Here is a 1,153,433-nt window from a genome sequence, read left to right as displayed (position 1 = left end):
TTATGTGGCTGGAGGTATATTAGGCGTTCAGTGGATAACAATTTTACTGCAGGCAAGTGGAGTACAGGCCCCAATCATTAGGCATTCACCAGACAGGGAAGAACAAGTGATTATGTGGCTGGAGGTATATTAGGCGGTCAGTGGATAACAATTTTACTGCAGGCCAGTGGAATACAGGCCCCAAACATTAGGCATTCACTGGACAGAAAATGCAGTGGACAGAAAAAACATTATTATGTGGCTGGAGGCAGTGGTGGATTATAATTGGGGCGTTTGGGTCGGCAGCCCCGGGCCCAGGGTGAGTGAGGGGCCCATCGCCAATTTGCCATCCTAAACGCCCCATTTTGCGCCACCACCAGACCCCAAGTTACTAAAATATATCTGCAGTAGCGACACACAGCCAGCGCTTCACTTACACGTGCCGCTGCGCTGCCTGATGCAGTGCAGACAGTAACAGCCGGCCGGCTTGCTTGATCCCGCCCCCTTCGGCACCACGAAGATAGGCTGTAAAAATGAAGCAGGGCGGATTCGGCGGAAGACAGAGTGCTGAGGAGAGGAGAGGAGGGGGGCACTTGACACGGGGGCTGCAGTGCTTTATTCCCGCCCCCGATGTGCCCGCCCCCAGTCTTCTCAGTGCCACCACTTACTATTGCCAGCGCCAGGAGTCAGGACAGCCTGGCTGGGTCTGTGAGAGAAAGCAGCATGGAGGACCTGCTTCGTCGGAGTTAACTTCCAGTATTCAAGTGAGCAGGCGCAGCAGAAGCCAAAGCTAGTAAATTCTAATGAATGGTGATGGCCTGGGCAGCAGGGCAGTGGGATTGTGGGCTGCCTGTGTCTGTGAGTGAGAGGCAGAGCAACAGTGGACATTTTAGTCGGATTACAGGCTACAGCCACTCTGCAGCTTTGGCTCTAATCTGACTGAAATGGCTGCTGCTGTCTGGCCTCTGCTCTGCCTCTTTTTTCACAGGTGCCACTGCCCATCACAAAGTGTGTTTGACTATAAAAATGATGGATTATTACACCAAGTGTTTGATATTAAAATGGTGGATTACAATTGATCCTTCTCTTTACAGGTGCCCAGCCCAGCACACCAAGTTTTTGACCATCAAAATGATGGATTATTAATCCCTGTATGATATAGGGATTATTAATCCACCATTTTGATGTTCAAACACTTGGTGGGCTGATCTGGGGATTAGGGATGAGCGAACTTCTGTTTTCAAGTTTGGTGTATAAGGTTTGGGTTATCTAAGAATTCCGTTACGGATATTCCGCTACCACGGACCCTAAGTTATGGTTCCTGTTTGCAGAATCTATAACGGAATTCTTAGATAACCTATAGCTTAAAAACCGAACTTGAAAACAGAAGTTCGCTCTGCACTACTGGGCACCTGTGAGGAGAGAGAAAGAGCAGTGGCACAGAGACATTGGCCAGCAGTGGCCATTTTTGTCAGATTACAGGCTACAGCCACTCTGCAATTTTGGCTCTAATCTGACTGAAATGGCTGCTGCTGTCTGGCCTCTGCTCTGCCTCTTTTTTCACAGGTGCCACTGCCCATCACAAAGTGTGTTTGACTATAGAAATGATGGATTATTACACCAAGTGTTTGATATTAAAATGGTGGATTACAATTGATCCTTCTCTTCACAGGTGCCCAGCCCAGCACACCAAGTTTTTGACCATCAAAATGATGGATTACAGGGATTAATAATCCACCATTTTGATGTTCAAACACTTGGTGTGCTGGGCTGGGCACTAGGGATGAGCGAACTTCTGTTTTCAAGTTCGGCGTATAAGGTTCGGGTTATCTAAGAATTCCGTTATGGATATTCCGCTACCACATTAATAAATAGAGAAAAGGGGCCCAAGTTTAGGAAACAGCCCCAGGCCTATGATGCACTTAATCCGCCCCTGGCTGGAGGTATATTAGATGGTCAGTGGATAACAATTTTACTGCAGGCTAGTGGAGTACAGGCCCCAAACATGAGGCATTCACCTGACAGAAAAGAACAAGTGATTATGTGGCTGGGGGTATATTAGGCAATCAGTGGATAACAATTTTACTGTAGACAATTGGAGTACAGGCCCCAAGAATTATGCATTCACTGGACAGAAAAGAACAAGTGACTATGTGGCTGAAGGTATATTAGGCAGTCAGTGGATAACAATTTTACTGTAGACCATTGGAGTACAGGCCCCAAAAATTATGCATTCACCTGACAGAAAAGAACAAGTTATTATGTGGCTGGAGGTATATTAGACGGTCAGTGGATAACAATTTTACTGCAGGCTAGTGGAGTACAGGCCCCAATGACATAACAAAAACAGAGACAGGTGCACTATGCGGTCTTACTAACCCTCATACTGGTGTAAAATTGAGAATTAGCCAAAATATCCTGCTTGGAGGACATGTCTGAGCCCGAGCACCACGCCAAGGTTTCTCAAGTAGCTCGGGAACCTAACGCTAAACCTACCTGAGCCGTATGGGCAATACCAGGAGCCAGTGGCGTGGTGCTCGGGCTCAGACATGTCCTCCAAGCAGGGTATGTTGGCTAATTCTCAATTTTACACCAGTATGAGGGTTAGTAAGACCGCATAGTGCACTTGTCTCTGTTTTTGTTATGTCATTGGGGCCTGTACTCCACTAGCCTGGTCCGCTGCAGGCATCCTCCATTGTATGCATTTTTGCTGGGGATTGCCATTAGCAACGGGCCACAAGTGCAGGATCTGCCCCCCCAGTATAGATGCACCACTGCATATGGGGTTGAGCACTTCCTGCTTTTTAATACCACGCTAATTTGTAGTGAGTACAGGCCCCAAACATGAGGCATTCACCTGACAGAAAAGAACAAGTGATTATGTGGCTGGAGGTGCATTAGGAGTTCACTGAATAATAATTTTACTGTAGGCCAGTGGAGTATAGGCCCAAAAATTAAAACAACTGACTTACCCTCAGAAATCAGTAAGTCAGTGATAAAATCCATAGAAATATGGGACCATGGTCTATTTGGGATGGGCAGTGGTCGTAAATCACTCACAGGATGGAACCTAAGAGTCTTGGACCTGCCACAAACCTCACATGCAGAAACATATGAGTGGACATCTCTAGACAAGAAAAGCCACCAATAAAATCTGGAAACAAGTTCCTTGGTGGCATTAATACCCGGATGTCCACTAAAAACAAGGCGTAAATGACCAGGGACAAGTAATTTATCATTGGGAGATTGTACCGGAGCTAAGCGTTGTTCCACATAAATTTCAGTCATCAAATCAGCAGAGACCGAAGCCACCTTGACTCCTGCCTGCAATGTAGATTCAGGTGGAGTGTCAGGAGGTTGGAAAGCACAGAAACTTCAGGACAGGGCATCAGCTTTAATATTTTTAATTCCTGGCCTGAAAGTAATATAGAAATTAAAACGTGTAAAGAACAATGCCTAGCCTGCCTGGGATTTAAACGTTTATCAGTCTCCAAAAACATGAGATTTTTATGGTCAGTAAGAACTGTAACACAATATAGGGCCCCCTCCAAAAAATGACACCACTCCTCAAAGGCCTACTTAATAGCAAGCAATTCTCGGTTCCCAATATCAGGTCTCAGGTTTTTGAAAGTTGATGACCCCTGGGAGAGTACCGCTCCTACCCCATTCTCAGAGGAGTCAACCTCGACCACAAAAGGCTTCTCTTAGTCAGGTTGGACCAAAATAGGAGCGTTAACAAAACATCTCTTGAGTGTTTCAAAAGCCTTAGTGACTTTGGGAGACCAATTCACTAAATCTGCTACCTTTCTAGTTAGGTCAGTGAGAGGCTTAACGACAACCGATTTTTTAAAAATTAATTTCCAGTAGTAATTGGAAAAACACACAAAAAAATGCTTTCAGAGAGGAGGGCCTCGCCCATTCCAGAATCGCTGATGTAAGGGGGCAGGTTATTCCATTCAGAAGCGATTCCAGCTTGAATAACCAGTAAACAGCATGACTCACACTTTTGTCCCCATTTCTCTAATTCACCCGTGGACCAGTTGATAATTCTATTATGAATTTGAAGCCAGGGCATGCCCAAAACTACTTCCATGGGGTACATTTTATTAATATAAAAAAGAAACAACTCTCCAGCAAATACTCATTTAGGGGTTCTATATACATGTTTCCACAAAATACTGATAAGAGGGGATTGATATACCAGCTTCCACCAAATATTGATTCAGGCCTGCGATACACCCTTTTCCACAAAATATTGATTAAGGGTTTTGATATACCAGCTTCCAGCAAATACTCATTAAGTGGTTCTATATACCTATTTCCACAAAATACTAATAGAGGGGATTGATATACCGGCTTCCACCAAATATTGATTGAGGCCTGTGATACACCAGCTTCCACTAAATATTGATTAAGGGGTTTGATTTACCAGCTTCCTGCAAATACTCATTAAGGGGTCCTTTATACCTGTTTCCACAAAATACTGATCGAGGGAATTGATATATCGGCTTCCACCAAATATTGATAGAGGCCTGCGAAACACAGGCTTCCACAAAGGCCAGGTGCACCAGGCCAGAGCCTAAGTGGGAAGTTGGAGAAGGTGAATGCGATTATGTCACACCAGAGTTGGTTGAGTGGCTCACTCAGCCTACCGTTTCTGCACCCTCCTCATCCTCTGCATCAGCCCCCTCCTCCCTTTCCTCTGTGTACACCCCCAAAGACACCACCACCATATTTTTCCATCCATTCCCAGACCTTACCGATGCGCAGCCATTCTTGGAATCAGATCAGGAAGAGAAGGTAGCAACGGCCACCACCCAGCAGTCTGACAACAGTACCCAGATCAGCCCAAGGAGGGTGGTCCCCGCTGTTTCTGCCTACTATGAGATCTCTAATGTCAGTGGTGGTGAAGGTGACGATGATGACGTGTCGATGGATGTCACGTGGGTGCTCCCAATAGAGGAAGTGGAGGGGAATTCAGAGAGCAGAGCAGCAGTAGGGGGTAGAAGGAGGAGAAGCAGGCAGAACTCGCAGTACACAGGAGGCAAAAAGCAGACTGCAAATGTATCTGTAGCGAGCCATCGACCATGCACGGTCACATCTGGTGCTCCAATGATGCCGGGACATGGCTCCGCAGTGTGGGCTTTTTTTAACATGTCAGTTGCTGACAATAGTGTTGCCATCTACAGCCTGTGTTGTCAACGCATAAGTCGCGGTAAGCCCAATACTCACCTAGGGACGACCGCCTTAAGAAGGCACCTGGCCTCCCATCACCGAGCCCAGTGGGAGCAACACCGTCAGAACCCACAAAGCCACACTCCCGATGCTCCTTGTACTTCCTTCTCTCCTTCTCCTCTCTCCTCTCATTTGTCCTCCACTGCACCTTCCACCATGCCGTCGTTGAGTTCATCTGGCAAAATCATTGCCCAAATGTTCGAACGTAAAAATTTGAAGACGCCGGATAGCTCTCTTGCCCAATGGCTGACCGCTGGCTTGTCAGAACTGCTTGTCCGCCAACTACTGTCATATAAACTGGTGGACCCTGAGACCTTTAGAAAATATTTCTCCCAGAAGGGCATCCCAGAGCTATATGGCCACGTTCAGTGGCAAGTGGATGTATCTCTGGCACACAGTGTCGGTTTCAAGATACATCTGACCACAGACACGTGGTCTAGCAAACACGGGCAGGGAAGGTACATATATTTTACTGCCTACTGGGTGAACCTTCTGACGGCTGTCAATCATGCAACCCCTGGCACCCGTGTGGATTTGGTGTTACTGCCACGGATTTCATGCAGGCCTGCCTCTTCTTCTTCTCCTCCTCCTACTCCATCCTCCATCTCCTCCTTGGCTGACTCTTCCTTTTCCACTGCTACCACCTCTTCCGCTGCACCCCCCCAAGCTCTGCAGAACTTATTCAACATGCCAGGTGAGACATTGCGATGCTGTGCTGCGGCTGTTGTGCCTGAAAGCCAAGAGCCACACCGATCCTGCACTCCTTTCAGCTCTGCGGTCACGGGCCGATCAGTGGCTAACCCCACTGAATTTGACAGTTGGTAAAGTGGAGTGCAACAACGGTGCCAATCTGCTGAGCGTGCTAAAACAGGGCAAAATAACACACGTGCCGTTCATGTCACACATCCTGAACTAGTCATACAGCCATTCGTTGCCAAATACCAGGATGTCTTGCGGCAGGCCAGGAAAATCTTTAGAAGATCTTAAAAGATCTTACATGGCCATGGTTCGTCTTGCTGACTGTTCAGCGGCGACACCACCTGCCCGTCAGACGTCTGATTTGTCACAGCCTGATGCACTGGAACTCCACCTTGTATATGCTTGATAGGCTGCTCCAGCAGCAACGTGCCTTCAGCAACTAACTGTATGAACTCTGCAGCAGGACAGGTTCTGGGGAGCTTGGTTTCTTTTCACCACGGCAGTGGCTGTTCATGCTTGACACATGCAGACTTCTGCGGCCATTTGATGAGATCACCAAACTGGTCAGTTGCAGCCAGGGCACCATCAGTGACATCGTACCTTACGCCTTCTTCCTGGAGTGTGCATTGCGTCGTGTCATTGTTCAAGCTGTCGAGGAGCAGGAGCTGGAAGATGAGGAAGTCGCAATGCTGAATGAATTCCCAGGAGGAGCTCATCCATCTGAGACAATTTAGCAGAAGTCTGAAGAGGATTCAAATGAGGATGGTGCCTGAGGGTAGGAGGAGGAGGAGAAGCAAGAAGAGCAGGCTTTAAACTTTTCGGGGATGCCTGGTGTTATCTGTGGATGGGGGTCGGAGACCGAGGATGACATTCTTCTGGGCAACGAGCAGGAGCCAGGTGCTCCACCGCTTCCAAAATAGTGAAAATGGGGGCCTTCATGCTCTAGTGTTTCAAGAGGGACCCCTGTATAAAAAGAATAAAGGGCAAGGACCAGTATTGGGTGGAAAAGCAATTAGACCCCAGGTGCAAGCATAAAATTGCGGACATGTTACCAGCATCGCAGAGGGCTGTCAGAATGTAGAATTTACAGGCCTCGCTGAAAGAAATGCTGCATTCTGCTGTTACGGGTGCTGGCAGAGGTATTTTCACCCACAGAGAAACAGTTGCGGGTATCAATCCTACCGCACATGCAAGAAGAGGGCGTTTTGAAGATCACTTCGGATATGAGATCATTCTTGCAACCAACCCATCGAGAGCCGCCCTCTGGATCCAGCTTCAGGGAATGCCTAAACTGACAGGTGTTCGACTACATCGGGTTAAATGCCGATGTAGATGCTCTCAGAAGCGAGGAACCCCTGGACTACTGTGTGTGCAGGCTTGACCTGTGGCCAGAGCTGGCACCGTTTGCCATGGAACTCTTGGCTTGCCCCTCGTTGAGTATTCTGTCCGAAAGGACGTTCATCGCAGCTGAGGAGATCGTGACCGATAAGCGCACTCGACTAGCTCACGACAGAGGACTACCTCGCATTTCTAAAATTGAATGATACATGGATCTCGGAGGAATTCAACACCTGTAACGACCACGTGTAATTGAACTTCCTCATGCCAGCCCACACATATCCGCTACCACCCATAACAAAGCATGGTCCCTGTCTTATGTAAATACAGCAGCATAAAAGGCCTTTTCTGTACGGTGAATGCCTAATGTTTGGGGCCTGTACTCCACTGGCCTGCAGTAAAATTGATATCCAATGACCGTCTAATATACCTCCAGCCACATAATCAGTTGATCTTTTCTGTACGATAAATGCCTAATTGTTGGGGCCCCCGGAGGAACTCAACACCTGTGACCACCACGTGTTATCGAATTTCACCTATTATCATTTGGGGTTTATTCAAGAGGGGGGATTTCGTTAGCCATGTTTTTAATCCAATTTTATATTTTTAGTTGTATTAAACATATGAATTTGACATGTATTTTTACTGGCATGCAGTAAAATTGATATCCATTGACCGTCTAATATACCTCCAGACACATAATCACTTAATGTTTTCTGTCCGGTGAATGCCTAATGTTTGGGGCCTGTACTCCACTGGCCTGCAGTAAAATTGATATTCAATGACCGTCTAATATACCTCCCGCCACATAATCACTTGATATTTTTTCGGTGAATGCCTAATGTTTGGGGCCTTTACTCCACTGGCCTGCAGTTAAATTGATTTCCAATGACCGTCTAATATTCCAGCCACATTCCAATGACCGTCTAATATACCTCCAGCCACATGATCACTTGATCTTTTCTGTACGGTGAATGCCTAATGTTTAGTACCTGTACTCCAGTAGGCTACAGTAAAATTGTTATTCGGTGACCGCATAATGTACCTCGAGCCACATTATCACAATTTCTTTTATGTCAGGTGAATATCAAGTTTTTAGGGCCTATACTCCTGTGCCTTAAAATAAAAATTTTCTAGGCTCCAGCAGAGCACATTTTTGAGAATTTCCCTTTAAGATGCATAAAAATAGCCCATGATTAAAATACATATTTTTTGTGGGAATTTTTCTCATTGATCCCCCTCTAGTATGTCACTGTCTATGTTTTGTGACTATTTGTGCACTTCTAGTATTAGGAGTAGTGTTGATTGCGAATTTTCGTAATGCGAATTTTCAATTGACACGTAAAAACATGATTCCTCCCTGCTTTTTGCTTGTGGGCCAATGATTTATTTACCCACAAGCAACTTAATCAGGGAGGAATCATTACTTTAGAAAAATGAAGAATATTCTAAATAGCGAATATATAGCACTATTTAGAATTTTCGTAATATTCTAAAATAAGAATATATAACAATATAGCTAATATAACTAATATAGAGCAATTTGGCTAATTTAGTGCTATAATCTTCTTTGTCTAATAGTTGTAATTTTTTTCTTATCTGAAGTTCAGATTGGAAAAAAATTGCAACTATAAAAAAAAAGATTATAGAACTATATTAGCTAAATTGCTCTACATTCATTTTTGGGAATATTCGCTATATTGCTATATATTCTTGTTTTAGAATATTACGAATATTAAGTTGCTTGCGGGACAATGACTCATTGGCCCACAAGCAAGAAGCAGGGAGGAATTGTACAATATAACGAATATTCTACTTTCGGAATATTTGACGAATATTCTACAAAATATTCTCGAAATATTGTGAATTTGAATATGACCCCTGCCGCTCATCACTACTCCTAAAGTCAAAGATACTGCAGCCTTCTCATTGGCCCACCAGTTAGAAGCAGGGAGGGATCATATGTACTGATTAAAAAAAATCTTGAATATTCGAAATTACGAATATATATCACTATATTCTAAATATTCTCGAATTCTTGAAGTGCCTATATTCGCTATAAAAATTAACAATTTGAATATTTGTGATCAACACTAGTAAGTATTTGGTGGCTGCAAATATGACCTGAAGGTTTTTCAGGTTCGCCTGCAATTAAAGTGAATGGGGCCCGCCGCGAACTTGCTTTTCACGAGCATTTGATCGCGTTCGTCCCAACCAATGTTCGTCCATCACTAGCAAGAAGGTCACGCAGGTACACAGGGAGAAATCCGATAACATAGTCAAAAACACAATCCGGAGTCAGAAGCCAAGAGGTCATGTCAATTCCAGTGAGGTCACAAGATCGAGGTACAAACCAGACAGAAGGCACAATACAAAAATACTGGTGAGTGTAGCAAGACCATTCACAGGCAACCTGTGGCCAGCAGGCTGCCTGTTTAAATAGCAGAACAAGTGGGTCACATGACATGGCCAGCATCACGTGAGCCAAGTTCTGCCCAAACCATCTGAGCGCTGATAAATTGCGATCAGCGCTCAGTACCTCTTTCAGCTAGGAGGATGCCGGCCACGCAGAGGAGGCATGCGCAGCCAGGTCCTCCCCGCCCACTTGTAGCCATGGAAACGAGGCCGCAGGCTGCTCCCTCGCTCCTGCACAGATGCCGGATGCCGGCGGGGCCGCAAGCAGGAAGTGCATCATGTTTTAGTGTCTCCATATTCTGAGAACCATAGTTTTTTCATTATCTGGGAGATTATCTTAGGTAGGGTATGAGATGACTGTTTGATTGACACTATTTTGAGGTGCATATGACTTTTTGATCGCTTGCTGTTACACTTTTTGTGATGTAAGGTGACAAACAATGGCTTTTGACACTGTTTTTTTTTTTTTTTTTTTTTTACGGTGTTCAACTGAGGGGTGAGATCATGTGATATTTTTATAAAGCCGGTCGTTACATACGTGGCAATACCTAATATGTATACTTTTTATTTATTTATTAACCATTAATTATAATTTTTTTATAATAATATTTACACAATAATATTTTTGAAAAATCATGTTTTAGTGTTTCCATATTCTGAGTGCCATAATTTTTGTATGTTTTAGGGGATTGTCTTAGGTAGGGTATCCTTTTTTGCAGGATGAAGTTCAATTGGGACTATTTTGGGGTGCATATGACTTTTTGATCGCTTGCTATTACACTTTTTATTATGTAAGGTGACAGTAAATGTCTTTTTTGACACCGTTTTTATTTTTTACGGTATTTACCTGAGGGGTTGAAAAGAGAAATCCGGCTCGCTTCAGATGAAATATAATAGCTTTTATTCCAGCGAAGTAAAATCCGTAAACAGGTGTACATGAAACAATCTACGCGTTTCAGACCTCTGAGGTATGTGGGTCCTTCCTCATGACAAACATTTGTCATGAGTAAGGACCCTGAGGGGTTAGTTTATGTGGTATTTTTATAGAGCAGGTTGTTACTGACCCGGCAATACCTAAAATGTATACTTATTTTATATTCTTAAGTGTTAAACAATAACAGCATTTTTTAAACCCCAAAAAAACATGCTTTAGTGTCTCCATAGTCTGAGAGACATATTTTTTTTTAATCGGGATAAGGTGACGGTTAGATTGATACTATTTTGGGGGGGCATATGCCTTTTTGATCGCTTGGTGTTGCACTTTTTGTGATGTAATACTTCTGTATTGTGATGCATTGGCTGTAAGTGTATTACACAGTGTAATACACTTCAGTCTGTTTTCCTGTGAGATCCAGGGGGCTGGATCTCATAGGCTGTCATGGAAAGCAACCACGATGCCTAAGGAAGCTCCGTCACAGCAGCACGGGGACCCGATGGAAGCTCTGATCCCCGCAAGGACATTGCACGTCAAGCGTTAATGCACCGGCATAGGTGATTTCACAATGCCGGCGCATGCAGCAGGGGTCCGGCTATTAGTGACTGCTGGACTACTGCCGCAGATCGGACGGGCACATCTCCTGCACCCGCCCTATAACAGCGCTGTACATGTACAGCGCAGTCCTTAATGGGTTAATGCCAACATTATTCTTTTTTGTGTGTGTATATTTCAGTAACAGCATATAATTAATTACCTGTTTGTGCATTTTCTTATGTAATATTGGCTACACACATTAGATGAACATGAGCCGAACCCACAAATTTAAGCATTACCAGTCTGAACTATCTGATGTGTTCGGGGGTGCCTCTTCTGTCCCATGCCGGTGGCAAAGAAGGATTGAGCATGTTGGATTTAAATATACCTTATGGTCTTTTCTCACACTCTTTCCCTATTGAGAATACTTTGGAAGGAATAGCCATAGGTTAAAAATCTACTAAGGTGTATGGCCACTTTTGCAATATAAAAAAAATAAACCTTTTGTATGTTGTGATTCGGAGGTGGTGACTGCATTCATAGGTGTTTTTAATCAATGATGAGTATAGCTAGTTTACATGTAAGTTTGCCACAGGCACACCAAGGCTCAAAACTCGGAAGCTATTCACTTAATCTTTTTGATAATATGCAATCGATCATGACTGTGGCACAAAAATTTGTTATGCCAAATAGAAAAGTACATATATTAACTATTCTCTTTTTACAAATAGGCAATATATTTAACCAATTAGATGCACAGACTGCCAATTATTTTTTCCAAACTGATCAAATGTCATGTGAAATAAATGTCTGGGCTATAATTCAAATTAACACAAGTCCCTTTTACAAGTAAAACATGTTGTACATGGTTATATATTCCAGGCTCTGACAGTAATTTTATACCAAGAGAAGGTAGACAGGAAAGAAAGAAGAACAAATCTTATTTGTTACCTATATTTCACATTTGGAAATCATCACCAAGTCTCGCAATTAAGCAAATAAGGTCAAAATAGTTAACCCACATACAGCTACAAATTAGATTTAGCAGATTGTCCTGATCTCTATTTATGGTATGTCCATGCCAATTTACATATTTAATTATACATGACCAAGATTCAGATAAGACTATAGTCTCTAAATGATTTTATTACTTTTCTTGACCTTTTCTAATACCAGCAGCTTAAACCACTGTACAATCCTCTGGTTACAAGAGGTAGCTGGTGTTTTAGATTTCTTTTTATATACTACAGATAATTTTTATTACATTGTTATTCTACATCTATTTGGATTACTACTATTCTTAACAATTGTAATATCCAGTGAAACACTTCTTCATATGTTTTAGGCCTCCATCACAAATACCGTATTTTTTGGCCCCATAAGATGCACTCCCCCCCCAAACTGGGTAAAAAATGCCCCTGCGTCTTATGGAGTGAATACTAATGAGCGCTTCTATTACCAAAGGATCAGAAAGTGCTGGAGGCTCTGTACTCACCGCTTCCTGGTTCTCGGCTGTGCAGTGGCTGCGCACAGCGAGAGGGCGCTCTGTGACCTCACGCTGTGCGCGCAGTTCATAGCACAGTTAACAGCAGGAGGAAGAGGATCTAACTGGAGGAGAGGAGCAGCGGCGTCCAGGAGCAGGAGAGGTAAGTGGTTTATTTATTTTGTGATCTGAGCCTGGGGGTGCTGAATAATGGCTGAGGCTGATCATATGACTGGGGGCTGATTATATATATGACTGGGGGCTGATTACATATGACTGGGGGCTGATTATTTGACTGTGGGATGATTATATGACTTGGGGCTCATTACATATGGCTGGGGGCTGATATGAGGCATGGAGGACTGATATGAGGCATGGGGTCTGATCTGAGGTTTTATTGGGGTCTTATTAACATTGGGGGTCTAATTGGGGCTGTCAACTGAGGTCTGATTAACATTGGGGGTCTGATTGGTGGTCTGACCTGAGGTGTAATGAAAAATATTTTTTTCTTATTGTCTTACCCTAAAACTTGCGTCTTATAGGGGGAAAAATACAGTACATATTTAATGCTTTTTAAATAGCAGGTAGAAAACAACATGTGACTCAAGCATTCTTCCTGCTATTTTTAGAGTTCTATGGAGAAATCTATGGAAAAAACACCCTACCTTCCCGAGATTATGTTTTGATAAAGTACTAAAAAAGAATAGGGCAGATTTTTACTAATATTTCTGGGGCAGATTTAAGATTTTTAAGTTCTAAAGGTAGATAAGATATTCAAATTAAACAAATGAGTTGAACATATTTTTAGTTTGGTTATTTTTTTATGAAAATGATCCAATATCACGTGGCTCAGAGTGGGAAACATATGTGGAGTCAAACCTTTCCTTTCAGTATCTGGTGTGACCTCCTTGTGCAGCAACAAACTAAATACTTCCAGTTATTGTTGATTAGTCCTCCACATTGGTTTGGAGGAATTTTTGCCCATTCTTTCATATAAAACAGCTTCAGCTCTATCATGCTAGTGGGTTTCCTCCCATGAACTGCTCGCTTCAGTTCCTTCCACATCATTTTTGGGGATTAAGGTCAAGACCTTGATTTGGTCATTCCAAAAGTTTAACGTTATTCTTCTTTAATTATTCTTTGGTAGAACAACTTGTGTGCTTAGGGTCATTCCTTGTCTTCATGTATGAACCACATCCTTTTGAGATTTAGCTCACAGACCGTTTTCCTTTAGAATTTGCTGGTATAATTCAGAATTTATTGTTCTATCAATGAAGGCAAGCCGTCCAAGCCCAGATGCAGCAACACAAGCCCAACCCATGATACTACCACCATTGTGTTTTACAGGTGCAAAGTGCAGATGGGTAGCAATGTTCTTTTTAAAAAGAAGCAGCTTTCTCCTGCCAATCCTGCCATGCACACCATTCTTGTCCTGTTGGAGGACTCATGAACATAAGCTAATGCGAAAAGGGCTTTAGTTGTTTAGTGGTTACCTTTGGTTCCTTTGTGACTTCGCAGACTATTACATGCCCTGTTCTTGGTGTGATCTTTGTTAATCAACCACTCTTTAGAGATGGTTTTATAACCTTTCCCCAGCATGATGAGCATCAAATATTTTCTTCTGAGAACCTCAGAAATCTACTTAGTTTGTGCCATAATACACTTTCACAAATGTGTTGTTAACATCAGACTTTGATAGATCTTTAAAGGGAGTCTGTCACCTCCATATGGCCATATACAGTGCTTTCATGGCTCTGTAGCACACCTATACAGGATTGTAATGGTACCTTTGTCTTTAGACTTGCAGCAGCAGGAAAAACTAAGTTTAATTCATATGCAAATGAGCACTCGCAAGTGCCCAGGGGCAGCGTTCAGTGTGCTCTGCCTTCTTCTCACTTTACTCCTCCCCAGTCTCTGCCTTTGCCCGCCCTCCAAGTCCAGACCTATCGATGAGGCAAGAGACTTGGAGGGCGGGCAAAGGCAGAGGCTGGGGAGGAGTAAAGTGAAAAGAAGGCAGAGCAGCCTGGGCACCTACACACTGAACGCTGCCCCTGGGCACTTGCGAGTGCTCATTTGCATATGAATTAAACTTTGTTTTTCTTGCTGGTGCAAGTCTAAAGACAAAGACAAAGGTACCGTTACAATCCTGTATAGGTGTGCTACAGAGCCATGTAAGCACTGTATATGGCCATGTGGAGGTGACAGACTCCCTTTAAATCAGGTCACCTATTGACTGAAATTCATCTGACTCTAGGTTCACCTTCAAATTATCTGCTAATCCTAAAGATTCCCATAATTTTGCCATTCACAGTCAGGTGATATGGGATCATTTTCCTCAATAAATAAATTACCAAGCCTAATAATTTTGACTCATTTGATTTGGTTATCAATGCCTACTTTTAGGACTTCAGGTCAAATTTATGCAGAAAAAAATTACAATTCTGAAGTGTACTTTAACTTTAAAGCACCACTGTATATGTTTGTAAACATTCTCAAATTTCAATATAGACTTTACCTTCAAAGTTAGAAACATATTTTTTGTCTCCTCCCTAAATTGCAGTGAAAAATACCTCTGAAATATTTTAAAATGCTGTATGTGATTGCAGCTTTAAGTAGGTGTAAGATATTTTAAAAATATGGCTGCTTTCCTCTAGGAAAAGCACCACATGAATGGGACTACAATACCAGATCAATAAGACTATCACTGTTTCATTCCAGCAGTCAAGTAGTCATGCTTATTTAATCTCAAACAACCCTTCAAGGGCATGTCCACATGAAATGCATAAGCTACAGATTTGCCACCATAGATTTGCTTGCAGCAAATCAGTAATATTGTACAATACCACCAAAGTGGATGAGATTTTAACTAAACAGAATCAGCAGCATAAATTGACCTTGGGGTGGATTTTAAATGTGCAATTTGCCGATTTATTCCACCCCAGATTTTATTGATTGCAATGTATCGGGGGAAATCTGATGCAAAAATGCTGCAACAGATTCACAGCTGATATCCACCCTGTGTTGGCATACCCTTAAATGCATTATCCTAGAATGTCAACTTACCTGCTTTCATAAGGTTGAGTTATTGATGGGAGTGCATCTGCAAGAATCTATAGCAATCACAAGAACAGAGTTTTTTTTATTTTAATGAAGCAGCAGTCAAGCACCATCCAGTGCTCAGCTGCTGACCCATATAGCTTGAATGGAATGGCAGTACACATCCTCTTTTCATTCAAATGGAAAACACGAATTGCCCATTCTTATAATCAATGGGGTTCCCAGTGTTTGGACCTGCTACAATCAGACACTTTTCACCTATCCTGTGGATGAGTGATACGTTTTTACCCTGGCACAACCACTATTAGTATTGCAGTTAATATGTTTGTTTTCTTTTACTATTTTATAATGCTGTATAATAATGGTAAAAATATAATTAATTAACAATGTTGAGTAAAAGTAATGATTATTATTATTTTATTTAAATTATGATCAGTAGTAGCAACAACAGCAATAACTATTAATATGATTAATATTGTTAATAAACTAGTAATAATGTTAATAATATTGTACATGTTTTAATTATGATTATTAGCATTGCAACGAAAATAATCCTAATAATAGTTGCATAGTTACATAGTTATATAGTTAATATGGTTGAAAAAAGACATAAGTCCATCAAGTTCAACCAAGGGATAGGTGGGGACGCGAATCCCAGAAGGAAGTGAGACTCAGATTTCTACACGTTTTCATAAGCATTAAAGTGGTTTACTTTTAAGAATTCATCTAAACGCTTTTTAAAACTGTCCACTAGAGTTGAGCGGACACCTGGATGTTCGGGTTCGACCGAACCTCACAAAAAAGTTAGAGTTCGGGACCCGAACTTGACCCCGAACCTGAACCCTATTGAAGTCAATGGGGACCCTAACTTTTAAACACTAAAATGGCTGTAAAAAAGTAAGGGAAAGGGCTAGAGGGCTGCAAATGTGGTTAAGAGTAGGGATGAGCGAACTCGAACTGTATAGTTCGGGTTCGTACCGAATTTTGGGGTGTCCGTGACACGGACCCGAACCCGGACATTTTCGTAAAAGTCCGGGTTCGGGTTCGGTGTTCGTCGCTTTCTTCGCGCTTTTGTGACGCTTTCTTGGCGCTTTTTGAAAGGCTGCAAAGCAGCCAATCAACAAGCGTCATACTACTTGCCCCAAGAGGCCATCACAGCCATGCCTACTATTGGCATGGCTGTGATTGGCCAGAGCACCATGTGACCCAGCCTCTATTTAAGCTGGAGTCACATAGCGCCGCCCGTCACTCTGCTCTGATTAGCGTAGGGAGAGGTTGCGGCTGCGACAGTAGGGCGAGATTAGGCAGATTAACTCCTCCAAAGGACTTGATTAACTGATCGATCTGCAGCTGTGGATCATTGAGCTGCTGATCCTCAATTGCTCACTGTTTTTAGGCTGCACAGACCGTTTGTCAGTCTCATTTTTCTGGGGTGATCGGCGGCCATTTTGTGTCTTGTGGTGCGCCAGCACAAGCTGCGACCAAGTGCATTTAACCCTCAATGGTGTGGTTGTTTTTTGGCTAAAGCCTACATCAGGGTGAAGCTGTGACACCAAGTGCATTTAACCAGCAATAGTCTGTTCATTTTTTGGCCATATACAAAATCAGGGGCAAGCTGCGCCTGTCACCAAGTGCATTTAACCCTCAATGGTGTGGTTGTTTTTTGGCTAAAGCCTACATCAGGGTGAAGCTGTCACACCAAGTGCATTTAACCAGCAATAGTCTGTTCATTTTTTGGCCATATACAAAATCAGGGGCAAGCTGCGCCTGTCACCAAGTGCATTTAACCCTCAATGGTGTGGTTGTTTTTTGGCTAAAGCCTACATCAGGGTGAAGCTGTCACACCAAGTGCATTTAACCAGCAATAGTCTGTTCATTTTTTGGCCATATACAAAATCAGGGGCAAGCTGCGCCTGTCACCAAGTGCATTTAACCCTCAATGGTGTGGTTGTTTTTTGGCTAAAGCCTACATCAGGGTGAAGCTGTCACACCAAGTGCATTTAACCAGCAATAGTCTGTTCATTTTTTGGCCATATCCCAGTCTAATTCTGTCACTAAATCCATACCGGTCACCCAGCGCCTAAATACTAGGCCTCAAATTTATATCCAGCTAAATCTGTCCCTAGTGCTGTAGCTGGGCGAGTTATTTAGTGTCCGTTCAAGCACATTTCTTGTTCTGGGTTGAAATACAATTCCCAATTTAGCAATTTCATAATTTAGTGGTTCCTGCTATATCAGAGCTCTTTGAAATCTATCCCAAAAAGGGTATATAATATTGAAGGTGCACATAGGGTCATTCAGAGTAACTTCACACACACCCGCTACTGTGTATTTCCAAGTCTAATTCTGTCACTAAATCCATACCGGTGACCCAGCGCCTAAATACTAGGCCTCAAATTTAATTCCCTCTAAATCTCTCGTTACCCACCGCTGTACTGTTGTTGCTGGGCAAGATATTTAGTGTCCGTCAAAGCACATTTTTTGTTCTGGGTTGAAGTACAATTCCCAATTTAGCAATTTCATAATTTAGTGGTTTCTGCTATATCAGAGCTATTTGAAATCTATCCCAAAAAGGGTATATAATATTGAAGGTGCACATAGGGTCATTCAGAATAACTTCACACACACCCGCTACTGTGTATTTCCAAGTCTAATTCTGTCACTAAACCCATACCTGTCACCCAGCGCCTAAATACTAGGCCTCAAATTTAAATCCCTCTAAATCTCTCGTTACCGTTGTCCTGTTGTAGCTGGGAAAGTTATTTAGTGCCCGTCAAAGCACATTTTTTGTTCTGGGTTGAAGTACAATTCCCAATTTAGCAATTTCATAATTTAGTGGTTCCTGCTATATCAGAGCTATTTGAAATCTATCCCAAAAAGGGTATATAATATTGAAGGTGCACATAGGGTCATTCAGAATAACTTCACACACACCCGCTACTGTGTATTTCCAAGTCTAATTCTGTCACTAAATCCATACCGGTGACCCAGCGCCTAAATACTAGGCCTCAAATTTAATTCCCTCTAAATCTCTCGTTACCCACCGGTGTACTGTTGTTGCTGGGCAAGATATTTAGTGTCCGTCAAAGCACATTTTTTGTTCTGGGTTGAAGTACAATTCCCAATTTAGCAATTTCATAATTTAGTGGTTTCTGCTATATCAGAGCTATTTGAAATCTATCCCAAAAAGGGTATATAATATTGAAGGTGCACATAGGGTCATTCAGAATAACTTCACACACACCCGCTACTGTGTATTTCCAAGTCTAATTCTGTCACTAAACCCATACCTGTCACCCAGCGCCTAAATACTAGGCCTCAAATTTAAATCCCTCTAAATCTCTCGTTACCGTTGTCCTGTTGTAGCTGGGAAAGTTATTTAGTGCCCGTCAAAGCACATTTTTTGTTCTGGGTTGAAGTACAATTCCCAATTTAGCAATTTCATAATTTAGTGGTTCCTGCTATATCAGAGCTATTTGAAATCTATCCCAAAAAGGGTATATAATATTGAAGGTGCACATAGGGTCATTCAGAATAACTTCACACACACCCGCTACTGTGTATTTCCAAGTCTAATTCTGTCACTAAATCCATACCGGTGACCCAGCGCCTAAATACTAGGCCTCAAATTTAATTCCCTCTAAATCTCTCGTTACCCACCGCTGTACTGTTGTTGCTGGGCAAGATATTTAGTGTCCGTCAAAGCACATTTTTTGTTCTGGGTTGAAGTACAATTCCCAATTTAGCAATTTCATAATTTAGTGGTTTCTGCTATATCAGAGCTATTTGAAATCTATCCCTAAAAGGGTATATAATATTGAAGGTGCACATAGGGTCATTCAGAATAACTTCACACACACCCGCTACTGTGTATTTCCAAGTCTAATTCTGTCACTAAACCCATACCTGTCACCCAGCGCCTAAATACTAGGCCTCAAATTTATATCCAGCTAAATCTGTCCCTAGTGCTGTAGCTGGGCGAGTTATTTAGTGTCCGTTCAAGCACATTTCTTGTTCTGGGTTGAAATACAATTCCCAATTTAGCAATTTCATAATTTAGTGGTTCCTGCTATATCAGAGCTCTTTGAAATCTATCCCAAAAAGGGTATATAATATTGAAGGTGCACATAGGGTCATTCAGAGTAACTTCACACACACCCGCTACTGTGTATTTCCAAGTCTAATTCTGTCACTAAATCCATACCGGTGACCCAGCGCCTAAATACTAGGCCTCAAATTTAATTCCCTCTAAATCTCTCGTTACCCACCGCTGTACTGTTGTTGCTGGGCAAGATATTTAGTGTCCGTCAAAGCACATTTTTTGTTCTGGGTTGAAGTACAATTCCCAATTTAGCAATTTCATAATTTAGTGGTTTCTGCTATATCAGAGCTATTTGAAATCTATCCCTAAAAGGGTATATAATATTGAAGGTGCACATAGGGTCATTCAGAATAACTTCACACACACCCGCTACTGTGTATTTCCAAGTCTAATTCTGTCACTAAATCCATACCGGTGACCCAGCGCCTAAATACTAGGCCTCAAATTTAATTCCCTCTAAATCTCTCGTTACCCACCGTTGTACTGTTGTTGCTGGGCAAGATATTTAGTGTCCGTCAAAGCACATTTTTTGTTCTGGGTTGAAGTACAATTCCCAATTTAGCAATTTCATAATTTAGTGGTTTCTGCTATATCAGAGCTATTTGAAATCTATCCCTAAAAGGGTATATAATATTCAAGGTGCACATTGGGTCATTCAGAATAACTTCACACACACACGCTTCTGTGCATTTCCAAGTCTAATTCTGTCACTAAATCCATACCGGTCACCCAGCGCCTAAATACTAGGCCTCAAATTTATATCCCGCTGAATTTGAATACAATACATTGGGCCAAATAATATATTTGTTGTTGTGGTGAACCATAACAATGAGAAAAACATCTAGTAAGGGACGCGGACGTGGACATGGTCGTGGTGGTGTTAGTGGACCCTCTGGTGCTGGGAGAGGACGTGGCCGTTCTGCCACATCCACACGTCCTAGTGTACCAACTACCTCAGGTCCCAGTAGCCGCCAGAATTTACAGCGATATATGGTGGGGCCCAATGCCGTTCTAAGGATGGTAAGGCCTGAGCAGGTACAGGCATTAGTCAATTGGGTGGCCGACAGTGGATCCAGCACGTTCACATTATCTCCCACCCAGTCTTCTGCAGAAAGCGCACAGATGGCGCCTGAAAACCAACCCCATCAGTCTGTCACATCACCCCCATGCATACCAGGGAAACTGTCTCAGCCTCAAGTTATGCAGCAGTCTCTTATGCTGTTTGAAGACTCCGCTGGCAGGGTTTCCCAAGGGCATCCACCTAGCCCTTCCCCAGCGGTGAAAGACATAGAATGCACTGACGCACAACCACTTATGTTTCCTGATGATGAGGACATGGGAATACCACCTCAGCATGTCTCTGATGATGACGAAACACAGGTGCCAACTGCTGCGTCTTTCTGCAGTGTGCAGACTGAACAGGAGGTCAGGGATCAAGACTGGGTGGAAGACGATGCAGGGGACGATGAGGTCCTAGACCCCACATGGAATGAAGGTCGTGCCACTGACTTTCACAGTTCGGAGGAAGAGGCAGTGGTGAGACCGAGCCAACAGCGTAGCAAAAGAGGGAGCAGTGGGCAAAAGCAGAACACCCGCCGCCAAGAGACTCCGCCTGCTACTGACCGCCGCCATCTGGGACCGAGCACCCCAAAGGCAGCTTCAAGGAGTTCCCTGGCATGGCACTTCTTCAAACAATGTGCTGACGACAAGACCCGAGTGGTTTGCACGCTGTGCCATCAGAGCCTGAAGCGAGGCATTAACGTTCTGAACCTGAGCACAACCTGCATGACCAGGCACCTGCATGCAAAGCATGAACTGCAGTGGAGTAAACACCTTAAAACCAAGGAAGTCACTCAGGCTCCCCCTGCTACCTCTTCTGCTGCTGCCGCCTCGGCCTATTCTGCTGCTGCCGCCTCGGCCTCTTCCTCCGCCTCTGGAGGAACGTTGGCACCTGCCGCCCAGCAAACAGGGGATGTACCACCAACACCACCACCACCACCTCCGTCACCAAGCGTCTCAACCATGTCACACGCCAGCGTTCAGCTCTCCATCTCACAAACATTTGATAGAAAGCGTAAATTCCCACCTAGCCACCCTCGATCCCTGGCCCTGAATGCCAGCATTTCTAAACTACTGGCCTATGAAATGCTGTCATTTAGGCTGGTGGACACAGACAGCTTCAAACAGCTCATGTCGCTTGCTGTCCCACAGTATGTTGTTCCCAGCCGGCACTACTTCTCCAAGAGAGCCGTGCCTTCCCTGCACAACCAAGTATCCGATAAAATCAAGTGTGCACTGCGCAACGCCATCTGTAGCAAGGTCCACCTAACCACAGATACGTGGACCAGTAAGCACGGCCAGGGACGCTATATCTCCCTAACTGCACACTGGGTAAATGTAGTGGCAGCTGGGCCCCAGGCGGAGAGCTGTTTGGCGCACGTCCTTCCGCCGCCAAGGATCGCAGGGCAACATTCTTTGCCTCCTGTTGCCACCTCCTCCTTCTCGGCTTCCTCCTCCTCTTCTTCCACCTGCTCATCCAGTCAGCCACACACCTTCACCACCAACTTCAGCACAGCCCGGGGTAAACGTCAGCAGGCCATTCTGAAACTCATATGTTTGGGGGACAGGCCCCACACCGCACAGGAGTTGTGGCGGGGTATAGAACAACAGACCGACGAGTGGTTGCTGCCGGTGAGCCTCAAGCCCGGCCTGGTGGTGTGTGATAATGGGCGAAATCTCGTTGCAGCTCTGGGACTAGCCAATTTGACGCACATCCCTTGCTTGGCGCATGTGCTGAATTTGGTGGTGCAGAAGTTCATTCACAACTACCCCGACATGTCAGAGCTGCTGCATAAAGTGCGGGCCGTCTGTTCGCGCTTCCGGCGTTCACATCCTGCTGCTGCTCGCCTGTCTGCGCTACAGCGTAACTTCGGCCTTCCCGCTCACCGCCTCATATGCGACGTGCCCACCAGGTGGAACTCCACCTTGCACATGCTGGACAGACTGTGCGAGCAGCAGCAGGCCATAGTGGAGTTTCAGCTGCAGCACGCACGGGTCAGTCGCACTACAGAACAGCACCACTTCACCACCAATGACTGGGCCTCCATGCGAGACCTGTGTGCCCTGTTGCGCTGTTTCGAGTACTCCACCAACATGGCCAGTGGCGATGACACCGTTATCAGCGTTACAATACCACTTCTATGTCTCCTTGAGAAAACACTTAGGGCGATGATGGAAGAGGAGGTGGCCCAGGAGGAGGAGGAGGAGGAGGAGGAAGAGGGGTCATTTTTAGCACTTTCAGGCCAGTCTCTTCGAAGTGACTCAGAGGGAGGTTTTTGGCAACAGCAGAGGCCAGGTACAAATGTGGCCAGCCAGGGCCCACTACTGGAGGACGAGGAGGACGAGGATGAGGAGGAGGTGGAGGAGGATGAGGATGAAGCATGGTCACAGCGGGGTGGCACCCAACGCAGCTCGGGTCCATCACTGGTGCGTGGCTGGGGGGAAAGGCAGGACGATGACGATACGCCTCCCACAGAGGACAGCTTGTCCTTATCCCTGGGCAGCCTGGCACACATGAGCGACTACATGCTGCAGTGCCTGCGCAACGACAGCAGAGTTGCCCACATTTTAACCTGTGCGGACTACTGGGTTGCCACCCTGCTGGATCCACGCTACAAAGACAATGTGCCCACCTTACTTCCTGCACTGGAGCGTGATAGGAAGATGCGCGAGTACAAGCGCACGTTGGTAGACACGCTACTGAGAGCATTCCCAAATGTCACAGGGGAACAAGTGGAAGCCCAAGGCCAAGGCAGAGGAGGAGCAAGAGGTCGCCAAGGCAGCTGTGTCACGGCCAGCTCCTCTGAGGGCAGGGTTAGCATGGCAGAGATGTGGAAAACTTTTGTCAACACGCCACAGCTAACTGCACCACCACCTGATACGCAACGTGTTAGCAGGAGGCAACATTTCACTAACATGGTGGAACAGTACGTGTGCACACCCCTCCACGTACTGACTGATGGTTCGGCCCCATTCAACTTCTGGGTCTCTAAATTGTCCACGTGGCCAGAGCTAGCCTTTTATGCCTTGGAGGTGCTGGCCTGCCCGGCAGCCAGCGTTTTGTCTGAACGTGTATTCAGCACGGCAGGGGGCGTCATTACAGACAAACGCAGCCGCCTGTCTACAGCCAATGTGGACAAGCTGACGTTCATAAAAATGAACCAGGCATGGATCCCACAGGACCTGTCCGTCCCTTGTCCAGATTAGACATTAACTACCTCCCCATAACCATATATTATTGGACTCCAGGGCACTTCCTCATTCAATCCTATTTTTATTTTCATTTTACCATTATATTGCGAGGCTACCCAAAGTTGAATGAACCTCTCCTCTGCCTGTGTGCTAGGCCTAAATATATGCCAATGGACTGTTGCAGTGGTGGGTGACGTGAAGCCTCATTCTCTGCTATGACATGCAGACTGATTCTCTGCTGACATGAAGCCAGATCCTCTGTTACGGGAGCTCTCTCCTCTGCCTGGGTGCTGGGCCTAAATTTATGACAATTGACTGTTGCAGTGGTGGGTGACGTGAAGCCTGATTCTCTGCTATGATATGAAGACTGATTCTCTGCTGACATGAAGCCAGATTGTCTGTTACGGGACCTTTCTCCTCTGCCTGGGTTCTGGGCCTAAATTTATGAAAATTGACTGTTGCAGTGGTGGGTGACGTGAAGCCTGATTCTCTGCTATGATATGAAGACTGATTCTCTGCTGACATGAAGCCAGATTGTCTGTTACGGGACCTCTCTCCTCTGCCTGGGTTCTGGGCCTAAATTTATGAAAATTGACTCTTACAGTGGTGGGTGACGTGAAGCCTGATTCTCTGCTATGATATGAAGACTGATTCTCTGCTGACATGAAGCCAGATTCTCTGTTACGGGACCTCTCTCCTCTGCCTGGGTGCTGGGCCTAAATTTATGACAATGGACTGTTGCAGTGGTGGCTGACGTGAAGCCTGATTCTCTGCTATGACATGCAGACTGATTCTCTGCTGTCATGAAGCCAGATTGTCTGTTACGGGACCTCTCTGCTCTGCCTGTGTGCTAGGCCTAAATATATGCCAATGGACTGTTGCAGTGGTGGCTGACGTGAAGCCTCATTCTCTGCTATGACATGCAGACTGATTCTCTGCTGTCATGAAGCCAGATTGTCTGTTACGGGACCTCTCTGCTCTGCCTGTGTGCTAGGCCTAAATATATGCCAATGGACTGTTGCAGTGGTGGGTGACGTGAAGCCTCATTCTCTGCTATGACATGCAGACTGATTCTCTGCTGACATGAAGCCAGATTGTCTGTTACGGGACCTCTCTGCTCTGCCTGTGTGCTAGGCCTAAATATATGCCAATGGACTGTTGCAGTGGTGGGTGACGTGAAGCCTCATTCTCTGCTATGACATGCAGACTGATTCTCTGCTGACATGAAGCCAGATTGCTCTGTTACGGGACCTCTCTGCTCTGCCTGTGTGCTAGGCCTAAATATATGCCAATGGACTGTTGCAGTGGTGGGTGACGTGAAGCCTCATTCTCTGCTATGACATGCAGACTGATTCTCTGCTGACATGAAGCCAGATTGTCTGTTACGGGACCTCTCTGCTCTGCCTGTGTGCTAGGCCTAAATATATGCCAATGGACTGTTGCAGTGGTGGGTGACGTGAAGCCTCATTCTCTGCTATGACATGCAGACTGATTCTCTGCTGACATGAAGCCAGATTGTCTGTTACGGGACCTCTCTGCTCTGCCTGTGTGCTAGGCCTAAATATATGCCAATGGACTGTTGCAGTGGTGGGTGACGTGAAGCCTCATTCTCTGCTATGACATGCAGACTGATTCTCTGCTGACATGAAGCCAGATCCTCTGTTACGGGAGCTCTCTCCTCTGCCTGGGTGCTGGGCCTAAATTTATGACAATTGACTGTTGCAGTGGTGGGTGACGTGAAGCCTGATTCTCTGCTATGATATGAAGACTGATTCTCTGCTGACATGAAGCCAGATTCTCTGTTACGGGACCTCTCTCCTCTGCCTGGGTGCTGGGTAGTGTTGAGCGCGAATATTCGAAAAGCAAATTTTTTTCGCGAATATCGCAACTTCGCGATTTCGCGAATATTTCGAATATAGTGCTATATATTCGTAAAAACGAATATTCGTTTTTTGTTTCCCCCCCCCCCCCCACAAAATTACAGTACACATATAATTGATTGTTTCCCAAAGGTCCAACAGCTCAGATCTTACTCACATTGCCTAGAAAGTGATTGAGGCGCGAATCTTCGTAAGGCGATTTTATTAGCGCACATGCGAATATCGGCACGTCCCAGAACAGAGGCAAAGGGCTTTGCATTCATACATTAGTGAATTGAGTTGCGAATCTTCGTAAGGCGATTTTATTAGCGCACATGCGAATATCTACACTTGTCCCAGAACAGAGGCAAAGGGCTTTGCATTCATACATTAGTGATTGAATTGAGCTGCGAATCTTCGTAAGGCGATTTTATTAACGCAAATGCAAATATCTACACTTGTCCCCAGAACAGAGAGGCAAAGGCCTGTGCATTCATATAGTATAGCACCATATTCGCGAATACGTAGAACTTCGTAAAATTCGATTTACGAATATTCGTATTTTTTATTTTACTTTCCACCTTACAGATTACATTGATCTGTACTCTGTCAACTACTGTCATCACCCCCCACTGTATCTCGATTGATTCCCAAAAGTCTCACATTCCCTAGAAAGTGATTGAGGTGCGAATCTTCGTAAGGCGATTTTATTAGCGCACATGCGAATATCTACACTTGTCCCAGAACAGAGGCAAAGGGCATTGCATTCATACATTAGTGATTGAATTGAGTTGCGAATCTTCGTAAGGCGATTTCATTAGCGCACATGTGAATTTTGCATAGCATATGTATTATGCGATAATTCGAATTATCGCATATGCGAAATAATAACGAATTTGAATAATCGCGAATATTTTACGAATATTCTTTCGAATATTCACAAAATTTCGCGAATTCGAATATGGGACATGCCGCTCAACACTAGTGCTGGGCCTAAATTTATGACAATGGACTGTTGCAGTGGTGGGTGACGTGAAGCCTGATTCTCTGCTATGACATGCAGACTGATTCTCTGCTGACATGAAGCCAGATTGTCTGTTACGGGACCTCTCTCCTCTGCCTGGGTGCTGGGCCTAAATATATGCCAATGGACTGTTGCAGTGGTGGCTGACGTGAAGCCTCATTCTCTGCTATGACATGCAGACTAATTCTCTGCTGACATGAAGACAGATTCTCTGTTACGGGACCTCTCTCCTCTGCCTGGGTGCCGGGGCCTAAATATCTGAGAATGGACTGTTCCAGTGGTGGCTGACGTGAAGCCTCATTCTCTGCTATGACATGCAGACTAATTCTCTGCTGACATGAAGACAGATTCTCTGTTACGGGACCTCCCTCCTCTGCCTGGGTGCTGGGCCTAAATATATGCCAATGGACTGTTGCAGTGGTGGCTGACGTGAAGCCTCATTCTCTGCTATGACATGCAGACTAATTCTCTGCTGACATGAAGACAGATTCTCTGTTACGGGACCTCCCTCCTCTGCCTGGGTGCTGGGCCTAAATATATGCCAATGGACTGTTGCAGTGGTGGCTGACGTGAAGCCTCATTCTCTGCTATGACATGCAGACTGATTCTCTGCTGACATGAAGCCAGATTCTCTGTTACGGGACCTCTCTCCTCTGCCTGTGTGTGTGCTGGGCCTAAATATATGCCAATGGACTGTTGCAGTGGTGGCTGACGTGAAGCCTCATTCTCTGCTATGACATGCAGACTGATTCTCTGCTGACATGAAGCCAGATTCTCTGTTACGGGACCTCTCTCCTCTGCCTGTGTGTGTGCTGGGCCTAAATATATGCCAATGGACTGTTGCAGTGGTGGCTGACGTGAAGCCTCATTCTCTGCTATGACATGCAGACTAATTCTCTGCTGACATGAAGACAGATTCTCTGTTACGGGACCTCCCTCCTCTGCCTGGGTGCTGGGCCTAAATATATGCCAATGGACTGTTGCAGTGGTGGCTGACGTGAAGCCTCATTCTCTGCTATGACATGCAGACTAATTCTCTGCTGACATGAAGACAGATTCTCTGTTACGGGACCTCCCTCCTCTGCCTGGGTGCTGGGCCTAAATATATGCCAATGGACTGTTGCAGTGGTGGCTGACGTGAAGCCTCATTCTCTGCTATGACATGCAGACTAATTCTCTGCTGACATGAAGACAGATTCTCTGTTACGGGACCTCTCTCCTCTGCCTGGGTGCCGGGGCCTAAATATCTGAGAATGGACTGTTCCAGTGGTGGGTGACGGGAAGCCAGATTCTCTGCTATGGAACCTCTCTCCAATTGATTTTGGTTAATTTTTATTTATTTAATTTTTATTTTAATTCATTTCCCTATCCACATTTGTTTGCAGGGGATTTACCTACATGTTGCTGCCTTTTGCAGCCCTCTAGCTCTTTCCTGGGCTGTTTTACAGCCTTTTTAGTGCCGAAAAGTTCGGGTCCCCATTGACTTCAATGGGGTTCGGGTTCGGGACGAAGTTCGGATCGGGTTCGGATCCCGAACCCGAACATTTCCGGGATGTTCGGCCGAACTTCTCGAACCCGAACATCCAGGTGTTCGCTCAACTCTAGTTAAGAGCATGCCAAGAGCTCTGCAAACAAATGTGGATAGGGAAATGACTTAAAATAATAATTATAATTATTAATTAATTATTATAATCTTGATTCTGGAGAACAAGGTCCATATGGAGTAGGAGGTTGAGGAGGCGGTGGATATGGCAGTGTAGGTAAAAACGGCGGTGGAGGAGGAGGTAGCCTACACAGATTTTTTGTTTTAAATTTTATTTTTAAAATTAGGATACACCCCAAAACATTGGGAAATAAAAACTGTGATAACCCCCTCCAGTCATGCTAAAATCACCATCCGGCCATATGGCCAATTTGTAGACCCAGAAGTTAAATGGGGCAGACCCATCAGTCAGTGCGTGTAGGTGTGTGCACACATACTGCTTCACCATGTCGCACGTCCCCGTGATGTCCACGATCCAATTGGATATCTGCTCTATCAACTTTTGATATTCTTTTCTGCGCCTACCATGTTGATCACGGTTAGCGGCGAATCAGGGTTCCACGCCTTTAGCGTGAGAAAGGGAGACCACATCCAAGGGAGGTCAATGGCTGCAATGTGATCAAGCTGGAATGTGGGACAAATTATTGAAGCCGGAGCTTCCAAGTAAAGGAGGGGGTGCGCGACAATTACCCACTCCTGACTCGGGGAGGTAGTGACAATAAATAACAATACAGGACTCTTAAGATTACCTGTTATTGGAATGATTATTTAAAAATTATAGAGAATGTCACTGGGGTATTTTGGATTTGCAAACGTTAGACAGGAGAGGCCCTGCTGCCACTTTGTTAACTCTAGATAACTTCTGCCTGATCGCACGTTCCTGTGACGTCCACGATCCAATTGGATATCTTCTCTATCAACTTTCGAAGTTCTTTTCTGCGCCTACCATTTTGATCATGGTTAACGACAAATCAGGGTTCCACACCAGAGAGGGAGCGTGAGAAAGGGAGACCACATCCAAGAGAGGTCAATGGCTAAAATGTGATCGAGCGGAAATGTGGAACAAGTTATTAAAGCATAAGGATCGAATGAAAGGGCCAATTAAAGATGAATTTTTGAAATTTAAGTTACTGTCACCTATGCAGAGCAGGGGGGTTTATTCACTGCAAAAATGGTAAAATGTCACCCAAGAATGTAACAGAAAAATTTATTAACCTGTCTACTACTTAAAGCAGGGGTATATCACAGCCAAAAATTGGTGAATGTCACCCAACTATGCAACAGAATTTTTTTGAAATGTATAAATCTTTCCACTAGGTAGAGCAGGGGTATATCACAGCCAAAAATTTGTGAAGTCACCCAACTATGTAACAAAAAAATTAGTGACATTTATTAACCTGTCTACTAGGTAGAGCAGAGGTATATCACAGCAAAAAATTGGTGAATGTCACCCAACAATTTAACATAAAAATTTGTGAAATTTATTAATCTATATACTAGGCAGAGCGGCGGTATATCACAGTCAATTGGTGAATTTCACCAGAAAATGTAACAGACAAATTTGTGAAATTTGTTTACCTGTCTACTAGGTAGAGCATGGGTATATCACAGCCAAAAATTGGTGAATTTCAGCCGAAAATTTAACAGATAAATTAGTGAAATTACATAAATTAAAATAAAATATGTACAAATTAAAAAAAAATTATCTTGATGGAGGTACATATGGAGTAGGAAGTTGAGGAGGCGGTGGACGTAGCATTGTAGGTGGAAGAGGTGGTAGAGGAGGACCAGGTAGCCAACATTTGTTTTTGGTTTGATTTTTTATTTTTTATTTTTTTAGGGTACTACCCAAAAGAGTGGGAAATATCAAAAATACAACAATAAGCAATTGTAGTATAACTGTAGTATAACAATGGCTGGGTAAGGCTGGTATACATGTCTATTCTGGACAAGGTACGGACAAGTCCTGTGGCATCCATGCCTGGTTCATTTTGATGAACGTGAGCTTGTCAACATTGGCTGTGGACAGGCGGCTGTGCTTGTCTGTGATAATGCCCCTTGCCATGCTAAACACATGTTCAGATAATACACTGGCTGCAGTGCAGGCCAGCACCTCCAAGGCATAAAGGGCAAGCTCAAACCATGTACCCAGTTTGGAGACCCAGAAGTTTAAGTTGGCAGACCCATAATTCAGTACATGTAGGCGTATGCACATATACTGCTCCACCATGTTGCTGAAATGCTGCCTCCTGCTAAGACGTTATATACCAGCTGGTGGTGCTGGTTGTTGTGGCCATGAGCTGGTTTGGGTGCCTCCCTGCTGTGAACACGGTTCATCCTCCTCCATCTCCTCATCCTCATCCTCCACCTCATCATCCTCCAGAACTGTGCCCTGGCTTGTGAATGACTAGCCGGAAACCCTATGAAATGATCGCTCTTCCTCCTTCTGTGCCACATTCTCTTCCATCATCGCCAGAAGCATTTTTCAAGGAGGCATAGAAGTGGAATAGTAATGCTGAAAATGGCGTTATCGGCACTGGCCATGTTGGTGGAGTACTCGAAACAGCGCAACAAGGAACACAGGTCTAGAATGGAGGCCCAGTCATTGGTGGTGAAGTGGTGCTGTTCCGCAGAGCTATTTAGAGATTAGGTGGTCACTAGGACCTGAGCGTACCTTTACAACCACACTGACAAATTTTAAAACTCACATTTTTATTTCAATCTCTTTAAAAAAAACAACCAAACAACTTCTTTGGAACAATTGTTAAAACTCTCAGGAATGGAATCAGGGGCATGTGCTGTTTGCATTTGTATATATATGTATATTAACACTCCATCCTGCAACTGATTAGTTGAATGTGCAATGTTACACTGATCACCCTGCCTCGATTCCTGCCTAAAAACTAGCTTCTGTGTCCCTACATGTTTCGCGAGATCCGTCGGCGTCTACAGGGGAAACTATACAGGTACTAATTGGGGGGCGGGGTCAGGGCTTTTAAATCCTCGGTTGTGCTGGATGAGGGTTTCTAGACCAATCAGATGACCGTAGGGTTAAATGACAGCCACAGCCTCCAATGGGCGGGTACCTAGACATACATGGCCTCTCACGAGTCCCAGGTGTCTACCACATCCATCCTCGCCCCTGATGTAATCAAACATGCGCTGCTTACACTCCACGATCGGCGCAGAGATGCATCATCTCCTAGTGCCTTCTGCGTCTGCGCCCTAAAGCGATGCGCTCCACTTCACCGATATTCTGCGCATACGTCCGCACTTGATAACTGTTCCGCTCTTCTCTTTTTACCGCGCATGCGTCCGTACTTAGAAAATACATCACGGATATCCTATTATGTCACATATCGATGTCTGGATGGAGAAGAATCCTAGGTACTATACTAGCTGTGGAGCATGATATATAACTAGCTAGGCTCCAATTATTATATGATAATGTTCATTTTATAATAAATATTAAATAATACATGTATATATATGTGCCTATGCCCCACTTAGTGTTTATTCTATTCCTCTCCCTTTTGCACCGCATTTGTATCCAGACTTGGGCGATCCTCTGCAGGGATCTTATTATATCAAATAGCAGTATCAAGATGGAATGAATTCTGGATACTGTACTAACGGTGGGATATGATCTGTGCCTGACTGTGCACCCATTAGTAGGCAATAATATTATTATTTTTATAAATAATGATTCACATATTTTTATATATGCTTGTACCTATAATAAATCTTATTAAAAGGCTCAATAGATCTAATGCAGACCCTTATTGTGTTTACAGGTATCCATCAATGTTTTTATTTTTATCTACAGACCATCCCATCAACGTTCTCAATCACCAAATAGGGACCACGCAGAGGCAGGCTCAGTATCCAAGGTAAGTGTTATATACAGAAAGATGATTTACTATTTTCATTTTTAATTTTTTTACCAGGGGCTATAGAGGATGGAGATATAATATGAGTCCATTGGTGGTATCCCCTTCCGCTCAGATATCTCTCCCATTTATCTGTAATATGAGAATAAATTTTTTTGGGGAGAAATGTTCTACTTATGTTCCTTATAATATTTCTTATCGCTTATAATAATTTTACTATAGTTAAATACCGCCGGATCATTTAAACTCACAAAAATGAAGCGAAAGTGAATCCTTCATTTAGCCCATTTGGGGCAAGGGAATGGAGGCGATAGATCCCCCAGATCTTTAAACCACTGGTTTTGCCTCCTTGGCATATCTGTAGGTGTCTAGATAGTGATGTCTCCTCACTTGTATTTAGAACGCTGAGGTGTTTGGAAATCCTCCTTCTTAGTACCTGAATCGTTTTACCAATGTATAGTTTTTCACATTCACATTGTATACAATATACCACTCCAGTGCTTTTGCAGTTAATAAACTTGCGTATTTTATATATTTTACCATCTTGGGGGTTCCTAAACTCTTTCTTTGGGGTCATGAACTTACAAAAACTGCAGGTCCCACATGGATATGACCGTACTGTTTTCAGCCATGTTCCCTTACTCATGGGGGTTCTTTGAAAGTGACTTCTAACCAACATCTCTTTTAAATTGGTGCTCCGTCTATAAGTGATACTTGGGTTTTTAGGAAGTATCTGTTTCAAATCTTTATCCGCTTTCAGGATATGCCAGTGTCTCTGAAGAATCCTGTAAATGTTCTTATTCTGCAAATCAAAAGTCCCTATGCATCTAATTACCGCATCCCCATCCACTTTTTGTTTTTATTTGTCTATTTAGGAGTTATTCTTGATTGGTGTTGTTAGCTCTATTATAGGCTCGATGTAGGGCCCTCTTAGGGTATCCCCTCATTCTGAATCTCGAGTATAGATTTTTACTTTCTTTTTGGAAAGTCTCGTCGTCACTACAATTGCGTCAAATATTGGCCTACGGGAATGCCTCTCTTTAATGGTGGTGGGTGATAGCTTTGCCGATGCAAAAAGCTATTAGATGCCGTGGGCTTTCTATATACCTCTGTTTTAATACCTCCTTTTTTATCCAGTGTAATTTTTAAATCTAGGAAATTGATACTGTCTGATTGTATTTCTACGGTAAAAATAAGACCCAATTGGTTGTTATTGAGCCAATCCTGTGAAATCAGAAAACGCTGCAGTCGTACTATCCCAAAAAATTTAAATGTCATCTATATAATGGCCCCAAAACAAAATGTGATCAGTAAATTGTGAGTTCTCTTCCGTAAAAACGTGTTGGTCCTCCCACCACCCAAGATACAGGTTAGCAAAACTTGGTGCGCAAACTGTACCCATTGCTGTACCGTGCGTCTGCAAATAATAAGTGCCATCAAACATAAAATAATTGTGAGCAAGTAAAAAACGTAACAGGTGAATAACAAAATCGTTGTGGTTATAGAAATGTGTCCCCTTAGTGTATAAGTAATGCTTCACTGCTTCAATCCCCATTTCGTGCTCTATGCTTGTGTATAAGGCCTCTACATCGAGGCTTGCTATCAGGGTATTGGGGCCTACTTGGATGTCATTCAATTTTCTGACCATGTCCAGCGTATCATTTATATATGATGGTAGGATGTCAACAAAGGATCTGAGAAAAATGTCCACATAAGTACTAATTCCTTCACATAGGCTACCATTACCGGATACGATTGGTCTACCCGGAATGGGATCCCGCTTTTTGTGCACTTTAGGCAGGACATAAAAGGTTGCGATTGTAGGATATGTATTGAATAGAATTTTAAATTCATCTTTTGAAATTAGGTCCTCATCTTTGGCATGTTTTTAACAGGGCCTCTAGTTCGAGTTTATACTTGACTGGGGGATTAGACTCTAACTTTTTATACGTCTTCTGATCGTCTAACAGTCTTTTGACCATGTCTATATAATCCTGTTGTTTTAATAAAACAATGTTTCCACCTTTATCCGAGGCTTTGATCACAATCTAATCTCTTCTCGTCAAGTCTGCTAGGGCTTCCTTCTCTTCCTGCGTTAAATTATTACCCACATCATTCTTTTTGGTCTTCATTTTTTTCTAGATCCCTAGTTACTACATTAACAAAGGTCTCCACACTGGCATATCCTGATCTAGGATGCAGGTCCATTAATGGGGCCATAGGAACTATAACCTCACCCCTACCTTCTCTCGACAGATCTTCCAGGACAGACAGTGCCTCACGTTCTGCAGAGCTACACACCCGTGCGTGCTGCAGCTGAAACTCCACTATTGCCTGCTGCTGTTTGCACAGTCTGGCCAGAATGTGCAAGGTGGAGTTCCACCTTGTGGGCACGTCGCATATAAGGTGGTGAGTGGGAAGGCCGAAGATACGCTGCACCGCTGACAGGCGAGCAGCAGCAGGGTGAGAACGCCATAAGCGCGCACAGACAGCCCGCACTTTCTGCAGCAGCTCTGACATATCGGGGTAATTTCTAAGGAGCCTCTGCACCACCAAATTCAGCACATGCGCCAAGCAAGGGATGTACGTCAAACCGCCTAGGCACAGAGCTGCTACGTGATTTCGCCCATTATTGCACACCACCAGGCCAGGCTTGAGGCTCACTGGCACCAACCACTCATCTGTCTGTTGTTCCATGCCCGTCCACAGCTCCTGCGCGGTATGGGGTTTGGCCCCCAAACAGATAAGTTTTAAAACTGCCTGCTGTCGTTCACCCCTGGCTGTGCTGAAGTTGGTGGTGAAGGTGTTACGCTGACCGGATGAGCAGGCTGTAGAGGATGAGGAAGCAGAGTAGGAGGAGGAACTAACAGGAGGCAAACTGAAGCGCACTGCAATCCTCGGTGGTGGAAGGACATGCGCCAAACTGCTATCCGCCTCAGGCCCAGCCGCCACTGCATTTGCCCAGTGTGCTGTTAGGGAGAAATATCGTCCCTGACCGTGTTTACTGGTCCACGTATCCGTAGTTAGGTGGACCTTGCCACAGATGGCGTTGCGCTGATTTTGTCCCCCACTTGGTTGTGCAGGGAAGGGATGGCTCGTCTGGAAAATTAGTGGCGGCTGGGCACGATGTACTGTGGGACGGAATGACAGCATTTCAAAGGCCAGTAATTTTGAAATGCTGGCAATCACGGCCAGGAATCGAGGGTGGGTAGGGGGGTACTTCCTCTTCCGCTCCAGTGTTTGGGAGATGGTGAGCTCAATGCTTTCATGACACAATGTAGAGATGCTTGGTGACCCAGCTGGTGGTGTTGCTGGCAGATCCTCTGTTTGCAGGGTGGCAGGTGCCACTGTCACTCCAGAGGTGGATAAATAGGCCGAGACTGCAGCAGAAGAGGAAGCAGGAGGAGCCAGAGACCTTTCTTTGTTTTTAAGGTGTCTATTCCACTGCAACTCCTCCTTTGCACTTAGATGCCTGGTCATGCAGGTTGTGCTCAGGTTGAGAACGTTTATGCCTCGCTTCAGGCTCTGATTGCACAGCGTGCAAACCACTCGTGTCTTGTCGTCCGCACATTGTCTGAAGAACTGCCACACAAGGGAAATCCTTGAAGATGGCTTTGGTGTGCTTGGTCCTTTGCTGCATTGGGCAGTAGCAGGCATACTGTCTAGGGGAAGGCCGCTCCGCTTTTGCACCCTGCTCCCTCTTCTGCTGTGTTGGTGACTCTGTGCGACCACCGCCTCTTCCTCCAAACTACACGTCACTCGCATGACCTTGATTCCATGTGGGGTCAAGGACCTCATCGTCCTCCACATCATCTTCCACCCAGTTTTCAAACCCGCCCTCCTTGTCGGTCTGCACACTGCAGGAAGCCACAGCATTTGGCACCTGTGTTTCGTCATCAGAGACGTGGTGCGGTGGTCCTACTATGTACTCATCTTGAAACATAAGTGGTTGGGCATCGGTGCACTCAATCTCTTCTACTTCTAAGGCAGGGCTATGTGGATGGCCCTGGGAAAGCCTGCTAGCAGAATCATCAAAAATCAGAAGAGACTGCTGCATGACTTGGGGCTCAGACTGCTTGGCTGATTTGCAAGGGGGTGAGGTGAAAGACAGATGGACATCGGCTCCAGGAGCTAACGCTGATCTTTCAGCAGGAGACTGGGTGGTAGACAATGTGAAGGAACTGGGGGCACTGTCAGCAACCCAATCTACTATTGCCTGTACTTGTTCTGGCCTCACCATTCGTGGAGCCGCATTAGGCTCGACCAAGTAACACTGAAGGTTCTGTCGCCTACTCGCACCTGAGGAATGTGTTTCACTTGTGCGTGTAGCTGGCACAGATCGACCACTTCCTCTCCCTGCAACAGTTGTTCCACCAGTAGCACCATGACCGGGGCCACGTCCCTTTTTCGACGCTCTTCTCATTCTCCACAAATTTAGGATCCTGCCGAAAATGTATTATTTTTTTAAATAACAGAAGATAACAGCAGTATCTAACGCGTGTATTTCACACTGACAGATGCAGCAAAGGCTGAAAATGTAGTATTTTTCCCAAAATGGGTGTGTTTTTTTATAACAGAATATGACAGTAGTATCTGACACTTGTATTTTACACTGACAGATGCAGCAAAGGCTGTAAAATGTTGTATCTTGCCCCAAAAGGGTGTTTTTTAAAACCCAGAAAATTATTGCAGTATTTCAAGCTTAAATTTCACACTGACAAATGCTGCATAGGCCCCATATGGAGGGTGATGCAAAAATGGATGCTTTTTTAAACCCAGAAAATTATTGCAGTATTTCAAGCTTGTATTTAACAATGACAGATGCAGCAAACGCCGAAAAATTTGTATTTTGCCCAAAATAGGTATTTTTTTTAATAACAGAATATGACAGTAATATCTAACGCTTGTATTTAACACTGACAGATACAGCAAGGGCTGTAAAATTTAGTATTTTGCCTAAAAAGGGTGTTTTTTAAAACCCAGAAAATTATTGCAGTATTTCAAGCTTAAATTTCACACTGAAAAATGCTGCATAGGCCCCAGATGTAGGGTCTTGCCAAAAATGGGTGATTTTTTTTTTAAACCCAGAATATAATTACAGTATTTCAAGCTTCTATTTGGCTGTCATAAATGCACATATGCTGTGCTGGTGCACTGCACTTGCATAAAATGCCCGCCACCGCGCACTTTACTAAAATACGGATAAAAGTTATTTTTTTGTGTCACTACGCTCAGGACAGGGTAAAAAGATTGAGCACTGCACCCACAAATCAAAATTTAGGTAGATCGCTGAGTTAACAATCACTTCAGATTAAAGTTTCTTTCCTATTCTTTCCCTCACAGAAGCAGCATCCTATCCCTACACTAATCAGAGCAGAGTAACGTGCAGTGCTATGCGACTCCAGCTTGTATAGAGGCTGGGTCACATGCTGCACTGGCCAATCACAGCCATGCCATTAGTAGACATGACTGTGATGGCTTCTAAGGGCACACAAGTTAAACGCTTGTTGATTGGCTGCTCTGCATTAACTCGCCAAACACCGAACCCAAACTTTTACTGTAAAGTTCGGGTTCAAGTCCGGGGTCCAAAAATCCTAAAGTTCGGTACGAACCCGAACTTTACAGTTCAGGTTCGCTTAACCCTACTGTCCACTGTTCCTGCTGTGACCACGTCCTGAGCATAGCATTCATAATTATTGTTATTGCTGTCCCTCTATAATCAAAACATTATTATTTCTCATGAGTAAGTATTACTTGTGACATACAACATGTTAGTCACCTTGTATCTGGCTGAAAATAAAGAAAAGATGCTTTGGGGTCTATCCTGTCTTGTCTTTGAAGAGGTTACAAATGTTTTACCCTGAAAGCAATACCAATTCCCAATCTGTCACGAAATCCAAGAGGTCCTGTTGTCAGAAAGTTTCAAATGGCTGAAAATGATGTGACACTACTAAATGTCATTTCATTTAAATGCTTATGACAACACATCACAAATATTTGTCCTTTCCACAAGTCTGTCTTTTCACACAAAAAGATTCAAAGAATAAAGAAAACAGACCACCAAGGATGTAAATGACATGGGTATACCTGCAATGAGCCAAACCAAGGATACACTATTGGGAATATACGACGTACACATCAAAATAGGTGCAAACTGGAAAATGTACTATATGGATAAAAGTACTGAGACCAGTGAAGACCACAACTTTGTATGTAACTGTAAATGGTGCCATTAGAAAGTGCATCTTATCCTGCAAAAAAATAAGCCCCTCATATGGTTATGTGAATGAAAAAAAAAAACTAAATTATGGCTTTGGGAGAGCTGGAAGTAAAAAAACGAAAACGAAAAAATGAAAATCATCTGGTCTTGAAAGAGTTAAAAGGGAAAAGAGGTATCCTGAATCTTGTAAATAAGCAGGGCGATATGTTACAAATCTATGCAATTGCCCATTCAGGTATTCCAAAAAGTGGCTAGTCAGGGAACCCATCCCCACCACTATCGGCCTACCTGGTGTTTTTTTGGATTTTTCTGTAATTTAGGAAGGATGTAAAATAGGGGTTAGATGGATGCTGTATTAAAATATCATCCTTTTTCTCTTTTAATATTTCTACTTCATATGCTCAAATTTTTTATTTTTTTTTAAAGGTTAACGGATCTTCATCTAATTAACATATCTCATCTCCCAATATATTTTCTACCTCTTCCAAATAGTAGAATCGAATTTTCCAATACTTCGCTCATCTCTATTTATAATGTCCAAATATATAAAATCCTTAAGCAATAGTTCACAAAATATATCTATAAAATGGCCTCTACTATTACCCAGATAAAACTTTGTTTTTCAAATTTGTGTTAATAGGTTTGTTTAGTAACATATCAGCTACCGCTTCTAGATCATATACCCCAAGATCTCGATATTTTTCAGTTACTATGTATACTACTGAAAATTTTTCATCCTTTCAGGATTAGCATAAGTTGTGGCGCACTTGTTCCCTTTTTCTATATGGTCGTGGATAGACTACACCTCCTTTTGCAAGTCTTAGACTTCTTGTAGTGTAAATTTACTATTATATATCATTCTTGTGGAAAAGCCCTAACCACAGGTTTTCCATCTCTTTGCCCTAACCTATTTCTCCTTAGGAACTCCCTTTTCTCCTTACAATTTATTGCTGACCCTCTATGACTTCCTCTTTCATAATATCAGAGGGAGCAGTCTTTGTACATGCCAACGGGAATATACTGTATGTTTATGAATATTGTCTATATTATGTATGTATACCTCTTCTCATATGTACAGCTCTATGGAATAAATGCCGCTTTAATAATAAAGAATAATAATATTAACCCGTGGCTTGCTACCTCTTACTATCTTCTTATCTTATCCCAATCATATGTACTATCATTGACATACTCATTAATATATTAATATATTTCCCACATTTTTCCCACATTTTTTTCATTTTTTTTCTTTATATATGTTGGCGGTATATTATTAAACCACTCAACAAGCTTATTTATAACATAAACCTTTAAGAGCATGCATAAAACCTATATTACTAAGCTTTCCTGTTCCTGATTAACATAGACATTAAGGAAATCGAACATTTGTTCAAGTACCCGTACTATTCTTTAGTGAATATTTCATCATCTAAAAAGTTAGATTTTAAGGAGGAACACAGACCTCTAGGATTCATATTATTTTCTAAGTAACACTTCATATATGCCCAGTATACAGTATGCTGTACATAATCCTCCACAACATTTTACATTTTCTTCCATTCCAAAAGATTCTCCTTCATTTGATCATTCTTACATTCTCACATTATTGCTATAATTACCTGTGCACTCAAAGATCTGAAAAACTGTAAACCTTCGGGGACATTAAAATTTTTTTTCAATGATTGCATTTTACTCATTTTGTGCAAAAAAAGCATTTTTTCAATTGTTCTTCATTAAACATGTTCAGCCGTTCTGTCACAAAGAGTCAACTGTCTAGTTGTGTGAATCGTGCTTTCACTTTCACTTTGTACAGGTCATAAACCTTATCTTTAATTTACTAAAAGGTCATAAACACTTATTTTAAGTGTTTATGAGGTCAGTGTTTATAAGGTCAGAGAGTTTATAAGGGTGAGTGTTTATAAGGTCAGAGATCAGAGATAAGGAGTCCGCAGCTGAGTTGCCTGACGGAACAGAATGAACGCAGACAGTAGGCTACTGGAGAATCTCAGTGCTGTACAAACAAATGGCTCCTAGTTCTAGGTGCCTAAAATGGGTTGTCTCACTTCAGCAAGTGACATTTCTTATGTAGTGGCATTTTTCAAATTAATATAAACCACTTTCTAATGTATTGTTATTATCCATATTGCTTCCTTTTCTAGCTGGATTCATTTTTCCATCACATTTTACACTGCTCATTTCCATGGGTACACCTAGAGACGAGCAAATTTTGAAAAAATTTGATTTGCCGGTTTGCCGAATTTTTTTCAAAAAATTTGGTTTGATCAGAATATATTTGCGGCGAATTTCGTTAAAAAAACTGCTATTTCCTGGCTGCAGAAAGCCTTTATAGTGGTGTAGAACACTGTGCCTTGCAGTAACGCACATAGGGAATCTGCTCTGCTAGTGAAATAATACTGTGAGTTAGTATGACATGCAGATGACAGGCGTCGCTCTTAGAATCACTGCACACATACAGTAATTGGGCCAAAACTGACCAAATAACTCAAGCATGAACTCAGCCTTACAGGTCGATGTTAGCGCCAAGAAGATGTGCACTCCTTTTACACCGTTGTCAACTGATTCCACATAGATGTCTACAGAACCTGTTCTATTAAACACTTATACAAGTAGAGCCCCCCACCCGACAGAGTGGAGAGGGTGTCAGCAGTAAGTTTGTATCGACGTCACTGATCCGTTAGAACAATAACCCACAAAAAAACGCTGAAGAGCAAATATATTTTTTCTTTTTCCACTAATACACACCAAAAAGGGCTTTATAACATATAACTGCACCACTGAACGGCAAATATATTTTTCTTTTTCCACTAAAATACGCCACAAAAGGCTTTAAAACATAACTGCACAGCTGACCGGCAAGTTTTTTTTTTTCTTTTTCCACTAATACAATTCACAAAAGGCTTTAGAACAGATAACTGCACAGCTGAACGGCAAATATATTTTTTCTTTTTCCGCTAATACATGCCACAAAAGGCTTTACAACAGATACATGCACCACTGAGCGGCAAATATTTTTTACTTTTGCCACTAATACATGACTAAAATGACTGTAATTTTAGTACTTCACCTCACAACGGCTAATAAGCCCTTTTTTCCCACTAATACAAGCCCAAAAATGCTTTAGAACATATAACTGCACCGCACAAGGGCAAATAAGACATAGAAATATTTCCTTGTACCCTGTTAATGCCTGTTGCAAACAGAACTTGCACCCTAATAAGAACGGTTTGCTGGAATTACAGAGCTGTATAATGGCAATTTGGATCCCCAGTCAGTGCAGCAAGGTGTAATAGGATTGTTCCTATTACCCAGGCTGTAACCTCCCCTACTGAACCCTGTTCAACATAAATGCTGTGGAATGATTCCTCCCTATCCTTTCCCCACACCTTGAATAATCCTGCACTGGAATTTTTTTTTTTTTAGCACAATGATGTTTTTTATAACACTGTTCCTAGTGCCTGCTGATGTCTCTTACTGCACTAAGTACACTGGAAAATTGTAAACTCTAAGATGGCTGTCACTATTTATAGGGTTGTGACATCACAGGGCTGATTGGCTGCATGCATGGCATTATGGGTGACCCCACCTTCCCACAGTTCCTTTCTCCATGTCCTCACACATGCAACAGACATTTTTGGAAAAAATGCAATTCGTTACAACGAATCACGAGGAAATTCGGATTCGGTGCAAATCAAATTTTTCCTGAAATTCAGATCGAATTCCACTTTGTCAGGTTCAATTTGCTCGTGTTTGCGCTTAACTAAGATCTTCCAGGCCCTTTATGAGTTTAGTTGCTCTCCTCTCTACTTTTTCTAACTCCAGGGCATCCTTTTTATGGACTGGTGCCCAGAACTGAACCGTGTATTACAGGTGAGGCTGTACCAATGCTTTGTATAGTGGCAATATTACATCCCTGTCCCGTGAGTCTATACCTCTTTTAATACAAGACAAAAGTTTGTTGGCCTTACAGGCAGCTGACTGGGACCCATCTGCGGAAGCCACCTTGACGCCTGGTAGATGGGCCCGACACACGTTTGATCAAATACATGCGCTAAGAGCTCCCATTGACTCACTTATAGTCAGTATTGTACAACTTTTATTTAGAATGACCCCCATTTCTTAGTTCTATTGTTTGTATGTATAATGGTGTGCAGCCATTTTCTTTTTTATATTTATATGGCATTGCCTGCTGTTATTTAGTCTGTTATCTACTAATACACCCAGATTCTTCTCAACCAGTGGCACTCCCAGTTTTACTGCCCCTAGGACATATTAGCCCCCAGGTGCAAAACTTTTATCTATATTGAACCTCATTTGCCAAGTGGAGACCCAAACAGTAAGTTTGTCCAAGTCAGCTTGTATCTTATTAACATCTTCCATAGACTGTCATTAATGAATAAGTTAAATAACAGCAGACCCTGCCTGAATCTTGGGGTACACCACTTATAACCCTGGACCATTCAGAGTAGGAATCATTGATCACAACTCTTTGGTCAACAAGGTGGTATAGTATTAATAGAAGTAAGAAAAGTCGACAGGCACTCTATATCTGGTTTTTAAAGATATTTATTAGTTGATGTTGTACAGAGTTTTTGTTAAAAATGTTAATTATTAAAAATTATTAAAATATTGGAATTGTTTATTTGTTATTGTGGTGGGGGATGAGTGGTGTGATCTGGGTATCAAAAAAACAATTCCAATATTTAATAATTTTTAATAATTAACATTATTAACAAAAACCCTGTACAACATCAACTAATAAATATCTTTAAAAACCAGATATAGAGTGCCTGTCGACTTTTCTTACTTCTATTAATTACATACTTATCAGTGGGTAGGTGAACCACCTCTGACAAGAGCACCACTCCAGGGAATAATCTGGGAGAGCCACTATTACTCTTGCACAAGGTGGTATAGTGTATGGACACAGGTTACCAGACCCAGACTTCAGGATGCTTGCTTTATCCTCCAGCTAGGCAATACACTAAAGCCACTTTCACACTAGTGTTGATCACGAATATTCGAATTTCTAATTTTTATCGCGAATATAGGTACTTCGAAAATTCGCGAATATTTCGAATATAGTGATATATATTCGTAATTTTGAATATTAGATTTTTTTTATTCGGTACACATGATCCCTCCTTGCTTCTGGCTTGTGGGCCAATGAGAAGGCTGCAGTATATTTGACTTTAGGAGTAGTGTTGTTTGTGAATTTTCGTAATACAAATTTTTTTATTGCTAATTTTTCAACTTACAACTATTAGACAAAGAAGATTATAGCACTTAGCTAAATTGCTCTATATATTTTTTTCGAATATTCACTATATTGCTATAACTTTGTTTTTTCGAATATTCGTAATTTCTAAAACAAGAATATATAGCAATATAGCGAATATTCGAAAAAAAAAAAGAATATAGAGTGTGACAGTATCATCTGTGTCACCGTCTAGTATTCCCTTCTTCCCTTGAAATAGCGCCGCCAAGTAATCCACAGAGCAATAAATCGCTATTATCGCTAGTATCGCCAAATAAGTCTATACATCAGCCCAAGCTGACTGCTAGAAATACTTTACTGGAAGGCACACTACATTCAAAAATACAATTTCTTTTATCCCCTGCTCCCATGCAAGGGAGACACCCACAACAAACATACATTAACCAATAACACAAAGGTTACAACCCACATAACATCCTCCCGTCTGCCTGTGATATAATTATGATACAACGGTTAACATAATTATCCCAGGCAGGACAACCGAGGTATAATTCCATTATCTCTGAGGACAAAGGGAAATCGCCAAGTCACACAGGGAGACAATAGGACAGACATCATTTACTCAAATATACAATGTCCCACCCTTTACAATACACATATACATTTAACACATCCCAAAATGACACGAATTAGACCAGGAATTCAAAAGTTAGTACAATCCTGGCTGTACTCATGGCTTTTCTGTCCAACACCGGATCTACACAGTCTTTTGTCTTGGAGACAATTGAGAAGTGATCCAATTATCCCCCAAGGACAGAGGCCAGACTCCATTAGCCACATGGTAGCAAAAGACAGCAAAATACATGATCTTATATAACAATGCCGCTATTGCATAAAACCGGTGCATACAACATGGGACCGTAATCACATGGTAAGAGACTGGCAAGTAGTCCTCTCCAAGCACTCGTGGCAAACTCAAAAGAGGGGAGTTTGTCACATAGAGCAATTTAGCTAATATAGTGCTATAATCTTCTTTGTCTAATAGTTTTTCTGAAGTTCAGATTAGAAAAAAATTACAACTATAAAAAAAAGATTATAGCACTACATTTGCTAAATTGCTCTATATTCTTTTTTTTAACATTTGCTATATTGCTATATATTCTTGTTTTAGAAATTACGAATATTCGAAAAAACAAAGTTATAGCAATATAGCGAATATAAAAAAAAAAATCGAATATAGAGCAATTTAGCTAATATAGTGCTATAATCTTCTTTGTCTAATAGTTGTAAGTTGAAAAATTCACAATAAAAAATTTGTATTACGAAAATTTGCATTACGAAAATATGCATATTGCACAATCATTACCTTCCCGATTTTTCGAGTAAAAAAAAATCGTAGAATATAACGAATATTCTAATTTGCGAATATTCGATGAATATTCTACAAAATATTTGCGAAATATCACAAATTCGAATATGACCCCTGCCACTCATCACTATTTCACACGGGCAAGTATTCCGCGCGGGTGCAATGCGTGATGTGAACGCATTGCACCCGCACTGAATCTGGACCCATTCATTTCTATGGGGCTGTGCACACGAGCAGTGATTTTCACGCATCACTTGTGCGTTGCATGAAAATCACAGCATGTTCTATATTGGGCGTTTTCCACGCAACGCAGGCCCCATAGAAGTGAATGGGGCTGCCTGAAAATCGCAAGCATCCGCAAGCAAGTGCAAATGCGGTGCGATTTTCACGCACGGTTGCTAGGAGACAATCGGGATGGAGACCCGATCATTTTATTATTTTGCCTTATAACATGGTTGTAAGGGAAAATAATAGCATTCTGAATACAGAATGCATAGTACAATAGCACTGGAGGGGTTAAAAAAAATAATAATAATTTAACTCACCTTAATCCACTTGCTCATGCAGCCAACATCTCTTCTGTCTCTTTCTTTGCTGTGTGCAGGAACAGGACCTTTGGTGACGTGACTCCGGTCATCACATGATCCATCACCATGGTAAAAGATCATGTGATGGACCATGTGATGACCGGAGTGACGTCACCACAGGTCCTTTGACTGCAATCAGCAAAGAAAGAGACAGAAGAGATGCCGGCTGCACGAACAAGTGGATTAAGGTGAGTTAAATGATCTTTTATTTTTTTTAACCCCTCCAGCGCTATTGTACTATGCATTCTGTATTCAGAATGCTATTATTTTCCCTTATAACCATGTTATAAGGGAAAATAATACAATCTACAGAACCCCGATCCCAAACCTGAACTTCTGTGAAGAAGTTTGGGTTTGGGTACCAAACATGCCGATTTTTCTCACGCGCGTGCAAAACGCATTACAATGTTTTGCACTAGCACAGAAAAATTGCGCATAGTTCCCGCAACGCCCGCGTGAAACCAGCCTAAAGAAGGGATGCTCACCTTTGGCCCTCCAGCTATTGTAAAACTACTGGTAAGTGACAGGTCTGTGCGGCGCATTGCTAAATGAACTGTCACTTACCAGTAGGAGGAGCTCCCGGCCGGACACAGACATCGCAGCAGCCAGCAGGTAAGTATGATGCTTCTACTATTGCTAAGTAACCATGGCAACCAGGACTGCAGTAGCGTCCTGGTTGCCATGGTTACCGATCGGAGCCCCAGTGATTAAACTGGGACTCCGATCGGAACTCCGCTGCCACCAATGATCGGGGGGGGGGGCGGGGGAGGCCGCACACTGCCACCAATGTTCTTATTACAATAGAGGGAGGGAGTGGGGCCGGGGGAGGCCGCACACTGCCACCAATGTTCTAATTACAATAGAGGGAGGGAGGGGGGGCCGCGGGAGGCCACACACTGCCACCAATGTTCTAATTACAATAGAGGGAGGGAGGGGGGGGGGTGCACACTGTGCCACCAATGTTATTATTACAATAGAGGGAGGGAGGGGGGGCCGCACTGGCCACCAATGAAATTTAAACTGGGGAGGGAGGGGGGTCTGCCCCCTGCTGCCTGGCAGCCCCAGATCTCTTACAGGGGGCTATGATACGCACAATTTACCCCTTCAGGTGCGGCACCTGAGGGGTTAATTGTACGGATCACAGCCCCCTGTAAGAGATCGGGTGCTGCCAGGCAGCAGGGGGCAGTCATGTACACAGTTCGTTGCATATTCTAACTAGAAGCGTCCCCATCACTATGGGAACGCCTCTGTGTTAGAATATACTGTCGGATCTGAGTTTTCATGAAGTGAAAACTCAGCTCTGAAAAAGCTTTTATGCAGACGAATCTTCGGATCCGTCTGTATGAAAGTAACCTACGGCCACGGATCACGGACACGGATGCCAATCTTGTGTGCATCCGTGTTCTTTCACGGACCTATTGACTTGAATGGGTCCGTGAACCGTTGTCCGTCAAAAAAATAGGACAGGCCATATTTTTTTGACGGACAGGATACACGGATCATGGAGGCGGATGACAAACGGTGCATTTTCCGAGTTTTCAACGGACCCATTGAAAGTCACGGAAAACGGAACAACGGCCACGGGTGCACACAACGGTCGTGTGCATGAGGCCTAATACTGTTATTACTGTATAAGTGGAGAATCGGAGCAGCTCTAGCACACTATTTTGTTTTTAAATAATTTGTTTTCACAATCAGTCAGGCGTTTACCCAAATCCATAAATGTTACTGTCACTTTAAGATTACTAACACTTGCTTGGCATTAAAGAACTTGAAACGAATTACATAGAGCCCTAGGAGACTCCAGACGCAATTGGAGCATCTTCGATTTGGGTCGATCAAGTCACCCAACCGATTTGGCCAAATTGAATCCGAATTAAATTTCAAGAAATTCACTCATCGCTACATTTAATGCATCTTTGGTCATCAAAAGACTCTGATCTCCTGTCAGCACTTCACCTGCTATCAGAAAAGTTATGTTTTTTTTTTTTTTGTTTTGTTTGTCAAATTCATTTAGCTAAATTAAATATTTAAAGAAAATATTTGAGAACAGCAGAAATTCCCTAACAGCTATACTGTAAATTTTCATCTATCAGCAAGGAATGGTTTTATTACTGTTTTTCTTTTCTATTTAATTATTTATACATCTTGTTTAAATGTATACTAATTTGTTGTGTCTTATGAATACATTTGAATGTTATTAGACGTATGATGCAAATGTGACCATACAACACATACAGTTAGCATAATCCCTAGAATACCAGCGTCACAATTTATGAATGTAAATGTTTAAGTTTCACAATTTGAATAATAGAAATTGAAACAAAGAGGTCACTTGATTCAATTCGAAACTAGTAAATCTAGGAAAGTAAGGATATCTCTATGACCTTATGAAATATGCATTCAATTATTAGATTTAATCAAACAATGAACTAGTTTAATCAGAACCACAGCTTTAAAGTATAGTATAGTACAGATGTAGTAGAGTTAATACGCATGCTTAACTAGATTTGTTAATTACGGCCTCATTCATATTTCCGTGTCGGCATCCTTATTTAATCCATAAAGATGTTTGTGAAGGATCCGTGGATGTGTTAGTTTTACCTCCATGTGTCATCCATAATCCACAGACCCTGCTCAGCTGAAAAATTAATTTCAAGAGCATTTCCTATCAGTATTCTGTGAAAAAAGGACACTCCACGGATGCCATCCGTTTTGTGCCTGTGATTTTCACTGACCCATAGACTTCAATTGGCATGTTTGGTCCGCCTCACGGACCAAACTAGCACATGTCTACTGATATGTGAAAAGACACATTTAAATCAATGGGCACGTGTGCTGTCTAGAGATGAGCGAATTTCCGCTTATGAAATTCATTCACACTTCGTTTGTTGGTAAAAGCAGAATTGCGTTATGGATTCCATTACCACGGACCATAACACAATTCTATGACTGAATGCAAAACAGATTGCCTTTAGAGGCATTCCGTTATTCATTCCGTCATAATAGAAGTCTATGGGCTGCAAAACTGATTTGTCTCGTTTCCATTACGCAGGAGAGGACTCCCCTGCATAACGGAAACGGGACGGATCCGTTTTGCAGCCCATAGACTTTTATTATGATGCAATGAAAAACGGAATTCCTCTAAAGGCATTCTGTCATAGAATTGCGTTATGGTTCGTGGTAACGGATTCCATAATGCAATTCACCTTTTACCAACAAATGAAGTGTGAACGAATTTCAAAATATTAAATTTGCTCATCTCTAGTGCTGTCCATGAAAAATGTGGACAGCACATGTCCGTGAAAATATGGCAGAGCATATGAGGAGCAGTCTTGCACATGTGCAATGTGCTGCGAACACAAGGTAAGAAACACATGCTAATATATCAAACAATGTAATATATAAGTGTTGGTGGAGCTTGTCAAGCAGGTTGTGTAACAACCGTGCTCATAGCAAATAACATTTATCACGTAGACAAAATTAATACAAGTCACTAATATATTGCCTCCTTTGCTGGCTTTTTTTCATCACATTATGCACTTCCACTTGTTTCCAGAGGTTATGGCCACGAGAGAGGCTGGCACTTTTTCTTATAGTGCTCCAGCACGGCCACTGCTGATGGATTGCAGGGTGGTTGTAGCCCCTTGATACGGACAGTGTATAATGTGATGGAAAAATTATTAATCCAATCAGCAGAGGAAACAATATAGACAACCACAATACATCAGTAAGTGCCTTGCATTAAGTTTGTCTACATGATAAATGCCATCTGCTGAAGTGAGACAACCCCTTTACACTGAAAAACACATGGGAACCACTGGAGAATAAACTTAGATAAGCTACGCTTTCTGTTATGCAACAAATGGCTCAAAGTCAGAGATGTTTCTGTCCCCCTTTAAGTAAACTACTCCATTAAGTAGAATCTTAGCAGTACAGTAGAATAAACTTCAATATGTTACCATTAACATCCCAATAAATGGCTGTATAAGGCCCCTTTCACACGGGCGAGTATTCCGCGCGGATGCGATGCGTGAGTTGAACGCATTGCACCCGCACTGAATACCAACCCATTAATTTCTATGGGGCTGTGATTTTCCCTCATAACATGGTTATAAGGGAAAATAATAGCATTCTGAATACAGAATGCATAGTTAAATAGCGCTGGTGTTAATTTGCATATTTAAAGAATAAGGAATTATAGTTTGAAAAAACTGATTTCTTAAAAGTTTTAGCAGTTTTCCCCAAATAAAACTTAAAAGATAATTGCCCAGAAAACATTGAAAAGCCCTATGTGTTACATAAAAAATGTTGCAAAAATTATTTTAGTTGTCCAACAAATAGAATAGTTACAACCGTTAAACCATCACATGAACTAAATCATATAAAAAAGTCATTAAGGCCTTTTAAAATTTGGTCATTAAAAGGTTAACCGATGAGCACACTCTCCACCAGTAAGGCCTCTTTCACATGGCCGTTGCAGAAACATGTGCGGGTGCGTTGTCATTGTCATGCGTTTTGCACTCGCGTGAGAAAAATTGCGCATGTTTGGTACCCAAACCCGAACTTCTTCACAGAAGAGATCTGGGATCGGTGTTCTGTAGATTGTATTATTTTCCCTTATAACATGGTTATAAGGGAAAATAATAGCATTCTGAATACAGAATGCATAGTAAAATAGCGCTGGAGGGGTTAAAAAAAAAAAAAAAAATTATTTAACTCACCACTTAAGTCCACTTGCTCGCGTAGCCGGCATCTCCTTCTGTCTTCATCTTAGCTTTGTGTAGCAACAGGACCTGTGGTGACGTCACTCGGTCATCACATGATCCATCACCATGGTAAAAGATCATGTGATAGATCATGTGATGACTGTGACGTCACCAAAGGTCCTTGTTGCTACACACAGCTAAGATCAAGACAGAAGGAGATGCCGGGCTGTGCGAGCAAGTGGATTAAGGTGAGTTAAATTATTATTATTTTTTTTAACCCCTCCAGCGCTATTTTACTATGCATTCTGTATTCAGAATGCTATTATTTTCCCTTATAGCCATGTTATAAGGGAAAATAATAATGATCTGGTCTCCATCCCGATCATCTCCTAGCAACCGTGCGTGAAAATCGCACCACATCCGCACTTGCTTGCGGATGCTTGCGATTTTCACGCAACCCTATTCACTTCTATGGGGCCTGCGTTACGTGAAAAAACGCTGAATATAGAGCATGCTCCGATTTTCACGCAACGCACAAGTGATGCGTGAAAATCACCGCTCATGTGAACAGCCCCATAGAAATGAATGGGTCGGTATTCAGTGCGGGTGCAATGCGTTCAACTCACGCATCGCATCCGCGCGGAATACTCGCCCGTGTGAAAGGGGCCTAAGGGAAAGTGCTTACTAGTGACTGCAGGGCACCTGTCACACAGATTTAATAGAAATGTGCCCTGCTGAAGCCTAGAAAATGTTTATTTCCTATGGGTTTGGTGTATACAAATGTGCAGCACTCCACGTTTTTGTATCATGCAGAGTTCATAAGAAAATGCATACGTTAACATAATTTTTTTTTCTACCATAGAACTGTATGGTGAACGAACACCACTGTACGGCATCAGTCTGAGGCATCTGTTAACGCATACATTTTTGGTATGCATTAAATTAATGGCAAAAATGGGATGTGAACCCAGCCCTAGTGTCAGAATAAGCACCAGTACACAGCGGAGAAGCGGAGCAGAGAGGGGAGGCCGCCATGTACTGACAGAGTGTTACCGGGTCCTGGTGGTCAGGGGAGAGGACTGTGTGTCTCCCAAGGATAATTTATCTACTGGGAAATACAGGGCACGGTATAATACACTAGACTCTATATAATATAAAGATATTAGCCCTACCCCCGTAAAATAATACAATTAGGGGGTCATTTATTATATAGAAATATGTCTATGTTAGGTGTATATCACTGCCTGCCCTGTGAGAGATCTGAGAAGGTCAGATAGACTTGCAGCACTTGAGTCTATCTGACAGGTCTTTCTGTGTTTCCTTAATGTTTGTTGTTGTGGGCAGGATACCACCTCTCACAGGTTCTGCTCTTTAGCTGCTCTATTTAAGTCCGCCTATTACTGCTGACTGTGGTTGATATTTTCTTTCTGGAGTTCTATACTAGTTGTTTGTGGATCCTCTACTTCCCGCTCATCTCAAGCTAAGTCCTCCTGTTTTCTCCTTTGTGCGAGTGTACCTTCTAGGTCTCAGGGAGATGCTGGTCCCTTCACAGTTGAAGGTATCGTCTGTTTCATTCCCCGCTCCCTAAGTTAGGGTTTGCAACAGTGTCAGCAGAGCTTAGGTTCCAGCGTATGAGTTCGTTCACCATCGGGACTTGCTCATACTGTCAGCAGTCAGGGAGAGGGTCAGGGATTGTTAGGAGGTTAACATTCTCTCCTCCCTAGCTTTGGGGCCTAGTCTGTTTACCTGTTGCTGTTTGTTTACTTTACTTACCATGACAGCGTATTTCTGAAACAGATTGTGTTGCAAAGGTCCTTAGCACCACAATCTGCATATTATCCCCTCTTATACTAGGTCTACAAAAGGATGGTGTGGGCAGGGAAAGGGATACAGTTATGGCTATACAGTTATTGGATACCACAGCCATACAATGACCGGATAACACCTCTGTACAGTGACTGGACAACACCGCCATACCGTGACCGGATAAAAGGGTATAAGAGGGAACAGTATAGGGAATGACTAGGGGCATTGCACAAGGTGTGGTTAAAGGGCACAATGCAGGGTATAAGGGGTCACAGTATGGGGTAAGGGGCACAGAACGGGGTGGGTGGCACAGTCACATGACCCTGTGACATTAGAAGGTCCTTATGGTGAATGCGGTTGATACCCCACCATAATGAGAGGCAGAGAAGTGAGACAGGGGTGTGATTATGTGGATAGTCAGTACAGGCCTCAAAAATTAGGCAATAGGCATTCACCTGACAGCAAAGAACTTTGGATACTGTGGCTGGAGGTACATTAGACGGTCACAGGATAAAATGTAACTGTCGGACAGTATAGGCCCCATAAATTAGCCAATAGGCATTCACATGAGAGCACAGAACTTTGGATTCTATGACTGGAGGTGCATTAGGCGGTCATAGGATAAATCTGTAAATGTCGGCATTAGGCATTCACCTGACAGCCTTTTATGCTTCTCCATATACATAAGAAAAGGATCATTCTTTCTTCCGGGTTCTGGCGGTTATGTGTAGGCTGGCATGAGGAAATTCAATTACACGTGGTCAAAAAAGATGTTCCCTCCGAGATCCATTCCTAAATCATTTTTAAAAATGTGAGGTAGTCCACACTGTCGTGAGCTAGGCGAGTGCGCTTATTGGTCATAATCCCCCCTGATGCGCTGAACGTTCTTTCAGACAGGACACTCGACGAGGGGCAAGCCAAGAGTTCCATGGCAAATTGTGCCAGCTCTGGCCACAGGTCAAGCTTGCACACCCAGTAGTCAAGGGGTTCCTCGCTTCTCAGAGCGTCCACATCGGCCGTTAACCCGATGTAGTCGGACACCTGTCAATCTAGGTGTTCCCTGAGGCTGGATCCGGAGGGCGGCTGTCGATGGGTTGGCTGCAAGAATGATCTCATATCCGAAGTAAACAACAGATCTTCAAACCGCTCTCTTTTTGCAGGTGCGGTAGGAGTGGTACCCACACCTGTTTCTCTGTGGGTGAAAATTCCTCTGCCAGTGCCCGCAACAGCACAATACAGCATCTCTCACAGCAAGGCCTAGAAATGCTGCATTGTGACAGCCCTCAGTGATGCTGGTAACATGTCCACCATTTTGTGTTTGTACCAGGGGGTCTAAGTACGTTGCCACCCAGTACAGGTCCTTGACCTTTATGCTTTTTATACGGTGGTCCCTCTTCAAACACTGGAGAATGAAGGCCCCCATTTGCACTAAATTGGAAGCGGTGGAGCGCCCTTGCTCCTACTCATCGCCCAGGAGAATGTCGTCCTCAGTCTCCTCCCCTCAGCCACGGACAACACCAGGGATCCCAGAAAAGCCTGCTCTTCTTGCTCCTCCACCTCCTCCTCCTACCCCCAGCCACCATCCTTCTCTGACTCCTCTTCAGACTCCTGCTGACATGTCTCAGATTGTGTAGCCCCCTTGGGAATTCATTCAGCATTGCGACTTCCTCATCTTCCAGCTCCTGCTCCCGGATGGCTTGATCAATGACACGACACAATGCATGCTTCAGAAGGAACGCGTAAGGTATGAAGTCACTGATGGTGCCATGTCTGCCACTGACTAGTTTGGTGATCTCATCAAATGGCCGCAGAAGCCTGCATGCGTTGCGCTTGAGCAGCCACTGGCGCGGTGAACAAAAAACAAGCTCCTCAGAACCTGTCCTGCTGCAGAGTTCGTACAGGTAGTCGTTAAAGGCACGTTTCTGCTGGAACAGCCTATAAAGCATATACAAGGTGAAGTTCCAGCGCGTCGATTGTCATAATTCAGATGTCTGACGGGCATGTGGTGTCGCTGCTGAAGGCGAGCCATGGCCGTGTAAGATCTTAAATGGCCAGAGATTTTCCTGGCCTGCCGCAAGATGTCCTGGACCCCAGGGTATTTGGCAACTAATCGCTGCACAACTAACTTCAGGACATGTGCCATTTTGCCCAGTTTCAGCGCGATCAGCCCGCTTGGCACCATTGTCGCACTCCACTTTACCAACTGTCAAATTGAGCAGGGTTAGCTGCTGATCGGCCTGTGACTGCACAGCTGAAAGCAGTTCAGGACCGGTGTGGCTCTTGGCTTCCAGGCACAAGAGTCGCAGCACAGCATGTCAACGTCTCACCTGACATGTCGAATAGGTTCTTGGGAGCTTGGTGGGTGCAGTGGAAGAGGCGGCAGCAGTGGAAAAGGAGGAGTCAGTCAATGAGGAGACGGAGAATGGAGTAGGAGGAGAAGAAGAGGCAGGCCTGCATGCAATTCGTGGCAGTAACACCAAATCCACACGGCTGCCACGGGTTACATGCTTGACGGACGTCAGAAGGTTCACCCAGTGGGCAGTTAGAGTTATGTACCTTCCCTGCCCGTGTTTTCTGGACCACGTGTCTGTGGTCAGATGTATCTTTGCACCGACACTTTCCGCTGAACGTGGCCATATAGCTCAGGGATGCCCTTCTTGGAGAAATATTTCCTTACGGGGCCTTCCATTGCAAGTGTGCCAATGGCCATACATTTTCTAAAGGCCTCCAAGTCCACCAATTTATATGGCAGTAGTTGGCAGGCTAGCAGTTCGGACAAGCCAGCGGTCAGCAGTTGGGCAAGAGGATTATAAAGCGTCATCATTTTTTTACACTCAAACATTTGGGCCACGGAAGCCTGCCTTGTGCCAGATGAACGCGACGAAGGCACGGTGGAAGGTGGAGTGGAGGACAAATAGGAAGAGAGAGGAGAAGAGGCAGGACGTAGAGCACCGGGAGTGTGGCTTTGTGGGTTCTGACGTTTATGGGAGGCCAGGTGCCTTCTTAAGATGGTCGTCCTAGGTGAGTGTTGGGCTTACCATGACTTATGTGTTGACAGCACAGGCTGCAGAGGGCAATACTGTTATCAGCAGCTGACACGTTTAAAAAAAGACCACACTGCGGAGCCATGTGCCGGCGTCCTGGGAGCGCAAGTTGTGACCGTGCATGGTGGATGGCTCGCTCCAGATACATTTGCAGTCTGCTTTTTGCCTCCTGTGCACTGTGAGTTCTGCTTGCTTCTCCTCCTCCTCCCTGTCTGCTTCTCTGTCTCTCCCTCTGAACTCCCCTCCCCTTTCTCTTTTGTGGGCACCCACGTGACATCCATTTACACGTCAGCATCATTACCTTCACCACCACTGACATTAGAGATCTTGGAGTAGGCAGCAACAGCGGGGACCACCCTCCTTGGGCTAATCTGGGCACTGTCTTCAGACTGTTGGGTGGCGGCCATTGCTAACTCCTCTTCCTCATCCGATGCCAAGTATGGCTGCGCATCGGTAAGGTCTAAGAATGGATGGGAAAATAATTCAGCTGACTCGAGTGGTGGTGGTGGTGATGTCTTTGGGGATGCACACAGCAGAGAGTGAGGAGGGTACAGAAGCAGAAGGCTAAGTGAGCCACTCAACCAACTCTGGTGCGCCCTTTGAAGTTATCGCACGCGTCTTCTCCAACTTCCCACTTAGGCTCCAGCCTGGTGAACCTGCCCGACACCTATCATCCCTGCGGAATGGTCTGCCTTATCCTCTGCCTGTCATTTTCTAAATGACCCTCTGCCTAAGTCGGTAGAGAAGAGCTGTATTTGTGGAACAAGGTATATCGCCGCCCTCAATCAGTATTTTGTGGAAACAGGTATATGGCACCCCTCGATCTGTATTTTGTGGAAGCAGGTGTATCGCAGCCCTCAATCCGTTTTTGGTGGAAGAAGGTATATAGCAATGGCACCCCTTAATCAGTTTTTTGTGGAAGAAGGTATATGGCACCCCTCAATCAGTATTTGGCGGAAACAGGTATATGGCACCCCTCGATCTGTATTTTGTGGAAGCAGGTGTATCGCAGCCCTCAATCCGTTTTTGGTGGAAGAAGGTATATAGCAATGGCACCCCTTAATCAGTATTTAGTGTAAGAAGGTATATGGTACCCTTCAATCAGTATTTGGCAGAAACAGGTATATAGCACCCCTCAATCAGTATTTGGCGGAAACAGGTATATGCACCCCTCAATCAGTATTTTGTGGAAGCAGGTGTATCGCAGCCCTCAATCAGTATTTGGTGGAAGAAGGTATATAGCAATAGCGTCCCTCAATCAGTATTTTGTGGAATAAGGTATTAGGCACCCCTCAATCAGTATTTGGTGTAAACAGGTATATAGCACCCCTCATTCAGCATTTGGCGGAAACAGGTATATAGCACCCCTCAATCAGTATTTGGCAGAAACAGGTATATGGCACCCCTCAATCAGTATTTTGTGGAAGTAGGTGTATCGCAGCCCTCAATCAGTATTTGGTGGAAGAAGGTATATAGCAATAGCACCCATTAATCAGTATATTTTGGAAGAAGGTATATAGCACCCCTCAATCAGTATTTGGCGGAAACTGGTGTATGGAACCCCTCAATCAGTATTTGGAGGAAACAGGTATATGGCACTCCTCAATCAGTATTTGGCAGAAACAGGTATATAGCACCCCTCAATTAGTATTTAGTGGAAGAAGGTATATGGCACCCCTTAATCAGTATTTGGCAGAAACAGGTATATAGCACACCTCAATCCGTATTTGTCGGAAACAGGTATATGGCACCCCTCAATCAGTATTTTGTGGAAGCAGGTGTATCGCAGCCCTCAATCACTATTTGGTGGAAGGACATATATAGCAATAGCACCCCTCAATCAGTATTTTGTGGAAGAAGGCATATGGCACCCTCAATCAGTATTTGGCGGAAACAGGAATATAGCACTCCTCAATTAGTATTTGGCAGAAACAGGTATATAGCACCCCTTCATCAGTAATTAGTGGAAAAAAGGTATATACCACCCCTTAACCCCTTAGGGCACTGGCTCATTTTCCCCTTAAGGACAAGTCAATTTTTTGCAGATCTGACCAGTGTCACTTTATGTGGTAATAACCTTAAAATGCTTTGACTTATCCAGGCCATTCTGAGAGTGTTTTTTCATCACATATTGTAATTCACGACACTGGTAAAATGGAGTAAAAAAAATCATTTTTATTTTCAAAAAAACAAACAAATTTATACAAAAATTTGAAAAAATGTGCAAATTCAATTTCAATTTCTCTACTTCCATAATACATAGTAATACCTCCAAAAATAGATAGTACTTTACATTCCCCATATGTCTACTTCATGTTTGGATCATTTTGGGAATGATATTTTATTTTTTGTGGATGTTACAAGGCTTAGAAGTCTAGAAGCAAATCTTGAAAATTTTCAGAAATTTTTTAATAGGCCACTTTTTAAGGACCAGTTCAGGTCTGAAGTCACTTTGTGAGGCTTACATAATAGAAACCACCCAAAAATGACCCCATTTTAGAAACTACACCCCTCAAGGTATTCAAAACTGATTTTACAAACTTTGTTGATCCTTTAGATGTTCCACAAGAATTAATGGAAAATAGATATCCAATTTCAAAATTTTACTTTTTTAGCAGATTTTAATCTTTTTTTCCAGTTACAAAGCAAGGGTTAACATACAAAAAAAAAAAAAAAAAATATTTATTGCCATGATTCTGTAGTTTACAGAAACACCCATATGTGGTTGCTTGCTATTACACTTTTTGTGATGTAAGCTGACAAAAAATGGCTTTTTATAATACCGTTTTTTCTTCTTTTTTTTTACGGTATTCACCTGAGGGGTTAGGTAATGTGATATTTTCATAGAGCATGTTATTATGGACAAGGTGATACCTAATATGTATAGTCTTTTTTTATTTATGTAAGTTTAACACACATTGATTTCATTTTTTAAACAAAACAAAAAAACATTTTAGTGTTTCCATAGTCTGAGAGCCATAGTTTTTTCAGTATTTGGGCGATTATCTTGGGTAGGGTATGATTTTTGCAGGATGAGATGACGGTTTGATTGGCACTATTTTGGGGTGCGTATGACTTTTTGATCGCTTGCTATAAGGCCCCTTTCACACGGGCGAGTTTTCCGTGCGGGTGCGATGCGTGCGGTGAACGCATTGCACCCGCACTGAATCCTGACCCATTCATTTCTATGAGACTGTGCACACGAGCGGTGATTTTCACGCATCACTTGTGCGTTGCGTGAAAATCGCAGCATGCTCCTCTTTGTGCGTTTTTCACGTAACGCAGGCCCTATAGAAATGAATGGGGTTGCGTGAAAATCGCATGCATCCGCAAGCAAGTGCGGATGCGGTGCGATTTTCACGCATGGGTTCTAGGTGACAGTCTATTCACTGTATTATTTTCCCTTATAACATGGTTATAAGGGAAAATAATAGCATTCTGAATACAGAATGCTTTGTATAATAGTGCTGGAGGGGTTAAAAATAATAAAAAAGTTAACTCACCTTCTCCTCTTGTTAGCGCAGATGCCGGTCTGTTCTTTATCTGTGGGCTAAAGGACCTTTGATGACGTCAGATCACATGCTCCATCACCATGGTGATGGACCATGTGATTGGAGCATGTGATCTGACGTCACCTCAGGTCATTCAGTCCACAGCTAAAGAACAGAGTGGCATCTGCGCGAACAAGAGGAGAAGGTGAGTTAACTTTTTTATTATTTTTAACCCTTCCAGCACTATTATACAAAGCATTCTGTAGTCAGAATGCTATTATTTTCCCTTATAACCATGTTATAAGGGAAAATAATACAATCTTCAGAACATCAATCCCAAGCCCGAACTTCTGTGAAGAAGTTCGGGTCTGGGTACCAAACATGCGCGATTTTTCTCACGCGAGTGCAAAACGCATGACAATGTTTTGCACTCGCGCAGAAAAATCGCGCATTTTCCCGCAACGCACCCGCCTCTAATCCGGGCAAAAAACATGACGCCCGTGTGAAAGAGGCCTAACACTTTTTGTGATGTAAGGTGACAAAAAATTGCTTTTTTTACACCTTTTTATTTTTACGGTGTTCACCTGAGGGTTTAGGTCATGTGATATTTTTATAGAGCAGGTTATTACGGACGCGGTAAAAATCTAATATGTATACTTTTTTTTATTTATGTAAGTTTTACACAATAATATCATTTTTTAAACAAAAAAAAATCATGTTTTAGTGTCTCCATAGTCTGAGAGCCATAGTTTTTTCAGTTTTTGGGTGATGATCTTCGGTAGGGCCTCATTTTTTTGTGGGATGAGATGCCGGTTTGATTGGCACTATTTTGGGGTGCATATGACTTTTTGATCGATTGCTATTACACTTGTGATGTAAGGTGACAAAAAAAGCTTTTTTTACACCAGGCTTTTTTTTTTACGGTGTTCACCTGAGGGGTTAGGTCATCTGATATTTTTATAGAGCAGGTTATTACAGATGCGGTGATACCTAATATGTATACTTTTTTTATTTACTTAAGTTTTACACAATAACCTTTTTAAAAACAAAAACAAATTATGTTTTAGTGTCTCCATATTCTGAGTCATAGTTTTTTTTTTAAATTTTAGCTATTGTCTTAGGTAGGGGCTCACTTTTTTGTGGGATGAGGTGATGGTTAGATTGGTCCTATTTTGGTGGGCTCACGCCTTTTTGATCGCTTACTGTTGTACTTTTTGTGATGTAAGGTGACAAAAAAATTGTTTATTTAGCACAGTTTTTATTTTTTACGGTGTTCATCTGAGAGGTTAGGTCATGTGATATTATTATAGAGGCGGTCTAAATGGACGCGGAGATACCTAATATGTCAACATTTTTTTCCTTATTTTTTACCATTTTTTTATTACTTTATTTGGTGAAAAAAACGTTTTTGTTTTTTATTTTTTACTTGAAACTTTAAAAAAAATTTGGGGGCAAACTTTATTTTTTTCTACATTTTTTCACTTTATTTTTTGTCCCACTTTGGGACTTCAACTTTTGGGGTCTGATCCCCTTTACAATGCATTCCAATACTTCTGTATTGGAATGCATTGGCTGTATGAGTAATACAGTGTGTATTACTCATACAGCTTCCGGCCTGTGAGATCCAGGGGGCTGGATCTCACAGGCTCATCACCGGTAGGCAGCACAGATGCCTAAGGAAGGCATCGCACTGCCTTCCATGACTCCGGGTCCCCCCTTACAGTCACACGGGGACTCAATGGCTTCTCCGATCACCGCCGCAACCTCCAGTAAAAGCCGCAAATTCATACCTGCGGTTTGCGGCGATCGCCGACACGGGGGTGGCACATTGCCCAAGTAATGCCTGCTCAATGACTTGAGCAGGCACCTTGTTCCGATAACCCCCCGCCGCGCGGTGGTGATCGGAAATACACAGAACGTACAGGTATGCCCTGTGTCCTTAACAGGTTAATCAGTATTTTGCAGGTTTATCGCAGACCTAAATCAGTATTTGGTGGAAGAAGGTATGTAGCAATAGCACCCCTCAATTACTTTTTTGTGGAAGATGGTAAATAGCACCCCTCAATCAGTATTTGGCGGAAACTAGTATATAGCACCTCTCAATCAGTATTTTGTGGAAGCAGATATATCACAGCCCTCAATCAATATTTGGTGCAAGAAGGTATCTAGCAATAGCACCCCTCAATCAGTATTTGGCAGAAACAGGTATATGGCACCCCTCAATCGGTATTTGGCAGAAACAGGTAAATAGCACCCCTCAATCAGTATTTGGCGTAAACAGGTATATAGCACCCCTCAATCAGTATTTGGCGGAAACAGGTATATGGCACCCCTCAATCAGTATTTTATACAAGCAGTTGTATCGCAGCCCTCAATCAGCATTTGGTGGAAGAAGGTATATAGCAATAGAACTCTTCAATCAGAAGGTATATTGCAGCCCTCAAGCAGTTTTTTAGGGGCAACAGGTATATCACACCCGTTGCAATTATGTGTAGTTACTCCAATAGCGTTTGTCCCTCTATCTAGCTGCGGTATCGCAACAGAACCGCACATAACTGCTGCACAATACAAATACACTATAATATAATTTCTATGTTAGAAAGTATATTATAAGTATATCACACCCCTCTAAATCTCACCTATCAATAGCACACCTATACCAGTACTTAAAATTACTTTTGTGGCCCTATTAGCTAGCGTTTGGTGTCCCTAGCTGTCCCTGCTCCAAAATGCAACCTCTCCCTACACTGGCAAAACACATAATGTAAAATATCTGCCAGATCGGGGTCTGTTATAGGGTTGGGGTGGTGTCCATGTGCTGAAACGTCTCAATTGGCTGTCCTGTCCCACCTGATGGATGTGTCATGGGTCAAAGTTTGGCGCTATGCAAAAAAATATGGCCCGTGCAAATATCGCCATATGTTCGCATGTTCGGCAAATCGCGAACAAGCAAAGTTCGCCGTGAAACGACCGCCAGGTGAACCTCAAGGCCATCTCTAATGCTTAAACCCACACCCTAAATCTTCTGGGCTGGACTCGCTTAGGGCTGTTGCACATGAGCGAGTCCATTGCGGAAATCACGTTCCTTGTGTGAGTGTGATCCTTTGTTTTGGACTTGTAGGAGTCCATGGCATTATCATAATTTATAATGCTATGTGCCTCTCTGCTTGACCTTACTTCTACAGTGACATAGCTGTCAGTATGATTCTGTAGAAGTAAGGTCAAGCAGAGACACATAGCATTATAAATCATGATAATGCCTTCTGTTCCTACAAGTCCAGAACGGAGGATCACGTTCACACACAGAGTGTGATTCCCACAATGGACTCACTCGTGTGAAACAGCCCTTACACTGCATGATTTTTGGACCAATTATTGGAAACTGGTGTTAATGAGAACACTCATTCCTGATAACTGGCCTGTATAATTGTCTTGCTTATCAGCTGATAAACGAGCAATTGCTCATTTGTCTACTGATTTGCATCTTTCATCATGATGCACCCCTGCTCTACTCAAGCTTTTAAGAACATGAAAAAAGTTTCTTCGACTGCAGATAAAAATAGAGACTTTCTGTATAGTCAGTAGAAGTACTTTATGTGATTGAATTGTTGATACTTCCAATAATGCTGAGAGTTTATGCTGTGAGGAAAAGGTGGCTGCTTAAAAAAAAACTAGTCCTCACCTTACATGGAGGTTATTTGTTTCATTTTTTTGGGGGGATAGGGATATTTTTTATGCACAACCCCTTTGTATAACACCAACAAAACAGGTTCTGTCAACAGAAGAATTGACAGAACATTTGGTAATCATTGTTTCTTGAAAATCATATTTCTCTGAGGGTACAGCCACACAGCACTGCCATGATGCATTTGAGACACAGCCTCCTTGAATCCAAGTACAGTACACCCAAGCAAGCAGCAGTAAGATGACACTATTCATTGAACTGAATTGTCTATTTTTTGTTCAACAAAAGCAAAACAGCTCACCCAACCATGTATTGCAGAGGTCACCAATACCAGCAGGATCCACTCACCCTTCATAGACGTTCACCAAGAAACTATATTTGAGAGACAATTTTATTTTATTTTAATTTTTTATTTCCAATTCTTTATTAGTAGACATAAAAAATCCATAGAAAATCCATAAAAATAGACCAGGCAGCAAACCTACACGTTACATATACAAGCATACCATCTGTCAGACGTTCCATCAAGTATGCCAGTCTTTTTCATGGCCAGAATAGCACAGTAAAAGAATACCAGAACCTTGACAGAACACATTAAAATGAATGGGATCCACTGGTGACCATTTAGATTGACTGGACGATGGATTGTCACAGTGTTATAGTTTCCCATACAAACAATAGTCATAATGCTAGCGTGAACTGAACAGATTAAAAAGAAGCTCATCATAACTTTCAATGAAATGATTTACAATTGTTAAGTATTATCAAAAAGTAAAAACAAGTCAGTTTAATGATACTATAGTACAGATAAAGTACAGCTAAAGCAATATCATGTCTCCCTGCTCCAACACTCCTTGCATTGTTAGGGTTCATTCACACGTCCGCAACTGTTTTGCAGTCCGCAAATTGCGGATTCGCAAAATACGGAAACTGGCCATGTGCGTTCTGCATTTTGCGGACCGCACACGGCCGGCACTATAATAGAAATGCCTTATCTTGTCCATGGCTGCGGACAAGAATAGGACATGTTCTATTTTTTTGCGGGGCCGCGGAACGGAAGTGCGGATGCAGACAGCACACTGTCCCATTGAAAATGAATGGGTCTACACCTGTTCTGAAAAATTGAGGAACGGATGCAGACCCATTTTGTGGACGTGTGAATTGCCCAGCCTAGGAGCCAACAATGCCAGTGCACCTAACCTGTGCTCCATTAAAAAAAAACACTCACCTGTCCACAGTCTCCCATTTCTCCATTCCCAGGCACTTCCAGGCCTTTCATGACTGCTGTGGCCAATGACAGGCAACAGGGGTCCCATGTGCTTGAGCAATGAACAGCAGAGAAGCATTGTTCAAGCAGATGTGGCAACTGAGCTCTTCTGCAACAGTCACAGGATCAAGCCACTTCCTGGTACTGCAGAGACCAGAAGCATCTGCAATTGCATGTAATTTTAATATGGCCACAAAGTCATTATATAAAAGCTATCTATATAGCGCCATCTGCTGATTTCTCTTTTCCTTAATTTTTCCATCCACCTCACTGAGGTCTTTGCACATGCTCAGTTTAAATCTTCAACTGTAACCAGACATATCTTATATTAGAAGCTGTATGGAAGAGAGAAAAGGCAGGAGGCAGCAAATCATGTGTAGTACTGCCGATGGAGATGATACATAGTAAAAGGTAATGTGCTTACCTATTTCTGTTGTGAGAATTCACAGCAGCTATTCTAGCAGGCCATTTTGGGTGACCACACAGCAAGCAGGAGTTCTAAATTGCAGCCTGGGTTCCTTACCAACAGCGGATGATGGTGGCCTCAGCGTGAGAGGTTTCTGGGACTGAGAGGTGGTGCAGAGTAGGGGAGATGTCCTAGAGAGTGGGAAAAAAGTCAGTTGATGACATCACCTGAAATGCAGTTCTTGCTGTTTACCTTCTTATTCTGTTAGAAGCTGTGCGAGCTAAAGGAAAAAAGCTGTAGCAGAAAGGAGATGCCCCCTGAGCTGCCAGCTTGAAATAAAACAATTGAAACAATGAATGGGGAGATGTCTGGATCCATGTGAGGTACAGGCTGGTTCTGGTTTTGGTAGAGTGAGGTTGTCATATGCAATATGACGTTTGATTTTCATTTTTCACATCAATCATGGTATAACCACATTAATCAATGCAGCACCACCAGGATTTCCAGGTGATTAGATGCCAAACAACTGAGATTTTACTGTAATTCTCCCCTTGTCCTAGATATAGTGCTTATTATGTACAGTATATAACATGAATACAAAAAGGCCCGTAACTACAATGCATTGGTAATACACCAAAAAATATAGGTAATAATGAATGTCTATGTTCTGAGAAAATGTAATGTGCTTGCAAGGTGTTATTTTCTGTGGAGTATATTGAATGCTGTTCGTAGTATTTGGCAGTGTCATCTATGCACAGTTATATTCACAAAAACACCATATTCATCATTTGATTTGATCGATACAGAGGTTCATTATCTATTATAATGAGCTTAGTTCATTCATGCTTACGTTATACCAGATGACATTCAGATTTAATATATTGAACTTGTTGGACAGTGCTGAATATGAGAATAGTTTAGGTTTACAGATAGTATATGTGCGGTACCATTAGGATGCTAATAACCAGACTATATGAACTTACTAGGAGCAGCATAGCTTTATGCTGACAGGAAGAATGACACAACCAATTTATGCGGTAATATATCTTGCCGCACAGTCTTTTGCATGGTTTAATTCTGCAAGATTAAAACTCTTTCGAGCAGATGTATTTCAGTAGTTTGTATTCCTCCCAATACTCCCGATGAAAAGAGAGATGCAGAGCAAAATAATGTCCTTGTCTGTCCCTTCCTCATACAAACCTCCAATCAAATTTAATAAAGCTAGTTTGATACAATGCCAGCCTACACTTGGTTTACCCTTGGTCGACTTTAATAGGGTCAAAAATATTTTCACATTGGCAGTGTACGCATTAATCATTTTTCCAGAGGATTTAGAAAATTGAAAGAGACAAGGCCAAGCAAAATTTTAAATTAATTGGGCCTACCCCAGCATTCAAGGGTCACCTTGTGTCAGTTGTCCCACATTTTCCAGGTCACAGAGTTCCTGTGTATCCTACAACTGCCATGAGGAGAGATCCATGCTGTGGGCTCACAAAGGTGAAAGAATTTCTCTCAGAAAGTGCGAGTTTTCTTACAAGCTACTGCAATAATTACAGCTTCCAGATAGTCGCCAGACACTAACCACTTAAATAATGCACGCTCGGCTGACGCCTCTACTTGCACCTTCTCTAATGCAGTAGCAGTGAACATTGGAAAACACTCTGTCACTTGCTATAAATCTGCTACCAGCCCAAAAATATGGATTATTTAAGAGAAAACTTTTTAATAACATTTGTCATAAAACGTGTTTTTTTTGTGAATTTGAATAATACGATTAAATCTTGTTTAAATCTTTCATGGGAAACACAATTATTGGAAATCATAATAAATACATTAATACAAATATTGGAATATCGTGACACTACAATTGTCACTTATAAATACTGGAGATCATGGAGCTTTACTGTTACACCTTGTATTTCTGGTATAACATCATCGGAGGTAATTAAACTAAAGCTGGTCATGAGTGTTTAGGTGACAGCTACCGTAATCCTCCCTACCCCGTACAGCTGAGTGTGCACATGTTCTCAATAGGTACAGTTAAAACCAGAAGTTTGCATACACTATATAAAAAGACACATATGCATGCTTTTCTCAATATCTAACATGAAATCAGAATAAACCTTTCTTGTTTTTGGTCAATTAGGATTACCATAGTTATTATTATTTGCCAAATGCCAGAATAATGAGAGAGAGAGAGAATGTTTTAAGACATTTCAATAATATTTGGTACCATTGCCCTTAAACTATATGACTTCGGTCAAACGCTTTGGATCTTTCCACAAGCTGCTCAAAATAGTTGGTTGGAATTTGGGCCCACTCCTCCTGACAAAACTGGTGTAACTGAGTCATGTTTGTTGGTCGCCTGGCTCACACCTGCCTTTTCAGCTTTACCCATAAATTTTCAATAGGATTGAGATCAGGGCTTTGTGATGGCCACTCCAAAACATTGACTTTGTTATCCTTAAGCCGCTTTTTTAACCAGTTTGGCAGTATGCTTCGGGTCATTGTCCATTGGGAAGACCCATTTCCACCCAAGCTTTAACTTCCTGGCTGATGTCTTGAGATGTTGCTTCAGTATTTCCACATAATCTTCTTTCCTTATTATGCCATCTATCTTGTGATAGTGCACCAGTCCCTCCTGCAGCAAAACAACCCCACAACATGATGCTGCCTCCCCTGTGTTTCACAGTTGGGATGGTGTTCTTGGGCTTCCAAGCTTCTCCCTTTTTCCTCCAAACGCAATAATGGTCATTATGGCAAAAAAGTTCAATTTTAGTTTTGTCAGACCACCAAAAATGTAGGTCTTTGTTCCTGTGTGCATTTGCAAACATGAATCTGGCTTTTTTATGTTTCTCTTGGAGTAATGGCTTCTTCCTGGCAGAGTGGCCTTTCAACCCATGTTGATACAGTACTCGTTTTACTGTGGATATTGACACAATCTTACCAGCTTCTGCCATCATCTTCACAAGGTCTTTTGCTTTTGTTCTTGGGTTGATATGCACATGTCGGACCAAAGCACATTCATCTCTAGGACAAAGAACCCTTCTCCTTCCTGAGCGGTATGATAGCAGGACATTCCCATCTTGTTTGTACTTGCGTATAAAGAAGCAGTGTGTTTCAGGTGTGCATTTAAATACATCCACAGGTATGCCTCTAATTAACTCAGATGTTGCCAACAAACCTAACAGAAGCTTCCAAACACATGACATAATCATATGGGCAGTCCAGAATTGTTTAAAGGCATAGAAATCTTAGTGTATATAATCTTTTGATATTGCAAAAAGTAATAAAAATGCCTTAAAACATTATTTCTCTCATTATTCTGGCATTTGGCAAATAATAATAATTATGGTAATCCAAAATGACCAAAAACAGGAAAGGTTTATTTTGATTTCATGTCAGATATTGAGAAAAACATGCATATGTGTCTTTTTATATAGTGTATGAAAACTTCTGGTTTCAACTGTATAAGAGAAAAAGCCGCTCGTAGACATCTCTGACAGTGGCTTATTTCACATGAAAGCAAAAGGATCCTCCGTAGATAGCACTGGTGCAATGCAGCGCTGGGGTCCTTGGTTTGAATCCGACCAAGGACAACATCTGCATGGAGTTTGTATGTTCTCCCTGCGTTTGCATGGGTTTTCTCAGAGTACTCCAGGGAACTTAGACTGTGAGATTCCACTGAGATCTTCCCATAGATTGATGGAAGGATGAGGACAGTACAGAACCTGTGTAAGTGACATTTCAGACAATACAAATGTGCAAATTTGTGCTGGAGCTAGTGGAAAGAGTGTGAAGAGAGATCTCATAACGGTCACTTGAGAGTGCCATGATGTTAACTCTGCAAAAGACTGTTAATATATAGGAGCCCATGGGTGTATATTGTGGACATAGTATCATATCTGCCTGGAGACAAACTCAATAATGATAGGTTGCCAATGGCCTAGTAAAGGCCCACTATAGTATCTGCCTAAAATGTTTGTTGGGATTGGAAGGGCAAGACAGGCATCTGCAGTGGTTAAACTAAAGCCATTGTTGGTTGCTAATTCTCCTTCTATTTTATAATGTATAAAAATAGTAACTAGCGGTCAGAACAAAGTAAGTCAAGTTTTGAAATTTTGCTGTAAAGAGAGAAATATTGTTAAAGGTGAAAAGTACAAGTTTATTGTATTGCTGTGCTACTACTACGTATAGTTTTCAGAAAATGGAGGTGTAATCCTTCTGGTTGAAAACACTAAGGGCTGTTTCACAGCGTGAATGACAGCCAAGTCTCGCACTGGACAGCAGAGACACGGAACATTAACATGATTGATAATGCTCCGTGCCTTTCTGTGATTTTTTTGCTACAAAATCAATCAGTGACAACTTTATCTCACTGTGATTTTGTAGTAAAAAGATCAGAGAGGCACGGAGCATTATCAATCATGTTAATGCTCCGTGTCTTTGCTGTCCAGAGCACGGCTTGGCTCTTATTCACGCAGCGGATGACACGCACAGTGTCCGCTCGTGTGAAAGAGCCCTGAAGGGGGAAATTTGCCAAGCCTTGCATTCCAGAATTCTGGCAAAATAGAGCTTTTGCGACCTTTTGCATTTTTACGCCACTCAGTCCAGTTTTGAAAAGTGGGTGGGAAAGTAGGCATGGTTAGCTATGTTTAGAAGTTTCATTTCAGATTTATGATTGCAGCGTTTTTTTTAAGTCCCCAAAAAAAGTCCCAAATCCACTAGGGAGGTGGTGCAGAAAACTGGAGTAGCATTTCTAGACAAAAAAGTTGGTTGCAAAGATGCACAAAATTTAACAAACAACCTACACTGTTAACCCCTCAGGACCCTGCCATTTTTTACCTTAAGGACCAGGCCATTCTTTGAAAATCTGACTTTATGCGATAACTTTACAACACTTTTACTTATTACTTATCCAGGCCATTCTGAGATAGTTTTCTCATCACATATTGTACTTCATGACAGTGGTAAAATTAAGTAAAAAATGTTTATTGTTATTTATTTAAAAAATTCCAAATTTATAAAAAAAATTAAACATTTGCAAATTTGCAAATTTCTCTTCTTTTATAATATATATAAATACCTCCCCAAAAAGTTATTACTTTACATTTCCCATATGTCTACTTCATGCTTGGATCATTTTGTGAATGCCAATTTATTTTTTGGGGACGTTAGAAGGCTTAGAAGTTTAGAACCAAATCTTGAAGTTTTTCAGAAACTCTCCAAAACCCACTTTTTAAGGACCAGTTCAGGTCTAAAGTCAGGTCTAAAGTCACTTTGTGAGGCTTACATAATAGAAACCACCCCAAAATGACCCCATTCTAGAAACTACACCTCTCAAGGTATTCAAAATTGATTGTACAAACTTTGTTAACCCTTTAGGTGTTCCACAAGAATTAATGGAAAATGGAGTTGAAATTTCAGAATTTCACTTTTTTGGCAGATTTTCCATTTGAATCTATTTTTTCCAGTTAAAAGCAAGGGTTAACAGCCAAACAAAACTCAATATTTATGGCCCTGATTCTGTAGTTTACAGAAACACCCCATATGTGGTCGTAAACTGCTCTACTGGCACACGGTATTGTGCAGAAGGAAAGGAACGCCATATACAGTTTTTGGAAAGTAAATTTCACTGGGATAATTTTAAGTCACATTTGAAGAACCCCGATGCACCCCTAGAGTGGAAACTCCAAAAAAGTGACCCCATTTTAGAAACTACACCCCTCAAAGTATACAAAACTGATTTTACAAACTTTGTTAACCCTTTAGGTGTTCCACAAGAATTGATGGAAAATAGAGATTTCAGAATTTCGCTTTTTGGGCAGATTTTCCATTTTAATCCATTTTTTCCAGTTACAAAGCAAGGGTTAACAGCCAAACAAAACTCAATATTTATAGCCCTGTTTTTGTCATTTACAGAAACACCTCCCACGCGGTCGCAAACTGCTTTACGGGCACACGGTATTGCGCAGAAGGAAAGGAACGCCAGACGGTTTTTGGAAGGCAGATTTTGCTCGACTGTTTTTTTTTTTACATCCTGTCCCATTTGAAGCCCCCCTGTTGCACCCCTAGAGTAGAAACTCCAAAAAAGTGACCCAATTTAGGAAACTATGGGATAAGGTGGCAGTTTTGTTGGTACTATATTAGGGTACATATGATTTTTGGTTGCTTTATATTACACTTTTTTGTGAGGCAAGGTAACAAGAAATAGCTGTTTTGGCACCGTTTTTATTTTTTGCTACTTACAGCATTCATCTGACAGGTTAGATCATGTGGTATTTTTATAGAGCAGGTTGTTACGGATGCGACAATACCAAATATAACTATGACTTTGTTTCAGTTTTACAGAACAAAGCATTTTTGAAAAAAAAAGATTTTTTTGTGTCTCTACATTCTGAAAGCCGTAGTTTTATTTATTTTTTGGGCGACTGTCTTGTGTAGGGGCTAATTTTTTTTGGGATGAGATAACGGTTTGATTTACTATTATAGGGTGCATATAACTTTTTGATCACTTGCTATTACATTTTTTGTGATGTAAGGTGACCAAAAATGGCTTTTTTTACACCTTTTTTTTTTTTTACGGTATTAACCTGAGGGGTTATTTAGGTCATGTGATATTTTTATAGAAGCAGGTTATTACGGACGTGGAGATACCTAATATGTCTACTTTTTTTATTTATGGACATTTACACAATGATTTCATTTCTTAAACAAAAAAATCATGTTTTAGTGTCTCCATAGTCTGAGAGCCATAGTTTTTTCAGTTTTGTGTTAGGTAGGGTATAAATTTTGCGGGATGAGATGACGGTTTGATTGCCACTATTTTGGGGTGCTTATGACTTTTTGATCGCTTGCTATTACACTCTTTGTGATGTAAGGTGACAAAAAATTGCTTTTTTTACACCTTATATTTTTTTCACGGTATTCACCTGAGGGGTTAGGTCACGTGATATTGTTATAGAGCAGGTTCTTACGGACGCGGAAATACCTAATATGTATACTTTTTTTATTTACCTAAGTTTTACACAATAATAGCATTTTTAAAAACCCCAAAAACTAGGTTTTAGTGTCTCCATATTCTGAGCCATAGTTTTTTTATTTTTTGGGTGATTGTCTTAGGTAGGAGCTCATTTTTTGCGGGATGAGGTGACGGTTAGATTGGTACTATTTTGGCGGGCATATGCCTTTTTGATCGCTTGGTGTTGTACTTTTACTGATGTAAAGTGATAAAAAAAAATTGTTCATTTAGCACAGTTTTTATTTTATTTTTTTGACGGTGTTCATTTGAGGGGTTAGGTCATGTGATATGTTTATAGAGCCGGTCAATACGGATGCAGCAATACCTAATATGTCTACTTTTCTTTTTTCCCTATTTTTTACTTTATTTGGGGAAAATTCCGTTTTAGTTTTTTTTTACTTGAAACTTTTTATTTTTTTGGGGGGGAAACGTTATTTTTTCAACTTTTTTTTCAATGTATTTTTTGTCCCACTTTGGGACTTCAACTTGGGCGTCTGATCCCCTTTACAATACATTCAATTTTTTCTGTTTTGGAATGCATTGGCTGTATGTGTAATACAGTGTGTATTACTCATACAGGGTCCTGCCTGTGAGATCCAGGGGGCTGAATCTCACAGGCTCTCCACCGGAAGGCAGCCCGATGCCTAGGGAAGGCATCGGGCTGCTTTCCATGCCATCGGGTCCCCGTCACAGAAGCTCGGGGACCCAATGGCAGCTCCAATTCCCGTGAGGACATCGCATGTGCCGCGGTCAGCGTTGACCGCTGCACATCAAGGGTTAATGCACTAGGATGCAGCAGGGGTACGGCTATCAGTGACTGCCGGACTTCTGCCACTGATCGGGCGGGCGCAGCTCCTGCACCCGCTCGATCAGTGCGCTGTACATGTACTGCTCTGGTCCTTAAGTCACGGACATCTGCGCCGTACATGTACGGCGCGGGTCCTCTAAGGGTTAAACTGATAGGTTTGGCAGAACACCAATTCAGATTCAAGGAAAACTTACTTCATTTACCCTCGTGATAAATTCCCCCCAAAGTGTTGGCAGCATGCACATTTGTTTGGACAAAGCCATGGGTAGTCAGAAGAAAATTCCTGAGAAAGGTAACAAATTTAAGGTCATGAGAGATTAGCAAATTTTTCAAAGATTCAATTCGCCAGTTCGCCTAATTTTTTAGAAAAAATTTGGTTCGATCCAAATATATTTGTGGCAAATTTAGTTTAAAAATGGCTATTTCTTGGCTGCAGAGAGCCTTTTTAGTGGTGTAGAATACTGTGCCTTGTAGTAACAAGCACAGGGAGTCTGCGCTGGTAGTGAAATAATACTGTGAGTCCGTATGACATGCAGATGACAGGCGTCACTCTTAGAATCACTGCACACTTCACTTATTTGGGCAGTCATGGGGCCAAAACTGACCAAATAACTCAAGTATGATGTTAGCGCCAAGAAGAAGCGCACTCCTTTTACACCATCGTCAGCTGATTCCACATAGATGTCTACAGAACCTGTTCTATTAAACACTTATACAAGTAGGGCCCCGGACCGAGTAGAGAGGGTGTCAGCAGTAAGTTTGTGTTGACGTCACTAATTATTTTTAGTGTTGAGCACGAATAATCGAATACCGAATTTTTATCACTAATATCGCCACTTCGAGAATTCATAAATATATTTTTCCCTGGCCACTTTATGGTGATGCTGCATATGTTGACGCAGGCACCCTGACTCCGCTTCACCTTCTGCCCACATATTCTACATATGGCCATGTTCACTTCCTCTTGCAGCTTAACAAAAAACTGCCCCACCGCCAATTAGGTAATTTTACTCCCAACACTACGCAGTGACTGACTGCTACGGCCGCTGCATCCGTGAACCTGCGCCAGAAACATTTAGGGCTCTGCCACTCCACTGTGCAGGGCCTGGAATTTCTCTGTCTGACATACTGTTAGATCAAAAAATAAAAAGGAAATTAAAACACCCCCAAAAAGTCTGTAACTTTCTCACTTCACCACACAATTGCTAATAAGCCCTTTTTTACCCACGAATACACGCCACAAAAGGATTTAGAACAAATAACTGCACCACTGAGCGGCAAATGTATTTTTTCTTTTTCCGCTAATACATGCCACAAAAGGCTATACAACAGATAACTGCAACGCTGAGCGTCAAATATATATTTTTCTTTTTCCACTAATACATGCCACAAAAGGCTTTAGAACAGATAACTGCACCCTTAGCGCCAAATATATTTTTTCTTTTTCCACTAATACACGCCACAAAAGACTTTAGAACAGATGACTGCACCGCTGCATGGCAAATATATTTTTCTTTTTCCATTAATACATGCCACAAAATGCTTTAGAACAGATAACTGCACCGCTGAGTGCCAAATATAATTTTTTCTTTTCCACTAATACACGCCACAAAAGGCTTTAGAACAGATAACTGCACCGCTGAGTGCCAAATATAATTTTTTCTTTTCCACTAATACATGCCACAAAAGGCTATACAACACATAACTGCACCACTGAATGGAAAGTAAATTTTTATCTTTTTCCACTAACACACGCCATAAAAAGACTTTAGAGCAGATAACTGCACCACTGACCGGCAAATATATTTTTTCTTTTTCCACTAATACACGCAACAAAATGCTTTAGAGCATATAACTGTACCGCTGAATGGCAAATATATTTTTTCTTTTTTCACTAACACACGCAATAAAAGGCTTTAGAGCAGATAACTGCACCGCTGAGCGGCAAATAAATTTTATACTTTTGCCACTAATACACGACAAAAGGGTTGTAATTTTAGCACTTCAACACACAACGGCTAATAAGACCCATTTTTCCCACTATTACAAGCCAAAAAATGCTTTAGAACATATAACTGCACTGCACAAGGGCAAAAAACACATAGAAATATTTCCTTGTAATAAACCCTGTTAATGCCTGTATCAAACAGCACTTGCACCCTAATTAGAACAGTTTGCTGGAATGATGGAGCTGTATAATGGCAATTTGGATCTCTAGTCAGTGCAGCAAGGTGTAATCAGATTGTTCCTATTACCCAGGCTGTAACCTCCCCTACTGAACCCTGTTCAACATAAATGCTGTGGAATGATTCCTCCCTATCCTTTCCCTACACCTTGAATAATCTTTCCCCTGCATCGTTTTTTAGCACAATGAAGTTTTTTCTAACACTGTCCCTAGCGCCTGCTGACGTCTCTCCCTGCACTAAGTACACTGGGAAATGGCAGAATCTAAGATGGCTGATGCTAATTGCTGATGCTGCTGATTGGCTGCATGCATGGCATTATAGGTGATCTCGCCTTCCCAGAGTTCCTTGCTCCATGTCCTCACACGTGCACCAGTCATTTTAGGAAAAAATTTGATTCGTTGCCACGAATCGCGAGGAAGTTCGGCTTCGGTGCAAATTGAATTCTTCCTGATATTCGGATTGAATTCCACTTCATCACCTTTGATTCACTCATCTCAAGTCATGAGGGCCGCCCTTGGAGGTGCTGGAGCAATTCTAAATATTAGCTGGCATAACCCTGTAAAATACAACCTAGACATGGAATACTGGTAGGCTTCCTGGTGGATACCTTGTTGTGGGTAAGAGTCGTCAGCCATCTTGGGAACATCATGACCCTCTGAAGAATAAATGGTATAGCAGAACAAAAAACTTGTTTCAAGAACAATGTTGTGAGAACATTTTTATCTCTAGCCTGTTTAGTTTTCTTATAGGTACTTAAATATCTTTGTTTATTAACTTTTTTATTGATTGTGAAAAAGCTCTTTTTTAAGGATGATCCTAGATCCGAAATCGCTTCGCTCAAAACTTTGTTTTAATGATGTACAGAGAATCGACTCGGTACAGCATTAAAATGGGCTCCGGCAAGGTGAAATGAGTTATCACTGGCGTTTGATTATTAAACTTGTAAAACATTTTAAAGCAGGTATCCAAAGTCGACTTTGGTACTGACTGGTACCTTGGTACCAAATCCGACTTCGGAACCAAGTTTTAAAATGGTTTACAAGTTGAAAAATCAAATCTCGAAGTTATTCACCAACATCCCCCGAGACTTTGCTGCTAATGAATTTGTCCAGAGCCAATGTATTTTAATGCTGTATGGAGGTAAATCTCTGTACAGCTGTAAAACAAAGTTTTGATCGAAGCTACTTCAGATCTAGGTTTCAAAGCTCATTTTGCTCACCCCTACTCTTCATCTATGCTTCTGAAAATGTATGTTGTTTCTCTTAATGCCTACTAACTTGACAGTGTCTTCCAAATCTGAAATTTGCTACACATTATGAGGGAGATTTATCAACTCCCAGCACCTCTTTTTTGAAACAAAAAGTTGCAAACTTTGTATTTGCGATTTTTCAAATGACACTGTTCACTTTCTGAAAAGGGTCCATGGTAAGGGTGGGGGAGTGGATGGGGCCAGCAGGTCCGCTACAGCTCCGTGCTGCCATAGATCTGATTCTGGCACACGGACAGCCAGAGTATTAACCTAATTTATGATGAGCTCTGCACCTCATCATAAATTAGTCACATCCTCCAGCAGTACAGGAGATGTCAAAGACTGTCATTTTTCCTCGATAAATACCCCTCTATGTCTTTATCATATTTCGGCCTTCTTCTGCTTCCCAGTGTCTTTTGGTGCATGCAGCCCCACAGACACAAAAAAAAATAATTGCAGCTGCATTACACTCTACCTTTTACAGAGTTATTCCCTAATAATTTACATTGAGCTTGTATACTGAGAAGTGGGACCTCAGAAGAGGAAGATATTACTAATTTTCCCTAGTAAAAATATCATGTATTTACTGTAGCACCAATTTGTGACTTCCGACAGCCCAGACATCATAATGGCTTCTTTCGCCTGTTTTCAGATCCTCCTTTAGCAGCACACCCAAATCTGCTCGAGCCAAACAACATCCCTATCCTCTATTACTTTTAATATTGTCTAATATTGTCATGCCGGCTGAAGCATTTTCATAGTTTTAACCTGTACCGTCAATATAATGCCTGTTGCTACCTTAATATAGCACCTCTTGATCCCAAAACAGCATTGCTACAACCTCCAAAAGTATGCTTGCTGCCACTTCCCTCTACACAGTACCTGCTGTTTCCAACAGAATGTCTGCTGCTTCTAATATTATGGTTGCTGTCCCACTACTATGCTTACTTCCTCTCAATGCAATGCCAGCTGTGTTGCCCTTATTTTGTGCCAACTGTACACACTCCCAAATAATGTTTCTACTAGGGTCATTTAATATTGTGCATTGTGCTGCCACTATGAATACTACCCATAGCTCACCACTTTTTTTTATTATTTTTTTCACTTTAACACAATCCTGCATAATCCAGTCATCCAAAGGAAGTCACTTAGGGCATGTGTTTATGGTGCCCAATGTTATCTATGCCACTGCTTTTATGTTCAGAATCATGAAATGATCATAAATACAAGGGCATAAAAGAAACTAGAAATATAGCATAATGTAATGTACAATATTCAATTGTTCCATGATGATCATTGTAAGTTGAAAACATTGTATGTTGTGACAATAAGGGTCATTTACTAAGCTGGAATGCGCCTAAATTAGGCGTATTTCAGGCACAGATGGCAGCACAACGGTTAGTTTTGCCACTATCTGCGACTTCGCCTCGCTCATGCCAGGTCTAAAATTGTGGGCATGATGTGGGGGGAGAAGGGGACGGGCCTGCAGACCCATCTCATTCATAATTTTTTACTCCTGTTTTAGGCATAGAAAATGGTCTAAACGTAAGACAGCTAGGAAGCTGTCTTACATTGAGAACTGGTGCTGGATGCGCAGAAGTTATGGAGATGGGTCTTTAGTAAGACCAGCGTCTAAAATGCTGGCCTTAATAAATGTGCCCTGATAAGTCTATAGAAACATAATTGGTTCTAAAGCTCTAAAAATGTCAACCTAAAATGACATAAAAATTCAATTAAGAAAAAAAAAAGCAGATGACTAATACGAATAAAGCAATTATTTAAATCAATGCATGCACTTTATAATACAGGTATTTTACTAATGAAATGCCCATGCTGATTGGCTGAATTTTCTAGGTAGTCATATGTGCTACAGAACAATGTTTGTTGAAGTAGTCCTTCAAGCTACAATATTATTCCTTTTTTTTATGTATGGCCATAAGTTCAAACTATTGTAACTTAAGACTAACACAATTAAAAACTAATAATTGGTTCTGTAAGACTATTAAAAACGAGTAATTGGTTCAGAAGTACCCAAAATGTTAACCAAAAATAACACAAAATGAAGATTAATGAAAATTATAAAAACGAACTAATGCATATAAAGAAAATCTTTACATATAAATGTCAGAAATCACTGCTGAAGGATGCAAATCACTTTCTAAGTAGAGAACTGAAGCTTCTTCAGGGCGCTGTACAGTATTCAGTGTATGAGTAAAATAAAATAGATCCTTCCTCACCTTGTGTCCAAAGGAGCAGCTCATCCTTACACTGATAAAGGCCAATATAATGCATGCAGTTCTGCGCTATACTGTAGAGAGATGGTGCAATCCTGCCAATTAGTGCATGCACTTAGGCAATATACAGGAGAAACTCGAAAAATTTGAATATCGTGCAAAGTTAATTTATTTTAGTAATGCAACTTAAAAGGTGAAACTAACATATGAGATAGACTCATTACATGCAAAGCAAGACATTTCAAGCCTTTATTTGTTATAACTTGGATGATTATGGCTTATAGATTATGAAACCCCAAAGTCACAATTTTGAGGTACCCTTTGCTCAGGGGATATGGATTAATTAGCTGACTACAGTGTGACACTTTGAACCTAGAATATTGAACCTTTTCACAAAATTCTAATTTTAAGCTGCATTAATGCAATTCCTTTTAATTTGCATTACTGAAATAAATTGACTTTTGCACAATATTAACATTTTTTGAGTTTCAACTGTGGGTGTTTTACCAGTGCAGAGTCCATGCTGTTTGGAGGGGTTCATCCAGGCAATTGCATGCTATAGATTCAGACCTGTGGGATTACTTGAATATAATTTCAAGTTACAATGAACCCGGAAGGACCATAATATGCAGAAATATTACACCTTGAGAATCATGATATAAAAAATAATTATATTTAATAGATGTATAATATCAATAAAGAAATAGCAAAGTTTGACTTAAACTCATACTTCCAAAATGCTCCACCACTCATCTGGGTGGGTTTTCCAAGGTATGGACCTCTAGATTCTGAGGTATTGAACAATACTTCTGTATTTACAAAGGGTCCTCTACAGGGTGATGCTGGCACTGCAGATGTAGTTGCCCTCATTGCTGTGCAGGTTAGACACATTTAACAAACAGGTAGAGAAAACTGAATTCACATTGACTTTACTCCAAGGAGGATTTTTCACCCTTGGCTTTGAAGACTAGTGTGGCATCATGGGTTTAGGTCACAGAAAGTTCAATAGGGCTCCTGCTGCTTTCAGCAAGACCCCACTCACCACACAATAATTGGAATGCTCTCCTGATCACCCACGTCTTTTCTCAGGTGAACTCTCTCTAGATCTCTCCTCTAAGACCACTGTGTCCCTCTCTAGGCAAATTCTCAGCAGGAACTGTGCATGGAGCAAACTTCCAGTCCACCACCAAGGTGCCTTTCTCCATACCCAGCAGCTACAGCAGCTTCAGCAAGCAGTTATGTCGCACACCTTTTGGTAGGAAGCAATACCTTGTATTTGCTCCACATAGCAGCTTCATCTCCTAGTGATACCACCACAAGGCTACAAGAAGTCCTCCTTTCCACTATGTGTCACGCCCGTGTGGAGGAGGGAGACACCACACCGGAGGAAGAAGGAGAGGGAACAAGGAACAAGACCTGAAAGCTAGGGAAGAAAGAAGGACCCCTCTTAGTCAAATCCCTAGTCACAGTCTTGACAGGTAGGTAGGCTCATGCGCAGGAGTACCTAAAGTCCTAACTCACCCTATAAGACCCTGGCGATAGTGACAGGACTGAGACTACCCTCAGGCCTACAACAAAGGGCAGGGGAAAAACAACACAGAGATGCACGGTGGCTCAGTGGTTAGCACTGGGGGTCCTAGGTTCAAATCCAACCAAGGGCGACATATGCATGGAGTTTGTATGTTCTCCCCATGTTTGCGTGGGTTTCCTCCGGGTACTCCGGTTTCCTCCCACACTCCAAAGACATACTGATAGGGAACATAGATTGTGAGCCCCATTGGGGACAGTTGGATGCTAATGTCTGTAAAGCGCTGCGGAATATAGTAGCGCTATATAAGTGCAATAAATTAATAATAATAAATAAACCAAAACAAAATGTAAAATGGAAAGGAAACACTTAACTTTCTAGTAGCTAAAGCAGCAACAAGAACTCAGCCGAGAACCAAACACCAGCAGACCACAGATACCACTGAAGCTATAAACCACACAGCATTGTGGAGAAGCAACTATAAATAAGGAAAGTTAAATGACCACAATAGCAACACCTGGAGGATAGAGGTGTGGCCAGTATCAGAAACAACAAAGACACCTATTAATCCACAAGGAAGCCTGTCAGATCAAAGCACTTGTTGCCAGTCTCACAGATGCTCTGTCATCCACTGTCGCGGGGGAAGGCCTTGCGATTCACTAGGCGGTCGTTTCGCAGGAAACTTTGCACATTTGTGATTCGCCGAACATGTGAACATATGGCGATGTTCGCATGTGCCATATTCTTTTGCATTGCGCCAAACTTTGACCCATGACAGATCCATCAGGTAAGACAGGACAGCCAATTGAGACGTGTCAGCACATGAACACTTCCCCACCCTATACCAGAACCCGATTTGGCCACCATTTTACATTCAGAGTTTTGCCAGTGTAGGGAGAGGTTGCTTTGTGGAGCAGGGACAGACTGTTAGGGACAAAAAATGCTAGCTAATAGGGCCAATAAAGTCCTTTTAAGGACTGGTATAGGTGTACTATTGATAGGTGTGATATACTGAGGGTTGTGATATACTTATAATATACTTTCTAACATAGAAAGTATTTTATAGTGCATTTGTATTGTGCAGCAGTTGTGTGCGGTTCTGCTGCAGTAGCACAGCTATATAGAGGGACAAAAGCTATTGGAAAAACTAATTGCAACTGGTGTGATATACCTGTTGCCCCAAAAACTACAGATTGAGGGGTGTGATATACCTATAATATACTTTCTAACATAGAAAGTATATAAATCATTTGTATTGTGCAGCAGTTGTGTGACGTTCTGCTGCGATACTGCAGATACAGTATGTAACAAACCCCGTTAGTAGTAGCGTCTGGTTCATCTGGTTTACCCGAACTGAGAAGCACGCAGTGAGTATAGCCCTCCGTTCGGTGCTGGTTTGGTAGTTTCCCAAGGTGTAACCGCCAGCAATCTCAGCAGTATCACTCCCACACACATCACAGGTACCCAAACAACAGCCGAAACGTGATGAAGGGTGTAAAAAGACTCTCTTTTTATTGACCCGAACTTGTATTTATACTGTACCTCCTGAAAAGGGGGGGGCCTTCCCCGGGGGAGGCAAGAAACAACCAATAGTACATGCGTTACAGTTTGATTTCTCCCTTTCTTTGCCTGGAGACAATTAGTCCAGACACTGTATAAATTAACTATCTCCAGACAATAAACCCATGAAAAATAGACAAATTACATGGTATAATTACAGGCCACACAATACGCATATCTTCACACAGTATATAGAGGGACAAGCGCTATTGGAACAACTATTTGCAACGGGAGTGACATACCCGTTGCCCCCAAAAAAACTGATTGAGGGGTGCAATATACCTGCTTCCACAAAATACTGATTAAGGGGTTTGATATACCTGCTTCCACAAAATACAGATTATAGGGTGCGATATATCTGCTTCCACCAAATATTGATTAAGGCCTGCAATATACCTGCTTCCAAAAATACTGATTGATGGGTGCGATAAACCTGCTTCCACAAAATATTGATTAAGGGGTTCTATATACCTGCTTCCACAAAATAGTTATTACTAAACGAGATAGACGAGGCGGCAAATCATAATGAGGTGGTTATTATGGGGGACTTCAACTACCCAGATATAGACTGGGAAACTGAAACTTGTATATCTCATAAAGGAAACAGGTTCTTGGCAATAACCAAAGACAATTACCTCTCCCAACTGGTTCAGGACCCGACTAGAGGGACGGCCATACTGGACTTAGTATTAACCAATAGGCCGGACAGAACAACAGACGTGCAGGTTGGGGGACACCTGGGAAATAGTGACCACAAAGTAATAACCTTCCAATTATCATTCAAAAGAGCGTTTCTACAGGGAGGAACAAAAATACCAAACTTCAAAAAAGCTAAATTTAGCCAACTAAGAGAGGCCATAGGCCAAACTAACTGGGACAAAGTCCTCAAAAATAAAAATACAGCCACAAAATGGGATCTCTTTAAAAACATCCTAAAATCTCATTGTGAGAGGTACATACCGTATGGTAATAAAAGGTTAAGGAATAAAAAGAAACCAATGTGGATAAATAGAACTGTAACGAAAGCAATAAATGACAAAAAGAAAGCATATCATTCACTGAAACTGGAGGGGAGCACGGAAGCACTGAAAAACTATAAGGAAAAAAATAGAACATGTAAAAAACAAATAAAAGCGGCCAAACTAGAGACCGAGAGATTAATTGCCAAAGAGAGTAAAACTAACCCTAAAATGTTCTTCAATTATATAAATGTTAAAAAGTATAAATCTGAAGGTGTCGGCCCTTTAAAGAGTAATGAGGGGGAAGTCGCAGAGAGCGATGAGGAGAAAGCAAAGCTGTTAAATATTTTTTTCTCCAATGTATTCACTGAGGAAAATAAATTGTCAGATGACATGCAGAATGCAAAAATAAATTCCCCATTAAAAGTGTCCTGTCTGACCCAGGAAGAAGTACATCAGCGACTTAAAACAATTAAAATAGACAAATCGCCAGGACCGGATGACATACACCCCCGTATCCTAAAGGAATTAAGTAATGTCATAGCCAGACCCTTATTTCTGATATTTGCAGACTCTATACTGACAGGGAATGTCCCACAGGATTGGCGCATGGCATATGTGGTGCCAATATTCAAAAAGGGGCCAAAAACAGACCCTGGAAACTATAGGCCGGTAAGTTTAACATCTGTTGTGGGTAAACTGTTTGAAGGTTTTCTGAGAGATGCTATATTAGAGCATCTCAACAGAAATAAGCAAATAACGCCATATCAGCATGGCTTCGTGAGGGATCGGTCATGTCAGACTAATTTAATCAGTTTCTATGAGGAGGTAAGTTCTAGACTTGACAGCGGCGAATCAATGGATGTCGTATATCTGGACTTCTCCAAAGCATTTGACACTGTACCACATAAAAGGTTAGTATATAAAATGAGAATGCTCGGACTGGGAGAAAACATCTGTATGTGGGTAAGTAACTGGCTCAGTGATAGAAAACAGAGGGTGGTTATTAACGGTACACACTCAGATTGGGTCACTGTCACTAGTGGGGTACCTCAGGGGTCAGTATTGGGCCCTATTCTCTTCAATATATTTATTAATGATCTTGTAGAAGGCTTGCATAGTAAAGTATCAATTTTCGCAGATGACACTAAACTGTGTAAAGTAATTTACACTGATGAGGACAGTATACTACTACAGAGGGATCTGGATAGACTGGAGGCTTGGGCAGATAAGTGGCAGATGGGGTTTAACACTGATAAATGTAAAGTTATGCACATGGGAAGGAAAAATGCAAGTCAACCGTACATACTAAATGGTAAAACACTCGGTAACACTGACATGGAAAAGGATCTAGGAATTTTAATAAACAGCAAACTAAGCTGCAAAAACCAGTGTCAGGCAGCTGCTGCCAAGGCCAACAAGATAATGGGTTGCATCAGAAGGGGCATAGATTCCCGTGATAAGAACATAGTCCTACCACTTTACAAATCGCTAGTCAGACCACACATGGAGTACTGTGTACAGTTCTGGGCTCCTGTAAACAAGGCAGACATAGCAGAGCTGGAGAAGGTCCAGAGGAGGGCAACTAAAGTAATAACTGGAATGGGGCAACTACAGTACCCTGAAAGATTATCAAAATTAGAGTTATTCACTTTAGAAAAAAGACGACTGAGGGGAGATCTAATTAATATGTATAAATATATCAAGGGTCAGCACAGAGATCTATCCCATCAGCTATTTATCCCCAGGACTGTGACTGTGACGAGGGGACATCCTCTGCGCCTGGAGGAAAGAAGGTTTGTACACAAACATAGAAAAGGATTCTTTACGGTAAGAGCAGTGAGACTATGGAACTCTCTGCCTGAGGAGGTGGTGATGGTGAGTACAATAAAGGAATTCAAGAGGGGCCTGGACGTATTTCTGGAGCTTAATAATATTACAGGCTATAGCCACTAGAGAGGGGTCTTCCTCTGGATCAACTTGCGGGATAACAGGCCGAACTGGATGGACAAATGTCTTTTTTCGGCCTTATGTACTATGTTACTTATATGTACTATGAGGTTGCGATATACCTGCTTCCACAAAATATTGATTAAGGGGTTCTATATACCTGTTTCCACAAAATACTGATTGAGGGGTGTGATATACCTGCTTCCACAAAATACTGATTGAGGGGTGCGATATACCTGCTTCCACAAAGTACTGATTAAGGAATTGATATACTCACGTCCACAAAATACAGATTGAGGTATGCGATATACCTGCTTCCACCAAATATTGATTAAAGGTTCCTATATACCTGCTTCCACAAAATACTGATTGAGGGGTTTAATATACCATGTCCACCAAATACTGATTGAGGCCTGTGATACACCTGCTTCCACAAAATTCAGACTGAGGGGTGCGATATACCTGCTTCCACAAAATACTGATTAAGGGGGTTTATATACCTGCTTTCCACAAAATACTGATTGAGGGGTGCAATATACCTGCTTCCACTAAATATTGATTAAGGGGTTGCATATATGCCTGCTTCCACAAAATACTGATTGAGGGGTGCGATATACCTGCTTCCACCAAATACTGATTAAGGGGTGCGATATACCTGCTTTCATCAAATATCGATTGACGCCTGCGATACACCTGCTTCCACAAAATACTGATTAAGGGGATTGATATACCTGCTTCCATTAAATATTGATTAAAGCCTGCGATACACCTGTTTTGACAAAATACCAATTAAGGGGTTTGATATACCTGCTTTGACCAAATACTGCAATATAGCTGCTTCCACAAAATATTGATTAAGGGGTTTGATATACCTGCTTCCACCAGATACTGATTGAGATCTGCGATATACCTGCTTCCACAAAATACTGATTAAGGGGTTTGATATTGTCATGCCCTGCTCTGACTATGTGCGGAGGTCTGCCAGATTAGCAGCACGTGTTTAGTTTTTTGTTTTGGAGTCGTGCTAGATCCGCCTCCCTTCAGGTGCACTGGATGGGGTCGTTGGTTTAAATTACTCACACTCCCAGTGTTCCGTGCGGGTTATAGCTTCTGTCTGGCTTTGGAAGCAAGGAAGGAAGGATTGGCTGTTCCTGCTCAGATAAGATAAGTTGGTTTGTGATTTCTTGCCTTTTGCTGTCTAGGCTGTTTGAGTTACGTCTGCCCCCTCCAGGTTCTGAGGGAGCAGGCTGCCCCTTTTCCCCTTTCACCATCTCAGGGATTCTAGGGTATTTTCAGCCCAGGCACGAGGACACATTATTCCCACCTTAAGGGTCTGAATGTGGGCATAGCAGTATAAGGAGAGCTGTTAGGGATTTGCTAGGAGGTGACCTTATCCCCAGCTTCTCGCCTAGAAACTTGTTTGTTTGTTTATCTGTGTATCTGATATCCTGTCCGCCGTGACAGATATACCTGCTTCCACCAAATACTGATTGAGTCCTGCGATATACCTTCTTCCACAAAATATTGAGTAAGGTGTTTGATATACCTGCTTCCACCAAATAGTAATTGAGGCCTGCGATACACCTTCTTCCACAAAATACTGATTAAGGGGTTTGATATACCTGCTTCCACAAAATACTGATTGAGGCCTGCAATATACCTGCTTCCACAAAATACTGATTAAGGGGTTTGTGCGTAAAAAGTTGATGACGCCGGATAACTCTGTTGCCTAATGTCTTACCGTTGGCTTGACGGAACTGCTAGCCCACCAACTACTGCCATTTAAACTTGTGGACTCAGAGGACTTTAGAAAATTTGTGTCCATTGGCACACCACAATGAAAGGTCCCCGGGAGGAAATATTTCTCCCAGAAGGGCATCCCAGAGCTATATGGCCACATTCATCGGCAAGTGAATATATCTGGCACACAGTGTCGGTGCAGAAATATCTGACCACAGACATGTGGTCTAGCAAACACGGGCAGAGAAGGTACATAATTTTTACTGCCCACTGGGTGTATGAATTTGGTGCTACCACCACGGATTGCATACAGGCCTGTCTTCTCCTCCTCCTACTCCATCCTCCATCTCCTTCTCAGCTGACTCCTCGCTTTCCACTGCTACCGCCTCTTCCGCTGCACCCCCCAAGCTCCCCAGAACCTATTCAACGTTCTAGGTGAGACTTTGCCATGCTGTGCTGCGGCTGTTGTGCCTGGAAGACAAGAGCCACACCGATCCTGCACTGCTTTCAGCTCTGCGGTCACAGGCCCATCAGTGGATAACCCCCACTCAATTTGACAGTTGTTAAAGTGGTGTACGACAATGGTGCCAATTTGCTGAGCGCGCTGAAACAGGGCAAAATGACACACGTCCTGAACTTTGTCATGCAGCGATTCATTGCCAAATACCTCGGACGTCTTGCGGCAGGCCAGGAAAATCTCTGGCCATTTTAGAAGATCTTACATGGCCACGACTCGCCTTGCTGACGTTCAGCGGCGACACTACCTGCCTGTCAGACGTCTGATTTGTGACAACCCGACGCGCTGGAACTCCACCTTGTATATGCTTGATAGGTTGCTCCAGCAGCAACGCGCCGTTAATGACTAGTGATGAGCAGCAGGGGCAATATTCTAATTTACAATATTTTGCGAATATTCAGTAGACTATTAGTCATATTCTAGAATTCAAGATGATTTTCTTGATCGCGAAGATCGGGCATGTAATATGCGCGTATTTGCGTATGCGCAATACTTTCTTGGCCTAGTTTTGCTACCTTTTTCAACCTGCAGTAAGCTTGCAGAGACTGTAAAATATAGTGGGCAGCAATTTTCACGACGGTGAGGAAGAATTGCATTACAGCACTGTATTTGATTACATTTCGCATGCATTGCAGAGCAATGGCTTTATATGCAGATAGAGTGTTCCAAAATATTTGTGATTGCGAAAAGCTGTGCTATTGATGCAAATTTGTATTTGCAATACATACAACCTCACATTTTTCAGGCCTGACTACATTTTACTGATTGGTGCGCTAAGTATTGTTGTGACATCACAGCACTATATCTGTAGCATGTATGTATGGACAGCAGAGAAATATCTCTCAAATTCACATTGCACATCCATTTTCCTGCAACACACTATATACCACACACCAGAGGCTAGGGGGAGGAGACCGAGGACGACATTCTCCTGGGCGATGAGCAAGAGCTGCAACCCTTCAAATTTAGTGCAAATGGGGGCCTTCATGCTCCAGTGTTTAAAGAGGGACCCCCATATATAAAAAGCATAAAGGGCAAGGACCAGTACAGTGTGGCAACGTACTTAGACCCCTGGTAGAAACACAAAATGGCGGACATGTTACCAGCATCACAGAGGGCTATCAGAATGCAGCATTTCCAGGCCTTGCTGAGAGATATGCTGCATTCTGCTGTTGCGGGTGCTGGCAGAGGAATTTCCACCCACAGCGAAACAGGTGAGGGTACCAATCCTACCGCCCTGCAAGAAGAGAGAAGTTTGAAGATGTGTTGGTCACTTCGGATATGAGATCATTCTTGCAGTCAACCAATCGATAGCCGCCCTCCGGATCCAACCTCAGGGAATGCCTAGATCCACAGGTGTCCAACTACATCAGGTTAATGTCCGATGTGGACGCTCTGAGAAGCGAGGAACCCCTGGACTACTGGGTGTGCAGGCTTGACCTGTGGCCAGAGCCTCCACAATTTGCCATGGAACTTTTGGCTTGCCCCTCGTCGAGTGTCCTGTCTGAAAGGACGTTCAGCGCAGTTAAAGGGGATGTTAATTATTGATATTTTAGGCAATCTCAATAATTAATATTCATAAATAGGCGTGAGTCGTCTGTTGATGACTCCGTCTATTTATACCTTAAAGGGGTTATCCCATCATAATGATCACTGTTAAATCTGTTAATGATTTGACAGTAATCATTTTTGTAAATATACTTGATTAACAAATTCCCACCATTTAGGATAAAATTCATCCCCACTTACCTTTTTGTTGTGACTCGGTCTTCCCTGGTTACGCCACCGCTCATCTCCAAAATCCCGATGGCCGCGCTTGAGCAGAAGACTCCTTCTTTTCTCCTGGCTGGGCCACTCGCTGTCCTGAATGCACACGCTGTCGCTCATGCGCGATGGTGACTTCTTCATGGCCAAAATAGTACAGAGCTGCGAAAGCGCACGCCGGCTCTGTACTATACTTGACAGAAATAAGTCACCATGGCGCATGCGCTGCGGCGTGCACAGTCAGTCCAGCGCGCGGCCCAGCCGGGAGAAGACTTCAATCAAGATGAAACCCGCCTCCAGCCAGAATCCAGGAAGTGAAGTATAAGCAGCAAGTAAGTATAAAAAGGCAAAGTGGGATAACCCCTTTAAATAACTACCTCTGTTTCCTTACTCTACACTGAACTAAACTACGTGCAATTACTGCTACAATGAAAGAGTATACATTTTGCGATATTTCGCGAATATTTGATTGAATATTCGTCTTATATTTGTCAAAATCGAATATTTGTCATTATGCTATTTATCGCAAATAATTTGCGATTTAATTAATCACGTATTGCGATTTTGTGTATTTTACGAATATTCGCCATATTGCTATATATTCTTGTTTTAGAATATGATGATTTTGACGAATATTCTAAAAAACAAAGTTATAGCAATATAGCAAATATTCGTAAAATACACATATAGACTGCAATTTCACTAATGTAGTGCTATAATCTTTTTTTTTGTATAATTTTTTTGGTCTCTTTCTGAATCAGAAAGAGACAAAAAAAATTGACAAAAAGAAAAAGATTATAGCACTACATTAGTGAAATTGCTTTTTTGTTTTTTAGAATATTCAGTTTTTTCCCCCCAATTAGTACAGTTATTGCCCTTCGGCATACTCCTCCCCGACAAGCGTCCCGTCACCATGGGAACGCCTGGTGGTTAGAATATACCATCGGATCTGAGCTTTCACAATCTAACTCAGATCCGATGGTATATTCTAACCACCAGGCGTTCCAATGGTGATGGGGACGCTTGACTTTAGAATATACCGCCACGGGCGCTGTGATCTGCGCAATTAACCCCTCAGGTGCGAGTTAATTGCGCGGATCACAGCGCCCTGTGCACCCTCCCCCCCACCTCCCCAGTATTAAAATAATTGGTGGCCACTGCGCCCTACCCCCCCTCCCCAGTATTAAAATAATTTGTGGCCAGTGCGCCCTAACCCCCCCTCACCCAGTATTAAAATCATTGGTTGCAGTGGCCACAGGGTCCCCATCCCCCCCAGCAGTGGCCACAGGGTCCCCCTTCCCCCCCCCCATCATTGGTGGCAGCAGGCAGTTCCGATCAAGTCCCAGCGTAATGGCCGACCTTTGATCGGTTACCATGGCAGCCAGGACGCTACTGAAGTCCTGGCTGCCATGGTTAGTTAATCACTCAGCAGCATTTACTTACCTGCGGGGCTCTCCTCCTTCTGAGAAGTCACAGGTCTATGTGGCGCATTGCTGAAGGCATATGCGGCGCATAGACCTGTGAGTTCTCAGAAGGAGGAGAGCCCCGCAGGTAAGTAAATGCTGCTGAGTGAAACTGACTTCTTCCACCAATGACGGGGGGGAGGAAGGGGGACCCTGTGGCCACTGCCAGGGGGGAGGGGGACTCTGTGGCCACTGCCACCAACGTTTTGGTGTCCGCCTCTAGAGCGGAATGGAGGCGGAACGGAGGCAAACTGATGCATTCTGAACGGATCCTTATCCATTCATAATGCATTAGGGCAAAACTGATCCGTTTTGGACCACTTGTGAGAGCCCTGAAACGGATCTCATAAACGGAAACCAAAACACCAGTGAGAAAGTAGCCTAATATACCTCCAGACACATAATCACTTGTTCTTTTCTGTCAGGTGAATACGTAATTTTTGGGACCTGTACTCCCGTGGCCTAAAATAATGCTTATCTAGGCTCCAGCAGGGCACATTTTTTAGAGTTTCCCTTTAAGACGCACAAAAATGGAAACTGATTAACCCCTTAAGGACACAGGGTGTACCGGTACGCCCTGTTTCCCGAGTCCTTAAGGACACAGGACGTACCGGTACGTCCTAACTTTAAATAGGCATTCCGGCGCCCTAGGGGTTAATCTGAACAGGATGCCGGCATCCTGTCACAACGACGGGTCATGTGACCCCCCCCCCCCGTGTCGGCGATCGCAGCAAACCGCAGGTCAATTCAGACCTGCGGTTTGCTGCGCTTTTTGCAGTTTATGATCCCCGCGGTCCCTGATCAGAAACTTTAGAGTGCCTAACATCAAGATTTTTCACCCCCCCTGCACGATTTGATGCCGGCGGGTGGTGCAAGGGGGGTGTCGCAGGCGGTGGGGGCGTTGCGGGAGGCGGGCGGTGCAGCAGGCGGGATCGCGATCCCCCACCCGCCTCCCCTTGAAAATTTGTTGGCTTCTAGTGGGTTATACCAGGGTGCCAGCACATTGCTGACACCCTGGTATAAACGGCTGACATCTGCGCAGATGTCAGCCGTTTAACCCTTTCCATACCGCGATCCGTACGGACCGCTGTATGGAAAAGGTTAACTGTCATCGGTCAGGGAGCTCCCTCCCTCTCCATCGGGGGCTGCTGTGCCTTTGCAGCCCCCCGATGGAGAGGGAGAGAGCCCCCCGACAGCCCCCCACAGCCCCGTACTCACCCATCCCCGTCTGCGAAGTTGTGGCAGATGGGGGAGGTTCCCATGGCAACAAGACGCCTGCTCAGGCGTCCTGCTGTCCATGGTGCTGAACAGATCTATGCAGACATCAGACCCACTGGATCTTCAAGAACCAAGTGGGTCTGGGTCAAAAAAATGTAAAAAAATGTGAAAAAAGTTAAGATTAAAAAAAACATTTATCACTGAATAAAAATTAAAATAAAATACATTACACATATTAGGTATCGCCGCGTCCGTAACGACCTGATCTATGAAACGGTCATGTTACTTTCCCCGCATGGTGAACGCCATAAAAATAAAAAAAATAAAAACTATGAGAAAATTGAAATTTTGCCCACCTTACTTCCCAAAAAAGGTAATAAAAGTGATCAAAAAAGTCGCATGTACGCCAAAATAGTACCAATAAAACCGTCATCTTATCCTGCAAATTTTTTTTTAATACATTGAGGGGTGTCGTTTCTTAGATGGGGTCACTTTTATGGAGTTTCTACTCTAGGGGTGCATCAGGGGGCTTCAAATGGGACATGGTGTCAAAAAAACAGTCCAGCAAAATCTGGCTTCCAAAAACCAAACGGCGCACCTTTCACTCTACGCCCCGCTGTGTGGCCGTACAGTAGTTTACGGCCACATATGGGGTGTTTCTGTAAACGGCAGAGTCATGGCAATAAAGATACAGTCTTGTTTGGCTGTTAACCCTTGCTTTGTTAGTGGAAAAAATGGGTTAAAATGGAAAATTTGGCAAAAAAATGAAATTCTCAAATTTCATCCCCATTTGCCAATAACTTGTGCAACACCTAAAGGGTTAACGAAGTTTGTAAAATCAGTTTTGAATATCTTGAGGGGTGTAGTTTATAGAATGGGGTCATTTTTGGGTGGTTTCTATTATGTAAGCCTCGCAAAGTGACTTCAGACCTGTAGTGGTCCCTAAAAATTGGGTTTTTGAAAATTTCTGAAAAATTTCAAGATTTGCTTCTAAACTTCTAAGCCTTGTAACATCCCCAAAAAATAAAATATCATTCCCAAAATAATTCAAACATGAAGTAGACATATGGGGAATGTTAAGTCATCACAATTTCTGGGGGTATTACTATGTATTACAGAAGTAGAGAAACTGGAACTTTGAAATTTGCAAATTTTTCCCATTTTTTTGTAAAATAGGTATTTTTTTATGCAAAAAAATTTACTTTTTGGACCCAGAATGGCCTGGATAAGTCAAAGTGTTTTAAAGTTATCACCACTTAAAGTGACACTGGTCAGATTTGCAAAAAATGGCCTGGTCCTTAAGGTGAAATAAGGCTGTGTCCTTAAGGGGTTAAAATACATATTTTTTGTGGGAATTTCTGCCATTGATCCCCATCTAGTATGTCACTGTCCATGTTGTGGGACTATTTGTGCACTTATAGTAAGTATTTGGTGGCTGCAAATATGACCTGAAGGTTTTTCAGGTTCGCCTGCCATTAAAGTGAATGGGACCCGCTGCGAACGCCGTTCACGTAAATTTGATCGCGAATATGTGTTCACAAAAAGTCCCGGCCGATGTTCGTCCATCACTAATCCATATGTAACTATGCTATTAATGCTTTCATAATAATTCCCTGGTGAAGAGACACCATCTTAGTACATATCATCATTACATTGCATATGTAGAAAAATACATAATGACTATACAACACCTTTAACTCTTCCCACCCCAGACAATCTATCCTGAAAGGAAAAGAAACATGCTAAATATATAACATTCTCCAAAGAAGGGAACTAAACACATGCAGCATGATTATTTTAAAGGGTAGGTGCTGCCATCCCCTAGATTCCTTTGTGAACTAAGCAGACTATTACCTTCATAGCAGTCTGTACAGCCGTCTCCACTGAGTAAGGCCTCATGCACATGACCGTAGTTATGGTCCGCATCCGAGCCGCATTTTTTGCGGCTCGGATGCGGACCCATTCACTTCAATGGGGCCGCAAAACATGAGACAGCACTCTGTGTGCTGTCCGCATGTGTTGCTCCGTTCCAAGGCCCCACAAAAAATATAGCATGTCCTCTTCTTGTCCGTTTTGCGGACAAGAATAGGCATGTCTACAATGGGCCGCCTGTTCCGCAAATTTCGGAAGGCACACGGGTGGCTTCCGTTTTCTGTGGATCCACGGTTTGCAGACCGCAAAAAACTGCACGACCGTGTGCATGAGGCCTAAGAAGTATAGCTGGGCAAAGCACATTGTAGTTTAAATGTCCCTGTCACGCTCTGATCTATTTTCTGAACCATCCACCATAAACCAGATTTGGTATATATTTAATAGTTAACTGCAGACAATGCCGATCACTACTATAATGTTTAAAACAACTAAAAGGTGGAGGGTCACTACTTTACACATACACTTACACACGTACTTGCACTAGCAAAACCTTTTAAAGTGCACAGCATAGATATTTCATATTTCCTTTGCTAAACAGAAAATATTCTTGCTGCTAGAGCAATCTTTATAATAGCTTTCTATTGAGTGTGTGTCACTTTTAAACTGATATGTAGTAAACTAAATAAAATAGATTTGTGGTTATGGAAATAAGCTAATTTCACATACCTACAATTTAGAGATGTTGTAAGGCATTTTATTTTCAGAGACTTAGCCTAGGATTACCACTGGTAAAATTACATAAAAAAGATTTGTGACTATGCTAATAGGCTAGCTTTCCTGCTCTCATTTTGGTGTTATATGGGATTTTATTTTCAGAGGCTAACCTGCAATTATAGACTCATACGTTTTATTCCTGTTTCCAGAACATAGAATGTTTTCTCCTTCATAACAGATTTGCCTATTGGGAAATAAGTGTATGAATTCTTCCAAAAGTTTTCAAAGGTATTTTATTAAAACATTTTTCTAACCCTGAATTGATATAGCGATTCTATTCATTTTGGAATGCAATATAGAAAAAAAAAAAGAAAAAGAAAAGAAGAAAGAAAAGATCTAATTCAGTAAATACATTAACAAGATGATGGAATTAAAATTCTTACTTCCATTTGCTATTGGACCAGAACTGGAAAATATTTATTAAAAAATATGAGAGAGGACACAACAGAGCAGTAGTAATGGAATTGATCAAATCATTTAAAGGCTATGTACACCTTTGTGGGTCATTTTGTATCCTAGCATTTGACAAATTTGGGGCAGAATATATTTTTTTAATTTTTTTTGCCATTTATTAAAAACAGTTCAGTTCCAGTGCATCTATGAACTATTGTTCTCTGCCTCACACTTAATCCATCAGCAAGATGCTCTAATGGCTGGACCCATTGTCCTTATCTCTGTACTCCTGACAGCTCATAAACATTTAAGTTAGATTCATACCACACTGATAAGAATTAAGCTAAAAATTAGATATTGCAAAACAACACAAGTATAATAAAAATAATAAGCAAAAATAAACAAAAACAATAACCATAATATATAGAGATGAGCTAATTTCTAAAAAATTCAGTTCAACAGGTTTGCCAATTATTATTATTTTTTATGGTTTCAATACAAATTTATTTGTGGTGAATCAAGTTAAAAATGGCTATTTCCTGACTGCAGAGAGCCTTTATAGTGGTGTAGAACATTGTGCCTTGCAGTAACAGGCATAGGGAGTCTGCTGTGGTAGTGAAACAATACTGTGAGTCAGTATGACATGCAGATGACAGGCGCCGCTCTTAAAATCACTGCACGCTTCACTTATTTGGGCAATTACGGGCCAAAACTGAACAAATAACTCAAGTGTGAGCTCAGTCTTGCAGGTCGATCTTAGCGTCAAGAAGAACCACACTCCTTTAACACTGTTGGAAGCTGATTCCACGTAGATGTCTACAGAACCAGTTCTATAAAACGCTTATACAAGTAGAGCCCCCCCCCCCCCCCGACAGAGTGGAGAGGGTTTCAGCAGTAAGCTTGTGTTGACATCGCTAATTAATTTGCCCTTCCTGTGATCCATCAGAACTATAACCCCCAAAACACTGATCCTGTCTGTGGAGCATCCGCCTTCACTTGGTCAGCAATAGGTCAGTAATCAATCAGTATTGCTAAAGCCCAAAAAAACAGGAGTGTATCCAAAACAGAGATGACATGTGAATGGAATATTTGTATGTCTTCTGTGTTTTGTAACCACTCCTGCTTTTGGCTACTAAATCATAAGCCAATTCTGATGCAAAATAGGGACCATGTAATGCAGGTCTTACAGCTGTTACATAGACAGGATCCGTTGTGCGTCTCATTTTTCCCTCCTTCTGACAGATCAGAAGGGTCAAAAAAATGAGGATGTCAGCCAGGCCGAAAGGCAAACTAGTGGTCCAGTCATAAAGTGGGGAGGGTGGGAATAGCATGAGAAGTCCACTGAGTGGCCTTTTGACATAGTAATGAGGTGGAAGCAGCATGAGGAGACCACAGAGTGGCCCATTGACAGAGTCTGGAGGTAGCAGCAGCATCAGGAGGAGACCACAGAGTGGCACAATGACAGTGTGGAGGTGGCAGCAGCATCAGGAGGAGGCCACAGAGTGGCACAATGACAGTGTGGAGGTGGCAGCAGCATCAGGAGGCCACAGAGTGGCACAATAACAGCTTGTGGAAGACGCAGCAGCAGAAACATCAGGAGGAGGCCACATAGTGGCACATTGACAGTGTGGAGGCAGTGGAAACAGCAGCTTTAAGAGGCCACAGAGTGGCACAATTACAGAGTGTGGAGGTTGCGGCAGCAGCATCAGGAGGAGGCCATATAGTGGCACAATGCGAGTGTGGAGGTGGTGGCAGCAGCAGCTTTAGGAGGCCACAGAGTGGCACATTAACAGAGTGTGGAGGTGGCGGCAGCAGCAGCATCAGGAGAAGGCCACAGGGTGGCACAATGACAGTGTGGAGGTGGCAGCAGCATCAGGACACCACAGAGTGGCACAATGACAGAGTTTGGAGGTGGCAGCAGCAGCAGCATCAGGAGGAGGCCCCAGGGTGGCACAATGACAGTGTGGAGGTGACAGCAGCAGCATTAAGAGACCACAGAGTGGCACAATAACAGAGTGTGGAGGTGGCGGCAGCAGCATCAGGAGGAGACCACATAGTGGCACAATGACAGTGTGGAGATGGCAGCTGTAGCATCAGGAGGCTACAGAGTGGTAGGTGACATAGTGTGAAGGTGGCAGCAGCATCAGGATACCTCATAGTGGCAATGTGACATAGTGTGGAGGTGGCAGCACCATCAGGAGACCACAGAGTGGCAAGGTGACATAGTGTGGAGGTGGCAGCACCATCAAGAGATGACAAGGAGGCAAAGTGACATAGTATGAAGGTGGCAGCAGAATCAGGAGACCTCATAGTGTCAAGATGACATAGTGTGAAGGTGGCAGCACCATCAGGAGACCACATAGTGACCCGGTGACAGAGTGGGGAGGTGGGTGGCAATACTAGTATCAGCTGAAAATGGTGCGTGAAAGAAGGAGCACTTGTCATCAGATGTGCGGCATCAGGCAAGTGGCAACATCAGAATAGTAGCCACATTTTGGGTGGACAGGCGAGTTCTTCTTGGGGTAACTATGGCCCCCGCCACACTAAACACCCACTGTAATGCCACACTACTGGCCAGGCAGGACAGCTTTTCCAGGGCAAACTGTGCCAGTTGCGGCCAAAAATCCAGTTTGGCTACCCAGAAGTCCAGTGGGTCTTCAATGTGGGGTGGCAGGTTGCTGTGCAAGTATGCCACCACCTGCTGGTTCAAGAATTGCTCCAGGTCTAGCTGCTGCTGCTGGTGAGTAGTTTCTTCACTAGGCAGGTGAAGAAAGCTGCCCATCTGCGACTCTAGACTCAAGTTGCTGCTGATGGAGCTGGAACTAATCCTACCCCCCACCCTACCACAGCAGCTAGAAACAGCAGAGAAACATGAGCACAGAGGGCCCCCCGGGGATGGACGATGATGCAGATAGGCAGCAGCCAACTGACTACATAGGATGTCTCTATAGTAGTTCAGTTTGTCCTCCCTCTCAGCGGATGTAAAAAAGGCCCCAATTTTGGACCAGTAGCGAGGGTCCATCAAGGTGGAGAGCCAGAAGTCATCCAGACAATTCAGCTGCCACTACGCAAGCAAGTTAGCTGCATCGGGCCATTTGTGCAAGTGACTCGGAGGGACTCCCTGCCTCAATCTCCACTGCATACTGCCACGGTGTGTCTGGGTCCTCTGCCTTGTCTTCCTCATTGCCCTGTAGCTCCTTCGGCTGCTCCTGCTCCTCCTCTCCTGTCCCCTGTGTAGAAATACCACCCATTTCGCTACATATTGCTTGAGCTCCAATGTCCTCCTCCAGTTCAGCCCCCACAGGGCTCATGTGGCCATAAGATCTAGGCGCCACATCTCCAGTCCCCTGACCAGCCAGATTTACCAGCATCTGTTCCAGAATATGATCCAGTGGAATGACGTTGTTCATCCCGTAGTTCTGGCGACTGAGAAATAACGTGGCCTCCTCAAAAGGCATGAGCTGCCACTGACTAACATAGGAATTACACAGGGGAGTACAACTGTCCGCTTGGATCATCAAGGAATCGTTTTTATGGCCTTTCTCTGTTCATATAGTTGTTCCAACATATTTGCAGGTGGTATTCCAAAGGGTGAAAACGTTGCATATCAGCCTATGTTGGGGGATGCTGTTCTGCCGCTGCAGTTCAAGGAGGGTGTGCTTTGCAGTGTACGAGTGGCTGAAGTGCATGCAAAGTTTCCTGCCCATTTTTAGGATGTCTTGCAGATGGGTGGAACCGCTTGACAACCATATTGAACACGTGTACCATGCAGGGCGCATGGCTCAGCCCTTCTTGACACAGCACCGACATCATGTTCTTCCTGTTGTCGGTCACCATAGTTCCGATTTTGAGTTGTCACGGAGAAAGCCAGAATCCGATTACTTGATGAAGGACACAGAGCAGTTCCTCCCCTGTGTGACTCAGTTTGACCAGACAAACGAGGTGCAGAACAGCATGACACCGCCATGCCCTGCACATGTGTTATGCTGGAGGAGCACTGTAAATTGTCCCTGCAGTGGAGGCTGAGGACAAGGTGGAGGATGAGGAGGCAGAGACGGACATTGTGAGAATGTGGAGACAAAAGCGGCGTCACCTGGCCAAGTTGCTGGTGTGGCTGTGCAGGAACCACATTCACCCAGTGGGCCATAAAAGGACATATATTGTCCTTGATCGTAGTTACAGATCCACATCTTGGCGCTGCCATGCACTTTGGCAGACACCGAAAGGCTCATGGACTGGCCCTCCTTCTGTTCTGAAAGGTGCAGAGTCCACCACTTGGAAAGGGAGGGACTGCAGCACCAGCAACTTGGCCAGGAACGCATTCAGCTTGTGCGCCGTTGGATAAGTGCATGCATATTGTTGTCTCTTGGCAATCTCTTCAGTGATTGATTGCTGACGGAATGGCTGATGAGGAGTAGGAGGAGGAGCAGGAGCATCAGGACCAGCAGATGAAGGTAAGGACAGACAGCTCCCTTCGGCTGAGGTGGTGGAGCCTTAACTACCTGAAATCGGGTGCGTGCCACTGGGTGAACCACCACATCAGAGCCACGGTTCTGGCAGGCAACTTTATGGTGAAACTACATATGTTGACACAGGGCAGTGGTGCCAACCATGGTACCCTGGCTACGCTTCACCTTCTGCCCACAGATTCTACAGATGGCCATGTTCACCTCCTCCAGCCACTTATCAAAAAACTGCCACAAAACCGAGTAGGTCATTTTACCCCCAACACTCTGCACTGACTGACTGCTACCGCTACTGCCGCCAAAATATTTCTACTCGTGTGAAATACCAGTTGCCCCCTGAAAAAACATGATTGAAGCAGAGGTGTGATATACAAATAATATACTTTCAATATAGTGCATTTGGGTAGTGCAGCATTTGTTTGCGGTTTAGCTGCGTTACCTCAGCTACACAGAGTGACAAACACCATTAGAACAAACAATTTCTACTGGTGGGAGATATCAGTTGCCCCCCAAAAAAATTTATTGAAGCAGAACTGTAGCTCCCCACAGCTGGCAGCACTCAGCTATCCCCAATTATACCAATTATATACTTTTTATATAGTGCATTTGGGTAGTGCAGCATTTGTTTGCCGTTTAGCTGCGTTACCTCAGCTACAGATAGTGACAAACGCTATTGGAACAAATAATTTCAACTGGTGTGATATTCCAGTTGCCCCCCAAATAAAGTTAAAAAAAAAGTGGGCTACAGTAAAGTTGTTAATCAGTGACCGCATAATGTACCTCGAGCCACATAATCAGAATGTATTTTATGCCTGGTAAATGCCTAATTTTTAAAGGGCTTCTGTCATCCCCAAACCTTTTCATTTTTGGGCATATTAAAATCCTTATTGGATGACTATTCCCTATATAGGGCTGTTTTGACATATATATATCCTCAGCACTCCCTCAGTGCGCCTGCGCCGATGACGTCTTCTCTTTCGGGTTTAGAGGTGATGTCATTGGCACAGGCGCACTGAGGAAGCGAGCGTCCTTCTCTCAGAGCGCCTGCGTTTTAAATGCTGACAGGGCCAGACGGAGGAGGAGAGCGCTCCCTGGCCCTGTCAATCAACTGGAGGAGGGGGCGTTTTTTTAAAAGGAGGATGCGGCGGCTACCAGCAAGTAGACGCCCTATTTGCTGGTAGTGAAGTCATTTGCATATTTTAAAAGCTTGATTTTTAATAAAACGAAGCCACAGAACAAGGTAAGAGCCCTATATAGGGAATAGTCGTCCAAAAAGGATTTTAATATGCCCAAAAATGAAAAATGAATTTTGGGGGTTGACAGAAGCCCTTTAAGGTCCGTATTCCTGTGGCCTAAAATAAAAAATTTCTAGGCTCCAACAGGGCACTTTTCAGAGAATTTCCCTTTTAAGACGCATAAAAAATGTCCACTGATTAAGAAACATATTTTTTGTTGAAATGTTTGTCATTGATTCCCCTCTGGTATGTCACTGTCCATGTTATGGGACTATTTGTACACTTCTACTAAGTATTTGTTGGCTGAAAATATGAGCTGAAGGTTTTTCAGATTCGCCTGCCTATAAAGTGAATGAGACCTGCTGCGAACTTGCGGTTCGCGAACATTTGATCGTGTTCGCGAACCGTCCCGTCCGATGTTCGTCCATCACTATTGCACACTACAGGAAAAAGCGCTGGTCTATTTGGTGGCCGGGAGTGCACCTAGGCTAGTGCTTTTTCCTATAGTGTGCAAGCTCGACCACCACTGATGAATTGCAGGGTGGTCATAATCATGGAAATGAGCAGTGTATAATGTGATGGAAAAATCAATGCAGCCAGCAAAGGAAGCAAAATTGATAAGTTTGGAAATAATGTATTCACTCAAGTTAGCCAAGAAATTTGATTTGTTACAAATTAATTAGTCATATATCTCTATTAATCAGGTATACCCAGGCCACTCTTCCTTAGGGAAGGCCACAGGGAGTGGGCGTACTGCGGGCGGGTTGTGGCCACTTTGCGGTGAAGAACCATGTGGTCAAATAGCCCCCAGGTGCCTTTCATTTATTAATGAAGACCGCACTGTATAGTCCTTCTTTATTGTTAATGGTCACGCAACACTTTCAAACAGGGGCTATTGCTGGTATGGGGAATTGGCTGGTTAGGTGGGGGGCACAGTATGCATATTATTGCTGTTTGTGCCTGCAATCTTCAGCAAAAGTGAGTACAACCCTCACTTTTTTAAATATATTTTATTATATCTTTTCAAGGGACAACACTGAAGATATGACACTTTGATACAATGTAAAGTAGTTAGTGTACAGCTTATATAGCAGTGTAAATTTGGTGTGCCCTCAAAATAATTCAACACAGAGCCATTAATGTCTAAACCGCTGGCAACAAAATTCAGTACACACCTAAATAAAAATGACCAAATTGTGCCTAAAGTGTCAATATTTTGTGTAGCCGACATTATTTTCCAGCACTGCCTTAGCTCTCTTAAGCATGGTGTTCACTAGAGCTTTACAGGTTGCCACTTTCCGTTTGAGGATGCCCCACAGATGCTCAATAGTGTTGGCCAGTCCAGTACCTTGACCTTCTTTAGCAAGGCAGTGGTCGTCTTGGAGGTGTGTTTTTTTTTTTTTTTATCATCTTGGAATATTGCCCTGCGCCCCAGTTTCTGAAAGGAGGGGATCATGTTCTGCTTCAGTATGTCACAGTACATGTTGGCATTCATGGTTCCCTCAATGAACTGTAGCTCCCCACAGCTGGCAGTACTCAGCTATCCCCAAACCATGACATTCCCACCACCATGCTTGACTGTAGTCAAGACACAGTTGTCTTTGTACTCCTCACCTGAATGCTACCGCACACGCTTGACACCATCTGAACTAAAATAAGTTTATCTTTGGCATGTCCTGTGTCATCAGACCACATGACATGGTTGCACATGTCCTTAGTCTGCCTGTCTTCAGCAACTGTTTGCAGGTTTTCATGTGCATTATCTTTAGAAGAGGTGTCCTTCTGGAATGTCAGCCATGCAGACCAGTTTGATGCAGTGTGCGGTGTGTATGGTCTAAGCATTGACAGTTAAAAGAAAGACACAATTATACTGCCCTCTGTGTGAATCTACAGTATATAATAGTGGTTTCCTATATATATAAGATATAAATAGCTTCAAACTGAAATAGTGGCGATGGTATGAATACTAATACCCTCACTATACAGTATATCAGTAACGGCCTTCAGTTCTATAATACCCCACAGATATAGTAGTTGTATAAAATAAAACTAAGTGCTGACTGAATTTTTTATATCACAAAGAGTACCTTTTGTTTCACACTATTTTAGATATTTAATAATAAAGGTACATTTGTATACGATAATATGCCTAAAATAGAATCATGATAGCCTATGGCTATTGAACATTGATATATTAAAAGAATATTCTGGGCCATAAAGTTTTTTTTTTAATTATTAAGAAGAGTTGTAGTTTTACCACAGCTGGAGTGCCGGAGTTTAGCTATCATACGCCTAGGCCATCATTATGTAGGACAACAATTCTCTTTATCAGATCCTCAGAGAGTTCTTTGCCATGAGGTGCTATGTTAATCTTCCAGTGACCAGTATGAGAGAGTGTGAGAACGATAACACCAAATTTAACACACCTGCTCCCCATTCACACTTGAGACCATGTAACAGTAACGAGTCACATGACACCGGGGAGGTAAAATGACTGATTGGCAACATTTTGGCCATTTTCACTTAGGGGTGTACTCACTTTTGTTGCCAAACATATATGGATCCGAGGTCCAAGATGAAAAAAACCCTAAATAAATGCAATCCCCAGACCATACTTCCTGAATATATACAGACACCATACCTCCTAAATAAATACAGAACCCCAGAATACTTACCTCAGATCAGACTCCATACTACGAACCACGCAATATATTTATAGTTCACAATTGATTCACACCTCAGATCACATCCTGAAATAAATAGACCCCCAAAATAACTCCTTGGACCCTCTAAGCTATATCATATTTCAGACCCTAAAAATATAGACATAAATCCAGACCCCAGAATAAATATATACTTCAGAACAGACCCCGTGATAAATACATACCAATAGACAAAATCAGTAACAGCACTCCTGGCTGTGCATGGATCCTGGGGTATATAATGCATCTGTCTTTTTTTGGGAAGGTGCTCCAAAGGTACAGTCCAATTCCAAATAAGCAAGAAAGCTGTGGCACTCTCCCAGAAATGTCCTTAATTGTATATAAAGCATGTAAAATCAGCAGGGATGTAAGTCCATTGAGCAGCTTTCTTGCTTATTCAGAATAAATACATCTCTCAGACCAGACCTTGACTTTGAATAAATATTGACCCCAGAATAAATACAAACCCATATCTGACCCAATAGACCTTCAGAATAACTACAGGACCAGAAAAAACAGACCCCTTGACCAAAGCCTCTAAATAATTACAGACGGGACCAGGACTGGTGCAAGGATTTTTGCCACCGTAGGCAAAAGCTAATTTTGCCACCCCCCTAGACTCTGTCTATTGACCACGCCCTTTAACCCACCCTTTTTTTGTCGCCCACCTATTTATACAGACTGTACCCTTCATTGTGGTAAGGCCACGTTTTCTCCCTTCAGCTACATACCATATCATCCACAAATCCCCACAGAACAACTCACATTCTCCTTCTCTGTGGAGCTTTATACAGCAGCTACACAAATTGACATCAGGACCTTTACAGGCCATTTGACCAGAGGTCCTTCAATAGTGACATCACATCACTGTTTTATCACAGTTTTTAGCATGGCTTGGAGCAAAAATGTAACAACCATGTCACAGACATTACATTCTGTATTTTATAAAGAAAATTGCCTCCCCTCCCATCTTTGCTGCCAGATGGAACCCTAGTCAAACACATACACAATAGCCTGTTATATCAGTAAACTCATCAATGTTGATTTTTATTTGTTCACATATTTCTAAGATGATAAGTAGTTTGCAACAGCATTGTTTATAGTTATCAGTTTCATCGAGTTACTTCAGTAATAAATAAAAAAATCTTATCTCATGAGTGTCCCACACCAGTAGTCCAGTCCACCAGGAGGCCTGTATACTAGAAATACATTAAGTGCTGGTATTGTACAGTATGGTATCCAGCAATAATTCAATAATATATATTCTAATCGTTAATTTTTATCACGAATATTGGTACTTCGAGAATTTGTGAATATCTAGAATATAGAGCTATATCTTCGTAACCGTGAATATTCTAGATTTTGTTTAATCAGTACCCATGATCCCTCACTGCTTCTTGCTTGTGGGAATATAACAAAATACAAACCGGATTCCAAAAAAGTTGGGACACTAAACAAATTGTGAATAAAAACTGAATGCAATGATGTGGAGATGGCAAATGTCAATATTTTATTTGTAATAGAACGTAGATGACATATCAAACGTTTAATCCGAGTAAATGTATAATTTTAAAGGAAAAATACGTTGATTCAAATTTTCACGGTGTCAACAAATCCCCAAAAAGTTGGGACAAGTAGCAATAAGAGGCTGGAAAAAGTAAATTTGAGCATAACGAAGAGCTGGAAGACCAATTAACACTAATTAGGTCAATTGGCAACATGATTGGGTATAAAAAGAGCTTCTCAGAGTGGCAGTGTCTCTCAGAAGCCAAGATGGGTAGAGGATCACCAATTCCCACAATGTTGCGCAGAAACATATGGAGCAATATCAGAAAGGTGTTACCCAGCGAAAAATTGCAAAGACTTTGCATCTATCATCATCAACTGTGCATAACATCATCCGAAGAGTCAGAGAATCTGGAACAATCTCTGTGCGTAAGGGTCAAGGCCGTAAAACCATACTGGATGCCCGTGATCTCCGGGCCCTTAAACAACACTGCACCACAAACAGGAATGCTACTGTAAAGGAAATCACAGAATGGGCTCAGGAATACTTCCAGAAACCATTGTCAGTGAACACAATCCACCGTGCCATCCGCCGTTGCCAGCTGAAACTCTACAGTGCAAAGAAGAAGCCATTTCTAAGCAAGATCCACAAGCTCAGGCATTTTCACTGGGCCAGGGATCATTTAAAATGGAGTGTGGCAAAATGGAAGACTGTTCTGTGGTCAGACGAGTCACGATTCGAAGTTCTTTTTGGAAATCTGGGACACCATGTCATCCGGACCAAAGAGGACAAGGATAACCCAAGTTGTTATCAACGCTCAGTTCAGAAGCCTGCATCTCTGAAGGTATGGGGTTGCATGAGTGCGTGTGGCATGGGCAGCTTGCATGTCTGGAAAGGCACCATCAATGCAGAAAAATATATTCAGGTTCTAGAACAACATATGCTCCCATCTTCCCTGAAATTCCTCTTTCAGGGAAGACCCTGCATTTTTCAACAAGATAATGCCAGACCACATCAATCACAACATCATGGCTGCGTAGGAGAAGGATCCGGGTACTGAAATGGCCAGTCTGCAGTCCAGATCTTTCACCTATAGAGAACATTTGGCGCATCATAAAGAGGAAGGTGCAACAAAGAAGGCCCAAGACGATTGAACAGTTAGAAGCCTGTATTAGACAAGAATGGGAGAGCGATCCGATTTCTAAACTTGAGAAACTGGTCTCCTCGGTCCCCAGACGTCTGTTGAGTGTTGTAAGAAGAAGGGGAGATGCCACACAGCGGTGAAAATGGCCTTGTCCCAACTTTTTGGGGATTTGTTGACACCATGAAATTCTGATTCAACATATTTTTCCCTTAAAATTGTACATTTTCTCAGTTTAAACTTTTGTTCCGTGATTTATGTTCTATTCTGAATAAAATATTAGAAGTTGCCACCTCCACATCATTGCATTCAGTTTTTATTCACGATTTGTATAGTGTCCCAACTTTTTGGGAATCCGGTTTGTAATAGCAAAGACAGGTGCACTCTGCGATCTTACTAAACCCTCAAACTGATTCTAAAATTGAGAGATTAGCCAACATGTCCTACGGTGTAGGACATGTCTGAGCCCGAGCACCGTGCCAAGGTTTCTCAAGTAGCTCGGGGACCTAACACTCACCTACCTGTGCCATATGGGCAATACCAGGAGCCAGTGGGAAAATTACAGGAGCATGAGGCCGACTCACAAACAGCTCACCAGTTACCTCCAGCATGTAACCATGCTTGCAATGGGAGGAGGGAGGCGTCTGCGAGTCCCACCCAAGACTGGCTGATATGGCCCAGGCCGTGCAGGTGCACCTAAATGTAGCCTGTAGATGGAAAGCAGGCATATTTAAATTGGAGTTTATACACCTCCAGGCATCTCTATAAATACAAACTAAAAAGAATGGCATGGTATTAAACAAGCAGGAAGTGCTCAAGCCCAAATGCAGTTGTGCATATATATTGGGAAGCAAATCCTGCACTTGTGGCCCGTTGCTAATGACGATCTCCAGCTCCTGTAATTTGCCCACTGGCTCCTGGTATTGCCCATATGGCACAGGTAGGTGAGTGTTAGGACCCGAGCTACTTGAGAAACCTTTTTAAATCTCTCAATTTTAAAATCAGTTTGAGGGTTTAGTAAGACCGCAGAGTGCACCTGTCTTTGCTATTATTTTCTTATATTGCTATATTGATTATCACATCCACATAATTGCTTTCTTGTGTAGGATGTCTACTGTGGTACTTGTGGTTCGCTGCGGGCATCCTCCACTGTATGCATTTTTGCTGGGGATCGTCATTAGCAACGGGCCACAAGTGCAGGATTTGCTCCCCTATATGTATGCACAACTGCATGTGGGTTTGAGCACTTCCTGCTTGTTTAATACCACGCCATTCTTTTCAGTTTGTATTTCTTGCTTGGGGGCCAATGAGAAGGCTGCAATATCTTTGACTTTAGGAGTAGTGTTGATCGCAAATTGTCGTATAGCAATTTATTTATTTTTATCACAAATGTTCCGATTGCCAATTTTTGCAATTAAGAAAATAATGACTGGAGATCACGAACTCTCGAATATATGACGAATATTCGCCCAAATATTCATGAAATATCGCGAATTCGAATATTGCCCCGCCGCTCATCACTGATGCAGAGATGTTTGTTAGCCATTTGTTGCACTGGTTGTCATCTGTGTAATCTGACAGCATACTAAATTCTTGTTCTCAACTACAGGATTTGTTTAGCTCCAGGCATCTGTGTTTGGATTACAAGAATGCCTATTGGTTCACTGCCAGGGGGCACCAAAAGGTCGTGCTTTTCTTTTAAAGACTTTTTTATATTTAAGAGATGGGCTCATTAATCAGTGTTAAACGGAAGGGAACTAGCCAGAGGGTTTAAACTCATGTCTTTGTAAGGGCATCAAAACAATGAAAAGCTAGAGGTTGGTGTGAAAGGTTGAGTAGATTTTTGTACCCATTACATAACCTATATTCATCTTACAAATAACATTCAATAGAATGAAAAAAACATAATGTATGTATTTTATATTAATCCAGGCCTGGATTATGACCCTCTAATTGTTCATCAGTAATGCATTTCTGACCATGCATATTTTTCTAGAGTCACAGCCATATTTGATTAAAGAAACATTCCAGACAAACTTGTAAACTGTGTTATGCCTAGCACAGAACCTGATGTGTAAGAGCAAGGTCTAGTGCAGTTACGGCTAACCTCCGGCACTCCAGCTGTGGTGAAACTACGACTCCCAGCATGCTCCATTCATTTCTATGGAGTTCTGAGAACAGCCAAGCAAGTGGGCATCTTGGGAGTTGTAGTTTTACCACAGCTGGAGTGCCAAAGGTTAGCCATCACAGATCTAGTGGGTCCTGAGCCAGGACTTTCTAACTATGACATCTATATATCTAAATAGGGCATATGGACATGGGTTGTACTAGTAAGACAATACTCTATAAAGCAGCACCAAATCCAGAAAAAGCTAAAGAAAAAATCATAGCGCTTCCTCCCTTAATCTCCCCCTTTTCTTATGATTCTATTTTGTCTCATATTACAATTAAAACAAAAAAATACGTAAGTACATCTCATTGTGTCCCAAAAGTTCAACCATGTCTTTCCTCCACATTTTCATATGACTGGCTGTAAGGCAAGTGTCAATAGCAGGTGTTTCCCTCCTTTTCTCTGTCCGCAATAGGAAAAAAGTTGTTTATTACAAACAAAATGAACAGCTAAATCGTTCATGAGCAAAAAATGGAACCAAAGAGCAGGAAATTAACCTCTATGTTCTTTGGAGGGTTTCTACAAGCCTGTTTGTTTTAGGAACATACAGAATACCCTGCAGAAAATCCACAGTATGGACAAGTTTATCTCTTATTTACAATGATCTTTCAGTCATACTTTTAGGGTTCATGTAAGACCTCTTGCACACGAACATGTGCTGCCCGTGCTGCGGACCGCAAATTGCGGTTCGCAATGCACCGGCACTGACCGTGGGCCAGCCGCATGCTGGATTGCTATCCTATTCACTTGAATGGGTTCCACGATCCCTCCATTCAGCAAAAAGATAGGACAAATTCTTTATTTTTGCGGAATGGGAGCACAGAACGGAACCCCACAAAAGCACTCTGTAGTGCTTCCATTCCGTGGTTCCGTTCCGCACCGCATCTCCGGATTTGCGGACCCATTCAAGTGAACATCTGTGTTGCGAAATGCACACAGCCGGTGTCCCTTGTATTGCGGACCTGCCGCATGCGTGCCGCAATACGGCCACGTGGGACACATGGTTGTGTGCAAGAGGCCTTAAGGGGTTCCCAGAATTTAAACTAAATCCCCCCCGATCATGAGAATAAATGTCCCGTTTGTCTTGTTTGATTGAAGAGTGGCCAAGCATCTCTGGAACTGGTAAAGAGCTGTACTAAGCTTTCTCCGTCAGTCCCATAGACTTTGTATGGAGCATGCCAAGTTCAGCAACTGCACTCAAACAGGGGACACAGGACCCCAGTTACTACAATCAGTGATGTTGAGACCCCATCAATCTGAAACTTAGGGGGAGATTTATCAAACTTTTGTAAAGTAGAACTGGCTTAGTTGCCCAGAGCAACCAATACGATTCAACCTTTCATTTTTAAGAGCTCCTTTGGAAAATGGAAGGTGGAATCTGATTGGTTGCTATGGGGAACTAAGCCAGTTCTACTTTACACCAGTTTGATAAATCTCCCCCTAAGTTTCAGATTGATGGGGTCTCAACATCACTGATTGTAGTAACTGGGGTCCTGTGTCCCCTGTTTGAGTGCAGTTGCTGAACTTGGCATGCTCCATACAAAGTCTATGGGACTGACGGAGAAAGCTTAGTACAGCTCTTTACCAGTTCCAAATCTCCCCCATATTCCCTAAAATTTGTGGATAATTTTGATTCTGGGGGAGGGGGGAAGGCTTTACCTGCCATCCTCTTATCACTGTGCATGGTATGCCTGTGTTGGTACAGATCATGGATGGATGACTGGTTCCTGCACCTTTTATATATTCCTGTTCTCTTGAAAAAACAAGCACTTTGTTCCTCTTGTGTCAATCTGCTCATTGCCTTTAGATTGTCAGCTCTGGTGAAGACCCTGTGGATCCTTTTTGTCCCACTGCCAATAGTAAATGTTCATTTTTTTGTATAGTTTTCTAGCAAACAGAAGTGATGTTTGTATCAGGGATGAAGCTCAGCATTGTAATTATTAGCTAGCTAAAATTTATTGTAAAAGAGTGAAATGGTAACTGTGCGACCACAGGAAATTGAATGAAAAAGACTTCATCTGATCAAAATAAATAAAAAAGTAAAATGCATCTTTCATTACACTGATTAAGACACAAAGTTTAATTAACTGGAGCATGAAAACATTGCCAATAGCATTAACACAATGCTGTGAAGATACTGTATTGTCCTCTTAATCTACTGACAATAATAATCATATTCTGAAAGAAACATCAGTAACACAAACAACATTTAAATAACACAGCGCGTCGCACCTATGTTCAGGACTTTATTTTGTATTTTATAGATATTTTTTATTTGGCCCTATTAAATGCTTATTTGCTTTTTAACTAGTTCAAAACCAAGCCTCCCTTCCTGACCAGACACATTTTCCTTATTTTTTTTTTTTTATACAGTACATGCATCTCTGAAAGCCATACCTTTTTGTCCATTAGGCTATGTAAATAATTGTGTACCCTTTTTGATTTATACATGGGGTTTTACTTTTATGTTGTTTTTAATTTAGTGTTTTTTATACCTGGAAAAATGTTAAAAAGAAAAAATAGTCAGTTTTTTACATTTTTACAATTTTTTTTTAGCCCAAAGTGCAACTAAGATACTTTTTGGAATGATGTCCCCTTTCAATAACGGTTGCTTCATATAGTATTGGTACTAGTGCTAGTGGTACAGGTTATCGTTCCTGCAGTAGGATTATTGTACAGCACTGATAGGAGAGATGCAATTTAGATTTTTCTTTTATCGAAGCATTGCCACACAAGGTGTTCACATTTGAGAGTTATTGTAACGTTTCAGGCAGAACTGGGAGAATGCCCTTTATCAATTGAGGAAGTCGGCACCAGGAGCGCGGCCTTCACTCACTGCACCTGCGCCGAATACAGTAGTGAACGGCACAGGCTCGGGATTTCCTCAACGATGCATGGAACTTGGACATCAATCAAGAGGAACGAGGCGGGCAGAACGGACCTAGGCGGGATAAAGGGTGAGTAGACCGAGCCTCTAGGTGCTGAATCTACGCCCACATAGCAGCTAGAGGCACATTAGCATATTGTAAAAGTGTGTATTTTAACAAAACGGCTGCAGGGACAAATGTAAAAAAACATCAGTCAGCTACATAACATTAATTCTGATGGTAGAAACAGGAGGGCCTTTAACAGGAGGGCCTGCACCCAACAGATTTACTTTCATTTATGTCAAAAACTGGTATAAATGATGGTTCATATTTACACCAGTTTATAGGTCACATAGATTTGAATTTCTTGCTCACAAACTCCTTGGAGATACACCTAAGTTATTAAGAGGCCTGTGCCTTTTAATAAATTTGGTGCATTTTGCGCCAACGGGCGTTATACTTAGACTGGTATAGGAACACCAATCTTAGTAGATCTGCTCTAATGTGTATGTGTTGTTCTTTCTTTGCTGAAAAGATTGTAACAGTCCTTAAAACCAATAGAAAAATTTATGTAAAAAATAAAATAAAAATTGTAGTAGGCATAGACTATAGTGTTTATTCTTCCTCTTCCAGACTAGTATATCCGAATTTTCACACAATGCTTCTGTAGAGCTGTATATTATTATCTCTATACAGTACAATGATCTGCTCCATTTAAATTTACTAAACAAGCATTATTAATCAGCATTCATTTTTCAGGCAAAATATCAACCCATGCAAAATAGGCCCTTAGGCTGAATTCACACATCCAGATTCCAAACAATTTTCATTGCCCAACCATGGGTCTCGTGACTCAAAATGAAAGCTTCATAGATGTCTGTGATACCGGGAGTTCCAGTTAGTAAACCTACGGTCGGTCCAAGATGCACGTGCAAAATCTGGAGTCTGAAATCTGGACGTGTGGAGGAACCTTAAGGCTGATTATGTTATGAAGCTCCCTGTTAAATCATAGAATGAGCAACCTGAAAATGATCATCAAAACTAGAGGTCTACAACCAAACAATACTGTTGCCAAAGTGACAAAAGTTGATAAAGTTAAATATGTTGTGTTTTTCCCATACTTTTTGCAATTCATACTATTGCTAGTCTTCGACGCTAGTCTTTAACGCAATTGCTATATTATAATCTATCAGTCATCAAACTATTCCAGTGTACATGGTTTATACTTAATATTTATAAATCTCTTAACATAGGGAAAAAAATTTAAGAAAATATTTTTAGGTTCTACAGAACCCAAATCGGCATTAATCAAGAGCACAAGTTCATAAATTATTCTAAAAAGCTTGAGAAACTCTAAAACCGGAGATAGACCATAGATCTACATTAGGATAGGGAAACTACAGTGTGTAAGTGTTTACGTCTCCTGTTTCTGGCTTTTACAAGGATTATAAATTAAAAGATAATGCCGCACACAATGAAATCACATCAAAGAAAAAAGATTCGGCTCCTCGTAATCCCAAAGCCAATTTTTAAAAGCTAGTGCTGTTTTAAAGTATATATCTCTCCATTCCCACATGTGGCTCATGTTAATGCCCTTTTCTGCCGTTATAGCACAAGCTTTATGTTCCCTTGCTTATACATTTGAAAACTCACATGTGGTTATTCCTGACCTTACTTATTTCCAATAGCCATAAATCCATTCTCCGCTGAAGTTAAAACACTAAACTAATTAAGCAGCTTGCTCTATTCATCTCCTTGTGTCTAAGGAAAGGAACACAACATTTCGGCAGCTGATTCAGTGTGTGCTTATAATTCGATATATCCTGCATCGCTTTTTAAAACTGTAACCTACATGATTTAATAGAAGTGATTTAATAAACCTGCAATCTTTTCCAATTTACAATCACATCCACAGCTTATTACTGATTATTTTGAAATCATTCCAACATTTCTTAAACATAAAAAATATATTTTCTGTTTTTGGGGGGTTGTTGGCAATGTACATGTTTAGTAAGTGGATATATTTGCTTGTAAAATTTTACTTCTGTGAGAAGTTAAACGAGGAATTTAGGAGATGATACTTAAAGCTGGCAAGTTCCAGGAAAGCAAACACAGAAAATGCAGGAAAAAAGATATCATAGCTCGTATGTGATGAAAACGGAAGCTAGCTGTGAGTCAAGTAGGTGGAGCAGGAGCCTCCATGCTGTGCCTTGTCTGCAATAGGATGAAAATATTGGTAAACCCCACCTGCTTTGCTAACCCCCCCCCCCCTACCCCCAAGCCAACCACCAGCCACAATCTATGTAGGATTTCTGCAATACTGTAGCAGCCTGACAAACAGTAGGGATACGGTCGGATCAACTAGTTACAAGGCTGTGTAACAATAATTGGGACCTAATACACCAGGGCTTAAAAAGGTCTAGCAGAAGACATCCTTCTTTTAGAGCTTACTTTGGAGTTAATCAGTTGTCACTAACATCTTGCGACCCCATCTTCAAGACCAGTATAGACCTAACTGAGTATTCATCTAGCATGAGCAATAATTACAACAAAATTATTCTGTACAAGTGGATTATTATTTTTTTCATTTGAGCTCAATTAACCAAACTCTGTCATTTGTAGTACTATAAAATATTGTGTAACTTTGTTTATTAATGAGTTATCCAGGAAAAGATATTTATGATTTATCATCAGGATAGGTCATTAGTATCAGATCTGTGGGAGTACCAAACCAAGTACCCTCGCCATCTGCAGTTAGAATAGGCCTTGAGCACCGCAGCATCTTCCTAGGCCAGTGACCTCACTGTGCTTCCGTCATATGGCCGTGTTGCAGCATAGCCCCATTCAAATCAATGGGGCTGAACTGTTTTACTAAGCACTGCCGCTATATGATGTATGGCACAGTCCTTGGAAAGCTGCCAGAAGCCTGCAGCACAGCGGCTCCCTGAAACATTTGATCGGCGGAGATGCCAGACCCCCACTGATGTAAAAAAAATGATGACCTATCCTGAGTATTGTTGAGAGAATTGAAGTTGATGAAGTGGAATTTGAGCCGAATTTAAGGAAAATTTGGATTCGTCACGAGTCATGGCTGCTGCGCATCTTACAAAGTGAAAGTAAGAAGCCAGGGAAGTAGGGAGCAGCCATGATGCCGTGCAGCCAGCCAATCAGCAGATAGCCAGCCCTATAAAAAGCATCATTCTGCGCATGGGTCCTGGTTCCTGCTTTGCCTCTTCTGCTGCTCACATTCACTCACAGAGTTGCAGGTATATGGAAAGTTCAACAGAACTATGAGATTGACATAGCGTGTATTGGAGTTTATCCATAACCCACCATACTAATCCTGCTATTACCCTGGAGCCTGAGGGATACAGCAGGCCTGTGTGAATTATGAGGGATACCTCACCACTGGCACCCTACAAGTGTGACAATTAACATTGTGTATTGACGTTTATCCATAACCTACTACACTAATCCTGTTACTAACCATCTGTGTCCCCTGCCCACAAAACCTGGAGCCTGTGGGATACAGCAGGTTTTTTGTGTGAATTGTAAGGGACACCTCAACACCAATACCCTACAAGTGTGGACATACTGGGATTTATTCTGCATATGAAGTGTGGACTTATTGATTTTTATTACTGTAGTCAATAGGTAGTTTATTTTAGCTGAGTTTTTGTGCCATTACGATTGATTTTACAGTTGTGATATTAATTGTATACCATTGATTATTCCTAAATTCATCATTTTTTATCCATATTAAATTTCTGTGCATTCCCATATAGTGAGTGCCCTTCTCCAATCCATTTTCAAGATGCGCTTTAACTGCAGACTGTCAGCTTTAATTTGAGGGTATTTACATCCAAATCAGGTGAACGGTGTAGGAATTACAACAGTTTGCATATGGGCCTCCCACTCGTTAAGAGACCAAAAGTAATGGGACAGAATAATAATAAATAAAACTTTCACTTTTTAATACTTAGTTGCAAATCCTTTGCAGTCAATTACAGCCTGAAGTCTGGAACGCATAGACATCACCAGATGCTGGGTTTCATTCCTGGTGATGCTCTGCCAGGCCTCTACTGCAACTGTCTTGTTCTTGGGGCATTTTCCCTTCAGTTTTGGCTTCAGCAAGTGAAATGCATGCTCAATCGGATTCAGGTCAGGTGATTGACTTGGCCATTGCATAACATTCCACTTCTTTCCCTTAAAAAACTCTTTGGTTGCTTTTGCAGTATGCTTTGGGTCATTGTCTATCTGCACTGTGAAGCACTGTCCAATTATTTCTGAAGCATTTGGCTGAATATGAGCAGATAGTATTGCCTGAAACACTTCAGAATTTATCCTGCTGCTTTTGTCAGCAGCCATATATATCAATAAATACAAGAGAACTAGTTCCATTGGCAGCCATACATACCCAAGCCATGACACTACCACCACCATGCTTCACTGATGAGGTGGTATGCCTAGGATCATGAGCAGTTCCTTTCCTTCTCCATACACTTCTCTTCACTCTGGTACAAGTTGATCTTGGTCTCATCTGTCCATAGGATGTTGTTCCAGAACTATGAAGGCTTTTTTAGATGTCGTTTGGCAAACTCTAATCTGGCCTTCCTGTTTTTGAGGCTCACCAATTGTTTACATCTTGTGGTGAACCCTCTGTATTCACTCTGGTGAAGTCTTCTCTTGATTGTTGACTTTGACACACATACACCTACCTCCTGGAGAGTGTTCTTGATCTGGCCAACTGTTGTGAAGGGTGTTTTCTTCACCAGGAAAAGAATTTTTTGGTTATCCACCACAGTTGTTTTCCGTGGTCTTCTGGCTCTTTTGGTGTTGCTGAGCTCACCGGTGCGTTCCTTCTTTTTAAGAATGTTCCAAACAGATGTTATGGCCACGCCTAATGTTTTTGCTATCTCTCTGATGGGTTTGTTTTGTTTTTTCAGCCCAATGATGGCTTGCTTCACTGATAGTGACAGCTCTTTGGATCTCATCTTGAGAGTTGACAGCAACAGATTTCAAATGCAAATAGCACACTTGAAATTAACTCTGGACATTTTATCTGCTCATTGTAATTGGGATAATGAGTTAAAGCAGTTAAAGCACATCTTGTTCGATTCATTTCAAATCCATTGTGGTGGTGTATAGAGCCAAAAATGTTAGAATTGTGTTGATGTCCCAATATTTATGGACCTGACTGTAGTTTTAAATTAGAGGGGCAAAGGTTTAAAAGTAATATCAGGAAGTATTACTTTACTGAGAGAGTAGTGGATGCATGGAATAGCCTTCCTGCAGAAGTGGTAGCTGCAAATACAGTGGAGTTTAAGCATGCATGGGATAGGCATAAGGCCATCCTTCATATAAGATAGGGCCAGTATATTGGGCAGACTAGAAGGGCCAAATGGTTCTTATCTGCCGACACATTCTATGTTTCTATGTCTGATACTACTGATTTTGCAGTGTTCACATTGTTTTTTTACAGGCGTAATTCAGGTAATCCTTGATTCTGTAATTTGCGTGAAATAGCGGTTTGATACAACTGATTTTGGGGTGTTCACATTTTTTTGGGGTTTGTTCTTGTGACAGATCAGAAAAGCGGGGAAAATAAACAGTGACGTCAACACAAACTTACTGCTGATACCCTCCTTAATCTGTCATAAGTCCACTACCTGTATCCAGGGCCGGTGCAAGGATTTTTGCCGCCCTAGGCAAGATAAAAATTGCCGCCCCCCCCCCACCTTATCAGATGATCTGCCCATATCATGTTCCACCCCTTTCTCAGCTTTTCAATTAAAAGAACTGCTATGATTCCCTTAGGGTTAATCCAGCTTCTTGTAGCTGTCTCTTTTTGCGGAACTGAATTGCAGACCCATACATTTCTATGGGGCCGCACAACGTGCGGCCCCGATCCGGAATTGCAGGCCCGGATCCGCAATTCCGATCCTGAAAAAAATAGAACATGTCCTACTCTTGTCTGCAATAGCGGACAAGAATAGGCATATTCTTAGTGCCGGCAATGTGCGGTCCGCAAAATGCGGAACGCACATTGCCGCTGTCCGTGTTTGGTGGATCCGCAAAACACACACGGATGTGTGAATGGACCCTAAAAATTTGTTTCCAATGTAGTATTAATAACTAAACAATTACATAATAAACACATTGCATTGTCTACTTACCACCAGGACAATAAGATGATCTGGTCTCTGGCTCTTGGTCTGGCTCTGGGGACTCCCTTGTCACTCTCTTCTCCCCCTCCTTTGTCACTCTCTTCCCCCCCCCCTTGTCACTCTCTTCTCCCCTCTCCCTCCTTTGTCACTCTCATTCCCCCCTCCCTTGTCACACTCTCATTATTCCCCCCCTCCCTTGTCACTCTCATTATTCCCCCCCTTCCCTTGTCCCTCTCATTATTCCCCCCCTCTCTTGTCACTCTCATTATTCCCCCCCCTCCCTTGTCACTCTCATTATTCCCCCCTTCCCTTGTCACTCTCATTATCCCCCCCTCCCTTGTCACTCTCATTATCCCCCCCCTCCCTTGTCACTCTCATTATTCCCCCCCTCCCTTGTCACTCTCATTATTCCACCCCCCTCCCTTGTCACTCTCATTATCCCCCCTCCCTTTTCACTCTCATTATCACCCCCCCTCCCTTGTCACTCTCATTATTCCACCCCCCCCCCCCTTTGTCACTCTCATTATTCCACCCCCCTTTGTCACTCTCATTATTCCACCCCCCCCCGTCACTCTCATTCTACCCCCCCCCACCTCTAGTGTAGCGTGGCCGAGCTCTGTTCGGTCCGCGGTACAGGAGCTTTGTTTCCTGTACCCGGCCGGACTGACAGGAAGTGCACACAAAATGAGCACTTCCTGTCAGTCCGGCCGGGTACAGGAAACAAAAGCTTCTGTACCGAGGACCGAACACAGCTCGGCCACGCTACATTAACAACAGCACAGAGCAGACACAGCAGGCAGGATTCTTTAGAGCGACAAGCGCTCAGCCTCAGCCGCTCAGGCGGCGCAGCATGAGGGGCGCCGCCGGCCGGCCGGCCGAACTTATATAATCAACTTCATATTTTTTTTTTTTTTAAACCGCAACGGGCGCCCCCTGCTAAATGGCGCCCTAGGCGACTGCCTAATTCGCCTTACTGGTGGCGCCGGCCCTGCCTGTATCAGCGTGTAACAGAACTGGTTCTCTAGAAATCTGTGTGGAATTTTAGTTAAGTCCTTTATACCTGATGCTAACATTGACCTGTAAGGCTGAGTTCACACATAAGTTATTTGGTCAGTTCTGGACTCGTAACTGACCAAATAAGTAAAGTGTGAACTGATTCTTGGAGTGGAACTGCCTGTCATACTAACGCAAAAGTAACTGTTTCAATACCACAGCGGACTAGCCATACATGCTTCTGCAATGCACAGTGATGTATACCAAGATACATGTTCCCACGCTTCATCACAAATTAGTTCGGATCTAATCGAATTTTGGGGAAAAATTTGGCGAAGCATCAAAATCGCATTTTTAAAAACCGCTCATCTCTAATCCTGAGGATAAGTCATCATTATCTTTTCTAGGATAACCCCTTTAAATCAATAAACTTTATTATTTCAGTGGGATATATTAGGTAGCAGGAGAGCAGTCACTTCTTGAAGTTGATATGTTCAAAGTAGGAAAAAAAGAGAGTGTAAGTGCCGGAGTGACTTTGTCTATGACTGGGTCAGAGCATTTCCAAAACAGCAAGTCTTGTGGGATGCAGTATTAATATCACTGGGGCACATATCGCTGGAAAATGTAAAGGTTATGAACATCTTAGGGGGCATTTTTTAGCATTGGATTACACTGGTTTTAGATTAATATCATTTTTTTCAATTAACCATTTTCAACAGTTTTTGTTACACAGCCTTCACTTACAGTGTATCTGCAGTGTATGTTGCTTTTTGTTTTACAAAGAATCCATGAAGCAGCTGCTCTGATTGCTGAATGTGTAGCTTTTATCTCCGAACTTCTGAAAGCTTGATTTCACCATATTCTTTTCAGTTTGATAGGAATGTAGCTATATTGAATATTTATAAGGGCTATACATGGAGCCATCAGAGCAGCTGCTTGATGGATTCTCAGTAAAACAGAAAGCAAGATGGTCTGCACTGATACACTGAAAGTAAGGTCTGTAGAAAAAAGCTGTTAAAAATTTTAAGAAAGAAAAACTTTATTATAAAATGAGAATTCAATAATAAAAAAAATTGCCTCTGAAGGTGTTTATAGCCTGTTATGCTGGCTGTTATATAAAGATATCAGAATGCCCAGTGCCATCCAGCCTAGTAGCCTGACTTGATGAATCTTTTACAAAGACATTTCAGGCTTGTGTTTGGATCATTCTGGTTATGTTTATGTCTGAATTCTGACCTAGTGTTGTATGCCTTTATCATATGTCTGTTCTATGCACTCTGTTTGCTTGACCTTGTAATGGATTGTACGTGTTCTGCTAAATTACTGTACCATGTGTCGGGACTATTAGTGACATTGTGAGCGTCTTGTGCATCCTTTTGCCTAGTCGTCTTGACCACTGCTGCTCATTGTCCGCTGTGTATGCAAGGGTTCCTCAAGTCTGTCTTGCTAAGTTACTGCTCATGTAATGCTATGTCTCAATAGGTTCCTGGAGTCCGTATGTTTGGGTTCCTGTAATCTACGTGTCTAGGTTCCTGTAGTCTGTCTGTCAGTGCTCTGTATTTTGTCTCTTGCCTGTATCTTTATTGCCTTGGATTTGCCTATATTCTACCTGGTTCTGTATTAGTGCCTAGTCTGTGCCTCTGGTGCCTTGCACTAGTGTCACTGACCCCTAAGTGTCAGCTTCCAACTACACCAGAACTATCCCATTAGGTAGCAGTCTGGTTGCTAACCCACAATGAAGGCCAAATCCCTATACAGGGGTTAAAGGATGAATACTGGGGAGGCTACAGAATAATGATCTTACGGTTTAGCCTTATGGCAAACCGGTTAGGTGGTGCAGTGGTTCTACAACTATTCTCCATAAAAGAAGCACTTTTATATCATATGGACTACTGGGTCTAGGGGCATAATAGCCATAGTGGCAGACAATGCGATTGTTATGGGGCCCAGGGCAAGAGGGGACCCAGTCTTAGTTGGGATCATCTCCTCTTCTACTGGAGTTGAAAACTTGGCCAGGACTTTACCCTTTTTAAGGAACAACCTTTTAGCACATCAGGCAGTGGAAAAAATGGCCCAAGGGTCTTTGAAAAGGGTTTAGGCACAAAACCCTTCTGTCCTATGTGGGGGGGGGGGGGCTGGTTTGATCCTTGCTATGGGGCCCTTACTTCTCTATGTATGCCACTGACTAGGTCTATACTCATTGCTTATCTAGAAAAAAGATGGACTCATGATACATTTTGGGAAGAAGGCAAGCTAATAGAGGTGCTGTCTGTGATGCTCTGGGCAACGTTCTGCTGTGAAACGTTGTGTCCTAACCTACGTGTTAATGTTATTTTGAAATGTATCTACCTAAACATTGTTGCATACCAAGTACACCCCTTCAAGGCAACAGTATTCCCTAGTGGCAGTGGCTTAATTATTCAGGAATAGATTAATAAAAATGATAAATAGTTTACTTGTCCAAATTCCACAGATCTCAATCCAATTTAGCATCTGCGGGATGTGCCATTTCTTGTGAGTTACCACAGGATACCTTCTGAGTTATTGTTATGTTCATGCCTCAACAGGTCAGATCTGCTTTGGGACCCACACAATGTTAGGTAGGTGGTTTTAATCTTATGGCTTATGTTTGTATATCTGGTAAATAAAGCACTGTATACATAAGTAAACATACTAAATAAGTATTAAAATAAGTATTTCTTATTATCACCTAATAAAAACTTAGTGGATGGTGGAATGTGATGAGGTGACCCAGAGAAAGATCATGTCAGTGTAGCCATCTGTCATAAGGTTCTTGTACCTTGTACCTGTTTCTGTCATGGAATATTAGAATTGCTTGATAAGTAGTACTGCAACATACACCTGGAATTAATGATGTGAAAGTCTCTAAACACTCTTTCTGTGATATAACATCCATGCTTCTGTGTCTGATTGGACACCATCTACCAATATTGAGTCTGTAGTTACAATGCAAGATCTACACTTTAGATGTTGCTCAGGACAGGGCATACCTTTTAAACTACTAAATATCTTTTGTTTTCTATATCTGATATCTTATCATATATGTCTATCATATCGTATGTGATAAGCCCCCAATTATGTATTGTTAACTTTAGTAATGATACTTATGTGCAGTATATACAGTAGTTAGTAATGGGCATGAGATAAAAGTGTCTGAGGCCATTTTTGTGGAAACTACCGATAAATGATGAATAATCTGCTGAAATTCATAACTTTTGTGTTTTATTTTCTTTAACTGGTAGTTCACCATTACCTAATATTAACCTAAATTCATTCATGTTTTCTTCTGTAATAAATTCTATATTTTACACTAAAATGAACAGATTTGTTCACACAAATCGTAAACCAACTTTTCTCCACCTCTTTTTTATCCTAGTATAAATTAGCAAACGTATACATTTGGTTTCCATATTCAGGTTTATTTTTTTATATGTTGTTTTGGAAGCCAAATTCCTGAGAGGACTATAAAAGGAGAGTAAGTAAAAAGTAAAGATACTAACTCACCTTTCTTTTAAATCCACTCCTGGTTTTGGCTCCAAAAACTGAAAACCTAAAAGTCTAAACCCAGCCTAAATGAACAGGATTTAAAGGGTTCCCTTTGTAAGCTAGACATGCACATACACCAATATAAGACCCCTTTCACACGAGAGAGTTTTCCGCGCGGGTGCAATGTGTGACGTGAACGCATTGCACCCGCACTGAATCCTGACCCATTCATTTCAATGGGGCTGTGTACATGAGCGTTGTTTTTCACGCATCAGTTCTGCGTTGCGTGAAAATCGCAGCATGTTCTATATTCTGTGTTTTTCACGCAGCCCTGGCCCCATAGAAGTGAATGGGGCTGCGTGAAAAACACATTGCATCCGCAAGCAGTGCGGGTGCGATGCGTTTTTCACTGATGGTTGCTAAGACATGTTGTTTGTTAACCTTCGGTTTTTTTATCATGCGTGTGAAAAACGCATCAAAACGCATTGCACCCGCGTGGAAAAAACTGAACAACTGAACGCAATCGCAGACAAAACTGACTGAACTTTCTTGCAAAATAGTGTGAGTTTCACCGAACGCACCCTGAACGCATCCGGACCTAATCCGTCACGCTCATGTGAAAGGGGCCTAAAGCTGCATATAACGGTGATAAAAAATGTCTTCCATATAATATGTTGCCAAGTAGCTACTAAGGAAAGAGTTAACAGCTAGTTTTTTTTTTATAATGATATTACTTATGGTAAGTATTTTCTATTAGTTCAAACAGATGGCTTTGATCCACAGCAATGCTATAACGTCTAAAAGCATAATGTGTGAGTATCTTTATGTGTGAGTTACATATCCTTTCCCTCTGGTTAATTAGGATTTAGAGGAATAGAGTGTTTTTTTTTTCATGTTCCCATCTTGTTATTTCTACTAGTAGAAAACATACTACATAAGAATGAGGGCTTAGGTGTAGAGTGGTGCATTTATATCACTCTTCACCTCTAGTTTATCAACAGAACACACTCCAATCGCAAGTCATTGTGATACTTCATTCTCCGTGTAATAAAGAATAAAATGGAAGACATAAGTTGATGGCGGGCAATCTAGTTGACAGAGATACATGAAGTCTGCCGCTCTATTGGCATTGTATTACTAAATTAAACTGCTAGAAAAAATGCATTTTCTCCTAAGGCTTCTTAGTCTCATGATAAATGTATGGAATAATAGATGAATTGCAGTAGAAAAGCTGGGAATAATTCTACTAGAAGAACTCTGACATTATAAACTATGAGAGTGACATTTTGACTGTATGATTTTCCTGACAGTTTAAATAAAAAAGCACGTTGTGCGAGTCCAGAAACACTTTTACCTGTGACATCACGGACATGAATTATAATGATTTGCTAGCTCTATAACTCATTGGGAATACCCTCTCTGGAAAACTCCCCCAGCTATAATGTATGTAGAATTTTGACAATGAATTGTTTTAAAGAGGACCTGTCACCTGCATTTTTTACTGTTACCATTTTGGGGGTCCAAATGACTTTTTGATAATTTTTTTTTCTTTTTTCATTTTTATTGGGAGACATGGTGACTAAAATGTCAATTCTAGGATATTTTTATTTTTTTTATTTTTTTTATTAAGGAAGGCGTTCACCGTGTAAGATAACTAACCTTTTTACATTTTGGATATTTTGGGACGCGACAATTGCAATAGTTTTTTGTTTTTGTTTGTTTGTCTCTTTACAATAAATTAGCTAAGTTTTTTATGTTTAATATTTGTGTGGTTTTATTATTTTTTTAATGTTAAACATCTTTTATGGTTTTTATTTGGTCACCTTACTGGAAACTGGAACTGGCAATCGCTTAATCATTTGTACAATACACTGCAATACTTCCTAGGCAGGTTTTAATAGGAACTCTAACATGGCATGCCTGGGGCCTTCATGGTTAGAGATGAGCAAAGTTTCACAAAGAAATTAGATTCATGATGAATTAGTTCATCACAAAGTGCATTACTTTGTATGTAGAGGCTCAATAACAGGGAACGTTGATCCTGCCGCCCCCCTGTCATTGAACCCCTAATGTTTATTGGTGATCGCTGCATCTGAGATTAAAACTAATGTCTTTCAGGGGTTAATACTGTAAAAAAAACACACTCACTTTATACATTTGATCGCGGCGAGGCCGTTGCAGCCATCTTCATTGAAGACAACACTCTAAAGTCTCGTTAGGTGACATGATGATATCGCCGCGCTGGCCAGGTGCGATGATGTTATCACTACCAGCGCAGTGACGTTGTGACGTCACACATCACCCGGCGCGAGTTCTTGCACAGTTTCTCCAATCAAGATAGCCGTGATGGCCTCTTCACGTGCAAATGGATGAGATGAGTATGTTGGGTTTTCTTTAACCACCGTTTCAGGAAAAATAGATTTGTTACCACAAAGCGTGAGGAAATTCGGCTTTGCGGCGAATCAAATTTTTCCTGAAATTCAGATCGAAGTTAGTTTGTTTGGCTTCGATTCACTCAACACTATTCATGATGTTCCTGGCTACCATGACAACTGCTTGTGATTTCTGATGTCTAACCACTGAAATGCTACAGTCACTATGACAGAAGGTCTACAGGTATCAGAGTTACCTCCGATCCCAACCACTGCATGCATTGTGTTATTGGTGTAAACATATGTGACACCCACCACATATAAAGCCCACTTCCTGAACCCCTTCCATACACTGTTCATGCACCTGTGATACATATGTACACCTAGATGTACAGAGGGGACAAATGTGTCTATTAACTAACACCATCATCAGTGGATTTTGCCAAACAATGCCAACCAGACATTTACTCAGTGGTGACAGCTCTCTGTTCTGGCTCATAGAGGTGGGTCGTGGTGGGAACCTTCTTCTATCATGCTCATATACACTACAAGGACATATGACAAGTGGTTGTCTTTATGAAGTAGCCTTTTTAAGGATTCTTATTTAATATTTAGTCTATTAATTTATATAGTGTCAACATGTCGCACAGTACGGTGCACAGATCCTCACTCACTTTAGTCCCTGTCCCCATTGATGCTCACAGTCTAAATTCCACATTAACCTATCACTATAATTTTGGTGTGTGGAAAAAAAATGGAGATCCTGGAGAAAACCGATGCAAATATGAGGAGACCATTCAACCTCCACAGATACTTCAAGTTACAGAGTGATGTTCCGCAGTCCTGTAATCACAAGGGGCCATCATCCACAATGCTTTGCATTGCTTATCTTATATCCATTTAGCTGCTAAACATTAATTGTCTGCATTGGCTATTATGTACCCATTAAAACTCAGTTTATATAGGAAGGATTCATTACAATCTGTTAATGAGCTTATGTTCCCCCAGAATGTATTGGTCTTGCACTCTACAATAATGAATCAAGCAAGCATAATTAAATTGTAAAAATTGTCATTTACCAATAATCTTATCAATCAGCTGTATTAAAAGAATACTCATCACATTTGTTATAAAAAAAAAAAACATTTGCTAAGGCTTTCTCTGTATTGGCACATTACAGGTTTGACAACATGCATTTTTTACAGAGCAATTATAATATAATGTAAAGTTTATTCTATGGTGCTAATCTTGTTTTATATTTAGACTTTGTAAATTTAGACATTAAGACTGGACAGTTTAAAGATGTTCCAAGTGACTATAAATCTGGTTTATCTTTTAGACACATTTGTCCAACTTTAGTCCACCGAATGGTTGGCCTGTTTTTCTGCCAAACTTTTGCTGCAATATGGAGATACCAACATGCTGGACTTAATTTAATACAAAAGTTCATATCTATATTAGTACATAGAGATGAGGCCAGGTTCACATCACCATTTCGTTTTCAATACTTCTGATCCATCAGAAAAACAGAAAGCAAAAAAAAAAAATCAGATCCTGTATTTTAAGCCTCTGTTATGCTCAGTAATGTGATTAGTTTAGATGGAAAGTCCAACATGAAGAACGGAAAACGAAATCGTGATGCGAACCCAGCCTGACTGAATCAATTCTAAATTAACTGAGTGTGTTAAATTTCCCAAAAATTCAACTTTCAAATTAAACTGATGTTTTGGCAATCTGATTTAGATGAATTGAGTAAAACGGCACCCATCTTTTACATGTCAAATTCAGTACACTAATGACAGGGAAGATGAAGATGGAGAAACACATAACTCTTGTGAACTGTTTTCATGCTACAGTGGTGAAAGTTCATCATGAGTGGACTTACATTTTCGTGGCAGTATTAGAATTGGACCCCCACTGACAAAAGGTTGTATTCTTTGTCTATCGAATGGATGGACATTGGTGTGTCAGGTGAGAAACATAGAACAAACACCTTGCAACCATTGCTTGGAAGAACACAAGCTGGTGGTGGCAACGTTGTGGTCTGGTGAATGTTTTTGAGGCATTCTCTGGGCCCACTCTTCCATGTGGAAGGCACTCTCAACCAATTCTGGTATGAATCCATCCTTGCAGATCATGTACACCCATACATGCTAATTGTCTTCTCTGGAGCAGATGGGATCTTCCAGAAAGATAATGCGACATGTCACATGGGCTAACACTGGTTGGAAAACCATGTCCATGACTTCAAAGTACTACCCTGACCCCCTAATAGGCCTGGAAACTAGGGAAAGGGGAAAAGGTCACCACCTAGTGAAACCCTAAACCGAGCCCTGACTACTATAAATATGAACAGACCTTGAAGGTAGGAATGTTCATAAGCTGTAACCTAGGACCCTATCTGACCCTAAAGGGCCCTGTAAATAGTGTCAGGACAAGAGATGACCTGTTCCTTCCCAGCTGAAGGAACAGGAGACTTCCTCAGGCCTAATACCAAAAAGTAGGGGAAAACAAGAAACAAGAAATAAAGGAACGACACTTAACTCCAAAGTATGCAGATGAGTAGGAACTCAGAGGAGAACCAGACACCAGCTCTTCACAACCAAAAGGAGCTATCAACCACATAGCATGATGGGTGAGGCCAGACTAAACAGAGGAGTTGGAATGACCACTTAAGCTACACCTGAGACCAGAGGTGTGGTTATACCCAGCAACAACACAGAAACAAATTAAAACAGAGAGGCTGTCAGATCACATCACGTGCAGCCAGTCTCTTAGATCTTCTGACCCCTGTCACAGGAGGGACCGTGACATCCAGTTTTCTCTATGGATTCTACCTCACACACCCTCCATCAGCTGTGGGATGCACTGCAGTGAGTATGGTTCCAGATACCTGTGACAACCTACAAGGACCTTATTGAGTCAGTTGCTTCCAACCCATATAGCGGTGCATACTTTGGCTACAGATGTGGTGCAACTGCACCGTTTTTTTCCAAGAACCTTTTGCAAAGTTTCTATATTTAAGAAGTGTACAATAAGTGTGTTTTCCAGCATCACTAGTAACATATACTTTTTATGCAGACTTTGTCTAAGGGCTCATTCAGACGGCCTTATGCTATCCACAAAAATGCGGATCCATTTTTTTGCAGATTATATGCTGACCCATTCACTTCTATAGGGCCCTTTTCTATTCCGCAGTTCCGCAAAACAAATGAAACATGTCCTATACTTGTCCGTGAAAATCAGTACATGGCCCCATTGAAGTCTATGGGTCCACAAAAATACTGAATGCTATACTTCTTTTGCGGATCTGTTTTTTTGCGGATCCGCCCAAAAAAAAGGATAGCATTAAGTATTTTTGCGGACAGCATACATACGGCCATCTGAATGAGCCCTAATTGCACTTTTTTTTCAAAATAACTTGAAAATGTTATTACAAAAATTCTATTTAACACAGACTAGTGTACCTAACTTTATGTATTGATGTTTTGTTTTATTACAAAATTGGAATAAAAAAATCATCCTTGGCCTCACCTAGTTTATCCAACTTCTATGTCAGTGAAGTGGATTACTCACTATGTGAGTAAAGTGGAAAAGGTGCTTCATAAATATGGCACTCAATCTAACCACCATATTTCTCAATGTACTTACACCAGACAGCTGGCAAAAAATATATTGACAATCTCCTTCTTCCCATTTATTACAAAGTTGGCTGCCTCCAGACACCACCAGATGGAGCTCAGTGATTGTGGAATTTATGCATTTACAGTTGACAGTTGAAATGGAAGTTGTAACAATCTGTTTGCATTGAGATCACCTTAGTGGTGATTGAATGAAAATGAAGTGGTTTAACATCAAAAAGAGGAGTTAAATGAGGGCTCCCCTTATGTTGGGCCCCATAGCAGTTGCATGGTCTGCCTCCAGTGTAGGTATGCCACTGGTTACCACCCTTAAGATATCCTAAAAACTGTGATGCTATCATATGAATTGATTTTCCCTAAAGTCTAAATTGCTCCACCAATATTGAAATTTATAGCCCACATAGCAGTATCAATAAAATAATCATGTAGCAGTACTCACAGAGCATTTACTCCTATATGTATTTATACAGCAATGAATGTCCGAATTCTACGTACACAGTGACCCTACGATAAAATGTTTTTAATTAGAGGAGTATAGAGCTGGATCCTAAATTCTCTCATTTCATTTGAGACCTATTGGTACAACGAGAGTACTTATTACAAAATAGGGCACCATCTAAAAAGGTCACTTTGTTGTGATGTTTTGCATGAGCAATATCCGACCTGTTGTTAGCCTCTTTAAAATCACTCCTGGGATACTTTGGAGAAAAGGTCAATACCACAACAAAATCAATGTAACACAAAGCTGTTAGTGTACCTAAAATGAAGACTAGAGGGGTCTGGCTTCTGTATATTATGCCACCCCACACCATAATCCTGGGAGTAGGATTTGTCACAATAAGTCACACTTAATTTGAAACTAAAGTGTGACTTATTGCTGAGGAGGATAGACCTGCTGTCTTGCTGTGCTCCATGATATCCTTTGACAGTGGTGGTGTGAGGTCAATGGAACACCTGTAGCTGAATGGCTCATAGTCCAATGTAATGAAAATGCCTTCTGATGGTTTGTGTGCACACTGTTTGACACCCTAGACTTGGGATGTGAGGTCCAATTTCACTTGCAGTGTAGAATGGATCACCATGCACCATTCATCTAATTAGACGGTCCATCCGTGAAGAGGTTCTGTGCAACTTTTGCTGTCATTACAGTGCTTTGTTCTTCTCTCAACACTAGAACACATAACAATGCTTACGTCTCAGCCAAGGCTTATATCTGCTGGACTGATAAACTCAGGTCTATCAGTTCAAGATTGTTATCCCTCTCAGTTTGTGACAAGTGGTGATAACTGGCACGTTAATAAACTCGAGGCATTGCGCAATCACAATCATCCCATATGACTTGCTTTGATTTTTGAGGTTTCACATGACTAAAAAAAATGCTTTCCATTTGGCTTTGTGCTCCTCCCATATGCCACATATTGGATCTAGGTGCTTGAAAATTGCAGATGTTAGCGATACCTGCTACTTCCTCGATTTGCAAAACATTACGGTTTGTCGTTGTTGTTGCAATTACAATGCTGAGGAGAGTATAATGTTCTGGGACAGTAGTAGTTATCAGGACAGTCTCACTCGACAATGATTTGTCATGGTGTTGAGAAATCAGGAGCTGCATGAAAGAGGAAAAAACAGTAGCATGTGACTTCCGAGCCACACTATGACCATCCTATGTATTGAGGCTAAGGCATAAAGCTTGTCTATTGACCAGTGAGTCACCAATATTTTAAGCATCCTTTTAGGATATTCTCAGTTAGAGTCCCACATTCTTCACCTCCATCAACTACTAGGAAAAGGTAGTGGTCACAAATAGTGTCTCCCTTTGCAGGATTCAATCTGTTCATCAATTACATTAACAGACCATTGATATCTGGGCAGTGGTATAAAGTTCGACAAACTTTTCCAATGTGCAATTCTGTCCCTGCTGAAGAAAAACATCCCCACAGAATGATACTGCCACCACCATGTTTCACAGTGGGGATGGTGTGTGTTCAGCATGATGTGCAGTGTTTTCCGACACACATAGCATTTTTCATTTAGGCCAAGCATTCAAATTTGGTCTCATCTGATCAGAGCACCTTCTTCCAAGTTTGCTGCGTCCCTTACATGGCTTGTGGCAAACTGCAAACAGGACTTATGGCTTGCTTTCAAAAATGGCTTTCTTCTTGTCACTCTTCCATAGAGGCTAGATTTGTGGAGTACACAACTAAAAGTAGCCTAATAGTTGTCCTGTGGACAGATTCTCCCACCTGAGTTATGCAGCTCCTCCAGAGTGATCATGGGCCTCTTGTCTGCTTCTCTAATTAGTGCTCTGGGCTGTTAGTTTAGGCGGATGGTCATGTAAGTTTTCACTTGTGCAATACTTCTTCCATTTTGGATGATGGTTGGAACAGTCTGCAAAAAAAACTATTGAGGTTAGTCAGCACATCCCAGTGCGTAGGTGCACGTAGCCATGGCTGAAAGCACAAAAGCAAAAACAAAAACAATGCAACAGCCCTCGGCAAACACAAATAGCAAAGTAAATACAACAGTGTCATACTCACTATAGAAAATCTACTAATGCTACATTACAAATGTAAGATTCTTGGCAAATACATTTTGTATGAAATTATTTGTGACTACCCGCCAATGGCACGGTTATCTGTTTAGGATAGGATCCTACACTAAATACTAACTCCTCTGGTGCCATAATGGCCTCTATTAAATTCAGTGAATGTAAAAAGATCACCTTGCGGTTGGCCACAATCTTACATTTGTAACAGAGCATTAGCATTAGTACATTTTCTATAGTGAGTATGGCATGATTGTATTTACTTTGTTAATTGTGTTTGCAGACTCCTGTTGCATTGCGTTTGATTATGGATTGAACAGTGCTCCGTGAAACGTTCAGAGCTTGGGATATTTTTTTAAACCTAACCCCTTGCTTTACACTTCTCCACATCTTTATCCCTGACCTGCCTGGTGTGTTCCATGGTTTTCATGATGCTGTTTGATCACTAATGCTCTCACACACACACACACACACACACACACAGTTGGACTATATTTACTAATTAGGTGACTTCTGAAGGCAGTAGGTCACACTGGATTTTATTTTGGGGTATCAGAATACAAATGAATGCCACACTTTCAAGATTTTATTTATTAAACCTTTTGAAAACCATGTATCATTTTCTTTTCACTTCACACATACTTGCTACTTTCTGTTGGTTAATAAAAATAAATAAATAATAAAATAACATACATTTTAGTTTCTGTGTGTAGATGGCACTGTAGATGCTCATTATATGCCAAGGCAATTAACTTCTCAGTATGTTTGTGGGAAAAACTATCCAAAGGAAACCCCCGCAAACATGAGACGAACATACGAACATGTAGATGTCGTCAATGCTTTGACTCGAACCCAGCACTACAAGATACCATGCTGTCAGGTTCTTCTACAGATTATATCTGATCAATGGCGGTTTTAGCTATGGGATTCTCTGTGATCAAATTTTCATTAAGGAACTTTGTATCAAAATAAATTGCAAAAAGAGGACAACTTCTTTTAGCCATTGCTAGATGGAAATTTGAATAAAAAATAAAAAAAATCCCAGTTTCTCATTGGTTAATGCCACATGTTGCAGTCACTTCAACATTTAAGTTAGTGCACATAAAACAAGTACTTAATCAATATTCATTCCGACAGAGCCCTAGCTGCAGGTGATCTCTGTATGTCACTGTTTATTTTCTATCCATTCCAAAGATGTATAGCTGCTTTAAGTTCTCTCCAGCTGCATTAAATAACTTGTAAACCAAAGACAAGGGTCTAAAATGTAGAAGCAATAAACATGAATGCCCTTTTGATTGTTTTTGTGTTAAGTAATGGATTTAATTTACGATCATTTTTATGCACCATAACCTTACTGTGTCTTCAGCTTTACAACTAGTTCTAATTATAGGAAGTAAAACACTTTCTGCAGTTTTGCAGTTTATAGTTGTTTGGTCTATTGTCACTATGGGCTCTGCAAAGTTACTCATTAGACTAGATATTTTCCTGTTTGTTTTAAGACTAAATTGCCTTATTAACATCAAATATCCTGTTTGTATGCAGAACTTAGGGTCTCATAATTACGTTTTTCTACATTTCTGGGCAATTCAATACAATTTGTTGTATTTATTAACCCAAAAACATATGATGCAGTATTGAAATTTCCATGTAAGGCATCATTCACAGTGAATCTTTGTTGATGTTCTTGAAGTTGTGAAGTTTTTGGCAGAGCCAGGAGTTGATCCATAAGAAAGAGCATATATTATAAATATACAAGGTTTTAAGTTTTTCCGCCAAAACAAAATAAAAGGGTTGCACTGATTCCACCCTGTTCCCCTGCTAATCAGCTTTTTAAAGAGGGTACAGAGTTCCTGTGAGCACTGCTACCTCCTAACAGCTTACCAAGGACAGCACCATAAATCATGTAGTGGCTGTGCTTGGTATTGCAGCCCAGGCCCATACACTTGAATGGGACTTAGCTGCAAATAGGTCATGCGAACGTCACTTTACTGCCTAGGAAGAAAAGACCAGAGTGCCGCCAGGCCCCTTTGACTATAAGTGGACTCAGCAGGGATCTGGCCTGTTTCCGGCATTAGTGCCAGGATTTGGCCGGACAAAAACCATTGCAGTGGTTTATATCCGGTCGAATTCCGGCACTAATGCTGGAAACAGGTCGGATCCCCGCTGAGCCCCATTATAGTCAATAGGCTCTGGTGGGGTCCAGTAGTATTCGGCTATGCCAGATAAGATGTCTTATGGTACTCTGTACCTCTTCTGGAACAGCCTGCTGGAAGAATTTATCGCTAGTGTGATACAAGTCTAATATAACTAATTTATTTGCCAGTAAAATTAACCACACATTATCATGTGCTGACTTATATTGTGTACCAAGCTTTAAGCTTCATAACAATTTATTGTTCTTGGACTTATACTACTTTTTAAAAAAAATAAGAGAAGAAATAAAAGTGAAAAAGACACTATCTGATAATTTATGGGATTTATGGGTTAAATAATTCATGACATAGAAGAACAAAAATAAAATTATTTTGATGAATTATCCTCTTAAATTAGCAAGATGTTTTCTTTCATTCTTGAACATGAAGTTTCTCAAGAACTTGTGAGATAGTAACGATCAACTGAGACATTTCATTTTTTCCTGACTTTTAAAGTAGTTTGTTTTAAAGTTACAGTAAATTTCTGCCAGATTTCTTTATTCTTAAAGCACATGACAGCTCTCTAATTACTTTGGAATGGAATAGAATTTGCTAGGTCTTTTGCCAGACTGAGAAAGATGCTTGTTACTGTATGTTATTCTTAGTTTCTGGTCGAGATGTTCAAAGGCTTGTTAAGAAGGGGCACCAGCCAGATTGTTCTCTTTGTCTAGGACAGGCATGTTCAACCTGCGGCCCTCCAGCTGTTTCAAAACTACAACTCCCAGCATCCCTGAACAGCCTACAGCTATCAGCCTACAGCAGGGCATCGTAGAAGTTGTAGTTTTACAACAGCTGGAGGGCCACAGGTTGAGCATCTCTGGTCTAGGAGATACATTTTTGAATATTATTTTTCCATGGTGCATTGTCACTAAGTCTTCATACAAAGCTGATCTCCTTAAGGAGAACCAGTACCTCCCCTAAGTTGCATCCTTGGCATCTTACTCAGCCAGTCAGAATCCTACTCCATGCTGATGCATATTAGTGTTGAGCGTGAATATTCGAATTGCAATTTTTTTTCCGCGAATATCGCAATTTCGAGATTTCGCAAATATTTAGAATATCGTTCTATATATTTGCGAAATCGAATATTCTTTTTTTTTTACTTGTTATATTTTTTTCTTTCCCTCTTCCCTAAAGTTGTTCTTACCTGTCCTTTGGCTTCCTGGCTGCTCCAGTCAGTGCCCGTTGCCGCTTCTTAGCACTGCTATATTCCATATTAACTAAATTACAATCTATATGTGTATTTTATGAAATTTCGTAATATTGCTCTAACTTCGTCTTTTAGAATATTCGTAATATTGCTCTAACTTCGTCTTTTAGAATATTCGTAATATTGCTCTTATTCGTATCGTAATATTCTAAAAGACGAAGTTAGAGCAATTGCGATGCGATTAATATAACTCGAAGTAATCGCATGGCGATTTCAACTTAGCACTGCTATATTCCATATTATGGAATATAGCAGTGCTAAGTTAGCACTAGAGCAAGTATGCATACTGGGAGTTGTAGTTTCACAACAGCTGGGAGCCGGAGGTTGCCTACCCCTGCCTTATACTATCAAAGAAAAAATTCGCAATACGTGATTGAGTAAATCGCATATTATTCGCGATAATTGGAATAATATGCGAATATTCGATTTCGCCAAATATAACACGAATATTCAATCGAATATTCGCGAAATATCGCGAAATCGAATATGGCACCTCATCACTAATGCATATGCATGTTCTCTTTTCATGTTAAAAAGTCAGAATGGCTCATAGTGAGCCACTTCCAAGAGATGGTACCATCAAGCTCATTCTCTTTCTGTGGGAGAAATCTTTTTGCAAACCTGGATTTAAGAAAGAGATATGTAGAATATGCAATGCACCTGTTTGCAATTTTAAAATATTGTAAATTAAATACACAACTTTGTGGAATATTAGTAACTGATTCAGAAATGGAGATTATAGCAGATAACTGATACAGATAAAGCAAGTACTAACATGCAAACATAAAGAAAGAATACAGTACCTGTTGGAAGGTGTAATCACAGGTACTGTACAGTAATAAATAAAACACTGTCATATAGGAGGATCAGCACTGCTCACCCATGTAACTGGCTCACATTATGCACCAGAAACCCACACGAGATACTCGGTGGGCCAGTAAAGTCCACAAGAATAATCAAAATAATAGAATTCTGCAGAGGTTCTCATACTTGATAATTATCTTACAATCCCCATTGCATGGGCTTGGATGCAGTTAGACAAATGGCCAAGGCTGTTTAATGTTGGCTAACGCTTCATAATCGTGCTATCCAAAGGCATATCTTAACATTTCTAGGCCTACTACAAAGTATGTAAGAAGTCCACATGTATGGCATTATGCACCCTCAATAGTAGGGAGCAGGCTGCTGTAGAGAGCCTGGCCCATACATGGTGGATGCCGTTGTATAATACAGAGGGCACCCGGGCACAATAACAGGGAATGGCGACCATGCCAAACCCCACCAATTAACTCTTCAAATGCCACGATTCTGGCATCTGTTCAGAGCCCCGCAGTGAAATCTTGGAGCTCTGATCTACAAACCGGATTCCAAAAAAGTTGGGACACTGTACAAATCGTGAATAAAAACTGAATGCAATGATGTGGAGATGGCAAATGTCAATATTTTATTTGTAATAGAACGTAGATGACAGATCAAACGTTTAATCCGAGTAAATGTATAATTTTAAAGGAAAAATACGTTGATTCAAAATTCTGTTTCGCTGTTTCGGGGTGGTTTCCCCTCATCAGTGCAGAGCTCTCACACAGTTAAGCCAGTACTCTCTTCTCTGCACTGATGAGGGGCAATCACGCCAAAATAGCTGTCTGCAGATGAGGTGTTGGCTTATTTAATATCTGAGTCATGTCTTGCAGCCTATTTAAAGGGTCCAACCAGGGCCGTTTCTTGGACCAGGCGGGCCAGACAGCTGCCCGGGGCGCTGTCAGAAGGGGTGCGCCGGCAGGGCACAGCAGGAGATGAGCGCTGCGCTTCCATTGTGGAAGCGCTCACTCATCTCCAAAGTCATCTCATCTGTATCGCCGTCCTCAGGACGGTGATACAAATGTCTGTAATGCGGCAGGGCAGGGAGAGGTGTGTCCCCTCCCTGTTCCTCTGATAGGCTGCCAGCACTAGGCCATCGTGCCGAATGAGCCAGCGAGGGACACAGGTTGGAAGAGGCCTGCATCGCATCCTGGAGGAGCTAAGTATACTTTATTTATTTTTTATATGTAAAAATTACAATACTGGCACATAAGGGGGGCTGCTTGCACAGACATAAGGGGGGCTGCTGGCACAGACATAAGGGGGGCTGCTGGCACAGACATAAGAAGCCTGCTGACACTTAAGGGGGGCTGCTGGCACAGACATAAGGGGGGCTGCTGGCACAGACATAAGGGGGGCTGCTGGCACAGACATAAGGGGGGCTGCTGGCACATAAGGGGAGCTACTTGCATATAAGGGGGGCTACTGGCACATAAGGGGGGCTACTTACACATAAGGAGGGCTACTGGCACAGACATAAGGGGGGCTGCTGGCACAGACATAAGGGGGGCTACTGGCACATAAGGGGGCTACTGGCACATAAGGGGGCTACTGGCACATGATAGGGGGGCTATTGGCACATGATAGGGGGCACTCTGGCTACTGGCACGTGATGGTGGGGGGCTCTTATTACTGGCACATGATTGGGGGGCATCTATGGGGGCTCTTATTACTGGCACATGATTGGGGCACATCTTACTGGCACATGATTAGGGGGCATGTATGGGGGCACATCTTACTGGCACATGATTGGGGGGCATCTATTGGGGCACTTATTACTGGCACATTATTGGGTGGCACTAAAGGAGCATCTACAGAGGCTAAAAAGAAGGGGTATTTATATATGGGGGGCTCTGTATAGGGGCATTTTATACTGGGACACATTATGGTGGGTACTATAGGGAAGGGGGGAGAGGAGCACTATGGGGCCCTGAGAAGGGGTATTTTATATTGGCACATTATGGGAAAATTATCTCAACTGGGGGCATTACAAGGGGGTATGTTTTGCACATTATAAGGAGAATTATTACTACTGGGGGGGCATTATAGTGGGCTTTAATACTCCCCCATGGTATGACCCCCTAGTAGCAGCACCAGCCTCTCTCTGCTATCCTTCTGCCCCTTCTCCAAATCCTTATAATTAAATATTTCTCATTAGGATAAAGCACAACATCAGCTCCGCCAAGCCCCCGGCCAAAGTGTTGAAGTGGTGTCCGAGATCACCAAGGGCCAAGCCAAGTCATTGTAAGTTTTCATGTGGAGTATGTTTATGTTATACACATATAGTCTACACTGTGCCACACAATATACAGTTTACCTCTACACTGTGTAGGGGTTATACTGTTTATTGTACAGCATGGCACAGAGGTTATATTGTCCGGCATGGTGTAACCTCCATACATTTTATGTACAGTATACAGTAATCCGCCTTGCCATCTATGCTTTGAATCTGGTTTTATATGTTACTTGGTTTTTGTACATTTACTTGCGTGTGCTAGTTGAGACCTGCTGTGATTGGGTTTTAGTTAGTTATTAAATGCTAACATGACATGAGTTTTTTGGTTTTGCACATTATTGATGATTGTATTTCATGACTACTCTTCTAAGGGTATTGCCTTCCTTTATACTGCAGTTCTCCTGTACCACTCTGCCTGCGACTTTTAGCAGTTTAAGCAGTAATTTATGATTTTCTTTTGCTCTCAATAAATCTTGTGCTAAAGGGAATCTGTCACCGGGATTTTGTGTATAGAGCTGAGGACATGGGTTGCTAGATGGCTGCTAGCACATCCGCAATACCCAGTCCCCAAATCTCTGTGTGCTTTTATTGTGTAAAATAAAACTATTTGATACATATGCAAATTAACCTGAGATGAGTCCTGTCCCTGAGATGAGTCAGGGACAGGACTCATCTCAGGTTATTTGCATATGTATCAAATAGTTTTTTTTACACAATAAAAGCACACAGAGCTATGGGGACTGGGTATTGCGGATGTGCTAGCAGCCATCTAGCAACCCATGTCCTCAGCTCTATACTCAAAATCCCGGTGACAGGTTCAAGTACTCTTCTGATATGATTTCATCAAGCAGTTTTGACAGGGGGGGGGGGGGAGTTTTTTTTACCTGAGAGAAATTTTACCTAGAAACTACACTGGGTCCAACATTGACTTATAGGATAGCTGCCTTTACCCCTTAAGGACTCGGCCCTATTTCATCTTAAGGACTTGGCCATTTTTTGCAAATCTGACCAGTGTCACTTTAAGTGGTGATAACTTTAAAACACTTTGACTTATCCAGGCCATTCTGAGATTGTTTTTTCATCACATATTGTACTTCATGACACTGGTAAAATGAAGTAAAAAAAAAAAAAAAAATTTTATTTAATAAAAAAATACAAAATTTACAAAAATTTGTAAAAAATTGCAAATTTCCAAGTTTCAATTTCTTTACTTCTTTAATACATAGTAATACCTACAAAAATAGTTATTACTTTACATTCCCCATATGTCTAGTTCATGTTTGGATCAATTTGGGAATGATATTTTATTTTTGGGGGATGTTACAAGGCTTAGAAGTTTAGAAGCAAATCTTGAAATTTCAGAAATTTTCAAAAACCCACTTTTTAGGGACCAGTTCAGGTCTGAAGTCACTTTGTAAAGCTTGCATAATATAAACCACCCAAAAATGACCCCATTCTAGAAACTACACCCCTCAAGGTATTCAAAACTGATTTTAAAAACGTTGTTAACCCTTTAGCTGTTCTACAAGAGTTAATAGCAAATGGTGATATAATGTCAGAATTTAGATTTTTTGGCAAATTTTCCATTTTAATCCATTTTTTCCAGTAACAAAGCAAGGGTTAAGAGCCAAACAAAATGCTATATTTATTGCCCCAATTCTGTAGTTTGCAGAAACACCCCATATGTGGCCGTGAACTACTGTACGGGCACACAGTAGGGCGTAGAGGGAAAGGTGCGCCGTATGGTTTTTGGAAGGCAGATTTTGCTGGACTGGTTTATTTACACCATGTCCCATTTGAAGCCCCCCTGATGCACCCCTAGTGTAGAAACTCCATAAAAGTGACCCCATCTAAGAAACTACGCCCCTCATGGTATTCAAAACTAATTTTGCTAACTTTGTTACCCCTTTATGTGTTGCACAAGAGTTATTGGCAAATAGAGATGAAATTTGAGAATTAAAATTTTTAGACAAGTTTTCAATTTTAATCCATTTTATCCAGTAACAAAGCAAGGGTTAACAGCCAAATAAAATGCTATATTTATTGCCCAGATTCTGTAGTTTGCAGAAACACCCCATATGTGGCCGTAAACTACTGTACGGGCACACAGTAGGGCGTAAAGGGAAAGGTGCGCCGTATGGTTTTTGGAAGGCAGATTTTGCTGGACTGTTTTTTTTACACCATGTCCCATTTGAAGCACCCCTAGAGTAGAAACTCCATAAAAGTGACCCCCATCTAAGAAACTACACCTCTCAAGGTGGTGAAAACTGATTTTTACAAACTTTGTTAACCCTTTAGGTGTTGCACAAGATTTAATGGAAAATAGAGATACAATTTCAAAATTTCACTTTTTTGGCAGATTTTCCATTTAATATTTTTTTCCCAGTTACAAAGCAAGGGTTAACAGCCAAACAAAACTCAATATTTATGGCTCTGATTCTGTAGTTTACAGAAACACCCCATATGTGGTCGTAAACCGCTGTACGGGCACACGGCAGGGTGCAGAAGGAAAGGAATGCCATACGGTTTTGGAAGGAAGATTTTGCTGGACCCTTTTTGTGACACCATGTCCCATTTGAAGCCCCCTGATGCACCCCTAGAGTAGAAACTCCAAAAAAGTGACCCCATTTTAGAAACTATGGGATAGGGTGGCAGTATTGTTAGTACTAGTTTAGGGTACATATGATTTTTGATTGCTCTATATTACACTTTTTGTGAGGCAAGGTAACAAGAAGTAGCTGTTTTGGAACCATTTTTATTTGTTTTTATTTTCAACATTCATCTGACAGGTTAGATCATGTAATATTTTTATAGAGCAGGTTGTCACGGACGCGGCAATACCTAATATGTATACAATTTTTTTATTTATGTAAGTTTTACACAATAATTTTATTTTTTAAACAAAATAAATCATGTTTTAGTGTCTCCATAGTCTGAGAGCCATAGTTTTTTTTCAGTTTTTGGGCAAATATCTTGGGTAGGATATAATTTAGCGGGATGAGATGACGGTTTGATTGGCACTATTTTGGGGTGCGTATGACTTTTTGATCACTTGCTATTACACTTTTTGTGATTTAAGGTGACAAAAAATTGCACCGTTTTTTTTTAGTTTTTTTTTATGGTATTCACCTGAGGGGTTAGATCATGTGATATCTTTATAGATCAGTTTATTACAGATGCGACGATACCTAATATGTATACTTTTTTTTATTTATGTAAGTTTTACACAATTATTTCATTTTTGAAACAAAAATAAATAAATCATGTTTTATTGTCTCCATATTCTGAGAGCCATAGTTTTTACAGTTTTTGGGTGATTATCTTAGGTTGGGTCTCATTTTTTGCGGGATGAGGTGACGGTTTGATTAGTACTATTTTGGTATACATTCGACTTTTTTGATCACTTTTATTACCTTTTTTGGGAAGTAAGGTGGGCAAAATTTCTATTTCATCATAGTTTTTATTTTTTTATTTTTTATGGCGTTCACAGGTCGTTACGGACGCGGTGATATCAAATATGTGTAGGGAATTTAATTTTTTTCATTTTTAATCAGTGATAAATGTGTTTTTTGATTTTTACTTTTTTTTTTTTTTTTGATCCAGACCCACTTGGTTCTTGAAGATCCAGTGGGTCTGATGTCTGTATAATACATTACAGTACACTATATAGTGTACTGTACTGTATTTTCACTTTACAAAGTCTGATTAGACTTCTGCCTTTAGCAAAAGTCTAATCAGCACCATGGACAGCCTCTGATCAGTACCATGGACAGCCGGACGCCTGTGAAGGCGTCCGGTTGCCATGGTACCCATCACTCGCTGCCACAGCAGAGCAGTGGGTGATGGGGAGGTAGGGGGGCATCCTCCCTATCCCAACGGGGACTGAAAAGGCATAGCAGCCCCCGATGCCTACGGACCGCGGCATGGAATTGGTTAAACGCATGACAAATGCGTTTCAAGTTCTCAAGCAAGATGTCAGGCATTTCAAGCAGAGTGTCAGCAATGTGCTGACACCCTGCAAACCGCTCGGCTATCCTGAGAGAGGGGGTGGGCGGATGATCGCATGCCTGCCCGCCCCCCCCAAGCACCGCTCGCCCTCCCTGCCACACTCCCCACCCCCCAACCCCCCCCGCTGCGCCCGCCGGCAGATAACATAAAGGTCAGCGGAGGGGTTAGGCATTAAAATTAAGGTTATTTGAAGTTTCTGATCCCCGCGGTCACAGACCGCTGGGATCAGAAACTTCCGAAACCGCAGCAAACCACAGGTCTGAATTGACCTGTGGTTTGCTCCGATCGTCGACATAGGGGGGTCACAGGACCCCCCGGCTCATTTAGCCAAGGTGCCTGCTCAATGATTTGAGCAGGCACCGGGTTCTGAACACCGCCCGCCGGGCAGCGGTGATCGGAACTATACATGACGTATCGGTACCATGCCGTAAGCGGTTAAAGGGGTTATCCGAGTTATTTTTTTGTTCTTTCTATGTTCCTAACTAAGCAAATGTAACAGCTTTCCAATTAACTTACTTTATCTCCAGTGGCTGGTTTATCAGAATTCACTGATGATCCCCTGATCTGTGATATCAGCTTCTCTCCATGCTCTGATAAAGGTCGTTTACAAGCCTGTAAATGAGACGTCGCTGTGCTGGCCACGCCCCCCCCATCCTTCACTGCCGTCTGCTCTCTCTCTCTCCTAAGATTCTTAACCCCTTCAGCTGCACATACTGGCTAGCTGCAGCAGTGGCAATTCTGGGCACAGGATCTGGCAGACTAGAGAGAGCATTGCACAAGAAGGTAGGGGGAAGATCCTGTGTGTATTAGCAGTGTCATTATACAAGTGGGACTTGTAGTTCTACACTTACAAGTTGCTGTTGGTTCTCCCAGCACTCAGGGCAGCTCTTGTATCCACTCCCTTAGCAGTGTCATTATACAGCTTGGACTTGTAATCCTACACATACAATATACTACTGAGTCTCCCAGCAGGCAAACATGTCACTCAGGGCAGCTCTTGTATCCACTCCCTTAGCAGTGCAGGGGGAGGGGCAGAGATTGTTTTTATTGCATGTAAACACAGGGCCAGAAAAGAACCAGGGAAATTAGGAAATATATATATTTTTTTTGCATAAAACTTGCTTAGCTTAGTTATATATTGCTGCCCATCATTTTTTCAGTGCTATAAATTATTCTTTTTCATATCTCGGACAACCCCTTTAAATCTGGTGGCATTAGAGGCAGCGCTTGTTAAGAGCTCATTTGCATCCCTTTCTTCCCAGAATATTAGAGGAGCATGTATAGCCTATAAGTTTCCTCACACCTACTAAGGCATTCTCTCCCCAAGGAGAGATAGTAACCCCCAAAAGCCAATTTTTTTGTGATATGTTGGCAAACCATGACAATTTGTCATGATATTTTGAAAGTGCAGTTTAGTATTAGAAAATTATATCAACACATAGCAGTTATGTGACAACATGTCAATACACCCTTTCTCATAGAAATACAGTAGGAATATAACACTAATTAATATATGTACTTTATTGCCTATCATAATATACAGTTTATGTGATATCAAAGCGGCTCTGTCACCAGGATCAACTCTATTAAACCAGACATACTGGCTGGTAGGGCTCATCATACTGATTAAAACGATACCTTTCGGGGGCATGTCCTGACTATGGCGGAGTGAATACGCATCGCTGAGAGCTCCTGTCCTGAGAGGGCTTTAGCAAGCATTTCTAGCTCACCAGCACCTGCAATTCCAAGCTCCGATGGTTCGGACGAGAAGGGGATCCTCTGCCGGTTCCGTTAATACCCCCACGGACGTGAGGCACAAGGACATCCAGCAGTTTTTTGCTCTGGAAGGCCAGAAGGTAACGGGCCGCGACTTGGGCGCCACGGTTCTCCCACAAGCTGCGAGTGAACTGAACGCCGCTGCACCCCCATACAAACTCCGAAGCAAGCGGAGAAATCAGGGGTAGCTCACCGCAACATGAACCAGCCCCATTCGCCTGCTGTAAATCAGAAGAGGGACTCGCCTCCTCCGGCCCACGCTATGTCTGGCGGAGACACCAGGTCGGCGCCATCTTGCCAGGCCCCACGAGACTCCACGTCGCCGGTTCAGGCCGCACAGACCCCTCAGAAACTGGCTTTATCCCAGGCTATCCCTCCGGCGGACACAGAGGAGCCGCCTTGGGACTGGAGAGCACATGTCCGATAACTGCCGACCAGGCAAGAGATGGAACAGTTTATTGCACGCCTTGAAACCTCCTATAAGCAGGAACTTCATACCCTGTCCACCAATCTACAAATGGTGGAAGAGAGGGTGGACGATGTATCCTCCCATCAGGCTGAATTGTCCTCACGCCTGGACATGCTGGAAGATAAAGGGGTGCAGAGGGATCAGCATATTATTCTGCTCTATCGTCTACATGAAGATGTGGAAAATCGTAGTAGGCGCAACAATATCAGGCTGCGGGGCCTCCCTGAAGCTATCCCTCCTGCTGATCTTATTCACACCCTACAATAACTTTTCAAGATGATCCTGAATAGGCCGGTCTCGGATGACCTAGAAATTGACAGGGCGCACAGGACACTCGGCCCCCCAAACCCGGATCCTGCTAGACCCAGAGATGTGATATGTCGCCTGCACTACTACTCCATCAAAGAAGAGATCATGCGAAAGGCGCGCAACACCGCCACGATCGAGTTCCGGGGAACTCATATCTCACTTTTGCAGGACCTGGCTCGCTCCACATTACAACAGAGAAGAGCTCTTCGTCCTTTGCTAGAATGCCTCCGTGAAAGAGACATCCCCTATATGTGGGGTTATCGGTTCCAGTTGGTGGTCAGAAGGGGGGGTAAGCGCTATGAACTCCGTGACCCGTCTGAGTTAGCTGATTTCTTAGCAGCGCTGGGCCTCCCTGATATTGAACTCCCTGACTGGACCATCACTCCCCCGATCCCGTCGAGATTCTCTGTTTGGAAGGCTACCTCTCCAGGACGTAACAGAGGGGTGGATGATAGGAGACAGCCTTTCTGATCGTTTCTCTTAGTTGTGATTTGAGGAGTAGGATGTACCCCTTTACACAGTTTCCCCACAAGGCCTCTGCTGGCTTAAGTCCAGCTCTCATGAGCCTGATTTTTCTACATGTTCTAGTGACGTGGTTCCCCTTTCCCAAGAAGGAGTAATTCATTTCACTAGGCATCCCTTTCGCACAGTTTGATCTCTGGTTACTGGGTCTCCTGTGTGTCTGTCGGGGCCGGGTGCATTTTTACAGAGTTGCCCCCCCCTTCTTTGCCCGCCATCTCTTAGAGGTGCGCAGAGGTATAATGCTGGTCAAATATACTCTCAGGCAGGTCTCTACACCTGCTGTTGGAAGACAGTTCCCTGTTTAACGTTTTTCGTTATTCACCTCAACTCCGAGGTTTTCTGGATACCTTAGGGTGTCTTCCCTGTTTGGGATTGTGTCTGTAGTCTTTTTCCCCTTTTTCTTTTTGTGGTCTTGTCTTGTCTGATTACCTTTCCCCTTCCCCTATTTTATTTTGTGTGTCGTTGTGTCCTTGTGTGATTCTCTGTTGTGTGGTCTTACCGTTGTGTGTTTTCCCCACCCCCGTGCCTGTCATCTATCCTGTCAAGGTCTCTCTGTAATTTGGTCATGGTGCCTCCGATCAATCAGAGGGTTGGAATCAAATTGGTCTCCTTGAATGTAAGGGGCTTTAATATCCCCGACAAGAGGGCAATGATCCTAGCTGGGTTACAAAAAGAAAAGGCTCAGATCCTACTTCTCCAGGAAACACATTTTAAGACGCACCATGTACCAAATTTCAGATCCAGGGCGTACACCACATGGATCCATAGTACTAATCCAGATGCTAAGCCGAAAGGTGTCTCGATAGCGTTGAATAAAAATTTAACTTGCTCTGTTTTGGATTCTAGATCTTGCAGCAAAGGAAGGTACGTCTTTGTCAAACTGGCCATACATGGGAGAGTGTACACCGTAGGTAATATATATCTCCCGAATTCGGGTCAAGGTAAGACATTTGCTGCTATTATGTCAAAAATGGAATCTTTCATGGATGGTATTGTACTGCTGGGAGGGGACTTTAATTTGCCTCTTAACCCGTCGCTAGACACCTCCCTTGGGAGATCGCTGGTTCCTAACTCGACTCTCACTAGGGTCCGCTCTGTTTTGCAGTCCAATAGGTTGGTGGATGTCTGGAGGGTGTTAAATCCGACGAGCCGAGATTACACATACTACTCCCCAGCCCATGACTCCTATAGCAGGATTAACCTGTTCGTTATTTCCCATCATGCTTTGTCCTATCAGCCTAAGGTGGATGTTGGTTCGATATTATGGTCGGATCATGCCCCAGTTTTTCTTACCCTGGCTTTACCTGACGTAGTGGCTAAAGAGTGGACTTGGCGGCTCAATGCACATCTATTGAAAGATATGGTTTGTAGACAAGCCCTAGAGAAATCCATTTCAGATTTCATGGTCACTCACACCACTGACTCCACAGCTCCTCCTCTGCAGTGGGAAGCACTTAAGTGTGTCCTACGGCTCGAGACTGAAAAAAGAGAGGGAGGCACGTATTAGGAGCTTGTCGGACGAGTTACTCCACCTGGAATCCCTTCATAAGGGATCTCGTACCCCAGATCTGCTGTCGGAGTTGTCCTCGGTGAGAGATAAATTAAGGGAGGAGATTGTCAGGAAACATGCACACGCTAGGGAAAGATACCAGGGCTTTTTGTTCGAGAACGCCAATAAATGTGGGTCAGCCCTAGCCAAACTTCTCCATCCTAAATCGATGCAATCCTATATTCCTGAGATTAAGGACTCACAGGGTAAGACCTTGCACCATCCTCTCCATATTGTTGAAGCTTTCAGAGAATATTATGCATCTTTATATAACATCAAAGGCCAATTCGCGGACATGCGGCCCTCTGATCTGGATGGTCGCATCTCCTCCTACCTAACTGAGACGGCCCTGCCCGCGATTACGCCAGAACAGCAAGCTGATCTAGATCTACCCCTCTCTGAGACTGAGGTAAAAGTGGTGATTAAATCTCTCAAAGGCCATAAGAGCCCAGGGCTGGACGGATTTACTGGCGTTTTCTATAAAAGATTCCTTGATCTACTTAGTCCCTTGATGACAAAAGCGTTCAATTGCATCTCTCCTGCTTGTCCCTTCCCTAAACAATCCCTAGAGGCTCATATTGTTGTCATTCCCAAGCCTAATAAGGATAGCACGGTTTGTGGTAATTACAGGCCGATATCTTTAATAAACTGTGACATTAAAATCTATTCAAAGATCCTGGCGAATAGGTTGCGGCTGATTTTACCGCAATGTATTAGCCCAGATCAAGTGGGCTTTGTCCCTGGCAGAGAAGCCAGAGACAATACCATACGCACTATCACATTGATCTACCATGTGCAAGAAAGTCAGATCCCCGTTGGCCTGATGTCTGTAGATGCCGAGAAGGCGTTTGACAGGGTCCACTGGCGATTTATGTTAGCTTCCTTGCAACATCTTGGATTGGGACATAGATTCATAGAATATGTATCAGCCTTATATACTAACCCTACCGCCAGAGTTAGGGTTAATGGGGTCTTAGCACCACCTTTTGAGATCCATAATGGAACCTGTCAGGGCTGCCCGTTGTCCCCTCTCCTATATGTACTACAAATGGAACATCTTGCTCAGGCTATCCGCCTCAATCCCGACATTCCAGGAGTCTCCGTCAGGAATAAACAGCAGAAACTGGCGTTGTACGCTGACGACTTGCTGCTTTACTCCGAGAGTTTGACAGATTTGGACACTTAAGTAATTTTAAGGTGAATCTCTCAAAGACTGGAGCTACTAAACATCTCTTTGACTGATCCACACGAAAAAGAGCAGGGGGCGGCACAGTCAAACAAGCACACAGTCAGTATGCGGCGATCACAGATGCTCCAAGGCCAGCGAGGAGAGAGACGCTCGGCGGTGCACTGCTGCAAACAGTGAGTAGAGTGTAACATATATCAATCAGTAGAAGAAACATGCAGCGGCACTCACCGGTATACGTCAAAACAGCTTTATTCAGCCACAATCAGGCCGGGGGTGGACAAGTTTGTGGGTTTCCTCAATGGTAATGATATGGGTATGACATTCACCCTCAATTTCGGAGGTTGCAGATTGGAGTTTTTGGATGTGGCTGTCCTGGTGGAAGGCGACGAGTTGGTCACGGAGGGCTTTCGTAAGCCCACGGCGACCAACTCCTTGCTCCGCCATGACAGCTTCCATCCCCCCTGCGTTAAGAGAGCTGTACCTTATGGACAATTTGTCAGATTAAGGCGCATTAACAGTAAAGAAAGTAGTTTTTGCAGGCAGGCAGAAGAACTAAAAAAACGCCTAATGGAGAGAGGGTACCCCGAAGGACCATTAGAGGAGGACATGAGAAAGGTTGAAAAGGATTTCTCCCAGGACAGTTTACTTAGAAGGGCCAATCATGAAAATAAACAAAGGGACACAGATTTCAGGAGGTTTGCATTTTCATTCAAGTACAGTCCCATGGCAGAGCGTATTCGCTCCGTCATTTTCAAAAATTGGGACGTACTAAGGAGAGATGCAAGCCTGCATGAACTCACTGAACAGAAACCACTGATTTCCTTTAGAAGGGCACACACCGTGAAAGACAGAATAGTCAGAAGTAGGTTTAAGCCCAGTAGGAGTGAAAATTGGCTGAACAGCAATTTACCTAAAGGGAATTTTAAGTGTGGCAACTGCTCGTTTTGCAACTATAACTCCCTGAAGAAATGTATTGGATTTGCAGGTATCCAACATAAAGTGAACTCCTTCATCAATTGCAGGAGCACATATGTAGTGTACCTACTATTGTGCCCCTGCGGTCGATTTTATATCGGCAAAACCATCAGGTGTTTGTTTGAAAGGTTTAGGGAACACCTGAATTCAGTAAAAACAGGAAAGGGGTGCCCTAGATTCATCCAACATGTCAAAGAAGTTCATAATGGGGACGCCAGTTGTATTTCTTTTTCTGGATTAGAAATAGTACCCACTCCTCTGAAGGGAGGGGATAGACACCGCCTCCTCCTGCAGAGGGAAGCCCGTTGGATCCTGCGTACACAAGCGTTAGGAGAACTCGGATTAAACGACAGAAATGACCTCAGCCCTTTCCTGTAATCAAATTCCTTTGATTTTATTTATTCATAGGTGCTGTATATACTTGTATGTTTGTCTCTTTTTTCTTGCTGATGTGTTGTAATTATGTTGCACTTTCTATGTTTTTAGTTGTTTAGCGCAACCCCTTTTGCCTATGTGCGGCCTGATTCGTTCATCTGTATGACGTCGGCCTGCACTAGAGGTTAAAGGAAGTGCGGACACAGACGCGCATTGAAGCACAGCCTGATGAAGCGCAATTAGCGCGAAACGGCCGCCGCTGCCATTGCGTGTCTGACTTGTCCACCCCCGGCCTGATTGTGGCTGAATAAAGCTGTTTTGACGTATACCGGTGAGTGCCGCTGCATGTTTCTTCTACTGATTGATATCTCTTTGACTGATGTAGATGTAAACTCCCTCAGAACTAACTTTTCTTTTAAATGGAAAGAGCAAAGTTTGGTGTATTTGGGCGTCCAAATTCCTACGCAGCTACACTTGCTTTTTCCACTCAATTACTTACCTCTGCAGAGGAGAACGCTGGAGGACATGTAGAAATACTCCCTCAAAAAGCTGTCTTGGTTTGGCCGCATGTCCGCCTTCAAGATGGACATCCTGCCGAGGTTTCTTTACCTCTTCCAAACTGTCCCGATATATGTACCACGGTCGTACTTCCAAGAGCTTCAGAAAGGTCTGAATAAGTTCATATGGCAAGCTAGTAAACCTAGGTTACGGAGACAAGTCCTGACTAAACAGAAATCCTTGGGCGGTTTTGGCCTCCCAGACATGTTAATCTATCATAGCGCCTCGGTGCTAACCAGAATTAGGGACTGGCTTCATAAGGGTGCTCAGAAGTTGTGGATAAGCTTGGAGCAGTCTTTGTCTCCCCTCCCTCTTCAAGCGCTGCCCTGGCTTGAATTGGATACACGGCCGGCTTCTGAAGAATGGCCATACCTGGTAAGGCACGCTCTATCTATCTGGGATAAGTGGATCTCCATGTCACAGGTGTCAGCTAGGCCAGATCCCATGACCCCATTGCATGGCAATCCTGTATTTTTACCGGGCCTTTCGACCATCCGCTTTTCTCATTAAATCTGTAGGGGATGGAATCCTGAGGGTTAGGGACTTAGTCACCTCGGAGCTTTTATCCTCCATTGAGAGCCTCAGACAGAATGTAGCTTTCGCACAAGTTTCATGGTTGGGGTACGCTCAAGTCAGGTCTTTCATGGGTCGCACGTTCCCTGGTGGAGCGATAGGTCAGTTGACAGACTTCGACAAACTTTACCTGGCCTCCACTGACGGTCACGGTACAATATCATCCATGTATCAGGTTTTGCTACAATCCCAAAATGGTGACAGAGCCCCCTTCTTCGCAAAATGGGAAAGGGACCTGCAAGTTACCTTCTCAGCGGATGAAGTGGAGAAGATTTGTACACTCTCCCATGGGATGTCCATGGCATCTCAAATTAAAGAAAATAATTATAAAATTGTCTCTAGGTGGTACTACTGCCCTACTACTCTACACCAGATGTTCCCGTCGGTTCCCGATCATTGCTGGCGGTGTGAACAAGAGCAAGGTTCTATGTTGCATATCTGGTGGGACTGCCAGTTGATAAAGCCGTTCTGGGAGAAGGTTTTGGGTATCTATACCAGCTATTCGAACCAGTCAATAGCTAATACTCCTCAGGTTACACTGCTGTCTCTAATGCCGGGCTCTATCTCGCAAGTTAAGAAAGGAGCACTATGTTTCTTCTTAGCAGCGGCGCGCATGGTGATTCCAAGGCACTGGAAAACCACTACCCCCCCTACATTGTCTGAGTGGGCCAAGGAATTGAAACATATTCTTAGGATGGAAGAGTTGATAGCTGACAGTCAGGAAAGAGGCGGGATTTACCAGAACAGATACAACTCTCTAACTCTCTTTCTAGACTCTCAGAGATTTGGAGATCTGGTGTGTTCCTGAATTTTTCCTCAGTAGGGTTCTTGTCAGGTGTAACCTCTCCTTAGTACCCCTCCCCTCTTCCTATTCCTCTTCCCTTTTGTGTCTTTTATGTTTATTGTGCTGTAGGGTCCTCCGTTTAGGATTACTCACTTAGTGTGCTCACTTGGGCATTCAAGGGTTCATAGCACAGCTTATTCGCCTCCACAGTGATAGCCCTCCTTGTTTGGGGTTCCCTGTTTGGCTGGGATGTTTGTATCCCGCTAATGGTTAATACCTCTGTGATATTTCAGCTGTTTTTCGAGGGTCCTGCGTGTCCCTGTGTTGGACTATGTCCATATTACTTATATCAATGTATGTGCTGTACTGAGTCATTTGTTTATGAAAATCAAAAAATTAATAAAATAAGATTACACATAAAACGATACCTTTATTTTGTCTGTGCGATAAATAGCTACAGAGAAATCTGCGGTATCATTCATATGCAAATGAGTAGTTCGAGCACCACTTTCACACTAGCGTTAGAAGAATCCGGAAATCCGTATGCAAACGGATATCTTTTTTTTCCGGATCCGGACTTTTTCATTGAAATACCGGATCTGTCTTTCCGGTATCATCCGGAATAACGGATCTGGTATTAAATTTTTTCAAAGCTAGAAAAAAATGCGCATGCGCAGATCGGAAAACTGGATCCAGTGATGCGGCAATTTCCGGAACTCTTGGTACCGGATCCGGCATTAATAAATTTCAATAGAAATTAATGCCGTGGTAGTGTTTCGGGATTTTGGTCAGAAGAAATACCGCAGCATGCTGCCGTATTTTGTCCGGTCAAATACCATACAAGAGATGGAACGGAAGACATCCTGATGCATACTGAACGGATTGCTTTCTATTCAGAATGCATTGGGACAAAACAGAACTATTTGTTTCTGGTATTGAGACCCTTTACTGGATTTAAATACCGGAAAAGAATAACGCTAGTGTGAAAGTACCCTAACACCCGCTGTGCTCTGCACACTCCGCCCTCCCCTAGATGGACAGGGCTATACATGCTGAGGGCAGAGCGGTGTCCTAGCATGTACATATCATTTACACTATGTACTGTAGCTTCAGCACACTTGTAGTGTCCCACTAGGTAAATGTGGGCACTACACAAGGGTCAATATGGCCACATTATTCTCCACCTCCTGTGGAACATGGTCATTGTATTTTATATGATGTTTTTATGTGTTCTTCCTGTTATCTCCTGTATCATGCCTGTTAGGGGTAGTTCCTCCTCCTAGACAGTAGAGGGAGCTAGGGAACCCCTAGTATATATAGTTAGGCCCAGACAGGAAAGAGTCAGTGCAATATAGTCCAGGAGGCTTGTTAGTGCAGTCTAGCCTGCCTGAGTTTGCTGAGCAAAGAAGCTCAGAAGCTGCCATCCAGGGGAAGAGTTTGCCTCCTGGGAAACCAAGTTCCTATGAAAAGTACAGTGCAGAGCCAAGTTTTTTCCAGCCAAACAGAGAGCTGAAGGGCAGAAGGATATTATATAGCAAGGAGACATATACCAGAGGAAGGTTTTCCCTACCCAAGGATAAAGCCAGCAATAGGGCATACTAGCCTTGGAGGACCTGAGGAAAAGTGCAGCCTGATCTGTAAGTGTTTATGCCCTCTGAGTATCTTGCAAAGACTTTGCCTGCCGTTTTGTATCAAGCCTGCATGTATTTAACCTTTTGACATATGGAACCAACTACAGCCTGTAAATAGTTGAACTGTCTCAGTAAAAGAAAGTTCTGGTTTACTGCAACTTGTGTTCCTCAATTATTACTACAATAAATCGGTGTGCCACCGTTACCGGCACTGGCGTCACAAACTTAAAGGGATCTTGCCACCGGCACATTAAAAACCTGCAACATATATTTCCATTATAATAGAAGTCTATGGCTCGCATAACGGATCTGTCTGGTTTCCGTTATGCAGGAGAGGACTTTTGAATTAAAGGAAATACAATTGCCAAATGTAATCTTTAACTCCCACAAACAACTAAGTCAAAGCTCATGCCCACGAACGTAACGGCTCCATGCCCATGCTGCGGACCGCAATGCACGGGCACCAGCCTTGTGCACTCCGCACAAGATGCGAACCCATTGAGACCTGGACCCGAAAGCACTTCCTGAAGCACTTCTTTGGCCGTATCTTGCTGTTCGTGGACCCATTCAAGTCAATGTCCCTTTATTTGCAGCACGGAGTACACACGGACACACATGCCCGTATATTGTGGACCGGCCTGTTTGCTGTTTGCAATACGGGCACCGAGCCTTCACATTCATGTACATGAGCCATAACACAATAGATAAAACAGGGTAGTATATCAATAAAACACTGATCTGTGAAGTATAGCAGGAGAGTACTGAATTCTAAGTATTGTTCTAGGATAGGTGCAACCTTATGTGAGTCTCTGCTGCTGACTAAGTGGTAAGTGCAGCCAGAAAACAAGTCAAACAGGTGCATTTCTTAATAGAACTTTACCCTTAAATACCAATTTTTAAAGACTTTTCTATCTGCAACAAAACAGAGCCGATAAAGTTGCTTCAATACCTTAATAACCTTCTAATTTCATTTGAACTTACAAATATGAAATCAAAACTTTTCTGCTGTGCAAATATTGACATTTTAGTAGTATAGTAGTATCAACAGAATTACTGATTTTAAAATGGATTTGCACAGTAGTGGAGCTCTCCATAAGAGATTTATTAAAGGTTTGATGCTGTTTATCCTAATACAATCCTGATCAAAAGTTTAAGACCACTTGAAAAATGGCAAAAAAATCATATTTAGCATGGCTGGATCTTAACAAGGTTCCAAGTAGAGCTTCAACATGCAACAAGAAGAAATGAGAGTGAGACAAAACCTTTTTTGAGCATTCAATTTAATGAAAACAACGAATAAACTGAAACAGGCTGTTTTTCAGCTGATCAAAAGTTTAGGACCACATGCCTTTAAAAGGCCAAATCTGTGCAAAGATGTGGATTCATTGTCATTTTCTGTCAGGTAGTGACTAGAGTTGAGCGAACACCTGGATGTTCGGGTTCGAGAAGTTCGGCCGAACATCCCGGAAATGTTCGGGTTCGGGATCCGAACTCGATCCGAACTTCGTCCCGAACCCGAACCCCATTGAAGTCAATGGGGACCCGAACTTTTCGGCACTAAAAAGGCTGTAAAACAGCCCAGGAAAGAGCTAGAGGGCTGCAAAAGGCAGCAACATGTAGGTAAATCCCCTGCAAACAAATGTGGATAGGGAAATGAATTAAAATAAAAATTAAATAAATAAAAATTAACCAAAATCAATTGGAGAGAGGTCCCATAGCAGAGAATCTGGCTTCACGTCACCCACCACTGTAAGAGTCCATTTTCATAAATTTAGGCCCAGCACCCAGGCAGAGGAGAGAGGTCCCGTAACAGAGAATCTGGCTTCATGTCAGCAGAGAATTAGTCTGCATGTCTTAGCAGAGAATGAGGCTTCACGTCAGCCACCACTGCAACAGTCCATTGGCATATATTTAGGCCCAGCACCCAGGCAGAGGAGGGAGGTCCCGTAACAGAGAATCTGTCTTCATGTCAGCAGAGAATCAGTCTGCATGTCATAGCAGAGAATGAGGCTTCACGTCAGCCACCACTGCAACAGTCCATTGGCATATATTTAGGCCCAGCACACACACAGGCAGAGGAGAGAGGTCCCGTAACAGAGAATCTGTCTTCATGTCAGCAGAGAATCAGTCTGCATGTCATAGCAGAGAATGAGGCTTCACGTCAGCCACCACTGCAACAGTCCATTGGCATATATTTAGGCCCAGCACCCAGGCAGAGGAGGGAGGTCCCGTAACAGAGAATCTGTCTTCATGTCAGCAGAGAATCAGTCTGCATGTCATAGCAGAGAATGAGGCTTCACGTCAGCCACCACTGCAACAGTCCATTGGCATATATTTAGGCCCAGCACCCAGGCAGAGGAGGGAGGTCCCGTAACAGAGAATCTGTCTTCATGTCAGCAGAGAATCAGTCTGCATGTCATAGCAGAGAATGAGGCTTCACGTCAGCCACCACTGCAACAGTCCATTGGCATATATTTAGGCCCAGCACACACACAGGCAGAGGAGAGAGGTCCCGTAACAGAGAATCTGTCTTCATGTCAGCAGAGAATTAGTCTGCATGTCATAGCAGAGAATGAGGCTTCACGTCAGCCACCACTGCAACAGTCCATTGGCATATATTTAGGCCCAGCACACACACAGGCAGAGGAGAGAGGTCCCGTAACAGAGAATCTGTCTTCATGTCAGCAGAGAATTAGTCTGCATGTCATAGCAGAGAATGAGGCTTCACGTCAGCCACCACTGCAACAGTCCATTGGCATATATTTAGGCCCAGCACCCAGGCAGAGGAGGGAGGTCCCGTAACAGAGAATCTGGCTTCATGTCAGCAGAGAATCAGTCTGCATGTCATAGCAGAGAATGAGGCTTCACGTCAGCCACCACTGCAACAGTCCATTGGCATATATTTAGGCCCAGCACCCAGGCAGAGGAGGGAGGTCCCGTAACAGAGAATCTGTCTTCATGTCAGCAGAGAATTAGTCTGCATGTCATAGCAGAGAATGAGGCTTCACGTCAGCCACCACTGCAACAGTCCATTGGCATATATTTAGGCCCAGCACACACACAGGCAGAGGAGAGAGGTCCCGTAACAGAGAATCTGTCTTCATGTCAGCAGAGAATTAGTCTGCATGTCATAGCAGAGAATGAGGCTTCACGTCAGCCACCACTGCAACAGTCCATTGGCATATATTTAGGCCCAGCACACACAGGCAGAGGAGAGAGGTCCCGTAACAGAGAATCTGTCTTCATGTCAGCAGAGAATTAGTCTGCATGTCATAGCAGAGAATGAGGCTTCACGTCAGCCACCACTGCAACAGTCCATTGGCATATATTTAGGCCCAGCACCCAGGCAGAGGAGGGAGGTCCCGTAACAGAGAATCTGTCTTCATGTCAGCAGAGAATCAGTCTGCATGTCATAGCAGAGAATGAGGCTTCACGTCAGCCACCACTGCAACAGTCCATTGGCATATATTTAGGCCCAGCACCCAGGCAGAGGAGGGAGGTCTCGTAACAGAGAATCTGGCTTCATGTCAGCAGAGAATCAGTCTGCATGTCATAGCAGAGAATGAGGCTTCACGTCAGCCACCACTGCAACAGTCCATTGGCATATATTTAGGCCCAGCACACACACAGGCAGAGGAGAGAGGTCCCGTAACAGACAATCTGGCTTCATGTCAGCAGAGAATCATTCTGCATGTCATAGCAGAGAATCAGGCTTCACGTCACCCAACATTGGAACAGTCCATTGGCATATATTTAGGCCCCGGCACCCAGACACAGGAGAGGTTCATTCAACTTTGGGTAGCTCGCAATATAATGGTAAAATGAAAATAAAAATAGGATTGAATGAGGAAGTGCCCTGGAGTCCAATAATATATGGTTAAGGGGAGGTAGTTAATGTCTAATCTGGACAAGGGACGGACAGATCCTGTGGGATCCATGCCTGGTTCATTTTTATGAACGTCAGCTTGTCCACATTGGCTGTAGACAGGCGGCTGCGTTTGTCTGTAATGACGCCCCCTGCCGTGCTGAATACACGTTCAGACAAAACGCTGGCCGCCGGGCAGGCCAGCACCTCCAAGGCATAAAAGGCTAGCTCTGGCCACGTGGACAATTTAGAGACCCAGAAGTTGAATGGGGCCGAACCATCAGTCAGTACGTGGAGGGGTGTGCACACGTACTGTTCCACCATGTTAGTGAAATGTTGCCTCCTGCTAACACGTTGCGTATCAGGTGGTGGTGCAGTTAGCTGTGGTGTGTTGACAAAAGTTTTCCACATCTCTGCCATGCTAACCCTGCCCTCAAAGGAGCTGGCATTGACACAGCTGCCTTGGCGACCTCTTGCTCCTCCTCTGCCTTGGCCTTGGGCTTCCACTTGTTCCCCTGTGACATTTGGGAATGCTCTCAGTAGCGCGTCTACCAACGTGCGCTTGTACTCGCGCATCTTCCTATCACGCTCCAGTGCAGGAAGTAAGGTGGGCACATTGTCTTTGTAGCGTGGATCCAGCAGGGTGGCAACCCAGTAGTCCGCACAGGTTAAAATGTGGGCAACTCTGCTGTCGTTGCGCAGGCACTGCAGCATGTAGTCGCTCATGTGTGCCAGGCTGCCCAGGGGTAAGGACAAGCTGTCCTCTGTGGGAGGCGTATCGTCATCGTCCTGCCTTTCCCCCCAGCCACGCACCAGTGATGGACCCGAGCTGCGTTGGGTGCCACCCCGCTGTGACCATGCTTCATCCTCATCCTCCTCCACCTCCTCCTCATCCTCGTCCTCCTCGTCCTCCAGTAGTGGGCCCTGTCTGGCCACATTTGTACCTGGCCTCTGCTGTTGCCAAAAACCTCCCTCTGAGTCACTTCGAAGAGACTGGCCTGAAAGTGCTAAAAATGACCCCTCTTCCTCCTCCTCCTCCTCCTCCTGGGCCACCTCCTCTTGCATCATCGCCCTAAGTGTTTTCTCAAGGAGACATAGAAGTGGTATTGTAACGCTGATAACGGCGTCATCGCCACTGGCCATGTTGGTGGAGTACTCGAAACAGCGCAACAGGGCACACAGGTCTCGCATGGAGGCCCAGTCATTGGTGGTGAAGTGGTGCTGTTCTGTAGTGCGACTGACCCGTGCGTGCTGCAGCTGAAACTCCACTATGGCCTGCTGCTGCTCGCACAGTCTGTCCAGCATGTGCAAGGTGGAGTTCCACCTGGTGGGCACGTCGCATATGAGGCGGTGAGCGGGAAGGCCGAAGTTACGCTGTAGCGCAGACAGGCGAGCAGCAGCAGGATGTGAACGCCGGAAGCGCGAACAGACGGCCCGCACTTTATGCAGCAGTCTGACATGTCGGGGTAGTTGTGAATGAACTTCTGCACCACCAAATTTAGCACATGCGCCAAGCAAGGGATGTGCGTCAAATTGGCTAGTCCCAGAGCTGCAACGAGATTTCGCCCATTATCGCACACCACCAGGCCGGGCTTGAGGCTCACCGGCAGCAACCACTCGTCGGTCTGTTGTTCTATACCCCGCCACAACTCCTGTGCGGTGTGGGGCCTGTCCCCCAAACATATGAGTTTCAGAATGGCCTGCTGACGTTTACCCCGGGCTGTGCTGAAGTTGGTGGTGAAGGTGTGTGGCTGACTGGATGAGCAGGTGGAAGAAGAGGAGGAGGAAGCCGAGAAGGAGGAGGTGGCAACAGGAGGCAAAGAATGTTGCCCTGCGATCCTTGGCGGCGGAAGGACGTGCGCCAAACAGCTCTCCGCCTGGGGCCCAGCTGCCACTACATTTACCCAGTGTGCAGTTAGGGAGATATAGCGTCCCTGGCCGTGCTTACTGGTCCACGTATCTGTGGTTAGGTGGACCTTGCCACAGATGGCGTTGCGCAGTGCACACTTGATTTTATCGGATACTTGGTTGTGCAGGGAAGGCACGGCTCTCTTGGAGAAGTAGTGGCGGCTGGGAACAACATACTGTGGGACAGCAAGCGACATGAGCTGTTTGAAGCTGTCTGTGTCCACCAGCCTAAATGACAGCATTTCATAGGCCAGTAGTTTAGAAATGCTGGCATTCAGGGCCAGGGATCGAGGGTGGCTAGGTGGGAATTTACGCTTTCTCTCAAATGTTTGTGAGATGGAGAGCTGAACGCTGCCGTGTGACATGGTTGAGACGCTTGGTGACGGAGGTGGTGGTGGTGGTGTTGGTGGTACATCCCCTGTTTGCTGGGCGGCAGGTGCCAACGTTCCTCCAGAGGCGGAGGAAGAGGCCGAGGCGGCAGCAGCAGAAGAGGCCGAGGCGGCAGCAGCAGAAGAGGTAGCAGGGGGAGCCTGAGTGACTTCCTTGGTTTTAAGGTGTTTACTCCACTGCAGTTCATGCTTTGCATGCAGGTGCCTGGTCATGCAGGTTGTGCTCAGGTTCAGAACGTTAATGCCTCGCTTAAGGCTCTGATGGCACAGCGTGCAAACCACTCGGGTCTTGTCGTCAGCACATTGTTTGAAGAAGTGCCATGCCAGGGAACTCCTTGAAGCTGCCTTTGGGGTGCTCGGTCCCAGATGGCGGCGGGCAGTAGCAGGCGGAGTCTCTTGGCGGCGGGTGTTCTGCTTTTGCCCACTGCTCCCTCTTTTGCTACGCTGTTGGCTCGGTCTCACCACTGCCTCTTCCTCCGAACTGTGAAAGTCAGTGGCACGACCTTCATTCCATGTGGGGTCTAGGACCTCATCATCCCCTGCATCGTCTTCCACCCAGTCTTGATCCCTGACCTCCTGTTCAGTCTGCACACTGCAGAAAGACGCAGCAGTTGGCACCTGTGTTTCGTCATCATCAGAGACATGCTGAGGTGGTATTCCCATGTCCTCATCATCAGGAAACATAAGTGGTTGTGCGTCAGTGCATTCTATATCTTTCACCGCTGGGGAAGGGCTAGGTGGATGCCCTTGGGAAACCCTGCCAGCGGAGTCTTCAAACAGCATAAGAGACTGCTGCATAACTTGAGGCTGAGACAGTTTCCCTGGTATGCATGGGGGTGATGTGACAGACTGATGGGGTTGGTTTTCAGGCGCCATCTGTGCGCTTTCTGCAGAAGACTGGGTGGGAGATAATGTGAACGTGCTGGATCCACTGTCGGCCACCCAATTGACTAATGCCTGTACCTGCTCAGGCCTTACCATCCTTAGAACGGCATTGGGCCCCACCATATATCGCTGTAAATTCTGGCGGCTACTGGGACCTGAGGTAGTTGGTACACTAGGACGTGTGGATGTGGCAGAACGGCCACGCCCTCTCCCAGCACCAGAGGGTCCACTAACACCACCACGACCATGTCCACGTCCGCGTCCCTTACTAGATGTTTTTCTCATTGTTATGGTTCACCACAACAACAAAAATATTATTTGGCCCAATGTATTGTATTCAAATTCAGCGGGATATAAATTTGAGGCCTAGTATTTAGGCGCTGGGTGACCGGTATGGATTTACTAACAGAATTAGACTTGGAAATGCACAGTAGCGTGTGTGTGAAGTTATTCTGAATGACCCTATGTGCACCTTGAATATTATATACCCTTTTAGGGATAGATTTCAAATAGCTCTGATATAGCAGAAACCACTAAATTATGAAATTGCTAAATTGGGAATTGTATTTCAACCCAGAACAAAAAATGTGCTTTGACGGACACTAAATAACTTTCCCAGCCACAACAGGACAGCGGTAACAAGAGATTTAGCGGGATATAAATTTGAGGCCTAGTATTTAGGCGCTGGGTGACCGGTATGGATTTAGTGACAGAATTAGACTTGGAAATGCACAGTAGCGTGTGTGTGAAGTTATTCTGAATGACCCTATGTGCACCTTGAATATTATATACCCTTTTAGGGATAGATTTCAAATAGCTCTGATATAGCAGGAACCACTAAATTATGAAATTGCTAAATTGGGAATTGTACTTCAACCCAGAACAAAAAATGTGCTTTGACGGACACTAAATAACTTTCCCAGCCACAACAGTACAGCGGTAACGAGAGATTTAGCGGGATATAAATTTGAGGCCTAGTATTTAGGCGCTGGGTGACCGGTATGGATTTAGCGACAGAATTAGACTTGGAAATGCACAGTAGCGTGTGTGTGAAGTTATTCTGAATGACCCTATGTGCACCTTGAATATTATATACCCTTTTAGGGATAGATTTCAAATAGCTCTGATATAGCAGGAACCACTAAATTATGAAATTGCTAAATTGGGAATTGTACTTCAACCCAGAACAAAAAATGTGCTTTGACGGACACTAAATAACTTTCCCAGCCACAACAGGACAGCGGTAACGAGAGATTTAGCGGGATATAAATTTGAGGCCTAGTATTTAGGCGCTGGGTGACCGGTATGGATTTAGCGACAGAATTAGACTTGGAAATGCACAGTAGCGTGTGTGTGAAGTTATTCTGAATGACCCTATGTGCACCTTGAATATTATATACCCTTTTAGGGATAGATTTCAAATAGCTCTGATATAGCAGGAACCACTAAATTATGAAATTGCTAAATTGGGAATTGTACTTCAACCCAGAACAGAAAAATGTGCTTTGACGGACACTAAATAACTTTCCCAGCCACAACAGGACAGCGGTAACGAGAGATTTAGCGGGATATAAATTTGAGGCCTAGTATTTAGGCGCTGGGTGACCGGTATGGATTTACTAACAGAATTAGACTTGGAAATGCACAGTAGCGTGTGTGTGAAGTTATTCTGAATGACCCTATGTGCACCTTGAATATTATATACCCTTTTAGGGATAGATTTCAAATAGCTCTGATATAGCAGAAACCACTAAATTATGAAATTGCTAAATTGGGAATTGTATTTCAACCCAGAACAAAAAATGTGCTTTGACGGACACTAAATAACTTTCCCAGCCACAACAGGACAGCGGTAACAAGAGATTTAGCGGGATATAAATTTGAGGCCTAGTATTTAGGCGCTGGGTGACCGGTATGGATTTAGTGACAGAATTAGACTTGGAAATGCACAGTAGCGTGTGTGTGAAGTTATTCTGAATGACCCTATGTGCACCTTGAATATTATATACCCTTTTAGGGATAGATTTCAAATAGCTCTGATATAGCAGGAACCACTAAATTATGAAATTGCTAAATTGGGAATTGTACTTCAACCCAGAACAAAAAATGTGCTTTGACGGACACTAAATAACTTTCCCAGCCACAACAGTACAGCGGTAACGAGAGATTTAGCGGGATATAAATTTGAGGCCTAGTATTTAGGCGCTGGGTGACCGGTATGGATTTAGCGACAGAATTAGACTTGGAAATGCACAGTAGCGTGTGTGTGAAGTTATTCTGAATGACCCTATGTGCACCTTGAATATTATATACCCTTTTAGGGATAGATTTCAAATAGCTCTGATATAGCAGGAACCACTAAATTATGAAATTGCTAAATTGGGAATTGTACTTCAACCCAGAACAAAAAATGTGCTTTGACGGACACTAAATAACTTTCCCAGCCACAACAGGACAGCGGTAACGAGAGATTTAGCGGGATATAAATTTGAGGCCTAGTATTTAGGCGCTGGGTGACCGGTATGGATTTAGCGACAGAATTAGACTTGGAAATGCACAGTAGCGTGTGTGTGAAGTTATTCTGAATGACCCTATGTGCACCTTGAATATTATATACCCTTTTAGGGATAGATTTCAAATAGCTCTGATATAGCAGGAACCACTAAATTATGAAATTGCTAAATTGGGAATTGTACTTCAACCCAGAACAGAAAAATGTGCTTTGACGGACACTAAATAACTTTCCCAGCCACAACAGGACAGCGGTAACGAGAGATTTAGCGGGATATAAATTTGAGGCCTAGTATTTAGGCGCTGGGTGACCGGTATGGATTTAGCGACAGAATTAGACTTGGAAATGCACAGTAGCGTGTGTGTGAAGTTATTCTGAATGACCCTATGTGCACCTTGAATATTATATACCCTTTTAGGGATAGATTTCAAATAGCTCTGATATAGCAGAAACCACTAAATTATGAAATTGCTAAATTGGGAATTGTACTTCAACCCAGAACAAAAAATGTGCTTTGACGGACACTAAATAACTTTCCCAGCCACAACAGGACAGCGGTAACGAGAGATTTAGCGGGATATAAATTTGAGGCCTAGTATTTAGGCGCTGGGTGACCGGTATGGATTTAGTGACAGAATTAGACTTGGAAATGCACAGTAGCGTGTGTGTGAAGTTATTCTGAATGACCCTATGTGCACCTTGAATATTATATACCCTTTTAGGGATAGATTTCAAATAGCTCTGATATAGCAGAAACCACTAAATTATGAAATTGCTAAATTGGGAATTGTATTTCAACCCAGAACAAAAAATGTGCTTTGACGGACACTAAATAACTTTCCCAGCCACAACAGGACAGCGGTAACGAGAGATTTAGCGGGATATAAATTTGAGGCCTAGTATTTAGGCGCTGGGTGACCGGTATGGATTTAGCGACAGAATTAGACTTGGAAATGCACAGTAGCGTGTGTGTGAAGTTATTCTGAATGACCCTATGTGCACCTTGAATATTATATACCCTTTTAGGGATAGATTTCAAATAGCTCTAATATAGCAGGAACCACTAAATTATGAAATTGCTAAATTGGGAATTGTACTTCAACCCAGAACAAAAAATGTGCTTTGACGGACACTAAATAACTTTCCCAGCCACAACAGGACAGCGGTAACGAGAGATTTAGCGGGATATAAATTTGAGGCCTAGTATTTAGGCGCTGGGTGACCGGTATGGATTTAGTGACAGAATTAGACTGGGATATGGCCAAAAAATAACCACACTATTGCTGGTTAAATGCACTTGGTGACGGGCGCAGCTTGCCCCTGATGTAGTATATGGCCAAAAAATGAACAGACTATTGCTGGTTAAATGCACTTGGTGTCACAGCTTGACGAACCACACTACTGAGGGTTAAATGCACTTGGTGACGGGCGCAGCTTGCCCCTGATGTAGTATATGGCCAAAAAATGAACAGACTATTGCTGGTTAAATGCACTTGGTGACGGGCGCAGCTTGCCCCTGATTTAGTATATGGCCAAAAAATGAACAGACTATTGCTGGTTAAATGCACTTGGTGTGATAGCTTGACCAACCACACTACTGAGGGTTAAATGCACTTGGTGACGGGCGCAGCTTGCCCCTGATGTAGTATATGGCCAAAAAATGAACAGACTATTGCTGGTTAAATGCACTTGGTGTCACAGCTTGACGAACCACACTACTGAGGGTTAAATGCACTTGGTGACGGGCGCAGCTTGCCCCTGATGTAGTATATGGCCAAAAAATGAACAGACTATTGCTGGTTAAATGCACTTGGTGACGGGCGCAGCTTGCCCCTGATTTAGTATATGGCCAAAAAATGAACAGACTATTGCTGGTTAAATGCACTTGGTGTGATAGCTTGACCAACCACACTACTGAGGGTTAAATGCACTTGGTGACGGGCGCAGCTTGCCCCTGATGTAGTATATGGCCAAAAAATGAACAGACTATTGCTGGTTAAATGCACTTGGTGACGGGCGCAGCTTGCCCCTGATTTAGTATATGGCCAAAAAATGAACAGACTATTGCTGGTTAAATGCACTTGGTGTGATAGCTTGACCAACCACACTACTGAGGGTTAAATGCACTTGGTGACGGGCGCAGCTTGCCCCTGATTTAGTATATGGCCAAAAAATGAACAGACTATTGCTGGTTAAATGCACTTGGTGTGATAGCTTGACCAACCACACTACTGAGGGTTAAATGCACTTGGTGACGGGCGCAGCTTGCCCCTGATGTAGTATATGGCCAAAAAATGAACAGACTATTGCTGGTTAAATGCACTTGGTGTCACAGCTTGACGAACCACACTACTGAGGGTTAAATGCACTTGGTGACGGGCGCAGCTTGCCCCTGATGTAGTATATGGCCAAAAAATGAACAGACTATTGCTGGTTAAATGCACTTGGTGACGGGCGCAGCTTGCCCCTGATTTAGTATATGGCCAAAAAATGAACAGACTATTGCTGGTTAAATGCACTTGGTGTGATAGCTTGACCAACCACACTACTGAGGGTTAAATGCACTTGGTGACGGGCGCAGCTTGCCCCTGATGTAGTATATGGCCAAAAAATGAACAGACTATTGCTGGTTAAATGCACTTGGTGACGGGCGCAGCTTGCCCCTGATTTAGTATATGGCCAAAAAATGAACAGACTATTGCTGGTTAAATGCACTTGGTGTGATAGCTTGACCAACCACACTACTGAGGGTTAAATGCACTTGGTGACGGGCGCAGCTTGCCCCTGATGTAGTATATGGCCAAAAAATGAACAGACTATTGCTGGTTAAATGCACTTGGTGTCACAGCTTGACGAACCACACTACTGAGGGTTAAATGCACTTGGTGACGGGCGCAGCTTGCCCCTGATGTAGTATATGGCCAAAAAATGAACAGACTATTGCTGGTTAAATGCACTTGGTGACGGGCGCAGCTTGCCCCTGATTTAGTATATGGCCAAAAAATGAACAGACTATTGCTGGTTAAATGCACTTGGTGTGATAGCTTGACCAACCACACTACTGAGGGTTAAATGCACTTGGTGACGGGCGCAGCTTGCCCCTGATGTAGTATATGGCCAAAAAATGAACAGACTATTGCTGGTTAAATGCACTTGGTGACGGGCGCAGCTTGCCCCTGATTTAGTATATGGCCAAAAAATGAACAGACTATTGCTGGTTAAATGCACTTGGTGTGATAGCTTGACCAACCACACTACTGAGGGTTAAATGCACTTGGTGACGGGCGCAGCTTGCCCCTGATGTAGTATATGGCCAAAAAATAAACAGACTATTGCTGGTTAAATGCACTTGGTGTGACAGCTATACCCTGATGTAGGCTTTAGCCAAAAAACAACCACACCATTGAGGGTTAAATGCACTTGGTGACAGGCGCAGCTTGCCCCTGATTTAGTATATGGCCAAAAAATGAACAGACTATTGCTGGTTAAATGCACTTGGTGTGACAGCTTCACCCTGATGTAGGCTTTAGCCAAAAAACAACCACACCATTGAGGGTTAAATGCACTTGGTCGCAGCTTGGATGCACTTGGTCGCAGCACCGCACAAGACACAAAATGGCCGCCGATCACCCCAGAAAAAAGTGACTGACAAACGGTCTGGGCAGCCTAAAAACAGTGAGTGAGCATTTGAATTTCAGCAGCTCAATGATGCACAGCTGCAGATCGATCGATAAATCAAGTGAAGTCCTTTGGAGGAGTTAATCTGCCTAATCTCGCCCTACTGTCGCATCCGCAACCTCTCCCTACGCTAATCAGAGCAGAGTGACGGGCGGCGCTATGTGACTCCAGCTTAAATAGAGGCTGGGTCACATGGTGCTCTGGCCAATCACAGCCATGCCAATAGTAGGCATGGCTGTGACGGCCTCTTGGGGCAAGTAGTATGACGCTTGTTGATTGGCTGCTTTGCAGCCTTTCAAAAAGCGCCAAGAAAGCGTCACAAAAGCGCCAAGAAAGCGACGAACACCGAACCCGAACCCGGACTTTTACGAAAATGTCCGGGTTCGGGTCCGTGTCACGGACACCCCAAAATTCGGTACGAACCCGAACTATACAGTTCGAGTTCGCTCATCCCTAGTAGTGACACGTTGTGATGGCAAAAAAACTCTCCCTTTTTGAACGTGGTCGGGTTGTTGAACTGAATAAGCAGGGTCTCTCACAGCGTGCCATCACTGCTGAGGTGGGACGCAGTAAGACTTAAATTCTTAAATGATCCTGAGGGTTATGGAACAAAAAAGTCAAGTGGAAGACCCCAAAAAATTTCATCAGCAGTGAGCTGTCCGTCAAGACACTGAACGATCCTCGACCAAAATTAAGGCCCTTACTGGTGCTGACTGCAGCCCCATAACCATCAGAAGGTATCTGAGACTGAAGGGCTTCAAAAACAAAAAACTTCTTCAAAGACCTCGTCTACTTGAACACCACAGAACTGCTTGTTTGGACTTTGCAAGAAAGCACCAAACATGGGACATTAAAAGGTGGAAGAAAGTTTTTAGTCTGATGAGAAAAAATTTAACCTTGATGGTCCTGATGGTTTCCAATGTTACTGGCATGACAAGCAGATCCCACCTGAGATGTTTTCTACGCGCCACAGTGAAGGGGGCGCCATAATGGTCTGGGGTGCGTTTTCCTTCAGTGGAACAATGGAGCTTCAGGAAGTGCAGGGGCATCAAACGGCCGCTAGCTGTGTCCAGATGTTGCAGAGAGCATTCCTCATGACTGAGGGCCCTCGTCTGTGTGGTAACGACTGGGTTTTTCAACAGGACAACGCTACAGTACACAATGCCTGCAGGACAAGGGACTTCTTCCAGGAGAATAACATCACTCTTTTGGCCCATCCTGCGTGTTCCCCTGATCTAAATACAATTGAGAACCTTTGAAGATGGATTGCAAGGGAAGTTTACAAAAATGGACAACAGTTCCAGACAGTAGATGGCCTTCGTGCGGCCGTCTTCACCACTTGGAGAAATGTTCCCACTCACCTCATGGAAACGCTTGCATCAAGCATGGCGAAACAATTTTTTGAAGTGATAAACAATATCGGCAGAGCTACTCATTACTGAGTTCATGTTTGGAAGTTGGATTTCTGTTTTGGGGGGGTTTAGTTTTTTTTTTGGAGGTGTGGTCCTAAACTTTTGATCAGCTGAAAAAAAGCCTGTTTCAGTTTATTAATTGTTTTCATTAAATTGAATGCTCAAAAAATGTTTTGTCTCACTCCCATTTCTTCTTGTTGCATGTTGAAGCTCTACTTGGAACCTTGTCAAGATCCAGCCATGCTAAATATGATTTTTTGCCATTTTTCAAGTGGTCTTAAACTTTTGATCAGGACTGTATGTCCTAAATAAGATGTATGGCTGCTGCACGTGTTAGGGCATAGAGCAAAGAACTCTAGGAATGAGGGATCACCAACAATGTCATGCATGCAGCCAATCAGCAGCCAGCCAGCCCTGTGATGTCACAGCCCTATAAATAGCCTCAGCCATCTTGGATTCAACCATTTTCCAGTGGACTTAGTGCAGGGGGAGACGTTAGCAGGCGATAGGGACAGTGGTAGAAAAGACCAGTGGCGTACTTAGGAAGGGTGTGGGGGGTCCACCCTGAGTGTCAGCTCTCAGAGGGGTGCCAGAAGCAATGAGCGCTTCCATCAACACAGATGGAAGCACATATTGCTGGAGAGCTGAGAGCTGTGGTCCTGTCCCTTAACGCTCAGCTCCCAGTGCTCCTCCCCTCCTTCAGGCCAGCGGCACACAGAATGGTGAAGCAGGAACACTTCTCCCTGCTTCATTATTCAGCCTGCAGGTGCCGGTCTTTGTGGGTTCCGCCCACACAGTGCTGCAGCGTGATCAGTGCCTGCAGGAAAAAGAAGTATGTGAGCTTCAGGAAGGGAACAAGGTGAGTAGTTACTGTGTTTTCTTATTTTTTTTTTATACAGAGGGGGCCCAGATGGCTTTATTACTATGGAGAGGACACAGAGGGCTTTATTATTATGGAGGGGGCATGGAGGATTTTATTAATATGGAGGGGGCACAGAGGGCATTACTACTATAGAGGGGGCACAGAGGGCATTACTTATATGAAGGGGCACAGAGACAGAGGGTATTACTACAATGAAGTGGGCACAGGGGCATTATTACTGTGAAGGGGCCACAGTGGACATTATTACTGTGAAGGGGGCTCAATTTGGATTTCTACTATGGAAGGGGGCACAGAGGGCATTACTAGCACAGTGGGCATTACAACTATTAAGGGGGCACAATGGGCATTATTACTGTGAAGGGGCACAATGGGCATTGTTACTATGAAGGGGGCACAGTGAGCATTATTACCGTGAAGGGGCATAGTGGGCATTATTACTGTGAAGGGGGGCACAATGAGGATTTCTTCTATGGAGGTGGCACAAAGGGCATTACTAGCACAGTGGGCATTATTACTATGAAAGGGACACAATGGGCAATATTACTGTGAAGTTGAACAATGGGCATTATTACTATGAAGGGGGCACAGTGGGCATTATTACTATAAAGGGGGCACAATGGGGATTATTACTATGAACGGAACACAATGAGGATTATTACTATGAAGGGGGCACAATGGGGAATATTACTGTGAATATGGCACAATGGGGATTTTTACAGTGAAGGGGGAACAAAAAGGGCATTACAACTAAGAAAGGGGCACAGATAGGGCATAACTACTGTGAGTGGGCACAATGTGAGCATAACTACAGTGAGGGGGCACAATGTGGGCATAATTGCTGTGAGAGGGCACAATGTGGGCATAAGTACTGTGAGGGGGCACACATTTGTACAAAACTACTTTAAAGGTTGTACAATGAGGGCAATACTATTGTGACGGGGTACAATTTTTTTTAAGTTTTAAGGGGGGTGGGGGGGCTAGAGAAAGGACCCGCCCTGGACCCTAGGCACTCCACTGGAAAAGACTCTAAAATTATTATTTTTTTGCTGTATAGAAGTTCAGGGAAAAGATAGAGAATCATTCCACAGTATTAAAGCAGAACAGGGTAGTAGGGGAGTTTACAGCGTGGGTAATAGGAACAATCCTATTATACCTTGCTGCACTGACTGCGGATCCAAATTGCCATTATACAGCTCTGTGATTCCAGCAAACCGTTCTTGTTATTGGGGTGCAAGTGCTGTTTGATACAGCCATTACCAGGGTTTATTAAAGGGAAATATTTATATGTCTTAATTGCCCTTGTGCGGTGCAGTTATATGTTCTAAAGCATTTTTTGTCTTGTATTAGTGGGAAAAAAAGGCCTTATTAGCCGTTGTGTGGTGAAGTGAGAAAATTGCAGCCTTTTTTGGCGTGTAATAGTGGCTAAATATATATTTGCCATTCAGCGATGCAGTTGTATGTTATAAAGCCCTTTTTGGCGTTTATTAGAGGCACATTAAAAGTATTTGCCGTTGTGTTGTGAGATGAGAAAAATTACAGCCCTTTTTCGGCATGTATTAGTGGCAAAAAAATATATATTTACCATTCAGCGGTGTAGTTATAGGTTCTAAAGCCCCTTTTTTGCGTTATTAGCGGCACAAAAAAAAGTATTTGCTGTTGTGTGAAGTGAGAAAATTACAATTCTTTTTGGCGTGTACTAGTGGCAAAAAATTTTATAAAATTGCTGTTCAGCGGTGCAGTTATATGTAGTAATGGACAAACATTGGCTGGGACTATTTGCAAATGCGAGTTTGCGATTAAATGTTCGCGAACTGCGCGTTCGCAGCGGGCCCCATTCATTTTAATAGCAGGCAAACCTGAAAAACCTTCAGGTCATATTTTCAGACAGCCACTAACTAGAAGTACACAAATAGTCCCACAACATGGACAGTGATATACCAGAGGTTGATCATTGGCAACAATTCCCACAAAAAATATGTAGTTTAATCAGGGGCCATTTTTATGAGTCTTAAAGGGAAACTATCAAAAATGTGACCTGCTGGAGCCTAGAAAATGTTTATTTCCTATCAGTTTGATGTATACAAATGTGCAGCACTCCACGTTTTTGTATCCTGCAGAGCCCATTAAAAACTGCATTCGTTAACGTAAAAAAAATTTCTACCATGGAGCTCTATAGAAATACGTCTATGTTAGGCGTATTTCTGACACAGATTGTGGCAAAAAGGTCATTAGCACCGCAATCAGCATATTTTTTCCCGCTCATGCCAGGTCTAAAAAAGAATGGCGTGGCCATCCAGTTTTTGGATACCACCGCCATACATTGATCGGATAACACCTCTGTACAGTGAGCGGATAACACCGCCATACCTTGATGGGATAAAAGGGTATAATAGGGAACAGTACAGGGAATGACTAGGGGCACTGCATAGGGTGTGGTAAGAGGGCACAATGCAGGGTATAAGGGGGCAAAGAACAGGTGAGGGGCGCAGTACGGGGTGGGGGGCACAGTCACATGACCCTGTGACGTTAGAAGGTCCTTATGGTAAATGCAATTCATATGCCACCATAATGAGAGGCAGAAGAGTAAGACAGGAGTGTGATTATGTGGCTAGAGATAAAAAAAATTACTGTCGTCCAGTACAGACCCCAAAAATTTGGCAATATGCATTCAACCTGACAGCATAGCACTTCCAGCCACAGCATGGATTCTGTGGCTGGAAGTGCATTAGGCGGTCACAGGATAAATATGTTACTGTCAGCCAGTATAGGCCCCAAAATTTTGGCATTCACCTGACATAAAAGGCCTTTTATGCCGCTATATATATGTAAGGCAAGGACAATTCTTTGTTCTGGGTGGTGGCAGATATGTGTCAGCTGGCATGAGGAAATTTTATTAAACGTGGTCATCACAGGTGTTGAATTCTTACGAGATCCATGCCTCATTCATTTTAAAAAATGTGAGGTAGTCCACACTGTCGTGAGCTAGGCAAGTGCACTTATCGGTCACGATCCCCCCTGCTGCACTGAACGTCTTTTCGGACAAGACACTCGACGAGGGGCAAGCCAAGAGTTCTGGCCACAGGTCAAGCCTGCACACCCAGTAGTCAAGGAGTTCCTCGCTTCTCAGAGCGTCGGTCGTTAACCCAATGTAGTCAGACACCTGTCGGTTTAGGCGTTCCCTGAGGCTGGATCCGGAGGGCGGCGGTCGATGGGTTGGCTGCAAGAATGATCTTATAACCGAAGTGACCAACAGAACTTCAAACCGCCCTCTTTATGCAGGCGCGGTAGTATTGGTATCCACACCTGTTTCGCTGTGGGTGGAAATTCCTCTGTCAGTGCCTGCAACAGCAGAATGCAGCATCTCTTGCAGCAAGGCCTGGAAAAGCTTCTGACAGCCCTCTGTGATGCTGGTAACATGTCCTCCATTTTGTGTTTGTACCAGGGGTCTAAGTACGTTGCCACCCAGTATAGGTCATTGACCTTTATTCATAATTTTTTTACGCTCGAACATTTGGGCCACGGAAGCCTGCCTTGTGCTTGATGAACACGACGACAGCACGGTGGAAGGTGGACTGGAGATGATGACCCTAGTTGTCCGACTTGATCGACGAGTTATAGAGAGACGACAAGAACGACAGTTCTGTTCTCAGATGGTGGTCCAGCCAGAGGCCTTTTCCAGGGACAACACTGAGGTCTCCACCGAGGAACCTATGCAGGTTGGCATGACCCGGCGTAATCTTCGTCGCAGACGCGGAGAGTGCTTCTAATGTGGAGATCCTGGCCATTGGATCAACAAGTGTCCTAAGAGGGTCCTCTCTGACAAGTCTCCTAAGGCAAGACTACCTAAAGACCAGGTACACCTTTATTTTTCTAAATGTAAGCTTTTGGTACCCATAACAATTTCTCTGGGGGTTAATAAGTAGCCAGGTAAGGCCTTTATTGATTCCGATTCAGCGGCCAGCTTTATTGACTTTGAATATGCTAGTAAATTGGGTATTCCAATGTTTGCTTTACCTACACCTATCCATGTCATGGCTATTGATGCTACTCCCCTGATTGGTGGTACGGTGAGGTCATGTACCTCTGAAATTTCTCTAACCGTGGGTGTGTGCCACTCGGAGAGATGTTCTCTTTTAGTCCTGGAGAACCTACCGGTTGTGGTGGTACTAGGGTTGCCTTGGCTCCGTTTACATAACCCCACAATAGATTGGTCCAAAGGAGAGTTGGTGAAATGGGGACCTAAGTGTGACTCATGCTTGTCCGTCGTCCAGGCTAGGGTTTCAGTAAGGTCTAATACATTACCCTCAGTTATTAAGGAATATTCTGATGTATTCTCATCCCCTACTACAGAGGTTCTACCCCCCCATAGACGTTATGATTGCACCATAGAGCTAATAGAGGGTGCCAAATTTCCTAAAGGGCGAATTTATAATCTTTCTAAGCCTGAACGCAAGGCTATGGAAGATTATATTAAGGAGAGCCTTGCTAAAGGGCATATTATACCTTCAGTCTCTCCTATGGGAGCAGGGTTTTTCTTTGTTAAGAAGAAGGATGGTGGTCTTAGGCCTTGATTGATTACCGGAGATTAAATAAAATCACTGTCCAAAATAGATACTCTGTCCCATTGATTCCGGATTTATTTAACCAGGTTCTGGGGGCAACCTGGTTTTCCAAGATTGACCTGAAAGGGGCATAAAATCTAATCTGAATCAAGGAGGGAGACAAATGGAAGACAGCATTCAATACTCCAATAGGACACTTTGAATATCAGGTGATGCCTTTTGGACTCAGCAATGCCCCAGCTGTGTTCCAAAACTTAATGAACAATATTCTTAGGGAGTTCTTAGGTAAATTTTTTATTGTCTATCTTGACGACATTTTGATATTCTCTCCTGAATTTGAATCTTATGTGTCTCATGACAAACAAGTATTAGAGGTGTTGAGGGAGAACCAGATATCCGCTAAGCAAGAGAAATGTGTCTTTGGTGTACAGGAGATACTGTTTCTAGGGCATGTTCTGACTCCTCACGCCTTTAAGATGGATCCTGGTAAGGTTTTGGCAATTAAGGAATGGGCAAGGCCTTCACCCTTAAAGGCCTTACAATGGTTTTGGGGTTTTGCTAATTACTATCGTAAATTTATCATGAATTTTTCTGTAATTGCTAAACCATTGACCGACCTTACTAAGAAAGGGGCGGATTTGGAGAACTGGTGTACCAAGGCCATTTCTTCATTTGAAAAAATAAAAAAGGCATTCAGTAGCGCTCCCATTCTGATCCAGCCTAATCAGGAGAGACCATTTATTGTAGAGGTGGATGCGTCCGAGGACGGCGCAGGAGCAGTCCTTTCACAAGGTCCTGCTAGCCTCACTAACCTGAGACCGTGTGCCTTCTTCTCCAGGAAATTTTCTCCCACGGAGAGAAACTACGACATAGGGAATAGGAAGCTGCTGGCTAATAAATTGGCATTTGAGTAGTGGAGGCATTTTTTGGAGGGGGCAAGGTATCGGGTAACTGTTAAAAACCTAATGTTTCTCGAGTCTGCTAAGAGGTTGAATCCCCGGCAAGCCCGATGGGCTCTGTTTTTTACCCGTTTTGATTTCTCTATTACGTTCAGGCCGGGATGTAAAAATGTGAAGGCAGACGCATTATCTCGGAGCTTCCATGCTTTTCAACCCACTGAGGCACCGCCTGAATCCATCCTACCAGCAAACATCTTCTTAGCGGCTCTAACCCAGGATATCTCGGCTCGCATTAAGGCTGAACAACATCTGGCACCGGCATCCACCCCAACAGATAAGTTGCTTGTTCCCGTACAATTTCATCTCCAGCTGTTGGGGGAGTGTTACGATTCTACCTTTTGTGGACATCCAGGGTTTTGAGGGCACTAAGGATCTGGTTTCTAGATCTTATTGGTGGCCCACTCTGACCAGGGATGTCAAGTCCTTCGTGTCAGCCTGTGAGGTTTGTGCCAGGTCTAAGACACCTAGGATTCACCCTCCTGTTAACCTACGACCACTACCCATTCCCAGTAGACCCTGGTCCCATATCTCGATGGACTTAATAACTGACCTACTGCTGGCGGAGGGTAAGACTGTGGTTTGGGTAGTGGTCGATAGGTTTAGCAACAAAGTTAATTTCATTCCCCTGTCTAAACTTACGAATGCAAAAACCCTGGCGTCTATTTTTGTGAGAGAGATTGTTCGTTTACATGGCATCCTGGAAAATATTGTTTCTGACAGGGGTGTGCAGTTTGTGTCCAAATTCTGGAGGGCCTTCTGTCAAAGATGTAAAATGTAATTGTCTTTTTCTTCCGCCTACCATCCTGAGAGTAATGGGCAGACTGAACGCCTTAATCAGTCTGTGGAACAATTCTTGAGGTTGTATGTTGCTGATGACCAGCAATTATGGGTCAAATTCCTTCCGTTGGCTGAATTTGCTTTGAATAACCGTGTCAATTCTTCTGCTGGGGTCTCCCCTTTCTTTTGTAACCATGGTTTTCATCCCCGTTTCCATTCTGAGTCGTCTGTCTCCTCCTCTAACCCTGAAGCGGATAAACTCTCCTCCGTACTGTGCACAGTTTGGGCACGGGTTCAACCGAACCTAGAAAAGGCTTAAAGTTGTCAAAAAACTCAAGGCCGATAGGAGACGTTCAAGGGGGGTGAACTTTCAGGTTGGGGATAAAGTATGGTTGTCCTCCAAGAATCTATCTCTCAAGGTAGCTTCTAGAAAATTTGCTCCTCGTTTTATTGGACCGTATAAGATCACGAAGGTAATTAATCCGGTATTGTTTAAGTTGGAGCTGCCCGAGTCGTTCCACATTCATAATGTATTTAATAAATCTCTACTTAAAAAGTATTTTGAACTTGTTGTACCGTTGAAAGCCTCGCCTCCGCCGGTTCTTGTTAGTGATGCTGTCGAGTATGTGGTGTCTAAGATAGTGGATGTCAGGAGAGTGCGTAATTCCTTACAGTACCTGATTCACTGGAAGGGGTATGGACCCGAAGAGAGATCTTGGGTACCCGCCAGGGAGGTTCATGCTCTTAGACTTGTTAGAAAATTTCATTTAGAACGCCCTGAAAGGCCATCGCCTGAAGTCTTGGGTCCGGTGGCCCCTCGTAAAAGGGGGGGTACTGTCACGGGGCGCCAAAGGCGCACTCAGTCTCCCATCAGCTGCAGACCTGCTGCTTAGCTTCGGGAGCGAGGATCTGTGTTTGGCCTCGTTCCCAGGGCGGCTTTGTTAGCTAGGAGGCTCCCTGCTCCTAGGTCTGCTTTGAGCGCCGAGCTGATCACTCAGTGCTCGACTTGTCTGTCTGTCGGTCATGTGATGCTGGCTACGTCACATGACCCTCAGACCCCAATATAAATACAGGCAGCCTGCTGGCCACAGGTTGCCTGTTAAATCTAGGTTCACCTGATCCTGTTTCCTGATGATCCTTTGCCTGCTCCTCCTGTACTGCTCATCCCTCCTGGTATTGTGACCTCGGCTCCCACCTGACTACTCTTTGCAGACTCCTCTGGTACTTCTCTACTCTCCTGGTATTTGACCCTGGCTTCTCCTGACCATTCTTTGCTTAACCCTTTGTACTGCGTAGCTCTTTTGGTCTGACCCGGTCCGTTCACGTTCCGTATTTTGTCTTGTCTGTCTTCCCTGCATATATCCTAAGTAAGGGACTGTCGTCCAATTGTCCCTTGTCATCAGGACTCGTGAGGAAAGTAAGCAGGGCCAGGGGTATGGGTGGAGCGCAGTGGTCACTATCCTTCCCCCTGTGTGTGTGTGGACGTGACCGTTACACAGGTATATTGCAGCCTTCATTCAGTATTGGGTGGAAGAAGGTATGTAGCAATAGCAACCCTCAATCAATATTTTGTGGAAGAAGGTATATAGCAACCCTCAATCAGTATTTAGTGAAATCTGATATATAGCACTCCTCAATCAGTATTTAGCGCAAACAGGTATATAGGACCACTTAATCAGGATTTTGTAGAAGAAGGTATGTAGCTCTCACGGATGTAGTAGGGGATAACACCAAAATACAACAAGAAGGAAGGGAAAAGACACTAGGCCTCACTGCTAGAGAAGGAAAAGGGTCACCACCTATAAAACCCTGCTCCTGGCCCTAACTCCTAACCGTATGGGCACCTCTCGATGGTAGAGATGCCCATACACAGGAACCTAGAAAACCCTGGTGGCCCTCAGACGCCCTAATATTAATGACAGGGCAGAGACAACCCGCTCCTTCCCTGGTGAGGGAACCAGCGTCTCGCTGAGGACTAGTAAACAACAAAGGTGGGGGGAATACAAAACACAACAAGCGGAACACTTAACTTCTGAGGCTGATGGATGATGGACGAACAGGATTTCACCACGAATCACACTCCAGCTCTTCCAAAAACCAAATGAAGCTATCCAGAGCAAGGAGTGATGGGTAAAGTCAGACTAAATAGGGGGAGGTGAAGGTCACATGATCCACACCTGAACAGGGGGTGTGGACATACCAGCAACACACAGACAAAGTGAAACCAAAAGAGGCTGTCAGATAACTAATGTGCAGATATTCTTTCAGACCTTCTCAAACCTGTCACCGGCGTGACAGTACCCCCCCCTTCTACGGGTGACCTCCGGGCACACAGGACCGACCTTATCAGGATTAGAGATGTCGAACATAAAATTTTCCGTTCGCGAACGGCAAATGCAAATTTTCGCAAATGTTCGCGAACGGGGGAACCGCCATTGACTTCAATAGGCAGGCGAATTTTAAAACCCACAGGGACTCTTTCTGGCGCAATAGTGATGGAAAAGTTGTTTCAAGGGGACTAACACCTGGACTGTGGCATGCCAGAGGGGGATCCATGGCAAAACTCCCATGGAAAATTACGTAGTTGATGCAGAGTCAGGTTTTAATCCATAAAGGACCTGAGCGTAACTTTGCAACCCCTCTGACTAGTATTAAAACTCAACTTTTATTTCACTACATTAAAAGTATCAATAAACCTCTTAGGATCATTTATTTAAAACCTCAGGAGTAGAATGAATCAGGGACATGTGTCATGTATTATTACATATATCTAGGTATATATACTCTATGCTCATACTGGCTTGAGAGACTATCTACCTTCTGAATGTCCAAATTTTATCATTAAACTCCCTGAACAACTCCTGCCTAAAATCTAAGTCCTGTGTTCCTACATGTTTCACCGAGCCTCTCGGCGTCTTCAGGGGAAACGATACTGCGTGGGGGGCGGGGTCTGGGCTTTTAAATCCTTTCTTTGCCTGTATGGTAATGTGCGACCAATCAGGCAGCAGCATGGCCTCTGCGCATACGTCACATTCACATGTATACTGACGTCTAACATACTGCGTCCAAGTCGCTCACCACTTCTGTCATCGCCCATGATGTCACTCACAATGCGCCGATCCTCAATCCTTCTCGGCTCATAGATAGGTAATCATTTACTCCATCCTGCGCCTGCGCTCTATAGCTATACTTAACGTTCCTCTTCTGCGCATGCATCCACACTTAGAATTTCTTTGTGTTCTTCTTGTACCGCGCATGCGTCCGGACTTAGAAGCAGCTCTACAGGAGTCCTACTGTTTCTCTTCCCAGTGCAGAATGGAGAGGAAATGTAAGTGCTATGCCGCCTAAGGATAAACCTCTATACCTGACTAAGCGCCTGTTAATGTACTATAATAATGTTGTTCTTACCAAAATTAGGTTATGTATACAATATTCGTTATTATCATTGCACTTAACATGCCAGGTAGAGATCGTTATTCTATTGGGTTTCCCGATTTTACATTATAATTACAGTACTTTGTATGTCAATAGGGCTTAATCATTTATCTTATGGGGACTATAATGTTATGCAGACTAGTTATAAACCAAAGAGTAATTACTTTAAATGATGAAGATCTTCTAATTATCAATTTTCCTTATTTTCTATAATTTTGATTTGTGTCTACATAATTCCAGGATTTGCCCTCGGGATTCACACCTCCCTTAATGATTTATCTTTCTACCCATAGACTTCTCCAATTCTGCACGTCGGATACATGCAGGAACTCACTCAACATCCAAGGTAAGTATTACATCTAGAGATGGATTTCTACCTCCTATATGTGGGGCTTGAGAAGGATGGATATATCATAAAAGCCCAATATTAAACTACCCTGTCCCTCACTTTACCTTCCCATGTCTCTATAGTATGAGAATTAATTTATGGGGGGATCATTCTACTAATAGTTCCATATATTTCATACCATTTAAATTCCTTTACTACTGATTTTACTGTGGCCGGTTCAAGTCAACTCATAAAAATGAAGCGAAGGTAAAACCTTCATTAAGCCCATTCGGGGCAAGAGACTGGAGACGATAGATCCATTTCGTCTCCTCTTGTAGTTTTCGGTCCATGCTGCCCTGCCTAGGCGATCCCCACATCCTCTGTATCCCCCAAATCTTCAAACTACTTGTTTTTCCATCATGACATGTCTGTAAGTGTCTAGACAATGGAGTCTCCTCATTTGTATTTAAAATACTGAGATGTTTGGAAATCCTCCTCCTAAGTTCTTGAATCGTTTTTCCAATATACAATTTGTCATACTCACATTTTTCTCTTATTGAGGAGGCGCAGGATGGAGTAAATTATTACATATCTATGCGCCGAGAAGGATTGAGGATCGGCGCATTGTGAGTGACATCATGGGCGATGACAGAAGTGGTGAGCGACTTGGATGCAGCATGTTAGACGTCAGTATACACATGAATGTGACGTATGCGCAAAGGCCATGCTGATTGGTGACCACGGGAGTCAGCCCACCCACACCTGCTGCCTAATTGGTCGCACATTACCATACAGGCAAAGCGAGGATTTAAAAGCCCAGACCCCGCCCCCCAAGCAGTCCCTGTATAGTTTCCCCTGAAGACGCCGAGAGGCTCGGCGAAACATGTAGGGACACAGGACTTAGATTTTAGGCAGGAGTTGTTCAGGGTGTTTAATGATAAAATTTGGACATTCAGAAGGTAGATAGTCTCTCAAGCCAGTATGAGCATAGAGTATATATACCTAGATATACGCAATAATACATGACACATGTCCCTGATTCATTCTACTCCTGAGGTTTTTAATAAATGTTCCTAAGAGGTTTATTGATACTTTTAATGTAGTGAAATAAAAGTTGAGTTTTAATACTAGTCAGAGGGGTTGCAAAGTTACGCTCAGGTCCTAGTGACCACCTAATCTCAATTTGTCTGACTATAATAGCGTAGCAACCCCCTGAGGGATTCTCTCATTTGTTATTTTCATATGTATAGAGGGGCTCATCCTCCCAACCCTACGTAGAATCCATAAAATAAGCCAGTCAGTAGGTCCATGCTGCTCTGTTTGGGGATTCCCATTTAACGTCTGTGACCCCATTCAGTGATCAATGCACATTTGAGGGCTAGTGGACTAGATATGGCAGGTTTCCTCTCAAGCCAATTAAATAGTCAAACCTTTCTCTCCGAGGCGAATATAGTGTTTTCAAGTGATAACCTCCCACTCGATTGTCAAGATATATCTCAAGCATTCAAAGAAATTAACAAAACCTATAAGAGGTACATTAGATCTCTTTGGGAGATTACAAGTTTGGGGACATATCTTCAACAAAAAATTGTGTACAGGGGTATGTGCATACGGATTACCCCCAATGCGCATCAGGAGGAGGTAGATTTTGTCAAAGGTTAGGAGGATTTACTCACAGACAACTCCCTCCGTATGCAATCCTATATATGCTAATACGAAAAAAAGCTATTAACAAAGGTAGCGTCACAATTAGAAAAAGAGATAGGAGACATACAAGTGTTCCGGACACATTCGGAATTTAATTTACTTGAAACTAGACTCCAAAAAAATATAGAAAGCTTGCAAAGTGAAATTAAAGAGCGAAAACATAAAAAATATCTGAGAGATAGAAGAGATTTTGAAACAGGATACATCTATAATAATAGGAATAGCAATAATCCTTATTATTCTAGAAAAATAGAACAAAGAGACTACACCGATATATCAGAGTCTGAGGTCTCGGAGCCAGAGGGTGGTACTAGATACCCTAAAACGGGTGCCAAAAAGAAGAACAGATATTATAGAGGAGGATATCAATCTAAAAAATACCCACAAAATCAGGGTGAGTCTGTGGCATCCAACTCAAACTTGAAATAGCAAAATCAATCACAGGGAAATCGTACGCCGAATATACAGGAGACGGAATTACAGTCGGCAGCTTCATCTATGCCATCTACATCCTTACCTCTATCATTACTTGGAACACAAGGAATTACAACACAGATGAGTTTTTAGTGCCAGGGATTCAACTAAGAGACAGAGACAAGTGGGGTTACAACCAGCAGAAAATATAGAGAATGATTCCACGATGCAAATCATTATTTTATCAGGAATTGATTTTGGACCCCAATATGAATCATTATTGAGAAAGGGCCTCTCTTTCACTCCTACACCAGGGTTCAACTGTTTCACCTAGGTAAAAGATGTTAATCTTTTTGCCAGAAAGTTGGCACTACATAAAGAATTTAAAGAGAAAGAGAGACAGGATCCGGGTAGGAAGGAACGAGAGGCATTGTCTGTACTGGAGGAACTGTCGAGGGAGGGTAGGGGTGAGTTTTTAGTTCCCATGGCTCCTTTAACGGATCTGGGTCCCAGATCAAAATACACCCCTCCGTTTTCAGGATATGCCAGTGTAGAGAACTTTGTGAATCTAGTAACAAGGGACCTAGAGAGAATCTAAACCAAAAAGAATGAAGTGGGTAATAACTTGTTGCAGAAAGAGAAGGAAGCTCTAGCAGACATAATCAAAAAAGACCAAATAGTGATAAAAGCCTCGGACAAAGGGGGAAATATTGTTTTATTAAAACAAAAGGACTATGTAGATATGGTCAAAAGATTGCTAGAGACGTATAAAAGACGTATAAAATACGTATAAAAAACTGGAGTCGAATCCCACAGTCAAGTACAAATCTGAATAAGAAGCTCTTTTAAAACAAGCTAGAGAAGAAAATCTGATCTCAAAAGATGAGTTTAAAATTTTATTCAATGCACATCCCACAACTGCGACTTTCTACGCTTTGCCCAAAGTGCACAAAAAGAGGGAGTCTATCCCAGGTAGACTGATTGTATCTGGTAATAGCAGTTTGTGTGAAGGAATAAGTACCTATGTGGATGTATTTCTGAGGCCCTTTGTCAAAATTTTACCATCGTATATAAAAAACACGCTAGACATAGTCAAAAAATTGAATGACATCCAAGTAGGCCCCAATACAAGCCTTGATTTAGAGGCCCTATACACGAGTATAGAACACGAAATGGGGATAGAAGCAGTTAAGCACTATCTATATACTAAGGGGACACATTTCTACAACCACAACGATTTTGTTATTCACCTATTACGTATTTTACTCACTCACAATTATTTTATGTTTGATGGCACTTATTATTTGCAGACGCACGGCACTGCAATGGATACGGTTTGCGCACCGAGTTTCGCAAACCTGTTTCTTGTGTGGTGGGAAGATCAACACATATTCACAGAAGAGAATACACCATTCACAGACTTTATTTTGTTTTGGGGTCGTTATATAGATGAAATTATTTTTTTTTGGGATGGCACGATTAAAGCATTCATAGAATTCACGGACAGACTTAATAATAACCAACTAGGTCTCATTTTTACCGTAGAAATCCAATCTGAAAGTATTAATTTTTTAGATCTAAAAATCACTCCGGACAGGAAAGGAGGTATTAAAACAGAGGTATACAGAAAACCCACAGCATCCAACAACTTCTTGCATTGGCAAAGCTACCGTCCACCGCCATTAAAGAGAGGCATTCCCGTAGGCCAGTATTTAAGGGCCAGACGGAACTGCACTGATGAGGAGACATTCCAAAAAGGAAACTGTCATCTCTATTCGAGATTTAGAATGAGGGGATACCCTAAGAAGGTCTTGCATCGAGCGTACAACCGAGCCACAAACACTAATCGGGAGGAACTCCTCAATAAGAGAAAAATGGACGAAGATGAAGTTATTAGATGCATTGGGACCTTCGATGTGCAGAATAAAAAGGTATATAGGATTCTCCAAAGACACTGGCATATCCTGAAAGCAGACAGAGATCTGAGACAGATACTCCCTAACAATCCAAGTATCACATACAGACGGGGTACCAATCTAAAAGGGATGCTGGTTAGAAGCCACTTTCAAAGAACCCCTAAAAACAAGGCAACATGGCTCAAAACCGTAGGATCATATCCATGCGGAGCCTGCAGTTTCTGCAAGTTTATGACCCCAAAAAGAAGTTTAGTAATCCCTGAGACGGAAAAATATATAAAATACCTGAATTTATTAACTATAAGAGTACCGGGGTGGTGTATTGCATACAATGTGAGTGTGACAAATTGTATATTGGAAAAACGATTCATAAACTTAGGATGAGGATTTCCAAACTTCTCAGTATTTTAAATTCTATTGTCTAAACACTTACAGACATGTCATGATGGAAAAACAAGTGGTTTGAAGATTTGGGGGATACAGAGGATGTGGGGATCGCCTAGGCAGGGCAGCATGGACCGAAAACTACAACAAGAGGAGACGAAATGGATCTATCGTCTCCAGTCTCTTGCCCCGAATGGGCTTAATGAAGGTTTTACCTTCACTTCATTTTTATGAATTGACTTGAACCGGCCACAGTAAAATCAGTAGTAAAAGAATTTAAATAGTATGAAATATATGGAACTATTAGTAGAATGATCCCCCCATAAATTAATTCTCATACTATAGAGACATGGGAGGGTAAAGTGAGAGACAGGGTAGTTTAATATTGGGCTTTTATGATATATCCATCCTTCTCAAGCCCCACATATAGGAGGTAGAAATCCATCTCTAGATGTAATACTTACCTTGGATGTTGAGTGAGTTCCTGCATGTATCCGACGTGCAGAATTGGAGAAGTCTATGGGTAGAAAGATAAATCATTAAGGGAGGTGTGAATCCCGAGGGCAAATCCTGGAATTATGTAGACACAAAGCAAAATGATAGAAAATAAGGAAAATTGATAATTAGAAGATCTTCATCATTTAAAGCAATTACTCTTTGGTTTATAACTAGTCTGCATAACATTATAGTTCCCATAAGATAAATGATTAAGCCCTATTGACATACAAAGTACTGTAATTATAATGTAAAATCTGGAGATTTTATCAACCCAATAGAATAAAGATCTCTATCTGGCATGTTAAGCGCAATTATAATAACGAATATTGTATACATAACCTAATTTTGGTAAGAACAACATTATTATAGTACATTAACAGGCGCTTAGTCAGGTATAGAGGTTTATCCATAGGCGGCATAGCACTTACATCTCCTCTCCATTCTGCACTGTGAAGAGAAACAGTAGGACTCCTGTAAAGCTGCTTCTAAGTCCGGACGCATGCGCGGTACAAGAAGAACACAAAGAAATTCTAAGTGTGGACGCATGTGCAGAAGAGAAACGTTAAGTATAGCTATAGCGCACAGGCGCAGGACGGAGTAAATGATTACCTATCTATGCGCCGAGAAGGATTGAGGATCGGCGCATTGTGAGTGACATCATGGGCGATGACAGAAGTGGTGAGCGACTTGGACGCAGCATGTTAGACGTCAGTATACACGTGAATGTGACTTATGCGCAGAGGCCATGCTGATTGGTGACCAAGGGAGTCAGCCCACCCACACCGCTGCCTAATTGGTCGCACATTACCATACAGGCAAACCGAGGATTTAAAGCCCAGACCCCGCCCCCCACGCAGTACCTGTATATTTTCCCCTGAAGACGCAGAGAGGCTCGGCGAAACATGTAAGGACACAGGACTTAGATTTTAGGCAGGAGTTGTTCAGGGTGTTTAATGATAAAATTTGGACATTCAGAAGGTAGGTAGTCTCTCAAGCCAGTATGAGCATAGAGTATATATACCTAGATATACGTAATAATGCATGACTCATGTCCCTTATTCATTCTACTCCTGAGGTTTTTAATAAATGTTCCTAAGAGGTTTATTGATACTTTTAATGTAGTGAAATAAAAGTTGAGTTTTAATACTAGTCAGAGGGGTTGCAACGTTACGCTCAGGTCCTAGTGACCACCTAATCTCAATTTGTCTGACTATAATAGCGTAGCAACCCCCTGAGGGATTCTCTCGTTTGTTATTTTCAATTAATCCATAAAGGGCATAAATCACCTAACATTCCTAAATTGTTTGGAATAACGTGCTTTAAAACATCCAGTGTGTGTATACGACCAGGTATGATTGTATCGATCAGGCAGTGCAAGGGTTATGCCCGCTTTACAGTGACAGACCAAACTCTAACAGACCAAACTCCCCGTTTAACGCACCGCAAACAACCGCAAACTGTCCTTTTGCACAACCGCACACTCCCCATTTGCACAAGGTTGGATACCAAGCTAGCCATGTCCCGTTCCTTGTCCTCACTGATGTCATTGAAGGTCTCTTCCTCCACGTACAACAACAAGGGTCCCCGAAAGGTGAAAACAAGCCCCCTGGGACGCCTGCTGTGGTTGGTCTTCCACCTCCTCAAAGCCACCTTTCTCCTCTGACTCCTCTTCTTCAGACTCCTCTCTCTGCGTTGCCGCAGGTCCAGCAATCAACAATGAAAAGGCTGTTTCTGGTGGTTAAGGTGACCACAACTCTTCCTCTTCATGCTCATCTACGGCCTGATCCAGCACTCTTCGCAGGGCACGCTCCAGAAAAAATGCATATGGGATGAGGTCTATAATGTTTCCTTGGGTTTGACTGACCAGGTTTGTCACCTCCGCAAAAGGACGCATGAGCCTACAGCCATTGTGCATGAGCGTTCAGTAACGCGGCCAAAAAATACCCAGCTCCGCAGAGGCTGTCCTTTTTTTTTTTTATAAAAAAAAAACTGTTCTTAACAGTTTAATCTCTGTTTTGTCCCCATTCAGGGGCCGGTGTATGGAATAGATTTTAGGAACCGGGAGATATAAAAAGATGTTTGGTTGGTCCTCCTACTTCCTATTTGGGGCACTGCGCGTGCGCCGTGCGATGTACTGTGCCACCAGATATGAGTGGCGTGTTAAGTAGTACTATTCCTATCAGTTTAATCCCTGTTACGTCCCCTATCAGGGGACGTGTATGGAATAGATTTTAGACATCAATCTTGGTGTAGTGTAGTGCGCACGTTTGGGAGATTGTAGGCGATGGGGTTTTTTCAAAGCCTATGGTCGTGCTGAGGTAGTTCAGTGACAGTTAAGTGACCCAGAAAACAATGATTCTGCAGTGTGGGCCCATTGTTGGCCTAGTAGGCTTTAATGATCGATCACCTTAGATGATCACAAAGAAAATTCATGTTTGTTTTATACAAAATTATCCAGCCGATCGCTTTTGGTCTGTTCACAATGAAGCAACGACCTTATCATCTGGGGTGTGCCAACATTGCCATTGCCAACACACTCATAGGGGTGGTCGCTTCATTGTGATACGCAAGCCCCTTCACCACAACAAGGTAACGATCACGAAGGGGAATTGACACATGTATGTGCCTTTTTTTTTTGGTTTTGTTTTTGCAGCCACAGTGCAGCACCAGAGGCCAGAAAAATTAGGCATGTACACATGCCTGAAAAAATAGGTATTGTTGCAGCCGTTGCTGTAGCAGCGGCCAGGAAAATTTATGTTTTCCAGGCAGAAAGTGCACTAAAACATTGCGGCTTGAATCCTAGTTGGTGGCGGATAAGTCACGCAAGTCATCCGGCATGCAGAGATAAAATACAGGAGCGTGTGGACCATTTTTAGCCCAAGGCATCTCATCTCATCAGGCCTTTTTTAGTCAAATGTATCGCCCACTGTCAGTCCCTTCGGGATCCATGCCTCATTCATCTTAATAAAGGTGAGGTAATCTAGACTTTTTTGACCTAGACGACTTCTCTTCTCAGTGACAATACCTCCTGCTGCACTGAAGGTCCTTTCTGACAGGACACTTGAAGCGGGGCAGGCCAGAAGTTCTTTCGCAAATTGGGATAGCTCAGGCCACAGGTCAAGCCTGCACACCCAGTAGTCAAGGGGTCCATCGTTCCTCAGAGTGTCGATATCTGCAGTTAAGGCGAGGTAGTCTGCTACCTGTCGGTCGAGTCGTTCTCTGAGGGTGGACCCCGAAGGGCTGTGGGGATGCGTAGGACTTAAAAAGCTCTGCATGTCCTCCATCAACAACACGTCTGTAAAGCTCCTGTCCTTGCCGGCGTGGTTGTGGTAGGAGGAGGATTACTTTCACCTCTTCCCCTGTTATATTCCCGTTGTGCTGTGACATCACCCTTATATGCTGTGCAAAGCAAACTTTTTAATTTATTTTGGAACTGCTGCATCCTTTCCGACTTCCGGTAATTCGGTAACATTTCAGGCACTTTCTGCTTATAGTAGCGTGGCCACCCAGTACAGGTCGTTCTCCTTCAGCCTTTTTATACAAGGGTCCCTCAACAGGCACGTCAGCATGAAAGACCCCATTTTCACAAGGTTTGATGCCGAGCTACTCATGTCCCGTTCCTCATCCTCACTGATCTCACTGAAGGTCTGTTCTTCCCCCCAGCCACGTACAACACCACGGGTACCAGATAGGTGACAACGAGCACCCTGGGATGCCTGCTGTGGTTGGTCTTCCTCCTCCTCAAAGCCACATTCCTCCTCTGACTCCTCTTCCTCAGACTCCTCTTCCAGCGTTGCTGCAGGTCCAGCAAGTGATGCTGATAAGGCTGTTTCTGGTGGTGATGGTGACCACAACTCTTTCTATTCACACTCATCTACGGCCTGATCCAGCACTCTTTGCAGGGCACACTCCAGGAAGAAAACAAATGGGATGATGTCGCTGATGGTACCTACAGTGCGACTAACTAGGTTTGTCACCTCCTCAAAAGGACGCATGAGCCTACAGGCATTGTGCATGAGCGTCCAGTAACGTGGCAAAAAAAATTCCCAGCTCCGCAGAGGCTGTTCTAGCACCCCGGTCATACAAATACTCGTTAACGGCTTTTTCTTGTTGGAGCAGGCGGTCGAACATTAAGAGTGTTGAATTCCAACGTGTCGGGCTGTCGCAAATCAAGCGCCTCACTGGCATGTTGTTTCGGCGGTAAATATCTGAAAAGTGCGCCATGGCCGCGTAGGAACGCCTAAAATGGCGACACACCTTCCTGGCCTGCTTGAGGACGTCCTGTAAGCCTGGGTACTTATGCGCAAAGCGTTGTACGATCAGATTACACACATGTGACATGCACGGCACATGTGTCCACTTGCCCAAATTGAATGCCGCCAACAAATTGCTTCCGTTGTCACACACCACTTTGCCGATCTCCAGTTGGTGCGGAGTCAGCCACTGATCCACCTGTGCGTTCAGGGCGGACAGGAGTGCTGCTACGGTGTGACTCTCTGCTTTCTGGCAAGTCAACCCCAAGACGGCGTGACACTGTCGTATCCGGGATGTGGAATAGCCCCTGGCGAGCTGGGGGGGTGCAGTTGATGTGAAGCAAGATGCAGCAGCAGAAAAGGGACTCAGCCGAGGAGGTTAGCGAAGAGGATGGAGTAGGAGGAGTAGAGAAGGTGGCAGCAGGCCTGCCTGCAAGACGTGGCGGTGTCACCAACTCCTCTGCAGATCCACGCATTCCATGCTTGGCAGCCGTTAGCAGGTTTACCCAATGCGCAGTGTAGGTGATATATCTGCTCTGACCGTGCTTTGCAGACCAGGTATCAGTGGTCAGATGGACCCTTGCCCCAACACTGTGTGCCAGACATGCCATGACTTCCTTTTGCACAATAGAGTACAGGTTGGGGATTGCCTTTTGTGAAAAGAAATTTCGGCCAGGTACCTTCCACTGCGGTGTCCCAATAGCTACAAATTTTTTGAAGGCCTCAGACTCCACCAGCTTGTATGGTAAAAGCTGGCAGGCTAAGAGTTCCGACAAGCCAGCTGTCCGACGTCGGGCAAGGGGGTGACTCTGTGACATTGGCTTCTTATGCTCAAACATGTCCTTGACAGACACCTGACTGTGGGCAGATGAGCAGGAACTGCTCAAGGCGAGAGGCGGAGTGGCGGGTGGTTGAGAGGGGGCAAGGAGGACTGCAGTGGTTGACGTGGCTGAAGATGCTGGACCAGGAGGAGGATGGTGGCTTTGAGTTTGTGTGCTGCTTGTACTCATGTGTTGATCCCATAGGCGATTGTGATGTGAGATCATGTGCCTTTGCAAAGCAGTTGTACCTAGGTGGGTGTTGGACTTCCCACTACTCAGTTTCTTTTGGCACAGGTTGCAAATGGCATCGCTGTTATCAGAGGCAGACATACACAAAAAATGCCACACTGCTGAGCTTTGCAATGACGGCATTCTGGTGGTGGCAACAGCATGCGTTGATTGGCGTGCTGTCTGGCTGACCCCGGGTGCCAATACATGCTGTCTGACTGTGCCACTAGCTCCTTGCGATGACCTCCCCCTGCTTCCAACACATCTCCTCCTCCTCTCTTTCTCCCCATCTGAACTTTCCCCCTGTTCTTCTTCTCTTCGATCGGGCACCCACATGACATCCACGGACACATCGTCATCATTAACCGCTTCACTTGTATCTGACAACTCAGCAAAGGAAGCAGCAGCGGGTACAACATCATCATCATCATCACACCGTACGTCCATGTGTGTAATGCTGCCTGACTGAGACATATCCCTGTTATCTACATCCTCTGGCAATAATGGTTGCGCATTACTCATTTCTTCCAACTGATGTGTAAATAACTCCTCTGACAGATCAAGTGAAACAGCTGTGGTGCTAGTGTTGGTGGTGGCGGCAGGCGGGCGAGTGGTAATTTGAGAGGTGCCCGAAGCTGATCTAGAGGAGGATGGTGCGTCAAGGTTCTTAGCGGAAGTTGTAGAAGATTGGGTGTCCTGTGTTAGCCAGTCAACTATGTCCTCAGAACTTTTCTAGTTCAGGGTACGTGGCCTCTGAACACTGGGCATTATTCTAGGGCCAAATGGAATCACAGCACCACGACAGCCCCTGCGGGGTGGCCTGCCTCTGCCTGTCATTTTTTTTAGATTAGTTTAGTTGTACTATGCGTGCAAGCTACTGTGACACCAGATATGAGTGGCACTGTGCACTGGCAGAAGCTGGCAGAGTAGATGCTGTAGGCCTAACACACACGCTTGCAGAAAACGAACTGCTATTATATTACAGTCAAAATTGTTGTTGTTTTTTTTAAATGCAAGCTACTGTGACACCAGAGTGGCACTGGCAGAAGTTGGCAGAGTAGACGCTGTAGGCCTAACACACACGCTTGCAGAAAACTAACTGCTATTATATTACAGTCAAAATTGTTGTTTTTTAAATGCAAGCTACTGTGACACCAGAGTGGCACTGGCAGAATTTGGCTGAGTAGACGCTGTAGGCCTAACACACACGCTTGCAGACAACTAACTGCTATTATATTACAGTCAAAATAGTTTTTTTTTATTTAAACGCTAGCTACTGTGACACCAGATATGAGTGGCACTGGCAGAAGTTGGCAGAGTAGACGCTGTAGGCCTAACACACACGCTTGCAGACAACTAACTGCTATTATATTACAGTCAATTATTATTATTTTTTTAATGCAAGCTACTGTGACACCAGATATGAGTGGCACTGGTGGCACTGGCAGAAGTTGGCAGAGTAGATGCTGTAGGCCTAACACACACGCTTGCAGAAAACTAACTGCTATTATATTACAGTCAAAATTGTTTTTTGTTTTTTTTTTAAATGCAAGCTACTGTGACACCAGAGTGGCACTGACAGAAGTTGGCAGAGTAGACGCTGTAGGCCTAACACACACGCTTGCAGACAACTAACTGCTATTATATTACAGTCAAATTTATTTTATTTATTTTTTTAATGCAAGCTACTGTGACACCAGATATGAGTGGCACTGGCAGAAGTTGGCAGAGTAGACGCTGTAGGCCTAACACACACGCTTCCAGACAACTAACTGCTATTATATTACAGTCAAAATAGTTGTTTTTGTTTTTTAAATGCAAGCTACTGTGACACCAGATATGAGTGGCACTGGTGGCACTGGTGGCACTGGCAGAAGTTGGCAGAGTAGCTACATTGTCCCTCCTCTCACTAAGACTGCAGCTTCCGAATTAATCTAAAATGGATGCTGTCCAGGAGGTGGGAGGGTCTGTGAGGGAGGGTATGCTGCTGATTGGCTGGAATGTGTCTGCTGACTGTGAGGTACACGGTCAACGTTTGCTCAATGATGACGAATAGGGGGCGGACCAAACATCGCATATGTTCGCCCGCCGCGGCGAACGCGAACAAGCAATGTTCGCCGGGAACTGTTCGCCGACGAATAGTTCAGGACATCTCTAATCAGGATTAGCTCTGTGGAATTCTCTCACTAGACGGCTAGCATTAACATCGGTCGCTGGAACCCACATCCTCTCCTCTGGTCCGTACCCTCTCCAATGAACGAGATACTGGAGGGATCTCCGGAGAACTCGGGAGTCCACAATCCTGCTTATCTGAAATTCTAAATTGCCGTCCACCATGACAGGAGCGGGAAGCAAGGAGGATGGTTCAACAAGTTCAACACATTTCTTTAACAACGATTTATTAAATACGTTATGGATTTTCAATGCCTGAGGAAGTTTAAGACGGAAGGCTACAGGGTTAACAATGACAGTGATCTTATATGGACCAATACATCTTGGTCCCAACTTCCAAGAAGGTACCGTAAGTTTAATGTTTCTTGTAGACAGCCACACAGAATCCCCCCCTTCTCAGGTCCGGACCACTCATACGTCTCCTGTCAGCCGCACGCTTATACCTGTTGCCCATCTTTTCCAGGTTATTTGGGATTTTCCGCCAAATAGAAGACAAAGAAGAGGAAAATCGTTCCTCCTCAGGAATGCCGGAATTATGAGCACCAGAAAATGTACCAAACTGTGGATGGAACCCATATGCCCCCCATAACGGCGACTTATCAGTGGATTCCTGTCTACAGTTATTTATAGCAAACTCCATGCCCCTTATCAGTTTAGTCGCTCTCCTGTGCTTTTTCCAGCTGCAGTGCGTCCTTTCAATGGACTGGTGCCCAGAACTTAACTGCATATTCCAGATGAGGCCACACCAATGCTTTTAAAAGTGGTAATATTACATCCCTGCCAGGCGAGTCCATGCCTCGTTTAATGCATAACAATATCCTAGTGGCCAATGAAGCAGCTGATTGACATTGTATGCTTTTATTTAATCTACCATCTACAAGGACACCCAAATCCTTCTCTATGGCCTCTTGCACACGGGCGTGCCGTTTTTTGCGGTGCGCAAACCGTAGATCTGCAAAAAACGGAAGCCGCCGCGTTGACTTCCGCAATTTGCATAACGGAATGGGCGCCGGCAATATAAATGCCTATTCTTGTCCGCAAAGCGCGGACAAGAATAGGACATGTTATATTTTTTTAATGGGGCCGCAGAACGGAGCCATGGATGAGGACAGCACACGGAGTGCTGTCCGCATCTTTTGCGGCCCCATTGAAGTGAATGGCGGCTCGGATACGGACCCAAACAACAGTCGTGTGCATGAGGCCTATAAGTGACTCTCCCAGTGTTACATCACCTAAGACATATGAAGCACGGAGATTACTACCAAAATGCATAACTTTACATTTATCCACATTGAACCTCATTTGCAAAGTTGATGCCCAATCACTCAGAGTGTTCAAGTCAACTTGTAGTTTATGGACATCTTCCATAGACTGTACAGTACTACATAGCTTAGTATCATCTGCAAAAATAGAAATGGTGCTATTAATCCTCGATATCATTAATAAATAAATTAAATAATAGAGGGCCCAGCACTGAACCTTGGAGTACACTACTTATAACCTGGGACAGTGGCGTATATAGAGAAGTAAGGGCCCCATAGCAAGGACCAAACCAGGCCCCCACACAGGACAGAAGGGTTTCTGCCTAAACCCTTTTTAATGACCCTTGGGCCATTTATTCCACTTCCTCATTTGCTAAAAGTCATTCCTTTAGAGGTTAGAGTCCTGACAAGTTTCACCACCAGTATAAGAGGGGATGATCTCAACTAAGACTGGGCCCCCTCTTGCCCTGGGCCCCCTGGCAGTCATACCCATGACCCGGGACCATTCTGAATAGGAATCATTGACCACAACTCTCTGGACACGGTCCTACAGCCAGTTTTCAATCCAATTACAAACTATACTTTCCAAGCCTATAAACCTTACTTTACAGAGCTTACTTTACAGAGCTAAAAAAAAATCTAGTAACTCTGCCTTTCCCTTATCTTCAGTGAATACCCCCCCCCCCCTTTACCATTATTTAGGGAACCTACCTGCTCAGATCTTGTTTTTTTAGCATTTATATATTTAAAGGATTTTGGGTATTTGTATTGCTCTCTTTTGCCATCTGCTGTTCTTTTTGTATTTTTGCTAATCTAATCTCCTTTTTACAGATTTTATTAAGCCTTTTGTAATCTTCAAACGCTACAGCTGACCCCTCGGAGATGTATTTTTTAAATGCCCTTTTTTTCTTTCATTGCCCTTTTATTCTTCCTCAAGACTCTGGGTCCTTGGTTTCCAAATGAGATGCAAAAGTTGCTCTCATCAGAAAAGAGGACCACTGAGCAACAGACCAGTTCTATTTTTCTTTAGCCCAGGTAAGACGCTTCTGACGTTGTTTATTGTTCAGGATAGGCTTGATAAGAGGAATATGACATTTGAAGCCAATGTCCAGGATCCGTCTGTGTGTGGTAGCTATTTATGCACTAACTCCAGCCTCAATCCACTCCTTGTGAAAGTCCCCAACACTTTGGAATGACCTTTTCCTGACAATCCTCTCCTGGCTGCGGACATCCCTGCTGCATGTGCACCTTTTTCTTCCACACTTGTTCCTTCCACATAACTTTCTATTAATGTGCTTTGATACAGCACCTTGGGAACATCCAACTTCTTTTGCAATTCCCTTTTGAGGCTTTCAATGATGTCAATAATTGTTTTCTGCACAATTGTGAGGTCAGCAGTCTTTCCCATGATAGTGATTCCTACTGAACCAGACTGAGAGACAAGTTAAAGGCTCAGGAACCCTTTGCAAGTGTGGATTAATTAGCTAACTAAAGTGTGACCCTTTGAGCCTAGAATATTGAATCTTTTTGCAATAATAAAATTTTCGAAGATTGTGAATTTGGGATTTTCATAAGCTGTAAGCCATAATCATACAAGTTATAACAAATAAAGGCTTGAAATTACGGTAGAGCGAACCCGAACTGTAAAGTTTGGGTTCGTATCGAACTTTAGAATTTTTGGACCCCAGACCTGAACTTTTCAGTAAGGTGTTCGGCGAGTTAATGGCGCTTTTTGAAAGGCTGCAGAGCAGCCAATCAACAAGCATTTAACTTGTGTGCCCTTAGAAGCCATCACAGCCATGCCTACTAATGGCATGGTTGTGATTGACCAGTTTAGCATGTGACCCAGCCTCTATATAAGCTGGAGTCACGTAGCGCTGCACGTCACTCTGCTCTGATTAGTGTAGGGATAGGATGCTGCTGCTGTGAGGGAGAGAATAGGATAGAATCTTTAATCTGAAGTGCTTGTTAACTCAGCGATCTACCTAGATTTTGTTTTGTGGGTGCAGTGCACAATCTTTTTACCCTGCCCTGAGTCCAGTGACCCAGAAAAATAACTTTTATCCGTCTGTTAGTTAAGTGGGCGGTGGTGGCCATTTTATGCAAGTTCTGTGCATCAGCACAGCATATGTGCATTTGTGACAGTCAAATAGAAGCTTGAAATACTGCAATTATATTCTGGGTTTTAATAAAATCACCCATTTTTGGCAAGACCCTACATCTATGGCATTTGCAGCATTTGTCTGTGTGCAATTTAAGCTTGAAATACTGCAATAGTTTTCTGGGTTTTAAACAACACCCATTTTTGGCAAAACCCTCCATCTGGGGCCTATGCCGCATCAGTCAGTGTGCAATTTAAGCTAGAAATACAGCAATAATTTTCTGGGTTTTAAAAAAAACACCCTTATTTGGGCAAAATACTCAATTTTAAAGCCCTTGCTGTATCTGTCAGTGTGAAATTAAAGCATTATATACTGCTGTCATATTCTGTTATTAAAAAAACACCCATTTAGGGCAAAATCCTAATTTTTCAGCCTTTGCTGCATCTGTCATTGTGAGATACACACGTTAGATACTGGTGTTCTATTCTGTTATTTAAAAAAACACCCATTTTGGGCAAAAATAATAATTTGCAGCCTTTGCTGCATCTGTCAGTGTGAGATACAAGCTTGAAATACAGCAATAATATTCAGGGTTTTAAAAAACACCCATTTTAGGCAAAGTACTTAACATTGCAGCGTTTGCTGAATCTGTCATTGTGAGATACACGTGTTAGATACTGGTGTTCTATTCTGTTATTAAAAAACACAAATTTTGGGCAAAAAAAATAAATTTGCAGCCTTTGCTGCATCTGTCTGTGTGAGATAAATGCGTTAGATACTGCTGTTATATTCTGATATTAAAAATACACCCATTTTGGGCCAAATACTAAATTTGCAGCCCTGTCTGCATCTGTCAGTGTGAGATACAAGCTTGAAATACAGCAATAATATTCTAGGTTTAAAAAAACACCTATTTTGGGCAAAAAACTAAATTTGCAGCCTTTGCTGCATCTGTCATTATGAGATGCACGCGTTAGCTACTGGTGTTCTATTCTGTTAATAAAAAAACACCCATATTGGGCAAAAAACTAAATTTGCAGCCTTTGCTCCATCTGTCAGTGTGAGATACATGCGTTTGATACTGCTGTTCTATTTTGTTATTTAAAAAGACACCTATTTTAGGCAAAAAACGTAATTCTGCAGCCTTTGATGCATCTGTCATTGTGAGATACACGCATTAGATACTGTTGTTCTATTCTGTTATTTTAAAAAACACCCATTTTGGGCAAAAAACTAATTTTCAGACTTTGCTGCATCTGTCAGTGTGAGATACATGCATTAGATACTGCTGTTCTATTCTGTTTAAAAAAAACAACCTTTTTGGGCGAGACCCTAAATTTGAGAAATATGAGGAGAGCGTCAAATAAGGGACGTGGCCCTGGTCGTGGTGCTGCTGGTGGAGCTCTTCGTATCAACACCAAAAAGAGAAAGAGGCATAGCACAGCTGACAATGTATATAAACTTTATTATAGTACCAAAAACGAAAATCAGATAAAATACAATGACGAACAATACAATGGTGGATGAAAGACACACAGGATGGAAAGGGATCACAATCTGGGCAACATGGAAAAACAATTGATGAAAAGGTCAGAGAGGTACTAAATGGTTAATAAATACCCTGGTTGGGAGTATGATACAATGACCTAAGCGAGACCGTAAACAAGATACTAGAGCCAAATACAGTACATAAGTTTAAAGTGCAAAGTGCAAGACACAATGTACATAATGAACAATGTAATAGATAATTACATAAATACCAGAGTAGTGATCCAAAGCCCCGACGCGCGTTTTGCGTAAGTTTCCTTAAGGGGTGCCTTTGCTGCATCTGTCATTGTGAGATACACGCATTAGATATTGTTGTTCTATTCTGTTATTAAAAAAAACACCCATTTTGGGCAAAAAACTAATTTGAAGCCTTTGCTGCATCTGACAGTCTGAGATACATGCATTAGATACTGCTGTTCTATTCTGTTATTTAAAAAAAAAAAACATTTTGGGCAAGACCCTAAATTTGAGAAATATGAGGAGAGCGTCAAATAAGGAACGTGGCCCCGGTGGTCGTGCTGCTGGTGGAGCTCCTGTTGGAGGGAGAGGACTTGGTCGCTTTGCGCCAGCTACACGCACAAGTGAAACACCTTCCTCAGGTTCGAGTAGACGACAGAACCTTCAGCGTTGTTTGGTTGGGCCTAATGCGGCTCTACAAATGGTGAGGCCAGAACAAGTACAGGCGATAGTAGATTAGGTTGCTGACAGTGCCTCCAGTACCTTTACGTTGTCTCCCACCCAGTCTCCTTCTGAAAGATCTGAGTTGGCACCTGCAGCCGATGTCCATCAGTCTTTAACCTCAGCCCCTTGCAAATCAGCCAAGCAGTCTGAGCCCCAAGTCATGCAGCAGTCTACTACTTTTTGATGACTCTGCTAGCAGGGTTTCCCAGAGCCATCCACCTAGCCCTGCCCCAAAAGTGGAAGAGATTGAGTGCACCGATGCCCAACCACTTAGGTTTCAAGATGAGTACATGGGAGGACCACCGCAGCACGTCTCGGATGATGACAAAACACAGGTGCCAACTACTGTGGCTTTCGAAAGAGTGCAGACCGACAAGGAGGGCAGGGGTGAAGACTGAGTGGAAGATGATGTGGAGGACGATGAGGTCTTTGACCCCCACATGGAATCAAGGTCATGCGAGTGACCTGTGTAGTTCGGAGGAAGAGGCGGTGGTCGCACAGAGCCACCAGCACAGCAGAAGAGGGAGCAGGGAGCAAAAGCAGAGCGGCGGTCCCCTAGACAGTACGCCTGCTACTGCCCACCGCAGCAAGGGACCGAGAACACCAAAGCCAGCTCCAAGGAGTTCCCTGGCATGGCAGTTCTTCAGACAATGTGCTGACAACAAGATACGAGTGGTTTGCAAGCTGTGCAATCAGAGCCTGAATCGGGGCATAAACGTTCTCAACCTGAGCACAACCTGCACGACCAGGCATCTAAGTGCAAAGCATGAGCTGAAGTGGAGTAGACACCTCAGTCTCGGCCTCTTCATCCACCTCTGGAGTGACCGTGCCACCTGACACCACGCAAACAGAGGATCTGCCAGCAACACCACCATCTGGGTCACCAAGCATCTCCACAATGTCTCACGGAAACGTTCAGCTCTCCATCTCCCAAACACTGGAGCGGAAGAGGAAGTATCCTTCCTACCCACCCGCGATCCCTGGCCCTGAATGCCAGCATTTCAAAATAGCTGTCCTTTGAAATGCTGTCGTTCCGTCTGGTGGAGACGAAGAGTTTTAAAAGCCTTATGGCGGTGGCTGTCTCACAGTACATTGTGCCCAGCCACCACTACTTTTCCAGGCCTGCCATCCCTTCCAAGCACAACCAAGTGGGGGACAAAATCAGGTGTGCACATGCGCAACGCCATCTGTGACAACGTCCACCTAACTACGGATACGTGCACCAGTAAGCACGGTCAGGGACGTTATATCTCCCTAAGAGCACACTGGGTAAATGCAGTGGCGGCTGGGTCTGAGGCGGATAGCAGTTTGGCGCATGTCCTTCCACCACCAAGGATTGCAGGGCGCTTTAGTTTGCCTCCTGTTGCTTCCTCGTCCTACTCCGCTTCCTCATCCTTTACCAGCTCCTCATTCGGTCAGCGTAACACCTTCACCACCAACTTCAGCACAGCCAGGGGTAAACGACAGCAGGCAGTTTTAAAACTTATCTGTTTGGGGGACAAACCCCACACCGCGCAGGAGCTGTGGACGGGCCTTGAACAACAGACCGATAAGTAGTTGGTGCCAGTGAGCCTCAAGCCCAGCCTGGTGGTGTGCAATAATGGGCGAAATCTCGAAGCAGCTCTGGGACTAGCCGGTTTGACGCACATCCCTTGCCTGGGGCATGTGCTCAATTTGGTGGTGCAGAGGCTCCTTAAAAATGACCCCGATATCTCAGAGCTGCTGCAGAAAGTGCGGGCCGTCTGTGCGCGCTGTTGGCATTTTCACCCTGCTGCTGCTCGCCTGTCAGCGCTGCAGCGTAACTTCGGCCTTCCCGCTCAACGCCTCATATGCGACTTGCCCACAAGGTCGAACTCCACCTTGCACATACTGTCCAGACTGTGCGAGCAGCAGCAGGTGATAGTGGAGTTTCAGCTGCAGCACGCACGGGTGAGTCGCTTTGCGGAACAGCACTACTTCACCACCAATGACTGGGCCTCATGCGAGTCCTGTGTTCCTTGTTGCGCTGTTTCGAGTACTCCACCAACATGGCCAGTGCCAATAACGCATTTCTCAGCGTTACTATGCCACTTATATGCCTCCTTAAAAAAAAACCTGCTGGCAATGATGGAAGATTATGTGGCACAGGAGGAGGAAGAGGGATTATTTCATAGGGTTTCCGGCCAGTCATTCACAAGTGGCTCCGAGGGTGGGTTCCTGCACCCACAAACGCCAGGTACACAATTGTCCAGCCAGGGCACAGTTCTGGAGGATGACGAGGTGGAGAATGAGGATAAGGAGATGAAGAAGGAGGAACCGTGTTCACAGCAGGGTGGCACCCAAACCAGCTCATCATGGCCATCGTGGCCGGGGCTCATGGCCATCATGGCCGTGCGTGGCTGGGGGGATACAGAGGACACAGATGATACACCTCCCAAAGAGGACAGCTTTTCATTGCCTCTGGGCAGCCTGGCACACATGAGCGATTATATGCTGCAGTGTCTCCGCAACGACCGCCGAGTTGCCCACATTCTAACTTGTGCTGATTACTGGGTGGCCACGCTGCTGGATCCCCGTTACAAGGACAATGTACCTTCCTTAATTCCATCACTGGAGCATGATCGTAAGATGCGCGAGTAAAGCGCAAGCTGGTAGACGAGCTGCTGGTGGCATTCCCACCTGAAAGCGGGGGCACAGTGGACGCACAAGGCGAAGGAAGAGGTGGAGGAAGAGGTCGCCAATGCAGCTGGGGCACCGCCAGTACCTCAGAAGGCAGGGTTAGCATGGCCGAAATGTGGAAACGCTTTGTCAGCATGCCACAACAACCAGCACCACCAGCTGATATGGAACGTCTTACCAGGAGGCAGCATTTCAGCAACATGGTGGAGCAGTATGTGTGCACACGACTACGCCCCCTTCAACTTCTGGGTCTCCAAATTGGGCACATGGCCTGAGCTTGCCCTTTTCGCCTTGGAGGTGCTGGCCTGCACTGCAGCCAGTGTATTGTCTGAACGTGTGTTTAGCACGGCAGGGGGCGTCATCACAGACAAGCGCAGCCCCATCTCCACAGCCAATGTGGACAAGCTCACGTTCATTAAAATGAACCAGGCATGGAACCCACAGGACTTGTCTGTACCTTGTGCAGAATAGACATGTATACCGGCCTTAAGCAGTCATTGTTACACCACAGCACAATTGCTCATTGTTGTATTTTGGATATTTCCCACTCTTTTGGAGTGTACCCTAATAAAAATATATACAGTACAGACCAAAAGTTTGGACACAACTTCTCATTCAAAGAGTTTTCTTAATTTTTTTGACTATGAAAATTGTAGATTCACACTGAAGGCATCAAAATTATGAATTAACACATGTGGATTTATATACATGTAACGGATCTCCTGGCACCCCGACCGGGTACCTCCGTCGATAGATGCTCCTAGTGCTTTCCGAGGACTCCAAGCACTCCACTTGACACCGTACGCACTGCAGACCCCACGAACCGCCGAAGCTTGGTTGAGGTCTCACCGTCTCCTACCCACCCTGGACCTACGACAAGGCTCCAGGCTCCAGTGGGTGAACCTCTCCTACATCCAGAGAGCAGGAACAGCTCTTACAAGAGCTAGTAGTTATGCCAGGGGAGTATAGCAAATCTCCAGCGTATAGCAATACCCCAGTGTCGATCAGTTACCCAAACACCAGCCTCAACATGATGAAGAGTAAAACAGGAACTCTTTATTGAGGGCTACCCGCCCGTAGTTATGCAGGTCCCTATCTGGTGGACACGCCCCTAGGGGACCAGAAGGAAGACTGTGACACAGGACAGATATGCAGCAATTCAGGATACACAGACACAATACATCCCCACAATGCATCATGGTTTCCTCCTCTCTGCCCTGGAGACACCTGAGGAGCAATTCAATTATCTCTCAGGACAAAGGGAAATCGCCAATACACATGTGGAGACAACAGGACAGAAATCACCATTTAAACATACAATGTCACAACCCTTACAGTAAACACAGACATTTAACATATCCCCAGATAGCTCAAGTCTGAGTGCATATTATTAGGTGAATGGCACTCAGACTACACGAATACACTAAAATTAGCTATCTGGGTACCCTCACATAACATACAATAAAATTCCAAAGACAGAAAAATACATGAACTTATATAACTATGCCGCTATTGCATAAAACCGGTGCATACAACATGGGACCGTAATTACATGGTAAGAGGCTGGCAAGTAGTCCTCTCCAAGCACTCGTGGCAACCTCAAAAGAGGGGAGTTTGTCACATATCTTCCCTTTGGGGTTAAGACTAAAAAGGTATCTGACCTCCTGTCGGTCAGTACCTAGATTAGTCGGGAAGCTCTCCCACAAAGAAACATTAGCAGAGTTGCCCACCCACAGTATATAGTTAACAGGGTAGCTCACCCACCAGGGACAGTACTAGTCTGTAGGTCCCAAGTTGTGGTGAAACAGTTCCGCATCCTCAGTCTCCCTGGTGCAGCTAGGCAAACCGCTGGGGCCACTTGCGGAACAGCGGCCAGCGGTGTTCTGCACTGATGCCAGCACTTCTGCTGGGGCGAGGGGGGTACAAGCCAGTCCTGTAACAAAGGGGTCGGTGGAGCAGAGGCTAGCGGCTCTCTGCCCTGATGCCAGCTCTTCTGCTGGGGTGAAGGGGGTGCAAGCCAGCCCTGTAACAAGGGGGTCGGTGGAGCAGAGGCTAGCGGCGCTCTGCCCGGATGCCAGCTCTTCCGCTGGGAAGGGATCAGTGGATATCGCAGGCTCATCCCCTGCCCCCAGAACTCGGTTGGGAAGTAGCTGGGAAGGGGAGGGCTCGCTTACCTCCTCCTCCTGGTATCCCTGCGGAGATGGCTAGGGATCTGGATCGACCGTCCAGCATCCCTGTAGGACTGGCACCGAGCCCGCGGTCTCATCTGCGCCCGTGTATAGGGGTTTGTGTTCCCCTTTTCCCGGTATCTCTGGCTGCTGTTGGAAGGTGAGGCCGGTTGCCTCTCCTCCCCAGGACTCTGGTTGCTGTATGGCAGAGGGACCCAGCATCTCCCCCCCCCCCTGGAACTCAGGTTGCCGCTGGGAGAGAGAGCGGTTGTCTCCTCTCCCTGTGATATGCACTGCCGTTGGAGATCTGGGCAGGCGGCCCAGCATCCCTGTAGGGCTGGTAGAGAGAGCTCTGTCCCATCTCCACCTGCCATCTGTGGGTCCTCCCAGGACCAGTCTGTGAGGTCCCTCAACATTTGCGAGTAAGGACCACCTGCGTCCACACCTGGCAACTCCGGCTGCTGATGAGGGTCTGGGCCAGCTTCCCAGCATCCCGGTGGAGAGCCCTCGGTCCCGTCTCCACCTGCCTGTTGTGGTTTCTCACAGGACCAGTCTATGAGGACCCCTACTTTGGGTTCCTCTGGCCGCCTCAGGGGGAGACTGCTAACCTCCTCGGATGCAACCTCTGCTCGGCTGCTGTAACACTCCTTCCGCTGGGCAATTTCTCTCTCTTTCGCCAGTCGGAATTCTCGTTCCATCCTTGCGTGTCGCTTGGCTGTGACCTGGTTCCAGATGACCTGGTATATATCCATGAACACATTATCTCCATACTGGGCCACTCGCTGCCTCACCTCGGCAAGCCAGTCATCTTCAGAGCCTTCCATACTTATCTGCTCCAAGTCGCTGGATACCTCTGCTCCCAGGGGCGCTGCATGAGTGCTAGTGTTGCCCTCAATTTGTAACTCCACACGTTACCGGTGTCTCTGAGCTGCTTCTCCTTCGCACTAGGACGCCATCCCACTGCTTGCCACCAATATAACGGATCTCCTGGCACCCCGACCGGGTACCTCCGTCAATAGATGCTCCTAGTGCTTTCCGAGGACTCCAAGCACTCCACTTGACACCATACGCACTGCAGACCCCACGAACTGCCGAAGCTTGGTTGAGGTCTCACCGTCTCCTACCCACCCTGGACCTACGACAAGGCTCCAGGCTCCAGTGGGTGAACCTCTCCTAAATCCCGAGAGCAGGAACAGCTCTTACAAGAGCTAGTAGTTATGCCAGGGGAGTATAGCAAATCTCCAGCGTATAGCAATCCCCCAGTGTCGATCAGTTACCCAAACACCAGCCTCAACATGATGAAGGGTAAAACAGGAACTCATTATTGAGGGCTACCCGCCCGTATTTATGCAGTTCCCCATCTGGTGGACACGCCCCTAGGGGACCAGAAGGAAGACTGTGACACAGGACAGATATGCAGCAATTCAGGATACACAGACACAATACATCCCCACAATGCATCATGGTTTCCTCCTCTCTGCCCTGGAGACACCCGAGGAGAAATTCAATTATCTCTCAAGACAAAGGGAAATCGTCAATACACATGTGGAGACAACAGGACAGAAATCACCATTTAAACATATAATGTCACAACCCTTACAGTAAACACAGACATTTAACATATCCCCAGAGAGCTCAAGTCTGAGTGCATATTATTAGGTGAATGGCACTCAGACTACACGAATACACTAAAATTAGCTATCTGGGTACCCTCACATAACATACAATAAAATTCCAAAGACAGAAAAATACATGAACTTATATAACTATGCCGCTATTGCATAAAACCGGTGCATACAACATGGGACCGTAATCACATGGTAAGAGGCTGGCAAGTAGTCCTCTCCAAGCACTCGTGGCAACCTCAAAAGAGGGGAGTTTGTCACAATACATAACAAAGAAGTGTGAAACAACTGAAAATATGTCATATTCTAGGTTCTTCAAAGTAGCCACCTTTTGCTTTGATTACTTCTTTGCACACTCTTGGCATTCTCTTGATGAGCTTCAAGAGGTAGTCATCTGAAATGGTTTTCACTTCACAGGTGTGCCTTGTCAGGTTTAATAAGTGGGATTTCTTGCCTTATAAATGGGGTTGGGACCATCAGTTGCGTTGTGGAGAAGTCAGGTGGATACACAGCTGATAGTCCTACTGAATAGACTGTTAGAATTTGTATTATGGCAAGAAAAAAGCAGCTAAGTAATGAAAAACCATCAAGCACTACAAAGAAACTGGCTCACATGCGAACCGCCCCAGGAAAGGAAGACCAAGAGTCACCTCTGCTGCGGAGGATAAGTTCATCCGAGTCACCAGCCTCAGAAATCGCAGGTTAACAGCAGCTCAGATTAGAGACCAGGTCAATGCCACACAGAGTTCTAGCAGCAGACACATCTCTAGAACAACTGTTAAGAGGAGACTGTGTGAATCAGGCCTTCATGGTAGAATATCTGCTAGGAAACCACTGCTAAGGACAGGCAACAAGCAGAAGAGACTTGTTTGGGCTAAAGAACACAAGGAATGGACATTAGACCAGTGGAAATCTGTGCTTTGGTCTGATGAGTCAAAATTTGAGATCTTTGGTTCCAACCACCGTGTCTTTGTGCGACGCAGAAAATGTGAACGGATGGACTCTACATGCCTGGTTCCCACCGTGAAGCATGGAGGAGAAGGTGTGATGGTGTGGGGGTGCTTTGCTGGTGACACTGTTGGGGATTTATTCAAAATTCAAGGCATACTGAACCAGCATGCCTACCACAGCATCTTGCAGCGGCATGCTATTCCATCCGGTTTGCGTTTAGTTGGACCGTCATTTATTTTTCAACAGGACAATGACCCCAAACACACCTCCAGGCTGTGTAAGAGCTATTGGACCATGAAGGAGAGTGATGGGGTGCTGCTCCAGATGACCTGGCCTCCACAGTCACCGGACCTGAACCCAATCGAGATGGTTTGCGGTGAGCTGGACCGCAGAGTGAAGGCAAAAGGGCCAACAAGTGCTAAGCATCTCTGGGAACTCCTTCAAGACTGTTGGAAGAATATTTCAGGTGACTACCTCTTGAAGCTCATCAAGAGAATGCCAAGCGTGTGCAAAGCAGTAATCAAAGCAAAAGGTGGCTACTTTGAAGAACCTAGAATATGTTTCACACTTTTTTGTTATGTATATAATTCCACATGTGTTAATTCATAGTTTTGATGCCTTCAGTGTGAATCTACAATTTTCATAGTCATGAAAATAAAGAAAACTCTTTGAATGAGAAGGTGTGTCCAAACTTTTGGTCTGTACTGTATATATATAAAAATTAAATAAAATAAAAAAAAACTGTGTTGGCTACCTCGTCCTCCTCCCACGCCGCTTCCACCTACACCGCTACGTCCACCGCCTCCTCAAACTCCTACTCCATATGGACCTCCACCTCATAAGTCAAGTTTATTCTTTTTTAATTTGTACGTATTTTATTTTATGTCATTTCACTAATTTGTGTGTTACATTTTCAGGTGAAATTCACCAATTTTTGGCTGTGATATACCCCTGCTATACCTAGTAGACAGGTAAAAACATTTAACTAATTTGTCTGTTAAATTCTTGGGTGACATTTTAACAATTTTGCCGTATACAAACCCCTGTTTTGCATAGGTGACAGGGAATTCAATTTCAAGAATTCTTCTTTTATTGCTCCTTTCATTCAATGCTTAAACTTTAACAATTTGTCCCACATCTGTGCTTCAATAATTTGTCCCACTTTTCCACTCGATCATATTTAATTTCAAGCAATTAACCTCCCTTGGATGTGGTCTCTCTTTCTCCCGCTCCCTCTCCGGCGTGGAACCCTGATTCGTCGCTAACCGTGATCAACATAGTAGGCGCAGAAAAGAACATCGAAAGTGGATAGAGCAGATATCCAATTGGATCGTGGACATCACAGGGACGTGCGACATGGTGGAGCAGTATGCGCGCACACGCCTACACGTACTGACTGATGGGTCTGCCCCCTTCAACTTCTGGGTCTCCAAATTGGGCACAAGGCCTGATCTTGCCCTTTACATCTTGGAGGTGTCGAACCAGAACATCCAGGTGTCCGCTTAACTCTACCTAATATTTTGCTTTGCATGTAATGAGTCCATCTCGAATATTACTTTTACCTTTTAAGTTGCATTACTGAAATAAAAAATTTTTTGCACAATATTCACATTCTTCGAGTTTCACCTGTATGTATTTGTAGTTCAACGGTGCAGTTATATGTTGTAAAGCATTTTTTGCCGTGTATTTGTGGCAAAAATATATATATTTGCCGTTCAGCTGTACATTTATATGTTCTAAAGCCCTTTTTGGCGTGTATTAGTGGCAAAAATATATATATTATTTGCCGTTCAGCAGTGCAATTATATGTTCTAAAGCCCTTTTTGGTGTGTATTAGTGGCAAAAAAATATATATTTGCCATTCAGCGGTGCAGTTATTTGTTCTAAAGCTCTTTTTGGCGTGCATTAGTGGCAAAAAAATATATATTTACCATTTAGCAGTGCAGTTATATGTTTTAAAGACATTTTTGGTGTGTATTAGTGGCAAAAAAATATATATTTGCCGTTCAGCGTTGCAGTTATATGTTCTAAAACTCTTTTTGGCATGTATAAGTGGCAAAAAAAAATATATTTGCCATTTAGCGGTGCAGTTATATGTTATAAAGCGCATTTTGGCGTGTATTAGTGGCAAAAATATATATATTTGCCATTCAGAACTGCAGGTATATGTTCTAAAGCCTTTTGTGGCGAGTATAAGTGGAAAAAAATAAGGGCCTATTAGCCGTTCAGCGGTGCAATTATATGTTCTAAAGCTCTTTTTTGCTTTTTTTTAGTGGGGAAAAAACTGGCTTATTAGCCGTTGTGTATTGAAGCGAGAAAATGACAAACTTTTTTGGGGTGTTTTAATTTCCTATTTATTTATTTAATCTAACAGTATGTCAGACAGAGAAGTGCAAGGCCCTGCACAGGGGAGTGTCAGAGGCCTAAATATTTCTGGCGCAGGCACAGGTCGCAGCAGTCCTGAGCTCCCAGTGAGAGTCCTGAGCTCCCAGTGTCATCTAGCAGTCGTGTCTTGACCAGCCACCAGGCGGTTCTTGAATGATTGACTCGGTCATCAACTTCATCCCAAGTGACATCAGACACCCCCTGCTAAGAGTCAGTGGGTTCGTCAGACACAACCCTTAGTTAGCATGGCCCGGGAGCAGGCCCCATGCCCTCACCTGTTCTCAACCTGCCTCTGTTCTTTTCTGTTCCCTCAGCCAGAGAAGAATTATATGCTGTGGGGTCAGCTCCACTATTCAGCAAGGATGAGCTACTAGAGTACAGTCAGCAGCTACTGGCCACCCAAGGTGTGAAGGAGACATGCGCCGCTTCCTCCAGTAGGCAGGCAATCGGGAGAAGTGGGTGGCAGCTTGCCCGTGAGGCAGCGGCGGAGCCAACAAGCCTCTAGCATGGCCGGGAGTCAGCAGGGTGGCAGCAGTAGGAGGTCAGGAGTCAAACGTGACCAGGGTAGACCACCCACTTCGCAGGAGCCTACCTGCCCGGAAAGTAGTGGTGTAGGGGTTCTGGAAGCAGTGGCGGTAGCAGTCAGTCAGTGTTGAGTGTTGGGGTGTAAAGTCACCTACTTGGCAGTGTGGCAGTTTTTTGCTAAGCCGCTGGAGGAGGTGAACATAGCCATTTGTAGAATCTGTGGGCAACAGCTGAAGTGTAGCCAGGGTGCCATAAAGTGGCCTAGGATAACCGTGGCTCTGATGTGGTGGTCCATCCTGCCGCAGCAACCGCTGCATCACCCAGTGGCACGTCATGCTCCACCACCTCAGCCGAAGGGAGCTGTCTGTCCTTACCATCATGTGCTGGTCCTGAAGCTTCTGCTCCTCCTCCTCGTCAGTCATTCCATCAGCAATCGTTTGGGTGAACGGATTCACACAGGGGAGGAACTGCTCCATGTCGCTCAGCAAGAAATTGAATCCTGGCTTTCTCCCCGACAACTCAAAATCGGTACCATAGTTACCGACAACGGGAAGAACGTGGTGTCAGCATTGCATCAAGGAGGGATGAGCCATGCGCTGTGCATGGCACACATGTTCAATCTGGTTGTCAAGCGGTTCCTGAAGTCTTCAACCCATCTGCAAGACATCCTAAAAATGGGCAGGAAACGTTGCATGCACTTCAAACACTCATACACCTCAAAGCACACCCTCCTTGAGCTGCAGCGGCAGAACGGTATCCCCCAACATAGGCTAATATTCTACGTTACCGACCATTGGAATTCCACCCTCCATATGTTGGACCAATTATACAAACAGAGAAAGGCCATAAACGATTTCTTGATGACCCAAGCGGACAGGAGTACTCCCCTGTGTAACTTCGATGTCAGCCAGTGGCAGCTCATGCATAACACCTGCCGTTTACTAAGGCTCTTTAAGGAAGCCATGTTATTTGTCAGTCGCCAGGACTACATTATGAACAACGCAATTCCACTGCTTCATGTGGAGAAGGAGGAGCACAAGCAATGTGTAGCAAAATGGGTGTTTTTTCTACACAAGTGAGAGGAGGAGCAGGAGCAGCCAGATGAGCTACAGGGCGATGAGAAAGACAAGGCAGAGTACCTAAACACATCGTCGCAGTATCCAGTGGGGATAGAGGCAGGGAGGCCCTCCGAGTCACTTGCACAAATGGCCCAATGCATATTCACTTGCTTGCATAGTGATAGCCGAATTGTCACCCTTTGGCAGAGGGATGACTTCTGGCTCTCCACCTTGTTGGGCCCTCGCTACTGGTTCAAAATGGGTGCCTTTTTTACACCCGCTGACAGGAAGGACAAACTGAACTACTATAGAGACATCCTATGTAGTTAGTTGGCCGCTGCCTATCTGTGCCATTGTCCATCCTATCATAGGTCTGACCGGGGGGGCCCTCTGCGTTCCTCTGCTGTGGCTGGGTGGGGGGGGGTAGGAGCAGTTCCAGCTCCATCAGCAGAAACTTGAGTCTAGAGTTGCTGATGTGATGAGCAGCTTTCTTCACCCTCCTAGTAAAGAAACTACTCACCAGCAGCAGCTAGACCTGGAGCAGGACCTGAACCAGCAGGTGGTGGCATACTTGGACAGCACCCTGCCACCCTACATTGAAGATCCGATGGACTATTGGGCATCCAAATTAGATTTGTGGCCGCAACTGGCAGAGTTTGCCCTGGAAAAGCTGTCCTGTCCAGCTAGTAGTGTGGCATCATAGCGGGTGTTTAAGTGCAGCAGGGGCCATAATTAGCCTAAGAAGAACTCGCCTGTCCACCCAAAATGTGGAGAGAATGACCTTTGTCAAGATGAATCAGGCGTGGATCAGACAGGATTTCCACCCACGAATGCCTGATGCATCAGACTAGATCATCCATGGTGCCACACCAACACTTTGTCAAAAGAGTCCGGTTCCTTCTGGCTACCTGCCTCAGTTACTATTCTTTTTTTTTTAACAAATCTTTATTTAAGATTATCATCAATTGTAAGACAGTAATAAAGTGCATATCGAATGATAAAACGTAAACATAAAGGTACATCTTTGGTCTGATACAGATCATACAAGAAACATATATGAGATCTTAAGAATAATTCTACGCGAAGCACAAATAATGTTCGATGGCATGCAGATTACATATGCAGGTGAATTACATTTACAGGAGCGAATCCACGGTTAAATATGGGGTTGTTGGAGAACATCTAAGGTTACACATATCCTGTTCTACATAGTGCTCGGGTTGACAAGGTAGCATCCTTCCAGACACTAACATTGCACCAGCAAATTACAATCCCTTCAAAGTGTGGATGCGGCAGTACATAAAAGATAACATTTATTAATTACTGCTAGCAGGACTAGATGCTGACGAAAGTGCTAGGACACCTTGACTATTAGCCTGCCATTTCAGCCATGGAGCCCACACCTGCAGATATTTATCATGGGACAAGGATTCCCAACTAGTTATCTCCTGAACCTTATTAATCCAATATGTTAGCCCCGGTGTTTTATTGGTGAAAAACATTGCCAAAACATTGGAATCAGGAGTTTTGTCGCAGCTACTAGGGAGGATAACAAGGAATGTTTGGTAAGAATACATTTTTCACTAGGCAAGTTCAACAGAACCACCAAGGGGGTCAGTGGTGACGAGGAGGGGACAATGTCTAGGACATACTTAGAAATCATGTCCCAGAATGGGGTTATCAAGGGGCAGGTCCACCAGATATGAATCAGAGTGCCTGTAGTCCCCTTACATCTCCAGCACTGATCCGGATGTGAGGGGTCCATGGCATGTAATTTGGCCGGCATATTGTACCACCTGGTCACCAGTTTGTAGGCGTTCTCTTGGATCCTAATACACCTAGAATATCCACGAGAATGACATAAGATCATATCTACTGTACTATCATCTAAGGTGATATTCAGATCTTTTTCCCATTGGGAAATAAACCTGGGTCTGTAAGGACCTACTTCCTCCAGTAATTTGTTATATATCTTAGAAATGGATCCTTTTTTGCCCGCTTGTTGTAGTAAAATCATGTCGTACCAAGTGGGATCAAGTTTACTAGGGGTGCAAGCTAGATATTGAGTACAAACTCTCAAAAACTGTGAGTAGTGTATGGGTGACCATGGGATGTGAGTGAAACTTGATGTCAAGCTTTGAATAGAAGGGACTATCCGTTTTTTCAAGATATCTCCTATTGCCACAGAACCTAGCGCCTTCCAAAGGCCCAAATCATCTTGGAAACCCTGTATTACTAAGCATGGTACATAGCAAGTGGGAGTGAATGGAGATAGGCATGGGGAAGTGCACAAGAGTGGTGATATTTTAGACCAAGTGTTCATAACTCCCTGAAGAGGGTCTAAACCTCCCTTACCTATGTTGTGATTCCTCACTAATTTAGGATCCCATAAGGTTGCTACACCCTTAGGGCCTAGTAGGCTTCTGACTACCTTGCAACCTAGTTTGGTGTTCGTAGGGTTACTAATTTCAGAGTGTAATCTGAGCTGAATAGCTCTATAATATGCAGCTACATCGGGAAGTCCAAAACCTCCTCTAAATATGGGTTTAGTGAGAACCTTATACGCCAACCTGGGTCTACAGCCACCCCACACAAATGAGGAAAAGAGACTACGGACCCGTACTAGGAAGGACTGAGGGAGGGGAATAGGCAAGGCCTGCAAAGTATATAATAACCTAGGTAAAATGTAGATCTTTAATAAGTTTTTTCTCCCCAGCCAGGACAGAAAAGGGATCTTTATGTCAGCTAATTGCTGTTTAATGCTGGCATATAATGGCGAATAATTCTGGTGGAACAGCTGACTAGGGTCTTTTGTTACGTTGACTCCCAGGTATTTAATATGTGAGTTATTCCATTTAAACGGGAAGTCCCTCTCCAATTTTGCCATGGATGATTGTGAGATGTTAATACCCAATGCCGTGCATTTAGAAAGATTCATCTTAAAATTGGACAAGGAGCCGTAAACATCTAATTGTTTTAAGAGAGCCGGCAGCGCCTCTTCAGGTTTAGTCAAAAAGATGAGCATGCCGTCTGCGAATGCGGTAACAGTGTGCACATCCCTGCCCACTGTAAGCCCTTGAATTGCAGGGTCTTGTCTCAGAGATTGTACGAATGTTTCTAAACACAGAATAAACAGCGTGGGCGAAAGCGGGCAACCCTGACGCGTCCCGTTTGATATCTTAAAGGAAGGTGACAAAATACCGTTCACTTGCACTTTTGCGGAGGGGTTAGAGTACAGAGACAGCACCGCCCCCACAAATTGAGGGGGAAGGCCAAATTTCAGCAGTGTGGCTTTCATGTAATCCCAGTCCACTCTGTCAAACGCCTTTTCGGTATCAGTGATGAGAAACACAAGCTTCTTCCCCTGTTTTAGAGCAAATTGCTGGGCTTGTAAGACTCTAAAGGTGCTGTCTCTGCACTCCCTGCCCCCCACAAAGCCTGATTGTTCAGGGGATATAATCCCCGGAAGTAAAGGGGAGAGCCTATTGGCCAGAATCTTAGCCCACAATTTCACGTCTGCATTTAGCAGAGAGATCGGTCTAAAGCTAGATGGGACTTCGGTGTCCTTGCCTGGTTTTGGCAACACAACTATATGCGCCTCTAAGGCCTGATTAGTTATGGGGGTTCCACCTAGCAGGGCGTTAAAGAAGTTTACCAGTTGTGGACCTAAGACTGAGAAAAACTTTTTATAATAAGCCACGGTAAGTCCATCAGGGCCTGGGCTCTTACCAGATGGAGTTGTATTTAGAACTTTTTTCACCTCAGCCAGAGTGACCGGGGCCATCAATGATGATTTAGAGGAGTCGCTTAGGACCGGTAGATTCAGTGTTCTCAGGAAATTTTCTATTTCCCCTCTACGCGCTATCCGTATACCATCCTGTTCCTCCCCTCTAAGGTTATACAGATCGTGTTAATAATCACTGAAGATTTTTGATATTTTTTGGGTATCCGTTATAATAGGCCCTTCCTGCGACTTCATGCGCTTGATGAAAACTTGGTCATCTCGTTTTTTAATGAGTGCGGACATTATTTTTCCGCCCCTATTCCCGTGAACTTAATGTTTATGTTTATCTTTTAAATAGGCCCTAGACGCCTTAATATTTAACAACTCCTGTAGTTCTCGTCTCATGGTTCTCAGCTCTTCAAGGTCTCTAAGCGCACAGGAGCGTTTATGTGACGATTCTAGACTAGCAAAGCGGGATAAGAGGTCTGACAATTTTCTCGCTCTTGTTTTGTTAATATGAGACCCTAGCGCGATAAATCCCCCCCTAATTACCGAGATAAAAAGATAAGAGTCTCTATTTGAAATACTTGTCCTCTCTAGCGCTGCAAATCCAAAAGACGATGTGGGAAAAGTCCGCTATGTAGATAATTGTAGAGGAGGATTGCGCTGCAGGAAAAGAATCTTCTTGTAAATGTAAGTTCCCTTATGAAAGTCTTAAACCATTGGGATCACAAACCAACTTTACAACCTTCACTGGTATGGAAATCTGTGGTATAGAAAAACGCACTATGGTGAATACTCCTACACCTAGATGGTAACGAACCACAGCCTTCAGAATAATCTCGGTACAGGGATCGCAGATGTAATACGCACCAAGGGGTCAGATGAAATTGTATTTATTAAGAACAAAAAATTACAGCTAAAACTGTGTATAAAATATCTAAAAAGCCCGACCCGGGTTTCGCAATGCTGCTTCGTCTGGGGCATTGATGGGTAACAGGATACCGCTGGGTTTTAAATTAGCAGAAACACCTCCCCCATCCCACGTCATAAAATTAGAAGACTGGGCATAAAACACACATAGGTAGACAGACTAAAATTGAACAAATAAAATACAGCAAAAAGAAACTAGCAGACTGGCGAAAATAAACATTTAAAATAAGCAAGCATTAACATCGCACTCAATATTTAACCCTTGCGGTTGGATGGTGCCCAAAAGGAACATCCATTCCACCTCTTTTTTATTAATTAAGGCAATATAATCCCCTCCTCGAATTGGGGTATGTACTAATTCTAATCCAAAAAACCGCAAACCTTTGGGATTTTTATTATGATGGATCTTAAAATGTAATGAGACACTATGTGTCTCAAGACCCTTTTTGATATTGCGGATGTGCTCCTGCACCCGAGTTTTTAAACTCCGTGTGGTTCTGCCAACATATTGGAGCCCACAAGGACATTCCAACAGATAGATTACACCAACATTATTGCAGGAAAAACGGCCTCTAATTTTCAAGATGGTGTCTTTTGTTTTTTTAATTGAAATGGTGTCTACAGATCTCGCTCGGTCTTTTAGATTGCGGTTTTTGCATGGTAGACAAAAGCCGCACCATGTGAACCTACCTTTATTAGTACTAGTAGGATTTTTATTTTTACTAGTGGCAAGACTGGCACTACGAACTAGTTTGTTAGTAAGATTGTCCGCTTTTTTAAAAACTACAGGGGGCCTTGTTGGCAAATCTTTTTTCAAAATAGGATCATTTTGAAGGATATGCCAGTTTTTTTGGATTATATTTTTAATACAGCCCATTTTGCTGTTGTATTGGGTCAGAAATGTATATTTAAAATCCTTATTAAATTCTTTTTTGTTCTTAATTGCCTGTGGTTTGGTATTGGTGCGTTTTTGTTCTATTTCGTCCTTACAATTATCTAAAAAATCTTTTTCGTATCCTTTTTCCAGAAACCTATTTTTAACCATCTGTCCCTGTTCTCTATAATCCTCCACCTTACTACAGTTTTTTGAGATGCGTTGGAATTGGCTTTTAGGAATGTTTTTAAGCCATGATGGATGATGGCAACTTGTCAGCTCAATATATGTATTCACATCCACACTTTTGAAGAAAGTCTTAGTCTTGAATCTCCCCTCTTCAATAAAGATGGTCAAATCAAGGAAATCTACAGCAGTATCGTTAATACTACTGGTGAATTTTAAATTGTAATTATTAACGTTAATGCTTGCTATAAAGGCATCTAGACCCTCCCTCTCACCAGACCAAATGAGAAGGCAGTCGTCTATATATCTTCGCCACACTAATAGCCTCCCCCCTTCTCGATCTTTTTTGAGGATATGGTCAATATTCTCCCTCTCCCACATAGTCATAAAAAGGTTGGCGAGGCTTGGGGCCTGAATGCTGCAGATAAAAATTATCTTTATACAAAAAATAATTATGAGTGAGACAGAAAACTACACACTCTAAAATATAGATTTCTTTTTGCAAAAATACGTGGCTCCTTCTTATCTCAAAAACTCTACTGATGTCATTGATCTCATAGATGACATGGGTGAGGTGTACGGACCTGTGTGGTTGGCCACAGTTGATGTCTCATCGCTCTACACCTGTATTCCTCAAATTTTGGGCATTAGAGGGGTCCAGGAAGCATTGGACCAAGATGTAGAGATGGGGTTAGAACAAAAAAAAAATATTTTAGAGTGTGTAGTTTTCTGTCTCACTCATAATTATTTTTTGTATAAAGATAATTTTTATCTGCAGCATTCAGGCATGGCGATGGGGGCGAAATTCGCCCCAAGCCTCGCCAACCTTTTTATGACTATGTGGGAGAGGGAGAATATTGACCATATCCTCAAAAAAGATCGAGAAGGGGGGAGGCTATTAGTGTGGCGAAGATATATAGACGACTGCCTTCTCATTTGGTCTGGTGAGAGGGAGGGTCTAGATGCCTTTATAGCAAGCATTAACGTTAATAATTACAATTTAAAATTCACCAGTAGTATTAACGATACTGCTGTAGATTTCCTTGATTTGACCATCTTTATTGAAGAGGGGAGATTCAAGACTAAGACTTTCTTCAAAAGTGTGGATGTGAATACATATATTGAGCTGACAAGTTGCCATCATCCATCATGGCTTAAAAACATTCCTAAAAGCCAATTCCAACGCATCTCAAAAAACTGTAGTAAGGTGGAGGACTATAGAGAACAGGGACAGATGGTTAAAAATAGGTTTCTGGAAAAAGGATACGAAAAAGATTTTTTAGATAATTGTAAGGACGAAATAGAACAAAAACGCACCAATACCAAACCACAGGCAATTAAGAACAAAAAAGAATTTAATAAGGATTTTAAATATACATTTCTGACCCAATACAACAGCAAAATGGGCTGTATTAAAAATATAATCCAAAAAAACTGGCATATCCTTCAAAATGATCCTATTTTGAAAAAAGATTTGCCAACAAGGCCCCCTGTAGTTTTTAAAAAAGCGGACAATCTTACTAACAAACTAGTTCGTAGTGCCAGTCTTGCCACTAGTAAAATTAAAAATCCTACTAGTACTAATAAAGGCAGGTTCACATGGTGCGGCTTTTGTCTACCATGCAAAAACCGCAATCTAAAAGACCGAGCGAGATCTGTAGACACCATTTCAATTAAAAAAACAAAAGACACCATCTTGAAAATTAGAGGCCGTTTTTCCTGCAATAATGTTGGTGTAATCTATCTGTTGGAATGTCCTTGTGGGCTCCAATATGTTGGCAGAACCACACGGAGTTTAAAAACTCGGGTGCAGGAGCACATCCGCAATATCAAAAAGGGTCTTGAGACACATAGTGTCTCATTACATTTTAAGATCCATCATAATAAAAATCCCAAAGGTTTGCGGTTTTTTGGATTAGAATTAGTACATACCCCAATTCGAGGAGGGGATTATATTGCCTTAATTAATAAAAAAGAGGTGGAATGGATGTTCCTTTTGGGCACCATCCAACCGCAAGGGTTAAATATTGAGTGCGATGTTAATGCTTGCTTATTTTAAATGTTTATTTTCGCCAGTCTGCTAGTTTCTTTTTGCTGTATTTTATTTGTTCACTTTTAGTCTGTCTACCTATGTGTGTTTTATGCCCAGTCTTCTAATTTTATGACGTGGGATGGGGGAGGTGTTTCTGCTAATTTAAAACCCAGCGGTATCCTGTTACCCATCAATGCCCCAGACGAAGCAGCATTGCGAAACCCGGGTCGAGCTTTTTAGATATTTTATACACAGTTTTAGCTGTAATTTTTTGTTCTTAATAAATACAATTTCATCTGACCCCTTGGTGCGTATTACATCTGCGATCCCTCTACCGAGATTATTCTGAAGGCTGTGGTTCGTTACCATCTAGGTGTAGGAGTATTCAATCGGTTGATTGAAAAATCCTATACTGATGCTCTTGGACCTCCGTCCTTCCGATCTGCCCAGCTGCCTGTGAAGATTTTGTCAGGATTCTTTATGCTTTTTTCCAGAGAAGTTCTGTAAGTACAATTGTCTTGCAGGCGTGCACCGTGTCTTTTCATACTACACTATAGTGTTTTCCTCTCAGCAGAGCCGCATAGGAAACATCGTTTAGATCTCTACGTGCACTTACCTATCTGGAACCTTGTGAGTATATCCTGTTCACATGGTGCGTTAGATGTTTGAACTCGCTACACCATAGTGCGTTTTTCTATACCACAGATTTCCATACCAGTGAAGGTTGTAAAGTTGGTTTGTGATCCCAATGGTTTAAGACTTTCATAAGGGAACTTACATTTACAAGAAGATTATTTTCCTGCAGCGCAATCCTCCTCTACAATTACCCCCCTAATTACCGCCTTATGCGCCTCCCATAATATTGCATGGGACATATTGGGCGTTGCATTGGTAGAGAAATACGCCTGAAATTTTAGCGAAATGGAATCTACCCGGGTTTGCGAGTCTAGAAGGGTATAATTTAACCTCCAGGTCCACTCCCTACCACACAACTCTGGAAAGCAAATGACAAGGGAGATCGGCGCATGGTCAGAGACTGTGATATTGTGGAGTGTAGAGGACTTAACTGCTGGCAAATACTTGTCCTGCACAAAGAGGTAGTCCAACCTCTGGTATGATTTATGAGGGTTAGAATAAAACGTGTAATCACGTCTGTCACCATGCGCCGACCTCCAAACATCGCTAAGGTGCAAAGATCTAAGGTGTGTCTGAGCCGACTTGATAGCCCGGAATGAGACGGCTGATTTCTGGGCAGAGGAGTCAAGCAGAGGGTTCAGGGTGAGATTTAGGTCCCCACCTACCAACAACATACCCACAGCAAATGAACCAATCTTGCCCAGTACATCTTATAGCCAACTAAGCGGTTTCACATTGGGCGCATACAAATTGCAGATTGTGACTACTAGGTGTCCTATCTCTCCTTTCAGTAAAAGGTATCTCCCTTCTGGATCTTTCACTTCAGAATGTAGTTTAAAGGGGGTGCCCCGTTTGAAACCTATGCTGACTCCTCTGGCCGCAGAAGTGGCGTGATACCAGACATTAAAGGGGCTGTTTCCGAGATTAGGAACATGCAAATGGGAAAATGGGTCTCTTGAAGGAGTATTATGTCTGCACCGATTTTCCTGAGAACTTGGAATATTCTACTGCATTTTTTAGGGCTGTTACAACTGTGTACATTAAGGGTGGATAAACATAAAGTTAATGGAGCCATCTTAGCTAAGTGTCATTCTGCAAATTGAATTCGCGTATCCTACCAGACATCAAAGGTGTACACAACAAGTCACTTAACAATGTAAAACAGTAACCATAACTTAAAGGTGATTCCAGGTATGTATGGAATTCACATGTTAATACCATGTGTATCCAGACCAGCCCAGAACCCCAATTCTTAGCCTCAATCATAGTAAGCAAGCTATATGAAAACTATCCTGACAAACATTCTTGCTGGGCAAGGAGAAACACAGAGAAAAGTAATAGGAAAGTACATAGCTATAGGCATAATATTCGTGCAGCATGTTGAAAGCGTATAGCCTACTCAAGGTATTAAAAGAAAATGACAGTGAAACAGCCAGGCGTTGTTAATACCGAAAAAAACCAAATGACAGAGAAGCTGTCCAAACATAGCAATGTAGCTGCAGCTGATAAAAGAAAGAAAAGGCATTAGCAGCAAACCCTCAGTCCGGAGCTCCCTGGGACCATGCCCTCTTGTTCTTTCCAGATCTCTGGGATTTCGGTTTCATCCATCTGGACACTGAAGGGAGCGGTGGTAAGTCCTCCATATGTGGGGCGGGTAACCAGGAGGGAATCTCGACTGGTGGTTGTTGTAGTGCTTCCCAGACCGGTGGTAGATCTTCAGGCGTTCGGACGGTGATTCGGCGGTTCCCCGCTGTGATTAAAATCCCAAACGGAATAAGCTATCTATATGGGAACTTGGATGACCATAGAAGGTCTGTAAGTGGCTTCAATAATCGCCTTTTTTGTAGGGTAGACACTGCCAAGTCCTGATAGATTTGGACACTGACGCCTTGAAGCTTCACTTCTCCCTGTTTTCTTGCTGCTTGCAAAATTAATTCGGTATCCCTGTAACTCAGGATACCACAAATTATATCCCTTGGGTTATCGCGGGACGCCGGCTTCGGTTTTAGGGCTCTATGCACCCTTTCTACAGTAACATGCGCTGCTTGTTCTGGGCCTAGTAGCATGTGAAAAAGGGAGTCCATGACTTGGAATAAATCCTCCTTATCTTCAGCCTCTGGTAGTCCCCTGAGTCTGATATTTCTCCTCCTGTTTCGATTCTCCTGGTCTTCCATTTGGAGCAGGAGTGTGTTCATCACCCTAGCATGTGAGAGCAGGGATTCTTTCACCGCCGCATTAAAGGTAAGCATGGCGTCTTGAGATTGCTCCAGCGTCTCAACGTGGTCACCAATATGATGGACGTCTGCTTTAATGGTAACCAGATCCGCAACAAGAGGGGCAAGCGCTCTCTGCAGGGCTCCCTCCAGAAACTCTCTGGTAAGCTCGGACCTCTCCTCACTATATGGTGTGTTGCCATCACCTGAGGGCTGGGCAGAAGCAGGATCGCCTGTGGCCGCGCTGTGGTGTTTCGGCGCCATCTTGGAGGGCCGCGCCGGCGGTTGCGAAGTCGATTTACTTAAGTATTTATCCATCTCAAGGCTCGGGTCCTCTCTGTGCCCCGTTGCGGTCTGTGTGCAATCCTTCGGCTGGATCTTCATGCCGAGGTCAGGATAGTGCTAAAAAAGGTCCCAAATGGGGGTCTTTTTCTTGTGGAGCATGTGCTGCTTGTAGGTTTATGATTCGTTCTACCGCCTTCAGTGACTCCTCTGGTCGAAAAGACTTTAAGATCGTACATTACATTAATTGTAATACCGTGGCTGTGATATACCTCCTCACATGCCCGTGCAACCTCTCTTATGTTGGTATGACAAAGAGAGCTCTGAAGATACGGATCTTGGAACACGTCTGTAAGATCCGAGCAGCGGCAGAAATTCCTGAGAAGGATTGGGAGTCACTGCAGACGGTTCCACGACATTTCCGCAGGTTTCACGGGTCCGATCCAGGGGGGTTGACGGTAAGGGGCATTGACAGAATTCACCTAGGGTCTAGAGGTGGTAACATTAAAATGGCCCTACTTCGTAGAGAGACCCGGTGGATTGTCAACCTCGACACCGTCACCCCATACGGCCTCAATGAATCCATCAGTTTTTCTTCCTTTCTATGAATATTGCGCGAATTTTATTGCAGGGTATATATTATTATTTTGGTTTTCTATTATATTGTATTGTCTATAATATTGTTATTTTTTCTTTTCGAGATCATGTTATTCATTCCTGTGTGGCACTGATGACGATGGATAGAACCACCTATTAGGATGACATGACCACCACAGGAGAGGACGTCTGTTAAGACCTTCCAGCAACATAGTTATACGACATCTATTACCATTTTTGTGGGGCACTATACAGTACCCCAAGTATGAGATCTTTGCTGTGATATGATTTAATCTTTGGGGAGGCCCTGTCTGACATTGGAATTACCATTGATATATGGGTAGGGCTCCGTCTATTGTGGTCTCGTTCTTCTCTTGTGGGGTCGTGGGGGTTCCGTCAGGCCCCGTACACGGTCTTAATGATGCCTGCGGTGCCGTTTCGATTGCCTTGTTCCTCTATTGCCATTGTCTATATTGTTCCGGTCGTTGCCCCTTGCCTTGGCGGAGGGGGGGTGCCTCGGTTGACCCCGCCGGCGGCCCTTTGCGGCCGGTGGTGCCACCCCGGTCACCCCTTCCCGACTTAGGACTCTTTTATGCACCTCTTGTTATTCTTGCTGGGTGGTTGGTTGGGTGCGCCCGTGGCGACCCCGCGGGCTACCGGTTGTTGCCCGCGGCGCCGCCCCGCGCGCCCCCACCACCATCACAGCGGGTCCACACTATATAGTTTTATCTCAGGAATATTAGTGGACGACTGCTTTCTATTGTAATAATTGCCTCATTGCACCTGCTGTGCAGATCCATATGTTTACTTGTGGTCCACTTTTATGCTAATTGAGAGATCACATCATTATGTACATGGGATGCAATACGGCTCCATTGGTGTTGCCAGCGTGCATCACCATTTTCTGACTATGTACACTAATGACCGTATGTACCTCATTAACCAAAATAGTTTTATCCGATAAGATCCTTCTCCTTTTTGATAAACAGTATTATAGATTAATTGTATGACCATGATTTTGGTCACCTATGTGGTTTTATTGTCACGTATTTCCAGTACACAATATGTTTGTTAACATCACTATGATGTATGAATTATAGGGGCAATCTACAGCCCGCACCATTATGGTCCTATTTATATGGACCCTTATATGTCTCTCAAATGATACACTAATTTGGTATATATTGGTATACACGTATAGTTACACTAATGATAACGTTATTAGTTACCATTCCTCGATCTATCTTATGCTTTTTGTTATGTACTATATTTAGCGTTTTTTGTTATTCATATATAAGTCCTTTTGTGCATGGGGCCTGGTGACGACACGTCAGGCATACTTCTAACCATATTATGGCAATCGTGCGATCAAGCTTCATCCTTTTACCTCTGTGGGAGACACAGAGTGCGGTCCATCTGCGTTCCACGGGGGTCGCGGGGCGCGCATGCGCTGGGTGGCGCCATCGCGATGCGCTCCGATACGTCTGCTATTTGCGCCGCGCATGCGCGGTGTGCAGATGTGGATGCGCAGAGTGATGACGCCGCCTATCATGGAGCCTCCCGCGCCCGTTTGTGTGGCTCTCAGATGCGCCGAATGTAGGTAATTGCAGTTCATTGCCCCTTCCCCCATCATGCCCTATATATACCCTGCTTACACATTGTCTAGTACTCCTGACGAAGCCGTGAGGTGAAACGCGCGTCGAGGTCCCGCGCCCAGGGTCTGTCATTCGATTTTCACCATGTCCTCAGGTACGGTCTGCATTTAGCTTGACTTAGACTGTGTGTATGGCTCCCTTGTACGTGTTCTTGTTGGGCCCCATGCACTTAGGCGTACACCTATGGTACTATCTATGTACATCCATTGTATCCTTCACATCTACTTCCACCCCAGTCTAGTCACCTACCATGATTATATGGGGTTGATGGTGATGTTAACATCATTAGTGTATGCAGCTACGACTCTGGGTCTATTTCCTGTTTGTGGTACTGGGTGTACCATACCCTCAATTGGGTGAACAGCATAAGTAATACCTTACTGGTTTCCCAGAGCCCTAGCTTTGTCCTACACCTGACCGTACCTAATTGCGTATGACTTTGCGTATTTTCATGGTGTCTTTTTGTATTGACTCACCCTGTGCTTCTCCGTGTACTGTATTACAACATTCCGTTGTTCCCCATTTTTTATATTTTATAATAAATGATATATTTTTTGATACAATATTCCACTTGTTTTGTTTTTGGTTTACTCTGGATGTGGTACAAGTGGTCACTATAGCTGTCTTAATTGACAGAGCTGCCTTGTTGTAGGTTAATAGTATTTATATATATTTTCAGGCAATTCCTCATACATGGATTTTCGAGCACGTGACAAAAACTGGCTGTCACAGTTAGGAACAGTATTTGGGGATACAACGGTACAGGACACGGAGAAACGTGATAGTAAGGAACTTAAACTTAAGATCAGAGAGGCCCTGAAAAAACGGACCAAGTTGTGGTGGAATAAGGCCGCATTAGAAAATTATTTAAACAGGAACATCATACCACGAGGTCTAAGGGTCCAAATCTTTCCTACTTTGGAGGGGGAGGACCCTACCTTCACTGCCAAATGGGAGGAAACTCTCACTAAATGCTCCCAAACTCTTATTGAGCTGCTCATTGGGGCAGATCGTAGAGCCTTGGAGGCTGTGGAGAAGGACATTGACGGCCATAAGGACGGTATCCAGCTACTCCTGACCAAGGAAGAACTGGAATCATTTGATAAAAATTTGGAAGAAGATCTGGCCAAGTGGGAGCGTGAGATCCAGTCTATAAAAACCAAAACATTCCAGAGAGATCTGGGGGATTACCAACAAAATAAAGTATTCAAGTGGCAACGCACCAACCCCAGACTTGAATCCCGTTCACGGTCTCAATCTCTGGTGTCTTCAACATCTGAAGAAGAATGTGGCGTGTCTTTTTTAGAAGGACGCCCGGCCGTGGCGCATGTCCTAGATCCCGAAAGGGGAGGATACAATCTACGTACCCCAGTATACAAACGGAAACATTGGAATGGGAACGGCCGAGGGAAGAAAGCACAGAATTGAAGGTAATTAACCTTTCCACCATTAGTCTCACCCCAATACAACAACAGGTTTTGCAGAAGGGGCTATCCTTCTCCCCTGCGGGTAGATTCGATTATTTTGAGGTGGTTAAAGATTTAGAACTGTTTGCTCGGAAGCTTCTATTTAAGAAGCATTTCAGTCGTGGTCACGATGCGACTGCCTCGACGTCGCCGGCTGAGAGGCAGGCGATTCGTGACCTGGAATCCCTCTTAGAGGACCAGCTGGCCACTGTGCCCAGTAGATCTCCCGTGCATCTGCACAGGCGCTCACGTACATTCCCCCCCCCCAAAACATTGTACCCCGCGGTAGATGTCTTTGTAAAATTAGTTAAACAAGATTTAAACATAGACCATGTATATATTGGTAAAGACAACTTGACCCGTCCACAGAGACAGGCACTTCGGGAGCTTCAGGAATTGAAGGATGTGGTAATTAAACCTGCCGATAAGGGGGGTAATGTCGTGATATGGCCTGTGCAGATGTACGAAAGAGAGGCCTTCAGGCAACTTAACAACAAGGAATGCTACCGCAGAATTGAGAAGGACCCCACTACATCTTATAAGAACGAGTTGGATGACATTCTTGCAGAAGCCTGCGATCAATGCATCATTTCGACCAAAATGATGGAGGGGTTAAGAGTTGACTTTCCGGTCAAATCCACCCTATACTTGCTTCCCAAGGTGCACAAGAGCCGTACCCACCCTCCTGGGCGTCCTATTATCTCGGGAATCGGCAGCTTGTGCACCAATGTAGGTAAGTTTATCGACTTTTTCCTCCAGAAAAGCGTAGAAACCCTCCCCTCCTTTATCAAAGATACTACCGACATGCTGAGACGACTTAACGGGATTCATGTCGATCCTGACGTGGTCCTTGTTACATGCGACATTGAGTCGTTATACACGTCTATATACCATGACCAGGGAGTGCGAGCATCTAGATCCTTTCTTACCATGTCTGATTATGACAATGGCATGATCGAGTTCATCTTGACATTGTTAGAGTTTATGCTCACGCATAACTACTTTTTATTTAAGGACCGCCTCTTCCTACAGCTCCAGGGAACAGCTATGGGGGCATCGTGTGCCCCCTCATATGCCAACCTGTTCCTGGGGCTGTGGGAGAGAGAAATTGTCCAAGAAACACCTGGATACGATGCCGCACTCCTATGGTCTAGGTATATAGACGACGTGTTTTTTCTGTGGCAGGACACCATTCCGGCCTTAGAAAATTTCCTGGCTTGTCTTAACCAGAATACACGGAACATCAGACTTACCTGGAAATACAGTCTCAGCAATGTCGAATTTCTGGATATAATGATTATTAAGGGGTCTGATGGTTACTTGTCCACCGATCTTTTCAGAAAGTCCACTGCCGTCAATGCCCTTCTCCACGCCTCCTCTGCTCACCATCCCAATACGATCCGGGCAATACCGACAGGGCAGTTTCTTAGAACTCGCAGGATCTGCTCAAATGATAAGCAGTTCGAAGAACAAGCCGGTGTGTTGACACAACGATTCCTCGAAAGAGGGTACCAGTATAACACCATACAGCGGGGCTACGAAAGAGCTAAAAAAACATCTAGAGACTCCCTGTTGGTAAGTAGAGTTGAGAAAAGGAATAACCGGGATACATCTGTGAGATTCATTACCCCCTTCAATTCGAAATGGAGGTACATTCAGAATATCCTGAGGAGACACTGGCCGGTTCTCCACACTGACGGTGACCTGGCGGTATGTCTCCCTACATATCCTCAGATCACGTGGAGGCGGTCACGTAATTTACGTGACATTCTTACTAAGAGCCATTATGTCCCCTCACCCAAGGGGAGTATCTTTGGCAGCAAAGGTCCCAAATGGGGGTCTTTTTCTTGTGGAGCATGTGCTGCTTGTAGGTTTATGATTCGTTCTACCGCCTTCAGTGACTCCTCTGGTCGAAAAGACTTTAAGATCGTACATTACATTAATTGTAATACCGTGGCTGTGATATACCTCCTCACATGCCCGTGCAACCTCTCTTATGTTGGTATGACAAAGAGAGCTCTGAAGATACGGATCTTGGAACACGTCTGTAAGATCCGAGCAGCGGCAGAAATTCCTGAGAAGGATTGGGAGTCACTGCAGACGGTTCCACGACATTTCCGCAGGTTTCACGGGTCCGATCCAGGGGGGTTGACGGTAAGGGGCATTGACAGAATTCACCTAGGGTCTAGAGGTGGTAACATTAAAATGGCCCTACTTCGTAGAGAGACCCGGTGGATTGTCAACCTCGACACCGTCACCCCATACGGCCTCAATGAATCCATCAGTTTTTCTTCCTTTCTATGAATATTGCGCGAATTTTATTGCAGGGTATATATTATTATTTTGGTTTTCTATTATATTGTATTGTCTATAATATTGTTATTTTTTCTTTTCGAGATCATGTTATTCATTCCTGTGTGGCACTGATGACGATGGATAGAACCACCTATTAGGATGACATGACCACCACAGGAGAGGACGTCTGTTAAGACCTTCCAGCAACATAGTTATACGACATCTATTACCATTTTTGTGGGGCACTATACAGTACCCCAAGTATGAGATCTTTGCTGTGATATGATTTAATCTTTGGGGAGGCCCTGTCTGACATTGGAATTACCATTGATATATGGGTAGGGCTCCGTCTATTGTGGTCTCGTTCTTCTCTTGTGGGGTCGTGGGGGTTCCGTCAGGCCCCGTACACGGTCTTAATGATGCCTGCGGTGCCGTTTCGATTGCCTTGTTCCTCTATTGCCATTGTCTATATTGTTCCGGTCGTTGCCCCTTGCCTTGGCGGAGGGGGGGTGCCTCGGTTGACCCCGCCGGCGGCCCTTTGCGGCCGGTGGTGCCACCCCGGTCACCCCTTCCCGACTTAGGACTCTTTTATGCACCTCTTGTTATTCTTGCTGGGTGGTTGGTTGGGTGCGCCCGTGGCGACCCCGCGGGCTACCGGTTGTTGCCCGCGGCGCCGCCCCGCGCGCCCCCACCACCATCACAGCGGGTCCACACTATATAGTTTTATCTCAGGAATATTAGTGGACGACTGCTTTCTATTGTAATAATTGCCTCATTGCACCTGCTGTGCAGATCCATATGTTTACTTGTGGTCCACTTTTATGCTAATTGAGAGATCACATCATTATGTACATGGGGTGCAATACGGCTCCATTGGTGTTGCCAGCGTGCATCACCATTTTCTGACTATGTACACTAATGACTGTATGTACCTCATTAACCAAAATAGTTTTATCCGATAAGATCCTTCTCCTTTTTGATACACAGTATTATAGATTAATTGTATGACCATGATTTTGGTCACCTATGTGGTTTTATTGTCACGTATTTCCAGTACACAATATGTTTGTTAACATCACTATGATGTATGAATTATAGGGGCAATCTACAGCCCGCACCATTATGGTCCTATTTATATGGACCCTTATATGTCTCTCAAATGATACACTAATTTGGTATATATTGGTATACACGTATAGTTACACTAATGATAACGTTATTAGTTACCATTCCTCGATCTATCTTATGCTTTTTGTTATGTACTATATTTAGCGTTTTTTGTTATTCATATATAAGTCCTTTTGTGCATGGGGCCTGGTGACGACACGTCAGGCATACTTCTAACCATATTATGGCAATCGTGCGATCAAGCTTCATCCTTTTACCTCTGTGGGAGACACAGAGTGCGGTCCATCTGCGTTCCACGGGGGTCGCGGGGCGCGCATGCGCTGGGTGGCGCCATCGCGATGCGCTCCGATACGTCTGCTATTTGCGCCGCGCATGCGCGGTGTGCAGATGTGGATGCGCAGAGTGATGACGCCGCCTATCATGGAGCCTCCCGCGCCCGTTTGTGTGGCTCTCAGATGCGCCGAATGTAGGTAATTGCAGTTCATTGCCCCTTCCCCCATCATGCCCTATATATACCCTGCTTACACATTGTCTAGTACCTCCTGACAAAGCCGTGAGGTGAAACGCGCGTCGAGGTCCCGCGCCCAGGGTCTGTCATTCGATTTTCACCATGTCCTCAGGTACGGTCTGCATTTAGCTTGACTTAGACTGTGTGTATGGCTCCCTTGTACGTGTTCTTGTTGGGCCCCATGCACTTAGGCGTACACCTATGGTACTATCTATGTACATCCATTGTATCATTCACATCTACTTCCACCCCAGTCTAGTCACCTACCATGATTATATGGGGTTGATGGTGATGTTAACATCATTAGTGTATGCAGCTACAACTCTGGGTCTATTTCCTGTTTGTGGTACTGGGTGTACCATACCCTCAATTGGGTGAACAGCATAAGTAATACCTTACTGGTTTCCCAGAGCCCTAGCTTTGTCCTACACCTGACCGTACCTAATTGCGTATGACTTTGCGTATTTTCATGGTGTCTTTTTGTATTGACTCACCCTGTGCTTCTCCGTGTACTGTATTACAACATTCCGTTGTTCCCCATTTTTTATATTTTATAATAAATGATATATTTTTTGATACAATATTCCACTTGTTTTGTTTTTTAGTGCTAAAAAAGAGGCTAAGATGGGTCCTGGTGGCGAGAGCTCTGCTAACAAGCAGCCGCCATCTAGCTCGGTCAGGCCACGCCCTCAGCTACTATTCTAATGCTGCAATTATTGTTAGGCGCGAATATTTGAATAGCGGCACTTCGAGAATTCGTGAATATTTAGAATATAATTTTGCATATTCTCGATTTTTTTTTTTCATCAGTAACATCCCTTCTTGCTTTTGGGTCAATGAGAAGGCTGCAATGTCTTTGTCTGAGCTTAGCAAAATCCCTAGCAACCAATAGGAAAGTTGCCTACCCCTTTTTATATAAGTACCTCCCCAGCAGCCCTTGTACGCAGTATTATGCAGATCTGAGAGAGACAGCAGTGTTATTGCTGTGCTCTCTGCTTTCCTGTGTCATTACATTAGATAATTAGTTAGCTTATATATATAATACAGATAGTTAGTGGTAGATAGTCAGTGTAGGTTAGATAGAGATATAGTGTAGCTGATTGGTTCTGCTGTCCATATTGTTGGGGGGTTAGCTCTTTTTCGGGGGTACCACACACTTCTTCACAGACACCAGAATTTAGGGGCCAAACTGTGCTTTATTGTGGCAAAAGCACAAACATATACAGTACAAAATAAAAGCCTGCCCGTCTGGGCACTAACTAAAACATAAGACATGTCTCTCTGACTCACCTATAGTATACATCACAGTTCACACACTGTTTCAGGTGCGGCTTTCTCAGCCCAAAAGTCCATCAATCCCCAGGCTGCAGCACGGTCAGAATATCTCCCAGCCTCGTGGTCTCTCAGCCTTGCCCAGCTGAGACCACACTCACAGAGCCTAACCAGGCCTCTGTTTGCACACTCTCCCCTTACTGACACCCTGGGAGGTGCTTTATGCCTGCCTCAGTACCTCCAGCTGGTCTCACCTGTGGTGGAAAAGGGGTGTGGGCCGCACTAGCCACCACTTTCTTGCCTCTAACCTGTTTGAGATCTGTCACTGTCTCACATACCGTCCCCCCCCCCCCCTTTGTTCAAGCCCATGAGGGTGAACGCATGCATAACCACGGGAGACTGGTGAGAGGGCATCCATCTGGCCTATAACCTTCCCTTTGTTCTGCCAGACCCACGCCAGCAGAGCCTCATGTGCCCATCTCATGGCCAGATACTTTTTCTCTACTCTTTCCCGGGTGATGATGAGGTGCTCTCGCACTCTTTGATCTCTCTCTATTTATACTCTGGCTCCCGCCCATGCTCCTCATGTCCTTTCTTGGACTGCTGCAGCTTTTGACTGAACTGTTCCCAGTCATGTTAATGTCCAGACACCTTCTCCTTTGCTTTGCGGGGCTCCCTCAGCAGAGCATGCTTGCCCCTGCTCGCTTCTTTTACGTGCATCTGGTTCACTTCTTCCTTCTTTCCAGCAGTAGTTTCCCCAGCTATTGTGGCAGTTTTTTGAGAGACCTCTGTATCTTTAGTGGCTGTTTCCACTTCGGCTGCCGCTCCTTTGTCTTAACTTTGGTCTCTGCAGCACCTGGGGACTTCACGCCTTTGTCTTCTTGGAATCTCCAGTCTTTTTGACAACATTCTCATCCTTCTCGGAAATGGCACCATACACTTGCCCTCTTAACTCCTCCCCCTCTTTCGAGACAGGAGGCACCAGGGTCTTCAGCAGACTCCTTGTCTTCTAGCATTTTATCCAGAGGCTCACCCAGGACACTGTTCTCCTTTTGGGGAGGAGTCAGGAGAGCCACCCCATCGTAATAGCCAGGATCCAAAAACTGATAGTTTACCTCCTTGTACTTTTTACCCAGCAGGCTGCTGGCTATTTGGAAGGACTTGTGGGCAGAGGGGACGTCTTCCAGTAACCACCTTAGTTTAGCTGGACCTTGACATGGTAGCTTAATTCTCTGCGTTGCTATCGGTCACAGCACATACGTCACATATACCGCTTGTGTCATTATTAATTTTGACCTCTAGGGGCACACATGAGCTAATCCCCACCTGGGACACTTCTTTAGTAACCATAAAACACTGTGGAGACTGCATATCCACCTCTGGTACGTGCGGTACACCCTCTAGCCCTAACACTAAGTTGGATCTGTGCTTTGCGCCACACTACTTATATGCACTTCTTTAAATCTTTTGATCAACTCATATAGCTCTTCATGAAAAATAGCAGATGAAATAAGCTTCATCATCATTTACATTTTTACCACCAGGGGGCGCTTCTCCCCTGACCACAACCTGCTGACCATCCCCTCCCCTGACCATCAACATCAGATATTTCACATGACATCCCCCTTTCATTATGCATTTCCGCCAACTTGGCACAATCACCTTGCACCTTATCTGTACCATTGTTTTTAATGGTCACTTCACTTAAAGGATTAGGTACCAGTTCTGCAGGAGTTTTGTCACTGACTGCAGAAGTGTTTCCACTTCCCCACAAGTCACGGAACAACGGGAAATCACAGCCCAAAATTTCCTCAAGTATGAGCATATTTATCGGTCTGGTATCTGCACAGACGGATCCGCACCTATAATGCAAACGATGGTATCCGTTCATAACGGATCCGTCTGCATAACAGCATTTTTAGATCTGAGTTTTCAAGATCATGAAAACTCAGATCCGACAGTATCCGCTTCAAGTTAGAATATACTAAGAACTGTGTAAATAAACTGCCCCCTGCTGCCTGGCAGCACCCGATCTCTTACAGGGGGCTGTGATCCGCACAATTAACCCCTCAGGTGCCGCACCTGAGGGGTTAATTGTGTGGATCTCAGCCCCCTGATTGGGTGCTGCCAGGCAGCAGGGGCCAGACCCCCCCTCCCTCCCCAGTATTAAAAGCATTGGTGGCCAGTGCACCCCCCCCCCTCCATCCCTCCCCAGTATTAGCATTGGTGGCCAGTGCGGCCCTCCCTCCCTCCCCAGTATTAGCATTGGTGGCTAGTGCGGCCCCCCTCCCTCCCCAGTATTAGCATTGGTGGCCAGTGCGGACCCCCTCCCTCCCCAGTATTAGCATTGGTGGCCAGTGTGCCCCCCCTCCCTCCTTCCCCAGTATTAGCAGTGGCAGTGACCACAGGCTAACAACCCCCCCCCCATCATTAGTGACAGCGGAGCAGCATTTCCAGAGGTCTGTGCAATGCGCCGTGATGCTCCTGGCTGCCATGGTAACGATCGGAGCCCAGCGATAACTGGGACTCCGATCGGAAATGCCGCTCCGCTCCCACCAATAATGGGGGGGAGGGGGGTTGTTAGCCTGTGGCCACTGCCACCAATGCTAATACTGGGGAGGTAGGGAGGGGGGCCGAACTAGCCACCAATGCAAATACTGGGGAGGGAGGGGGGGCCGCACTGGCCACCAATGCTAAAACTGGGGAGGGGGGGCCGCACTGGCCACCAATGCTTTTAATACTGGGGAGGGAGGGGGGTCTGCTACTGTTTTCCATTCAACATTTCCAAAGAGCAGTACCCCATGAAGAAGAAAGCCTTCCAGTCTCAAATGCTTGATTGAAGGACAGGGGTAGATAGGTTACAATTAGAGATGAGTAAATTAAATGTATCAATTCGGAATTTGATGAAGAATCTGACATTTTTGGTATTTGGTAAGCTACAATCAGAGTGAGAGAGAATGTGCCTATCACTACACATAACGCTACTCTTCAGAAAGAGATGTGCAAATCAATTTTCTTTGGAAAAGCAAAATAAATCTTTGGGTTTCTGGGAAATATATGCAAATTAGTTTGCCTTTAAAAAGGAAAAGAAAGCTAAGCCTCTCTAATGCCAGAAGAGTTAAAATACCTGAAATTTGCATGCATTTTTCCCAAAAACCAAGAGGAATGTTGCCTAGTCTACAATGGTCATTATGCATAGTAGGAGCCCTCCATAATGAGTAAGAGTAACCCACTGGACCCCGTCAAAGGCCTCTCAGATAACAAGCCAGTTCTTTCTACCCTGCTTGAGGTTCTCCAGGAATTAAGAAAATGAAAAAAGAAATCAGAAGAAATTTTTTAAGAAAAAATCACACAGCAGCGCAAGTTACTTCACAAGACTGAGATAAAGAACTACTTCATCCTCCTCTCTGCTCTACTTGCCAAGGATTATAATCCTGAATATTGTTTAAAATGATCTTTAGTGGAATCTCTGTAGGAATGGAGTTCATGAGGAGACATGAAGTACAGAGAGGAGGTGGGGATGTGGTTGATGAGCAGCAGCAGCAGCACTTTTTGCAGTCTACACTACCACAGTCTGCCCTATCTGTCCTCTGTACTACATGTTTTATCATGAACTCCATTCCCACAGAGATTCAACTAAAGTTATTATCAGCTGTAATTATGATCATAATCCCTGACAAGTAGGAGAGGAGAATGAGGCAGTTCTTTAGCTCAGTCTTGTGAAGTAGGACAGCCGCCACTTTATTTCTTCTAATGACTGCTCCCTAGACAAAACGACTCATTATAACTACTAAAAGTTATTTGGGAATATATTTATAATAAAGTAATATTTAAGTATTTTCATTTTCTTAAATACCGGAGAACTCCTTCAAACTCTTCAGGACACATGACGTACCGGTAAGGCATGTTGTCCTGGCACTTAAGGACACATGACGTACCGGTACGACATGTATAGTTCCGATCACCGCCGGCCGGTGGGCGGTGATCGGAACCCGGTGCCTGCTCAAATCATTGAGTCCTGTGACTCTCCCGCCCCCCCCCCATGTCGGCGATCGCAGCAAACCGCAGGTCAATTCAGACCTGCGGTTTGCAGCTGTTTCGGAAGTTTTTGATCAGAAACTTCAAATAACCTTTATTTTAATGTTTAAACCCCCCCTGCTGCCCTCTTTTTTATCTGCCAGTGGGCGCAGCGGGGGGATGTGCGGGTAGTGCAGCAGGGAGGGTGGGGCTTGATTGGGTGGGCAGCCATGCGATTATCCGCCCGCTCCCTCTCTCAGGATAGCCGAGCGGTTTGCAGAGTGTCAGCACATTGCTGACACTCTGCTTGAAATGTCTGACATCTGTGCTGGCACAGATGTCAGGCGTTTAACCCAGGCGTTTAACCCCTTCCGTAGGAACCGCTCTATCGAAGAGGTTAAGAGGGAGGGAGCTCCCTCCGTCTCCCATCGGGGGCTGCTGTGCCTTTTCAGCCCCCGATGGGAGAGTGAGGGGGCCCCCCTCCCTCCCCATCACCCACTGCTCTGCTGTGGCAGTGAGTGATGGTATCATGGCAACCGGACGCCTTCACAGGCGACCGGCTGTCCATAGGACTGATCAGAGGCTGTCCATGGTGCTGATTAGACTTCTGCTAAACTCAGAAGTCTAATCAGACTTTGTAAAGTGAAAATACAGTACAGTACGTTTTGATATTACCGCGTCCGAAAAGACCTGATTTATAAAACAGGCATGTTACTTTACCCGTACGGTGAACGCCATAAAAATAAAAAACTATGATGAAATTGAAATTTTGCCCACCTTACTTCCCCAAAAAGGTAATAAAAGTGATCAAAAAAGTTGTATGTACACCAAAATAGTATCAATCAAACCGTCACCTCATACCGCAAAAAATTAGACCCTACCTAAGATAATCGCCCAAAAACTGAAAAAACTATGGCTCTCAGAATATGGAGACACTAAAACATGATTTTTTTTGTTTCAAAAATGAAATAATTGTGTAAAACTTACATAAATAAAAAAATTGTATACATATTAGGTATCGCCACATCCATAATAACCTGCTCTATAAAAATATCACATGACCTAACCCCTCAGGTGAATACCGTAAAAAAATGAAAATAAACGGTGTAAATTTATTGTCACCTTACATCACGAAAAGTGTAATAGCAAGCGACCAAAAAGTCATACGCACCCCAAAATAGTGCCAATCAAACCGTCATCTCATCCCGCAAAAATCATACCCTACCCAAGATATTTGCCCAAAAACTGAAAAAACTATGGCTCTCAGACCACTGAGGAAGGAGTAAGACCCCAATCACACTCCGAAACGCGTTTGGTCTAAATTAAATATTTTCCAGTGCCTTTGGAAGAAGAAAATACTATAACTACCGGTAGTCAACACCTGGAGAAAGTACTGACTTAACGCTGGGCAAGTTTTCCAGTAATTGCTCAAGAACACTCAGCTGTACAGAGTGGAGAAAGGAAAGGATACTTGCGATAATACAGCGAAACTTGGATACAACTTTGTAATAAAATTGTCACAGATCTGTGGGAAAGGATCAAGGGGCTTATCAGCAACAGGTGGCGAGTTGAACTCAGCGCCAAACGGACTGAGAGTCAGGACTGCAGAACCGTGAGTACTATACCAACTCTCACAATATTGATTCATAACAGAATTTGAACTGAACATCAATTGAGATATTCGTACTGGTTGTATTCAAGCGGTCTTACCAAAAATACTCTCTATCCAAAAATATCACTCTATAGGAGTGAGATTGCGAAAAGATATAAGATCATCCGCCGATTTTTTAACTGAAATAACCACGAACCAAGTGGCTACACTGAATCAACCTTCCATTTAAATTATCGCAGTGAACCAAGCGGCCATACTGAACTCATCTTTCATCTGAATTATCGCCGTAATACAGTTCGAGTGTGAATATACGTAAGAACTGGGGAACCATTCAGCCATTGTGCATTTGTATACTTAGTACAGCTCTCCTTTTTTTCATTCGAAAATATTTTTCATCCGAAAACATTTTTTCGATAGTATCTTCTCCATCCGATTTAACACTCTATCAAAGGGTGATTAAGAACTTTTACAATAGTCCAGCGATTATTTTTTGGACTAGTATATTGTGACTAATTCAGCTACTAAGAAGATACAGAGGTAGAATCGGGTGGTTTGTTTTTTATATTGTATTTTAGTATTATTGTAGTCCAGTAGTATTGGCCAATACTGATGTTTTATTAAGTTTGTCATGGTTTTGAATAAATTTAAAATCTGATATTAGTATTTTCTGCGTGACCCATGTATATTGTGAGTGCCAGTCATTTAATTTCTTTTAGCCTTTATTAAGTAAACGGGGGTTTACATTTGACCGTGCACCCGGCCAGAATTCCCCACACAAAGTAGAGCCACCCATATACGAATTTTAAATTATTTTTTTTTTTGTTTCAAAAATGAAATCATTGTGTAAAACTTACATGAATAAAAAAAATAGTATACATATTAAGTATCGACGCATCCGTGACAATCTGCTCTATAAAAAATATTACATGATCTAAACTGTCAGATGAATGTTAATAACAAAAAATAAAAATGGTGCCAAAACAGCTATTTCTTGTTACCTTGCCTCACAAAAAGTGTAATATAGAGCAACCAAAAATCACATGTACCCTAAAGTAATACCAACAATACTGCCATCCTATCCCGCAGTTTCAAAAATGGGGTCACTTTTTGGGAGTTTTTACTCTAGGGGTGCATCAGGGGGGCTTCAAATGTGACATGGTGTAAAAAAAAAAACGGTGTGTGCCCGTACAGCGGTTTATGACCACATATGGGGTGTTTCTGTAAACTACAGAATCAGAGCCATAAATATTGAGTTTTGTTTGGCTGTTAACCCTTGCTTTGTAACTGAAAAAAAAAAATATTAAAATGGAAAATCTGCCAAAAAAGTAAAATTTTGAAGTTGTATCTCTATTTTCTATTAATTTTTGTGGAACACCTAAAGGGTTAGCAAAGTTTGTAAAATCAGTTTTGAATACCTTGAGGGGTGTAGTTTCTTAGATGGGGTCACTTTTATGGAGTTTCTACTCTAGGGGTGCATCAGGGGGCTTCAAATGGGACATGGTGTAAATAAACTAGACCAGCAAAATCTGCCTTCAAAAAGCCATATGGCACACCTTTACCTCTACGCCCTACTGTGTGCCCGTACAGTAGTTTTCGGCCACATGTGTTTTGTTTTTTTTGCAAACTACAGAATCGGGTCAATAAATATAGCATTTTGTTTGGCTGTTAACCCTTGCTTTGTTACTGGAATAAATGGATTAAAATTGAAAATTTGTCAAAAACTCTAAATTCTGAAATGTTATCACCATTTGCCAAAAACTCTTGTGGAACACCTAAAGGGTTAACGACGTTTGTAAAATCAGTTTTGAATACCTTGAAGGGTGTAGTTTCTAGAATGGGGTAATTTTTGGGTGGTTTCTATTATGTAAGCCTCACAAAGTGACTTCAGACCTGAACTGGTCCCTAAAAAGTGGGGTTTTTATTTTTTTATTTTTTTATTTAAAGATTTGCTTCTAAACTTCTAAGCCTTTTAACATCCCCCAAAAATCAAATATCATTCCCAAATTGATCCAAACATGAAGTAGACATATGGGGAATGAAAAGTAATAACTATTTTTGTAGGTATTATTATGTATTATAGAAGTAGAGAAATTGAAACTTTTTTTTTTGTTGTAAATTTGGTATTTTTTTATAAATAAATATTTTTTTTAACTTCATTTTACCAGTGTCATGAAGTACAATATGTGACGAAAAAACATTATCAGAATGGCCTGGATAAGTCAAAGTGTTTTAAAGTTATCACCACTTAAAATGACACTGGTCAGATTTGCAAAAAGTGGCCTTAAGGTGAAATAAGGCTGTGTCCTAAAGGGGTTAAGGGCAATCACCCTGAGTTGATGGCTTAGCTATCACCCAAGTTAGGCTTTAAGGCCTGTTTAAAAGGCTGAGTATTGACTTTTGAGTAGTTATGTTACATCTAGTGTGAAATGTTAAGGGTTTTTTTTTCTTTAGGAAAAAAAAACTGATTTGCGCATCTCTTTTTCCAAAGTAGTGTTACACACATCTGCCTGCCTTCTCTTTCTCTCTAAATATAAGTGCAATTAATTTGTAGCCAAATTACACAATGATTTTTGCATGCATACTACTTAGGGCCCTTTTACACAGGCAGATGATCGGAACAATTATCAGAAACGAGTATTCATACAAAAGCTCATTCCCAATAACTGACCTGTGTCAAAGCCATCAGCCAATTAGTGAGCAACTTCTCATTTGTAAGCAGATTGGAATATTCATGTCAACATAGAAATGCTTGTAAAAAGAGGATCTGCTGCCAACATAATGTAAAAGTATGTAGTAACGATCATTCATCCCCCATGCACTTTCTTTTTGCCTGTGTAAACGCCTTTTAAATGAGCCTCGGTATCAACTGGTTTTAGCCACTCATTATGGCCTGGAATTAGGCTGTGTAAAAGTACTCTTATGGCAGGTTTATCTATTTCGAGCATGGAAGGGATCATTTGATGCAAAGTTTATTGAAAGTTGTTCATATGAAGTACATGTTGTCACTTAACAGAGCATTTATATTCCTAAAGTATTTTAAAATTAGGCATTTTACAGCCATAAAGCATTTTCTATGTAGTGTTTGTTTCTGAGAATATTGCAATATGTAATATTTAATTACTTCCAAGCTGTTTTATATTGTACACATTTGCTTATTTTACTGCATTTTCATGTCTCAGCACATCTGTTACTTATTTTCATCAAGTTCACATGCTTTATTTTTTTACAGTTTTTGGTATTGTGCAGATCTGATCTTTAATTGTTTATATACTTTCTATGAAAGCTAGACTTCATTTTACTTAGAATATTATATCCAATAGAATATGAAGGTTTGCAGGTTCGTCACATGATTGCCTTTTTATATTCAAATAAACAATGGAGAGTTTTAGAAGTTACCATACTATGACCCCCTCCCCCCCCAAAAAAAAAAAAAAAAAAAAATCCATGAAAATGTTACATTCTGCTTTGTGACAATTTTGAAATTAATACTTACAACTTATATATACTTATATTCATTTTACAACAAAAGAATTCACTTTTTTAGATAGGAAAATACAAACAGTGGGGCAGATTTGAGTCCCTAAAAGTAAAACAGTCTAAAGAGACATTCACGTGGCAGTTTTCGCCGCACACTGTGGCGCAATTCAGCCACACCTATTTTCCTCAGAAGTAACGTCCCTTAGTTGGATGAGGTGTAAAATGGTTAGAAAAGTGCCTAAAACATTTGATAAATGCAGTTCAAAGAATGTGCAGCAGTTTTTTGGTACAAACGGTACCAAAAACTTGGCACATTTTCAAAAGTAAATCTTCCCCAGTGTATTATTATTAAGGTATATATTACCTCTCAATTTTCTCAAAACGTATAGCATGCTACCCTGTACGTATATTTATGTTAATTTACACACTTATACTAAACTATAGCAAAACTAGGGAATTTTTTCTAAGAGCTCTGTGATGTACCCGTCCTCTTTTATTCTTCCTGGAAATATATGAATAAATTGGTAAATGGACGTTTAAAATTTATTTTTGTAAATAGGCTATGTCCCTATGCAGCCTGCCACTGTCAGCACTGACTGAACAGTATGGAGTGTGTAGAGACATTTCTAAGAGAAACAGAGAAATCACACTTCCCAGTATTTTAAGAACCGATGCTCTAAAATCATTATTTCATGGGACATACATGTTTTATTACAACAGACATGTGAGGAGAGCCAGCAGCTGCTTTTTTTTAAGCTGATTTAAAAAGGATTGCTACCTTAAATGTAAAAATGGGAATACCTTTGTAAAAAAGAAGTTATTGATGCTATCAGTTATCTGCAACTTTGTTATTGAATAGGTCCAAAATTCTGTGCTAATTCATTACTTTATGTAACCATCAGAGTTCTGTTTGTTAGAGATCTTCAAATCCCTGGCATAGCTATGGAGGTTAGTGATACAATCCTCTTGCCACTAGGGGGAGCAAAGGGGTTTATACATCAAACCTATTAATAACTCAGTAGGTAGCAAGCTCCTGGGTTTCACTGAGAGGTGGCAGAATTTTATAGTTTAACTCTTTTCGACCAGGCATGGAATTTGGAGTTCTGTGTCATAAAAATGGAACCCAAATTGCTAGAAACATACCTGTAGTAATTAGTATAGAATCTTGGGCATAAAATGTTGTGGTGGGCATTTACTTTAAATGTGTTGCCTGACCCCAATGTTAATATTGAAAGACAACCACTCAGTTATCCACCCCCTATGTTTCCCACTCCTTCCAATAACTGTTGTACCAGAAATGTGAGGTCTCACAGTGGTAAAAATCACAGAGAAAAGATAAAAAAAACTAAGATAAAAGCATCCTGAACTATATGATAAATAAAAATGTGGATGTCCATGGCTACATTTATGAAAAAAATCTCAGCAAACAGCAGAAAAAATGGACTAACACAACAGATGCAAGCATTATATATGGACTAAGTCCTCACTCTGATATGATAAAATACTAGACTCTCAGCCAATATATTTTAATTAAAACATATCTGTACCCGCCTACCCACGCCAAGGAGGTCTCAGTCAGGCAGTTCCTATTCTAAACCTACCTATGCCGTTGGACATCTACATTCAGGAGAGCAGACCCTGCACATATAGTGCAGTCACAGTGGTCTCTTGCATCTCTCCAGCCATGCACTGGGCTCAACCTCTATGGTGTCCTGCCGCTTGGGGATATGTCACCTCTGAGGCAACAGTGCACGTTGCCATGGATGAAACATCACACTCCTGATTCACTGGGGACAAGAAGGTAGGTTGATGGGATCCTGAGTACTGGAGCGGTAAATAGGTGTTTTTTGTTGTTGTTTTTTTATTATTTTATTTTTTACTTTTTACACTTTCAGGACAATAAATACGTTTTGGAGCCAGACACCCCCTTTCAGGTTTATGCACTCTTTTAACAGTATCATTTTATGCATTGCACCCTAGTGGCTGCATTGCTGAATGAATTAACCAATTGTTCCCAAAGAGTTAGATATAACATTTATATCTGTTGCATTGATTAGAAAGTAAACCTGTATAACAATTCTTAACTACCAAGGAATATGTATGCCTGTATTTTTGCAGAAATTGTCCTGAATGAATGATTGATAAGTAAATAATAAACCAAGTATAACAAAATGTATAATAAAAATAATATAACAAAAAGTTACAAAATATAGCAAAATAAAGAATTAGGGTATGTGCAATTTTTTTTATTTTAATAACAGTATACGATTTGGTGTCTACATAATTTTTCTTACTAGTGTCAGTGTGTCATTTTTATAAATGATTTAAGGATGTTCATGTCTAACAGCAACTCGCATTCATAGTCTTACTGACATTGCAATAAACCTATCACCCCTACCAAAAGAAGAACCAAAAGGACAGAGCCCACGCTGCCAGGAATGTAGTAGCCATCTATTCACTTTTAAATGCTCTCCACACTTCAATGCACAGACCTAATTACTTTTCTACGTTCCCAATCCACTTTGCTGCAGTGCAATCAGAAACCTGGCATTAAAATATTTTAGGCTGTGAGGATCAAGGCTAATTATGGGGCTAAGCTGCACCTTTTCGTTTCCTATCTCCCGCTTTTTTGCCTCTTTTTTTGAGGCTATTTTAAAGCACGCTCCGCTGGAAGGAAAGCTGCCCAGTCCCAGTTGGGGGTGAAGTTAAGAGAGAATGGAACAAAAAGCAACTCAGTGCAATTCAGTAAACTTCAATACATGTGGTATCTTTAATTTGAACCCACAGTTAGCTCCAGAATGGCAGCAGAAAGCAAAAAATTCTGAACAAAAAAGATATGTTTAAAGTTGGGCAAGGCCCCATAAGGCTCTTGTTGGTGTTTAAGTAGTTCACCAAAGTATTTAGTACAGAGGGTTTCTAAACATTCCAGCTGAGAACGAAACCATGGATTCAGCTTCTTAAAGGTTTTGGGGGCTGGGAAAGTAACCGCCCCTGTGAACTAAAAGGTCAACAAACAGTAGGAAAGATAATGTCATAACAATGATGGAGCCAACTATTACAGATTATTGTGATAGTAATAATAGCACTTTCAGAGTGACTAATCATACATATTAAATGGTATAATTATTGTAATAATATCACCATTATAAGAACACCCAAGTGAGGGACATTTGTCATCTTAAGTAGCAAAATGATCACTGATCCAGCACTCGAGGAGAGAAAAAAAAAGCTTTCCAGATTTTTAACTAATTGCAAATTGTCTTAATCTCAATATTCTGAGCGCTCGCAGCCACGGTGTAATTCTCTATATTGCGGCAGCGGAGGACTTGTTCAATTAAATTTTGTAATATCAATAATGATTTCATAATTTTATCAAAATCTCTTTCTTTTTAATTTGTGGTATGAATCATTTAAGGTAATGTGAAGACTTTTTTTTTTTTCTGCTTTGGTTTAATTCACATCTTTTGCAGGCAAGAAGTGTTATTTGAAATCCTGGTAACTAAAGAGTGAAAGAGGAATGCTGATCTGAGGCTCCTTTTCTGTCGCTGTCATGGAAGGACAAAGCACACAGTTACCCAGTGTCTGTTAATGTCAGAGGGGAAAAGCAAATCCAGAGCTGAACATTCCACTGCCAATAAGAAGTTGCCCGAGAGTGAATTAAATAGGACAATAAAAGGAAGTGGCACCCCCACAGTATGTTAGCATCCAGGCCTGGTGATTTTTCCAGCTTCTGCTAACTTCTGGTCATATCTTATGTTACCGTTTTCAGGCTGGTAAAACTCAAATTTTTAATAAGGTTAAATGCATAAAATTAAAATAAAGATTAAATATCTTCACATATAAGCATCATAACTATTCACATATGCATCATTTACTGTGTTCTAACTCTTGGGGACCACTCTGTGCATGGAGGTATAGTTTTTTTTTTTCCAATGAAATATGGCCAAAAAGAATTGCACATGTCCTGTATAGATTAGCAATCAGGGTGCACAACAACCCCTTCACCCCATTCTCTGCACATAGGGAACCAGACAGAGTTTTATATCAGTGTCTCTTATGCATAAAAAAGAATATACCATTATAAATGGTCCATGGTATATATATATATAATCCATTTCAAATTTCAGCTCCTGTTTCTCTGGAGCAGGTTTTAATATGAAAGAAGTGTTCTGGTCGGTTGCTGTGGGCAATGCTCAATGAACAGTTTAAATGAAAACATTACCCCTTCCCACGCCATGCCATAGAAGTGGTTCACACAAATTGACGGTGCTGTGATCATATGGCCTTTATTAACCGACAGCCATCCTCCTAAACTATGGCTGTGACTGGAAGAAGGTAACATGCTCAATACAGATCACACTATCTTAGAGTGTGGACAAGGGAAGAAACATTTATTTGTTTCACCTGTGGCCTTGTGAGATTAATGGTTTTAAGTTCCTAGCACTCAGTTTTTTGTGGTCATTTAAAGGGCAAGCACATTTTGTACCTATGAAACTGGCTGGCCTGTTGCATTTGCTCTTGGCATCTGAAGGCATCTATGTTGCCCCCATGATCATATGTGCCTACATTGCTGAGAAGAATTATGTTTTAATATCTGCAAATTAGCCTCTAGGAGCAATAGGGGTGTTGCCATTGCTCACAGATGCTCAGCTCTCTCTGCAACAGCCATGTCCTACCTCCTAAGCGGTAAGGGCGCAGCCGTTTTGGAGAGAGCTGAGCCTTTAGGTATAACAGCAATGCCTCCGTTACTCCTAGAGACTCATTTACATATATTAAAACTATTTTTTCAGCAACGCGGACACATATGAACATGGGACCAATTTAGATGCCTTCAGCTGCCAAGTGCACACGCAACAGGTCAGTTAGTTTTTCATATGTACAAATCTGCTGACATATGTCCTTTAAATTGCACATAAAATCTAGGCTTCTAAGACACTATAACTCCTGAGGTTAGGCCACCAAAATCAGATAGATGGGGTCTGACACCCAACCCCCCACCTCAGCTGTTTTTGGCAACCACCAACTGCAATTAAATGGGAGCCAAGATACAGTGTGCTATACACAGTAGATGAAGCCTTCTGCTTCAGGCTCCATCCACTGCTTTGTTCCTGCTGTCAGTCCCTGGCAATAAGACCTGATCGGTCGAGAAGCTGGGTGTCAGACCCCCACCTATCTGACACAATCTGAAATTGGTCATCAATATGAAAACAACTAGACAAGCCTTTTAAGAAATTTGAAGCTCTAAGGCACTCTTAAACTAGGCATGAAAGGAGCTAATCAAATCTTCAACTTCCACATGACGGGTGTCGCACAGGTTCATAACCAGGCAGAGAAACCTTGCATGCAGCATTTCTTCTTTTGGTTCAGGGAGACATCTGGAATCACACCGGGACACAAAACAATAGTATCAGTTTTATTTTCAAGTTCCTTCTGGAATTTCTGTAGTACTCCAGATATGAAATAGACTTGAAGACTGGATATACATCATCCTTAATTGTCATATAATATTTTTGGTGGTAAGTAGTAAGTGCCATCTTGCTACATATGTCACCCAGAATCTGTACATTTGATCTCACTGGGTGCTACAGACAAATTATTCATAGGAAAAAAAAATTTTTTTATATAATATATGCAACGAAGATGTGCTGACCTAATGAAGGCTAGTGTCAACCTACCCCAAAGGACCATTCATAGAACCTTTCTGTTCCCTATTTGCCACTTTGTGAAAGTTTGTTGCATTCCTCTTCACTAAAGGTCCACCAAGTCTTGCTTCTTAACATATTCATTGCACAAGCAGATCACGAGACCGAGGAAGCTCATTTTCTCACTTCAAAACAGTTTTACCTATGCTTCTAACTTGTACTTTAGGTTGCAGCTTCAGACAAAAGACAAAAGAAAATAAACATTTCCTGGCCAGGTGTGGAGAAGTGCGCCTGTTTATTTACTTTTGACTCAGGATGCTCAAGAATTTTAGACACTTGTCTTTTATAGGGTTTCCTTTCTTAGGCCTTTAATGTGGTACATTTAAAAAAATGATGCCCAGATGAAGACCAGACAAGCGAACTTCGTGAAATTCGCTTTGTGCCTGCATTTGAGAATTTTTTATAAAATTCGATTTATGGCTGAATCAATCTACATGAATCAAGAGTGCTCTAATTGGTCTGAAATTTGCTATATGACAGTCTGAGGCAGGGGCGTTGCTAGGTTAAAACATTCGGGGCCTGGGCCCCGGATGTTTTGTCCCATGCCCCGAATGTCCTGCCTGCTAGATACAACTGTATTGCCGTACACAGAACGGCAATACAATTGAATCTTACACTGGGAAGAGGCGAAGGACCTGTGGTGACATCACAGGTCATGTGATCAGCAAAACAGGCTGTGATAGGATGACCTGATAGGATGACCTGGATGATGTCACCATCATGTGACCAGTGCAGGATTGGACCGCAATGAAGAGGAGAAGGAGCCTAATGGTGATATCTGTACATGAGGAGAGGTAAGTTAAGGGAGAGGCAGATGCTGGGAGTTGTAGTTATTTAACTGGGATGTATGTTAGGGCTGAAGGGAGGGATGTTATTGACATGGAACTGTGTGCTTGAGGTGGCTGGGGGAGGGAGTGATGTTATTTACATGGGACTGTATGTTGAAAGTGGATGGTGGGGGGGAATGATGTTTATGTACATGGGACTTAATGTTTAGGCTACGTTCACACTTGCTTTTGGGGATCCGCTTGTGAGATCCGTTTCAAGGCTCTCACAAGCAGCCCCAAATGCATCAGTTTAACCCCAATGCATTCTGAATGGATGCGGATCCATTCAGAATGCATCCGTTCAGGACCGATTAGTTTGTATTAGATTTGAATTTCTAAGTCTCAATACGGATCCGTCCTGACTTACATTAAAAGTTAATGGGGGACGGAACCGTTTACAATTGCACCATTTTGTGTCAATGCAAAGGGATCCGTCCCCATTGACTTACATTGTAAGTCAGGACAGATACATTTGGCCCTGCAAGGCCATGCGGACACAAAAACGCTGCGTGCAGCATTTTGGGGTCCGCCTCCAGAGCGGCTGCACGCAGCATTTTTGTGTCCGCATGGCCTTGCAGGGCCAAACGTATCCGTCCTGACTTACAATGTAAGTCAATGGGGACGGATCCCTTTGCATTGACACAAAATGGTGCAATTGTAAACGGTTCCGTCCCCCATTGACTTTCAATGTAAGTCAGGACGGATCCGTATTGAGACTTAGAAATTCAAATCTAATACAAACAAATCGGTCCTGAACGGATGCATTAGTTTGTATTATCGGTGCGGATCCGTCCTGTACAAGTACAGGACAGATCCGCACGAACGCAAGTGTGAAAGTAGCTTTAGAGGGTGATGTTTACATTGGATTGTGCGTTGGAGGCGCCTGGGGAGGAGGTGATGTTATTTACATGGGACTGTATGGTGGAGGGAGGAGTATAACTGAAGGGGGCACTGCAGATCCAGGGGACATTATAGGCGGTCTTATTACTACTGGGGGCTCTATAGGAGGGTCCTATAGATCCGCCTTATTTCTACTAACCGCACTATGGTGGCCTTATTACTACTGAGGGGTCTGTAGGGAGCTTTATTAACACTGGGGGAACAATAGGGGGCCTTATTTCTACTGGGGACTGTGAGGGTATTATTAATATGGGAGGGCTCTTCTAATAATGGGGGCATTGTTGAGGAGCATTATCACGGTTGGGGCAGTGTTACTAATGAGGGCATTATAGAAGGGAATTACTATTGGTGGGACTATGAGGAGCACTATTACTATCAGGGGCAGTAATGTTTCTTCAGGATAGTATTTGGGGGTATTGGGGGGGGCAGGGGCGTAACTAAAGGCTCATGGGCCTGGTGCAAGAGTTCAGCTTGGGCTCCCCTTCCCTCAGTGCTTTGTGTGTCTTCTTATATGGCACAAGTGTCTTTGGGCCCCTTCAGGCTCCTGGGCCCGGTAGTGACTGCTACCTCTGCACCCCCTATAGCTACACCCCTGGGGGGGGCACAGCAAGCATCAAGATAAGACTGTGGGGACTCCAGTTGGGGGATAATGATAGAATGTGAGGAAGCTAAGATGTCTGTGTGTCACACTCTGCAGAGACGAGGCGGCTGAGAGGAATGTCCGGACCAAATTAAGAAGATGATGACAGAAAAGATCTACATCAGAGGAGACGTCACCTGGGAGGCCCTGGATGTGACAGGTAAAATAGTAGCGGCAGCAGTAGCAGCATAGACAAGGCAGTAGACATGTGTGGCTGTGTAGGGGCGGCAGGAATAGTAGCAGCAGCAGTAGCAGCATAGACAAGGCAGTAGACATGTGTGGCTGTGTAGGGGTGGCAGGAATAGTAGCGGCAGCAGTAGCAGCATAGACAAGGCAGTAGACATGTGTGGCTGAGTATGGGTGGCAGGAATAGTAGCGGCAGCAGTAGCAGCATAGACAAGGCAGTAGACATGTGTGGCTGTGTAGGGGTGGCAGGAATAGTAGCAGCAGCAGTAGCAGCATAGACAAGGCAGTAGACATGTGTGGCTGTGTAGGGGTGGCAGGAATAGTAGCAGCAGCAGTAGCAGCATAGACAAGGCAGTAGACATGTGTGGCTGTGTAGGGGTGGCAGGAATAGTAGCGGCAGCAGTAGCAGCATAGACAAGGCAGTAGACATGTGTGGCTGTGTAGGGGTGGCAGGAATAGTAGCGGCAGCAGTAGCAGCATAGACAAGGCAGTAGACATGTGTGGCTGTGTAGGGGTGGCAGGAATAGTAGCAGCAGCAGTAGCAGCATAGACAAGGCAGTAGACATGTGTGGCTGTGTAGGGGTGGCAGGAATAGTAGCGGCAGCAGTAGCAGCATAGACAAGGCAGTAGACATGTGTGGCTGTGTAGGGGTGGCAGGAATAGTAGCAGCAGCAGTAGCAGCATAGACAAGGCAGTAGACATGTGTGGCTGTGTAGGGGTGGCAGGAATAGTAGCGGCAGCAGTAGCAGCATAGACAAGGCAGTAGACATGTGTGGCTGTGTAGGGGTGGCAGGAATAATAGCTGCAGCAGTAGCAGTACAGACAAGGCAGTAGAATAAATGTGTATTCAGCTGTGTAGGATTAATATTAGTAGCAGTGTCGGCTGGGTAGGGCTAATGGATACATACCTTGTTAATTTGGACAGATAAACAAGGCATGACAGATGTGATGTTTTCTACGCTGGGTGACAACTTTGGGAGTGACAATGCCCTCTGCCATGCTGAAAGGCTTGGTTTGGCATGTTCAATCATGTTCCCACAGTATCATCGGCATCACCAGTTCCCATGCTGGCCACAATAGAAGCAGATCTTGCTCTTCTACTTCTTTTGGAGGATTTAGCTGTATCTTGCTCCTAGTGTTTACTGCTGCCGCAGGCACCTTTCTCTTACTCTGATATCTCCCTTCTTCTCAGCATCCTGATCTGGATGACAGGTCCTGTCCAATACCAAATCATCATGACATTACTCACTCTGAGTCATTGTGGGTTACTTGGCCCCCCTCCAAATTCCTTGATCTGTAATTGTCCCAAGTGCCACTATCGCTACCGCTGCCCCTACCAGTGCCACTGCTACTACTACTACTACAACCACATTGGGTCCTCTGCCTTCTCCTGAACCTCCTCCTCATAGCTAGTCTAAATGCTGAAGCTGACACTTCTCACACAACTCAACAACATGGAGATGAGCAACTCAAAAAAATGTATTCGATCTGAATTAATTTGTTATGAAGCACATTAAAAATCAGCTATACATCTATACATCTATACATCATTGTACATTACTGTGCATTGCAGAAACATGCATAGCTAGTTCTCTATGGTAGTAAAACAGTTACTGTACTGTGTGTCAGTTTTACAGGCAGTTGACAGGTGTCACTCTTAGAATCAGTTCATACGTCACTTATTTGGTCAGTTACATTGTCAAAACTGACCAAATAACTGAAGTGTGAACTCAGCCTTACAGGTCAATGTTAGCGTCAGGTATAAAGGATTTAACTGTGCAGAGGCCCAAGATTGTACTATTGAGTGAAAGAGGGCTCTCCTTTTACACCATCTGCTGATTCCACATAGATTTCTACAGAACCTATTCTATTAAACCCTGATACAAGTAGTGGGCCTATGACAGAGTGGAGAAGGTGTCAACAGTAAGTTTGTGTTGACGTCACTATTTATATTTCCATTTTTCTAAAAAAAAAAAAGCGGATTCTGTCTTTTGAGCATCCACCTTCACACAGTCAGCATTTGGTCAGTAATCGATCAGTATTGCTAAAGCAAAAAAGAACTGTAGTGGATCCAAAACAGAGATGACACGTGATTGGAATATTTGCATGTCTTCTGTGTTTTGTACCCAGTCCTGCTTTTGGCTTCCAAATCATGGTGCCACGCCTTCATAAACATAAGTTTATCAATGAGACCCTCACGTGTCTCTGACCTCTCTCAACATGTGCTCCCACATATGCTCCCATCACTCCTCCAAGTCTGTGCTGGCCTATAACTTCTGACTATCCCCACAAAGGTCATCGCCACTGAAAGGCAGAGCAGAGCCGGCGGCCAACATTACTTTTCTAGCACACAGAGCAGCAAAAGCAAGGGGCAGGTTCAGGACAAGTTGAGTGCATAGAAACAGTTCATGGGCCAGGCCATGACAACTAAGCGTGGTGTCAGAGGAACCCATCAATTGTTGGCTGTGTGTATCTGCTGCAACTTGAGATGATTGTGACGAGCGAGTCAACCATTGTAGTACAGCTGGATTGTTGATCAAAACATGACTGTTGGATGACAGTGGCAGCTCTGACCTAATAATGATGCTATGTAATGCAACAGCTAACAGAAGGCGTTCACTATAATCAATTTAGTTCTACTGCACAGATGTACAGGGCGAAATATTTAACCATTGCCTAATACTGATGCAATTTAATGCAACATCTAACAGAAGGCCTTCACTATAATCAATTTACTTCTACTACACACATGTATAGGGCAAAATATTTAACCATGGCCTAATACTAACGCTATGTAATGCCACAGCTGACAGAAGGCATTCGCTATAATCAATTTCAATTTTAGGAAAACCTGATTCAATACCACGAAGTGCGAGCAAATTCGGTTTTGTTGTGAATCACAGTTTTCCTAAACTTTGGACCGAATTCTGCTTTGAATGCGTTGTTTCACTCAAAAAACTAGTGATGATCATAACAAATTTTTATAATAATGAGCAGAAACTTATGAGCTGCAATAGGAAACAGCCATGACCAAGACAGACTATTCCACATGAAACAGAAAATGTCACCGATCTGTTATGTCAATGAGTCCCTCAATAATGTGATTTGATGACTTTTATATGTTATGTTGCATAAACCTTTTTCGCATGAGTTGATCAAGAATTCAAATAAAATGACTATATGGTATAAATATATTGATATATTGATTAAATTAATTTTCTGTTAAATTATGCTATGAATGCTGCAATTGAAATTGTTTTCAATGTTCTGCAATTAAAACAAGTGGTGATTTGGTCCCATTGAGCCCATAGTGATTAATCCTGTTCTGTAGGAGAGTCTATAAGGTATTCCAGGCTGTGGACATAATTTATTCCAGTGCAGAGCGTAACTAAACATGGCATGTTAATTTGGCTAAGCAGAGAGTACATTAAGAAGTTAGTTGAGGTGGTTAAGAGACATAGTGATGGCCAGAGCCTGGGAGACCAATTCCTAAACTTCAATACAAAATCAGTAGTGTAAGTGTTCCCCTAGTATTTTCATATCTCCGACAAGTAGGAGAAACAGTAGTAAAAAGTGTGTGAAATCAGGTGTGTGGTACCAAAAGCAAAAGTGTATTATATACTTCTTGTAGGATACACAATGAGATGTTTTAGCAGCCCAATGTCAAATAAGTGAGAAGGAGATTGTGCAATACCAAAAAAGATTTACCATATGTCAACTGGGCATTGGAGAATGGATTACTAAGTATATCATAGATTACTTACTTTCAGGTTACTTTCACTTCTGCGTTTTTGCTGTTTGTGTATATTATAGTGTGTGTGTGTATATAATGTGCATACCACAAAGCTGTGTGCATGTGTATTTGTATAATGTCATGATCATAGAGAGTAATAAAAAAAAATTATGACATACCAACAAGCATGGCAAAACACTACAGAGCAATGACAGGAAACAAATTTACTTGGATGCGTACATTTAATGAGGTGACCACATGCACCATTGCTGTTTGTTTCAATGGTCTGCAGATATTTCTATGGTCACACACACTAAGGTTAATAGGAGCTAACCAACATGATTAAACTCTATGCTAGACCCCAAAGTTAGTGTCCTTGACCCCTCCACTTCATTGAACCATCAGGGAATGTTTATTAAATATAAATATTTTTTTATAATTTTTTGGTTGTCTAACACTTGGGTAGGCAGGTATGGGAAAAATACTGCAAAGTAAGATTGCTTTAGAAATTATCAATTACAGTTTAGCAAAATACAAAGTGAAAGAACAAAAAATAAATCTAAATATATGTGTGACCACCCTTTGCCTTTAAAACAGCATCAATTCTTCTTTTTCCACTTTTAGACAGTACTGTTGATAGTTATAATACATTTATTTTGCACCATTACATTTTTTGTAATCACCAAACAAATTACTTTTCTGTTATTCTTTAACCACACATCACGTGGGATTACTGCACAGGAGCCATGTTGGTAACATAACATAAAAAAAAGGAGCAACTGCCACAAACGGAAAACAGGAAACAGGAAGTGGTGCACCAACATAACATCCAAGAAAGACGAGACAGAGGGGATATGATAGAAACTTTTAAATACATAAAGGGAATCAACAAGGTAAAAGAGGAGAGGATATTTAAAAGAAGAAAAACTGCTATAAGAGGACATCGTTTTAAATTAGAGGGGAAAAGGTTTAAAAGTAATATCAGGAAGTATTACTTTACTGAGAGAGTAGTGGATGCATGGAATAGCCTTCCTGCCAAAGTGGTAGCTGCAAATACAGTGAAAGAATTTAAGCATGCATGGGATAGGCATAAGGCCATCCTTCATATAAGATAGGGCCAAGGGCTATTCATAGTATTCAGTATATTGGGCAGATTAGATGGGCCAAATGGTTCTTATCTGTCGACACATTCTATGTCTCTATGTTTCCCCTTTTTTTTAGTGTTCATAAATGAACATTGTAAGTTTTGAAGAGAGATAACAATAGCGCATTTGATACTCTACAGGTTAAGTGTCATAGGTGGTTTTGAACATCTGCCACTACGAGTGACGACTGGCCCTTGTAGTCTATTAGCCCTCTCGGTTGTTACTGGGCTCTTATCACCTCCTACTGTCATGTCCTGCGCGTGGCTGCTGGTAGATGTACTAGTTGGCTCAGGATTGCCAGTACCATTGGTCTGTGGCCCCACCTCTGTACATTCCTCACAGTCAATGGGCACACATGTCCCTGTTATACCAAGCGAGACTGGCTTATCAATGAGATATTGCGACGTAGGTTTTTCTGCCACTCATAAATCCACACGATTGCGACGAAAGAGAGTTCCGTCAATGTCCACTAGATACGAGCGTGATGCAACTTTTTTCAAACAAGTACCCATTCACCAACGACCTCTTCGATCCCCAGGTAAGGGTTTCATATGGATTTGTTCTCCAGTAATCAACTCTGGCAGATCCCTGGCCGATGTATCATATTGAGCTTTCTGTAACACCTTGTACCACACAAGGTTCCCGCGTGCTGTGTTTATTTACATCACATGAAACATGGTGTCAGAAGTGGGATTACTGCTAAGGAGCCATGTTGGTGACATAACATAAAAAGACAGGATCAACTGCCACAAGCGTAAAACAGGAAACAGGAAGTGGTGCACCAACATAACATCCATAACACATGGCTATACAGGCAGCCTGTCAGAATCACATTAGACTGCAATAGTATTCTATTTCAATCTATGGTACAAATGATCAGAAGATCGCATATACGTCCCCTAAAGTAAGTAAAAATGACAATAAATTTAAAAAAATCACAAAAATATTTTAAAAATTTAATCACGTCTTTTACCAATTTTGCATATAAAAATGAACACAATAGGCATCACTGTGTCCAAAAGTGTTTAACCTATTAAAATATAAAAATAATTTTCCATCATGGTGAAAGTCATAATAGAAAAATAAATAAAATAAAATGCTCAATTTGATATTTTTTTGTCACTTTGGCCCTCCAAAAAGTTGAATAAAAAGTAATCAAAAATAAATATGTACCCCCGAAATGTTACCAATAAAAACTTGTCCTGAAAAAAAAAAAAGACCTCACAGAGCTCTGTAGGCAAAAACATTAAAAAAAAGCTATGGGTGTCTGAATATAGTGATGGAAAGAACATTTTAATTTTTTTCAACAGTTATAGTAAAATATAATAAATTATATAAATTTGAGAGCTTTCTCTGTAGATACCAGCATACTATGAATGGAAAGAATACTATTGAGAATTTTAGTTAAAAAAAATCCTTGCATTGACCATAGGTAAGTCTGTGGCATAACTGGTAATGTACCTGTCTACCATACAGCAGATTCTTGGTTCAAGACTCCATAGTAAAGAACAGGGACTCTTTAGAGCTGCCTCAGGTAGGGAGATGGGTTGAATATGACTCTATAGAGAGAAGAGCAGGGATTCCTTACAGAGTCAGCCAGACCCCCAACCCTGGGGCCCTATAGCAGCTGTGTGGTCTACCTCCATTGATGGTACGCCACTGTGGTCAAACTTGTTTACCCTTATCTTAAAAGGAATGTGTCACCTATAATTTTTCGTATATATATATATATATATATATGTATTAAGGCATTTGCCTGGATTTGTGGGAGGGGCTGAGGTCCGCCTCCAGCCTATTTAGGGCACCCCCCTTACCTGGCTCCTGCACCGTCTGAGGTCTGAGCTTTGTGAGAGGAAGTCGCTTGTTGGAGTTCTGAGGAATTTACCTACGAGCCGCTGATTTTCTGAGAGCTTTTGCGTCGCCGTCTGGGTCTGGTTTTGGAGCCTTGCTGTTCTTTCCCAGCTTCACTCGGTGTCACTGTGGGTCGCGTTTGCCCGTCAAACTGTGAGTTATTCGTTCGGGTCTGCAGGGCCTCACGGTTGCCCCAGTACCGGTTCAGCTCTTCTCATCATGTCGCACCAATGTCACGGTTTCAATACAAGTCACTAAAAGCATTTCTGTCTCACCTGGGTATGCATTCTATGTCACATCTGCACCACCTCCGGTCTCACACTCTGACGGCATGCGGCATGGTCCCCCCTTTTTCTGTTGCTTCACACACGCTGCACCCAGGTCACGGCTTCTCACAGCGGTCACCGCCAGCGCATTTCTCAGGCATTTCTCACATCTCCCCAGCAGATTCCGGTCAGTCCCGGTCAGTCCCAGCCCCATTCCCCGGTGGGTTCACCCCCCCCCCATCCTCCATCATTTCAGGCCCCCCCTTTCCTCCCCCGTTCATATCCACTTCACCAGGCTGGCGCTCTTACATACAGTTAGCATGGCCCCATGCTGATGGCAGAATCCTGCATAGAAGACAATCACCAAGGTAAACAATAGCCAAACTTTCCTTTGCTTGTTGCGGCCTCCTCTCCACTCGTTGTCTCACTCACGTGGGAAGACTCTCACCTCCTGACCCGCAGCCTCCTGCCTGTTGCCGCTCCGCTTGCGCGCGGCCAATGGCGCCCGGCCGCGTCCTGGGGCCGGTTCTGCGCATGCGCGGCGATTTTTCGACGCATGCGCGGGATCCCGGCGCCCGCGGGCGGACTCCAGGCGCATGGGTTCGCCGCCAGGGGGTAGTCACCGATGTCGCTCCATGCGGCCACCATCAGTCTGGCCCCCCTTCCTCCCCCGTGCATGTCATCATCAGGCTGGCGCTCCCCACCGCCTCCTGCGCACACCACACCCGCACACACTCATCCCCCCCCCCCCCCGGCCTACGGGCGGCTCATTTCACCTTCACAGGGCTCACCGCGGCCCTGTCGTCCCCTCCCCGCTACCTCCTGCTGGATCACCACTCCTCCCGCCGCGCGGCCGGTGGCGCCCGCCCGCGTCCTGGTGCCTGGTCTGCGCATGCGCGGCCGGGATTCGGCACATGCGCGGCAATTCCGTCGCCGCGTGCGCGGTGTCCCGGCGGCCGTGCGGGCCACATCTGGTGCGGGGGGCACGCCGGCGGACTGACGAGAGAACCTCCCAGCAGCCCCCCCCCCTGTTCTCCATCATGGGCACTACCATCATCATGCAGCAGCAATTTGCATATTCACAATCATCAGCCTCAACGGTGTTCACCAGGGATTCAGCAGGTCCCACGGATTGCAATGGATTTCAGTGCCAAATGTGAATCTCATCAGTTGTACCGGCACTGTGATGCATGTTTTATTCCCCTTTTGATAAGCAGATCATCAGGGGACGGGAAAAAAAAAAAAAAAAAAAACAAATGGACAGGTGGAATGGCTGGTGCACGGTCCCCATGCGCCATCCAATCGCAGACACTTACTTTCACCTGGGCATGGCCACACGGCACGCACCGGCCCCCCCTTTCATACCAGGCGCAAGCTGTCATTTCACGGACAACCGCCATGATCCTCCCGGTCATGCACATGTACCACATGCTTTACACTTTTTTCACACTTTGTCATGTCTACCCCCCCCCCCCTTTGTGTTTTAGGCGGTTAACCCATACTGTTTACACTACCGTGTAGCCGGAGTATTTTTCTTGGTACCAGGTACGTTCACCTGCTCATTTCACCAAAATCTTCCTCTCATTTCGGACGGTCCCGTTAGGGTCAGCGTGCTGGCTTTAGGGGCACCATCATCCCACTAGGTACCCCCCCTTCTTTGGCTTCGCCAGCAGTTAGTGGTCCCGCGAGGCCGACACCCCGCCTCAAACGTACGGAGGCACCTGCCCAACGCGCCATCTCGTTAGTAAGCCGCCTCGCATGTTGCATAGAGAGGGCCTCACCTGTCACTCCCTTCCCCTAGTCCTGTCTTACAGTCACCGAGAGGCCAACGATCCTGCCGCTACCACGAGTGGCCTCATTGTCCCCTCGCGCCAAATCATAGGTAGAGCCTCTCAAAGCCGCTTGGCAACTAGCAGGGCCTCATCTGTCACCATGCAAATGTAATTTTTCGCCGGTTCGGCCTAGCTAGCCAGCACGTTCCTGCGTGGCCTCAAATTAATCAACTTTTTTATTGTAGTATGTCACTGGATGGGTTAGAAAACTTCTCCATACCTGGTACCCCGGCTAGATCTGTCACTGCTACTCCGGGAGACGATCTAGCCAGTCCTGCGTCCATCCGGTCCTGGACGGTTCCACGCATCACGGCGGAGTTAAGGAAACGTCACGTTCCCTTCCCTGCCACGGCGAGAAAGGCGGAGCTGTTCCGGCTGCTGCGCGCATCATCCAATCCTGGGGATGCGGGGGAAGGGCCCAGCCAGTCCGGCACCGGGGACATCCACGCCATGCTGGCCTCTCTGATGACATCCATGTCAACAGTCAATGCCAGGCTGGAAAGGCTAGAGGCGGTCACCACGACCCTCTCCTTGACGGGTCCACCACCTGCAGCATCACCAGCACCGGCCGGTTTACCGGTGATCACTCCATCCACTAGCATGGAGGACCGGGAAGTCAACCCGGCGCATATGATTCCTGAGCACTTGAAACGGGATATCCTGGAAGGTAAGGATGTAAACCTGGCCTCCCTTCTGATTGCCTCCCAGGACGTGGTCGAAAACACGACGTACGCCTATGACGAGGTGTCAGTTGTAGTCAAGTCCAGGGATGCCCGGCTCAATAGGAAATTGACCATTTCCGAATTCGTTTTGGCCTTCGGAATCTACAGAGAGGTCATCTGTGCGGTCCACCCCGACAGAAGGGAGGAACTCGACCTCTACTTGCACAAACTGGTGGACTTGGGCAACAAATACGGAGGATCAGCATTTTATGACTATCACAGGTCTTTTTCGGCGAAAGTGGCGGGGGCTTTCTCCCAGTACGGAGTCCGCTCCAACTGGGCAAGAATTGACACGGTCATATTTTGCCGCCACTTCGCAGGCCTTAGGACCCCAGCCTGTGCGCACTGCTCCTCCACGGCCCACACCACCAATTTCTGCCCGAACACGTCGGTCAGACAGGGCCCCTCCCAGTCAGCTGGGCCCTCCGGGGTCCCGGAGAGACTGGCCCGGGACAAACTGGGCCGGCCGATCAAATTTCTAGGCAAATCTATGATTTGCAACAATTTCAATGAGGGGTCCTGTAATTATAACGGATGTAAATTGTTACATATATGCACCAAATGCTTCCGGGCACATGCCAAATCCATGTGTCCGAATAAAATGTTCACTAAACCGTATCTATCAACCATCAACGTGCCAGTCTTTACCGCGCTCATGTCGCAGCACCCCTCCAGGCATCTCTCAGATTTTCTCATCTCAGGGTTGACAGAAGGATTTCACACGGGCATCCTGTACATGCCAACAGGCACCCTGGAGTGTCCCAATCTTTTGTCCGCTCTGCACAACCCCACCGCCATTGACGCCCTAATAGCCCAGGAGGTAACAGAGGGTTTTGTGCTAGGTCCTTTCAAAACTCCCCCGTTCGCCACATGGCGCACCAACCCCATTGGCATTGTCACTGGGAAATCTTCCCAGAAACAGAGGCTCATCATCGACCTATCGGCGCCTCACGGGACGGGCAACCCCAGTCTCAACTCCCTCATTCCCTCGGAGGAATTCTCTCTACAGTACACCACCATTGACCACGCCATCACGGCCATCAGACAAGCGGGGGTGGGGGCATGGCTCAGCAAAACCGACATCGCCAACGCCTTCAAACTACTGCCGATTCACCCTACCCTGTGGCACCTGCACGGCATCAAGTGGTCAGGGAAGTACTATTTTTTCTCCCGATTGACCTTCGGGTCCAAAAGCAGCCCGGCCATCTTCGACGTGTTTGCGGAGGCGTTATGCTGGTTGCTATTGAACATAGCGAGATGCCCGCTGGTTTTGCATTACCTTGATGACTTCCTATTGGTGGAAGAAAACACTTCCCCTCCTTCCAGCCTCAGAGCCACCATCAAGCTGTTCAATGAACTGGGGGTCCCCCTCTCCACCAAGAAGACAGAGGGGCCGGACACGATCATCACCTTCCTGGGTATCCAGTTGGATTCAGCTTTGATGCAAGCCAGCTTACCGTCTGGGAAGATCCAGGACATTCTCACCCACATAGACGGCTATCTTCAACTCGGCACCTGCAACCGCAGAGAACTACAGTCCCTGCTGGGCTCCCTGAACTTTGCCATGCGCATCATACCCCAGGGTCGCTCGTTTATTTCACGGCTGCTGCACCTCTTCCCCTTGTTCCGACACGACTCACACAGATTGTCCCTGGATGCCCACGCTGCGGCGGATCTAGGTATGTGGGGGAGATTTCTGTCCACCTGGAATGGCAGGAGCTTGTTTCTCCCTCAGCTGTCGGACTCTTCCCCCTCCATCTGGTCAGATGCGGCATCTACCACAGGCTTTGCGGCCATATTCGGGGACGACTGGCTGTGGGGCGGCTGGCCTCCTGAGGTCCAGGGTTTGGAAGGATTCTCCACTACCTCAGCACTGTTTGAGATCTATCCCATCGTAGCAGCTGCCGTGGCGTGGGGTCATTTATGGGCAAATCTGGCGGTCCGCTGCTACTCGGACAACCAAGCAACCTGCCAGATCATAAACAAGGGTCGTTCTAAATCCCTCACAATCATGAGGTTCATGCGAAGACTCACTTGGCTGGCCGCCTGCAATAATTTTTTCTTGCATTGTTTCCATGTCCCGGGGGTGTGCAATTCGGCTGCTGACAATTTGTCTCGCTTCAAATTCCAGGCATTTCATCGGGATCTCCCGTCAGCATCACCCACTGCCTCCAGCACCCCGTCATTTCAGCAACTCATTCTGGACTAGAGGCCATCATGCGGCATAGCCAGTCTTTGGCCCACCTTTCACTATCAGTCAATACACATAGGACATACAACAGAGCGTTCACGCTTTTCAACAGATTCCTGGTAGAACACAACATCACGCACCCTTTCATCATGTCGTCTGTTTTGGGATTTGCTTCCTTTTGCCACCTCAAACTCAAAATGTCATACAACACCATCAAACTATATCTCACTGGCATCCAACATCACATGCTAATCTTGCACCCTAACTACACCAGCTTCATGGCCTCCCACCAAATCAAAACAATACTCAGAGGCATTCAGAAGACGGAACCCGCGCGTCCAGCCCAAAGGCTGCCCATCGACAGTCATGTCTTCAAGGCGTTATCCGACCTGCTGGACGCGACGCCTTTCGATTCAAATACCAACGCTGTCATCAAAACCGCAATTTACTTAGCCTTCTACGGGTTCCTGAGGCCCGGGGAATTCACTACCACCTACACGTCCCAAACCTCACCTTGTCTCCTCGTCTCCCACTTATCCAAACACCTGGATCACTACATCCTGACCCTACCTCAGTCCAAAAGTAGTCAGCATTCACCCGTCAACATCTCATATTACCCCACGCACAACAAATGGTGCCCGGTGAGGGTACTGGACACCTACAGTCAGCTTCACAGGTTCCTACCCTCTCAACCGCTACTCCAAGTGCATGGATCGGTGCTCACCACGACCACCTTCATGATCCATGTCAGGTCTTTTCTCACCCAACTGGGCCTAAACGCTGGCAGCTACTCGGGGCACTCCTTTCGCATTGGAGCGGCATCCACGGCCTCCAGTGCCAACATCCCTACCCATGTTATCAAGAAATTGGGACGCTGGAAGTCGTCCGCATATGCGCGGTACATTCCCAATCCAGCGCATGAGTTAAGAGTGGCTTTCCAAAGCTTGTCGGGTTGAGCTGTGTACATGTTTTATTGGTTACAAATAAACTGGTTATTTCCATTTTTGCCCTCTTCTTTCTTAGGCCTACCTCATCCTCGGTTTCGGCACACCACAACCGACTGCATTTCTTTCCCTGCATTCCAGGGCTCTTCTCTGTACTACCGTAAGCACCTAACACAAGTATTAAGGCATTTGCCTGGATTTGTGGGAGGGGCTGAGGTCCGCCTCCAGCCTATTTAGGGCACCCCCCTTACCTGGCTCCTGCACCGTCTGAGGTCTGAGCTTTGTCCCTCCCACCACTCCACTCATTTACAACTCATTTCTTTTATGTCTTTTCCTTGGGTGGGCCCTCTTCTTTCTTAGGCCTACCTCATCCTCGGTTTCGGCACACCACAACCGACTGCATTTCTTTCCCTGCATTCCAGGGCTCTTCTCTGTACTACCGTAAGCACCTAACACAAATATATATATATATAGTAAAGGATTGTCTCTTTCCAGGGGGTCATACTCACAGATATCTCACTGGACAACAGATTTTTATGTCTAAACTGTGCATTTATTGTGGCACATGGCATAAAGAAAAACATACAAATAAACTCCTGCCCGTCTAGGCACTACCTAAACAAAATACGTCCCTACCTCACTCGTAGAGCACAGTTCACACATGGACATCATATGCGGCTTTCCTCAGTGAACATCAATACAGCAGCCTCCAGGCTGTAGCAACTCCAGTACCTTTTGGGGGAGTGTGGCCCAGTAGTCCTCCAGATGCTGGCCATGCAACCCTCATTCTCTAGGTGTCGCTAGGGCCCCCAAACTTCAGGCTATTCAAAGCCTTTTGGCCCCTCAGTCCTCCTGACTGAGACCACACACAGAGCCTCACCAGGCCTCTGTCTGCACACTCTCCAGAGTGAGACACACCCAATTCCGCAAACCAGATTAAATGGAATCCCTGGACGTGAGCATGCCCTAAGTCCCGGACTGGAGCATGGGGAACAGGCACCCACCCAACACATTGCCTGTTCCCAGTAAAATCCCGCCCTGAAAAAACTGAACCAGCTACACTATCTATATTGTGTCCCCCAACTACTTTAGTGAACACCTGGACTATGGCTTTTACTCCACCAAGGCCAGGCCCCTTGGTGACACACTCCTGGTGCAAACAACACCTCAATGTTCACATTGCCACAATATATATATATATATATATATATATATATATACATATATGAAAGAAAAGACTGCAGCACTTCCAATCAATGAAAAAATGTGGGGTCCTTTATTCAGTCATGAGATAATAAAGAACCCTAAATTTTTTCACCGATTGGAAGTGCTGCAGTCTTTTTTTTTTTTTTTGTATTTCAAGACGGTGGGTTGCGTCTGATTGATGGCACTCCTTACCTTGGCTACTATTTGTGCTGCCTTGAACTTTCCTTTATATATATATATATATATATATATATGTATAGTCTGTTTTAATTTTCTGATTGTAGATTTGTTTATTCTATTACCTGAACATGATTATGATGGCAGCCATCTTGCCTTAGCTAATAACAATATTTAGAGAGCTTTACAGCAGCCACCATGGGACACAGAAACAATAGACTGGAGACTTCTATTGGAGAGTTTTCTAGACATACTCTGTGACCTGTGCAGAGGTCATTGTACATTGAAGGAAAAGATAAGATTTGGCAATCACCAACTGTGAATTATGGATCCTTTGTTATCAATAAAAAAAACTTGATTTAAACAATAGATCAATTTATCATATCAGAGTCCCTTTAAGGCAGTGGTGTAACTAGAAATGACTGGGCCCCACAGTGAAGTTTTGAATGGGCCCCCCCACCAGAGCAACTTCTTTGCAACCCCCACTCCTGTGGCTAGTCAAGATCGCTCTCTCTCAAATGATGCCCGGCAGTCACTCCATCCTTTTCCTGTAGTTTCTCTGTATATAATGTAATTTTAAAATACTGTTGAGGGTCCCAGACAATAAAATATTTTAGTACTCATCCTGGGTGGGCCCATTCTGAGTTCAGGCCCCAAAGCAGCAGCTTCCACCACTTCCAAAGATGTATATGGAGACAGGGGCGTAGCTAAAGGCTCATGGGCCCTAGTGCAAGAGTTCCGCTTGGGCCCCCTTCTCTCAGTGCTTTGTGGCCAGGGACAGAGAAGCACATACTTGGTGCTGCCTGAGGCAAAAATTGAAACGACCCTCCCCATGCCAAATTCTTGATCTAACCCCTTCCCTCCAGCCAGAGGTGTAACTTGACCAGCATGCACTTTCTATAATACCAGTGTCTTCTTATGTGGCACCAGGGTTTTTGGGCCCCCTCAGGCTCCTGGGCCCGGTAGCGACTGCTACCTCTGCACCCCCTATAGCTACGCCCCTGTATGGAGATAACATACCCATCTGAATGACTGGGTGGGTGACCATGTCCATAAAAGATGACACTTTTACCACAGTCCTGAAGCACAATCTACCGCCCTAACAAGTAAACTACTGTGCAGGTTATAAAAAGAGATACATTCGTGAGCACAAGCAAAGTTTTACTATATAGACAGAGACACACTTTACTTTTTGGATGAACCTAGAAAATATCGCTTTTGAAAAGCATGTACAAATACTAAATGAGATCCAAATCCAGCTCTTCATGCTACATAATCTATTTATATAGCCGCCATTTTCATCAGCGCCTAAGGAAATCCCGAAACTATCTATTCTCAGACATTGCTGATGTCTCAACTATTTAGGGAAGCTCAGGTCTCATACTCATTGAAGAGCTATCATCTTGATCGGAGCTCCAAAACCCCCTAGGCTTTTAGTGAGTTAAATGCCACTGAGCGATGTATCTGAGCTGTTCAAAAGGAGACAGATGTTTGTGTTTTGTAGTGAATGAGAACAAATATTGTCACAGATTTTACTTTAATAAGCACCCATTGTAATTGCAAAATCTCAGTTTTTTGTTCTCTTTCTCTCTTTACAAGAAAACCTACTTTTAACTCCAGATGAATGCAAGCAAGTACTGTATCTTGCATTGTTAACCTTCACATTTTATATCCAGATTCAGGCAGGCAATCTGCTTTTTATTAGTTGATTATTGATATCCTAAAATACATAAAATAACACAATTGGATAGGTTTAAATAGCCTTTCAGGCTTTACAATCAGTGCAACTTATTAGCCATATGGCTGAAAAACCCTAAATTTTTTTTTGTTCATGATCATCAAAGGGATGAAAACTTAGCATCTTGTGTGAAAGAGGAAGGGTTAAGATAATATTTTCCTCTACTTATAACCCACGGGGGGATTCTCAATAAAAACATGAAAGTCAAATAGGTTACATCATTATTATAATATTACCTTTCTTCTTAATCTGAGCTCTCTGCCTGTCAACAGCAATGCACAAGATGAGGATACCAGTAACAGCACTAATTACCTTGTAGAATGTGCTCTGAAAACCAATAATGCCATAAACCTAAAATAGCCTTTTTTATCACAGTATTTTTCCAGCCTAAGGAGTATAATAAGAGCCAGGGCCTTATTATGACCCTTTCTAATTGACGGTGAAAAGTAAGCTTGAAAAAATGTAACGGTAATAATCATGAGTGCTTTCTGCATAAAACAATCCATGAGCCGAGGTCAGGGTTCAGGCACTCAAGGGCATACCTGTGTCACACACACTCCACTCACACACAAAAGAAATTAACTGATTCTTGAAGGTGCTTTATGGAGGTTAAATATTTTGAATGCCCATAGACTGCTCATTTCTTAAAAAGAGTACTTCAGATGTCAAATAACAATATTAATCAATTTTTGCAGTACTTACCTGCACAATCATTTTCTATATCATTTAGAAGTTTTAAAAATGTCAGTGTTGAAAAAGAAAGTAATAGGAAATTTCTGCTGTGAAGTATAGCAGTTAACATTATAATCTCCAATTAACTATATATATATATTTATTGTGAGACAGTGACAGATCTCACACAGGTTAGAGACAAGGAAGGGGTGGATAGTGCGGCCCACACCCCTATTCCACCACAGGTGAGACCAGCTGGAGGTACTCAGGCGGGCATAAAGCACCTCCCCGGGTGTCAGTAAGGTGGGAGTGTGCAAACAGAGGCCTGGTGAGGCTCTGTGAGTGTAGTCTGAGTTGGGCAAGGCTGAGAGACCACGAAGCTGGGAGCTATTCTAACCGTGCTGCAGCCTGGGGATTGATGGACTATTCGGCTGAGAAAGCCGCACCTGAAAAAGTGTGTGAACTGTGATGTATACTGTAGGTGAGTCAGAGAGACACGTCTTATGTTTTAGTTAGTGCCCAGACGGGCAGGCTTTTATTTTGTACTGTTTATGTTTGTGCTTTTGCCACAATAAAGCACAGTTTGGCCCATAAATTCTGGTGTCCGTGAAGTAGTGTGTGGTTGCAACCCACGAAAAAGAACTAACCCCCACAATAATTATATATATATATATATATATATATATATATATATAATGCCAAATGAACTGAATACATAACATTCTGAACATAAAATTAGACCGCTATGTGAGGACAAAATGGCACCAATACTATATGTAGCATATAGTGCAAGCACCATTTTGTGCTGCAAAAATACAGCACTCTAGATTTTTTTTATTGAACCGCAATTTATGTAACTTACTAAGTAAATTATATGTTACACCAAATATAGCAGTCAAAGTTGAGAATTTTGTATGGCCCACGAACGATGCTACAAATATCCAAATGGCGCTCGGCAGCAAAAAGGTTCCCCACCCCTGGTCTAGGCAGACAGGCTGGGAAAACTTAAACACAAACAGAACTAAACTAGACTAGAGAGTGCAATAGTACACAGGCAGGGCAGGAACAGGCATAGAACACATCAGGAACACAGCATAACACAATATATTTGCTGGTCAACAGGGAAACTAAAGTTCAGGCGCCCTTTGCCTGGAGAAGGTGCCTTAAACACCCAGGGTCGTCCAGTCACTGATGGCCATGAGGTTCGCCCGGCGGTTTTCGCAGCGAACTTTGCTTGTTCGCAATTTGCCGAACATGCGAACATATGGCGTTACTCATTCTTCCAGGTCCACTGCTCCAGCGGCTCATGTAGGTTTTGGCTCTCTAAATTAGACCTTATCATGGTCTGTTTGCATTTCTAGTGGTCTTACCTTACTTCATATTTGCTTTATGTTCTGCATTGTATTTTCATATGCTGGCTTATAGTATTTATGCCCATTTTGTGGCAATTCAGTGGACCTGTGTGTGTCGGTTACATATATTTTATTGCATACCGCACTTTGTTCTAATTGTATACAATTTTTAATATTTGTCTGTTGGTGTGTCTAATAAACTTTATATACATTTTTCATACTGATTCATTGTCGGATGTGCATTTATGGGGTGGTTCTTGTGACTCTCTCTTGGGGCAGGTTTTGTTTATATGGCAATATTTGCACACGCCATATTTTTTTGCATTGTGCCAAACTTTGCCCCATGACACATCCATCAGGTTGGACAGGACAGCCAATTGAGACGTTTCAGCACATGGACACATCCCCTACCCTATAAATAAACTCGATATGGCCACCATTTTACATTCAGTATTTTGCCAGTGTAGGCAGAGGTTGCTGTGTGGAGCAGGGACAGACTGTTAGAGAGTATAGAGACACCAAACGCTACCTAATAGGGCCACAAAAGTCCTTTTATATATGGTATAGGTGTGCTATCGATGGGTGTGACATACTGAGGGGTGTAATATACTTATAATATACTTTCTAACATAGCAAGTATATTATAGTGCATTTGTATTGTGCAGCAGTTGTGTGCGGTTCTGCTGCGATACTGTAGCTATACAGAGGGACAAACGCTATTGGAACAACTAATTGCAACTAGTGTGATATAACAGTTGCCCCCCAAAAAATCTGATTGAGGCAGGGATGTGATAAACCTATAATATAATTTCTATATAGTGCATTTGTATAGTGCAGCATTTGTGTGCGGTTCTGCTGAGATACCGCAGCTATACAGAGGGACAAACGCTATTGGAACAACTAATTGTAATTTGTGTGATATACCAGTTGACCCCCAAAAAATCTAATTGAGGCAGGGGTGCAATATACCTAGAATATAATTTCTATATAGTGCATTTGTATTGTGCAGCATTTGTGTGTGGTTCTGCTGAGATACTGTAGCTATACAGAGGGACAAACGACATTGGAACAACTAATTGCAACTGGTGCGATATCCCAGTTGCCCCTCAAAAAATCTGATTGAGGCAGGGGTGTGATATACCTATAATATAATTTTTATATAGTGCATTTGCATAGTGCAGCATTTGTGTGCAGTTCTGCTGAGATACCGTACCTATACAGAGGGACAAACGACTTTGGAACAAGTAATTGCAAATGGTGTGATATAACAGTTGCCCCCCAAAAAATCTGATTGAGGCAGGACTGTGATATACCTAGAATATAATGCCTATATAGTGCATTTGTATAGTGCAGCATTTGTGTGCGGTTCTGCTGAGATACCGTAGCTATACAGAGGGATAAACGTCATTGGAACAACTAATTGCAACTGGTGTGATAAACCAGTTGTCCCCCAAAAAATCTGATTAAGGCAGGGGTGCGATATACCTATAATACAATTTCTATATAGTGTATTTGCATTGTGCAGCATTTGTGTGCGGTTCTGATGAGATACCGCAGCTATACAGAGGGACAAGCGACATTCAACAACTAATTGCAACTGGTGTGATATACCAGTTTTCCCCAAAAAAAATCTGATTGAGGCAGGGGTGTGATATGCCTATAATATAATTTCTTTATAGTGCATTTGTATTGTGCAGCATATGTGTGCAGTTCTGCTAAGATACCGCAGCTATACAGAGGGACAAACAACATTGGAACAACTAATTGCAACTAGTGTGATATATCAGTTGCCCCCCCCCCCCCAAAAAAAAAATGATAAAGGGGTTGCATATATCTGTTTCCACATATACTGCTCTTCTATAGGGACTTTGTCACAGGGTCATTTTGAAAATGACAGGCAGAGGAAGAGACAGGCCATTCCGCAGGGGTGGAAGAGGTCGTACAGGTGCACCAGGCCAGAGCCTAAGTTGGAAGTTGGAGAAGGTGCGTGCAATTACGTCAAAGGATGCACCAGAGTTGGTTGAGAGGCTCACTCCGCCTTCCGCTTCTGCAAACTCCTCAGCCTCTGTATCTGCACACTACTCACTCTCTGCTGTATGCACCCCAAAAAACACCACCACCACCATAGCCCCTCCACTCGAGTCAGATGAACTATTTTCCAATCACTTCCCAGACCTTACCAATGCGTAGCAATTCTTGGCATCGGATGAGGAGGAGGTAGTGCCACCCAGAGGTCTGACGACAGTACCCAGATCAGCCCAAGGAGGGTGGTCCCCGCTGTTGCTGCCTACTCCGAGATCTCTAATGTCAGTGCTGGTGAAGGTGACAATGATCACGTGTCAATGGACGTCAAGTGGGTGCCCGCAAGAGAGGAAGAGGAGGGGAGTTCAGAGGGAGAGACGGAGCAGCAGATAAGGAGGAGAAGCAGGCAGAACTTACAGTGCACAGGAGACAAAAAGCAGACTGGAAATGTATCTTGAACGAGCCATCCACCATGCACGGTCACATCTTGCGCTCCCAGGACACCGGAACATGACTCCACAGTGCGGCCTTTTTTTTAACTTGTCAGCTGCTGATAATAGTGTTGCCAACTGCAGTCTGTGCTGTCAATGAATAAGTCGCGGTAAGCCCAACACTCACCTAAAGACAACCGCCTTAGGAAGGTACCTGGCCTCCAATCACTGAGCCCAGTGGGAGCTATGTCGTCAGAACCCACAAAGCCACACTCCTGGTGCTCCATGCCCTGCTTCTTCTCCTTCTCCTCTCTCCTCCCATTTGTCCTCCACTCCACCTTCCACCGTGCTGTTGTCGCATTCATCTGGCATAAGGCAGGCTTCCGTGGCCCAAATATTTGAGCGGGAAAAAAAATGATGACGCCGGATAATCCTTTTGCCCAACGGCTGACCGCTGGCTTGTCAGAATTACTAGCCCGCCAACTACTGCCATATAAATCGGTCTACTCGGAGGCCTTTAGATAATTTTTGGCCATTGGCACACCGCAATGGTAGGTCCCCAAAAAAAAATACTTCTCCCAGAAGTGCATCCCAGAGCTTTATGGCCACGTTCAGCGGCAAGTGAATACATCTCTGGCACACAGTGTTGGTGCCAAGATACATCTGACCACAGACACGTGGTCTAGAAAACACAGGCAAGGAAGGTACATAACTTTTATTGTTTGTAAAGTGATGTGCGACAACGGTGCCAATCTGCTGAGCGTGCTGAAACATTGCAAAATTACACACATGCCGTGCATGGCACACCTACTGAACTTAGTCGTGCAGCGATTCATTGCCAAATACCCAGGGGTCCAGGGCGTCTTGCGGCAGGCCAGGAAAATCTCTGCCCATTTTAGAAGATCTTACACGGCCATGGCTCGCCTTGCTAACATTCAGCGGCGACACCACTTGCCTGTCAGATGTCTGATTTGTGACTGCCCTACGCTCTAGAACTCCACCTTGTATATGCTTGATAGGCTTCTACAGCAGAAATGTGCCGTTAACAACTACCTGTACTCTGCAGCAGGACAGGTTCTGGGGGAGCTTGTTTTTTTTATCGCGCCAGTGGCTGCTCATGCGCGACATGTGCAAACTTCTGCGATGAGATCACCAAACTGTTCAGTCACAGCCAGGGCGCCATACTTCTTTCTGGTGCGTGCATTGCGTCCTGTCATTGATCAAGACGTCGAGCAGGAGCAGGAAGATGAGCAAGTCTCAATGCTGTATGAATTCCCAGTGGGGGCTACTCCATCTGAGACAAATCAGCAGGAGTCTGAAGAGGAGTCAGAGGAGGATGGTGCCTTAGGAGAGGAGGAGGAGCAATAAGAGCAGGCTTTAAACTTTTCGGGGATCCCTGGTGTTGTCGGTGGATGGGGGGAGGAGACCGAGGATGACATTCTCCTGGGCAATGAGCAGGAGCCAGGGCGCTCCACCACTTCCAATTTAGTGCAAATGGGGGCCTTCGTGCTCCAGTGTTTGAAGAGGGACACCCATATAAAAAGCATAAAGGGCAAGGACCAGTACTGGGTGGCAACGTACTTAGAGCCTGGTACAAATACAAAATGGCGGACATGTTACCAGCATCAGAGAGGTCTGTCAGAATGCAGCATTTCCAGGCATTTCTGCGAGAGATGCTGCATTCTGCTATTGCAGGCACTGGCAGAGGAATTTCCAGCCACAGAGAAACGATTACCAATCCTACAGCGCATGCAAGAAGAGGGCGGTTTGAAGATGTGTTGATCACTTTGGATATGGGATCATTCTTGCAGCCAACCCATCGACAGCCACCCTCCGGATCCAGCCTCAGGGAACACTTAGACCAACAGGTGTCCGACTACATAGGGTTAATTGCCAATGTGGACGCTCTAAGAAGCGAGGAAACCCTGGACTACTAGACCTCAGAGAGGACCAACATGAGTGCATACTTATATACTGAAGAGGACATTCACAGGTTAATTAATGAGGACACCAGTGATGTGATATTCCTCAGCATACCATCTATTGACCTGTTAAAAAGGACATTTGAAAATGAGTCAAAGAGACTTACTACAATTGAATTGCATCTCAGCACACTGAGGGAATATTATAAGGCACAACGTGTACCCAGAGGGTTAAGGTCACACCTTCGTCCTAACCTGTTTCCCAACAGCAACGAATTTTGTAAAAAATTTTAGTCCGTCAATAACAAGTACTTTTGAGTTGATGCTTCTTAATGAGTATTTGCAAAAGGAGGCTGAGAACATCAAAAAAGTTCTGGTGTTATTGGAGTCACAGATTCAGAGTCTGTTATCCGTAGATGATTTTGCCGCTCATAAGGATAAACTTACTCAACATGTACAGCGACATAAAGTCGAGGTTGAAAAAACCAAAAGAGACAAGTAGCACCGTGATCTGGAGGACTACCAGTCTGGGCGAATATACAGGGAGTGCAGAATTATTAGGCAAATGAGTATTTTGACCACATCATCCTCTTTATGCATGTTGTCTTACTCCAAGCTGTATAGGCTCGAAAGCCTACTACCAATTAAGCATATTAGGTGATGTGCATCTCTGTAATGAGAAGGGGTGTGGTCTAATGACATCAACACCCTATATCAGGTGTGCATAATTATTAGGCAACTTCCTTTCCTTTGGCAAAATGGGTCAAAAGAAGGACTTGACAGGCTCAGAAAAGGCAAAAGTAGGGAGATATCTTGCAGAGGGATGCAGCACTCTTAAAATTGCAAAGCTTCTGAAGCGTGATCATCGAACAATCAAGCGTTTCATTCAAAATAGTCAACAGGGTCGCAAGAAGCGTGTGGAAAAACCAAGGCGCAAAATAACTGCCCATGAACTGAGAAAAGTCAAGCGTGCAGCTGCCAAGATGCCACTTGCCACCAGTTTGGCCATATTTCAGAGCTGCAACATGACTGGAGTGCCCAAAAGGTATGCAATACTCAGAGACATGGCCAAGGTAAGAAAGGCTGAAAGACGACCACCACTGAACAAGACACACAAGCTGAAACGTCAAGACTGGGCCAAGAAATATCTCAAGACTGATTTTTCTAAGGTTTTATGGACTGATGAAATGAGAGTGAGTCTTGATGGGCCAGATGGATGGGCCCGTGGCTGGATTGGTGAAGGGCAGAGAGCTCCAGTCCGACTCAGACGCCAGCAAGGTGGAGGTGGAGTACTGGTTTGGGCTGGTATCATCAAAGATGAGCTTGTGGGGCCTTTTCGGGTTGAGGATGGAGTCAAGCTCAACTCCCAGTCCTACTGCCAGTTTCTGGAAGACACCTTCTTCAAGCAGTGGTACAGGAAGAAGTCTGCATCCTTCAAGAAAAACATGATTTTCATGCAGGACAATGCTCCATCACACGCGTCCAAGTACTCCACAGCGTGGCTGGCAAGAAAGGGTATAAAAGAAGAAAATCTAATGACATGGCCTCCTTGTTCACCTGATCTGAACCCCATTGAGAACCTGTGGTCCATCATCAAATGTGAGATTTACAAGGAGGGAAAACAGTACACCTCTCTGAACAGTGTCTGGGAGGCTGTGGTTGCTGCTGCACGCAATGTTGATGGTGAACAGATCAAAACACTGACAGAATCCATGGATGGCAGGCTTTTGAGTGTCCTTGCAATGAAAGGTGGCTATATTGGTCACTGATTTGTTTTTGTTTTGTTTTTGAATGTCAGAAATCTATATTTGTGAATGTTGAGATGTTATATTGGTTTTACTGGTAAAAATAAATAATTGAAATGGGTATATATTTGTTTTTTGTTGAGTTGCCTAATAATTATGCACAGTAATAGTCACCTGCACACACATATATCCCCCTAAAATAGCAAAAACTAAAAACAAACTAAAAACTACTTCCAAAAATATTCAGCTTTGATATTAATGAGTTTTTTGGGTTCATTGAGAACATGGTTGTTGTTCAATAATAAAATTAATCCTCAAAAATACAACTTGCCTAATAATTCTGCACTCCCTGTATAACTGGCAAAACCAGCAATCCCGTACTAGACCCCCCAGGAGAAGGGGCAGAGGGAGGAGGTTTGACCATAGCCACTTCAGGTTCACAACTGGTGAGTCAGATTCCACAGACAATTCCATCAAGTCCACTTTTTTAGGGAGAACAGGACATGTGGAAGGAGGAAACTCTGACGTGGTGGCAGAAAGCACCACAGAGCCCAGAAAGGATCAGCCTCCACTGGTATATCTGGGATACAACCATGGAGCACGAGAGAGGATATCGAGACGCATGCACAAGAAATAAATAATTTGGTGGTGAACATATCATCCATGGAATTGACCGAAGACCAGACCAACGTTGTGGCCTATTGACTCTCCTTCTGTCTTGTTACAGATACCAAGTGGTTCAAATTAGAACTTGATTTACAGCGGTTCTTTAGGCGCCTTAGATTGAAAGCTTTCTTTGATAGGACTCCCGGTGTGGTTGTACCGAGTAATGAAACTGCTGAATTGTACTTGGCCAAATTTGAGCTGAATAACAAGAGCAGTTTCATGCCTCCACACAACAACCACTTTGTGGAATCGTACATTCAAATTGTCTCCAAACACATTAGACAATTGCAGGAATGTAGTCAGCAGCATCATTGTGGCTCGAATTTATCCTATAAAGAAAGACAGGCTCTCAAGGCGTTGATTTCTAACAAGGACATCACTATCAAACCCTCCGACAAGGGGGGAGCCGTGGTGATCATGGACACGGATAGTTATATTTGGGAGAGACAGCTGAGTGATGGGGTGGTCTATGTGAAATTACAACAAGACCCTAAATGGGAAATTGCCGGAGAGCTGACTAACATTGTTGACACAGCCCTAGCGCGGGGTATTATTGATTCAGACTTATGTCTGTTTCTTAAGATTCCTTTTCCCATCACTCCGCTGATCTATGTTCTCCCGAAAATACATAAACGGTTGAAGGATCCCCCTGGTAGACCGATAGTGTCTGGCAGGGGATCGATTTTCAGCAATATAGCCATCCCTATGTCAGGGATACCGGTCATTTTTTTAGTAAACTTAATGGGATTGATTTACCCACTCATTTTTATCTGGTGAGTTTTGATGTAGTGTCCTTGTACACATCCATTATGCATGAATATGGATTAAATGTCGTCGATGTGGCCCTGGCCGGCACGGGACTCACCTGTGATGCGCGTCGGTTTGTCCTCGACCTCCTAGAATTGGTCCTTAAGAGGAATTATTTTCTCTTTAGCAACACCGGTGGGTCCTGTGCTGGTGGCGATGACATTTTTATGATTTGGAGTGGCTCTATGAATAGCTTGAATGACTTTCATCAACACCTCAACAATGGGGTACCTGGACTTCGATTCACTGTAACTTCCTCCAATGAGGAGCTACAGTTTCTTGACGTCAGGGTATACCTAGAGGATGGCAAATTAAAAACTGACCTATATAAAAAGACTACAGATAGGAATAATCTTTTAAGATATGACAGTAATCATCCACGCAGCATGCTGGACTCCTTACTTTGGAGCCAGATGCTGCGTGTGAGACGAGTGGTGTCAGATGACGATGTATTTATCGGTCGGATAGATGAGATGTGCAACAAATTTGCTAAGAGAAAATATCCAAACAGGTTGCTGTGCAGGTCGAGGGCCCGTCTCCTTGACTGACAGGGTGTTCACCGTACAGGCTCCATCCAGGAGTAGGAACACGGGAAGAATCCCATTTGTTTCTACCTTTGGCCACCACAGTACAGATATTGCACTGATCCTCAGAAAGGACTGGCATATCTTGCACAGTGGTCTTCCTTCTGTTGGTGACTTTAAAGGGAACCTGTCATGTGGATATTTGATTATAATCTAACTAATTATATACAATCATTAACTACTAAAAAGTACCTTAGACGCATTTACTTACTGGTGTGGCAGATAGTTACCTCATAATATACACACAAAGATGCCGCATGCCGCATGCTAATGAGCTGATTGGAGTCCGGCGTGATGTCATTGAGTCCAGCGTATATTTAATTCAGATATATAGCCACTCCCCTGCCCACCTGCTGCTGATTCCTATGGAAACAAACTGTCACTCAGCAGCAGGTGGGCGGGGAGAGTCAGAAGCTCATGAATATTCATGACTCATCATTATCAGCTGGAGCTTTTCAATACAAGATGTTGGCAGATTGACTGGGTCAATTAAAGAAAGTGACCCAGCATTTTGCTAAGCGAATCAGTCACTTATTTATGTTGCCCTTAGTTAGGACACCATAAAACTGGTGACAGGTTCCCTTTAAGAAACTGCCATTGATGATATATAAACGTGGTGTTAATCTACATGACAAGCTTATCAAGACCGATATAGGGGAAGTTAATAAATGAGGTCAGACATATTTGAAACCCAGGAAGACAGGCAATTTCCCTTGCTTGGGTTGCTGTAATTGCGGAAATATGCTGAAAGGTAACACCTTTGTTCACCCATACAGTGGAGAAAAATATAACATCAGGGAATATTATAAATGCCATTCCGAGTTTGTCATCTACATGATCGTCTGTCCCTGTAGTTTAATCTATGTGGGGGAGACGACCAACACAAAAGTACAATAAGGAAAAAAATGGTAGACAAACCAGTGGCCAAACATTTTGCTGACTGTGGCCACTCTGTCAGCCAATTGAGATTGCGGGTCATCGACTCGGTACTAATTCCAAAAAGAGGAGGAGACAGGGAACGTATATTAAAGAAAAAAGAACTAAAATAGATTTTTACTTTACAGGCTCTACAACCTCATGGGCTAAATATTGAGTTTAATGCAAACAATGTAGATAGATAGAAGATCCCTTTTTGAATATTGTGGTCCAATTCAGTATATCATGCTTTTACTGGGTATTTTTCATATAACACTGTTTCACTATTTTGTAATCATATAATAGGAAGATTTATTAGCACGCTATTTAATTAACCATCTGCCATCTTTAGCACTTGCTGATCTGATGTCAGGGATATATATCACTGACATTATATTTGCCAGTAATAATTGTTGTGGAGCAATGCCAGATAATCTTGCACGTATATACACTACGTGCAGAATTATTAGGCAAATGAGTATTTTGACCACATCATCCTCTTTATGCATGTTGTCTTACTCCAAGCTGTATAGGATCGAAAGCCTACTACCAATTAAGCATATTAGGTGATGTGCATCTTTGTAATGAGAAGGGGTGTGGTCTAATGACATCAACACCCTATATCAGGTGTGCATAATTATTAGGCAACTTCCTTTCCTTTGGCAAAATGGAAAAAAAGAAGGACTTGACAGGCTCAGAAAAGTCAAAAATAGTGAGATATCTTGCAGAGGGATGCAGCACTCTTAAAATTGCAAAGCTTCTGAAGCGTGATCATCGAACAATCAAGCGTTTCATTCAAAATAGTCAACAGGGTCGCAAGAAGCGTGTGGAAAAACCAAGGCGCAAAATAACTGCCCATGAACTGAGAAAAGTCAAGCGTGCAGCTGCCAAGATGCCACTTGCCACCAGTTTGGCCATATTTCAGAGCTGCAACATGACTGGAGTGCCCAAAAGGTATGCAATACTCAGAGACATGGCCAAGGTAAGAAAGGCTGAAAGACGACCACCACTGAACAAGACACACAAGCTGAAACGTCAAGACTGGGCCAAGAAATATCTCAAGACTGATTTTTCTAAGGTTTTATGGACTGATGAAATGAGAGTGAGTCTTGATGGGCCAGATGGATGGGCCCGTGGCTGGATTGGTAAAGGGCAGAGAGCTCCAGTCCGACTCAGACGCCAGCAAGGTGGAGGTGGAGTACTGGTTTGGGCTGGTATCATCAAAGATGAGCTTGTCGGGCCTTTTTGGGTTGAGGATGGAGTCAAGCTCAACTCCCAGTCCTACTGCCAGTTTCTGGAAGACACCTTCTTCAAGCAGTGGTACAGGAAGAAGTCTGCAAGGTAAGAAAAACATGATTTTCATGCAGGACAATGCTCCATCACACGCGTCCAAGTACTCCACAGCGTGGCTGGCAAGAAAGGGTATAAAAGAAGAAAATCTAATGACATGGCCTCCTTGTTCACCTGATCTGAACCCCATTGAGAACCTGTGGTCCATCATCAAATGTGAGATTTACAAGGAGGGAAAACAGTACACCTCTCTGAACAGTGTCTGGCAGGCTGTGGTTGCTGCTGCACGCAATGTTGATGATGAACAGATCAAAACACTGACAGAATCCATGGATGGCAGGCTTTTGAGTGTCCTTGCAAAGAAAGGTGGCTATATTGGTCACTGATTTTGTTTTTGTTTTGTTTTTGAATGTCAGAAATGTATATTTATGAATGTTGATATGTTATATTGGTTTCACTGGTAAAAATAAATAATTGAAATGGGTATATATTTGTTTTTTGTTAAGTTGCCTAATAATTATGTACAGTAATAGTCACCTGCACACACAGATATCCCCCTAAAATAGCTAAAACTAAAAACAAACTAAAAACTACTTCCAAAAATATTCAGCTTTGGTATTAATGAGTTTTTTGAGTTCATTGAGAACATGGTTGTTGTTCAATAATAAAATTAATCCTCAAAAATACAACTTGCCTAATAATTCTGCACTCCCTGTACATCTAGTTGGTGATTGCACAGGCTAGTTGCATAGATGCTCCTGATGAAGGGGACCCACTAAGAGGCCCCGAAACGCGTCAAGCTCCTCACTCCCCCACCCTGGCTTTGAAATAAAAAGACTGAAAGAAAGAACAAGGACTCCAGAGTGATCACTGTTCGTTTCTGAGATTCTACTGGCGATCCAGGCGCAGGAGGTGTGATGTGGGTGTCTTGAGCTTTATCCCACATTACCCTCCTGGGTGAAGTGAGTCACTAAAATTTTGATTTTATAACCCATTATTGGATTTTATACCTTGATTGTATATTTTATCGCTATTGTGATTTTATTCTTAACTACTAATAACCAATCGTATACCAACCAACTACAATATCCGGTGAGTGTACACACATCACCTAAAAAAGATAAGCCTCTACCTTTGGGTTTTACACCATCATAACCCTAGACATTAGGGATACTGGCGCCCCTCTGTGGTCCTTTTTTTGCGCCTTCGCGCAACCCCACTGTTTTCTTTCTGATGTAAAATTGATATCCATTGACTGTCTAATATACCTCCGGCCACATAATCACTTGATAATTTCTGTACGCTGAATGCATAATTTTTGGGGCCTGTAATCTAACTGGCCAACAGTAAAATTGTTATACGGTGACCGCCTAATGTACCTGCAGCCACATTATCAATTGTTCTTTTCTGTCCAGTGAATGCCTCATGTTTAGGGCCTGCACTACACTGGCCTGCAGAAAAAATGTATATTGACTAACCTTCTAATATCAATCAAGCTCATAATTACTTGATGTTTGGGACCTCGAAGGAATTTAACACCTGTTGACAACAACCTCGTGTTATCGAATTTGAACTATTATTATTTGGAGTTTTTTCAAGAGGGGGGGATTTTGTTAGACATGTTTTTTATTCAATTTTATATTTTTTGTTCTTTTAAACATATGTATTTGACATCTATTTGTACTGGTCTGCAGTAAAATGTATACCAATGACCATCTAATATACCTCCAGCCACATAATCACTTGATGTTTTCTGTCAGGTGAATGCCTAATTTTTGGGGCCTGTACTCCCGGGGCCTAAAATAAATTTTTTCTAGGCTCCAGCAGGCCACATTTTTGACAGATTCAGCCACATGAGGAGTATTACAGCCAAGACAGTTCTCCTCTTGGTATACAAATTAGCTTTCCTTCCAAAACAAAAGCTTGTAATGCCACCAGATATTAGGTTTCAATCCAATAAGTCAATGATTAGGCTTTTAAACAGGCTTTGAAGCATATCTTAGATTGCCCCTCATCAATGCAAAGCAGAAAGAACTGGCTCAGGCTGGGTTCACATCTGTGCTTTTAATTCCCACTGTGTGTTTCAGCAGAGGAACAGACTGCCGGACTTCACTGGATCCGGCGTACATGTCAGCTTTCAGATGGACCAAAAATACTACAAGCAGCATTTTTTGTCTAGCCAAAAGCCGCCATATATGCCGGAAAGTGGCATATGGGTATCTGGCTGTACTGGACACTGTAAACTCCAGCAGTCTGTAGTCTCCCACTAGGTAAAAAGTGGGCACTACACAAGGGTCAATTGGGCCACGTTGTTCCCACCTCCTGTGGGACAGCGTCATTGTATTTTATATAATGTTTTTATGTGTGTTCTCCCTGTTATCTGTGTATCAGGCCTGTTAGGGTGTAGTTCCTCCTCCTAGACAGTAGATAGAGCTAGGGAACCCCTAGTATTTATAGTCAAGCCCAGCTTAGGGAGAGGCAGTCAAGAGTCAGCAGAGTTGGGAGTTGAGAGTGTGTACTTTAGCCTGAGTGGAGCTGAAGGCCAACTACTGCCATGCAGCTAGATAGCCCAGGCTTCTAGTTTGCCACCAGGGGAAGAGTTGCCTCCTGAGAGAAACTTTCCTACAAAGTACAGTGCAGAGCAAAAGTGATTCCAGCCAAACAAGAATGCTGAAGGGCAGAAGGATCTTTTTAAAGCAAGGAGACATATACCAGAGGAAGTTTTACCTGACCAAGGATAAAGCCAGCAATAGGGCATACGGGCCTTGGGATAAAGACAGACAGGATTCTGAGGAAAGTGCAGCCTGATCTGTAAGTGTTTAACCCTCTGAGTATCTTGCAAGAACATTGTGCCTGTCAATTGATGTAAAACCTGCATGTTACTACTTCTGACCTAAGGAACTTTGACCAAAGACTGTATATAGTTAACTGTTTCAGTAAACAGAAGTTTTGGTTCACTGCAACATGTGTTCCTCTATTATTACTCCAATAAATCGGTGTGCCACCGTTACCGGCACTGGCGTAACAAATTTAAAGGGATCTTGCCGCCGGCACATTAAAAACCCCTGCAACATCCAGGGCACCTCATCTACCATCAGGCCTGGTCCCTATACACAGAGAGTGCCCCAGAGGTCCCCTGTGCCAGCCTCTCCATCACTGCTGTACATCTGCCCAGGGAATATAAAAGACTGTGAGTGCCATAACCACCTTCGGTTAGTAACTACCCCTGTGACCTCACCATTCGCCTCACCCTGCAGGGCTGCGTACTGCAAGTCTGTTTCTCCACCAGAGTTAAAACCACAGATGTGAATCCAGCCATGGCTAGCCAAGAAGCCTTGATCAAGATCTGTGGGGTACTATATCTTTTTATAGCGCGCACCTAGTAGGTGTGAACATGACAAGTATTGTAGGCCAGGCAATGCTCCTCTGGATTTCTGTGAAAAAGATGCATTGTGCAAATTAGCTTTCCTTTTCATTTTTTTTTGTTTTTTTTTTTGCTTTATCCTGTAACTTTATCTAATTTCTTTGCCAATTTGGATGAATAAGAACTACAGGTAAACAAATTCGCTCATCCTTAATATATAATGCAGAATAATATATTCTGTATATAATATGGCACAATACTGCCATGTAGTGTCCAAATAATATCATATTACAATGCCTAACTGATTAAAGCAGTAACCATAATGCCTCTTGTGGACTAGTTAATGACAAATTGCCTGGTGGTATAGGGTAATGAAGGTTTTAATAATAAAGTCCCTGGTAGCCTAGAGAAGTTACTGCATCTGACATTAACATGGATACATTTCAGGTGTTAACCAGTGGTAATACATACTCACTTCACCCATTTGCTCGCGGAGAGGCCGTTGCAGCCCTTTTGATTGAAAAAACTGCGCAAAATCTCACTGATGACATCACTGATCATGCCCAGCGCCCTGACATGGTGACATCACACATCACTGCGTGTGAGATTTGTCATGGTTTCTTCAATCAAGATGTCTGTGACGACCGTAGGCAATGACATGGACTCACACAGTGAGCCCTAACCTGAACCCAACCCACTGACCCTGCCTACTTGCAGAACATGTCCTAGGCGACAAGTCCACAACTGGTCGAATGGTCCCTATACTGGTAAGTGCAGAGATACAATCCAAGTGCCCGCGAAAACCTGTTCACACACAGGATCAGACAAACAAACGCCAAGGGAAGTCGTGCCAGAAACAGTCAAACCAGGAGATCAATACCAACACAATCGCTAAGCGGAAGGAGGAAGCAATAACAAGCCAAGGGTCAATACCGGACAGGAAGAAAGTACAGAATCGCTAAGCAGAGAGAGGTCTAGGTATAGCCGAAGTCAAGTCCAAAAGCAACAGTTCAATTAACACACAGGCAGCAAAGCACAGCAAGAAAAACCTATAACTGGCAAAGATGACTGCCGATTGCCAGTAGCTGCCTTAAATAGGGAGCTAATCACCTGAGCGCTAACATCACCGGGGGGGCGTAGCTCAGGTGTGACTTCAGGGGGCGTAGCCACAGTGGGTGGTCGAGAGGGGTCATGGCCTACACGCCATCGAGAGGGGCGTGACCTAAATGCAGGGTCACCAAGGGGCTTGGCATAACAGCGCGTCTGGCACCGCGCTGCAGTGTCCGAGCTCCAGACTGCAGCACTGGAGCTCAGACAGGCAAGTTGGTGACAATGTCACTTCAATTCGCACAACACTGCTGATAAGGTTAGCCTGTCTAACACTAATCAGATTCTCCTTCCACTCCAGCATAGATAATACACATCAATGAGGAAACAGAGAAAACTATGTGGTGGCGATCTAGTCGTGCCGATCAGCTATTGGTCGTGTCTGGTTACTGCAGCACTAAATCCATTCAGTTGTATAGGAAGAGCTCTGCAGTAACAGGCATGGCCACTACAAGGTGGACAAAACTGTGTAGTTCTGATGCCTGATTTCAGAACACAGCTGATCAGTGTGGGTGCTAGGAGTTAACCTCCTCCCATCCCACCCCCCAGATCTGATATGGTTACACAAGTGCTAACTTAACCCTTTAAAGGGAATCTGTCACTAGCATATTAGCAAAAAAAATTTTTTATGAATCCATGTGTAATAAAGTACCTTATTTCCATATGTCTTGTTCTTTTTATTCTGTGTCTTGTCATTTCTTCAAAAAAACGCTTTTTATGATATGCAAATTAAGCTGTAAGGAGCCCAGAGGGGCGTTATTCTTTATCCACGGTGTCCAGGAACGCCCCTCTGAACACCCCTCTGAAGTGCCATGTCCGCCTAAATTTGAAAACCAAGAACTCCTCCAAGATCGCCTAAATCGCCTCCCAGAGGCGAGGCTAAGTGCTCCCCCCCCCCCCCTGCTGAGCGGACCGGGGGCCAAATGCTGCCAGACTGATGCATTCTGAGCGGATTAGCATCCACTCAGAATGCATTAGGGCAGCACGGATCCGTTCAGGGCCGCTTGTGAGAGCCTTCAAACGGAACTCACAAGCGGAGCCCCGAACGCTAATGTGAAAGTAGCCTTAGCCGCCGCAGAGTTTCTGCTATTTTAACTAGCAGATATTCGCGGCACATGTATGCGATCAGCCATAAAGCTGATCGCATACATCTTACCCTTCAGATGCCATGGTCAAATGTGACTACGGCATCTGCGCAGACCGGAACCGGAAGTTGCGTTCTTCCGGTCCGGTAACAGCTGAGATTGGGGAACCTGTTAACTTGTGCTAATTGACTGAAGCCTCAAGCAGGCTTCAGAGTCAATTAGATGTATATATCAATACAGGTCACTAGGTGGCAGCCTTGTATTGATATAGTGCAAATGAAGTCTTAAATTATGACTATTTAGCCATCACTGAATACTATGTGCAATTGAATGATTGCAAATTATTGTAACCCAAGGTGACTTGAAAAAAGTTTAAAAAAAGTTTTTACAAATATAAAAAAAAAAGTTCAAATCACCCCCCTTTCCTTAAAATGAAAATACTTAACCAATAAAAAAAATAAAAATCATGGGCATCGCCTCGTGTGAAAATGCCCATACTATTAAAATATAACAATATTAATGGCATATGGCAAATGGCGTAGCGGGAAAAAAAATATAAACAGCCAATTTGCCATTTTTTGTCACTTCAACTACCCAATAATTTTTTTTATAAAATGTGATAAAAAATTTGCACTTAAAATTGGTATAATTGAAAAGAACAGATCGCCCCACAAAAGATGAGCCCCCACACAGCCACGTACACATAGCTACAAAAAAGTTATAGGGGTTAGAATATGGGTATGAAAAAATATTTTTTTTTTCCTCAAAGGTTTATAAAAAAAATTGTATTAAAACGCAAGTGTGGTATCGCTGAATAATGAAGATAACAGGTGAATTTTACCGTACAATGTAAAGTGTAAAAAAAACAAAAAAAAAACCTTTATCAGAATTGCGTATTTTCCCAATTTCCCATTTCAAATTTTTTTCCCGCTTTCTACTATATAGTATGCAACCGTAAATGGTGCCAGTAGGGGAGTGAAAAACGAAAACACAAAAATCACAGCATCCTTAAGGGGTTTATTGATGGTGCTACCATTCACAATAACACACACACAAAAAATAGAAAAAACTAAACCCAGAAACTTGATATATTCTCTTCAGTATTTTTTGCATTGAAACAGAAAGATGAAAAATTTGTGTTTTTATGGGTTGTTGATACCATATAAAATGCACAGCATCACTGATACCCTAAAATTGATCTTTTATTATAAGTACTGTAACATAAAGGAATACTTTAAAACAGAGTTAGATAGATAGATAGATAGATAGATAGGTAGATGCATACATTTGCCATTCACTTACATTTTAATTAACATGGCTTGCACAGTATTACGGTATGAGAAAATAAGTTGTACTTAATGCGTCCAATATCTCTCATGTTATAGTGAGACGTTTTCCCTGGCACATTGGCATTAATATTATGTGAAATATGCATTGGAAAACGCACATGCTGGGTTTGATATGAATTATTCTCTTCCAATATACCTAGACAACTGTCATAAAGAATTACGCCACAGATTTAGTGATGTTAAGTGTCAATTGTAATTTGGTGACAGGCATTTTATTGCCTATGCATATTGCTGCGCTAGAATCTACTTCTGAGTACAGAGGCCAGCATATCATTAAAACCCAGTGATCCCTTACTGATGACATAATTTGACTGGCAGAGAGAATGGCAAGGAACTGCATCATTTCACCTTCATAGAATCTGCTCTCTGTCAGGTATGTATTTGACTTAAATTAGAAACAGTCCAGGAAATTTGGTGCAGTGACTCGTTTGAGGTTTTTTGGGGACGGTCATTGAAGGCATATTATTAGAATGCAACCATCCTGCATTTCAGATAGATTGGAGCCATGTACCCATGCTCATTGCTTTATAGACAGCTAGCTTTGCAATGAAGTTTTCAACCTTTGTTAAAATTAATTTGAAGCCTGCATTTCAGGAGATTACTAGTGAAGCCTGTCACCAAAATAATAGAGGAGGCATAATAATGTCTCCCATCAGTTATAGATATAATTATCAGCCCAGAGTTAAGGGAGCGTGCCGAAAGGGAAGAGTTTATGTTTATTGAGACACAATTCAGGTTTAGGAGTGACACATTATGATGGACAAATCTGGCATTATTTTAGAAATGCTAAATATCAGAAATGTGTCATGCTGAGCATTTTTGGGGAACCGCTTATGAATTGATAGAGCAATGTCTTCTTATATGTTAGTGAATGTTATTGCATCACTCTGGTGGTACTAAATTTCTATACATATATACATATCAGGGCTGGGACTAAAAAGCAGCCTTGGCACACAAACCCCACCTGGCCAGTATTCCACTGGATTTGCTCTGAATACTGACACCAGAATTTTTTTTACCAGCCCATTGACTTGCAGTTTTTTTCTGCACTACTTGGGAGTCCCTGCTGGAACTCCATATATGGCTTAGGAGTCCCTGCTCTGACTACATATATGTTTGTGTTCATATATGGAGTCAGTGCTATTATTTTAAAAGGGGATTGCAAAGCACTGCCAGTAAGCTTGGTCATCCAACCCCTATAATGTCCCCCAAAATGCCTGGGCCCCTCATACTGGTCATTCTTACCCCTTCCCCCAAAATTTCCAGCGACGGGGAAGGGGGGACAGCCAATAGCAGCCCACGTCAGGAATGAGCCTCCCTACTATCACCGGTGATGCGAGGTAGGCTCGTTCCCGTCACAGCCTGCTATTGGCTACTGCCACACAACAGGGAGATGCAGAGGCGGCCATTGAAAGAGACGCGAGTGCCTAGGGATTTTGGGGGGCATTATAGCAGTTAGATAACCCCTTTATTTTTCATTCAGTCTCTAATTTTAAATAGTCTTTTCTAGCAATCAAACCAACAACCTTGTGCATTGAAGAACAAGAACTCTAACCACTAAGCAATTCTATGGGTGCAATTCTAGCACTTGAACAATTTTCTATGGCTAAAATCCTCAGTATTTTTCCCATGAGCTAACATTTGGACAAGTTAGCTTCATTTTGGAATAAGGTGCTGTGGACTGAAGAAACTAAAATTGAGTTATTTGTCCGTAACAAGGGGCATTATGCATGGAGGAAAAAGAACACAGCATTCCAAGAAAAACACCTGCTACCTACAGTAAAATATGGTGGTGGTTCCATCATGCTGTGGGGCTATGTGGCCAGTGCAGGAACTGGGAATCTTGTCAAAGTTGAGGGACGCATGGATTCCACTCAGTATCAGCAGATTCTGGAGACCAATGTCCAGGAATCAGTGACAAAGCTGAAGCTGCATCGAGGCTGGATCTTTCAACAAGACAACGACCCTAAACACTGCTCAAAATCTACTAAGGCATTTATGCAGAGGAACAAGTACAATGTTCTGGAATGGCCATCTCATTCCCCAGACCTGAAAATAATTGAAAATCTGTGGTGTGACTTAAAGAGAGCTGTCCATGCTCGGAAGCCATCAAACCTGAATGAACTAAAGATGTTTTGTAAAGAGGAATGGTCCAAAATACCTTCAACCAGAATCCAGACTCTCATTGGAACCTACAGGAAGCATTTAGAGGCTGTAATTTCTACAAAGGGAGGATCTACAAAATATTGATTTCATTTCTTTTTTGTGGCGCCCAAATTTATGCACCTGCCTAATGTTGTTTAAACAATTATAGCACACTTTCTGTAAATCCAATAAACTTAATTTCACTTCTCAAATATCACTGTGTGTGTCTCCTATATGATATATTTAACTGACATTTTTTTTATCGTAACAACCAACGATTTATACAGGAAAATCATGACGATTAACAAGGTTGCCCAAACTTTCGCATCCCACTGTATATCACCTACTGGCCCTCATTTATGTTCACTGTACAAGGAAGCTGTGGAAAGTGATTAATTCAAAAGTTCCTTTGCATGATGCGGCATCTGTGTCATGACTGATTCCAAATAACATAGGAAATCACCCCAGTCTCCTATACTGAGCACTATGTGAAGTGTAGAGGGCATGGCACAGCCCCTTTAAAGTGATGCGCATTAACAGACTAGCACATTTGCTCTTTATATAGATTAATGTCTTTTTACTGACTGGGAGAAAATAGCTCAGCATTGAGTTCTAGCAATTTCACATCATTTCACACCTATTTTCCAGCCTCCCGCCGTGAATCTGTTTTGTTGAAACTGTTGACAGTGTTCCCCTACTACTAGATTTCTCTTCTTCATATAAGTAGCTCTCTTTTTTGACATATTTAGTTTTGCTTTCTAAACAGGCAAACATATTCTGTAGACTACTGATATATCATGAACATTTCCCGGTGCCCTGCTTATTTTACTGTGCAATAAATAGCATAATTTATTCAGCCAATTTCAGTCCAATGATATAAATCATGCTTCAGCTGACATGCAGCTTCTGATAAATGTGTTGTTTAAACTGGAGGAAACATACCACCGGAGGTTTAATCAGAAGCTCTAAACATTTCAAACGTTTGCAGGCTTTTTTCTTGGCAAGAAACTGCTGTACTCTACTTGTTGCATCTTTTTTTCCCCTTTGGGATTTTCTGCTTTCCCATGAGAATATTGAAGCTTTTCCATTCGGTGGAGAATTTATTTATAAATAGCTATAAAAAGTTTATTAGGGCAAATGTTAATTCCTTGGTGTTTTTGTTGTGAAGAAAGGCAGATTTCAATCAGAAATCGTATTATAATTTCAGAGGTAGTTTATTTTTTCCTGATTTAGAGTTTTATGTAGACTTATACTCTAAATGTTTTAAGAGGAGCAAGCTCTGCCCTGTGTGATCCACTGACCTGGCCTATAATTGAACCGCGAAGTGGAGGCACATTATACATTTTTTACCAATTATCGCCCCTTAATTTGCTTTTATACTGTATTATTCAATACTTTTTCTTTACCCCTCTCTGATTGTTCCAAGGATTAGTTGATGTCTTACTGGCAGATAAGTTTCAAGTATAACTATTATTTCAAAAAGTTTGTGATTTCTCAAAGTGGCACATTTTAAGTGAGGGTGGGGATCCAGGCACTGAGACCCCTAATGACTGCTGAAAACAATTGTTGCTTATGGCATAGTCACAAGTCCTTAGCTAAAGCTAGTTTCAGTGTTGGACATGCCATTAAAGGCCATTAAAAAAATATAGACAAAATAGCATGGTGGCATGCTGCTCTATATTGTCTGTTAAAATGCTGGACTCCCTGATGGAAACTAGATGGACCCCAATATAGCCAATGTAGTCAATCAGATACCATTCCAATGATGTTTGTTTTATTTTTTATTTTATTTTTTTCATTTTATGTCCCTAGAATGGAGCACAAAAAAAGTTTTAAAAAAAGGTGCATATATGAACATAGATCAAGTGCTGTGTCCCGATAGCTATCATCAGCTTCATTCCTTTGACATACAGAGGAATGGGGTTAATGGTGAACAGGTCATAGATTTTCTATTAGCCCATACACCAGTCTGTTTGGTTGTCTAAATAGACCTAAACAAAGCCATACACAACCCAAGTGGCACAGTTTCCGGTGATTAAAACAATAGATACTGTTTATAGGGATTTTCAAGCTTATCAAAAATACAAAAAGTATCTATATGTGTGTAAATGCTCACCAGAAGATACCACTATAGCTCATTTTCATTATCTTGTCTAGCTCTGTACAGAGCCTTTTTGTGATGCTGTGGGTAGCATTACCCTGCTATTTATAGCTACCTGGATGTGATCTATTAAATGGAGTAAGGTAATGGTTTAATTATTCCATGTCTTCATAGACAACACAGATCTGCTACTGAGGCAGCGCTCTGCTGTTCTGCTACTGACTGACAGTGAATTATTTGCTGCCCAGAATGTGAAACATGCTCCCTCAAGAGACAAGGACAGGGAGGGAGAGGTGGAGACAGCAGGGAGAAAAGAGGCAAGTGATATCCTACTACTGGGAAAAATTGAGGGGGAAGATCTATGTCAAATTACAGGATATCACACAAGCAGGACATAATCACCAGGAGCATGGTTCATGTAACTGCATGTGAGACTGGCTTTCAAGGCATCACAGCTACAGACACTACATTAGTCATACTAATGTTACAAAATTTGCACACAATTGTTAAATACTGGAAAATCCCTTTGATCAGCTTGTGAAAATGTTGAGTGGTGCTTGTGTGCTCTACAGAGCACCCAAGCACAAGGAAACAACCTGAGCATTAAACCAGACACCCCCTGCTCTGAATAGGGGAGGGTGTTGGGACTCTAGTTTGGCTTAGAAGTCCCTGCTCTAACTCATATATAGCTATGTCCATATATAGTCAGTGCTTGGGGACACCCAGTGTATTTAAATCTAATTTAGCCTCTATTTCTGAAAAGGTTATGGTGGGATTCAAACTCACAACCTTCTACATTACAGCCAAGAATGTTAACCACTAGACTATAGAGCTGCATGGCCAGATACATATATATATATATATATATATATATATATATATATATATATATATATATATATATAGATATATGAGAATATGAGACTTCTGCTGTATAGAAATACTTACTAGTAGTAAGTATTCCTATGCAGCAGAAGTCTCATATTTTATTTATTTTTAGTAACTGGTCAGGCAGCTCTATAGTGTAGTGGTTAACATTCTGGGCTGTAATGTAGGAGGTTATCAGTTTGAATCCTTTCAGAAATAGAGGATAAATTTAATTTAACCATATATATAAGTTTTTAGCCATAATGATTATACATATACAGTACAGACAAAAAGTTTGGACACACCTTCTCATTCAAAGAGTTTTCTTTATTTTCATGACTATGAAAATTGTAGATTCACACTGAAGGCATCAAAACTATGAATTAACACAGTGGAATTATATACATAACAAAAAAGTGTGAAACAACTGAAAATATGTAATATTCTAGGTTCTTTAAAGTAGCCACCTTTTGCTTTGCACATTCTAGGCATTCTCTTGATGAGCTTCAAGAGGTAGTCACCTGAAATGGTCTTCCAACAGTCTTGAAGGAGTTCCCAGAGATGCTTAGCACTTGTTTGCCCTTTTGCCTTCACTCTGCGGTCCAGCTCACCCCAAACCATCTCGATTGGGTTCAGGTCTGGTGACTGTGGAGGCCAGGTCATCTGGCGCAGCACCCCATCACTCTCCTTCATGGTCAAATAGCCCTTACACAGCCTGGAGGTGTATTTGAGGTCATTGTCCTGTTGAAAAATAAATGATGGTCCAACTAAACGCAAACCGGATGGAATATCATGCCGCTGCAAGATGCTGTGGTAGCCATGCTGGTTCAGTATGCCTTAAAATTTTGAATAAATCCCCAACAGTGTCACCAGCAAAGCACCCCCACACCATCACACCTCCTCTACCATGCTTTACGGTGGGAACCAGGCATGTAGAATCCATCCGTTCACCTTTTCTGCATCGCACAAAGACACAGTGTTTAGAACCAAAGATCTCAAATTTGGACTCATCAGACCAAAGCACAGATTTCCACTGGTCTAATGTCCATTCCTTGTGTTCTTTAGTCCAAACAAGTCTCTTCTGCTTGTTACCTGTCCTTAGCAGTGGTTTCCTAGCAGATATTCTACCATGAAGGCCTGATTCACACTGTCTCCTCTTAACAGTTGTTCTAGAGATGTGTCTGCTGCTAGCACTCTGTGTGGCATTGACCTGGTCTCTAATCTGAGCTGCTGTTAACCTGCGATTTCTAATGTGACTCGGATGAACTTATCCTCCGCAGCAGAGGTGACTCTTGGTCTTCCTTTCCTGGGGCGGTCCGCATGTGAGCCAGTTTCTTTGTAGCGCTTGATGGTTTTTGTGACTGCACTTGGGGACACTTTCAAAGTTCTCCCAATTTTTCGGACTGACTGACCTTCATTTCTTAAAGTAATGATGGCCACTCGTTTTTCTTTACTTCGCTGCTTTTTTCTTGCCATAATACAAATTCTAACAGTCTATTCAGTAGGACTATCAGCTGTGTATCCACCTGACTTCTCCACAACGCAACTGATGGTCCCAACCCCATTTATAAGGCAAGAAATTCCACTTATTAAACCTGACAGGGCACACCTGTGAAGTGAAAACCATTTCAGGTGACTACCTCTTGAAGCTCATCAAGAGAATGCCAAGAGTGTGCAAAGCAGTAATCAAAGCAAAAGGTGGCTACTTTGACGAACCTAGAATATGACATATTTTCAGTTGTTTCACACTTTTTTGTTATGTATATAATTCCATATGTGTTAATTCATAGTTTTGATGCCTTCAGTGTGAATCTACAATTTTCATAGTCATGAAAATAAAGAAAACTCTTTGAATGAGAAGGTGTGTCCAAACTTTTGGTCTGTACTGTATATATATATATTTTTACAATTATAGAAAAATATATAAAATATATCAATTTCATTTAGCCTCTATTTCTCAAAAGCTTCTGTTGGGATTTAAACTCACAACCTTCTACATCGCAGCCCAGAATAATAACCACTACTACTATAGAGCTGCATGAAATCTTTGAATATCTATACTCCTGGCAGAACTAGCTATTTTGGTTTTCCAGTTTACATCAGGAAGATTAAAGTCTCCCATAATGATAACTTCCCCTTTCAATGTCATCTTAGCTATTTCCTCAACTAATAGATCATCTAATTATTTGACTTGGCTAGGTGGTCCATATATCACACCTACACGAGTTACCTTATGATTATCAAGCTGCAAGGTAACCCAAACTGAATCTAAATTGGTCTTGCTAACTTGTATTAAATTAGATTCTATGCTATCTTTCATGTACAGGACCACCCCTCCAATTTCTTGCCTTCTCTGTCCTTCCTATATAGAGAGAACCCTGGTATTGTTATATCCCAGTCATTACTCCCATTGAACCATGTCTCAGTAACAGCCACTAAATCAATATTCTCAGATGCTATTATAGACTCAAGTTCAATGATCTTATTCCCTAAACTGTGAGCATTTGTAGACAAGACTCTAAGCTTGTCATTTCTTAACCTATGTGGTACTGGCATCTTCTGGCATTGTTCCGGTGGGCAGTCGGACTGCTGAATTATCACTCTTTTGCCCCACTTTCCTAGTTTAAATGCTCCTTAGCAAATACTTTGAACTGTTCACTGAGGACATTCATTCCCTTAAGAGAAAGATGCAAACCATCTTTCTTGTACAGTTCTTTTCCATTCTAACAAGAGCTAACGTGAGAAACAAAGCCACACCCTTGGTTCAGACAACATTCACCAAGCCATACATTGAATTCCTTAATGCGCGTCTTCCTGTAATGCTGAAGGTTATGCACAGGATAAACTGCAGAGAATGAAACAGTTGATGCAACCTCCCATATATCATTTCCAAGTGTGTGAAAAGCTTCCTTCACCTTTGAAACCTCATTGCAAGCCAGATCATTTGTCCCAAGATGGACAATAACATCCACCTCCCTTTCCTGCTTTGCTTGCCTAACAATATTAAGGATGCGTCGTATGGCCCTAATAGCGGTAGCACCAGAGAGACATTTCACAAAACCATTTTCCTCAAAATTCACACCTCTTATGATAGAATCGCCCACCAACAGCTGCTTACTATCAGTTCTCCCCTCATCCTTTTTGTCTTTGGTTGCAGTCTTGCATACTTAAGGCATGGGAGATGATTGTTCCTCACCCACTGTGCCTGAGCCATCCTCCATGTTGCTTTTGCGCTCGGAAAGTGCTGCAAATGAATTATGAAGAGCCACAGACGGTGGGACATGTCTTCTATCAACAACTCTCAGTCTACCAGAACCTGTAGTAACCCATCTTCCATTTCTAGGGGCCTCTGTGGCAGTGGCATTGCAACATTCCCAGTCTGAGTTTGTTTAACAGTTAATTTACAAATCTCAGATTTCAAAAATGCAATTTCCTACTGCATTATGGAGAGCTGTCTACAGATCAGACAGCATCCAAACCTCCGAAGAGTGGAACCTGAAATAAAAGCAAAACAATTCTTGCACAGAACCAAGTCTGCCATTTTAAAGAGGGGAAAGATTTTAATCAAACAAATCTTACTTTTTTTAGATTGTATACACCTCCAGATTACCTCCTGAGTATCTCCTGAATATCTCAGATGCACTTATAAATGCAGTACTTGAGAATGCAGTAAGCTAATGACTATGACTAGGCAGTTAATATACAAGGTTACAGTTTGTTTAGAAAGGATTGTCAAAACTGAAAAGGGGGAGGGGTCTGCCTTTATATACAGTCCTGTCTAAAGCCCACATTCCGAGAAGATATAAGTGAGGGACATGAACCAGTGATGTTATTTTCCTCCTCTAAAACCTAGGTGTGTCTTATCATCTGGTGTGTCTTATAAAGCGAAACATACAGTATTCCTGCCAGATTAAAAACGTTATGTTTTTTACAAATACATCTGATACACAATGTTTCTGCACAGATGATGATTGTGCTGCTTTACATATTCACACATGTATTTTGCATGATTTATTTTATGGAAAATCCCACATTTGTAATATTTGTGGAAAATTTTTATACAAGCAAGACAAAAAATTATTTATCACGATCATGCTGAAAAAGTCAGATGGTTAAAGGGGTTGTCCTCTTTTTTATATTGATGACCTACGAGCACTTCTCTTCATTGTTTATTTACTCGCCATCGCATCTGCATCAGTGAGCAAGTGTAATTACAACTACGCCATCCCTTTCACTTCAATGGGATGACTTTCTTTTCAAGTGAATAGAATGGAGCCGTCACATTGAAGAAAATGGGGATGGTGGAGTTGTAGTTACGCGAGCAGGTAAACAGTGATGAGAACACAGCGTTCTCTTCAAGCAGCTGATCTGCAGAGGTGCCTGCAGTCAGGCCCCTGCTCATAAATATAAAAAACTGACAACCCCTTTAATTATGAGTAGGAAAATCTCTCTCATATGTGCCCACTATCAATTCATAGGAAGACAAATTACAATGTGTAATTATCAAGACGAATTGATCTAAAACATGATTTTAAACAGTAACTGTTCTTTTATAATGTATTTTTATATAAAAATTAATCTTTTATAAATTAATTATATAATTAATAGTATTAATTAATAGTACTACATCTAATACCATGTATCTGTATACTGAATTTGGATTGTTACTTGACTACACCACTGTTATAGAACTTCACATTTCCCTTCTGGTTTCTAAAAGTGTTCAGTCTTTAAAGCTTAGAATATTATCTTTACAATAAAACCTGGCTCATATCTTCTGCTACATAGCCTGAGATAAATCAGGTTACTTATTATCCCCTATAGCTGGCTATGGTCTAAGCCAGTGCAGAAGAGGATGGTGGCAGTGGGCAACCTGCTGACAGGCTGAAGATAGAGGAGAGATATGGATCCTCTTCTCCCTGTGTAACTATTGTACATGACCACAGCAAGAGGGTTTATCTAGACTTTTGTGTGTTTTATCTTATCCTCCCCCATCAATCACAGAGCATACTTGCTCTCTGTCTGTCATATATGGGTTTTTTCTTTAGTAGAAAAGGAGTGAATAGTTGAATGCTTGCCTTATTACTCATCACTTCTGTGCCTAATTAGGCTGTTTATTGATCCCAGATCTGGATTGCGGAGTAAAATAAGCTGCACTATACACTTGCATCACATAAATGTAATTAAAGTTTACATTTTACACTGTCTCTATCCTGTCCTTTTCCATTACAACATGAAAAACAACACATTTGTAATCATACTGACCTAGGGAATAACATATTATTTATGCTACCTGGGGGTGGTGAGGGCCCATTCTAAAGTCTGCTATTTATGGGTTCAGGAGATACATTTTAAGATAAATTTACTTCATTTTTAAATATGTGTAGCATAGACTACATGTTCTGCAAATGAGGCACTAGTAAAAAACATTGTTGGACCCAATTTTAGAGAATCAGTAAGATTCACAAAAGAATGTCTAGAAATCCTCACTCATTGGTACACAGGATTTCAGTTCAGATCAGAGCTCGATTATTTCCAGTGGGTTAGTTCCTTGTCTTAGTAGATCAAATTGAACCTGAGATGAAAAGTTTGGGATTTTATCACTGCAAAGTGACATGGTTCTTATATTATGTTTATTGAAAAAAGAATATGTGATATACAACATAGGCTTCAGATACCTCAAAGAACCCCTCCCATGTTTTTTTAAGACTTGCATTTCAAAAAGATATTAAACTTCCTTTATTAATAAAGTAGCATTTTAGATGCTTAGTTTATACAGACATTCACATCTTTATTTTCAGTTACTGCATCATGTGACATTCTGTCCTTATACTTATGTGTTCCCCAGGAAAACAGTTTCTGTCCTTCCTGTGCACATGGAAACTACCAGCAGAGTCAGAAGAAAGATTGCAATCTGCTCCATCCCTCAGCAGCCCTTCATTCATCCCACTATAGCCCCACCTCCTCCTCCACACCAGCATAGAATACTTAGAATCACTTAGCTACCAGGACCTTTTGACATCACATGATCATGCAGGGGCGTAGCTAAAAGCTCATGGGCCCTGGTGCAAGAGTTCAGCTTGGGCCCCCGTCCCTCAGTGCTTGTTGGCAAGGGGCAGAGGAGCACATATCCTTCCTGCTGCCTGAGGCAAACATTTAAGGGCACCCCCTCATGCCAAATTCTTGATCTAACCCCTTCCCTCCAGCCAGAGGTGTAGATTGACCAGCATGCACTTTCTATAATGCCAGTGTCTTATGTGGCACAAGGGTCTTTGGGCCCCCTCAGGCTCCTGGGCCCGGTAGTGACTGCTACCTCAGCACTCCCTATAGCTACGCCCCTGTGATCATGTGACCAGATCAAGTCACATGGATTATACTTAGCAGAAAAATAAAAATACAAGAAAATGATCTATGTTAGCTATTCTATAAGCCCTTTTATATTAGTAAATTAAAGAGGTTTCCAACAGTATAAACACCCCCTCACAATTAGCGTGGCCATTTGCTTCACCCTTAAAACCCGGACACTGTAGCCATGCCCCTGAGTCATAGAAACATAGAGTGTGTCATCAGATAAGAACCATTTGGCCCATCAAGTCTGCCCAATATACTGAATAGTATAAATAGCCCCTGGCCCTATCTTATATGAAGGATGGCCTTATGCCTATCCCATGCATGCTCAACTCCTTCACTGTATTTGCAGCTACCACTTCTGCAGGAAGTCTATTCCATGCATCCACTACTCTCTCAGTAAAGTAATACTTCCTGATATTACCTTTAAACCTTTGCCCCTCTAATTTAAAACTATGTCCTCTTGTAGCAGTTTTTCTTCTTTTAAATATTCTCACCTCTTTTACCTTGCTGATTCCCTTTATGTATTTAAAAGTTTCTATCATTCATATCCCCTCTGTCTCGTCTTTCTTCCAAGCTATACATGTTAAGGTCCTTTAATCTTTCCTGGTAAGTTTTATCCTGCAATCCATGTACTAGTTTAGTAGCTCTTCTCTGAACTCTCTCCAAAGTATCAATATTCTTCTGGAGATATGGTCTCCAGTACTGAGTAGAATACTCCAAATGAGGTCTCACTAGTGCTCTGTAGAGCGGCATGAGCACCTCCCTCTTTCTACTGGTAATGCCTCTCCCTATACACCCAAGCATTCTGCTAGCATTTCCTGCTGCTCTATGATATTCTCTGCCTACCTTTAAGTCTTCTGAAATAATTACCCCTAAATCCCTTTCCTCAGATACTGAGGTTAGGACTCTATCAATGATTTTATATTCTGCTCTTGGGTTTTTACGCCCCAGGTGCATTATCTTGCACTTATCAACATTACATTTTAGTTTCCAGATTTTTGACCATTCCTCTAGTTTTCCTAAATCCTTTTCCATTCGGTGTATCCCTCCAGGAACATCAACCCTGTTACAAATCTTTGTGTCATCAGCAAAAAGACACACCTTACCATCGAGGCCTTCTGCAATTTCGCTGACAAAGATATTAAACAATATGGGTCCCAGAACAGATCCCTGAGGTACCCCACTGGTAACAAGACCATGGTCTGAATATACTCCAATGACTACAACCCTCTGTTGTCTGTCCCTCAGCCACTGCCTAATCCATTCAATAATATGGGAGTCCAAGCACAAAGACTGCAATTTATTGATAAGTAGTGATGGACGAGCATCTGCCGGGGCTGTTCGTAAACGCGATCACGCCAACGTGATCAAATGTTCGCGAACCGCAAGTTTGCGCCGGGTCCTATTCATTTTAATGGCAGGCGAACCTGAAAAACCTTCAGTTCATGTTTGCAGCCAAAAAATAATTACTAGAAGTGCACAAATAGTCTCACAACATGGACAGTGACATACAAGATGTATTATTCGAATTAGCGATCTCCATTCATTATTTTTTTCAATGCAAAATATCGGCAATATAACTTTTGCGTATGCGCCTGCGCAAATGCACTATACAGTACCCAAATGCACTATAAAGAAAGTATATTGGTATATAACACTCCGCTTCAATCAGTTTTTTTGGAGGACGACTGGTATATCACACCAGTAGAAATTATTTGTTCCAATAACGCTTGTCCCTCTATATACCTGCAGTATCGCAGAAGAACCGCACACAACTGCCGCACAATACAAATTCACTATAATATACTTTCTAACATAGAAAGTATGTTTTCTGCGCATCGATTTTATTATCGATTTTACAATTTTCTGCATACTGTAATTTTATTCATTTATTGGTTTTAATAATAAATTTTATGTTGGTTCCAGTATTTGAGAGTGCTGAGTTCACTTCCTTGTTTTAGTTTCCTTTTATCATTTATGTATCTAAAGAATGTCTTATCGCCTTTTTTCACTGACTGAGCTAATTTCTCTTCTGCTTGTGCTTTAGAAGCTCTTATAACTTGCTTGGCTTCTCTTTGCCTAATCTTATAAATTTTCCTGTCATCCTCGTGACATCCTGTTTTTTTTTTAAATAATTACTAAATGCTAGAATATCTGTACTCCTGGCAGAACTAGCTATTTTGGTTTTCCAGTTTACATCAGGAAGATTAAAGTCTCCCATAATGATAACTTCCCCTTTCAATGTCATTTTAGCTATTTCCTCAACTAGTAGATTATCTAATTCTTTGACTTGGCTAGGTGGTATATATATCACACCTACACGAGTTACCTTATGATTATCAAGCTGCAACATAACCCAAACTGACTCTAAATTGGTCTCGCTAACTTGTATTAAATTAGATTTTATGCTATCTTTCACATACAGGCCACCCCCCCCCCCTTCTTGCCTTCTCTGTCTTTCCTATATAGAGAGAACCCTGGTATTGTTATATCTCAGTCTTTACTCCCATTGAACCATGTCTCAGTAACAGCCACTAAATCTATATTCTCAGATGCCATTATAGACTCAAGTTCATTGATCTTATTCCCTAAACTGCGAGCATTTGTAGACAAGACTCTGAGATTGTCATTTCTTATCCTATGTGGTACTGACATCTTCTGGCATTGTTCTGGTGTGTAGTTGGACTGCTGGATTATCACTCTTTTGCCGCCCTTTCCGAGTTTAAATGCTCCTTAGGAAATACTTTGAACTGTTCACTGAGGGCATTCGTTCCCTTGAAATAAAGATACAAACCATCTTTCTTGTACAGTTTTTTTCTATTCCAACGAGAGCTAAAATGAGACACAAAGCCAAACCCTTGGTTCAGACACCATTTACCAAGCCATACATTTAATTCCTTAATGCACATCTTCCTGTCATGCTGAAGGTTATGCACAGGCAAAACTGCAGAGAATGAAACAGTCGATGCAACCTCCAGTATATCATTACCAAGTGTGTGCAAAGCTTCCTTCACCTTTGAAACCTCATTGCATGCCAGATCATTTGTCCAAAGATGGACAATAACATCCACCTCCCTTTCCTGCTTGGCTTTCCTAACAATATTAAGGATATGTCATCTGTCCCTGCTAGCGGTAGCACCAGGGAGACATCTCACAAAAACATTTTCCTCAAACTTCACACCTCTTATGATAGAATCGCCCATCAACAGCTGCTTACTATCAGTCCTCACCTTATCTTTTTTGTCTTTGGCTGCAGTCTTGCATACTTTAGGCATAGGAGATGATTGTTCCTCACCCACTATGCCTGAGCCATCCTCCATGTTGCTTTTGAGCTCTGAAAGTGCTGCAAATGAATTATTGAGAGTCACAGACTGTGGGATATGTCTTCTATCCACAACTCTAAGTCTACCAGAACCTGCAGTAACCCATCTTCCATTTCTAGGGGGCCCCTGTGGCAGTGGCATTGGAACATTCCCAGGCTGAGTTTGTTTAACAGTTAATTTACAAATCTCAGATTTCAAAAATGAAATTTCCTTCTGCATTATAGAGAGCTGTCTACAGATCAGACAGCATCCAAACCTCCGAAGAGTGGAACCTGACCACACCCCCAGTTGCAGGGTATATGGTGAGTTGAGCTGCACTGGGGCCGTTAGTGCTTCTCTGCCCCTCAGTCAACCAAAGAGAGCCATGTCCGCTGGTTCTAGGGACTGACTGGAGGTGAGAGAAGCCTCAGTCAGTTAATATGTTGCAGCTCACTCTCAGATATCACAATGCTGCTGTATAAGCATGAGCTGCTGAAAGAGAGGATATCCTTGCGTCCATCCAGGCCCTCTGCTGTATGGAGGACAGGGAAACCAAAAAAGGGGCTCAGTCACATAACAACCGCAGGAGCACATTGCTGAGGCAGGGAAATAACATGAAAGACAGACATGCAATGTGACAATGCACTGCAATATATAGTACAAAAATTGCATGGAAATAACAAGTGCTACACTATAAGTGCGAGATACTTGGCAAATTATTTTGTACAAAATTATTTGAGCCCGTCTGCCAAGCGTCAAGGCGTTCTCTGTTAGACGGGTTCCTACGCTAAATTCTACCTGTTAGGTGCCATAACGGCTACCATACACTTCAGGGAGTATAGGTTCCACGTGCCTGTAATGGAGGACAGGGAGCCAGAAAACCGGACTGTCCGGCCTAAAACCAAACGGCTGGCCACCCTTCTCACAATGCATGTGCCTCTTTTATGGAAGATACCCGGTCTCTCGCACCTGCTTCTCTCCGGTTGCAGCTAATAACAGGCCGCAGTGGCCACCCGTGATGCATGGGGGCTGGTCGCCATCACGGCCTGCTATTGACTTCACCTCCCCTTCTGGTGGAAGTTTTGATCCACACGATGGGGAGATGCAGCAACACCCATGCAGGGATCCGAAAGGATGTAGGTACCTGGGTCTGGGTAAATATCTTCTGAAGGAGGGCCCAAGCATTGTGGGGGGTGTTTATACTGTTTTGATAACCCCTTTAACCACCTCCGGACCGCCTAACGCACGGATGCGTCCGGAAGGTGGTTAATTCATTCCTCCTGGACGCATCCGTGCGTCGTCTCTCGATAGCCGAGATTTCCTGTGAACGCGCGCATGCAAGGCGCGCGCGTTCACAGTAACGGAAGGTAAGCGAGTGGATCTCCAGCCTGCCAGCGGCGATCGTTCGCTGGCAGGCTGGAGATGTGATTTTTTTAACCCCTAACAGGTATTTTAGACGCTGTTTTGCTAACATCGTCTAATATACCTGCTACCTGGTCCTCTGGTGGTCCCTTTTGTTTGGATCGACCACCAGAGGACACAGGTAGCTGTGTAAAGTAGCACCAAACACCACTACATTACACTATACCCCCCCTGTCACTTATTAACCCCTTATGAACCCCTGATCACTCGTGATCACCCCATATAGACTCCCTGATCACCCCCCTGTCATTGATCACCCCCCTGTCATTGATCACCCCCTTTTAAGGCTCCATTCAGAGGTCCGTATGATTTTTACGGATCCACGGATACATGGATCGGATCCACAAAACGCATACGGACGTCTGAATGGAGCCTTACGGGGGGTGATCAATGACAGAGGGGTGATCACCCATATAGACTCCCTGATCACCCCCGTCATTGATCACCCCCCTGTAAGGCTCCATTCAGACGTCCGTATGATTTTTACGGATCCACGGATACATGGATCGGATCCGCAAAACGCATACGGACATCTGAATGGAGCCTTACAGGGGGGTAATCAATGACAGAGGGGTGATCACCCATATAGACTCCCTGATCACCCCCGTCATTGATCACCCCTCTGTAAGGCTCCATTCAGACGTCCGTATGATTTTTACGGATCCACGGATACATGGATCGGATCCGCAAAACGCATATGGACGTCTGAATGGAGCCTTACAGGGGGGTGATCACCCATATAGACACCCTGATCACCCCCCTGTCATTGATCACCCCCTGTAAGGCTCCATTCAGACGTCCGTATGATTTTTACGGATCCACGGATACATGGATCGGATCCGCAAAACGCATACGGACGTCTGAATGGAGCCTTACAGGGGGGTAATCACCCATATAGACACCATGATCACCCTCCTGTAATTGATCACCCCCCTGTCATTGATCACTCCCCTGTAAGGCTCCATTCAGACGTCCGTATGATTTTTACGGATCCACGGATACATGGATCGGATCCGCAAAACACATACAGACGTCTGAATTGAGCCTTACAGGGGGGTGATCACCTCATATACACTCCCTGATCACCCCCTGTCATTGATCACCCCCCTGTCATTGATCACCCCCCTGTAAGGCTCCATTCAGATGTCCGTATGATTTTTACGGATCCACGGATACATGGATCGGATCCGCAAAACACATACGGACGTCTGAATGGAGCCTTACAGGGGGGTGATCAATGACAGGGGGGTGATTACCTCATATACACTCCCTGATCACCCCTTGTCATTAATCACCCCCCTGTCATTGATCACCCCCCTGTAAGGCTCCATTCAGACGTCCGTATGATTTTTACGGATCCACGGATACATGGATCGGATCCGCAAAACACATACGGACGTCTGAATGGAGCCTTACAGGGGGGTGATCAATGACAGGGGGGTGATCACCCATATAGACTCCCTGATCACCCCCCTGTCATTGATCACCCCCTGTCATTGATCACCCCCTGTCATTGATCACCCCCCTGTAAGGCTCCATTCAGACGTCCGTATGTGTTTTGCGGATCCGATCCATGTATCCGTGGATCCGTAAAAAACTATTTCCGCTAACTTGGGCCCAAAAAATGTCTGAATGGAGCCTTACAGGGGGGTGATCAATGACAGGGGGTGATCAGGGAGTCTATATGGGTGATCACCCCCCTGTCATTGATCACCCCCCTGTAAGGCTCCATTCAGACATTTTTTGGGCCCAAGTTAGCGGAAATAGTTTTTTTTGTTTGTTTGTTTTTTCTTACAAAGTCTCATATTCCACTAACTTGTGTCAAAGAATAAAATCTCACATGAACTCACCATACCCCTCACGGAATCCAAATGCGTAAAATTTTTTAGACATTTATAGTCCAGACTTCTTCTCACGCTTTAGGGCCCCTAAAATGCCAGGGCAGTATAAATACCCCACATGTGACCCCATTTCGGAAAGAAGACACCCCAAGGTATTCCGTGAGGGGCATATTGAGTCCATGAAAGATTTTAATTTTTGTCCCAAGTTAGCGGAAAGTGAGACTTTGTGAGAAAAAACAAAAAAAAATGAATTTCCGCTAACTTATGCCCAAAAAAAAATTTCTATGAACTCGCCAGGCCCCTCATTGAATACCTTGGGGTGTCTTCTTTCCAAAGTGGGGTCACATGTGGGGTATTTATACTGCCCTGGCTTTTTAGGGGCCCTAAAGCGTGAGAAGAAGTCTGGGATCCAAATGTCTAAAAATGCCCTACTAAAAGGAATTTGGGCCGCTTTGCGCATCTAGGCTGCAAAAAAGTGTCACACGTGTGGTATCGCCGTACTCAGGAGAAGTTGGGGAATGTGTTTTGGGGTGTCATTTTACATATACCCATGCTGGGTGAGATAAATATCTTGGTCAAATGCCAACTTTGTATAAAAAAATTGGAAAAGTTGTCTTTTGCCAAGATATTTCTCTCACCCAGCATGGGTATATGTAAAATGACACCCCAAAACACATTCCCCAACTTCTCCTGAGTACGGCGATACTAGATGTGTGACACTTTTTTGCAGCCTAGGTGGGCAAAGGGGCACACATTCCAAAGCGCACCTTTTGGATTTCACCGGTCATTTTTTACAGATTTTGATTGCAAACTTCTTCTCACACATCCGGGCCCCTAGAAGGCCAGGGCAGTATAACTACCCCACAAGTGACCACATTTTGGAAAGAAGACACCCCAAGGTATTTTGTGATGGGCATAGTGAGTTCATGGAAGTTTTTATTTTTTGTCACAAGTTAGTGGAATATGAGACTTTGTAAGTAAAAAAAAAAATATCATTTTCCGCTAATTTGTGACAAAAAATAAAAAATTCTAGGAACTCGCCATGCCCCTCACGGAATACCTTGGGGTGTCTTCTTTCCAAAATGGGGTCACTTGTGGGGTAGTTATACTGCCCTGGCATTCTAGGGGCCCTAATGTATGGTAAGTAGTTTGCAATCAAAATGTGTAAAAAATGGCCTGTGAAATCCGAAAGGTGCGCTTTGGAATGTGTGCCCCTTTGCCCACCTTGGCTGCAAAAAAGTGTCACACATCTGGTATCGCCGTACTCAGGAGAAGTTGGGGAATGTGTTTTGGGGTGTCATTTTACATATACCCATGCTGGGTGAGAGAAATATCTTGGCAAAAGACAACTTTTCCCATTTTTTTATACAAAGTTGGCATTTGACCAATATATTTATCTCACCCAGCATGGGTATATGTAAAATGAGACTTTGTAAGAAAAAAATAAAATAAAAAATAAATCATAATTTTCCGCTAACTTGTGACAAAAAATAAAAAGTTCTATGAACTCACTATGCCCATCAGTGAATACCTTAGGGTGTCTACTTTCCGAAATGGGGTCATTTGTGGGGTGTTTGTACTGTCTGGGCATTGTAGAACCTCAGGAAACATGACAGGTGCTCAGAAAGTCAGAGCTGTTTCAAAAAGTGGAAATTCAAATTTTTGAACCATAGTTTGTAAACGCTATAACTTTTACCCAAACCATTTTTTTTTTTACCCAAACATTTTTTTTTTTTATCAAAGACATGTAGAACAATAAATTTTGCAAAAAATTTATATATGGATGTCGTTTTTTTTGCTAAATTTTACAACTAAAAGTGAAAAATGTAATTTTTTTGCAAAAAAATCGTTAAATTTCAATTAATAACAAAAAAAGTAAAAATGTCAGCAGCAATGAAATACCACCAAATGAAAGCTCTATTAGTGAGAAGAAAAGGAGGTAAAATTCATTTGGGTGGTAAGTTGCATGACCGAGCAATAAACAGTGAAAATAGTGTAGTGCAGAAGTGTAAAAAGTGGCCTGGTCATTAAGGGGGTTTCAGCTAGCGGGGTTGAAGTGGTTAAACATAATAATTTAATCAAATAAGCTTTTGGGTGTTTGGAAGTCTGGAAACAGGGGGCACATGATGAGTGACATCATAAGGCCCTGTCAGGTGGATGAGAATACAGGTTGCTAGGAGGAGGATCAGTACGAGGAAACATTTTGGAGGAAACCGCCCAACCTCATTCACACTGTCCCGCTTAGGACAGCAGTATTCTGCAGCAGCATTGGAAGACAGCAGCAACATGGGAAGGAATTTAAAAAAAGCAGAAGGTATTTTTAATGAATACAGATAAAAAAGACAGATAAAGATGGCCAACCAGCACAGTAAAACCAAAAAGCACAAAAGGAGACTTGTAGCTGAGATGAAGCAACAGTAAGAGCTGTTTTGATGTACTTACAGACTCATCTTTGGGTTCAAAGAAAACAATTATAGGAGTGCTTTTTTTATTTGTAAAAATGCATATAAGCTTCTCCTAGAGCCGAACCAGGACATATTTCCATTTTTACCCAGGCAGCCCCCCTGACTTGAGCATCGGAGCAGTTCGTGCCCTGATGCTCTCCTTTGCCCTGCACTAAATCTCGCAGGGCAAAGGCACTTTTTGGAGCTCCGGTGACGTACCAGGCTCTCCATGGGGCTTTCGGGAAGCCTGAGACATCACCGGCACTGATGGGCGGGCTTTAGTGCTGCCCTAGCCAGTAAAACAGCTAGGGCAGCGCTAAAGCTCGCCCATCAGTGCTCCAAAAAGAGCCCTTGCCCTGCACGATTTAGTGCAGGGCAAAGGAGAGCATCAGAGCATGAACAGCTCCAATGCTCAAGTCAGGGGGGCTGCCGGGGTAAAATTATGGGTATGTCCGGGTTCAGTTCTGAACCCGGACAACCCCTTTAATTATTTAACTTAAGGTCTAGGTAGGTGGTTTGGGGCTCTGTACCATCACAACTAAGCTTTGACTACTCTACCCTCCAACTACTGCAAAGAATTTTGGACCTACCTTTTTTTGGAAAAAAGGTGTTTAAGGAAGAACATTGATTTAAAGGCTGCCTACATTATATGTAAGGAAGTCATCATAAAGTGGTTTGCCAGCTTTGTGCACTTTTTTAAAAGTCCAGCCTGATGTATCTATAGAAAAATCCATGCTCACCTGCTCCCCGCTGCTCCGTTTGGGTTTCCTGAGTACCTTGCTCCCTTCTGCAGTCTTGGGGTCCCTGTCCTGTAAATTTCCAGACAGATGGGGTTATTTGCGCCGCTGAAGCCAATGATTGGCCTCGATTGTGACTTGCCCCAAGCATCAGGGCACACTCTGCTTGGGGACACTACTGCAGAGAACCAAGGAGTCAGAGTGATTAAGCAGGGAGAAGGTTAGTATGGTTTTTCAACAGGTTCAGCAGGCTGGGCTTGAAAGTTAAAAAATTGCACTAAGGGTGGGTTCACACTAGCCTTAGTGATTCCGTTATGACTTTACATTATAACATGCTTATAACGGAAAATAACGGAATCTATAAGACTGAAGGACGGATCTGTTCTTCTGTCCATAGACTTGTATTATGACGGAATGCAAAACGGAAGGCTTTAAAAAGCATCCTGTTTGCTCTTCGTCCTAATAGAAGTCTATGGGAATCAAAACGGATCCGTCTAGGTCCCGTTATGCAAGACGGAAAACAAAATCCTGTCGAGAGGACTTTGTTTTCCGTCTTGCATAACTGGACACAGACAGATCCGTTATGCTTTCCCATAGGCTTCTATTAGGACAGAAAGCAAACGGAATGCCTTTTTAAGGCTTTCATTTTGCATTCTGTCTGGGAATTCCGTTATTTTCCGTTGTAACCATGTTATAACGGAAAGTAATAACGGAATCCCTAACGCTAGTGTGAACCCACCCTAAGTTGAAAAACCCTATTTACTTAATTAATGCTATTATGGATTAGCTACAGTCCACTGATACTGTTGCATTTAGAAAAATATAAAGAGCAGCACAGCTTTGATAATATTTTCCCACTGTAGATTTTTTAGGCCCATGCTAATAGATAGTAATAGAAAACTATACATTAATTCTTAAAAATGTATTTTCAGAACAGTGTTTCACAACACGGAATGAAAGGTAGCCTTGAAAGCTAGTCTAGAGTAAGGTCGACACCACAAGTTTAAAATAGAACTTGTTGAATGTCTTGATGATTGACACAAAAAATGCTTAAACCACAAATTAGCCCAATTTACTTTGAGAGGAATCTGCTGGAAGAAAACAAGAAAAGATATTTTATTTTGAATGGTAAAGTGTTTAATTTTTGTAACATGAATACATGATATAAATTGATATAGAAAACCTAAAGAAAACAAGGATATGGTTTATTAGGCAAGTAGCACTTTTTGGCTAAAGTAGTAATGACATAAAATATCAGACCAAAGGATTTCCTGTGGCATTTTAGAAATTTTGAAACTGAGCTCATATGAAAAACTATTTGGAAAGTACCCAGCTGTTCCACAGAAAGAGATTTTATAGAAATATAAACATTAGCCTTTCAACCCACAAAGTCTATATAATTGAGCATGACAAGATAAAATGTCTTCTAAACTTAGATTACAGGAAGCAATAATTTCTTTGACCTTTCAAATACACATAATACACTGGTATTTAGGGTATGGTCTCAGGATATCATAAATTATTAGGAAATAACAAAGACATTTTTGCAAAATTCTAATTCGGTGTTATTTACTAACAGCTGATACAGTTATATACTTATGATGACACTAGTTAGGAGAATTTTACAAGGTATATTGTAACAGTAGTGCTTTTCTGTAAGTTGATCAATTCCCCTTGTATTTTTTTAGGGCTTTTGCATCGGTCATCAGCCATATTTATATTTTTAGCTTCAAAAAATGACATGGTAACTAAGACTACAGCGATGCTGCATTTCTTTACAGTTTTTCTTGTGCTGTGTTTTTAAAATAAAAACTTTGAAAGAAAATTATTTATTTTCTTTGCATCACCATATTCTGATCTCCATAACTTTTTTATTTTTTATTCTATGGAGCTGTGTTTGCAAGGGTGATCTGTAGTTTTTATTGGGACCAATTTGGAGAGTGTGTGACTTCTTGATCACTTTTTACTCAATTTTTATGGGAGGTGAAGTGAACAAAAACAGCGAGTCAGTCATTCGATTTTGTTTACTGTCATGCCATTCACCGTACAAGATAAATATTTTTATATTTTAATAATACATGTGTTTTGGAATATGGCAGTACTAATGATCTTTATATTTTTATTGTTTATTTTTAACCCCTTGAGGACCTCCACTGTACATGTATGGCGGAAGTCCGGTCTTTAAACATGCCGCCCGCTCGCACGGGTAAATAGCAGTCAACCACAGCACATATATGCCATAAGTCTGATCGCATACATTTTTCCCTTCAGATGCCATGGTCAAATGTGACCACGACATCAGAGCAGTCCGGAAGCGGAAGCTGCGCGCTTCTGCTCCGGTACCAGCGTTCCCCGGCTGAGATTGGGAGAATTGTTATATTACTCTAATAGACTGAAGCCTCAAGCAGGCTTTGGAGTCTATTAGAGGAATATACCAATACAGGCCACTAGGTGGCTATGGGTGACTTAAAAAAGTTTTAAAAAGTTTTTACAACTATAAAAAAAAACATCATGAGCATCACCGTATGCTAAAATGCCCAGACAATTAAAATATAACAATATTAATGGCATACGGCAAATGGCATAACTGGAAAAAAATAAAAACAGCCAATTTGCAATTTTTTGTCACTTCAACTCCCCAATAAATTTTTTATAAAGAGTGATCAAAAAGTCGCACACGCTTCAAAATGGTATCTGTTAAGTTGGGAATATAAATTTTTGATATTTATGCCAATATCAATAATTAATATTCATAAATAGGCGTGAGTCGTCTAGTGATGCCTCCGCCTATTTATACCAATTAAACAAATCACTACTGATTTCCTTACTCTACACTGAACTGCCTACGTCTATTGCTGCGGCGCCTATTACAATAAGAGACCACACACGGTGATTAAATAAAAGGTATTTATTAAAACACTATATGTTATAGTCTAATATCTGTTCATAATTATATATATCTATATCAATGGAATACAGGCAATGAAAGTCCGCAGCACTCCTTGAAAAAAAAAAGTGCTCTTTATTCACACATATCAAGTGACAATGTTTTGGTTCTCTCACAGAGCCTTTCTCAAGTCAGGTGCCTTGAGAAAGGTTCTGTGAGAGAACCGAAACGTTGTCACTTGATATGTGTGAATAAAGAGCACATTTTATTTTTCAAGGAGTGCTGCGGACTTTCATTGCCTGTTTTCCGTCCTGAATCGAGGGATTACCGCGGGCACCCTACGCCATTAAATCTTCAAGGGAGTGCTGCCAGACCATTTCTATGGATATATCAATGGAATAGATATATATATTTATAGCAGCACACAACAATATAATATGCAAACGACTATAACAACACACTAATACGGTACTAACTACACTAGACACAATCCCACTTACAATACTCACCCACAAAATCTAACTATACCTAACACTAACATACACATTAACAGCCCATCCAACCTGGCTCTAAGCTGTCCCTAAGAGAGTAACAAGGGGTTAAAACAGACTCAGCTGCTGATGGGGTATGCAGGGCAGCCGTGAAAGGATATCAAGGGGTACCAGGGGTAGAAGATGAGGTGATATATACCAGGGGAGGTATAAGGGTTGAATAACAGGGGTGAAACCAGGGGAGCAGGGGATATAGGGGAATGATGAATACTTAGAGTATGTTGGTGGTATAGGGGGAGTAAGGGTTAATGCGTTGGTGGTATAGGGGGAATTTGTTGGTGGTATAGGGAGGGTTAATGCAGGGGAATAAGGGTTCGTTGGTGGTATGGGGGGGAGTAATGGTTAATGCAGGGGATAAGGGTTCATTGGTGGTATAGGGGGAAGGTAAGGGTAAATATCGTTGGTAGTATAGGGGTTGCAGGGGTTAATTATACTCAGCGCTTGTTGTCCAGGGGGTGCTCGTTCGTCTAGGGATGATCCTCTCCGGCTGCTGGTGGTAAGTCCGTTCTATTGAGCGTAGCGCCGCCGGACTATTTGAGCTCGGAGGCGCTCGCTCCCGTATCACCAGAGCCGCGGCGCGCATGACGTCACTGTGCCGGCTTGCGTCCCCCGGAGTGCGCTTCTAGGCAGGGGGATCCTTTGATCCTTCCACCTGTGGAGCAGATGCACACCTCCGGCGCTGTATTTACAGCGCCGGAGGTCAGCCACACACAGGGGCATGGGAACTCTTTGTTCCCATGTCCTTGTTAGGCACTGCCGGAGATGGTGACAAAGGGCAGAGGATCTTATTGATCCTCTGTCCTTTGAAGAGGCCGACGCTGGACATAATTTTCCAGCTGTCGGTCTATTCCACCTCCCCCAGCAGGCGCATTTCAGAGGGGGGGCAGGGGAGACTGGCCACAATTCCTTTGGCCATATATGTTTATAGATACTTGGGGCACATCTATAAACATATATGAGCGGACATAATATATACATATAGAGGGCAGATATACATAATAAGCCCACCTATACCATATTTATATATATTATATACATAGAGATGCATGCTGCCGAGGGGGCATACATACATCTCTATGTATATACACACCCCACCTGGACAGGCCCATGAAAAAGCGCCAATATATATACAAATATATATGTATATATGTCAGGGCATATATACATATATATATATATATATATATATATAAATCTCACACTTGCCTCAACAGTATCACAGAAAAATATAGTTCGCCCCGCAAAAAATAAGCCCTCACATTTTTCCTAATTCTACCCCATTTGGAAAAAAAATTTGCTTCCCACTACATGTTATGCAACTGTAAATGGCGCCATCAGAAAGTACAACTCGCCCCACAAAAAATAAGCCCTTATAATAAGGCTATGTAAACGGAAAAATAAAAACGTTAGGACTGTGGGAAGGCGGGGAGTGAAAAATGAAAACGCTAAAATGTCAAATCTCAGGGTCCTTTAAGGGCTAAAATGGGGTAAAGGAGGAGAGAAATGAACCTGTATAATTTTAAAAACCTTTTTTAAACTTTTTTTGCACTTATTTTAAGCTCCTCAGGGGACCCATAGATGCCCCCCATCATGTGCCAGTATCAAGTGCTTCTCTCCTCCCCCCCACATGTCCCAGTATCATAGTGCCATCTCCCCCCCCCATGTGCCAGTATCATAGTGCCATCTCCCCCCCAAAAGTGCCAGTATCAAGTGCTTCTCTCCTCCCCCCCCCCCCACATGTCCCAGTATCATAGTGCCATCTCCCCCCCCCAAATTGCAAGTATCATAGTGCCATCTCCCCCCCAAAAGTGTAAGTATCAAGTGCCTCTCTCCTTCCCACCCCCCATGTGCCAGTATTATAGTGCCAAACCCCCTTATGTGCCAGTATCAAGTGCCAAACCCCCCCATGTGCCAGTATTAAGGGCCTCTCTCCCCCCCATGTCCCAGTATCATAGTGCCATCTCCCCCCCCCCCCCCAAAAAAAAAGTGCCAGTCTCAAGTGCCTCTCAGGCGGGAGAGAGGCTTCCCCATGTGCCAGTATCAGATGCCTCTCTCCTTCCCCCCCATGTGCCAGTATCAGGTGCCTCTCTCCTTCCCCCCCATGTGCCAGTATAATAGTGCCAAACCCCTCCCCATGTGCCAGTATCAAGTGCCAACTCCCCTCCCCCATGTGCCAGTATCAGGTGCTAAACCCCTCCCCCCATGTGTCAGTATCAAGTGCCTCCCGCTCCCCCCATGGCAGTAACAGTCGGGTATAAAAAAAAACACTTATACTTACCTTCATGTCAGCAATGCGATGCAGCCTCTTCCTGTGTCCCGCCCATGTATATATATGGAGTCAGTGATTGTGTATTCTAATTTAGCCTGTATTTCAGAAAAGTTTCTGCTCTGATTCAAACCCACGACCTTCTGTATCAGAGGCAAAGCACTTATCCACACAACCATAAGAGCTGCCACTGACTGAAAAAATATGAGACTTCTACTGTTATAGCTGGCTAAGTGCACCCCTGATGTCAGACTAAGGCTACTTTCACACTTGCGTTCGGGGTTCCGCTTGTGAGTTCCGTTTGAAAGGCTCTCACAAGCGGCCCCGAACGGATCCGTACTGCCCTAATGTATTCTGAGTGGATGCGGATCCGCTCAGAGTGCCTCAGTCTGGCACCATTTGGCCTCCGTTCCGCTCAGCAGGCGGACACCCGAACGCAGCTTGCAGCGTTCGGGTGTCCGCCTGGCCGTGCGGAGCCAAACGGATCCATCCAGACTTACAATGTAAGTCAATGGGGACAGATCCATTTGACATTGACACAATATAGTGCAATTTCAAACTGATCCATCCCCCATTGACTTTCAATGTCTGACTAACTTTTAGACTTAGATTTTTTTATGAAATATAATGCAGACGGATCCGTTCTGAACGGATACCATCGTTTGCATTATAGGAGCGGATCCGTCTGTGCAGACACCAGACGGATCCGCTCCGAACGCATGTGTGAAAGTAGCCTAAGCCCCATTGGCACTGGGCCCCACCAACTCACAGGCACAGCATCAAAGCCACAGCAGCAAACACGCAGTAATGCACCATGTGAACAGATGTCTAGAGCTCATCTGTCCATGTGGTCTCAGATCCATGTTTTTTTTTTCTTTTTTGTAATTTTATTATTGTCTTGCCTTTCTCTCATAAACTCCTCAGATACTGCAGCAACCTACCCAATGGCCAAAAATGAATCAACAGAATGGGGATATTTCCAAAGAAAATCCTTAGCTCAGAAGGTCACACAATAGGAACTAGGCTGATTGATTGAAGAGTATGAGAATGCACACTGTAATAAAATTCCCTGACAATGAAGGAAGGATATATTCTAACTGATCACAACTAGGGATGAGCGAACCCGAACTGTATAGTTCGGGTTCGTACCGAATTTTGGGGTGTCCGTGACACGGACCCGAACCCGGACATTTTCGTAAAAGTCCGGGTTCGGGTTCGTCGCTTTTTTGGCGCTTTTTGAAAGGCTGCAAAGCAGCCAATCAACAAGCGTCATACTACTTGCTCAAGAGGCCGTCACAGCCATGCCTACTATTGGCATGGCTGTGATTGGCCAGAGCACCATGTGACCCAGCCTCTATTTAAGCTGGAGTCACATAGCGCCGCCCGTCACTCTGCTCTGATTAGCGTAGGGAGAGGTTGCGGCTGCGACAGTAGGGCGAGATTAGGCAGATTAACTCCTCCAAAGGACTTGATTAATTGATCGATCTGCAGCTGTGGATCATTGAGCTGCTGATACTCAATTGCTCACTGTTTTTAGTCTGCCCAGACCGTTTGTCAGTCACTTTTTTCTGGGGTGATCGGCGGCCATTTTGTGTCTTGTGGCGTGCCAGCACAAGCTGCGACCAAGTGCATTTAACCCTTAATGGTGTGGTTGTTTTTTGGCTAATTCCTACATCAGTGTAAAGCTGTCACATCAAGTGCATTTAACCAACAATAGTCTGGTTATTTTTTGGCCATATACTACATCAGGGGCAAGCTGCGCCTGTCACCAAGTGCATTTAACCCTCAATGGTGTGGTTGTTTTTTGGCTAAATCCTACATCACGGTGAAGCTGTCACACCAAGTGCATTTAACCAGCAGTAGTCTGTTTATTTTTTGGCCATATACTACATCAGGGGCAAGCTGCGCCTGTCACCAAGTGCATTTAACCCTCAGTAGTGTGGTTGGTCAAGCTGTCACACCAAGTGCATTTAACCAGCAATAGTGTGGTAATTTTTTGGCCATATCCCAGTCTAATTCTGTCAGTAAACCTATACCTGTCACCCAGCGCCTAAGTACAAGGCCTCAAATTTATATCCAGCTATATCTGTCGTTAATGGTGCGGCTGGTCAAGTTATTTAGTGTCCGTCAAAACACATTGTTTGTTCTGGGTTGAAATACAATTCCCAATTTAGCAATTTCCTAATTTAGTGGTTTCTGCTGTATCAGAGCTATTTAAAATCTATCCCTAAAAGGGTATATCAGATTCAAGGTGCACATAGGGTCATTCTGAATAACTTCACACACACGCTACTGTGCATTTCCAAGTCTAATTCTGTCCGTAAAACGTATACCTGTCACCCAGCGACTAAGTACAAGGCCTCAAATTTATATCCAGCTATATCTGTCGTTACTGGTGCAGCTGGTCAAGTTATTTAGTGTCCGTCAAAACACATTGTTTGTTCTGGGTTGAAATACAATTCCCAATTTAGCAATTTCCTAATTTAGTGGTTTCTGCTGTATCAGAGCTATTTAAAATCTATCCCTAAAAGGGTATATCAGATTCAAGGTGCACATAGGGTCATTCTGAATAACTTCACACACACGCTACTGTGCATTTCCAAGTCTAATTCTGTCAGTAAACCTATACCTGTCACCCAGCGCCTAAGTACAAGGCCTCAAATTTATATCCAGCTATATCTGTCGTTACTGGTGCAGCTGGTCAAGTTATTTAGTGTCCGTCAAAACACATTGTTTGTTCTGGGTTGAAATACAATTCCCAATTTAGCAATTTCCTAATTTAGTGGTTTCTGCTGTATCAGAGCTATTTAAAATCTATCCCTAAAAGGGTATATCAGATTCAAGGTGCACATAGGGTCATTCTGAATAACTTCACACACACGCTACTGTGCATTTCCAAGTCTAATTCTGTCCGTAAAACGTATACCTGTCACCCAGCGCCTAAGTACAAGGCCTCAAATTTATATCCAGCTATATCTGTCGTTACTGGTGCAGCTGGTCAAGTTATTTAGTGTCCGTCAAAACACATTGTTTGTTCTGGGTTGAAATACAATTCCCAATTTAGCAATTTCCTAATTTAGTGGTTTCTGCTGTATCAGAGCTATTTAAAATCTATCCCTAAAAGGGTATATCAGATTCAAGGTGCACATAGGGTCATTCTGAATAACTTCACACACACGCTACTGTGCATTTCCAAGTCTAATTCTGTCCGTAAAACGTATACCTGTCACCCAGCGCCTAAGTACAAGGCCTCAAATTTATATCCAGCTATATCTGTCGTTACTGGTGCAGCTGGTCAAGTTATTTAGTGTCCGTCAAAACACATTTTTTTTCTGGGTTGAAATTCAATTCCCAATTTAGCAATTTCCTAATTTATTGGTTTCTGCTGTATCAGAGCTATTTGAAATCTATCCCTAAAAGGGTATATCAGATTCAAGGTGCACATAGGGTGATTCTGAATAACTTCACACACACACGCTACTGTGCATTTCCAAGTCTAATTCTGTCAGTAAACCTATACCTGTCACCCAGCGCCTAAATAATAGGCCTCAAATTTATAGTCAGCTAAATCTGTGGTTACTGCTGTGCCTGTATTAGTGTAATACGGTACCTAAATAGAAAGCCAGATAGTGTTAGTTGTCTTTAAAAAAAGGCCTGAATTTGAATTCAATACATTGGGTCAAATAATATTTTTGTTGTTGTGGTGAACGATAACAATGAGGAAAACATCTAGTAAAGGACGCGGACATGGTCGTGGTGGTGTTAGTGGACCCTCTGGTGCTGGGAGAGGACGTGGCCGTTCTGCCACAGCCACACGTCCTAGTGTACCAACTACCTCAGGTCCCAGTAGCCGCCATAATTTACAGCGATATTTGGTGGGGCCCAATGCCGTTCTAAGGATGGTAAGGCCTGAGCAGGTACAGGCATTAGTCAATTGGGTGGCCGACAGTGGATCCAGCACGTTCACATTATCTCCCACCCAGTCTTCTGCAGAAAGCGCACAGATGGCGCCTGAAAACCAAGCCCATCAGTCTGTCACATTACCCCCATGCATACCAGGGAAACTGTCTGAGCCTCAAGTTATGCAGCAGTCTCTTATGCTGTTTGAAGACTCCGCTGGCAGGGTTTCCCAAGGGCATCCACCCAGCCCTTCCCCAGCGGTGGAAGACATAGAATGCACTGACGCACAACCACTTATGTTTCCTGATGATGAGGACATGGAAATACCACCTCAGCATGTCTCTGATGATGACGAAACACAGGTGCCAACTGCTGCGTCTTTCTGCAGTGTGCAGACTGAACAGGAGGTCAGGGATCAAGACTGGGTGGAAGACGATGCAGGGGACGATGAGGTCCTAGACCCCACATGGAATGAAGGTCGTGCCACTGACTTTCACAGTTCGGAGGAAGAGGCAGTGGTGAGACCGAGCCAACAGCGTAGCAAAAGAGGGAGCAGTGGGCAAAAGCAGAACACCCGCCGCCAAGAGACTCCGCCTGCTACTGACCGCCGCCATCTGGGACCGAGCACCCCAAAGGCAGCTTCAAGGAGTTCCCTGGCATGGCACTTCTTCAAACAATGTGCTGACGACAAGACCCGAGTGGTTTGCACGCTATGCCATCAGAGCCTGAAGCGAGGCATTAACGTTCTGAACCTTAGCACAACCTGCATGACCAGGCACCTGCATGCAAAGCATGAACTGCAGTGGAGTAAACACCTTAAAACCAAGGAAGTCACTCAGGCTCCCCCTGCTACCTCTTCTGCTGCTGCCGCCTCGGCCTCTTCTGCTGCTGCCGCCTCGGCCTCTTCCTCCGCCTCTGGAGGAACGTTGGCACCTGACGCCCAGCAAACAGGGGATGTACCACCAACACCGCCACCACCTCCGTCACCAAGCATCTCAACCATGTCACACGGCAGCGTTCAGCTCTCCATCTCACAAACATTTGAGAGAAAGCGTAAATTCCCACCTAGCCACCCTCGATCCCTGGCCCTGAATGCCAGCATTTCTAAACTACTGGCCTATGAAATGCTGTAATTTAGGCTGGTGGACACAGACAGCTTCAAACAGCTCATGTCGCTTGCTGTCCCACAGTATGTTGTTCCCAGCCGGCACTACTTCTACAAGAGAGCCGTGCCTTCCCTGCACAACCAAGTATCCGATAAAATCAAGTGTGCACTGCGCAACGCCATCTGTGGCAAGGTCCACCTAACCACAGATACATGGACCAGTAAGCACGGCCAGGGACGCTATATCTCCCTAACTGCACACTGGGTAAATGTAGTGGCAGCTGGGCCCCAGGCGGAGAGCTGTTTGGCGCACGTCCTTCCGCCGCCAAGGATCACAGAGCAACATTCTTTGCCTCCTGTTGCCACCTCCTCCTACTCCGCTTCCTCCTCCTCTTCTTCCACCTGCTCATCCAGTCAGCCACACACCTTCACCACCAACTTCAGCACAGCCCGGGGTAAACGTCAGCAGGCCATTCTGAAACTCATATGTTTGGGGGACAGGCCCCACACCGCACAGGAGTTGTGGCGGGGTATAGAACAACAGACCGACGAGTGGTTGCTGCCGGTGAGCCACAAGCCCGGCCTGGTGGTGTGCGATAATGGGCGAAATCTCGTTGCAGCTCTGGGACTAGCCGGTTTGACGCACATCCCTTGCTTGGCGCATGTGCTGAATTTGGTGGTGCAGAAGTTCATTCACAACTACCTCGACATGTCAGAGCTGCTGCATAAAGTGCGGGCCGTCTGTTCGCGCTTCCGGCGTTCACATCCTGCTGCTGCTCACCTGTCTTTGCTACAGCATAACTTCGGCCTTCCCGCTCACCGCCTTATATGCGACGTGCCCACCAGGTGGAACTCCACCTTGCACATGCTGGACAGACTGTGCGAGCAGCAGCAGGCCATAGTGGAGTTTCAGCTGCAGCACGCACGGGTCAGTCGCACTACGGAACAGCACCACTTCACCACCAATGACTGGGCCTCCATGCAAGACCTGTGTGCCCTGTTGCGCTGTTTCGAGTACTCCACCAACATGGCCAGTGGCGATGACGCCGTTATCAGCGTTACAATACCACTTCTATGTCTCCTTGAGAAAACACTTAGGGCGATGATGGAAGAGGAGGTGGCCCAGGAGGAGGAGGAGGAGGAGGAGGAAGAGGGGTAATTTTTAGCACTTTCAGGCCAGTCTCTTCGAAGTGACTCAGAGGGAGGTTTTTGGCAACAGCAGAGGCCAGGTACAAATGTGGCCAGCCAGGGCCCACTACTGGAGGACGAGGAGGACGAGGAGGAGGTGGAGGAGGATGAGGATGAAGCATGGTCACAGCGGGGTGGCACCCAACGCAGCTCGGGTCCATCACTGGTGCGTGGCTGGGGGGAAAGGCAGGACGATGACGATACGCCTCCCACAGAGGACAGCTTGTCCTTACCCTTTGGCAGCCTGGCACACATGAGCAACTACATGCTGCAGTGCCTGCGCAACGACAGCAGAGTTGCCCACATTTTAACGTGTGCAGACTACTGGGTTGCCACCCTGCTGGATCCACGGTACAAAGACAATGTGCCCACCTTACTTCCTGCACTGGAGCGTGATAGGAAGATGCGCGAGTACAAGCGCACGTTGGTAGACGCGCTACTGAGAGCATTCCCAAATGTCACAGGGGAACAAGTGGAAGCCCAAGGCCAAGGCAGAGGAGGAGCAAGAGGTCGCCAAGGCAGCTGTGTCACGACCAGCTCCTCTGAGGGCAGGGTTAGCATGGCAGAGATGTGGAAAAGTTTTGTCAACATGCCACAGCTAACTGCACCACCACCTGATACGCAACGTGTTAGCAGGAGGCAACATTTCACTAACATGGTGGAACAGTACGTGTGCACACCCCTCCACGTACTGACTGATGGTTCGGCCCCATTCAACTTCTGGGTCTCTAAATTGTCCACGTGGCCAGAGCTAGCCTTTTATGCCTTGGAGGTGCTGGCCTGCCCGGCGGCCAGCGTTTTGTCTGAACGTGTATTCAGCACGGCAGGGGGCGTCATTACAGACAAACGCAGCCACCTGTCTACAGCCAATGTAGACAAGCTGACGTTCATAAAAATGAACCAGGCATGGATCCCACAGGACCTGTCCATCCCTTGTGCAGAGTAGACATTAACTACCTCCCCTTAACCATATATTATTGTACTCCAGGGCACTTCCTCATTCAATCCTATTTTTATTTTCATTTTACCATTATATTGTGAGGCTACCCAAAGTTGAATGAACCTCTCCTCTGCCTGGGTGCTGGGCCTAAATATATGCCAATGGACTGTTCCAATGTTGGGTGACGTGAAGCCTGATTCTCTGCTATGACATGCAGACTGATTCTCTGCTGACATGAAGCCAGATCTTCTGTTACGGGACCTCTCTCCTCTGCCTGGGTGCTGGGCCTAAATATATGCCAATGGACTGTTGCAATGGTGGCTGACATGAAGCCTGATTCTCTGCTATGACATGCAGACTGATTCTCTGCTGACATGAAGACAGATTCTCTGTTACGGGACCTCTCTCCTCTGCCTGGGTGCTGGGCCTAAATATATGCCAATGGACTGTTCCAATGTTGGGTGACGTGAAGCCTGATTCTCTGCTATGACACAGGTCCCCATTGACTTCAATGGGGTTCGGGTTCGGGACGAAGTTCGGATCGGGTTCGGATCCCGAACCCGAACATTTCCGGGAAGTTCGGCCGAACTTCTCGAACCCGAACATCCAGGTGTCCGCTCAACTCTAATCACAACTGGTTCTCAGGCTATGATTAGTTAAGTGCTTTGAGCCATTTGATCAGCAGTGTGTAAGTATGGTGCATTTAACTGAGTGGACTGAACAAGAGGGGGTTATGCCTTAGGGGCAGAGAGGTGGCCAACCTGCTACTGGCTGGGGTGAGTTCAGGTGGTACTACTTTATTTACCATTAAAGGGGTTGTCTCACAAAAAAATATTAGAGTTTTCAAACCAGCACATGGATCTGAAAACTGTTGTAATTGCATGTAATGAAATGTGTTATAGTTACTGAGATATTCAATTAAATCTGTCAGTGTAGTGCCACCTGCTGTTTGCTCTTTTTCTAATTTCTCTGTCCTGCTCACCGAGACACATGCTCAGTGCCATCCTTGAATTGCCTCCAGCTGTAGCAGAAAGGACACACCTCCTAAGCTTACAGCTTGAAATAAATCTAGCACAACAATTGGAGAAAATAATAGGGAGATCTGTGATTAATGTGAGTTAAAAGGCTGGTTATAGAAGAACTAAGCAGTTGTAGATTGTAAGCCCTCGTGGACATGGTCCTAACCCCCCCCCCCTAATTTCAATTTTCATATATGTAGTTACTAATAACATGATATTCCAGAATCAGTTACTATTAGACTGACGTACCCCATATTTAATAAGATTCAGCAACCAGTCTGCATAAAACTGCAATCTCACTATTTAGTTAAGATGGCCGTCACTGCCCTCACCCTGAGGCTAATCCCGCCTGACCTCACTAGCCAGTAACAATAGCCCCCCAAAAGTGTCAGTAACCAGAGCCCTCCCCCTTAAAGGGTTAATCTCCTGCAGCACAAAGGGGTCCTCTTACCACATGTTGCTTTCCTTTATACACTGAGCAGACGGCAGATCTCCCTTCCCTGTTGTGCGATGCTTCAACTCTGCATTGTCCAGCTCTGCTGAATGAGGGAGTGTCTGCCAAGCGCAGGGACAGGGAGCAGTGCACATAGCCCAGGCACTGTTATCAGCTGCTGGGGAGGACCTGGATTTAATCATTTACTTACAGTCCCTGGCTGTCAGTAATGTGACCCTGCACGCTGCGTGCTTCTGCGTCCTTCTGCGTCCTCCGTCCTTCAACACATAGACGGCCCATGCCTAGCAACCCTATTTTAACCACAGGTAAAAGTAGGCAGTACAGGGAACAAAAATGTGGAAGGGGTAATTGAATACACAGTGAAAAGTTGAAATAGGGCCACCAAGGAGATATTAATCACCACAATCCAATACTCCAAAAAAATAAATAAATACGACAGTTATCCTTTAATGACATTTTAAAACTGTGTGGAGTGTTTGAAGTGAGTAAAGATAGTAAACATTACACTAACCAATTGATCAAATTTAAAAAGTGCACATGACAAGCTTTATATTCAACTTTTTATTTATTTATATAGCACATTTAATTGCAATGTTGTTGCCCAAAGTGCTTCACAGTTACATTAAAGCATACATTTATAAAAACATTAGCAGCCGATTTGTGTAGGTGGGCTTGAAAATAAGGGAGTGGTGGCAGTTTAGAAATCATGTCCTGATTTTTCAGCTCACAATCTAGATTTTGTCACTCTGCTGGCTGCTCACACACCTGGGTTCCTATGGCAACTCACTCTACAGCAAGGGCAGAGAAGAGCGGTTAAAAACAAACTGCTCCAACTTGCTCACTTCACTGGCGGTTGCCATCTTCAAACGGTTGTAGTTTTAAAGTTATACATCCTGTAGCGAAGAGCTTTATACTGTGAGAATCACAAGACCCAGACCTATATTTCGATGCATAGTATGTCTCTGAAATATAAAGGCACAGTCGCAGTTTAGAAATTGCCCTTCAAATTTGAGGTTGCTAGAGTGGAGTTTCAATAAATGTCAATGGGCGGCGTGAGTTGCAAACAAATGGTCATATTGTGAAAACTATCAGGACTATGGCTTAGCTAAATGTTTTGATATAAGATTTGTGTAGGTTGGTTTCAAAATGAGGGAGTGGTGGCAGTTTAGACATCATGTCCTGATTTTTCAGCTCCCACTCTGGCTTTTGTCAGCTCCCACTCTAGTTTTGAACATTCCGCCATTCATTCCTATAGAACCAATTTTGCCACAAAAACGCTGATATTTCGTGAACCATTCGGCAACATGTTCCACAAAGTTATAGCACACCAATCGGGAACAATCCGCACGTTTCGGTATATTACTGTCTATGTAGTGTAAAAACTGTGGGCGGAATTAGAGTCGTAAATTTGGCTATAATAATAGGAATATATATGTGAGATAACAGTAAGTGGTCTTGCCATGCAAGAACACTTAATAATTTCCAGTAGTTAATTAAGATAGTAAGTTGTATATAAATCAGCAGCAGCCTCTCTATCTCTGTGTCTTGCCTGTCTACAGCAACCCCTCGCTTCTACTCATCTCCCACTCCTTTCTTAATGGACTTTTATGTAATCTGATCCTACAGTGAGCAGGCAGCCCACTGAACATGGATCTGAGCAGTGAACTGAGAGTTAGTGAAGAGGAGGAAGGAGCAAAAGAAGAGCCTGATAAGAGGAAAAGGAAACATGTTTCTAATAAGATGTGAAGTTTCTGTACTATTAATTTATATAAAAATACATTATAAAAGAACAGTTACTGTTTAAAATCATGTTTTAGATCAATTCGTCTTGATAATTACACATTGTAATTTGTCTTCCTATGACTTGATAGTGGGCACATATGAGAGAGATTTTCCTACTCATAATTAAAGGGGTTGTCAGTTTTTTATATTTATGAGCAGGGGCCTGACTGCAGGCACCTCTGCAGATCAGCTGTTTGAAGAGAACGCTGTGTTCTCGTCACTATTTATCTGCTTGCATAACTACAACTCCACCATCCATATTTTCTTCAATGTGACGGCTCCATTCTATTCACTTGAAAAGAAAGTCATCCCATTGAAGTGAAAGGGATGGCGTAGTTGTAATTACACTTGCTCACTGATGCAGATGCGATGGCGAGTAAATAAACAAACAATGAAGAGAAGTGCTCGTAGGTCATCAATATAAAAAAGAGGACAACCCCTTTAACCATCTGACTTTTTCAGCATGATGGTGATGAAGAATTTTTTGTCTTGCTTGAATTAAAATTTTCCATGAATATTACAAATGTGGGATTTTCCATAAAAGAAATCATGCAAAATACATGTGTGAATATGTAAAGCAGCACAATCATCATCTGTGCAGAAACATTATCAAGTGTATCAGATGAATTTGTAAAAAAACATAAAGCTTTTATTCTGGCAGAAATACTGTATGTTTCGCTTTATAAGACGCACCAGATGATAAGACACACCTAGGTTTTAGAGGAGGAAAATAACATAGTAACATAGTATATAAGGCCGAAAAAAGACATTTTTCCATCATCCAGTTCAGCCTGTTATCCTGCAAGTTGATCCAGAGGAAGACAAAAAATAAACTGTGAGGTAGAAGCCAATTTTCCCCACTTAAGGGGAAAAAAATCCTTCCTTACTCCAATCAGGCAATCAGAATAAGTCCCTGGATCAACGCCCCTCTCTAGTACCTATAGCCTGTAATATTATTACACTCTAGAAATACGTCCAGGCCCCTCTTGCATTCTTTTATTGTACTCACCATCACCACCTCCTCAGGCAGAGAGTTCCATAGTCTCACTGCTCTTACCGTAAATAATCATTTTCTATGTTTGTGTACAAACCTTCTTTCCTCCAGACGCAGAAGGTGTCCCCTCATCACAGTCACAGTCCTGGGGATAAATAGATGATGGGAGAGATCTCCGTACTGTCCCCTGATATATGTATACATATTAATTAGATCTCCCCTCAGTCATCTTTTTTCTAAAGTGAATAACCCTACTGTTGATAATCTTTCAGGGTACTGTAGTTTCCCCATTCCAGTGATTACTTTAGTTGCCCTCCTCTGTACCCTCTCCAGCTCTGCTATGTCTGCCTTGTTCACAGGAGCCCAGAAATGTACACAGAACTCCATGTGTGGTCTGACTAGTGATTTGTGAAGTGGTTCTCATCACGGACATCTATACCCCTTTTGAAGCAACCCATTATCTTATCGGCCTTGGCAGCAGCTCCCTGACACAGGTTTTTACTGCTTAGTTTGCTGTTTATTAAAACTCCTAGGTCATTTTCCATGTCAGTGTTACCGAGTGTTTTGCCATTTAGTATGTACAGGTGATTTGCATTATTATTCTTCCCATGTGCATAACCTTACATTTCTCAGTGTTAAACCTCATCCGCCACTTCTCTGCCCAAGCCTCTAATCTATCCAGATCCCTCTGTAGCAGTATATTGTCCTCTTCCGTGTTAATTACTTTACACAGTTTAGTGTCATCTGCAAAAATTTATATTTTACTGTGCAAGCCTTCTACAAGATCATTAATAAATATATTGAAGAGAATGGGGCCCAATACTGACCCCTGAGGTACTCCGATAGTGACAGTGGCTGAATCTGAGTTGAACCATTAATAACCACCCTCTGTTTTCTATCATTGAGCCAGTTACTTACCCACATACAAACGTCTTCTCAAAGTCTGAGCATTCTCATTTTATATAATAACCTTTTATGTGGTACAGTGTCAAATCCTTTGGAGAAGTCCAGATAGACAACATTCATTGACTCACCACTGTCAAGTCTAGAACTTACCTCCTCATAGAAACTGATTCAGTTAGTTTGACATGACCGATCCCTCATGAAGCCATACTGATATGATGTTATTTGCTTGTTTTCATTGAGATCCTCCAAGATAGCATCTCTCAGAAAACCTTAAAACAGTTTACCCACAACAGATGGTAAACTTACTGGCCTATAGTTTCCGGGCTCTGTTTTTGGACCCTTTTTGAATATGGGCACCACATTTGTTATGCGCCAATCCTGTGGAACACTCCCTGTCAGTTGTTGTACTTATTCCTGGGTCAGACAGTGCACTTTTAATGGGGAATTTACTTTTGCATTCTGCATTTCATCTGACAATTTATTTTCTTCAGTTAATACAGTGGAGATTTTTTTTTTTAATAGCTTTGCTTTCTCCTCGTCGCTCTCTGCAACTTTCCCCTCATTGCTCTGTAGAGGGCCGACACCTTCAGATTTATACTTTTTGCCATTTATATAATTGAAGAACATTTTAGGGTTAGTTTTGCTCTCTTTGGCAATTAATCTCTCGGTCTCTAGTTTGGCAGCCTTTATTTGTTTTTTACTTATTCTATTTTTTTCCTTATAGTTTTTCACTGCTTCCTCGCTACCCTCCTGTTTTAGTGATTTAAATGCTTTCTTTTTGTCATTTATTGCTTTCCTTACAGTTCTATTTATCCACATTGGTTTCTTCTTGTTCCTTAACCCTTTATTCCTATAAGTTATGTACCTCTCACAATTAGATTTTAGGATGCTTTTAAAAATATCCCATTTTGTGACTATATTTTTATTTTTGAGGACTTTGTCCCAGTTAGTTACGCCTATGGCTTAGTTGGCTAAATTTAGCTTTTATGAAATTTGGTATTTTTGTTCCTCCTTAAAGAAACACTCGTTTGAATGATAATTGGAAGGTTATTACTTTATGGTCACTATTTCCCAGGTGTCCTTAACCTGCTCATCTGTTGTTCTATCAGGTCTATTGGTTAATACTAAGTCCAGTATGGCCATCCCTCTAGTCGGGTTCTGAACCAGTTGGGAAAGGTAATTGTCTTTAGTTATTGCCAAGAACCTGTTTCCTTTATGAGATGTACAGCTTTCAGTTTCCCAGTCTATATTTGGGTAGTTGAAGTCCACCATAATAACCACCTCATTATGATTTGCCGACTTGTCTATCTCGTTTAGTACTAGATTTTCTATGGACTCTGGTATATTAGGTGGTTTATAATAAACTCCTATTAGTAATTTATTATTATTTTTGTCTTGCTTGGATTAAGATTTTCCATGAATATTACAAATGTGGGATTTTCCATAAAAAAAATCATGCAAAATACATGTGTGAATATGTAAAGCAGCACAATCATCATCTGTGCAGAAACTTTATCAAGTGTATCAGATGAATTTGTAAAAAAACATAAAGTTTTTAATCTGGCAGAAATACTGTATGTTTCGCTTTATAAGACACACCAGATGATAAGACACACCTAGGTTTTAGAGGAGGAAAATAACATCACTTGTTCATGTCCCTTACTTATATCTTCTCCGACTGTGGGCTTTAGACAGGACTTTATATAAAGGCAGACCCCCCCCCCCCCCCTCTCCGGTTTTGACGATCCTTTCTAAACAGACTGTAACCTTGAATATTAACTCCCTAGTCATAGTTATCATCTAGCCATGTCTCAGTTATTCCCACTATGTCATAGTCCTCCTCACACATCACTAATTCCAGTTCTCCGGTTTTATTAGTCAGGCTTCTGGCATTAATATACATACAATTTAGAGGTTTATGTATATTTTTTACCCTACACCTTTCCTTCTGAACTGTTCTAGTCCCTCCTTCCATTCCTCCCCCAGTCCCACTACCTTGCCCAAGGTCTCTATCCCCCACCCTAAGCTCCAGAGAGGGCTGGGCCAGGATTGTTAGTTCTGAAGCAGGTGGGCAGGTAAAGCCAGGAGCTCTTAAATATAGTGACTTGCTCGGCATGTGATGGAGCTGTTCAATACAAGATTTTTGCAAAATGGCTGGTTCAGTTAAAGAAAGTGACCCAGTATTTTGCTAAGAGGATCTGTCACTAGTGTATGTTGCCCTGAGTTAGGACATCATAAAACCGGTTGTGAGGAATATGGACTATTATTTAATGTCAGCCATGTTCCCACACCAGCCATCTGCTGTTAGATAGCAGAGGTAGTGAACTCCACAGGGGGGCCCTGCTTCAAAGCCCAACCAAATGGCAGAGAACTTTTAGCAGGCAATCTTTGTTTACAATTTCTCACCTCTTTTCAGATAGCACGGATCCTGCAGGAAATCTTCCCTGCGGGGGGTCTAGGCCATTCCCAAGTTCAATTAACATTAGCAGACATCATGGCACCGGCAATTCATAAGGGATTTGAAATCACCCATCCATCACAGACATAAACCAGATACATATTTGTGTCCATGTTGCCACGATGAACAGGCCCATGGTCATAGTTTGGTGGTGGGAAGCCAGGGAGGGGAGATATACATATCTCCCCACAGAAACCAAATAATGGTACCATGCTTGGACTTTACTGGTAGCCGTAAACCCAGGCAGACCCATTGGTCCAAGAACCACCTCCCTGCGACATTCTGGTCTGGAGCCATGATCCCTAATTGGTTTTGTGGCTCATTTGCTGCCAGCCCCAGCAGAGGGGATGTGGACCCCTCCTAGAGGCTGGCAGGGGAGGGGCCAGCTACAGGTCAAAAGGCTTGTGCCAGCAAGCGGTCGTGTCTTTCTTCTGAAAGGGGGGTCATGCTGCATACGTGTTTGGAAGGGACCTGGAAACAGAGTACATCACTGCCTCCCATGTGACTACAGCCAAGCCTTACAGAAACCCATTATTCATCACCACCCAAAATACTCATCCATCCGGTAAACTGACTTTTGTTCTGCTTAACCCTGATTTACCATGCCATCTGTATTTCCCACTCAGACCACTGTATATATTTTCTGTATATATTGTGTTATGTCTAGTGAGCCCTTAAGGCAATTAAATATATAATTTAATCTTGTGCTGTTCTGATATCTTGATCACGAATCCCCATGTACGTGTTTCGGACTAGTTATATGCTACTGCGGGTTGGTTTCTCACCCTATATAATCCCGTTAGCGGACTGGGCTTATATCGAACGAGAAGCTGGTGGCAGTTTTCCCAGGCTGAGGAAGCGCTGTTTCACTGGGGCAGTGAAAAGGCTCCTTCAGCTTGTTGCCTCTTTGTGCCTGTGTGGACAGGAGGAGTCTGTGAACACTGTACCAAGCTGACCTTACCTGCTCCTCAGGGACGGCATAACATCACGCCTTGGTAACCAGTGACTATATCGTTTCTCGCTGGCTCTACGTACTTGACGTCCAGCGGCAGCAAGCTGCGGTATTCGTCACAGCGGTGTGACGGATTCTCTTTAACCTACACATTACATTATTTGCACAGCAATGTTGGGGAACCTATTATTGGTGGTTACAGGAAACATTTGCTGAATTGACAGAATTTTGATATAGGGCATATATTTATAAAGAAGTAGGAAGGTGTGAAGGAAATTATGTTCTTATATCTGCACGCTTTCTGAAAAAGACACCAAAACAACAGCATAGATGGCTGTAATTGCATGCCAAAAGTGAAAGGCAAAATGTGTGAAAGACACATTTTTTATTCAGTTGACAGTTTTGCCTATGCTATTAAGCATTTGTCTTAACTTGACACTTCTCAGCAGTCTGTTAGAATTGTTAGTCCTATATATTAGAAGGTTGATTGCAGTCTACTAGTTATGATAGCTCATACTGACAGACCAGAAGATGTCAGGGCAATTTAAAAGGAAGCCAGTTAACATTAAAGTACAGTATGCTTTTGGGTTGAAGAAAACATGAAAGCTGAGAAAGAATCCTTGCAGATTTAAGCCTGGTTAAGGTCCAGCCCCAATTGTTATCAGATAGCAATATAATACACCAGGTTTCTTTTAAAGCCAGCTGAGTTAAATCGTTAAGTCCACAAGGAGAAGGATAATTCTCAAGACATAGTCCATTTTATTGAAGCTGCTAAAGGTTTGAGAATTTGCACTCAGAAGTAGTAGGATATTTTGATTTTCATATTTAATAATAGTCTCCAGAAAAATATTGTAGAATATATAACTGCATCACATTACATTATGGTTAAAACAATGCTCTACAGATTAGCAGTAAATGCCTAGACTGCTAGACTTCCAGGTTCCACTTATTGCTCAAGTATACCAGGCTTGTTGTGTGCTACATTGATCGTTTTTAAAGCAAGTCAAAGCCCATGATATTTTTTCTGTGCAAAAAGTCAGAGGCACTAGTGAGTTAGCCTAAAATGGGTGCCATAGTCACGTCATTCTCCGTGATTCACTACATGGGGGATGTAAACAAATAAAACTTGGTCATGTTGGTGTGGGAGATCCAATCCAAGACATCAGATGCCTTGAAATGAATAGAGCTGAGCAGCTGTACCAAGCACAATCGCTGTACAATGCTTGGTGTTGGACCCTCACCAATCAGATACTGATGAACTATCTAGAGCAGGGATGCTCAACCTGCAGCCCTCCAGCAGTAGCAAAACTACAATTCCCAGCATGCCCTAATAGTTGTAGGCTGTCTAGGCATGCTGGGAATTGTAGTTTGGCAACAGCTGGAGGGCCGCAAGTTGGTTATCCCTGATCATCAGTTTAAAAGTCTCAGAAATTGTTGGGGAAAAAAAGTTGGATTAATTAGAATTAATTGATTAAGGAGAATTTTTTTTGAGAGAGTGTTTAATAATTTCCCTCATCTCTATTGCCAAATAATTGTGTACTAATACATAATTTTTTATTTTTTTTTAGAAACGTAGTGAAACCTACCGTATTATGGATCCATATTCCCCACAATGGAGGTAACTTTATTTGAGATTACTATTTTAGCCTCTACTGACTTTTATGAGCGATATATGGTTTCATAATATGAAATATCTGTGGACAAAACATTGGCAGAGAACATTTTTAATGATTTGCTCATCACTCTAAAAAGATAAAATAGCTGCATACAAGTGAAAAAATCACTAGCTATGAATGAATGCAAGACAAAAAAAAAATTATGAAATGGATGATACTCTATGCCAGATTCACAAAATACTGTGGGAGTTCATCTGTGTTATTTGAAAACTACAATCAGTCTCCCTCAGCTATCTCAACCTGGATTTTTGGGTCACTTGAGGCATTTATACTGCACTGATAATTAACAGCTATTTTTAAACAGCACAAAATGGAGCAGTGGTAAGGTATAAAAGCATTAAAATTGCCCCAGTTTTGCTATTGAATGGGACACACTACTGCAATATGCTTTAAGATCAAAGGGAGCTCAGAGAAAAATGAGTCAGGCTGATCAGTGGGGATAAATTGTTCCCATTATACTGGTGCAAGAATAGGGTTCTTTCAATAGAAACAATTTAATAACCACTTTCATTACACTGGTGTCCACTCCATTTTATCTGAACATTTTTTTTTCTCCTTTTTTGCATAAATGGGTAGTAAGTTTAAGTGAGCTTATTCTCTGGAAATTAAGACGTGCAGACTTTGACATTATGAAATTAAGCACTAGTAGTCAGCATAGCAGTTGTCTGGAGATTCCCTCTGGATGAGGCTAACTTTGCCTACTGCTAATTATGCTGAATGCAAATGCTCTCTGCAATAGACGCAGCAAGGAAAAATACATTATTGTAGCTCATTTCATGGCTTTTAATATTACATCAGCGGAGACAGTCATTTCATATTTCTTCATTATACAGACCCTAAGTATCTATTCTAGCATAGAATCCAGCTTTTCCTTAAACAGTTACACCTGGAAATCGAAGGTTTAAGCTATGGGGAATGACTGCTGTTTTGTCTCAGTTCATCACTTCTCCACATTGGAGAGATAAGACATATACGCTTAAAAGGTTTTGCGCCTGCAGAGGAGGCTATTTATTCCTAAATTCATTCATGTTCTAGAAATGCGCCTAACACCTAATTATAAAAAAAATCTTTGCAGGTAAGACATTGCTATATTAACTATCAGGGGATTATGTATTATACGTCGAAGTCTTAAAAAATCTGATTCATCTGCTTCGCCGAATTTTACTAAATATTCCGCTTCGTGGTGAATGACTTAGTCGCTAAGCCCATTTCTTTGTAAGTAGTGGATGCAGCAAAATTTCTTGACTGATTTATGGCTAAAACACCTGCTGTGAATTTTGCCATTAAGCTCCATTTTGGAGAACAGCAAGTTGTGCAAAAAGTACTGAAACACTGAACAGTTGGACATGTGCGTTCAAAAGTTTAGACAAGGTCAAGGTGCGGGCCCATTCAGACTGGCCATGTGCAGTCAGCAATTTGCGGACCGCACATGGCTACAACCATAATAGAAAATGCATGGACAAGAATAGGACAAGTTCTCTCTTTTCTGCGGAGCCGCGGAACGGAACTACGGATGCGGACAGCACACTGTGTGCTGACTGCATCGTTTGTGGCTCCATTGAAATGATTGGGTTTGCACCCGTTCCACAAAATTGCAGAATGGATGCAAATCCATTCCTATGGCCGTCTGAATGAGCCCTTAGAGTGCTTTTTAGGTTCATCAAGAAATTTCATCCACACGCCTTAAATTCCTAACTTTTTGTGAGTAGTGTATAATGATCGTACATTGGGAATAGAAAAACGTAACTAAGTGTATTTTTGGCTCAAGAAGTAAACCTGTCAATGACCTGACAGTTCGCATGGTAACATAGTAACATAATATATAAGGCCGAAAAAAGACATTTGTCCATCCAGTTCGGCCTGTTATCCTGCAAGTTGATCCAGAGGAAGCCAATTTTCCCCACTTAAGAGGAAAAAAATTCCTTCCCGACTCCAATCAGAATAACTCCCTGGATCTACGACCCCTCTCTAGTAGCTATAGCCTGTAATATTATTACACTCCAGAAATACATCCAGGCCCCTCTTGAATTCCTTTATTGTACTCACCATTACCACCTCCTCAGGCAGAGAGTTACATAGTCTCACTGCTCTTACCGTAAAGAATCCTTTTCTATGTTTGTGTACAAACCTTCTTTCCTCCAGACGCAGAGGATGTCCCCTCATCACAGTCACAGTCCTGGGGATAAATAGATGATGGAAGAGATCTCTGTACTGACCCCTGATATATTTATACATAGTAATTAGATCTCCCCTCAGTCGTCTTTTTTCTAACGTGAATAACCCTAATGTTGATAATCTTTCAGGGTACTGTAGTTACCCCCTTCCAGTTATTACATTAGTTGCCCTCCTCTGTACTCTCTCCAGCTCTGCTATGTTTGCCTTGTTCACGGGAGCCCAGAACTGTACCAGTACTCCATGTGTGGTCTGACTAGTGATTTGTAAAGTGGCAGGACTATGTTCTCATAACCGGCATCTATGCCCCTTTTGATGCAACCAATTATCTTATCGGCCTTGGCAGCAGCTGCCTGACACTGGTTTTTACTGCTTAGTTTGCTGTTTATTAAAGTTCCTTTTCCATGTCAGTGTTACCGAGTGTTTTAAAATTTAGTATGTATGGGTGACTTGAATTATTCCTTCCCATGTGCATAACCTTACATTTGTCAGTGTTAAACCTCATCTGCTGCTTCTCTGCCCAAGCCTCTAATCTATCCAGATCCATCTATAGCTGTATATTGTCCTCTTCAGTGTTAATTACTTTACACAGTTTAGTGTCATCTGCAAAAATGTATATTTTACTGTGCAAGCCTTCTACAAGATCATTAATAAATATATTGAAGAGAATGGGGCCAAATACTGACCCCTGAGGTATCCCACTAGTGACATTGACCAAATCTGAGTGTGTACCGTTAATAACCACCCTCTGTTTTCTATCACTGAGCCAGTTACTTACCCACTTACAGACATTTTCTCCTAGTCCGAGCATTCTCATTTTATATACTAACCTTTTATGTGGTACAGTGTCAAATGCTTTGGAGAAGTCCAGATATACAACATCCATTGATTCGCCGCTGTCAAGTCTAGAACTTACCTCCTGATAGAAACTGATTCAATTAGTTTGACATGACCGATCCCTCATAAAGCCATGCTGATATGATGTTATTTGCTTGTTTTCATTGAGATCCTCCAAGATAGCATCTCTTAGAAAACCTTCAAACTGTTTACCCACAACAGATGTTAAACTTACCGGCCTATAGTTTCCGGGCTCTGTTTTTGGACCCTTTTTTAATATTGGCACCACATTTGCTGTGAGCCAATCCTGTGGAACAGTCCCTGTCAGTATAGAATCCTTAAATATCAGAAATAAGGGTCTGGTTATGACATTATTTAATTCTCTTAGAATACTGGGGTGTATGCCATCCGGTCCTGGCGATTTGTCTATTTTAATCTTTTTAAGATGTCGCTGTAGTTCTTCCTGGGTCAGACAGGGCACTTTTAATGGGGAATTAACTTTTACATTCTGCATTTCATCTGACAGTTTATTTTCTTCAGTGAATATAGTGGAGAAAAAAATATTTAATAGCTTTGCTTTCTCCTCATCGCTCTCTGCAACTCCCCCCTCATCACTCTGTAAAGGGCCGACACCTACAGATTTATACTTTTTACCATTTATATAATTGAAGAACATTTTAGGGTTAGTTTTGCTCTCTTTGGCAATTAATCTCTTGGACTCTAGTTTAGCTGCTTTTATTTGTTTTTACATATTAAATTTTTTCCCTTACAGTTTTTGAGTGCTCCCTCACTACCAGGAGGGTAGTGAGGGAGCACTCAAAAACTGTAAGGGAAAGAAACTGTAGTGATTTAAATGCTTTCTTTTTGTCATTTATTGCTTTCTTTACAGTTCTATTTATCCACATTGTTTTTTTCTTGTTCCTTAACCTTTTATTCCAATACGGTATGTACCTATCACAATGAGATTGTAGAATGCTTTTAAAAATATCCCATTTTGTGGCTGTATTTTTATTTTTGAGGATTTTGTTACAGTTAGTTAGGCCTATGCCTTCTCTTAGTTGGCTAAATTTAACTTTTTTGTAGTTTGGTATTTTTGTTCCTCCCTGAAGAAACACTCTTTTGAATGATAATTGGAAGGTTTTTACTTTATGGACACCATTTCCCAGGTGTCCCCCGACCTCCACATCTGTTGTTCTGTCAGGTCTATTGGTTAATACTAAGTCCAGTATGGCCGTCCCTCTAGTGGGGTCTTGAACCAGTTGGGAAAGGTAATTGTCTTTGGTTATTGCCAAGAACCTGTTTCCTTTATGAGATATGCAAGTTTCAGTTTCCCAGTCTATATCTGGGTAGTTAAAGTCCCCCATAATAACGACCTCATTATGATTTGCCGCCTTGTCTATCTCGTTTAATAGCAGATTTTCTACTGACTCTGGTGTATTAGGTGGTTTATAGTAAACTCCTATTAGTAATTTATTATTGTTTTTGCCTCCATGTATTTCTACCCACAGTGACTCCACATGTTCATGTCCCTCACTTATATCTTCACGGAGTGTAGGCTTTAGACCGGACTTTACATAAAGGCAGTCCCCTCCCCCTCTCCGGTTTTGACTATCCTTTCTAAACAGACTGTAACCCTGTACATTAACCGCCCAGTCATAGCTGTCATCCAGCCATGTCTCAGTTATTCCCACTATGTCATAGTCCTCCTCACTAATTCCAGTTCCCCAGTTTTATTAGTCAGGCTTCTAGAATTAATATACATACATTTAAGAAGTTTACACTTTTCCTTCTGAGCTGTTCTAGTCCCTCCTTCCATTTCTCCCCCCATCCCATTACCTTGCCCCGGTCTCTATCTGCACTATCTTCCCATCCTATAACGTAATTACCCCCCCCCCCAGTCCCTAGTTTAAACACTACTCCAACCTTCTAGCCATCTTCTCCCCCAACACAGCTGCCCCTTCCCCATTAAGGTGCAGCCCTTTCCTACGATAGAGCCTGTAGCCGACAGAGAAGTCGGCCCAGTTCTCCAGGATCCCAAACCCTTCCTTCCTCCACAAGTTCGTAAAATACTACCTTTGAGGTCCTTGCCTTAAGCTAAATACCTAAAATCATTTTTAAGGACGCTCCACCTACCTCTAACTTTGTCATTGGTCATGGTAGAATCAATGATACGGCCACTGAAAGGTCTGATGGGTACACTATGTTTGGATACATGCTACTTCTTCTTATAGAATGTGTATGCCTATACTGATCAGCTGAGTAAACAGCTTAATTGCTAGACAGAAACATTGAGATGGAATCACAGTCTTAATCTAGCGGTATCAGGACATGGATAAATTAATTATGGTAATGTGATGTGGTACAGTGAATGCAAATAGCTTTACAGGGTATTTTCTGCAGCTCAGACACAGCAAAAGCAAGTATAATAGAAGTAGCGTAGGTTGATGAGCTTTGAACAGCAGGAGAAATAACAGAATGTTATTATACAGACATACACTCATTTTAAAGGGACACTACCATCAATTTTTTAATTGCATGTCAAAAGTCTAAACGTGAATATTCTATGTAATTGGATCACTCAATATTAAAATGAACAAATAAAACAAGACAAAATTAAAACATAAGTAAAAAAAAAATGATATTAAAAAGCCTTGTTTCCTCCTAAAAGTGCATACTTTTCCAAAGACATAGACATACATTTTTAGATATTTTACATGATACAAATGCCTTTTACATGCATGCCAGGTGTGTGAGCATTAATATCTTCTTTAGTATTGAGCGAATCGAAGTATCCGAAGTGGTCTTCGATCCGAATTTCAGGGAAAATTTGATTCTCCTGAAAAGCCAAATTTACTCATGCTTCATGGTAATGAATCAATTTCCCCTGAAATGATGGTAAAAAATAAAAAAAAAATTGCACTCAAATGGATAAGGTAAGTAGAATATATTTTTTTTTTAACTGATCAACCACCTGAAAGGCCTTGATCTCAGACGCCACAATCAGTGATGAACGCAGCATCTAAGGGGGGTGGCACAATCACCGTGCCCCATCATTGCGCCCTCTACTTACAAAGAAATGCACTTTGTAATTAAGTAATTCATCACAAACCAATATTTTTTTTTTAAATTCAGCGAAGCAGACGAATGAAATTTTTATTTCTAATGTTCTTGTCAGAAAGAATGAACATTTGGTCAAACATAAAATAAGTACCCCCGGCCACCAAATTTTGTCTGTTCTACCCTAACCTTATCTACTTTTGGGCATTTAATTAAAAAAAATCTGTAATTGGATAATTATCATCTATGTACAGATGCTGAGTCTGAAGTTGAGGGTGATACATTTAAAACTAAAATAGAGTTTTTGTTTAAGACCCTATAGCGAGCTCATATGCACAGTATAGTAAAAGCTGTCAGTCATCTGCAGGAGGGCTGGGGAGCCTGCTGCTCATGAATACTGAATACACTGTTATTTTATAAAAAGTACTGCAAGAAAAATGTAATTGACTGGAATTAGATTATCTGCCACTACTGTCTGCTGCCTTGAGATAGACCAGCAAAAACCTGATTACAGGGTCCTTCCTATAGGCAGCATGTTATACAGCAGGAGGAGCTGAGCAGATTGATATATAGTTATATAGGAAAATATTCATTATTTGTGGGAGTGATGTGGGCGGTCCTGCTTACTGATTGACAGCCTTCCTCTATTTTATTTTTTTTGCAGTCGCCAATGCACTGCCAACATCCGTGCCGCGGCTGGGTCGGATCGAGACTCATTCAACTTGAATAGGTCCGTGATCCGTCCGCACCGTAAAAAAATAGAACATGTTCTATTTTGTTGCGGTGAAGAGGCACGGACAGAAACACCACGAAAGCACTATGCTTCCGTGCCTCCGTTCCGCACCGCAGCTCCGGATTGCGGACCCATTCAAGTGATTTGGTATTTTGGATGACGTATTGCAAACATCTTTCCCCTAACAATTGCTTCTAGGGTAGAAATCCTTTATAAGGCTACTTTCACACTGGCGTTTTGGCTTTCCGTTTGTAAGATCCGTTCAGGGCTCTCACAAGCGGTCCAAAACAGATCAGTTTTGCCCTAATGCATTCTGAATGGAAAAGGATCCGCTCAGTTTGCCTCCGTTCCTTCTCCATTCCACTTTGCAACGTTTTGGTGTCCGTCTGACGAAACTGAGCCAAACGGATCCGTCCTGGCACACAATGTAAGTTAATGGGGACGAATCCATTTTCACTGACACAATAGAAAACAGATCCCTTCTCCATTGACTTTCATTGGTGTTCAAGACGGATCCGTCTTGGCTATGTTAAAGATAATACAAACTAATCTGTTCTGAACGCATGCAGACGCTGGTATTATCTGAACGGATCCGTCTGTTCAGATACATGACGGATCTGCACCAAACGCAAGTGTGAAACTAGCTTTATTCGGTGTTGTTCTGAGGCACCATACTGCAGCAAACGGTCCCATAGTAGGGAGCCCCAGGGATTCCATGTGCCACCACATGGCTTTGCTATGTGCATCAACCCTAAAATACTAGATCTCTCCAACCTGACACTATCAGAAATGTGAGTCTTAATTAGTCTTTATATAGCAATTAAAGGCAACCTCTGCTCCGTCTGCGTTCTTGCTGATATATTGTCTATGCAGACACTGAACCAGCAGGAAATTAGGGTAGAAGGTAGGGTGAACCTACACTTTAAAGAGCACCTGTAACCTGTCATGAAATGTCTGTTTTAGTAACTGCTTGCCTTTCTCGTGTAATAACAATTTATTTGCGTGTATTTTTATGACTCTATGTTGTGTTATTCCTTTATTATTCCTTCTAGAAATTATGGGTAAATTTGTAGAAGTTCACACTGAAGCGTGTCACCAGCTGGGGGCATGTCCCTGCCAGGTATTACCATACCCAATCCCGGTGTTACCAGTTGGGAGGGTGTCCCTGCACACAGGGGCGTAGCTAACGGCTCATGGACCCTGGTGCAAGAGTTCAGCTTGGACCCCCCTTCTCTCAGTGCGTTGTGTGTCTTTTTATGTGGCACAAGGGTCTTTGGGCCCCCTCAGGCTCCTGGGCCCGGTAGCGACTGCTACCTCTGCACCCCCTGTAGCTGCGCCCATACCTACACAGCCTGACACTACTCCGTGCTGCCAGTGTCAGAATGTACAGAGACACACCACCAACTGGTAACACTCATCTGGACCTTCATTGCAAACTGCTAGCAATTCATTCAACTTCTAGTAGAAATAATAAAGGAACGGCACAGCATAGAGCCATACGAATAGATGATCCAGAAGTGTTATTACATGGGGAATGCAAATAATTATGAAAATAGATATACTGTATCAGGGCAGATTACGGGCTCTTTTTAAAATACATGTTATTCTTAGACTATGAAATATTTTTAACAAAAGTGCTTTTTAACAAAATGTATTCACTAGTAAAATACGTATTTATCTTGTTAAGAGTTATGTAAAAGGCAACTTTCTAATTTCATTTTCCCGCCTCGGTGCTGACTGGGATACAATCTGTAACATATATACCTAACGAAATCAGTATAGAGCCAGAGACCTGCTATAATGTTGAATCTATCTGGACGTTTCACAAAACATTCCATTATAGAGATAATACCCTGGAGTGCTCTCCGCCGCGCTTTAAGCTGAGGATTACGGCACTGCATCTGATGGACTTTTTGTAGTCCCTTTAAAAGCCAGTGAACCGTTTTTCTGCTTTATTTAAATAATGCCACTTAAAATGGCTTTTTAGAGGTATAATAACTCCTCGAGAGTTAGTTATGCTAAGCAGTTTCTCTTGATAGAAACGCTGTACAACTCGTTAACTGTACAGTCTCGGAGGCAGACGTGGTAAATACTCATTGTCATGTGAACGGCCCAACCTTGTGAAATACTTCTGCTGCTGCAGGTTCATGCAGAAAGCAATGCACACGCTACAGGCCACAAGGGGCTCAACCCTGACAGAAAATTACTTCAAGATGAATGAAAAGTGCTTGTTTCTCTTTATTAGTTTTTTAGAGAACAATGAAATAGTTGAATTGTTTACAGAAGGTCTGATTAAATGTGGTCAGGGAGGCTAAGTCCCCACTGCTCGCTGTTAGCCTCTCCCAGCCCCCACTGCCTACCACATGCATATTCTCACAGGCTATTAGGGGGACACATCTGTGTGTGTCTGTGTGAAATGTGACATTCCTTCTCTTACAAATAGGCCCATGCTTTGGTTTGTTAAACACTGTTGCTAAGTCTACCAAGTCCTTCAAACTGCTGGGTTTCCAAACATACATATATTATGTGTGCGTGTATATATATATATATATATATATACTCAAAAGGCCACGTCTGCTAATAAATATTTTATTACAACACCTGGGCTATTATTTTTTATTGCTATAATAATATCAATAATAATAATTATTATTTTAATAATAATTACTGTATTATTATTATCATTATTATTGCTATTAGTATTATTATTACTGTTATTATTATCTTTATTATTGTTATTATTATCAGTGTTGACTTCTATACAAATTTCAGGGAAAAATTTATTTGCCGCAAAGCCGAATTTCTTAATACTTTGCAGTAGCGTATCAATTTTCCCTGAATGGAGGTAAAAAATAAAAATTCATATCGTCTGTTTAAGCGCAAAGAGCCGGCCTCCACCATCTTGATTGAAGATCCTCTGCAAAATCCCATGCGCTGTGACATATGACGTCACCACCCCGGCCAACCTGATGATGTCATCACGGGGCTGCTGGAGATTTTGCTCTAGATCTTTAGATAGAGCCCTGCTCTTCGCGATCAAATGGATGAGGTAAGTATGATATTTTTTTTATTTTTTTATGTTACACTGTTCTATTACTATCAGATGCCCCAATCAGGTATGAACACAGCATCTTACAAGGGCTACAATGAGGGGGATCTGCGCAATCGCTGCTTCCTTCCATTGCACCGACTACTTAGAAAAAAATGCACTTTTGTAAAATTTTGCAAAGCAGCCGAATCAAAATTTTGCAATACTTCACTCATCACTTATCATTGTTATTATAAGCAATTATTTTTCACACAATTCCGAGACTGGAGCAGTCAAACAACTTTTAACGTTACCAAACGTCTTTAAAATTCTCAGGTCATTGCATGTTATAGTACCAAGAAGTTTTTAAGATGTCGATGATTTGCCTCCATTTTCTGAAAAATGTGGCAAATGTACATGCATGCAATTTTGCAAAAGAGCTACAAGTTTTGCCATCATTTTGACAAAAATCACAGCAAAAACACAACAAAGACGTTACCTGTGGCTTCACCATAAGAAACAGGGTGGCTGTTTAGGCAGAATATATAGATGGGTTCAATTGGAGACAGTCATGTTTGCATCCCCCATCTAGGTGGCAGAATGGGGAGCTGCCCTTGCAGAGCAGATCCCATGTTGGTAGAAAGGACATTATATGGACAACCATTCATTTGAAAGGCTTGAATGTAATACCACACAGCTGCTGCAGGAGAAATGTACTCCTGCAGATGATGTGTTGGAAGCAGGACAATGAGCATGAGCAAGAACTTGAGTGACTTTGACAAAGGCCAAATTGTGATGGCTAGGCTTAATCACATCATCTCCAAAATGGCTAGTTTTGCGGTGTATTCCAAGAATTAAGTGGTCAGCACCTATCAAAAGTGGTCGAAGGAAGGGTGGGAGGCAGTGGAGCACATAGAGAAGTAAGGGCCCCATAGCAAGGATCAAACCAGGCCTCCCACACAGGATAGAAGGGTTTCCACCTAAACCCCTTTCAATGACCCTTGGACCATGTTTCCACTGCCTTATTTGCTAAAAGTTGTTTCTTTAGAGGGTAGAGTCCTGACCAAGTTTTCACCCCCCAGTAGAAGAGAGGATGATCCCAACTGGGACCTCTCTTGCCCTGGGCCCCATAGCAGTCGCATGGTCTGCCACTATGGTAGTTACGCCCCTGGTGGGAGGTGAACTTGGACATCCAAAGCTAATTGATGTGCATGAGGGCTACAGAAGAGCTACTGTATAATGCTGCAGTCCAAGAACACCACTTCATGGCAACAGTATTCCCTTACGCTGTCCTTACACATTTAATAGCAATCGTTCAGTCGACAGCTATGTCTCCTGACTCCATCCCAACTCCCTCATGCACATACTTGGTCATTTTATCCAACCTTGTATTTGTGGTCAATAGAGAGAGAAGAAAGCTGCTGCCAGCTTATCTCCTGTGAGATCAAAAGGATTGAAAACATTTATTTTGCCCCCAATCCTTACATTGTCAGCCAAACCCTTCTTCCTCAGTGGGTTTTGCCAACAATGCATTAATGTGTAAGAGGCCTTAAAGGCTGTGGCCCTTTTCAACAAAATAACTCACCATGCCACATAGCAAAAACTTTCGGATTTATGTTCGGAATATGACAAAGAGTTTGTTTTTACTATAATGGCTGATCATCTCACCAGTCAAGTCAAAATATATTTTCTCTATATTTCATTTTTTCATACAAGGAAGCAAAGTCCTTGATATTTACAGCAACAGAGAGGTATGTAAACTTTCCCATACTGCTATATTCCTGCAGGATGAAAGTGATCTGAAGAAATTTGAAAAATAATTTATAAAAATAGGTTAACCCTTGTGTACCTTTTTAGTGGCATGCCCAAGGCAGCCTTTTTTTAGTGTGCCTCCATTATTTTTAATGAGGCAGTAAGAGCTGTCTTATGTGGAACAACCATTCAAAAGGTCACAGCACTGTTGCATGACTATTAGTAATATGTCTTACAAAAAGAGGTGTGCTCATGTGTACATGAAATGGGCTTGTGCTCGCTGACTTTTAAATAGATAATATAATTGCGTGTATGTACTTGAAGAAAATGCAACTTACCAGAAAATGCTGGTTTTAGCCGCAGAAAATGCTTTTTAAATTCTAATGAGATTTTTATCTTCCCTCCAACTATTTTTTTTTTTTTTTGCGACTTGTAAAAAGTAAATTTTTTTAACATGTTGCCATTCATTTTACGGTTTCATTTTAATATTGATAATTAAAATAAGCTTTGCAAGTAATGCTTAAGTGCTGCTTACTGCTACTCATTCTATTACAATTAATGACAAAAATAAAAATAATACTATAGACATGGACATATGTGTAATATCTGACTTGTTATTATAAAATCACCCAAAATATCATTTTTTTTTGGGGGGGGTGCATGATACTATACTATAAATGTCCTAAAGTATTAGGAAAATTGTTCAAAGCGCTTTTTAAAAGTACTTTAAAGCGATATTCCCATTTCAGACATTTAAGAAATTTCCCTTAGATATGTCATCAATGTCAGATAGGTGCAAGTCCCATCTCTGGGACCAATTCCTATCCCCAGAACGAGCTACCCCAAGGTGAAGGAGCTGTGCAAGTGCAGCCACCCTCTGTTCACCATTATGTGAGTTCCAAACATAGACAAGTGCTGGCTTGGTTATTTCCTTCAGTTTCATTGTGGTAAATGGAGTAGTAGCCATGCATGTGTGGTGTGCTCTCCATTCACCACTGTGGGACTTCCAAAAGTAGCCTAGCACACTTGCTTGGTTACTTTTGAAACTCCCATAGCAGTGAATTGTGAGAGCTCTGCGCTTGCTAGGCTGCTCTCCCTCCACCTCGGTGGGAAATCTGTTCTGGTGATAGCAGCAGGTCCCATTGGAGGGACCCACACCTATCTGACATTGATGGCATATCCTAGCGATATGCCATCAATGTCTGAGGTGGGAATACCCCTTTAAGGGTTGTACACTTTGGATATTTATGGCAGACGGATAGGACACCTCTGGGACCCATTCCTATTTCAAGAATGGGGCCCCTGCGTGAATGAAGAGCAGGTCAACCATTACGTCTTCTCTATACACTTTTATGTCACTTCCAAGTGTGCAGACAGGAGCAAATAGGAATATCATTGCTAATTGAGAATATAACTGTGGATTCCTCACCAGAGATACAATTTGTAAAAATCTCATAATAAATCAGAATTATATATCCATTTTTTTTTGTCTTATTCTATTAAAAAAAGAATCAAATTAAATATCTGACCTCCGAAGGGGTCCTTTTATTTGAATAGTTTATCCTACATGTTATTTCATGTTATTTCATGTCATCATTGTGTTCTCATCCATGCCCACTAAAATATTCCAAATCTCTTGTTTTCAGGTTTCGGCCGCGTTGTCAGACACCTGCAGAATTGATCAGAACCTGCCCTTGAATACAGTGTAAAATTCTTAGCTTTATAGGTCACCTTTCTAGGGGAATAAAAAGGAAAGGAATACTCAGACAGCATGAACATCTTCTGGCTAATCAGTAATTGCATGTTGCATACAGTTTTTTTGTGATCAGAAGGAAATCTCTGAACTATATACTATTGTTGGCCCAATAAAAGCTAAACTCCCTATTTTACTTTGCTTTACTCCTCTAAGTAATTTAACTTGATCTTTTTAAAATTACAGGTCTTTCAAGAACTGCCAACAAACCTTCCATTAACAGGAGGAAAAGGATTACAGTGTTCACGAAGGTCAGAGAAGAACGCCATTGTATGAAGCAAAAGATTATTTTAACACGTAAGTGTAGATTAAAGTAAGTCTTTTTAACATGTTAACTATTTATATTTTACATCAGTGACAGCATCTAAACTCGCTTTCAGTTGTATGCAGTGAAATACTGACAGGAGTTAATGCAGGGTGGGGTCAAAAGCAATTGAAAGGATAAAAGTCATTATCCAGGAGTTTAAGGTTCATGCATACAGCAGAGCTGTGTACACAGAGCCTTTATGGTGGCCTACAGAGTCATGGGCACTCCGGGAGCAGCCATATGGTACCTCACTGTATTATGGAGATTCTCATTCAAGGGGAGGACACTACTTCTGAAATCAGTATCCAGTGGTACATAACACCATTTGTTCTGTTGTATTCCTCCTCTATATTGATATAAATCCAGACATATGGATGTATGGTAGGTAGGGATGAGCGGTCCCGTAGATGTTCGGGTCAAAGTTCGGGTTCGGGACCCAAAAATTACCTGAACTCGAACCCAAACCCAATTGAAGTCAATGGGGACCTGGTACACTAAACTGACTGTAAAATAGTCATAGTAAGGGCTAGAGGGCGGCAAAATGAAGTAAAATGGGGTTAAGAGCAGGACAGTTGCCCTGGAAAAAATGTGGATAGGGAAATGACTTAAAATAACATAGAATAGAAAAAATAATAATAATATTGAACCACGAGGCGAAGGACGTGGCGGTGTAGGTGGAAGCGGCAGTGGAGGAGGAGGAGGAGGTAGCCAACAGTTTTTGTTGGTTTTTATTTTTTTACTTTATTTATTTATTTTTTATTTAGATTTTTTGTAAATTTGGGAAGACCCCAGAACATTGGGAAATAGAAAGAGAATGCAAAGAGAAAGTGCGCTGGAGTATAACAATGGCTGGGTGCGGCCAGTATACTTGTCTACTCAGCACAAGGTACGGACAAGTCCTGTGGGATCCATGCCTGGTTCATTTTAATGAATGTGAAGTTGTCCACATTGGCTGTGGACAGGCGGCTGCGCTTGTCTGTGATTACCCCCCGTGCTAAACACATGTTCAGACAATACACTTGCTGCAAGGCAGGCCAGCATCTCCAAGGCAAAAAGAGCAAGCTCAGGCCATGTGCCCAATTTGGAGACCCAGAAGTTAAATGGGGCAGACCCATCAGTCAGTACGTGTAGGCATGTGCACACGTACTGTTCCAACATGTTGCTGAAATGCTGCCTCCTGCTAAGACGTTCCGTATCAGCTGGTGGTGCTGGATGTTGTGGCGTGCTGACAAAGCTTTTCCACTTTTCAGCCATGCTAACCCTGCCTTCTGAGGTGCTGGCGGTGCCCCAGCTGCATTGGCGACTTCTTCCTCCTCCTCTGCATTTGCTTTTTGCTTCCACTGAGCCCCCGCTTTCAGATGTGAATGCCATCAGCAGCGCGTCTACCAGCATGTGCTTGTACTCGCGCATCTTCCGATCACGCTCCAGTGATGGAATTTAGAACAGCACGTTGTCCTTGTAGCGGGGATCCAGCAGGGTCGCCCAGTAATCAGCACTGGTTAGAATGTGGGCAACTCGGCGGTCATTGCGCAGACATTGTAGCATGTAGTCGCTCATGTGTGCCAGGCTGCCCAGAGGCAACGACAAGCTGTCCTCTGTAGAAGGTGTATAGTCTGTGTCCTCTGTATCCCCCCAGCCACGCTCCATTAATGCCCATAAGCTGCTTTGGGTGCTACCCGGCTGTGAACACAGTTCCTCCTCATCATCCTCCTCCTCCTGCAGAACTGTGCCCTGGCTGGACAGTTGTGTACCTGGCCTCTGTTGGTGCAGGAACCCAACCTCCGAGCCACTTGTGAATGACTGGCCTGATAACCGTGGAAATGATCCCTCTTCCTCCTCCAGCTCCTGTGCCACATCCTCTTCCATCTTCGCCTGAAGTATATTCAAGGAGACATAGAAGTGGGATAGTAATGCTGAGGACTGTGTCGGCACTAGCCATGTTGGTGGAGTACTCGAAACAGCACAACATGGCACACTCGTCCCGCATGGAGGCCCACTCGTTGGTGATGAAATGGTGCTGTTCCGCAGAACAACTCACCCATGCTTGCTGCAGCTGAAACTCTACTATCGCCTGCTGCTGCTCGCACGGTCTCTCCAGCATGTGCAAGATGGAGTTCCATCTTGTGGTTACGTCGTGTATGAGGTAGCGAGTGGGAAGGCTGAAGTTACGCTGCAGTGCAGACAGGCAAGCAGCAGCCGGGTTAGAATGCCGAAAGCATGCACAGATTGCCTGCACTTTCTGCAGCAGCTCTGACATATCGGGGTACATTTTCAGGAACCTCTGCACCACCAAATTCAGCACATGTGCCAGGCAAGGGATGTGCGTCAAACCGGCTAGCCCCAGAGCTGCTATGAGATTTCGCCCGTTATCGCACACAAGGCCAGGCTTGAGGCTCAGGTGCACCAACCACTCATCGGTCTGTTGTTCCATGCCCATCCACAGCTCCTGTGCACTGTGGGATTTTTCCCCCAAACAGATGAGTTTCAAAACAGCCTGCTGTGATTTCCCCTTGGCTGTGCTGTGCTGAAGGTGTTATGCTCACCGGATGAGGAGGCGGAGTAGGGGGTAACAGGAGGCAACGAGAAATGTCCTGCAATCCTCGTTGGTGGTAGGACATGCGCCAAACTGCTATCCTTCTCAGGCCCAGCCGCCACTGCATTTACCCAGTGTGCAGTTAGGGAGATATAACTTCCCTGCCCATGCTTATTGGTCCACATATCGGTAGTTGTGTGGACCTTGCCACAGATGGCGTTGCGCAGTGCACACCTGATTTTGTCAGCCACTTGGTTGTGCAGAGCAGGGATGGCTCGCCTGGCAAAGTAGTGGCGGCTGGGAACCACGTACTGTGGGACAGCCACCGCCATAAGGTTTTTAAAAGTCTCTGTCTCCACCAGATGGAATGACAGCATTTCAAAGGCCAGGAATTTTGAAATGCTGGCATTCAGAGCCAAGGATTGCGGGTGGGTAGGGGGGCACTTCCTCTTTCTCTCCAGTGTTTGGGGGATGGACAGCTGAACGCTTCCATGGGACAGTGTGGACATGCTGAGTGACAGTGGTGGAGGTGGTGATTTTGCTGCTACATCCTCTGTTTGCGGGCTGGCAGATGCCACTGTCACTCCAGAGGGGGAGGAAGAGGCCGAGACCGCAGCAGAAGAGGGAGCAAGAGGAGCCTGAGATCTTTTGTGTTTTTTTAGTTGTGTACTCCACTGCAGCTCATGCTTTGCATTTAGATGCCTGGTCATGCAGGTGGTGCTCAGGTTTAGAACATTTATGCCTCGCTTCAGGGTCTGATTTCACAGCATGCAAACCACTCGCATCTTGTCGTCAGCACATTGTCTGAAGAACTGCCACACCAGGGAATTCCTTGGAGCTGGCTTTGGTGTGCTCAGTCCCTGGGTGCAGTGGGCACACCAAAAATGGGTATATGTGACCCACTGAACTAACAGACGGATTAACTATATTAATTTCCTTTTCACATATGCAGTGCAGGTGTACCTCACACCAAAAATGGGTATATGTAACCCACTGAACTAACAGACAGATTAACTATATTAATTTCCCTGTCACATATGCAGTGCATGTGTATCTCACATGAAAAATGGGCATATGTCACCGGCCGAACTAACAGTCAGATTAACTATATTAATTTCCCTATTACTTATAATGTGCACGTGTATCTCACACCAAAAATGGGTATATGTCACCCATCAAACTAACAGATGGATTAACTATTATATTTTTGTGTCAGGGGTACAAAAATGGTGCATTGCACCCACAAAAAATCACTATAGGTCACCCACAGAATTAACAGCCAGATTTATTATTATATTTATGTGTCAGGGGTGCAAATCTGGTATATTGCATCCAGAAAAAATCATTATAGGTAACCCACAAAACAAATAGCCAGATTCCTAACACTCTCCATAACACTCTCCCTTGCTTCAGCTGCCTTCTTCCTGTCCCTGCACTACTCTGAGTTGATTGGCGATGTTACACGTGGTCCAGCTTGTATAGAGGCTGGGTCACATGATGCACCGGCCAATCACAGCCATACCATACTAAGTGCCCACAGCTTAAAAGTTTGCTGATTGGCTGTTCTGCAGCCTTTCAAAAGCTTTATTTAATGCTCGAACATTTCAAGCAAAGTTCGGGTTCGGGTCCGGGTACCCGAACTCGCAAAGTTCGATGCGTGTGTCCGCCCCTACCTTCAGTATATGTGGACACCTTGTATTTTGCTATCATTAAAGTGAAGGATTACTCTCAAACAAGCTGGTGAGTGCCGCCTATTTTTCTGGATCTACTTGTGCGCTTTTTATGGACTATATAAGAAGAGCACCAATCACAGCATATACCTGGACAGAGTCGATATCTCCTATGAAACTGTTTCTGAAGCTTGGTGAGTAGTGCCATCCCGTTGCTGTCTCTATGTTTTGGAAGACTAAATTATTTTATCAGATTACATGTAAAACACATGGAAGAGTCCTACTGAGAAATTAGAGATGTTTATGTCACTGTTTTTATCACCTTCAGACAAAATAGTCTTGTAGATCCTTCTTCTCACATCCGCTAGAATACACATTGATGTGGCAGATTTATTAATAATGTCTAAACCTTCTAAACTTCTCAAAATGTATCATTCTAGAGGCTAAATTTGTTGTATCTTTAGACTGTCTAGTCTAAGTTTACATTACCTATAAATTGGCTTAGTTTTACTTAAAAAAAATGGTGTCTATTTTTTTTTTTTTTCCTTTTCTTTTTTTTTTTTATAAGCAGGACCCACCCGGCATTGAAGGGTTTAGAATTACAGATAGAAGGAGACATCTTATTTATTATAATTACCTCTATACTGGGAGGGAGCATAGGCCCGAGGCCCGGGGGGCCCGCCAAGCAGCGAACACGCACCTGCCACGGCCTCTCTCAGACGTAAGCAAGCGCCACGGACAGGACCAAGACCCGTGGGGCGAGTCCTCTGATGCACACCTATCCCATCTGGGGCAGGCTCATAGCGATCTTTAATCGCACCCTTCCATAGAACCGGAGAAGAACAAAAGGGGGTCCAGCAGTCTTCTATCCCAGTGGTATAAAACCCACTCCCAGGATTTCCTGCCTCATCCCCATAAAGTTGGATTAAATGATAATAGCCTGTTTAAGCATGACTCGCATGGGTTCACCGCGGTATCTCGTGAAGAGAGGACACAATCAAAGTGTCACTCAACAATCTCCAGCACTTGAGAAGACAAGAAAAAAACGTAACCAGCCAGCACTGTCTCATTAAGAGAACCGTGCCCAGCATAAACTCCAGTTCATTAAGAAGGGACAAATGACGGGACCCAAACCACACCCGAGTCAGCTCACTGCCCGTGGTAGAAACTCACGTCCAAGAGAAAAAGCCGCATCCCGGGTCACACCCGATGCCCAGACCCCCCAAGGTCCTGAGCCCCGAACCCTCACCAGAATATTAGTCCATAATTTAGATTAATCAAGAATTAACCAATATCCAATGCCGGTAAGTCCTGCCAGCCCCCGGCATTTCAAAAGATGCTCCATTATAGCTTCACATTCTGCATTAATACATTGCATACAAACAAAAAGCCGGACAAATTGGATCTTCCCCCAGCAAATCCCCTACCATACCCCCCCCTCCCCCCACCTTGCAGAGAAAAAAAAAAAAAAAAAAAAAAAAAAAAAAAAATGGTGTCTATTTAAAAATGGTGTCTATTTAGATCAGGCATGGCCAACCTGTGGCTCTCCAGCTGTTGTAAAACTACAATTCCCACCATGCCCTGCTGTAGGCTGATAGCTGTTGGCAGTCCAGGCATGCTGGGAGTTGTAGTTTTGCAACAACTGGAGAGCCTCAGGTTGGCCATCCCTGATTTAGATCATACCACTTTCTTGCAAAGTCATGCCCCCGTTCTGTTAAGTCATGTCCCCTTGTCAGCAAGATGTAAAGATGTTAGTGTCTCGATAAATACAGTGAAAAGTATGTGCCAGTTTTTTTGGTGCTAATGGCTCCCCAAAACAGGTACATTTTTAATAATAAATCTGTACCAATATTTTTATACTAAGCTAGCCATACACATTCTACTTTTGTCATCTAAACCTGGCGAGAATGGTTGGTTTGGCCAATACACTAATCTGTGTGGGGAGCTTCCAACTCTCCTTCAACAGATGATGTCAGGAGAGAGAAGGATTGGGCAAAATTAATATTTTTGGCCAATCTATTTGTTCTCTCGGGAGATAAGCTCTGGCCATAACAAGTATGTGTATGGAGAAGCCAGGAGGAGACCAGAGAGATAGCTGGCTATCTGTGCAAGAAATAAGAAGCAGGCAGGTTAAAATTAAGCATGTGGGGGGTTTTCTTCCCCTGTCACAATCAGATTTATCACTGTGCCTCAGGCTTGATAATAAATGTGGTACATAGCTAGACACTTTTATCTAACTCTAGCCTATTTTCCATTAAGAATGCCACCTTGTAGGGTTAGGAACATATATGGATCAAAATGTTTCAAATTGTGCCACAACCTAAACCATAAGGTGCTCTCATTTGTAAACGTGAGCTAATGGTGTGGGCTACATTTAGATGAGAAATAATTTTTACTGATAATGTGGACATCCATGGCCAGAGTAGGCACAATGGGGTACATTTATAAAGACTGATGTTCCAATACACCAGTCTTGATCCCATGTGTGCTGGAATAAGATTTGCCTCTCAATAAATATCTCAGTGTGCAGTGTCTTTGTAGAAGGGGAAGGACATTTAATTGCACCTCTAAATTTAAATTATAGAAAAAAACACTTGCAATAATGCTAGTACCATTTAATAATCTATGCACCAAACCCGTGACTTTTCATTTCTTGACCTCATGATAAAATGTCTGGAAAATGGAAGCGTGCAAAATGAAAGACCCAGGCTGAGAGTCAGAATGTGGGTAGTAGTGCAAATAGCAGTAACTGCACCAGCCATCTGGCCATTAGTGGTAGAGGTGTTAGGCTACAGTTTTTCTGTAGTTTTCAATAGGTGTACATTATTATTGAGGATAAAGAGGATGAGATTGTGGGCTGGATGGCTCACAACTTTCAGTTATAGCAGGATTATATAGATGTCTTTTATTTCTGAGTGTGACACTGTGCCTTGGAGCCTGGGGTCACATATTTCTCCCTGCTCCTCCTCTTTGCAACCCCAGAGAAGCCTTTCAGTTGCATCAACTCTTTTTTTCATTGCCCCCTCCAATTGAACATCTTCTTTATTTACTAAGAAGAAGCAACAGAACCTGCTGAATTGTGTGAGAACAGTCAGCCTTTGGATTGCCATAAGGAAAAGGTTCAGGGGAAGGCTGGCAACCCATGCATAGCTGTGTTGTTGGTGGTGGTGGCAGTAGTGGCACTTGTAGTAACAGTGGTGGCAGTAGGGACAGTAGTAGCAACAGTAGCACTCAAGGAAAATACAAAGCAGGGAATCAGAATGGCCACAATGACATATCACAGTCTGGCATGGAGGGTGAGGACCTGGTAGCCGGATCGAGGTGCTGAGGAAGAGTTACACAAACAGTACATGCAAATTACTCATGCATACAAATACATCTTTACAGAGTCCCCACTGTGATCAAGTTACAACAACTAGTAAGAAGCTCTGGTTGTTATAAAGTCTGCAGTATAGATAGAAGAGGGAGAAGAAGGCATGACTTCCTGGAGTCTCTCCCTCTTCCACCAATTGGCCAATCGTAACCAGGACAATTGCCCCTACAGCCCTCATCCTTTGTCCCCTGTAATGACCATGGTTATATGAATAAATATTAAGCACACACAGAAAGGCAAGTTTTATATTAGCCCCCATTGGGCACTGATGACCTGCTGAAAAAGACACAAAAGTTGAAAAAAGATATTATGCAAATATTACCTAACAAATACATTAAGTTATAGCAAAACAATGTAATACATGTGCATAAACATTTGAATCCTAAAAATATATATATAAATGATCATACCATGCTATTTCTACCTAAAGAATACCCTGGCTATGTTTTATGTATTTTGATATGTATATCATTGTACCAGACTTCAATTTTTTTATATGTTAGTCTTTCTGTGTCAGACAACTGGGTGAAATGTATTTTTTCATTCACATGCATTCACCATGCTAACAACAATGCTTCTGAACGCTATTGTGACAGAATATCTAATGTTTTCCACTAGAAAAAAAAAAACTGAATGTATTCTGTATCAGCTTGTGAAATACACATCACTTTGTCTGAATATCTTAATCAGTGATAGAAAAGCAAACCAATATAAGCACCTTATTCAGGAAGCATTCTTGTCTTTGCCTAAAAATATTTGGCAGAAGACCAGGGACACAAAAAAAAGAATCAAAATAGTAAAAGGCTCCTAGAAAAGCTGTGTTAGCGGCCCATTCATTTGAAGAAAGTTGCTCTCAGCTCTGTTATCCCCCCATTTAACCAGCTAATAAACAAACCAGTAGGATGTCAGATTTTGTATTGCTGGTATATATCTAGTTCAGGTTTTCTGCTTTATGAAGATTGTGTCTCATGCAGAGTTTAACGCTTTTCTGTTTTGACAATTTAAACACTGTCTCAACAATGTTTAACTGAATCAAGAGAGGTCCCTGGCAATTAATTTCTGCAGTCAATGGTATTCTCAAACCGGGCGACTCCCCTTGGAACTGGGAGCCACAACAGGAAAAAAAAATGTGCTTGTGAAAGAGTGAGACAATTCATTAGACGATTCTGCTGCAGCAAAAGTGGCGGGGGATGTCAGTTCTTGCTCCTGCGTTTCAATACTAATGAGAGTCATTGCATATTCATAACCCCAAATGCAGTCAGCTTCTTGTATGGAGGGAAAAAAAAAAAACTTTTGTCACCGAGACTTCATGGCAAGAGCAAAGGATTGCACTCTTCTTGTCGTGGCACTTCCGCCAAGTTAGTGCGAGAACATGATTGATTGTTTCGCAACGTAGCTTGACAGGGAGCTGAGAGATGCTGCCCCAAGGGCCCTGAAACTAAGCTTAGTTTGATTACAAGGCCTGAAGTAATCAAAGAAACAAAAGAGAGGGAGAGAGAGAAAAAACTTCCTTATTTGAAAAGATAAAGGAATACTCCAAAGATATAGTCTTTCCTTAGTGAGTCTTCTGGGTAATTATATGTAAGTCATTTGAAAGAGTTTATATCAATTTTTATTATTGAGGGAGAAGAATAGCATGCCCTGGTGAACTTGTTCTCAGGTTGTAGGAACACCGCAGCATCCCTTAATAGATACAACTCTGAAGCCGTATGAAGTTTTCTAACAGTATCAATGGCAAATCTTGCTGAACTCAACCTGTCACATATTAAAATTAGCCCTGTCAAGTGTTACGCTACCCACAATTCATTCTGCTTTTACATTCCTTTTCATACTTCTAATGTCATTTTCTCTTTCATATTTAGTTTAAGAAGCTCCCACTAAAATAGACTTGCTAAAGCAATCCTCAGGGCACCCTGCACAGCTACCAATTGACCCGACAATACCCTTCTACGAGGGCTCCTATTAGCAACCCCCGGAGTAAAAAAAAAAAAAAAAAAAAAGAAAGAAAAGAAAATGTCTGTTTCAGCACCCACTTTGAAAAAGCCTTGAGCATTTTTTCATAATGATGTCTTCAGCTGGAATGCCAGCACATTTCCACATCTCCTTGACAGGCAAGCAGGCTATAAAATATACATAAAATTAAATAAAACACAACATTAAAACAAAGGTTTATATGTGACGGCATATGGTTTTTAACAATCTCCAAATGCACACAAATATAAAATACGCCTAAACTCATGAATTTTTTTTAAACAAAACTATTAAAAATCTTAGGCTAATCTGCATGGGCATTAAATAAAAAGTAACAAAAAAAAACCCTAGCAGTGGTTATGATTGATTGAGGTAATTTTGATTATCCAGAGATATTTTATGTGTTAAGGCATTAAATTGTCAGCCATATCAGTTTGATTATAGTAAAACATGAAAACATTGACTTTTGTCTAGTTAGAGAAATTTATTTGTCCCAGAATGACAATCTTTTAAGAATAAACTAGGCAGCCTGCCAGCCTTGCATGTCATATATTGCAGTTTGCAAATGCATCTTTTTTATTTTTTTTCAAATGCTTCCTTTTAGGTTCAGTAAAATGCTTAGTGAAAGCTTAAATATTTGGAGAAGTTGATAGGGACTGTTCTTCAGGATGTTAGACATTTGACTGCTCATTCAATAAATGATTAGTATTTAGCACGGTGCAGAGACGGCTTTCATGTGGTCACATCCACTCACTGGTGTAACTTACCTCTTTTCGCAGTAACAAAAAAAGGATAAGGCAAAATAAACCTCCTTGGACTGCAGATTTTTGAACAGGATTGATTAATGTGTTTTACAAGGAGAAGTAAATGTTCATCAAAACTGTCAGCAAGTTGACAGCTTTCAAAAAATGCTTTATTCATAAAATGAGCAATTTGCATGATCTCTTACAATGGTTAAACCATAAATGTATTTTCAGATGCTTGCACAGAAACTGCTCAGAGTATATGTCTCAGAGCCTAAAATAAAAGCGCTACATATGATTGTTCTACCCCATGTCCTACCTTTCATACAGAGGAAAGCTAGCTACTTCCTTTCATGTATTCACACCAAGGACTGATTTATACCAAAAGTTTAATCATAAGTATGCAGGGAGGAAGGGCACAAGGGGTATATGTCCTGGGCCTCCCTCCCCCACAATCTGTCTATATATCTATTAAGTTGAATGACCCTTTAGGTAGGTATTTATGATATAAAAGGATTATCCCATGACTAATGTTAAAAATGAAAACCAGACATCATATAGTACATGACAACCTCTTTCTAAGAAATCTAGAACCAGCTCTGTACCTCACATGGATCCAGAGATCTCCCCATTCATTGCTCTGCTAGATTTATATCAAGCTGACAGCTCAAGGGGAGTGTCTTTTCTGATGCAGCTAAGGGGGGGTGTCTCAGCTCTGCCTATCACAGCTTAGGAGGCAGTGAAAGGATGAAACTGAGCATGTGCGGCCTTCTCAGTGAGCAGGATATACCAATAAGAAAAAGAACAAACAGCAGGTGGCGCTATACAGATACATTTTATTGAATAACTCAGTGGCTATGCAAAATTTTAATTCCATGCAATTGCAAACGTTTTCAGATCCAGGTGCGGGTTTGAAAACTGTAGAATATTTTCCGTGGGACAACCCCTTTAAATTGAGGGAGAAAGACTTGTAACAAATTTTAAAAGAATCTCAAACTTTAAAAAGTTTGCCATGGGGCCCAGTATATTCTAGTTACTCTCCCTGATAATACCGTATATGTGTGTAACTATATATACAGTGCTGCAAATTTTGACTTAAAGTTACTTTTATTCAACCAGCAAGTAATTTTTTGATGGGAAATGACATAGTTGTCTCCCAAAAGATAATAGGACGATGTACAAGAGGCATTATTGTGGAAAAAAAAAACATTTCTCAGCATTTATTTACATTTAAGCAAAAAGTGTCCAGTCCAAAATTGTCCCTTCTCAATAATCAATAGAAAAGCCTTTATTGGCTATTACAGCAATCAAACGCTTCCTATAATTGCAGACCATCTTTTTGCATGTCTCCACAGGTATTTTTGCCCATTCATTTTTAGCAATGAGATCCAAATCTTTCAGGTTGGAGGGTCTTCTTGACATCACCCTGATCTTTAGCTCCCTCCACAGATTCTCAAGTGGATTCAAGTCTGGACTCTGGCTGGGCCACTCCAAAACGTTAATGTTGTTTCTTCACCACTTTTGCTGTGTGTTTTGGGTCATTGTCATGCTGAAATGTCCACTGGTGCCCAAGGCTAAGTTTCTCTGCAAACTGCCTGATGTTGTCATTGAGAATCCTCATGTATTGCTCTTTTTTCATGGTGCCGTTTACTGTGATTAGGTTCCCTGGTCCATTGGCTGAAAAACACCTCCAAAGCATTAGGTTCCCACCACCATGTTTGACAGTGGGGATGGTGTTCTTTGGGTTGAAGGCTTCTCCTTTTTTACGCCTAATAAAGGAAACATCATTGTGAACAAACAATTCAATTTTGTTTCATCTGACCATAACACAGAAGACCATAAGTCTTCTTCTTTGTCCAGATGAGCTTTTGCAAAGGCCAAGCAAGCTTTTGTGTGCCTTACTGGAGAAGTGGCGTCCTCCTTGGTCTGCATTGTGCAGTGTCTGTTGGATTGTCTGCCTTGAGACATTGCCACCAGCAGATTCACCAGGATGGCCTTGGTGGTGATCCTTGGATTCTTTTTCACCTAACTATCCTCCTGGCCAGCACAGGTGTCACTTTTGACTTCTGACCACGTCCTCTGAGATTTTCCACAGTGCAGAACATCTTGTATTTTTTGCTCAAATGTAAATAAAAGCTGATAAATTATTTTTTTTCCCACAATAATTCCTCTTGTACATCGTCTTATTATCTTTTAGGAGACACCTATGTCATTTCCCGTCAAAAAAATTACTTGCTGGTTGAATAAAAGTAACTTTAAGTCAAAAGTTCATCAAGAGAATGCCAAGAGTGTGCAAAGCAGTAATCAAAGCAAAAGGTGGCTACTTTGAAGAACCTAGAATATGACATATTTTCAGTTGTTTCACACTTTTTTGTTATGTATATAATTCCACATGTGTTAATTCATAGTTTTGATGCCTTCAGTGTGAATCTACAATTTTCATAGTCATGAAAATAAAGAAAACTCTTTGAATGAGAAGTTGTGTATATATATACACTCACCTAAAGAATTATTAGGAACACCATACTAATACGGTGTTGGACCCCCTTTTGCCTTCAGAATTGCCTTAATTCTACGTGGCATTGATTCAACAAGGTGCTGATAGCATTCTTTAGAAATGTTGGCCCATATTGATAGGATAGCATCTTGCAGTTGATGGAGATTTGAGGGATGCACATCCAGGGCACGAAGCTCCCGTTCCACCACATCCCAAAGATGCTCTATTGGGTTGAGATCTGGAGAAATCAAGACTCATCAGACCAGGCAACATTTTTCCAGTCTTCAGCAGTCCAATTCTGGTGAGCTGGTGCAAATTGTAGCCTCTTTTTTCTATTTGTAGTGGAGATGAGTGGTACCCGGTGGAATCTTCTGCTGTTGTAGCCCATCCGCCTCAAGGTTGTGCGTGTTGTGGCTTCACAAATGCTTTGCTGCATACCTCGGTTGTAACGAGTGGTTATTTCAGTCAACGTTGCTCTTCTATCAGCTTGAATCAGTCGGACCATTCTCCTCTGACCTCTAGCATCAACAAGGCATTTTCGCCCACAGGACTGCCGCATACTGGATGTTTTTCCCTTTTCACACCATTCTTTGTAAACCCTAGAAATGGTTGTGAGTGAAAATCCTAGTAACTGAGCAGATTGTGAAATACTCAAACTGGCCCGTCTGGCACCAACAACCATGCCACGCTCAAAATTGCTTAAATCACCTTTCTTTCCCATTCAGTTTGGAGTTCAGGAGATTGTCTTGACCAGGACCACAACCCGACATGCATTGAAGCAACTGCCATGTGATTGGTTGACTAGATAATCGCATTAATGAGAAATAGAACAGGTGTTCCTAATAATTCTTTAGGTGAGTGTATATATATATATATATATATATACACACTATCAATTGTGTAGCAGTGCTGTGTTTATTATGTGTGTATGCAGAAGAGCTGTGTATATATAGATATATATATGTATATATATATATATATATATATATATATATATATGTCAGCAGTAAGGCAGAGCTGTCGTGGGTGTGTATGTAGCAGTGCTGTGTGTATATGTCAGCTGTGTAGCAAGGCTGTGTTTGTCAGGTGTATATGCAGACGAGCTGTGCATGCAGCAGCGCTCTATATGGGTGTATATAATGTTTTTGTTTGCGTGTATGTATAATTTGTCTTCTGCAGAGCTCTGTGTGTATAATGTGTGTACTTTAGAGCTGTGTGTGTATTTGTATAATGTCATGATCATGGAAAGTAAAAAAAAAAAGGCCTAAAAAAATAAATAATCTAGCAGAACAATCTTTCCGTTCACATAGCTATATGAGGGCTTATTTTTGGTTGAACAATGCCACCATTTCATTTACCATGTCTTATATTAGAAAACAGGAAAAAAAAAAATCTTTGTGTGGCAAAATTGAAAAAAGCCACTGAATTCCACCAAGGTTTTGGGGGTTTTGACATCACAGCATTCACTATGCAAAAAAAATTACCTGATTCCTTATTTTGCGGCGCAATACGAATGTGGCGATACCAAACTTGAACAGTTTTTTTTGTTTGTTTTACTACTTTAAAAAAAAAAAAATTCTTTGCATCACTATATTCTGACAGCCATAACTTTTTTATATTTTGGTCTACAGAGCTGTATAAGGGCTTATTTGTTGCATAACGTATGTACGACATTTTGATCACTGTTATTCAATTTTTTGGGGGTAAAAGATGACAAAAAAATGGCAAATCGCGTGTTTTTATTTTTTTTCTGTTATGGAGTTCACAGCACAGGATTATTTTTTTTTATATTTCATTGATCAGACATTTTCGGATGGGGCAATACCCAATATGTTTATTTTTTTATTGTCGCTCTTAGAATCACTGCACACTTCACTTCTTTGGGCAGTTACTGGGCCAAAACTGACCGAATAACTACTATAATAACTACTATAGCGTGAAAGAGTGCACTTGTTTTACACCGTCGTCACCTGATTCCACATAGATGTCTAAAGAACCTGTTTTATTAAACACTTATATAAGTAGAGCCCCCCTAACAGAGTGAAGAGAGTGTCAGCAGTAAGTTTGTGTTGATGTCACTGATTATTTTGCCCTTCCTCTGATCCATCAGAATAACCCCAAAAAAATGGATCCTGTCTGTTGAGCATCCGCCTTCACTCGATCAGCATTTGGTCAGTAATCCATCAGTATTGCTAATGCCAAAAAAACACAAGAGTGGATACAAAACAGAGATGACACGTGAATGGAATATTTGCATGTCTCCTGTGTTTTGTACCCACTCCTGCTTTTGGCTACAAAATCATAAGGATCTGTTGTGTGTCTCATATTTCCTTCCTTCTGACAGATCAGAAGGGTAAAATAAATGATTATGTCAACCAGGCCAAAAAGGCAAAATAGTGGCCCAGTCATGAACTGGGGAGGGTGGGAAAAGCATGATACGTCCACAGAGTTGCCTAATGACATAGTGGTGAGGTGGCAGTAGCATCAGGAGACCACAGAGTGACAAGGTGACATAGTGTGGAGGTGGATGCAGCATCAGGAGACCACAGAGTGGCAAGGTGACATAGTATGAAGGTGGAAGTAGCATCAGGAGACCACAGAGTGGCAAGGTGACATAGTGTGGAGGTGGATGCAGCATCAGGAGACCACAGAGTGGCAAGGTGACATAGTATGAAGGTGGCAGCAGTATCAGGAGACTACAGTTTGCCAAGGTGACTTCGTGTGGAGGTGGCAGCAGCATTAAGAGACCACAGAGTGGCAAGGTGACATAGTGTGGAGGTGGCAGCAGGATCAGGAGACCACAGAGTGGCAAGGTGACATAGTGTGGAGGTGGAAGCCAGAAGAAACCGGTCTCTTTTGTCAAAGCGTTGGTGTGGCACCATGGATGATCTAGTCTGATGCATCAGGCATTGGTGGGTGGAAATCCTGGCTGATCCACTCCTGATTCATCTTGACAAAGGTCAGTCTCTCCACATGGACAGGCAAGTTCTTTTTGGGGTATCTACAGCCCCCGCCGTACTAAACACCCACTCTGATGCCACACTACTGGCCAGGCTAAACAGCTTTTCCAGGGCAAACTCGGCCAGTTGTGGCCACAAATCAAGTTTGGCTTCCCAGTAGTCCAGCGGATCTTCAATTATGGCTGGCAGAGTACAGTCCAAGTATGCCACCACCTGCTGGTTCAGGTTCTGCTCTATGTCTAGCTGCTGGTAAGTAGTTTCTTCACTATGCAGTTAAAGAAAACTGCTCATTAGCGACTCTATACTCTGCTCCTGCCAACCCCCCAGCAGCCATGGCAGTGTAACGTGAGTGCAGAGAGCTCCCCCGGTCAGGCCCCCATTTTGGACCATTAGCGAGTGTCTAACATGGTGGAGAGCCAGCAGTCATCCCTCTGCCGAATGGTGACAATTCGGCTATCACTACGCATTGTGAGGATTCACTCTGGTAGGCAGTGTAAGCGGATGCAGAACAGAGGCAAAAGAAACAGCTTGTAAAACAAAACTTCAGTGTTTATTCACACAGGAGGAAAAAACAAAGCAACATTTTTCAGTCTTAGTGTTCATTCACACAAAGGAAAGTCAAAGCACAAAACAGTCACCTTGTTAGCAGTTTTTTCAGCGGTCCACAACAGGCTTCAGGTTGCCTGTTTTCCCGCATACGGCTTTCAGCCCTCTAGCACGGCACCAAGCCTCAGATCCCAAAACAGAAAAACAGAGACCTTGATTTAGGGCCCAGCTGCCTATTTAAAGGACAGCCAGGTGCTGCCAAAACCCAGACTGGCACTTAAACTCCGGTCCGGTATTTGATCTCACCTGGCTGGAAATCAGCCCAGCCGCCCATGTTGGGAGGAAAATACCTACCTTCCCAAACAAAACTCCTTGCTATGTCACAGCATGCAATTGTGCATGCATCATTTGCGCAAGTGACTCGGAGGGACTCCCTGCCTCCATCTCCACTGCATACTACCACGGTGTGTTTGTGTCATCTGCCTCGTCTTCCTCATTTCCCTCATGCTCCTCCGGCTGCTCCTGCTCCTCCTCTCCGGTCACCTGTGTATAAAAACCACCCATTTCGCTACACATTGCTTGTGCTCCAATGTCCTCCTCTTCCTCCAGTTCAGCCCCCACAGGGTTTATGTGGCCATGAGATGTAGGCTCCACGTCTCCAGTTCCCTGACCAGCCAGATTTAACACCATCTTTTCCAGGATATGAGTTAGTGGAATGACATTGTTCATCCCGTAGTCCTGGTGACTGACATATAAAGTGGCCTCCTCAAAAGGCACGAGCAAATGGCAGGTGTCACGCATGAGCTGCCACTGGCTAACATCGAAGTTACACAGGTGAGTACCTCTGTCCACCTGTATCATCAAGAAATCAAGAAATCATTTAAGGCCTTTCTCTGCTTGTACAGTCGGCCCAACATATGGAGGGTGGAATACTAATGGGTGAAAACGTCGCATATCAGCCTATGTTGGGGGATTCCGTTCTGCAGCTGTAGCTCAAGGAGGCTGTGCTTGGCGGTGTACGAGTGGCTGAAGTGCATGCAAAGTTTCCTGGCCATTTTTAGAATGTCTTTCAGATGGATGGTAGACTTCAGGAAATGCTTAACAACCAGATTGAACATGTGCGCCATGCAGGGCACATGGCTCAGCTCTCCTTAACGTAGAGCCGACACCATGTTTTTCCCATTGTCTGTCACCATGGTTCCGATTTAGAGTTGTCGCAGAGAAAAACAGGATTCGATTTCTTGATGAAGGAGGCGGAGCAGTTCCTCCTGTGTGTGACTCCGTTCGGCCAGGGAAACTAGGTGCAGAACAGCGCGACACCGCCATGCCCTACACATGTGGTATGCTGGTGGGGCACTGTGAATTGTCCCTGCAGTGGAGGCTAAGGACAAAGTAGAGGATGAGGAGGCAGAGGCATACATTGTCGCAGGACCAACGGCGCGAGAATGTGGAGGTGGAAGTGGCGTCACCTGGCCAAGTTGCTTGTTTGGCTGGGCAAGAACTACATTTACCCAGTGGGCCATAAAGGATATGTATTGTCCTTGATCATAGTTACAGCTCCACACGTCGGCGCTGCCGTCCACATTGGCAGACAACAACAGGTTCAAGGACTGGCTCACCTTCCGTTCTACATATGTGTGCATGGCTGGTACTGCCTTTTTGGCAAAGAAATGACAGCTTGGGACTCTCCACCTCGGCTCAGCATAGGCCATCTGTTCTCTGAAAAGTGCAGAGTCCATCACTTGGAAAGGGAGGAACTGCAGTACCAGCAACTTGGCCAGGAGCACATTCAGCTTCTGCGCCGTTGGATAAGTGTATGCATACTGTTATCTCCTGGCAATTACGTTGGTGATCGATTGCTGAGGTAATGACTGACAAGGAGTAGGAAAATTGAGGAGCAGAAGCCTCATGACCAGCAGATGATGGGAAGGACAGACAGCTCTCTTCGGCTGAGGTGGTGGAGCCTTGACTGCATGAAATCGGGTGTGTGCCACTGGGTGATTCAGCAGTTGCTGCGGCAGGCTGGACCACCACATCGGGCCACGGTTCTCCCAGGCCACTTTATGGTGACGCTGCATATGTTGACGCAGGGCCGTGGTGCCAACATTGGCACCCTGGCTACGCTTCACCTTCTGCCCACAGATTCTATAAATGGCCATGTTCACCTCCTCCGGTGGCTTAACAAAAAACTGCCACACCGCCGAGTAGTTACTGCTACCGCTGCTGCTTTCGTGAACCCCTGCACCTCTACTTTCCGGGCAGGTAGGCTCCTGCGAAGTGGGTGGTCTACCCTGGGCACGTTTGGCTCCTGACTTCCCAATGCTGTCACCCTGCTGACTCCCAGCCACACTAGCGACTTGCTCACTACGCCGCTGCCATCCTCTTCTCCCGATGATGATGAAGCCCCTAATTCACCCAGCTCCCAAGTGCAATCAGCTACATCATCATCATCAAGTACTGTCTGCTCGTCACTGATGTCCGGTCTCTGGGTCAGGAGTCTGACTGCTCACAACACCAGCTTCCACGCCACTCTCCTCATCACTACTTGCCCGCCTACCGGAGGAAGCGGCGGATGTCTCCTCCGGATCTTGGCTAGGCAGTAGCTGCTGACTGTCCTCTAGTTGCTTGTCCTCTCTGTATAATGTAGCTGAGCCCACAGCATATAGTACTTCTCTGGCTGAGGGAACAGAAAAGGACAGAGGAAGGTTGAGCACAGGGCCTGCTCCCGGGCCATGCCAACTAAGGGTTGTGTCTGATGAACCCACGACTCTTGGCTTGGGGTGTCTGATGTCACTTGTGACAAAGTTGAAGATCGAGTCAACCATTCAAGAACCGCTGGGTTGCTGGTCAAAACATAACCACTGGCTGACACTGGGAGCTGAAGCCTCCCGAAGTGACCCCTTCTGCCATGCCCCCTTGCTCTGCTGCGAACCTGTGCAGGGCCTGTCACTACTCTGTCTGACATACTGTTAGATCAAATAAGTAAATAAAAAGGAAATTAATACATGCCAAAAAGGGCTGTAATTTTCTCATTTCACCACACAACAGCTAATAAGCCCCTTTTTTCCCCCCACTAATACACGGAAAAAAAGGCTTTAGAACATATAACTGTAACCATAAATGGCAAATAATAAAAAAAAAATTCTGCCACTAATACACGCCAAAAAAAGGCTGTAATTTTTTCATTTCACCACACAACGGCTAATAAGCCCCTTTTTCCAATATTTTTATTATCAGCAAGACATGGTACAAATGATGTGTAACAAATTATACAAAAAGAATAAACATTGTAAGTACATAGATTTTGCTTTTCACAATAGAGAGTTGTAAAGATTAAGTGCCTTACTCATTTTTATTTATTTTCTTAACATAGAACAATAAAGAAAATGTCCAAACAATGAAAACATTGAGTTCTCCCCCTCTTTCCCACCCAGAACTTAAAAAAAAAAAACTTTCCCCACCCCTCCTAGGTGCTTCTGTTTCCATCAATTTCTACCTAATCAAAAGAAATGGTTCACTTCAGTGGCTTAGTGGTCCAGTGGCCAGGGTATCACCCAGGATCGCTCCCTTCTCAACTCCCACCAACACTTAGTCTACCCAGGTTTCCCTTTAGTTGGGATGCGAGGTACCACTTTGTCGGAAGGGAGACATCAGCTCTTCAATTTTTGAGTCAGACAGAACCGCAATGACAAACTGTTTCCATTTTTTCATGAACCTGCCTATGGTATTTTCCTTATGTCTCTCAATCTCCAACCGTTCCATGTACAACACATGTTTCATTGTGCCTAAAACCTCCTCCCAATCTGGTGGTTTCGGTTGCAGCCATTTCCTTAAGATTGATTTCTTGACAGACATAAGTACAATGTGTATACCTCCGTCCGACACTCCTGGACCCAGATCTTCTGATTGATCTCTGGGAATGCATTGAAAGATACATTGCTGTGGATTAATAACTACTTCGACCCCCCATACCTTGTGTACAAATTCCACCACTTTTGACCAAATAGACTGCAGTCACGGGCAGGTTAGGAGGCTATGGGTCAGATCGGCCTTTGGAAGGTTACATTTGGGACAGTGTCGGAGGCATCCCTGTAGGACAGATTGAATGCGTAGGTGGCCCTATGGAGTATACCTAGTTGAGTCTCCTTCCGCTGCTAGTTTTTGATGGCTTTTCTGACAAATTCAAGACCATCTTTCATCTTTTTCGTAATAGTCAGGTCATCCAGCTCTCTCTCCCAAGCGTGAAAAGCTCTCTCCACTACTCCTATCATTTGGGTATTATGAATCTTGAAGTACAGTTCCGACAGGGATATTAGTGTATTCTCACCCCCCAGAAGCGCCTCAAACCACAGCAGCCTGTCTGCCTCTCCCAGTTTGGTTGCTTGTGAGTTGCAGTAAGATTTCACTTGATGGTACGAGAGGAAATGGGCATCCGTCAGCTGATATTTGGTTTTTAAGTCTTCCCAAGGAATCAAGGCCTGACCTGATGGATCTAAAACATAGCTCAATTGCTGTATCTCCTTTTCTTTCCAAACATTGAACATTTTATTCTCTCTACCTTGGGGGAATGCCGACAGTGTCCATAAGGGCATTTGCAGCGACAAATAAAATGGGAGTCTATATATCTTCCTAGTAGCTTTCCATGCCATCATCGTGTCTCGTAATATTACACTATGTTTAATTTAGGAAGGGACGTCACGTGACCTGGCGTGAAGGAGCGATCCCAGGTGCCATTGCTGTGCCAGTTCCTTCTCTAACGGTGTTGCCGAGAAGTGGGAGGAACCCCACATACAATCCCTCACATGGCGAAAAAGGGCCGCTAAATTGTCGTGCCTAATATTTGGCAGTTGGAGCCCTCCCTCCCATTTCAGCATTGTGAGTTTGCTGTATGGAGACTTAGTGCCAATACTCCATGGCCAAATTATATACAAAGAGATATTTTCCAGAGAAAGAGAGCGTTCTTTCGCAAAAATTATTCTTTATTGCTTGTATTTGCATAAACATATTTCAATGTTTTAAATGTAAGATTACATTGAAAAATTGTAAGAAAAATCTTTTTTTAAGAAAGAAAGAAAGCGTTCTCTCTATTGCCATTTGCTAGACATGACTCACTATGAGTCAGGTCTCATTCAGGCGGCCGTGTTTTTTTCTATTTTACGATCCATGAAAATACGGATCAGTTTTTTGCAGTCAGTTCAGCATGTCCGCAAAAAATGGATTGCATTCTGCATTTTTGCGGACCCATAGACTTCAATGGGGCCACTTCCTGATTTTCACTGACAAGTTTAGGACATGTTTTATTTGTTTTGTGGGGCCCCATAGAAGTGAATGGGTACACATCTAATCTAAAAATTGCAGATCAGATGCAGAAAGCAACATACGGCTGCAAGCCCTTAATGGCTGATTATTTAACAAGGAACCTATATATAGCCCAAAATAAGTTAAGGGCCCACCCCTGATTAAAGCATGAAAACCGACCAGAAGGAGTGGGTCAATAAAGTACAAAAAACACTTATAGTACCAAGGTAATCCAAAAGTAACATAATTTTATTAGAAAATCACAAAAAGACATGATTGACACAAGTCACACAAAGACATTTAATACAGGTCACAATACATGAACAAATTAAAAACCAAGAGGACCGATGGTGGACTGCTGGTATATATTAATAAAGTGCACGTGCAATAATCTTGATTGGTCATCAGTATAAGGTGTGTAACACCTAACCACTATGGCTCCAAATTACATAATCCAACCCATATGCAAATATTGTACAACAGATACCAAACATTTTGGGGTGAAGGTACACACCACAAAGGCTAACTGAGGCAAATGGTGACTACAGTTATAATAGGCACATAGAAAATACTGACCAAGCAGCTTAGTATACCACACAGGAACACCACCGGTCCACTCCCCAACGCACGTTTCGCGTATACCTTTTGCAAGGGCTACTAGTTAGTGTTATAAGGATAGTCTCTTAAATAGGTGGAGCGGCTATGTCACATTTGCTGATAGGCTGACGTTAATCAAAAGCACTAATGTCATTGGCTGGCCTGTCATCCATCTGTTTTAACTCACCTGAATGGTATAACATGGTGAGTGCTCTTTACATGGCGCCCGACACTCCGCCATGGACGCCGCGCTGGAAGGCACACCCAGATTATTTAACAAGCCTTGGAACATGTCAAGGGAAAGTAGCTAAGCTAAATATCCATCCACAGCCTGCCCACGGAGTGGTTCGCTTTCTCTGAGAGATACATTTCTGCTCAAAGCAGTCAACATTTTGTCATTCTTTCCAACTGATGCATGTGACATTCTAGTCCTAAGGCAGCAAACTAACCCCCAGGTTCACTGTCATTGCTGTGTCTTTACATCGGTTCATCTTTATTGAAGAAAGTTCAGGGTCTCCTCATAACTGGAGGTCCCAGAGGTGGAATACTCCCATTATCTTTAATTAGGAAAGTCTAGCGCCCCCTCATAGCTGTGGTCCCAAAGGCCATGTAGAAAATTATCAGATGTTCAACAGCCACAGGTTCCCCCCTGAACTCAACTGTGGTTGGGGCAGCAGTATTCTGTGCTGCCCTGTGATATTTGCATGCCCTTTGTTTTGAACCATCTTCTGTCAATTTGGACCCACCGACAGTACAACAAGGGACCACTTTTATTTTTATTTTTACATTTCCAGGGCCACTTTAAGTTACCAATCCACCCCTGTGTAAAGGTAGACAAAGTGTTTAAAATATCTTACAGGACACATCAAATTTATCGTACAACACAAGACATGGTGATAAATCTGGTGCATCTTTAGACTGTCTAGTCTAAGTTTACTCTGTGTAAATATTAGACAGCATTAGTACATCTGTCCTTAATGACTTTTTTCTACATTATATTATTGACTCACCTGTTTATGATTTAGTAAGATGGCAACTTTTTTTCAGACAATCCATTATTTTATGAGTTATTGATGTGTTTCTATGGAATACTTTAAAGTGTTATTCTTTATGTCAATCCTCTTATATTTACATCTTTCTAAATAATCCATTAATGTCAAAACGGTATTCTATTAAACATTATCTTGACCTATATATAAACTAGGAATTAAATGTAAGTGTAAATGAAGATACGGTATGAACAACATGTTAATCAGGCAGAGGGAATTCCTCTACAAACAACATAAAGAAAATGATTTTATGTAACAAGCAATTTATCAAGATTTCCTTGGTACCCCACAGGGATTTTCATTATTATTGGTGTGATTTATTTTATAAATTTATCCATGGCTTCCTTCTCATTTGGAATTCTGCATTTCATCACTCTATATACATAACATGGTCTGCTGTAGTTGCAAGGTAATTATTTGGTGTGAATTAAACAGAATCAAATCAATGTATTCCATTAAAGCATTTTCATACTGTTTGTGAACTGAATTAGTAACATAAAAGGAGCCAGTACAAGTGTAAACTTCTTTATTAAGTTATTCTATCCAATATATAAAGCTGAGTGTATGTGTGTGTGTATATGTCTGCTTAAGGAATCCGCACCGTCGCATTTACAATCATGACATTTGGCACACAGGTACATCAGGTGTCCGGGAAGGTTTCAGCTCTCTAGGACGTACCGTTCCTGAGATATTCCCTAAAAATGCTTTAGCCAATAGCAGGGCCGGCCTTAGGTGTTCAGGCGCCCTGTGCGAGCTAACCTTGTGGCGCCCCCCCCCCCCCAAAAAAAAAAAAAAAACACTGCTTGTTGCTGGCATCATGGCATAGGCTGGCTGACTATCCAACCAAGTAGTTACCAGCCCTCACACCCCAAAGGCCGGTGTAATGTTATACTTCCCTAGTTCGTGAGATTTCCCTACCCTCGTCACTTCCGGTCGCACCGGACATGACGTGAGGAGGTGTGCAGCGCCGCGCAGGCGCACAACGACAGGTTAGGGAAATTTCACAGCAGAGTGCGCATGCGCCAGGAGCCTCGCCGGCGGTTAGGGTAGGGAAAAACTATGGGCCAATGCGCAGTGATCGGATGGATGTTTTCAGCTGAACACCGGCCGACACTGCGCATGCACCGGGAGCCTCACCAGCGGTTAGGGAAGGGAAAAATTACGTACGGGCCAGTGCTTTTTCCCTACCCTAAACGCTGGTGAGGCTCCCAGCGCATGCACAGTGTCGGCCGGTGTCCAGCTGAGAAAATTTGTTTCCAATGTAGTATTAATAACTAAACAATTAAATAATAAACATATTGCATTGTCTACTTACCACCAGGACAATAAGATGATCTGGACTCTGGCTGCAGTCTGGCTCTGGGGACTCCATTGTCATTCTCTCCCCCCCCCCCCCCCTCCCTTGTCACTCTCATTATCCCCCCTCTCCCTTGTCACTCATTATTCCACCCGCCCTCCCTTGTCACGCTCATTATCCCCCCCCCATCACTCTCATTATTCCCCCCCCCCCATCACTCTCACTATTCCCCCCCATCACTCTCATTATTTCCCCCCCCCATCACTCTCATTATTTCCCCCCCCCCCATCACTCTCATTATTTCCCCCCCCATCACTCTCATTATTTCCCCCCCCATCACTCTCATTATTTCCCCCCCCATCACTCTCATTATTCCCCCCCCATCACTCTCATTATTCCCCCCCCATCACTCTCATTATTCCCCCCCCATCACTCTCACTATCCCCCCCCATCACTCTCACTATTCCCCCCCCATCACTCTCATTATTTCCCCCCCCCATCACTCTCATTATTTCCCCCCCCCATCACTCTCATTATTTCCCCCCCCCATCACTCTCATTATTCCCCCCCCATCACTCTCATTATTTCCCCCCCCCATCACTCTCATTATTCCCCCCCCCATCACTCTCATTATTCCCCCCCCCATCACTCTCATTATTCCCCCCCCCACTCTCATTATTCCCCCCCCCATCACTCTCATTATTTCCCCCCCCCCATCACTCTCATTATTTCCCCCCCCCCATCACTCTCATTATTTCCCCCCCCCCATCACTCTCATTATTTCCCCCCCCCATCACTCTCATTATTTCCCCCCCCCCCATCACTCTCATTATTTCCCCCCCCCCCATCACTCTCATTATTTCCCCCCCCCCCATCACTCTCATTATTTCCCCCCCCCCATCACTCTCATTATTCCCCCCCCCATCACTCTCATTATTTCCCCCCCCCCATCACTCTCATTATTTCCCCCCCCCATCACTCTCATTATTTCCCCCCCCCCATCACTCTCATTATTCCCCCCCCCCCATCACTCTCATTATTTCCCCCCCCCATCACTCTCATTATTTCCCCCCCCCATCACTCTCATTATTTCCCCCCCCCCATCACTCTCATTATTTCCCCCCCCCCATCACTCTCATTATTTCCCCCCCCCCCCATCACTCTCATTATTTCCCCCCCCCCATCACTCTCATTATTTCCCCCCCCCCATCACTCTCATTATTTCCCCCCCCCATCACTCTCATTATTCCCCCCCCCATCACTCATTATTTCCTCCCCCCCCCATCACTCTCATTATTTCCTCCCCCCTCCCCCCTTGTCACTCTCTCTCTTCCCTCCCCCCTTGTCACTCTCTCTCTTTCTTTCCTCCCCCCTCGTCACTCTCTCTTTCTTTCCTCCCCCCTTGTCACTCTCTCTCTTTCTTTCCTCCCCCCTTGTCACTCTAGTGTACCTCTAGTGTAGCGTGGCCGAGCTCTGTTCGATCCGCGGTACAGGAGCATTTGTTTCCTGTACCCGGCCGGACTGACAGGAAGTGCACACTAAGTGAGCACTTCCTGTCAGTCCGGCCGGGTACAGGAAACAAAAGCTCCTGTACCGCGGACCTAACAGAGCTCGGCCACGCTACATTAACAGGCGCAGGCAGGATTCTTTAGAGCGGCAAGCCACTCAGGCGGCGCAGAATGAGGGGCGCCGCCAGCCGCCCCCAACTTATATAAGCAACTTTTTTTTTTTACCGCAACGGGCGCCGGGCGCCCCCTGCTGAATACTTGGGAAAACATAAGTGCCGCCTCGCCTGCCCATATTACATTGCGGGCTGTCGGCCGCCCGGCGCCCCTGTTGCTATGGCGCCCTGTGCGGCCGCACAGCCCGCACACCCCAAAGGCCGGCCCTGGCCAATAGAAGCTTGGTCACATGACCCTTATCATCCAATAGAAGCTCGCAGGTCCTCCAGTCTCCACATACACAGTTTTACTCCAGGTTTCCATAACAACCCAGCCATTTCTCTTCACTGCTGTAGGAGAGCTTTAAAGGAAATCTGTCACCAGGATAATTGCTATTGAAGTAACGCCATGGCCTAATAGCACTTAGTACCTTATTTCAAGATGTGCCTTTGTTCCAGCAATAGACGTTTTTATCCTCAGAAAATCCAGTTTATTTTGGTATGCAAATGAACCAGTAAGGTTCCAAGAGCAGCGTCACTCTTGCAGGAAGGAGCCCAGACATGCCCCTTCCACAATGTGTCCCCCCTCAAAAGACTTAAAACCCCGCCCCAGGTCCCGCTAAGCCACACCCTTGATCTGGGTAGACCACGCCCACTCCCACCCCTGAGCCAACAGGGATTAAAAAAATGAAGGTAAAAATCAACTTCTGTCAGCTGCAGGGTGGGGGGGAGGTTGACTTTCTCCCTGCAGCTCACACTCAGACAGCACAATGCTGCTGTCTTAGAGTGAGCTGTTCAAAAGGACACGCCCCCGATCCAGTAAAGGCCACTGTTAAGGGGATGGGCCCCTGTGGCGGTCACTGTCAAGGGGGTGGTATGCTGTGAAAGTCACTGTTAAAGGGGAAGGCTGCTGTAAGGGTCAAAGTTTAGGGCATGGGCTGCTGTGGAGGTCAATTTTAAGGGATGGGGCACAGTGTTAAGTGGTGGGGTGCTGTGGAGGTCACTGTTTTGGGGGTGGGGTGCTGTAGATGTCACTTATAGTGGATAGTGTGGATATCTTTTAATGACACACACAAACATTAAATGAAATAGATTAAATATACCTGAGCGAAGCTGGGTCCTTCAGCTAGTATTTTATATGGGACAGTGACAAAAAAAAGTGACCAAGGATATATTTCATCAAGATTCTTCTCATATGTGTACTACGCTTCTAGGAAAAACTAGATGAGATATAAAGGAAAGCAGAGTACCCTAGTAAAGAGTAGTTTGCTAAGGGATTTGGCAAGTCCTGTTTTGATGGGCAGTTTGCTAGTGGGGCCCTTCAATCCCTACCTGGCCAGTATAAGTTTTCCTTGTAACACAGTCCAGCTCATTACTAGGTTACTTAGGTGCAAGGTGTACACTAGAGGGTGAGGAGATAGAACCTGTCTGGAAGGACTGTTATGGAGGTTGCTGGCCTCAAGGTGGACATTTACTCCTGGTGTGAGGTAACGCGCATACATTTTGTTCGAGTGGTGGGCAGTAAACTACTTGTATAGTAGGGAAATGTATGTGTTTAGTTTGCACTCAGTCGAGCAATGGTTGATTTGTGTTTTAGACCTGAACATCAAGGTTATACATTTATTTGGTGAAAAAAAAAAAGAACAGGCAAAGCCCCATTTGAAATGGACTTCTCTATCACTGTGTCTGACTGCATTTGATCCCACTGTGCCCACCACTACTGAGCAAATTCCCACAATCATAATAGAAGTAAAATAGCTATTTTGTAAAGAACATGTAAAATTGTAAGTAAAATTATGTTTTTTATGACAATTTCTAATAATTTTTTTTTTTGCTAAACCCCCTATGCTTTAATGCATTTAAAAAGAACATTTGGCAATACTTGGAGGCCCAACCTGTGCCAAAAGGATACTCTTCTGCCCTATGCTTACATTTGATGTATGTGGTGGGAGCATTTTCCATATAAAGTATGTCAAACATAGTCCAAAAACATGATGTAAACATAGTTGAATGTTGCTTTTTTGGGGATTTGTTGAAAAAAAAGCATATTTCATATATGTTATATGGACAATGATAACAATTACCATGTTTTGTTTAACATGTTACCTATGCAAGTTCATATTCATTAAAAAAAAAAATGTTTCAAGGATCTCTTATCAGTCAGACTGTAGGAGGAATTGGGGATAATTTTCTTCCTCCTGGAGGACAGCAAATTTGCATACTTTTCCTATGGTTCATTTTCTGTAAGATTCCATCTCCTTGATGAGAACCAAAGTGGCTAGTATATCAAAGGTCAGTGTCTAAACGGATTTCACTTTTATTTTGGTGGCTAGTTTAGCATTGTTATCCCATTATCACTACAAACTGCACTGGGGCCAGGAGCTATGTCTCAGGTAATTGCACATAAACATTAAGTTAAGCTTTAACTTTTCACTGGAGTTTCACTGCTTTCATTGCAAAATGGATTTGGGGGAAACTATCTCTCCTTACGAAGAGTGCCTTAATTGGTATAAGGAGGCTTATAGGCCATACATGCTCTTATGGAAGAAGGAAGAAGGGATGCAAATGAACTCTTAGTAAGCTGTGCCTCTGATGCCACCAAATGTAAGGTAGCTATCCTATAAGTCAATGTTTAACTCTTTAAATAGGCCTTAAGACATAATAAATAAGCCAGCATCTCATCTGCAGACAGCTGTTTCAGGATGATTGCCCCTAATCAGTGCAGAGCAGAGAGTACTGGCTTAATTGGGTGAGAGGCCTAGGTCAGAACTTGTGGGTACTACCTCTACTTACGGAGAGCGTCTAAATTAGCATGTATGGCCTATAAGGATGACAGATTAGCAAAGTAAAGTGATCTGTACAGACCAAAAAGTACTTTACTTTTTATTAGACTTAGTGTCCAGTGTGAAAACTGTAGGATTTTATGGTTTTTGTTTAAATTAAAAATATCATGAAAAATTATAAAAAAAATATGTTAACTATAACATAATTTAAACAGTAGGTAATTTTCTGATGACACATTCCTTAACCCTTTCTACCCCAGGACAGTTTTCACCTTCCTGCCCAGGCCATTTTTTGCTAATCCGACATGTGTCACTTTATGTGGTAATAATTTTGGAACACTTTTACTTATCCAAGCCAGTTTTCTTGTGACACATTGTACTTCACGACAGTGCTAAATTTGAGTCAATATATTTTTCTGTTATTTATAAAAATATCCCAAATTTACCAAAAATTTTAAAAATAATCACAATTTTCTAAATTTGAATTTCTCTACTTTTAAGACAGATAGTAATGCCTCATAAAATAGTTATCAGTCATCATTCCCCATGTGTCTGCTTTATGTTGGCATCATTTTGTAAATGTCATTTAATTCTTTTTAGGAAGTTAGAAGGCTTAGAAGTTTAGAAGCCATTTTTCAAATTTTCAACAAAATTTCCAAAACCATTTTTTTAAGCACTAATTCAGTTATAAAGTGATTTTGAGGGGCTTACATAATGGAAAACACCATAAATGACCCCATGAATGTAGAAAGTACACCCCTCAAACTATTGAAAACTTATGTTACAAACTTTTTTAGCCCTTTAGGTGTTCCACAAGAATTAAAGGAAAATGGAGGCGAAATTTCAAAATTTCATTTTTTATTTTTCATGTTAATCAATTTTTTCTTTCAACACAGCAAGGGTTAACAGCAAACTAAACCTCAATAAGCATTAGGCTAGGTCTACACGACGACATTTGTTGCGACAAATAGGGCGCAACATTTGTCGCGCAACATTTTGTTGCACTAATGTCGCGCAACAATTTTTATAATGGCAGTCTATGGTGTCGCACTGCAACATGCGACATGCTGCGACTGCAACGCGACAGTCGCAGAAAAAACCATCTCAAATGTCGTCGTGTAGACCTAGCCTTATTCTGATTCTGCAGTTTACAGAATTACTCCATATGTGGTTGTAAACTGCTCTATGGGCACGTGGCAGTGGTCAGAAGGAAAAGAGCGGTATATGGATTTTTATGTTTTTAACAAACAATAAGATCCCACAGGAGGTTGCCACGCTATTTTTAGCAAACAGAAAACTTTAATTGGTCTCTTGGACCTAGAACGTGTGTCTGCAACCTCTCTGATAATATAACTTAAACTAAATCTTAAACTAAATCTTTATTAGAATACTTGGATTACACAAATATATGATACTCTTAGGAACGAACATTTAAAACTATCAGGTCTGGGTAGATTCCAGGGTAAATGTATCTACTGCTGATGCGTAATTCACATGTGCATCCATGTAATCCCCGAGGGGGAGCTGCACTCTGATGCTTCAATGCTTTATTATTAGCCCCTATCTACCCTTCCTGCCTAAAAACTAAAGACCTGCTTCCCTACATGTTTCGCCGAGCGATTCGGCTTCTTCAGGGGAAAACAACACAGGTACTGAAAATTGGGGGCGGGGCTAGGGCATTTAAACCCTCGGATTCCAAACCAGATTCCAAAAAAGTTGGGACACTATACAAATCGTGAATAAAAACTGAATGCAATTATGTGGAGGTGCCAACTTCTAATATTTTATTCAGAATAGAACATAAATCACGGAACAAAAGTTTAAACTGAGAAAATGTACCATTTTAAGGGAAAAATATGTTGAATCAGAATTTCATGGTGTCAACAAATCCCAAGAAAGTTGGGACAAGGCCATTTTCACCACTGTGTGGCATCTCCCCTTCTTCTTACAACACTCAACAGACGTCTGGGGACCGAGGAGACCAGTTTCTCAAGTTTAGAAATAGGAATGCTCTCCCATTCTTGTCTAATACAGGCCTCTAACTGTTCAATCGTCTTGGGCCTTCTTTGTTGCACCTTCCTCTTTATAATGCACCAAATGTTCTCTATAGGTGAAAGATCTGGACTGCAGACTGGCCATTTCAGTACCCGGATCCTTCTCCTACGCAGCCATGATGTTGTGATTGATGCAGAATGTGGTCTGGCATTATCTTGTTGAAAAATGCAGGGTCTTCCCTGAAAGAGATGACGTCTGGATGGGAGCATATGTTGTTCTAGAACCTGAATATATTTTTCTGCATTGATGGTGCCTTTCCAGACATTTAAGCTGCCCATGCCACACGCACTCATGCAACCCCATACCATCAGAGATGCAGGCTTCTGAACTGAGCGTTGATAACAACTTGGGTTGTCCTTGTCCTCTTTGGTCCGGATGATATGGCGTCCCAGATTTCCAAAAAGAACTTTGAATCGTGACTCATCTGACCACAGAACAGTCTTCCATTTTGCCACACTCCATTTTAAATGATCCCTGGCCCAGTGAAAACGCCTGAGCTTGTGGATCTTGCTTAGAAATGGCTTCTTCTTTGCACTGTAGAGTTTCAGCTGGCAACGGCGGATGGCACGGTGGATTGTGTTCACTGACAATGGTTTCTGGAAGTATTCCTGAGCCCATTCTGTGATTTCCTTTACAGTAGCATTCCTGTTTGTGGTGCAGTGTCGTTTAAGGGCCCGGAGATCACGGGCATCCAGTATGGTTTTACGGCCTTGACCCTTATGCACAGAGATTGTTCCAGATTCTCTGAATCTTCGGATGATGTTATGCACAGTTGATGATGATAGTTGCAAAGTCTTTGCAATTTTTTGCTGGGTAACACCTTTCTGATATTGCTCCACTATCTTTCTGCACAACATTGTGGGAATTGGTGATCCTCTACCCATCTTGGCTTCTGATAGACACTGCCACTCTGAGAAGCTCTTTTTATACCCAATCATGTTGTCAATTGACCAAATTAGTGTTAATTGGTCTTCCAGCTCTTCGTTATGCTCAAATTTACTTTTTCCAGCCTCTTATTGCTACTTGTCCCAACTTTTTGGGGATTTGTTGACACCGTGAAAATTTGAATCAACGTATTTTTCCTTTAAAATGATACATTTACTCGGATTAAACGTTTGATCTGTCATCTACGTTCTATTACAAATAAAATATTGACATTTGCCATTTTCACATCATTGCATTCAGTTTTTATTCACAATTTGTTTAGTGTCCCAACTTTTTTGGAATCCGGTTTGTACTTCACAATCCTTTTTTACCCAGTCAAATCCCTTTCCTCATTCTGCGTATGTGCACGTCACCCGGAAGGTCCTTCCTATTGGGTCAGGCTATGCTCCCATGATCCGTCGCGGCCGGGGGCATCATCACGGTGCGTCGCGCATGTGCCGTTCCGGCATTAGCAGCCGTACTCCATTGAGATTTCCTCCGCAAACGCGCATGCGCCGTTTCTACACTACTGTGGGCGCTCCGTCAGGCACTTCTGCGCATGCGCTAGACTCCGTCCTCTCCTGATCCCGTTTGCCTTCTATCGCGCATGCTCCGGATCGCTGCTCCTCAGTCACTGGGGTAAACTGCGCCTGCGCCCATACTTGGAATTCTGCCTCGGGTGCCTATGCTAATGTACGATTGCATTATCTATATCCTATACCAGCATGTGTATAAATAGGTCATGTTTTCGCCATGTTTCTACATCCCAGCCTCGAATACCCCAAGGGTACCCTCTATATTGATGGATCTCTGCATATACCGATGTTATCTACACCTCTTGATGAGTACCTATCTCTGACATGTATATACATATATGTGTGTAAATTTATGCGGTTGTCCTCAAGGATGTACCTTATTTCTTGGGCACTTTAAAAGAGATTTTTATTATTATTACTTGTACATGCCTGTATGTCACTGTCACTTTTGTTTTAATGGGATTTGCACATCTCAACAGGTTTTTATGGTGATGACCTTCTACCCATGGATTCTACGGACCTGCGGTTTTGCCCCACACGCCGATACCCTCAGCTAGGGTCTGCAATATTCCCAGGTGAGTGATATCTCCATGACTAACGGGACGACTGTCTTTTTTCCATCTATAATTCACCCTCTTGTTAACATTTACTTTTGTCCCAGTCCCTTGTATTTTCAGATATAACAACTATACTCATCCCATAGGTTATCTAATAAATAATCAATGTTCTTGGTGCTTTCCTTGGTGTTATTTTTAAAATTATTTTTCAACTTTTTGACACGCCGGTTCACTACAGTTTACAAATGAACGGTTCACTACAGTTTACAAGAAAGAGGTAAAAGTGAAGCCTTCATTCAGCCCATTAGGGGCCAGTGAATGGAGACGATATATACATCTTGTCTCCTCTTGTTGCAGCTTACGGTCTACGCTGCCCTGCCTAGGAGAAATCTGCATCTTTTGTATCCCCCAGACCTTCAGGCCATTGGTCTTGCCGTCATGGCACTCCTGTAGATGTCTAGACAGTGGCGTCTCCTCGCTCGTATTGAGTATGCTGAAATGTTTCGACAGCCTTCTCCTCAATTCCTGAATGGTTTTGCCAATATACAGTTTGTCACACTCGCATTGTATACAGTACACTACCCCCGTGCTTTTGCAATTTATGAATTCACGTATTTTAATTATTCGACCATCTAGTGGATTAGCGAATTCCTTTTTGGGAATCATAAATTTACAGAAGCTGCATGCCCCACATGGATAGGATCCCGTAGTTTTAAGCCATGTTGCTTTACTTCTCGATGTTCTCTGGAAGTGACTTCAGACCAGCATTTCTTTTAAGTTTGGGCCTCTTCTATATGTGATACTGGGATTTTTCGGGAGTATCTGTCTGAGGTCTTTATCCATCCTGAGGATATGCCAGTGTCTTTTAAGGACCTCGTACACCTTCCTATTTTGCACATCAAATGTGCCAATGCATCTCACAACTTTCCCTTCTTCCGTTTTTTTCATATTCAGCAGTTCATCTCTATCAGCGTTACAAGCTCTTTTGTAGGCTCGGTGCAGGACCTTCTTAGGATAGCCTCTCATACGAAATCTGGAGTATAAGGTATTACTCTCTTTTTGGAAAGCCTTGTCATCCGAGCAGTTTCGTCGGGCTCTCAAATATTGGCCCACGGGAATGCCTCTTTTCAGCGGCAAAGGATGGTGGCTTTGCCAATGTAAGAGGCTGTTTGATGACGTGGGTTTCCTATGTATTTCGGTTTTAGTACCTCCTTTCCCATCCAGTGTTATTTTAAGATCTAGAAAGCTGATGCTTTCCATCTGGATCTCTGTTGTAAAAATGAGGCCTAGTTGATTATTATTCAACTTATCAGTAAATTCTTTAAACTCCCTGACCGTGCCATCCCAAAAAATTATAATGTCGTCTATGTAACGACCCCAGAAAGAAATTAAATTTGTGTACTGTGTATTCTCTTCAGTGAAAACGTGTTGATCTTCCCACCACCCAAGGAACAGGTTAGCGAAAGTAGGTGCGCAAACCGTCCCCATTGAGGTGCCATGTGTCTGCAAATAATAAGTGCCATCAAACATAAAATAATTGTGAGTGAGTAAAAAACGTAAAAGGTTAATGACAAAATCATTGTGATTATAGAATTGTGTCCCTTTAGTGTACAAATAGTGCTTTACCGCTCGTATCCCCTTTTCATGTTCTATGCTTGTGTAAAGGGCCTCGACATCAAGGCTGGCTATCAGGGTGTTGGGGCCTACTTCAATATCCTTTAGTTTTTTGACCAGATCCAGAGAATCTTTTATATAGGTTGGGAGGGTTTCGACGAAGGGCCTTGTGATTAAATCTACATATGTGCTGATTCCTTCGCAGATGCTCTCATTTCCAGACACAACCGGTCTGCCTGGTATAGGGTCCTGTTTTTTGTGCACCTTCGGTAACGCGTAGAAGGTAGGAGTTGTGGGATGTGCATTAAATAGGATCTTATATTCATCTTTAGAGATTAGGTTCTCATCTTTGGCTGTCTTTAAGAGAGTCTCAAGTTCTGATTTAAACTTTATTGTGGGATTAGACTCTAGTTTTTTATAGGTATTTTGGTCTTTTAACAGTCTCATGACCATATCTATATAGTCTTCTTGTTTCATTATAACAATGTTGCCCCCTTTGTCGGAGGGCTTTATCACTATTCCATCTTTTTTGGTCAGGTCTCTAATACTCCCTTCTCTTCCAGAGTCAAATTATTGCCCACATGACTTTTTTTTGTCTCGATTTTTTCAAGATCTCTAGTTACTACATTAACAAAGGTCTCGACACTGGCATATCCCGAGAATGGAGGAGTGTATCTGGATTTCGGGCCCAGATCTGTTAGAGGGGCTGCCGGGGTGCTGACTTCACCTCGGCCCTCTCTGGACAATTCTTCTAAGACAGACAGGGCTTGCCGTTCTTTCCTACCAGGGTCTTGCCTATCCTTTTCCTTATATTCTTTGTGCAATGCCAGCTTCCTGGCAAAAAGATTTACATCTTTAACCCAGGTAAAACAATTAAATCCTGGGGTCGGGGTAAAAGAGAGACCCTTACTCAACAGAGATTCATATTGGGGTCTAGACTCACTCCGGATACATTAATGATTTGTAGCGTATTGATGTTCTCTATATTTTCTGCTGGTTGTAGCCCCACTTGTCTCTGTCTCTTAATTGTATCCCCGGTGCTAAAAAAGGCGGTGGTATGGCAGTGACCCTTGTTACCATCACTTGTGGCATGGCTCCATGTACCCCATATAAGGAGGAAGACGAGGACGTAGAGGGTATCCGGGAGGCTGCCTTTTGTGCATTTACATCCTGTGTATTGGCCACCTGATTTGCCTGCGGTGGGTTTTGCCATTTCTGATTAGGATTAAATCCTGTAGGTTGTCCTGGGTTTTGTGGGTATTTTTTATTTTGGTAGCCTCCTCTATAATATTTATTCCTCTTTTTTCTCCCGTTTTAGGGGGTCTCGTATTTCCCTCTGACTCCGAGAGATCCGATTCTGATATATCAGTATAATCTCTTTGGTCTGTCCTCCTGGGGTACAGAGGCCTATTGCTGTTCGTGTTATTGTAGATATAGCCCGTCTCAAAATCTCTTCTATCTCTTAGATATTTTTTATGTTTCCTCTCTTTAATTTCGGTTTGTAAATTCTCTATATTTTTTTGGAGTCTATTCTCAAGTGTAGGGAATTCTGGCTGTGTCCGAAAGGTCTGTATATCTCCTATCTCCTTTTCAAGCTGTGAAGATAATTTTATTAACAGCTTTTTTTCATATTCACATATGTAGGCCTGCATACGTAGCGAATTATCTGTAAGCAGATCCTCCCACCCTTTAACAAATTCTATATCCTCCTGATGTGCGTTAGGGGTAATGCGGATTTTTGTTGGAGGTATGTCTCCAAACTGGTGATCTCCCATAAAGATCTAATATATCTTTTATACGTTTTATCAATCTCTTTGAAGGCTTGGGAGATATCTCGACAGTTGAGTGGGAGATTGTCGCTAGAAAACACAATATTTGCCTCAGATAAGAAAGTTTGACTATTCAGTTGGTTGGAGAGAAACCCTGCCATATCATTCAGGCTATATCTCAGACTACACAAAGGTGAGTATGTGTAGTATCAGGATGTCATATGGGAGTCTCCAGGCAGCTCAGCGTGACCGCGTCACCCGGCATGTGTAACGGATCCAATGTTAGATTGGGCGGATAAGCCCCTCTAAATGATGTTTTTAACAAACAATAAGATCCCACAGGAGGTTGCCACGCTATTGTTAGCAAACGGAAAACTTTAATTGGTCTCTTGGACCTAGAGCGTGTGTCTGCAACCTCTCTGATAATATAACTTAAACTAAATCTTAAACTAAATCTTTATTAGAATACTTGGATTACACAAATATATGATACTCTTAGGAACGAACATTTAAAACTATCAGGTCTGGGTAGATTCCAGGGTAAATGTATCTACTGCTGATGCGTAATTCACATGTGCATCCATTAATCCCCGAGGGGGAGCTGCACTCTGATGCTTCAATGCTTTATTATTAGCCCCTATCTACCCTTCCTGCCTAAAAACTAAAGACCTGCTTCCCTACATGTTTCGCCGAGCGATTCGGCTTCTTCAGGGGAAAACAACACAGGTATATGGATTTAGGAGGCAGATTTTGCTAGAATGGTTTTTGGGCACCATTTTGTATTTGAAGAGACCCTGACATACCCCTACAGTGGAAACTCTCAAAAAGTGACCCCATTTTGGAAACTACACCCTTCAAAGAATATATTAAGGGGGGTACTGAGCACTTTGACCCCCTAAGCGTTTTACGGAATTTGAAAACACTTGGCTATGAAAATGAAAAGTTTCATTTCTTTCAAAAAAAATTTGCTTTAGACCCAATTTTTTCATTTTCACAAGGGATAACAGGAGAAAAAGCACCCCATAAATTGTTACCCATTTTCTCCTGAATACGGCAACACCCCATATGTGGTGGTAAACTGCTGGGGGGGCACATGGCAGGATTCCTGCCACACCAAGTAAGAGCAGGAATGGTGTGATGTTCCCTTGTGAAGGCCACATGGTCTCCATACCAATCTCTGGCTATCATTGCATCCCAGACAAAAGAGAGACTTATTGCTTAAAAGGATAGACCTCCATTCTACCTTCCATTGCCTTCTTGCTGTGTGCCATGATAGTTTTTGAGAGCTGTAGCACGAGGTAAATGGAACACCTCTAGCTGGACATAGCCCAGTGTTATGTAAATACCATTTGATAGTTTGTGTAGACAGTGTTTGCCTAGGCCTGGGAGGTGAAGAGCAATTTTGCTTGCAGTATAGAATTGATCACTACAGGTCATTCTTCTAATCAGATGATCCGTTCATGCAGAGGTTCGCTTCTGGGCACCTCTTGTCATTCCAGTTCATTGTTGTTCTCCGAATAACCAGGACACACACTTTGAACAGTGCTGACATCTCAGTCAGAATCTCAGGATTCTGTCTCTATCAGCTTGTGACAAGTGGCGATAACTGGTATGTTGACCAACAGGAGGCATCACACCACCATCCCACATCAAGAGATCCAATTTTTGAGGTTTCATGTGGCCAAAAATGCTTTCAATCTTGCTTTTATTCCCCTCCCACATGCTATAGATTGGAAGTAGGTGCTTAAAAATTTTAAAATTTGCAGACTGTAGCGATACCTGCTACTTCCTCAATTTGCTTAACCTTATGGCTTATGCTTCGCATTGTAGTTGTAGACATGTACATGGCTGAGAGCAGAAACATTTAATTTATATGTTGACCACATGTTGAGACTCAAAAATGGAGCACTTTGGCACACTTAGGCCCCTTGCAGACGAGCGTGTGGGGATTATGTCTGGATGCGTTGTGGATGTGTTCATTAAAAACTACGCGCTTATCGCGCGGGTGCAATACGATTTACTGTGTTTTACACGTGTGTGATAAAAAATGGAATGTTTACAAACAACATCTCTTAGCAACCATCCATAAAAATTGCATCTCATCCGCACTTGCTTGCGGATGCGACGCGATTTTCATGCTGCCCCATTCACTTCTATGGGGCCAGCGTTGCGTGAGAATCGCAGAATATAGAACATGCTGCGATTTTCACGCAATGCAAAAGTGATGCATTGAAATAAATGGGTCCGAATTCCATGCGGGCGCAATGTGTTAAAAATCACTCATTGCACCTGCGCGGAATTCTCGCTCGTGGGAAAGGGGCCGTAGGGTTTCTACACTTTTTTCTGACATGCTCGACAAGGGGTGAGGCTTATCAGAAAGGGCGCAGGGAAATGGACATGGTCTAAGATGCACCATGCTGTGCAAAAATGTTAGCGCAGTTCTGGTATAAAATCTGTTGCAAAAAAAGTCACCTAATCGTTGGTGTACAGTCTGCACCATATTTATCATACTGCCTCTGTGCCCTTGTGATAAATCTGGTGCAGGTGTAAACAGCCTCCCTAAGCTTACGCCATCATAACAAGTAGTAAATATTGGCCATTGTGTGCTGCTCTTTTTTATTTGTTTCAAAACAATAACATAATAAATAATAATGAATTTGAAAGTAACTAAAGGGCGAAAATTGTAGATGACTGTAAAAACGATGTTATTGTTTAGTTAATCAGGCTCATGATATGATAAGTAAAGCCTGATGAGCATACAGAGAATAAAATATTTTAGCAATTAATCCGCTTTACAATCCTCTTTAAAAGCAAGAGGTCAGTTATTAAGTATCCATTTTGTTAATCTCTGCAATCCTTTATCTAATATAGGTCAACATAACACTTTTTTTAACCATAGAAAATAACTAGTATATGGTTTTTAAACTTCATCTGTGAAATGAAGGGCAGAAAAAATCATGAGAAATATTCAGACACTCTGCTGCCCAAATATCTCACCTTTAACCTGCTAATTTAAAGCAAAGATCTAGTGCATATTATCAAATAGAGGTCAATCTAAGAGAGGTGACTCACTATTTAATTGGCAACTAATAAAAAAAAAAATTATTCTAAATAGATCCACTGTTCTGTGCAGATTATTATATTACATCTTTATAAGGATCAGTTTTTTTCTGTTCCTTTAAAAAAACATTATTTTTATTTAAATACCATATTAATAGATACAAATGTAATTAATATACATTATTCAGTAAAAAAAAAAATGGTATTACAGAATTACAGAATTTTGAATGGGAACAAAACCTAAATAAAAACAATATCCCAATATCAATGATGGTACTCCAAACATCTATCAATTCACACATTTATGAAGTCAATTGATAAAATTCTGGATGCTTCTAGCCATAACTAGTGGGAGGTTTTTGAAGATGGATTTATATAACTTCCATTGACCTCAACAATAAATATGCTTTTAGTAATCTTTCTCAGTAGTGGGGATTTTAAGCAGCCATAATTTTCTTACTTAATGCTGACTACGTGGGAAATTTGGAGCTCTGTAAAAAGAAAATGATCTAGATCATTCATTAGCGCAAAACTTTTAATTAGTAGGTGTGGTTTGTTTTTTGCTATGCATTAACCCCTTCCATATATCTACCGTACATGTACAGAGGATGTCAAGTCTTTATAGATGTCGGGTGCCTGCTGTTTTACACAGCAGAAACCAAGAAGCAGAGTCTGTGATCAGCGATAATGCTGATGGTGGATATTTTATCCCTCAGATGCCGTGGTCAATTACCACCAGGCATCTGAGTGTTTAAATCCCAGAAGCACTGCACTTTCAGGGCCCAAATGAGTCCCCTATGCTGAGATCAAGTGAGCTGTACAGTCACTATGGCAGCCTCGGGTCTTCTGCAACAAGTCTTCATAGGAATGCAGTGACTCTTCTATAGGCTGCAATATTAAATCATTGCAGTCTATGGGAGAAGCAATCAGATGATTGCATGTTGAAGTCCCCTAGCCTGCAGGGGCGTAGCGTGGGGGGGGCAGAGGGGCCGTTGCCCCGGGCGCCAAATTGCAGGGGGCGCCAGGCAGCCGAAATTTCAATGAGGGCTACAGGAGCCTATGGCTCCCGTCCCCTCCGTTATGCCTCATAGGCTTCAGGCCTAGTGGCCTGAAGCCTATAAGGCAGTAGAGCGATGCAGGACTCGGTCACGATAACCTCACTGTGACCTCCTGCGTCGGGTCTCGCGAGATGACGCGATGACGCGGCGCAGGAAGGCACAGTGAGGCGTTCGTGACTGCCTGCGCCGGGACGCCACAAGCGGGGATGGAGAGAGTTAAGTATTTTTTTTTATGTTACCTTACCTAATTGCAGAGGCTCTGGGGGCAGTATGGGGGGTGGGAGAGGAGAGGACTGGAGCGGAAAGAGGCTATCCTATTCAATGGCATTGGCACAGTAATAAGAGGGTGGAGAGGCGGCCATTATATTAATAATAAAGAGGGGGACATTATATTAATAATAAAGAGGGGCCATTTCATTAATAATAAAGAGGGGGCCATTACATTAATAATAATAATGTACTGTCCCCCTCTTTATTATTAATATAATGTCCCCCTCTTTATTATTAATATAATGGCCCCTCTTTGTTATTAATATAATGGCCCCCTCTTTAATATTAATATAATGGCCCCTTCGTTATTATTAATGTAATGGCCCCCTCTTTATTATTAATATAATGGCCCCTCTTTGTTATTAATTTAATGGCCCCTCTTTGTTATTAATATAATGGCCCCCTCTTTAATATTAATATAATGGCCCCCTCTTTAATATTAATATAATGGCCCCTTCGTTATTATTAATGTAATGGCCCCCTCTTTATTATTAATATAATGGCCCCTCTTTGTTATTAATATAATGGCCCCTCTTTGTTATTAATATAATGTCCCCCTCTTTGTTATTAATATAATGCCCCCCTCTTTAATATTAATATAATGGCCCCCTCTTTGTTATTAGGCTACTTTCACACTAGCGTTCGGAGCGGGTCCGTCTGATGTTTCATCAGACGGACCCGCTCCTATAATGCAGACGTTTGCATCCATTCAGAACAGATCCGTCTGCATTATAACTTAGAAAAATTTCTAAGTGTGAAAGTAGCCTGAGCGGATCTGTTCAGACTTTACATTGAAAGTCAATGGGGGACGGATCCGCTTGAAGATTGAGCCATATGGTGTCATCTTCAAACGGATCCGTCCCCATTGACTTCCATTATAAGTCTGGACGGATCCGCTCGCCTCCGCACGGCCAGGCGGACACCCGAACGCTGCTTGCAGCGTTCAGGTGTCCGCTCACTAAGCGGAGCGGAGGCTGAGCGCTGGCAGACGGATGCATTCTCAGTGGATCCGCCTCCACTGAGAATGCATTAGGGCCAGACGGCTGCGTTCAGGGCCGCTTGTGAGCCCCTTCAAACGGAGCTCACGAGCGGACACCTGAACGCAGGTGTGAAAGTAGCCTTAAAGAGGGGGCCAGTACATTAATAATAAAGAGGGGGCCATTACATTAATAATAAAGAGGGGGCCAGTACATTAATATTAAAGAGGGGGCCATTATATTAGTATTAAAGAGGGGGGCATTATATTAATAACAAAGAGGGGGACATTATATTAATAACAAAGAGGGGGTCATTACATTAATAATAAAGAGGGGGGCCATTACATTAATAATAAAGAGGGGGCCATTACATTAATAATAAAGAGGGGGCCATTACATTAATAATAAAGAGGGGCCATTATAATATACAGTAGGAATAATATTATGGGGAATGAAAGCTATCTGTCTGGCTCTAGCTCAGTATTGGGGGGCAGCAGGATGACAGTGTTGAGACACCAGGAAGGAGAGCATGATAGTAAAGTGAGGAACCTAATTTTTTTTTTCGGTGAAACTCTGCAGAGACGAGAAGCGGCTGAAAGAAGTTATCATGGTGGTCTTATCTCTGAATGAAGACGTCGAGGAGAGTCTACATCACAGGAGACGTCACTGGATGTAACAGGTATGGTGCGGTATTCTACTGTAATAATAATGTCCATCCACATATCTGTTTCATAGTAGGGTTGTGGGAGGAGATTGAGAATATGGCCCACCCTGCCGCATTCTCACCCCAGACTTCAGGTCACACTGTGTTCTAAATTCTGGGGCCTCACACCCATCTACTACATTATTTGTACTCAGAGAGTTATCTCTGTGTTATCTGAGGTGTTACATAGGACTGCTAGTGATCTACTACAGTATCTGTTAAAAGTGGCGTGCCTGGGGTAGGCGGGGGGGGGGCGCAATTTTTGGCTTGCCCCGGGCGCTGGCAACCCACGCTACGCCACTGCCCCTAGGGCAGTGGTCCTCAACTCCAGTCCTCAGGGCCCACCTACCAGTCATGTTTTTAGGATTTCCTTAGTATTGGGCAGCTGATATAATTAGTGTCCCTGCATCAGGATTTACCACAGGTATTCATTCTGTGGGATACTCTTAAATCCCGACGGCCCTGAGGACTGGGGTTGGGGAACCCTGCCCTAGGGGACCTAAAAAAAGTGAAATAAACTGAAAAAGTTTCTAAAAATATTTAAAAAAACATTAAATTCTAATTCCCCCCTTACCTATATTAAAACTAAAAATACATTTTTAAAAATCATTAGCATTGCTACATCTCAAAATGCCTGTACTATTAAAATATAAAAATATTTACCCAATACATTGAACAGCGTAACAAAAAAATTTTAAATGATAAATTTGCCATATCTCATCACTGCATGTAACGGAACTCCTGCCACCCCGACTGGTTACCTTCGTCGAATGATGCTCCTAGTGCTTCCCGAGGATTCCAAGCACTCCACTTGACACCGTAAGCGCTGCAGACCCCACGAACCGCCGAAGCGTGGTTGAGGTCTCACCGTCTCCTACCCACCCTGGACCTACGACAAGGCTCCAGGCTCCAGTGGGTGAACCTCTCCTACATCCAGAGAGCAGGAACAGCTCTTACAAGAGCTAGTAGTTATGCCAGGGGAGTATAGCAAATCTCCAGCGTATAGCAATCCCCCAGTGTCGATCAGTTACCCAAACACCAGCCTCAACATGGTAAAGGAAAAAACAGGAACTCTTTATTGAGGGCTACCCGCCCGTATTTATGCAGGTCCCCATCTGGTGAACACGCCCCTAGGGGACCAGAAGGAAGACTGTAACACAGGACAGATATGCAGCAATTCAGGATACACAGACACAATACATCCCCACAATGCATCATGGTTTCCTCCTCTCTGCCCTGGAGACACCCGAGGAGCAATTCAATTATCTCTCAGGACAAAGGGAAATCACCAATACACATGTGGAGACAACAGGACAGAAATCACCATTTAAACATACAATGTCACACCCTTACAGTAAACACAGACATTTAACATATCCCCAGATAGCTCAAGTCTGAGTGCATATTATTAGGTGAATGGCACTCAGTCTACACGAATACACTAAAATTAGCTATCTGGGTACCCTCACATAACATACAATAAAATTCCAAAGACAGAAAAATACATGAACTTATATAACTATGCCGCTATTGCATAAAACCGGTGCATACAACATGGGACCGTAATCACATTGTAAGAGGCTGGCAAGTAGTCCTCTCCAAGCACTCGTGGCAACCTCAAAAGAGGGGGATTTGCCACAGTCACCTCATAAATTTTTTTTATAAAAATGTATCAAAATATCAGACACACAAATGGTATCAATAAAAATTACCGATTACTTCCCAAAAAATTAGGCCCACACAGCCCTGCAGATGGGGGTCAGAATGCAAATGCAATGCAAAGAAAAATATAATTTTTTCCAAAGTTTCTATTTTTTTTACATATTAAAACATAAGAAAAACTATAAAAATATGGTATCATTGTGATTAGGGATGAGCGAATCGACTTCAGATGAAACATCCGAAGTCAATTCGCATAAAACTTTGTTTCAATACTGTACGGAGCGAGTGCTCCGTACAGTACTAGAATGTAATGGCTGCGATGAGAGGAAGTTATTACTTTGCGAAGTCTCGCGAGACTTCGCATAATAACTTCAGAAATGTATTTATACTGTAAAAAAACATTTCCCGAACTCGAGTTCGCCCCAAGTGGTACCTTGGAACCAAACCCGAGTTCGGGAAATGGCTTTTACAGTATAAATCAATTTCTGAAGTGTTTATGCAAAGTAATAACTTTGGCTCATTGGAGCCAATACATTCTAATACTGTATTAGAATGTATATACAGTATTGATACAAAGTTTATGGAATTGACTTCGGATGTTTCATCCGAAGTTGATTCGCTCATCCCTAATTGTAATCATACTGACCCAGAGAATGAATGCAATAGGTCAGTTCTACCAAATAGTGAATGCTGTAAAAACAAAACCCATAAAACTGTGGACCAATTGCATTTTTTTTCCAATTCCACCTTATTTAGATTTGTTCCAGCTCCCCACTAGATTGTATGCAATATTAAATGGTGTCATTAGAAAGTACAACTTGTCCTGCAATAAACAAGCTCTTATATGGCTATGTGAAAAAAATAAAATAAGTTATGGCTCCAGGAAGGCAGGGAGTAAAAAATGAACATGAAAAAATTGAAAATTGCTTGGTTAGGCCTAATGCACACGACCGTTCCTTTTTTTGTGGTCCTCAAACTGCGGATCCATAAAAAACGGAAGCCGCTCGTGTTGCCTTCTGCAATTTGCGGAACGGAATGGGCGCCGGCAATATAAATGCCTATTCTTGTCCGCAAAGCGCGGACAAGAATAGGACTTGTTATATTTTTTTAGCTGGGCCGCGGAAAGGAGCCACGGATAAGGACAGCACTCGGAGTGCTGTCCGCATCTTTTGCAGCCCCATTGAAGTGAATAGGTCCGCATCCGAGCCGCCAAAACGGCGGCTCGGATGCGGACCCAAACAACGGTCATGTGCATGAGGCCTTAGGGAGGTGTTAAAGATACTGTGGCAGATTTACAAATATTATGTAAAAGTAAGATAGTATAAAGGTATAAATCTGTTGTATCTACAAACTGTCTAATCTAAGTTTACGCCACCTAAAGTTGGCTTAGTTTTGCTCCAATAATGTGCTAACATTTTGGTGCATTTGTGGCACATTGATTTGCATTTAAGAGATGCACCCTTCCTTCAAAGTCACAGCCCCTTGCTTGATGAGGCATAAAAAGGTTAGAAAAGTATAAAAAATATTAATAATTGCAGTGTAAAGAATGGATGCTAAAATGCCGCATTTTCAACAGTGAATCTGACCCACTGTATGTATGACAGGTGTCGCGACATATGAGACACTCTGCTATAGAGCAGTGACGTAGGGACAGCTTTATCTGTTATGCATTTTATTTATTTATTTATTTATTACTTTTCAACAGACAATTTGAAAAAATGAACATTTTTCTGTTTCTGACAAATTGATACACAGCACACATACCTATTGATTAGCGATGAGCGAACTTCAACTTTTGAAGTTTCAGTTCGGATTCGGGTATATGCTGAATTGCGTTATGATTATGAATTCCGTTACCACGGACCATAACTCAATTCCATGACGGAAAGCATAAAGGAAACCGGACGGATCCGTTATGCTGGCCATGGACTTCTGTTATGACAGAATGTATAACAGAATGCCTCTAAAGGCATTCCGTCATGGAATAGTGTTATGGTCCGTGGTAATGGGATTCATAACGCAATTCAGCATATACCCGAACTTCAAAACGTAAAGTTCGCTCATCCCTACTCTTAATGAGGTCCCACATACCTTTGATTCAGTCACTAGCCTTTCAACTACAATGGATGACTGTTGATACATGTATGGTTTGTGTATACAGCTATAGTATATAAAAATGTGCATCTATCTAACAAATATTTTCCATTTGTAGACTCTATTCATCCTATTGAACAATACAGCATTTTATAGGTATTTTACTCGCACACAAGCTTGCCAGCTTTCAGCATGTTCCATTATCCATAATTCATTCTAAAAAAGACACCAATAGCTTTACCATCAAACATCCCATCAGCCCATTTTTATCAAAGCTGACTTTTGCAAAGTTTGATATTTTTTATTCATTACGTTTTTATTAGGAAAGCTTTACAGGAATAAACATGGAATGGAAAACAATAACTATTGTGCATCAAAGCAGAGGCTTAGCATAGCATGTAGCAACGGATAAGGCTACTTTCACATCTGAGGTCTCAAAATCAGATTTAAACAATTCAGTTTTGTTCCCATTCATTGTCAATGGGGACAAAACTGATCAGGATACATAAGTGCGCATCCATTTCATTTTGTTGCGTTTTGGTGCCAGACAAAAAACTGCTGCAAGCTGTTGGTTTGTGTCCGGTTTGTGAAACCGATGATCAAAGCGGATCCGGCATGAAAAATAATGTAAGTCAATGGTGCTGTATATTTTTTATTTTTTGTTAGCGAAAAACGAATCCAGCTCCCATTGACTCCGGTTTGTTCAGTTTTTATTTAATACAACCGGATCTGGCCAAAACAAATACTGTATTAAATGGCATGGATCTATCTAATTCCTGTTTTTAGCTCCTCTGCCGCATGTCAAAATAGGAATTAACAACGCAGATGTGAAAGTAGCCAAATAGATACATAAAACCCATGGGAAGTGGGAGAGATGCATTAATAAATTGACATTTTTGATCAATACTTGTAGAATTTTTTAGTAATTAAACATAGGTTATCAATGACAGATATCCAAGTAGTAATTCGCTGTCAATAATTAAGTGTCCAAATATCTGTTCAGAACCCAACTTTGTTTTTTGCTGGTATTGCTGACTTCCATTTCCCTTTATAATACACGCTCAATATGCCATTTCTAACGCCTCTGTAAAATGACAGGTATTTATAAGTGACAGACACAATGAGAATATTTCAGGAACATCCATATACATGCTCTATGCCTCAGCTTATGTCAGGTTTATTAAATTGCTGGGATATATACCTATCAAACTGTACATTGCAGTCAAAATCAGTTTTAAGAACTCGCTGTAGAGATGATGTTATAATAAAGCAAGAATTTTCAAAAAATATATTTCACCTAGTCACAGAAATACCTAAAATAGTTCCTGGGTACCAAGCAATTTAAGATAAATGTATTGAGCCATGTTATATTTTCTTAAAGATGATTTTTCAATTAAGGAGGTTCACTTCAGCAAATGGCATTTATCATGTAGAGAAAGTTAATACAAGGCACTTACTAATGTAATGTGATTGTCCATATTGCTTCCTTTGCTGGCAGGATTCATTTTTCCATCACATTATACACATTTCCAGGCAGTGGCGTCACTACCGGGGAAGCAGTGGAAGTGGCTGCTTCGGGGCCCCGGGCTGACAAGGGGCCCAGCGCCTGGCAGCGTGTGACTGTCTCAGATGATTGTTTAATACAGCGACGGCCCCTTCACATACATCGGGGCCCTTCACATACAGCGGGGGACCCCCGCCAGCATCTTGCTGGTCTAATTAGGCCCGCCTACTGACCTAAGGAGGAGTTGGGTGCCACAGGCAGGAGAAACAGGCAAAAGGAGCTCCACGGCAGGCAAAGAAGATCGTGTCTGTGTTTAACCTGCTTGATAGCCAGGGAATGTGCAGACTTTCAGAATCCCTGCCCCCTTTCTCCCTCAGCTGCTGTCTCCTGCCGACCTCCTGCTTAGGACTCTCTGCCAGCCTGACCAAAAATGGTGAGTATGTGCCCCCTTCCCTGTACTATGCCCCCTGCTCTCTGCCCCCAGCCCTGTACGGTGCCCCCTGCCCTGTACTGGCCCACTACCGTGTAATTGTCCACCACCCTTTACTCTGCCCCCTGCCAGTGTCCTATCCCCTGCACTATGTCCCATTATAATACTGTGTAGGAGGCATATTGCAGGAGTATAAGGAGATACCCCTGTACTTTGCCCTCTTATACTCTACACTGTGCCCCTGTTTGTGTACTGTGCCCCCTTATACTCTGTTATCCAGTCACTGTATGGCGGTGTTATCCAGTCATTGTATGGCAACATTATCCAGTCATTGTGTGGTGGCGTTATCCAGTCACTGTATGGTGGCATTATCCAGTCATTGTATGGCGGCATTATCCAGTCATTGTGTGGCAACATTATCCAGTCATTGTGTGGCGGCGTTATCCAGTCACTGTATGGTGGAATTATCCAGTCATTGTATAGCGACATTATCCAGTCATTGTATGGCAACATTATCCAGTCATTGTATGGCGACATTATCCAGTCATTGTATAGCGACATTATCCAGTCACTGTATGGTGGTGCTATCCAGTCACTTTATGGCCATGTTATCTAGTTACTGTATGCTGGTGTTCTTTAGTCATTGTATGGTGCTGTTATTCAGTCATTGTATGGTGGTTATCGAGTCACTGTATGACAGTTATTCAGTTACTGTATGGTGGTGTTATCCAGTCACTGTATGGCGGTGTTATCCAGTCACTGTTATCCAGTCATGATATGGGGCTATAATGTTGCAGTGTTTGTTACCCAGTCATGGTGTGAGCTATTATCCAATATGGCGGTATTTAGTCTCTGTATGTTGGTAATATATAGTCATTATATGTATTATAATTCAGGGGTATAAATCATTTTTTGTTTTCTTCCAGAGGGAAGTGGAGATCTTGAAGTTCCTCAACACCATAGTCATGATGAAGAACAGGCAGAGTAGTAAGTCTTAGAATTTTCAATATTAAAGAGCATGTGTCATCATGATCAACCCTAGTAAACCATACTGCCTGGTAGGGTTGATCATGCTGAGTACAAGGATCTGTATTTAATTTTTATGCTAATTAGGTTCTCGGCCCTTGTCTGAGCCCCCCTGGTCTAGATCGTGACTAGCCAAAGGAGTGGGGTTTACACAGCAGGAGGGAGTTGCGAATCACGCAAGGGGGAGGGGGGCCATACAAAAAATTGCTGTGGGGCCCAGTCACTTCTAGCTACGCCCCTGTTTCCAGGGGTTACGGCCACCGCTGCAGGGCAGATACGAGGTGTCCAGGGTGGCAGCTGCTGCACATACGTGATTATATGAGCTCCCATGGTCCTGACCACCAGAGAGACCACAACCTCTTTCCTATAATGTGCAAGCACGACCACCGCTGCTGGATTGCAGGGTGGTTGTAACCCCTGAAAACGAGCAATGTATAATGTGATGGAAAAAGGAATCCAGCTGGCAAAGGAGGCAATATGAATAATAATAATACATTTGTAAGAGCCATGTATTAACTTTCTCTACATGATAAATGCCCTTTGCTGAAGTGAGACAACCCCTTTAAGATAATTCTTAAAGAGGAGCTGTCGTTTCTCCTGGCATGTGCTTTAGTAAACCCTTGGATTCCCTAAGAAATCCCAATTCTGGAGCATCTATTCTTAGAACCCTGCATTGTCATTCTTCTGTTATTCCTGTTGGAAATTTATGGATTAATTGACAACTGGGCATTTCCCAACCCTTGTCAAAAGCATGTGTCCTTACACAGTCTGGAACTCAGCACTCATTGGACAATATCAGATTGGGCCAAAGACACACACCCAACTGGTAACACCTAGTTGTCAATTCATTCATACATTTTTAGGAGGAATAACAGACTGGCTACATGCAAAGTACCAAAACGACTCAACAGAGTTCAAAAGAAAAAAGCTATCACAACATTGTTAGGCTACATGCACATGACCATATGTGTTTTGCGGTCCGCAAATTTCGGATCCGCAAAAAGAAAAATGGATGACATTCCGTATGGCATCTTTTTTTTTTTGCTGATCCGTTTTTTTTGCAGATCCATTGTAATAATGCCTATCCTTGTCCGCAAACTCAAAAAAAATAGGACATGCGCAATTTTTTTGGCGGAGCAACGGCACGGACATACTGATGCGGACAGCACACGGTGTGCTGTCCGCTTTTTTTGCGGACCCATTGAAATGAATGGGTCCGCATCCTATCCGCCAAAAAAACGGATCGGACACGGAAACAAAATACGGTCATGTGCATGAGGCCTTACATCATGAAACTATATTCTTTTGTTAAACCAGACATGTCAAGAGAGTTGATGCGTCTTCTTTAAAGTGGTTTTCTGATATTTTTTTACTGATGACCTATCCTCAGGATAGGTCATCAGTGTCTGATTGTGTGGGTCCAACATCTGGTTCCCCCGCCGACCAGCTGATCGGCGGCGCAGCCTTCTCACTGCTTTTCTTAGGCCAGTGATGTCACATTCATCGTTCACGTGGCCTAGGAGCGGCTGCGATACCAAGCACAGCCGCTATACTATGGACTGCGCCATGCTTGGTGAGCTGTGAGTGCCAGTGCCTTCTCAAAACAGCTGATAAGCGAGGGTCCCGGGGATCAGACTCCTGTGGCTATAGGCATCTTCACTTCACTTTAAGTTACCATGGGACACTTATAGCTCAGCTATCCTTCAACTAAAGCAAAGGTTCTGATTACTGCCCTAGCCCTGTATCTAATTCCCCAGAGCAGGGCAAAGGGGCTTACTGGCACCCTCCCTAGCACACAGCTCCTAGTACACATGCTCCGGTTTCCCCCTGCAGGTAGGCCCCGGATCTTAAAGACATCTAGGTGGATAGCATACCTCATACCTACCTTTCACAATCTTGTATCCATATAAATATCAGAAACATTTTTGATTTTCTAGTGGTCTTAACAGTAAAATAAAAGCAAACCCTAATTAAAAGAATTCTGTTTTGAATTAGGGAGTTTGACAAGTGCTAATTGACGGTTCCTGTGAAATGACTCTAATTAAAGTCAATATGTCTTTTTCAATTAATAAAATATTAAGACTTTACTAATATACATTAGCAACTTAATCTACACATCACATGCACTTTACAGAAGAACCATCTGACATCCATCTTCTCCGGTTTAGATACAGGTGGCTCATTATTGTCTCATAATGTAGCCCAGGACACCATATACCTCTTGAGTGAGGAGATAATGTCCGTCTTCTATCATCCTTTGTATGTTTAATATAGATGAACGTATTCTTTTTACAAGTGAAGAATAAAAATGTTTCTTACATGCTGATATCCTTACTAATTGCTGACTCCAACAAGTGTTCTCAATTAGATAGAGCTAAGGCTTTTATTATAGGCTTACAGGTAATTGCACACCGCCGCAGAAAGAATTCTTTGCAGTGTTTTCATCTTTTGGCCTTAGCCCAGGAAAGGGCTTGTATTAAGCCTTGAATTTACACAACAGAGCATATCCTTTTAATCATGTTTTCTTACCCAAGCGAAACCAACAAGGATCATCAGGTTAAAAAAGTCTTTCACTTTAAATCGGATAAAAAGAAATAAAAAATGTTTTACAAGAAAAAAAAATATAAAGTAAAATGATATTATAAAAAAAAATAAAAAAGTGAAGGAGGTAGAAAGTAAAATCATGTTTCTCCGGTAAGCTGCGCAGAGCGCTCACAATGGTATCGAGGAGCGTAAAAGTTATTTAGATGTTGTTAGGTGAAGGTCATTTAATATTGTATTTGGTTAATGCTACAGGTCGAAAAACTACAACTTTTTTATTGGCAAAATCTAAAAAGGCATCCCCAGACATCATGGTACCTGCATGACCTTGTTTGATCTGTAAAAGGCCAATATTAGTTAAAGGGGTTCGAGACTGGAAATGAATGTCATTCGGGCAGGGCACTGTGCAAAATTAAAAAACAAAAAAACACTCATCTGTTCAAAAACGTTCAAGTCCAGCAACAAAAGATGAAGTGTGACATCATCAATAATGAATAAAGCTTGTAAATTGGAGCGCCGCTGTCTTTCCCGAATTACATGTCACTGCTGTCAATCAGTGGCCTCATCAGTTAGGAGGAATGGAACATGAAAGCTGAGACTTAGCAGTCATGTGCCATTCATGCACACGTCTCTGTTGAGGCTACCACAGAAGTGGTGACATGCACAAATTCAGAAAAGAACGTGGCACTCCAATTTAGATGCAGAAATTATTACGAGCTTTATTCATTATTGAAACTATAAAAATGAGATATTTAATGTGTACTTTCATTATTCCTATTTCACATAATGTAAATCCAGATACAGAATATTAGCGTTGCACAACATTTTGGTCCAATTAAGACCTTTGTCAAGTTGTAACTAGTGATGAGTGGCAGGGGCAATATTCAAATTCGCAAAATTTCGCGAATATTTGGGTGAATATTTATCATAAATTAGCAAATTTGAGAATTTGCGATTATTTTCTTGATTGCGAAAATCGGAAATCTATTATGCGCATATTGCGCGGGCAATACAGACGTGGGTCACTTTTGCAACATTTTTCAAGCTGCTAGAAGTTTCCTGAGACTGGAGAAAATGGTTGGCACGGCAGAACATTACAATAGCTTTATATGCAGATAGAGTGCTCCAATATATTTGCGATTGTGCAATTCGGCAATTAATGATGCGCATATTTTGGCGCAATACATGCAACTTCACATTTTACCAGGTCTGACTACATATTACTGATTGGTGCATTAAGTATTGTTGTTAACTTTTGACATCACAGCACTATGTCTGTATCATGTAAACTGCCTGTCCACGAAAAAAAAAAAAAAGATTCTCAATGGGGTTAAGGTCTGGACTCTGTGGTGGCCAATCCATGTGTGAAAATGATGTCTCCTGCTCCCTGAACCACTCTTTCACAATTTGAGCCAGAGGAATCCTGGCATTGTCATCTTGGAATATGCCCGTGCCATCAGGGAAGAAAAAATCCTCTGATGGAATAACCTGGTCATTCAGTATGTTCAGGTAGTCAGCTGACCTCATTCTTGGAGCACATACTGTTGCTGAACCTAGACCTGACCAACTGCAGCAACCCCAGATCATAGCACTGCCCCCACAGGCTTGTACAGTAGGCACTAGGCATGATGGGTGCATCACTTCATCTTCCTCTCTTCTTACCCTGATGCGCCCATCAATCTGGAACCGGATAAATCTGGACTTATCCGACCACATGACCTTCTTTCATTGCTCCAGAGTCCAATCTTTATGCTCCTTAGCCTTTTTTTCTGGTTTGCCTCACTGATTAGTGGTTTTCTTACGGCTACACAGCTGTTCAGCCCCAATCCCTTGAGTTCCCTTCACATTGTGCATGTGGAAATGCTCTTACTTTTACTATTAAACATAGCCCTGAGTTCTACTGTTGTTTTTCTTCGATTTGATTTCACCGAACGTTTAAGTGATCGCCGATCGCGATCATTCAGGATTTTTTTCACGCCACATTACTTCCTCGATTACGATGGGTCCCCACTATCCTTCCAGTTTTTAATAATGCGTTGGACAGTTCTTAACCCAATTCTAGTAGTTTCTGCAATCTCCTTAGATGTTTTCTCTGCTTGATCCATGCCAATGATTTCACCCTTCTAAAACAGACTAACATCTTTTCCACGACCACGAGATGTGTCTTTCCACATGGTTGTTTAAGAAATGAGAAGCAACTCATTGCACCAGTTGGGGTTAAATAACTTGTTGCCAGCTGAAAGATAATCGCCCATGCAGTAATTATCCAATAGGAGGCTTATAACTATTTGTTTAGTTAAATCCAGGTGGCGATAGCAGAACCTATCAGCTACACTATATCACTATCTAACCTACACTGACTATCTCCCACTAACTATCGGTACTATATACATAAGCTAACTAACTATCTAATGTAATTAAACAGCAAAGCACAGAGCATAGCAATGCTGTCTGTCTCAGAACTCCATAAAACTACAGAAAATGGCTCCTGGGGAGGTTCTTATATAGTAAGGGGTAGGCAACTTTCCTATTGGTTGCTAGGGATATTGGTAAGCTCAGACAAAGACATTTCTATCTTCTCATTGGTCCACAAGAAAGAAAAAGGGAGGGATCATGGGTTCAGATGAAAAAAAAATCTAGAATATTCACGAATACAAATATATAGCACTATATTCTAAATCTTCGCGAATTCTCAAAGTGACGATATTCGCAATTAAAATTCGCAATTCAAATATTTGCACCCAACACTAGTTGTAACAGGTTGAAGAACAATCATAGTACACTCAAAATATACACATATAACATCAAATGGAAAAAAACAAAAACATTGTGGATACAAATAGATATGTTATGATCTACAGATGAGCACCATCAAAAATTTCCATTGTGGCTTGGGAAGTATGTCTATGAAGTACATAGAACACAAAGAAAAACAATATACTGCATGAGCAAAATAAGAACACTACTGCCTGTGCATATGCTGGCAAATGATGTGTAAGGTAAGTATTATATTCCTACCACAAGTCCAAAGGTGACTAGTGGCCTGTCTTATAAGCAGGGATAGATAGATGTCTATAGATGGATAGTGACAAAGTAATTTTTGGAAGATGGAGGCTCAAAAAAACATACATAGAAAGCTACCTAGAGGTAGAAGCAGGGATGCATGCAGCCCACGTTGCACTTAATGCAGTAGCAGGTATACGTCTACTTCACACTGGTGCACGTCTGGAAGGGGCAATGTTATCTGTATAAGTCTAATCTGTCAGTGACAAGATTTACCATGCATGTGTGCACTGACATTGTGGCAATGATGTGTGATAATGTGGATGACATCTTACTGTGACATGTGCCATCAGGTTGCTGAGGTCCGGGAAACACCAGTGTTGGAGCCTATCAATAGTAAAGAAACCTAGATGAATGGAAATAGAAGTGGGGGGAGAAGACGTAAGGTAGAAAAAGAGGGATGGATCCATTGGTACCTAGATTAAAAGGGGAAAAGGAGAAAAGAATTGGAAATAGAGAAGGGAATGCAATGAGACAGAAGGAATATATCATGGTTGGGGCAGAAGAAGCAGGTAAATTGGTTTGGTAGTGGATGGAAGAATAGCATACTACCTAATGCACCCTTAAAAGGCTTAAGGGAATTAAGTAGTTTTATTTTCTTAATTCACGGGGAACCCCTTTAATTCTCTAGCCCTCATTTTGTCTGAAAATAAAAAAGAAGCATGTTAGAGAAAGTTATTTCACACATTACAAAAGATCATGAATAGGTCTAATCATATTCCCAGTTAAGTCCCTACAGCTCCAGGGTTTTTAGGGTACGGATCCAGCATGCCTCAAAAGTTTGTGAGGCTGAAGAAAGGCATTCTTCCTTCCAGTTCAGACTGTTATTCTGCAAAGTTGATCCAGAGGAAGGAAATTAACCCTCATGAGGTACAAGCCAATTTTCCTCATTTTAGTGGAAAATGCCAGTTGAAAGAGTTTTTTTACATCTTATGTTAGATTTATGTTGTGTGTTGTGATCTCATGTTTGCTGACTGGATTATCCCACATACATGGGACCACATGGACTGTTAATGAGATACAAGATGGGCCTGGATGTATATCTGGAGTGTAATAATATCACAGGCTATAGCTACTAGAGAGGAGTCGTTGATCCAGGGAGTTATCCTGATTGCCTGATTGGAGTCGGGAAGGAATTTTTTATTCCCCTTAAGTGGGGAAAATTGGCTTCTACCTCACAGTTGTTGTTTTTTTGCCTTCCTCTGGATCAACTTGCAGGATAACAGCCTGAACTGGATGGACAAATGTCTTTTTTTCGGCCTTATATACTATGTTACTCTGTTACATCTCAAGTGAAGATTACTTTTATATGTAAAATAATTGTTAGTGAGAAATCTTTTATCAGTACAAGGATAACTACAATGGTCAACGAGCGTGTCCGGATAAGTTCCGGATGCATTGCGGCAAACCCGCGCGAGGAAGGTACGCAATTGCAGTCAGTTTTGACTGCGATTGCATTCCGTTGTTCAGTTTTTATCACGCGGGTGCAATGCGTTTTGCACGCACGTGATAAAAAACTGACTGTGGTACCCAGACCCAAACTTCTTTACAGAAGTTCAGGTTTGGGTTCAAGGTTCTGTAGATTGTATTATTTCCCCTGAATACAGAATGCTTAGTAAAATAGGGCTGGAGGGGTTAAAAAAAATATATATATAATTTAACTCACCTTAATCCACTTGTTCGCGAGCCGGCATTTCTTCTGTCTTCATCTGTGAGGAAAAGGACCTTTGATGACGTCACTGCGCTCATCACATGGTCCATCACATGATCTATCAACATGAGCACACGCTCGTGTGAAAGGGGCCTAAGAGTTGACCATTGTCGTTATCCTTGTACTGATAAAAGATTTCTCACTAACAATTATTTTACATATAAAAGTAATCTTCACTTGAGATGTAACATAGTATATAAGGCCGAAAGAAGCATGAAATATCGCCAATTCGAATATTGCCCCTGACGCTCATCACTACGCACTACTACTCTGCATTGCTTTGACATGTTTAGCTAATAATGTAAAGTAACATATAAAATATAACATGTATATAAGAACTGCTAGTGGGTAGTAGATATGCATCATGTTAAGTTTCTTTCATGTTGTCTTATGAATAAAGACCAGTTTTCATGACAACATTGACACTTTTCTCCTGCCACACGTGTTATATTATAAATATCTCTTTTACTTATAGTCATAGTTAAACTGAACAATGCTCCTAGAGGGACCATAATTACATCCATTTTTGTTAATCGATCCTTTTTTCACATTAAAGTTGTCAGCATAATTCAATCAAGGGTGTTTTCCACAAAGTGAACTATAGTAAAGCGTTTCCCATTGCTTCTTAAATGAGCCTTTTGATGCCAAAATATTTCTTCTTAATATTGTTGGCCTACATAATGTGTATATTGGCTGCAGTATTCAAAAGAAGGACACATCTTTTTGTTCATATATTTCTAGCCAAATTTATTTCCTCACCTATAGGCTGTGTGTGGTAAAGAGGTAAGCATAGCAACAACAAAAATACCTGTGTTCAATTATCTCATGAAAAATTATGATCATGATCAGGTAGCTGTGGTTGATACTGCCACTATCATACTGAATACAAAGGGCCAGTAAACACAAAGTGACAATTTCCCTACAAGTCCCTTACATGAAACGCAGGGGCGTAGCTAGAAATGACTAGTGTTGATCACGAATATTCGAATTGCGAATTTTAATCGCGAAGATCGGCATTACGAGAATTCGCAAATATTTAGAATATCGCAAAATATATTCGCAATCAAGAAAATAATGCCTGGAGATCACGAATTCGCGAATTCTCGAATATATGGCGAATATTTGCCCAAATATTTGCAAAATATCGCGATTCGAATATTGCCCCTGCCGCTCATCACTAGAAATGACTAGGCCCCATAGCAAAAAAAATGTATGGGCCCCCCCTCCCAGATCTCCCACATACCTCTCGGACCTCGCTGCGACATCTGCAGGTCCTCATGCACTTGCGACGGTTACGCGTAGGATTGAGCACAGACAGTTGGTCACTGGCAACGCATTTGTGCCAGTGTAGGAAATTTATGAATCTAAATGTCTGTGTATAAGGGCCTATTCACACGTCCGGAATTGCGGACCCATTCATCTCTAAGGGGCAGCACGATGTGCTGCCCGGACACGGAATTGCGGACCCGCACTTCCGGGTCTGCAATTCCTTCCCGAAAAAAATAGAACATGTCCTATTCTTGTCCGCAATTGCGGACAAGAATAGGCATATTCTATAAGTGCTGCAATGTGCGGTCCGCAAAATGTGGAACCCACATTGCCGCTGTCCGTGTTTTGCGGATCCGTGAAACACGTTGCGGACGTGTGAATGGACCCTTAAAGAAGGTTGTTAAATTGTACAGGGGTCTGTAACACAAGAAGGTGAAAGAACATATTGTGGGGTGTGTATGTGTATTAGACAGAAGGTAGGGATATGTATCTTGTGTAGTTTGGGTATATAAGGGGTATATAACTAGTGCTGATACACGTGTAGGTGAAGAGCCGCTGTGACATAATTCGTCTCTTTCATATTATAAGCTCCCCTTATGTATAATTTACTTACAGTTCTGAAGACTCAGGGGTGCTGGCAGGCTTGGCCTCAGGGGTGCTGACAGGCTTGGCCTCAGGGGTGCTGGCTCTCTTGGCCTGTCAGATGGAGTGTGGGAGACTGTTAGGCATTTTTTCTCCAAGCTGCGCCGGAAAAACAATTTTTTTTTTATACCTCAGGTCAGACCACCAATCAGACCCCCAATGTTAATCAGACCGCAGCTAACAGCCCCAATAAGATCCCCAATGTTAATAAGACCTCAGATCACACCTCAGCTCAGACCCCAATATGAATGACTCCAAATCAGACCTCAGATAAGAGCCCCATGCCTCATAGCAGACCCCAGTAGCCTCATAGCAGACCCCAATAGCCTCATAGCACACCCCAGTAGCCTCATAGCAGGCCCCAGTAGCCTTATAGCAGCCCCAGTAGACTCATAGCAGCCCCCAGTGCCTATCACCAGCCCCCAGTGCCTCTCTATCAGCCCCAGTGCCTCTCCATCAGCCCCCAGTGCCTCTCCATCAGCCCCCAGTGCCTCTCCATCGGCCCCCAGTGCCTTTCCATCGGCCCCCAGTGCCTCTCCATCAGCCCCCAGTGCCTCTCAATCAGCTCCCAGTGCCTCTCACCAGCAGCACCCCAGTGCCTCTCCATCAGCCTCCAGTGCACCCTCCCTAGTATTAAAATCATTGGTGGGCAGTGCACCCCCCTCCCCTCTATTAAAATCATTGGTGGGCAGTGCGCCCTCCCCCCCAGTATTAAAATCATTGGTGGCCAGTGTGCCCCCTCAGTATTAAAATCATTGGTGGGCAGTGTGCCCCCCCCCCCATCATTGGTGGCAGTGGCAGTTCCAATCGGAGTCCCAGCAGTGTAATACTGGGGCTCCGATCGGTTACCATGGCAGCCAGGACGCTACTGAAGTCCTGGCTGCCATAGTCAGACTCAGTTACTCTGCAGGACACTTACATGCACTGTGGCCGCCGTGCGCCCCTTCTTCTTGTAACTCCCAGGTCTGTGCGGCGCATTGCTTATAGCAATGCGCCGCACAGACCTGTGACGAGTTACAAGAAGCGCCCGGCGACCACAGCGCATGTAAGTATGCTGCAGAGTAACTGAGTCTGACCATGGCAGCCAGGACTTCAGTAGCGTCCTGGCTGCCATGGTAACCGATCGGAGCCCCAGCATTACACTGCTGGGACTCCGATCGGAACTGCCGCTGCCACCAATGAAGGTGGGGGGGACCCAAGGGAGGGCGCACTGCCCACCAATGATGGGGGGAGGCCGCCACTTATTGTACCGCCAACCGGCCTTACTGCGGACACTCCTGGCTCGAAGGGGCCCCATGGGCCCCCCTGACTTAGGGGCCGACCGCTGCGACCCCTATAGCTACGCCAGTGATCAAACGTATCATTATGATCTGATGAATTCTTTGTGGATCAAGCCATAAAAAATAGATGCTACCAGAAAGTATTTGGTTCCAATGTCCATCATCTGTTGGATTGTCAGTGTCATAACTTGGGACTTTTTGGCAATTGGGTTGGCCAATCCAACTTTGCCAAACACCTTTCTGTAACAATATGTTCTGATGAATGCTTGGTAGATCAGCCATAAAAAATAGACGCTACCATAAAGTGGTTGGTCCAAAATCTGTCTTCTGTTGGATTGTCAGTGTTATAATTTGGGACCTTTTGATAATTGGGTTGGCCAATCTAACTTTGCCAAACACCTTTACGTAACATTATTTCCATGCCATAATGTGGAAAGGAATATGTTTTCATTGTTTGGGTTGTTTAAATAAAAGACAAAAGACTTATTTCTACAAGCACATCCTTCCTTATGTTCTCTGAGCAGTACATACAGTAAGAACATTGCTATACTACATCAGAAGAATTCATCTCACACCTCAATTCAACTAACGTAAAATTATCCAGAAACTGACTCCCAATAAATGTGTACACTAAAAAACAACACATATAACTAAGAATTACATTATTTCATGGAATTTATATTTTGCACGTATAAAAAATGTCATACATTGCTGCTTATTCATTGTGGCTTTAGAAGATATTTTCTCACGGGGTAGGATCTGCAACATTATTAACCAAAACAGAGAAAATAAACTTACTATATGTCTCGAAGCCAAAAAGAATGCATGAAAACAAGTTTGAGGTAGTAGGAGTCTTGAACTATATAATTACATTTGGTGAGTTAGAAATGGAAATGGATTTTTATATTAAATTTATTCAAGTCTTTTATTGTCATGAAAACGGAGAACGTGAAGCAGAAATATATCTAGGTATACTAAAGAATGCATATCCAATTGTATAAATATACTGAATTGATTTTCCAACCTCTTGTTTCTTTTATAGAATCCCATCTTGCACTGGCTGATGACATCAGATGTACAGCTCGCAGGGCATCCTCCTTGGGTAATATCATCAGTCCCAGTCTTTTTCAAGATAAAAGCAAAAACAAATGCACCTCAGACATGGCTAGTGAACAAGGGCAGCTACAGGTGTGTCCACCATAGGTGCATTTGCTGTGAACATACTAGGGTCAGCAAAAGGTTCAGATCTACTGCAAACAATAAGGAATATTATATAAAATCGTATCTAAATTGCAACACTTTGCGGTATATCTGATCACTTGCGACCTTTGTAATCTGCAATACGTGGGATGTACTAGTAATGAAATAAATACCAGAGTTTGTAGAAATATCTGATATTCCCCATTATAAAAGCCGCAATATTTCAGCGGCAAATCTACACTTTGCAATAGTACATGGAGGCGACACATCTTATTTAGTAGTACAGGGGATTGAAGTAGTTGGTTTTCCAGTGAGAGGGGGGACCACAGAAGAAAATTGCTAAACAGAGAAGCATTTTGAATTGGATTCATGGCAACCATTTTGCAGTACTGAGAGAATTTTTTGCTTCTGTTTTTCTCTTTTTTCTTTTTGTATATTTATGTATTTTTATTTTTCATTTTTTGTATTGTTGTGCCTATATGTTTACTAATTTTCTTCTAGATAACACAGTTTTTTGTGCTTGTTTTTGTATTTTTTTGTATCTATTTGTATTAATTCAATTACACTGAGTTTGGCTTTTTAAGTGTTAACAGTGATTGTGCCGGGTGTGTTTCTCCTTGGGCCATGTGACCTGCTGATTGCATGGCCAGGTGCTTGGTGAGCACATAAGGCACAATCCATTGCAAGTTTCACATGTCATGAGGAAGGACCAAAATTGTCATATTGTCTGAAACGCGTTGACGAAACTATCCTGTATGAAGATTTTTAACGGCATCAATAAAAAATGTTTCCTGCTTAGACGTGGAGCTGGATGTTTTTTCTTCCAATATTTGTTCAACTGCAACCAGGTGCGGTATCCTTGCTCGTCTAGCAGAGGAAGAGGTGAGAGCTGCCTTTACCATTATTGTTCATCTTGCACTGGAGGGCTGTCTATTTTTATACATAAGCAATTTTTTTTAAATTCAATTCTGGTCCAGTTCGTCCAAATCGCCTGTACATCTAAATTCAATTTGAATCTGAATAAATTCTACCCGTAGCAAAAGTGCTAGGATTATGCCTGCTTATGCCAGTTTTTGGAATAAATTGCACAATTTCTAAAAGGTATTTCCTTTAATGTCATCGAATTCATCAATTTGTTACAGCTTTTCTCTTCACTCATTATGATATACACAATTTGTTAAAATGACCTATCAGTTAAATCATGTTTAATAAAGAAAAAAAAATAATATATATATATATATATATATATATATATATGTTTTGTTTTTCATTTTTGGTGATTCTTGTTTTTATTTTTCCTGTCACTATCTATATTTAAAAAAAAACTGAAAGTATTCAGCTTTCAAACTAAGCACTAGGCCTGATGTTGAGATCTTCTTTTCTGCAACTTTTCAGTAGCCATCACATTATCATCTGGTGGCACTAAGGGGCATTTTTTACTGGCACATTATGGGAGGCACTATAGGGGAGGGCGGCACTATGGAGGAGTGGAGAACTATTGGGGCATATGGTGGCACTTTGAAGGGGCATTTTTTACTGGCACATTATGGGGCGGCACCATGGGGGAGAGGAGCACTATGGGGGCATCTGGGGGCTCTAAAGGGGCTTTTTTTTATTGACACATTATGGGGGCACTATAGGGGAGAATGGCACTATGGGGCATCTGGTGGCACTATAGGGGCATTATTTGGGGGCACTAAGGGAAAGTGGGGGCTCTAAAGGGGCCTTTATTCTTATTGGCACATTATGGGGGCATTATGGCATCTGGTGGCACTAAGAGGGCATTTCTTTACTGGCACATTATGGTAGGCACTATAGGGGAGAGCGGCACTATGGGGGAGAGGAGCACTATTGGGGCATATGGTGGCACTTAGAAGGGGCATTTTTTAATGGCATATTATGAGGGCCACTATGGGGAAGGGGGAGAGGAGCACTATGAGGGCATTTACTGGGGCACTATATAGGGGTATTTTATACTGGCATACATTATGGGGACATTAGCTCAACAGCGGGCACTAAGCGGGGGTATTTCATGTACTGTCATATTGTAGGGAGAATTATTAGTACTAGAAGGTAGTATGCAGAGCTTTGCTTATACTGGGGGGCTATGAGGAACATGATTACTAGTATGGGCACTATAGGGGCATTATTACTACTAAGTGTGCTCTGGCAGAGAATTATTTCTATTTTGGGGAGCCCTGTTACTTTGGGGGGCACCCTGCCATTGTATCAGCTTAGCACAATAATTTTTGGGGGACATTATCTTTATACTATTAGTGTCTGGGCGCAGTTATTTTTTTAGAGCACTGTGTGCCAATAATTGTTAAAAGGGGCACTATCTGTGTGGTAGTAGTATTTCCAGGGGGACTGTTTCTGCAGTATAGTATTGGGGGCACAGCGGGCACAGTATTGGGGGTGGCAGGAAAGGGTGTTCAGAAGATGTGAAGATGATGGAAATGTGGGAAACTAATGTCTGTTTGTTAATCTTTGCAGAGATGGGAGATGGCTGAAATATCATCATGGCGGTCTGGTCTGAATGGAGAAGATGAGGAAAGAGAACATCTACAACAAAGGTGACATCACTGGATGTAAGAGGTATGTGGCGCTATGTAGGAGAGGAGAGGCTCCGGCTCCTCCCCCTGCCATTTGCAGAAGGAGGATTCAGAGACTGGATGAGGACGGTCAAGGGGGGCAGCAGGCCACGGGCGGGTGACAGATGGTGGGGGGAACCACAGGCCTTGAGCAGGATCTGGGGAGGGAGGAGAGCAGAGGAGCTTCCTGGCTGTAGCCGGCTGTCTATTGTATGATGTGAAGCAGGCACTGCAGCCAGAACAGACCTCCCCCTCTCTCCATATGATGTGTAGAGACAGGCCGCAACTATAGAATGTCAGCTGTACAGTGTTTGTTGGGAGTGGCCTATTATATGTAGGAGGGGCTTTTAATAATGGGCAGGGCCCAAAAAAATGTTATTGTTATTTTCCTACAGAGCTTTTAGAATCGCCAAGTAAAAGAATCAGCGCAACACACTACACCCCTTCCCTGCATTTTTAAATATAAAGGGGGCTTTGAAAAATTGAATTAGCACAGCGCACTACACATGCCACATTTTTTGCCTTTCAGACCCCCCCTAGACAAAATTCCTGGGTGCTTCCCTGTTTGGGGCCGGGGGTAGGGAAGCACATAGCCTTTGTGCTGTCCGAGACAAAAATTGAAACGGCACCTCCCCCCGGTGCTATGTCTTCTATGTAAGATGTGCGCGAAAAACATGCTTGTTGCGTCTCTGTACACAAAAGAATTGGTCTTCATTCTGACAACTCCTTATCATACAGTTTTTTCCCAAGTAAACAAATAATCTGAGACAGTGATCAAGATAAGATCTGACAACCTCACCCGCCCCCTCAATGTACAGAAAAGACTGAAGTCTTTCACAACCATCAAAAAGAATCCCATGAGAGTGAATTATTGGGGATAATAGATCAAAGCTAGAATGAGGACCTGTCACCTCTGTCTATTTTAGTATCTACGGTCACTTCTGTTTACTTTTGGAGCTACTTGCATTCTCCCGGTGATAACAATTCTGGAGAATCCATTCTTATGACTCCACAATTTGCTATTCCTCTAGTATTCCTTCTAGAAGTTTGTGAATGAATTGCTAGCAGTTCAGAATGAAGGTATATCTGAGTCTTACCAGTTTGGGAGGGGGGTGTCCCTGCACAGTCTATACACATTCACTATCGTCTACCTCAGTTTACTGGCATTAATGATGACTAAAGTAGCTGGAGTAGATTTCAGTCTTGGCACATAGATTGCTGAAGGATCCACCTAATTTATGATGAAAACCACACCTCATCACAAATTAAGCACATCCTCCAGCAGCATAGTGCATATAAAAGACCAGGGTAAAACGTTGGTCTTTGATCAATTACTCCCATTGACTCACAAAGAAATTGACTATGTGGTAAAAGAGCGGAGCTTAGAATTTTTACTTCTATCTTAATACATTAGAAAGAGGTTCAGAGACCGGGACCATCTTCTGTATCCACCAATGGACCACAAAAAACAACAATTACATAAGGTTTGTGTTATCTCCTATCCTATACAAAGTTTTTTCTGTTACACCCATTTTGATAGCAAGTTTCACTTGCGCAAATAAAATACAGATGAGCAAACTGCTACTAATCGAGTCGAATTTGACCCAAATTTGGGAAAAATTCAAGTTCGATCCAAATCTGAATTTCTAGTGATTTAAATTGGGGGAATTTTGGTGAGAAAGAGAGGGAGGATAAAAAACATGAAAGACTAGAGCAGGGGTCAGCAACCATCGGCACTCCAGCTACTGTGAACTACAACTCCCAGCATGTACACTTGTTCAGCTGTTCTTGTAACTCCCATAGAAGTAAAAGGAGGATTCTGGGAGTTGTAGTTTCAGAGCAGCTGAAGTTCTGGAGGTTGCTAATCCCTGGACTAGAGAGAAAAATACTAGTCCCAGGAGACCTCAAACCATCATACACAAATTTTCAGACCACTTGGAGCACTTTCGATTTAGGTACAATCAACTCCTACCTGAATCTAATCAGCCAACAGATATGGCCAAAACAGAGTTTCATTTTGAGCGATTCCCTCATTTCTTTATATAAATGTATATTGACTGAGGTATACGTGGGTGTTATGTGACCCCCTTAAAAGGGTTGTCTCATCACAGACAGTGGGGCTGACGAAAATAGCTGAGCGCTGACTCGGCTATTTCCATCGGGCCCATAGAAGTGAATATGAGTGGTGGCTTGTCATGTGCAGTGCGCTCCCATTCACTTCTATGGGGAGATTGCTTGGTGGCCGAACCAGAGTCCTCCAGGCACCACCTTTTGGGGCTCAGTTCCCAATATAGGTGCGGGTCCCAGCGGTGGGACCCGCACCTATAAGACAGTGGGGGCATATCCTAGCAATATGCCCCCATTGTCTGTGAAGAGACAACCCCTTTAAAATAACATATCATACTTTTACTTTCAAATTTTGATACAGATATTTTTGGGGGATTTATTTAGGTAGTAATGGAAAAGTAACAATGAATGCACAACGCACAAAAGCCTGTGAGAGTTAATAGACCATTATTTGCATCAGACATTAGATAGGCAACTTAGAAACACTGCTTTCAAAGCCTCAGTGATGTAAAATGATGCAAGGCTTTGTATGCGTGTTACGTTCTTTTAAATAATGCAGGGAGCTGAATACAAAAAAAATAAAAAATGTTGCTGGAGGAAGTGATTTGGATGGTACTCTTGCAGGGAAGGAATCAGGTTTTGTTTGTTTAGGTTAGTATGTGTAAGGTGAACCTTCCCGGCCCTCTCATCACCAGGGCTGTGATTAAAACTTTGCCTGTCTGAACAAAGTGTTAGGTGTGCATTCTCTTCACCTCGCTGTCAATCTTTCGGCGAGCTAGTTTGCAGGTTGTGATAGAAGACGTGTTCCCACTTCGAGAACGCAGGAGATAGAATGCGCCTTAGCAAATTAAACTGGATGCAAGATAGAGCTTTGTCTTTTTACTTTCTACTCGTAAGTGACAACTGTGAGCGCTGGGTCTGCCACAATAGACAAAGTTTTGTTTTTTTCACAGCTTCTCAAATTCCCAGCTGATCTAAGATTCCTATTCTTATTTGATTTGCAGAATCCTCTTCCCTGTTCACATGCACTTATTTTGTTGCCGCTTAAAAATATATTTATGTTTCTCTGCTTTGCAAATGATATGCATTATTCCTGAAAAATAATCACTTCATCCGTAGTAATGCTTAATGCCATACGATCCCAAATAAGATAAACAAATTGTTACGACGTACCGGTTTCTGTTTGATTGCTTAATACACAGTGGAGCTGGTGCAATGAGCGCTGTAAATCTACAAGTGTTAGTCTTAAATTATACATGTTGTCTTGGCACTTTTTTCTTATAATACTTTACTTTTTCGGAGTGCTGAATACAGAAGCCCTGAGATTATTACTGTCTACAGTAGAACATGATTATTTAAAGCTACAATAAGTCAAGAGTCAAAATACGTAAAAAAAAAAAACAGAAAGAAAGTTACTCACCTGTTCTCCGGCACTCTGTTCAAGAATTGAGGGCTGAAAGTGTGATGTCCGCTCTATTGTCATGTGCAACACTGCAGCACGCCAGACCTGTAGGGTATTGCGAAGTGAGGTCACAGTTATGGGCAATCGAGGGTTATTCACTGTTTGTAGGAGAACCCTGGGCAGGCATGCGACAGTGAAGGAGAGGTAGACACGAGTTCCTCTGGGGCACACTCTGTGTGTAGGGACCAGGCCTGATGGTGGACGAGGTGCCCTGGATGTTGCAGGTGTTTTGAGTGCCTGGGGCAAGGTCCCTTTAAGGATCGTGATGCCAGTGCCTGTAACAGTGGCACACCAATTTTGAGTTGTAATAAGTGAGGTACACAGATGGTATGATGAACCAAATTTCGCTTTACTGGAAAACAGTCCAACTTTGTACAGTAAGATGGCAATACAGTCCCTTGCATCAAGTGCTTCACAAGCAGGCTTATTTCAATACTGGCAGGTATAATCTCGGCAAGATACTCAGAGGGTAATAATGATACACACACTCAGACCAGGCTGTACCTTCTCCTCAGAAATAGTGTACACTGTTCCTAGAACTCCTGTCTGGATTTCTATCCCAAGGCCCGGACGCCCAAATGCTGGCTTTTATCCTTGGCAAATAATCTTCCCCCCGTATTTATCCTGCTCTATATTTATGACTCTTCTGCCCTTCAGCTTACTTGAGTTTAGCTGGAACTCTGGCTCTGCTTGGCTTGTGGGTACTGCAGGTTTCTCCCAAGAGGTACATCTCTTCTACTGGGGTTGATTCTTCTGAGCTAACTGGACTCAGGATATTTCAGGCAGGCTATGATTCTTCACTAGCCTCCTGGTGGCAACTAGAAGCCTGGACTATCTAGCTGCATGTCAGGAGGAGGCCCTCAGCTTGTCTCTGGCTGGTGCCTTCTCAGTTCTGTCTCCACAGACTCCTGACTACAGACTAACCCCTCCCTGTCTGGGCTAATGTCCCTATAGAGGCCACAGCAGCTATAACGTCCCCTAGAGTTCCCCCAGTAATAATAACACCCTATATTGTTCTCCAGGCAATAATCCCTGTATAGTGTCCCCCAAAATAATGGAATTTCCCCTACTGTGCCTCCCCAATAGCAAGCCCTCATATAGTAATTTTCCCCACACTGCTCCCATAGTAATCCCCGTAGTAATTCCCCACACACAGTAATTCCCCACACACAGTAATTTCCCCCACACTGCCCCCATATGGTAGTCTGCCCCCACACAGTAATTTGCCCCACACAGTGATTTCCACCACAATGCCCCTGCACAGTAGTCTCCCCCACACTGCGCCCACACAGTAGTTTCCCTCACACAGCCCCCACACAGTAATTTCCCCCACCCTGCCCCCACACAGTCGTGTTCCCCACATTACCCCATATAGTAATTTGCCCCCACATAGTAATCCCTCCCATAATAATTTGCCCCCACATAGTAATGCAAGCATGTGCTGGGATTTCACTACCGCATAGGCCTCAGGCCTACTAGGATTGGCAGCGGGGCAGGGAACTATGCGCTCCCATGCCCCGCCACAGTATGTGGGCGTTCGGGTCGGCGTTGGGCCCAGGGCTGCTGACCCAAACGTCCCTATTGTAATCCGCCACTGGTCACTAGCGCCTGCTGATGTCTCTCCCTGCACTAAGTACACTGGTAAATGGCAGAATCTAAGATGGCTGACACAATTTATAGGGCTGTGACATCACATGGCTGGCTGGCTGCTGATTGGCTGCATGCATGGCATTATGGGTGATCCCACCTTCTCAGAGTTCCTTTCTCCATGTTCTCACACGTGCAGCAGCCATTTTAGGAAAAAATTTGATTCATTACCACGAAGCGCGAGGAAACTCGGCTTCAGTGCGAATCAAATTTTTCCTGAAATTCAGATCTAATTCCACATCATCAGCTTCGATTTGCTCATCTCTAACGACAGCAATACATCTGACAATGGGCGCCATTGCGGCTGCATAATTACCCATATGGGTGGAATCTTGAGCTATTTATTATACCACAGAAGTTTTATTCTGCCCCGTGTATAGAGATTTGGTATTAATCCTTATTATTCATGATATTGTCCACTTGATCAGCCATATATGGTATGAATTTAGTGGAACAGTAGTATATATAGCCACACAGTGATAAATACTATATTATTGGAACATTGCCCCCACTTATCTCTCTGTATCTCTTTTCCATCATGCTACACTCCCTCTTTCCAGTTATGTATTATGTGAATTATTGAAATATGTATTAATGAAGGTACACTTTTTATGAATTACTGAGTCCCATTGGTTCTGTTGGAGATTGTCAGTACTAACATTAAATGATAAACTATATGTCTGAAATGTATGATATGATGCAAATTGCATGTTTTGGTGATCTCATATACTCATATTCATCATACATAGTAAAAAATGTCTAATTATAAATGTATAAAAAAGTCATCTCTGCGTCCCAAGTATTGTCGTGTAACTGTCTGTAAGGAAAGTGCCTGGAGCAGGAGCCTCCCTGCTGTGCCTTGACTGGAGTAGGAGAAAGAGTGCTATTCCCTATCTTTATGTTCTGTATGTGGCACTTTCTGTTTTTGTATCCAACCAAACCCATAAAGCACTTCTACTTTCTTTGCCACACCTCCAGCACCGCCCCTAACAACACCTAGCTAGTTTATAGCTCCTCCTACCCAGTTAGTTACATTGACACTTCCCTATGACTGCCCCTGTGGCTTCTTTGACATAGCCATAGAAATAACATTATCTAATATATAAAGCTGAGTGTATGTGTGTATGTCCGCTAAAGGAATCCGCACCGTCGCATTTACAATCACGAAATTTGGCACACAGGTACATCAGGTGTCCGGGAAGGTTTAGACCAGGTTCAGCTCTCTAGGACGTACCGTTCTGGAGATATTCCCAAAAAATGCATTAGCCAATAGAATCTTGGTCACATGACCCTTATCAGCCAATAGAAGGTCAGCTTTAAAGGTAATCTGTCACCAGGATAATCACTATTGAAGTAAAGCCATGGTCTAATAGCACTTAGTACCTTATTTCAATATGTGCCTTTGTTTCAGCAATAGATATTTTTATCCTCTGAAAATCCAGTTTATTTGGTATGCAAATGAGCCAGTAAGGTGCCCAGAGGGGCGTCACTCTTGCAGGAGCCCATACATGCCCCCTGCCACAATGTATCCACCCTCAAAAGACTTAAAACCCCACCCCAGTTCCCACTAAGCCACGCCCTTATCTGGTTAGGCCATGCCCCCTCCCACTCCTGAGCCAATTGGGATTAAAAAAATGAAGGTAAAAATCTACTTCTGTCAGCTACAGGGGTGGAAGGGAGGGTGACAGTGCTTCTGTCTTAGAGTGAGCTGTTAAAAAGGACACCCCCCATATGGTTAGGCCATGCCCCTCCCACTCCTCAGGCGACTGAGATTGAAAAAATGAAGTTAAAAATAAACTTCTAGGTCCCGATAAGCCACGCCTAGATCTGGTTAGGCCCCTCCCACTCAGCCGATGGGGATTGAAAAAATTAAGGTTAAAATCAACTTCTGTCAGCGGCAGGGGTGGGAGGGAGGGTGACTTTCTCCTTGCAGCTCACAGACAGTACAGTGCTGCTGTCTTACAGTGAGCTGTTCAAAAGGACACGCCTCCGATGCAGTAAAGGCCACTGTTAAGGGGGTGATATGCTGTGAGAGTCACTGTTAAAGGAGAAGGCTGCTGTAAAGGTCAAAGTTAAGGGGGTGGGCTGCTGTGGAGGTCCACTTTCACTTTGGGGGGGTCAGTTTTAAGGAGTGGGGTGCTGTGGAGGTCACTGTTTTGGGGGCAGGGTGCTGTAGATGTCACTGTTATAGTGGATAGTGTTGATATCTTTTAACGACACACACAAACATTAAATGAAATTTATTAAATATACCCGAGTGAAGCCGGGTTCTTCAGCTAGTAGGAAACAAGATAAATCTGAATGGACATGGTCATGTGACCACAGCCCAGCAGGAAAGTAAAAGCAATAAAGGTACATTATAAAATGACTGCAACTTTCATAAATGATTATTTTAAAGGATGTGGATGAAAAGTGGAAAATCCCTTTAAAGGCTATATACACCTTTGAAAGCAATTTTTTAAGATTGCATTTAACTTATCTTTGGCTAAAAATCATATTTTCAATTGGCCTTTGTTACAAATATGAAGCCATTCTGTCTCAAAGGGTTAACTGTTTTTCTAGCTGTGTGACTGGTACTCTCACTTTCACTTTGTGCTGGCTCACCTAAAAACCCTTATGTCTAAACTACTAAGAGGTCACGAACACTTATTTAAGCCACAATCTTATCAGTAACATAAGGATTGAGTTATAATAAGGTCAGAGAGCAGAGATAAGGAGCCCATCGGCTCCCCAGGTGACGGAAAAGAGAGAAAATCTGCAGGCAGCTAGTAGAGCATCTCAGCTGTGTACACAAAAAAGGATTGCATATTGTTAATAAAAAATGATTTTTAGCTAAAAATAAGTACAATGCAATAATAAAAAAAATTGTCCCCAAAGGTGTACATAGCCTTTAAGTTAAAAGCTAAACAATATTCTAATGAAATTCTTACGCAATTGTGTTACATCTCATCTGCAGACAGCTGTTTCAGGGTGATTGCCCCTCATCAGTGCAAAGGCTTAACTGGCTAAGAAAGCTAGATTAGGATTCGGGGAATACTATATCTCCTTATGGAGTGCGCCTTAAATGGTGTGAGGAGTCTTAGAGGCCATGCAACGATTCTCTGGACTTCTGGAAAGGGGATATGCAAATGAGCTTTTAACAAGCACCGCCTCTAATACTACCTGATGTAAGATGCTGGCTTAATTATTAACCAATTCATGTCTCAAGGGCTTTTAAAAGGTCGAACATTTAATTATAGGATAGTTAGTATACATCTGCTAGCATACCTTGCATAGGGAGATATTGTATTCCCCACATCCATAGGCTACAACCCATCCTGATCATGTGCTGCTCACACAGATGCACGAGTGTCAGTTTGAGATAGTCAGTACAGGTTTCAGCTCTGGACTCAAATAAGAATGTTACTATTCACCGACAGCAAGAAAAGATTTTAAAAATTAAGAGGAAATGAAGACAAAAGCTATATTAAATGTCTAAAAATGTGTTTTATGTATACCTAGTACATTGTAAGCCCTCGCGGGCAGGGCCCTCTCTGCTTCTGTACCAGTTTGTAACTCGTCTTGTTCATGCTTAGTGCAATTGTCTGTATTATGTATGTATACCTCTTCTCATATGTACAGCGCTATGGAATGAATGGTGCTTTAATAATTCAGTAAATAATAATAATAATAATAATAACAAAATGCAATGAATAAGCTTTATTCCTCTAAAACTGAAAAGGTCCCTTTAAACAGAGATTATGTATATGTTACAGTAAAAGAAAAAGACTCACAAGTCATTTAATGCATGTTATTCAGCGCTTTAATAAATAGTCTTTGAAATAAATGAATGTCAAATACTAATTCTACTCTTCCTTTATCTCTCCCTGGCTTAAGTGTATCACATTTCATGGCTTAAATTCTTAATTTGAAGTTACATTTTGGTCATTGCCTTCTGCTTTATGCATCTTGTACAGTTTATACATTCTTCATAAAATATGAATGTACACAGTGTTTGCTTAGTGATACGTGGATGCATATTCAGGATCTAAATATGGCTGAGTGGAAAACAAATAAACAGTTAATTCTCCTGTGTTCTCATTAAAATGTATCCATAAAACATATGGTATTCAATAGCAGTTGTACAGCTAGATCTTGTCTGCATCTTTATAAATGTAAACTTGCTTAAAAAAAAGGTATAAAATACTTCACTGTAAATCATTACTAGTGGCAAAAAGGTATGTTTGCACCTAGCACTACACCGGTGAATGGTGGACTAAACTGATATGTTGTCAATACCTTTCACGATTCACAATTAAAACTGTCTGTCAGTAAGGCCCCTTTCACACGGGCGAGTATTCCGCGCGGGTGCAATGCGTGAAGTGAACGCATTGCGCCCGCACTGAATCCTGACCCATTCATTTCTATGGGGCTGTGCACATGAGCTGTGATTTTCACGCATTTCTCTTGTGCATTGCGTGAAAATCGCAGCATGCTCTATATTCTGCGTTTTTCACGCAACGCAGGCCCCATAGAAGTGAATGGGGCCGCGTGAAAATCGCAAGCATCCGCAAGCAAGTGCGGATGCGGTGCAATTTTCACGCATGGTTGCTAGGTGACGATCGGGCTGGGGACCCGATCTGTATTATTTTGCCTTATAACATGGTTATAAGGGAAAATAATAGCATTCTGAATACAGAATGCAAAGTAAAATAGTGATGGAGGGGTTAAAAATAAAAAAAAATAACTCACCGAGTCCACTTGATCGCGTAGTTGTGGATTTCTGTCTTCTTCTGTAATGTTGAGCTGACGGCTAAGGACCTGTGGTGATGTCACATCACATGATCCAATCACATGGTCCCTCACCATGGTGATGAACCATGTGATTGGACCATAGTGACGTCACCACAGGTCTTTTGCCAGGTCCTAAAGATAGAACAGAGACCGGCAGCTATGGAGCAGGTAAGTTAACTTTTTTTTTTTTTTTAAACCCCTCCATCCCTAATTTACTTTGCATTCTGTATTAAGAATGCTATTATTTTCCCTTATAACCATGTTATAAGGGAAAATAATAAAATCTACACAACACCTAACCCAAATCTGAACTTCAGTGATGAAGTCCGAGTTTGGGTCTGGGTAACAAACATGGCGATTTTTCTCACGCACGTGCAAAACGCATTAAAACGCTTTGTACTCGCGCGGAAATCATGCATTTTACCGCAACGCACCCACATCTTATCGGGCCCTCACACGGCACGCTCGTGTGAAAGAGGCCTAAGGGTTCATTCAGACGGCTGCAATTTTGCGGAACGGGTGCGGACACATTCATTTCAATGGGGCCGCAAAAGATGCGGACAGCACAAATAGAGCATGTCCTATTGTTGTCTGCAATTGCGGACAAGAATAGGCATTTCTATCACAGTGTCGTCATGTGAGGTCCACAAATTGCAGAACACACACGGGCCGGTATCTGTGTTCTGCGGATCTGCATTTTGCAGAAGGCAAAATACTACGGTCGTGTGAATGCGCCCTAAGAAAGGAGTATGAAAACATATAACTTTTAATAGGCATCTATTAAAAGTCTAAACACACAAAAGTTGAATTGAAAAAAGATTTAAAAAAATGTGATGACAGAGCTTAAAGAAGACACTGTGTCTAGATCTGACCATGGTCTTGTGGTCAAATCTAGACACTGTGGGGTTTTTTTTTTTTTTTTTTTTTGCGCTGCTCCCCTCTTGCTGAATGGCACCATATCTGCACCTAGCAATAGTAATATGGAAATATTATATCTTTCCTCATATTATTTTGCATCCCCATATTATAATGGCACAGAGTCCAAAAAAATTATATCTCATGCCTGTTCATAGCAGTTAGTGGTTGAAGTCACAAAACGCCTATGAATGGGCTTTTACGTATATTCTTTTTCAGATATTATCCACTTACATTTATAAAAAAAAAATTGATTAATAAAACATTCAGAATTGGAGGTAACGTGTGGCTTGAGTACTACAGTACCATTCCTCTGCTCTCTGCCTTCAGTGCCAATTGTGCTTTATTCTGAGTAATCTGACAGATTGGTGGCTATGTGTGTTGAGTATGACAACAGGCTGTCAATAATTACTATTAACACAGCCATATTACAGCTTTTCTTTTACAGAGTCATAAAGGTACATGAGCCCCATACTGTACTTCCACATGATTTAGATTCTTATTGAGTTTTTTTCTAATAGAGGACACGTAGACGGAGCTGTTTGTAGAGTTTTCTGTTGGTTGCTTGCTGGTTCTTTCTCACCTCTTTCAGGATTGTCCATTGTGTTCTTGGAATGATCTTAACAGAATGCCCTTTTCTAGGGAAAGTGGCAACAGTCCTGAATTTTTTTAAGGTAATTTGTCCAAAGGCCTTATTACTGGGAATATGAACACTCGTTCCTGATAGTCGGCTCATAGAATCAATTAGCTGATCAGCCAATAGACAATCAAACGCTAGTTCATTAGCTGATCAGTAGCACAGAATGAGGGAGGAAGGACTGCAGTAACAATCATTCCTCCCACATTCAGTAATAATCGTTCCTCCCACATTCAGTATTAATCGTTCCTCCCACATTCAGTAATAATCATTCCTCCCACATACAGTAATAATCATTCCTCCCACATTCAGTAATAATCATTCCTCCCACATTCAGTAATAATCATTCCTCCCACATTCAGTAATAATCATTCCTCCCACATTCAGTAATAATCATTCCTCCCACATTCAGTAATAATCATTCCTCCCACATTCAGTAATAATCATTCCTCCCACATTCAGTAATAATCATTCCTCCCACATTCAGTATTAATCGTTCCTCCCACATTCATTGTGCATTGGTCTGTGTAATCAAGCCAGTGCAGACGAGCGCCGAAGATCGGGCAGTGTAATACCAGTCTAACTGTGAATTAATGTACACCCAAGTTTAGCAATGCTTTTATAGCCCTTGCTAGCTCCATGTGTGTCTATAACTTGTCTTCTGAAGTATTATGAAATGTGTTTGCCTCAAGGCATGATTGGAAGTACCCAATCTATCTAGAGAAGAAAGAACTCTTTTGCTAGTCATTAACAAAGAGGTTTACTTTTCCTCCGTGCACTGTGGATATTTACTCAATGACTTCAATAAACAACAGTTTGCATGTTATTAGTTTCATTATATTGTTTGTCTACAGCTGCTTCTTAGGCTACTTTCACACTGACATTTTCGCTTTCCGCTTGTGAGATCCGTTCAGGGCTCTCAAAAGGATCAGTTTTGCCCTAATGCATTCTGAATGGATGAGGATCAGTTTGCCTCCGTTTCGTTTCCATTCCGCTTTGGAGACGGACACCGAAACGCTGCTTGCAGTGTCCGTCTGACGAAACTGAGACAAACTGATCCGTCCTGACACACAATGTAAGTCAATGGGGATAGATCCATTTTTCACTGACACAATAGAAAACGGATCCGTCCTCCATTGACTTTCAATAGTGTTCAAGACGAATCCGTCTTGGCAATGTTAAAGATAATACAAACTGATCCGTTCTGAACTGATGCAGACGGTTGCATTATCTGAGCGACTCCGTCTGTGCTGATTCACGACGGATCCGCACCAAACGCGAGTCTTAGGCTACTTTCACATTAGCGTTTTTTGCGGCTCCGTCATGAATCTGCAAAAACGCTTCCATTACTATAATACAACCACATGCATATATCATGAACGGATACAGTTGTATTATGTCTTCTGTAGCCATGACGGATTTGTCATTAACACCATTGAAAGTCAATAGGTGATGGATCCGTTTTCTACTGTGTCAGAGAAAAAATATTGCTCCGCACCACATCGCTGACATAAAAACGCTGCTTGCAGCATTATTTTGTCCGCGATGGGAGCGCAATCAAACAGAACGGAATGGATTTTGGTGCATTCCGTTTCGTTCAGTTTTGTCCTCATTGACAAAACTGAAGCGTTTTCTTCCGCTATTGAGATCCTATGACAGATCTCAATAGCGGAATTTAAAACGCTAATGTGAAAGTAGCCTTAGCTAACAATCAGACCATCATTTTTAACAATCAGGTCGTTCCAAAGGATTCACGTACTTTTTCTCACAACTGCAGGTACAAATTGTATAATATCTTCATAGAAAATCCCTGTAGGGCATATTCACATGCAGCAGACTTTCAGATGAGTGAAACTGATTTCCAGTTACGACATTGCAACAAATCCGCCACAAATGAAAACCGTAAAAGATTCTTTAAACACCCCCAAGAACATCAAAGTGAACAGTATATACAAATACAAAAGTCAAAAAGTCTAGTTTAATTTGCATAGTTGGATTTTGCATGTTTAGGCTAATTGGCTACTTATGAATATTCGGATTGTTATAATAAATATTAGCATCACCAGGATATGTTTTGGGTATGTAAACAGCACTTCATTACAAACCACAGCTGATGTAGGTTTTCATACTACAAATTGTTATATGGTGATTATGGTTATGAAATGCTAGAAGAACATCTTTGTGTGTAATGAAATCTCCCAGCTTTAATTAAGCTGCACTGTGCAGTCAGTGTGGGAGCTTAAACTAGTGACCCCGAGAATCGAAGGAAGAAGCCAAAATCCAGCCTCCAGCAGAGTATGGAATCAAAGTTATGTATTGCTTAATTATGAGCTGAATTTCTTGGCAGTAAACACTGCCATTGTCTGCTCAATGGGATAGTACACTACACAGGCGAAAGCTACAATTAACCACCAATCTGCTATAAATTGGTCATATATTGGCACACGCGTTAAGCTGAGTGCATTCATTCATAATTGATTAATGAACAGTCACTGCTGTTCTTAAGGTCAAAAAGTCAAAGAAATTATGTGATCAACTACGTATATGGATTTCATTAGACTCCTGACGGGCTTATGTTTATTTTAGGAAAGGTATGGCTTAAAATAAGATACGGTACTTACAAAGTTTAGTATTAGGCTAGGGCTACACTAGGACATTTTGTAGTGCTACAGATTTTTAGCAAGCTACAGCTAGAGTCCAAAGGATTACATTGGGTTGTATGCAAGCTTGTGGACTGAAGATGACACTTGTTGGAGTCTTGCTGAACCAGAGGTTGTTACAACAATAGAAAGGCCTGTTCAGTTTGTAATAATAATAAACTTAATTTATATAGCACCACCATATTCCGCAGCACTTTACAATTCAGAGGGTACAAGTACAAACCAAAATAGATATCACAGAATTAAAGGTTAATATACAATTGAAACATTAGTAGTGAAGGCCCTGTTGGCAAAGCTTACAATCTATGAGAAAATGGGGTTGACACAAAAGATAAAGGGGGCCAATTATTAAGACCAGCCTTTTAGATGCAGGTCTTCATAACGTCCCTGCGCTGGCGGTGGATCGCTTAAGTAGGCCTCCACATAACTTTTGCGCATCCAGCGCCACTTCTAAATGTAAGCCAGCTTGCTTGCTGTCTTACATTTAGACCATTTTCTACACCTAAAACAGGCATAAGACAGGTCTGCTGACCCATACCCTTCCCCACCCACATTCGTTTTTTAGACCTGGCGTGAGCAGGAAAAAGTTGAAGACTGCGGCGCAACTAACCATTGCGCTTTAATCTGCGCCTGAAATATGCCTAATGTCGGCATATTTCAGGTTAATAATTGTTTTCTAAAATGGTCTAGCCATCTTTGTCCTAAATGGAGTGCCGCAGACAGAGGTGCATTCAATGGTGAATTGAGTGTGGGGATTAGTGTTGGATGATGGTGTTTGGTTCTGAAGAATGAGGGTCGGAGATAAATGGGGACATGATAGGCCTGCCTAAAAAGATGTGCTAGTTCTGCACATTTAAAGCTATGGTAGTACATTCCAGAGAGCTGGTGCAACTGAAAAAAAGTCTTGAAGATAGGAGTGAGAGGTTCAAATTATGGAGGATTACTCTTAGATCATTGGGCAGAACGGAAAACATGAGTAGGGTGGCAGACAAATGATAGAAGATATGTAGGGAGGTGCGACACTGTGGAGAACTTGTCGTCATGGTGAGGACCTGCTGCTGAGCTGATCCTCTAAAACAGGCATCCTCAAACTGTGGCCCTCCAGCTGTTGTAAAACTACAACTCCCACAATGCCCTGCTGTAGGCTGATACCTGTAGGCTGTTCGGGCATGCTGGGAGTTGTAGTTTTGCAACAGCTGGAGGGCCGCAGTTTGAGGATGCCTGCTCGAAAACATTAGGAGCAAGGGAAGCCTAATAGGCATGTTGATATGATGGAGGAGAAAAGGGAGATTGAACCATATACCCTTTTTAGTAGTGGAAGGTGTGCATGGGAATACAGTGTATTCAAAACATCATAAAAGCCACATTTAGAGTGCCTTTATGTTCATCCGCTTTCCTCTGGTGGAGTAGAGCAGTCAGGGGCAATCCAGGCCTTGTTCATTTTTATATGAGTCAACCGGTCAGCATTTTCAGTTGACAGTCGGATGCGCTTATCAGTTATTATGCCCCCAGCAGCACTAAATACAAGCTCTGACAAAACGCTGGCGGCAGGGCAGGCCAGTACCTCCAAGGCGTAGAGCCAGCTTGGACACCCAGTAGTTGTAAGGCACAGAGGGATCACTGTGGACGCTGACACGGTCTGCTACATACTCCTTCACTGTGTTCCAAAATGTTTCCCTCCTTGTGACACTAGGCCGCGCATCAGGTTGAGGGTGCTGGCAGGGTGTCATAAAACTGTCCCAGGCCTTGGAGAGTGTTGCCCTGCCTCTGTTGGAACTGCTGTGTGTTCCCCAAGTATCCCCTCCTTGGTTGGCCAAAGAACTACGTACTCTGCAGCCAGCATTGTCAGCTGGAAATTTTTGGATCAATTTTTCCACAAGGACCTTCTGGTATTGCATAATTTTGCTTGTCCTCTCCACCACAGGAATGATAGATGAGAAGTTCTCTTTGTAGCGGGGATCGAGAAGGGTGAACAACCAGTAATCGGTGTTAGACAAAATGCATACATTGCGAGGGTCACGGCCATGTGTGCCAGAGTCCCAACAGACAAGACTTCACTGTCCTCATCAGGAGGATGACTCTCAATCTCCTCCTCTTCTGCCCATCCACACTGAACAGATGGCAGAACATGCCCCGTGAGGAAGCGCACAGCAAAACAATCGTCGGCCGGCACGCTCCAGATTGGGTAAGTAACCTTGATGATTATTGTTAGTAACAATGTATAAGACCTTGCAAGATGTATGTCACCAATCTTTACCATGAGCGGTGAATTGCATGATATTAAAGTATGGTTATATACTTCAGTTTTTTCCATGTCTGCTGCTATATGTATTTTATGATAATTATGTAATATATATGTGGATTACCCAATAAAAATTTTCAAGTTTATAAAATGACTTTTTGCATGGTAGCTTTTTTAGCTTGATAGGAGTTGTATGTACTGAACAGATGGAATGAAACTTCCATGGGTACTACCCTCTGTAGCGGAGGCAACCGTCTCCTGCTCCTCCTCATCATCATCATCCAATTCGCACTGAGAAGACGAACTGAGGGTGGTCTGCCTATCACCCTGTGTACTGTCTTCCCCCATTTACACCTCTTCCACATGCAACGCGTCCGCCATAATAGTGAGCAGCGAGCGTTTGATTAGACACAGAGGTGGGATGGTTACGCTGATAATAGTGCAATCGCCGCTCACCATCTGTGTTGATTCCTTAAAGTTGCGTAAAACCTCGCAGAGGTCAGACATCAATGCCCACTCATCGCTTGTGAAGAGCAGAAGCTGACTGGAAAGGCGACGACCAGGTTGCAGCTGGTATTCCACAACTGCCCTCTGCTGCTCACAAAGCCTGGCCAACATGTGGAATGTGGAGTTCCAGCACGTGCTCACATCACACAACAGTCAGTGAGCTGGCAATTGCAAGTGCTGCTGCAATGTTGCCAGACCAGTGGAAGCTGTCGATGACTTGCGGAAATGGGCACACAGGCAAATTGGGGTACAGTAGGTTCTGAGAAACCATTGAACCACTAAGTTGAACACATGGGCTAGGCATGGTATGTGTGTGAGCTTGCCCAGCTCCAAAGCCGCCACCAAGTTACTGCCATTATCAGACTCAACCATGCCTGGTTGTAGGTTGAGTGGTGAGAGCCACAGCTCAGTCTGGCCCCTTACCCCGTGCCACAGTTCTGTAGCGGTGTGCTGTTTGTCACCCAAGCAAATCAGTTTAAGCACTGCCTGTTGCTGCTTCCCCAGTGCAGTGCTGCACTGCTTCCAGCTACTGACTAATGGCTGACTGGTGCTGCAAGATGATAATTCAGAGGTGGAAGTGGAGGAGGAAAAGAGGGGGTTTCCCCCAATGCTCAGATCAGACCCCCATGCTCAGATAAGAACCGCATGCTGTGATCAGGACCCCTTTATGCTAAGATCCCCCATGCTCAGATCAGAACCTCCCATGCTTAGATCAGACCCCCATGCTCAGTACTATAATTGAAAGAAATCGCCTACCTCTCCTGATCGGGCATTGGGCTCCTTATTAGGCTCCTGCTACCCTGCAGGTCTGACACAGTCTCCACTGTGACCTGATGCACACAGCGTCAGGTCATAGTGCGCATCTCCACGTACTACGTTCTGACACTGTGCGCATCAGGACGTAGTGGCGACCGAGTTGGAGCTGCCGAGTAGCAACGGTGCCTGATCAGGAAAGGAGATCTGAGCATGGGGTGGAGAATGCGCTGGTATGACTTCTTCCCAGATCCACAACTAGAGCCGCACTTGAAGAGGCAAAGAGCCACATGCGGCTCGAGAGCCGCGGGTTGGCCACCCATGCCATATAGAAATAACATTTCCTAGGTTATAGAGATGTTTTTTTCTTGTAAGTGAATGTAACCTGTATTTTGAGATTTATGTTGTTGGTGCAGCCACTTTAGCATGCTGTGGATGAAAGGTTTGATCTGTAATTTAATTTCTATAGACAAAAAAGGTACTACATGAATTTAAATTTACAGTAAACCTATAGCCATGCTTGCCCTTGACGATGATATATCAGGTAAAATGTTACTGAACAGATGCATAAATTTGGTGATATCTAAGTAAGGGTTAACAGATAGACAGCAAAGTTGGTTTCCATCTATGTCAGCCGATCATATTAAAATTTTTGGAGCAGGTGTGTGGGTAGATTAAGATCTTTATGAAACAGAAAAGATGTTATCATATTCATGGCACAAGAAGGGATATTTTTCATGAATATTTACCATGAGGATGTTGTGGTGATGCCCGCCACTGCCCCTCTCCTTCCCTGAGGGCACCAAGGCTGCGCTACTCACTCCACTGGCCTCTCATTAGTCTTTCCCAGCTGGCAGCTTTACTGGTCATGGGTGTTTTTAGTGTATGTTTGGCAGGCAGCAGCCTCCACCTTCCCTGTGTTGGTCCTAGGCTGTGCTACAAGGTGCTCATGTGCTTTCGCTTGGCCTCTTAATTTTGCAGCTTAGCCTCGTGCACTTGAATGGGACTGAGCAGAGATTAGTCCATGTGACGGATGAACATGATATCACTGGCCTAGGAAGAGGCTGCAGCACTTACTAGAGTGCAACGACCTCTCCAAACAGCTGATCGACGAGGCTACCGGATTTCGGATCCCCGACGATCTGATCTGATTGTGATGACCACTCCAGAGAGAAATCAGATTCAATGGAAGGGAAGCTTTAGGGTACAGGCACATGGTCTTCTGGTGCAGTTTTGGAAACCAAAATCAGGAGTGGATCATAAAAGGAGAAAAAATATAAAGGACAGATGCTACATCTGCTTTTTTTTATTTCAGTCCTGGTTTTGGCTTCTACAACTGCGTTAGGAAATGTATGGCCCTAACCTTAAAGTACCCATTGCAAATAGATTTAGGTGAAAAGTTCTGGTGTGCTTTTGGTGGATTTTATTCCTTCAGCATTTTGGACGGTACACATGTTGAGGCAAGCATATGATATCCAAAGGCTCCTCTGCACAGCTCTATTCTAATAATAGAAAGTTTGCAGGAGAGACTGACCATTGTACAAGACACAGCGTCAGGTCATAGTTCGCATCTCCACGTACTACGTTCTGACACTGTGCGCATCAGGACGTAGTGGCGACCGAGCTGGAGCTGCAGAGTAGCAATGGTGCCCGATCAGGAAAGGAGATCGGATCATGGGGTGGAGAGTGCGCTGGTATGACTTCTTCCCAGATCCACTGCTAGAGCCGCACTTGAAGAGAACATTAAATGACACCAGTATATTTAAAAATGTGTAGCAGGTAATGGTAACCTTACTGCTAATAAGAGGATGATGTCACAAGGAATGTTTCATCATTGTTTGAATCATGTTTTTTATGTTTAAATTATTTTAAAATAATTTAAAAATTTTCATGAAAATATCTGGATGCCTATCTGTCATTCTTATCCTGCCTCTAATGATATCACCTATTTGTATAGATAAGACAGGATTCACCATTCACAATAGGTAATTGTCAAAGCTTATCTATTCTTTCCTTGTACAATGACCTCTGCACAGAGCATCTGTGGGGATAAGCAGAGAGAGGGAGCTCCAAAGGCCAGACTGTGGGGCTCTAATCAGTTACCATGGCAGCCTGGGGCCTTGAGAATGTTCCCAAGCCTGTCATGACTAAAGCCTGCCTGAAAAGACATATGCAAGGCATGGCTTCTCGGGCATGCTGTCAGAATCCTATACACTGCAATAGTATTCTATTACAGTATATAGGACAAGCAATCAGAAGATCACATGTTCAAGTCCCCTAAGGGGACTAAAAGATTCAGTGTAAAAGGTAAAAAAATAAAATAAAATTAAAATCACCTCCACAATCCCTTTCCCAATTTTACATATAAAAATAAACAATAAATGTAATAGGCATGATGAAATATTTCTCCTGTACATTGAATGTTATGGTACTTTGTCCCCCTGCAAAAAATAAATTAACAAAAAAATTATCAAAAGGTCATATCTACTCCAAAATAGTATGAATAAAAATTACAGTTCGCCCCACCCCACAATAAATAAGCCCTCACACAGCTCTGTAGATGTAAATATATAAAAAAAATATATATATATGGATGTCAGAAAATGGCGATGCAAAGAAAATGTATATTTTTTCAAAGGCATTTATTTTTTTAAAGTAGTGAACCTCAATAAAAACTAAACAAATTTGGCATCAACATAAGCAGAATAAAGATGTAATGTCATTTTTAGCATACAGAAAACACTATAATTGTGAGAACCCAAAATACCTTGAAAAAAAACAAAAAATACAACTTGTTCTGCAAGAAATAAGCCCTCATATGGCTATTTGCCTCAAATGCTAGTTGTGGCTAGTGTTAAGCAAATAGAAGTCCGAATTTCAGGGAAAATTGCCCCACTACTTACCAAGAAATGTGCTTCGTGACGACGTAATTCATCACGTGGCAAAAAAGAAATTTGATTCTGCAAAGCTGCAGAATAAAATTTTTTAATACTTCCCTTATCTCTACTTTTGGCTTTTGGAAGGTAGAAAGGCAAAAAGAAAAATAGAAAACCACAAATGGGCTGGTCCTTAACGGGTTAAATCTGTGGCAGGATTTTATTTAAGATTAATAGGTCTAGTGCTGTAATTCTTTTTATTTAATCCTTAACACATTGTATTATTGTCATAAAACGGCCTTTACATCAGGACACCCAATTTCCTTCTTACTTAATTGGCTTTTATGGACTCTTCTTTATTAATATGAAATATTGTTTTACTTCCAAGATAATGAAGTGTATATAATCCTCATTTCACATGCACACATTTTTTGTCATTAAAGGTACATTTCTGGACCCCATGCCATGACAAATTACGTTTACCCACTTAAAGAGCAATAAATCAACATAAAAAGAATGCTTCTGGGGTAAATACTGTTGTAGGAGGTCCTTATTTTACCATACTATTCATCAAGTGCTAATAAAGTGCCAAGGTGTAAGCAGGCTCATTAAAGCCACCGCTTCTATATACTTACAATCTTCTATTACTTGCTTTTATTAGTGTATGTACTTCTGAGACCAAAGGCATCAATAATGCATAAAGTTAAAATATACTAAGACTTTACAAATGTACGCTCCTTTAAAACCAATTAAAACATGTTGGCCTTATACGCCTAATTCGAAATTTTTGTGGCTTATACTTTCCTGCATTATTAATACTCATATGTATACGTTGTTTAGACACTGCAGGTGCAGTACATTAGAAGAATTTGCTCCCATAATGCCTAATATTGTAAACTATTTGCATGCACTGTAAATATGGTTTCCATTGAGTTCTTGAACATAAAAAAATAAATACGTTAGAAGTTGACAGAGCACAAAGTGGCTTCTTTTATGATTGGTCGAGAGTTTATGTCAACAAATATTTATTTTGAAAAAAATAGGAGATCTAAAGACAACTTTAAAGTCAAAGTCAGCACATCGCACTGTGCAAAACATTTACATATAAATACGCTTTTTTCTCACATTGTATCATTTTTTATATATATTTTTTCACTTTTTTTACTTCTTTATTGTTTTTCTATTTACATAGATTTTTCTAGAATAGTTTTTCACATTGTTACATATTATGCTCACACTACACCCCTTTTTTAGCACTTTGTTCATTGCTTATTATTTACTCACATCTCAGTTTGTTTCTTGTAGATTTAGTCATCTATAACGAAAAGTTTGGCCAGGAAAAAGCTTGTCTCCACCAGCAATTAGCTTGTCTACACTCGCTGTAGTACCATTGTAGTAAAGCTTTGTACTCTCATGTGGCAGAGAATGAGGGCCACTTCTTGCAACTCTTTCTGTGCATCAAGCTGCACTTCTCGTGGACACCTGGAGAAGCTGTTACAGGCAGGGACAGTACATGTCTTTCACAGCCCACAGGGTCAATGGTTTTTGAGGTAGTGTAGAGGCAGCACCCCAGCAACATGGCCACGTTCTTTTGACCACCTCCCACCATATCATGGGCTGGCTCCCACAGCAGGTACTTATCTGCCTCCTCCACCTCATCCTGCATAGACATCCCCAACAGCAGCAGTCCACAGGGTAACTCGCACTAACCTTCCTTCATATCACGTGTCAGGTCAAGTGTTGCAACAATAGATTGGAGCTTATCAGCCTGGAAGAGAGTAGCCACACAGTCGAGCAGTTGCTCAAGTACATCGAGCAGCAAACATCCCACTGCCTCTCACTCCGCTGACTCCAACTGGGCAAGTTGGTCAGCAACAATAGGCGCAACATTGTGATTGTCCTGAACCTAGGCAAAATAACACATGCTCCCTGCATGGGCACGTCATTAACATAGTTGTACAGCGCTTTCTAAATAAGTACATTGCCTTGCGTAAGGTGCTGGCAAAGTCCAGGAGTCTGTCCAAGCACTTCACACACTCTTACATGGCAAAGAAGGCTCTTCTGGACCTGCAGCGAAAGAATGGCCTGCCTCTAAACTGCTTAATCCGTGACATGCCAACTTGCTGAAATTCAACATTGCACATGCTCAAGCAACTGTACTAGCAGTGGAAAGCTGTGAACGATTTTGTCAGCAACAGGGAGCATGTGTTGCTTCAAAGTCAGACAGTGGCAGCTCATCCAAGACGCTTGGCAGGTGCTGAAGCCCTTTAAAGAGGCCACAAAGTTTGTCAGCAGGGACATCATCCCTCTCATATTTATCTTAGAACAGACACTGATGCTCATGCAGTAGGGAACCATGGCAGAAGAAGAGCATCTGACACATCTTTCTGTCTGCACTATAGCTGTTAGGGACACACAAAGGAAATCTGCTATGGAGGAGGATTATGAAGATGAGGATGAGTAACTGCCACTGCAAGAGCAGGAGGAGTCAGAGGTGGAGGAGCAAGAGGATGATGATGAGGATGGCAAATGCCGAGACACTTAATCATCTCAGGGGGGAAAAAGAAGTGGCTCCTTGGGCACACTGGCCAGAATGGCCACCTTTATTCTGGCTTTCTTATTCAATGACAGGCGTATCGTTGACACCAATCAGTCTGATGATTACTGGATAGGCATGCTTTTAGACCCTCACTACCAAAGCAAAATGGAGGAATGTTTTGCTCTGCCAGAAAGGGAGGATAAAATACGTTACCAGGAAACACTGTGTACGTAGCTAGCCGTAGCCCTTCTCCGACCCCTGCAGAGTACCCCCCACCACCACAAGCAGCAGAAGCCAAAGCAGTAGTAGAAAGAATAGCAGCCATTTCAGTCTTCTCAACATGATGGAGCAGTTTTCAACATGCCGCTCCAGGCAGAGGTTAGTCAGCAAGCTGACAGCTTCCACTTCAATGCCCATGTTGTAGCCTAACTAAACTATGGCTAATCTCTGTTGCATACCCAGTTCCCTGACCCCATGGATTTTTGGGCCGGCAGACTGGAACAGTGGCCCGAACTGACACAGCACGCTCACTATCTTCTTTCTTGCTCTGCCTCCAGGGTTATCTCAGAGAGGATTTTCAGCGCCGTGGGGTGGGGGGCCGTGGTGACACCCAGATGGACCAAGTTGTCCTCTGACAGTGTCCAAAACATAAATTTTGTCAAATTGTACCCAGCCTGAATTCTGGAGGATTTTCAGACTACTCCCGCTGATTCCAATGTATAGACCTCGCCCACTTCCCATTGCTGATAGTGCCCCATCTTGCCACTGTTGCTGTCTGTCTGTCTTTTATCATGTTCTGTATGGCTGCTGCTGCTTCTGCTGCCTGCATAATGCTACTAATGCCTCTCAATCGTCAGTTTATGTGCATTCAATTTCCACACAGTTGAAATTTAAAAATGTTGTTTGTCATTGCTTACAGATAAAAATATATATATATATTTTGGTGGGGGGGTGGTTACATTTCTTTAAGGCACAGCATATATGTACGTGATTACTGCATCAATACCACCATTTACTCACAGTCCAGGCAATGCTGGGGCCTCCATCATGCCACTAATGCCTAAAGGTCAGTTTCCGTGTACTCACTTTCCACACGGTTGAAATTTATAATTTTTTACATTTTTTTAAGAAAGCAACTTAAATGTACGTGATTACTATGTCAATATCAACATTTTCTCACAGTACAGGCAAAGCTGGAGCCTGAGGGTCAGTTCTGTGTACTCACTTTCCACAAAGTCAAAATATTAAAAAAGTTTTTGCCCTCCTCCGTTAAATTTTTTGGAAGGTGCACTGGCAACGCATAATTTTAGTGAATTACTGCATCAATACCACCATTTTGTCACAGTCCAGGCAAAGCTGGAGCCTGCAATAAATGATGCCACTGCCACAAATGCCTGAGGTTTAGTTCTGTGTTCTCAGTTCCCATTTTCCACACGGTTTCTTCCTGACAGTCAGCTGCTTGCTCAGTGAAGGAGATTGCTGCATTTATATGCAGTGATCTTCTTCACAGTATAAGGACGAGGGATCGCTATAGCGATCCCTTGTCCCCATACAGAATCACTGTTTCTGGGCAGCAGATCACTGTTTGGACCTCACAATCTACTGTCCAGAAACGATGACTGGTGGCACCTGCACGAACAACAGGATCACCCGATGAACAAGCGAAATGCAATCGGTGATCGGCAGCACATTTAGATGGCCAGATTATCGGTAACAAGCATTTGCAGCAACGGTTGTTCCCGTTAATCTGGACGATTATTTGTTTGTCTAAATCCCCCTTAAGGGAAGAATACACTGCTTTTAATTTAAAGTCTGCAATTGTGATATCTGACAAAAACGAGAAAGAGGTAAATAAGGAGAAGATGTTAGATTTTGTTGGTCTTTGAATTCTGTTCCTTTAACTGTTCACCTTGTACTGCAGTCATTTTATTCCCCAGAAGAAATGCCTAAGATGCTTACACAATTCACAGATAACAGAGAAGAGAGATTAGTAGTATGCAGTAAAATGAAGCCTAGCATCTGTAACATCTGCTTAAAATTTCCCTTCTCACACTTGGTAAATAAACAAATCCCACTGATAATGATACCATCACTTGAACATAAAACCTTACAATGGACCAGACTAATTGTTTAATTATAGCAAATGATAAAAGACATGTTCTGTAAGGGTAGTAAATGTTGTCACGTGATAACATACCAGCCAAGCCCAATAAAATGTGGTGACACGTTTAACATCCTGTGATCTTATCAGTGTCTGGAAAGTTTGTAAAGTTTACTAAGAACAGGCTCTTAAGCTGTAGGTGGCAAATTAATCTTTTTATCTACTAGGCCAGCTCTGACACAGTATAACCAGGATTTATGAGTGTAGCGCTCATTTCTGAATAGCAAAAGCTTTGACCATACCAGCTCATAATATTCCTAAATAACTCTCACAATATTAGATACACATACCCTAAATGACAGGTATGGTAAGCAAAAGATACACATTTATAATTAAAAATCTGATCTGACTTTTTGGACTTATTTTCGGTCCTTGTCAGATGCAGTTATGCAAAATAGCTGATTTATACCTTATCAATAGAGGACCAGTTCACAGATCAAGACAGAAGCCCAGGTCATCAATTTGTCACTTCAGCTTATGATGTTATCATCCAGAATGACAGCCATGAAAAATAAGTTGCTTAGAAAACTAACATCTCTAGTGTAGGGACAGCTGAAGGCACTATGTTTAAGTCAGCCTGTTAGCGATCTACTAGTAGATTGTGATCTACTGGTTGCCTATATAGGATATAGACCCATAAGCAATATTCATTCAAACCTGTTCTCCAAAAGGAAAGATTTGTTAAACATCTGAGTTCATCCAAACTAAAAAAGAAAAAACAGGTTTATACAATTATAAAAAGGCACGGATGAATATTGGAAAATATTGGAGATTTTGGACTGACCAAGTGCCAGTCTATTGATGTCAAGTAGAGAAGCTGCTTTGCCTAAAGTAAAAATCAACTGGATCATCAGTATATAATCACAGAACTGTTGGGTTATTTAGGCATTAACCCCTTTCAAACAGAGACAGTTTTTACCTCCCTAACATAGCCTAATTAAGAAAATCTGACGTGGTAATATCTTTTTTTTTTTTTTTATACAACATATACAGAAAATTTGGAAAACTTAGCAATTTTTTAAATTTTATTTTTCTCTGTTTTAAAGACAGATAGTGATACCTCACAAAAAAGTTATCAACATTCACCATATGTCTACTTTATATTGCCATCATCTTGTAAATGTTATTTAATTTTCTTCTGAATCTTAGAAGGGTTAGAATTTTAGAAACAATTTAGCTAATTTTCAAGAAAATCTAAAACCTACCAGTTCAGTTCATAAGTGTCTTGATGGACACCACCAATAAATTACATCATTTTAGAAACTGCATTCATCATATTTAGGGATGAGCGAATCGACTTTGGATGAAATATTAGAATGTATTGGCTCCGATGAGCGGAAGTTATTGCTTCACGAAGTCTCGCGAGACTTCGCGCAATAACTTCATAAATGAATTTGTACTGTAAAAAAACATTTCCCGAACTCGGGTTCAGTTCCAAGTGGTACCTCTGGTTCCCCTGCTGTAATGTGAATCTCTAGCATGGAAACTCTAGAAAAAAATTTGTTAAAGGTGTTTAACCCCTAGCAGCAAACGCCAGTTTGGACCAAAAAGGCAAAGCCCCAGTTTTTCAAGTCTGACATGTGTCACTTTATCTGGTAATCATTCTGGAACGCTTTTACTTATCCAAGCAATTCTGGGACTGTTCTCATGACTAGGTGACTAGGGATGAGTGAATCAAACCTTGGACCTTGGAACTGAACCCGAGTTTGGGAAATGTTTTTTTACAGTGCAAATTAATTTACAAATTTATTGCACGAAGTCTCGCGAGTCTTCGTGAAGCAATAACTTCGGCTCATTAGAAGGAAGTTTTATGCGAATCGACTTTGCATGTTTCATCCGAAGTCGATTTGCTCATCTCCAATCATATTAGTAAAAATTGATTTTACAAACTGTGTTAACCCTGTATACATTCTGTGTTAACCTGTAGCCAATATATTCTAATACTGTAGCTCTTGCTTTGTACAGTATTAGAACAAAGTTTTATGCGAATCGACTTCATCCAAAGTCGATTCGCTCATCTCTAATCATATTATTCAAAATTGATTTTACAAACTGTGTTAACCCTGTAGGTGTTTCACAGGAATTAAAGCAAAATTGAGATGTAATTGAAAATTTTCATTTTTTGCAGATTTTCCAATTCAATCAATTTTTCCTATAACAAAGCAAGGGTTAACAGCAAATAAAACTTCAATATCGATTACACTGCAGGGCTCAGAAGAGAAGACCTTTTTAGTAAGCAGATTTTGCTGGAATGATTTTGAAAAGACCCTGAGGTACTCCTACAGTGAAATAGTAAATGGAACCCCCTAGAATTAACCCCCTTTTTGGAAACACCACACCTGAAGGTATTAAGGGGCGGTGTGTGCATTTTTGTGCCACGGGTAATTTGCAATAATTAATGTGAAGTGGATGGTGAAAAAAAATTGCAATTTTCCCACAGATTTGTCATTTCAGTACCCAATATGCTGTGCCCAGGTAATACCATCTGAGACACACCACATTTCTTAAATTGATAGTTGGGTTCTACTGGATATGGAAATTCCATAAATGTAGGAGGTAAACTGCTGTTTGGACAGAGCTCAGAAGGGAATTAGCACCATTTGGCTTTTGGAAAGCTTATTTTCCTGAAAGGTTTCACATTTGCTGAGACTCTAAGATACCTATAAAGTGAAAACCCACAATAAGTGACCCCATTTTGGAAACCACTGGTATTTTGCAGAAATGAATGATCATTGGCCCATGCAAAATTAAATACCACCCTTTTGCTTTTGCAGTACAGATTTCGATGGATTAGTAAATGGGTGTCATGTAGCTTTGAAACAGTATCTAGGGTACCAGTATAGGTATGTTCTGACAACAAAATATTTTTACATTTTTTTCTTGACAGAGCTGTTTGAAGGCTCAATTTTTGCAGGTTGATTTGCCATTATCATTGGTAGTATAAATACAACTTTTCTATAAGTTTTTATTTCCTTTCTGGGAAGCAGGATGAAGAAAAGGCAGCAATTCCGACATTGCTTTTTGGGTTTTGTTATTGCGGCGCACACTGTGCAGGAAAAACGAAGTGTTAACATTATTCTGCTAGTTAGTAGGATTACAAAGATACCAATCTTATATAATTTTTTTTATCTAAGTTTTGCTAATTTTACACAATTAGTGAATTTTTTGCAAAAAAAAAATCATGTCTTTTTGTCACCATTTTCTAAAAAGCCATATTTTTTTATTTTTTGGGCGGTTGAAGGTAGGGTTGGATTGGGTATCTAAGACTTTTTGTCAAAAAGATGGCTGTTCTGGCATTATATTTTTATAGCATTCACCTGACAGGGGTAGATCATGTGATATTCTTATAGAGTAGGTTGCTAAAGAAGCAGCAATACCGATTATGACTTCTTTTTTTCAGTTTTACACAATGAAGGCATTTTTGGAAAAAAAAATAGTCTTTGTTCCACTTCCTGATGCGTTTTTTTTAATGCAGTGGTCTTGTGTGGGGGCAAATTTTTTGAAGGATGAGGTTACAATTTCATTGGTACCAATTTGGAGTATATATTCAACAATTTGACAGCTTGATACTATGTTTATGGCATTGTTTATTTTTATGGCATTCACTTCATGGGATAGATCATGTGATATTTTTATAGAGCCAATTGTTTTATAAATATATATATATATATATATCATCATCTATCTAAGGAGTTAAACTGCTGGCATCAGTCAGTTACAGCCAGACTGTTCTAATCAATTGAGCAAAGCTCCTATGCCCGCTCGATCAGTGTGGAATATAATCACTTCCCCCTGAGCTGTATATATGACTCATGATGGGAAGGGGTTAAAATCTCAAAATCACCTAAAGATTATGTATTATTAAATATACTGTCATGTTCTAGCGAGGGTCCTACTGACCCCTAGAACATATCTCAGGCAAACAAACACAAGGAAAGCAATCAGACAAGGCAAAGACTAACACAAATTTTTTATTCACATAGATCTAGACATGGCAGGAAACTGGACCAGCAGGTAAAGGACCAGTAGCAGGTAATAACACTGGACCAAGTGCACTGGTTTGACTTGGGGCCAAACACAGAGAGCAGAGACTCAGTGAGCCCCATTCTTCACAGAGCCCCTTATGGTGGGGATAAACTTAGCCAAGGGTTCACTGGTCGCACCTCCAGGATGGTCCCGGTGCACTTGGCCACTTACCTGCAGAGACTGACTGTGCAAGCACCAGCAGTCAACATAAGGACTGGAACCCAGGCACACGAACTGGAACCCAAACATAACCACACAGGACACAGTTCAGACAAGACAAATGGGAACCAGAACACAAGCAGGTGCCTGGACCCCATGCAGAACTGATGCATGGCGGTTACAGGAAGAGCTGCACAGACAGGAAGATGGCTGGACTCCATGTGGAATGACACACTGTGGTCATAGAAAGAGCTGCACAAACTGGGAGACAACCAGGAATGTATGGCGGTCACAGGCAAGACAAGCAGATGCCTGGACCCCATGCAGAACGACACATGGTGATCATAGACAGAGCTGCACAAACTAGACTAGATGTAGTCTAGTCTAGTGCATGGGCGAACTGACAGAGCTGCACACAAGACATAGAACTGGACTAGTAGATGCCTGTTCCCCATGCGGAGTTGCTCCATGGGCGAACAGACAGAGCTGCACACATGACATAGAACCAGACTAGCAGATACCCGTTCCTCATTCAGAGTTAGTCCATGGGCAAACATATAGCTACTGCACAAGACATAGAACCAAACTAGCAAAGACCTGTTCCCCATGCAGAGTTAGTCCATGGGCAAACAGACAGCTGCACCACAAGACACAAAACCATTTAAAGTGACCTTGATGTCTCACTAGGTGACCACGCAGACAGGGCAGATGGAATATCCACAGGTCAGGTGCATAGCTCCTGCACCCAGAAAAGATGAAGACAGACTAACCCTCAAGCCCACAGCTCATAGGTATATAAAGAGCAGGATAGCGAGGTCATCTGACACCTAGCAGACACACCCAGACCAGACATTAACCCCACCAGAACCGAGACAACAGGGTAGCATGCATACACAAGTAGCAGTTCACACACAGGCTGCCGCCACTACACGTAGCTCATGGCAACCAACTTACATGGAATCCACTATAGCCAGTGCGGCAGAGAGCTACTAAAGTGAGTACGTATGGCAACCTGTGACACAGTGAACTACACTGGGCCACTATATTTTCAGAACATGAGATCTAAAGTGAAAGCTTGAAATCGCTTACCATTTTTACAGGCAGTAAGAATTTCATTTTAAAAATATTTTTCACTATCGGCCAATACATTTTTTCAGCTCTATATTGTTAACCAATGTTATCTCACACCTGTCAGATTCGGCACTTATATTAGATTGCACATGGCTTTTGGCATAAGATCTGGTAATGTTCAGTTATACAAGGATTTCGGAAGAAAGTAATTGATCCTTCTGAAAACTTTGGAAATCTAGTACCCATTATCTCTGAAGTGTGTCTGGGATACTTGGAAAAAAGCATTGGCAACACCATACTAGAGTATTTTAAGGGAATCTTTATTCATTGCTTGCAAAGCTATAGACATTTTTGTATGCCCTGTATACATATTCTTATAACATTCTTTTTATTTTAGGCTAAGGTAGGACTCCATATTCTTATGCCTGTGATTAACCTGTGATTACTTTTTTTTTTTTTTTTTTTTCTGTTTTCTTAATGTGGATCGAGGTTCTATAGAAATATCAGTTGCACTGTGTCTATGGCTTTGAATTACATATGGAAATGTTTGTTTATTTTGTATTCTGCATGAATTTCAAGAAAATGAGTTTTAAGAAAAATATATTTTGTTAAAATCTGATTTGTGAAAAAAAATCCTTTCATACATTGGAAGCAAATATACATGATTTGATAGGTCAAGGAATGAAGGTGCAAACTAAGCAGGAATTTTTGTCTCAATCATGTGGTGAAGAGGGTTTTGTCCTTTTGAATTTGTAGCTATATTTATTATCCTCATAACTTCAACATTTAATGCACTGAGGTTATGCTACTGCTTATAAATTTTGGTGGATGACTAATAGGCAGGTTTTATCGAAAATATATATCAAATTCTTGAAAGTGTATATGTACTGATACAAAAGGTTTGGATTGTGCTGGTAGAACTTGAGAACGTCAACACTTCTATAGAATGTACATTGATATGGTATAATTGTAATATAGGAGAATTTAAGGAATTAATCGATTCGGTTTTGTCAGACATTAAATATAACAAAAATTATGCATTTATTTCACGGTGGTATCTTTTCAAGAATTACAGTCTCATTATAGAGTGCCATTTGAGTGGAGATATAGGTATTTTCCACATGAAGTAGCATTCTGTTTTTTTGTATTTTACATATATAACTCACCACCAGTATTCCATAAGTGTAATTTGTTATACCCTAACTCAATTGCATTCATATATTTTGAACCTTTTTTTAGTGTGAGAACCTGTTCATGTCACCTCAAGCCCGACCAGCAGCCCAGAGCTAGCTCTAATATGTAAACAGGAAAATCGTCTCTCCCTGTGTCTGACTTCCTGCAAACTAAAGAATGACATAATCAAAAATCAAATCCCTGCTAGCAGCTCTCAGGCTCCCCACTCCATCTGTATATCAATATTTTCTGTTAAAGGAATAATGTTTACCCTATCTATGGGACCAGGAGTGCAGATATATGGGAGGTGAGTGTATACAGTGATTAGCTGCAGTTATATAAAGCTCCTATCTCACATTGACTGTAGTATCTGTGTATGCTGACTCTCCAGTGTAGTAGTTCACGCTGGTCTCCCTGCCTCCTGCATGTAAGAGTTGACAGGGGAGATGATAGGACAAAGAGAGAAGACAGGGTCAACATTCATCACACAGAAAAACATGGAGACCCTGCATTGTGAGGGGCAGCAGCTCTGTCATAGCCCCTCCATGATGGTAAATGTAACAAATAGGAAAGGTTTGACCTCTAGAATCTGCTCATTTTGGAAATCCAATTTGTCTTTTCCTTCACAGAGAAAATTAGAAGATTTGCACAAAATATATAAATAAAGATAGGATAACAGATATAATGAAATAAATAAATAAAAGTGTTTGAACTATTCACATTGTTTTATACACTTTATGTTAGTAGATAGACTACATTTTATCCCAAAATTGCTAAAATGCATGCAAAAGAGATAGAATGATCTCTGCATAAAGTGATCACAGGAGAATGCAGCTCTGGTTCAAAAGGTTTCTGGGAAACATAGAACTGAAGTGCAATCTATGCATTTCATGTGATTTAAAGGTATGTGCCAGCGGTTTCCTCTGGCTCCACTGCTGTTATGTTAATCTCTAGCATGGAAACTGGAGAATTTTTTTTATTTAAAGGTCTTTAACCCCTACCAGCAAAAGCCAGTTTGGACCAAAAAGGCGAAGCCCCATTTTTCAAATCTGACATATGTCACTTTACCTGGTAATCATTCTGGAACACTTTCACTTCATGACTAGGGATGAGCGAATCGAACCTTGGACTTCAGAACTGAACCCGAGTTCAGGAAATGTTTTTTCACAGTACAAATTAATTCATGAAGCAATAACTTTGGCTCATTGGAGCCAATACATTCTGATACGGTACGGAGCTCCTGCTCCGTACAGTATTAGAATTAAGTTTTATGCGAATCGACTTCGGATGTTTCACCCAAAGTCAATTCGGTCATCCCTACTCATGACTAATGTTGGGCGAGCATGCTACGCAGTCAATAAACGTGCGGGGAAGTACTGCCACTCACTGTAATGCCGTAGCCATGTTGATTACTGGCATTACAGTGATTGCCTGGCCGGAACGCGTCATTGGGTGCTATATAGCACCCAATGACACGTGGTTCGGCTCAGTCTTAGTCAGGGAGAGCTTCAGCAGAAGGGACAGATAGTGTAGCGACAGGAATAGTTATTTTTTTTTTCAGGCAGGGTTCACTGTTGAAAGGTTATAAGAGACCCAAAAGTCCTTTTAAGGACTATTGTTTTATCTGGCTGCAATATATATTAGCGCAACCTGCGCTAAATTGCGTGCAATTGTTTGGCCGCTGCTGACAGTCACACAACCTCTGCTACATCTGTTGTGTTACATTTGCGTATCCTAAATATCTGTGACATTCAGCGCAATTGTTTGGCTGCTGCTGACAGCGACATTACCTGCGCTACATCTCCTGTATAATGTTTGCGCATCCTAAATATCTGTGACATTCAGTGTAATATTTTTTTAGCCGCTGGTGACAGCGACAGTACCTACGCTACATCTCCTGTATAACATTTGCGCATCCTAAAAATCGGTGACATTCAGTGTAATTTATTTGCGCATACACTTACAAAACCTGCGCTACTGTACGTATGACATACTTGCAAGCATTTATACCATTTAATATACTCAAGGCGAGCAGTAAAGGACAGGGGAAGTGGCGTGCTAGAGCACTAGAAACATACTCATCCACGATACCTAGCTTCATGTCCCAGTTTGCAGGTTGGCGCAGGACATCACTCTCGAAGTCACACCAGTGTGACCAGGTGGTCAGTTGGATTGCAGCAGATAAGGCTTCCAGTCGGTTAAGCACCACCCTGTCTTCCACAAAGTCCAGTCTCAGTAGCCAAGAGTCTGGTCAACAGAATCCTTACCCTAATACTCCTTCCTCCCACCATGAAGAGTTTTGGCAAACAAGTGATCCCACACTCGGATATTCCAAGGAGCTCTTTTCAGCGCCATTCCTTGATTTGGGCCTCTAGCCAAACCCGCTTGAAGAGGGACATGAGGAGATCTTGTGCACTGATTCCCAAACTCTTGAGCATCCACAGTCAGAAGAAGATGATGGTGGGGAACGGCAATTAGTGTTTCACAAGGCGAATGATAATGATGAGACACAGTTGCCAATAAGTCAACGGCAATTAGTATCTCAAAAGGTTGATGATGAGGATGAGACACAGTTCTCAATAAGTGAGGTTCTTGTTAGGTCAACAAGTCAGGAGGATGACCAGAGTGGGGAAGTGGAAGAGGAGGTGGTGGACGATGAAATCATTGACCAAACTTGGGAAGGTAGCAAGCCGAGCGAGGACGGCAGTACAGAGCGTGAGGGATCCGCAGCACCTCAACAGGCTGGAAGAGGCAGTGGGGTGGCAAAAGGAAGAAGGCGGGCCACACCAAAAAGGCCCACAACTGTTCTCTGGAGTACCCCATTGCGGCAATCTCCCTTGCCAAGGGAAAAGTGTTCTGCAGTCTGGCGCATTTTTGAGGAAAGTGCGGATGATAAAAGAATTGTCTTTTGCAACCTGTGCCGTACCAAAATGAGCAGGGGTGTGAACACTAGCAACCTCACCACCACCAGCATGATCCGCCACATGGCATCAAAGCACCCTAATAGGTCTGCCGAACCCCTGGGTCCACAATCAGTGTTTGCGGTTCACACTACTGCCTCTTCCCCTGTGTTATGTGCTGGCCAATCCCCTGTCCAAGACACAGGCCAGGATGCCTCCCGCCCTGCACCTGGACCTTTGCAAGAACCATCAGCTAGAACATCCACTTCTGTGTCCCAGCGCAGCGTACAGATGTCCATACCCCAGGCCTTTGAACGAAAGCGCAAATACCCAGCCACCCACAGGCCATAGCACTACATGCGCACCTTTCCAAATTGCTGGCCCTGGAAATGTTGCCGATTAGGCTTGTGGACACTGAGGCTTTCCACAGCCTGATGGCAGCAGCTGTCCCTCGTTACTCATTCCCAGCCACCACTATTGTTCCCGGTGTGCTTTTCCCGCCTTACACCAGCATGTGTCCTGTAACATCACCCGTGCCCTGACCAACGCAGTTATTGGGAAGGTCCACTAAACGACTGACACATGGACAAGTGCTTTTGGCCAGGGATACTACACTGGGTGAACGTTGTGGAGGCCAGGAACGAGTCTTTCCCTGGGATGGCACAGGTGCTACCGACACCAAGGATTGCGGGCCCTACTGGCTATCACCATCAGGATTTCCGCCACCATCAACTTTAGTGGCTGCAATCCCCCGTCCTCCTCCACCTCCTCCTCCACTTCCATCTCTGAATTCTCATCTTGTAGCACCAGTCAGCCATCAGTAGCTGGAAGCAGTGTAGCACTGCATTGGGGAAGCGGCAACAGGCCGAGCTTAAACTAATTTCTTTAGGTGACAAACAGCACACCGCCGCAGAGCTGTGGCAGGGTATAAGGGACCAGACTGAGCCATGGCTCTCGCCACTCAACCTACAACCAGGCATGGTCGTGTCTGATAATGGCTGTAAGTTGGTGGCGGCTTTGGAGCTCGGCAAGCTCACACACATATCATGCCTAGACCACGTGTTCAACTTAGTGGTTCAGCGGTTTCTCAAAACCTACCCCAATTTGCCTGAGCTACTGGTGAAGGTGCGCCGTGTGTGTGCCCATTTCTGAAAGTCATCTACAGCTGCAGCCGGTCAGGCAACGCTGCAGCAGAGCTTGCAATTGCCAGCTCACCGACTGTTGTGCGACGTGAGCACGCGCTGGAACTCCATGTTCCACATGTTGGCCAGGCTTTGTGAGCAGCAGCGGGCAGTAGTGGAATACCAGCTGCAACATGGTCGTCGCCTTTCCAGTCAGCTTACGCTCTTCGCAAGCGAAAAGTGGTCATTGATGTCTAACCTCTGTGAGGTTTTACGCAACTTTGAGGAATCAACACAGATGGTGAGCAGCGATGCTGCTATTATGAGCATAACCATCCCACTTCTGTGTCAACTGAAACGCTTGCTGCTCACAATTAAGGTGGACGCTTTGCATGTGGAAGAGGTGGAAATAGGGGAAGACAGTACACAGGGTGATAGCCAGACCACCCTCAGTTCGTCTTCTCAGCGAGAATTGGATGATGGTGAGGAGGAGGAGCAGGAGACGGTTGCCTCCGCTACAGAGGGTATTACCCATAGCAGGTTTATTCCATCTGTTCAGCGTGGATGGGCCGAAGAGGAGGAAGATGATGAGGAGATTGAGAGTCATCCTCCTGATGAGGACAGCGAAGTCTTGTCTGTTGGGTCTCTGGCACACATGGATGACTTTATGTTATGCTGCCTTTCCTGTGACCCTTGCGTTATACGCATTTTGGCCAACATCGATTACTGGATGTTTATTCTTTTTTAACCCCGCTACAAAGAGAACTTCTCATCTCTCATTCTTGTGGTGGAGAGGACGAGCAAAATGGTGCAATACCAGAAGGTCCTTGTGGAAAAATTGCTCCCAAAATTTCCAGCTGACAACGCTGGTGGCAGAGTACGTAGATCTTTGGGCAACCGAGAAGGGGAGATGAGGGGAACACACAGCAGTTCCAACAGAGGCAGGACAACACTCAAGGCCTGGGACAGTTTTGTGACACCCGGCCAGCACCCATACCCTGATGCACGGCCTAGTGTCACAAGAGGGAAAAGTTTTGGAAGATGGTAGCAGACCTTGTCAGCATCCTCGGTGATTCCTCTGTGCCTTACAACTATTGGGTGTCCAAGCTGGATATGTGGCACGAACTGGCGCTCTATACCTTGGAGGTGCTGGCCTGCCCTGCCGCCAGCGTTGTGTCAGAGCGGGTATTTAGTGCTTCTAGGGGCATAATAACTGATAAGCGCATCTGCCTGTCAACTGAAAATGCTGACAGGTTTACTTTTATCAAAATTAACAAGGCCTGGATTGCCCCTGACTTCTCTACTCCACCAGAGGAAAGTGGCTGAACATAAAGGCTTTTATTGTGTATACTGTATTCCCATGCACCCCTTCTACCTCAAAAAAGGGTATATGGTTCAATCTTCCTTTTCTTGTCCTCCTCCTCCTCCATCATATCAACATGCTTATCAGGCTGCCCTCGCTCCTAATGTTTTAGAGGGTAGGATCAGCAGCAGACCCTCACCCCTAATGTTTTAGAGGGTCACAAGCAGGCCCTCGCCCATAATGTTTTAGATGATCAGATCAGCAGCAGGCCCTAGCCCCTAATGTTTTAGATGGTCATATCAGCAGCATGCCCTTGCCCCTAATGTTTTAGAGGGTCAGCTCAGCAGCAGACCCTCACCCCTAATGTTTTAGATGGTCAGATCAGCAGCATGCCCTCGCCCCTAATGTTTTAGAGGGTCAGCTCAGCAGCAGACTCTCACCTCTAAAGTTTTAGATGGTCAGATCAGCAGCAGGTCCCCCCCCCCTAATGTTTTAGAGGATCAGATCAGCAGCAGACCCTCACCCCTAATATATTAGATGGTCAGATCAGCAGCAGGCCCTCGCCCCTAATGTTTTGGAGGGTCACCAGCAGGCCATCCATCATAATTTTTCAAGGGTGTGTATGATGCCCTCCTTTATGTATAATAAATAGTGTATTGGAGTGTCAGTTCCTTGTAATTTTTGGAAGCCCTTACACTTAGTACATAGGCACTTAGTGTAGGAGTCCCACTACGTGAACAATTATACCACAATGTGAATGAGGCCCTCCTTTATGTGATATACAGGTTGTATCGGAGTATCTCTTCCTTGTATTTTTGGGCAGCACTTGCACTTTATATACAAGTAAATATACAGGAAAGAATGTTTCCTAACAATTTTTCCTCTAAAATCGGTTTTATCTTCGGTTTTGCGCGTATTATTGTCAGTCTGTAAATGTGGCGTACTACTCGGACAACATCGTTCCCAGCAGCAACCTAGGACTCGAAGATGCATCTAGACATCCTCCCCATGCTGTTCCCGAACCATTTCAGTTGTGTTTCCATTTATTTCTGACCTTTTCCTGTGAACCAGACACCCTCCCCTCTATAGAGCAGGGGGTGCCTAGTTTAATGCTCTGGTTCTCTCCTTGACTTCCATTGTGTTCTACGCGAGCACCAGAGCACTCAACACTACTCATGACACATCATACTTGATGTTAGTGGTGAACTGGAGTCGATATTTTCTACCTTTATGTATAAAAGAATCTAAAATAAACAGAAACATTTAAAAAATAATTGAATTTTCTAAATTAGAATTTCTCTGCTTTTAAGACAGATAGTGATACCCCATAAATAGTTATTATGTAACATTCAACATACCGTATGTCTACTTTATGTTGGCATCATTTTGTAAATGTTATTTTATTATGATGTTAGAAAGCTTAGAATTTTGGAAGCAAGTTTTAAAATTTTCAAGAACATTTTCTAAACCACCTTTTTTAAAGACTAATTCAGTCATGAAGTCTTAAAGTTAAGAGTAAAGTTTAAGCAGCTTACATAATAATTTGTTAACCCTTTAGGTGTTCCACAGGAATTAAAGCAAAATGAAAGTGAAATAAAAAAATGTATTTTTTGTGCAGATTTTAAATTTTAATCAATTTTTCCTTTAACACAGCAAGGGTTAACAGTAAAGATTAGCCAATTTCTCAAAAATTCAATTCGGCTGGTTTGCCAAATTTTATAAAAAGATTCAATTTGATCCGAATTTATTTGCTGCGAATCACGTTAAAAAACTGCTTTTTCCTGGCTGCAGAGAGCCTGTATAGTGGTGTAGAACACTGTGCCTTGCAGCAACAAGAATACTGAGTCTGCTGTGTTAAGTGAAACAATACTGTGAGTCAGTATGACATGCACATGACATGCGTCGCTCTTAGAATCACTGCACACTTCACTTATTTGGGCAGTTACGGGGCCAAAACTGACCAAATAACTCAAGTGTGAACTCAGCCTTACCGGTTGATGTTAATGCCAGGTATAAAGAACCGTGCAGAGGCCCAAGATCCTACTGTAGCGTGAAAGAGCGCACTCATTTTACACCAGCTTCAGCTGATTCCACATAGATGTCTACAGAACCTGTTCTATTAAACGCTTGATCAAAATCGGTCAACATTTGGTCAGTAATCCATCAGTATTGCTAAAGCCCCCCAAAAAACTGGAGTGGATGCAAAACAGAGATGACAATTGAATGGAATATTTGCATGTCTTCTGTGTTTTGTACCCACTCCTGCTTTTGGCTACCAAATCATAAGCCAATTTTGATGGGCCCATACAGGCCTTACAGCTGCTACACAGGCAGGATCCGTTGTGTGTCTCATTTTTACTTCCTTCTGACAGATCAGAAGAAGGGTCAAATAAATGATGATGTCAACCAGGCCAAAAAAGACAAATAGTGGCCGAGTCATAGAGTGGGAAGGGTGGGAGAACAGCTTTAGAAGTCCACAGAGCAGCCCAATGACATAGTGGAGAGGTGGCAGCAGCAGTATGAGGAGACCACAGAGTGGCCCGTTTACATAGTGTTGAGGTGGCAGCAGCATGAGGAAGCTGCAGACTGGCAAGGTGACATATGCAACACCCCAGAGTGGTGTTACCACTCCTGCACCCTGCTACTGTCTTTATTGGGCTAACAACAATGCCATCTATGTTTTTTTTGTCCAGGTCCTCCACACTGTGCATTCCTAATCTGTTTGCAACTGTTATGCTCATGTAATATGCCTGGTTCACCAGCAGGTGGCAGAAAACTTGGCAGAGCTGTATGTAGATAGAATTGAACTTACCATTCCATTCTAAAACCCCTCTTGAGAGAAGTGGGCTTGTCCTACTTCCTTCCGGAAGGGTGGGGATCAGTTAGAGTCAGTCTAGCTTACTCCCTGCTAGGGGAAGGGTGTGCAGGGGCACGTCTCTTCTGGATGTGCCCACGCCAGCCAGAGCACCTTAAGCTATGCTGGCCATGGAGGCCAAAGCTTGAAGCCTCCGGAGCCAGGAGGAAAGTTCCCTGGCATAACCTAGAGTCAGACTACGGAGAAGAAGTGCAGCATACGGGAGAAGCTGAGTTATACAGCCAGCCTGTCAGTAAAGCAGAATCAGCGAGAAACAGATATAGGAGAGTGGAGTTTGCCTCCACAGAGTGGTAAGGTGACAAAGTGTGGAGATAGCAGCAACATGAGGAGGCCACAGACTGGCAAGGTGACATAGTGTGGAGGTGGCAGCATGAAGAGGCCACAGAGTGGCCCAGAGACAAAGTTGTGAGTTGGCAGCAGCATGAGGAGACCACAAAGTGTGGAGGTGGCAGCAGCATGAGGAGGCCACAGAGTGGCCCAGTGACTTAGTGTTGATTTAGCAGCAGCATGAGGAGGCCACAGAGTGGCAAGATGACACTGGCAGTGGAACAAGAGTGCAGAGGTCCCCCAGGTCAGACCTGCTAGAGGATGGACAATGGCGCAGATAGGCAGCGGCCAACTGACTACATACTATGTCTCTATAGTAGTTCAGTTTGTCCTCCCTCTCAGTGGGTGTAAAAAAGGCCCCCATTTTGGACCGGTAGCGAGGGCCCAACAAGGTGGAGATCCAGAAGTCAACCCTTAGCCGAATGGTGACAACTCGGCTGTCACTACCCAAGCAAGTGAGCATGCAGCGGGCCATTTGCTCAAGTGACTTGGAGGGACTCCCTGCCTCCATCTCCACGGCAAACTGCCACGGTGTGCCTGGGTAATCTGCTTTGTCTTCCTCTTTACCCTGTTTCTCCTCTGCCTGCTCCTGCTCCTCCTCTCCTATCACCTGTGTATAAAAAAAAACACCCATTTCGCTACACATTGCTTGTGCTCCAATATCCTCCTCCTCCTCCTCCTCCTCCAGTTCAGCCCCCACAGGGCTCTTGTGGCCGTGAGATGTAGGCGCCACATCTTTAGTCCCCGGACCAGTCACCTGTACCAGCATCTGTTCCAGGATATGAAGCAGTGGAATGACGTTGTTAATCCCGTAGTCCTGGCGACTGACTAATAACGTGGCATCATCAAAGGGCCTGAGCAAACGGCAGGTGTCATGCATGAGCGGCCACAGGCTGACATCGAAGTTACACAGGGGAGTACTCCTGTCCGCTTGGATCATCAAGAAATCGTTTATGGCCTTTCTCTGTTCGTATAGTCGGTCCAATATATGGAGGGTGGAATTCCAACGGGTGGAAACGTCGCATATCAGCCTATGTTGGCGGACTCTATTCTGCTGCTGCAGTTTAAGAATAGTGTGCTTGGCAGTGTACGAGTGGATGAAGTGCATGCAAAGTTTCTGGACCATTTTTAGAATGTCTTGCGATGGGTGGAACACTTAAGGAACCGCTTGACAACCAGATTGAACACGTGCACCATGCAGGGTGCATGACTCAGCCCTCCTTGATGCAGGTCCGCACCATGTTCTTCCCATTGTCGGTCACAATGGTTCCGATTTTGAGTTATCACAGAGAAAGCAAGGATTCCATTTCTTGATGAAGGACACAGAGCAGTTCCTCCCCTGTTGTCATGGCTGAAGATGGGGAAAACCCTCAGCCATACCATGACAGAGGATGGTAGTCACGACTTGGCCAGAACCACAGAATTAGGTAGCAGGTCACCTCCTATTGCTTCCCTAATCTGACCCTAACTCCTAGCGACATGAGCCGACCTTGAAGGTAGGAGGACTCATGCTCTGGAACCTCGGGTCCCTACTAACCCTCCGCAGGTCCCTAAGCTAGGAGCTGGGTAGACTACCTGTTCCTCCTGGACACAGAGAAATAGGAGTCTAAAGATGGCCAAACTATAAAGACAGGGGAAACAGAAACAGTCATATGGCAATGGCAGGTAAGTGCAACTAGTAATAACACTTACCTGCAACAGACACAGAGCCTGGGACCCAAGTATCAGTGCTGCTGTCCACAAACACAATAGACAGAGCACACACACCACACAGGACGCCAGGAAACCATACACTGCAATAAATAGACATGACACACAAACACATCCTCATAACATTGTGTATAACAATACATAACAATTTGTTTATGACCACAAGGGTGGCCCCCACTGGCAGATGGAATAACCAGGAGGGTATCTCCAGCAAAGCATGGCTGAAGAACCCCTCAGCTTCTGATCTCCAAAGAGGCTTAATAGCCCAAAGTGGCCACACCCACACAGACACACACAGGAGAGGGAATTAACCCTTCCAACACTATCCAGGGAGTGAAACCACTTAAAGGGGAAGTGTCCAAAAGAAGATCACACTGCAGCTGTTACCGCAGGCAACGACATAGGTACCAACATGTCCTGGGATTCAGCCAGAAGGCCGAGACACTGCCACCACATGTACACATCCAAACCAAACGTTGCCACGGGCAGCCACAGTGAAGGAAAGAGTCGCAGTGCACACCAAACATAAACTTCGTGCACACCAGACATACAAAGTGCATAACATACACACACACCTAACTGAGAGGTTGCTAGGTGCAACCGCATGAACATTACCGCAAGCTGCCTAGCACCAGCTCATGCTGCTCAACTGCGACAATGCAAAATAACTTGTTGCCCACGGCAACCACAAGTGAGGCAGCACACAAACGGCCCTCACTTGTGATTGAACACCCAATAACAAACCGCAGGCAACAGCATGCGGTTCAGGAGTCACGACCATGACCATGGCCGTGACACCTGTATGACTTTGTTCGCCCAGGCAAGCAAGGTGTGAACAGCCCTGCACATGTGGTATGCTGGAGGAGCATTGTAAATTATCCCTGCAGTGGAGGCTGAGGACACGGTGGAGGATGAGGAAACAGTGGCAGACATTGTCACAGAGCCAACGGATTGAGAATGTGGCTCAAGGTCTGGCCCACCTGCTGTTCTACATATTTGTGCAGGGCTAGTACTACCTTTTTGGCAAAGAAATGACGGCTTGGGAGTCTCAACCTCGGCTCTGCACAAGCCATAGGTTCTCTTAAAGTGCAGAGTCCACCACTTGGAAAGGGAGGGACTGCAGCAGCAGCAACTTGGTCAGGAGCAGGTTACGCTTCTGCGCCATTAGATGAGTGCACGTATACTGTTGTCTCTTGGAAATCGCTTTGGTGATCGATTGCTGACAGAATGACTAACGAGGAGTAGGAGAGCAAGGAGCAGGAGCATCAGGACCAGTAGATGATAGAAAGGATAGACAGCTCCCTTCAGCTGAGGTGGTGGAGCCTTGACTGCCTGAAATCAGATGTGTGCCACTGGGTGATGCAGCAGTTGCTGAGGCAGGCTGGACCACCACATTGGAGCCACGGTTCTCCCAGGCAACTTTATGGTGACACTGCATATGTTGACGCAGGGCCGTAGTGCCAATATTGGCACCCTGGCGACGCTTCACCTTCTGCCCATAGATTCGGCAAATGGCAATGTTCACCTCCTCCAGCAGCTTAACAAAAAACTGAAACACCGCCGAGTAGGTGATTTTACCCCCAACACGCCGCACTGACTGACAGCTATCGCTGCTGCCTCCGTGAACCCCTGCACCACTATTTTCCCGGCAGGTAGGCTTCTGTGAAGAAGGTGGTTTACCCGGGGATGTATGGCTCCTGACTTCCCACTGCTGCCACCCTGCTGACTCCCGGCCACGCTACCGACTTGCTGGCTTAGCCGCTGCCTCACACGCGAGCTGCCACCCCCTCCTCCGATGATAAAGCCCTTTCATCACCTGGCTCCCAAGTGCAATCAGCTACATCATCGAGTTCTAAGGAACCAGCCTTATTAAATGTAATTGGATAAAGTGGGTTGAAAAGAAAAATTACTAATCCAGCTACAATATAACCCTTAATCGTAAATAGTATTTATTAATATTATTACATCACATAAAAAGTCCTATGAAGTCCATGCACAAGGTGTCCACCAATACCTAAAATAGGGGGATAGATAACCCTAATAATGATCCTACAGCTAGGCCCTTTGCCCAGGGGCGACTCCTAATGGTGGAGACCCCCTGTCCTCGAACCTACCTGGCAACTCCTAGTTCACCCTACAGTGTGCGGGCTGGTAATAACCATATTGGTGGACAAAGTTGGGCATGGACATACAGGATATCCCCAAATTGCACAGTGTATACTGCCCTATCGGTAATGTTACCGACAGGTACACTACGCAAATGACTACAAAACAAAAACAAAAACGACACCTAACAAGATACCTAATGGAGACACAGACGTATCTGTGCTCAACCCCAACGCGTTTCCCCCACTGTGTGGGATCATCAGGGGGCAATCGGATATTATAGAGTGAATAAAGTAATAGATGTCCAGCAGAGAGAGGCCCGCACTGGGACCGCCCCAATATACCTGCTGGACAAACTACGGTGTCAAATGACGGTCAAAAGATGATATCAGGTGTCCGTCATAAACAAGATTAAAATTAAAAATGGTTGGACCAGATGACCTTACTGGGAGGAGCGAAGGGAGGAAGGTAATATGCATCGACCGTAAGGATAAATTGGACGCTCAAATGTAGATATAACGGAATATCACTGGAATTGTGTCCAGATGAAGTACCAATACATATGGATGTGCCCCCACTCTTGGACAGGGCCAGCGTCCGCCTTGTCGATACAGTAAAGCCAAATTATGTAGCATAAAAACCGATATACTTAAGATAATTCAGCCTGTCCCTGAAAGTAATGAGGCCATTCTTCCTGTATAACTTTTAGTACCGGCCAATTGCTTATCCTCCCATGGTAGCTGACTTCTCCCAGGGTCCAACCAACATCTGCACACTGTCTGCACATCACTGATGTCCTCCTCAATGGTCTCTGAGCCAGGAGCCTGACCACTCGCAACACCAGCTCCCACGCCATTCTCCTTATCACTACTTGCCCACCTACCGGAGAACATGGCGGATGTCTATACTGGCATATTGGCTGGCCAGTAGCTGCTGAATGTCCTCTAGTAGCTCGTCCTGTATATGGAGCTGAGCCCACAGCATATAATACTTCTCTGGCTGAGGGAACAGAAAAGGACAGAGGCAGGTTGAGGACAGGTGAGGGCACAGGGCCTGCTCCTGGGCCATGCCAACTAAGGGTTGTGTCTGACGAACCCACCGACTCTTGGCTAGGGGTTTCTGATGTCAATTGGGACAAAGTGGATGATCAAGTCAACCATTCAAAAACCGCTGGGTGACTGGTCAAGACACGACCGCTAGCTGACACTGGGAGCTCAGGCCTCTGGAAGTGACCCCTGCTGCCACGCCCCCTTACTTTGCTGTGACCTGTGCCTGCGACAAAAACATTTATGCCTCTGCCCCTCCCCTGTGCAGGGCCTGTCACTTCTCAGTCTGACATACTGTTAGATCAATTAACTTCACCACACATGGCAAATAATATTTTTTTTTCCACTAATACACGCCAAAAAAGGCCTTAGAAAATATAACTGCACCGCTCAATGGCAAATAATACTTTTTTTTGCCACTAATACATGCCAAAAAGGGCTGTAATTTTCTCACTTCAACACAAAACAGCTAATAAGCCCTTTTTTCTCACTAATACACGCCAAAAAAGGCTGTAGAACATATAACTGCACAGCTGAACAGCAAATACTTTTTTTTGCTACTAGTACATGCAATAAAGGGCTGTAATTTTCTCACTTCACCACACAACGGCTAATAAGCCCTTTTTTTCCAGATTAATACACGCCAAAAAAAGGCTTTAGAACATATAACTGCACTTCTCAACGACAAATAATAGTTTTTTTTGCACTAATATACACCAAAAAGCGCTGTAATTTTCTCACTTCACCACACAAAGGCTAATAAGCCATTTTTTCCCACTAATACATGCCAAAAAAGGCTTTAGAACATATAATTGCACGACTGAACAGCAAATAATACTTTTTTTGCCACTAATACAAGCCAAAAAAGGCTTTAGAACATATAACTGCACCGCTGAACGGCAAATAATACTTTTTGCCACTAATACATGCTAAAAAGGGCTCTAACTTTCTCACAACAGCTAATAAGCCCTTTCTTTCTCACTTATACCCGCCAAAAAAGGCTTTAGAACATATAACTGCACAGATGAATGGCAAATAATACTTTTATTTTGCCACTAGTGCACGCTAAAAAGGGCTGTCATTTTCTCACTTCACCACACAACGGCTAATAAACCCTTTTTCCCACTAATACATGTCAAAAAAGGCTTTAGAACATAAAACTGTACCACTGAATAGCAAATAATACTTTTTTTTTACACTAATACACGACAAAAAGGGCTATAATTTTCTCACTTCACAACACAACGGCAAATAATACATTTTTTGCCACTAATACACGCCAAAAAAGGCTTTAGAACATACAACTGCACTGCTACACAGCAAATAATACTTTTTTTACCACTAGTGCACGCTAGAAAGGGCTGTAATTTTCTTACTTCACCACACAATGGCTAAAAAGTCATTTTTTTCCCATTAATACATGTCAAAAAAGGCTTTAGAACATATAACTGCACTGCAAAACGGCAAATGATACTTTTTTTGCCACTAATACACAACAAAAAGAACTGTCATTTTCTCACTTCACCACACAACGGCAAATAATACTTTTCTTGCCACTAATACACGCCAAAAAAGCTTTAGAACATATAACTGCACCACTGAACGGCCAAAAAGGTTTTAGAAAATATAACTGCACCTCTGAACGGCAAATAATACATTTTTTTGGGGCACTAAAATGCCAAAAAGGGCTATACATTTCTTACTTCACCACACAACAGCTAATAAGTGCTTTTTGCCACTTATACACGCCAAAAAGGGCTTTAGAACATATAACTGCACCACTGAATGGCAAATAATACTTTTTTGGCCACTAGTACACACTAAAAAAGGGCTGTAATTTTCTCACTTCACCATACAATGGCTAATAAGCCCTTTTTTCCCACTAATACACGCCAAAAAAAGGCTTTAGCTCATATACCTGCACCACTGAACGGCAAATAATACATTTTTTTTGCCACTAATACACGAAAAAAAGGGCTATAATTTTCTCACTTTCCCACACAACAGCAAATAATACTTTTTCTGCCACTAATACACGCCAAAAAGGCTTTAGAACATATAACTGCACCGTTCAAAGGCAAATAATACTTTTTTTTGCCATTAGTACACGCTAAAAAGGGCTGTAATTTTCTCACTTCAACACACTACAGCTAATAAGCCCATTATTTACCACTAATACACACCAAAAAAGGCTTTAGAACATATAACTGCACCACTGAACGGCAAATTATACCTTTTTTTGCCACTAGTAAACCCTAAAAATGGCTGTAATTTTCTCACTTCACTACACAACGACTAATAAGCCCTTTTTTCCTACTAATACATGCCAAAAAAGGCTTTAGAACATATAACTGCACCGCTCAATGGCAAATAATACTTTTTTTTTGCCACTAATACATGCCAAAAAGGGCTGTAATTTTCTCACTTCACCACACAATGGCTGATAAGCCCTTTTTTCCCACTAATACATGCCAAAAAAGGTTTTAGAACATGTAACTGCAATGCTGAACGGTAAATAATACTTTTTTTTGCCCCTAATACATGCCAAAAAAGGCCTCAGCTAATAAGCCCATTATTTACCACTAATACACACCAAAAAAGGCTTTAGAACATATAACTGCACCACTGAACAGCAAATTATACCTTTTTTTGCCACTAGTAAACCCTAAAAATGGCTGTAATTTTCTCACTTCACTACACAACGACTAATAAGCCCTTTTTTCCTACTAATACATGCCAAAAAAGGCTTTAGAACATATAACTGCACCGCTCAATGGCAAATAATACTTTTTTTTGCCACTAATACATGCCAAAAAGGGCTGTAATTTTCTCACTTCAACACAAAACAGCTAATAAGCCCTTTTTTCTCACTAATACATGCCCAAAAAAGCTTTAGAAAATCTAACTGCACTGCTGAATGGCAAATAATCCTTTTTTTTCCACTAATACACGCCAAAAAAGGCTGTAGAACATATAACTGCACAGCTGAACAGCAAATACTTTTTTTTGCTACTAGTACATGCTATAAAGGGCTGTAATTTTCTCACTTCACCACACAACGGCTAATAAGCCCTTTTTTTCCAGATTAATACACGCCAAAAAAAGGCTTTAGAACATATAACTGCACTTCTCAACGACAAATAATACTTTTTTTTGCACTAATATACACCAAAAAGCGCTGTAATTTTCTCACTTCACCACACAAAGGCTAATAAGCCATTTTTTCCCACTAATACATGCCAAAAAAGGCTTTAGAACATATAATTGCACGACTGAACAGCAAATAATACTTTTTTTGCCACTAATACAAGCCAAAAAAGGCTTTAGAACATATAACTGCACCGCTGAACGGCAAATAATACTTTTTGCCACTAATACATGCTAAAAAGGGCTCTAACTTTCTCACAACAGCTAATAAGCCCTTTCTTTCTCACTTATACACGCCAAAAAAGGCTTTAGAACATATAACTGCACAGATGAATGGCAAATAATACTTTTATTTTGCCACTAGTGCACGCTAAAAAGGGCTGTCATTTTCTCACTTCACCACACAACGGCTAATAAGCCCTTTTTCCCACTAATACATGCCAAAAAAGGCTTTAGAACATAAAACTGTACCACTGAATAGCAAATAATACATTTTTTTTACACTAATACACGACAAAAAGGGCTATAATTTTCTCAATTCACAACACAACGGCAAATAATACATTTTTTGCCACTAATACACGCCAAAAAAGGCTTTGGAACATATAACTGCACTGCAAAACGGCAAATGATACATTTTTTGCCACTAATACACAACAAAAAGAACTGTCATTTTCTCACTTCACCACACAACGGCAAATAATACTTTTCTTGCCACTAATACACGCCAAAAAAGCTTTAGAACATATAACTGCACCACTGAACGGCCAAAAAGGTTTTAGAAAATATAACTGCACCTCTGAACGGCAAATAATAAAAAATTTTGGGGCACTAAAATGCCAAAAAGGGCTATACATTTCTTACTTCACCACACAACAGCTAATAAGTGCTTTTTGCCACTTATACACGCCAAAAAAGGCTTTAGAACATATAACTGCACCACTGAATGGCAAATAATACTTTTTTGGCCACTAGTACACACTAAAAAAGGGCTGTAATTTTCTCACTTCACCATACAATGGCTAATAAGCCCTTTTTCCCCACTAATACACGCCAAAAAAAGGCTTTAGATCATATACCTGCACCACTGAACGGCAAATAATACATTTTTTTTGCCACTAATACATGAAAAAAAGGGCTATAATTTTCTCACTTTCCCACACAACAGCAAATAATACTTTTTCTGCCACTAATACACGCCAAAAAAGGCTTTAGAACATATAATTGCACCGTTCAAAGGCAAATAATACTTTTTTTTGCCATTAGTACACGCTAAAAAGGGCTGTAATTTTCTCACTTCAACACACTACAGCTAATAAGCCCATTATTTACCACTAATACACACCAAAAAAGGCTTTAGAACATATAACTGCACCACTGAACGGCAAATTATACCTTTTTTTGCCACTAGTAAACCCTAAAAATGGCTGTAATTTTCTCACTTCACTACACAACGACTAATAAGCCCTTTTTTCCTACTAATACATGCCAAAAAAGGCTTTAGAACATATAACTGCACCGCTCAATGGCAAATAATACTTTTTTTTGCCACTAATACATGCCAAAAAGGGCTGTAATTTTCTCACTTCACCACACAATGGCTGATAAGCCCTTTTTTCCCACTAATACATGCCAAAAAAGGTTTTAGAACATGTAACTGCAATGCTGAACGGCAAATAATACTTTTTTTTGCCCCTAATACATGCCAAAAAAGGCCTCAGCTAATAAGCCCATTATTTACCACTAATACACACCAAAAAAGGCTTTAGAACATATAACTGCACCACTGAACAGCAAATTATACCTTTTTTTGCCACTAGTAAACCCTAAAAATGGCTGTAATTTTCTCACTTCACTACACAACGACTAATAAGCCCTTTTTTCCTACTAATACATGCCAAAAAAGGCTTTAGAACATATAACTGCACCGCTCAATGGCAAATAATACTTTTTTTTGCCACTAATACATGCCAAAAAGGGCTGTAATTTTCTCACTTCAACACAAAACAGCTAATAAGCCCTTTTTTCTCACTAATACATGCCCAAAAAAGCTTTAGAAAATCTAACTGCACTGCTGAATGGCAAATAATCCTTTTTTTTCCACTAATACACGCCAAAAAAGGCTGTAGAACATATAACTGCACAGCTGAACAGCAAATACTTTTTTTTGCTACTAGTACATGCTATAAAGGGCTGTAATTTTCTCACTTCACCACACAACGGCTAATAAGCCCTTTTTTTCCAGATTAATACACGCCAAAAAAAGGCTTTAGAACATATAACTGCACTTCTCAACGACAAATAATACTTTTTTTTGCACTAATATACACCAAAAAGCGCTGTAATTTTCTCACTTCACCACACAAAGGCTAATAAGCCATTTTTTCCCACTAATACATGCCAAAAAAGGCTTTAGAACATATAATTGCACGACTGAACAGCAAATAATACTTTTTTTGCCACTAATACAAGCCAAAAAAGGCTTTAGAACATATAACTGCACCGCTGAACGGCAAATAATACTTTTTGCCACTAATACATGCTAAAAAGGGCTCTAACTTTCTCACAACAGCTAATAAGCCCTTTCTTTCTCACTTATACACGCCGAAAAAGGCTTTAGAACATATAACTGCACAGATGAATGGCAAATAATACTTTTATTTTGCCACTAGTGCACGCTAAAAAGGGCTGTCATTTTCTCACTTCACCACACAACGGCTAATAAGCCCTTTTTCCCACTAATACATGCCAAAAAAGGCTTTAGAACATAAAACTGTACCACTGAATAGCAAATAATACTTTTTTTTTACACTAATACACGACAAAAAGGGCTATAATTTTCTCACTTCACAACACAACGGCAAATAATACATTTTTTGCCACTAATACACGCCAAAAAAGGCTTTAGAACATATAACTGCACTGCTACACAGCAAATAATACTTTTTTTTACCACTAGTGCACGCTAAAAAGGGCTGTAATTTTCTTACTTCACCACACAATGGCTAAAAAGTCATTTTTTTCCCATTAATACATTTCAAAAAAGGCTTTAGAACATATAACTGCACTGCAAAACGGCAAATGATACTTTTTTTGCCACTAATACACGCCAAAAAAGCTTTAGAACATATAACTGCACCGCTGAACGGCCAAAAAGGTTTTAGAAAATATAACTGCACCTCTGAACGACAAATAATACATTTTTTTGGGGCACTAAAATGCCAAAAAGGGCTATACATTTCTTACTTCACCACACAACAGCTAATAAGTGCTTTTTGCCACTTATACACGCCAAAAAGGGCTTTAGAACATATAACTGCACCACTGAATGGCAAATAATACTTTTTTGGCCACTAGTACACACTAAAAAAGGGCTGTAATTTTCTCACTTCACCATACAATGGCTAATAAGCCCTTTTTCCCCACTAATACACGCCAAATAAAGGCTTTAGATCATATACCTGCACCACTGAACGGCAAATAATACATTTTTTTTGCCACTAATACACGAAAAAAAGGGCTATAATTTTCTCACTTTCCCACACAACAGCAAATAATACTTTTTCTGCCACTAATACACGCCAAAAAAGGCTTTAGAACATATAACTGCACCGTTCAACGGCAAATAATACTTTTTTTTGCCATTAGTACACGCTAAAAAGGGCTGTAATTTTCTCACTTCAACGCACTACAGCTAATAAGCCCATTATTTACCACTAATACACACCAAAAAAGGCTTTAGAACATATAACTGCACCACTGAACGGCAAATTATACCTTTTTTTGCCACTAGTAAACCCTAAAAATGGCTGTAATTTTCTCACTTCACTACACAACGACTAATAAGCCCCTTTTTCCTACTAATACATGCCAAAAAAGGCTTTAGAACATATAACTGCACCGCTCAATGGCAAATAATACTTTTTTTTGCCACTAAAACATGCCAAAAAGGGCTGTAATTTTCTTACTTCACCACACAATGGCTGATAAGCCCTTTTTTCCCACTAATACATGCCAAAAAAGGCTTTAGAACATATAACTGCACTGCTGAACGGCAAATAATACTTTTTTTTGCCCCTAATACATGCCAAAAAAGGCCTCAGAACATATAACTGCACCTCTGAATGGCAAATGATACTTTTTCTTGCCACTAATACATGCCAAAAAAGGCTTTACAACATATAACTGCACCGCTGAACGGCAAATAATACTTTTTTTGCCACTAATACACAACAAAAAAGGCTGTCATTTTCACCATACAACGAAAAATAATACTTTTTTTTGTCACTAATACACGCCAAAAAAGCTTTAGTACTAATAACTGTACTGCTGAACTGCCAGAAAAAGCTTTAGAACATATAACTGGACCGCTGAACGGCGAATAATAAATTTGTTTGCCACTAATACATGCCAAAAAGGGCTGCAATTTTCTCACTTCATCCCACAACGGCTAATAACCCCTTTTTTCCCCACTTATACACACCAAAAAAGGCTTTAGAACATGTAACTGCACCGCTGAACGGCAAATTATACTTTTGTTTCCCACTAATACGCGCCAAAAAAGGCTTCAGTACATATAACTACACCGCTGAACGGCAAATAATACTTATTTTTTGCCACTAATGCATGCCAAAAAGTGCTGTAATTTTCTCACTTTAACACACAACGGCTAATAAGCCATTTTTTCCCACTAATGCACGCCAAAAAAGGCTTTAAAACATACGCTGCCTGTCCAAATAAAAAGTCGCCACCCAAAAAAATAGGACACACACTCTAATATTTCATTGGACCGCCTTTAGCTTTATTTATGGCGCGCATTCGCTGTGGCACTGTTTCAATAAGCTTCTGAAATGTTACAAGATTTATTTCCATCCAGGGTTGCATTCATTTTTCAACAAGATCTTGCATTGATGATGGTAGAGTCTGACTGCTGCGCAATGCCTTCTCCAGCACATCCCAAAGATTCTCAATGGGGTTAAGGTCTGGACTGTGGTGGCCAATCCATCTGTGAAAATTATGTCTCATGCTCCCTAAACCACTCTTTCACAATTTGAGCCAGATGAATCCTGGCATTGTCATCTTGGAATATGCCCGTGCCATCAGGGAAGAAAAAATCCATTGATGGAATAACCTGGTCATTCAGTATGTTCAGGTAGTCAGCTGACCTCATTCTTTGAGCACATACCGTTGCTGAACCTAGAACAGACCAACTGCAGCAACCCTAGATCATACCACTGCCCCCCATAGGCTTGTACAGTAGGCACTAGGCATGATGGCTGCATCACTTCATCTGCCTCTCCTCTTACCCTGATGCGCCCATCACTCTAGAACAGGGAAAATCTGCAGTCATCAGACCACATGACCTTCTTCAATTGCTCTAGAGTCCAATCTTTATGCTCCCTAGCAAATTGAAGCCTTTTTTTCTGGTTTGCCTCAATGATTAGTGTTTTTTTTACGGCTACACAGCTGTTCAGTCCCAATCCCTTGAGTTCCCTTCGCATTGTGCGTGTGGAAAGGCTCTTACTTTCACTATTAAACATAGCCCTGAGTTCTACTGTTGTTTTTATTCGATTTGATTTCACCGAATGTTTAAGTGATCGCCAATCACGATCATTCAGGATTTTTTCTTTTCCTGCCACATTTCTTCCTCGAATACGATGGGTCCCCACTATCCTTTTTTCCCCCTCTAATACACGCCAAAAAAGGCTTTAGAACATATAACTGCACCGCTGAACAGCAAATAATACTTTTTTAATTGCCACTAATACATGGCAAAAAGGGCTGTAATTTTCCCACTTAACCACACGACGGCAAATAATACTTTTTTTTAACCACACACGCCAAAAAAGCTTTAGAACATATAACTGCTCTACTGAACGGCCCAAAAAGCTTTAGAACATATGACTGCACCGCTGAACGGCAAATAATACTTTTTTTTGCCACTAATACATGGCAAAAAGGGTTGTAATTTTCTCACTTCAACACACTACAGCTAAAAAGCCCTTTTTTTCCCACTAATAAATGCCAAAAAAGGCTTTAGAACATATAACTGCACCGCTGAACGGCAAATAATACAATTTTTTCCCACTAATACACGCCAAAAAAGGCTTTAGAACATATAACTGCACTGCTGAATGGCAAATAATACTTTTTTTTCCTACTAATATGCGCAAAAATGCTTTAGTACATATAACTGGACCGCTGAACGGCAAATAATACTTTTTTTTGCCACTAATACAAGCCAAAAAGGGCTGTAATTTTCTCACTTCAACACACAATGACTAATAAGCCCTCTTTTTCCCACTTATGCACGCCAAAAAAGGCTTTAGAACATATAACAGCACTGCTCAACAGCAAATGATACTTTTTTTTTACGCTAATACACGCCAAAAAGGGCTGTAATTTTCAAACTTCACCACACAACGGCTAATAATATAACTGCTCTGCTGAACGGCCAAAAAAGCTTTAGAACATATAACTGCACCGCTGAACGGCAAATAATGCTTTCTTTTCCACTAATACACGCCAAAAAAGGCTGTAATTTTCTCACTTTAACACACTGCAGCTAATAAACCCTTTTTTCCCACTAATAAATGCCAAAAAAGGCTTTAGAACACATAACTGCACCGCTGAACGGCAAAAAAATATATATATATTCTCAGTGCATTTCTGCAGTTAATTCTGGTGAAAGCGTATAGTAGCCTATTTCACTGCGGTCCAGCTCACCCCAAACCATCTCGATTGGGTTCAGGTCCGGTGACTGTGGAGGCCAGGTCATCTGGCGCAGCACCCCATCACTCTCCTTCATGGTCAAATAGCCCTTACACAGCCTGGAGGTGTGTTTGGGGTCATTGTCCTGTAGAAAAATAAATGATGGTCCAACTAAACGCAAACCGGATGGAATAGCATGCCGCTGCAAGATGCTGTGGTAGCCATGCTGGTTCAGTATGCCTTCAATTTTTAATAAATCCCCAACAGTGTCACCAGCAAAGCACCCCCACACCATCACACCTCCTCCTCCATGCTTCAAGGTGGGAACCAGGCATGTAGAGTCCATCCGTTCACCTTTTCTTCGTCGCACAAAGACACGGTGCTTGGAACCAAAGATCTCAAATTTGGACTCATCAGACCAAAGCACAGATTTCCACTAATCTAATGTCCATTCCTTGTGTTCTTTAGCCCAAACAAGTCTCTTCTGCTTGTACCAATAAAGCTGTCAACTTATCCCATAGTTTCCAAAATTGGATACATTTTTGAGAGTTTCTACTGTAGGGTGCATCAGGGGGGCTTCAAATGAGACATAAATGAGACATAAAAACCAGTCCAGTAAAATCTGCCTTCCAAAAACCATACAGCGCTCCTTTACTTCTGTGTTCTGCTGTGTGCCCTTACAGCAGTTTACCACCACATGTGTGGTGTTTCTGTAAATAGCAGAATCAGGGTAATCAGGGTTTTGTTTGGCTGTTAACCCTTTATGTGAATTTAGAAATGTAATCTCCGTTTTCCTTTAATTCTTGTGGAATGCCTAAAGGGTTCACAAAGTTTTTAAAATAAGTTTTGAATAACTTGAAGGTGTTTTTTTATGTTAGCCCCACAAAGTGACTTTATAACTGAACTGGTCCTTAAAATGTGGGTTTTGGAAATTTGCTTCTAAAGCTCAAAATCTTCTATGTTCCTAAAATATAAAATTACATTTTCTAAATGATGCAAACATAAAGTAGACATATGGGGAATGTTAAGTAATATATAGCTATGAGGTATCACTTTCTGTTTTAAAAGCAGAGAAATCGAAATTTAGAAAATTGCAAATTTTTCCAAATTTCAGACTTTTTCATAAATAAAGGTGAAATATATTGACTCAAATTTAAGACTACAATGAAGTACAATGTGTCATGAGGAAATAGTCTCAGAATGGCTTGGATAAGTAAAAGTGTTCCAAAGTTATTACCACATAAAGTGACATGCCATATTTGCAAAAAAAAATGGCCTGGACAGAGAGGGGAATACTGGCCCGGGATAGAAGGGGTTAATAAGAAAAATATTTAGGAACATCTGCACCTGACGACCATAGCGAAAATATATTAAGGTTGGCATTTTTGCTGCAGCTTTTTCAGAGCAGTAGTAATACTTCTCATACCTAGTCCCACGTCTGAATGAGCTGTTAAAGGATATATTGGTAGATTAACTGGCTCCTTTGAAAGCTGTGCATAAATTTATGAATGCCTGTGGTATGAATATAGGATTTTAAAACCTATTTAATTGCCTGAATTAAGTTCTCTGCATATTTGACAGGGTATGTTGAAGTTATATAAATCAGTTACCGTGCAGTTTTCCACCTCAGAAAAGAAGTTCTCTGCACAAGCAGGGGCAGAGCTTATCACCGCACAAACCAAGCAAATGTTTGGGGACACAGAGATCAGGGCCCACCCACTGGTCAGAAAGATTGACTGAAAAAAGACGTTTAAATGGGTGGACATTACCCTTTTGAGGCTGGTTTAATTGCATAGGGGTCCAAGAGGGAAGGAGAAACCTTGTCAGCTGTAGCACAGTAGTAGTAGTGTCCAGACAGCACATGTAACTCCTTAGTGACCACCCATATGTGTTTTTACAGCGGTCACTAAGGGGCCTTAGGCTGAGCCGCAGCTTTTTTTATGGCGGCCCAGTCTAAGCGCTGCAAGGGTCCCCCATGCAGCGGGGAGCTAACAGCCCGCACTGGCAGGAGTACCGATCCGGGCTGTTTAACACTTTACATGCCACGGGCGCCCGCCGCATGTAAAGTGTTGACAGAGGGAGCGGACTCCCTCCGTCTCCCATCCGCACCCCGCAAATGCGATCTCGGGGTGCTGATGTGTGTGAATGCTACCTGGGGTCTGATGTAGGCCCCAGACCAGCCTTCAGTAATTTCCAGCAGGCTGTCCCTCTCTGGCACAGCCTGCTGGTCAATGTCAGAATAGCATTGCCAATAAAATGCAATGCACTATAGAGATAGTGCATTGCATTTTAAAAGCAATCGAAAAGCTGTCTGTTATAGTCCCCTTGTGGGACTATTAAGTAGTACAAAAAACTGATTTATTCAATAAAAAAAAGCCCCATAAACAAAATTATGCTTAATTTTCCAGTGAAATTACTCTATTCAATGAAAAAAATTGCGGAAAAGAAATCTTCCCCATATGTTTGGTATTGCCGCATCCATAATGACCTGGACTACATAAATATCATGTAAATTATCCCCTACGGTAAAAAACAAAACAAAAAAAAACTGAATTGCTAATTTATTCTTAGTTGCCACTGAAAAAACGTAGTGATCAAAAATGAAGTGATCAAAAAGCACCATTTACTCCAAAATGACACCAATTAAAAATACAAGTTGTCCCACAAAAATCAAGCCCTCACACAACTCCATAGTAAGAAAAATAAAAAAGTTATGGGTCTGGGAAGCGGCAATGCAAAAACATTTTTTTCTTTAAAAAAAAAGGGGTTTTATTGCAAAAAAGTAGTAATTTTTTTTTTAAACTATATGTATTTGGTATTACTGTAATCGTACTGGCCCAGAGAATAAAGATATTATGTTATTTATACCGAAAAATTAATGCCGTATCATTTATAATGTAAAAACGCAGTGGCAGTATTGCTGTTTTTCCCATCTCCCTCCCGGAAAGAGTTAATAAAAGTTAATCAGAAAGTTATTTGTACCCCAATATGGCGCCATTAAAAACTACAACTTGTCCCTCAAAAAACAAGCACTCATAAAGCTATATAAACGGAAGAATAGAAAAGTTTTAGAAACAAAGAAACATAGAATGTGTCGGCAGATAAGAACCATTTGGCCCATCTAGTCTGCCCAATATACTGAATACTAGGAATATCCCATTGCCCTATCTTATATGAAGGATGGCCTTATGCCTATCCCATGCATGCTTAAACTCCTTCACTGTATTTGCAGCTACCACTTCTGTAGGAAGGCTATTCCATGCATCCACAACTCTCTCAGTAAAGTAATACTTCCTGATATTACTTTTAAATCTTTGCCCCTCTAATTTAAAATTATGTCCTCTTGTAGCAGTTTTTCTTCTTTTAAATATTCTCTCCTCTTTTACCTTGTTGATCCCCTTTATGCATTTAAAAGTTTCTATCATATCCCCTCTGTCTCGTCTTTCTTCCAAGCTATACATGTTAAGGTCCTTTAATCTTTCCTGGTAAGTTTTATCCTGCAATCCATGTACCAGTTTAGTAGCTCTTCTCTGAACTCTCTCCAAAGTATCAATATCCTTCTGGAGATATGGTCTCCAGTACTGCGCACAATACTCCAAATGAGGTCTCACTAGTGCTCTGTAGAGCGGCATGAGCACCTCCCTCTTTCTACTGGTAATGCCTCTCCCTATACACCCAAGCATTCTGCTAGCATTTCCTGCTGCTCTATGACTTTGTCTGCCTACCTTTAAGTCCTCTGAAATAATGGAACGCGACAATGAAAAATGGAAGAAAAACATTTGGTCAGTAAGGCCCAAAACAAGATGGTCACTAAGGGGCTAAAGGGACACTACAATTAGCATTTTTATTACATACTAACAGCCTATATATTAATAGAACAGGATCCTGTAAAAAAAAAAAAAAAGGGAATCCTCTAAAAAAACTAATCCTGAAAAAAATGGATGCTGTAAAATAAAACGCATCCTGTGCATCAGTTATGCACATTTAGCATCCGTTTTAGCAGTCTAAGATCCCTCTTTTCAGTCAGAAAAATAAGTATTGCATCCAGTTCTTTGGGTTGCCAAAAGCAATATAAATATATACTACAGGAAAATGAAAAAAGAACATCTAAAAGGAGTTATAATAAAAGGTCTTTTTTATATGTAGTGATCAAAGTTCCAGGATCCTTACGTTACATATAGATGCTCCACAAGGCTTTGGCGTCACTGTTGTTTGTCTAGCATCACAGTTTTTTCACCCTCTGTCTTACAGGACTGTTGATAGGGATTGGATGGTGTTGAAGTGTTCACTATGCCTGTTAGTAGAAATGAGCAAAGTTTTCAAAAATTCGATTCACACAAAAATTTTCCCCAAAAATTGAATTCTACCCCAATTAATTTGTAATAAAGCACATTCAAAATAAGCTATTTCCCAGCTGCATGGAGCCTGTATATCGGTACAACACTGTGCATTGCAGTATCATAGTAACACTGTGCACCGTAGTATCAAGCTGCAATGTCACCCCAATTGCACAATTAAGGATTAACGGATTGAATTATGTATAAAAGAACGTGAACACCCTAAAATATGTAGTATCAGGCTGCAATTTCACCCCAGAATCAAGGATGAATGGCTGTACTTATGTATAAAAGAACGTGAACATCGCAAAATTTGTAGTATCAGGCAGCAATTTCATCCCAATTACACAATTAAGGATTACCAGATTGAAATATGTATAAAAGAACATGAACACCCTAAAATCTGAAGTATCAAGTCTCAATTTCACCCCAATACACAATCAAGGATTAACGGATTTACTTATATATGTAAAAGAACTTGAACACCCCAAAACAGTAGAATCAGGCTGCAATTTCACCCCAATAACTGAATCAGTGATTAATTAAATTACTTATGTATAAAAGAATGTGAACAACCTAAAATCAGTAGTATTAAAACTCTTTTTAACCCCAATTAGTGCAGCAAGGTGTAATAGAATGGCTTCTCTATTAGCCAAGCTTTACACTATTCAATCGGCCCCTGCTCTCTCTTTCTCTATATAGTGTGGATAAAGTCTCCCTATTATATCCCTACACTATCTCTAAGCTGACCCTGAACTGCTCAAAAGTAAAATTTTGTAAATAGTTTCCTAATCACTGTCCCTGCACCAAGTTCACTGGAAAATGGTGGGGACCGGACAGGATGAGGATTATTATAGGGCTGTGATATCACAGGGGCTGGCTATCTGATGATTGGCTGGCTGCACGGCATTTTGGGTGATCCCTTATTCCAGGGCTTCTTACTTCCTCTTTGTAACATGTGCAGCAGCCATTTTAGAACAAAATCTGATTTGTTACCACAAAGTGCGAGGAAATTCGGCTTTGTAACAAATCAGATTTTTTTATGAAATTCAGATCAAATTCCACCTTGTCAACTTCAAGTCACTCAACAGTACCTGCTAGATAAAGGCATAAACCATTTGTGCAGTTAACAGACCTTGAAAAGGGACAAACAGTGGAACTTCAAGAAGTTGAATGATCCATCCATGAAATCTCAGAAGGAGCTGGAAGAGAAGTTTATGTAGTATATCTGGGTATCAGCATTCATCAAAAAAGTGTACTCACACACATAAAGAGATTTCTGGACAGGCAAGATAGACAGACTGCCGCATAAGACAAGCTCCTGTCTCAAAACATGGCCACAGCATCACAAATTGGTTCTGCAGTAGTCCCTGCAGTAAACATGCAGACCATAAGAAACAATCTACTTGAAGCAGTATTGCATTCTCACACTCTACTACCTCTTTGGTCATTGACCTCTCATCATCACCAAAAGCACCTGCACTGGTGCCCACTGGAGGCATGAATGGCAAGCAATAGTTTTCAGTGATGAAAGAAGGATCTGCCTTGCTACTAATGATGGCCACATTAGAGTTTGCAGGAGGACTGGACAACACCTACAGTCATCATGCATTCCGACACTGGACCAACACCAGGACTAATGGTATGGGTTGCCATTGACCTCCATGCCCGTTGCTGTCTGGTATTTGTGAAGGGAACACTGACAAGATTATGATATGTTTAGGATTCAGTTAGGAGATGTGGTGTTCAAACAAGTCAACCTCGGCTCACATACAGCCCATGCTACACAGCATGCATATCAGGGTGCCCAGCAGCTCCCCTACCCCCGGATGAGATGCGATTTTCACGCAGCTCCATTCACTTCTATGGGGCCAGCGTTGCATGAAAATCGCAGAATATAGAACATGCTGTGATTTTCACGGAACGCAAGAGTGATGCGTGAAAACTAATGCACAATGTACACGGCCCCATTGAAATGAATGGGTCCGGATTCCGTGCGGGTGCAATACGTTCACATCACGCATTGCACCCGTGTGGAAAACTCGCTTGTGTGAAAGGGGCCTAATTATTTTACATAAGGCTCCTTGAAAGAATGCATTTTCAAGAAACACTTAAACTGGAAATGAGCAAATGTTCTGGAGATGGGTGCAGTATGCGAGAAGTCCAGTTGATTGGAATGAGAGGATGTAATAAGGAGGACAGAAGACATATGTAATTGGTTGAGTATGGGTGAGTTGGTAGAGATGAGAGTGGAGATGTATGATGGTGCGGCATTGTGGAGAGCAGTGTAGAGAAGAGTATTGAATTTCATTCTGCATGAAATGGGTACTGGAGTAGCAAGTAACACATTTATTGCTATGATCATAAAAGGGGTTTCTGACTATTTTGTACTGATGATCTATCTTCAGGATAGGTCATCAGTATGTGATCGGCAGTTCATCAGTATAAAAAAGTCAGAACCCCTTAAATAATATGTTTTTTTCCTTAAATTATCCATATTAATTAAGAAACAAAGCACTGCTCATCATCTCCCTGACACCTTGATTTCTTCTACCACACTTACAAGCGTTCCTAGGTTATAACATATTATATGTCTTTGGTTCCGTTCACATGGCTGATCTTTACCTTACCTCTAACCTGAAGTAAAATCATAGGCATGGGCCTTAACCCCTTAACGCAAAACGCCGTACATGTACGGTGGGGGTAGCTGTGCTAGAGTGCATTCCGCCATACATGCATGGCAGGTTGATCGGGCGGGTACAGGAGCTGAGCCCGATCACTGCAGGGGCCCAGAAGTCCCTGATAGCCGGGCCCCTGCTGTTTACAGCGATGCCGGTGGTTTAACCCCTTCTATACCGCGGTCAGCGCTGACCTCGACATAGAAGGGGTTTGCTGAGGGTGAGGGAGCCCATTGGGTCCCCGCGCTGCTGTGGCGGGACCCGATGTGTGACAAGGCAGCCTGATGCCGTCCAGAGGCTGCCCAATGTCTTGCATGGCATCAGGACCTGCCTTATACGGGTGCCAACGAGATCCAGCCTCAGGCTGGGTATCCTAGGAAACCTGTTAGTGTATTAGGCCTCTTGCACACGACCGTTTGGCTTTTGCAGTATTTTGTGGTTTAAAAAAATGGATCCGCAAAAAATACGGATGACGTCTGTGTGCATTCTGTTTTTTACAGAACGGAACAGCTGGCTCCTGATAGAACAGTACTATCCTTGTCCGTTATGGGGACAATAATAGGACATGTTCTATCTTTGAACAAAACAGAAAAATGGAAACGTTGAACAAAACAGAAAAAAGTTTGTGTGCAAGAGGCCTTACTAATGCATTGCAGAGGGGATCAGACCCCCAAAAGTCCCGGAGTGGTACAGAAAAAAGGTTAAAAAAAAGGTTAAACAAAAGTGTCTTTAATAAACAAAATAAAGTTTCAAGTATTTTATAATAAAAGATAGAAAAAAAAATGAAAAACCACACATATTAGGTATCGCCGTGTCCGTAACGACTGGCTCTATAAATATATCACATGATCCTCCCTGTCCAATAAACACTATACATTATTTTTATTTAACTATGTAAAAAAAAGCAATTTTTGTCACCTTACATCACAAAAAGTGCAACACCAAGTTGACGAAAAGGCATATGTCCCACAAAATGGTACCAATAAAACTGTCACCTCATCCTGCAAAAAATAAGCCCCTACATAAGAAAATCGCTCAAGAAATAAAAATCTATAGCTCACAGAACATGGAGACATTAAAATATGATTTTTTTTTGCTTCAAAACTGCTATTATTGTGTTAAGACTATTTTCACACTTGCGGCAGTGTGATTCTGAACTGCCCGCCGGATCCGCCGATCTGAATGTGACTGAAAGCATTTGTGAGACGCATCCGGATGCGGATCTGTCTCACAAATGCATTGCAAGAACGGATCCGTCTCTCCGCTTGTCATGCGGACAGACGGATCCGTCTTGTATTTTTTCACAATTTTACAGATCCGGCATTCCGGTATTTTGAATGGCACTAATACATTCCTATGGAAAAAAATGACGGATCCGGCATTCCGGCAAGTCTTCCATTTTTTTTCGCCGGAGATAAAACCGTAGCATGCTACTGTTTTCTTTTTTGCCTGATCAATCAAAATGACTGAACTGAAGACATCCTGATGCATCCTGAATGGATTACTCTCCATTCAGAATGCATGGGGATCTGCCTGATCAGTTCTTTTCCAGTATAGAGCCCCTGTGACGGAACTCTATGCCGGAAAAGAAAAACGCTAGTGTGAAAGTACCCTAAAGTAAAATAAACAACCAGCTCTATAAAAATATCACATGACCTAACCCCTCAGGTAAGCGCCGTAAAAAAAATATATATAAAAACTGTGCCAAAAAAAGCCATTTTATGTCACCTTACATCACAAAAAAACACCAAGCGATCAAAAAGGCGTATGCCCCCCAAAATAGTACCAATAAAACCGTCACCTCATCCCACAAAAAATGAGACCCTACCTAAGACAATCGGTCAAAAAATTACTATGACTCTCAGACAATGGAGACACTAAAATATGATTTATTTTTGCTTCAAAACTGCTATTATTGTGTTAAAGTAAAATAAATAAATAAATAAAAAGTTGACATATTAGGTATTGCCGTGTCTGTAACAACCTGCTCTATAAAAATATCTCATGACCTAACCCGTCAGGTAAACACCGTAAAAATAAAAATAAAAACTGTGCCAAAAAAGCTATTTTTTTGTCACCTAACATCATATAAAGTGCAACACCAAGCGATCAAAAAGTCGTATGCCCCCCAATAAAACCGTCATCTTATCCTGCAAAAAATGAGACCCTAAGACAATCGGTCAAAAAATATGAACTATGGAAACACTAAAACATCATTTTTTTGTTTCAAAAATGCTATTATTGTGTAAAACTTGAATAAATAAGAAAAAGTATACATATTAGGTATTGCCACACCTGTAACAATCTGCTCTATACAAATGTCACATACCGTAACCCCTCAGGCGAACTCTGTAAAAAAATGTAAAAAAATAAATAAAAACAACCAAATTTTTGGTCACCTTGCCCCATAAAGTGTAATAATGAATGATCAAAAATTGGTACCCAAAAATGGTACCAATAAAAACGTCAACTCTGCCTGCAAAAACCTAGCCCCTGCACAAGACGATCGGCAGGAAAATAAAAAATTATGGCATTCAGAAAATGGAGACACAAATACATAATTTTTTTTTCAAAAATGCTTTATTATGTAAAACTGAAACAAACAAAGAACGTAGACATATTTAATATCATTGTGTCCATAAAAATCTGCTCTAGAAAAATAGCACATGATCTAAACTGTCAGATGAATGTTGTAAAAAAAAAAAAAAACGGTGCCAAAACAGCAATTTTTTTGTTACCTTGCCTCACAAAACATGTAATATAGAGCAATTAAAAATCATATGTACCCCAAAATAGTACCAATAAAACTGGCATCTAATCCCCTAGTTTCCAAAATTGGGTCCGTTTTTGGGAGTATCTAATGTAGGGGTGCATCAGGGGATCTTCAAATGGGACATGGCATCTAAAAACCAGTTCAGCAAAATCTGCCTTCCAAAAGCCGTGTGCCCTTACATCAGTTTACGACCACATGTGGGGTGTTTATGTAAACCGCAGAACCAGGCTAATAAATAGTATGTTTTGTTTGGCTGTTAACCCTCGATGTGTTAAAGAAAAATTTTTATTAAAATGGGAAATCTGCCCAAAAAGTGAAATTTAGAAATTAAATTTCCATTTTCCTTGAAATCTTGTGAAACAGCTAAAAGGTTAACAAAGTTTGTAAAATCAGTTTTGAGTAGCTTGAGGGGTGTAGTTTCTACAATGGGGTCATTGATGGGGGGTTTCCACTATGTAAGCCCCACAAAGTGAATTCAGACCTGAACTGGTCCTTAAGAAGTGGGTTTTGGAAATTTTCTTAAAATTTTAAGAATTGCTTCTAAAATTCTAAGCCTTCTAAAGTTAAAAAAAAATATATGACATTTACAAAATGATGCCAACATAAAGTAAACATATGGGAAATGTTAATTCATAAATATTTTATGAGGTATCACTTTCTGTTTTAAAAGCAGAGAAATTGAAATTTTGAAAATTATTAATTTTTTAAAATGTTTTGTAAATTTGGGATTTTTTCATAAATAAAGGTGAAATATATTGACTCAAATTTATGTGTCATGAGAAAACAATCTCTGAATGGCTTGGATAAGTAAAAGCATTCCAAAGTTATTACAACATAAAGTGACACATGTCAGATTTGCCAAAATCAGTCTGGTCCTTAAGGTGCAAAATAGCCCTGTCCTTAAGGGGTTAAATGGAAGAAGTAATTGCTTGATAACTCTTTAAAGTGCCGTGCAGCTGCTGATATGTGTTTGTGCTGGCATTGCAAAGCAGAGCCATGGGAATAGGGAATCTGATTTCAGGGAAACAGGAGCCAGCTTCAAAGAACATAGCAACTCCTCCAGCTGATAGAACTTTTACTGAAAGAAAACAAGAACTGTGTAAAGAACACACCAGCAATATCTCCTATTACCCCTCTGCAATCCTTCTCCAAACTTTCCTCACATTTATCTGATTAGCCACTTCCTCCTTTAAAGTCTCTCCTGTGGTGGTTTTATTTTTTTCTGTTGGTTTAGGTGTGTGATTGTAGAATTTAACCTAAGACCATGTCATTTCAATTTAAGCAGTCGTGTATTAGCTATTTAAGCATGGCAAATATCTCTAATAATTGACATGTTCTTTCACTAAATGATTAGCCTATGTGCAATATATATATATCAGCAAGATGGTTTCTGATGGTTTCAGCAATACAAGGCAATATCCTTTTGATTAGTAATGCATACAATTATAATCACTCATAATAAACCCTGGATCCAGTCTGCATGTTTCCAAGACTAAAAGTAACGTAAATGAGAAGTTAAATGCAGTATATTAGTCACAATGCCAAATCCTTTCAAGTAATACAATCGCTTAAACGGAACCTGTCACCATGAAAATACAGCGTAATCTGCAGGCATCATGTTATAGAACAGGAGGCGCTGAGCCGACTGAGATTCCACAAAACTTGTAATATGTCTTCTCTGAGCTCAGGAGTCATGTGGGCGGACTTAGTCAGTGATTCACACCTATGCAAGCAAAGCTGTCAATCACGGATTAGGACTACCCACTGGACTCCTAAGATCACAATGAACAGAGCTTGAAATAAGTATAAAAAAGTTTAACTGAATAATTTCCCTTAAAACTATAGACATTCTGCTCAGCTCCTCCTGATCTATAACGTGCTGCCTGCAGATTCCATGGCATTCTCACAGCGACAGGTTCCCATTTAAGGTATCATGTTTATGGGTAGTCTATGTCACTTTTGAACTCAATAAAATTTCACAGTAACTGGGCAAAGAATAAATTTATGTAATAATAAGTATATGTACATAGACCTTTGTGAGTGCTGATGCTGTATTAATAGTATCATATGTGCAAGATCTAGATACTGCACACACAAAAAAACCACAATAATCTCCAGACCTTTCTATAGATGTTGTACATAAATCAAATATTTCTATATTGTGCTTGCATCAGATTATAATGAATAAACATTGCTTATGCACATTAGATCCTAACATGAAGGTTTACGCTGTTGAGTTTGTAAGAAGTGGAGCAGATCTCAATTAGCGGTTAAATTTGGTAAATTGAGGATTGTCTATTTATTTTAATAACACTTTAAATGATTGTGCCAATGTTTGCTGCTACTACACATACCTTTTAATTGTTATTTCAATGGCATATATACAGCACGATGAAAAAGTTTATAAAAAAATGCTGCAAAGTAAGAATGCTTACAAAAATAGGCTATTGATAATAGGTTATTTTATTTTTATCAATTAACAAAATGCAAACTGAAAGAAGAAGAGAAATCTAAATCAGATCAATATTTGTTGTGACCACCCTTTGCCTTCAAAACAGCATCAAATATTTTAGGTACACTTGAACATTTTTTGAAGGAACCAGCATAGAGGTTGTTCTAAACATCTCAGAAAACTAACCACAGATCTTTTGTGGATGTAGGCTTGCTCAAATCCTTCTGTCTCTTCATGTAATCCCAGGCAGGCTCATATTATCACTTCCAGAACTACTTGTTCTTCTTAAGGATGAAGATAGCTCTTAGGTTCTTAGTGACATTGGCTGTATGTTTGGAATCATTGTGCTGTAAATAAATTTGGAGCCAATCAGACACCTCACTGATGGTACTGCATAATGGATAAGTACCTACCTGCATTTTTAAGCATTGAGTATACCATTAATCCTGACCAAATCCCTAACTCCATTTGCTGAAATGCAGCCACGAACATGCAAGTAACCTCCACCATGCTTCACTGTTGCCTACAGATACTCTTATTCTACCACTCTCCAGCCTTCTGCTACAGCCAAATACTTCATATTTTATCAGTCTATTTTATGCACCCCAGTTCCTATGTTTTCATGCATAATTGAGTAGCTTGACCTTGTTTTCTCATCGAAGGCATGGTTTTCTGGACTCAATTCTTCCATGAAGACCACTTCTGGCTAGACTTCTCTAAACAGTAGATGGGTATACCTGAGTCCCACTGGTTTCTGCCAGTTCTGAGCTGATGACACTGCTGGACATCTTTCGATTTTAAATGGAAGTAAGCATGATATGTCTTTCATTTGCTGCATTAGGTTTCCATGGCCGACTACTGCGTCTACAGTCCTCAGTGTGGTCAGGATTCAAGGGGCCCTCAATGCTGAAAAATACAGGTAGATACTTATCCATCATGCTATACCATCAGAGAGGCATCTGATCGGCTCAAAATGTATTCTGCAAGAACTACCTTTAGAGCAAAGAAGAACAAAGAGACCTGAATGTGATATGGTTCCCACAGAGCACTGATCTCAACATCATCAAGTCTGTCTGGGATAACATGAAGAGACAGAAGGATTTGGCTACATCTATAGGATCTGTGTCTAGGATATTTGGAAAGATCTCCCTACTGAGTTCCTGTACAAGTGTACCATAACGAACTGATGCTTTTATAAGGCAAGTCATTCTGTATTGATTTCCTTTACCACACTTATGGACTGCAAAATTATGGTCACTAACTTTTACAGAGCATTAAGGATGTATCCACAATTTGCTACAATATGACAGTTTTGGTGAAATTTTTATAAAACTGTGACTGACTTTCCTGGTACTGTATATTCTGGTGACATAACCATGTAAAGAGCAGTATAGAGTTAACAGGCCATAAAAACCAGTTGCTAGGTGGGGCTGGGCATCTCTCACCATAGGGAGAAGCTAAATCAGACCAGTGAGCGAGTTTTTAGACAGAGAGGAGGAGGAATCTAGAACACAGCCTTGGAGGGTGAACCAGTCAGAGAAGCAAAATGAAGTTAAAAGTGGAGGAAAGAGCGAAAGAGACCTAAGCAAGCGAGAGGAGGTGCGAGTAAATCCTCTGTGGAGAAAAGCTGTCTGAACAGGACTTTTGAAGTCTCCATAGCTGTACCTCAGGAGATTCAAGTCTTATGTTACCTGGACATAATTTACAAGCACAATGTGGATGATGCTAAAGAGCCACATCCCACCAAGGACATTGTTGGAAAATATTTATATTACAACGCATAAAAAAAGGTGCAGAATGTTGTCTGAGATCTCCCTGTGGTTGCATAGTGAGAAGTGTTGCACTCCTATTGCTGGGTGCTTGGACTTGAGAGAAATGTGTAGTGTGAGGAAAATGGCTTCAGAGAAAGACCATGGCCCTCTAAATTACTACTTGCATCGAGTAAGCTCTGCCAGTCCATGCATGCTGAGAACTATGACTAATGCATCTGAACTTAATACTTTAGTAAAGAACTATTCAGCTGCTAACCTGGCTTCGTGATTTCCTGCACTGTAAAACTGTACCAGTACCTTTTTCATATGCCAAGGGACCCTGAGTTGCATTAAAATTAAGGGCAACCCAAACCACTATCAGGCAGGGGACCCTCAGAAGCAGAGTGTGAGCAGAGTGTGACTATAAGTGGCCGTTACCATCACTGAACAGCCCAGGGAGCATCCAAAATGTGAGTATAACTACTCTTATCCTTCAGACTGCCCCTCTGGATCAGTGCAGCCATGAAATGTGCTCCAACTGTTATCAGAGACAAGTATCATTAGGTCATAGACTTATGTCAAAGTTTGTAGTTTATCTTTTGCATTTGTGTATAAAGAGCCAAAATATACTTGAGTTAAGCAGCCATACTGAAACATAGGTCTTCTCTATGTAAATAATTTATTCTGACATATTACAGAATCAGAATATGATTTGTGGGTTTAAAATCTTTCGAGCATTGCCTTCAACAGTGATGTGTAGTCTAGTAACTAGTGAATTGATAGTGATTAAAATTTGCTCAAACTGACGAATAGACATCTTTGCTGTATGTGTAGGTGCACATTCATTGGTTAAAGAGGTATTCCTATCTGGGATATTGATGGCATATCGCTAACATATGCCATCATTTTGAGATAGATGTGGGTCTCACCTCTGGGACCTGCTCCTATCTCCATAACAGAGCCCCGAAGAGAAGGAGAGCACATGATGCATGTTTGCTCTCCATTCACTATGATGGAAATTCACTTCAGAGGCCCTGTTCTGGAGATGGGTGCAGGTCCCAGAGGTGTCACCTCCATCTATCTGACATTGATGGCATATCCTAGTGATATATATCTCATCAGTAGATTAGCAGTACAACAATGTCCACAGACGTGGATTCTGCCTATTATGTCCTATTGAAATGTCCCTATGTTCAGTCAATAAACATAGTTTCTAACTGGTTAAAGAGGAGTACTGTATTTTATTTGGTAAGTCCTAGCAATATGTCATCAATATCCCAGATTGGAATAATTTTATATACTAAAATGCTAACAGGTCATTGACCTTGAAAACTCAGTTGAACATCAGTTCTTTGCCTGGCTTGAATGACTTGGCAGGTTTTTCATTTAAGTAGTTCACACGTTTTCAGGCAGTTACATGATCTGTTATGACTTAAGATTTAATTAAATCATGAAATAGTCTCTCTTGAGAGGTAATTTAGATGACCCCTAAAATAGCCAGAAAACATGCAGGTCAATCATCACAATGAAATACAACAATAAATACATCTACAAGGAGTTTTTCTACCATACAGTTTCAAAGACCAAAACGAAGGACACAATACAGAGAGAGCAAAATGTCGTTGTCAGGCCTCACCTCTGCACCTTTGACTTTTAACCTCTCTGTAGACATGTAATACTACTTTGAACTTCTCTGAGAAGCCCCACATTTTTATCAACCACAGAAACAATGATTTGTTTTCTTCACTAAGCTTAAAAAGGGATTTTCAATACAATAGAACATTCACAAAGTCAGTTCTGACAAAAATGGTGGGAACATTTGACTTAAAAAAATGTAAAAAAAAATGTTTTAATCATCCAATGTTACCATGTTTTGCCAGTGTGGAACATAGTTCTGCATGGTATTTGTTTTCATACAAATCTTTAGACATTTGCAGAAAACATGGAATAGGAAATGCGAATGTATGGAGCTGTCCATTCTGGGCATTCCATCCAGTTTAGCCAGGGTACTGTCTCTTATTAAGGTGACCAGCTGTGTATGGAGACTTATTGGCAATGGTCCATGAGAAAATAATGCACAAAGATGTATCTCCCAAGCAGTGGCGTAGGGATCGCCATAGCAACCATAGCAGTGGCTATGGGGCCCTACGCCACTCGGGGCCACCCGGGCCTGTTGATTTTAATGATTTTTTTACATCCACTTGCCGGCCCGTCCGTGGGTGGTCCGCGGCCCACGCCGGCTCGGGCCTGGCTGGGGATGGGGAGAAGGAGTCAGGAGAGAGCAGGGCAGTGAGAGCACAACAGGGCCAGGCAGCAGATGAGAGGCCGCGGTGGAGGGTGTCGGGCCATGGTCACGGGGGTGTGTACTATACCTGGTCCTGGAGTCTAGGAGGGAGTGGCCTCGATTCCCGCCGCAGCAGTGTCTGAGACTGACTGAGAGTGTCAGTCTCACTGCTGCCAGCCTGTGCCTCAGCTTAGCCTGTCTGCGCTGTGGTGGGACTGGTGACCGGTCCGAGTCTGACCCTTCTCCAGTCTGCTCCCTCCTCCTCAACTGGTCAGTGGTCTCCACTCCACTCCGGCGTCCACTCCACTGTCTCCAGTCCTGCCTCTGTGCCTGTGCCTGCGGCTGCCAAGTGCCTGCTGTAACAGCTGCCCTGCTTCTGTTCTGACTGTGCCAGTGTGCCTCAGTCTAAAAGTAAGTGATTAAGTGAAAAAGAATTGTGAGAACTTAGAACTAAGGTTCAGAAGATTATGATGATCAGTACAGTATCGTGATGATGTTGAACTTGATAATGATCTGAATTCTGAAGTTAAAAAGAGCTGCCTGCAGACCTGAAGTGAAGGAGGGTGTGGGGGCCCCTGCCCCCTTCCTTCTCTTGGGGCCCCCAAGAGAAGCAAGGGGACAGGGGCCCCTGTGCCCTCCTTATCATTGCAGGTATGCAGGCAGCTCTTTTTTAACTTCAGAATTCATATCATCAGACTCTCACTAATTACACATTTACAGCACACACACCCCTGTAGTGTCCACCATCAGACAGGGGAGGGAAGAAACCCCAGAACTAGAGTGTGCCCCCCAACTGGGGTTTCTTCCCTCCCCTGTCTGATGGTGGACACTACAGGGGTGTGTGCTGTAATTAGTAAGTGAGAGTCTGATGATCTGAAGTTAAAAAAGAGATGCCAGCAGTGATAAGGAGGGCGCCCCTTCCTTCTTTTGGGGAGCACACTCTAGTTCTGGTTTTTCCTTCCCCCCCCTTCTTATATGACAGAATAAGGGTACTTTTACACTTGCGGCAGGACGGATCCGGCAGGCTGTTCAGCCTGTCGGATCAGTCCTGCCGCTATTTCGCTGGACCGCTGCTCCGTCCCCATTGACTATAATGGGGATGGGGGCGGAGCTCCAGCGCAGCTCATAGCGGTGGGAGATTTAGGATGGGTGTTCGGGTGGGAGCTCTGGAAGGGGTGGTGGGAGGCCCGATAGATATGTGGAGGTGGGAGATGGGGGGGGCCCATGAACATTTTTTGCTATGGGGCCCATGCATTTCTAGCTATGCCCCTGCTCCCAAGTATCTCCCATATTAGGCTGAGTTCACATCAGCGTTCAGCCTTTCCGCTCTCCTGCTCCGTTATAGGAGCAGGAGAACAGAAAGGACGGATTCGGCACATAACTGAGCTGAACGGAGCCTATAGGCTATATAGACTATAATGGGGTCCATTAGCTTTCCGCTCAGAGGAAGATTTTTGAAGCGGAGACAAAAGTTATTTTGTCTCCGCTTCAAACCCACCATTCCCTGCAGGTTCAGTCAACAATACACTAATGTATATGGGGGTCTTAAGGTCACTTTCTCACAGTCAGTATTTGATCAGTATTTTGCATCAGTATTTGGAAGCCAAAACTATAAGTAAATCTTTCCATTATACTTTTACTCTGCATGTTCTTCTCCAGGTTTTCTCGTACTACTGCTGATTAAAGCAATGAACACATGTTGACAATGTGAAAGTGAGCAAAGAATGAAGTGATGTAGAGGTGCAGTGCTTTATCTCATTCTGTATACTGGTGGTGATCCCCTTTTTTATTGTAAGTAAATTGTATTGTAAATTGAGTAAATGATGGTCTCAGCATAACAATTTATTGCAATGTTTAATTACCTGTTACAGTATTTGTACACATCCTGGATTTCACCTAGTCTATGTGGGTATGATCTTCTACCTGTTTTAGCTATTTAAATACTTTTATGAGCTGCAGAATAAATTGAGGTGCATTGGTATTTCTGTATAGGTCCTGCCTACATTCCTTTGTTATTGTTGCATGAAAAAAGCCATGCACAAAGATGCCAAATCTCTATTGATGTATATTGAGAGGACAGTGGTGAGCAGACACTTGCTCACCTGGCAGGCAAGGCTTCCAGAATATATCTTTTTATGGACTACAATGATTCACATATTAAACTAATTACTTAAACAGTTTTTCTTTTAAAATTCTACATAACACTTAAAGGGGTTGTCTGAGTGTTTAATACTTAAAACCTAACCTCAGGATTAGTGATGGACGAACATCATCCGGAACGTTTCGCGAACGCAAGTTCGCGCTCAAATGTACGCGAACCGCGCGTTCGCAGCGGGCCCTGTTGACTTTAATGGCAAGCGAACCTGAAAAACCTTCAGGTCATATTTGCAGCCACCAAATACTTACTAGAAGTGCACAAATAGTCCCACAGCAAGGACAGTGACATACCAGAGGGGGATCATTGGCAAAAATTCCCACAAAAAATATGTATTTTAATCAGGGGCCATTTTGATGCGTCTTAAAGGGAAACTCTCAAAAATGTGCCCTGCTGGAGCCTAGAAAACTTTTATTTTAGGCCACGGGAGTACGGGCCCCAAAAATTAGGCATTCACCTGACAGAAAAGAACTTGTGATGATGTGGCTGGATGTACATTAGGCGGTCTGGTCACTGGATACACATTTTACTGTAGGCCAGTACAGGCCCCAAAAATTAGGCATTCGCCTGACAGAAAAGAACTTGTGATGATGTGGCTGGAGGTACATTAGGCGGTCACTGGATACACATTTTACTGTAGGCCACTGGAGTATAGGCCCCAAAAATTAGGCATTCACCTGACAGAAAAGAACTTGTGATGATGTGGCTGAAGGTACATTAGGTGGTCACTGGCTAAAAATTTTACCGTAGGCCAGTACAGGCCCCAAATATTAGGCATTCACCTGACAGAAAAGAACTTGCGATGATGTGGCTGGAGGTACATTAGGAGGTCACTGCATGCAAATTTTACTGTAGGCCACTATAGTACAGGCCCCAAAAATTAGGCATTCACCTGACAGAAAAGAACTTGTGATTATGTGGTTGGGGGTACATTAGGCGGTCACTGGATACAAATTTTACTGTAGGCCAGTACAAGCCCCAAAAATTAGGCATTCATCTGACAGAAAAGGTATTTTATGCCGCTGTATATATATAAGACAAGGGCAATTCTTTGTTCTGTGTGGTGGCGGATATGTGTGGGCTAGCATGAGGAGATTCAATTACACGTGGTCGTCACAGGTGTTGAATTCCTCTGAGATCCATGCCTCATTTTAAAAAATGTGAGGTAGTCCACACTGTCGTGAGCTAGGCGAGTGCGCTTATCGGTCACAATCCCCACTGCTGCGCTGAACGTCCTTTTGAACAGGACACTCGAAGAGGCCAAGAGTTCCATGGCAAATTGTGCCAGCTCTGGCCACAGGTCAAGCCTGCACACCCAGTAGTCCAGGGGTTCCTCTCTTCTCAGAGCGTCCACATCGGCCGTTATCCCAATGTAGTCGGACACCTGTCGGTCTAGGCGTTCCATAAGGCTGGATTCGGAGGGCGGCTGTTGATGGGTTGGCTGAAAGAATGATCTCATATTCGAAGCGACCAACACATCTTCAAACCGCCCACTTCTTGCAGGCGCGGTATGATTGGTACCCTCACCTGTTTCACTGTAGGTGGAAATTCCTCTGCCAGTGCCCGCAACAGAAGAATGCAGCATCTCTCAAAGCAATGCCTGGAAATGCTGAATTCTGCCAGCCCTCTGTGATGCTGGTAACATGTCCACTATTTTGTGATTGTACTGGGGGTCTAAATACGTTACCACCCAGTACTGCTCCTTGCCCTTTATGCGTTTTATACAGGGGTCCCTCTTCAAACACTGGAGCATGAAGGACCCCATTTGCACTACATTGGAAGCGGTGGAGGGCCCTGTCTCCTGCTCATTGCCCAGGAGAATGTCGTCCTCGGTCTCCTCCCTCCAGCCACGGACAACACCAGGGATCCCCGAAAAGTTTAAAGTCCCCCTCAAAGCCTGCTCTTCTTGCTTCTCCTCCTCCCCCCAGCCACCATCTTTATCTGACTCCTCTTCAGACTCCCACTGACTTGTCTCAGATGGAGTAGCCCCCCATGGGAATTTATTCAGCATTGCGACTTCCTCATCTTCCTGCTCCTCGACGGCTTGATCAATGACACAACGCAAAGCACGCTCCAGAAAGAAGGCATAAGGTATGATGTCACTGATGGCGCCCTGGCTGCAACTGATCAGTTTTCTGATCTCATCAAATGGCCGCAGAAGTCTGCATGTGTCGCGCATGAGCAGCCAATGGCGCGGTGAAAAGAAACCAAGCTCCCCAGAACCTGTCCTGCTGCAGAGTTTGTACAGGTAGTTGTTAACAGCATGTTGCTGCTTGAGCAGCCTATCAAGCATATACAAGATGGAATTCCAGCGCGTCTGGCAGTCACAAATCACACGTCTGACAGGCAGGTGGTGTACCTGCTGAACGTCAGCAAGGCGAGCTATGGCCGTGTGAGATCTTCTAAAATGGCCAGAGATTTTCCTGGCCTGCCACAAGACGTCCTGGACCCTGGGGTATTTGGCAACGAATTTCTGCACGACTAAGTTCAGGATGTGTGCCATGCACAGCATGTGTATCATTTTGCCCTGTTTCAGCCATCTCAGCAGATTGGCACTGTTGTCGCACACCACTTTACCAGCTGTCAAATTGAGCGGGGTTAGCCACTGATCGCAGAGCTGAAAGCAGTGCAGGACCTGTGTGGCTCTTCGCTTCCAGGCACAACAGCTGCAGCACAGCATGGCAATGTCTCACCTGGCACGTCAAATAGGTTCTTGGAAGCTTGGAGGGCGCAGCGGAAGAGGCGGTAGCAGTGGAAAAGGAGGAGTCAGCCAAGGAGGAGACGGAGGATGGAGTAGGAGCAGGAGAAGAAGCAGCAGGCCTGCATGCAATCTATGGCGGCAAACACCAAATCCACACGGGAGCCATGGGTTACATGCTTGACGGCTGTCAGAAGGATCACCTAGTGGGCAGTAAAACTTATGTACCTTCCCTGCCCGTGTTTGCTAGACCACGTGTCTGTGGTCAGATGTATCTTGGCACCGACACTGTGTGCCAGAGATATATTCACTTGCCGCTGAACGTTGGATGCCCTTCTGGGAGAAATATTTCCTTTCGGGGACCTTCCATTGAAGTGTGCCAAAGGCCACACATTTTCTAAAGGCCTTCGAGTCCACCAGTTTATATGGCAGCAGTTGGCGGCCTAGCAATTCCGACAAGCCAGCGGTCAGCCGTTGGGCAAGAGGGTTATGCGGGGTCATCAAATTTTTACGCTCGAACATTTGGACCCCGGAAGCATGCCTTCTGCCAGGTGAACGCAACGATGGAACAATGGAAGGTGGAGGACAAATGGGAGGAGAGAGGAGAAGGAGAAGAGGCAGGACGTGGAGAATTGGGAGTGTGGCTTTGTGGGTTCTGATGGCATTGCTCACACTGGGCTCGGTGATGGGAGGCCAGGTTCCTTCTTAAGGCGGTCGTCCCTCGGTGAGTGTTGGGCTTACCGCAACTTATGCGTTGACAGCACAGGCTGCAGATGGCAACACTATTGTCAGCAGCTGACACGTTAAAAAAAGCCCACACTGCGGAGTCATGTGCGGGCATCCTGGGAGCACCAGAAGTGACCGTGCATGGTGGATGGCTCGTTCCAGATACATTTGCAGTCTGCTTTTTGCCTCCTGTGCCCTGCGAGCACTGCCTGCTTCTCCCTCTCCTTCTCCTCCCGCTCTGCTGCTCCGTTTCTCCCTCTGAACCCCTCTCCTCTAACTCTCATGTGGGCACCCACGTGACATCCATCGACACATCATCATCGTCACCTTCACCACCACTGACATTTGAGATCTCGTAGTAGGCAGCAACAGTGGGGACCTCCCTCCTTGGGCTGATCTGGGTGGCGTTCATTGCTACCTCCTCTTCCTCATCTGATGTCAAGAATGGCTGCGCATCGGTAGGGTCTGGGAATGGATGGGAAAATAATTCCTCTGACTCGAGTGAAGGTGAAGAGGAAGGCTGAATGAGCCACTCAACCAACTCTGGTACGTCCTTTAACGTAATCGCACACACCTTCTCCAACTTCCCACTTAGGCTCCGGCCTGGTGCACCTGCACTACCCCTACCACCCCTGCGGAATGGCCTGCCTCTTCCTCTCCCTGTCATTTTCAAAAGGACCCCGTGCCTAGGTCCCTAGAGAAGAGCAGTATTTGTGGAAGTAGGTATATCGCAGGCCTCAATCAATATTTGGTGGAAAGAGGTATAACAAACACCTTAATCAATATTTTGTGGAAGCAGGTATATCGCAGGCTTAAATCAATATTTTGTGGAAGCAGGCATATTGCACCCCTTAATCAGTATTTTGTGGAAGCAGGTATCTTGCAGGCCTCAATATATATTTGGTGGAAGCAGAGATATCAATCCCTTTAATCAGTATTTTATAGAAGCAGTTATATCACAGACCTCAATCAGTATTTTGTGGAAGCAGGTATATCAATCCCCTTAATCAGTATTTTGTGGAAGCAGGTATATAAAACCCCTTAATCAGTATTTTGTGGAAGCAGGTATATCGCACCCCTCAATCAATATTTGGTGGAAGCAGGTATATCAATCCCCTTAATCAGTATTATGTGGAAACAGGTATATCACAGGCCTCAATCAATATTTGGTGGAAGAAGGTATATCAAACCGCTTAATCAGTATTTTGTGGAAGCAGGTATATCGCAGCCCTCAATCAGTATTTTGTGGAAGTAGGTATATCAAACCCCCTTAATCAGTATTTTGTGGAAGCAGGTATATTTCAGGCCTCAATAAATATTTGGCGGAAACAGGTATATCAAACCCCTTAATCAGTATTTTGTGGAAGCAGGTGTGACAAATCCCCCCGTTTTGAGTTTGCCACGAGTACTTGGAGAGGACTACTTGCCAGCCTCTTACCATGTGATTACGGTCCCATGTTGACTGTACCTGTTTTATGTAATAGCTGCATAGTTATATAAGTTCATGTATTTTGCTGTCTTTTGCTACCATGTGGCTAATGGAGCCTTGCCTCTGTCCTTGGAAGATAAGTGGATCACTTCTCAATGGTCTCCAGGACAAAAGACTGTGTAGGACCGGTTTTAGGCAGAAAAGCCATGAGTACAGCCAGGCCAAAGAGACTTTTACTAACTTTTGAACCCCTGGTCTAATTCGTGCCATTTTGGGATGTTAAATGTCTATGTGTACTATAATGGGTGGGACATTGTATATTTAAGTAGTGATGTCTGTCCTATTGTCTTCCCGTGTGTATTGGCGATTTCCCTTTGTCCTGAGAGATAATTGAATTACACATCGGTTGTCTCCAGGACAGAAGACATTGTGTATGTTCCTACCTGTGATAATTATGTTAACCATTGTGTGCCATAATTATATCACAGGCAGAGGGGAGGATTCTATGTGGGTTGTACCTTTGTGTTATTGGTTAATGTATATTTGTTGTGGGTGTCTCCCTTGCATGGGAGCAGGGCATAAAATAAAGTGTAGTTCTGAATGCCTGTGTTGCTTTCAGTAAAGTCTTGTTCCAGCTTTTAGCTTTGGCTCATGTATGGACTTATTTGGCGATACTGGCAATACCAGCGATACCAGCGATAATAGCGATTTATTGCTCTGTGGATTCTTTGGCTGTGCTTACCCCAAGGGAAGAAGGGAATACTAGACGGTGACACGGATGATACAGTCACAGCAGGTATATCAATCCCCTTAATCAGTATTTTGTGGAAGCAGGTATATCACAGGTCTCAATCAATATTTGGTGGAAAAAGGTATATCAAACCCCTTAATCAGTATTTTGTGGAAGCAGGTATATCACACCCCTCAATCAATATTTGGTGGTAGCAGGTATATTGAACCCCTTAATTAGTATTTTGTGGAAGCAGGTATATCACACCCTTCAATTATTATTTTTTTTGCCACAACAGTTACAGTGGATATAAAAAGTCTACACAACCCTGTTAAAATGTCAGGTTTCTGTGATGTAAAAAAAACTTTTTCCACCTTTAATGTGACCTATAAACTGTACAACTCAATTGAAAAACAAACTGAAATCTTTTAGGTAGAGGGAAGAAAAAATATAAAAATAAAATAATATGGTTGCATAAGTGTGCACACCCTTAAACTAATACTTTTTTGAAGCACCTTTTCATTTTATTACAGCACTCAGTCTTATTGGGTATGAGTCTATCAGCATAGCACATTTTGACTTGGCAAGATTTGCCCACCCTTCTTTGCAAAAATACTCCAAATCTGTCAGATTGTGAGGGCATCTCCTGTGCAGAGCCCTCTTCCGATCACCCCACAGATTTTAAATCAGATTCAGGTCTGGGCTCTGGCTGGGCCATTCCAAAACTTTAATCTTCTTCTGGTGAAGCCATTCCTTTGTTGATTTGGATGTATGCATCCAAATTAAATTCCATCACTTTGGACGTGCTGTCTCCAGTTTTTTATTTAAATTTTTTGGTTATGCACGCTGGAGTGGGGGCTTTTTACCACCCCCTGGAGACATGCACCCACCGTGCTGATACTAAGCAGTGCTGTTCATCCCTGTTTTTCTCTGCTTTGGGTCGTTGTCATTCTGAAAGATGAAGTTCCTCTTCATGTTCAGCTTCCTAGCAGAAGCCTAAGGGTTTTTGCCAATATTGACTGGTATTCGGAACTGTTCCCTCTAGCTTAACTAAGGCCCCAGTTCCACCTGAAGAAAAACAGCCCCAAAGCATGATGCTGCCATCACCACACTATGGTGTTCTTTTGGTGATGTGCGGTGTTGTTTTTGCGCCAAACAAATCTTTTGGAATTATGGCCAAAAAGTTCCACCTTGGTTTCATCAGACCATAGCACCCTTTCCCACATGCTTTTGGGAGACTTCAGATGTGTTTTTGCAAAATGTAGCCTGGCTTGGATGTTTTTATTCATAAGAAAAGGCTTTCGTCTTGCCACTCTACCCCATAGCCCAGACATATGAAGTATACGGGAGATTGTTGTCACATGTACCACACAGCCAGTGCTTGCTAGATATTCCTGCAGCTCCTTTTATTTTGCTGTAGGCCTCCCGGACCAGTTTTCTTCTCGTCTTTTCATCAATTTTGGAGGGACATCCAGTTCTTGGTAATGTTACTGTTGTGCCATATTTTCTCCACTTGATGATGACTGTCTTCACTGTGTTCCATGGTATATCTAATGTCTTGGAAATTATTTTGTACCCTTCTCCTGACTGATACCTTTTAACAATGAGATCCCTCTGATGTTTTAGAAACTCTCTGTGGACCATGGCTTTTGTTGTGGGATGCGACTAAGAAAATTTCAGGAAAGACCAACTAGAGTAGCTGAACTTTATTTGGGGGTAATCAGAAGCACTTTAAATGATGGCAGGTGTATGCTGATTCTTATTTAACATGATTTCGAATGTGATTGCTTAATTCTGAACACAGATACATCCCCAGTTATAAGAGGGTGTGCACACTTATGCAACCACATATTTTTTTATTTTTTTTGTTTTCTTCCCTCCACCTAAAAGATTTCAGTTTGTTTTTCAATTAAGTGGTACAATTTATAGGACACATTAAAGATGGAAAAAGTTTTGAAATGATTTATCTTTGTCTCATTTTTTTTACATCACAGAATCCTGACATTTTAACAGAGGTGTGTAGACTTTTTATATCCACCTTATATTACACCACCCTCATTATTTGGGGCAACAGGTATATCGCAGCCCTCAATCAGTATTTTGTGTAAGAAGGTATATCACACCCCTCAATCAGTTTTTTGGGGCAACAGGTATATCACACCCATTGCAATTAGTTGCTCAAATAGCGTTTGTCCCTCTGTATAGCTGCAGTATCGCAGCAGAACCACACACAACTGCTGCACAATACAAATGCACTTTAATATACTTTCTATGTTAGAAAGTATAAGTATATCACACCCCTCAGTATATCACACCTATCGATAGCACACCTATACTTTTGTGGCCCTATTAGCTAGCGTTTGGTGTCCCTAACAGCCTGTCCCTGCTCCATAAAGCAACCTCTCCCTACACTGGCAAAACACAGAATGTAAAATGGCTGCCAGATCGGGTTCTGCGATAGGGTAGGGTGTGTCCATGTGCTGAAACATCTCAATTGGCTGTCCTTTCTCACCTGATGGATGTGTCATGGGTCAAAGTTCGGTGCAATGCAAAAGAATATGGCGCCGGCAGACATCGCAATATGTTCGCATGTTCGTCGAATCGAGAACGCTGAAGGTTCACCATGAAACAACCGCCGGGGGCGAACCGCAAGGCCATCTCTACTCAGGATAGGTCATTGGTATGTGACTGGTAATCAACTGTTTGAAGAGAGTGTGGTGCACCGTGAGCGCCACAGCTTCTTCTTAAACCAGTGATGTCATATGGCCTAGGTACACCTCAGTCCTATTCAAACTAAGCAGGCTGAGCTGCAATACATAGCACAGCCACTATCCAATGAACAGCGTTGTGCTTCAGATGCTCCTGAAGAGAGGTCATGAAGATAGGTCATCAGTATTGATGAGCGAACCGAGCTTCGGATGCTACATCTGAAGTCGCTTCATTCAAAACTTCATATTAATACTGTACGGAGATCCGTCTTTGTACAGCATTAAAATTTATGGGCTCTGATGAGCTGAACCCAGTTATTTGCGAAGTCTCACGAGACTTCGAATAACTTCCGTAGTTGATTTTTAAAGTGGAAAACACTTTAAAACTTGGAACTGAACCTGGCTTTGATTCCGAGGTACAAGTTGGAACTGAAGCCAAGTTCGGTTTCAAGTTTTAAAGTGGTATTCCACTTTAAAAATCAACTACTGAAGTTATTCAACCAAATCTCACGTGACTGCGAATAACTGACTTTGACTCATCGGAGCCCATGCATTTTATAACTGGAGAAGCCTTCTACAAAAAACGTATACAAAAACAATTTAGATGACATGGTGATGATGCCATTCTTACATCGCTCCCTTGTTAAAGCTGTTCTGCAAATAGGACACTTGCTGTAATTGTTCTTTCAGGGTCCCGTTTTGTCTCATAATACAGTGAAAACTGAGACATTGATACCGAAATTGTTTCTCTGTGTCCCAGGAATTACTTAATGCCTCCCTCCTTCTCCTCATAGTTCTGTGACAAGCTGTAAGACAAGTGGTTGGAGTAGGAGCCTACCTTCTGTGTCCTGTCTTTAGTGGGACAAAAAGATCCTCAAGCTCTGTACCCTGTTTAAGCCCATCCTTCAGGCGGTCTCTAACTATAGATGGAACAGAGCAGCAGGAGATTAACCCCTTCCAGGATTTGCACCAGGATGCTGCAGAAAGTAATATAAACTGATAAACAGCATGGGCAACTATATTTCCTTTTTAGCACTAATTTCTAGGCTTAGTGTACCTTTAACATAGAATTAAGCAATGAAGATATTAACAAAATTCTTTACTATTTGGATAATGCCTGTTTATCTGTAATTGTACGGTGCCAATTACACACTTTATAAATTAGTAATAATATTTCCCCTGTATAACTTATTTCTGAATAGAGACATTTATAAATATGGCACAGTTACAGCTTATTCACTCAGCAAAGTGTTCCAGATTCATAAATCACTCCCCAAACGTCTAGTTAGTCAATCAAAGGGTTTGTAATCGTAAAGCCTGTCAAGGATTGAATGAATAATAGACCATAGAAAAACCATTGGATTTCCTAGATTTCTTGTTTCATGACCTGACGTTTATCCGACTTTAGGACGTATGTCTGCTGGCACTGCATTGTACTTTTCTTATTTATTCATCACTGACTTACATAAGGCATTTATGTACAGTTTAAAGGAATGCATTTTCTAAAGTGTTAGTATGACATATTTGAAGGCACTTGAATCCTCAAGAACACAATATTTTTTTTCACAGAAGAGTGTACACAATAAAAAGAGAATTTCTAAATAGCATTGTGTTCTCATGTTTAACATTATCCTTCAATGGGAAAATACTCTATCATGATACATAAATAGTCATTTCATTCTGCAATCTAATTTAAAGCATTATTTGCATCTGATGAAGCAATGGCATATCGCTAGGAAGTGTGAATTTGAATTAATCCCGTTAATCCTGAGAATTTAGCACGCTGTCCCCCTGAATGTTTTGCTTGCATTATGGTGCTCACGACCACCCAGTTGAGCACAGACACGCCCAGGCAATAAATCAATGGACACACCTGAATTTGGAAAATTATTTCTCCCAAGGAGTTTGTAGTCCAAATGCGTTTTTATAAAATAAACAAAACAACTTTTTTTATAAGACCTTAATTTCCTCCACTTTCTCAAATTACTAATGACATTAGTAATGTGAACAGTGTGGGAAAACCCAAATGAGCAGCGTTTGCTGAGGATTCCTGCGCTCAGCCAATGCCCAGCACAGAGACAGCACAGAAGCTAATAGCTATGTTCTGACACATGCACAGTCTTTCCATCTGTGCATGCATCAGGAAAGTACAGGCTTCACACAGAAACCTGTAGCTGAACCTTGACACCAGATGACGTCCATTGAAGAGGTCCTGGTACATGTGCAGTAGTATTATCCTACTGCAGAGGGAAGGAAGGCTGTACCTACACAAGTCTGTCTAGAGTTCACAGCGATATCAGAGATGATGCACTGTCTACTGCTGAAGCCAGGAAGAAATAAGAGTGCTTCTGAGTGCTCTAACCCCTGTACAGGCATGTGGACTTGACTGCAGTTTAGAAACCAGACTGCTACCTCCTGGGATGTTCCAGTGTACTTGGCAAAGGACCTGTTAAGGTCAGAGACACTGGTGAAAACACCAGAGTCAAAGGAATGTCACAAAACACGGAGCATGGGCAGACTAACCTATTCGGTAGGTGCTTCAGAAGCTCAATCACAATTGACAAGAGTTGCAAGAACCCGTACTCAGTAGGTGCTACATGATCCCGATCACACTAATAGCTTCAGGAACCCACTCACACAGGGTAAGAGCTGCATATTGATGAGCAGACACACAAAGCACAAGAGTCAGACATTCAGACTTCAGGAATATTGATACACTGACTTCAGGAACAGACTTCTGAATACCAGACAGTCCTAGCTGATAATGGGCGGCAGTGGTCAAGACATCTCAATGGAAGGAAGCACAAGATGCTCCTAATACAGTAAAGACAAAGTGGTACTTAATGTGGACTAATCATATAATCAAACAAGAGAAGATCCAGCAAAGAAAGATATAACTGCATGAGGCAGGTGATAGCACTCAAAAGACACCTACCAAACTGACACAGAACACAGGACTATATAGCAGACTTAACGAACCAATTAGTCAAACAGATGGAGACATACACACAGCAAGTAAAAGATTAACCTTCACAATAAGGATGAGAATGAGGATACGCATATAGGCACAACTCACATCACAAGTAAATGGGACCAGGGTACACACAACAGTGGCAACATGAACTGCCATTGAACACAACCACACAGATCCAATTCCCCACAAGCAACCAACACTGGCATTGACGGTACAGTGGTACAAGTGAAAGGCCATTATAATACTGTGTGCAGTATGTTTGTAGAAGGAGACATTTAATTGTTTCTTTGTCTGTAAAATTACCGAAATAACACTTGCAATGTTGCTACCATTTTTGATTGTGCAGTTTAACACATTTTTTTGCATCAATATACATGCTTAATTCAGCACATTTTATCTGTGTCTATATACTAGTTTAATTCAGCACAAATTACTGCATTAGTATACTAGTTTCATTCAGTTTATTTTAGCTTAACCCTTTCACATCCACGCTGTACTGCAGCTGCTCCTCCCAAAAAAGGAGAATTTTTGGATGCTTGTTCAAAACAAACCATTGTTCTTCTGACATTAACATGTCATATGGTACAATTTTTTTTTATATTTGTTTAGAATAAGCCACCTAGGGTAATACCAACAATGAAGGTATTGGAATCCCTGCAGTGATAGTCTCCTTACCAGAGGGTGTCTGTGCAAAGCTGAGCACAACATCAGTACCAAGGAGAGATTCCTCTCAGGTAAGAGAATAATCGGGTTGCTGTGCTCAAACACGTCCAGAGGAGGCCAGAAATAGATGCAGAGAAAGCGAGGGTCATCCAGTGGAAGACAAAATGAATAGTATGCTGCACCAGGAGCTTCTTGTTAAAACATTTTTATTAAAACAAGTAAAACAATAAACAGTTATGCTACACATTTCAATGGCAGATCATCATTTTAGTCAGGCATCTTCATGTAGAGAAAGTCACATGACTACCTTGTGTGTGTATAAATACAGGCAAAAATCTGCCCCTGTTAAGGCATAATTTTTGGACACTTGTTAAAAACAAGCCACTGTTTTTGTTCTGATTAAACACCATCTGCCAATAATTTTTAGAACATTTTTAATTTTAAAAAGCCTGAAAGTGATAGTGCAGTGTGTTTTTTAGACAGGCTATTTGTTAACAAGGTCAACCATATGTTTAGTGTCACTCTGACATTATTTACAATTGTTGTAATTGTGTTAAAGAGCTTAAAAGGGCAAGAAAGGGAGAGAGACAAAACAATCGATATCCACGATGAAGACAGGAACTTCTTAGGTTCCTATATAGTACACAGTGTACATGAAAATAAAATGGAGCTGCTCTCACTTGACATCCAAAGAAGCATCTTATCTGGGCACAGACTGAGGGCAGTACAGTGCCATGAGGTTAGATGAGCATTTTGCATCATGCAGCAGTCAGCCTACCTCCAAGGCAATTTACAGCAGGACATAGAAGCTTCTGACTCCAATCCCCATCATTCAGCCTCATAGGCCTCAGTCCTAGAACTACAAGGGGGGCATTATACTACAGGGGACACTAGGGGGGGGGGATTTCAAGACAGACCATACGACTACAGGGGGCATTATAATACAAGAGAAGTTATAATACAGGACACAATATGAGTGGGCATTATAATATAGGCCAGAGCACTACAAGGGGCATTATACATATGGGCTTTAAAGGGGGGCGCATTATACTGTACGTACTGGCACTACAGGGACATTATAATACAGTGTGCACTATAGGTGAATTATAGCTACTGAGGATACTATGGGGGCTTTATTACTACTGTGGGCTCTAAAGGGTACCTTACAGAAGGTCCTTGTGTACTGCTGGAATAACTATAGGGGACCCTAAGGGGTCATTATTACTGTGGGGGCATTTTTATTCTTATTGTTAGGTACAATATAGGGGGCATTAATACTAACGAGGTTGCTACTGAGGGTACTGTAGGGGGCACTATTACTATTGAGGGCAGTCTGGGAGTACTATTATTATGGGGGGACTATCTGTATGGCACTATTAGTTCAATAGCATAGTGTTTGTAGGCTTTGGGGAGCCCAGTGGGTACACTATTAGATGTATCAGCAGGGTGACAATATTGGAGCACAAGGAGAGGGGGAGATAGAAAATTGAGAAACCTAAGATGTCCTTGTGCCAAACAAACTCTTTACAGACGAGACACAGTTGAAAGATGTCATCATGGTGGTCTGCTTCCAATGGAGAAGATGAGAAAAGAGAACATTTACATCAGAGCAGACGTCATCACTGCATGTAATAGATACGTGTGCTGTATTCCTCTGTATGTGTGACAGAACTGTATGTAATGTTTATTCACATAAATCTGTAACAGTAGGGCTGAGGGAGAGGGGTTGGATTGAGAATTTAACATGGGGGGGCACCATTTCAATTTTTGCCTCAGGCAGCAGAAAGGCTAGAATTGACACTGAATACAGGACATATACTGTAGAGGCACAACTAGATTGCCAATAGAGGTGTTTTACCCTGAAAAAAGGTTGAGTGGTTGCAGCTAATGTAAAAATATACATACAAGAACTATGTTTGGTATCCTACACATTTGTTGCCAGCACAACATACCAAAGCCTGGTGTTTAACATACCCAGGCATCTTGAAGGCTGCAGGCAGCATTCATATATACAATATCAGTTCCAAATGACAGGATGAGTAATAAGAGCTAGAGACAGATAACACAGTGAGTTGCTATCAATCCAAATACCATATAGGCAGGACCAGTGTTATTTTCCAGTACGTCATTAGTGAAACGTATGTAGTACATCATTATTTCTGCCGAGGCTTACCAGTCATTGAGCAGGAAAATCTGGTTCCTAACAATCCTGAGTTCATTTTGTAGGTCTAAGCCTAAGAAAAAGTTGAGTCTGTTTTGTGTTAGCCTCCTTGGAGTGGCAAGTGGGCTCACACAATTTGATCAAAAGGTGCACTGAAAACCTAACTTTTATAAATATAGTAAATATAGCAGTAAAGTAATTTAAAAAAAATCCATATACTCAAAGTGTGTGTGCTGCTGCATCTCCTGCGCTTGTTCGCTTCTGCCTTGCACTTGCACATTTATTTCACTTGCAGACCAAGGCTCCATGCACACGACCATATCTATTTGTGGTTCGCAAATTGCGGATCTGCCAAATACTGATGTGGTCTGTGTGTTGTCCACACTTAATTTGTGGACTAATTTTTTTCAGTGGATCCGTGGTCCGCATTTTTGCGGCATACAGTGGCAGAAAGCACATAGATCCTTTTTCTTTCTAGATAGGAATACATGTCCTATACTTGTTAGCAACATGCGGATTGTAAACCCATTGAAGTCAATGGGTCTGCAAAAGAAGCAGATGCAAAGCAGACCGCATCCATATTTTGCAGACCACGAAAAGGAAAGGGTCATGTGCATGGGGCCAAACTTTGATTTTTGGATTATGGCACATTGTTACCCATCGATTAATATTACTGGACAGTTTGTACAAACTACATAGTGGATCGATTGGCTACATTATTGGATGTATTAGCATGTGATTTGTGGCTGTTTGTATTATTATTTTTCAATGTATTTTATTTTTGAATCATTAAAGGGGTTATGCCAAGTTTTCACGTTATCCCCTATCCACAGGATCCCCACTGATCCCGAGAACAGGAATCACATTTCCCTATCCTGATGCAGTAGCAGGTTTAGCATGGGCCCTGACATTCTATTCATTCTCTGTAGGACCACCGCTTTACTTGGCCTCCAGCAGTCCTATAGATAATTAATGGAGAGGCAGGGCACATGCTGCTCTGCTGCTTCATGAGGACAGGGAAACAGGACCCCCATTCTTGGGATCAGAGGGAGTCCCAGCAATTGAACCCCCACGGATCAGTTATCAAGCATCCTGTGGATGAGGGATAATTTGAAAACTTTGCACAACCACTTGGGGCCCTAGTAGACAACACATTACAACCTTCATATATTAGTTCACCTTATTTTATATGCACTAGTACTTTTTTGCACTCATGGTATAGCCCAGGGCTGGCCTACCTGCAGCTCTCCAGCTGTTGTAAAACTACAATTCCCACCATGCCCTGCTGTAGGCTGATAGCTGTAGGCTGTCTGGGCATGCTGGGAGTTGCAGTTTTGCAACAGCTAGAGAGCCACAGGTTGGCCATCCCTGGTATATAGTCGCAGATGCACTAATCAATAGATTTTGCATTTTCTATGTTTTTATTTGTTAGGTATACATAGAAAATCTAGTAATCCAACACAATGTTGTTCTAGGGCATTCCGGATTACCGGGAATATACCGCATTCATATTCCTGCTAGCGCATATCATTATTTTTATAACACCAACTATAAATTCTGTGTTGGTGTCAGAGCATAATAGAAACAATGAGCCATTTTTGCAGCTTTCGTAGAATCTGTGCTCCTACTTACACAAGAAAAGGCAGATTTGTCTTAGACTATTACTGTCTATTACTGCTGGAAGTCTGGGAGAAAGGTGGGAAGCAGAGAATCCTGGCAGTCTGCCTAAAGAGGAATCAATGAAACAAATTAATCCTTTGCAGGCTGCAATGACACAGTAATCCATCATCCCGAGCTGCCTTTATACACCAAATCAGAGAGCAGAGGAAAGAGCCCTAGGGGACATCACAGACAACAAGCTACACTAACACTGGGAAAATACTCGAGAATCAGTTTATTTAAAGAGGATAGATTTCAGTTGATTGCTTATCTCGTCAAATAAAGATTTTACTTCCATCATGAGCTGACCCTTGGAGGTATACATTTCAATGGTCCTTTCTGGAGTTTGAAAAACTTTTACATTTGTATATATTTAATAGTTTAATAAATGACACCAGAAATCATGAGAAAGTATGAAAAATATTGTAAAACAAATGGGTTTATATATTGTACTTCAGATTAGTGTCATGTCATGTTCATTCCAGAGGAATAAAAGCTGCTGAGAAGTCAACATGCTCTCTTCTATATTGTCCACTTTTATAGAACAATATAACACTTTTTTTTGTGTGATGGATATTTTCCATATAACTTACATTGTGAGTCTTCTAAATTTCATCTTTGTTAAAATGCTGTGCTCAGGCCACGTGACATAGTCGTGACATCAGTGGACTGTGGGAAAGCGAGAAGGCTATGGCACTACTGCGAGCATAGATGCCTTCTCAAACAGCTGATCGGTGGGGGTCCCAGCTATCGGACCCCCGCCGATAAGATGCTGATGACTTATCCAGAGGATGTATCATCAGTAAGAAAAAGGTAAAGAACCCCAATCACCCCGAAACAGCTGTCTGCAGATGAGGTGCTGGCTTATTTAATATCCAAGTCATGTCTCAAGGCTTATTTTAAGAGCTGAACATTGACTTATAAGATAGCTGCCTTGCATCTGGTGGCATTAGAGGTAGAGCTTGTTGAGAGCTCATTTGCATCCCTTCCCTCCCAGAACCCCATTTAAAAATGGGCAAAACCTTCTGTGGAGCAAGTAAAAGTTCCTGAAAGAAAATGATAGTTATAACACTTAAAGAAACAGCCTCACAAAAATGTTAATTCTCTGGCCTGTTAGAAAAGTACATGATGAAAACCCAATAGACACAACAATTTTTTCAAAAAAAGTCTCAGTTAAAAATTCACTAAAACATAGGATATGACTTTATAACGCTACTTTTCAGGAGCAAGGGATATGTATTCCTATGGGAGTCTCAATTTCAGTCTCATAGAAATGAATAGAGAAGAGACTGAATTTCTGTCCTGTATCAGTTGGAGATCAGAGAGTTGGTCACATGACACAGCTGAGGATCAGAAGGCAGGTTATAACTCACAAATGCAGTCAGGGCCGGTGCTACCATAAGGCAGACCAAGCGGCCGCCTTAGGGCGCACCCTGGGGGAGGGCGGAAAAATGTGACATGGAGGGGGAGAAATGTGACATGGGGGTCTGATGGCTGACATTGGGGGCTGATGGCTGGGGGATGATGTCTGACATGGGGTTCTGATCTGAGGTCTGATTAACATTGGGGGTAATCCTCCTCTAAAACCTAGGTGTGTCATATAGGGCGAAAAACATGGTCCTTAAACCAGCCATTGTCTGAAGCAGAGAGAAGATACCAGGACCACAGAGAGGAGAAGCGTGGGGGGGGGGGGGGCAAAATCCTTGCACCGGCCCTGAATGCAGTCACTGGTAAGAAGATAACCTTCACTGCAGTTTACATCATATACCTTTCTAACAGGTCAGAAAATATTTTTTGGGTGGAAGTGCTACTTTAAAGTATTCCCATCTAATAATGTTGTTATATCACAAGGATATGCCAGAACATTTTGAGAGAGGTCTCAAGACTGGGACACTTAACGAACGCAAGAACAAAGGGTCTAAGGTGCCCTCATATAATTATTTATTTATTTAGGTCACGTATATAGCGCTGATATATTCCACAGCACTTTACATGCATTGGAGGAGATTTATCATTTCCCTTGCTCCTGAAAAGTGGCATTAAAAAGTTGCATCCTATGTGTTTGCGAATTTTTAACTGACACAATTTTACTGATATCTGTATTATCTCTCAGATTTTACACCCTCCTCGCCACGTTTCCTAAAAGGGGCATGGCAAAGGTGGGAAGGGGGCATGACCAGTGGCCCTTACAAATTTATCTTCATTTATTTTGTGGCGCAAATGTAGCCAGAAATCTATGGCAGCTCTGAGCTGTTGTACATTTCTGTTTAGGCACATGGATTGCAGGAGTATGCACCTAATTTAAATTTGGCGCACCCTGCGGCAGTGCAGGGGATATCAAGGCACCTGTCTTGATTAATCATTATCATGAATTGCTGCCCCGAGTGGAGCTCACAATCTAAACTCTCTGTTAGTATGTCTCTGGAGTGTGAGAGAAAATAAGAACACCTGAAGGAAACCCACAGAGAACATACAAACTCCATGCAGAGGTTGTCCTTGGTTGGATTCAAGCCTAGGACCTGAGCAATGCCTTAACACAGTACAGGGGAATCTGTTAAGGTTCAGCAGAACTTAAAGGGGTTGTGCAAGGGGTGTTCAGTGCAAAGATATTGATGATCTATACTCAGGATAGGTCATCAATATCAGATGAGCAGGAGTCCAACTTCCAGGACCACCCGATTAGCTGTTTGTGAGTGCTTCTTCCACTTCAAAATTACCTACATGTCATCTAGCTTGTAGAGACGGTGCATTGCAATTACAACTGCTTGTCCTGTAAAAGTGAATGTATGGTAATTACACTGCGCTTCCTCCACCAAGGAGACAATGCACAGGTAATTTTGAAGGGGAAGCAGTATGAGCACCACTACCATTTCAAAACTCTGGAGAGAGATCCCCTCTAATCTGATATTGTTGACCTATCCTGAGGATATGTCTTCAAAATCTTTTCACTGCTCAACCCCTTTAACCAATCCCACTGCATCTTCATTCTGAGGATAACTTGGTATCCCAGCAGTCGGCCCTTCCATGATAAATAACTGGTGGCACATTTTAGTAATATGGCATGAAGTTCAATTCTGATACATTCAAGTAATTGGACACAATGGAAGTAGATGTTAACGTCATATGATTATTTCTCATAAAGCAAATTGACTAGCGGGTCAGTTGGGTTGAAATAAATTCTGTGTTATTTAAAAAAAAACAGTGGCAGAGAAAGGAGAAGTGTATTATGGGTTTAGTTGGATACAGCAACAGAAGTGCTACATATAGAATGGAAAAAAACAGATTTATTTGTATACATGGTGAAAACCGGTCAGGAGAGTCCAAATTAAAAAAAAAGTTTGGTGGAAATGTATCTGAGGTAAGAAACTATGTGAGCATATTTGTAAAAAAAAAAACCATAGTAATCCCAGAACAGCTCTTTAAGATGGCTATACACCTTCAGTAGCAGTTGGCCAAATGCTCTTTTGGCTGATGGCTATTCCTCATTTGCTGTCAACAGATAAAGGGGAGTAAGTTCTTCTAGTGGTAGTTTTGTCCCATTCGAAAAAAGTTTTGGTCATGTTGAATTTTGACATGCCCAATTCTTCTTTTTCCTCACATAATTTGTCAGGAGTCTGCATAACCCCAAATGCATGGACTAGTTGGTTGGTCCTGCTTAAATTGCTGGGTAAGGCTGAGTTCACACTTCCGTTATTTGATCAGTTATTTCCATCAGTTATTGTGAACCAAAACCAGGTGCGGGTCAAATACAAAGAACAGGTGCAGATCTTTCTATTACACCTTATCTCTGAATTGGCTTCACTACTGGCTTTGGCTCACAATAATTGATGGAAGTAACTGATCAAATAACAGAAGTGTGAACTCAGCCTTAACCTGACTTTGCTTTTTTTATTTAGTTTAACTTCTAATAGGATTAAAGTTGCCAAAAGAAGACCTATTAAGAACAATAGATATACATGAGACACACGTCTTGGATGCGACTGAAGATCAAATTTACTACTTTTTGTTCCTGCTTTACAAGAAAACTGTACTTCCAATATGAAGCCTTTTCCAAAATGAAGACTTTTTGTTGACTTATTTAATGAAAATACATTTACTATAATTCCAAATTATTTCTAAACTTTTCTCTACAGTTACACAATGTATTGTACATATAGCATGGACCGAGTAATCTTTTTGTTTTTAAACATTTTTGTCAAAGCCAATCATTTGGCCTGTATTTTCAGTTTATGCTGCCTTAGGCCTCTTTCACACTACAGTATGTTGAATTCAGTGTTTTGCGTTCCGTTTTTCACGGATCCGTTGTTCCGTTTTTTTGCTTCCGTTGTGGTTCCGTTTCCGTTCCGTTGTTCCGTTCCGTTTTTCCGTATGGCATATACAGTATACAGTAATTACATAGAAAAAATTGGGCTGGGCATAACATTTTCAATAGATGGTTCCGCAAAAAACGGAACGGATACGGAAGACATACGGATGCATTTCCGTATGTGTTCCGTTTTTTTTGCGGACCCATTGACTTGAATGGAGCCACGGACCGTGATTTGCGGCCAAATATAGGACATGTTCTATCTTTTCAACGGAACGGAAAAACGGAAATACGGAAACGGAATGCATACGGAACACATTCCGTTTTTTTGCGGAACCATTGAAATGAATGGTTCCGTATAGGGACCGTATACGGAACGCAAAAAACGGACCGCAAAACGGAAAAAAAAAACGGTAGTGTAAAAGAGGCCTTATAGTGTAGATATGATACCACTGTCTCCTGCTTCCTCATTCAACACACAAATAAATAATTAAAACAACCTAAAAGATAATTAAAATATATAATCTATGCACACAAACTTTACTGTACGTCTTAACTTTATCTAGCAAAGTTGAACCAATTGTAGGAGATTTACTAACCCTATAGATGGCATACATTTAGACAGCCTTTATAGATCTGCACTAGATTTATCACAGTGGCTCACGCTGGATGATGTGGTTGCAGGGATAGACTCTTTTGTCTAACCTTATGCCACCTATTGGTTGGCTTCAGGGCCATACTGGGACTAAAATTCAGCCCTGGCATTTAAAGGAAACCTGTCACCAGGATTTTGCGCATAGAGCTGGGGACATGGGCTGCTAGATGGCCACTAGCACATCTGCAGTACCCAGGTCCCATAGCTCTCTGCGCTTTTATTGTGTTAAAAAACTGTTTTGATTGATATGCAAATGACCTGATATGAGTCCTGTATCCGGAGATGAGTCATGCGGAAAGGAGCCCAGCACCGCCCCGCGTCCTCCGAATCTCCTCCTTGCTGGCTGACGTCACAGAGCTGGAGCGCCGAAATCTCGCGATGCGCGAGCTAGCGCATGCGTAGTTCGTTCCCTGTGCTGATGCTAGTACAGCGAATGAACATGATGCCGACACTGCGCATGCGCTAGCTCACGCATCGCGAGATTTCGGCGCTCCAGCTCTGTGACATCAGCCAGCAAGGAGGAGATTCAGAGGACGCGGGGCGGTGCTGGGCTCCTTTCCGCTTGACTCATCTCCGGATACAGGACTCATATCAGGTCATTTGCATATCAATCAAAACTGTTTTTTAACACAATAAAAGCGCAGAGAGCTATGGGACCTGGGTACTGCAGATGTGCTAGCGGCCATCTAGCAGCCCATGTCCCCAGCTCTATGCGCAAAATCCTGGTGACAGGTTTCCTTTAAAAATTGACAGTTTTCCTGCTGCCACCCCAAATACCAAATGTCCCGCCAAGCTATTCAACTATATCTGAGGATGGCGATACATGAGGATGAGAACTATCAACTATTCTGAGGATGGCCATACAGTTGAAGGCACTACTTTCGGCGATCTGGGCAAACATCAAGGGCCCAATCCCAGGATGTTTTGGCCTTGGGCAGCCCACTTCAGCACACGCCCATTTGGCATTTGCCAGATGGGCAGTCCAGCCCTGGCTGGCTTAGTTTGGGACAAAATTTTATGTCAGAATTGTCGTCCAATTTTGTCACTAAATGTTGCATATTAGATCATACAACCTTTGAAGTCATGCGCCTTTTCCGTTAAACCATGTGTTAGGCACAAAAAAAATTCTAAACCTATATGCTTCAAATTGTGTCACACTTTGGTGCGCTTTATGCCAAAATCTAGTGGTTCTCACATTAGTAAATGTGGGCAATTTTTTTATAAATATTCTCTTGTTTTTTTTTTTAAAATGTCAATGTTGCCTTGTGAAAACTTTGAACAGCAGACAGATGCCTTTAAATTCTAGCACATTTTCTTCAGTTGCTGATGTACAGTACCTATTGCTTACCAGCAAATAATACTGTAGACATCTTCACTCCCGCCTGCAGAGTCTTTACCTTATAGCATCATAATTTTCCTTCTGTTAGGCTGGCCATTTCCATTAGCTGTAACTAAACATCCCATAAACAAGCACATTCAGCTCATGTGGGCAACACGGTGGCTCAGTGGTTAGCACTGGTGCCTTGCTGCTCGGGGATCCTGGGTTCCAATCCAACCAAGAATAACATCTTCATGGAATTTATATGTTCTCCCCGTGTTTCCTCCCACACTCCAAAGACATACTGATAGGAAACTTAGATTGTGAGCCCCATTGTGGACAGGTGGATGCTAATGTCTGTAAAGCGCTGAGGAATATAGTAGCTCTATATACGTGCATAAAATAAAGAGATTCAAGCATATTCATTTCAATGGGTCAGCAATTTATCTCCTATAGTATCATCTGCCATGGGGTTGACTTTGGGATGCCCCATAACCATTAGATTAATGTAACATGCGTCCATCATTGCAATATGTTCACACATAGCAGATATTTCAGTGATTTTTTTGTTAATCTCAATGGGTTTGTAGGAAATCCATGCACATACTGTATTGCAGAAACAATCCTGCACAGATGCATAGGATGGATTGTCAACTGTTAAGACTTCAGTTTGTAAATATACCCTCATGATATTCTAATATTTCAAGTCGATACAGTTACCACATAGTCTGGCCTTAAATGTTACACAGCTATCCCCCAATACACATTCCCAACTGACTCGGGCGACCCTGTATGAATGAAGGAAGGGGAGAAAGCCTCCTCTGAAAACAAAAGCATCAGGCATGAAATCCAACAGTCCAACCTGTCTTTCCCAAAATACAAGCTATTGGGGGAAAGTCAAAACATCTGCCAAGTGTGAAATCGTCAGGTTTGACCAACATTAATCTAATTTGTTTGGTCACTTAGAGGTGGTAGGAGCCCATGGTATTTGATGGCAATATTGGGATTGTACACTGGCTATCCCTCAACTTATATCCCTACCTAAGGAGAGGTGGGGGTTAGTTGTCCCTGCCTAGCGCACACAGAGGACCCGCCCCAATAGCGGCGTCCTCGTCAGGAACCTGTTCCTGATTGGGGCCTACACCCTAAAAATTGTCTCTCGCTTAAATCCCACTTGACTCCCTACATGCCATGTTTCGTCCCAAAAAAAGGGGGACTCCTCAGGGGACTTTTTAAGTGGAGAAAATATTCAAATATTAAATAAGAGCAGAATGTGTATGCCCAGATAAATTGTAGGACAATGCCTAATGGACCAAAAAGAACTCCACAGTTTGTTGGATGGCACTACAAATGCTGATTCCAAGTGGAAGCAGGGCGATTGGGGGACCTCAGGCATAAAACCCTCCACACAAAAAATACTCCCTGCAAAAAGTAATGAGGCACCAGAGGGACAGTGGTCCGTGCCTGGGTATGGGGAAGTGACACCACCTAACCCTTGTCTCACCGCCGATGTTAGTATCAAGGGAGGAGAGCCAGTGTACATTCCCGATATTGCCAGCAAACACCATGGGCTCCTGCCACCTCATCCAACTGAACCGTCATCCAACTGAAGGTCGGGCACCTGGAACTAAAGATAAACTGTCATCTAGTTTCCTGGGTTGGGTAAGACCTTTCCAATTATCTTCCAGAAGTTCAGGTGACAACTACATTGTACAATTTTTTAATGTTTTTCTCACTGCATTATTTGAGCACGTGTTGGCATTTACTTAAATTTTTACTCATAATTAGTAAAAGTTACATTTTAATGTGATAATGTCCATGTCTCATTGAGGTTTTGCTGTATACATTAGTGGGAGACAGTTAAGGCCTATACATCTTTATCCTTGTGTATGGGGTTATATTAGTCTGTCCAGCATTAAGATAGTCATACATATTATATACATGTCAGCCCAAACTGTTAACGTCAGTGGAATCAGCCTAAAGTGTATGTAGGTTTCCTGGCTCTACTTCACTGGAAGATGACTGGGAAAGAAGGATTGGGCTAGCTGAATTTCAACATTCCCAATGCATTGTTCACTCAGGAGATAAGCCACTTCCAGAGGAGTTTGGTAATATTTTATTCCCCTATTTCCAAGACTAGATGTATATGGGGAAGTCAGTAGGAACAGCTGTCGCAGTAAAAACAACTTTTGTTTGGCTGTCAACTGTCTGAAGTGTATGGGCAGCATCACAGCTCATTCCTAAAAATGGGAAAAAATTCAATGAAAAACTTTCTATGGCAAATGCTTCTTTTTTTTGTCCTGCTGTGTTCATTTTTTTTTAAATGGTGTTGATAATTTTCTGATATGGAAAAGCTACTTCTTGTGAGAACAAACTTGCTTTTACATGTGCGGCACTGTGGGACATGACTTAAGCCCCAGCGCCATACAGGTACAGTGCGCTGATCGAGAGGATGCAGCAGCTGGCCCGGCCCAATCAGCCACTGACAGCCAAGCCCCCACTGCATACACCGGCATTGGTGAAAGCATAGATGCCGATGCATTAACCCTTTTTGTTAATACACTAACAGGCAATGCATTACAATACACATCAGACCCCCGAAAGCTTGTCCCACAGTGGGACAAAAAAAAGTTAAATAAGCTTAAAAAATAATAAACCTCATTGCCTCACAAAAAGTGTAATACCAAAAAGTCATATGTACCAAACTGTCATCTCATCCCACAAAAAAATAGCCCCTACATAAAACAATTGCTCAAAAAAATAAATATATGGGTCTCAGAAAATGGGAAACCAAATAAAACCAAGATATTTTCCTTTTCAAAAACACTTTTACTGTGTAAAAAATAAATAGACATGTTATGTATCGCCGTGTCCATAACAACCATAATATACCCTGTCAGGTGAACGCTGTAAGCATAACTAAATAAAAACAGTGCCAGAACAGTCTTTTTTTTTTGTCACCTCACCTTACAAAATAGGCAATATTGAGTGAACAAAAAGTCATATGTACCCCAAAATGCTAAAAATGAAAATATCACCTCATACCAAAAAAAATTTGCTCCCACATAAGACAATCGTCCAAAAATTAAAAACAAACGGCGTCTGTAAATCAATCCATCAAAATCTGCTCTACAAAAGCCATATGGCACTCTGTCCTGCTATGTGCCCCTATAACAGTTTACCACCACATATGGGGTGTTGCCGTATTCAGGAAAAAAATGGCAAATTACGGGAAGCTTTTTGTGAAAATGAAAAACTTGGTGCTAAAGCAATATTTTATTGGAAGAAATTAAACTTTTCATTTTCACAGCCAAGGGCTCAGTAAATCCTTTAATAAATTCCTTGACTGGTCTATTTTAAAAAATGGGGGTCACTTTTTGAGGGGTTTCACTCAAGGAATACGTCAGAGTTGGCCAAAAACTATTCTAGAAAAATCTTCCAACAAAAACCATATGGCAGTCCTTTGCTTCTGACCGCTGCCATGTGCCCCTACAGCAGTTTACCACCACATATCAGGTATTTCTGTAAACTGCTGAATCTTAATAATGCATATTACGGTTTATTTTGCTGTTAACCTTTGCTGTGTTGCCATAAAAAGTTGATTAACATAAAAAAATCTGCAAAAAAAATGCAATTTTGAAATCATTTCTTTAATTCTTGTGGAGCGGCTCAAGGGTTAGCAAAGTTTGTAACATCAGTTTTGAATAATTTCAGGGGTGTAGTTTCCAAAATGTAGTAATTTATGGGTGGTTTCTATTATGTAAGCCCCTCAAAATAACTTTATATCTGAATTTATGCTTAAAAAAATGGTTTTGGAAATTTTCTTGAAAGTTTGAAAAATAGTTTCTGAAGTTCTAAGCCTTCTAACGTCCTAAAAAAGTAAAATGACATTTACAAAATGATGCCAACATAAAATAGACATATGGGGAATGATGACTGATAGCTATTTTATTAGGCATCACTATCTGTCTTAAACGTAGAGAATTTCAAATTTCGAAAATTGTGAATTTGTCCAAATTTATGGAGAATTTTTGATTTTTTTTATAAGTAAAGGTGAAGTATACTGACTCAAGTTCACCACTGCCATGAAGTACAATGTGTCATGGGAAAACAAACTCAGATTGGCTTGGATAAACAAAAGCGTTCCAAAGTTGTTACCACATAAAGGGACACATGTCAGATTTGCAAAAAATGACCTGGGCAGGAAGGTGAAAACAGACCTGGGATAGAAGGGGTAAATGGTCACCAAGAACACCTTGGAAATCAACTTACTGAATTGTTAGATCAGCAAATAGATTACACTGCTAATAATTGCAATTTTATTTTATACAATCAAAAGACTATATAGCACATATACACTAATGTATCTCTACCATGGAGTCTATCAACTTGATTTTCATGCAAACCTTGCTTCAACACTGATTTTCATCAGATTATTCTTAATTGCCTGTAGGAAGAAAAGATTGTGTGAAAGGTATCAGTCAGTCAGACAGTCATCTGCCTATGGCTAGGTGCATACCCGGGTTGACCTTGACCTTAATGATAAAAGAAAAAATGATCATGACGGATCCTATAAATACAGATAAAGACAGAATAGATAAAAGCTTGATGTAAAATGAAGTACCTTGGCACCAGTTTGACCTTGGCACCCATGGAACTGATTAGGATCTGTCATGTGTTGATGAATGCAATACAGAATACAACTCAGTTGCATACTACCATTCATCCACTAGTATTAATAAATATGCACCAATAACCTAATTCATATGTGGACTATACATTTAAGACTCCCGCAAAATAATGTATTCTCTGACCTGTTAGAAAGGTACATGATGTAATCTGTAGTGAATGTAATCTTCTTACCAGCGTCTGTATTTGTGAGTTATCACCTCCCTGCTGCTTCTCAGCTGTGTCATGTGATCAGCAATCAGACTTTTCAAATAACTCAGCATTTTATGTGTCGACAGGAAGTCAGTTTCTCTATGTATTCCTATGGGAGCCTCAATGTCAGTCTCATAGGAATGAATAGAGATTTAACTGACTTCCTGTCCTGTGTCAGTTGGAGATCAGAGAGTTGGTCACATGACACAGCTAAAAATTAGAAGGGAGGGGATAACTCACAAATACATTTACTGATGAGATTACATTCACTACAGATTACATCATGCATTTTTGTAGGTCAGAGAATAAAAAAAAATTGGGGAGGTTCTTCTTTAAAGGGTTTCTGTCACCAGATTTTACCCTATTAAGCTAGCTGACATTAGCGATGTGCTGATGTCAGCTAAACCTAACTAGCCTATTCCTACTTTTATCTATGCCCCCGTTACGCCAGAAATCTAACTTTTATAATATGCTAATTAGCCTCTAGGAGCCTCAATGTCCTGATTGACAGGGCCAGGCAGCATTTGCATCTGTCTGCCAGCCCTGTGCTCTGGTGAAATCTCGCGCTTTTTAGCATTTGGCGCAGGCACGGTGAGGAAAAGACGCTAGCAGGCTGCCAGCTTCCTCACCGCACCTGCGGTGAATACTTTTTTAGAAGTTGGACTATTTTGCCACTGGCCACTAAGCCAAATAATAGGCGCCACTTCTTGGTCTGAACAAATCACTTTACTGCAGTTACCTGCTTGTCTATACACAGAGGTGATATAATTACAGACAGGATTAGAATGACAGATAAGACAGGATCCACCATTCACAATATGTAACTGTCAGATCTTATCTATCCTTTCCTTGTACAATGACCTCTGCACAGATCACAGAGCATGTCTAGAAAACTCTCCCATCAAGTCAGTGAGGTCCCCTCCTGACCGTTGTGTCTATGTCCCATGGGGCTGCCGTAAATAAATGTTTCTAATGCTGTGTAAATGCTACAGCTCAGGCAAGATGGCCGCCCCCATAATCATGTTCAGTTAACAGAATAAATATATCTGCAATCAGTAAAATAAAAGGACGTTAGAAAAAAAGGATATGTGTTACTATCTGGTTTCAACTGGCAGAAAAAACATTTGGTGAGACAGTTCCTTTAACAGTGGCAGTGGTCGGTCACTAACATACTAGAGGAGAAACGGCCCTCCTCTGCTGCAGCAAAAGACAGACATCCATCTCTCACTGACCACTTACTGTCACCCTGATGTCCAGGTGAGCCCAGAATCTGCGTGGCCTAGTGGCTTCATAGCTGAAAGATAGAACTGTTCTGATTTTTCTTTCTTTGGTCTGTAAAGCTAAAGTCTGCGGTTAAGATTGATTTACAACAACACAATGCTGAAGGATATGAAGAATACATCTATACTAAAAAGTAGGGATATAGGTGTAACTCTGCCCCTAATTAAGAGGTAAATTATGTTTTCTGCAGAAGCTAAGCATAACTCCCTATGCCAGTAATATTAGATCTGTTTGTGAAGATTAGCTTAGTTTCACTCCTTCTAACATTCGCATCATTATTACACATAGTCATAACCTAAAGAAGGCCATACAAATTAGAGAAAAGTCAGCAGGACCCATCATTATCAACAGGAGCACCCGATGATCTCATATGTATGGGAGCCTGTTGGTGAAAAGAATAATTGGGTATGTTATATTTGTCCCCATAGAAGATAAGCCCTCATCCATGTATGATCATGGTATAAATGGATGACATACATTAACTATCAGTCAGCAATTGGCCAACAACTACTAAATGTCTATGGATAGCTTAAGACTTTACAAGGTAACTATGGGAGGTTGTTGTAGCCCGCAGGTCCTGGAGCCCGAAGGAGTTTGAGGGGCCTCAAATGGTTCCTCTGTCCTAAATGAGGAGAACCAGTCCTAAAAATAACTGTGATCATTGAGGGGCTCTGTAGGTTTTACTAATTTGCATGAGGCTCAAGAGACAAGTTATGCGTCTGGGCTTTACGTTCATTACTTTCAAACATGAAGTGTGCCTCAAACAAAAGATTTTTTGCAAATCGCATATATGTACCAGAAATAACTGGTCTCTAAGGTTTGTACACTGCAAACTACATGGGTTGGCTTTACATTCTCTCATAAATGTCTCTTTCTAGTCCGAAAGACATTAAATGGGTTTTCCAGGTATTTAATATTGATGACCTATCCTCAGGATAGGTCACCAATATCAGACTGGCAGGGGTCTGATAACTGGCGTCCCCTGTGATCAGCTACTTGAAGAGGTTGCAAAGTTCCGGTGAGGACCATGGCCTTCTTGCAACTTACTAAGCACAGCACCATCTATTGAATAGTGGTTGTGCTTGGCATTGCAGCTAATCCCCATTCCCTTGAATAGGACTAAGTTGTGCCTAGGTCATGTGACTTATGAACATTATGTCACAGGTCTAGGAAGAGGCTCCCTCTAATCAGATATTGATGAGTCATTGAACTAATGGGTAACAGAGTTTCAGTTAAATATTTTCTCTAAAAACACTTAGGGTGCACTTACCTGACATTCCTGACTCTTTATACTGTCATTCAAGGCATACCAAGAGAACACTGCACAGAGATCAGACAAGACATGGCAGAGATCCAGATGTACCTTAAGAGATCTCAAAATTAGAAAGCGAGAAGGTGAAGTTTCATTTGAATTCTCAATTTCCCTCATGTGAATTTTTTCTGTGTAATCAGGAGAATTAAACAAATACTTTTTATAGTCAGAGCTCCTTCAAACTGAAGCACATGGACAGCTGTGGGAGTGAGTAAATTTAATAAAGAATTCAAATTAGAGTAGCGCCTACATGAAAGTGTTAAGCAGGCCATACACACTAGATAAATGTGGGTACCAGCAGAACACCTAAGGGTGCCTTCACACACAGCAGACTTTGTTGCAGAAATTTCAAAGACTGAAAATCGTGGCCATTTATTTGTAGAACTTGTAGAAATCCATGTGCTTCCCGACAAAACAACCCCATTCACATGAATGGAACTGAGTTTCAGTCACAGAATTTTCTGCAACAAAATCTGCAGCATGTGAAGCCACCTTAATGAGCATGGGGGCATCCTGAATCTCCACAAGTGGCAAGTGGTGGGGGAGGTAAGGATGATGCAGGTGAATCTCAACTGCACGGTCCTTTTGTTCTCAGGCAGATTGCAGTTGCCAAGAAGGTCTGTCAGCAGCTTCCTCCCTCATCCTGTTCGGGATACATGTACACTCAGCCTAGTCATATGGGTATGCATGTGGAGGGTAGAGAGACAGTAATTTGTCTCAGTTAAGGCCTGTAAAGTCATTGAAATAAGAACTTTAAAAAATCTGAAGTGCTTATGTCCTGTAAAAACATAAAATGTGTCCTATTTTGACTATGCGGCCTGGAGAAATTGCGACATGCACACGACCGGATCCGCGGTCTTGTCCATATTCATACAAAACAAGGCCTTATTCATACAATATGTATGACAGGAATTAACATAGGCATTGGATTAAAAAATAGTTCAGCTATGAAATGAAATGAAACTCTATGCAGTATCAAATATAAAAGCTATAATTTTCATGGAAGCCAATAGGTACTCCACCATAAACATGCATATAGTGACAACGATAATATTACAGTTTGCAAATTCTTGCAAATTCCTCCTCTCTGCAACACTGTGGGTTAGGCCAGGTTAAAGGGCTTTACCGGCAGTTTAACACTGATGAGCTTTTATCCCTTCAACCTTTTGTGATATATCTCCTAATATGCATAACATGATACATTTTTCTAGTTTACATTGATATAATCCTATTCCAAGAATCTCAGTTACATTATCCCAGAATGGGGAGATCTTTGAGCAACTTCAGCACATATGGGTCATATCTGCTTCTAAAATTCCACATCTGGGACAGACATAGGTGTAGTAGTATTCAACTTATGCAACCATCTATGTGTGAGATATAATTGATGTAGCACCATAAACTGGGTTACTCTATATGATAGATTCCAAGTAAATTCAGAGTTATTACAAAGTCTGTATCATTGTTGTATGATCATTGGGCCTATATCCCTTTACCACTTAATCTTACTAGTGTGTGCTAAACCTTCATTCAGTAATTCACTTTATCTAGACTATAATAGTGATATTCATTTATGCTTACCTCTCCACCCAAAAATAAAGTTTATCAACTTGTGATTCTCAACTGTCAAGTATATCTTATTTTTAATATCCTTAATTAGTGCCTGAAACTGTGGGTATCTAAATACCTCCCCTATTTTATTACTGATCTGGCCTGATAATATTTCCTTTGATTTTAAATCACCATCTTGTAAAAATTGTGAGATATACCACATCCCTTTCATAATCCAGTATATAGCTATATCTACATCAATTATATGTCCCAATTTACCATTAAACCATAAAGGGGTTACACATAGTGAGCCCGCTACTCCCAAGATCTCCCTAAATTTTTTCCATGCCCTAACTACCATTTCCACAAAAGGGATAGACCCCATCCAATTCCTATCCAGGATAGCTTCTTTCTCACTCTTCCTCCGGCCCACATTAATTCATTAAACATATTTTCTATAGTTTTAAATACCGCATTATCCAAATACACAGGAGAGTTGAAAATAATATACATTAATTGTGGAAGAATTACCATCTTTATCAAGACTATTCCATCCGCTTTATTTAATTGTAATGTATTCCATATACCAACCTTAACCTTAATCCTTCTCAATAATGGCTGTAGATTGAGATCAACAAACCTTCTATAATCTGAAGAGACAACTATCCCCAAATACCTAAAACTCGCCTGAGGATCCAATACTTGCAGTTTTGAGTTAGCTATCTCCACACTTGAGTCTAATTGCAACAATATAGATTTATTTCAATTAAGGGCTCAATCACACGACCGTGCAAATTGCGGATCCGCAATTAACGGATGCCGCCCGTGTGCCTTCCGCAATTGGCGGAACGGAACAGGAGGCCAATTATAGAGATGCCTATTCTTGTCCGCAAAACAGACAAGAATAGGACATGTCTCATCATTTTTGCGGGGCCACGGAACGGAGCAACGGATGCGGACAGCACACAGAGTGCTGTCCGCCTCTTTTGTGGACCCATTGAAAATAATGGTTCCATATACGGACCATATGCAGAATCAAAATACGGTCCGTATATGGAACACAAAAAACGTTTGTGTGCATGAGCCCTAACTCCATAAAAAAACTACCTTCTTTATCCATTTTCACTGTAATAATTATACAGGGTATTTTATAATGAATAAGCAAACTAACACCACTTGAATAATTACTATACATTGAATGATATTGATGTGATATCCATCTTCTATTAAATATCCCTAGTCTTTCTTTCGTAAGGTGTGTCTCTAAAAGACATATAACAGCCAGGACATATCTGCCAATTGTTCTAAAGACGGCAAATTTTTTCACCCTATTCCCAAAACCTCTGATATTACAAGTTAATATATTCATATATTATAAAATAAAATATGCATTTTTTTTTTTTTTTACTTCCAAAAAGAAAAGAAGAGGAACAAGGGGAAAAAATAACTGTAAACCCCACCAGCCCCTGAAACTGCCAGAGAGAATCCCCTCTTGGTTTGAAGGTCCCTCTGTAGAGGAATCTTTTCCACCCTAACAACTTGCCTGCACTTCGCCCATCGGGGATCAAGATAAAATCAACACATTTCGAATTAAAATTATTTACGTGTCTATGAATATTAGATTAGCCCTCTATATAACCAGATGTTTACATTTATTGCTGCGTTCAGTCTCGAAATAGCAGCCTTATGTACCCAGAGATTCCAACCAACTATTACTTCCTGTGGAGAGGAGAAGAATATTGTTGTATCTTGATATATGACTCTCATCCTTGCTGGGTATTGTAAAGAGTAATTAATCTCTGCTTGGCGGAGTCTCTTCTTTATTCCCATAAACTTCTCTCTTTCATTTTGAGTTATCCTCGAATAGTCTGGAAATATAACCACTTTGGATCCGCCGAGCTCCACTGTTTTCAATGTTCTGATTTTGCGGATAATTAACATCCCTATGTCTAAATGTCATTATTTTTGCAATTATAGTGCGGAGTTTATTGCCTGGGATATAATTTCTGGAAGGAACTCTGCGGGCTCTTTCCACCATAAACAGCTTAGTCAGCTTTTCTTGACTATTTTTATCAAGCAGTCATGTATAAACATAGTACAGTCCAGACCTTACAATTTCTCTGGTATCCCGATTATTCTAATATTTGAGTGTCTATCCCTATCTTCCATGTCTGCTACTTTCTTAGAAACATAGAATGTGTCGGCAGATAAGAACCTTTTGGCCCATCTAGTCTGCCCAATATACTAAATACTAGGGATAGCCTCTGGCCCTATCTTATATGAAGGATAGCCTTATGCCTATCCCATGCATGCTTAAACTCCTCCACTGTATTTGCAGCTACCACTTCTGCAGGAAGGCTATTCCATGCACCCACTACTCTCTCAGTAAAGTAATACTTCCTGATATTACTTTTAAACCTTTGCCCCTCTAATTTAAAACGATGTCCTCTTGTAGCAGTTTTTCTTCTTTTAAATATTCTCTCCTCTTTTACCTTGTTGATTCCCTTTATGTAATTAAAAGTTTCTATCATATCCCCTCTGTCTCGTCTTTCTTCCAAACTATACATGTAAAGGTCCTTTAATCTTTCTTGGTAAGTTTTATCCTGCAAGCCATATACCAGTTTAGTAGCTCTTCTCTGAACTCTCTCCAAAGTATCAATATCCTTCTGGAGATATGGTCTCCAGTACTGAGCACAATACTCCAAATGAGGTCTCACTAGTGCTCTGTAGAGCGGCATGAGCAAACTCCCTCTTTCTACTGGTAATGCCTCTCCCTAGACACCCAAGCATTCTGCTAGCATTTCCTGCTGCTCTATGTAATTGTCTGCCTACCTTTAAGTCTTCTGAAATAATGACCCCTAAATCCCTTTCCTCAGATACTGAGGTTAGGACTGTATCACTGATTTTATATTCTGCTCTTGGGTTTTTACGCCCCAGGTGCATTATCTTGCACTTATCAACATTAAATTTTAGTTGCCAGATTTTTGACCATTCCTCTAGTTTTCCTAAATCCTTTTCCATTTGGTGTATCCCTCCAGGAACATCAATCCTGTTACAAATCTTTGTGTCATCAGCAAAAAGACACACCTTACCATCGAGGCCTTCTGCAATTTCACTGATAAAGATATTAAACAATATGGGTCCTGGAACAGATCCCTGAGGTACCCCACTGGTAACAAGACCATGCTCTGAATATACTCCATTGACTACAACCCTCGGTTGTCTGTCCCTCAGTGTAATGACCGGCAACACGCACAGGGAGGAAAAAGGGAAAGTCCTGCCCAAGGGAGAGGGAAAGGTGGTGACCCCTAACTCTCCTTGCGGCTGGCACCTGACTGCCCTGACGTCCCTAGACGGGTTCCTCACCCGTGCAGCGATCACGTGCCTAAACCCTGGCTTTCCCTGAAATGAACCCTAGATAATGAACGGGCCGGTGGGATCGCTAGTCCTCACCACTGCACTAAGAGGGAAACACCAGGGAGAGGACAGACAAACACAATCACCCAGGTGGACGACAACAACTGTCCACAAAGGTCCAACAGGGATCCGGAGGGTAGCGTTCTAAAGCAACAATCAGAGAACGCAGCAACACAGCTCCAGTGGGTCAGAATAGATGTCCAGGAAGGAAGCTCTATATCTGGCAACCAGAGAAGTGTGAGAGGGGAATATAAGGAGGATTGGGAGTGCTGGACAAGGAACAGCTGAGAGAAGGAGCTACGGATCCCTGAGTGAGCCAAAAGGGTTTGCAAAGCAAACCCAGAAAGCTACAATAAGGACACATCCCTATCTTACATAGAGCGTGCAGCCAACCGCTGCGACCTCCTGACCCCGGGTACAACGGAGTCAGGCGTGGCTCTTGACACCCTCGTGACACTCAGCCACTGCATAGAAATCGGTAGTTAGTGATCTGGATTATTTAATACTTAACTTTTACTTCTTAATATAAAATAGATGAGATGTATCCCTCAAAATAACAATAAGTTAAATACACAAAGACGTTTCCAATGCCCCATAATCAAGTAGGGGTGCTTGATGAAAACGGTGACAACGTGTCCACACTTGTTCAGATAGTGTCGGACACAGGAGGTAACAAGTGCTGGTATACACTAATACCCAATCAATAGAGCGTGGTGGCAATAGTCGATATATGCCAGCACCACATGTGCGTAGAAAAGCTGAATACACGATACCGTTTTCCACTTCCCCAAGGCTGGAAGGGGCTGTGAAAGAACGGTAACAGCTGTGTCCACACTTGTTCAGAAGTTGTCGGACACTGAGGTAGCAAGAACAGGTGTGTACTGATACCCAAACCGCACAATAGTTAAGGTGTCTGCATTGGTATATGCTAACACCTTATGCACTGATGGCAAACATGTAACGCGGACAGGTGTTTCACAGCATGAACAATAATGCACAACGACACACAACACCCTCAGCCACTGCCTAATCCATTGAACGATATGGGAGTCCAAGCACAAAGACTGCAATTTATTGATAAGCCTTCTATGTGGGACTTAATTAATTTAATTAATTAATTTTATTTTTAACCTACTAAATTACTAACACTAAAAAGGTCGGAGATGGAGTCATATGACAAAGCCTGCTGATAAACAAGAAAAAGATTTCTACATGATCCAACTCTGGAGCAGGCAACATATAATTGTCCATGCAAGAAACCTGAGTCTAGATTTATGCCGGCCATCTGCAATGATTGGCCTTGGGCGTATTTTACCGTCATTGCAAATGATAGCTTCACTGGAAATAAGTCAGGGAGATCAACTAGCAAATGTCTCCCCTTTTCAAGAATTATGGCTGAAAACTTTAATATGTGCCCAAAAAGCATAAGATGCAATGGGGATGATTTATTTATACTGGCATAAAATCAAAATGAGCAGTTTTCCATAGAAACCAATCAGATTGCTACTTTCATTTTTTTTCCCTCTGAAAAGGAAAGTAGTAATCTGACTGGTTGCTATGGGCAACCTCTCCACAGTACCTTCCCATCTAGGATTATCTAGTAATGTGCACTACCTGCTACTCCAAGATAAAAACATAATTAAAACTGTCCAATAGAAAGCTTTAGTTAATGGAGACTGCACCGAGGGCAAATTGTCATGGTGGCTGATAACAGAGAACAACAGTGAGCGAGTGCTGTAAACGTCCCGCAAGGTCAGTACCTTTATGAAAGCCGTCCTTCACAAAAAGCTTCCCAGACACTAATTGTACCAGGCGTTTAGATAGTGGCTGTTAACAGAGAGCAACTGTGATGGAGTGCATCAGGAAAACCTTCCCAGACACCCGATGTACCTATGTTGCAAATTTGGGGTCAATTAGTTCAGATGTTTTGATGCCTATAGAGGGCAGAGAAAAAGACCATGGTGGCTGATAACTGACAGCAACTGAGAGCGAGTGCATCAGGACCTTTAGGACAACCTTCCCAGATATCCAATGTACCTATGTGCAAAATTTGGACTCAAATGATTCAATCATTTGGATACCTTTAGAGGACACACAAACAGACATGGTGGCTGATAACAGAGAACAACAGTGAGCAAGTGGGTCAGGACCTTTACAAAAACCTTCCCAGACACCTGATGTACCTTTGTACCAAACTTGGTGTCCAACAGTTCAGGCGTTTCAATGCCTATAGAGGACAGATGGACAGAAAGACAAACAGACATAGATTTTTATATATATATATATATATATATAGGCTAGGGAAGCGCTAAAGCCCGCCCATCAGTACCGGTGACGTTACCGGGTTCACTGCTGGGTGGAATCCTCCGCCTGGCTGCCTGGGTAAAATTCTGAATATGTCCGGGTTCAGCTCTGAACCCGGACAACCCCTTTGACGGGGTTATCCTGGAAAAGATAATGATGACTTATCCTCGTGATAATGATAACCGATCCTGACAGCAGGGGGTCAAAATCCCAGCACCCCCCCCCATCCCCTGATCTGCTGTTTCAGGGAGCCTCTGTGCTCACCTGAGCTCTGCTGGCTCCCGGCAGCTTTCTATGGACAGCGCTGTACATCATATAGTGGCAGTGCTTGGTATTGCAGCTCAGCCCCATTGACTTGAATAGGGCTGAACTGCAACTAGGCCATGTGACCAAAGTGATGTTACTGGCCTAGGAATAGGCTGCAGCACTCAAGGCCTCTTCTAACAGCTGAACTGGAAGGGGGACCCAGGTGTCACACCCCTGCAGATCTGATACTGATGACCTATCCTAAGGATATACATTTGACATATTAGCCCCATTTACAGATGGAATACAGTCTCCAGTTAGGTGTTACAATGCCGTAAAGCTTTACTGCAAAGCTGATCAGGTTCTGCCAAGACCCAGCAGCTCATGCAGATACCCCATCCCCAGCAATCATATAACCTCTAGGACTGATAGAAGTAGAGGCAGCATTGCTGCTTCCTTATCTGTAGATACGTCACTTATTGAGCGCTGTGTATGTAGCGAGACAGGGACAGTAAAGCCTGTATTACACGGTCTGATTTTTCACCAGATAATTGCTAACGAGCGTTTGCATGCATGCTCATTAGCAATACTCTGAAAGTTTAATACTGCCGCCGATTGTTGCCCGATGAATGAACAAACGTTCGATCATTGGGCAATCCAAATCTTTTGACATTTTGTCTATTTACAATCTGCCGGCGGCAAACCACTGTAAAGCATGGGGACATGAGATGGCATAGCGATAGCTCCTCCCTATGCTGCAGAGGAGATTGCCATATGTAATAGCAGTGGTCTCCTCTGCTAGCGAGCAGGCGATTGCCGTGATGGTATGCTTCCCTCCCAACAATCGCGCGTGAAAAACGCATCAAAACGCATTGCACCCGCGCGGAAAAAACTGAACAACTGAACGCAATCGCAGACAAAACTGACTAAACTTGCTTGCAAAATAGTGCGAGTTTCACTGAACGCACCCTGAATGCATCCGGATCTAATCCGTCACGCTCGTCTGAAAGGGGCCTTAAAGAGGACCTTTCACCAGAATAAAACTTCTAAACTAACTATACAGGCATGTAGAGCGGCGCCCAGGGACCCCCCTGCACTTACTGTTATACCTGGGCGCCGCTCCGTTCTCCCGTTATTGCCTCCGGTATCTTCATAGTTAGGCTCCACCCAGGTGAACCTGCCAGGGTCTCCTTCTCCCATGCTGTAGCGCTGGTCAATCGCAGCGCTCAGCTCATAGCCTGGGAGAGAAAAAAGCCTCTCAGGCTATGAGCTGAGCACTGTGATTGGCCAGCGCTGCAGCATGGGAGAAGGAGGTGCCGGCAGGTTCCCCTGGGTGGAGCCTAACTATGAAGATACCGGAGGCAATAACGGGAGAACGGAGCGGCGCCCAGGTATAACAGTAAGTGCAGGGGGGTCCCTGGGCGCCGCTCTACATGCCTGTATGGTTAGTTTAGAACTTTTATTCTGGTGAAAGGTCCTCTTTAAAAAAACCTTGCTTGCCTTCTCTGTGGGGAGTATGGTATCACTGACAGTGGTCTCTCGGCTTTAAAAAAAAAAAGGAACTAAATCCATTTTTAAATCTTTCAAGACCCTAGGATGTTGTGTGTTTTTTTTACTTCCTGCCTTCACAGAGCCATAACTTTTTTATTTATCCATACACATTTAAGAGCTTGTTTTTTACAGAACAATTTGAACTTTCTATTAGCATCATTAAATATTGCATATGATGTAGTAGGAAGCTGGATAGAAAATTCCAAATAGCTGAAATTGAAAAAAAAGCAATTTAGCTAATTTGTTATGGATTCCCTATGCAGTAAAGCTCGCAGTTACTTTAATTCTCCTGGTCAGTATAATTACAGCAATACCACGTGTATATATTTTTTTCTTGTACTTTAATACATAAAAAAAATAAAACTTTGAAACAAAAAAAGGCAAATAGGCCATTTTGATATTTTTTTTTTCATTACTACAACGTTTACCATACAGGTAAATACGTTTATATTTTAATAGTTCTGGCATTTTCAGACACAGCGGTGCATATGATCTTTATTTTTTGTATTGTTTATTTATCTTATATTTATAATGGAGAAAAAGGAGACAATTTTCTTTATTTTTTACATTTTTTTTACATTTTTTATGTTTTTGAATTTCTTACTCTTATACATGAATAAGAGATCATTTATCCAACAGACTGTAATGACTTACCATGGCAGCCTAAGGGACAATCATTATGTTACTATGGAACCCTGCCAGGCTACCACAAGGAATGAACGGCTCCTCCGATAGCCAGGCAGTAGCACAGCACTCCCGGGGAAAGTCATCTCATGATGATGCTGTCATCACTTCAGCCATATATGTACGGCAGAGGTTGAGAAGGGGGTTGATGGCCGTTTTTAATATACATTCAAATTTAATGCAAAGTGGATGCAAAATGGCCATTAATAACAGACAGAAAATGCACACACGTATGAAAAACTGACCATTTTTAACAGATTTTTATTTTTTAGCATTGTGTGAATGTCCCTTTAGCTAATGATGCAGATAAACATTCTCTTGTCAGAAATTCATTTTATTCTTTTGTCTTCACGATTCTCATTAATCAAATGCTAAACGCATCATACATTAGTTGTTTTATTCATGAGAGGATTAATATTTTATGTAAGGCCACAAACGTATTACTTTAAAAAAATCTTGCGTTTTATTGAATTTTAAATGATTTTTTTCTGTGTCAAAAATAAAACAATAATTAAATGAAGGCAGGGATCGGAGTGCTCTGGGTGTAATGTGATGTCATTCATGGCACAAGTCTTCTCTGGCATGCTGTTTAAGTAAAATTTATCAATTCTATTGGCTCCCGCTGGTAAGTGTGCTTGACTGCGCTCTCCTGCTGAGTGACAAAGCAAATGTTTCAGCATTAGATCAGCCTGTGATCAGCACTGCTGATAGGGAAGTGATAAGGAGGGGAGCTGATTATTCTTATACTGAGGATCATTATAGTCATCTGAAAACTACAACACTTTTCACCTTCACTTCTACAGCTGCTCCAAATGCCCAGGGCTCTGATAAATGAGATTATGCTCTCAACATAAAAATAAAAAAAACCTTTGTGTGAAGCAAGAAGGATTAAAAAAAAATTCATGATATTTTTGAAAGCTAAAGCCTTGCTACCTACCTAATCAACAGATTATCTGACCAATATCTATCCAATCAGACCAATAGTTGGTGTGTATAAGAAAAGGTCTGTGTGTGTAATTGGCCATCTGACCAATGATTGGTCAGAAAATCTCTCCGAGAATCTGTTGGTGTAATACAGGCCTCAAAAAGGCATTTGCACCTATGAAACCGGCTGACCTGTTACATGTACTTTTGATAGCTGAAGGCGTCTGTGTTGGTCCCATGTTCATATGTGCCAGAAAAATTATGTTTTAATATATGCAAATGAGATTCTAGGAGCAATGGGGGTGTTACCATTACACCTAGAGATTCTGCTCTCTCTGCAACTGCCACACTCTCTGCACTTTGTTTGACAGGGCCAGGCATATTGATGTTTCCACTGTCTGGCCCTGTCAATCAAAATGCAGAGGGCGGCAGTTGCACAGAGAGAGAGAGAGGAGCCTCTAGGAGTAATGGCAACTCCCCCATTGCCCCTAGAGGCTCCTTTGCATATATGAAAACATCACTTTTCTCAGCAGTGCGGGCACATATCAACATGGGACCAACACAGATGACTTCAGCTGCCAAGAGCACATGTAACAGGTCAGTCAGTTTCATAGGTACAAATCTGCTGACAGATGCCCTTTAAAGAACATTTATCACCATGATTAACCCTATTAAACTAGGCATACTGCCTGGTAGAGTTGTTCTTGGTGAATTAAATGGGCCCTCTATTGCTGTAATCGGATGTACACTTGCAGTGAAATTCAAACTTTTATTTTTAGGCCACTTGCACACAGTCAGTGTTTGGTCAATGTTTGATCAGTGATTTCAATCAGTAATTGGAAGCCAAAACCAGGAATAGAGACTACACAGAGATAAGGTAGAGTGGAGAGTTTTGACCTGGTTTTGACCCAAAATCATTATGGAAATCACTGATCCAACACTGACCAAAACACTCATGTGTGAAAGAGTCCTTATGCAATTAAGGTGCTCGGAGCACCAATAGGTTGACCTAGCCACTTGGGGCACTGTTTTAGCTCCTCCTCCTCATCACCAATCTTGCATACCCTAATTAACATGGCCAACCCTCCTCACAGTTGTGAAACCTGCCCCCGAAATCTCTCGCATGCACTGGTGCAGTGCAGATCTCAGAGTGGGGAGAGCATCATAAGATCAACTGTGCAAGCGCCAACTGAATGATCATCAGCACATGCGCAAGATTACAGGGCCAGGCTTTTGAAACAGTCAGAATTTCACTGCAAGGTCATATCTGAGTGCAGCAATAAAGGCTCATTTAATTTGCCATGATCAACCCTAACAGGTAGTATGCCTGGTTTAATGTTGATCATGGTGACAGATGCTCTTTAATTGGTGTTTGCCTGACTTATTGTTATGTTTTTATACAGATAAAAAAAAAAATTGGATAGGAAAAAAATTGTAGAAAATATTATTGTGGATTCTTACTATCAATTATATTCCTAACCCTTTCAGGACCTAGCAATTTTTCACCTTTGTGACCAAGCCTAATTTTGCAAGTCTGATATATGTTACTTTATGTGGTAATAACTTTGGAACGCTTTTCCTTATCCAAGCGATTCTGAGATTGCTTTTTTGGTGACACATAGTACTTGATGTTAGGGGTAAATTTAAGTCAATATGTTTTACCTTTATTTTATAAAAAATAAAAATTATTACAGAAAATTTTGTGAAAATAGAATTTTTCTAAATTAGAATTTCTACGCATTAAAGACAGATAATGATTCCACAAAAATAGTCATTAATATTCACCTATGTTGGCATCATTTAAATGTCATTTTATTTTTAGGATGTTAGAAGGCTTACAATTTTAGAAGCAATTTCTTTCTACAACATTTTCAAAACTGATATTTTTAAGGACCAATTCAGTTTTGAAGTCACTTTGAAGGCCTTACATAATAAAAACCACCCATAAACAACCCAATTTTAAAAACTACGCCGCTCAAATTATTCAAAACTGGTTTTACAAACTTTGTTAATCCTTTACAGTAGGTGCTTCACAAGAATTAAAGGAAAAATTGTGAAATTTTAAATTTTTATTCTGTTTGTGCGGATTTTTTATTTTAATCCATTTTTTCCTATAACACAGCAAGGGTTAACAGCAAAACCAACCTCAAAATTCCTAACCCCGATTCTGCAGTTTACTAAACACCCCATATGTGATGATGATGAATCTCTATATGGGCACACAGCATATGGTTTTTGGAGGACTGATTTTGCTGCAATGGTTTTGGGAACCATGTAACATTTCAGGTACCCCTAGAAAGGAAACCCATAAAAAGTACCCCATTTTAAAAACGACACCCCAAAATAAATGTATCAATGAGTGCAGTGAGCGCTTTGACCCAACATGGCTTTCATAGAATTTAGAAACACTTGGCTTTTTAAAGGAAAATGTTGCTTTAGTCCCAAAATTTTTCACTTTCACAAGGGGTAACAGGAGAAATGCAACCCCCAATTTGTTATCCACTTTCTTTTTTTTTTTAATCAGATAATTTTTATTAACATTTTTCTGTAAATTGCAAAAAAAAGTTTGTACAATATCCATGTAACAGCCAATAAAGGCATTACCAAAACATCACATCTTCATGTTACCCATTTTCTACTAAATACAGCAACACCCCATATGTGGTCATAAACTGCTGTATGGGAAGATTGCAGAGTTCATTTTATATCATGCAATTTGCTGAAATTGTTTATAAGGGCCATAACATTAGTATTTTTTTGTTGACCGACCTGTGTGAAGGCTGCCATCAAAAATCCCTGGCGCATGGGGGGGAGTGAGGGGGGAAGTTGAGGCATGGGGGCACAGAAGGGGGCACATATGGCACAGTGGAGACACAGTGAAGGGGTCAGGGCCATACCTCCTTGCAGGGTCTGATCTCCCTGGACAGGATCTGTGGAGATCAGACCCTGCAAACATATTTATGCTCTGATTGGTTCATCTGTACAGATGAACCAATCAGAGCAATTGCTGACAAGGGACCACTCTGATTGGGTGATCTGCAGCACCTTTAGAAGGGCAAATTATCAGGAAGGAAGCCACCGCCAAGCCCCTCTTGCAGCAGTCCTTGCAGGCTGTAGTTTTTATTTGTATTATTTCTGGGTACATATGACTTTTTGATTTTTTTTTTTTTTTCATTTTTAGGAGGTGAGGTGGGTAAAAATTCCAATCAGTCAGTGTTTTTTTATTTCTTATGCAGTTCTTCGTGCAGTATAAATTATATAATAACTTTGTTCTGTGGGTTTATACAGATATGGTGATACCAAATTTGTACTGTTTTTTTTTTCATGTTTTACCACTTTTGTATCATAAAATCACTTTTTCATAAAAATCTTTTTTTATGCATCACTATATCTAATTTCTCATTAAAGCAGCTGTTTGAGAGCTTGTATTTTGCAGGACGGGCTGTAGTTTTTATTGATACCATTTTGGAGTACATGACTTTTTGATAGCTTTTAATACAATTTTTTGGGGAGGTGAGGTGACAAAAACAGCACTTCCATCATTATTTTTATTTATTTTTTACTGCATTCACCACGTAGAATAAGCAATGTGATCTCTTTATAGATTAGATCGTTACGATGTGGCGATACCAATTATGTGTAGTTTATTTTATTTTTTCATTTTTTTTATCAATTTTAAGTGAGCGGATATGGGAAAAGGCAATTTATTTATATATATATATATATATATATATATATATATATTCCAAACCTTATGTGTGGATGAACCATACTGATTTGAGCACCTGCATCCTGCTGGTGAACAGATGAGCCACCCTATTCACCCCTTTATATCAATTTATTTGTTTATTTATATTTTTATTTAAATTTGTTATGCTTTTTTTTATCAAGTCCCACTTGGATCCAGTGGGGCAGATGGCTGTACGGTGCACTGCAATAGTCATCTACTGTAGTGCACTGTACTGTCATTTTTTTACTGACATTAAGCTTGATCAGACCCTGCAGGGTCTATCAGGCTCAGATACATGTCAAGCCTGGATGCTTTTGTAAGGTATCATGTTGCCATGGTAACCATCAGGATGCTGACCTCGCAGCATGGTGGCCCTATGGGGGAGAGACGGAGCTCCCTACTTTTGTTAACCCCATGGATGCCTCGGGTGGCTACTGACTGCGACATCTAAGGTGTTAAATTGCCACAATCAGTGCTGGCACCTGCTGCTGATGGTGGCGGCTTGGAAACTGAGCCGCTGCCATAAAAAATCCCTGGCGCATGGGGGGGGAGTGAGGGGGGAAGTTGAGGCATGGGGGCACAGAAGGGGGCACATATGGCACAGTGGAGACACAGTGAAGGGGTCAAGGTCATAGCTCCTTGCAGTCTCTGATCTCCCTGGACAGGATCTGTGGAGATCAGACCCTGCAAACATATTAATGTTCTGATTGGTTAATCTGTACAGACTAACCAATCAGAGCAATTGCTGACAAGGGACCACTCTGATTGGGTGAGCTGCAGCGCCTTTAGAAGGGCAAGTTATCGGGAAGGAAACCACCGCCAGGCCCCTCTTGCAGCAGTCCTTATCTCCATTATCACCCCTTATATCTGCTGTCAGGGAGAGGTGGGAGGTCCCCATACATATTAGCTGATCAGCCAGTCCTGCCAAATTCAGCCAACATTTTAAGGGTTCATACACACGACCGTATGTATTTTGGGGTCTGCAAAACACAGATCTGCAAAAAATACGGATGACATCCATGGGCATTCCGTATTTTGCAGAACAGAACAGCTGTCCCCTAATAGATCAGTCTATGCTTGTCCGTAATGCGGACAATAAAAATACATGTTCTACTCTTTTGAGAAATTGACATACAGAAACGGAATGCACACGGAGTAACTTCAGTATGTTTTGCGGACCCATTGAAATGAATGGATCTGCATACGGTCCACAAAAAAGACCGAACGGAGAGCATGAAGAAACATGATGGGAAGATGGGGCATTTGATCTTGAGACAAAACTAAAATACATAAAAATATAAGTCTATTAACTAAAGATCCTGCTGTAGTGCAATTTCCAGCAATGTAGATAATAGACATAATGCAAATTTAAAGGGTTTCTGTCACCAGATTTAACCTTATTAAGCTAGCTGACATTAGTGATGTGCTAATGTCAGCTAAACCTAACTAGCCTATTCCTACTTTTATCTATGCCCCCGTTACGCCAGAAATATAACTTTTATAATATGCTAATTAGTCTCTAGGAGCAGGGGGGGCGTTGTTCCTGCTCCTAGAGGCTCCGTTGTCACCTCCCTCCAAGTCCTGATTGACAGGGCCAGGCAGCGCTCGCATCTGTCTGCCAGCCCTGTGCTCTGGTGAAATCTCACGCCGTTCAGCATTCGGCGCAGGCGCGGTGAGGAAGCTGGCAGCCTGCGAGCATCTTTCACTCACGGCGCCTGCGCCAAATACTGAACAGCGCGAGATTTTAACAGAGAACAGGGCTGGCAGACAGATGTGAGCGCTGCCTGGCCCTGTCAATCAGGACTTGGAGGGAGGCGACAAAGGTGGGAGAACAAAGCCTCTGGAAGCAGGAACAACGTTCCTGCTTCGCAAGTGCGGATGCGGTGCGATTTTCACACACAGTTGCTAGGAGACGATCGGGATGGGGACCCGATCATTATTATTTTCCCTTATAACATGGTTATAAGGAAAAATAATAGCATTATTTATACAGAATGCATAGTACAATAGGGCTGGAGGGGTTAAAAAAAATAATAATAATAATTTAACTCACCTTAATCAACTTGCTCGCGCAGCCCGGATTCTCTTCTGTCTTCATCTTTGCTGTGCACAGGAAAAGGACCTGTGGTGACGTCGCTGCGCTCATCACATGGTCCGTCACATGATCTTTTTACCATGGTGATGGATCGTGCAATAGACCATGTGATGAGCGCAGTGACGTCACCACAGGTCCTTTTCCTCAAAGATGAAGACAGAAGAGAAGCCGGGCTGCGCGAGCAAGTGGATTAAGGTGAGTTACATTATTATTATTTTTTAACCCCTCCAGCCCTATTGTACTATGCATTCTGTATTAAGATTGCTATTATTTTCTCTTATAACCATGTTATAAGGGAAAATAATAAAATCTACACAACACCTAACCCAAACCCGAACTTCTGTGAAGAAGTCCGGGTTCGGGTCTGGGTACCAAACATGCCGATTTTTCTCACACGCGTGCAAAAAGCATTACAATGTTTTGCACTCGCTCGGAAAAATCGCACATTTTCCCGCAACGCACTCGCATCTTATCCGGGCCAAAAACATGATACCCGTGTGAAAGAGGCCTTCGGCCTCATGCACACGGCCGTTGTTTGGGTCCGCATCCGAGCCGCCGTTTTGGCGGCTCGGATGCGGACCCATTCACTTCAATGGGGTCGCAAAAGATGTGGACAGCACTCCGTGTGCTGTCTGCATCTGTTGCTCCGTTCCGTGGCCCCTGCAAAAAAAATAGAACATGTTCTATTCTTGTCCGTTTTGCGGACAAGAATAGGCATTTCTACAATGGGCCGTCCGTTCCGTTCCGCAAATTGCGGAAGGCACACGGGCGGTTTCCGTTTTTTGCGGATCCACGGTTTGCGGACCACAAAAAACGGAACGGTCACGTGCATGAGGCCTTACTATGATTTGTCTATCCTTCATCTAATGGATCAGAATCTATCAGTAATGTTTGCCCCTATTGAACATATTATTTCCTGAAAACCCAGTGTTCCTTTGGATGAAGAGACTATAATAGTGTAGATGGGTGAACCCTCAGCTTATCGAAAGCTAAATGTATTTTAATAGACAATATTATGTTACTGCGCATACCTGGCAGAATATGTTACATAACTGACATCCAATTCCAGATCAGTCGGATACATCATCCAGCTACCCCGAGACGTGACTGTGAGTGTGGTCTGTGGCCTTTAAAGAACAAAAAGTTGTATCATTTCAATTGAATTTAACATCTTGTGGTTGCCTGTATTAAAGAAAAACAGTCAACTGAATTTTACTGACTAAACTGATGGCGTAGTGCTGCACCACACACAGCTTTACCAATATGTCCTTGTTAAAAACAACAGTTTCACAATATGAAGGAAAAATAAGTGTCATATCAGAGCACGCTGTATGTAAATGGCATACCCGGAGTCATGGGGGTGGGAGTGATAGCTCCGAACTGCACAAACTTATTGCTCTGCCCCCTACTTACAAGTCCTTCAGTTCAAGGCACTAAAAGCTATTAAACAGGTTGGTAATTCAGGATAACTCTTAGGGTCCATTCACACGTCCGTTGTTTCTTTCCTGATCTGTTCCGTTTTTTGCGGAACAGATCTGGACCAGATCTGGACCCATTCATTTTCAATGGGTCCTGAAAAAAAACGGACAGCACAGTGTCAGATTTTTTTTCAAGACCCATTGAAAATGAATGGGTCCAGATCTGTTCCGCAAAAAACGGAACAGATCAGGAAAGAAACAACGGACGTGTGATTGGACCCTTAACGTGGCTGATGGGGGTGTTCCTGTTCTGAAAATCCCCCTTGAAGAGGAACACCGTTATCTCACCTTAGTCCTAACCAGACTTGCAAAGTGGCCTGAACAATGCTAATCAATTCTGATATTCAGCAGCGCCTATTACTAATTCCCCCTTATTGTGAGCCAATACACACCGTTCCATTATATAAAGTACTAAACCTGTTCTATCCCAATACGATCTTCACACTGAGCATCTCAATGGTTTATGGATTGCTCTTCTAAATCTGTAACAAAGTAAAAAAAAATAAGTGTCATTTTGTGAAATGTAACAAATGTAACACATACAAAGTAAATTGCAATAAATATGTATGGATTCAGTAAAGGTCAGATAGATGTATAGATATAGAGCAGCAGTCTACGTAAATCCAACCAATATGGTTTATTCACTGATGTACAGACGGCAGCATTTCAGTCATATCACAGTCCTACTATGGGACTGCTGATTGGACTGGAGTGGACTGCTGTGATTTTATTTTTGCTTTTTAGATAGATAGATAATTAGAGAGATAGATAGATAGATAGATAGATAGATAATTAGAGATAGATAGATAGATAGATAATTAGAGATAGATAGATAATTAGAGATAGATAGATAATTAGAGATAGATAGATATAGATAGATAGATAGATAGATAGATAGATAGATATGATAGATATATAGATAGATAGATAGATAGATAGATAGATAGATAGATAGATAGATAGATATTTAGAGATAGATAGATAGATATTTAGAGATAGATAGATAGATAGATAGATAATTAGAGATAGATAGACAGATAGATATATAATTCGATATAGATAAATAAATAGATAGATATATAATTAGAGATAGATAGATATAGATAGATAGATAGATACGTAGATAGATATATAGATAGATAGATAGATAGATAGATAGATAGATAGATAGATACGTAGATAGATAGATAGATAATTAGAGATAGATAGATAATTAGAGATAGATAGACAGATAGATAGATAATTCGATATAGATAGATAGATAGATAGATAGATAGATAGATATAGATAGATAGATACGTAGATAGATAGATAGATAGATAGATAACCTTGCTGATGCAATATAGCTGCAATGTGTGACCTAACTAATGATCCCTGGTGTAGCTCTAGGTATGGCAACATCTCTGGAAAAAAGTTTAAGGCCTCTTTCACACTGGCGTGTGCGCCCCGTTGCCGTATTGCGGACCGCATTTGCAGATCCGCAATACACGGGTGCCGTTCCGTGGGCATTCTGCATCACGGATGCGGACCCATTCACTTGAACGGGTCCGCAAATCCGGAGATGCGGAATAGTGCGGAACGGAACCCTACGGAAGCACTACGGAGAGCTTCCGTGGGGTTTCGTCCCGTACTTCCATTCCGCAAAAAGATAGAACATGTCCTATCTTTTTGCGATCCGCTGCGGCTGCCCCACGGACTGTGCTCGTGCAATACGGCAAGGGGGCGCACACGCCAGTGTGAAAGAGGCCTAAAAGTGATGGGAGAATTGACAGCTGAAGAAGAAGTGACTATTGGTTTCATACAGCAACTTAACTGCCTGGTCTTCTGGCTTTATCTTCCACTTTTGAGGGGAGACATGGCTGCCCTTGTAGCTGGATCTACCCTATAAAGAATATACCACATATAACATTAGATCAAGTGATGATTATATTATTTTTATTTATTATTATTATTATTATTATTTACAAAAAAAAGCAGATATCAATGAAATTAAAACATTGAATTTAAGTGAGTGGGGCTTACATACACCACGACATACAACATGTGGACAGGTGTGGCGCTATTCATACAAAACAGCAGGACAATTAAGAAGTTTATTATCTATTTAACTTAAATAATATATTTAACCCAACCTAAATTATGATCTAACATGCAAGTTCTTAATTAATAAACTTTTTATATTTCATCGAAATCAGTAATGTGACCCATACCAAATAAACTGTAGAGGAAATGGGAAACAGGGGCCATGCATACAGATTGCTTGTAATGTGTAGCCAGTGGCTCTTTTAGCTTTAAAGTAACTAAAGCAAACTAGAGTCATTTCTCAAACTGGTGGGAATGCGTGTGACAGTAAATCATTTGTGTACCCGGGAAATATTTAACTGGCCTGTTTCTTACAAACACCTCCTAAGCACTGATACGAGGCTATCGAATACAGTCCCTCAGCCCATCAATATTGCAAAAAATGGTGCGAAGGGGAAAAAAAAAAAAGAAAAAAGAAAGAAAAAACAAATGCACTACGCAGGCCAGCGGGAATGTGTTTATTTTAACACGCAGATGCACAATGAGTCATTTCCTTTCTGAAAACGCTTTAATCATTTTACTGACATTCGCAAAATGAAACCTATAAAGCAGTAAGTGCTGTATTATACACAAGTGATTTCTGTCAGCGGGTCTTATGAGCAAGCGGAAGACTAAATGCAGCATTTGTGCGGTAAACACATTGTTTATTTCTCTAACAGGTGTCCTAAAGCACAAGTGACTCCCAATCACATTTATCTGCATGGGGATTAGGCCGTGATGAATGACTTTAGTACATAGCTTTTAATGGAAAAGAGCAACGACCATCTATTCTTCCTGACAATCGGCTGCACGATTTTTATTTTACATTTATACTTCAAAAGAGTAAAGGTGTCCTCTGTGAGTTTTACATGTGATAAACGGGAACAATTGTAAATTTTAGCCAAAAATGCCATAGTCCTGTGTTTGGCCAGGGCAGCACGGTGACTCAGTGGTCAGCACTGGTGCCTTGAAGCACTGGGGTTTCGGGTTTGAATCTGACGGCGGACTATATGTGCATGGAGATTGCAGGGGCAGACTGGCCATAGGCCTGACAAAGAAGCTTCCCCGGGAGGCTGTCTGAGCCTTCCTCACGACTGCCAGCTGGGGACATAACCTGACACTCCTTGCATTAATTACCGCTAGTCCAGTACTAATGTCACCGGTTGGTGCCGCACATGTATCCAACTGGCTTTATGCCCAACCACAAAAGGTTAGCTTTTAGTGGGGTATTTTGTGCTGAACTGTGAAATATGGTTCTGCTGGGGTGGTATTTTGTACTGCACTGTGGTATTTGTTTCTGCTGGGGCGATATTATGTGCTACACTCAGGGCCGGCGTTAGGGGGGGACAAACTGGGCAATTACCCAGGGCCCCCATTGTCTAAGGGGCCCCCTGCTTCAGTGCTGTTTAGCTGAACGTCCGAGGAAGCAAACGGGCGGACAGCTGAACAGCTGCACTTTACAATGCACTGTACAGTCTCCTCCCTCACATATGAGAGAAATCTTTACCACAATGCTGACAGGACCTGCGATAATGTCAGATGCAGGAGGCGGAGCACAGCAGAGAAGAGGGGATGAAGGACCTGTGATGACCTCACCATCATGTGACCCGAACAGGAGGCGGAGCTCAGCAGTGCAGTGAAGTAATGAAGAAGAAGACCAGCCATGCATGTGAAGAAGTATAGACTCAATGTAAGTGCCAGGAAAATTGAGTTTTAATACTCTTCTCTTATATCTCCTGTTAGGTAATATCAGAGTACATTACAAGAGGAGGTATGAGGAGAGGACTACAACTCCCAGCATGTCCAGTTTGTTATGTAATATCAGAGTACATTAGAAGAGGAAGTATAAGAGGAGAGGACTACAACCCTCAGCACCTCCAGGCCATTATTATATAATATCAGGGTATATTACAACACCCTGGATATGCTGGGAGTTGTATCCCTCTTCTTATAATGTACTCTGATATTACATAATAACTGCTTGGACATGCTGGGAGTTGTAGTCTTCTCTTATACCTCCTCTTGTAATGTACTCTGATATTAAATAATAATGGCTTAGACATGCTGGGAGTTATAGTCCTCTCCTGTTAAACCTCCTGCAGTAATGTGCTCTGAATTAGGGCCAGGACGATGGATAGGGGAGGGTAGTCATCCGCCTAGGAAGCCACTTCGCAACCCATAAAGGGGGCGCACTCATGGCGGTCCAACTTCACAAGCCTCAGGCCGCTAGGGCTCAAGCCTGTGAGGCATTAGAACAGAGCAAGAAGCCGCAATGACATCACTGCAACCTCCTGCTCTGGGTCTCACATGATGATGTCATCACGTGAGACCCGGAGCAGCAATGTTGTTGTCATTGGGACAGCAACACAAGCCACAGATAAAACTGTGGTCTGCATCGCAGACAGCGCTGCGGTGGACGGGAGGGAGGCTTTTTTTTTATATACTAAATGTCCTTACTGCTGGGGGCACCAGGGATGGGGGGAAGGAGATCATTACGGTATATATACTTGGCACTACTGGGGAGGGATGGAGGAGCATTATATACATACTGGCACTACGGTGGAACATTATATATATATTGGCACTATGGGGTAAACATTATATATTGGAACTAGTGGGGGGCAATGCAGGGGGACATTAGAGCCACTGGGAGCATTATGGTTATATTATTACTACTAGAGTACTGTAGGGGCATTATTATTATTTAAAGCAATAAGCAGGGCACTGCTACTAATGGGGGCTATCTTGGGGAGTATTATCACTATTGGGGGCACCACTACTAATGAGGGCAGTCTGGGTGTACAGTATAGTATAGAGCTTGTGGACATGGGGGGAGCACAATAGGCACAGTATTGGGATAGCTTCAAGAGGTTCTCCGGGTTTTTTCATATTGATGTCCTATCCTTAGGATAGGTCATCAATATCAGATCGGTGGGGGTCTGACACCTTGCACTCCTGAAAATCTGACACCTTGCACTCCTGTTTGAGGAGAAGACCCTTTGTTAGATTTGAGACCCTAGGATAGGACAGTACAGGACAGTGGTTTGCCAAGGGGGAATCTATGTGGTGTTTTTTCCAGAGGCAAAGTCTTATGCACTACTCTGACACTGTCCAATAAGCCAGGCAAGACTCTGTGTTAGGAGAAAACTGCATGGCAAACCTCTACCTTATTTACATAGAGGGTGCCAAAACTAAAGGGGGGCATTTGTTGGCAAAGAGAGGCCTACAGACATAAAATAAACACAAGAATATGCAAATGAGTGATAAGAATTATAGAGGACCTTTCAGTGGGATCAACACCATTAAACCATGTATACTGCCTGTTAGGGTTGATCCTGCTGATTAAAATGATACCTATATAGTGGAAATCCACTGCAACATTCCAGAGAAAACAAAAGCTTCATTCCTTATGCAAATAAGCCCATGGAGCATGGCAAATGTAGGTAAGCAGAGGAGCTGAGGGGCACCAGCGCCTGTCCTTTAATGCACTGAAACTCTAATTAGCAACTGGAATTAAACATTGTTGTCTCTAGAAAGGTGTAACAGATTTTGTATGCCAGTGCTGCGAGGGAAATAAATCCGATGGGGCTCTCTTTTTCTGCCCACCCCTTCCTCTAGACAATGACTGGCAGGTTTCTTTCCTGTAAAAAAAAACCTGTCACTTATCGTCCGAAGGGGGGTGACAGGGTTCAGCATGTCAGTCCTATACTAACAGCGGCCCATCACTAAACTACGCTATGCTGCCCTCAGTTAGTATTAAAATCAAGTTTTTATATTAAACATATTTTTATGGTTTTTATTGTGACGTATTTTTCTAATTTCTCCAGGTATTACTCTATATTTTAAAATAATCCTGTAAGTGTGCAGTTTTCACTGTGGCTACTAATCCTAATAATAGGACAACACTTCCTGTTCTGTAGACATCACTTTTCAGTAGTCTTCTCATTATAATCACAGGCAGGATTACAATGAAAGGTATCATCTATACTATGTATATTCACCATTTACAAAAATTAATGCCCAAAGCTTATATACTCCTCCTCCCTGTAAAATGACTTCTAAAGAGGTCACAGAACATGTCTAGAACACTCTCCCACAGAAGTCCAGTCTTTCCTATGGTCCATGTTGCTGCTGTAGAAGTCTATCTCACAATGCTGCTAAATGGCTTTTCGTGTACAGAAAATAAAATAAATAAAAACTACAGATTAGAAAAAAGAACATATTTTAGTGTCTGGGTTTAATTACTAAATACATTCTCCTTAATCAATGGTAATAGCAGTCATATATCCGTAGGCAAATATTAGCAGCAGTACATTTTTACTGAGAGATTTTCAACATGTTCTTTACATGGGATTCCAACCTTCAGACAAGTCTGTGGCAAATCCTAGATTCCACTTAATTATAAATTAGACCATCCTGAAGCCACAGGAAGTGGGACACCTTAACAGGGTCAAACAGGCCCACCAACGTATTAGAAGATCCTCCAGTGGGCCAGGATCTGATGCAATAGTGGGCCCCAAATTGAGAAAGAAAAAATATTTAGAGCTGCCTTTGGAGATAATCACGTGCTCAGGGGTCTATTTCATTCAAAACCTATTAGGTATTATTGATGATACAAGTTGTTGGGAACTTGGGCTCCAAGAAAAATTTCCTCTGGCGGGACCAAGGAGCCCCAGCCCGACACTGCACATAAATCTACAAAGTGGGACAAGCACATATAAAAAGGACTGCATTTCAGGGTGGATGCCAAATGTCATCTGAAGTTGTGTTTCGTGCTCTACCATCAAATTAATGAAAATATTGTGGAAGGTCTTGACTGTCCTGCATAGAGCGCTGACCTCCACCACATCAAACACCTGTTCGGGAGTCAGGGATTGGCTCATTGGCTTCTATGGGAGAGTTTTCCAAGCATGCTCTGTGACCTGTGCAGAGGTCATTGTGCACGGAGGGGGGGTGCTATCTGTCATTGTAATCCTGCCTGTGATGATAAGTCTCTACATATTATTAGGCTTAGTGGCCAATGCTTAAACTGCATGTTTTTTTGTTGTTTTTTAACTATAGATAGTGAAATAGTAAAGAAAATATGTTTAACATAAAAACTTGATTTAAACAATAGGTCATTTTCTGATGACACATTCCCTTCATGTCATGCCATTCCCCATCAGCATTCATATTGATCCAATTTTTGACAAGTTTGGGGTTAGATGGAAATCTTCTTTTAGGGCGCAAAATGTGAAACCAACTCTGGGCTCATGAAAACTATAAATCTATTTATACGTTCCATTCTCATTCAGGGCATTATAAGAAGCTAGCTCGTATGTAGCTAAAGCAATTTGTGTAATCAGTAATGACCTTGCTACAAGTGAACTAAAAACGGAATAACCCCAGAAATGGACATCAGAAAAATGATCCCATACAGTCACTGCAATAGGAAATTCAAAGCTACAATTTCTACCGTGTCGGGGGAAGTAAACCTTCATACACTTTCTGTTATAAACAGAGAGACTGCCTTATATCTGAGAGCAGTTTTGATCATTGCTCTCCGCGCTGGATTTATGAGCCTGTGTAATGTATTTCATTTACATAGTGGCATGCTCGCAGCGGTGAAAGAGGCCGAGCTTGTAGGTACCTTGGAAATCTTTAACTTGAAATATGTGTTATGCATAATTAAAACTAAGTTCATAAGGTCAGTGGACAAAGACTCCTAAGGGTACAGCAACACATTCAGGCTTCTTTATGCAGTTTTGGAAGCCAAAAATCAGGAGTGGATCATAAAAGGAGAAAAAGTATAAAGGACAGATACAACTTCCTGGCTTGGTCTTCAAAAACTGGAAACTCTATCTATCTATCTATCTATCTTCATATTATTATTATTCATATCTTTATTCATATTAGGTACTAGAAACAAAGAAAAAACAATACAAAAAATTCTATATCCATTACATTCCTACCAACTTGGGGAATTCTTACTTAAAAAAAAAAAAAATGGCACTGGAAGACAGCTAAAGTTTATTACATTGGAAATTCCCAAAGAACGTGTCAATGTCTAAGTGTACAGTTATGATAAAAAGTTTTGAGGCTGACACAAATTTAGGTTTTTACAAAGTTTGCTGCTTCAGTGTTTTTCAATCTTTTCATCGGATGTTTCTATGGTATACTGTGGTACAATCCTTTCAAAAGTTTTATTATTTTTTATTGACAAATACACCAAGTTTATGCAAAGACTCAATATTTACAGTGTTGACCCTTCTTTTTCAAGACTTACAATTTGCCCTGCCCTGGCCCCATTTTTGTCTAATCAGTGCTTGGAGGTTTCACAATTTATGTGTTTTTGTTTGTCCCCATGTTCTCTATGGGATTGAGATCTAGGGAGTGTCCTTGCCATGGGCATAACCTTTCAATGTTCTGTTCACCGAGCAGAGAAAATAACTAAAAGAAGCACTCCTAGATTTTATTTTATTTGCCTATATAGTGCAGGATAGGCATTTATTAAAAAAAAAAAAGACTCTTTTATACCTTGTGTATGCCTGTTTTATGATTCCTGTCTTTACAAAGGGGCAGAGTCTCATCACATTACACTGCTCCCATAGTACCACACTGGAGTCAGCACACAGAGTAGTATAGACAGGCAGTGTGAGTTAAGCTAATCACTGTATACACTCACCTACTATATATCTTCACTCCTGGTTATTTAGATCATTAGTGATGAGTTAGTAATATACAGTTAGGTCCATATATATTTGGACACTGACAAAAATTTAGTTTTTATTACCTGTTTACTAAAGCATATTCAAGTAATAGTTATATATTGGACATTGACATAAAGTCCAGACTTTTAGCTTTTATTTGAGGGTATCCACATTCAAATTGGATGACGAGTTTAAGAGTTTCAGCTCCTTTACATGTGGCACCCTGTTTTTAAAGGGACCAAAAGTAATTGGACAATTGACGCAAAGGCTGTTTTATGGGCAGGTGTGGGCAATTCCTGCATTATTTTATTCTCAATTAAGCAAATAAAAGGCCTGGAGTTTAGGTGTGGTGCTTACATTTTGAAGATTTTTAAGTAAACATGCGATCAAAGGAGCTCTCCATGCAGGTGAAACAAGTCATCCTTCATCTGCGAAAACACAAAAAAATTCAGAGAAAGTGCTACACTATTAGGAGTGGATAAATCTACAGTTTGGTACATCCTGAGAAAGAAAGCACTGGTGACCAGTGATGGCTGTTCTTGGAACTGCCTGCTCCCGGGGACCGCATGTGTTTCAGAGCGGCTCGCTGCGCAGGCACAGGTAAGGACTTGCCTCTGCAGCACCAGACTTGGAAATAAAGATGGCAGATCACATGTGTTCGTCGGCGAACACTTGCGAAGTGGCCATCACTGATGGAGACCTCAACAATGCAAAAAGACCTGGACACCTACGGAAAACAACAGTGGTGAATGATAGCAGAGTAATTACCATGGTGAAGAGAAACCCCTTCACAACAGCCAACCAAGTGAACAACACTCTCCAGGATATAGGCGTATCAATATCCAAATCTACCATAAAGAAAAGACTGCATGAAAGTAAATACAGAGGGTTCACTGCACGGTGCAACCACTCAAAAGCCTCAAGAATAAGAAGGCTAGATTGGACTTTGCTAAAAAGTATCTTAAAAACCAGCACACTTCTGGAAGAACATTCTTTGGACAGATGAAACCAAGATCAACCTCTACCAAAATGATGGAAAGAAAAAAGTATGGCGAAGGCATGGTACAGCTCATGATCCAAAGCATACCACATCATCTATAAAACACGGCGGAAGCAGTGTGATGCCTTGGGCATGCATGGATGACAGTGGCACTGGGTTCCTAGTGTTTATTGATGATGTGACACAGGACAGAAGCAGCCGGATCAATTCTGGGTTTTTCAGAGACACACTGTGTGGCCAAATGCAGCCAAATGCAGCCAAACTGACTGGTCGGCGTTTTTTATAATGCAGATGGACAATGACCCAAAACATAAAGCCAAAGCAACCCAGGAGTTTATTAAAGCAAAGAAGTGGAATATTCTTGACAGGCCAAATCAGTCACCTGATCTGAACCCAATAGAGCATTTCACTTGTTAAAGACTAAAATTAACACAGAAAAGCTCACAAACAGCAACTGAAAACCTCTGCAGTAAAGGCCTGGCCAAGCATTAAAAAGGAGGAAACACAGCGTCTGGTGATGTCCATGAGTTCAAGACTTCACGCAGTCATTGCCAACAAAGGGTTTTCAACCAAGTATTAGAAATTTACATTTTATTTACAATTATTTAATTTGTCCAGTTACTTTTGAGCCCCTGAAATGAAGGGATTGAGTTTAAAAAATACTTTAGTTCCTCAAATTTTTATGCAATCATTTTGTTCAACCCACTGAATTAAAGCTGAAAGTCTGAACTTCAACTGCATCTGAATTGTTTTGTTCAAAATTCATTGTGGTAATGTACAGAACAAACATTTGAATTTTTTTATGTCTCTGTCCAAATATATATGGACCTAACTGTATGCAAAATAAATAAAAAAAAAACTGGTGTGCTTCTTTAACCCTGGTTCTCTACAGTCCAATCCCTTTACTTCCTGCAGAATGTCAGTCTGTCCTTGTTTTTCTTTAAGAGAAGTTACTTTTTTGCTGCCCTTCTTGACACCAGGCCATCCTACTAAAGCCTTCATCTCACTGCGCATGCAGATGCACCCCCATCTGTCTACTGCCATTCCCAAGCAAGCTCTGCACTGGTGGTCCCATAGCTGAATCCTCTTTGGGAGATGGTCCTGGCATTTGCTGGACTTTCTTGGGCTCCTTAAAGCCTTTTTCAGAGTAATTGAAGCTCTCTCCTTAAAGTTATTGATGATCTGATAAATTGTTGATGTATGTGCAATCTTACAAGCAGCAATGCCTCTGCCCGTAAAGCCCTTTTGATGCAAAGCAAGGGTGCATGTGTTTTCTTTAAGGTAGCCATCGTTAACAGAAGAAGACAATGATGTCAAGCACCACCCTTTTAAAATCAACCTGTCTATCTACTAATTCAATCATCGTGACACAGTGATATAAGCTACCTTGTCCTCGCTAACACTGCTGAAATGCAGTGGAAATAGGTTTTTGTGATTAAGTTAAATTTCATGGCAAGGAATGACATTTCAATGCATCAGAATACACTTCATAACAATCAAGAGTTAATGTAAATTTCCACTATAAAAGCTGAAGCAGCAAATTTTGTGAAAACCAAACTTTGTGTTAGTCTGGAACCTCCTATAGTCCTTGCCACGACTGTAAAAGATTTTGTATTTCGTATTAAGCTGCTGTACATATCAACATGTTGCTCTCAGACCTCTGAGCAGATCACCAATGCTTCAGTATTAGCACCATGGAATTTAAAGGTGTTATCCAACTTTTTTTTATCAGACCCCATTTCAGCATAATTGCAGTGGGGTTCATACTTACCTGGTCCCTGCTGCTAGGTTCCTGTTCCATTGCTGAACGGCCACCTCCGCAGGTCCTAGGTCTCTGGTAATCAACATCCTGTTGATGGAGCCTCACGTGACTTCTGCAACCAATTACTGGCCACAGCAATGACCTGTCACCCATGTGACATTTGACCCAGTGACTTACCACACGAGTGACGCATTACGGCCCCGTCAACAGGATGTTGATTCCAAGAGACCTCGGACCTGCAGAGGAGGCCGTGGAGCAATACAGCTGGAGTCAGCGGGATTCAGGTAAGTATGAACACCAAACTGGGTCCAACCACTCTGAAGGGATCTGTTAAAAACGTTTAAAAGTAAAAAGTCAGTTTAAAGTTCACATTGCACATAATATCCATGATAGGATATGATGTCTTTATATACCAGAATTGTATTCTTACACACAGCAGATTTCCTATTTATATCTAGTCCAAAGACAGAAAAATAGTGATACCTGCAGCCAGTAAGAACAGGTCCCCATATCAGACAAGTTTCTGTGTCACAACTACATGCCCTATAGCAAGGCTCCAGTCATAAAAATTTTTAGTGAAGGAAGAATCTGGTCATTGCAAATATGTTTTGAACATGATGGAATATTTTCTTTTGCAATACTAAGCATTTCAACAGCCCAATTACTTGAAGTAGTTAGTTGCTGTAGTTAGTTTGTCTCATTATGTAAAGACTCACAGACAACTATTTCAGATAGTCACAAGACTTACAATCGCAAACTTCAGTGGTGCTATACATTTTGATTGTAAGATATACACTCACCTAAAGAATTATTAGGAACACCTGTTCTATTTCTCATTAATGCGATTATCTAGTCCAGTGTTTTCCAACCAGTGTGCCTCCAGCTGTTGCAAAACTACAACTCCCAGCATGCCTGGACAGCCTTTGGCTGTGCGGGCATGCTGGGAGTTGTAGTTTTGCAACAGCTGGAGGCACACTGGTTGGGAAACACTGATCTAGTCAACCAATCACATGGCAGTTGCTTCAATGCATGTAGGGTTGTGGTCCTGGTCAAGACAATCTCCTGAACTCCAAACTGAATGTCAGAATGGGAAAGAAAAGTGGGCTACAACAGCAGAAGACCCCACCGGGTACCACTCATCTCCACTACAAATAGGAAAAAGAGGCTACAATTTGCACGAGCTCACCAAAATTGGACTGTTGAAGACTGGAAAAATGTTGCCTGGTCTGATGAGTCTCGATTTTTGTTGAGACATTCTAATGGTAGAGTCCCAATTTGGCGTAAACAGAATGAGAACATGTATCCATCATGCCTTGTTACCACTGTGCAGGCTGGTGGTGGTGGTGTAATGGTGTGGGGGATGTTTTCTGGGCACACTTTAGGCCCCTTAGTGCCAATTGGCCATCGTTTAAATGCCACAGGCTACCTGAGCATTGTTTCTGACCATGTCCATCCCTTCATGACCACCATGTACCCATCCTCTGATGGCTACTTCCAGCAGGATAATGCACCATGTCACAAAGCTTGAATCATTTCAAATTGGTTTCTTGAACATGACAATGAGTTCACTATACTAAAATGGCCCCCACAGTCACCAGATCTCAACCCAATAGAGCATCTTTGAGATGTGGTAGAAAAGGGAGCTTCGTGCCCTGGATGTGCATTGCTCAAATCTCCATCAACTGCAAGATGCTATCCTATCAATATGGGCCAACATTTCTAAAGAATGCTATCAGCACCTTGTTGAATCAGTGCCACGTAGAATTAAGGCAGTTCTGAAGGCAAAAGGGGGTCCAACACCGTATTAGTATGGTGTTCCTAATAATTCTTTAGGTGAGTGTATGTGCAATGGCTTGATAGTATTTAAAATCATGTTGCCATGCAATACCATATGGTAGAGGGCACAGTTTTGACTCTCCTCCAAACCACTTTACTATTTGACTACTATATCTCTAAGTGTAAAGGTTGCATGCTTCATTCAGGATCAAGAGTTATAGGCAACCAAGCATTCAACAACTGAATTATACATATTGTGAAAGCTTGTAAAAAAAAAACTTAGCCCAATCATCAAATCACAATAAATATTGCACCTTTTACAGCTATTTTTATTATTCTTAAAGCTTGACCAAAACGCTGTATTCTTATTTATATGCTGCATAATCTCCTACATGATACATTTTTGTTTTTCATGTTTGTAAAAAGAGATGATATATTAAATTATAAATAGATGATAGATAGATAGATAGATAGATAGATAGACACATTATAAACATTAGCTTGGTTATCAAACCTTATTGATATAACAGTTACCATATGGTAGGATCCAGGTATAACAAATACCAACATTCATCAGCTGGTAGTAAATTCCTGCAGAAAATGACACAGTAAAATGGGCAACTTGGGAATAACATAGGGAACAATTAAATATTTTGCAGTCAAGAAAAAAAAACTTGATTAATCTATTATAGAGATTATATTATTATAGAGATGAGCAAATGAGACAAGATTCATCTTGTTTGAAATGTGTGTTTCTCAACAATATATATGTGACGTCTAAGGGGTACTGTTTTTCATTATAGCGACTCCATGGTATGCTGAGTTCGCGTTCACAGTATTGTAGACTAGGCAATGCCCCTACTATGCTAAGTAACTGAGTATGTGTGCATAGTATTGTAGTCTAGGTGATGTGTCTGGTATGCAGAGTATGTGCGGCATGTATGCCAGGCGATGCCTCCCTAGGTTTCTGGGAAAGATATTCAAATTAGCTTTCCTAAACCTATCTGATGTCAGCAGACGTGAGACATGATCATTTGCACATATTTTACCTAGAAATCCAGAGGAGCATTATCTAGACTACAATAGTTGTCACGTGTATCAATTGGTCACCACAATAGAAATAGTACACACATCTTGTCTGCTTTTTTCACACCAACCCCACTTCAGCCGGTCTTTTCAATAAAAGTACTTCTTTATTAATAAAACATGCATGAGACAACTTGTTTCGGGGAATCTTGAGTCCCCTTCATCAGGTATAAAAGTTTTTTTTGTTTGATAAGCCCTTAATAGTGTTACGTCTATACTAACCAGACAAGGTGAGCCTTTACATGTGTTTTATTGGTTTCCCAGTGTGAACATACTACCCTTTTGTGTGCCATCTCTATCAAGCCCTAGGCACGTCCATCACTTCAAAACTTTTTCTGATTAAGGGCTTTTGTTCTGCAAGAGTCACTTTCAGATATTAGTCTGTTTTATTTTTTTTAATATTTTTTTTTTGCTATATAAGTTTGTTTAAAAGTTAGAGAATCATCTTTGACAATATGTTGTGGGAAAATTATGCTATGTTTGTCTTACTGTTTACATACTTGCTGTGCAGTAGCAAGTAGGTATAATTATTGCTCTCTACTGTTTACCTGAGCATATGTCACCTGCATGGCAAAAACAGACAACACCTTTAACAATTTTATTTCATAGTGTTTATTCCACATCATATTAACCAGAGATATCTCCAAAGTAATATTCAACTGAAAGTGAGAGAAGAGAATTACAACACCCCACAAAACTTATAAATCCCTCAATAAAACATGCAAGCTAGTTCTCTTTCTAGAAGAACAAGAGAACCAGAAGGCCCCAAGAAAAACATGTCTTACTTAGTTAACTTGCCTTGTGGGGTTCTTTTGTGGGGGCTCTTTATCATTAGGAAAACCCAAAAATATGCATGAGCATTGTATGCCTGGTGACACTACTCTTGGTTTCTAGGAAGAGTATATCGCAAATCACATATCTTAAAGGGGTTACCCCTTTTTTCACCCAGGCAACCCCTCTGATATCAGCTGTATGGTGTAGGGCAATGGCTGTTTGTTTATATGCTTTAAGCAGTGTTGCCGATGATGTCACCGGAACTGATGGTTGGGTTTTAGCGCATCCCTAGTCTGTTTTACAGTTAAGGGCAGCGCTAAAGCCCGCCCATCAGTGCCAGTGACATCACCAGGCTCACTGCTAGGTGGAAGCTTCTACCTAGCAGAGACCTGGTACATTACCAGATCTAATGAAGAAGACATTGCCCTGCGTGATTCAGTACAAGGCAAGGGAGAGAATCAGAGCATGAAATACTCCAATGCTCATATCAGAGGGGCTGCCTCAGTGAAGAAGGCAATATGTCCGTGTTCAGCTCTGAACCCGGACAACCCCTTTAATTCTTATGGCATTAGATAAGATATCCCTTTTTTTCTTTTTTGTCAGGCAAGATAATTTGCATACCTTTGGCTTTCTGGGAAAGATATTCAAATTTGGAATTCCTTCCAAAACAGAAAAGAATGCTAATCTTTTCTCATGCCAGCAGAATTAAGATATGTGATTTTTATATACTCTTCCTAGAAACCAAGAGAAGTGTTGCCTGGCATATAATACTCATGCTTATTTTTTAATCTCCCTAATGATAAAGAGCACCCCACAAGGAAAGTTAACTGAGTAAGACAAGTCTCTCTTGAGACATTCTGATTCTCCTGTCTTTATACAGAGATTTAGCTTGCATGTTTCTTTGAGAGAGGTATAAGCTTTGTAGAATGCTATAATTCTCTTGTCTCAGTTGAAGGTTACTTTAGAGGTGTCTTTGTCTGAAGCTGATCCAAAATTGTGAATTAAATTTGCTGAAGGTGTTGTCTGTCCTTGCTATACTGATTGAAAATAGGAAGGGGCTATAATTATACTTGCTTCTGTACAGAAACAGTAAGGAGAACACAACAGATTGGCAGAGATTCTTTTCAAACTGACCTATGTAATAAAGCTAGAAAAATAGCTAAACCACCCCACATATGTAAGTAGATCTTTCAGGACAAAAGCCCTTAATCAGAGAAAAGCCAATAAAAAAAAAAAAAGGCCTTAGGGGAAACCTCTGGGTTGGTACTATTTCTATTATGGAGACCATTTGATATACGTAATGCCTAAACAACACTCCTCTGGTATTCTAGGTAAAATATATGCAAATTATTATGTCTAACATCTGCCGGCGTCAGAGTTTGGAAAGCTAATTTAAATATCTTTCCCAGAAACCCAGAGGGCATCGTCTGACCTACAATACTGTGCACAAGTACTCAGCGTACGAGGATCATTGTCGGGCCTACAATACTGTGCACATGTACTTGGCATAGTAAAGGCATAGTCTGGCCTACAATACTGTGTATGTAGTGTACCATGGACTCTCTGTAATGAGAAAGAGTACCACTTTGACAACGCATATATATTGTTAAGAAACACACATTTGTATACTAGGTTCTCTCCCTGTCTAGTTTTTGAGAAGTTCAGACCGAATCCTGAACCAGTTTGCTCACCCTTAAAGGGGTTTTCTGGGATTTTAGTATTGATGACTTATCCCCAGGATCCCTTTTCAAGTGTATAGGGAGGAGCCATCCCATTAAAATCAATAGGACAGCTTGTAATTACACCTGCTCACTGCTGCAGCGCCAACAGCAAGCAGGTAAACAATGAAGGGAAGGCTGCAGTTGCACGGAGCATGGCCTTCTCTTCAACCAGCTGATTGGCGGGGGTGCCGGGTGTCAAAACCCTGCCGATTTGATACTGATGAACAATCCTGAGGATAGGTCATCAACATTAAAATCCCGGAAAACTCCTTTAATCTGTTATTTATTTATTTAATTGGATCAAGGTTTTCCTGCATTATTATTATGTACTCATCAGTAAATGTTATTAATATTTCTACTAAATATACCCCAGCAATAAAAACATTGCCATAGTCCAGAGCTAGATTGTACTGAATGTGGGCATTCTCAATGGGGCAACAAAATTCCCATAAAACTTCCCCTCCTGGCACCTTCAGCAAAAACATGGGCTGTGTAAAGCCTCTGTGACTAGCAGTAGAAAAAGAAATTCAAATCCCCTATGGTCATCCTTCCTGTTTACAGAATCCAAGGGGAACAATTAAAATAATAGTTATGAGGGATATGCTGGTAATGCAAACCCCTAGGCTTCACTTTCCATGAGTTGCAATGCTCAATGCGATTTAGGAAGTGTTTTCACATAGCAATTTTTCAAATAGTAGCCTTCTTAGTACCATACTGACTGCATTGAGTTTGTACAGTATGTTCTCCCCGTGTTTGCATGGGTTTCCTCTGGGTACTCTGGCTTCCTCCCACACTAAAAAAAAATACTGATAGGGAACTTAGATTGTGAGCTCCGCTGGGGACAGCAAGTGATGATAATGTCTGTGAGTAAAATAAATATTTGGGGCCCACCCTTCATTTAGATAGTATATGTTCATATCCATTGTTAACTGCATCACAATCTCTGCTACTGTCATTATATACACAGGACACGTCACCAATATTGTCTAATTTATTTTTGAAGAAACCTATAAGAAATACCCTAGTGACAAGAGATTGTCTCCAATTAGAAATGTATTCTTCAAAATATTATATGTAGGTTCCGAAATCTGTTCCACTCTTCATCTGAAAATAAAAAATAAATAAAAAAAATCAGTGCATAAAACAACATACAATCGAATAAATTAATTAATAAATTAAAGAGTGCATGTTAAAGATAGCATTCATTTTATGCATAGTGTGAACTGCATATAATGTATGGCAATGCTTCCAGAGATGCCAGGGCCACATGCACAAAAAAGATTCCATTTTTTATAGCAGGGTTGAAAGTATCTGATGTAAGGAGGCCTCGCTGACAATTTTTGTGAGACATTTTTATGCATACCCACAGTCTAAACCTTTGATGTACAGCTCTATGTGGATGCTATGGTAAAGCATCACTGCTGGTGCCATCAGTAAGGCATGCATGTCCTTTACAGCAGCCTGTATCCTGCGAAAGTCATCAACACATTGCAACAGCCTCTTTGCTCCCTTCAATCACTGAATACAGGTTACCATAACAGCTATATTCTACCACAGGAGTCTGGATGGAAGATGTGAGGACATGACTAGCCAGTGCTTACCTAATCTATTAGTTGTAGCAATCCCAGTTAGATACACTAACCTCTGGTGTCCAAGTCAGAACGTCACGTCTCTAAAATTCCGCAGTTCACTTAGTGTTTTTGGCCCCTTCATCTTACAACTTCTGAGTGGTATTACATTCTGCAAAAGAAATGTTTTGATAGCACTTGACTAAGACTCATATTACAAGGAATTATGAATATGTTACCACCAAAAATGACCAAGCAAAGTCATAATGGGCCAATAATTGTATCCATTCAGAAATTCTAAAGTGATTTGACCTGCCAGAAACCTCCTCACCTAAACAAAGCCACTGTGTGTGCACGGAAGCCCATCCAGCCCTTCAGTGCAGAGCCGCACAGGCTTCATGTTCTGCCATAGACGCTCTGCTGGGTGCCATATGTGTAGAGTTATTTTGCTCTAAAGAAGAATACCCATGAATGTGTAAAGCCTGATGGGACGTAGCAAAAATAATCTGTCAGGTTTGTATAGATTGAGAAACAAAAAACTGGTATACATTGGTGTGAAATCAGGAGGAGGTAAAATAAGACATCACATGCAAACATAGAAGGTTCATCTGAATTGCAGAGGGCACATGGAAGCGCTGTGAACCAAGCATATGTGAGGAATGTAGAAAGAAGCTCCAGCATCCAATAGAATATAAAAACTCAACCCTTTATTCAACTTCCATAAAATCCATATTACAGCAGGTAAAGCACAGCTAATGCGTTTCGATCCTACAATGGTCCTTTCTCATTACAAGCTATGGTGTGGTACCTGTTGTAATATGGATTTTATGGATGTCGAATAAAAGAGACCTAATGCCTCTCTATAGGAGTCGAATTATGGCTGCATTTTGTATAGCCATGCACAAGGTCTAAATATGATTGTACCATGAAAATCCTGGTCATTATATGGTGATATCTTATGTTGATATGGGGAACAATTGTATATTATCTTGTTGTGAAACCATCTTTATTGTACATATAACCTAACCCCTTTGCTCCAGCCTTACTGTTAAAGGCATACTTGGAAAACATTACATATAGTGCTACAAAACCTACTGGTTAATCACTTGTGAGTGCCAGCTGTATCATACAGAAGTCAGTCCAGAGATAACTCAAATTCTGTCTGTTTAACCCCTCAGATGCCACCGTCAACAGTGGCCACAGCACCTAAGTGGTTAGACAGAAGGATTGAATGGTCTAGTCCCCATGGGATTAAAAATAATAAAAAAAATTATAATAGTTTTTCCACCCATCGCATGTACCCCTGTACCCCCAAATGAAAAGAGTATATCTAGTCCCAACAGAGAAAAGGCATCATATTACTACATTGATGGGAAAAAAAATTAAAAGTTATGGTTGCTGAAAGGCAGGAAAATACCTGATAACAGTGGAACGATAACAGAAAACACTGGTTTAATCTTAAGTATAGTGTATACAGCAGACGGGGGATAGTCCTTCACCACTACATGGCACAGAACATTCTGTTGTCACCTAGTGCCCAGCGGATGAGGAGGTGTCTTCACTACACAGGCACAACCATCTCCCGGACCACCAACTGGTATATGATATGTTGCATAGCAAACATATTTTTGAGCAATAGACCATCCTGTACAGAGTGTGTGTGACTGAAATCCAGCCTGGCACACCCCTGATGTCCCTGTTCCTATCTGGCAACCCACTGATATTATTGCTCCAGACTGGCACCCTGCGGATATTCCTATACCAGCCTGGAACTCCAATGATATCCCTGCTCCAGCCTGGAACGCCACTGATATTCCTGTGTTTAACATTCTTAGAAAAAAGGCATTTTAATTTTTTATCTAAGAAGGTAGCGTAGGAGTTTCCTGTATACATTGAGCTTCATTATAAAACTGGACGTAGTAAGGGCCTCATAGCAATGGCTTCAGGCTGTTCTGTAGGTGATAGAAAGATGGAGGGAGCTGTATAAACATGCCTTTTTATGATATTTTTATTATGAGACTAGTGAGAATATGAAGTTTTTTTCTGCTGGATTCTGCTCCTTAAGTGCACTGGAGGTGGAGCTTCACTGTGCTTCACAGACCCTCCCCTCTGCCCTGAGTGACAGGTGTAGTGGTCTGCTACAGCTTGCATGCTACAAGAGCAGAGAGGAAGGGTTGCTAAGCAGTGTAATGCAGAGAGCACCCTGGGCATTAGTAGGAGCAGAACTCCTGATGATAAAAGATCCACAAGAGGTATGTTTTTAGCATGGTCGAAACTGCTGACAGATTCCCTTTAACAGTATGACAATACCAAGAATTTGGAGTCTAGTAGCGGAAAATTGGAGCTCTGACCACTGTAAAGATATAGTATGAATCTCATCAGCACATGTACATACATCACGGTGGTGAAAAGTGGATATTCACCATAAAAGAGGATTGTCCAAATATAAGACTTGGTTTAATGGCATGAATACAGTATGTATAGAGTTGATTATATAGAGAACAGTGTAAGGAGCTCAAATCTTGAGACAGAGACTGGCTTCACGAAGAGAAAGTACAGACCAGAGTATGTTATGAATCTGAGGGCTGCATGTACTCACCCTGTTAAACCCAATTATTTTAACACCTTTTTAAAGGCTATGTACACCTTTGGAGGCAATTTTTGTTTTTTACGATTGCATTCAACTCATTTTTGGCTAAAAGTCATATTTTCAATTGGCCTTTATTAAAAATATTGACCCATTCTGTCACAAAGGGTTAACTGTTTGTCTAGCTGTGTGACTGGTACTTGCCTGGTCATCTAATAAACCTTATCTCTTAATTACTAAGAGGTCATAAACACTTATTTAAGTCACATTCTAAGATAAGGATTGAGATTTAATAAGTGTTTATAATGTGAGAGATCAGAGATAAGAAGTCCATCTGCTCCCCAGATGCCGGAAAAGACAGAAAAGCTAGTAGGGCAGCTAGTAGAGCATGTCAGCTGTGTACAGAAAGAAGGATTCCATATTGTTAATAAACAGAAATAAATTATTTTAGGCTCACAATAAGTACAATGCAATAATAAAACAAATTGCCCCCAAAGATGTACATAGCGTTTAAGCACACTGCCAACAAAGTAAGAGGGAGATGTCCAAACTTTTGTAAGTGTGACTAAATTCTAGTTACCCTCATAGATGCTGAGATCAAGTCCTACTTGTATATACGGCTTGAGATGAAATCGCAACATCTACTGATTTATGTAGACAGGACCATAAAAATGCAACCATCTCAACCTGATTTTATAAGACAGCATACATCTCAATGAGGTGTGGTGCCAAACAGGTCACTACATCTATGCTAATTGGCGAGCACATTTGCTTCAAGCACTTCTCTGTCCCACTTTGATGGAGACCATATTTGCCTAATGAAATGAAGAAATACTAAATTCAATTTTCTGGGAAGATCTATAGAAATATGCTGCACATCACCCAAAGATCTCTGTGACATATTAAGAACAGCCAGTACATGCATATATTTTACTTTGCTTAAGGCAAGTTTCTATAAATTAGCCATTTTTATACAGCTTGAAAGTCCATGGCTGTATGCTATTAGCTGACCATTCACCCAGCCGAATGTCACAACTTTATAATATTGGCAGGTCTAAGCTTACGGCATACCAATTAAATGAGCAGAACATAGATGGTTTAATATTCTTTGGTGGTTGTCAGCTTTGGAGTAACCTTTTTTGCTGGAAAAGTCCTCGACAATTAACTATTCACAGGCTGCCCACTGCTATGGCCCACATCAACCAGCAGTAATATTTGGGGAAATCCAGCAAATTTTCAGTTCTCTGCATTATTTATGCACATTGCGCAATTCCCATTGAAAGCAGCCTGTGTGATCAGTGGCCATGCAGGGTCCTCTACAGTATGTTCCTTGTCAAAACTTTCTTCTGTGGCTAATAAATGAGGGTCTACAATAGGGTATTTGCCACAATTTTAGTCCATTTATTTATTTTTCCCAGAAGAAGCTCAATTTTTCTATATGGGTTCTCTCTGGTATTGCAGATAGAATGGAGCTGAGCTGCATTACCAGACACAGCCCATGGATATGAGTGCCATCTGGAAAAAAGAGAAACAACTTTTTTTCTAATGTTATATAGCCACTTTTTCAGTTATTTTATTGTTTTCTCTTAAATTCCTAGAGCAACAAAAATTAACATACATTAAGATTTTTTTTGTGGTTTATGTAACATTTATATAACAATATAGTACAGAAAGATTTTATTTTTATTATAGCCAGGGGTAATACAAATAGAATAGACATGAGAAAACTTTTTTAAATTTGTTTCACGCTGAATTTTCCTAAATATTTTATTCTTGTTCGATTCAATTCCACATGAAAAAAAAACATGCTACAATTGGCCTGAAAATTGGTTTATCGTGTAAAGGGTTAGGTGGCACTCCAACTTTAGCGTCGTGAATAACAGGAGATGGGTCCCAGGCCAAACACAATCATAAAAATGACTCCTGTATTCCACTGGATTGCTTTAAACTGCTGTATTATTTTATTAGGTGAGTATCCAGTCAATAAGTGAACATTTTCGGCCCAAAGGCCTTCTTCAGAGTACTACAATGCATACATAAAGAACAATTAATATGACAGGTATGTCGTCAAAATTTTGATGTATCAAAGTTAACAAAACAAAAAGTAAGATCAAAGTAAGTGGAAATAACAGATCCTATTGGATATATGCATGCACATGGACATCCTATCCTGTGGGGATATACTTTGCGGGCTCCGTTCTATCAGATATTGGTGGCTTATCCTAACAATATGTGAGATGGAACAACCTGTTTAATAACACGAGTATAAAAATGGTGTTAATGCTTTTGCTGTAACTACCCGTTATCTTACAGTAATATGCAACGTGTTTAAAAACACGGGTATAATAATGGCGTCATTGCCATAAAATGTTTTTGCTGTAACAACCCGTTATCTTGTAGTAATATACAACACATTTAATGACAGGGGTATAATGCACTGAAATGTTTTCAGAAGAAAAAATGCTCCCCTGCTCAGCTTTTGGGATGCTGGTAATAAGCCTATGATCTGTAGAAACTTTAGGTTAACATAATTTTTTTTTAAAAAGCTGGTTGTCTGGTCATATACAGAAAATAATGAATTTCTTTTTCTTCAGACTTTTTTAATGGGCAGAACTAGCTGGCAAGCTGGCAGAAGCTGTATTAAACACACAATTCTGAGTGACCAGTCCATCTCTCTGTCTGTCTGCTTTCTCTAATTAAAATCCCTAAAGTATACCTAATTATATCTCCTTATTCTGTCCCTATACTATCATTATAGTATCCCTATCACACTACATTAGTGGCTTGTGTCTGCAATTATTTTTTGGCAGAAATTGCCACAACACATTCTGTCACATCCGCAGCAAGAGAGCAGAATGGTGTCTGGCTTCCTCACTGCATAAGGACCTGCCTGCATACTGCTTCCTGATTGGATGGACAGGCTGTCTGTCATCCTCTGAGCCAATCAGGGAAAGCCCTTCCTCCCAGTTCATACCAGTGTCATGTGATCCTCCATCTTCTTCCTCCCTCATGGTTTTCCTCACCAATACTCACAGTAACATAGCGCTAGAAGCCATATTTACTAAAGTAGTCCAAAACGGCAAGATTCATTTGGAAACTAATTCTACAAAATTTGGAGCTAATCGGATTAATTTAAAACCGATTCACTCATCTCTAAAATAGTCAAATCCCTATACTATTATTATTATTATTATTATTATTTGGCTTTAATTAAATTCACTCAAATCCACTTATACAAAAATGTAAATAAAAATTAGGCTACTTTCACACTTGTGGCAGAGTGATCCGGCAAGCAGTTCCGTCGCCGGAACTGCCTGCCGGATTCGGCAAAACGTATGCCAACTGATGGCATTAGTAAGACTGATCAGGATCCTGATCAGTCTTAAAAATGCCTGATCAGTCAAAAAAATTCATTGAAATGCCGGATCCGTCTTTCCAGTGTCATCCGACAAAACGGATCCAGCATTTATTTTTTTTCACCTTTTTTTCGGTCTGCGCTATTTTGAATGTCGGATCTGGCACTAATACATTCCTATGGAAAAAAATGCTGAATCCGGCATTCAAGCAAGTCTTCAGTTTTTTTCGCTGGAGATAAAACCGTAGCATGCTGTGGTTTTCTCTTTTGCCTGAACGAAAGACATCCTTATGCATCCTGAATGGATTACTATCCATTCAGAATGCATGGGGATATGCCTGATCGGTTCTTTTTCTCCCTTAGACGGAACTTAGTGCCGGAAAAGAAAAATGCTAGTGTGAAAGTACCCTTACTTGCCTAAGTCACGCTCCAGTGCTAGAGGTTGGAACACCGCATAGGAGTCTGTGGATCTGGCTGTTCTACAGTCAATAATGTTCCAGTACAACAATTATATATTAGAAAGTCTAAAACCAGCCATACACATTAGATACGGGCAGATATTTTGCCTTTGGCAGCAGCCACATACTCACATGGATATATAAAAACAATTGGGGTCATTTATCAAAATAGTGTAAAGTAGAACTGGCTTAGTTGCCCATAGCAACCAACCAGATTCAACCTTTCATTTTCCAAAGGAAAAGTCAAAAATTAAAGATGGACTCTGATTGGTTGCTATGGCCAACTAAGCCCGTTCTAATTTACACCAGTTTAATAAATGACCCCAAATATTGTGTAAATTGACTTCTGTTATGAGTTATAATGCCAGTTTAATGGACGGATAATAATTTATTAGATAAGGGATGTTGTAGACAGGGGGGGGGGATTAAAGTCTGCAGACAAAAAGTCAACTGTATTGTATGCCATTTATCACAGAGGTGCTAATGTAGTTTTTTCAAAAATGCCAAAATGCACTGCTTTTCCAGATAATGTAGAGATGCTAACGGAAATAATGCATGCCACCCGAAGCTGCTGAATATATTCATAGACCAGAAGATACCCTTCAAAAACAGCCTTGTCATAATTCATGCTTTGTAAGAAATAACTTAAGCTTTTATGATCAGGGAACTTAGGTGCTTCTTTGGTAACAAGCACTGGGATTTTCGGTCTTAGGAAACCTACTAATTACATATTGGTTAAAAGGATTAATATTTCATATTTGTGTTTGGTATACCAGGGTTGGTAAAAATATTTTGGAAAACTTGCTGGTCATATTATCTTTCCCAGACATACCTACAAGAAGTTTTGGCTCAAATTAGAATTATGCCATACAACTTTCCACTTTTTGCATGTAATTAGCCAGCTTCCTGTCACATGACTAAGAGGAGGGTGAAAGGGGGGCAGGCTAAGACCATTTAAAATTGCATACCGTAAACCACACAGAGTTTATATTCCTGGAGATGCATCTAGTTGCATGGATCTCTCACCGATCTCGCCAATTGGTATTTGATTATTTTATCCCTTTTATTTCTGAACTGTTTTCTTGTCTGTATGTTCTTTTTTGTCATCTTTTTGTAACCTTTTAGCACTTTACCTTTTTGTATATTATTTAAACATTACTGCTCTAAACTTACCCACACAGTAAGTGCCGCTTTGCTGTGTTACCAGTAAAGGCCAATGTGCTAGAGGCTTGCCTGTTATATGCTAAAATGCAGTGTGTTTCTGTGATAGTTGTACATCTGTAGTGAGGGTAGAAGTGAGTTACAGTCACATCCAAGGTCACAGATGCTGTGAAATCCAGAGTACCCCTTGTGGACTGTCATGTTGCATGTGTGCGAGATTGTGACAATTTCTATGGTCTATGGGACAGCACTATAGGCATACTGGGTGATTGGTGCAGGGAGGAGGAGTAGATAAGCTTTGCCCATTACCTATAAATGGTGTGTGTGAGTATATACAGTGGTCCCTCAAGTTACAATATTAATTGGTTCCAGAACGACCATTGTATGTCGAAACCATTGTAACTTGAGTAATCGGTTCCAATGACCCAAATGTCATCCAAGATAAGAGAAAAAGAAGATATAAGAAAAATAAGCAGATAACTTAGACAGAAAAAACAAGTCCTTACATATCACAGTCAGGAATAGCTGCTAACTAGCAACCAATGCTGCTATTTTACCAGAGAAGTGGCCTTGATTGGTTGGATATGAGTCTGACACATTGTATGTTGAGTCTAGTTTCAACTTATGATGGGTCAGAAAAGACCATTGTATGTTGAAAATATTGTATCCTGAGGTCATTGCATCTTGAGGGACCACTGTGTATATATATATATATATATATATATATTTACCTTTCATTGTAATCCTGCCTGTGATGTTAATCAGATGACTGCTAAGAAGTGAGCTCTACAGAACAAGAAATGTCCGCCTGTTGCACAGCTCAATGTAGCATTGGAATGGAGTTCCTTGAGCCCATGGGGAAACGTTCTGAGGGCCCAACAGAACATTTCTTTATTCACTTTTAATTTTATTATATAAGAAATAGACCCTAGTGGTAAATTACTGGCTGTAAAGTCAGATCCAAGTTGAATAGATTTCTGTTGCACCTTAGTGATCTTGCTTGAATAGAGAACATTATTATTTCAGCTGGAGGATCCTCTGGTACTCTGATGGGCAAGTACAAAAAATGGCTAAATAGACAGTTCAAAGGCTGCACCATTTCTGAATTCGTTTTTAAAAAAATGCTGAAAATGTATTTAGCATACATAGCTAATATGAACATTATGTAATTTCTGATTATACATTCCCTTTACATGTTTCCAGCTTTAATTGGGTTATTGATTTTTTTTATCTAATGTATCCCCTCTCATGTGGCTTACGACTATCACACTGAAAATAATGGCAATGTACACACAGCGCCCAAGGCTGCCTGACTGCGCAGGTGCAACCCACGTACATTGTGGGCTGTAGCCAGGCCTGGATCACGTGCAGAATGTATGGCACTTGATCCAGGAAGTGCCGGGAGCCTAATTAGATGAAGGAGCGCATCGCTGGCCTGGTAGGGACATTGTTATCATTATCAATGTGACACTTGTAAGCCACATGAAGGTGGACACATTAGTTAAAAGTAAATGACGGATAACCCCTTTAAAAACCCCACACGTATTGAAAGAGGCATAGATACCGACAGCTGTTTACTCTTGCACTTGTGCTATGTGCCTGGGGCACATGAAAGGTGAGATCAGAGGTCATTAGGAGAGCTTGAAGTTCTGAGAGCTGGTTATCATCACCTCCAGCATGTTTCACTGTGAGTGTATCATTTATAATGCAGATAAGTAGCCAGTGCTGATGATATCAATAGCATTCATTAACCTGACTGTCCATGAATTTCTTCACACTTTTAAGTTTATGACTAGAGATGAGCAAATTTCATGTTATGAAATTCGTTCACGCTTCGTTTAGTGGGAAAAGAAGAATTGCGTTATGGATTCCATTATCACGGACCATGACGCAATTCTATGACAGAATGCATAATGGAATGCCTTTAGAGGCATTCGGTTATTCATTCCGTCATAACAGAAGTCTATGGCCTGCATAATGGATCCGTCCCGTTTCCGTTATGCAGGAGAGGACTCCCCTGCATAACGGAAACGAGACGGATCCATTTTGCAGCCCATAGACTTCTATTATGACAGAATCAATGACGGAATACCTCTAAAGGCATTCTGTTATGCATTCTGTCATAGAATTGCGTTATGGTCCGTGATAATGGAATCCATAACGCAATTCTGCTTTTACCACCAAACAAAGCGTGAACGAATTTCAAAATATGAAATTCGCTCATCTCTATTTATGACCAAAACACACCAAAACACACCAAAAACACACTAGTGCTGGCCAATTACAGGACCATCAATTGTGACTTGACCTCTTGATTTCAGAGTATTCTTGCTTCTACCCTCAAGGCCTATGTATGGGTTAACCTAGTCTCCTGATCTGAGTACCAAGGGGGCCATTTATTAAGACCGACGTTTTAGACTCTGGTCTTTATAACCGCTGCTTTTGGTGGATCTGGCGCCAGCCTCTACATAACTTCACCACATCCACCGCCGGTCTAAATGTAAGCAAGCTTCCTTGTTGGCTTTAATTTAGACAATTTTCTATGCCTAAAAAAGGCATATAAAATAAATGCCGGTCCGCCCCCTTCCCAGCCCATGTCACGTCCACTTTTTTAGACCTGGCATGAGCGCAAATAGCCTTTACACCTGCAAATCTGTGACAGATATACGTCAGAAAACTGCATATATCATTTAGTAAATGGCCCTCTACATTTCTAATGTTGAAAAAGCACTTAACTGAGAATATCCCTTAACGTAATTGAATACTGAGCTCCAAAAGGGATTTCCATGATTAAAGAATATTTTGTTTTTCCAGAATTAGCTCCACTTGTGTCCATTGGTCTGCGCTGCTCTACCAGATACACACCGGTGATGAGTTTCAGTACCAGAGACAACCTATGGACAGAAGTGGGATTGTCTGTGGGAAAAAAAGAGTAGATTTTTTTTCTAATCCTAGACAATTCCTTTAATGGCAAGCTTTGGTCTACTAGAAAAGCAAACCTGTCACATTGGACATGCACCATCTGTAGGCAGCATGTTATAAGCAGGACCTAGGCAAATTGATATATAGTTTTGTGACAAGAAATTACATTTAACTTGTAATTTATAGATTCAAATTCTGCTCCTTTTGGGTTTAATAAGTGGCCTCACTATGTGATTGACATTTGTGTATTTGTGCACACCTACTCATACAAGGAAGCCTGTCAATCATTGCATTGGACTCACCTCTGGACTGTCAATCTGCTTAGCCCCTCCTGCTGTATGACATGCTGCCAGAGACGGTAACATTTCCAAAGTTTACCTTAATGTCTAAAGCTATACAGGCAAATCATAGTAGTGTGATCGTTCTACTCAAGTCACCAGCAATCAATTGCTTTACTGGAAGAAATGTGTGCTTGTACGCCTCGGTGCATTAGCCAATGACAAGTTTTGACTTTTCTTTTTATTGTCCTTACTTGCTCCAGGTCTGAAATTGACTGCTTGGTAGCAGACCTTATCAAAGCCTGACAACAGGGAAAGCGATTAATCATGTAAAGGTGTACATAGGAATTTTATGTACTTTTATACTTTTAAAGCAACACTTATAAGGAGATGATAAGAAAAAAAAACATATAACAACCATATAATGATCACTCGATGACATGAAGTTAAAATTAAAGTGTTAGTCCATTTCCCACCTATCCAGCTATGGGTATGCCATACATGTGTTAGGTGTAAATAACCCTTTAAACCTGTATTTTGTATGGTCTATACACATACATTAATTAAGGGTTTTTCATTTTTGCATTTTCATTTTTCACTCCCTGCCTTTCTGGGGCTATAACTTTTTTTTTTTCTTCCATTCAGATAGCCATATGAGGGCTTGTTTTTTGCGGGACAAGTTGCACTTTCTAATTCGACCATTTTATATTGTATGTGACGTAGTGGATAGCTGGAAAAATATTCCAAATGGGGTGATTTTTTTTTTTTTTTTTAAGACACATCCTATTTTTTTGTTTCCCATAGGGAACTATAACAAGTAATCATTAGATAGATTCTCTCATACACTCCAATGCATTAGCATTGCATTGGAGTCAATGTAAAGACACCAACTGCAGCACTCACCTGTGAGCTTTCTCTGGGAGGCACGGAAAGAAGTCCTGGACACGACCATGTAAGTATCAGAGCTTAGAAATAGCGGTCCTTAATCATGACATACAAAAGTTAGAATAAATTCCCTCTCTTATAGTGATGGGCTGGGTTTCACCTAATTAAATCCCCCACCCCACCTGTACACCTACAGAGAGGAAAAGAAAAAAACTCCTTCTACAACCCCATAGGCTATCTGTATTGGAGAAGTAAATCATGCTTCTTATTCAGACCACTTGGGAAACAGGTTCCTAACCTAAACATCCAATAAGTTTCTCTACTCAATAATTTCTGTCTGTGATCACCTCCTGTTGTATTATATTGTAGAGGTGATTGATGTTAAAACACTGGCCATTTTGCTATCAGCCTTTAAACACAGATCTAAAAAAACGATAGTTTTTTTTAGATCTTTGTTTAAAGGCCGATAGCAAAATGGCCAGTGTTCTGACATACACACACAGGAAAGAGTCAGCAGGCAATACGATACTTTTGGCGACTTCGTGCCATCCTGCACATGTCATCAAAAATATCCCAAAGGGAGAGATGACTAGGACTAGAAGCAACTGCTCAAATGTCCCCCTGTTTTCACAGGAAGCAGAGAACATTGCAACAAGATTGCGGGCAAGATACTACACTGAGCAGAATATCAAGAGAGTGAAGCAGTGGGCACTGACACAAGATAGGGTTTCTTTAGTACTTAACAGTCAAACAAAGATAAAAAAATAAGATCAGTAAAAGAGGTTTGAAAACATGTTTTGTTAATACGGTCAGGGACAGCATTATGAAACGTAAAGCACGTCCCTTTACCTTTGTTACAAGATTCAGTGAGGAATTTGGGGAGATCAGCAATATCATACAGCGACACTTACCGGTTTAGAATCATGACAGAGAGTGGGAAAATGTAGTATCGGCAGGTATTGAATGTGTAGCACGAAAAGCTCCTACCATTGGTCAGAGGGTCAGCCCGAGTTTATTTCTTGATCAAGGTATGAAAACTAAAAAACCCACGTGGGTAATATATAAGGGCTGTTATAAATGTGGCAGCAATAGATGTACAGTATATGCTGCAATTTCATAAATGTATCAATCAATCACCTCTACAGCCAATGGAGGTAGCTATACGGATTTTGCTGTTTATGTCATAACTTGCAGGGAGTGCCAGCTACAATATGTGGGCTGTACGACTAATCAGATCAAGGTGAGAATCAGGAAACGCTTATCTGATATCCGTCATTATACAACTAGGAATGTGTCAGCGGCTTCAGGGGCGTAGCTATAGGGGAAGCGGCTGCTTTGGGGCCCTGACCCAGAAGGGGCCCATCCAGGAGGAGGAGGACAAAAGATTTTGTCAGGGCCCCCTCAACAGTATTACACAATGAAATTATATACAGTGGCAGTATAGACGGATGGAACAGCTGCCGGGCCTGGTCTGAGAGAGCGATCTTTACTGGCCACAGGAATGGGGGCGGCATGAAAGGAAGAGGCTGCAAAAAAATTACTGCGGGAGAGGGGCCCCATTCAAAAATTTGCTGTGGGACCCAGTCATTTCTAGCTACGCCACTGAGAGGCTTCATTACATTTTGCCACTGTTCATAAAGGAAACACGTCGGCATTTGCGGTACAGGGCATAGAAAGGGTGTGTGCTCCGATTAGAGGAGGTGATCACAGACAGAAATTATTGAGTAGAGAAACGTATTGAATGTTTAAGTTAGGAACCTGTTTTCCAAGCGGTCTGAATAAGAAGCACGATTTCGTTCTCCAATACAGATAACCTATGGTTTTTTTCTGTTTTGTAGAAGGAGTTTTTTTCTTTTCCTCTCTGTGGGTGTACAGGTGGGGTGGGGGATTTAATTAGGTGAAACCCGGCCCATCACTATAAGAGAGGGACTTTATTTTAACTTTTGTATGTCATGATGAAGGACCGCTATTTCTAAGGTCTGAAACGCGTAGACAAAGTTTTTGTATATGATGTGTGGATATTTTTATACAAGGAAATAAAGCTTTTTCTTTTATGGGAAGCTGGATTCTACTTTTTCTTTTTGGAATTAGCATTGGAGTGTATAAGAAATGCACAATGTTCCTATGGAGCTCTACCACATGCAAGTGCTCTGTAGGAACTAATGTGCGGAAGCTTCTGTTCATTCAAGAGGACAGAAGCTGCTGCACACGGTATCTGCCGGAGCACACCAGGAAGCACACACTTCTGGGTTTACGTTTCACCACGGCATCTGTAGGTTTAAATGTCCACGATCGGTGTTGCCGCTGGTTGCGGACATTTGTCCCAGATTCCTGAAGTTTAAAACAGAAGGCACCCAGCGGCTCTAGTGCTCGCTCCACTCATGAGTGGGTGCCATCTTTAAACATTGGGAAGGGGTTAAAGGAAATGTGTCATCAAAAATTATATCTGTCTGTTAAAACCAGATAATACATCTCCTCTATTTTTAATCTGTTTTTATTTTCTGCTTTCAGATTTTTGCCTGAGCTTTTCTTAACAGCATTTAGAAAACATTAAGAAAATTGCTTCATGGCAGCCACATGGGCCATAGACACAATGGTCAGGAGGGAGAGTTTTCTGGACATGCTCTGTGGCCTGTGCAGAGGTCATTGTACAAGGAAATAATATCTAATCACCTATTGTGAATGCTGGATCCTGTTTTATCTATACACAGTGGTGATATCATTACAGGCAGGATTAGAATGACAGATAAGCAGATAACTGCAGTAAAGTGATCTGTACAGGTCAAGAACTGGCACCAATTATTAGGCTTAGTGGCCAGTGTGGAAACTGCAGGAATTAATGGGTGGGTTTTAAATATAAATATTGACATGGAAAATTAAAAATAACATCATCAAACATTCTTTAAAAATATGTTAAACATAAAAATGCGATTTAAACAATAGGTCATTGTCTGATGACACATTCCCTTTAAGATGCTCCAGAACTGCTCCAGTGGGTGATCTTATTAGTTATCGAGTTCCCAATATAGCTGTCAATCACTGAGTAGGACCGCCCACTGGATTCCTAAGCACAGAATAAGCAGGAATTTAAATGATTAAATTACAAGTTCTATTGAACCTTTTCCCCAAAAATTATAAATCAATCTGCCCAGCACCTCCGGCTGATTCTGGCAGACTATATGTTCAACTGGACAGGTTGCCTTTAATCACTACTCTTGTTCAATTAAGATCAAAGGAAAAATGGTCGAAGAACTAACTGTATTTATCTACCTTATAGATTTGTCTTCTTACAGAACTCATTCATTTACACTAGTGAATTGACTATCCTATATATCTCCTCATACTACTACTTGCCTAAACGGGGTTGTCTCACTTCAGCAAATGTCATGTATCATGTGGAGAAAGTTAATACAAGCCACTTAGTAATGTATTGTGATTGTCCATATTGCTTCCGTTGCTGGCTGGATTCATTTTTCCATCACATTATACACTGCTTGTCTCTATGGTTGCGACCACCCTGCAATCCAGCAATTGTGGTCGTGCTTGCACACTGTGGGAAAAAGTGCTGAACTATGCTCACTCCCGTGGTTAAGGCCACGAGAGAGTCTGGTGCTTTTTCCAATAATGTGCAAGTAAGACCACCGCTGCTGGATTGAAGGGTGCTCACAACCATGGAAATGAGAAATGTATAATGTAATGGAAAATGAATCCAGCCAGCAAAGGAACAAAATGGACAATAACAATACATTAGTAAGTGCCTTGTATTAACTTTCTCTACATGATACATGCAATTGCTGAAGTGAGACAACCCCTTTAGGAAGCTGGAAATAACAAGTAGTGTAAGGATATTTTCTAAAATGATTGTACCGGCCGTTGAAACAAGTGTAATTCATTATACTCAAAGAAAGCTTACTTGAATTAAAATGATTGCACAGAGTGTTCAGTATTATAACTATTAACAGTCACTAAATATGTGAGGGGAAAGGCATGTATATTCAAAGTAGCTGTGGTGTATGAATGACAGTAATGTGTGTCGTTCTCCTGCTATTGTGGATGTTTTTGGCTTCGTCCCACAGTTACATCTGTATGCAGTATGTGCGCACCAGCATGGTGACCTCTCTGTGATTGTAAGCAAGCCTTGAAGTTTATATGGGCCAATTGGTTCTTATTCGTCATCATATCCTTTGATTCCAAATTATGTTCCCATTTACAATTTGTGTGAGCATTTCCATGTTCTCATATTTTATTCATTTCCTTCTCTGGACTCCCATTAGCCCTTTCCCTTTCTTTCGCTCTTTCTTTTTTTTTTTTTTTGTAGTGAAAAACATCCAGTCAAATTGAAATGTATTCTTCTTCTTGAGAAGCACTCAGACAACAAAATTAATAGAAGCACCAGCGATTTATCCTTCAACAATGTATGTACATTAATGTAAAATTATTTCTTTCTGCGGAATCCACCATCGCATAAAGGCTTGTCATTCTGTATTAGTGCACTTAAATAATTCTAATTATCTTCCAAAGAACAATATATGTAATTGTTCCTGCTCTCTTCCATCATCAGCAAATAGGTAGATAGCACATTTACATTTTTATATGAGAAATTAAGGAACATAAAATTATTATTATTATTATTATTATTATCATTATTATTCGGATAATTGTTATTATTGTTATTTCTTAAGGAATATTTCATGATCATTTTAGGTATGTGTTTTACTGCTAAAATGCCTAACTACATCCTTATCTGTCATAATATACAGTAAATTAACATCTAAAATATAACTATTACTGGTTTTACTTGCCAGCGGACATCAGTAATTACATTTTGAAGACATGTTAAATGACCATACAAATGTTGCGCTTAGCAAGTACTATGCCAACTTTTAGTGCAGTTATGTGTATTTTGCACAGTAAGGCTGGGTTCACACACTGGCAATAGTTGAAAGTGACATCATTATGCCAAAAATAAAAAATGAGACAAAAACATTAGTGCATGCTAAGTTTAGCATGTGTTTGTAGAACTGCTTCCTATAGTAATAGTAGTTTCCACATTGTATTATTTCTGAATTTAAAACAAAGATAAGGTCCAGAACAGAGAATTCAATATAGATTTGTGAATACTTTTATATAAAATTCTGATGCAAACCTAGTTGTATATCAGCAAACACAAACTGGCCATCTGGGAACTGTTTCTAGTTAAAAATAATAATAAAAAACTTTCCCCAGTTGAATTCTCTTTATTCCTCCTTTCCCCACATTATATGAAAGCACTGGGCAGTTGCTTGTATTTATCTTTATCCTATTATTAAAGTTACTATATTGCTCTATATTTTACTAATAGTCAGTTTTCTTGTTTGGTTAGTTAAATTCAAGGTCAACCATGGTTAAAAAAGTAAAAATAAAATTAAAAATAAAGCATGTATTTGTACAGTTTTAACTAATTAGTTAAAGGGGTTATAACATGAGTCATCTTCATAACAGAAGCCCTGAAGGCATTCTAGCAATTGTTTTTAAGTAACAGTATTTCTAGCATAAAAACATTTTATGTTTTTTTCTTCCATGTGTCCCTCTTGGTACTGCTGCTAATGTTTTACTGCTGGTCCATGGAGCAAGAATCTGTCTCCATCATCCTCTGGCAGCTCACAATGTAGTCCCTTCTTATTTTTTGTACTGCCCTGATATTGCAGAGGTTATTTCTAGTGTCTTCTATGCAGTGAGCATAGGATCACTATGGAGGAACTTGGCTGTGGGGAGAGTGACTGAGCATGTGTGACCACCAGCAGTAAGCTCAGTAGGTAGAGATGTACATTGTTTTACACTTTTAATGTCAGGTGGCATAACACTTCACTGGGTCAACAACAATAAAAAAAATATCATGAATATATTAATTGGTGGGAAAGCCTCTTTAGTGACTTAGCTTTGGACTTCATGGAAACTTTTTTGAAGTGTAACTCAGTTTTTAAATACTGAGTGACAACTGCAGTCCACAGAAGTTGCATTCAATCCAAAGTATGCATCTGGACCAGAGCTATAGCTTAACTGGAAATTTGACTGACAGTGGGGTTCCCCCTAACCTTCTCCAATGTAAAACATCAACAATCATTATAGCTCTGCCAGAGTTTTTACAGCCTATAACTACCAAGATGATTTTCCTTTAGATTGTCAGCTCTTAGGAGCAGGGTCTTTTTAAAAGGTGAAACTAACATATGAGATAGACTCATTACACGCAATCCTTTATTTGTTATAATTTGGACAATTATGGCTTACAGCTTCAGAAAACCCAAAGTCACAATCTCAGGTACCCTTTACTCAGGGGGTATGGATTAATTAGCTGACTAGCTAACTGAGCCTAGAATATTGAACCTTTTCACAATATTCTAATTTTAAGTTGCATTACTGAAATAAATGAACTTTTGCACGATAATTTTTCGAGTTTCACCTGTATCGCACCGAATGTTCGCTTGCTTTTATCAGTTGCAATTTAACTACGTATTCCTTTTCGTGACTTCAAGGGTATGACCACACATTATTATTTGCGTATATTCTGTAGTTGCACAATTCACACCAAATGGTGCAGATTTAGTCTCAGAAATAATTGCAGAAATGCTGTGGTTTTGCTGCATTGCAAAATCTGTAACATTAATTGACATGCTTAAAAATCCACACCAAATGTCAAGCTGTGTGTTCATTTTCTTGCAAAAAGTCCAAAGCATGTGGATAAGTTATGAAAATCTCATCCACTTGGTTGCTTCCGTAAACAATACAGATTTTCGACATGGAATTCCACTGCAGAGAATGGGCAGCATTTATCTAACATGTGGCCATAACCTTTAGTTTGCAGCTTATGTTCCCATTTATTTAACTTTTTTAGGAGGTGCTAAGTTTCTCTTTTGTATTTTGTATTGTGTAATATGTTGGTGCTGTGAAAATAAAGATTACCATTTTCCTAAAACAAGTCATAATGGTGACTTAAACAGTATATAATACACAGTACGTCGTGTGCATGGGTCCACCTACTTAAAAAAGTGCTCCTGAAATCTCGTTTTAAAATGAGCATAATTATGAATTTTTTTAAATTCTAGGGGAAGGAGGAACTAATGAAATAATTATAGGTAACGTTTAAAAAAAAAAAACACTCATCTTCTTATGGTGTTATGTTATGTAGGGCAGTATTTCTGTATTAAAGTGTAAATATACATCTGATACATCTATTCTTTGAAATAAAGAATGCACCAAACTAAGTTGTGTGATCTGGTCAAAAGCCACATCCACAAATAAAAGCAGTATACATTCATCTTCCCATTAGGTTGAGGTTACATAAGAACTTTCTGCTGAATGACACTTGGTGGAGTGATGGCTAGTAGTCCATGCATTCTAGAGCATGCTGTGGACTACGGCTGTTCTTCATCAGTTAAAAATGTGTCATGCTACAACCAGTTATTATGCATAGCCAGCCATTTACTTTTCCTGTGTGGATCCATCCCTGTTTTGAAAAAATAAAAATAAAAATTCACCAAAACTTCACTTTAGGAATCTGTAGCCGGTCAGTCCCTAGCAGTATACTGGTGGGGATACTTAGAGGGACACTTCCATCAGAAAAGGGTATTTTTTTTTAAATCAATATTCATAGAAAACATTTTCTTTGAATATTTGGCTGCTTTTCGTTTTCTTTTCAGTAATACTATACCATTAAAAAATTAAATACTATGTTATAAAATAAAAATTTATGAAACAAAAGAGCTGAATGCAAGATATTGTCCTGCTGTAGCAGTCAGCACAAATGATAAGACCTACTATATAGATAAGTAATCTATTGTCAGTTGCTGCTATGAGGGGAAGGTGTCATCTGAAGGGTAATCATCATAATAGTAGGTGCAGAATTAGGATAACAGTATGACAGTTCTATTATTCTCTTGAAAGGTCTAGATCAGGGATGGCCAACCTGAGGCTCTCCAGCTGTTGCAAAACTATAACTCCCAGCATGCTCAGACTGCCTACAGCTAGCAGCCTACAGCAGGGCATGGTGGGAGTTGTAGTTTTACAACAGCTGGAGAGTCGCAGGTTGGCCATGCCTGGTCTAGATAAAGATGTCCAGAGAAGAGCATTGCACGTATCAGTGTAATGTGTGATGCTCTAATGGAGTCCCTTGCCCCCTCCATCTTTGGTTGGATTCAATGACCTGACTGAGAGAAGAAAGCAAGACTGACTGCCGTTCTACCCACGAGAGGAAGTAGAATACACGGAGCAGGATACATGGAGTGATTGCAAAAACCTATATCCAAAAAAACATCTACCCATTTTTTCTTTTAAAAAAATATATACATTACATAGAAAATTCACAAATAGTTGTAAATAAGTAATAGATAACATTTTATGGATGTGTCCTTTAAAAAATTCAAAGTAACACCAAAGGATGGCCAAAGATTTTTAAGGGCTTTAGTGTTTAGGTTATTTTTACCTTGTAGAAAGCTTTTTATCATTGGACAACATGGGAAGGCTTTTAATTTTACATAACACAAGTTTATCCATCATGACTTCATCAGTATTATTCTCATCCTCATTTATTTATATAGCGCCAACATACAACATAATGACGTACAACACATGACAGAGAGCAGCAAATAGTTCATTCAAAAACACCATACATGAGGAGAATAGTGCGCATGCCCTCATCTTACATACAACACGGTTCGTTTTCATGTCTAGTTTTTCGATTTGCAATAATTGATGTTGTCATGCTTTAATTTATGTTATATTCTATAGGTCTATGTAGTCAGACAAACCCCATTGTGGTGAGACTCGAGCACAGTAATCACCAGCCTATATCACTGTTATACACAAATTGTTAACATTCCATCAAAATCTTTCTTCTATAAATACTAACTGTATAATCTTTCACAATCTGTACGGATATAACATAAAAATTGCAGTATGATAACTGAACTAAGCCTTAATTTGGCCACAACAGTCACTCCTCATTAGGTGATGCAGATGAATATGGCTGTAAAACATCACACAGCAGAGGCCGTCTTTACACTGGTTTTTACATATGTTTTTTTTTTTTTTTTTTTCAAAAAATGTAAATTAAATGATTGTTGGACAGATGCCATTGACTTCTCAAGAACCTAGTGCATAAACACATAAGTTTGCTTAAGTTATTAATTTAGTCAATGGCTGTATTTTAACATAGACAAAAAATAAATAAATTTGGCATCAGTTGTGCAAATAAAATTTAAAAAAACACCACGGGATATTAGCATGGATGCACCAAAGTAGTGGGGAAACCTGCAACCCTGTAATAACCGGACACAGTTGTACAGAAGGAATGGTTATATTCTCTTATACTTCCATTTGATATTGAAGAGATTCTCTTACCATATCTAGATGTTTTCAGTTCATTCACCAGGATAGAACGGATCTGCTGCTGATCTGATAGATCTAGAAAGGAAGAAAATACACAGCTGATATCACATTTTAGGTCTCAGTGGTCCCTGGTCTCAGAAACTTTTTCTGCTTCACTGATACATAAGCTGGTATTACACTGCCTGATGTATGGGCAGTGTGAGCACCAATGGAGGGTAAAACATCCATCGGAACTTCATTACACAGGCCGATGAAAACAGAATGCGGGAGGAACGATTCTTTCTTCCCTCATTTTGTTCACTATCGGCAGCACATCCCTGATCACACAAGGAGATGTACTGCTGATTAATCGGGCATCTTTCATCCTAGTGAAAGATGCCCAGCAGCCGATGAACGAGCATTCCTATGAATGCTTGTTCCCGAAAATGTGCTGATAATCAAGCAGCATTAATCAACATTAAAGATTACCCTTGTAGTAAACTATATTTTAATAAAAAGAGATACACATAATTATATCATAAAGTAGTTGTTGTTTGAGTGAAACTATGAGTTTCTTAATTGACTTAAAATAAAAGTAATTAAGAAATTTAAAAAGGAGTGTGCAGACTGTACTTGAGGTCTGGTTGGAGTCACTGAATCTGTTCTTGGGATCCTCTGATTATAAGATGCAATGTTCCAAGCCATTTGTTCGGATCCTGGGAAATAATTGCACATTGACAATTGGGGTCGCATTTAAAGCACATTGACATTTGAGTTCTCAGTGGTTAGCACCGGTGCCTTGCAGCGGCTGGTGTCCTAGGTTGGAATCCGACCAAGGACAACATCTGCATGGAGTTTGTATGTTCTCCCCGTGTTTGCATGGGTTTCCTCCGGGTCCTCCTGTTTCCTCCCACACTCCAAAGGCATACTGATAGGGACCTTAGATTGTGAACATGTCACCACTATATAAGTAAAATAAATCAATAATCCTCTGATTATAAGATGAAATGATCCAAGCCATTTGTTTTGGTCCTAGAAACAATTGCACATTGACAATTGGGGTACACATTTGAGTTCCTATGCTAGTCATACACTGACATTAGGGGTCCTACACTAATGTCTCACTGACAGTAGAGGTCTTTCAGCTATGGCACAACTAGGGTCCTGTAGGGATCCTGCATTAATGGGTAATGGTAGAGGTCCTACATTAATAACTAATATTAAGAAAGGTATAGGTCATACATTAATGACTAATATTAGGGAAGTTAGGAGTCCTACGTTAATGACTAATATTAGGGAAGTTAGGGGTCCTACATTTATGACTAATATTAGGGAAGGTAGGGGTCCTACATTAATGACTAATATTAGGGAAGGTAGAGGTCCTACATTAATGACTACTATTAGGGAAGGTAGAGGTCCTACATTAATGACAAATATTAGGGAAGTTAGGGGTCCTACATTAATGACTAATAATAAGGCAAGTAGGGGTCCTACATAAATGACTAATTTTAGGGAAGGTAGAGGTCCTACATTAATGACTAATAATAAGGTGAGTAGGGGTCCTAGATAAATGATTAATATTAGGGAAGGTAGAGGTCCTACATTAATGACTAAAATTAGGGAAGGTAGAGGTCCTACATTAATGGCTAATAATAAGGCGAGAAGGGGTCCTACATAAATGACTAATATTAGGGAAGGTAGAGGTCCTACATAAATGACTAATATTAGGGAAGGTAGAGGTCCTACATAAATGACTAATATTAGGGAAGGTAGAGGTCCTACATAAATGACTAATATTAGGGAAGGTAGAGGTCCTACATAAACGACTAATATTAGGGAAGGTAGAGGTCCTACATAAATGACTAATATTAGGGAAGGTAGAGGTCCTACATTAATGACTAATATTAGGGAAGGTAGGGGTCCTACATAAATGACTAATATTAGGGAAGGTAGAGGTCCTACATAAATGACTAATATTAGGGAAGGTAGGGGTCCTACCTCAGTTATTGTACAGATCTGTGACTAACATTAAGGACTATGCATAAATGTCTAAAACTATTGGGGTTCATACATCAATGACCTTAGTGGTCTTTCTGCAATGACACTATCAAATTAAAGCCCCAATGGCCCTCTGATATTTAGGGTACAACTCAAAATCACATTTAGGACTAAATCTGCTCTAAACTGTAGAGAAGAACTGAACCTGAATACATCTGCAGTACAAATGCAGCATCTAGACTGTAGTAAAGAATAACCTGATCCCACTAATTGACAATATGTTTTCCTTTCTCTGGAAAGACACCTGAGGTATCTGCCTCTGTGGCTGCATGCACCTGTCTGTCTGCAAATCATATGGGCATGAATGAGGTGCATCTGTACAGCCATGTGGCAGGCAGGGGACTCCTTCCACCACATTAAGGTGATGGGGGGAATGACTTCAGAGGCCGGCTGTGCACACACTGCTATTGCATCAGCAGAACCCTCTGCAAAATGTCACCTTTTCTTGGAATGTGTTTATTTAAAGAGAGGAGACATTTGTGAGTGACTGGAGACAGCCACCACCACAGCACCCACACCTCAGCCTTACTACAGGACTAGTCTTAACCCTTGGCTTGCCTCTCCACTGAGGACACTGTGGCTTTCCAGCCCATGGTTAATAATTAACTTTTATTAAATAAATGCATGATGTATGGGCTGAAGATTCATTTCTGCCTTCTCTTAATAATGGGCATATAAGATATTGGTGTGAAAGCCTTTGCTGGGCAATGCCTGCCTCCAGTCTTTTGTCCTAGAGGTAAGTCATATGTGCACTGTCTTTTTAGCTGGCATTTTTCCTCCCAGCGGTGTGATGGACTCTCTGCCTCACACTACCATATACATTATATGGGCTAATAGATGTGTAGTGTCTATGTCTGAGGGCGGCCAGTATAATTAGCACATATGTTCTAAGTGGGTGATAGTTTAGTGAGCAATAAAGCAATTACCCATCGCCAGGGTTGACAGTCCTTCTAACTAAACTCCAACCAGCAGTTAATTGGAAAAGTCATTTTATCTCCATTGTCTCCAATTATTCTTGCTAAACTACTACACCCAACTAGTTGCTTTGAGACTAATTTGTGCCTTTCCATAAATAAAGGGAATATAAAGTAGAAGAGAAATGTTAGGAAGATGAAGTCCTGATGATGCTGGAGCCTACAAAAATGAGACATTAGGAGCAGAAATAAAAAGAAAAATGTAGGTTTCTGCAGTTGAAGGAAAATGTAGGTTTCTGAAGTTGAAAATAAGAATATCTACAAAAGTAAACTTTGTGGTCAGTGCAAATCAATAAATAGAACTTGAAAATAACATGGATTTGGTGAAGAACATTTAACAGGTTTTACATCTGATGTACAGAGGAATGCTTCACACATTAATAAGTAACATCATTTATAAAACTTACTCATATGGAATAATATATGGAATGCTTAGCAATAATATATATATATATATATATATATATATATATATATATAATTTATAAAACATTTCACTGAACTAAACAGATTTTGTCTGAAAGCTGAAGTTGTGGTTTGTCCCCTTAGCAGCAAAGTAAACTTTCCAGGAATGTACAGCCTCCTAGCACAGGATCTGCAGCCTGTGTATGGACTTTTACCATCAACTCGAGAACCTACAACAGAAATACAAGACTATTACCCCCACCCCACACGGCCATGCTGGCTTCATGGAGGCTTCTACTCTCTTACCAAATACAAGTCCTTCAGAACTAAGATAGTCTTCCATGTATTCCTCTCATTGACCCCATAACTGTACAAATCAGCCTCTATCCCTCTGCATACTGCAATATCTAGTCTGGATGTCTGCAGCCTGGTGTAGGGCAGCACTTTGCCTGAATTGTCTTCTCCCCACCTAGATGCAGAGAATGGGGCTGCAGACTGTTCTCTTCTATTAAGAGCGATTAGATGGTGTCTATTCAGAGCCGCTGATCCAGAGAGAAAATGGGAGTACTTGAAAGGAGACTTCAAGTGACCTTCTCGTCTCTTTCACACCAACCTGAGCTTAGAATAGCCCCGAGATCTTACAATAGACCTCTCCATGTCACCCAGCTGAAGGGTTAACACCACAACTTTCACACACACATCAGTGGCTGGAAGCTGGGTCAGATGGGGGGTTTGTTCAGGGACCTGTTGGGACACATCAAGCTGTTTAGGAGCTCGCTGGTTCTGCTAAATTAGCCACACTGTCCTCCCCCCATAGAGAGAGAAACCCCCAGCACACAAAGCAGAGGTGGATGCATTGTATGGAACCAGGGAGAGGAAAATCGCTGCACTGCTCTGCGGCCAGTCTGCAGCTCGGCTTAATTGAGATATTGCATTTACATCAGATGAAAGTTTCAGCAAAGGATCCACAAAACTGAACTGGGAAAGTTCTCGTCTTTATTAGGAAAAAACAACATTTATTCATAAACTGCAAAGTGTACTTTAGAGATACATGGAAACACATGATGACTGAGAGATAGATATAATAGATAGATAGATAGATAGATAGATAGATAGATAGATATGTGATCGATGAAAATATAGATAGATATGATATAGATAGATGATAGATAGATAGATAGATAGATAGATAGACAGATAGATATGAGATAGATAGATAGATAGATAGATAGATAGATAGATAATTGATATGAAATACTGTATATTAGATAGACAGAGAGATAGATAATGGATAATAGATAGATAGATATGAGATAGATAGATAGATAGATAGATAGATAGATAGATGATTGATATGAAATACTGTATATTACATAGACAGAGAGAAAGATAATGGATAATAGATAGATAGATAGATAGATAGATAGATAGATAGATAGATAATAGATTGATTAGAAAAATTGATATAGATAGATAATATTACATAGGTAATAGAAATTAGATAGATAGATAGATATAGATAATAGATTGATTAGAAAAATAGAGATAGATAGATAATTACAGATAGATAGATAATTACAGATAGATAGATAGATAGATAGATAATTACAGATAGATAGATACAATAATGATGGATAGATAGATAATAGATATTAGGTAGATTAATATACTATTATATAAAGCACTATATACACACACACACACATCTATAACAGTATATACACAGCATACATACACATGTACATTTACTAGATATTATATTATTATTATCATTATTATTATTATTATTATTATTATTATTATTATTATTAGAAAAAAAAACATTTTTCCTAAACTTTCTAAGATAATAAAGTCCAGCAATGTTTGGGGTCACATTTAGTTGAATTACCATCTGCTTGGACCATTTCCAGTATATTTAATTTTACTTCCCTGTGCCCTCTATACTGGGAACCCCCCAGCAGGACTAGAGAAGATTTTGCGGGTTCCTTTCCCCCCAGTTTTTATGCTTGGAGGTTAGTTACTCCTCAGGGAGTATTTGTGCTCATTTCCTCCGGCTGAGAAGCTAACCTTACCCCAGTGTTACTATGGTATATCTCAGCAGAAGGCAGGCTGTATTACATATACTAGGACATGGCTGACCAGTCCGGGCGTGTGATCAGGAAGATGGAGAAAGTTTCACGTTGAGTCTTGAACTTTCATTTACTGTTTAGGTCACTTTACAACAAAATTCTTTCATATAATATTATTAACAATTATAGTTTTCATAACAGTAAAAATTAAAAGAAAATGAAAAGCCCCTTCTTACCTTGCAGCATGTTCCTATGGATAGTGGTGCTCTGGGGGCATTTATATATCAGTCCTGCAGAGGAATCTGAAGTTTATGTCAGTACATGGATCATTTCACTGGAAACTACCCCAAAAAGTAAGAGAGGATTGTGTCTGATCTTACCCTGAAATAGATAATTCTAGCATGTATACAGGGTGTATGGGGGGCAGTCGTAGCATTACTCTGCCCCCTGTACCCTCTACAGACTGGGGGGGCATCACCATGTACAGTACACATACAGCGGGTCCAGCTGATCCAGGCAGATCGGTGCAATCATCTATACAATCATATCGTATAAGGAGCCTGGGAAAGTATATCCTCTAAGACCCCCAGACAGTTCATGGGGACATGGTCAGCATGAGGTCCTTGTCACTCTAGTCCTTGTATCTCCCTGCACAAGTGACTATCACACATACAGGACCTGCACTGATCTTTGCATTAGGTGGTAAATAGGACAATGCAGGAGAGTGCTGCCTCATTAGTGACTGTTCACACCTGCTTCACGTTATCAGTACCCTGTGTCTGTGTATACAAGATAGAAAGATAGAGATAGATAGATAGATAGATAGATAGATAGATAGATAGATAGATAGATAGATAATATATAGATGAGATAGATAGATAGATAGATAGATAGATAGATAGGTAGAAAGAAAGATAGATAATAGATAGATGAGATAGATAGATAAATAGATAATAGATAGATAGATAGAAAGATAGATAATAGGTAGGTAGATAGAGAGATAGATAATTAATAGATAGATAAAAGATAGACAGACGATAGATAGATATATGAATAGATAGATAGATAGATAATAGATGGATAGATAGATAGATAGATAATAGATGGATAGATAGATAGATAGATAGATAGATAGATAGATAGATAATAGATGGATAGATATATAATTAATAAATAAATAAATAGATAGATAGATAGATAGATAATTAATAGATAGATAATAGATAGATAGAAAGATAATTAATAAAAAGATAATAGATAGATAGATAGATATGAATAGATAGATAATAGATGGACAGACACACACAGTACACTGTTCCATAAAATAAGAACCTGCCATTTTCACTGTGGGCAGAATAAATACTACAACCAGAAGGGCTGGGTGGGCGCTCTCTTCTACAGGGATCACAGTTACTTGCCGGTGCCCGCTCCGGGTGCTGAGCCGGGCTGGATGGTCGCACGGTGCCCGCTGGAGCCACAGCCTTTTGTCCGCTCATCCGTTTCACCTTTGCTGTAGGCTGTAGTAGACCCTGGGCACAGCCGACCCCCGACCCTGGGCACAGCCGACCCCCGACCTGAAGCAGAGACGACCTGGAGCAGGGCCGACCCGGGCACAGCCGACCCCAGACCCCGGGCACAGCCGACCGCCCTCCAGCAGTGCCCGCAGTACAATGGGCGCACGGCTCCAGTCTCTTCATTATTTCGGGCAAGAAATAGCCGCGAACTATTCGGTTGGAAATAGTTCCCCCCGGTGTCAGTGGGGGGCTCTGTGCCCGGCGCTCACTCTGTGGGTATAGGGGCAGCAGGTGCGGGGTTCACACTCGGGGCTGAGGGCAAAGTTTGAGCTCTCGCTCGGCAGTGCTGCAGGTGAGTGTGTCCCGCAGCCGCCTGCGCCCGGCACTGTATACTGACAGGCAGGAGGCGATCACTTACTGTACGCTAGGTGGCAGCACGTCCCAGCAGTTGTGAGGCCGAGCCCTGCACGGATGCAGACAGCACAAAGAGCCGAGCATTGTCCCCGACCGCTGCACCACACTGCAAACTTGTCCCCGTCCTACTGCTGCCATCCACAACTTCCCAGGGGCAAAGCCTGCCAAATGGGTATTGTATAGGGATAGATAGAGGGATGGATAGATAGATAGATAGACAGAGACACCATGGACTATTATACCCCCATACTGCCCCTTTAACCCAACACCAACCCCTTTTAATTCCCACATCAAACCCCCTCCACAATACCTATTATTTATGTTGCTTTGGAAATGCTAAATGTTTTACCTGAACATTCCAATAAAGCTTTATTGAATTGAATTGGAATAAATTGAATTGAATTGATATGTAGATAATAGATACATAGATAGATAATAGATAGATAGATAGATAGATAATAGATAGATAATATACAGATGATGAATAGATAGATAATAGATAGATAGATAGATAGATAGATAGATAGATAATAGATAGATAATATACAGATGATGAATAGATAGATAATAGATAGATAGATAGATAGATAGATAGATAATAGATAGATGATAGATTGATAGATAGATAGATGATAGATAGATGATAGATAGATGATAGATAATAGATAGATAGATAGATAGATAGATAATAGGTAGATGATCCTATAACTATGTGGTGTATAGATATTACAGAAGGCTGTGACCTGAGTCTCCTTTATTCTGAAGGATCTCCACCATCTTCCTATCTGCAGGTGATGTGGTCCCCTTCCCGCAGCCAGTTGGGGCCAGGCCTGGGTCAGTAATGTCCCCTCCAAGCCTCTGCCTCCTTTAAGTTTGTGACTTTTGTGCTCGTCACCCAGAGAGAAGGGAAAGGCGACAGAAGACTTGACTCTACACAGTGTCTTCATTTTTACATCTTCATCCTCTAAGTTCTCCTCAGTCATCTCCACCATCGCCCCCCACCACCCCCCCAAGTGGAGTATTTTTGTTCTTTGAGCCCATAGACGACCCATACTAATCAGCCCTGAAAGTAAATAGCAGCGGGTAGAGGCGCTGTGAATGAAGAGAGCGCTTGTCACTGCACCCCCAGCCCCCTCCTCTCCCCTCGCCCCCTCCCCTCCTCACAGCCCCAGCCATAGGTAACAAGGGGAGAGAGAGAAAGGAAGAAAGGCAGCAGCAGCAGCAGCCCCCCGACCAATGGAGAGCGGGGGGCTTGGCTAACCTCAGCCTCCCGTCTCCTCTCCCCCCCGATTGGGGGCTCTGACCAGTCAGTCGCCTTTGATTATCAGTTGCCAGCAGCCCCTCGCTTGGCTCCTTGACACGAGCTCCATATAAGGCAGAGATCTCCATAGAAACGTGTCACTCTCTATAGTAGTGTCAAAGTTCACTATATACAGACATTGGCGCAGATCCCCCTCTCGGAAGCATTGCTCTGCCAGTCTCCCCGTCAGAAGGCATTCATTTGTTGTGGGCGCCTCTCTCTGCGCCATTCTCTCGGTCCCCCTCTCTTTCCCCCTCACTCTCTCTCTCTTTATTGCATATTCTATGAGCCTGTCTGTGTGTGTGTGAGTGTCACCCAGTGCGGTTTTTTTTTCCTTTTCTTTTTTTTTTTCCCCCCTCACCTCCTTCACTCCATCCCAGTAGCAGAGCCTTCAGCCTCGGCGTCTTCACCCTCCGAGACTTTTCTTTCCTTCCGACTCTTTTTTCCTCACCCTCCTGCACCCCGAGGACGCCGGCAGCTTCCACCATTGACTTTTCCAGACTTCCAGATGATCGCAGGCTATCTCCGGGAATAAAGGCGCTGCTGTTTGGGGTCGGCTGCACACTTTTTGGATTGTTCCTCGCCTTACTTTGGCATTTGCTCATCGACTGACAGCTCGGGGATTATTTGTCCTCCCGACATCATAAAAGCGAAAGAGACAGAGGCGCAAAAAAAAAAAAAAAAAAAAAATCGCAGGAGAAAGGGGAAGTGTCTTCAACCTCTGGCTCCGGCTCCGGCTCTGAATGGCTGGCTGCGCGCTGCCCTGGATGTGGCCCCCCGGACACTTACAAGCCGCGGTCGGCTTCTGAGGGCTTCTTCTATTGCTAGTGTCGGCAGCAGCGCCCGGGGGTGAAGCGTCCTATGTCTGGGGGAGATCTGGGCTGCCGATCCTGCCGCCTCCCCAGCCTGATCTGACGCTGCAGCCTCCTCCTCAGCCATCACAGGCGGCACTGGAGACAGGCAGGGGGGACGCCGCCAGCCGGCCAGCCTGTGCCCGCATCCCCCGCCGGCCTCCCCGCCTCCGAGACCTTTCCGCTCCGTGCAAAGAAGGGGGGAAATCCCTGCAAAGCAAATCCAAGGAAACGGCTCCCATCAGCGGCAACCACGGCAGAGACCGCCAGCTTCTTCTTCTCCTCCAAAATAAAATCCCCCCAGACCTCGCTCCCCAGCACTTTTTGGGCCCGAGATATGGCAATGGTAGTTAGCAGCTGGAGAGATCCGCAGGAAGACGTGGCCGGGGGGAACCCAGGAGGCCCTAACCCGGGGGCAGCGCAGCCTGCCCGGGAGCAGCAGCAGCAAGCCCCCCACACCCCGCAGACCCCCAGCCAGCCGGGACCTCCTTCCACCCCCGGAGCGGCTGGAGACAAGGGCCAGCAGGGCTCGGGCCAGAGCCAGCAGCAGCACATCGAGTGCGTGGTGTGCGGGGACAAGTCCAGCGGGAAGCACTACGGCCAGTTCACCTGCGAGGGCTGCAAAAGTTTCTTCAAGAGGAGCGTCCGCAGGAACTTAACCTACACATGTCGTGCCAACAGGAACTGTCCCATAGACCAGCACCACCGGAACCAGTGCCAGTACTGCCGCCTCAAGAAGTGCCTGAAAGTGGGCATGAGGAGGGAAGGTGAATATTTCTTCTGTGCCCATCCTATGTGTGTGTGTGGATGCTGCTGCTAGGTGTGTGCCCAAAGAGGGGGGAATAGTCATGGTGCCCCCCTCTCCCTCTGTGGTGGCATTATGATGCTATTAATATTTATACCGGGAGCTCTCCCGGTGAGTGCATCTTTGTGTGTGTTTTGTCTATGGTAACATGCTGTGGGATGTTGGCTGATCCTCCTGTACCCATGTGCTAGCTCCTTTATTTTCTATTTTTATTTTTCCTACTGTCAGGAATAAAAGCAAATGCACATAAACCACCCCAGATCTGGGTCACCCCTTAAAATAGGCCACCTATGTGGCAGTGCTCCCAGTGTCACCAGCCATGCCCCTTGTCCTAGGCGAGGTCTGGCCTTGTCCTACATTGTTCTCCACCCTGGGAGGCACACCAGAAGTTTACAGAAGGATACAGTCCTTTACCAGGGACCATTCACATAGGATACTGTCCCCAGGCTTTATCTGACCATAGCCATGATGGTGGTGGGGGTACACGGTGTTTTTCTAGAAATGTCCACCCAGGGGGCAGGTCAGTGGGTGATGTGTCTAGAAATGTCTTCAAAGTAAATGCCTAAATCTGCAAAAGAAGGGAAATAAGTAAAACAATAAAATAAAACATTTTATATCATAATTCTGTTTCCATGCCACAAAATTCCAAATCTGTAAAAGAAAGGAAATGTGTGCTTAAGAGGGGAAAAAAGTCATTTCATATCATAGTTCTGACTGTTTCCATTGCACAGGGACTAAATTATAAAAAAAAAAAAAAGAAAATTGTAAAAATTAAAATTAAATACAGAACAGACTCCTGTAAATAGAGCAGTTCAGATATAGGTGTAGTGAGGGGAATAACCTGCCCCTCGCTGTGTGGTACATGGCAGGGCAGTATCTGGCACCACAGTACACACACTTTGGTCAGCTTTCCTAACTTGCAGCATAAATAAGCTTCAGCATCCATGCAGTTAATGAGTGTGCAGCATCTGTGGGCATTCACTCTCCAGGCACCCTGATGGCACACACACCGAGCCTCACTACCTGTCCTCACTGACTGCCTCAGCACCTCATGGCCACTATGTTTAACTATTGTAAGTTTATGGGCTTTCTAGAGATTTTTTTTATTTTTTTTTATAGAGCTATATATACCTATTAAATGTTACTTTCACTTTCCCCAGCTCCAGGTTATTACAGCACAAGGTGTACAAGTAAATCTCCCTGTGATTTATGAAATCCTCCTGTTATTTATTTCATATTCCATATTCATACATTACCTATCAGCAGGGATATTTACATTAGCAGGGATTCACTGCTTGCATGTCAATGTGCTGCTGCTGCTCGTGGTATTATTGTAGTGGTGTGTGTGTGAGGACTGTTTATTTCTTTTATTACTTTATGATGTGTTGTGGGCCAGTGTGCATGACAGTCTGCGAATGTGGCTATTGTATATTGTACTTTTGTAATGTAATCTCTGTATATATCTATAAATTTATATATATCTATATATATATATATATATATATATATATATATAGTTCTAGTGTCTGTGTGTAATATATATATATATATATAATATTTATATTTAATATAAGGATAAAATAAACACAAGCAGACTATCTATATTTATTTATTTATTATTTGTTTGTTTATTTATATTTATTTCTAGTCACACATAGAACTGGTTTGATTGCTCTGATTCCCAGCCCTGGTTGCACATTTCCTCTTCTATCTCTTTGTTTTTGTCAGCGGTTCAGCGAGGACGAATGCCTCCAACCCAGCCGAACCCAGGCCAGTACGCCCTGACCAATGGGGACCCCCTGAACGGCCATTGCTATCTGTCCGGATACATCTCCCTTCTGCTGCGGGCTGAGCCTTACCCCACCTCCCGCTATGGCAGCCAGTGCATGCAGCCTAATAACATCATGGGCATAGAGAACATCTGCGAGCTGGCCGCCCGGCTGCTGTTCAGTGCTGTGGAGTGGGCCAGGAACATCCCCTTCTTCCCCGACCTGCAGATCACCGACCAGGTGGCTCTGCTCAGGCTGACTTGGAGCGAGCTGTTTGTGCTGAATGCAGCCCAGTGCTCCATGCCCCTCCATGTGGCCCCTCTCCTGGCAGCCGCTGGCCTCCATGCCTCCCCAATGTCTGCAGACCGAGTGGTGGCCTTTATGGACCACATCCGCATCTTCCAGGAGCAGGTGGAGAAGCTCAAGGCCTTGCACGTAGACTCTGCAGAGTACAGCTGCCTGAAAGCCATCGTCCTGTTCACATCAGGTGAGTGGCACCACCATGGGCACCACCACTGCATGCCTACTGTACATGACAGATCCCGAATTGGCTGCAGTCAGAGCCCAGCTGGGATTGTTTCCTCAGCCATCTCTCACCCCCACAAGACAGGGGATTCCTCTGCCATCCTTGGAGAGGCGATGCACTGTCTGAATGGTGCCAACATGAATGAAGCGGATGGGGGCTCCACAATCCATCCATCAGGCTGTGTGTGTTGTGTGTGTGCAAATGATGCTCCAGTCATCCTCCATATTCATGCTCAAGCCTCATGCTGTAAAATACAAATCCATCCCACTATTATCCTGCGATTTATCCCCATTTCTGAAAAGATGGTGATTTCAGCAACCGCTTGTGATAGTGATTCAGACAATTTCTGAAATATAAAGGGGGGGGGGGGGCACCAGCACAATTTCTAGTAATAAATCATTTTGCTATGGAAACCATACTCCTATTAAATATTTAAGAGAATGTCTGAAAAACCCAGCAAATAGAGAGCAGCCGGTGGCTCCTACAAGCATCCTGTAGGCACAGAGAGCCTAGGTGATAGATGAGGAGAGCCATCTCAGAGGTGATCATGGAGGGCAGCCCTTTAAACTGTGTCTATTACAAGAACAAGGCGTTTTTAATGAGAGCTGAATGCAGCTTGCAAGGAAAGCCGCATGTAAACAAAGCCCAGGCTAGCTGCTCCTGCGAGAAACGCAGCTCGGGTCACCCCCAGCCTGCTCTCTAATCATACTGGGCGATCCATATTTCAGCCATATTGATGAAAGCCGCCCGTAAATAATCCAGAAGGGATCCCAGACAATGCTGGCAGGGCAGGGCCTCTGTGCACCGTGCATACATGGCGATTGTAATATGGATGTGAGCTGCAGATCATGGTGGTCAGAGGCAGCTGTGTGCCCCCACAGAAGGCAGGCCTGGTGCAGAAGGCTGTGCTTCCTCCAGGACCTCTGTCCTCCATACTGGAGCTATCAGCAGGCATGCACTGGAATATTACATCATTCTGGCTGGGTGCAGATCTTTCTAATGAAGTGCCAGGGCTTAGTGTGCCACCCTGGTGACTGTGTGCCCAGCCTGCATACAGCGATCCCCATGTACAGTGATAGAAGCTATTTACATACTATATGTAATTAATTCCAGACTGCACACATAGATCCCCATGTACAGTCATAGAGTCCATTAACATACTATATGTAATATAACCAAGGCTGTATACAGAGATCCCCATGTACAGTAATAGAGGCTATTAACATACTATATGTAATATATTCCAGGCTGAACACATAGATCCCCATGTACAGTGATAGAAGCTATTAAAATGCTATATGTAATATAGTCCAGGCTGAACACATAGATCCCCATGTACAGTCATAGAGGCTATTAACATACTATATGTAATATAACCAAGGCTGTATACAGAGATCCCCATGTACAATGATAGAAACTATTAAAATGCTATATGTAATATAGTCCAGCCTGCACACATAGATCCCCATGTACAGTCATAGAGGCTACTAACATACTATATGTAAAATAGTCCAGGCTGCACAGATAGATCCCCATGTACAGTCATAGAGGCTATTAACATACTATATGTAAAATAGTCTAGGCTGCACAGATAGATCCCCATGTACAGTCATAGAGGCTACTAACATACTATATGTAATATATTCCAGGCTGCACACATAGATCCCCATGTACAGTCATAGAGGCTATTATCATACTATATGTAATATATTCCAGGCTGCACACATAGATCCCCATATACAGTCATAGAGGCTATTAACATACTATATGTAATATATTCCAGGCTGCACACATAGATCCCCATATACAGTGATAGAGGCTATTAACATACTATATGTAATATATTCCAGGCTGCACACATAGATTCCCATGTACAGTCATAGAGGCTACTAACATACTATATGTAATATATTCCAGGCTGCACACATAGATCCCTATGTACAGTCATAGAGGCTATTAACATACTATATGTAATATATTCCAGGCTGCACACATAGATTCCCATGTACAGTCATAGAGGCTACTAACATACTATATGTAATATATTCCAGGCTGCACACATAGATCCCTATGTACAGTCATAGAGGCTACTAACATATTCCAGGCTGCAGCCCCCATCTAGAGCAACCCTCCACCCCACCATGCATACAGAACTTTACTGGTGATTACCAGTCTCTCGGGAATTTACTAAGACCCCAATCCCCTCCCTAACTTTTTTTTTTTCTTAAAAAGGTCTGAAGTGATGAAAACACAATTTTGAAGCCTCATTTTGGGGACTTTAGCGGAGATCTAAGTGTGGCATGCTTGTGGTTTCCACCTGCAGACCTCTTGTAAGCTGGACCCCATCCAAGGGTTAGGTCAGGACCCTGCTTCCCTTTATGGAGCTCACATATAAATGTAACCCTTCCAGGCCTTATTGTAGCTGTGTCCTAATCAGGCACACACCATAGGAAATAACCCGACTACAAAGTCACATAAATGACTGAAATAAAACTAGGATAACAGTCAAAGCTAAACTGCATAGAAAGACTCGATGATAGGAGTTGCATTCATGAATATTAGTGATAAAGAACCCTTTCTGCATTTTCACCAGTAAATGAGACAACTTGCCCCTTGTGAATGCCATCCTCATTTGTACATTAATATTAATATGTATCAGTGGGTGTAGTCGCTGATGATGAGGATGATGATGATGTGATTCCATACTGCGACGTCATCGCTGACAAATCTCTGCTTATGGTGGAGGGAAGGCTAGGAAACACTATAGTTGTCAAGAGCAATTATCACAGGTTTGTCAGGAAATTGTCTTCCTATTACAGTGAGGGCTCCGCTCAGATTAATATTACCCTGTGATCTTACTCTGTGTACTTTACTACTTTCATTTTGTACTGCTGGTGTTATAAATACACATTATAGGGGGTATGTAACCTTGGTGCAAGAGTGTCAATAGATAGATAGATAGATAGATAGATAGATAGATAGATAGATAGATAGATAGATAGATAGAAAAAGGATTTATAGAGATAGATAGATAGATAGATAGATAGATAGATAGATAGATAGATAGATAGATAGATAATAGATATTCATGGATATAGTAGAGATAGATAATAGGTAGATAGATAGATAGATAGATAGATAGATAGATAGATAGAGATGAGATAGATAGATAGATAATAGATATTCATGGATATAGTAGAGATAGATAATAGGTAGATAGATAGATAGATAGATAGATAGATAGATAGATAGATAGATAGAGATGAGATAGATAGATAGATAGATAGATAGACAGACAGACACAATCCACACACTATAAGCAGGACATGCCCGGTCATTACACACATCTGAGGGCTGATTACAGGTTCTGAGGCACCATTTGTTTTATTAGCATTTTTGCCTTGGGCACAAAAATAATTATTTAGAGAGTGATCTGCCAAAATAAATGTAATTACAGCAAATCTTTTCATCCTCCGGAATATCAATGTCCAGTGATGTCATCTCCACCTAGTCCCCCCATTACTATCCGCCTGGGGAGTGCTCCCTTCCCAGACCTGTATAAATGGATGAAGCTTATGTTATAGCAGCCGGCAGCGCTTTGTCCGCCTGCAGCACGCCATCTCATCACCTAGTGCTGCTTTCACTGGATGTGCATTCTCTATAGTCTGTAGTAACGAACAGGTTAAACTTTCCAGATGATCGGATGTTGTTTCCAGAGGGCCCTGTGAGTGTATGTATGGGGGGCATGTGGCTGGTGTGCTGGAGGGGCAGTTATTACACAGGGTGCCATCCATCCTCATCAGCCGGCATTTTATACATTCATTTATCAGGGCAGACTGATTTATAGGAACCACGTGGTGGACAGCAATAATAATAAGAATAATAATAATAAAATACATTTTTAATAATAATACAATTCACATTTTAGAAATTCAGCATGAAGTAAGAGTTGCTGGCGGCTGTGCCATCTTTTCCCAGTCTATTGGTAGATATCATGAGTGGGTGTGGGTGTGATGAAATGTGTGATGGGCGCTGTTCAGTATATAATATGTCATATATAATATCTATCTAACTATTATCTATATATCTATCTACTGCATCTATCTCTATCATCTATCTATACTTATTCTATCTAATTATCATCTGTCTGTCAATCAAATTATCTATCTATCCAATTATCTTCTATCTATCTATGCTTATTCTATCTATCTATCCATCCATACACACACAGTATATCTGGTGTTTTATGAGTTCTATACAGTGCACATCCATGGTGTTATTATTATTATTATTATTATTATTATTATTATTACTATCGTTGTTATTATTATTATTATTATTACTGTTGTTATTGTTATTTTTTATTATTATTATTATTATTATTATCTACAATGTGTGTCAGCACAATCCTAATGCTGTGCCTTGTCTGTCTCTCCTCCATGATGGGCTCCTGTGCAGATGCCTGCGGCCTTTCAGACGCTGCTCACATTGAGAGTCTACAGGAAAAGTCGCAATGCGCCCTGGAGGAGTATGTCAGGAGCCAGTACCCCAACCAACCGAGCAGGTTCGGGAAACTCCTGCTGAGGCTTCCTTCCCTGCGCACCGTCTCCTCCTCAGTCATTGAACAGCTCTTCTTCGTGCGCTTGGTAGGTAAGACCCCTATAGAAACCCTCATCAGAGATATGTTATTATCTGGAAGTAGCTTCAACTGGCCTTACATGTCCATCCAGTGCTCCTAAAGACCAGCCACAGAGACAATCAGGAGACATCTCATTCATGTACACAGACTTCTTAGGATATGAGTCTAATGAACTCCATGTGTGTGGAAAAACTCCAATAATAAGGAAGGAGCAATGGGATCCCTAATGTCCTGAAGCCTGATGGATAATGCCCTGTGGACTGGATGTAGGACTGTGCACACACACGCACATTATCCTTGTTGATTTTGTAAGATATTAGTCTTTATTTTCATTTTTTTGTAAAATTCAAAACAAACAAACAAACCTTGTTATGCGCATAAAGAAATCAAGACATTAGGGGAAATAACACTTTCCAAATTATTCCAAGAAGAACCTCGTCCTGTGTCTATGTATCTATATCTGTTTTGTATTTTTTCTGGTTCCAAACCAGGTTTTCCTGTAATTCTCTACTAATAATAATTTTTGATATAACCCTTTGCTTCTTATAATGAGTGCGATCTATGTTGTCCGAGCTTATTATGTTCTTCAAGAATTAAAAAAAAATTGAAGTGAGAATTTAAACAACAAAAAAATAAAAGACTTTAGCAAAAGTTTGTGTTTTATTGATGGGGGGACAGTTCCCTTGGACGGCTTTACGATGGGGGAGGGGATGGGCAAAGTAGTTGCAGCTTCGTTTTTTTTTTTTTTATGCAAAAATGTTATGTTAAAAAGAAATACCCATATATTAACAACATCAATGGTCCCGGATTTTTTTTTTCTTTCTCTTGTCTTCAGTATTTATCACTGGAGGATTGATACTGCTGCCACATTGCATCGAGAATTACATATTAGTTTAGCTTCATGTTTATTTAGTTTTCATTTCTTATTTGATTTATGTTGTTTGCATTTTTGTGGATGGATTTCTTTTCGCTGTAAAGTGAAGAATACCTATGTGCCTAGTATTGCATATGCAGGGTGCACTTGTAATGGAGCCAGTCATTGTGCGGGGCTGGAGGAGGAAGCCTTTCTCCTGAACAATGTGCCTTTTAATCTGACCCTATTTTTGCTGTCTTTTTCAGCTATGGTATTATTCCCTGCTCTCTATCTATCTCTCTCCCAGGCTATTCCCAATCTATTAATATAGATATCTTACCGCAGGTTTTTCTCACTGGGTGGTAGTAGATGTATGTATCCCATACAGTGGCTGCTGGAATGGGAGATGTGTGCATTCCCCTGCTCCTCTCTTCCCATCCACACCATTTTCATTTACGAATCTCCTCCATAATAGAGCTCTTGTGAAGGTAGAAGCTCCCCCTCTGCTCTCGGTGTAACAGCTTTCCCAGCATTAATGTTTTATACAATGTGAGACAGATCTGTAAGAACACACAGTGCCAGGGGAGCCCTTCCTTAACGTATTAATAACGCTGCAGCTTTCACAATAACCAGCGTTTTCAATTGGAGAGGTTATTGGCACTGGATTTACCCCTGTCACTTGCAGTTCAACCAGATGCAGCATCTGGAGATGATAGATAGATAGATAGATAGATAGATAGATAGATAGATAGATAAGATGCAGCATCTGGGGATGATATATAGATAGAAAGCATAAATAGACATATATATAATAGATACATAGATAGATAGATAGATAGATAGATAATAGATATAGAGATAGATAGATAATAGATAGATAATATATATATAGATTAGATAGATAATAGATATAGATATATAGATAGATATGAGATAGATAGACAAATAGATTAGATATATGATAGATAATAGATAAATAGATATTAGATAGCTAGATAGTAAGCATAAATAGACAGATAGATAATAGACAAAAAGATTAGATAGATAGATAGATGATAGATAATATATAAATAGAAATGAGATAGATAGATAGATAGATAGATAGATAGATCGATATGAGAGAGATAGCTAGATAGACAGATAGATAGATGATAGATAATAGATAAATTGAAATTAGATAGATCTTTCTATTATCTCATTGGTTGTGTCAGTTGGTTACTTTTCAGGGTGTGAACCTTTTCAGTAGGGGGGCTACTACCTATTGGTGTGCAGTGGAGCCCCGATGAGTGGGGTGGTATATGGAGGGCTGCGGAGTGACGTCACAAAGCAGTGTAATATAGAGATAACAGGGGGTCTGGGGAAGCCTATGGCGACTGCTTCAATACTGAAGTGGAAATGAGGCGATAAAAATGAGGTTGCTAAATTATTGTACAAGGCTTCTGTGTGTCTTTTGCTGGGATATTAGTGCAGAAAGTGAGGTCCTTTTGCTTTTATCAGCAAAGACTTTATGCTGTCTACAAACGTTTTGTCTCGGCTTTGTCTAAGTATCATTGTTGTTATTATTATTATTCATGTTTATCTTTATTTGATCATGTGCTACGTTTTATCCCTATATAAATCATTACTTTTTCCACCTACTTTTTTCATTTTTATTCACAAACGCAATTTTCGCCTTTTTTTTTATTTTATTCTGTTCTTAGTAATCCATCCATCGTCAGTTCTATTGATGTAGTGAAATAGTGACAAGGTCCTGCACCAAGGTGCCTGTATAGTATGGCTTGTCCTCCATCCATTGCTAACCAGCCATTCCCAGATAAATATTCAACTCTGCTGCAAAGTGGATGGATAATTCAGGGATTAGGGCGCAAACTGCTGTGAGATGCTGGAATATATTTGGCTTTTGATAAATTGGGTAATTTAATTTACCCATCCTGAAACCTGGCGACAATGTGTCACCCAGAAAGCCAACTTCAACATGGCGGCAGCGATGGGCAATGTACATGATGGTGGGATCCATGTACCTGTTTATTAGTGATACATAGGTAGATTTATGGATGGGTGGATAGATACAGTAGATAGAAATGCAATTATGTACACAGATATAAATACATACATAGGTAGATATACTGTTGGCGATAGATAGAAAGTGCTGCCTGTTTACTTCTTTATATTTGGACATTGGTCTAGTTCCATTGGGCTTGCACCTCGGTTTTTCTATTTCTACTTTTCTCTGGTGCTACCATTTTTGCATTATAGATAGAAATAAATAAAACAGATAGATAATAGGCATTAGAAAGAAAAAAGAAAGTCCATATACAGTTTATGTTCTTATATATTGCTCTATAAAGTATAAAGTATAAGGCAATTACGGTTGATTGTACATTGACCACTTGCTTTCTTCACTCATTTAAAACATAATGAATTTTTGAATATTGGTGACTATATATATATATATATATATATATATATATATATATTCCCCTTTGAGTAGATATGGCTATGATTTAATTACCCTTTACTATTATTTATTAATTTGAATTCAAGTTATATTTCTCTTTGTTTTTCTGTTTTTACAGAAAATGTGAGAAAAGTATCAGGCCCGAGTGCACACTATGCACTGACGGTAGCTGTGCGTCCACCTCTATGGTCATGGCCATAGGCGCCCCTGACACTGATGTACAGTCCTTCACTAGAAGGTCAAGTAGAAATGTGTTTTGTGTGTTCCCCGATAATGACTATTAATATGAATTGTCGCACTAATGACGCCTGGAGATAATAGACTGCATGGGGGAGGGGTGCTCAGGGTAATAAAACTCTTGTTACTCTCCTTGCTCGGGGTACTTGTAGGGACTGGGGCTTTTTTTTTTTTTTTTTTTCTTTACTTAAAAAGTTGAACAGTTTTATTGGTAAATGAGTTAAAGTCTATTTTCTTCTGTCTGTTCCATTCATCAGGCCACAAGTCTGGGCTCCCTTACATGAGGCTATTTGTTTGCTTACACAAGCAGCTGGGTGCAATTTCACGTCTGAGATATCTATGTGAAAGCCCCTCTCATTTATTATCCCCCCTTGTCAGGGTCTCCAGTCCCAACTCCTCTTTCCTTCTTTTCAGAAATGCCTGAGTCTTCTGAGCCATTTCCTAAGACTGAAGTCACCTGTCAACCTGCTGCTCTTGCCACCCATGTGTCCACTCATTAGACATTGAGGACCTGGGTGACTTTTAGGTTTTAGGACCAGTCGAGGTTCATGAACATGAAGTTTTTGGGTCTGGATCTATCTGGTTTCTATTTTTCTCTGTTCTCACAAAAAAGAAAAAAGCTGCTTTAGTTTTCCTGTGATTAATGTAATCACTGATGTTTGCACATAACTTTTCCAAGGAGCTGGGTGCACTTGCAGAATATCTGTTTCCTGCTGTTGGGCGCCTTGTAGAAATGTTGATCTGATAGGGGAGTGTTTCAGCAAGCTGACAGCAGAATCACTGTTAGCAATCTGGATGATGGCTGTATAATGGTGTATATACATCTCCTTGTCTGCACAATCCTTCATCTTGCTTAAAGCAATGCAATGGATCAGATCCAAAAGTAGGGGGTATAAAATATCCTCCTGAGCTTGGGAAGAGGGGAGGAGGGTTATGGTGAGGGGGGGGGGGGGGGGGGGCAGACCAAGCTGCTTGCTCTCAGCCATCCTTTGTGTTGATATAAGGAGACATTCGCTGGATATAACGTTTAGGGCTGATCATATCACTGGATGGCCAGAAACATAAAGCTCTGGTAAAATCCTGGGGTCAGTTATTGATCTTCTGGTTCTCAGAGAAGGAGGGAGGGTGGGCAGTCAGGGTGGGGGAGGGTGTGAAATAAAGGGGGAAGGAGACAGTGGGAAAAGGGAAGACAGAGAGATACACAGTGAGGGATGCAGTCTTCTGCAAACCATGGAAAACACTCATTAGCATTCTCTGTCAATGGACCTCCACTGAAATCCAACAGAGACATCCACATCACCACCAGGCCTGCTCTCCTTTTGTCTGCAGAGCCACAGATTTATGTCACTGCTGTAAAGTGAAAATATTGACTTCAAGGTATCAGGGATGTGGAAGAAATCTACAGTATGTATATATGTGAATAAAGAGAAATTGTAACCTATGCTGTGAGGCTCAAAGACATCAAGTATCATGTGTGGATGATGTGCATGGAAACTTGAATCCCAATAAAGCTTGCTGTAGGTTTTGCAGCTGGTGGTCTGTGTGTGTTTGTGGTGCACTCCTGGTAAGTATAGAGCAATCATTACCACTCCACTCACATTACCCCATGTTGACAGATGTTTGTCACTAAGTAACTTCTTCCCAAGTTTCCCCCCCTCTCCCCCTGAGCCCTCTCCCAGGCCTGCTTTGTTGTAGTAAAATATGCATGTCTCTCAGGAATGCCAGTCACGAGTCCAAACTTTGTGTCCAGCCTCCCACATGAAATGATCCTTTTATAGGGAACAAGATATGTCTCAATCTGCACTCCACTGAAAGCCTGTGGGCATGAGCAGCCTCCCTGCTCCAAAATAACTCAGCACAAATCACTTCCCACCTAAAATCCCCACCAGGGTCTCCCAGGGAAGAAATAGCAGCTCAGATAATTAAAGGAGGCAGCGGCAGGAGACACAGCCTGGAGAAGAGCAAGAAGAAGTAAGATTTCTTTTCCTTCCTTTCTGATTATTCTATTTTTTTTAATCATTAACAGCTTTGCTATGGTGCAAATTGTAAAACTAACACAAAAAGTAATAAAAGGGCACACACTACTGACAATGGAGCTGTGATAGTAATATTCTTGCCTGTGCACTTTACAGTACAGCAAATAATTTATGCTTATGATCGATAGATAGATAGATAGATAGATAAAAAGATAGCATTCGATAGACATAAAAAGAGTAACATAGATGACAGACATAGAAACACAGATATATAAAAATAGATAGTTTAGATAGAGATAGATAGTAGTTAGATAATAGATAGCTAGATCTCAAAATAAATACATAGATAGATGATTGATAGATATCAAAATAGATACATAGATTGATGATAGATATAGACACACACAGATAAAAATAGATAGTTTAGATAGATAGATAGATAGATAGATACAGACACACACCAATAGTGGTTATTTGTGCGCAGCCCATGCTCTTTGCTTTTAATGCATGTCATAGGCTGCAGTGTGGGGTGACATAATGACCAAGCCTCAGCAGTGTTATAAATAGCCCAGAAGAGATTCTCTCATGGGAGAGGGTGACACTATAAGTGATGGAAGCAGATGAGGGCTACGAGGTCTCCTCCAGTGACGTCACTGCTGTCTGCAGCTATCTGAGCAGTGGCTGGCACACAGCTGCTGGGGGTGGAGGTACCACTCATACCTTGCCCTATAGCTGCTGGGGGTGGAGGTACCACTCATACCTTGCCCTATAGCTGCTGGGGGTGGAGGTACCACTCATACCTTGCCCTATAGCTGCTGGGGGTGGAGGTACCACTCATACCTTGCCCTATAGCTGCTGGGGGTGGAGGTACCACTCATACCTTGCCCTATAGCTGCTGCAGATAGGACACTACTAGGGCCCAGTTCATTTTCCCAGTCTAGCCTATGGGGCAGCTCCCAGGCCTTGTGCACATTTCATACATAAGCTCCTAGGAAAATTTACTGCTCTTGCTCTCTAATACACACCAGATGGTTTGCGCCTTGGTCATCACTGTCAGCCAGCACTTAGCTTTTACTCAGGGCTATTTTGTACAATTGCACACCATGCTGAGATCAATTTTATGTAGTGACCTATTTTTCATATAGGCAGAAATTCCAAGTTAATAACCTACAACTTCCGATCACCCGCACTCTGCATAGTATACACAGAGTACATTCAATACACTGTAACTATCTAAATATATGCATTCCAAGAAAGGTCAGTACTGATCTCAAGACCTCTGATAGAAGTCACTTAAAGTGACTTCAGAAACAAGTAGAGATATAACAGAATATGGCAGTCAATAAAAGGAAAAGGAAGCATTTCTGAAAGTAAATATATAGCACAGAAAAGGTGTGTAATACATTTATATTAACCCCCTAGCTGCCTCTGCCTGGTGATCTGTCACATGCAGAACTGAGCACAAGTAATCGTAATTTACTGTGTGAAGGTGGAGGCTTTTCCCATCTCCTCCAGCTTGGTGAGCTCCAGTAAAGCCCCAGATGTTTGGTTTATTGATATGATACTATGGAGCAGCAGAGAGGAGCAGGCTTCATCTAGAAATAATAGAGGCGTTCTGGAAAGCTTCCAGTATTACACACGTACACAGCCATAAAAGATACGTGCAGAAATTAACATCTGCTTTCCTAAAGCACAGGGTGCCAGGCAGCTTTTTATGAATGCCTTGCTGGTTGGAGAAAAGAAATATGGAGCTAGAAGTGGCACCCATATGTAGGTCCTATTTGTAATGGCTTTAGGATTGAAGGTGCTGCTTGTTGAAGAGTCTACTTAACCCCAGCCTGGCTGTGATAGGCTATGATAAATGTGCAGTAATTAAATTGTATATGAAGGCAGGCTCTAATCCTCTTGTGTTCTGCATGTATTTTATATTTAATCTGCAGACATGTGGAGAATGTACACAAGTTTCCAGATCCCACAGGGAGCCTCCCTTTTCTCTTCTTTTTTTTTCTTTTTTTATTATTTGTCTTAAACATACATATTATTGCTATTATAGTGCTAGGCAAACACAATAATATTATTCACACAATTAAGGCTGACCTTTCTGAAGAGAGAGGATAGGCTGGCATGAAAGCTGCAGACAGGACCATGGCCATTAGTGTAGGGTTTGTACAGCAAATGACATTTCTGTCTATACCGCCTGTGTCAATGATTTACAGATGTTCCACTCAGACCTGAACTGACCCCAAATTTCCTCCCAAATAATTCTTTTTGCACTCTCCCACAAAGGCCCCGTACTCTGAAGTCAGGCTGCCAGTAGTATACACAGACAGGAGCCAACTGCAGATCATTTGTGTGCTGCACATCCTGGCAGTGAACAGGTTAAACCTGAAAAAGCATCTGAGAGGCAGATGAAACCCCAGGATAAGTCCCTCACTCCAGGGAGGACATTACTTGCTGTTAGTTAGTCCTTTGTGGCTTTTATATATCATTGACCTTGACTACACAATTCCCCTTATTTTGTTTAATATATATATATATATATATATATATATATATATATACACAAAAGTGCATATGATTGTAGATGTAATACATAATTTACTCACATTGTGTATTATGACATTTATGTGTATTATGTTTGTATGCCTGTATGTATGTCTATATTATGAATGTTAGTGGTGTACATTTTGTATATCATATGTGTCACACCTGTATTATGTATGCGAGGTTGTGAGAAATAGTAGACACTAATATATATATATATATATATATATATATATATATATAAAATTGATGTCTATTATTTAGAAGCTGTATGTGTGGCAGAGCACATGACGAGTATTATGTATTTTATATCTATGTTTGTGTATTTTACAATATATTGGTGTGTATTGCAGAATGCATATTCTATATGGGTATTGTGTGTGGTCTAATATATATCACACCTTTTATATACCAGTATATACTTAAGCCTGTTTGTGTATATTTGGCAAAGGTACATGTACCTAATGTTTGATATTTCTATTGCAGTAGGTATGCAGGATGCGTGTAGCACTATATGTACAACTGATGGTAGTGTAAATTATAGATCTTATGTATAGTTCAGGTGTTTGTATGGAGGGATAGCATCTATTTTGGTTGGGTGCATTATGTATGTTATGCATCTTGTATGTGTACTATCTGTATATGTGGCAGTGTGCATTATATGTATTGTGCTGCATGTCTTATGTGTGTATATTACCATGAGCCTTTTATGTATTCGTGTGAAAGGATATCTTCTATATATTATTATGAGTCCTGCATATCACAAGGTGCGGTGCGAATGTTATGTATCTTGTGTGTACATGTGGCATTGTAAATGATATATTTTGTATCTTAAATGTATCAGTGTTGCTTCTCAAATTATGCATGTTGTTAATCTTGCCTGTATACTTCTGCAGTATATATTCTGTATATAATGATGCATTATGTATACGTATATCTTGTAGTATATGTGTGTCAGGGCAGACGATAAATATATATGTATGTGTGTGTCTAGTATGGCTAGTATTTAAGGGACAGTGTATGTTATGAATATTATTATTGGCTTTGTTTGATATATACATTTGTGTATTATTTTAGATATTCGCATGTATATTTCTGACTTCTATGTATCCTGCGGTGTACAGTATTATTATATGTATACGCTTGTGTGGCATGTACCTAAGGCTTGGTACTTTATGGATTTTTCAAAATGTTATATACACATATATATATGCAGGGGCAGTATACATTGTGAATATTACTAGGCAGTGTCAGCGCACAGTTTGCAGATTTCTATGTTGTGAATGTATTGTGTGTGTTGTCTGTGTATACTTGCTGCTCTGCTGTTGTGTATATGTGTCCCTGTGCTTCTTTGCTTGTATTGACAGCAGGTTAAATAAATGCCCCCTTCTCTGAGTGACAGGACCCCTTTTGAAAGGCCACACTGCAGCCAATATGAATAGACAATTTTCAGGCATCTTAAGACTCCCACGTATCTCAGCAGTAGTATACTGGAAACCTGCAGTGTATTCCCCAGCACATCACACACATCCACACAAACCAAGACTTTCATATTTCATTTTACATTATATTTCTCTCCTCACATTTCTGTCACTCCTAGAACATGGAGGGCAGAGATAGCATATGGCTGCAGAGGACTAAAGGGGACAGGGCCAGCAGCAGGGGCTTCACGCTTTCACTTAGGGGTCTTTATGGAAAATCGTGTGTTTATGGGAAAATAAATGCATAGTGGACTCTAGATAACAAAACCTGCCATATACAGGAGGCACACAATGAAAAGACCCTAATCCCCTGCGCAAAAAGGCTTAATAATAACAACATAGAAATGTATTATATCTATTATTCAATGAATAGGGTGGAGATTACTATAGTATTTAAAGATAGATAGATATGATGATAGATACAATAGATAGATAGAGAAATAGATGATATATAGATATGATGATAGATACAATAGATAGCTATATAGATAGATACATAGATGATATATAGATATGATGATAGATACAATACTAGATATATAGATATGATGATAGATACAATAGGTAGATAGATTTGTGAGAAAAACAAATGAATAGACAGGGTGTCAGATCCACACTACATACAAAGAAGGAAAAATCACTCCATGTCCATGCATGGACATGGAGCAATAAACACACCTTGTTTTTGCAGTTCTTTTTTGGGGTGCTGCGATTTTTCCTAACATGTCTCTATCTATCTTTAGTCTGTATATCTATTTATCTATCTATATATCTGTCGTCTGTCTATCTATCTTTAGTCTGTATATCTATTTTTCTATCTGTCGTCTGTCTATCTATCTATGTATCTCATATCTATCTATCTATCTATCATCTATCTATATATATATATATATATATATCTCTATCTATCGTCTGCCTGTCTAGCTATCTATCTAAACCCAACTATACTCTGTTGGCTTTTGTGAAGCAAAGCAAAGTTTAGAAGATATGTCTCTATACACTCCTACATTATGTACAATTGCAGTTTTGCAGCATTTACATCCAATAAATACAATGTCATACTATATGATTTCTATTGTTCACGTTGTGAATATTGGAGCTGCAGCATCAGAGCAGAAGTTCCCATAAATCTTTACATTCATCAAATCACATTTTCTTTCTGTGTGAACAAGGTTTAGAAATGTATGATAATATTTTAGGGTCTTGTTTATTTCATTCATGTAAAAACGTCCCCTCCTGTGCAGGATCATCTTTGTGCAGTATGCGGTAGCTTGCCCTGCGATAGTGCTGCGATAGTGCGGTTATTTCAGGGGATGTTATGGATGGAGAAGTAAATGAATAGCCGGTATTGATCAGGGTCTGAGTGCAGTGTGCTGTCACCAGGGCTAACTAGTCGTGTATGTGCCGCTGACTGGACAATGCTGTGTCTGCAGCTACTTCCAAGTGCAATAAATCAATGTTACATTAAACAGCCGGGGACGCCTTGTCTGTACCGGGTCAAGTGCAAACTGGAGGCTCCACCGAGAATTGTATGCCTGCCTCTAATATGTGAACGGGAGAAGAAATAAAAGAAATATTATTTATTTATTGTATTTGTTTTATTTATTTATTTTTGTATGTATTTATTGTTTTTCTGTGCATGTAATAATATGCACCTGCTCCACGTTCAGTAAATGGCAGACATGCACTGAGTGTATGGAAGTCCTGTTACAGTAAAGAACATATATACTTTTCTATACAAGGGTATGTGATAAGAGGTGAACTTTAAGGTGGCGCTTCTACACCGTTTCAGCACATGTTTCGATGGCTGGCATATCTACAGAGTCCTCGTCTATCCAAGTTAGGATCACAGTAAGTCCTAGAATTACATTTCCAGACAAAGAGACAAAGTTGCCTCCAGATTTAAGTTAAGTGTTTATTTCAGCAATAATGAACAGCTGATGATCACTTATAGCTAATATAACTAGAGTGATACATGGAACATACATTGGCATTGACTTTTGGAGCAATATTTAAGATGAGTTCATCTTGGAACATAGAAATTGTGAGGAAGCTGCCTGTGACTGGTATCTGGAGAGGAAAGGGTGCACAGCTGAGCAGCCTTCTAGGTGCAGCCACCCATGTTCCCCTGAGGGAGGACTGCCAGCTTTGAGGTGAAGTAGAGGTAGTCTGGTGACTTGCAGAGTGATATACAATTCGTGGGAATATTTCCATGATGCTGCAGGGAGAACTATAGGGGTGGTGACTGCGTGTATAAATAGCAAGTACAAGGATAGGAGATGGGGGATGGGGGGGGGGGATTTGCAAAAAATCATTTGGAAAGATGGGTTCATGAAAAAGTCAACTTAGAAGTCTGTGCTTCTTCCACATGTCTAGATTAGTCTCACTGGTATCTCCATTCACAAGAGATCAGTGAAGAATACATGTGAAGGGAACAGGAGCCCAGCAAGTGCCCTGCTCTAAGTGTATTGGTATCAGCAGTTGTAATTTCCAGTCTGTCTGCTAGGTGTCGCTCTTAGTCTCAGGAGGAGTCTCACTCTCCACAAGTCCTCAACAACTTTTCGATTTTCTTGTGTTATGATTATACTTTCATGGATATAATCTATCCATATGTATATTATTTTATTATGCATAGGTATAGATAGATACATAGAAAGGGTCCTCAGAAATATATTTTTAATTAATATTAGCATATTTCTGAGGGAAATATAATCTCTACATAGTAATATAAAACTTAACATTTATCTTGTTATGTTATATAGATGTAGATAGATATAGATAGATATGCATATATGATAGGTACATTGATATTGGTTTTTACTCTTCGAAATATAATTTTAATAGTTTATTTACAATATTATAGGAAACATTTATAGTATAAGTTAGAGAAAGGATATTTACCTTTGTCTTTTATCTATTGTGCATAATTCATTTAACATGAAATAATATAATACACTACTTAAATAATGGTTAGAAAATAGATACTTAAGCAGAAAGGTAGACATTAGAGATACGTTCTCAAATCCCTTTTTGTATGTATGATGATTATTATATTTCCATTGAACTTTTATCTATTATAATAACATATAGTAACACTAATAAGATACAATAAAAACAAGATATTAACATATTAGGTAGACGATATATATGAAATTGATAAGATAAAATACAAACAATATTTTAACATATTAGACAATTAGATAGATCTAAAATAAAATATATGTATAAAAAAAGATATCAGATATATACAATATATATGAGATGGCTGGATATCAGATAGATAATAGATATAAATGAGATGGAAAGATAGACAGATAGATAGATAGATATGAGATAGATAGATATGAGATAGATAGATGTGAGATACATAGATAGACAGACGACAGATATATAGATAGATAAATAGCTAGACAGACTAAAGATAGATAGAGACATGTTAGGAAAAATAGATATGAGATAGATGATAGATAGATAAATAGATAGATAGATAGATAGATATGAGTTAGATAGATAGATAGATATGAGATAGATAGATATATAGATAGATAGATAGATATGAGATAGATAGATATGAGATAGATAAATATGAGACATAGATAGATAATAGATAGATATGAGAAAGATAAATATGAGATAGATAATAGATAGATATGAGATAGATAGATAGATATGAGTTAGATAGATAGATAGATATGAGTTATATAGATAGATATGAGTTAGATAGATAGATAGATAGATAGATAGATATGAGTTATATAGATAGATATGAGTTAGATAGATAGATAGATAGATAGATATGAGTTAGATAGATAGATATGAGTTAGATAGATAGATAGATATGAGTTAGATAGATAGATATGAGTTAGATAGATAGATATGAGTTAGATAGATAGATAGAGGTAAGTAGATTTTCCGAACTTCTTCAAAGTAGTTTACTGAACTTTACCCTATATTATATGATCAATCATAATGTGGAATACAAGGTATATGAACACAGGGGAGATATATTAGATATTATCTACAGTGGACCCTGTGCCCTGTGCCACCACAATTTCTCAAGTGACAAGAGGAAACTAGAAGGGAAAACTAAACAAAGGAATACATTTCTTCTCCGTCTGTATTTCTATTTCTTTTCTTGGGGTGATGTCTGTATCAGCAGAAATAAAAGTATTTAATAAATAACAAATACAGGAATAAATACAATCTATTATATATCTCCTCTCTATTTATCTTATATAATGCATCTATCTACTTTCCACTAGTAGAATTATTGTATTAAAATGAAATAACCAGAAATCATTAAATTTCCATTCTGAACATTTTTACAATACAGCCAACACTTCACTTTATCACGGTGAGATCTATGCCATGTTCAACTCAAATGTTTTTTGTCCCTCCTTTTCTGTTGTAATTATTAAATATAAAAACGTGATGGAGTTATGAAATCAGGTAACGATTTACCGATTTAATTTACGTTTGTATTTTTATGTATCTTTATTTGGCGGTGGAAACAAAATGTATGTTCTACATTGTAGTACTTTTCCTTCTGTTCTAATGGTGATCATGTCCACACATCACAGGCTAGAAGTTCTCATCATTATTATACTTATAGGATTACTCTTATAAGGCATATAATATTGGTCTATAGAGAAGTGTTTAAGTGTTATTGATTTTATGCAACAAAATCCCACAACTTATAGTTTTTTATATTTTGCACGTTTTATTTTTATACTTAAAATCCATCTTCAATGACGTCTCAAATATTCTGGATCTAATTAAGAGTTTATATGAACAGGGAACAAAACAAACACCGCACTTTTTATTTGTTTATTTCAAATGTATTTATTTTCAGCTACAAAACTATATAAACAATTTAAGAAAATTATAATTACTAATTGTATAACTAAAAAAAAATGTAACTGCAAACACAAACCGTGCGAAATGTAAGTGGATATCAATTTATTTCTTGAATTAAAAATACAGAAGAATAATCTAGCAAACTAGATAAAAGCAAAATGAATTATATTACCAGCAACAATAATAGTAACAACAACTCATACAAATGTGGAATGGAAAGGGCGAGCAGGCTGTAATATCTCTCAGAGGCACAGTAATAGATGGTGTTTTATACTATTGTATCTATCCTAGAATATATGATATCACACCGATATATAATGGTGGACATAGACGTAATCGATTATTAGTGTGTAGCACATTTGCACTTGCTCTGCTGCGTTTATTTTTACCGCTTTCCTTAGGTTTTAGGTTATGTATATACTGTATACAGAGCCGTCTTTAGCTTGCGTCTTTTGTCCTCTGTTGGTGCTTATACGGATTTTGCGGTTAATAGATATAAAGTTGCATTTCGTGTAAGAGGAGAGAAGAAAGATTGCACTAAGCCGATTCCACTTAATACATCGCATATGTAAGAGGACAGGTGGAGTGTATATATATATTATATGCAATGTGTACATGTATGTGCGTGTCCTGCCCTGAGCACGTGTGTGCAGAGATCACAAGACTCTGCGGATCTCTGATGAATACAGCAGGGCTGATCACCGCTGCTAATTGGAGAAATGACTCTCATCAAACCAATAAATGTAGAATTAGGACCGGCCCGGGACGGCTGCAGCTTCAAAGAGCTCACCCCGCTCCCTGCCTGGCAGGCCAGCACTGCACGGGTTAACAGTGAGGACACTAGCTGAGGTTCTGGTGCAGTAGCTCAGGGTGTTTAGCACAAGTTTAGGCTGCATGGCTGTTCTTCCCCAGAGGCTGCAATTAACCAGCTGTCTGCAAGGAGCCCAGCTCATCAGATGCCACCTACCCCTCTCCAGCACAGGTGTAGGTGCATGCTTGTGGCTGCTACCTGCAACCGCTGTCTGGGGCCAGGAGACTGCTGAGCTGTCCATGGTGCTATGTACAGGGTGCAGTCACAGAGTCACAGGCGGGTCCTCCCCAAACACTAGGGTCTGGGGGGTGAAAACTGCAAGGGCCCCTCCACCTGCAGCAGATACCGACCTCCTGACTGCATCCGCTGCCGGACACACTGAACTCTGCTACATCTGCAGGCGTACAGCACATCAGACTAATGATCCTGCTCATGCAGATGGGAGTGATCAGCTGCAGGACAGAGGTTTTATTCCATTCCTCTGTTGTGTTGCTGTACTCTCCTTATAATAGATAGATAATAGACAGATATGTGATAGATAGATAATAGACAGATATGTGATAGATAGATAATATATAGATAGACAGATATGTGATAGATAGATAGATATGTGATTGATAGATAGATAATAGACAGATATGTGCTAGATAGATAATATACAGATATGTGATAGATATGATAGATAATATATAGATGATAGACAGATAGATGATAGATAATATATAGATAATAGATATAATATAGATAGATGATAGATGAGATAGACATATAGATAGATATAGATATGAGATAGCTAGACATAACAGGATAGACAGATCGATGATAGATAAGTAATGTATATATTATTTATTCTGATATTTACCACACTCTTGTATATTTGTACATATATCAGACATCTATGTTCCATCCCCTGGATTTATCACAGAACTTGACAGAATCTCCATTCCGTTTCACCAGTTTCTCAAATCTTTCTTGTATAATTTTCTCTTTGTGACAAGTTGATATTTCACCCAGGAAAGGGAGATTTTTGGCGCCAGCACCTTGGCGTTTGTGTGGGGTGAAAGCGCTAACCACAGCCCCATAATGTGACAGACGCACAGTCTGAACAGTCCCATAGGACTGAGGGAAGCAGAGTTCTGAAAGACTTGCAAAGTACAAGCCACAGTGCTGCCGTGTACTCCACAGAACCCGGAGACCCCAGCAGCTCCAGGTAATGTCCATGTATGACTAGGGATAACCATTATTAAAATACAATTTAAAGCAAGTTTTGGATGGAAAAGAAGACATTAAGAGTTTCATCTGGTTACCTAAAGTCGAAAATATTACCATGGATAGACAGATAAATATGAGGCAGCTAGCTAGACATACAGATAGAAAATATAACTATATATCCATGCATTTTAACAATGTGCTGATGAGGATAACCCATAGAATGTTATATAAATACTGGATAGAAGATAGATGAGTTAATAGATAGATAGAAACATAGATAGATGATAGGTAGATAGTTAATAGATGATAGGTAGAGGACAGAAAGGATCTCAAAGTGACAGATATAGAAAATCTATGTATACCATTTTAAGGATGGAATTATTTGTGTATGCTATATTGTAAAATTAAGAAATAATATGAAGCAACTGTGGCATGTTTGAATGATACATTTTCATTATATCCTAACTTTTCATGTATCCATATTCTATCTATCCTTATGGGGACAATTATTAAGACTGACATTTCACACCTTGGTCTTACTCCATCACTGGCTGGCATTAGATGCCTCATGATTATTAGGAGGCTCACATCTCTTCATCGTTTTAGCTGGTCTGTGCAGGTCCAGTTCAGGTATAATCTAACCAGTGTCCTTGCTTACATTGTGATAACTGTGCCTGGAAGCCACATCGCCCACTCCTTGTCCACATGTTGAAAAAATGATGAGTGGGACACACAACCCCCCAAAAGCCACAATTTTTGCAAGTGGAGTGTGCATCAAACTTTAAAGTGTTTGACACCAGGTTTCTGGGTGGATAATCGAATCTAATCTAATCATATCTAATCCAATCTATCGATTTATCTATCTAATTATCCATCTATCTAATTATCCATCTATCTATCTATCTATCTATCTATCTAATTATCCATCTATCTATCTATCTATCTATCTAATTATCCATCTATCTCATATCTATCTATCTATCTAATTATCCATCTATCTCATATCTATCTATCTATCTATCTATCTATCTATCTATCTATCTAGTGTGTTAATAGTTTGCAAGAGTATAACAAATATTAGAGCCCTTGTTATTTTCCTCAGTGAAGCCAAGGTGGTATTTGCAGTGCACACAGCACCCTCAGACAGATAAAGCAGTGCCCATGAGGGGGTTTGAAACCCATGCAGAAGTGTCTGTAGAACCCAGGGACAATCTCTCGTTTGCTTTCAAACAGAATGAAGCTCACAAAGACCCTGGCCCAAGATTGTTCACTCATTGAAGGGACACAGAACCTTCATTTCAGCCAGGAGTAAGAAGAAAAAAAAAAGTTTCTAAGACACTTCTAAGACACATGCAACTCTTCAGGTTCTGCTCAGCACAGATGATAAAACACTGATTGTTGCCGGTTGATGACCCATGAAATTTGGGGGTTAGTTTTCTCTTTAGACCAGAGCATATAATTATGCAAATAAAGAGCTGTCACTGATCTAGTGAAATCCTCACAACACAATCAATGAAAATGTGAACAAAAAGTGGAAACCGCAAGTAGTTATGACCACACAAAGACTCAGTAAGAGTGGTCCTCTAACCCCCACCTTCCACTGCTCTTCAGCATCATACAGGAAAAATGTATCCCAGAGCATCCAACCTATTGTTTCCAACAATCTAGATATCATACTTTCCCTGAAGCTCTTTTCTTGAATTACCCCTTTAGCACCGTATGGCGAAATTCTTGAACTATTTTTCCCTGAAGTGTCAAATCGCTGTCATTTAGATCCAACAATAAAATACACCAAAAACCCAAAAGACACCCGTAAGTGAACATCTTGGTTATAGACAAACAGGACTGAGTTAATAGAGTGGCCAACCAAACCCACTGACCTCAATCCCATAGAGAACTCGTAGGGTGACATAAAAATGCAGTTAATGAGGCAAAACCCAAAAATGCTAAAGAACTGTGGAATGTAGTCCAATTGTCCTGGACTGGAATACCTGTTCAGAGGCGCCAGAAGTTGGTAGACTCCATGAATCACAGATGTCAAGCAGTTCTCAGAAACAATGGTTATGCCATTAAGTATTAGTTTAATAATTTTAAGTTAACTGAAATCTCAACCATTTTTTTTAGTTTATACATTAAGGGGCACATTTATTAAGACCCGAGTTTTAGACACTGGTCTTAATAAATCCCTGCACTGGAGGTGGATCCGTCGAAGTTCTGAAGAGGCGTCGGCCTCTTCATAGCTACGGCGGACCCAGCGCAGCTTCTAAATGGAAGACCGCTTCCTTGCTCTCTTACATTAAGACCATTTTCTACTCCTAAAGCAGGCGTAGAAAACAGTAAATGAGACAGGCCTGTGGGCTATCCCCTTCTATTTTTTTAGATCTGGCATGAGCGGGGTGAGGTTGAAGATTGTGGTGCAAAAGACCTTTGCGCCGCAATCTGCGCCAGAAATACGCCTAAGGCTACTTTGCGCATTGGCGTTTCTGGGTCCGCTTGTGAGATCCGTTTCAGGGCTCTAACAAGCGGCCCAAAACGGATCAATTCAGCCCCAATGCATTCTGAATGGATAAGAATCCGTTGAGAATGCACCAATTTGGCTGCATTTGGCCTCTGTTGCGTTTTTTAGACGGTCACTAAAACGCAGCTTGCAGCGTTTTGGTGACCGTCCGACTATGCGGAGCCAAACTGATCCGTCTAGACTTACAATGTAAGTCAATGGGGACAGATCTGTTTTTCACTGACACAAATGGCACAATTGAAAACGGATCCATCCCCCATTGACATTCAATGTAAGTCAAGACGGATCAGTTTTGACTTTTTTTTTGAATGAATAATGCAAACAGATCTGTTATTAACGGATACAAGCGTTTGCATAATTCGTGCGGATCCATCTGTGCAGATACAAGACAGATCCGCACAAAACGCGAGTGTGAAAGTAGCCTAATGTAGGTGTATTTCTGGTTAATATCTGACCCTCTAAATGTTTTCGTTTTCAAAGAAAAATACTGGCACTGCTACTCCCTTTCTTTACTTTACTGGATATTTTCTTACTGTTTTAATATGGAATTGAATGTATAGTATTTCCATTGTATTTGCATTCGTGGAACTAAAAGTTATAATGATTTTACGATTTATTTCCGTTTTTTAAACTCGCTGCTATTTTTTTGAACACTACAGTATAACCAGTTTGTGTTGTATCCTTGAGAGCGGTGTGGATGGTTGTCAGGGTCACTGTAGCAGTTTCACTACTTTCTTTCAGAGGGACAAGAGCTCTTCAGAGATGAAATGTAATGAGGCTCTTGACACATCCCTGACTCTCAGCGACTTCACTAGGACAACATCAGTGAGGAAAATCTACTATTTCCACAACAAGCTGGTGAAATCAATATACTCTGCATTGGTAAAAGAGTGCTGAGAACTGTGCTTGCTGGCATGGCGGAAGGTTTTTAGGTCCATGACGAAGTGTTGCATTCATTCATATGTGCTTGGTGATCTTGCAGGGACCATTGTAGGGATCCAAGGGGATTCCCTGTGGCCCCGCTCATTATTCTTGCCCCTTAAGAAACACAGAATTTGCTTCTTATACACTATATCCAAATAGATTGAATTGCTTATCTAAATAATAAAGTTATTAAAATATATTGAAGGATTATCAGGAGGACATCTCATCTGTGGTATACTCCAAATACCTTCTTCACATAAGAAAGTAGCTGGGTTCATAAAAGGAGACTTGAGATGATTCTGCAAGATACCTACCACTGTACAGTGACCTCATTTCCTACAGGTAACAGTAAATCTCCAGAATAAAGGCATACAAATAATAATGCTTCTGAATGATTTGCCATATTGCAAACAGCAAAGTTAACCTTATTTATTATCCTATTTACGCTTCTAAATTGGCCTGGGAAGGAACTGAGGACGGATTTGAATATTTGACAATTGGAAACATAAGAAGAATTAGCAGCCTTCAAACCATCCACTCCTGGGGTTTCCTATCTCAGTGGAGGAGAAGTTTCCTTTTCAGAACCTCAGCCAGTTGTGTTTGATTTGAGAACACACATCGAAGTCCCTGGACCCCACTCCCTCTCCCAGATTAGGTGCCATAATATATGCATACTGTAGGTTGCAAAATAGAGGGGATAGGAAACAAGCCAGCGAAATCCCACAACGCTCCAGAGCAAAGGAAAGACTTAGCGACACAACCTCTCCAAAATATCTGCAGATTTCCCAAGGGAAACCACAACAATATCCACATAATTTAGTTTTACCTCCTCACAGATGAGGAGAGAAAGTTTGTATTAGCTCCAATCAGGCTCTAAATGAAAAAGAGGGCTGGCCACAGCTTAAACGTCTATTGCAATGTCATTTCTGTACACAGAGAAGAGAGGGGGTGAGGAGGGAGAACTAGAAGAAGAAAATGTGACACAACCATAGTATGGAAATGAAGGAGGAAGAGGAGACTATGAGGTGGGAGCAGAGGGAAACCCAGGAGGTAAGGTAGAGGATACATGAAGAGAGGGAGAAATATGAAGAGAAAAAGTACCAAGATGAGATGTGGAAGATGTGAAAATGAGAAAAGACCGACAAAGGTGTAAATGGAGATGCTTAAGAATTGGGGAAAACCAAGAAAAGGCATTAGAGGAGGAATTGGGGTATGAAAGGAAAGGGCAGCAAATGGCAGAAAACAAGAACAAGATGAATAAGGTGAAATCTAAAAAAGGGCATATAATGAGAACACTATAAAGAAACGAAATAAGTATATAGAAACATGATATATTACATGAATACATACCGACAAAGCGGAAAAAAATGAGGTAGCAATAAACGGTAGAAGATGGCTACAGTAGAGAGGAGAAGAAAAAGAGGGCAATGGCAGAGATAAGCAGAGGGCAAAAACATAGGAAAGAAGGCTAAAATCCATAAGATGGAGAAAGAAGAAGGCAATAACAGTGAAGGATGATAGCAACGGGAAGATTAACATTAGGGTACAACCAGAGCAAGGAAGATGAGTGTAAGAATAAAGAGAGGATAATGATGGTAACTCCAAAGGGAGGACCATAGACCAGATTGAGGGAAAAACATGAGATATCAAAAGGCCGAAAAAAAAACATCTGTACATCGAGTTTGACCTGTGTACAAACCTTCTTTCCTCCAGACATAGAGGATGTCCCCTTGTCACATTCCTGGGGATAAATAGATGATGGGAGAGATCTCTGCACTGACCCCTGATATATTTATACATAGTTATTAGATCTCCCCTCAGTTGTCTTTTTTTCTAAAGTGAATAACCCTAATTTTCATTATCTTTCAGGGTATTGTAGTCCCCCTATTCCAGTTGCCCTCCTCTGAACCGTCTCCACCTCTGCTATGTCTGCCCAGAACTGTACACAGTACTCCATGTGTGGTCTGACTAGTGATTTGTAAAGTGGTAGGACTATGTTCTCATCACGGGCATCTATGCCCCTTTTGATGCAACCCGTTATCTTATTGGCCTTGGCCAATTGTCAGTGTTAAACCCCATCTGCCACTTATCTGCCCAAGCCTATAATCTATCCAGATCTATCTGTAGCAGTATACTGTCCTCTTCCATGTTAATTACTTTACACAGTTTAGTGTCATCTGCAAAAAGTGATATTTTACTAGGAAAGCCTTCTACAAGATCATTAATAAATATATTGAAGAGAATAGGGCCCAATACTGACCCCTATGGTGTCCCACTAGTGACAGTGACCAAATCTGAGTGTGTACCATTAATAACCACCCTCTGTTTTCTATCACTGACCCAATTACTTACCTACATACAGACATTTTCTCCCAGTCCGAGCATTCTCATTTTATATACTAACCTTTAATGTGGCTATAGTGTCAAATGCTTTAGAGAAGTCCAGATATACAACATCCATTGATTCGCCGCTGTCAAGTGTGGAACTTACCTCCTCATAGAAACTGATTAGTTTGACATGACGGATCCCTCATGAAGACATGCTGATATGGCGTCATTTACTTATTTTCATTGAGGTACTCCAAGATAGCATCTTTTAGAAAACCTTCAAACAGTTTACCCAAGACAGATGTTAAACTTACCGGCCTATAGTTTATGGGCTCTATTTTTGGACCTTTTTTGAATATTGGCACCATATTTTCTATGCACCAATCCTGTGGAACACTCCCTGTCAGTATAGAGTCATTAAATATCAGAATTAAGGGTCTGGCTATGACATTACTTAATTCTCTTAGAATACGGGTGTGTATGCCATCTGGTTCTGGCAATTTGTCTATTTTAATCTTTTTAAGATGCCGCTGTACTTCTTCCTGGATCAGACAGGGCACTTTTAATGTGGAATTTACTTTTACATTCTGCATTTCATCTGACAGAAAAAAATATTTAATAACTTTACTTTCTCGTCATCGCTGTCTGCAACTCCCCCTCATTACTCTGTAGAGGGCCGACACCTTCAGATTTATACTTTTTTACTATTTATATAATTGAAGAACATTTTAGGGTTAGTTTTGCACTCTTTGGCAATTAATCTCTCGGTCTCTAGATTGGCTGCTTTTATTTGTTTTTTTACATATTTTTTTTTTCTTTATAGTTTTTCAGTGCCCTCCTTGCTACCCTCCTGTTTTAGTGATTTTAATGCTTTCTTTACAGTTCTATTTATCCACATTGTTTTTTTTTTATTGTTCCTTAACATTTTATTCCCATAAGGTATGTACCTCTCACAATTAGATTTTAGGATGCTTTTTTAAAAAAATCCCATTTTGTGGCTGTATTTTTATTTTTGAGGACTTTGTCCCAGTTAGTTAGGCCTATGGCCTCTCTTAGTTGGCTAAATTTAGCTTTTTTAAAGTTTGGTATTTTTGTTCCTCTCTGAAGAAACACTCTTTTGAATGACAATTGGAAGGTTATTACTTTATGATCACTATTTCCCAGGTGTCCCCCAACCTGTAAATCTGTTGTTCTGTCAGGTCTATTGGTTAATACTAAGTCCAGTATGGCCGTCCCTCTAGTTGGGTCCTGAACCAGTTGGGAAAGGTAATTGTCTTTGGTTATTGCCAAGAACCTGTTTCCTTTAAGAGATATACAGGTTTCAGTTTCCCAGTCTATATCTGGGTAGTTGAAGTCCCCCATAATAACCACCTCATTATGATTTGCCGCCTCATCTATCGTGTTTAGTAGCAGACTTTCTGTGTACTCTGGTATATTGGGTGGTTTATAATAAATTCCTATTAGTATTTTATTATTGTTTTTGCCTCCATGTATTTCTACCCACAGTGACTCCACATGTTCATGTCCCTCACTTATATCTTCTCAGACTGTGGGCTTTAGACAGGACTTTATATAAAGGTAGACTCCTCCCCCTCTCCGGTTTTGACGATCCTTTCTAAACAGACTGTAACCCTGTACATTAACTGCCCAGTCATAACTATCAGCTAGCCATGTCTCAGTTATTCCCACTATGTCATAGTCCTCCTCACACATCACTAATTCCAATTCACCAGCTTTATTAGGCAGGCTTCTGGCATTAGTATAAATACAATTAAGAGTTTTATGTATATTTTTTACCCTACACCTTTCCTTCATAACTGTTCTAGTCCCTCCCTTCATTCCTCCCCCAGTCCCATTACCTTGCCCCGGTCTCTATCTGCACTATCCTCCCTATAATGTAATTGCCCTCCCCCCAGTCCCTAATTTAAACACTCATCCAACCTCCTAGCCATCTTCTCCCCCAACACAGCTGCCCCTTCCCCATTGAGGTGCAGCCCATCCCTATCATAGAGCCTGTAGCCGACAGAGAACTCGGCACAGTTCTTCAGGAACCCAAACCCCTCCTTCCTACACCAGTTATTGAGCCACTTGTTAACCTCCCTAATCTCGCGCTGCCTTTCTTGTGTGGCTCGTGGTACAGGTAGTATTTCGGAAAACACTACCTTTGAGGTCCTTGCACTAAGCTTGTGACCTAAATCCCTAAAATAATTTTTAAGGACGCTCAACCTTCCTCTAACTTTGTCATTGGTTCCGATATGGACCATGCCTGCTGGATATTCTCCAGCCCCTCCCAGTAATCTGTCAACCCGATCCGCAATGTGTCGAACTCGAGTTCCAGGAAGACAGCACATGTTCGACGATCCCGGTCTTTGTGACAGATCGCCCTATCTGTACCCCTAATAATAGAGTCTCCCACTACCAGCACCTGTCTGGTCTGCCCTGCTCTCCTGCTTACTGGAGCTGACATTCCCCTGACTGGCAGAGGAAGTGTCCGGCTGCAGCAGTGCTCTCCCTGAACTGACTTCCCCTCAATCTGCCAACTGTGCAAACTTGTTTGGGTGTGTCAGATCAGGGCCAGCCTCCCTGGCACTCTTCCCTCTACCCCGCTTTCTGTTATCCAGTTAGCTACCTCACTTTCCTGAGCCTCCTCGCTACCACCCTCCCCCACATTTACCCCATAGAGTGCTTGCTCGGTGAGAAGGAAACTCTTTTCAAAGTTGTCATCCCTTCTCAGTGTTGAAACTCGCCCGGTTAGCTACACGATGTGCGATTCCAAACGGGCAATTTGCTCACATTTTTAAGATATGCACCCTCAAATAGCTGTTCCAGGACTGCATACATTAGATAAGATGTGCACTAGACTGCGCTGTCGATAATGGAACACATACTAAATGGGGATTACACAAGAAAAGAGAAAAAATACAATATAGTGCAGTGATAAGAATCTAACTTACTGTAGTCCCCTCCTAAAGTCCCTGAATCTCAAGTCACTTAATCTAAAGTCACACACTTAATACAAACACACTGGAAATCAAACACGCGAACGCTCACAAACTCGCACTGTTGTCTGCTTGTGTAAGTGCAGCTCTCAAACCAGACTGCTTTTTTCCCTCTGGATTCAAAGGACTGATCTGCCCTCAAGACTGGCTATTTAACCTCTCCTAATTAGATAGCCACACCCTAATTACTCACCTGTGCAACACCCTGGAGAAGGAAGGAAAAAATAAATAAAAAAAAGTAATCACAGTATATGCTCAACTGCTATGAAATAAACCTGGCCGCAAAAGCAAGTCACGGTGTATAAACTAGACTACACTGACTACACTGCTCCGACTTGGTATAGAGTACAATAAAGTCAGGCACAACCACTCAGGAATTCACACAAATAAATTAGCTCTCACAGATATTCCCTCACGTAATCTAAAGTCACACACTTAAAGGGGTATTATTATCTTAATGATCACTTTTAAATCTGTTAATGATTTAACAGTGATCATTTTTCTAAATATATTTCATTAACAAATCCCCACCCGTTAGAAAAAAATAAACCTATACTTAACTCTGACTGTTGTCTTCCATCTCCCCTGGTTACGGCCACCGCTCTTCTCAGGATTCGCGGTGGCCGCGAGTGCGCAGACGACTTATTTTCTTCTCCCGGCCGGCCGTGTGCTGTACTGAACGTGCATGCAGAGTCCGCGCATGCGCCCTGGTGACTTTTTCCTGGCAAGTATACTATACTGGCCAGGAAGAAGTCACCAGGGCGCATGCGCGGACTCGGCGTGCGCGTTCAGTACAGCGCGCCGCCCGGCCGGGAGAAGACATCAATCAAGATGGAGCCCGCCCCCTGCCGAGTGCCGAAACCAGGAAGGGGGCGGCTCGCCGGGAGCAGGTAAGTATGAAACACTGTGTTGAGAAAACCCCTTAAAGGCTACTTTCACACTAGCATTTTTTCTGGATCTGGCAGGGTTCCACAAAAATGGTTCCGTTACTGATAATACAACCATCTGCATCCGTTATGAACTCCATAGAAAGTCAATGGGGGACGGATGTTTTTTCTATTGTGTCCGAGAAAACGCTTCCGTCCCCATTGACTTGCATTGTGGGTCATGCTGGATCCTTCTTGCTCCACATCCCAGGATGGAAAGCAAACTGCAGCATGCTACGGGTTTGCTCTCCGGTATGAGAACAGAACGGAATGCATTTTGGAGCATTCCGTTCTGTTCAGTAACGTTTTGTCGCCATTGACAATGAATGGGGACAAAACTGAAGCGTTTTTTTCAGGTACTGAGACACTATGACGGATCTCAATACCGGAAAATATAAACGCTAGTGTGAAAATAGCCTAATACAAAACACACACTTGAAATCAAACATGCAAACACTTACAAACTCGGGTTGTTTGTCAGCTTGTATAAGTGAAGCTTTTTTCCCCTCTGGATTCATAACACATGAGAGGAGCGACAACAGAGATGATGAGAGTGAGTAAAAGAGAAAGGAGCAGGAAAAATAATAAGATTAAAAAGAAGGCAGGACCATAAACCATGATACAGTATTAAAGGGTTTCTGTTACCAGAAATAACCCTATTAAGCTAGCTGACATGTGCGATGTGCTCATGTCAGCTGAACCTAACTAGCCTATTCCTACTTTTATCTATGCCCCCGTTACGCCAGAAATCTAACTTTTATAATATGCTAATTAGCCTCTAGGAGCCGGGGGGTGGGGGGGGGGGGTAGGCGTTGTTCCTGCTCCTAGAGGCTCCGTTCTCCCACCTCTGGCCATGTCCTGCTACACTAGATTGACAAGGCCAGGCATCCTTCACCTACAACTGCTGGCCCTGTGCGCTGGGGAAATCTCGCGCCGTTCAATATTTGGAGCAGGCACAGTGAGGAAGCTGGCAGCCGGCGAGCACCCTTCTCTCACTGCGCCGAATACTGAACGGGCGGTGCAGGTGCGAGATTTACATGGCAGACAAGGCTGGCAGTAGAATACCATTACTGCCTGGCCCTGTCAATCTAGTGTAGCAGAGTGTGGCCAGAGGTGGGAGAACGGAGCTTGTAGGAGCAGGAACGACGCCCCGCCTGCACCTAGAGGCTGATTAGCATATTATAAAAGTTAGATTTCTGGAGTAACGGGGGCATAGATAAAAGTAGGAACAGACTAGTTAGGTTCAGCTGACATTAGCACATTGCTAATGTCAGCTAGTTTAATAGGGTTAATTCTGGTGACAGAAACCCTTTAAAGAGGGGGGTATGTAAATGTAAACGGGAAATGGGAGGTACACAAAAATATCAACTCCCCCCAAATCCTTCCAGGTTGCACATGATGAACATGATGTATGTCTTTTTTTTCGACCACACTATGTAAGTGCCCATAAATCCTGCCATTTATTCTGATGCCAGATCTGATCACATTGTTTTCTATCAATTGTAATCAGCTGTAACGCCAGATGCCTCCCTACAGAACGCAGGAAAACGTAGCATGCAGCATTTTTCTGTCCAGCTATGGATTTTAACCGGTGCACAAAAATGTCTTCAGCTGTGTCCAGCACAGGCATAAAACTGATATATGTGTACCCAGCCTAACTATATGCATATCGAAGAGCAAAAGATTGAAGACTGAAGATATGAGGGACTACAAGTAAACACTGGGGGTACACTTCACGGTAGATACGGAAACTAAATACATCATCGTGTCAGCAAGAGGAACATACCTAGGAGTCTATAAGGAGGTGGGAACAGGTGAAGGAAATGATAGCAAAGAACATCAAGACATGGCTGTAGGAGGGCAGCATATTCCAGTGAGGTGGTGCACACAGACATGAAATTGAATATGTTCTTTATATATGACATAAAATCACCATAACAGCCATCAATGGATGGAAGTCGCACACTAATCTCTTATTGCTGTACATCAAGACGAGTACAAACCCCAGAATATAATAAGAAATATGACAGAGCGATATTTCGGCCAGAACATAACTCGGTTTTAAATATTGTTTTATGCAGCTCAACCATCCCTGCATGTTGTTTTATTAATGAACATTGTACTTTACCACCGTCCTCATAAATAAGTGCGAGAAAGCAACGAAAAGACAAAACCAAGGTACACGGCACATTACAATAGCAAATGCTTGGTTTATTAAGTGTAAACAGAAATATACACTGTAAGAAGTTCTGGTGCTTTAGAAAGTGAAACATAAGCAAATACCACAAGTCAAGAGCATGAAGAAGGGACATACAAAAGGGCTGTACTCAAAATAACACTCAAATATTTGTACAGATTTCTCATCAAGTTGTAAAAAGGAATTGAAATGCAATTTTTGGCACTTTAAAACAAGTCGGTATAGATGTGACTTCCTTGGAAAATGGTCCATTCGGTAATTGAAGTGGATAAAAGGTTATATCATACACCAAACTACATGAGACCACCTAGGATGTAAGTATACGGGTAAGTGGAGGTTGTATCAGTGTCGGCGGACCATATTGGGGAGTTCACTACAGGTTAGGTTCATATATTCTCCATGGTTCATTGGTCAATTGTTGAACCCCCAACCTAAGTGTGCTGAACAGACATTAACATTGTATCGGTAAATAGATTTCATTTCTGTAGTTTAAAACCCATATGTATACATACAAAAATATAAAAAGAACTGGACACACAAAACAGAAGAATACAGTAAGGAGGAGAATTCTGCAGATATTGGAAGCATTTTGCATTTATTACAGCATACAGAAAAGCAGGCGATTATTACATAAGACCGCAACAACCTGTTTTTTGTCATTCTATAGATCACCAAGATTTGTGAAGAAGTATCCACGCTTTGTAGCACCTTTGCCATGATATGTGGATCCAACTACGGTTTCGGTTACACCATAGGATAAAGGAGGCAAAGGAAAAAAAACCTCTTTAATAAAGTGTAAGAAAAACATCACACACGTCTTGTCTTGTGCCCAACACTAATCTATTACATAAGTCTGAAGTGAGGATAACGAGAACTTGAGGTCATTTTCTCCATTGAGCTTGGCTTTGCATGAATTGGGTCTTGGAAACTCTACCTATACTTTTCATTTGGCCTGTTCTTCTTGCGTATATGGGCATCAAGAGGAGAGGTACTGAAGTGGGCATGTAACCTGGCCTTCCTTCCTTCATATAGTAGGTGGGTCTTACTTATAGCTTTAAATTAGTGGTCTAGTAGTTTGCAAATGTGTGCCATCAATATACTGATCATATGTTTCTTTATAGCAGCAGCACCAGAACTACACAGTTCCATCCATTGTGTAGTGGACAAAGCTGATTACTGCACGTCGCTCCAATTCACCTCGGTGTGAGCATTGATGCAGTTACCAGCTCCACCTACTACATGGTGGTTAGTAGTTTTGGTCCCAGAGCTACCCCAAAACAGCTGACCAGTAGGGGGGCAGGGTGTTGGACCCCGCTGATCAGATATAGATGGCCTATACTGAGGCTAGGCCTTAAAAATTCAAATCCTGGACAAGCCATTTTATTATGTAGTACTGTTTATTGGTACTGTTGTTTAAAGTTGGCGCTCCTCTAGTATCACTCACCAGGCACGTCTTTGCACTACTTTTTTCCTTATTTTTTTTGTATTTACTTTGACTTATGGTATCTGCTTACTGTAAAAATGTCCAAGCTGTAAGATGACTATACGATGACATGTGAGGAAATTTTCTGTAGATATGGACACCACACAAGAGGAGGCCAGGAGATCTACCCACGCTATATATACTGTATATAATGGTAGCTTAAAGGGGTTCACTGAGTGTTTAAAACTGAAGACCTATCCTCAGGATAGGTAATCAGTATTTGATAGCTGAGGGTCCGACTCCCGGCACCCTTGCTGATCAACTGTTTGAAGAGGGTACGGCGTCCTGGAAAGCGCTGCTGCCTCCTTGCAGCTTACCAAGCACAGTTCCATCCATTGGATAGTGGTGGTGCTTGGTACAGCAGCTCAGTCCCATATACTTGAATGGGACCGGGCTGCAACTAGGCCATGTGATGTTACTGGCTGCATTCGTCCCCAGAGTAACGCGGTCTCTTCAAACAGCTGACTAGCAGGGTGCCGGGAGTCAGATCCCCACCAATCTGATAGTGATGACTAGAGATGAGCAAATTTCATATTTTGAAATTCGTTCACACTTCGTTTACTGGTAAAAGGTGAATTGCGTTATGGATTCTGTTACCACGGACCATAACGCAATTCTATGACAGAATGTATAATGGAATGCCTTTAGAGGCATTCCGTTATTTATTCCGTCATAATAGAAGTCTTTGGGGTGCAAAACGGATCCGTCCCGTTTCCGTTTTGCAGGGGAGTCCTCTCCTGCATAAGGGAAACGGGACGCATCCGTTTTGCAGCCCATAGACTTCTATTATGACGGAATGAATAACGGAATGCCTCTAAAGGCATTCTATTATACATTCTGTCATAGAATTGCGTTATGGTCCGTGTTAACAGAATCCATAACGCAAATCACCTTTTACCAGTAAACGAAGCGTGAATGAATTTCATAACCTGAAATTCGCTCATCTCTACTGATGACACTTGGACAACCCCTTTAATAAAGCATATAAATCAGATACGCCTAACTACTGGTGTATCTTTTCTTAAAACTCTGCATTGTGATGTTCCCTTCATCCCTCATCACATAAATTGACAATTTGGCTTTACCATTCTCCTTGAAATAGTCTGTGTCCCTACATAGTCTGATACTAGCAGCACTGATTGGGCGGTGTCAGAGTGTAGGGACACATGCTATGGACAAGGTGAAGGGTCACAGACAAATTTTCATAAATTCCCAGAAAGAATAACGAAGGAACAACACAATGGAGAGTACTACGAAAAGATACTAGAAAATTGTTACGGCATGAGGAATATAATTCTCAGGAGAGCTGATAGGTCTCTTTAATGTGAAACATTTTACAGTATATATGAATAGAACCATAAGCAACTTCCACCCCCAGTGGCCAGCCAAGATGTCCATGTGGTATGAGTATCAATCTACTTCTAGAAATGTCAATTCCAATCTACATCTCTCTACATCTGTGAAAGCACACAGTAGGTTCAATACTACTTCTATATGTATATTCTATGTTTAATATTCCTTTAGATCAGGGATGCTCAACCTGAAGCCCTCCAGCTGTTGTAAAACTACAACTCCCACCATGCCCTTCTGTAGGCTGATAGCTGTAGGCTGTGCGGGAATGATGGGAGTTGTAGTTTTGCAACAGCTGGAGAGCCGCAGGTTGAGCATGCCTGCTTTAGATCATCCCAGTTGTGAAGGATGTAATTAAAATTGACATATTTTTATGACAGTTAAGGCGTATGCTTAAGGCGAACTAAGAGCTCCTGATAAGAAGAGATCACACAGGGGCCTTGGGAGCTTAGTGCAGGTTACACCTAGGACTTTAAAATGTTATGCTACAATTTAAAGATCCACCCAGGTATCTGGCATCAAGAAGTTAGGAGCAAATCTAAATCCTGTGAGTTGTGAGGTGGGGCCTCCATGCATTCGATGGGTTTTACCAACACATCCCATATATGTTTGATTGGATTCAGATCTGGAGAATTTAGATGCCATAACAACACCTTGAACTCTTTGTCGTGTTCCTCAAACCATTCCTTTACAATTTGTCCACTGTTGCACAGTGTATTACCCTGCTAAAAGAGGCCACTGCCATCAGGGAATACCACTGCCATGAAGGGTGGTATTTGTACAACGTTTACCTAGGTGGGACATGTCAAAGTTACATATATCTGAATGGTAGGAGCCAAGGTTTCAAAGCTGAACATTGCCTAGAGCCTCTGCCAGATTTTATTCTTCCTACAGTGCATCCTGGTGTCATCTCATTACCAGGTAAGTGGCACACATGGGCAAGGATAAGGCTCAATCTTCATAAGGGCCAAATTGTGATGGTTATATGGTGTTTCTGATATTTAGCAGTTTGTTTCTATCAAATGTGGTCTAAGAAATCAGCATGGGCGCCCCCAGCTCATAGAAAAGCGACATTGACACAGATTGTTGATAACGTAGGCTATGATAGATATGGGCAGCGTTGCCACAGACTGGTAAGAGTGCATATGTTGACCACTGTCTGAAAGCGCCTACAACAGGCACCTGAGCATCATTACTGGACCATAGAAGAAGGCGGCCTAGTCTGATGAATCATATATCCTTTTATATCATATGGATTGTCGCAGGGGGTGTGCATCACCTTGGGAAGAGATGGCACCAGGATGACCTATGGGAAGAAGACAAGCTGGCAGAGGCAGTGTGATGGCGGGAAGTCTTGGGTCATAGAATTAATGCGGCTGTTACTTTGAGACTTACCACCTGCCTAAACATTGCTGCAGGCCAAGTATACCTCGCCATGGCAATGGTATTCTGAAAATGGCAGTGGCTTCCTTTACCAGAATAATGTGACCTGCCACACTACAAAATACAAATCCCATTTCCAATTCGTAGAGGCCCCACCTGGCAACTTATAGGACTTCACGGATTAGGTAATAACATCATGGTGCCAGCTGTAACGGATCTTCTGGCACCCCGACCGGGTACCTCCGTTGATGGATGCTCCTAGAGCTGCCAGGAGATCCGTTACACCAGCCAACACAGGACATCTTCAGGAGTCTTGTGGAGTTCATGCCCTGACGATCAGAGAGGTTTTGGTGACGTGAGGGGACCTATACAATTATTTTAATGTTATGGCTAATGACATAGAGTTGCATGTAAACATTTACTATCTACTTCTCTTTCCTGCAGGTGACATCAGCATTTGCAGACTATGGGGGTCACTTATTAAGCCCGGTGTTTTAGACATCGGTCTTCATACCCCTTTAGCTGGTGGTGGATGCGCAGAATTTTTGTAGAGGCGCCGGCCTCTATATAACGTCAGCGTATCCACCGCTTGTCTAAATCTACACCAGTTCAACCATTTTCTACGCCTAAAACAGCTGTAGAAAATGATAAATGAGACAGGCCTGTCAGCCCGCCCCCTTCCCCACCATACCCCTATTTGAAGACCTGGAATGAGCGGAGAAAAGTTGAAGAGGTTATTTGTGCCGCAATCTGCGACAGATATATGCCAAAAAGTGATGTATATCTGTTATTAAATTACCCCCCATGTTTTTATGCAGTCGATACGGCTAGAGTCCTACATTTGCTTAAGTGTTTTAGTTCTAGGAGGACAGATATTCTTCATTTACACACTGCCTACTCTTAGGGCTGTTTCACACGAGCAGATGCCGTGCGTGACATCCGCTCCGTGAAAGAGTGCCAAGACCCGATGCGGACAGCAGAGACACGGAGCACTAACATGACTGATAATGCTCCGTGCCTCTCTGTGATCTATTAACTACGAAATCACAGTTGACAACTTTATCTCGCTGTGATTTCGTAGTAAAGAGGTCACAGAGAGGCACGGAGCATTATCAGTCATGTTAATGCTCCGTGCCTCTGCAGTCTGCATCGGGTCTTGGCACTCTTTCACGGAGCGGATGTCACGCACGGCATCCGCTCGTGTGAAAGAGCCCTTAGGGGTAAATCTTGTTGGCCTGTGTGCTTGCTTCCATTATGTGATAGAGTCACTGACTGCAGATGATGCTCCGAGATAAAAAAATTGTGCTCATACTTACATAATGCTATGAAAATGCACTTAAAGCAGAGCAACGTCCCTGACCACATTATGATTGTGCAGCAGAAAGTTTGGCTATATGGCTAAACAGGATGTCCAACAGTAGAATCTAAGGTCCAGGCCTCCAACTGATCAGCAAAAAAAACAAAAAACAAAAAACTGTTGGAGGTTTTTATATATTTTAAAATACTGTCATGAGATTGAGGCACTGTAAAAACAGGGGTATCTGCAAGATGCCAGTAAAGGGTTAACATAGCGAGGACAGAGAACTATATCCTTAGGTGGATTGAATGATGGGGACTTGTTAAAGGGAGTGTCACCACTATATGACCTTATACAGCGCTTACATGGCTTACATTTTCTTTTGACTTGCACTCGCAAGCGCCCAGGAGCCGGGGCGGCGTTCCCTGTGTAGCAGCCCAGGTAATCTGCCTTCTTTTTACTTTACTCCTCCCCAGCCTCTTCCTTTGCCCCCCCTTCAAGTCCCATGCGTCATCGCTAGGTCTGGCTGAGATCCTGCACCTGCAGATTGCTCCGCTGGCCCGTGGGCATTGTGGGCACGGCATTGCTTCATGTAGAGCAGGCGCGGGATCTCGGACGGACCTAGCGATGATGCAAGGGACTTGAAGGGCGGGCAAAGGAAGAGGCTGGGGATGAGTAAAGTAAAAAGAAGGCAGAGCAGTCTGGGCTCCTACACAGGGAACGCCGACCCTGGGCACTTGCGAGTGCAAGTCAAAAGAAAATAACAAAGGCACCATTAGAATCACGTATAGGTGTGCTACAGAGCCATGTAAGCTCTGTATAAGGTCACATAGTGGTGACACTCCCTTTAATTAGTGGCCCTCAGAGAACATTGAGTGAGAACGGGTTCTCCACTATGGAGGATCTCTTATTGTTAGAGGGGCACCTCAATGATAAGCTCACCAAAGGGTGTCCTAGTCCTGGGGTCTCCAGTAATCAGCTGTAATCTGTGGAGGATTCTGGTTGCAAGTGTTCAATATTCCTACAGCGCAACCACAGAGGAGATTAAAGGGGTTGTCCAGGATTAGAAAAACATGGCTAATTTCTTCCAAAAACAGCATCTCCCCTGTCAACAGGCTGTGTGCGGTATTGCAGGTCTGCCCCTTTGAACAGAGGTGGTGCGGTTTTCAGAAAGGAAGCAGTCATGTTTTTCTAATTCTGGACAACCCCTTTAAGAGTTTCATAGCACCAATTCAAAACAATGTGCTGTGTCCACCGCACACTACTACAGGTGCACTATTCTCCATTCAGGGTCACAGATGAGGGTCTGGAATAAGGAATTCTCCCTTCTATTTGGAGAATTCCACAATGTGGTTTTCTAAACTAGACACCCCCTTTAAGGGTGAAGAGTCGCCATAAGACACAGACTGGGTTGCCCTAACACTAAGCCACTGAGATGCAACAGGACTCAGTTTGGAGAAGGTTCTGTCAGTAGCCATTATATTAACCCTTTTAGGCTTACGATGCCCTAGGATAAAGGGCACCAGTCACGTTAAAAGTTCACTTACAGAATTTGCGTACAGTTAAATCAGAATGTACGCGTCTAATTCAGTCCATTCACAATGGGTTTGGTTGCAAATATCTAAAAATAAACATCAAAAATATACCATGAAACGTCTAATATAAAAAGAAAGAGGATTTTGTCTTTATTACACCTAGCTAAATACAGCAAAAAAACAGCTCAAGGTCTGACACTGTGATTGCTTGTATTCGTTCTGGGGTGACTTCAAAACCATTCATTAAAAACAGACGTCTTAAGAGCGCTGCAAATTAAGTAGTCTCATCAGCAGGGCTTCTTCACCTGCGGACATTTAGCACGGCCCTGACAATTTCCCGCCTGTGCCGCTGTTCCGATTAGCTGAGCAAGTGTAGAAGCTCTGCTTTGGAGTTGGGACTGCGCAAGCACTGCTACCAGCTGCACCTGCGCAGACGCTGCCCCACAGCTAAAGCAGAGTCCGACTCTGTGCCATTGGTCTGCTGCGGCGCAGGCAGGAAATTGTCAGGGCCGTGTTACATGTCCGGTCCTGTCAATCTGGTGGCAGGTGGGTGCATCTTCACCTGCGGGGACAGCCGCCCACAGGTGAAGAAGTCCTGCCGATAAGACAAATCGATTCATTAGGATCAATTTGCTCATCTGTAGTTCTAACGAATTACAGGAAAAGAAGACAAGTTCTCGCTATTTTGTTGCCCCCTGTGCGGTTCACAGTGTTTGAGATCAGGAACATAAACCTACGTTCTATCTGGTACAACACACCGTAAAATCTACATCTATTTCTACAAGAATCACAGTTTTAGCAGGTAATATTGACTGCGTGCGTCGTCTAGAACGACCCCTTGGCCATTTCACGTCTGCTGCTATTGTGAGCTTGACATACGCCATGACGGGTTTCTGGATGGATGCAGCATCAGCGGGACGCCCTATCTGTCCTCTCTATTGATTCTATCTACGGTTATAAAATTATTCATCATTATTGAACCTGAAAATAGAATTTTTTTACAGGTAAAAAAATAAAATAAAATGGTTACCTGTGTAAAATAAGTCAAAAACTCAACCTGGGATTACGACTATGAGCCAGGCTGCAGCCCACAGTATCTGGACATGTGGCCTTCTATACAGCAGCAGAGAGGAAATCACTATACCCCACCATAGATGGAGGCAGGTAGGTACTTCGTCTAGCAGGCAGGACCGTGTCCTTGTATTAGGGCACTCAAGGTATAGTAAGGGTTAAGTACGACCAGGGGCAGAACTACAGAAGGCGCAGACACTACAGGAACCCCATGCCATGTGACTGTTGGAGCCCACAAGTGGATTTACCAAGAAAAAGTTCAAGAGTTTTGCACGTCAACATGATGGGAATTATACCTGTTGCCATGGAAACTTGTATACTTCTGAACGACACCATCTATTGAATGGGGCTCTGCAGTTTCCGTGCAGCACAGGAGGAGTTAAAAACAAACCCTGTGACACCGTCTTGTCTGACATAAAATACGGGGGGCACATGTAGGATAAAATGATTTCCCTGCGCGGTGGGGAAGGCATTAAAGGAGTGAAGCAGAGGTAAGTGAGTGGGCCCAGGGCAGTGGAGTGGCAGACAAGCTATGGCATCCGCTCACAGTGTCGGGCTATGTCAGGGCAATTAGACTTGCACCATGCTGTACTGTGCAGCGCTGCTGTCAGCCTTAATCTGCGCTCTGATGGGCAGCACAGAATGCACGCAGCAGACCACAGGAAGCACAACCAGTGAACCCATATTGCTTTGACAGTTGCACTCATCTAGAAATAATGCAAAACGCTATTTAAATGTATACATCATGACCCTGTGCTCTAGGAAGAAAACAATCTAATGAGGGGCTGGGAGAGACCAGTTGTAGGGGGGGGGGGGGGGGATGGGGACGGGCGGATCTGTGCCATCGCCCCTCACCACTGCCATTTTCTTTTGTTTTACAATTCTTCACTCTTTATTCTGTGGGAGCGCCTGGTAGGTACTGTCGGGGTTTTTGTTTTCTTGGCTTCCAGGGCATCGGAGAAGAACTTGAAGATGGAGGAGAAGCTCTTCCACGAGGTCAGCTCATGCCGCTCCGTGCCTAAGGACAGAAAAGAGAGTGCATGGGTGAGAACACCTCCCTGCTAGGCTCACATATTATACCTGCAGGCAGCTAGCTGATCAAGGTCACTTCAGCCCGCCAGTGTATCGTACTCTGTGTAACGTGGAGGTGACAAACGCTTCACCGTCCAGTGGGGGGTTTTGTCATACAGTCAAATAATTAATCACAAATTTCATATTTCCTTTTTTCTTTGTCCACCTCAATTCCAACCATCTGGTCAGGATAGTTCATACTGTGCTCCCTGGTTCATGAATAAAATGGCAGACGCAGACACAGGTAGTAGAGAGTAAGACGGGTAGCATGCGGACGGGGGGGGACGACTTAGGTGCCACGAAGGCTGCTATGTGGTTGTCACCAGAGATGGCCAGTTCTCATTGTTCGCCGGCGAACACATGCGAACTGCCATCTTTTCTCAAGTCCGGCGAGGCACAGGTACGCCTTTATCTGTGCCTGTGCGTGACTAGGTCTGAAAACAAATGCGGTCACAGGGAGCAGGCAGTTCCGAGAACAGCCACCGGGGGCCTTCATCGGGCTGTTCTCGGAACTGCCTGCTCCCGCTGACCGCATTAGTTTTCAGACCGGGTCGCGCACAGGCAAGGCTTACCTGTGCGTCGCCGGACTTGTGAAAAAAGATGGCAGCCCGCATGTGTTCGCGGGCGAACAATGCGAACTGGCCATCACTGCACATGCAGCATCTGTCAACTCGGGTTCGGTTCCAAGTGGTATCTTAGAACCAAACCCGAGCTCGGGAAATGTTTTTTTACAGCATAAATTAATTTCTGAAGTTATTATGCAAAGTCTCGCGAGACTTCGCGAAGTGATAACTTCGGCTCATCGGAGCCAATACATTCTAATACTGTATGTACAGTATTAAAACAAAGTTTTAGGCGAATCAACATCGGATGTTTCATCCGAAGTCGATTCACTCATCCCTCATCGCAAGCAATCAGATCCCGCCTTTCATTTTTGACAGCTCCTTTAGAAAATGAAAGGTGGAATCTGATTGGTTGCTATGGGCAACTAAGCCAGTTCTAATTTACGCCAGTTTGATAAATTACCCCAAGTGTCTACTACAACCATCATCTCAGTCATGATGTATAAAGATCTAACGCCTCATGTAAAATTCTCACCAGCCTGTGACATCACCAGTTCTCCATTACACTATCCAGACTGGGTCAGTGTTAATAGGCACAGTATGTTACATGTGTAATGCCCGCAGGCCGTTTAATTTTGGTTACTTTTGTGTTCCAGCAAAAAACTTTTTAGAATAAATAAAAAGTGACATCATCAGAGCTCGCCAGATGTACAGATGGATTGCATAAGAATGACAGAGGATAGAACTTTACTGGAGGGCTAACATCTATTCATTTCACATGACCGGCCCCACACAGGTTGTGTCATGTAATCATCTCTAGATAGATGGATGGATGGAGAGATATACAGATAACAGTACATATATGATGTGAGGTAGAGAGATGGACAGGATAGCGTCCACATGGGTGAATACATTTAGTTTTTTACTTTAGCCTGCTGAGTGCTGCCTTTTTGCATTTTTATATACTGAGCAATAGTCTTGTTCCCTTGGGCTTGCACCTCATTTATTTTTTTGTTATGCATTTGCTCCTGTTTGGTGCTACCATCACTGCTTTGAGATAGATATGGATGGATGGATATGAGATACACATTGCTGCGTCGCGCTGCCCTGCTGCGATGTCATTATCATGCACAGGACGCTGGAGAAATGTGAGGACACAGGCCTTGCTGCGATGCAATCACAAGTGAGCAATGTGTGAAGTGAGGGTGCTTTACTTGAAAGGGCCTAGTAGTGACTGGACCTTTCATCTCAACAACTGAGGAGTCAGCCTTCTGGCCAATGTATTGAAATATATAGTGCTCAGCAGAGGTGTGTTTTATGATGTTCTGCAGCAGCTGAGACCGCCCGGCCCAGATGACAGACAAGACAAAACCCTAGAGAAAGGTCACAGGCAAGAAATAGACCTCAAACGTTATACGTTCCCCAAACTGACATCAGTGACCTGTACCCAAAATCAGGCAACCATGGAGAAAACCACCTGCTTCACACAGAGTAAGGCCTCATGCACACGGCGGTCGTTTTGGTCCGCATCCGAGCCACCGTTTTGGCGGCTCGGATGCGGACCCGTTCACTTCAATGGGGCCGCAAAAGATGCAGACAGCACTCCGTGTGCTGTCCGCATCCGATGCTCCGTTCCGTGGCCCCGCAAAAAAAAAAATAGAACATGTCCTATTCTTGTCCCTTTTGCAGAAAAGAATAGGCATTTCTACAATGGGCCGTCCGTTCCGTTCTGCAAATTGCGGAACGGTCGTGTGCATGAGGCCTAATGCAGAGCAGAGACATTGAGGAGATAAAGACCCTTCTCAGCACTCTGTACAGAAAACTGATGTGACTGGACCAAAATGCCTATGCAGGGCAGCTGTTTGCAAGGTACACGGACACACAAGGACTTCTCTTATCAGCAGCAGCTGGAATTCAGGGCCTGAACGCTTCAGTATTCAGTATACATGACCCAGACTTTGGGCTCATGCACACAACAGTATTTTGCGTTCAGTATACTGGCCGTTTTTTTAGTTCAGTATGCGGTACGTATACTGAACCATTCATTTCAATGGTTCAGCAAAAAAAAACTGAAGTGTCTCCGTGTGCATTCCGTTTCAGTATTTCCGTACTGTGAAAAGATAGAACATGTCCTATTCTTGTCCGCAAATCACAAATTTTTGCTATGTAATTACTGTATAATGTATATGGCAAACGGAAAAACGGAACAGAAACAAAAGACGGAACAACGGATCCGTAAAAAAACTGACTGCAAAACACTGAAAAAGCCATACGGTCGTGTGCATGAGCCCTAAGGGTCCATTCACAGGTCCGTGGTGGGTTGCGGATCCGCAACACACCTGGCCGGCACCATCTATAGAAATGCCTATTCTTGTCCGCAGCTGCGGATAAGAATAGGACATGTTCTATCTTTTGCAGAACTGCGGACCGGAAGTTCGGGGCCGAAACCCGGAAGTTCGGGGCCGCACTCCGCAAATGCGGAAGCGGAAAGAAAATAGTGTGGTCTCCCCTTCACGTCCGGGCCCATTGAGAATGAATGGGTCCGCACCCGTTCCGCAAAATTGCGGAACGGGTGCGGGCTATTTTGCGGACGCGTGAATGGACCCTAAGGCAGAGAACAAATCCCTGGTACCCATCAGATACAGAGAGATCTCTGTCCCTGTCCTGAAAAAAAAAAAAAATCAAGCAGGTTCGGAGCTCAAGGAATATTATCCTGGTCTAAAGAGGAGCTCCATGAGCAGATCAGACCAGTGAGGAGAGAAGACAGTCACATCTGGGTAAAAATACTCCATCCTCACCTGTCAAACTGACGTCTACCTCTGTGTAGCGTACATAGCTCCGCCAGAGTCGCTGTACTTCAATCTAAACAACTTTGAGATATAACAGAGGGAAGCCACTTGTTTCCAGGACATAGACAATGTTCTCATCTATGGAAACCTCAACACAAGAACAGAGAGAGAAAGAAAATACCTAACCACTGACGGAAACGTATATATTTGGAGCAGACACTGACTGTGACAGCTCACTGCACACCGAGAGGAACAGCTATGATGGCAGAATTAATAAAAGTGGCAGAAAACTACAGAACTTATATCGAAGCCTCAGACTTCGTTTTCTCAATAGCCACACCAAGAGAAACTCTTTGGGAAGTCATACCCTAAACTCTCATGTAGGCAACAGTGTGGTACACAACACCATCACAGATGTTGGTGTCTTCATAGTCACTCCACAAACACACCTGTCAGAACATAACCAACTGCTCCTATATGTTAAATCCACAAACAAACCACCTGCGCAAATAGGCCTCTTCCTCTTCTCCATCATTCTTACTACACCGTGTTGTCCAGAAGTGCGCTCTCATAAAGGGCCCATCTACATAGCTACAGTCCAAGCTCCTATCATCACAAAGCTTTGCAACACCAAGATGCCTCAGAAAAACAAAGCAACCCAGAACAACTCACCCAAACCCAAAACACTAGCCAACATGGACTGACAAAAGGTAAGAATCAGAAGACAATACACAAGGGCAAAAAGGAATATATCAGCGTCTGGACAAACGACATAAGAACATCACAGAAATTGATAATATACTAGAGTCTACAGAGGAAGTACAAACCTGCCCAATATCTGGATAAAATACCAAGCCCCAAAGACTGACAGATCCTGAACCGGTACAGACTGAGCGTCTATAACCTGCTCATCAAATCCGGGAGGCACCAACTGAAAAACAGGAAGAGCAGGATGTGCCAGAAGTGTGACCAAAGTCCGTGGAGGATGAGGCCCAATTCCTGCTGCGGCGCCCCAAAAAACTCAGTAGTGGGGGATACTCACGTTATGAGACTGTCTGATCTCTTCCAAGACTTCATCTCCATAGAAGAGAAACTATCCATAGCGCTGAGGGAAGAGGAAAACACAGCGGCCATAGACTGAAAGGAGCCTGATATACCATGGACTTCTATACTCCTACCATGGATGTGTGTCCCTATCCCCCATTCCCAGTCTCAACCCAATTATTTCCAACGTTCTTTGGCAATGGTAATATGTATTTAGTCCTGCCAATAAAGCTTATTGGAATTTGAATTGAGATAATAGTACAGATAGATAATATCATACATAGATAATAATAATGATATAAGCTAGATAGATGAGAGACAGATAGATAGTATACTGTATATAGATGAGAGATAATAGTATAGATTAATAAACAGATAATAGTGTATATATATGATAAAGTAGAGAGATAAACAGGATACATTGTAGATAGAAAGATAACAGTATATACAGATGACAGATAATCATATAGATAATTGGCTAGATCGAATGATGGATAAACAGATAATAGGACAGACAGATAAGATAGAGAGACTGTTAGATAATAACATATAGATAAGAGGATACATGGATAGATATATAAGTCCCAAATATAATGAACTAGCAGAAGGACCCGGCTTTGCACAGGTACGGTATATTTAATCTATTTCATTTAATGTTTGTGTGTTGTTAAAAGATAGACAGTATCCACTATCACAGTGTCCTCCACAGCGCCCTGCCCCTTTAAAGCTGACCTGCAGCAGTGAAGAAAAATTGTTATGGAAACCTGGAGTAAGGCCCCATGCACACGGCCGTGTTTCACGGCCGTGTGCGGGCCGTGGAACCGCGGCCTGGATCCCTCCTGAGAGCAGGAGCGCACGGCGTCACTGGTTGCTATGACGCCGTGCGCTCCCTGCTGCCGCCGCAATACAGTAATACACCGGTATGATCTATACCAGTGTATTACTGTACTGTGCCGGCAGCAGGGAGCGCACGGCGTCATAGCAACCAGTGACGCCGTGCGCTCCTGCTCTCAGGAGGGATCCAGGCCGCGGTTCCACGGCCCGCACACGGCCGTGTGCATGGGGCCTAAAACTGTGTGTATGTGGAGACTAAGGGCCTGCGAGCTTCTATTGGATGACCGTGTGTATGGCAGTTGGGATATGAAGAGAAAGACCTGCAGGCTTCTATTGGCTAATGTAGGTCTTGTGATGTGCCATATTTGCATTTTTTGGGGAATATCTCATGAACGGTACGTGCTAGAAAGCCGAGACCTGGTTTAAAACCTTCCCGGACAACTGATGTACATGTGTGCAAAAATTCACGATTCAGTATGTTTGTAGTCGAAACGTCGCTTGGTGAATAAAATCGGGATATAGTAATTGAAGAGTGCTGCCGTAATTCATTTCTTCTATAGATAGATAAATAGGCCAGGAAGTTAACAGGATAGGTGGAGAGATACAGTAGGTCAAAAGATAGATTGATAGAGATAGATAGATAAATCAATAGATAAGACAGGTGGACAACAGGATAGATAGCTAGATAGATGATACATTCATAGATATAGGAAAGAAAGATGAACAGATAATTCATAGATAAAGTATAGATAAAGACATTCATAGATATAGTAGCGGTACATAGATAATGGATTCATAGATATAGTAGCGGTAGATAGATAATGGATTCATAGATATAGTAGCGGTAGATAGATAATGGATTCATAGATATAGTAGCGGTAGATAGATAATGGATTCATAGATATAGTAGCGGTAGATAGATAATGGATTCATAGATATAGTAGCGGTAGATAGATAATGGAGTCATAGATATAGTAGCGGTAGATAGATAATGGATTCATAGATATAGTAGGGGTAGATAGATAATGGATTCATAGATATAGTAGCGGTAGATAGACTGGGCTGAAATGTCGCAGTTGGGTGTATAAAGCGGGTCCCCCACCATTCACAATATCCGGAGGGCTGCCTCTTTATTGTAAACTATACACTGTGAGACCAAGAACCAACGGTGTTTGAGGGATTGCCCCCATTTATACAGTGCTGCTGATATTTTTCTTTTTAGATATATAGATTTATAGATATAGTAGAGACTAATAGATAAATATAGTAACGATAGATAGATTATAGATGGAAAGATGGATAGATTATAGATGGAAAGATGGATAGAAAGACAGATGGAAAGATAGATAATAGATAGATAGATAGATAGACAGATAGAGGCCAGCAGGGTGGGGTCACAGACTACCACAGGGACAATGAAGGATGCACACAGGAGAACGTGTCTAGTCACCCTCCCGATGCATTGTAAATCAGGCAGCAGAAGGGGCGGCCGGGCTGGGTGTATCCGCACACTCTCTGGATGGCATCTGGCCTGTGAAGAGCGCTCACCAGCAGCAGGGCCTAGACACGGAGGGTTGAGTGCTGTGTGTCACAGCCATTCATCATCCTTCTGCTCCCAAGAAAAAGGAAGAGATTCTTTGAATTCAAAGTTACTTCTCTGGCTAGAAGATGGAGCAGCGGCCCAAACATCTCTGCCTCATTCACCCCTTAGATGCTGGAAGGTAAAGCCCTTGAACCAATCTGCAGAAACAGAACTAAGCTAAGAAAAAAAGAAAAGGCAGAAAGTGTGAGCCCGGGCTTAACGCCGAGACAGAATCGCACCACCTGCTTCATCAGCTACAGAAAATGTATTCATAGGGGGAGACAGGTCATAGGTCTGCAAAGCCTGTGTCTGAGCCCCTCAGTCATCAGTCTCGCCACCACAGCCCATGATGTAAATATATATATATACGTATACACTCACAAGAGAGGGCTCCCGCTGCCAACCCTCCCCTATGGCTTCACAATACAAATCTATGGCAGATGCTGAAGGCCCCATTAGAATTTCAGCCTCCACAGTGCAAAATGGGCCCTGTATTAGTACCGACAACGAGGGCACAAACTTGAGGATACGGACGAGCGTTGTCGCACATGATTGCGGGCCCCAACCTGGCACTGTTGTGAATCCCTGCATATGTCTGATATTAGAAGACTGTTGATGTTAATTTCTTATTCTGTAATAGTAGGTCATTGCTATGGTTACTCTACAATGGTGCAACACTTCTCTTTCCCTTCAGCTATTCGCTCGGTCCCGGTAACCACATTTGTTGCCTAGCAACAGTTTTGTGACAGTATCACAATCTGGGAGAGCAACAATGAAGACATTTTTTGCAGCTGAGTGAGGTGGAGATGGAAGAAATGAGGCCAAAACACACACAAGGCGACACAATCGGAGGGTTCAAAAATGAGGATAGGCTAGTCAAAGTCAACACAAAAAAAAGATAAAAAAGATAACACAAGGACGATAACACGGCTCCGTCCATTATACACACGTCAGGGATGGGATAATGATTCGTGATAATTAATCCTGTATTACAATATTATCTGCCTTGTCAATTAGAAACAAATAGACTGATCAGTCTGTGTCTTATTTTCATTTTTATGTTTTTTTTTCTAATTATTTTTGACAATGAACGGGTTTATTTCAGGTATGAAACATGAAGACAAAAAAAAAAAAAAAAAATCAAAGTATCTCATAATTAAAGGGGTTGCCCACAAAAAAATAGCCAAACTAGCACCTGGATCTGGATACTTTTGTAATTCTATGGAATAGCATAGCCACTGAGTTATTCAATAAAATGTATCTGTATAGCATCACCTGCTGTTTGTTTTCTTCTTATTTCTTTGACCTGCTCACTAAGGTGGCCACACATGCTCAGTTTCATCCTTCAACTGCCTCCTGAGCTGTGATAGGTAGAGCTGAGGCACGCCCCTTAGCTGCAGAACAGACACTCCCACTGAGCTGTCAGCTTGATATAAGTCTAGCAGAGCAATGAATGGGGAGATCTCTGGATCCATGTGAGGTACAGGACTGGTTCTAGCTTTGTTAGAAAGAGGTTGTCGTGCACTATATTATGTTCGATTTTCATTTTTTACATTAATCATGGGATAATCCCTTTAAGCAAGTATCAAATTTAAAGGATGGTTTTATCTACATAACCTCTATTAGAAACCAAGGCAGCCTGGCTGCGGATTGCTGTGGCTCCTGAAATCTCCTGTCAATGAGCTATAATAAACAAAGGAAGATGCGGCCAACAAGGCATTTTGGCCAGGGGAAATGTCGTATTACATGACAGTCATTTCAATCAATGGACGTACCGGGCTGATCTCCAGTCTGGCTCATAGAGGGAGGTTCAGAGTGATATCCATGTGCTCTAATACAGTATATATGAAGAAGTTGTCTAAGTGAGATGACCCCTGTATAAGTATCATTTTATGTGTTTTTGCTAGTGACCGAAAAATCACTACTCTTGTTATCATTGCTGGTTTAAGAGAGAAAAAAAATAAGTAAATATATTAGAAAAAATAATTAATGTTCAGGTGAACCACTGACAACAACAGTGAGTTGGTCCACATGAAATTAATATAGGTCTCCAATTCACATGTTACATTATGGCTAAGATAATACAAACAGTTGAAACATAATCAAACAATAAGTCAGTTAAAGGAGTTCTGTCACCAGATACCTCAAGCATTTTGCATAGACACATAGTTGTAGTTCACCTGATTAAAACAGTATTTTTCTTTTGTTGATCTGAGACTCCGTTCCAGAGTTATGATCCTTTTTTTTTGTATACAAATTAGGCCTTTGGTGCAATGAGGGTTCCACTGTTGCTCTTATTGTACCCAAGCTCTGCTCCTTTCTGTGGCCAGCCACTCCCTCGTTGCTTTGCCACTGCCTGCCCCTGTCAATTAAAGCAGTGAGGGCCAGGATGGTCATACAGGTGATTGGAACTTGGGTGCAACAATGCCCTTATGGCACCAGATACCTAATTTGCATATTGAGGCCAAGCATTATAACTCTAGAACTGAACCTCGGATCAAGAAAAGAAAATCAGCCCTTTAGTCAGGTGAATCACAGATATGTGTCTATGCAAACTGTTTGATAGGGAGATCGCTGGAGACAGATTCCCCTTAACCCCTTACTGATGATTTATTATTTGATAGGGAGGTCGCTGGAGTCCCTGTAAGGGTCCATTCACACGTCCGTTGTTTCTTTCCTGATCTGTTCCGTTTTTTGCTGAACAGATCTGGACCAGATCTGGACCCATTCATTTTCAATGGGTCCTGAAAAAAAATCTGACATTGTGCTTTCCGTTTTTTTTCAGGACCCATTGAAAATGAATGGGTCCAGATCTGGTCCAGATCTGTTCAGCAAAAAACGGAACAGATCAGGAAAGAAACAACGGACGTGTGAATGGACCCTAAAAGGGTTTTCTAGGATATTGATAATAATGGACTATCCTTAGGATAGGTCATCAATATTTGGTTGTTAGGGGTCTGACTCCCAGTACCCGGGCCAACCAGCTGTTTGAGAAGGCCATGGTGCTTCGGTGAGGACAGTCCATTGGATAGTGGCTGTGCTTTGTACTCTAGATAAACCCCATTCACTAGGCCAGGTGAGCACTGCGGCCTCTTCCAAGGCCAGTGACGTCATGTTCATTAGTCACATTGCCTGTGATCAGCTTAGTCTCATTCAGGTGAAAGGGCCTGAGCTGCAACACCAAGGATAGCCACTATACACTGTACAACACTGTGCTTGCTAAGCTGTGAGGAGATCACTGTGCTCATTAGAGCGCTGCAGCCTCTTCAAACAGCTGATCGGTGGGGGGCGATGGGAGTCAGACCCCCAAAGATCTGATATTGATAATCTGAGGATAAGCCATGAATATAAAAAACCGAACTGAAGCCTCATTTAAACCATAATATAAAATAAAAAACTCGAGCTGGTAAGCTGTGCCATGCTCAGTGGCGGGCATCAATGACTGCGGAATCCTGCACCAAACATCCAACAATTTTATTTCCGTTTGCTGAAAAGTCTAATTTTTCCATGACACAGAAAGGGCGAAGGTGAAGTGTCATTACCTGGGTCATGAAGCATGGCAGGACTACGTGCTATGTGCAGGAAAACCAGCTGAACCATATTACTGAAACTACTTCATCTCCAGAACGGGAAGAGCAAACAGAAGAGTAGCCCAGGAAAATCATGGACCAGCGGCAATCATCTGCTAATCTGTTATTTTGAATTATTCCGAAGAATTCTGGTTATCATACTACTGGTGACCTCATAGAAGTAAGTGGCCAGAACAGTGGCTTAATGGTTGGCATGGTTTTCTTGCACCACTGGGATCCTGCATTTGAATCTGTCCAAAGGCAAGATCTGCATGACGCTTGGATGCTCTACCTGTGTTTTCATGGGTGGACATACCACACTGGTGAAACATACTGGTAGGTTAAAGAAGCACTTCCACCAAAAATATTATTCTCTCAACTGTTGTAAGGGTATATGATGTAAACTGTAGTGAAGATAACCTTCTTAACAGTGACTGTATTTGTGAGTTATCCCCTCCCTTCTGATTCTCAGCTGTGTCATGTGACCAACACACTGATCTCCAACTGACACAGGACAGGAAATCAGTTACTTCTCTATTCATTCCTAAGAGACTGACATTGAGGCTCCCCTAGGAATACATAGAGAAACTGACTTCCTGTCCACACGTAAGATGCTATGTGATTTGGAAAGTCAGAGTGCTGGTCACATGACCCAGCTGAGAATCAGAAGGGAGGTTATCACTAACAAATACAGTCACTGGTAAGATTATCTTCACTACAGTTTACATCATGTACCCTTTTAACAGATCAGAGAATAAAACATTTTGTGGGCGTGTTTCTTTAAGTGACTGGTTTGTGATCCCCAGTGGTGACAGGGAACTGATGTGAAGGGTGCTGCAGTATAGGTTGGTGCTATATAAGCAGCAGGAAATAAAATCAGTGTATTATTTACTGACATATAACGAGGTTGTAAAGAGAACGAGCTGAGAAAATGAGTCATGTGACACGTCATGCATAAATTACAACACACAAAGGAATATTTTACAGACAGATATGTGTCACCAGTTTAGTATAAAGCGAGTAAGGCTTCGTTCACATCACCGTTCAGCCTTTCTGTTCTCCTGCTCCGTTTAGGCACATAACTTAGCCGAACGGAGCCTAAGGATCCCATAGACTATAATGGGGTCCGTTATGTTTCTGCTCAAAAGATGATTTTGGATCTGAGACAAGTTGTGCATGCAGGACATTTGTCTCCACTTCAAAATTATCTTCTGTGCGGAAACATAACAGACCCCATTATAGTTATGTGCCTTCTCCGTCCTTTTCGTTCTCCTGCTCCTAAACGGAGCAGGAGAACGGAAAGGCTAAACTGTGATGTGAATGAAGCCTAAAGCAGTCACTGTGCTGGAATCTGGCAGCAGAACCTGTGAACATTGAAGCCTGTGACCTAGTCCTGCAGTCACTCTCCAGAGAGACTAGTCCTAGAAGGTATGAAGGTACTTCAGTTTTAATGTTCATTAATCCTCCAGTCTCTAAAGCTTCCAATTCTGATGTTTTGAGATGTGGTGAACTGGGAATAAGACTACGAAGACCAACCCCTCTCTTAAGGGTCACCAAACAGCTTTAAAATGCTAATGATTTTCAGTCAGTCTCGCAGAGAGCCAGATCTGAACCAGTGACCTTGAGGTTAGAGGCTATGTATCCCAATGCCAATCTAAAGTCTAGCTCATCTAGCCTTCAAAACTGCCTCGCCTGGCAGTGTATTTAACAAAGGATAACGTGACATTGTGCACACTCTTATGTCATTCTTACAATAGCTCAACTATCTACTGAACTATTAGAAGATGTATAATTTATATAACATTCCATCTTACAATTTATATGTTTACTAACAGGATGCAGAAGTTAATATTTATTTTTAAATAAACAATCTGGAAAATAATAAATAAACATCTAATAACGGGACCTGTCTCAAGTAGTCTAAAAACATTAGACCAATTTACAGCCTTCAATCTTCCTGGTGCTGTCACTCACACTCTGAAATTCGGATACAATAAGACATTGGTTTTTTCACACTGAATTTACATTGATGTGCCACGCACTGACCCTGTGTGTATTAGAGTGACCTCTAGGTGCACAGTGCTGAAAAAAAGGCAGATGAGAGACATGTTATTTTATGGACAGGGCTCACTGCTGTGGGTCAGGGTACCAGTTTTGCAATCATCAAGTTAATAACCTTCAAACAGACATCTTTACCTGCTGAAGCCCCAGAAGAAACGCACCTTCATCCACAAATGGAAATGTCATTTACAGTACATGTTACTACCGGCCGTATGGTATGTTAAAACACCCATCAAACCAAGTTATTGATAATACAAGTACTGGCTCTTAAACATCTTAGTAATATAAATAAATATATACAAAACGTCATGTCAATATTAACCATGAATTAAAAACAACATATATACTAGTAACAAAATAAAAAAATATGTATAAATATAAAAAAATAAAACCTCTTCTAATGTTAAACAAAATGCAGGTATTGACAGATGAAAGAGACTTAGCGCTCTTTCACACGAGCGGATGCCGTGTGGGTAATCCGCTGTGTGAAAGAGAGCCAAGCCCCAATCCGGACAGTAGAGACACGGAGCATTAACATGATAATGCTCCGTGCCTCTCTGTGACCTTTTTACTACAAAATCACAGTGAGATAAAATTGTCACCGTGATTTTGTAGTAAAAAGGTCACAGAGTGGCACGAAGCATTATCAATCATGTTAATTCTCCATGTCTCAGCTGTCCGGAACGGGGCTTGGCACTCTTTCGCACAGCGGATTCCACGCACGGGATCTCCTCGTGTGAAAGAGCCCTTAGATCTCATGCACAAACGACCGTATTTTAGGTCTGTATCCGATCAGCCCTAGCGCTTCTTTTCCTGTAATGGGTCAGAACATCGGAATCCGTGGCACTGGTGTGACCCCAGCCTTATTCTTATAGGCTCTCATTCTTTAATGGCACTTTGTGGCTGCAGTAATAACACGGGTTCAGCAGATCTCATCTTTCACATTTTCAGGCATTTTTTGTTTAAAAATTAAAAGTCACAATTTCAACATGTAATTATCATAGACTGTAGTAATGAGAAGTCGATTCTAGTTGTAGCTTATTGGCTATGAATATTGACATTATAATTACCTATTATATAAGGGTGAAAATGTTGATTTGGTGGACTTCTGGGAATACACAGTTCATAGCTGTAAGGCTGAGTTCACACTTCAGTTATTTGGTCAGTTATTTCCATCAGTTATTGTGAGCCAAAACTAGGTGCAGGTCAAAAACACAGAACAGGTGCAGATCTTTCCATTACACCTGATCTCTGAGTAGGCTTCACTACCTTTTTGGCTCACAATAACTAATGGAAATAACTGAGCAAATAGCTGAAGTCTGAACACAGCCTTACATACAGTAACTAATGAGATGCCGTTAAAAGCAACACTATTAGGATTTACATGTTAAAGGGGTTGTCAGAGTTCAATATAAACTCGGGCAACCCCTGTACATCTGCTAAAACAACAAAAGAATCAATACTCGCACCTTTTCTCCCCTGCTTTTTTCAGCAATAAGCTCCAGTTTCTCTCACTGCAGCTTTTCCTGGCTGCAGCAGTGACGTTCTGTGCAGACAGATCACTGCTGCAGTAATCTACTAATCTCAGCAGTGATGTTCCAAATACTGCCGAAGCCAGTCATTGGTCCTCCCCCTGCTGAGATCATCTTAATGGCTACAGCAGTGACGTTCTCTGCACACATGTCACCGTGCAGCCAAAATGCTGGAAGCAACAGGTGGAGAAAAGAGAAAAGCAAGCTTATTTTTATTATTGTGGTATATTTACAAGGGCTGCCGGAGTTTGTATTTAACTGGGACACTGTAGCTGGCCAGCTAAAACCTGTCCTAGGTTGCTAGTATAGCTTATATGTGTATACAGCTAAACCTGCTAATAGCCTTAATACAGTTTCTATGTTTATGTGTTAAAGACAAAAGCAGAGTTATTTACTGTGACATCATGTTTTGGATGTCATATTACTGTTGTGTTTTGTGTCCACAGAGACAGAAAGGATAATGTGCCTTTGGGATTCATTTTGTAGTGTGGGGTAGCCTCGTTGACACAGCAAAAACAACAGAAAGCATAGTGTTAATCTGTTGTTGCTGGGCACAAGTCTAGACCAATCGCAACCAGCTTCTCACACAGCAAGAGTTTTCACCAATCACAGCCAAATCACAGACAGCCTGTCTGGGAATTTCCCCAGCTCCTGCTGATAGAATCATTATTCACCAGAGACAGGAGCTGAAGAGACATTCACTCCACTGAGAGCTGAGTTTTATGGTAACAAGAGGCCAATATAGGTATTTAAAACAAGCTATATAATGTTCATATTGTTAGTATTGTGTTTAGAACTGTATACTGAACTAGATATATATGTATTTACTTACAGTTCCACCTATTGGAACCATACAAATTCAATTGAAAGTTTCAAATTGCAAGCATTCAGATTCCATATTGCAATCCAATATTACAACCACACCAGATCATACTCAACCAATCTGCAAATAGTCACAGCTAACTGCATACTGCAAGCAGAACTATTAGTTAGACCTCAGAGAGATCATAAAGTGCTTAAACAACTTAAAGTGAGAGTACAGATACTCAAGAGAGAAATATATCCAACATTTTATGTTAAATGACAAGATTGAACAGTTGAACCACCATCTTATGTATACCGCCATTTTGTGATATCTTTTCAACACGTGTTTTGTACATGGACTATCTGCTGCGGAGGCTGCAATGTTATATATGAAGAAAAGTTGAAGTTAATAAAGAAGTTATTTCAAGCATTTGGTGTGCTCTTTAAACCTACTGTTTCCATAGAACGGCGCTAGAGGAATTACAGAGTAATAGACAGTCTGGTTAGACTAAAAGTCAGAGATATCAAAATTCTTCTAATGCCACAGCGCAAAAGGCACTTCATAGTGCTGCGCCTGCTACACCCCCTTTTAATCTGGGCATGGAGGAAGATATCATTCTGATTTGATGAGGAGGGAGATTTCTTTAGTGATTGCAAGATACACTGTGTTGCGAGACATATGATGCCTTGGATGATTGTAATGTAAAAGTCATGTTCATAGTGTTGACCACTAACAACCCAGAGACATTTTAAAATTCCACAGCTTTAAGTACCATAGCTACAACAGTGCTTGTTAATGAGTGAAAAATCATTTGGATCATTGACAACGATCGTTAGGTCTATGACCAGCCTTACATTAATCTGTAATGACCGAGGAGACGCACAGCAGTTGAGAGATTGCACTAATCTCAATGTTCTTTTTAGAATGCAATAAATCACAGATGTAATTGAAAATGTAATAAAACATACAATAACAATACCAGAGTGAGAAATGAACAGGAAATCAATGCTTACAAATACTAAATAACTGCATGAAAAACTGAGATAACTGGCGAAGAATGTGTGAATCTAGTAATTCTTATTTAAGTTCCTTAGAGTTTTTATCTCTACTATACGATTACATGGTCATAATAATTGCAGTCACAATTGTGTCCACAATAAGACATTGTTGAATCAACAATTTAAAGAGAGCGTACAGGATTAGAAAAACATGGCTGCCTTCTTCCAGAAATAGCGCCCACATCTGTCCACAGGTTGTGTGGGGTACTGCAGCTTTGCTCAAATCAAGTGAATGGGCCCAAGCTGCAATACCACACACAACCTGTGGACATGTGGAGCACTATATTAAGAGGCAATCTGCTTGTCAATGTGGGTCCAGCTTCTGAAATAGCAGATTCTGCTAACAGAAGTTGCTGTGACCGATGCAAGGGAAATGCAGTATTAGGCCTCTTGCACATGAACATGTGCTGGCCGAGCCTGTGTTGCAGACAGCAAATTGCGGGCACCGACCGCGGGGAAGCCGCAAGTTGTCCGCGATCTGTCAGTCCTGCAAAAAGATAGGACAAGTTCTATCTTTTTGCGGAACAGAAGCACGGAACGGAACCCCATGAAAGCACTCCGTAGAGGCCTTACATGTGGCCATTCAAAGAAAGATGGATGACTTGAGTCAGCCGCTGTATGCAGTCTGGCTCATGGTGAGGGGTGTCAGATGATCACCCCCCCTCTATGATATTCAAGCGCACTAAAATAGGTCATTTGGTCAGGAGACGTCTCCAAGTATTCTGATTAAATTCGAGATGAACAAGGAAGGCAATATCATTCTAACAATCCCGCTTCCAGAGGTCAGAAATTCAGGTGAGAAACGACATTTTGCTCCGTTCCAGCTTCCTTTCTGTCCCTTTCCCTCTTCAGGAAGTGGTATCGAGATGCCTCTTAGGGGGTTTTTGTGTCACTCTCTTATTGGTGCTGCGAGGGAAGCCCGTGCCTTCTCTGCTTTATTACTACTCTGCCCGGTTCAGGCCTTACAAGCAATGATATTGCTATTCCTTGTCTGCCCGAATTTCTCAGGAAGATAAGAAATCAAAAACCAAAAATAAAAACACAAAATTCTCCCAGGCCACGGCATGGTTAGTTTATTAACCACCTCACTCGTCAGCATCCAGGAAGCCACTTTACTTGTCTCGGAAAACTCATAATGTGAGGTGACACAGATCGTAGCCTTGCAGGGAGAAAACTGCAAAGCGAGAAGTGGAGTTGTAATCTTGTCCGATTTTAATAGGTGGCTGACAACTCCCGAACTGCAATTTCAAATTGAAATTTATAAAAATAAATAAAAAAATAAAATAAAAATTTCATGACTGAAAATGCTTACAACTAAACAGTTTTCTATTGACTTTTCGTCGTACTAGCTTGTTAACTATTTCTACCCCAATAATATTTATAGAGGGATGTCCACAGAAATATGGGACCTTAATGAGCAGTTTCTGCATCAAAACTACTTACCAGATCGTGCGCATCTCACCTGTTACGGAAAAGGCTAATTTTCAACTGCCTAATTTTAGTACACAGAGCAGCATGGTGTAGTGTAGGAAAGCATGGCTGTATTCTTGCAGATGATGTGCCACCTAAGGGCCCTTGCACACGACCGTATGCCCTCTGAGACATACAGTCCGTGAGCGGGCAATATGTCCCGGAGCGGCATTGATCGTGCGCACGGGAGCGCACAGCATCACGATCAATGCCCGCTCCCGTGCGCACGATCAATGCCGCTCCGGGATATATGGCCGGCTCACGGACTGTATGTCTTGGAGGGCATACGGTAGTGTGCAAGAGGCCTAAGTCTAATATTTTAACTCATTGAAGTGAAATTTTACCCACATAACCCATGGACAAGGGTGGTGCTGTTCCTGAAAGATTGCAGACGGTTTTCTACTCTCATACGCCCCCTTTAAGTCTAATGTGCTGCAAATAGGTAGCTGGTATGGACATCAATTTTCAAGTTAAAGGTGTTTTCCAGAATTCCTATATTGATGGCCTGCCCTCAGGATAGGTCATCAATATCTGATCAGTTGGGGTCCAACTCCTGGCACCCCCATCAATCAGCTGTATAAAAAAACTGCGGTACTCTAGAGAGCGCTGCAGCCTCTTCACAGCTTACCAAGCACAGCGCCATACATTGTATATTGGCTGTGCTTGGTATTGCAACTCAGGCCCATTCAGTTGAATGGGACTGAGCTACAACTAGGCCATATGACTGATGAACATGCTGGCACCAGCCTAGGGAGAGGCCGCAGTGCTCACTGGAGCGCCATGGCCTCTTAAAACAGATCATCTGGGGGCTGCCGGGAGTCGGCCATTCAACGATCAGAAATTTATGGCTTCTCCTAAAGCTAGGTCATCAATATATGAATCTTGTAAAACCCTTTTAATTTCAACTACTGCAAATTTACTGCTGGTTTCCTAAGCAGCAATTGTGAGTCAGAATTAAAAGATAAGGTTTTTTTTAAATATATTGAAACATTACACCCAACCTTACACCAATCTATATAAGGCCTCTTGCACACGGCCGTTGTGGTTCCGTTCCGTGCATTGGGACTGCGCACGGGCAACTTGAATGGGTCCGTGATCCATCTGTTCCGCAAAAAGATAGAACAAGTTCTATCTTTTTGTGGCATGGAAGCACAGACCAGAACCCCACAGAAGCACTCTGTAGTGCTTCTGTGGGGTTCCCTTCCGTGCTTCCGTTCCGCATCTCTGTATTTGCGGACCCATTCAAGTGAAAGGGTCCGCATCCGTGATGCAGAAAGCACACGGCCGACGCCCCGTGTATTGCGGAACCACCATCTGCGGCCCGCAATACGGCCATGGGAGCACAACGGCCATGTACAAGAGGCCTAACTTATACTTTTGGCCTTGGCCGGTAATATGCTAGGTTATAACGAGATCTGCAGCGCTGTGGGCACTAGTAAGGGTGCCAATTTTCTATGATGTTCTGCTTCACAGCAGTATGAAGTGTTATTGCTTGTATAATGAAAAGTTACACGGTTTTCCAGTGCACTTTCTGTAATAATTCCTCATGGTTTACAAGATCTCTGCTTGCTGCCATTCAGTAGGAACCTCCATTATATATTGCTGATGGATTTCTCTTCTGATCATGTAATGGACAACTAGGTCCTTGATTTGGCTCTCCATTGTAACAAGCTGTGCACCTCTGTGCCCATCGCAAGACAGATTTTTACCACAGAGGATATGTTCACACAGCAAAAATCTGCCGCTGCTGAATTCATAGTCAAAACTCCACCAACAGTTTCCCGTCGACTACAACATAAGGGCTCATGCACGCAAACGTATTTTCTTCCTGTGTCTGTTCCATTTCTTTTTGCGGACCATATGCGGAACCATTCATTTCAACAGGTCCGCAAAAAAGTTACTCCGTGTGCATTCCGTTTCCATATGTCCGCTCCGCTAAAATGTAGAACATGTGCTATTATTGTCCACATTACGGACAAGGATAGGACTGTTCTATTAGGGGCCAGCTGTTCCGTTCCGGAAAATACAGAATGCACACACACTTCATCCGTATTTTTTGCGGGCCGCAAAAAAAAAGACAACAACATACGGTTGTGTGCATGGGGACTAAAAAACTCAGCCGTGTGCATACCTTGTAAAAATGGTAATTTTTTTAGCAGCTGATATGAAAAACACTTGAGACTGGTTAGGCTACTTTCACATCTGTGTTTTTGCTGGATCCGTCATGGATTAGCAAAAACGCTACCACCATGATAATACAACCGTCTGCATCCATTATGAATGGATCTGGTTGTATTATTTCTAAAATACACATGACGGAGCCGTAACTAAAACCATTGTAAGTCAATGGGCGCAGGATCCGTTTTTCTTTTGCGTCCGAGAAAACTGTTCCGGCACGAAGGATCTCACTACCAGAAAGGAAAAATGCAGATGAGAAAGTAGCCTTAATTATTTGAAGGCGATTCGATTGTGGATTTCATAGAAGTCGACGTGTAAGCAGAAAAACCTCAACCAAAAACGCTCCTAAAACACTTGCAAAATCTCTAAAACCGCCACCAGATTACAAATCTGCCTAAAAAAACTACCTGTTTACAGCTACAGATTTTTCTGCTGTGGATTTTCAACGTGTGGACACAGCCTGAAGGTCAATAATGATGGATGGAACTGCATGCCAGAAAGCAGAGATCTTGTAAACCACAAGGATTTAATACGGAAAGTATGCTGGAAAGTTGCATAACTTTTCACCATGTAAAAGAATAACATTTAACATAGTAACATAGTACATAAGGCTGAAAAAAGACATTTGTCCATCCAGTTCAGGCTGTTATCCTGCAAGTTGATCCAGAGGAAGGCAAAAAAAAAACCTGGCAGGTAGAAGCCAATTTTCCCCACTTTAGGGGAATAAAATTCCTTCCCGACTCCAATCAGGCAATCAGATAACTCCCTGGATCAACGACCCCTCTCTAGTAGCTATAGCCTGTAATATTATTACGCTCCAGAAATACATCCAGGCCCCTCTTGAATTTATGTGCCGAAACCTGAATACCCCTGTTAACCTTTTATGTTTCAATTACATTATCCTGCTTTAGGGCTCATGCACACGACCGTTGGATGTCTTGTGCTCTGCAAATTGCAGATCCGCAAAACGCGGATACCGGCTGTGTGAATTTATCGGAAAGGCCAGCTCCTAAAAGAACAGTCCTAACCTTGTCCGTAATGATAGGTCATTCACTTTTTTAGCAGCCCCCTTTGAAGTGAATGATTCCGCATACAGGCTGCAAAAAACAAAACAAAACAAAAAAAAAATAATGGACACGGAAAAAAAACATGTTCATGTGCATGACCTGATCTCTGAATTGTGACTACAGATTAGAAATAAAAAGCAGCGAAACACAACGGAAAGAATCTCGTTTCAGCAGATTACAATCATACGGTCCTGCCCACTCAATGCCATATTGCTTGCAGTCAAATTGCTCTCCAACATCCCATGACGCCAAGATTTGACTAACTTTATTTACAATAGGAATGACTTGTTAGGGCGGCATATTCCCGTACAGCTGACTGCGCACACAGTGATGCCCAGCCTATACCACAACAGGGAGACATTTACAAGCCGCTGGCTTTACGTACACCGGACTGTGATGATCGGTGAGGAGCCATTACACCGGGCTAGAGGATGTCCATCTAGTGAGCAATGGTTTCCCCAGCCTTGTTTGTTTAAAGAGAAATCCCTTGATTTCTTCACAATGCGCTTTAGGATGATTCTTTATCTGAAGCTGAGGGAAAAGAACACACTTGGCGAGGCCATATGCCCACAGATCAAGCGATGGAAAGCAGCAGAAGGAAGTGGAACTGTGCTGAGCTGATACATACAGGAAGCAACACGCCAGGAGACGACGATCTGCAAGTTATATGTGACTGCCAGCCGTCAGAAATGTCAGGCTTACAATCCAAGCTTATGGGGATATGGAAATGTTTACTGTTTTTAATACTGGGCAATCGTGTAAATAATTTAAGCAATAATTTGGGATTCGGGCTGTATGTTTTGCTCTTATTTAGTTACCTGCCTCAAAACAATAAAAAAGACACGGTGCAGTGCCGCCTAAGAGTGCTGCCCGGTAGACATCTCAGGTCTCTCTTTTTATAAGGGTTTTTCTAAACTCCGGACTTTCTTACGTCCTATGAAAGAAAGATAGTGCGGATAATACTTACCCGTCCATCATGCCGCCATCTACGCGTTTCGTTTATGTGCACGCATTATATTTAAATAAATAATTTCACTTTTGGAGAAGCTGGACTCCGCTACATTTTTTATTTTTTCAGTTTATTGCTACGGAGTTTGGTCTGGACTTGTTAAATGTGGTACTAAATGTTCCGTATTGCTTTATTAGCTTTACATTGTAGAACCCTGAAGAAGCTCCCGTCTCAAACACAGAGAGTGACCTAGTGACCTATGCCTGCAAGCAAATATTCTAGCTAATCATGGCTGCATATATTATCTTCTTATATTTTTCATATTCTTTGATTTTTTTTTCCAAAAACATCAGGATGCCGTGTGAAATGTAAAGAAATGTAATAAAGTCAGTTCAATAATTTGCAAATCTCGTAGACCCATATTTTATTTACAATAGAACACATATCACGTCTAAAGTGAGACCTTTTACTATTTCATGAAAAAAATGAACACATTTGAAACTTGATGGCAACAACGCATCTCAAAAATGTTGGCACAGGGGCAGAAAAAGGCTGGAAAAGAAAGTGGTACTAATAAAAATCAGCTGGAGGACCAATTTGTCACATGACTAGGGATAAAAAAAAAAAAAAAGCATGTTAGGTTACTTTCCCACTCGCGTTTTGGCTTTCCGTTCGTGAGATCCGTTCAGGGCTCTCACAAGCGGTCCAAAACGGATCAGTTTTTCCCTAATGCATTCTGAATGGATAAGGAACCGCTCAGAATGCATCAGTTTGCCTCCGATCAGTCTCCATTCCGCTTTGGAGGCGGACACTAAAATGCTGCATACAGCGTTTTGCTGTCCGCCTGACGGACAGCAAAACTGATCCGTCCTGGCACACAATGCAAGTCAAGTAGGGCGGATCCGTTTTCTCTGACACAATCTGGCACAATAGAAAACTGATCTGTTTCCCATTGACTTTAAATGGTGTTCAAGACGGAGCGGTCGTGGCTATAGAAGACATAATACAACCGGATCCGCTCATGACGGATGCATGTGGTTGTATTATTGTAATGGAAGCGTTTTTGCAGATCCATGACGGATCCGCAAAAACCACTAGTGTGAAAGTAGCCTTAGAGAGGTAGAGTCTCTATGGCAAAGAGAGGCAGAGGTTCACCAATCTGTGAAAAACTGCATCTAAAAATTAACATACATAGCAACATAGTACATAAGGCCGAAAAAAGACATTTGCCCATCCAGTTCAGCCTGTTATCCTGCAAGTTGATCCAGAGGAAGGCAAAACAAAAAAAAAAAAAAAAAACTGAGGTAGAAGCGAATTTTCCCCACTTAAGGGGAAAAAAATCCTCCCCGACTCCAATCAGGCAATCAGAATAACTCCCTGGATCAACGACCCCTCTCTAGTAGCTATAGCCTGTAATATTATTACACTACAGAAATACGTCCAGGCCCCTCTTGAACTCTTTCAGTGAACTCTCCATCACCACCTCCTCAGGCAGAGAGTTCCATAGTCTCACTGCTATTACCGTAAAGAATCCTCTTCTATGTTTATGTACAAACCTTCTTTCCTCCAGACGCAGAGGATGTCCTCGTCACTGGGGATAAATAGATGATGGGAGAGATCTCTGTACTGGCCTCTGATATATTTATACATATTAATTAGATCTCCCCTCAGTCGTCTTTCTTCTAAAGTGAATAACCCTAATGTTAATAATCTTTATGGGTACTGTAGTTGCCCCATTCCAGTTATTACTTTAGTTGCCCTCCTCTGGACCCTCTCCAGCTCTGCTATGTCTGCCTTGTTCACAGGAGCCCAGAACTGTACACAGTACTCCATGTGTGGTCTGACTAGTGATTTGTAAAGTGGTAGGACCATGTTTTCATCACTGGCATCTATGCCCCTTTTGGTGCAACCCATTATCTTATTGGCCTTGGCAGCAGCTGCCTGACACTGGTTTTGCAGCTTAGTTTGCTGTTCACTAAAATGCCTAGGTCCTTTTCAATGTCAGTGTTACCCAGTGTTTTACCATTTAGTATGTACGGGTGACTTGTATTATTCCTACCCATGTGCATAACCTTACATTTGTCAGTGTTAAACCTCATCTGCCATTTCTCTACCCAAGCCTCCAATCTATCCAGATCCCTCTGTAGTAGTATATTGTCCTCATCGGTGTAAATTACTTTACACAGTTTAGTGTCATCTGCAAAAATTATATTTTACTGTGCAAGCCTTCTACAAGATCATTAATAAATATATTGAAGAGAATAGGGCTAAATAATGACCCCTGAGGTACCCCACTAGTGACAGTGACCCAATCTGAGTGTGTACCGTTAATAACCACCCTCTGTTTTCTATCACTGACCCAGTTACTTACCCACATACAGACATTTCTCTCAGTCCGAGCATTCTCATTTTATATACTAACCTTTTATGTGGTACAGTGTCAAATGCTTTGGAAAAGTCCAGATATACAATTGATTCGCCGCTGTCAAGTCTAGAACTTACCTCCTCATAGAAACTGATTAAATTATTTTCACATGACCCTCATAAAGCCAATGTAAAATTATGAAAACTTTGAATATACCACCATCTACAGTACATCATTAAATGATGAGTCTCCATCTTTACCTATTTAGGAGCTAAGCGAGGTTAAAGTTTCCGTAATTTACATGTTTGATGTGTCCACTATTCTGCCGCTGCCGGTGATAGGACTCGTATCATAGGGCCATTTTTTCATTGACATCACTTAATGATGAGAAGTGCCTCCAAATGTTACAGGATACCATAATCCCATCTATGCTTAATGAAACGAGTTCCCGTGTTACTTTGAACAGGATGGCGCACCTCCGCACTTTTCTGTGGCTGTATGCAGATGGCCAGATGTGCACTGGATTGGGCAGCGAGGTCAGACAGAATAGCCTCCAAGGTCACTGGACTTCACGCCTGTGGACTTTTATCTCTGGGTCATTTAAAGTCCCTTGTGTATGTGGAAGATATATGCAATATGGCTCACCCGAAATGGGGAATAGTACAGTGCTGTGAAGAAGTATCACCTCTGGTTCTTCAGAGTGTTCACGAAGAATGGATTAAACACGCATCCAGCAAAATGGTGGACACATTGAACACATCATGTAAAGCACCTTAGGAATCTATGACCTCTCTACTCCTGAACAAGTGAAGATAAGTCCAAACTGACTCTTTCAGTGTGTTTAAGTAAATTCTACCCAAGACTGATATATCACATGCTCCCCATCAACATTTTTTTCCCCCCACAGGTAAAAAAAAAAAAAAAATTGCCAAATTTATGTGTGCAAGGACATACTCACACACAGCAGACTGTTTCACTGTTCCAAACATCTCAAAGGGGTTTGTAAAAATCCAAGCACGCTATACAGAAGCAACCTTTATGACACTGGAGTCTGTATAGTGTATAGCCATTGTGATTTGCCTTTCATAGCTGGAAGGTAAGTGACATGGGGGTGCACACTAAGCTCTGGCTAGCGACTTGTTGTAAGTTTCCCAACTATGAGACATACTTCAAAAAGCTTTCGCTCCGCATCACATCTCTAATCAAATTCAGTCAACCATTTTACAAGTAACAAAAGGGAACACACAAATCACCACTTTACTATGAATTTTCACTCGTGCTTTAAATATTTAAGTTCTGTTATTACGAACATACTACATCAATAACTTTTTAGGGGTCTTTTTATTCACAGACATTAGAAATTTTTCATCTTGTATACAAGGGATGTTATTCTGCTCCATTACATACAAAAGGAAGATGCGGCATAGCCACAGGCTAGTGAATATCAAACAAAAGCCAGAAACTGCCGAATAAAAAATGTGCATTATCTCCACATTTCTTGTGGAAGTGGAGCTGTCAGTGTAAGCTTGTAAACCTGATCTTTATGGGTAATTTCAGAATTAGCTGATGCTCATAAGGCAGTGTGCACCAAAGATGTTCTTCTTCTACTTACGTGGATGCCAAGAGCAATCTTCAGTGGTTGGTTATTAAGTAGAACTGATCCAAAGTCAGATGATGAGAGGACTGTAAAGTCTACACAAAGCTTTACCTACTCTCTAAAGTCATCAGGGAAGCAGAATTAAGCCACCATACATGTGAGAAGTACCATCTGGGATGTGGCTGATGGGCTGTCCGTGGGACCATAAGAACAATCCTACTGCCCAATTCAGGAGGCAGTTTAGAAAAGAAAAAGCAATGGGCTTTCAAAAAAATAAATAAAAAACTGAGCAGCCGAATTCAACTGGCACGCCATACACTTGTGTTTTTGGTCAACCATTGGCAAAATTTTCCAAAAATTGGACCACATTTTCAGTAGATGAAAGTCTATCACTGTGAACGTATCCTTTTACTGTTCATGCAGTATTTGGTCAAAATGGCCAAAATCAATGTCAGCCGGCTCCTTTTTTCATGTGTATGGGCAGCTTTAAGTTGACCATACACATTCAATAGCTGTTCGGACAGCTCTCTCTGTTGTCTCCCCATACATATTGGGCTCGGCTGTGTATGCTATGGGGAGAGTGGAGAAAGCCACTGGCAGACACTTCTCCCAGGAGATAAGTTTCTGCCAGAACAAATGTATGGGGCAAAAGTATTTATTTTGCCTAATCTTTGTCTCCCCCAACATCATCTGCTGGGGAGAGTCAGGAGCTCCCTACACACATTAGTTCTCATTCTCAGGGGGTTCGGCCAACAAAAGTATAATGTGTATAGCCAGCCCTAGGCTCTACCAGGCAGCTAAAATGCCATTCTTGGGTGGAGTTTCCAGTGGTCTCCAGACCTTACCCTTAAAAGGGTATTCCAATCTCAGACAATTGGGGCATATTGCTAGGATATGGCCCAAATTGTCTAATAGTTGTGGGTCCCACCTCTGGGATCCCGCACCTATCTCATAAACGCAGCTGGCAAAGTCCCGGAGAGCGCATCGCACGTGTGCAGCTGTCCTCCATTTATTTCAACGGAGCTGCGCTGGCACAGATATTTTTGTTGCCCCATGGAAATGTATTGGAGCGGTGGCCGGTCATGCGCAGTGCGCTCCTATTCACTTCTTTGGGGTGAGCGCTTGGTGGTGGCCAGACCGGAGTCCTCCAGCCACCACTTTCCCCGCTCTGTTCTCGATATACGGTAGGTGTGGGTCCCAGCGGTAGGACCCACACCTGTCAGACAATGGGGACATACCCTAATGATATGCCCCATTGTCTCAGATGGGAATACCCCTTTAGGGACCTCTTACACAAGAGAAATATCATATAAACATTCATTATATTGAGTAAATAAGACCAATCATTGTCCACTGAACATGCGTAGTGACTCCATGAATTCAGTCATTTAAGGTAGATTGACTCTTAAAGTCCACTAGTGTAAAAAGGCCTTGGTTACTCGTTAGGAAAGGAGAAAGACAAGTGATAATAATCGATCTGGGCGCATCCATACATAATGCATTTGCTTGGATTTTCCACATGGATTTGGTGACTGAGCAACAAACTGTGTAGTAGCAATTACCGCAGCTCAGCTCCCATTCACGTGGATGGGAACCAAGCTGCAGTACACTGGAAGCTACACAGTGGATGATAGGTGTCAGACCCCTACCAATCTGATATTGATCGAGCATCCTGAGGAGGGGTCATCAATAGCCAATTCCCTGAAAAGCCCTTTAAACAGATAGAGAATTTAAAGAGATTTTCTGGTTTCATTAAATAAATCTGAATCAGGAAAAAGGAAATTCTGCAACTTTCTATTATAACTGGTTTCAATTTCTCGTTAGATTAATCCCATACAGAACTAATACTTCTCACAGCTGATATTTTGCTACAATTGTATCCAGTCAAGGGGCTAATTTGTGAGCTAAATAGCCTGGACTAGTGGTGGCAAACCATTTAGAGGCCGAGTGCCCAAACTGTAACCCAAAACCCACTTATTTGTTGCAAAGTGCCAACACGGCAATTTACCCTGAATACTACAGTCCAATATAATATATCTTCCATGTCCATGCCTACATACAGTGCGCGGCCTGTGCTGTTCATAGCACGGCCTTCGCTGATGAATGGCCAGAGAAGTCTAAGGCATAGTGGTACATCATAGAGTTTTTCCAGGGTGTGGGTGCCCATAGAGAGGGCTCTGAGTGCCGCCTCTGGCACCTGCGCCATAGGTTCACCACCACTAGCCTGGACTCTAGGTTGATACATCTACCAACACTAAGGCTGGCCATATTATTTAGATAGCTGTTGGCTCAATGCTTGTAACACCCCTGCCCCACCATACACATGCACACTCGGCCAGGCCGAGAGGAGAGTAGGCGCCTGTCGAAATCCCCTGGCACCAGAGTATCTCCCCTGAGCACAAAATGATGGGGCATATTAAAATCCATCAGTCTCATCCTCATGGGAACATACTATACTTACCTGTAGAGGAAAGAAATATCAGTTCATCTTGTGCCCTTGGGATGAAATCGGCTAAGGCGACTTTCACACTTGCGGCAGAGGATTCCGGTAGGCAGTTCTGTCGCTGGAACTGACTGACGGATCCGTCAAAACGTATGCCAACTGATGGCATTTGTCAGATGGATCCTGATCCATATGACAAAATGCATTGAAATGCCGAATCCGTCTACGGTGTCATCCGGAAAAACAGATCCAGCATTTATTAATTTTTTCACATTTTTTGTGAACTGAGCATGCGCAGATCGCAATGCCGGATCCGTTTTGCCTGAACACTCGGGGCCGGATCTGGCATTAATGGTAAGAAAATGCATTCCGGCAAGTGTTACGGAATTTTGGACGGAGATAAAACCGTAGCATGCTGCGGTATTATCTCCGCCCTGAAAAGGCAAAAATACTGAACTGAAGACATCCTGATGCATCCTGAACAGAATGCTCTCCATTCAGAATGCATTAGGATAAAACTGATCAGGTTCTTTTCCGGTATTGAGCCCCTAGAACGGAACTCAATGCCGGAAAAGAAATACGCTAATGTGAAAGTAGCCTTACCATAGCGGATACGATAGCGTATACAATCTATACTATACAGTCGGTAATTTCTGCCATTATAGATGATATACTACTACTATTCCTGTCTGTAAAGACTAGAACATACACTGCAGAATCTGGGCAGCTTCTCAGGTTTCCTTTCACACCGTGCATGGAAATGAAGAGACATCATAGCCCGGCTGATAATCTTTGACAACAATTCTACCACTGTCATTGTGGCCACTGGAGGAACACGCACACGCTAAGCCCTGACCCGCCAAGCTTTTTATCTCCATGTGTACTCTCTACAGGCTAAGCGAATAAAGGGCAACTGATCATTTACACATGAATCAGCCTCCTCGGCAGAGGAGACACTGGAGACGGCGGCTTTTTTCTCTGTCACAGAGTAAAAGGGAGCGAGGTCTGAGCTTGTCTCACTAGAAATCATACAAGTGAAACAGTGATATGTAAAAATGGCAGATCAGCAAAAGCCGTTATGAATGCCTGATAAAAATGGCAGCCACAAAGGACTAGATGAATCTGCAGCTTCAAACAGTCTTGACAGTAGGAAGAAGGACTTGATCCTATTCAGAAGAGAAGGTGTCACGTGCATCTAAAGGCAGATACAAATGAGATAGGAGATGGCTCTGGATCCGTCTACGCACCGTAGCATTGCGTGAAACTAAATCCATGGGCCGCACGTTATGGAGGGGCTGGGGAAGGCAACAAACATGGCTGGTGTGGTCTACTGATGCCAGTAATGGCTGGCGAAACGATCGCCTTCCTTTGCGGAATAGCTAATGAGTTGACCTCTAGATAATGTCAAGTCTTGAAGTATGAAGTCTGGTGTGGCTAGCGATAGCGGGCGGCCTTTCCTACAGTGCACAGGCAGTATGATCTGGATCATGGAAGATCATGGGCTCACGAGTCTGCCGATGTCTGTGGTGGTTCCCATGATCATCTGCAGTACGAGCATTACAGCCTACAAGGTGAAAAGTATCTTAGTCCTTAAGCATTTACTACTACCTAGTACCTAGTACTACCTGATCTGTATAAAGTGATGATATAGTCAATCAGGGACAGATTGGGAACATAAATTAGCCCTGGAAAAAATTCTAATTGGTCCCATGTCATAAGCAGGTCCAAACTGATAAGCGGTGAGGCCAAAACAAGTAAGCAGGGACAACTCAAGTAGGAGGGGTCAGCAATACAATAGTGCGGCACACAGTACCACCCAGCAGAACCACATACTATAGTGCAGCACAAAATACTGCTCCAACAGAACCAATTACCACAGTACAGCACAAAATACTGCTCCAGCAGGACCAAATACCATAGTGCAGCACAATATACCACCCCAGCAGAACCACATACCATAGTGCAGTACAAAATACTGCTCCAGCAGGACCAAATACTGCTCCAGCAGGACCAAATACCACAGTGCAGCACAAAATACCGCCCCAGCAGAACCAAATAACGCCCCAGCAGAACCTAATACCACAGTGCAGCACAATATACCACCCCAGCAGAACCAAATACCACAGTGCAGCACAAAATACCGCACCAGCAGAACCAAATACCACAGTGCAGCACAAAATATGTCCCCAGCAGAATCAAATACCACAGTGCAGCACAAAATACCACCCCAGCAGAATCAAATACCACAGTGCAGCACAAAATACCACCCCAGCAGAAGCAAATACCACAGTGCAGCACAAAATACCACCCCAGCAGAAGCAAATACCACAGTGCAGCACAAAATACCACCCCAGCAGAACCAAACACCACAGTGCAGCACAAAATACCACCCCAGCAGAAGCAAATACCACAGTGCAGCACAAAATACCACCCCAGCAGAACCAAACACCACAGTGCAGCACAAAATACCACCCCAGCAGAAGCAAATACCACAGTGCAGCACAAAATACCACCCCAGCAGAAGCAAATACCACAGTGCAGCACAAAATACCACCCCAGCAGAAGCAAATACCACAGTGCAGCACAAAATACCACCCCAGCAGAACCAAACACCACAGTGCAGCACAAAATACCACCCCAGCAGAACCAAACACCACAGTGCAGCACAAAATACCACCCCAGCAGAAGCAAATACCTGCTGTCTGTTCTTTTCCTAATTTTCTGACAACCCCACTGAGTTGGTTGCACGCGTTCAGTTTAAAATCTTCAACCGCCACCAGCCATATTCTCTACTGGAAGCTGTGATAGTTACAGGGAAACATCTATAGCAGAAAGGACACGCCCCGTGAGCTGGCAGCCTGAAATAAATCTAGCAGAGCAATTGGAACAATAAATAGGAAAAAAAACTTGGTTCTATGTGAGGTACAGGGCTGGTTCTAGAGACTGTCATGTACTGTACGATGTCTTATATCCATTTTTCACATAAATCATGGTATAACCCCATTAAGTAAAATCATACTTTATACTAATACTCTGACATGACTGATTTAAACACTAAAATCTTGAACCCTACTCAAACCTTTCACATATTGAAAGTTTTCCCTTATGCCCCCTCTTTTCCCTTCTTTCCTCCAGACCAGAGGTCAGCAAGCTCCAGCACTCCGAACAATCAGCCACCTCGATATCCAACTGTTTGCATAGACACAAAGCTGTAGTTGATGAAAAAAAACAGTTTTTCTTTGGTTGACTCGAGGCTTCATTCCTGTGTTATGATAATTGTTCTTGATATGCAAATAAGCCCTTAGGTGCAATGAGGACATCACCATTGCTCCTGTTGCAACCAATATTCACTCCTCCCTGTGACCAGTCCCTGCCTGGCTGATTTGATTGACAGGGCCAGACAGTGGCAAAGCGGCCAGGGAGGAGCTGGTCACAGGAATGAGTAGATGTTGGTCACAAGAAGAGCAATGGTGATGCCCTCATTGCACTAAAAGCCTCATTTGCATATTTAAAAAGTATTATAATTCAGGAACAGAGCCTAGGATCAACAAAACAGCGTTTTAATCATGTGAACCATAGCTACGTGCCTATGCAAGCAATTGGATTGGGAGATGACTGGTGATAGATTCACCGTATGACTTTTCTATACTATTCTCAGTAAGCAGTGATTTGCCCAGGTGCCTCCACCATCATTGATCTGTCCCTGCACAGGTTAACAAGCAGTACAGTGATTTAAAAAAAAAAATATTGTATCCGTTGCTACTGTTTTTGTCTTATTTTGTATTTTTAGGTTTAGTATAAAGGAAGAAGGACCTCCTTTTTGAATCCAATAAAATTGGCCAATATGGAATGACACTGGCCAAAAATATGTAAAAACTGCATCAAAGTCCAAACCATGTGAAAAAGGTTGTATGGCTACCAGTTTATTTGTATGGCTACCTGTTATCTGAAATATATAAAGGTTTTAATGCAGGGTTGTCTCTCCTGTTTTGTCTGCATAGTATACATTTGTATACAGAACAAAATATATTCAGAATATAATGTTTTCTCCTGGGAGAATGGGATTCTTACAAAAACCTTACTTTCATTTTCTTTCACAGACAGAATAAGAAATGCTCGAGTAGGTGCTCATTAACTATTTAGAGGACCCACACATCCATATGACCATATATGACATGCTGTGTAGAGGATATCATGGCTAGATTTCCATACATGTTCACTTTCTAACCATCTGACTTCCTATTTGGTTTCCAAAAATTAATTATAAAAATGTGTAAATATAATTGTACATTCCACAGAACTGTAAAGTGCGAAGGCTCAATACATGTATACATCAGGGGTTGTCAAAAAGTGACTCAGGAGCCAAATATGGCTGGAAACCCCCAGTTGTGTGGGTCAACATAACAGAGCTCACCATATGCACTGGCTAAATCCTAACCCCGCACAGTACCAATTTGAAAGGTATAAAACTACTATTAAATGCCTGCAACTTCATGGGAATCTCTGCTCTATAATACAAATACTAGTAAAAATGCTAAAAATACTAAACTGCACAGAAGACAGTGTAAAGACCTCTAGGCTGTCATGTTCCAAGGAAGGACCATGGACTTAGGTCCTCCCTATTCTAACCTGATAGTACAAGAGATTGGGCTGTTGGATTTCCCATTCAGAACACATGCACATTCGGCTAAGCCCAGTGCATGTGTATGGGAAGGTAAAATTTACATTTTACGGCCAAATTTCATGCTCCGATGCTCCCCTTTGCCCTGCTGTGAATAGCGCAGGGCAATGGCTTTTTTTTGGAGATCTGGTAATATACCAGGCTCTCGATGGGAATGCAATGGAGAGCATTGGATCGTGAAATGTACCAATGCTCATATCTAGGGGGCTGCTTGCGTGAAAATGGGGATATGTCCTTAACCAAAGAAATATCACAAGCTTATGAGCAAAACAGTTATATTGTAGGTGGCTGTTAAATCCACGAAGCATTAATCCTAACAGAAAAGCAGATCTACTCTTGTATGTTCACCTTTACCTGCATTCTTTATTTTTTTATCAAAAAAAAAAAAAAAAAGGAAAAAAGAAACCGTTAAGAAAGAAGGATGGAGAATATAGGTAAAGAAGGATGGAAGTTGGTATGTAAAACCTACCAGTCTCCCCATATTCTGGACCATTTTTGTAAAGACTTCCTTTGTTTATATAATCATTGGGCAATCAGTTTCCCAAGCTCTCTGGCCCGGTGAAACAGTTAATAATTTATAATTTATATAATTGGGAAATCTTACCTTTATAGCCATTACTTTCAAACAAATCATTTAAAGGTGAAGAAGTGTCTATCTCCAACAGTGACACTTCTCTTACACTTGAGAACACTGAGCGTATCTGAAAGTATCTGAACCAGCTTAGATTATCTAAATTCCCCAATAGTGCCATACTCGAGAGGGGCAATACCTCTCAGTTCTTTACTACCTGTGATAAATACATATTAGTTTTTTGCCAACACTTATCCCCAAGTAATTTATCAACTTCCTGTAAAAAAAAAATTGTGGCAAAGAGGAGTCCACTGGAAACAGCCCTTTATCCCCATCCAACCATTTTCTAATGGTAGTCCAAGATCTGGAGAATAACTTTCCAGTTACTCTATATTCTTGTTCAACATTAATTAACCGAACCGATTCCAATAATGTAAATATATTATCAAAGGGAGATCGGTCCACCAAGTTATTACACAAAGCGCTTTTCTCACAATATAACTATAACTGCCCCGCTATAAAATAACCTTGAAGTAGGGAAGATTCAATCCTGTCTGATCCAACGATTTATAAAAATATTTCAATTTTAGCCTCACTCGCTTTCTTCCCCAAAGTAGATCATTCATCATTCTCTCAAAGAGTTTGAAAAACTTATCCTCAATCCAGATTGGGGAATTCCTGAGAATATAAAGGAATTGGGGGAGAATCACCATTTTAATTAAGGAAATTTTATCTACTCTAGTCAATGGTAATCGCAACCATATGGTGAGTTTTGATCTCAGCCTGCTTATTAGTGGTTTTAAGTTAAGTTGTACATAATAATCAATCTTAAGCGATATCCTGACATTCTACTGATTCAACGACTTTTAGTATTTTTAAAGGCCCTTCACTCAAATACTCAAAGTTGTCTAATGGCATAAGAGTAGTTTTTAACCACATAATATCTAGACCGGAAACTTCCCCAAAGGAGTTAACTATGTGAATAACTCTCGGGCGGGTTATGTTGGTATGATTTATATAAAATAAAACGTCGCCTGCATATAAAGAGATCTGATCCTGTGATCCCAAGACTCCAAAACCATCAATGGCTATATCTTGTCTAAGGCTACATTCACACGTCAGTATTTTTCTATATCCCGAATTTTGGTCCGTTTTTTGCGGATCCGTTGTTCCTGAAAATGTTTCCGTATGTCATCCGCAAAAAACGTAAACATGTCTAAATTTCACAAAGCAAATAAAGTTGTTTCGATTTCTTTGAAAAAAAATTGAAAAAAAAAAAGTGAATAAGTGATTTCTGTGGGCAGGATTTAATTTCCAGGAACGGATTCCGGATAAAACGGATGACATACGTAATGACATACGAATGTCATCCGTTTTTTGCGGAACCATTGACTTTGTATTGTACCAGGATCCGATTTTTGCAGAAAAGAATAGGACAAGTTTTATATTTAATCGGACATGCGGAACGGAACAACGGAAACGGACAGCACACATTGTGTTGTCCGATTTTTTCCAGGACCCATTGAAAATGAATGGGTCCAGAACTGGTCCTGATCTGTTCCGCAAAAAACGGAACAGATCAGGAAAGAAAAAACAGACGTGTGAATGGACCCTCATACTAAGTGCTAGAGGCTCAATGTAGATGTCAAACAATAGTGGTGACAATGGACAACCTTGACGGGTACCTCTAGTCAGGGTGAAACAAGGAGTCAAACTACAATTAAGGTTCAGTCTCGCACAAGGGGAATTATGCAAAAGCCTGACCATAGTTAAAAAATCTAGGTCCAAATCCCATCCTTTCTAGTACCTACCAGAGAAATTTCCACTCAACCCCGTTGAACGCCAGACGATGAAGGTTGTGATGAGTGCCTTTATTGGGAATGAATCCATTCTGATCAGGGTGTACTATTGAGGAAATAACTCTGGAAAGCCTGGTAGCCAACACTTTAAAAAAGAGCTTAACGTCGGTATTCAGTAGCGATATAGGTCTATAGGACTCTCTCTAGGGAATCTTTTCCCTTTTTGAATATTAATACGATTACCGCTTACACCATTGATTCCGATAAAGTACCCTCCTCCAGAGACTCAGCAACAACCCTAAGAAAATATGGAAGAATAACATCTCCATATTTATGATAAAACTCATAGGGAAGACCATCTGAGCCAGGGGAGGAGTTTCCAGAGCAGAACTTTAATGCGGCCTCTAATTCCTGTAAAGAGAATTCTGCTTCAAGAGATTTTCTCTGTGCTTGCGTAAGAACTGGGAAATTGATGGAGTCTAAGTAGGAATCCATCTTTTCATCCAAGCTATTTTTACTAGATCTGTATATTACCGCAAAATATTTTATAAACGCTTCCTTAATATTTACCTGGTTTTCAGTAATAGTACCCTCGCTTAATCAAATACTGCGTATTTATTTTTTAGGGTCTTGATTAGATATTACTTTAGCAAGGAGTTTCCCCGGACGCCCTGATAAGCAGAATTGTTTTTGTCCCCTAATAAATAACCTTTGTTGGGCCTTGTCCAGAAGAGACTCAGAATACTCCTTACTTGCATTTTGCATCATTATATTTTCCTCTGTTTTTTCCTTAGAAAACGAATCCATCTTTAAGGGCCCTCCCCTTCCTCCCGTACCCCCTTCTTAAATAGAAGATATTAATGACAAATAACCTCCTTACAAAGGCCTTAAATGCATCCCATACTACTTGGATTTTGGCTGATTTATAATATCCCAGTAGTGTACCATCTCCTGTTTCATCCAGTCGTGATTATCTATGACAGAAAGCCAATAGGGGCTTAATCTAAAGGGGGGGACTACTTCTTTCTTGTCGTCGTCCAGGGTAAGCTCAAGAGATACCGGGACATGGTCTGAAAGTGATCTAGCTTCAGCTGCATTCTTATTAGGTATACATACATAGGTGGAGATTTCTGGTTGCCATATCATATACCGTACTTTTCGCCCCCAAAAAAAAATTAGGGGAAAAATGGCCCTGTGTCTTATGGGGCGAATACTAATGAATCTCTTCCATTATGGAAGAGCTTCATTAGTACCAGAGGACTGGGAAGCGGTGAAGGCTCTGTACTCACCGCTTCCTAGTCCTCGGCTGTTGGCTGGGAAGGCTGCACACAGTGTGAGGGCTCTCTGTGACCTCCTGTTGTGCGCGCCAGTTCACAGCACAGCAGATGGAGGAGGAAGACAGAGCGCGGGCGGTGGGGGCTGAAATATCACTGCTGGGGGCTGGTGAGAGGCAATAGGGGCTGATTTTAGGCTGCTGGGGGCTGGTGAAAGGCAATGGGGGCTCAAATAACACTGCTGGGGGCTGGAGAGGCACTGGGAGCTGATAAGAGGCACCGGGGGCTGATGAGAGGCTGCTGGGGGCTGAAGAGAGGCTGCTGGGGGCTGAAGAGAGGCCGCTGGGGGCTGAAGAGAGGCCGCTGGGGGTTGATATGAGGCTACTGAGGGCTGATGAGAGGCATTGGGCTCTTATCTGAGGTCTGATTGGGGGTCATTCATATTGGGGTCTGAGCCGACGTCTGATTGGGGTTTTGATTTGAGGTCTTATTGGGGTCTTATTAACATTGGGGGTCTGATTAGTGGTCTGACCTGAGGTGTAATAAAAAATATTTTTTCTCTTATTGTTCTCCTTTAAAACCTAGGTGCTTCTTATGGGCCGGTGAGTCTTATAAGGCGAAAATACGGTACATGAAATGCTGAGTTTTCATAAAGCAAGAAAGGTATAAAAGAAAAAAAATATCACATAACAAAATAACGTCAACTCTTAAATAACCTCTGAAATGTCTGTGTTCTATATAATGGTCCAGGAGCTGTGCCGTGTTCTCAATGCAATCTCCAGATGACCTTAACTCTTGGCCATGAACCAAGGAAATGTCAGAAAGCATATACCTTAACACATCTGAAAGTACAACAATGTGGAGGTATGTATATGTGCATTCCATTTAAACTTAAACAAACTATTTTAACAAAAAAACTGAAAAAAACATTAGACACATTATAATGGCAACCTGATGTAGCTAGTCAGCACCTTTTCAATGTAATTTTGAAAGGGTCAAAGTCAAGAATGTCAGCTGAGTAATAGAAGAGCATCTGGTCATCGACTTGGGTATACCCAGTGCACAGACCGATTATACGTTATTTAAGAAGTAAACATTAGAGGCTTATTGTGGCAGATTGTGAAGAACTTCACTTACGAATCGGAGTATATTATCTTCCAGCCTTCACCTTCGGTGTTTCATATTAGGTGCGTTATTACTGAAAGTCACACATTGTAATTACACTCAATAATACAGAATACCTCATAAATAGAAAGCAGCTCTGCTATAAGGCCATTTGCAAATAACTGGTTTTAATCTGTCTGGGCCTTGTTATAGGTACTGGTATGGGTTCTATTATAGAAATTCTCTGGAATGTTTTTCTGTATTCGAGCACATAAGGGCTACAGTAAACCAAAAAAACATAAAAAAAATATATACTACTGCCACCCCTAGTATCTAAGGGACCTTTTATATGGGCTGATATCAGCCTTGAACAAGCACTGATCGAGGATATGACAAACTGATAGGCGCCTATTTAACCCGTTAAGGCCGAAGCCGATTTTTGTTTCTTGAATTTTCATTTTTCTTCCCCACCTTTCTAGAGTTATAACGTTTTACATTTTCCCTTCATATGGCCATACGAAGGCTTATTTTTCGCGGGGCCAGCTGTGGTTTTTACTGTTACTATTTTGGGGTACATACAACTATTTGATCAGAGGTACAATGTGACAAAAAACTGCAAATTGCCAATTTTTTCCCGTTACAGCGTTCAACGCACACAATATTATTTTTTTTTTTAATCAGATAATTTTTATTGCAGATTTTTCAATAATACAAAAATAAACATGGAATATCAGCAGCTGATACAATTAGGGGTACAAAAAATCCATTTGGACCTGTAGAAATGTATCTAGACATTTTCCAGAAGTCATAATACAGGTTACATGTCAAGGCCCCTTCATCCATAGTTTAATATTAACAGTAACTACCCCACCCTCAAACCATCCCATCCACCCCAGCGATAAAACAGGGCACAGCAGCCACATTAAAGGTATATTGTATTGGAACACCAACAGACAAACGCCTGATACTCTAAGTATGGGCTTCATGTCCATCCTCTTCAAGACAGTGTTGCCTATCCACCTCCACGCCAGGTCGACTCGTCTATTTTTCATTCTACATTGTAGGATTCGTATGAGGAAGCCCTGCATCTACACAGATCTCTGCGACCCTTCCTCCTGAAAAAAGTTCCACAGCCATGAGCCCTGTTATACCACAATGGACCTACATTCAACCCATTTGTCCCATATTTTGTTAAACTAAGCCAGGCATTGCCTTTTAAGATAAAAAATATTAATTTCCTGGCCTGGAAAAGCAAGCGTTGCACTCCAGTGCCTGAGTGTCGGTTTTTAATGTCCAATATTCCTAGTACACATGTCCCCGGTTCGGGAGAAACCACAACCTGATAGGCGTCTTTGATATCTGCTAGCACACCCAACCAGAAGTTTTCAAGCCTCGCACACTCCCAGAACATGTGCAGCAAGGATGCAGGACTCACTCCACATCTAGGGAATGAAGCGTCATTCCTAACTCCAATCTTGAACAGAATTGCCGGAGTTCTATATACCCGGTGGACAAGAAACAACTGGGATATAGGCCCATATATGTGTTTCCAAAGCCCATGACACGTAATACTTCCCAGAGATATTTCCATTCCACACTATCAAAGGCTTTGGCAGCATCCAGAGATAGTATGGCCCGACCTCCTACCGATTCTGCCCTGCTCTGCATATTAAGAAATAGCCTCCTGAGGTTTATCGAGGTGGATTTGTCAGGCATGAATCCTGCCTGATCATTATGGATGATAGTCGAGATAACAGCCTGTAGCCTATTTGGTAGGACCTTTGCCAATATCTTAACATCTGAGTTATTTAGGGAGATTGGTCTATACGAATCAGGGAGGGTCGGGTCTTTCCCAGGCTTTGGTAGTACAACCACCACTGCCTCCTTCATTGAAGCTGGCAGTTCCCCATTTTGAAAGGCATCATTAAAGACAGATTTTTTTTTAACTCCACCGGTAAACCATCCGTCCCGGGAGCCTTTTCAGTAGGGAATGATTTAAGTGCTGTATCTAGTTCGGTTAATGTCAGGAGTTGGTCTAGATAGGCCGCATTTACCGCTGAAAGTCGCGGGATGCAGATCCCAGCAAGATAATCTATAATATTTTGGGAGTCTGCTGTCGACTTGTTTTGATATAGAGTTTGGTAGTACGTGTGGAATACTGCCAGGATACCCGCGCCAGTCGTGGCCAGAGAACCATCCGTTCCCCAGATGTACAGAATTTGTGATTGGCCATCATGTGCCCTGACGACCCTGGCCAATAATCTACCAGAGCTTTCCCCAGCCTCAAAATAATTTTGTTTAAGAAAGAAATGTCCATGATCCGCATTATGGAGATGTTCCTTTAAATCTGTCTGCGCCTTCACAAACGACGCCTCATGTTCCTGTGAGGGATGTTCAACAAATCTCTTTTGCATTTCCCTGACTAGGCCCTGAAGCTGTTTTTGAATTTCCCTGGTTTTTGTTTTATGGCGGCTAATCCGCTGACTGTATAAAACACGGATGAATGCTTTACATGCAACCCACACTACTCCCACAGATGCCGACCCTGTATTTTTAGTAAAAAACCTCCCTAATCTCCTCTGTAATGCCCTCCTCCCCATCCACCAGCTGCATCTAAAAAGAGTTAAGTCTCCACGCACCGACCCCAAAAGATTTCCTTACACCCAGCTGAAGAACTACATGTATAGGGAAGTGGTCAGATAGGTGTCTTTGCAAATATGTGACGTATGCTACTAGAGACATCATATCTGGGGATCCTACAGCTAAATAAATTCTAGATAATAAGTGGCGAGAGCTAGAAAAGCATGAAAACTCACGCACATTTGGATTTCTAACCCGGCAGATATCATGTAGGTCTAGTTGACGTAATACAGTGGCAAAGTTAGTTTCTCTAGCTGTACTCGACTATGTATTAAAGTCACCTATTATTAAAATGGTACAGATAGACAGCTCCTCAACAAAGTCCATGATCTCTTTCAACACTACACTGCTATAAGGAGGAGGGATAATACTGCTACTAGTACCTGTGGTAACAGGTACAGAGCAAGCACATACACCTCCCTATAGGGTCTATACGAGACAAGTGACATATAAAAGGTATAGACTGTGCACTAGGACACTCACTCACCTGGAATGCTTGGAAAGTGTGGAGTGGTAATGGTTTCTGTAATAAATGAGTAGTAGTGGAAATCAGGTGTGTTTCTGATAGACAAATCAATGAGGGCTGATATTTTTGTAACGCTAAAAATATCGCAGCTGGCTTTGTTGCGTCTCCTAATCCCCTTACATTCCACCCTACTATTTTAATTTTATCCGCCATAATCCCCACAGTGGTACATACGGTCAGAAGAACCATCCCGGGGGCTCTGGTGTTCCTTCCGCCATCTACCCCAAACCCAAATTTGTATTGTGGCCATCTCATCGCCAGTCCCACCCGATCCCAAACCCCATAACAACATCATAAAAAACATATATTCAGTTGTCAGGAGCATATACCAAACAGTTAGTAGCCTAACAAATAAATTTAGGGCAAACAAAAATTCCTGTAGTCTGACTCCTTGCCTATTTATTAATTGCAAACAAAGTACGTTAAAAAACACTTTATTGACTTGACGATTAAACATAGATTCTCCACCAGACATAGCAATCAAGCAGGTGGTAAGAAACGGAGTGTAGAAATTGTACATATACAGTCATGTGAAAAAATTAGGACACCCTTTGAAAGCATGTGGTTTTTTGTAACATTTTTAATAAAAGGTTATTTCATCTCCGTTTCAACAATACAGAGAGATTAAAGTAATCCAACTAAACAAAGAAAACTGAAGAAAAGTCTTTTCAAGATCTTCTGTAAATGTCATTCTACAAAAATGCCTATTCTAACTGAGGAAAAAGATAGGACACCCTTGCCCCTAATAGCGAGTGTTACCTCCTTTGGCTGAAATAACTGCAGTGAGACGGTTCTTGTAGCCATCTACCAGTCTTCGACATCGGTCTGAGGAAATTTTACCCCACTCCTCAATGCAGAACTTTTTCAGCTGTGAGATGTTTGAGGGGTTTCTTGCACGTACAGCCCTTTTCAAGTCACCCCACAGCATCTCAATGGGATTCAAATCTGGACTTTGACTTGGCCATTCCAGGACTCTCCATTTCTTCTTTTTCAGCCAATCTTTGGTTGATTTACTAGTATGTTTTGGGTCATTGTCATGTTGCATGGTCCAGTTCCGCTTCAGCTTTAATTTTCTAACTGATGGTCTCACATGTTCTTCAAGCACCTTCTGATACACAGTAGAATTCATCGTGGATTCTATGATGGTGAGCTGACCAGGTCCTGCTGCAGCAAAGCAGCCCCAAACCATGACACTTCCACCTCCATGCTTCACAGTTGGTATGAGGTTCTTTTCTTGGAATGCTGTGTTTGGTTTACGCCAAACATGTCCTCTGCTGTTGTGTCCAAATAATTCAATTTTGGACTCATCTGTCCAAAGAACATTATTCCAGAAGTCCTGGTCTTTGTCAACTTTATCTCTGGCAAATGTCAGTCTGGCCTCGATGTTTCTCTTGGAAAGCAAAGGTTTCCTCCTTGCACACCTCCCATGCAAGTTAAACTTGTACAGTCTCTTTCTGATTGTAGAGGCATGTACTTCTACATCAACAGTAGCCAGAGCCTGCTGTAGTTCTCGAGATGACACTTTAGGGTTTTTGGAGACCTCTTTTAGCATCTTGCGGTCTGCTCTTGGGGTGAACTTGCTGGGGCGACCAGTCCTGGGCATGTTGGCAGTTGTTTTGAAAGCCCTCCACTTGTAGACTATCTTCCGGACAGTGGAATGGCTGATTTCAAAATCTTTTGAGATCTTTTTAAATCCCTTCCCAGACTCATAGGCTGCTACAATCTTTTTTCTGAAGTCCTCTGACAGCTCTTTTGCTCTCACCATGGTGCTCACTCTCACTTCAACAGTCAGGAGCACACCAAACTAAATGTCTGAGGTTTAAATAGGGCAAGCCTCATTCAACATGCAGAGTAACGATCTACTAATTATGTGCACCTGGTGTGATATACCTGTGTGAGATCTGAGCCAATTTAAGAGGGAATACATGTGAGGGTGTCCTATCTTTTTCCTCAGTTAGAATAGGCATTTTTGTAGAATGACATTTACAGAAGATCTTGAAAAGACTTTTCTTCAGTTTTCTTTGTTTAGTTGGATTACTTTAATCTCTCTGTATTGTTGAAACGGAGATGAAATAACCTTTTATTAAAAATGTTACAAAAAACCACATGCTTTCAAAGGGTGTCCTAATTTTTTCACATGACTGTATACTACCTCCTCTGCTCTCACCACCATGAATCGTCTCCCTTTTGATATGTGGGAGCAGAGTTAAAACCCACAAGGGTAGTGAGGAAACTTCAGTGTGGTCCACACCAGGATATGTGAGGTCTGTCTTACTAGTCTAGTGCCTCCAGCAATTCAAACCTGGAGAAGAAGACTAGACTCCTGGTGCTGCCTAAATGGACCCCTAACTGAGTCCCCTATCCACTGAATTAGCGGCTCTCCACTGGTTTAGATCTATAGACACTGAACATAAGAGGGCACATTTTTTAGCTTCTTTACATCGGAGATTGATGAGACACGGCTCACATTTCTCGATCTATCCATCGAAATCGATCTCTCTGCTAGGCTGAGAACGAAGATATTCCGGAAACCCACTACCACCAGTGCCCTTCTGAGATGGGACAGTGGGTGCATCCACACTCACTCAAAAGGGGCATTATAAAGAGGCAGTATCTTAGGGTCATACGGAACTGTTCTCAGTGGTCAGACATCAAAGAGTCAGCCAATGACCTCAAGAGATTTTTTGAAAGAGGGTACCCAATTGCGCCCCTTAAACAAGCTTACCAACATGCGGCTGCATGTGAAAGGGAGAGCCTCCTGCATCCTAAAAGTAGAGCATCGGATGATGTCTAGGTGCGGATCATAGGGACCTATGATACAGCACTCAGGGAGATTCGGGAGCTCTTTGACGAACACTGGGACATTCTTCGATCTGACCCAGATGTGGGTGACCTTGTGGGTGAATACCCTCGGATCACGTATCGCTGTGGTGGAAATTTAAGGGACAAGCTGGTCCATAGTGCATTCAGTACCCCAATTAGTGAGACCTGGATGGCCTCAAGAAAACATAATGGCACATTTAGATGCGGCAATTGTGTGGCCTGCAAGGCCATTTTGAAAGGGAGTCAGATTACAAGTTCTGTCACTGGACGCAGCTATAACATTAGGTCCTTTATAAATTGCAGAACAGTTGGAGTAGTGTACCTGGCTACGTGTATCTGTGGATTACAGTATGTGGGAAAAAAAAACGAAATGTGAATTCAGGAGGCGTATAATCAATAATCAAGGGGACACCCCTATCTCACTACACGTTGTGGTATGCCACCCCACAACGTTGAATTGTGTGTTGTTTCAGGGTGTGGAACATGCCAGAGCACCACCTAGAGGGGGTGATGTAGACATTCTACTCATGAGAAACGAAGGCCCAGTGGATTTTTACTTTGGATACGATTAAACCCTGTTTCATTGAATAAGATCGCAGGACACTCCAAACTCATAGTTAACAGTGCATAGTAAGTTTTGAAAAATTACAGGAGGAGGTACGGGAGTTTCTACACCCGCACCCCATTGGTCCCTGTCTTGAAGGCTTGGCCAGTCAGAGGGTGGAGTGTTCTCCATTTAAACAAGGCGGGAATCTCATGTGCTACGGCCCTCATAGTGCTGGAGGCTCTACCTTGCTGCACGCACGCCATCAGAGGCTTGCAACGTCTACTAGATTAAGATTTGTAAGGTCTGCTTGCACGATATCAGAGGCAAGCAGGCTTGATATATGATCTCACAACTACACACTCACCATCAGAGTGATGCAGTACATCTTCTGAACAACACTTTCTTTGTTTGGGTGCTGTATGCTCCTGAGGAAAGACCTACTGATATCGTCAGAGAAACGCGTCAAGCTAAAAAATGTGCCCTCTTATGTTCAGTGTCTATAGATCTAAACCAGGGAAGAGCCGCTAATTCAGTGGATAGGGGACTCAGGAGTCGATTTAGTCAGCACCAGGGGTCTAGTCCTCTACTCCAGGTTTGAATTCCTAGAGGCACTAGACTAGTAAGAAGCCTTCACATATCCTGGTGTGGACCACACTGAAGTTACCTCACTACCCTTGTGGGTTTTAACTGTGCTCCCACATATCTAAAGAGAGATATTTCATGGTGGTGAGAGCAGAGGAGGTAGCATATATGTACAATTTCTACACTCCGGTTCTCACCACCAGATTGCTATGTCTGGTGTAAAACCTATCTTTTAATCGTCAATTCAATAAAGTGTTTTTTAACGTACTTTGTTCGCAGTTAATATTTAGTATAATCAGTACGTAAATCTATTATCAGCAATTAAGTTAACCGGACTCCTGCCTATTAACAAAACTTTCGAATACATAATATGAAAAAACAAAGCCAGTAAGCATTAGTACTCCTCTAACCTACCTCCTAAAGAATACAGTCTGCATCCTGCGACAATCATACAGATCTTACATTTTTCAGCTGCGCCCTTAATATTCTAAAGCATATATCTTCCTTCTAAATAGCAATCATTAGTACGTTTCTATAATGTACAAACTCCTATCAGAATAGAAAATTGTAATAGAACAAGTGCAAAAGAGAGGACACAGAGGTAGTATATTATACCTTGACCCTCATACGATCCATTTTAGTTCCTGGAACTTGTAGAAGGTGCGTTCATCCAATGTTCACTGAGGATTTAAGAGAGCGTTCGTTGGCCTCCAACCACTGCGCCGCATCCATCGGTGTGTCAAATATGCAGGTTTCTCTATGCGCCACCACGCGGAGCTTGGTCGGGTACAACATAGAATAGGGAATTTACTCTTTTGCACTGAACCTCAGCAGAAAATTCCGGAGAGATAGAAACTTTATTTTCGTTGATTAAAAGCTCAGGGTGGTTTCTGGCTTTCTTGATGTCTCTATCCCTAAAGTGTAGCAATTTTATTAAGACTGGACGAGGGGGGGCCCCCGATGGTGGAGCACGGAAAGGCACCCTGTGCGCTCTTTCAATGGCAAACACACGTGATAGAGAGTCCGTGCCAAATTAAAGGGTTAGCCAATCTTCCAAAAATGCCACTGGGTCAGTCCCTTCTGCTTTTTCGGGGACCCCAATCAATCAGAGGTTTTTTCTTTGTGACCTATTTTCCAGGTCATCAGTTTTAGGCCTCATGCACACGACAGTTGCTTTTTGCATCCGCAAAAAAAAAAATGGATGCGGCATCCGTTTTTTTGGGAGGATCCGTTTTTTCCCACAGATCCCTTGTAATAAATACCTATCCTTGTCCGAAAATGTGAAAAAAGTAGGACATGCACTATTTTTTTTTTGCTGAAGGGAAACACGGACAACGGACACGGAACACAAACAGATGAACTATAAGCATTTTTTTGCTGACACATAAAAATGAATGGAGGATTATTGTAGGAGGCAGGATGGTAGCCTCTCAGTATCGCGTGCTCTTAAATGCCTGACCAGGCCACGCCCATAATAAATATTATTATATTTTTCTAGTTCAAACATTTTTGGATACAGTGATACCCTTATTGTTAATTTTATTATTTATTTGTGTAAAATTGGGAGGGGGAAGGGTAATCCGAATCAATATTTTTTAGACCCCTTTGAGGACTTGGCCACCTCCAACTCAGGATCAAATTGTATGGTAGTAGGTTCGGCGAATCACGGTAAGTAGAGACTCCCAAAAATCGATAAACAAAAGTCCATCACTGCCATTCTTTGAACTGGAGACTTTATTGACTTTATTAAAATGTACACATGCAATAAAAACTAGATTTTCTTGAAGCGCTTCGGGCAGCACTAGCCCTTTGTCAAAATAATTTGACAAAGTGCTAGTGCTGCCCAAAACGCTTCAAGAAAATCTAGTTTTTATTGCATGTGTACATTACAATAAAGTCTCCAGTTCGAAGAACAGCAGTGATAGACTTTTGTTTATCAATATTCTTATTGTTTGTCCCATAGACTGCAATAGAATTCTACTGCAGTCTATGGGATTTTTACAGGCTGCCTGTCAGGCTGTGGCTCAGGCTCGGCTTCTTAGGCAGCTCACTATGACAGGCTTAGGAACCTTCATGAAGCCAAAGGCTGTCATATCAAATGAACAGAGCCCTGTGATTTCTCTATGAGGTATTTAATTGGGGGGCAGAGAGACCTTCTCCCTCTGTCTAACCCCACAGATGCTGTGGTCGCTATTGACAGTGGCATTTGAGGGGTTAAATGATTAGGCTCAAATGTGTCTCTGTACCCGGTCTGCAGATATCATGACCTAGTTAACTAACTATTACATTGGTGTGTATGTAGAACATATGAAAAGGGATAGAACCTGCTGTTGTACATCTACGGCAAGGTCGATCTCAACATGTCTGACTCTTCTGCTGTGAGGGAGACAAGACATACAGAAGGAAAACATGCACACTGAGCCGAGGAGATTTGCATGTGGGGGTTCAGGAGCTAGGAACTAGGCATGTACCGTATTCCACCCACTGCCTAAACTAACTGGACAGTCTGGAGTTGGGTCGATGAATGGTTATTATTCTTAATACTCTACACTGCAGATTTGAAAAAATCTCAACAAAAGAAAAGTAGAAGTCAAAGCCATGAGGCTCAGGAGAGTTTATGGAGTCAAGTAACCTCTGAAGTTAACTGTATGTATATGCAGCTCAATTCGATAGCATCAAGACAGTAAAAAAGAAAAAAAAAAAAAAAAGATTACTACACTATATGAACTTGCTATTATGACAACGTCCATTAGAAATATTATAATAAAAGAATACTTGCCTGAACTAAACAGTCCTCATGTGCATTCCAGTTAAACAAACTATTTTAATAAAAATATATATTATTATATATAAGAACAATGTGACCAGTAATGAACTTAGCAGTAGCCATGTCTTATCTCTATGCAGTGGAGGTGACCATGTGAATGCAGGCTTCACCTCCACTGACTAGCAGGCACCTGTGAGGAAGGAACGCATCCTTCCCGACAATCGCCTGCTTCATCGGGCCGTATAAACTGGCCTTTACTGTTGATGCAACTATCGCCCATCCTCATACAGCGGCATTGTTTCTGGGCAGCAGAGTGCTGTTTAGGTGGCACAATCTGCTGCCCAGAAGCGATAATTTAGGTGTCCGCAAGAATGACGGTCACCCAAAGAATGAGCGTTTCGCTCATTTATTGGATAATCATTGGCACCTTTACACGGGCAGATAATCGTGAAGGAGAGTTCATACGAATGTTTGTCCCTGATAATGTGCACAACAATCGGGCAGTGTAAAGCCACCTTAAGGCTTCGTTCACATATACATCCGGCAGAGGAACAGACTACTCAAGTGCATCGTTTCCAGCATACCCGGGTACGGCAGGATTAATGAGGCGAAGGCCGTTTCATCCACTCCTGCACTTCGTCAGGCCAGACAACCATTGCCTTGTTTGTCCACCTCCTGTGGACCTACCTAAAGAATAAAGGAAAGATTTTACCGTATGGCGAGTGCTTTTTTACCGTATGGCCAGTGCCTTGCATTCTCTTTTTCTGGACTAATTAATATTCAGCTTTTAGGGCCTGCTCACATAACGTTTTTGTTGTGTCTATAGCCTTCCATTGTCAGACGGAAGCCAAAAGAATGTTCTTTTGACCACCGTCTGGTCAGTATACATAAAAATAAAAAAAAGTTTTGAAATAGCATACTAGACTACTCTATTCCAACCCGTGTGATGGATGGCACCTCATGGCATCCATCACAGATATCTACTAAACGTATACCTCACACGCTTTTCATCACGTACCTGTCAAACAGTTACCATTTAAGCTGGGAGCTTTTCCCGAATATAAGCTAAAAGGAGACAAAAATATCATGTGAACAGGGTCTTACTAATATATTACGAGGCGTCTCTTTGTTTGGAGCTCCAATGTGCCATCTGCCAGACAGAAGAAATCTAGTAGCTAAGCAGATGTTTATTGCCATAGGGAAAAGGGGACAAGGGGCTGTCAGACACTTGTGAATATGAGAAAGACACCATGATATGAACAGGATGGGGGCAAGTAGGTATTGTACATCTACATAGGTTTACACTGGGAGAATCTGGGGAACAGCGCTAACATAAATCACCCAGCAAACCATAAAAACATAAAGTAAGATTGTGCAGCCAAAATCACTTTATATGTAAGTGCTATAAAAATAATGAAACTAAATAAAAAAATAAAAAATAAAAAATACACACTCCGCATCTCCAGTATTGACCACATAGAACTACTGTCCTCTCACCTTCACAGAGACTGTATTCATGACAGCTGAAGTCAATGTGGTAGCACCTCTCCTCACCAGCTGGAAACGTATGAACTTCCCTTCCCCCCATCACATTTGTATCTGTCTGATGGCTTCACCTGAATAAATGGCTAAGCATCCATTAGGGCTACATGAGAAGCATCAGCTTAATGCCAAAAGATTATGACCTCCCCCGCAGGACAATTAAGTAATCTGGGCCATTCATGCTCATGTGCTTACATCTAGTGACAACATAAGTACATACTATGGCGGAATTTAATAAGTTTGGTGTCAAACAGCAAGCATTGTTTGGAGAGGTTTCTGGGAGGCTTTCTCCCTCACACTGGAATAAAGTGCTTGATTAACATGTCCAAAGCTAAAATCTCAATCTACCATCATCCATTTCCTTGTCATCAGTGATAGCCATGCTTTTATCAGAGCATTAGAAGAATTTTTGGACTAAGATGACCCAGCGTAGAGCATGTACTGCCGTCCATGGTGACCCAACGGGTGTCAGGTGACGTTACCATGAATCCAGGAGCCTGCTCATGTGCCTTTCATTACCAAGGTATAGTCAAGTCAATACTCACTGCTTTTGTAGTAGGTAGACCCATATGGAAGAGAAATATATTTCAAATATATTTAGCAACATAATTTATATATGGGACATATTTTTCAAATATATTTTTCTTCCATGTGGGGAGTCTGAAAATGTAATACCTTCAGGAATAATGCCCACCATATAAAAAACACCCTAGGTTTTCATTTTCAGCTTATAGACCAATAAAAGCTGGGGTCAAATAGAAACACTTTTCCATAAATGTAACAATTAATTTACATTAGAAATTTTTTAGATTCAAATTCTTTTTCATGGTGCTGTAGTATGACATACAGGATTATACAGACAGTGGCTGAACTGGCTTGGAAAGTGACAAGCAATCTTCTAAGCCAAAGACGTGCACAAAGCAAACGTCACTCCTCTAGGCAGGTCAGATAAAGTGCATTATTCAGCAAGGGGCGACACTGAGGCACACAAAAACAACTTGAACTATGTGACCCATCCTGAGCCACAGAAAGTGTAATTGTAGACCCCAAAATACTAAATCCAGTCCATCAGTGTTCCTCAACTCCAGTCCTCAGGGCCCACCTGCCGGTCATGTTTTCAGTATTTCCTTAGTATTGAGCAGGTGATATAGTTAGTGTCTGTGCATCAGGACTTACCAAAGGTGTTAATTCTGTGGGATATTCTCAAATTATGAACGGCAGGTGGGCCCTGAGGGCCCTGAGTTGAGGAACACTGCAGTACATCATAAATACTCAGTGTGTTCACTTCAACAAATTTACAAAGCTACTCTCTAGAACACCTGTAAAACGGTTTTCTGAAGACTTTAATATTGATGACCTATCCTAATATGAATGAGGCTGGAGTACCAGGCAGAGCCAAAACCGTACATACTGCATAACTTTGGGCCTGAGTACTACGGCAGCCACCAGAGCACCTTTCACTGAAGTGACTGGCAGGCGTGCAAGAAGTCAGACCCCCAGCAATCAAATATTGGCAGCCTATAACAAATTAAAGGGAATGTGACACCTATTTTTATTACTAATCTAAACCATTAAAGGGAAAGATATTCTTTTTTTCTAATCTGTTTTTATTTTCTGAATGTAGATTTTTTTAAATTACATTTTCTGTGCATGATTATGGGAGCATCCATCTTTCCCCCAGCCCCTGTTAGCAGCATTTAGAGCTATTCTTTACAGCAAGTCATCATGTGTACAATGGGCAGGAAATTACTTGGTAGAGTGTTCTAGATATGGTCTGTGACCTGGGCAGAGGTCATTGTGCAGAGAGGGGGAGGAGGTGAGCTGTGTTGTTGTCAATAGGTATTATCTTTCATTGCAATCCTGCCTGTGATGATAACGAGATGACTGCTGAAAAATGATCTATACAGTACAGGAATTGGGCAACTTCCCTGGTGGTTTAATGAAGTAGAAAGGTCAAGGTCATTATGTTTGTGGTCCAGTTTTAGTTAGCTCCTGTTAACCTTATTGTGTCATCTGACTATTGAAACTCAAAGCAATGGCGCTTTTGGGCAACTCATTAAATACATCCAAGTAAGGCCTCATGCACATGACTATATTTTCCATCCGTGGCTGATCCACATTGTTTGCAGATTACACATTGACATTTTGGCTTTTTTTTGTGTGCAGGCTCATAGAAGTGAATCGGTCAATGATGTCATCTATGTGCTGTCCATTTCCCAAATTATAGAACATGTACGATTATTGTCCATATGTCTGTATTGCGGACAAGAATAATCATTGTTATTGATGGGAGTGAAAAAAAAATTGCACTATTGCGGATCCGTGGTTTTCGGATCATAATAAGGACACAGTCATGTGCATGAGGCCCAAAATTGTGCCTCCTGTCATTGCTCTGTAGTGACAGGACATGTTTCTTCTTCTAGTTTATTTTATTAGGTAGCTTTTTTTTTATTTGTACTGTTCATGATCATGACATATAATACACACAGACAGAGCTCTAATACATGCACATACTACATACAAACATGCAGCTCTGTAACATGTACACGGCTCTTTAACGCACACAAATCTTTAACCAAAAAATCATTTTTCTGCACTTCCTCGTCTTGCCCCACCGACTGGTGACATCATCAAAGGTCCTTAACCTGCAGTTCGGTGATTTCATCTCAGTAACTGCAGATAAGAGACCTTCTGTATCAGGTATTTTTTACTCTCACCAGTCCTCTGGTGCGCTGAATGATCATGCAGCCTCCTCTCCTGCCTCCACCGATCTCGCACAGATTGGTGTCGGGTAGGGAGAGAGTGAAGGTTGCAGATTCACACCTCTCTCACTGACCCCGCAGAGCACTCTATAAGTGCTGGTACTGCTGCTGACTATAAGACACAGGCACTTTTTAGTAATGGCCACCAAAAATTCTTTAAAAACATATTTAACATAAAACATGATTTGAACATAAGGTTATTTTCTGATGGCACATTCCTTTTTTTATAATCTGTTTTTTTATTTTCTGATAGCAGAGTTTTTCATTCTATTTTCTAAACATAGGTATGGGGGCAGCCATCTTGCTTGAGCTGTTAACAGCATTTGGTGTAAGTTGTAGCTGAAGTCTGCTCCAGCCTCTGTGTGCAGACTTCAGTCTCAAGACTGGCGTGTAGGTACTTCTATGGAAGTGTTTTCTAGGCATGCTATGTGTACACGGTAGAAGTAGATACTCTGAAACCATCACCTATTGTGAATGATGGATCTTATTTTATTTATATGTAGATGATATCGGGCATTGCAATGCTAAGTAAGATGATAATAGGATGACTGATGAGAAGTGATCTGTACAGGCCAGGAAGTGGCGTCTATTATAAGATTAGTGGAATTTTTTGTAGATTAGATAGTGACATGGAAAATTAAAGGGATCGTCTAACTTCAGCAAGTGGCATTTATCATGTAGAGAAAGTTAATACAAGCCACTTACTAATGTATTGTGATTGTCCATATCACTTCCTTTGCTGGCTTGATTCATTTTTGCATCACATTATACACTGCTTGTTTCCATGGTTACGACCACCCTGCAATCCATCAGCGGTGGCCGTGCTTGCACACTATAGGAAAATGAACCAGCCTCTCTGGTGGCCAGGACCATGGGAGTGCGCATGGACTGGCACTTTTTCCTACAGTGTGCAAGCACGACCACCACTATTGGATTGCAGGGTGGTCGTAACCGTGGAAACAAACAGCGTATAATATGACATAAAAGTGAATCCAGCCATCAAAGGAGGCAATATGGACAATCACAATCTATTAGTAAGTGCCTTGTATTAACTTTCTCTACATAATAAATGCCATTTGCTGAAATGAGAAAACCCCTTTAAAAATAAGATCGCAAAAATTATTTTAATTATGTTTAACTTAAAACTTGATTTATATAGCAGCTCTTTGGTGACACGTCCCCTTTAAAATCCTAGAAAACCCCTTAACTACTGTAGACACAATTCACTGCGTGTGCAATTGTTCATACAGAGCAGTTAATGTAAAGACACAATGTATAGACTTGTCCCATTTTTTTCCATATGATGGCAGACACTTCTATAGAGCAATTAACAGGTTTTCTTTTCCTAGAGACCTCACAGAATCACAGCACGCTACGCAAGCCTTAAAGATGCTAAGCAAAACAGAAGGAATAATGAGGACAACTGTGTAACTCAAGAGAACGAACACAACTTTACAGACCTCAATGTGCTCATTTCCATTTGGTATTGGTATAAAGAGACTAGATGCCAGAGATTATAGAACGATCTAATGTTCTGAAGAAGCCAAATTAGCCCTAAGAAATAAACGGATACCACAATCTCTAGTGTCATACCAACTGTTAATCCTTTTGTTGCTCGGAAAGATTTTGCTATGAGCTACAATCACTACAAAGACTGTGTTTTTTAATCAACCAACAAAATGTACATGAATAATCATTAATAGCAGCTCAAAGTTGCAAATTATTCCATTTGAGACCTTTACTACAGTCATTAACAGGATCCGAAAGTAAAGATGAGAAAAAAAAATCCCAAGAAGGAACGGATTGTTTTAGAAGCAAGAGAGATGAAACCACACCGAATGCAGGTCGCACAGAGAGGTTGGTTTGAAGGTATAATGTCCGGAACCACCGCTGGCTCTACAACTCTTGTATAAGCAACTTAAAGGGGTTGTCCCATGAAAAATATTAGACATTTTTCAAACCAGCACCTGGATCTGAATACTTTTGTAATTGCACGTAATTAAAAATGTATTATAGCCACAGAGTTATTCACTGAAATCTATCAGTATAGCGCCACCTGCTGATTGCCTCTTTTTCTAATTTCTCTGTCCTGCTCTCTGAGATGGAAGCACATGCTCAGTTCCATCCTTCAACTGCCACCAGGTGCATCAGAAAGGACACACCCTCTGAGTAAGTGCACGCCCCCTGAGCTGCCAGCTTGAAATAAATCTAGCAGAGCAACTGCAGCAATGATTGGGCAGATCTCTGGATCCATGTGAGGTACAGGGCTGGTTCGAAGTTTTTAAGAAAGAGACTGTCACGTACTATACGGTATCTGATATTTGTTTTTTTTATTTACTCAAGGGACAAACCTTTTAAGTACTACTTTTGGAATGAACATCGCTTTACCCGCTCTTCCATTATTATACAGTTGTTAAAAGACAGCAGCATTGGGAATGTGTATACAATGTATCTGAATGGACAAACCATTGCGCTATTGTCCCTCCCAATCCCTCAAACATTTTGAATTTATTCCTATTTTCATGTAATCTGCCCATTTTTATACTATTATCATACGTAAAGAAAACCCTTTGTCAGATGGACGCTAACCCGGCACTACTTACCACTATTGAACTGGTTTCAGAAAACCCCAGCAACTAGCGGTCATCACTGGGAGAAGCTGTGGCCGGCCATGCAATACATTTCTACAGCATCAGTTGCTGTAGGGGAGGACTGGTGTTACCATTTGCATGGACAACCATGTAATACATGGACTAAGACAAGAGCAAAAGCCACTATAGTTGGCGGCTCTCCACTGTAGCTACTAGAAGGGATGGTTGAATAGGAACACCCTCTATGATATCCATATAGCCCATTGCCTTCATGAAGCTTCATGAGTTTTGACAATGATAAACTGCTGAAAGCACTAGCCAGGGGCTGGGGAGAGTAGTACAAACAAACATTTTGTGGAGCCTTTATCATCGGGGTACTATGAATATGAACTTTTATTCTGCCAGGCTCTGCTCCTGCGAGTGCCCTGGAGGTGGATCTTCACTGCGATGTGCTCTCTACATTGAGCTGCTTCTAAGCCCCTCCCCTCTGCTTTGAGTGACTGCTGGAGTAGTCTCCTGGTTGGATGTTACAGCTGTCACTCAGAGCAGAGGGGAGGGGCTGTGAAGCAGCACATCACAGTGGAGATCCCCCTCGTGGGCACATGCAGGAGCGGAACCTGGCAGTATAATATTCACACTACTGATCAGAAAAGTTCCTCAAGCGGTATTCTTGTCCTGCCCTCCCCAGTCCCTACCCTACTGCTGACTGTTCAAAGGGATTGCATTACAAAGACAAACCATATTTAGCTTTACACTACATGCACAAAATGTCTCAATAACCGTTATCTAGTGGGTACAACTGTGGTCACTAAACAGCATTCCAGCACTGATCGGTGAGATGTTAATAGCCTAGTAAAGTATGTCCTTTTCTGCCATACCGCCCTGACTCCCAGAACAGCAGCACTGTCCGCTAGTATATTTGTATTATTTTTAAATATGCTATTTTAGATACTGTATTTATGGGGCAAATGAAGGCTTTATAAGAACATCATCGTTGCAAATCATATTTTACATAGAAACAAGCAAGAAAACAATAGGGAAGACGTGAACTAGTACTATGTCTCTAACACTACAGCAAAACTCCCATAATGCCCAGGCAGAATTGTAGGCTGTCCATGCCGGCAGCACGCAGAAGCTGTAAGGATTAAATTGGCAATTATGTTTGAGGGTTTTTTAATTTGGGATAAGAGTGGCTGCATTTGTGAGTTAGCGGGTGATCTTAAAAGGAATTAGAGTATAGATGTAGAGACATACAATAAATTAGGAGTTTCAGAGTAGTTTTATAATTATTTAATTCCTATTGTCTCTTTTTATCTATTTGACTAATGATGACAGCATAATTATTCTGCAGAAAATAGGGAGAAAAAGTGTTGGATAATAAAGTGCCTGTGTATGAAAGATTACAAATAGTCTTATCACTAAAGGGATTAAGTAATGAGTGTAAAACCCCTCCAGAGCATGTGCTTACTATCGAAACATATACAGCTAATGGAGAAATATTATGAAAAAAATAATTAAAAAAGATTGGTATACTTCTATGGAGAGCAGGAACCATCTCCCTTAGGATAAAACAGAATGCATAGTAGAGAAATATGTAACATGATAGGAGGGAGATTTAAAGGGATGAATACTGATATTTCCAAAAACAAACAAAGGAAGTCCACACCTCAACTATAGCTAACCTCTAGGCATAGTGATCGGCAGAAACTACTGAAAAGATGAAACTAGTAAGAGCCAATGTGTAGCTTTAAACTAGTACAATGGTGATTAGCTGCATTCACCATTAGATCTTTGCCAATTTAAAATTTGCTTCCACTAGTCCTTAAACATTTTAAAAGTGTACTAAAATTAGCAATACCCCACCATGAACGCCCTTACTGCAAATGGTGGGACTAAAGTTTCATGCCTAATGCTAACATTTATAAAGAGTTTTATTATCCAGTTTACCAACAATAGTTTTAAAGAGTCACTGTACTTTCACACTATTTCGTTTAATAGAGAATAGTGTAAGTGGCAAATTTAAAGATCACTTCATTTCACTTCAGAAGGGATACGCCCCCAGCTTCTGAGTGAAATGCATCTAGTTGTGCAGCTGAAACAGGGAATATTAAGGCTGAAAAGACATTAGGGAAGCCCAAAAAGACATATTCCTTCAGTTATGACTGTACAAAGAAGCACAGCCATTATGCAAACTTTTTTTTTTTCAAACTCAGATACTCCTTAAGTAGAGAAATGCAAAGGAATATGGAACAGAAGAAAGTACAGTATCTTAAAATTGGCCACTACTGCACGAATATACAGTATATGCTGTGTATATGTCAAATACAACAGGCTGCCTTATAGACGTTCCTCCACTTGAAGCTGGAGTAAGAAGTTGGAAATAGGTAATTTACAGGAACGTATTTTCTTTCTGTGTCCGTTCCGTTTTTTTTTGCGGACCATATGCAGAACCATTCATTTCAATGGGCAGGCAAAAAACAAACAAAACATAAGTTACTCCGTGTGCATTACATTACATTAGAAAATATGTCATAAACTTAAACATTTATTTAAGTGATGGGGAATTAAGGGAAGAAGAAGAGGGAATGTTTTCTGTTCAAATGTATGACCCAGTCCTTTACAGTGTATAGGAATTAAGCAAACTGGACCCCCATTGTAAAGGATAAGGCGTCTGGCCTGTAGGACTCCTGACCACTAAGCTAACATTTATTGCCTGTTCTATAGGGAAAATTGTTTTAATAAATGTGCAGGCTTATACTTTGCTCTGGGACAGATCTGTAAGCAGAAAAATGTGCGTGTAACCTACACTGTGCTTCAAAAACCACTAAATGATAAGATGGCCACAATGAGGTTCTTAATTTATGAATTAATCTACACAAGACCTGTTATAATGAATGGATGTTTTCCATACAAAGCAGATGTCTTGAGAGAAAATAACATCTACACCTGCATGTCAAAGAGTTTGGCTAGATGGATGGATGTCTTCGACTACAAACAGAATTTTGACTGCTTATCGGCAGCTAAAAAACGATACCCAGGGTGTACGGACGACCAACACAAATAATACAACTTCTCTATTTGCATTTCTGTCCTGTATGTCACCATATAACCACCGAGGAAAGAAAGCTTTTGCTGTTACAGTCCCTTTAATAAGTGCTTCACATGAATGTACTAGTGTCCTGATGTTATAGAATACTGTAAATATCTCTAGAAGACAAATACTAAACATCGTCTTCATTACTTGGATAATAAATAAGCCAGCATCTCATCTGCATACAGCTGTTTTGGGGTAACTGCTCCCCCATCAATGCAGAGCAGAGAGTACTGGCTTAACTGGGTGAGAGGCCTGGGTTTAGGATTCGTGGGATACTATATAACTTATGGAGAGTGCTTAAAGGGGTTGTCCGGGTTCGGAGCTGAACCAGGACATACCCTTATTTTTACCCAGGCAGCCCCCCTGAGGCTAGCATCAGAGCATCTCATGCTCCAATGCGCTCCCTTGCCCTGAGCTATTTAGCCCAGCAGTGTGTTCGGTGACGTCACCGGCTCTGATGGGCGGGCTTTAGCGCTGCCCTAGCCGTTTTACTGGCTAGGGCAGCGCAAAATCCCGCCGATCAGTGCCGGTGACGTTACTGGGCTTCCTGGCAGCCCCATGGAGAGCCCCGATACGTCACAGGATCTCCAAAAAAATGCCTTTGCCCTGCACGATTTAGCACAGGGCAAAGGAGAGCATTAGAGCATGAACTGCTCCGATGCTCAAGTCAGGGGGGATGCCGGGATGAAAATGGAGGTATGTCCGGGTTCAGCTCTGAATCCGGACAACCCCTTTAAATGGCATGAGGACTTTTATAGGCCAGGCAACGCTCCTCTGAAATTCAGATGGGACAACCATTTTACACAGATCAAAATCCTTTGCCAACTCAATATACATTGCCTGATTCTCAGCCCAAGTACCCGTCTGAACAGAAAATATAGGCAGACTTCATTGAATAGTCAAGAACCTTAATTTTGATGTCCTAGACACTAAGGCTCTAGTCCTACTGCACTTGGATATATACAACAGAAAAACGTTCCCGGGGCTTACAATGTCCTTAGTTATAGCATAGGTAGGTAGGGCGTACTAGCCCCTGCCCCCTATTCAGGGCCGTCTAGGGTTGATCGCCCTGTTACCCACCTACGTCAAAGGGGCACCTATACCTACTCGTCTGAAGTGTGGCCATCAAGTATTCTAGGATCCTCTCCACCAATAGCCATCTCTGCGAGAAACCCTGGTCGTTAATCGGGTGAGAACGTTCCTTACTATTTACCTATACCATCTTGGCCACACTTTGTATGTATATGTACAAGTTTATGCCCATAGGGCTGTCTTTAATTGTTGTTTGTTGTAGAGGCTCATCCTCTGGTGTCTACCCATTTATTTTAGATTTCACTGACATTAAATGTTAAGTTTTATCCCTCTGTTCCGCTGGATCAGTACGCACGCTAATTAATTTGGGATTAAGTAGGCCCGGTCGCCAAATCCGGCCTCTTTGGTTTTCTCTTAGTTATAGCATAGTTGACTACATTGTCACCACCGAGCCTATCACCAGAAAATTTACTGGTAAACCTGTCACAACGCCTTGTAGGGCTAGATCAGCTGGAGAAATGTTCATATGCAAAAGTGAAGTTAAATGTACTGAGGCCCTCCCTCTCCTTGACTGACAGGGTCAGGTTACTACATAGTCCTCACCTGAGGAAGCGGGCAGGCAGAGGAAGCAGGAGGTGCAAGAGTGCACAGACTGGCTTGGGCCCATCCTCCGTGCACTTAACTGCTTATCTGCATATGGATTAAAAGTGATTTTCCTTCAGAATGAAGCAACGGATCTCTAAGATAAAGTTATCATAACAATCAACTGATCTAGCCCTATGAGACATTGTATATGGTTTACGGTGAATTTTTTGGGGGACAGACCTTTAATACAGAGACATCCTGCAAAAAAATTAGCCATATGAGGGTAATTTATCAAAAAAAGGATAATTTTTTTTAGGGCACATGGACAACATATAGAAGTGGCCTCTACTTTGAAACCTCCTCTACTAACCAGAACAGGGAGCTCCTAACAAAAAGTGGTTCTCACTCTGATGGACTTAACTTGGCCACCTATAACATGGTCAATTATTCAACATGTGTGACCAGCTGCAACTTCTGACAACTTTTAGTAGCAGCACTGGCTACATATATAAAAAAAAAAGGGTTGTCTTGAGTTCCTTTAGATACTGCCCCACAACCGGTTTACGAAGCAGCGCATACTATAGGAAAGATGATTATAAACTTTGTGTTTATTAGTAAACCCACCATAGAGTTATAGAACCAAAAAAAAGACGAGGAGGAGGATTGCACTGAACATAAAATATTAAAGATGGCTCATTTTCATGAGATCTGGTGGGAGTTCTCACAGATGTGTGTATGTTCTGTGCACGTATTTGGTACCATTATAACCATGAATTACTTGTGACCAATGAGAGTGGAAGCCAGGATTATGTTAGGATGATAGCGGGGAGAATATTTATGATGTCTTTTAGGTAGATAACAAGTGCAGATAGTCTGCAGAGACGTTATTTATTTATGCACTACCATATGACACAAGGTTTTGCCTTTAGCACTACAAAACAGAAACAGATTTTCAGTGTTTTTTGTAGGTATTACTATATACAGTCCTAGCTTTATTATTGCCTTCTGCTCTAACAAACTCCAGTGGGCTTGTCTCCGAGTCCCACACATTAGTATCAGATAGACCTGCAGAGGGAATGAGATGTTACTAAATGAAAATGTATTTTGTCATCATATTCACAAATGTAACAGTTTTCTCTCATCAAGAACGAGGAGATACTAGAGAAAGTGCCTTTTTCTGTACTTTTTAGAAGGCAGTTGTATTATTTTCTTGCTAAGCAGTGCATTACTGAATTTAAAATATACAAATAAAAACTACATCTCACCTATAGAATTGTGGATACATTTTTTTATTTTACTGAAAACTGTGGTACATTTTGCTACATGTGGTACATTTAAATCACGTGTTACATTTATACCAGTTTTCTGGCATAACAAAGTCACAAACTCAGGGTTTGCAGCTTTTCAAACACCATTGCGCCTAAATCTACAAGCAAGTGAGGTTTTTGTGCCATCGGCACATTTATACGTTTTCTGGCATAAATGATGACCTACATCTACACCATCTATGGACTGGATTAGATTTCAGCTTGGGCGCATGGACTGCAGGAGGATGCACTGTGCAGGAAAATGAAGATGATATACGTCTGTAAAATAAAAATAAGGGGGACTGTGTGTAAAAGCCCAAAAACAAGATACAGTGTATGAACACGTAATAGCTAAATGGCAAAAAAAATATGAAAGACAGAGGTCTTATTTAATGACCCGAAGAGGCCTTTATATACCATAAAGCCAAGACAGATATCGAGTGCACCGCACGGTTAAATTAATAGAGGTATTATCCTGTGGTGACCACAAAAACATCATCCAGTCAGGAAAGAAACCGTGCAGGACATCCGATAAATAAAGAAGGTAGGCTGAATGTTCAGGAATGGGGGGAAAATAGAGGACCCACTTGAGCTGAGATAAATACAACGAGATGGGCCAAGAGTCGAGATGGAATAAGAGTAAAAAGCAGCAGGGACCCAGGCAGCAGCAGGGGCTCAGTGGAGGTGGGTGTAAGCTGCTCTGACCCAAGTGACAACTATTTTTGCTTAGGTGGAACGACCATGAACCACCACCAATAAATGGCAAACACATCAAGAGAAAATGTGCAGCCTCGGAAACAGTAGGTTCTGCCAGACAAGGATCTGCACTGCTTTAATGATGGGGAAATTACCACTAAACCTCTGGAAACCTTCACTACTTTACCAGCAGACATCTGTTTGACCTTTATTAATTTGTACTTTCTTTGTTGTAGAATGTAGAATGTGGCTGACTACTGCAGAGATTGTGTTATTGATTTTCAAATACATTGTACACTGAGGAGAACAGTGTGTATGCTACGTGAATGTCTAGTAGTGAGGTGAGCAGAGGGGTCAGGAGAAGGCAGTGCAGGTAATGTCCCTGAGTGGAGGCATTTTGGAGGAAGACATGCACTTCTGTATATAATCTTAATATAGTGTTAATAAGGTGTATTATACACAAGTTGACAATAGACAAAGAGATGATGTGGTGCTGCAAACCCAATTGTGTGTTATAAGTCTTGAAAACTGGAACAGTACTACTGGTATACATAGTTTAAAGTTATGGCGGAATTATATGGTACACACACAGCCAATTTATTAACTGTATAAAGGAGAACTTGTGTAATTCTAACAATTAATAGATGTTTGTATAAATTACCATGCTTTCGGAAAAATCCATCCATCAGTTTCAGAACCCAACAGTCAGATTTATGCTCTCTACAAGAATGTCCCTGCTTCCATTGTGTTTGTGTGTGAAAGAATAAGGGAGAGATAAGTGAGCGAGAAAGGCCAAGCCATCTGTGCCTTCATCATTCTATAGGAAAAGGATTTGATTCTCATCCAAGCATGGTGACCATAACATTACTTTGCGACTTAAAGCATTCAGTGAAAAAATACATTTGTGTTGCATTTAGATCCTTACGTAGAGTACCTGTGTGGAGCTACTTCATTCAAAGCTTGTTTGTACGGCAGCCCTTTCCTTTTTCCTAATTCATTAACAGGATGTTATCACTGCCTGTTGGTACACTCCGATAGTTGTACCACTCTTCTACTTCAGGCAGATGCTGCTGTAATCACAGGACTTTATTAACTAGCATGTTTTCTTGACATCTTGCAGTTGCTTGTTTGGATAATATATTCAAGATGGTTTATCTATGTACCCATATCTTTCTATCTATAGTTATCAGTCTCTCAGCAAGGAGGAAGTAAAGGGCTCTAGTACTTCATTCTTTACTTCTCTGCTCCATATTTACATGAATGGAATGTACCACTTACAAGTGAATAAAGATCACATATAACACTCAATAAAAGAGATTCAAAACTTGAATTTACTCACCAAGATGTTTAATGTCCCCCACATAGTACTCCTAAGCTCCTAACAGTTATAATGCCCCCTGAAGTGACAGAAAAACAAACAACAAATACTCATCTCACTCCCGAGTCCCGCATGATGCTGCCAGATGCCTCCATCTAAGTTGCCTGCACTCCTAAGGCCTGAAGCCTATGAGGGAGAATGGTGGGGACAGGAGCCATTGGTTCTCATATGCACCACAGTTTTTAACTGCATCACTGTCCTGAGGGGTGGCAATGCAGTTGTCTGTGACTACCAAGGTGACAATTGATCGTGAATTAGCTGGCAAACAGTTCTACGGTCTGGTTGTAATGGCTGAACCCCTCATCTGCACTTATATTCTGGACTTTTGTCTCTAGTGATGACTGCAGGTCATCCTGTGATACTATAAATGCGAAATATCTAACATGTTAATTTTAACTCCTTAAGGGGTATATGCGGCGGAGGTCCATAAACATGGCGCCATAAAGCTGATCGCATACATTTTACCCTTTAGATGCCATGGTCAAATGTGTCCATGGCATCTGATCAGACTAGAAGCAGAAGTCGCGCACTTTCGCTCCAGTAACAGCGTTCCCCAACTGAGATCAGGAAAACTATTGCTGAAACATTGCTGAAATAGCCCAAAGCCTGCTTGAGGCTTCGGTGCCTATTTCAGGAATATACCAATACAGACGGTTGCAGTATTGTTTTGGTATAGTGCAAATTAAGTGTTCAATGATGTCTATATAGACATCAATGAACACAATGGGCAATCTAATAATTGGCAATTATTGTCACCCAAGATGACTTAAAAAATAATTTAAAAAAAGTTTTTACAAATATAAAAAAAATAAAAAAAATTAAACTACTTAATTACTTAACCAATAAAAAAAAATAAACATCATGGGCATCACCGCGTGCGAAAATGCCCATACAATCAAAATCTAACAATATTAATGGCATACAGCAAATGACATAACGGGGAAAAAAACTTGTCACTTCAACTACCCAATAATTTTTTTTTCTAAAAAGTCGCACACACTTCAAATTGGTATCACTGAAAAGAACAGATCGTCCCGCAAAAAATAAGCCCTCACACAGCCCCGTACTTAGAACTATAAAAAAGTTAAAGGGGTCAGAATATGGTTATAAAATTTTCTTTTTTTTCCTCAAAGGTTACCTTTTTTTTCAGTCTTAAAACGCAAAAATTGTACAGGTGTGGTATCATTGTAACCATACTGACCTGTAGAATAAAGATACCAGGTAAATTTTACTGCATAGTGTAAAAAAATAAAATTATGTTTTTTCACAATTCTACCCCATTTGGAATTTTTTCCCCGCTTCCTACTACATGGTACGCAACTGTAAATGGTGCCATTAGAAAGTACAACTTGTCCCGCAAAAAATAAGCCTCATAAGGCTATGTGAATGGAAAAATAAAAAAGTTAGGACTATGGGAAGGCGAGGGAGTGAAAAACGAAAACTTAAAAATGGAAAAACCTCCGGTCCTGAATCTTATTGCTTCCCATCAGAAGCCTCACCTCACATAATATAGGAAACTGAATAAATGCAGATGGGGAGAGGAAGCAATAAAGATGGTCTTGAATATGTACATTAAGCTATCAGTAGTTTACTTCTTTCTGGAGAAGAACTTAAATGGGTTCTGCAGTTTGTTTAAACTGATGATCTATCCTCTGGATAGATCATCAGCATCTGATCGGTGGGGATCCGACACCCGGGACCCCTGCCGATCAGCGGTTTGAGAAGGCAGCGGCCCTCAAAGCAGTGCTACTGTCTTCTCACTGTTTACCGCAAGCCCAGTGATGTCACGGCTAGTATCAACTGGGCACGGCTAAGCTCTGGTCACTTGAATGGAGCTTAGCCCCGCCCACGCCAGTTGATACAAGTCGTGACATCACTGGGCTTGCAGTAAACAGTGAGAAGACCGCGGCGCTCGTGGAGAGCCGCTGCCTTCTCAAACAACTGATCGGCGGGGTCCCGGGTGTCGGATCGTCACCGATCAGATGCTGATGATCTATCCAGAACTGCAGAACTCCTTTAAGTTACATACTGTCTTGCAGGGAGCATTGCATGTAAGACTCCCCGTGCCAACTGTTTCTCTGTAAGTAGAAACAGTACCCTGACGCCCCCTATCCAAGAGCTCTGTACTGGCTAGAGTGAAGAACCCTGAAAAGATACAACAGATCTGTGTTTCTTCCTTTTGGAGAAGACCTTGGCTTGACTAAAAGTTGCCTAAAGATGGTTTTCTTCCTCCTGTAGGAAGCTAATTAGCATGGTAGTAAACTGGAGTGTAGTATTCTGGTGTACAGTTGACTTTCCACCTTTAGTGAACTGAGTCATGGACTGCCCTATACTTCCAGTTACCTCTTGAAGCTGGACCAGAAGATTTCAGTTGACAAATGTTTTATATTGAGCAAAGATATTATTGATATGGAGGGGATGCTCCATGGCAAGGATGAGTATGTGGTGGGAAAGTAGTCAAAGCAGAGAAGATATGTTTATTTAAAGGGGGTTGATGCTGTCAGCTGTTTTGGTTCTCCCTTTTAATTTCATCTTTAATGAATGACATGTGTTTTCTTTTAAAGCACGATAGAACAAAGCTTTCCCAGCACACAGAGTAATGAGCATTGATTAATTATGCCAATAAGGATCTAATTTATAAGGTTTAGATTAAAATGTGTAAACTTAATAACCTCTTAAACCTGGGTGAAGAGACGGGTGGCAAGGTTAGCCTTCTTTTGGTGTGGAACCTTTTCAGTTGCCTCTAGCAGGGCTGTTATCTACCTCTACAAGGGGAGACATTTGGCCAAGCCTGGAGCAGTGGCATGATCCCTGGCCGAGCCTAAGATATTTATCTGACAGCCTCAGCTGACACTCCACAAACACATTTGCTCTCCATGACCCCAGGAGCATTTGTGATTAATCAAAATTGTATCTTGAGAGTGAACTACAAGACAGAATACAAAAAAAAAAAGCTATGCTCTTGATCTTGCTTATCGACTGGCGAGAAGCAGAATAAAAATAGTAAATAGCCAAATCAATATATTCACACTTGTCAGCAAAAGCAAAAAAAATAAATAAAAAATCTCCTCAAGCAGCAGTTATTGATCATGTAAATGTTTCGGACTTCTGGTCAAACAAAGAACTAAATAAGAGATGATGTTACATAAGATATGGGAGGATTTATCAGCGTTTCCTCACTTACACGTAAACAAACTGAAATGTCTCCCTACTTGGTACAAATGTATCATACAGACTGCACACCCGCCAGGACTGAAAGATAACATGGTGTTACTGAAGAGAGTACACATAAAAGAAGCCAATTCACACAAGTGATCGCAGGCGGCTTCATGGTGAAAACCTGTAGACTAAATAAATAAAAAAAATCTAAAAAAAAAAAAAAATCTATTCTGCTCCAGTGATGAGATGCACCTTTCCACCACGTTCACCAAAGCCCTCTGTTCGCCACTTTAAAGGTGTATTCACATGGCTGTGTCCATTTTGTGGACTGCAAACCACGGATCTGCAAAACATGGATATCGGCCGATTGCACCCAGCATTGCGGCACGGACCCACTGAGTTCAATGTGTCCGCAAACCGCAAGCTGTGGCCAAAGATTGGACATATCAGTGTTCCCGGCTCATGCCGCTGCACCGGAAAAAATAGCACATGCCCCATCTTTGGCTGCAACTTGCGGACTACAGACTAGAGATGAGCGAATTTCAGGTTGTGAAATTCATTCACGCTTCGTTTACTGGTAAAAGGTGAATTGCGTTATGGATTCCGTTACCACGGACCATAACGTGATTCTATGACGGAATGCATAACGGAATGCCTTTAGAGGCATTCAGTTATTCATTTCATCATGATAGAAGTCTATGGGCTGCAAAACGGATCAGTTCCGTTTCCGTTATGCAGGGGAGACTTCTATTATGATGGAATATATAAAGAAAGGCCTCTAAAGGCATTCCGCCATAGAATCGCGGTATGGTCCGTGGTAACGGAATCCATAACGCAATTCACCTTTTACCAGTATACGAAGCGTAAACGAATTTCACAACCTAAAATTTGCTCATCTCTATTACAGACCCATTGAAATTAATGGGGTTGCACCAGGATGTGGGGTGCACAGAGCTGGTATCTGTGTTTTGTGGATCCATGGCTGTGGGAATACATGCTAAGGTCTCATCCACATTTCTGTTTTTCACTGACATTTCAGAAAATGCGGACACCGCATGTACGCATTGATTTGAATGCGTCAGTTCACAGATCAGTATTTTTCTTTTTTACTGTGGGTCAGAGATGGCGTTTGTTTGTTCTACCCGTGTTTGCGTGGGTTTCCTCCCACACTCCAAAGACATACTGATAAGGATGTAGTAACAGTGTAGGAATTACAACAGTTTGCATATGTGCCTCCCACTTGTTAAGGAACCAAAAGTAATGGGACAAATGGTTTCTCACCTGTTCCATGGCCAGGTGTGTGTTATTCCCTCATTATCCCAATTACAATGAGCAGATAAAAGGTCCAGAGTTCATTTCAAGTGTGCTATTTGCATTTGGAATCTGTTGCTGTCAACTCACAAGATGAGATCCAAAGGGCTGTCACTATTAGTGAAGCAAGCCATCATTAGGCTGAAAAACACAACTGTCACGTGGGGAGTGGGGGGAACGCCCCACCGTTCAGAGTCACCAGGTACTAGGCCGTAGGCAGGGAAAACAAGTGGGAGGCACAGATGCAAACTGCTGTAATTCCTACACCGTTCACCTGATTTATATGTAAATACCCTCAAATTAAAGCTGACAGTCGGCAGTTAAAGCACATCTTGTTCGTTTCATTTCAAATCCATTGTGGTGGCGTATAGAGCCAAAAATGTTACAATTGTGTAGATGTCCCAATATTTATGGATCTGACTGTAGAATTGTCGTCCAATCTCAGATATTCTGGACAGTGTTTGTTAAGTAAAATCCAACATGTATAGATAGCTCATCTTGGATTAGTGGCATGGAGGTCAGCTGGTCTACCTTACCATACCTACCCTCCTCCTCCTTTCATCAGGGTCTGTACGCCATATAACTTCTGATGGAAGACCACTGACTCAGCCTTATTATTACTTTATCGCTGGGTTTACCATGTAACAGTAACAAATAAAATCCGGTGGCCTTTTCACTATCGTAGCACAATAGTTGGACATGATAATGGCACCTAGTACAATTGCTACAATTGCAGACTTCATTTTTCCCCTTCCCTATGGATGAGTTGTCAAGAGATTTTAATAAAACATTATAAAGGCGATTTTAAAACTTAATGAAGGCACATAATCTGCCGAGGAGCAAAATCCCCGTCTTAATTTAAATGAGGCTCAGTTATAACATATCCCCCACACACTGTTTACAATCTATAATTTATGTCAGTCACTTTAAATCCACTATTCTCCATTATCCACTCAGCGCTATCATTAGCATCTGTACTTCTGTATACTTATTCTCCTTTGTTCTAAATTACTTAAACTTCCTTTAAGAATGCGCTTCATTTAAAGAAGATTGCTATAAAATGATGGTAAAAGAAAGACGTGTTTAACAAGTGCGGAGACTTCTCTGTTCACAAACAGTATTATTGGTCTGGTTACACTCTGTGCCGCTTTCACAAAGCTGAAGATAATTATGCATTACTTCCAGACTGACAATTGTTACTCTTGCTACAAGGAATATGCTCTGGGAATAAAGAGTTAAACCACGCATATAGAACTTCTGAACAATGCTCAGAACATACAGATCCCCATAAAGTTCCCAACGTGTGCAGACCACACTTTCTAAAGCCCCATGCACGTGACTGTATCCATTTTGCGGTCTGCAAATTGCGGATCCGTAAAATACAGATCCGGTCAGGGAGCTGTCAGCATTTTAGTTGCAGACCCATTGTCTTCAAATGGTCCATGGTCCGCATTTTGTGAACATAGATGCTGGTGGTGTATCCGCCGAAGCCTGTACATCACTAAAGCGGATTCTGCGCCTCTTCTAAATGTAAGACTATGTTGTCTTACATTTATATCATTTTCTACGCCTAAAACAGGCATAGAAAATGGTAAATGAGATGGGTCTGCCGGCCCGTTGACTTCCCCGCCCCTGCGGCACCTCCCCCTTTTTTTTTTTGTAGATCCGGCATGAGCAGGGAGAAGTCGCAGATTGTTACGCATTTAACTGTTGCGCCGCAATCTGCGCCTGAAATACGCCTAATTTAGGTGTATTTCTGTTTGCTAAATGACCCCCCTAGTCTATCTTTTTGGAGAATGGACATACGGATGCAGAAAGCACAAGGATGATCCGTCCTGCATCCGTCCACAAAAAGAAACAGTCCTGTGCTTGTTTGAAAAATGTGGACTGCAAACCCACTGAAGACAAATCGTCCGCAAAAAATTCAGATGCAACAAGAACCACATCTATATTTTGCAGATCCAGAATTTGCGGACTGCAAAACATATACGGTCGTGTGCATGAGGCTATTTAATTCTTGTTACTTAGGCCTCATGCACACGGACGGTTTTTTTTGCGGTCCGCAAAAACGGTTTCCGTTGTTACGTGATCCGTGTCCGTTTTTTCTTCCGTGGGTCTTCCTTGATTTTTGGAGGATCAACGGACATGAAAAATGAATAAAAAAATCCAAGTCAAGTTTGCCTTTGAAATGATATGAAAAAACAGACACGGATCGCGGACGCGGATGACAATCTTGTGTGCATCCCTGATTTTTCACGGACCCATTGACTTGAATGGGTCTGTAAACCGTTGTCCGTGAAAAAAATAGGACAGGTCCTATTTTTTTCACGGACTGGAAACACGGATCACGGACGCGGATGCCAAACGGTGCATTTTCCGATTTTTCCACGGACTCATTGAAATTCAATGGGTTCGCGGAAAAAAACGGAACAACGGCCGCGGATGCACACAACGGTCGTGTGCATGAGGCCTTACAGATAAGATTTAGAGAGGTCGGTTTATATAATGTCTTGAAGGGAATTTATCACCTATATTATTTTTTGCTACTAATTAAACCAGACAGCAACACATTTTTTTCTGTAATTATTTTCTGATTACTGATTTTTTAAATTCCGTTCTCTATACACGATTATGGGAGCGGCCATCTTGCCTGAGCTGCTGTTAACATTTAGACTGAGTCTGAACATACCTGCCCTACCCAAACAGAGTCAGGGCTTCAATGTGATTCACTTACCATGATGCATGGGACAGGAACACAGTATCAATATTGCTAGTGGCAGCTCAATTCTTCATTTTTAAAGCTGGAAGCTCTTCATCCATTCAACTAACCAAACCACAAACTGTGAGTGGAGATCTCTTAATGTCACAGAAAACAAACTTTCATGGCATGTTCTCTTCTAAGAAAGAGGATTCACTAATTAGATGATAGAAAGTCATGCTGAGAGATGATATGAATTTGTTTTCGATACCTACCAAGATCACAGCGGTGCTGGCTGCCACTGCCTAATACCCAGCTGATGGATACACTGTACTTTTCAGGATCTTTTATATGAATAAATATAGTGGTTTATATTTAATATAATTCCTCTCATCTCCACAGATCTGCAATCCACTCCAAGTAATGAAAAATATTTTTCAGTGCAGGACAACGTGAAGACATTTTAATACCATCTTTATGTCAATTACTGACAAAGGGCTTAAAGTGTAAATGTCATTTCAGTTTATTTTCAATATAGTGTAGGGACAGGGATGTTAAACATTTTTGTAATATACAGTACTAGGGAAAGATGTTTCGTTGTACTAGAAAACAGGGTGTGAAGAGTATTCTTAGTAAAGCTATAATTGAGTATTGCTAAAGAGACTCTGTCTTCTGTATTCAGTTCTACTGAGCGCTGCAGACACCTGAGTGTAACATACAGAGGCTTCCTTGTCACTACTCCAGTCGCTGACTATGTACATGTGCCTGAACTATCATGGCCCATCTTACTACCAATCTAATTTGCTACACACAGGGGTCTTCAGCGCTCAGCAAAATGCTGGAGACTGAAGAAAGACTCTCCTTAGCAACACTGTTAGAGCTTTGCTAAGAAGACTCTCTACAACTTGTTTTCTCGTGCAAAGAAATATCTTTCCGTAATATATTACAAATATTTTTACTATCCCTGCCCCTACAATAAATATAAAAACAAACTGAAACAAGTTATAGTTTAAAGGATAAAGAAAAAATACTTATACGGGATGACCATTACCTATGATGTTAAAGAACATTACAGACACTGACATTTGTAAATCTGCATTTTAAAGGGGATGTCCCACGAAAAATATTCTACAGTTTTCAAACCAGCACCTGGATCTGAATACTTTTTTAATTGCATGTAATTAACATAGCTACTGAGTTATTTAGTAAAATGTATCTTTATAGTGCACTTCATTTCTTATTTCTTTGACCTGCTCACTGAGATGGCCGCACATGCTCAGTTTCATCCTTCAACTGACTCCTGAGCTGTGATAGGTAGAGCTGAGACACGCCCCCCTGAGCTGCAGCAGAAAAGACACTCCCTTGAGCTGTCAGCTCGATATAAATCTAGCAGAGCAATGGATGGGGAGATCTCTGGATCCATGTGAGGTACAGGGCTGGTTCAAGCTTTATTAGAAAGGTCTTGTCACGTCCTATATGATGTCTGATTTTCATTTTTTACATTATTCATGGGATAACCCCTTTAAGGATAATTTCACAAAGGCATTTTCCCATGTGGGTGTACAAGGATAAAACACTGACCCATTCAATTGAATGGGTATATGCACATGAGCGAATTTCCTTAAGGCCTATCGGTCCATGTTGAGAAAAATGCTGCATGTTCTCTTCTTGTCCATTTTTTTCAGCAAGACTCATTTATTCAAAAGGCTCTACGCAAAAAAATGGCCCACATGTCCATGTAAAACTTATCCATGTTCAATACACAGAATATGGACGAGTTACCGATCATCTGTCTAAAAGAGGCCAACGATGAACATCAAGTGTGCAAAACAGCCGTGCTGCATGAAATTCACAGTTTGCAGAAAGTGACTATAGAACGTAAAGTTTTTTTTTCCAGGAACAACACTTATCTCCAATCCAAAGGATAGGGTATAAGTGTCTGATCTTTGGGGTCCCAAATACTGGGACCACTATCAAACACAAGAACAATAGCCCTATATTTTCCTATTTGAATGGAGTGCCATGTCTGCCGCCCCTCCATTTTATGTTCACGGCAAACTGGGATCTTAAAAAATGTGAGGGACTGAAAAACAGTAAAAAAATGTATATCAGAAAGTTGCATATCTTTTCATAATATAATGATTAGGATTTAGTTACATAAAACTGCACAACCCTTTAATGATAATTCTGAAGTTGACTGTTCCTGACACCTCAGGGCGGTCTCATAGGAGGATGTTGACTCTCGCCTGTCAGTACTGTCAACTCAAAAGATGTCTGGAAAACTGAAACTCTAAACATCTGTACATTACAGGACAAAAGTACCAAAAATGGCTCCGGTGAGGATTTTAAATAAATGAAGATATGGTATATATACCCACACAATAAAATGCAGATCCACATAAATAAGATTGAAGTACAGGTTCCCATTAAGGTTAAACATTCACATGAACAGGAGAAATGGCTGTTTGATGATTAGGTAAAAATAGGTCTAATAAGGGGTTAAAATAAAAAATTAAAATAATAAAAAATAATAATAATTGCCTCATCCACTTGCAAGAAACTCACTCAATTGAATGGGGCTATTAATAATACTGGGGGGGGGGGGCATTTATAATACTGGGGCCCTCTAAGGGGGCATTAATCAAATGGGGGGGGAACTATGTTAGACTGAAGCAGTGCCAATGCTGAAATTCAGAAGGGGTATTACCATCTGAGGCATTTATGGCATATTGAAAGTATGTACCTTAAAAGTACAATAAATGACTGTTCCACTTCTAGTAAGCTCCCACCTATGAGGAGTATTGTAGGGGGTCCCCCATTTTCCACTGTTCACACTCCAGAAAGGAAGAGAACATGCATGTGGATCGCTCTCCATGGTAGTTTACAGTAAGAGAGTTGCTTAAATAGCTACTACTAACGCAAATGACAATGAAGATGCACTCATACATGTCTACCTCTCCACCTCATCTACTCATGTCTGGAGTCACACAGGAGTCAAACGACTCATAGTCTGCCAACACAGGTTGTCCCAAAGGTGGGCACACATGACACTTTTTGTACTTCTCCATTCCTGCTCCCGAGCCACTCCTCTCTGATATGGAAAACAGGCGAGTACCCTCAGACACAGACAAGAATGTCAATGACCAGATGGTTGGGCGCTGCATAACATGGCATAGTGGGGGGTCTCATGTGGCCTAGAGTAATACTAAACTCACTAGTGAGTCATGCCCAGCCCCCTCTTTCCTCAGTTGTTGTTGAGGCATGGTAAATATAACTTGATCAAAAAACGAGAAGCCCCAGTCTAGAGAACTGAAGAAGATGTCAAAACTGTAGAGCAAGACCTGTAACCATGCGCGATAATATTTCAGCCTGATATGCGCTATGTTTACATGCCGAAACTGAATGGGTCATAATAAACATGCCGCGCCAGAGCGTGTGGGCAAATTACGCCTGCTCACCAGATTCACCTTGGTCAATTTTGCTGAATAAGGCTTGCACAGCCAACAGCTGTATCTTTTGACATCCGTAGTGAAAATGAGCAGAAAATCTAGCTGTTCCATATCAAGAAGTATTTTTACTACTGCTAATGTGCCTTAAATACCTTGTTCCACAGATGAGTGGCCTGGCACCTGCTGCATGAGAAATAGCCAATTACTACTCAGTGTCTCTAATTTTCTGATTCAATTAGCATGCTTCAGAGCTTTCCAGTTTAATTGCAAACTACTTCACAGTTAGCTCTCTGATTAATCATTGCCCATCTGCAAGCCATCGGAAAACTTGGTGGAACAAATTTGTGTACTTTGGAATGCTGGGAGATTAGCAAATCAAACTTGTTTTGGTATATAAAGCCTTAATTTTGTTTGCCCTTTTCAGCTGCACTTGTAAGAAGCTCTGTCCTGATTAAACAGGAAATCCGGACAATAATATGCTACATTATGCATATAATTACTGTAAATAAGCCGAGACTACAGAAACATCATACACTCTGTGCACCAACATACATGGAGTAGGGGTCAGGAAACGTATTTGTCATAGGCTCGACACGGATACGACACATACCAGCGTGTCTCACTGTGATGACACCACAGCATAGTCGTTATTTTCCCCTTTTAGTTATGCAGATTACATGGGCAAAACTGCTTGTTCGCACATGAGGCCATAAAGGACTGTGTTGTACACAGGCACAAACAATGAAGGGCTCTCTGGAATAAAAAAGATTTGATACAGCATACTTAGCAGTCACTCGTTCAATGTGGTCAAATTATGACTCAGCACATGCCAAGATATGAATAGCGGAAATTATTGAGTTCCTTTCATCAAGGCCATTCTGTGCCTTAATAACCAATTCAACTGTGTTGAATCACAGCGGTACTCCAACACAGAAAAGTCCAATGATCAATTATCTCATCATTAATAGGCAACGTTTCGGCCACAAAGGGTCTTTTTCAAGCCAAAATAAAAGCTTGGAAAAGGCCCTTCTTGGCCAAACCATTGCCTTTATGATATAATAAACATTGGAATTGTATGGGAATCTCTTGGTGCCTTGGATTTTCCTATTTTGGAGGGTTGTCCCAAGAATTCCATAGAGCAGGAATGGCCAACCTGTGGCTCTCCAGCTGTTGCAAAACTAGAACTAACACCATGCCCTGCTGTAGGCAGTTTGGGCATGCTGGGAGTTGTAGTTTGGCAACAGCTGGAGAGCCACAGGTTGGCCATCCCTGCCATAGAGACTAGGTGTATAAGACCTGTGTACATAGACTAGAATCACAGCAGAGCCCTTAAATATTAAAGGAGCACCCTAGACAAAAGAGGTTGTCCTGGCGGTCTGGGCCAAATAAAGATGATGTGGAATGAGAATGTCTATGATCAGAAGGGATGCCACTGCAGGTTTGGTGGCACTGGTAGACCACAAAGCATGCTGAAGGTAGGACTGGTTTTGTGGCCCATATCTCACCTCCTCAGATCCCTCTTCCATAATCTTAACTATAGCAAGTAGAGGAGCACAGGGCATGGCAGTTGGCACTGGCCACCACAATGGGGACGCTTCTGGGGGGGGGGGGGGGTAGTTTGCTGATATTTGGCACTGCTGAGGCAGTATTTTGTGCTGTACTGTAGTATTTTCTTCTGTTGGGTGGGGTTGTGTGCTTCACCTAGGAATTTCTGACCCCACCTATTTGTGTTGGCCCCACCTACTTGTGTTGGCCCTGCTTTATGTTAGTTTGGACCCACCTACAACATGAAGTAACTTTTTTTTACAGGGCCACTTTAAGTACCCAATCTGCCCCTGAATGTTTATACACTACAGCATCCACATATTCCGCAGTGTCTTACAATTGGAAAACAAGCAAATGAACAATGAGTCAAAATATGAGAAGTTCCTACCCATACAGGCCTACAATCTAAAAGGAATGATAGAACATAACCGGTATGAGGTGTCAATTCTGTCTGGGGAGCAGCTCCTTGGCAAGCAGGCTAGTGTTATAAAATGGCTCCATTCAAAGCCAATGATAGAATAAAAAAGAACAATACTCCGATTATCTACTTGTCTAAATGAGCCATAAACGGCAATGAAAAGTAAAGGGGCACATGCCACGCCCACAATTTCAGACCTAGCATGTGTGGGGCAAAGTCGCAGATAGCGGCGCAACTAATCAGATGCGCTGCCATTTGCATCTGAAATACGCCTAATATAGGCATATTTCAGAATAATAAATGACCCCCATAGTCTGATGTGTTCCTAAGGGTGTTGGCTGAAGAAACGTCATCACTAAGCAGGCAAACAATACATAAAATATATATATTAAATAATACATATAAAATTAGTCGATTCTTTACTGTATTTTTTCGCAAGAGTTACTAAATTTGATACCATTTCTCCAGATTATCCATAAGAAAAAAAGTCATTTGCATAAAAGATCCAGATGGTGTAAGGTTTTCAAGTTGTCAGTGTATGACAGTGTCGTGGATTATACTGACAGGTTTACTGAATGGTTCATCGACTAGATGTCTGTAAGAGCAGCCAAATAGATGCTGCTTCTGTCAACCTGCTAAATCTGTCTAGGCTTCATACAGATGTGTCCTTCCTTACCTTTTCTCATGGATAAAACTATGAGAAGATGAGTGGTGCGAGATGACCATATCTGGAGACAAGAGAAAAGGTCAGGACAGACACATCTGCAGCTTGGGTGGAGTACAGTCTCTGCAAAGCTGTTGGCCAATCAAAGGTGTGTGAGCTGCTCAGGAATAACATTGATCCTGTTTTAATTCCCTCCCCCCCCAGCTAGCAGAGCCTGTGGAGTTAAACACACTAACCTGCTCGATGCTGATGTGTTTTAGCTTCTGGGCTGTCTGTATCGCACTTCTGGTCTCCATCTGTCAACATTCAAATCCTGCAGCCAATGACTGGCCTCAGTGGTGGCCTGTACCCAAGTGGCACATGCTGGATCAAGTGCCACTTGGGGACATATCACTGCTGAGGCAGGGCACATGACCCCTTCTGTGCGGATGTTACAGATGGGGACTGCACATGTGGTGCAGACAGCTAGAACAGAGCAGCAGGGAGTGGGTAAGTATGTTGTCCCAGGTTCAAATCTCAGGGAGGAATTCTAGTTTTTTTTCTCCATCATTTAAACCATAATATAAGGCAATAGCCTTACTATATTGAAAATAGAGGTTTTCTATATTTAGGAAGCTAATACATATTGCTGGTTTCTTCACAGGCACACTATATGATTATAAAGACACCAGTACTATGTATTAACATTCTAACTATAGAAAATCTGTATTATTGATATACTAAGCCTACAGTCTTAATGAGGGAGAAAAAATACCTTAAGAAAAAAAAAATCTAGAATTACCTCCTGGCATTTGAACCTGGGACAGCTACATGCAAGGCTGACCACCTACCTCCAAGCTACAGCCTTATTATATTGATTAAAGTGGTTTTCAATACTTAGAAAAGTAATATATAATTCTGGTTTCTCCTTAATCATATACTGCGCCTGTGAATAAACATGTAATATGTATTAGTTTTCTAAGCATAGAAAACCTCTATTCTCAACATGATCAGGCTATAGTAAGTAGTGTATATGATATGTGCATGCTAGGACACAGCTCTGCCCTCACCATGCTCATGTCTAGCCCTGTCAATCAAGGGAGGGGGGGTTGTGCAGAGCACAGCGGTGTTGAAAAAGCAGTGCTCCAAGGATTCAGCCCTGCCCCTGATGTTCCAATGTCCACATTTGCATAGGAATAAAAATGCAGATATTTCTGCATCCGTTTCACATACAGACAAAATAAAGGTATCATTTTAATTAGCATGATCAACTCTATTAGGCAGTACGTGTGGTTTATTAGGGTTGATCGATGTGACAGTGGCTCTTTAAATATTTTCTAAAACGTTATTCAATTGTTTATCAGATTTTTTAGTCCCCTTAGGAGACTTGGACCTGTGAACTTTTGATTGCTTGTACTATACACTCATATTACAGAGATTCTGACAGGCAGGATGTTATTGTGGCTGGAAAATGGCAGGCATAGGGGCCTTGATTCTCACCGCGACTGAGTTCATAGGGTGAGCTCCCTCCCTCTGCCCTACCTACTCGATGCCACAATCTCTACTAGCCCTGGCATCTGAGGGGTTAAACTGCCGATATCACAGTGATCTCCAATCCCGGCAGTGAGAGCCAGGTGCCAGCTGTATAATACAGCAGGCAAGCTCCTGAGCCCACACCATCACCATGATGTACTATTAGGACACTGAGCACTAACTGCCTGCACACAGTGACATAATAGTATGTCACAGAGTGGTATGGAGTTAAAGTAAACATTAATGACTGATTAAACCCATGTCAAACACAAGTCCTCAATACAGTTTATCAAACTAAAATGCACTGGGACTGGTTCCAACCTGCTCTCTTCTGCGGCTGGAAAACACCAGGTTACTCACCAAAGCTTGCATAATTCTATTTCCTTGGATATCTATTAAGCAGCAGGACAATGCCCACCATATCTTTAGATGTCATTACGAATATTTACATTTTCCTCTTATGGATCATGAATACACCGACAGAATAGGGATTTTCTGCTCCAGTGATCCAGCCTTAAGTCTCATTTATACATAATTCATCCAGCCAGAAGATGAGTGCACAGGCAAGGAGTCCTGTCAATATCAAATTCCTTACTAAAAGAACATTGAAAGATTTTAATACCTGGGAAAAATAGGAATATATTAACAGTCTTGATAAAGACATCACATTTTCGTCATGGCTTATGTTTGTAATGGAGCCATGACAACTATGCCAGATCATATGGATACCAGCAAATCTTTACAGATCTGTGTGCAGTTAATGGGTTCTGGTATTTTTTTATGTCAAGTTTGTCAGGTTGCCATGCCAGACAGACCCAATTGGCAATGCCGTGAACAGTGACGGTTCAGATCCGAAACCAAAGGCAAATGATGGTTGTAGAAATTGTGTTTGCCTTTGATTTTCCATTAACAGCATTGATGGGCCAGAAAAAAAAAAGAATGGACAATCTACATATCGCATATTTGGGTTTACTGTATGATTCACATGTCAGGCTGTCAACACTGAAATGAACATTTTGCGTTCCTCTATGTGATTACTGGTCATGGGAGGCACTTTCCCTGTATCACAACATTACTGATCATTCATTACTTTTGGTTCTCTTAAAGGGTTTCTACCACCAGAAATACTGTTATGTAGCTGACTGACATTAGCGATGCGCCCATGTCAGCACTACATAACAGTATGTTTTTTTACCTTTCCAATATGCACTTGTACAATATGCTAATGAGCCTCTAGGTGCTGTGTGGGCGTAAAATAATCACCTAGAGCAGTGATGGCGAACCTTTTACAGACCAAGTGCCCAAACTGCAACATAAACCCACTTATTTATCGCAAAGTGCCAACACAGCAATTTACCTTGAATACTACAGCCCAGTATAGAATATCTTCCATGTACATTATCATTTATTTACAATATCCTGCCTACATTCAGTGCCCTGTCTGTGCCGTTCATAGTGCGCCCTGCACTGCTGAATGGCAGGAAAAGTCTAAGGCACATTAGTACACCATAGACGTTTTCCAGGGTGTGGGTGCCCACAGAGAGGGCTCTGAGTGCCGCCTCTGGCACCCGTGCCATAGGTTCGCCATCACTGACCTAGAGGCTCTGTCTACTCACCCTTTATCCCGCCCAGGTCCCCTGTTCTGCCCGCCCCGCTCCTCTTGATGGATGTCACGGTTCGCAGCATCGCTGCCGAAATCCCGCGCCTGCGCCGTTCACTTCTGTATTCGGAGCATGTGCAGTGAGTGAAGGCCGCTCTCCTGATGGCGGCTTCCTCACTGTGACGTAGTCGGCGCAGGCGCAGTGAGGAATCTGGCACCAGGAGCGCATCATTCACTAAATACACCTAAGTACAAATACCACCTAAATCACCTTAATACAAATACAACTTTGCATCTCTGGAGGAAACTTCCAAAAAGGTTTATGAAGACTATCCAACTGTCCATAACTCAAACCATAGCTGTGTTCCGCAGAATGACAAGTAAGCCTACCACGGAATAGCCGCGGAGACACAATCTAAATTTTGGACTGGCCTACTGGAAGTCCTAACTTGAACCTAGCTGAAATATTGCGATGAGACCTTGTGCATGGAAGTCTGAATTAAAACAAAATGACCAGGCTACAATTATCCAATAGCAATGTGAAAGAGTGCAGTTACTGGGGTAATATGGATTCTCACAGATGGTGTTTTGCCTTTTGTTGGATTAAAACTGAAGGATAAAATGGTGTGCTTTTTTTTCAGTCTTCCTAAGGCCTCTTTCACACTACCGTATAGCTATTTCAGTGTTTTGCGGACCGTTTATCACGGATCCGTTGTTTCCGTTCCATTTTTCCGTATGGCATATACAGTATACAGTAATTACATCAAAAAAATTGGGCTGGGCATAACATTTTCAATAGATGGTTTCGCAAAAACGGAACGATACAGAAGACATACGGATGCATTTCTGTATGGGTTCCGTTTTTTTTTGCGGACTCTGACTTAAATGGAGCCACGGAACGTGATTTGCGGGAAATAATAGGACATGTTCTATCTTTCAACGGAACGGAAAAGCGGAAATACGGAAACGGAATGCATACAGAGTACATTCATTTTTTTTGTGGAACCATTGAAATGAATGGTTCTGTATATGGACCGTATACGGAACGCAAAAAACGGCTCGCAAAATGGAAAAAAAAAGGTAGTGTGAAAGAGGCTTAAGGCTCAATTCACACCAGTGAAATCTTCCAATGTATATGTTGAAGTGCGTACAGACTTTACAAGGGTTATTCAGGCTTTTAAAATTGTTGACCTTAGAATAAGCAAACCATATTAGATTGTCCAACTGTGGGCAACCCAACCGATCAGTTACTTAAAGGGGCCATGGCGCAGTGAACGGTGCAGCTGCTTTATTATTTACATTGGTCAGAACACTGACTCATATTACCAAATGCTGTACTTTTAGTAGTTGTGGTGCTAATGGACAAAAGTGTGCCAAAAGAGTGTTTTTTTGCCATACATCCGGCAAAGATACACTGACGAGCAAAAGGGTAACATTCTTTTCAAATTTTGACTTCCAGGCTCCATATCTCCCAAAAATTGCCAAACTACATCATGTGAGCGCCATGACAAATCGAAAGAATATGAAATTAAGTCCGTCCATCCATTCGAAAGCCAAGAGGTGGACGTCCAGGCAAAACATCAACAAGTCAGCTCATCACAAGGTCTATCAGTTCTGTAACAAACACGGCAGTGGGGGTGGCTTGTATGCTTCGTAATGGTGAGATCACGGACGTCCATGCAAGCATCGTGCATTACACAAGTCTGGAATGGTGGGCCAAAAAAAAAAGGTGAAGAAGCCTCTACTTCAATATCGTCATAAGAAGCGTTGACTCGAGTTTGCAAAAAAGGACGAACAGCGGGCAGTAGAAGATTGGAAACGGGTGATTTGGAGTGATGAGACCAAAGTAAATAGATTGGGCTCTAATGGGTGCAAATGGGTCTGGAAGAAAAAAGGGGGCTAAGTTTTCCAAGACCATACTAAACAGGCCAGATTATATCTGCACCTCTGTTTAAGAAAGTGGTGCAAGTTGGAAAAAATTGGCCGAACTAGATCTTCTCCGATGTTTTTAGGACTCACTCGAACAGGGTGTGGGCATAACGGGAAGAGGTGTGACCTAAAATTTGCACTTTTCTGCCAAAATTGTACCACAATTCTGGAGTAAAACTCAAAGTAAGGCCTCATGCACACGGCCGTGTTCCGCGGCCGAGAGCGGACCGTGCACTCATGCTGTCAGTAGGAATCCCGGCCGGGTTTCTATGGTCCGCTCTCGGCCGCGGAACACGGCCGTGTGCATGAGGCCTAAGCCAACCAATAGTTAGTATAGAGTTAGACAAAAGAGTCTATCCCTGTACCAAATGTATCCTCAAGTCTGAGCCATTCTGATTAATCTGGTGCAGGTCTAGAGAGCCTGTCTAAGCTTACACCTTCTATAGGTTTAGTACATGTCCCTTAGTATCCCCATTCATTCTTCATTCTCCCAACTGTCTTTCTGTTCCCAGCAGAGGTGTATACTATCCAACATGTCATATGACTATTTGGGTAAACTTGTTACGTGGACACATACATATATATGTATATATAACACCTACCCACAACACACACAAAGCAGATGCCTTGTCTGTGGGGAAATAATGTTTGCAAAATTAAAAAGCAGCATGGCCGTTTAGATACGTTTGCTATAGGGATTGCAGAAAGCACTCTCTGCTGTAATGAAACTGTTTAACAGCTTGCAATATTCTGTGATTTCGACGGTGGATATAATCATGTGACCCAGCCGGAGCCGGAGCCTGAGCCTAGAAGATGGCTTCATAAACAGCACTCAGAGGGAGACAATGACAAATAGATTTCGTCCATAGAAGAGTTTTAATGAGTCCATGCCGTTTTCAAACTGATAAATCAGACAAGCCGACATCCAGAAACATCAGACAAAGTAAGCTTTATCTAACCTATTAGGAGTTTTTCACCATAAGGGTAATTAGAAGGTAGAATTAGTTTCCTGCGGAGTCACTACTGGCAGCTCCAATTAGTACTTATACATACTCACTGAGCAATGGGATTAGTTTATAAACAGACTTGGGGAGACTCAGACAAATTGGTGTGGAGTCAAGCACTGCCGCTATTCTAATTCTGCGAGGTTACAGAAAGAACTTCTAGCAAGGGGGGAAAAGGGATCTGAACAGTATAGGCAACTTCCACAATTGGGATTTTCTGATCAACGGCTGAGAAGATAGGAGCTCACTAAGATTCACATCTAGTAAACCTACGATAAATGTCGCTAAAATTTGAAATATCAGAAAGCAGCAGTAAAACACATTTTCTTGTATACAGATGGGGGCAAATAGCCTGAGCTACTCCAGGGAGCACATTACGCTGTTAATCATTATTTAGTTAAAGGGCTTGTCTGGCCTAGGGTTGAATAACCTCAAAGCGACGATCATGGCGGTAGGGATGCAGGCATGGTGGGGTTACGGAGGAGTGTCTGTTTTTTTTTTTTTTTTTATGGGACATATGTTGGAGTTGTGTCTACAGCATATTATTCAAGCATGTGTGACTGCTGAGGACTGTGACTGGTTGCAGTGGTCCAGCCACTTCCTGATCCTACCGAGACTGCAAGTGGGGGAGTGCCACTGTGCTGCGGACAAGAGTGTGTTATTAGTTTTTTAATGGGGCACATGTTAGGCGCATTGTGGATGTTGGCTCCTAGGCAGGCCAACCCCTTTAAAGGCCTCATGCATATGATTATGTCAGTGGAGGAAGTAGTGCCTATAGGTCCATATTACAGAGCCTTAAGCACTACAGGCATTGGATTTTAAATCATATAAAATTGTACCATAAAATATACTCGCATCCGTAACAAAATAATAAAACACGTGGACACAAGTATTTGGGTGGAATAAATTAGGCCATGGCTATCTCTATTAAAGATTATCTTAAACCAATTAAAGCTGCATCAATCATACCAATAACTTAATAAACAATAATTAGACCAGCCATAAGCTCGGCCTAAACTTCAGACTTAACTTGTCCGCCCACCTTTTCAGTGAGCGACTTTGTTCCCCTTCTTCTAATAAAGTGGCCGTGACAATATCAAAACTTTCAACAGGGAAGGGCGGACGGGGGCAGCACTTCCTTCAGATGTGGTCAGGATGACAGCACAAAGCTGCCAGCCACCGCAACGGGGGTGGGGGGGGGGGGGGCGCTTGAAACAGTCCCACCAATGCCCTACCTGTTGCTGGGCATCTCTGCATTTTTTGCCCAGCAATGCCATACCATAGGTCACTTGTTGACCCAATGAGTGACCAATGCCCCAGAACCCAGCAACCATCTATTTTTAACCGACCAAAAAACACAATGAAGGCTAATGGGATGATTATAATCCCATGAGGATCCCTCCATATATTTTTCCTGGATCCTAACATTCACACAGCACTGTTTTCTGTGGAATGTTATAAAAGATGTAACCCCCTCCCCAATACGTTTTATGTCCCCGCAGAGGTATAGTCTCATAGAACTTTATGGGTGCCATATCCATACAACACAAATCAGTAATACATCTGTGTACATAAAGCCTAATGGTCTAATGTTATGACACTTGTATCTACAATATTCTCAAAGTGCCTTTAATAAAATATATTACTGACATAGTAAAAAACTAATATTGCTGATTGATCGATGCTGTGACCTGTGGCATAGTCAGGGCTTCTATCCATGGGTTCAGATCTGTCATTTTACATGAACAACTTTAATAATCACAAAATCTTGCAGATTCCTCCCTAACAATTCCTGTTCTGTAGAGATCACTTTTCAGCAGCCATCTCTTTATCATCATAGACAGGGTAACAATGAAAGATAACACCTCTACAGGATCACAATAGGTGATGGTTGCAGCTCACCACCTGCTGCCCTTTGCAAATGGCACAGAGCCATGCCCCCAACACTCACCCATAGCAGTCAATGATCCATCTCCAGTCCCCATAATCATGTACAGAATATTCAAAATTATAAAAATTATATAAAAATAAATCAACAAATACAAAATAAAACCAGATACTGAAAAATATGTTTTACCTCTTTCTGATTTAAATAGGTCCAACTAAAATCTAGGCGATACATTTTATTTTCACAGTAGGCATCAAGTGACTGAGATAACTAACAAGATTTAGTTCATTTGCTTGCTGCGTGAGGAAAATGGCCAGAACTGAAGCTGCAATGACAGATCCCCTATAATATTATTATATTATACAATATTATAATAACCCTCTATTCTAAGTATAAAGTTTTGGGCAAACGGAGATGCAAAGAGTCTGCTGAATTGACCACGGTGTATCTCAGAATATGAATAGTAACCCATCTGACACCAGGAATTTTAGTCCACTAGGCTCTTGAGATATTTTTATATTAACTAACTAGATAATGTGGAGTTTTATAAATTGGATCTGTAGCACTGCCCCGTATTTGCAGCATCGGGGTATTTATTTTATTAATAGATAAAAAATATATATATATATAAAAGAAAAAGAAAATAAAAAAGCCATTAAATTAAGTTACTTTGTACAATTTTACGCACATTATATTATAATTAGTAAAATATGACCTCATAGCCTGTGAATGGAATTAAAAGTATGACATGTAGAATTATAATAAACGCAAAAGGCAAAATAAGTCTATTTTATGATTTTGTAGCACAGTACAAATATCACATGTAAATCGGATGGAATCACTCCAGTATTGACAGCCGGTTCTTTTTTTTTTTTTTTTTTATATGCACAGCATGGTATTTTCACCACAATTTGCATTGTTGTAATAGCTTATTGACTGTTTTAGGTTGAAGGGGCCGAGGAGCTACTCAGTATGAATCTGTTTACTGCATGTGCCCAAAGTTCATTCACCCCAAGCAATTTAGTCAATAACCAATTTTTATACTTCTATCTTCTTTAAGATTCCACACCAATAATCCGTCTGTTTTTTTCCTGTTTTAATTATTTTAGTACTAGTCTAACATTTCCCATGGAAATCAATATGGGTGCGATCTATTAGCCAAAAAATAATCTGCAGCACTGCAATGCACACATATTAAAAATATTGATCCTGTAGGCCACTGATGTTTTCATTGAATTTAATGTTATCAAGCAGCCATAACAGAATTTCAATGACTCATACACCCTTTTGATTAAAATTATAGATTACAGATGGAAGAAAATTAGCCATTTTACTTTGTGATAACAAAGTGCATTGTTTCATTTTCTTAAATAAGGTCAGATTCGTAGGGTTATTTGCCGCTACACAATACCCGACAAATGACAGCGAAACGCCATTTCACTCTCTTCATTGACATTTGAACTTGATTTCGCATCAAGTGATTTGCAGGAAGCTCACGACTTGCCTCCAGATTCATTTAGCCGAAGATCAGCTGCAATGACCGGCACTTCAAGTAGGAAAGTTAGATGCTGCACCGGTCATAACTCTGGGACTCACGAAAAATTAAAGAGGATTTCAACTATTAAAAATATTTCATATACATATTATCATTAATTCCTTGCTATTTTTGAAGGGATTTATCACAAGTTTTGCTACAAACACGTACATGCTAATTACTGTATACTCTCCTTTAAATGCGTAATTTGCCAGTAATGAAAAGTATTACTAGCAAATTAATGGGGCATTTTAAATGAAGTATCATTATTATAAATATTTTTTTTTATGCATTACATTTTCTGGTAGCGCACCCCCTGCTGTTTTTCCTGTGGCCAAAATTCTGGTCCACCTTCTCCTGCATTCGGTTTTGGACACACATGCTCAGTAGGTCTCATGCTCATAGTGAAGCAGCCCAGACACTTCATTTATTCATCCCTACTTCTGAATTCAGAAACATATAGCTATATCTCCCTAGACAGTGGAGAATGAAATTGTGGATCCACCGCTAGCTATAGGGCTTATTAAGATCGCCGCCTAAAACGCCGGTCTTAATAAATGACCCCCCATATTTCTGTCAGTAGCTACCACAGAAGAAATGTAGTATTACATGGTGCCAATTAAAATAAATGGTCATCAACTGTCCCAGCCTACTTGCAAGATCCATCCTAAGTGATGGCCACCAACTGGACAGCAGTCCCTTCCTAGCTACCTATGAGGTAAGCTATCCAAAAAGACAGAATAAAGGAAAAAGAGGTAACAAAATATTTAGATTAGACAAACTGAGGTCATAGGGTCACAAAAGAGGCAGAATCAAACACAAAATACAGAGTCACAATGCCAAGCAAGGAGACAGATACCAGATCACATCAAAATCCAAATAGTCAGAGTCAAAGGGTCATGAGTCAAACACAGTAGAATGGCTAGTGTGGCACCAAAAGATCAATCACAGGAAGCTGTGGCCAGCAGAAGCCTGTTTAAATACCCTGCAATAGACAAGCATGGGACCTCGGCTTGGATGCCTATTGGTCCAATGTCCCATAAGTAACATCGATGTGCACAGGATGCGGACGTCTATCCAGATTGACCAGACGTCCCTGCAGGTCGTGTTATCGGACAACCCTGTAGCCCAGCCTGGTCCTGGTGACTGGATGCCAGCAGTGCTCCATATTGGAAAATGTGTTCAGCGAGGGAGTGTTGACAAGTAAATACATGATATGTGGCTCTTCGAATGAAGTTTTGAGTGGGGGAGAAATCTCTATAAAATCCATAAGCCATAATAATTAATATGGAAAAGTACTGTCTCCCTGAGATTTCAAGACAAAACATAAGTTTGAAGTTATCTATTCATGTTGGATTAAGCTTTTATTTAACTTCAGTGACCATTCAAGTGGACCCCACTCAGAATGATATTACTTGCACAAAGGCTATAGGGTCTGTCTGACTGTTGCTTGTCAGCTGATAGTTGGGCAGGTCTACATGGAATAAGCTTTTCAAATTGTGATCGTTCTCACGCCCATCGGTAAATGCATGAAAAGAGTGCATCAAGAGAAGTTTATTTTATGGGACCACTATCAGACCTGAAAATGTGGAAATCGTTCATTACACATAAGAGGAGAGGAGATAAAAGTGTCTGTAATCCTCTTAAGTAAGCTTGTTAAATTGTGTCACAACACGTGTTAGTTGTACACTCTTACCTTTGCACTTTATATATTTTAGAAGAACATAATTAACCAGTGGTGGGTAGTGTTTACGTTAGTTCTCAAAAGGTTAAGAAGCTGATTATCGTTAAAATCAGCTTTGCCGGGGGCTTCACTGGCTGTGTGTAATCAAATTAGACAAGCAGGGCAGTGTGTCACCCTACACTAACCAGTGGCACTTTCTTATGTTATGACCTTTTCCATTAGATGAGACAGCTACTTAAACTTATTCACTGTGGTTGAGAAAGATTATCTTCCAGTGACAAAAACAATGGACAAAATAATTCAACTACGACATGTTATAAAAGAATGTCAAACAACAGATCACGTACCTGCCAGTTCGCTGACCTTTTATCTAAAGACAAAGTACATGCCTATAACACAGGAATGATAAAAAAAATCGCCTTCTCTGGTGTCAATTTAAGGTCCCTAAAAGGTCTGATGAAGGCTTAGTTCATTTCTTCAATTTTATTTACTCCAAATATGTGTCATGAACAGTGCCGTTTGTGTTGCTACTCCTGCAACTTCCTTCTCCCACATCACTGACTGGACCCCATTTCATCCTGGTGGCTTATTCAAGTCTGCGTTGGTTCCCAATTTACTCCTGTGCTGTTCTGTTGTGCTGTCTCCATTACTCAATCACCCCTGATTGCAGAAGCAATGCAATGGTTAACTCATCCTGGTGCTAGACTTTAGGCTAGTCATGGTCTGCTATTTAAACCCAGCCAGTTCTCTTAAGCCTTGCTAAGTGTCAACTACAGCACATTACAGCTCCTGATCTAGTTCGGCCCAGTCCCTGTGGACTCTGAGTCATGACATAATATTATATTTGTGTTCCTTATTAGTAGACTCCGGTTCTCCTATTATTTCTAGTACTACTATTGGTTCTGACATTTGGATATCCCTAACTACGTTCCTGCCTAGACTCTTGGATCCTAAGCCTGGTACCTGTTGTGCACTTCTAGTGCTGACCTATGTCTTGCTCTTGACTAGTATCATGTATCATCCCTTGTTCTGTCACTTGCTGACTGCTCTCCTAATGACAACCTTTAGTTCTGTTACAGACCATACCTCACTCTTCTACTCTGCCTTCTTTCTAGTTCTGACTTGGCCTGCTCCTTGACGATACCGCTGATATCTCCCAGTTTCATCCAAGGTGTGTTTCTATCTCCTGATTCTTTCTAAGTCTTGCCAGGACCTGTAGATCCTGGTAAATCCTGAGTTCATCCAAAGTCTGCTTCTAGCATTCCCTCTTGCTTTCAAGTACCTGTTCTTTGTGTTCCTGATTTATACTTCACGTTCTTGCCCTGTGACTACTGTACTGTTCTACACTTCATGTGTGGTCTTGTTCCTGTCCTGTCATTAACGCTGTATTTGGCTGCCAACTGGTAACTACTACTGGGATCATCCAGCAGAAAAGTCTATTCCTGTCTTGCAAATGGTTAAGAGTGAAGACCAGGGATCCCTTAGACTTCGCATCCAAGTAGTTCAATACCAGTTTCAGCCACAAGGATCTGCATCCAAGCCAACAGAAATGCTAATGTAGGCTTCATATTGAAATTGTAATCTCATCACTTGCTTTGATTGCTGTTTCCACTGTCAGAACTAAAGTAACATTATAAAAATGTACAAGACCATACAACGAAAAGGTGAATGGAATGCTTCCAAAATTCTTTAATTTGGAGTTGCTGAAATGAGCACAGATCTACAGATCCAGAAATATTGGGACATCGACACAATTCTAACATTTCTGGCTCTATACACCACCACAATGGATTTGAAATGAAATGAACAAGATGTGCTTTAACGGAAGACTGTCAGCTTTAATCCAAATCAGGTGAACGGTGTAGGAATTACAACAGTTTGCATATGTGCCTCCCATTTGTGGTGTGGTGGTGTATAGAACCAAAAATGTTAGAATTGTGTTGATGTCCCACTATTTATGGACCTGACTGTATCCATTGCAAAATGTCCAGAAGCAAAGATGGATCTGATTACAAGAACAGTAGATAGCTGCATTCAATAATGACATAGGCTTTTAATACTCAATGTCAAGAATTGAAAATTTTGCCAAAGTAAATTGTTAAAAAGTAAATGGCAAAAACACACAACAACAGTATGTGGACCTGATGCATCAGAACTCTATAATTTAAAGGCAGATGCATCTTTGATAGATTTCCAAAAAGTTTACTTTACAGTCCCAAGGGTGTTTCATTTTCTTGAAGTTTCTTTGTTTGCCATCGAACATTTACTACAACAGAAATTCTAAGCTTCGTGAAAGCTATAATGAAGGTGGAACAGAACATGCAATCAGACTGACAATTTTGTTAGAATAAAACAAGAAAACATCCACTATCCAAACAGGCACTGCAACATAATGGAAGAATAAAGCTGAAGAAAGGCATAAATAAATTACATAAACAATGTACATTTCACTCAGAAAAACATTGCCTTACAAAAAACTTTAAGAGCACTGTGTTGTGTGTGAAAGTAAAAAACAGTACTAAATAAGCTATTATATATATATATATATACACACAGTTGCAAGAAAAAGTATGTGAACCCTTTGGAATGATATGGATTTCTGCACAAATTGGTCATAAAATGTGATCTGATCTTCATCTAAGTCACAACAATAGACATTCACAGTCTGCCCATAATTTAATAATATTAATAACACACAAAGAATTATATGTTACCATGTTTTTATTGAACACACTATGTAAACATTCACAGTGCAGGTGGAAAAAGTATGTGAACCCTTTAGAATGATATGGATTTCTGCACAAATTGGTCATAAAATGTGATAAGACTGTGATTGACTATTGTTGCGACTTAAATGAAGATCAGATCACATTTGATGACCAATTTTTGCAGAAATCCATATCATTCCAAAGAGCCATATCCATATCATTCCATATCTTATACAAAGAGCCTTTTTCAAGCTTTGTGCAGGCAAGTAAATTATTTCTTCTGGACAGCAGATTGTGCTGTCTAAACAGCTCTCTGCTGCCCAGAAACATTGAAACTGTATGAGGACAAGCGATTGCAATAGTAATTGCTTGTTCTCATACTGTGAAGGTGTCAGTGTTATATAGATAGCCATAGACACAGCCATAAACAAAATGTCACCCACACCCTTTGAAACAATTATGCACTAGTTTCATGAAATTAAAGAGATTCTGTCACCTAAAAAATGGGTATTAAGCTGGCTGACATTAGCGATGTGCTAATGTCAGCTGAACATAACTATATTAGTGCCATCTCACTGCCTGCCGCCGTTATTGAGAAAAAATAACTTTTATAATATGCTAATTATCCTCTAGGAGCAGGGGGGAGGGGGGGGGTGTTGCACCTGCTCCTAGAGGCTCTGTTCTCCCACCTCTAGCCACTCCCCGCTACACTAGATTGACAGGGCCAGGCACCGTTGGTCTCCCACCTCCGGCCCTGTCTGCAGTGTAAATCTTGCGTCGTTCAGCATTCGGCGCAGGCGCAGTGCTGTTCAGTATGCTTTTTTTGTTTTTAGTGTAAAAAAATAATGTTGGAATATGCTTTTCTAGGCTCAAACAGCCAGCAAAAAAATTATACTAGGAATTATAATCTCTTTTTTGCATTGAAGTCTTACAGGCGTACATTGTAGACTTCCATCGGAAGAATGTGTTGGAAAATCCTCCCGACATATACTTGTAACACAGAGGGCTCGAAAACAATCTGAAAGGAGTCTTATCAATGATATTGCTCTCTTATTTGTATTTAGGAGAACGTAAGACCCCCCCCCCCCCCCTCTCCCCATACAGCTCTCAACTTTTTCCTGACAGATGATATCAGGGGAGAGAAAGCTAGTGACTTTCTTCGCTCACTCAACTGAAAACACATTCATGCTTGGTCTTCACTAACAACTATTGAGATTATATGAGCATCGCTACATATATTATAAAAAAAAAATGTCATAGGGTCAATACAGTGCCTGCAGTTTGTTACTGTGTTCACTAAACCACTTGGTTGACTCACAAAGGCATACTACTAAGGCATAGTGGGGCAGCATGGTGGCTAAGTGGTTAGCATTAGTGCCTAGCAGTGTTGGGGTCCTAGGTTCAAATCCGACCAAGGGCAATATCTGCATGGAGTTTGTATGTTCTCTCCGTGTTTGCGTGGGTTTCCTCCGGGTACTCCGGTTTCATCCCACACTCCAAAGACATACTGATAGGGACCTTAGATTGTGAGCTAATGCTAATGTCTGTAAAGCGCTGCGGAATATAGTAGCGCTATATAAGTGTTAATATGCCAAAGTGAAGTTATGTCTGTGGGTGGGTGACACTATATAGACAAAGTGTCAGAGACCAAAGGAGCACGCTGGAGTTGTCAGAAATATTGGGCAGAAAAGAATCAATATTCTTCATATACAGTACAGACCAAAAGTTTGGACACACCTTCTCATTCAAAGAGTTTTCTTTATTTTCATGACTATGAAAATTGTAGATTCATACTGAAGACATCAAAACTATAAATTAACACATGTGGAATTATATACATAACCAAAAAGTGTGAAACAACTGAAAATATGTCATATTCTAGGTTCTTCAAAGTAGACACCTTTTGCTTTGATTACTGCTTTGCACACTCTTGGCATTCTCTTGATGAGCTTCAAGAGAGGTAGTCACCTGAAATGGTCTTCACTTCACAGGTGTGCTCTGTCAGGTTTAATAAGTGGGATTTCTTGCTTTATAAATGGGGTTGGGACCATCAGTTGCGTTGTGGAGAAGTCAGGTGGATACACAGCTGATAGTCCTACTGAATAGACTGTTAGAATTTGTATTATGGCAAGAAAAAAGCAGCTAAGTAAAGAAAAATGAGTGGCCATCATTACTTTAAGAAATGAAGGTCAGTCAGTCCGAAAAATTGGGAAAACTTTGAAAGTGTCCCCAAGTGCAGTTACAAAAACCATCAAGCGCTACAAAGAAACTGGCTCACATGCGGACCACCCCAGGAAAAGAAGACCAAGAGTCACCTCTGCTGTGGAGGATAAGTTCATCCGAGTCACCAGCCTCAGAAAACGCAGGTTAACAGCAGCTCAGATTAAAGACCAGGTCAATGCCACACAGAGTTCTAGCAGCAGACACATCTCTAGAACAACTGTTAAGAGGAGACTGTGTGAATCAGGCCTTCATGGTAGAATATCTGCTAGGAAACCACTGCTAAGGATAGGCAACAAGCAGAAGAGACTTGCTTGGGCTAAAGAACACAAGGAATGGACATTAGACCAGTGGAAATCTGTGCTTTGGTCTGACGAGTCCAAATTTGAGATCTTTGGTTCCAACCACCGTGTCTTTGTGCGACGCAGAAAAGGTGAACGGATGGACTCTACATGCCTGGTTCCCACCGTGAAGCATGGAGGAGGAGGTGTGATGGTGTGAGGGTGCTTTGCTGGTGACACTGTTGGGGATTTATTCAAAATTGAAGGCATACTGAACCAGCATGGCTACCACAGCATCTTGCAGCAGCATGCTATTCCATCCGGTTTGCGTTTAGTTGGACCATCATTTATTTTTCAACAGGACAATGACCCCAAACACACCTCCAGGCTGTGTAAGGGCTATTTGACCATGAAGGAGAGTGATGGGGTGCTGCGCCAGATGACCTGGCCTCCACAGTCACTGGAGCTGAACCCAATCGAGATGGTTTGGGGTGAGCTGGACCGCAGAGTGAAGGCAAAAGGGCCAACAAGTGCTAAGCATCTCTGGGAACTCCTTCAAGACTGTTGGAAGACAATTTCAGGTGACTACCTCTTGAAGCTCATCAAGAGAATGCCAATATTGTGTAAAGCAGTAATCAAAGCAAAAGGTGGCTACTTTGAAGAACCTAGAATATGACATATTTTCAGTTGTTTCACACTTTATTGTTATGTATATAATTCCACATGTGTTAATTCATAGTTTTGATGCCTTCAGTGTGAATCTACAATTTTCATAGTCACGAAAATAAAGAAAACTCTTTGAATGAGAAGGTGTGTCCAAACTTTTGGTCTGTACTGTATATCAACATCTTGCTTTACAGATTGGTATATGGAAATTGTGGTAACTAGTGATGGACGAACATCAGCCTGTACGTTTCACTTTAATGGCAGGCAAACCTGAAAAACCTTCAGGTCATATTTGCAGCCACCAAATACTTACTAGAAGTGCACAAACAGTCCCACAACATGGACAGTGACATACCAGAGGGGGATAAATGGCAAAAAAAAAATATGTATCAGGGGCCATTTTTATGTGTCTTAAAGGGAAACTCTCAAAAATGTCCCCTGCTGGAGCCTATAATAGTTTTATTTTAGGCCACGGGAGTACAGGCCTCAAAAATTATGCATTCATCTGACAGAAAAGAACAAAGTGATTATGTGGCTGGAGGTATATTAGACAGTCAGTGGATAACAATTTTACTGCAGGCCAGTAGAGGCCCTAAAATTTAAGTATTCACCTGACAGAAATGGCCTTTTATGCCGCTGTATATACATAAGACAAGGACCATTCTTTGTTCTGGATGGTGGCGGATATGTGTGGGCTGGCATGAGGAAATTCAATCACACGTGGTCGTCACAGGTGTTGAATTCCTCCGAGATCCATGCCTCATTCATTTTTAGAAATATGAGGTAGTCCACACTGTTGTGAGCTAGGCAAGTGCGCTTAACGGTCACAATCCCCCCTGCTGCGCTGAACGTCCTTTTGGACAGGACACTCGACGAGGGGCAAGCCAAGAGTTCCATGGCAAATTGTGCCAGCTCTGGCCACAGGTCAAGCCTGCACACCCAGTACTCGGACACCTGTCAGTCTAGGCGTTCCCTGAGGCTGGATCTAGAGGGCGGCTCTCGATGGGTTGGCGGCAAGAATGATCTCATATCTGAAGTGACAGGGTGGGGGTGAGCCATGTGCTGAAATATCTCAATTGGCTGTCCTGTCCCACCTGATGGATGTGTCATGGGTCAAAGTTCACCGCAATGCAAAAGAATATGGCGCATGAGAACATTGCCATATGTTCGGCGAATCGTGAACGAGCAAAGTACACCGCAAAATGACCGCCGGGCGAACCGCAAGGCTATCTCTAGTGGTAACCATTTTGTCTTCTTATTAGAAGGTCAATACGAGTTTAATCTTCTTGGACAGAGATTACTAGGAAAAAGTTGGAAATCTTTACATAAACATTCCCAGGTCGTAAACTGTGGGGGCTTTAGACAGGTACCATACAAAGGACAATGGACAAGAGACTGAGTGTTCTAAAGATTTTTTTTTTTATTATCTCAATGAATGGAAAAGGGGCTTATTATGGTACTATATTATATGCAACATTTATATGTTTATTTCATTGAAAAAAATGTGTATATCTTATTAACAAGGAGTTTTTTTTTATTATTTTGAAATATATAGAATAAGGTGGGATATACTAATACAATTTTTGCTATGTGAAAAAAGCTAGTATGTGGAGAAAAGATTGAGTGTTGTGGTAGATCGTCTTAAAGCCGTATATCTAGAAAGCAGACTATATGTCTGACAGTTGGTGGCCATTAATGTCACTTCTCCCCATATTTAGGGCTTTATCCAGAATCAAAGGTTATCTTTCTGTTAGATATTTGGAAAAAATGAGAATTAAGTGTAATTACCTAAACTTTCTCATAGAACAATAGTGTCCCCTTGTGGTGGTGGTGGTGGTGAGTAAAATATACGTAGTAAATTGATGCACTATGACATTATTAGTCACGTGGAAGAACAGACCAAGCCCACTTTCCGGGGGGGGGAGGGGGTGGATAAAACATAGCAAGAGACAGCAAATGGCAGTCAATGCAGGGAGAATCCATCAAAGAAGAGGCAGAAACCTGACAATCCCTTATTTCTGAACCGTGACCGCTGACTTTTTTCAGACCACTAAATTCTAAATTGCCGATATCGTATAAATTTATATCTTTATATTAAGCAAATTGATTAGCCATATACAGTGGATAAAAAAAGTCTACACACCCCTGTTAAAATGTCAGGTTTCTGTGATGTAAAAAAAATGAGACAACGATAAATCATTTCAGAACTTTTTCCACCTTTAATTTGACCTATAAACTGTACCACTCAATTAAAAACCAAACTGAAATCTTTTAGGTGGAGGGAAGAAAACAAAAAAATAATAATAATGTGGTTACATACGTGTGCACATACTCTTATAACTGGTGATGTAGCTGTGTTCAGAATTAAGCGATCACATTCAAAATCATGTTAAATAGGAGTCAGCATACACCTTCCATCATTTAAAGTGCCTCTGATTAACCCCAAATAAAGTTCAGTTGCTCTAGTTGGTCTTTCCTGAAAATTTCTTAGTCGCATCCCACAGCAAAAGCCATGGTCCACAGAGAGCTTTCAAAACATCAGTGAGATCTTATTGTTAAAAGGTATCAGTCAGGAGAAGGGTACAAAAGAAGCTGCAAGAATATCTGGCAAGTTACTGGCTGTGTGGTACATGTGACAACAATCTCCCGTATTCTTCATATGTCTGGGCTATGGGGTAGAGTGGCAAGATGAAAGCCCTTTCTTACAAAGAAAAACATCCAAGCCAGGCGACATTTTGCAAAAACACATCTAAAGTCTCCCAAAAGCATGTGGGAAAAGGTGTTATGGTCTGATGAAACCAAGGTTGAACTTTTTGGCCATAATTCCAAAAGATATGTTTGTCGCAAAAACTACACTGCAGATAACTTAAAGAATACCATACCCACAGTGAAGCATGGTGGTCGCAGCATCATGCTTTGGGGCTGTTTTTCTTCAGCTGGAACTGGGGCCTTAGTTAAGCTACAGGGAATTATGAACAGTTCCAAATACCATTCAATATTGGCACCAAACCTTCAGGCTTCTGCTAGAAAGCTCTTTCAGCATGACAACGACCCGAAGCATACATCCAAATCAACAAAGGAATGGCTTCACCAGAAGATGATTAAAGTTTTGGAATAGCCCAGCCAGAGCCCAGACATGAATCTGATTGAAAATCTGTGGGGTGATCTGAAGAGGGCTGTGCTTAGGAGAGCCCCTCGCAACCTGACAGATTTGGAGTGTTTTTGCAAAGAAGAGTGGGCAAATCTTGCCAAGTCAAAATGTGCCATGCTGATAGACTCATACTGAAAAAGACTGAGTGCTGTAATAAAATCAAAGAGGTTCAACAAAGTATTAGTTTACCTCTACCTAAAAGATTTCAGTTTGTTTTTAAATTGAACAGTTTATAGGTCACATTAAAAGGTGGAAAAAGTTCTGAAATGATTTATCTTTGTCTCTTTTTTTTTACATCACAGAAACCTTACATTTTAACAGAGGTGTGTAGACTTTTTATATCCACTGTATATCTATATTCTGATAGACCATATCGTTCTTGTAGAATCTAGATTAATATGAAATTTCAACCGCAGTACAAATTATTCATGTCAATCTAAAGAGATAAAGATATATATTTGATATATATACATTTGTATGATCTCCAGAAAACTGATTTTAGTTTCTAGTCAATAGTCGGGGTTGTGTCTTTTTATCATTTACATTAGACTTATTCTTTTTGTTTTGTTTCACTGGATTAATATTTCCCGATCCAGCTTTGCCAAGTAGGGCATCACTAGGGCCACATCTAGGCTTAGGTACGGGGGCAGGGTGTCTCCACCATTAGGGGACATCCCTGTGCTTCAGGACATAGTTCCGTAGGGTCGTCTAGGGAGAGAATTTTTCCCACAGACTTACCCACAATCGTCCCCGTTCCTATAGTGATTCATTATTGTACCACCTATCTATAATAGGAGGTTCGTTGTTTGCCTTTTTATATCAGAGCATCTGAGTGTATTGACCACTCTTGCTCATACCCACTTATTAATAAAGGTATCAAGTTTCTTAATTAAGCACGTCAATTCTCAATTTTCTTCTGACCAATAGTCTGGTAAGAACATATACATACTACCTGAAAGTGGTGGAAATTTAACTTTATTTTGTATATAATATTGGCTTGTAGCCAAACTCGTGCATGAGGAGACAATTCTGCCATATGCTCTTAAACTTTTGAGTTATGAACATGTGTTGGCTGGGAGAAGTCACATGTCAATTCAGAGTTTTTTTGCTTCCTTATTCTGGGAACCTCTGATAAGCTACCCATTGTATTTGAAAAGTCACTTTATTGGTTGCCTTTATACCTTATATGTTACATATATTCTCAAATTTACTGAACCTAATTGATCATTATTCTTTCTTAGTCACCAATTATATATTTCATTATTATTTTGCACTAAGATTGTTTAGAAATAAATATACTGTATATATTTTGTATACAATTGCTCGTCTTCAACTCCGTGCACATAACGAATTCTTGTAAAATTTTGATTTGTGGAAATAAGTTGGAATCTCCTCCATTACAGATCCTGACTTCTTCTCATAAATAGAAAACTGTTTATCAGAGCAGTATAAACATTCTGACATATAGTAGGAGGTTTCAAAAGGTAAGAAAATTGCAAAATTTAATAACTATTAGCATATTAAAGTCATTTTAAAACAAAGATCAAGACATAAGATAACATTTATTTACATATGTTAAATGTACTGATTCTATGACTAGTTTGTCAGCAAAAGGTTTCAATCATGAGTAGATACAGTATGTTGTGGAAGCCAACAGCTCAACGTGAGGATATCCCTAATCCTGTAATACTTTGCAGCTGACATGTTGTTGCTTCGTCTGGTACAAGTGTGAGGATAAGACTACTTGTAAGTACAAAGGACGTGAATGTCAAGATTGGAAATATAAGTCGTCTAGTCCCCATGAAGAATGCATTTTTGGGGAAATATTTCTTCAAAGGATCTAGTACTGGAGAGCGATTTGTCATATCCCAGGGCTTTGAAACAACAGTTTGCTTTTAGCTGTTCTGCTGTATAAGTTGACTCATATTTAAAGTGACAGCTTTATGGTATTTCTAGGAGTGTGGTGCTCTCCTCCAGCATCGTTTAAACTCTGAACATTACGGAAACACACCACAGGTGTCCCATTTGCTGTAGGACTTTATATATTTTCCTTAAACTTTAAAGTACAGGGCAAGGTCTTACAAAAGCTTCTAGCTAAACCACGTTGTTACATCATGGTGAATATTTAAGTGGGTGTTGAAAAAAGAAATGTAATCTTGTTTTCGTGGAAATCGTAAAACCAGACTCAATGTGACTCAATATGAAATTGTGTATTATATCTGAAGGTATGCAATCAAAAGTATTGCAACTTTCTCCTTAATACCATAGCCACAGTTTTTGATGAAGTGGCAAGAATGGAAACCCGCTTGGTAGAAGCCATATGCTTACAGCCGGAATTACCAGATCAAGTATTTAAAAATGAGAACATACAGTTGCAATCAAACCCACATTGCAAATTAGGTTTAGTAGCAAAATTTTACAAAGTCATCTGTTTGCAATTAACCAATCAAAGAAGAGCAATTTTAATAGTTCTACAAAACTCATAACAAGTGGTTTCACCAGATTTCACACAAAATGCCAATTTTCGGCACACGAGCATGATTTCTTAGACTGGATACTCCTTTGACAGAACCGCGCAGCATTATAATGAATTATAATGCTGCATGTCTCTGCCCAACCTCTGCCGTCAATACAAATAATTTCAGCAAAGGTCAGGCGGAGATTCATAGAATTATAAACCATTATAATGCTGTGCGGCCCTGTCACAGAGTTCACTACGGGAAATCGCGCACCCACACAGAGCTTGTTTCATGCAATAAACACGCTCATCTGAAATTAGCCTTAATTACTACCGCAGACTAAGAATTATTCAACCCCCTGAAAAAAATTTCCTCAGAAAGCACACATTTGCATATTACCAGTAGTCTCAAGCACACCCCAAGCAACTTAAGGCCCCTTTACACTGCCTTAGCAGTTTAAAGGAGCAGATAGGAAAGCTCATTAATGATAATCTGTCAGTGTAAAGGTGCCACCATTTACCTGATGAATGTGCAAAACAATTGTGCATCGGGTAATAAGATAGTTTGTGCGGTCACATGATTCATTGTTTGCTGGCAGCAGATTGTGCCGTCTAAACAGCACTCTGCTGTGGGCAAGCAATGATTCTGTATGGCTATGAGCGATGACATTATTCTGTATGGATACGGGCGATGATTGCTCCTGCCCATACATTGGAGAAGATGCATGCATGTAATTGCAGCAGTCTCCTTTAGGCTGGGTTCACACGGGCGTGACGGATTTGTTCAGGATGCGTCTTGGGTGCATTGCGGCCGTTTTGACTGCGATTGCGTTCCGTTGTTCAGTTGTTCAGTTTTTATTGCGTGGGTACAATGTGTTTTGCACGCGCGTGATAAAAAAATTAATGTGGTACCCAGACCCGAACTTCTTCACTGAAGTTCAGGTTTGGGTTAGGTGTTATGTAGATTGTATTATTTTCCCTTATTACATGGTTATATGGGAAAATAATAGCATTATGAATACAGAATGATAAGTAAAATAGGGCTGGAGGGGTTAAAATTTTTTTTTTTTTTTTTTTAACTCACCTTAATCCACCTGTCTGCGCAGCCGGCATCTCTTCTGTCTTCATCTGTGAGGTAAAGGACCTGTGGTGACGTCACTGCACTGATCACATGGTCCATCACATGATCCAACTACACGGTGATGGATCATGTGATGGACCGTGTAATGAGCGCAGTGACGTCATCACAGGTCTTTAACCTCACAGATGAAGACAGAAGAGATGCCGGCTGCGCAGACAAGTGGATTAAGGTGAGTTAAATTATTTTTGATTTTTTTTTAACCCCTCCAGCCCTATTTAACTTAGCATTCTGTATTCAGAATGCCATTATTTTCCCCTAAAACCATGTTATAAGGGAAAATAATAATGATCGGGTCCTCATCCCGATCGTCTCCTAACAACCGTGCGTGAAAATCGCACCGCATCCGCACTTGCTTGCGATTTTCACGCAGCCCCATTCACTTCTATGGGCCCTGCGTTGCGTGTAAAATGCACAATATAGAGCATGCTGCGATTTTCAAGCAACGCACAAGTGATGCGTGAAAATCACCGCTCATGTGCATAACCCCAGAGAAATGAATGGGTCTGGATTCAGTGCAGGTGCAATGCGTTCACCTCACGCATTGCACCCGCGTGGAAATCTTGCCCGTGTGAACCCAGCCTTACTGACAAGCAGACTTTTGCTAGGAAGGAATGCTTCCTTACCAACAGTCATCAGCACAGTGTAAATAGGCCTTAATGAAGGCCTTTATTAGTTGTATCAGGTGTGCTTGAGATAAAACACATCAAATACCTGGACTGCTTGTTGACTGACATTTGACTACATGTTAGAAATATGGCTAAGGGACAAATTAGACTTAAATTAGACTGCCTAATGTTCAGGCAGAGTGAACGCCAATGGACAATAAGCCTGTCCATAGGTGCTCTTTTGCTTCGACCTATTAGTCAGGTCAATGCAAAGTAAACAGGGGAGGAAGGATTGCTACTGCAATCTGTCATTCAGTTCTATCGATTATCGGCAGCACAGCACCGATTACACGTGGAGATATGCTGCTGATAATAATGCACCTTTCATCCCGACGAAAGATGTAAATCAGCCGACAAACAAGCTTTGCCTCATTTAGCAACTGATTGGTGGCATGATTATACGTGCCAATTATCGGGAACGAGTGTTCCTATGAATCATTATTCCTGATAAAAATAAATTGGGGTCTAATATAGCCTTTAGTCAACAGACTGGTCCAAAAAGTTAAAGAGAAGAGATCACTGCTTGGCACAAGCAAGGAAAAGGACACAAAAAGAAAGCAAAGGCACTGAATGTTCCTAGAGATACAGTTGGAAGCATTATTTGCAGGTTTAACATTAAAGAGAACCTGTCACCACAAAATGCAGTCCAATCTGTATGTAGCCTGTTATAGAGCAGGAGGAGATGAGCAGAATGATATACAGTTTTATGGGAAAAGTTTCAGTTAAAAGTGTAATTTGCACATTAAAATCTCTGGGTAGGTTCTCCACGGATCAGACTTGTTTTTCCAGCACATACGCCAAATCAAATTAAGATCTGGGGAACTAAGTGTTGACAAATTTGCAGTCTGACAGGGCACGTTATCCTGCTGAAAGGAGTCACTGCCATCAGGGAATACCACTGCCATGAAGGGGTGTTCCTGTTCTACAACAATGTTAGGGTAGGTGGTACATGTCAAAGTAACATTCACAACATGAATGCCAGGACCCAAGGTTTCTCACAGAACATCATGCAGCGCATCACTCTGTGTTCACTGGCTTGCCTTCTTCCCATACATCAATATGATGTAAAAGAAAAAATGGTTCATCAAACAAGGCCACCTTTTTCCCCTGCTGCATGGTCCAGTTCTGATGCTCATGTGCCCATGGTAGGCACTTTCAATGGTGGACAGGGGTTGGTGTAGGTGCGCTTACTGACCTGCAGCTATACAGCCCCATACAAAGCAAGCTGCTATGCACTAGGTGTACACTGACACCTTTCTATAATAGCCAAAATTAAAATTTCTGTAATTTGTGCCTTAGTAGATCTCTTGTTTGAGACTAGACCAAAGAAACTAGCCTTCATTTGACTTGCGCACCCATGACACAATGTAGCCCCTGTTAAATACTCTCCGTATCCCTATGCTTTCTCGTTTTTTCTGCGTCTAACACATGAACTTAAAAGGATACTGTATGTTTACCTTTGGGGGCAAATTTATTTATTTATGAATGCATTTTACTCATCATTATTGATGATTACATTTTACTTATTTTGGACTAAAAATAATTTTTTCAATTGGTCTTTATAAAAAAAAATATTGAGACGTTCTAATACAAAGGGTTAATTCTCTAGCTGTGTGCATCATACTTTCACTTTTGTCGGTCATCTAATAAATCTTATTGCTAGATTACTAAAAGGTTATAAACACTTATTTAAGCGGCATTCTTATCAGTTATATAAGAATTGTGCTATAATGAGTGTTTATAAGGTTGGAGACCAAAGATGAGAGTGAAAATTCAGAGCTTGCTACTAGAAAATCTCAAAGCTGTACAGAGAAAGGGGATCAAAATTGTTAATAAAGACCAATTAAAAAAATTATTTTTAGGTCAAAATATTCCCCACCCCTTGATCGGTCCCATTGTAAACTAGATGATCAACGTTGGTTTTGTTGTTAAGGCTGATATATATACACACACATACTAGCAGAAGGACCCGGCTTTGCATGGGTATATTTCATCTAATGTTTGTGTGTGTCGTTAAAAGATATTGACAGTATTCCCCATAACAGTGACTTCTACAGCACCCAGCCCCTTTAACAGTGAACTCCACAGTCCCCCCTCCTTAACACTGACACCCCCACTTTAAAATGGGACCTCCACAGCAGTCCATCCGCTTAACTTTGATTTTAACAGCAGCCCGGCCCTTTAACAGTGACCTCCTCAGGGACCCGCACCCTTAACAGTGACCTCACAGTACCCTGCTGCCTTAACAGTGACCTCCACAGCAGTTGCCCCTTTAATAGTGGCCCCTGCCCCCTTAACAGTGACCTCCACAGTGCCCGCCCCTTTACCACTGACCTTCACAGCACCCTTCCCCTTTAATGCTAGGGCTACACGACGGCATGTGTCGCGCAACATTTTGTCTCAACAATTTTTATAATGGTGGGCTATGGTGTCGCACTGCGACATGCGACATGCTGCAACTGTGGCACGACAGTCGCAAAAAATCCATCCAAGATGGATTTTTTGTGACTGTTGCGTTGCAGTCGCAGCATGTCACATGTTGAAGTGCGACACCATAGACTATCATTATAAAAATTGTTGTGAAACATCAATGTCGCGCGACACATGTAGCAGTGTAGTTGTGCCCTATGTGTCGTGCGACACATGTAGTAGTGTAGCCCTAGCCTAAAGCTGACCTACAGCAGTGAAGAAAAATGGCTGGGTTGTTATGGAAACCTGGAGTAAAACTGTGTGTATGTGGAGACTATGGGCCTGCGAGCTTCTATTGGCTGATAAGGGACATGTGGCCGTGTGCATGGCAGTTGGGATATGAAACAAAAGACTTGCAGGCTTGTATTGGCTAATGCAGGTAATTTTTTGAGAATATCTCAGGAACGGTACGTCCTAGAGAGCTGAGACCCGGTCTAAAACCTTCCTGGACACCCGATGTACCTGTGTTCCAAATTTGGTGAAGATATGTCCAGTCGTTTGGTTGCGCATAAAGAACAGACAGACAGACAAACGTCAGGACAGACAGAAACTCATTGTGTACCAGCATGTTACCTCCACAATATTCTTTCCCAGATAGCAAGTGATATGTGTATCAAGTTTAGTAGAAATTGATTGATGAGTTTTTGAGTTACAGAGCATACAAACTCCATGCAGCTGCTGTGTAGGGGCGTCTGACCCCCACAATATTTCTTTCTGGGTAGCAAGGGATGTGTATACCAAGTTTCGTTGAAATCGATGATTGGGTTTTTGAGTGATCGCAGAACATACACACATACACATATATACATATATACACACGTCTTTCTATATATTATATATATATATATATATATATATATATATATATATATACACACACACACACACACACACACACACAATGAAAATACTATAGGAAACATTTGGTCTGGACAGAGCTAGAGATTAGTATTCCTTTATACATATTATTACACCACTTAAGTATGTTATCTCTTACGTTCATCTCCCCTCTGTCTTCTACAGGGGATTCATCTTTTAAACTGCATACTGACAATTAGGCAATGCACTAGTATTAAGCCATTACGTCTCGGTGCTTAAAAATCCAGCAATGTGGAATGTGTGGAATGTAAATTTCACCATGTATTTATGAAGTCAAATGCTAAATTTAATGGGAGTCATCTGAAACGAACAGACACCTTGCTTGCGATAGAGCGTTTAGCTCAGCTAACAAAGGAGCGGTTCTCGACTGCAATGATTCAATCTCTCTGGATCCTGATGGGGATGAAAACCTTGAGAATGAGGTGGGAGTGTCGCGGGCAATAGGTCAATAAAGAGCTAGGCCATTTCTGCCGTCTAGAGCCAGCCATGTGGAACTAAGTGTGGCCAAACAACCAGCGTGTTGGATTCTGGCCAAGAGGCTCAGAACCAAGGAGTGTTGCCAAACTCACCCCCTATTTTAAGAAAAATAAAAAGGCTGACTTTAAGCCTTTGCAAATGCTTCTCACTTAACATTTAAAAGCCGAACAATGCTTGAGAGTGTAAATTCTCTTCAACATCTGATAAATTCTTTAACTGGTAATTTTGGCTCTTTGCAGCCAGCAGCTGTAAATGGATTAATGGCACTTAACCGTAGAGTACATGTCACAGATCAGGTCTGAACATATAAACTGTTATGTAAGGAAAACAGTCAGGAGAATTAGACTTGTTCCCAACTTTATATTAACGTGTCATTTCAGCGAGGCGTTTTAGGCTGTGATTAATATAGCATTTCAACAGATCTTAGGCCTAAAACTGCAGTGGAGAAATAACAATTGAACATGCTGAGGAATAATAATATTACAGTAAATCTCGGCTAATTTTCGAGAGGGAAAATGAAGCATGAGGGGAAGTGGTACAGCTGCTTTCAGAGCGCTCATAAAGTTTATCGGTGCAGGTTTATGAAAGCACAAAAAGAAAAATTTAGTGCCTTTTAATAAGTAGCCACTGATTTGTAAACCTGAAACTGCTGCTTTAAATTACCACAACATAGATCCTATTGATACAGATCAGGACCACAGTGAAATGGGGCCATAGGGGAGCTTCGCTCAGCGCTGACTTCTGCTGGGAAATTTCATGAGAACAATGTTGAGCTCGTTCTGGTGAGTAAATCCTCATTTTTTCCAGGATACCTTCTGCACCCTTGTACCGTTAGTAAAGCTATTAGGACTATAGACCATCTTTTTAATATTTTTGTTAATGTCTAAAATCTATTAAATAATATTCCTGCATATTTAAAAGGGGTTTCCAAGTGTTTAATATTTGATGACCTGTCCTCAGGACACAATACTTGCACCCTTGCAGGCCAGCTGTTTGAGGAGGCTGCGGCGCTTCAGTGCATGGCGTAGCCTCCTCGTAGCTTCCATTGGAAAGTGGCTGTGCTTGGTATTGCAGCTCAGCTACAGTGACATGAATGGGACTACGCTGCACCTAGGCCATGTGGCCGATGAACGTGACGTTACTGGTCTAGGAAGAAGCTACAGTGCTCACCGAAGCACTGTGGTCACTTGAAACAGCTGATCGGCGGGGGTGCTGGCTGTCAGACCATATGACGATCTCTGCCAATCTGATATTGATGACATATCATGAGAATAGGACAGTAATATTGAATTATCAGACAACCCCTTTAAAGGGGTTTCCGGCATTTAAATCTTGATGTCCTATCCTCACAGCACCCCCGCTCATCAGTTGTTAAAAAGGGGCCACAGTGCAATACCAAAAATCACCACTATACAATGTATGGTTGGTGCTAAGAAGCGGACTCAGTGCTCTTCTAAGTATTGAGGCCCCTTCAAAAAAACTGATTGGTGGTGGTGCAAGGAGTTGGACAACCACCAATCAGATAACCCATCCTGAGAATAAATCATTAATATGTATATTTTTGAAAACCCCTTGAATATTTTAAAAGAAATTAGTGGCAGGTTAAAACACCCTGAGAGTACATCTGTACATTTGCCATCGATAAAATAAATACATTATACTTTCTTTTGTGGATAGTTCCAGACAACGAATCTCTAGGAAAGGACTGTCCAACCTTTGGTTAGCCTCTACACCACAGGCAGTAGGAACCTCATAGCCTTCATTGAACACACAATATGAGCAAACATTTTAGAAGGGAGAAAGACTAAGGCCCCTTGCAGACTAGCGTGTCTGGATTAGGATCGGATGCGTTCAGTGAAAAATGCGCAATTTCGCAGGCAAAGTCATTCAGTTTTGCATGTGATCGCGTTCAGTTTTTTATTGCGCGGGTGCAATGCGATTTAATGCGTTTAGCACACACGTTATAAAAAACTGAATGTATACAAACATCTCTTAGCAACCATCCGTGAAAAACGCATCGCTTCTGCCCTTGCTTGCGGATGTGATGCGATTGAAACTGCATGAAAATAGCATTGCATCCGCAAGCAAGGGCAGATGCGATGCAGAATATAGAACATGTTGCGATTTTCACGCAACGCACAAGTGATGCATGAAAACCAACGCACATGTAAACAGCACCATTGAAATTAATGGGTCCGGATTCTGTGCGGGCGCAATGTGTTCACATCAAGCACTGCACCTGCACCTACACGCTCGACTGCAAGGGGCCTAACAGTTGTACTACCGTTATCTCCTATAAGGAAGGGGAACAAGAAGTGGTGCCTAGATGTAGGGAAGTTATGGTGTGATAATAAATCAGACACGGGGCTTAATTTCCTGTAAGATACCTCTGGGTATATACATTACACCTCTAGGCAAACTAGAAAAGATTGAGCAGATTAGTACTGTAGGTACATTGATGTATACTGGTATGATAGAAACCAAAAGGGCACACTTTTGGCCTCCATCAGGTGAATGGGAGCCTATGGGTACATTTGATGTACGCCAAGACCTTTCCAGAGCAAAAAAGAGGAATACCTTACAGGCCAATTCATGCCAAAGTCTTAGACCAGACTACATTCCTGCTGCTACAAATAATCCAAAGGTTCTTTTGGGATGTATGTGGACTTTAAAAAGCAATAGGGGAAATTTACTAAGACCACTGTTTCACATGCCACTCCTAGTATAAAGTCCACTGGCATATGATGCGCAAAAATAATTAAGAGGCATGCACCTCTTAATGATTTTGGTGCTCTCTGGGCGGCCATGCACCAGAAGCTAAAATCTATGTCAGTAAGGAGCTTAAGTTTTCTGGCATGTTATCTTAAATATGTCAGGCCTCATAGTACTGGATGCAGAAAGTGGAAAAGCTCTGAGCCATTAATGTACTCAAAGCAGTCGTCACTTCCCTATCCCCACAAAGTTCTTCAAGGTTGGGTAGAATATCTGAACGACTCTAAATGACAGGTATAATGAGGTATAATGATCCTGAGTACTCAAGAACACAAGAAATGCCCTTTCAGGTGATTAGACTAGGTATCTAATAGATGGATGGTCTCTTTAAATGACTAGCCTGTTAGTGTAGGTATAGCATATCTAAGCTGTCCAGTTTCCATTCTCCCTGTAATGTCACTGGCAGAACAGTATAACAGAAGAGCAGTAGCTTCAGTAGATGTCAAAACTGAAGTTTTACTTCAGCTACCAACAGCAGTGAGAGAGATTTAAGTCAGTCCATTTGTGCATGAACTCTAAAGAGAAGCTGCTATTCCCAGAGTCCCATGCTCATCTAAACAGATGGGAATAAAGAACATGACATGTGACCGGTACACTCCGAGAGAGCAACACCTCAGGGTTGGAGGTCACTGAAGATTTCAACAAATCTCACCAGATATGGCAACAGATTAAGCAAGGGTACAGAGTGCCCTCCAACCCTAACCTGTTAAGACCTTTGAAGTCTTATGATGACCTCTACTCTACTCTTTCATATTAGCTGTTAGCTACACTAATTACTGCCTAATAGTAAGCTGGTGCCAGACACTGTTTCTAAAGACTTCCAGGGACGTAACGCCAGTAATACAGTTACTAGTATGCCAAATTCATTGTGAATAAAGCAGAAACTCCTGTCCTTAAGACATTTTGACATTTCTAGCATAAAGTCATGAACTTTGTAAAATGTTAAATACTAGGCAATACTATTGTGAGCAGAGGCATTGCTTCATAAAAACACATACTTCCATGAGGGCCGTATAATAATTAAAATAAGTTATTTTTGCATATAAAATGCTGATGACCTGCCAATCCCAAGAAATGAATTTCAAAATCTTGATGAAATGTTAAAGGTTCCCTGAGATTCTACATGCAGTCTGCAAAGGTATCTCAACCAGGCTGTTCTGCAATTGCAACACAGATTCAAGCACAATGCTCTATATCGAGTGGGATTGTTTGACCACACAGGCTTTCTTGTGAGTTATTTTATACAACTTTTTTTAGGAGACAGGTGAGAGAGTGACATATACCCCTCAGATGACCCTTATGTCCTTCCTTCCTGGACCCATGGCAGTTATCATGCACTGGATTCTCAGACATTTTCTGACTGTGGTCTGCATGGTTATCCTCATAAACTGATAAACTGTACGTCACCTAAGGTCCCTACAGTTAGAGAATGGGTTGTAGAGATGGATATGCTGTGGTATATGGAATGCCTAATGTCTGAAGAACAAGACATAGCCTTCAGCAAAGCTGGGCCACTTTTCTCTGCTTAGATGCCATGAGGCTAACTATAATTAGGCAAATTTAGACTGCAACTCCACTCCAAAACGTTCAAACTTCGCCATCCTCCATATTTTTTTATTCTCTTTTATCTCATTCTTCTAATTCATTTTCTCGTTTCCTATTTTATTCTTGCTCCTTTATTCTTTTTGCACAGAGCTCCTTAAATTTAGACTTTTAGCTTACAGTAGGCTGCCAGAATCTTCTACCAACTAGCTCTCTAGTTAGAATGTATTTATTGACTGGATGCATCTCTCCTGAAGCCATCAGTGGACTGCCCGCCAGCAGAATAATAGTGTGATATAGGCAGGTGATTGTTTTATTGTATTGCCTTTGTTAAACCTAAAATATACAACCAGATTTTTAGCTTTTTTTATCTGTACGTATTACTATAAAACCAAATTACACAAAAATGTATTTATTTTCTTATAGAAAATAAGGGCAGTTTTTTTTTTAGATCTTCAAATATAAAGCTATAGGAGACAAAGTGCCCAAAAAGCAAAAATATTAAATAAAAATAAAGACTTTTTGACATTTGTGATATCCTCTACAATATGCCACCAAAGTCTAACCTGTGAGAGTTTAAGTGGCAGCAGAACTAGAAAAGCCCACTGCCATTTTACCTGCTGTTGTTTCCTTTCTATTTTCTCTGGGTGGCCTTGAATATGGTTTCTAATACCCTAGTTGGACATGCTGAGCTACAAGAGGTGGGACGCTTCTTGTTTGCCGACAGTGAAAGAAATCTATTAAAAACATACTCTCTAATTTGAAAGAGTGTGAAGCAATGCATCAATTATTGCTAGCACACCAGTTTCCTGCCCAAAACCAGCCGATGTGTACTTTTTGCCTGGCATTCTTTACAAAAACCTATAAAATAGGTTATATAAATATTAAGACTGGCATATAATAGGATGTAGCATGGTATAATTCTGGAAGTAACATTAAACTAACGGTATACATAAAGTGGCATAATACTTACTACCAGCATGCCAAAATCTTCTTGGAGAGTCGTGAAAAAGTACATTGGAAATGGACTGGATTTTCAGTTCCACCCACAAATGCAACAAATTTAAAACTGACGCTACAAACAGCGGTCCACATTTACCAAGTTATGTGCACCAAAATTCTGGCATCAGCTGCTAATTATTTTTACTGTAGATTAATTTAGATAAATTTACTATAGATAAGTGCCACAAATTTCAGATGGTTGCACCTTACTAGAACGTTTTCAAAATAGTCCAGAAGGGGGGCAAAGGTTTGCCAAGGCTTAAAAAGCCTGCTTTCTACAACAAAATAACGTTCTAAAGTAATACAACCAAGACTTCACTTAGGGTACGGTCACACGGTCAGGTTTCTGCATGCACTTTTAGAAGTCATAATCAGGAGTGGGTCATGAAAGGAGAGTACGTATACAAGACAGATATGACTTCTCTTTTTTGGCTTCCAAAACTGCATCAGGTAACCTGACCGTGTGGCCATACCCTTAAACCTAGAAGAGAGTCTAAGTTTAGACTGTCTATTAGACAGCATTAGTAAATGTCGTCCAACATATTCAAAAGCAATGTGTATTTTTTTTCTAGACAAACCTACGTTTCGGTGATGCAAGCAGCCTGTCATATCCTGACATTGCCGGAGGACGTTCTGTTTCTCTGAACAAAATAGGAACATGTTCTGTAGAGATCCATGATGTAAGCTGCACCAGGCACACGAGATAATGCTGACATTCTGTTATAAAATATCTCCGGTAATACTTGTCAAACCTGACGTGGAGCTGAAATAGAGACTACAGAACTGCTGGTCCACTCTATTATCACTGATTTATCAATATTAATATTAGTACCAGGCTAGCACAGTCTAGAAATGGTTTGTATAGAGCATCCTTACTGGTAAAACACCATCTGCCAAGATGCAGTAAATCAGACGCTAACACTTTGCTTCAAGACGCCTATTAAATCAGGCACAGGAGGAAAAGAGGACAGATATTTAGAGCAAAGGAGTTATTTTGGAATAAATCTTTCTTCCGCCGCTATGATACCTGCTGCACCGTTCCTCCGCATACAGACCGAAGATGACTCGAAGGCCAGTAGATTTACCTTATAAAATGTTAACCTCCTGTCAATGGACCTTTCTTAAAGTTAGAAACTCAGTTACTGGAAATTGTTGTGAAAAATGAAGAGATGTAAGAAAATGGCTAGGATATTTCCATCACATATCTTTATGCCACATCAATGTCATACATTTGTGACTGGTCGGGGTCCTCCATTTTCAGACACACCAGATTCTGCCCAGTTAAAGGAATAATTACAATTACGTTATAAAAAGTTTTGGAAACATCACTAGGATATGGCGCCACTTTATGATCTTTGGGGTCTGACCTCTGTCGTAGCAGTGCAGACCCCACACTATGTACAGCACTGCAGTGCAGCTCAATTCAAGTAAATTTGGTTGGCTGCAGTTGCAAAGCCAGAAGATCCAGAGCGCCACTACTCAGAAGAAGCGACAAAACTCAGAAGAGTACACAGTGCTACACTAGGGGTGTGCCCTCTTTATTCTCAGGAACCGTGGGGGTCCTAGAGGTTGGATCCCCACTGACGGTGATGGCATAAGCCAGAGATCAATTTATGACATGGGATACCCCACTATTATGCCATAAATGTGTGTAGTGGAAAATTCCCCTGATTCAAAGCAAACCAAAGGCTTCAAATGACTGAATTACTGTAAAAGGAATCTATTATACGAAATCTGCAGCATTCTATGGATAAGTACGGTCCACTCGTTAGCCTGATGAATAAATATGGCTATATACAGTGGATATAAAGTCTACACACCCCTGTTAAATTGTCAGGTTTCTGTTATGTAAAAAAATTAGACAAAGATAAATCATTTCAGAACTTTTTCCACCTTTAATGTGACCTATAAACTGTACAACTATTGAAAAACAAACTGAAATCTTTTAGGTAGAGGGAAGAAAAAATATAAAAATAAAATAATATGGTTGCATAAGTGTGCACACCCTTAAACTAATACTTTGTTGAAGCACCTTTTGATTTTATTACAGCACTCAGTCTTTTTGGGTATGAGTCTATCAGCATGGGACATTTTGACTTGGCAAGATTTGCCCACTCTTCTTTGCAAAAACACTCCAAATCTGTCAGATTGTGAGGGCATCTCCTGTGCACAGCCCTCTTTAGATCACCCCACAGATTTTCAATCGGATTCAGGTCTGGGCCACTACAAAACTTTAATCTTCCTCTGGTGAAGCCATTTCTTTGTTGATTTGGATGTATGCTTTGGGTCGTTGTCATGCTAAAAGATGAAGTTCCTCTTCATGTTCAGCTTTCTAGCAGAAGCCTGAAGGTTTTGTGCCAATATTGACTGGTATTTGGAACTGTTCATAATTCCCTCTAGCTTAACTAAGGCCCCAGTTCCAGCTGAAGAAAAACAGCCCCAAAGCATGATGCTGCCACCACCATGCTTCACTGTGGGTAAGTTGTTTTTGCGCCAAACATATCTTTCGGAATTATGGCCAAAAAGTTCGACCTTGGTTTCATCAGACCATAACACCTTTTCCCACATGCTTTTGGGAGACTTCAGATGTGCTTTTGCAAAATGTAGCCTGGCTTGGATGTTTTTCTTTGTAAGAAAAGTCTTTCGCCTTGCTACTCTACCCCATAGCCCAGACATATGAAGAATACGGGAGATTGTTGTCACATGTACCATACAGCCAGTACTTACCAGATATTCCTGCAGCTCCTTTAATGTTGCTGTAGGCCTCTTGGTAGCCTCCCAGACCAGTTTTCTTCTCGTCTTTTCATCAATTTTGGAGGGACGTCCAGTTCTTGGTAATGTCACTGTTGTGCCATATTTTCTCCACTTGATGATGACTGTCTTCACTGTGTTCCATGGTATAGCTAATGCCTTGGAAATTCTTTTGTACCCTTCTCCTGACTGATACCTTTTAACAATAAGATCCCTCTGATGCTTTGGAAGCTCTCTGTGGACCATGGCTTTTGGCACTTTAAATGATGGCAAGTGTATGCTTACTCCTATTTAACATGATTTTGAATGTGATTACTTAATTCTGAACACAGCTACATCCCCAGTTATAAGAGGGTGTGCACACTTATGCAACCACATTATTTTAGTTTTTTAGTTTTCTTCCCTCTACCTAAAAGATTTCAGTTTGTTTTTCAATTGAGTTGTACAGTTTGTAGGTCACATTAAAGGTGGAAAAAGTTCTGAAATGATTTATCTTTATCTAATTTTTTTACGGCACAGAAACCTGACATTTTAACAGGGGTGTGTAGACAATTTATATCCACTGTATATATGGGGGAGATTTATCAAAACTGGTGTAAAGGAAAACTGGCTTAAATTCCCATATTAACCATCAGATTCCACCTTTCATTTTCCAAAGGAGCCGTAAAAAATAAAAGGTGGAATCTGATTGGTTGCTATGGGCAACTAAGCCAGTTTTCCTTTACACCCCTTTTTGCTAAATCTTCCCCAATGTCTATAAATTGTCTATATATTACACACAGTGCAGATCACGATGGAACATGACACATTCAACTTTGGCCAACCTTGACTGCAGAGACAAAGCATGCCAGGTCTCAGAATATGTCTTTTCAGTATTTATATAGAATCCTATAGGCACATACTGTACATGGGTGCCTCACTGAACCACATGATGATGGCACAGAGATATTCCACAAGGATTGCTGTGATACGGTAGTCAGAGGCGCACACGCAGAGGCTTATACAAAGATCAACTCTGGTATCTTCATAGAGCAGAGGACAGCACATCACAGATAATGGAATCCTTCCTGATGATTTATTTCTGGTAAACACAGCAAACGGATATGATCACAAGCAATTCTACAAACCACTTATTACAATACCCTAACCTCAACGCCAACCTCAAGTGCTATAGATCATTCATTTCCTGACAACCAATTGTAAGAAGCACACATGGCGTTGTCAGCATTTATAAATGTTTAAAAAAATTCTGTTGTTGATAGGATGTTTTTTATAAACAAGATAGTTATTGCCGCACAATTTCGGGGAGATTTATCAAACTAATGTAACGGAAAACTGGCTTAGTTGCCTATAGCAACCAGTTGGATTCCATCATTCATTTTTCAGAAATCCTTTGGAAAATGAAAGGCGGGATCTGATTGGCTGCTATTGGCAACTAAGCCCGTTTTCTTTTACACCAGTTTTGATAATTGGCCCCAATGTCAAATATTGCAATATCTATGAGATGCTGTAGCACTGTATGTAATCACATTGTCATATAGAAGTCATGCTAGTGGCACCAGTTATATAACCACAAATCTATAAAAGTCTAAAGCAGTTTATAGATATGAATAATTTGCTGATATACCATATTTTATGCTCTAAAACAGGGATCAGCAACCTTCGGCACTCCAGCTGCTGTGAAACTACAACTCCCAGCATGAACACTTTCTTGGCTCTTATTATAACTCCCATACAAGTGAAAGGAGGCTTCTGGGAGTTGTAGTTTCAGAAGAGCTGGCGTGCCGGAGGTTGCTGATCCCTGCTCTATAAGATGCACTCCCTGCTCTCTAACCCCCCAAGTGGGAGGAAAATGGCAGTGTGTATAAAGTAAATACTAATGAGCGCTTCCATTATGGAAGAACCCATTAGTAGGACTGGAGTGTGGCGAGTGTAGCCATGGCATTAATCACCGCTCCTTGTTCTTCTCCGGGCATCACACTGTGCTATGACCAGACTCCGTGCAGCAGGGAGTGTGTGCTAGATCTCCTGAGCGGCGGTGCTATCCGGAGCAAGAGTTCTTTTATTTTTTGTCTTAGCTGACACCTGATTAAGTTTGGGGTTTGATCAGAGGTCCGATGAAGAATGGAGGTCTGATCTGAGGTCTCATGGAGAGTGTGGGTCTGATTAAGATTGAGGTTCTGATTTGAGGTCTAATGAAGATTGGGGGTCTGATCTGAGGTTTTAGGGCTCATTCACACGACCGTAGTTTGGTTCCGCATCCGAGAAGCATTTTGTGTGGCTTAGGTGCGCACCTATTCACTTCAAAAGGGCCGCAAAAGATACGGAAAGCACTCCGTGTGCTGTCGGCATCCGTTGCTCCGTTCCGTGGCGCTTGCGGACAAGAATAGGCATTTATTTAATTGCGGAAGGCACACGGGTGGCATCAGTGTTTTGCGGATCAGCAATTTGCGGACCGCAAAACACGGCACGTTTGTGTGAACAAGCCCATATAAAAAAAAAATTCTCCTCTGAAACCTAGGTGTGTCTTATGGTCAGGAACATTTTATAGAGCTAAAAATAGAGTAAATGCTCTGTAATTTAGGGATAGAATAAAAAAAAAAAAAACTGGGGTCATTTATCAAACTAGTGTAAAATAGAATTGGCTTAGCTGCCCATAGCAACCAATCAGTTTCCACCTTTCATTTTTGACAGCTCCCATAGAACATGAAAGGTGGAATCTAATTGGTTGCTATGGATTCGAGGATCCATTGAATAGACTCTCTCAATACCTTGAACACTAGATAAAACCGTATATATTTTAATTATCTTTTTTTCAATTTTTATCCACATTTCCATTTTTTGTCCTATTTTCAATATACGTTCATATATTTTTATATATATAATTAATTATAAATAATTTCATAAATCAAATACTTAACTAAAAATAATAAATACAGTTCATTAAACCAAATGTGAGTGTGCCATCACAACTTTCTTTTCCAATGCTATGGACAACTAAGCCAGTTCTACTTTACACTACTATTACACATGGTGCAGGTCGTATGGATCATGGGTGGGGGGGCAGATCATGACATGTTCACCTTTGGCTTGCTCCAAGTACTGCAAGTAAGGTACCTATAGTTCATTTCTATACATTTTTAGTATGCAATGTATTAAGTTAAATGTTTCTTCTTCCGGCTACTGAAGCCTAGACCACTTAGGGTAGAAAACTGCAGAAATGAAGTCCCGCACTAACAGTGTCTGAAAATTTGTCACAAGTCACTCCATATTTCTGAAAATGCTGAGACACTTTAAAGAGGTTATTCAGGTGCAGAAAAACATGGCTTTTTCCTCCCAAAAATACCAGTCCACAGGTTAGGTGTGGTAATGCAGTTACCCCTATTCACCCTATTCACTCCAATGGAACTAAAATACAATAATAGCCACAACCTGTGGACAAGTATGGAGTTATTTCTGGAATAAAGCAGCCATGTTTTTTATTTTTCTAATTCTGTACAACCAATGGCGCATCTCTAATAGAGGCAGACCACCCAGCTGCTATGGGGCTCCTTACACACACAAGATCTCGCCACTTCCCTAATTCCTGCCCAGCGCTTAAGCCCTGCCTTCCAGCCGCTAACTGCCATTGTGATATGATCGCTCCCCCGCCCCCTTCCTTACCCATCAGGTCAGTCCAAGTGACAGCCGGCTGGCACACAGTAAGTAAAGTTATCCCTGTTTGCCCCAGTTTCAAAAATAAAAGTTCATGGGAGCTGGGGCCGAGGCAGTGGACAAGGGAACAGGGGGGGGGGGGGGCACTATTTATGGGGCACTATATAGTAAGCTGGCAGGCAGCCAGGCACAGTTTATGGTGAGGTATGGCACACTATATATTATATGCATCAACAGGCACACTTTATGGGGGGTATGGCACTCTATATAATACACAGCAGCAGGCGCAGTTCATCATGGGTTATGGCACACTATATATTATATGCAGCAACAGGCATAGTTCATGAGGAGGTATGGCACATTTTATATAACACGCAGCAACAGGCACAGTTCATGGGGGTATAGCAATATAATTTATACCCAGCAAACAGGTGGTGTGTATAATGGTGTGCATTACTCCAGATATTTTTTACTTTTAATTTGTGGGATGACTTCTTTAAGCTGCATAATACATCTGATGCATTTTTTTTTATTTTTTTCACTTTTAGAAAGGTGTGAAAGTGGCTTGTTAGCATTTTTCATCATTAGACCCTAAAAAAGTAGAGAAAATTTATGACAGGTGAGAACCTCAAGCCGTTTCAGAACTGTTGTTCGCTTTAGAGACATTCATTATGAATCTTGTGCCCATTCAACGAAGTCCCCAATGTCACTCAAATTAATGACAGTTTTTCACAGAACCAGAATGTGTTCCTGTAAGGGTCCATTCACACGTCCGTTGTTTCTTTCTTGATCTGTTCCGTTTTTTCAGGAACAGATCTGGACCAGATCTGGACCCATTCATTTTCAATGGGTCCTGAAAAAAATCTGACATTGTGCTGTCCGTTTTTTTTCAGGACCCATTGAAAATAAATGGATCCAGATCTGTTCCTGAAAAAACGGAACAGATCAGGAAAGAAAAAACGGACGTGTGAATGGACCCTAACAGTAAGGCCTCATGCACACGGCCGTTGTACAGCCGTTCCGTGCATTGGGGACCACAGTTTGCAGTCCCCAATGCACGGGCAACATTTGTGCGGTGGTCTGGTCAGATTGAGACCCATTCAACTTAAATGGGTTTGTGATCCATCTGCACCGTAAAAACAATATGGCAATATCGCAATACGGCCGCAGCCGGGCAACGGCCGTGTGCATGAGGCCTAAATATGACAAATGTGCTGCATGGTACACACAAAGGTATAGGTAATTTTACATATATAAAACAGGTTCTGTGAAAGATCTGACCTGTTTATGCTCCAATGTTGTAAGACAAAACTCTGTCATTAAACATTAAGGATCTGTCAATTTTCGCGTTTGAGATTTTTTCTTTCTTTCTGCAAGAGCCATAACTTTTTACATTTTCCATTCATATAACTAGATGAGGACTTATTTTTGGTGGGACTGGTTGTATTTTTAATAGCATCATTTCATTTAGCATATATTGTTTTGGAATATAGGAAAAAATCCTTTGTGGGATGAAAATCGGGAAAAAAAAAAACCATGCAATTCCATCATTTTTTTTTCGTTTTTATACTATGGGTTAACAATGACATGACAATTTTATTTGCTACTTAAAAAAAAACAAAAAAAAACGTAAAAATAATAATTCGCATTAGCATATACTAAACCCAGAACTTTTTATATTTCTGTCTACAGACTTGTGTGAGAGCTTTTTTTCTCCATAGGGCAAGCTGTAGTTTTTATTGGTACCATTTTGGGGTACAAATTACTTTTTAATCACTTTCTATTGACTTTTTGCTTGGACAACATGACCAAAACAAACTGCAAATTGGACAGTTTGAGTTTTTTCCTGTTATGTCATTCACTGCACATGATAAATATAATAAACACAATTTTTTCTATTTTATATGTCAAATTTGGAAGGGGGGTGATTTTTGTCTTAATATTTTTTTTTACATTTTTGTTATTTACTGTCATTTTTTTTACCCCCCTTAGGTGATACAATGTTCTGACCACTTATACCATAGACTATAATATAAAACTAGCTTAACAGGCAGTTTTTGCTATGGCAAACCTGGAGCCTTCACAAGGACCAGGCTGCCACAGCAACTGATCAGAGCCCTGAGATTTCGCCAAGGGGTATCAGAAGGACAGAGCCACTCAGATGCAGCAGTCACTATTGACCGTGGCATCAGAGGTGTTTAATGGGATCAGAGTCAAATCTGCACCAGTATAAAAAGTGTTAACAAGAAATGAGTTTATGAATGGTCACAGACAGTCTCTCATTCTAAGGAAATGAATTAAGACAAAGTAGCCGCATAAAACTTCTTTTAGCGATGTCTTGGTCTCCAGAGCACTGGGATAATTGTTGTAATGCAGGGAGAGGTGCCACGGGCTGGAAATAGGACTTGCGCAGCACTTCTATTATTAGAGCCAGAAATTAGTAATCTACCTATTCCACATGGAAACACATCAGCCAATGGGCTTTGCACGTCCCAATCTACCATTTGGCCGAAGGAAAAATAAAGAGCATTAATTGTATTACATTATTAAAGGAGAACTCCATACGGAATCCATTTCCTCTGATCAAATGTAAACTTGAAGTATTTCAAAAAGAAGCCGACGCTAGGTCTTGTTTAAACGTTAGCTCCACTTTTTTTGCCTCATAATTTTACCCATAACCTAACAATCCTTTTGTACCAATATACAGAACGTACCTACATGTTGGTGAAATGGCCTGTCATTGGCAGGACCTCATTCAAAAAGTGACAATATGGTGCCACTTTCTATTATGCAAAAACGGTTGCCACCAAAAGTATCCCACAAGAAATGGGCAAAGCGGAGTGAGAGAACTGGCTGCCAAACAATTCAGGCATCAGTTACCTCCTGAAAGGGTTAAAGGGTTTTTACATCTTGTAATGCCATTTCGCTAGTCTATGTCATCACTTTCTGATCTGTGAGGGTTACCCTGGTCTTGGTCACCCATTGAGCAGGGAAATGGTAGCACAACTCCCTTTACTGCAGTTCCCTGCATGGCCAGGTGGCCTGTAGCACTGCTCCGCTCTACAGGGTCAACTTCAGTGCTGTGGCTCCTTCATGCTGAAGATCTCGGAGGCCCTCAAGGGTGGATCCACATGATCATCAAATAATAGTATGTGCTAGTAATATTCCATTACTTTATAAGAAGGGAATACCATTACTTCCCCACCAGGACTGTAAATATGGCATCTTGTGGCTTTGTGCTGTACAGTCATCTCTACACATTTCTACACTTGGTTTAGTGATCTTCAAATATCCGGCTGCATTTAGAAAACTATTTCTCAAATGTATTCGCTGCACTTCCTACTGCCAGACATATCTATGTGTTACATCATCACCAACCAGCAGTGATTATTAACCCTTCACTTGGGGCTTCCTAGATAACTTCACGAGATAAAGCCTTCCCCACTTGTTAAAGGGATTCTGTCATGAGATTTTAGCCCTATAAACTAAACATATGCCCATGTCCGTACTAATAACATGAATCCTAAACTGGCCTTATTAAACCTACTTGTGGCTCTATTAGCCCAAAAAAGTGGTTTTTATAACCTGTCAATCACCTACCTAAGGTGCCCAAGGGGACGTCCGTTAATACAAAACAGACAGACTCCAGCACCAGCGGCACTCATAAGTACTGTCCCAGCAAATATTCCTGAATACTGGAGGGGACACAGTGTCAGTTTCCAAAGTCATTTTGAAGTATACAGTAAACATGGGAACTCTAAAATTCCTGTAAAAGATAGACGAAATAATGACAAATGGGTGCATTCAGAAAGAAAAGAGTACAGGTTGAAAGATACAAAATAACACAAAAGATAACCAAAACCCTGCTTAGGCCTCATGCACACTACTGTATGCTTTATTTGTGAGGACACGCAAAACACAGATACAGGCCATGTGCACTCCGCATTTTGTGGATCAGAACGTCCGCCCCTATGATAGAAATGCCTATTCTTGTCTCCAAATGGACAGAATAGGACATGTTTTATTTTTTTGCGGGGCCGCGGATGCAGACAGTATTGAAATCAATATGTCCGCATAAAAAGCGGTCATGTGCATGAAACGTAATAGCATATGATCCCTCTCATACATTAGGCTACATCTACACGGCAGTAGAAAACTGTGTGACAACCGTTTTTAGAACAAATTAAAGTCAATGGGGCTATTCACATGGCCATTTTTTTTAATGGTCAGTGAATAGCGGCACACCACGCTTTGGTATCCTGCAGAGTTCAGTAAAAATATATATGTTATTATTATTATTTTTTTTTATAATTATGATCTATGGTGAATGGATGCCACTGTATGGCATCAGTCTGGGGCATCTGTTAACGTATATGTTATACAGACGGCTAAAATGTGATCCCAGCCTTAGATTAAATGATCCTGCAGGCAAATGTTGGGAGGGAAGCCTGGCTTGCTGTTGGAGGAGGCTGCTGCTATTACATGCATCGGGAGGAGTGATCGCTAATGCCATCGCTCATGCCCACACAGAATCATTGTCAGCAGCAGCTCGTGATTACACAGCATGATCTGCTGCTGGCAAACGATACATTTTAAGCCTATTGAAAAATTCCAATTGCCAGATGGAGGTGTGTTTGCTTGTTCATAGGGTAATCGGTGGCAGTATTACACTGCCAGATCATCGCTAATGAGTGTAATGCTCGTTAATGATGACCTGGCCAACCACTGGCCTGTGTGATACAGCCTTTAGAAAAAACTGAGTCTAACAATCAAGGTCGGAGTTAGTTGTTGGTAGGTAATCAGATGACTGTACACTGGGAGGTTGTCATGTGTGTGTGTGTATATATATATATATATATATATATATATATATATATATAGATAGAGAGAGAGAGAGAGAGAGAGAGAGAGAGAGAGAGAGAATGAAGTGTCAATGAGAGGACCTGAGTGGCCTAAGGGCTGTTTCACACTTGCGTTGTCCGGATCCGGCGTGTACTCCACTTGCCGGAATTACACGCCGGATCCGGAAAAACGCAAGTGAACTGAAAGCATTTGAAGACAGACCCGTCTTAAAAATGCGTTCAGTGTTACTATGGCAGCCAGGACGCTATTAAAGTCCTGGTTGCCATAGTAGGAGCGGGGAGCGGGGGAGCTTACAGTCCGTGCGGCTCCCGGGGCGCTCCAGAATTACGTCAGAGCGCTCCATGCTCACGTCATCCATGTATGTGGGGCGCCCTGACGTCACTCTGGAGCGCCCCGGGAGCAGCACGGACGGTAAGTATGCTGCTCCCCCGCTCCCCGCTACACTTTACCATGGCTGCCAGGACTTTAGCGTCCCGGCAGCCATGGTAACCATTCAGAAAAAGCTAAACGTCGGATCCGGCAATGCGCCGAAACGACGTTTAGCTTAAGGCCGGATCCGGATTAATGCCTTTCAATGGGCATTAATTCCGGATCCGGCCTTGCGGCAAGTCTTCAGGATTTTTGGCCGGAGCAAAAAGCGCAGCATGCTGCGGTATTTTCTCCGGCCAAAAAACGTTCCGGTGCGGAACTGAAGACATCCTGATGCATCCTGAACGGATTTCTCTCCATTCAGAATGCATTAGGATAAAACTGATCAGGATTCTTCCGGCATAGAGCCCCGACGACGGAACTCTATGCCGGAAGAAAAGAACGCAAGTGTGAAAGAGCCCTAAAGTACAGCAAAAAAAAGGTTTAAGAAGAGTTCCCCCGCGTGGCTGAAATATCAAGAGAAAGAAGCTGGAGTGCATAGAAAAGATATAGAGCACCCTAAGGCAGTCAGCACCCTTTTGTTTTATGTGACTTGGAACTGTCTAAGTGTAAGCGCTTCTCCTTGGAGAAGTAGTTGGCGGATACAAAGTCGTCTGACTCCCTTTGTATTACTGAAATCTTACAAACTCTGAAATACACACGTAACACGTTGACCTAACGTCAGGTTATGAAATGGCCCTCGACACTCTTGTGAATACGGTGGACTCCAGAGCGCGTACACATTACTGAGAGGACTCCTTTTAGCATTAAACTGTGGCTTTCTGAAAACGACACCATATTGACAAGTACATGACCGCCATAATCGGCATCTGGCAATACTTTATGCTGCTCTCAGCGTCATAAACCTGCAGATTCCCTTTCGAGTTAAAATAATAATGATGCTTACAAAATCTCTAATTAATGATGAGGTCATCCAATTTGATTTTAATTTGTAAAGAAAATTGAAATGAAATGCAACAATCTGTGAATTAACTAAAAACTTCTACCGCAAAGACTCCAGGGCCACCAAGATGGTCGAGCCATCGGTAAAACTGCCTCCTCTCGTTAGGCCTAAGCAAGCAAGTTACAAATAACAAATAATGAGGACCATTTAGTGGCTGGACCAGTTCTGATTGGCTTTCTTCTATTAGCCCGGGGACTCGACTGATATCCCTTGTAATTGAAGTCCTGATATTTAGTATCATTTTTCATGCATGCTTTTATTTTCATCACGTAGCACCGTGGCTGCTCTTCTTTTTTTTAATTTTTTATCTGGGTTCTCTTAACATAGTTGTTGAAGCTAATTCATTTCCAGCCTCAATTTGATTGACTCTCCACTACTACCAGCTGCTTGTCTTATTATCTTCCCTTTCATACGAGGATACAATGTACTCCAGAGTGCCGCAGCACATTATAATTATAGACTGCCTGCTATCTCGTGTATGGTTTTTTTTTTTTTTTTTTTTCCCTCCATAGAGCTTGCAGTGTCCATTATACCATTGTTAGTCTCTGTCACAGTGCTGGCCACATGTGGAGGGTTCAGGAACTTCTCTAACCCTTCTGAACAAGCCGAGAGTGCAATCCTAACACAGACGTAATCCCACGGAGGAAAGGCCCCGCCAAGAACACATGCAAGCCCCATTTAACATATAAAGAATCCCAGCGAAACGTTGCATTCACAGACACAACTCCTCCCCTTAAAGAAAGATATAATTTCAGTTTAAATAACTTCCTTTTGTCTTTTTTCCCCCCCAAGCAACAGCAATCAACAAAATAACTACAATTTCACTCTGAACAAGCCTCACTCGTTCAGCAATCCTCTACAACAGCTGGCGCCCCTTATTTATAGCATGCTTCTTGCGGCTTTCTGCAAATATCACCAGCACGTCCTCGCCGCGAACACAGACACTTCTAAATGGGAGAGTACCCAAAAAGGTTACAGAACGCCACCCATGAATGGGTTATTAATTTGTTTGTAGGGCGAATACGTGAAATGAGAGAGCGCCATAAAAATCAGCCTCACAGATCTGTGTCTAACATGCTGTGAACGAGCTTCTCGCAGCCCGTGGAGCTGAGCCCTGAGCGTTGATGTACTGTGTGTACTTTCACTACTTTGATTCTGCCGGAGCGTTAACAGCGTGCTACCTACAGCGTGTTTACACTCACTACTCGGCACCAGCATTCGAGCTGGGTAAATGTATTTTTCCTGCCTGTAATTTTACATTTCCCCCTGCTTATTTTTCCAAGATTAACATCCTGCCAGCGTGTTAATAAAAGAGCAATCTAATATAACTAAGAGAGGTTTTTTGATTTTTTTTAAAGTGTTGTTTTATTAATAAAGTGCTTGTATATCAAAAAGACACTGGCTATAGGTTTGAATGGCTTATTAGGGGGGATGTGGATGTGCGGTGACAGTCTTATTGTTATACCGCTTTTAAAGTCTTCTATATCCTAAACCAGCGGTAATGAAATGATTAGATGGCTCGTCTCAATGCACAAAACTATATTTCTAATGCTACCGTAAAGGTAGGGGAATCAAGCTGCGTAACGCAATGGAGAGATGAAAGCACTTTACCACTGCAAGACAAAGGAGGCTCGATTTTAATTAATATCATTCAGATTGTGTTTGCTAGAAGCAGCGGATAACCTTTCTCTGCATGATGGATGAGCATCTGCCCCAATGTACCCAATCAGGCCTGGGAGGAGTAAAAACCTACATACCTAGGATGGGTTGGACCATAGACAGGAAAATAAAAATAAAATAAAAAAGGCACTAACCCTTAAATGGTCAAGGTTGTAAATAGAGCTGAAAACATCATTCATACACAAGCCTATATAAATGTTTCGAAGAAATGGAAATATGTAAAAAATAATAATAATGTGACTATGGAGGCAGACATGTTCCCGAATTTACTGCCAGTAATCCCATAAAAGTACAATCAAGCCCCCCCCCCATAATCCCCCATCCTGAAATGGCTGCTTATAGGGATCAATCGTTTATATCCAACTGCACAGCTGTTAAACTTTGCTTTTCTGTGTGAATTAGGGTTTACTCATGAACCTCACAGTGCTCTGTGTCCAGGTGCTAGGACGTGTGGTGGTGATTGGCCCTGCTATATATGTTTAGCTGTGTGTCCCAGGTCTCTTCAGCGGTCTGGCCTGGAGTTTGTAAAGAGCTTTAAGATGTCTACCAAGTGTGCGGTCATCTGACCTGACCTGTGCCTGTGCCCCTGATCTGTTCGTCTGTCTGTTGCCTGTATTGTGACCTAGTTCCCTCTGCCTTGGCCCTGGGTCTGTTCCTTGGATTTGCATGTACTCTGCCTGACCTCTGTACACTGAGACTATTCCAAGAAGTAGCGGCCTGGCAATTCTCCTGCAGAAAACCGTGATGGACCTTGACCTCTTCTCCATTGCTACAATGTAAACAGTCTCTTATTTTATTATATAAAACTAATAAAAAGAGAATTGAAAAGAAAGAAAAGACCAAATCACTGTATAGAGGTTAAAGGGTAAAAAAACAAAAAAAAAAAAAAAACTGCGGTCCACCAGGATAACACCCCCAGGACTAGCTGAAAGTCAAACCGATTAGTTGGCACAGTGGTTCCAAAACCATTGTTTGTAACAGCAGCAGAGATAAGATGAATTTAAGTGCGTCTCTGAGTACCAAACATAACATTCGCACACAGATAAACACCTGTATATACAGTACACACAAATACACAAAAATGTACACATCAAACATTCAGCACAAATCATACATATAAATATATAGAGTATGCACAAATATATACAGTACACACAAACACACGCGGTACAAACTGTACACACACTAAAACAGTACATGCAGTACACAAATACTGTACATACAGTACACACACTGTACATTCAGTACACACAAATACTGTACACACAAATACTGTACACAGTACACACAAATACTGTACATACAGTACACACAAATACTGTACATACAGTACACACAAATACTGTACATACAGTACACACAAATACTGTACATACAGTACACACAAATACTGTACATACAGTACACACACAAACACACGCGGTACAAACTGTACACACACTAAAACAGTACATACAGTACACAAATACAGTACACACACTGTACATTCAGTACACACTGTACACAGTACACACAAATACTGTACATACAGTACACACAAATACTGTACATACAGTACACACAAATACTGTACATTCAGTACACACAAATACTGTACATTCAGTACACACAAATACTGTACATTCAGTACACACACTGTACATTCAGTACACACACTGTACATTCAGTACACACACTGTACATACAGTACACACACTGTACATACAGTACACACACTGTACATACAGTACACACATAAATACTGTACATACAGTACACACAAATACTGTACATACCGTACATACAAATACTGTACATTCAGTACACACAAATACTGTACATACAGTACACACACTGTACATACAGTACACACACTGTACATACAGTACACACACTGTACATACAGTACACACATAAATACTGTACATACAGTACACACAAATACTGTACATACAGTACACACATAAATACTGTACATACAGTACATACAAATACTGTACACACAAATATATACAATACACACAACACATATGGATAAATAAATAAAACATAATAGCAAAAATAAAAATTTCCGGCAATAAATATTGGTAAATTTCAGGATTTTAAATACATTTTGCACATTTAACTATTATTGTACAACATATGGTAATATCTTTTTTTAAAATAATTACGGTTTTGACTGATTTGGGACACTAGAACTGGGTAAGCCTCCAGGACAGGGTCATTCTATTCAGGGCAGGTGTTCTGAAAGGTTAGGGCAATATTCATTGGTAACTGCTCTCGGGCGATATTTTCCTGCTGCATCCCTTGTGGATTGTACTTGTAGTACTACTTGCCCTGCTTCCTTTCTATGTCCATACCACACCTTTCTGATTGGTTTTATTAAGTGCATAATTAAAGTTATGTTTTAATATGGCTTCATTGAGGTTTTACCTCACTTCAAACAGTATTGAAATTATATTGAATATATTTAACTGAATGGTTCAATGTTATGATCGGCAAAAAAATAAATAAAAAAAGAGAATAAAATATCTTATTAATTGATAAAATCAGAAAACAACAAGTTACTTAAATATGTTAAATTGCTGTGAAATGCCAGTTCCCCCCTAATATATTAAAATCATGATGCCTGATGCCCACCGTATGCTGTCAATTGTATGCTTTTGCAGATCATCCCATAAAAAGATATATATTCCAAGCATACCTCCCATATGCACCCTCCCCTCCATACAGATCCCATGCTGTTTCTGCCCCACACACTGAACATATGGTGAATATCTTATCATATAGCTGCTCCATTCATACATTAGAAGCTGTCAGACTGTCTGTATTGCTCCTGCCGGACTGCAGGGACTGAAAGGCTTTTATTTACTCAAGCCCCAAATTCACAAGAGTGCGTTAGTGCGCCATGACGAGCGGGGGGCATCGACATCTCTTCTATACCACCCCCCCCCCCCCCCCCCCCCCCCGATTTGGCCATCAAACAGTTGTTTTTTGCCTATGCAAAAGTAAAATCTGTAGATTTCATAATAACAAAACACATAAAGACAGAAAAGAACTGACAAGATAAAAGAACTGTAAGGCCTCGTTCACACTTCAGTGTTTGGTCAGTGATTTCCATCAGTGATTTGTGAGCCAAAACCAGAAGTGGAGCCTCCACAGCCATGAGGTAGAAGGGAAAGATCTGCTCCTATTCTGTGTTTAGAGTTCCACCTGGTTTTGGCTCACAAATCACTGATGGAAATCACTGACTAAACACTGAAGTGTGAACGAGGCCTAAATGTAAAATAGAACAATGCATCACAGGCATACGAGTAAACCTAGAAAAGTTATTTCAGAGGAGAGCCGTCCTCCCACTGATGTAACAGAATTATTTTTCTAATTACATTTAACACATGCGTGAGATTGTTTTTACTTGATATCATTTCAAGATAATGCAAGCGACTAAACCATGAAAGATGTATTATCTTTCATCTATATTTTAATTAAACACATTGTCTGACATCCCCAGCAAATTACTCCGCATATTTCAATATTTTATGTACCAGTAGTGCGTTAACAAATGAGCCACATGCAAATATATATGGGAGCGCGGTATGTAGGCACTTGTGTGTGGTCTCTACACGTACAGTTACATGGTTTTAGTGCTTTTTTAATCATGTATTTAAGAAGCAGGAGAGATGGAATTAGGATACTGGGAAGAGGGGTGCAAAAGCCTCACTTGAATAGTAATTATTGGGGGGAGGGGGGGAAACTGCAAAAGGGCAAATGTTATGGAACTTTTTCCATTCACTTCTATTCCCATGGGACATTAGGTGGCAAGTCAAGAGAATTGAAAAGGCAAATTTGTAAAGCTGTCAAAACGAAAAACTGCCCATGTTGTCTATCAAAACCAATCACAGTGCAGCTTTCATTTTTCAAAATCAGAATATAAAACGAATGCTGTGCTGTGATTGGTTGTTATGAGCCACAAATCCAGACTTTCTTTGAGGGTATGTTCGCAATGCAGATTTTTACGCCAGAAACTACAGCAGAAATCTGAGGCTGACCCTCGGGTTTCTGCTGTGCTTCTGCATTTTGCATGCCACAAGTACACCTGCGGTTTAAGCCCCCATTCACTGGCATTGGGAAAGCCCCATGCCAGTTTCGCTTCTGCCAGCTCAGATTTTTTTCCACGCAGTTGCACGCTGAGCCATTGTCTATAATGGGCCAACCATGGGGTTTCCACAGAAAGCTGAGCAAAAACAGCAGGCAACAAAGCTTTTTGACAGGGTTCAAATGCTGAGCCATCAATGTCTGTCAGGAGACAATCACTTTCAAGCGCATTTGTGGCTGGATGGTGATCTCACAGACTGACCAAGTGCCAGGCGACTGAGACTGCGTTAATGTTCCTTTAAATCAACAATTATTTATCCAGCAAAGATATACATATCAAAGTCCCACACCAATGTAAGGCGCCTGTCGGATTGACGTTAATGCTATTCCGCTAGTTAAGCCTCAGCATGTTCCTACACATACGTGAGCTTCTAAATGATGGCCCAGGTTGGCCATAATGGAACAGGTCATATCTCTAATGCCGATAGAGAAATGAGACATCTGATCGGTGGGGATCTGACTCCAAGAACCCTCACTAATCAGTTGTGTATAAAGAATGCAGCGCCCCATGAGGGCCGCGGCCTCTTCCTAAGCCCGTGACATCACGTTTATCAGTCACATGCCCTAGGCACAGCTCAGTCCTATTAAAGTGAATGGAGCTGAGCTGCATTACCAAGCACAGGTGCTATCCAATGGACATTGCTGTGCTTGGTAAGCTGCAAGGTGAGCATTACAGCCTCTTCAAACCACTGATGAGCGGTGGGTGACAGGTGTCAGATTCCCACCAATCTGATATTGATGACCTATTCTGAGGAGATGTCTACAGTATTAAACACTTGGAAACCCCTTTAACACCTGACATCTGTGTCTGAACGGCAAAGACTGCAGTACTGTAAATGCCTTGGTATCATACCTGCAGAAACGCGGGGGCAGTCTGGCAGCATCGACTCCACTGAAGTGTCTAATGGTTCACTGCTGGATACCCAATTACAGCAATTCTACAAAGACACATCAGATAAAACATAAATACAAGAAAAAAAATATATATATATGCCATAAAAGTATGTGCTAGATACATGTGGTTATATCCTTTTATGAAAATATTGGCAATGTCTAGGTAAAATACTTTGGAAACCATCACAATACTCTTTTTTTTTTTAAAGTAAGGGCTCATGAACACGACCGTATATATAAAACAAATCCGCAAAAAATTCGAATGACATCCGCGTGCATTCCGTATTTTGCGAAACGGAACAGCTGGCCCATAATAGAACAGTACTATCCTTGTCCGTAATGCGGACAATAATGGGACATGTTCTATTTTTTTGCGGAACGGAAATACGGACATATGGAAACAGAAGGCACACGGAGTAACTTCAGTTTTTTGGGCAGACCCCTTAGAAGTGAATGGTTCCGCATACGGTCCGCAAAAGAAAACGGAACGGACATGGAAAGAAAATATGTCTGTGTGCATGAGCCCTAACACTCGAGGAAACACTGATAGACTGTTTTATGTCTAAGGGCAAAGCATGACACAGATTCAAGGAAAACCAAAGACAGAGGACATGCTTAGCCCCTTGAAAACCTGAACTAGACAGTATCAGATTTTTCTTGTGTACCTAAGGGTATGTTCACACTTGCGTTAGAGGATTCCTGCCGGATCCGGAAATCCGTATACAAACGGATAGCATTTGTTTCTGGATCCGGCTGACATATGCATTGAAATACTGGATCCGTCTCTCCGGTGTCATCGGGAAAAAACGGATACAGTATTTTTTTTTCCTGCATGCGCAGACTGGGAAACCGGATCCGTTTTTCCGGAACACTTGGCACCGGATCCAGCATTAATACATTTCAATGGAAATTAATGTTGGATCCGGCATTCCGGCAAGTGTTCCAGAATTTTGGCCGGAGAAAATACCGCCGCATGCTGCGGTATTTTCTCCGGCCAAATACCGTAAGAGGGACTGCACTGAAGACATCCTGATGCATACTGAATGGAATGCTTTCCATTCAGAATGCATTAGGATAAAACTTTTTCCCTTATTAAGCCACCTATGACTGAACCGGAAAAAAATAACGTTAGTGTGAAAGTGCCCTAAAACATTAGGTACGTGCTATACCACAAGGTGGCAAGAACATTTTAATTTGAATATGGTATATGCAAAATGATATATTCAAACTGAAAATACTTATTACATATGATTTTGCAATACATTAAGTTCTAGAGGTTGGATGGCATAGAATTCGATTGGTCTCGGAGAGCAAAAGACACACAAATGAATGCACAATAGCTGATGAAAAATATATGTGCTGAGCAGGGAAGGTGTGCAAAATGCGGGCACATAGTGAAGATGCAGACCTCCTAAAAGAGAGCGCAATAAATGGTTTATTGACAAGTAGTCCCAGTCCCGCAGTAGAAAAGCAGCGACAGACCATCACACCACCACCACGCTTGACTGTAGGCAAGATGTTCTTATAATGGAAAATTTTACGCCAGATGTAACGGGATCCATGTCTTCCAAAAAGTGATTCAGTCTACAGAATATTATCCCAAAAGTCTTGGGTTGGGTCTCTCATCTAGATGTTCCTGGAGGGGCATTGATTTTCTCTTGGTGAAAATTTGGTAGGCTGGCTGCTCCTAGGAAGGTTCACCACTGTTCCAAGTTTCTCCATTTGTGGGCAATGTTTCTCACTGTGGTTTACTGGAGTCCCAAGAACCTTAGCAATAGTTTTGTAACTTTTTTCCAGACTTTTCAGTCATTTTAAATGACTATTTCACATCTGCATTTGAATCTTTTTAGAATGTGGCATTGTGTACTGCTTCTTGAGACCTTCTAGCCTGATTCACATTGTTTGACAGGTTCCATTTAATTCATGTTTAGATTCAACAGGTCTGGAGGTAATCGTGCCTGGGTGCGGCTAGTGAAATTGAACCCAATTCTCAACAGAAATTGGTTAACTGAATAATTTAGTCGCTAAGGGAGCAATGACTTTCAGGGTCAGGTAGGGGTTATCCTTGTCTAATATTAAAAGCAATGTGATGAACTGAACCATTCAAGTCTGAAAAATATGCAAAAATAGAAGAAATTGGGAAGGGGCAAATACTTTTTGACAGCACTGTACCTACAAGCAGGGGAGTAGCTATGATGCAGGGTATGAGTGGTCATAAGCCTTGGTCAATGGCTGCTAGTGCTAGAAGGCCAAAAAGCTACTCCACTTTGGCCAGGGTATTCGGATGGGCAGGAAAATGATTCTTTACCCCCAAGTGAAGAAAAGCCTAGACACAAATCGGTAAGAAGTGGTGCGTCTCCTTTTCTGTGTATTATAGACATTTGTTTTCATCTGTCTTTACATCATTTTGACTAAGAGTATGAAATCCTTATCATTTTCTCATTGTTTTTTTTTTCCTTCACTCTCCCACGTGTGGCTCAGAGTCTGTATATATTGTCAGGTTTATAAATTATACTTCACAAAAATGACAGAAATTGAACTTTAGATGTGAATATGTGTCAATATCTCTCTATTCTAAAGAGCAGGATGGCAATGAATTATTTGTTTACTAATGTGAAAGGGATTATAGGGCCATGTAATACGACGTCTTTGATCGATTGGTAAACATCCATCATAAAGTTCTAAGAACACAATAGTACATTCTACAAATGTCGTTCAGTCTGCGGCACAAACTCGTTAAATCCCTTCGAAGCTCAAACTTCCCATAAAAACAAAAAACAAAATAGCAAAACAAAATTACAATTAGACTTTCCCTGCAAAATATAACACTTTGCCTCTTTGCTAATTCATTCTGGACAACTTTGTTATTTTTGTAATATCCAAAGAGATTTTACCCATCAATCACGTCTGCCAAAATGGGGTGGGGGTGTTGATTGTGTGTCCAGTAAACAAGCTGGTATTGTGTACTTTTAGATGCCTGCTACCCTGCCTGTGCACCATGGAATCTATCCTCGACATGGAAAGATCCTTGACTGGTAGATCAAGTGTCTTATTGTATTTCCTTAATTCATTCTGTCTGGAAGAAGATGTCAGCTGTATAGCAGTGAGGAGAAATTTGAAAGCCTCGAATCCCTACCAATAAAAGCCAAGGAACTGAGTTCTGAATAGATTTGTCAAGGCAACCTACTGTTCTGAGCCCAGGGAGTGCAGCATGGAGATAAAGAGGGTTGCTGTATCAGATTAGGTAGGGGGGCGAGGATCACAAAACATTAATTTTGTTTATTTGTACAATAATTTTTTTCCATAATTTTGGAATGAATTCTAAAACTTTAACATTTCTAAAATATATATATATATATATATATATATATATATATATGTGTGTTTGTACCTCACAAGAAGACAGAATTCTTCGAAGGATAATGTGACTATTCCATCATTTTTAAGTACGTAAATTAGTATTACCACTGACAGAATACTGTAGCAGAGCCTTGTAAAACGTTATACATTAGCACACAATTAACACATCTTTTATGTGAACCAGGGCTGGGGAGGAAAATACTACGAGTACTGTCAAGATATGCAAATAAGCGACTGCCTTTATCATTCATCTCAGATCCTCATACATTGAAAATCCATGACTTGTAAGCTTGCTAAAAATAGGCCCACAACGTTACAACAGAAAAGGTCTAAAACGACTCCCCCCCCCCACACCCGTCTTTCTGTAATGACAGCAATTAGAGAGTCAGACAAGCAGCTATTAGTTATATATTTGAAATATCATTCAATCTTTTCACATACCCCGCCCTGTTCATGATAAGACTAAAGGAATATCTGGCTGCTTGGCCTCACTTGAACAGAGTCAATTATAACTTTATTATTATATCGTTTGTATCCAGCCTTTACCAGGCATGTAACACCTTAATGTATATGCGTATACGCAATTACAAATATGCAGGAAGAATAGGATCTGGGGATAAAAGCCTTGCATAGAAAAATTAACATATGAAGGGTATCCCAGTAGAGTAAAATAAGCAAAATCATTTGTTTCATGTGCTTGATTGCAGCATGATTTAGTCTTGTTCAACCTTTATTTTAGACTACTCCCTGGAATGGATTAACATATGAAAATCAATACTTCAGAGGGTCCTTAATTTGAAAATATTTAATTGTAATATTTAGTCTTTAAGCACTTAATTGCTTGGATATTCTCAAGTGACTCAAGGAAGATGGAACACAAATTCCCTATAATCGTTACGGGTTATGACCCAGCAGAGCCACTGTGTGGAGCATAAAAGGCATCAGAGGGCAAGCCTAACAAGACTGATCAGCATAAAAGTATAGACCTATGGCGTCCATTAATCACCATACGGTAATTAGGCAAGCAATTTCTGATGATAATAATAATAATGATACAGGCAAAGGAAACTGTGTTTGGTGATATGAAGAAGTCTTTGGAAAGAGTAATGTGGTCCATAACTAAATAAATAAAAGAGCATTTAACGTGGACGTAAGGCAAAAGGGTTGGGCACAGATGTATAGGGCCGTTTTATAGGGGTCCATTCTCAGGAATGGATTAAATGATGGTTACTACAATGGGTCACCCCCATGCAGATTCGCTGCTTGTTGGCAGCACCTCCCTATCTATACAGGGCGATGGGCTGCCCACAAATAATGATTTTATGTGCAACAAAAAGCATTTGCTCATCTGTCGGGTGACTGGAGCATTTGTCCCCAATAATGGCTTGATTATTGATTGGCTTGATTAAAAAGGACCTTTAGTTAAATTATTTATATCCTAGGGTCAGGAATATATACATAGATGTCTAGATTCTCCCAGAGATTAGTGCTCCAAGTCAAATAAAAAAGACAACTATTCTAAAAAACTAAGCATAAGCATTGCTGTGTAAGACCAGATGTGTTAGCTACCGTAGCTTGTGAATTAGCAGTCTTGATACCCACACTTTAAAGCAGATGCGGGATATCGGCCGGTCCTGTGGATGATGAAAGGGACTTGCAGGGCGGTCCAAGAGAGAGGTGGGGGAGGAGTAATGTAAAAAGAAGGCCGAGCAGCCTGGGCTCCTACACAGGGAACTCCGCCCCTTGGCACTTACAAGCCCTCATTTGCATAACGATTAAACAGCGTTTTTTCTGCTGGTGAAAGTCAGAAGAAAATTACAAAGGTACCATTTGAATCATGGATAGGTGTGCTAGAGAGCCATGTAAGTGGTGTATAACGTCAAATTTTGGTGACAGACTCCCTTCAACTTAGGGCTCATTCAGACGGCAGTAGTGTTTTGCAGTCCGCAAATTGTGTATACGCAAAACACGGATACCAGGCCGTGTTCATTCGGTATTTTGTGGACCACACATGGCCGGCACTATGATAGAAAAGACAATTCTTGTCTGCGGACAAGAATTGGACATGCTCCATCTTTTTTGAGGGGCAGAGGAATGGAACTATGTATGCGGACACCACACACTGTGCTGTCCGCATCTTTTGCAGCCCCATTGAAATGAATGGGTCTGCATCCATTCCGCAAAATTGCAGAATGGATGCGGACTCATTAATACAGCCGTCTGAATGAGCCCTTAAGTAATAAACAGCTTTTCTTATATGATGTAATTTACTGTGTGTGGGCAAGGGAAGAAGGACTCCCAGGCTTTTTCTGTCCTGTCAGCACTTGAACAGCTTTTACATGAAAACACTGAATCAAGTCATAAAAAATTATTCTGGAGCTCAGCAAGCCCCTCTAGCCTACCTTCAGATAGGGGAGCCCAGAAGACCTCACAGATTATCTTAAGGAATAATCTGAGAATCGCTCGAAAGTCTAATCAAAAGTGCTTCACTTGGCCTGAAAAACTGTGTATGACACTCTGAGGTCTCCTAGGACTCATATTTTCTCTTTTGTTGTTCACTTAAAAAAAAAAAAAAAATCACCTTTGAACCACAAAATTCAGGTTGAATCTGATTCATTTAGAATCTATTCACTTTCCTCTAATAACAATCAACATATTATGCAGAGCTTTTCAACTGAAAAACCACCAATGGAGGCTCACGATGTATGTGCTCATGCAATAAATGGGTATGTACTACCAAACTGTAAAATTAATCCAATGCTACTATTTTATCATAGTATAAAAAAAATTAAATAAAAATTAAAGAAAAAAGTGACGACTCTCGGTCAAGATGAAAATTCATTTAAAACAAAATGTGAAAGGTCTAAAACTAAGTACAAACCTCAGCTGGGACACATACAAAAGACTGTGTTAATAAGGTTCTTAAGACAGTGAAAGTAAAATTAAAAAGCCCTCTGACAGCATTTGTTGCTGTTATGTGGACTGGGTGGGGATGTTCGAGCGGTTAAAGAGAGTCCTGACAAAACAATGTGCATGTAAAACCATTATAGTAATAGCTATCTAATTCAGACTGGTGCAGAGCCAATGAAGCCTACAAATAATATTAGGTTTTACATCATATTACAAACTGCATGTGTGTGGTTCCATAATGACAAAGCACTAACCATTTGGGATCCAAGAACAATGTAACCCTATGGGTCCTAGGACAAAACCATAGGAGGGTGATCTAACCCAGGGGATGCCAGAACAATGCAATACGTGAATAAAAGACTAGAGATGAGCGAATCGAAGCTGACGAAGTGGAATTCAATCCAAATTTCATAAATTATTCAATTCACACTGAATTATAATTTCCTCATGCCTAAAATGGCTGCTGCACGTATAAGGACATGGAGCAAGGAACTCTGGGAAGGCGGGATCACCCACAATGCCATGCATGCAGCCAAACAGCAGCCAGCCCTGTGATGTCACAGCCCTATAAATAGCCTCAGCCATCTTGGCTTCTGCCATTTTCCAGTGTACTTAGTGCAGGGAGAGATGTTAGCTGGCGCTAGGGACAGTGCTAGAAAAAACTTCATTGTGCTAAAAAAAAACAATTTACAAGTGCAGAAAACGATTTTTCAAGGTGTAGGGAAAGAATAGGGAGTGATCCTATTACACCTTGCTGCACTGAATGGGGACCCAAATTGCCATTACACAGCTCTGTAATTCCAGCAAACCGTTCTTGTTATTGGGGTGCAAGTGCTGTTTGATACAGCCATTAACAGGGTTTATTACAAGGAAATATTTCTACCCTTGTGCGGTGGAGTTATATGTTCTAAAGCATTTTCTGGCTTGTATTGGTGGGAAAAAAGGGCTTATCAGCCGTTGTGTGGTGGAGTGAGAAAATTACATCCCTTTTTGTCGTGTATTAGTGGCAAAAGTAAAATATATTTGCCATTCAGCGATGCAGTTATGTGTTATAAACCCCTTTTTGTGTGTATTAGTGGCAAAAGTAAAATATATTTGCCGTTCAGCGGTGCAGTTATATCTTCTAAAGCCCTTTTTGCCGTGGATTAGTGGCAAAAGAAAAATATATTTGCTGTTCAGCAGTGCAGTTATATGTTCTAAAGCCTTTTGTGGTGTGTATAAGTGGTAAAAAATAAGGGCCTATTTGCCGTTCAGCAATGCAGTTATATGTTATAAAGACCTTTTTGGCGTGTTATAGTGGCAAAAGTAAAATATATTTGCCATTCAGCCGTGCAGTTATATGTTCTAAAGCCCTTTTTTGCGGCACATAAAAAGTATTTGCCATTGTGTGGTGAAGGAAGAAGGGAGAAAATTACAGCACTTTTTGGCATGTATTAGTGGGGAAAAAAGGGCTTATTAGCCGTTGTGTGGTGAAGTGAGAAAATACTGACTATTTTGGTGTGTTTTAATTTCCTTTTTATTTTTTTTTGCATTAGCAATACTGATGCATTACTGACCAAAAGCTGACCGAGTGAAGGGGGATGCTAAACAGACAGGATCAGTTTTTTGGGGGTTATTGTTCTGACGGATCAAAGGGCAAAATAATCAGTGATGTCAACACAAACTTACTGCTGACACCCTCTCCACTCTGGCAGGGGGCTCTACTTGTATAAGCGTTTAATAGAACAGGTTCTGTAGACATCTGTGGAATCAGCTGACGATGGTGTAAAAGGAGTGCGCTTCTTCTTGGCGCTAACAATCGACCTGTAAGTCTGAGTTCAACTTGAGTTATTTGGTCAGTTTTGGCCCCGTAACTGCCAAAATAAGTGAAGTGTGCAGTGATCCTAAAAGCGACGCCTGTCATCTTCATGTCATACTGACTCACAGTATTATTTCACTACCACAGCAGACTCCCTATGCGTGTTACTGCAAGGCACAGTGTTCTACACCACTATAAAGGATCTGCAGCCAGGAAATAGACATTTTTTAATGCGATTCGCCGTGAATAAAATTAGGATAGAACAAAAAAAAAAAAAAAAAAAATTCGACCAAATCGAATTTTTGAAAAATTCGCTCATCTCTATAAAAGACACAAACACATGGCAAAAGAAAAATAAGGAATTTCATAATGAATTTTTTACGAAGGATTAAACAATGATATACTGTATATCAGCACTGTACTTTTAGATATGTAAGGGGTCATTTATGTAGCCTAAATACTCCAGGTCTAAAAAAAGGGGGCATGGAGTGGGCAGGGAAGGGGACGGCCAGTAGGCCGGTATCATTTACCATTTTCTACGCCTGTTTCAGGTGTAGAAAAAGGTCTAAATGTAAGGGAGCTAAGAAGCTCTCTTACATTTAGAAGCAGCTGTGGATCCATCGAAGTTATGAAGATGCCGAAACCTCTTCATAACCCGGCGGATCCACAGCCAGCTTAGAGGTTTATTAAGACCAGCATTTATAATGCTGGTCCTAATAAATGTGCCCGTTACTCCTGAACAGTCAGTTTATTGCCGTGATCATCATGCAAACTAATCCAATGTGTCAATTTGTCTTAGAAGGAGCTTAAAGGGGTTTTCCAGGAGTTCAATATTTATGATCTATCCTCGGGACCTGACCACCTACCCTCAGTGATCTGCTGTTGTGCTCTGTGAGGTTGCGGTGCTGATCGGACTTGGTGCGACCTCTTCATCCAAGCAGAGCGCGGTACATTGTATATCAACAGTACTTGGTATTGTAGGTCAGTCCCATTAACTTGAATAGGACTGACATGCAGAAAAGGCCATGTGACTGATGGATGTGACCGCACTGGCCAAGGAAGACTCCGCAGCACTCTCTGGAGCACTATAGCCAGTCAGTTGGACTCTCACTAGTCAAATACTGATGACCTATACTGAAGATAAGTCATAAATATTTAGCTCCCGGAAAACCCCTTTAAGACAAACCGGCCACTCATGGGTCTGTTTTAAGTATTTGAAGAAGCAGACTTTGCATGTTTGGAAACTTAAAAGTAAATGAATATGGTCCTCGCGTGTGAAAATGGATCTAAAGTCACCATAACCTGACAGAAACCTTATATTGGTTGGAATGTGTGGTTTCGGCAGACACAACTATCATAGCAATGAAGTCTTAGATCAAGCTAATGCACAGCACATGGCTGCCAAACCAGAACCCATGCCTCTTCTTTCTTGTGAGCAAAACAGAAAATGTAACACACATGCAAAATCAGAAACGTGTCTTACATTTGCATAGTGACCTCTAATTCACAGGCAGGTTAAGAATGAAAGCTAAAGCACAAGCTGTCATAAGATGTAGCAAATGCCAAGTCAGTGGTGGCCAGATGACTCATTTAAGAAAGAAATTTAAATGTCAAGATTTGTAAGTAACTCAAGAGCAAGTGACAAAGTACCTTATGCTAATCTTTGCAGAAATATGGAAAGACTGTTTTTAAAGGGAACCTGTCACATTGAACAATGTTCTTGAGCTGCAGGCCGCATGTTATAGAGCAGGAGGAGCAGAGCAGATTGATTTATAGGTTTATGGGATAAGAGTCAGTAAACGTTGCATTATATTAATTTACATCCGTGCTACTTCTGGGCTGTGAAGTCCAGGAGGAGGTCCTATCAGCGATTGATAGCCTTCCCTCTATGACTGTGTATACACAGATAGCTGTCATCACTGATAGGACCGCCTCCTGGACTTCACAGCCCAGAATGAGCAGGAATTAAGATGAATAAATTACACATTTTACTGAATCTTTTCCCATAAAACTATGGGGCACATTTATTAAGACCAGCATTTTAGACATCAGTCTTAATAAGCCCTATAGCTGGCGGTGGATCTACCGAAGGTATGTAGAGGTGCAGGCCTCTTCATAACTTTGGCACATCCAGAGCTGATTCAAAATGTAAGACAGCTTCCTTTCTGTCTTACATTTAGACCATTTTTTACACCTAAACCAGGCATAGAAAATTATTTATTAGGTGGGCATGCTGGCCCTTCCCCGCCCACTTTTTTTAGACCTAGCGTGAGCAGGGAGAAAGCTGCAGATTCTGGTGTGCGACAGAATCTGCACCAGATATACGCCACATAAATGACCCCCTATATCTCAATCTGCTGAGCTCCTCCTGATTTTTAACATGTTGCTGGCAGATTACACTGGATTTTCATGGTGACAGGTTCCCTTTCAATGACATTATAAATTGCTTCGGAAAACAGCTAAAACAATGCAATCAAATGTACACTGGGCAATGGCCTGCAATGGGTATTTAGATAGCAGACTGTACACTGAAGTATGTAAAGAAATGCCTACACTGTGTTGAGCAATATAAAATCACAAATAAATCAAACCACCAACAGCCAGCAGATTACCTTAAAGAAGAAAAATGTTATTCTCTGATCTGTTAAAAAGGTGCTGATGTAGTCTTCTCATTAGTGACTGTATTTGTGAGCTATCCCCTCCCTTCTGCTTCTCAGTTATGTCATGTGACCTCTCTGATCTCCAACTGACACAGGACAGGAAGTCAGTTACTTCTCTATTCATTCCTATGAGACTAACATTGAGGCTCCCATAGGAATGCATAGAGAAACGGACTACCTGTCCACACAAGATGCTGTGTTATTTGGAAAGTCTGATTGTTGGTCACATGACACAGATGAGGACCAGAAGGGAGGTTATAACTCACAAATACAGACACTGGTAAGAAGATTACACACACTAAAGATTAATTTTTTTTCACCCCATTTATCATTTTGTTCCTGCTTTCCACCACATTGTTGGACTCCACAAGATCCCTGAACTATTTGTCAATCTCCTCAAACCATTCCTGTAAAAATGTTTGTACTGTGGCATAGAGCATTATCCTACTGAAAAATGCCCGTGAGATCAGGGAATACAGCTACCATGAAGGGGTGTACTTGGCCTGCAATAATGTTTAGGTATGTGTCAAAGTGGCATCCACATGAATGCCAGGACCCAAGGTTTCCCTGCAGAACATTGCCCAGAGTATCACAATGCCTCCACCGGCTTACCTTTTATCCATAATACATCATGGTGTGATATTTTCCAATGACAAACACAACCATCCAACAATATGATGCTCAAAAATGGTGATTCATTAGAACTGGCCACCATTTCCCACGGCTCTACCAGAGGAATGGTCATCAATATAAAACCCCTGCACAACCTCTTTAAAGGGGATGTCCAAGTTATTCTTACTGATGACCTATCCTTAGGATAGGTTATCAAAATATGATTGGCGGGGGTCTGACACCCGACACCCCCACCGATCAGCTGGAATTGAAGTCAATGGGATGGCTTAGGAGGTGTACACTGCTCACCACTTCTGTTGCCACTGCGAGCAGATAAACAACAAAGAGAAGGCAGTGCTGACACAGCGCGCACCTTCTTTTCAATCAGCTGGGTGTCAGACCGCCACCGATCTGATATTGATGACCTATCCCCTTTAAGCATCCGAGCGCCCCCTTTTTTTTTTGCTAACAAATCGAGATCAAGAACTGTCTGCTCAATTGCTGCCTAAAATTATTCCATCCCTTGACAGGTGGCATTTCTTACTCACTTTACCCATCAGTGGATTAAATATTATGGCTGGTCGGTGTAGACGTGATGCAATTAAGATGGGGACATTTAAATCCTTTTTAATTCATAATTTTAACTGAGATGTCAATGTTTTTTTTAAAAGAGCTGGCCGATGAAAATAAAATATATCACCTATCCACAGTATGACTTACTGCTTACTGTTGGGAACCCCCATCGGTCATGAGAATAGGGGGAGGGGTACCATGGCCCCTGTTTGTTATGAGGAAACCTGTCAGGATTTCATGCTGCCTATAGCTCGAGAAGTATGAACCTACTGATCGTTTTTCTACTGGTGCTCTTAGATGCCTATTAGATCATATGTAAGGGGCCAGGACACCACACGAATGAGGGAGGAGTGGCCTCTTACACAAAACTTGCCATGATCAGATTACCAATTCAAAATTTTGGGATGCAAGATGGAGTAAATAGCTACTGTATCCATGCTATATACTAGAGGGCTACTGTATCCATGCTATATACTAGAGGGCTACACCTGGTGGTTCTCCAGGTGTTGGGGGGGGGGGGGGGGGGGAGAACACTGAACTGATGACATGCAAATATCTTGTGTCACAAGAAGCGAATGCTGTACTCCTAAAAAACGGTTTACAATAAAATTATGGAAAAAAAAACATTTTATGGGTTTTGTTTTTACAGCGTTTTCTATTCTGTAAAACTGACCTGTTACTTTAATTCTCTGGGTCAGTATGATCACAACGATACCCCATATGTATAGTTTTTCTTGTGTTTTAATACCTAAAAATTTTAGCTTAACTGCCGTTTCATTTTTTATTTTATTTTTTTAATGTGTAGTCCATTTAGATAAATCTCTTTAGATGATGTGTAGTCCCTTTAGATAAATTGGTGATGTCTAAAAGACCCTGGTGTTTCAGGATTTCTGACTCAGGATCCAAGCTGTTAATTTGAAGAACTCTGGATGAGGATTGATCAACAGACCCGGTGTTAAAATATCCCCTCTGATAGGTAGAATCCAAGAATCCTGCAGAGACAGCTTTTTGAGAATTGAGAACCAGCTTCTCTTTGGCCAAAACAGTGTAATTAGAATGAGATTTGGTCTTTCCTGAAGGATCTTTTGGATTACTTTTGGAATCAGCTGAAATGGAGGGAACGCATAAACTAGGCTCCAATTCCAGGTCTGAGAAAAAGCATTGATCGCCCAAGGGTTGTCCTTTGGATTTAGGGAGCAGAATCTTTGAACCTTTGTGTTCCCTTTTGAGACAAATAACTATTACCGGAGAGCCCCATTTTCTTTGAGGTTGAAGGTTTCTGTGTTTAGAGACCATTTGCCTTGGTCTAGTTTCCTTCTGCTCAGAAAATCCGCTATTTGATTTTGGGAGCCTGTTAGGTGAACTGCGGATATGGATTCCACTCTTTTTTCGGACTATAAGAATAACTTTTCTGACAGCTTTATCAGTTCCTGTGATCTTGTTCCTCCTTGGTGTCTCAAGTAGGATACTGCTGCCTTTTATGAGATCTGATGCAACTTTTAAAGTTTCCCACACAGCCCTTAGTTCTCAATAGTTTTATGAATGATCTGATATAGTCTTTGGCCAAAGACCCTGGAAGAATCTTCCGTTTATGTTTGCTCCCCAGCCTGAGTTGCTTGCATCTGTCTGGATCCGGATAAAAGGAGTTTTCTGCCATACCACTCCCTTTTCGAGATTTGAAGAGATGGTCCACCAGGTGATGGATAGCTTTACGTGTGCCGGGATGTGAATTTTCCGATCCAAGGATACCTGTCTTCTGTCCCATCTTTTCAGTAGCCAGGTTTGTAGAACTCTGAAATGGATCTAAGATATAAACTCATCGCTTTTATTATGGAACAGAAGCTCCTAGAACACCTTTCCAGATTCTCCCCCCCCCCCCCCATAGTTTTGATGTGGGGGATGTGATCGTATATTTGTTTGGGGGAAGAAATGAAAATTCTATCTTGTAACCTCTGTCCACAATGTTTAGCACCCAGGGGTTTGATGTAATTTTTCTCCACGGGGAGGAGCAATTTGTTAGTCTTCCCCCAATTCTGACATCTTTGTTAATCGCTAGATTTGATCTGGGGATGAGGAGGAAACCTCTACCTCTATCCTCTTTTGGGTAGCTCCAGCAACCTGTTTTTCCTTTACCCCTATATGAGCTATCCTGGCCACCATAGGGGCGAAAGGAAAATCTCCTTTTCTGAGGTTTTTCCTCTGAAAAAACTTTTTTCTTATTGCTTTTTTAAGGATATTGTCCAGAACCGGACCAAATACATATTCTCCAGAAAAAGCTATGGAACACAGTTTCATATAGGATGCTTTGTCTTCCGACCATGACTTCATCCATAAGGCTCTCCTAGCGGTATTAGAGAGGGCTGCATCTTTGGCCGAGAATCTTACTTTTTCCACCGAAGTGTCTGCCAGAAAGCAGTGGCTCATTTAAGTAAGGGTAATGAATCTATTATTTCCTCCCTTGGAGTTTTATTTTTTGAGTGATTTTCTAGCTCATTAAGCCACAAATACATAGATTTTGCAGCTAGGTCCGTATTTATGCTATACATGGCCGCTTCCCAGGATTTGCGCAAAAGACTATCTGCCTTCCTTATTTCCATAGGGTCTCTTAATTGGCAATAGTCCTCAAACAGCAGAGAGGTCTTCTTATTTTCCTTGGCTACCTGTACGCCAATTTTTGGAATATTATCAAATATTTTAGATTTAGAAGCGTAGAATAGTAACTGACTCTTAAACTCCCTGGATATACCCAGTCGCTTCTCAGGGTCAGACCACTCATCAAGAACCATTTCCTTAATATTTTCATCTATAAAGACCTTGTAGCATTTGGTTCTTAAGCCCCCAAACGTTTCCTCCTGTATAGAATGTGGTTTTTGGGCCTCTTCTATGCCAATTTTGGCACGGACCGGTTTTTAATAGGCTTCCCATTTCCTCAACGGAGATTTTTTTTTTTGCATCCTGTACTATCACTCCTTCAGAAAGGGTATCATTCTTTTCCATTATTTAGAAGGTGTAGCCTCATCCATTAGATCCTAAGAATCTGAGGAGGAAGGAGAAGCAATTTTTTTGCCTTTTAATGGGTTGTGGACCAGGGCTGGTTTCTCTTAATGAGGCCAGGGAAGATTTAACTTTGTCATGTATTATGGTCCTTAATTCATCCATCATCGATGGTTGTTCCTCTTTTACAATACTTGAAATGCATTCTTTGCATAGTTTTTTTGTGTACTGCTCAGGGAGTTTCTTAAAACACGAAATGCATTTGAAACTCTTTTTGGATCTTTTCTGAGCCTCCCTAGACACCTATTGATAAGAGAGGAACAAATTATGCCCCCAGCAATGCATATTTATGTATATATAGTCAGTCTGCTTAATCCTTATATACTGCCATCAACAATAGGGTCACTTGTGCACACGTAGGCTGCTCAACAAAGGTTCCCCATATGGGGAATTACGTTCACTGGCACTGGAGCATCAAGCTCTCTTGGCTGTTCAGGGGCCGACATCTTACCAGACCACCTCAGATCAGCCATCCACCAGTGAAGAGCACTTTCGGGAACGCCACTGAGGAGGCCTCAACCCCAATGAGTTGCCCTGTGAAAGGAAGAATTAAATGTAGATCCATCCTCACCTCCCTCGCAAGCAGAGAGGCCTTTCTCTGTCCTGGCCACTATAGGGGCAGGAAGACACTGAGGTGGGTGGTGGGAGGGGCAAATTTTATCTTCTCTGTTTTCCTGCTCCTAAAGAGGTCAGGGGTCAATCTCCTATTATATGCCATCATGGTGGTGAAATGGAAAATAACTTTTATTTCTTATTGTAATAAGGCCTTCAGTACCCCGAGGGGTGGGCCTTGCTACTCTGGTTTTAAGCTCTGGCCACCCCCCCCCCCCCCTTGACTGACAGAGCCAGGCATTATTATCATCCTTCTGCCTGGCCTTGTAATCTTGCTTCTGCGCCGAACATTCAATCATCAGAGCATGTGCAGTAATCATCTGCTCAGAAAGCAATGCCGCTACAGATCATCATAAAAAAGGCATGCTTTTAGTCAGCACTATCAGGCATTATGCCTGGTTTAATGGGGTTTATTCTACTGACAGATGATCCTTCAAAGCAACCAGAAGTTGGACTCCATTCAAGTGTACAGAAATTTTAGAAGAAACTGCAAGAAAATCTCAGGAGATGGCGGAATTATCTATTGGAAAAGATTTTACAATGGTGTGTAAAATCCACCACAAGAAAAAAAATCTACAAAAATCATATTCAGCGCCATATGTTTTTGACTTTTATGCGGATAATAAGAGGTTACAGTATATGTGTGCACATTCCTCAGTATTTCACACCGTAAATATATTTAATGATTTTCCTAGTGCATCAGACCCACAAATATTAAGTTTCTGCACCAAGGTTAACCTGCCAAAAGAAAAAAAAAGCATCAAGGCTGCCAAAAGAAAAAAGCATCATCACTGAAGGTACGTGAAAAGTAGGGCGAAAAAGAATCATTAGAAGATTGTGTTACTGTGTGCATTAGAAATATTGCATTATGCTTTTCTTTTTGTTAGCTTTACTCAACGAACGGCACAAACAAAGAAAATTATTACCTCGCGCATCCACTCTCGAATCGTTTTATTGGCTTCCTGATGCCACATATTGTGAACGGAATCTGTCAGTGCTACAGCGGTGACCTTACTTTTCACATCAGCTTCACGCTGAATCATCTGTTGGGGAAAGAACAAAAACAGGTCTGAGAGACATATGCAAAATGTAGGATTTTAATCCAGCTGTGTTATAGATTGAGCAATTACTCAACGTAGACTTCCTGTGTTTGAGACGACTTTGATGGGATGCTTTTAAAGCTTCTAAAAGTTTTGCTACACAATATTTATTGCCACGTTGTTGTGGGCCTTTTCTACTTTTACTATAGACTTTCGACAGCAGAACTGCCAAAATGCAAAGCATGTGAAAGCCACAACAGAAACCAACTATGAAACAATCGAGACAAGGTGTAGAAGATGACAGGATCAGTCAAAGTACATACAGATTGACCATTAAGTCCCAAGTACAATGGCGTCTGTCATTTTTTTTTATTGAACAGTAAATAAATGTTCACTAGAAGCAGCCTGTCGGATCTGAGAAATGCTAGTGTGATACTAGCCTTACAGCAAGGACAGGATGATTTTGTAGTAATATGATCGCGTAAGCCACCAGTGAGAAAGAGAACATTACTTAATCTCAACTGGGAGTTCTACTTTAAATAATTCTGGAGTGGTGGTGAAGCTGTATGGACAAGGCCGATCCTCTCTATTCTACAATCTGTCCCATAAATTGCCGTTTTCTATACAGAGCAGAACAGAAAATATGTCTTCAATGAGAGTGTTGACTCTGACAATGGTATAACATTAATGACATAACAGCCTTTGGATTGAGTGTGAGTTAAACAGGGGCTCTACAGAATAAAAGACAATAAGAGACAAGAAGGAGGAATTCAGAAAACACATCGCTCCCTATCGTGATATCGGGAAAGTGGGCAGTTTGTGCCCAAAATATAGTATGACGTTGACTGTGTCACACAGTAAACCATAACCCGACAGATCCCTGGCATAAAACTATAGCTGACATGTTTTTGTGCATTACAATGCGGGATTTCACACATACCTTAAGCTGTTCACAGCATATGCTAATCATGTTCCCAATAAAGCTAATTAATCCAGCAATATCCAAAAATATCCTCCACAAAACATTGCACAGAAAAGATGCGAAGCCGCATGGAAAAAGAAAATGTGGTTTATTGCTTGAACGTTTTTGAATGAAATACTTGACCTCGATCAGAAGGTCAAAGAAGAGAAGCTGACAGCAGCTAAGACAGCCACTAAACGGAAGCCTGAACCTTGGTCTCGTTTTAGCCGTTTTTACCACTGGAATCTGAATACTGGTACAAGACAAATGTTTCATGTAAAGGTAAAACTGTTCTTTAAAGTTTTTATTTTTATTTTTTATTTTTTAGTTTGCATAATGACTGTGCTTCTTTGTACAATCATAACGGTGAAGTGTCCCTAATATTTTTTTCAGCCACACTATTTGCTGTTTCAGCTGCACAGCTAGATGCATTTCACTCAAAAGCAAGGGGCTTATCCCTTCTATGGAGGTCTGCCAGCACTGTACTGCACTGACGTCCTTTCACTTACTTCCCACTATGTTTTCTTTCAGCTTGGGAGCTCACAGAACAAATTAGCAGGAAGAGATCACACTTACAGACTTTGATTAGGTTCACAATCTCAGCTACATAGCAATGACACGACCCCCGTTCCTTTCAGCTGTCTTCCGTGTTTCTGTTACTAGGGACAGATCTTGCCTGACAACAGGCAGTGGACTGCAACTCAGGTAGACGTAAGACCCCTAGTGGCCATGATTTTACAGCTTTTTTTCTGGTGGATGAAGGAAGTTTTTTTTATTTATTATGTGATATAGAAATTTGTTATTTCTACCGATCTCTACGGTAGAAAAACTGCAATAGAAACGGCCTTGGGAAAATACCCTGTATCAAGACGAAGGAGGATAGTGATAGGGACATGATTAATCCACTTGACCTCTTCCTCAGCTTTCTGAGGCGGACTCTTCTTTTAGGCAGGCACAGATTAGTCGCAGATGTCCAGTGCATGTGCACATACAGGAGATTCTGCAGCTCCTGATGCTATGCTATATACATATATGCTATGTACATAGACATGTCTAAATATGAGTAGAAATACAGAAAACATAAGGATTCAAAGAATAAATTAAGCACAGAAGATAAATATGGGAATAATGTGTAACCTTCTAGAATTATTTTCATGGCCAATAATCACTATAAGTGGAAAAATATTAAACTCTGGGCTCTGGAAAAAAACCTTCACTTGCCAAAGGCTTTGAGGAAGCTTCAAGTAAAATGAAATGAAGCTGCAAAGACTGACAGCCGGACTCCTGGGGATAATGAAGGGTTTGCTGTCAAGTTACAAAGTTATTTTTTTCTTATTAGAGCAGGAGAGTTAACAGCCTGTTAACGGGTTTCCTATGCAGTAAAACTTTTACACAATGTTATCAATGTCTTGGGCTCGAAGACTGAATGACATGTGTGCGATTTGATAATTGTTATCCACAGGAAGTTCAGCCAATGACCTCCTGCAGCTGAAAGACTTCTGCTCAGATAAGATACAAGCATGAAATCTTTGGAAATTATAGAACATCAAGCCCTCCATGGACACAACTCCAAAAAGGGGTTATTGCAGCAGATGGCCTATCCATTGCACCTTCTAGGTCAACCCCATGAACTGCTCACTCACCAATGCCAGTAATAGTAAAACAAAATGTGGCATGAACGGGGCTTCAAATGGATGGAAAGTAAAAAAAAAAAAAAAAAGTTTCAACTCACCATTGCTCACTGTGGGACTCTCTCTTCTGGTACTATATCTTCCCCTCCTCTTTCAAAAACGCTATTACTCCATTATAAAAAAAAGTCTCTTGACCCTTTCTGTACAACTACAGACCAGTCTTTAATCTTCCCTTCATCTCCTGGAGCATCTGGTCTACTCTTGCCTCATCTGCCACCTCTCTGTTCACCCTCTCCTTGATCCATTACAATCTGGTTTCCGCACCCTACATTCTACAGAAACTGCGGATAGCAAAATGCAACATTGACTACTTTCTGCTCATTCTCCTTGACCTCTCTGCAGCTTTTGACACTGTGGACCACCATGATCCAAATTTATTGGCCTAAAGGACACTGTCCTCTCTTGGTTTTCTTCATATCTTTCTGACCACTCTTTCAGTGTATCATTTGCTGGCTCTGCTTCTTACTGTTGGGGTTCCTCAGGGTTCAGTCCTAGGCCCTCTCCTCTTCTCTCTCTCTCTACACAGCCCCAAATGGACAGACCATCGTCAGATTTGGTTTCCAGTACCATCTCTATGCTGATAACACCCAATTATACACTTCATCCCCCAACATCACCCCTACTGTATAACAGAACACTAGTGACTGTCTCTCCACCGTCTTTAACATCATGTCCCCTCTCTATCTGAAACAGAATCCTTCAAAAACAGAACTTCTTGTATTCTCTCCATCTACTCAAACCAGATATCTCCCTCTCTGTGTGGCACCATCATCACTCCTAGGCAGCACGCTTGCTGTCTTGGTGTTATGTTTAACACTAATCTTTCCTTCACCCCCTATAGTCTCTTGCCTGCTCATGTTGCCTGCACCTCAAAAAACATCTTGAGAATCTGCCCCTTTCTCACTATGGAAACAACAAAAACTCTCAATGTTGCCCTGATTCATTCCTGTAACTCACTATCAATTGGCTTCCCCCTCACCAGACTCTCCCCTCTCCAGTCTATCCTTAATTCAGCAGCCAGGGTCACCTATCCGTCCAACCACTACTGCGATGCCTCCGCCCTATGCCAGTCACTGGACTAGTTGCCCATACAGTATAGAATCCAATTTAAACTGCTTGTTCTCACCCACAAAGCTAATCACAGTGCTTCAGCCCCCTAAATCTCCTCCCACATCTCTGCCTACAACCCTACCGGTGCTCTTCGCTCTGGAAACAATTTACGACTGACATCCACCATAATCCGAACCTTTCACTCTCGGCTCAAAGACTTCTCCTGAGCTGCGACAGTTCTCTAAAATGCTCTACCCCAAGTAATTAGGTTAAATCCCAAATACACACAGTTTTAGGTGCTCCCTAAAAACGAATCTTTTTAGGCTACTTTCACACTAGCGTTCGGAGCTCCGCTTGTGAGTTCCGATTGAAGGCTCTCAAAAGCGGCCCCGAACGGATCCATACTGCCCTAATGCATTCTGAGTGGATGCGGATCCGCTCAGAATGCATCAGTCTGGCACCGTTTGTCCTCCGCTCCGCTCAGCAGGCGGACACCCGAACGAATAATAAAAAAAAGCCTTCTGTTCAAAATGGTGCCCAGTCAATATAGACTGCACATAATATACTGATTTCCTTAACCAGATATAGTAGAGGCTACATAGTAGTCAACTTATAATTGAGAACCTGGACTATACAGTGGAACAATATAGTTAAATGGGTTTTCCGAGACTTAACTACTGATGACCTGTCCTCAGTATAGGTCATTAGTATATCATCAATGGTGGTCCTACACTCAGGACCCCCGCCGATCAGATGCTCGAGAAGGCAGTAGCGCCATGGTCTTCTCCAGCTTTTCTTTGGCCAAGTGATGACACGTTCATCTGTCACATGGCCTAGGCGCAGCTCAGTCTCACAGAAGTGAATGGGGTTCAGCTACGATAACAAGCACAGCCGCTATAAAATGTAGGGCGCTGTGCTAGTTGGGCAGGGAGAAGGCCGTGGTGCTACTGCGAGCGCCGGTGTCTTCTCAAACAGCTGATCGGTGGGGGTCCCAGGTGTTGGATGCCCATCGATCCAAAGGATAGGTCATCATCATATTAAAGTCTTGGAAAACCCTTTTAATCTTTCATTTCCCAACCATAGTAAATTAACTTGAAAAATATATAATAATCTTATTAAGCGGAAAAGACATTTCAAGTCTTCAGTCTGCAGTGAAGTCTTTCATTGTTGCTGCAGTTGAGGGGTAAAGTGCCGCCGGAGCACTCCAACACTAGGAACAGCCTGCTTTCCTAGTGCAGATTCTGCTTCACAGCAGAGGTCAGAGAAAGGTGCCTCCTCGATGATTGGGTCAGTGGTTTTCTCAGTGGTCCAATAGTAGCTGGGTAAGCAATGCACAGTCTGCCATGAGGTCCTATGAAGGACCCTAAGGCTCTGTAAATCTGCTGTGAAGGCACTCTAGTGTTACCCTAACATCAGCCTGTGTCATAGAGAAACTGAGTATAACCTATTAGCATACAAGAGTATGCTAATACAGTATAAGTATGAAATAAAATTATAAAATGGTAATGCCATAATGGGATTTGAAGATGGGGTACATGTATTAATATGCATTAGTGCTGACGTTGGCATGCAAAATAGCAGAGTTTGTTATTTGCTACAATATGCCACCTCTGGTTTTTCATAGGAATGCAGGCAAAACTAGAGAGTTATCTTCAAGAGGAGCTGTCATATCTAAATGCTTGCATTTCTCATAGGATAATTCTCTGCTATTGTTCCTGAATATTTATGAATAAATTGACAACTAGGTGCAACCATTCCTCATGTCCTTAAGCAGTCCGATACTGGCAATACTGACGGGGCAGCATCAGACTGTGTGGGACACGCCCCGTCAATAGTAACATTAAGCAGTCAATTTATTCATACATTTCTATGAGAATAGTTAAATTGTGAAGAATACATTAATTTATTAAAAAATACGTCAGAAGATCTAACAGGTCCTCCTTAAACCAAAATATAGGTTATTATGGTGCACCTAAGAAACACCTAAATGACGAATCAAGCCCTGCTACATAAATGCAGAGTATATCCCAAAAAATAACACTACATAAATGCAGATACATACACAATGTCCTAGAATAACCCCTTGCATCCAAGGCGCTCACCAGACCATCATGGAAAGGTTGGTTTAAGAGTCCATCCTTTATTGGAAGACCTTAAAGCTCATCAGTACTGGAAAGTAGTATCATTGGCATCACCTGGACTTTACAAGCTCACGGTCCCTACAATCGGGTTTAGAGTTTCTTCTGAATTTCAGGTGATCCACATATCAATATCCCAGCACCTACTTTCCATGTCTATCAAACCTGATACTGTTCTGTAATATCACTTTATTTACTTGGCCTGAAGCAAAGGCAGCATAAATAATCAGACTTCCAGCTTCCATCACTTTAGTAGGTAAGGCTCAAGCCAGACGGCAGGGTGTGAACATCAATCTTCCCGCGGCTCAAAAACAAAATTGGACTACGAATTTTCAGATCAGGAAGACTTAGAGCCATGTTTCACACCAACACAGAAGCCAAGTGATGAGCAAAGATGACAAGGGAAGGTACCAGGGCTGCTCTCCACACATCACAGATGGATATGAAGCTTTACTGCAAGGTTATTTAAACAGAGCCAGCTGGATTTCCACTGCCTCAACAGGATAACACAACATTCACTTTTCCTGCACTTTGAAGACTCAACCTCAGTTCTTAAGACCTTTGTCAGTGTAGAGGAAGGAAAAGCCACAAAACAAGCAATTGTAAAGGATAAATGCTGTCAAAGGACACTTTCTGGGCTCTTTGTATTCCTGTTCCAAGTTACAGTAGAGTAACCAGCTTTTATTGTTTTTTTTGACTATATAAAAATAAGTGGAACAAAAAATCTAAAGAAAAAAAAAAAGGAGAAAGACGTAAAATGACTGAAAATATCATTATTACAAATATGAGGCAATACTAGATTTTAGTGTTGTGTATAAGTAAGTAGAACTTTACGTTGATATTTATGATGTGGATCAACAATTCAATTTTTCATTTGTAATTCAAAAGATAAACCATATATCACAGTGCTCTATTCCACACCTCGATGCTGGGCTAAGGCTACGTTCACACCTGCGCTTTCCCTTTCCGCTACTGAGATCCGTCACAGGTTCTCAATGACAGAGGAAAACGCTTTAGTTTTGGCCCCATTCATTGTCAATGGGGAAAAAAATGAACTGAGGGGAACGGAATGCACCAGAATGCATTCCGTTCCATTTCATTGCGTTCCCATGACGCACACAAAAGTGTCCTGTGATGTGGAACAAGACGGATAAGTCATGACGCGCAATGTAAGTCAATGGTGGCATATCCGTTTTCGTGGACACAAAAGGAAACGGATCCGTCTCCGAAACCATTCACCAAGTCAATGGGTGACAGATCAGTTTCCGTCATGGCTATTTTAGAGATAATACAACAGGATCCATTCATAACGCATGCAGATGGTTGCATTATCATGATGGATCTAGCATAAACTGCAGATGTGAAAGTAGCCTAACATGGAACCACTGAAGCCATGTAGTAAGGTAGCATTAACGTGTTGAAAGATGGAATGACAGATCATACAAATAGTTCCAATTTTAGTTATGTCCAATCCATGTATAGACAGTACCATTGATTTTCCTTTAAAAACGGAATATCTTTCTACAAAAATTACTTAACTACAATTACAGACTTTAGTTAGAACAAAAAACTACTGTGCCTATAGAAAATAGTTCAATGGAGAGAAACATTAACGTGTGGCATATTTAAAGGGCATCTGTCAGCAGATTTGTACCTACGACACTGGCTGACCTGTTACATGTGCACTTGGCAGCTGAAGGCATCTGAGTTGGTCCCATGTTCATATGTTCCTGCATTGCTGAGAAAAATGATGTTTTAATATATGCAAATGAGCCTCTAGGAGCAACAGGGGCGTTGTCATTACACCTAGAGGCTCTGCTCTCTCTGCAACTACTGCAGCCTCTGCACTTTGATTACCAGGGTCAGGTGTGATGATGTTTTTACTGCCTGGCCCTGTCAAAGTGCAGAGGGTGCGGTAGTTGCAGAGAGAGCAGAGCCTCTAGGAGTAACAGCAACACCCTCATTGCTCCTAGAGGCTCATTTGCATATGGTAAAACATATTTTTTCTCAGCAACGTGGGCACATATGAACATGGGACCAAAACAGATGCCTTTATTTGGCAAGTGCACATATAACAGGTCAGCCAGTGTCATGGGTACAAATCTGCTGACAGATGCCCTTTAATACAAGTGAATATGCAAAAAGTTGTTAAAAAAAAACAAATGCTAAAAAGTTTTCCTTAAAGGTGAGAATCGAACAATGAAGTAGCAGACATCCCAAAATATCCGTGTACAGCTTTATGTGAAGCTTTGGAGCATAATCAACCTTTTCTCCTAACATGTTCACAGACCTAAAGCTTTTAGGTTGCATTTCTATCATAATTAACAAGGGATCAAGAGAAGATCATGTCCGCCGGATTATTTATTTTAATTCATTTCACAAAATTTACACTAAACACCTATCAATAGTTTACGTAATAACAATTCATTAATGATTGATGTACATAGCTTTTTGCTCGTTTTATATTCCATTAAGACATTTAGTAAAATAAATAATCCAGGGGATATAATTAGGGATGAGTGAATCGACTTCCGATGAAACATCCAAAGTCGATTCGCATAAAACTTTGTTAGAATACTGTACGGAGCGAGCGCTCTGTACAGAATTAGAAAGTATTGGCTCCGATGAGCTGAAGTTATTACTTGGCAAAGTCTCGCAAAGACTTTGGGTAAAAGACTTCAGAAATTAATTTCCACTGTAAAAAACCTTTACGGTAAAAGGTTTTGAACAGTAGAAATTAATTTCTGAAGTTAGTACCCGAAGTCTCCCGAGACTTCGCGAAGTAATAACTTCTGCTTATCGGAGCCAATACTTTCTAATACTGTACGGAGCGCTCGCTCCGACAGTATTCTCATGAAGTATTATGCAAATCGACTTTGGATGTTTCATCCGAAGTCGATTCGCTCATCCCTAGATATAGTCTTTACTTGATCTCTAAATCTGCTGCCACACGTTATCAGTCTTTTTGATGCAGTTTTTGAAGCTAAAATCAGGAGTTCATCATAACAGGAAAGAAAATATTAAGGGCAGCTTTTTTTAATCCACTCCTGGTTTTGGCTTCAAAAACTGCATAAAAAACCTGAACATGTGGCAGCACCCATGTGGCATGCAGTACTTTTAGTCAGGCCGCCTCTCGGAGTCCCCTGCCGCTAGTGTGAATGTACCCTAAGACATTAAAAGTACTTTTGCAAAGTTACCACTAACTGGTTATAGTTGATCATACATCACATATACAAGCAAAATAATATTAAGTAAAACATCACCCGTAGCCTTTTGACTGCATCCCAACACTAAGGAAAGCTTGCACTATCTAAAGGCTAATGCCACCGCTCGGCCTCATACAGAATCATTGTTTGCTGCTGTGTAAACACAATCTGCTGCGGGCAAACAATAATTTTGATGACCACACAAATAATCTATTACCCGATAAACGAGCGAAACGCTCTTTCATTGGGTAATCGGCGGTACATTTACACTGCCAGATAATCGCTAACAAGCATTTTTATGAATACTCCTTAAGGATGGAATTGTCAGTGCATGAAGAACTACTACTGGCGTTGTCTCTATGGGATATCTTCAAGTACTGACTTGTTGAGGGTTCCTGGCGCTGGAGATGAGACACACTGTTTTAGGACACGGCCTTCAAAGCATCAAGTCTGAACTCTCCTATATTACTGTGCTTCTGTAAGACACAATCCTGTCACAAGGCATTGATATATACACTCACCTAAAGAATTATTAGGAACACCTGTTCTATTTCTCATTAATGCGATCATCTAGTCAACCAATCACATGGCAGTTGCTTCAATGCATGTAGGGTTGTGGTCCTGGTCAAGACAATCTCCTGAACTCCAAACTGAATGTCAGAATGGGAAAGAAAGGTAATTTAAGCAATTTTGAGCGTGGCATGGTTGTTGGTGCCAGACTGGCCGGTCTGAGTATTTCACAATCAGCTCAGTTACTGGGATTTTCACGCACAACCATTTCTAGGGTTTACAAAGAATGGTGTGAAAAGGGAAAAACATCCAGTATGCGGCAGTCCTGTGGGCGAAAATGCCTTGTTGATGCTAGAGGTCAGAGGAGAATGGGACGATTGATTCAAGCTGATAGAAGAGCAACGTTGACTGAAATAACCACTCGTTACAACCGAGGTATGCAGAAAAGCATTTGTGAAGCCACAACACGCACAACCTTGAGGTGGATGGGCTACAACAGCAGAAGACCCCACCGGGTACCACTCATCTCCACTACAAATAGGAAAAAGAGGCTACAATTTGCACGACCTCACCAAAATTGGACTGTTGAAGACTGGAAAAATGGTTTCTTGAACATGACAATGAGTTCACTGTACTAAAATGGCCCCCACAGTCACCAGATCTCAACCCAATAGAGCATCTTTGGGATGTGGGGGAATGGGAGCTTCGTTGCACCTTGCTGAATCAATGTAGAATTAAGGCAGTTCTGAAGGCAAAAGGGGGTCCAACACCATATTAGTATGGTGTTCCTAATAATTCTTTAGGTGAGTGTATGTCACATAGTTGTGACTAACAAGCCACTCCACCGCCATGGACCTGTCTTCTTGGAAGCAGAGATTTAATAAAAGGTATACACCACAGATAAAGATAGTCCAGATGGCACCACTCCCTTTATAACACGCTGGTGATAATAAATTACTGTCCTCTGTGTATCAGGCGGCAATGTGGAGGTACCTACTTGCAATAGCGAATATAGTAATATAATCGAGAAAATAGAATAAATCCGCGGCACTCACCAGTTGCAGTTATTTAACATATCATCACTTTTATTGTGACAATAGGTACATGCTTTTACAGGGCTGGGGCGGACAAGCCTTTCATTGAAAACAAAAACCGCCTAAGCGGTGTGTGGCAGCCGCACAGTGTGTGCTTCTTCCGGCTACCTGAATGACGTGCACAGGTGTGCCAGCCCATTTAAAGAGGAGCGTGAGAATTAACCCTATATGGGGTAACTGGATCTCAATCGCAATTAAAGGCAACACCTGTGTACGTGTACAACTGAAACAAAATCAAAAGCAAATCAGTACATTCAAATGAAAACATTGAGGTCATTCCGATCGTTCAGACCTAGGGGTCCCATGGCATCTGTGCGGATTATCCAGCTCGCTTCTTTCTGTAACAGGAGGCGATGCCTGTCGCCTCCTTGTTTCAAAAGAGGAATCACCTCAATTCCAGCAAAACCCAGGCATTTTTTGTTACCCCCGTGTTTCTGCCATACATGGTCTATTAAGCGTGGGCAGCCCTTCTTAGTCTTGATGTAATTGAGGTGTTCACAGAACCTTTCCAGCATAGGTCTTATTGTTTTTCCCTATATAAAATGACCCACACTCGCACTTGACTACGTACACGACATATGTGGTTTTACATGTGCAAAATTGCTTCATTCTGTGTGACACTTCTCCTATGGACAAAATTCTGTCCCGGAGCATGTGATCACAGAAGGAGCAATTCCCGCACCGATGATTCCCTGAAGGTTTTTTCACATTCAGCCATTGACTAGGAGACTGTTCACACTTCATGAGGATATTTACCAATTGGTCCCTGAGGGTATGCGTTTTTCTAAAGGCAATGATGGGTTTCCTGGCTGTAAATTTGTCTAAACATTTCTCACTTTTTAATAGATCCCAATTGTCATAGATGATTTTTTTGATTGCATGGGCCATGGGGCTGTATTTGAACACAAATACAAATCAGTTGTCTTTTTCAGGTTTGTCTCCCTGATGTAGTAACTCTTTTTGTGTTCTTATACTTGCCCTACTTAAAGCCGCATCTAACATTCTTACTGGATACTTCCTTTTCACCAAGCGATTTTTTAGTTCTATAGCCTGTCTCATATAGCCTTCATTGCAGCTGTTAATGCGTCTTAGTCGCATAAACTGCCCGTATGGTATGGCCTCCTTTACGCTACGTGGATGGAAACTCTCATGGTGCAGAAGGGAGTTCGAAGCGGTAGGTTTACGAAAACCTTCTGTTATGATCTCACCATCTCGAATAATGACACGAACATCAAGAAATTCTAAAATATCACCACCAAAATTCAAGGTGAAAAACATGTTCATGTCATTCTCGCGATTTAAATATGCCACGAAATCTTCGCATGTTGCTCGACTTCCCCTCCACACCATGAAGACATCACCTTAATAAAAGGTATTGTTAGCAGTGCAAACATGCTGCAGGTATTTGATGAATCAGGGGCGTAGCTAAAAGCTCATGGGCCCTAGTGCAAGAGTTCAGCTAGGGCCCCCCTTCCCTCAGTGCATGTTGAAAAGGGGCAGGAGAGCACATATCCTTCCTGCTGCCAGAGGCAAACATTGAAAGGGCACCCCTAATACCAAATTCTTGACCTAACCCCTTCCCTACAGGCAGAGGTGTAAATTGACCAGCATGCACTTTCTATAATGCCAGTGTCTTATGTGGCACAAGGGTCTTTGGGCCCCTCAGGCTCCTGGGCCCGGTACCTCTGCACCCCTTATAGCTACGCCCCTGTGATGAATACGACGCGTCTACTTTCCAAGACTTTGGGCTTGGAAAAACAAGATTTGTATCACCTACCCCCTACAATCTTATACACTTGTTAGTGTTGTACGACTTATGTATATAAAAGTATAATAGGGGATAACTGACTATGTCTGCACAATACCAGGTAAGTAGAGCAGATCATTTTTCTGACCAATGCACTTAAACTAGGTGGAAGCTCCTCCGTGGTCAGGGGCCATTGATTCCATCATAATACTAACATAAAAAAAAAAATAATAATAATAATCAAGACTCAATACATAAACAGCAATAACTGGATGGCTGAACAGAGGTGAAGGATAACGCCGCGTCTTCCGGTAGGTAATACAGCAAACTACGTGACAACTTTTTACACAATTCCAGATGCTGCTCTGTCCCTGCAGCGAATACAGAACACACCTGCTATCCTGTCTACCTTTCACCAGATCTCAGTGCCTACCCTTCTATATGGTGACAGGCAGCAGAGAATTCCGCTTTTTGCGCGTATAACTTGCTCTACGAATGCTCCCAAATGTTAGAGATGAAAAGAAACTGCAGTGTCAGAAAAAGCCTGCAGACATTTCCAGCAAATGAGATACAAATGCTTGTGTATTTTTAGCTGCTCTTAATTCCAGAGTGATACGGCAATCAAACTTCTGGTTCAGACACAAAAGGCAGACAATTTGGGATTTAAATGCGGCAAAACACATTTGTGGCGGTTATACACGCCATCAGCTTCCACAGATAAATCCGGAATTATTCCCAGCCAAATTACAGCATGATGTAAAGTAAAGTCTACCTGCTACTTACAGTCGCTGGAGCCGGCCATATTGAGGGATTAAATTTTAACACTCCGTTAACCCAATATTTGCAGGCGTATCGCTGGTCATTTTATGCACTTTATTCTCATACATGATGCACATGGCTACATGTAGGGAGTTGTGGACTACCATGGTCTACATGACAGATATCCCAGATCTACAGAAGTGTCACAGAACGGAGATCTATGGCATCAGTGCAGAGCCTTCTCTATGACAGCTCAAGGTAGCTGTGCTTAGCAACATTTTCAAAAAGTTTTTATTTCTATACATTAAATAACAGTTAAAGAAAAAAATTAAAGGGCGTGATTCCACCACATGGCTTCTGCCTATGCATATGTATTTTAAACCCCCCTTTTTTATTTGTCACGTCTTTTCCAATAATCTCTGATTTCCATACAAAAAAAATAAAAAATTGACAAATGAAGGTCATGGATGTTGTTTTTCATGGTCATCAAATTCCTTCCATACATTTTCCCTCTAAATTCAGGTAATAATCAATAGGTACTGCATGTAATAACATTTAGGGTCACGGACATATCTTTTACTTTTAAGATTTTGCATAGTTACATAAAACATAATATATATTACCCAGAAAAGTGAAGAAATCAAATAGTACCCAATATTTTATTTAAGGTAGTTGCACATTTATTTTATAAAAATAAAAATAAAAAAATCAAGCAACAAATCATGCCGCTGCCATATGTCACACTGCCTAAAATTTACTAAAACTGTACACTGTATTTTTACAGAAGCGTTTTAAGACCGTTTCCTAGAGTTTTTCTTTGACCCTTGGCACTTTAAAAAAAATAAAAAATTATTTATCTGGGTGCTGCATTTTTTGGGGCATTTCCCAGACTTCTCTAGTGGAAAATAAAATCTGAAAAAAATGAAAAAAGCAAAACATTGTGTGACTAAAAAAACAACACCTCAAAAATACTTAAAAAACTTGAATTTCATAAGGGCAATTTCTTTGAACAGCTTGGACTTTGCTAATTTCTAATTGTATATAGAGTAGACTATCTATATCTGTGTATCTAGCTCTGTCTGTCTAATATCTATCTATCCAACTCTATCTATCATCGATCTAGGTTTATTTGCACTTCCCAATTGTCGGTCAGATTACCGGGAAACAAGGTTACTATGAAGGCTCGTTCCGGATATCTGTGCTGTTCATCCGGTGAAATGATCCGGGCACCTCAATCATTGTTTCTGGGCAGCAAATCGTGTAGTGTGAACAGCACTTTGCGCCCACAAACAATGGATCTGTATAAAGACGCGTGATAGCAGGAGCCATCGCTCGCCCTCATCAAGTGGAGGTGATTTCTGCATGTAAATGCGGCGCTGCATCTCCACTGATGAGTTATTGTGCTCGTTGGCGCAATGTAAATGCACCTTATTTCTCTTGATCTATTTATCGCGCTCTGTCTCTCTATAGACATACACACAAACAATGTCTTAGGTTTGGAAGTTTATATTTTAGTTCTCTTGGAATTTATAATCCGCAGGAACTCAGCGTCAATATACTACACACTAACATCCAGCACACGGCCGTGTAATTTGGCATCATGGGTGAGACTTTCTATTCTATTGCTGGGTAAAGAACACATATGATCACCTACTGTGTCCTTCTCCCATACCATGTAGATTGTAAGCCCTCACGGGCAGGGCCCTCTCTCCTTCTGTACCAGTTTGTAACTCGTCTTGTTTATGCTTAGTGCAATTGTCTGCATTATGTATGCGCACCCCTTATCATATGTACAGTGCTATGGAATGAATGGCGCTATAATAATAATAATATTAATATGATACCCAAGAAACAAGGCCCTGTACTTTATAATCTTAATTTGTAAATGGCGCCACACATAGACACAAGAGAAGACGAGTACTTAGCACACAGCACATTTTAGCTCTGGTCCACTTTCTTCAGGGTTCACAGATTCTGAAGTGCAATACTGTTCTCACCACTAATGAGGATTCTCAATATTATTGTTCACATACTTTAAAGCTGCCCTCGGTGTCATTCCTTAGAGCGCAGAGTGGAAACGCTATCTGAGATATTACCCAAAGGAGTTCTGAAAAGTCCACAGTTCATGGCAGGCAGATATAGGGATCACCACACACGTACTATAGCAGGAGACTGATAGATCACTTGCTACAAGCAGAGTGTGCACGATTACACTGAAACACTGGAAATCACCTCACACGCCATTTATTTATTTATATATTTTTTGAATTGTGATAAAATGGGAGAACTGACAGCGGCGTAAAAGAAACCAGAGACAGTAGAGTACTACGAGAATCTGTCTGTGAAGATTCTCATTCATCCAGGTCATGGTATATCAGTAGTAATAAATCCAGTTGTTCTGACTTATTACTACTGATACTGCAGGAATTTAGTGTACCTCTGATTTATGATGGAAATGGTTAATGACTTCTGATCCCAAAAAGAACTTCAATGCAACATATTAGTTATCTTATGGGGGTCTTCATTTGTCCAACTCAGACGAAAAACAAAATTATGCCAGTACTGAAATCACACAAAGTTTCAAGGAGAATATCTTAACCGCCTGATTATGTAATATCCTCAATATTATAAAAAATACTCCTCTAAAGAAATATTTGCCTGATTGGTAGAAGCAGCTTAACCAGGTACTCAAAACCTCCGCAAAATATGTTTTTAAATTTTGTTTCAAACTATGAAAAATACATAAAAATCGAAATGAAATTTAAAGTCAATACAGCAAAATTATTTCTACTCTATATGTTTTTGAGTAAAACTTTATTTTAAAAAAGTTGATAAAAGATCATGCTAAATCCAGCAAAAATGTCCTTCATTTTATTTTTAAATGTATCAACACATCTAATTTTAAAAAGTTCAAAAGTATTTATCTAAATAACGATAGGATTGCCTGGATTAAATCTAACATTTACCAAGTAAAACAAACTACGTTTCTGAGACATTTTTAGATGGAAAGTTAAATATACTGGCTAGATAAACCCAAAGACACTCCGAAGGTACATAATCAACATATGCCATGTCTAGATGATTTTATAATCGCATTAATAGGTTGATTCATTGTGGGACCCTAAATATATAAAAAAAAGGTTGAAACCTGACACATTGAAAAGTGGAAGTCATTACCCAAGTTGAGTCAATTACAAGAGGCTTAATATATTAGAAATAATTAAAAATTAGAGAATGTATTGTCATAAAAAGGGGAAAAATTACATTTAGAACAAAGCTTCAAGTAACATTTTCCATTACTTTATCTTCAGTAACAATACAGTGATAACTCTGAATCAAACCAAGCAATATAGGAATAAAAAAAGAAAAATGCATGAAAATGTTAAGATGGCAATAACCAATATAAAGTGTCTAAATTAAGTGTCTTAAATTAAAACAGATTCGCTTATCTTCTAACCCAAGAAAACAATGTTATGTCTCAAAAAAATGGAAACCCTACTTCTTCATTTTTCTTTTTTCATAGTTTTAATGTTTAATGTTTTAATGTTCCGTTACATTCAGTAAGTAATGCCCACTGCCTGAAAGGGTGTCATTCCATCTCTACTGGTAGAGGAAAGCATACAGAGAAGACATAGAACTTTAGCATAATTGCTATAGGCAGCGTGGAATGGGGGGTTAATTGTGGGCATACTTGATTAAGTCCAGCTGTGGAAGTTACCTTATTAACCCTTAAGATGAACAGTCTATATTTCAGCTCCGATCATTGCCACCTGGCAAACAGTGAAGCCAAAATGGCTTATCATACATATACCCAAACAAAGTTCTTATTTCCCATCTTACAAAATATAATTACTATCATTTCCAAACTGTTATGGGATTTTATACCTAACAAGCACCAAGCAGTAAATATACTTTATAATGACAACTTCACAGTCTCCCTAATAAGAAAAATGTCCAATTATTCGTTGTACTGCACAAAGCGACCTTCTCAAATTCCTGGTCAAATTTGCCATTTCAAGGAATAAAATATTCCAAGCCTCAACTTTCCATAACTCCCCCTTCTCTCATCCTTGCACACAGATGTTGTGTCCACTGACATTAGTACTATTCCCTTTAGCTGGAGGTAAAAACCGATTAGCTACAGAGCCGTGGTGTAAAGTTCATGTTATTCTTTTCTGTTCTACACCCAGAAAATGTCTCGAAAATTAATGCAACTATATCGGGATTTCAAATTAACTTTTGATAGCTAAGAGCAATAAACTGCTAGGGGGAGGAAAACCTATTATAACCGAGCTGCCATCTGATTGCTTGTAGACAGTTAGAGCCGCTACGTAACATTTCATATGATGAAACGCTGGATATACTATAATCTGTCGCTTATTGATTAATCAGAAATTTGCTTATGAAGTGATAAGGCATAGCGGTAATAGATCTGTCATTTAACTAGAGCCGCCAGTGCCCAAAAGGTTAGATGGAGACCTAAAATGTCTGAGTCAAAGCAAAAACAGTTCAAACTATATATATATAAATATAATATTGGATAAGTGTAAAAACAAACATCACAAGTTCATCTAACATAAAAGTATGAGGACATAAGAAGTCTTGGGCAGAAAGGAGAAGACTTTACCTATGCATCCAATTTCTTTGAGATGTACCAATTAAATCTATTTGGCGTGTAGAAGTAACACAGAGGTATCCAGGCTTACCCCAAAGGCTCTCTCAAGTAGTACACATTTAGACTGGGATCACACTGAATGCTTTCAATATTGTAGCATTAGCTGTGTAATTTGTCCACTGCCAAGGACTCAGCTCAACAAAGAGGAATTTCACATTGAAATAATAAGGAATTCCTCCTTGACTACTTCTTTGCTGGTGGAACTTGTACTTCTCTATTAAAAGAATACCGTCCTGCTTCTCCAGCAGTGAAAAGGTCCATGAAATCTTCCAGGCTGAACGCGCCACAACTGCACTGGGCATCAAGTACAGGCCTGACAGATTACGGTACTTTATGCTGAAAGCCTGTCTCTTTCAATCTACCGTTTTGCATAAATGTCTTAATCACGACTTAAAAAAAAACCCAATTACACATCTCAAAGCACTGCTTGCTCGTCTCAGAACAGCTTCCTTTCTATCACTGTCTAAATGCGGAATCATGGTCTGTACTGTATATGTTTATATGTATATACATACATATGTATATATTACACGCTCGGAAATACATAAAGTGAAATAGTCTCATTGAGATAACCGCCCCTGTAGAAGACCGTTATACATACACAATATAGGGGAACTGAATATAGGCTAGCAGAGAACTGGTGAGGGTCAGGGTGGTCTTCTCATAGAGCTGGAGATGTTCTACTGTATATGTGTGTGTATTAATAAGATATTGAAATGCCATTGGATACAATCCATTCACATCAATTTATAATTTGAGGTAAGGACTATCTATCCTGCTGTGTTCTGAAACCTCCTCACTACAAATATTTTTATGCCTACAGTACTGCCATATACTTGGCATGTGCCAATTTCTTGCAATACTTTGCATGAACACAGGGCTTCTGTAAAATACTCTGCATGCCCAGTGTTTCCGTACAACACGCCGCATGCCCACAGTGTTTCCGTACAATAACTCTGCATGCACACAGTGTTTCTGTACAATAACTCTGCATGCACACAGTGTTTCCGTACAACACGCCGCATGCCCACAGTGTTTCCGTAAAACATGCCGCATGCCCACAGTGGTTCCGTACAACACGCTGCATGCCCACAGTGCTTCTGTACCACATGTCGCATGCCCACAGTGCTTCTGTACAACATGCCGAATACCCACAGTGCTTCTGTACAATAACTCTGCATGCCCACAGTGCTTCCGTACAACACGCCGCATGCCCACAGTGCTTTCGTACAACACACCGCATGCCCACAGTGGTTCCGTACAACACGCTGCATGCCCACAGTGCTTCTGTACCACATGTCGCATGCCCACAGTGCTTCTGTACAACATGCCGAATACCCACCATGCTTCCGTACAAACATGCTGCATGCCCACAGAGCTTCCATACAACACGCCACATGCCCACAGTGCTTCCGTACAATAACTCTGCATGCCCACAGTGCTTCCGTACAATAACTCTGCATGCCCACAGTGCTTCCGTACAACACGCCGCATGCCCACAGTGCTTCCGTACAACACGCCGCATGCCCACAGTGCTTCCGTACAACACGCCGCATGCCCACAGTGCTTCCGTACAACACGCCGCATGCCCACAGTGCTTCCGTACAACACGCCGCATGCCCACAGTGGTTCCGTACAACACACTGCATGCCCACAGTGCTTCTGTACCACATGCCCACAATGCTTCTGTGCAACACGTGGCATGCCCACAATGCTTCTGTACAACATGCCGAATACCCACCGTGCTTCCGTACAAACATGCTGCATGCCCACAGAGCTTCCATACAACACGCCACATGCCCACAGTGCTCCCGTACAACACTCCAAATGCCCATAGTGCTTCTATACAACACTCCAAATGCCCACAGACTTTCTGTACAATACTCTGCGTGTCCACAGAACTACTGTAAAATATTCTGGATGCCCACAGACCCCATGTACAGCACTTTGTATGTCCACAGAGCATCCATACAGTGGGACAGAGCTTATGTAAAACAATCTGCATGCAACGCCACACACCCACGCCATGCTCCTGTGTAACGCTGTGCATGCCCACATTGCTTTAAAAGGCACTTTGTATGCCCACAGTGCTACAACACTCTAATTGCCAGTGGTGCCCTCATAAAACACTCTGAATGTCTATAGTGCAGTGTTTCCCAATCAGTGCGCCTCCAGCTGTTGCAAAACTACAACTCCCAGCATGCCTGGACAGCCTTTGGCTGTGTGGGAATGCTGGGAGTTGTAGTTTTGCAACAGCTGGAGGCACACTGGTTGGGAAACACTGCTATAGTGTAACAATACAATGTTCTGTATGCCCATAGAGTGATCATGCAACAGTTCGTAACGCGTATAACATGGTCCAGACATACAACACACTTTGCCTACAGCATACCTATAGCGTTACTATAAAACGCCTAAAAATACCGATAATAATGGCGCTGGTAGATTAGAAGAAGCCTAAAACATAATATGATGTAGGTCAAAAGATCAACCTTGTGGACCAAAAGAGCAGCCATGTTGGGGAGGATCAATAGCACAGTTTCAATTAATAAATGTTTTAGAGCATAACCTTTTATTTTACAGTAATTATGTAAATTATTTGATTCTTCACAGCCAATAAAAGATCCACCAACTGGAGCGCTGCAGATATTAAAGATGGGTCATATGTGACTATATATGTAATTACAGCGGCACACATACTGTATATACCTATACATGATCCCAGTCTCACATATGTCCACAGCCTTAGGCGAGATGGAAAATCACGTATGACATAAGTAATTTAGATTTTACTAATGATTTGTGCCTGAAGCTGAGGAATATAGACCAGAAATAATTCAGAATATCTATGCTCGGTTAGTGACGGCAGCGATATACAGTCATATCTGGAAATGCACCTTTACCATAAGCTTTGAACAGACGCCAACTCGACATTTCTCTCTTTTTTCCCCACCACTTTTGAGATGTTGGCTGATCTTCATGTGACCTGTGTTAAGTAAATCTCTATAACTCTTTAATTCTTGCTCCTACTTCCTCCCTAAAGATGTTCAGCCCACATGCTGGCTGGAAGTGCGGCTGGCAAGGAACACAAACCTCATGACAGGACAAACTTGGGCTCCTGGCTTTGATGAGGATGACAGTTCTGGTGCATGCGGGAGGGCTCGGCTTCTCTGGTCTAGTTAGTTAGACTATCTTCTCTATGACAGAGACACTTGCCGGCTGCTCCGTGTTTTCTGTAAATTTTATGCACATATATATTTTAATAAAACTATGATAGAACAAGCCTGAGATTTTGTACTGAACGTTCACATGCAGAGCTAAAACAGAGGATCAGCAGTGCCCTCTAGTGTCAGATGGAGAAGTGGGAAGCGTTATAGTGCCACTGTGCATTAATAACCCTTGTAAGATCTGATCAAACGGAACTATTCCGTGCACATGCGTGACTAAGCTTATTTATTAACCAAAATGTCTGCAAAAATGTATAGACCAGGGGTCAGCAACCTTCAGCACTCCAGCTGTTGTGAAACTACAATTCCCAGCATGCTCCATTCATTTCTATGAGAGTTCCGAGAAGAGCAGAGCAAGTATGCATTCTGGGAGTTGTAGTTTCACCACACCTGGAGTGCCGGAGGTTGCCTACCCCTGGTATAGATGGAGGACACAAAGTTTTTAGCATACCTATTACACAAGTATTAGAAGGTCTCTCTGGTGGAAAAGATAATATCCCACCAACGAAAGAATATGCCATATACTTTAAAGGGGTTGTCCAGGTTCAGAGCTGAACCCGGACATACCCTTATTTTCACCCCGGCAGCCCCCCTGAGCCTAGCATCGGAGCATCTCATGTTCCGATGCGCTCCAGTGCCCTGCGCTAGATCGCGCAGGGCACGGGCTCTTGTGTTTTCAATAACACACTGCCGGGCGGTAACTTCCGCCCAGCAGTGTGTTCGGTGACGTCACCGGCTCTGAGGGGCGGGCTTTAGCTCTGCCCTAGCCGTTCTACTGGCTAGGGCAGAGCCAAATCCCGCCCATCAGTGCCGGTGACGTCACCGGGGCTTCCTGTCAGCCCCATAGAGAGCCCGGTACGTCACCGGAACTCAGAAAAATGCCTTTGCCCTGTGCAATTTAGCGCAGGGCAAAGGAGAGCATCGGAGCATGAACTGCTCCGATGCTCATGTGCAGGGGGGCTGCTGGGGTGAAATGGAGGGCTGTCCAGGTTCAGCTCTGACCTGGACAACCCCTTTAAGGTGTTTTCTGACCAAAATACTGTGAAAACATAAAAATAAAAAAAATTCTACTCACCTCTTGGATTCCGTTGCCGCTCTCATACCAATGCTGGCGGTCTGTACTACTTGGTCCTGTGAAGACATTCCACAGGAGTATGTAACCACTGCAGCCCATCACAGAAGGTCACCACAGCCGACAGCGACTGGCTGCAGCGGTCAAATGTTTCTTTCTGAGAACATCATTGCTGGACCAGGCAGCAGAGCGTGATGGGGGACCAGTACAGGAGCAGCAGAGGATCTGTGAGGCGAGTACTGCTTTTTTACGCTTGCACAACACCCTTAGCACTTTAGACCATCATTTTTGTTTTTCTGTCACCAGTGACCTCACTATTTCACTGTTTGCATAGACACATAGCTGTGGTTCTCCTGAAAAGAAAAAAAGAAGCTATTTTTCATTTCTTGATCCTAGGCTCCATTCCTAAATTATGATACTTTTTCTTAATATGTAAATTAGGCCTTTGGTGCAATGAGGCCGTCACCATTGCTCTTGTTGCACAGAGCTCCACTCCTTTCTGTGGCCGGTCCCTCCCTGGCTGCTTTGTCACCGCTTGGACCAGTCAATCCAAGCAGCCAGGGAGGGACTGGTCACAGAAATAAAAGCTCCACGCTTGGGTGCAACAAGAGCAATGCTGATGCCCCCATTGCACCAAAGGCCTAATTTGCATATTAAGAAAAAGAATGGCTCATGAATGACACAGCGTTTTAATCAGGTGAACCACGGTTATGCAAACAGCTGGATAGCGAGGTCGCTGGTGACAGATCCCAATTAAAGCAATAAATTTCGCCCGGAATAACAGATGGCACCCAAAAAAGTTGGGGTTAAATTAAGTTGTCTTATGGCCTATTAATGCATTTGGCCATAACAAAAAATTGAAATGGTCCACCACCCAGAACCCCTCTCTATGAGCTATAATGGAGTGGTCGTCATGTAATATGTAATGTAATCATCTGAAATGAATAAAATGATTCTTACCAATGCAGATGAAATGCTCCTGCATTAAGGATAGAAACACAAATGCAGATGTGGTGCAGTTTTTGGTGTAGATTTTGGATCCAAAGTTAGCAGGTGAATCCCCCAGGGAGAAGTAGATACAGAAGTCGTCCAAGCTCTGACAGTGGAAAACTGAGGTTTTTGGCCTCATGCACACGACCGTTCCATTTTTTGCGGTCCGCAAAACACGGAAGCTGCCCGTGTGCTTTCTGCAATTTGCGGAACGGAACAGGCGGCCCATTGTAGAAATGCCTATTCTTGTCCGCAAAACGGACAAGAATAGGACATGTTATATTTTTTTTGTGGGGCTACGGAATGGAGTGCTGTCCGCATCTTTTGCGGCCCCATTGAAGTGATGCGGAGCAAAACAACAGTCATGTGCATGAGGCCTTTCCCTCCGTTTTCTTTTGGTTTACTTCAGTGTTTTCTGCAAATGTGTTAAAGGGGTTTTCCAAGACTTTCATACTGATAACCTATCCTAGGTCATCATTATCTGCTTGGTGGGGGTCCGACTCCCAGGACCCCCTTCGATGAGCTGTTTGAGAAGGCACCGATGCTCACAGTAGCACCATGGTCTTCTCTCAGCTCACTAAGCACAGTTCTGTATATTGTATAGCGGCCGCGCTTGGTATCGCATCTCACCCCATTCACTTCAAAGCGGCTGAGCTGCTCCTAGAACACATGACTGATGAACGTGACGTCACCTGGCCTAAGCTAAGCTGTGCGAAGGCTGGGGCGCTACAGCTGATGGGCCGGGGTTCTCAGGCGTTCGACCCCCACCAGATATTAATGACCTATCCAGAGGATAGGTCATCAGCATAAAAGTCTTGGGAGACCCCTTTAAGTTCCTGCATTCTCCCTATGCAGCTGAAATCAGTTTTTGATGCGTTTTTTCACGCACATCCACTGACTTGGATGGACTAGTCCTTTATACAAAAAAAAAAAAACGGATGAAGAGAGAACATGCTTTGATTTTCCTGAGTGGACAGATGGACAAGTGCACCTACCCAACTCAAATCAATAGGCCAGGGTTCAGTCCAGATGCTATCGGACCGCATCCGGCCAAAAAACTCACTCGTCTGAAATGATCCTTCCGTCATATTTCTCATTACTTTTAAATCCACTGCTGGTCTGGGCTGAAAAAAGCTGCCCTAAAAACTACATGCGAGATCAGCCATGGTTGGGGTTTGGGCCTTTACATCGATGGTCCATGGCAGACCCAGCGCCAAGGGACCAAATTCCCAAGCAGAGACCAATCATTATGAAATTGGCAGCGGAGAAGGAAATGGAAGGTGAAGTATTCAGGATAATTAGGGGAAAGCAAAATACTGCAAGACACAGGCAACAATGGGAAGATGCGACGTGCTGACAAATAACTCACCTTCATATAGTCGGCAGTTATGTAAATCATCACGACTGCGGTTTATTCACAGAATACAGTCGGCCATAAAAAGTGCCTGCATGTTAGCAGAGTGGGATGTGACTTCTCTGCAGCCTTATTATCAGAACTGCTTAAGCTTTCAAAGGGAGCAATTCTAAAAAAGAACATAAACTTAGGGAACTAATCATACAAAACATTCCCTTCCAGGATAACGGGGTCCCTGACTGCTTGAAATCTCCTGTAAGCATGGCATAGATTTATCATATTCCAGCACAAACCTACATTCAATGCAAACACAGCCACTCACGGCGTAAAAATTCTCAGAGACAGGCGAGTATTTGCTTGAACTAGCGGCTATGTATGACCACGGGAGTCAGCAGAGCCTGCCGAGCCCCTGACTGTGAAGATGTCTGATGCAAGCTGGTGACTGCACAATATAGGCAGCATGGGCTGAATGACTAAATTGGAATGTCTGGAGAACAGTCAGGAGGTTTCGGAGGCACCATGGATTATAATACTAGGTAATAGTAGGTTTTAAGGGGGGGGGGGGGAGCTTTCCCTTTATTTTTAACCCATCCTTTGCTAAAAGTGGCAGTAATGGATTGTAACATGCTGCTTTGAAGCCCTGCTGAATGTCAAATAATACAGGTACTGCCTCTCAAAGATTAAAGTCACCTTTTGTTCTTGATTTGTTAGTGCGGCTGGAAAATGGTAGTTTCTACCCGAGTAACGGATGATTGCAGCAAAACAATCATTACACCGCGAGCAGCAAAACAGGGTTTAAATAACCTGCTGTAAAGAGATAAAGGTACAGGGGGTCAGGGAGCAAAAACAGCTACCGTCATTTGTACGTCTGCAAAAGCCTCTTAGTCCGGTGACATATGTATGTAAATGTGCCCTTCCTGGCACGTCTTATTCCTTTTACAAAGAACAATACAAAATTGCCTTCATCTTCACGTCGATTTATTTTTAGGGTATGTTCACATTTTGCAGATAACCAGGTGGTCTTTATCTGCTGTCAAGGCTCTAGGTTTATAGATATGCTGCAGATCTTCCGCAAAAAAGGAATTGCGGGCAAAAAATCCACAGCATATTACAGTCTCCGTAAAGTGAATGAGAATTGACATAATGCAGAAGAAAGCCGCAACGGAAATTGATTTTAGGGGCGGATTCATACTGAGGAGTTCCTCTGGATTCACCCTTTATAGGGTTGTGTAGGCTTTATAGTATGTGTAGGGTTGTGCAGGCAGTATACATGGATGACCTATCCTCGGGGGAGGTCCTGACACCCCCACCGATCAGCTGTTTGAAGAGGAGGCGGTGTTCTGTGCGAGTGCTGCCCGTTGTCTCTGAAGTGTTGGCGGTGGAGTACAATTACAAGTACTTGTTCCATTGGGGCGAGTACTTGTTATTACACAGTGCCGTCGCTGCAAGTTTAACGAAGAGGAAGCAGCGCTCGCATGGAGCACAGCCTCCTCTTCAAACAGCTGATCGGCGGGGGTGTGGGAGGAGTCAGATATTGATTTATTTATTTTATGCACTTATATAGCGCCGACATATTCCGCTGTTCTTTACAGACATTATCATGATGCTGCCCCCAATGGGGCTCACAATCTAAGGGCCCTATCAGTATGTCTTTGGAGCGTGGGAGGAAACCGGAGAACCCGGAGGAAACTCACACAAACACGGGGAGAACATACAAACTCAATGCAGATGTTGTCCTTGGTTGGATACGAATCTAGGACCCAAGCGCTGCTAACCACTGAGCCACCACATACTGACGATTGGTAATCAATATATTCTGCCTGCACAACACTTTTAAATCTGTAGGAAAATGCACAACAAAATACAGGCCCATCTCTCTAAGATTGGCAGGATTACCGTATACTGCGCAACCAAACATCGCATGGCAAAGACACGTGCATTTGCCATAGCTTCTGGACACGTGGTTTTCACAGGAGAAATATGTTTAGAAAATGAGTAATTGGACGCGTGGCATAATACCGCCATGTGTAAACCCAGCCTACAGTGCAGCTTCAAGTCCCAAGGGGGTTGTTAAGGATAAAAATCTAAAAACACAAAAATATTACAAATTTAAATCACCTCCATTTCCTGATTTTACATATAAAAATAAATAGACAAAAAGATAACTATAATTGGTAACGCCACATCTAAAATAGAAAAATATTTATCCTGTGCGGTGCACACTGTAATGGAAAAAAATATATAAAAGTGGCAGATTTGCAAAATTTAATAAGTGATCAAAATGTTGTATGCACCCAAAAATGGAACCAATAAAAACTACAGCTCACCCCACAAAAAACAAGCGCTCAAACAGCTCTGTAGACAAAAATATGGGGATATACAGAAAATTATTTTAACAGAGAAACCTAATAAAAAACATGTAAATATTTGTCAAAAAGACCTTATATGGCTTTGTGAATAGAAAATGTAAAAAATGATGGGTCTTTGAAGGTGGGAAAGAATACACTGAAGTGCCCAACGAAAAGTAGTCTGGTCCTTAAAGAGATCTGCTTTACAGCAGGGCCAAAAACACAATAGATTGGAGGGGACTCGTTGCCCCAGATTTAGTAATCCTAGAGATGGTGTAAGCTTAGACAGACTGTCTGGACCTGCACCAGGTTGGATGATGAATGTGGTGCAGGGAAATATACTTTTTTCTAACTATATACGAACTATTGGTTGACTGAGACACATTTTTACACCAGAATGGTGGCACATCTTAAGCACTGACTTTTTGAAGTTCCACCCCTTCCCACTAAGCTGCATCCCTTGTTGAGTGTCTCAGAAAAAGGTGCGGAAAACCGAGATGCACCAATTTGCTCTACTTTTTAGACAGATTTTTAGAGCAGACACATTAGTAAACCTGAGCCATGGACTTCTATAGGTGAGATTTCCAGGCATGCTCTGCGACTAAGGAAGGAGTAGTTAAGCTTTGACAATCACCTACTGTGAAATGGTGAGTGATCTGAACAGACCAAGAAGTGGCGCCTATTATCAGGCTTAGTGGAAACTGCAGGATTCTAGGATATATATTTTTTAAATATAGTGACCGAGAGAATTATCACTGCCAAAAATCTTTACAAATATATTTAATATAAAGCTATAAAAACAATAGGTAGTCTTTAATGACACATTCCCTTTAAGGAGTTAAATGGCTGAAAACCTGTCTTAATAAAATATTAGCGAATATCCACGTGCGGCAGATTTATTGCAGAAATTTATGCAACTGTCCAGTACATCTGAATAGGTCTTCTAGAAACCCATGCCCTCGCTGCGGAAACCCACAAAAGTCACTAAACTTCCTGCGACAAACCTCCTGCATACGAATGTTCCTTTGTGCTTCATGGTCAGTATTTTGCACCAGTATTTCTGTGTGTCCCAAACACCAAAGAGATACAAATCTCAGTATTAAGGTGGATTAACGCACCGCGTAATTTTTCGTCATAGATTTACCTGCAGATAATCAGCTACAACATCCGTCTATAAAACATGGAGATTTGCAAGCATAATTAAAGGAAATTGGGTGAATCCTCCCTTATATCTTCCTATAGGTTCTAGTCCAGGTTTTGACTTACAAATACTTGCCAGAATATAGCAATGTGAATGAGGCCTAAGGAGCTATTCACATATTTATACACTGGACATATTATACGTCCATATTACTTGTGTATGTAGCATCCCAAACGTGGGCTTAACCTACCCAAACTCACTGCATCATAGATTTCTAAGATACTGTGAGTTCGGGTCAGTTAACCGCGCAGTCAAAGGGTCCACTCACACGTCCGCAAGTGTTTTGCGTTCCTCAAACTGGGCATCCGCAAAACACGGACACCGGCCATATGCGTTGAGCATTTTGCGGACTGCACATGGCCGGCACTTTAATGGAAATGCCTTTTCTTGTGCGTGTCTGCGGACAACAATAGGACATGTTCTATTTTTTGCAGAATGGAAGTGCGGATGCGGACAGCACACTGTGTGCTGTCCACATCTTTTGTGGCCCCAGTGAAAATGAATGGGTCAGGATCCGTTCCGCACACGTTGCGGAATGATCCGGACCCTGACCATGACATACATACAGTGAGGAACAGAAGTATTTGAACACCCTGCGATTTCTCCCACTTCGAAATCATGGAGGGGTCTGAAATTCACATTGTAGGTGCATTCCCACTCTGATAGAATGAAAAAAAATAATTTGGGAAATCACATTGTTTGATTTTTAAAGAATTTATTTGTCTTGCACTGCTGAACAAAAACACTCGTCGTGTTTGGAGGAAAAAGAAGGATGAGTTGCATCCCAAGAACATCATCCCTACTGTGAAGCATGGGGTTGGTAACATTTATTGGGAGATTTTGAGCAACAACCTCTTTCCCTCAGTCAGAGCATTGAAGATGGGTCGTGGCTGGGTCTTCCAACATGACAACGACCCGAAGCACACAGCCAGGATAACCAAGGAGTGGCTCCGTAAGAAGCATATCAAGGTTCTGGAGTGGCCTAGCCGGTCTCCAGGCCTAAATCCAATAGAACATCTTTGGAGGGAACTGAAACTCTATGTTGCTCAGCGACAGCCCTGAAACCTGACAGATCTAGAAGAGATCTGTGTGGAGGAGAGGGCCAAAATCCCTGCAGTTTGTGCAAACCTGGTCAAGAACTACAGGAAACGATTGACCTCTAATTGCAAACAAAGGCTTCTGTACCAAATATTAACACTGATTTTCTCAGGTGTTCAAATACTTATGGTCAGCAGTGCAAGACAAATACAAATACATTCTTTAAAAAGCATACAATGGGATTTCCTGATTTTTATTTTTTTATTCTGTCTATCAGAGTGGGAATGCACCTACAATGTGAATTTCAGACCCCTCTATGATTTCTAAGTGGGAGAACTTGCAAAATCGCAGGGTGTTCAAATAGACCCTTATTCAGATAAGGAGAATTGTGATATTGTCACTACCAGAGCTTTGAGATGTTCTCACAGCTCTGTTTCTCCACCCCTGTGATGATGTCACTACTAGATCTTGGAGGAGTTCCCTCTGCCCTGTTTCTCCACCCCTATGATGAGGTCTTTACTTTCTGTTTCCTTCCTCCCAGCTGTCCCTCCTGTGTTTGATTTCGCTGCCTTTAAATCACTCCTCCTCCTTTGTAGAGGTGCGGATTATACTTTTCATTTGAGCTGTATCTCTCGCTTGAGTATCTTCACCTGTGATATCTTTTCACTGGATCTGTGTTCTGCTGAAGCAAGTACTTCGGATATTGTCTGCTGACTTTGGATCTGTTTTCACTGCAGCTGCAGCTCCTTCAGTTAAGTGTTCAGACATTGTGTGTTTCTGTTTCTTTGCTGACTGGATCCGAGGCGACCCCAGTTCCGTCCATATACTGAGCAGGGCACCGATGGCCGTGCCCCTTCCACTATTGTAGGGGTTTCAGTGGTCATCAGCCTTAGGTACGCGGGCATGTCTCGATCCACCATCTGGATCTGGACATGTGCATAGCAGCTTAGGGAGAGCTTTTAGGGTCTGACAGGGGTCACCCTTTATCCTCCCTAGTTTGGGTCCGGTCAGTTGCTATTCACTGTGTAGGCTCTTGTTGCTCACTTACAGCCGTGACATTATAATCCGCCATACCGTCCTTTTTTGACATGGATCCGCTTTCTGACCTGGTTGACCGCATGCAGGGTCTTTCTTTGGAGGTAGCGGATCTCCGTCAATCTATGACTCAGCTTCAAGCATTGGGCTCTGCTCCGGCCCATGGAGTCTGTTGCGAGCCAAAGGTCTCACTTCCGGAAACGTTCTCCGGGGGCAGTGAGAATTTTGTTTGTTTCAGAGAGTCATGCAAACTCCATTTTTGCTTGTGTCCCCATTCCTCTGGTAATGAGGAACAGAGGGTGAGGATTGTCATCTCCCTGCTCAGGGGTAAGGCTCAGACTTGGGCTTTTTCGTTGCCATCGGGGGGGATCCCTCCCTTCGATCCGTGGAAAGATTTTTTGTGGCCCTGGGGCAGATATATGATGACCCGGATCGTGTTGCTCTGGCCGAATCTAACTTACGTTTTTTATGCCAGAACAAACTGTCTGCGGAGCTTTATTGTTCTGAATTTCGGAGATGGGCAGCTGATTCAGGTTGGAATGATGCTGCACTCCGGAGTCAGTTCTCTCATGGTCTCTCAGAGAGATTGAAAGATGCGTTTGCTTTCCATGAGAGACCAACGTCCTTAGAGTCTGCCATGTCATTGGCGGTACGCCTTGACAGGCGTCTAAGAGAAAGAAACGAGACCTCTCTGTCCAGTCATTTTCAGTCTAGGGGCAGTGGTGCGGACTCATTCAGTGTGCAGGGGCCTCATCCTCTCTCGGTTCCCTCTGTGGAGGAGCCCATGCAGCTAGGTCGACTTGCCCCGGATAAAGGAGGATTTAGTCCTCAGAGAATGGTGTGTTTTTGTTGTGGGGGCATAGGTCATTTGGCAAATGTTTGTCCGTCTAGGAAATTCTTGAACTGTACTAAGAGTTATAATAAGAGAAAAACCTCAAAAGGTAAATCATCAAACTCTGCTTCATCTGCTACTTTGGGCAAAGTTGATGTAGGAATTGATGCTTTTCCTCTGACCTGCAGTTCCCTGTTTTCTCCTTTCTGCCAGGGTAGCGCTAGGGAGCAAAGTCATTTCTTGTGAAATTTTTGTCGATAGTGGAGCGGCCGTCAATCTTATTGATACTCAATTTGTAGCCATGCATGGTTTTCAGGTTTGCACATTAGAAAAGGATATACCTGTTTTTGCTATTGACTCTGCTCCACTCTCACAGAGATCCCTGAAGGGCATTGTTCACAATATCCGGTTAGCGGTAGGTGACACGCATGTGGAGGATATATCTTGTTTTGTCCTTAACGGATTGCCTTCTCCTCTAGTTTTGGGGTTACCCTGGCTCACTAGACATAACCCCACTATTGATGGCAAGGAAGGCAAATAAATGAGTGGAGTGAGTTTTGTAGAGAGAATTGTCTCACAGCGATTTTTGCAGAGGTGTCTACTAAAACGGTGCCATCATTTCTCTCTGATTTCTCGGACGTATTTTCCGAGAGCGGTGTTCAGGAGCTACCTCCTCACCGGGAGTTTGACTGTCCCATTAACCTCATTCCCGGCGCCAAGCTGCCAAAAGCACGCCTCTACAATCTCTCACAACCGGAAAGAATCGCAATGCGAACTTATATCTCTGAGAGTCTCGATAAGGGGCATATTCGTCCCTCAAAATCACCTGTTGCCGCTGGTTTTTTTTTTTGTTAAAAAGAAAGATGGCTCTCTGAGACCTTGCCTAGATTTTAGGGAGCTGAACCGTATCACGATTCGCGATCCCTATCCCCTTCCTCTGATCCCGGACCTCTTCAACCAAATTGTTGGGGCCAAGGTTTTTTCCAAATTGGATTTGAGAGGCGCGTACAACTTGGTCAGGGTCAGAGAGGGGGATGAATGGAAAACAGCCTTTAATACCCCTAACGGGCATTTTGAGAATCTCGTTATGCCTTTCGGCCTGATGAATGCTCCGGCCGTCTTTCAGCATTTTGTTAACAGTATTTTCTACCATTTAATTGGGAAATTTGTATTGGTGTATCTTGATGATATTTTGATTTTTTCCCCTGATGTTCAGACTCATCAGGATCATCTTTTTCAGGTTCTGCGGATTCTGCGGGAGAATAAATTGTACGCCAAGCTGGAGAAATGTATTTTTATGGTATCAGAGATTCAATTTCTTGGTTTTCTCCGCTCTGCTTCTGGTTTTCGCATGGATCCGGAGAAGGTCTGTGCTGTGCTGGAGTGGGAGCTTCCTGAGAATCAGAAGGCATTGATGCGCTTTCTGGGTTTTGCGAACTATTACAGAAAGTTCATTTTGAATTATTCCTCTGTTGTCAAACCCCTCACTGACATGACAAAAAAGGGGGCAGGATTTTTCCTCTTGGTCGGAGGAGGCGCTTGCAGCTTTTTCTAAGATTAAAGAGAGTTTTGCGTCTGCTCCCGTCTTGGTGCATCCCGAGGTTTCCTTACCTTTTATTGTTGAGGTGGATGCTTCCGAGGTGGGTGTGGGTGCGGTTTTGTCCCAGGGCCCTTCTCCTGCCAAGTGGCGACCCTGTGCCTTTTTCTCTAAAAAACTCTCCCCGGCAGAGAGATACTATGATGTGGGAGATAGGGAGTTGTTGGCCATCAAGTTGGCTTTCGAGGAATGGCACCATTGGTTGGAGGGGGCCAGGCACCCTATCACCGTTTTTGCCGACCATAAGAATCTGGCGTACTTGGAGTCGGACAGGCGTATGAATCCGAGACAGGCCAGATGGTCTCTGTTCTTCTCCAGATTCAATTTTGTCGTTACATTCCGCCCTGGGATCAAAAATGTGAAGGCTGAAGCTCTCTCTCGCTGTTTTCCGGGAGGAGGAAACTCCGAGGACCCGGGTCCCATTTTGGCGGAGGGGGTGGTTGTTTCTGCTCTGTATTCTGATTTGGAGGCTGAGGTCCAGGCTGCCCAGACTGAGGTACCTGCCCGTTGTCCTCCTGGGAAGTTGTTTGTGCCTCCTGAGTTACGTCACAAACTCTTCAAGGAGCATCATGATACTGTTCTTGCTGGTCACCCCGGGAGTAGAGCCACGGTAGATCTCATTGCTCGGAGATTTTGGTGGCCGGCTCTTTGTAAGTCGGTGGAGGGTTTTGTGGCTGCTTGTGAGACGTGCGCTCGCGCTAAGGTCCCTCGTTCACGGCCTTCAGGTCCCCTTCTCCCGTTACCCATACCTTCCCGTCCTTGGACACACCTCTCCATGGACTTTATCACGGATCTTCCTCGTTCCTCAGGGAAGTCGGTGATCCTGGTGGTGGTGGACCGTTTTAGCAAGATGGCTCATTTCGTACCCTTCCCTGGTTTACCCAGTGCTAAAACGTTGGCGCAAGCTTTTGTCGACCATATTGTTAAATTGCATGGCATTCCCTCGGATATTGTTTCCGATAGAGGCACGCAGTTTGTGTCCAGATTCTGGAAGGCTTTCTGTTCTCGCCTGGGGGTTCGGCTGTCCTTCTCTTCTGCTTTTCACCCGCAGTCGAATGGTCAGACTGAACGCGTCAACCAGAATCTGGAGACATATTTGCGCTGTTTTGTGGCAGAGAACCAGGAGGATTGGTGTTCATTTCTCCCTCTTGCTGAGTTTGCTCTGAACAACCGTTGTCAGGAATCTTCTGATAAGTCACCATTCTTTGGTGCATATGGGTTCCATCCGCAGTTTGGGACATTCTCGGGAGGGGCTCCCTCTGGTTTGCCTGAGGAGGAGAGATTTTCCTCGTCTTTGTCTACCATTTGGCAAAAGATTCAGAGTAATCTTAGAAAGATGAGTGAGAAATATAAGCGTGTGGCTGATAAGAGACGTGTGCCTGGTCCGGACCTGAATGTGGGTGATCTGGTGTGGTTGTCTACAAGAAATATTAAACTGAAGGTTCCCTCCTGGAAATTGGGTCCCAAGTTTATTGGGCCTTATAAAATCTTGTCAGTCGTCAATCCTGTTGCCTTCCGTCTTGATCTTCCACGGGTTTGGAAGATACATAATGTATTTCACAGGTCTCTTTTAAAACCATATGTCCAGCCCACGGTACCCTCCTCTTTGCCTCCTCCTCCGATTTTGGTTGATGGCAATCTGGAGTATGAGGTTTCCAGAATTGTGGACTCTCGCATTGTCCGCGGTTCTCTTCAGTACCTCGTTCATTGGAAGGGTTATGGTCCTGAGGAGAGGATGTGGGTTCCGGTGTCGGACATTAAAGCCACTCGCCTCATCAGGGCATTTCATAGGGCTCATCCTGAGAAGGTGGGTCCTGGGTGTCCGGAGTCCACACGTAGGGGGGGGGGGGGTACTGTCACTACCAGAGCTTTGAGACGTTTTCACAGCTCTGTTTCTCCACCCCTGTGATGATGTCACTACTAGAGCTTGGAGGAGTTCCCTCTGCCCTGTTTCTCCGCCCCTATGATGAGGTCTTTACTTTCTGTTTCCTTCCTCCCAGCTGTCCCTCCTGTGTTTGATTTCGCTGCCTTTAAATCACTCCTTCTCCTTTGTAGAGGTGCGGATTATACTTTTCATTTGAGCTGTATCTCTCGCTTGAGTATCTTCACCTGTGATATCTTTTCACTGGATCTGTGCTCTGCTGAAGCAAGTACTTCGGATATTGTCTGCTGACTTTGGATCTGTTTTCACTGCAGCTGCAGCTCCTTCAGTTAAGTGTTCAGACATTGTGTGTTTCTGTTTCTTTGCTGACTGGATCCGAGGCGACCCCGGTTCCGTCCATATACTGAGCAGGGTACCGGTGGCCGTGCCCCTTCCACTATTGTAGGGGTTTCAGTGGTCATCAGCCTTAGGTACGCGGGCATGTCTCGATCCACCATCTGGATCTGGACATGTGCATAGCAGCTTAGGGAGAGCTTTTAGGGTCTGACAGGGGTCACCCTTTATCCTCCCTAGTTTGGGTCCGGTCAGTTGCTATTCACTGTGTAGGCTCTTGTTGCTCACTTACAGCCGTGACAGATATACGTCGGATAGCTTCACACATGGTATTTTATGTGGCATATTCACTGCAAAATGCAGTTTGCTCTTGGTATGATAATTTTAAGGCACTTTTCTATAGGTAAAAAAAAGCCTGAAAAAAATGTATCAAAAATATCTTTACTGCAAGGGTCCAGCACCATGCTGATCAGCTGTTTCGGGGCGGCTCAGGCTCCAAAATGACACAGATCTGTCCACTACAGAAATGGACAGAGTTGCGACGTCCTGGCACCGGCATATGGCACCAGAGCTACTGCAGAACAGCTGATCGGGTGTGCGGGGTGTCGGACCCCTGCCAATCAGATATTAATGGCCTGCCCTGAGGATAGACCCAGTACTCCTATATTAAAGTACTGGGAAATAAATCATTAAGCCCTGTACCTGTGCGAGTAGCGTCCGGCTGTCAGCCTTTAGATATAGGCAATGAATGCTTTTATTCACTGACACCAAGCAGAGCTGCAGAAAATGGTGATGAATGGCAGAACAAAGGTGTATATAGAAGATGCAAAACTTATCATAATGCAATAATTAAAGGGGTTGTCCGGGTTCAGAGCTGAACCCGGACATACCCTTATTTTCACCCCGGCAGCCCTCCTGAGCCTGGCATCGGAGCATCTTATGCTCCGATGCGCTCCAGTGCCCTGCGCTAGATCGCGCAGGGCACAGGCTCTTGTGTTATCAATAACACACTGCCGGGCGGTAACTTCCGCCCAGCAGTGTGTTCGGTGACGTCACCGGCTCTGAGGGGCGGGCTTTAGCTCTGCCCTAGCCGTTTTACTGGCTAGGGCAGAGCCAAATCCCGCCCATCAGTGCCGGTGACGTCACCGGGCTGCCTGTCAGACCCATAGAGAGCCCGGTATGTCACCGGAACTCAGAAAAATGCCTTTGCCCTGCGCGATTTAGCGCAGGGCAAAGGAGAGCATCGGAGCATGAACTGCTCCGATGCTCATGTCAGGGGGGCTGCCGGGGTGAAAATGGAGGGATGTCCAGGTTCAGCTCTGAACCTGGACAACCCCTTTAAACTTTACTTACGTGAAATGGGAAAAAAGCTCTCTAAATATATAAATAAAATAGAAATAGTGCTAATAGGACAAAACCCCAAAAATGTATGTTTAATTGGGAACAGTAAAACGATTTTATAGATATAGAAGCTGAAATCAAGGCTTCCACCGATGTATTACATGCCGTAATAGACATTTTAGACTTCTACAGACACGGCTTACTCCAAAAGTTCTAAGACAGTAGTCAATAAGGACAAGCAGATGAGAGACAATAGGATAACAGTACTGGAGCTGCCTCGTCCATACCACCAAGATTACGGTAGAATCTAATACCAAGATATGAAGTATGTGACGAGGTCACAATTTCGATAACGTAGAGAGGTTGTGCTGTTCACTAGCATCCAGAAGCATTATGGGATTGCGCTCAACATCTGATGAATTGAGAATGCTCACAGATACAAAGAGACCACGAGAGGAGTGAAGTGGGCAAGTTCCCAGGCCCTCCTTTTGTGAGCGCTGCGAATAAAGAGAGAGAGAAGTGTGTTCTGTGCACCATAATCAAGCAAACACTGACTAACAAGTGGATAGAACGCAGTGATACATATGAATACAACTCTATGAATTTCTTACAGATTTTATACAATGAGCTGCCACATGATCTTGAAAATGCAGAAGCACAGCACAATCCATGTATATGCTATGTACAGTATATACAGGGGCTCAAATCAAATTTCATTACAACAAATCTCTATAAAAAAAAAAATATATATATATATATATATGCAAAAAGCAAATAGCGCCAAACCATCACAACAATGGTAATATATTTTTCTAACCTTAACAATTGCAACTAATATAGAAAGAGCAAGTAAACGCATGGAGGTTGCTAACTGGTAGGTTTATCTAGAAGACAGGATCAACGCGCAAAGGATTATTTCAAGAATAACGAATAGAAGTCAACTTTTCATAAATGGAGTTGCTGGTGAGCTTGTGCTTAAACACAGCAGGCAATCTGAACAGGACGATCTGTATAAGAACCGGTTCAGATTTTGCCTTTAAGGGTACTTTCTTGGATTCTGGCAGGCAGTTCCGTCTCACAAATGCATTGCAATACCGGATTAGTCTCTCCGGTTGTCATCCAGAAAAACGGATCCGGTATTAATCTTTTTCACATAATCGGATCAGTTTTTCCTGAACACTTGGGGCCAGATTAATAAATTTCAATGAAAAATAATGCCGGCAAGTGTTCCGGAATTTTTCTCCGTCCAAAAAACGTACAGTGACTGAACTGAAGACATCCTGATGCATCCTGAACGGATTGCTCTCCATTCAGAATGCATTAGGATAAAACTGATCAGTTTTTTTCCGGTATTAAACCCCTAGGACGGAACTCAATACCGGAAAAGTTTAACGCAAGTGTGAAAGTACCCTTAATGCAGCTTTAGTCGCTGTTGTTTAAGCCAAAGCTGGTGTAGATAAAAAAAAAAAAAAAAGGGCAGAAACAAAAAAATGGCAGTTATAATTCTCAAGAATTTACTTCTAAAATACAACACCAAAAACAACATCAAACCCGCCTCATATTACATTTCCTTTTTTTTTTTTCTAAGCCTCGCAGACGCACGGTAAAAACCTGTGGAAAATTCAATTTGCTGTGTTGGAGTTTTTGATGGTTGTCTTTCTTGCCAAATAATAGATGATAGTAAGTTAAAACAAGGCTACAGATCAATGCAGGGATCAATTGTTGATTTGTGGTTTTTACTTATAAGGAATGTTTAATCAGAAAATTACCTATTGTTTAAATAACATTTTTATGTTTAACATTTTTTTACAATAATTTTTACAAGAGTATTTAACAAGAATTTTTGATGATGTTATTTTTTATTTTCCATTTTCCATGTCAGTATCTATATTTACACAAATACCATAAATTCCTGCAGTTTTCACACTGGTCACTAAGTCTACTAATAGACGCCACTTCTTGGTCTGTACAGATCACTTTACTGCAGCGATCTACTTATCTGTCATTCTAATCCTGCCTGTAATGGTATCATGTGTATAGATAAGACAGGATCCACCATTCACAATAGGTGATTGTCAGATCTTATCTATCCTTTCCTTGTACAATGACCTCTGCACAGGTCACAGAGCATGTCCAGAAAACTCTCCCATAGAAGTCACTGAGGTCCTCTCCTGACCATTGTGTCTATGGACCATGGGGCTGCCGTAAAGCAATTATTTAAATGCTTTCCAAATGCTGTTAAGAACAGCTAAGGCAAGATGGCTGCCCCCATAATAATGTTCAGCAATTAGAATTAAAAAAAATCTGCAATCAGAAACTAAACACAAATTATATAAAAAGGAGTTGTTTTGTTTTAACTGGCAGATACAATCTTTGGTGACATTCCCTTTAAGGGGACACTTCCGTCAGAAAGGGGTATTTTTGCACTTTGCACTGTCTAATTACACAAGTCAAATCATAGTCCAAATATTAGCCCAATTTGCTATTCTGGAGCATGGACCTTTATAAATCTGGATTTTAAATTGTGCTTCCGATTTCTGAATTCTGTCTGTATGCCAAAAAGTTGCTCCAGAACTTTGTGCACCAAAAAAATGTGTCCGTGCGCCCAAAAATCCAACTATAAGTTGCCGTTGTTTTACTCCAAAAGTGCACCAAAATTTTAGAGCATTTGTGGTACACAGAGGTGCATTTAGACCACATCCTTTACTGTGAACCCACAGCCTTTCCTAAAAAAAACACCCCCCCTTGTCAGACAAGGCATAAAAAGCTTAGAAGTGTGTTTAAAACTGCTGGTAAATAAGTAGTGTTGAGCGCAAATATTAGAACAGTGAATTTTTAGCATGAATATCGGCAATTCGAGAGTTCGCGAATATTTAGAATATAGTGCTATATATTCGGAATGACGAATAATCGTTTTTTTTTTAACACAGTACACATCAGGTGATCATCCCTTCCTCCTTCTAGCTTGTGGGCCAATGAGAAGGCTTTGTCACAGCTTAGGCTACTTTCACACCTGTGTTCTGAACGGATCCGCTCATATTAATGCAGACGGTGGCTCCGTTCAGAACGGATCTGTCTGCATCATTACTTAGAAAAATTTTCTAAGTCTGAAAGTAGCCTGAGCGGATCCGTTCAGACTTTACATTGAAAGTCAATGGGGGACGGATCCGCTTGAAGATTGAGCCATATGGTGTCATCTTCAAGCGGATCCGTCCCCATTGACTTACATTGTAAGTCGGAACGGATCCGCTCGCCTCCGCACGGCCAGGCGGACACCCGAACGCTGCTTGCCGAGCGTTGGCAGACGGATGCATTCTGAGCGGATCCGCCTCCACTGAGAATGCATTAGGGCCAGACGGCTGCGTTCAGGGCCGCTCGTGAGCCCCTTCAAACGGAGCTCACGAGCGGACACCTGAACGCAGGTGTGAAAGGAGCCTTAGCAACATCCCTAGCAACCAATAGAAAAGTTGCCTACCCCTTAGTATATCAGAACCTCCCCAGCAGCTGATATCTAAAGTTTATTGCAGTTATGAAAGAGACAGCAGTGTCATTGCTGTGCTCTGTGCTTTGTTGTATTACATTAGACAGTTAACATATATATATATATATATATATATATATAATTCTGATAGTTAGGGGGAGATAGTGTAGGTTATTGATCTATAGTGTAGCTGATAGGTTCTGCTGTCCATACATACATGCTACAGACATAGTGCTGTGATGTCACAAGTTGCATGTATTGCGAAAAAATATGTGCATCAATAATTGCTGAAAAAATTCGCAAGTACAAATATATTGGAGCACTCTGCATATAAAGCTATTCTAATGTTCTGCCGTGCCAACCATTTTCTCCAGTCTCAGGAAACTTATACTAGCTTGAAAAATTTAGCAACAGTGACCCACGCCGGTATTTTGCGCACTTTACGCGAATAATACATTGCCGATTTTAGCAATCAAGAATATAATCTCGCATTCTCTAATATATGACGAAAATTCTACAAAATATTAGCGAAATATCGCGAATTAGAATATTGTCCCTACCGCTCATCACTATAAATGAGATGCAAAGCATGTACGCCAGTATTTTGGCACAAAATGCCATAAAACTGGTCCATTTTCTATAATTTATCTGCCACAAATATTCTGAGAAATTATTTTTTTAAGAATATTTGGTTGTTTTACATTTCAGCTGCACTTTGCCATTGAAGACTAAACATGAAAATAAAGCTGCTATATAGAGATCCCTTTATTATTTTTCTACTGCTGCAAAATATTAGATGTAAAATTTGGATAACAATATAACAGTTCTATAGTTTTCTTGACAGGCCTAGATACACAGAAGAGCACTGCACTTGTGAGTGTAAAGTCTGTATTAGACAGGTCCACGGAAGGGCTTCAAGATCCGTGTCTCTGCAGTCGCAAAAGAAAAGACATGTCCTATCTTTCTCTGCATGTTGTGGATCGTGGAACGATTGAAGTCAATGGGTCCACACCTGGGATGCAGAGTGCACACTGCCAGTGCCCGTTTTTTCTTTTTTTGCAGACCTGCAGTTTGCGGTCTGTGTGCATGAGGCCTAGTTGGTGGGTGTCCAACTGCCAGGACCCCCATCTCTGATTTTCCCTGACCGGAAGAGCTCCTGGTCACATATTTTGTAGGGTACACCAATACAGTGACATTCATTGGCCAAATTTTTTCATTTCAGGATTAATGTGGGTCCCCGATATCAGACCCAATCTGCTCAGAATGTTACAGCATATACTTGTACATGGCTACTAAAAGATTTAGGGTCTTTTGAGTGAAAGGATTTTTTTTATTGGACAAGATTGTCCTGCCATTGGAAAAAGATATTAGGGTCCACAGCAGAATCCTTTGGTACTCTGGTGGGCAGTCCGACCCTGGTTTAGCCTTTTTATTGCAGCCATCATCTGAGTTCCAACAATGTCCTACCTCAGGAAAAATCAAACCAGCAACATTTTGAGTTTAGCCATTCGTCTAAATAGTACATAATCATAAAATATTGGTTAAAAAATTATTTACTTACTAAATCGCTCCATATTTTTTGCGGATGTAAACTGTCCCATTTTTAAAAGTGTGGATTTTCCTCAAAGGGAATGTGCACTGTACCCTATCTGGTTAGAGAGCCTGATTAAAATTTTGGGTCACCTATTTGAACTGACCCACTTGTTTTGACAAAATCACCATTAGGCAGCTCCAGTGTGAGTATAGTGCTGGAGTCTACTCAATATAGTGCACAAGCTTGGAGGCCAGATATTCATGAGTTCCCGACTCTTCTCAGCCCCACTGATGATTTATACAGCTGTCTTACTATACTTTGAGCAGCGAGAGATGGAGGAAGCTCATGAATATGAGGACTACCGAGCTCCTGCATTGTATTGAGTGGGCTCCAGTGGCTCAACAGTGAGGTTAACAAATGACTGGGTCAATTCAAGAAAGTGATCGAGAACTTTGATTAGGGTCTTTGTGACCACTATAGGTTGCTCTCAATTAGGGTAGCGAAAACCGGTGACAGGTTGCCTTTAAACTTTGCATATGAATATGTTTACACGCATAAAGTATACTGTGGATTGAAGTAATACTATATCATTGGGGATGCTGTGAGATGCAATTAGGCTAGGTGGTACAATAAATCTAAGGAACATTGTGCATGGCATCTATTAATTAAAGAATCTTTTGGCACTCTATGGCTGCCGTAACAAGTATGTTGTCCAGCATCTCATGTCAGGTTGAGCAAGGAAATTGAATTACAGTGTAGTCACATGTTAAACTTCACAAATTAATTTCAGGTAAAGCTGAAAGACTAACTATACACAATCTCTAAATGTTCCCATTGACTCATCATTATTTATGCCAGAAACTGGTGTAAATAATAAGTGAAATCTGCGGCAGCTCCGAGATGGAGTACATTTCACATTGACGAATGGACTGCCGGTGGAGGCATGTCATTTTGGGCTCATTCAGACGGCCGTATGAATGAGTCCCCATCCGTTTCGCAATTTTGTGGAACGGGTGCGAACCAATTAATTTCAATTGGGCAGCAAAAGATGCAGATACCACACCGTGTGCTTTCCCCATTCGTAGTTCAAGAATAGGCATTTTCTATTATGGTTGCGTCCATGTGCGGTCCGCAAATTGCGAAACGCACATGGCTGGTATCCATGTTTTGAGGATCTGCAAAGTACTACAGCCTTCTGAATGGGCCCTTATGTCTTGTTATAAATTACATGGCTCCACCGGAAGCTCAGGCCCTATCAGGACTGGCATAGTACACGCTGGTCTTGACAAATAAGAGCCATTGTGTTACCCTTACCTGAAGTTTTAGAAGTACAAAAAAATTGTTCTAGATCGCTCTACACCAATCTCATTCCACCATTACAGAGCTTAAACCAAATGCTAGGATTAGGGGCAGACAGCTTTTAAAAAGGGAAGTGTGTCAACATGAATCCTAATGAAATGAATACATTTCAGTTAAATGTAATAATACAAAAACAGGGAAATATCTGGCTGCCTGGCAGAAAGACCTACATTTAGCAGATACCAGAATAAGTAATATTCAAATGCATAGAGTCAATTGTGATGTTTGGTGCAGGAGGAACTGTTTGTTTTCATTGTTTGGGCTGCACCCATTAGTTCCAATGAATGGGAAATCTTAAAGTGTCCCTCAATTCTATTGTCCAATCTGACACTGGATATGAGAAGGCACAGGATGCATGCAGATCGATACACATACCACGGCAACTACGCGACACCTGGAGAGTATCATGCACGGATACTACTCTTAAAAATAGGACCTATGCACAATGTTCTCCAGTGTGCGCTCACATTTCTCAAAGTCTGATGCTATTTCAAGTGGGAGGATTAGATTGGATGGAAAAGTAACAGCATGTAATGCGATATTTCAGAAACTGTGTTGCAACTTTGTGAAAACAATTTAGATCAGTACCTTTGTTGAGATGGTTTAACTATTCCCTCATTTACAAAGTTCCATGAAAAGTAAAGTAGGAAGTAAGCCCTCATCTCAACTACATCAACACCTTGTTAGGATTATTATTTTTTTTAAACCTCCCCCTTCCGCCACAGCTAATGTAACGGTGAAGAAATCCATACTTACCTGCCTCCCACTTCCTACCCATCAGTTGTAGCACTGTGGTTCTCTTCACTAGACTTCCAGTCCCTGTCTGACAACTTGCGTGTAGCCAATGATTGGCCTTAGTGGCGGTGTGTCCCCAAGCAGCAGATGACCTAACACAGTGATATGCTCCTTGGGGACACGTCATCACTGAGGCCAGTCGTTGGCTGCAGAAGTGCACATGACTCCATTCATGTGGAACTTGACAGATTGAGACCAGAAGTCCAGTGAAGGTAGACGAGGAGCCACAAAGCAGAGTTGATGGAAGCAGGTATGTATATACTTCTCTCGGATACCACTGAAAGCTATGTCTTCTTGGCCAATAGGAGCACCCAACCTCACTAACACTACAATAGCTGAATAAGGCTATATTCACACGTGGCAGATGTGTTTCAAAATGAAAACTGTCCCATTCATTTAATTGAGGCTTGAAGAAATCCAAGCACATGCTGTAGAAACCATCCAATCAGACGGATGGCTCCAATTCTCATTTGCATAAATTTCTGCAAAAAAAGGCCCCTTGTGAACATACCAAAATGTGACTCCCTGTTGATAAATTGCAACTCCAAGCATGCACAGGCTGAGACTGGAGTTTGCTTATTTTTAAGACCCCTTTTATCTCGAACTACCTTGAACCCCTAGCAGATGCAGTCTGCTAAGGAGTTCTCTACTATTGTCAGTGAAAACAATGCTTGTGACATATAAGTGCTTGTCAGGTGATGAACAGCTCTTCATAGGCACATCACATTACAACCTACAAGGACAGCATGGATTCTGCATAATATGCCTGCTATTTGTACGTGCAGCTAAACAATGCGTATACTTAGTAATTGGCACAATACCATATTAGGAGACCATACCAAGAATCAGTAATGGCTCTTCAGACATCAAGAGAATCATTATCATGTACCTTCATGCAAGAAGAATGAGGATCTCATGCAGATTCTCACTTGACTACTAAAGGATCTGGAATTGACCATCTCATTCATTCATCATGCCAGAAATACCAGAACTAAAAGTTAGGTGCAAAAAGGTCATGGTGGTCTGTCAGGTACCTTATGATATGACAATAAGATGCACTGTATCTTAATTATTTATTAGAACAATGCCAGTGTTGTCTTTGAAATACAGTACCTAAATATATAACAACACGACAAATCCACCATACCTCAGATTCAGCCACGCACTGGTTAGGTATTCAGCACTGTTAAATATTACAAATTGTTTTAAGACAACACAAGTGTTGCCAAAGCCTGGGAACAAATATTTGGACAGCTATCAAAATCCTGTGCGTGCAGTTATGAATGAGAAAATGCATCAGGAATACTCAAATGTCTCAAACCTGTGCATTTCTCACCCCACAGATGAAACCAATCACCTCTGAGGCTACGACCACGGGTCTGAAAAAGGTGTCAAGAGCCCACTGTTGTTAAAGGACTCTTCTATTCTCAAATGTAGATTCTTCTACATCAGGGCATACATCTGAGGACCTACTGGTACCAATCAAGAGGCTGGGAAGCTGTTATTACTGAGCAGACACAAAGGACACACTTCCATGCAACCATCAATGCTTTCATACAGGCCAGTTTTTGGTTTTAAGGCACAGACTATTTCATGAACACAATAACATCCACTGTTTACCACTGACTCGGCATCGGTACAAAATGGGCGACACCATCTATTATGGCCCTGTGTTTTCATGATCAGTTGGACTTCCACTGATCAGACACTTATCCCCTATCCTGTGGATAGGGGATAAGTTGTATTCATGGGACAACCACTTTAACAAATTGGGACCACCCCTCTATGAAAGACACTAAACAACCGTTACAAAGAATAGCTCTGGAGGATCTCTAGTGTTCAAGCATTTAACAATGGGTGCTTAATGGGTGTTGCCTATGGCTGTATCTTCCCTCACTGCAGTGAGGCCTCTTCCAACCAGTTAGTCACCAGGGCTAATGGAAAGGGGTTGCACAATGCCATTAACCCAAAAACTCAGAGTGTTCTCTACGTCCGGTTTCACATGCAGTGGCCTTATTGGCCCTTACATATTAATGAACATAAAAAGGAGTAAAAAGAATAAATGAGCAGATATTAATGTAAAGGAATTGGCTCTCCACAAGTGGGCAGGTGTCATTCAATGAAGCTCTTGGGGACATTTTCTTGTAAATGGTGTAAATATTCACAGCACAATATGTGCAGAGAGGTCCCAGACATCATCAGAAATCCAGGAGAAGGCGCTTAGAGAGTGAAGCAACCAAAATCGGTATGCTGCCCTTCATAGTATCATTATAGACACACGATATATAATACATCTTACATATCTCCTTTCGAAGTGCAAGGACACAGGTATAGACCTCCGAGGTGCAGGAGAAAATGGCTTACGGTATTTTCCAGCCATGTTAGTGTAAGTTCATCAAAGGCAAAGCTGCATATAGTATTGACATTAATAATGGGTACAGCAGTCCTCCAAACCATGAAACACGTCATGTTTTGAGCAGCCAATTGCTTGCTTGTGCTTGCAGAGAATTTGCTGGGAAGAGTGTAGGACATTTCAGAACATACAGACAGCTACTGCATTGAAGCCCAGCGACATTACATCAGATATTGCAGCTAGATATTCAGCAATCTGTACATACTGACAGTAAGGCTCTTTTCACTCTGCAGTGTAGGTCCGACATTTCCATTGGGTGACATCTGTCATCCATGCTAAAAAGAACATTTTTTTTTTACTGGAAGCCTCTGTATGGAATAGTGCACTATTCCATGTAGTAATGTACCGTAAATGGAAACCCAGTGTATACTGCAAACCAGATGCCAAAAGAACAGTCTTTTGGTCTCCATCTGTATAATGGGGCCTCTGGGTTTAATTACATTGCAGGATTATTCTAAAATTAAACTCTTCTACGTAACACTAGGTAGGGCTGATTTCTTCCAACAGACTCATCACTGCCCTTTCCCTATAAAACAAAAATAGGTGGTCGCACATTGCATGGAGCCCCAAAATATTTTCCTCTATCATTATCAAAGTAAGGCCTGATGCACAAGGATTTAATAATTATATGTTGTTATATTATATGGCATAAACTGTATTAGGGGTGTGTGTGTATATATATTAGTGCCTTCCAAAAGTATTCATCCCCCTTGCCTTTTTTCGTATTTTGGTGCCTCACAACCTGGAATTAACGTGGATTGTTTTAGGATTTGCATCATTTAATTTACAGAACATGCCCACAACTTTGAAGATGTTATATTTTTTTTTATTGTGAAGCAAACAACAAATAGGACAAAATAACAGCAAAAGTCAAGGTGCATAACTATTCACCCCCCCTCCCCCTAAAGCCAATACTTCGTAGAGCCACCTTTTGTGGCAATCACAGCTCCAAGTCACTTTGGATAAGTCTCTATGAGCAGTTGCCACATCTTAACACTGGGATTTTCGCCCATTACTCTTTGCAGAACTTCTCCAGCTCCGTCAAGTTAAATGGTTGGCGCTTGTGAACAGCAATCTTTAAGTCTGACCAGTGATTTTCTATTGGATTGAGATCTGGGCTGTGACTAGGCCATTCCAACACACTTACATGTTTCCCCTTAAACCAGTCAAGTGTTGCTTTAGCAGTGTGTTTGGGGTCATTGTCCTGCTGGAAGGTGAACCTCCGTCCTAGCCTCAAATCACGCACAGAGTGGTACAGGTTTTGCTCAAGAATATCCCTATATTTAGCATCATCCATCTTTCCCTCAACTCTGACCAGTTTCCCAGTGCCGGCTGCTGAAAAACATCCCCCAGGATGATGCTGCCACCACCATGTTTCACTGTGGGGATGGTGCTCTTTGGGTGATGTGATGTGTTGGGTTTGCGCCAGACATAGCGTTTTCTTTGAGGGCCGAAAAGTTTAATTTTAGTCTCATTAGACCAGAGCACCTTCCTCCATACATTTTGGGAGTCTCCCACATGCCTTTTCGCAAACTCACAACGTGCCTTTTTGTTTTTAGGTGAAAGTAATGGCTTTCTTCTGACCACTCTGCCATAAAGCCCAACTCTATGGAGCGTACGGCTTATTGTCATCCTATGTACAAATACTCCAGTCTCTGCTGTGGAACTCTGCAGCTCCTCCAGGGTTACCTTAGGTCTCTGTGCTGCCTCTCTGATTAATGCCCTTCTTGCCCGGTCCGTGAGTTTTGGTGAGCGGCCGTCTCTTGACAGGTTTGCTGTTGTGCCATGTTCTTTCCATTTGGTTATGATAGTTTTGATGGTGCTCCTGGTGATCATCAAAGATTTGGATATTTTTTTGTAATCTAACCCTGACTTGTACTTCTCAACAACATTGTCCCTTACTTGTTTGGAGAGCTCCTTGGTCTTGGCAGTGTTTGGGTAGTGATGCCTCTTGCTTAGGTGTTGCAGCATTTGGGGCCTTTAAAAAAAGGTGTTTATATGTAATGACAGATCATGTGACACTTAGATTGCACACAGGTGGATATCATTTCACTAATTATGTGACTTCTGAAGGTAATTGGTTGCACCAGAGCTTTTTATGGACTTCCTAACAAAGGGGGTGAATACATACGCACATGCCAATTTTCTGTTTTCTATTTCTAAACAATAGTTTTATTTATATATCTTTCTCATTTCACTTCACCAACTTAGACTATTGTGTTCTGATCCATCACATACAATTCAGATTAACAAAACATTGAACTTAAGGCTGTAATGTAACAAAATATGCAAAAAGTCAAGAGGGGTAATACTTTTGCAAGGCACTGTATGCACATTGAACAAAAATCTAAAACGCAACACTTTCGGTTTTGCTCCCATTTTGCATGAGCTGAACTCAAAGATCTGAAACATTTTCTACATACACAAAAGACCCATTACTCTCAAATATCGTTCATAAATCTGTCTAAATCTGAGTTAGTGAGCACCTTTGCCGAGATAATCCATCCCACCTCACAGGAGTGGCATATCAAGGTGCTGATTAGACAGCATGAATATTGCACAGGTGTGCCTTAGACTGCCCACAATAAAAGACTACTCTAAAACGTGCAGTTTGATCACACAGCACAATGCCAAGGACGTTGCAACGTTTAAGGGAGTGTGCAATTGGCATGCTGACTGCAGGAATGTCTACCAGAGCTGTTACTTGAGCAATGAATGTTCATTTCTCTACCATAAGCCGTCTCCAAATGCAATTTTGAGAATTTGGCAGTACATCCAACCGGCCTCACAACCGCAGACCACGTGTAACCACACCAGCCCAGAACCTCCACATCCAGCATGTTCATCTCCATGATTGTCGCCACTCAGACAGCTGCAGCAACAATCAGTTTGCATAACCAAAGAATTTCTGCACAAACTGTCAGAAACCATCTCAGGGAAGCTCATCTGCATGCTCGTCGTCCTCATCGGGGTCTGGACCTGACTGCAGTTTCGTCATCGTAACCGACTTGAGTGGGCAAATGCTCACATTCGATGGTGTCTGGCATGTTAGAGAGGCGTTCTGTTCACGGATGAGCCCCGGTTTTCACTGTTCAGGGCAGATGGCAGACAGCGTGTGTGGCATCGTGTGGGTGAGCGGTTTGCTGACGTCATGGTGGCGGTGCGGTTATGGTATGAGCAGGCGTATGTTATGGACAACAAACACAGGTGCATTTTATTGATGGCATTTTGCATGCACAGAGGTACCGTGACTAGATCCTGAGGCCCATTGTTGTGCCATTCATCCACGACCATCACCTCATGTTGCAGCATGATAATGCACGGCCCCATATTGCAAGGATCTGTACACAATTCCTGGAAGCTGAAAACATCCCAGTTCTTGCTTGGCCGGCATACTGACTGGACATGTCACCCATTGAGCATGTTTAGGATCCTTTGGATCGGCGTATACGACAGCGTGTTCCAGTTCCTGCCAATATTCTGCAACTTTGCACAGCTATTGAAGAGGAGTGGACAACATTCCACAGGCCACAATCAACAACCTGATCAACTCTATGCGACGGAGATGTGTTGCACTGCGTGAGGAAAATGGTGGCCACACCAGATACTGACTGGTTTTTTGACCCCCCCCCCCCCTCCCCCAGTAAGGCAAAACTGCTCATTTCAGAGTGGCTTTTTTATTGTGGGCAGTCTAAGGCTACTGTCACACTTGAGTTCGGAGCGGATCCGTCTGGTGTCTACACAGACGGATCCGCTCCTATAATGCAGAGATTGGGATCCGTTCAGAACGGATCCGTCTGCATTATATTTCAGAAAAAATCCGTCCAGACTTTACATTGAAAGTCAATGGGGGACGGATCAGTTTGAAATTGCACCATATAGTGTCAACTTCAAATAGATCCGTCCCCATTGACTTACATTGTAAGTCTGAACGGATCCGTTTGGCTCCGCACAGCCAGGCGGACACCCGAACGCTACAAGCTGCGTTCGGGTGTCCGCCTGCTGAGCGGAGGCCAAACGGTGCCAGACTGATGCATTCTGAGCGGATCCGCATCTATTCAGAATGCATTGGGGCAGTACGGATGCGTTCGGGGCCGCTTGTGAGAGCCTTCAAACGGAACTCACAAGCGGAGCCCCGAACGCAAGTGTGAAAGTAGCCTAAGGCACACCTGTGCATTATTCATGCTGTCTAATCAGAAACATAGAAACATAGAATGTGTCGGCAGATAAGAACCATTTGGCCCATCTAGTCTGCCCAATATATCTGAATCCTATGGATAGCCCCTGGCCCTATCTTATATGAAGGATAGCCTTATGCCTATCCCATGCATGCTTAAACTCCTTCACTGTATTTGCAGCTACCACGTCTGCAGGAAGGCTATTCCATGCATCCACTACTCTCTCAGTAAAGTAATACTTCCTTATATTACTTTTAAACCTTTGCCCCTCTAATTTAAAACTATGTCCTCTTGTGGTAGTTTTTCTTCTTTTAAATATGCTCTCCTCCGTTACCGAGTTGATTCCCTTTATGTATTTAAAAGTTTCTATCATATCTCCTCGGTCTCTTCTTTCTTCCAAGCTATACATGTTAAGGTCCTTTAATCTTTCCTGGTAAGTTTTATCCTGCAATCCATGGACCAGTTTAGTAGCTCTTCTCTGAACTCTCTCTAGAGTATCTATATCCTTCTGGAGATATGGCCTCCAGTACTGCGCACAATACTCCAATCAGCACCTTGATATGCCACACCTGTGAGGTGGGATGGATTATCTCGGCAAAGGAGAAGTGCTCACTAACACAGATTTAGACAGATTTGTGAACAATATTTGAGAGTAATGGGTCTTTTGTGTATGTAGAAAATGTTTCAGATCTTTGAGTTCAGCTCATGCAAAATAGGAGCAAATCCAAAAGTGTTGCATTTATATTTTTGCTCAGTGTGTGTATATATATATATATATATATATATATATATATATATACACACACACTTTTATATAATATGGTTGTATTGTAAGGGTATTTTTTAAGTACTGATTGGTTCTGTCCCTTTAATTCTGTTCCCTTTAATTATTACCATTCTGTGTAATGATGTGCCTTGTAATCTACAGGTCCTTCTCCAAAAATTAGCATATTGTGATAAAGTTCATTATTTTCTGTAATGTACTGATAAACATTAGACTTTCATATATTTTAGATTCATTACACACCAACTGAAGTAGTTCAAGCCTTTTATTGTTTTAATATTGATGATTTTGGCATACAGCTCATGAAAACCCCAAATTCCTATCTAAAAAAATTAGCATATTTCATCCGACCAATAAAAGAAAAAAGTGTTTTTAATACAAAAAAAGTCAACCTTCAAATAATTATGTGCAGTTATGCACTCAATACTTGGTCGGGAATCCTTTTGCAGAAATGACTGCTTCAATGCGGCGTGGCATGTAGGCAATCAGCCTGTGGCACTGCTGAGGTGTTATGGAGGCCCAGGATGCTTCGATAGCGGCCTTAAGCTCATCCAGAGTGTTGGGTCTTGCGTCTCTCAACTTTCTCTTCCCAATATCCCACAGATTCTCTATGGGGTTCAGGTCAGGAGAGTTGGCAGGCCAATTGAGCACAGTAATACCATGGTCAGTAAACCATTTACCAGTGGTTTTGGCACTGTGAGCAGGTGCCAGGTCGTGCTGAAAAATGAAATCTTCATCTCCATAAAGCTTTTCAGCAGATGGAAGCATGAAGTGCTCCAAAATCTCCTGATAGCTAGCTGCATTGACCCTGCCCTTGATAAAACACAGTGGACCAACACCAGCAGCTGACATGGCACCCCAGACCATCACTGACTGTGGGTACTTGACACTGGACTTCAGGCATTTTGGCATTTCCCTCTCCCCAGTCTTCCTCCAGACTCTGGCACCTTGATTTCCGAATGACATGCAAAATTTGCTTTCATCCGAAAAAAGTACTTTGGACCACTGAGCAACAGTCCAGTGCTGTTTCTCTGTAGCCCAGGTCAGGCACTTCTGCCGCTGTTTCTGGTTCAAAAGTGGCTTGACCTTGGGAATGCGGCACCTGTAGCCCATTTCCTGCAGACGCCTGTACACGGTGGCTCTGGATGTTTCTACTCCAGACTCAGTCCACTGCTTCCGCAGGTCCCCCAAGGTCTGGAATCGGTCCTTCTCCACAATCTTCCTCAGGGTTCGGTCACCTCTTCTCGTTGTGCAGCGTTTTCTGCCACACTTTTTCCTTCCCACAGACTTCCCACTGAGGTGCCTTGATACAGCACTCTGGGAACAGCCTATTCGTTCAGAAATTTCTTTCTGTGTCTTACCCTCGTGCTTGAGGGTGTCAATGATGGCCTTCTGGACAGCAGTCAGGTCGGCAGTCTTACCCATGATTGCGGATTTAAGTAATGAACCAGGCTGAGAGTTTTTAAAAGCCCCAGGAATCTTTTGCAGGTGTTTAGAGTTAATTCGTTGATTCAGATGATTAGGTTTATAGCTCGTTTAGAGAACCTTTTCATGATATGCTAATTTTTTTAGATAGGAATTTGGGTTTTCATGAGCTGTATGCCAAAATCATCAATATTAAAACAATAAAAGGCTTGAACTACTTCAGTTGGTGTGTAATGAATCTAAAATATATGAAAGTCTAATGTTTATCAGTACATTACAGAAAATAATGAACTTTCTCACAATATGCTAATTTTTTTAGAAGGACCTGTAGTACCGATCCCCCATTGTGCTGATAAGACCACATTCCTGAGTGGTCTCAAAGACATGCATGCGGCACAATAGAGGAGGGGCTAACAGGTTTAAATTCTGTGGCACACGTACATTCAAGAGACTCCACCTAAGAACTTTATCCTAGGTAGGATGTAAGTACTGAATTGCCCTATCTCTTGTACACACTGTGGTGTCAGCCATGTGTTATAGCATGATCTACGCAGTCTCCACCCTATTTAGGCTAGTGATGTACTTACTTTTGATTATTTAGTATATGTTTTGTTTGTGTTATCTTATATTTAATCACACTTAGCACATATTTCACTTAGCCTGCATAAGATTATTCACTCTCAAATCTTTTGAATTCACGTTACATTACAATGGTATGCAGGGGAGTAGGTATAGGGACTATTTGGGCCCAGGAGCCTGAGGGGGCACAAAGACCCTTGTGCTGCATAAGAAGAAACCAGCATTATAGAAAGTGCATGCTGGTCAAGTTACACCTCTGGCTGGAGGGAAGGGGTTAGGTCAAGAATTTGGCATGGGTAGGGGGGGCATTTCAATTTTTGCATTGGACAGCACAGGGGTTTGTGCTTCCCTGCCCCTGGCCACAAAGCACTGAGGGAAGGGGGGCCCAAGCTGAACTCTTGCACTAGGGCCCATGAGCATTTAGCTACGCCCCTGATGGTATGTATTATATGTATATATAGTATAATATGTGTTACATCATATGATTTTACTGATTATTATATGGATTCATAAGCTGGTGCTTATATCAGCCAGATATGGGTCTAAACTGTATGTTAGAGGTAAAAGTGTGCGTTTCTTTATGGCTAATGACATGCTCAAATGCAAAGTTATTTGAGGAGGAACCATATCACGGCATGCAGAGTGTCTGTGGCTCCATAATATTGGCCCTAGGATCTGTACACGAATATGTCTACATAGAAAAAATACATTTTTGTTCACATCATGCTTATGGCCTCTGTTAATGCATACGTTGGAATGTGTACATTTAATGGATGCTTCTGATGGACACCACACAGTGTGGTGTGTCTCAGGGTAAACGAATAAGAAAAGTATACTGGTTTTTTTTTTAAATAAATTTATTTATTTTACTGGATGCCATTGTATCCCATACTGTTTCTTTTGTAGGAAACAAATATAATGGCGAGCTGGAGGACAATGCATAGTGAAAATAAGTTGATGGAATTAATACACAGCACTACTACGCTCTGCTGCATGATCTCCAGTAGCACAAGTCCATAAACTGTGATAAAAAATAAAAAATAAATGCTTGCGAAACCACCGTTCTTTGCCTTTAATCCATTTTTTCAGTGTTTGTGTTCTGAAAATGCTATTTAATGGAAACAGGCTGACCCTATTGAAATGTTTGCGACAATGGATGCTGGAAATCTGCGGGACCAACTCCAAAGCTTCAGTAAAATAAGTGAGATCTGACAGGTCGTCCCCCCCCCCGTGAATCCAGACCATTCTATATTAAAAATATCCTGCTGAGAACTTTTCTTCAATTCATTTCCATATTGTAAACATAATGAGACCACTCATGTTTATTTGTGGGCAAGAGATCCCTCAGGGGCCCTCACAGCTGCATTCTGAGAGTAACACATACCTACTCCGTGCCACCTCCACTTCACATGACTGCTTCTTTAATCACAACTCCAGCAACGGCTCACAGCAGGGACCCATGGATATCGGAGCAGGTACACTCTATTCATAAAGCACTTAAGTCAATTAAAATGCAGTACCCTGCAAGCTTCTTTTGGATTTTCTTTTCTGAAATCATTATGTTTTCTGATGTTTCACTTTTTTTTTTCCCGCTTGGCAAATAAAGAGAAAACACATTTTTATTTTCATGATAATTGTCCATGACTACATTTAATAGGGCTTTAATCCCTCCACGCTTGGCAGTGTTTGCATACCTTCCGTGTGTGCATTTACCATCAGCGTTTCTATCTCAAGTACAGAAATTCTCCATCTTTTCACATCGTCAAGAGTCAATAATAAACTGAACAAGATATTCTACAAATATGCGGGTTATAGATTAGAAAAAATGTGGACACATATGACGCGGGGTATCTTCCCTCGAGAGGACTTGGTGACACATGAGCCAGGCCACTGCTCGTCAAGCAGCAGAACCATGTCCCTCTAAGGACTGGCTCACTCTCTGCAGGTGAGATCCTTCTCATCTCTACAGAGTCCCACATCCCAACTCTCAACCTATGGGTCACCACCACTGCAAGTTATAGTCTCCCCTGCAAAAGAACAAGCTTGCCCACTCCGGAAACAGCTCCCAGCCGAACACTTGCACAGGTCACTGCACTCAGGTCTCCCACCACAAGCAGATTGTCCATACGCCTCTCAATTGGCTTCTTTGGGCTGTTTCACAAGAGCGTGTGCGCAGTGAGTTTCGCTAAACCGGTTCATTTTGGCGGAGAGCTGCTCCAATGTGGCATGCCTGTCCACCCTCATGCACCTTTGTAGCAGACATTCACCTCTCACATTAATAGCAAGTGGATCTCTGCAGTTTCCACGTCACTTATTCGCAATGGCGCCATTTGTCTACTTACGATACACTCACCAAAGCAGCGCAGTTTCAGAAATACTACCACCCAAGGCCAGAAAGGCAATAATCATCCCTTTTTGCAACTATGATAGATAGGCCATTTCTTACCCATGACCGCAACGAGGGATGTGTGGGCAGATAAAGCCTATGGCACACCTTACATACCCGCCGAGCCAGCGCATGACACGTGAATGAGCTACACGCTGCTGATGTCTAAAGTGGTTATATATAACCAGGCATGCAGAACAGAAGGTATAAAGCAGCATGTTGTGATCCGGGAAGCCAGCAAACACAAAAAACATAAATTATTGTTACTGTGGGAATATAACGCACACAGATCTCATCATCAAGTGCTTTATTTTACAGTCACTGGGAGTTATATACAGCTAAACGGTTTAATGGCAATGAAAATGTAAGAGCATGGCGGGGAAAGCCAAGGGCTAGCTTTAAAAGTTATTTTAAACAATGTGGATTTGGCAGTGACAATTAAGAGAAACCAGAATCTGCTCTTTCACTTCCGCTCTTTCAAGATAAAGAGGCAGTGTTGAGCCGGAAGAGACGGATGCTGGATTACAGGGATCTTACTGTGCGGTATATTTACCAGATAACTGCAAAGTGAAATGAATGAGGCCCGGGTGAAAGGGGTTTTCCCAAAAGAACATTTATCACCTACCTTTCCACAGGAGAGGTGAAAAATGTATGAGCGATTCAGAAAACAGGAGTCCTCCAATGTAAGAGGAGCAGTAGAGCGTATGAGTGACTACCTCGCCAACCCCACAGCAGTGAACAGAGTAGTGGAAAACCCCTTCAATTAGTAAAGGGTCCGTTAAAGTGAACCTATGTTCAATCTTCAGGCAGCACATCCTAGAGGAAGAGGAGCTGAGCAGACCGATATACAGGTGTGTGGGGAAAAAAGCTGCAGTATAAATATCTACTCATTCATGGTCTAGGAGTCCAGTGGGCGGTCCTACTCAGTGAATGGGTCAATCACTGATTAGCCCACCCACCAGACTCCTGAGACCATAACGAGAAGATATTTAGATCAATCAATTAGGCCTCTTTCAGACGGGCGTTGCGGGAAAATGTGTGGGTGCGTTGCGGGAACACCCGCGATTTTTCAGTGCGAGTGCAAAACATTGTAATGCGTTTTGCACTCGCATGAAAAAAATCGCGCAGGTTTGGTACCCAAACCCGAACGTCTTCACAGACGTTCGGGTCTGGGATCGGTGTTCTGTAGATTGTATTATTTTCCCTTATAACATGGTTATAAGGGAAAATAATAGCATTCTGAATACAGAATGCATAGTAAAAGAGCGCTGGAGGGGTTAAAAAAATAAAATAATAATAATTGAGCTCAGCTTAGTCCACTTGATCGCGTAGCCCGGCATCTCTTCTGTCTCCTTTGCTGAACAGGACCTGTGGTGAGCATTCATTTCAGGAACAGGACCTGTGGTGACGTCACTCCGGTCATCACATGATCCATCACCATGGTAAAAGATCATGTGATGGAACATGTGATGACCGGAGTGACGTCACCACAGGTCCTGTTCAGCAAAGGAGACAGACGAGATGCCGGGCAGCGCGATTAAGTGGACTAAGGTGAGTTAAATTATTTTTTTAAATTTTTTTTAACCCCTCCAGCTCTATTTTACTATGCATTCTATATTCAGAATGCTATTATTTTCCCTTATAACCATGTTATAAGGGAAAATAATAATGATCGGGTCTCCATTCCGATCGTCTCCTAGCAACTGTGCGTGAAAATCGCACCGCATCCGCACTTGCCTGCAGATGCTTGCTATTTTCACGCAACCCCATTCATTTCTATGGGGCCTGCGTTACGTGAAAAACGCACAAAATAGAGCATGTTGCGATTTTCACGCAACGCATAAGTGATGCGTGAAAATCACCGCTCATGGTGAACAGCCCCATAGAAATGAATGGGTCGGGATTCAGTGCGGGTGCAATGCGTTCAACTCATGCAACGCATCCGCGCGGAATACTCGCTCGTGTAAAAGGGGCCTTAGGGTCAGCGTTGTGCTGTGTCACTTTGTAACAGAAGTACTGCCGGATTAATGAGAGAGGTGTGGATCTGACAACTTCTCTCCCTGCCTGACACCGATTTGTATGATCAATGCAGGCAGAAGGTTACGCGATCTTGGAGAGAAATACAGCCACCTCCATGCTGAAAGGTCCTAAGGAATAGTGAAAGGAGATAAAAACTGTAATCACTGGAAGCTAAAGGGGCTTTGATGATATCAATAGGAGGGGCCATAATCAGGAAGATAATACTGAGGTCTAAGTGTAAAGAAATGTAATTTTTATTTTTATTTTTGAATTTTTCAAAACAGTTTTATTAGAAAAGATATTTTAATATTGGCCAGTCGAGTGAAATCATGGATATACAGAAAAATCAAGAATTGAACATGTTGGTCTATACAGATTCCAGGAATTCTCTGCTAGAGAGCTATGCCGCACATATGAATGTAGCCTTAGTGACATTTTTTGTTGTTCCCAATTTACAAAAGATATTTGTGTAATATGCTGATTTTTTTATATACCAATAACATAGTTACATAGTTAATATGGTTGAAAAAAGACATACTGTAAGAAAGAAATGTAATCTTTTAAAAGATAATTGTGTGTGTGTGTGTGTGTGTGTGTGAGAGAGAGAGAGCTAGATGTATATGGAGCAGAGCTGTATTTGTTAAGTGTGTATAGCAGTGCTGTGTGTATACATGTCAGCTGTGTAGTAAAGCTATTTTTGTGATGGGATGTATGCAGCTGTGCTGTGTGTGTATGTCAGCTGTGTAGCAAAGTTGTGTTTGTCAGGTGTGTATGCAGCAGTTCTGTGTGTGTAAATTACTGACCCTGACCACTCCACTTCATTAAACAACCAGTGAAGGTTTAATAAGTAGAAAATAGTCTTATAGTCCAGAAAATATGGTATACATGTGGGTCAATAGAAGCAGACATGACACCTATTATACTCTAGAGGACACTGTGGCCTGCACTCACCAACTTTGGGGGGGGGGGGGGGGGTTGAGGGCGAATAATGCCACACCATCCACTCACCAGTGTAGTGGGGAGTGTCTTCTGATACACTAACAGTCAGTACCCACATCGAAGTGGTGAACAGAAATGTACCAAGCGGGGGGTGGGGGTAGGGGAGAAGGAAGCCGGCTCATCCAAATTCACTATACTGTGCCCTGTGCTCAGCCGTGTAGCAGACATAACTTTTGCTACACTAACTGGCGCGTTGGGCTCAACTTCCCCTGCTTCACCAAGCTGTGGACGGCAGCTCCTGCTGCCTTCAGTCCCCACATGACAGCGATATACAGCGTAATGTTGGCGGTACCAAGTCAGGGGGTGTGGTGCTCACCAACAACTGTGCACAGAAGCTACTGCTGCATTCAGCGTCCATATGGAAGTGTTGTACAGGAATGTGCAGCAGGATGTGGGTGCTAGCAAGGGGGTCCATGCTTAGTAGCTCCTGTGCCAAGAGATTCCTGCTGCCCAAGCAGATGACCAGTATCTACAAAAGTAGGTCAGTGGGGCAACACGCAAAGGGACCTCCACTTTGATTTGTCCTGGGTATTATGTGTATTTAACAATATCTGATGCCTTTGCATTACAACTATTATTCCGAATGTCTCCTGGAACAAGAACTCTGCCCTTAAAGGGAATCTTTCACCCGTTTTATGGTCTCCTAACTAAAGGCAAGATAATCTAGTGACAGTATCCTTTAGCAAAATGCCGAGTCACTTTCTTTAATTGACCCAGCCGTTTTTCCAAAATCTTGTATTGAACAGCTCCAGTGCAGAATGAGGAGTCCTGAATATTCATGAGCCCTGGCTCTCCCCGCCCACCTGCTGCTGATTCAGTTGTAAAAAACCTGTCAATCAGAGGCAGGGGGTGGGGAGAGGCGGGAGATCACGAATATCAGGACTGATTGGCATGTGCTGAAGCTGTTAGAACCTAGCAGCAGAAAACTGGTGACAGATTCCCTTTTAAGTGGATGCATTTTCTACTACAGTCACCGCCCTGAGAAGGGCGATCTACTAATATTACATATTAACTAGCTGACAATTATATACATACTGGTATTCAGCCATGCTACCACCTGCTTAACAGATAGTTTGTAACCCTTAAAGGCTATGAACATCTTCTGGGGTAATTTTCAATGATTGCATTTTACTTATTTTTGGCAAAAAAAAAATAACTTTTTTTAAAATTCATCTTAACAATTGTTTTCTATAGGGTTAAGTTTCTGTCTGTCTGTAGAGTATTTTGTTTTCAGTTTCACAATGAACTTATCATCAGGTTTCTGCTCTGATGGATAGATGGTCTTTATGTCTGAACTCCTGACAGCTCATAATCACTCGTTTAAGCCATATTCTTGTTAGTTTGATTTTTAAAAAAATAGCTGTAGTGAGTGTATATGAGCTGTCAGGAATTCAGAGACCAGGCCAATACTTCTAGCCATCAGAGCAGCAACCTGACCTGTTCAGTGTGAAACTGAAAGCAAGACACTGCAGAAAGACTGATAATTAAAGGGGTTTTCTGTGATTTTTTAACTGATGACTAGTGTTGAGCAAACTTGTGTTTTAAGTTCGGCGTCTAAAGTTCAGGTTCGGGTTATCGAAGTATCCCGTTATGGATTCTAAATTCCGTTATGGTCCGTGGTAGCAGAATCCATAACGGGATACTTCGATAACCCGAACCCGAACTTTAGACGCCAAACTTAAAACACAAGTTCGCTCAACACTACTGATGACCTCTCCTCTACTGCGAGCGCTGATGCCTTCTCGAACAGCTGATCGGTGGGGGTCCTGGGAATTGGACTCCCACCGATCAGATTCTGCTGACCTATCCAGAGGATAGAGCATCAGTTAAAAAATCCCAGAAATCCCTTTTAACCGTATAGAAAAATTTTATTTAAAAAAGTTGAAAACTTTTAATAAAGACTAATTAAAAATAATTTCAGCTCAAGATGAGTAATATGCAATCATAAAAAACACCCCTGAAGATGTTTATAGTCTTTAATATTAAGGACATAGGACATTACTGGGGACACCATATATCTTCTAGGCCGGTCATGGACAGCCACATTTTTGCCTACATCTGTGCCTACAGGAGCTTTGCATTGAGAGATATGATCTCAATTGTGTAGTCTTGTGGAGAAAAGACTTCAGATACATTTCACCTCCAGAGAATTATAGGGAAAACTTTGCTGCATTTGACTTCCATAATTTCATGGTGAGAAGTTGACTAATTGACTTGTACTCTGAAGACATGTCTATTGTATTTTTAATGGAGATGCCAGCGAGAGGTAGAAGATTTGGAGCAAATATATCCAAATTGCATAAATAAACAAAGCTAACCGTTCTGGGGAAGGAGCGTGCATTCTCCATGGAGCATATGACAAAATTGAGACATCTGCAGTAAAGTTTTACCTTCTCCCTGGAATGTTTGAGATGAACTCCGTATAACACTGTCTTCCAAGAAAAGACAAAGTGATCAATGCGAGAACACATCAGGCTCCCTTGGACAGGCCAATCAATGCAAGAAAGAACCTTGCCCAGGGCCTTATGCAAATAGAAGCACGTTCTGCAACCCGGGGAGGGAACATGCGCAATAGATCAATGGGATCTGATGAAACCTTACAGCTATATCAGCCTCAGACAGTAAATATATAATGATGAATCCCTCATGTTTTCAGTGAACTCTTAAACTAGGTTATTTTCAGCAGCAGGAGGGTAACGAAAGCTCACCAGCCGGAATACAGCGCGAGAGAGATTAGAACAAACTCTGTGGCTGCAATTAATAGTTAATTAAGATGAGCTCATTTTTCTTATGTTTAGGCTTGTTTTTTGTTTTTTTTCTTCCATGTAACACAGGTCAGAGAATACGGTTCATCCCTGCCAATAAAAAGCTCAACTGAAGAATTTATATGTCGTTACAAGCATGAGAACCAGCAACGCACTACATGCAATTCAATGCTAAACTGACATGGAGTGCAAGAGACAGGTTTAAAGGCGTTGTTTCACTTCAGCAGATGGCATTTAACATGTATAAGAAGTTAATATAAGGCACTTACTAATGTGTTGCGATTGTCCATATTGCCTCCTTTTGTAGACATATGGACACACTGCTGATTTCCAAGGTTTACGACCACCACTGCATTGCAAATATGAGGTAGCCGAGACAGGAGCCTCCCATTGTCCTGGCCACCAGAGCGGCCGATGCTTTTTCCTATGGTGTGCAAGCACGACCACCACTGCTGGATTGCAGGGTGGTCATAACCCCTGGATCAGAACAGTGTATAATGTGATGAAAAAATGTATCAAGCCAGCAAAGAAGGCAATATGGACAACTACATTACTTTAGTAAATTACTTGTATTAACTTTCTCTACATGATAAATGCCATCTGCTGAAGTGCAACCCCTTTAATATGAAAGAACCTTATCCTCTAATGCAGTTATTCCCAACTTTTTGATCATGGCAGCACCCCTGAACAATATTTCCACTTATGTTTAAAACCCTACCTCTAAAAAGCTTGATGTAGGGGAGGGGAGGACCATAGCACCATATCCTAGCTCGGATGTGGTGATTGTTTTGCAGATATTTCTGGGCAGACTGAAATCAGCTTGCCAGCTCTACTATAACAGGTGACAGGTCTTGCTGGTGCAGTGGTCTGTGCACCTATGGCTAGATTCAGATGTCGTAAAGCATGGAAGGGAAGCACTTCCCCAAGAAGGTAAGAGGAATTCTTGATTTAAGGGCATCTGTCAGCAGATTTGTACATATGAAACTGGCTGACGTGTTACATGTGCTCTTGATATATAAACATGGGACCCACACAGATGTCTTGGTGGCTGGTAGATTTTGTTGTTGTTTCCCCAATCATAGGGGATCTACTCCCCCCTTTGGGGCCATTTTTGACAAACAGGGTTAAGCAGAACAAAAGTCAGTTTACCAGGTATAGGAGTGCTTTGGGTTGTGATGAGTTCTTAGCTGTGGTCACGTGGGAAGCAGTGATGTCAGCTGGTTGCAGGTCCCTCTAAACACATGGCACGATGTGCCCTTGCTTCAAAGAAAGACACGCCCGCTTGCTGGCACAAGCCTTTTAACCTGTAGCCGGCCCCTCCCAGTTTCTGGGAGAGGGCCACCCCCCCCCCCCCCCTCTGCTGGGCTGGCAGCAAATGAGACACAAAACCAATTAGGGCTCATGGCTCCAGACCAAAATGTTGCAAGGAGGTAGTTCTGGGACCAATGGATCCACCTGGGTTCCGGCTTCCAGTAGAGTCCAAGCACAGTACCGTTATTTGGTTTCTGTGGGGATATATGTATATCTCCCCTCCCTGGTTTCCCACCACCAAACTACGACCACGGGCCTGTTCATCGTGGCCACAGGGACACAAATATGTATTTACGGGTTTATGCCTGTGATGGATGGACGATTTATAATTCCTTGTGAACCGCCGGTTCCATGATGTCTGATAATGTTCATTGAACTGGGGAATGGCCTAGACCTCCTGCAGGGAAGTTTTTCCTGTTCCATTAGCTGGGTTCCTGGCTGGCTGAATGGAGGTGAGAAATGTAAACAAAAGTGGACTGCTAGAGGTTCTCTGCCATCTGGCTGGCTTTGCAGCAGGCTTTCCTTTGTAGGGATAAACATTACCCAGTCCAAATTCTCACCAGCTGTGATGGACTGAGGGGCACATTTGCCTGCCCTCAAACTTCACAAACCGGAATTCACTTATTCGTGAAGAAAGTTGAGTGTTATTATGAAATAAATAGCAAGGATGCATTGGGGAGAACAGATTTACAAGAATACACACAAAGAGCTAAGAATGACAAGAATAAAAGGGAGAGTTTTTTTTATTTTAAATGACAAAGCACTGAATTACACTAACAATTCCCTTTTGATGAATACTGTAACTGTTTTTGTAAGGAAGAAATATCACACGGGTTACCATCTTCTACAATAAGTAAATCTCTTTTGTTTGGACCATTTTTGGAGGAGTGATTTTCAATTCACAAGCCTGATTTTTCAAGGCCGGTGCTAACTTTCTAAAGGAAAAGAGTTAGGGTCATAATTCTTATAAATATATACCAGTATACCCTGTATATATATATTTATACACAGTGTATATTTACACTGCAGAGAAAATTTGCCAAGATCTAGAGCTCATCAAAGGGCAAATCCAAAACAGTTTATTTTCAGAGCCCTCATCGCAGTGGGCCAGCTTCTCTTGCACATTTTTCCCCAGTTCGTTCCAGTTAGAAATCAGCAAATTTCCCCAAATCCGCTTGGGATCCAATTCTATTAAATCGGCCATAAGATTTGATTCAGTCCAAATCGAAACTGCCCCAATTGCCCTAAAAAGTTGTGTTGAACACTGAAGTTTCCTAGGACTGCATCCAACCCCTTTTAATAGGTCAAAATTACACTGACATACATGGCTATGGGTAAACGGACGACAGCCGGTGGTAACAAACAGCCTTGTTTATTAACACACTGCACTGTCAGATTTTTTTTTCAATTAAAAAAATAGTCCTAAAACTAATAATTTTTGGTGGAAGATGCCTTCTCTGTCTTATGAACTGTAAAATACCATATGGCATTTTGCGAGATGCATGTGGGATGAATCCTAAAAATGTGATTTATTGGAATTCAAAACTAATTTGATATAGTTGAAAATCGATTCTGTCAACTCTAGTCCCAGTACATTGTTAAGATGGCCATACACGGTAGATGTATATTGTGCAAACCTGCTGACTTCTATAGGTCCAGGCGATCATCTAATGTCAATTAGGTCCTGACCAGACAGCAGGGAAGATAAAGATTGGGATGTCAGATTTGAACATGTGCAATGGGAGAGACTACCTGCGGCCAGAAGGTGTCTGTAAGTGGCTTACTCCCTCGCTCCCTATTCAGAACACGTCAAGTTGAGCGCAAGTGTGTGCGAGGGGAGGTGTGGTTTGAAAGGGCATCTATGCTGTATCAACACTAGAAGTGAGGCTGCATAAGAAAACAAGTGTCTTACAATGTGCCCTAGCAGGAGGATACTTAATTGGCATAGTTACCCTAATAATAAAGAATGCAGTGGCACAGTGTAAACACAATTGAAATGAATCAGCACTCGTTTACAGGTGCCTTCACATTTGCCCAGTTTGGATACCACCACTGTGTTCAGATGTAAACCCTTCATCAGGATTTGCGGAGTAGTTGCATAGGAGCACAGTAGTGTTTTTTCTGACATGAACAAATAAATTCAAACATGAAGAATAACATCCGTATAGGGGTTCTGGTTGTTCTTTTTAACTAAATTTACACTTTAGGTGGAGGTTTGGCCAGCTGGGAATAACCACCCAAAGACTAGCAAGTTGGCTACTAACGAGACCAGCGTGTTTCCCAATTGGCAGTTGCACAGCGTCACATGCAATATGGCTGCCCATGCTATCACCTAGAAACCTACTGGGTTGCTGCTTCATATGCCCATATAGAAATAGGCTTCTATTTTCCCCATTAAATTATTTCAATGCTTCAAGGGTTCTCCAAGATTTTCATATTTAGGGCCTATCCTCAGGACTCCCAAAACCCCTGCCAATCAGTGGTTTAAAGAAGCCACAGCACTCCGGTGAGAGCTGTGTCCTCTTCCTAAGCCAATGAAGTCAGCCACATTCATCAGTCACATAGAAGCTGAATCAACACAAGGGGGCGACATCTGTAATCAGTACAAGATGTTGTTTTGGGGGTTGTTTATATAAAGTCAGATCTACAGAGATTAAACCATTAGGAATGCTGGGTCTGGTGATGATGACAGCAGGACTCCGAATGAGGTGACCAGTCCTATATATATTACCAAAAAGGGAACTAGTCATCGGGAATTAGGCCCTAAAACTGCTACCAACTTGGTATCCATATCGGTGACATCTTCACAATGATGATCTTGTATACCCTGAGAGATTCGGCATATGTCAAAAAATAGAAGTCTAAGGCCCCTTGCAGACGAGCGTTTCCGGATAAGGTCCGGATGCGTTTTTCCGCACAAGTGCAAAACATTGTAATGCGTTTTGCACGCGCGTGAGAAAAATCGGCATCTTTGGTACCCGAACTTCTTCACAGAAGTTCGGGTTTGGTTAGGTGTTGTGTAGATTGGATTATTTTCCCTTATAACATGGTTATAAGGGAAAATAATAGCATTCTTAATACATAATGCATAGTACAATAGGGCTGGAGGGGTTAAAATAAATAATATAACTCACCTCATCCACTTGTTCGCGCAGCCCGGCTTCTCTTCTGTCTTCTTCTTTGAGTAATAGGACCTTTAATGACGTCACTGCGCTCATCACATCGTCCATCACATGATCTTTTACCATGGTGATAAATCATAAGACGGACCATGTGATGAGCGTAGTGACGTCACCACAGGTCCTTTTCCTGTGCACAGCACAGATGAAGACAGAAGAGAAGCCGGGCTGCACGAACAATTGGATTAAGGCGAGTTAAATTTTTTATTTTTTATATTTTAACCCCTCCAGCCCTATTGTACTATGCATTCTGTATTAAGAATGCTATTATTTTCCCTTATAACCATGTTATTAGGGAAAATAATAATGATCGGGTCCCCATCCCGATAGTCTCCTAGCAACGGTGCGTGAAAATCGCACAGCATCCGCACTTGCTTGCGATTTTCACGCAGCCCCATTCACTTCTATGGGGCCTGCATTGCGTAAAAAACGCACAATATTGAACATGCTGCGATTTTCACGCAACGCACAAGTGATGCGTGAAAATCAGCGCTCATGTGCACAGCCCCATAAAAATGAATGGGTCCGGATTCAGTGCGGGTGCAATGTGTTCACCTCACGCAACCAGGGCGTTGTGGAGTATGTACAGCAGCTGCGGCATCATTATCATCTTGAGGAGGTTTACTCTGCCCACTACAGAAATAAATAACTTACACCATGCCTTGGCCTTCAATCGGAATCTCGACAGCAATGGGGACAGGTTAAGCTCCTCAAATTCAGTACTCCTGGGCGAAATATGAATTCCTAAATATTTAATTTTCCCCACATGTGGAATATTATTAGCAAGGACCGTAGCAGACACCTCCTAATTATCAATAGGCATTAGTGCAGATTTTTGCCAATTTATAGTGAGTCCCGACATACTACTAAACGTGTCTATAAGGGACATAGTGGCGGATAAGGAGGCTATCGTATCCCCTAAGACAAGTCTGGATGCCTATGGACAGATTTGATAAAATCAATGCAATATTTAGAGATCTAATATGGAGAGGAGGTCAACCCAGAATCAAACTGGAGACATTGCAGTATCCTAAAACAATCTAGACAGGGGTACCAAACCCATGTCTAGCCAGATTTAACTGCACCAAATAGGTAAGAGGGACTTAGAGGGAACCTGTCACCAGGATTTTGTGTATAGAGCTGAGGACATGGTTTGCTAGATGGCCGCTAGCACATCTGCAATACCCAGTCCCCATAGCTCTGTGTGCTTTTATTGTGGGGTAAAAAAATACGATTTGATACATATGCAAATTAACCTGAGATGAGTCCTGTCTGTGAGAGGAGTCAGGGACAGGACTCATCTCAGGTTAATTTGCATATGTATCAAATCAGATTTTTTTACACAATTAAAGCACACAGAGCTATGGGGACTGGGTATTGCGGATGTGCTAGCGGCCATTTAGCAAGCCATGTCCTCAGCTCTATACCCTAAATCCAGGTGACAGGTTCCCTTTAATGTATTTTTTGGAGGGGGCGGGGTTATATAACTTGGAGTTAAATTTACCTTTGATAGGGCTTATTTCCAAAGTATGGGGCAAGATCAAACAGTTGAGGGGAATTGGGGGAGTTAGTGAATTATCTCCGATCTGGAAAAACACGCGGCTCCATGAATTTATTCCTCTGTCAGGTACTCAGAATTGGGAAACTAAGGGGATCCTCAAAATAGGAGATCTATTAGACACCAGGATATTTAGATCCTTTACGGATATGCAGGAGAGATATCAGCTTCCACGCACGTGCTTCTACCAATACCTTCAAGCTCGACATACGTATGACACTATGATCAAAAAAGGTACTAACATCACTAAATTAGACGAAACTCAAATACTAATTCTCTCAGAGGTGAGGGGGGGGGGGGGGAGAGGGTTAATATCTATGCTGTATACCCTTCTACTGGATACGTTCCTCGATTCTCATCCGCTGGCCTGGATGAAAAAATGATTTTGGGGCGATCTCTCAAGATCAGTGGGATGACATTTTAGAGGCGATTCCGCTGTTCACTGAGCGAACAGGGAAAGCGGTCTCAAAATACCAACAGTGGTATTTTGCTATAAAGTGCAATGTGGTGACCCGGTGCCAGAGTGAGTAGGGGTTGGGTGGGGAAGTGGGTTTCTAGAGCTCTATATTTGTCTATTTATGAAAAGATTTTGACAATATACGGAAGTATGAGTCATACAGATTGGTTTTGAATCTTGTCATGATTTATTATGCATATGACACTTATTATGCAAAAGAAGAGATTGGTACTCTGTGTTCTGCGGCCTCTTCCTAGACCATGACACATCACCGTACACTGGTCCCATGGCCTAGTGGCAGCTCAGCCCCATTGAAATCAATTCACTGCCACTATACAATGTACAGCGCTGTGCTTGGAAAGCTGCCGGCTACCAGAGCTCCATCGAGTGCAGCGGCTCCCTGAAACACCTGATTGGCATCGGTGCTGGGCCTAGGACCGATGTGATAATCATCACCTATCCTGAGGGTAGGTCATCATTCTTAATTCCTGGATATCCCCTTTAAATTTTGAGTAGTTAATCCACAAATCTAGTATTTCCCTAGTTCCATTTATGGCAGGAAAAGTGAACTTGTTTTTGCCATTGTAATATCAGATATTTCATGCTAATTACATGAAAAGGAAATTGAACAACTTTATATTGAGCTTCCACACATTCAGTAGTAAGAAGAACCTGATGGTTGTGATAACGGAGATTTATGTGTTAGTAACGCAGCAACGCCGAGTAGAAAAGTCTCATTCTGACACACATCCGTTGTGAATACAGCACTTTTCAGGCATTAATGACCATGTAATAAAATGATGTCACCTAATCATTAACATCTATACATGGAGCTGTAATCAAGGTCAGCACTTTCCCACCCGTGCACTGCTGATCAGAAAACCAAGATGCTGAGAATGCTCGCCACATATAAATGTTCACTTCTACTGTTTCATGCACAAGGTGTTGGGGCAGTTTTCATTTACTCCCAGGGGTTTTACTTCATTCACATATTTACAATAGATTTTTTTAATGGTAGTAAATTTAGTAAGTCTCCTGAATATCTGATTCAAATTTAATAAAAATAGTGTTCCTATGCACCGAAAATACACAGCAAGAAAAACAGTAATATCTGTAGTGTCAGGCCGCATTCTTATGTAACCGAGCAATAACATTTTTGCATTTATTAAAAGGATACTTTGTTTTATTAATTAAAAGTTTACGTTTCTGTTCACATTTGTATCAGAGGCTCCACTGCAGATTTCTGGACGCAAAAAAGAGCACAGGCAGCGCTATTTTTCCTATCAAAATGATGGACACCTTGATGAAACCCTAAGGGCGCTAGCACAGAACCTGTACAGCAACATTTAGGCTCTGTTAAAGTCCATGTGTATGAATACATTCTCCCTTACAAGCAATGATCTTGGGGAGAACTCTAATCAGATGGCCAAGTGAACTCTTACATTCGGAAACTACTAAGCAGTTTGATGTGGTCTTCTCACTTAAAGGGGTTCTCCAGGAATTAAAAAAATGAAAATACTTAATTACTACTTTATTATAAATATATTCACAAATATCTTTCATTACTTAGAATGGCTTGTTTTGTCTAGGGAACAATCATGAGGAGAAATAAAATGGCCGTTATCCTATTAGTACACACAAAGCCTGTCCTAATCACACAGGAGGATAAGTTACTTCACCACAATGAGCCATAGCGCTGCCTAATCCTCCTCTCTGCTCGTCAGGAATCATGATCCTGAATACAGGTGGATCTCTGTGGGAATGGAGATGATGAGGAGACATGAGAGGAGGGTGAGGTGGGGCTAATGAGCAGCAGCACTTGTTTACAGTCTCCATTACCACAGCCCCACATTGCCACAGTCTGTCCTGTCCGTCCTCTCTGTACTTCATGTCTCCTCATGAAATAAATTCTCCAGAGATTCAGCTAAAGTTCTTATCATCTGTATTCAGGATCATAATCCCTGACAAGTAGAGAGGAGGAGGAGGATGAGGCAGCCCTTTACCTCAGTGTTGTAAAGTAACTTGTCCTCATGTGTGGTCAGGACAGGTTTTGCGTGGTGAGATAATGGGACAGCAGCTATTTTGTTTTCCCTGGTAATTGCTCCCCAGACAAAACGAGCCATCATAATTAATGAAAGGTATTTGAGAATATATTTATTATAAAGTAATATTTAAATATTTTCATTTTCTTAATTCCCTGGAGAACCCCTTTAAGAACTTCTCTAGAGACTTCATAGGATATGCACCTCTGGGACCCACATATATCTTCAGCACAGAAGTCTCCTGATTCCCGTATTTCTGGTGAGGGGGGTCATATATTGCCACATCAATGTAAAAGAATGAATGGAGAGAGGGCTGCACCTCAGCAGGATTTATGGAAACAGGCAAGCATGCTGGAGATTCCTATTCTGGAGAGAAGTGCAGGTCCCAGTGGTGGATATATTATAAATATCTATGATGGGAACATGTCATGAATTAGTAACTTTGCTGCTTTTAATAAGGCTTCTGTGGTTGGACTGTTGCGCAGACCACTCTGGTTAGCAGAACCTTTACAACTCCCAGGTCGTCATCTTTTAGGTGGTGAATGCAAGCCAAAAACAAAGCCTAGTCGATACAGGGAATAGGCCAAAGAAAATGTAAGGCTAAAACTAAATCTCAGAGTCAGTGCAGGGTCAAATCAGGAGGTAATCTGCGCCAGGAAAAATAAATATTCTATATTAGGATAAGGAAATGATAACTGACACATATGGGAGTACTAGTGAAAGTTAAAGGAGTTACCCCTGAAAATCAGACATCATATAGGACATGACAATCTCTTTCTAACAAGCTAGAACCAGCCCTCTACCTCACATGGATCCAGGGATGTCTCTCTGGTCATTGTTCCAATTGCTCTGCTATATTTATTTCAAGCTGGCGATTTAAGGATGTGTCAATTCTCATGGGGCATGTCCTTTCTACTGCAGTTCTCTCCTTGTAACTGTTACATCTTCTAACAGTAGATACGGCTGGTGGAATTTCAAGGATGGGATTAAGCATGTGCGACCACCTCAGCAAAGTTACCGAAGTGGACAGAGAAATTCAGAAAAGAACAGCAAGTGGCACTATACATATACATTTTATTGAATAGCTCAGTGGCTACACAATTTTTTTTATTATATGTACCGTATTTATCGGCGTATAACACGCACAGGCGTATAACACGCACCTTCATTTTAAGAGGGAAATTTCAGGAAAAAAAGGGTAGCTCAGAACTTTTTTTTATTAATATTAATACCACTTATAAGGTAAATAATGTAAAAGGATGACACTTATGGGGCTCTGTGGATGACACTTATGTCATCCACAGATCCCCATAAGTGTCATCTACAGATCCCCCATCAGATGGATAAGTGTGGAGAGAGGAGGCGGGAACACTCATGGCGGGGCCCGGTGCAGTGACTCTACTCTAATACACCGGGCCCCGCAACTGTTAAACATTCAATCTGACTCTATATCTAATTGTACGGTACTTACTGTAGTACCGGAGGTATAACATTAAGACGGCGCAGACCGGCATCTCCCTCGGTCATGCGCCGCCTGTCTCAGCTCCCTCCTGATGCGCTGCCTGCCCCAGCTCCCTCCTCATGCGCCGCCTGCCCCAGCTCCCTCCTCATGCGCCGCCTGCCCCAGCTCCCTCCTCATGCGCCGCCTGCCTGCTTATCTCACTTTATGAATGAACAGGCAAGCGGCGCATGACAGAGTGAGCTGGGGCAGGCGCCGCATGACAGAGGGAGCTGGGACAGGCGGCGCATGAGGAAGGAGCTGCGGCAGGCGCTGCGCCGTCTTAATGTTATACATTCGGTATGTAAAAACATGGCTTCTTAACATTATATCGGCGTATAACACGCATACATCATTTGCCCCCTATTTTCAGGGGGAAAAAGTGCGTGTTATACGCCGATAAATACGGTAATTACAACAGTATTCAGATCCTGATTTGAAAAATGTAGAAAATGTTTTAATGGACAACCCCTAGAAATAAAGTGCTGTAAGCTCTTATTGGCAATAGAATCTTCCCCCTAACTGGTTCGCTGACTGGTCCTTCTTATTGGCTGGCCAATTAGACCTGCTGATTAAGTGAATTTAAAGTGTAACTGTCATGTTTTCATGAAAAAAAAAAATCAATTTTAGCATATGTTACTGCTGCAGCAGCATTATGCATAAAGCAATCTTTAATTTCTTCACATACCACAGTTTTCCTTGAGTTTTCCCCTTAGTTACGGCTGTTTAAAAATTTACAATATGAGGACCTTCTCAAGATGGCTCCTCTGCCAGTTCTCTGAGGCCAAAACTGCTTTCCCTCACTTCACATACACACAATCAGATTGGATTACTGAGAGACACGCCTCCTCACTCTGAAGCCTAATGCAGGCCTGCAGTGTAAAGGACCGCCCCTCCGTCTTCCTGTCTTCTTAGCTAGAGACAGACAACAGCATAGCAAGTGTCTTTTAAGCGAGCAGTGGAAAGGGACAGAGGACATTAATGAAAACAGTTATTATAAGGTAATAACAGATCTTTTGACAATCATTGACAGACTAACTCAGGTATACATGCCTAGCTGTAATAAAGTAGCAAATCAAATAAAATATGACAGTTACACTTTAAGGACTGGACTGTTGCGCACTTGAGAGCTAGACAACAACCAGTAATGGCCAACATTGCATCTCCCACAAAAGTTACCACACAAATGCTTTGCATCAGAGCAGGACCAGGTGATAAGCCACAGGTTAACCTGGCAAGTTACATCTATTCTATTTAACGTGGATCTGTCTTTAGGCTATGCTGTCCTAAATAAAAGCAGTATAAAATGAGGCAGTAAAATACTGTGTTGCTTTGGGTGATAGGACAAAGGACAGCATAGCCTAATGACATATGGGCTTTAAAATAAAATAGAATAATAAAGAAGTGTTCTGAACAAAAGCTAAACTGGATAAACTACAGGACTTGCCCTCAAATATCATTAAAGGGGTTGTCCGGGTTCAGAGCTGAACCCGGACATACCCATATTTTCACCCAAGCAGCCCCCCTGATGTTAGCCTCGATGCATCTCATGCTCTGATGCCCCTCACTTTTGTGTATCTGCAGACAATTTCTTTCTGCTTTACAGCTAACTTGTCAGTGAGCTGCTCTGATGGCTGATCTGTAGCCCTCATCTGTACGAGCCTGACAGTTCATAAACACTCAATCTAGCCAATTTCTTATCAGTTTCTGCATGTAAGCTGTCAGGAGTTCAGAAATAAGGGCTACAGATCAGCCGTCAGAGCAGCTCTCTGACAGATTTGCTGTAAGGCCTCTTTCAGACGCGTGTCCTGTGCGGAATTCATGCTCTGTGTGTAAGTGTGATCTCCTGTTATGGACACTGCTCGTCTCCCAGGAGAACACAGCATTATAATGATTTATAATGCTGTGTGTCTCTGCATGCCCTTTCTTCTACAGAATTATGCTGACATAAATGCTGTCAGACACACTTTAAAAGGGCACTGGTCAGCAGAATTAACCCTGTTAAAACAGGCATACTGCTTGTTAGGTTTGATCCTGCTGATTAAAACGATACCCGTCTGTGAAAGTCAGTTGCAGCATTCCTATTAGAAAATACTTATTTTTTATGCAAACAAGGACTTCAGTGCACTGAGGGCATGGTCGGCAGTAGAAAGCGGAGAGGCTGAGGTGCACAGAGTCTTCTACATTAATACTACATGTCATACTATGTTAAACATGCTTGAAAGTAAAATTCAAATAGAAATATCACACAGAGACCATAATAACTTCCTCACACATCTCATTGCACCTCAAACTAAAGAAATCAACAGTAGATGGCCAGCTTTGGTTTAGAGAGCATTGACTGAAGGTTACTGTATGGCAATTTTTTTTTTCTTCAGTGTTAGTTTTTTTTTTTTTTTACAAAACAATTCTGCTTCATTAAAGGGAATGTTTAGCATTAAAATAAAAAATAAAAATAAAAACATGGCGGCTGGCTTCTACCACAAAAAGTGCCACACCAGTCTACAGGTTGTGTGTGGTATTTCATCTCAGTACCATTCAATTTAGGCTATATTCACACGACCGTATTTTTGACTCTGCATCCGTTCCGCAATTTTGCGGAACGGGTGCGGACCCATTCATTTAAATGGGGCCGCAAAAGATGCAGACAGCACACAAGGTGCTGTCCGCATCCGTAGATGCATTCCGCGGCCCCGCAAAAAAAATAGAGCATGTCCTATCCTTGTCCGCAATGGCGGACAAGAATAGGCATTTCTATCATAGGGCCGGCTACATTCACACGGCCGGCATCCGTGTTTTGCGGACCGCAAAACACATACGGTCGTGTGAATGTAGCCTTAAAAGAACACAGTGATACCATACCCAAGCAAGCAAGGTTTAGAACCTGCAACCAATCATTAAAGGGGTTCTGCACTTTGTTTTAACTGATGATCTATATTCTGGATAGATCATCAGCTTCTGATCGGCGGGGGTCCGACACCCGGGACCCCCACCGATCAGCTGTTTGAGAAGACAGCGGCCCTCCAGCAGCGCCGCTGCCTTCTCACTGTTTACCGCCGGCCCACTGACGTCACAACTAGTATCAACTAGCGTGGGCGGGGCTAAGCTCTGTTCACTTGAATGGAGCTTAGCCCCGCCCACGCTAGTTGATACTAGTCATGACGTCAGTGGGCCGGCGGTAAACAGTGAGAAGGTCACGGCGTTGCTGGAGCGCCGCTGCCTTCTCAAACAGCTGATCGGCGGGTGTCCAGGTGTCAGATCCCCACCGATCAGAAGCTGATGATCTATCCAGAGATGTAAAAGCTATGAACAACTGAATGCCGACTGTCAATCGGTAGATTTCTCATTGGTTCGATGGTTTGTGTGGGCACAAAAACCATCATTGGACGTTAACGATTTTATACGTGTAAACAGGAATCGTTCACGGCACGCACAACTACAATTACATTTGTGAAAATGCAACAGCCTGCTTTACAAAAGATGGAATACGCGATCAAAATTCCTATTTTGTGAATAATTGGCACGTCTAAAGGGTCATTGCTGAAACATTCACTACACCAAGAAACGACTCGTTCGCCTCTCAATCGTACCGATCATTGCCTCGTGTAAAGGTACCTTTAGTGACATTTTTCTTACAGCCCCTCGCTGTACTGTATATTCATCTTCTCTCCATTGTCTGCAGATAAGCAGAACGCTGCCCTGTTCCATCTGCTCCTCGTCTAGACAGATAACGTACATTTAACTACTCCGAAACTAGTATTAATCCCAAGAGCATATTGATTTCATGTTTAACATATTTAAGTGTTAAGGAAAAGCTGTTCCTCTACACAATCCTTTACACACTTCATTTCTGCAGCCTCTCACCAGCAGCACAGTCCTAATATAATTAGCATTTACATATTTGAAAGCAGCTTTAAAAAAAAAAAAAAAAAAAAAAAAAAAAAAACTGCACATGGGAAATAACGCACACGGGCGCAGTCTGGGTATACGCAGGGAATTAGTGCTTCTGCACAGGAAAAAGTACATTTTAAACGCAAATATATCATTAAAAAAAGAATTGGGGGATTTACTTGATGAAATACAATAGATCCCTTAAATGTTTTTTATTTTTTTTTCCTGGTACCTTATTCAGGATTGAAAGGGATTATCCCACAAAAAGCATGTATCACCTACCTACAGGATGAGATACTGGATCTCTAGTGATCCCTGAGTCCCTTCACTGAATGGAGCGGTGGTGTCCATGTCTATCCACCTCTCCATTCACTTCAGAGCACTGTCTACATCATCTTTAGGAATTGTGGCAGCACATGGTCGGGGTCTGGAAAGAGGGGGAGCCGATCAGAATGTAAGCCATTTATAAAGAAGATGCTTTTTGGCATTACCGTAATTCAAGGGGAAGAGTAGAAGGATCAAGTTGGATGACCCCTGTAGGCCTGTGCTCATATCCCGTTTTGTGTGCATGTCCACAGTATGGCACCATTAGATAATCTTCACTCATATGTTGATGGGGTCCACAGAATCTTATGGGCCCAACAGATAAAAATATATATAACGTCCTTTAGACAGGTATGGGCGGGTATACCTAATTCCTGTTGTCACTGTATGGTGCAGATGGATGACTGTATGGTTATAGTATGATATGTCAGGGCTTTATGTTGAGCAGCTACATTCTAAGGTTTCTCCAGCCCCTACACGTCATGCGAATGGGCTCTCAAAACGGTAAATTCACATGCAGAAGATTTGTTACAGACATTTCTGCGACTGTCCTATTCATATGACCCTTGAAGAAATCCATGAGCCACCAAAACAACTCAATTCAGTTGTATAGGACTATTTTCGCTGGCATGTGAATAAATAAATATATATCCTTAAAGGGGTTATCCAACCCCCATAACGCACCCCACAGGTTATACTTACCTCGCTCCCCGATACCCACGACACTCCTGAAGCCCGCATGGCCGCAGCTGCATCACCCCATCACGCAGATAAAAACATCTGGTGACGGGGGGGGGGGGGGAAGCCGCTGGATATTTTGACCAGCATGGCGGGGAGATGCACCGGCGGCCGTGCGGGCATCAGGAGCTAGGTAAGTATAGGGATTGTCTCACTTCAGCAAATGGCATTTTCATGTAGAGAAAGTTAATACAAGGCACTTACTAATGTATTGTGATTGTCCATATTGCCTCTTTCTGGTAGGATTCATTTTTCCATCACATTATATACTGCTCGTTTCCAGGGGTTACGACCATCCTGCAACCCAGCAGCAGTGGTCGTGCTTGCACACTATAAGAAAAAGCACCGACCTCTCTGGTGGCTGGTACTGTGGGCAGCTCCCGTTCTGGCCACCTCGTATCTGCCTGCAGAGATGGTCATAACCCCTGGTGTATAATGTGATTGAAAAATGAATCAAACCAGCAAAGGAGGCAATATGGACAATAACAATACATTAGTAAGTGCCTTGCATTTACTTTCTCTACATGATACATGCCACTTGCCGAATTGAGACAACCCCTTTAAAATCATTAAAAATAAACCTTTTCAATTGGAACAAACATGTCCCAAGAAAAAAAAAGTGCAGCTTGTCCTATGGCATTTACAATTACACGCTGAATCAGGTACATGACCACATATTGACAATCTGCTATACTAAGCTCGTGATGGGTTTGTCATATAACCGCTCTTCCGAGACAAAAAGAGATGTCGCCTCATGATAGGTTCTTCTCAGTCACTGACACCCGATCTAAAAACAACATTTTCACAACCTGGCGTCCCACACCGGCCCAGCAGTGTGTGCAAAGTGTATAATAGAGGAGACACACATGGCCAATTCTAGGGCAGATATCTACAAGGTGATTCTTAGTCCTGGTGCCCCATTTAAGAGCCTATATAAACACATACGTTCTGCTCCTATTACATTGTAACAAAAGGCATATTAAGTAAATATACTACTCAGATCTGGGTCCGCATGACAGATATGTGATGTGCCTGTGGTTACATTATATTCTTCCTCCCAAGCATGCACCTCCTGCAGTGTATGCGCTCTACAGAAGCCAACCCTGACTGAGACCATCTTGTCTCCTGGACAAAGCTCCTTTTCTACTTCTTACTTACTGGCCACTTCCTGTGATGGGGAAAAACTTTAACTCAGCTTGCGATAATTTCACAGGCCCTGAGCAGCATGACCCCCGCAACCTGAAGGTCAGAAGTCAAGGCTTGTTCTGAAACATCTGTTAGGCTTATTATGAAAGAGGAACAAAAGTGGAGACATGTCCACCAGTGTGATGAGAGAGACCAGCAAAGAAGTGGTGGCACTTTGGTCATCTGTTGTGCCTGGCAGCCCTGACTGTTAAATCTTTTAAGTGGTAGTTAGTTATTTGAGCTCTTTGTTTTGGCAAGCATGGGGTTAATGGACAGTCTGAAGCATAGGTTGTCTATATGCAATAAATCAGTACGCTTCAAGGGTGAGATCTCTCAGAAGCCAAGAAAGATACCTGGCGTACAATGCATTTACAGTATACAGTAACAAAAACAAACAATAAAGGGAAAATAAATAAATAAATGAATGAAAAGATACATTTTCTTTTACTAAGGCTACTTTCACACTAGCGTTGTTTAAATCCGGCGTTCAATTCCGACACCGGAACTGCCCGCCGGATCCGGAAAATCGGGTGAAAACGGATTACATTTGAATCCTGATCAGGATTTTGATCACAATGAAAAAATGCATTGGAAAAAACGGATCCGCCATTTATGGACTTTAACTTTTTTTTAAACATTTTTCGGGTTTAACATGCAAAAGCCGGATCCGGCGTTAATGCAAGTCAATGGGAAAAAGGCCTGATCCGGCGTTCAGTCAAAGTGTTCAGGATTTTTGACCGGAGGTAAAAATACTGCATGCTACGGTTTTCTGAAAAGCCTGATCAGTCAAAAAGGATTACTCTCCATTCAGAATGCATTAGGATAAAACTGATCAGTTCTTTTCCGGATTTGAGCCCCTAGGACGGAACTCAATGCCGGAAAAGAAAAACGCTAGTGTGAAAGTACCCCGAGTAGCACATCCATGGAACATAAACACTAAACCATCCCCCCCCAGGAAACAGGACCACACCTGTCCTTGGGTTTAGCCCGGTACTGCGGATAGGCTCTGAACTGAAATACCACATACAACCTGTCAACAGGTCTGGTGTCGTTTTTAGCAGAAAGCAGCCATGCTTTTATAGGGTAGCAGCACACGGGTGCAGGTTTTCTAACCGCACAGATCCCTCTGCTGCTTTCTATGAATTTACAGACCAAAAACCACGTTTTACTGGCAGTGCAGATTTAATGCAGTTTTGCCAAAGTTCTCACCCTTCTGTTGAAAACAGGAGAAATCTGCTTTGCTGGCACTGTATTATACGACAGTTTTTCTGCACAAGAATCCGCGCAGAAAAACCAAGCGTAATCCGCATGGTGTGTAGGCACACTGATCGTGGCTGCAGATTACGCACCGTTTTTCCATGAGGTTTTCATTTGAAAAAAAATGCAGCGTAATTAGTGATATATTAAACAATACTTCCCTATTCTAGTAAACAATTTTTTTCCAGACATTGCCACTTGCAGAACCAGTCATTTCAAACACAGTATATAACCCCGGTAGACTGTTCCTCTGCCGGAATAGATTACGTTTAGTGTAGATGTGTAGATAAGTGTAGTGTAGTGTTGGTTCACACAAAGGTTTTTAGATACATTTTTGTACACTTTTACAGTATTAGTGGCTTTTGTTGCTGTAAAAACATCAGCACGCTGGGTATTTGTCCAGCCGCCTCTCAGCATGTTTGCTGTGCTGCGGCCGGTCCTCATTATAGTGAATAGGGCCAGGCCGACTTCCGGCAGCACACATGTGCAAACGGTAGTATGGATCTGGCACGCTGTTCCCCTGCCGGACAAGCCTAACGCCAGTGTGAAAGTAGCCCAACAAAGAGTGTGGATGCAGAAATTCCAAGAAAAATGAATATTTTGGGGGGAGTGGTCATACATTTCCCTTCTAGCAACAGTCACATTTTGTCCTCTAGGGTGAGAGAAGTTCTTTACAGCAGCCGTCCCCCACTCACTGACTAACAATACGGAATTTAAAACAGATTGTTCATACGTGACATCATCGTTAAAGGGGTTGACTCACCATTGACTCAACAAGTTATATCCTATCCATAGAATACAGGATAAGTATCTGATTGGTGGGGGTTTGACAGACCCCCAAGAGTGAAAAGAGCAGTGGACATGCATGTTGCCACTCAAATAAACTATATGAGACTTCCGGAGATAACCGTTTTTGGCTTCTCTTCTGTAATCCCATAGTGTTGACTGGAGCAGCAGCATACATGACTGCCACTCCTTTTACCTCCTGGGGGCTCCATCATCTCATTCTTGTGTACTGTGGGTGTCCCAGTGGTTAGACATCCTTCTAATTTTATTTATATATATATATATATATATATATATATATATATGTATATATATAGTACAGACCAAAAGTTTGGACACACCTTCTCATTCAAAGAGTTTTCTTTATTTTCATGACTATGAAAATTGTAGATTCACACTGAAGGCATTAAAACTATGAATTAACACATGTGGAATTATATACATAACAAAAAAGTGTGAAACAACTGAAAATATGTCATATTCTAGGTTCTTCAAAGTAGCCACCTTTTGCTTTGATTACTGCTTTGCACACTCTTGGCATTCTCTTGATGAGCTTCAAGAGGTAGTCACCTGAAATGGTCTTCCAACAGTCTTGAAGGAGTTCCCAGAGATGCTTAGCACTTGTTGGCCCTTTTGCCTTCACTCTGCAGTCCAGCTCACCCCAAACCATCTCGATTGGGTTCAGGTCCGGTGACTGTGGAGGCCAGGTCATCTGGTGCAGCACCCCATCACTCTCCTTCATGGTCAAATAGCCCTTACACAGCCTGGAGGTGTGTTTAGAGTCATTGTCCTGTTGAAAAATAAATGATGGTCCAACTAAACACAAACCTGATGGAATAGCATGCTGCTGCAAGATGCTGTGGTAGCCATGCTGGTTCAGTATGCCTTCAATTTTTAATAAATTCCCAACAGTGTCACCAGCAAAGCACCCCCACACCATCACACCTCTTCCTCCATGCTTCACGGTGGGAACCAGGCATGTAGAGTCCATCCGTTCACCCTTTCTGCGCCGCACAAAGACACGGTGGTTGGAACCAAAGATCTCAAATTTGGACTCATCAGAGCAAAGCACAGATTTCCACTGGTCTAATGTCCATTCCTTGTGTTCTTTAGCTCAAACAAGTCTCTTCTGCTTGCTGCCTGTCCTTAGCAGTGGTTTCCTAGCAGATATTCTACCATGAAGGCCTAATTCACACAGTCTCCTCTTAACAGTTGTTTTAGAGATGTGTCTGCTGCTAGAACTCTGTGTGGCACTGACCTGGTCGCTAATCTGACCTGCTGTTAACCTGCGATTTCTGAGGCTGGTGACTCGGATGAACTTATCCTCCGCAGAAGAGGTGACTCTTGGTCTTCCTTTCCTGGGGCGATCTGCATGTGAGCCAGTTTCTTTGTAGCGCTTGATGGTTTTTGTGACTGCACTTGGGGACACTTTCTAAGTTTTCCCAATTTTTCGGACTGACTGACCTTCATTTCTTAAAGTAATGATGGCAACTCGTTTTTCTTTACTTAGCTGCTTTTTTCTTGCCATAATACAAATTCTAACTATTCAGTAGGACTATCAGCTGTGTATCCACCTGACTTCTCCACAACGCAACTGATGGTCCCAACCCCATTTATAAGGCAAGAAATCCCACTTATTAAACTTGACAGGGCACACCTGTGAAGTGAAAACCATTTCAGGTGACTACCTCTTGAAGCTCATCAAGAGAATGCCAAGAGTGTGCAAAGCAGTAATCAAAGCAAAAGGTGGCTACTTTGAAGAACCCAGAATATGACATATTTTCAGTTGTTTCACACTTTTTTGTTATGTATATAATTCCACATGTGTTATTTCATAGTTTTGATGCCTTCAGTGTGAATCTACAATTTTCATAGTCATGAAAATAAAGAAAACTCTTTGAATAAGAAGGTGTGTCCAAACTTTTGGTCTGTACTGTATATATATATATATATATATATATATATATATATATTCAGGCTGTTTGATGTTGTAGCAATAATCACTGGCTACATTTGAAAGATAGACTATTATGCTTCTTCGTCCACTGCTACACTGCTACTACATCATCAAACCAAAATCCTAACTTTTCAATGTTTTGAACATAATGCAACAATTGTGTGCGCATCTTTAACCATTCCAGCATTTAAAGCCTCCAGCACATACTGCGCATTGTGTAAAGGATTATTAACAGCTGCCTCCAGTTCCCAAATGGCATTAATGTTTTTCTTCCACTCACCAGCTTTTTGCTGATATTAAGAACTTTATCTCTTCCTTCTCGGAGAATTCCAAAGGGAATGGAACCATTAAATTACAAAACCTAATAAAAAAATAAACTTCTGTAACGCCCGTGGAACCGATACTGTTTCTGTCCTTCTAACCTCTAAAATGAGTAAAAAAAAAATACAAAACAAAAAAACAGCTTTATATCACTACTCGAAGCACGCTGTTGGGATGCCTGTGCAGCTCCGTCTGTGTATGCGCAGAAATATATCAATTATAAATAGCTCTACATAAATAAGTAATTCAGTGTTCTCCATATAAAAGCAGCAGACAAACACCACAATACACAGTCATCTGAGATCACATTACTCAACTGCAGAGGAATGAGTGCCTGTCCACCCCCACCTCCCCCCAAAAATGTCATTATCACCCCTTAGTAGGTATATGTTGCTCTCTCTCTTTCTCTAAATAATTATATAAATTTATACGTATTTCTCACTCTTATGATGGGCGCAACTACCATCATAGCAGCCATACGGACCGGGTCTCACCTGCTAGTGCATGTACAGTTATCATTACTGTGTGTGTACTTGTAGGCGAGGCTCAGGCCCGCTATTTGTCTGCTGTGTCTGTCATTCATTAATGTCTCATTCCCCAGTTTGTGCTCTCTCCCGCAGTAGATGCAATACAGTGACATCATCACGTCTGCTGTGCAGAGTAGGAGAGTGTACAGGTCGGGGAATTATCCTCTGGCCTGTGCGCTGACATCACTGCATCATGCCTGCTGCTAGGGAGAGTATAATGAGCTCTGTTCACTGGGGGAATGGGGCTAGGCAAATATTACTTTTTTTTATTTTACCAACACTACAGGTGGTCAACTAATGTAAGGAGGACACTAAAGGGGCAGCACTACTTTAATGGGGCACAGAAGGGGAAGCACTACTGAAAGAGGGGTACTACCGGAGGAGCACTAATATAAAGGGACATAACTGTGTCTGGGCACTAAGGGGGTATTCTACTGTGTGGGGGGCACTAAAGGTGGATTTGACTAGCTACAGGGGGATGCGGGGACAGCTCTACCCATCTTCAAAGGCAGCTCTATCCCCCCAGTTCTTGATTGGCTGCTCCTCCAGGCCAAGGCATAATAATCGCCTCCCAGGGCCCCCCGGTACGGAAGCCTATTAAGTCCCGATAAACAGTCCATCACTTATTTTTATCAGATCATGTTTATTAGTATTTATCACAGTATGTTGACAACACCGTACAAAAGCACAGATGTTACAAAGTCAAGGGAGTAATAGAAGCAAACAAAACTCACTAACTTTACCTCGCTTATAATAAATCCCCCATCCCCGTGCAGCTTAAGGTGGAAGCAAAATTCCTCTCAACACAGATATAGATATATAAACTAGCCCATTTTGCCTTCATTATCATTCTATCCCAGTGGCAATAATATACCTAGTGCATATCATAAGTGCTAGACGCCATCAAAGACCATTCCCGGTAATAAGTGATCACGAGTTCTCAAGTCTTAAATCAGTCAATCTATGATATTCAATCCATAAATGCCATTGAGCCAAGCTCGAGATCCGCTTAAGGGGTTTACCAAAGGACGGGGCGACGGGTTCCAGCCATAGAGATGCTATCAGTTTTCTGGATTGGTATAGAATCTTCGTTATTGCTAATTTAGCACCTTCCTGCATCTACATCACCCAAAATACATGTTAAGGGGTTGCTGGACAAAGACAGCTGGTAAACACTTTAAATCCTGGCCAATATTGCTGTCCAAAAGTCTGGGCAGCTCCAAAAGACATGTAATCGATCCGCTGGTGCGTCTACACATCTCACATACTGGGCTGTATCTCTCACCCCTATTTTCTGTAGAAAAGCTGGCATCCGATATACTCTATGTAATAGGTACAGTTGAGATGAACTATATGCTGGACTCAATGACAATTACGAGGTCTGCATCAGAAAACATTCCCAAGTAGCAGAGGGATCTCTCCTACGTCAGCTATCCAAGAGAGAGTGTAAGATTATCCAATACAGGGGTATGCTTATTCAGCAATAGACTATACACCATCGAGATCAACCCTTTAGTGAGTCTGGCATTATTGTGTTGGGAGTGTAGGGCAAGTCACATCTGTAAGTAATAATAGAATGTTGAGGAGGAAACATAAATTCCTAGTTAAATTGGGCAAAAGACTTAAGTGTCCCTTCCCTATACAGGTGCCTAACCAGCATAAAGCCCCTTGACCACCAATATTTCAAGTACCGGTAGTTTACCTATCTCAGGCAGTTGGTTGTTATTCCATAAAAGTGTACAGTCTATACTGCCCTCAAACCCCCCACACACCTGTTTACCTCTGTCCCACACCTTGTACATGAGTCTGTATAAGAGACTGAACTCCATCCTGCAAAGTGTTGCATCTGAGATGCCAAAAAGTACAGCCACATATTAGGCACCCCCAGACCACCCTTACCGGCAAATAGCTGTAAGTTTTCTAGTTTAATTCTGTGGACACTGGCTTTCCATAACCACGATTATCCTATTATTCTTTTGATAAACATGTCCTGGCAGCCATACTGGGGAGTTGTGAAAAATATATAACATCTATAACATCTACAACATCCTTTCCTGTTCTCCTGCTCCTCAACGGGATGAGGGCTGCACCCTTAGTATTAATAGCAGGCGCCAACATAGGACAATATCTTAAAGGAATTTATGGCACTCAAAAAAGTATGTTGCAAATCAGTTCACAAAGTTAGTAGCGCAAATAAATATCCAGGTCGGTGGAAATTAGAGAACTACAATGGCCACCAACAGTGAAACTGGACATTTCCATCCAATCTGGACCTTTCTCAACATTTAATCTGTGGTAGAGTGAATGGGACTCATGCTGAAGTAAAACAACAGGTGACAGGGGTGGATGCGGCCTTACCATAAATTTCTTTAAAAATAAGTTCTCTACTTTAAAGGGCATCTGCCAGAAGTTTTGTACCTATGAAACTGGCTGACCTGCTGCATGTTCGCTTGGCAGCTGAAGACATCTGTGTCGGTCCCATGTTCATAAATGCCCGCACCGAGAAAGATTATTTTTAATATATGCAAATGAGCCTATAGGAACAATGGCGGTGTTGCCATTACCGCTAGAGGCTCAGCTCTCTCTGTAACTGCCGCACCCTCTCCACTTTGGCTGACAGGATTAGGCAGGCATGATCACTTTTACACTGCCTGGCCCCAGTTGATCCTAGAGGCTCATTTGCATATATTAAAACATCATTTTTTTCAGCACTGCAGGCACATATGAACATGGGACCAACACAGATGCCTTCAGCTGCCAAGTGCACATGCAACAGGTCAGCCAGTGTCATAGGGACAAATCTGCTGACAGATCCCCTTTAAAATTTGGTGTTGGCTCCCCCCCCCAGCCACAGGTTACAACAGCCACATGTAACGGTGACAACGTGACATCAGCGTATGCATTCTCTATTGGAAACTGCAGTCACCTGAAGACCTCACAAGACCTCTGGACAGGATGCCACATTTGATATAAGGTACCATCAGCCATTGGAGAACATGATCATGCAAACAGCGTAGTAACACATTTTAGTAAATGGCTTTCTTCTGCTTGCTGCTCCCTTTAACTAACCATAAGGTCTCAGAATACCCTAACCATTTTATTTGTGCATTCGTTTTATGTACTCAACTGTAATTTTAAGTGATGTTACAATCTCGGTTATGTTTTTTGCCCACAATCTTAACAGAGCGTGGTCCCTGGACGACTGTCCATTCTTCTAATGATTAAACAGCAGAAAAGTCTCAAGCTAAAGACAGCAAATTGAAGCAATTTTGTTGTAGTCTTGGTACAATGGGGAGAAGAAACCATCTAAGCCTACAGTAATACCCCACATCTAAACAACAATTAAATAACATAATAAAGTTGGGTATGAAAAATAAAGTTGATTCGACAAGAAATATGGTTGGAAGAGATAAGATATTTATGTTCCCTGCAGTTTAAGAGAATAATACTTGCTGCAGGTTAAAGATAATTGCTTAGTGGCACCAAATACTCCAGGAGTCTCGCCTGTCCTGTCTCTTCGTTATCAGCTGTCCATATCCAGAATACCATTATTACTAAAGATTTCACTGTCAGCAGCAATACCTTATGAATATTCCCTTGTCTAGAATCACATAACATAGGACGGGCCTAAAAGAGATATAAACAGCATCATTTTACTCTTATTTTTTCCTCACCAGCGTGAAGGAGACAGAATGATACTGGTCTTTGGGGTTTCTAAGACCTCTCATGGTATAGTTGCTGGTGAGGTTTGCTCTTCTTTGCTTCTAATGTACTTAATAAGGCTACTTTCACACTAGCGTTCATAGGTCCATTCGTGAGCTCCGTTTGAAGGAGCTCACGAGCGGACCCGAACGCATCCGTCCAGCCCTGATGCAGTCTGAATGGAGCGGATCCGCTCAGACTGCATCAGTCTGGCGGCGTTCAGCCTTCGCTCTGCTCGCCTCCGCACGGCCAGGCGGACAGCCGATTGCTGCTTGCAGCGTTCAGCTGTCCGCCTGGCCGTGCGGAGGCGAGCGGATCCGTTCAGACTTACAATGTAAGTCAATGGGAACGGATCCGCTTGAAGATGACACCATATGGCTCAATCTTCAAGCGGATCCGTCCCCCATTGACTTTACATTGAAAGTCTGAACGGATCCGCTCAGGCTACTTTCGCACTTAGAAATTTTTCTAAGTTATTAATGCAGACGGATCCGTACTGAACGGAGCCTCCGTCTGCATTAATATGATCGGATCCGTTCAGAACGGATCCGATCAAGCGCTAGTGTGAAAGTAGCCTTAGCTGTAGAAGAAACTTTTTTGAAGCAGTATGAGGCTAACATATCAATATTAGACATTTGTAGTTTATTCTGTTCATCTGAACTAAGTGTAAAAATCCTGGTGGATTCTCTAAAAGGGTCTGAGAACACAAGGTTCTGTCTTGTCTGATCAGCTTCCAACAAACATCTCATCCACATGTCCCTCCACAGATTGTCACGTTTTATTTCTGAAAAATCAGCTGCATCTTCCACCTCCCTGTCTTCTACTTATTGTTTCTTTTTCTAGAAGGATTATTTTTGTTACTGAAGAACTTTTTGAACAGTTAGAGGCAGTCTGCAGTATTACAGGACCACACTGGAATTCAGTGAGCTCTTTAGAAGGAGCCATTCTTTCACAAATATTTGTAAAGGCGGATTGCAAGGCTAAGTAACAGTAGTAAAGAAAGATAGTGCTTACCACTTTAGCTCCACCTTATAATCCAAAAGTCCACCATTTGAGCGAAGGAAAAAAAACGAGTCAGCCAGAGACAAAATGATATCCAGGAAAGACATTACGTATTGTTTCAGCACTTCTTAAAATTAAAAACTTTTATTACATGTCCATAAAAACGGGATTGCATGGTCTTTTTATGGACATGTAATACAGGATTTTGATTTTAAGAAGCACTGAAACGTTACATATTTCTTGTTTAATGGTATACACTTGCAGCAATGGGACTGTATGAAACACCTGAAATCAGTTAAGACGTGAATCCCAATACTTGTCCGTATAGTTTATATTCAGATTGTATAGATATCTTACCAGCTCCACAAAAGCGAGTCCCCCATAGCTGTGTGCAACAAAAAACACATTCTCCGCAAGTGCTTTTGAAATGAAGTTGTCCCACACATATAGTGCATGTTCCTCAGGGCTGCCATTCTCCTGCAAAAAATAAAAAAGGTACGGTAAGTCCAAATGATTGCAGCTCGCATTTTGAAACTTTGATTTGGAAAGAGTCACGGCATACAGGCAGCTGTGCATGGAGCAGTAATGGTCTGTAGGTGTAGCAAACACAAGACTACTGCATACTTACAGAGGAAGCAAGGATTGAGACCCTCATTCTTGGCTGACTGTATGAGACTCAAGCACCGTCAACTTAAACCACTATCCAAAAATGTTTGATATTCTGTTTATTGTATAAATTCTTTATTAGAAAATTATATATCCTTTTTTTTTTAAAAATTTAAGCTATATAGCATAACAGATAATTACATAAGATACAAGGGGGTTATACTTTCAGCAATGTCTCCAAGACCTACTGGGGCAAAAAAAAAACATAAAAAAAACAATAAAAGTTGAGGGAAAGGAACAGTGGTTACTGTGGCAGAGGAACAACACATCAAAATACTGTATGTACCTTTAAAATTACATGCAGTACGGCATTGCAATCAGCCCTAACTTACAGAAAACACTAGCGCCCAAGACGGTCAAGAAAAATCTTAAGACTTGGGAGAGTAATCAGACTGGAGTAAAGTAGAACTGGCTTAGTTTCCTATAGCAACCAATCAGATTCCACCTTTCATTTCCAAAGGAGCTGTGAAAAATGAAAGGTGGAATCTGATTTATTGCTATGGGCAACTAAGCCAGTTCTACTTTACACCAGTTTGATTAATCTCTCCCTTGGTCTTCACTAGACCTTGGCTACTTTTTCTGGCCGCATTTCTGTAAATAGTCTTTATTCAGATTTGAGGCGTTCTCAAAAACAACAAATACAAAGGCAGATTCTCAAGGAACTTGCAATGGCAACAGGGAGGCGTCTGATCTGTCCTGATCCCATAGAAACAAAGTCATTTTGAAAAGTAAAATTTGGAAGGTAAGTTCTGCAGCACATTCTGGACCCTGATCTCAATATGACCAACATTCTGAAAAAGGAAAGTTATATAACAGGCTTAGGCTACGTTCACATCTGTGTCAGTTTCCCTGTTCTGTTCTAGGAAAATAAAAATAAGGAAAATATGGCAGTGCTGGAACAGTCACATGAATAACGGGGTTTGTCTGGTTTTTCGGCAAGGGGCGCAGCATATTACCAGACATAGCTGCCCTGCATGCTGAACGCTTCTGATCTAGCTTGTAAATGTTCTATACATTTATAAAGGGAAAAAAAGAAAAGGAATTTGAAAGGATACATTAAAAGTCTTGCATTAGAGTTTTACAGCGTGTAAATTAGGCCCTTGCGTTCAACTGCAATCAAAGCAGCATCTTCATAGAGCTTGTATACCCCGTCTTCCCCTCCGGTTTGTGTGGACCACCGCTACGTCCTCTAGTGCAGTGTTTCCCAACCAGTGTGCCTCCAGCTGTTGCAAAACTACAACTCCCAGCATGCCTGGACAGCCTTTGACTGTGCGGGCATGCTGGGAGTTGTAGTTTTGCAACAGCTGGAGGCACACTGGTTGGGAAACACTGCTCTAGTGTGCTCTCAAAACCATACTGATGAGTCGACTGACTTTTTATTGATTTAGTGAGTGTCTATATTTAGAGTTCTTCATCTTAGTACAGTATTTTAAGAAAATGAGGCCTCATGCACAAGTATTGCAGTCTGCAAACCATGCCTCTGCAAAATAAGGACAGAGGAAAAATTCAGATACTACTACTAGAGAATCTCAAAGCTGCACAAAGACACTGGTTCAACATTTTTAATAAAGACAAACTGAAAAAGATATTTATAGCTCAAAATGAGTACAATGCAATAATATAATAATTGCCCCCAAAGCCTTTCATTTGTGTAATATCATTTCCAGCTAGGAACACTATCCATGCCAACGTGAAGCGGTATCCACAGTGTCTCCTAATAGTTTATTGAATACAGTTAAGGTATACTGAGCAGGTAGAGCACATGTTATATCAAATTGAACTAAGCTATTAAAGCACCAGCTAAATTTACATAAGTGAACATTGCCTACATCCTATGTTTCTGGCTGCTGAAAAGCAAAACCTCAATAGAAAATACTTTATTTCAGACATTAAGAGAAAGTTTTTCAGCACCATGAATCATGAAGAATTTTGCTTTACAAAACCAGTGCATCACCGGTACTATCCATATATTATTGGGTCTTTGGGGAGAACGAAATAACATGGCCTCCTGTATAAATAACATATTTGGAATTAAATATTTTCATGCCACAAGTCTAAAGGCGGTCACAATTTACGGCAGAAAAATGAAGATATTAAATACCATGTTCGATAATTCTTAAATGTTTTCTTTAAAGGCTGTAAAAATGCAAGAAGTTATTACATTGCTGACATTACTGCACCCAGATTAGTGGGGAGAATATATTATTATGTTCCGCTGCCTCTAAAGGACAAGCATTTGAATTTACTAACACAATATTACAGTCATTAATTGTTAAATACCAAGTTAAAGTAATGCAAGAGAGAAAGCCTTATCGACCGGTGCAGATTCTAACATCTAGGCACTCCAAGGTCTGCATTTATGATGGACTACCTGCACTGATAACACATGGAATTATCTAAACAACATTTGCATATTTGTGTAATTATTTCCTAAGGTTAATTAGCTGCTGCAAGGCAGTTCGCCCTTTGAGACTGCTTGCCGTGACAGGTTCACATACTTCCTGTACAGTTGCCAAATGTGACAGATTCTCTTTTGCAGACCGGATGCAGGAAACTTTAAGAAAGGGATAACTGTAGGAATTGTCTTCTAAAAGACGAAGGAAGGAAGATGTCAGTGCAGATGCCGCTCAGTGTTTAAACAGATGGTAAAGTCAAATTGTAGCTTTGTTTTACAGTTCAAATGTTTCTATCTATCTCTTAGATGATTTTAAGCATACACTGTGACCATGGAGGGGGGGGGGGGATCCAGGAATTTTAAAAAGATATAGCTAAATTGGTCATTAGTGCTTGAATGGGTTTTCTGGGATTTTCAACCGATGACTATCTTGGATTTCAGAACCTTGGGCACTCCTCCATTAGTCAACAGATAGAGGAGGTAGCCATGGCATCTTCACTGCAGTACCTGATATAGCGAGTGTGCCTGTGCCTGGTACTTCTGCTCGGCTGCACTTCAATTGATTGGGTTAAACTGAATACCAGCCACACTCATACAAGTATGGGCACAGCTGTTCTAGGTACTGAAGTAAAGGGGCCCAGACCAGATAAAGAAACTGCCTGAGAAACATGGTTTAGGTACCCTCTATGTTCCAATATTTGGTCCTGATAGGAGGCATAAATCAGTTACATATATAGTTTTGGGTCCAAAAACGTTAGATTGTGTTAGAACTAATAATTCTATCCCTAAGGTGAGTCCTATAGTTGATGCACTCTACCTAACTGCGGAGATCCCACCCCGAGAAGGACGCCTACACTCACTGCCCTACAAGACTCCTGTCTCACCCTAAATTATCTAATGCAAACACAAGTTATAATGCAGTTCCCTTACTAATGATGCGGTTTTCTCAAGAGACCAGTAGAAGAAAGTCAAAAAGATACTCAAAGGCATGACATATGTCAATATCCTGCATGTAGATGATTATGGCACCCAGATAACAAGGCGTGCCACAATGGGGTCACGCAACACATAGATCTTGGCCTAAGGTGAACTGCTAGTTTCTAAGCTGCATTTACACATTCCGAGGAAAAGCAGATTGTTGGGAAGCAATCATTCCTTCCTGACAGTTGGCTGCTCATTAAGTGGAGGCGCTTCATTTACACGCAGCGATCACCTCCACAGTATGAGGACCAGTAATCGCTACTGCTACCACTTTAGACAGTACGACCTGCTGCATGGGAACGATGATTGAGGTGTCTGTACCTCCGATTATTTCATTGGATGAAAGTTCATTCCCGATAATTGACCAGATATTTGGGCCATGTAAATCCAGCGTTACTGTAGAGCATGGCATCTGCCATCATTGCACATAGAGATGTCATGATGTGTCCTATCATCTTTATAAAGAAATATCCATTTGTTTCTTAAGTAGGGAGTAGGGTAGATGACATCCGCATATGTCTGGTTTCAGGGGGGATGAACCCAAATAATGATTGTTTCCAACAGAGATCTCGGCAAGAAAAGAGTTTACCCAGAGACAGCGTGCTTTCTATTCCATAAGTCATAAGATGTACTAGGTATGAATGTCATACCATTTGGACTCCTCTCGCATACTTGATGGCTAGCTTTTTGTGATCTCACATAGAAAAACTTTGCAGACCAGAGATCAAACCTAGATGGGGCTGCTGAAAACACACAAAACAGAGTGAACACAAAGTATGCTATAGCTGAGAGGGGATAACAGAAGCAGAGAGGTGGAACGACGGCCATTGTGCCAACTTCTGATTCTCATTGACAAAGTTCCCACAATGCACTGGGAACATGTTTACAAAGGCAGAATACTGTATCCACATCCGTGGCGAGTCGGTGGTTGCCCAACCAAATCCAGTGTGTACACAGCTGTATGCACCTTTCCCCTCATCCACATTTCAAGTAATTGCATCAATACAACCTAACGATTGCATTATACTATGGAACATTAGACGGGATTGAACCGCTTGTCATTATATTTAATTACACATTCATGATCTCTTTCTTCCTAAATTAGAACAATAATACAATATATCCTCAACCAATGAGTTTATCAAAGGGGATTTTCCTATTTTGTGTTCACTGTGCCCCTAAGAAAGAGCCATAGACACAATAATAGGACAAATAACGAGAGAAAGTGTCAGATCAGATCTTAGACTTGTTAGACCTAGCCACAGAAGATAAGAAGATCACAATAAGGCCTCGGGCATACAACCATATCCGTCTTGCGGTCCGCAAAATAAGGATCCGAAAAAATTAAGGATGCAGTCGAAGTGCCATACGCATTTTTTTATTTGCGGACCTGTTGACTTTAATGGGTCTGTTGCTAGCGTTTTGAGGACATATCTATTTCGCTCAATGGGCATATAGATGCGAAAAGCACACAGATGATCCATGTGCTTTCAGCATCCATATGTAATATCGGCAAAAAGATAGAACGTGTCCTTTCCTTGGCTATAAAATGTGGACCACGGACCTAATGAAGTCAGCGGGTAAACAAAAAATGCGGATGCAACATGGACATTATCCAAATTTTGCGTTTTTGGGGACCGCAGAATACATACGGTAGTCTATATGAGGCCTTAATTGGGCACTGCTCTATATAACAGCTCCTTCGGGTATTATATTTTTTTCTGTTTTTATACGTCGCTGACATACTGCACAGTGTTGTACACAATCAAATACAAATAGAAACAGTACAGATGATTTCATAGGAAGACAAATAACCTAACTGCCCATTGTATGCAATTCAAAAGTTAAATATCAACAGAACCTCTAATGTATAAAAATCTAAGGCATAAAAATGGAGTAAACAAAACTGACAATTCATACAGTCACTGACTACAAGATGCAAGTCATTTGAATACGTCACTGGCTAATAAAAAACTCAAAATAATTAATAATTTATTTGTTTAAGGCCAAATGCACACGGCCGTGTTCCGCAGCCGTGAACGGTCCGTGGTATGCCGGCCTGGATTACTGCTGACAGCAGGAGCGCACAATGTCATTGGTTGCCAATGTTGGTATGATCTATACGAGTATTACTGTAGTGCAGCGGTGGCATGAAGCGCACAGCGTCATAGCAACCAATTACGCCGTGCACTCCTGCTGTCAGCAGGAATCCAGGTCGGCATACCACGGACCGCTCACGGCCGCGGAACACGGCTGTGTGCATTCGGCCTTATCGAAAAATCGAAGGAGCAAAACCGATTATGAATCAACGGGTCTATAGGCAGGGAAGGGAGGTAATATGCAATCCTCAGGTAGCATGCCCAAGAGGTCCGCGAGATATGTGGGCTCAACACCTAAGTGCTGCAATCCACCTCCCACAAACTCAAAGTCAATGTATTGCTCAGGTTTGAGCCCCCACTGATCAGGTATGTCAGACAAAAATGTGAGTGCACCTGGTGTAGGTGCAATGATCGTGTCTGGGCAATCAGACAACCCATTCCTGCTAGAGATAACATTATTATTATTAAAGCGCTATTCATTCCATGGCGCTGTACATATGAAAAGGAGTATACATACATAATACAATTGCACTAAGGATGAACAAACTGGTGCAGAGGAGAGAAGGCCCTGCCCGCGAGGGCTTACAATCTATGAGGTATGGAGGTAGGACACCGTAGACGAGGGTAAAGCTGGTCATAGTGGTATAAAGAGGGTTTCATATCTTGCTGTTATCACGATGAGATGGGACTAAATGCCGGCTGCAGAGGCTAGAGTTGCAGAAATGGCCAAGCATGGCAGCTACGTGGCACAATAGGTTACATTGTTTGTGTAACTCCAGAGTTACATGGGCTGCTATACTACTGTTTGCTTAGTTTCCAAGCACAGCTACGGGAGTTTTTTGAAAACGCGGAGCACCAGCGCTGCTTCCCATCTGGGGCATGGAAATGGCGAGATGGGACAACCCCTATAATGGATCTGCATTCTCAGCTACATGTCTACTACACTGGACTCTGTTTCTTTGCTGTCAATTTCACAGAGTCCACTTGATAGCCTGACTAAGGCCCCTTTCACACGGGCGAGTATTCCGCGCGGATGCGATGCGTGAGCTGAACGCATTGCACCCGCACTGAATACCGACCAATTCATTTCTATGGGGCTGTTCACATGAGCGGTGATTTTCACGCATCACTTGTGCGTTGCATGAAAATCGCAGCATGCTCTATATTCTGCGCTTTTCACGTAACGTAGGCCCCATAGAAATGAATGGGGTTGTGTGAAAATCGCAAGCATCCGCAAGCAAGTGCAGATGCGGTGCGATTTTCACGCACGGTTGCTAGGAGACGATCGGGATGGAGACCCGATCATTATTATTTTCCCTTATAACATGGTTATAAGGGAAAAAAATAGCATTCTGAATACAGAATGCATAGTTAAATAGCGCTGAAGGGGTTAAAAAAATAAAAAATAATTTAACTCACCTTAGTCCACTTGCTCGCGCAGTCCGGCATCTCCTTCTGTCTTGATCTTAGCCGTGTGCAGTAACAAGGACCTTTGGTGACGTCACAGTCATCACATGATCCATCACATGATCTTTTACCAAGGTGATGGATCATGTGATGACTGTGACATCACCAAAGGTCCTTGTTGCTACACAAAGCTAAGATCAAGACAGAAGGAGATGCCGGCTACGCAAGCAAGTGGACTAAGGTGAGTTAAATTATTATTATTTTTTTAACCCCTCCAGCGCTATTTAACTATGCATTCTGTATTCAGAATGCTATTATTTTCCCTTATAACCATGTTATAAGGGAAAATAATACAATCTACAGAACATCGATCCCAAGCCCGAACTTCTGTGAAGAAGTTCGGGTTTGGGTACCAAACAGGCGCGATTTTTCTCACGCGAGTGCAAAACGCATGACAATGTTTTGCACTCGCGTGGAAAAATTGCGGGTGTTCCAGCAACGCACCCGCACATGTTTCCGCAACGGCCGTGTGAAAGGGGTCTAAGTCCTCAATTTAAGTCACATTTACCTTTACCGTAGCCACTAAATCCCCAAAACCTTTACAGGGCATACCGATGAAAATCTGTTGTAGTTTGGTAAAAGTGTCTTCAGATCACAGCCAATCCAGTCTATACTTGAGCAATTCCATATGTATGTTGAAATCATTCATTACTACTGAAATCGAGGTGCCTTTACTGCATGCGTGCCTCTGATTTAAGGCCTTTTCCACATGTTTAAGTCAGTTTTACATCTGTGAAAAAATGGTCCATTTCTTATCCATGTTAGAGTCCATGTTGGATGTTTCTGCCCTCTATGTGACATTCATTTTCACATGACCTGAAAAATGGGATTTCCAGAGCGCCTCGTAACAGTTTGTGAAAAATGGACTGAACACAGATGGCATCTTTATGCTGTCCATGGTTTTCCAGGATCAATAGACTCTAATGGACAAGCTTAATCTGCTAGACATATCAAACTGGTGCTCCTCTTTTCTGCTGCCAATGGTCCGCAGTAAAAGACAGTCGTCTGAGAATACCCGTTGAATTCTATGGATCTATGTGCTGTCCAAGCAGAACACGGACAGGCCACGACCATGATTCACTGATGTGTGAATAAAGCCTAACAAAGGTTATTATTTTTGGATTACATATAAAACCAACAGAAAAAATATTTGGCATGCTCCACCTGACTTTTTACGTACGGAGGTTCTCTCTCTTACAAAAGTTGTTCCATGCACTGACATACTGGCTCTGATGGCTGTAGGAGCTCTTAGTTTAACATGTCTATATGGAGTATAAGGTAGAACCAGAATATAGGTGCCATGGCAGGGATAGGGTGTGGCATACGTTTGGGAGAATGTTTTTTTGAGACTGTCAAAAGAAACCTTATTTCCCATATGGAAATATGAAAGGGGTTATATCTTGATTGATGTAAAATATGAAAATCAGACATCATATAGTACATTGCAATCTCTAACAAAGCTAGTATCAGCCCTGTACCTCACATGTCTTCAGACTAGCCGTTCAGGGTGGCATGTCCTTTGTAAGGGGTGTATAGTTCCTGTTGTCACAGCTTCTAACAGCAGACATGTCTGGTAACAGTTGAAGGATGGAACTGAGCATGTGCGACCACCTGAGTAGGTGGACATGCACATTACTCTACAGATTAAACACCAGGGGGTGCCATTGTAAGGAAAATATCTCACAATTGGAGCACTTTTGTAACAGAAGTTAGATTACAAATGTAACTAGTTTTTCATGCTGAATTACAGTAAATTAAAACAACATTTAATGGTAGCACAACCATTTTTACTGTGATTTTAGCATACCTCGCATCATGACCCAATGTTGCTTTATATCCTTTCTCTAAAGCAACCTTCCACAGTAAAGTGTACTCATAGAAACCTCATATTCATCTTCATTCTGTCCATGGCACCGCGGGCACGCCTGACAGTGGCACTATATTTCCCTCCCCTGGTATTGTAATACTCCTGCTCATAAAGCGATCAGTTACGGAATCGCTACTTGTGAAACTCACTCCTCTACAAGTACAGCTCCACCAAAGTTGGACTGACCTATAAAAGCGAATCCCCCTTCAGCGTTACAACTACATTTGCCATACTTAATGACTTCATTTAGCATTTCAGTTTAGCAGTTATTTTGGATGAATATGTCTCATATCTGTAATGTATGAGATACTCTAGAATGATATAAGATGTCACCTCACTAGAAACACGAAACAATATCTGAACCATTTCAAAGCCGAGCTGCAGAAAAGACACATCACAGAACAATGGGTTGAGGGAGAGTGAATTCTTGCACAGCAGAAAGATTATCAAGACCAGACTGTCACACTGTGACCTTGCTGGCGTCTAGTTAATCTGACAATATTTCGTAGTGCATTGTTTCAAATCAATAACTAATTAACAAAAGTACAAAAGGAGTTGGACACTTTTTCCGAGGTCTCTTGTTAAAATGGCTCCTGGACACATTTGGGCAGAAAGGTCACACTTATGGCATCTTCACAAGTCTTTCAACATCTTTTCACTGTCAGATTACATTACTTTTAGAAATTAATTGTCATAACTTAAAACACAAACCTATTTGTTACAGCCGGCTGTCATAATGACATGGTGAATAGGTGTTTTGATAGAAGCCTCTACTTCCAGTACTCGATCATATCTTAATTTTTGCACTTGACCTAGCTGGAAGATTGGGAGCAGTCTTTGTGCTTTGGAAGTGGCGGTCAAACCTTGGGGACCTGTACGAGGTTTAGCTACTGAGGCATAATTAAGGGGAATTCCACAGACACCCTTAGAAAATGAGCATTGTGAAATAAGTAGAACACTTACATTTTTCTAGGTGTTAGACAAAATGGATTTTTGATATGAACTCATCATTTGTAAAGACAGTCATTATGAACATAAAATAGGACTTCCAGCACTGGGATATTTTATCCAAGGCGGCTTAAAACCACAATGATATCTGCTAAATAATGAATTCTGTTTCATAAATGATATGAAAAGACACAATCACTGGGGCTCTCTTGCATTTATGTAAAAAAAAACATTATGATAATACTACTATCTACAACTACAATTAATCCAGAAAAATGTAAAGTTCCAACACATAAATAAAATTCTAAAAAATCCCTGAAATAATAAGGACAAACATGAAAGAATGTAACAAAATATATAAGCTTTGATAGAATATTGGTAATGCAACAGTACTTGTGGAGAAAGGAAATGTTATGCATTGGTGGTGGCCGAACCCTGGGAAACCAGAGGTTCTCCAGCCACCACCTTTCCTACACCGTTCTCGATATATGTGCGAGTTCCAGGGGTAGGACTATCAGACAAAGGGGCATATCCTAGCGATATGCCTTCATTGTCTCAGATGGGAATACCCATTTAAAGGGATTCTGTCACCTGGATTTTGCCTATAGAGCTGCGGACATGCGCTGCTAGATCGCCGCTAGCACATCTGCAATATACATTCCCCATAGCTGTGAGTGATTTTATTTAGGCAAAAAAACGATTTTATATACATGTAAATAAGGCAAGTAAGGAGCCCAAGGGGCTGTTACTAACGTTTCTGGAGCCCAGCCACACCCACTGTGAAGGAGCCCAGCACCGCCCCGCATCCTCCGAATCTCCTCCTTGCTCCCCAAGCTCACCAAGTTAGAGCGCCGTAATCTCGGGCATGCGCGAGAACGTGGCATGTCAGTGCCCGCATAGTGTTCCTTCTCTGTGCTGGCATCAGCCTCAGGGAACAAACTACGCATAACGTCCGGGAGCAAGGAGGAGATTCGGAGGATGCTGGTGGTGCTGGGCTCCTTCACAGTGAGTGTGGCTGGGCTCCAGAAACGTTAGTTACAGCCCCTTGGGATCCTTACTTGCCTTATTTACATATATAAAACATTTTTTTGCCTAAATAAAAGCACTCACAGCTATGGGGAATGTATATTGCCGACGTGCTAGCGGCGATCTAGCAGCGCATGTCCTCAGCACTATAGGCAAAATCCAGGTGACAGAATCCCTTTAAAGGGGTTATCCAGTCTTAGACAATGGGGGCATATCGCTAGGATATGCCCTGATTGTCTGATCAGTGCGGGTCCCACCTCTGGGACCGGCACCTACAAGGAGAACTGAGCCGGGGAGAGTTGCAGCTGGAGGACCCCAGGTTTCCCAGGGTCCGTCCACCACCAGGCGCAGCTCCCCGCCTCTCCCATTGAAGAGGTGCAGCTTCCCGCCTCTCCCACCGCTCCTATTCATGTCTATGGAGTCAACGGAAATAGCCGAGCGAGCGCTCGGCTATTTTCTACGGAATAATATAAATAAATGGAGGACGGCTGCGCATGCACAGTGCGCCCTCCTCAACTTTCTCCACTCCTCTGGGACCTGCACCTATCAGAAACTGTCTAAGATGGGATAACCCCTTTAAGCTCTCAGGTATTGTTTATGACAAGAACAGCATATACTGTAAGTACTATTGCTGCAAATAAGGGTGAGTTATTGTATCTGTCGCTGATTTTGTGTGTGGATTCCACATGTCAAGTGGCAGTACAATTCCAATAAAAGTGTCTGTGAAGGTTCTCATTAGTCTAGGACCCGGTATATCAGTGGTAATAAGTCAGAGCAATTGGACTTGTATTTTTGTTTCTTGAATACGTTTCATTTGTCATCTGGCTGGATTTTTCAATTAGAATGGCTTGTATGAGAATTCTACCGTATTAAATACTGGTGACTCATGCTTCAGTCATGGTGGTAAGGTGTGATTAAACTGTCTCAGGAGAGATGTTACAGTAGCTCTAACACCTCTCCCAAAGCTGTTTGACCGTACCTAAAAGCTTCAGTCATGCGAATGCAATCAACACCTTACCTCCATGACAGAAGCATGAGTCACCAGTATTTAATGCAGGAGAATTCTCGTACAAGCCATTCTAATTTAAAAAGCCAGTCAGATGACAAAGTGAAATGTCTTCGAGAAAAAATAATATATACAACAAGTCCAGTTGCAATGACTTATTACTAAGTGATACCAGGACCCAGATGAATGAGAACCTTTACAGATATATTGCAATTCAGACGGGGTGAGAACTCTTAATTTTGTACGAGAATATGAGAAAACAGCAAGAAAACTTGTAAATCTAGAAATCACCTGAGTTTCAACCTCAGATGCCGACAACAGGAGCTGATAATATGCAGAATACGCCTAGATTCAACGGTAAAGGGACATCAGGCTAAGGCCATACTATAAAGGGTCAAGAAACAATTGCTAAATGAACGTGTACGACAGACCCACTTTATAGTTGATGCCCTAATGCAGAACATCAATGGACTTTATTTCACAGCTACCCAGTGATATCTGGAAAAGAGTGGCAGAATTTACTGAACACGCGCAGCTAGCTCAATACACTAAAGGCAAGGAGACACCTGACTGTCTTTTTCTGGTTGGAAATATAGAACAGCACATCCAAAACTGCCAGGTCTTCACATCTAAAGTCCAAGGCTTGATACTGGTTACAGAGAAAACAATGGTGTCCTATGATGTTGCATCCCTCTTCACATGCTTATCCGCAACAGAAGCAGTTCAAACAGTGAGGGCAAGGTGAATACAAGAAAGCACCATCAGCAGCAGAACAAACAAGTGGACCTTTGCCAGACCACCACCTATTTTAAGTGTCTTTGTAGATAACCTGTACATAGAGGAGGTGGAACATAAAGCCCTAAACACCTTTGTGGGATTTGCATCTAGTCAGTGGCGCAGATACTGTATGTGGATGAAACCAGAGTTAAAATTCAAAAACAAAAAGTACACACGTCCACGTATTGAACCAGAACATCAGGTTTATAAGGGAAGACTTGAAAAACTACACACTGGCTTTCTTGGACTGCTTGGTAACAGTCAGAGCAGTAGGAACGCTGGAGTCTACAGGAAAACTATTCTTACAGACCAGTAACTGCTGGTTGACTCCTACCATCCTTTGGATCACAAACTATGGGGTCATCAGAACCCTACACCACCAGGCTGAAAAGATCTCAACCAATGTAGAGGCTAAGACAAGGGAAGTTGAACTCCTCAAAGGGGCCTTAGAACGTGTGGGTATCCAGACTGGGATTTTGGTAAAACTAGGAAAAATAGAATTTAAAGATAGCCAGTGAAGGTGTGAAGGAGGACAGACAGAAGAACTTATTTCTTCTGTACATAGCTGGGGTATCAGATTTTTTTTTTAATAAACATCGCATCCCTGTCTGTTAAACCGGGCGACACACTGATGCAGCAACTGGTTCACCCAAACGACCCTATGCCAAAACACATAAAGAGCAATATAGTGATGCAGTCCAATGCAGTGAGGAGTTTCAAGACTTGTACTTTGGGGAAACAAAACCGCAGCTACACCAGCGTATGACTGAGCACAGAAGAGTCAACCCTTGCAGTCAGGACTCTCAGTCAGCTGTGTACCTACATCTTAAGGACTCTTGTTTGATCATAGCAAGGTTTGCATCAGACACAGAGTAGGACTGGTTTATAAGAGATGTGAAAGACGACATGTATGTTAAGTTGTGAGAAAACAAAGCTTGAATAGAAGTGCAGGGATGCAACATCTGCCACTTACAATGCAGCTCTAACACGTCTCCTAAGGCAGATTCTCCACAACTAATAGCTTCAGCCATGCTAATGTAATACTTTATCTCTATGACTGAAGCACAAGTGACCAGTATGTAATGCCTGGAGAATTCTCGGTAAAGCCATTCTAATTGAGAAGCCAGTTAGATGACTAGTGAAACGTCTTCAAGAACAAAAATACAAGTCTAGTTGTTCTGACTTATTACTACTGATATATCCAATAAAAGGGGTTCTAAAAACCCATTCTACATGTAGCAGAAGAAATCCACACATAATTCAATGCATTAAATGGATTTTCAAATCTGCTACAAAATCTGCATGTAACCAAAGCAGCTTTTGCTGCAGAAATATATCTCAGTATAGGACTTATCCCGCAAGCAGCAATGATCACAATACAGGTGATAAATGTATGATCCATGGGACATTGACCGCTGGGACCCCCAGCAACCAACTCATCTGTTTCAATGGGGCATTAGTGAGCATGTTAACTCACTGTTCTATTAACTTCTATGGGAATGACAGAACGCTGCCCTCCCTTATTCTCAGGATAACTAGGGACCCAACAGTTGGACCATGGAAATCATACATTTATCACCTTTCCTGCAGATAGGTGATAAATGTTGTTTGTGGGATAACTGGTTTAATAGGGCCTATTGGGATTTACTGTTTTCTACCAACATAGCTGTCATGGCTCTGGTATAAACAGATGCCAAGGCACTAAGGTGAACAGTGCCTAAAACCATTGTAAAATATTCATCTTCTGACACAGCAGCTGCTCCAACCAGGTTGTATACATACCAGATACATACATAGAACCATTTGTACAGAGATCTCAGTCACGTTTCCAAGATCTGCTTTGACTATGGAACATTGGAGTATATTCCGAGCAATCCCTTCTAACGGCTAGCTCCAAGGAACCCTTAACAAGGAGTTACGTTATGGTATAGAATAACCTATATCCATACATTTTAGTAAATCTGCACGGCAACGGTAAGAATAAACGTCAGCTAAAAATAACACTTTTTCCATTGTTTCCCAGTTGAAGCTGACAGCATAAATGCCAATTATTTCTAAGGGGCATTGCATTCTATACATTCTTTTAATTATTGATTATTCAACACTGCAACATAAATAGAAATACCAGTGAGAACATGCCATAGACTAGATATTCCAAAACTAGACAAAAAATAGTCAAAATGTGTGCTTACTTAAACGTGTACTGAGGAACCTGGAAGACAACAAACACCACAAAAAAATGAGAGATGTAAAAACGGCATGCAAACATTTCTGAGGACGCCCGAGCAATGCATAGTTTTTGATCATTATAAACCTAGACAGCAGCGTGACATGCGCGGAGGATGAATCCAATTTACAGGGTGCACTCGCTACACCTAGGAACGCGTCAGGAAAAGAAACAGTCACCTCCATGAAATTTGTTATATTTATCTAATAAATGTCATAGGAGTCTGAAGAAAGAAATCAGGATGACTTTCTAATTATGGAAAAATAAACTAACAATCTAAACAAGAATAAGCAAGCAAATGAGGACAAGCAAGTCTGGAGTACACAGACTTTTAATTTTTCACAGGAGCTCCAGTTACAGGGGAAAACAGCCCCCTGTGGGGGCATTACACACAGGCAAAGCTGATCAGGGTCTTCTTCTCCTTAGACCCTGCAGCTCTGCTCCTGCCCCAGACACCCCTGGCGGTCACCTGATCACCGCGACTATCAAAGGAAGCGGCTCCGCTTCGTTCTGCTCTCCCCCTTGCACTCATGCAGCGCTGTCCTTCCGGCACAGGAGAAGGCAGAAGCAGTAATAAACCCGTCTTCTCCTCAGGGTCCCCGCTGTGTCTCACAGCCGGAACCCGATATGCTCCTGTTAGAGTGCACGAGCAGGAGATTTAATCCCAGCGCTGATCAGCACTGGGATTAAAGCACTTCCTGAACGTTTATATACGTGGTATCTGCATGGGGTACATGTAGATAGGACGTATCTATCCAGTGGGCTGTCAGGAAGGGGTTAATACTGAGAGCATCACACCATTATATTGTCCCACAAAATGCAAGCCCTCATACAGCTACATAGATAGAAAAATAAAAAAGTTATAGCTCTTGGAAGGAGATGGAAAAAATTTATTTTTTTAAATGCTTGGTCGTTAAGGCACAAAACAGGCTGGTCACTAAGAGGTTGAACATAGGGCAAAAACGTGATGTAAAAACGGCCTAAAAAAACAAGTCTCATATGTCATAGTGAAATCTAAATGATAAATGATTTTGATTGGTTGGGGTCCAAGGGCTGAGAGCCTCACCAGTTGGTAAAACAAGGAGTTCGAAGCATTAGTGCCATCTGTCCTCACTAAAAAAATGTTAACAAAAAATAAAAACATAATTGTCCTTGTTACTATATTTAAAAAAATTAATAAAAATCCTAAAATTCTGCTGTGTTCACACTGAGCCTCATAACAGGTTGCTGAAGCTGGTTACAGTCATAGATTACAATGAACAGTAACACTTTTATATGCAGGAATCGCACTATTCAAAATGACCACCATACAAAACTTACAGCATGTCTAGAGCATTCTCCCATATAAGTCAAAGAGTCGTCTCCAGTCTACAGATCCTATGATTGACATGTCTGCAAATCTCCGAAGCCTGTTAATCGGCATCTATTTGCAGATTTGTACCTATGAAACTGGCCGACCTGTTACATGTGCACTTGGCAGCCGATGGCATCTGCCTCCAGTGCAGAGCATGAGCAAGTGTTCCTGTGCATAGTGTACCAATGTATAATGGCCATTAGAGGGGTGCTTTTATGTCCTTTTTTGCTACCATCATTTGATAATCCATTATTTACTGGTCGTTAACCATTTCTCTACTGCCACACGAATATATACGTCAGAGGTGGTTGCCCGGACACCGGAAGTCAAAGTCTATGATCAGCAATAACATAAACTTTACTAAAATTCCGTGGTCAATTAGATGCCATGGTCAAATGTGACCACAGCATCTGAGCGGCTTTCCCCAAGAGTCCTGCACTCCTAGGACCCAAACTGTTCCCCCACGTGAAGATCAGTGGAGCTGTTCGTTTGCTGTGGTAGACTCGAGGCTGCTGGCTTCCACAGTGATGTTCCTATGGAGCCCTACCTGTGACAGGGCTGCATAGGAACATAATATTTCTTCCATAGACAGAAAATGTAATTTTTTGCAGTCTATGGGAGAAGCGATCAAAATATCATGTTAATGTCCCCTAGGGAACAAAAAGTGTGTGTGGGGGGGGGGGGGGGGATTTTTTTTTTAACTAACACAAAATGAAAAAATATAAAATGTAAAGAATATAAAAATAAAATCACTCCCCTTTCCCAATTAAAAAATAAATAAATAATTGATTATAGGCACCACCGCTTTCTAAAACATTTGTATTCAAATATTTATCCTGTACCATGAAGGCCATAACGCAAAAAAAATTTATGGTTGATTCAGTGTTTATTTGTTGCTTCAATCTCACAAAAAGCATGGGGATTACAAATTAACTTTTAATAAATACTATAAAACTTGCTCACCTATAGGAGCAAAACTTAATATCTAGTGTACACCATAGGTTGAGGTATTAGTAAGGGATATCTCAGGGACATTACTCCCAATGCCGGATTTCTCTATTGCTACAATACATGGTACATCTGAACCTATATGAGCGTTGGATGGATCAGATTTTTGTGTCTTTACGAATTGTTATTTTTTTGTTTGCAATTTGTTTTCCTCTGGTGTACACTAGATATAAAGTGTTGCACCTATAGGTGAACACGTTTTATAGTATTTATTAAAAATTATGTTTTTATCCCCATGCTTTTTGTTAGATTGATATGACTAACTGCAGGGATTACCATAGTTAAACTTCATTAGTTTTTTTTTTTATATATATTTAGCCTTTGCTTCACCTCCCCTCAACAAAATGTTATGAAAAGTGATCAAAAAGTCATGCACACTCGAAAATAGTATCAATAAAAACTAGAGATTGCCCTGCAAAAAATGAGCCCGCACAGAGCTCTGTAGACAAATATAAAAAACATTTTGAGAGTCAGAATATGACTGCAAATAAAAAAATATATTTTTTGCCAAAGTTTTTCTAAGTATTGAAACATAAGAAAAACTATATAAATGTAGTATTGCGGTAACCGGTGAGTTTTACCACATAGGGAACATGGTAAAAACGAACCCCATAAAACCGTAGTGCAGTTGCATTTTTTTTTTTTTATTCAATCCCAGTTAAAATATTTATTCAGCTTCCCACTGTATTGTACAGCTATGTGGATGGAAAAATGAAAAAGTTATGGCTCTGGGAATGTCAGAGGTAAAAAAAAAAAAAAAGAAGAATGTAAAAAAAGGAAAATCACTCAGTAAAGAATATTTCTGAAAACGACAGTGTGATGACCATTAACAAAAAGGCTGTTAGAGGCTGTTTTCCTAAACTTTATTCGAGTACCATTGAATATGTGTGCCTTTAATGACAGAAGAAAAAAGGCAAAATCCTAAATAGACAAGATCCTACATTAGAAACCTACCATAATCACAAAAACACAACATAAAGAAGAAAAAAAAAAAAGTATCTCATGGTCTCGTGTGCAATACAGCATGGCAGAGAAAGGGCTACATTAAACCCGCCATTTCTACAATGCCAGTTCATTGTGGACATCGCCGTGGTTATAGACAACTGGCAATCAGTAGAACATACTATATTTTGTCAAAAAGACAGATAATGGAAGCGAGCGCCAACATTACAGGCCTGTACCTCTTAAAATCACATTTACATCTATTCTGAAAAATAAAGATTAGGACACACATTATTTAAATTCTGAACCAGCTCGATACCTTTACCATTACAAATAGCACCCGTATTCCTTGGTGGCAAACAGTTATCGAGTAAATAGGCTGTCATTGCATGAAAATAATTAACACTCGCTCGCAAGCAATGTTCTCCTAGGTATTTCCTTGTCTGCATCCTGCAGCAATTTAGTGAGCTTATTCATGCCATTTCTAGAGTGCGCCTCACAATCTTATCTTACAATATCATTTAGTCTAATTAATTTTTTTGTATCCTACACAATTGTTCTGTTGATGAATACCACAGCTAGTGGTTAATTTTAAGAAAAGCAAAAGAGGTCTTGTACATTGTCTCAAAGGTGTCCAATGACGCATGTATTTCACGTGTTTGATGGCCGTCAAGGCATGCGAGCTTTCATTATTTCAGCGCTACAATGAGGATGATGTGGTGGGACTAAGCAAGTGAAGGGACATGTAGATTATAGCCTACCATTTACAAGGACAACTCCATTCTAAATCATGTCAATCACCCACCAAATATAAAGCTCGCATACAAAAAACACACTTACATTGCTAAAAAAATAAAAATAACAGCCCACATTTGTCAACCCCTGTATGACAGTTTTCCAGTATAAAAAAAATTGCAAGGCCCACTTGCTTCTAGAAGCTTCTTGTCACAGCACATCAGTTTTACACACAATCTCCTCGAGAGAACCAAGCTAGAACTGACTGGGCCCTACAGCTATTTTCTTTTTAAAAGTGGTGATAAAGACCAAAACCCCAAAAAGTTGCAAATTTTGGTGCTAGGTCCACTTGTATAAAAAAAATTGCTACTTTTGGGGATTTAGGCCCAGTCAGTTCTAGCTTGGTCCTCAGAAGGAGATTGTATGTGGTAAAACTGATGTGTGGTAGAAGAATCGGTTAGGAATTGATAAAAGGACAGGTTTAGCATCAAAATAGGAGAGTGCAGTTTGTCCATGTGAGGTGACTATTAGAGCTGCTATTGGCCTGTGTGAAAGTTAAGCTCTGGGGTCTGCTCCACCTCAGTGGATTCCAGTGTTCTGGAAGCTTATGTAGGACACTTCCAGCTGGTGGTAGACTGGGAGCTCGAAGCACTCGGTCCATTTGGGAGGCTGGCTGTGGGCTGCAGTATGGCAGGCATGATGCAGAGCTATAGGAGTGCTGTGCAGAGGCTTGCCTGATGTGCTTACATAAGTCTCTAGAGAGAAGCGATTTGCTAAGAAAGCCCTGGTTGTCATACAAGCAGATGGAAAGCTGACAAGTGACTGAGATAGGGGCTAGGAAGGCTGACCATCTGGGAGGGTGGTTTGCCGTGTTAAATGCAGGTCCCTGCTGCAGTGGTACAGACTGAGCGTGCTATAAGCCTGGGAGCTCCAGGGCAAGTTTGCTGTGACTATGCAGACAATGCGAGACTGGAGGGTGTAAGGGAGGGGTGAGCAGTGCTGAGTTCAAACTCCTGAGATACTATAGCTGGGTCCATTCAGGGATTGAGATATACCTTTGTGGGGACTAGAGATGAGCTATATTGGCAGCCTCTTTACCTGGAGGCTCAGATTTGAAGCATTCCTGACTGAATTGGTTTGTCACTAAAGTGGAAGTAGTATAAGTTGGGCCCTTGACAACAGGGTCTGGGTAAAGAGGAACAGGGATTTGGAGAATGGGACCAGGAGAGGACAAAACACAACTCTGGAGGCAATGGCAGAAGGTGAACCGATGGCTGGAGACTATTCACCTTCACCACTGTGACCATCTTAGTAACATGGTCATGGAGAAGAGAAAGCGGAGACAGGGGTTTACACAATTGTTCAGGGTCATATTCTGTTCAGTTAAAAGGGTTCTACAGCAAATAGATAATGAAAGAAAATCATAGATAAGATAGCATGTTCTCCCACAGCTGTCTGCTTCTTTCTGCAGGATGTCCTGACACACGGACATTTAACCACTGAAGCCAATCATTGGCTATAGTGGGATTGGCGGAGGGGTCAGGAAGGGACCAGGAAGTGTCTAACGAGAGTAGCAGCAGATCAGAGAGTGTCTTTTTATGTCATTCAGAACATATTTTTAAAATTTAATGATGGGGCAACCCAGATTAACAGCTGAGGGAATAGACTAAAACTACCCATGCACTGAAGAATTACATCACACACACAAGAGGATATTACAGTTTGTTTTTAAGATATTTACTGAACAGCAAAGTTTCTTGGTACATAGTTGCTTTGATATCACCTTTGGGAATCCGATTTCCATCACAATTTCTTTCCTTACCCAACATAATGGAGAGAACACTACAGAGGCTAGCGGAGATCACAAACAACAACAAAGTGGTGATTACTCTCTTATGACTATGGAAAATGCACACGTCTCTCTAGAGCCTATTACATTAATCAGCTGAGATGAGTGGTTGACCACCATATGCTCTTTAAAGCAATGGATGTACAGCTGGAAAGAAAGATGAGAGACTTGCCACCATCCCCAACCAACAATGCATTCCACAATGCAGGGGAAACATCAATGCCAATGACCTCCATAACAGATGACACCTAAGACCAAGGAACAGGGTTTCCTCATCACACAGTTTACGCAGATATGCTGATTTCCCATAAAAAATTCTTCTTCAGAAATATCTAAAATTTCACTCAGATTTTCAGAAAATGCTAAAGACTAAGTGTACCTGTATTTTTATTTAATACCGGTAAATGTCCCTCTTGCCCACTGACACCACACTTACATTTGACTCTATACAATGCCAATGGATCACTCATTATTAGGACATGAAGCTCCATACAGTTCCAGTAAAATACATGCTCAGATTTAGCTCGATACATATCTCTAAAATTCTAACATCTTCAAAATTCATCCATCTATTTGTACTAAGGAGGGTTTCCTTTGTGTGTTCATTCTGTATGAAAGCAACCAGATGTTTTTACCATCTGTAGCCTTTGTGAGAGGAGTTGGTGGTCTCCATCCAGTTTTCATAGGACAGGTGCACACATAACAAAATCACCACCATAATGTGCACACAGTTTGGCAGTCAGCGGAGATGACAAAAAATGAGATCTGTGGGGAAATGAAACAACTCCCTCACAGACAACACGCCAGAATTCAGTGTATATTCCACAGCGCATCTACAATAAACTTCCATTATTGCTTTCATTCAATTTCTAACAAACATTTTTCAGCAAATTAGATCTCTGCAGTTTCTTTAAAGGGAATCCGTCACCAGTAGTGTTGAGCAAACTTGCAATTCGCAAGTTCGGCGTTTGGGTCATCTAAAAATTCCATAATGGATTCCGTTACCATGGACCATAACGGAATTCTATGACAGCATGCACCACAGAAGCCTATATGGCCAGCATAGCCGTCTATTATGACAGAATGCAATACGGAATTGCTCTTACAGGCTTCCGTGGTGATGCCATCATAGTATTCCCTTATGGTCCCTGGTAACAGAGTCCATTATGGAACTCTTAGAGAACCCGAACACCGAACTTGCATATTGCAAGTTCGCTCAACACTAGTTACCAGCTTTATGTTGCCCTAACTAAAACCCTAAGTAGGTGCTGGCTCACTTTCCTGAAACTACTCAGTAGTTAAAAGCTGCATTGAGTAGTGCAATCTGAGTGCTGGAGTCCTCTCAATCCAGAGCATGCTCTAGGGAGTCCTCATATTCATAAGAGCCAAGCTTTCCTTGCCCTTGATGCTAACTGCTATAGTAAAAAGGACACCTTAAACCTGGTCACAGATCAACTGTTAGTTGTCTGAATTTAGGAAATGCTTATTCAACGGAGAATACAACTAGGGATGAGCGAATCAACTTCGGATGAAACATCTGAAGTCGATTTGCATAAAACTTTGTTCCAATACTAATCGGAGCAGGAGCTCCGTACAGTATTAGAATGTATTAGCTCCCATGAGACAAAGTTATTGCTTCGCGAAGTCTCATGAGACTTCGGGTAACAACTTCATAAATTAATTTGTACTGTAAAAAACCACTATCACTAGAAACATAGAAACATAGAATGTGTCGGCAGATAAGAACCATTTGGCCCATCTAGTCTGCCCAATATATCTGAATCCTATGAATAGCCCCTGGCCCTATCTTATATGAAGGATGGCCTTATGCCTATCCCATGCATGCTTAAACTCCTTCATTGTATTTGCAGCTACCACTTCTGCAGGAAGGCTATTCCATGCATCCACTACTCTCTCAGTAAAGTAATACTTCCTTATATTACTTTTAAACCTTTGCCCCTCTAATTTAAAACTGTGTCCTCTTGTGGTAGTTTTTCTTCTTTTAAATATGCTCTCCTCCTTTACCGAGTTGATTCCCTTTATGTATTTAAAAGTTTCTATCATATCCCCTCGGTCTCTTCTTTCTTCCAAGCTATACATATTAAGGTCTTTTAACCTTTCCTGGTAAGTTTTATCCTGCAATCCATGGACCAGTTTAGTAGCTCTTCTCTGAACTCTCTCTAGAGTATCTATATCCTTCTGGAGATATGGCCTCCAGTACTGCGCACAATACTCCAAGTGAGGTCTCACCAGTGTTCTGTACAGCGGCATAAGCACTTCACTCTTTCTACTGCTTATACCTCTCCCTATACATCCAAGCATTCTGCTGGCATTTCGTGCTGCTTTATTACATTGTCTTCCCACCTTTAAGTCTTCTGAAATAATTACTCCTAAATCACTTTCCTCAGATACTGAGGTCAGGACTGTGTCAAATATTCTATATTCTGCCCTTGGGTTTTTACTAGGAGCCACCTTTTTTTATATTATTCCAGATGTGTGTGTCACCTGTAAGCTGAAGCTGTTGCTACTTTATATATTAGAAGTTAGCACTGTTGAGGGTGCAAGAACTAACGGACCAAAAACATTTATATTTGATATTCACTTGAATGGAGCTTAGACGTGCCCAGGCCAGTTGATACCAGTCGTGACGTCACTGGGCCAGCGGTAAACAGTGAGAAGGCCACGGCGCTGTAGGAGTGCCGCTGCCTTCTAAAACAGCTGATCGGCAGAGCTCCTGGGTGTCGGACCTCCACCGGTCAGAAGAGGATAGATCATCAGTTTAAACAAACTGCAGAACCCCTTTGACTTGTGAAGTATCAAATATAATTTTTTGGGTCCGTTAGTTCTTGCACCCTCAGTAGTTCTAACTTCTAATATGTAAAGTAGCAGCAGCTTCAGCTTACAGGTGACACACACATCGAGAATAATATGAAAAAGGTGGCTCCTAGCTTTTGGAAAATGCAGATATTATTGTGCCCTAGAAGTACCAGGTATGGCATAGTATTGCTAAAACATGGCACCGGAGTCAAAACCATATCACTGTCAGTTAAAATTTGTGTAGTAGACATTTTGATTGTGGATTTGATACCTTTTTTCATTTTTATTATTCAGGGTGGGTTCGTTTGTACTGTTAAATCTGTATATGGCTTACAAGCTATAAAAACTTGGGACCTCTGGTCTTGAACTGTCATCTCAATCCGAGACTGGAAGACCATTCATTCCTATGCTGATGAGAGTCTTTCTTTTGAGCATCAGTGAAATCTGACTTAGACAATAAATAAAAATTACACTCCCATGTTATGATAAGTAATAGATCAACATATCAATTGGGGATGCAGTTATCTTGATGGTCTACCAGAATAGTGCCCCCCTCACAAGGTCACCAAGTACTGAAGGATGCTTACTGTACTGTTTTTTTGCCACCCCCTGACTGGTACTTTTCAACAAGCTCATCTCACGTTTAGGGTCCATTTACACGTCCGTTGTTTCTTTCCTGATCTGTTCCGTTTTTTGCGGAACAGATCTGGACCAGTTCTGTACCCATTCATTTTCAATGGGTCCTGAAAAAAAAATCTGACATTGTGCTGTCCGATTTTTTTCAGGACCCATTGAAAATGAATGCGTACAGAACTGGTCCAGATCTGTTCCGCAAAAAACAGAACAGATCAGGAAAGAAACAACGGACGTGTGAATGGACCCTTAGAGTGATTTTCTTCTCTGAGCTTATTCATCTCCAGTTAGACAAGGCAGGAAGTGTTCTCCTTATTTAACCACAAGAAAAACTGCGGTCCACATTTACTAATGTCAGTGCAGCTAAACAGTGTAGTAAACTGTGCCACAATTTGGTTGAATTTGCTACTTAAGAATCTTCACCTCACCCAACAATCAGCCTGGATTCTGTGGACAGGATGCATGGTCTAAAATGTAACATTTAACCCCAAATTGCACCGCAATTCTAGTGTTAAATTCTGTCTCAAACTAAGCCGACCAATAGTTGGTAAGTAGTCAGAGAAAAGTGTCTATCCCTGTGCCACATTTATCATCCGGCCTGAGCCCTGGGATAAATCTGGTGCAGGTCTACAAGCCTATCTATAGGGTAAGTAAATATGTCCCAATGACTGCTGCACCTTTTTCATTTGGTAAATTTATGACTTCTCAAATAATATACTTGCTCCTATGGTAATCAAAGTTCATCATAGTAAGGCTAAGTTCTCACATAGTAAGGGTAAGTCACATGTTTCATCTTTTTAAAAAACATACTGCAAATAAGGAATGGAACTGATTTATCAGAAAAGGTATACTATATAGCTATATGACTGCATAAAATAGTCATCAGTTTCATGTTTTTTTCCCCCTTTTTTTTTTTTTGCTCCAAAACTACATCAAGCTACTTTTTTTTTTATGGTGTATAGATATACATTTGGATACATGGGTCACGGACATTCAATATGGAAACATAAATACCTTCAGGCCTCTTTCACACTTGCGTTGTCCGGATCCGGCGTGTACTCCACTTGCCGGAATTACACGCCGGATCCGGAAAAACGCAAGTGTACTGAAAGCATTTGAAGACGGATGCGTCTTCAAAATGCTTTCAGTGTTACTATGGCAGCCAGGACGCTATTAAAGTCCTGGTTGCCATAGTAGGAGCGGTATACTTACAGTCCATGCGGCTCCCGGGGCGCTCCAGAATGACGTCAGAGCGCCCCATGCGCATGGATCATGTGATCCATGCGCTTGGGGCGCCCTGACGTCACTCTGGAGCGCCCCGGGAGCCGCACGGATGGTAAGTATGCTGCTCCCCACTACACTTTACCATGGCCGCCAGGACTTTAGCGTTCCGGCAGCCATGGTAAGCATTGAGAAAAAGCTAAACGTCGCATCCGGCAATGCGCCGAAACGACGTTTAGCTTAAGGCCGGATCCGGATCAATGCCTTTCAATGGGCATTCATTCCGGATCTGGCCTTGCGGCAAGTGTTCCGGATTTTTGGCCGGAGCAAAAAGCGCAGCATGCTGCGCTATTTGCTGCGGCCAAAAAATGTTCCGTTCCGGAACGGAAGACATCCTGATGCATCCTGAAGGACGGACTGTCCATTCAGAATGCATTAGGATAATCCTGATCAGGATTCTTCCGGCATAGAGCCCCGACGACGGAACTCTATGCCGGAAGAAAAGAACGCAGATGTGAAAGAGCCCTAACATATACTTTTTGTTGTGGTTTTCTATGCATTGAAAAGCATAGTACAGCATGCATCTCTCAAAAGTTAAATAAAAAATAAAAAAAAGTAGACACAAACCTGCAAGATGTAGCCCAAATAACTCTAGGGTCTACAGACACAAGTCTGTCCCAAGAAAATGGATACTGCACAATATTCCCCCCCCCCCCCCCGACACATGCTGCTATCTTATGTAAAATATATTTGTGTGAATAGTGTCTAATGAAAGTGAGATGTAAGGCCGGGTTCACATTACGTTTTTTCCATCTGTTTGATGTATACAAAAAATGTATACGTTAAAAGGATGCCTCAGACTTTGGGTAAACTGGAAGAGTGGGACTTCAAATGACGCTAGTATAGTGTAGATTGGGGAGGAAGATTTGGAAATTAGGGGAGTGTCGGCGATGTATAGCGATTTGACCTTCTTGAAGCTAGGGAGGGGAGGGGATTTGAATTTGTTATAGCCATTAAGATAATTGTATATAATTTTAGATTGCCCCTGTGACGCGACAGGCTCAAATTGATAATTTGTTATACCATTTGTTAATGTATCTATGCAAAATGATATTGTACACATTAGATGTATGTATATTGTATTTGCAACTGATGATTGACAAACTAAATGAATAAAATTTGGTTTAAAAAAAAAAAAAAAAAAAAAAAGGATGCCTCAGACTGATGCCAATGGCATCCGTTCAGCATAGACTTCCATTGTAAAAAAAAAATACAAATATATATATATTTTTTTACCGGACTGTGCAGGATACAAGAACGTGGTCTACTCTGTTTTTGGATCCTTTTTCCCCCCAATGTATATGTAAAACAGGGGCATAAAATGTGATGTGAACCCACCCTAATGCATACAATATTCTGCATGCGTAACATTTTTATATTTTTTTGTTACTTTTACATTAAAGAGACTGCATTGATGAGTATAAAAAAAATAGCACTTAAAAGGGGTTATCTAGATCTTATTAGGTGATGGCCTATCCTCAGGACAGGGCATCACTAGATGATCTGAAGGGGTCCAACACCCCTGATCAGCTGTTTGGGTGTAGTTCCGTTGGCAGAAGCGAGGTCGTGGACAGAGGTGGTCGCTGCAGTTCTGCTCCCACTGTCTTCAATGTGGTAACGAGCTCCCTCCACTACACCACTGACAGAGCTGTGTTGTTTCGGCATCAACTTCTGACGAAGAAGTTACAAGATCACTTGATTGCAGGGAGTCAGGCAACCCTGTCCCCCACCAATAACCTAGTGATGGCCTATATAGAAGACAGGCCATCACTTGGCAAACGGTAGACAAACCCATTAAATGATAACATGATGTGGTGCTTTTTTTCCATGCTATATCTACAAGAGATGACCCATATATATTTTTTCATAATTTTCCTTCTCGGCGACCAAGTCGTAGAATAGTAATACGATAACTCTCAACTCTTGATGTGCAGTAACTAAAACATAAAAACATCATTGTACCACAGCAGCTCTACAAAAGTGAAAAAGACACAGAAATGAAAAGAGCCAATTCTAAAACGTAAGGTACACATCACCCAAGTGCAGAAAGCCCTAAGAGCTGCAGGGAAATGTGCCCATTTTATCTGACTTGTATATATTTTTGTTGCAAATCTGTTAAAAGTGGAAGCAGGGGGGTGAAGAAATGACTAGTAAAGGAAAGGTCAGAGTTGTGATTTTAGTCTGCTTCCCATGGCAAAGAATAAGAAACTTTATGACTCAAGTTTATTGCTCAGATTAGCAGAGTTTTGGAAGCGGTGAAGGAGAAAATAATTTAAATCTCAAAAATGCATCCTGTGGTCAATTACACTTAACTCCGACCGCAGCCACATTAGTCAAACACACGAGTGCAGTCTAACAATTTACAAGGCTGAAAAATCAATCAATCTACTGGGGTGGGGTGGAATAATATTAATAGTCCCTTCATCCGGTTGTAACAGGAAGGTTAGTGTGGAAATGTGGTTTTTATTTGCTAAACATATATTTTTATTGCTTTTCGTTTCAGCAAACTAGGTTCAAATCATGATTCAATGATCCCTTTTTAGCTTTGCATCCTAAAACCCGAGGTGATAAAGCAGGCGGTTTACTCAAGGCTCAATGTCGGTGTCGGAGCTCAGTTTCCCTGATACGCTCTTCAGCTACCAGCGGTACTGCGCCCTGTGTTTTTTTTCCCCATACATCTTTTTATGATCCATGACTAGTTATGCTGAATATACTTGTATTATGCTTAATCCCTATGCAGCCTTAGGGTCTCACAGCACACTGCACTTTTATGTGGGGATTGTTTTTTTTTTCCTTTTTAAACATTACTTATTTTCCAGATGGTGCGAAACCGGACAATTTTTATTTATTTTTAAATTGTGAAAATTTAAAAAAAAAAAAAAAAAAAAGGTGCAGAGAGAAAGGCGAGATGGGCAAGCAGACAGTGTGGAAGGAACAGGTGCAGGTATATGTACATTGTATCTGGGGAACCATCAGTTCGTGGGGGGTAATGCACTAAACAGCAAAGGTGGAATTAGGCCTTTTGTAAGTGGCTCTCCCAGGTGCATTGAAATGCTGGTGGTAGAAATCATTAATCCGCTGTAATTTTGCTTCATTGAATGAATGGCTGAATGGTGCGGCTGTGAAAATATAATTATATTTTGCTTAAGCATATAGCCAGGCCCTGAGATCATTTTGCACTTGCTGCTCATTATAACTGGCTGCCTGTGCTTTGTGCCGGGCTTCTTTTGTCAAGATTAACAGACGAGCACAGTGTGAAGATGTGGTGAAGTAGTTCAGATGCTTTCAATAGAAGGACTGAGATCTCCTCTATCAGAGGGAGGAGAACTTTGCTTCAAGTCTGGGAGAAGAGACAAATAGTTATGTCAAATCATATAGTGTCAGGCAAATTGCTCACCTATAGTAATCCTGAAGGCCTGAGGACTAGGCATGGCAACTCGCACACGAGGGCTCGGCATATACATTCATGTGATACGCAAGGTCTACCAAACGAATGAAAAGAGCGGCATAAACTGCAGTCATTGCTCCTAATTGGCGAGTTCATTAGGAATGAGGAGGCCTGTGTGCCCCACCAGGGACAAGATAAAATGAAGGCCGAAAAGGGAATACATTTCGTGTATGGCACTGTAAAATATACACTAATAATAAGCAAGTAATACAATTCAAATGGGTAACCCTGACGAAGCAGGGACAGTCTTCTCTCACTGACTACCCTTCCATAACACTGTACACGGGGAATCTGCTACCATCCGTAATTATACAAAAATGTATGTATTTTATAGATTAGAGTCTAGTGCAATAAACTGTCACATCTCTCATGACAACTGGTGAAATCAAATACAGTAAGTCTCAGTCTCTAAAATATCCAAAATCGCTTATTTGCAATATGGCTTCTGACATCCACTAACTGGACCTTACAGTCATCTGCAGTGCTTGATTTCACTGTACTACATTAATATGTCACAGTTCTAAAGACCAAGTAGAATTTTGCCTGAAGACAGTACTGTATATTATTTATATTTAAGAGGTATTTTGGGGTTTATTCATGGTCTATTCTAAGGATATATCACCAATATCAAATTAGTGGGGGTCAGACTCCTGGCATCCCTACTGATCAGCTTCTGCAGCCTCTTCCTAAGCCAGTGACATCACATTAATTGGTCAAATGGAAGATATCTGAAGCTCAGTTAATGGACCTGCAATGCCATACCAAGCACTGCCACTATACAATATACGGCCCTGCGTTTTCGTGGGCTGTGAGGCGGCCACATTGCTCACTAGAACGCCACAGCTTCTTCAAACAGCTGATCGATGGGGGTGTCAGGATCAGATATAGATAAACTAGGACATCAATATCGAACTCCCGTAAACCCCCTTTTTCAGCAAAATAATGAGGAAAAATAAAGCATCTCCCTTTAGCACAATAGTCACAGTTTAGTCCTAATACAACATGTAGCAAATATAGAATGGAAAAAGAAGTGATTAAATATATACAGAATAAGGTTAAACAAAGGGAGGCGCTATGCATTACTAAACCATCGACAATGGAATTCCCAAATAACGAAGGTGCAAGAAAATTTAGATAAAAGGGAAGAGAACATAGCAAACCGATGAGCCTCCCACAACCAAGGGAGGACGCCATTCTAAAGATGGCCATACATACCTTTTTTAATGTCCACCAAACCCGCTGATTATAGTGGGATCGGCCAAGTATCGAATGTATCTCCTGACTTTTCCCCCACAGCAGAAGACAGGGGAATGATGGATTGTGCATGTTTAATTTGAAGAAACCCAGGGCTATGTTCCTGCAGGAGATACAGTGCCTTTTAGAAGCATTCATACTCCTTGAACATTTCAGCATGACCCCCCCCCCCCCCCCCAGTCAATACTTTGTAGGACCACCTTTCAATGCAGTTACAGCTGCAAGTCTTTTGGGGTATGTTTCTTCAAGCTTTGAACATCTAGAGGCAAAAGCTCAAGATCAGTCAGATTGGATAGAGAACGTCCGTGAATAGTAATTTTCAAGTCTTGCCACAGAATTTCAATGGGATTTAAGTCCGGACTTTGACTGGGCAATTCTAACACATGAATATGCTTTGATCTAAATCAAGGATGCCCAACCTGCGGCCCTCCAGCTGTGGCAAAACTACAACTCCCAGTATGTCCAAACAGCCTACAGCTATTAGGGCATGCTGGGATTTGTAGTTTTGCAACAGCTGCGTTCAGCACCTGCACCTGCAATTCATTGTACCTCTGGCTGTATGTAGGTGAACCTCCGCCTCAGGTGCTTTGCAGCATCTACCAGGTTTTCCTCCAGGATTGCCTTGTATTTTGCTCTATCTATCTTCCCATCAACCAGTTTCCCTGTCCCTGCTGAAGAAAAGCTTCTCCACAGAATGATGAGGCCACCACATTTTACAGTGGGAATGGTGTGTTCAGGGTGATGCGCAGTGTTAGTTTTCCTCAACACATAGCATTTTGCATTTAGTTCTCATCTGACCAGAGCACCTTCTTTCACATGTTTGCTGTGTCCCCTACATGGCTTGTGGCAAACTGCAAACAGGACTTGTGGCTTGTTTTCAATAATGGCTTTATTCTTTCCACTCTTTCATAAAGGCCAGATTCATGGATTACATGACTAATAGTTGTCTTGTGGACAGATTCTCCCACCTGATCTGTGGATCTCTGCAACATCTCCAGAGTAACCATGGGCCTCTTGGCTGCTTCTGAAATTAGTGATCTCCTTGCCTAGGCTGTTAGTTTAGGTCATTGTTTCTCAACTCCGGTCCTCAGGACCCACCTACCGGTCAGGATTTGAGAATATCTGACAGAATGAATACCTGTGGTAAGTCCTGATGCATGGACACTAATTATATCACCTGCTCAATACTAAGGAAATCCTGAAAACATGACTGGTAGGTGGGTCCCAAGGACCGGAGTTGAGAAACCCTGGTTTAAGTGGATGGCCATGTCTTTGTAGGTTTGCAGTTGTACCATACTCCTTCAATTTTCGGATGAGGAATGAACAATGCTTCGTAAGACGTTCAGAGCTTGGGATATATTTTTAGAACCTAAACCTGCTTTACAATTGTCAACAACTTTATTCCTGACCTGTTTGGTGTGTTCCTTGGTTTTCATAATGCTGTTTGATTACTAATGTTCAGTAACAAACCTCTGAGGCCTTCACAGAACAGCTGTAGTTATACTGAAAATAAATTACACACAGGTGGACTCTATTTACTAATTAGGTGATTTATGAAGGGCATTGGTCACACTGGAATTTATTTAGGGGTTTTAGAGTACAGGAGGCTGAATGCAAATGCAGGACACATTTTCTAGAGATTTTTATTTACAAAAAATGTGAAAACCATATATCATTTTCTTTTCACTTCATACATACTTGCGAATTTGTGTTGGTCTACCACGTAAAATACCAATAAAACACACCAGCAGCCAGTTTGTGGGTATAACATGAAAAAATTTGGAAAAGGGGTGCGAATACTTTTTCAAGGCATTGTATGCCTCTGCCCAGAAGTTTGGCAGTGACCTATTTCCTTCGCTCCATAGAAGAAACGCACATTACTTGGCTAAGAATATGTGGTACAATCAGGAGAAATAGTTGTCAGTGCATGGCCACCTTTAGGCTACATGCACACATTAAAAATGGACACTGTCAGTTTTTCATGGCCATTTTGCATCGGTTAAAAACAGACATGAAAAATTGATGAATTTGATTGGCAGTTATTTCTACTCCCACCCTTCTAAGAACACCCACAGGATGGTAGGCCCCCAGCTAAAATAATGTCCCCCATAGTGTAGGAATTTTTATTTTTTGTTACTGTCCCCAGTCTTAATAATGTCCCCAATAGTGTATGATTATTTTTTTTTTTTACCGCCCGAGCTTAAATAATGCCCCCAATCTAAGCCCTCATCTTAAATAATGTCCCCCATAGTATAGAAATTATTTTTTTATGTCCCCAACTTTAGTAATGCCCCATCATAAATAACTTCCTCCATGGTTTAAATAATGTCCCCATAATGGCCCACCGCAGTCTCTAAATAAAATAAACCCCCCCCCCCCCACAAAAAAAACCTCACCTTCTCTACCTGCTCGCGCTGCAGCAGTCTCTTCTCTGAACAGGACCTGCCAAAAGACCTGTGATGTGCGCGATGACGTCACTGAGCGCTCCCACATGTTACATCACTACGCATATCGCAGGTCCTTCGGCAGGTCCTGCTCAATGAAGAGAAAAAGACTGCCGCACCGCGAGCAAGTGGATAAGTTGAGATTTTTTTTAACCTCTAAATGGCCATATAGATAAAGTGTACCGTTTTTAACGGCCGTTAGACGGGTGCACTCCTGTCAATCGGCCGTTAAAAACGGTCCCATTGATTTCAATGGGGTCCATCTGGCCGTGGAAACTGCCAAAATAGGACATGTCCTATTTTTGGACAGACGCTATTCACTGGCCGTTAAAAGAAGGGCCATGTGAATAGCCCCATAGACTTTCATTGGTGCTAAAAATGGCCGTGTGATGGCCGTTACGTAAGTCGAGTGCATGTAGCTTTACTTTAAGGCCTTTTTCACACGAACGATATGGATTGGCTCAGGATGTGTTCAGTGAAACTCGCACAATTTTGCAAGCAAATTCAGTCAGTTTGGTCTGTGATTGCGTTCAGCTGTTCAGTTTTTTCCACGCGGGTGTAACGTGTTTTGATGCGTTTTTTTCACACGCGTGAAAAAAAAATATATAAGGTTTACAAACAACATCACCTAGCAACCATCAGTGAAAAATCCACTGCATCCGGATGTAATGCGTTTTTCACTGAAGCCCCATTCACTTTTATGGGGCCAGGGCTGTGTGAAAAACGCAGAATATAGAACATGTTGCGATTCTCCCACAACGCAGAACTGATGCATGAAACAAAACACTCATGTACACAGACCCATTGAAATGAATGGGTCAGGATTCAGTGCGGGTGCTATGCGTTCAAGTCACACATCGAACCCGCTCGGGACCTAACCAAAACCTCCAGAATTTGTCTGGAGCCCTGCCCACACGACAGACACCCATAGCTTCATCGATACAGATAGGTAATAAATAAATGTATTAGGTATGTAAAGGATTCTGGTCTAAATAAAGGTCATTCTTTATATGTGCCCATCATATGACCAGGACAGATTGTGATACAGTGGATGTGAATTATTAAGGGTACGTCCACACACGACCCAATTTGCAAAGGAAAATATCCACTGCAGAATTTATGGCGAAAATATGCATGTTTTACATATGGATTTTGCTGTGGATTCGGTGCAAATTTACAGCACATAGTGAAAATCCACACTGCATTTCAATGTCGACACAGATATTTTACGCAGCAGGTGAGGGAGATTTGGTAAAATCTCATCTACTTTGCTGCTACTTGCAATATGCTGTGGATTTTCCACCTGCAAAATTCTGATGAAAAAGTGTGAAAAACTTTAAAGTTTCCAATTCAATAATGACAGGCAGAGTATCTTTAAAAAAAAATATGAAGAATTGATGTAGCAAAAATATATGGAATTTATGCATTTTACTACATAAAAAAAATAACATTTTGTGGTTAAAACCCAAATACTCCTTTAAGAGAAAAAAAAAAGGAATGCATCAGTAAAGGCCAACAGGGTATGATTTCCATACTACTTACAAGCATACCAGGAAAAGATGAAATAAAAGCCTTTTTTTTTTTTAAACCTTTGTGCCAGAAGGTTATTTTTTAAATCATGCTTTTTTTTTTTTTCATGTGCCAATAGGAATCACATAACAGTCCGAAGTGAAGAGCATGAATGAACAGGTCTCATGTAATGTCACCATGTGCGTGCCCCCCGACTCTTGGGCTGAAGGTCTACAGCAATCCCATGGTGCTAGCATTACAAGGGTGGAAAGGTTCAGGGGCTGCAGTAGGACAAGGCAAAGGCCGGGGATCCTGATAATATCATAGGTGAGGATGGGGTTTCACAAGCCATAGTCCTCTTTTATATCCTATGAAAGCAAATCTTGTGTAAAAAAAAAATAAATAAAAAAAAAAATATTAAAAATGCAATTTTTAAAAAGATTTCCTAACTTCGTGTGTGTTTTATTAAGTAGACTTGCACCTATACTTTTATAATAAGGCACCATCCACTATACAATAAACATATACAGTGGTATCCCATGTAATGGCCCCCACAAGGCTCAGCCGCGGCCAATATGCAGCAAACAGCCACAGCTCTGCACGGGTTGCTAATGCAATAAGTGCTGACTTGTGGCTGTTTGCTAAAGGAAATGTGTGACCCAAAAAGTATTCTGCCAGTTAAAACCAGACGGTAACACATCTCCTTTTTATCTAATCTTTATTTTCAGATTACAGATTTATTTATTTCCTGAACATTATTATGGTTGCGGCCATCTTGCCCAAGCTGTTCTTAGGCTACTTTCACACTAGCATTAATATTTTCTGGTATTTAGATCCGTTGTAGGGGCTCAATACCGGAAAAAAAACGCTTCCGTTTTGTCACCATTCATTGTCAATGGGGACAAAACGTAACTGAACAGAACGGAATCCAAAATGCATTCCGTTCTGTTCTTATACAGGAGAGCATGCTGCGGTTTGCTTTCCGTCTTTGGATGCAGATCAAGACGGATCCGTCATGACCCACAATGCAAGTGAATGGGGACTGATCCATTTTGTCTGACACAATCTGACACAATAGAAAACGGATGCGTCCCCCATTGATGATGGCTCCTTCTTGGCTATGTTAAAGATAATACAACCCGATCTGTACATAACGGATGCAGATGGTTGTATTATCAGTAACGGAAGCATTTTGCGGAACCCCGCCGGCTCCAGTAAAAACGCTAGTGTGAAAGTAGCCTTAACTGCATTTAGAAAGCATTAAGAAAATTGCTTTAAGGCCTCATGCACACGACCGGTCGTGTGCATGAGGCCTAAGGCTGTATTACAGCTGATGAGTCGTTTGAACGCTCGTTAGTGATCATCTTGCAGTGTAATACTGCTATCGACTGCCCGATAAACAAGCTTGTTTATCGGGCAATTGTGATTTTTAAGCACGTTTAAAAAATCGTTTGCCAGCGGAAGATCATGCTATCTAATTAAGATCTGCTGCCAGCAAACCACTACACAGTATGGGGATGAGCGATGGCATAGCAATTGCTCCTTCCCATGCTGCGGAGGAGGTCCCCTCCTGACCATTGTGTCTATGGCTTTATGGCAGCCCCATGGTCCATAAACACAATGGTCAGGAGAGGACCTCAGTGACTTCTATGGGACAGTTTTCTGGACATGCTCTGTGACCTGTGCAGAGGTCATTGTACAAGGAAAGAATAGAAAAGATGTGACAATCACCTACTGTGAATGGTGGATCCTGTCTTAGCTATACACAGAGGTGATATCATTACAGGCAGGATTAGAATGGCAGATAACTGCTATAAAGTGATCTGTACAGACCAATAAGTGGCGCCTACAATTAGGCTTTTATGGTTTTTTGTTTAAATATAGATATTGATATGGAAAATTAAAAAATAACCACCAATATTTCATTTTCTGATAAAACATTTACTTTATTGGTTGAACAAGTTTAGGCTAACCACACAGCCATTGAAGGGGTTCTCTGGGAATTACATATTGATGACCTATGCTCAGGGTAGGTTTATCAATAGGAGATCGGCAGCAGTGCGACTCCTGTTTGAGGAGGTCACTGCTCTCCTGTGAGCGCAGCGGCCTCCTCGCAGCTCACCAAGCACATCGTATAATGGCTGTGCTTGGTATTGCAGCTCAGCCCCGATCACTTGTGCCTATGTGACCAATGAACGGGACATCATATGACCTAGGAAGAGGCCTAAGCCCCCACAGAGCCATGTGTCCTGTTCATAAGGCTGATCAGTGGGGGTTCCTGAGGATAGGTCATCAATATGTAAATCCTGGAGAACCCCTTTGAAGAAGACCTATCTCCTCTCCTGACATGTCTGTTTTAGTAACTACTTACCAGTTGGGGTTTGTCTCTGCACAGTCTGACACTAGCAAATCAGAGCTGCCATGTCAGACTGTACAGGAACACCCCCCCTCCCCCCAACTGGTAACACACAGTTGCACCTTTCTTGCAGACTGCAGGAAATGTATTCATAAATTCCTAGAAGGAAAAACAGAGGAACATAACAAAAGAGTTATATAAAAAGATGCTTCAGAATTGTTATTACATGTCAGGATATGTGATCGTTCCCCTTTAACAAACAGCAACAAGTTAGCACTTATTATATTAGCACATCCTGCAGACTGCATCGGAAGACACCACCCACAGTCCAATAATGAGTCAATTATTTGCTAGCGCCCCAGATGTAACGCATGAGTATTCTACAATCCTCCCAAACAAACGTGCTGAAATATACTGATGTGCTATGTTTTGATGGCAAGCACCGGTCGGCTAAATAGGGTCAAAGGTAATGCCTTTCTTACCAAGTCCAGATGCTGAACTTTGTCTATACCACTAAAGCACAATAGATTGTGAAATTTGCTACTTCAAAAGAATAGAAACTTCTATAGTTTTAGTTGATATGTCAACAAGATATATAAACTGTATACAAAATGCATTTACTTCATTTCTACAAAGCAAGAACACTGGATGCCAAACAAATTCTACAGCTAATAATGCTGCTGTAGGTATCCAGACATTTCTCCATGAACACAGCTAATTATTGAAATCGCTGGATAATTCACCTATTAGTGACTACGGGCTAACCTGTGGAGAACCCACTGCGAGAGCTTATGAAATGTATCACCTGATTTAAGTCAGTTGTTCGAACGTGTTTGTCAATATCAGGCCATTGCAAACCCAGATGAAAGCTGACAATTTATAGCCGCTCACTTAACCTACATAAAACTTTCTGGGACAATAAGGCCTACATATCATGTGTCAGAAAGGCAATGTTTTGCAGTTAATTGGTGCAAGGTGTACACTGTGGCGGTCTGAGCCTGGATTTTAACCTTGATCTTTAAAAGAAAAAAAAAAACGAAAACGAAAAAAAAAAAAAAAAACAGGTCTGCATGCACTTAATCCTGTGTACTCAGAAAACCATTTGCACTGTACATGCATTCAAATACAGATGCACTTCCTTCATTATATAGAAAATTGATTAAGATCATAAAAAAAACATGTTTTTGGAAATTAATTAATTTAAGATGATTAAAAAAATTGTAATTGCCCTTTTTCTTTTCTCTAAAATGTCTCTGTCACGTACGCACTGTACCAGTATGTGATGTGGGTGGAGCTGCAAGGGGTTAATCTATCTGCACTCAATTTTGCACTCACTATCCATTCAGGGTGCAAGCTAAGCATACATCACACCCTAAAACCACATATACCCCTTAGCCCAAATGACCTTGGCTGATGCGAATACAGGCAGCCACTCTCTCAGGCATCAAACTGGTAAATGCTCTTTGTAAGGCTGTGGATTCTTAGAGAACACAGGGACTAAACATATGAAAGCTTAAAGCTTTAATGCAAAAAGGTGCAGTTATTACAAAATCTAAAAAGAGATAAAATAACATACAAAAAAGCTAAACAGTTACAAAATAAAAGAGAAAATAACAGGAGTCCTAACACTTACAAGTCTCTAGCTTTCCTTAGGGTAGGAGGAGCTTAAGCGGCTTTCCTTAAAGTCCCGTATGGAGATTTACTGGAAGTACTGAATGCTATGAAGACTTATTGGCAATGCTCCATGGTAAAATAATATGCAAAGAGGTATCTCTCAAGGAAAGAGAACCATCTCATTAGCGCTACCTTGTGGAGGATAAGCCTTGGGACATGACCAGGGGAAATAGTCAAGTCAAATATTCATCAGTAGACCGCTGTTTCAGCGTGTTTGCCCCATCAGCACTTAGGATTCTGGCTGGCTGAATGCGATGCCTTGGATGCAGCTTAGATAGGTCACAGGCTCTACTTAAAGAGACCAGCCCTTTTATGGAGACTAACTGGAAGTGCTCCATGGTATGGAAACTTATACAAGATGGTTCTTTATCTTTGGGAGATACCTCTTTGCATATTGTTTTCCCATAGAGCATTGCAAATAAGTTTCCATACCATGGAGCACATTCAGTAAGTCTCCATACAGGGCTGGTCTCTATAAGGAGAGCAAGAACCCTGCCTAAGCTTCATCCAAGGGATCACACTAAGCCAGTCAGAATCCTACTCCATACTGATGAGGGGCAAGTGTCCTTAAACAGTTGACTACGGATGGAGATCTGGCTTGGCTATGTTCCCAACATTTGTTAAAAAGTCGTATTTTGACTCATGGAGAGCAACTTTCACAAGGTGGGACTAGCAAGATGATTCCCTTTCCTTGAGAGATACCTCTTTGCATATTGAGGGTGGGAGGGAAATGTAATGTATCCAGATATCTGGTCTGACCTCAACCATGTCAACTGAGATTTATTGTTCCAAACATGTTTTATACCTTTTGCACTTGGCTCAGGTTTCAGGCCCATGCATTAAATTAGTAGGCAGAAGTGTGGGTAATTACTGGCTAGTAGGTAATAAGGGGGAGGACAGTATCTGTCATCTGATATACTAAAGATGCACATATGTTTAGTTTAAACAAAAAAGATATCTATCTGCCATGCTATGAAGCCAGTGGAGACCAGGCCTAGGTGTCACATCTCACACTTTATACTAGCCAAGCATCAGACCCCCTAATCTCTGGCCATATGCTCCAGCACACACAGGTTTGCTGCCTTTTCTCCAGAAAAGAACTCTTTTGTGGCTAGTGATTTACAGACATTTTCTAAACCCTCACCCCTCTGTACCACATAACTATGGTCGCATGGATCTATTATGTTTGTTTCAGTAAAAACAAGGAGATAAGGAGCTCCCATGCACCCAAGGCAGTCTATCTCATGAGGGAACATGAACAAGGGACATGTTAAAGATCTAACATGGCCGACTCTTCTTTCCTCCAATGGCAGATGTTGACTGTTGGGCTGCCCCCACTTTTCTTAGCTCATCAATTGAGAGTGTTTGCCAACAATTATTATATTTTTATAAAATTAAGTTTATGAACAGAGACACTTGCGCTGCCGTTAGATATCTCTCTGAGGCTGATGTTATCACCTTGTTTGCCGCTGCCTATATATATATATAATACCGGCGCTGGCATACAGAGAGGGTAGGGGAGGGTGAGGGTTATTACATGTATATGCACAGGACGCTAATTACAAGATCTCTACCTGTCATCTGATGAATAGTCGTTGGGATGTGGTGTGATCCCGTTGTTCCAGGAAGCGCTGTATAGATCTGATGTGACGCTTCTTGCTCTAGGTTCTGAAACGCGTTGGGTGGAAATTTGTCCTTTGGAGGCACCCAGAGCGAAGTTGTGACGTCACATGAAGACGCTCCTGAACTCATCCCTGCAGGCTCCTCCACGTGTGCGCTAGCTACCGGCCGGGGCAGCGTGCTAGGTGAGAGTTAGAGCAAGAAGCGTCTCATCAGATCTATAAAGCGCTTCCTGGAACAACGGGATCACACTACATCACCGACTATTCATCAGATAACAGGTAGAGATCTTGTAATTAGCGTCCTGTGCATATACATGTAATAACCCTCACCCTCCCCTCTCCGTATGCCAGCGCCGGTATTATATACATATATATATTTTTATAAAAATTCCGCCACTCAAGAAAAATACTTTTAATCAAGACTATTTGTACAGTTCATTCTTGCAAAAGTGTAGGTACCCTTTAAATGATCAATCTAAATAAGTTAGCATGTACAATGAAAAGAAAGGATGCGTAACAGCAAAACCAAAGCCCCATCTCCCGGTGAGCCACCGCAGCCAGGCAGCAGTGCAGAAATGGCGCAGGTGACTTCATACAACACATGCAAAGTACTGTGCTGAACAGAATGGAAACCCCAACAAATAGGCCTTCGGTGTGCTATTGATTGTCCTTGAAGGATCAGCAGCATGGAGGACCCCAACCCGCATGTAATACACGCTTCATTTTAATCTCCTAATTAGCACTTGAGGTCATTTAGTGGTTGCAATTGGATGTACTTGTCATTAACACTTCTGTTCAAGGTGTGCAGAAAGAAAAGGAATTCAATGTACAAGTGCTGCTTCATCGGAATAAAGAATTCCACAAGAGCTGAATTCTTCATTCCAACAAAGCAGCACTTTACATTGGATTTCTTTTTTGTCTGCACATCTTGACTAGTTTCCAGACTGGTTCAATAAGGAACCATGAAGAATCCACAGAAGGAGTACAACAATGCCAGGCTAGCACCTGTCCACACACTGGGAAAGCTTTATATAATTTTTCTCAGTTTTATTCCTTATGTAGCGCTCTATTATCTCAAAGATTAAAGGAGGTGGTCTGAGATAATACAAAAAAAAAAAAATCTTAGACATGCTCATCAAATGCTGCAAAATAAAAATGATGGTATACATACTTCTTTCTCTGGCATCATATAGGTACATGTCACCTATGCAGTCTGCAAACAAGCAGTGGAAGAAGGAAGGACCAAACCGGCAGGTATATTGTCATATGTCCAAGATTTTTTTCCTCTCAGAAATCCCATAGGTCACAGTGGCTGAGGGCTTTATGAAGACGGAGGCTACGGTGAGCCTGTCCTATGTATGGCAGGTGACTGCTATATAATACAGCAGGAGCCCGGCTGCAATTATGCCAAAACCGGTCATTTAACCCCTCTGATGCCACATTCAACAGCGATCATGGTATCTGTGAGGTTAGGCAGAGGGATGTGGCTCCCTTTGCCTTCCGTTTGGAGCCCCCGTAGTGAAGTTACACGGCTCCAATCGGCTATCATGGTAGCCTTGGTGCTGCTGAAGCTTCCTAGGCCAGTTATGGTAAGCTTCCTGCTAAGCTGTGCACAAGGCACAACTCAGCAGGGAGCGCGTCAGAATGCCATTCACCCTACTAGATCTCTATTAGGGTGAATGTGACAAGGGATCAAAACATCCCTTAATGAAAAAAACAAACAAAAAAAACAAAAACGATTCGTCATTTTTTGGTCACCTTATCCCCAAAAAATTTGAATAGTGATCAAAAAGTTGAAGGCACCCCAAAACGGTACTAATAATAGTGCTCCAGATGGCGACCAAAATGGTTGCCAATGCGACATAGAATTTCAAAATGGCGACAATACTTTGTAGTCTTGTCGCCATTTGCGCCTAGACCCTGCGCTGCTCTGCCTTTTTAAGAAAAAAAGGCTTTAATCCAGCAAACAAACGCTGCAGACGTCTGCTAGGTGAAGATCCGCCCCTCACACTACCCGATATAGAGGGTGGGCATGGCTTGGGTTCCCGCTTCCAGCAGTCTGGCAAGTTTGGAGTGGAGTCTGTACTGTGGAGCTGAGCTGCTGGAGACATTTCAACTAGGGCCGCACAGAGCCCCTGCACAGTCCGCGGCTGATAGCACGAGGCGAGTCACCCGTACGCAGATTTATTAGTGTGGTTTTTTTAGGACTGGGTCCTTATGAGGTCACAAGGAGAAGCCAGAGTTCGGTAAACCCTGTAAGAACAAGTATAAGCACTGGCTATGCTGGTTTAACACCACAGTATGTCGGTGGGATCCGCTGTCCTGTTCTGCATAGCACTGCCGGGGTCGCATAGCATTATATTGATTTATGATGCTATGTAACCCTTAGAGGTCTGGAATTTACTGGATAACACTAACCTAATGCTGTCAGTGTTATCCAATACATTCCAGAACTGTAAGGGTTACATAGCATCATACATCAATATAATGCTATGTGACCCCGGCAGTACAGAGCTCCTGCAGACAGACTCCGGTGTGAAACCAGCGCAATCCTATCAATGTACAGACCAGTAACCATTTCTGATCATCAATCATATAATCTACTTATTCCACAAGACCAGTATTCACTTCCAAATAGGGAAAAGCAATCAGCCTTTAGGGGTTAAGCACAGGCTAGTTCAGCTGTCAGAAGAGGTCCCCTACCTTTGCCACATCTCTGCGTGCTGGCATGAATGTCCATGTCCAGCTACAGTTACACAGAGAGAAGCACTAGGATATGGGCAATCTTTCCTCAAGAAACAACAACAAACAAGAAATGTTTGTTTTCATTCACTGACAGGCAAGCAGAGGGGTTGAGAATAAAGAGTAAAGCTTCTGAAGTATTATATTTTTATCTGTTATATTATATTTTTTCTAAATCTAAACTACTTTCTGAGACTGGCAGGACCTTTGTTGGTGACCATACTTACCTGATCCCTAGCGCTGGGTCCGGACTTGTTGCTGGTCTTGAGTCCCTTCATGAAAACTTCCTATTTGACACAGTTACAGCCAATAACTGACCACTGCTTCCCTTTCATGTGATGTAAGGGGAGCAGATCTCCAGATCTCCACTGTGGCCAGTGATGGTCTTGATGCCACTGCAGCCAAACGTTTTCATGGAGAAACCCAAGACAAGCAGCGGAGGCCGGGAAGCGAATGAGCCAGGAGCCGGCACCTAGGGATTACCAATGCGAATCTGGCTAGTCTGACAGGTCATGGAAATGAGTGCACAACCCCTTTAACTGCGTGGGCTGCAGCTTAGAAAACCCCATGCTCCTAAGCATCCCAGCTATATTTAAAGTTTGGCGACAAAAAATTTAATTTGGCTCCTAAATTTTTCAGGTTAGGAGCCAATGGCTCCTTGATATTTATTTTAGTCTGGAGCACTGAATAAATACTACAGTTTGCATCGCAAAAAACAAGCTCTCATACAGCTCTGTGGACAGAAATAGATAAAGTGGTATGGCTGTCAGAAAATGGCAATGCACAGAAAATGCTTAAAAAAAAAATCTTTGAAAAAGAAAATAAAGTAGTAAAACAAACAACAAAAAAAACACTATACAAGTTTGTTATTGCCGTAATTGTATTGCGCTGCTGAAAGGACATTATGTCATTTTTAGCGCACAGTGAATGTTGTAATATCAAAACCCTTTGTCGGAAATGTGCGGTTTTTTTTTTTCTATTTAACCAGACAAATATTTTTTTTTACCATTTTCCAATAAAAGACACCTCATAAGCCCTCATATGGCTATATGAAATGAAACTTTAAAAAGTTATGGCTATTGGAATGTGGGGAGGAAACAAAAATGCAAAAAACGAAAACAGGCACACTACTTAAAGGGGTTTTCCGGGATTTTTATATTGACGGCCTTCTCTTCAACCAGCTGATCAGCGGGGGTGTCGGACCCTGGCCAACCTGATATTAATAACCTATCCTGTGCATAGGTCATCAATATTAAAATCCCGGGAAAAAAACTCTGTTATAGGGTTAAAGTGAAAATCTGGATACAATTTAATGAATTGTAAAATTGCTAATGCATGACTAGGGGCATGTAACATACCAAGGACATTATTTGACTCTTGTCCCTCGCATGAAAGATGCCAAGCGGCTGTGGACATTACAGAGCCTTGAAGGGTTTCTTCATGGCTCTCCAGACTCCCGTCTCTCCCACAAATCAGCAGTTTTGCAGAAGCTCCAACGATGGAAGTTCAAGCGAATGGAAGCATCAGTAAAAAACTGAAATTAATGGGGACAGTGCTGCAGGAACCAACTGCACTACACAGGGCAGGGAGCCATTGCAGAACAGCTGATTGGTGGGGGTGCCGGGAGTCGGCCATCAGTATAAGGGCTCTTTTATGCGAGTGAGTTTTCCATCTGGACTGAATCTTGACCCTCACATTTCAATGGGTATGTGCACATGAGCATTGTTTATCACTGATCATCTTTGTGTTCAGGAAATATCTAAGCATCTATGTTCTATGTGGTCTGTTTTTCACACTGCCCTGGACCCACAGAAGTGAATGAGGCTTGGGTGAAAAATGGAAAACGTGTGTCTGAACAGACCTTGAGACAATCCATATAAGGGTGCCATATAACTAAATAAACCCCCTCAGGAACTGACGACTTGGACCTTTTGTTTTCCCATTATTTTATTGCAAGAGATAGAACATTTTTAGTTTTCCCTTAAGGTAGCGGTATTATGGCTTGTTTAATGGAAGATGAGTTGTATTGACACACCTTTGGAGTACAGATAACTTACTGAGTAACTTTTATCAAACAGGACCAGTCACCATGAAATGCAGTGCAATCTGCAGGCAGCATGTTATAGAGCAGGAGGAGCTGAGCAGATTGATGTATATATGATTTGGTGTGAAAAGTAGAATTCAGTACAATGTATAATTTAAACATTTAAAGCTCTTCTATTTGTGACTTCATTGTATATAGGGGGGTGTTATCAGTGATGGCATTCCCTGTGTAAGTGTGTATACAGAAATAGCGGTCAGTCACTGATAGCTGTACACAGGGGAGGTGTTATCTGTGATTGATAGCATTCTCTGTGTAAGTGTGTATACAGAGATAGCTGTCAGTCACTGGCATTTGTACACGGAGAGTGTTATCAGTGATTGATAGCATTCTCTGTGTAATTGCGTATACAGAGATAGTTGTCAGCCACTGATAGTTGTACATGGGGGAGGTGTAATCAGTGATTTATAGCATTCACTGTGTAAGTGTGTATACAGAGATAGTTGTCAGCCACTGATAACATCTCCCTTGTGAGCAATTAAATTACACATTTTACTGAATTTTTTCTGACTAAACTATATAACAATCTGCTCAGAAACTCCTGTTCTACAACATGGTGCCTGCAGATTGCACTGCATTTCATGGGTCCTCTTTTTGGGTTGTTGCATTGTTTTTCAGCATATATAATATGTTACCATTAAGCTTTATTCACACAGTGTTTGGTCATTGATTTCCATCAGTGATTGTAAGCCAAAACTAGGAGCAGGTCTAAAACACAGAACAGGTGCAAATCCTTCCATTAGACTTTAGCTCTGTGGAGGCTTCACTCCTAGTTTTGGCTCACAATCACTGATGGAAATCACTGCTCAAACACTGACTGTGTGAATAAGGCCTTTATTCTGTGTCAGTACAATTCATGCAATACTAATGTATATAGTTTGTTATGTATTCCTACTTCTGCACAATAAGGCTAGGTCTACACAATGAAATTTGTCGACAGATAGGGCACAACTACACTGCAACATTTGTCGCTCAACATTTTGTTGCACCAATGTCACGCGACAATTTTTTATAATGGCAGTCTATAGTGTCGCACTGCAAGATGCGACATGCTGCGAATGCAACGCAACAGTCGCAGAAAAATCCATCTCGAATGGATTTTCTGCGACTGTTGCGTCGCAGTCTGTTGCATGTTTCAGTGCGACACCATAGACTACCATTATAAAAATTGTTGCGCGACATTGGTGCAATAAAATGTTGCGCGACAAATGTCGTCGTGTAGACCTAGCCTAAATGTACTTAAAATTGTGCTTTTGTGTCAACAAATTCTGAGATCCGAAAACGTATTCTCTCAATGGAGCTGTGGGGATCTCATTCAGGTTAAGCTGTAATTTTTATTGGTATCATGTCGGGGTATATAAGACATTTTGATCACTTTTTATTAAACAGTTTATTGGGTGAAAAACTGCAATTCTGGATATTTTTTTTTAACAACATTCACCATGCGGAATAATTTACTTGTCACTTTTATTCTTTTATTAATCAAGTCAATATATTTATGACGTTACCACAGTTATTTAGTTTTTGTTTTACCACTTTGAACCAAATAAAATCACTTCATTATGTTTTATAGGAAGTGGGATAAAACAAAAAATCTATTTTTGCATTTGTTACAGTGTATGGCTGTGAAGATACCAAATTTCTATAGGTTTTGTGTTATTTTTCAAAGACTCTAATTGATAAAATGTGATTTTTGCTTTTTTTTCCCCATACTTAAAAAAAATAATTTTGTATTTATTTTTTACTAGATTTATTAGTTCCACAAGGGAACAGGAACAAGCAATCCTCGTGAAGTGCAGTATATTATGTCTACGACCCTGTCTCCTGCAGGGCCTAACAGTTTTCCTTATTTTGCAGACCCAGAGTCTATTGTAAGGCCTCCAACCTCCACTGCCACCAGCGGCACACTGCAATCGTGTCACAAGGGGTTCATGGAGTGACAGAGGGAGCTTGCAATCGCATAGATGCTGCAGTCGCTATTGACTGCAGCATCCACAGAGTTAAATGGTTAGGATCAGAGTGCAACTAGCTTTAATCCCAGTCAGTGCAGGAGGAGCCTGGCTGTATAGTACAGCGGGTTCCTACTGTTGCTTGCACAACTGCTGTGTTCACAAAGATGTAACTGTAAGTAAAGGTGTGCAAGGATAGTCCTCACCAACACACAGTTATGTTAAAGTGAAGAGGAGGGACGGATTAAAAAGAGGACATGCCAGCTCTTCTGACATGCCTGTCGTAGTAAATAAATGTATCCTGAAAACTCGAACAATTTCGGGGCATATTTTCTTGGAACTCTACTTTGTGCTTTTTCTTCCAAGAAATTTTTGAATAAATTAATATTCTGGTGTAACTAATTGGAGGACTCTCTACACAGTCTGACACTGCCATATTAGTGCAGATAGTCCCAAACTACATACGGACACCCAGCTGTGACAAGGAGAATGCTAACACCTAGTTGTCAACATATTCATTAACAAGTTCCTGCAGACTGACTGACAGACAAGTGTAACCTTGCAAAATCAGACACCAGATATCAAACAGAATAGGGCTGTACTGCAATACCATACAGTGCATGGACGAAGGTATCGTAGTGCCTGGTAAAAGCTGAAGGTACCAAGTTAATCCACTAGTGTTATGGAAGTTACGTTATCATGCTTGGTGGCGATTCCAGCCGTTAGACCTGGAATAATTGTATATTGATGTCATATATTACTGATATGTTATCAATTATATGGTATGTATGGAAACCCTTAGAAGAAGTGATGAAAGGCATGGCAAAAGAAAAATCTCCACTACAAAATGAGCCGGATGACTTACCCTTATGTACAATTGCATAGTCTCCTTCTCTTTTTGGGGGTTCCTGTACTTCTCATAAAAGTCTCTCCGCTTCTTGTTATCTTTTAGGATCCTTTCTTTGCGCTCCCTCTTCTCTGCAGGCTCATCAGAGCCGTCTGGTGACTGCTGCTGTGCCAGAGGTTTGCTTTTCTCCACTTCAATGTAGTTTTCGTTTGGATTCAGCACAATTACTGCAAAGCCCTCCTGTAATGACACGAGAAAGTGGATACATAAAGTATGTGATATCTGCGCACTGCACTGTAGTATATCTAACCCGACATCCAATGTGACAATTACTCTATTCTGGGTAAGACCACAAATGTATATGTGTATGTACAGTATGTATATACTGTATCTAGAGAGACAGACAGATATAGACCTATATACACACACATATACATACATATAGACACAAAAACACTTATCGCCATGTTTCTCCATGACTCCCACTAAGGACACTCAGAATATTTCCCCTTCCCCTGCATTAGTTCACAACCAGGGAGGGAGTAATGGAAGACAAGCTAGCACAGCGATGAGAGGCTGTACGTTGTAGACTGGATGGTTACATGGACTCAAATAGTAGTCACCCAGAGAGGACGTATAGCAGTTGCTTGGCAACCTAAAAGGGATCACACGCTTTTTGCAGAGAAGCAAACATTCTGCTACAGTATACAATGTGGTACACATTATGCCATTTTTTTTATTTTGCAGTATAGTTAAAAATATATTTTTCTCCTTTATATTGTATTATTTTCTCCGTTTTGTTGTTGCGGCCATTTTGGCAAAAGTGATGTTGACTGTCCTATTTGATAAAAGCTTTACATACACGTTTAGAACCACAGGTGGGCATCAACACGTCAGCTTACAATAATTTTCCTTGAGTCTCTAAGTCAATTAAAGAGTGACTACCCATATGGCTTTCCTTGTATCAGTCTTGATATGTCCCATATATATATAGTAACTGCACAGTATGAAGCATCAGGTGATGCATACAATCGTATCCACAAAATACGGATACTGTCCGCAGTTTTTTGCTGACCCATTGACTACAACTGGTCGGTGGACCTAGTACAGGACATCTTCAGTCATTGAACTGACACACGGATGCACACAGCATACAGACCCCCTATGCAAACGAGTGAGAAGCACCTAATTTATTAAAGGGGTTGTCTCATCATGGACAATAGGGGCATATCGCTGGGACCCGCACCTATATCGAGAACGGAGCCTCGCAAGTGAAGGAGGGCGCAGCAACCCTCCATTCATTTTCTATGGGGCCGGCGAAAATAGCCGAGCGCTGGCTCGGCTATTTACATTGGCCCCATAGAAATGAATAGAAGTGGAGGCCGCGCATGCGCGGTATGCTCCCATTCCTTTCTATGGGGAGCTGGCTTGGTGGTGGCCACCATCTTGCGGGGCTCCGTTCTTGATATAGGTGCGGGTCCCAGTGGTGGGACCCGCACCTATAAGGGGGGCATATCCTAGTGATATGCCCCCATTGTCCATGATGAGACAACCCCTTTAAGAGGCAGATACATGACGTCTCTGACAGTCCATGCACTGGAAACGGAAGCCTATGCCAGCTAGGAGCTTACGCCAGTTCCTGGTGTACATTAAATCATAGTAAATCTAGCGTGTCGCGCAAAGCCACTCCCACTAAGCCCCCTTCCTTTCCTTAACACTTTTAAAAAGTGCCAATAATCTTTAAAAGTTGCAAATATGGCGTGCACCATATTTTGCGGATACGCAGTTTGTGTACCGTAAAACGGATACGGTTGTGTGCATGAGTCCTGGTGATGAAGTGCAACCGGCTGTGTTCTTTATTAATTGTGTATGTATGGAGTCAGACATGGGCGGAACGCGGCAGAATCAATATTCTTCAGAGCTGCAGTCACGTGGCATCTATTGTAGAAGACATAAATAATCAGAATCCTTACTGCATGTGAAAATTGCTTCTCCAGCACAACTCATGAAAGGTGTCACCCGCAGGGACCCGCTCTACCTTGTAGTTTGTTTAAACAACAACATGAAGCATTCTCCAGAGGACTCTGCGATCTGTAACAGTGTCATCGGAGAGTGGAAGACACCTCATTAAAACGCATCAATGGAAAAACCCATGTAAATAGCAAATCGCTGATTTCTGTTTCATGGCTTTATACGAACGCTGTGCACATTTGGATTTCCTAGTTAGACAGAAGATTTATTGGGAAGTGTATGCTATTTCTAGGATGCCACTTTATTTACTTTGCTAATCAATAAACCTTCATTATAATGCTGAGCAAATGAAAACAATGGCGCTTTTAAAAGTTTGACTTAAAGGCGTATTCCGCTATCAGCAACGAAAGTGTAATAAAAGTTACATAGTCATCCAATATAGTTTCTGTGCTCATTGTCTTTGGGAATCTGCCCTGTTCATGTGCTGGACACAACGGCACGGCTTACAGGACTGTACTGTGCCTGTGCGTCCATCACAGTACCGTCCATCACATCGTGACTGCAAGCAGAGATCTGGCAAACCACGAGGAATTGACTTTGCATAAACACCCCTTTAATAAACGTACTGACCCCTACTGAGAAAGCGGAAACAAATGTGTATATCTCTATAGTGATCAGTATTAAAATACAGCAAATATGTATGGTATCTATACAAACAGTAAGACTGTAAATCCCATTCACCTCAACAAGGTTTGACAGGTAACAAGTAATGACCTTGTTCCCAAATTGCAACCTGGTGCCATCTCTCCCCAGGTAAGTGACACACATGTAACCGCTTGTCCACACGATGTAATCCCAGCCCACCTTGTTCTACTGTTCCATGGCCCAGTTCAGATGTCAAATGCTCACTATAGATACTTTTGTCAGTGGACAGGAGTCAGCATAGGTACTCCGAATGGTCTGCAACTACACCTCCATACACCACAAGCTGCAGTGTTTCCATCGTAGACGGCATTAACTTTTTCAGCAATTTGTGTGACAATAGATTTTCTGTGGACTCCTACAAGATATGAGCCTTAGAGAACCATGACCATGTTGCTATTTCACCTATGGTCATTCCTTGGACTATTTTTGGTAGCTAAGCACTGCATATTAAGACAGTGCTATAAGAACTGCTGTTTTTGAGATTCTCCGACCTAGTCATCTTGCTATCAGAATTTGGCCCTTTATTGATTTCTCAGACTTTAGTGAATTGACAGCCCAACCTGCTGAGAACAGGAGGTTCGGAGGAAGTCTGTTGTGTCTGGGGAGCTCCCAACTCCTCCTATAGATGATGTTGGGGGGAGAGAAGCATCTGGCAAAGTGAATATTTTTGCCCAGTCCTTTTGTTCTCCCAAGAGATAAGGCTCTGCCAAAGGTGTCTGCTTTCTCCCCTCTTCCCATTGAGCTCAAACACATGTTCGGCCGAATGTGTATGTGCATAGGGAAGCCGGGAGTTGATCAACTACTGAATGTATATGGTCCCTATTAATGTGTGCCCATTTTCCTGCTAACACATCAGCTTCAAGAACTGAATGCTGCTTAACTTATACCACACTTTTACAGGTGCTATTGACATGGAAAAATCTATGTTGTTCACTTCCCCTGGCATACACAGGTATGCTCTATACCAGGCATGGCCAACTTGTGGCTTTCCAGCTGTTGTAAAACTACAATTCCCACCATGCCCTGCTGTAGGCTGAGAGCTGTTGGCAGTCTGGGCATGCTGGGAGTTGTGGTTTTGCAACATCTGGGGAGCCTCAGGTTGGCCATCCCTGCTCTATACGTACACATTTACACATACACACCTTAGCATTGGAGAGGGAGCTATGGTAAACATAGGACAGCGCCTCTCTAGAGACTCCCTTTCTCTTCTGTCCGCCCCCCGCAGAGCTGCTGCTTGGATCAGGTCACCACAGCCAGTAAGAAGGACTTGCTGCTGTAACACCATATTTGTGTGCGGGGGCAGTAAGATCTTAAGACACCTAAATCCTTTGTCCCCTTCTATATTTTTTCCTTGACTTTGGCAGGGAAAATGTGGATGGAATATGCTATAATACAGACTGTAGCTGAATAAGTTGTCCTAATATTGCCCAGTCTTTTCAGAAAAAGGATTTATTTTCCACTGTACTTAGCACATATGAAGAATTAAACAGACAAACACAAATATAAAATGTCAAAATGAGGAAATTTATCATCTGGTCACTGATCATTACCTAACTCGTTTGTCCAATTTTACAATGACACAATGTCAATTCTTTTCTATCTACAGTTTAAGAAATAAAACATTCAGATTTTCAAATCATTGCAGTAAAAAATCAATGTAACACTGTTTGCCTTCAATTGGATTTTAAACAGTGTAGAGGTCTCGCTGTGAACGGAGTAAATAGAGAAGTAATGATTTGCTGTGATTATTTACACTGCACATTACAGGCACGCAAATATTTTATAGAAGACAACAACTTCTTGTGGTGCCGCTGCTTGCTTCCCCATCTTCAGTCCTAAACTATCTATGAAACTAAAGTAGTTCTTTCTCAATATGATCTCAGGTCTTCTAAAAGCAACTATGGTGTAAGCTTTTTTTTCTTCCTCCCTACAAAGCATAAAATCTCAGGAGGAGATTGTAAAATCTCTGCTAAAATCTATTTGGCAGTCCTTAACAGAGTCATGAATACTTTCTGTGAACAAAGTCACAAAAAATATGCTCGACAAGTTTTCATTTCTCAGAAATGTCTCCTTTTACTGTGCTTTATAAGAAATACGACTGCAGAGAAATTCCCAACACACTTTTAAATTATTTTAAGTCCTTTTTCTGTTGGACTCTTATTTCACTACATTATACTTCAGTATATGCACACCTATAAAAGTAGTTTCAAGGCCAATTATGGACCCCCTACAAATGTATTCCTGTAAAAGACACAGGACAGATCAAGTGTCAACACTTAAAGACTTCATAAAAGGTGCGTTAAGCCTGGTTAGAATATTTTTTTTATGTGAATATAACTAACAGGATCTAAATGCAAAGGATGACAATCCAGAAAAAGGCTGAAATCACAACTATTTGTTCTTCATGAGGCAGTGACCTAGCACCAGCTATTAGGTGCCATCAGGAAAAAAAAAAAAGCAAAATCTCACAAGACCATTTCAATGTAGGGTTGAGCGATATACCCGTGTTGGCGGTATACCGCAGTATTAAGAAACAACTATATGGCGATATCGCTGTTTCCTAATAACCGCTGTATTTTATGATGTCATAGAAGCTGTCATGTGCGCTAACCGCTTCAAAATCTAAGTCCACCCACCCCTGCATGATTGCATAACTGTACAATTACTACCTGCAGCGGCCACCCATGGCTCCTCCTTGCCCCCTTAATGAAGTCTCCGCCCACCGACGACGAGGCCACCGAGCAGCACAAGAGCTACTGGAAAAGTCTTTCAACTCAGACCCCCACCGAGTTCGCCTGCGAGTGACTGTCCAAGAAGGAGGAAGATGAGTGTGAGAGACCCTAAAAGATAGCCAGACTGTCTTAAATAAAGGTGTTATGTCTGTCTAGCACCATGTATGTCTTCTACAACTGTGGCCCTGTCTGACTCTGGCCTATTCCTTCCTGCCTGCCTTCAAGCTGCACCGCACTACTGCACTCCCCACACATGAGCAACAAGAAGACATTACTCCTTGTGGCTGCCCCCATACAGTCTAACGTCTCCTTGTGGCTGCCCCCATACAGTCTAACGTCTCCTTGTGGCGGCCCCATAGAGTATTAAGTCTCCTTGTGGCTGCCCCATAGAGTATTAAGTTTCCTTGTGGCTGCCCCATAGAGTATAATGTCTCCTTGTGGCTGCCCTCATACAGTATAACACCTCCTTGTGGCTGCCCCATACAGTATAACGTATCCTTGTGGCTGCCCCATAGAGTACAATGTCTCCTTGTGGCCCCAAGTGTTTTTTTTCTTCTAAATGGGTATTTATAGCGATAAATATCGTTATCGCGATAAATTTCTTAATATTGTTATAGTGGTAATATTTTTGATATTGCCCAACCCTACGTCAATGTCAGTGGGGAGGACTGTACCCACTATCTTCATAATCTTCCTTGGATGAGGCAATCATATTTAGGAAGAAACACAGAGGGAAGTCGTTTCACCTGTTACACTGTGACTCTAAGGTGAATTCCTCTTAGACACAATGAACACCTTGTTTGAGGTATAAGGAAAGGGAAAATGAAGGTGTTTTGGGACAAATAAACATTATACCAGCTGAGGGGAACAAAACTATGAGCAATTCCTCAAAGTGCTGCAAAGAGACATTTGTCTCACAAAATTTTATTTCAATATGGCTGCTGCAATTCTCAGTGTGAGGTGGGCTGGGACTCAGAAACTATAACATGGTCCATGGCTTACTCTGAAAATTGAGTGAGCTGCAAGTGTTAAGGGTGGGTTTGTTCGGTAGAACAGCACCATCAAAATTATTTGCTCACAGATGGACCATATTGGAATCTTCTGAAGTGAGAGTTTGCCCAGCCGGCCTTTTGCTCCTCTTTGATTAAAGAGGATAAATTAGTCTTCAGAAATTTCATGGGCACATCCGAAATTCAGTCTCTTAACGCACAAGAAATAGACCCTGTTCTGCTATCAATTACTAGAACGTCATTTCCTAATGACATCACTGACCAGACGCTTAAAAATAATCAATTTAAAGAAGCATATTCAGTAGGTCCATTACGGTTTATGCTGGTAAAGGCTGATCCTTTAACTACATTACTAAAATCAGAAGAGCCTGCTGGCTCACGTCCGTTTAGTCCCGAGAACCCTAATTTCAAAAACCGTAACCTGTTCGGGCCACAGTTTTAACATAACGTCAAAATGAGAAAAAAGCCACGCAAGTCCTTTGCAGAGCTAAAGAAGCCCATTCAAACTAAAAGACCAGAAGTTCCAAGGGCAGACCCAAGATTCACAATCCTGGAAAACAAACATTCTCAAAGATATATAATTTGAGAAAAGGAGTCTCAACAAAGTCAAATACTTATTCAGGTAAGCATGGAATTATCCATTCCTTCCCTTCATCCCGTTAGGAAATGTAACTTATTTATAACATCTAGACCACCTTATCGTAACGCTTCCACTAACAGTACTTGAAGGTGGATTATTTTTGCCATGAAAAAGGCTCTAAGTTGCTGCAAAAGTTGGTTGTTCCTATAGAAACCATGTTTAGGGCAGTAAGATGGGTTCTCAGGACACACCTTCATTAACCCCTTCAAGACCAAGCCAGTTTTCATCATAAGGACCAAGGCACATTTTGATATTCAGACATTTTCTACTTAAAGTAGTAATAACTCTGGAATTCTTTTACTTATTCAAGCGATTCTGAGAATGTTTTCTCATAACATATTGTACTTTAGGTTAGTGGTACATTTGAGTCTATATGTTTTACCTTTATTTATAAAAAAAAATCTCAAATTTATGGAAAATGTGGAAAAATGTACTACTTTCTAAATTTGTATTTCTTTGCTTTTAAGATGGATAGTGATACCTCCTAAAATTGTTTTTTAGGACATTAGAAGGCTTTGAATTTCAGAAGCAATTTTGATTTATTTTTTTTCGAACCAACTTTTTAAAGGAATAATTCAGTTATGAAGTTATCCTGTATTGTACTGCATTGAACTATTAGTGCAATACACTGACAGTTGCCCAGGAGACACAACTGAATAAATAAGTTTTTATCTATCCTCCAATCTCTGACATCTAGATAATGAAGTACACTTCTTCTAACATATAAATTATGAAATCTTGTTTCCTGCTAATTTTTGGGGTTGGCACAAAACGAGGGAATAACAATGTCTTGTAACCTGTGGAAAGTAGAAACCACCTTAGGGAGAAAATTGGAATCTAATTTGAATATGAGCTTGTCTTCAAACACTCTAAGGAAGGGCTCCTAGACAGATCAAGTCTGAAGCTCACAAACTGTTCTCGCAGAGGATATTGCCACTAAGAAAAAAGTCTTAAGAGTAAGCCAATTAATAGTCAGGGAGTCTAGCGGCTCAAGTGGAGAATCTGAAAAAACTGTAAGAACAGTATTCAGGTTCATTGGAGCGACCATATTTTTAATTCTGGGTTTCAATCAGCCGCTATTAAAAACCTAGACACCCAGGAGACCTCAAAGACTAGTGTTATATAGGGCACCTTAAGTGGAAACCTGTACCTTAAGGGTATTTGGGGAGAGACCAATATCCAAACTGTCCAGTAGAAATTCCAGGATGAGAGGGATATTGGGGGTAGATTGGTTAAACCTACCACCACACCAGGATGCAAATTTTTTCCAAACCATAAGATATGTCATGGGGTATTTGATTTTCGATTGAGCAAAAGGGTATTTACAACCCTCTATGATAGACCCAGACCTAAGAGGATGGATTGCTCAGTAACCAGGCTGACAGCTTGAGAAGACTGGAGTTCGTATGAGAGATTGGACCCTGCATTAGAAGATCTTCCCTCGGGGAGAATAGGATTGGATCTTCCTGGCTGAGGGATTTTAAGAGACCAAACCAGCCCCTTCTGGCCAAAAGGAGACGACCAGGATTAGGACACATCTTTTGGATTGGAATTTCTGCAGAACCTTTAGGATCATCGGGATTGGGGGGGGGGGGGGAGCATAAACCAGTCCAGACATCCAGTCCTGAGTGAATGAGTCTACTGCCACACAGGGATCCCTTGGATTGAGCGAGAAGTAATACGGTACTTTGTGGTTTCTTATTGAGGCAAACAGATCTAGACTCGGATTGCCCCATTGATTTTGTATCCTCTGAAAGGCCGACGGGAAAAGGGACCACTCGTCTGGATCCAGTCTCTGTCGACAGAGAAAGTCCGCCTGAAGATTGAGAGAACCCTTCAGGTGTACCGCAGCCAGAGATTTTAGGTTCTTCTCTGCCCATAGAAAAATCTGTTTTGAGAGATCCTAAAGGTGACAATGCCTTGTACCTCCCTGATGTTGGATGAAGGCTACAGCTGTGGAATTGTCCGAGTGGACAAGTACATGACGGTTCTTGGATTGGGTCAGAGTTGCTTTGTGGCCTTCCCATATAGCCCGAAGTTCTTTGTAATTGGACGAAATCCTCCTCTGAGCTTCAGACCAAGTCCCCTGAAAGGAACCTGTGGCAGTAAGGGCACGCCAGCCCCAGAAACTGGTGTCCGTTGTCAACAATAGCACTTCCTCCTGGCTCCAAGAGACTCTTGACTCTAGATTCTTGTCTCTGAGCCACCAACGTAAGGAGGTCTTTACCTCTTTGGTTACCAACATCCTCTGGTCTAGGGTTAACTGAGATCTGTTCCATTTCCTGAGGATGAGGTCCTGCAGGGGCCTCATGTAGAATTGGGCCTAGGCAACAGCTGGAATGCAAGAAAATAGGAGACCTAAAATCTTCATGGCCTGTCTGATCGAACAAAACTGCTTTCTTAAGAATTTTTGGATCCCTAACCTTAGATCCTGGACCTTCAGAGATGGAAGAAAGGATTTTTCGAGGACAAAATCCAGGAGGATTTGATGGTTTGGGATAAGATTGGATTTCTCCCAGTTCACTATCCAGCCCAGGTTCTGAAGGTGAGAGAGGACCACCTGAAGATGAGCTTGCAAAAGATCAGACGTTTCTGCTATAACTAACAGATCATCCAGATATGGAATAATTAATATTCCCTTTTGGCTTAAGGAGGCCACTACTTCTGCCATAATCTTGGTGAAGATGCGAGGAGCAGAATATATTCCGAAAGGGAGACAGTTGAATTGAAAGTGATGAATCTTCTCTTTCAGCTTCACTGCAAACCTTAGATATTTTCTGGATAGGGGATAAATTGGAATATGAAAATAGGCGTCCTTGAGGTCTATTGTGTCCATCATTGTCATGCCAGATTTGACAGTTTCCATTTTGAACTTGCAATAGGTTATGTGTCTGTTTAGTGGCTTCAGATTTATAACGGTCTGGAATTTGCCGTTCGATTTCCGGACCAGAAACAATGGGGAATAGTGACCCCTTCCTATTTCCCTGTTGGGAACACTCTCTATTGCTCCAAGGCATAATAATTCCCTTATGCCTTCGGACAGAGAGGACCTCTGATGCCAGGGAAGTTGGGTTTTCGTGAATTTTTGTGGGGGAAGAGAATCCAACTCTATAGCATAACCGTTTTTTACGATACTGATTATATACGGGTCTGCAATGACCCACTCCATGGAATTTATGAAGGTCTTCCCCCAACACAAATGGTGTCATTGCTTGGAAGTGGAGGAGGAAGGATCTCCTTTGTTGGGGTTAAAAAGAAAAATCCTTCTTTTACCGCCCTTGGCATAGCTCCTCCTTCCCGATTTTCCTCTATCTGATCTGGTATCCTGCTTCTATTTTTGGATCTGTCTTCAGGAAAACCTTTTTTGTGATCTGTAGCAAATTCTAAGATCTTATCCAGATCAGGGCTGAACACATAGTGTCCATGAAACGGTAAATATATCAATTTGTTTTTAGAGGTCATATCACCGGACCAGGCCTTCAACCACAGGACTCTTCTGATGGTGTTAGAGAGTACTGCTGTACGGGCAGAAAGTCTTACAGACTCTGCGGAGGAGTCTGCCAGGAAATAAGTGGCCTTTCTAAGTAGGGGAAGGCTGTCCAAGATCTGCTCTCTTGGGGTCTTGTTAATTAAGTGAAGCTCTAATTGCTCCAGCCACAACGATAAAGGTACGAGCTACACATGTCGCCGCCACTCCGGGTTTTAAAAGAGCAGCCGTAGGTTCCCACATTTTTTTAAGGAGGCTTTCTTCCTTTCTGTCCATAAGGTCCTTTAGCTCTGCAGCGTATTCAAAAGGGAAGGACTGTGCGCTTTGCGACCATGGCCACTGGAGCATCAACTCTGGGAATGGACTCCCAGTCTGTGCAATCTGCCTCATCAAAGGGGTACCACACAAAGAATTCCTCATCAGTTACCATTTCAAGAAATATACATTTAAGTGGCCAAAAATTCCCCCATGACAATAGCAAGTAGTAAGTATTTTACAAAATGTGCACAATAACATTAAGAATGAGTGAACCAATCATAAACAAATGGAATTTCTTACGGATTTCACCAAACAAATTCAAAGATTTTCTGCTTTGTTTTGGACAAATTGCATGAAACAGCGCCATTTTACTGTCCATACTGACAGGCAAAACCACAAGGGAGGAAGAAGAAGGATGCTCACAGGACCCTAGAAGGAAGTGGAGGGGAGGTCTTGGCTCAAAGGCTTGACAAACAATCTGGATGAGTCAATCAGAGGGGCAGCAGGCAGGGAGGTGTCTGTGTAGAAGGAGCAAAACGTCATTCTGCTTTGCAATTGTGACCTGGTGTGCTGTGGATCTGCCACTGCAGACTGATACACTGAGCTAGGGACAGTATAATAATATTATAAATAGAGAATAGGTGACAGGGACCATCACCTAGGAAGATTGTAGTGAGAGAATAGGAGCAAGAAAAAGTATGTGAACCCTTTGGAATTATATGGATTTCTGCACAAATTAGTCATAAAATGTAATCTGATCTTCATCTAAGTCACAACAATAGACAATCACAGTCTGCTTAAACTAATAAAACACAAATAATTAAACGTTACCATGTTTTTATTGAACACACCATGTAAACATTCACAATGCAGGTGGAAAAAGTATGTGAACCCCTAGACTAATGACATCTCCAAGAGCAAATTGGAGTGAGGTGTCAGCCAACTGGAGTCCAATCAATGAGATGAGATTGGAGGTGTTGGTTACAGCTGCCCTGCCCTATAAAAAACACACACCAGTTCTGGGTTTGCTTTTCACAAGAAGCATTGCCTGATGTGAATGATGCCTCGCACAAAAGAGCTCTCAGAAGACCTACGATTAAGAATTGTTGACTTGCATAAAGCTGGAAAGGGTTATAAAAGTATCTCCAAAAGCCATGCTGTTCATCAGTCCACGGTAAGACAAATTGTCTATAAATGGAGAAAGTTCAGCACTGCTGCTACTCTACCTAGGAGTGGCCGTCCTGTAAAGATGACTGCAAGAGCACAGCGCAGACTGCTCAATGAGGTGAAGAAGAATCCTAGAGTGTCAGCTAAAGACTTACAAAAGTCTCTGGCATATGCTAACATCCCTGTTAGCGAATCTACGATACGTAAAACCCTAAACAAGAATAGATTTTATAGGAGAATACTACAGAGGAAGCCACTGCTGTCCAAAAAAAACATTGCTGCACGTTTACAGTTTGCACAAGAGCACCAGTATGTTCCACAGCAGTATTGGCAAAATATTCTGTGGACAGATGAAACCAAAGTTGAGTTGTTTTGAAGAAACACACAACACTATGTGTGGATAAAAAGAGGCACAGCACACCAACATCAAAACCTCATCCCAACTGTAAAGTATGGTGGTGGGGGCATCATGGTTTGGGGCTGCTTTGCTGCATCAGGGCCTGGACGGATTGCTATCATTGAAGGAAAAATTAATTCCCAAGTTTATCAAGACATTTTGTAGGAGAACTTAAAGCCATCTGTCTACCAGCTGAAGCTCAACAGAAGATGGGTGTTGCAACAGGACAACGACCCAAAGCATAGAAGTAAATCAACAACAGAATGGCTTAAACAAAAGAAAATACGCCTTCTGGAGTGGCCCAGTCAGAGTTCTGACCTCAACCCGATTGAGATGCTGTGGCATGACCTCAAGAAAGCGATTCACATCCCAAGAATATTGCTGAACTGAAACAGTTCTGTAAAGAGGAATGGTCAAGAATTACTCCTGACCGTTGTGCACATCTGATCTGCAATTACAGGAAACGTTTGGTTGAAGTTATTGCTGCCAAAGGAGGTGCAACCAGTTATTAAATCCAAGGGTTCACATACTTTTTCCACCTGCACTGTGAATGTTTACATGGTGTGTTCAATAAAAACATGGTAACATTTAATTATTTGTGTGTTATTAGTTTAAGCAGACTGTGATTGTCTATTATTGTGACTTAGATGAAGATCAGATCACATTTTACGACCAATTTGTGCAGAAATCCATATCATTCCAAAGGGTTCACATACTTTTTCTTGCAACTGTAATTTTGGGAATTTGAGGTATATTAAGATGTGTAATCAGGGGGCGAGAGTGAGAACTGCTCACTATCAGGTGTATTTGCTGGCAGGCTACTGTCAAGCTCAGCTTCTGGCAAATAGTTCTACATTACAGATTACTTCAAAAACTGATTGTTTTGTTTTTTTATTTCATTACATTTTTGTAAACACTGAGGAATTGTTCTCTTTTCTTCTAGAAAGTAGTTTATATTTACTGTTTGTAACTGTGCATCTCAATGTGTTACAACCATATTAATGAACATGTACATTGCTGCAATACCCAAGTTATAGTGAGCTTTTATTCTTTTTTTAAAAAAGCTGTCAATTTTACAGCAACTAAAATATGGCAATCATAACAGCATTAACACAGCTGTGTTGCTGAATATGAACATTGCTGCAATATAAAGAGTGGATTGGAGATAGCAGCAAATGCATTTCACATCAGTAAGGAAATTGTAACCATGTTACTGAAGGCAACTGCATCACAGTGTCTAGTTCAAAAGATGTCTGGCATCATTGGCAAATACTGCATTGTCACACATGTGTTTTAGTGAAGGGCCAGTATTACTGCTTCAAAGCATGTAGTTTAAACACGTTTTACTGCAAAGATTGCATTATTACCATTGTATATTGTCAATACCAGTGTACAGAGTGTTTGTGGAAGAGGAGAGATTTAGAACATTAAACTGCACCTCTGTCTTTAAATTACAGAAAAAACTCTTTTTTGCTGATGACATTTAATAATGTGTGTACCAAACCCATGACTTTTCATAGGCTTCATAACAAAATGTCTGGCAAACGAAAGGCACATACTTCGTCCTCCAACAATCAGAATGTGTGTAGTAGCAGCACGAGCTAGTAGTAGTAATAGTAGGGAAATCAGTAGCAATAGTGGGGCTCAGGGCAAAAAAAAAATAAAAATCTGAAAATCTGAATGGGGGCCAAGAAACCCACAATGGCATATCACAGTCTGATATAAGTGGAGAGGGTGAGGACTATGACAATAATTATGTGTTGGACAGGGAGTGGGAGCTCAATTGAGGTACTGAGGAGGCAACATCAGAGGAGGGGAGTGGTAGCATCAATAAAGAGAAAAGTAGAACCGCCCAAAAAATTGGCAGGGCCAGATCTACTTCTATTGTGGTCAGCTCCGGAACTGGTGATGCTCTAAACTTGCCTGACCTAGGCTGAGCTTTGTTGCCTCTAATTCTATGCAAGCATTTCCCATATGGCAGTTCCTCTCCACCAAACTAGCACACAAAACTAGAGCCATGTAAGAACTGTGGGATTAAAATAAGCAATGCACATTCAAACTCAAACATGGGTACCAGGGTGCTAATACAGCACATGAGCTATCCTGTGGATAGGTCATCAATATCAGATTGGTGGGGGTCCGACATCTGATAGAGGATGCCAGGACTATGTGAGAGCTGCATCCTTTTTCTAGGTTATGTCATGGCATTGTACATCAGTCTCACGGCCTAGTTAAAGCTTAGCTCTATTGAAGTGAATAGGGCTGAGCTGCAATACCAAGCACATCTGCTATAAAATGTACAGCGCTGTGCTTGGAAAGCTAGTGGGAGCCACCTGTGCTCATCAGAGCTCTGGTGAGCATGGCGGCTCCCTGTAACAGATGATTGTCAGGGGTGCCAGGACTTGGCCCCCCGCCTATGTGATAATGATAACCTATACTGAGGATACGTCATTATGTTTACCTGGATAACCCCCTTTAAAACTTCTGGCCAGGCAAGCAAAAGTATAGATTGATTTGTCAATCCGCAAATGTGGCGCACTTCTGCATCTTCACCCAAATTACATGTGCTGTGTTGGACTTCTGGCCAGGCAACCACCACTTGTTCACCCAAATTTTAGTTACAACTGTTCTGTTGTCTCTGGTACAATAATAGCAGAAGCTGCAGCAGCCATTTCAGTTTGCTAATTCTTACACGACAGGACATCAATATGAATATGTGGCATGCTTCCGCACCTTAGTCAAAATTTTATTCTGCTATATGATATCCGTAAATCAAAAACATGCAGCCTTTCCCCAGCATGTACGGTGTTACCTGACCCTGGAACAGCGGCCAAACAGGCCCAGTATGCTCTCTCTGTTTCTGTTCTCTTGCCCATCCCATAGTGTCATCTCAAAAAAGAGTTTTCAGAGCAGCATAGGTCATTGTGACACCCAAACACACCAAGTTGTCCTCTGTCAGTGTACAAAACATCACTTTTGGCAAGATGAACAAGGCATAGAACTATGAGGATTTTTACATTCTTCTGCCTGAGGCCAATGAATAGATCTGCCCTTGCTGACGGTCCCCCATCATGTCACTGCCACTGTCTGTCTGCCTACCATCTTGCTCTTTACCGTATGGCTTCTGCTGCCACCATCATGCCATTGTCAGTCTGGCAACCACCATGTTCTGTACCATATGGCTGCTGCTGCCGTTGCCACCACTAATGCAGCTGCTATTCCCCTACTACCACTTCTATTACTGCTATACAGTCAACACTACTACTGTAAATACCACCACCAGTCAACAGCCGAACATACATCTACTGACTTGTCTGTTCCATGCTGCGCTGGTACTATTACATCCTACTATAACCCTACCCTTTCCACATTCACACTGTACTGCTGCTGCTTCCAATTAAAAAGGAAGAATTTTTCCAGGCTTGTTCAGAACAAGCCACTCTTTATTCTGACAATTAATACTTTTGGCAGTATAAATACAGGCAATTACAGGCAAGCATTCCGCCACAGTTAAGGTATAATTTCTGGAAGCTTGTGCAGAACAAGACACTCTTTCTTCTGACATTAATGTGTGTGTACAAACAGGGGTTGACATTAATTTTTTGATGCTCAGTCCCAACAAGCAATTGTCTTTTCCCCATAACACCGCGCGTGTTTAAACACTAAAGGGGTAATTTATTAAGACCGGCGTTTTAGACGCTGGTCTTAATATAACCCTATACCCAGCGGTGGATATGCCAGAGTTATGAAGAGCCAGCCTCCACATAACTTCAGCGGATCCACCGCCACTTCTAAATGTAAGACAGCTTTCAAGCGGTCTTACATTTAGACCTTTTTCTACGTCTAAAACAGGCCTAGAAAATGGTAAATGAGACAGGACTGCCGACCCGCCCCCTTCCCTGCTCACTCTTTTGGACCTGGCGTGAGCAGGCAGGTTAGTCACAGATTGCAGCACAACTAACCATTGCGCTGTAATATGCGCCTGAAATGCGACTAATAAAAGCCATATTTCTGCCACATAAATGACCCCCTAACTGTCCCCGATCACGGACAATATTTGGAGGCTCTGTAGTACGGAAAATCATAACACAGGCGACAGTGCAGTCTGTTTGTTAACATCAAACATGCATTTACCCATAGCTATATATGTCAGTGTCACTCTGACATTATTTGCTATTGCGGTCATTGCATTCAAGAGATTAGGGAGGTGGAAGAGAAAGAACAAAGGGGGAAATTTATCAAACTGGTGTAAAGTCGAACTGGTTTAGTTGCCCATAGCAACCAGATTCCAACGTTCATTTTCCAAAGAAACTAAGTCAGTTCTAATTTACACCAGTTTGATAAATCTCTCCCAAAAAAGTAACATCTTTTCATATAAAATGTAGTTCTAGGAGACGAGAGGGTGTTATATACCAATTTTCAGGACAATTGTAGCAACTTTGATTCGTGTAGAACCCATTCAGACACAAATTAAATTTTTTACAAAATTTAAAGAATGGGAGTGTAAACTAATTTCAATAAATTCGTTCAACTATAACAGTTTTTTTTTTAGAAGGTCTTTACGTTTAACTACAAATCTTAATGTACTATCCTTGAAAACAATGACTGAACGGATTAGTTATTGCATGACAAAAAACATGCTCGCTCTACATGAGTAGCATCCTCTTTTCTTAGAGGATAACCTCCAACAAACATGAGTTTCAGAGAGCGGATATCTTGGAAAGCTTCCTGAATAGATTACAGTTCTTCACTTTCTCAAACAATTACTCACAGTGCTGACCGTACGGCAGTTCAACGAGATAAATCTACCACTGCTCAGGAAATTATGAGAATCGTCGCTGTTGAAAGTGCTGTGGTTTTATTGGCTGTCCTTGAGCTTTGCACATAGAACCTTTTAGCTTTCTCTATAGAAAGCCTTGATGTATAACGGCCAACAAGATTTCAATATTAACCACATATCCAACAGTCAACAAGCACCCGCAGAAAATGTAACAAAATAAGTGTTTACCAAGTTTTCTGCATATGTATCATTCAAGCATGTCTATTTCCCTGCATTAAAAGACCTGTGCGCTCAACAGTCTTATGCATTGCTATTATGACTATATACGCCAGACAACTGACTAGTGTATGGCTTTCTCCATAGAATAATGCCCTATACATGGGATGAATCAGAATGTCCTATGACCGCTAAGCTGAGCCCCTAGCAACCAATCAGAAGCTCTGAAAGCAAACAGAGCTGGGAAGACAAGCAGATAAGCCCTTTTTATTTGGCCAATTTTCTGAAGATGTGACCTGGGATGGAAATGAAAGAAAAACGCCAGTGGTCTGTGTTTTGTGTACATTTTGGCAACTGTTCCCCAAACGGCATTTTCAAGCCAAGCTGTATCTTAGCTCCCTCCATGAATTCCACTGCTACAAGAATCCTTCCTTTGCTGCCAATCGCACATTGTCCCAGCAAATTCCCATCTTCAAACACTTGCAGAACGAAGAGGGGGGAAAAAAATAATCAAGCAAAGAAAATATGGCACAAAAACGTTTTTAAAGGACCACCTGTTGTCTATTATTTTTGCATAGCACTTACTCATAAATCATAACACAAGGTAATTAATCAAGCTGTCAAGTAGAGGGTCATAGGTTATGTCACTGTGTCAGGAGGTTAGGCCCAGGCTGATGGAGGTCAGGGTCACACTGCATTCCTCATTATCAAGTTGGGATGAGAGACCGGCTCAAGCAAACAAAAGTGAAAGCAGATGGACAAGTGAGTGGATTGAAAGAAGAGAAGGGGGGGGAATGAATACGAAAAAAAAAAAAATTGCAGACAAAAAGCAAAGCGAAGAACGTGTCAGCTGCCTTCAAAGAAAGGGGTGAATAGAAGGGGAATACATTGACATGGGCTCAAAAGACATCACATACGACAGGGAAAATATGGTTCTCACTATGCAAATAACAAGAGACAGGAAAATTTGATAGTCTGATTTGCAAGGGGGGTAAGTAATACAAGAAATTGCTGTCATTTACTCAGTTTTCAGGCAGAACGAGGCACTTTTAGAGAAAACAGTTAAATACGGTCTCCTTTAACTTAACACTATTTGATTTTATTTGCGTGATGAATAGGCTTTATAGCAATCTCCGGTAATTCACCTGACAGTAAACCCGATAGTTTTAAAGAAGAAAAGTATTTTTATCTATAAAGCCGATCACAGAACAGTCATGTACTTCATATTTAACATACGTTTGTAAGAGTTTGTCGTTTGGCACTCACTGAAATATCAGCATGCCTTAACCTGGGCTTTAGGACATTATATCAAGTTCACCTTCAAGTCCAAGTTCGACCCTATTGCACATGGATGTAAAGCTCGCTAATGCCTTCCATGTTCTAAACGTATCCCAGTTCTTTACGTAAAGCACAGCTAAATTCCTCCGGCATGCATTGGACCCAATTGGTCTGCTGAAGAGATATTGTGGATTATTGGCAGATCATATAAAAAGTACATATTTTCTTATCCCAAAGTAAAACTCACTGGGGAACATTCATCAATAATGGAGCAATTTGCGCCGAAAAAAATACTAATATTACAAATCGAAAGTGGTGATTGTTTCACCTCATATCAAAAGGCGCACAGCACTTTTAAAATGTGACTTTTTAAAATATAAACTTGATTAATCGCCCATTTCTCTAGATTTGCAAGATTTTAACGCCAATAGCACAAAAACCGCGACTTTTTAAAACAGAAATGCTCCATGTCAGCCGAACCCCTGCCAGACCAAACTTGCGACTTTTGAAGCATATTTGCGACATTTCCATTTTCATGGTAAATTGCGACTTGTGCCTCAGCCTGGCAGCGTTTTTTTTTTACTGTTTTGTTTCTGTTGAATGTCAATTTTCTGACAAAACCCTGTTGTTTAGCCCATTTATATTAGATAAAAATAAATGCGTCCTGTTTTAATTTTTAATCACTTGTTCCCACGATGAGTTGGTTTTCTTTCCATAAAGCAACTTTTTGACAATAAGTCGCATCTTTCTGCCATAAATGTGACTCTACCCAAAACACCACCACATAAGCCGGCTTAATTGTCCACAACAATTTTAACCATTTCTGCCGATAAGAGGATGATAAATGAGGCGTAATAAAGCGCCAATTTGAGAGCCCCACCGACTTTGACATTTATAACAAATTTCTGGCGTGGTGCATTCTTTATGGTGAAAATTCTGGAGAAAACAGTTGATACATTTGGCGCAAATCAAAACGCCATTCTTTTTGGTGCATTTTAAGCCATAATTCTGGTGAAAAATGCATAGTAAATGTCCCCCATTATGCTCCTATCACTTTTTATCACTGTGCTTCGTCTTCTGGTTTTGGTTTTGTGAACTTGAAAACTGACATGTAACTAACTCTCTGTTGGAAACTAGTGCCAGATTACCAGATGTCTGGATCACTGGCTTTTTGGTTACAGCAACTTTAAATTGGAATTTCAAGTAGAAGTTAATCATTTCCAAAGCCATAACAAAAATCCATGCACTGTCAAGTTTAAGTTATTACCTCCCAAAATGACCACCGATGACACCATGCAGGAGACTAACACAAAATGTGCAAAAATACTGCCCCAAACCTTAGTAGTTTGAAAAGTGCTAAAAAAAAGGATCATGGCTAACAAATCTTAAAAATCCCCAAACTTATCGAGACTTGTGACAATTATTTGTATGCCAGCCATGAGGTGGTGTAAAGAACAAAGGGAGTAATTTATCAAACTGGTGGAAAGTAGAACTGGCTTAGTTGTCCATAGCAACCAATCAGATTCCACCTTTCATTTTGCACAGCTCATTTGGAAAATGAAAGATGGAATATTAATGGTTGCTATGGGCAACTAAGCTAGTTCTACTTTAAACCATTTTGATAAATGACCCCCAAAGTGCCTAACATGCCCAGCAGGTTGTGCAATTTTTTTCTTACCACGTTATATATAGGGTTGTCCTGGATTTTTTATTGATGGCCTATCCACAGGATAAGCCATCACTAGCTGATCGGTTGGGGTCCTACACCTCTGCTGATCAGCTGGTCTGTGAAGCCCCATCAACGGATGTCAGCGCTGAAATTACACTGCACCGTCAACATTGTAGTGGAAGAAGCTCACCACTACAACGCTGCTCCCAGTGAGGGAAATTGAAATCAATGGGAGCAGCCGAATCTTGCTGGTGTGGTGCAGCTCCAGTGCTGACTTCCGTAGACTGATCGGCAGGGGTACAGGGTGTCAGACCCCAGTCAATCAGCTTGTGATTGCCTATCCAGAGGAAAGGCCATCACTTAAAAAACCCTGGACAACCCCTTAAAAGGACACTGACAGGCCCAAAAAGCATATTTAGGTATATATATGACAGCACAGGTCATATAAAGTGTATTAGAATCATCTAAGTATCCCCCCTGTCCACCTTATAAATACAGTAAAAAGAAGTTTTATAACCTGCTTTCATCGTGTTCAATCTGCCCAAGGGGCGGTGTTTCATCTCAACTGGCGCCCAGCCAGCCTCGCCACAACTGCCGTTTGAAGCGCCGCCCAGCTAATTAATATTCACTTCGCTGGGCGGCTACTCTGAAGCGCTGCTGTGCCGGCGCATGCGCATTAAGCAGAGGCTGCATCGGCCTCTGGGAATCAGACTGTGCGCAGGCGCGATGCGATCCCGGCCAGTGAGGGTGCCGGGCGCATGCGCTGAAGATGGCCGGGGACACTAGTAGCCGCCCAGCGAAGTGAATATTGATTAGCTGGGCGGCGCTTCAAACGGCAGTTGGGGCGAGGCTGGCTGGGCGCAAGTTGATATGAAACACCGCCCCTTGGGCAGATTGAACACGATGAAAGCAGGTTATAAAACTTATTTTTACTGTATTTATAAGGTGGACAGGGGGGATACTTAGATGATTCTAATACACTTTATATGACCTGTACTGTCATATATATACCTAAATATGCTTTTTGGGCCTGTCAGTGTCCCTTTAAAGGAGCTATCCCATGACTAATGTAAAAAATGTAAATCAGACGTCATATAGTACATGACCACCTTTTTCTAACAAAGCTAGAACCAGCCCTGTACCTCACATGGATCCAGAGACCTCCCCATTCATTGCTCTGCTAGATTTAAATCAAGCTGATAGCTCAAGGGGAGTGTCTGTTCTGCTGCAGCTAAGGGGCGTGTTCGTGCTCTCCCTATCACAGCTCAAGAGACAGACGAAGGATGAAACTGAGCATGTGCGGCCTTCTCAGTGAGCAGGTCAAAGAAATAAGAAAAAAAACTGCAGGTGACGCTATACAGATACATTTTATTGAATAACCCAGTGGCTATGCTATATTTTTAATTACATGCAATTACAAAAGTATTTAGATGCAGGTGCTGGTTTGAAAACTGTAGAATATTTTTTGTGGGACATCCCCTTTAACTCCTGAAAAATATTTACTGTCTAAAGATGTACCAAATTCATCACAGCGCAACACACTACCACAGCCACTACACAGTGAATGGAACTGGGACTGGTAGTTCCGACACTTGTTTTTAGTGCTGGTGCTCCTGGAACGAGGTAAGCTGGACGAGAAACCCCGGATGACTGATGACCTATTCTAAGTCCCAGAGAACTCCTTTAACAGAATTAGGAAAATTAGAATTAAAGGAGGTTTGCAATATTTTTATTTAATGATTGGCTAATGACCACTGAGGCCAATAACTGACTGCAGCAGTCACATGGACAATCAATGGCATGTGACCACTGCAGGCCCTGCATTTACCGAAGCAGTGGTGCAGGTCTGGCGGGACATTTAAAAAGTGCGTAAGGGTTTTTTGGCATTGATTTTACACAACCCCTGCTCTCTGCCAATAAAAAAAAAAAAAGAAAAAACCTTTAAAAATCTGGATTTGCTTACTTTACGGTACAGCAAAGGTATAAAGTCTGCACCAAATCAGGCCTTCCCTCAGTACTTTTTGCCCTGCTCGATGTACGGTACCCCATCGACATGGCTGAAGGAAATTTACAACAATGACTAAAGTGGAAAAGAATTTCGAAATCCAGTAATAACTTGTGTTTTTATGCATGCGGGCATAAGAAGCAAAAACACTGTTAATTTCCCTTAGGATGAAAAACATTATAAATATTAGATCAATATATTGGTCGAAATTAGATGCAGAACACTGTGCAAAATTAGCTGTCACCCCTTCTTCAAAATCTTTGTTAATCTCATTTTGAATGTTTGCAGCTTTATCAACACATGCATCAATGTCAGCTCCTTGGTTACTGAACCGCTGTACTTGGAAGGAGATATAATTAAAATGTTTTGGCACAGAAAAGGTGAAATTGTATCTTCCTCCATTCCCCAAGGAATCTGTAAAACATGTTAGATATAATGACAAACACACAACCTTATCTAGAGCTCTGACACTTCAGGTCAACCAAGTGCTATTTATTTCAAAACATTCACTTTGCACTTGCCCAATGCTGTCAACTGCAGTGTTAACAACTTTTAATGGGTATTTTAGCATCCAGCTGTAAAAAATATGATGTTTTTAGCCAGGGTAATGAATTCTCTCCTTGGAAAGCTTTCCTGATATTAAACATTAAGTTACGCTTTATCAATACATTCTGATACAGACTGTATTAAAGTCAAATATACAACACTAGCCTTTTAAACGCTGTATACATCAGTGTCTCCTAACTCACAAACCCCTCTAAGAGGTCACGTTTTCAGAATTGCCATTAGTTCAAACACCAATCGCAATTTACGGATGTAGTAACCTTAAAGGGGTTGTCTTACGTCGGCAAATGGCATTTATTATGCAGAGAAAGTTAATACAAGCCACTTACTAATGTATTGTTTTTATCCATATTGCTTCCTTTGCTGGCTGGATTCAGTTTTCCACCACATTATACACTGCTCGTTTCCATGGTTACGACCACCCTGCAAATCCATCATGGTCGTGTTTGCACACTATAGGAAAAAGCACTAGCCTATGTGCAGTGCCATGGTCCTGGCCACCAGAGAGGCCGATGCTTTTTCCTATAATGTGCAAGCACGACCACACTGATGGATTGCAGGGTGGTCATAACCATGGAAACAAGGCGTGATGGAAAAATGAATCCAGTCAGCAAAGGAAGCAATATGGATAATTACAGTACATTAAGTGGCTTGTATAAAATTCCTCTACATGATAAATGCTATTTGCTGAGGTGAGACAATTATAAAGGTATGTTATTATAGAAGGATAACGAAAAACGGTCCTTTCTAGAAGTTACTTGTGGATGACAATTTCTGTAAGCAACTTTTTTTATTGTATATATTTTTTTAGCTTTTTTATTTTTCAGATTTTACACAGCCAAGTGCACTGTATTGCACACTATTTATTTTGGTCTTTTATAGACAATTAATACAAATGTCCAGAGTAAGATAACTCCTCCTGGCAGCAGTTACAGTGCAGAAGAAAGCCGGTCATGTGGAAGCATTAGTAACACCGCCTTTAATGCACCAAATGAGGACATGTTAACATCTTCATTTTTCACGTTCAGCAACCCACCAGTTCAATAAAAAGATTTGCATTAGCTGGGGAACAAACAGAACACGCGATAACCGCCTTTTCATCTTTACAGATGCCGATCCCCGACTTCTCGTCTGCCACCCAAGATGGCTGCACCTCTTCTCACACTGTCTAAGACACCTTCTTTTGCCATTGGATTAGCCTGCACTGCTCATGTGGACACTCATGGCCAACCCAAGGGCAGGGCTGTATAAACAGGTAGTGTCTGTGACTACCAACACGCAGTGTGCATCAGGCAGTCGGAGAAGCGGTGCGGCTATCTTGAATGACAGAATAGGAGCCAAATTATTCCTTAATGACCAGGCCTGGATAAGCCTTAATGACCGGCCAATTTTTTGCACACGTGGTGCTTTAAAGGGAGTCTGTCACCTCCATATGGCCATATACAGCGCTTACATTGTCCTATAGCACACCTATACATGAATGTAACTTTTGTCTTTACACTTGCTGAAGCTGGAAAAACAAAGTTTAATCCATATGCAAATGAGGCCTCACAAGTGCCCAGGGGCGGCGTTCCCTGTGTAGGAGCCCAGGCTGCTCTGCCTTCTTTCATGGTTACTCCTCCCCAGCCTCTTCCTATGCCAGCCGAGATCCCACTGCCTCGCCAGGGCATGTGCACTGTGATGCCATTTGTGGGCACAGCATTGCTTCAACTACTGCGCATGCGCCGGCTAATGTCCCCCTGCTGCTAGTGTCGCACAGTTAGCCGGCGCATGCGCAGTAGTTAAAAGCTATGCTAAGCCCACAATAGGCATCGCAGTGTGCATACCCCGGCCCGGAGAGGCAGTGCACAGGGGCGGGATCTCGGCCGGACCGAAGAAGGATGCAAGGGAATAGGAGGGCAGGCATAGGAAGAGGCTAGGGAGGAGTAACCATGAAAGAAGGCAGAGCAGCCTGTGTGTATTATTCATACAGCTTCTCACAGGCTCGTCACCGGAAGGCAGCGCGACTGCCTCCCATGCCATCGGGTCCCCCCTACAGCCGCACGGGGACCCGATGGCACCGCCGCCACATGTAAAAGCCACAAACCGCAGGTCCGAATTGCAGCGATCACCGACACGAGGGGGTGACACCCCCCCCCCCTCCCTGCTCGCATTGACCCAAGGTGCCTGCTCAATGATTTCAGCAGGCACCTTGTTCCGATCACCGCGCCCTATGTCCCAAACAGGTTAATTGCCCTGAATCTTTTTTTTTTTTTTTTTTTTTACACATACAGCTGTTTTGTAATACACTTTTCTAAAAAAAAAAAAGAAGGATCTTCTTGTAGCTTTATTCAGGGAAAATGTTCTAAGAAGAAAAAAGCACTTTTCCTAATAATTGTTCTGTATTAAATTGGTTTTCTGAGATTTTAATACTGATGAGCTATCCTCTGGATAAGTCATCAGTATCTGACCAGTGGGGGTCTGACACTCAGGACCCTGTCGAGCAGCTGTTTTAAGCTGTGAACGCTGTTACCTTCTCTTTGCTTACCAAGTAGTGTCGTACATTGTATAGTAGCCGTGCTTGGTATTGCAGCTTAGCCCCATTCACTTGAATGGGGGCTGAGCTGCGCCTCGGTCATGTGATCAGTGAACGTCTTGTCACTGGCCTAGGAAAAGCAGAGAGAAGGCCGCAGATCTCACAGGAGCACAGCTGATTGGAGGGGGTGTTGGACTCCTCTGGATAGTTCAACAGAAAAAAAAAAATATCTTGGAAAACCTCTTTAAATTTGCAAGCAAAGTCAATATAAATGATTAAAATGGGCTGTTTATTTTCTATCAGTCGATTTAATACTGAATAAGAATGGGGCGGCAATGGTGACAATTTGAGTTGGCATGTTCTATTTTAGAATTTATTTGTTTTTCAAATTATTTGTTTTAACTTATTGTATGTGTGTTTATATTTTTGACACATAATACACCCCCCAACAGATCAGACAAGAACCCTGGGGGACATTTACACTTTATTATATTTTTTTTATTTTGCAGCTTTCCACTGGAACTGGGACATCCAATAGAGCTCCAGTTATAGATGAGAAGCCCCCTGTCCTGTCACCAGTCACTGGCTGGGCCTGCTAAGACCGGGTGGCTCAGCTATGTCAGAAGACACCTGGAGATTATATGGACTCACTAGTACCACAGTATGCACTGAAGGCTCATTCTCCCTCTAATGACAGGTGTCACCAAACGCAGACCAATCTCTAAGCATCATTTTGTAGAGCAGGACCGAAGCAGATTGAAATATAGTTTTGTGGGAAAGATTCACTTTAAGTTGCATGTTATTCATTTCAATCCCTGCTCATTCTAGGTGTAGGAGTCTAGCGAGTGATCCTACTCGACAATCGGTAGTTATTTCTATAAGTCATGTATCGAAGATTGTCCATCATTGAGTGAGACCAATGGACTCCTAAGTGTAAATGAATAAAATATAAGCCATACTGAATTTTAACTCACCAAAGGTATGTTTAATATAGGTCTGATCTGGGGTCTTTGTAAATTTGGCGTCTGATCTGGTGGTGTGTATAAATTTGGGGTCTGGTCTGAGGTCTGTGTAAATTTGCAGTCTGCATTAATTTTAGTGTCTGGTCTGAAAGTCTAATAATTTTGGGGTCTGTATTAATTTTCGAGTCTGGTCTGGGGGGGGGGGGGGTTCTGTAATGGCAATCAGTTCTCCCTGCTCGGTTCTTGTAGGTGAGCTTGTGGAGGACTTTTTTTGTCCACAGCAGCCAATCTGAAGAGGCAAATCCTTTGAAAGGGAGAGAGCAGCACCCTGAACCAATAATGAGACAGGACTTACTGCAGACTATCTCAGACCCCATGTAGAAATAGTAGCTGTAGTGATACAACAAAGTGCTTCTGTAATGGGGCAGTGCTAAAGCAGCCAAACAGTAAGCACTGGGGAAAATAAATAGCAAGTAAGCATCACCCATAAAAAGTGATGTGTATGTTATTTAATCTAAAACAAAAGACTGCTTTAGGATATTACTGGGACAAGGAAACAAATAATGGTTTGCATGTTAACATCTTTGAAAGCTATAAGCTGTAATTTTTTCCTATTCAGTTATGATAATAAGTTTTGCACCTTTATCAGTGATACATGAGGCTTTATTTTGATGCCATTTTACTTTTAGAATTATTTAGATTTTTATAAGCAGGAAAATGTAAAAGTAAAAAAGGCGAAAAAGTTATCTTTTTATTTTTTGTAATAGCACATTGGGCAACTAAAATATATATTTTTATTTATTATGTCCCCTTTCTACAAAGGTCATTTTGATATATGTGCTGGGGGGAGTGTGGTGGTGTTTTGTTTATGTTGGCTTTTTTTTACACTTTGAACCATCCATAACATCATACAAGAGAACATTTAACTTTTATATATTGTGGTAATGGGGACAGTGTTGGAAGGCGTGTATGTCCCACTCAGGTACCTCAGCTGGGTGATACTGTTAAAATCCAGAGAGCGGCATTCGTCTCAGCAAAGCATCGTTTGCTGAGACAGTTTTGTTTATTAATTCTGGGCTGGATTTTAGTTGGATTGGCAGATAGGACTGGAAGTGGGATCTGCAAATCCACACCCTTCCAGGACAGGTATTCCTTTCTACCCAAGGTGATCGCAGGTGAGGCCTGCTGTTATCAGGCTGGCATACTCCCAGACATACAGGCTGGAGCACCTCCCAGTATGTCAGTCTGGGGGAGAGTGTGATCCTGGAACAGAGGCTCTGTGTGGTCTCAGCTAGCATGGCTGAGGGGCCACGAGGTTGTGTAGCTGAATCTCTTCCCAGGGTGGAACTGTGCATGGTGTAGTTACAGCCTGGAGGCTGCTAGACTGTTTGGCTGAAAAGCCGGTCCTGATGTCACGTGTGAACTGTGTTCTGTAGGGGAGTCAGGGATACCATTTATGTACTAGGTAGTGCCTAGACGGGCAGGTGTTTATTTAGTATCATTTATGTTTGTGCTGATGCCAAATAAAAGCGTTGTTTGGACCTTAATCCTGATGTCCTGACGTATATTGCTCATTTCTCCTGATCTCATTCGAGTTCTCCAGTAACTGGAGCTGACGTATATTGCTCATTTCTCCTGTTCACTTATTTCTCCTCTAACTGGAGCCGACAGTTACAAGAGGAGTAGTGCCACCAGAGCTGATCTGGGTATGATGAGACCCAGCAGCTTGCACAGACTCCTGGCGATCACACTCTGCCGCTTCCTGATCTCTATACACAGCATTAGCTCAGAACTATGTATAGAGCAACAAAGTGATTTTTTTCCCCTGCCTTCTCTATGGGGAGCCCTGGTGTCATTGACAATATAAAACATCCAAGCAAAGATATATGTTAACCACCTGGACTATGCAGTCAACAAGAGGTCACATCAAAATTGGAAAAATCCTGCCAAAAGTCTCACTTTTTCTTTTTGGTATATTTTGCATTTATTAATGAAGTAAAAATAGCTGGCGAACAACTCACATTAACCCCTTAGTGACATAACTAATTTTAGCCTTAAAGACCAGTAGTATTTTCCCCGCTCTATGTTCTAATAGTCATATTCACTTTAGCTATATGAGATCTTGAATTTTTGCAGGACGAGGGGGAAGGGAAAGAGAAAAGAAAACTACACATATTTCAGTTGTGTCCCTTAACACTGCAGCCCTGTGCACAAGCCTAGTTTGCCCTGGTTTGTCATACTGGTTCTTTTAAAAAAAAAAAGGAATTAAAAACAATTGTTTACGGCAACAGTCAGTGAGAGAAAAATCTTTTCTGCCTCACAAAAACCTTTCCAACTGTCTGAAATACATTAGATATTCCTCTCTAGTGATAGTCATTATCACGATTACTGAAATGTGTAACGGGTATCTCTACAGAAGCGGTCTGCATGTTTTATGCTAAAGATCAGGTATGAACAGCATAGGGACAGTGTAAAATGGGAACTTTATTAATATTCATGTGTGTGGAAGACAAATGTTTGGTGTAATTAATTTGATGCCATAATCCAGAAGCTTTTTTTTTTTTTTTTTCATGGAGAGAAACGAAGAAGAAAAATTGCGGCACTCACTGGAGTCGAAATAATGTTGCAGCTTTATATTGTTGCAGTGTGTCTGCCCCAGGATCCTACATGCACTACCTTCTTAGGAAGTTAGGAAGTTTTCTAATAAAGCTGCAACATTTTTTCTCTTCCGGTGAGTGCCGCGATTTTTCTTCTTCGTTTCTCTCCATGAAAAAAACTATTGATCTGACTTCTTTTTCGCTGAGCACCACATAGCGGAGTATATATAACCACAGCACCGGCTCCCTTTATTCTGAGGCTGTATCAGTGAAGGCAGTGCCGCCTTGTTTTCACTATTCTACACGTATTACATAATCCAGAAGCTGGTAAACGTCTGGGTCATGATGTCAATGAATGGGCACAGAGAAGTAATTAAGTCAGAACATCAAACCTACAAGCACAAAGTAATTTAAACTGGGATCTTTGTTAGTGTTTGAAATACTAACATAGGGATGCTCAACCTGTGGCCCTCCAGCTGTTTGAAAACTACAACTTCCATCATGCCCTGCTGTAGACTGACAGCTGTAGGCTGTCTGGGCATGCTGGGAGTTGTAGTTTTGCAACAGCTGGAGGGCCGCAGGTTGGGCATCCCTGCTGTAACATATTAAAGCCCAGTAGTGTCCTTTCTTTCTGAACTTCTTTGATAAATCAAAACCCATAAACATTAGTAGTGTTGAAGAACATTGAAAAGATCATTAAAATATTGTCTCAAAAGTTGAGCCCAGACGCTTCCCAATATTCTATATGTTACAAGTATTCATGCAACATTGTAGACCCGGTCTAGTCAACTGATTAACATTTATAAAATATTAACAGGATAAATGAAAGAATATAATCTGAGGATAAACCACGTTCGTATAATTTCTTTGTGCAATTCAGAACATCTTTTAAAATAAGTAATAGCAGGAGGGATGAATAAAAGAAGAAACCTCTTGCGATACCTACATGGTGAAGGTACATAGAGAAAAAGACCTTTTTAACATATGTAAAGAATCCCATAGAAATCTAAATTCTGGCATAAATGCCACTCAGTAGCATAAAAGAAATCAATAAAACATGTGTGAAAGTATTTAAAACATCTAACACTGACATTTCAAAGTCCTTACAATGTGAACAATTTGTCTGTTCACAAAGGACACTTTTTGTAACTTTAGGAGATCTAACACTGATGTCTAAAAAAAAAACTAAAACTAAATTAAACCTTATAAGGCCTGATTGGGTCTAAAAAACATTTTCAGATACCCAACTAGGTCATTCTGAGTTAAAGGGTGGCTCATTCAGGACCTTCACTAGTAATTCACTGTTGAGCTCTCTGGCGGACCCAGCTAGTCTGTGTATTATAAATTATAGTCTTTTGATTGCAATGGGAACTGTGTAGTATTCTATCTCAACTGCAGTGGAGGAACTGAACAGGAGCTGTGGGTCCCCAATAGATGGACACCGTGCTTTCAGCTTTTTTTTTTTTAACAAATCAGAAAGCCCCTTTAAAAAAGGGAACCTTAGTGTCACTTGAGTAAAAATAACATCTCATACGAGCATTTTGATTTATTTCACTTTGTAATGCATGTTTTAAGTAAACTCAGCAATAAACAGCTTTGTAAAATTAAGTAGATCATTCATCACTTGGCATAAGACTATGGTAGGGGTGCACAACCTTTTTTGGTCTGAGGGCCGCATTGTCACATTGCTCTATTTCAAGGGGCCGCAAATTAAAAAATATGTTGATCAGCACTAATTTGCATCAGCCTATTACACAAACTAACTGAATGGGGAGGAATGATCACTACCACAGTCATTCCTCCCTCATTCAGTTCTATTGATTATCGGTAGCTGATTACACAGGGAGATGTGCTGATGATAATTGTACATCTTTCATCCTGCTAAAACATGCAAATCAGCCGACAAACGAGTGATTCTTTGTTTATCAGCACCATTATACAGACCAGATCCAGGAATGACCACTCTTATGGATACTTGTTCCCAGTAATTGTCCCAAATACCGTGCAGTGTAATATGGGCTTAAAGGGATTTCCCAGTAAAACTGAATTTTTATTAACAAGTTCCCGCAGCATGACCCTGAAACCGAAAAGTTATACTCACCAGCTCCCCAACGCTCTAGTCCTCTGCACTGCCCCCACCTTCCAGTCCAGCCACCTCTCCAGCCAATAACTGGCTTCAGCAGTGATGTGGTCACAAGCAGCATGTCACTGCTGAAACCAATCATTGACTTGAGCAGTGTATGTGACTATGCCCATTCACTGCCATGTGTACACACTGCTGGGACCGGAAGATGGCGGTAGCGGAGGCAGTGTGGAGGACCAGAGCAGCGGGGAGCAGGTAAGTGTGAATCGTCTATTTCTGGGGCCATGCTGCAGGAACTTGTTAAAAAATAATTTTACTGGAAAAATGGCTACATTTCCTTCCATCCTGCCTCCAATTAAAAAATGTGCTCTTTCCTTCACTGCAGAGGACGGTGCTAAATGGTTATTACTTCTTCCTGCCAGCAGTTACAGGCGCCATGTAATAACCAGAAAGCACTTTCCCTTACTAGCAGGAAAAGCACTCATTGGTTAACACTTTAATGACCAGGCCTGAAAAGGCCTTAGTGACTAGACAATTTTTTGTGATTTAGCGCACATGGTTTTAACGGTTGTAACTTTTTTTTTGTTGGATTACCAAATTATTTCAGCAACATTTTTTTTACATGACACATAGGGCTTTATAATTTATTTTTTTGTTTTATTTGGGGGAAGTTGTAAAAAACATTGTTAAAACGATAACTATAGCTCCTTATTCTTTAAATATACAAACGGTCACCGAAATAAATTATTATAATTAGTTCCCTAATTTGTGTTAGTTGTTTTATTATATAATACATAAAGTTTAATGTAATGTGAATGGGGTGATTTTGGTCAGTGTGGGTGTTTTTTTAAAACTAATTTATAACATATTTCTGTTACATAATATGTCCACTAAGAGATCATAAAAAGACCAGAAAAATTGCCACATATGTGCCCAAGAGGATTTTTTTCTGTTTCTTTTATTTGTGTGTATATATATATATATATATATATATATATATATATATATATATTTTTTTTTTTACTTGATTTTAATTCGATTTTATAATAATTTAACTCTTTTCCACAAAATTTGTCCCCAAGAGGTCACTGAAAGACTGGGAGACTTTTGTTTTTTGCATTCAAAGGAGCATTCAAAGGGGAAACAAGCCTGCTGTGGGGGCTTTGTACAAGGCAGAGGTGATCAGGGTCTAATGACCCCACAGCTCTGTGCTCCTCTGCACCCAAGATGCAGGGTCCACACTGCAGAGCGCTCATTAAGGAGAAGGCAGAAGCGCTGATAAACCTCTTCTGCCTTCTCCTCGGCTCCCCCACTATCACTTACAGCTGGGTAGGGGTGGGCGATATAAACTATATAGGATATTATTTTCATACATTCGGGCAACAATATAGATTTTTATTATACTGCCATATCGTGATAGATGACCACGGAGCAGTAGTCAATTGAAGAAGCTTCTCACTCACCGCTCCGTGGCCTCCCAACTCTGCACCGCGCTGCAGGGCCTTGCGTTCACACATCGCCAGCGCTCTGGCTGACGCTGTGTGCGACGTCAGGTCCCTCCCAGTGCATGCTGGGAAGAAGCCGCGGTCCCGCTCCTGCGGACTCCATCAGCCAGCCGCGCCCACTGCAGGAAAGGTAAGTATATTATCAGAATCTACTGGGGGGTGGATGGCTATGGCATGGGGCTGATGGCGCTAGCTGTGGAACATTATGATGGTGAAAAAGGCATGGGGCTAAAGGGGCTGGCTGGGGGACATGGATGATGGCAAATAGCAATGGCATGGGGCTGATGGCGCTGGCTGGGGGACATAGATGATAGCAAATGGCAATGGCATAGGGCTGATGGTGCGGGCTGGGGGACATGGAGCATGATGGCCACGTAATTTGTATACATACAGAGGAAAATAATATAACGTGATATATCGTTATATATCGCACATGCTTCGAATTATATGGCGATATAGATTTTAGGCCATATTGCCCAGCCCTACAGCCAGGGGCCTGACCTGCTCCTGTGCAAGAGCAGGAGCTATAATCCAGTGCAGGATTCATCTGTGTTTCTGTCCAGCAGAACGGACGGGGACCGCAAACCATGGCTCTGGGAGACGCATGCGGCCCGCGGGTTGTGCACCCCTGATCTAAAGTATCTTTGACCATGGACTTTTGAAAGTCTAACTAGCTTCTGCTTTTAAAATTTCTAGCGGAATGTAATATTCATTTAAGAGACATAATCACCTGCATGGGTTTATCATTAAAACAATATTTCCAACTACATAAGCAAGGAAGTCTGCAATTTTTATTAAATACTTTAAATTCTTGCACTAACAAGTCAGAAATCTGTATATGTGTATATATATATATATATATATATATATATATATATATATATAGCTATTTATATTACACATTTAAAAAAACTATTGTTTCTTCTAAAATTTTAATTGAGAATAGAAAATGTGCTACAGATTGACTCTTAAAATTAAAGGGACACTAAGAAATGTGAGTAAAAAACTAATGGTTCAAGTATAACTCCATCTTCTGCACCAGGTATAGACAAAATATATAATTTATGAGCCAGCTTGGCTACTCCCGAAGCCAGTTTGACTTTCTAGTGGCAAGACAAAAATTTTCTTGTATAATCTGTTTTCAGTTTGATCAACCCCTCTTCATATGAAAAATTGCTGCTGAAATACCCCCAAAACTATTACTGCTGAGGAAGTGCAAAGAATCCAAGGATCTCCTCATCATTAATGTTGTAGGGAAAACGAAAGACTTGAAGAGTGGGATACCTATGCATTCAAATATGTTGTTTTTAATAGTTTTTATACATTTAAACAAAAAAGAAAAAGACTAATGCAAAAAAAAAAGTGGTAACTTTTTTTTAAATAAGAACTGTATACACAGATTGTATTTTAAAACATTTTGCATTTAAAGTAGATTGCAAGCCCTCGCGGGCAGGGCCCTCTCTCCTGTACCAGTTTGTAACTCGTCTTGTTTATGCTTCGTGCAATTGTCTGTATTATGTATGTATACCCCTTATCATATGTACAGCGCTATGGAATGAATGACGCTCTAATAATTAATAATACTTTAAATTCTTGCACCTCTTTTTCTGTCACATTCTAAGTGATATTAATCCTCTCTTTTATTATCAGGATTTCATGCTGCTTATTTCATTAAGATTACCCCTACCACAGCAACTAATGCCCTACTTGTGGTTAAATCCCAAGGTCACTATTTCTGCCTAATCCTTCTCAACCTCACAACTGCTTTTGATACTGATCCTCATTCTTCAAGCTCTTGACACTATTGACAGGGCTCTACTTTGGTTCTCCTCCTACCATTTCCACTCATCCTTTACCATTTCTTAAGGCCGATCTGCACTCCTCATCTTTGTAATACTCCATTGAGTTCTGGCTAGTACTCAGACGTATTTAACCTAGTCTATTAAGGTAAAATCTCTCAATGTGAAGTATGCCCCTACCAGACAGCTCAGGCAGAAGCTAGTCTCCAGTGTGAAAAAGTCTCACATGTTGAAACCCAATAGGCCCAATCCTTCTTTCTCACAACGCCCTTATATGTCAGGCACCAGTGTGCCCATCAAATGACCAGCACAGATTCTTCAGCTGATCTTCAAACATCTGACTTCTCTCACCCTTTGGTAATCAGCTGTCGTTACCAGTGGAAGCCTTGTCTAGGCATACATTTCTCCTGCAGTTTTGAAATGAATAAGCCAGGTTCACCAGAGTGGGAACTTAAGTCTGACACATAGGAGGGGAACCCAAGCAGGTATAGAATACATTTGTCCCAATACAACATCTATATTTTACTTTGTGGATAGTAGCACTTGACTATAGGGATATCAATGTATTTAGGAACATCAAATGTCATCAGAATCTGGTGGCTTTAACTTTAAACGAGAAAACCTGAAATGCTTGTCAGACCTCTTTGCTGCTTATCTGAGTACACTCTCTCAGCCAAATGGTGCAGTGGAAAAGAAACATTCTGTGGCCAAAGGTAGGGATATGAAACAATGAGAAACCCAGCTTTCGTCTCCAAAGATAAAAACAAGCTTTTTAGTAGCAGGCAAAAACATAGTGGAAAAGATCTAACATGTTTCAGACCAACCACATAGTCCTAGGTAGTACGGACCATGCGGTTGGCCTGATATATGCTAGTATCTATTCCACTATGTTTACTTGTCCTACAGTTATGATTCTTTAAACATGATGAATGATGTCTCCAAAGATAAAATCAACAAGTCATTACTTCATATGACTAACTGCTTAACAGGTCACATCTCAGCATAGAAGCAGGGTATTAAAACCAATTTTCACAGTTTATGTACATCAAATGGACCACTCTTTGATAAATCCAGGTTTAGAAATGTACACCAATGTACATAACTTTTGTATTATATAACAATAAAAACTTTTGCCTTCTTTTTGTGTTTCGGTCACAAATGGGTGGAATTTTAGCATGAACGTGCAAGAATGTACAGAGACAATCAGTAAAATAAGGGAAAGCTAGAAGTATGTCCATCTTACAGGTTTTTTTTTTTAGGACTATAATAACAACCACCCAGGAATGGTCGATTTCAAGTTGAATTGTCCCAGTTTGCTATGCATTTCATCATGTGCAGAAATCCCTGCTCTAAAGGATCAAGTACACATGCAGAAGTCTTTCAAAAGGTTAGATTAAATTTAGCAATTTTTCCAATTAGGATCATTAGACGGATATAGTCTCAAAGCCCACTTAATCCAGAAAGTAAACAGAATTATTAATTAAACCTAGCTGTTGTCAGGACAGTACACATATACCAGTGGAAAGCTAAACTTCAACTGACTGTGTGAACAATCTTTAACGGATCATTTAATCAAACATTTTTGTGTACATTACTAGGGTGGCAACACACAGCGCAGATTTATGTACAGAAAATCTGCACATAATCCTCATAATTTATGGCAGTTTTGGCACCTTTTTTGTGCGATTTTTAATGCAGTTTGTGATGTGGATTTGAGGTGGTTTTGCCACAGATCTCACCCTTCCATTGAAAAGGGTAAAATCTGCACACAAAAAAGAAAAAACATAACAATTAACATGCTGCAGATTTAAAAATCTCATATGCTTTACTGGTATTCTATTTTGCTGCGGTTTTTTTTTGCAAAAAATCCAGAATTGATATGCAGGGCAGGTTTAGAGGCACTAAAACTACATTTCCAAATAGATGTTCTCAAACAAACATTTCCAGGCATAGACACAATATTTTTAAAAATTTAAGAAAAAAAGAAAAATGACAGAGCAACTAGACTTGTGATCAAGAGAAAATACAAGAAGTCCAGTTGACCTGACTTCTTACAACTGATATGCAAAATAGGTCCATTAAAATATTTTTAGTCATAACAAAATTCTATATTTCTCATGTTGGGAAAGAGCAATGGTAAGATTAATAAATTAATAAATAAGAAATATAATAAAAGAGCAATTACTCATTATTTTATACATCTACATGACCTTTGCACGCCATACTCAAAGCATGCTGCGATTTCAGAAAAATGCCATTGACCAAAAAAAACGCATTTCAAGAGTGAAAAAATACCATTATAAAAAACACCTGTTTGTCCGGCGATTATTAATGCCCACTTCCAAGCAATATACGGACCTGGCATTTTTGGTCTAAAAGTGTGTCAAAAAAGTACAAAAAACGACCACAGAAAAACTGTGTGCCCCACCAGCCTAATAGGGCAAAAATAGTGAATGAAAACATATTCGTGTGCATATATTTTTGTATTGCCACATTCATAAAAACCTGTATAATAAAGTTAAAATGTTGTCCGCACGGTGAAAATACTCATTTAGAAAATTTAAGTTTTTACCTATCCCCTAACAAAAATTTATAAAAGTTAATTAATTATAGGTTCCTTAAAATTGTACTATTGAAAAAGATTTTTTGTCCCCCATAAAGCTATGTTAACTAAAAATGTCATGGCTCTATAGTGAAAGCTAAAAAATAAAACTGTACATATGTGGCATAAGTGTAACAAGCCATATAACAAAGCTAAACTGCTATTTATACCTGCCTATCTCCCTTTGAAGTGAAAAAGACATTACAATCGTACATACTTAAAGGGGTTGTGTAGGGGGTAGATATTGATGACCTATCCTTCGACATCAGATGTTTAATGAGGAGGTGGAATGGAGCAAGTACCTGCAATTAAAATATGCTGAAGCTGCAAGGGAGACGACAACCAGTGTGATGAAGAGGAAGGAATACTCGAGCGCCACCTCCACTTTAAACAGCTGATCGGTAGGGGCGCTGAGCTGTGAATGCCGCTGATCAGATATTGATGCCTTTAACCCCAAGTTGGCTTGGGGTTAAGGAGCTTTAAAGCAGTTGCATTCAGTCTTACGAGACCCCAGAATGTCATTCACAAGTTTTTCAGGACAACTAGAGCATTTTCCCCTTCAGGTTGAATTTATTTATACTGAAATCGAACAGACTGACCGATTTGGCTGAATCAAATGCGAATGCAATTTCAAGCAATTCGCTCATCACTACATATGATATAAACAACCAAATCATACAAAAGAAACAACATAAAATACTTTGTTTAGCTGCCTTACCGGCTATTTATGAAGTGCATGATGCATAAAGCTAACACACCGTCTATTCAGGTGCAGTAACATGCAGATAACATGGTAATGATGTGTGCTTGCATACATTCAATTCTGCGTTGAAGGCTCCCTAACAGCCCTCAGTTGTAGATCCTGTTAGAAATATGGGACAAAATACATGCATCACTGTTTGGTCTGCTAAAATGAATAGTTTTCTCATGGAAACAGTTTGCCCCACGAAAAGTATTTATTGCTTATATACAGGACAGGTGATAAATATCAGCAGCTGGAATCCACCACAAAACTTTATGTGCCCTTGCTGAATGAAGCAGAAGTGTGCATCTCAGTCCACCATTTCATTCACCGTCACAGACCGAGTACTCCAACCTAGCCTCCTACGTGGACCAAGATCCAACAGTCCCATAAACGTGAACAGAGTGGTGGTTCGACATGTGCACTACCGCCCCATTTAGAGTGTTGACACCATAACCTCAGGATCACTGACCCATAATCTGATACTTACAGAAATAATTTTTGGAGGTGTATGTCAAGACTTTGAAGTATTTCCCGATGTATATCTCTAATTGAAGGCTTCAACGTAGGTCACTGTAAAGGCACACCATGGCATATAATCCTCGAGGCCCGAGTGTAGAATAGAACAGTCTACTATGTTATTTAACACAGTAAACAAGGTATGTGCAGACATTTACCTCCAGGTGCATACCAAAAGGACAACTTAGGTTAATGGGACTCTATGGATTTGTTCAGCATATGCAAGGCTTAGATGGAAAATTCATCACACTATACTTTCCGTTTGTATAAAGTATGGAATTTGTAAAATATACACTAGCGCCTTTTCTTAGGATAGATCCAACGAGCAGCTAAGGCTACATGCACAGTAAAAAAAACATCCATTAAAAATGGGTAAACGGTCTATTTTTAACGGACGTTATTTTTTCACCGATGCCTTTTTTTTTTTTTTACGGTGTTCATCTGAACGGTTAGATCAGATGAGATTTTTATAGAGCATGTTATTACAGACACGGCGATACCTAATATGTATACTTTTTTTTATTTACCTAAGTTTTACACAATAACAGCCTCTTTAAAACAAAAAAATGATGTTTTAGTGTCTCCATATTCTAAGCAATAGTTTTTTAAAAAAATTGGGCGATTGTCTTAGGTAGGGGCTCAATTTTTGCGGGGTGAGGAGACGGTTAGATTGATACTAATTTTGTATGCATATGACTTTTTGATCGCTTGCTTGTTGTACTTTTATTAATGTTTTACCAATCAAACTGTCATCTCATACCGAAAAAAAATAATAATATGGCTTTTAGAATATGGAGACACTAAAAAAATCATTTTTTTCAAAAATGCTTTATGTAAAACTGAAACAAACAACGTCATTAACAACCTGCTCTATAAAAATAGCACATGATCTACCCTGAAACTGAAAATAAACAGTGCCAAAACAGCTATTTTTTGTTAACTTGCCTCACAAAAGTGTAATATAAAGCAACCAAAATCATCTGTATCTTAAAATAGTACCAACAATACTGCCACCTTATTCCGTAGTTTCCAAAATGGGGTCACTTTTTTGGAGTTTCTACTCCAGGGGTGCATCAGGGGGTTCCCAAATGTGACATGGCAACCTAAAATTATCCCAGTAAAATCTGCCTTCTAAAAACAATATGGCGTTCCTTTCCTTCTGCGCCCTGCCATACTCCAGTATAGCAGTTTTTTTTTACCACATATGGGGTGTTTATGTAAATTACAGAATCAGGGCAATAAATATTGAGTTTTGCTTGGCTGTTAAACCTTGCTTTGTTAGAGGGAAAAATTTATTAAAATGCAAAATCTGCCCAAAAAGTGAAATTCTGAAATATCATCTACATTTTCCTTTAATTCTTGTGAAACACCTAAATGGTTAACAAAGTTTGTAAAATCAGTTTTGAATACCTTGAGGGGTGTACTTTCTAAAATAATGTCATTTATGGCTGGCTTCTATTATGTAAGCCCCCACAAAGCGACTTCAGGCCTGAACTGGTCCTAGAAATTTCCTTAAAAATTTTAAGATTTGCTCCTAAACTTCTAAGTCTTCTAACGTCCCAAAAAAAGAAAATATTATTTACACAATTATCCAAACATGAAGTAGACATATGGGGAATGTAAAGTAATAACTATTTTATGAAGTATCACTATCTGTTTTAAAAGCAGAGAAATTGAAATTTAGAAAATTGCTAAATTTTTACACACTTTTGGTAAATTTGGTATTTTTTTTATAAATAGTAAAATATTTTGACTCAAATCTACCACTCTCATGAAGTACAATATCAGGGCTCCAGATGGTGACCAAAATGGTCTCTAATGCGACTTAGAATTTACAAATGGCGACAAGACTTTTTAGTCTTGTCGCCATTTGCGACTAGACCCGCCGCCGCAGCTCTGCCGTTGAACAGCAGCGGGCAAGGAGCTGATAGTTCTCTGCCCGATGTTCTTGTCAGCAGCGCAGTGCAGGAGTCTCTCCCTCACCCCTGTGCTGCTGCCGCCGCCTCTGCCAATAAGAAGAGACGGGAGGAGGAGGAGAGGAGGGGCTGTGGCCACTGCTCCACCAATGAAGATAACTGACCTGTTAATACAAATACAGGAGGCGGGTGCCGGAATCAAATTGCCGGCACCCGACCTTTGTGACAGGGAGCTGCGATCAGCGGCAGTTGAGTTAACCCTTCAGGTGCGGTACCTGAGCGGTTAACTGCCGCTGATCGCAGCTCCCTGTCACAGAGGTTGGGTGCCGGCAATTTGATTCCGGCACCCGCCTCCTGTATTTGTATTAACAGGTCAGTTTTCTTCATTGGTGGCGCAGTGCACCCCCCCCATCCCCAGTATAAGAAACATTGGTGGCATAGTGCGCCACCCAGTATAAGAAACATTGGTGGCACAGTGCGCCCCCCTCTTAAAGCTCATCAAGAGTGTGCAAAGCAGTAATCAAAGCAAAAGGTGGCTACTTTGAAGAACCTAGAATATGACATTTTCAGTTTCACACTTTTTTGTTATGTATATAATTTCACATGTGTTAATTCATAGTTTTGACGCCTTCAGTGTGAATCTACAATTTTCAAGAAAACTCTTTGAATGAGAAGGTGTGTCCAAATTTTTGGTCTGTACTGTAAATTGGTACACAAATCATTACCTTTTAAACAGACATTCACATCCAAAAAATTCATAATTTCCATGTGAGAATTCCAAAGTAAATTGTATATCTGTATGGATACCATTCAAGAAAGCATAAATACTCTGACAGCTTAAACATCTGCAGGGGGGTTAGACAGGGTTGTCCCCTCTCCCCTCTGCTGTTTGCTATAGCTATAGAGCCGTTAGCTGATATGATCAGACACGATGAAGAAATTGTGGGGTTCAGGTTTGGTGAATATGAGGAAAAAATTGCATTGTATGCAGACGATATTATGCTGTTTGTAGGTTCTCATAGATCGCTAAAGAAGATTTTTCAGGTTTTTGACCAATATGGTAAGTATGCTGGGCTCAAAATAAATTGGTCCAAATCAGCCTGTATCCCGCTTGATCCTCTGAATGACTTTATACCAAGAGCATTGAAAATTAAGAATATTAACAAACCCGTCCAGTATCTGGGTACTCAAATAACTTCAAATCCCAAGGACTACATTCAGTTGAATGTGGCCCCTAAAATACAAGAAATTAGGAAGAAAATAGGCATATGGAAAAGATTATATGTCTCGATGGCAGGAAGGATCTCTCCGATTAAAATGTGCCTATTACTCTCCCTGAACTATATACTATGGAACTCTCCGGTAATAATCCCCTAAAAAACATTTAAAACAATAGCTAGTCTCTTAACGGATTTTATATGGAGAGGACTAACTAAGGATAAAAGCACAAATACTTTACATCCAAGAGAGGGAGGGTTTATCCGTCCCAGATCTGGAACTCTATTTTGTACCTGGCCACAAAAAAAAACATGATAATGTGGAGTAACACGGCAAGATGTAAGGCTATGATTACAGGGATAAACTATCGGTTAGAAAATAGTAATATTTTCCAAATAATAGAAGCGGGAGTTCTGTTACAACAGGGAAGTAATAATATTCCGATATTTTAATTGATGGATAGGGTTTGGAAGGAAGCAAGAGGGCTTTGGTCCCAGTCTGGAATCCATGTTGATACCTTATTGTGGGATAATATCCACCTTACAGAACTAAAACTAATTGAGCAGAAAATTTGGTGGAAACATGGAGTCCATAAATTGGGTCAGGTATGGAGACAGGGGGACATAATACCATATGAAGATCTTAAAAAGGAGCTTAGTTTGGGTAGCTTAGAGCTGATTTTTTTTTACTTACAACTAAAACAAGCACTGGGAACTTGGTTGGTAAAAGGCACACAAATTGATACCCTCCCACAGCCATTAATGAATATCTCTAAGATGACAACAGGGGGGAAATTCATTTCCAAAATGTATGAATGCTTGCTACATCAAAAGACCAAGAAAAAAAAAAAATCAGTAAACAGTTTAATGTATAAATGGAAAGATCCTATAAACCCCCAGCAAGAAGAGTTTTGGGAATTGGCTATAAAGGAAAAAAAAAATAGAGTTTCGAAGAACTTTTCCCATAGGATTACCCAATTTAATATATTATACCGCCTTTACTACTCCCCTAGGATATTAATAAAGTGCTATAAAACCAAAGTGTTTAGTTGTTTAAAATGTGGGGAGGAAGGGGCGGATAATGTCCACATACTCTACATGCAAAAATATTCAAGAGTTCTGGGGTAAGGTCAATGATAGAATAGAGCAATACCATTGGTTTAAAGTCCCTAGCTCTTTTGAGACATGTATACTGGGGGTGATGGATAAAATGGAAACCCCACAACATTGGGAAATTGCTTCCAAACTCCTTTTTCAAGCTAGGAAATGTATTGTTGGACATTGGGGAGGTAGCGCGGTTCCCACGATTAGGGAATCGTAAAAGATCACTAGATCCTCACTTGCCAGAGAGGAATTCCATCTGATAAATACCAAGAAAAAACATAGATTTGCCAGAATATGGCAGAAATGGCTAACATAGCTTCCTTCTGGGAGATTATGGGTGTTGCAGATGAGGCCGTGGGCAGTGGGTGCGATAGACGGGACAGAGAAAGGAGGAAATTTCTTTATTTTTTTATATTCATTTGAGCAGATAATGAATGTGGGATGGGGGGAGGGGAGGGAATATAATGTTATGTATTTAAAGACTGTGGTAATATTGATATATGACTAGAGATGAGCGAACTTCTGTTTTAAGTTCGGCGTCTAAAGTTCGGGGGCGGGTTAGCGGAGAATCCCGATCTGGAACCGGATATGGATTCCGACTTCCGTTGTGGTCCGTGGTAGCGGAATCAATAATGGCCGATTATTGATTCCGCTACCACGGACCACAACGGAAGTCGGAATCCATATCCGGTTCCAGATCGGGATTCTCCGCTAACCCGCCCCCGAACTTTAGACGCCGAACTTAAAACAGAAGTTCGCTCATCTCTATATATGACTGTTTTTTAAAGATGGTATATATTGTTCTATCAAGTAAAAAATTTATAATAAAAAATTTAATTAAAAAAAAAGCATGAAATTTATGCAATTCAGAATCAGTACCTGTCCAAATAATAAAAATGTCATCTATGTATCGCCACCACCTCAGTACTTGTCTGAAGTGGTGGGACACATAGATATGACATTCCTCCATATGGGCAACAACCATCTTGGCGTAAGTAGGGGCCACGTTCGAACCCATGGCCATTTTACAAGGCAACATGGATCCGTCTGTGGATCAGTCCCCACCCCATGTTTTTTTCCTATACGGAGGCTGACTGTAATTTCTCTCGGTACCCTCATTACTGGACTGTAAAAAACGGTATGAACGAGACACTAAATGTGCCATTACCTTGGAGTTACATGCTACAACATTGGTTGAATATGTTAAATCTAAACGCATTCCCAGAGGGATGCAGGTGCAACCTAAACCGACTATGAATTCACATGATGTGGATTTTCACGCTAAATATGAACAGATTTCTAATAAATATGCACGTTATTTGATGCTATTGAACATTGAGTTCATGCAGAAGGACTTATTCAAAACTCTAAATAGGAAGGCCGAGATGGAAGATGTCTTAAAAACCATGTTATCTGCCCAAGAATTTGAGAATTACAGCAGGAAATGTAGTCCCTTCCTTGAGAAATTGAAAAAAAAAAAAGACACAGAGGATACAAAAAGACGCAAATGGCACAGGGATGTGATAGACTATAATAATGACAGTGTTTATAACTGGTCTAATAATGTTTTTTTTAGGATTGATAAAAAAAAAAAATTAAAATAAGGATAAGCAAAAAAAACGGATGTACAACATGTTTCTTTAGATCCCCCAGGTTCCAGCAATCGAAAAAAGCCACAAGAAGCGGAGACCGCAATAGAAGGTTCCGGAGAAGAATCAGAAAAAAAGTTGACCAAAACAGATTAACAGTGTTAAATACGTTTTGACATTATACTAAAATTAAAAAAACAAATCAGTGATAAATTTGAATCAGGTTTGATTGATGAGAAGTTACAGGATTTTTTGTTAATTGAACATCCCATTACACCTATTTTTTAGTTACTGCCAAAGATTCACAAAAACATGAATAATCCACCTGGTAGACCTATTGTCTCCAGTAGGGGATCGCTATTGAGTAATGTTTCTGTTTTTGTGTACAAGATATTGCATCAATTTTCTATACAGGCCTGTTCTTACATACAAGATACCACAGATATTTTAAACAATCTCTCCACTTTATCAATACCGGATGGTGCGATTTTGTGAGGTTGTATACGTCCATTCCACACAGCATTGGGTTGGAGACAGTCAAAGAGGCACTTATTACTTCTAAATTCTCTGCAGAATGCCAGGATTTTATTTTGACATCATGGTGTTGACTATTAATTATTTCCTTTTGGTAGATGATTATTTTATGTAAATTAAGGTAACACCATGGGTTTCAAACATGGCCCCTACTTACTCCAACATGGTCGTTGCCCGTATGGGGGAATGTCATATCTATGTGTCCCACCACTTCAGACATGTACTCTCTCACAGATAGACCCCAATTACTTAAGAAAAAGGTAAGATTAAAGAACAGAGGATACCATTAGTGTCCACTTATGCTGAAGCAAGTTTACAAATAAGTATTATTATTAATAAGCATTGGCCGATTATGTCAAGCAGACTTTGTGACATAGGAGATTTCAAACTGAAACCACTTATGTCATATAGGAGATCACGTAGTTTGAAAGATTCTTTAGTGAGGAATGACATTGGCCTCAGAGACAAAAAATAAATAAAAATGACCTTTCCGGCCCCTAGGAAATTGGGTTGTTTTCCTTGTTTGCATTGCGTTAACTGTAAATTTATGCACAAAGGTGAACAGTTTGTACATCCTGACACCAATGTCACATATAAGATCATATATATTTTGACGTGTGATTCGTCATATGTCATCTATGTATTATGGTGTCCTTGTCATTTGTTATATATTGGTGAGACTACTTGTGACTTTAGGACCCGGTTTAAACAACATAGATATTCTATTAGAAAAATAAAATAAAAAATGTGACTTGCCGATGCCCAAACACTTTTCAGATATGGGACAAGGTGAGAGTGATCTCAGATTTATGATCATAGATCAAGTTCCTCCTCAGAGAATAGAAGGGAATCGTACTAAAGAACTCAAAAAACGTGAATTCGAATGGATATTTAAGTTGTAAAAGCTTAAACCGCATGGGTTAAATGTCGATAATAGACCATGGCTTTATGCATGAATATATTGTAATGGCACCCCCCTAACATTTACTCTGTGATACTGTCCTTGTTTGTTTTTCATGTGGGATTAGTTTTGATATATATTTAGTTTACGTTTGGCACTGGTGCCTGCGATCACCCTGTGGGTATCCCGTTCTGGGATTCCTGATACTATACAATACTTCTATGGATTGCAGCTCTGGTTTTGAAGGGAGTCTATTTCGGGTGTGCACAGTAGTCCTGGCGATCTAAATACATGTCGGGTAATTGATAGGTTATTTGATGTGCTGAGTCGCCAGCGCCTGGATCGGGTGTTGCGCGTAGCTGCTGCATGATCTTTTCCTTTGTGCTTTAACCGAATAGTTGCTGCTATTTCCAGAGACAATGTATCCGCTATTTTATTTACAATAGTTATTTTCTTTTGTTCTATGACATAACTGACATGTGCTGTCCGTGTATTTACACGCCGAGCCGCCATGTCTAAATCCTGCTGTGCAGTGGTATACAGGTTAGCGATCCATGTACCCTGTAAGCCACCTCCCTCTACACTTTGGAGAGCAATTCACTGTGATTATCTATTTACACAATGTGCTGATAATTGTTTTATCTTATTTATTATAGGTATTGTAGGAGAGTCCCCGGAATAATAATGGACGGACGATACGTGCCACCAGAGGTCCTGGCCTCGGTGGAGTAAGAACCGGATCATTACGGTTACAGCGGCGAATGCTGCTGGCGCAGCGTGTCCGGGCCGGTTCTTACTGGGAACAGGTAAAGAGCTGGGGGGGGGTGCCTGTTCCCCACGGCCAGTCCAGGTTTTTGGTGGAGCTGGGCCTTTAACCCCTTAAGGACCAGGCTCATTTTCACCTTAAGGACCAGGCCATTTTTTGCAAATCTGACCAGTGTCACTTTAAGTGCTGATAACTTTAAAACGCTTTTACTTATACAGGCCATTCTGAGATTGTTTTTTCGTCACATATTGTACTTCATGACACTGGTAAAATAAAGTCAAAAAAATGAATTTTTTTGCATAATAAAATACCTAATTTACCAAAAATTTGGAAAAATTAGCAAATTTCAAAGTTTCAGTTTCTCTACTTCTGTAATACATAGTAATACCCCCAAAAATTGTGATGACTTAACATTCCCCATATGTCTACTTCATGTTTGAATTATTTTGGGAATAATATTTTATTTTTTGGGGATGTTACAAGGCTTAGAAGTTTAGAAGCAAATCTTGAAATTTTTCAGAAATTTACAAAAACCCAATTTTTAGGGACCACTACAGCTCTGAAGTCACTTTGCAAGGCTTACATAATAGAAACCGCTCAAAAATGACCCCATTCTATAAACTACACCCCTCAAGGTATTCAAAACTGATTTTACAAACTCTGTTAACCCTTTAGGTGTTGCACAAGAGTTATTGGCAAATGGGGATGAAATTTGAGAATTTCATTTTTTTGCCTAATTTTCAATTTTAACCCATTTTTTCCACTAACAAAGCAAGGGTTAACAGCCAAACAAGACTGTATCTTTATTGCCCTGACTCTGCCGTTTACAGAAACACCCCATATGTGGCCGTAAACTACTGTACGGCCACACAGCGGGGCGTAGAGTGAAAGGTGCGCCGGATGGTTTTTGGAAGCCAGATTTTGCTGGACAGTTTTTTTGACACCATGTCCCATTTGAAGCCCCCTGATGCACCCCTAGAGTAGAAACTCCATAAAAGTGACCCCATCTAAGAAATTACACCCCTCAAGGTATTCAAAACTGATTTTACAAACTTCGTTAACCCTTTAGGTGTTGCACAAGAGTTATTGGCAAATGGGGATGAAATTTGAGAATTTCATTTTTTTGCCTAATTTTCAATTCTAACCCATTTTTTCCACTAACAAAGCAAGGGTTAACAGCCAAACAAGACTGTATCTTTATTGCCCTGACTCTGCCGTTTACAGAAACACCCCATATGTGGCCGTAAACTACTGTACGGCCACACAGCGGGGCGTAGAGTGAAAGGTACGCTGTATGGTTTTTGGAAGCCAGATTTTGCTGGACAGTTTTTTTGACACCATGTCCCATTTGAAGCCCCCTGATGCACCCCTAGAGTAGAAACTCCATAAAAGTGACCCCATCTAAGAAACTACACCCCTCAAGGTATTCAAAACTGATTTTACAAACTTTGTTAACCTTTTAGGTGTTGCACAAGATTTAATGGAAAATAGAGATACAATTTCAAAATTTCACTTTTTTGGCAGATTTTCCATTTTAATATTTTTTTTCCAGTTACAAAGCAAGAGTTAACAGCCAAACAAAACTCATTATTTATGGCCCTGATTCTGTAGTTTACAGAAACACCTCATATGTGGCTGTAGACCGCTGTATGGGCACACGGCAGGGCGCAGAAGGAAAGGAATGCCATACGGTTTTTGGAAGGCAGATTTTGCTGGACTGGTTTTTTTGACACCATGTCCCATTTGAAGCCCCCTGATGCACCCCTAGAGTAGAAACTCCATAAATGTGACCCCATCTAAGAAACTACACCCCCTCAAGGTATTCAAACTGATTTTACAAACTTTGTTAACCCTTTAGGTGTTGCACAAGATTTAATGGAAAATAGAGATACAATTTCAAAATTTCACTTTTTTGGAAGATTTTCCATTTTAATATTTTTTTTCCAGTTACAAAGCAAGGGTTAACAGCCAAACAAAACTCATTATTTATGGCCCCGATTCTGTAGTTTACAGAAACACCTCATATGTGGTTGTAGACCGCTGTATGGGCACACGGCAGGGCGCAGAAGGAAAGGAATGCCATACGGTTTTTGGAAGGCAGATTTTGCTGGACTGGTTTTTTGACACCATGTCCCATTTGAAGCCCCCTGATGCACCCCTAGAGTAGAAACTCCATAAATGTGACCCCATCTAAGAAACTACACCCCCTCAAGGTATTCAAACTGATTTTACAAACTTTGTTAACCCTTTAGGTGTTGCACAAGATTTAATGGAAAATAGAGATACAATTTCAAAATTTCACTTTTTTGGAAGATTTTCCATTTTAATATTTTTTTTCCAGTTACAAAGCAAGGGTTAACAGCCAAACAAAACTCATTATTTATGGCCCCGATTCTGTAGTTTACAGAAACACCTCATATGTGGTTGTAGACCGCTGTATGGGCACACGGCAGGGCGCAGAAGGAAAGGAATGCCATACGGTTTTTGGAAGGCAGATTTTGCTGGACTGGTTTTTTTGACACCATGTCCCATTTGAAGCCCCCCTGATGCACCCCTAGAGTAGAAACTCCAAAAAAGTGACCCCATTTTAGAAAGTACGGAATAGGGTGGCAGTATTGTTGGTACTAGTTCAGGGTAGATATGATTTTTGGTTGCTCTATATTACACTTTTTGTGCGGCAAGGTAACAAGAAATAGCTTTTTTGGCACGTTTTTTTTTTTGTTATTTACAACATTCATCTGACAGGTTAGATCACGTGGTAATTTTATAGAGCAGGTTGTCACGGACGCAGCGATACCTAATATGTATACAATTTTTTTTATTTATGTAAGTTTTATACAATAACTTCATTTTTAAAACCCAAAAATTGTTTAGTGTCTCCATAGTCTGAGAGCCATAGTTTTTTCAGTTTTTGGGCGATTATCTTGAGTAGGGTCTAATTTTTTGCGGGATGAGATGACAGTTTGATTGGCACTATTTTGGGGTGCATATGACTTTTTGATCGCTTGCTATTACACTTTTTGTGACATAAGATGGCAAAAAATTGCTTTTTTTGCACAATTTATTATTTTTATTTTTTATGGTGGTCACCTGAGGGGTTAGGTCATGTGATATTTATATAGAGCTGGTCGATACGGACGCGGCAATACCTAATATGTATACTTTATTTTTATTTATGTAGGTTTTACACAATGATTTTATTTTTGAAACAAAAAAAATGATGTTTTAGTGTTTCCATAGTCTAAGAGCCATAGTTTTTTCAGTTTTTGGGCGATTATCTTGAGTAGGGTCTCATTTTTTGCGGGATGAGATGACGGTTTGATTGGTACTATTTTGGCGTACATGCGACTTTTTGATCACTTTTATTACCTTTTTTGGGAAGTAAGGTGGGCAAAATTTCAATTTTCTCATAGTTTTTATTTTTTTATTTTTATGGCGTTCACTGTGCGGGGAAAGTAACATGGCCGTTTTATAGATCAGGTCGTTACGGACGCGGCGATACCTAATATGTGTAGTTTATTTTATTTTTTTAATTTTTATTCAGTGATAAATGTTTTTTTTTTTTCTCTTAACTTTTTTCACTTATTCTTTTTATTTTTTGACCCAGACCCACTTGGTTCTTGAAGATCCAGTGGGTCTGATGTCTGTATAATACAGTACAGAACCTATATAGGGTTCTGCACTGTATTTTACTTACACTGAACAGATCTATGCTTTCAGCACAGATCTGTTCAGCACCATGGACAGCAGGACGCCTGAGCAGGCGTCCTGTTGCCATGGGAACCTTCCCCGTCTGCTCAGTTATGGTCAGAACTTCGCAGACGGGGAAGGGTGAGGACGGGGCTTCGGGGGGCTGTCTGGGGGCTCTCTCCCTCTCCCATCGGGGGGCTGCAAAGGCACAGCAGCCCCCCGATCGGAGAGGGAGGGAGCTCCTTGCGCTGTTAACCTTTTCCATACAGCGGTCCATACGGACCGCTGTATGGAAAGGGTTAAACGGCTGACATCGCATCAACGATGTCAGCCGTTTATACCAGGGTGCCAGCAATGTGCTGGCACCCTGGTATACCCACTGTACACCAACGATTATGCAATGGGAGGCGGGCGGGGGATCGCGATCCCGCCTGCCGCACCGCCCGCCTCCCGCAACGCCCCCACTGCCTGCGACACCCCCCCTGCACCTCCCACCGCCATCAAATCATACAGGGGTGCAGGGGGGGGTGCGCAATATTGATTTTAGGCACTCAGAAGTTTCTGATCCCCGCGGTCAGGGACCGCGGGGATCAGAAACTGCAAAAAGCGCAGCAAACCGCAGGTCTGAATTGACCTGCGGTTTGCTGCGATCGCCGACACGGGGGGGTCAAATGACCCCCCCCTGCGTTGTTACGGGATGCCGGCTGAATGATTTCAGCCGGCGTCCCGTTCCGATTAACCCCTGCGGCGCCGGAATGCAGATTTTAAGTCAGGACGTACCGGTACGTCCTCGGTCCTTAAGGACTCGGGAAATAGGGCGTACCGGTACGTCCTCGGTCCTTAAGGGGTTAAAGAACATAGCCTGCTGATGATGGGGGTGGGGTGTGTCTTGTTGTGCTGGAGATTTCCACAGACAGAGTCAGTGCTGGTGAAGGAGAGTCTGGGCGCAGCACACATTGAAGGATAGCCCTGGGACCTGTGGTGCTACGAGCCGAAGGGGCTCTGGCCTGAGGGAGACAAAGGCAGAAAGCCTAGAAGCCTGCAGAACTGCTGTGGTCTGTCCAAAACAAGGTGACTCAAACCTGCTGTTTATTTTCTATGGAAGGACTTTTGTTCTATGCACTATGTGGATATGCACCTGTGTGGTCTGCACATTGCCTGTTAGGGTCCATTCACACGTCCGTTTTTTCTTTCCTGATCTGTTCCGTTTTTTCAGGAACAGATCAGGACCAGATCTGGACCCATTCATTTTCAATGGGTCCTGGAAAAAATCGGACAGCACAATGTGTGCTGTCCGTTTCCGTTGTTCCGTTCCGCATGTCCGTTTAAATATAAAACATGTCCTATTCTTGTCCTGAAAAATCGGATCCTGGTACAATACAAAGTCAATGGATCCGCAAAAAACGGATGACATTCGGATGTCATTCCGTATGTCATCCGTTTTTTGCGGATTCCGTTCCTGGAAACACATAACAAATTTTTTTTTTTTTTTTTTTTTTTCAAAGAAATCCAAACAACTTTATTTGATTATTGAAATGTATACATGTTCCCGTTTTTTGCGGATCCGCAAAAAACGGATGACATACGGAAACATTTTCAGGAACAACGGATCCGCAAAAAACGGACCGTTTTTCAGGATGAAAAAAAACAGGACGTGTGAATGGACCCTTATGCCGTTGGTGTGAATAAAGTCACAGTGTATCACAAAGACTGTCTGTGATTGCCTCAATACTGCCGCCGCTACCGTAGCCTACCACGAGCACATCCCCACAGTATGCACTGTACACTGCTGGAAAATAGTCCAAGTAAGAGGATTGAAATGTCGCTGCTTGGGTGAATAAAGGCCACACATTTTCACCAATTGGAAGTGCTGAGTTTCATATATACAGGTCCTTCTAAAAAAATTAGCATATTGTGATAAAGTTCATTATTTTCTGTAATGTACTGATAAACATTAGACTTTCATATATTTTAGATTCATTACACACCAACTGAAGTAGTTCAAGCCTTTTATTGTTTTAATATTGATGATTTTGGCATACAGCTCATGAAAACCCAAAATTCCTATCTAAAAAAATTAGCATATCATGAAAAGGTTCTCTAAACGAGCTATTAACCTAATCATCTGAATCAACTAATTAACTCTAAACACCTGCAAAAGATTCCTGAGGCTTTTAAAAACTCCCAGCCTGGTTCATTATTCAAAACCGCAATCATGGGTAAGACTGCCGACCTGACTGCTGTCCAGAAGGCCATCATTGACACCTCAAGCAAGAGGGTAAGACACAGAAAGAAATTTCTGAACGAATAGGCTGTTCCCAGAGTGCTGTATCAAGGCACCTCAGTGGGAAGTCTGTGGGAAGGAAAAAGTGTGGCAGAAAACACTGCACAACGAGAAGAGGTGACCGGACCCTGAGGAAGATTGTGGAGAAGGACCGATTCCAGACCTTGGGGGACCTGCGGAAGCAGTGGACTGAGTCTGGAGTAGAAACATCCAGAGCCCCCGTGTACAGGCGTGTGCAGGAAATGGGCTACAGGTGCCGCATTCCCCAGGTCAAGCCACTTTTGAACCAGAAACAGCGGCAGAAGCGCCTGACCTGGGCTACAGAGAAGCAGCACTGGACTGTTGCATGTCATTCGGAAATCAAGGTGCCAGAGTCTGGAGGAAGACTGGGGAGAGGGAAATGCCAAAATGCCTGAAGTCCAGTGTCAAGTACCCACAGTCAGTGATGGTCTGGGGTGCCATGTCAGCTGCTGGTGTTGGTCCACTGTGTTTTATCAAGGGCAGGGTCAATGCAGCTAGCTATCAGGAGATTTTGGAGCACTTCATGCTTCCATCTGCTGAAAAGCTTTATGGAGATGAAGATTTCATTTTTCAGCACGACCTGGCACCTGCTCACAGTGCCAAAACCACTGGTAAATGCTTTACTGACCATGGTATTACTGGGCTCAATTGGCCTGCCAACTCTCCTGACCTGAACCCCATAGAGAATCTGTGGGATATTGGGAAGAGAAAGTTGACAGATGCAAGACCCAACACTCTGGATGAGCTTAAGGCCGCTATCGAAGCATCCTGGGCCTCCATAACACCTCAGCAGTGCCACAGGCTGATTGCCTCCATGCCACGCCGCATTGAAGCAGTCATTTCTGCAAAAGGATTCCAGACCAAGTATTGAGTGCATAACTGAACATCATTATTTGAAGGTTGACTTTTTTTGTATTAAAAACACTTTTTTTTTTATTGGTCGGATGAAATATGCTAATTTTTAGAGATAGGAAATTTGGGTTTTCATGAGCTGTATGCCAAAATCATCAATATTAAAACAATAAAAGGCTTGAACTACTTCAGTTGGTGTGTAATGAATCTAAAATATATGAAAGCCTAATGTTTATCAGTACATTACAGAAAATAATGAACTTTATCACAATATGCTAATTTTTTGAGAATGACCTGTATATATATATTTGCTTCGATACCAAAATTTTGATTCAGTTTCGATACCATAAAAAAGTATTGCGATACTCGATAGCATGAGGAGAAAAAAAAAAACACCACCAAAAAAAGCAGAGTGTATTCCGCATTTTATGGAATGTCCGGCCCATAATAGAACAGTCCTATCCTATTTTTTGGGGGGACGCGGTAACTAAAAAAAAATGGCAAATCGCACAGTTTTTATTTAAAAAGAAATTCTGTTACGACATTCACTGCATTGGACTTTTATATATTTTAATAGTTTGGACTTTTTGGACGTGGCGATATGTTTATTTATTGTTTATATATTTTATATGTAAAATTGGGAAAGGGGGTGATTTATACTTAATATTGTGGTGTTTTCTTTACATTTTTTTTTACTTTTTATTTAATAACCATTTCCCCCTTAGGGACTTCCCACTCTCCCTGCTGCCATGTGCATAGTACACACGGCAGCAGGGAGATTACCATCGCAGCCAGGGATTCAGTAGTGTCCTGGCTGTCATGGTAACTGACCGGAACCCCAGGATTACACTGCTGGGGCTCCGATCAGAAACTGCCACTGCACCACCAATAAGGAGGAGAGGGGGCACACTGTGCCACCAATCATTTTAATACTGGGGAGGAGGGTGCACTGCACCACCAAGGATAATTAACATTTAATACAAGAGACGGATGCGGCACCTGAGGGGTTAACTGCCGCTGATTGCAGCTTTCTGCCAGCACCTGCCTTCTGGATTTGTATTAAATGTTTACTTTCATTGGTGGCGCAGTGCGCCCTCCCCTAATCGGTGGCAGCGGCAGAAGCGTCACGGGGAGAGAGGGAGGGAGAGAGGGAGGGGGAGAGAGAGAGGGATTCCTTCTCCCCTGTGCTGCTGAGGAGAACATGGAGCGCACTGAGAGCAGCGCGCTCCATCTTCTCTGATACTAGACTGCGCAATAGCGAAGCCTAGTGTCGAAAAAAAGGCAAATCCCAGTATCAAGGTCAATACCAGACAAAAGTATCGATTGGGTATCAAAAATGTGATACCCGAAATACGAAATATATATATATATATATATATATATATATATATTTGTGTCACTGGAACACTATTGGTAAATCGACTTATTTCATCTACACTACAGTATCTGAGAAAAGTCCAGCATTTGGGACGGAAACCATTCTATTAATGGTATAAATATGACATTGTGTGTTGCCATCTAATAATTTCTTAACAAGCAGTACTATATCTAGTGATTGCTATGTTCTTGACCTCCCTTAAAACAACCTGAATATTGTTTCATAATCTTACTAAATATCAGCAATAATTGCCTGAAGCTGACGTATTAAAAGGTGTCCAAGGACTCCCATCTGCTCAATGCCTTTAGATATCTTTTGCCCAAATGCAGCGTCTGTATGATTTCCCTCATATGCAGCAGTAGGACATAGGTTAACAAAAACCCTCTAAGGGCAGGATCCTAGACAGGTCTTGGAAAGTTTCTCAAGTAGTGACTTTTTTCTGAATGCACATTTATACATTAAGTGGGGATGGGGGGGATTTATCATGAGGAGATGATAAATCAGGGCCTGTGTGTACATGTGGCACGTGGAAAAGGAAAGCATCATACTGCACCACAGGGTTTAAGGGATGTGTTCTGCATTTTTCTAAAAATGAACAAGAAAACTGGACATGGGAAAGGGTATTTAGTGAAATATACAACACCTCCCTCTACACTCTGTTAGGCCCCTTTCACACGGGCGTGGAAAACTGGATACATGATGTGAATGCATAGCACCCGCACTGAATCCTGACCCAGTCATTTCAATGTGTCTGTGTACATGTGCGTTTTTTTTTTTCACACATCAGTCCTGCGTTGCATGAAAATCTCAGCATCTTCTATATTCAGCGTTTTTCACGCAGCCCTGGCCCCATAGAAGTGAATGGGGCTTCAGTGAAAAACGCATTGCATCCGGAAGCAAGTCCAGGTACATGGCATTTTTCACGGATGGTTGCTAGGAGATGTTGTTTGTAAACCTTCAGTTTTTTTTAAACGCTTGTGAAAAACCCATCAAAACGCATTGCACCAGTGCGGAAAAAACTGAACTACTGAACGCAATCGCAGACAAAACTGACTGAACTTGCTTGTAAATTGGTGCGAGTTTCACTGAACGCACCCTGAATGCATCCGGAGCCAATCCGTATAGTTTGTGTGAAGGAGGCCTTAAAGAAGGCGATGCATTCACAGTCTTTGGAAAGAAAAAAACGAAATATATCAATCTAAGAGCAACAGCAAATTACATTATACCTTAAAGGGAAATTGTCACCAACATTTGCCCCATAAAAGTAATGCTACCATGCTGTTGTGCAGTCAGACTTGGTTTAAAACATAACTTTGGCATTTCTTTGTGGATTTTCTATGTCCAGAAAACAATGTTTATTTTATATGCAAATTAGGGCATTTCCAAACTTTCTGGGGCCAAGCCTGCAATGCCCTTCCCCTCTGCTGGTGACGTCAGCTCACCACAGTATATGATAATAGGCATTGGCTTCGCTATACAGTGCCTTGCAAAAGTATTCACCCCCTTGACTTTTTCGTGTTTTGTTACATTACAGACTTAAGTTCAATGTTTTGTTAATCTGAATTGTATGTGATGGACCAGAACACAATAGTCTAAGTTGGTGAAGTGAAATGAGAAAAATATATAAATAAAACTATTGTTTAGAAATAGAAAACAGAAAATTGGCATGTGCGTATGTATTCACCCCCTTTGTTAAGAAGCCCATAAAAAGCTCTGGTGCAACCAATTACCTTCAGAAGTCAGATAATTAGTGAAATGATGTCCACATGTCTGCAATCTAAGTGTCACATGATCTGTCATTACATATACACACCTTTTTTTGAAAGGCCCCAGAGGCTGCAACACCTAAGCAAGAGGCATTACTAACCAAATGGTGCCATGAAGACCAAGGAACTCTCCAAACAAGTAAGGGACAATGTTGTTAAGAAGTATAAGTCAGGGTTAGGTTATAAAAAAAGATCCCCAGAAGCACCATCAAATCTATCATAACCAAATGGAAAGAACATGGCATAACAGCAAATCTGCCAAGAGACGGCCGCCCACCAAAACTCATGGACCGTGCAAGGATGGCATTAATTAGAGAGGTAGCACAGAGACCTAAAGTAACCCTGGAGGAGCTGCAGAGTTCCACAGCAGAGACTGGAGTATCTGTACATAGGACAACAATAAGCCGTACGCTACATAGAGTTGGGCTTTATGGCAGAGTGGCCAGAAGAAAGCCATTACTTTCAGCTAAAAACAAAAAGGCACGTTGTGAGTTTGCTAAAGGCATGTGTGAGGCTCCCAAAATGTATAGAGGAAGGTGCTCTGGTCTGATGAGACTAAAATTGAACTTATCGGCCATCAAAGAAAATGCTTTGTCTGGCGCAAACCCAACACATCACCCAAAGAACACCATCCCCACAGTGAAACATGGTGGTGGCAGCATCATCCTGGGGGATGTTTTTCAGCAGCCGGGATTGGGAAACTGGTCAGAGTTGATGGAAAGATGGATGGGGCTAAATACAGGGAAATTCTTGAGAAAAACCTGTACCACTCTGTGCGTGATTTGAGGCTAGGACGGAGGTTCACCTTCCAGCAGGACAATGACCCCAAACACACTTTAGTGGTTTAAGGGGAAACATGCAAAATGTGTTGAAATGGCCTAGTCAAAGCCCAGATCTCAATCCAATGGAAAATCTGTGGTCAGGCTTAAAGATTGCTGTTCACAAGCGTAAACTATCCAACTTGAAGGAGCTGGAGCAGTTTTGCAAGGAGGAATTGGCAAAAATCCCAGTGGTAAGATGTGGAAAGCTCATAGAGACTTATCCAAAGCGACTTGAAGGTGCCTCTACAAAGTATTGACTTTAGCGGGGTAAATAGTTATGCACATTGACTTTTTTCTGTTATTTTGTCCTATTTGTTGTTTGCTTCACAATAAAAAAATAATAATAAAAAATAAACATCTTCAAAGTTGTGGGCATGTTCTGTAAATTAAATTATGCAAATCCTCAAACAATCCATGTTAATTCCAGGTTGTGAGTCACCAAAATACGAAAAAAGTCGCTGCGCATGTGCAGTGCTGCTGGTATTGTCACTGCGGAAGCACTGCTGTCAGGACCTCCCTGTACCAGTGCTTTTAAGAGGACAGGCGCTTGTTGATGGATACTGTTGTGTTAAATATAAGATTTGCATACTCAATATGTTATTTTTACATAGTTTTTTATGTGTAAACCTCTGCTTGGATGTGCATTTAAGTCCAAATATTTATTTTGGTGCATTTTGTTTTCAAATAACTTATGTTTGTCACAAAGTTACCTACCGTAAATGTGGACATGACTGCAACAGTCCTTCAAGGCCACTGCAGGTTGTCTGCTTTCAGGAAGTATAAAGATTGTGAGGGTGCACTTACTTTTCAAGGGCTATAATTCTTGTATAGGCTGCTAACTTTTCTTTTAAATTTCCAGCTTAAAACCTGATTTTTGGTCTTTCCAGCATTACACATAGGAAAAAAAAGGAGATTGAGTGTACAGTGTCAAAGGAGAAATTTGCCCTTAATCAATTTTTTAATTGCTTCAGTGAATATGTACCATACGTACTAGAGAGTCCCTGTGGCCTCCAGTACATAGGAAGAACGACACAGACACTGACACAGGCTGAATAAGCACAGATTCAATATAGTGCATGGATCTAGTGTGGCAAGTCATTTTGTGCTATGCCATCAACTGATGATCACACTGTGCATTGCCTCACTTGCAGGGGTAGCACAGTGTAGTTACAAGTGCTCATCCCATCCAACAGTACCATAAAAAAGTAAAAGAAATCTCACATATCAACAGCTTATATGTAATTATTTTATGCATTTATATTTTTTTTTTTTCTAAAAAAGTTTGTTGATTTGCTGGATATAATTGTTACTCCGTACTTTTTACTTTTTGTCCTGGCGTTCTTTGGTTGGACTTAGAAACTGATATGTGCAATGCACTTCTATGGGCATCGATGTCTAGGCCCATCAAGAACAACAGTGTGTAAAAATTTGGGACACTTAATCAGCGCCTAAAAAAAAGTGATTGAAAATATGTACTTTTTTTTTTTTTTAAAGAAGTACTATGATCAAATACACAGACGGCTACAATCCTGCTGGAGGCCTGACACCAGACCAGAGTTATAGAACACAGTGTTCATGTGGATTGGCACTCAATTAGATATAAATATAAAAAATAAATAAAGTGGATGGATAGATACTAGCTGCTTAAACGGAATTGTACCTTTTAATAATTATTATCAATCTATTTTATCTATTTTTTATAACTATGATTAGGTGAATGACGGCGCTTTGGAAAGCTGGTTCCTGATTATTGCCCTGTGTAAATATGTTTCAAAATGCCAAATCCAGAGCCTTTGTTAAAATCGTTCAACTTTTGAAAAAAAATGAGGTGTACAGTAGTGGTTCACCCATAACCTAAGCGTTTCAGACTCCTTCCTGAGTCCTTGTTCACGGTATAATACTTTATACATGTACATACTATTTAATAGCAAAAAAGGTTACACCCATGCACCAGATCTTTTTTTGTGGTACACAGAGAAAAAACAAACAATCTGCATCTGTCATTACAGAAAAGGAACACGAGGCATCAAATAAGATGGATATTGTAGTGCAGCTAAAGCACAAGCAATGGAGTTTGTATGTTCTCCCCGTGTTTGTGTGGGTTTCCTCCGGGTTCTCTGGTTTCCTCCCACACTCCAAAGACATACTAATAGGGACCTTAGATTGTGAGCCCCATTGGGGACAGTCAGTTGGATGCTAATGTCTGTAAAGCGATGCAATATTTAGTATTGAAGCACAAACAATGTGAACAGAGGTATATGGATCACTTTATCTGATGCCTTTGTTTTTCTTTTTTCTTTTTTTCTTACTGGAACGACAGATCCAGATTCTCCAATAACGACAGTTCGGTTCTCCAGGTTTTTATACTGATGGCCTATCCAAAGGAGAGGTCAATCAGTATTAGAATGGTGGTGGTGGTCCAACACCAGGAACCCTCTCCGATCAACTGTTTGATGACGTCACATGAATAGGAAGATGCCAAGATGCTCAAGGAGCGCCGCAGCCTCTTCATACTGCTGATTGTCGGTGGTGCCGGACGTTAGATGCCCATCGATTTGATACTGATGAACATTTCTGAGGACAGGTCATGAATATCAAGATGCCAGAGAACCCCCATTAGTGCGGACATACAGATCATTATTTGGTAGCAGCATATTTCCGGTTGTAAACAAGGGAGGTACTGCTGACAATGTCCCAACTGTTCGAGGTATGAAGAATCTCACTATTGTTTGTCACATACAGTACCAAAGATTGCTCCATGAAAATAGAGCTAAATAAGCACAGACAGATATGCCATATTGTTGCCTTAGGTAGTTCAGAACCCCAGTAGTTCAACTGCACCTCACTGGTTTACAGTGTACACAAGACATTAATAATAATATGGAAAATATAAGACAAAAGTATACTTATGTCTTATATTTTCCATATTTCCCCTTTTATCTCATTTTATTTCAGTTTTCCCTATTCATACCTTCTTGATTTGGACGTTTAGCCCTATCTTCTTTAATTTCATTTTCTCCGTTTTTATTATACATCATCTTTTCACTGTAATTTCACACAGCATCTCTCTTCGATATTATATCCTACCCGTTGCCCATAATACTATTTGATCATCTCCTTTCTTTCATATTTACTCATCGCATGCTATATCTCTGGCATATGAAAGGCACTTTGCGCTCCACCAGACTTCCAGCTGGTGGCACGCACTCACACATGACAATGCGCTCTACGTTATCCGAACTTCCGGTGGGTTAAGTGCACCCCCACCACGAACCGACCTGCAGGAGGAGCTGGGGTTACACATGCGAGATGGGCACGCGGTCCTATTAAAACCTACTCATACCAATCCTCCAAATTTCCCCTTTCCTACAACGCAGCACAATCTGCTGCCATACCACAGCGCTTTACCTTCCATGCTATTTTCTCTCCTCTGCCCACAAGCGGCATAAGGTAAGTAAGTCTCTGGCCACATCATGGCCTACAATAATACTATCAAGTTCCAATTGGTATAACACCTAAAAACTGACCTCTATTCCATGACTCATAATGGCAGAATAATTACCCCCCATAGATGTCTGTTACCTGGCTGAACAATAAGAATGATAGATTAGACCAACAACCAAAGGACCCCATCATTTACATATGGGTCCCTAACTCAGTGCTTTGCTATATGAGTTACCCATATGGTGTTTTTGATTTCGCTCTATTCATGAAAAAAAATTGCATTTATGACGGTAGTTTGGGACACCTTCAAAGCTTTTGTTAGAGGGATGTTCATTAAAGTTATTCAATGGCATAAGACCAAAAATAGGGAATTGTTACAAGAATTGCATTCCAGAGTCACTGACACGGAATGTCAATATGTAGAAAATCCCACGGACGTGAACCGATCTAATTGGATCGAGGCACAGCAGACATTTAGGGATCATCAGCTGAAAGTAGCGAACTGTAAAAGGTTTTTCTGGAAACAGAAGTACTTTGAAGAGGGAGAGAGTGTAGGACACATGCTAGTCACTGTTATTAAGGCTCAACAGGGTCCTTCCTATATAGGATGTATCCAGGATGTGACAGGTGGCTTGGTAGTGGAAAGTCAAGACATTCTGAAAGTATTTAGTGACTACTATAAACAACTGTACTCCACTAGATTACAGCGTAGCGACAGCGAGATCAGGAATCTCCTCGCCTCTATTTGACTGTCAGTTCTGAATGTGGAACAGAAAGCGAGTCTTGAAGAACCTCTAAGCTTAGAAGAACTTGAGGAGGCAGTGAGGGGGCTTTCGAATGAGAAGGCACCTGGGTTGGATGGAATACCAGGGGAGTGTTTAAAAAAAAATAAAGACTTTCTGCTGCCACTGCTCCTGACAGTCTTTGAGCAGGCGGAATCACTAGGCAGATTACCCAAAACCATAGAATAGGCGATAATAGTGTTGCCCAGACCTGGCAAGGATCCACGTGTCTGGAATTGTACTGGCCTATTTCTCTGTTATGCACAGATGTTAAACTCTTGGCCAAAGCTTTGGCCAATAGGTTAGCAAAAGTGATTCTTAGCCTGGTTCATGGTGATCAAACTGGTTTTATGCCGGGCAAATCAACCACTATCAATATTTGAAGATTATATCTTAGCCACTTCAGCCCCCCTAGCTTAAACCCCCTTAATGACCAGACCACTTTTTACAATTCTGCACTACACTACTTTCACGGTTTATTGCTCAACTTACCACCCAAATGAATTTTACCTCCTTTTCTTCTTGCTAATAGAGCTTTCATTTGGTGGTATTTCATTGCTGCTGATATTTTTTGATATTAATCGAAATTTACCTAAATTTTTGCAAAAAAATGATATTCTTAACTTTCGGTTGTAAAATTTTTCAAATAAAACTACATTTCTATATACATTTTTCTCTAAATTTATTGTTCTATAAAAAAAAAAATGTAATAAGTGTATATTTATTGGTTTGGGCAAAAGTTATAGCGTTTACAAACTATGGTACAAAAATGTGAATTCCCGCATTTTGAAGCAGCTCTGACTTTCTGAGCACCTGTCATGTTTCCTGAGGTTCTACAATGCCCAGACAGTAGAAACACCCCACAAATGACCCCATTTCGGAAAGTAGACACCCTAAGGTATTCGCTGATGGGCATAGTGAGTTCATGGAAGTTTTTATTTTTTGTCACAAGTTAGCGGAAAATGATTCATTTTTCTTTTTTTTCTTACAAAGTCTCATATTCCACTAACTTATAACAAACTAACTTATAACAAAAAATTAAATTTTACATGACCTCACCATACCCCTTACGGAATACCTTGGGGTGTCTTCTTTCCAAAATGGGGTCACTTGTGGTGTAGTTATACTGCCCTGGCATTTTAGGGGGACCTAAAGCGTGAGAAGTAGTTTGGAATCCAAATGCGTAAAAAATGCCCTGTGAAATTGTAAAGATACTCTTTAGAATTTGGGCCCCTTTGTGCACCTAGGCTGCAAAAAAAATGTCACACATCTGGTATCGTCATACTCCAAAGAAGTACGGCAATGTGTTTTGGGGTGTATTTTTACATATACCCATGCTGGGTGAGAGAAATATCTCAGTCAAATGACAACTTTGTATAAAAAAAAAAAATGGGAAAAGTTGTCTTTTAGAGAGATATTTCTCTCACCCAGCATGGGTATATGTAAAAATACACCCCAAATCACATTGCCCTACTTCTCCTGAGTACGGCGATACCACATGTGGATTCCGTGAGGGGTATGGTGAGTTCATGTGAGATTTTATTTTTTGTCACAAGTTAGCGGAAATTGTTTATTTTTTCTTTTTTTCTTACAGTCTCATATTCCACTAACTTGTGACAAAAAAATAAAATCTCACCATGCCCCTCAAAAGTGATCTTTTTATAGCGCTGCAGCGATTTTATGGTGTTTTTGCAGAAAAAAATAATTCTGTCACTGCGGTGGGGCGGACTGAGCGCAAGTGTGCGCACAAGATCAGGCCTGATCGGGCAAACACTGCGTTTTTTGTAGAGCCTATCGAACATGTCCTATTCTTGTCCGCAATTGTGGACAAGAAAAGGCATTTTCTATATAGTTCTGGCAATGTGCGGATCCACAAAATGCGGAAAGCACATTGCCGGTGTCCGTGTTTTGCGGATCCGCAAAACACATACGGACGTCTGAATGGAGCCTTACAGGGGGTGATCAATGACAGGGGGGTGATCAATGACAGGGGGGTGATCAGGGGTTAATAAGGGGTTAATAAGTGACAGGGGGGTGGGGGGGTGTAGTGTACTGGTGTTTGGTGCTACTTACAGAGCTGCCTGTGTCCTCTGGTGGTCGATGCAAGCAAAAGGGACCACCAGAGGACCAGGCAGCAGGTATATCAGATGCTGTTAACAAAACAGCGTCTGATATACCTTTCAAGGGTTAAAAAAAAAATTGCATCTACAGCCTGCCAGCGAATCATCGCCGCTGGCAGGCTGTAAATCCACTCGTTTACCTCCCGATCCTGTGAACGCGCGCTCCTGTGTGCGCGCGTTCACAGGAAATCTCGCATCTCGCGAGATGACGCGCCGGCGCATCAAGGAGGAACAGATCGATCGCCGCCAGAATGCAATCCTGCATTAGGCGGTCCGGAGGCGGTTATTCTGCAAATGTCTGGGGGTGGGGCGGGGGGTTGTGCCATTCTTTCACTTGACGCTGTGAAAGCGTTCGACAGCGTCTAGTGGAAGTTCTTATGGGGGGTGATGGAGGCTATGGGTTTTGGCCCAAAATTCATGTCATGGGTAAAACTGTTGTATGACTGATCAAGGGCTACTATGCGCACAAATGGGCTGTTTTCTGATGCATTTGCCCTAGAAAGTGGCACACATCAGGGCTGCCCCCTTTCACCAATGCTTTTCGTATTGGCTATAGAAACCCTGGCCCAGATGATACATATTGATCCCAAAGTGACAGGCCTAAAATATGGAAGCATGGAGGATAAAATTGCACTCTATGCTGACGACATGCTGCTACTTTTGGATAAAGTAGAGCACTCTCTTCCCTATGTAATGAAGCTAATAGAGGATTTTGGCACCTAATCGGGTCTAGCCATAAAATGGGACAAATCAGTAATGCTCCCCCAGACCCTGTGTTGGTACCACTTTGGAACAAGATAGCCCCCCTACAAATAGCTACAGCTTTCAAATACTTAGGAATACATAGAACACATAGGAAACAAGATTACGTCAATTTGAACCTGGTCCCACTGCTTGATAGGAGTACTAAGAAGGTGACTAGTTGGTGTAAACTACCACTCTCCGTTATAGGGAGAGCCAACCTAGTCAAGATGGTATTAATGCCACAATTTCTCTACATACTGCATAATAGTCCATTGTGGATACCAATGTGATATGAAACAAGAAGTCTCCAATAATCCGTTTAGAAACCCTACAAAGAGATAAGGATAATGGGGAGTTGGCAATCCCCAACCCATGGCTATATTTCCTGGCGGCACAGGCCCAACAATGCAAAACACGGGGTATGGTGGGCAGCTTGAGCCCGGTCGACATGCTGGTGTCTCATTTGATGGGAGGGAGGCCACCAGGATATATACTGGAACTTGGCTCAGTTATACGTTCCCCAGATATTGTCCCGAGCGTGAACTAATTCTGCAAAGTCTGGCAGAAACTGGGATATTACTAAAATTTTGGGATGCAGTGCCCTCACTCCTCTTTGGAACAATCTACCTGTTAGGGGTGCTAGCTCACCTGCGTGGGAGGGCACCGGACAGTGTACCGGGTGGAGTCCTGTAGCGGGAGACCACAAGGAGAGAGGCAGGGTGGAGGCGTCTGGGTCGACAACAGAGAGGTAGACGGTAGTAGAGGATCAAGCAAGAGAGTAGTCGGGGACAATTCCGAGGTCGGCAGCAGTCGAGTTGGTAGTAGTAGCAACAGAGGAACAGCGGTAGATGCAGCAGGATCAAGTCCAGAAGAACAATAACCAGCGGGAGTCTGGTGCAAGAGGCTGGGGTTATAAAGAGGAAGTAGCAGGTGCAAGGAATCACAGAGATTAACAAGGCAAGGCTGGAACAAGGTAGATCAAAGAGTTCAGTAGAAAGAAAAGTCCAGAAGGGTTGGTAGTCTAGTGGCTAGAGCTACTGCCTGGGACATGGCAGGTCACGGGTTTGAATCCCGACACTACCAGAGCTAAGAAGATTAGATGGTTTTAGTGCTTGAGAGCAAGGATATATACTGCATGTCACAATTATATGTTAATGGGACACTCAAAAGCTTTGAACAACTGAAGTGGAGTTTAGCCTTACTTTTACCAGTACCTACAGTGCAGGGGAAAATAACAGATTTTACCATACATGCTTCTATGATAGCGGATTATATAAGAAAAGGGGGTGGGTGGGGGAGACTAAGGGAATGATCTCTGTCTTTTATAAACTACTGCTCTCATTCTATCAGGAGCGATTTCCATTAACAGTAAGGGAAAAGTGGTCTCGAGATGTAGGTCCCTTAACAGATAACACAATGGTCGGAGGTGCTATCCCGGGGTCCCCTACTATCATTGTGCGAGACGCACAGACTCTCACAGATGTATCTGATACATAGGGTATACAGGACACCCATGTTCCTCCATAGGTTGGGTATACGTGATACATCTAATTGCCCTAAATGTGATCTCCCTGAAGCACACATAATCCATATGTTTTGGGAATGTACTGTCTTAGGCCCTTTCTGGTGAGCAATACTGGATATTATTTTTGAGGTACATAAAATTTGACTTCCAGCTGAGCCATTGACATGTACATTTAAAAGATGATTTCATAGAGGGTCTTAGTATTGGTATAAGTAGACTACTATATCAGGCTAGGAAACTAATAGCCAAATATTGGATCAGTACCAATGTACCAACTAAAGAGGATTTCATTGCACGTATGAATGTGATAATTGGGCTAGAGAGAGGTGTATACTATAAAAGAGGAACTATTAAAAAGTTCGAGTCTATATGGGGATCATGGCTGACAGAACCGGGATTGCCGTCAGGGAGCCTTCTATCTATCCAATTGGGGGGAAGTGCCGCTAGGTAATGACAAAAAGGGGATAATTTAGCTTTGTCGGAACATAGGACACATCTGTGATAAAAAATATTGCATTACAAACCGGGAAAGGAGAGAGATATAAGGTCAATACGGCATGGTGCAATTCAGGGTAGGGAGGGGGGGGGAAGGGGTTATATAATTATATGTGTTCAGTCTTTGACTAATGCTGTACCCAATTAGGGTATATATATATATATATATATATATATATATATATTCACATATGTAAATCTATGTCATCTCTGCTTATGTACCAAAAAATGGAGAAAATCAATAAAAACTATTTGATTAAAAAAAATAATAATAATTGCACTTCACTGGAATCATGTTGTATTTTATACCACTGAAATGGAATTGTAATATCGTCTAAATCATGTATTACCGTAAGTGTATTTCTACTATATCTAGATCATTTTTGTGTCTGTACCTGATGACATATATATCAATTTTATGTTGAAGCTCACGATATTTTGGACAGGACATCACCTGCAATGAGAGAGATATTATTTATACAGTTCTGATTACCTTGCTGTAACATGTCTCTCGTATTTACGTCTGAAGAAGGCCACACGGCCGAAACGTCGCACAAGTACAGCTGCAGTAACTATCAAGCAACAATCAAAGTGCATTTCGTGCTGGAGTTTATTTTATGCATTACTTATGGGGTGGGAACCCTACTCCTAGCAATATTAACAGAGTGCGACAAGGATCAAACCTAATAATTTCTGCCGTTCATTACATGGCAGAAACTCCACAAACAGATTTAGGAACAGATTCATTTTCTAATCACAAATTGTATGCTTTCTCCTGGTAACATCCTACCATCTGTGACCCTACAGAATACATGGAATTTATTCACAGTCTTTCAGCAAAATGTACTAAACGCTCAGTTATGAGGAATGCATCTGAATAGCCTGCATGTAGAAGGCCTGCCCGGCACATAACATATATTGGCTTCTCTTTCCTTTATTTTAAATCAAGCAGAAAAATCCTTCACAAGAAAAATGAATACACGATAACGCATCAACATGACCAAAATGGCTTAAAAGGGAATATGTTCACCAGTGATTTCCATTTCAAACGGTTTGAATGGACACATAGCTTTGGTTCATCTTATTAAAACACCATTTTTTTTTGTTGATCACAGGCGCCATTCCTCAGTTTGAGATACTTTTTCTTAATATGCAAATTAGGCCTCTAATGCAATGAAGATGTGACCGTTACTCTTGTTGCACCCAAGCTCCAGTTCTTTCTCAGCTAGCCCCTCCCTGGCTACTTTTAATGAACTTGCCAGCCCGTGGCCAATCAGTGAGATAGGGGCTGGCCACAGAAAGGAGCGAAGCTTGGATGCAACAAGAGCAATGGTGACCCCCTCATTGCATCAGATACCTACCGTATTTTTCGCCCCATATGACGCACCCCCCCCCCCCCCAAAAAAAAGTGTGGGGAAAATGCCCCTGCGTCTTATAGAGTGAATGCTGACATTCTTACTCCGCTAACACTGATACATCACTGGTTGTGATGTATCGGGGGAGGGGGGGGGGCTGAGGACGGCAACTCTTGGCGGGGCCCGATGCAGTCACTGTACTCTAATACACTGGGCCCCGCACACACCAGTATTGATATGTAAATTGTAGGCAATCGATATGTAAACTGTAGGCAATCCATATGTAAACTGCAAGGTAGCACAATCCACATAGTACTCACTATTAAACTTCTGTACTAGCAAGCACTGCAGGCTGGCCGGTCACTTACTTCCTCACGCTCCTGCTCTGCCTGCTTCATTAATAAAGTGGGAGAAGCATGCGCGTGGGGAAGTGAGTTACTGGCCAGCCTGCCTGCTACTACGGGGGTTTCATCATTGCGCTACCTTGCAGTTTACATATCGATTGCCTACAGTTTACATATGAATACTGGTGTGTGCGGGGCCTGGTGTAATATAGTACAGTGACTGCACCGGGCCCCGCCAAGATTTCAACACCAGTTGCCATCCTCCACCCCTTGTATTGGGGTCACTATTTACCGTACACAGGGACACTTATGGGGGATATCTGTGGATGACACATATATAGCATAAGATGTTATATACGGTATGTGTCATCCACAGATTCCCCCCATAACAGTGTCATCCAGAGATCCTCCCCCATAACAGTGCCAGCCACAGATACCCCATAACAGTGCCAGCCACAGATCCCCCCATAATAGTGCTATCCACAGATCCCCCATAACAGTGCTATCCAAAGATCGCCATAACAATGTCATCCAAAGATCCCCCATAACAGTGCGTCATCCCCAGATCCCTCCATAACAGTGTCATCCACAGACCACCATTAGTTTAAAAGCACACCTTTTAGTTCCAAATATTTTTTTCCCTATTTTCCTCATCAAAAACCTCGTCTTATAGGGCGAAAAATACGGTAATTTACATATTAAGAAAACATATAACTCAGGAATGGAGCCTCTGATCAACAAAAACTGAAAACAAAAACAAAACTGTGAACTAAAGTTGTGTGTCCATTCAAAGGAGTTAACTTCCTCTTGAACCCTTGAAGGGTCAGGAGGATGGGTCTATGATTCATGGGTCTACTGAAGACAGAGCAGTGGGGATGTAACTCCTGTAGCCTGTATATAAACCTGTATGTAGGTTTTGTGGTTACTGGTTTTATATAGTCCGCAGCAGAAGAGACAGTTTGTAGAAAACATTTAGTAATAGAGACAAACATTGTGCATTCAATTCCCTGCATCTATAAGCCCCCTAGAGGGACTAAAAATAAGGTTAAAAAAAGGGGATTTTTTTTTTTTTTTTTACAAATATATATAAAAAAAAGATCTAATCATTTGCCATTGCCCATTTTGCAAATAAACCAAAAAACACCATTAGTCTTGCTGGGTCCGAAAAATTAACTATTAAAAGTAATAAATAAAACTAAAATTATTCCATAGAGTGAATGAAGTAACAAAAAAAATTTTTTTTTTTTTTTTTGGCGTTGCCTCCAAAGAAAATTGAATAAGAGGTGATTAAAAAAAAGTCATACCGATCAAGAAATTGTATCAATAAAAACTACAGTTTACTCTGCAAAAAATAAGAGTCCTTACACAGCTTCATAGATGGATATCTAAAAAGTTATTCGTGTCAGAAAAGAGTGATTTAAACAATTTTTCAAAGTTATTTATTTTTTAAAAGTATTACAATATAAAAACTAAACAAACCTGCTATCGCTGATATTCTGCGATTGATTTCATGCTTTGTGTGTCATTCATTGTGTGGCATAACCAAGATGCTTTTATTCTACAGGTTAGTAAAGATTACAATACCAAATATGTATATTTTTATGTTTCATTACTTTTGAGCAATAAAATAATGTCACACTAAAATGTTTTTTTTTTTAATCAGGGCATTCTAAGAGCCATATATTTTTTTATGGAGCCTAAATACAAATCTTAACCAGAACATACATCTCAGGCCAATATTAGCCCCAACTTCTGGGGGCGGATCTAATCTTGATTTTACTATTCTTAACAAAATCAGAATCAGGTTTCTTTAACCACTTTCAGACCGAGCCATTTACCCCCATAATGACCAGGCCTAATTTTGCAAATCTGACGTGTTACTTTATGTGGTAATAACTTTGCAACCCTTTTACTTATCCAGGACTTCAGAGTCTGTTTTCTCGTGACACATTTTACTTCATGTTAATGGTAAATTTGAGTCAATATTTTTTACCTTTATTTATAAAAAGAATCCAAAAGTTAACGATAATGCGAAAAAATTCACTGTTTACTAAATTTGAATCTCTCTGCTTTTAAGACAGTGATGCCTACAAAATATTTAGTAATTAACATTCCCCATATGTCGACTTTATGTTGGCATCATTTTAGAAATGTAATTTTATTTTTTTAGGACGCTAGAAGGTTTAGAATTTTAGAAGCAATTTTTGAAATTTTTAAGAAAATTTCCAAAGTCAACTTTTTTAAGGACCAGTGCAGTTATGAAGTCAGTTTTTGGGGCTTACATAATAGAACCAACCCATAAGTGACCACATTTTAGAAATGACACCCTTCAAACTATTCAAAACTGCTTTTTGAAAATGTTGTTAACCCTTTAGGTATTCCACAGGAATTAAAGGAAAATAGAGGTGAAATTTCCAAATGTCACTTTTTTTTGCAGATTTTCCATTTTAAACAATTTTTTCCTGGAACACATCAAGGGTTAACAAAACAAACCTCAATATTTATTACCTTGATTCTACAGTTTGCAGAAACACCCTATATGTGGTTGTATACTGCTCTTTGGGCACACGACAGGGCACAGAAGGCAAGGAGTGCCATATGGTTTTTGGAGGGGCAGATTTTGCTGGAATGGTCATTGAGCACCATGTTGCATTTGAAAAGGCCCTGAGGTAACCCCACAGTAAAAACCCCAAAAAAGTGATCACATTTTGTAAACTACACCACCCAAAGAAAATGTTAAGGGATGTAGCGAGCACTTCACTCAACAGCTGTTTCAAATAATTTTTAATACTTGGGTGTAAAAATACTTGGGTATTTTTTTTCACAAGAAAATTGTGCTTTAGGATCAAACTTTCCTTTTCACAAAAGATAACAGGAAAATATTCCCCCCACCCCAATTTTCTACCCACTTTCTCCTGAATACAGTAACACCCCAATTGTGGTCGTAAACTGTTATTTGGGGATACCCCATTTTCTTAGAGCCATATTATATTTTGTTTTCATTTTTCTGGCTATAGTCTTGTGTGAGGGTTTGTTTTTTGTGGGACGAGGTGACGTTTTTATTGCTACCATTTTGGGGTACATTCGACTTTTTGATTGATATTACGTTTTTTTGTGAGGTGAGGCGAGGTGAGGTGACTAAAAAAACAGTTTTGGCATAATTCGTATTTTTTTTTTTTTACATTGTTCACTTGATGGGGTAGATCATGTGATATTTTTTTGTAGAGCCAATTGTTACGGACACGGCGATACCAAATATGTCTAGGTCTTTTATTTATTTTTTTACATATTACAAAATAAATTAATTTTACACTTTGTGTCCCCCAAAAGGTCATACAAGACCTCTGGGAAGCATAGCGCTGTATACAGCGATCAAGAAGGCAGGGACATCGAGGAACAGTCCCTGCTTTCACTCTGGGGTGCCCTGCTGTCACTGACAGTGGGCCCCCGCTCGGCAGCTGCGGCTCTGAATGGACATTCTAGAACGTCCCTTCAGAGATAAATGACCAGCCCAAGGATGTTTATAGTCAATGGGCGGCGGTGAAGTGGTTAAATGGTAAATTAATAAAATTAAATTGATCATCCAACTCTACTTCTCCCTCTGATATTCAGTTTGCAAATTGTTCCTAGTTTCAGGCTTTTTTTTTCATTTGTCTGTGCCCCTCCCAGTAATGCATGCTTGATCTGTGTGTCCAGGATGCTGCTGTCTTCACCCTGCAGACTGCAGTGTGTGTCTTGCTGCCTTCCTACAGTCTGAGGGCTATGTCACCTAGTATTCAACTCACTAATAAACAGACTATTAGATGGACTAATAGCTTGATGTGACAATTTTACTACTTCGCATAGACTACTGAAATAATGTGAAATTAGATTTTTGAATTTCTTTCAAGCTTCTTCTGATCATCTGTGCTCAAATATTTTTTTTTAATACAAACGATCAGTATGTAGTCAAATATAACATGGTATACATATGGTTCTATATTCAAGTTTACTTGCAGAAAGAAGCCTGGACTATTTCCGACAGAGCAATGTAAATATGTCACTAAATTTAATAACTAAAAAAAAAAAGTTCACATCTCATTGTTTGAAACAGCTGGAAGTGAATTACGTATATACCTATGTACACAGTTAAACATGGAAAATATTGTGTACACCCCTAGTCACATAAAGAGTAAAAAATGACCCAGGTCATGACGCTAACACTGTTGTAGATGTATTTTGCGGTAAGGAATTTAAGCAGGAACTGACATGTATTGATAAAAGTGAAAAAACAAAGCACTGCATAAAGACTTTAAAATGTCACAGGTCTATGTTACTCTATGGAGACCAGGTGTCAAAGCCAAAGGGCAATGAAAGATTCCTATGCTGCTCCCGAAGGAATCTGTAAACAGTGGCAGTAAGTCTATTTTACCGAGATCAACATAGCTATCGCTTATTCCTTTAAGCATAAGCAAGTTCTGAATTGCCAAGCCAAGACTTAATGTTATTTTTTATGGAGCTTTTCATTAGGAAACAGCACATTCAAGGATGATTGGTATGAGGCGTAGAGTTCATGGTCACGTCTATACTGCCCGACAAGCAACAGGCTATAAGGTACTCAACAATAAATGAATGCCGTGATACAGGAATACAAGAGATGCTTGTGGTTTTAAGTCAACCTTAGCATTCTCGAGCAGCGGCTTACATCATACCAAATCTACCAGAAATGTCAAGAATGTGCAGGGCCGTATTAAACCAAAAAGAAAAAAACATTAAAGGGGTTGTCCGGGTTCAGGAAGCCCCACTGTCACCTAGGAAGCCCCCCTGACTTGAGCATCGGAGCAGTTCATGCTCCGATGCTCTCCTTTGCCCCTGTGCTAAATAGAGCAGGCAAAGGCATGTTCAAGAGTTCTGGTGACGAACTGGGCTCTCCATGGGGCTGCCAGGAAGCCCGGTGATGTCACTGATGGGGGGGCTTAAGCACTGCGCTAGCCAGTAAAACGAATAAGGCAGCGCTAAAGCACGCCCATCAGAGCCAGTGACCTCACCGAACACACTGCCAGATGGAAGCTTCCGCCCGACAGTGTGTTGTAAATAAAAGAGCCTTTGCCCTTCATGATCTAGCGCAGGGCAACGGAGCGCATAGGAGCACGAGATGCTCCGATGCTAACATCAGGGGGGCTGCCTGGGTGAAAATATGGGTATGTCCTGATTCAGCTCTGAACCCGGACAACCCCTTTAAGTGCATAATACTAGCTTACACTAGTCCCCTCTTCATTAGTGAGAAAAATGGACTCTCGTTAATGCTTTTTAAAATCCTTACCCTGTACTTCTCGGTTTAATGCGCAAAACCACATCCGCGCTGTTCTCTGCCTGACAACATTCACTGGAAGATTAATTGCCCCACGTCCATCTGTAAAACCCTATATCCAGCCAAAGTAAAATATATAGATTGACACTTATGTTTGTATATATTTTAGCACAGGACTATATTCTTAAGGAGCAAAAATCGTGTAGTGTTATCTCTGAACTTCAAACAAACACACTAATAACTGAATCGAATACGAAAAAAAAATTAATCCCTTAAAATTAAACTTATTTAGGCTTAAGAGAGAAAAACTGGCTAAAAAAAAAAACCTTCAATATCCATGTAGAGAGGAATTCAATTATCTAAGACCACCACCGCTGAGAGAGGTGACAGAGTAAAAATATCTCTGGCTAAGCAATTAAATAAATGGTGGCTGGGATGAGCAGAAATCAATCCCCAGCAAACATACATTCCCTTCTCAAATGGGACATGTTTGTTGGAACATTAAAGGAGTTTCATCCTATCACAAATCCTCAGAAAATAGGAGGCAGAAAAGAAACCTTATTATGAGTAACTGGCAGTATCTCATTAAATCTTTCAATTGTCCAATCGTCCACAGCAGACCTCCAAGAGACTTGTATATTATACTCATTGCAATTAACCAAACAAAAGATTTTAACCGCCAGAGCGCTCGGGAAATGTTTGGTTGAGGCTGAAGAAGTGAAATTATATTCTAAGGTTGGCCAGATGTCACAAGGGGTGATATGCATGTGTTCATTTCATCTGCAGCTTTGTGCGGGGACCTGTCTATTTACAGCACTACAGCTAAGCACTCGGAGGCCCTATTCACTCATGAATCCTTTCAGAAAGTGCTGAAGCACCCCTTAAGCCCACTTAACTACCATTTTCACACACTCTCCCAGCTCTCCTTTTTGTCCTTGCTTCCATTACATCAAACAGAGGAACAAAGCAAGAGAACAGAAACTCACAGGCAGAGAATAGACCCATCACAAATATTAATTTGAAAAGGTGTTGAAGTGCAGAATCTGCTTTTATACACAAGGACAACTTGCATTTTTTGTGTGAGATTCTCTTAGCTGCAATAAGCTAGGTTTTCAGCCAAAGACTCAAAGTACAATTATATACAGGGAACTGATTCAAATCAAACACCGCTCCGCGCGGCTTTAGATCTGCGCTGATAAAGAGCCGGCTAGCACTGCTAAATAGAAGCCCTATATGAGAAGCAGGCCTCACTCTATGGCTACATACAAAGGCGCAGGCTGAAAGAATACCCCTCTTACAGAAAAGCAACATTACAATTTCACTTTTAATTTGCGTGTAAACAACCCTCCACCAAAAATCCCCCTTCAACCGTTTAGCCTGTGGAACACTATCTCACAAATGTTCCTGGAAGAAAGAAAAAGCAGCATTGTCGAGGCGCTGCTTATTCCCTCGAGAGAGGGGTTTTGGGAGTGTTGTAAGAAGCAAAACTTGGCCAGCAGGAAAGGGGTTAAGTGGAGGATCTGCATGGGCGCATTAGCCATTCATGTCTGGAAATGTACAGCAGTCCAGCTCGCTGATCACATTTATACAGGGTGAAGGAACCTGGCCTATCTGTTGAATGGACCCCAAGGGGCAGTGACCTACGCATGGCAAGTTTGTTTGCACTTCATTAATCCAGTCAAGCGACCGAATATTTCCAAAATTCGCTTTCCAAAAGCAAAAAAAGGCGATTTTTGGTTTTTTGTTTAACTATTGGGTTTAGCTGTAATTCCCCCAATTACACACTACTGGTTCATTTCCAGAGGTGACTAAACGAGAAGGCCATCCTTGAGGTGGACTCATGCTTCCATCCAGCCCTAAATTGTACCTTCCTGCAAATCTGTTTTCAATCTCTGCGCTACACCTCAATCTGGAATCCATTACGACTTGCCACGGCCTAAAATACTGCTACCTTTCTCACATGGGGAAATCCATGGTTTCTTTTCATCACCACCTTCTCTATGATTACAAAATGCCATAAAACCTAATTTTAATTTGAATCCAGGCTGATTTGCAGGTGTTCCTGGGGGTTACAAATTTATCAGGAACATAGCGGTGGCGGCAGAGATCAAAACACTGCACAGCAGGCCAGCAACTTCATGGGCCACAGACACTCAATGGGCTGAGGCCTTCTCACAGGCTTTATGATAAAATACAAAACAGCCAGCAGGAATCTATATCTTATTCAGACCTGAAGAAAATGTCGCCTCCTCCCCTCCCCCAAAATGCATACACACACATACAATTACCCATAATCTGCTTACGCTGGCAGACTGCGGTGGGTTTGCTAACATGAACTGCAAACAGTCTTTTGACAGAAAATACAACCAGCCACCAGGAGTCCAGTAATAGTTAAATGAATGCCCATGTTATTATCTACCACACATATAGAAAGCAAATTAAAACCGCACTTTACAAACCCTTCCCCACCACGAGAAAAATACACACTCAAATTAGGTAAAAGCAGTTCACTTTCAGGCAGAAATATCATTTTTAATTCTACGATACACACTTTTTAGTCCATGATGCTGGAGGAACAGAGGTTTACATGTATTTAGAAGAATGAAAGAGTATTCTGTTTAAGAGATAAATACAAAATGACCGGAATTAGATTTTCTACTGGAAAAAAATAAATATATATATTTAAACAAAACTATAATATATGTGCTACAGCTTAAATCCATTGCCAGATTGTCATGCTGCCCAGTATATCAAAATTTAGGATTAGTCTACGAATACAGTGATCCTACCCAAGTTTCTGGGCGTTATTTAGACTTGTTTAAACCTATATACAGTATGTCCTTGTGTCCGGTCTAGAGCCGGCTTTTTTTTTTATAGGGTCAACATGCTTCACAGTACAGTACCTCGCTCATTGATTCAGGTCCCCAGTGGGGCTCACAATGTAAATTCGAAAATAATTTGTCAGTATGTATTCGGGAGGAAATCAGTAACGAGCAAGAACCCACACAATCAGGGGCTATACATGCATACTCCATACATATATTGCCCATGGTTGGATTGACACCCAGGGCCTTAGTGATGCAAGACAACTGTGCTAACCACCGAGTCACTATGCTGGCCAAACCATGATCTACTATTTACTAAAGTGACAAACAATGTATTTCCAAGATCAATGAGATATAAACCAAACAAGATTCATCTTGATGATATAACACGAGATTACTGCATTTTACTCAAAGGGGTTGTCCCACCTGGTCATTTATAGCATGTCAACAGGATAACACCTCTGGTGCCTACTTCTATCAAGAACAGGGCCTGTCTCATATCTTGAGGAATGGAGAGGTGGCCGTGAATGCACTGCTCTCTCCATTCTCTTCCATAGGACTTCTGAAACTAACAGAGCACTCTAATCTAATTTTGGAGGTTCTACAGAAGTGAATGGAGAGAGCTGCATGTGCACCCACCTCTCCATTCCCAGTGGTGCAAGACAGACTCTGTTTTTTAGGGGAACAGGTCCCAGACATTTATGGCATATGCTGTGGACAGAGGTTGCAATAACGCCTCTACAAACATCTAGGTCACCTGCAAGGCAATTTTACTCTCTGAAAAAAGTCAAATGGGTATTAAGTTTTTTTCTTATTTACCACCATCCCCAAAAATAAACATTGATAAGTCCTATGCACCCAAAAAATTGGTACCAATGAAAACTACATCTTGCCCTGCAAAAAACAAGCCCTCAGTAGTGCAAAAATGAATGAGTTCTGGCTCTTGGAATGGGGTGAAATGACGAGACGTGCTATTATGGTTCAGAAGTAGTAAAAACACATAAAAGGATACGTATTGATATCTCCCTAATCGTAACGTCCCACAGAATTACAGCAATATTAATTATGCCACACAGTGACTGTCGAAAATATAAAATGCCAAATTGCTTTTTTCCCCCCCAGTTATCATCCTAAAAAGGTAATAAAAGTTAATAAACTACTTGTACCCCAAAATGCTCTCAAACAATGGCAAGACTGACAGGAAAATAACAGTAATGCCCAGAAAAAAAAAAAAAGCACCGAGCACCTTATCTTGTACTCCACCTCGAATGAAAATATTCCTCAAAATGCTAAGAGTAGTATTTTTACTCTTCCGGAAAACATGTGGCGTGACCTCTGGCTGTAGAATATGCCATAAAAGTCCAAATGGGATAACCCTTTAATATGTGGTGAAACCTTTAGAAAACAACTACTTAAAATTGTCCGAAATGATATCCAGTGTACATACAGTATGCCATAATGAAGAGTCCACACAGTCTTGTCAATTGCTCATCACCAATAATACAGTACACTGGAATGGTTAATAACCGGTTCCTCATCCGAGTTTGTGACACTCCCAGCACATCCTGCTTGCCAGAGATTTTTAGGACATGCTGGCAGTGGTGGTTCACACGAGTCACGAGCTAAAGAACAGTGCAACAAAAAGTACTGTATTATGCTACTGTACACAACATTCATATGAGGAATATTGTATTGTATATAGGCATCCACTTTTCATCTTCAGCAGTGGTAGATCACCACTGAGAAGCCAATCTGAGAGTAATCAAATTCTCCATAATGGTAGCCAGATATGGTCCACCTCATATTACTTTGAGCTAACATTCGATGCACCTCACGAGACACAATACTATATTTCCTGGTGCTGAATTTTTTTGCTGGCTCAGCTAGGAAGTAGCATTATAAGTGGTCTTCAACAGGAAAGAGAGGTTGTCTTACATCAATGGATGGCATGTAATACTCATTACTGCAGGAGAAATATATGGCCTGCCGCAACTTCCCCCAGAGATACCAGCTGATCACCGAGGATTTAGGGAGCTGGACACACATTGATCAACTGATCTTTGGAATCGTTATATTTTGAAAAGGAATTGTTTTCATTAGACAACCCCTTTAATAATGATACATTTCCTAATTTCAGAGTATGGCTTAGGGTACTTTCACACTAGCGGTTTTCTTTTCCGGCATAGAGTTCCGTCCTAGGGGCTCTATACTGGAAAAGAACTGATCAGTTTTATCCTAATGCATTCTGAATGGAGAGCAATCCGTTCAGGATGCATCAGGATGTCTTCAGTTCAGTCTTTTTGACTTTTCAGGATGGAGATAATACCGCAGCATGCTGTGGTTTTATCTCCGGCCCAAAAAACTGAACACTTGCCTGAATTTTTTTTCCCATAGGAATGTATTACTGCCGCATTGACTGATCCGGTATTCCGGTCTGCGCCTGCGCAGACCTTTAAATATGTGAGAAAAAATAAATACCTGATCCATTTTGCTGGATGACACAGGAAAAACGGATCTGGTATTGCAATGTATTTTTCAGACTGATCAGGCATTTTTCAGACTGATCAGGATCCTGATCAGTCTGAAAAATGCCTGATCAGTCAGAAAAATGACATGCGTGTGCATACAGTGTGCCTGATTCAGACAACAGAACTGCCTGCCGGAATCAAACAACACAAGTGTGAAAGTACTCTAAGCTGAAGATAACATGATGGTCAAGTCAGTCACTCACAGACAGAGTAAAAAGGTTCATACAAGCAATAATATGCATCCATACAAACCATTTACATCTTTCTGTTCTTTTTGTCATTATGTGCATGGTAACAATGGCTGTCAAATATATTCACACAAATGTTTTATTTCCCATTGTCAAAATTCACATGGGACACTTCATATTACCAACATTTAACATCCGTCAGTAATCAAAGACAGATTTAGTTAGTCCTACATCATACGTTCGCTTTTGTCAGTTACCTCTTATTGTGTCAGATACTCCAGAAACAAAATGTAAGAAACTTTTCACTTATTGCTGATATATGGATATCACATCGGAATATTACAACCAAATGTACCGGTGTGTATATTGATGGGCAGTATAGACAGAAATCACAAGTTCACCCAAAAACTGTACTCCCAAGTTTAGAATCCAAGAGAAAGTTTTGAGTAACAGCTGCCCCCAACTTATTGTACCCACAGAAGCCTTCCCTAGACTTTCACCCTAGTTTACATAAAGCGCTGCAGACTACTATGGTGGCGCTATATATTATTAAATATGGGTGCCACCTACATGCTAAAACCAGTGCACACCACAGAGATATGAAACCTTTCACTATAGCCAAATCCACCTAAACAACATGAAACTATTCTGTACAACAGCAAGGTTTAAAGAGGTTCTCTGTGTAACTGATTGGAAGAATCTGAAGAGACAGCACTAGAGATAAGCGAATTTCCGGTTATGAAATTAGTTTGCAATTTGTTTACTGGTAAAAGGCGAATTGCGTTATGGATTCCGTTACCACGGACCATAGAGCAATTCTATGACGGAATGCATAACGGAATGCCTTTAGAGTCATTCCGTTATTCATTCTGTCATTATAGAAGTCTATGGGCTGCAAAACAGATCCGTCCCGTTTCCGTTATGCAGGAGAGGACTGATCCGAACTGATCCGTTTTGCAGCCCATAGACTTCTATTATGACGGAATGAATAACGGAATGACTCTAAAGGCATTCCGTTATGCATTCTGTCATAGAATTGCGCTATGGTCCGTGGTAACGGAATCCATAACGCAATTCGGCTTTTACCAGTAAACGGAGCGCGAACGAAGCACGAGAACTCATTTTTGCCTTCTCTGCTGTCAGCACAGTGGTAATCCAGTATTGTTTTATTTTTTTAGTATCTCAGGGTCTAGGCATAGTGGACAAGGGAGGCAGCAGAGAATGGTTCAGGGGTCTGAACTTTAAAGCATTTCTAAATCCAACATTTTGAGAATAGAACTGAACGAGTAGCATGAAATCCTGACAATCCCCCTGGTTGTAAACAACGATGTTATACTCTAAAACAGTTGTGCCCAACCTGCAGTCCTCCAGCTGTTGCAAAACTACAACTCCCAGCATTCCTGGACAGCCTGGGAGTTGTAGTTTTGCAACAGCGGGAGAACCGCAGGTCGAGTATCCCTGCTCTAAAACACAGAATTCTCTCCCAACCAGCTTCTCCCTGCACAGCTTGGACAGTCTATCCCTATATCCTATGAGTATAGGAAGAGACTTGTCAATAAAGCCAAGCTGGCAGGAGAAACAGCCGATGGAGAGTCATCCTTGCGACTCGTCTCTTCATTCCTGGCATGTTTTGAAACGGTTTTATCTGAAATGCTACAGAATGAGAGTATAAAATAACTGGCTGCAAGAATTTGGGCAGTATGAAATTACAAACGGGTTCCCTTTACACAGACACTCATTTAAAAAAAAAAAAAGACCAAAAAAACCTCTTCTTGTGCCCAACCTGTGGTCCTCCAGCTGTTGCAAAACTACAACTCCCAGCATGCCTGTGTATGGGAGCAATCATATCAGCTGTACTCCCTCCACTCTGGGGCTGAGCTCAGGACAATGTGACAATTAGAGGTGCAGCCTACAAAAACTGATGAAAGATATCATATACCGAGCTTATTCTGAAAAGTCACCTAAAGCATCAGAAACAATAATATATTGTAATCCACCTAAATACATCAGGTTTCACCATTTCATTTCTAAATATTTCTGCCCAGGAAGCCAAGGTCAATAAAAAGTCAAATAAAACTTGAATAGGTTCAGTGGAACCAGGAGAAGCAATTGTCTGAACTGTAAATTAGGAATTAGTGTTTGAAGAACACATTGATCAATGAAAACGTAATGGTGTAAAATCCAAAAGGATGAACTTTTTAAACAAGTTGCAATACAGTCAGGTCTTATGCACTTGACCATATTTTCAATCCATGTGCTATTCAGATTTATTGCGGATGCGTTCTTTTTCCGTTCTGCAAACTATGGAAGGTTTCCTATTTTGGTCTGTTTCTGGATGAGAATAGCCCATTCTACTTATGCAGATGAAGATAAGGACATGGTCATTTGTAGGAGGCCATCAGTTGTTTAAGAACCTTGGCTTTACTAGGAAGCACTATAAAGATCTACATCAATTTTACAATACTATATTTGTGAATATCCAAAGTGAGACTGCTGATTTAAGAGTAACAGATCTACGACAATGTGTGTTGTATCACAGATCTGCCACAGATTTGCAATGTGGAATTTAATACAGTTGCTTTAAGGAGAGAACAATGGCAGATCTCAGTTATTTCTAAACATACCCCAAGGGTAGGTTCACACCAAGTTTTTGGAGTAGGTTTTGAAGCAGATTTTCCTGCAGGTTTTTCAGCCAAAGCCAGAATTGAACTTGAAAGGAATCGGAAATATAAAGCAAGGACTTTTCCTTCCTGCTGGATAAACCTTTGGCAAAAAAAAAATAAAAATCTGCCTCAAAAAGTCTTCCAGAAAACTCAGTGTGAACCTACCCTAAGGGTACAGCTATATGGTCAAGTTTCTTCATGCAGTTTTGAAAGCCAAAATCAAGAATGGAGCCTAAAAAGGAAAAAAGCACACAGGACACTTGCCACTTCTCTTTTTCGAACAAGCAGCGTTTTCTACAGTGTGGATCGCTAAATGCTATCATTTGCATTTTGCCAATGAGCAAAGATTACAACGGTTGAACTTTTACAATTGACATGTAACTTTCTGTCACCAAATTTAACCCTATAAAGCTGTCTGACATTAGCGATGTGCTAATGTCAGCTAAACCTAACTAGCCTATTCCTACTTTTATCTATGCCCCCGTTACGCCAGAAATCTAACTTTTATAATATGCAAATTAGCCTCTAGGAGCGGGGGGGGGGGGGGGTAGCGTTGTTCCTGCTCCTACAGGCTCCGTTGTCACCTCCCTCCAAGTCCTGATTGACAGGGCCAGGGTAGCGCTCGCATCTGTCTGCCAGCCCTGTGCTCTGGTGAAATCTCGTGCCGTTCAGTATTCGGCGCAGGCGTGGTGAGGGAAAGAGGCTCACAGGCGACAAAGATGGGAGAACGGAGCTTCTAGGAGCAGAAAGAAACAACGCCCCCCCCCCCCCCTAGAGGCTAATTAGCATATTATAAAAGTTAGATTTCTGGCGTAACGGGGGCATAGATAAAAGTAGGAAGAGGCTCGTTAGGTTCAGCTGACATTAGCACATCGCACATGTACAGCTAGCTTAATAGGGTTAAATCTGGTGACAGAAACCCTGTAATTGTGTATACTGGTGTGTTCTGCTTACAGATCACTTCTGCTGGGAGTTCCTCCACCTCACATGCAGGTATACAGTGTCTCATGTATTTTATAAGGTATATTGTTGCTATCACAGTAATACACACATGCACCTCAGCTGCTGCAGAACCTCATTTTGATGAAGAGGACACAAAACAAAGCTATCAATTTCTGCAGATGATGAGTATTAAATAAAATAAGTAATAATGTCATCTTACTACAGAGTTCGATAACCTGTATAAAACTTTTACATGTCTTTCAAGTAATATCCGATCGCATAGATGATAATTCTGTAAAATAATGTTATTTGCCAAATATTTCATTATAGTCATTCTGCTAGTAAAGTGCAGGTCAAAAATTCACATTACCTTCCTGCACCCCATAGCCAAGACAGACAGACTAGTTGGGAGACAAGTGCGAGAAATGTTAGATTTCCTGTCTACTACTGAAATAATGCATTGCAAATTATGTGCAGTGTATTGCTATTCATGCGGTTTCCCAATGCCTTATTTGAATTAGCTTTTATTGGATGATAACAGTGAGCAAAAGAGCCGCGATACAATTTCTAGACACGAGCGAAGTTTTCAAAAATTATATTCGGATGATTCGCCCAAAAAACTGATTTGATCGGTTACGAAGTGCGTTATAAATCAGCTATTTCCTGGCCTGCAGGGAGAGTGTATCTCAGTGTACGTGACTGTGCACCCCAGAAACATGCATAGCTTGTCTGTTGTGGTAGTGAAGCACTTACTCTGCGTCAGTATGACAGGCAGGTCACAGGTGTCACTCAGACTCAGTTCACACTACACGTTTTTGGTCAGTTAAGGGTCAAAAACGGACCAAATAACTGAAGTGTGAACTAGTCTGCAGATTCCACATAGATTGCTAGAGAACCTGTTCTGTTACACACTAATACAAGTAGTGGCCCATGACAAAAGGGAGAGGGTATCAGCAATAGGTTTGAATTGACATCACTGTATTTTTCTCTTCTTCTGATCAATCAGAAGAACAACGCCCCAAAAAACGGATCCTGTCTTTTTAGCATCCGCCTTCACACGGTCAGTAACTGATAAGTACTTGTAAGGCCCAAAAAAAAACAAAAAAACAGCAGTGGGTCCAAAACAGAGATGACACGTGATGGGAATATTTGGATGTCTTCTGTGTTTTGTACCCACTCCTGCTTTTGGCTTCCAAATCATGGTCAAATCCTGAGGCAAAATACTGACCATGTTTTTCATTTTTCTGTTCTTCAGACAGATCAGAAGGGTAAAATAAATGGTGATGCCAACAAGGCCAAACAGGGACACTATTGTGTCATGTCCCCTGGCAAGCCAGACTTATCAGCATCTGCACCAGGATGTGAAGGAGTGGAATGACATCATTGTAGAGGACCTTTCATCAGGCTAGCTCTAGTCTAATTATTATCCTACTTTATAGGGCGGCCCCCACTGAGGCCATGGCATTTTTTTTTTTAAAGAACCCCCCGTTCGTCCGCTGTTGGCCGCGTATATTTTGGTGCATTATATTATAATGAGGTGACTCTGTTATACTAGGCGGAGACTTGTATTTTCCCTGTGAGTGGTTATCTTCTCTCTGGCTGTGAGCGCATCCAATCAGAGCGCCCCGCTCTTAGCCAGGGAGAATGAGCTCAAGTTCTCGCAAGCGATTCTTCCGGGGTGCTCTGATTGGATGCGCTCACAGCCAGGGAGAAAATAACCACTCACAGGGAAAATACAAGTCTCTGCCTAGTATAACCGAGTCGCCTCGTTATAATATAAGGCAACAAAATATACAGGGCCAACAGCAGATGAACGGGGGTTCCTTTAGAATTTTTTTTTTTTTAAGTGCCATGGCATATGGCATCAGTGGGGGCCGCCCAATAAGATAGGATAATAATTAGACTAGAGCTAGCCTTATGAAATGTCCTCTTTAATACTGTATTAGTGGCGACTGACAAAGTGGCCTTCTCAAAGGGCCTGAGCAAACTGCAGGTGTCACGCAAGAGCTGCCATTGGCTAACATCGAAGTTACACAGGGAAGTGTATCATCAAGAAAACGTTCACAGCCTTCCTCGGCTCATATAGTCGGTCCAACATGTGGAGGGTGGATTTCCAACGTGTGAAAACGTTGCATATGAGGCGATGTTGGGGAACACCATTCTGCCTTTGCAGCTCAAGGAGGGCGTGTTTTGCAGGGTAAGAGAGGCTAAAGTGCAAGCCCAGTTTCCTGGCCATTTTCAAGAAGTCTTGAGGTTGGGTGGAAGAATTCAGGAACCGGTTTACAACCAGATTAAATACATGTGCCATGCAGGGTGCATGGGTCAGCCCTCCTGACGCAGCGCCGACACAATGTTCTTCCCATTATCGGTACCATAGTTCTGATCTTCAGTTGGCAAGGAGACAAACAGGATTCGATTTTTTGGTTGATTACACCAAGAAGTTCCTCACCAGTGTGACATCGCCCATGCTGGCCAGGTGCGGAACAGCATGACACCGCCGTGCTCTGAATAGGTGATATGCTGGAGGACCACTCCGAACTGTGCCTACAGTGGAGGCTGAGGACAAGATGGAGGATGATAAGGGCATTGGCACCGCAGAGGCTGCATTGCCATCACTTGGCCAAGTTGCTGGTGTGCCTAGGCCAGAACCACCTGTGGACTGTAAAGGACATATATTGTCTTCGACCATAGTTACAGCTCGACACGCCGGCACTGCTGTGAACTGTACCAGACACAGACAGGCTCAAGGACTGGCCCACCTTCTGCTGTACGTACATATGCAGAGCTGGTACAGCTTTTTTTTTTTTTTTTTTTTTAGAGAAGTAGTGACCGCTTGGGACTCTCCACCTTGGCTCAGCACAAGCCATCATTTCTCTAAAATGTGCAGAGTCAACCACATGATAAGGGAGGGACTGCTGTACCAGCAGCTTGGCCAGGAGCAGGTTCAACTTCTGCTCTGTTGGATGAGTGCACGGATACTGTTGTCTCTTTGCAATGCCTCGGTGATCGATTGCTGACGAAATGCGTGAGCATTAGGACCAGTAGACGATGGGAAGGAAACACGGCTCCCTTGTGCTGAGGTTTTGGAGCCGTGACTGCTGGAAGGGTCGGGGCTGCTGGGAGATGCGTCAGGCTGTACCAGTACATTAGCGCCACAGTTTTCCCAGGCCACTTTATGGTGACGCTCCATGTGTTGACGCAGGGCTGTGGTGCCAACATTGACACCCTGGATGCATTTCACCTTCTGCCCACAGATGCTACATACAGCCACGCTGACGTCATCAAGCAACTTGATGAAAAATTCCCACACCAGTGAATATGGCATTTTACGCCACGACTCCATGCTGACTGCCTGATGCTGCCTCCATGAAGCTGTGCACTGTTAGTTGTTTCTGGACAGGTAGGCTCCTGAGTAGCAGACGGTCTATCCCTGGCACGTTTGACTCCAGATCTCACACTGCTTCTACCCTGCTGGATCATCAGCACGCTACCACTCTGCTGTTGTCTCACGGGCCTGCTGCCACCCTTGCCAACTGATGATGATGAAGCCCCCTCTTCACCCGGCTCCAATTTAAAATTGGCTACATCATGATCCACTACTGTCTGCTCGTCACTTATGTCACTCTCACCAGTCTCATTGCTGCGTCCCTGACTGCTCTTAATACCTACTCCCACATGACTCATCATTGCTACTTGCACGCCTACAGGAGGAAGCAGTGGACCTCTCCTCCAAATCTGCACTGGGCAGTAGCTGCTGACAGAACCCAGTAATATTTCCCTCGCTGAAAAGCAGAGCTGGAGGCATACATCACCTGCCTGGCAGAAGGAGCAGAAAAGGAAAGAGACAGGTCAGGGCACACAGCTCGTTCCTGGGCCATACCAACTAAGTGTGGTGTCAGAGGAACCCACAGACTCCTGGCTGTGGGTGTCTGATGTCAGTTGAGATGATGTTGAAGACTGAGTCAACCATTCCAGGACAGTGAGATTGGTCATCAAAACACGACCGTTGGATGACACTGCCAGCTCTGGCCTGTTGCTGTGACTGCAGCCACCACCCCCCTTCTGCTCGTACTTCAGCTGGCTCCAACAACATTTTTGCCACTGCTCGTTTATTTGTAGGACCCTGGCACCTCTTTATTGGATATACTGTACAGTAACAGTAACTGCATATGCATATGTAAAATCAGTTATTCAATGTCAATGTGGACAACCCACTAACGGTTATATTACATAGGTTATCGCCTGAATATGTGACTCAAGGTCTAATGGAATTGCTTATCTAATAAATCAGGTGGACACCACATTACACAGGGTATTCACCTCACCCCAATAAGAGAATAAAGGCGTTCTAGAATCACTAAGCTATTAAACAAGGTGGGCACCCAAATAACAGATAACTTACACAGCTTATTCACCCCAATTTGAGAATATTGGCGTTATAGAATTATCTACTTATTAAACAAGGTGGGAACTGTTCAGTTACATAGCTCTGTGCCCTACACAGGGGATTGATGCAAACTGCACTGTCTCCTAAGGATCCCTTCAGCTTACAGATCCTGCACTGTGCTGCAGTCTCCCTATGCCCTCCCTACAGTGTCTGAAAACTCTCTCTACAATCTCCCTACACTGTCCCTATGCCAGATTACACTATTAAAAGGTCTGTAAAAGACTTTCCCTAGCACTTGTCACATCTCTCAGTTCACTGTAAAATGGTGGAGACCGGGCAGGATGAGGCTTTTTATAGGGCTATGACATCACAGGGGCTGGCTATCTGCTGATTGGATGGCTGCACGGCATTATGGGTGATCCCTCGATCCTGGGCTTCTTACTTTCACTTTGTAACAGGTGCAGCAGCCATTTTAGAAAAAATCTGATTCGTTACCACGAAGCGCGAGGAAATTCAGGTTAATGGAGAATCAAATTTTTCCTGAAATTCTGATCGAATTCCACTTCTTTAACTTTGGTTTGCTCGACACTAGCAATTACAACACGTTGAGGCAGCATAGAGTAGGCATATTTTATATCATAAGGTAGGATGAAACAAATGCCTCTCATTGAATTAGGCAGCAGCTTGCAAGAATGCCATCTCAGAGAGGCTGTGCCAAGTGGCGAAGTTCAGCAATAGCTGGCGAGAGTCACAGGTTGCAGAAGCTTGAGATGAACTGCATCTTCTTTTTTCTTCGCACCAGCAGAATATAAATTAAATACGATTCAGGCTCTGTACTTGTGAGCCCTGAAAAACCTTCAAAAATCTATCCTTGATCTCAGCAAACATGACAGAGAACAATGTTATTTATGCATTCATTTATCTTTTCATCAAGGGCGGCTTATGTGGTCTTTACTGACTTTGGTATCTCATCACCACTGTCGCATTGTATGCACTTGTAACAAGGATAATGGATCTTAGCTTACAATGCCTACTGACTCAGTCTAGAGCCTCGTAAAACAAACGGCTATAAATGCCCCCATCGTGGCCCAAATCTGGATGAATAAAAATGAAGATCTTGTCAAATAATAAAGTGACAGGTTTATTTAGAGAGCAGGAGAGCAAACAGAAAAGTGCAGCTCTCTCCAGTCTGTAGGAATGCTGCCATCTATCTGCCGCTCAGCAGAATGCATGGCTCATTGAAAACCCAACGCTACACTTGAAACACAGTATTGCTCAGTTTAGTAAATATCAGGGGACCCGACGGCATAATGACGGTGAATGTGAGATTAGAAGCGAGCATTTTCTTTTAACCTCAACACTTCTCAGGAAAAAAAATAAAAAATAATATTTCCAAAAAGAAAACATTTTCAAACTGTAATATAAGGCCCCAAGCAGTTGTCTATGCTCATACTAGTTGTCATGCTTAAATTCTGTTGTCCCATGGTTTTTTGCTTTGACATTGAGGACAAACCCGTTTTTATTTTTATTTTTTTACCTTTTTACGGAGTGCCTCCGATGATTTCATATTAAACCCAATAAATAAATTGTGCAGGTGCCCAGTAAGATGATTAATATATACAGAATATAAGATATTTGTACATCGGGTCTTATATATATATATATATATATATATATATATATATACTGCCCAGACGAGATAGTAAATATCTATTCACCACATTTGATTAACATATTTTAACAAATGGGGCACAATATATAAGAATTCAAACTTATAAAATCTGCACAGTCCTATCAGTCAACCTGGACCAGCAACTATAAGTCTATGGAAGCATGTTTCACCTGTAGTGCACCAGTAACTATTATGTAATAGAAAGTATCATATCCATCACAAATTCAAAATGAGCAACATCCACAGGAAGCAGATAAAAACGAATACGCAAAAATAAACCTAATAACGGTAAAGATAAAATAAAGCCGTTGCGTTAGCACAATAATTCTAAATTCTATTGTACTTTTTCCTTATACGTAAGTACCTAATAATACATGTATACAGTATCTATATTCCCCTATAAAAAGCAATACTTAAAGGGTACAGTTACAATGTTTTCTATACAAGTAAAAGTTTTAAAAAGTTATATTAAAAATAATTAAGTTAAATATCTAAAGTTTTAGAACATTTTACAGGGATTTATCACAGGTAGCTTTATTTGGAGAAAATTATGCATAAAGTTTGATAGCCTGACCCACTTAAAGTGTATCTGCCTTCTATGCACGGAGGAGACAGTCAGTCACTTACACCTGTGTAAAGTCCTAGTGAACTTGTAAAAAGCATGCAGAAAGCCAGAATATACTATATGGAGAAAAGCCCAGTAAGGGGACATTCACACACAGGTTTTTGCTGGCGTTTCTCTGCAATACTGCATTTTAGTGGTGTATTCTGCACCTGAGGTTTTTCTTGCTGTATTTTTGGCAGAAAATACATCAGCTTCTTCGGCACTCCAGCTGTTGTGAAACTACAACTCCCAGCATGCTCTTTCCAGAATTTAGAGAGCATCAAAGCAAGTGTGCATGACGGGAGATGTAGTTTCACAACACCTGGAGTGCCGGAGGCTACGGACCCCTGGTCTATGGGAAATACAAAATGCAAACCACACTTCTCTTAATTAGGTGTTGTTCATGGCCTTTCCAGCTTCCTTTAAAAAAACGAAGCATGCTGAAGCGCTTGGCGTTTTTTTTGACAACACGTTCTATATAGGGGAAAGAACCACAAAGAAAACGCTAGTGGTAAAATAGACTGTTTGCAAAAAATGCACAAAAACAGAGCAAAAAAAAAAAGTTATTCTGGCATTTTTTTTTATGTCACGAAAAACTAGTGTCAAATTAATGTGGACTCCTAAGGGTAACTGCACACAACGTGGATTATGTGTAGTTCTTTCCACAATGATTTTCATACGAAATAAATTGCAGTCTAATACAGTACCAGTAAAGTGAAGGAGATTTGAAAAATGTCATGCTCTTTTCCTTCAGTGCGGAAATTGACCTGCCATGCGGATTTTGAAAATCAGCAGCATGTCAACATTAATAGGGTTGTTAACGAACAGAAAATCTACAACCAGGAACGCATAAAAAAACAAATAAAAAAATGCAATAAATAGTGCAGATTTATGTGCGTTCTTTTTTGCTGGCAGGCCTGAATTGGCAGACATGGATTTTAGGTGCCATGTCGCATTTAAAAAATTCCCCAGAAATTAAAAACCCCAAGTAGTGACCCCATTTTGGAAAGAGCACCCCTGAATGAACATTTTAGGGGTGGAAAGGGCACTTTTGTCCTAACAGGTGTTTCACAGAAATGAATATGTAGTGGTTGGTGAAAAGTGGATCTGTAAGCTATGCGGACTGAATCAGAGATATAAGGTGGTAAAACTACAGGGTACATCATGGATGAAACTAAATTAAAACTCCATGGATGAGTGGTAGATTCTGAAACAATCTTTGAAGCACAGGCCAGGTTTTTCAGGGCAGGTTTTACAATGGTAAATGGTGTCATTCCTTATCCCCCTTTTTGGAACACACCCTGCATCTTTTTTGGGTACTTCCCTTCCTTGCTGTCTGGGGGGACTTGACTTGGAAAATGTTGCCCTGGTACAACACAGGCACCATGACTTCCTGAAGTACTGGGACCCTCCCCATCCTGGCTTTGAAAAATTAGGGCCTTGATAACCACCGCTTGGAACTGAAGGAAAGTTCTTGTGTGGCCTGCTGATTAAAATAGCACGTATGCATTGCACATTGCCATCTGTACAACATGTATGGCCAGCTTTTTTGTACCACACTTTTGTGTGGCACTGTAGGGGTTCAGAAGTTGATCTGAAAGATCCACCCCTTCCATGTGCCTGTTGTAGTCCAGGATACAAACTGGTTTGGGGGTAGTGGTACCTCGTACAGGATCAGGGGAGCTGGTGTTCGTGTGAATGGTGGTCCGTACAAGGACGTCCCTCCTGTTCCTGTACTTAACCACCAGCATGTTCTCATGGAGGAGAGCCTTACTTTCACCCATTCTCAGTGGTTGCCCTACCAGGGATCTAGAGAGGCCTCTCTGAATTTGGCGCACTGTGCCGCAAGCCACAGTACCTCTGGCAGTTAGGGACATGAATAGGGGTATGCTGGTATAATAGTTATCCACATAGAGGTGGTAACCCTTATCCAGCAGTGGGTGCAGTAAGTCCCACACTATCTTCCCACTAACTCCTAGGATGGGGGGGGGGGGGCATCGTAAATGCGGAACTTGTGGGTTTACCCGGAGCTACTCTCAAAGTTTGTATATCTTTATGCCATAACTTGCCCGTTTGCTAGGCAGGTACTGGCGGAATCTAATCCTCCCTTTTAAAAGTAATAGGGAATCATCTATACTGACATTTTTATCAGGGTTGTACACCTCAACAAACTTGGTGTTAAAGTGGTCAATGACAGGCCTAACCTTGAACAGACTGTCAAACGTTGGGTCGTTTTGGGGTGGGCACTGTGCATTGTCGTTGCAGTGTAGTAATTTCCTAATTGACTCAGATCGCTTCCGTGTCATGGTGTTACTGTAAATTGGAGTCTGATAGAAAATGTAAACTCCAATATTGTGTAACGTTTGGCTTTTTTACAACGCCCATATGCAGCACGAGTCCCCAAAACTTCATCATCTCTGCTGCACTAACTGGGGTCCAACCTAGGGGTCTAGCGTATGGCGATGTAGGGTTCTGATCAATGAATTGTTAGGCGTACAAATTGGTTTGGGCCACCATTAAAATTTACTAAATCTATTTTGAAAAAATCTATTTTGAAAAAAATCTAGTTCAGTGAAGCTCGCACAATATATCTGTATTCCGGAGATGCCCTCAAAATCCAGAATTTGGGGCTGATAATTGTAAGAGGGTGGGGGGTCCATATGGGCTCACTCTGGGGGGCTGCCTCAGCTGTTGTTCTGGGCGCCTTCTAGAGGGTCCCTCATCAGCGGATGATGATGATGAGGGGGTAGAGAAGTAGGAAAGGGACGTCCTCTTCTCCCTCACTGGCAGACTCCTTATCGGAGGCAAGGATGGCGTATGCCTCTTCAGCTGAGTATACTCATTGGGACGGACGGGCCATTTTTATTTTATTGGGGTGTGACGTGTGAAATGTGTAAACCTTTATTTAGTGTAAGGTGTGTATGTAGTGTTTTCACACGTGAAGGGGCTTGTAATAAATTTGAAATATAGAGAAAAGGAGTAGAAAAACCTAAAGCGACCAGTAAAAAAAAATAATTGTACTGATTGGTGCTCAGGGCTGCAGAACACACACAAGCTGACGTTTGGTGCGCCCGTGCAGGCACTGCAGTATCTTAAAATAAATAATATATATCTCTCCAAAAGATGGCAAGAAAATTCACGGCACTTCCTTACGTAAAATAAGTAATTTATTCACCAAACAGCAACGTTTCGGTTTGCACACTGGAACCTTTCTCAAGCAGTGATACGATATAGATTAGATATATATATATATATATATTCTAACTATATAAAAAATATATATAATAATGAGAAAAAATATATATCTGCACCAAAAAAAAATTGCCCAGGTGCTGAACAGTGGTTTACAGACTGATCAGCGCTTGACGGTAACAGCTCGCACGCAGAAAAAGTGGTGCAGAGCTGGAAAATTGTAAAAAATAAAAAAAAATGATCAAAAAAAAACGGACCAAATGGCATCCGTAAAACAAAGGACGGGGGGAGGGCTGGGGTTGGTTTAGGGATCTGGAACAGCTGCAAATGAAAGAAAATCATCAAAATCATCAGTGCAGCAATTCCAAATGTTCTTCTTTTCTTCAGGAAAAGCTCAAAAAGCAGTGGTGGTGCACCATGAGTCCCAGCAAGCAGCACAGAACCTCTCTGCATGCAGTCACCAGCTAGAATGGCTTCATGCAGGGAGGTTCAGCCCTTTACTGTGCAGCTATAGCGCTGCCATTGACTGGAGCATTGTTCCAGCCAATTGCAGCGCTGGCAGGGGATGCCAAACACTGGAGTCCCCTGCCTGACCTCGGAGGAGACTGGTGCTGACTAGTTCCCCAGTCTCCTCCGAGGTCAGGCAGGGGACCTCCCCAAGACACCCTCCCTCCCCTCCCCCTCCCCGACCCGCAGCTTCCTTCTGCTTCTGGGGCTGCAATGTGGCGGTCTTCATTGAATGGCCAATCGCAGCGCTTGGAGCTGTAGGGGGGGCGGAAAGACACCATGCTGCTCTTACCCTGCATGGATGCCTGCCGGTAAGAGCAGCCATGGTGCCCCGATTCCCACAGCACCCGGCGGACCTTGCCCCGTACATGTACAGCGCGGGTCCTTAAGGGGTTAAATCAGGACGTATTTATTTTTATCTAATATAAATAGGATAAACAACAGGGTTTTGTCAGAAAATTGACATTCAACGGAAACAGTAACAAAAATGTCCCAAGTCTGAGGCAAAAGTCGCAATTTACCACTAGAAATGTTGCAAATATGCTTCAAAAGTCGCAAGTGCCGTCTGGCAGGTTTTTGCTGAAATGGCACATTTTAGCGCTATTGGCGTTAAATAGGTGGAGGAATAGGCGGATAATCAAGTTTATATTTTCAAAAGTCACATTTTAAAAGTGCTGTGCGCCTTTTGATATAGGAGGTGAAATGAATCAACACTTTTCATTTGTAATTTTTTTTTTTTGCACAAATTACGCCATTATTGATAAATGTCCCCCAACGTCACAATTCTCAGGAAGTAAAATTGACGCCATTCCCCATAGTCCCTGGAAAATGGAGCCAAGCCACTAGAGCAATACACTTGGGTATCTTTGCACGTATGAAGAGCCTGTGGCAAAATACAGCCTCTAGTCAATACCATACCGCTATGTATGTTGGAGAATAACAGAAAGCTTTCATAAAACCATGAACACTATGCAAAAAAATAGAATAAAAAAAATCTCACAGCTCGCATTACACAATAAATATGTATTTTCAGCGTCATTTCATTATCACTGATGACTTTCCCTTCCTGTAACCTGTTCTAATGGTCAATTATTCTTCTTGCGGCATGGCTGTGTACAGTATGTGGAAAGGAAAAAGGCACATGCCAAGAAAGAGCAGGCGCCGAGCTATACAGTACAAACAGAAAAATGAATATTGCAGGCAAAGACTACAAATAAATTATTTATTTCCACTCATTACCGTTGACCTTTCAGAATTTACATGTTGCCTCATTTCCCTTAGCCGCATTTGAGATAATCATGCCCTCAGTTACTCGGGTATAAATAATATATATCCAGTCATCCCGAGTGAGCCTTTGTTTGTACAACAGTGTCCTCAGACAAACAATGAGACCAGCCTGGCTCCTCCATGTAGAGTGCGAGAAACGTGAGGGGGCCCTCGCTGCTGCTGCCACGTGTGCGAGAAATAAAGTCATCCATTAGTGGCGCTACTTGAAGAAACCTGAAATGTAGTCATTAGGAAACATTAAAAGGCTAGTGGGTTAGGTTACTACACAGGAGGCAAAGCAAAATGGCCAGTATGTACCGAGAAGGGTTAAATAGGAAAGAACGTCTGAAGGTGTAGCCATAAAATGGTATCAACGAATGGGATGTATTAAGGGTTAAAAATGATCACCAAATAATGAACTCTGGGAAACACTGACATGTGGGCACCTGCACCATATGCATAAAAGCGCCATGACATTTAGTTGACAGTATTCATACCCAACCCAAAAAAAAACTATTTTAAAACGGGTCAACCCTTCTATGACACGCACACAGCCATGCTGCAGACATATTTACCAACATTTTGCACTTTTACATTACTCTCTCAAGTCTGGAAAAAGTGGATGGGAAAGAAACTGCAGTTCGTCTGTCAAGCCGATTTAAAAAAGATTTGTCAACTGCAGATTATTTTTATTTTTTTCGCAAAAAACTTTCTCCAGTATAGGTGATGTAGAAAACGGGAGTAACATCTCAAGACGGACCAAGTTCATCAAACAAGGAGCCGATTACAGCAACGTACATCGCAGACTGGAAACCCAAAACTAGCTTTAAAAAATTCCCACATTATAAATCTCCCCATTAAGTGTATATGTGTGTGTATGTATATATATATATATATATATATATATATACACACACACACACACACACACACACATACATATATATATACACACACACACACATCTATAGATTTATAAAAATGTCCCATGAATGAGTTAGGAAACAAGATGTACACAAGACTCTCCCCAATATATTATACCAGTTCCAGAAAAGAACATAACAAGTATGACATACACATATAATATGTATAGTTTCACTGTGAAAATTTTTAGTTGAACCTTTTAAAACCATTGTTTAGGATACCTGAACAGAAGTCTCGATGACTGAACATCACACTGGAATCGACATTCCTCAAAGTACAGTATACTATTAGTATATTTTACAGGTGATCAGAAAAAAAAGTACTCACTGTGGATGGATATATACAGTGAGGAACAGAAGTATTTGAACACCCGGCGATTTTGCAAGTTCTCCCACTTAGAAATCATGGAGGGGTCTGAAATTCACATTGTGGGTGCATTCCCACTCTAAGAGACAGAATAAAAAATTTTTTTTCAGGAAATCACATTGTATGATTTTTAAAGAATGTATTTGTCTTCCACTGCTGAACATAAGTATTTGAACACCTGAGAAAATCAGTGTTAATATTTGGTACAGGAGCCTTTGTTTGCAAATACAGAGGTCCTGTAGTTCTTGACCAGGTTTGCACACACTGCAACAGGGATTTTGGCCCACTCCTCCACACAGATCTTCTCAAGATCTGTCAGATTTCGGGACTGTCGCTGAGCAACATGGAGTTTCAGCTCCCTCCAAAGATGTTCTATTGGATTTAGGTCTGGAGACTGGCTAGGCCACTCCAGAACCTTGATATGATTCTTACGGAGCCACTCCTTGGTTATCCTGGCTGTGTGCTTTGGGTCGTTGTCATGTTGGAAGACCCAGCCACGACCCATCTTCAATGCTCTGACTGAGGGAAGGAGGTTGTTGCTCCAAATCTCACAATAAACGGCCCCATTCATCCTCTCCTTAATACAGTGCAGTCGTCCTGTCCCCTTCGCAGAAAAGCACCCCCAAAGCATGATGTTACCACCCCCATGCTTCACAGTAGGGATAATGTTCTTGGGATGCAACTCATCCTTCTTTTTCCTCCAAACACGACGAGTGAAGTTTAGACCAAAAAGTTCTACTTTGGTCTCATCTGACCACTTGACTTTCTCCCATGCCTCTTCTGAATCATCCAGATGGTCATTGGCAAACTTCAGACGGGCCTGGACATGTGATGACTTGAGCAGGAGAACCTTATGTGCAATGCATTATTTGAAACAATGACGGCATAGTGTTCTACCGACAGTGACCTTTGAAACTGTGGTCCCAGCTCTCTTCATGTCATTGACCAGCTCCTCCTTTGTAGTTCTGGGCTGATTCCTTACCTTTCTTATTATCAGTGACACCCCATGAGATGAGATCTTGCATGGAGCTCCAGTCTGAGGGAGACTGACAGTCGTCTTTAGCCTCTTCCATTTTCTAACAATTGCTCCAACAGTTGATCTATATTCACCAAGGTGCTTGGCAATTGCCCCATAGCCCTTTCCAGCCTTGTGGAGGTCCACAATTTTGTCTCTGGTGTCTTTTGACAGCTCTTTGGTCTTGCCCATGGTAGTAGTTGGCGTCTGACTGACTGTGGGGTGGACAAGTGTCTTTAAAGAGTTTAGACAGGTGCTACTAAGTTAGATTAATGAGTGGAGTAGAGATGGACTTTTTAAAGGCACAGTAACAGGTCTTTGAGAGCCAGAATTCTTGCTGTTTCTCAGGTGTTCAAATACTTATGTTCAGCAGTGCAAGACAAATAAATTCTTTAAAAATCATACAATGTGATTTCCTGAAATTTTTATTTTATTCTGTCTCTCAGAGTGGGAATGCACCTACAATGTGAATTTCAGACCCCTCCATGATTTCTAAGTGGGAGAACTTGCAAAATCGCAGGGTGTTCAAATACTTCTGTTCCTCACTGTATATATTTTTTTTATTGATATATGCAAGGAATGAACTGAATAGCCCAGGACTGCATAGACCGTTCACACTTGGACTTCGGTTGGACTGCTTTGTAATAATGAAGGCTAGCCCCTCCAATAAAAGTTGTTAACCCGCAAACTAATCCTTATTCCCAGTTACATATTTTTCCCAATGTACCTGTTATATGCGAGTGATGTGGTTGCACAAATAGGGATGAGGAATGTGATGAAAACATGGACTGCGAACCCCACATTTCATGTACAGTTAGTGGAAGCAGATCATATTTTCTATCAATAACTGGGCCTAACAGCATGTATATAACGGTTATTAAATGTAGCTGCAGGATGTGCAGTGCAGCTTTAGTGTATATAGTATATCCGTTCCTCCAAGTTACACCGCAAAGGCTAGACAGTATACAGAAATGACAGAGGCACTCTATGCACAGTGCACTTTTTCTAATATCCTTGGTCATATGACACATGGCTTTCTATCCCACTATAGAAGAATGTCAGTTTTAGAACCTTGTAGGTCTTTCTTCTGTAGAGAAGTATACAGGGGGGCAAGAGAAGTGATGAAACCCAGGACACTTCCAGGACTTCCAAAACCATGAAAAATGTCACCACAAAGAAAGTGGAGCTGCTAATATTATAAAATAACTATAAATAAGCTCAATAGGATATACAAAATAAGCAGAATATCATTTGGATAGATACACGTGATCAGCTAGCAGGTGGACCTCAGTCCCACAAATTAGAGCTCATGCACACGAATGTATTTTCTTTCCGCTTCCGTTCCGGGTTTTTTGCAGACCGTATGCGAAACCATTCACTTCAATGGGGCTGTGGAAAATACAGAAGTTACTCCGTGTGCATTCCGTTTCCGTTTGTCCGCATGGTCGTTCCGCAAAAAAAGTAATACATGTCCTATTATTGTCTGCAAATCACGGTCCGAGGCCCCATTCAAGTCATCCGCAGTTTGCGGATCCATACTGTAGAAATGCTATGCCCAGCCCATATTGCTCATGTGTTTGGTGATTAATAAGTTACTGTTTCTGTATACGATCCGCAAAACACGGATCAAATACGGAAACCATACGGATATGTTTTGTGCAATAATGGAACGGAAAAGGACCTAAATCAGAGGCGGAAAAAACCTTAGATACGGAACAACGGATCAGTGAAAAACTGACCGCAAAACAACACCGGTCGTGTGCATGAGCCCTTAAGAGGAGAAGGCTATTTTTTGGTTACAGATATGTACGAGGCTGAGTTTGTTAGATGCCACATTGCTGAGTTTGTAGTACTACAAGGTGCTATCGGCATAAGACTGCAGGTAATTCTTCCAACATTAACCCAACGCAAGAATTAACAAAAAAGTTATCTGCAAGCCATGGGGCTCCAGAGAGTGAAGAGTCAGACATGGTAAAGATGGAAGACACTGCATACAATACATACACATATGTAAACTTCTAGCAGATATATATGCATCGCTAAAGCTTCAGCAGATGAACATCCCCTGGTCTCCTACAGATCCACTCAGAATGCTTCACATTCACAATTACACTGGCTAGACGCATGTAAAAGAGGGAAAAATGTATTCAGCTCAACACTTCTCTCAACTGGACTGTAAGGTGTAAATTAAAAATGAGATATAGAGCTGGGCTTAGCCGTACACGTCCTATAGTTAGGGCGACCCTGCTAAAACACTAAATCACAAGTAGGAACACTTTATGATAATGCATATAAAAAGGCAAACTTGCTAAAAAGAAGCGTTTTTTTTTTTTTTTTTTACACAAATGCAGCTAGCCGAGAGCCACGGGTATTATTAATGTGCCTGTATAGAATCCATTAACACCTCCTGTGCTAGGCAGCCGGCTAAGAACCGGATAGTAGGTGAGCATCCTCTTGTAGACCAGAGAATAGCCTGTATATAGTTCACAGTACCTGGGCACTGCCCACTATGGCCAGGAAACCAGCACCAATCGCTCCTAATCACCTCCTGTCATTAGATTAAGATGTCTGCTCATTAAGGATAGACAGACAATCCTCCAATATACCTGCACCATATGCGTTATTTTATAATACTGCTAAGTAATGGCAGTAAGGAAAGTCTGCCTGACTCTGAAGGTCTGGTTTAGATGAGCTATACCCATGCTGGGACATGTAGTTCCACAGTAAAAAAAAAAAAGAACACCAAATGTATCTAAAAAAGTATTAAATCTGCTAGTAATATTATCCAAATGACAGTCATGGATTGCAGTTATATATAAGTTATACGAATGGATTGCCTCATACGCCCACCTCGCCATCAAAGGACTCTTCACTAAAAGTAAAAACTCTAAAATTTCCTGAAATGTATCAATAGAGATTTGTTATATATATATATATATATATATATATATATATATATATATATATATATATATATATATATCTCATCGTGTGCTATGTACAATGCTATGCAGATGACTTCATACAAAGACCGCTCTACCTGCTAAATCTCATCAGCATCAAGCAGCAGCAGGAGAGGCCCATCGCTTACAATATAAAAGGACTGGGACAAGAGGTGGGGGCCGCAGTGCGCTATAACGGAGACACTCCCCACAAGCCAACTAGGATAATTATCTTCTAGGGAGTAATAACCTAATGCCACATGCAATCATCAGCGCTACAGAGGGCGGAAAATCTATCATCGAGGTGTGATAAAATAGGCAATTCCCTCTGCCTAGGGCAAAGTTACAATTTTCCATATGTAAAAATAGCCAAATTTACAGTTGCAGATTTCTTAATAGCAGTTTCCAGAATTATTGCGCTGCACTTCTCACCGGGTTTTATTGGGGTCATCAGATGATGAAATTGTTTCCCCCCTTCAGTGACAGTGTCACCAGCACAGTGACCCTAGTTAATGGGAGCTAGATAAATGTAACTATTGCGGCCTCTTTCATGGTGAATGCCTCTATCGACATGATGCCATACATCGGAAGGCCAAACCAGCATGCATCAGGACGCACTCATCTCTGCACTACAGGAAATTAATGCAGGGCTGAGAAAAGAACGGCGGCAGGAAGGCCTTCAGATACGATAGTGTGAGCGGTCCTCCAACGCAAGTTATTTACGGTATCTGTCATGAGGTGATCTGAATTATTGTTACACGATGGATAGATAGAGATAGATAGATAGATAGATAGATCTGGAAAAAAGACAGCACTCTGACAGGACTGAAACATTACCTTGACAGGGATGAACAAAAGCATTTTGAGGGGGTCAGCATTTTAGATAGATAATTAGATATAGATCAATATGTAGATAGATATTAAATTGATGATAAAAAGATAGATAATAGATAGAGGTAGACAGACCTATACATGGATAGGTAGACGGATGGATGGGTGGATGGATAGAGCAAGATAGATAGATAGATAGACAGTGAGACAGATAAGTAGACAGCTAGACCTGTAGATGGAGAGGTAGAGGGATGGATAGAGATAGATAGATAGATAGATAGATAGATAGAGGCAGACACACACATAGACCTGTAGATGGAGAGGTAGAGGGATGGATAGAGATAGATAGATAGATAGATAGATAGATAGATAGATAGATAGATAGATAGATGCAGACACACACATAGACCTGTAGATGGAGAGGTAGAGGAAGTGATGGATGGATACATTGGACGTGGACAGATAAATCGATAAACAGAAATATGGAAGTATATGAATGAGTTTTATACCAAGATGTGCACAAGGAACAGCACAAGTCTGACTAGAAGTTATAACTCCAAAAGTGTACAAATAGGCAAAGTGGCCCTAGCGTGCGTCGGAGTGGAGCGCCTGTGAGAAAGGCACATTCCAAGTATTTGTCAGTCATAAATTGAGGTCTTCTAGTGCCAAACATCAAGATATTCCCAATTTCAAGGTCATCTTGCTCTGCAAGTAAAATTTGCAGCAATATAAAGTACGGCAGTGCACGCGTAGATTTATTGGTGGTCTGCCGCCATTGATATCTACAGACGTAGACGTACGCACTTGAGGCAGAAGTTAAAAGCAAATGTATGCAATTATATAGGAAAGCACAAAACAACGGCGAAAGATAATGAAAACTGCACAATCGTATCATATATTCTGAAAATCAAAAGAAACCCATCCACCCCGCGTGGCTGCTTTCCACTTACCCACTACAATGAGGCATCTAACATAAAACCGGCAGGTTAGACCCCTACGGATGCAAGGCGTGCTCTCTAAACTGCCTGGTCTGACGAAATGCCGCCACTCACCAGCCATGGGATCTCTACTATAAAACACCCCAGTCTCATTTTTATTTTTACGTTACTAGAATTGCTGCACATTTCTAGTTGTGTCATTAGACCGGAGACTTCTACTGGGCCTCCATTAGGAGATGGATGTGGGGGTCTATTAATTAAAGCTTGAACTCCATTCTCTCCGTTATCTCTTTAGCATTTCATTTTATTCCTCATTGTCCTTCTCTGCCTTTCATCTCCCTCACTACTGAGTTCAATGTTCCGTATTCTGGGTGGTCTCGGCGATCTGTCTCTCTCTACTGGTTGCCTTCAAGGGCTTCCTATCATCAGCGTTCTGACAACTTTATTAGCTCAGTCAGATAGTACTAACATCTCCATTGCTCATATACCATTCTCAAACAATCACACTTTTGTACTTGGCTTAGAACAAATAATGATATGAACCCTTCAGATGTTATGCTCAATAAGAAGGTCGAAATGAGGAGAAACTTCACATTATGTCTAAGTCAGGGCTTGGTTTTCATGTTCTGGCTCAAAAAAAAAAAAATCAATCTTCCATTGATTTCTGTGTATATATTGTTATTGTCAGAGGATTAATTGATGAATTTTTCATTTGATGAGTCAGGTGGAACAGGCTCCTAGGCACAAAGTGAGAGGAATTCTAATTTGCTCAGTATTTCGGACTATGCACTGAAATTGTCTATTCTGATGTTTCATTAAAACTTATGATAGATTTCTGCAAAAAACAAAGGCACATCGGCTGTGCGCCTAGCAGAAAGGACAGGGTAGAGGAGACGAACGCACAGGGAAGTACAGAGGGAATATACGATTTGTTCATTAGAAACAGAATAAAGGCTAACAAAACAGTTACCAATAAAACCGCCTTGTAACCATAATTAAATGAATTCTATAAAAGTAACAAACCGTAAACCTATAGGCAAAATTACTGATCTCCTGTAACGAGACGGTCGCATTTACGACGATCTTAATGATTATATCAGAGAATGGCTTGAACAGTATTTGAGTAAATACTGAAAAAGATATTACCGTAAATAAATAAATAAAAATAATTCCATCAGCAGAAGCACAGGTGTCATTTCCGACAGTATGTATTCTGACATCAAAGCGCCGTGGTGATGCCCATAAAGGGTGGGTGTGGGTTCACACTTAGCTTTTACTGGCGTTTTTTTTTTCCCTTGCAGTAAAACACAAGCTGAGACCAGTATGTGGAGAGCAGCAGGGACTGGGGAATGATTAGGGTAAGGCCCCCTGCACACAAGCGTGTGCACCCCATGGTCGTGCTGCGGCCTGCAAAATGCGGGCCACAATGCACAAACACAGTCCGCGGGGCAGCCGCAGCCGTTCTCGGACCCATTCACTTGAATGGGTCCGCGATCCGGCCGTTCCGCAAAAAGATAGGACATGTTCTATCTTTTTGCGGAACGGAAGTACAGGACGAAACCCCACGGGAGCACTCCGTAGTGCTTCCGTAGGGTTCCGTTCCGTGCTTCCGTTCCTTACCATTCCACATCTCCGAATTTGCGGACCCATTCAAGTGAATGGGTCCGCATCCGTGATGCGGAATGCCCATGGAACGGCATCCGTGTATTGCGGAGCCGCAAATGCGGTCCGCAATACGGCAACGGGAAGCAGGGGGCCTTAGGCTTATTTTTAGCCAATTCCGGCCCTCGTCACAAAATTGTTGTTCCTGACAACTCCTGTTTGTCCCCAAAATTATCCTGCAAACAAGATGTGGCACTGGTGGATTTACAACACTATTAATAGTACAACCCATGTATCGGTAATGAAAAAGACAAAGTAAAAAATAAATAAATAAAAAAATCTAAAATCTGTTGCAAATTTGGTACCTTTACTAACCTGTGTGAAGTTGGCACCCCATGTTCTTAAATTTCAAAAAGAAATACACCATTCGTTTGTGCTGCGTTTGTGCTGGTTTGTGCCGCAAAAATGAACGTTTGTGCCGGTTCGGTTCCTGAGATATTGCGCGTTAGATTTTTATGAAGCCCCGCCCATTTTCCACCCCATGTTCTTAAATTTCAAAAAGAAATACACCGTTCGTTTGTGCTGCGTTTGTGCTGGTTTGTGCTGCAAAAATGAACGTTCGCGCCGCTTTGGTTTCCGAGATATTGCGCGCTTGATTTTCTGAAACCCCGCCCATTTTCCACCCCATGTTCTTAAATTTCAAAAATAAATACACCATTCGTTTGTGCTGCGTTTGTGCTGGTTTGTGCTGCAAAAATGAACGTTTGCGCCGCTTTGGTTTCCGAGATATTGCGCGCTTGATTTGCTGAAACCCCGCCCACTTTCCGCCCCATGTTTTTAAATTTCAAAAAGAAATACACCATTCGTTTGTGCTGTGTTTGTGCTGGTTTGTGCCGCAAAAATGAACGTTTGTGCCGGTTCGGTTCCTGAGATATTGCGCGTTAGATTTTTATGAAGCCCCGCCCATTTTCCACCCCATGTTCTTAAATTTCAAAAAGAAATACACCATTCGTTTGTGCTGGTTTGTGCTGCAAAAATTAACGTTTGCGCCGCTTTGGTGTCCGAGATATTGCGCTCGATTTGCTGAAACCCCGCCCACTTTCCACCCCATGTTCTTAAATTTCAAAAATAAATACACCATTCGTTTGTGCTGCGTTTGTGCTGGTTTGTGCAGCAAAAATTAACGTTTGCGCCGCTTTGGTTTCCGAGATATTGCGCTCGATTTGCTGAAACCCCGCCCACTTTCCACCCCATGTTCTTAAATTTCAAAAAGAAATACACCATTCGTTTGTGCTGCATTTGTGCTGGTTTGTGCTGAAAAAATTAACGTTTGCGCCGCTTTGGTTTCCGAGATATTGCGCTCGATTTGCTGAAACCCCGCCCACTTTCCACCCCATGTTCTTAAATTTCAAAAAGAAATACACCATTCGTTTGTGCTGCGTTTGTGCTGCAAAAATGAACGTTTGCGCCGCTTTGGTTTCCGAGATATTGCGCTCGATTTGCTGAAACCCCGCCCACTTTCCACCCCATGTTCTTAAATTTCAAAAAGAAATACACCATTCGTTTGTGCTGCATTTGTGCTGGTTTGTGCTGAAAAAATTAACGTTTGCGCCGCTTTGGTTTCCGAGATATTGCGTGCTTGATTTGCTGAAACCCCGCCCACTTTCCACCCCATGTTTTTAAATCTCAAAAAGAAATGCACCATTCGTTTGTGCTGGTTTGTGCCGCAAAAATGAACGTTTGCGCCGCTTTGGTTTCCGAGATATTGCGTGCTTGATTTAATGAAACCCCGCCCACTTTCCACCCCATGTTTTTAACCCAGACTCTAGACCCCCCAGGTGTGCTGCAGCTTGCCCCCCTCCCGCCCCCTTTCACAACTTTTTTTGGGGCACAAGCATATTATATATTTTTTTCTGCGTACGCTGACTGTGGCCGGGACTCTTAGCGTCACTGTTAGCGCATCGCACGCCCCATCCATGTGCAGGTGGTAGCCCTTATCTAGCAGTGGGTGCATAAGGTCCCACACAAGTTTCCCGCTAACACCCAGAGTGGGGGAACCTTCTGGGGGTTAAATACGGGAATCTCGCCCATCGTACACACGAAACTTGTAAGTGCACCCTGAGGTACTCTCACAAAGTTTGTACAGCTTCACGCCATACCTCGCCCGCTTAGAGGGAACATACTGGCGGATAATGAGTCTCCCCTTGAAAGCAATGAGAGACTCATCAACCGCGACTTCCCTTCCAGGTACATAAACCTGCACAAATTTGGCCCCAAAGTGATCGATGACCGACCTGATTTGGTACAGGCGGTCATAGGCAGGATCACCTTGGGGGGGACATGGTGCATTATCTGCATAATTGTAAAGTGGGGTCTGGTAGAGGATGTCCCCACTCCAGTAATGCCTGACACTAGGTTTCTTGACTAGGCCCATATGCAGCACGAGGCCCCAAAACGTCCTCATCTTGGCTACACAGACCGGAGTCCAGCCACCGGGCCTAGCCAAAAAGGAGCCCGGATGTTGAGCAATGAACTGTGGGGCGTACAGGTTCGTCTGCTCCAACATCAGATTCACAAAGGGGTCACTGAAAAAAAGACTAAAGTAGTCGCATTCAGTGAAGCCCACTGTGGAAATCTGGATTCCTGGTTGGCCTACAAAATCAGGAATCACAGGCTCAAAACGCTCTTGGGTATACCAGACAAGTTCACTGGTAGGGGGCTCCGGTGGTCTTAACTGGTGGGCCGGAAAACTAGTACGAGCCCCAGACCTTCTCGTACTAGTGTGGGCCACAGGGTCCCTAGCATGGCGGTCTCCTTGCTCCACCTGGCGGCGTCTCCGCCTTGGGGTCTCATCATCATTGCTAGATGAGGAGGAGGACGCGGATGACAAAAGGAAAGTGGGGTTATCCTCGTCCTCACTGGGGCTCTCGGACTCGGAGGCAAGCTGGGCATATGCCGCCTAGAACATCCGGCAGGCCATAGGGGAGTGTGTGTGATAAACTTTATTTGGTGTGTGTGGGGACGGGTGTTCGGGAACTTACCCTAAACCTTACAGACAAAAAAATAAAAAAGGCCCAAAAATTAGATTATTTTTTTTTATTCAAACTCGCTGATCAACCATCCGAAGTTGATCAGCGGTGGGGCGTGCGATGCGCTAACAGTGACGCTAAGAGTCCCGGCCACAGTCAGCGTACGCAGAAAAAAAAATACAATATGCTTGTGCCCCAAAAAAAGTTGTGAAGGTGGGCGAGAGGGGGGCAAGCTGCAGCACACCTGGGGGGTCTAGAGTCAGGGTTAAAAACATGGGGTGGAAAGTGGGCGGGGTTTCATCAAATCAAGCACGCAATATCTCGGAAACCAAAGCGGCGCAAACGTTCATTTTTGCAGCACAAACCAGCACAAACGCAGCACAAACGAATGGTGTATTTATTTTTGAAATTTTAAAACATGGGGTGGAAAGTGGGCGGGGTTTCAGCAAATCAAGCGCGCAATATCTCGGAAACGAAAGCGGCGCAAACGTTAATTTTTGCAGCACAAACCAGCACAAACGCAGCACAAACGAACGGTGTATTTATTTTTGAAATTTTAAAACATGGGGTGGAAAGTGGGCGGGGTTTCAGCAAATCAAGCGCGCAATATCTCGGAAACGAAAGCGGCGCAAACGTTAATTTTTGCAGCACAAACCAGCACAAACCAGCACAAACGCAGCACAAACGAATGGTGTATTTCTTTTTTAAATTTAAGAACATGGGGTGGAAAATGGGCGGGGCTTCATAAAAATCTAACGCGCTATATCTCAGGAACCGAACCGGCACAAACGTTCATTTTTGCGGCACAAACCAGCACAAACGCAGCACAAACGAATGGTGTATTTCTTTTTGAAATTTAAGAACATGGGGTGCCAACTTCACACAGGTCCTTTACTAACAACATTCACCGGTAGAGCCATCTGTGTTATCCACATCATGGCTACAAAAAAATATATAAAAAACTCTTCTGCTTCCAACACTGGAAGAGATCAGCTGGCAACTACCGGCGAGACCCTTTTAAGGCGGATTAGCAATGTCGCTCTGCGCTTTATTTCATCTTGCTCATCATTCCAACTGTTTGTAAAATGTCAGCCGCAGTACCTGCTGACGAAGAAAAGAGCCTGGAACCAATACAGATGTTTAGTATAAGCAGGAGGGCTGTGGATTACACCGCCATCCCATACCGCAATACACAATCAGACCTAGTTACTGCATGGAGCGCAGAGGTGCGGGTCTAACCAGCAGGTGACAAACAGCTACAAAAACATCAAAACCACAGAGTCAAAAGGTGATCTGGAAAATTCTATTTTTTAGAAATGTTAAAGACTGCTTACGGAATTACTTTAATTGACAATAAAAAACACACCAAGAAGGAGTTGTTAGAAAGGAATGACACTTTCTATGTGTGAATGTAAATGATGATATGCGTGGTTACAATATTAGGCTACATGCACACGACCGTGCTGTTTTCTGCGGTCCGCAAAAAACGGAAGCCGTCTGTGTGCCTTCCGCAATTTGCGGAACAGAATAAGCGGCCCATTGTAGACATGCCTATTCTTGTCCACAAAACAGACAGTGAAGTGAATGGGTCCGCATCCGAGCCGCAAAAACGGCGGCTCAGATGCGGAGCAAAACAACGGTCGTGTCCATGAGGCCTTACAGTTTATTGGGGAAAATGGTATAATTGAAAGGAGGCTCTAGTACCCTGTATCCATCTATCTATCTGGCTGTCAGTCCAAAAGAACAGCACTTCTATAGAATAATGGTGGGGTGCCAGCAGCCAGATATGAAAGTCCAACTCTACACAGAAGAAGTTGCAGCACTCCGAAAAGTTGAATCCAAATAAAGCTATGTTTTATCGAGCCATGTCTATGGGACCTTTCAGCTCTATCAGCAAAGCCTTTCTTCAAGTACTGTGTTAGGCTACTTTCACACTCGCGTTTTGGCTTTCCGTTTCCGAGATCCGTTCAGGGCTCTCACAAGCGGTCCAAAACGGATCAGTTTGCATCCTAATGCATTCTGAATGGAAAAGGATCCGCTCAGAATGCATCAGTTTGGCTCAGTTCATTCCGCTCTGGAGGCTGCCTGCAGCGTTTTGGTGTCCATTTGAAACTGAGCCAAACAGATCTGTCCTGACACACAATGTAAGTCAATGGGGACAGATCCGTTTTCACTGACACAATCTGGTACAATAGAAAACTGATCCGTCCTCCAATGACTTTTAATGGTGTTCAAGCGGATCCGTCTTGGCAATGTTAAAAGATAATACAAACGGATCCGTTCTGAACGGATGCATGCGGTTGTATTATCTGAACGGCTCCGTCCATGACGGATCCGCACAAAACGCGACTGTGAAAGTAGCCTAACGGACTGTGACCACAATAAATAGCATGTGCAATACTGACATCAGTGCAATTCAAGACAGAGTAATGTATAATATCCTAAACAACAACAGTATTCTTGCTATACATAAACAGCATACATCTGCACATAGACATGCACACAGTGTGTAAAACATGTTCAAAATAGATATTTACATAGCAATTGAAAATAGGGCAGGGGTCTATCCACACACAGGAGCGGTCAAGAACAGTGTGAAGTTAAAGATAGAAATCCCAAAAAGGTGCATGCTCATAACCTCGAGGGTCACTGGGTAAGTGGAGAAAGACCATATGTGGGTGGAGGGCGTTTTCACTGAAGGTCGCTAGGAGATGTAGATTGTTAGGCTGGTTTCACACGGGCGTTGCGGAAAAATGTGCGGGTGCGTTGCGGAAACACCCGCGATTTTTCCGCGCGAGTGCAAAACATTGTCATGCGTTTTGCACTCGCGTGAGAAAAATCGCGCATGTTTGGTACCCAAACCCGAACTTCTTCAAAGAAGTTCGGGCTTGGGATTGATGTTCTGTAGATTCTATTATTTTCCCTTATAACATGGTTATAAGGGAAAATAATAGCATTCTGAATACAGAATGCTTAGTATAATAGTACTGGAAGGGTTAAAAAAATAATAAAAACGTTAACTCACCTTATCCCCATGATCGTGTAGTTCCCGGTCGGTCTCTTCTTTAGCTGTGGGCTTGGGCTGAATGACCTTTGGTGATGTCAGATCACATGCTCCAATCACATGGTCCATCACCATGGTGATGGAGCATGTGATCTGACATCACCACAGGTCCTTTAGTCACAGCTAAAGAAGAGACCGACTGGGAACTAGGCGATCATGGGGATAAGGTGAGTTAACTTTTTTATTTTTTTTAACCCTCCCAGCACTATTATACTAAGCATTCTGTAGTCAGAATGCTATTATTTTCCCTTATAACCATGTTATAAGGGAAAATAATACAGTGAATAGACTGTCACCTAGAACCCATGCGTGGAAATCGCACCGCATCCGCACTTGCTTGCGGATGCTTGCGATTTTCACGCAACCCCATTCATTTCTATGGGACCTGCGTTACGTGAAAAACGCAGAATATAGAACATGCTGCGATTTTCACGCAACGCATAAGTGTTGCGTGAAAATCACCGCTCATGTGAACAGCCCCATAGAAATGAATGGGTCAGGATTCAGTGCGGGTGCAATGCGTTCAACTCACGCATCGCACCCGCACGGAAATCTCGCCCGTGTGAAAGGGGCCTTATTCTTCAGGTTTTTTTCACGTGCATGAAAAATGCACCCTATTCGGACGGACAAAACGCACACACTAAAGGTAATCTCAGACAAAACGCACACACTAAACGTAATCTCAGACAAAACGCACACACTAAGGCTGAGTTCACACGAGCGTGACAGATTTGGTCCGGATGCGTTCAGGGTGCGTTCAGTTAAACTCGCACCATTTTGCAAGCAAGTTCAGTCAGTTTTGGCTGCAATTGCGTTTAGTTGTTCAGTTTTTTCCGCGCGGATGCAATGCGTTTTGATGCGTTTTTCACGCGCGTGATAAAAAACTGAAGGTTTACAAACAACATCTCCTAGCAACCATCAGTGAAAAACGCATTGCATCCGCACTTGCTTGCAGATGCAATGCGTTATTAACGCAGCCCCATTCACTTCTATGGAGCCAGGGCTGCGTTAAAAACGCAGAATATAGAACATGCTGCGATTTTAAAGCATTGCAGAAGTGATGCGTGAAAAAAAACGCTCATGTGCACAGCCCCATTGAAATGAATGGGTCAGGATTCAGTGCAGGTGCAATGCGTTCACCTACTGCATTGCACCCGCGCGGAAATCTCGCCCGTGTGAACTCAGCCTAAGGCCCCTTTCACACGGGCGAGATTTCCGCGCGGGTGCGATGCGTGAGTTGAACGCATTGCACCCGCACTGAATGCTGACCCATTCATTGCTATGGGGCTGTTCACATGAGCGGTGATTTTCACGCATCACTTATGCGTTGCGTGAAAATCGCAGCATGTTCTATATTCAGCGTTTTTCACGTAACGCAGGCCCCATAGAAATGAATGGGGTTGCGTGAAAATCGCAAGCATCCGCAAGCAAGTGCGGATGCGGTGCGATTTCCACGCATGGGTTCTAGGTGACAGTCTATTCACTGTATTATTTTCCCTTATAACATGGTTATAAGGGAAAATAATAGCATTCTGACTACAGAATGCTTAGTATAATAGTGCTGGGAGGGTTAAAAAAAATAAAAAAGTTAACTCACCTTATCCCCATGATCGCCTAGTTCCCGGTCGGTCTGTTCTTTAGCTGTGGCTAAAGGACCTGTGGTGATGTCAGATCACATGCTCCATCACCATGGTGATGGACCATGTGATTGGAGCATGTGATCTGACATCACCAAAGGTCATTCAGCCACAGCTAAAGAACAGACCGGGATCTACACGATCATGGGGATAAGGTGAGTTAACTTTTTTTATTTTTTTAACCCTTCCAGCGCTATTATACTATGCATTCTGTATTCAGAATGCTATTATTTTCCCTTATAACCATGTTATAAGGGAAAATAATACAATCTTCAGAACATCAATCCCAAGCCCGAACTTCTGTGAAGAAGTTCGGGTTTGGGTACCAAACATGCGCGATTTTTCTCACGCGAGTGCAAAACGCATTACAATGTTTTGCACTCGCGCGGAAAAATCGCGGGTGTTTCCGCAACGCACCCGCACATTTTTCCGCAACGCCCGTGTGAAAGGGGCCTTAAAGGTAATCTCAGACAAAACGCACACACTAAAGGTAATCTCAGACAAAACGCACACACTAAAGGTAATCTCAGACAAAACGCACACACTAAAGGTAATCTCAGACAAAACGCACACACTAAAGGTAATCTCAGACAAAACGCACACACTAAACGTAACCTCAGACAAAACGCACACACTAAAGGTAATCTCAGACAAAACGCACACACTAAACGTAACCTCAGACAAAACGCACACACTAAACGTAACCTCAGACAAAACGCACACACTAAACGTAACCTCAGACAAAACGCACACACTAAACGTAACCTCAGACAAAACGCAGACACTAAAGGTAATCTCAGACAAAACGCACACACTAAACGTAACCTCAGATAAAACGCACACACTAAAGGTAACCTCAGACAAAACGCACACACTAAAGGTAATCTCAGACAAAACGCACACACTAAAGGTAATCTCAGACAAAACGCACACACTAAAGGTAATCTCAGACAAAACGCACACACTAAACGTAATCTCAGACAAAACGCACACACTAAAGGTAATCTCAGATAAAACGCACACACTAAAGGTAACCTCAGACAAAACGCACACACTAAACGTAACCTCAGACAAAACGCACACACTAAACGTAACCTCAGACAAAACGCACACACTAAAGGTAACCTCAGATAAAACGCACACACTAAAGGTAATCTCAGACAAAACGCACACACTAAAGGTAATCTCAGACAAAACGCACACACTAAAGGTAATCTCAGACAAAACGCACACACTAAACGTAACCTCAGACAAAACGCACACACTAAAGGTAATCTCAGACAAAACGCACACACTAAACGTAACCTCAGACAAAACGCACACACTAAAGGTAACCTCAGATAAAACGCACACACTAAACGTAATCTCAGACAAAACTGATTGAACTTGCATGCAAAGCCGTCAGTTTTTCCCTGAACAGATCCCGACACAATCCGTATTGCTTGTGTAACAGAGGCTTTACACTGCCCGTCATTTCGGAAGTGCAGTGAAATCACTTGAATGGAGCGAGTACTTGTAATTCCACTATGCCGTCACTGCAAGGGAGACGACGTGTAGTATGATGAAGGGGAACTAGCAGGGGAAGGGGAACTCCGACTCCTCTTCAAACAGCTTATCAACAGCGGTCGGACCCCTGCTGATCAGATATTAAGGACCTACCCTCATCAACATAAAACCCCTTTAAGGCTTACCCATTTGGCCTTTACTTCACTTTGACCTGAGGTAGAAAACATGACTATGAATGCACCATTTCTACTAATGAGCAGTTTAAGGCCTCCTGCACACAATTGTATCCATTTTGGAAAATATGGATGCGGTCTGTGTGCATCTGCCAATTTGCTCGGGGCCTACTGTAAAAAATAATAAAGCCTATTCTTGTCTGCAAAACAGGCAATAGGACAGATTCTATATGCCGTCCGTGTGCTGTCTGTATTTATATATATATTTTTTTTTGCGTTGACATAAAAATTAATGGGTCCGTGTGTGATCTGCAAAAAGTGTGGATCGGACACGGTTTAAAAATACGGTCGTGTGCATGAGGCCTAAGTGTTATTAGTTAAAGGAAGTTTGTCACTGGGAAATTCACTAATAAACCAGGCACAATGATCCAAATGTACTCATGTGTCTGTGCCAAGAATCTGTCTGCAAAGTGGCACAAAGGGGTGAAGTGTCATGTGAAAGGGGCTAGGACTGTGCCATTCTGTACCAAATTTGTGCCACAATTCTGATGGAAACATCTGACTCAAAGTAAGCCAATCAACAGTTGGTATAGAGTCAGTAAAAAGTGTCTATCCCTAAACCAAATGTATCATCATAGAGCCTCTCTGATAAGTCTGGTGCAGGCCTAAAAAGTCTAAGCTTAGACCATATTTAGGATTAGTAAATCTGGGCCAATGACTCTTAGGCCTCTTTCACACGGGCGTCATTTTTTTTGCCCGGATAAGAGCCGGGTGCGTTGCGGGAAAATGCGCGATTTTTTCTGCGCAAGTGCAAAACATTGTCATGCGTTGCACTCGCGTGAGAAAAATCGCGCATGTTTGGTACCCAAACCCGAACTTCTTCATAGAAGTTCGGGCTTGGGATTGATGTTCTGAAGATTGTATTATTTTCCCTTATAACATGGTTATAAGCGAAAATAATAGCATTCTGAATACAGAATGCATAGTAAACCAGCGCTAGAGGGGTTAAAAAAAATAAAAACTAATTTAACTCACCTTAGTCCACTTGCTCGCGAAGCCCGGCATCTCCTTCTGTCTCCGCTGCTGATGAACAGGACCTGGGGTGAGCTGCTCCATTAAATACAGGTTAAGGACCTTCGATGACGTCACTCCGGTCATCACATGGTACGTCACATGATCTTTTACCATGGTGATTCACCATGGTAAAAGATCATGTGATGACCGGAGTGACGTCATCGAAGGTCCTTAAGCTCTATTTAATGGAGTAGCTCACCCCAGGTCCTGTTCATCAGCAGCGGAGACACAAGGAGATGCCGGGCTTCGCGAGCAAGTGGACTAAGGTGAGTTACATTTTTTTTTATTTTTTTTTAACCCCTCTAGCGCTGGTTTACTATGCATTCTGTATTCAGAATGCTATTATTAGAAAATAATAATGATCGGGTCTCCATCCCGATGGTCTCCTAGCAACCATGCGTGCAAATCGCACGGCATCCGTACTTGCTTGCGGATGCCATCCGATTTTCACACACCCCATTCACTTCTATGGGGCCTGCGTCACGTCAAAATCGGAAAATATAGAGCATGCTGCGATTTGCACTGAACGCACAAGTGATGCGTTAAAAACATCGCTCATGTGCACAGCCCCATAGAAATGAATGGGTCAGGATTTAGTGCGGGTGCCATACGTTCGCCGCACGGATCGCACCCGCACGGAAAACTCGCCCGTGTGAAAGGGGCCTTAGGGCTAGCTCAGCTGAATGCAAACATGACTCTCACTTACCCTAAGTTCACACCTGAGCGTTTTACAGCGCGTTCAAACGCGCTGTAAAACGCTCAACACGTGAAAACCAATGCTTCCCTATGGCCCTGGTTCACACTTGAGCGTTTTACAGCGCGTTTGAACGCGCTGTAAAACGCCGGACACATAAACAAGTTCTTGAGCTTTTTTGGGGGCGTTTGTCGCGCGTTTTGGTCCATAGACTCATTGGACAACACTGCAGTCAATCACACAAACGCGCGTTTACTATTGCAAAAAACGCGCATAAAAACGTGCGACAAATACGCGCGTAAAACGCGCATCTCAGAAACGCTCAGGTGTGAACCCAGGGTTAGAGATCCACAGCAGAAAAGAAGAAACAAAAAAAAGACCTCCCCAAGAAGTGTAACCCAGATGGGCAAGTATAAATATATATCCTTTATTCGAGCTACACGTTTCAAGGGCGGAAAGCCCACTTTGGCAGGCTCATAACATTAAAACACAGTTTGTTACATTTAAAGGCTATGTACACCTTTGGGGGCATTTGTTTTATTACTGCATTGTACTTATTTTGAACTAAAATAATTTTTCAATTGAACTTTACTAAAAATATGGAACCCTTTTTCTGTACAGAGCTGACATGCTCAGCTGCTTGTGGATTTTCAGTCTTTTCCATCATCTGGGGAGCAGAGGGGCTCCTTATCTCTGACATTATAAAACACTCATTAAAGTTCAGTCCTCATCTTACTGATAAGAATGTGGCTTAAGGGGAATCTGTCATCAGGTTTTAGCATATTAAGCTGTTACCATTGCAATGTTCAATAAACTACCTTCTTTCCAGCAAGGGTCTTCTTTCTTTTTTTCATGTTGTCATTTAGATAAAAAAGTGATGTTTGGTTATGCTAATGAACCTTAAAGGTGCCCAGAGGGGCGTTATTCCTCTCCTCTAGAGCCCAGTAACGCCCCCTGCAGTGCCCAGCCTGCCTTAATTTCAAGCCCAGCACGCCTCCTTATAAATAAATTTCCTCCCATAGGCGAGCTGAGCGGCGCCGCCCCCTCCGCTACGTCATATAATATATTCAACATATGAACCTTGCTTCATTCTTTCTTGCGCATGAAATCTCGCGCAGCCGCAGTATCACTGACTGCCTGTGCCTGTCCGATACTACGGCTCCTGAGGGCAACAGTCTCAAAAGTGTCACTGGCCATGCGCCGAGCCCAGTGACGTAATCAGAGCGCTGTTGCCTCAGGAGCCGTAGGATCGGACAGGCGCAGGCAGTCGGCGATACTGCGGCTGCGCGAGATTTCATGCGCAAGAAAGAATGAAGCAAGGTTCATATGTTGAATAAATTATATTACGTAGCGGAGGGGGCGGCGCCGCTCAGCTCGCCTATGGGAGGAAATTTATTTATAAGGAGGCGTGCTGGGCTTGGAATTAAGGTGGGCTGGGCACTGCAGGGGGGCGTTACTGGGCTCTAGAGGAGAGGAATAACGCCCCTCTGGGCACCTTGAAGGTTCATTAGCATCACCGAAAATCACTTTTTTATCTAAATGACAACATGAAAAAAAGAAAGAAGACCTTTGCTTCAAAGAAGGTAGTTTATTGAACATTGCAGTGGTAACAGCTTAATGTGCTAAAACCTGATGACAGATTCCCTTTAAATAAGTGTTAGGACCTCTCAGTAGTTTAGAGATAAGGGATGTTGGATGACCAGCACAAAGTGAAAGTACCAGTCACACAGTTACAAAAACTGTTAAACCTTTGTGACAGAACAGCTCAATATTTTAAATAAAGGCCAATTGAAAATATGATTTTTAGCCAAAAATGAGTAAAATGAAATCATAAACAAAAATAGCCTCCAAAGATGTATATAGCATTTAAAATATTGTTTGGCGCGCGAACGGCAAGGGGCGGAAGGTAGAGATCTATGTGCTTCATTTTGGAGAGGTTAAGGGCACCAAGGGTGGACCTAAATCCCTCTGTGCACTCTTGCGCCTCCTGCTTCCTCAGTCAGCCCCTCCTTCTCCTTATTAACAGGGGCAGTTTGGAGCATAGACATCTTGCCTGGTCCTGTCAAGGAGAGGGATGGGCTGGCACAGGAAGCAGGAGGAATAAGGGTGCACAGACTGACTTTGACCCACCCTAAGTGCACTTAACTGCTCAGTTGCAGATACATTTTAAAAAATACTCTCTCTCCCGAATGAAGCAACATATCGCTAAGTGAAAGGCATCATTACATTCAGCTGAGCTAGCTCTACAAGGTCTTGTGCCTGGATTACCAGGGAATTTCCTGGTGACACATTACCTTTACGTAGGAAACCTTCAACAAAGGTTAAATTGTAGCTACACATGTAGAAATCTATACATTGTAATACATTTCTTTGTTCTTAATAAACATTCCTTCTCTCTTGTTCAACCCGATTCCTAGGTCTGACAAGTATCCAAATGTACTGTAACGTCCACAGAAGTGCTCTGCAGTGCATAGACGTTCAGATTTGTAATGCCTCATTAAGAGAGGAAATGAACGCCCTTCAAATGCAGTTTTCATGTCAGTTAACAGATGTCCCTGCAAAGTCTCTCAACTAAGATCTCCTATTATTACTACTCACCAAATGCTGGAAGTGATGTTCAAAGCAATAGTTCCACCTACCGCTGAAAAGGCCAAAAATATAACCCAGCTGAAATGAGCTTAAACTGAGTGCAGAGACAACCTACCCAAACTAATCAGATCCATCGCAGCCAGAGCAGAGCAGCCCATTATTGCCTAATGATGACATTTATTTTTATTTCAAATAACGCTTCATTTCAATAGAGAAATTCTGAAAGTAACACTCGAAGGATAATTTAAAGCAGAAATAGAACAGATTTAAAATCACTAAAGTCCTAAGACTCAAAGAATGTATAGAGGCTGAAACACCGAAATACCAAAGCACAAAAACCTAAAAAAAATACTTTGCGAAGAAGATTAATCCTCAAACGCAAGGGAAAAAGACTGGTTAGCATTGCCTTAAAAAGACATAGGGAGCAATTTATCATAAGGGGAATATTAGAAGTCCGTTTTTTCAGTGCCCTAAACCTCGCAGGTTGTTTGATAAAGTTATTGCATCTTTAAAATGACATTTTTGTCATAAATAAAAAATAAATCATACGTGTTACATTTGACAGATCTGGCATACACCTACTTGCCTACCTAAGCACATCCACTTTCTTTCTTACTTACTTTCAAGGGTGACAAGAGTAGCAAAAAAAACTAAAAATTCCTACACAGAACTGGAATGACCAACATTTGTGGTTTGTTTACACCAAAAAAACAGTCCACAAGGATTCATAACTGGTTAAAGGAGTGGTCCAATTTTGACATCTTATCTTCCAACTAGGAAAGGGATAAGTGTATGCTGGGAGTGGGTCCGACCTCTGGGGCCCCCGTGGCCAAGAATGGAGGCCTGTGGTTTCCGTTTGAATGGAGTGGAAGACACACATGCGCGCTGCCACTCCATTCAGCCTTATGGGAGGTATAGCCAAGCGCTTGTACTTGGCAATGTCTGGCAGTCCTATAGAGCTAAATGGAGCAGTGGACACACATGCATCCACTCAATTCAAATTTGAACCACAAGCACTTGTTCTGAGCGGTCTGACCCCTGCCAACCAGACACCTATCCCCTATCTTGTGGATAGAGGATAAGTTATCATAATGGGACAACCCTTTTAATGTCCAGGTCTCTAAAGCCCATGTCACATTTAGGTCATCGTTCTTGTCTTCTCTATTCTTTCGTACATAGCGCTGCCACGGCCTATATTCATTTCAGTAATTATGTGACTGGTCCCATAATGGCAGGGATGCTGGTTAGAGGAAGCTGCTACTGGGTCAAACTAGACCCAGGTCAGTTCTAACAGTGACAACCGTTACTGCAACAAGGCATGCAATGGGAATCCCGGCATATTTGCTAGGTAGAGGCTGGATGTCCGCCAGATCCCATAGTCAATGGAGCTGGCGGACACACAGAGAGACATCCGGCATGCCAGGTCAAGGGAGCTCCGGAGGTGAAAGGCTTGCCCAAAAAAAAAAAAAAAAAACACGACACAGCTCTGTAGCCAGAATTTATTTTTATTTTTTTTAGGTAGTAAAGCATAAACAATTATAGGAATATTGTATTTCTGCAATCATTATTAACTGCAGAATAAGGGTGTCATATCATTTTAGTGCACCTTGAATGCTGTGAAGACAAACCTCCCAAAAATTTGCAGAATGGTATTTTTATTTTATTTTTTTAAGTTTCACCCCATGAAGATTTTCTCCCATTTTTCACTACAATGTAAAGTAAAAAAGTTATGGCTCTTGGAAGGCAGTAAGTAAATAACAAAAAAAATGAAAATGGGTTAAAAATTAGAAATCATCGCAATTCCTAGGTTTTTCAAAACCCACAAACCGCCTGTCACACAGATGCTGTCCTGTTTCCAACAATGGATGGTGTGTATTAGTGACATGAGACATTGGGGGTCATTTGATATGAGCCCTACCCCAGAAACAAGGGTAAGAAAATAAATTAGTCACCAACTACGGATTTCCAACTTTTCAAATTCCATTATGTCAAAAATTCAGGCAAAAATGGCATTGCTACACCACCCTCCCCACTTTCTGAAAAGGCTGTTTGGCTGGGGCATGGTGTAGACAAGCCTATCAGCATCAGCACATTTATCATCAGAACTCCTAAAGCAGTGAATGGAACATGCTGGGAGTTGTAGTTTCACCATAGCTGGAGTGACAGAGGTTGCTGACCCCTGTATTAGGATATATTCACATGTGGTAGATGTAGGTTGTAGAAATTTCTACCACAGGGAACCGGTTCCATAAATGGGTTTTGGAAAAATTCCACTTGTATGCCGCAGAAACAACCACATTTATATTGCTTTGGCATACATCTGCAGCAGAAATCTCTACAAGTACCTAGAGGCATTAAGGACAGCCCTAGGAGCCTGTTTGAAGGCACAGGGTTGTCCCATAAAGGAGTTGTTAGACTTACTTAAAGGGCATCTATCAACAGATTTGTACCTAAGAAAGGCATCTGTGTTGGTCCCATGTTTATGGGTGTCCATATTGCTGAGAAAAATGAAGTTTTAATATATACAAGTGACCCTCTAGGAGCATTGGGGTGTTGCCACTACACTTAGAGGCTCCGCCTTCTATGTAACTGCGGCACCCTCTCCACTTTGATTGACAGGACCAGGCAGTGTAAACCTGATCACTCCTGGCCACGACTTCTCCTAAAATCAAAGTGCAGAGGGTGCGGCAGTTTCAGACAGAGCTGAGCCTCTAGGTGTAATGGCAACGCCCCTGTTGCTCCTAGAGGCTCATTTGCATATATTAAAACATAATTTTTCTCAGCATATATGAACATGGGACCAACACAGATGCCTTCAGCTGACAAGCGCACATGTAACAGGTCAGCCAGTGTCATAGGGACAAATCTGATGACCTTTAAAAACTTTCCCAGTGCTACTAAGGTTCCTCCCACGCGGAACATTTTGCTGCAGAAATTTCTGCGACTGAAAGTCCATTTCAATCATCTGAATGAGGTTGTTTTTTCGCAGCAGGCACATCAATTCCTGCAAACACCATTCAGATAACTGGAGCTTGTGTCTTCCCTTCCAGGCTGTAGCTGCATACCCCATGTGACAACTGCAGCCAGTCACTGGCCTTAGCAGGCTCGTGCCCTATACTGAGTCCAGTGATCGGCTGCAACAGTCACCTGGCGTTTACAGCCATATCAATGCCCAGAGACCAGAGGTGAGGACCTGAGCAGCAGTGTTAGAAACGAAGTGCTAAGGCTCTGATGGCGGCACTGAAGATTTAAAGTAGTAGGATTCAGGAAGGGGTTAATATAAAAAATGTTAACAAGCCCTATGAGAAAAGAAACACCAGATATTACATCTGACCTGTCTGTTCAATGTGTCACATTTAGAAAGCAAAAAAAAAAACCACAAGACTGGCAATTGTTTAGATGGGGTTACTTCGAGAGGTTACTCCGATAACTTGGCAGCATTAAGAAGACTTTTTAAAGCCACTTTCAGATATATGTCCTCCAGTATCTGTATCTTAGCCATGTTTTGATAAAAGATAAGATGGTGTTAAGTGAATTGATCCAAATCACAACAGTCCAATCCTTATGGCTTGCTGTGGATTAGAAAGACAGCAAATCAATAGTAAGTCCACGATTTATGCTCGGTCTACGTACGAGCATAAACCGCGCTGTTTCTTTACATCAGTGCAGAAGGAACCAATGCAAAGCCACTTTACAAAAGATGTACTCCAACACAATAAGCTGATGCATTGCTTTACAGATTCTGAAACACAGGCCATGCTATTATCCAGAGCTGCATTCATAATTCTGCAAGCTTTAGAGCTGAAACAGTGTACAGTAAACTGATGGAAGAAAGACTAAAGGGCCGTTTATACTGGGGGATTCTCTGCCAGATGATAGCCAACAAGGGTTCATAGGAACGTTCGTTAAACATGCCGCCAATTACCCGGTGAAAGAGCGGGTAATTGCATCATTCATGCAGACACAAAAATATAATATTATCACAAAATTCAAAGAGGGTGTAGTCTGTTTGTTTCAAGACAGCATTTTGGGCCCTAAAGGAAGTTTTAGACTTAGACCTCTTTCACACAACTGTTTTTTTTTTTTTACGGGCTGTTTTTTGCGTTCCATATGCGGTCTGTATACGGAACCAATCATTTCCGCAAAAAAAAAAAAAAACCTGAATGTACTCCGTATGCATTCCATTTCCGTATTTCCATTCCATTGATAGATAGAACATGTCCTATTATTGCCCGCAAATCACGTTCCGTGGCTCCATTCAAGTCAATGGGTCCGCAAAAAAAAAAAAACTGAACACATACGGAAATGCATTCGTATGTCCTCCGGAACCGTTCAGTTTTTGTGGAACTATCTATTGAAAATTTTATGCCCAGCCCGATTTTTTCTATGTAATTACTGTATTCTGTATATGCCATACGGAAAAACGGAACGGAAAAAAACTGAACAGAAACAAAAAACGGAACGGATGCGTGAAAAACGGACCACAAAACACTGAAAAAGCCATACGGTCGTGTGAAAGAGGCCTTAAAGGGGAGCTATTATTTGTGACCATTTCTTCAGGATCGGTCATGAATATTACATTGGCTGGGGTCCGACACTCATCAACTGTTAGAAGTGGCCGGACGCTCTGTGACCACCATGGCCTTTTCCCAGGTCATGCGATGTCAGTGTACATTGGCCACATGGCCTAGCTGCTGCTCAGCCCCATTCAAGTCATTGGGGCACAGCAGCTATACGAGGATGGCGCTGGAAAGCAACGCATTCACCAGAGCTCTGGTGAGCGAAGCACCTTGCTGAAACAGCTGATCGGCAGGGTGCCCAGACTCGGACCACCGCCAATGTGATCACGATGACCTATCCTGAGGATAGGTCATCAATGTTATTTCCCGGATAACCCCTTTGAGAGTGGAGCCCTATCTTGCCTACATAGGCTACAGAAGTCAGCAAATGTGATTAGCATTTTATATTTAATATACTGCCTTTACTTAGTCATTTATTTTTCAAGATTTTTTTTTATGCCATAGGAGACAGTCACGACCAAGTGAGGCCTTCAATGGCTACAACAGTTAATTTTCAGAGGTTAGTGAAACCAAACACACAACCATCAGCTGATTGCTTGACTGGCAGCCATTTAGAAAAGTGGTGACCTCATAGGACACCCCATTAACTGTACCGTATTATTGGCAGTACAGAACCAATGGTGCTTTTGTTTTGGTGTTTTTTACCACCCAAAATAGAATTTTACTATAATTGGCCGAAGTGAAGAACTCCAAGTGTAAACCCTATCTTACTAATCTTCTGACAAAATAATTTCTTAACCTTTCTGATTTGCTTTGGCAGAAAAGTGATAAAATATTGCCGTACCCTCATTCTTTACAAAAGTTAGGTAAAACGTTCATTGGAGGCAAATTCACTGAAAGCAGCAGAACGTATTGCCCACGCTCGCACAGTGACCTTTATGCTGCCGCTGAATTACATGTCCAATTTAAAGATCATTACAACCACTGAGGACATTTTATGGGCGATTAGGACTCCTTAGTTATGTGAGCTCATCACTTTGCATCAGAGAAACTCTAAATACTGATCCTTCCAAAAAACTGCGGAATACGTCCATTCATGCAAAAATCTGAGGTGTAATAATAATGACAAAAAACATATTTATACAGTAAGGGGGGAAAAAATATTATAACCTAAAGTTGTATATGAAGGTATTAAATGTAATATATAGAAATTAATTACTACATTCAGCCGGACAAAACACATTTTTTACCTCTAACTTATTAATTATGTGCAGGGTTCTGGGCATTCCCAGACTGCGGTTTTGGCCTAACTGTAAGTATCTCATTGCCTGCCAAGTTTTAACTAGCAAGGAAAGCCAGTCAGGCCACAAGCCATCAGGTCACCTGCAGCTAAAGACTTTGCTGATGTCTTCATGAGCCACATACTCCAACTTCAAACCGGGCAGCAGTGCGGGCTGCCAAGTATGGGAGGGCCACCCGGCACGCCAACTCTTGGCTGCAGCAAAGGTCATAGAGCTGCTGCATTAACACGACACACTGAGTCAGGAGAGTGCTTACTTATTCAGAGAGTACCCTGTAGGAGCGGGAGGGACACACGTGCAAGCAACCAATGCTTGTAATTACAGTAAAATGTGTTATTTTCCCTTCAGGCTGAAGACAACATCCTGTTTCTGCAGAGGTGGAGAAGCCCTCACATTCAGATCAGTCCTAACCACCAATTAAATCCCCTTGCCTCAAAATGACAGTCACAAGCCCGCTCTGGCATCGTGTGTTTAACTCGGGGACTCTACAGTCCTGTTCAACGCACATAGAGCTCCTAATCTCCAGTTAACCCTTGAGGCGCCAGGGAGTTTTTTTTTTTTTTTTTTTTACTGAAGGTTTATACAGCAACTTGGATTAAGATACATAGCAGTCATTAGCCCCCATATGGTTAAATAGGCCTTTTTATACGGCAAACCAATTATTCTCAGCAGTGTAAGGTTCCCCGCCATGCTTTACTTTGTAGCTGTAGAGAGCAATGCTATCTGCATCTTTAACTCTACTTAACAGATGCTGTAAAATAACGTTTACTGCTAGTCTAATCCAGTACCGCCACTCTGTATGTAGAACGCAAAGCGTAGTAATAAGACAAGAAAACACAATAAATATTCTGCAGTCTTGCAGTCCAAATCTATAGCACACGACTGTTCTCACCACGCGCTGTCATACGCATCACTAATGCGCTACATCTCATGGATAAGGTGGACCTTTCAGAACTCTTTTTAAAGGTTTTTCCGGGCTTTCTACAGGTCATCGGAACAACTGACTATGGGTTGTCTTGCTAAGCTGCATGGATCTGATCAATCTGTATTGGGACTCCAGCACAGCACACGCCATTCTCCAGGATTACTATACTACAGATATGGCCATGTAGTTACTTTATGTATAGCTTCCCCAAGCCGATTTCAATTTGGACTCTCCTGACCCAACCAAACCCATGATGCACTTCTCCTTTCTCTGCCACAACTCCAGCACCGCCCCCTAACTAGTTTATAACTCCTCCCACCTAGTTATATAGACACTCCTCTATCGATGCCCCCTGGACACAACATCACAGGATACATGGACATGCTCAGGTGACAACACCCAAGAACAGGAGATAGGAGCAATAAAAGAAAAAAAGAAATACGTTACAACATTACAGCTCGATTCATAGATGATTATTTTAAAGGATGCTACTACAAACCTGAAAACCCCTCAAAGACCAAATTTACATGGGAAGCGGCAGCATGAGGATGAAGCTCTGTCCACTAGCGGCAGACAATCCCAACACAATTCTGAAGCTAAAAACTGCTTTTCCTGCAAAATTGCATGGCCATTATTTGCCATGTATAGGTGGAATTTTAGCCGCACGGGCCAACCAGGGTGGGTATCACCTATTATTTTTACTAATTAAATCCAGATATTGATACACTTTTCTACTAATCTGTAATGGTGACGATAGTCAATTTTCTGCGTCTAATTAAGGGGCAACCATCTTGCCAAAGGAGCTGCTCTGTTAAGGCTCTTTAGTCTGGGTATTACTCTAGTGTGGTGGGCATGCTCTGTGCCCGGAGGAAAGGTCAGTGTGCGGGGAGGAGGAGAGGAGCTATGCCCATCATCTATTGTCAACAATGAATCCTGTGTTAAAGAGGTGCACCAGGAATTAAGAAAATGAAATTACAGAAAATACTTAAATATTGCTTTATTATAAATACATTCACAAATATCTTTCATCCGTTATAATGGCTTTTTTTGTCTGGGGAGGAATCATGAGCAAAAATACAAAGGCCGCTGACCTTATTACACAGCACAACAAGTTACTTCACAACACTGAGCTAAAGAGCTGCCTCATCCAGATTTTGTGTGTACTAATAGGACGGCGGTCATTTTATTTCTCCTGATTGCTGCCCAGACAAAACAAGCCATTATAACTAACCTTTTTTTTTTAAAGAATGGCTCATAATTTTTTGATTATACATCCCCTTTAAATAAAACCTGCCTTGAATAGACAGATTAAATATTGCAAAAAAGCAGTGTGCATAGACTGAAATACAGCAGCTACCTTAGGCAATGCTCTGTGGAACAGCCTGCTGCTAGTTATTTTTTAACAAGAGGGACCTTGACTAAGCCTGGTGCTCCAGCTTTATCATCATGTACAGACTGTATATTCTTGGAGAAGACCTTTAACTATTACTATTATTTTTTTCAAACTGAAACCATAAGAAAATAAGGAAAGGCAGTCCATGAATCTACGTCATCATACAAAGTGGAAGCCGTTCATCTTCCAGCATCACCATGAAGAGCAAGCTTGATAAATTAGCCATGTGGCGGTGGCTGCTGCACGCCTGATATTCCACATGACTGCCTGGCATCATTCATTACATGGCTGGATTTACTTGTGATCTATGGTGTCTATTTCACACAGAAACAAACTGTTTATTTGGTAATGGCTTTGTCACACTGAAGACATGAACCATGCCGGGCAGAATACAGAGATTAACAGTTGCTTTGCTCTCCCATCAGCGGCTAAACTCTAGCGTTTTGTCAAGCGTGCAACATCACCTGAAGAGTTTACCCATGACACCAACAGGGCCATGGCTCCATTGTAAGCATAACATGGGGTACCAGGGTTTAAAGAAACACCTACAGGACATTGATGCCAGATCCCAATAACATACTATCAGCATTTTTAGCTGTATTAATGCTGAATGAGCCAAAAAAAATAAAATAAAAATTATATTGAAAGAACAAGCAGTAGACATGCTAAGTCATAGTGTACCACAATTAGTAAATGGTTGTGTATAACTTATGAGCAGGAGGTCTTCTACTGGTTAGAAAAGTCAAAGCAAAATTTCAACCTATTAAAACAAAAAGTAAATATAAAGTAAAATAAATGTATAGATACTTTACGGTTTTATTTTAATTTTATTTCAAACAATTTGCTTTGGGTGAAAAAGTTGTGTCCTAAGTCACTAGAGTAAGGGCTCATTCAGACGACCATATGAATGAGTCCACATCCGTTCCACAATTTTGCGGAACGGGTACGAACCCATTTATTTCAATAGTTCCATTACGCCGCCCTGCAAGAAAGATATTGCATGTCCTATTCTTCTCCACAATTGTGGACAAGAATAGGCATTTCTATCATAGTGTCGTCCATGTGCAGTCCGCAAATTGCGGAACGCACACAGGCTGGTATCAGTGTTTTGCAGATCTTGAGTTTGCGGACCGCAAAACACTACAGTCGTCTGAATGAGCCCTTACACTCATACAAAATCACATATCTTGCATTTTAGCTTTATCCTTTCAGGAGACAACCTATTTTTTTCTTCATTTTCTTCCTGCCTTAAAGGGGTTCCTAGGATATGCCCCTACTGTCTTATAGGTGCAGGTCCCACCACTGGAACCCACACATATATCGAGAACGGTGCCCCACAAGTGAAGGAGAGCACACTGCGCATGCGCAGCCGCCCTCCATTCATTATTCTATGGGGCCGCCGAAAATAGCCGAGCGCTGGCTTGGCTATTTCTGTCGAGCCCATAGAAGTGAATGGGAGCGGTGGCTGGTCATGCGCGGTGCACTCCCATTCATGTCTATGGGGAGAGCGCTTGGTGGTGGCCGGACCAGAGTCCTCCAGCCACCTCTTTAAGAGCAGGGACAGACCCTCGCCTCTCAAGAACTCTGATGAATAGTGTTGAGCGAACTTGTGTTTCAAATTTGGAGTAGAAAGTTCGGGTTATCTAAGAACTCCGTTACCACGGACCATAACTTATGGTCCCTTGGTAGCGGAATCCATAACAAAATTCTTAGATAACCCGAACCTTGTACTACGAACTACTGAAGAACTAATTGATACTCTAATCTCTAGTTTGAGGTATTTTTATATTTCCACTACAGACTGCATTTTTTTCAGTTCTTGCATGACCAGCATACTCACCGGAAAGGTCACCCATTGAGCACGTTTGGGATGCTCTGGATCGTGTTCCAGTTCCTGCCAATATTCTGCAACTTCACACAGGTATTGAAGAGGAGTGGACCAACATTCCAGAGGCCACAATCAACAACCTGATCAACTCTATGCGACGGAGATGTGTTGCACTGCTTAGGCAAATGGTGGCCACACCAGATACTGATTGGTTTTCTGACCCTTCCCCCTAATAAGGCAAAACTGTGCACATTTCATAGTGGTCTTTCATTGTGGGCAGTCTAAGGCTACTTTCACACTAGCGTCCGGGGCTACACTTGTGAGTTACGTTTAAAGGCTCTCAAGCAGCCCCGAAACAAGCGGCCCCGAACGCATCCGTCCAGCCCTAATGCATTCTGAGTGGATGCGGATCCACTCAGAATGCATCAGTCTGGCAGCGTTTGGCCTCCGCTCCGCTCAGCAGGCGGACACCTGAACGCTGCTTGCAGTGTTCAGGTGTCCGCCTGGCCGTGCGGAGGCAAACAAATCCGTCCAGACTTACAATGTAAGTCAATGGGGACGGATCCGTTTGAATTTGACACTATATGGCTCAATTTTAAAACAGATCCGTCCCCCATTGACTTTCAATGTAAAGTCTGGACGGATCCGTCTGAAACTACTTTCACACTTAGAATTTTTTCTACAATATAATGCAGACGGATCCGTTCTGAACGGATCCCATCGTCTGCATTATATGAGCGGATCCGTCTGGGCGGATCCGCTCTGAATGCAAGTGTGAAAGTAGCCTAAGACACACCGGTACAATATTCATGCTGTCCTAATCAGCACCTTGATATGCCACACCTATGAGGTGGGATGGTTTTTCTCGGCAAAGGAGAAGTGCTCACTAACTCAGATTTAGACAGATTTGTGAACAATATTTGAGAGTAATGGGTCTTTTGTGTATGTAGAAAATGTTTCAGATCTTTGAGTTCAGCTCATGCAAAATGGGAGCAAAACCGAAAGTTTTGCGTTTATATTGTTGTTCAGTGTACATTTCATGATAGTCTATAGTATTTTATCATAATAAAATGAATCCAGTAGATTGAAAACCGACAACCTTGGATGCATTGTTCTGGCAGGGGAAGTGAGCAGTCACCTACTTTTGTTCATATGGAAACCATAATGCACAACAAACCATAGTAATGGGCGATAATGAAAATGCAACACCATTTATTAATTTTAAAGACTTATACGCTCCCCTAGAGACTCCTCGAAGGGGAAGAACATGTCTGAATTTCACCATCCAGTGCCACAGGCAGTAAGTGAGAGAGACTAAAAAAGTACTTCCCAAAGGGAGAAGAAACGCCTGCAGCTGATAACGACCTTACGTACATTGCTGAATTTTGATGTTCTAATTTGTTAAAGGGGTTGGCCACCATAAGTATAAAAACAAATAAAGTGCCCCAGACAATAACTAAAGTCAAGAGGAATTTGTATCATGATAGATATACTGTATATATATATATATATATATATATATATATATACATACATACATACATACACAGTACAGACCAAAAGTTTGGACACACCTTCTCATTCAAAGAGTTTTCTTTATTTTCACGACTATGAAAATTGTAGATTCACACTGAAGGCATCAAAACTATGAATTAACACATGTGGAATTATATACATAACAAAAAAAGTGTGAAACAACTGAAAATATGTCATATTCTAGGTTCTTCAAAGTAGCCCTTTTGCTTTGATTACTGCTTTGCACACTCTTGGCATTCTCTTGATGAGCTTCAAGAGGTAGTCACCTGAAATGGTCTTCCAACAGTCTTGAAGGAGTTCCCAGAGATGCTTAGCACTTGTTGGCCCTTTTGCCTTCACTCTGCGGTCCAGCTCACCCCAAACCATCTCGATTGGGTTCAGGTCCGGTGACTGTGGGGGCCAGGTCATCTGGCGCAGCACTCCATCACTCTCCTTCATGGTCAAATAGCCCTTACACAGCCTGGAGGTGTGTTTGGGGTCATTGTCCTGTTGAAAAATAAATGATGGTCCAACTAAACGCAAACCGGATGGAATAGCATGCCGCTGCAAGATGCTGTGGTAGCCATGCTGGTTCAGTATGCCTTCAATTTTGAATAAATCCCCAACAGTGTCACCAGCAAAGCACCCCCACACCCTCACACCTCCTCCTCCTCCATGCTTCACGGTGGGAACCAGGCATGTAGAGTCCATCCGTTCACCTTTTCTGCGTCGCACAAAGACACAGTGGTTGGAACCAAAGATCTCAAATTTGGACTCATCAGACCAAAGCACAGATTTCCACTGGTCTAATGTCCATTCCTTGTGTTCTTTAGCCCAAACAAGTCTCTTCTGCTTATTGCCTGTCCTTAGCAGTGGTTTCCTAGCAGATATTCTACCATGAAGGCCTGATTCACACAGGCTCCTCTTAACAGTTGTTCTAGAGATGTGTCTGCTGCTAGAACTCTGTGTGGCATTGACCTGGTCTCTAATCTGAGCTGCTGTTAACCTGCGATTTCTGAGGCTGGTGACTTGGATGAACTTATCCTCCACAGCAGACGTGACTCTTGGTCTTCCTTTCCTGGGGCGGTCCGCATGTGAGCCAGTTTATTTGTAGCGCTTGATGGTTTTTGTGACTGCACTTGGGGACACTTTCAAAGTTTTCCCAATTTTTCAGACTGACTGACCTTCATTTCGTAAAGTAATGATAGCCACTCATTTTTCTTTACTTAGCTGCTTTTTTCTTGCCATAATGCAAAATTCTGACAGTCTATTCAGTAGGACTATCAGCTGACTACTTCTTGAAGCTCATCAAGAGAATGCCAAAAGTGTGCAAAGCAGTAATCAAAGCAAAAGGTGGCTACTTTGAAGAACCTAGAATATGACATAGTTTCAGTTGTTTCACACTTTTTTGTTATGTATATAATTCCACATGTGTTAATTCATAGTTTTGATGCCTTCAGTGTGAATCTACAATTTTCATAGTCATCAAAATAAAGAAAACTCTTTGAATGAGAAGGTGTGTCCAAACTTTTGGTCTGTACTGTATATAATTTTTCTACTGCATTTAGCATAGCATGCTCCCATTAATGAGAGGCTGTGGTGGTGGAGCAGCTGCAAAGTGAACGTAAAAATCCCAGCATGCATCACAGCAAAGCGTCTCCAGGGGAGCAGTCACATGACATCCCTGGCCAACTGGGATGTGATGTAAATAAACACAGCACACGGGATTACTGCACAGGAGCCATGTTGGTAACATAAAGACAGGAGCAACTGCCACAAACGGAAAACAGGAAACAGGAAGTGGTGCACCAACATAACATCCATAACATCTTCCCCTTTTTTTAGTGTTAAGAAATGAACATTGTAAGTTTTGAAGAGAGATTACAATAACGCATTTGATACTCTATAGGTTAAAGGGGTTCTGGATAGATCATCATCATCTGATCGGCGGGGGTCAGATACTTGGGCCCCCCGCCGATCAGCTGTTTACGAAGGCAGTGTCGCTCCAGCAGCACCGTGGCCTTCTCACTGTTTACCGCCAGCCCAGTGATGTCACGACTAGTATCAACTAGCGTGGGCGGGGCTAAGCTCTGTTCACTTGAATGGAGCTTAGCCCCGCCAAGGTAGCTTCTTATCATAAAACCAAAAAACGGAACAGCAAAATGATTTGCAACCAAGTATTAAAAAGTGAAAGTTTGATTTATGATTATTATTTTGTCCCATTACTTTGGTCCCTTAACAAGTGGGAGGCACATATGCAATCTGTTGTAATTCCTACACTGTTCACCTGATTTGCATGTAAATACCCTGAAATTAAAGATGACAGTCTGCAGTTACAGCACATCTTGTTTGTTTCATTTCAAATCCACTGTGGTGGCGTATAGAGCCAAAAATGTTAGAATTGTGTCGATGTCCCAATATTTATGGACGTGTGTGTGTGTGTGTGTGTGTGTGTGTGTGTGTGTATGTATATATATATATATATATATATATATATATATATATATATATATATATATATATATCTCCGTAACAAAGGTCTGGCAGCAATCCCTTTAAATTTTGAAGACGTAGGGTGCCCGCATTAATCCCTCGATTCAGGACGGAAAACAGACCATGAAAGTCCGCAGCACTTCTTGAAAAATAAAATGTGCTCAAGTCAAGTTGAGAAAGGTTCTGTGAGAGAACCAAAACATTGTCACTTGATATGTGTGAATAAAGAGCACATTTTATTTTTCAAGGAGTGCTGCGGACTTTCACTGTGTGTATGTATGTGTGTATATATGTATATATATATATATATATATATATATATATATATATATATATATATATATATTCCTGGCTAGATGTCCTGCTTTCCCTGTTGGTTGCAGGGGTGTGTGGCCTAACAGAACCGGTGGGCGTGGCTTAGCAGTCGGCTGTGTGGTGGTAGTGCAGGGGGGGATGGGGATTGACTAAGTAGCTTCTGCAGTAGGGACTCTGAAGGGTTTTATCACAGCCAGCTTCTGACAGGAATCAGCTGTTTGTAGAGAGGGAACAAGCAGGGAGCCGACCACTGACAGGAGCAGACTGCGCATGGACCAGCTTCCTCTTAACCAACTCCGGACCGCCTAACGCACATGTGCGTTCCGGAGGTGGCAGGCTGGAGCACAGTCACGCATATATGCGTCATCTCGCGAGACGCGAGATGACGCGAGTATGCACCCGCGCGTGCGCAGTTCGCGCCGGCATTTCTTCAAGAAGTATTTCGTCAGCAACCTGCCAACCAATGATCGTGGCTGGCAGGTTGCTGATTTTTAAAAAAGCCAATGAAAGTGCCAGATATCAGATCATATTTGTAAATATGATCTGTTATATGGCTGCCTGCTCCTCTGCTGGTTCTTTTCGTCGGTTGGATCCAGCAGAGGAGCAGGCTTCACAGTGAGTACACCAAACACTACACTATAGCCCCTGATCACCCCCCTGAACCCCAATTAACCCTTTGATCACCCCTTTGATCACCCCTGTCAATCACAAGTGAAAAGAAAAAAGTGATCAGTGCAAACTGTCACTTTTTTTTTCCACTGGTATTCACCGTTAGGTTTCAGTATAGTTTAGGTCCCTTGGTTAGGTAGTTAGCGATCAGTTAGCGCCCAGCCCACCGCACCGCAGTCCGTTATTCGCTGATTAGCGTATCGCTAATCAGCATTTGTACTTTTATAGTATCTGGAAGTGATCAAAACTGATCACGGTCAGATCTATAATAGTACTAGTGTCACTTTAGTTCGCCCTCCACCCAAAACGCAGTGTTTGCCCGATCAGGCCTGATCGGTCGCCCACACGTGCGTTCGCCCACACCCGCCCCACCGCAGTGACAAAAAAAAAATTTTTTTTTGATCACTGCACATTCACTTTACACGCACTGCGGCGATAAAAAAATCAGTTTTGATATTTTTTATCAACCGCAGCGGCCTCCGGTACTTCGCTAGCCTCCCCTTTGTAAGACAGGCTTGCTTTTTTTTTCTTGGGTAGTCTCAGGGAATACCCCTAAATTTAGTTGCCCACATGTCTAACAGGGGGTATTCCTCTGAAGAGGCCTACAGGCTTCTGACCCAGTCGGATGAGGAGTGGGAACCCTCATCTGATGAATCCAGCGGGTCAGAATACGAACCTGTAGAAAGCAGTGGCTCTCTGACCCAAAGTTCGGACGAGGAGGCTGAGGTCCCTGATACCACCAGGCGTACCCGGCCCCGTGTCGCTAGACCGCAGGTTGCGCAGGATCCGCTTCAAGAGCAGCAGAGTGGGGCTGGTGCTGTCGGATTACGTGGTGAGGCATACACCAGCAGCCCAGCCCTCCCTGGACCTAGTACCAGCACTGCCGTACAACCTGGTGAAGTAGCGAGCACCAGAAGGGCAGTTGAAGCTGGTACAGTGGCACGTGCAGTAGTGACCCCGTCGCAGCCACCGCAAAGACGTGCCCGTAGAGCCCCTAGAATCCCAGAGGTGCTGGCAAACCCTGATTGGCAGTCCCCAACTTCAACCGCACCTGTAGTTTTCCCTTTCACTGCCCAGTCTGGAGTTCGGGTTGAGACGGCTCAGATCGGTTCGGCCCTGGGATTTTTTGAGCTGTTCTTGACTGCGGAGCTTTTAGACATAGTTGTGGCCGAAACAAACAGGTATGCCACACAATTTATCACCGCTAACCCGGGAAGCTTTTATGCCCAGCCTTTCCGGTGGAAACCAGTCCAAGTTTCCGAACTTAAAACTTTTCTGGGCCTCCTCCTCAACATGGGCCTGACAAAAAAGCATGAATTGCGGTCATATTGGTCCACGAACCCGATTCATCACATGCCCATGTTCTCTGCTGCCATGTCCAGGGCACGTTTTGAGGCCATCCTGCGGTTCCTGCACTTTAGTGACAACACCGCCTCCCGTCCCAGGGGCCACCCTGCTTTTGACCGGCTCCACAAAATTAGGCCCCTCATAGACCATCTCAACCAGAAATTTGCAGATATTTATACCCCAGAGCAAAACATCTGCATAGACGAGTCCCTGATACATTTTACCGGGCGCCTTGGCTTCAAACAATACATCCCAAGCAAGCGCGCCCGGTATGGGGTCAAATTGTATAAGCTCTGTGAAAGGGCCACAGGCTATACCCACAAATTTCGGGTCTATGAGGGAAAAGATCAGACCTTGGAGCCGGTCGGTTGCCCTGACTACCTGGGGAGCAGTGGGAAGACAGTTTGGGACTTGGTGTCACCCTTATTCGGCAAGGGGTACCATCTTTATGTGGACAATTTTTACACAAGTGTGGCCCTCTTTAGGCATTTGTTTCTAGAACGGATTGGCGCCTGTGGTACCGCGCGAACTAGTCGCGCGGGCTTCCCCCAACGGCTCGTTACCACCCGTCTTGCAAGGGGGCAGAGGGCCGCACTGTGTAACGAAGAACTGCTCGCGGTGAAATGGAGAGACAAGCGTGACGTTTACATGCTCTCCTCCATTCACGCAGACACGACAATACAAATTGAGCGAGCAACCCGTGTCATTGAAAAGCCCCTCTCAGTCCACGACTATAACCTCCACATGGGAGGGGTCGACTTCAATGACCAGATGTTGTCTCCGTATTTAGTTTCCCGACGCACCAGACGCTGGTATAAGAAGGTGTCTGTATATTTAATTCAATTGGCTCTGTACAATAGTTTTGTTCTCTACAGTAAGGCTGGGAGAACTGGATCCTTCCTCAAATTTCAGGAAGAGATCATCGAGAACCTCCTGTATCCAGGAGGTTCCGTGGCCCCAACCACCAGTGTAGTTAGCCGTCTACACGAGCGACATTTCCCCAATGTCGTTCCTGGTACCTCAACCCAACAGTCACCCCGAAAAAGATGTCGTGTCTGTAGCAGGAGTGGAATAAGGCGTGACACCCGCTATTTCTGTCCTGACTGTCCGGACCACCCTGCCCTATGCTTTGGAGAGTGTTTCCGGAAGTACCACTCACAGGTACACTATTAGCATAGGGATCATCTCACCAGGACAGGCACACAGGGCTATTAGGGCCCATTCACTCACTGCTGCTGCAAACGTCTCCTTTCACATGGGACAAAGTGCATAACGCACTTCGCCACATCTTTGGGCGATTTGCGCTTTGCACATTGACCCATGGGGAAGGAGAGGTTTGTTCTATAAAGGTAAAAAAACAAAAAAAAAAAAAAAAAAAAAAAAACAGGTAAGCAAACACGTTAATGTTCAGTTCAAAAAGTTAAAGTTAAATGTTCTGTTCCAAAGTTAATAAAATTATTGCGTTGTGGCCTGGTTTTTTCTTTTTTTTTTTGTTTTTTTACCTTCCAGGTGGACCAACCGATCTACTAGCTGCAGCACCGATGTGCATTCTGACAGAAGCATTGCGCTGCTGTCAGATTACACGCAAGTCGGTGTATGCGGCGCTGCAAGACGGGATTTTCTCCTCTGCAGTGACAGATACGTTTGCCGAGGCATACGAGCTGAGGAGGAGGCGGCGTTCCTATGCTTTGGCAAACACTTTGTATATATATATATATATATATATATATATATATATATATATATATATATAAAAAAAAAATCCCGGCAATGATTTATTCATCCACATCGATTGATGCGAATGGAGAAATCTGGTTTGCCAGGGCATATGAGCTAAGTGGGTATGGATGTAGGGCGGAGCTCCTATGTCCTGGCAGACGCCTTTCCCCTCCATTTTTTTTTTTGGCAGAGATTTTTTCATCCACATTGATCGATGCGAATGAAGAAATCTGTGCCGTTCATTTTTTTCTTTCAGCCCAGAGGCTGAACGGAAAAAAAAATCTCATTACCTGTATGCTCAATATAAGGAGAATAGCAGAAACTCCTAATGCTGGCCATACATGTAATGATTGCGGAGACCCTCAAATGCCAGGGCAGTACAAACACCCCACAACTGACCCCATTTTGGAAAGAAGACACCCCAAGGTATTTGCTGAGGGGCATATTGAGTCCATTTAAGATTTAAATTTTCGTCCTAAGTTAGCGGAAAGTGAGACTTTGTGAGAAAAAACAAAAAAAAAAATCAATTTCCGCTAACTTATGCGAATTTTTTTTTTTTTCTATGAACTTGCCAGGCCCCTCATTGGATACCTTGGGGTGTCTTCTTTCCAAAGTGGGGGTCACATGTGGGGTATTTATACTGCCCTGGCTTTTTAGGGGCCCTAAAGCGTGAGAAGAAGTCTGGGATCCAAATGTCTAAAAATGCCCTCCTAAAAGGAATTTGGGCCCCTTTGCGCATCTAGGCTGCAAAAAAGTGTGACACATCTGGTATCGCCGTACTCAGAAGAAGTTGGGGAATGTGTTTTGGGGTGTCATTTTACATATACCCATGCTGGGTGAGAAAAATATCTTGGTCAAATGCCAACTTTGTATAAAAAAATGGGAAAAGTTGTCGTTTGCCAAGATATTTCTCTCACCCAGCATGGGTATATGTAAAATGACACCCCAAAACACATTCCCCAACTTCTCCTGAGTACGGCGATACCAGATGTGTGACACTTTTTTGATGCCAAGGTGGGCAAAGGGGCGCATATTCCAAAGTGCATCTTTCGGATTTCACCGGTCATTTTTTACAGATTTTGATTGCAAAGTACTTCTCACACATATGGGCCCCTAAATTGCCAGGGCAGTATAACTACGCCACAAGTGACCCCATTTTGGAAAGAAGACACCCCAAGGTATTCCGTGAGGGGCATGGCGAGTTCCTAGAATTTTTTATTTTTTGTCGCAAGTTAGTGGAATATGAGACTTTGTAGGGAAAAAAGAGAAAAAAAAAAAATCATCATTTTCCGCTAACTTGTGACAAAAAATAAAAAATTCTAGGAACTCGCAGTGCCCCTCACGGAATACCTTGGGGTGTCTTCTTTCCAAAATGGGGTCACTTGTGGCGTAGTTATACTGCCCTGGCAATTTAGGGGCCCAAATGTGTGAGAAGTACCTTGCAATCAAAATGTGTAAAAAATGACCGGCGAAACCCGAAAGGTGCACTTTGGAATATGTGCCCCTTTGCCCACCTAGGCTGCAATAAAGTGTCACACATGTGGTATCGCCGTACTCAGGAGAAGTTGGGGAATGTGTTTTGGGGTGTCATTTTACATATACCCATGCTGGGTGAGAAAAATATCTTGGTCAAATGCCAACTTTGTATAAAAAAATGGGAAAAGTTGTCTTTTGCCAAGATATTTCTCTCACCCAGCATGGGTATATGTAAAATGACACCCCAAAACACATTCCCCAACTTCTCCTGAGTACGGCGATACCACATGTGTGACACTTTTTTGCTGCCAAGGTGGGCAAAGGGGCGCATATTCCAAAGTGCACCTTTCGGATTTCACCGGTCATTTCTTACACATTTTGATTGCAAAGTTCTTCTCACACATTTGGGCCCCTAAATTGCCAGGGCAGTATAACTACCCCACAAGTGACCCCATTTTGGAAAGAAGACACCCCAAGGTATTCTGTGAGGGGCATGGTGAGTTCCTAGAATTTTTTATTTTTTGTCGCAAGTTAGTGCAATATGAGACTTTGTAAGAAAAAAAATAAAAATCATCATCATTTTCCGCTAACTTGTGACAAAAAATAAAAAGTTCTATGAACTCACTATGCCCATCAGCGAATACCTTAGGGTGTCTACTTTCCGAAATGGGGTCATTTGTGGGGGGTTTCTACTGTCTGGGCATTGTAGAACCTCAGGAAACATGACAGGTGCTCAGAAAATCAGAGCCGTTTCAAAAAGCGGAAATTCACATTTTTGTACCATAGTTTGTAAATGCTATAACTTTTACCCAAACCATTTTTTTTTTTGCCCAAACATTTTTTTTTATCAAAGACATGTAGAACTATAAATTTAGCGAAAAATTTATATATGGATGTCGTTTTTTTTGCAAAATTTCACACCTGAAAGTGAAAAATGTCATTTTTTTGCAAAAAAAATCGTTACATTTTGATTAATAACAAAAAAAGTAAAAATGTCAGCAGCAATAAAATACCACCAAATGAAAGCTCCATTAGTGAGAAGAAAAGGAGGTAAAATTCATTTGGGTGGTAAGTTGCATGACCGAGCGATAAACGGTGAAAGGAGTGTAGTGCCGAAGTGTAAAAAGTGGCCTGGTCATGAAGGGGGTTTCACCTAGCGGGGCTGAAGTGGTTAAGCTCCTCCATGTCGCGTGCAGCCACGGACCAACTCATCTGCAAGGTAGAGCAGGACTGAGGGGGCGTGGGCCGTGGCTTATAATTGAAAGAAAAGCAGGCAGATGTGTTTAATGAAGTATATTAGGAACTTCATTTTTTTCCCTGCCTGCCATACAATAGTGGAAAGTATTTAAAGAGTGGCCAACCCCTTTAACATTATTTAAGACCGTTCCGGTTTTAGTTTGGTTAATAGTTAAATACAGGACGCTTTCAAGCCAATGATCAAAATACTTCAGACATTACTCAAAAACGCCAGCTCAAAAATAGCACATTTCACCATATTTGGTGGTCGCGTCCTTTGATAATCCCTTTCTCGAAAAGTAGAAACAACCAGACAAACTCAAATTTCATGATCACCTCTGACATGATAGCCCTAGCCAAACCAAGCATATCCTATTCACCTTCCAGATCTAACCTTACTATCCACATCTGCAGCTGCAAAATGACTAAGTAGCCTTAGGCTACTCTCATACTCGCTTTTTGGCTTTCCGTTTGTGAGATCCATTCAGAGCTCTCACAAGCGGTCCAAAACGGATCAGTTTTGCCCTAATGCATTCTGAATGGATAAGGATCCGCTCAGAATGCATCAGTTTGCCTCCGATCCATCTCCATTCCACTTTGGAGCGGACACCAACACGCTGCCTGCAGGGTTTTGGTGTCCGCCTGACGAAACTGAGCCAAATAGATCCGTTCTGACACACAATGTTAAGTCAATAGGAACGGATCCGTTTTATATGACACAATAGAAAACAGATCTGTCTCCCATTACCTTTCAATGGAGTTCATGATGGATCCGTCTTGGCATTGTTAAAGACAATACAACCGGATCCATTCATGACGGTTGTATTATTGTAACAGATCCGTTTTTGCAGATCCATGACGGATCCGCCTAAAACTCAAGTGTGAAAGTAACCTAATCCCCCTGCTGCAAGATCAACCCCTCTCGTTGTCACGCTGGATAGCCAAAGTACTTCAGATTTGTTGGTTTGAAGAGATGTCTAGCTGGGCAACACGGAAACACGGAGCCTACTAATGTAAAAATAAAAAAAATCTGATATCATATACAGTCCTGATCAAAAGTTTAAGACCACTTGAAAAAATGGCAAAAAAATCATATTTTACATTGTTGGATCTTAACAAGGTTCCAAGTAGAGCTTCAACATGCAACAAGAAGAAATGAGAGTGAGACAAAACCTTTTTTGAGCATTCAATTAATTGAAAATAACGATTAAACTGAAACAGGCTGTTTTTCAGCTGATCCAAATTTTAGGACCACATGCCTTTAAAAGGCCAAATCTGTGCAAAGATGTCACACGTTGTGATGGCAAAGGCAAAAAAAACTCTCCCTTTTTGAACGTGGTCGGGTTGTTGAACTGCATAAGCAGGGTCTCTCACAGCGCGCCTGAGGCGGGACACAGTAAGACAGTCATTTGGAATTTCTTAAATGATCCTGAGGGTTATGGAACAAAAAAGTCAAGTGGAAGACCCAAAATAATTTAATCAGCACTGAGGATCCAATTGGCTGTCCGTCAAGACACTGGATGATCCTCGACTATATTATTTTTTAGAGGCCAACCCCTTTAAAGGTGTTGTTTAGGTTCAGAGTTGAACCCGGACATACCCCGAATTTTTTTTACGCTTATGTTCATCTTTGTATATGTATTATCTACTCTGCACATGATGGTTTTTTTTTTGCACAAAAATGTAACTCCTATTATTGTCCACATTATGGACAAGGAAATGACTGTTCTAATATAGGCTGGCCGTTCCGAAAAATGCGGAACGCACGTGGCCGGTATGCGTGTTTTGCGGATCTGCAATTTGTGCACGAGCCCTAACAGTATGAACGAAAAAGTTGAAACAGTTAAAAAGGCAAACGATATAACTAAAACTCATTCAGATTTGACACATGTAAATCATATTTGCTTAGCTGTGATATAGCAGGTTGAATATATGCTAGGAGGGAATAACAAGTTGACCTGATTTTCTTTAATTTCCACAGGGTTTATGTTTTTTTTTTTTAACCAACCATGGAAAGTTTCTGTACAAATCCACATGTTTTCTACAGTCATCGAGTGTCATTTTATAGTCAAGTGGAAGACATTAAAGCAGCTCTGTCACCAAGATCAACCCTAATAAAGGAGTTTTCCCATCATATACAATCTCTAGGATATGCCCCCATTGTATGTGATGGGAATACCCCTTTAAACCAGACATACTGCCTGATATTGTTTTAATCAGCATGATGACCCCTAAGTTTGTTTTATCTGTATGCTAAACAGCTGCAGGGAAATCTGTGTTTCATGCATATGCAAATGAGAAGTTTGAGCACTAGGAGGCGGGGCTGAATCCTTTGAGCACTGCTTCGTAACACCCTCTGTGCTCTGCACCCTCCCCCATCCCCTTGATTGACAGGGCTCAGCACAATGAGAGCTACCAGCCAGTATGTCTGGTTTAGGGTACTTTCACACTAGCGGTTTTCTTTTATGGTATCGAGTTCCGTCCTAGGGGCTCTATACCGGAAAATAACTGATCAGTTTTATGCTAAGGCATTCTGAATGGAGAGCATTCCGCTCAGGATGCATCAGGATGTCTTCAGTTCAGTCTTTTTGACTGATCAGGACGGAGATAATACTGCAGCATGCTGCGGTTTTATCTCCAGCCCAAAAAAACGAACACTTGCCTAGTCTGAATTTCCATAGGAATGTACTAGTGCTGGATCTGGCATTAAAAATACTGCAATGCCGGATCGCGCAGACCGAAAAAATTTGAAAAAAATTAATGCTGGATATGTTTTTCCGGATGACACTGGAAAGACGGGTCCGGCATTTCAATGCATTTGTAAGACGGATTAGGATCCTGATCAGTCTTACACATGCTATCAGTTGGCATACGTTTTGACGGATCCGGCAGGCAGCTCCGGCGACGGAACTGCCTGCCGGATTCCTCTGCCGCAAGTGGGAAAGTAGCCTTAGTAGGGTTGACCCTGGTGACAGAGGCGCTTTAGATTAAGGCTCTATTCACACTGTCGTTTCAGTTGCCTATTTTCCCCCACAGTAAAAGAAAACCAAAAGATCCATGGGAAAAGGAGGCCTTGACCCAATGTGAGCCTTAAATACTAGACATAAATCAGGCATCCCAGATGCAAACTTTAACGGATTCCATTTTAAGTCGATGGGGTCAGGATTAGTTGTCCAAGGCCGGGTTCACATCACATTTTTCCATCCTTTTAACGTATACAAAAAACGTATCCATCAAACTGATCCCTTAGACTGATGCCATACAGTGGTATCAGTTTACCATTGTAAAAAAACGTATACTTTTTTTTTTTTTTACCAGACTGCGCAGGATACAAGGACATAGTGTGCTGTGTTTCTGTATGCTTTTTTTTGTAACATATACTGTACGTCAAACGGAGGCATAAAACGTCATGTGAACCCACCCATACCTGTCATGGCTCCATTTTAAATAAAAGTCACAACGCTAGTCTGAAGAGGCTATATAAATGGATGCCATAATCACTTCGGTCTTCAACTGCAAGAGAAGGAAGAAGAGGTACTAGGGCTACTGAAGACTTTGGCCAAAACACGATGCACAGCCAAAGATCGCAGTTAAAGGGGTTCTGCAGTTTGTTTAAACTGATGATCTATCCTCTGGATAGATCAGCAGCATCTGATTGGCGGGGGTCCGACACCCGGGACCCCCACCGATCAGCTGTTTAAGAAGGCAGCGGCGTCTGTATTTTATAAAGAGGATGTATAGTCTGGGCTGTGACCACATATGATCAAAACCACCCACATCTATAGGGTTGAATAGTTCCTTTATTCATTTACATACATCACTTTCATATTCTGCAGTTTTGTAGAGAGAGTGTGTCACATCAGTCCCATTGGGGGGTAAATTATGAATTAACCAATCTGTATGTTTTTGGATGATGAAAACCCAGGGAGAACATGCAAAATCTGGGCGAGATTTATCAAACCATAGCAACCAGTCAGATTTCCGCTTTCATTTTCCAAAGGAGCTCTGAAAATTAAAGTGGGAATGTGATTTTCCTTCCAATTTTGATAATTCTACCCCTCTGTGCAGATGCTGCCCTTTGTCCGGTTCAAACCCAGGGTCCAATTGCTGCAAGGCAACAGTGCTGACCACTGAACTATGTAGCAGTGAATGAAAAACAAGGAACCCTTGACAATACACAGGTCACAAAATGTAAATTGGATAAAAATAACTGACAAAAAGAGACACATATTCAACTGGTAGAGTTCAAAAAGTAGCCATGGTCGGTCCTATCCAAAGTCCGGGCAGTCTAAGAGATAAGCTGCAGTAGACCACTAGGACTAAAAAGCGTAAAAAAGTCCAATGTGAATTTTTTGTTGTTGTTTCGTCTACGCATTTCAAAAGCCATAACTTTTTATTTTTCCATTCGACATAGGATTACGAGGACTTGTTAATTGAGGATGAGCTGTATGGTTTTAGTATAAGCACCATCAAGCTTTGCATAAAATTAAAAAATTGTTGGGGTGACGGAATAAAAAAGAACCTCAGTTCCACCATTGTTTTATGGGCTTTGTTTTTATGGCGTATTTATTATTGTTTTTTTTATAAGTAACATGATAACTATATTGTGTGGGTCATTACAATTACTGAGATACCGAATTTTATACAGTTTTCCTACTTTTGCACAAAAACAGTTTTTTGTAAAAATATTTTTTTTATGTCACAGCTTTTGAAGGCCCATAATGTTGTAATCTTTTTTGTTGCACCATAGTGGTATATCACTGAGTGCTAAGTACCTGCTTCCTCCCTTACTAATCTAGTCTATATCATGTGCCATTTTCTATACGTCATAAGATATTCCTCCTTGTTGACCAAGTCCTTTGTCCTGTCCATAAAATGGCCGCTGATGGAGGGTCATGTGACCAGGCAAATCACTCAGTACTGTCCATTTGAACACAGTATACTGCACCTGCAGTGTGTGCGAATGGAGGTGGCGGAGCAATGCGCCTGGTCACATGACCTCCATTAGCAGTCTTTTGGACTCGACCTCTATTCAGGCAGTATAGAAGATATGCACAGGGGACATGGCTTATGAAATATAGCAAACTGCACATCAATAAAGGCTACATCAAAAAGTGTCATATTACTCTAAGACAGGGGTGCACAACATTTCCTGGTTGGGGGCCACATTGCCAGACCGAACCATCGATGAGGGACGAAATTAAAAATTTAAAGGGGTATAACAACTGAAATACTGTATTTATGGCATATTGAACACAGAGTATATACCATTAATGTCTAGTTCCAGGACTTCCATCTAATGACCAATACATGTGAGCAGCCACCAGACATAGACATACATGTCTGGTACCATATGGTTAGGGGCCACACAGAATGGCATCAAGGGCTGAATGTAGCCCCCCGGTCGCAGGTTAAGCCCCCCTGTTCTAAAACCATATGACTTATAATCTTTCAGTAAGCAGAAAGTGGCCTGCCCCATTAAAGGGGACCAGACACTCTACTGAAATATGTATTTTAGTAAATACTCGCTTTTACCATAAGATAATTCTGGAGCGACTTTCCTTAGTACTGTGCAGTGAGCTGTTACTCTGCTATCTCTCCTTGAAATGCATGGTATGAATGAATAAATTGGTGGCTGGTAGTCACTTCTTAATAGGGTGTTCTTACACAGTCTGACACTGTTGACAGTGATTGGAGTGTTTTGGGGTTCACCTCATAGACAAGGGACTTGGTAAGCCAAAATACCTTCACTGCACTGATAGGCTACATAAATAAATGCAGTACAGTTCATAATGAAATCTGAAGTGAATTGTCCATGAGAGGAGGGGGACTAAACCTAAACTTATCAATTCTGTATGGAAAAGTCCAACTACCTGATTCCTGGAAGTCTGGCTGCAGGGAATCACCCATGATCCACGATTGAGGAATTATGCCTACACTTGCCACTCCTCTAGGGAAAATTCCAATTAGATGATTCCTGGTGGTCCGGTAAGGGAAAGGCTAATGCACTTTTCACTTCTACATTTTCAGTAATTTTATTTGGCTTCAACGATCATTTCCTTCCCAATGGTTCATACAGCAGAAAAGGTGGATGAATGGTCACACCTAAATGATGAAGAACTTGTGAAGACACTCTTCACTAGACCATGACAAGGATCCGCCTGTCACAACATAATAAGTCAAGATCCTGGCCGAACCAGTGCCTGATCTGAGTGATTTCTAGAAGGATGGTTCTTTTGAAATAAATCCTTCTCCAGGATCCAGGTTGACTTTCTTCATTTCAACGTTTCTTAACATCTATTGATATTCTGGTCAGATGCAAACCCCACAGCTTTTGACATACTTTTAAAAAACCCACACCTCTTCCTCCAGGAGTTCCCTGGAGCCTCGACAAGGCATACAGCACAGTGAATGGAACATCAGATGTGTGTAATGGAGAAACAATAAGTCCGTTTTAGCCTGGCAGAAACTTACTTTTGGCGGTTGAGATAGGTTGAATTATTTATGCTTATTTCATTTTTAACACCTATATTTGAAGTAGATATTACAAGATAGATCGGCATAAATGTTGGATAAGGTGTGTAGAACTTATTTAAAGATTGCTGTGTGCTCCTGCTGCAGAGCTCCATGACCTCTTCAACCGTGATGCACTTTTTTTTTTCATCTTCCTTCAGCTTCTCAGATACAATATATTCCCAAATATTCCCTGGTGTGCTCATGCAACCAGATAGCAGAGAAAAGATGCTGAAAAATCCAAGAGCACGATCATAGGCAGATTTTTTTTTTCCCCCCCTTGCCTTCATCCTGCATAAGGAGAGGAGCTTACACTTCAAATGAGTAATTGGATTTTCAGAACTGCAAGTGGGCTTTCTTTGCCTGTTCACTCAAGACGGGGCCACAAGGTAATGATACATCTGCCACGATGCAACAACCTGGCACGTCTACTGTCAAGAGTTGAAATCATAAAGGAATAAGCTGTCGTTAACAGCCTCTTGCCGAACACTGGAGCTGTCAGACTATTGTTTTCCCTCTCCTGTATGGGGGCTGGTGTGGGCTTACAAAAACCTGTCAGCTCTGTAAAAATAAGCTTTTAACCTCTGATTTTTCCACTTCTTTATTTTTATTACTTCAGCATCCTTCCAAAAGGTCTTAACCATACAAAAGCTCATAATTCCACAGAGGCAATTAACAGAGCTGTTAACAATAGACACAAGATGGGAAAATAGAAAGCCTCATAAATGGCTTCCATCGTTAAAAAGCATTAAGACAAAAATAATTATAATTCTTCAACAGCTTAAACAGTATTTACTTACTAGAAATTATACCTTTCCTTAACTTGATTTTACACAAATTATTTTTCTTTCCTGCTATACAGTAGAAATGTATGTAATTAAAATTTCTGCCGCCACGGACTAAGCTATGGGTTCCTGACCTATCCAACACAGAACTTCAATTAGATTGTTAATAGTAAGGTGACATGATGAAAACATTTCTTTTTGTTAAGTGTCAGCATAGAGTTTCCATCAAAAAGTTTCTTGAAGCTTCCAGAAAGGCCAAATCTTGCAGGAATCCACAAAAAGATAATACATTTTATATAAAAATGTATACTTGCCATTCCATAAAAACTTATAAAGAATGATGTGTGCCCGTTTCTAAATTGAAGCAGGTCTCCTTGCTCTCCTAAATTCATCAGAGCTCTTTAACACGTGTCCATCAATGGGCAAAAGTGCGTGTTTTAGAGCTGCTCTAGATACTGCGGTCAGCCAGCATAGTCCTCTGGTCACCCAGTAAGGGGCATCTGATCTGTGGAGGTCCGACACCCCCGACAATCAGCTGTTTCAGAGAGCATCAATGCTCACAGTAGTGCCGCGGCCTTCTCTAGCTTTTTCTAGGCCATGTGATGTTGCATTCATCAGTCACCCAGCTTTGGTGCAGCTCAGCCCCATTGAAACGAATGGGGCTGAGCACTGATACCAAGCACAGCCACTATACAATGTATGGTATTGTGCTTGGTGAGCAGAGACAAGGCTACGGCACTACTGCAAGCTTTGCAGGCCTTCTAAAACAGCTGGACCCCCACCGATCAGAAGCTGATGACCTATCCAAAGGATAGATCATCAGTAAAAAAAAATTAAAAAAAATCTTGGAAAACCCCTTTAAATAGGCCAATACAAAAGGGTAATGATTGAGAACAAACCTTTCTTGATTATTGCCTGCTCATTCAGCTGCACTTACATGCAGGAATCTCCTATATATGGGGATGAATGACTGTTACTACGATCATTACTCCCCATACAGATTCAATGTTTGTCTGCCAGACCTCCAGACCTCCCTATTTATGCTGGGCGATGTGCCCTTACAAGAAAGCTATTGGTTAATTTTATCAGGAGATTGGCAGCCTACTTACATGGGTTAGCTCTCAGGAATAATCACCTGTAGGTTCATGACAACTGGCCCAACAATCTGCCCATTTAAATGGACTCCAACATCATAAGCTCTCTTGTCCATGTTTTTTTTTTGAATGTTACACACATGGTACACAAAGTGATGGGACTCCTACACTGCCACAGGCACACTTGCACAACAACCTACACCCATACAACAGCTGGGAACACAAAAAGTCTTCTGTGCTTTCCATTTAATTTACTGGAAGGAACAGTATGACAAATCTACTATAAAATAAAGTAAAATATTGTCAGTCGAATGCATGGAAACATACCTCCAACTGGTTACCTCCCCTTTGTACCCTTACTGCAGACTGCTAGCAATTCATTTATAACTTCTAGTAGAAATAATAAAGGAATGGCACAACATAGAGACATAAGAATACATGTTCCAGAAGTGTTATTACAGGGGGAATGCATATAGTTATTAAAACAGGAATGTCAGGAGCGGGGAGAGGACCTCCTTAAACTACTGTGCACAACTTTAATACCATTCTGGTTCTTCATGCTCTTGTATAAGCTTCTATAGAATATTTTTGTGTTATTATTAAGCAATATTATTTTTACAATACTATATTGTATTGTATACATTATTCTTCTATATTTTATACATTACTCTTCTATATTGTATACATTGCACATATCTACCCCCGCAAAGGTTTTCTTTTGGCAGAAAGTTGCCACCTGTTACACTTAAAATCCAATAAATACTTTAGAAACATAAAATAGAGTAAGACACAAAATTGTGAAATAAACCGATAATGTTTTAATAGAGCTCCCAGGAACACATCTTCATAGAGACTTTTGAGGCAATTAACTAGAAAGCGGCTTTGAGCTTAATATTGATGCTTCCCTGTACGCTGACAAAATACGTTCTTTCAGATAACAGCCTCAGTTTTCCTTCTACTTCATTTATCATCAGCGTAAACTGGGAACAAAGTCTATTGATACCAAACCATACATTTACTAAAAGAAAAGAAAAATGGAAATGACTACATTGCCTTCATTTACAATAGCGTTTTAGCAGCAGGAGATGGAACATGCACTTACTTCCATAGCTCTCTTGATGTAAGGTATTTGTGTTCCGCTGTTCAGATCCTCATTTATTATAAGTCTTCTTGCCCACTGTCCTGCCCTGACCACTCCGCTGCCATGGATTAAGACCAGCATTTTCTCTGGATTTGTCATTGCATCCTTGCTCATAAAAATAAAACTCTTGGGTTCATTTTCGGTAGCATCTATCTGAAAGGGAAAGGGGCACAGAAATAAATGTATATACAGTACGTATATATCCACAAGATGACGATGAAATATGTAACTCGGTAAATATGATTTCTGACCCATTGTAATTTGAAACTAGACTCAACATACAATGTGTCAGACTGAGATCCAACCAATCAAGACCACTTCTCTGGTAAAATAGCTGGATTAGTTGCTAGTTATCAGCTATTCCTGATTTTAATATGTAAGGACTTGTTTTATCTGTCTTAGTTATCTGTTTATTATTCTTAAACGGGTTGTCCGGGTTCAGATTTGAACCCAGACATACCCATATTTTCACCCAGGCAGCCCCCCTGATGTTAGTATCAGAGCAGGTCATGCTGGATTGCACAGGGTGAAGGCTTTTTATTTACAATAATAGACTGCTGGGCAGAAGCTTCCGCCCAGTAGTGTCTTTGGTGAAGTCACCGGCTCTGATGGGCCGGCTTTAGCGCTGCCCTAGCCGTTTAACAGGCTAGGGCAGCACTAAAGCCCGCCAATCAATGCCGTTGATGTCACCGGGCTCAATGCTAGGCGGAAGCCTCCGCCTGGCAGCCCTAATGTGAGCCCCGTACGTCACCGGATCTCCGGCAAATGCCTTTGCCCTGCACAATTCAGCATGGGGCAAAGGAGAGCATCGGAGCATAAAATGCTCCGATGCTCTTGTCAGGGGGGCTGCCTGGGTGAAAATATGGGTATGTTTGGGTTAAGCTCTGAACCTGGACAACCCCTTTAAATCTTCATTTTCTCTCATCTTGGATGACATTTTGGGGCTTTGGAACTGATTACTCAGTTACAATGGTTTCAATATACAATGGTCATCCTGGAACCAATTATTATTGTAACTTGAGGGACCACTGCATAGGATTTGGTTACATATAAACAGCATTCACAAAATATTTTCGCAAATTCTGTGCTTAGAAAAATAATTTCAAATTAAATTCTAGTGATTAAACAGAAACATCCAGAAAAGTATTACTTGATTCAATGCTGCCATTTCAGAGATCCCCCTCTATTACACAGTCGAAGCCTGGGTTGGTCTAGACAACATGACCACCAAATAACACTGACAAGCTGCACAGAAAATACTACTGGCACTGTCACTAGACTGTTTTTTCAAGTGGCTCATGTCTGTGCTGGTCAGTGGTCATACGGTTAAGGCCAGCATCCAGGTACGTTACACTTGTTGAGAGAACTCCAGTCGATTGGCCAGAAGCTGGCTTGTCATCTTCCTCCCAATCCCATAACCAGAGTTTTACATTAAATTAGATCTCTACATGCCAATAAGACCATATGTTATGGATTTTAAAACAGATCTAGAATATGCTGCCCTAACAGCCCAAGTCAAGGGCTAGGTATATGCTGCATACAAAATATTGCAATACATCCAGTACAATGATTTGGGTTATCCGGAATTTATACTGATGACTTATTCTTTGGAAAGGTCATCATTATCAGATTGGTGGAGGGTCAGACTTGCAGGACCCTCCTGATCATCCTAAGAGGCTAGTGCAACCTTCGCCATGTGATGTCAGCATCCATCTGTAATGTGTCCTAGGTGCAACTCAGTCCCACTAAAGTGTTTGAGGCTTAGCTGCAATAGCAAGCACAGCCGCTATACAATGTATAGCACTCTGCTTGAAAAGCTGCCGGGAGCCGCCTGTGCTCACCAGAGCTCCAATGAGAACAACGGCTCCCTAAAACAGCTGACCGGCAGGGATCCCAGGACTCGGACCCCCGCCGATGTGAGAATGATGACCTGTCCTGACGATAACCAGGAAAGTTTTGTGTCAAGGACAGCACCAACATCCCACCTTCTGGAAGAGTCATGGTCACCAGCGGTTAGACTTCTTCCCACTGAAAGTAATAGGAATAAAGCAAGATTATGACCAGCGTTTTCCTTGTGCAATTCTTTTTATTCCCGATCAACACAGCAAACGGGCAACGTTTCGGCTTAACGCAAGCCTTTCTCAAGCCATAATAAACATCACACAGTGTGAACTTCTATACCTCCTCCACAATGGGTTGTACCAATTATTACCAATAAAATACTTCTATATAGATTATAACAAACTAAAACAAATCATCTGTGTCTATATCAATGAATATTTTATCCTCCCCATACATAGAGCCCCTTCTTACATCTGCTCCAAGGCGTCATCCATATACATGTGAGTTGCAGCATGGCCACCGCCGCATGTCTCCTAAGCGTGATCAACAATCCACTGAGCATGTCCTTGTCCTACATGTCGTACGTTTTATTCACCAGACTGCGCATGTCACGTCGCGTCTCTCTTCCCGCAACTTTATTGATCGGGACAACAGGATACATTAACCTCCGTTCTTATTCTCCACCACCATATACACTCTTCTCTTTATAGGTGTCAAATACCGACACCCTACAATAAACCACAGCACCACTAAATCCCATCCATAACATGGCTCCCAATTTGTGTGCTTTTTCCATATAAAGAAGGGGACATCGTAGACAACCACTATTGACTCCATTATATCATGTCTCTATCCCACTATTCTTCGCTATGGAGACATGCGCCCAGCATCGCCAGTCTTCAACTCACTGAAATAAAAAAACAAAAGAGAAGATAAGATAAACAATAAGTGAATGTTCCCATTATATCACCTACAGTGCTTAAAATCCTTCTATTACTCAATATAGACTAAGGACAGGAGCACATAGGGCCCTAAAGGCGGCTTACATTAAACTCTATATTCAGCCCCTTCGGTTGTAATGTTTCTAAAGTATATATCCATCTCAACTCTTTTTTCCACAGAAGGTCCTCTCTGTCTTCACCTCTTCGAAGTGGAGGCACAGAGTCAATAATCCTGAACCTCAACTGGTTAATAGAATGTCCCTTTTCTTTAAAATGTTTTGGAATTGGTAGCTCCATCATCTCCTTTCTGATCGTACTTTTATGTTTGTTGATTTTCTCTCTAGCCTGCATAGTTGTCTCTCCTTTATAGACCAGACTACAAGGACATTGTATCATATACACCATATAGTCTGATCTACATGTGTATCTTTCTTTAATCCTGTAAATCTCTCCATTATACGGATGGGCAAATGTATCACCTTTCAACATGTTCCCACAATTACAGCATCCCAAACATGGAAAATGATTTCCTTTTTGGGGACGACCTCTATTGGCAAAGGAGGGGCACGGCGATGGGTTTGAACGTGGCCCCAACTTATGCCAATATCTATATGGGGCAGTTCGAGGATCGATATGTGTATGGATCTAACTTCGGTGAGCACATCCTGAGTTGGTGGCGCTACATCAACGATATCTTTATGATATGGAAAGGGGATGAGCTTAGTTTGATTGAATTTTATGATCATTTAAATCATTTTGTGGACGGTTTGTCCTTTACCATGACTAAGTCACAACAGTCAATTCAATTTCTGGATGTACGTGTATATGTGGACGGAGATGTGATTAAGACAGATATTTTCATGAAGCCAACTGACAGAAACAATATGTTGTTATACTATTGGAGTAATCACCCAAAACATATGTTAGACTCTTTACCTTGGAGTCAACTTCTGAGGGTTAGATGTATTGTAGCAGATGAAGAGAAATTGCAAATTAGAATAGAGGAGATGTGTGCCAGGTTTCTGCAGCGAGGCTATCCGGATGGCCTCCTGCGTAGACTTGGCACACAAATAATGTTGAGTGAGAAGGAAGGTAGAGATAAGGGGGAAAAAAAGATAGATAAGGGGATGCGCATACCTTTTGTTTCCACATTTGGTGGATTGAGCCCCAAATTAGCGCAAATTCTGAGACAGGATTGTGTTGTGTTGGAGAAAGGTTGTCCGGGGGTTAAGGAATTTAAAGAGAAGCCATTGATGTCCTACAGGTGGAATCGAAATTTGAAAGACAGGCTAATTAAATCAGATATTGGGCATCTGAGGAAGGATGGACAGACGTTCCTTATGACGCCTAAAAAAGGAAATTATTTTCCATGTTTGGGAAGCAGTAATTGTGGGAACATGTTGAAAGGTAATACATTTGCCCATCCGTATAATGGAGAGATTTACAGGATTAAAGAAAGATACACATGTAGATCAGACTATATGGTGTATATGATACAATGTCCTTGTAGTCTGGTCTATAAAGGGAGAGACAACTATGCAGGCTAGAGAGAAAATCAACAAACATAAAAGTACGATCAGAAAGGAGATGATGGAGCTACCAATTCCAAAACATTTTAAAGAAAAAGGACATTCTATTAACCAGTTGAGGTTCAGGATTATTGACTCTGTGCCTCCACTTCGAAGAGGTGAAGACAGAGAGGACCTGATGTGGAAAAAGAGTTGAGATGGATATATACTTTAGAAACATTACAACCGAAGGGGCTGAATATAGAGTTTAATGAAAGTCACCTTTAGGGCCCTATGTGCTCCTGTCCTTAGTCTATATTGAGTAATAGAAGGATTTTAAACACTGTAGGTGGTATAACGGTTGTCTACGATCTCCCCTTTCTTTATATGGAAAAAGCACACAAATTGGGAGCCATGTTATGGATGGGATTTAGTGGTGCTGTGGTTTATTGTAGGGTTGTCGCCATTTGACACCTATAAAGAGAAGAGTGTATATGGTGGTGGAGAATAAGAACGGAGGTTAATAAATCCTGTTGTCCCTATTAATAAAGTTGTGTGAAGAGAGACGCGACGTGACATGCGCAGTACGGTGAATAAAACGTACGACACGTAGGACAAGGTAATGCGCAGTGGATTGTTGATCATGCTGAGGAGACATGCGGCGGTGGCCATGCTGAAACTCACATGTATATGGATGACGCCTTGGAGCAGATGTAAGAAGGGGCTCTATGTATGGGGAGGATAAAATATTCATTTATATAGACACAGATGATTGGTTTTAGTTTGTTATAATCTATATAGAAGTATTTTATTGGTACAACCCCTTGTGGAGGAGGTATACAAGTTCACACTGTGTGATGTTTATTATGGCTTGAGAAAGGCTTGTGTTAAGCCGAAACGTTCCCTGTTTGCTGTGTTGATCGGGAATAAAAAAAAACTTGCACAAGGACAACGCTGGTCATAATCTTGCTTTATTCCTGTCCTGACGAGAAGTCATTATTATCAATTACTGGATAACCCTTTTAATGAGTATGTAACATACAATGTGCTTAAAACTTGATGGCAGTGTATATAATCAATTAATCTTCTTATTTCATAGACATTCTATAGATTACAAAGTTTATTTAGGCAAAAGGATGAAAAGACCAAGCTGCAGTAACTAAAAGTGCATGAAACTAAGGTAGTACAGAGAATTAGTAGTGTGCAGTAGAACATTTAGTAGAGTTAGCCTGAATGCACACAGCCGTGTTCCGCGGCAGAGAGCGGTCCGTGGTGTGCTGGGCTGGATTCCTGTTCAGAGCAGGAGCGCACGGCGTCATTGGTTGCTATGACGCCGTGCGCTTAATGCTGCTGCTGAACTACAGTAATACACTATACGAGTGTATTACTGTAGTGCAGCGGCGGCATGAAGCGCACGGCGTCATAACAACCAATGACGCCGTGCGCTCCTGCTCTGAACAGGAATCCAGCCCGGCACACCACGGACCGCTCTCTGCCGCGGAACACGGCTGTGTGCATTCGGCCTTAAAAGGGTTTCCAGGAGTTCAATAGTGGTGGCCTATCCTCAGGACAGGTCATCAATATCTCATCAGTGGAGGTCTGACTCACGGCACCCCTTCTAATTAGCTGGGTTCACACGGGCGTGTCCGGATTAGGTCCGGATGCGTCCTGGTGTATTGCGGCAAACCCGCGCGATTAGGTACGCAATTGCAGTCAGTTTTGACTGCGATTGCGTTCCGATGTTCAGTTTTTATCGCGCGGGTGCAATGTGCTTTGCACGCGCGTGATAAAAAAACGACTGTGGTACCCAGACCCGAACTTCTTCACAGAAGTTCAGGTTTGGGATCAGTGTTGTGTAGATGTTATTATTTTCCCTTATAACATGGTTATAAGGTAAAATAATAGCATTCTGAATACAGAATGCTTAGTAGGTGATCAATTGAGGGTTAAAAAAAAATAAAAAAATGAACTCACCTTCTCCTCTTGATCGCGTAGTTCCCAGAATGCTATTATTTTGGGAACCTAGCAACCATGCGTGAAAATCGCACCGCATCCGCACTTGCTTGCGGATGCTTGCGATTTTCACTCAGCCCCATTCACTTCTATGGGGCCTGTGTTGCGTGATAAACGCACAATATAGAGCATGCTGCGATTTTCACGCAACGCATAAGTGATGCGTGAAAAATCACCGCTCATGTGCACAGCCCCATTGAAATGAATGGGTCCAGATTCAGTGCGGGTGCAATGTGTTCACCTCCCACATTGCACCCGCACGGAAATCTCGCCCGTGTGAACTCAGCCTTAGGCCTCTTTCACACGAGCGTGACAGATTAGGTCCAGATGCGTTCAGTGAAACTCACACCAGTTCAGTCAGTTTTGTCTGTGATTGCATTCAGTTGTTCAGTTTTTTCCGGTGAGTGCAATGCGTTTTGATGCGTTTTAGCCACGCATTTTGGGCGGGGCTAAATTGTGAGCAACCCTGTAAAGCCTAAAAGGTACTCATTGGAATTTGGGCCCCTTTGCGCACCTAGGCTGCAAAAAAGTGTCACACATATGGTATCGCCGTACTCAGGAGAAGTTGGGCAATGTGTTTTGGGGTGTCTTTTTACATATACCCATGCTGGGTGAGAGAAATATCTCTGTAAAATGACAACTTTGTATAAAAAAAATTGGAAAAGTTGTCTTTTAGAGAGATATTTCTCTCACCCAGCATGGGTATATGTAAAAATACACCCCAAACCACATTGCCCTACTTCTCCTGAGTACGGCGATACCACATGTGTGACACTTTTTTGCAGCCAAGATGCGCAAAGGGGATGAAAGTCCAACGAGTACCTTTAGGCTTTACAGGGTTGCTCACAATTTAGCCCCGCCCAAAATGCCAGAACAGTAAACACACCCCACAAATGACCCCATTTCGGAAAGTAGACACTCCAAGGTATTCACTGAGGGGCATAGTGAGTCCATGGGAGATTTTTTATTAATTTTTTGCCAGAAGTTAGCAGAAATGGAAACTTTATTATTATATTTTTTTCCTCAGAAAGTGTCATTTTCCATTAACTTATGATTTTTTTTTTAAATCATACATGAACTCACCATGCCCCTCCGCGAATACTTTGGGTTGTCTTCTTTCTAAAATAGGGTCATTTGGGGGGTATTTATACTATTCTGGCATTCTAGCACCTCAAGAAACATGACAGGTGCTCAGAAAGTCACAGCCGCTTCAAAATGCGGAAATTCACATTTTTGCACCATAGTTTGTAAACGCTATAACTTTTGCGCAAACCAATAAATATACACTTATTGGATTTTTTTTTATCAAAGACATGTACCGTATTTTTCGCCCCATAAGACGCACTTTTCCCCCCCCAAAAATCGGGGGGAAATGCCCCTGCGTCTTATGGGGCGAATGCGGACAATTTGACATCGCTGGATGCGATGTAGCGTACGCTGGGGCCGGGGGAGGGACTGGAGGAGGAGCTGGGGGCCGGGAATAGCGGCGGGGCGGTGCAATCAATGTACTATAGCCCCGCCCCGCCGCTCCGATATACTAATATTAAATGTCTTATTCGATTAAAATGTATTATATATGCCCCCTCACTCCTATATTGCTAATTGTACCTTAAATCCTATTCCTAGCTTCTGTAATGCAGGACGGGCGGGCGGCAGCGTGACTCCCTGATGTCACGTGCCTGCGCCGCCTACTTTATGAATGAAGCAGGCGGCGCAGGCAAGTGACGTCAGCGAGTGACGCGGCGGCCGCCCGGCCTGCATTACAGAAGCTAGGAATAGGACGTAAGGTACAATTAGCAATATAGGAGTGAGGGGGCATATCTAATACATTTTAATCGAATAAGACATGTAATATTAGCACTGGGGGGCGGCGGCGGGTGGGTGAGCTGATCTGTAGATGGCACAGTTAAGGGGGGGGGGGGTGTCTGTGGATGCCACTGTTATGGGCTGGGGGGCTGTGGATGCCACTGTTTTGGGCTGGGGGGCTGTGGATGGCACATATATAACAGTGCCATCCACAGATCCCCCCTGTAACAGTGCCATCCACAGATCCCCCCCCCTGTAACAGTGCCATCCACAGATCCCCCCCCTGTAACAGTGCCATCCACAGATCCCCCACCCCCTGTAACAGTGCCATCCACAGATCCCCCCCTATAACAGTGCCATCCACAGATCCCCCCCTATAACAGTGTCAGTCATCAACAGATCCCCCCCATAACAGTGTCCGTCATCCACAGATCCCCCCCATAACAGTGTCCGTCATCCACAGATCCCCCCATAACAGTGTCCGTCATCCACAGATCCCCCCATAACAGTGTCCGTCATCCACAGATCCCCCCATAACAGTGTCCGTCATCCACAGATCCCCCCATAACAGTGTCCGTCATCCACAGATCCCCCCAGTAACAGTGTCCGTCATCCACAGATCCCCCCATAACAGTGTCCGTCATCCACAGATCCCCCCATAACGGTGTCCTTCACAGATCCCCAGTAATAGTGCCACCCACAGACCACCATTAGTTCCAAACCCACCAAAAGCTAAAAATAATTTTTTTCTTATTTTCCTCCCCAAAAACCTAGGTGCGTCTTATGGGCCGGTGCGTCTTATAGGGCGAAAAATACGGTAGCACAATAAATTCTGACACAAACTTGTATAGAAATGTAATTATATTTGAACAATTTTACCAGAAAAAGTTAAAAATACACTTTTTTTTTTTAGAAAATTGCAGACTATTTTGATTAATATCAGAAAAACGAAAAATGTCAGCAGCAATGAAATACCACCAAATGAAAGCTCTATTAGTGAGAAGAAAAGGAGGTAAAATTAATTTGGGTGGTAAGTTGTATGACCGAGCAATAAACCGTGAAAGTAGTGTAGTGCAGAAGTGTAAAAAGTGCTCTGGTCATTAAGGGGGTTTAAGCTAGGGGAGCTGAAGTGGTTAAAGAACCATGTTATAATTGAAAATAATAAAGTAAATGGGGTCCCGGGTCGCTCATCCCTCGTCTCCTTAGCAACCATCCGTGAAAATCGCATCCGCACTTGCTTGTGGATGCGATGCGATTTTCACGCAGCCCCATTCATTTCTATGGGGCCTGCGTCGCGTGAAAAACGCAGAATAAAGAACATGCTGTGATTTTCACACAACACACAAGTGATGCGTGAAAAACATTGCTCATGTACACATTGAAATGAATGGGTCAGGAATCAGTGCATGTGCAATGCGTTCACCTCACGCATTAAACCTGTGCGGAATACTCGCCCGTGTGAAAGGGGCCTTAGTGTTCACCCAAAGCACTACAGCCTGTTCAAACAGCTAATCACTGAGAATACGAGGAGTCAGACCATCATTGATCAGATACTGATGACCTATCTTGAGGATAAGCTCTCAATATCGAACTCTTGGAAAACCCTTTTACCTTTAAATATAATCCACTAATTTTACACTTTTTTTTAAACTAACCCTTACCATAGCCCTACTCTATAATCATTCTACACATTGTATAGAACAACTAACTAGCACTTCTAAATAACCCTACACTAAAGTATATGAGGTCATATTATGCTCCTTGCCAAAAAAACGTAAGGAATACAATATAATACTGTCATATCACACAACACCTCTAACATACACTGTACATGATTTGCTGACGCAGATGTCACTCAGCAATGAGGAGGAGGTATGAATACCTGCCTGATTAGTATTGGTCTGGTGTGTATATTACATGAATATACTTTTTTTGTAACGGTTTGTGAATTCAACATCATATCAAGGAGTTACAGGGGTTGTCTACTTCAGCAAATGGCATCATGTAGACAAAGTTAACACAAAGCACTTCCTAATGTATTGCGATTGTCCATATTGCTTCCTTTGCTGGCTGGACTCATTCTTCCATTGCATTATACACCGCTCGTTTCAAGGGATTATGGCTGCCACTGCGGTACAGATATGAGGTGGTCTGGATGGAAGCTACTGGGCATCCGTGCCTATGCACACACCCGCAGTCCTGGCCACCAGAGAGACCAGAGTTTCTTTTCTATAGTGGGCAAGCACGGCCACCACTGCTGGATTACAGGGTGGTCATAACCATAGAATCAAACAGTGTATAATTGAAAATAGTCATGCCCACCGTTTGTGGTCTCCCATCATACTAAGCAGCAGCGAGCCATCATTCTTAATCAATGGGGGTTTCACTGCAGGAATTCTTATTGATCCGTACAGCAAGTGAAGCAGGGAACTGCTGAATAGCCCCTGTCACTGTAATGCAGGAATACTGCCACTTAAAGGATATGGACACCTTTGTTAAAAAGAAATTATAATTTTGTACAAACTATTTGCCAAGATTTTAATATTTATAAAATGAGCGTAGCATTTGCACCAGTATATTTTCTTTAACGATTATGGCATTATTGCATATATTTTGCGCTTGCAGAGAGCTGTTGCATTGTTAGTTTTTGCGCTTTCAGCCATGGCGACGTGCACCTGCGCATTGGGATGTGCTGACTGACCCCTTTCTTTGCATTTAACAGGTACTAGACACTATCCTTATAGAGGCCTTTCTGCTTTCTATATCAATGTAAGAACAATTTCTAGAATAATCTTAATGTTCTTTTTCTACATTACTTAGAACCATATTTACGTGATTTTGCCATGGCAGTAATACGTCACGCACTTCTCTGCCCAGTTCACACACGCACTCTCACCTTCACCTGTATCCTTTGTTCCCGCTGTCGATGCCCACTGGTTTTGAGCTTCGAATGCTCATTGAAGATTACAGCCTAGCTTGTGAACATTATTCTCTTCTCGACACAACAAATTATTTCCTCTGACATTTTACATTTCTCCATTTAAAAGTCCTAATTAAAACTTCATACAACAGCAATTTGTCTTTTTACTGCGGTAATTCATTAAAGAAAGCTTTCACTGAGGAACGGCCATAAAGGTCAGGGCTGAGCACAACCTTGCTTTATCGACAAATCAACCAATAATGCATTTAGTCCTAAGAGCAGCAAGACTACATAAAGCAATTTGTATCTATTAAACCTGCAGAGTATGATGTGGGTTACACAAAAACCTTGAACTTTAATCTGTTCTTTAAAACCAATAACGAAACTTTGAAGTTGCAAGGGCTTTTTAACCTAAGGTGGCGACTCTATAAATATTGCTTTGGTGTAAAAATACTTCTTAGATGGGCAAATGTACAAAACAAACTCTAAATTGGGTGTTCCCACCATAAATAATGAAGACATTGGGGCAGATTTCTGGTGTACGAGCTCTGCGCCACATTTATAAAGCATCTTGTTCATTCCTTCAAATTTTCCAACATACAGAAAATATACAATCACCCAATCCTGGGAAAATGAAGGGTGGGGGGTGGGGGACAACAAAAACCACCCCTACATGCTTATTGGTGGTTGAATTGGGGAGCTGCCGGGAGCCGAATGCGCTCATGAGAACTCCGGTGAGCACGGCAGCTCCCTGTAACGGCTGATCGTTGAAGGTTGCGGGACTCGGACCCCCGCGGGTGTGATAATGATGACCTATCTTGAGGATAGGTTATTATATTTACCTGGATAACCCCTTTAACTAGTTGTGGGGCCCCCATTCATTATATACATCTGGGCAGTATGCATTTAATTCTGCCCAGAGATTGTGCAACTGCAGCAGCAGAGAGCAAGTTGTCAGTGACCCCCTGGCTCACAATAGTGGGCGCAAAGATTTTTTTTATTTTTCTTTTTCTTTATTAAAGTCCCTGTCGTTTCCATCATTGTATACACATGGTTCAATGAGCGCCTGGGCATACAGATCAGGAAGCGTCAATGCCCCCAACACAGGTAATGAAGGTTTGAATCACAAAAATTACATTTTCTACAGGTAGCATTTTTGTTTAGAAGTGTCATATACTGTAGTCTATGTTAGGGTGCCATTCTGACGGATCAGAAGAACGGACAAACAACGGTGATGTGAACTCTCCCTTAGTTGTACATAGGCCCAAGTCCCACTAACTTTGCCTTAGGCTACTTTCACATTCGTGTTTTGTGCGGATCTGTCATGGACGAATCCGTTCAGATAATACAACCGTCTGCATCAGTCATGAACAGATCCGTTTTATCTTTAACATAGCCAAGACGGATTCGTCTTGAACACCTTTGAAAGTCAATGGAGGACGGATCTGTTTTCTATTGTGCCAATTGTGTCATAGAAAACGGATCCGTCCCCATTGACTTACATTGTGTGTATCCGTCCCCATTGACTCCATTTGGCTCCGTTTCGTCAGACGGACACCAAAACGCTGCAAGCAGCGTTTTGGTGTCCGCCTCCAACGTGGAATGGAAACGGAACGGAGGCAAACTGATGCATTCTGAGCGGATCCTTTTCCATTCAGAATGCATTAGAATGCAAACTGATCCGTTTTGGACCGCTTGTGAGAGCCCTGAACGGATCTCACAAACTGAAAGCCAAAACGCGAGTGGGAAAGTAGACTTACTTGCAAGTAGAAATCTCGGCTGTCCATCATATGACAATGGATGGCATTATTTGGGTCCTGCGTTACCTCCACAGTCAGTCCCCATATAACAAAATGCTTAAAACGACCTTGGAGTAGGATGCAAAGCAAAATATGAAATGCCTCTCTGCATTAAAGTGAAAAAACACAGGGGACATACGGAGCTCTGTACGCAATGGGGCGATGAACAGTAAGACAAATTCTATCGAATTGAGTTAAATCCCATTGACTTATAACAGAGTCCGCCAGGTTTGTGAGGGCAAGTGCTGAAAGGTCAGGGTCAACGGAGCCTTCATGATCTATATTACTGCGGGCTATTGTCCCAGGAGACGTATGGTGCGAGCACACTGCTCTTTCATACATGATCTCCGCATGTAAAACCATGTGGTCAGCGATAGGACTTTCCTACAATGAAATAATCTATCTTTGATCAGAGTTACCAATCCACTAAACTAAAAGTTCCATTGCTACAGGGGATTGTGCCTCGAGGCATCTGGGTATTTTTCATGGCCTTCAACACCGAAAAAGATCTGAAGCTAGCCTTTATGTCGCACATAGAATCAAGCAATAATAACAAGAAAAACAAGATCTGCAGGGCAACACATATAATAGACTACATTACGAAAAATGCCGCCTGATCTGAGCCAACCAATTCAATAATTACTCCGCTATTGAAAAGGCATTAGACTTGCTTTTGCTTTCATCTTCCCCTATTATGAGTATAATGGGTTATAAATCAAGTATCCATGTTTTTGAATGATGCGGGGAAAAAAGGAAGAGAAAGAGAAGAGAAAAAAAATAAAACTAAAAAAACTGAAGGGTCGCAGATTACTGGAAACATAAAAAGAAGCTAAAAGGGAACTCCACAGAGGTGTCCAACCGGGTTATTTGATTAGAAGCTCAATGCTACAAAGGGCAGTAGGAAATGTTCAGACGCTCAGATAAGAAGAATTTACATTTATATAGGATCTTACATTTGTCCGGCTTCTTTACAGTGCTTTAAAAATAGAGGGAGCATTAAGAAGAAATGGTAGTCTTTATGAAATTAGTCACAAGCACCTGCATGCTGCCTAACATAAAAGGCTGGCCTCCTTTATGGAGGGACTACAAGGCATGCAATACAAGCCAGCGACCTCACATTTCTTACAGCTTTCTACATCCATCTTACGTCTGTATTGTTATCGGAGAGCGTTCCTGACCCTGCCCGTAAAAAGGAAATAATGAGACGTCTGGCACATAAAAGGGACATCGCTCTTAGAGACACTGAAGCGTATAGTCCCCGATCAAGTCTACAGAATTATGCCTGGGTCAGGGTGCCTTACATCGAAACGTTATAGTGATGCTGATATTCTGGAATATGTTATGCGATTGCCAGTTGGTTAGGGTCTTCCAAAAGGCAAGATGACACACAGGATGCCAAGGTGAGGAAGCAGCTTCCCACCATCCCAGAGTTCAGCCAGTTCTTTTATCAATGTCTGTCTGTATGAGAAGAGATTTAGTTAACATTTCTACCTTACTTCCATCTACAACGGGATCGGCTTTGCCTTAGTGCGGGCTCTAAACGTCGTCTGCAGTCTACGGATTCTTTTTTTTCTTTTTAAAAGAAAGACCCAATATCCATAGTACCGTATGGATCAATACATTTATCTTTCCGTTATGAGCTGTTAAAAGGGGATGTGCAGAATCCTAAAAAATATCAAATTGAGCACAATAATGTACCTGTCAAGTTTCCCTAAGTCTTCACTTGTCGCTCCACAACTTACATCCTGAACCTTTCAGGTTGTGGGCGTAGATGAGCTGCTGCCACTTCCCATAGTGCTGTGCACCAAAAATTAAGACACCCTTCCTGGGACAAAACCTGCGCCCACTACACCCTCCATCATCCCCCTGCTGTCTCTTCCTAATGTAAGTATATTCACTGTGAGGGGCCCAGCATATGGGGGGCTGTAGTAGGGTGTTGGATAACCCCTTTAAATGCGATGCTCCAAAATTAATAAATATTCATCAAGTGTTCTGCCCGTCTCCATCTCTAAGGTTGTAAAGGAAGCGGCAAAATTATATATTCTGACGCCAAACAGGCCCATTATGTGATACTATGCAACAGTGATAGGTCAAAGTATACAAAGTCTACAAGCTGCAACACAGACTTGTTCAAAGACATGGAAACCCCCCAATACTTGTTTGTGCCCGATCATAACTTTATCGGAAACCTTGCAACCGGAAAGTAAGTAGAGATCAACAGACAATACCGTGGTCATAAAGGAGTGGATCATGGAGTGGATCATTATCCAAAGAATAAAATATAAAGCAGTGAAAACATGTTTCTTCGAATGTGCCGCCGACATATAATAAAAAAATAAATAAATAAAAAAATAACATATTAACAGGCCGTTTGTGACTACACTATGTCATTTTTTATTTTTTACCCAAAAAACAAACTCGTAGATGGTTTTCCCGATTTCTTTTTTTAAAGTCACTCCATGTTTTCTACTTCCTGTTTTGGCTCTTTAACTACCTCTTTATTTGGACTTAAAGGGGTTTTCTGATGACCTATCCTCAGGTGGGGTTCCGACACCCAGGACCCCACGATCAGCTGTTTCTCAGACAGATGATCATCAGGGTTTCGGACCCCCACTGGTCAGATACTGATGCTCTATCCAGAGGAGACTCAATTAGTGTGACACATTAAACTAATAAATGCTATACATATAGTTATTATATCACTCTGTGCTGACTGCTACAGAAGGGCAATATTTGACATTTAATTTCCAAGGACATAGTATTGCTGATCTGAAAAAGAGAAACAAGCAAAAATTGTAAAACAAAAATGTTTTCTATGAACATTAGGTTTAATAACAGTTCCCCTTTCTGAGGAAAGTGCCCCCTTAAAGGGGTTGTCCAGGCTTTTTCTACTCATGACCTATTCTCAGGATAGGTTATCAATATCAGATCAGCGGCGGTCAGACACCCGGCACCCCCGCCAATCAGCTGTATGAGGAGATGGCGCATGCAATGCTGTCCCATAGACATACAGCAGCGAGCAGGAGAAGAGAAGGGAGACGGCGCGTTTGCACTGCACAAGCCATCTCCTCATACACCTGATGGGCAAGGGTGCCGGAGCCCTGCCGATCTTATATTGATGACCAATTCTCAGGATATCAAACTGGTGTAAAGTAGAACTGGTTTGGTTGCCAATAACAACCAATCAGATTCCACTATTCATTTTTCACAGCTCCTTTGGAAAATGAAAGGTGGAATCTGATTTGTTGCTATGGGCAACTAAGCCAGTTCTACTTTACACCAGTTTGATAAATGTCCTCCATTGCCTATATTACAACTCTCCAGTTTTGATCATATTACCTAAAAAAAAACAGCACATGGAAATTGAAAGAATTTACCAATAAAAATGACTCACCGGTAGATACACCTTCTGTAGATCACAGTCTTTTTCCAATAATTCATAAACATGCTTCGTTATAATCTGTCATTAGAAAAGATAGCATTATAAAACACTGATAAGCATCATGTAAGAGAAAACATGGACATCTTTGTGTGCAATTTTTATTATTATTATTAATATTATGTTGTGCTCATTTTGCTCTACAAACCATTTTTTTCCAACTGATCCTTATCCAAAAAAATTTAGCCTTTTTCTCAATACAAATGTCAATCTGTATTTGCAAAGTAGTTTTTATCATCAGGAGTAGTGAGAATATGATTTTTTTTTATTCTGCTCCTTAAGCACCCAGGAGGAGGAGCTTCACTGTGTAGTGCTCTCTGCATGGAGTTGCCTGACAGCCCCTCCCCTTTGCTCTGACACCAGTAGCATCCAACCAGGAGACGACTACAGCTGTCACTGCGAGGAGACGGGAGGGATTTTGAAGCAGGACAATGCAGAGAGCACTTTATAGTGAAGTGTCTTCTGTTGTCCATTTAAAGGAGCAAAATCTACCAGAATAAAAGCCCATATTCTCCCTTCTACTGATAGAAGCTTCACAAATTGAATGTTTGTACTGTTCTCCACAGCCCCTACCTAGTGCTGCCAGCAGTTGGTCAAAACTGCTGACAGATTCCCAAGTGTTGCATTTTTAGTGGGGTTTATGCATTTATCAGCTGTGTGGTGGAAGTGCCAACATATAGGCATAACAGTCATGCCTTATATTCTATTAGTATGATGTATTTTATTTATATAATTTATGTCATTTTGCGACTGAGGCACCAGATAGTAACTATGGGAGTCATTTATTAAGACCGGCGGTTTTAGACGCCAGTCTTAATAACCCCTATAGTTGGCGGTGGATCTGCCGGAGTTACCGTATGGTTCCAGCCATACGGTAACCGCACCAGCCTCTAAATAAAATTGGCAGATCCACCGCCGCTTCTAAATGCAAGCCAGCTTCCTTGCTGTCTTGGACCATTTTCTACACCTAAACCAGGTGTAGAAAATTGGAAATGAGACAGGCCTGCCCACTTTTTTAGACCTGGCGCGAGCGGGGAAAAGTCTCAGATTGCTGCGCAAAGAAACTTTGCGCTGCAATCTGCACCAGAAATACGCCTAATAATGACATATTTCTGGTTAGTAAATGACCCCCTATATGGTTTTAGGCAAAGAAATGTTATGTATTTGGAACTTTACTTTCTGAAAGCCTAGTTAGACTTTAAGAGTACGGTCACGTGACGTGGCCATGCAGCCGACAAGACCGTGCCACTGTGCTGCTAAGAAGAATGCAGCTAGCCATGCCAGTTGGGGTGGTGCCACATTACTTCACTACAACCAAACTGGTTATTTATGAATGTGGTGTTAATGGCCGTGCGGTAACTTAGGGACAAACTATAGGGACATAAAGAATGGACACCTAATAACTAACGATCTAATGAGTTAACATGATACTGCCGCAGTGGACATGGCTGCACAGTTTTCAGCTGCAGGGCGGCCGCTTCCAAGCCCCTTGTGACCATACACTTAACGCTGCGGATACTGAAATTGTATAATGTATTTTTTATACAATGTAGCAGATTTTCTTTAATCTGCCGTACCACACACAACACTGCATGCTTGCCTGACATACCAAATTTTTCTTTTTTAACCAATGCCAATGAATTACACTGGCAAAAATCATTGTGTCAGATTGGTTTTCAAAATGTTAATAAATGAGTTTGCGTGGCTATTAGCTCTCCATTGCGTTGTAGCAGGTGTTCATGGAGAATTCCTAATGAACGTTAATCGCTCAGTTAATAATTTTGGCTTAAAGTTTGTTACATTATGAAACCAGTCCTTTACGATTTCTACAGGATGAGTCTATCCTCATGAGAGTGCTGCAAATTAACAAAGATATCTATAAAGAATTGCATTACACTATTGGGTGACAAGAGTTCCCACTCTCCGGCACCCAGAACCGGCGATTGGGGACCGTACATCTAGCTGAAAAAGGCCTCTGAATAAAACCACTCTGAAGAACTGATGCATTCAGAGCAAATGACATAGGCTTTTTTTTACAGATAGATATAAAAGCACAGTATATAGCCCTCCCAAACTCTGTTTCTGTGATCTGTAAATTGAAAACTCCTAACCCCTTCAAGATATAAAAGCACAGTATATAGCCCTCCCAAACTCTGTTTCTGTGATCTGTAAATTGAAAACTCCTAACCCCTTCAAAACCAAATCCATTTTTAGTTTTTTCTGCTCCCCAAGTTCAAAGAGCCATAACTTTTTTTAATTTTCCGCTCACGTAGTCATGCGAGGGCTTATGTTTTGGTGGAACAAGTTGTATTTTTTTAATGGCACCTTTTAAATTTATCATGTTTTGTATTGAAAAGCATGAAATAATCCTGTGTGGGGTAAAATTAAAAAAATATTTTAATAGTTCAGACATTTTCAGATGTGGCAATACCTTATAATCAATAATCTTTTTTAATATATGCTAAATTGGGAAAGGAGGGGGCGATTTAAACTTTAAAAGTATTTTATTTTTTACCTTTTACAATAAAACATTTAAACCCCTTAAGGGGGATAGAACCTAGGATCTTTTGATTCCTTGTCCCGTTCACTCAAATTGAAAAAGGGTGAATGGGATTCTGCCGCTATATCTGCTGAGCTATGCCTTGTGTATTGCTCAGCAGGCAGATCACTATGACAGCAGGCCCCAGGTTGTCATGGTAACTGATCAGAGCCCAGCGTTTTCGGCTCCCTCTACCTTACCTCACCGATGCCACAATCGCTTTATACAGCCAGCACCCACCATGTATGGAGCAGGCTCACTACTGGTGGAAAGGTTGGACTGGGCAGAGTAACTTTACGGAGTGGGCAGAGTAACTGTGTGGAGTGTTTGGAGTGAGTAAAGATAGTAAACATTACACTAACCAACTGATTGATCAAATTTAAAAAGTGCACATGGCAAGCTTGATAAAGTGAGAAATGCATTTCAACTTTTATTTATTTATATAGCACATTTAATTGCAATATTGTTGCCCAAAGTGCTTCACAGTTACATTAAAGTATACATTTATAAAAACATTAGCAGCTGATTTGTGTAGGTGGGCTTGAAAATGAGGGAGTGGTGGCAGTTTAGAAATCATGTCCTGATTTTTCAGCTCACACTCTAGCTTTTGTCACTCTGCTGGCTGCTCACACACCTGGGTTCCTTTGGCAACTCACTCTACAGCAAGGGCAGAGAAGAGCAGTTAAAAACAAACTGCTCCAACTTGCTCACTTCACTGGCGGTTGCCATCTTCAAACGGTTGTAGTTTAAAAATTACAAATCCTACAGCGAAGAGCTTTATATTGTGAGAATCACAAGATCCAGACCTACTTTCTGATGCATAGTATGTCAGTGAAACAATAAAAATGAAGGCACAGTCGCAGTTTAGAAATTGCCCTTCAAATTTGAGGTGGCTAGAGTAAAGTTTTAATGAATGTCAAAGGGCGGCGTGAGTTGCAAACAAATTGCCATATTGTGAAAACTATTAGGACTATGGCTTAGCCGTGGACATTTTTAGGCAGCAGGGATAGCTGAACCTTTTGACATAAGATTTGTGTAGGTGGGCTTGAAAATGAGGGAGCGGTGGCAGTTTAGAAATCATGTCCTGATTTTTCAGTTAGGGTGGTAAATTTGGCTATAATAATAATAATATATATGTGAGATAACAGTAAGTGGTCTTGCCATGCAAGAACACTTAATAATCAATAGCCAATAAATAAAAGTACAAAACAGCAGTTTGTGTCTCTGTTGCAATTTCTTCCTGATTATTTTAAGAAAAACAACTCATGTTTAAGGTTTATGGAAAAGTCTAAATAAAAAAAATAAAAAATAAAAAAAGGAAAAAATAAATAAAATACAGAAAAGAGAAAAACTTGGGTGATGAAAGGAAGAGCTTCAATGTAGGGTAGCTACACTGGTTTTTGGGAGGGACCTTTCAACGGTCCGGTTGAATTCAGGAATATTCAAATACTCTTTTTGGAGGTGAAAGCATATTTGTGAAAAGACTCTGTCTACTTATTTGCTTGCAAATAAGCAGTTTTTTAACCACACGCTGGCAATATAATCAGCATTTCAGAGAAGAGATTAATGCTTCACCACTACCAATTACAGGTTTTAAAGCAAAGGCTCCAAGACGTAAACTGTTCATTTGTGGCGACATCTAAAAATACTGTTTGCTCAGAAGTATATTGTCTGTTCATAGCCGTAAGATAACAATCTGAAGTCTTAACTGTGTTATTTAGTCCAGGATCAAACCCACCCTTTCCACAGCAATAAGGAGGCTCCCTCAATGAGTTTCCTTTAAAAGGTTGAAGAGGTGTATGGAGCTATTCAAAGAAGGCTCTTAAAATGGCACATAACGCCTCCTCATAGTAAAGTCTTAAAATTACCTTCTAGTAATATTACCACGGCTCAGGTATTACTGCAAGGTCTTTACTATTAATGAATTAAGAGCTTATTTATCTCTGCACACAGACTGAGGACAGACACATTCACATGGTCACTTGGCCAACTCACATGTCCAATTTTTCATATAGGCCAGTGATGGCAAACCTTTTACAGGCCGAGTGCCCAAACTGCAACCCAAAACCCACTTATCACAAAGTGCCAACACAGCAATTTACCCTGAATACTACAGTCCCCTATAGCAGTGTTTCCCAACCAGTGTGCCTCCAGCTGTTGCAAAACTACAACTCCCAGCATGCCCGGACAGCCTTTGGCTGTGCGGGCATGCTGGGAGTTGTAGTTTTGCAACAGCGGGAGGCACACTGGTTGGGAAACACTGCCCTATAGTATATCTTCCATGTACTTTATCATTTAGCTATAATATCCTGCCGACAGTGACTTTCATAGTGCGCCCTGTGCTGATAAATGGCAGGAAAGGTCTAAGTCTTATTGGAACGCCGTAGACTGCTTCCAGGGTGCGGGTGCCCACAGAGAGGGCTCCGAGTACCGCCTCTGGCACCCGTGCCATAGGTTCGCCTCCACTGATATAGACCATTGCAGAATGCACTATGTTGGTCTGATTATTTCTCTAGACCCATTCAGGTTAAAGGGTTTGAAAATAATACTTACATCACACAGCTGACATCTATGTGCAGAACGTTTAACATCTTATTGAAATGGAAAACTGAGTTTTAGGCTACATGCACACGACCGTATGTGTTTTGCTGTCCACAAATTGCGTATCCACAACAAAAAAAACGCATGACATCCGTATGCCATCCGTTTTTTTTGCGCATCCATTGTAACAATGCCTAAAACGGACAAGAATAGGACATATTCTATATTTTTTTGCGGGGCTTCGGAATGGACATGATGTGGACAGCACACGGGGTGCTGTCTGCATTATTTTGCGGACCCATTGAAATTGATGGGTCCGCATCCTTTCCGCAAAAAAAACGGAACGGACACGGAAACAAACAACGTTTGTGTGCATGTAGCCTTATACTGCTCTTCTGAATAAAGCCTTAGGCCTCTTTCACACAAGCGTGACGGATTAGGTCCGGATGCGTTCAGGGTGTGTCACGACCCTTGGTCATGGTCGTGACTCCTTGGGAGCCGCATGCGGTTGCCCGCGGCTTGGTGTTGTCAACCGCAGCTGGGGGCACTTAGTTGTTTGCCTCAGGTGCGGTTGCCGCGGACAATAGGCATGTGTGCGGTTGCCCTTGGCAACGTGTGATATTGTGCACTTCCTTGTTTGTTTGTTGTGCACGTGGTGATGTTTAGTATGCACCTGGACTCCTCCCTTCACCTGCGGTTGTCCGCGGCAACGTCTGGTGATGTTTGCATGCTGTGGAAGTGTCTCGGCCTGTTGGCTGTTCTGGAGGACACGGTTGCCACGCATGCCGTTGCCGTCGGAGACAGGTGAGTGAGATTGTGTGCTTTCCCCTTTATGTGAGTTTTCCTTCTGTGGTGCTTGAAGGGTTAATTTCCTTCCCAGTGTGTGTGTGATGTCACTGGGTGTGTTCTGACCGTTGGGTGTGGCCTCTTGGCCTATAAAGCCTCAGTCCCTGGCTGGGTTCAGTAGGTTGCTCTCAGCCATGCTGGCTGGAGCAGCCTCCTGTCTCCTCCATCTGCCTGGTGGGGACCATCCTTCTGGTCATAAACCTCTGTCGGGAATTTCTATGTTTCACAGTGTTATTTAGGTGTGTGTGGGGTTTTATGTTAGTGCAGCTTGTGGTCCTGGGTTCCTGTGGGATGTCTGGTGTGTGCTGTGTCCGTTGTTGTCTTGTACTTGCAGCACCTGCACATGGGTTCCTGGTTGTGTTGTCTGTGGCAGGTGAGTGATGAGTTGTTTCCATTTGCCTGCCACTGCCATAGCTGTTTTTGTATCCCCCTGTGTTGCTTGGCCGTTGAGACTCCTGCTCCTCCGTGTCTAGGAGGAGCAGGTCGTCTTACTCTGTCCCCTAGTTCAGGGCCGACTTGAGGGCTTGTAGGGACTTTTAGGTTCCGGCGTATGAGTCCTCCTACCATCAAGGTCGGTTCATACAGACAGGAGACAGGGTCAGCGTTAGGGATGCTATAGGAGGTGACCTGCTCCCTAACTCTGTGGTCCCGGCCAAGTGGTAACCCTACCTTCTCCTGGCACCGCACGGCTGGGGGTTTTCCCCACCGCCAGCCGTGACAGGGTGCATTCAGTGAAACTCGCACCTTTTGCAAGCAAGTTCAGTCAGTTTTGTCTGCGATTGCGTTCAGTTTTTTCCACGCGAGTGCATTCCATTTTGATGAGTTTTTCAAGAGCGTGATAAAAAACTAAGGCCTCTTTCACACAGGCGAGATTTCTGCGCGGGTGCAATGTGTGAGGTGAACGTATTGCACCCGCACTGAATCCCGACCCATTCATTTCTATGTGCACATGAGCGGTGATTTTCACGCATCACTTGTGCGTTGTGTGAAAATCGCAGCATGCTCTACTTTGTGTGTTTTTCACGCAACGCAGGCCCCATAGAAATGAATGGGGCTGCGTGAAAATCGCAAGCATCCGCAAGCAAGTGCGTATGCGGTGCGATTTTCACGCATGGTTGCTAGTAGATAATCAGGATGGGGACCCGATCATTATATTATTTTCCCTTATAACATTGTTATAAGGGAAAATAATAGCATTCTTAATACAAAATGCTTACTAAAATAGGGCTGGAGGGGTTAAAAAAATTAATAAATTTTAACTCACCTTAATCCACTTGTTTGCGCAGCCCGGCTTCTCTTCTGCCTTCATATGTGAGGAAAAGGACCTGTGGTGATGGACCATGTGATGAGCGCAGTGACGTCGCCGCAGGTCCTTTTCCTCACATATGAAGGCAGAAGAGAAGACTGGCTGCGCGAACAAGTGGATTAAGGAGAGTTAAATTTTTATTTTTTTTAACCACTGTGTTATGGATCAGCGAGTGTGGACCCACTGTACCAACTAACCGATTTGACTTTGCGCTCTCTCTAAAGGCGTTAACCCGGTAGTCCCCTGGTTTTGAACCTTTAACCCCTATACAGGGATTTGGTATTCACTGGAGGGGAGCCACTAACTTGCTACCTCTTGAGACAGTCCTGGTGTGGTTGGTGGCTAACCCATAAGGGTCAGAGACACCTGGAGTCAGGTAATATTTGTAGTCAGGAGACAGACTGAGGTTGTGGCAGGCTCCATACAAACTTATCTGAGAAACAAATCTGAGGTCAGACAGGCGGCAATGGGTCAATGTGAGATACAAGCTATGGTCTGGGCAGATAGAGGAGAAGAGTCAGTTGTCAGACAGAAGTTCGATACAAGGGTAGTCGGACATAATAACGAACCTTCGCTGGTAAACTAGAAATTAGGAACCTAATGCTCAGGCATACTTAAATACCCAGGGACCGCCAGCTATTGGCTGGGGAAGAAGAGTCAGGAGGCCTAGCAGAGCAGCACAAACTAGAGCCTACAGAAGATGCTAGTGGTCAGGACTTCTGCTGACTGGTAAAAGACGGAGAGCGGAACCAATAGCCATCAGTGTGTGCAGTGTCCGTGACCACTGCTTCTAGAGTGCAACTCTTTGCATCTTGTCTGTTACTTATGCCTCTTCAGATGTTTTTTTTTTTTTTTTTCAAAGGATCCATGGTGGCCGGGTTTCCTTTCCTATAATTCTTGGCATTCTCTGCAGACTGACCAGACCTTTACAACCCACATTCCCTTATAAAATTTGCATTGCTGTTGTCATGCAAGGACCATCGTCTTCAAATCCATAACACACTAGTGGTTTGCATCAAGCAAACAAATTAATGCAGACATGTTGTAAGAATTCCCAAGATATTTGATGAAGTACAGAAATTGCGACAGACAATGGGCCACCTTCATCCCACTGGTGGTGTACAGCTGGACTAGGCGCTCATGGGTGGTCAAATGACTCGTCACTCGTTTCTTGTACCAAGACAAAAACCTGCGTGATGCCATGTTAAATCTGCCGTACTTAAGAAATTTCAACTTGTTATTTGTCTTTTTGGAACATCCATTTAAATAAACACAGAATACAATCTTTGGAGACCTTTCAAGCAACTCCGGCATAAAATACACTTCATCTTTTAGAAAAGTCACTTTTTTTCTTTTTGCTTCAGATGCAGAGTGCCATTAATATCATGAGGTTTTCTTCTCCACTACAATCATTTTATCACACTTTGTATAACATTTTGTTAAATACAATAACGCCTAAAGGACACAGACAGCTAAGCCGCCTTCTAGATTTTTTTAAATAGCCTACAGAGGAACAATTGCGACTGCTTCAAAGAATCCTACAGCTTAGACTATGAGGGAGTCCGGGGAATGGAAGAAATCCGCTAGCAGGTGGGGGACTGTTTTGTTCGTGTCCTTAACAAAACACAATAAAAAGGATTTATTGTCTATAGGGCAGATATTAAAGTCCAAAAATTCAACAAGAAAGTTGAATCATATTCAGACTCTAGTGATTTCTTAGTGCACTGATATAGATCTACATGGAAGAACTAGCCTCGAGTTAACAGCCAGGTCAGTAGGTCTCTTCTCCGTTCAGTAGAAATACTGTAGTTGGAGAAGACATGTTTGTCTTAAAAGTTTCAGGCTGTGAAAGTTTTCGTTCAAACTTCACAAATTTCTACTTGGAAATATATCAAATGATAATACAATAACTGTCCTGTCACCTCTGGTCATGAAATTACGGGAAAAAAAAAAACACTTATTCTGTTGATGTATTAAAGATATTTTTTCTCTAAATTCAAAAGTTAGGTCAGCGCTCGACAAATCCCAGGCGCCAGGTCACCATGGCGATCAGGAATTTGGTCCTGGAGCTTGGGTATTTGTCGGCCCGTTTTCAAAGGTGCACGGGCGACGGGTGCGGAGCGCCGGAGGGGGGCCCGTTCTGTCCGGAGGCACCAGGAATGGAGATAAGCGCCTACATTGTGGAAGCGCTCATCTCCATATTCATCTGTATTGCCGTCCTCAGGACAGCGATACAGATGAATAGTGCGGAGGAGCAGGGGGAGAGGCGTCTCCCTTGCCCGTTCCTCTGACAGGCTACAGGCACTAGGCCTGTAGCCCATCAGAGGCCGGTGCAGGCGGCGCGATGACGTCATTGCGCCGTCTGAGCCGTACAGTGTGGGACACAGGCCGGAAGAGGCCTGCATCACATAAGGTAAGTATATGAGTTTATGGTTTATATTATTTATAGTATACTGTGGCAAGAAGGGGAGTGGTGTACTATATACTGGCACAATATGGGGGGGTGGGCACTATGGAGAAGAGGGGAAGCACTATGGCGGTACTATATACTGGCACAATATGGGGGGGCACTATGAAGAGGGGAAGCACTATGGGGGCCCTATATACTGCCACAATATGGGGGCACTATGGAGAAGAGGGAAAGCACTATGGTGGCCCTATATACTGGCACAATATGGGGGGCACTATGGAGAAGAGGCGAAGCAAGATGGGGGCCCTATTTACTGGCTCATTATGGGGGGCACTATGGAGAAGAGGGAAAGGAGCACTATGGGGGCATCTACTGGTGGCCCCACGTACTGGCATGCATTATTGGGGGGCTCTATGGAGAAGTGGGGGGGGAGCACTATGGGGGCATTATGACGCGGCTCCGCCTAGCTCCTAACTTTTTTAGCTGGCTCCTAGATTCCAAGGAAATTTGTGTAGCCCTTAGTTAGGTGATAAATGTATGATTGTTGGGGGGCTGAAAGAGGCGATAATCAGTGATCATAAGAACAGGGGTCCCCTAAGTGAATGAAGCTGTAGTGTGCATGCATGTCCACTCCTATGGTTTTGACAGAGATAGCCCAAAACTGTACTTTATCAGTATTATACTAAATAATACATGCACAGCGATAGGGAAATCATGTTCTTTTGTAAAAGAATCTCAAATTATAAGCCCCAAACTCAACATACGTTCTTGTGTTTTTCATTCAACACATACAATACACACATATATGCCTATAAAATGTCATGCATATCATTTAGTACTGTTGGGGGGTTGCTTAATGACAACGTACCTCTCCAAGGGCCTCATAACGTTTCTGGTTCCATCTATGCAAGTCTTCTCGATAGTTAAAGACAAATGGTTCTCCAGTCTTAATATGTCTCAGCTGACCATCTACACCAAACACAAATGACCAAATGAGAGTAAAACAATGACCATTAAAGAAAACATACACAATCTTTATGTTACAACGGGGTTGTGTCACGTCAGCAAATAGCATTTATCATGTAGAGACAGTTAATAAAAAACACTTCCTAATGTATTGTTATTATCTATATTGCTTCCTTCGCTGGTTGGATTCATTTTCTCATCACGCAATCAAGCAGCGGTGGCTGTGCTTGCACACGATAAGAAAAAGCTCCAGCCTATGTGCGCTCCCACTGTCTCGACCACCAGAGAGGCCGGCACTATAGTGTGCAAGCACAGCCGCCGCTGGTAGATTACAGGGTGGTCGTAACCATGGAAACGAGCAGCGTATAATGTGATGGAAAAATGAATCCAGACAGAAATGGAGGCAATATGGATAATAATACATTAGTAAGTGCCTTGTATTAACATTCTCTATATAATAAATACCATATGATGAAATGAGACAAACCCCTTTAAGTTTTTATGCACATGACTATGGTCTGCAAAATACAGATACCTTCCATGTGCATTACCTATTTTTCTCACTCCTATCAATAGAAATTATTCTTGTCCACAACAGGGACCAGAATAGGACAAATTCTATAATTTGCTAAATGGTCACATGGATCCACAAAAAATACCGACGTGTGCATGGGCCCATACAAATAAATAGGTCAGTGTGCTTTCCGCAAGAAACACAGATAGCAGACATATGAATAATACGTTCATGCGCATGAAGCCTAAAGCGATCAACAACTTCCATGAATCCAATAAACTACTGACCGACAGCACAAAGGGGGTGCAGAATGCCAGCTTCATACTGCTTTCAATTTTGTTTGTAGTAACATTCAGTTCATTGCCTCATAATATAACAGAAAATACTGGGGTGGATAGAAAAATTAGAGTTGTGTCTATACAACCTACTTTCATTGAAGGCATATTCAAACCCCTCCAAGGTATCTGGGAATTCAAGAGGTGGCTCATCTTTTTTCATCAGTTCATCCAGGTCTATTCTAGAAAGAAGATCTGCATTAAAAAAAAAAAAAAAAAACATAAAACAGCATAAGCCACATGTTCGTAATGTAATGGTAGGTTTCCAGAATAAATATTCAGCTTTTTAAGGAGTTGTATGGGATTTTCAAAAAGCAATCAATGCGATAAAATAGCAAAATAAGTAACACTCAGCTGTTCTATTCCTAACAGCTTCAACACTACTCTGGAGGTCCCCGTAGTAACGCAGTGATGATATCACTGGCCTCAGCAGTGGCACTTGCATGTACGGCATGTGACCACACCAGTGACATGAAGGACTTAAGGGATGTCATTTCTGTAGCACCAGAAGGGACCACAAAGCAGTGGTGCTAGCGTGGCATCGGATTGAACATGTGAAGATGTTACTTTTCTTCACTGATCACATTGCCCATTATTTGCCATATTTTTCTGTCTTTACTGGACTACTGGTCCAAGCCTGTCACATTGACACTGGTTCATCTGCTCCGCTGCAGGCCAATGACTTGCTTAAGCAGTGACATGTCCCTAAGCGGCACGCCACTGCTGGGTCAAGCATTGTGGGGAAACCGCACCACTGAAACCAGTTATTGGCTGCAGTGGAGCAAGTGACATGTGAAAGTTGACAGGTGGGAACCGGAAATTCAGTGAAATCTGTGTCTAGCAGTAGAGATACCAAGGTGTACTACAGGTATTGGGTGTAGATCTTCGCTTGCAGCTGTCACTTTGGTTGTCTCTACAAGCAGTGAATAAGGTCTGAACCTACCTAATTTTTTCTGCTATGGAGATGGGATGAACACGCCAGCAAAATCTACACACTACGGGCAGATTTGGATGCAAAATGGTACCAAAGATTTCACTTTTTAATTAACAATTTAATTAAAGGGGTTGTCCCGCGAAAAATATTTCAGTTTTCAAACCAGCACCTATATCTGAATACTTTTGTAATTGCATGTAATTAAACAATTTGTATAGCTACTGAGTTATTCACTAAAATGTATCTTTATAGCGCCACTTAATTTCTTATTTCTTTGACCTGCTCACTGAGAAGGCCGCACATGCTCAGTTTCATCCTTTAACTGCCTCCTGAGCTGTGATAGGGAGAGCTGAGACACGCCCCTGAGCTGCAGCAGAAAAGACACTCCCCCTTGAGCTGTCAGCCTGATATAAATGTAGCAGAGTAATGAATGAGGAGATCTCTGGATCTATGAGGTACAGGGCTGGGTCTAGCTTTGTTAGAGATTGTCATGGACTATATGTTGTCTGATCTTTATTTTAACCACTTTAACAAAAAGAAACAACAAAAAAAGGGAAACTCTAAAATATGTATAAGCTTTTGTGAAACTCAGGGCTCCATCCTAAAGCAGCAAAAAGTGGTAAATAAAGCAATAAATGGGCAATGTAAAGCCAACCCTATCCAAAAACCCTTCTCTCAAGCAGAGTGACAGCTGCAAGCAAAGATCCATCCCCGTTTCCTGTAATTTTTCTAGGCATTTATGCTGCTAGACACGGATTTCACATGTCAATAGACATTGGACAGAAAATTAGAGGGAAGCAAGATTCCCGGTGGACAGAACTTTGGAGTGATTTTTTTTTTTCCATGAGAAAGGCATTTTTAGGTAAATTTACACTTCTGCTAGTTAACACATTGGCCATTACATAAGCACAAGTTTATTGAAATGACATTGGCCATCTAAATTCTTTGTTACTAGATCCATAAAGGGGTTGTCTCACTTCAGTTAGTGGCACTTATGTAGAGAACGTTAATACAAGCCACTTACTAATGTATTGTTATTATCCATATTGCTTCCTTTGCTGTCTAGACTAATTTTTCCATCACATTATACACTGCTCGTTTCCATGGTTACAGACCACCCTGCAATCTATCAGTGGTGGTCGTGCTTGCACACTATAGGAAGAAGTGTTGGCCTCTCTGGTGGTCGCAACCATGGGAGGGCACATAGGCTAGTGCTTTTTTTTTTAACCACTTCCCATCTGGGCCATTTGCCCCCTTCCTGACCAGGCCTAATTTTGCAAAACTGACATATCTCACTTTATGTGATAATAACTTTGGAACGCCTTTATTTATCCAAGTCATTCAGAGACTCTTTTCTCGTGACACATTGTACTTCATGATAGTCATAAATTTGAGTCAAAATATTTCACCTTTATTTATGAAAAAATCCCAAATTTACCCCAAAATTAGAAAAATTTGCAATTTTCTAAATTTCAATTTCTCTGCTTTTAAAACAGAAAGTGATACCTCATAAAATATTTATTACTTAACATTCCCCATATGTCTACTTTATGTTGGCATCATTTTGGAAATGTCATTTTATTTTTTTAGGACGTTAGAAGGCTTAGAAGTTTAGAAGAAATTCTTCAAATTTTTAAGAAAATTGCCAAAACCCACTTTATAAGGACCAGTTCAGGTCTGAAGTCACTTTGTGGGGCCTACATAGTGGATACCCCTATAAATGACCCCATTGTAGAAACTACACCCCTCAAGGTATTCAAAACCGATTTTACAAACTTTGTTAACCCTTTATGCGTTCCACAAGAATTAAAGGAAAATGGAGATCAAATTTTTAAATTTCACTTTTTTGGCAGATTTTCCATTTTAATCCAATATTTTCTTTAACACATCGATGGTTAACAGCCAAACAAAACTCAATATTTATTACCCAGATTCTGCGGTTTACAGAAACACCCCACATGTGGTCATAAACTGCTGTATGGGCACACGGCAGGGCGCAGAAGAAAAGGAACTCCACATGGTTTTTAGATGCCATGTCCCATTTGAAGCCCCCTGATGCACCCTTACAGTAGAAACTCCCAAGAAGTGACCCCATTTTGGAAACTAGGGGATAAGGTGCCAGTTTTATTAGTACTATTTTTGGGTACATATGATTTTTTGATCTTCATTATAATACTTTATGGGGCAAGGTGACCAAAAAATTGGTTGTTTTAGCAATGTTTCTATTTATTTATTTTTACAGCGTTCACCTGAGGGGTTCAGTCAAGTGACATTTTTATAGAGCAGATTGTTACGGACGTGGCGATATGTAATATGTATACTTTTTCTCATTTATTAAAGTTTTACACAATAATAGCATTTTTGAAACCAAAAAATTATGTTTTAATGTGTCCATGTTCTGAGAGCTATAGTTTTTTTATTTTTTGAGAGATTTTCTTATGTAGGGGCTCATTTTTTGCGGGATGAGGTGACGGTTTTATTGGTACCATTTTGTGGGACATACGCGTTTTTGATCACTTGGTGTTGCACCTTTTGTGATGCAAGGTGACAAAAATTGCATGTTTTGACAGTTTTTTTTTTTACGGTGTTCATCTGAGGGGTTAGCTCATGTGATATTTTTATAGAGCTGATTTTTACGGACACGGCAATACCAAATATGTCTATTTTATTTTATTTTTTCTATTTTTAAAATTGGGAACTTTTTTTTTTTTTACATGTGAAACTTTTTTTATTTTATTTTTTCAACCTTTTTATTTTTTTTTATTTTTTTTTACACTTTTCGTCCCCCATAAGGTCATACAAGACCTCTGGGGGACATTTGCTTCACTTTTTCTTTTTTTTTTCCACTGTTGATTTCTCCTGTAACTGGGGCTGACATAGTAGCCCCAGTTATAGGAGAAATGCACCCCCCAGAGAGGCTGTACAGCGCAATACAGCGCTGTACAGCCTCAATGCAGGGCTGATCAAGGTCTGTGAAAGCGCTTCCTGCTCTGCATACACGGCGCTCGGTGAGCGCTGTGTCTGCAGCGATCCGGAAGGCAGGGACACCTGGGAACTGTCCCTGCCTTATCTCTGGGTTGCCCTGCTGTCACTGACAGCGGGCAACCCGATCAGCAGCTGCACGATTAGCGTGCAGCTGCTGTTTCTGAAAGGACGTTTTAAAACGTGCTTTCAGAAATAGAGGTCCACCCATAGGATGTTTATATCCTATGGGCGGACGGAAAGTGGTTAAAGAAAAAAATGTTTTTCCATTCCCAAGACCCATAAATTTTGGAGTAAATGGCGCTTTTTATTACTCTTGTTATTACGTTTTTTTCAAAGGCAACTAAGAATAAATGAGCATTCTGTCTTTTTTCCATTTTTGATTTTTACGGCGTTCACCATAGGGGATAATTTACGTGATATTTATGTAGTCCGGGTCGTTACAGACACAGCAATGTCAGACATATTGGGAAGATTTTATTTTTGCAATTTTTTTCATTGAAAAGCGTATTTTCAATGGAAAAAAAAGTGTACATATTTTTAATGGGATTTTTTTATTGAATAAATTAGTTATTTTTTACCATTTAATAGTCCCACAAGGGGACTATAACAGACAGCTTTAGGATTGCTTTTAAAATGCAATGCACTATCCCTATAGTGCATTGCATTTTAATGGCAATGTTATTCTGACATTGACCAGCTTGAAATTACTCAAGGCTGGTCTGGGGACTACATCAGACCCCTTCAGCCCACGATAGCATTTGCGGGGTGCCGATAGGAGACAGAGGGAGTCGGCTCCCTCTTTCAGCACTTTACGTGCAGCGGGCACCATTGCCTGCGGCATGTAAAGTGTTAAACAGCCCGGATTGGCACTCCTGCCGGTCCGGGCTGTTAGAGCAAGGCCGCGGCTCTCATGTGAGAGTCGGGTTCCCGCTCCCCGTGCATGGGAGACCCGTGCAGCTCTTAGACTGGGCCGCTGTAAAAAAGCGAAGGCCTATCCTAAGGCCCCTTAGTGACCGCCGTAAAAACGCATATGGGTGGTCACTAAGGGGTTAACTTTCTCTACATGATAAATGCCACCTACTGAAATGAGACAACCCCTTTAAAGCAGCCCGTCATTTTTTGGGCACTCAAAAGACAGAAAGCCACTCCTCCCTCCATGATTTAGACTTAAAGGGGTTGTCTCACTTCAGCAAATGGCATTTATCATGTAGAGAAAGTTAATACATGGCTCTTACTAATGTATTGTTATTATCCATATTGCTTCCTTTGCTGGCTGTATTCATTTTTCCATCACATTATATACTTCCCATTTTCATGGTTACGACCACCCAGCAATTCAGCCAAGGTGGCCGTGCTTTCACAATATAGGAAAAAGCACAAGCCTATGTGAACTCCCATGGTCCTGGCCACCAGACAGCCTAGCACTTTTTCCTATAGTGTGCAAGCACATTCACCGCTGATGGATTGCAGGGTGGTCGTAACTAGAGATGAGTGAAGTATTGGAAAATTAGATTCGGTTTTACAAAACGCGTCATGAAGCGCATTTCTTTGTAAGTAGTGGGTGCGATAACAGGGAGCGACGCAATCATTGTGCCCCTCAGATGCCGCGCTCATAGCTGATCGCACCATCTGACATTAATATTACAGTGCAAAATAAAAAATAAAATCATACTCAACCTCATTCTATTGGATCAAGAAAAGCCGTCCGCCTCCATCTTGACTTTAGATCCAGCGTGAAATCGCATACGTCACCGCACACGGGATTTCGTGCGGGATGTTCAATCAATGAGTGTGAAGAGCCTCCACAACCAAACGGATGGATAGAATTTTCGCTGAAATTCAGATCGAATTCCACTTTTGCTCAACACTAGTTGTAACCATGGAAACGAGCAGTGTATAATGTAATGGAAAAATAAATCCAGCCAGCAAAGGAAGCAATATGGATAATAACAATCCATTAGTAAGTGGCTTGTATTAACTTTCTCTAATGATAAATGTCATTTTCTGAAGTGAGACAACCCTTTAAAAGGTCCACGGGAAGTAGGCAACTTCTATCCATGTAGACTCTGTAACAAAATAGGATCCTTCAACACATAATGGGGAATTCCCCAAAACAATACTTGCACTCCTATCATGTTCCCACATTTGTTTTGGATTGAAGAGACACATCAGTACATGGAGACGTGTATGGAGCGTTGCCCGAGAACAGCGGAAAGCCGCAACCCCCATGAGCTGCACCTATAGGCCGCCATTTGGCGTTAAGGTATTGAATGTGTACGGCAGCCTTAAGGTAGTCATCAGTAGGCTCTATACCGATTAGGGCCAAGACCACCTATACACATGGGTGCCCCCGGTAGGATGTAAATTGCATAATATAAAATAAATATTGTTCTTCGGCAATCACACACCTTGAGGAAAAGATAAAATGCTCAAGATGGTTTGGGTTCAGAAAAGGCCAATGACTCATTAAAAGAGAAACAAGATTACACCATATTTGTACTGATTAGAATGAGAAAACTACATCCGAACACGAAAGAAATCTGCACTTGACCCACTGAACTGACTAAATCCTACTTAGACTCACAATGGCTGCAATAATAAGTATACCACGAGCAGATTAGTTTCCCCAGGTTCATCTGATTGACTTCTATCACAGCACTGCACATTTTCTCAGTCTTCTGTAATTAAATGCATAGCAGAAGCTAAATGAGAAATCATTTCCATAGCTCATGTGTGGAGATTTCCCAGGTATAACCTTGTATTCTGCAGCTACATATGTAACTGGAAGGAGGGTGGTCATATAGGGAGTTAGCGCAAAGGATTAAGACGCGTAACGAAAAGACTCGCAAAGCCCAACTAAATTTAATTACTTTACAAAACTATATGAACACACTCTTCTATACGTACGTCTAGAAATTAACATACAGCCCACCCCACAGGTGACCACCCCCATCCTCACTAACATAATGCAATGTTTAGTAATTAGGTAACCACTGAGAATCACACATTAAGCAGAGGAGACCGTCGGGAATGGTCCTTAGCTGGTGCCAACTGCTCATATTGGTACATAACCTACACATGGTTCAGGTCCTTTGATGACCAACATTGACTTGATGGCTCACTATAGATTTATTTATTTTAAGGGCATCTGTCAGCAGTTTTGTACCTATGACACAGGTTGACCTGTTACATGTGCGCTTGGCAGCTGAAGGCATCTGTGTTGGTCCCATGTTGATATGTGCCCGCACTGCTGAGAAAAATGATGTTTTAATATATGCAAATGAGCCTCTAGGAGCAATGGGGCATTGCCGTTACACCAAGAGGCTCCGCCTACTCTGCAACAGCCACGCCTTCTGTGCTTTGATTGACAGGGCAAGGCATTATGCAGTTTTTACAGTTGCACTGAAAGCAGAGCCTCTTGGTGTAACGGCAACGCCCCCGTTGCTCCTAGAGGCTAATTTGCATGCATTAAGACATCATTGAAACCAACACAGATGCCTTCAGCTGCGAGGCGCATATGCAACAGGTCAGCCAGTTTCATAGGTACAAAACTGCTGGGTGCATATTAGGGATCGAAGTAACAATATTATCGCCCGATATTCAGGATTTTGTACATTATCGGTATCGGCATCTAAACTTGCCAATATACCGATAATGCGCATAAAGCAAATACTAGTGAGCGCTTCCATTATGGAAGCGTGCACTAGTTTGCATCAGGTGCCGGGAGAGGGGAAGAAGCGCAGCAAGCGCTTCCGATACTCACCCTCCCTGGTCTTCTTTGATGGGGCCCGCGCTGCACTGTCCTGACCCCGTAAAGCGTCAGGATGTAGTGCGCGCACTATGGCTTGACGCTGCACGCTGTCAGGTGACAGTGCAGCGCGGGCCGGAGAAGACCGGGTAGTGAGACGCCGGACCCGGAGATGAAGAGGAGCCGAGGCGCAGGAGAGGTGAGGAGTTTTTTATTTTATTTTATTCATCTGAGGTCTGATAGGGGTTAATAAAAGGTCTGATCTGAGGTCTGATAGGGGTTAATATAGTCAGTGAGGAGGGGTGGAAATTGGCATTTGGCACTAGTATATTATAAATGTACCAACTAAGGCTTTATTAATTTATAATTTACATTTATAATATACTAGTGCCAAATGCAAATTTCCACCACCTCAGTGACTACCAACTAATATAATATATGAGATATAAAATATTGGTATAAATTATCGGCTATCGGCCTGAAAGTTCTCAGATTATCGGTTCTAAAAAATCAATATCGGTCGATGCCTAGTGCATATACTGATATATATATATATATATATATATATATATATATATATATATATATACAGCCACTTATCCACCAATAATCAAAGCAGTTCACAGTGCAAAGGAGAAGCGATAACAGTCACCAGTGGGCCTGTTTTTTTGTTTTGTTTTTAAAAGGCACATTCCCTTTAGGAAAACTTAAATACCCTGTATTAGGGGTGCACCGAAATTTCGGCGGCCGAAAATATCAGCCGAAAATGCACCTAATCTGTTTCTGCCGATATTTTTACATATCGGCCGGAAATAGCGGGGAGGGACTGGGAGGAGGAGCTGGGGGCCGGTGCGTTCACTGTGCTCCGGCCCCCAGCTCCAGTAGTTATAAAGAGTGTGCAATTAATACGGATTCTATTCATGAGGCCCCCCTCTGCAGTATTACATTCAATACAGCCACATCCTACTCACAGGGCTGTGCTGGCCGGCCGGGCAGACGAGCGGCAGCGTCACGACTGACGTCACATGCCTGCGCCGCCTCCTTCATTCAGAAAGTAGGCCGGGCACATGACGTCAGTTGTGACGCTGCCGCTCGTCTGCCCGGCCGGCCAGCCTTAAGATGACAGCCCTGTGAGTAGGATGTGGCTGTATTGAATGTAATACTGCAGAGGGGGCCTCATGAATAGAATGCTTATTAATTGTACAACATTTTATAACTACTGGAGCTGGGGGCCGGAGCACAGTGAACGCACCGGCCCCCAGCTCCTCCTCCCAGTCCCTCCCCGCTATTTTCTATTAATTGTACAATGGGGGGGGGGGGGGGGGGCTGTGGATGGCACTGTTATGGGGTGGGGGTCTGTGGATGGCACTGTTATGGGGTGGGTGGGGGTCTGTGGATGGCACTGTTATGGGGTGGGTGGGGGTCTGTGGATGGCACTGTTATGGGGTGGGTGGGGGTCTGTGGATGGCACTGTTATGAGGTGGGGGGGTCTGTGGATGGCACTGTTATAAGGTGGGGGGGTCTGTGGATGGCACTGTTATGGGGTGGGGGGTCTTTTAAAAGTATTTGGGCAAAAAGGCAGTTTCGGTTTCGGTCAAGGGGTATCCTGAATTTTCGGTTTTGGACCAGAATTTTCATTTCGGTGCACCCCTACCCTGTATATTACCAAAAATCTTGAACATTTCTTGATGGTCATTTGGTCCAAAGAGCTGCTAAACTGGATGAAAGGTACTGCAAGGGCTGTAGTGAAGATACCAGCCAGGGTCTACAGAAGGGGGTGGAACACAGAACCTCAAACTGTCTCAGCCGGATGAGGTTGAGGCTACAGATCTTCATGATAAAACAACACTTATTGGCTACGCCGTGGTATGCATCTTTTTGTTTTGTTGGAAATACGTTGATCCGATATAATATGCACGATTATGTTCTTTTCACTTTAGAAAAAAAAAAATCTTCAGTGGATAAAACAAGAAATGGCAGGTAAAATACCTTTTAATGCTGTTGTCTTTTCTTTTTCATCCGGACCTCCTCCTTGTTGGAGCTGCGCCATACTTAAATCAACAAACAAGAAGACCAATACTAAGAAGAGAATGGACATCAACCTTCTTGTTCTTCTCCTGCAAATGTAAGAAAAAAAAACATGTTGTGTGATTCTTTTTGCCCTTTTATGTGTATTGTTTTAAATCCATGATTGAGATTATTATATATATATATATATATATATATATATATATATATATATATATATGTTTGTATTTTTGTTTCTGATTGTCTGACAACATTAAAGTGTTTTCCCATCTAAGACACTTATGGCCCATCACTAGGATATGATATGATAGCATTATGAAATAGGTGGGTGTCCCACCTATGGGACCCACTACAATCTCCAGAACAGGGTCCCCAAAGAGAAAGGAGAGCAACAGTGCACAATTGCCCTATGGTCGCCATCATGGAAGTCCCGAAACTAGCCATATTGGTGGATGGAAAGGTGGTCACACTGGCACAGCTTGCTCTCCATTCTCCACTATGGAACTTCAGAAAATAGCTGAGCTCGCTTGGCAAGTCCCATAGCAGTGAACGGAGAACAAGCCATGCACGTGCAGTGTGCTCACCCTTCACTAGGGTTGAGTGAGGCGCGATTCGGGTCATAGATCCAAAGTTACTCTTTTCAAAACTTTGCTTGACTGCTGTACGGAGACTTTGGTGAAGAACTTCGGCCACGATTATACAACCAAAGTTCTTCACCTCTCGCGAGACTTAAGACTTAACTAAAATCTCACTTCCGCGCAGCCCATACATTTGAATTCTGTACAGAGACCGAACTCAAATGAAGTTTTGATGAATCTGCCGTACCCTTCAATTCAGGGGCCCTAATCTGGAGATAGCAGCAGGTCCCGGGGTGGCACTCTCACCTATCTGAGATTGATGGCATATTCTAGCGATAGGCTGTTAAGTCCCAGGTGGGAAGACCCATTTAAGGGCTGAATGGATAAATACAATCTTGAATACATTCCGATTTCCTGGATTTGTTATCCAGTGGAGGGGGTGTAAAGTGTCACTCCAGCAACTGTTACATATAGGTATACCTTACATAAAAGAATAGTATTATACGGACAACCTCTTGTTCAAACGCAGACATGCCAACAATGATAGGATAACCGCAGGTCCAGCAGCTGAAACCACCCGCTGGAAGATTACATGGAGCCCAGAACACAGGCCAGTTCTATACTAAGTATTATGCCATCACTGAGATGAAAATACCCTTTTTAACCCCTTAAGAACGGAACAAGAGGTCATAACTTTTTGTTATTTTTTCATTCACATAGCCGTATTTTTTCGCAGTTGTGCTCTCTAATGGCACCATCTTATATTGCATACAATGTAGTGCGAAGCTGGAAGAAAAAATTCCAAATGGGGTGGGATAAAAAATAAATAAAATGCGATTACACCGCAGTTTTATGGGTTTTGCTTTTACATTGTTACCGATGCAGTAAAACTAACCTGTTACCTTCCTTCTATGGGTCAATACGATTAAAGGGCGTCTTTCACGCCGATTCACCGTATTAACCTAACAACAGACTTATGTCCACGGCATCCCCTCTATTAAAACTGTGCTTACCGCATGTTGCTTGCCATCATTGTTCTTCCAAAAAACACTTTTAATCCATATGCAAATTAGGCTGTGAAGGTGCCCAGGCCCCTGGGTCATTTTCATACGAATCCACTCCCCCTCCACGCGTCTGCCCGCCCTTGGTATCTGCTCTAACCTCCCTCCTCCCGTCCGTAATCCTGCGCATGTGCCGATGACCACGAAATCGGCGCGTGCGCATTGAATGACCACAGTCTGGCCGGGGCATCACAGTTTGCCGTGCGCATGCGCCGGCCCTGGCCTAACTTACGTTCTTGCCGTGATCACAGCGCATCACGGCAAGAACGCAAGTTAGACCGGCAACGTTGTAAGTTAGACCGGCAACGTTGTAACGCAGCACCTGGGCACCTTCACAGCCTAATTTGCATATGGATTAAAAGTGTTTTTTGGCAGAACGATGATAGCAAGCAACATACAGTAAGCACAGTTTTAATAGAGGGGATGCCGTGGACATAAGTCTGTTGTTAGGTTAATACGGTGAATTGGCGTGAAAGACTCCCTTTAAAGTGATTTCACATTTATATATTCTTTCTTGTGATTTTCTTTTTCTTTGCATCACCATATGCTGACCCCCGATAATGTTTTTACATTTATGTCTATGGGTGTTCTGCAATTTTTATTGATACTATTTTGGCGTGTGTATGACTTTTTGTTCACTTTTTATTACATTTTTGTGATCAAAAACAATGGTGAATTTGCCATTTTGGTCATGTTTTCCATTACATCGTTCACAGTATGGGATAAATATGTTTATATTTTAATAGATGGGGCATTTTGGGGTGTGGCAGTGGAAAAGATCTTTATCTCTTTTTTTTATTATGGGGAAAGGGGGGAGTTTGAATTTTTTATATTTTTAACCCTTTTTTCCACTTATTTTTTTTAAGCCCTCCTAGAGGACTTTAACATGCGGATCATGTGATCACTTCTCCCATTGACTACAATTAATTTCCATACAGGAGATTCTCTAAATTCCTATAGGAACAAAGTTGAGGCAGGCTTCGGATCCTTCAGAGGGCTTGAGGCTGCCTTAGCAGCAGAACGGCTCCCTCGATCACCGTGTGATCATAGCACCTGAGGGGTTAAATGTCCATGCTTAACATGATCACCGTTCAAGGACTTTTCCCCCGGTCGCCAAGCACACAAGGCGTGCTCTCCTTCACTTCAGGATTCCTGTTCTGGAGTTAGGAGCTGGTCCCCAAGGTGGGACTTGCACCTATCTGAAATTCTGTAATACAGTCGTAAATTAAGTTTTAAAAGGGGTTTTCCCATCTTGGCCGCTCATGACCTTGATGGTAATAATTACTCTAAGTGCTGGACCACAGTGGCTAGAATTAAAGGGGTTGACTGAGTTATGAAAAAATATATATATATATATAGCACTGAAAATCTGATAATATAAAATATATATATATATATATATATATATATATATATATATATATATATATATATATATATATATATATATATATACATATACACACACACACACACATTTCCTCATTTCCCTGGTTCTTTTCTGGCCCTTTGTTTACTTGCAATAAAAACAATCTCTGCCCCTCCCCCTGCACTACTAAGGGAGTGAATACAAGAGCTGCCCTGAGTGACATGTCTGCCTGCTGGGAGAATCAGCAGTATGTTGTATGTGTAGGACTACAAGTGCCAGCTGTACAATGACACTGCTAAGGGAGTGAATACAAGTGCTGCCCTGAGTGCTGGGAGAATCAACAGCAACTTGTAAGTGTAGAACTACAAGTCCCAGCTGTATAATGACACTGCTAAGGGAGTGGATACAAGAGCTGCCATGAGTGCTGGGAGAATCAACAGCATCTTGTATGTGTAGAACTACAAGTCCCAGCTGTATAATGACACTGCTAATACACACAGGATCTTCCCCCTACCTTCTTGTGCAATGCCTTCTCTAGTCTGTCAATTCCTGTGCCCAGAATTGTCATTGCTGCAGCTACCCTGTCTGTGCAGCTGAAGAGGTTAAGAATCCTAGGAGAGAGCAGACAGCCCTGCAGTGAAGGGGGGCGTGGCCAGCATAGTGACATCTCTTATACAGGCTTGTAAACAAACTTTATCAGAACAGGGAGATAAGCTGACATCACAGGTCATGTGACCCTTAGTCAAATCTGATAAACCAGGCACTGCAGATAAAGGGAGTTAATTGGAAAGCTGTTACATTTGCCTAGTTAGGAACATAGAAAGAACAAAAAAAATAAAAAACTCGGACACCCCCTTTAACCGCCTCCGGACCGCCTAACGCAGATGTGCGGTCCGGAGGCGGCAGCGCTGCGCACAGTCACGCATATACGCGTCATCTCGCGAGACGCGAGATGACGCGAATATGCGCCCGCGCATGCGCAGTTCGCGCCGGCATTTCGTAGAGGGGGGTCGGGTCACCAGCCTGCCAGCCAATAATCGCGGCTGGCAGGCTGGCGATTTAAAAAAAAAACAATCAGAGGCCATATATCAGATCATATTAGTAAATATGATCTGTTATATGGCTGCCTGCTCCTCTGCTGGTTCTTTTCGTCGGTTGGATCCAGCAGAGGAGCAGGCTACACTGTGAGTACACCAACACTACACATACTAGCCCCAGATCACCCCCCTGAACCCTAATTAACCCTTTGATCACCCCTTTGATCGCCCCTGTCAATCACTAGTGAAAGGAAAAAAGTGATCAGTGTAAACTGTCACTTTTTTTTTTCACTGGTATTGACCGTTAGGTTTTAGGTATAGTTTAGGCCCCTTGGTTAGGTAGTTAGCGATCAGTTAGCGCCCAGCCCACCGCACCGCAGTCCGTTATTCGCTGATTAGCGTATCGCTAATCAGCATTTGTACTTTTATAGTATCTGGAAGTGATCAAAACTGATCACGGTCAGATCTATAATAGTACTAGTGTCACTTTAGTTCGCCCTCCACCCAAAACGCAGTGTTTGCCCGATCAGGCCTGATCGGTCGCCCACACGTGCGTTCGCCCACGCCCGCCCCACCGCAGTGACAAAAAAAAAAATGTTTTTGATCACTGCACAATCACTTTACACGCACTGCGGCGATAAAAAAATCAGTTTTGATATTTTTTATCAACCGCAGCGGCCTCCGGTACTTCGCTAGCCTCCCCTTTGTAAGACAGGCTTGCTTTTTTTTTCTTGGGTAGTCTCAGGGAATACCCCTAAATTTAGTTGCCCACATGTCTAACAGGGGGTATTCCTCTGAAGAGGCCTACAGGCTTCTGACCCAGTCGGATGAGGAGTGGGAACCCTCATCTGATGAATCCAGCGGGTCAGAATACGAACCTGTAGAAAGCAGTGGCTCTCTGACCCAAAGTTCGGACGAGGAGGCTGAGGTCCCTGATACCACCAGGCGTACCCGGCCCCGTGTCGCTAGACCACAGGTTGCGCAGGATCCGCTTCAAGAGCAGCAGAGTGGGGCTGGTGCTGTCGGATTACGTGGTGAGTCATACACCAGCAGCCCAGCCCTCCCTGGACCTAGTACCAGCACTGCCGTACAACCTGGTGAAGTAGCGAGCACCAGAAGGGCAGTTGAAGCTGGTACAGTGGCACGTGCAGTAGTGACCCCGTCGCAGCCACCGCAAAGACGTGCCCGTAGAGCCCCTAGAATCCCAGAGGTGCTGGCAAACCCTGATTGGCAGTCCCCAACTTCAGCCGCACCTGTAGTTTTCCCTTTCACTGCCCAGTCTGGAGTTCGGGTTGAGACAGCTCAGATCGGTTCGGCCCTGGGATTTTTTGAGCTGTTCTTGACTGCGGAGCTTTTAGACATAGTTGTGGCCGAAACAGGTATGCCACACAATTTATCACCGCTAACCCGGGAAGCTTTTATGCCCAGCCTTTCCGGTGGAAACCAGTCCAAGTTTCCGAAATTAAAACTTTTCTGGGCCTCCTCCTCAACATGGGCCTGACAAAAAAGCATGAATTGCGGTCATATTGGTCCACGAACCCGATTCATCACATGCCCATGTTCTCTGCTGCTATGTCCAGGGCACGTTTTGAGGCCATCCTGCGTTTCCTGCACTTTAGTGACAACACCGCCTCCCGTCCCAGGGGCCACCCTGCTTTTGACCGGCTCCACAAAATTCGGCCCCTCATAGACCATTTCAACCAGAAATTTGCAGATTTGTATACCCCAGAGCAAAACATCTGCGTAGACGAGTCCCCGATACATTTTACCGGGCGCCTTGGCTTCAAACAATACATCCCAAGCAAGCTCGCCCGGTATGGGGTCAAATTGTATAAGCTCTGTGAAAGGGCCACAGGCTATATCCACAAATTTCGGATCTATGAGGGAAAAGATCAGACCCTGGAGCCGGTCGGTTGCCCTGACTACCTGGGGAGCAGTGGGAAGACAGTTTGGGACTTGGTGTCACCCTTATTCGGCAAGGGGTACCATCTTTATGTGGACAATTTTTACACAAGTGTGGCCCTCTTTAGGCATTTGTTTCTAGAACGGATTGGCGCCTGTGGTACCGCGCGAACTAGTCGCGCGGGCTTCCCCCAAGGGCTCGTTACCACCCGTCTTGCAAGGGGGCAGAGGGCCGCACTGTGTAACGAAGAACTGCTCGCGGTGAAATGGAGAGACAAGCGTGACGTTTACATGCTCTCCTCCATTCACGCAGACACGACAATACAAATTGAGCGAGCAACCCGTGTCATTGAAAAGCCCCTCTCAGTCCACGACTATAACCTTCACATGGGAGGGGTGGACTTCAATGACCAGATGTTGTCTCCGTATTTAGTTTCCCGCAGAACCAGACGCTGGTATAAGAAGGTGTCTGTATATTTAATTCAAATGGCTCTGTACAATAGTTTTGTTCTCTACAGTAAGGCTGGGAGAACTGGATCCTTCCTCAAATTTCAGGAAGAGATCATCGAGAACCTCCTGTACCCAGGAGGTTCCGTGGCCCCATCCACCAGTGTAGTTAGCCGTCTACACGAGCGACATTTCCCCAATGTCGTTCCTGCTACCTCAACCCAACCGTCACCCCGAAAAAGATGTTGTGTCTGTAGCAGGAGTGGAATAAGGCGTGACACCCGCTATTTCTGTCCTGACCACCCTGCCCTATGCTTTGGAGAGTGTTTCCGGAAGTACCACACACAGGTACACTTAGCATAGGGATCATCTCACCAGGACAGGCACACAGGGCTATTAGGGCCCATTCACTCACTGCTGCTGCAAATGTCTCCTTTCACATGGGACAAAGTGCATAACGCACTTCGCCACATCTTTGGCCGATTTGCGCTTTGCACATTGACCCATGGGGAAGGAGAGGTTTGTTCTATAAAAGGTAAAAAAAATTAAAAAAAACAAAAAAAAAAAAACACCAGTAAGCAAAAAGGTTAATGTTCAGTTAAAAAAGTTAAAGTTTATATGTTCTGTTGCAAAGTTAATAAAATTATTGCGTTGCGGCCTGGTTTTTTTTTTTTTTTTTTTTTTTTACCTTCCAGGTGGACCAACCGATCGATTAGCTGCAGCACTGATGTGCATTCTGACAGAAGCATTGCTCTGCTGTCAGATTACACGCAAGTCGGTGTATGCGGCGCTGCAAGACGAGATTTTCTCCTCTGCAGTAACAGATACGTTTGCCGAGGCATACGAGCTGAGGAGGAGGCGGCGTTCCTATGCTTTGGCAAACACTTTGTATATACAGGTCATTCTCAAAAAATTAGCATATTGTGATAAAGTTCATTATTTTCTGTAATATACTGATAAACATTAGACTTTCATATATTTTAGATTCATTACACACCAACTGAAGTAGTTCAAGCCTTTTATTGTTTTAATATTGATGATTTTGGCATACAGCTCATGAAAACCCAAAATTCCTATCTAAAAAAATTAGCATATTTCATCCGACCAATAAAAGAAAAGTGTTTTTAATACAAAAAAAGTCAACCTTCAAATAATTATTGTTCAGTTATGCACTCAATACTTGGTCGGGAATCCTTTTGCAGAAATGACTGCTTCAATGTGGCGTGGCATGGAGGCAATCAGCCTGTGGCACTGCTGAGGTGTTATGGAGGCCCAGGATGCTTCGATAGCGGCCTTAAGCTCATCCAGAGTGTTGGGTCTTGCGTCTCTCAACTTTCTCTTCCCAATATCCCACAGATTCTCTATGGGGTTCAGGTCAGGAGAGTTGGCAGGCCAATTGAGCACAGTAATACCATGGTCAGTAAACCATTTACCAGTGGTTTTGGCACTGTGAGCAGGTGCCAGGTCGTGCTGAAAAATGAAATCTTCATCATCATAAAGCTTTTCAGCAGATGGAAGCATGAAGTGCTCCAAAATCTCCTGATAGCTAGCTGCATTGACCCTGCCCTTGATAAAACACAGTGGACCAACACCAGCAGCTGACATGGCACCCCAGACCATCACTGACTGTGGGTACTTGACACTGGACTTCAGGCATTTTGGCATTTCCCTCTCCCCAGTCTTCCTCCAGACTCTGGCACCTTGATTTCCGAATGACATGCAACAGTCCAGTGCTGCTTCTCTGTAGCCCAGGTCAGGCGCTTCTGCCGCTGTTTCTGGTTCAAAAGTGGCTTGACCTGGGGAGAATGCGGCACCTGTAGCCCATTTCCTGCACACGCCTGTACACGGTGGCTCTGGATGTTTCTACTCCAGACTCAGTCCACTGCTTCCGCAGGTCTCCCAAAGTCTGGAATCGGTCCTTCTCCACAATCTTCCTCAGGGTCCGGTCACCTCTTCTCATTGTGCAGCGTTTTCTGTCACACTTTTTCCTTCCCACAGACTTCCCACTGAGGTGCCCTGATACAGCACTCTGGGAACAGCCTATTCGTTCAGAAATTTCTTTCTGTGTCTTACCCTCTTGCTTGAGGGTGTCAATGATGGCCTTCCGGACAGCAGTCAGGTCGGCAGTCTTACCCATGATTGCGGTTTTGAGTAATGAACCAGGCTGGGAGTTTTTAAAAGCCTCAGGAATCTTTTGCAGGTGTTTAGAGTTAATTAGTTGATTCAGATGATTAGGTTAATAGCTCGTTTAGAGAACCTTTTCATGATATGCTAATTTTTTGAGATAGGAATTTCGGGTTTTCATGAGCTGTATGCCAAAATCATCAATATTAAAACAGTAAAAGGCTTGAACTACTTCAGTTGGTGTGTAATGAATCTAAAATATATGAAAGTCTAATGTTTATCAGTACATTACAGAAAATAATGAACTTTATCACAATATGCTAATTTTTTGAGAATGACCTGTATATATAAAAAAAAAAAAAAAATCCCAGCAATGATTTATTCATCCACATCGATTGATGTGAATGGAGAAATCTGGTTTGCCAGGGCATACGAGCTAAGTGGGTATGGATGTAGGGCGGAGCGCCTATGTCCTGGCAGACGCCTTTCCCCTCCATTTTTTTTTTTGGGCAGAGATTTTTTCATCCACATTGATCGATGCGAATGAAGAAATCTGTGCCGTTCATTTTTTTTCGTTCAGCCCAAAGGCTGAACGGAAAAAAAAAAATCTCATTACCTGTATGCTCAATATAAGGAGAATAGCAGAAACTCCTAATGCTGGCCATACATTTAATGATTGCGGAGACCCTCAAATGCCAGGGCAGTACAAACACCCCACAACTGACCCCATTTTGGAAAGAAGACACCCCAAGGTATTTGCTGAGGGGCATATTGAGTCCATGAAAGATTAAAATTTTTGTCCTAAGTTAGCGGAAAGTGAGACTTTGTGAGAAAAAAAAAAAAAATAAAAATTTCCGCTAACTTATGCGAAAAAAAAAAAAATTCTATGAACTTGCCAGGCCCCTCATTGGATACCTTGGGGTGTCTTCTTTCCAAAGTGGGGTCACATGTGGGGTATTTATACTGCCCTGGCTTTTTAGGGGCTCTAAAGCGTGAGAAGAAGTCTGGGATCCAAATGTCTAAAAATGCCCTCCTAAAAGGAATTTGGGCACCTTTGCGCATCTAGGCTGCAAAAAAGTGTCACACATCTGGTATCGCCGTACTCAGGAGAAGTTGGGGAATGTGTTTTGGGGTGTCATTTTACATATACCCATGCTGGGTGAGAGAAATATCTTGGCAAAAGACAACTTTTCCCATTTTTTTTAATACAAAGTTGGCATTTGACCAAGATATTTTTTTCACCCAGCATGGGTATATGTAAAATGACACCCCAAAACACATTCCCCAACTTCTCCTGAGTACGGCGATACCAGATGTGTGACACTTTTTTGCTGCCAAGGCGGGCAAAGGGGCACATATTCCAAAGTGCACCTTTCGGATTTCACCGGTCATTTTTTACACATTTTGATTGCAAAGTTCTTCTCACACATTTGGGCCCCTAAATTGCCAGGGCAGTATAACTACCCCACAAGTGACCCCATTTTGGAAAGAAGACACTCCAAGGTATTCTGTGAGGGGCATGGTGAGTTCCTAGAATTTTTTATTTTTTGTCGCAAGTTAGTGGAATATGAGACTTTGTAAGAAAAAATAGAAAAAAATAAAAATCATCATCATTTTCCGCTAACTTGTGACAAAAAATAAAAAGTTCTATGAACTCACTATGCCCATCAGCGAATACCTTAGGGTGTCTACTTTCCGAAATGGGGTCATTTGTGGGTTTTTTCTACTGTTTGGGCATTGTAGAACCTCAGGAATCATGACAGGTGCTCAGAAAATCAGAGCTGTTTCAAAAAGCGGAAATTCACATTTTTGTACCATAGTGTGTAAACGCTATAACTTTTACCCAAACCATTTTTTTTTTTGCCCAAACATTTTTTTTTTATCAAAGACATGTAGAACAATAAATTTGGTGAAAAATTTATATATGGATGTCGTCTTTTTTTGCAAAATTTTACAGCTGAAAGTGAAAAATTTCATTTTTTTGCAAAAAAATCGTTACATTTTGATTAATAACAAAAAAAGTAAAAATGTCAGCAGCAATAAAATACCACCAAATGAAAGCTCTATTAGTGAGAAGAAAAGGAGGTAAAATTCATTTGGGTGGTAGGTTGCATGACCGAGCGATAAACGGGGAAAGGAGTGTAGTGCCAAGTGTAAAAAGTGCTCTGGTCATGAAGGGGGTTTCAGCTAGCGGGGCTGAAGTGGTTAAAGGGGTATTATCACCTCAGATATTGATGGCATATCGCTTGGATACCCTTTTAATTCTAGTCAGTGCAGTGCTCACAGTACATATTCCCATCATGCTCATGAAAGGCCAAGATGGGACAATGTCTTTACCCCTTGGAGAACTTCATTTATGACAGCAGTGTTAAGTAGCATCAGGTAGTGCTTTCCTTGCCAACTTTTGCATACATTGCTTAAAAAACCCCACAATCATACTCCTTTTCTTAATTATGCTACTAAAATTTGCCTCTTAGTTTAGGACTTCATAGTCCCGCCATCAAGCCATGCCATGTATTCTGAAGTCTTAAAGCTGAGACATCTGATTCATTTGTATTCCCAAGCAATAACATAACCAAATAAGAAAAGGCCAGATACGAATATCAAGAGGATTTGTATGGTTAACTTTCAAGCACCATTTGTGAGATACATTAGAATGTGAAGTGCTCAACTGCACTCCTGAGAAAATTCATATTTCATGCTTGAAATGGAGTATTACACATCGATTTAATACTCCTTAGTTCAGCAAGAAGAGACGGGAGACTTACACATGCTAAGAAATAAATACAACTTGGGTTTTCTCTCATCACGGGAGATGGGTATAAACTGGAGGAGACCCAAGATGCAGTTCAAAAGAAAGATCCACAGATGCTTATTCCGTTAAAATAAGGTAACGTATAGAGATGGCCTTGCGGTTCGCGGCGAACTTTGCTAGTTCGCGATTCGCCAAACATGCGAACATATGGCGATATTCGCATTTTTTGCATAGTGCTGAACTTTGACCCATGACACATACATCAGGTGAGGACAGGACAGCCAACTGAGACGTTTCAACACATGGACACACCCCCAACCCTATAACAGAACCCAATCTGGCAGCCATTTTACATTATGTGTTTTGCCAGTGTAGGGAGAGGTTGCATTTTGGAGCAGAGACAGTTAGTGACACCAAACGCTAGCTAATAGGGCCACAAAAGTCCTTTTAAGGACTGGTATAGGTGTGCTTAAAATAGGTGTGATATACTTAGCATATACTTTCTAACATAGAATATATATTATAGTGTATTTGTATTGTGCAGCAGTTGTGTGCGGTTCTGCTGCAATACCGCAGCTAGATAGAGGGACAAACGCTATTGGAATAACTAATTGCAACTCGTGTGATATACCTGTTGCCCCCCAAAAAACTGCTTGAGGGCTGTGATACACCTTCTTCCACAAAATCCTGATTGAGGGGTACAATATATCTGTTTCCGCCAAATACTGATTGAGGGGTGCTATATACCAGCTCCCGCCAAATAAAGATTGAGGGGTGCCATATACCTTCTTCCACCAAATACTGATTGAGGGGTGCTATACACCTGCTCCCACAAAATACTGATTGAGGGGTGCCATATACCTTCTTCCACAAACTACTGATTGAGGGGTGCTATATACCTTCTTCCACCAAATACTGATTGAAGGCTTGCGATATACCATTTCCACAAATACTGCTCTTCTATACGGACTTAGGCAGAGGGTCATTTAGAAAATGACAGGCAGAGGAAGAGGCAGACCGTTCCGCAGGGATGATAGGCGGTCGGGCAGGTGTACCAGGCCAGAGCCTAAGTGGGAAGTTCGAGAAGACACATGCAATAACTTCAAAGGGCGCACCAGAGTTGGTTGAGTGGCTCACTCAGCCTTCCGCTTCTGCACCCTCCTCATCCTCTGTATCTACACCATTCTCACTCTCTGCTGTGTGCACCCCCAAAGACACCACCACCACCACCATAGCCCCTCCCCTTGAGTCAGAGGAATTATTTTCCCATCCATTCCCAGACCTTACCGATGCGCAGCCATTCTTGGCATCGGATGAGGTAGAAACGGCCGCCACCCAGCGGTCTGACAAAAGTACCCATATCAGCCCAAGGAGGGTGGTCCCCGCTGTTGCTGCCTACTCAGAGATCTCTAATGTCAGTGGTGGTGAAGGCGACGATGATAATGTGTCGATGGACGTCACGTAGGTGCCCACAAGAGAGGACAAGGAGGGGAGTTCGGAGGGAGAGACTGAGCAGCAGATAGGAGGAGTAGTAGGCAGAACTCGCAGTGCACAGGAGGCAAAAAGCAGACTGCAAATGTATCTGGAGCGAGCCATCCACCATGCACGGTCACATCTTGAGCTCCCAGGATGCCGGCACATGGCTCTGTAGTGTGGGCTTTTTATAACGTGTCAGCTGCTGATAATAGTGTTGCCATCTGCAGCCTGTGCTGTCAACGCATAATTCACAGTAAGCCCAAAACTCCCCTAGGGACGACTGCCTTAAAGCACCTGGCCTCCCATCACCGAGCCCAGTGGGAGCAACACCGTCAGAACCCACAAAGTCACACGTCCTGCCTCTTCTCCTTCTCCTCCTATTTGTCCTCCACTCTACCTTCCACCGTGCCATCGTCACATTCATCTGGCATAAGGCAGGCTTCCATGGACCAAATGTTCGAGCATAAAAAAAAATAATGACGCCGGAAAATCCTCTTGCCCAACGGCTGATTGCTGGCTTGTCGGAACTGCTAGCCCGCCAACTACTGCCATATAAATTGGTAGACTCTGAGGCCTTTAGAAAATTTGTGGCCATTGGCACACTGCAAATGGAAGGTCCCCAGAAGGAAATATTTCTCCCAAAAAGGCATCCCTGAACTATATGGCCATGTTCAGCGGCAAGTTAATATATCTCTCTAGCACACAGAGTCGGTGTCAAGATACATCTGACCACAGACACGTGGTCTGACTCTAGCAAACATGGGCAGGGAAGGTACATAACTTTTACTGCCCACTGGGTAAACCTTCTGACGGCCGTCAAGCATGTAACCTGTGGCACCGTGTGGATTTGGTGTTACCGCCACGGATTGCATGCAGACCGGCCTCTTCTTTTCCTCCTTCTACATCATCCTCAGTCTCCTCCTCGGCTGACTCCTCCTTTTCCACTGCTACCTCCTCTACCGCTGCACCCCCCAAGCTCCCCAGAACCTACTCGACGTGCCAGTTGAGACGTTGCCATGCTGTACCCAGGCTGTTGTGCCTGGAAGCACAAGGAAGAGCCACACCGGTCCTGCACTCCTTTCAGAACAGCGGTCACAGGCGGATCAGTGGCTAACCCCGCTCAATTTGACAGTTGGTAAAGTTGAGTGCAACAACGGTGTCAATCTGCTGAGCGTGCTTAAACTGGGCAAAATGACACATGTGCCGTGCATGGCACACGTACTGTACTTAGTCGTGCATCAATTTGTTGCCAAATACCCTGGGGTCCAGGACATCCAGGTCCATAAGTGACATCGTACCTTACGCCTTCTTTCTGGAGCGTGAATTGCGTTGCGTCAATGATCAAGCCGTCGAGGAGCAGGAGCTGGAAAATGAGGAAGTCGCAATGCTAAATGAATTACCAGGGGGGCTACTCCATCTGAGACAAGTCAGCAGGAGTCTGAAGAGGAGTTAGAGGAGGATGGTGGCTGGAGGGAGGAGCAATAAGAGCAGGCTTTAAACTTTTTGGGGATCCCTGGTGTTGTCCGTGGCTGGGGGGAGGAGACAGAGGACGACATTCTCCTGGGTGATGAGCAGAATAGGGGCCTTCATGCTCCAGTGTTTGTAGAGGGACCTACCGCGCGTGCAAAAAAAAGGGCTGTTTGAAGATGTTTTGGTCACTTCGGATATGAGATCATTCTTGCAACCAACCCATCGACAGCCGCCCTCCGGATCCAGCCTCAGGGAACGCCTAGACCGACAGGTGTCTGACTACATTGGGTTGCCGGCCAATGTGGAAGCTTTGAGAAGCGAGGAACCCCTTGACTACTGGGTGTGCAGGTTTAACCTGTGGCCAGAGCTGGCACAATTTGCCACTCGTCGAATGTCCTGTCCGAAAGGACGTTCAGCGCGGCGGGGGGGGGGGGGGGGGGGGGTTGGTACCGCTAAGCGCACTCGCCTAGCTCACGATAGTGTGGACTACCTCACATTTTTAAAAATGAATGGGGCATGGATTTCGGAGGAATTTTACACCTGTGATGACCACGTGTAATTTAATTTCCTCATGCCAGCCTACACATATTCGCCAACACCCAGAACAAAGAATGGTCCTTGCCTTATGTATATACAGCTGCATAAAAGGCCTTTTATGTTACGTGAATGCCTAATTTTTGGGGCCCGCACTGGACGAAAGCTAATTTTTTTTATCTCTAGCCACATAATCACACCCCTGTCTCACTCCTCTGCCTCTCATTATGGTGGCGTATGAACCACATTCACCAATTACCTTCTAATGTCACAGGGTCATGTGACTGTGCCCCCCACCCCTTACTGTGCCCCCTTTTACCCTGCATTGTGCCCTCTTGCCACACCCTGTGAAGTGCCCCTAGTCATTCCCTGTACTGTGCCCTCTTAAACCCTTTTATCCTGTTACGGTATTATCCGGTCACTGTACAGAGAGGTGTTATCCGGTCAACGTATGGCGGTGGTATCCAATATCTGGATGGCCATAACTGTATCCCTTTCCCTGCCCACGCCACCTTTTTTAGACCTGGCATGAGCGGGAAATGTATTCAGATTGTGGTGCTAAGGACCTTTGCGCCAAAATCTGTGTCAGAAATATGCCTAATATAGACGTATTTCTATATAATAAATGACCACTTAATTGTATTTTTTGAGGGTAGGGCTAATATCTTTATAGTATATAGATTCTAGTGTATTGTACTGTGCCCTGTATTTCCCAGTAGAAAATGATCCTTGGGAAACACAGTCATCATCCCTAACCACTAGGACCAGGTAGAGCTCTGTCAGTACATGGTGGCCTCCCCTCTCCGCCAGGCTGCTCCGCTGTATACTGGTGCTTATTCTGACACTAGGGCTGGGTTCACATCCTATTTTTGCCATCCATTTAATGCATACCAAAAATGTATGCGTTAACAGATGCCTCAGACTGATGCCATACAGTGGCGTCCGTTCACCATACAGTTCCATGGTAGAAAAAAATTTACGTTAACGTAAGCATTTTTTAAATAGACTCTGCAGGATACAACAACGTGGAGTGCTGCACATGGCCCCTGATTAAAATGCATATTTTTTGTGGGAATTGTTGCCAATGATCCCCCTCTGGTATGTCACTGTCCATGTTGTGGGACTATTTGTGCACTCCTAGTTTGTATTTGGTGGCTGCAAATATGACCTGAAGGTTTTTCAGGTTCGCCTGCTATTAAAGTCAATGGGCGCGATGAGAACACGCGGTTCGTGAACATATGATCGCGAACACGCGTTCGCGAATCGTCCTGGCCGATGTTCGTCCATCACTAGTGATGTACAGAGTCCAATGCAAATAACCCAGCCGTCGTGGGTGGAAAAAAAATTAAAAACAATAAAGCTTTATTTCCTTTTTCCTTTTTATGCATCACTTGTGCATTGCGTGAAAATTGCAGCATGTTCTATAGTCAGCGTTTTTCATGCAACACAGGACCGATAGAAATGAATGGGTCGGCGTGAAAATCGCAAGCAAGCGCGGATGCGGTACGATTTTCACACATGGGTGCTAGGAGATGACATAAGTAAATTGATAAAAGTCAAGTTACTGTATTATTTTCCCTTATAACATGGTTATAAGGGGAAATAATAGCATTCTTAATACAGAATGCTTACTAAAATGTGGCTTTAGAGGTTAAAAAAATGAAAATAAATTACTCACCTCATCCTGTTGTTCGCGCAGCCGGCATCATCTTCTTTCAGGACCTGCAAAAGGACCTTTGATGACGTAAGATTTCTATCTTCATTCAGCAGGACCTGCACTGACGTCACCGCGCTCACACTTTGGTGAGCGTGATTACGTCAAAGGTCCTTTGGCAGGTCCCGAAAGAAGAAGAAAGAAGATGAGTTATTTATTTATTTTTAACTCCTAAAGCCACATTTTAGTAAGCATTCTGTATTACGAATGCTATTATTTTCCCTTATAACCATGTTATAAGGGTAAATAATAAAATCTACAGAACACCTAACCCAAACCCGAACTTCAGTGAAGAAGTCCAGGTTCGGGTACCAGTCAGTCACGCGCACGATAAAATCGGAACGCAATCGCCATCAACACTGACGTCAATTGCGTGCCCACTCGTGTGGTTTTCCCGCAATGTACACCTGAGAAAATCCGGGATGCCCGTGTGAAAGAAGCCTTACACTGCAAATTACTCTAAAAAATGGCTATTAACAGGAGTTCATGATATTTGCAATAACCCTCTAAACAGTTGTCATATAAACTGTAGGGTTTTCTTTAAAAAAAAATATATATATACAGACGTGGACAAAATTGTTGGTACCCTTTGGTCAATGAAAGAAAAAGTCACAATGGTCACAGAAATAACTTTAATCTGACAAAAGTAATAATAAATTAAAATTCTATAAATGTTAACCAATGAAAGTCAGACATTGTTTTTCAACCATGCTTCAACAGAATTATGTAAAAAAATAAACTCATGAAACAGGCATGGACAAAAATGATGGTACCCCTAGAAAACACAGAACATAATGTGACCAAAGGGACATGTTAATTCAAGGTGTGTCCACTAATTAGCATCACAGGTGTCTACAACCTTGTAATCAGCCATTGGGCCTATATATATGGCTCCAGGTAATCACTGTGTTGTTTGGTGATATGGTGTGTACCACACTCGACATGGACCAGAGGAAGCAAAGGAAAGAGCTGTCTCAAGAGATCAGAAAGAAAATTATAGACAAGCATGTTAAAGGTAAAGGCTATAAGACCATCTCCAAGCAACTAGATGTTCCTGTGAGTACAGTTGCACATATTATTCATAAGTTTAAGATCCATGGGACTGTAGCCAACCTCCCTGGACGTGGCCGCAGGAGGAAAATTGATGACAAATCTAAGAGACGGATAATCCGAATGGTAACAAAAGAGCCTAGAAAGACTTCTAAAGAGATTCAAGGTGAACTTCATGCTCAAGGAACATCAGTGTCAGATCGCACCATCCGTTGTTTGAGCCAAAGTGGACTACATGGGAGACGACCAAGGAGGACACCATTGTTGAAAACGAATCATAAAAAAGCAAGACTGGAATATGCCAAACTACATGTTGACAAGCCACAAAGCTTCTGGGAGAATGTCCTGTGGACAGATGAGACAAAAATCGAAGTTTTTGCCAAGGCACATCAGCTGTATGTTCACAGACGAAAAAATGAAGCATATCAAGAAAAGAACACTGTCCCTACTGTGAAACATGGAGGAGGCTCTGTTATGTTCTGGGGCTGCTTTGCTGCGTCTGGCACAGGGTGTCTTGAATCTGTGCAGGGTACAATGAAATCTCAAGACTATCAAGGAATTCTAGAGAGAAATGTACTAGCCAGTGTCAGAAAGCTTGGTCTCAGTCGCAGGTCATGGGTCTTGCAACAGGACAATGACCCAAAACACACCGCTAAAAACACCCAAGAATGGCTAAGAGGAAAAAATTGGACTATTCTAAAGTGGCCTTCTATGAGCCCTGACCTCAATCCTATTGAGCATCTTTGGAAGGAGCTGAAACATGCAGTCTGGAAAAGGCACCCTTCAAACCGGACACAACTGGAGCAGTTTGCTCATGAGGAGTGGGCCAAAATACCTGCTGAGAGGTGCAGATGTCTCATTGACAGTTACAGGAAGCGTTTGATTGCAGTGATTGCCTCAAAAGGTTGCGCAACAAAATATTAAGTTAGGGGTACCATCATTTTTGTCCATGCCTGTTTCATGAGTTTATTTTTTTACATAATTCTGTTGAAGCATGGTTGAAAAACAATGTCTGACTTTCATTGGTTAACATTTATAGAATTTTAATTTATTATTACTTTTGTCAGATTAAAGTTATTTCTGTGACCATTGTGACTTTTTCTTTCATTGACCAAAGGGTACCAACAATTTTGTCCACGTCTGTATACACAAACATCCTGATTCCTCCAGAATGTCTTTGCAGTTAATATCTGCTATATAGACCTCTAGACAACCACCTTAAAAGCTTGTGGGTAATTCTTTTTAGGATTGCATTTTACTTATTTGGGGCTAAAAATCATTTTTTCCCAATTGGTCTTTATTAAAAATATTCAGCTGTTCTGTCACAAAGGGTTAACTGTCTAGCTGTGTGAATTCTACTTTCACTTTGCGCTGGTCATCTAACAAACCTTATTTCCTGCCCTGCATAACAGAAACAGGATGGATCCGTTTTGCAGCCCATAGACTTCTATTATGACGGAATGAATAATTGAATACCTCTAAAAAGGCATTCCGTTATGCATTCAGTCATAGAATTGCGTTATGGTCCGTGGTAACGGAATCCATAATGCGATTCACCTTTTAAAAACAAAGTGTGAACAAATTTCATAAGCGGAAATTCGCTCATCCCTAATCATGAGCCATCAGCTGAGCTGCCTGACGGAAAGAGTAAAAATACACTGCCTGCTATTAAAGAATCTCAAGGCTGAACAAAGACAGTGGATCAACATTTTTAATGAAGACCAATTAAAAAAAATGTATTTTTAGCTCAAAAGGAGTACAATGCAATAGTAATTTTTTTTAAAAAGTCCTCAAAAGTGTACATTGTTTTCTGGTACTTAGATACTGATGGTCCAGCCTCAGGATAAGTCATCAACATAAGATAAGTGGGGGTCCGACATCTCGCATCCTCACCAAATCAGCTGCTTCAGGTAGCCACTGGCGGCGTAAACTATACAGTGTACAGAGCCGGAAGCACAAACTATCGTCCACTGTGTAGTGATCATGTTGTGGTACTTCAGCTCAGCTCGCATTCAAGTAAGGGTCTACGTCTGTAAGTGTTGTGCGATCCTCAAAACACGGATACTGGCCCGTGTGCGTTCCACAATTTGCAGATCGCACATGGTCGGCCCTATGATGGACATGCTTATTCTTAATAGGACATGCTCTATCTTTTTTGCAGGGCTGTGGAACAGAACTACAGATGTGGACAACACACGGTGTGCTGTCTGCATCTTTTGCGGCCCCATTGGAATGAATGGGCTCGCACCCGTTCAGCAAAACTGCAGAACGCATGCGGACCCAGGACTACAGACTTGTGAATGTTTTTTTCTACAACTTTTTAGAATCTGATCTGATTTACTAGCATGCAGGTTACAAGCGATTAGCAATAGAAGGGATATGCCGGCTTAATTTCTAGCGAGTCCCATCCTCTGGCAGCGAGTGACTGACTAACAGCTGGAAAGCCTGGCCAGTATTGAGGTCATAAATGAAGACGGCACTTTCTTTCGGCTTCATTCATGCTGCTCTATAGAATGTGGAATAAAATGAAAACCAGCTACGGATCACTAATAGCCAGCTCAGCGTGTCAGAGCAGCAGAAAATCTGTCAGGTCCCGCTAGACCCCAAAAATACATGTGATCATCATCAGTAATCTCTCACCATATAGCATTCAAGCCTGTCAGTGCAACAGCGCGCCTGGCTGTCAGTAACTGTGTCAGTGTGCTTCCAGCCACCTCTCATCCAGCCTGCTGTCTGTCTCCATTGTATCTTATTTTTTCTGCCTGTCAATGATGCCTCCCTGAAGGGGGCAACGATGCAGAGAGATAGGGTGAGGAGGACAAAGGGATAGAAGATGCTACGTGTAAGGGCGAATCCTCAGGGATAAGTGATTTACTGTATAAGAAAGGATCCCGACTGCTGGTGGAGAACTGGATGAAATGACCTGCGACGTGTCAGCACTTTACATTAAGCACTTGAAGTGTGATGTCTGAGACATGTGGCAGACTGCTGAAGATGCACAAACAAGTGGCACCCCCCCTTCATCTCCAGCAGGAACTATATGGCAGCCATGAACAATGGCTAATGCATCAAGTGTGATCCAACAATTAGAAATGCTTCTATACAGGACATAGGGAAAGGAATCCTAGCAGTGAATGTAAAAATACTAATGAGTAGGTGTATGCGGGGGGGGGGGGGAAAATCACAGTGGAAGCCAACGTGTAAATGGTAAAAATCGTCCCATCCACGTATACCTTATAGTGTACGCTGGTAACCACACAGAGCTCACATACACTGGGCTGTTCAATGTAGGACTCCGTGTAATGCAAATCTCACTTCTAGGGCTTATGTGTGTGCCCTGTGCTTCCGTCCGCAATGCACAGGCGCCATCTGTGTGCACGCAGTTTGCAAACCCATTGACTTGAATGGGTCCTGATCCGCAAGAGAAGGTACGCACCACAAAAAATATACAGGTCCTTCTCAAAAAATTAGCATATTGTGATAAAGTTCATTATTTTCTGTAATGTACTGATAAACATTAGACTTTCATATATTTTAGATTCATTACACACAACTGAAGTAGTTCAAGCCTTTTATTGTTTTAATATTGATGATTTTGGCATACAGCTCATGAAAACCCAAATTTCCTATCTCAAAAAATTTGCATATTTCATCCGACCAATAAAAGAAAAAAGTGTTTTTAATACAAAAAAAGTCAACCTTCAAATAATTATGTGCAGTTATGCACTCAATACTTGGTCGGGAATCCTTTTGCAGAAATGACTGCTTCAATGCGGCGTGGCATGGAGGCAATCAGCCTGTGGCACTGCTGAGGAGTTATGGAGGCCCAGGATGCTTCGATAGCGGCCTTAAGCTCATCCAGAGTGTTGGGTCCTGCGTCTCTCAACTTTCTCTTCCCAATATCCCACAGATTCTCTATGGGGTTCAGGTCAGGAGAGTTGGCAGGCCAATTGAGCACAGTAATACCATGGTCAGTAAACCATTTACCAGGGTTTTGGCACTGTGAGCAGGTGCCAGGTCGTGCTGAAAAATGAAATCTTCATCATCATAAAGCTTTTCAGCAGATGGAAGCATGAAGTGCTCCAAAATCTCCTGATAGCTAGCTGCATTGACCCTGCCCTTGATAAAACACAGTGGACCAACACCAGCAGCTGACATGGCACCCCAGACCATCACTGACTGTGGGGACTTGACACTGGACTTCAGGCATTTTGGCATTTCCCTCTCCCCAGTCTTCCTCCAGACTCTGGCACCTTGATTTCCGAATGACATGCAAAATTTGCTTTCATCCGAAAAAAGTACTTTGGACCACTGAGCAACAGTCCAGTGCTGCTTCTCTGTAGCCCAGGTCAGGCGCTTCTGCCGCTGTTTCTGGTTCAAAAGTTGCTTGACCTGGGGAATGCGGCACCTGTAGCCCATTTCCTGCACACGCCTGTACACGGTGGCTCTGGATGTTTCTACTCCAGACTCAGTCCACTGCTTCCGCAGGTCCCCCAAGGTCTGGAATCGGTCCTTCTCCACAATCTTCCTCAGGGTCCGGTCACCTCTTCTCGTTGTGCAGCATTTTCTGCCACACTTTTTCCTTCCCACAGACTTCCCACTGAGGTGCCTTGATACAGCACTCTGGGAACAGCCTATTCGTTCAGAAATTTCTTTCTGTGTCTTACCCTCTTGCTTGAGGGTGTCAATGATGGCCTTCTGGACAGCAGTCAGGTCGGCAGTCTGACCCATGATTGCGGTTTGGAGTAATGAACCAGGCTGGGAGTTTTTAAAAGCCTCAGGAATCTTTTGCAGGTGTTTAGAGTTCATTAGTTGATTCAGATGATTACGTTAATAGCTCGTTTAGAGAACCTTTTCATGATATGCTAATTTTTTTAGATAGGAATTTGGGGTTTTCATGAGCTGTATGCCAAAATCATCAATATTAAAACAATAAAAGGCTTGAACTACTTCAGTTGGTGTGTAATGAATCTAAAATATATGAAAGTCTAATGTTTATCAGTACATTACAGAAAATAATGAACTTTATCACAATATGCTAATTTTTTTAGAAGGACCTGCATAGGACATGTTGTAGCAGTACGGAGGCACGGACCAAAATCACACGGAAGCACTTCCTATCTGTGCCTGCGCTCCGCAGACCCATTCAAGTCAATGGATCCGCATCAGTCATACAGAGTGCTGTTTGTGGTCTGCAATATGGGCATGGGGCACACACGCTCGTGTGCAAGAGCCCCAAGTCTGATAACTCGCATACATAGATTACTAATAATTAAAATCAATGTCTTTATAAATATGACTGAGACTCTGTATACGCAATTATCAGCCAATCATAGCTGTCAGTCACTGAAAAGGACCGCCCACTTGACTCCTAAAAATCTTTACTGAATCTTTTCCCACAAAAGTGGGTCTGCCCGAGTGCTCCTCACACCGCCGGTATTACAATCTGATGCTTTCAGCATTAATTAATGCTACGAGCATCAGGTACAGTACTTATGCACCAGGACAGCAGCCGCAGGGTGACCCCTGAATTCAAGTCCTCAGGACGAAGACGTAGTTCAATGCTGCAGCAGGGACGGCAGTATCTTGTGCTCCAGTACAGTATTTCTGGCTCTGCCTATTCTATGGTCCCTGTATTGTATTGACCCCACCTTCTGTCAGTTTGGACCTGCCTACAGCATGAGGCTACTTTTAGGCTTTTTTCCCACTTTATGTTCCCAGTCTGCCCCTGATGGCAACCACTGTTATGGTGGGGGGAGCACAGATGCAGGGACTGTTTGGCTAAATGCACACCATCAGGATTACATGCGGATTTGAGTGCGGGAAATCCACACCGTAGGTCTATATTATATTCTATAAGAATTTGAAATACATTTTTTTAATTAACATTTTTATTGTAGTTTTGTGAGGGTAGAAAAGTGACATAGGTTCACATTGGAGGTAACATGTCAAAAGATACTATACCAGCCAGTCGTCGAATCAGAAATTCTAACGCACACAATGCTGATTTTTATTTTTTTTCAGTGCGCATTTTGACCTATGATGCGGATTATAAAATTCGCAGCATGTCAATTTATTTTATTTTTTCCAGAACAGATTTTCTCTTCAATGGGGAGAGTAAAATCCGCAACAAATCTGCATGTAAATCTGCTTCAATTGATGCAGATTGACAGCACGGATTTTCCTGCAAACAACTGCGGATTTCAGTGCGCACATAATTCCTGAACGTGTGCATTTACACTTGGGGTACTTTCACACTAGCAGTTTTCTTTTCCGGCATTGAGTTCTGTTCTAGGGGCTCAATACTGGAAAAGATCTGATCCGTTTTATCCTAATGCATTCTGAATGGAGAGCAATCCGTTCAGTATTCATCAGGATGTCTTCAGTTCAGTCACTCTTACGGTATTTGGCTGGAGAAAATACCGCTGCATGCTGCAGTTTTCTCTCCGGCCAAAAATCCTGAACACATGCCGGATCCGGCATTAATTTCCATTGAAGCGCATTAATGCCGGATGTGTCCCCAAGTGTTCTGGCAAAACTGATCCGGTCTTCTGATCTGCGCATGCTCAGACCTTTAACCTGTTGGGGACACAGGGCATACCTGTACGCCCTGATGTCCTGGTACATCAGGAAACAGGGCGTACAGGTACGTCCTGTGTAGTTCCTATCACCGCCGCGCGGCGGGCAGTCATCGGAACTGGGTGCCTGCTGAAATCAATCAGCAGGCACTCTGGGTCAATGCCGAGGAGGGTCCTGGGACCCCGCCCCCCCCCCCCGTATGGTCGATCGCTGCAAACCGCAGGTCAATTCAGACCTGCAGTTTGCAGCGCTTTCGGAAGTTTCTGATCAGAATCTTCAAAACGCCTTTTTTTTTTATATGTTTAACCCCCCCACCCCCCTCCTGCAGCCCTCTTTGTTGCGGCAGGCCGTGCGGGAGGTGCGGGCGCGCGATCATCCGCCTGCCCTCCCTCTCATTTTCAGGATGGCCGAGGGGGTTAGCAAGCAGAGTGTCAGCACATTGCTGACACTGCTTGAAACGGTTGACATTATCACAAAGATGTCAGCCGTTTAAACACTTCCATGCCGCAGTCCGTAGGGGCAGCGAGTGGTGGTTACCATGGCAACCGGACGCCTTCACAGGCTTCCGGCGGTCCATGGTGCTGATCAGACTTCTGCTAAAGGCTTTGTAAAGTGAAAATACAGTACAGTACACTATATAGTCATCAGACATCAGACCCACTGGATTTTCAAGAACCAAAGTGGGTCTGGGTAAAAAAAAAAAAAAGGGATAATATTTTTTTTTCAAAATGTATCACTGATTAAAAAAAATAATTCCCTGCACGTTTGATATCACCGCGTCCATAATGACCTGATCTATAAAATGGTCATGTTACTTTCCCCGCTCGGTGAACACCATAAAAAAATAAAAAATAAGAACTATGAGGAATAATTGAAATTTTGCCCACCTTACTTCCCAAAAAAGGTAATAAAAGTGATCAAAAAAGTCGTATGTAAGCCAAAATAGTACCAAACTGTTACCTCATCCTGCAAAAAAAAAAAAATAGGTCCCTACATGAGACAATGGCCCCAAAAAATAAAAATAAACTATGGCTCAGACTAAAACATGATTTTTTTGTTTCAAAAATGCTTTTCTAAATGTAAAAAAAATTTTACATATTAGGTATCGCCGCGTCCGTAAGAACCTGCTTTATAAAAATACCACATGACCTAAACCCTGAGGTGAACACCGTAAAAAAATAAAAATAAAAACGGTGTCAAAAAAGCCATTTTTTTCACCTTACATCATAAAAAGTGTAATATCAAGCGATCAAAGTCGTATGCCCCCCAAAATAATGCCAATCTAACCGTCATCTGATCCTACAAAAATGATACCCTACCTAAGACAAATCATCCAAAAATGATATTATTGTGTAAAACGTAAAAAATAAAATAAAAGAAAGTATACATATTAGGTATCGCCACGTCCGTCTCTATAAAAATATCATATGACATAACCCCTCAGGTGAAAACTGTCAAAAAAATAAAATAAACTGTGCTTAAAAAAAAAAACCATTTGATTTGTCACCTTATGTCACTAAAAATATTATTGTGTAAAACCTAAATAAAAAAAATAAAAAATAAAAAAAGTATACATATTAGGTATTTCCACGTCCGTAAGAACCTGCAAAATTGTTTTGAATAAAAACTGTCAAAAAAGGTATTTTTTTGTTACCTTACATCACAAAAAGTGTAATAGCAAGCTATAAAAAAAAAATCATATGCACCCCAAAAAAGTGCCAATCTAACAGTCATCTCATCCCACAAAAATTATACCCACCCTGAGACAATCACCTAAAAACTGAAAAAAACTATGGCTTTCAGACTATGGAGACACCAAAACAATTTTCTTTTGTTTCAAAAATGATGATATTGTGTAAAACCTAAAAAAAAAAAAAAAAAAAAAAAAAAAAAAGTCATACATATTAGGTATCTCCGCGTCCGTAAGAACCCGCTATATAAAAATTGCACATGATCTAACTTGTCAAATAAACGTTGGAAATAATAAAAAATAAAAACTGTGCCAAAACAGCAATTTTTGGGCAAATTTTCCATTTTAATCCATTTTTTTCCGTAACAAAGTAAGGGTTAACATCCAAACAAAACTCAATATTTATTGCCCTGATTCTGTAGTTTACAGAAATGCCCCATAAGTGGTCGCAAACTGCTGTATGGCCACATGGCAGGGCACAGAAGGAAAGGAACGCCATATGGTTTTTGGAAGGCAGTTTTTGCTGGACTGGTTTTTTGACACCATGTCCCATTTGAAGCCCCCCGATGCACCCCTAGAGTAGAAACTCCAAAAACAGTGACCCTATTTAATAAACTACACCCCTCAAGGTATTCAAAACTGATTTTAAAAAACTTTGTTAACCCTTTAAGTGTTCCACAAGAGCTAATGGCAAATGGAGATGAAATTTCAGAAAAGTGTAATATAGAGCAACCAACAAAACTGCCACCTTATCCCTTAGTTTCCAAAATGGGGTCACTTTTATGGAGTTTCTACTGTAGGGGTGCATCAGGGGGCTTCAAATGGGACATGGTGTCTAAAAACCAATCCTTCAAAATCTGCCTTCCAGAAACCATATGGTGTTCCTTTCCTTCTACGTGAGCCCGTACAGTAGTTTATGACCACATATGGGGTGTTTCTATAAACTACAGAATCAGGTCAATAAATATTGAGTTTTGTTTGGCTGTTAACCCTTGCTTTGTTACTGGAAAAAATGGATTAAAATGGAAAATTTGCCCAAAAATTCAGTTTTGAAAACCTTGAGGGGTGTAGTTTCCAAAATGGGGTCATTTTTGGGTGGTTTCTATTATGTAAGCCTCACAAAGTGACTTCAGACCTGAACTGGTCCTTAAAAAGTGGGTTTTGGAAAATTTTGGAAAAATTTCAAGAATGGCCTGGATAAGTAAAAGCGTTTTAAAGTTATTCACACATAAAGTGACACTGGTAATATTTGTAAAAAAATGGCCTGGTCCTTAACCCCTTAAGGACCGAGGACGTACCGGTACGCCCTATTTCCCGAGTCCTTAAGGACCGAGGACGTACCGGTACGTCCTGACTTAAAATCTGAATTCCGGCGCCGCGGGGGTTAATCGAAACGGGATTTCGGCTGAAATCATTCAGCCGGCATCCCGTAACAACGCAGGGGGGGGGGGGGGTCATTGGACCCCCCCGTATCGGCGATCGCAGAAAACCGCAGGTCAATTCAGACCTGCGGTTTTCTGCGTTTCCGGTCCATTCGGGTGTCCTGTGACCCGATGAACCGGAAAAAGACTGCGATCGGTGGCGTAATTTTACACCACCAATCGCAGTCCGAGGATTTGCAGAGGCGGAGCTGGCCCTGGTGCTGAACGCCGCTGTCCAGGGTGCTGATTGGTGCAGGGGAGAGAGGCGCGAGATTCAAACTTCCTGCGCTCCTCTCTCCCCTCCTCTTCCTGTCCAGCACCCTGACCGTGCAGCATCGTCCAGCACCAGCTCCTGTGTCCCCCTAAATCGGCATCCATCACCCTCCTGCACCCATCGCCACCCAGGTAGGTTAGGGTCAGTGAGGGAGAGGCACCGTTAGGCAGGGAAAGAAGGGAAAAGTTAGAAAAAAAAAAAAAAAAAAAAAAAAGCACATTTATTCCAAACTTTTTTTTTTCAACTTTCAGACCCCAGACCCCCCCTGCCACTTGCCCCCCCGCATCACCAGCCCCCCCACCACCACCAGCCCCCCCCCCCCTACCCACCAACCCCCTCCCCCCACCACCACTTTTTTTTTTTTTTTTCTGCGTGCGCTGACTGGCCGGCACTTTTTAGCGTCCGTCCACTGTTAGCGCATCGCCCGCCCCACCACCCCACCGACCGCTGATCAGCGTTGAACCGCTGATCAGCAAGTTTGAACTTTTTTTTTTTTTTTTTTTTCCTAACACTTGCCCATTTTTTTTGCCTGGACTTTTTAGTACGTGAACACCCGTGCCCCCACACACACGCACATAGAATAAAGGTTTACACGCACGCACATACACACGCACACACACACACCCATGGCCCGCCGGGTGTTCTCGGCCGAGGAGGCATATGCCCAGATTGCCTCCGACTCTGAGAGCCCCAGTGAGGATGAGGATGACCCCACGTTCCTTTTGTCATCCGCATCCTCCTCATCATCATCGGATGACGATGAGCCACCAAGGCAGCGGAGACGCCGCCAGGCGGAGCCAGGGGCCACACATGCTAGGGATCCTGTGGCCCACCCTAGTACGAGCCGCCCTGGGGTTCGTACTGGTTTCCCGGCCCACCAAATAAGTTCACCGGAGCCCCCTGCCGATGAACTTAGCTGGTGTCCCCCAGTGGACTTTGAGCCTGAGATTCCGGATTTCGCTGGCAATCCTGGAATCCAGATTCCCACAGTGGGGTTTACTGAAATAGACTTTTTTAGTTTTTTTTTCAGTAACCCACTGGTGAATTTGATGGTGGAGCAGACGAATCTGTACGCCCAACAGTTCGTCGCTCAAAACCCAGGCTCAGTTTTGGCTAGACCCGGTGGCTGGACGCCGGTCAGTGCAGCCGAGATGAGGACATTTTGGGGCCTCGTGCTGCATATGGGTCTAGTCCAAAAACCCAGTGTCAGGCAATACTGGAGTGGGGACGTCCTGTACCAGACCCCACTGTACAGTATGGTCATGACACGTCACCGGTTTGAGGCCATCCGGAAATGTCTGCATTATTCCGATAATGCAGCATGTCCACCCCGAGGTGATCCTGCCTATGACCGGCTGTACAAGATACGGCCGGTCATCGATCACTTTGGGGCCACATTTCAGCAGGCCTACGTACCTGGAAGGGAGGTCGCGGTTGATGAGTCTCTCGTTGCGTTCAAGGGGAGACTCAGTTTCCGCCAATACATTCCCACAAAGCGGGCGAGGTATGGCGTGAAGCTATACAAAATTTGTGAGAGTACCTCAGGGTACACTTACAAATTTCGTGTGTACGAGGGGCGAGATTCCCGGATTCAACCACCAGAATGTCCCCCCACTCTGGGTGTTACCGGGAAACTCGTGTGGGACCTTATGTACCCACTGCTGGATAAGGGTTACCACTTGTACGTGGACAACTTTTATACCAGCATTCCCTTGTTCAGGTCCCTTGCCGCCAGATCCACGTTCGCTTGTGGGACCGTGCGGAAAAATCAACGCGGCCTCCCTGCCTACCCCCTCCAGGTACCTATCCCCAGGGGTGAGACCCGTGCACTTACCAGTGGAAACCTGTTGCTGGTCAGGTATAAGGACAAGAGGGATGTCCTTATGCTGTCCACAATCCACGGTAACAGCACCACCCCAGTCCCTGTGCGAGGTACCGCGGCAACGGTCCTCAAGCCCGATTGTATCGTCGACTACAATCGGTATATGGGAGGAGTTGATCTCTCTGATCAAGTCCTCACGCCATATAACGCCATGCGCAAAACCCGGGCATGGTACAAAAAAGTTGCGGTCTACATGGTGCAGGTTGCCATGTACAACTCTTTTGTACTATCCCGAAGCGCTGGCAGCACAGGGACATTCCTCCAATTCTATGAGGCAGTCCTCAAAGACCTGATCTTTTCGGACCGGGAAAGAGCAGGCCGGAGTACCTCGGGAACTGGAGGCGCCCGGATCGTCCCTGGCCAACACTTTCCAGGTGTGGTCCCCCATACTGGAAAGAAGGGACGAACCCAAAAAAAGTGCAGAGTGTGTCACAAGAGGGGGATACGGAAGGACACCACAACTCAATGTGACACGTGCCCCGATCATCCGGGCCTCTGCATTATCGATTGCTTCAGGGAGTATCACACTTCCATGGAGTACTAAATTTTTATAATCCCCAACAGTTCACTAGAGAACATAAAACACTATGGCTCTCAGACTTTGGAGACACGAAAACAATTTTTCTTTCCCCAAAAAATATTAGTTTTAGTGCAGGCATCCTCAAACTGCGGCCCTCCAGATGTTGTAAAACTATAACTCCCAGCATGCCCAGACAACCTACAGCCATCATCAGGGCATGGTGGGAATTGTAGTTTTACAACATCTGGAGGGCCGCAGTTTTAGGATGCCTGCTTAGTGTCTCCAAAGTCTGAGAGCCATACATATTGGGCATCGTCGCGTGCGTAAAAGTCGTCGCTATAAAAATAACTTTTTACCAAATGCCTCGGATGAACGGTGTTAAAAATATAAAATAAAAACGGTGCCAAAACACCTATTTTTGGGCAAAATTTAAATTTAAATCCATTTTGCCGGTAATAAAGCAAGGGTTAACAGCCAAACAAAACTAAACATTTATTGCCCCAATTCTGTAGTTTGCAGAAACACCCCATATGTGGTCGTAAATGGCTATATAGCCGCACGGCAGGGCATAGAACGAAGGGAACTCCATACGGTTTCTGGAAGGCAGATTTTGATGGACAGTTTTTTTTTTTTTACACCATGTCCCATTAGAAGCCCCCCCTGATGTAGCCTAGACTAGAAACTCCAAAAAAGTGACCCCATCTAAGAAACTACACCCCTCAAGGTATTCAAAAATTACTTTACAAACTATGTTAACCCTTTAGGTGTTCCACAAAACTAAATAGCGAATGTAGAAACAATTTTAGAATTAAATTTTTTTGTTACATTGCCTCAAAAAAGAGTAATATAGAGCAACCAAAAATCTAATTTACCCCAAAAATTTTCCCAAAACAACAACCACCTTATCCCGTAGTTTCCTAGATGGGGTCACTTTTATGGAGTTTCTACTCTAGGGGTGCATCATGGGGCTTGAAAGGGTACATGGTGTAAATAAACCAGTCCAGCAAAATCTGCCTTCCAAAAACCGTATGGCGTTCCCCTTCTTCTATGTCCTGCCGTTTAGCCAAACAGTAGTTTACGACCACATTTGGGGTGTTTTTGCAAACTACAGAATCAGGGCAACCCATTTTGAGTTTTGTTTGGCAGTTAACCCTTGTTTTACTCCTGGAAAAAACTGATTATATTGGAAAATTTTCCAAAAAATAGAAATTTCTAAATTGTTTCTCCATCTGCCATTAACTCTTGTGGAACAGCTAAAGGGTTAACAAAGTTTGTAAACCCAGTTTTGAATACCTTGAGGGGTGTACTTTCTTAGATGGAGTCACTTTTTTGAAATTTCTATTCTAGGGGTGCAACAGGGGGCTTCAAATGGGACATGGTATAAACAAAACCAGTCCTGCAAAATCTGCCTTCCAAAACTCATATGGTGTTCCCCTCCTTCTATGTGCTACCGTTCGGCCAAACAGTAGTTTACGACCACATATGGGGTGTTTTTGCAAACTACAGAATCAGGGCAACCCATTTTGAGTGTTGTTTGGCAGTTAACCCTTGTTTTACTCCTGGAAAAAATTGATTATATTGGAAAATTTTCCAAAAAATTGAAATTTCTAAATTGTTTCTCCATCTGCCATTAACTCTTGTGGAACACCTAAAGGGTTAACAAAGTTTGTAAACCCAGTTTTGAATACCTTGAGGGGTGTACTTTCTTAGATGGAGTCACTTTTTTGAAATTTCTATTCTAGGGGTGCAACAGGGGGCTTCAAATGGGACATGGTATAAACAAAACCAGTCCTGCAAAATCTGCCTTCCAAAACCCATATGGTGTTCCCCTCCTTCTATGTGCTACCGTTCGGCCAAACAGTAGTTTACGACCACATATGGGGTGTTTCTGCAAACTACAGAATCAGGGCAACCCATTTTGAGTGTTTGGCAGTTAACCCTTGTTTTACTCCTGGAAAAAATTGATTATATTGGAAAATTTTCCAAAAAATAGAAATTTCAAAATTGTTTCTCCATCTGCCATCAACTCTTGTGGAAGACCTAAAGGGTTAATAAAGTTTGAAAAAACAGTTTTGAATACCTTGAGGGGTGTAGTTTCTAGAATGGGGTCATTTTTGGGAGGTTTCTATTATCTAAGCCTCACAATATGACTGCAAACCTGAACTGGTCCATAAAAAGTGGGATTTTGAAGATTTCTCAAAAATTTCAAAATTTGCTTCTAAACTTCTAAGCCTTGTAACATCCCCAAAAAATAAAATATCATTCCCAAAATGCTACAAACATGAAGTAGACATATGGGGAATGTAAAGTCATCACAATTTTTGGGGGTATTACTATGTATTACAGAAGTAGAGAAACTGAAACTTTGAAATTTGCTAATTTTTCAAAATTTTTGGTAAAAAATGTATTTTTTTATGCAAAAAAATTAACTTTTTGGACCCAATTTTAGCAGTGTCATGAAGTACAATATGTGACGAAAAAACAATCTCAGAACGGCCTGGGTAAGTCGAAGCGTTTTAAAGTTATGAGCACTTAAAGTGACACTGGTCAGGTTTGCAAAAAATGGCCTGGTCCTGAAGGTGAAAATGAGCCTGGTCCTTAAGGGGTTAAGGTGAAAATTAGCCCGGTCCCTAAAAGGTTAAAAATGCAAAAAAAAATAAAAAAAAATAAATAAAGAATATCGGATTCGTTTTTCCGGATTACGGAATCCTCTGCCGAAAGTGTGAAAGTACCCCGAGGTCCCCTGCACACGAACGTGTGCATCCCGTTGCCGTATTGCGGACCTGCAATACACGGGTGACGTTCCATGGGCATTCCGCATCACGGATGCGGACCCATTCACTTGTATGGGTTTGCAAATCCGGAGATGCAGAATGGTGCGGAACGGAAGGACGGAACGGAACCCTACGGAAGCACTACGGAGTGCTTCCGTGGGGTTTCGTCCTATCTTTTTGCAGAACAGCCGGATCGCGGACCCATTAAAGTGAATGGGTCCGCGATCCGCTGCCCCACGGACTGTGTTCGTGCATTGCGGCCTGCATTTTGCGGCCCGCAACACGACCACCGGGTGCACACATTCGTGTGCAGGGGCCTTAGAGGTAAAACCATGGCAGGCAGTTTCTATTAAATTGGGGCAAGGTGCTGGCTCTCAAAAAAGGGCCAAATGAAAAATTGACAAGAAAATAAAAAGGGCGGACATTTACTATGTATTACACGCTGTTCTCAACCTTTCCCCCGCTGGCGTCCGATGCGCCACAATTATTAAGAGGCGCACACCTGTGCATCTCCAACCTCCAAAATGGAAATCTACAGCAACCAGGGAGCCCACCTTTTGGAAAAGTGGAGAGTGGGGCTTCAAACCCCAGAAAGTTGAAGACATTTTGTCCATTTTTGGCCTGCTCCAAACTTTGCAGTTTTCTGGTATACAGGGGATAATTGCCCGCGATTGTGCAAATACAGCACAGACTTGGGAGGATTCCTCATCTTTGGAAACGACCCCACAATGCTGGAGAGCAGCAAACACCCACTTTGTCACGAGTCTCTAATAAACAGCTAAATCACCTTTCTTAGACGTGCATATCATAATCAATACCAGAGCACAGAAACCCTGATTGGCCATACACCCGCTCCATCGTGTAGATGCTACATCATTAGAAGGCACTTACTTCCAGACCATCTTTTGTTTTACTCCGGCTTAAACAGTCCCCCTATTAAGACCTTTGTGAGGCAGCAGACAATGCGCGCAGCGCCAGTAGCAGGTGCTTGCAGCACAGAAATCCCCTTCCTGTCTAGAGTACTATATCATTAGGCAAGTCGATCACTAACACAATCAGGACAATCAGCTAAACTCTGCAAGAAATCCTACATAGAATTCAAAGCTTAGGGATTACATGTTTCCAAATTACTGTCACAGCAGGGCTGCTTTATAAAAATAGGTGCCCGCTCAAAACATACCTCCCACTATGAACCTAAAAACCCAATTACAAAAATAAAGCACAGCGTGCGTGAAAATATTCCACTTTCCGAAGATTTAGAAGGCCTTGCAGGGGGCCTTATATTTTGTAAACTGCACAGTACTTAAGTATGGATCTTTCTACCTTTTGTGCATCTAGAAATAAACATAATACAGAGGCATGCCGGCGCTTGCGCTGCATCATCCGTAAATGGCGCGGGTGCAGGAAAAGCCAGAAGCACTAAATCAAGGGTTTCATTATCTAAAGACTCCCTTCACATAGGTACAGGCTAGAATTAGAGAGTCAGGGAGCAGGGCGCCGCTTAACATTTTCAGACAGGGTTAAAAGGAAAAAAACAAACAACACAGTAAATAAAATAAATGACATGGAAATATTCCATTTATATTACTTTTTTGTGACATTTCACATGAAAAATGCTATGAGCTAATAAATAAAATGCAATGCCAATTTACTCATCTAATGAAGCAGTTGAAGTGTATATTATACAGAATAACGTATACCGACTGTAAAGTACAAAGAACACTTCCGCTCCACTGTCCGGAATCAATAGCGGGTGTTATTCTTAAAGGGATTATTCCACAAAGGATTTGTATCACCTATCCACAGGATAGATGAAAAATGTCAGATCGCTGTGGACCCCAAAGATTACGGGAATGGCAGTCGTCCCAAAGTTTTCTGTTCACTTACTGCAAAAGTAGAGATTTAGAAAAATCTTGACAAAATGAATTAACAGGGTTAGAGAGAGGTCATTCAGTATCCAGAGCTACGCCTATATTAGGCGTATTTCTGGCACAGATTGCGGCGCAAAGGCCACAATCTGCAACTTTTCCCAGTTCATACCAGGTCCAAAAAAGTGGGTGAGGCGTGGGCGGGGGAAAGGGGACAGGCCGGCATTAATCATTTTCTATGCCTGTTTTAGTCATAGAAAATGGTCTAAATGTAAGAGTTGAAGCAGAAAGGACACACCCCCTGAGCTGCCAGTCTGAAGAGAATCTAGCAGAGCAATTGGAGCAGTGAATGAGGAGACCTCTGGATCCATGTGAGGTACAGGGCTGGTTCTGGCTTTGCTAAAAAAAAAAAAAAAAAAAGGCATGGTCACGTACTATATGATGTCTGATTTTTTTTTTTTACATATATCATGGCATAATCCCTTTAACCCCTTAAGGACTCACATTAAGGACTTGGCCATTTTTTGCAAATCTGACCAGGGTCACTTTAAGTGCTGATAACTTTAAAACGCTTTTACTTATCCAGGCCATTCTGAGACAGTTTTTTCGTCACATATTGTACTTCATGACACTGCTAAAATTGGTTCAAAAAAATACCAAATTTACAAAAAAAATTGAAAGATTAGCAAATTTCTAAGTTTCAGTTTCTCTACTTCTGTAATAACTCCAAAAATTGTGATTACTTTACATTCCCCATATGTCTACTTCATGTTTGTATCATTTTGGGAATGATATTCTATTTTTTGGGGATGTTACATAGCTTAGAAGTTTAGAAGCAAATTTTGAAATTTTTCTGAAATTTTCCAAATCCCACTTTCTCTGGACCAGTTCAGGTCTGAAGTCACTTTGTGAGACTTACGTAATAGAAACCACCCAAAAATGACCCCATTTTAGAAACTACACCTCTCAAGGTATTCAAAACTGGGTTTACAAACTTTGTTAACCCTTTAGATCTTCCACAAGAGTTAATGGCAGATGGAGAAACAATTTTGGAATTTCAATTTTTGGGAAAATTTTCAATTTTAACCGATTTATTCCAGTAATAAAGTAAGGGTTAACAGCCCTGATTCTGTAGTTTGCAAAAACACCCCATATGTGGTCGTAAACTACTATTTGGCTAAACGGCAGGACATAGAAGGGGAACGCCATATGGTTTTTGGAAGGCAGATTTTGCTGGACTGGTTTATTTATACCATGTACCCTTTCAAGCCCCCTGATGCACCCCTAGAGTAGAAACTCCATAAAAGTGACCACATCTAGGAAACTACGGGATAAGGTGGTTGATGTTCTGGTACTATTTTAGGGGAAATATGATTTTTGGTTGCTCTATATTACACTTTTTTGAGGCAAGGTAACAAGAAATTTAAATTCTACAATTGTTTCTACATTCGCTATTTAGTTTTGTCGAACACCTAAAGGGTTAAAGTTTGTAAAGTAACTATTGAATACCTTGAGGGGTGTAGTTTCTTAGATGGGGTCACTTTTTTTTGGAGTTTCTAGTCTAGGCTACATCAGGGGGGGGGGGGGGGCTTCTAATGGGACATGGTGTAAATAAACCAGTCCATCAAAATCTGCCTTCCAGAAACCATATGGCGTTCCCTTCATTCTATGCCCTGCCGTGTGGCTATATAGCCATTTACGACCACATATGGAGTGTTTCTGCAAACTACAGAATCTGGGCAATAAATATTTAGTTTTGTTTGGCTGTTAACCCTTGCTTTATTACTGGAAAAAAAGGATACAAATGGAAATTTTGCCAAAAAATTGGTGTTTTGGCAGTTTTTATTTTATATTTTTAACGCTGTTCATCCGAAGGGTTTGGTCAATTACTTTTGTATCTCCATAGCCTGGCAGCTACATTTTTATTTATTTTTTTATTTGTTGGGCAACTATCTAATGTAGGGGCTCATTTTTTGTGGGATAAGATGGCGGTTTTATTGGCACTAATTGGGGGTGCATATGACATTTTGATCACTCGCTATTACACTTTTTGTGACGTTAGGTGACAAAAAATGCAATTTTTTACACTTTTTTTTTTTTTTTTAATGCTGTTCATCCGGGGGGTTGGGTTAAATGTTATTTTTATAGAGAAGAATTTTACGGATGCGGCGATGCCCAATATGTATGGCTCTCAGACTTTGGAGACACTAAGCAGGCATCCTCAAACTGCGGCCCTCCAGATGTTGTAAAACTACAATTCCCACCATGCTCTGCTGATGGCTGTAGGTTGTCTGGGCATGCTGGGATTTATAGTTTTACAACATCTGGAGGGCCACAGTTTGAGGATGCCTGCACTAAAAACGCACAAAAAAACTTCCGTATCCCCCTCTTGTGACACACACTGCACTTTTTTTGGGTTCGTCCCTTCTTTCCAGTATGGGGGAGCACACCTGGAAAATGATGATCTGGACGCCTCCAGTTCCCGAGGTACTCCGGCCTGCTCTTTCCCGGTGTGAAAAGATCAGGTCCTTGAGGGCTGCTTCATAGAATTGGAGCAATGTCCCTGTGCTGCCAGCGCTTCAGGACAGTACAAAAGCGTTGTACAAGGCAACCTGTACCAAGTAGACCGCAACTTTTTTGTACCATGCCCGGGTTTTGCGCATGGCATTATTTGGCTTGAGGACTTGATCAGAGAGATAAATTCCTCCCATATACCGATTGTAGTCGACGATACAAATCGGGCTTGAGGACCGTTGCCGCGGTACCTCGCACAGAGACGGGGGTGGTGCCGTTACCGTGGATTGTGGACAGTATAAAGACATCCCTCTTGTCCTTATACCTGACCAGCAACAGGTTTTCACTGGTAAGGGCACGGGCCTCACCCCTGGGGATAGGTAGAGAGGCCGCGTTGCTTTTTCCACACGGTCCCACAAGCCAACGTGGATCTGGCGGCAAGGGACCTGAACAAGGGAATGCTAGTATAAAAGTTATCCACGTACAAGTGGTAACCCTTATCTAGCAGTGGGTACATAAGGTCCCACAGTTTCCCGCTAACACCCAGAGTGGGGGGACATTCTGGAGGTTCAATACGGGAATCTCACCCCTCGTACACACGAAATTTTTAAGTGTACCCTGAGGTACTCTCACAAATTTTGTACATTTTCACTCCATACCTCGCCCGCTTAGTGGGAATGTATTGGCAGAAACTGCGTCTCCCCTTGAACGCAACGAGAGACTCATCAACCTCGACCTCCCTTCCAGGTACGTAGGCCTGCGCAAATTTGGCCCCGAAGTGATCGATGACCGGCCGTATCTTATACAGACGGTCATGGGCAGGATCACCTCGGGGGGTACATGCTGCATTATCTGAATGATGCAGACATTTCCGGATGGCCTCAAACCGGGGATGTGTCATGGCCATACTGTAGAGTGGGGTCTGGTAGAGGACGTCCCCACTCCAGTATTGCCTGACACTGGGTTTTTGCACTAGACCCATGTGCAGCACGAGGCCCCAAAATGTCCTCATCTCGGCTGCACTGATCGGCGACCAGCCACCGGGTCTAGCCAAAAAGGAGCCCGGGTTCTGAGCAACGAACTGTTGGGCGTACAGGTTCGTCTGCTCCACCATCAGATTAACAAATGGGTCACTGAAAAAAAAAAAAAAAAAAAAAAAAAGTAAAATTTCTGTGAACCACACTGTGGGAATCTGGATTCCTGGGGCAATCTGGGCGTATGCCTCCTCCACCGAGAACATCTGGTGGGCCATTGTATGTGCGTGTGTGTGGGGGCACGGGTGTTCGCGCACTAAAAAGTAAAAAAAAAAAAAAGGGGCAGGAGGGGGTCTAGGGGCTGACAGCTAGAAAACAATAAATTCATATAAAGTTTTTTTCTTTTTTCCTAACTAACCTTTCTCTTCTATCCCTGCCTAACGGTGTCTCTCCCTCACTGACCCTAACCTACCTGGAGGGTGATGGGTGCCGATGGGGGGGATCGCAGGAGCCTGGTGAGGACGGTGCTGCACGGTGCAGGTGCTGAACAGGAAGAGGAGGGGAGAGAGGAGCGCTGGAAGTTTGAATCTCGCGCCTCTCTCCCTGCACCAATCAGCACCATGGACAGCGGCATTCAGCACCACAGCCAGCACCGCCTCTCCAAAATGTTCGCACTGTGATCACAGGAGACCTGAATGGACCGGAAACGCAGCAAACCGCAGGTCTGAATAGTTTTCTGCAATCGCCGATACGGAAGGGGGGAAGGGGTCACATGACACCCCCCGGCGTTGTGACAGGATGCCCGTTGAATGATTTCAGCGGACATCCTGTTGCGATTAACCCGCGCCGCAATCCCGATTTAAAGTTAGGACGTACCGGTACTTTTAAGGGGTAAAGGGCTCTTTCACACGAGCGGATGCAGAGAAGGTAATCCGCTGCGTGAAAGACAGCCAAGCCCCGTTCCGGACATTAGAGACACGGAGCATTAACATTAAAAATTATCATGACCGGCGTGCCGATCACATACGTGACGCAAAGGGAGGGAAATGGGAAGGCCCTGTCTAAGGGAGAGGGAAAGGTGGTGACCCCTAACTCACCTTGAGGCTGGCACCTGACTGTCCTGATGTCCCTAGACGGGTTCCTCACCCGTACGCCGATCACGTGCCTAAACCCTGGCTTTCCCTGAGATGAGCCCTACGTAGTGAATAGGGCAGTGGCAACACTAGTCCGCACCACTAACACTAAAGGAAAACACCAAGGAGAGGACAGACAATATAGACAAAACATATAATCCCGGGAGGGCGACAACAAACATCCAACAGGGATCCGGAGGGTAACGCTCTGGAACAACAACCAGGAATCACAGCTACATAGCTCCAGTGGGCCAGTATAGAAGTCCAGGCAGGAAGCTCTATATCTGGCAACCAGAGAAGTGGGAGAGGGGAATATAAGGCGGTCGGGATTGCTGGACAAGAAACAGCTGAGGAGAAGAAGCTACGGATCCCTGAGTGAGCCAAAAAGGATTGCAAGGCAAATCCAGAAAGCTACCATTAAGAAACAGCACTATCTTTAGACATAGAGCGCGCAGCCAAGCGCTGCGACTTCCTGACCCCGGGTATAACGGAGTCAGACGTGGCTCTTGACACCCTTGTGACAAAAATGTTCCATGCCTCTCTGTGACCTTTTTACTACAAAATCACAGTGAGATAAAGTTGTCACCGTGATATTGCAGTAAAAAGGTCACAGAGAGGCAAAGAGCATTATTAATCTTGTTAATGCTCCGTGTCTCCGGAGTGGTGCTTGGTTCTTTTTCACGTGCCGGATTACCCGCACGGCATTCGCTCATGTGGAAGAGGCCTAAAGAAGAACTCCCGCAAAAGATTTTATTCTCTGACCTGTTAGAAAGGTGCATGATGTAATCTGTAGAGAAGGAAATCTTCTCATCAGTGACTGTATTTGTGAGTTATCCCCTCCCTGCTGCTTCTCAGCTGTGTCATGTGACCAACTCTCTGATCTCCAACTGACACAGGACAGGAAGTCAGTTACTTCTCTATTCATTCCTATGAGACTGACATTGAGGCTCCCATAGGAATACATAGAGAAACTGACTTAGGGCTCATGCACACTACCATATGTATTTTGCGGTCCGCAAAAAATACGGATGACAGTCGTGTGAATTCCGTATTTTGCGGAATGGAACGGCTGGCCCCTAATAGAACAGTACCATCATTGTCCGTAATGCGAACAATAAAAGGACATGTTCTATTTTTTTGCGGAACAGAAATACAATGCACACGGAGTAACTTCTGTTTTTTTTTTGCGGACCCATTAAAGTGAATGGTTCCGCATACGGTCTGCAAAAAAAAACAAAAAACGGAACGGACACGGAAAGAAAATACGTTCGTATGATTTGATGCTGTGCGATTTGGAAAGTCTGATTGCTGGTCACATGACACAGCTGAGAAGCAGAAGGGAGAGGATTTTTTCCGTTTACGTTCCGTTTTTTGTGTTCCGTATACGGAATCATTCATTTCAATGGATCAGCAAAAAAAAAGGAAGGTACTCCGTATGCCTTTCGTTTTTGTATTTCCGTTTTTCCGTTCACAGATAGAACATGTCCTATTATTGTGCGCATAACGGACAAGGATAGTACTGTTCTATCAGGGGCCAGCTTTTCTGTTTCGCAAAAAACGGAATGCACACAGATGTCATTCATATTTTTTGCGGATACGTCTTTTGCGTATCGCAAAATACTGAAAAAGTCATACGGTTGTGTGCAAGATGCCTCAAATACAGACACTGGTAAGAAAGTTACCTTCACTACAGATTACATCATGTACTGGCTGAAAAAAATCATCATGGTGGTCTGGTCTGAATGGAGAAGATGAATAAAGAGAACATCTACATCAAAGGAGACATCACTGGATGTAAGAGGTATGGGCGCGATATATGGGTGGGGCTGTGTGTGGGTGTGGCTTGAGGGTGGGCGGGAACACAGGATCCCCATAATCTCCTATTTCCCAGGGAAGTGCCCCTCCGGAGACCAGGCTCTGGATCCGCTAGTGGCTGCAGCGTGGTCCAAACACAGCAGAGCGTCACAGCCAGGGAGAAAAAAAACACAGCCAGGGAGAAAAAAAAACAAAAAACTCACCTTCTGCCTGGCTGTAACGCTCTCCGCTGTGATTGGACCGCGCTATACCCAGGGATAAGGAGACGCCCATTGAGAAACCCTGGCGTCTCCTCCTTCCTGTTCTGATGATATTCATTAGCATACCAGGCAGGAAAATGTGAACAGGGGCCACAGCGGGCGATCGGAGCGGCGCCCAGAAAAAATTGCAAGCGATCCTACATCCCTGCACTATGCTCTATGTAACCTGCTAGTTATTTCATAATGTCTGGACCTATGAAAGGTCCTCTTTAAGGCAACTGATTAGAGAACCAACTATATTGACTTGAGACAAATTAAATTACAAAGTGACATTTCTGAAGGGTTTTTCCAATTTTAATGACTATTAAGAGGTTAAAAAACAGTATCCAACTCCTGACCATGCACACAGAGCAGGGCTATTATAAGGTAAGATGAAATAACCTGTGTGCGCGGTGTTTGGCGGAGCATGAAGGGCAGCCGTGCTATTATCATCTTAGGAGAAAGGTCAATTTATTCACTTTTGAGTCCTAAATGTTATTTGACAGAAGAGCAAAAACTGAAAACAAATGTGTATATTGTCCACGTAGAAAGGAGTGAGAAAACGCTGCAGAATCCTCGGGCCGCAGAAGGCTGAGAACCACTTCACCGCCGTAACCTTTTACAGGTGAATCTCGCCGATTCCCAAACACACCACACAAATCATCAAGAGGTCAGAGGGCAGCGGGGATGGGAAATTCACACCTCCCGTGTAATTCAAGAAAATTATGTGGGACACACTGGGGAAAATTTATCAAAACTGGTGTGAAGTAGAACTGGCTTAGCTGCCGATGGCAACCAATCAGATTCCACCTTTAATTTTTCACAGCCCCTTTGAAAAATGAAAGGTGGAATCTGATTGGTTGCTATGGGCAACTAAGCCAGTTCTACTTTACACCAGTTTTGATAAATCTCCCCCACTGGGTTAAGGGGGAAAACGGGGACCACAGACTACACCCAAAGAAAGAGAGATTGAGGGGGTAGTACAGGATTAGAAAAACATGGCTGCTTTCTTCACGGGTTGTGTGTGGTGTAGCAGCTGTTGAAGTAAATGGCTGCAACACCACACCCAACCTATAGAACGGTGTGGCGCTGTTTCAGGTAGAAACCAGACACTTTTTTTTAATCCTGTACAAGCCCTTTAAAGGAATGCTCATTCCTGATGAACTACCCTACCTGTGTAAACAATCAATAGGCTGCCAACAACACGCAGCCTGTATGGGGGACCAACAATCATAGCAACGATCATTCAACCCCCATTCAGTTTGCATTGGTCCATGAATAAAAGAGGGCTGAACGTCACTTGTATAAGGCTCAACCGCCCGGGGTAAAAGACCCTTAGAGGACTTTCACACTTGGGGCAGAGGATTCCGTCAGGCAGTTCCATCGCCGGAACTGCCTGCCGGATCTGGCAATCTAGCTGCAAATGGATGCAGATCCGTCTCACAAATGCATTGCAATACCGAATCAGTCTTTCCGGTTGTCATCCGAATAAACGGATCCGGTATTTATTTTTACACAAATTTAATGGTCCTTATGCAGGTCCTGAAAGAAGACGATGCCAGCTGCACAAACAAGTGAATTAGGGGAGTTAATTTATTTTTATTTTTTAACCCCATCGACATTTTACTAAGCATTCTGTATTAAGAATGCTATTATTTTCAATTATAACCATGTTATAAGGGAAAATAATAAAATCCACAGAACACCTAACCCAAACTTCTGTGAAGAAGTTCGGGTCTGGGTACCACATTCAGTTTTTTATCAAGCGCATGCAAAACGCATTGCACCCACGCGATAAAAATTGAACAACGCAACAGCAGTCAAAACTGACAGAAATTTTCCTGCAAAGCACACCAGATGCATTCAGAGCAAATCCGGGACGCCCATGTGAAAGAGGACTTACAGAAGGGATGGCCAACCTGTGGCCTCCAGCTGTTGTAAAACTACAACTCCCACCACACCCTGCTGTAGACTGATAGCTCTATGCAGTCTGGGAGTTGTAGTTTTGCAACAACTGGAGAGCCTCAGATTGGCCATCCCTGCCTTAGAGTATGATTCCACATGGCATTTATTTTGGAAATTTCTGTGACTTTACTTATCGGACAGGGGTTCTGCAACAAATCAGCTATGTGTAAACTTACAGTCCCAAGTAGGTACAGTTTCCTGAAGCCGTGATTTTCTGTTTTTGCATTAACGTTTTTCACTCCCTGCCTCTTCGGAGCCATAACTTTAAAGTTTCCATTCACATAGCCTTACGAAGGCTTGTTTTTTTGTGGGAAAAGTTGCATTTCCCAATTCCAAATAAGGTGGAATTTGGAAAAAAATGTAATAAAAAGTTTTATGGGTTTGATTTTTACTGTAAAATGGTAAAACTAATTTGTGCTCTTCATTCTCCAGGCGAGTACGATTATGGCTATGCCACATATGTATAGTTTTTCTTAGGCCTCTTTCACACTTGCGTTGTCCGGATCCGGCGTGTACTCCACTTGCCGGAATTACACGCCCATAGTAGGAGCAGGGAGCAGTATACTTACAGTCCGTGCGGCTCCCGGGGCGCTCCAGAGTGACGTCAGGGCGCCCCATGCACATGGATGACATGCCATGCGATCACGTGATCCATGCGCGTGGGGCGCCCTGACGTCACTCTGGAGCGCCCCGGGAGCCGCACGGACTGTAAGTATACTGCTCCCCCGCTCCCCACTACACTTTACCATGGCTGCCAGGACTTTAGCGTCCCGGCAGCCATGGTAACCACTCTAAAAAAGCTAAACGTCGGATCCGGCAATGCGCCGAAACGACGTTTAGCTTAAGGCCGGATCCGGATCAATGCCTTTCAATGGGCATTCATTCCGGATCCGGCCTTGCGGCAAGTCTTCAGGATTTTTGGCCGGAGCAAAAAGCGCAGCATGCTGCGGTATTTTCTCTGGCCAAAAAACGTTCCATTCCGGAACTGAAGACATCCTGATGCATCCTGAACGGATTTCTCTCCATTCAGAATGCATTAGGATAATCCTGATCAGGATTCTTCCGGCATAGAGCCCCGACGACGGAACTCTATGCTGGAAGACAAGAACGCAGGTGTGAAAGAGCCCTTACGTTTTAATACTGAAATTAAAAAAATTCTTCTCATCACTGTATACTGACCCCCATAACTTTTTTATAGTTATGTCTACGGACATGTTTGAGGGTTCATTTTTTGCGGGACGATTAGTATTTTTTCCTAATACCATTTTGGTGTGTATAACTTTCTGATCACTTTTCATTCAATTTTTTTTATATTATTTTAAGTAAAGTGATGATAAAACTGCGAATCAATTTTTTTTTTTTTTACACGTTATGCCAATCAACGTATGGGATAAGTTTTTTATATTTTGATAGTACAGGTGTTTTCGGATTCGGCAATGCCCATGAGGTTATATTTTTTATATTAATTTATTTTAGGGAAAGGAAGCGATTAGAATTTTTTTATATTTTTCAAAACATTTATGTAACTTTTTTTTTTTAGGTCCCCAAGTGGACCCCAAGTTGTAATTATCCGATTGCAACTTGCATAGAATAATGGAATTTGCTCCATTAATCTATACAGAAAACGCAATACCACAGTTCAGTGCTGCCACCTGCTGGCATGAACTGTGATATACAATTAATGAGCCAGTAAGCCTAGTACAGGCTCATTATTAGCATAGGGCACTTTCCCCAATTTCAGCTGGGGGAAAGCGCTCCTGACCCGGAAGTGCGCGCTTCCAGGTTTTAGCACTCTCAGATGCTCTAGTCATGTTTGACCACAGCATCTGAGAGGTTAAGTGTGCGTGGTCTGCATTACTGCCGATTGTGGACATTAGCATTAAGTGTCTGCTGTATGAAACAGAGCCAGCGCCATCTTTGAAGACCTGACATCCACTGTACATGTAGGGCGGATGTCAAGAAGGGGTTAAAGCATTGATTTACTTTCAGTGTACCTGCACTAATATACTCTAGAGCAGGGATGCCCAACCTGCGGCCCTCCAGATATTGTAAAAATACAACTCCCAGCATGTCTGGACAGCCTACATCAGGGCATGGTGGGAGTTGTTGTTTTACAACAGCTGGAGGGCCGCAGGTTGGACATCCCTGCTCTGTCTAGAGGATAAGGAAAAAAGAACACGTGGAAATCTTAATGCAATGGAGCTGAGATTGACAACGTATAACCTGCTAGTGGTGCTTGGTCAATGATGACACAACCCAGGTGGTGCACCCTTTATTTTGAGTTGTGTAGCAAGGCATATGTTGAGGCTGGGTCACATTAAAGGGGCTTTCCAAGACTTTAACTGATGACTTATCTTTTAGATTAGATTCTTTTAGTTCTAATTCAATACTATTGTGGCACACTTCTTATCCAATAAATGTGGCTTATAGAGGACCTTTCATCAGGCTAGCTCTAGACTAATAATTATCCTACCTTATAGGGCGTCCCCCTCTGATGCTATGGCACTTTTTTCTTCTTCTAAAGAACCCCCTGTTCGTCCGCTGTTGGCCCATATATATTTGGGCGCCTTATATAATAATGAGGCAACTCGGTTATACTAGGCGGAGACTTGTGTTTTCCCTGGCTGTGAGCGCATCTAATCAGAGCGCCCCGCTCTTAGCCAGGGAGTATGAGCTCAAGGATGTCTACACGCTTAAGTTCTCGCGATTCTCATGAGAACTTGAGCTTATTCTCCCTGGCAAAGAGCGGGGTGCTCCGATTGGATGCACTCACAGCCAGGGAGAAGATATCTGCTCCCAGGGAAAATACAAGTCTCCGCCTTTTTCAAGAGTCGCCTCATTATAATATAAGGAGCCAAAATATACAGGGCAAACAGTGGAAGAACGGGGGGGGGGGGGGGTTCTGTAGAAAAATAAAAATAAAAGTGCCATGGCATCAGTGGTGGCCGCTCTATAAGGTAGGATAATAATTAGACTAGAGCTAGCCTGATAAAAGGTCCTCTTTAAAGGACTGAACCCGGACATACCCATCATTTCACCCAGGCAGCCCCCCTGACGTTGGCTGGATCGTGCAGGGCAAGGGCTTTTTTATTTTCAATAACACACTGCAGGGCAGAGGATTCCACCCAGCATTGTGTTCGGTGACGTCACCGGCTCTGATGGGCGGCTTTAGCGCTGCCCTAGCAGTTTTACAGGGCTCACCAGAAAGCGTCCGCCTGGCAGCCCCATGCAGAGACTGATGCGTCACCGGCTCTCCAGAAAATGCCTTTTCCCTGTGCGATTTAGCGCAGGGCAAAAGAGCGCATCGGAGCATGAACTGCTCCGATGCTTATGTCAGGGGGATGCCTGATTGAAAATGGGGATATGTCCAGATTCAGCTCTGAACCCGGACAACGCCACAATAGTATTTAATTAGTAACTGGGCTGAAGAGTCCTTTTGTGAGCACCTTCGAATCATAAGTTGAGCAGTACCCCTGCTATATGGACATTCTATCCTCTGGATAAGGGCTCATGCACACAAACATATGAATTTTGCAGTCCGCAAAAAATACGGATGACAACCGTGTTAATCAAGTATTTTGCAGAACGGAACAGCTGGTCCTTCATAGAACAGTACTATCCTTGTCCATAATGCAGACAATAATAGGACATGTTCTATTTTTTGCGGAACGGAAATACGGACATATGGAAACAGAATGCACACTGAGGAACTTCCGGGGTTTTTTGCGGACCCATTAAAGTAAATGGTTCTGCATATGGTCCGCAAAAAAAAAAAAAAAACAGAACGGACACGGTAAGAAACTACTTTCGTGTGCATGAGCCCTAAGTCATCAGTATCTGATCAGTGGTGGTGTGACACCCAGGCCCCCCCCAATCAGCTGTTTCCTGTGTATTCCTGTGAGTGCTGCGGCCTTCCTGCAGCCTAGCCTAGGCCAGTGATGACACATTCAACAGTCACGCGGCCTAGGTGCCGCACAGCCCCATTCAAATGAATGGGGGTGACCTGGATACGAACTGGTACCTCCGAAATCGAAGCAGAGTTCAGTTTCAAAGTTTTAACCCCTTCAGGACACAGCCATTTTTCACCTTAATGACCAGGCCAAATTTTGGAAATCTGATATGTCACTTTATGTTAACTTTGGAAAATGTACTTCAAGCCATTCTGAGATTGTTTTCACGTGACACATTGTACTTCATGATAGTCAAAATTAGAGTTAATATATTTCACCTTAATTTATGAAAAAATCCCAAATTTACCCACAATTTTAAAAAAATTCACTATTTTCAAAATTTCAAGTTCTCTGCTTTGAAAACAGAAAGTGATACCTCATAAAATATTCTATTACTTAATATTCCCCATATGTCTAATTTATGTTGGCATTATTTTGTAAACGTCATTTTATTTTTTGGGGACGTTAAAAAGGCTTAGAATTTTAGAAGCAATTCTTAAAAGCTTTTAAGAAAATTTCCAAAACCCACTTTTTAAGGACCAGTTCAGTTCTGAAGTCACTTTGTGGGGCTTACATAGTGGAAACCCCCCATAAATTACCCCATTGTAGAAACTACACACCTTAGGTTACTCAAAACTGATTTTACAAACTTTGTAGAGCAGGTTGTTACGGATGCGGCAATACCTAATAGGTCTACTTTTTCTTATTTATTTAACTTTTACACAATAATAGCATTTTAGGAAAAAATACATTTTTGTGTCTCCATTTTCTGATGGCCATATTGTTTTAATTTTTTGGGCGATTGTCTCATGTAGGGGCTCTTTTTTTCGGGATGAGGTGACTGTTTGATTGGTAGCTCTTTTGGGGTACATACAACTTTTTTGATCACCGTTAATACTTTTTTTTGGAAGTGAGGTGGGCAAATTTTGAATTCCATCATAGTTTTTCTCTTTTTTTTTCTATGGAGTTTACCATGCAGGGAAAGTAACATGATCCTTTTATAAATCAGGTCGTTACGGACGCGATGGTACAAAACGTGTAGTGTATTTTTTTTATGGCTAGAAGAAGAAATTAGATTTTTTTTTAAACTTTTTTTTCCCTTTTACCCAGACCCACTTGGTTTCCTTACGATACAGTGGGTCTGATGGTTTAACTTACTCAGGTTCATTGGAGCCCATACATTTTTTTACTGTACATAGACGGATCTTCGTACAGTATTAATCTGAAGTTTTGAACGAAACAAAGCTCGCTTGGCTCATCACTAGTAGCAGTCATAAAGATGCTGGCTATCCTCCTGTGTGTGTCATTCCAAGCTCCGAAGCACAAGTACTGATTGGCTGTCTATTAGGGCCTCTATACAGTACTGTGCGGTACTATATGTGCTGATCCACTGAACATCAGCTACGGCACTGCGTGCTGTGGTGTCTGCTGCCCCTTGGCATGTTTGCAGTTCTGCGGCCACATCGCCGGCCCCTCCCCATTATAGTGAAAGGCGCCAAGGGGGGCGTCCAGCAGCACACATGTGCAAACGTTAGTAGGGATCCAGCGTGCTGTTCCCCTGTCGGAACAGCCTAACGCGAAATAAGCCTAAATTATTGTGTAATTTATATACTTTGTTTGCAGTTAAAGTATAGAAAAACACTATTTTTGGCGTCTTTGTTTTCATTTCCTTGTCACTCAAAATTTTTCACACAAAATCACCTAATAATGGCACAGGTTGCAGTTAGGGTAACACTAGAGTGTCCTAACAGCTGGATTACTGCACAGACAGTCGGGGGGTCCTTCATACGTCCTTAGGACTGACTGCAAATCGCTCCCCCAGTCTCTGATCCTAGTGATCGATCGCAGGGGGGAGTCAATACCGTAGCGTGATCAAAAGGTTAACAGTTGGGATTGGTGTTCCCTCCGACCCTGGCAATGAAGCGAAACCTGCGCTCAGAACCCAGGCTGTTACAGAATAGGAGATAAGTGTCACTGATACTGAGCGCTATTCAGGGGAACAACAGATTCCATTATTCTTCACCAGCACATCCACAATTCAGAGGTCCATGTGCACTATACAACTAGAAGGAGGAGTAAGTGTTCAGCTATGTCCCATAGTGTCGTTAGGAGGGCAGGCCGCAGGCTCCTCAGGAGGGATGGGACTAGGATCCCTCATACCAGTGATCACTGATCTAACATTTTTCACCTATCCTGTGGACGGATGATAAATAGTGCCACTGAAAGAACATGGTTGTTTTACAGACTTGCATTTCAAAAAGACATTAAACCTCTAATAAGGTTAGGTTTTTATATGCTTAGTTTATACAGAAATTCACATCTTCAGTTACTGCATCATGTGACTTAGATTGGACTAACCATTCTGTCCTTATATTTAAAGGGGTTCTGCAGCTCTTTAAAACTGATCATCTATCCTCTGGATAGATCATCTGATCGGTGGGCGTCCGACACCCAGGACCCCCGCCAATCAGCTGTTTGAGAAGGCAGCGGCGCTGGCAGGAGCGCCGCGGCCTTCTCGCTGATTACGACAGACCCAGTGACGTCATGACTAGTATCACTGGCCTGGGCGGGACTGAGCTCTGTCCACTTGAATGCACAAGCAGAGAGCTGGAATCCACACAAGCTCAAGAGTCCTCATATTCACGGTCTCCAGGCTCTCCTCACCCCCACCACAGGTGCTGGAATCCACTCAGTACACTGCATGAGCTCAAGTGTCCTCATGGTCTCCAGGCTCTCCTCACCCACACCACCAGGTGCTGGAATCCACTCAGTACACTGCATGAGCTCAAGTGTCCTCATATTCATGGTCTCCAGGCTCTCCTCACCCACACCACCTATTTCCAGAAATGCACTCACTACACTGCAAAAGCGCAAGAGTCCTCATATTTTATAGCGCCTGGCTCTCCCTACCCCCTTTCCCCCATGCCAATATATTAGTTTTGCAACTAGAGAAAGCCAGGAGCTCATGAATATTAGGACTCTCCGGCACGTACTCTGTACTGTACAACACCCAACTCACATTGTGGCTGTTTAATAAACAATATAGCAAAATGGCGGAATCAATATGCGTTTTGCGTAGGATATCTGTCACCAGTCTGCATTTTTTGTGGATAGCACACTGACCCATTAATTTCTATAGGGCCATGCACACATCTGTATATTTTGCGGATCCAGGTGGCCGTTTTGCTAATTATGTCCTATTCTCTCCATATTAGCCCTTTCTATTGATGCGAGTGAGAGAAACATGGAAGACACATAGGGGGTATCCATATTTTGAGGATACGTTTTCAGACAGAACTACAGACGCAGCCCTGCATGGCTCACCTTCAGACTCTGCATTCTACTAGCCTATTCCTGCCTTCTGCTGAGAGGAGGGTACTTGTAATAAAGGGATTATCCCATGATTAAAGGGGATCTGCACCTTCATTTAACTGATGATCTATCCTCTGGATAGATCATCAGCTTCTGATCGGCGGGGGTCCGACACCCGGGACCCCCGCCGATCAGCTGTTTGAGAAGGCAGCAGCGCTCCAGCAGCGGCCTTCTCACTATTTACCGCCGGGCGGCCCGCCCACTGACATCACAACTTGTATCAACTAGAATGGGCGCGGCTAAGCTCTGTTCACTTGAATGGAGATTAGCCGCACCCACTCTAGTTGATACAAGTCGTGACGTCAGTGGGCCGGCGGCCCGGCGGTAAACAGTGAGAAGGCCGCAGCGCTGCTGGAGCGCCGCTGCTGGAGCGCCGCTGCCTTCTCAAACAGCTGATCGGCGGGGTCCCGGGTGTCGGACCCCCGCCGATCAGATGCTGATGATCTATCCAGAGGATAGATCCTCAGTTAAATGAAGGTGCAGAACCCCTTTAAGGTAAAAAATAAAAATCAGACATCATATACATGACAATACCTTTCTAACAAAGCTAGAACCAGCCCTGTACCTCACATGGATCCAGAGATTCATTGCTCTGCTAGATTTATGAGCTGAGAGCTTGAAGGGGAGTGTCTTTTCTTCTTCACAGCTCAGGAGGCAGTTGAAGGATGAAACTGAGCATGTGCGACCTCAGTGAGCAGGATAAACCAATGAGAAAAAGAACAAGCAGCAGGTGGCGCTATACAGATACATTTCACATATTTAATTATACACACAAAAGTATTCAGATCCAGGAGCAGGTTTGAAAACTGTAGAATATTTTTCATGGGACATCCCCTTTAAATTTAGGCAATGCTCTGCGAGCTAAACGTTCATACACCAGACTCATAAGCAGGGTTTTCATCCACTGACAGCAGAGACCTTAAAAATGGTCAGAAACAGAAATACAAGAAAAAACCCAAGCGTCACATGCAGATTTTTTAAAGCGCTTTTCACACTATGCACTGCAATAGAAAGCCACAGCATAAATTTAAATCCACACCACGGGTCAATTTCCAGAGCAGATGTTTCTGCTTTATGTGGATGAGATTTTGTAAAATGTTATACACTTTGCTGGTACTGTAATACACTGTGTATTCTTCACCCGCAATTCCATGGCAGAAAGTCCACGGCACATTCTCCACACGTGGACATATGCTTAAAGGGGTGTGCAGTGTAATTACACCTTCCTCTCCTGTTCACTTGAATGAGACGGAGTAGTTGCAATTACACTGTGCCGCTCAGAGGCGGACCAGGAACTTACAGAGGCCCTGGAAAAAAAACTAAGTGTGGGCCATGTTGTAAGTGGATCCAAATTGACAGAAGGCAGGACAACAGAAGTGGGCAGGGCCATCAAAACCATAGCACAGAACAAAATACCGCCCCAGCAGAACAAAATACCACAGTGTAGCACAAAATACCGCCCCAGAAGAACCAAATACCACCCCAGCAGAACCAAATACCACAATGTAGTACAAAATACCGCCCCAGCAGTACCAAATACCACAGTGTAGTACAAAATACCGCCCCAGCAGTACCAAATACCACAGTGTAGTACAAAATACCGCCCCAGCAGTACCAAATACCACAGTGTAGTACAAAATACCGCCCCAGCAGTACCAAATACCACAGTGTAGTACAAAATACCGCCCCAGCAGTACCAAATACCACAGTGTAGTACAAAATACCGCCCCAGCAGTACCAAATACCACAGTGTAGTACAAAATACCGCCCCAGCAGTACCAAATACCACAGTGTAGTACAAAATACCGCCCCAGCAGTACCAAATACCACAGTGTAGTACAAAATACCGCCCCAGCAGTACCAAATACCACAGTGTAGTACAAAATACCGCCCCAGCAGTACCAAATACCAAGGTGTAGTACAAAATACCGCCCCAGCAGTACCAAATACCACAGTGTAGTACAAAATACCGCCCCAGCAGTACCAAATACCACAGTGTAGTACAAAATACCGCCCCAGCAGTACCAAATGCGACAGTGTAGTACAAAATACCGCCCCAGCAGTACCAAATGCGACAGTGTAGTACAAAATACCGCCCCAGCAGTACCAAATGCGACAGTGTAGTACAAAATACCGCCCCAGCAGTACCAAATGCGACAGTGTAGTACAAAATACCACCCCAGCAGTACCAAATATCACAGTGTAGTACAAAATACCGCCCCAGCAGTACCAAATATCACAGTGTAGTACAAAATACCGCCCCAGCAGTACCAAATGCGACAGTGTAGTACAAAATACCACCCCAGCAGTACCAAATATCACAGTGTAGTACAAAATACCGCCCCAGCAGTACCAAATATCACAGTGTAGTACAAAATACCACCCCAGCAGTACCAAATGCCACAGTGTAGTACAAAATACCACCCCAGCAGTACCAAATATCACAGTGTAGTACAAAATACCGCCCCAGCAGAAGTAAATACCACAGTGTTAAAAAGGAGAGTATTTATAGGCACACCACCTTCTGGACAATGTATGTCAGCACGCCTTATATGGTAAAAACTGTACAATTTATTTGCATAAAAATAAATACAATAATGTAAAATAAATAACCAACAATGCTTGTTAATTATTTATCATCAACTTTTGGGAGTGTTCAGTGATTGCGGAGGATCAGTAATTAACAATCAATACCCCTATTATACAATATGCGGATGTATCTTCTCGGATTCACAATTCATACACCTAAAGGACTCAATCCCAATTCCCGATTAAAAATATATAAAACAATGAGGTCCATAATTGAGGTATAATGGACGCAATCTGAAGCGGTTATATCCAGTTCATATACTTCAAATGTCAGTATTTCATTGATTTGGTCCCCAATATTCCACCGTTTATGCCAAGTGTAGTGGTAAGTCTTCACACACAGCGCATTACTTTGGTAGCAGTTTACCCAAATGTTCGTGCCGGTAGGCAATTATACGTACCTCTTGTATAGCGCTCACACTCGCAGAGCGCTTAAGCAATGAGTGCTGTTCAGATGTAAATAGACAAAAACAGGTAGCGCCTCTATTGTAAGTCTGTATGATTCAGCGCTTACCTGAGGCTTGCCGATGTAGCGCTTACCTTCAAGGAGGATTAAAATCAAAATCTACGGTGAGTTGGAGCGGGATAGGCTGTCCCCTCACCCCTGCCGTATCTGTGTTGCGTTCCCACTCTTACTGTCCGCCGGTATTGCTGTTCAAACATCCAGCGTTTCTTCCTGCAGACACGTGTTTTTTTGTCCTGCTGCGAGCCAAGCACTCCTTTGGTTGTTTCAATAAGGGTACTTTCACACTAGCGGTTTTCTTTTCCGGCACTGAGTTCTGTTCTAGGGGCTCAATACCAGAAAAGAACTGATCAGTTTCATCCTAATACATTCTGAATAGAGAGAAATACGTTCAGGATGCATCAGGATGTCTCCAGTTCAGTCACTGAACGGCGTTTTGGACAGAGGAAATACCGCAGCATGCTGCGGTATTATCTCCGTCCGAAATTCCGGATCAGTTTCCGGAATGCCGGATTGGGCATTATTTACATTGAAATGTATTAGTGCCGGATCCAGCATTAAAAATACCGCAATGCCGGATCCGTCCTTAAAAAAAAAAAAATATATATATAACTAATCCGTTTCTCCGGATGACATACGGAGAGACGGATCTGTTCATGCAATGCATTTGTAAGACGGATCCGCATCTGGATCAGTCTACAAATGCTGTCGATTTAAATGCAGATTGCCGGACCCAGCAGGCAGTTCCAGCGACGGAACTGCTTGCCGGATCACTCTGCCGCAAGTGTGAAAGTAGCCCAAGGCGTTTTCTTCAACTTTTTAGAATCTAAAAATTAGATAAATTTAGATAATTGCTCCAGCTGTAGTTTGGCATAAAGTTCTTTAAGAAGATGTCGACATCAGGTATACAGTGACCTATAGCATCGCTAAACGCGTTTCGGAGCCTCTGCTCCTTCCTCAGGAGCTATATGTCACTCGCCAGTGAATAGTGTCTTTTATACTATCCAATGTCAATTACAAACTGGATCCAGTGGATCTGGGGTACTGATATATAGACACTACATGGACCAAAGTATCAATTTGTACCTGTTCTAATTATTCCTCCTTCCTTCTTGTATTTTTTTTCTCCCCATACAAGAGTCTACATCAAGTTTACCAATATGTTGCAATAAAAAAAGCTAATTTCAGTAACTATGGTAATTATGCGTTTTCATTGCGTTTTTACATATCACATGCGTTTTTTTATTTTTATTCTCCTCACTTTCCACCTTAATGCAATTCCTTAACTGAATATACTCCATGAATTGTACCAATCGCCCATGTGATTTCAAAATGGGTTTATTTCGTCCTCTTATTTTTTGTGGTTTTTTATTACATTCGTTCCTTGATTATTTGAACCTATGAAATTTTAAAATGTATTATATAAGTACAATTCTAAGATAAGAGTCAGACTGTATAATATTTAAAAATGTGGGGGGAAAAATCTATTATATATATATATATATATAAATACCCAAAATTTTAAATACATAAAATAAGTTGTTGAATAATGTAGGTATCTTGAATTGATAGAAAAGAGGAGAAGAGGAGGAAGGAGGAAATAGGGGAAGGAGCCTGGAACCAAGGAGAGATCAGGGTGCTGATTAAACTAACGGCCAAACCCGATTTTCCATCGGGGCCAGGCCCCAGCCCCAATCATCATAGGTAGCCAAATATCTCCATATCTGCATTGAGGCCTTGCAGAATTAATGTTTCAAAATCAAAATTATATCTGGATTCTGCCCGGGACATATCTGCAATATGGTTACCTCCTCTCCAATTGCACTGAATGGTTTCTATAGCTGTAAAGGTCAGGCAACTAGGATCTTTGTTATGGTATTCTTTAAAGTGCTTGGATAAAGTATGTTTTTCAAAGCCATTACGTATGTTTGTAAGATATTCCAATATTCTTTTTTTCGGGGTTCTTTTGGTTCTCCCTATATATTGTTTGTCACAAGGACACTGAATCATGTAAAATTACACTTGTCGTGTTACAGGTTAAAAAATTCTTAATTTCCCATTTATCGGAGTAACACGTAGATCTTACTGTCATTGTCTTCTTGGGGCCTGCAGTGGACTTAGTTTCCATAGTTACCACATTTATAGAAGACTTTCGGCTTCACCTACTCTGAAATAGAGGGGGTCCTACTCTGGCCTTTAGTTGTTGGGGCTACTTTTGTGCCAATTGATGAGGCCCTAGAATAAGCGATACTAGGGATTTTAGGTAACAAAGTTCCTACCACTTTGTCTTTAAGTAGGTGATGTCAGTACTTCTATATTAATTTTTTCTACTATTTTATACTGTGAATTAAATGGCAAAATAATTCTTATTTCATCTTCTTGTTTCACTAAATTTTTAGGGGTAAAAAACGTATTTCTTTTTATTTTTCTTACCTGTTCTAAAGATGTGTTAATGACCCTTTGTGGATAATTTTTATTCAGGAATTTATTAGACAATTGTTTAGCTTCTTCTTCAAATTGACTAAGGAGCAATTTCTTTTAAGACTACAGAACTGACTGGTCGGAATGTTGGTTAACCATCCATGACAGCTTGTATACAGTATGCAGCCATTTTTTCCTACCGGCTTATGATGAATTTTACAAATCAATCTATTATCACTGAGATGACCCGGTCAAAAAAACGACCTGTTCCCTGCTAATATTTGGCATAAACCTCAAATTTTTTGAATTTTGATTTAAATCAATTAGAAACTGGCTAAGTTTATCTTCCCCTCTATCCAAATAAACAGAATGTAATCAATAAAGCAGCACCAGACCCTCCCCCAGTCGAGGTTGAATGGTCTCATATTCCCAGTGCCATAAATAAGTTTGCGTAACTTGGGGCGAATCCGGTACCCATAGCGGTCCTGCGCGTTTGGAGATAGAAATTAGATTGATAGTAGTTATGTGTAAGGACATGTTGTATCCCCTCAATAGTAAACTGGATTTGTTCCTTATTTAATGTTCCATCTCTAAAAAGGATGGTGTTAAGAGATTCGGTACCCTGTTTATGATCTCTAACTGTATATAGGGAATTAACATCAAGTGTGCCTAATATCCAATAAGGCTGGTACTGTAATCCCTCTACCAATGCAATAACCTGAGTGGTATCTTTTATGTAGGATGGTGAAACTTTGACAATTGGTTGGAGTATCTGATCTAAGTATTGAGATAAGTTAGATGTCATTGATCCCATGCCGGCTATGATGGGGCGGCCTGGGGGATTTTTGTTATCTTTGTGAACTTTTGGTATACTGTAAAACATTGGGATTCTTTTTTTTGTGTTCCTACAATAAACGGAAATTCTTTTTCCAATATGATTCTCATTTCCTTTCCTCAATTGCACAGTTTGACCAATAAGCACTGGTATTCATCTGTTGGATCTTTTTCAAGTTTTTATATGTATCCCTATCTGACAGTTGTTTTATGCATTCTTCCTTATATGTTACTGTATCACTATAGCCCCCCCCCCCCCCCCCCATCTGCCGGTCGTATAGTGATATTGTTATTTTTCTGCAGTTGTTCTATTGCTTCAGTTTCTTGTTTCGTCAAATTTTCCACATTTTTAAACATTTTATACAGTCTTATATGAGAATTGTACCCACATAATGCATTCAAAATCTTTTCATAGGTTCAAATAATCAATAATCCTACAAAAATAATAAAAATAAAAAAAACAAGAACAAAAAATAAAATAAAGAGCAAGGACGAAATAAACTTATTTTGAAATCACATGGGCGATTGGTACAATTCATGGAGTATATTCAGTTAAGGAATTGCATTAAGGTGGAAAGTGAGGAGAATAAAAATTAAAAACGCATGTGATATGTAAAATCGCAATGAAAACGCATAATTACCATAGTTACTGAAATTAGCTTTTTTATTGCAACATATTGGCAAACTTTATGTAGACTGTTGTATGGGAAGAAAAATAAATACAAGAAGGAAGGAGGAATAATTAGAACAGGTACAAATTGATACTTTGGTCCATGTAGTGTCTATATATCAGTACCCCAGATCCACTGGATCCAGTTTGGAATTGACATTGGATAGTATAAAAGACACTATTCACTGGCGAGTGACATATAGCTCCTGAGGAAGGAGCAGAGGCTCCGAAACGCGTTTAGCGATGCTATAGGTCACTGTATACCCGATGTCGACATCTTCTTAAAGAGCTTTATACCAAACTACAGCTGGAGCAATTATCAAAAAAGTTGAAGAAAACGCCTTATTGAAACAAGAAAAGGAGTGCTTGGCGCGCAGCTGGACAAAAACACGCGTCTGCAGGAAGGAACGCTGGATGTTTGAACAGAAATACCGGCGATAGCGGTGAACAGTAAGAGCGGTAACGCAACACAGATACGGCAGGGGTGAGGGCACAGCCTATCCCACTCCAACTCACCGTAGATTTCGACTTTAATCCTCTTTGAAGGTAAGCGCTACATCGGCAAGCCTCAGAACCACTGATGTCTCGGGCATCAACTAACAGGTAAGCGCTGAATCATACAGACTTACAATAGAGGCGCTACCTGTTTTTGTCTATTTACATCTGAACAGCACTCATTGCTTAAGCGCTCTGCGAGTGTGAGCGCTATACAAGAGGTACGTATAATTGCCTACCGGCACGAACATTTGGGTAAACTGCTACCAAAGTAATGCGCTATGTGTGAAGACTTACCACTACACTTGGCATAAACGGTGGAATATTGGGGACCAAATCAATGAAATACTGACATTTGAAGTATATGAACTGGATATAACCGCTTCAGATTGCGTCCATTATACCTCAATTATGGACCTCATTGTTTTATATATTTTTAATCGTGAATTGGGATTGAGTCCTTTAGGTGTATGAATTGTGAATCCGAGAAGATACATCCGCATATTGTATAATAGGGGTATTGATTGTTAATTACTGATCCTCCACAATCACTGAACACTCCAAAAAGTTGAGGACGAATAATTAACAAGAATTGTTGGTTATTTATTTAATGTTATTGTATGTATTTTTATGCAAATAAATTGTACAGTTTTTACCATATAAGATGTGCGGACATACATTGTCCAAAAGGTAGTGTGCCTATAAATACTCTTTTTATCACTTAATTTTTAAGGGCTGGGTTTTTGGGTTCTCGACCTAATAGAGCACCCATCGGCCACCATTGCGAGTCCTACCATTTTGTTACACATTCAAATACCACAGTGTGGGCAGCACGTTGGCTCAGTGGTTAGCACTGGTGCCTTGCAGCGCTGGGGTCCTAGGTTCGAATCCGACCAAGGGCGGCATCTGCATGTAGTTTGTACGTTCTCCCCGTGTTTGAGTGGGTTTCCTCCGGGTTCTCCGGTTTCCTCCCACACTCCAAAGACATACTGATAGGGAACCTAGATTGTGAGCCCCATTGGGGACAGTTAGATGCTAATGTCTGTAAAGCGCTGCAGAATATAGTAGCGCTATATAAGTACATAAAATAAAAATATAGTCCAAAATACTGCTGCCTGCACCACAATATCAAACTGTATCATTGCCTGGAGGACAGCAGTTACATACATAGGTGCCATTCACACAACTGTATTTTGCTGCATTTTTTTGCGGAATGGATGCGGACCCACTCATTTCAATGGATTCCGTATCTACGCATTCCGTAGCTCTGCAAAAAATAAAATAGAACATGTCCTATTCTTGTCTGTTTTTCGGGCAAGAATAGGCATTGTTATAATGGGTCCACACAAAAAAAAAAATAAAACAAAAAAAAAAAATGTCACAAGCATGGCATCTCATGTGAATGCACTCATAGAGTTGAATTCAAGGTGGCAACTGGCCAAATGCTTTAGTGCCTGTTGCTCCTACATTAATTAATGCTGAGGGCATCAGATCTTTATGTACCTCGCTGACGGCCCTGCGGGGGACATGGATGGGCCTCTGGGCATTGGCCTACCAGGAAATGACCCTGTAGGGTCTACAGCCAGTCCGCCTATGGCGCCGCCTCTACAACACGTAGGTATACTTGCATGATATATGCAACCCCTTCAAACAGTTTATGGCCGGGGGCGCTGGGACTGAGACCTCTGCCGATCTGATATTGATGCCCTTTCCTGAGGATATATCTTCTATATTATACCAGCGCACAAGCTAATGTATTAGAATCCCTCTGAACTATCTCCAGTCATGGATTTAGTAAAATCAAAATCATTGTGCAGTTCTGTGCAGGAAGCAATAGCGAATTATCAGAATTCCCGGATTCTCACTGTGCACCCGGCCACCATATTAGCGCACATTTCAGTAATTACATTTACATGCAGAAATACTTGTCATTTTAATTAGGCTATACAAGAACATCAGATAGACATGCAGCGAATCCTGTGCCCCCAACAGTCATACCCCCCCATGCGGTATCCCCATGCTGGCGCTGCACACTCACTTGGCCTCCCTGTTTACAGGGGCGCTGCACCACTTCCACGCGAGATCACCTCCACATAGACACAAGGCCACAATTCTCCAGAAAAATAAGAAAATTACTATAAATAAAAGGCTAAAAATGAATGTGCAGAGCTGTCACTGCACACCTACAGATGAGGGGCACTACTGAGCCACCAGGCAACAGTACAGCACTTCCTTCACACCTCTAATACTAAAATATTACTTATTAAAAAATACAAATAAAAAATCCACTAAAAAAAAACAACCCAAAACCCAGGAAGCAGCCCCTCCAGCCACAGACACGAACAGCCCTGCTAGAAAGCTAATTTGAGAGGACCCGGCCGGAAGGAAGGAAGAGAAACTGGATGCATGCGTTCCAAGCCTCCCTCTGGAGGGCTTCCGCTTTTTGTTTGTCATGTGATCGACTTTTCTCCAATTAAAATAATGAGAGACTGAATCGTAAGACGTCTCGATGACGTCATGTCCATGTGATCAGTCACGTGTGTGGGAGGAGTCAGGGTCTGGTTTGGGCTGCTGTAGTACTTGTTTTTTATGTACAGTGTGAGCGGGCAGTGGGTCCGCTGTGTGCGGGGACTGTGTGCCGGTATAGGTGTGTGTACGGACCGTGCAGGGCAGTGTGCATTGTGTGCTTAGTGGTGAGTTACTGCCCTGCATGTAGCAGAGCTGTGTGTGTGTTTCATGTATTGCTGTATACAGTAGTAGTGTGTGACTTGTGTTGAGGGGAGGTGTGGGCTCTGTTGTGAGTCCTGCATGTAGCAGAGCTGTGTGTGTTTCATGTATTGCTGTATACTGTAGTAGTGTGTGACTTGTGTTGAGGGGAGGTGTGGGCACTGTTGTGAGTCCTGCATGTAGCAGAGCTGTGTGTGTTTCATGTATTGCTGTATACTGTAGTAGAGTGTGACTTGTGTTGAGGGGAGGTGTGGGCACTTATTTCGAGGAGGAAAAGAAAAAATAATATTTTTTCATCAGACCCTCAAGCTCCATCAGATTGGGACCCCAACGTCAGACCTCAGATCGGACGTTAAAATACATAAATAAACTTCGCTCTCCTGCTCCGGACAGCGCTGTCACCCTGCAGATCCCCTCACCCTCCCTGGTCCTCCGGCCCACACTGCACTGTGACCTGACGTCGCACAACTTCAGGTCATAGTGCATGCCTATGTATACTATGTCCTGATGCATTACACCAGGGATGCTCAACCTGTGGCTCGCCAGCTGTTGTAAAACTACAACTCCCACCATGCCCTGCTGTAGGCTGTCCAGGCATGCTGGGAGTTGTAGTTTTGCAACAGCTGGAGGGACGCAGGTTGGGCATCCCTGCATTACACAATCATGACAGAGTGCAGAGCGGGGCTTGGAAGACCAGGAAGGGTAAGTACTGCGCAGCGCTTCTCTCGCCGCTCCCTACGCCTCCCACATGCTGATGACTACTTCCATAATGGAAGAGGTCATTAACATACAGCCACTCTCCACTTTTTGGGGTACAAAAGTGTGTCTTATAGTCCAAAACAATAAGGTAAACCAAAAAAATAAAGATCAGGTATCGCCATGTCTGAAAATGTTTGAACTATTAAGGCTACTTTCACACTAGCGTTCGTCGGTCCGCTCGTGAGCTCTGTTTGAAGGAGCTCACGAGCGGACCCGAACGCCTCCGTCCAGCCCTGATGCAGTCTGAATGGATGCGGATCCGCTCAGACTGCATCAGTCTGGCGGCGTTCAGCCTCCGCACGGACAGGCGGACAGCTGAACGCTGCTTGCAGTGTTCGGGTGTCCGCCTGGCCGTGCGGAGGCGTGCGGATCCGTTCAGACTTACAATGTAAGTCAATGGGAACGGATCCGCTTGAAGATGTCACCATATGGCTCAATCTTCAAGCGGATCCGTCCCCCATTGACTTTACATTGAAAGTCTGAACGGATCCGCGCAGGCTACTTGCGCACTTGCGAATTTTTTTAAAGTTATTAATGCAGACGGATCCGTACTGAACGGAGCCTCCGTCTGCATTAATATGATCGGATCCGTTCAGAACGGATCCGATCAAGCGCAAGTGTGAAAGTAGCCTTACACTAACAAAAAAAAATGTATGTACCAAGGAAAACTACAGTTTGTCTTTCAAAAAACAATCACTCCTATAGCCCTGTAGTCACGAAAATAATGCAAAGAAAATTGATATTTTTTTCCAAAGGTTTTTTTAAGTAATAAAACAAAATAAAAACTATACAAATTTGGTATTGCAGTAATCGTATTGAGCTGGCAACATGAGGTTAATGTGTGGGTATTTTTGTTATTTTTAGTTTTTTCTGCGTAGTATCAAGTATCACAATATTTTTTCTTGGTTTTGAAACCAAATCCAAATTTTGGTATCATCACGACTCTCTCTCTTTATTTTTCGCCCCATAAGACGCCCCCCCCCCCCCCCCTTCCCCATTATAGAAGCGCTTCTTTAGTACTGGAGGACCTGGAAGCAGTGAAGGCTCTGTACTCACCGCTTTGTGGTCCTCGGCTATCAGCTGTGCAGGGCTGCTCACAGCGTGAGGGAGCATGTGGACACCTTTGGTGTTTTTTTAATTATTGAATTGAAGTCATTTTGAGCTAAAAATAATTTTTTCAATTGGTCGTTATTAAAAACGATGAGCCGTTTTCCCTGCACAGTTTTGAGTTTTTCTACTTGCAAGATCTGTAATTCAGTTACAAGGACCACGCTTGTACAGGCTGCGCATGCGCCGTCCTCCTCATTCGCCGCGCGATCCCGTCTATCGCGCGGACTCAAGCGCGATCCTGTAACTGAATTACAGGATCGCGCGGTGAATGAGGAGGACGGCGCATGCGCAGCCTGTACAAGCGCGGTCCCGGCGACTGAGCCGGGTGTCAATTACAGTGCATAGAGGCGGGGTTAGGGCAGGGGAGGTACAGCCTGAAGTGAGGGAAGGGCTATCCCCTTGACTTCTAGCGTGACTGTTGGAGCAGGAAATGATTACTTTATAAGACGTTTTTTTCAGGCATATAGATCGCATGAAAGCGGCACAAGGATGTATAACAGTGGTTCTCAACCTTTCTAAAGCCGTGACCCCTTATTACAGTTCCTCATGTTGTGGTGACCCCCAACCATTAAATTTTTTTCCTTGCTACATCATAACTAATTTTGCTACTGTTATGAATTGTAATGTAAATATCTGATATGCAGGATGTATGCCAGTCTATTACAAGGTGTTAGGTAGTTCTGTAATTGGCGCTGTGTTGTGGGGGATCTGTGGAGGGCGCTGTGTTGTGGGGGATCTGTGGAGGGCGCTGTGTTGTGGGGGATCTGTGGAGGGCGCTGTGTTGTGGGGGATCTGTGGAGGACGCTGTTATGGGGGATCTGTGGAGGACACTGTTATATGGGGGATCTGTGGAGGACGCTGTTATATGGGGGATCTGTGGAGGGCGCTGTTATATGGGGGATCTGTGGAGGACGCTGTTATATGGGGGATCTGTGGAGGACGCTGTTATATGGGGGATCTGTGGAGGGCGCTGTTATATGGGGGATCTGTGGAGGACGCTGTTATATGGGGGATCTGTGGAGGACGCTGTTATATGGGGGATCTGTGGAGGACGCTGTTATGGGGGATCTGTGGAGGACGCTGTTATATGGGGGATCTGTGGAGGACAGTGTTATGGGGGATCTGTGGAGGACACTTATGGGGGACCTGTGGATGGCACTGTTATGGGGTGGATCTGTGGAGTACGCTGTTATAGGGGATGTGTGCTATGACACATAGGGCCATGAGGGGGGCCAGCATAAGACATATAGCATCTTATGCTGGTCCCCCTCATGGCCCTATGTGTCTCCTCATGTGTGTCCCCTCGTGTCCTAAACTGCGCACATAACTGTCTTTGCGTGTAAAGTACTCCTGTGTGAAACAATCTCTCTCCTATTTGTAGCGTTATACTACCCTACCTCCTGACTTCCTGTTGCACTGCTAATGACGTGAGGAGGCGTTCCTGAGTTTTGACGATCTGCGCATGCGCAAACCGACAGTTTATGGAAAATCTTAGCGGAGTTCAGCTTTACACCGGGACACTGCGCATGCGCAGGAGAGCCTTAGTAGGGAAATATTACGGCCCAGTGCGCAAGCGCGGCTAACTCCGGCCGGTGCATGCGCAGTGTCCTGGTGTGAAGCTGAACTCCGCTGAGATTTTCCATAAAACTCAGGAACGCCTCCTCACGCCATTAGCAGTGCGACGGGAAGTCAGGAGGTAGGGAAATCTCACGAAGTAGGGTAATGTAACGCTACAATCGTGCAGCCCTAATAGGAAGCCTCAGGTGACCCCCCGGAAAGGGCCGATCGACCCCCAAAGGGGTCGCGACCCCTAGGTTGAGAACCGCTGATGTATAAGAACACACTGAAGATGATCTATAAGGTACTGTTGCTAGTTTATTAAGTGAAATTGAGGTGAAAGGTTCGCTTTAAATAAGTGTTTATGACCTTTTAGTAATTTAGAGATGAGTTATTTGATGACCGGCACTAGGTGAAAGTACCATTCACACAGGTAGAAAAACAATTAACCCTTTGTGATAGAACAGCTCAATATTTTTTTAATAAAGACCAATTGCAAAAAAGACTATTTTTAGCCCAAAATGAGTAAAAAAAATTGTACCCAAAGGTGTATGTAGCCTTTAAATGTATTATAAAGAAGCTGTCAAGGTGATATTTACACGAAACAGTGGGGTGACAGATCAGGGATGGTGATGGTGACCAAAACAACCCATTTATCATACTGCCTTCAGCAACATTTAAAAAAAAATCTATCCCAAAAGTCTAGTTTGATTTCATTATTGTTTGGCCTCTTGCACACGACCGTATGGCTTTTTCTGTATTTTGCAGTCCGTTTTAAACGGATCTCTTTTTCCGCTTCCGTTCCGTATTGCCATTCTGTTTTTCCGTTTGTGATCCGTTTTTTGCGGATCGCAAACTGAAACGGAAGTATACAATAATGCATAAACTGTAAGTACATTAAGAAATTGGGCTGGGCAAAAAATGTTCAATAGATGTTTCCACAAAAACGGAAAGGATACGGAAGACATACGGATGCACTCCATTTTTTTGGTGGAAAAATTGACTTGAATTTAGCCACGGAACGTGATTGACGGGCAATAATATGACATGGTCTATCTTTGAACGGAAAACGGAATGCATATGGAGTATCTTCCTTTGTTTTTTGCGGACCCATTGAAGTGAATGGTTCCGCGTACGGACTGCAAACGGAACACAGTTTGAAAATATTATAATTTTATTAAACATATATATTCTAGGTCCTCCGCTTGCAGTCAATGAAAATATTCTTATCTACATTCCTTTAAAGGAAATGTCACCAAGATGTTTTCTGCAAGTTAAAACCAGATAGCAACGCATATCCTTGTTTCTGATCTCTTTTTATTTTCTGATTGCAGAATTTTTTAGCCCATTTCTTGAAAATAATTATAGGGGCAGTCATCTTACCTGAGCTGTTCTTAGGCTCACATCACCGTTTAGGTTTCCGTTCTTCTGATCCGTCAGAAGAAGTGAGAGAGGAAAAAGAAAACATGATCCTGTTAAAAAAAAAGGGATCCTGTTGCATCAGTTGTTATCCGTTTGAGCCATTTCCATCTGAGATCCGTTTTTTAGATGGGAAAAAAATTCCTGCAGGCAGTACTTTTGTTTCCGTCTGAAAAAACGGATCTCAGAGGGAAATGGCTCAAACGGATGACAACTGATGCAACAGGATCAGTTTTTTTTTACAGGATCTTGATATTTTTTTTTTCTCTTCTTTGATGGATCAGAAAAATGGAAAGCTAAACGGCGATGTGAACTCAGCTTTAAAGGGGTTATCCAATACTATAAAAATGTCCCCCATATGCCGGGACCCTCACATTGAATTTATTTACCTGCCTCCCCGCTCTTTGCACCGCTCCTGGTCCCTGCGCCGCTGCTGCTTCTCCCCGTGCACGGATGAAAATATCTAGTGTCGGGGGGGGGCAGCCAATGGCAGGTGGGGACGAGCCTCCTTAGCGTCACTCTCACTCGCAATGCTAGGGAGGCTCGTCCCCATCCCCGTCTGCCATTGGCTGCCCCCCCAACACCGGATTTTTTCATATGTGCACGGGGAGAAGCAGCAACAAGGGTGCGGAGACCAGGAGCGGGGAGCCAGGTAAGTATATTCAGGGTGAGGGGCCCGGCATATGGGGGGGTCATTTTTATAGGATTGGATAACCCTTTTAACAGCATTGAGAAAGCATTAAGAAAATTGCTTAACGGCAGCAGCTTCGGTCATAGACACAATGGTCAGGAGGGGACCCTACTGACTTTTATGGGAGAGCTTTCTAGGCATGCTCTGTGCCCTGTGCATTGTACAAGGAAAGGATAGATAAGATCTGACAATCCCTTATTGTGAAGGGAGGATCCTGTCTTATCTGTCATTCTAATCCTGTCTGTATTGATATCACTGCCAATTTTTCATTGCTTCACTTCCCCAAAACAAATGAATAAAATGTGATCAAAAAGTCACACACACTCCTATTTGGTATCAATAAAAAGTACAGAGTCCCGCAAAAAATTAGCCCCACACACCTATACACAGTATACATAACTATAAAATAATATGGTGATGTAAAAAAAAAAACATTTTGTTTTCAAAGTTATTTTTTCAGTATTTAAACACACAAAAAACCCTACACATGTGGTATCATTGTAATCGTACTGACCAAGAGAATGAAGGGCACAAGGACCCCTTAGGAAAAAAAAACAATAAATCTGTGGTAGAATTGCTGTTTTTTCCCAATTCCACCCCATTTGGAATTGTTTTCCCCGCTTCCCTCTACATTGTATGCCATATTAAATGGTGGCATTAGAACAGGAGTGGCCAACCTGTGGCTCTCCAGCTGTTGTAAAACTACAACTCCCACCATGCCCTGCTGTAGACTTGTCCCACAAAAACAAGCTCTAATATGGCTATGTGATCTGAAAAATTAAAAAAAGTTATGGCTCCAGGAAGACAGGGAAGAAAAATGAAAACACAAAAACAAAAAAAAACATAAAAACATAAAGCTGATACAGGTCTAGCAAATGCTAATTCCTACTGAGCCTTTAAAACCCATAGACCACTATATGCTTTCAGGAATACATGGGGACTTGTAGAAATGTAGGTACATCATATTGCTTAGTCCTGTTTGCACTGAGCTTTCCACATTTATAAATCATGTATTTTTTTCTGATGTATATTCTATCTACATAAAACATGCAACAGTAGTAAATCCAGAAATTGTGTTGATCAGACCGCAGATCCGCCATTCACATGCACATTTCAGATCTACTGCATTATGCATTGAAATGTAAACTGCGCCCAACAATGAGTGCACATGAATATAGATTTTAGGAAAATGTGTTTAAGCCCTTTCCGTAATAAAGTGCACTTTACACAACATAAAAACATTCTGCGGAGGGAAAAGAGCAATGTTTTACATGGTGCCTGACAATATAATACTCGGCAGGGCGAGAGGCAGAAAACAAATTTTAATATCAGGTTAAGAATGACACTTGGTATACAGTAATAAATCAATGGCATGCCACTTAGTCATCTAAATGATATGCTTAGTTGCACTTCATTTTCCTCTAATTTAGTTGAATAGATGCTGAATATTTCTGTAGCATCACCTACACACATGATAGTTAGGTTTGTTTTTTCTCTTTCAGTTATTCTTGTTGCCTTTTTTCAGATTACGGCTGCAGAATGCTAATGAAGAAGAGTTGTAATGTGAAATTTATGTATGTAATACAATGCATGACTACACTTTCTAGTTTGCACTCCTTGTGTTAGCATAAATATATTGTAAATTACTGCAAAATCTCACCACAAAAACCCTTGTCTATTATGCCTAGTTAGAGCATATAGATGTCATACAGTCGCAGAAAACGTGGCATTCTGGCGGACGTGGCGTACCCATGCATTACATGCATGATCAGTTATCTGAATGCCACCTTCTAATGCTATATTCTCAGCAGAGCAAGACCAGCGCTGATCATTGGTTATCAATCAGCTGCTACTGAGAAAGGTGAAAATTATTTCCTAAATTACTAAAATGTAACAACATCATAGTTTGTACCAAACAGGGCTGAATCAATATTGGTGGGGGCCCCATTCTTTTATATACTGTGTATATACGTGTGTCTGCATTTCATGACTATATTGGTAAATGTTTGTTATCTTATATCTGAAGCCATACAGTGTTATTCATATGATATTACTAACATGTCAAGGCACAAGAAAAGAATCCCTGTTCCTAAGACCTCATTCAGACAGTCATAATCTGGCCGCATTTTAGCAAATGTATTACAGCCACAAATCCTGGTCCAACCATAGTACTAATGATCTGAACTTCCAGCATCATAGATCACTATGACTTTATACCTATTAGACCTACAGTCAGGCCTGGATTTGTGGCTGTGGTACAGATGCTAAAATGCACTCATTTTATGGCAGTCTAAAAGTGGCCTAACAGAAAGAGAGAGAGAAAAAGAGTGATGGACCAAAGATAAACTCTTGATGCTGTCTGTGGGACCAGCTGTTATGGCAGTGGATTTGGAACCACTGAGTCAACCAATAGATTTGGCTTTGGAGCTTAGGGCATTACCATGGCAGTTCCCTGGCATTCACCCTTTAACCCCCTATACAAGGATCTGGACTTTGCTGCAGGGAATCAACAGGCCTGTGATCAGTATGACACAGCAGCAGCTGTGTGAGGGTGTGTCTCTGTAAGCTCCTGTAGCTTCCAAACCTCCCAGCCCAGGCCCCTCCTGTCCTCAGGGAGGTGATGGGGTTCTGGGCTATGTCATCAGGCGAGCCCAAGGCTCCTGCCCTCGGGTCTGGGCAAGTGGGGAGGTAGGATGTCCCAGCAACCAGCCCTAAGCAGTAAAGGAAAGAGGGTGAAAAAATCTGGACACGTTTGCAGCAGTGTGGCCCCAGTACCTATGAGGACCCTAGGAGTGCCAGCAAGAAGTGCAGATTAGAGTAAGCCCACAGTAAAGAAAGTGGATCCCAAAGAGACAATGATGTCTACCCCAGGAATGGTGGGTTTAGGAGTGAGATTGGAGGGGAAACCCACTATAGTCTTTAGCTTCCAAATAGCCCATCACACGCAGGAGTATGAGTATAAAAAACTGGAGAGGCACATGAAAAGAGAAACATTTTGGAGTGCTAGAGCTAAAGTGGATGTGGCCTCCAAGAAAAGCCAGCACACTACCAACAGATAAAGGCTTGGAGGCGGTGCTAGTTTGGAGTGGCCTCTTTAAAGAAAAGATATAGACTTATACAATTATAAACATGTAAAATTATAGACTAGATATAAAAGTATAGACTTGAAAAGATGGTGGAGCATAAAAGGAAGGGGTTAATCTATGAGAACCCTTGTAGTGAAGAGGAAAGTGAGGTTGAGAAGAAGGAAGAATCAAAACACCCAGCAAGTCCTACACAATTAACCCATAACATGTCAAGATGGATACTACCTGAACAGGTCTGTTTACCATCAGGCACTAGTTTTGTGGAGGATGAGGAGAGTGGTGGCAGTGAAAGCAGCAGGGAAGGTGGACAGCTCATGATGCAGTTTAAGCAACTGAATCCCCAGTGGACTCACAATGATTTGCTTTGGTGCCGACATTCCTGAGAAAGGAGACCTACAATCTTACAAAGAAGAAAAGAAAACCGGCGCAGTATAGATCATGTACATGTACGACTCTGCCATCCTCCCTTGCTCAGTCCTTGATGTGGGACTAGAGCGCAGCAGCAGGGAGTTCACAAGTGGCTGGACAAAATAAAGCAAGCTGGCAGCCAATCAGTTGATGTCCGAAGTGGAACGGTACTCAGATGTGTATAGTTCCAAGATCAACTGGAATAGGTGTGAGAGACTGGCTGGGTGGGGGTGATCCATACTTTGATCTCTTGGACCCCCTTTCCAAGGCCCCAAGACTGCAAAAATCTTCTTCATTAAAGTTGGCTAGGGGAATTATCCCAAGCAAAAAAATTGAAAGGTAGGCTTAAAGGCTATGTACACCTTTGGGGGCATTTTATTTATTTATTATTGCATTGCACTCATTTTGAGCTAAAATAAATTTTTCAATTGGTCTTTATTATCAAATATTTAGTACTTTTTTTTCTGTACATAGCTAAGATGCTTTACTAGCACTTTTTCAATGTTCTGTCTTTTCTGTCAGACCACGAACTGACAGGCTCCTTATCTCTGCTATGACATTATAGCTCAATTCTTATCTTACTGATAAGAATGTGGCTTAAATAAGTGTTTATGACCTCTTAGTAGTTTAGAGATAAGTGTGACAAATCCCCCTCTTTTGAGTTTGCCACGAGTACTTGGAGAGGACTACTTGCCAGCCTCTTACCATGTGATTACGGTCCCATGTTGAATGTACCTGTTTTATATAATAGCTGCATAGTTATATAAGTACAGGTATTTTGCTGTCCTTTGCTACCATGTGGCTAATGGAGTCTGGCCTCTGCCCGTGGGAGATAAGTGTATCACTTCTCAATTGTCTCCAGGACGAAAGACTGTGTAGGACCGGTTTTGGGCAGAAAAGCCATGAGTAGAGCCAGGCCAAAGAGACGTTTACTAACTTTTGAACCCCTGATCTAATTCGTGCCATTTTGGGATGTTAAATGTCTATGTGTACTATAAAGGGTGGGACATTGTATATTTAAGTAGTGATGTCTGTCCTATGGTCTCCCCGTGTGTATTGGTGATTTCCCTTTGTCCTGAGAGATAATTGAATTACACCTCGGTTGTCTCCAGGACAGAAGACATTGTGTATGTTCCTGCCTGTGATAATTATGTTAACCATTGTGTACCATAATTATATCACAGGCAGAGGGGAGGATTCTATGTGGGTTGTACCTTTGTGTTATTGGTTAATATATATTTGTTGTGGGTGTCTCCCTTGCATGGGAGCAGGGCATAAAAAAGTGTAGTTCTGAATGCCTGTGTGGCTTCCAGTAAAGTCTTGTTCCAGCATTCAGCTTTGGCTCATGTATGGACTTATTTGGCGATACCAGCGATACTACCGATTTATTGCTCTGCGGATTATTTGGCTGTGCTATTTCAAGGGAAGAAGGGAATACTAGGCGGTGACACGGGTCATACCGTCACAATAAGGTTTATTAGATGACCGGCACAAAGTGAAAGTACCAGTCACACAGTTAGAAAAACAGTTAACCTTTTGTGACAGAACGGCTCAATATTTTTTAATAAAGTCCTATTGAAAATATGATTTTTAGCCAAAAATGAGTAAAATGCAATCATAAACAAAAATTGCCTCCGAAGGTGTACATAGCCTTTAAGATTGCCGTTCAGAAGATCAACCAGTCGAAAGGTTGCTCTTTTACTCTTACTCTACCTGGTCCCTTTGCTAATCTACTTTGGCGGTGTCTACATTTAACCTAATCAAAAGAGAGGGTTTTTGTGTATGGTCAACCTTGTGGTGTTCTTAGTGAATACCTTTCTGAAGGTTAACATCGCAAACCTATGAAGAGATAGGACTCTTGCATGGGCCTTTTTCCTGCAGGGGATTGTTTCAGCCATTCTTCCAGCAAAGTGGAGGGCAAGTGTAGTATCTTCACACACTGCATGGGAATCTTCCAGCTTATACTACCCTGGTTTTGAAGATGGTTCACCAGTGGTCTGGGAATGTGGGAGATCAGGACTCTGTCAAGGAAACTCCTTGACAAGAGGGTGCTGTTAATCCATTTCCAGAAGTCTCTCGGGGACTGCCCAAGTCAGCAACTAGGGATTGAGTTGTGTTTGTTACACTCAGGATTAACTGAGTTTTTATAAAGTTTTGGGACTTGGCTTGGCACTGCTTTTATGGCTGGAACAGATAGTTATGATTTTTTGTTTTATATTGCTTTGTCTACTGTTAGGTTTATTGAAAATGTATTTTGTAATGGATGTTTCTTGATATTATTTATCTATTGTATTGCTATTATTTATTGTAATGTTTTTCATTTAAAAAAATAGGCAGCTAATGGTCAGAATCCAGAAGTCAGGCAGAAGTCAGTATATAGGTGAGTTTGGGCAAACAGATACAGCCAGAGGCAGGCTGGGCCTCTACATGTTTAGGGCCTATGGTTTCTACAGCCCCTGAACTTAATTATATCTTCGTCCACTGGACATCGATACAATTGAGCATTCTGAAGTGCCGGCAGAACAAGGGAACCACTGGTTCCACTGCTCTGCCATTCCCGGCACATCGTTGTGGCAGAGGTGGCGAGATGACGTCATTGTGCCCCCTGCAATGCTGGGTTGGCCAGGTGTCCCCTGTTAGTGCCCTGGAGATGGTGGACCTGGTAGAGCGGTATGGGGCTATCGAGGAACTTCAGGGGGGAACTCTAGGGAAAGGGACAATAAAACCCAGAAAATCCCTGCCCCAGACCCAGTGGCCTGAGCTGAGAAAGACCGCTTGGGATGTGCCCTTTGGGGATCTGGCCCCGATAATCTGCTGGAAGTGTCATGAGCCTGGCCATGTAAGGGCCGACTGCCCCCACCTGGTTGATCACTGTATTCCAGAAGGGTCTGTGCGCCAGACACTCCAGAGGCTTTCGGTAAGAAACACTTGTGTCAGGTGGATGTAGGAGTCACTCCCGCAGTGGCTCTGCTGGACTCAGGGAGTCAGGTGACCATTGTGAGGGCTACTCTGGTGCGACCTAGAGTTTACTGGCGAGAAAGTCGGCATATTCAATATACATGGAGATCTAAAAGACTACCCCACCACTCTGGTGTCCCCAAACATGTGTGCCGGCAGACAGATCCATGAGGTGGCAGTGGCCACGAGTCTGCACTATGAGTTGATACTAGGAAGAGACTTTCCGTTGTTCCCAGCCCTGTGGCCAGCCGTTATACCTACTGATCCCCAAGAGATAGGCAAAGCATCAGTGGAGAGGCCTGGCTCAGTCGGAGTGCTAGAACAATGGGAACCCAAGGCAGAGGCGCCCACGGTCGGGGTGACAGCCACTCCGGTGGATAAGGGGGAGACAACCCCACTGAATGGGATAGGTAGGGAGCATATGAAGGCAGCGCTCAGCAAGCCTAGAGTCGGGTCTATAATCGAACATCTTGGGTCCGGAATTTTAGCCCGGGAGATCGGGTCTTGGTTTTTGTGCCACCTGTGGACAGTAAGTTCCTTGCTAGGTGGCAGGGGCCCTATGAGATACTGTAGAAAGTAGGCAACATAAATTATAAGGTACACCAGCCAGGTTGGCAGAAGCCAGAGCAGGTCTACCATGTCAACTTGCTGAAGCCTTGGAAGGATAGGGAGACTTGGTGACAAGCCATCTCGGAGGAGGCATGATACTTAGGTTATGTCATTGGACGCGGAGTCCTCAAACCCCAGTTGAATAAGATAGAGGCGATACGGATTTGGCCACGGCCTGTCACCACCAGGCCAAAGAGGGAAATGCCCAGGTCACCAAACTTTGATGTGGACTAGTGTTGATCGAGCACCAAAGTGCTCGGGTCGAACACCTCGGGATGCTCGGGTGTTCTACCGAGCATTAACCACCCAGGCACCCCCTGCTCTGAAGAGGGGAGGGTGTCTGGTTCATAGGAAAAGGTCAGAAATTGATGGAAACACCACCAAAATGGTTCGGGAACAACATGGGGAGGATGTCTGGATGCATCTTAGACTACCAGGTCACTGCCTGGATGCATCTTAGACTCCCAGGTCGCTGCTGGGAACGATGTTGTTCGAGCAGTACACCACTTTTACAGACTGACACCAATACGCACAAAACCGAAGATAAAATCGATTTTAGAGGAAAAATTGTTAGGAAACAATCTTTCCTGTATATTTACTTGTATATAAAATGCAAGTGCTGTCAAAAATTACAAGGAAGAGGCACTCCAATACAACCTGTATATCACATAATGGAGGGCCTCATTCACATTGTGGTACAATTGTTCAGGTAGTGGGACTCCTACACTCATATAGCTTATGCACTAAGTAAAAGGGATTAAAAAAATTACAAGGAACCGGCACTCCAATATACCCTTTATTACACATAAAGGAGGGCATCATATACCATTGAAAAATTTTGATTGATGGCCTGCTGGTGACCCTCAAAAACATTAGGAGCAAGGGCCTGCTGGTGACCCTCTAAAACATTACAGGAAAGGGCCTTCTGTTGAGCTGACGATCTACAACATTAGGGGTGAGGATCTGCAGAGCTGACTCTGTAAAACATTAGGGGTGAGTGCCTGCTGCTGAGATGACCATTGAAAAAATTATGGGCAAGGGCCTACTAGTGAGCTGACCCTGTAAAACATTATGGTTGGGGGCCTGCTGGTGAGCTGACCCTCAAAAACATTATATGCGAAGGCCTGCAGGTGAGCTGACCCTCTAAAAGATTGTAGGTGAGGGCCTGCTGGTGAGCTGACCCTCTAAAACATTATATGCGAGGACCTGCAGGTGAGCTGACCCTCTACAACATTAGGAGCAAGGGCCAGGGCCGTCTTTACCAAGGGGCAGCTGCCCCGGGCCCAGTTGCTCCTGGGGGACCCAAGGCAGCTGCCTCTTGAGCCCTGTGACAGGGGCTGTTATGCTAATATACTGTAAACTACTGTATAGTGGGGTGCTGTATACTGTGTGGGGGCCTGTATATAGTGTAGGGGGCCTGTATATAGTGTGGGGGCCTGTATACTGTGGGTGCTGTATATTGTGGAGTGCTATACTGCTGTACTGTATACTGTGGGGGGCTGTATACTGTGGGTGCTGTATAGTGTGGAGTGCTATACTGCTGTACTGTATAGTGTGGGGTGCGTATCATGTATAGTTTGGGGTGCTGTATACGGTGAGGTGCTATACTGCTCTACTGTATACTGTGAGGTGTTGTATACTGTGGGGTGCTGTATACTGTGGGCTGCTATACTGCTCTACTATATACTGTTGGGTACTGTATAGTGTGGGGTGCTATACTACATACTGTGTGGTGCTGTATACTATAGGGTGCTATACTGCATACTGTGGGGTGTTGGGGTGCACTGTAACACTAGGGTGAGCCGAGCCCTGGTCTCCTTCCTGCAGAGCGGTGCCCACTTCCAGCCTGAGCCCAGCTGCCCAGAGCACTGATCCTGAGCCGCTGGAGTCTTCAGAACTGGAAGTATTTACAGTCATTCACTGTACTCTACCAGATGTGTAGATTTTTTGTGTGTGTGTGTTGTGGTGGAGGGCGTGATTGCCTGCTAAGGTGTGGGAAGGCGGGATCCAGGGGGCCCAAGTAAATTTTTGCCCAGGGTCCAATCAATATTAAAGACGGCCCTGGCAAGGGCAGACTAATAAGCATATTGATATAACATAGTAACATAGTACATAAGGCCGAAAAAAGACATTTGTCCATCCAGTTCGGCCTGTCATCCTGCAAGTTGATCCAGAGGAAGGCAAAAAAAAAAACCTGTGAGGTAGAAGCCAATTTTCCTCACTTTAGGGGAATAAAAAATTCCTTCCCGACTCCAATCAGGCAATCAGAATAAATCCCTGGATCAACGACCCCTCTCTAGTAGCTATAGCCTGTAATATTATTACACTCCAGAAATACATCCAGGCCCCTCTTGAATTCCTTTATTGTACTCACCATCACTACCTCCTCAGGCAGAGAGTTCCATAGTCTCACTGTTCTTACCGTAAAGAATCCTCTTCTATGTTTGTGTACAAACCTTCTTTCCTCCAGACGCAGAGGATGTCCCCTCGTCACAGTCACAGTCCTGGGGATAATTAGATGATGGAATAGATCTCTGTACTGACCCCTGATATATTTATACATATTAATTAGATCTCCCCTCAGTCGTCTTTTTTCTAAAGTGAATAACCCTAATGTTGATAATCTTTCAGGGTACTGTAGTTGCCCCATTCCAGTGATTACTTTAGTTGCCCTCCTCTGGACCCTCTCCGGCTCTGCTATGTCTGCCTTGTTCACAGGAGCCCAGAACTGTACACAGTACTCCATGTGTGGTCTGACTAGTGATTTGTAAAGTGATAGGACTATGTTCTCATCACGGGCATCTATGCCCCTTTTGATGCAACCCATTATCTTATTGGCTTGGCAGCAGCTGCCTGACACTGGTTTTTGCAGCTTAGTTTGCTGTTTATTAAAATTCCTAGATCCTTTTCCATGTCAGTGTTA

The 1,153,433-nt window shown here is 42.2% G+C and overlaps 2 protein-coding genes across 3 annotated transcripts; one reads left to right on the top strand and one right to left on the bottom strand.

The window, feature by feature from the left end:
• Positions 1-567,611: 567,611 nt before the first annotated feature.
• On the top strand, positions 567,612-576,808 carry NR2F1 (nuclear receptor subfamily 2 group F member 1). 2 transcript variants are annotated; one of them, XM_044276008.1, is made up of 3 exons: positions 567,612-569,198; positions 570,968-571,492; positions 575,990-576,808. In XM_044276008.1, exons 1-3 carry the CDS (start codon positions 568,769-568,771, stop codon positions 576,268-576,270), a joined length of 1,236 nt encoding a protein of 411 aa, XP_044131943.1. In that variant the 5' UTR covers positions 567,612-568,768; the 3' UTR covers positions 576,271-576,808. The 2 variants fall into 2 exon arrangements, with proteins under 2 accessions (XP_044131943.1, XP_044131942.1); XM_044276007.1 differs by having other exon boundaries at positions 567,616-569,198; positions 570,965-571,492.
• A 34,858-nt stretch (positions 576,809-611,666) lies between these two features.
• FAM172A (family with sequence similarity 172 member A) lies at positions 611,667-1,137,559 on the bottom strand. The gene is made up of 11 exons (XM_044291378.1): positions 1,137,225-1,137,559; positions 1,077,189-1,077,316; positions 1,067,626-1,067,727; positions 1,066,586-1,066,686; positions 1,056,031-1,056,096; positions 1,039,769-1,039,960; positions 893,257-893,478; positions 845,572-845,691; positions 758,568-758,684; positions 742,022-742,106; positions 611,667-613,628 (listed from the first exon to the last, which is right to left on the bottom strand). Exons 2-11 carry the CDS (start codon positions 1,077,295-1,077,297, stop codon positions 613,486-613,488), a joined length of 1,257 nt encoding a protein of 418 aa, XP_044147313.1. The 5' UTR covers positions 1,077,298-1,077,316; positions 1,137,225-1,137,559; the 3' UTR covers positions 611,667-613,485.
• Positions 1,137,560-1,153,433: the final 15,874 nt, after the last annotated feature.

Source organism: Bufo gargarizans, chromosome 1, assembly GCF_014858855.1.
Source record: "Bufo gargarizans isolate SCDJY-AF-19 chromosome 1, ASM1485885v1, whole genome shotgun sequence".
NCBI lineage: Eukaryota > Metazoa > Chordata > Amphibia > Anura > Bufonidae > Bufo > Bufo gargarizans.
This window is presented reverse-complemented; position numbering and strand designations above follow the sequence as displayed.

Coding starts and splice junctions, on each gene's coding strand:
- FAM172A (XM_044291378.1), bottom strand. CDS start 1,077,297: ATGTCCATTCTCTTCTTAGTATTGGTCTTCTTGTTTGTTGATTTAAGT. Junction 1,066,687..1,067,625: donor TGAATATGCCTTCAATGAAA/GTAGGTTGTATA, acceptor TGTTTGGTGTAG/ATGGTCAGCTGAGACATATT. Junction 1,056,097..1,066,585: donor GTTATGAGGCCCTTGGAGAG/GTACGTTGTCAT, acceptor TTCTAATGACAG/ATTATAACGAAGCATGTTTA.
- NR2F1 (XM_044276007.1), top strand. CDS start 568,769: ATGGCAATGGTAGTTAGCAGCTGGAGAGATCCGCAGGAAGACGTGGCC. Junction 569,199..570,964: donor AGTGGGCATGAGGAGGGAAG/GTGAATATTTCT, acceptor TGTTTTTGTCAG/CGGTTCAGCGAGGACGAATG. Junction 571,493..575,989: donor CATCGTCCTGTTCACATCAG/GTGAGTGGCACC, acceptor GCTCCTGTGCAG/ATGCCTGCGGCCTTTCAGAC.